General features: G+C 43.3%; 1 protein-coding gene, 5 non-coding genes and 2 pseudogenes across 6 annotated transcripts; 3 read left to right on the top strand and 5 right to left on the bottom strand.

Annotated features, from left to right (window-relative positions):
* Window positions 1-53820: 53820 nt before the first annotated feature.
* LOC124722248 (sodium-dependent transporter bedraggled) lies at window positions 53821-787226 on the bottom strand. Its single transcript, XM_047247438.1, has 21 exons — window positions 787114-787226; window positions 706057-706106; window positions 501966-502081; window positions 437642-437729; window positions 437146-437533; window positions 372574-372675; window positions 267120-267221; window positions 267000-267041; window positions 214005-214136; window positions 134470-134609; window positions 125379-125509; window positions 119199-119346; window positions 106630-106806; window positions 105949-106106; window positions 104721-104943; window positions 101036-101316; window positions 75857-75988; window positions 71705-71932; window positions 64740-64937; window positions 63809-63996; window positions 53821-54613 (listed from the first exon to the last, which is right to left on the bottom strand). Exons 1-21 carry the CDS (start codon window positions 787224-787226, stop codon window positions 54262-54264), a joined length of 3489 nt encoding a protein of 1162 aa, XP_047103394.1. The 3' UTR covers window positions 53821-54261.
* Trnas-cga lies at window positions 136134-136208 on the top strand. Its single transcript has one exon. It is a non-coding gene; the product is annotated as a tRNA-Ser (tRNA).
* Trnat-ugu lies at window positions 136757-136831 on the bottom strand. The gene has a single exon. It is a non-coding gene; the product is annotated as a tRNA-Thr (tRNA).
* Window positions 423920-423994, bottom strand: Trnat-ugu. Its single transcript has one exon. It is a non-coding gene; the product is annotated as a tRNA-Thr (tRNA).
* On the bottom strand, window positions 533688-533762 carry Trnat-ugu. Its single transcript has one exon. It is a non-coding gene; the product is annotated as a tRNA-Thr (tRNA).
* Window positions 554603-554677, top strand: Trnap-cgg. The gene has a single exon. It is a non-coding gene; the product is annotated as a tRNA-Pro (tRNA).
* LOC124723846 lies at window positions 578228-578345 on the top strand (annotated as a pseudogene).
* A 25865-nt stretch (window positions 787227-813091) lies between the features above and the next one.
* On the bottom strand, window positions 813092-813209 carry LOC124723948 (annotated as a pseudogene).
* Between the last annotated feature and the right edge of the window lie 340224 nt (window positions 813210-1153433).

The following is a 1153433-nucleotide window of genomic DNA, read 5'->3' on the forward strand; positions in this document are numbered from 1 at the left end:
ATAAACAGTATTCCAGCGCAATGTATTTTCGAGTGTATTTGCATTTATTTATTTTTACAAGCTGTATTTCCGTTCCACGTGCAGCTGGGAAGACAGTGCAGTGTTTTGTGTGCGTGTGTATTTGCAATATATGCTTAAAGGAATATTTGCGAATTTATTGAGGCACCAAACGCTTTACCTAATTTTTTTATGCGCGCAGATATTCCAAAGCAGTGTCGACTTGTAGTTTTAATTAATACTTCCTACTGTGCAAGTGTATATTCAATTTGTGAAATCTATCCTGCCAAGTTGTTTACCTATTTATTTGCGACACTTCTTGAAGCAAACTGCTGTGCAGGGATCTTTCTGAAGGCGTATTTAGAGATATATCAAATTGGATTTAATAACTCCTGAAGCAACTCATGCTTAAAGACAATGGAAGGCTGTGGTATTTCCCACAAAAGTGCCTGAAGTCTCTCATGGAGGAAGGTTGGATGAAGACTTAAGAGGTTTCAAAGTGTGCCAGAAACTGCCGTGATCTTTTTAGAGTCGGGGTTCGAGTGTGGCGGTATTCCTCGGAATAAAATGTGTTATATATGTACTAAGATGGAATCTGTTCTTTCGGCCATGACCATGCAGCTCGTTAGAATAAACTTACAATGAAATGAACACCCTCAGCTGCTTACAGGCGTTGACATACGTCAACCGGGACAGATGAAAATGTGTACCCAGGCCGAGATTCGAACCCGGGATCTCCTGCTTACATGGCAGACGCTCTATCCACCTGAGCCACCGAGGACACAGAGGTTAGCGCGACTGCAGGGATTTATCTTTGGCACGCCTCCCGCGAAACCCACATTCTCAACCACATTCTCAACGTATTGTCCCGCACTACATTCGTAGTGCCCCCGCCCATTATACTCATTACTAGCGGCGCGTTGCCGGTTCCCGTAAGAGTTCGGGCACTGTTTGTGCATTCGCACAGAAGAAGAGGATGGCCAATTGGCCGGTGAGCCTTAACTTTGCTGAACAGCAGTTATGGACTCAGCTTGCTCTGTTTCTTCATGTAAAGTGGAATGTAGCATGTGTAGTACCCTCCTACTGTTGGTCAGCTGTAAACTACTTTTTGGTCAGCTGCAGCGACAGTTTGTGAGGAGGGGTGGTCAAACACAATGTAGGGAGATCTTTCAATCTCTAACTTTATCCTAAGAAAGCGAGAATACTCTGTGAGCCCTTCCCACACAGTGAAAGATGAGCAATCGTAATCGTAAATTACGCACTATGACTGAAGCGCTAGAAATATGTAGATGACTTAACTACATCGATGTAGGACGCTGTCTAGCATGCTTCGGTGTATACGTTCGAGAATTCACCATGAATGGACACACTGTGCAGTGCTCTATCTACGTTCACAATCTAGTATATGGTACATGCAAAGTAGTGGATAGTTGGTTTAGCAATGATGGAGAAATTGGGTAGCGTACTGCCATGTTGCCATGTCATTGGTTGGTGTTGAAATTACGGAAAAACTGCTAAAATTGCTAAAAGTGATCCCACTATCAACTGTGAGGATGGTTCCGTCAATCTGATAAATACAAAGTCAGAGGGTGATTTGTCAAAAGTAGAATCCGATTTGGATTTCAGTGAGACTGCCAGGTTAGAACCAGTCTCTGATAAGGAAGTCATTGAGGTAGAGGTCAAAAAGGAGAAGATAGAATTAATAATTTTATCCGATAGTTAAACTGAGCTCAATGTGTCTCAAATTCAGCCAGGTCAGGAAATGCCAAGTGGAAAGCTAGAGGCTCCGAATCGGATGCAATTGTTGTTTGCGAAACTGGGGTCAAATCAAAAGGAACTAAAGGATAGTAATAGAGAGTTAGAAAGTAAAATAGAGAGTAAAATTGATAATAATAATAATGTCGTGTGACGAGGACCTCCAGTCGGATAGACCGCTCGCCTGGTGAAAGTCTTTCCATTTGACGCCACTTCGGCGACTTGCGCGTGGATGGGGATGAAATGATGATGATTAGGACAACACAACACCCAGTACCTGAGCGGAGAAAATCTCCGACCCAGCCGGGAATCGAACCCGGGGTCTTAGGATTGACAGCCCGTCGCGCTACCCACTTTTTTTGGGGGGGGGGGAAGGCGTTGTTGTTATTTATTTATTTGCATTGTGTTTTGTAATATTCACTATTACCATGAAATTATGTGGACACATTGGCGAAAGAGAAAAAAATATATAAATTCTGGGTAAAGAAAAAGGAAAAGCAAAAAGAAATAAAATCCGCGCAATCTGCAACGCGCTCTCCCATCCGCGGAGGTCAGAAGTAGAATCGATCGTAGGCGGCTTAAACTCAGACACCACCGGGGGAGGAGGGGTAGGTGCCCTCAGCTCCAGGCACCCGCCAACTTAGTGGTGGTCTAACAAAGACCCCTCGAAGATAGCAAATAAATAATGTTCGGTAACGTGGCATGTTTTCGAGAGCTGCATGGGCTGTTCGTAAATAGGTCCAGAGGTCGAGGCGGGATTTAGGTCCCTCATGAAAGAGATAAGCGACCGCCCACCCTTTGACCCACGTAACAGCATGACATTTGGCGGCGGGAAAATGTTTTTCCTCCGGGTATAGGAACATTCGAAGCTCGATTGTGTCTGGTGGCACCCGGAGATAGCAGGCAATGATTTGCTGCTCGAAGCGCCAGACATCTTGCGCAGAGGCGCATGTCAGACGGTGTTCATCAGTGTCCAGTTGCTGGCAAAGGAGACAAAGAGGGGATTCTCAGCTACCGGGGCCCGACAGTAAAATTGATACCAGTAATAAAGAGTTAAGAGAAGAAATGACATCCAAAATGAGTAGTTTAAATTATAAAATTGATGCTATCCATCACGATAGACAAGTTAAAGTAGGGCAACAGTTAAATAAAATGCATAGTACTTTTAAATGCAAAATTGACAAAGCTCGCAAAGATTTCCAAGTTGCAGATGAACTTTTGGAATGGAGGTTGTCAGACAAAATAGACAATGATTCCAAACTTTGCTCTAACAGAATAAATGAGGTGAAAGTTAAAGTAGATACCTGTCAGAAAAATATTAAAGAAGTAAAAGAAAATTGTAAGGAATTTTGCGAATAGGTGGACAAAAGATGTTCTGACAGGGTGAGAGCAGTAGAATTACAGGTGGAAGAACTGAATACTAACTTTACTAACCTAGAAACAGAGTAATCTCCGTTAGTTCTAGTAATACTACTGTACAGCATGTGAATTCAGTTGACGCCGCTTTTGCCGGGTGTCGATAATTCTTACGTTTTGATCCAGGCAAACAAATTCACCCTCTAGAATTCTGGAGTGACTTTGAAGATGTTATGCCTAATGCCTGGTCAGAAAGGGAGAAAATTTCCTTTATAAGAAGTTATTTGTCAGGAGATGCTTTGCGGTGGTCAGTTGACGTCATGATAAAATGTAAAACCCTTTCTGAATTTAAATATGCATTTCTTAACGGATACTGGTCACACAACAAACAAAATGATGTTTTAAGAGAGTTTTGGAGTGGTAAAACGTTTTCCCCAGGACGTGAATCAGTAAAAGATTTCTCTGGGAAGTGGGTTTCACGACTGTCACATTTGACAGAAAAGATGAAATCGGATATGATTATTATGGGTTTAGAAGGTAAACTGCCTTGGTACTGGCAGCGAAAAATCATTTCCGCTCTTAGAGATAATGTAGATAATTTCATTGAATATTTAGAGAGAGTAGAAAGAATAGCTGCTGCGGAGGAGCAAATGCAGCATAATAACAGACCTTCTAACAATCACGTACAAAACAGAAATCAGGACAATGGAAACGTGAATGTTAGAAGTATGGAGGTTAGAAATACTACGACAAATTATCAGAGTCAAGATCGTGGTAGAGGAAGAGGGGATAGACACTCAGCACGCTTTCGTAACAATTATTATGACAAAAGTAGAAGTGTAAACACAGCGCAACTGAGACAAGGAGGAGGACAAAATGCTATAATATCTAATGCTGTAGCAAAGAACGCAACAGGCCGCGAGTGGGAAACTAAATCCAGTCTACGAGGAAACTGGCGCTCACCAGCGGTAACCGATTCACAGCCAGTAATAACAACACAAACAACAGTCATCAAACGTACTCAAACAGAACACAGAGATGATGAAATAGGAACAGAAAATACTAGTGATGTGTTAAATCACTCTCATAATATAGTGGACAGTATTTTGGATACTTTGGAGAAATGGGTCAAAGAAGAACAAGAATACACTGTAGATAATAGGGAGAAAGTAATTAACGGGTTTGAGTCTGATAGGGATGAAGATGAGGTAAAAGCTTACATCTTCGATAGTGATGGCAATCTAAAAGCTCAGGTTGTGGTAGCAGAAGTAGAGTCAGTTTTGCAAAGTTTTAAGGAGGAGGAATGAAAGAAGGGGGTAGCAATAGTAAAGAGATGCAGGAACCTAATAACTGTGTTAACTTGCCACAAATGGTAGAAGCTGATAACATTGTTATAAGTAGCAATGTTGCGCAGGGACGCAGTTGAGTCGTCAAATGCTTTGATTTGAAATTGGTGGACAGGTTGGAGAAGGTAGCTAAAAATGTAGAGATTAATGAACTCCAAAATATACGTGTGAATTTACTTGCAACTAATCAGAACTACTTTAGCAGAAATCAGGTTGAAAGTGATTTGTTAGAAGATGTGTATGAGGAAACTGTTCAGACTAAATTAACCTACCCTATTATAGAAATTGACATCTCTGAAGTAACGCAGCGTAATAATTTTGGTAGTGGCAGCGAAATAAGTGCTGTGCCCCAAGTACTCTTTGATGCTATTCCTGATAAGAATAATCTAGCTGACATGAAAGAAAGTGGTTTAAGAACACTAGGTGTTACTGGAAAATTCTCTAACCCAGTACAGCACGAGGAGTTAGTACCAATTGATATAAATAAAGTAACAATAGAACAATTTGCATATAAGAAAAGAGGCAGTAATAATAAAGTATGGGAACTGTCTATTACAGTAATAAGGAACAACGGATATGTGCAGAAGGGTACTGACTTTGGTAGTAAAGTGCCAGATGCTAAGGCAATAAGTGAAAATAGGAAAAGGAGGAACTATGAAATGACTTTTCCTACTAGTTTTAGCATTAATATGCTAGTAGTAGTAAAAACTAATGAAAGATCTAAAACTAAGAAGTTTATGCTAGGTCATAAAGTACCATTCAGGAAAATAGCAAAGTGATTTAAAAATAACAGTAACTAGATACTGTATGGAGTCTGCCACTGTTTGGCGGATGCACGGTTTGGCGTACCGTGTAGTCCCAGCTGGACGAAACTTTATTTCCGTTTCAAGTTTCATTCCCTTCTTCTGTTCTATCATAGTAAGTAAGAATTACATATGTCTTATTGTTGTATATATTCTATTAGTTTATTAAGTCTTCTTAGTAAGTAATCTTCTTAGTGCAAGGCAAAAGTAAATTTGAGTACCAATAAGATGAAGAACATGGCTAAAAATAAACAGATAAAAATAAGATTATTAAAAAGAGTGAGTAACTACAAAAGTAGAGAGACACTTTGCATTACGAAAAGTTATTGAAGCTAGGAATGCATAAATATAATCCATTAGAATTTGCATAAAGTGATAATTTTGGTGAGAATAAGGTTGTCTGAAGAGCAAAAAGGATAAGAGTGTAATGCCCCTAGAGGCAAGCAATAGTGTTTGAATATTAATAAAAGGGAGATGTGTGGAAGTGGTGTGAGGATCAAACCAAATATATAAATAAATAAGGAGGTCAGTAGGTTGAATAAGAGAAAAAGGGAGAAACAAGTGGCGAAATAGGTATACTTTGAAAATAGAAAAGCTGACGAAATGAAATAAATATGCTGAAATATATAATTAAATGACGAAGAATTGGTGCATAACTTCCCTCACGTTTCAATAAAATGGTGGAAAACGCTTAATTTGCTTAAGGCAGATACTAAGTTTAATTAGTAAAAATAGTCAACAGAATCCTACAAATATGTTGGGAAATGCAGATCATAAAATATCAATAAGTTGAAAATAATAAACATTTTAAATAATGCATACACCAAAGCAAAGTAAGTGCTGTTAAGTAAATGACTTCTTTAGTATACTTATCCATACAATAATTAAGCCAGCCACAAGTAAAACTTGCAAAGGTTACTCAATCTTCTAAGCTAAAGCAAAATCTCAAGTAATAAAAGATAACGCAAATTTGCCAAAAACTCACTATTTAAGAACATAAAGGTAACTTGATTACATAAAAGATATGATCTATGAAAAAAGAAAAGCATGAATGCAAAGTTTGTGATTCAGGCTAAATTATGAACTAAAATGATATAACTTAGTGCTAATTGTCTTTCTGACAACATCTCTGTTATTAGAACTGTTGATAGAATATAGACTATAAATTGTGCTTTGTCCCCCCTTAGATGTAAGTTGAGAACAGAAGCTTAGGCTATGTTATCTGTTTGTCAGGGACATGGAGGCTGCATGAAAGACTAGCTTCAAGCTATAGTGGAAATGGACGAAAGGACGACCAGATCTACAGTGAATCATATCCTTTCCTTTTTATAATAAAACTGAATGAAAAAGTAAATTCTCCTGCCACATTTCTAATCAGTAAGCGAAAAACTGTAGTAAAGATGCCCACCTTAGTGCCTACGATTATGGTGAAAAATGTGAGTACTGTAAAGAGAAAAATTCATGTGTGTTTCTTTTCAGGTAAAGACTAAAAAATTCATAAGTGGAAAACGAATAATAATAATTTTGTAACTATTGAAAAATTTACGCACTGTTTGTACGTAAAATATTGTAAATGATTTTGTGAATCTCTTTTATATTGTATTTTCTATGTGTATATAAGCATGATTATTTTGTACGTGTAGTAATAAGGAATTTCTAAAAATCAATTTTATTTAAAAGAGGTAAATTAAATCATTACATCGCTTGTTTTTTTGTTGGATGTTTAATTTTGTTCAAAAATAGATTTTTTCACAAAAACAAATAGGGGGTGATGAGGCAAAGCAAGCGCTGTATCGTGTGTGAGCTACAGAGGCGAGCGAGTGCGCCGGGACTTCCCCCAGTTCACTGCTAGTAGCTCCAATGTTGCAAATGTTGCACCACAATTAAGTATGAAATTAAAAACCAAAATTTACGCTCAAACCTTTGTTAAAAATATAGTTTAGTTTAATAATACTCCAAATATCAAGTTTTATGTACCTAGACTTAATGGTTTATGTAAAAATGCAGTTTTAAGAGAAAAATAACTGGCGCTAAATAATAAAGCTAGAAGGCCAGAATTCGGTCAGAAGGTGCCTTTAGAACTTATAAATAAATGGTGCAAGTTTCAAAACCATAGAACAAAAATTAACATCAGGATCCACGTTTTTAGGAAAAATGAAAAGCGCTAAATATTGGACTTAGAAACGTAAAAAATTGGTTTGTGCTTCGGTTCACCCTAAAAATAATAACTGAGAGACCATGTTAAGCTACCTCTTATAGCCGGCCGGTGTGGCCTTGCGGTTCTAGATCTTCAGTTTGGAACCGCGTGACCGCTACGGTCGCAGGTTCGAATCCTGCCTCGGGCATGGATGTGTGTGATGTCCTTAGGTTAGTTAGGTTTAATTAGTTCTAAGTTCTAGGCGACTGATGACCTCAGCAGTTAAGTCGCATAGTGCTCAGAGCCATTTGAACCATTTTGAACTACCTCTTATAGTTTTTGAATAATTAAGTAAAAACCAATTTTGTAACTAAAGTATACCCAAGATTAAGTACTTGTAAATTTTAATGATATAAAATTTTGGTTAAAGCAGATGATAAAACCTGCCACTTAATAGAGCTATACTAAATTTTAGAGTTGTAGTATTAATAACAGCCAATACAAGTTCTAGCAAAGGTATGGTTCAGAGGTAAAGGTCTACCGTTAGATCTGCTATAAAAATTCTAGAAGGCGAAGTTTATATTCAAGGGAGCTGAAACTTTTTTGTGCTGTCAAGGGACTTATCTAAATACATGTAAAAATTAAGAAGATTCTTAATTTATAACTATGTTATTGAAGCTTATATGTCCGAAAAAGCGGTCGTTCGGAGGCTGCGGCAGTATGCAGAAAGCCATAGACAACAAATGTTCCCTCGGCCGTTCGCTGAGGCACCTGTATAAATACAGCCCGAGAGGCACTCAGCCTCTTTAAGATCCGCGTCGGATCGCGCTTTGCCTTGGATGACGTCAGAGCCGGACTGTGACGGATCGTGTATTTGCGGTGAAAACGGATAATGAACTCGCGGGGACTGTACACCGTCCTGGATCGCTTAGGATTCGCGAAAGTAACTGTTAGTGTGCCGTCCGCGAGAATTATAAATCCACGTGGCAAGTGGTGACTATTATTTCCACATTCGTGGCGAGCATTAATTTTGAAAATTTATGTTGAACATTCAGTTGAGTATTATTAGTCAGGGCGATATACAATCTGGTAGGAACGTACCGTAGAGGTCGCCTCTGAACTGCTAAACGTGGTGTTAGAATAGAAAGATTTACTTTCAGTTGAACATTGTGAATTTCCAAGTGTTGTTTGTGTGAGAAACTTTACTCAATACAAGTATTAACTTGAAATCTATACTTTTATGTAAATTTAGTCCTGATCTCGCTAAGTAGAAGGAGAATAGGAAGTTTTCCTTCAGTGGGGTGGACCAGAATGTGGCCGTGCAGTTTGTAAACTAAGGTTACTATGTTTCCCTTCGCTTTCCGACTAACTACAAAATTAGTTGCCAGGCTCGCGTGAGAAAGACGGCGTCAAAACTATAACAAATAATAAAAATAACTTTGCCCTCCGCCCCAAAAAGCGGTGCACAGAAACAGAGGTGGAGTTTTCAAGGTGTCCGATAGAATATTAGGAGTGCCACCTGACCCTTTCATATAAAATTCCATGGGTTTATGCTCCATATAAAATCTGCAGTAATTACATAGTGTATGACAACAACGTTAATGATCAAAGAAAAAATGACATGTATGTTTAATGAACATGAAGTATAAAGGAAGAAAACTGCACTGGTACAAGCATGAATGAATGCTAAATTGGCCCAATCTAGAGAGGTCCATGAAAATCTGAGCTGAAAAGTCATCTAACCCATCTAACCCAGATGCAACCATTAGTGGATGCGAGGTTTCTATTACAGACACAATCGAAATAATATATCCTATAAACAGTAATGTAGGCGGTTACAATAAAATTGAACATGGTTCATAACAGTGTGTATGTGAATAGGTCATATAGCACGTATAGGACGTCTCTAATCAATGCTGCGTGTCAAGAGCTACTGTAAATGGGGGGGGGGCATTTAAGCAAATAGCAATTGCGGAAATCAAGTAGATGTACTGAGTCCAAGGTCCACAATCAGTATTATGGCTAATCAGTATTATGGATGAGAGAGAATCTGTTATACCCGCAACCACTGAGGGTATATGATCACCAGGCTCTATTTAATGCACTAGAATGATGAAGTATTAACTGACTGTCATAAGAGATACCTGTTAAATACTGGATACTAAGTATATAGTCCTCATACAATGTGACAATTACGTGTGGGAGAGGTTACCCGTAAGATTTGGGGGCGATGACATGGCAGCTACATGTTTGTATGTAGCTATTTATTTATAAACCAACCAACTTAGTAAGCTGTAATCTCTCCCTCTGCCTTACCTAAATTGATAATACATCATTAAAAATACTAAAACATTTATGGTCAGCTGACTCTAATTGGTCATTAAGAAGATGATCTGAGTACCACGTTTTATTTCTGTAAATTTGTATGTTTCTCAAAACACTCAGCTTCTTACCTTTGGGAGCTTTATGTAGAATTTTCATACTATGTAGAACGTCTGCTACTCTATGTTCAGATGCATGAAAATGGTTGTTGGTTGTTTTGGGGAAGGAGACCAGACAGCGACGTCATCGGTCTCATCGGATTAGGGAAGGACGAGGAAGGAAGTCGGCCGTGCCCTTTGAAAGGAATCATCCCGGCAATTGCCTGGAGCGATTTAGGGAAATCACGGAAAACCTAAATCAGGATGGCCGGACCCGGGATTGAACCGTCGTCGTTCCGAATGCGAGTCGAGTGTCTAACCACTGCGCCACCTCGCTCGGATATGAAAATGGTCCCCAGAGGTAGTTCTGTTATGTAAACTTATGTGTTCTCTGAAGTGGGTCAAAGAATATCTCCCTCTACGTCAACACAAAAGCCTTTGTACGTGCTGCAGTGCAGTTTTTACATCCAACATTTTTATACCTACCTTGATGATTTTGTTTATTATGTCATAGCTTGGAGCGTAAAATATTAGTTGTATTAGAGGCAAGAACTATATTAGAAATGTTGTTCAACTTTGCCTGAAAGTGGGTCATCGTAAATCACACAAATATACTTTTCCTCCTTTACCTTATTAGCACTTTCATTTGTATTTTTTTCTTTTTCACTTGTTTATAAATGTCATCAACAGTAGCTGGGTCACTACCATTTTCAAAAGTGATATGTTTTAATGTTGCCAATTTTTGCATGACACTGTCCTTCACAGTGAAATTCTCAACAGTCAATGTATACAGAATAAAAGTATGCTTTTTATATTTGATGGGGTGACACAAATTTACATTAGTAATCAGACCTATAGAGATGGGTTTCCTGAAATACTAAACTTATGATGGCCAGCTACTGTTTTCATAGTAAGATCTAAATAGTTCATTCTATTGTCTTCATCCAGTTCAACAATAAATGTAAACGGTTACACATCCGATTAAGAGCTGTAAGATAGCTGTACACATCCTTGACGTCGCCTTGAATAAGAGTGATAGTATACCTTCTATAATATACTGTTTTTGCTTTAGGATCAGCATTGTTATTGAATAATTTATTTTCCAGCTTACTTTTAAAGACATTGGCCATTGCGCCAGCAAGAAAGTTGCCAGTGGTTAAGCCATAATGTTGATCGTAAATTGTATTGCTGAACTGGAAAACATTGAATGAAAGCAGCAAATCTAACAGCTCAATAAATTCTTCTGGTTCTTCATGGCTTAGTTTCTGATAATTCATGATGTTGGCTTTAATGACTTAAATGCATTTCATAATGGCAGTTTTGGTATACAGATTTTTTATATCAAAACTAACAAGTTTTATACCAGCAGGTATTTTAATATCTTTCAAGAATGCCACTAGCTTTGCACTATTTTTAAGGTTAAATGACAACTTAAACACAAACAGTTCTCTAAGTGTATTATTAAGATACCTATTTAATTTTACATTTGATGCATGTCTACCATCAACTGCCGGCCTCAAAGAATTATAAGATTTATGCACCTTAAATTGTGCGCTTAATTTTGGATGTACAAAGGCCATCATTTTTAGACTGCTGTCTACAAGGAAATTGGACTCAAACCATCTGCTTTCTAATTTCAGCATTAAATTTAATGACATGATGCTGGTAGCATAAGACTGTTGAAAAAAGTCATAATGGAACAGTAAAAGTGTCTACAATGTTATCACAGCATACGAAGTGTGTTCTTCATTTCCATCCATAGCGATGCCCCACACACAGAATTTATACCTTACAACATCGTTGAGAATACCTTATATCACTGCCAGTCGGCCCCTTTTGCTACTTCACCTGCATAGGGAGCACTGAGAGAATGAACATATGTCTCTGACAAGTAACTTCAAGTGTTTGAGTGCAGTGAACCTGTGCACCTTTTACTCTACAATATGGATCGCTATGGAGAGAGACTCGATCTATGATTGACATATCTTAATTCCTCTTCAATTATGTTGTCAAATATGTGTTGGAACATAAAGTTCCTGACTTCTGCTCACTGTGTAAATTATGTGTTCCTTTTGAAGTCAGATCTAGAAGCTGGAGAGATCTTGAGGGATTGAAAAAGAGTCTCTGACTGTTCTTTCCACCAACCTGTCGTCTTCTAAAGTTGTGTCACAGTGCAGAAGACAGCTCGTCGGTTGTGGGAACTTTTTCGGCGGAGACTGCTACGCTGTCAGTTCGAACCTATGATTGTGCTTTTTGCAGGATTCCACTTGTCCAGGTTAGTCTCTGTAGCTACAGACGGCAAGATCTGTAGTACTGACAACGATGGTAGGCAACACTTCTCATTAATGAATCCTGTTTGGTTATTATTAAAATATTCACAAACGTACGCATTCTTTTACAATACTCGACGTAGCTTTCCAAATTGTATGGTCACTTTTCCATCCAACTTCCGCAATATGATACACATGTCCGGCTCTCCGGTACGCACTAGACAGACGAGTATTACGTAGTCAAACTAAGTTACGCCGATATAGAGTACAACACGTCCGGCTCTGAAGAACCCCCGAAACAGAGAGACTATTACATAGTCACATCTAAGTAACGCACGTCCCATGTCCGACCCTCCAGAATGCCTGAAACAGAGTGACTTGCACAGCCGAAGTACATTGTCTCCCAGGTGCGCCAAAGTGACCCCGTGTCCGAAGCACTTCAGTTGCAATATCGTTACTCTTATTTTTCTCAAAACTAGTGAAATTTAATAAACAAAAACGATAGGTTCGTAGGGTAACCATGAAAGATTGTTATACTAAATCTGGGCTAAATACAATGAAAAGTATATGCATAATTAATAAGAGAAGTTAGGCGTTTTGGCACCTAGCCATAGTCTAATATATACAGTCGCGACACTCTCGCTGATTTTTGTTATACACAGCGACAACAGCGCCCCAAGAGGTGGAGAAGTTACGCTGCTGAATACGGTATTCAGTAAATGTAAACAGTATCGTTTATATTCATTTTTAAGATGGTTTTTACGAAAGGTAGCGTATGTAGCGCAAGAAATTGCAGTAATAATAGGAAGAAGACTCCACATTTGTCATTCTTCAGGTTTCCTAAGGACGCTGAGAGGTATGAAACATCACATTAGAGCGCTCTTTATTTACGATTTTTTTCTAAACTATATTGAGTTACTGAATTTGTTTATTTTAGGAGCAAGAAATGGTTAATAAATAGTAGAAGACAGGACCTGCTGCAAAAAGATGTCCTTTATTTGCACAATAACGTGAAGTTTTGTGCGTTACATTTCGAGTCAAACCAGTTCATGAGCCGACCGGAGTGGCCGAGCGGTTCTAGGCGCTTCAGTCTGGAACCGCGCGACCGCTACGGTCGCAGGTTTGAATCCTGCCTCGGGCATGGATGTGTGTGATGTCCTTAGGTTAGTTAGGTTTAAGTAGTTCTAAGTTCTAGGGGACTGATGACCTCAGATGTTAAGTCCCATAGTGCTCAGAGCCATTTGAACTATTTTGATCCAGTTCATGAGCGCGGAAAAGAAGACACTAGTATGGAATGCAGTTCCTACGTTATTTGATGTGCCGAATAAGCCACAACTATTGACAATGAAGAGAAAGTTGCCATACAAACGTGAAAGTGTTACTGCAAAAAGAATAAAACTGTCTCCTGACACAGAAGAAGCAGCTACCACAAGTGTTACTACACGAGAGACACCTATAAAACCACTAACAACGGAATCTGCAACAAAGACATCTTTTGAAGATGAAACGCTTAGACTACGTGAAATTATTCGCGTGTTGGAAAATCGTGTGAAATGTAAAAACGTGCAAATCATTAGACTTCGTACAAAATTACTACGTGACAAGGAAAGTGCCCATCGTAAGAATAAACTGCAACCACAACGTCACAGGAGACAAGTACAATAGGACAAGCTCATTTTAAAAAGTATTGGTTCCAAATACTTGAAAAAAGATGCTCTCGGTGTATTGACAAGCCAAATCAGTATACCACTGAATGGAAAACGTGGTGCGAGATGGAAAGATGAAACTAAATTATTTGCACTTAATTTGTTGTATTATAGTACTCAGACATACAGTTTTTTATCACACTGTTTTAGCCTTCCATCAGTACGTACCTTGCAAAGGTATGTGGAAGATATACAATTAAATTGAGGGATAAATAATAACATATTTCATCTTTTAAAGCAGAAAGTGCAGCAGTTACCAGAAACTGATATAATTGTTAATTTGTCTATGGATCAGACGTCACTAATGGAAAATTTGATATATGACAGCTCTAGGGATCGTGTTATTGGATTTGAAGACATGGGTTTCATACGTACATCTGTGGTTGCCAATACTGCATTAGTTATAATGATTAATGGCATCTTCTCAAATTTTAAACAGTCATTAGTATATTATTTCTCCAAAGGACCAGTAGGAGCCACCCATCTGACGCGTATATTTTTTGAAGTTGTCAAAAAACTCACAGAGATTGGTTTGGTTGTAAAAACATGTGTGACTGACCAAGGCTCGAATTTTGTGAAGTGGAGGCACAGACTGGGTATCACGCCAGTTAATCCATGCTTAGTACACGAAGGGAGTAAGATCTACTTTTTTTATGACACCTCACACTTGATAAAAAGCATACGTAATAATTTATTCAGGTATAACATTATCCACACAACAGATGAAGGAAGGATTGGCACTGCTTCATGGAAGGACATTTGTCAGTTGTACTCAAGTGAGTGTGAAAGGAAGTACAAGTTGGCCCTCAAGCTCACTAAAAGAACTGTCCAACTGCCAGCATTTTCAAAAATGAAGGTAAGCACTGCAGTTCAAAAATGGTTCAAATGGCTCTGAGCACTATGGGACTCAACTTCTGAGGTCATCAGTCCCCTAGAACTTAGAACTACTTAAACCTAACTAACCTAAGGACATCACACACATCCATGCCCGAGGCAGGATTCGAACCTGCGACCGTAGCGGTCTCGCGGTTCCAGACTGTAGCGCCTAGACCCGCACGGCCACTCCGGCCGGCCACTGCAGTTCGTGTGTTGAGTCATACAGTAGCAACAGGCATTGAGACACTTGTTACTTGTGGTACCATATCATCATCTGCTACTGCTACTGCAGATCTTTGCCAAAAAGTAAACGATATTTTTGACATATTTAATGCATATAGTATTAAAGGGCCTGTATCCTTAAGGAACTGCATTACAAGTGCCTCAAGACATTTGGAAATATTATAGACACTGAAGCCATGGATACAGTCATGGAAATTTGTAAATGTTGACGGGAAAGATTTTTCATCTAGAATTAAGTGTGTTAAAGGACTTCTGGGTAACATAAGCGCTTTCAACATGTTTGTTGATGATGTTATGGATGGAACCAAGTTATATTTATTAACACGCAAAATTAATCAAGATCCACTGGAAAACTTTTTCTCAGTGATAAGGCATAAAGGCGGTTTTTGTAGCAACCCATCACCACGACAGATTTGTGCTGCATTCAATAATTGTGCTTTAAGCAAATTAATGAACACACACAGTGTAGCTACCTCCAATTGTGAGGGGATCAACTGGGGTCAGACAATAGTGGATATGACAGCAGCGCCCAAATTACTTGTTTCACCACTGTTGGACATCAGTGACACGAGTTCAGTGATCAGACTACCAAATGTGGAAGTCCAAACTGACCTCGGAGAGGCAAACAGCATGAGATACGTGTTTGGTTATGTATTAAAGAAACTGCTTACAATTCATGATTGTTATAAATGTAGGACAGTACTTGTAGATGGCAGCCAAGACTTAGACTCAAATGACAACGTTTATTGTCATTTTAAAATCTATGAAGGCAACTTTGGAAGCCTATTTATTTGTACAGAAGATGTCAAAGAATTTTTAACTCATTGTGAGACTAAGATGTCTTCTACTTTTGATGAATATGCTCACATAAGCAGTTGTGGTGCTTTCTTTGTGAACATGTTGATGGACATCCCCAATTTTCCACCTGAGTGCTGTGCTGAAAATAAACTGCTGTTAATAAGACTGTTTGTGAAAGTGAGGCTCTTTTACGTTATTAAATTCAGGAATCAAGACTTAGTCTGTAGGAGCAAGAGAAGAAATAAAGAAGTGATGAAGCTGGCTCATTTGGGTTGCTAAAGTGTTAGGACTGACTAATTCATTTAATTTTATTTTCGTTAAATGTATCAGTGGGATATAATAAAGTTTTAAAACAGTCCTGCTTTTTATTGAGATAACCTGATACCACAAAGAATAAGATGGAAATTGTATTTTTGGAAGCAGGCTTCCTGCAAAGCAGAACGTAATGAAAAGTGATGTGTCGCTTCATTTTTACTGCTTCATCTATATACTTCATACGTGGGATATACAGAGTGCATTCTCTTAATTTCAGTGGAATAAGTGCGATTTTATGCCACTTCTTAATTATCTCTTCAAGAATATGTTGCAGCTTATGTCACTTCATTCAATAGTTTGTGCTCTGTTTACTTATATTTCACGATCATTTATGTCTCTCGCTGTTCTCCTAACACTTGTGACGCAAAAATATACTAACTATTTTGTAAATTACGTACAAAACGAACTAAAAACAAACATTATTTTTACGTCGTATCTGCCGTCTGAGGAAGGCGAGCTTTCTGGCCGCTAGGGGCGCTAGTGTCACTTGAACTGTCAAATGGTAACAACTTTCACAGCAGTAAGTGTCGCGACTGTATATATTAGACTGTGGCCCAGCACCCGAACGTACCGACCAACCAGAAGCAACTTCAGTACAATTGGCGGACTCTCCCACGGGACTGGTACATACTGTACCATCTGTCACTTGTATATGACTCCACTTTTGTGCCGTTTACTACTTCACATGTATCAAGCTGCATCAAGGCGAGCTTCTAGCAAAATAAAATACTGGCGGCCACAACCAGTAATATGAGGTTGTGATTGGAAAGTTTTAAGATAGTATCCGGTACTGCTTACTGGTTTTGCGGGCAGGTACACGGAGGTTGGGGAGCGAGTCATTGCCTTGCCCTTGAACGCCCTCTGACAGCAAACTGCGTTTCCTTTATTCAGTTCGTTGTGGTAGCTGGTTGAGTGGGAGTCTGTTAGGGCTTGTTGCTGGATTCTGTTTGTGTGAAAATGGACGGAAAAACGGAGCGAGTTTGTGTGAAATTTTGTTTTAAAACCAGGAAATCAGCTTCTGAGACTTATGAACCATTAAAAACAGCTTTTGGAGACAATTGTATGAGCCAGTCAAATGGTTTTGTCTGGTTCAACAGATTTAAAAACGGCTACGAATCATTTGAAGATGAACCACAGTCCAGCTGTCCTTCCACCTCAAACACGAATGAAAATGTGAAAGTTCGCGATTTAGTGCCCTCTGATCGTAGACTTACATTTAGGGAATTGCTGATTAACTAATTTCTATGCAGTTCAGTCGATTTTAACTGAAGATCTTAACATGCGTCGAGTGTCCGCAAAATTCATTCCATGTGACTAGAGACAATACCGACTGGAAGTGTGCCAAGAACTGATTAATCGGACTAAAATGACCCAGATTTGTTAAATAGGGTAATTACAGGTGACGAATCGTGGGTATATGGATATGATCCTGAAAGCAAAGTGCAGTCCTCACAGTGGAAGACTCCAGGTTCACTACGACCGAAAAAAGCATGGCAAAGTCGGTCGAAGGTGAAGACAATGTAGGTGATTTTTTTCGATTCTACCGGTACTGTGCGTCATGAATTTACCCATGGAGGACACAATTAACCAGGAATACTACAAATGTGTCCTTGAGCGTTTGCGCGAAAAGGTGTGGAAGAAAAGGCCTGCATTGTGGAAAGACGGGAGTTGGGTGCTACACCATGACAATGCTCCAGTTCATCGTGTCTTCTCCATCGTTGAATATCTGACTAACTTAAAAATTCCTGTGCTTCCACAACCGCCATTTTCCCATGATTTGGCCCCTGCAGACTTCTACCTGTGTCCTAAACTGAAATTTTCACTGAAACGGAAGCTATTTCACTCAATTGAAGACATCCAGGCAAATATGGAGAGTGTCCTGAATACACCTCAGGAAAAAAATTTCCAGGAGTGTTTCCAAAAGTGGAAACGCCGTTGAAGTCGGTGTGTTCAGTCACAAGGGGACTATTTTGAAGGAGATATACCACAGTAGCATGTAGGTACCACCATTGTACAATTACAAGCCCATTCTTAAAACTTTCCAATCACACTTCGAATCACTAGTGTTAAACATAGGGTGCACTGTGGTCTGATGTCTGACACTAGCAGCTGGCTGTTTTTCTTGTTGAAACGTCATGGGTAAGAAAGGAATAGCCTATTACTTTAGTAAGACGTTGTTTCGTCACATATGTTTTCATCATTGACGATCATTTTATAGGAAATGATATTGTGGCAGTACAGACCCCAGAAAGGCGCCTTATAAACCTTGAGAGCAGACGCAGGCTAGCGTACTGGGTTGGGTATATTCTGTACGGCAGTTATTGGTGCACAAGCTGCACCAGGAGAAGTGGGAGCGGTAACGAGTCACATGGAGGCCGAGCGTGGCCACCCACAGCAGCTATGGCTTTGTAGTTCGTCCGCTAGACGTCGGCGTCCTTTGAGCTCTGCTAGAGAGCCTATACAGGGTGTTACAAAAAGGTACGGCCAAACTTTCAGGAAACATTCCTCACACACAAAGAAAGAAAATATGTTATGTGGACATGTGTCCGGAAACGCTTACTTTCCATGTTAGAGCTCATTTTATTACTTCTCTTCAAATCACATTAATCATGGAATGGAAACACACAGCAACAGAACGTACCAGCGTGACTTCAAACACTTTGTTACAGGAAACGTTCAAAATGTCCTCCGTTAGCGAGGATACATGCATCCACCCTCTGTCGCATGGAATTCCTGATGCGCTGATGCAGCCCTGGAGAATCGCGTATTGTATCACAGCCGTCCACAATACGAGCACCAAGAGTCTCTACATTTGGTACCGGGGTTGCGTAGACAAGAGCTTTCAAATGCCCCCATAAATGAAAGTCAAGAGGGTTGAGGTCAGGAGAGCGTGGAGGCCGTGGAATTGGTCCGCCTCTACCAATCCATCTGTCACCGAATCTGTTGTTGAGAAGCGTACGAACACTTCGACTGAAATGTGCAGGAGCTCCATCGTGCATGAACCACATGTTGTGTCGTACTTTTAAAGGCACATGTTCTAGCAGCACAGGTAGAGTATCCCGTATGAAATTATGGTAACGTGCTCCATTGAGCGTAGGTGGAAGAACATGGGGCCCAATCAAGACATCACCAACAATACCTGCCCAAACGTTCACAGAAAATGTGTGTTGATGACGTGATTGCACAATTGCGTGCGGATTCTCGTCAGCCCACACACGTTGATTGTGAAAATTTACAATTTGATCACGTTGGAATGAAGCCTCATCTGTAAAGAGAACATTTGCACTGAAATGAGGATTGACACATTGTTGGATGAACCATTCGCAGAAGTGTACCCGTGGAGGCCAACCAGCTGCTAATAGTGCCTGCACACGCTGTACATGGTACGGAAACAAGTGGTTCTCCCGTAGCACTCTCCATACAGTGACGTGGTCAACGTTACCTTGTACAGCAGCAACATCTCTGACGCTGACATTAGGGTTATCGTCAACTGCACGAAGAATTGCCTCGTCCATTGCAGGTGTCCTCGTCGTTCTAAGTCTTCCCCAGTCGCGAGTCATAGGCTGGAATGTTCCGTGCTCCCTAAGACGCCGATCAATTGCTTCGAACGTCTTCCTGTCGGGACACCTTCGTTCTGGAAATCTGTCTCGATACAAACGTACCGCGCCAGGGCTATTGCCCCGTGCTAATCCATACATCAAATGGGCATCTGCCAACTCCGCATTTGTAAACATTGCACTGACTCCAAAACCACGTTCGTAATGAACACTAACCTGTTGATGCTACGTACTGATGTGCTTGATGCTAGCTAGTACTGTAGAGCAATGAGTCGCATGCCAACATAATCACCGAAGTCAACATTACCTTCCTTCAATTGGGCCAACTGGCGGTGAATCGAGGAAGTACAGTACATACTGACGAAACTAAAATGAGCTCTAACATGGAAATTAAGCGTTTCCGGGCACATGTTCACATAACATCTTTTCTTTATTTGTGTGTGAGGAATGTTTCCTGAAAGTTTGGTCGTACCTTTTTGTAACACCCTGTATAGGCTCTCTAGGCTCTGTTATTGTAGCAGTAATCATGTATTCTGACGTTTGTCAGGTGACAAAAATCGCTATGAAAGCACGTGACCAGTTTTCCCAGTGCTGTAAAGCCGTTGGAGAGAAAAGTGATGGAAAGGGCCGCCAAGACAGACCGAAGGAACTTGTTAACGACTGAAAACCAGGTATGTTCTAATAAAATGTGAACCCAGTAAGATACTGGAAAACCAGTATCACAGAAACAAAAGGAAAATTATAGCGAGTACGGAGGTATAAGTGTGCTCTTGGTGCAATCAAACTGTATGAACTTTAAAAAATTGTAACACAGTGATAAGTACACCGATTTTCATGTAGTGTCAATGGATAGGTTTCGTAGACATCTCCGGCGGTACTCCGAAAAGATACCGCCCTTCGATTGTGCCATTCCAGCACTAATCGAAGCGCTAGGTTTTCAGGTGCCAGCCAGCCGAGCAGCAGCGGTCCAGCCGAGCAGCAGCGGTCCAGCCGAGCAGCAGCAGCAGCAGCAGCAGCAGCGGTCCCGGCCAGCAGCAGCGGTCCCGGCCAGCAGCAGCAGCGGTCCCGGCCAGCAGCAGCGGTCCAGCCGGCAGCAGCCCGCCCTCCAGCAGCAGCGGTCCAGCCAGCCAGCCCTCCAGCAGCAGCAGCAGCAGAAGCAGCAGCGGCCCCGGCCGCGGCAGCAGCAGCAGCAGCAGCAGCAGCGGCATTCCTGCCAGCCGTCGTCAGCGTCAGCGCCAGCGCCAGCGCTAGCGCCAGCAGCGTGAGACTCTGGTCTTCGTCCGTCTTCGTCTTCCTCCGTCTTCGTCTTCATCCGTCTTCGTCTTCATCTGTCCCCAGTTTTTTTTTCTTTCCTTTTCGTCCTCTGCATTTTTTTATCCCTGTCGTCATGTCAGCCCCCACCACCACTACCACCACAGCCATAGTTTATACTTTCCCCTCCGCCACCACCACCACCATTACATGGTGTGCCCAGTCACACCCCCCTCTTTCCATCCCTCCTCTTCTCACTCTCCCTTCGCCCTCGCTCTTTGTCGCCCCCTCTCCAGCTTCTTCCTCCCGCTCCTCTCCCTATGATCCTTTCCCCCCACTCCCCCGGCCTGTCACTGCCGCTCCAGCTAGGGTGGTGGCCCGTCGGGCCACTGCCCATGCCCAACTCTCCCCATCGCCTTTGCCATCACCGGCACCACCTTCGCTGTCGCCGTCGCCGTCACCATCTCCGGCGCTGACTGCTGCATCCACGCCACGCTGACTGCTGCATCCACGTCAGGACCTGCCCCTTCCCGTCACCTCCCTATAGCTCCCGTCCCTCATATCACCAGCCACCCTTCTGCCGCCGTTAAACGCCCTAGTGGCACCTCCGCCTCCTCCACTCCCAAAAAGGCCCCGCCTCGTCCTCCTTCCCCCCCCCCCCCCAATGATGCCATAGATGTCTCCCCATCTGGCCCTGCTCCATCCGTCTCCTCCTCCTCCTCCTCCTCCCCCCTCTTTATACAAATACCTCCTCTCCTGTCCCAATCCTTCCCTTCTTGAGGCCCAGAATCTCTCCCTCCTCCTCTGCCAACACTTCCCTGGTGGCCCCATCTCTCTCCTCACTCCCACGCGGGATTCCATTCTCATCTCCTCCCCCAGCCCCACCCTCCATACTGACATCCTCTCCCACCTCCCCATCACCCGTTTTGGCCCCAACGCCTCCCTCACCCCTGCTCCTTCTCCATCTCCTACCCACCAACGCCAACCCCCCGCGTCACCCGCCGACCCTCACCGCCGTGATCACTCGGCTCAGTCCGTCGATCACAGAGGAGGAGGTGTTGGCAGAGCTCAAGGCGCATCCCACACTGGAGGTGCGGGCGGTCCGCCGCATTTTCAACTCGGCCGGCCCCACCCGCCTTATGCGGGTTTTCTCCAAGGACGCCCCCTCCATTGACTGTCTCCTGAAGGAGGGTGCCCTCCTCTTCAACCAGCGCTATAAGGTTGACCCCTCCCATTCCCCTCCTCAATCCCTGCACTGCCAGAGGTGTCTGCACTATAACGCACACCCAACAGCTGAGTGCTACGAGGCCCCCACGTGCCCGCATTGTAGGCAAGTGTACTTCCTCGGGCAGTGCCCTAACCTTCAATCCCCTCCCTCCTGCAATACCTGCAATCTCTCCCATCCCACCTACTCCCAAAAGTGTAAAGCCTGACCCCCTCTGACCACACGTGAACTCACCGTCCCTGTCCATCCTCTGGACACCCCCACCCCTCCTGGCAATTCCCTTCGTCCCTCCCCCCCACTACTGAGGACATCATCAGGTTCCTCACCATTGTCCTACAAAACGTCCACCCTTTCCAGCGCCCTCACACCCTCCAACAGGTCTCCCTCGCCGCCCGTTCCATTTTCCACTTAAAATTGTATGCCACCTACTCCAACAACCAGGCCCATTTCACCTTCTCCCGTCTTGACACCCTTGTCTAAATCCCTGTCATGGCGCGACAGCACCGTATCCTTTTCAACAACATCCGCTCCCTTCCCGCCAACAAGAACCTCTTCCTGCACACCCTTGCCACCCACCATGTGGATGCCTTCCCCCTCAATGAAACTTTCCTCCAACCCCACCACACCGTCCACACGTCGCCCTACCTCCTTCACTGCTCCGATAATCCCCTCCTGATTGTGCGTGGCGGAGTTGCCATTGGTCACCACCGCCAGATCCTAGTTCGACTCCAAACTCTCCTTCCCGACCCCACCGAACACCTGATCCTTAGCCTCTTTTTCCTCGGCCTTACCGTCACCTGCGCCACCATCTATGTCTGCCCCAATGTCCCTATTCCCTTCGACTTCCTCTCCCACATTGAACGTACCTTCTCCTCCTACATGATCGCCGCCGACCTCAACATCCATAGTCGTTCCGCCACCCAGTTATGGTGGTGGCATCGGTTCCTCTCCTCCCTTCAAGGCGACCTCATCCCCATCCCCAGCACACCTGTCCCGAATCCAACTCCACTCCCAATGTTATCCTTTCCTCCACTAACCTCCTTGGCTGCATAACGGTGGATGTCCTGGAGCCTATTGGTAGCAACCATCTCCCTGTCCTCCTCACCATTTCAGACGGTCGTCGCCCCTGCCCCGACCCTTGTAATGACCCCCCCCCCCCAAAGTATGTCCATGACTATTTCCGTGGCAACTGGAATGCCTACCGGGATACCCTCTCCACCCAGGTCGATAGCCACCCCTTCACCTACCACCACCCTGATCATGTAACCCATACCGCCTCCTTTCTCCAGCAGACCTTGTCTGAGGCCATGGAGGCCCACGTCCCTACTGTCGCCATCCACCCGCACCGTCCTACCTTACCCCCACAGGTCGTCCTCCTCCTCCATGAATCCCGCCGTCTCTACCATGCCTTCCTCCACACGCGGGACCCAGACACACTACCACACCACCAGCAACTCCAGCGACACATTCGAAATTTGCTCGCAGCTAAGAAACGCCGGGACTGGCGACAGACATGCACCCGTGTAAATGCTACCCTACCTATAAACTCGTCCAAGTTCCGGTCAGCCTTCCGTCGCCTTACCAGAACTAAACCCTCCCCCTACTATCCTCTTCTCCATGATGATCACCCCTTCCCTGACACCCTTAGTAAGGCCAATCACTTTGCCTCTTACCTCTCCGATGTCTTTTACATCCCCGATGATCCCCCGTTCGATTACTCCCTCTTCCCGGATGTCTGCGATCGAACTGACACCTCTGTCCCTCCCCTCGCTCCTGGTTTCCAGTACTTGGACAACATTGCACACACGGAACTCAATGCCCCTATCACTACACAGGATCTCATTGCTACACTCCGCACGAAACGCAACACCGCTCCTGGTCACGATCATGTCACCTACCGTCACCTTCGTGAAGCTCCTGTCTCTTTCCTCTCCACCCTGGCCAGGCTCTACAATATAGTCCTGTCCACCTGTTACTACCCCGACCTGTGGAAAACCTCCCATATTCTGATGTTCCTTAAACCTGGTAAATCGCCATCCGCTGTCTGCTCCTACCATCCCATCAGCCTTACCTTGGTCTTCAGAAAGGTCCTGGAATCTATCCTCACCCACCGCATCCACCAGCATCTCGCCAGCATCGCCTCCTTCCCATTACCCAGTGTGGCTTTCGGCCATCCTTCTCTTCCGACGACCTTCTCCTTCACCTCACTCATCTCCTTTCCGAACAGCTTAATTCCCGTCGCTCTGCAATCTTCCTCTCCCTGCACCTTGAACGTGCTTATGACCACGTATGGCATTCCGGTCTCCTCTTCGAGCTCCAAACCTTCGCCCTTCCCATTAATTACGTCTGTCTGATCGGCTCCTTTCTCTCCCACCGTCCTTCCTACGTCACCATCCATAACACGGATTCCTACACCTTTTTTCCCTCCGCTGGTGTGCCCCAAGGCTCCGTCCTCTCTCCCCTTCTGTACCTTTTATATACGGCGGACATGCCGCCGCCGTCACCCCCCGTCCACCTTCTCCAGTTTGCTGATGACACTGCCTTCCTTGCCCTTGCCCCCACCTTGCAGCGCTCCCAACACCTTCTCCAATCCCATCTTGACCGGTTCACCGCTTGGTGCAACCAGTGGTTGCTCAAGGTCAATCCCTCCAAACCCCATTGTAGGCAAAACCACCCCTTCCTCCGCCTCCTTGATTTCTATCTCACCATCTATGACGGTCCTATCGCCCTCACCCCCACCCTTAAGTACCCTGGCGTCACCCTCGACCGTCAACTCTCCTGGCCCCCCATCTCCGGACAATCCAAGCCAAGGTACGCTCCCAACTCCGGCTCCTCAAGCTCCTTTCCGGCCGTACGTGGGGTCTGGACCCCTCCACCATACTCCACACCTATAAATCTCTCATCCGCCCTATCCTTTGTTACGCCTATCTGGCCTGGATCTCCGCCCCCCCCCCCTACCTTTTATAAATCCCTCCAAATCCTTGAACGCCATGCTCTCCGCCTCGCGTATCGCATCTGTCTCCCCTCCCCCACGCGGATCATGTACGATCTCATTCCATTCCCCCACCTCCTCCTTTTCCTTGAAAGGATACGGATCCTGTACACCTCCCGCAAACTTGATCCTCCTCACCTGCTTGTCTCGTCCATCCTCTCCTGCCCCCACCCGCTGCTGCGCCTGTATTCCCACGTCCCACCCGGTCTCCATCTCTCCACCCTCCTTACCCTCTTCCAAGGTGGCTTCCGCCAGCTCCCCCTCCCTGATGATGTCCTCCTCCCCTCCATATACCCCTCCTACCAACTTTGATCCTCCCTCCCTCTTCCTGTGTCTGTTCGTTTGGGCACCCTCCCTCCCTCCTCCCTTTCTACCCACTCCACCCACGGGCCTCCTTTCCCCTGTCCCTCTACTCCTCCTCCCATCTCCTCAGCCATTGGCATCTTTGTTCTCCCCTCTCCACCCCCCCGTCACCCTTCTTCCCCTCTTGGCAGGTCCCCGGACTCGCACACGCTACGTGGACTTTCGCGCGCCGGAGATCATCGCCATCAGTGTCTCGTGTGTGTGACGTCGTTTTGTGTTTTTAGTGTCCGCCGTCACACTTCTACGTTCACTTGTGCTGTCGGATTCATCAGTGTTATGTGCACCGTGTCAACGTGTTTTCAGTGTCGTTATCGTCGAGTGTGAACGGCTCCGTGTTTTTTTGTATCTGTGACCACTATTTTTTTGCCTGTCACTATGTTCATTCTGGTTCTCCATTCTGTGTTCTGTTATTGTCAACACTATGGCTGAAGAGCGGCGTAGCATGCCGCTGACAGCCTACCTGATTGTTCAGGTATTAAAATAACAATAAAGGAAAAAAGAGTTTCGTAGAGACTACCAGACAATTACACCAAAACTGTGATAAACACTGACATTTCTGAACTATAGGCCGGAATCTGTATTCTGTGCAGAAAAATTGGCAAATTTAGCTGCAAGATTAATTTATGTCATAAAGAATAACAATGGTTAGGAAAGCAGAAACAGGTTTATAATTGTTTATATTTCTTGACAATCATCTTATGAAAAGTAACGTTTTTTGTGTTAAAAGTGTGATTTACGAAAAAATCAGTGTATGTACTAAAAATATAATTTCAGCACTCAAAAGCTCATAAAATTTGGAAGTGGTATCGTATGAATTCTTGTGTCTATCAATAAATTTATATTTTAATACGGCCAGGAAGCAAATATACTTCATTTGCGTCGTATGACCTATGTGAGACTATAAAAACCCGGCTGCCGTATTGACTCAGGCAAATTGGTTTTCTGTGTGGGTTGGATGGGCAATGACTCGGTCGCTTCATGAAAGTAATAAGTGCCGAGTTGTCAACTCAGAAAATTTTCACACGTGCCACCAGTGAACATTTAGTAATGTTTTGAAGGTGTGGGCTTAGAGTATTTTTTGTCAGGGGACGATTCCATAACCGTAAATGGTGTAACCCAAAAATGTAGATCTAAAAGCTGTGAATGCCACAGTGAAATTGTATCACAATAGAATCTGTTCATGCATTTGAAAAGACAAATGCTTCATAAAAGAGGAGAGTATATGAGTTTTGCATGTATATGGATGGCCTCACCAGAGGGTGATATGCCGTTTGATGTTTGTGGCAGCACGCAAGTTTGTCGACCACTATTATATTTGTCTCTGTCGAAGGTTATGAGAGATGTTTTAAGGTGGCTTGCTCCTCGTGGCGATGTGAGAGCGAACCAACCTTTATTTGTGCCTACTGTTGCGAGCTGATTTTGTCTCCGTTCAGAGAGAGGGGAGATTTTTGTTATGTGGCCAGCTCTGCGCAAAGCCCTGTGGGAACAACAATATATTATTGATGATCCAATGTGGCTTGGCGAGAGGTCGTCGAGTACAATTTCATGAATGCAAAAATGCTACAAAGGTGAGAGCGATGGGTGTCTCATGAGCGAAGTGACGAAGAAAGTTCCGAGTACTGTTGAAACGTAAATGCGTGAGTTGTTGTGTATTTAGTGATCATGGCGGTCGTGCTAATGAGCAGTGCTTGTGTACTGAGATCTTTGTAGTCCGCAGGTACTCTCGTTAGCACCACAACAGACATGTAAGAGGACAGAAATGTGCGACAGCAGCACCAGACAAAGGACAAATAGAAAATAGGTATTACTGAATGTAAAAGTGAAGGTACTGTAGAAATTGATTAAAATATATTAATTAATGAACTGTACTAAAATTGTCTGTACTATACTTACGAATTGCCAACTAGTATCAGTCTAAAGGATACTAAAGAAGGGGAAAGGACATCCATGATCATGTATTTGCATTTGCTTTGCGCAGTCATGCATTCTGTACTGTTCACAGATACAATGACGCCCGCAGCGAACAGAGGTTCAAAATGGCTCTGAGCACTATGGGACTTAACTGCTGAGGTCATCAGTCCCCTAGAACTTAGAACTACTTAACCGCCGGCCGCAGTGGCCGAGCGGTTAAAGGCGCTACAGTCTGGAACCGCACGACCGCAGGTTCGAATCCTGCCTCGGGCATGGATGTGTGTGATGTCCTTAGGTTAGTTAGGTTTAAGTAGTTCTAAGTTCTAGGGGACTTATGACCACAGCAGTTGAGTCCCATAGTGCTCAGAGCCATTTGAACCATTTGAACTACTTAACCTAACTAACCTAAGGACAGCACACACACCCATGCCCGAGGCAGGATTCAAACCTGCGTCCGTAGCGGTTGCGCGGTCCCAGACTATAGCGCCTAGAACCGCTCGGCCACCCCCGGCGGCCGAACAGAGGTGCCTCAAGACTGGGCGATCTTGTGACTCCGTACAGTGACATCTGATTTTTAGGAGTAAACGGTGGTATCTGACAGAACACAGTAACAGTTATTTAGAAAATACTGGCCAGTATGGTTAAATGCAAGTGAGTCTTGCTTCCTTGTGCAATTATGGAGCAATATGTGGCCACTAAAAATAAAGATACATTTGTATATTAAAATTTGTAAAGCAACGTAAAGTGAGTGTGTGATATTTTACTATAAGTATGTAAATATATGCATGAGAATGTTGTTGTGCAATAGGGGAATATGTGGTGCATGTGCGAGTGAGCTTAATTTTGTAAAAGGCAGCCGTAAGGAGAGTTGAATATTAAATTTATTAGTAATTTATTTTGTAGAAAGGAATCGTATTTTGTTTTCATTAAATTTTATTTAGTTTCGGAATTACGAGATTTCTAGTCTAAATTACTTGTGGTAATCTGGCTGACATTAGAAATACCGCGAGTGTACAAGTGCTCGAGATGATCTGATTGGCTGCTTAACATACCAGCCAATAAGAATTCATCGTTTTCAGCTCGGTTGAGTAGGGCTTTGTGCCTCAGACCTGTGAGTCGAGATAGTTGGTCGGGAGCCATCGTCTGGTAAAAACTTATGTTGAACCGCGCTGATCAAATTTGTACCAAAATGAAGAAAATCCCGCGTTTGATCGGTTCTCGTTTTACTGTGAAGAGCGACTACAGTTTTGAGTACTTTGTGAAATTTTGAGCCTTGTGAGTGGTTTATTTAAGGAGATATACGCGAGTGAACATTTCATGTCGTCCATTAACTCCGCGTGGCGCGTTTCGTGCATACAACGAGACATTATGGCGAGCAATTCTTTACAGGAAGCCTGCTGAACGGCTGAACGTGTTAACTTGCAGGTAGTCAAGGGTCAGTGACAGTTTAGGACGTTCCAAATATCTTCTGGCTTCTTTTTGGTGTAAACTTGTTACAGAGAGAGTCAGTAACATCGCATAATTGATCTCGGTATATTAAATGTGGACTTGATAGTCATTTTCCCTGTTTTAAAGACAATAAACTAACTAACAGGAAATTTTCGACATTTTTCAAACGACTCATGCAGGAATCACGAACGCTGGATAGTTTAACTGACTTTCAGCTACTACCCATGGTCTGGAGTTATGTGGCCTTTGCATGGTAGTTATTTAGTCGAATTTTCGTCAACGCTGCTTTCGTTGGCTAAAACAGTATTTACGATTGCAGAGTGAAAGGGCAAACAACTTGAAACCTATCCAGGTAGGTGGATTGGTTGTTTAAATGATGGTGAGACATCAGCCCGCCCCGCCGCATTTGGTGCATTTAGAAGTAAAGTTCGTGTCGAATGAACTTTAAAAGCAGCAATGTAAAACCCGGACGCATATGCGGATAAACTTTTGAACTGAAGCGATAGTAGAAGGACTTAAACCCAGTGCAGATACTATGAACAATATTAGTGGAGGGACAAGACACAGCAGGCGGAGAGGTCAGCGAAGTACAGGAAACGTCAGGGAGCGCGGAGGGGGGGGGGGGGGGTGCAGTAGTGTTTTGCTTCGTTTGGTTTGTGAGTGTGGAAAGAAACTTGTCAACACAGAGAAAAGTGATAAGCCTGTAATGAGCGAAGGAAGGGGATGGTATATTTTGATGATTCAGTAGTTGCAGATGATAATATGAAAGGATATTTTAGTTTTGATGTGTCTCAAATTAATGACTGTGGTTATCCAAAATCCGTATGTGATACATTATGTGATCAAAAGTACCCAGACACCCCTACCTTTTTCATATTAGTTGGATTGTGCTGCCACCTGCTCCCAGGTATTCCATATCAGCGACCTCAGTAGTCATTAGACATCGGGAGAGAGCAGAATGGGGCATTCTGCGGAAATCACGGATTTTGAACGTGGTCAGTTGATTGGGTGTCACTTTTGTCTGTACACGAGATTTTCACACTAGTAAACATCCCTAGGTCCGTTGTTAGCGATGTGACAGTGAAGTGGAAATGTGAAGAGACATGTACAGCAAAAAAGCGTACAGGCCGACCTCGTCTATTGACTGACAGAGACAGCTGACAGTTGAAGAGGCTCGTAATGTGTAATAGGCAGACATCTACCGAGACCATTCTATGTAGGCTTTCACGGCCGGCGTCTTTATCAGTAAACACTTCCGGGCTAAGTTGCCGTGGTCGATCTGTAGAACTTCTCCTCCCTGACGTTTCGTTCTCAACTACGGAGGACATCTTCCGAGGTGAGTCGACGACTGGCTGCTAGGACGACGACGACGCACATGATGGAGGGTTGAACCCTCAGCCGGGAAAGAAGTTCTAGCGCTATTTTAATGCGCTTCTCCTTCTTCATTGGTGAGGTGAAAATGTGGGTGTGACATGACGGGTGGTATTGTCCTTGACTGTTGTGCTGGTTTTTTTTTTTTTTTTTTTTTTTTTTTAAGAAAATGACAGATTAAAGGACAGTGAGAGAAAGGGAAAACGAAAGGCCTAAGTGACTGGCCGGTGGTTATGGTGAGTCTCCGCTACGCCTGATGGTTGCCCAGTGTGTGTTCATTTCTGAACTTGGCCCTGTGATTTCAATTTTTTCCTGACAAATACGTCAACGGGAAGCTTCTTCTCTCTCCTACCCGACCGGGCCTCTTCCCACACCCACGATTCTATGACGTCGACCAGGTTGTCCCATTGGGAGGGCGTAAATATTGGGTAAGAGTTGATGATGGCTAACTCTTCGTCCGTGGCTGCTTCCGCTAGTATGGTACGCCATCTATATGTCCGTAGGTCGAGCGGTTGATGGGGGAGGGGAGGCTTAGACTGGCCGGGTGGGGTGTAGGGGTATGGGAGATGTGATTGGGGGTACGACCCGCTCTTCAGTGACGAGGCTGTGTACTTGAGGATTTCCTGCACATCGTCCACTCTTGGGAATGGTAGCCGCACCTTCCTCTTCTTCTTTGGTTGCTCGGCTTGCGAGCAGTCAGGAGGCGAGGTAGCACCCTTGCTTGTGGCTGCCACCTTGGAGGAGGGCAGCCTGGGCGGCACCTCCTCTGTTTGCATGGGCGCCACCTCCTGCATTGTTGCAGGAGGAGGAGCAATGGTTTGCGTGGCCGCGTCTACCCCCATCGGACGACTCACGGCAGGGGTGGCGGCGGGATCTGGCGGCTGCTTCTTGATGGCCCGCAGCTCGTCGCGCAGCTGCTGGAGCTGGCGATGCACAGCTGCGAGCTCGTCCTTCAGTGCGGCCCTTTCGGCCGCGAAGGCGGCTTGGAAGCCGGCCGTAGCTTCGTCGGTGGTGGCCTCAAGTCGGCGCGGCTCGCACCCCTCGCCGAAGCGGGGGGGCGGGGCAGCCGTCGAGGCGCGCCGACGTCGCCGCAGGGCGTGGTGCGGCGGGTAGACGGCGTGACTCGCGGAGGTAGCCGCAGCTACGCGAGTTGGCGGCATGTGGTCCGCCGCAGTTCGCGCAGACGCAGGCTACCCCACGAGGCTTCGTGCAGCTGCGGGTGTCGTGAGCCGCCGCGCACTTCAAGCACGCGACGGCGTTCTTACACCCGCGCGCGGTGTGCCCCACCCGCTGGCAGTTGTAGCACTGGAGCATCGTCCTGTCCCGCTGCGTTCGCTTGCGCCTTGGCTGCCATTGGCGGCCGCCGGTGAACCCCATCGCGTAGATGAGAGCTTCCAATGCGGCGGCAATCTGCTTCCCAGCCATGGCGTTGCGTGAGCAGAGACGATCTGAGTCGCAGCGAGTCGAGCAGCGAAATGGCTGCTAGGAGCTGGGGCCGCCGCTTATATAGAGATCGTAGGGGGCGCCACCACACGTCACGTGGCGTCGATGTGCAGCTATCTCTGGCTATCGTCTGTTCTCTCGATTGCAGGCAATCGATTGTCACGTGATTGATGCAACGTCGACCGCCATATCTTATCCAATTTTAATCCTTCTTCTTTACGATTAAAATTGTATTGATGTTTGTGGATTTCAATTGCCTCTCTATACATACGTGTATAATAGTGCGACGTCCTCGGTAGCACGCTTGTTTCACCAAATTTTATTTCGTGATCTCCATCCTTAAAAACATGTTCCGCTACTGCCGATTTGTCGATATGTCCCAAGCGACAGTTTCTTTTGTGCTCCGTCAACCGTGTATTGATGCTTCTTTTTGTAGTTCCTATGTAAACCCTACCACAACTACACGGAATTTTATATACTCCTGGGGTGGATAGGGGGTGACGAGCATCTTTTGTTGATCTTAGGCATTCACTAATTTTCTTAGTAGGTCTAAAAAAAATGGTCTCTACCTGAAACTTGGCTAGTACTTCTCCAATTCGATCCGTGATATTATGGATGAACGGAAGAAATACTTTTCCAGCTGATGGTTGTTTCTGTCTCCTATTTTTAGGCATTTTTCTATTTGGGTCAAGTGCTCGGTTAATCTCGTTTTTCGTATAACCATTTTTCGCAAAGGCCATTCGTAAATGATTTAGTTCTTCTTGTAAGTAGCCTGGTTCACAAATATTATTGGCCCTATCCACTAGTGTTTTTATGACCCCCTCTTTTGCCTAGGGTGGTGGTTTGAGTTCTTATGGAGGTAGCGATCAGTATGTGTACCTTTCCTGTAGACCTTATAGCCTAAGGTCCCATCCGCCCGTTTGATAACTGATACATCCAAGAAGTTAAGTTGTCCATTCTTCTCCTTCTCCATAGTAAATTTAATCTTTGGGTTGATGCTATTTAAGTGTACCAGGAAATCATTCAAGTCTTCTTCCTCATGATTCCATATTACAAAGGTATCATCCACATACCGATACCACTTCGAGGGGCTTTTTTTGGCCGACTGCAGGGCTTGATGTTCAAAATATTACATGAATAAATTCGCAATTGCGGGACTTAGGGGGCTTCCCGTGGCTACCCCATCGATCTGTTCATAAAATTCACCATTGTACTGAAAATAGGTTGAGGATAGACAGTGTTGGAACAAGGCTACTATATCAGTAGGGAACATATCGGCTACATCGGAGAGAGCTTCATCAACTGGAACCATCGTGAACAAAGACACTATATCAAAACTGACAAGTATGTCATTAGGACCGACAGTAATTTCTCTCAATTTCTCAATGAAGTGTAGAGAGTTTTTAATATGACTCTCAGTTTTGCCTATGTAAGGTTGTAACAAAGAGGCAAGGTGTCTGGCTAGTTCTTGGGTAGGAGCTCCAATTGCGCTGACTATTGGTCTCAAAGGAACATCAGGTTTATGTATCTTTGGTAATCCATATAATCTCGGAGGATAAGCCTCCGTTTTACAAAGATACTTTTTAACTTCTGTAGGAATGGAAGACTGTTTTATCAGACGATTGGTGGCATTCAGCACATTCGTTGTGGGATCCTTTTTCAACTTCTTGTATGTGCTGGATTCCAGGTGATCACTGATCTTCTTGTGATAATCCTCAGTATTCATTAAAACAGTAACATTTCCCTTGTCAGCGGCAACTATAATAACATTCTTGTCTGCATTGATCTCCCCCAATGCCTTCCTTTCCCTTTGAGACAGATTGCTGCTTGTTCCAACACTGTCTATCCTCAACCTATTTTCAGTACAATGGTGAATTTTATGAACAGATCGATGGGGTAGCCATGGGAAGCCCCCTAAGTCCCGCAATTGCGAATTTATTCATGGAATATTTTGAACATCAAGCCCTGCAGTCGGCCAAAAAAAGCCCCTCGAAGTGGTATCGGTATGTGGATGATACCTTTGTAATATGGAATCATGAGGAAGAAGACTTGAATGATTTCCTGGTACACTTAAATAGCATCAACCCAAAGATTAAATTTACTATGGAGAAGGAGAAGAATGGACAACTTAACTTCTTGGATGTATCAGTTATCAAACGGGCGGATGGGACCTTAGGCTATAAGGTCCACAGGAAAGGTACACATACTGATCGCTACCTCCATAAGAACTCAAACCACCACCCTAGGCAAAAGAGGGGGGTCATAAAAACACTAGTGGATAGGGCCAATAATATTTGTGAACCAGGCTACTTACAAGAAGAACTAAATCATTTACGAATGGCCTTTGCGAAAAATGGTTATACGAAAAACGAGAATAACCGAGCACTTGACCCAAATAGAAAAATGCATAAAAATAGGAGACAGCAACAACCATCAGCTGGAAAAGTATTTCTTCCGTTCATCCATAATACACTCCTGGAAATTGAAATAAGAACACCGTGAATTCATTGTCCCAGGAAGGGGAAACTTTATTGACACATTCGTGGGGTCAGATACATCACATGATCACACTGACAGAACCACAGGCACATAGACACAGGCAACAGAGCATGCACAATGTCGGCACTAGTACAGTGTATATCCACCTTTCGCAGCAATGCAGGCTGCTATTCTCCCATGGAGACGATCGTAGAGATGCTGGATGTAGTCCTGTGGAACGGCTTGCCATGCCATTTCCACCTGGCGCCTCAGTTGGACCAGCGTTCGTGCTGGACGTGCAGACCGCGTGAGACGACGCTTCATCCAGTCCCAAACAAGCTCAATGGGAGACAGATCCGGAGATCTTGCTGGCCAGGGTAGTTGACTTACACCTTCTAGAGCACGTTGGGTGGCACGGGAAACATGCGGACGTGCATTGTCCTGTTGGAACAGCAAGTTCCCTTGCCGGTCTAGGAATGGTAGAACGATGGGTTCGATGACGGTTTGGATGTACCGTGCACTATTCAGTGTCCCCTCGACGATCACCAGTGGTGTACGGCCAGTGTAGGAGATCGCTCCCCACACCATGATGCCGGGTGTTGGCCCTGTGTGCCTCGGTCGTATGCAGTCCTGATTGTGGCGCTCACCTGCACGGCGCCAAACACGCATACGACCATCATTGGCACCAAGGCAGAAGCGACTCTCATCGCTGAAGACGACACGTCTCCATTCGTCCCTCCATTCACGCCTGTCGCGACACCACTGGAGGCGGGCTGCACGATGTTGGGGCGTCAGCGGAAGACGGTCTAACGGTGTGCGGGACCGTAGCCTAGCTTCATGGAGACGGTTGCGAATGGTCCTCGCCGATACCCCAGGAGCAACAGTGTCCCTAATTTGCTGGGAAGTGGCGGTGCGGTCCCCTACGGCACTGCGTAGGATCCTACGGTCTTGGCGTGCATCCGTGCGTCGCTGCGGTCCGGTTCCAGGTCGACGGGCACGTGCACCTTCCGCCGACCACTGGCGACAACATCGATGTACTGTGGAGACCTCACGCCCCACGTGTTGAGCAATTCGGCGGTACGTCCACCCGGCCTCCCGCATGCCCACTATACGCCCTCGCTCAAAGTCCGTCAACTGCACATACGGTTCACGTCCACGCTGTCGCGGCATGCTACCAGTGTTAAAGACTGCGATGGAGCTCCGTATGCGACGGCAAACTGGCTGACACTGACGGCGGCGGTGCACAAATGCTGCGCAGCTAGCGCCATTCGACGGCCAACACCGCGGTTCCTGGTGTGTCCGCTGTGCCGTGCGTGTGATCATTGCTTGTACAGCCCTCTCGCAGTGTCCGGAGCAAGTATGGTGGGTCTGACACACCGGTGTTCTTTTTTCCATTTCCAGGAGTGTATCACGGATCGAATTGGAAAAGTACTAGCCAAGTTTCAGGTAGAGACCATTTTTAGACCTACTAAGAAAATTAGTGAATGCCTAAGATCAACAAAAGATGCTCGTCACCCCCTATCCACCCCAGGGGTATATAAAATTCCGTGTAGTTGTGGCAGGGTTTACATAGGAACTACAAAAAGAAGCATCAATACACGGTTGACGGAGCACAAAAGAAACTGTCGCTTGGGACATATCGACAAATCGGCAGTAGCGGAACATGTTTTTAAGGATGGAGATCACGAAATAAAATTTGGTGAAACAAGCGTGCTACCGAGGACGTCGCACTATTATACACGTATGTATAGAGAGGCAATTGAAATCCACAAACATCAATACAATTTTAATCGTAAAGAAGAAGGATTAAAATTGGATAAGATATGGCGGTCGACGTTGCATCAATCACGTGACAATCGATTGCCTGCAATCGAGAGAACAGACGATAGCCAGAGATAGCTGCACATCGACGCCACGTGACGTGTGGTGGCGCCCCCTACGATCTCTATATAAGCGGCGGCCCCAGCTCCTAGCAGCCAGTCGTCGACTCACCTCGGAAGATGTTCTCCGTAGTTGATAATGAAACGTCAGGGAGAAGAAGTTCTACAGATCGACCACGGCAACTTAGCCCGGAAGTGTTTACTGATAATCTACCGAGACCATCACACAGGAATTCCAAACTGCATCAGGATCCACTGCAAGCACAGTGACAGTTAGGCGGGAGGTGAGAAAACTTAGAATTCATGGTCGAGCAGCTACCCATAAGCCACACATCACGCCGGTAAATGCCAAACGACGCCTCGCTTGGTGCAAACAGCGTAAACATTGAACGATTGCACAGTAGAAAAGCGTTGTGTGGAGTGATGAATCACGGTACACACTGTGGTGATCAGATGGCAGGATGTGGGTATGGCAAATGCCCAGCGAACATCATTTGCCAGCGTGTGTAGTGCCAACAGTATAATTTGGAGGCGATGGTGTTATGGTGTGGTTGTGTTTTTCATGGAGGAGGCTTGCCCCCCTTGTTGTTTTGCGTGGCACTATCACAGCACAGGTCTATATTGATTTTTTAAGCCCCTTCTTGCTTCCTAGTGTTGAAGAGCAATCTGGGCATGACGATTGCATCTTTCAACACGATCGAGCACTTGTTCATAATGCACGGCCTGTGGCGGAGTGGTTACACGACAATAACATTCCTGTAATGGACTAGCCTGCACAGAGTACTGACCTGAATCCTACAGAACACCTTTGGGATGTTTTGGGACGTCGACTTCGTGCCAGGCCTCACCGACCAACATCGATACCTTTCCTCAGAGCAGCACTCTGTGAAGAATGGGCTGCCAGTTCCTAAGAAACCTTCAAACACCTCATTGAAGGTATGCCTGCGAGAGTGCTACCATCAAGGCTAAGGGTGGGTCATCGCCATATTGAATTCCAGCATTAACGATGGAGGGCGCCACGAACTTGTAAGTCATTTTCAGCCAGGTGTCTGGGTACTTTTGATCACATACTGTACTTATGGGTCAGTTAATGAGCAAGACACGGTGGAAACTGACATTAAGTTCTCACCATGTCTTGGGAAGGAAATTAAAAGGGACACAGATTTTGAAATTGATGAAAAAAATAAAACTATACCTATTCAAGAAATAAGTAGGGAACAGACACCTGGTCCTAATGTTAAATTGGTACCATTTACTGTTACTGAAACGAAAATAGAGTCAGCATAGGAGACTGGTGAGCAGAAAGTTAGCATTGCAACCATGTTTATGAAACAGATTTGGGGGGGGGGGGGGTGTATTAGCAGTACTATGAACGGGATGAATAGTAAAATAAGTGGACTGGGTATGAATATAAGTAACAAGAATACAAAAATAAATGAACTTGAGTCTGATGTGGATGGTAAAATAAATGGACTAGATAATGAAATGGATAGTAAAATAAGTGGTTTAGTTTCTGAAATTAATCAGTTTGATTATAAATTGAAAAATTTTAAACAGAAACTTCAGGAGGAAATGTATCGCAGAATTTCAGGCTGAAGTGAATTAGTAAAAAATGAGATATCACAGTTTCGCGAAAGCGTGAAAGGACAAATTTGCCATGCAAAACAAGAGTGTAAGAATGATATTGTAACAGTAAAAGGTAGGATAACTAGCCATATGAAGCAAGATGCTGAATGTAGTAAACATCTAGGTGAACAGTTAAGTGCTGACTTGAATAAAGTGCAGGCCAAAATGGAACATGTTGAAAAACAGTATAATGAGGATCATAAAATTCTGGCTGGTAAAGTTAAAGAGAAAAGTGACAAATGTAAACTGTTTGGAGGGCATGTGTGTGCATGAACAGCTGACTTAGAAACTAGCTTATCAGAATTTAGTACAGCACTAAATGGTAGCCTATGAGATCATGACATTAGACTAACAAATGTAGAACAGAAAATTACTAATGGTAGTAGCCATGTAGTAAGAAATAGTGTTGCAGAGTCCTCTGAAATTGCCTATGTTAAACATAGACAGTTTCTGAGATTTGATTCCAATAAGAGTGTGAATCCGAAAGAGTTCTGGGGTGATTTTGAAGATGTACTGCCTAGGTCATGGAATGACAATCAGAAAATAGACTTTTTGGTGTCTAATCTTATGGGAGAGGCTCGTGTTTGGGGAAATTTAGCTGTAGACAAATATGACAGCATGGAGAGTTTTAAACATGCTTTCTTTGAGGAATACTGGCGAAAAAACAAACAGATGGAAGTATTAAATAGCTTTGGGTCCGGTGGGAATAGGACAAGCACGCCAACAACAGCGCTTTTTGTGAGAAGCCTGTGAAAAAGTGTACTTAGATAAGAGAGAGGCGCCCTCCATAGTACCTCTACATAGTGTAGATTACGCATGGCAAAGTTCAGGAATAGCTTACATTTGTAATGAAGAGCACCCACCAAAGTGATTTTTATATAAATATGGTTTCAGTGAATTAATCTAGTAGGTTTTTTCATTGCAAAAAATTCTTTCTACACCGAATATCGTAAAGTAAAGTCTTAAGGTAAAAGTTTAAAAAAAATTCAATTACAATACTTTTTGTAGATAGTCATTTGTTTTGTTGAAAACAATAACAAAATTGAATTTTGTAGAAGACATAGTTTTTTACAATTTTTGTAAATAATTTCGATGCGTTGCTCTCAAGTCCAAGCCATGAAAGTTCAATGTATTACTGTAACAGCGTTAAATGTTTCGTAAATTTTCATTTCTCAATAAGCATTTTGGCATCCAAAATTTTGTAAAGAATCCGTGGGTAATCAGTTTTCGTTTGTTTAGTGAATATTGTGCTGTGGTAATAATTTTGCCGTTATATGAATCTCAAATGTACTTGAGAGTAATTTTCGATTCATAAGGGGGTGTGTAACATAGCAAGTTATTACGAGTTCTCACTTTGCATTGGAACCGTAGCTTCTCTTGGAGCCGGGAGAGGGCAGATGTTGGTTCTCACGCTGGCGCAGCTCACGCTGGCTACTGGGCCGCCCGAGCGGTGTATTAAGACTACACTGCGAGCAATACTTCACACATATTCTCTGTGAATCTGAAGAAGTACTATTAAATATTATTCGGTCTTTTTCATACTCAGTATACCAAATTCTATGAATAACACAACCATACGGTTAAAATTTCAAAACAATAACTTCAATACTTTGGAGATATAACTTTTTATCTAAAACACATAATAAAAATGCTGGAATTGTGAAACTGAGTTAGGGATTGTAATGTATTCATCTATAGTAGCCGGCCAGGGTGGCCGAGCGGTTCTAGGTGCTTCAGTCTGGAACCGCGTGACCGCTGCAGTCGCAGGTTCGAATCCTGCCTCGGGCATAGATGTGTGTGGTGTCCTTAGGTTAGTTAGGTTTAAGTAGTTCTAAGTTCTAGAGGACTGATGACCTCAGATGTTAAGTCCCATAGTGCTCAGAGCCATTTGAACCATCTATAGTATTAGTTTAAACTACAACCAAGAGAATAGGTTCATATAATCTAATTTTCTGGAATTTTCTTTAGTTTCATTATCACAGATTTCTGACGTAATTAAAAATACTTTGGAAAATTGTTACGTCACCGTGTTTTAGTTGTGAGAGTGTTTTGGAGAGGCAGAGAGTGAATGGAGGACATACGTAAAGTGAAAATGTGATATTTTATTAAAACTCTGTAAATATATGCGCGAGAAATTTGTTGTGCAATAGGAGAATTTGTGATGTATGCGCCGGCCGAAGTGGCCGTGCGGTTAAAGGCGCTGCAGTCTGGAACCGCAAGACCGCTACGGTCGCAGGTTCGAATCCTGCCTCGGGCATGGATGTTTGTGATGTCCTTAGGTTAGTTACGTTTAATTAGTTCTAAGTTCTAGGGGACTAATGACCTCAGCAGTTGAGTCCCATTGTGCTCAGAGCCATTTGAACCATTTTTTTTGTGATGTATGCCTGAGTGAGCGTGATTTTGTAAAAGGCAGTCAGAAGGGCCTTGAGTATTAAATTTATTATTAATTTATTTTGTGGAAAGGAATCGTATTTTGTTTTCATTATATTTTATTTAGTTTCGGAATTACGAGTTTTCTAGTCTAAATTACTTGTGCTAATCTGATTGACTGATGTTAGAAATACAATCTGATTGGCTGCTTAACATACTAGCCAACAAGAATTCATCGTGTCCCTCTCGTTTGAGTAGGGCTTTGTGCCTCAGATCTATGAGTCGAGATAGTCGTGGCGTGTTTCGTGCAGATGATGGGACATTACGGCGAGCAGTTCTTTGCAGGAAGCCTGCTGAACGCCTGAATGTGTTAACTCCCAAGTAGTCATGGGTCATTGACTGTTTAGGACGTTTAAAATTTCTTCTGGCTTCTTTTGTGTGTGATCTTCTTACAGAGACAGACAGTAACATTGCGTAATTTATGTCAGGATATTAAATATGGACTTCATAGCCATTTTCCTTGTTTTAAAGACAATAAACTAACTAAAAGGCTATTTTTGACGTTTTTTCTAACGACTCATTCAAGAATCTCGAACGCTGGATAGTTTAACTATCTTGCAGCTACTACCCATGGCCTGGAGTTATGTGGCCTTTGCGTGGTAGGTATTTAGTCGAATTTTCGTCAAAACTGCTTTTGTCGTCTAAACCAGCATCTACGATCGCAGAGTGAAAGGACAGACAACTTGAAACCTATCTGGGTAAGTTGACTGATGGTTTAAAGGATTGTCAGAGACCAACCCGCCCCGGCCAAAGTGGCAAGAAGCTACCCCTTTCAAAGCAGCAATACATATTTATTCTGTGAAAAGATGTTAATGAACATGAATACCAACTCTGTCAAAAGTTGCTAACTTGGAGTTATCCACTAAATGCGCGAAAGCATGAAAAACGGATAGAAACTAAAATAAAGTACAATAAAAAAAGTATACTTACAGTAAACTGAGCAGTTCACACCCGGATCCATGGGCAGGAACAAATATGCACCGAACACTATGTGACGAAATGATTTACAAAGGGCCAACCCAGTGAGGTGGCGCAGTGGTTAGCACACTGGACTCGCATTCGGGAGTTAGACGGTTCAATCCCGCATCCGGCGATCCTGATTTAGGTTTTCCATGATTTCCCTAAATCGCTCCAGGCAAATGCCGGGATGGTTCCTGTTGTGTACATAGTTCCACGTAGTCAGCGCGTACACAACATTCCCACTAGAGCATGCCCCGCTAAGCACAACAGCGCAGGTGCAGCGCTCGTTCATCTCTGCACTACGAGATGGCACTGCCATAGAGATGGACCAAATTCTGCTTCCGCCGATCCACGTATTAATATGTAACGCAGCCAATGAGATTGCTGTTAACGTAGAACCTTTTCTCCTCACGAATCACACTCGTGCAGTGATACATGAACGTGCGAGGTATTATAACGAGTGTACAGACCTCCGATTAGTTAGTCTGCATTTGTCTGCAACAGTCTGTACGAGTTCTACATTTGTCTGTACCAGTCTATAGTCAAGTTTCAGTCTGCGCCTAATAAGATTACCATATTCCTGTACATAGCCATGAAGATAAATGTATAGACACTTTTGTCAAGTATCAGAGATATATGTGAGAATAAGATTAACGTACCAATACCAAAGGAACTTCAGATTGTCAATTTTGGTCACCGTCAATCTGCTACTCTAAGCGAGCAAGTGGCATTTCTATCGTCTGACCTAACGGCAGAAGATAAACACGCCACAATAAGACCACGAGACATATTGCTGACACTCGCCTACTTCGTTAGAGCGACAAGTCAAATAATCTGATGGTGTGTGTACTGAAGTTCTTAAAGTACACACACCACAGTTCCTTTGAAAGGGCGTGGCCGACTTCCTTCCCTGTCCTTCCATATTCCGATGAGACTGATGACCTCGCTGTCTGGTCTCGTCTCCCAAACAACCCAACCCAACAAAGCGCCAAGCGGTGACACCTATGCGTGAAGTCAGGATAGCTTCTGGAAACCTGTGGAGCATTGATGATGCCAGTACAACATTTATTTAAGTTCAATTACTTATTCACAGTGATTACAAGTCATTGTTCTTCTTCAGTAGTCTCAGCTGTTGTTATACCTTTCAGATGCGTGTTGGATTCTAGTTGACGTCCATCGAGTAAGCTCAGTGTTTGCACTCTCAGGAAGTAATGACAGCAACCCAAGCGGCGTGGTGGCTGCCCAGTGCGAAGCGGTTCTAGCACTGGCTGTGGGGCGTATTCGGTCCCACTCCCCATATCTAATCCTACAATGACCCATCTGTGATGTACCTGGCATTGGTAGTCATGTGACTGGTTGATCTCCTCTCTCCCCCTCATAGGTTTCAGCACAGGAACGTGGACCCCAAGAGGCCCTCCTGCTGGCTTGTTCACGGAAGTCCGGTTCTGGCAGCACTCTGCGATGTTGTGTTGTCTGAATACAGTCAGTTTCTCCATCAGCAAATGGTAGGCAGCGAGCAGCACAAAGTTCATCAGGTGAAGGCCATCATCTTGAGTACATATTTGGCTAGTTCATAGGCTGTGCTGCAGCGCACACATTCACTACAGTATCATATTTGTGGGGTCAAGTGCTATTACTGTGAATGCCATCAACCCCAGTGATCAACTCACGACAAGAGCTGGAAAGCTGGAGTATTTAAAGGGAACTAGAGTCAGGATACGATGCAAGGTCCTCCTCATTCTGCTACATTCATTTAACAGGCTGTTAATGACTACGTTGGTCTCTTGCTGTGTGTTCTCGTGAAATAGATACAGTTCCTTGCAACCTGCCTTACAAGCTAACAAACATGCTTGTCTTGTTTCCTTTGGTTTTCCACCCTCTTTTCTGCTGAATGCTTATTCCGTACTCAGCAGACAGTGTTGCTGACCTGACTCACTTGTGACATAATGGCTAGCTTCCTGCTTCTGATTCTGTCTCTGACATGACTTGAATTTGCCTCAGACCATTTGAGTGAGTTTTAGTTTATTTTTTCTAATTTCTACCTCTTACTATCCTGTGCCATAACATAGCTCTCCTCTTCAAAAAATTCATCCCAAATTTTCCTTTTCTTTCACTTACTAAACAGTCTACACCTGCTTTGCATTAAAAAAATTACTCTATAGTTGTTTTTTGAGTTGCTTCTCATCCTAAGTCTTGAATCTTAGTTAGCTTAATTAATCTACTTTGTCATTCTGTCCTGGATGAATACACTATTTACACTTTCACTTACATTACTTACTGCTAGTTCATATCCATCTGATGGATGCTCGTCAGTTTTGAATGATGTCTTTTATGTTTACACAAACATAAGTCACACAAGTGAACACTAGAACCAAAATTATGCTTGATGTTGATCAACTGAAAAAATTACATATTTTCTATCTTTGTTGTGATATTGTATCAAATGTTTTATTATTTGCTTGAAATTGATCCTTTTTGCAAAGTTAAGAATTCATCAAGGGATTGTAGCAAAATGGAATCTAAGATTAATGAAGGTAGGATTCTGTTTATATAATATGTGTGGTGGTTCCTCTGAGCAATAACACATTGGTTGGGATATGTTAGTCGTGGTTGTGCCTGTTTTGGTAACTGGAAGGTGAAACTGTCTTCCTGCAGTTTCACATCTAGTTCCATTACTGAACAATCCACTGCCCTGCAATTCTAGCTTCATTATCTCAATTGGTTTGCCATTTTTATAGCAAGTGATAATTACTGTTTCAGGTGGAAATATGGAGTAAATCCACTGATTTCCAATTTTCTGGAATTCTGGCTGAGAAGCTAAAACTTTATTTTTGCACTCTATTGCTTCCATTTTTCCTAAGAGTAACTGCACTTCACATCCACATATCACTCTTGTTCGACAAATAATGACATTTTCTCTAATACAATCTTTTAAATGTGCTACATACCTAATTATATGAGTGTCTCTCTGACTGGAAACTAACAATACTTTGTGAGTTTGCATTTATGTCCATTTTCCAATTATATTCCATTAAATGTGATATGTATGTACTGTGTAACTCTGTTATTAAACGCTTGTACCTACTACTGGAAATTGTATTTTACTCTGCAATCTGGCTTGATCATCATCCACTCTTATAGAACATTTGCGATAAAATAAAGCTACAATTTTACTGATTATAGGCATGTCATGTTGTAGTCCCTCTGGAAACCATACAAATAACAATGAAAATAAGGGTTTCTGTAGATAGCTGCTAACATTTCTTTTTCAGTTGTTGAATGATTAGTTTCAGCCTTATTCAACTGTCTGGAGGCATATGCCACCAGATGTTCTCTCCCATCAACATTTTGACCGAAAACTGCGGTTGAAAAAAAATATTGTGTCAGCTGAGGTCGAATTTTAGTGTGACAGTGAAGTCATCTGGTTGCGTATGACAGGTGTAGGTGAAACCGAGTTAATTGTTGGATGCTGTGACAGTTCTAGAGTCACTCAAAGAAAATATATGGTAAATAGCACGTAAATACCCAATACTGGTTGGAGGTGACTTTAACCTTCCAAATATAGACTGGGATGTCTATGGATTCATTGCGGGGGGTAGAGACAGATATTCATGCAAGATACTTCTGAACACTTTTCTGAAAACTTTTTTCAGACCTTGCAGCTATAAATAGGCCAGACCTTATTGACAGTGTCGGTATAGAAACGGGGTTATCGATCATGTCAACTATGGTTACGAAAGTTAATAAATCAGTCAAGAAGGCTAGAAGAGTGTTTCTGCTAGATAGAGCAGATAAGCAGTTAATAACATCTCCTTAGACAGTGAATTGACATCAGTTAGTTCCAGTAAGATGGATGTAAAGGAATAATGGGCAATGTTTATGCAGATTGTAATTCGTGGTCTGGAGAGTTATGTGCCTAGTAAGTGGAGAAAGAATGGAAAAGATCCACCATGGTTTAATAATGAAATTCGGTAGATGCTGAGGAAGCAGAGGCTGTTGCACACTCTGTTTAAAAGGGAATGCATAAATGATGACAAGCGAAGGTTAGTAGAGATTTGTGCATCTGTGGAAAGATCTATGCCTGAAGTATACAACAACTACCATGTCACATCTTAGCAAAAGATGTGCCAGAGAACTCGAGAAAATTCGGGTAGTATGTAAAATTGCTGAATAGGTCTAAGGCTACCGTTCAGTCCCTTGTTGACCAGTCTGGTGTGGCAGTCGAAGACAGCAAAATGAAAGCCGAAGTTTTAAATTTCACGTTCAAGAAATCATTCACACAGGAGAATCATACATACATACCATCATTTGACCATCTGACAGACTCTTTACAGAGAGTACACTATGGCATTGGCCCCTTACCTAGTTTACATTTATCGTGAATCTCTCACTCAGTGCAAAGTCCCAAGTGACTGGAAAAAAATGCAGGTGACCCCAAATATGCAAGAAAGACAAAAGAACAGACCCACAAAATTACACACCAATATGCCTAACTTCTGTTTGCTGCAGAATCCTTGAACATATTCTCAGTTTGAATATAATAAATTTTCTTGAGACTGAGAAGCTTATGTGCAAGAATCAGCATGGTTTTAGAAATCATCACTCATGCGAAACTCAGCTCGCCATTTTCTCACATGGAACTATTGATGAAGGGCAACAGGCAGATTCCATAGTTCTAAATTTCTGGAAAGCATTTGACATGGTACCCCATTGGAAGCTGTTAATGAAGGTACGAGAATGTGGTATAAGTTCACAGATATGTGAATGGCTCAAAGACTTTTTAAGTAATAGAACCCAGTATGTTGTCCTCAATGGCGAGTATTTATCAGAGACAATGGTATCGTCAGTAGCGCCCGACGGAAATGTGATTGACCACTATTGTTCTCTGTTTACATAAATGATTTGGGAGACAGAGTGGGCAGCAATCTGTGGTTGTTTGCTGATGGTGCTGTGGTGTACGGTAAGGTGTCAAAGTTGAGTGATTGTAGGAAGATACAAGACAACTTGGATAAAATTTCCAGTTGGTGTGATGAATGGCAGCTAGCCCTAAATGTGGAAAAATGTAAGTTAATGTGGATGAGTAGGAAGATCAAACATGTAATGTTTGGATACAGTATTACTAGTTTCCTGCTTGACACAGTCACGTCAATTAAATATCTGGGCATAACGTTGCAAAGTGATTTGAGGTGGAAAAAGCATTTGAGAACTGTGATACGGAAGACAATTGGTCGACTTGGGTTTATTGGGAGAATTTTAGGAAGTGTGGTTCATCTGTAAAGGAGACTGCATATAGGACACTGGTGCGACGTATTCTTGAATACAGCTCGAGTGTTCGGGATCTGTACCGGTTCAGATTGAAGGAAGACATTGAAGCAATTCAGACGGACTGCTAGATTTGTTACTGGTAGGTTCAAACAACTTGTAAGTGTTATGGAGATGCTTCGGGAACTCAAATGGGAATCCCTGGAGGGAAGGTACCATTCTTTTCAAGAAACGCTATTGAGAAAATTTGGAGAACCATCATCTGAACTTGATTTCCAGACGATTCTACTGCTGCTGACGTATATTGCTCGTAAGGACCACAAAGATAAGATACAAGAAATTAGGAGTCATAGGAGGCACATGGACAGTGGTTTTTCCTTGGCTCTATTTGTGAATGGATTAGGAAAGGAAATGACAAGTAGTGGTACGGGGTGCCCTCCTCTGCTCACCGTGCAGTGGCTTGCAGAGCATCTATGTAGATGTAGATGTAGATAAAATAAAGCCCAAAGGATTGTTGGCTGCATCACACGCAAGTATGAATTACTGTTCAAAGTCAGGGAGTATTAACACAAGATCTCATGTTAATATCTCCTTCATCTTCTAAAATGCTTCTTGACACTGTGTTGTCCACTGAAAATGAACACCTTCTCGTGGTAACTTAGTTAACAGCTGTCCAATTTCAGTGAATCCCTTCACAAACTTAGAACAATAATTGCATAATACAGTAAATGACTGTAATGTTTAGTAGTTTGTGGCCTCAGAAAATCATGTATGGCAGAAGTAAGTTGAGGATCTGTCCTTACTCCATCTTGACTGACAATATGTCCAAATTAACTTTTTTGTGTTAGATCAAAATGACAGTTCTCCACACTAAGTGTAAGGTGTGCTGTATTCAATCTACCAGATACTTCATCTACATGTTTAACATGATCTTCTGTAGTTCTTGAACAGAAAATTGTATTGTCAATGTATACCATTAAGAGTCTTGATTTTAATCCATGAAGTACCTCATCTAATAGGTGCTGGAGCATTTTTCAGTCCAAATGACATTCTTCAATACTGGAAATGATCTGAAGGTATTGTGAAAGCTGTCTTTGGTCTGTCTTCAGTAAACATTTCCAGTTGGTGATAACCACTTCTAAGATCAACTGTTGAAAAATATTTACCTCTTCCTAGGTTGCCTAATGTATCTGTGATGTTTGGTACCAAATATGTATCTGTTGTGCTTTGTGCCTTCAGCTAATAGTAGTCGCAACAAAATTGATATTTTCGAGTATTGTCATGTGACTTTTTTGTATAATAACAATATTTGCTGATCACAGGCTATCACTATGCTCGATAATACCCTCACATAATTGCTGATCTATAAATTTGTCTACTAGTGGCTGTAGCTGTTTCGCTATTCTGTATGGTTACCTCTAGACTGGTTGATTATCACCTGTTGGTATGTGGTGTTGTGCGATAGGAGTTACTGGTAGTGGACCACATGATGAATAAATCTGAATGTCCTAACAACAAAGTTTCCATGGTTTCCCATTCACTGTCTAAAGTGTAGAGCCTTGGCATGTAGTACAGTTTGTTTGATGCTTTGATCCTCCTGTTATCAATTGATATCCTCATCCTTGAGTATCTCTAAACTTGTTATAGCTAATCCTTAGAGAGAATCACTTCATCTGTCCCAAAGTTATCAATGCTTACTGGAGTCATCAGTTCTCCATTAACACTGATAATGGGTGCAATGCTTCTTAATGTTAAACAGTGCATTTCATCAAATGATTCATTTTTTTGCAGAGGCTCAGCCACAAATAATCTCTGCTGTGGCATGTCGGCATCTACAGATAAGCAAATTAACTTCCCTGTACCAGCAGGTACTTTGTCATGCATAATTATATTTAATGCACATGTACACTGTTCAGTAGGTGATATCTTAGCAATCAGTGTACCGTGTGACTCTGAAATATTTAAAGCTGTTGGACTCATCAGAAAGAAGTTCCCACCACTTTCAAGTGTGCACTGTGAACGATTAATTTTTGCATGATGCACGTCCACATAGTCAAGTCCGAGAATCGCAGAATACCATTATCCCACAGTTGGCATCACTTCCATGTATGCTCATGAAACTCCATAGTTCCAATCCTAAAAATGAAATGCATTGTCCAATGATACTAAATCATTATTTCCCACTCCATGTAATTTATATCTTTGAATTCCTAGGCTTCTCCTACCCACGAGGTCCAGACTAATCACAGATACACATGCACCTGTATTGACTAAAAATTTACACTTTTTATCATTTACAAAGCCCATTAAATAACAATCCATCTCTGCATTAGTGTCTGCAGTACTCTGACTTAGTAGGAATGTTCTCCAACAGATGAAATACCCCCTTCATGTTTAAAGTTTTCCGTTGCTTGTTTTCGTTACCCTGCTTGCTAGTCCAACACTCATCTGCCTTCTGGCCAAAATGCCCACTTCTGTAACATTGTGGTTGACTGCATAGCATCTTCAATTCCCTTTCTCCCCACAGCATTAAAAATGTCTTTCAAAACGAAAAACTCACTTAAGATTTCATACTCGTGTAGCAACATCTGTTTCCTGCAAATGAGTGGCAATGCGCAGTGCTGTAGCCAAATCCTCTAGATTTTCCACGTGTACTCTATGCAAAAACTCCACAGCAGTTCCTGATAAAAACATATTGAGAGCTCTGTTTTCTGCCTCCATGAGTATGACATGATCCACTCCCTGTCACCTCATAGATTTGCACACTTCCTTTATGGATGCTGTCTGAAAAAGTATCCACAGTCTCATTTGCCTTCTGTGTGAAACCACCCTCTAAGAAACCTAGCATTATTCTGCTTACATATTTCTCACACAAACTTTCTGCTGGTTGTTCAAATGTTTGCATTGCTCAGCATTTCGTGATACATCACGTATGCCTCGGCTTCACCCGTAAGGCATAAACAGGCCTTCCGCAAAGTAGTTTCATCTGACTAATTACTCATTCTGGCTGCAACCAATACATTATTAATAAACACCATTGCGTCCTCTGTTGTTCTGTTGGAGAAGGGTGTGATTAGGTTAGCTACTGACAGACTTACCAAAAAGTGGGGCACTGCTACTGGCAATTTCAATTTACTCGAACATGACTGTGACCGTTGCACAGCCCACAAAGATAGCAACTAAACCATCAATTTATTATGGCATAACTTTTGTTGAACATTTTCCTCTTACAATTATGGGACTTGCTCCATTAGAGCAGTTATACTTGCACTAGTACTAGCTGACATTATGCCTAGCATTTTTGTGCAAATTACCTCAAATTTAATTTTATACTGAAAATACATGTTTCAAACAGAGCAACATATACCAACCAAGAAAAATATTACTTACAGTGTACGAAGCTAGACTCAGTTACTTCTTTTGTTTGATCACTGTCCAGTGACACCCACTACACTTGTGTGCTGCATGACCATACTGTCTACAAATAGAACAAGTTACTGGTACGAATTTAGCAAATGGTTCACTATGATCTGTTAAATTACAGATAGTACATCTCCCTAGTAGCAAATATTTCCTTTTACAATTTCATCTAAATTCTGATAAATCAAAAGGTCCAATAGGTTTCACAAAAGGCACCTTGAATACAGAATGCCCACCAACATACCAAAATTCTGTTATAGCACAACCCAAGTAAAAGAAATATGTGTTTTGTGCTTACTGCATGCAGTTACTGTCACAACGTGTGACTGTCGTAGATGTAGAACACTGCCTCCAAATTCCAGGCATGGAGTCTAAGACTTTTAGTGCCAAATCCTCTGATGACGGTAAACTTCTGGCTCCAGTTTACTGGGGTCTGACTTGAGTCACCTCTGTGTGAAGTTAGGATGGATGCTGGGAACCTGTGAAGTGTCAATGATGCCAGTAAAATATTGTTAAATTTCAGCTATTTAATCACAATGTTTACAAGTCAGCATTCTTCTGCAGCAGCCTCAGCTGCTGCTAATTCAGCTGTATGTAGGATTCTAGCTGACAGCGTTTACATGCCGAGGTGGGGTAATGCCAGCGACCCTGGCAATGTGGCAGCTGCTGGCGAGTGGGATGATGGCTGCCCAGCATAAGGTGATTCTTGGGCTGGCTGTGGAGCATACTTGGTTCCACTCCAAATTCTACAATGACCCTTGATGACCCATCTGTGATGTGCCTGACGTCGGTAGTCATTTGGTCAGTTGATCTCCTCCCTATCCCTGGCAGGTTACAGCACCTGAAGGTGCCTGAGTGCTGAACAGAAATATGGATCCCAAGAGGCCCTGTTGCTTGCTTTCACACTGAAGTCCAGTACTGGCAGCACTCTGTGATGTGGTGCTGTTAGAAGACAGTTTCTCCATTGGTAGATGGTAGGCAGTGAGTAGCATGAAGTTCATCAGGTGAAGGCTATCATCTTGATTACATCTTTAGCTAGTTCATAGACCATGCTGCAGAATCTAGCACATACATTTACTACAGTGTCATAATCATGGAATCGACAAGTGCTATTACTGTGAATGCTATCGATCCCAGTGATCCTCTTGTGACAAGAGCTGGAGTATTTAAAGGAGCTAGCGTAAGGCTATGGCACAACACTCCATTCATAATGATTAAATGTGTCCTCCTTATTCTGCTACATTCACTTGACAGGCTATTAACATAGATAGTTTCTTGTGACATGCTTTATGGGCTAATGAATATGCGTGTCTTGCTTCAGGTTTTCCATCCTCCTTTCTACTGAGAGCTTATTCCTTACTTGGCAGACAGTGTCATCAACCTGACCCACTTGCGACATAATGCCTCACTTCCTGCTTCTGCCCATCTCTAAACTGTAGTGCAGCAGTTGCCCTAACTTTCTGTTTGTCCAGAAATCTAACTGTATGTGAAGATTTCTAAAAGCATTTGTAAGTTTTTCATATAATGAGCCATAACATGGCAGATATATGTATTTCATATCAACATCTGTAATAGGCTTTTTGCTTTCTGTTTTCCTAAACTCTTTTTCACCCATCTTTCTAATATCACTTTCCTTGTAGCTATTTGCCTGGTCTATCTGAATAATGATGTCAATTTCTTCATTCTTGTCGTCCTCATCAACTGAAACTTAGTGATCCTGTGAAATGCTCTTTTCTGTGATCACAGATGGCATGAATCTACTAGAATAATGTCAGAGACTCAAATCTACTCATTATATGTAGGTAAAGAAAATTGAGCAAACTGTTTTGTTCCAGTTCTTTCGTGCAAGTTATGTTAGCAATGCAAACAGTTTAGCTTGACACTACAGTTCTACCCTTATGCTGGTTAGGTTTCTTGTTGACATTAAGTTTTTAATTGATGAAGCTTAAGCTTCAATTGACACTTCATGACTGGTCAAAGTCATGTCGTACATATGTGCACTACGATATGTATCGGAGATACACATTTTATTACTCTTTACTGTTGTTTTATTGTAATGATCATTATAAGACTCTTGAACATCTACCATATGCAAAATAAATTTTGTTTATTTCTCAAGTCATCAGATGACAGGATAACCCTGAAACATGTCACAACACAGAACATTAAAAAAAAAAAAAAATCACAAAAAAATTTGTGAATCTTTTTGAGTAACCTTACAGCATGAAACTTCCTGGCACATTAAAATTGTGTGTTGGACCAAAACTCAAATTCGAAGCCTTTGCCTTTCCTGGGCAAGTACTCTATCAACTGGGCTACCCAAGCACGACTCATGACCCATCCTCACAGCTTTACTTCCACCAGTACCTCATCTCCTACCTTCCAGACTTCGGCACACACACTGCTTCAGAGTGAAAATTTCATTCTGGAACCTTATAGTATTTTTAAACTACACTCCTGGAAATTGAAATAAGAACACCGTGAATTCATTGTCCCAGGAAGGGGAAACTTTATTGACACATTCCTGGGGTCAGATACATCACATGATCACACTGACAGAACCACAGGCACATAGACACAGGCAACAGAGCATGCACAATGTCGGCACTAGTACAGTGTATATCCACCTTTCGCAGCAATGCAGGCTGCTATTCTCCCCTGGAGACGATCGTAGAGATGCTGGATGTAGTCCTGTGGAACGGCTTGCCATGCCATTTCCACCTGGCGCCTCAGTTGGACCAGCGTTCGTGCTGGACGTGCAGACCGCGTGAGACGACGCTTCATCCAGTCCCAAACATGCTCAATGGGAGACAGATCCGGAGATCTTGCTGGCCAGGGTAGTTGACTTACACCTTCTAGAGCACGTTGGGTGGCACGGGATTCATGCGGACGTGCATTGTCCTGTTGGAACAGCAAGTTCCCTTGCCGGTCTAGGAATGGTAGAACGATGGGTTCGATGACGGTTTGGATGTACCGTGCACTATTCAGTGTCCCCTCGACGATCACCTGTGGTGTACAGCCAGTGTAGGAGATCGCTCTCCACACCATGATGCCGGGTGTTGGCCCTGTGTGCCTCGGTCGTATGCAGTCCTGATTGTGGCGCTCACCTGCACGGCGCCAAACACGCATACGACCATCATTGGCACCAAGGCAGAAGCGACTCTCATCGCTGAAGACGACACGTCTCCATTCGTCCCTCCATTCACGCCTGTCGCGACACCACTGGAGGCGGGCTGCACGATGTTGGGGCGTGAGCGGAAGACGGCCTAACGGTGTGCGGGACCGTAGCCCAGCTTCATGGAGACGGTTGCGAATGGTCCTCGCCGATACCCCAGGAGCAACAGTGTCCCTAATTTGCTGGGAAGTGGCGGTGCGGTCCCCTACGGCACTGCGTAGGATCCTACGGTCTTGGCGTGCATCCGTGCATCGCTGCGGTCCGGTCCCAGGTCGACGGGCACGTGCACCTTCCGCCGACCACTGGCGACAACATCGATGTACTGTGGAGACCTCACGCCCCACGTGTTGAGCAATTCGGCGGTACGTCCACCCGGCCTCCCGCATGCCCACTATACGCCCTCGCTCAAAGTCCGTCAACTGCACATACGGTTCACGTCCACGCTGTCGCGGCATGCTACCAGTGTTAAAGACTGCGATGGAGCTCCGTATGCCATGGCAAATTGGCTGACACTGACGGCGGCGGTGCACAAATGCTGCGCGGCTAGCGCCATTCGACAGCCAACACCGCGGTTCCTGGTGTGTCCGCTGTGCCGTGCGTGTGTTCATTGCTTGTACAGCCCTCTCGCAATGTCCGGAGCAAGTATGGTGGGTCTGACACACCGGTGTCAATGTGTTCTTTTTTCCATTTCCAGGAGTGTATTTCATAACTACTGCTCAGTTTTACTGACCACATCTTCATGTAACATCTTTATGTGATAATTTGTAACTGTATGTGCTGAGCTAAAATGTTTTTCTGTGCATGATTAATACAAATGTGTCAAATGATGAGACACTGAGTTCTAGTACAGAAGTTATCAGAGTATCACCATGTTCTATGTAACTGATATAATGTCCATCTTGTTACCTTATGACTGATATTAACTAGAGTTTCTTTCTTGATTGTTCCTGCTCACTGAAGAAGACTTGATGAAGGATAGAAATGACAGATGACAGATAACCATTGTCCAGTAAGAATTTATGTTTTATTACAAATCATTTTCGCATCATCGCATAATTTTTCCAAAAGTACAATACATGGATAAAATCCATAATAAAATATCAGTGAATGGGACACACACACACACACACACACACACACACACGCACACACACACACACACACACACAGTCTGTGAATGTCCTCCAAGACTGAACTTTCAGTAAACACTGACATTTGCTATATGTTCCACATATATCAGTACACACTGATATCTGAATTATAAATCAGTTATCAATACAATGAAGGTACAAGAGATGACAGTAATTTTAGTTAATCTAAATTTGGCTAAAAAAAGAAAACACACACACACACACACACACACACACACACACACACACACACACACACACACACACAAAAGTCTGAAGAGACACAGATAATGTTACTGAGACCACATCTTTGGTATCATATCAGAGAAGTTGAATGCCGTTCCACCTTTGCAGGTTCAACATTATCTTGCTGGGATCGCGGCACTGGCCTTCGAACACTGCTTCTGAGGACACTAACAACTTCGGCAGCTGTCATGGTGGACTGTGAGGGGTTCATGTTTGCCTCACTATTAACAGGGCAGTTCATCTCCACAAGAACAGCAGCATAATCTGGTGGTGGGGCTTGACTGTTACTGGATGATGCAGTTACTGCAGCTGCTAATGACCTTGGTCCGGCAGGGAACTCAGAGGTGTTGCTGCTGTCAGTCAGAGCTTGTGTGATTCTGCGCACACTACGTCGGAAGCTTTGCCTTAACAGCTTTGCAATTCTGTTGAGCAAATAATTAAGATCTGTATAACACAATATTTAATATTTAACACAAAAAGTATGAGTGGCAATAACTTAAAAGATTAATTGCGTTATAATAATTGATAGTAAGTGTGTCATTCATGAAAGTGTAGGCTGACAACACAGAAACCACATTGATGTACAATTTCATGTATAAGATGTAGTGGAAATGAAGAGGAAAGAGGCACTGACATACCTCACTTATTCACTTGGACTATTAGTCATTATGACCAGACACATTTATCTATTCACTGTAAACAGAGGAATAGGTTTTTACAACAACAAGTCAGTGGTGGCCCTAGTCATTACTAGTAATTGTAAGTTTTAGTTACTTTTATTGCCTTAGGTCCACAGTGACTGTGAAGTTCTTATGTAGCTTAATATTTTTCTCTAACAGTGAGAATCTGACTCATCATGCTAATTTACACACACTTTGATCCCACCACTGACAAACAAAACACTTAGATCTACCCACAAAAATTTCTCCAGTGTACTTGAATCACTCACAGTCTACCTTTATTTTTTTTAACAAACTTAACATTTACAATGATAGCAAAAACTTATAAAAGCCACATTAATCTAAATCCACAGAAATATGACAAAGAAGACCAGAATTGTTGAGAACTTTGGAATCAAGGAGTGTGCATATACATAAATATATCTGTAATGTATTTGACATATCCTACAGTATTGTGCACAATGGACAAACAAAAAATAAATAATGAAGATGTTTACTGTCCATCAATGGTGCCATTGGAAAACTAAATATTTCAACCCTTGCTTTCAGAAAACTGATTTCGCTTATGTCAAAATTATCCATTGTTTATGAACCATGCAAACATTTAGTGGCTTTCTTACATTCATGAATATGTTTATTGAATGGAAGAGTAACTAACTAAACATTGGGCTTGACAAACATGCATAGCTATGCAAAACTGAAATCACGACAGTCTAGCATACATAAATGTCAACATTTTTAGTAAGTGGAATTCTACTTCATGTCTCTCATCCTCAATTCAAGGCTCTAGAACTTAATGAAAATAATGTTCTTTACACTGTCACAAAATTTAGTACACTGTTTCTGTACCAACTAACTGTCATTATTTTGATGCTTTGTGAGCTTCAATGCGGCACAAATCCATTCAAGTTCTCTTATTGTTCTTGTCTGTTGCTATTTGATATTTATTTGTCCATGACATCTTGAATGTACATAGAATGTACAGGAAAATGTTGGACATCACTATAAAATATCATTAATTACTTATGGTTACAAAACAGATTATTGGTACATTATTACTATTGGTTCAGTGGTTATAATGCTACTATGGTTTCAGTGGATAATACTGGTACATTATTGTTTATCAAAGAACTCTTTCAGACTGTAGAAACAGCGGTCAATTTAGATATACCTTCACTGCAACCCTGAGTCCTGCGATCTTGTTTACTGACTATACGGTAGACACAATTCCAGAATCTAAATATCTTTTCTCTGACATGTAGAAAGCCATTTTGGCAGAGCTTAGTTTCTGTTCGGTGCATATGGCAATCCATTTTTTGCCTTGTATTGTGGGTGTACACTTATATTTTTGAGGAAGGGTGTAGAATTTTTCGTGGCATACTGCTTTATGAATACTACAGTTTCATATACAGAGTGAACATTAATAAAACCGACAAACTACAGGGATGGGTACCTGATGGAAGATGGAGGGAAAAGGGTCTTATGAACATGTGTCTGGAAATGCATCGTTGTCAACAATAGATGACACTGACGAATGACAGTTCTTCTGACCACGTGTTGTGGGTTCCTTGTGCATTGCAGGCTGTGTGATTGATGCAATGTACTGTAAGCACCAGAATGGTCCATTATTCATGTTGGGAACAAGCTGAGATGGTGTTTGTGTATGGCCAAGCCCATGGAAATGGTTGAGAGGCAGCACGACTATACCAAACCAAGTACCCTCATAGACACCAACCACATCACACAACATTTCAAGCCCTTTTTGGGTGTTTGTATGACAATGTGTCCTTTCAGATAGAAGAACATGCTGGGAGGTGGCAGACTGTGCATATACCAGAGTTGGAGAACTGGGTTCTACAGGATATTGAGATGAACTCTAATACAAGCTTCAGGCAAGTGACCCATCAACATGTGTAAACGAAAGAGTGATTATGTGTATCCTGCATGGCCACTGCTACTTCCCCTACCACTTGCAATCTCATGGAGGCCACTTTGAACATCTGTTGTGATGTTGATGCGCTGCAGCTGTGTACTGTGTTCCAAGACAATTTGTTGGTGTTGCATAAACACACTGTCCATTTCCAGATACATGTTCATCAGATCTTTTTTTCCTCAGTTTCCTGTCAGGAATCCATCCCTGGAGTTTATCGGTTTTATTAGTGTTCACACTGTATGTCCAGGCATATAAATGGGAAGATTTGTAGTTTAATGTAGAGTGGTGCAAAATCTGTGTGTGGTGCCTTCTATGAGTCTTATGATTCTTTTTTAGATTATGAACAACTTAACTGTTTTGGGAAGCAAACAAAGCACCGAAAATGACTTCTTAATAATTGGTGATTCACTAATTAAAAACATTGCAGTACCGAATACCAAAATTGATGTCCGCCCAGAGATGGGTATAAATCAATTAAATAATCACCTCACGAACATGCAGACAATGAAACAAAATGCATTCCCGCTGGGACATCACAATGAAAACTACAAAGGTGTATTCATCCACGTGGGGACAACTTCACTGCAAAACAGCAGTGAAGAAGAGATTGTAAATGAAGCAAGAAATCTAATCTGGATGGCAAAAAATGTGTACCAGCTTCAAAGTTAATTATTAGTAGTGTCATGCACAGAAGATCGGTAAGTGATAAATAAATAGACAGGCTAAACAATCGCATCAGATAGCAGTGCAACAGACTTGGTGCAGTTTTCATGGCTTCATATAAATTTATCAGTGGTAAATGTGTAGGACAAGATCCAAACAGGTTAGGATCGGCAATGTTCAGCAATATGTATAGTGATATTTGTAAGATCATGCTTAGTAAGGGAAACGAGTATGCAGAGATAGTGGTGTAAAAAGCTGATAACGAAGTTGAAATGAAAATACACAAACAGTGTTTCAAAACAGATGCTATTAGGAATATTAAAAAACATAACAATATGTTCGTAATGCACTTGAACATAAACGGGTTAAGTTCAAACTACACAAATGGCAGAGAAACAAAACTTAATGTCCTGCAAATTGTTTTGTTAGAAATACCAAATATCAAGGTTGTATACTTGAATGAACACTGGCTTATAAAGGATAGTATCAAAATCTTAAATAATCTTGATAATTTTAATGTTGCCAGCAGCTTCTGTAGGAGTAATTTAACTTGAGCAGGATCGTGCATACTTGTGGAAAGATCAATGGAATATAGAGCAAGATTAGATTTCGATTCTCTTAATGAAGAATATATATTTGAAAGCTGTTGTGTAAAGTTAAGGCAAAATATTGTAATTCTATCTGTGTATAGAATTCCAGGCACAGAAATAACGGAGCATTTTTTGTCAAAATTCCAGTGTCTGTTGCCAAAACTTCAAAAAGAAACCGCGAGAAGAGTCATAATAACTGCTGATTTCAACATAGATCTTGCCAGTGAAGCTAGTAACTCGAAATAATTCACTGATATGATTCAAATATTGGGTTTCAGTGCAAGTTTAACTGATTTTACTCAAGTAAATGAAATGTCTGCCTCATGTATAGATAATATTCAATTACACTTATAATGAGGTAAATAAGTTTTATTTAGATTTAATACTTTCTGATCATTGCACTCTGTTAATGTAGTTACCAAAAACAATAGAACCCTACTCGGAAAAAAATCTACACCAAACACCAGTTCAGCAAAGAAAGAACTTATTCTATCATAGATTACATAAGGTAGAGTGGGCTATAGATCCTAGTATTTCATGCTCTGAAAATTTTGCTTATTTCTTGGCAAACTTCCTACACGTTTTTAATGAAACTTTCCTCCTTATTGTAAATCATTAAAAAGTAGGAAATAAAGTTAAGTGGATTACTGAAGGAATAAAAATGTCCAGTGCAAGAAAAAGACAGCTACATAGGGAACCAAAACATAACAGAAGTCCTAATTTTGTTACCTATGTAAAAGATTACAAAAATATTTTTAAAAAAGTTGTAAAGGCAGCCAAAGAACTGGCAAATAATCGATTTATATTGGACAGCGAAAACAAATCAAAGGCATTATAGTCAGTGATCAAAGTTGAAATAGGTGCCGCAGGTAGAGGCCATGATATTTCTGAAATAAAGATGGAGGATAAAACTATGGTAAATCCTCCTCAAATTTCTGAATGATTTAATGAATTTTTTTATAAATTAAAAAAAACCTAACATCAATGTAGAAGATTACCCAGACAAGGTAAATTTCTTCAATAGTGAGCAACTTGAAGAAGAATTTTTCAGTACGTTTACCAAAACTATTGTAAAAGATATAGAAAATGTGGCACTCTCACTAAAAAGTAAAACATCAGCAGGATGAGATGGAATTCCAACAAAAGTATTAAAAACAGTCTCTAAAATAATTGTGCAGCCACTAACTACAATAATTAATCAGTCCCTTCAAGAAGGTTATTTTCCAGACACACTGAAGTGCGCACTAGTTAAGTCACTATTCAAAAAAGGCACAAAAGAACATATGGGAAAATATCATTCAGTCTCTCTTCTTCCATCACTATCAAAAATATTTGAAAAGTTAGTCACCATACAAAATCAAAATTCATAGAAAAATTTAAAATTATCTCAAAAAATCAGTATGGATTTCAAAAAGGCAAAATCATAATATCTGCTATAAATAATTTTGTTAATGAAATAAGCTCATCTCTAGACAACCCACTGCACGACAGGAATTTTTGGGACCTATCGAAGGCCTTTGATAGTGTGAATCGTTCCTCGCTACTCTGCAAACTGGAAAAGTATGGAATTAAGAGCACAGTATTAGAATGGTTTAAGTCCTATCTAACTAACCAAAGACAAAAAGTGCTTATATCATCAGAGAAAGGAACTTATATTTAAAAATGGAAAACCATTTTACATGGAGTACCCCAAGGTTCTGTCTTAGGTCCCATTCTGTTTCTGTTTTACGTAAATGATCATCCACTTAATATTGAATATCACTCAGTTTTATTTGCATATGACACAAGTTTAATCATTGAAAGTAACAGTACTGATCAAATTCCACAAACTGTATTAAATACTTTAGAAAAATTAGATACCTAGTTTGATTTAAATGGTTAAAATCAAACATTGAAAAGACTCAGTTAATGCAGTTTAAAAGAAAACAAGCAAAATTAAATGATATTCAGGTCAATCACAGAAACCACAATTTGCAGGAAGCTAACTGTGTGAAATTTCTAGGAATGCAACTAGATAAAAATGTACCATGGGGATCACATATACAGTACCTTGCAAATAAATTAAATAGCCTAGGATTTGCAATGAGTGTATTGTACAATGGTACTAGTACGGACATACAAAAAGTAGAGTCAGTAATAAGGTATAGAATTGTATTTTGGGGTAACTCAGACCATGTTTGTCGAATACTAAAACTTCAGAAAACCATCATTAGAAATATGCACAATGTAGGATGAAGATAACCATGTCACCCACTCTTTAAAAAATCTAGGTATATTAAGTGTTTCCTCACTATACATATATGAGCTGATTATCTTTGTACACAGTAACCCTGATTTATTTGTAGCAAATCATTTTCAACATGAATACATACCAGAAATCAAAATAATGTTATGCTGCCCACCCACCATTTAAAACTTTAAGCTCGAACTCCACATTATATGGGTATGAAAATTTATAACAAAAAGAAAGGAAGAGAATTGCTCAGCATAAATTTAAAAACACTGAAATAATCCTTATATTAGAAACTAGTGCAGAAATGTTACTATTCTGTAGAAAAATTCATAAATGACAACCTGAAAATATGATCAGGAGAGAGCAGGTACTTAGGACTGTTGATTTTTAAAAGTTTGTTACTTCTGAAGAAAAATTATTAATTGCTTAGTTAAGTAATTATTCAGTGCCATGTATTATATTACTGGTATTATAAGGCAAATTGTAAACCAGTTTTTGTGTTCTGATGAGTCTCCTGTCCATTAAGTCAATGGCTTGAAATTGTATGTTACGAGACAATAAACTTCTATTCTATTCCCCAGAAAATGACTCTGTACTCCATGATCTTTAACATCAAATGCCTTCAATAAGGCAAGGCATACACCAGTAATATAGTCACAACTATCCACTTACTGGTAAATTTGACCCAGGAACTCATAGATAGCAGTGCTGGTTGAGCAATTCTTCCTAAGCCCTTGTTGTGCTGTGAATAGAATTTGGTGTTCTTGCATGAAGCCTGTCAGTCTTTTGTGGAAGACATTCTCTAAAATTTTTGAGAAGCTGGACAATAGTGCAACTGGCCTGTAACTGACACCTTCTTCTATGTTTGCTTTTTTTTTTGGACACTGCTTTCAATTTCACAATTTTTAGACAAAAAAGGAAAATCCTTGATTCCAGTGAACTATTGCATAAATGTGCCAGTGGTTTTACGATGAGTTTACAACACCTTCTTATTATTTTATCGGGTGTATCATATACTCCTGAAGATTGTTTCATTTTTAAAGTTTTTGTGATCTAAATTTCTTTTGCAGTCATTGGGTATAGACAAATGAGGCAGCAGAGCTGCTGATCTTAATTGATGGGCCGTGCGGGATTAGCCGAGCGGTCTAAGGCGCTACAGTCATGGACTGTGCGGCTGGTCCTGGCGGAGGTTTGAGTCCTCCCTCAGGCATGGGTGTGTCTGTTTGTCCTTAGAATAATTTAGGTTATGTAGTGTGTAAGCTTAGGGACTGATGACCTTAGCAGTTAAGTCCCATAAGATTTCACTCACATTTGAACATTTAATTGGTGGTGCTGTTACATTCTGGTTACTTGCATTAATCTTACTGATTAGTTGCCCACTTTTATTTGTAAAATAGTTGTTGAAGATCTTCAGTGGTGCCAAACCACAGTCATATAGTTATTTTTTGAAAGAATACACCACTGTATATTAATGTATTTTTCTTTTTTCTTCTATTTTCTTCTGTACAATCTAGATTTTGGCTTTTATGCCATTATTGAGTACAATGCTAAATGTTCTTAAATCATTAACATGTCATATCTGGTAAAGTCAGCCCAATGCAGATAAACAATACTAGCACATGTCTTTCAGAAGAAAATTACAGTAATATATAGTCAAATGTTGGAGTATTCTTTCAAAAAATAGTTGTTGCAGATATTTGCTACTATTCTTGATTCTTATTGTCTCTTCATCTTTACACAGATTGATAATGGCATTTCTGGTAATGACATTATCTGTCCATCATTTTACAACTTTTCACATAGCTTTTGTCTTATTTCCAGCAGATTATATATGAAAGCCACTGGACTTCATTTTTGCTTCTTTAACTACTTTTTTAAAAATATTGTCTTGTATTTTCTGTAGTAAGCAAGAAATTCATTGCCCATCTGCTGAATCTTTATAGTATTATATGGTTTTCACTTTCTTTTTGTTGGAGATCATAATTCTAGCTGTTGCCCAAGACTTGTTTTTGTTATTTGACCTTAGTCTGCATTTTTTCATTGGGAGTGCAGCTTCATAACAGTTAGTAAATATTTCCACAAATCTGTTGGACTGTTCACCTGTACTGCCATGCTTGTATACTACATCCCATGTTTCCTTAGCTAATAACTATCTGAAGGTACCTATATTTTGTTCACTTAGGATTCATTCTTCTTCAACTAATTCTGTTTGCATTGTAGTTTTAGGAACTTTGTTGAAAGCAATATACTATCCATTATCATAATTAAATCCTATATATATGGTTCCAGCCCAGAAATAATTACTTTCTGTATTTATAAATACAAGGAGTGAAAGGCTATGTGCAATTTGTACAAAAACCAGATGGCAGTTATAAGAGTCGAAGGGCATGAAAGGGATGCAGTGGTTCGGAAGGGAGTGAGACAGTGCTGTAGTCTATCCCCAATGGAAACAAAAGAAAAAATTGGAGTAGGAATCAAAATCCAGGGCAAAGAAATAAAAACCTTGAGGTTCGCCAATGACACTGTAATTTTGTCAGAGACAGCAAAGGACTTGGAAGAGCAGTTGAATGGAATGGACAGTGTCTCAGAAGGAGGATATAAAATGAACATCAACAAAAGCAAAACTAGGGTAATGGAATGTAGTCAAATTAAATCAGGTGTTTCCAAGGGAATTAGATAAGGAAATGAGACACTTAATTTAGTAGATCAGTTTTGCTATTTGGGCAGGAAAATAACTGATGATGATCAAAGTAGAGAGGATATAAAATGTAGACTAACCAAGCCAAGGGAAGTATTTCTGAAGAAGAGAAATTTGTCAACATCAAGTTTAGATTTAAGTGGCAGGAAGTCTTTTCTGAAAGTATTTGTAAGGAATGTAGCCATGTATGGAACTGAAACATGGACGATAAACAATTTAGACAAGAAGAGAATAGAAGATGTGGCGCTACAGAAGAATGTTGAAGATTAGATGGATAGATCACATAACTAATGAGGAGGTACTGAATAGAACTGGGGTGCAGAGGAATTTGTGGCACAACGTGACTAGCAGAAGGGATCAGTTGATTGGTAGAAATTGTAGAGGGAGACCAAGAGAAGAATACACTAAGCAGATTCAGAGGGATGTAGATTGCATTAGTTACTTGGAGATGGATAGGCTTGCACAGGGTAGAGTAATGCGTAGAGCTGCATCAAACCAGTCCACAAACAACAAATATCCAGTAGAAAGTAATACAGAAGAGATATTTTCATTCAACTAAATTTTATATAAAAAAGTTATCTTTTTTCACCAAACACCACACAGTTCCTCTCAGTGTGATATTAAACAAAATGTTGTCAAAAATGTACAGCTTTTTTAGTAACATGTGGAGCAGAGACTAATAAAGCAATGTTCATTTTATGTGTGTGTTATGAAACAGGCAAGTACTTGTTGATCATATTCCGTGAGTGTAAAAACATGTCAAGATCATATAAATCAAATACAATATACAGTGAAACAACTGTAACAATTGGCAACTTACCTTGCTCCAGTTGCTGTAGTATATGATGGTGGAGGAGTATATTTAGGTGGTGGATCCTCAAAAGCTGGTTCTTGCACAGGTGAAGATATGATGTTGGTAGTGCTAGTTGTGTTAACATTATTTGTAGAATGGGTACTGTCATGACCCTCTTCTGCATCTACCGGTGGGCGGTAAAGTAACCGGATTCTCTGAAATATAATTTTTTTTTTAAATTTAAGTGCTCGTTATTAACTTAAACCATAAAACACAAAATGTGTGAATCTATGATCATAAATGGATAAGCAGACATACCTTTTTGTAAGACACAGTGTCGAACATCGTTAGTGGGTATCCTTGGACCTGCAGCTTATTCTAATTCTGTCATAGCATAATGTGATCAGGCTTGGGATAGTGTAAGATAGAAATAATTTTAGCTATTAAATTGTTGGATCTGAATCACATGACTTATGTGCACAATGAACAACTGACCATTCCTTCTCTAATGGAATCATTGCCCATGAGGCATTATGCTCAAACCTATCTTCTTTCAGGTGACCGCTAATTTTGTGTCTGCAGAACAGTTATAGATATTTGCTACACACTGTGTGAATCTGGCAGAAGAATAAATCAGCCAGTCATCTTTCAACTAGTCTGCTTCTTTTTGAAGTCGGTTAGTGTGGCCTTGGCTATGAGATGATTCCAGAGATCCTCTAGCATTATATTTTGTAACTTTTCTGCTCAATCTAAATTTAGATCTGAGCTTATTCAAGTCATAAGCCATTGCTGTGCAAACATATAGCCAGTGATGAGGTCATTTTAATCATAAAAAGATGTAAATGTCACGTAGCTACCCCATATATTTGTTGGTTATTATCTGACAAATTTCACAAGTGTTGCAGTTTTAATCAAGGCCCAGTGAGGAAAACATAATTATTGTGAAGAAGGTACTCACATCAAAGAGATCTGGTGGACCACCAGAAAGGTAGCGGCAACTCTGTATCACTGCCACCAGAGGGCCAGCTAACAATGGAAGAATCTGCATTAGTGATCCGATTTCCCTCACCCACAATGGCCAGTAATCATGACCTGTATTGTGCCAGATATACATTTCACGATAACGACCATTTTTAAAAATTGTGATGCACAGAACCTGAAAAAATAAAGATATATTTTAGTAATTGATCCACTGAATTTAATTTATATCATTAAAATAATTTCTGGGATTCCAAACACTTTGAGAAATTTTTCAACCACCAACAACGAAGAATGTTTTAGACAGATAAATATCCCCTACATATTGGTTATATGCATAGCATCATTAGTCATAATCTTTGTTGTTTTGTGTGTGTGTGTGTGGGGGGGGGGGAGACTATTTCCTGATGAGGACTAAAAAATCTGCAGCTGCTTCCAGGGACTCATAACAAAAGTTCATAGGTGTTTTCCTTCACTTTTGGGAAGAGGAAAACAATCACATCGGGGGTAAGACTGATGCATTTGTATAAGTGATATAGCTCAATCTTTCTACATGGAGCATGGACTTGTAGTTTGGACAGAGGATTGAGAGCAGTAGTTTAACAATTTGACATGGGACATTTGGATTAACTGTATATGATTTTACTGTGAAGTGGAAATGTCTTCATTGAGCCATCAGCCAAGAGGACTCAATATTAAAAAAAAGTTTCTCTCCAGAGTGTGCTGATTGTTAAAAAAATCATTCTGGCAAATCAGAAATGTCCATCCACCATTTCATGTGACACAAGATGCAAGACTGCAGATTTTGTATATATATTCTCAGCGCTGCTGTTAAATTAGATCAAGAACTGTCAGTACAAACTGGTGCTCTGTAAATGAGACTTCTATGAACTTAAAAAACAAACAGTTTATTCACTTTTCACTTCTGCACAATAATGTGTTTTTCTTTGTTGTTTTGTGTGTGTGTGTGGGGGGGGGGGGGGGGGAGAGACTATTTCCTGATGAGGACTAAAAAACCTGCAGCTGCTTCCAGGGACTCATAACAAAAGTTCATAGGTGTTTTCATTCACTTCTGGGAAGAGGAAAACAATCACATCGGGGGTAAGACTGATGCATTTGTGTATGGATTCAATACTCTTCTGAAAATGCTCTTCAGAAAAGGCTTACATTTTGACCACTCTGTAAGCAAGTGTGTCTTTGCAGTGTAACCATATCCCATATGGACCCACCTTTGGCAATTTACATCCTTCCAAGAAGCCAAGGAAGGCAGACTCCAGCATACTAATATGCCTTTAATTTAATGCATTCATCAGGTGTGTCTGTGTTGATGTGTGAAAAAAGTGTTCACTACTCTGTCATCCACACTCCTTCCCCTCTTCAGTTCTTGTGGAATAAGTGAACTAATGTCATTAGCAAAGTTTTGTCACCAGTTACATTAGAATTAACAATTTTGACCCATCTCTATTAAAACAGTAAGCACCCATTAACAGAGCTCCAAATGCTGGGCCTTATCCACAGATTACAAGCATCCTGATTAGAAGACTTCTGTGTAGGATCCTTGAGACACTGTCGACTCAGTTCCAGTAACATGTATAATGTGCTGATAGGTGTAGTGGGTGGCTTCTTAAGGAGATCCTGGAATGCAAAATATATTTTTTTAAACAGTGGCTGTTGCTGTGGACCTAGATTGTTTCTCATCTTCAGGAGAATTTATTTTGAGTCTGAAGTTACTGAACAAACAGAACACCATGGAAATGGAGGGAGGAGAATACCTTAATCCAATACAGTTGCTCAAGGCACTGCTTCACATTCATGTAAAAAATGTTATAGATAATAGTATTAACATCAAACAAAAACTGAAGTAATGTGTTATGGTATATTGATAATTTTTACTTTTGGCAGTGGTGGCCGCTGAGGCATTCCATTGGTGGTGCCACAAAAATTTTAGTTTGGTAGCATCAAACATATTATGGAATTTTGTCAATAATTCATATATTTCATAAGATATTATATCAAACAAAATGGAAATAAACACTTATTATAACAACACCCTTCTTATGCATAGTGAGAGTTTGATATATTCCTGAAGAACATGATAGCAAGCGTTTGTATGAGAGAGAGAGAGAGAGAGAGAGAGAGAGAGAGAGAGAGAGAGAGAGAGTGAGGTTGCTTTAACCATATCTGCATCAGATATAAAATGTAACACTAACCCTGGAAATCTCTCTCACTCACATATATGCATGCACTCGCACACATATCAACAGCACAGTTCTTCACTGCTCACAGGCTATATGCGCTCACTTTTACATGGCATATGTAAGTAGGGAGTGTTTTCATGTATGGTCGCTTAAGATACCGGTGGAGATTGGGCCTGAACTACCATGTTGACGACACTGCCAGTCACAGCTAACACTTGCGCTCTACCAGTTACCGAATAATTTACGTGCTCCACATTGCTTTGAGTTGTACTTGCTAGTTGTTTCCTTTTCTTATTTTGAAATGAGTGCAGAGAGCAATCTTGCTCTGTCACAGGGTTCGAATACAACTCTCACAGCACCAGAAGGAATCAGCAATCCATATGTCCATTATTACATCAGTTCTGGCTTTCCAGGACCACAGAAAATGGATGTAGGCTGCCAGCCCTGTGAGAGGGAGGTGTGGCTTGTCTTCGTACCACTCCACTCTTCTCCCCTCAACAGCTAGAACTTGTTTGTTTTACGTTCATGGTTGACTGCCAGGAAAGTGTCTGCTACAACATGACTGCTGGTGCCAGAAATAATAGAGTGCATATAAACTATTCGAACTTGTAATCTGGATTTTGTGAAGCAAATTTAATCAAATTACTGACATTTAAAACTAAATGTGCTGTACTCACTCAGCAACTCCATGACTTTGGAAAGACAGCTTCAAAATATTTAATAGGAATGGTATTGGAAATCCATTCCTTGTCGCGAAATAAAAATGTTGCTCTCAAACGGAAATCTTCAATTTTACACTTGAATTACTCTTCACAGGATAGCATCCCTAAGGCACTCAGTCATTCTTCTTTCATGGTGTTTTGCAGGAATGTTTTAATTCTCTTGAGCACTGAAAAGCATCACTCAGTTTCTAATGTCGTTATTAGCAGTTTCAAAACTTTTAACTGTCTCTTTGAATGTTCATCCTCCAGAATCAGCGAAAGAAATGGAACTGTGCCAGAAACTGCTCTCAACTCAAGCTAATGTAGAAGACTTGAAGCTCACCCTTCTAATTTTTTTTCCGGAAATGTATATGTGTCTGTAATTTCAAGGTATTTGTGTGGAAAAGTTGTGATGTATCTGTCAAACTGATTTACATCAAATAAGTTGTCTGGATTGAGGTGTCCAGTGAACTGAAAACGTGATTTTATTTCAAAAAGGATGCCAATGCACACTTCCAAAGCATCTCTTTTTTTTATACCCATCAAAAATCTGTGGCTTCTTGGCAGTCATTGTTTCGTCACTTTCGAAACTAATGTCATTAGGGATTGAGTCAATGTCATCTCTGATGTTTTGCATTACCACTTCAAATTTCTGGATGTCTTGTTTTGCTTTGGTCAGCTCGGTTATCTTCTTCTGAAGCTGATTAAAAAGTACGCCTGCATAAGGAATTATCTTATACAAAAATGATAATCAGAAAATGAATTCGTTATCTTGCAGTCTTTGTTGCATGAACCAGCTTTTTCAATAGTAGAAGATAGTTTTATGCTGTCACTTGTTTCAGTGACTTCCATAACAAGAATAGGATCTTCCCTGTTTTCAAAAACATCTTTTACCACCCCAGAATGGTAATTCCATCTCGTGAAACACACACAGCAAGCTTTTTTGAATAATGCTATGCAACACTTTTGATCTTTGTGGCGAGTAAAAAGAGAACAAAGAAGTACCTGAAAGATGTGCAAAAAAGATGCGGGCTTTGCAATTAACAGAGGCTGTCATAGATATAATATGGTTAAACTGATGCGCATAATAATGGATGTAGTTTTCATTTGGGTATTCGTCTTTAGTTTGTTTTTGAACCCCATTCGACTTGCCACTCATAATGTTTGTACCATCGCAACTCTGAGCTATTAGTTTTGCTCGGTCATCACCAATTAATGGTTCAATTCCTTTCAGAATACTCTCAGCTATAGTATGAACATTCTGACTTCCTGGATTAACAAAGTTCCAAACTCTTTCAGCAGGTTTCTCTTAACAATATAACACAAAATAATAACCAATTGAAATTTGCAAGTCACATCTGTGGTTTCAGCTGCTATGATTGCAACATAATTGGCAAGTTTAATCTCTTTTCAAACTTCGTCATGGTACACTGCCAACATGCATTGCAGTAGTTCATGCTGAACAGTCTTAGAAATGCCTTTGAACACTGATGCTTGATTGAGATGAACATGAAGATCTTTATCCTGTTCTGTACTGAAGTGAAGCTCACGGAAAACTTCCTTATTTTGACAGGCACCAGATTCATCATGGCCCCTGAGAGCCAGTTCCAAAGCACCACAGTACTGAATACAGTTTACAATTAAATTGAATATATGTCTATTCTTTTCTACACGTTTGTTGTGGCTGTCAGTTGTTTGTCTATATTGCAAATCTAATTTCTGCTGAATGTTGGTTTTGGCTAGAAATGATAGACTAAGCACATTATTCATGTGTCACTTTGACATTTCATGTACTTTTATTTTAGACCATATATGCCCAATATCAGTTATTTCAGTCTTACCCCAATGAACATCTCCTCAAAATAACACACAAAAAAACAGTGTTGCTTTCTTCACAGCCACAAATCCATTTGTTCTTTGGTAAATTTCTGGATTGAACTTATGGCATCAATTTTTTGTTTAATGCTGCAGATTCAGATTCAGGAGTGGCCTACCTAGTGTTTTTATCTGATTTTTTTCACTGAGAGTCCTGTTGCTAAATGGCATTTTTAATAACTCATTTACGTTGTTCACCTTTGCTATTTTCACAGTCAACTGAATTTTCCTTTACAGATAACACTGTGCACAGTCAATCAATCAATCAATCAACCTAACACCACAATAACAACATGCTTGTACAGAACTGTATTACATGAACATAATGTGTATAAACAGTAATACTACACCATTGTTTGAAAAACAGATGCCCAACAGGTGGTGAATACATTAGTTTTTTGTTTTGTTCCTATAGCTGTTGTGAAATGTACCAATATTGAAATAATGCCTCTTAGTTTCAAAATCTAAGGGCATAATTATATTCAAGTTGCATATAACTATTTATAATGATAATTAAGTTTATTATTTCTGTATTCAATTTAATTAAGCATTAATTTGAGTTTTGCTTTAGCATTAACTTTCAGAAAGATGATAGAACTAGGTTACAAGAAGTTTGTGCCCCGATGTATTCTAACAAGATTGCTAGATGGCAGATCGTGCTTCTATAGTTCTGCACTGTACTGCTCTCTGGCAGAAGGAACGTAAAGCTCTGAGCCAGATCAGCTGTGGCTCCATTTGCAGCCGTAAGAAGCATGTAGAAACTGATGGCCGAGCCTTTTACACAGTGCTTATGCGAGCAGACAGTGCCGATCTGCAGTTGGCTCCAAGCTTGAGAAAACCACCACGAGAGCATGCACAGTGAAACATGCCTTTTAAAATCAGAAAATACATACTCCAAAACAATGTGTTCTATGTGCAATTCATATAAATTTCTCTTTCTTTCTTTTTCATACAAGCAGTGCCATGGCACTGTGGCACTATCTCAGAAGCCAACCCTGACTTTTGAACCATCTAACTACAACTGCATCAAACACAATTTTTGTGCCATACGTGTTTTGCCTTTATTCTGTGCAAGGCATATTCAGTGGCATGGAATATGTACATATTTTTACCATTTAGTTTACATTCTTGGGCAATGTACCTGTAGGTTATAAACAGTTCTAGTGGCTGGGTTCTTCTATGATGTAGTAATATTTTAAATACTACTTACAGGTTGCATGATTGATTTTCTACACCTTATGTTTCTGTTCCATTTTTGGTGCTGTTCCTCTTCTTATAATTACCACCTGGGGTTTTTGTTTTCCACATTTCACAGCACTAGGGACTGAATACTTGTTTTGATGCAATGTTTTGGTTTGTGTTGGTGACTGTGTTTAGTTCCTAGGGCTGTGAAATGTGGAAAATGAAAACCCCAAGTGGCAATTATAAGAAAAGGAACAGCTCCAAAAATGGAAAAGAAACATAACATGTAGAAAATCATCCATGCAACCCATAAGGAGAATTTAAAATATTACTACGTCACTGAAAAACCCAACCACCAGAACTGTTTATAACCTACAGGTACATTGCCACAAAATGTAAACTAAATAGTAAAAATATGTACATATTCCAGGCCACCAAAGATGCCTTGCAGAAAGTGAAGGTGAAATGTGTATGGCATGAAAACTGTGTTTGATTCAGTTGCAGCTAGATGGTCCAAAAGTAAAAATTATCAATATACTGTAATATTACATGCAACTGAGGAAGACAGGAACACAAAAGTTGAATATGAAAAGAAATAATATGTGTAAATAATGGTGTGTGTGTGTGTGTGTGTGTGTGTGTGTGTGTGTGTGTGTGAAGGGAAAAAATACCTGTTGTGCGCAAATGCTCCCATTTTAATTCCAGTGTCTGAATTCTGCATGAAACATTACAGTGGAAGCTTTCTAACTGGTTATAACAACCACACATTGCTGAAACTTGTAATAACAAATTAAATCTTGTCATTGTGTAGTGTATATCCTAAGAAATAGTACTACACTAGAAATTCTATCCAGAAGCTCACTCTTCACTTATTTAACTTTTCATTTCTCATGGGATTGGTTTGTATTAGTTGAAGTAACTGTAATATTAAAATTACACAAGTATAATAGTAGTTACTGAAATGACTTTAAATATTTTATTATACACACCATTAGTGCCACTGGCAGAATAACATTCCAAGTAAAAACAAGCATGGGTCCAGCCCATACTTGTAAGCATCCTGAGCCTTTCGTAAACAATGTTGAGACAACACTCTCTCCACTGTATGGGCGACCACGTACCACAAAAACAGCTGCAATTTGCAGGAGATAAAGCACCATAATCCACCACCCAGAGCCAACAACAAAGTCCATGAAGTAGACAACAAATATTCCAAGCTGAAATACAAATTTGAAATTGAATTTTAATTTTGGTATCAAAGAACTATAAGTGCACAACAATACAACTAAACATCACTTTTTTGCTTGGTTTCATTTGGATCCAGCAATTTCTAGAATTTGTGGAATATAAAACCTTAACATGAAAGTAAGCTTTTCTAATTACCTCTAAAGGATTAACTTTTTAAGATAATTCTACAGTTTCTGGTAGGTTAGTGTGACTTTAATTGCCTAATATAAGTGAATATAAACCATCAAAGAAAGTATGGCGCATTGCTGTTACAAATAGAAATGGAAAAATCTGCACATTTAATGAGGTGTTGATGAATCCATTATTTGTAGACATTAGATGTTGTACTGACAGAACTAACAAACAGCTGATAAAAGAATTTGGATATAAATGTTGGTGAAAACTTAGGTCATGAATACATTTCTTAATTATGTGGAATGTGTCAGTTTAACATAAGGTTTCTTTCCATGAAACAATTTTTTTTTAACAATTACTACTTCATATCTAAAAATTCATTTATTGAGTAGAAAGAACTGTCATTCAGAAATTCTTTTAATTTGTATTTAAATTCTGTTTGGCTACCTGTAAGACTTATAATGTTATTTGGTAAATGACCAAAGACTTTTGCGCAGCTTAACTGACACCTTTTGGTGAAAAAGTCATATTTAACCCAGAACAGTGTAGGTGATCATTTCTTCTAATGTTGTAACTATGCACTTTGCTATTATATTTAAACTGGGATGGGTTATTAAAAAACAAATATTCATAAGTGAATATATGTATTGTGGAGGTATTTTGAACATTCCTAGTTCCTTAAATTAACATCTGCAAGATGATCTTGGGTGGGTTGCAGCTATTATTCTGATTACATGCTTTTGTGCAATCAATAATTTGTCTCTTAATGATGAATTACCACAAAATATGATGCCACATGAAAGCAGTGAATGAAATTAGCCATAGTAGGCTACTTTACTAATATGTTTATCAACAAAATATGCAATTACCCTGATAGCATAAAGAGCTGAACTCAAACATTTCAACAATTCATCATTGTGTTTCTTCCAGTTCAGTTTCTCAGCAATTCACACACTCAGAAATTGTGCATATTCCGTCTTAGCAACAGATTTTTGATTAAAGTCTGTATGTATCAATGGTGTTATGCCATTTCCTGTACAGAACTGTATATACTGTGTTTTTTCTAAATTAATTGAGTGTCCATTTGCATAGAACCAGTTAATAATTTTCTCAAAGATATTATTTACAACTATGTCAGCTAATTCATGTTTATTGGATGTGTTTACTATACTTGTATTATCAACAAAAAGAACTAGCTTTGCATCTTCATGAAAACAGAGTGGCAAGTCATTAACATATATTAAGAACAATAAGGGACCCCAAGACTAAAACATGTGGGATTTCACTTTTGATACCTCCCCAGTTACAGTATGCTTCTGATTTTTGCAGGGTCTCTGTACTGTTAATTTCAACCTCCTGTATTCTTCCAGTTAAACATGTATTAAACCATTTATTCACTGTCCCACTCATACCACAATACTTAAGTTCATCTAGAAGAATTTCATGCTTCACGCAGTCAAAAGCCTTTAAGAGATCACAAAAAGTCTAATGAGTGAAGTTCTCTTATTCAGAGCATTTAATATTTGATCATTGAAAGCATATATAGCACTCTGTTGAAAAACCTTTCTGAAAGCCATTTCTGAAAGACATTTTGTTAGTACTTCGTTTCTACAAATATGTGAAAGCACACTTGAATACATTACTTTTTTGAGAATTTTGGAGAAAGCTGTCAGAAGTGGGACTTGGCAGTAGTTGTTACCATTGGATCTAGCCCTCTTTTTACATGATGGTTTAACAATAGCATATTTCAGTGTATCCAGAAAAATGCCTTGTTTCAGTGAGCTACTACATATGTGGCTGAGAATCCTACTTATCTGTTGGGAACAAGCTTCCAGTACTTTGTTGGAAAAGCCATCAATTCCATGTGAGCTTTTGCTTTTGGGTGAATTCATTATTTTCCTAATTTCAGTATTAGAGGTGAGCTGAATTTCAGTTTTATCGAACTGCATAGGTATTGCCTCTTCCATATACAGCTTTGCATTTTCTAATGAACAGCTGGATCCTATTTTCTCTGCTACGCATACGTTAAAAGTGCAGGAGAGGTTAATTAGTCTTAGCATATCCAAAAACTACACAGAAGTCCTCATGTCAGGTACTGTCACATACATCTCTTGTATCTGTACCTGCTTCAAGAAACTCAATCAATGTAGTGTACCATACACCAAGATTACAGTGTTATTTGATCTCATGAGTCAGTTCAACTTTGAGCCTTTGTAGAGAGAGACTGGGGCTTGATTACAGGAAGCTGGTTCAAATAAATGTAGACAGCAGTACTTATGTACAGAGTTTGATATATAATGACACAACTGAAAGGCTCCTCTCATGGCTCCAGTACAATAAATTACTGTTAAATACAAACAAGACAGCTCATATGTTACCATGTACCAGGTGTCTGGAAGTAGGATGGACAGAAGCATGGGAAGTATTGGTTTGAATGATCAATTGCTGACTGTTCTTTCCCATATATCAATCCTCTGCTTGATGCATAGAGCAAGCAGTAAAGAAACCAAATAGAAATTTGGAAAGGGAATTAAAGTTCAGGGAGAAGAAATTAAAACTTTAACATTAGCTGATGACTTTGCAAATCTGTTAGACATGGCAAAGGACTTGAAAGATCAGTTGAATGGAATGGTCAGTGTCTTAAAAGGAGGTTTCAAGATGAATATCAATAAAAGTAGAAATAAGTGTAATGGGATTCTGAGGAAATTAGATTAGGAAATGAGACAAAAAAATGTAAAAAATGAGTTTTGCTGCTAGAGTAGCGAAATAAGTGACAACAGTCAAAGTAGAAGGGCTACAAAATACAGATTTGCAATAGCAATAAAAGCATACCTGAAAAGAGAAATTTGTTAACACTCAAGATAGATTATGAGTTACTAATTCTTTTCTGTATGTATCTGTCTGGACTGTAGCCTTGTGCAGAAGTAATACAGGGCTGATAAACATTTCAGGTAAGAAGAAAATAGAAGCTTTTGAAATGTGGTTACACAGAAAATGCTGAAGCCTGGATTGGTAGATTAAATAATTAATGAAGAGATACTACATCAAACTGGCAAATAAAGAATTCTATGGCACAACTTGATTCAAAGAAGGAACTGATTGATAGGACACATCCAGAGCCATCAGGGAGCTACCAAATTGGTAAAAGAGGGTAGCATGGAGGTAAACTTTGTAGAGAGACACTGAGGCTTGATTACAGGAAGCTGGTTCAAATAAATGTAGACAGCAGCACTTATGTACAGAGTTTGATATATAATCCATATTTTGATTTACTCCTTAGTTATTTGTGGGAAAAGACAGTTTCAATAAATACACAGCACATACCATAAAAGAGCTTTTCATTTTATCCACTAACACATTAAAATACTGTGTCCATATCCCACATAATATGGCCTTGAACATTCACAACGAACTACAACAAATGAACTTTAACAGCATAGGATTAATACTGCTAAGCAGAAAATTACACTCCATCTTTGTGCAGAAATACAATTACTCAATAACAGAATTTAAAGTGATGGCCACAGTGTTGTAGAATACTGCACAAAATTTGCTCTCTACCCGGTAAATATATATTTATTTATGTTTTCAGATTTTTGTAGTTCTTCTACTTCATGTATTACAAGGTACTGTAAATTATTGCAATATATAATTTACTGTTTGTTCTTGACAAGTCTCACATAAACTAATTCAACAGTTTAAATTTTTACATGATAAAATAAAAAAATGTCATTCTGAATTTTTAGAAACTGGGACTGACTTTAGCAACTGGGACTGACCTCTGTGGTCATGGGCAATCCAAGAACAAATCCACAGGCACAGCTAAAGAATGTAATTGTTGTTTCCCATGATTTAAGGCTGGATGATTTTATAGCTGTTATTCCTGTAATTACACAGTGCCATATGGCCAGCTGCAATTTAAAAACAAAGGACAAAATTAGTAATGTGCCTGTAACATGAAAATATTTATTATTTTGTCAGAAAACATTTAGTATTTTGAAATGTATGTAATACAGTACATTACAAAGCGAAATCATTATCACATGAGTAATTATATCTTAAACAATAGCAAAAACTGCAAAGCCATTTTCATAAAGACTCTACATCTCACTTACAATTACAGAAGAGAATTAGCCACATCTGAGCAAAACATTTTAATAACATACATCATATTTTGCAAATTGAATCATGAAGGAAAGACTTCAAGAACATGGGACAGGACAAACTTATTGATGACTATTAACAACCAGTTGCAACTTGTTCTAATCTACTTACCAATATGCTGTGGTTATGGAAATTACTTTTAGAATTTATGTAACTTTACACAGAGCAATGTCTGCTGGTATATACTAGTAAAATTAAAGCCTGTTTAATAGGAATGCAAGTGTTAAATGGAATTTATATACTCAGAGTCTAAATATTCAATAAAGTTGGCTTTTACATTAGTTTAGAATATCTGAGGATTTCAAATTTCCTGTCACGTTTCTCCTGGCAACCAGTCAAAGACTTTTTACCAGAGCATAAAACTCCAATCCTGACCGAAAATAGGGATTCATAGTCTGTACAGAAATTAAATAACTAAACTGTATTGCCCCAGAAGATTATGCCACATGACAGTATTGAGTGAAAGTATGTGAAATATACTACCAATACCATCCCCAGGTCAACACAGTGACTGAGCTTTGTAAGTGCTAAGCAGGAAGAATTGATGTTTTGGATAACTTATCCACATGTTGGTGCTACTCCAATTTATTATCCATCTGGATTTCCAGGAATATTTATTTATTTATTTGCTTTCTTTGTGTAGAGATAACAAAGATCATGACTTTTCCAAACATCAGTGTTTTTTTACATTTTGAGAATTTCTTTTAAAATACAAACAAAACAGATAGTTGATCTAAATTAACAAAGTGCAACACAAGCACACAAAAGGGAATGTAAAGCCAAAAAAGTAGGTATACAATTAAAATATGTCTAATTTCCAACAGAAAATTCAGAAAGTGAGCATAAACATTTCTTGTCAGGAATCAGTCAAAAGTTTCCATTTTAAGATATCTCCATCATGTGCATATAAGTCTTTTGACACATTTATTAAACCAGATTTGACCAATAATGTATGGGTGTGGTTTGTTATTTTTAGATTAATTCTTTGCCTAAAGTAGTTATTTTTATTTCTAATATTGTTGTCATGTATGTCGTCGCATTTTCTAGACTCTTTTTGATGATGCATGCCCCAAAAATAAAATTGCCTTATATCAATACAAGAAACATATTTAAGGTTCTTACATTGCACAAAAATCTCTTTACAAGGATCATGCTGACATAAAACATGCATTATTCTAATTGCCTTCTTCTGCCACAACATTAATCTATTGTGGTGTGTACCTGCAGCACAGCCCCATAATTCAGTACCATAATTTAGTAAAGGATATATTGTTCCATAGTAGACAGCTTTGATAGTAGGATTTGTAACTATTTTTGGTAGGTGTCTGAGTACATATAAACCACTACTCATCTTCCCACATACATAATTAATATGATTTGACCATCCCAAGTTTTCATTTAAGTATAGGCCTAAGAATCTGCACTATCAGTTCCTGTTTCTTCAATTCCACATGTATTATTTATAGAAGTGTGGTTAGAGTTAACAGTCTTAAATGATAATAATTGTGATTTGTTAAGATTTATATTTAGATGTTGTTCATGAAAATACTTAATTAAATTTATTACTCCATCTGTTGCAGACAATGTAAGCTCACAGGCATTTATTCCAAAATACAACAGAGATGTGTCATCTGCATAACTCACTATTTTGGAATTTTGTGGCTGTGTGACATCATTGACATAGCCTAAGAAGAAAAAGAGTCAAATAATTGATCCCTGGAGGACTCCTTGTTTCACTAAAAGACTGGGAGATTACTACTCAGTCATTAATTTAATAGATTATTGTCGTGGAACTGCTTCTGGGTTTGACAAGTCGTTGGTCAGCAATAGTATTGCTGAATCTTTTAAGCTGTATGCCTGAAGTTTTTTTATTAATAGGCCATGTTCAACTGAATCAAATGCTTTAGTAAGATCAATGAATGTCCATGTTGCGAAATTTCCTTCATCTAGTACACTATATACACTATGTAAAAATTCAGATATTGTTGTGATGGTGCTGTGGTTTTTCCTGAAACCATTTTGTGTTTCCAGAGTAGATTATTTTTTGTGCAATAATCACCGAGTTGTGAAAGCAAAATATATTCAAATGACCTAAAGTTTTCAACCTGTTTTTTGGATCCTTTCTTATATACTAGTTTGACTGCAAATTTTTAATGAGCCTGGATAGGTGTTTTCCCTAATACAGCAGTTAATGAGATAGGTAATAGGTTTAACTAATTCTTTGTGACACTTCTTAACTGGGGCACTAGCTATCTCATCCCAGCCAGCTGAGTGCTTGGTCTTTAATGTGTTGATTATTCAACTTAATTTGTGTTTACTTACTGTTCTGAATTCAAAGTTTATACCTTGGGATGACCAAATGTTTATCTGACTGTTTTGGTCAACAGGTTGTGCTGGGATACCACACGGAGTGATGAAATATTTGTTTAAAATGTCACAGAGTGTCCTTGGATCTTCTATTAATTTTCCCTCATGCACTGTAATTATTTCTTCCATATTCACATTTGATGGTGCTTTCCTGTACTGATTAATAATTAAGCTACCAAGATGCTTTACTGACATTGCCAGATTTAATAACTGAATTGCTGTGAACCTCCTTCCTGAAATTTGAAAGCTCTGTCTGAAACAGTTTTATGGCTTTGCAATACTTTTCCTGGAGAATGATATCCTTTTTAAATTTGTAAAGTAAGATCATTCTGGTTGAGTTTAATCAGACTACTGGTTAGTTTCAGCTTTGGATTCTTTCTATGTGTTAGAGTCTTTTTAAAATCTTTAACTGGGCAACAATGATTATAATGTCTCAAAATTGTTTCATAGAATGCATCCCATTTATTGTTTGTGCCTTTTATCTTATACAGGAAACCCTGCTCCATTCCTCCTGGGCTAGTTTATGTTCGAGGCAGTTTGTATTATGTTCACTCAGGATCCATTTCTGTTCAATAAAATTTGTTGCTTCTGCTGTGTGTATTGCATGTAGTCAACAGATTGACAATAGTGGTCCAAGTAGTGAAATTTTATATTGCTGTGCTCAAGGTTGTACAAATTCAGTATATCTGTTGACCTCAAGTTAGTCACACAGGGAGTTTCATTTAGTGAGTACTCATTGATATTTACATCCATAAATCAGTTTTATTTGTCTGTAATTGCATAACATGACTGTTTGTAAGATTAACAGTTAGCCTGCTTGCTGTGACTGTTTGCTATGATCCAGTTATAAGACTGTTCCCCTATCCTGCTGGATGTGTATGGTACTGTAAAGTTCCATTTAGGACTTTTAACAGTATACTTGTACAATCAGTAACCATCACAGTTTTTGAATTCATTCTTTGGTAAATTGTTAACACATGACTCCATCCACGCAAGGATGATGGTTTTAAAACCATACTGTTTTAATTTTGGTTATAAGATTTTATAATATAGTCAATCAAAGGCCTTATTAACACCACACAAATGATAACAGGGCAATATTTCTTGTTTAGTTCTACCAGAACTAAGTTTATGAGCTTACAAAATGCTTTCTCTGTAGTGAATCATTTACAGGAGTCAAACTGAGCAGGTGGTAAAAAGTCATTGTCAGAAAAGTGGTCCAACATTATGTTATAAGTTACCTGGAAAAAAATAGGTGAAAGCATGAAAAGAAGGAAGATAGAAGAAGAGACCACTTGCATATCTCCACTTTTTTTATGAACTGTATTATTATTACATACAGTATTTCAGTCTTTTAGGAAGTACACTAACTCACTGACTACACTAGGGAAGCAATGCAAAAATTTAATGAAATTAAATTTGCTCGTACATTCCCACCAAAAGTATAGAAAATCTTAATGTCCTTCACAAATAAAAGTTCATATGGAGTTGAGACATCTCGAATAATACACTAAAATGTGTGGCTCTTTAACGCATAATATTCTGAATCATATAACTAACTGAGACTTTTTTTATTGACAGATTCTAATATGCCATTGTTTGGCCTCTCTATAAGGAAGGTGATTCCACATATGCCAATTACTACCAGCTAGTCTTACTACTGGTATTTTCCAAAATTTTGAGAAGGTGGTTTATTCAAGGATTGTTACCCACCTGTTTAGTTGTAGGATACTTAATAGATCACAGTTTGTATTTCAGAAGAATTGCTCTAATCAAGCTCCAATGTATACATTGACTGAGCACATAATTAAATTATTAAATGATAAAATATCACAAGCCAAGATCTTATGTGACTTATCAAAGACATTCAGTTATGCCACTTATAGCATTCCATCAGAGAAATTAAGGTTTTGTGGAATACATGGGTCTGTGCAAGGCTGGTTTCATTCCTATTTAAGAAACATTATGCAGAATACTACAGTAGGCTATTCAATTAATACAAAGAGGGATGCAACTTCTTTGATATGGGAAGAAATCACTAGGTGCATTCCACTGGCCCATTACTATTCTTGTCCTGTGTCAATGATCTTCCATTTTACTCAGAGCAGGAAGCAGAATTAGCCTTTTTTGAAGATGATACAACAATTTTCTCAAGTGAAGCAAAGAAGCATCAACAGGGAAAAGAGTAAATTATGTTTCTGTTAATGTTATTAAATGATTTTGTACAAACAGGCAGGCTTTAAACTTTGAATTAACACAGTTAACCTAGTTTAGTAATGTTCAAAATACCTGATCTCCTATTAACAACGGATAAGAACAAAATACAATAACTATGGTAGAACAGTCCAAATTCTTGGGTCACCATACCGAAGAATATTTAAACTGGAAAAACTACTGGGCAGACTTCCTAAAATGTTGACATTCAGCTGCTTTTGCCATATAACTAATTGCCAACTTTGGGGATATAAAAACCATTAAACTGATATATTTTGCATAATTCATTCACTGATGTCCTACAGGATAATATTCTGGGGTAACTTCTCACTTACACAAAAACACTGGGTGATTTTGTGATGATGTTACAATCTTTCAGGGACGATGGAGAAGGGTAAATGTAGCAGTTTGAGGCAAGGGATAGTGGTTCAAAAATAACTGAGGTGAAAGTTATACGTAAAAATCTTTCTGATACCTCTGACATTGGAATACGTGTACCGGTACTGTCATGGCCAAAACTGTATGGTAGGCAATCCTCACAATGACTTAGATGTAGAGAGTGGGATAATAACTCAACAAATCCAATGCAGATGGTATACTGTGTACTGAAATGAGCAATCCTGGTGTACAATATCAATACCGTAGTAGAATGCACTCAATGTTTAAGAGCTGTAGTACTAACATCAATTAGCCCTAACCAAATAGATTTGTACCTGGTGATGGAACTTATGGATATGATTTTCATGTATGAGCAAGCAAATGGAAGCAGCAGAGAAGTGGAAAGCTTGTACAGGACCAAATATCCATGTAGAAGACATGTGGCTCACACCATGTTTCCAAGAATGTACCAACAATTAAGTGAAACAGGGCAATTGGTACCACAGCACAACAATCAAGAAGAACAACAAACTACACAGACTCCTGACTTAGAAGATGTAGTGCTTGCTTGAGTGGATGAGGTGTTTGTAATCAGCACTATCAATAACACTTGAAATAAATGTTTTGCACAGTAGTGTGAGGGAAGTATTATGGGAAATGCAGCTACAACCTTACCATACACACACAGAGCATGCTTTGACCCCTGATGACTTCAGACCTCATGTCACGTTCAGAGAATGGTTCTTATAGTGCATTAAAGTCATTCCTCACTTTCCTGCATATGTACTTTTCATGGATGATGTGTGTTTCACCAGAGGTGGAACACTAAATAGCTGTAGTAGTCCTGTTTGTGCCAATGAGAATCTCCATGCTACAGCTGTGAAGTCAACTCAGATTATCGGTCAACAGGTGGGCAGGTATAGTCAATGATTACACACTAGGTCCATTTCTTCTTCTTCCCCATTTAATTGCAACAGTCAACATAGTGTTTATGAAAAACATACTACCCAGGTTCCTGGAACATATACCACTTGTTAGTCATCAACGGATGTGGTTCCAACCTGATAGAATCCCACCTCACTTTGTACTGAGGGTTCATGAATACCTGGATCAGTGATTCCCTGAAAGGTGGATAGGCAGAGGAGGTCCTGTTTTGTGGTTAGCACATTCATCTGATCTCACCCAACTTGATTTCTTCTTGTGAGACAATGTGGAATGTTTCGTGTATGAGATGCCTGTCAAGACTGAAGAGGATCTCCTGGCATGAATTCTCATTGCCTGTGACACTCTTCAACTGACATTGGGGATATTAGAATGTGTATAACAGAACTTTGTGAGGCAGTGCTGTACCTTCATTGATGTTGGGGGATGCCATTTCGAACAACTGTTGTACATGTAGCAGCTGGTAAAACTTCTGCAGGTAAATGGAGTTCATTATTACTGTACCATAGACTTAGTAGGTTTGGTCTCTTCAAGATCAAGTTAGACGCACTGTTACTTGTCCATCAACAGAGGAAATTATCTGAGGATATCTGGGAGTGTTCAGTGGGAATTCTGTATGTCACCATCAGAGTTCAGAAGTTGGGGCCCTTGGTTTGAGCACTGCACAAGGCTAAGGCCTTATATCTTTTGCTATGGTCACTTCTGAACTAGGGTCCCTTACCTCAGATTGATACATTTACCCTTCTTCGTAACACCTGCAAGTTTGTAACATCACCACAATATTACCCTGTACATGACTGCACAAAAAAGGTGATTAGAAAGGTGTGGGATTTGTACACATACATCTTGCAGACATGTGTATCCATACTTTGTAAACAGCTGTGAAGTGCATAGCACAGGGTATTGTATCACATATTAAGATTTCTTCCTTGTCCATTTGCATATGGACAGTGGGCAGAATTACTGTTTAATGGCTTTGTGCTCAGTGTAATTAGCCTAATCTTGTCCTTGTGATCCATAAAAGAATAATACAAATGTGTCTGTAGTATATTCCTAGAGTCTTCACTTAATACTGCTTCTTGAAACTTTGTAAGTAGGCTTTAGAAATATAATTGGCATTTATACTAAATCATCTGCCAATTCAGGTTTTATGGTATCCCTGTGGTGCTCTGTCATGAGTAAAAGAAACCTGTGATATTTGTGCTTCCCTTCTTTGTATACATTCAAAACCCCCTCTTAGTCCTATCCGGTATAGTCCCACACACATGAGCAATATTCTGTTGTGGAATGCACAAGTGACTTTTAGACAGTCTCCTATGTAAACAGTCTGCATTTTCCTGGTATCTTATAAATGAATGGAAATCTGACAGATGCTCTACCTATGATTGAGCATAAGTGATCATTCCATTTCATATTCCCACACCATGTTACACACAGGTATTTTTATGAGTTGACTGATTCCAGTTGTGACTGACTGATATTGCTTTCATAAGATGCTGTGTTTTTGTTTTGTGAAGTAAACATTTTTACATTTGTGAACCTGTAAAGCAAATTTTCAGTCTTTGTGTTAGACTGAAATCTTATCAATACCTGACTAAATATTTGAACAGGTATTTTCAGATGGAACTTCATTATATATACCTGCATAATATGTGAGAAGTCTGAAGTTTCTATTAATACTCTCTGTCAGGTCATTAATATACAGTCTGAACTGGAAGGGTCCCAACATATTTTTGTAGGACACAGCCTGAACCTACTTTTAGATTTTCGATGACCCCCAAATGAGATAATGTGCTACATCCTTCCCACGAAGAAATCCTCAATCCAGTCACAATTTGCCATGCCCCATACTGCCATACTTTCACAAATAAGCACTTATGTGAATCTGAGACAAATGCTTTACAGAAGTGAATAAATACTGCACTCACCTGACTGTCTCAGTCCACGGCATTTAGAATGTAATGGGAGAGAAATGTGAATTGCATTTCACATGACCGATGTTTTCTGAATCTGTGTTGGTTGCCATGAGGGAGATCAATGTGTTACAGTACCTGATTATGTATGAACTCAGAATATGCTATAAGATTCTACAACACTTAGAAATCAAAGATATTGGACAGTAGTTTTGCAGACACTTTTGTTTGCATCCATGAAGATGGATGTGACTTGTGCTTTCTTCCAACCACTGGACACAGTTTTTGGTTTGAGGAATCTATGGCATACTATGGTAAAACATGGGCTAACTCAGCTTCAAATTCTGTGTACAACCTGACAATTATTTCACTGTATTTCTGCTTTTGCTGTGTTCATATCAACAGCATCAAATACAAAAACTCCATTTCCCACTATTTATCCTTTCAACAAACTTTTATATTTGCTCCAAAAAATCTCAGTGCTGCCAGTTTTGGGTTTTAGGCTGTTTCCTATACCTAGTTTATGTGAGCTGCACTAGTTTTTTACATGTGCTCAAGCAATGGGACTTTGCTGAGAATGCTTTGGCAGTGTCATCTGAAGGGGTGATTTCTTTGACCTTACACTAACACTTCAGGGACACCTACAGTAATTATTATCTAGGCACGATGAAGAGTCATATGATCCATAAAAAATTTTTTTGTTCCTACTGTTAACACAGTCAGTTATCTGTCTAGCAGCCACTGCTGAGCCACTTAAAGGGACAATACAGTTCTCAGGTCAATGGTTCATGTCCAGGAAGTCATATCCTAGCTTGGCACACAATCTTGAAAGAGTCTGGTTCAAATCTTCTACTCAACTCAGACCCATGGACCCACAATCAGTTCTGGGAACAATGCTGTGGACTACGTATTACACTGAAATACTGTGAGCAAGGCTTATGTCCTCAACCTTCTCCAGCAGTTGGTGGACTGGTCCAAGAATGACTGGGTGCCCCAGATGACATGAATCATGTGTGCAGATGGTTGCAACCTGTTCCTCCCTCCATACCATTAGAGCAACATGTCAAATAAGGCTTCTAGGAACACACATTGAGTGAAAAAGGTGATAATTCTTTTGTCCTTTGCTGTCTAAGGGGTACCATTATTTGCCGCATGTTCTACCTGCTGACAATTAACAGACTATTGCACTTGTTTTCCCAGTATGGGACAGGGGAGGCCCCCCGACAGCTGAAGTGTGTCTCCCAGGCTCAGGTTTTGGTTTAATGGGAGACTGCACCTCAAATTTGTCAGTTGGGGGATGGTTGCAGTACCCTGAGTTCTCCCTGGCTGCTGCCTCCCCTGTGTAGGGCCCATCAACCTCACATGCTGCTCACAGGTTAGTTAACATTGATGTCCTGTGTTTCCTGCAAAGGTGGCAGTATACAAAGGAGAGGATACTACTTTTAATACCTTTGGTATCTCTCCATAACCTGCCCAGCACATCCATTTAGTACAGCTTTCATTCAACTTACAGCAGCCATGGCAATTTACAGCTCCTTATGAACAGCAAAAAAGTAATCTATGACTGAAACAGTGGTCACAGTGGAGCTGCATTAAGGCTGATGTAATGTTTTTCTGAACAGTAAACAAATAATCTTAAGCCTAGCCTGCTGATTCTCTGTTAATGTCTTGATCTTTAATGTTACAGTCACCCATTTAGATACCCGGATGGGGACTACCCAGGAGGATGTCGTAATCAGGAAAAACAAACTGGCAATCTATGGGTCAGAGCATGGTATGAGAGATCCCTTAATTGGCCAGGAAGGTTAGAAAATTTACAGAGGGAAATGGACAGGTTGAAGTTTGATATAGTGGGGATTAATGAAGTTCAGTGGCAGGGGTTATAAATACAAAATCAAATAGGGGTAATGCAGGAGTAGGTCTAATAATAAATAAGAAAATAGGAATGTGGGTAAGCCACTACCAACAGCACAGTGAATATATTATTGTAGTCAAGATAGACATATAGCCAACACCCACTGCAGTAGTACAACTTTATATGCTAACTGGCTCCACAGATAATGAAGAGATTGAAAAAAAATGTAGGAGGTGGCAAAAGAAATTATTCAGATAGTTAAGGGAGATTAAAATTTAATTGCAGTTGGCGAATGGAATTTGATAGTAGGAAAAGGAAGAGAAAGGAAAATAGTAGCTGGAGAAAAGGAATGAAAGAGGAATTCACCTGATAGAATTTTGCACAGATGATAGTGTTATCATCACTAACACTTGGTTTAGGAATCATGAAAGGAGACTGTATATGAGATGTGATAAAATAGCAGGAATTTTTGTTTTTTCTCAAAGAATTTTTATTTATTCATTGACAACAACTTTAGCCCTTTTAAAGTAATCCCCTTCAGATATAATACATTGGAGCTAGCATTTTTCCCAATCTCAGAGGTACTTCTGGAACCCACTTATCTTTATGGTATTCAGCTCCTTCAGTGATTCTGTTATGTCATCAATGGTGACAAAACACTGCCCTTTCATGGTTCCCTTCAGCCTCAGGAACAGAAAGAAGTTGCAGAGGGCCATGTCTGTCAAACATGGTGGCGAGGCAACATAATGGTTTTGTTTTTTGCCAAAAAATCACAAACAAGCATTGAAGCATGAGTGGGAGTATTATTGTGATGCTATTTCCATGAGTGGTTTTGCTACAAGTCTGGTCATTTTCTTTGAACTGCTTCACACAAATACCATGTAACTACTACGTAGTATTCATTACTGACAGTACGAAACAAGGAGAGGAATCTTCACACACTTCACAGGTGATTGAAATTTTTTCTTTTTGTCTCTTTTTTCGGGGGGGGGGGGGGGGGGGGGAGGGGGCTCTTCAGGCAGTTTCTATTGGGATGACTGGGCCTTTGTTTCGATGTCATAACAGTGTATTAATACTCTCTGTCAGGTCATTAATATACAGTCTGAACTGGAAGGGTCCCAACATATTTTTGTAGGACACAGCCTGAAGCTACAAGAAAAAGGGTGAGGGTGACATATATGATGATTTGCCAAAGTCTTTATTTGCATTTTCAGTCACATGATACATTCGATAGGCTATGACGTCCCGATCAACGAAGCTCTCCAATCCTGATACATTTGGTACGCCTGTACCTCCTCGTACGATTACAACTGTTAACCAGCCATTACCATGCGAGAAGGTATCATTCAGATCAATACTAAAGTTTAATCTGCAACCACAGAATACGGCAGGTCCATCAAGTAGAGAGTGCGTGGTGACAGACTTGATAGTATTCTTTTTCTTGTCGGCAGCCGATGTTGTCATTTCGACATCTTCAATTGTTTTACATATGGTCTGTCTTGCACGACGACGGTATCTTCTGTAAGGCATCTTGGCAGCGTTCAATGTGAAAATACATTGTACAATCTCCAATAAATTTAACATATTCACAAGTACCTTTACCTTTAATCCATATAAATACAGTTTCATTAACAGATATCTTACGTCTACTACGCGTATACAAGGAGAAGGGTGAGGGTGACATGTATGTTGATTTGCCGAAATCTTTATTTGCATTTTCAGTAAGATGATATGTTCGATAGGCTATGACGTCACGGTCGACGAAGCTTTCCAGTGCTGATACATTTGGTACACCTGTACCACCACGTACAATAGCGACTGTTAACCATCCGTTGCCATGGGTAAAGGAATCATTGATGTCGATGCTGAAGTTCAATCTGCAACCACAGAAGACTGCAGGCCCATCCAATAGAGAATGTGCAGCGACAGATTTGATAGTATTCTTTTTCTTGTCGGCAGCAGATGTTGTCATTTCAACGTCTTCAATTGTTTTATATATTGTCTGTCTTGCACGACGACGGTATCGTCTTGGCAGCGCGCCAGCCGCGGACTGACCGACAAACAGCCGACGGGCGCACCTAGTAAGGCTAGTGCGCCCGTCCGGGATAACGCGTGGCTGGCACTGTGAAATTCTAAGTCCCTTATCTGCTGACGCGCAATCGCGCGTCTATAAAAGCGAGCGCTGCCCGCGCAGTGGATCATTCGCGCTGCTGCTGCTGCACAGGCAACTGCATTGAACGCTGCCAAGATGCCATACAGACGATACCGTCGTTGTGCAAGACAGACAATATATAAAGCAATTGAAGACGTTGAAATGACAACATCTGCTGTTTGTCGGTCAGTCCGCGGCTGGCGCGCTGCCAAGATGGCCTTGAGCCGCCTTATCGGCGGGGTCAAAGGTCAAGCGCTCAGAGAGCTGACGTAACATGCTGTTGCATACTCTATGTCGACAGATTCTAGATGTACGTTCTCTGGTTCTCAGCTACGCTACAGATAACTTTATTTGTGAAAATACATTGTACAATCTCCAATAAATTTAACATATTCACAAGTACCTTTACCTTTAATCCATATAAATAAAGTTTCATTAACAGATATCTTACGTCTACTACGTGTATACAAGGAGAAGGGTGAGGGTGACATATATGTTGATTTGCCGAAATCTTTATTTGCATTTTCAGTAACATGATATGTTCGATAGGCTATGACGTCACGGTCGACGAAGCTTTCCAGTCCTGATACATTTGGTACGCCTGTACCACCACGTACAATAGCGACTGTTAACCATCCTTTACCATGGGTAAAGGAATCATTGATGTCGATGCTGAAGTTCAATCTGCAACCACAGAAGACTGCAGGCCCATCCAATAGAGAATGTGCAGCGACAGATTTGATAGTATTCTTTTTCTTGTCGGCAGCAGATGTTGTCATTTCAACGTCTTCAATTGTTTTATATATTGTCTGTCTTGCACGACGACGGTATCGTCTTGGCAGCGCGCCAGCCGCGGACTGACCGACAAACAGCCGACGGGTGCACCTAGTAAGGCTAGTGTGCCCGTCCGGGATAACGCGTGGCTGGCACTGTGAAATTCTAAGTCCCTTATCTGCTGACGCGCTATCGCGCGTCTATAAAAGCGAGCGCTGCCCGCGCAGCGGATCATTCGCGCTGCTGCTGCTGCACAGGCAACTGCATTGAACGCTGCCAAGATACCATACAGAAGATACCGTCGTTGTGCAAGACAGACCATATATAAAACAATTGAAGACGTCGAAATGACAACATCGGCTGCCGACAAGAAAAAGAATACTATCAAGTCTGTCGCCGCGCACTCTCTACTTGATGGACCTGCCGTATTCTGTGGTTGCAGATTAAACTTTAGTATTGATCTGAATGATACCTTCTTGCATGGTAATGGCTGGTTAACAGTTGCAATCGTATGAGGAGGTACAGGCGTACCAAATGTATCAGGATTGGAGAGCTTCGTCGATCGGGACGTCATAGCCTATCGAACGTATCATCTGACTGAAAATGCAAATAAACACTTTGTCAACGCGTGCCTTACAGAAGATACCGTCATCGTGCAAGACAGACCATATATAAAACAATTGAAGACGTCGAAATGACAACATCGGCTGCCGACAAGAAAAGGAATACTATCAAGTCTGTCGCCGCGCACTCTCTACTCGATGGACCTGCCATATTCTGTGGTTGCAGATTAAACTTTAGTATTGATCTGAATGATACCTTCTCGCATGGTAATGGCTGGTTAACAGTTGCAATCGTACGAGGAGGTACAGGCGTACCAAATGTATCAAGATTGGAGAGCTGCTGTTGAAATGACAACATCTGCTGCCGACCGTGATGCCATACAGACGATACCATCGTCGTGCAAGACAGACAATATATAAAACAATTGAAGACGTTGAAATGACAACATCTGCTGCCGACAAGAAAAAGAATACTATCAAATCTGTCGCTGCACATTCTCTATTCGATGGGCCTGCAGTCTTCTGTGGTTGCAGATTGAACTTCAACATCGACATCAATGATTCCTTTACCCATGGCAACGGATGGTTAACAGTCGCTATTGTACGTGGTGGTACAGGCGTACCAAATGTATCAGGACTGGAAAGCTTCCCTTATCTGCTGACGCGCTATCGCGCGTCTATAAAAGCGAGCACTGCCCGCGCAGCGGATCATTCGCGCTGCTGCTGCTGCACAGGCAACTGCATTGAACGCTGCCAAGATGCCATACAGACGATACCGTCATCGTGCAAGACAGACAATATATAAAACAATTGAAGACGTTGAAATGACAACATCTGCTGCCGACAAGAAAAAGAATACTATCAAATCTGTCGCTGCACATTCTCTATTGGATGGGCCTGCAGTCTTCTGTGGTTGCAGATTGATCTTCAGCATCGACATCAATGATTCGTTTACCCATGGCAACGGATTTGTCACCTATTATAATCTCTTTAGAAGTTCTGGATCACTGTCCACTTTATTTGGCAATTCCTGAGTTGTGTTTATGCAATGTTGTTTCTTTGCCAAAGGAAATGCCAACATCATTAGCAACCTCTATGATGGTGATTCAGAACGATTTTCTTCACTTCCTCCACATTGCCATAAGTAACTGATGTGCTAGGGTGTCCAGGGTTGCCGTAGCCTTGATCATCTTTTCAACCCTCTTTGAAATGTTTATACTATTAGACAACAGTTGACTAGAGCAGGAGAAAGGAATGCAATAGAAGATGAATCAGTGGCTTTGAGAGATGAAACAGTCAAGGCAGCAAAGAACAAGTGCAACAACGCCTGATAACCTTTACAGGCCGCACGCCTGATTCTATCACTTACAATATACCAGTGGGAAATAGTTTCAAAGTTTTGGCAGGCCTAGTACTACCTACAGAGGCATAAATTCCAGGAAATGTGAGGGGAATAAATTATTCCCAAATCAGTCCAGATAAACAAAACAGTAAACCTTGTAACCAGTTATGTTATACACAACGGAAAATCTCTGTTGAAAAATTGCAGCATCTCAGTTTATTCTGGTAGTCATGGGAGAGCATTAGCACAAATGTCAAGGTCTGAGAAGCTAGCTAATGCAACAAGTTTTGTGAAACATTCTGGAAGTTTGCATGAAATCATGAAAAATGGCATAAATAACAATGTAGGCTTATGAGAACAAAATGATGAATATATTGTGCTAGTAGCAGGTGCAAATGACGTTTATAGAAACAAAGCAAATGAGGCCACTCACAGGCTAACAGAATACTTAAAATGTACAGGTAATTCTAAGATTATTATCATGGGAATTCCACATGGGTATGACCTAGTTGATCACTTGTGTGAATAAAGAACTAGCTAAAACAAATAGGCTACTAAAAAAATCTGTGCTGCATCTTCCAATGTAAACTTTATGTTCACTGAAAATATGAACAGGGAATTGTTTAATAATCATGGGCAACATCTCAATGGAAAGATTAAATCATATATCAGTGAAAATGTCTGCCAAGCAATTAATGCTGATTACACAGATCCAAATTTCTGACCTACTCCCCTGCCGGCACCTGATGGCCGCTCAAATCACTGATTCAAGTAATGAAATTACATCAACTTCAAAAGAAGGCAGCATCCTAGGGCCCATATTGTTTCTTGTCTATATAAATGATTTTCACACCTCAGATGATGCAGCCAAAGCAGTAATATTTGCAGATGATACTAGTGTGACAATAAGTGCACCAAAGCAATTGCTACCAACAACTGCTGATAAAGTACTAAATTACATCCACTCTTGGCTCAATGCAAACAGGTTGACATTGAATGTAAATAAAACAAATTATATGCAGTTTGGTAAAAGATGTCAAAATGTAAATCTCAATCTGGTGTGGGGTGACAAAGCCTTAGACAGAGTGACATCCACAAAATTGCTGGGGATTCATGTGGATGAAAACTTAAATTTTAATGACCACATAATAAAACTTGCACAGAAACTTAATTCAGCCTGTTTTGCCCTCAGAATTATTGCAAATGTTTGTACCTCAGAGGGTGCCAGAATGGCATATTTCGGCTATTTTCAATCTCTTGCCACATATGGGATAATATTTTGGGGTTCCACAACAGGGTGCCTAAAACAAATTTTTTTGTTGCAGAAGAGGGCCATCCGAATAATAACTCACAGTCATCCACAGACACACTGCAAACCCATATCCAAAAAGCTTAGAATACTTACTATACCATCATTATACATATACAAATGTGTATTGTATGTCAGGGCCCACATTGCAGATTTTCAGACAAATGCCGACTTTCATAACTACAACACCCGTAATAGCACAGCACTCCATACTCAGCGAACAAAAAGAACGAATACACAAAGGCGTGTGAGCCATATCAGTGCAAAACTGTACAATGCACTGCCAGTCAACATCAGGCAGTTAGAAGATGATAACAAATTTAAAACAGAATTTAAAAAATTTCTAGTAGAACAACGTTTTTACTCTGTAAACGGAACTGAAATTAGAGCACTTTTGAGTTCCGTTAAGGATGATCTTGGACTGCGTAAGGCGGGTGTATATCGTATTCCTTGTAGCTGCAGCATGGCATATATTGGTCAAACTATCAGGACCGTGGAGGACAGATGTACTGAGCATAAATGGCACACACGATTACAGCAGCCAAATAGATCTGCTATTGCCGAACATTGCTTGGATACTGGTCACCCCATGTTATATAATAACACCGAGATATTGGCATGCACGTCCAGCTATTGGGACAGTGTCATTAGGGAGGCAGTTGAGATTAAATTAGCAAGCAACCTCGTTAACAGGGATGGAGGTTTCTGTTTAAACTCTGTTTGGAATCCGGCTCTCTCCCTTGTCAAAAAACGGAGGAACAGAGTCAATGCTGCCTCACCTGCGAATTCATAGTCTCACTATCGATAGCTCTGACTTTGGTCATCTTTGGTGGCACTAGTGTTCAGTGTGTGTGTGTGTGTGTGTGTTATCTTTCCTGCTTCTGTCGGAGAACCGAGGTATTAAATTTGCATGTAAGCCGCCTGTCCGTTGCAGTTTGCCTTGAAAATGGCGGGGTGTTCTCCCGCCGAAATATCAGCGGTCACTGAAAGTGTTACCTGGCTGAATTCCCGGAAGTTATTTGAAAGTTGTATACGCCAAGAGAAACTCAGGTTTAAGCAGTGTTGTGTATATAAGGACTTGCCGTTTAGGGAGGACAAAACTAAAGCCTTATGAAAAAGAGACTATGCATTTAAAATAACAAGCAGGGATGTATATAGGTTATATTAATTTCATTGTATTATTATTAACTTCATTGTATTATTTTGTTTTGTACTTTTTTACGTATATATTGTTTGTGTCCCATTTCTTTGAAATGGCTTACATGTACCCTTGACAACATCCATACAACATTTATTGTCAACGGATGGATAAATAAAATAAATAATAAATAAATAAATATTCAACTTCAATGCAACCTCATTACTCCATCATTACTGAGACAACTCCTAAAAAATGCACATCAAGTCCAATAGAAAAACAAATACCATCACTAAAACTCCCACAAATTTCAACCAAAGGAACAGAAAATGAAAAACCGCCACTAAGAAGAACAGAAGAAACTCCAATTGGGACTTGCTGCTATTCCAGGACCAAGAAATCAAGAGCCCAACTAACAAAACAGGCAAGTCCTCAAATAACATAACACTCAGTGTCAGGTATTCACCTTCCATTTGAGTGTACAGTTTCAACCAGCAGCAACAGGAGCTCAAGGGTTCCAAGGAGATCAACAAGAACAAACAAAGCACCAGCCATAAATGAAATTTTTTTATGGTCAAGCCACCTGATTCACAAGATGAAATAGCAACATGCATGTAGCCTCTCCTGTTTCCACACATCCGACAGAAAATCATACTTGCGACTCACAAAAAGAAAAACTCTTGGATTACAAAGACGTTAAAATATCCTCAGAAAAAAATGAGGTTACTGCTCAGAGCTAGCAAACTGGATAGTGGTAAGTTGGGAGAACTCAATTTGTACTTACAAAAATACTTATAGAAGTGTCATTAAAGCAGCAAAAAAGGCTCACAATGATAATCTCTTTAGGAACTTCTCTAACAAATGTAAGAGAGAATGGAGTATAATAAACAACCAAACTGGAAGAAAGATAACCACAGGGGATAAATTTAAGTTGAACATAGAAGGACAAAAACATAAAATATACATAAAATTTGTAATGATTTTAACAAATATTTTTTTAGAAATTTCAAAAAATATATTACCTGCCTGTTCAAACACTGTTCACACTCATCCTAACAATAATATTCTCTTGAACTCTTTTTTTTCCTATCTCCATCAACGTCTTGTGAAATAGAGGATATCATAAGGAGAAGAATAAAAAAAATATTCTTTGCTGGTCATAGTATGGTACCTTGCTTTTTACTAGTAAAGTGTTCCAGTTTCATCTGTAGGCCTGTGTCTAATATCCTTTTGAGGAAGGAACATTTTCTGACCAGTTAAAAATTTCTAAAATTAGACCACTGTACAAGAAAGGAGAGAAAACTGCCATGGAAAATTATAGGCCTATTGCAATACTACCAGCATTTTCAAAAATGTTTGAATGCTGTGTTTCCGTAAGATTAGAATGCTTTTTAAACTCCAAAAACATTATAGCATCTTCTCAATATGGTTTTTGCAAAAATAAGTCAACCATAAATGCACAGCAGAGGTTTTAGAGAACTGCTCAAGTCATAAACAACCTGTTGTTCATATATTCCTTGATCAATCCAAAGCATTTGATATGGTCAACCATAAGCTGCTCTTAACAAAACTAGAGAAATTTGGCATAAGGGGTACTGCCCACAGCTGGTTTAGTAGCTATCTAAGAGAAAGGAGAAATATGTAAAAATCAGAAACCCCAAGGATGCTACCCTTTGCATATCAGATACCATAAATATAGCTTGTGGTGTCCTACAGGGGTCTGTTCTTGGCCCAGTCCTTTTCATATTGTTCATCAATTGCCTCCCAGTAAACATCCCTAATGCTTGTTCTTTTTTGTATGCTGCTAATGCAAATATTTTAATTTCCAACAGAGAAGAAACACTTCAAGAAACAGTCAATGAAATCACCTGTCACATAAAATCTTGGCTGAGGGAAACAGACTGCTAATAAATACTCAAAAAGTTGTAAGCATGAACTTTAACACAAGACAGACTATTACCCCCCTTCAATTTAGACATTTATACAGGCAAAGATGAAACTGTCAGTGTGAAAGACACCAAATTCCTTGGACTAACTGTTAATCATACACTAAAATTGCAACTACATGTAGAGACAGTTGCAAAGAAGCTCAGCAAAATGTGCTACCTGCTCAGACCAATATGAGATTCAGCCAACATTGACACTTTGAAGCTTGTATACTATGCTCTGAGTCCATTATGAGCTATGGCTAATTTTCTGGGTAAATAGTTCTGAATCCAATAGACCTACAATTTTCAAATTACAAAAACAAGTGATCAGAATAGTGGCATCAGAAAACAGAACTGAACACTAAACCACTGTTTAAAGTATAAAAAATACTGCCACTGCCATATCTTTATATAATGGAAATTGTTAGCTTTGTAGCTCAGAATTTAGGAATCCTACACAGAATTCTCAATTGCCACACACACAACACTAGAAACAAATCTTGATTAAAAATTGTAGTACAAAGCACCAAATTATATGCTGATGGTGTTAAATATATGGTCATAAAAATTTTCAACCATCTGCCATTAGAAATGAAGACAATTAATAATCTGAAGCAAATGAGAACAAAAATAAAACAAATTTTATTAAATCACTGTTTTCACTTTGTTACTGCATTTCTTGACACAAAATTCTAATTTCTACTTAAAGTTCATCTTCTTATATGCTACATAAGTCTGTTTAAATTGTTACTTTTTTATGTCCAAGCTCTACGCATTCTTCTTATATACAAAATAAGTCTGTTCAAATTATTACTTTTTCTGTCCATGCATTTGTATTCAGTCCTAAACTCTGTAACACAGTTTTTTTCCATTTGTAATGTGTTTTTAGTGTATACTATGAATTTCCTTGTTGTTTGTTCTGTCCATGTTCTGTGCTTTGTATGTAAACCTGAACACCTTAATACAGAAGTGTGTCACTTTCACTGTTTTACTTTAATAATGGATTTTTAAATGTGTATGGTACTTCCGCATTTCCTTGTTATTTGCTTATATGTTTCTTTCCCTTAATAATGTGAACTTATTTTGAAATAACATGCAATTCTGTATTTTTCACAAGATACCCACCTACACAACTTTCTGTTTCTAGGCATTACACATGTATTATATAAACATTTGTATCATTATAAGATCATTGTCATAATCATTTTAACCATGCATAATCTCATCTCCATTTTTGACTTCTCCTATATCCTCATGTGCTTCTCTGCACACAGTGTATGATCTACAGCATAAATGAAACTACAGATATAGTTGCAACAGCTTCTGTCAGATGATAGGTTAGGGAAAGGCAAATCTATGTTTATGGCATTTGTAAACATAGAGAAATCTTTTGAGAATGCTGACTGGTATACACTGTTTGAAATGCTGAATGTAGCAGGGTAAAATACAGGGACTGAAAGGTTATTTACAATCTGTATACAAGCCAGAGGGCAGTTTTAAGAGTCAAAGGATATCAAAGGGTTGGTTGGTTTGTGGTATAAAGGGACCAAACTACAGGGTCATCAGTCCCTTATATCAAAGGGAAGCAGTGGTTGGGAAGGAAGTGAGACTGGGTTGTAGCCAGTCTCTAATGTTATTCAATCTATACACTCAGTAAGCAGTAACTGAGATCAAAGAAAAATTGGAGAAGTAATTAAAGTCCAGGGTGCAGAAATAAAAATTTTGAGGTTTGCCAAAGACATTATAATTCTGTCAGAGACAGCAAAGGACTTGGAAGAGCAGCTGAATGGAATGGATGGTGTCTTGAAAGGAGGTATAAGGTGAACATCAACAAAAGCAAAATATGGGTAAGGGAATGCAGTTGGATTACATCACGTGATGCAGGGGGCATTAGATTAGGAAACAAGATACTAAAAACAGCAGATTAGGAAATGAGATGCTTAAAGTAGTACATGAATTTTGCTATTTGGGCAGTAAAATTACTGATGTTGGCCAAAATAGAGAGATATGAAATATAGTCTGGCAACAGAAGGAAAAATGGTTCTGAAGAAGAGAAATTTATTAACAATGAATATAGATTTCACTGTTAGGAAGATTTTTCTGAAGGTATTAGTCTTGAGTTCAGCCTTCTATAGAACTGAAATGTGAATTATAAACAGTTCAGATGAGAAGAGAATAGAAGCTTTTGGAATGTGGTGCTACTGAAGAATACTGAAGATTGGATGGGTAGATCATGTAACCAATGAGAAGGTATTGAATAGAGTTGGAGAGAAAAGAAATTTGTGTATAACTTGAGTAAAACAAGGGCTTAATCAATAGGACGGATTCTGAGGTATCAAGAGGTCACCAATTTAGTACTGGAGGGATGTGTGGGTGGTAGAAACTGTAGAGATAGACTAAGACATGAATATAGTAATCAGGTTCAAAAAGGTTGTAGCAGTTATTTGGGGATGTAAAGGCTTGCACAGGATAAAGTAGCAAGGAGAGCTGCATGAAACCAGTCTTTGGACTGAAGACCACCATAACAACAACAATGTTATAATGATTTGGGAATATTAAGTGGTGCCTCATAGTACATTTATTCAATGATGAAATTTGCTGTTGTAAACCATTGCACTTTGACTGTAATATAGATAATCACAACTAAAATACTCTAAAGAAAAATGATCTGCAATTTCCTCTGCGAATCTAACTTTGGCACAGAAAGGATTGAAGTAAACAGCTATAAAGCTATTTGACAATCCGCTCATGAAAATATAATGTCTGACAGACAGCATAAATATTTTCATAGGCAGGCTTAAGTTATTTCTACTCAATGAACTTTCAATCATAGAGGAATGCTGGAACAGAAATAAGTAGTCAGCCACAAACCTGTAAATGGCCAGAATAAATAAACTGTATATGCAATCTTGCATTCAGTTGACACAGTTCAGATCATAACATTTATCGTCAATATGATCAATGAAACAAGTAACTAACTAACTATATCACAAAGGTAACTTACAAGAGGTGTTATTAAGACAGCAAAAGAATCCACTAATGAACCATCAAAGCCAGAAGAGTAACTGTTTTTCTGTGACACAATGATCTTTGTGATGTATTAACAACTGAGTTGATAAAATGGATGTATGCTCCTGGAGAAAGCAATGTATGACTTTTTGATATGCCACTGATTGCTTCTGATTTAATTAGAACTATTATAAATAACAAAGCTCATACCAATGTGTGTCAGTATGGTACATAGCTAGTTAGATACTCTCCATCTGTTAAGCTGCCTACTCCCATGAATAACTAAATTTTCTCCTGTTTTTATTTAATTTTTGTCATATTTTCAGTATAGGTGCACCCATAATATTTGATATGTATTGAATATTCCAGAATGTTATTTAGGCAGTGTTCCACTTAAATTTATTGGTCAGTTGGTTCTATTTATGTTTTTGGTTGCAGTGATGGAATTAGCCTTATGGGAAGTGCACTTTAATTAAAAGTTATAGTTAATTGGAAATTCTACTAGAAAACATTGCATTGCAAGCTATTCAACAAGATAGGAAGTATTGTTACCATTCATTTGAAAGCAGACATTCCACTCTTTCTGATAACATACTTTAAACTACCTGAAACTGATGATGAAAGTTCGGATCATCATAATTTCCACTACCAGTTTTGCCTTTGTGTTTGCTATATTCCGAATTTTGACACTGTACTTTTGATGCTATGTTTTTTTCAAATCAGGTGACATCCCTCAATATCTAATTAAGCCACCAATTAATATTTTGCATAATTTAACATAATGTAAAATTATTTTTGGGACAGATACCATACTCACAGTTAGGATATTCCCAATGCGTGTTTGTAACAGAGTTTTGTATACTTTTATTATTTATTAAGCTTCAACATTTTACATAAACCAAATAACTATCTTAATTCACAGTTCATTCAAAACAGAAAAATATAACCTAGCCAATTTTCAAAACATTATGTAGTTTCCGAAGTCAACAAATATCTGTATGGCAGTTTTTAAATAACACACCCTACCCAAATATCACCAGTTGGGCTTCAGATACACAACATATAACAACTATGTTAGTTAGTGTGAAATTATATGATCTTAAAGCTCAGAAGTAATAACTACAGCAGCTTGTGTCAAAATCTTTGGCTACCAACAGCAACGTCAGTCAATAGGAGCAAATTCACTGCAATCAGTCTGGTAGAGATAACAGCTTATAAAATGTACTGTTTTCCAGTTGGTTCTCATGTCCTGCTATCAGGGTTGAGAAAAACTTGGGTATTTTTTTAAAAAGGACTGGGGTAAAACTGGGTTTTTTATGGTCTTTTGTTTCACATTGATGATTAAATAGTTTAATCTGAATTGCACTGATTAATTTATTCAGAACACTAACCCATTATTATAACTACTTTATTAGAGGTTGTTTTCTTGTCATTCCAGCACTGCATACATCAGGAGTATCTTCTCCACTTATGGGCTTATTTGGTCAAAATTAAGAAATAATTTAGGAGAGAAAAGACCCAAGAAATTAGTGAAGATCTATAAATTTCTGCATGCTTCTAAAAAGTCGTAAATTTTACTTTACTGTCATTATGATTTACAGCAAGTTAAAGTTTTTTTCTGGCAGTGTAAATGTTATTTAGTTAAGTTCTTTATATGGCAAGAAAAGATAAAACACAATAGTAATAATATACATCCTTGTGACAGTAAATAGTTGCCTTCAATAAGTATGATGGCTCTATCTAATTTTTATAAGGCTAACTATGTAACATTTTACATGTTAATTATATTTTCGTTATTAAATATAGTTGGGTTTTATTTATTAATTTTTAGCTTTGTTTATATTGGTTTGAAAATCCTTGGTTTTGTAGGTCAGGTTAAATGGCAACAGCCCTGCCTGCCATGTGTAACTTATTAACTCAATGACAGTATCTTGTTATTAATTCACATTGTGAATCTGCATTCAACTTTGCTGACTGTGAGTAACTTTGATAATGATATGCTGCTATGGTAACAATCAAATGCAGCAACAGACAGATTTAACTAATGCAAACATACTTTCACTCCACAGTCTCATTAAATTCATATGTCCTTTGGTCTACTCGAGAAACAGTGTGTTATCCCAGAGAAATTATTCTGTCATGCAAAATAGTGATATATCTTGCAACTATTATGTTGACAATCCTTTTGCCACACTAAACAACTGCCAGTTATTTCACCAAGCATAGGCAGATAGAGCTGTAATGAAGAGCAGTTGTAATGTTCCTTTACTTGCATTTAAAAGTGTACTATGAAATCTGAACTGGCCATCAATCATTCATATTTCAAAAGTGGTATTACAAGTGATTAATATCCAACACTACATACTGTGTGGGCTACATTATTGGAACTGTACTTCTGTCACTGATTGATTTCAGCTTTTTACAATGATCAAGAGAAGAGACACAAATTAGCAATGGCAATGAAGTAGGTAAAGTGAATTAGTTACAAGTATGTGCAAAGGCCCTTATTAACACAAATCTATTTCATTTCATATCCCTGACATTTCCTGTATCTCTTCATTTTACTCGATGAGATTTATAAAATGTAGCTCTGCATGTGTATTATTTAAACCAAATTTTGAAATGAACCAGTTGTATACATCTAGCATTGTCCATGATCAATGGATTTTACTGGCCTGAGGGAACAATAAAAAAAATTGATTACATCAATATCCTGAGAGGCACGTCTTAATAAGACAAAGCCAAGGTGAGCACCATCAATGAAATGGTCGACTGTGGTTTTGTCAGTTACAGTTTGTAGGATGAGAGCTAACAAAGTTTCTATTTGTAATTCACCTCTTACCTTGAGAATAAGTGGGTGTTTTTAAGCATAAAGTGATAAACATGTTAGATTTTAGTTTTTATCCTTACCTGTTGAGCAATTCCAAATGTTATCAAAACAAAATAAAAGAGCACTGCCCAAAAAGGTGAGACTCGTTCAGAGCCCATAAGTGCAAATGTTGCTGGTGCTAGCTCTGTTGCTAGTCTCAGCACTTGATAACCACTTTCCCTTGCTGAATCCATACCAGGAAGCAGAACACGTGACCCAAGTATAAATATGCTATGAGACATGTAGCGCACAGGTGTTCTTGCAAATATTGGATGCGGTGGTGCACCTTCAGCTTGAAGGAATGTCACAGTTCCTAATTGTTCTGTGAAAAATAACAGAAAATTACAAATTAAAAAACTAAATTAAATTTAGCACATGGCAGTCCATATATAATTACGTTAAAATACTGATTTCACACACTCATTGAGCTTCACTTCCACTAGCATTTTCAAAACTGACATAAATTTACATTCATGGTGACTACAGCCTTTATTTTTATATCACTATGTCAAGTGAGTCATTGCTGTTTTTACTATCACAACCAACAACACACCACTAGGACTTGACATACAGATAACAATAGTAATGAAATTTTTGGATACATGAAACTGCTGGAATAACAGATTGGTTTTCACCTTACACTCTCTATTGATCAATGGTACAACATAAGTAACAGCATTCTGATGAATTCACTTATTTCCAAAATATGAGAGAGTCATGACTGTTTAGAGGTCCCATCAGACTATAGTCCTCAATTTCAATGCTGTTCCATGTGTATCACATTAATCTTTTGAACCTAAAAAGAACCTCATTTTTAATGAATATCACCCATTCTGCTGTATCCATACACAGTTCTTTAAGAAATATATGTGAGACTGAATGGTCACCAATAAATAGGATCCGCTGTTACAGGATGTTCTCAGCTGCCACTGACGAATCACAATAATAAGAATTCCACTTTAACTTCACTGTCATAGAGGTCCGTGTTTTGTGGACACCAGTTTTGCTGGACTTGGCTCTTCATCTACACCTTTTACATACCAGGTACTGATAGAACGAAATAAATTATACAATACTTGGCACGGACAGAACTTCACTTATCTAGGAAACTGTGTTGAGTAGTGGACAGGTGTATATACATGACCAAGTATCTACTTGCACTCATCTGGGGAGATCTTTATACACTGTGATGACAACAAGCATCTGGCAACTCTAAAGAAAAATGAAGAGACACACATAGAAATATTTTATAAGTGCTTCTCTATCAATCAGTAGATAATTTTCCAATGAGTGGTGATTTGTTTTTGAGTTCAAGCATCTGGATGTTTTTTGCAGCACCTGGCTGTTACTGAGGACACATTCTTCCCCCACAATTCGCCCTAATGATCACACAAAAATGATTATATGCTTCTCATCTTGTTTCCTCTACCTCTATGTGCATTTCTTTGCTTCCCCAAACTGACCATCTTCTGGTCACTTTTAGCTCTGTTCTCTTTCTCCTCATTACAGACCATGTTTTCTGCCAGCATCCCTCATTTGTGTGTTTCAAAATGTGTTCTGCAATTGGTCGGAAATTTGCTGCCACTTTCCAAATACCGTACACTGAATCTTCACTTCACTTCTTAGAATCTTCTCTTTCCCTTACTTTGTTCCCAATGAGACAGTTACTCTCTAGATCCAACACTGTCATCGCAATCATATCTCTGGATCAAGATACAATACAACTGTCACTTTGGTAGGAATAAACTATTTTATTTCCATTTCTTCTGTGATGATTGTTTAGCACAACACCTAAAGAAGTTGTAAAATTTATTCTGTACATTCTGCTGTTCATTTATGACTTCTGGCGTAGTGCAGCAACTCAACATGGCATGGACTCAAAAAGTTGCTGGAAGTCTCCTACAGATATATTGAGCGATGCTGCCTCTATAGCTATTCATAATTGTAATAGTGGTGTCAGTGCACAGGATTTTGTGCACAAACTTACCTCTTGATTATGTCCCATAAATTATTGTTCACAATGTTCTTCAAACCAGTCGAAAACAGTTATGGCCCAGTGACATGGTAAATTGTCATCCATAAAAATGAAGTCCATGAGTGACTGCAAATGGTCTTCACGTAGCTGAGCATAACCATTTCCAGCCAATGATTGGTTCAGTTGGATCACAGGACCTTGTCCATTCCATGTAAACACAGCCAACACCAGTACGGAACTACCACCAGCTTTCACAGTGCCTTGTTGACAACTTGGGACCATGACTTTGTGGAGTCTGTGCCACACTCTAACACTACCATCAGCTCTTCCCAACTGAAATTAGGAATCATGTGACCAGGCCACAGTTTTCCAGTCATCTAGGGTCCAACTGATATGATCACAATCCCAGGAGAGGCACTGCAGGTGATCTCATGCAGTTAGCAAAGGCACTCTGATCACTCGTCTGCTGCTATAGCCGCACTGTCTTGATGGACACATTTGTTGTACATCCCAGATTGATTTGTGCACTAATTTCATGGAGTATTGGTTGTCTGTTAACACTGACAACTTTACATAAATGCTATTGCTATCAGTAGTCCATGAGTGACTGCAGTGCGATATGAAGTGGGACAAGCATGTAACGGCAGTTGTGGGGAAGGCGGATAGTCGTCTTCAGTTCATTGGTAGAATTTTGGGAAGATGTGGTTCATCTGTAAAGGAGACCGCTTATAAAACACTAATTTGACCTATTCTTGAGTACTGCTTGAGCGTTTGGGATCCCTATCAGGTCGGATTGAGGGAGGACATAGAAGCAATTCAGAGGCGGGCTGCTAGATTTGTTACTGGTAGGTTTGATCATCATGCGGGTGTTACAGAAATGCTTCAGGAACTCGGGCGGGAGTCTCTGGAGGAAAGGAGGCATTCTTTTCGTGAATCTCTACTGAGGAAATTTAGAGAACCAGCATTTGAGGCTGACTACAGTACAATTTGTACAATTTTACTGCCGCCAACTTACATTTCACGGAAAGACTACAAAGATAAGATAAGAGAGATTAGGGCTTGTATAGAGGCATATAGGCAGTCATTTTTCCCTTGTTCTGTTGGGAGTGGAACAGGGAGAGAAGATGCTAGTTGTGGTATGAGGTACCCTCCGCCATGCACTGTATGGTGGATTGCGGAGTATGTATGTAGATGTAGGTGTAGAGTAGTTAAGTGAAGGCCATCAGCAATTGCTTTGTCCCATGTGAGAGGTAATGCCTGAAATTTGGTATTCTTGTCACACTCTTTGAAACTGTTGATCTCAGAATATTGATTTTCCTGACAAGTTCTTAAATAGAATGTCCCACGCCTCTAGCTCCAACTACCAATCCATTTTCAAAGTCTGTTAATTGCCATGTAGTCATAACCCCACCGAAAACATTTTCACACGAATTATCTGAGTACAAATGATAGCTCTGCCACTGCAATACTCTTTCATCCCTCATGTATGTGATACTACTGGCATCTGCATATGTGTCTATCACTATCCCAGGACTTTCGTCACCTCAGTGTAATATGGGCTACCTCATAACAACATTCATACTGGGCTTTCCATTATTTGACAACTGTTCTTAGCTGTATGATATCCACTGTCGACTGTAGCAAGGACTTGAAAATACAGTTCTCCAGTACATTTGCTTGTTAAAAATCTTGTCATTATTCAGTGCAGTTGTGTATTGTACAAATTCATGCACAAGTGAACATTTACTTACCAAATGAACTTGGAATGTAGGTGTAGCCACTAGCTGCTAGCAGTTCAACACAAGTGTTAGCAAGGAATGCTGAGAGCAGTAAAACTGCAAGTGTGACAATAATAACAATGCTGATGTCTCGATGAAGGAGATGTTTGTGCTGATTATGAGACGTAATCTGCATAACAGCAGCTCCCAGCAAACCCCATGTATAGAAAACCTCTGTTGTAGCAGCCACCCAGCACTGAAAAAGTAATCATACACAGTGGCAAATATGAACTGCAAATCCAAAAAAAGAAGAAAAGCATTCAAATAATTTTACTCTCAACGTGTGTGCACACACATATGAGTATAATTAGCACAAGTTCTTTCTTTCATGAGACTACAGTAAGAGTTGTTGCTTGCTGTATTTGAGTACATTAGCAAATCTATGTAAATATGAACAATGAATATAACTGTGATTTTCTGCCTCTATATGTAACATGAATGTAGCATAACTGAATTTTATTTCATATCACATCTCTCTAAGGCTGAGTGATGGACTATGTAGATAATTTCTATGTCTAGAATTTTGCTATCATTTTTGAACTCTAATGATGTTGGCAACAAACATCATAAGGGAGAAAATGTACTCTGAGGCTCTTGTCATTATGCACAACTGTTTGAACAGCTGGAAACCACATATTATTCTCATTACACACTTCTGCGCAGCAAACTTTTCTTTTCTTTTTCCAGTTATGAGTTGATCAATGACCAATTTTGTACCAATATACTTTCTCAGTGCAGTAAGTGACAGTATGTCCTTAGATTATTATTCATTTCTCAATTATTCTAGATAATGGCTTTAACTGTTATAATGTGACAGACATACAGGAATAAAATTGTTAGCAACATACTGAGAGCTTAATACAAATCTGAATATTTTGTCCATAAAAGAATGGTATCATGGCGGCTGCAACTGTTGATAAATATAAAGAACACAGTTTTTGTGTCCATTCACTTATTTATTGGCAAAATAATGACTGGCACAGAAAACTGTTTTATTAATATTAATTACTTTTCACTTTGAACTATTGGTGAGTTAATGAGGTGGCAATGTTATAAATCAGAGTGAAATGCAAGACCTTTATTATTTCACAAAAAAGAAAAAAATTTTAGTTCACTTCAGTAGCAAAAGAAAAAAAAAATTACCTAGCATAAAAAGCACTGTGTTCTGTCAGGGATTAATGCTATTTTCAGAGGTACATACCTTTGTGTTAATGAAAAATTCACTCCATACTGTTTCTGGGAAAACCTTATGTCCAGATGAAGTATTTGTTAGACCAAGAATTTTTGTGCAAAGTATCAACATCCCAAGAACAGAAAACAATGAGAAGACATAAACAACTTTGCCATATGATTTAAGGCCTGAAAGAAATTTTTAAAGAAAAAAACAACACTTTAGTTATTAGATGACATTTGCCTTTGATTCTATAAGTAATTCATTTACACTAAAATAAAAATCTATCAGACTGGAGTAAGGAGGCTGTGCAGTAAATCAAAATATTTTTGAACACCAGTATAAGTTCTCTTATCTGTTTGGCATAGATATTCTGATGATGACTGTAAATCAAAGTAATCACTGAAGCTATTTCTATCATGAACTTGCACAGACTAAACCATAGCAATTATCCTAATAAATCATGCACCTATGCAAATATCATTCTTTGCTATTCTATGTATTATTAATCCAACATTTCCATTCACAAAATAGAAGGCTGTTGTTGTATATAGTCTCTGTCTACTGTGTCTTCTTCTTATAAATACAGGATTATTTCTTATTAAGCATGTGCAGTACAAAATTTGTTTTGTGTCCTTTTGAGCAATGTTATAATCAACACAATTTATCTTCAAAATATGTTACACTGCTTAATGAAATTTGTGTACTGACCTTTGCTTAAAGAAACAAATACTATCATCCATACTACAGCCAAATTGAATGTAACTTGGAATTTAAGGTGCCCAAATGAAGGATCTGGAGAGACAAGACTTTGTCTTTGAAGGACCATTCCATTGAGGTAGTCAGGTACTGTTTCTTCAAGTTTGTGAGTACCATTTATTTGTGGTTCTGGAAATAAAATATAACACATTTTAATTATTACATAATTCATAAATAATGTTTACATTTTAAATAAATTAATAATTTTTCCTATTACAGATAAAATCAGATAAAAAAATAATGGGACAGCCAAGTTAACAAGACAGTGTGAAATATACTTAACATTTTTAACTAATGTGTAAAAGAATAGTATGATGAATATTAATTGAAAATGAGGCAGAATATGAGCCATGGTATTGAGCTGTAGCCTACTACTCTTAAATATTATCAAAGAAGTTACTCACCTTAACATTTACATACGACAGATGAATACCATCATGCATATACAAGGGCTGTTCAAAATGTAAGGTGACTTTCCAAATTGTGTGAGCAATATACATTCAATTATTGATTCTCTTTTTCTTTTGTTATGTTGGTACAAATTTGCATCAAATTTTGTGTGAAAAATGGAATCAAGTGCTCTAAAACACTTGAAATGTTGACAGTGGCATACAATGAGTCTGCTCTAAGTAAAAAACAAATTTTTACTAGTGGTACAAGCTGTTCCGAGATGGCCAAGAAGATGCCAGTGATGAACCTTGCTCTGGATGCCCCAGCACATCAAAAACAGATGATCAAAACTGTGAAGAAAATTGTTTTGGAAAATTGTTGAATTATTGTAAGAGAAGTTGCTGAGGATGTTGGCATATCGTTCGGCTCATGTCATGCAATTTTTTTGGATGTTTTGGGCATGAGACATGTGTCAGAGGAGTTTGCTTTCAAAACTTCTCAATTTTGATGAGAAGAACCGTCACATGAGCATCACTCACGAGCTCTTCAATGATATAAATGATGATCCTGATTTGCTCAAAAGGGTCATAACTGGTGACAAAACATGGGTTTACAGTTATGACATCAAAACCAAAGCCCAATTGTCCCAATGGAAGCATCCCGGAGAGCCAAGACCGAAAAAATGTCAAAGTTTTTCTGTTTTTTTTTTTTCTTTAATTAGCGTGGCATAGGTCATGAATTTTTGCCTCAAGGTCATTATTATGCACATTATGCACCATTTGTGAGAAGAAATATGCATAACATGTCTGGAATTGTGGAAAAACAATTCATGGCTTTTGCATTACGAAAATGCACCTGCTCATTCATCATTGCTTGTGAGAGATATTTTGGCCAAAAACAACATGACGATCATGCCTCAGCTGTTGGCAGCCCTGCAGCCAGGCGACTAGCGCGAGTTTTGGTGTTCTCGTAAAGATAAGTTATTTTAGATTATAAAACATACAGATTAGTACTGATTACGTGGTAAATAAGTGTATTAGTGTGCCGTTTAAGTGTACCATTAAAGGTTTCACTTTTCTTTACGTAATATAGCAGAAAACGCGAAAAGACCGTACAGTCGTATTTTTTGTTTACGTTCTGCTGCAGCAAATCTATAGAATTTCGCTTAGTTGTTCCTTGCTCTCTCCAGCAATTTAACTTAGCTTACCTCTTCATTATTTAACTAGCATTTCCGGAAAGTAGCGTAAAGTTTAACTTGTTGTTTCAGAAACTTTGCACTTTTGTTTTTGTTTACACACAGTTGCGTATAGGCCAAATTTGTGTAACCATATTTTCGTGTTTATCTGTAATTTAACTGACTTATTCTTAATCAACTATTACGTTTATCATGAGTGAAAAGTGCTTGACTTGCCGTAGAATTGTTAGGTCGGGGCTTTGGTGTGATGGGTGCTGTAGTTTTTTCCATGTGGGTGACTGTAGTGGCGTGGGAATAGGGGAAGTAAATGAGACTCATCAGTGGTTTTGTAGGATTTGTAGTAGAGATAGGAAGATACTGGAACAGGAGGGGAAAATTGCTGCCCTTCAGGCTGAATTAGACAAGGCCAGGGGAGATCTTGACAGGTTAAGGAGGGAGAAGGGTAAAGAGAGGTGGGAAGTGGCAACAGGCAACAGGAGGAACAGGCCTAGAACTTTGTCTGACAGCTTTATGGTGAATGTGGAAAATAGATTTGACCTGTTGCTTCAGTTAGAAGCTGGTGAGCCTCAAGCAGTTGCAGGTGTAGACAGGGCACAACAAACTTTCAGCAGCAGATTGAAAAGTAAGAATGTAGGGAAATCAGAAAAGAGAAAGAAAGTGTTGTTGTTAGGTAGTTCCCATGGAAGAGGTGTTGGCCAACTCTTGCAGGATGAACTAGGATCAGAATACCAGGTCACCAATTTTTTTAAACCTAGTGCTGGTCTGTAGCAGGTGACAGAGGATTTAGGATCACTTTGCAAAGATTTCACTAAGGAAGACACCGTGGTTATAGTGGGTGGGGCAGGTAACAGTATTGACAGAAATCCTGGGTACAGTATAGAGTGTGACCTGGCGAAGATTGCATCAGCATCGAAGCATACTAGTGTTGAGTTTGTATCTGTTCTTGGGCGCCATGACCGACCTCATTTGAACTCTTCTGTCAAGAGAGTTAATTTGGAGCTGGAACGGCTGCTCATGTCGGGTGCGGGGTCACACATTGGTGTGGTTCATGTTGATTCTCTCAGTAGGTGGGATTATACTAGGCATGGCCTTCACCTCAACAGGAAGGGGAAGGGTAAATTGGCTGGGGAAATAGCAGGAAAGTTAAAGGGGGGAGGCACTGTCATGAGTGGTAAAATACCAGTGGTTATAGGATTCAGAAAAGACCCTTTTTTAGGGTAGGGAGGACAGAAAGAAAGCAAATTTTAAGAGAGGTTAGAACTGAGACAAACCTTCAGTTTGAAAAAGAAATCAAAAAACATAATTCCAGCTTATTACATCAGCATAAACAGCCATTGGTTAAGAATTTTCAACTGTCAGCAGATATTTTAACTCCACCCAATTTTAACTCAGACAATGTGAAATGTCAGCTATCTTTATTGCATCAAAATATTCGAGGACTGAGAAATAAAATTAATGAATTAACTATATGCATAGATGAATTAGAGTCTTCAAACCCAGCTGACATAATCTGCCTCTCTGAACATCATGTGACCACTGGTATAGAACTTTTAAGTGTTACAGGGTTTAGGTTAGCATCTCACTTTTGTAGATCAGAAATGGAGAAAGGAGGAGTTGCCACATTCATCAGGAACTGTCATAAATTTAAGAACATAGACATTCATAAATTTTGCCAAGAACAGCATATGGAAGCATGTGCAACAGAATTAGATTTTCACAAAAAATCTTTCATAATATTAAGTGTATATCGAGCACCTGCAGGTAACTTTAATCTGTTTGTAAACCACCTTGAAGCTGTACTGGCCCATTTAATAACCAAAAACAAAGAAATAGTGGTTGCTGGTGATTTCAATGTAGATTTCCTTAAAGACTCTCCGAATAAGAACTTATTTGAGTTAGTAACACTATCATTCAACTTAATTCCCACAGTAAAGTTCCCCACTAGGATAGCCACTTGCTCACAAACAGCCATTGATAATATCTTTATAGAAAAGTCCAATGAACAAAATTATATTACAAAACCAATAGCCAATGGCCTCTCAGACCATGACATGCAGTTCCTTCTGTTAAATGTTAATACTGAGCAGGATATAAAATCTGTTAAATCTGAGCTCAAGAGGGTAATCAGTAAGCCAAAAATTGATTATTTTAGGACACTCCTCAGAGACATTCACTGGACTGATGTTTACAGTGCTCATGGCATGAATGAAAAATATAACATTTTTGCTAATAAAGTGATTACCTTATTTGAACACTGCTTTCCCCCAAAACTTACCAAGGTTAGAGGAAAATCTACAAAGAAGCCATGGATTACTCGAGGAATAAGGGTATCTTGTAAAACAAAAAGAAAACTGTATCTGTCAATCCGAAACATTTCCAATGTTGATGCTATAGCACATTATAAGAAATACTGCAAAATATTAAAGACTGTAATATGGATGTCAAAGCAAATATATTACAAGGAAAAGATAGTCATATCAGATAACAAAATAAAGACAATATGGGATATAGTGAAGGAGGAGACCGGTAGGACCAGACATGAAGAGGAACAAATAGCATTAAGAGTAAATGATACATTGGTGACAGATGTGTATAGTGTTGCAGAACTTTTTAACAAACATTTTATAACTGTTACTGAAAAGATGGGGTTGTCAGGTTCGGTAGATGCTGCTATGGATTACCTTAGACCAGACATTTCAAGTAATTTCCATAATATGAATTTGACCCTCACTACCCCAACAGAAATAATGTCCATCATAAAATCTTTAAAATCAAAAACATCTAGTGGGTATGATGAAATATCAACAAAGTTAATTAAAGAATGTGATTCTGAGCTAAGTAACATATTAAGCTATCTGTGTAACCAGTCGTTTATCAGTGGAATATTTCCTGAATGGCTGAAATATGCTGAAGTTAAGCCACTGTTTAAGAAGGGAGATAAAGAAATAGCATCAAATTTCCGTCCAATTTCACTGTTACCAGCATTCTCAAAAATTTTCGAAAAAGTAATGTACTGTCGTCTTTATAACCATCTTATCTCAAATAACATACTGTCAAAGTCACAGTTTGGATTTCTAAAAGGTTCTGATATTGAGAAGGCTATCTTCACTTACAGTGAAAATGTGCTTAATTCATTAGACAAAAAATTGCAGGCAACTGGTATATTTTGTGATCTGTCAAAGGCATTTGACTGTGTAAATCACAATATCCTTTTAAGTAAACTAGAATATTATAGTGTAGCAGGAAATGCTGCAAAATGGTTCAAATCTTATATCTCTGGCAGGAAACAAAGGGTGTTATTAGGAAAGAGCTTGATACATGTCTATCAGGCATCATCCAACTGGGAACTAATTACATGTGGGGTCCCACAAGGTTCCATTTTGGGGCCCTTACTTTTTCTTGTGTATATCAATGACCTTTCATCAGTAACATTACCAGATGCCAAGTTTGTTTTGTTTGCCGATGATACAAACATTGCAATAAATAGCAAATCAAGTGTAGTCTTAGAAAGATCAGCCAATAAAATATTTGTGGACATTAATCACTGGTTCCTAGCCAATTCTTTGTCACTAAACTTTGAAAAAACACACTACATGCAGTTCAGAACTTGTAAGGGGTGTCCCAAGAGCATATGTCTAACATATGATGACAAGAAGATAGAAGAAGTGGACAGTGTTAAATTCTTGGGATTACAGCTTGATAATAAATTCAATTGGGAGGAGCACACCACAGAACTGCTGAAGCGTCTTAACAAATCTCTGTTTGCAATGCGAATTTTGTCAGACATAGGGGATATAAAAATGAAAAAGCTGGCATACTATGCTTACTTTCATTCCATAATGTCATATGGGATTATTTTTTGGGGTAATTCATCAAGCCAAGCTAAAGTTTTCCGGGCACAAAAGCGTGCAGTAAGAATTATATGTGGTGTGAACTCAAGAACATCCTGCAGAAGCCTGTTTAGGGAACTAGGGATACTAACTACAGCTTCCCAGTATATTTATTCCTTAATGAAATTTGTCATTAAAAATATATCACTTTTTCAAACCAACAGCTCAATTCATGGAATCAATACGAGAAATAAGAATAATCTTCACAAGAATTTAAAGTCACTTAGTCTTGTACAAAAAGGTGTGCATTATTCAGGAACACACATTTTCAATAACTTGCCAGCAGCCATAAAAAGCTTAACAACCAATGAAATTCAGTTTAAGAGAAGCCTAAAGGATTTATTGGTGGCCAACTCCTTCTACTCCATTGATGAATTTCTTAGTAAAACCAACTGATTTGTATATAAGTACAACATAACTTCTGCACAATTTCAGTGCAGTAATGTGTTCACTGAAAATTTGTGTGTGTGTGTGTGTGTGTGTGTGTGTGTGTGTGTGTGTGTGTGTGTGTGTGTAAGTATAATCTAACTTCTGCACCATTTCAGTGCAGTAATGTGTTCATTGTAAATAAGTATTACAGTAGTTGTATTACATGTTTATTACCTTATAAATAAATAAAAAACGTTTTTTATTTTAAATTCAGTGCATTAGTATTTGTAAAATGACTCTTAGTGTTCATTAAAAATGACGATCATTCCACTTGGGACCTGTGGAATGGTACATTAGTTTATTTGTTTTAGTTGTAAATATTTGTCATGTATTGTTGTTTTTCTGACATGTTCCACATCCAGGAGGACCTCCTCACTACGGATCAATTGGAATGAAAGTAAATCTAATCTAATCTAATCTAATCTAATCTAATCATATTCACTGGATTTGGCCCCCTGTGACTATTTCCTGTTCTCAAAACTGAAGAGACCTATGAAAGGATGAAGATTTTCAATAACTGAGGAAATAAAAACTGCATCATTGGAAGTACTCAAGGCTGTACCGAAAAGTGCTTATGAGAAGTGCTTCGAGGATTGGAAGGATTGGCACAAGTGTATTGTATCTGAGGTGGATTAATTTGAAGGGGACAACATGAATATTTGTGAATAAATAAATATTTTTTCATAAAAATATAAAGTCACCTTACTTTTTGAACATGCCTCATACTTCATGAAACAGTGGAGATGTTTGGAGTTTCATACAGGTCATTGGAATACAGTTCAGTGACCCTGAATTACAGACAGCTCCTTCTACTCCCCTTTCTGGCCAAATTACGGTGATTAAAAATTCATCCAAGGCAAGGACTTTAATTACCCACTGCAAAGGTGAATACTACAGAATTTGCTTGTATTAGTAACATCAGCCACAAACGAAGGTACTTGTTGTTACAATCCAGATAAATTGTGGTTATCCCCATATTAATTACACAACTTGTGTTGTAGCTGACAGCCAGCATGAGGTAACAACACTCTCCAGTACCTGGAGAGAGAGAAAAATTTGGTTGCTGAGAAGAGAGTTATACACATTATGAGTGGTGTTCATCTGAGACACTCTTGCAGAAACATATCCCAGAAACTATGAGTTCTTGCGGTGACATCTCACTATATCCTAACTCTTGTATTTTTCATCAAAAAGCTACTCCTTTCCAAAGCCAACAGTACATATCATGGCCACAATATGAGGTCGAAACAGGATTTATATAGTTACCAGAAAAACTTCACCCTTGTGCAGTAAGGAGTAAATTACTCAGGCATGAAAATCTTCAGTGCTCTACCTATAGACATCAAAAATATTGCTCTTAAAACACTTAAATTCAAGAGCAAATTAAAAGAATACCTGTTGAAAAATTCATTCAACTCAATCAGTGACTTTTTAATCATGAATGACTCTGCACGTGTGTAGTTTTATTGTATAATGTAAATGGGATATTTCATTAGTTCAAGAATAAATATAAATTATTGTTTGTCATGTATTAAGATATTTCCAATATGAGTATTTCATAGTGTATCACAATTAACAAAATACTCTGAGCTATTATGCCATGGTGGATGGATTTTCCATTAAAACCCAAAACTTCATCCTCATCTGCAAAGGACATTTTCAAGGGGAATCAAACCTTCTCTGAGTGTCCAATTCACACCCTGGCTCACTACTGAGTGCAGCTAAATTCCATTCACGTGTACTCCTGAGCAGTGGAGTGACATCGCATGCTTGGAGTACCTGGATGTAACAACTGGCTGTTGTCCACTGTCGCTACCACCCCATGGTGGAAGCCTCAAACACATCATCTTCAGCACCAGCATCCAGATGACATTCAATTTCATGCTCTCCTTCTTCCTACTGAAATTCCTAGGGCACTTAAAAATTTCTGTGGCCTCTCTTTATAGCCTTTCATGGTACCCTCTTGTGGCTGCCAGTACTTGAGTCCTTTCAAAGTGAATGTGGTGATCATCTGGGCGCAAAGAACATCCTACAACAGCTCATCAGTCAGTCTCTCCCCTCCTACATGTTGCCCCTGAGCTCTTCTAGTTGTTTGTTAACTGTTCTTTTTGTTGTATCCATATTGCGAGTTAATGAGCATTGTGTTTCATTTAAATATATGGCAAAAAGAGTCAGCCTACAGGAATTGCGAAATGAACCCTGTCATTGAGGACTGTGTGTCACAAAGGATGCAGATTCACCACGAGGTGGGGAAATTCACACGCACCTATTGTCTATTGAGGCGTATGTGCTGTAGTGTGTAAGTGAGACAGATGAGAACCTATGTCATTGGTAAAACCAGTAGAAGCTGTCTGTGGCCGAGGAGACATAGCAGTGTTAAATATGGCAGACCTAAGATTGGCAATAATGGGAAACATTTATGAAAACTATTTAATTCTGTAGTAGTGCACGGAGTGAAGTCACAGAAATTTTAATCTGCCATCCTCCATAAATTTTCATGGTGATCCCAATAAAACTTGAATATTGATCACATCTATAATAGTTTAGGATTTACTGTTAAAGTGAAATTAACAAGTTTTGTAAGAAAGACCTGAATGCTAAAATCTGAATGCTTTGGTCGACCTTAACAATCGGCATTCATATAGAAGTGCATCATTAAAATGACAAATGCTGTAAATATCAACTCTGTAACTTTATTTGTTTAAAAGATAGAGTAAATTTTATTTACCAGTATTTTCAGTTAAGCGTCAGATCATCATTTCGTCCACACAAAACACATTGAACAATGACAGCATGACACCTTATTGAATCATTAGGTAACAGAATATTTGTTGTAAAGTTTAGTTCATATTAGTTACTTTTGTTCTTTATTTATTTATCAGAAAGCACATTGGTGCAAGGCTACTGGCGTGACATTCAAAGTTAAGAAGGAAATTGTATTGGTTTTATGTAAAAGAATTTAACAATGGATATTATTGTTACTTTATTTAGAATGTGAAAGTGGACAAGCTTTGATTATTTAAATATGTTAAAATGTAAAATAATGTAGAATAAGCTGGAGCCAATCAGATGGATCGCTTCAGGAAATGGAACTGGCCTTGTCAGTTGAACAAGGATATTCGGTGTGCGGGAAACACGGCCGGGGACAGGCAGAGGGAGTGCTGGTGCAACATGAAAGTGGACAGTTCGGCTGGAGACACGAAAGGGTGCAGTTCAGATTGAGATGCAAAAGTGGACAGTCGGTCTTTAGGCAGCTAGGAAGTGAAACAACTTAGAAGATTTTGCATTGTGTGGTATTGCGGGACTTAGTCTCTGAGAGGTGAGCAGCTGTGTGTCTTGTGTGAACTCTCGCATAGATAACTTGTATTTCGCGATGAGATTGTGAGTGATCGAACTGTGTCAAATGGATATATGCTTGGGTGTAACAGTAACTCTAAAAACGACCACTTTCACTATTAGTTTGCTTTCTGAGTAAACATTATTCTAACTAAATTGCAACTGTGTGGCCTGCATCATTTATGGGTTGTTAATTTAGTTCCCGATATTATTATTACTGTTATTATATGTTATGTTAACTCTGTATTTTGCAAACTGGCCATCAGCCAGACAATTTAACCAAAGGGTCACAAGTGTCTAATTTAGGGCATGTAATGCGACACACGCGATTCAACCCCTCGATGAGTTTGAGCCAAGATATTTCAACAAAGAGGAACTGCATGTGAGCCTGAACATCTTTTGGGTGTTAGCTCACAATATATACCTGGCTCTGAGCACTATGGGACTCAACTGCTGTGGTCATCAGTCCCCTAGAACTTAGAACTAATTAAACCTAACTAACCTAAGGACATCACACACATCCATGCCCGAGGCAGGATTCGAACCTGCGACCGTAGCAGTCACACGGTTCCGGACTGCGCGCCTAGAACCGCGAGACCACCGCGGCCGGCCAATATATACCTCCTCACAACTACACAGAAGGAGTCCTATAAACTCCTGCTTTCTCCAGCAGTTTGTGAGCATCCTTGGCCAATTTTAGATGATTCTGTATCTTCTTGGTGGGTTTGTAGATTACTGCTGTGTTCCATTCTACCAAGATTTTTCCTATGTGGTCAGTAATGCATTTAACAAAAAGCACTAAAACTTTCAATTTCACAACTGGCATTTGTGAACTGCTACAATTTTTGTGTGGTGGTCTTAATGCTCTTTTTACCCCCATGAATGAATAACCATTGTTAAGCAATGCATTAGTTAGGTGTTTTAATTCCATGTCAAGCAGCTCTGATTAACGAATGTTCCTTGCTCTATCCACCAATGTTTTTATGATGTCTCGCTTTTGTTTTTGATGGTGGTTTGGGCCCTGGTGTAGATTGTGGGTGGGTCTTTGTTAAACAGAGATTTGAATCACCACCCACGACAAAAGTGAAGCATTACAAAAACATTGCTGGATAGAGCAAGGAACATTTGTGAACCAGAGCTGCTGAATATGGAATTGAAACACCTCACTAATGCATGGCATAACAAAGGTAATTCTTCTGCTGAGGTAAAAGGAGCATTAAGAGAGCCACACAAAAAACATAGCAATGCACAAGCACCCATAAAACTGGAAGTTTTCCTGTCTATTGTTAGGTGATACTCTGTCTCTTTGAGGTTCTGTCATCTTATCTAAGAGGCAGGTGGCAGAGTGTTTGTATCCAGGGAGTGACGTATTGTGAAATGGCACTTAAACACTGTGCACAGCAGTGGCCTCTGCTCTTTTTAATGTTTGTCAGTGACTTAAGTTGTGATGATCATACCCTGCTCTTTTAATGACTAAAGGTAGAAATTCAGCTGAGGCAGTAAAGGAACCTGATATTTCATTTGAAGTAGCCTAAAAGTGGTTCAAAGCAAACAAGATCAAATTAAATGAAGATAAAACTCACAAAATATTATGCAGCCTTGCTGACTATGGACCCACAGCAAATGTCGGCAGTGTCAAACACCTGGGAACCACAACTGACAATAAGCTGACGTGGACTGAACATACTGCACATGTGTGTCCTAAGCTCTGAAGAGTAATTTATCTCCTCGGGAAGATCAAATATGATAACAGATCAGTACTTAATCTCAGTATATTATGCACTGTTCCACAGCCATACCACACATGGATTGCTGCTGTGGGGACACTCTACTGGAATCAAAAACATATTGCTCCTACAAAAGAAGGCTGTACGAATAATATCTTCCAGTAAGAAATCAAATGACTGTAGACCCATTTTCAAGCAGTTGGGAATAATGACAATATTTAGCCAGTATGTTTTCAACTCTCTCCTCTATATAAAAGAGAATCAAGGATCCTTCTCCAAGAAGATTCAAAGAAGCTACAATCACCCTTGAAAGTGTCTGTAGATGCGGATGAAATGTTAGGTTTTAATGGAAAATCCATCCAACGACGTCACACAAACATACACATGAAATTCAAGCTTTCGCAACAAACTGTTGCCTCATCAGGAAAGAGGGAAGGAGAGGGAAAGACAAAAGGATGTGGGTTTTAAGGGAGAGGGTAAGGAGTCATTCCAATCCCGGGAGCGGAAAGACTTACCTTAGGAGGAAAAAGTCTGCTTGTGTCTGTGTACGTGCGGATGGATATGTGTGTGTGTGCGAGTGTATACCCCTTTTTTCCCCCTAAGGTAAGTCTTTCCGCTCCCGGGATTGGAATGACTCCTTACCCTCTCCCTTAAAACCCACTTCCTTTCATCTTCCCCTCTCCTTCCCTCTTTCCTGATGAGGCAACAGTTTGTTGCGAAAGCTTGAATTTTGTGTGTATGTTTGTGTGTCTATCGACCTGCCAGCGCTTTCGTTCGGTAAGTCAACTCATCTTTGTTTTTATATATAATTTTTCCCACGTGGAATGTTTCCTTATATATATATATATATATATATATATATATATATATATATATATATATATGTGTGTGTGTGTGTGTGTGTGTGTGTGTGTGTGTGTGTGTGTGTGTGCAAATAAAATTATTAATGTGAGCATGTACCATTATAGCATTCCACTGAGCATGTTTGATTTATGTTTGTTCAACTACAGTGAAGTTTAATACCATGGGTACTGAAGTTATACTCTGATTCATTGACTGTTTACTAAATAAACCTCCATAATTGAGAATTGGAGATTTTCATTTAAGAAATGAGTGACAATACAACATTCACAAATATATCATATGTTCAGCAATATGTAAGACATCTACCAAAGTGAACTGGTACAGAAGTTCTAGAAAAATGAAAACTGCATGGACAGCTTACTTGACCATTATGAAAGTGTTATGGATTTAGTGAGCCATCTTAAATAGGAAGCTTTGTAATCAGTACACTTTCACTTCATTGTATGTTACAGAAGGGCAAAACATGACAGATTAGTATACATACAGACACATTTTCTTGACACAGAAGCAAGAACATTACTGCACACTGCTTCAAGAACATATACCAGGAAATGGTTTGCGAGTGCACATGTAGCAGCCCACAAATATTGATTCTATGTATTACAACTAGTTTACCACCTCAACTTTCTCAACACTGATATTAATGAATATCTTAGAAACAGAGAGACATATAAGGCAGATGTATCTTACCTTGACGATATTGTTCAAAAACAGCCCACGGATACTGGTCCTGTTTAGTTATAAATGAGTCACGGAAGTAGATGAACATCCATGACACTCCAACTATGCTGTAGATTCCAATTAAAGCTTGTGATGCTAACAGTGCTACACCGACACCCTGAAGACATAAAAAATACAACTTTTAGTATATATGTAAGCTTACTATGCACTGAAATCAGCATATGAGAATAAAAATTATCAAAAAATCAACTCACTAAGTGGCATCAGGAGAAACCATGAACAAAGGGTAAATAACTGTTCAAGCTTATGGAGCTAGTGGCTTCTGCTTCTGACATAAGTGTTGACAGTGAAGGAAGAGGGATGATGGAAAAGGACTGGCGAGATTTAGGAAATGGGAGAGTTGGCCAGAACCCTGGGTCAGGAGAGACTTACTGGAGAGCATGAGAAGGAGAGACTGATTGTTGGAGAATGCACCAGATGTGATTTGAAAACCTGAGAATTTAAAGGTGAAAGATAGTGTAATAAGCAAGACAGAGATTACTTACTAAACATCATGCAAGAGTTAATAAGAGCAGAAAGCCAAGTGCATTGTACGTGGTAGAGTTGGAGGCAGGGAAAAATAGATGTAAATCATGTATTTCCTATGTGTGTATGTTTGTAGAATCTTCTGATTGTCAGACACAATTTTTCCATCAGTACATTTTTATTATTTATATACTGATATGTTACCATGTATTGACTACACACCATGAAAATTAGGGGATGCGTTATCTATCAGTATGAAGTGGATATTGTTAAGTAACAGAAAGTTTCTAATGTTATATTTGTAAATTTTGCAACCTTTGCCATTTGATATTTCTACTAAAAACCTGTAAATAAATATAAATGTTTGGAAAAAATATATACACTGAGGTGATAACAGTCAGGGGCTAGCAATACACACATATGCAGATAATGCTCATTATTGTGGGCACATGGCATAAAAGGGTAGCGCAGTGGCAGAGCTGCCATTTGTACTGAGGTGATTGGTGATTCATGTGTAAAGGTGGCCACATGATGGGAATTAACAGACTTTCAATGCAGAACGATAGTTGAGCTAGATGCATGGGACATTCCATTTGGGAAACTGTTAGGGAATTCAATATTCCAAGACCCCAGTATCAAGAGTAGGCTGAGAATACCAAATTTCAGGCACTACCACTCACCATGGGCAACACAGTGGCCATCCACTTAACAACTGAGAGCAGCAGGGTTTGAGTAAAATTGTCAGTGGTAACAGACAAGAAACACTGTGCAAAATAACCATAAAAATCAATGTGGGATTTATGATGATCATACACAATAGTGCGGCAAAATTTGGCATTAATGGACTATGGCAGCAGATGATCAATGTGAGTGTCTCTGCTAACAGCACAGCATTGCCTGCCGTGCCTCTTCTGGTCTCGTGGCCATATCAGCTGGGCCCTAGATGACTGGAAAACTGTGGCTTGGTCAGATGATTCCTAATTTCAGTTAGTAAGAGCTGCGGTAGGGTACGAATGTGGCATATACCCCACAAAGACACGGACTCAAGTTGTCAACAAGTCACTGTGCAAGCTGGTGGTAGCTCCATAACAGTGTGAGCTGTGTTTATATGGAATGAACTGGGTCCTCTGGACCAACTGAACGGATCACTGACTGGAAGCGGTTATGTTCAGCTACTTGGAGATCATTTGCAGCCATTCATGGACTTCATGTTCCCAAACAATGATGGAATGTTTATGGATGACAATGCACCAAGTCACCGGGCCACAATTGTTCATGATTGGTTTGAAGAACATGATTTGGTCATCCATCAAACATTTATGTGACATAATCAATAGGTCAGTTTGTGCACAAAATTCTGCAGTGACAATATTTTCACAATTATGGATGGCTGTATGGGCACTACGGCTCAATATTTCTGCACAGGAATTCCAATGACTTGTTGAGTCCATGAAGCATTGAGTTGTTGCATTACGCCAGGCAAGAGGAGGTCTGACATGATATTAGGAGGTATTCTGTAACTTTTGCTTAATGATGCTTTCAAGATAGTCATTGGGCACATCAACTTGACTCTTAATGCAGTTGCTCAGCAACTATAGCTTTAAACAAAGATTTGAGAAAGAAGGTAAAACCAGAGGGACAAGTAGGCATTGAGACTCTACAACTCTCTCTTTACATCAACATGGAATAACTTGGAAAAGTTAAGCATTGGGAAGGCAACAAATTTAGATGAAACAAAACTGAAATAAATTAAACAGGTTGAGATGAAACCAATATCATTTCTTCTGCAAATATTTCCATTTTGAAATCCCCCCACCCCCCTCTTACACAGCTAATAAACCCCAAATGTATGTAACTGAAGATCTCTTCAACTCATTTTAAACACTTTGGTAACTCAAAGTCACCGTAGGGAGTTTCTGCCACCTGATACTGTCATCCACCCAGTGACAGTGTGATACAATCCTCAACCAACATCATACAATTTAAGGAGGAGAGTCAAAAAGAGGCAATAAAAAAAGTCACAGGAAGCAAAACATGTCAGTGTCCACAGAATCAACGTGTTTTATCTTACTTTAGCCTGCCCAATATCATCATACCAGTCCTGAGGACTACAGAACATAGTGATTAATTTGAATAGTGTATTAGTTTCTCAAGACAGTCATTTGGCAGTTTCTGTTGGCTGTGCAATAATGGATGAAGGTAATTCTTCAGCTGTCAGTATAAGCATAAATCATAGTACTGACAGAATGGCATGGACTTTGGCAGAATTATTTTTAGTGAATGTGTCAATATTCTGATTTCATTGACAACCAGACTATCATATAAGGATGGATGGCTTTTCCAATCCACAACTCAATAATGTACACAAGTGGCTCTGTTTTTACATAATTTCATGAAAATGCTTTGATATGCCTGGTTTGCCAGATCAAGAGGTGTTTAGCTACATTAACAAGGTTGCTTATCCTAATGACATTCACACTAAAAAGTGTGATGGTGGCATAGAAGCCATTCCATGTTGCTCATGGTGCTCTGAATCTCTATGCTTTGAATGTTTTCATTATTTATGTCACCCTGGGGAGTGAAGTGGTTTGCTTGAAGTAAAAAAATACATAAATAAATAAATTTAAGTACCAGTACTACAATTTATATGGTTTTCACATAAGGCCGTATAAGATTTATAATGATAAATTCTATTTTTGTAAGATTTGAAATGCTTATTTCTTTTCTCAGCAACTGCATTGTTTTTCTCAAATGCACAAAAATATTGGTATCATTGATGTCACATACTCCAGTGACAAAAAAAGATTGGATTGGAACACAGAGACAAAAATTCCAAACTGTGCTCTTAGCCACTACGCTACTGATTCCCTTGGCCTAATGCAAGATGTGCTAACTGATGAAGCAGCATAAAATCTTTGACTGTCATTTTCTCATAAACTATTGAGTGTTAGCACCTATGCCAACGTAAGTGTCCCTTCATTTTCAGCCTTTTTTCGGCAAGCAAAGTTCCAACTTCATAAGAGAGTGACCTATCCTTGTAATATATTTTGGGTTCAAATAGTTCAAATGGCTCTGAGCACTATGGGACTTAACATCTGAGGTCATCAGTCCCCTAGACTTAGAACTACTCAAACCTAACTAACCTAAGGACATCACAAACATCCATGCCCGAGGCAGGACTCAATCCTGCGACCATAGCAGCAGCGCGGATCCGGACTGAAGCGCCTAGAACCGCTCGGCCACAGGGCCGGCTATATTTTTGGGAAACTCCATGCCTGCACATGGAACATGGTGTTCATTCAGTACTTCCACAGAAGAAATATATCTCTGCCAATCCCTACAGATCCCAAATGTCTGTCTTGAGAAACTAATATGCTGTTCAAGTTAATCATCACATCCTGCATTTCTCAGGACTGCTCTGATGATATTAGGATGGTCAAAGTAAGATTAAACCACACTGATTCTGTGGAAACAGACATGTTTCATTTCCTGCAATTTGTGAACTTTTTCTTTAATAACACCTTTTGAGTCCCTTCCTGAAACTATATCACTGGTGAGCTTTTTGAGGGTTGCATTGCACTGGGACTGGGATGACTATAGAATCTGGTGGCAGAAACTCCCTATTGCAAGGTACTAAAGTGTTTAAAATGAGTTGAAGAGACTTTTAATTACACATATTTGGTGTTTGTTAGCTGTGTAGAGTCGATTTCAAAGCGAAAATATTTACAGAAGGAATGATTTTGGTTTCATCTCAAAATGTTTAATTTATTTCAACTTCATTTCATCTAAATTCGTTGACATAGCAATTCTCAAATTTTTCAAGTTAATCCTCGGTGAGGTAAAGAGAGAGTTGCCTAGCTTGCATCCCTACATCCACCACAAAATACAAACATAACCAATAATTCAATAGACATTAATGGTAAAACAAATTTTATAATTGACAACTTTATGTACATAATGTTATCGTCAGAAAATTTAACATTCATGGCAGAATACAAGCTCTTTGTGAAACCATACTGTCATAATTTGTCTGTAGCATGTTTTGATTACAAAAACAAACAGTGTAAGTGATAATTTGCACATGTGCGATATTCTGTGTAATGAAGGAGGCACAATACTTCTAATTAGAAAAACAAAAATACTATCTTTAACATTAGCATGTAACTGGCACACCACCACACACCAGCTACTATGACTCATGAATTCTGGTATAAAGTTGTAGCAACATGGAAGGAAATACACAGATCTGCCATCAAAAACTCTGTTCGACTTAATTGCCAACTGGGTTAGAGCCATTGTGACACCTCTGTGTACTAAATTTTGCACCCTGTATACCTGAATCAGCCACAAACTGATTAATTTATTCATCCTACGATACTGCATTTGCACAATTGTTATTTGATTATTTGCTGATTGTGTAAGTTCTCATGGGTTGTGTCTAGTGTGATATTAATGGAGATATATGATTACTATCACAATGATTGCAGGTTTTCTGTAATATCGTTGGATGAGGCTTGTGTATCAACTGCACGTACATTTCAAATCAGTGGTTTCAGTTCTGTATTACAATTACTGCAATATTATTCACTCATCACAAAAAACTGAAAATTTCTGTGAAACTGGGATTCAAACCAAGACCTCTCATTAAAAAAGAACAGTCTTTCTAACCATTTAGGACATCCAAACAGACTAACTCAAACTTTCAATGTCACTAATGATTCACTTTCCAAACACTACAACCAGAGGTTCTCTCTTTGGGTGAACAATGTCTGGTTGAAGAATTCAGTAGCTATGGAGGGTCAACATTTGAACTGGTATTTAAGTGGTGCGTTAATGTGCTAATTGGTTATTGCAACTCCTAGTATTACGCACATGATCCAGGACCAGGCAAATAATTCAATTGCTATAGGACATAAATTAACAGATGCCTTCTTTATTCAATATATATCTTTTGTAGACTACTACCATCAACTGAAATACAACATGTTATTTAAGCTACATAAGGAACTGAACATGTGAAATATTCCAAGCTAAATATTGTCTGGTTTTATTAAATTATAGTTTTTTGCAACTTGACAATAGTTATGTGTATTTTACCATTAGGTAGACTAATACATACTCTATTTTCCACCTCCTCAATACATTAGTTATTAAGTTGACCATATGTGTCTATACCTATGTCATCGAGTTTATATTAAACTTCTATATAGCTTATTCCCATAACACCTCCTATTGTGATCCATCTGTCCACCGCAACTTTCTTCTACCTCGTAATTTTTGCAGCACAACATTGAACCTCTTTCCACTTATTACATTTCCCACTCTTCTGCACATTGCTGATATCATAAAAGTATCTACACTCAAAGCATATTAGTCTGCTGATTTAAGTCACTATTTCTGTATGTTCCATTCTCCTTTTTTTTAATAATAATAAAAAAAAAGAAATGAAGAACTGATATTCCAATAACTGGGGTTCCCCACAAACTTCAAAATGGTTACATCAAGTAAATTTCATATGTTTCTCTTTCTACTCTCTGGATGGTGCAATATAAATGAAACTTCATCATCATTATATTAGGACACCCTCACTATGTCAATTTCAAGACACAGTGTGAATATGATGTTAATCATTGATAATATGCTGTACTGATGATTTATGCTCACCTGGAAAATTGGAGAGATTCTCCACATGTCCATGATTCCGGCATTGAGATACTGCCCCAGGGACGCTTGGACAGTAAGCAGGGGTATGCCGAGGATGAGAGTCAGGAACATGAACTGCAGTATAAAATTTGCTGAAAGAAGAAAATACAGATATGCTAATATAGTTGCCAAACAATGTGTACCTAAGGTTGCATACGCAACTGCAACGGTAGTCTTCATCAGTTTAGAGTATGGGGTTCATCTTCAAAATGTTGAGTGACTATGGAACATGGAAACAGAACTGTAGCCCCAACCAGACAGACAAACAAAAAATTTCAAACCTTGGAGAAATCATCAGCAGTAAAAGAATTGACATCACAAATAATTCATAGATATACAGATAAATAAATATAAACTCAAACCAACATAACAAAATAACAAATCATCTTTATCTTCATTTTCAACAATAACCACACATGTGTTAGGCAAACTTTACATTGATCCCACAATTTTTTTGACTCCTCATGCCTCCTACTTCCATCAGTGATTTGTATTCAAGGAATATGACAAGTTGCACTGTGGTTTACATTCTGTGTTAAACTGTAGGTCGCCTTGTAACTGGCTGAGTAACGCAGAGTTGAAACTGGAGGAGGGTAAGGGCATACAACCACCAATAGGATCGCAGCTGGTACAGCACTACACCATCCTAAACAATCTGTAAGTCAGTGACTGCTTTACTTAGGTTTCTATGTAGATTCAGATACATGATATCAGAGAGTATGGTGTACTTTGAAAATTAAGAGGATTATCATCTACTATAACCTGTGGATGTTTCTGATAATAATTGGGGTGAAACTTCCTGTCAACTGCGTCACAACAGACTTGAATATGGACATCTCTCTTTCTTGCACAATGGTCTTCAGTTACTCCCTATAAATGAACTTAAAACTTGAGGCAACCAGGACTCAGAGGCAGAGTGATTTAATTGCTAATCTGGTATGAACATTGCCCACAGAATGCAAAGGCCTGGGTTCAGCTACTATGCAGCAAACAGTTTCTGGTACTTTAGAAGTTTTATAACAGAGAGCATTACACTGCAGAGGTTATGCAGATGGTGCAAATGTTGATATAATGGGCTCACATATGGAAGCAAGGGGATTCAGATTCCTGTTTGACCATACATATTTAATCTCTGTTGATCCATCATGGACAGGGAACCTCAGCTGGTCAAGTAATTGTCAATATCAATTAACTTTGCCACCAGCCATGTAACTGAGATGTTATTTTATTTTATTTTAACAACCATTTTCTTCATTCCACTATGCCATCTTCAGGTGCCATATGTATCTCTGAAAATAAATAATAATGTCATGCAGTGCCTTATATATCTGGATGTTGTGAATTCACACTGTTTCACAAGTGCTCCATTCGAAGACTTGATAGCAACTCAAGTCTTCGAATGAAGCATTTGTGAAACAGTTGGAATTCATGACAGCCAGGAATATATGGCATTGTATGAAAATATTGTTTATTTTGAGAGATGCATATGGGGCTTGAAAATGGCATTGCGGAATGCCAAAACTGGTAGTCAAAATAAAATAACATCTCAGTTACATGGCTGTTGGTGAATTTAATTGATATTGACAAAATATATTTGGGTTTCCCATGGTTTCTCTAAATCATTTCAGGTAAATGCCTTGATGATTCTCCTGAGTAGCAGAAATTCCTTCTAATTGAGCTTCTGTTCTCTCTGTAATGGCCTCAATAGCAGCTGAAAGTTAAGCTGTAAACTTCCTTTGTTCTTACAGTTTCAGTGTGAGGCATTCATTCAGGTATCAAATGCTATGTTTGGGTAGTTGGAAGTGCAAAGCCTTACCTTTGCTTGAGGACATCACGGGCTTACACTCATGAGCAACTGAATTGACGCATCTGCCTACTAGCGTTAAGCACTCTCTTTCCCACTATGACAACCACAACACATAGGGACTTCACTGAACACCAAAAGTATGTCTGTATATATGAATTGTGGTTTTAAATTCATATCACAATGCTGTAATGGTACAGTTCCTACGTATTGAATCTTGCCCTTACTCATCTCTGCCAGACTGTAGTCCACAGGTAGACTAGGAATGTTCCATCATTCGAGTATAGGAGCAGTTTGACACCTGCCGATTTGGTGCATAGCTATCAGTTGGAGGGAGTCTGCAGAATGAGTTGCCAGCAAGCATCGTGTACACGATCACATACTGGAGTGCAGAAGGTAGGTGTGAACATAAAATAACTGTTGATTCACATTAGTTTTGTATTAAGTAAGATAACACAAATATTTTACCATGACTGGACTGAATCAGAAAGCAATGGCTAACTTGATTGGAGGTGTGGAATGGTGTGAATGCTAATTTACTGCGAAAGAACTTCAGACATCATACGGACATTTTCTATGAACTTAAAGTGTACTAAATACAATGTCTGGTACAAGCTGTTCTAATTTCAAGGAACCTTTCTCATCATTTTACTGACTTTGTTATGTGGAGCAATGAGAGCAGGATCTTGATATTGCACATCACTTAGGCACCTAATTAGGAGTTTTATTACCAGTACCTTGGAAGTGACCCAAATTCCTTAAAGAGCATGATTCGATGCCAAACTATTATGAGAGCTAATTAAAGAAGCTACTATTCAAGAAGTAGCATTATTCTGTAACTGGTGTGAAGTTTTACAGGTGGTTTCCAAAACTTTGGGTGCAACCACTATCAGTGTCGGCTCATGAGTATACATTCTGGGTGTCCACAACTTTTTAGATTCACATAAAATTGGGAGTGTGAAATTAATAGCATCTACTGTATCACATTTATGCTTATCAACAAGTTTATGCAACTAGAGCCGCTGCCAACAATAATAACAACAGTAATAATAACAACAGTAATAATAACAACAGTAATAATAATAATACACATTCGGGAGGACGACAGTTCAATCCCTCGTCCAGCCGTCCTGATTTAGGTTTTCCGTGATTTCCCTAAATCTCCCCAGGAAAAGGCCGGGATGGTCCCTTTGAAAGGGCACGGCCGACTTCCTTCCCCATCCTTCCCTAATCCGATGAGACCGATGACCTCGCAGTTTGGTCTCTTCCCCCAAACAACCCCAACCCAATAATAATACAAATAATAACATGATTAACTTTTCTGACAAAAGAAACAATTGTTTATGTAGAATTTTGTTGCTTTGTACATAATTAAGTACAGGTTAGGGTAATAACGAAATAATGTGTAAGCTTTCGCAACTCTCCATTTCGCATTTTTGTAGAGGTGGGAGTTTTCGTGCTTTCCCATTTTTTTGGAAAAATGTGGAAGATCCCTAACGGATGTATTAGTTCACGAATTTACTTCCGGGCAGAAAATCAGATATTCTAACGCTGCACACACACACACACACACACACACACACACACACACACACACACACACAAAACAACAACAACTTGTGCTAAGAGTACACGTCCTTGTTAAACATTCGCTTGTAGTCACGCTTATTTGATTTCGTGATTCTCTCAAAGGATTCGTTCTCGGAGGCCCTAGTTCCTTTGCCGCTAACTTATTTACTTTTCTGTTCCCAGAATGATATTTTCTCTCTGCAGCGGAGTGTGCGCTGATACGAAATTTGCTGGCAGATTAAAGCTGAGTGCCGGACCGAGACTCGAACTCGCTACCTTTGCCTTTCGCGGGCAAGTGTCCTTCGACTGAGTTACCCAAGCACGACTCACGACCCGTCCTCACAGTTATACTTTGCTGTTAGCATTTAAAACAGATCGAACATAGTTCATATTTACACTGCACACGAAAGCCGATTCCCGCACAGTAAACAATGGAAATGATTAAACCCAAGTAGTAATGTCTACCAACATGGTCCCTTGACTAGAATACAAATGAGGCGCTGAGATCCATAAGGGCCTAAAGCACACTGGATCTCACATTTAAGTGAGTGTCAGAGAAACCAGTGATACAGCTTTTCGTGAATTTTCATATGCACAATGTCGGTCTACAGCACAAATAAACCTGACTCACAATAAGATCAACAGATTTCAGAAGCACGAATAAATGCGACAATCTCACTATCGAGGGTCCTGTGCCGGCCGCTGTGACCGAGCCATTTTAGGCGCTTCGGTCCGGAACCGCGTTGCTGCAACGGTCGCAGGTTCGAATCCTGTCTCGGGCATGGATGTGGGTGGTGTGCTTAGCTTAGTTAGGTTTAAGTAGTTCTAAGTCTAGGGGACCGATGACTGCAGATGTTAAGTCCCATAGTGCTTAGAGCCATTTTTTGAGGGTCATGTGCCTTAGACCCTTATGATTCTCACAAGAAGTCGCAGCCCCCTCAGATTTAGTGGTAAGCGGGCCCAGAGGATAGCCCGTCAAAAACTGAACACAGATGAGATATGAAAACTGGAAAAAGGTGTATCAAATTGTGAAAAAACCAAAACAGAAACAGTGAACGGTCCAAGTGCAGTAATTGAGCGAACATCAAGAGCCTTGGCGTCGTGGTTAAGCGGTCACGGTGCTGAACGGCGAAGCGGACGAACCGTGTTAAAAACTCAATCGTGCCCTTTAATTTTTTCCACTACATTATGAACTGTCCGTCCGGTCATTGAAATGATTGTTATTTCTCTGTAGTCTTGGCAATTGTCATACTGTACATTGGTTATAGAATACGAGTCATGTGGTAACAACACGTTACCGTCGCAAGTCACGTGACGAATAGTGGAAGCAGGAGAGATACCACAAGATATCTCACGGAAATGAAAAAAAAAAATGAAAACAAATAAACGGATGTGAACTATTTTACAACAAAGGAATTCAAGAGTCAAAACTTCCAAAACGGAATGGAACTTCAAAAACGTTAAAAACATATGTTTTGACAGAGCACAGAGAAATTGTGATTATGAAACTGTTGCGTTCGTTTGTTGCAGCTTATGTGACAAACTATTGATTTCATCATTTCCTTGGGAGTGATCGCATTCAAACTTATACGATCACCTAAATCGGGCAAGGAGCCATATCTTACTCATTCACTAGGCGTACAAATTACGTGCATCGGTAAGAGACTCCTATCATATCACACAGTCCGCCCCGGTAGCTGAGTGGTCAGCGTGACAGACTGTCAATCCTAAGGGCCCGGGTTCGATTCCCGGCTGGGTCGGAGATTTTCTCCGCACAGGGACTGGGTGTTGTGTTGTCCTAATCATCATCATTTCATCCCCATCGACGCGCAGGTCGCCGAAGTGGCGTCAAATCGAAAGACCTGCACCAGGCGAACGGTCTACCCGACGGGAGGCCCTATCCACACGACATTTCCATTTCACACACGTACTGTCACTAATGCTGTGTATGGCATATCAGACGTGTTTTCCAGTGGAGGATTCGGTTGATTAGTCGTCTTGTCATCAAAGGTTTGCGGTTCCGATTCGAAAGCCATTTCCTCTCGGCCGCTGAAGTTGTGCAGAATGAAATGTGATTATAGGTCCATTACTTACACCTCGCTGTTGCAAACGGACGTTACACCACGACACAGACACAAATGGGAATATCTGTTGTATACTGTCGTAGCGGACGTCATATACATCCGCTCAAGTTCGTTGCTGATACTTTACACTTACTGTGTTATTACAGAGACGAGCAGCTGTCTGACTGAACACGATTTTTCTTTCTATTTTGTTCGTTACTGGTCGTTGTATTTGTGCGGGGTGGACGTCCCATGACGCTTGCTCCATCTCATCGTTGATCCACTATCTCAGTTTTTTATTATAGGGGGCAGCTAACCCTCTAACCAAGGGCTGCCGGCTCTTTCTATTGGGTCCGCGGCCACCCTTCACCAAATCGTGTAAAATAATGAGTAAAATTATTGAATAAAAAGGTGAAAATCAAATTCATCACTTTTTTCGTGTGAAAAAAAAATGTGTACTTTTACTTCAGGTCGTATTCCCAAGCAGCCTTTGCGGTTCCTAAGTGAGAACGCATACACAGTATAGTGCCGCAGAATGCGGCTTCTCTGATCGACCGTTTCGCAACAATACGGGGGTCGTTTGTGCGCCGGCTCACGGCGGTAGATGCGCTGAAACCTTTTACGCATGCGCGGAGCGAGCTTTGTCGACCAATCACAGCACTCGCTGGCACGTATGCGGCCCCAGGCATCATTTAAACTTGCTTTGTCAGTGCACTACCTATTTCATAAGTCGATTTTTGACCTTCAAGTTGTTTTCATTCATCTCTAAACCAAAGTCTATTGATACTTCTGGGTGGGGGGTGGGGGGGGGGAGGTAATTGGGAACAGACTAGGGGTCCGCCATGGATTTTCGACTGAAGGAGGGGTCCTCCAGATGAAAAGGTTGGGAAGCCCTGCTCTAACCGAACACGCTGAGCTACCTCGCCGGCGAACACTGAACCAGGACGCCGTTACTCTCTCAGCCCGCTCAATATTGCACCTTTTGTCCTTGGGCCGTTCACTGTTTCTATTTTTATTCATAGTCCAGTACAGCTTCTTCCTGTTTTCATACCTGCTCTGTGTTCAGGTTTTGACGGTCTGTCCACTGGGCCCTCTTACCACAAAATCTGAGGGGGGCGCGATAGGGAGTTTCCCTTGTCAGCGCCTCAAATGGATTATGGTATGATAAAATTCATAACTTAATATACTATAATTCATTCAGAAACTCCCAAAATAGGTTTACTGCAAGTACGACTTTAACATGCACTGACGTCCGCTCTAATTTTACTACAGTATATAGTGAGCGAATTACCATATCCCAGGAGTGTGCTATCATACAACAGGAATTATGCCGAGCGAATGTGGATACAAGTCTGACACAGTGTGCTAGCATCTAGTGGCACTGGCGTAAACATCTAGTTGAGTTGCAAGGGCTTGTGCATATCTTGAACCGTGCACACTGTTGATCAAATCAGTACGCATTTGGCCTCTAAGGCAATTACGTCACGCGATGCGCAAAAGCTCCTTAAAACGAGCGTAACTGAAGGTGCGCTCGCGACCGTGTTGCCAAGTTTCACGTACTCTAAAGGATCAGTAGCACTGTAGATTTAAGAGCAGTATCTTTCAGACTGCAGCATCTATGTTACGTTTAACAGCATTCAGAGAAAAATAACCAATAAATCTGCGAGATGTCGAAAATTAGGGTGTTCCAAGTGCTCTTGTGCGCTTACACAGCAAAATGGCTCAAATGGCTCTGAGCACTATGGGACTCAACTGCCGAGGTCATTAGTCCCCTAGAACTTAGAACTAGTTAAACCTAACTAACCTAAGGACATCACAAACATCAATGCCCGAGGCAGGATTCGAACCTGCGACCGTAGCAGTCGCGCCGTTTCGGACTGAGCGCCTAGTACCGCTAGACCACCGCGGCCGGCAAAATAACTGCATTCGCAACAAAACTATTGATGTATTCAAATTAAATAATGGCAACTTTCTGTCGTTAATAGCCTCGAAATAATACATGCTTCATCTTATAAATAAATAAAAATGAATTTCTTTTTTTGGAAATTGGTGAAGATACTGCACCCACTTATTTGATGAGATTAAAATGAAGTTGTTTCCTGTCTAGAAAAAATATCTCATTTTTAGTATACAATACCAGAACGCAGATGCAAGAGAACAGGGAACTTAACGAGAGCAAAGCTTTTCTATTCGTTCGAGTAGCTACTTTTAGTGTTCCTCGTTTGCCTTCTTCTATTTTTCACACGCAAATATGTCATTTATGCAAAACAGCTGTAATAGTGTAAGATACTCTTTTGCGACTTTTTCTATCTCATTGTGTCGATTACCTAGGGACTGGTGTGATAGTAAGCACTAGCGGGGATTACTCGATCACTACACACAGCATGTTGTCAAATGTTTCGCTTCTGTTCTCATCCTGCACAATTCGAAAACATTCCTCTTCAGAGTAGGACAAGTATAGCATCTCGGTTCTGAATAATATACAAGGCTGTACGTCCGATCATCCACAGAGCCTATGGGGTATCGTCTCAGTTGTGCGACTGGATTCGTGATTTCCTGTCAGGAAGGTCGCAGTTCGTAGTAATAGACGACAAATCATCGAGTAAAACTGAAGTGATATCAGGTGTTCCCCAGGGAAGCGTCCTGGGACCTCTGCTGTTCCTGATCTATATAAATTACCTGGGTGACAATCTGAGCAGTTCTCTTAGGTTGTTCGCAGATGGTGCTGTAATTTACCGTCTATTAAGGTCATTCGAAGACCAGTATCAGTTGCAAAGCGATTTAGAAAAGATTGCTGTATGGTGTGGCAGGTGGCAGTTGACGCTAAATAACGAAAAGTGTGAGGTGATCCACATGAGTTCCAAAAGAAATCCGTTGGAATTCGCTTACTCGATAAATACTACAATTCTCAAGGCTGTCAATTCAACTAAGTACCTGGGTGTTAAAATTACGAACAACTTCAGTTGGAAAGACCACATAGATAATATTGTGGGGAAGGCGAGCCAAAGGTTGCGTTTCATTGGCAGGACACTTAGAAGCTGCAACAAGTCCACTAAAGAGACGGCTTACACTACACTCGTTCGTCCACTGTTAGAATATTGCTGCGCGATGTGGGATCCTTACCAGGTGGGATTGACGGAGGACATCGAAAGGGTGCAAAAAAGGGTAGCTCGTTTTGTATTATCACGTAATAGGGGAGAGAGTGTGTCAGATATGATACGTGAGTTGGGATGGAAGTCATTAAAGCAAAGACGTTTTTCGTCGCGGCGAGATCTATTTACGAAATTTCAGTCACCAACTTTCTCTTCCGAATGCGAAAATACGTATTTTGTTGAGCCCAACCTACATAGGTAGGAATGATCATCAAAATAAAATAAGAGAAATCAGAGCTCGAACAGAAAGGTTTAGGTGTTTGTTTTTCCCGCGCGCTGTTCGGGAGTGGAATGGTAGAGAGATAGTATGATTGTGCCAAGCACTTCAATGTGAATTGCAGAGTAATCATGTAGATGTAGAGCTGCTTTTTGTTTAATGGTAGGGTATAGTGTGCGGTCAGACCGCATCACTCCGCGAACATTCACATCCTACAGATTATGGCTAGTCGTGAGCCCAGACTTACCGCCGAACTGGACGCTGAAGACTGCGAAGCGGCTGATGTTGAAGAGGCCGAGCGTGCAGCCCAGGGTGGCGAACATGCAGCTCAGCCCGTGCGGCCAGCAGCCCTGGCCGCTGCTGCGCCCACCTCTGCCAGACCCAGTCCTACAACATCAACTTCTTATTATTTATCTGCTTCAAAATCTTAACCTCTACTTACAAAAGTTTTCATTTGATAATCAAAAACGAAGAAAAAGACTCATTCTTAACGACAATAGAAGTGGTTAGGACAGCCGCCGACCCGTGAGGGAGAGGTGGGGGGAGGCGGTCATGCGGTTCACGACCCACTCCCTCCATATAAAAATTTAGTAGAATTGTTAAAATTTACACATACATCAATTTCCAAATTTTGCACATAGCTTTATGAGAATAAAGAGGCTCGAAAAGTAACTGTCCCGAAAAGGGCAAGAAATTGTAGAACTTACAAGTTATGTTTCTCACCGTAAACCTCCGATTTGCTTGCATGATAGCCAGCTCCCACGGATGAGCTTGCAGAGAAGATGCTAGTCAGGTAAGGACGCACATTCAAAAGCGGTCAGTAATACCGGATGATCAAAAAGTCAGTATAAAATTGAAAACTGAATAAATCACGGAATAATGTAGATAGAGAGGTACAAATTGACACACATGCTTGGAATGACATGGGGTTTAGAATCAAAAAATACAAAAGTTCAATAAATGTCCGACAGATGGCGCTTCATCTGATCAGAATAGCAATAATTAGCATAACAAAATAAGACAAAGCAAAGATGATGTTCTTTACAGGAAATGTTCTGTATGTCCACCATCATTCCTCAACAATAGTTGTAGTCGAGGAATAATGTTGTGAACAGCACTGTAAAGCATGTCCGGAGTTATGGTGAGGCATGGGCGTCGGATGTTGTCTTTCAGCATCCCTAGAGATGTCGGTCGATCACGATACACTTGTGACTTCAGGTAACCCCAAAGCCAATAATCACACGGACTGAGGTCTGGGGACCTGGGAGACCAAGCATGACGAAAGTGGCGGATGAGCACACGATCATCACCAAACGACGCGCGCAAGAGATCTTTCACGTGTCTAGCAATATGGGGTGGTTCTAATAAAACCCCATGTCATTCCAAGCATGTGTGTCAATTTTTACCTCTCTATCCACATTATTCCGTGGTTTATTGAGTTTCCAAATTGATACTGACTTTTTGATCACCCGGTATATCTGACACGGTTCGTGAATATGTGGGTACGATGGGTAATAGTTTACAAGGAGTGAGACAATGTGATGTGCTTTCAGTATGAAGACGGTAGGAACTTTCTATCAAGTTTCGTGATCGTTTGGTTTGGCCGAAGAATTAGGGAGACGCCATATTAGATTTCGTCGATTTTAGTTGAAGATTCTATGTGATTAGTTTTATATTGTAACGTATATCCTATCAATATATGATGTTCCAGTACACCAGCACATTGATGATCTCACGAAAAGGCGTAGGTATTGGTTCAATTTGTCGTAACAAAAAGGTGAAAACCATCATAGTGATTGAAACTTCCTGGCAGATAGATCTGCAAGGTTCGCAGGAGAGCTTCTGTAAAGTTTGGAAGGTAGGAGACGAGGTACTGGCAGAAGTAAAGCTGTGAGTACCGGGCGTGAGTCGTGCTTCGGTAGCTCAGTTGGTAGAGCACTTGCCCGCGAAAGGCAAAGGTCCCGAGTTCGATTCTCGGTCGGGCACACAGTTTTAATCTGCCAGGAAGTTTCATATCAGCGCACACTCCGCTGCAGAGTGAAAATCTCATTCTGGAAACATCATAGTGATTGTTAAGGAATGTTTGTATTTGGTTATTTTGGTATTATAACTTGCGTGTTATGAAAGTACGCCATTTAGAGGCAACAGTGTGTTGAAGATTTATCACGATAATGATGGAAGCTGAAGAAATGAAATAAAATTTGTGCCACGGCCGGGGCTCGAACCCGAGTTTCCTTGCTGTCAACAAGTCACTCATTGTACAGGGATGGTATCAACAAATTGGTCTCTCGTTGGGGAAATGTGTTCATCGGCGGGGTGGCTATGTTGAGAAATAAATATTTAGAAACAATGAATAAAGATGGTGAATGTTAATAAAGTTTGTTTTAACTATATATGACGGTAGTATCTGTTCCCGAAAGAACAGTTACCGTAGATGACCATGCAGCTTTGCTAGAAATGAAATGATAATCAAATGGACACCCTAGCTGCAAGCAGGCGTTGATACACTTCATTGGGGACATGTTGAAAATGTGTGCCCCGACCGGGACTCGAACCCGGGATCTCCTGCTTACATGGCAGACGCTCTATCCATCTGAGCCACCGCGGGCACAGAGGATAGTGCGTCTGCAGGGACTTATCCCTTGCACGCTCTCCGTGAGAGCCACATTCCCAACATGTCCACAATACTACATTCGTAGTGCGCCTAATAGATGTTTGCCCATCATACTCATTACTTGTGGCAGATTAATCTACCAAGTCCCGTACGAGTTCGGGCATAGCGTGTGCGTTCGCACAAGAAGGGCAAAGGCCGGGAACCCATATTTTTAACTATATATGACGGTAGTATCTGTTCCCGAAAGAACAGTTACCGTGGATGACCATGCAGCTTTGCTAGAAATGAAATGATAATCAAATGGACACCCTAGCTGCAAGCAGGCGTTGATACACTTCATTGGGGACATGTTGAAAATGTCTGCCCCGACCGGGACTAGAACTCGGGATCTCCTGCTTACATGGCAGACGCTCTATCCATCTGAGCCACCGCGGGCACAGAGGATAGTGCGTCTGCAGGGACTTATCCCTTGCACGCTCCCCGTGTTGTTTTAATTTAAAAACGTCTCAGTCTTTTCGCATAAAAGTTTTGGAGGTATTACTTTTCACCACGCCCTTGTATTTGACGTGGCACAAATTTTAATCATTTCTTCAGCTTCCACAGTTATCGTACATAAAGATCTAGAAGATTTATCAAATACGAGAGCATGCTGGAAAGTACTGCCTCCAAATTTTTATACGAAAACTCTGATAATCTTTAAATAAAACAAACTTTATTAACATTCAACATCTTTATTCATTGTGTCTAAATATTTATTTATCAATATAGTCACCCCGCCGATGAACACATTTCCCCTAACGAGAGACCAGTTTGTTGATACCATCCCTGTACAATGTGTGACTTTGTTGACAGAGCCACAACATTATCTGCTTACACCGTTTTATCATTACCAAAGTGAAGTCCTGGAAGGCGTTCTTCAAGTTTTGGGAACAGATTAAAATCGGATGGGGCCAAGTCGGAATTGTATGGAGGATGATCGATGGCAGTGAACCCGAGGCGTACGTCACAGCGCTCGTATGTGGTCTGGCATCGTCACGCTGAAAGTGAGGATGCTCCATGTGTGAACGAACTCTTCTGCGGTTAGGAACTCGATTACAGCACGCTGTTTCTTATGCACCGACATATTTACGTTACACATCACCATGTTACACGCTACAATTCGGAGCCCTCTGGCGCCAGACGGTCGCAACTTGCCGAATAATATGTGTGACATATAATACCTCAACCGATATTGAGAACAGAATAAAAAATTCGGAATCAGCACTTTTCATCACGCCGTCGTGCATGTCGTTCTTGGTACGATTTGCTATAATTAAACGTCAGGTAATGATATATCGATGGATCACGCCTTCAGGATATCTAAGATGAAGGACACGATTAGAAATTCAGCACGCTGTAGTGGATAGAGGTTTCGAGCTACGAAATCTAACATAGCAGGGTCACATGCTGTTGTTTAAAAATATTTTTTTATCACTTTCGCGTTTCCAAAAGATTTTGGACTTTCTTGTTAATTTAACAGAAATATGTTGTGTAATATACAATGTTACATATCTATAATGCTGCCCTCTCTCAGGAATGGTTTTTTGTCACTGTCAATAATTTACAAATTGCAGATCAAACACACAAATGCGAATAAATATTCAAAACACACTGATCAGTTGATAAAAGAAATATCATTCATAATAGAAAGAATATAGTAAACTAACACATTCGGAAAATAATTAAAAGGTAACCTGGTATCATCTGCCTACAAAGTACGAAAGAAAACTTACAAACTAGTTACTTTAGGAGACTTTTCTCCAAACAAGAACATATTCACAATTCAAGGACATATGTAGGCGAAATGAATTCTGGTGTTGTACAGAAATGTTTCTCCTGGAGATTTTCCACCTTGTTTCAGTTACATTGAACTACAAAGGAAGAAGTTTATTTTTCTCGCAATGAATTCTAATTTTCTGCACAAATTAGAACGTACTTCACAGAACCAGAACACGTCTTTACCACTGTGTGAGCTTATTCTTAAGTACATGTTAAATATAGAGTATGAAGTTAGCAGGTTCTCACATTCAAAGAAACAAAATTACAAAGAATGTATCAGTTAGTCACTGGAGACATAAAATCTTTGACTTACATAAATATGTGATCAAGATGGATGTTTACAAATAATATACTGACTTTGAATATAATGAATTGCTGCTGCTTTTAATTCGTCTGACGAAATGGCTTCCTGCCATTTATAATTATAGACCAACGCCTGGAATTAATTTTCAGAGTTTCTAAAAATAAAATTATGTTGTTGAGGCTACTTAATGAACCCTATTGAATATACACGTTACTGGATTCAATGATGGCTGGCTTCTAATCGCTGTTTGCTTGTAAATCAGCAAGGCATCTCAGTTTCAGGATTTATGAAGGCAACTTACGATAATAGTTACTTCAGCATTTTCAGTACGTTTCGGAACTACTCTGGTAAATACTTCAATTTCTCCTTTATCCACAGCCCTGTCCATATGAAAGCAACATTTAACACATTTATAAACAATGTACCGGTTACACTAAGGTTAGTAGGAGGATCATGAGAGGTCTAGATGGCCTTGACCTTTTAGATCTAAAAATGCAAGGTTATTGACAGCATTTCACGATCTGCATTAGCATATTCCAGTGTCAGTGTTTCAGAAATTGGCAATGTCAATACAGTCTGACGTCACTGTTTCTGGTGCTAAGCTAATTGTGCCTGTTATTGTCAAAGTCACTGACCTTCCCTCCCCCTCACCACCAATGTCATCATGCTCTCAGCAGATTGCCAGGGGACTCCACTGGTTTCAGGTAATTTGTTCTCTGTTCTATATCTGTGCTCTGTAGTGTGAGGACCATAATAAATTTGGCAGATGTGTATCTGCATTTTTAGCATATCCTGCCAATTTTTATAAACACTGTTCGAAAATTGAACATTTTATGCTGATGTGCATCGCACGCAGCCAGTACTGACATTGCACGCATGTTGTACTGACTCTGCATGCATGTCCCATGTTGCCTCATGACACTTTATGCAGATGATTTTGCTGCTGTATAAATGCGTCCATGCTTGGAGAAAAAAATTCATGAAATGTAGACGTAACTGCACATTGTACGTAATTAGCTGCCTGATGTTAAGTGTATGTCCTCATATTTCAACACTCGCAATTTGTTAAAGACAATTAATTCGAACTCTTCCTTTTGAGCAATTGCAATAATCTAATCATTTGCAGGGATATAGTCCTTTTGTAAATAATAATAATGATAAAACAAAATAACTAATGGGTTATTAACAATAAAATTTTTTATGAGCAATACCTTTCAACAAATTTGTCTGGACCTTATTAGATGACATACAAACATATACAACAGTAAAATAACATCTTTTTTATAATGACACTTTTTCGTTCTTTAAGGATAACTATATAAATTGGGATCAGCGAAGTTTGACTTGACAGATTTATAGTGGAATCGGTAAACGCGGAGTTTGGAGACATCCACAATACACATACTGATATGGACAGGCTTCGTGAACTGCACTGAAATTTTAGCCATCTTCACAAAGGTTATTCCTTTACTGAAGATTGTGGCCAACTTAAAATCTGGCCTCGCAGTGTAATCTGTTGCTGATAATGCCCTTCCTAATGGTAAAGTAAATGAACCTCATGGTGTTTCCTAATATTTTGCATGGTTTTGCCGAAAATAAAATTATTCATTAATTTATATAAATCCTTTTCAAAATCAAACGTCGCAAGAGCTCTCTTTTTGGTAGTTACATCAATGCATTCAGCCCCGTAGCCAAGCGACTAGCGCGAGTTTTGGTGTTCTCGTAAAGATAAGTCATTTTAGATTATAATAACATTTAGTTTAGTACTGATTACGTGGTAAATAGGTGTATCAGTGTGCTTCTTAAGCGCACAATTAAAGGTTCATTTTTCTTTACGTAATATAGCAGAAAACGCGAAAAGATCGTACAGTCGGGTTATAGTCATATTTTCTGTTTACGTTTTGCCGCAGCAAATCTATAGAATTTCGTTTAATTGTTCTTTGCCCTCTCCAGCAATTTAACTGTAGCGTACCTCTTCATTATATAAAGTTTAAGTTGTTGTTTCAGAAACTTTGCACTGTTGACTTTGTTTACATACAGTTGCGTATAGGCCAAATTTGTGGAATCATATTTTCGTGTTTATTTGTAATTTAACTGACTTATTCTTAATAAACTATTACGTTTATCGCGAGTGAAAAGTGCTTGACTTGCCGCAGAATTGTTAGGTCGCGGCTTTGGTGTGCCGGGTGCTGTAGTTTTTCCACGTGGGTGACTGTAGTGGCGTGGGATTAGGGGAAGTAAATGAGACTTATCAGTGGTTTTGTAGGATATTTATTAGAGATAGGAAGATCGTACAAAAAGGTGCGAGGGGGGGGGGGGAGGGAATTACCGCTCTTCAGGTTGAGTTAGACAAGGCAACGGCAGGTCTTGACAGGTTAAGGAGGGAGAAGGGTAAAGAGGGATGGGAAATGGCAATAGGCAACAGGAGGAACAGGTCTAGAACTTTGTTTGGCAGCTCCGTGGTGAATGTGGAAAATAGATTTGACCTGTTGCTTCAGTCAGAAGCTGGTGAGCCTCAAGCAGCTGCAGGTGTAGACAGGGCAAAACAAACTTTCAGCAGCAAACTGAAAAGCAAGAATGTAGGGAAATCAGTAAAGAGAAAGAAAGTGTTGTTGTTAGGTAGTTCCCATGGAAGAGGTGTTCGCCAACTTTTGCAGGATAAACTAGGATCAGAATACCAGGTCACCAATTTTTTTAAACCTAGTGCTCATCTGGAGCAGGTGACAGAGGATCTAGGATCACTTTGCAAAGATCTCCCGAAGGAAGACAACGTGGTTATAGTGGGTGGGCCAGGTAATAGTATTGTCAGAGATCCTGGGTACAGTATAGAGAGTGACCTGGTACAGATTGAATCAGCATCGAAGCATACTATCTTTTCTTGGGCGCCATGACCAACCTCATTTGAACTCTTTTGTCAGGAGAGTTAATTTGGAGTCGGAATGGCTGCATATGTCACGTGCAGGGTCTTCCATTGATGTTGTTCCTGTTGATTCTCCCAATAGGTGGGATTATACTAGGCGTGGCCTCCAACTCAACAGGAAAGGGAAGGAAGGGAAGGGTAGACTGGCTGGGAAAACAGGACAGTTAAAGGGGGAGGGGGGGGGGGGCGCACTGTCATGAGTGATAAAATACCAGTGGTTATAGGGTTCAGAAAAGAACCTTTTTAGGGTAGGGAGGACAGAAAGAAACCCAATTTTAAGAGAGGTTAGGATTGAGGCAAACCTTCAGTTTGGGAAAAACCAAAGAACGTAATTCTAGCTTATTACATCAGCATAAACAGCTATTGGTTAAGAATTTTCAACAATCAGCAGAAATTTCAACTCTACCCAGTTTTAATTCAGTCAGTGTGTAATGTCAGCTATCTTTATTGCATCAAAATATTCGAGGACTGAGGAATAAAATTAATGAATTAATTATCTGCATAGATGAATTAGAGCCCTCAAACCCAGATGACATAATCTGCCTCTCTGAACATCATGTGACCACTGGTATAGAACTTTTAAGTGTTACAGGATTTAGGTTAGTATATCACTTTTGTAGAGCAGAAATGGAGAAAGGAGAAGTTGCCACATTCATCAGGAACTGTCATAAATTTAAGAACGTAGACATTCATACATTTTGCCTAGAACAGCATGTGCATGTATGTGCAACAGAGGTAGAATTTCATAAAAAATCCTTCATAATATTAAGTGTATATCGAGCACCTGCAGGTAACTTTAATCTGTTAATAATCCACCTTGAAGCTGTGCTGGCCCATTTAACAACCAAAAACAAAGAATTAGGGGTTGCTGGTGACTTCAATGTAGAGTTGCTTCAAGACTCTCCCAGTAAGAACTTATTTGAGTTAGTAACACTATCATTCAACTTAATTCCCACTGTAAAGCTCCGAACTAGGGTAGCCAATTGCTCACAAACAACCATTGACAATATTTTTACAGAAAAGTCCAATGAACAAAATTATATTACAAAACCAATAGTAAATGGCCTCTCAGACCATGACATGCACTTCCTTCTGTTAAATGTTAATACTGAACTCAAGAGGGTAGTCAATAAGCCAAAAATTGATTATTTTAGGACACTCCTCAGAGACATTCACTGGAGTGATGTTTACACTGCTCATGACATGAATGAAAAATATAACACTTTTGCTAATGAAGTGCTTACCTCATTTGAACACTGTTTTCCCCCAATACTAACCAAGATTAGAGAAAAGTCTACAAAGAAGCCATGGATTACTCAAGAAATAGAGATATCTTGTAAAACAAAAAGAAAACTATATTTGTCAATTCGAAACAGTTCTGGTGTTGATGCTATTGCATATAACAAGAAATACTGCAAAATATACAAAGACTGTAATACGGTCATCAAAGCAAATATATTACAAGGAAAAGATAGTCATATCAGATAACAAAATAAAAACATGGGATATAGTGAAGGAGGAGACTGGTAGAACCAGATATGAAGAGGGGCAAATAGCGTTAAGAGTAAATGATACATTGGTTACAGATGTGTACAGTCTTGCAGAACTTTTTAACAAAAATTTTATAACTGTTACTGAAAAGATGGGGTTGTCAGGTTCTATAGATGCAGCCATGGAATACATCAGACCAGACATTTCAAGTAACTTCCATAATATGAATCTGCCCATCGCTACCCCAGCAGAAGTACTGTCCATCATAAAATCTTTAAAATCAAAAACATCTAGTGGATACAATGAAATATCAACAAAGTTAATTAAAGAATGTGATTCTGAGTTAAGAATCATATTAAGATATCTATCGTTTATCAGTGGAATATTTCCTGAATGGTTGAAATATTCTGAAGTTAAGCCACTGTTTAAAAAGGGAGATAAGAAAATAGCGTCACATTTCCGCCCAGTTTCACTTTTTCAAGCATTCTCAAAAATTTTAGAAGAGGTAATGTACAATCGGCTTTATAACCATCTTATCACAAATAACATACTGTCAAAGTCGCAGTTCGGGTTTCCAAAGGGTTCTGATATTGAGAAGGCTATCTACATTTACAGTGAAAATGTACTTAATTCATTAGACAAAAAATTGCAGGCTGCTAGTATATTATGTGATCAGTCAAAGGCACTTGACTGTGTAAATCACAATATCCTTTTAAATAAATTAGAATATTATAGTGTAATGGCAAATGCTGCAAAATGGTTCAAATCTTATATCTCTGACAGGAAACAAAGGGTGTTATTAGGACAGAGACATGTATCAAGTTATCAGGCATCATCCATCTGGGAACTATTTACAGATGGGGTCCCACAAGGTTCCATTTTTGGGCCCTTACATTTTCTTGAGTATGTGAATGACATTTCATCAGTAACATTATCAGATGCCAATTTCGTTTTGTTTGCCGATGATACAAACATTGCAGTAAATAGTAAATCAAGTGTAGTCTTACAAAGATCTGCTAATAAAATATTTGTGGACATTAATCATGATTCCTAGCCAATTCTTTGTCACTAAACTTTGAAAAAACATACTACATGCAGTTCAGAGCTTGTAAGGGGTGTCCCACGAGTGTATACCTAACATATGATGACAAGCAGAAAGAAGAAGAGGACAGTGTTAAATCCTTGGGATTACAACTTGATAATAAATTCAGCTGGGAGGAGCACACCACAGAACTGCTAAAGCATCTAAACAAATCTCTATTTACAATGAAACTTCTGTCAGATATAGGGATATAAAAATGAAAAAGCTGGCATACTATGCTTACTTTCACTTCCATAATGTCATATGGGATTATTTTTCAGGGTAATTCAGCAAGCCAAGCTAAAGTTTTCTGGGCACAAAAACGTACACTAAGAGTTATATGTATATACAGGGTGTTTCACGAAATGTGTTTGCCTCTGTAAGTTACGAAGTAATAGGCGATGGATATATTTATTGCGGTAGGTCACCATAAGAAACGTGACACTGTCTGCGGAGCTATGAACATAGTTTATTGTATTATTATCCAAAGAGTTACAGCAAAAAGATACAATTTTTAAATGGAACAATAGTTGTTTCTGTCATGCATTGGAATCAGTAACACCAGCTGTGTATACATCAATTTAAATTACATTCCTATCACCTTTAATTTGGGAGCTACAACCCTTCAATGTTTCAGGGGCAAATAACATACACGCTGCGAATAACGCAATGCGCCTTCTAAATGTGGTACGGCCGAGTTATAACGTCGTCGGTTTCACGGAGCTAGAAGCTTCCTCGATGCGCTGTTAGACTGCTGTTATACCCGCCAGTTCGAGCCACACTTAACAAGCGGGGCTCAATATACCACAGTTACAGACTTCGGATGAAGATGGCAGCAACGGCTCGTAAGCTGACATGAGGATCGTGGTGTACTGCAGCTAAAACAAACACCTCCGTCTCCTCACTTCTTGCAGTTCTTCGTCTGTTACTGCGGCGCATTACCAAGCTGCCTGTTTCCCGAAGTCGTTGTTCGGCACGTAAGAACGTAATGGCTGCTGGAGCTCTTCGCCTAGGATACCTCACGGCGTACGCCATGACAGCTTCAGTGGCATCGTGTCGGCACTCGCCGAGCATCAGCAACATGTCAACGTACTCGTTGTCCGTGTATACCATCTTCATGCGAAGTCAGGAACTATGGTATTTGAGCCCCGTTTGTATGTGTGGCTCGCCACTTATGCTATTAGAGTTATTGCAAATTCTGGTGATAAACGTGTCAGTAAATTAGCCTACTGCGCCTATTGTCACTCACTGCTTTGATATGGCATCATATTTTGGGGTAATTCGTCATTAAGAGAAAAAGTATTCGTTGCACAAAAGCTTGTAATCAGAATAATAGCTGGAGTCCATCCAAGATCACCTCGCATATATTTATTTAAGGAACTCGGGATATTCACAGTGCCTTCGCAATACACATATTCATTTATGAAATTTGTTATTAATAACCCATCCCAGTTCAAAAATAACAGCGAAGTGCATAGCTACAGCACTAGAAGAAAGGATGATGACTATTCTGGATTAAATCTCACTTTGGTACAGAAAGGGGTGAATTATGCAAACACAAAAATCTTTGGTCATTTGCCAAATAGCATTAAAAGTCTGACAGATAGCCAACCAACATTTAAAAGCACATTAAAAAATTTCTAAATGACAGCTCCTTCTACTCAATAAATGAATTTTTAGATACGAAGTAGTAACGGTAAAAAAATTGTTTTGTGTAAAAAAAACTTGCGTTAAAGTGACACGTTCTACATCATTACGAAATGTCGTATTCATGATCTATGGAACAGAGATTAATGTATGTATGTATATATGTATGTATGTAGGTACATCATCCGACGCGACGCCTGTGAATCAATGGAGCAGTTACTACGTCGGGAAAGTCTCAAACAACACCTTACAATACTGCTTGTAATGGGCTTCTGCAGCTCGACTGTGGCAGCTAGTAACATTCTAATATAATTCCCACTTCGTTCTACATGATATTCTTATTCTCCTAGTCAGCCACCCAGACTGCCTCTTCAGTGTTAGTATCCTGCTTTGAACATTATAATGGAAACCATCTTTCAGACAGCATGAGGAATGTGTTAAAGAAAGAATTATATTTATCATGTAATTTATTAGCACTACAAACATCCTGCCATTCTTGTTCTTAATCATATTTAAGAAGGTATCTATTGCAACTGTATTAGCTCTTCTAAATAACTTATAACTGTAATTACAAATATAATTATAGCGTATACTTATTTTAATCCCCATCCCGCCTTCCTCGTCAAAATTTTTTGTGTGTGAACATATTCGTGCTCTTTTAACACAGAAATTCGAAAACCTTTTGCCAAGGCTCTATTTGTAGTTAAATCTTAATACTCAGCATCTCCCTCTCACTGCGACTGTTTCTTATTTGTCTCCTTCTCACTGTCTCCTTTTACTCCCATTGAAGGGACCGATGGCCTTTGTAGTGTGGTCCCTTCAATCCCACAAACCAACCAACCAACTCCCATTGATTTACAGTATATACCAGTTCCATTGTCTCCTGTTTCACATACACAATTTTCTTTTGTCTTCCTTTCCCACTGCCACTGTCTCCACTATATCTCGACAGCTAAAAATGCTGGGGGGTCCGATTTATTTCTTCCCCTGCACCCATGAAAGTGTTACAGTTCGCCAACCTGGGAGGGTCCAGATCCTCAAGCCAATGTATGATCTCCACTCATCTCTATTTTTCATTTCCACTGTCTTCTCTCTCTTTTGATCCCACTGCTTCTATCTCCATCCATCTCTCCTTCTTTTCTTTTACTGCCACCGTCTCTCTCTGAACATCAATATACCCTCCTACTGCTGTCGTCTTCATCCGCCTCTCTCTCTTTCACTGCCACATACTCCCTTCCACCGTCACTGTCTCATCTCTCTTTCGCTCACAATGGCACAGTCTCCTCTCTCTCCCACCGCACTATCTCTCTGGTACACCCTTTTAGTATGAAAAAGAGCGAATATGTTCCTTGCCAAAAGTTTTGGTGAGGAATGCGGCCTGAGGATTGAGGCAGCTGGTCCCACTTTTTCTGTCCGAGTATTTTAAAGAGGAACACATTCGCCGTTTTTCTTGTGCTCGGATAAGAGCATTTTTCCACTTGTTCTCTTCTTTTTCCAGCTACAGCAGGGTGTGCTGCCTATATAAAACGAATTCTATGGGTTAGTAAAGATTTGACAGTTTATTTACATATTTCGACACATGTAAACAAGAAATACGTAAGCATAATATAAGGTTAACACAAAATCGTTTGCTTTACATTTTTTTCTGAATAGTTTGCTCGTCGATCGTAATTCATCGAAAACGCCCGGATTACGATTTGTATCTTAAAAAAGTAAAAATATTATTAGAAATATTTTACTGAATTTGCAGTCTTTCCTGTTTTTTCCAGTAATCTTACGTTCTTTTCAGGCAAGTTAAGACCCTTTTTAGCCCATTTTTTTTGTCACTGCGGTATCATTTTGAGCATATTTAAATAGGCGTGAAGCGCCCATTATACAGAGACAGCGCGTCAAAGTTTTATTGGTGAAAGAAAGTTGACTAAACACAGTTCGGTGACCTCAGAACCCTTGCCATAACCCTAGAACCTTTCCATACGTTCACTACGTCGGTTAAAACTACATTCACGCCTCAGACCGGATGTTACGTGCGTATTTTACGTGCGTAGGTAGGGTAAGTTTGAACTTCTGAATCTCGGCAACAGATAATGATGTCGCCAAAAAGTTTCAAGTTTCCCCGAGATCATCGTCGTAAAAACATATGGCAAAAATTTCGAAAAATAAAAATGATCGAAGTCGGCCATCCCCAAAAATGGCACTTTAGGTATTCAAGAGTCACGATCGTTAGCGTTTTTTTCAGGAACCGTCCGTGAACAAAGGTCCACTCCGGAACACATATAATGCAAAAGAACCAACCGATTTTCCCAATTTTTCTGGGCTCGAGGAAGTGTGTAAAGTATAAATTTTGATTCTTCACTCTAGGATAGACGCGATCATCGAGATTGGACAGTGGAAACGTGTCGCCTGGTACAATGAATCACGTTTCTTGTTACACAAGATCGATAGGCGCATCCGCATGCAATCGAACGGCGACTCGAAACGTACACCGTGCCACGGAAACGGGCCAATAGGGGCATTATTATGCTATGGGGGACATTCACTGGACTTTCATCGGATCTGTGGTAGGAATCAGCATATGGACTACGTGAAAATTATTCGTCCCTTTATGCACGAAGACTTCCCCGACGGCGACGGCATCTTCCAGTAGGATAACTGTCTGCGTTATAAGAATCGTACTACAGTGGTTTGAGAAGCACGGTAGTGAACTCACGTCGTTGTTCTCTCGGACACAAGATTAGCCTGACCTGAGTCAGATCGAAAACACCTGGGATGTGATCGGGTGCCAACTCCATGCCCACAAAGCACAGACCCGAAATTTATGGGTGCTGCGTAACCTGTGAGTAAACGTCTGGTGCTACAAACTTCTGGAAGCCTAGCAAGGACTTGTTGAATCCACCTAACACAAAATGACTGCTGTACTGCATTCGGAACGTCAACCAGCAAGCTGTTGAGCAGGTGGTCAGAATGTTCTGGCTCATTAGTTTATGTGTACCTCTAGAATTATGTTTAAACAGCCATTATTTTAACATGTTAACGAGGTGTGTTTTCCACTATTATTATTAAACATTAAATGTGCGTTTCAGAAAGCGCAATTTTAATTGTACTTGGCGCAAGTCGGCATATGTTGTTCATGCTTTCATGAAAGATCCCACCCTAAGTGCTGTGGAATGTGCAGTGCGATAACTTTTTAATAGGGCATTAAGTATTGACAAATAACCGTTTTCGTTACGATTCCTTATTACAACTCTACTACAACTCGCCAGTAAAACTATTACTATTTATATTTTTATTATTATTGTTATTACTGTCATTGTTGTTGTTATCGTTTCTTTCCGTAGGAACATGGTTCATCGTAGCGATGCAAGTGTTTGATGCGAAAAGTATGTTGCGACTTTACCTAACGGTATTCTGGTGAGTAGTAGCTTCTCTAACCAGTATGCCACACGAGTAAACCAATTGCGACTTTATCTAATGTTGCTCGTAGCTTAGGTTATTGGACCATGCAAGGTGCGGTTGAAAAAGAATAGACAGATAATATCGTAGTGTCGAGCCTCACACATCTGCTTTTGTGCCCAGCAGCTAACTAGCTGTGACCCTGCAGTCAAACAGTGTATGCGTTAGCTAGAATTGCAAAGGGTTCTATTCTAATAATTACAACTGATGCAGGCCGGACGCTGTGCCCGAGCGGTTCTAGGCACTTCAGTCTGGAACCGCGCTGCTGCTACGGTCGCAGGTTCGAATCCTACCTCGGACATGAATGTGTGTGATGTCCTTAGGTTAGTTAGGTTTAAGTAGTTCTATGTCTAGGGAACTGATGACCTCAGATGTTAAAGGGCGCTACAGTCTGGGACCGCGCGACCGCTACGGTCGCAGGTTCGAATCCTACCTCGGGCATGGATGTGTGTGATGTCCTTAGGTTAGTTAGGTTTAAGTAGTTCTAAGTTCTAGGGGACTGATGACCTTAGAAGTTAAGTCCCATAGTGCTCAGAGCCATTTGAACCATTTTGAATCTCAGATGTTAAGTCCCATAGTGCTCAGACCCATTTGAACCATTCGACGGAATTATGTTGAATAACGTTTATTCGAGAAAGTAAAACTCAAATAAAGAGAAAGTGGTCCTACGGTAACTAGTTTTAACGCAGATAGATATCCTTATAAAATGCAACAAAGTTGCGTCGAGAGCGATACGAGAAAGGTAGCAAAATCTAAAGATAAATAGTCATTCAAAACTACAAAAATTAAGTTCATTTCGTGACCACAATACACGGAATGTTCACTAGCTCAAAATACTTCAGAGTTCAACATGACGATTTACAAATTAATACACGAGTGATAACGAGTTAGAACTCATACTCTATTCTAAGTTCCGAAATACAAACGGAAAAGTTAAAAAGTTCTGCACTGGAGCACATTCAGATTTCAAGATAGTTAAAATCCCAGAGAGGTTTGAAGTTTTGTAATTAGACATGACCGTCTTAAGGAGCGCGACTTACTGTAAGTTTTTTCTAAATCATTTGACTTCAACACTATATTCAAACCATAGTTGTAGTAAATTACCTTCTTGACTACTCTACTGGAGTCAAATAAATTTGAAGAAAAAGAAAGTTGAAGTATTTTAGTGACTGTTCACCTGCCAGAATCTATCACTCACACGATGAAATAGCACACGTTACCAAACGCAGGTCTGCCTTCTTACAGATCTCGACATTATGTCTCCTCTTCTAGATCACCACTTACAGTACCCACAATCGGTCTTTTGAGCGCGCCACTCGAAAAGTGTTTGTCTCAACTTCATTTCCGCAGTCTTCAGCCCCAGTCTAACTCTCACTGGCTAATGATCATCACCACAAAAAATACATCGTTCTTATGTTCTACAGACATAGTTTCCACTCAACTTGTGCACTTTCTGCACTAAACTGATCTATTACAACGGTATTTAAATCAAGAAATCTTATAAACATTCGATCACACTCAGAGCATTTACAATAAATGTAAATAACAGTTTGTTCGTAAATAAATAAGCTAATATTCCTGTGCAAGTGTGCTCACATTAAATGACAACAGATTTTCTTTTAGTATAGTTTAAACAATTATTTATGTCTGGAAGGAAGAATCAATCGTCTTTTGACATTCTTTTCAGTAGTTGTGTCAGCTAACATATGCGATTGGCCACTTTTAAATTGTGTTGTTTTCTTCATACTGGTTGTAATTATGTTCAAATAAGGTTATTGGCAAAATAACTACACAAGTATGGCAAGATATGAGATATTCGTTCTGCATTCAGTTGCTATGTTATTGAGGATGATACGATGTCCTCACAAAAATTTGCATAAATTATTAACTTCTGTAATTTTTAAGACATTGAAAACATTATTATGTCGCTGGATCTGTCTCATTTTTCTGAGAACGCCGATGTACTCAGATTTGCTTTAATTACGGACCTGTAATTTATTATAGAATTTCTAATGGTTGTAAGGAGCCATATTTGATACCGACTTACAGCTCGCCGTTTCTAGTACATCTCCTGCGTCACCGTGTCAGCAACCGCCGTCGCCTTTGTACTTGCCCGGCTGGGCTAGCAACGGTGCGTGTGTCTGGTGCTTTGGCTCAGCCGGCCACGCTGCCCCCTAACGCCTGGGTCCGCTAGCCTTCAGAAAATTCGTCTGCTACCATTTCTAGGCACCCGACTACATACGCACAACATTACAATGTGCCGAATAAGCGGAAAATGACCCACCGAGGTTTTTAATAACAAAATTCGGAGAGCAGTGAGATTGTTGCACTCGATTCAAAAAAGGACGCATAAATATCGAGAGATAAAATCTAATAGAAATGCACGTATCTACAAAACTATTGATGTGCGAAACATACAGCTTCCAACATCATACGTCAGCGAAATATCTTGCCAAGAATCGTAGACAATTCTGGCCCTACGAAAAACTGATAAGCGGGTCAAAGGTTTCTATTCTGTCATTCGTCGACCGGTCTTGTGTGGCTTAAGTTTCAATTTTCATGTTTAAAAATATCATTCATGAAGCAGTATCGTACAGAACTACTGTCATTTGACCGCAGAACCAATTTTCCAATTGAAGTCATAGAAATTAGCATCCCTGGCGCAGAAAAGGAACTGAAAGATTCGAAAATAAATAAGTTGTCAGGTCCTACTGTTAGCTCGTATTTATCGAGAATCTCTCGTCTGGCACAAAGTCCTGAGTGACTGAAAAAGAACGCACGTGTCTTCCATACGCAAGAAGAATAAAAGAACTCTTCCACAAAATGATACGCCAATATCCTTAACATCGGTTTGTTGTATAATTCTTGGGCATATTCTCTGTTCTAACGTAATAATTTTTCTTGAGAGAGAAAAGCTTATGTCCACAGATGAGTTCTGTTTAGAAAGCGTCAATCGCGCGGAACGCAGCTTAACTTTTTCTCGCTAGGTATCCTGCAAACCATATGTGAAGGACGAAGGGCAGATTTCATATTCCTAGATGTCCGTGGAACGTTGGACACAGTGCCGCTCTGCATACTGTCAAGGAAGGTCCGAGTATACGAAATAGGTTCCCACATATGTCAGTGGCTCAAAACTTTTTAAGTAATGGAACGCAGAACGTTGGAACGTTGTACTGGGAGACGAAGCGTTGGTCACTGAAAAATGTATCGTCAGAAGTGCCCCACGGGAGTATGGCAAGATCGCTTTTGTTTTCTACTCACGTGAGCCAATGGATAGATTGAGCAGCAGTCTTAGACTAATTGCTGATGACGCTGTAGTGTTGTATTGTTGTGGGGGCCTTTATGAGGATACAGGATGACTTGGACACAATTTCTCTTAGGCATATAGGTGGCAATTTGTTCCAGATATGGAAAAATGGAAGTAAGAAAATTTTCTGCAGTGTTCAAATACAACATTAGTTGTGTGCTGCTTGACGCAGGTAATTCGATTAAATGTCTAGACGTAATGTTGTAAAGAGACATGAAATGCAACGAGTGCGTTGGGTCGGTTGTACGGAAGGCGGTTGGTCAACTTCGGTTTATTGGGAAATTATGCGAAAGTCTAGGTCATCTATCAAGGAGACCACGCATAGAACACTAATGCAACCCATTCTTGAATACTGATGGAGTGTTTGGGATGCCCGCCAGATCGGATTAAAGGAAGACATCGAAGTAATTCAAAGCCGTGCTGCTAGATTTGTTACTGGTAGGTTCGACCAACACGCGAGTATTATGTAGAATTAAGAAAGACTGCTTCTATAGAATTTAAACACAATTGTACTCATGTTTAATGGTTTTCAACGATGTATATGTTAATGTAATAATTCTTGCTGAATATCGTATTGTAGGTGCTCGAAAATGACTTAAGAGTCGAAAGTGGCCAATCGTACAACGAAAGAAGGATAATTGTATGGCCTACTGCGGACAATGTTTTCTTATTACAGAAATGCTGCGTGAATTCAAATTGGCTTCTCTGGAGGGAAGAAGACATTCTTTTCGCGAGACACTATTCAAAAAATTTAGAGACCCAACATTTGCGACAGACTGCTGAACGATTCTACTGCCACCAGCATACATTTCGTGTAAGTACTATGAAGATAAGGAAAGAGAAATTAGAGCTCGTACGGAGTTGTAGACGCAATCGCATCCTCATGTACCGTATGATGGCTTGCGGTGTGTGTGTGTGTGTGTGTGTGTGTGTGTGTGTGTGTAGATGTAGCTGCAGACGTAATTGTAGATGCAAGGTCTTAGAGAATGAAGTTTGGAAAACTGAAGAGAGGTACTGACACGAGCGATGCTATTAGGAGGGTTAATGAACTCTGCCTGGATAGCTCATGTGGTAAAAGTAGTCTTCCAAAGGCCAGATTCCGGCTTCGAGTCGTGACTCGGCGACAGTTGCAATCTGCCACTAAGTTTCAAGCGTCAGAAGGGCAGGTTCAAATGGCTCTGAGCACTATGTGACTTAACATCTGTGGTTATCAGTCCCCTAGAACTTAGAACTACTTAAACGTAACTAACCTAAGGATATCGCACACATCCATACCCGAGGCAGGATTCGAACCTGCGACCGTAGCGGTCGCGCGGTTCCAGACTGTAGCGCCTAGAAACGCTCGGCCACCCCGGCCGGCAGAAGGACAGCAAGGAAAGATGAAGTAATTCTATGCTTATATTGAGAAGAATTTTTTTATTGTGAAAATTATTGGAATTAGCTGTTGACACGGTGAAATTCCAAAGAATGACCGAAAAGCACAGCAACGAGTATTGTGTTACGACAGTATAGTAGAGGAGAAACATTTTGCTGTTCACTTGCCCCACTAAAATTTCATAAGGCTCCGTAAGGGAGTTCGTCCATTAGCTCAGTGTATCAATGAGAACGCGTTATCAATTAATTTTAGAGGCGGCTTCTCTATATGGGAGCAAATGAAGACGGAACTACGCATTATTTGTGAGGTACCGGTAATACTGCTTCCATCTGAATTAAAGAAGATCTCTGTCCGGAGATGAGTGTGACTCTTCAATTATAAGGACTAGATCGGCCAGTTTTCGTAATTAAAGACGACTGCCTTACCATGAAAATAGCCGTGCTCTGCAAACGGACTCCTCGCGAGGGGTGCGGGTCGGCAGTTTGCCATGGCTTACCCGATTCCACTCAATATTTTAAAAGGTCGGACGCACATGTGTTATCATACAAAGGATCCAATTAATACGTACAGTACCTAAGGCTTCCCACCAATGCTGGGCTAACGGGACAGCAACTTGTTTCAACCAGTTTGATGTAGATAACAGTCAAAGTTGCAAGATTCAGTTTTTTAACTAACTGATCACTCGTTTCGGGCTATGTGAACACATTTTCAAATCTTTCAAACAGACAAAATTGTATATTCCGTAACAGCATGCAAATCATGTTAAAACTATACATATACGTATATCAACGTCAATTTTTTTATGAACATTGGCAGGACAAACATACTTACTTTACTTACAAGGAAACTACCTTGGCTGTAACTATTAAAACCGAATAAAAATCATTTTAAAATACGGAGATATGTTTGTTCTACAACTCATCGACGTTATTTACCTGTAAACTTTGCATTTGCGTACAATCGATATTTGAAGGTTAACGAATATAGATACTGGACTAATAACGTACAGCTATGACCAGCAGGTTCACGAAAGTCATAACCGACGTGTTATTTGCTATATATTTGCATGAAACAATGTATGTCAAGACATGCGGTACTTAGAGCCATTTTACCCAAAACAGAAGCTGTTGTGTTGTCGTACGATTTCGTTAGCGAAATGAAAATGTGGATTGACAATAAAGTAACTGAAACACGTTGAAATGGAACAGTATGCACATTTGAGAAAGGCAACATTTGGATATACATCATTTTAGGTGTATACGCACTGTCCACATCTATGGGGCGAGCTCTTCCATACCGCTACATCTTAATCACTTCACCGAGACTCCATATTTACACTTGTACGACGAATAAGGGAACAACATTCGACAACACAGCAACTTCTGTTTCGGGAAATGTACTGCATGTAACTGTCTTATTTTTTGTCAAATAATCTGCTTCTCTAGTCTTTAGATTTTTCATCTTCAAACATCGATTCTCCACAAATGCATACTTTTTACAGGTAAATGAGCTTCATGGGCTGTAGAAAAGACATCAGATTTTTAAATTGATTTTGTTCGGTTTTAGCCATCGAAACTGAGATGATCCATTGTGGTGAATCTTTTCATATCGTAGGTCGCAAAACCATTCGTACTCTAATAGACCGTGACAAAAAGTACCTCAATAATGCGAGGAGTCTCCTTTCCGTTTACGCAGCTGATTCTAGCAGATCGTTCTCTCGTTCGTTAGTCACGAATGATGTTAGTAATAGGCAGTTTCGCTGTTTCACGTATCGATCGTGACTGCAGCACATTAAATAATTCTGACAAGCGATGCGTTGCTTCTCTCAGTAAACCGAGCAGTCTACTGTACTCGATGGAATGGAGGCTCCAGAGAAAAGTTGGCGACCTGAATACTTTGACGTACTACGTTATCCATCGATGCACACGCCCCAAAACTTATTACCAGATTCGTTTCGCAAAAAGCAGTAGCTGAAAATGGTAGCCAGCTTTAACTTACTCACTGACCTCAGATGAATCTCCATCTGTAATGAGATAAAGTTTTCGTAGAGAGGTGGAGATGTGCTCGCTTTTACTTACAGCGGCCATGTGTCGGCGGCATGCAGCACCGGCGCAGAAATCTTCCAGAGCGGAACTGAACGGCTTCCTCGGAACGCGTCTTACGCAGCTGCACCTGTCACCGTGACGTAACGCAGTCGGAAACTTACACGCCGGAAGCGCTTCCGAAATTCTGTGACCGTTCTGCGTGCGCAGCGCATGCGCCGGCTGCGCTCATCTGAGGTTTCCGTTCTGCGAGGGGGTCACCGCGTATCTCTCTCTCCCAAGTATAAATTGCGTTATCAACACTTTTAAAGTATCATAGATAAGTACGATTTTAATAAAAATGGTAATAGAAATCGTAATAATAATTTTTTTCTCTTAAGCATACCACATATTAAATTGAGATGCATTTCACTTTTATTTACAAAATATCAGTAGTGGCTCTGTAAATATAATGTACTCAATACGTTTCTACATTTTACTGTTTATAGATTAAAAACAGTTTTTCCTTATGCATTTGGAGTAAAATTTACTTGCGATGTTCAATATACATTTCTAGATAGTCTGAAGTCAACGCGTTTTTCCTTCTTCGGCAGTAGTTAAAGTTCGAAAAATCTTTGTTGCACTTGCACCCTTCACGATTTTCTGCTTTTAGGAACCTGCTTTTCCTTTTGCCACATTCGCGTTCTGTGCACTGCACTTCACATTCATGAAACTCCACACAAGTTTGCCTTCGTAAAAAATTTACTGTGGTTTCACCTATTTTGGATACACCGCTGCGTTTCTTCCCGTTCATTTGTTTTTCGTGTGGGTGTCAACCTCGAGAATGCTTTGGTGCACTGTTATGTACTGATTTTTCACTGCTTGTTTTTCGTATATGGAATTGTCTATTGCATGCAGAATGTCCTACTCTTTTGCCACTGAATCTGTATGTTCTGTTTCATGGTCTGTTTCACTGGAAAAAGTCCGAAAAAACATACGCTGTTAGTTACTGGAAACTGTATCCTAAAATTAATAATGTGAACGACAATCATTTAAACAATTGTAATGAAAGTACTTGTTTTTGTTTACTTCTCTTTCAGTTGCCTGCAAGCAGGGAAGAATGGCTTCTTATAGCACAAACATTTGAAAACACTTGGCAATTCCGGCATTGTCTGGGGCTTTGGATCGCAAACTGTCAAAATATAGGCTCGTATTAATAGTGGATCAGAGTGTTCTGATTATAAAAGTAGTTTCAGTATAATACTACTAGGACTCGCTGACAGTGGCTACAACTTTCCATTTACGATTATCGGTATTCATGGCCGGCTGAGTGACGATGGAGTTTTCCACGAAAGTTTATTTTACCGCTCACTTCAGGAGACTGATACATTTTCCCATTCAACTTCTCTTCCTGGTCTAAATTTGCCAGTTACTTGTGTCTTTGTAGCCGATGCCGCCATTCATTAACAGACAGAATTTTGAAGCCTTAACCTGGAGTACCACCCAGCGGTAGTCAACAGAGAATATTGAATCAGCAGTTATCACGTACCAGAGTTGTAACTGAATGTACATTTGGTATAATGACATCTGTTTTAAGAGTTTTTCAGAAACCAGTGTTGCTGGCACTAGAAAAAGCAACACTTGTAACTCACATGTGTCATATTACACAACTTTTTAAAGAAAGGCAGGATTTCACATTGCATGTACATGCCTGAAGGTGTATACGACGCATCATACAGGAAAATCAACCCCACTACTGCCACTAACTAATGCACCAAAGCGGCCAACGCAAAATGAGAGAGAAATTCGTAAAGAATATCTGGCTTTTTTTTATTCAGCCAGATCTTGAATATGAAAACGTATACAAGAGCTCATCTCATAATAAAACAGGTACCATATAAAAACAGGTTTGTTTCAATTCATTTACCTCTGTATTTATTGCATTAGTATTCTTCTTACTATAAATTTCACCACGAAAACTATCAAGTTGTAAGGAAACCATGTGTATCTGTATATGTCATCTGTTGATGTCCCTGAACCGAGCGATTCTTTGTTTTCTTTTGGTATAGTCGATATGTGGATATTACAGATAGTTTTTCAATTCGAGTTCGTTAACGGTACAGTTTAGTCTAAATTTTCATTGAATCCGCTGCCAAGCATCTGCATTTGCATTTGCATTGAGGTTTTTGTGGCTGCTTCTTTCTGGATTCCACAAAGTACTTTCTTGCTGATTAGCTCCTAACACTCTAGCACTTGACTATTTGTCCACTGTTACTGCGCCATTCCCAAATTACCACGTGTAAATAAAGATTACGAAAACGGGCGATCGAACAAATAAGCTCTACTCCGAAGCTACAATGACAGAAAGTAATCAAAGTTAGTGTCAATGTGTGGGTGGCGTATCGATACTGGCCCACGTCCTTTGATGTTTGATCGAAATACCGACAAGCGACGGATTCGTGCCAACGTTGGGGCCACTGTCGGTTCCAATGCTATTTCATAGATCCACACATTCGGCCAACACTGTTGGCGCTAATGATGGCTCCAATGTGTGGATCTGGCCTTAGCGTCTACAATACGTGGAGAATCGTTACCGTAAATCTACTCACCGATTTAATTTTTGTGACGACTATGCCCGACACGAGGCGCTCGACGTTGAGAGTTTTCTGAGTGATGCGGCCGGCTACCGACATCATAGGAATACACTTGTCGATCACGAGCAGCACGGCCTATGTTAAGGCGGTGTGCAAACGCATCCTATGCGAGACCAAGGTAGTAGTGGTACACAGCAGACCCGTGGATAGGTTTGTTGTTGAAGGGTTAGCCGGTATGCTCCTCGGGTATCGATTCACTGAATGCAGTGGAGGACCGGCATGACGTCGCTAGGCTGAGCTACTCCCACGCGAATGGCAACCACATCATACAACTTTTGGATCGATCGAGTGTTGCATTACTCTATTTTTTACGTTTTACGCTTTGCTGATTGCATATTACAGGCTTTTTGACTGATGGGGAAGTATTTTCACGAAGACAAAGGTAACTGGGCTAACAAACAGAATAAATCGTAATTACATTATTGCTCGTAATGAGTCACCCGAGAGCGTGGGTCCATTATACCAAAATACTCAAAAGGTGTCTCTGAACAACCTCCGAAGATTTATCAGTGCATTTCTGGTTCAATCTGTCGAAAGTTCTTTATCATCTCGTTCAATACACAAAGGTGCTAAGACTGATACGAAATACCCTCTGTCATACACTGCACCGTGGCCTGCAAAGTATATGAGTAGATGTGCTGGCAGGAAATGGAGTGTAGTTTTTCTGCACCTTGAAGGGTACCACGCCTACCCGCACCACCGATTTCGTCCAAATTTATGGTGGGCCCTATATTCGAGGCCTGGCGAGAAACGGAAGTCACAGAGGTGGGGGTTCGGAAAAATAGCATTTTTGGCGCAGGTCGGCCTAGACATGAGATAATTATGTTACCTTCGTTTTCAGACCGCGGCTGGCGCAGCGCGAGGAGTACAGATCGGTAACTGGGGATCGTGGCGTCGTATCGCTATCTACAATATTTTTTCTTTATTTCCAATTTTTACGTGCAAATCCACGTAAATAACGCTCAGTATATTAGAGTTACTAATACACTCCTGGAAATTGAAATAAGAACACCGTGAATTCATTGTCCCAGGAAGGGGAAACTTTATTGACACATTCCTGGGGTCAGATACATCACATGATCACACTGACAGAACCACAGGCACATAGACACAGGCAACAGAGCATGCACAATGTCGGCACTAGTACAGTGTATATCCACCTTTCGCAGCAATGCAGGCTGCTATTCTCCCATGGAGACGATCGTAGAGATGCTGTATGTAGTCCTGTGGAACGGCTTGCCATGCCATTTCCACCTGGCGCCTCAGTTGGACCAGCGTTCGTGCTGGACGTGCAGACCGCGTGAGACGACGCTTCATCCAGTCCCAAACATGCTCAATGGGGGACAGATCCGGAGATCTTGCTGGCCAGGGTAGTTGACTTACACCTTCTAGAGCACGTTGGGTGGCACGGGATACATGCGGACGTGCATTGTCCTGTTGGAACAGCAAGTTCCCTTGCCGGTCTAGGAATGGTAGAACGATGGGTTCGATGACGGTTTGGATGTACCGTGCACTAGTCAGTGTCCCCTCGACGATCACCAGTGGTGTACGGCCAGTGTAGGAGATCGCTCCCCACACCATGATGCCGGGTGTTGGCCCTGTGTGCCTCGGTCGTATGCAGTCCTGATTGTGGCGCTCACCTGCACGGCGCCAAACACGCATACGACCATCATTGGCACCAAGGCAGAAGCGACTCTCATCGCTGAAGACGACACGTCTCCATTCGTCCCTCCATTCACGCCTGTCGCGACACCACTGGAGGCGGGCTGCATGATGTTGGGGCGTGAGCGGAAGACGGCCTAACGGTGTGCGGGACTGTAGCCCAGCTTCATGGAGACGGTTGCGAATGGTCCTCGCCGATACCCCAGGAGCAACAGTGTCCCTAATTTGCTGGGAAGTGGCGGTGCGGTCCCCTACGGCACTGCGTAGGATCCTACGGTCTTGGCGTGCATCCGTGCGTCGCTGCGGTCCGGTCCCAGGTCGACGGGCACGTGCACCTTCCGCCGACCACTGGCGACAACATCGATGTACTGTGGAGACCTCACGCCCCACGTGTTGAGCAATTCGGCGGTACGTCCTCCCGGCCTCCCGCATGCCCACTATACGCCCTCGCTCAAAGTCCGTCAACTGCACATACGGTTCACGTCCACGCTGTCGCGGCATGCTACCAGTGTTAAAGACTGCGATGGAGCTCCTTATGCCACGGCAAACTGGCTGACACTGACGGCGGCGGTGCACAAATGCTGCGCAGCTAGCGCCATTCGACGGCCAACACCGCGGTTCATGGTGTGTCCGCTGTGCCGTGCGTGTGATCATTGCTTGTACAGCCCTCTCGCAGTGTCCGGAGCAAGTATGGTGGGTCTGACACACCGGTGTCAATGTGTTCTTTTTTCCATTTCCAGGAGTGTATTTTCATGACGGGCATGAAAAGGAAAGGGAAAGGAAAATGTGGAACTACAATAAATTTCCAAGAATCTACATCTACACTCTGCAAACCACCGTGAAGTGCCTGGCAGAGGGTACGTCTCCTTGCACCAATTATTAGGGTTCCTTCATGTTGCATTCACATATGTAGCGAGGGAAGAATGATTGACTGACTGCCTCCGTGTGTGCATTAATTATTCTAATATTAACTTCACGATCCCTATGTCAGCGATGGTAGGGGGTTGTTATATATTCCTTGAGTCATCATTTAAAGCCGGTTCTTGAAACTCTGTTAATAGACTTTCTTGGGAATATGTGTAACTTCAAGAGTCTTCCAGCTCAGTTTCATCAGTATCTCTGTGACACTCTCCCACGGATTAAACAAACCTGTGACTCTTCGTGCTGCCCTTCTCTGTATACGTTCAATATCCTCTGTAAGTCATATCTGGTACGGGTCCCACACACTTGAGCAATATTCTAGCATTGGTCGCATGACTGATTATGAAGCAATCTCCTTCAGTATTTTACCAATAAACCGAAGTCTATCACCTGCTTCACCCACAACTGTACCTATGAGATCATTCCATTTCCTATCCCTACAGGGTCTTACACCCAAGTATTTGTATGAGTTGGCCGGTTCTAACAGTGATTCACGGATATTATAGTCATAGGATACTACGTTTTTTGGTTTAGCGAAGTGCAAAATTTTACTTTCCTGAACATTTAAAGTAAGTTGCCAAACTCTGCACTAATCTGATACCATATCAAGATCTGACTGAATATTTATGCAGATTCTTTCACCTAGTACTTCATTATAGGTAACTGCATCAACTGCAAAGAGTCTGATTTTACTATTACTATTGTCTTCAAGACCATTAATACGCAAATGAACAGCAAGGATCCCAACAGACTTCCCTTGGGCAAAGCGGAAGTCACTTCTACATCTGACCATCCAAGGTAACATGCTGCGTCTTCCCTACCAAAAAATCCTCAATGCAGTCACAAGTTTCACTTGATACCCTATATGACCGTACTTTTGACAATAAGGGTATGTGTGGCACTGGGTCGAATGCTTTTCGGAAATCATGTCATGTCATGTCATGTCAGGAAGTTTCATATCAGCGCACACTCCGCTGCAGAGTGAAAATCTCATTCTGTAAATATTCCCCAGGCTGTGGCTAAGCCATGACTCCACAGTATCCTTTCTTTCAGGAGTGCTAGTTCTGCAAGGTTCGCAGAAGAGCTTCTGTAAAGTTTGGAAGGTAGGAGACGAGATACTGGCAGAAGTAAAGCTGTGAGTACCGGGTGTGAGTCGTGTTTCGGTAGCTCAGATGGTAGAGCACTTGCCCGCGAAAGGCAAAGGTCCCGAGTTCGAGTCTCGGTCGGGCACACAGTTTTAATCTGCCAGGAAGTTTCAAGAATCTTACTATTCCGCGCTCTTCAACTCTGGAGCACGTTGCCAGTTGCTCCTCCATCTCACTTCCATATTGTGAAGCACCTGGTATCCGTACCGTAGGAGAACTGTGTCTGCAGGAAACCAACAACACAGGTATTCTCTTGTGACAAAGTGCCGCTCTGAGCGATGGCCTTAGCATGGGACAATTTTCTGAAGTACCTACGAACTTATGGAACGAGAAAGATATCTCTCTATCGGGGTAACGACCTAATGAAAGGTGGGTAGATGACGTTACAAAACATGCAGGATGCGTATAGTTCCAGACTATAATGTATCGAGTCTGGCGGAGGCCTTTATTCGAGCACCTAATTGCAAATAGCATCTCGTCGAACGAAGAGGTTCGCTAAATTATTTAAACAACTATTGTCGCTTATCATGTGGACAAAAACCGTTAGTCGGCCGTAACTTAGGCAGGACCCCAATATGAAAGAGAGCATCGTATACACTCCTGGAAATGGAAAAAAGAACACATTGACACCGGTGTGTCAGACCCACCATACTTGCTCCGGACACTGCGAGAGGGCTGTACAAGCAATGATCACACGCACGGCACAGCGGACACACCAGGAACCGCGGTGTTGGCCGTCGAATGGCGCAAGCTGCGCAGCATTTGTGCACCGCCGCCGTCAGTGTCAGCCAGTTTGCCGTGGCATACGGAGCTCCATCGCAGTCTTTAACACTGGTAGCATGCCGCGACAGCGTGGACGTGAACCGTATGTGCAGTTGACGGACTTTGAGCGAGGGCGTATAGTGGGCATGCGGGAGGCCGGGTGGACGTACCGCCGAATTGCTCAACACGTGGGGCGTGAGGTCTCCACAGTACATCGATGTTGTCGCCAGTGGTCGGCGGAAGGTGCACGTGCCCGTCGACCTGGGACCGGACCGCAGCGACGCACGGATGCACGCCCAGACCGTAGGATCCTACGCAGTGCCGTAGGGGACCGCACCGCCACTTCCCAGCAAATTAGGGACACTGTTGCTCCTGGGGTATCGGTGAGGACCATTCGCAACCGTCTCCATGAAGCTGGGCTACGGTCCCGCACACCGTTAGGCCGTCGTCCGCTCACGCCCCAACATCGTGCAGCCCGCCTCCAGTGGTGTCGCGACAGGCGTGAATGGAGGGACGAATGGAGACGTATCGTCTTCAGCGATGAGAGTCGCTTCTGCCTTGGTGCCAATGTTGGTCGTATGCGTGTTTGGCGCCGTGCAGGTGAGCGCCACAATCAGGACTGCATACGACCGAGGCACACAGGGCCAACACCCGGCATCATGGTGTGGGGAGCGATCTCCTACACTGGCCGTACACCACTGGTGATCGTCGAGGGGACACTGAATAGTGCACGGTACATCCAAACCGTCATCGAACCCATCGTTCTACCATTCCTAGACCGGCAAGGGAACTTGCTGTTCCAACAGGACAATGCACGTCCGCATGTATCCCGTGCCACCCAACGTGCTCTAGAAGGTGTAAGTCAACTACCCTGGCCAGCAACATCTCCGAATCTGTCCTCCATTGAGCATGTTTGGGACTGGATGAAGCGTCGTCTCACGCGGTCTGCACGTCCAGCACGAACGCTGGTCCAACTGAGGCGCCAGGTGGAAATGGCATGGCAAGCCGTTCCACAGGACTACATCCAGCATCTCTACGATCGTCTCCATGGGAGAATAGCAGCCTGCATTGCTGCGAAAGGTGGATATACACTGTACTAGTGCCGACATTGTGCATGCTCTGTTGCCTGTGTCTATGTGCCTGTGGTTCTGTCAGTGTGATCATGTGATGTATCTGACCCCAGGAATGTGTCAATAAAGTTTCCCCTTCCTGGGACAATGAATTCACGGTGTTCTTATTTCAATTTCCAGGAGTGTATTTTCGGTTATTAAGGAATTACTGTACGCAGAGCTACAATCGTTATATCTGTACTGAGACGATAACGCAATGGTCGTTATTTCGAGTCCCTTCCCCCCTCCCGCGGATACTGTGGGAATCTGCGGTATTTGAATGTGAGTCTTACATGTTTTCTTTGTAGTGTTCCGGCTGTGGGAACACGCGATTCTGACCACATAACCACAGATATCCGCCAGCGTGTCAGTATCTGCTGAGGTTTCGGGAAACTCTCGGACGTACAAGACTGTGGAGCTATGGGCTTCAACAGTATAATACTAAGCACGATAGGAATACAAAACACACACACTTCACATTCCTTTTTTTAATCGTTTACATTCCATTCAGTCGCAATTCTACATCAGCATCTGTACACGACAAGCCACCACACGGTATGTAACGGAGGGTATATAACGTACCAACTCATTTTTCTCCTTTGTAAAATGAATTAATCACGCTGAAATAAATGGATCAGAAGCTGTGGTAGAAGAATTCGGAAATCATAGTCGGAAAGATCAGTGACAATGCGAGTTTTCGTCAGGCACGAAGGAGCGTTCAGACAGGCATGTTTAAGGCGACTGCTCGCAAAAATTAGGGAATCTGGGTTCAAGTCCTGGTCTGTCAGTTTTTTAACTGTCCAGGCATGCCAATAACAAGCAATGTGTATCAGCTGCATGTCAATCAAATAATGACAGCCTCTCAGAATTTGAAACAATCAGACATAGCGTACCACAAGGTTCAGTATTGAATCCTTTGTCGTTTCTAATACAGGATGTCCCAGGAAAATTTGTCAGTTTTCAAGCATGTGAAGGAGCCGCCATTCGTAGTAAAAAAGTCTAGTAAACGTGGGCTCTAAAACGAATACGTACAGAGCTATGGACAGTTCTTCATCTTCGATATTGTGAAACACATCTCGTCTACTGAAAAAGTGCTCATAGCTTTATAGGTGCGTATTTTAGAGCCAGTGCTTACTGGAATTTTTTGCTTCGAATGATCGTTCCTGTAATATACCTAAATACTGAACATTCACCTGGGACACCCTGTATTCCTAAATGATCTTGCATTTGCAGTTTCACAAGATACACGTGCAGGAATAAAAAATGCTACCAGTTCCCTTATTGAAAAGGTAGATAATGAAATATTCGAAGCACCAATAGATGGTTCAAGTCGAATGAATTTTCATTGATTTTCGGTCAGACTTAGCAGATACAGTTCAATACTTTTAACAGAACTGCACAAGCCATAAAGATATGTTTATCACACTAAAATACAAGGAGCAGAACGTGTTAATTTGTTTTGGGCTACAGATAGAGCACAACCTCAACAGGTAAACACAATACCTAGAATTAATAAATAGAATTAATTATTAATGCTATGGTCGATTTAAAAACTGGGAAACTAGTTTATCCTGAATATTTTAATTCACTAATTACTTATGGAATTTTTTTCTGTGGAAATTCAAGTTACAGGGATAGTATTTTCGGCATACAGAAGCAAGTTATAAGAATTACATAAGATATTAATTGTAGAATTTCGGGCACAGACCTCTTATACATTCATTAATATCTTTCGTGGTCACCAATATTTCTCATTTCACAACAAACGAGATTAGATGTGCTTTTTGTTCCAACTGATCCATATTGAGACAATCCTCAGGAATGTGGAACATGTCAGAAAACCAGAATACACAACAAATATTTACAAAATAATAACAGATATACTAATGTACCTTCCACAGATCCCAAACGAAATTGCCCTTGTGGATGTGGGATCGGTAAAAAAAAAACCTTAACCAAATTTACATTTAAAAGGATACAAAACTTGTCACCAAATATTAAATGTTCAGTACAAATAAGTTCTTACGATAATTTATAGGCTATCTTAGCCACGCATCATCAAATAAAAAAGATAAAACAAACATTTTACAGCACTTAGTTACAATGATCGCATTACTACATAAAATTTGTACAGAAGTCGCATCATTCGGTTCTGCTAAGCAATTCATCAATGGAGTAGAAGGAATTGATCACCAGTACATCTCTAGACTCTCATAAAACTGAACTTTATTATTCGTTAAACTTTTAATGGTTACTGGCATGTTATTAAAACCCTGTATTGCTGAATAGTGAATACATTTCTGAAATGAAGTCAGTGACTGTAAATCCTTGTGAAAGTTATTCTTATTTCTAGTGTTGATTCCATGAACTGAGATATTGGTTGAGGTTAACATCAGAAATAAGTCTTGTTGGACGTTTCTTGGCTCTGAAAACTTTAGCTTGGCTTGATGAGTTACCCATAAAATAATTCTATATGACATTAATGGAATGAAAGTAAGCACAGTTACTAGTTTTTTTTATTTTCATACCAACTATGTCTGATAATATTCGCACAGCAAATAGAGATTTGTTTAGGCGCTTCAGCAGTTCTGTGGTATGCTCCTTCTAGTTAAATTTACTATCCAGGTGTAATCCCAAGAATTTAACACTGTCAACTTCTTCTATCTGATTGTTATATTTGAGGCATATACTGGCAGGAAACCTTTTACAAGTTCAGAACTAATTTTGCTTCTTAGCCCTCGAATATTTTGGTACACTAAGATAGTTGGCATTTAACAGAGTGGAAATAAAATTTCTGCTGGTTGGTGAAAATTTTTAACCAACAGCCGTGTTTGCTGATCCAGTGTACCAGAGTTATGCTAATTAGTTTCTTACTCTAATTCAAAGTTCATTTCAGTCCTGACTTCTTTTAGAACTTGACTTCTTTCTGTCCTACCTATCCTAAAAAAGGTCCTGCTCCAACACCTGTAACCACTGGTATTTTACCACACATGGCGTTTCCTCTCCCCCCCCCCCCCCTCCACACCTTGAATTTCCTGCTATCAGCCCAGTCAGTTTACCCTTCCCTTTCCAACTGTACTGAGACAATCAACAAGAACCACACCAACATGTGACCCCGCAAGCGAACCTAGCAGCCGTTCTACCTCCAAATTAACTCTCCTGACAGGAGAGTTCAAATGAGATCGGTCATGGCGTATCAGAACAGACACGAACTACACATTGGTGTATCTTGATGTTGAAGCAATCTTTAGCAGGCCACACTCTACAGGGTGAAGGTTTAATAAAAGCGACAAACTGCAGGGATGGATTCCTGACTGGAAATGGAGGGAAAAAGGTCCTATGAACATGTGTTCAGAACTGCATCGTGGCTAGGATAGATAGAGCTGACGAATGACAGTCCCTTTGACGACGTGCCGTTTGTTCCTCGTATGTTGCAGGCTTTGTGATTGATGCAACATACTGTGAGCAGCAGAATGGTGTTTCTGTATGGCCAAGCAGATGGAAACGGTGGAGAGGCAGCACAGCTATACCAAAACAAGTGCCCTCACAAACAACAACTATATCACACAACATTTCAAGCCCTTTTTGGGCGTTTCTGTGATCGTGGGTCCTCTCAGACAACGAACGTGCAGGGAGGCGGTGTACTGTGCGTACACCAGATTTGGAGGACCGGGTTCTACAGGATATTAGGACGAATCCTGGGGACGCTCCAAATCTGCATCTGAAACGACCACAATCAGAGCTTGACGTATCACCAAGACAGAAGAAAAGATAGAACGTAAAATCCTCAGAAAAATATTTGTAGCAATATACAAAGATGATATATGGAAGAGAGATCAGCCGAAGAACTATACGAACACACAGACAGATTCACAGACATGATTAGAAGAGTCGACTAACATTGTATGGGCACATACATAGAATGCACAACAACAGACTCACAAAGAAGATTTTTGGTGTAATAAACCGCTCAATCAAAGCAATTGGCTCTAAGAAACAGAAGAAGAACTAAAACAAGCGAGAATCAATAGGGAAATGGTAACTGAAGAGGTGAATTCAGGAACAAAATTATGGATAAGAAATTTGAAGTGAAGTATAGGAAGAAAACAGAAGGTGACGATAGAAGAAAGGAAACAGGAGCACAAAGAATGAAGACATTTTGGAAGATAAAAAGTAGAAGAAAACAAGAAAAATTTGAATAATGATATAAGTTCAAACACTACCTCAATACGAAAAAGGTGTAATAATAATAACAATTGTAATAAATGAAGTACATCTCTAACTTCTTTCCATATCCAAGAGACCACTCTCCATGAGAGCCATTTAACATAACTAATTTAATGTGAAACATTGTAAATTCAACATACGAGGGTTGGAACTTTAATAGTGGCAACTATTTATTTACAGCTCGTACAAAATACGTACGTATTTCAAAGTTTTACTAACATTCAAAGTAGTCACCAGCATTGTGTATAATCCGTTGCCAGTGATGTGGAAGTCGTAGGACACTCTTAGCAGTGCCAGTTGGGTTGACAGTTCGAGCGGCGCGGTCTATTGCCCGACGAATTTGTAGCACTTCTGAAGCGAATGCCGTGAAGCGTTTCCTTCAGTTTAGAAATCGAGTTGAGCTCACGAGAGTTTAAGACAGGGGAGTGCAGTAGGTGGTATAGCACTTAGCAGCCCCATCAGTCAAACAAATATGTAATTTTAATAGGAAAGAGGAAGTTTTAATGTTGGACAAAATATGGATGTCGACGTTGCGCCAGCAGAATGACAATCGATTACTCTTAATCGAGAATGATGACGCCTTCCAAAGATAGGCATACCGTCAAGATCACATGACGAATGGTGGTGCCCTCTATGCGCTCTATAAATGCGAAAGTACCTGGAGCCTCAGTGGCAGTAGCCGGATGACTTCAGAAGATGTCTCCCGCAGATAGAGACGAAACGTTAGGTGGAAATTTTATACATCGACCACGGCCTCTCAGCCCGGAAGTTTCAACTGTAGACAACACCGGCCGTGAAAGCCTACATTGTATGAAATCAATAACAGTTTGCACTGTACGCACTTGAGCATTGTCCTGCAAAATGATGGTCAGGTCCTGCAGAAAATGTCATCACTTCTATCTCTAAGCCGATCGTAGGTTGCGTTCCAAAAATACCACCTACTGCACTCCCCTGTCTTAAACTCTCGTGAGCTCAAGTCGATTTCTAAAGTGAAGGAAACACTTCACGGCATCCGCTTCAGAAGTGCTACAAATTCGTCGGGCAATAGACCGCGCCGCTCGAACTGTCAACCCAACTGGCACTGCTAAGAGTGTCCTACGACTTCCACATCACTGGCAACGGATTATACACAATGCTGGTGACTACTTTGAAGGTCAGTAAAACTTTGAAACATGTATCTATTTTGCACGAGCTGTAAATAAATAGTTGCCACTATTAAAGTTCCAACCCTCGTATCTTAAATATTGGCAACGATATCATTTCAGGCCACTGAATCTTCATTTATTCAACCGCCAACGATCCACACAGTTAAATTCAGAAAATGGTTCAAATGGCTCTGAGCACTATGGAACTTAACATCTGAGGTCATCAGTTCCCTAGACCTTAGAACTACTTAAACCTAACTAACCTAAGGACATCACACACATCCAGGCCAGAAGCAGGATTCGAACCCGCGACCGTAGCGATAGCGTGGTTGCAGACTGAAGCGCCTAGAACCGCTCAGCGACACCGACCGGCATTTAATTTCATTTCAGTATATTTAATTCAAGACGTAGCAGAGATGATTAGTTTTTGTCCCAGATCCGGGCGAGGTGACTGTCTAGTAAGACTCTGGACTCCCATTCCGAAGCAGCGGGGCTTTAAATCTCCATCCGGCCTTACAGGTTAAGGGTTTATCAGGTATTCCTTAAATCGCTTAAATCAAGTGCTGTGACGTTTCATCAGAGAAGAAAATAGCCGATTTCCTTATGTACACTCTTCAAAACCAAGGTTCTGCTCAGTTCTAATAACCTCGCTGCCGACGGGACGTTAAACGAAAGTCCTTCTTTTCTCTCGTTTTCGACTTCACCTCTGCGTATATGTACAGTATGCGGCAGGTGTTGATGCTTACTTCGTGGACAGACGAGAGCTTCGAAAAGACGTGAAGTAGTTGAGAAGGGACATGGTTGTTGCTCATCTGCAGTCATGGACTGTGCGGCTGATCCCGGCGGAGGTTCGAGTCCTCCCTCGGGCATGGGTGTGTGTGTTTGCCCTTAGGATAATTTAGGTTAAGCAGTGTGTAAGCTTAGGGACTGATGACCTTAGCAGTTAAGTCCCATAAGATTTCACACACATTTGAACATTTTTTGTTGCTCATCCACTAAGTTATTCAACAAGTACATAGAGAAATTAGTAAAGGAAAGCGAGGAAGAATTTAGAATAGAAATTAACCTTCAGGGAGAAGAAACAATAAACTTTAATGTATGCTGATCAAAATGTTCAAATGTGTGTGAAATCTTATGGGACTTAACTGCTAAGGTCATCAGTCCCTAAGCTCACACACTACTTAACCTTAATTATCCTAAGGACAAACATACACACCCATGCCCGAGGGAGGAGTCGAACCTCCGCCGGGACCAGCCGCACAGTCCTTGACTGCAGCGCCTGAGACTGCTCGGCTAATCCCGCGCGGCTATGCTGATCACATTGTAATTCTGTCAGATGGCAAATGCGTTGGAAGATCACATGGACGGAACGGATACTGTCTTGAAAAGACTTTATAAGGTGAGTATCAAAAAAAGTAAAACTAGGATAACGAAATGTAGTGGGATTAAATCAGGGGGTGCTGAGGGAAATAGACTAGGAAATGATATCAAAAAAAAAATAATAATAATAAACAAGGTTTACTATATGCCAAAGTAAAGAGAATATTATCTCTCAAGAAGAGGAATTTGTTAACATGGAACATATATTTAAATGTTAGGAAGAATTTTGTGAATGTATTTGTCTGGAGTGGATACGATCAGCAGCAGACACATGAAAATAAAAGAAGCGTTCTGAAGGACAGAGAAAAAGACTTTTATGGCACAACTCGAATAAATTAAGGGATCGACTAGAAGGACACATCCAGAGGCGTAGACGAATACCTAATTTGTGTGTGGGAGGAGAGCACGGCTGGACTGAAATTGCAACAGTTGTGCAAGGGAGAAAGATTGGAGAACTGCATCGAACAAGCTTTCGGACGGAAGACAACAGCAGCAGCAGAAACAGTCGATGACGCTTCAAAGAGATTAACGTGCTGCGTTCTGCTAGTCAGAAAATGTCGAACCAGCCACAAACACAGATATCCTACCGGAACGTACTTATTTAAATATGGCGTCGATGTAGTACCGAATCAAAATATTTTCAGAGGCATACGAGGGTCACTCCAAAAGAAATGCACACTATTTTTGTAAAAATGCAGTTTTCATTCTGCATGTGTGAAAGTTTTACAGTGTGTAGATACATCCTTCCCGCTTGTTTTCAAACTTAGTTAAACCTGTCCCCGTGAGTGGCGCCGTCACAGCATGTCTTTAACATGGCTGCTACACTTGACGTTCGTCACAAGCAACGTGCTGTCATTGAATTACTGTGCTGTGAAAACGAAACAGTGGGAAACATCCACAAGAGGTTGAAAAAGGTGTATGGAGATGCTGCTGTCGATCGCAGTACAGTTAGTCGGTCGGCAAGCAGGTTACGTGATGTAAGAGGGGAACGGCAATATTGAGGATTGTCCTCGCAGCGGCAGGCCTCGTACTGCACACACTCCAGACAATGTGCAGAGAGTTAACGAATTGGTGACTGCTGACAGACGCATCTCAGGAACGAATTGTCACGCAACGTTGGGATAGGGGAAGGAAGTGTTTGCAGAACACTGAAGGTGTTGGCGTTAAAAAAGGTTTGTGCCAGATGGGTTCCCAGGATGTTGACAGTGACTCACAAAGAAACAAGAAAAACGGTATGCAGCGAACTTTTGGAACAGTACGAGAATGATGGAGATGAATTTCTTGGAAGAATTGTGACAGGTGATGAAACATGGCTCCATCATTTTTCACCAGAGACGAAGAGGCAATCAATGGAGTGACATCATGCAAATTCACCCAAGAAAAAAAATTCAAAATCACATCTTCTGCTGGAAAAGTTATGGTTACGGCGTTTTTCGATTCCGAAGGACTCTTGCTTGTGGACATCATGCCAAGTGCAACCACCATAGATTCTGATGCCTGTGTGACGACACTGAAGAAACTTCAAGCTCGACTGAGTCGTGTCCGACCACATCGGCAAAAGCAGGACGTTTTGCTGTTGCACGACAATGCACGGCCACATGTCAGTCAAAAAACCATGGAAGCGATCACAAAACTCGGATGGACAACACTGAAACACCCGCCTTACAGTCCTGACCTGGCTCCATGTGACTATCATCTCTTTGGGAAACTGAAAGACTCTCTTCGTGGAACAAGGTTTGAAGACGATGACTCCCTTGTGCACGCTGCCAAACAGTGGCTCCAACAGGTTGGTCCAGAATTTTACCGTGCGGGTATACGGGCGCTGATTCCAAGATGGCGTAAGGCAGTCGAGAGTCATGGAAATTATGTGGAGAAATGAAAATATTGTTCCTAAAGGATGTATCTACACACTGTAAAACTTTCAGACATGTAGAATAAAAGATGGATTTAAAAAAATAGTGTGCATTTCTTTTGGAGTGAGCCTCGTAGATACATCTAGTCGGTTTGCTCTTGTCATTTATCATACTCATACATGCTGCAAAACGTGGTGGTAGGCGCAACTTTTAACACGTGTGCCAGCGGCTAGGAAATCAGTGTCCCCGCACCAGTGCCGTATTTGAGAACGCGTCTGCACGGAAACAGTAGTTCTCCGAACTCAGGCCGGTTGCACACGTCGGTGTAGTGATAAGACGCTGCCAGTGATGCGTTTCCGTCTGCTCAGCGGCACTTAGTTCTTTTATGGATATGGGGTGGCTCGACAAAGCTGGATGCGTACTGTTAGATGCGTAGGAATATTCATTCGGATTAAGCAATTTCTACTACATTACGTATGCAGGAAAAGAAAATTCTGCAAGTTACCCACATATTAAGAATCATATTGACAACTTGGAACACACCCATCTAGCTTTTTAATAAAAAAAATACACATATGAACAAACACTATAAAATACTCAAAACATGAACATAATGCCAGACCACTTCGCATGTTGACACTTACCAGCACTAACCCAAAATATTACTTAAACTCAGTGCCGCCACTCAGCTCTAAGCAAACGAGAAAATCTCACTAAATACTCCCACAAGAAATGAGCCTGCACACACTGCAGATACCGTGCCTACTGAAAAAATACACTCCTGGAAATGGAAAAAAGAACACATTGACACCGGTGTGTCAGACCCACCATACTTGCTCCGGACACTGCGAGAGGGCTGTACAAGCAATGATCACACGCACGGCACAGCGGACACACCAGGAACCGCGGTGTTGGCCGTCGAATGGCGCTAGCTGCGCAGCATTTGTGCACCGCCGCCGTCAGTGTCAGCCAGTTTGCCGTGGCATACGGAGCTCCATCGCAGTCTTTAACACTGGTAGCATGCTGCGACAGCGTGGACGTGAACCGTATGTGCAGTTGACGGACTTTGAGCGAGGGCGTATAGTGGGCATGCGGGAGGCCGGGTGGACGTACCGCCGAATTGCTCAACACGTGGGGCGTGAGGTCTCCACAGTACATCGATGTTGTCGCCAGTGGTCGGCGGAAGGTGCACGTCCCCGTCGACCTGGGACCGGACCGCAACGACGCACGGATGCACGCCAAGACCGTAGGATCCTACGCAGTGCCGTAGGGGACCGCACCGCCACTTCCCAGCAAATTAGGGACACTGTTGCTCCTGGGGTATCGGCGAGGACCATTCGCAACCGTCTCCATGAAGCTGGGCTACGGTCCCGCACACCGTTAGGCCGTCTTCCGCTCACGCCACAACATCGTGTAGCCCGCCTCCAGTGGTGTCGCGACAGGCGTGAATGGAGGGACGAATGGAGACATGTCGTCTTCAGCGATGAGAGTCGCTTCTGCCTTGGTGCCAATGATGGTCGTATGCGTGTTTGGCGTCGTGCAGGTGAGCGCCACAATCAGGACTGCATACGACCGAGGCACACAGGGCCAACACCCGGCATCATGGTGTGGGGAGCGATCTCCTACACTGGCCGTACACCACTGGTGATCGTCGAGGGGACACTGAATAGTGCACGGTACATCCAAACCGTCATCGAACCCATCGTTCTACCATTCCTAGACCGGCAAGGGAACTTGCTGTTCCAACAGGACAATGCACGTCCGCATGTATCCCGTGCCACCCAACGTGCTCTAGAAGGTGTAAGTCAACTACCCTGGCCAGCAAGATCTCCGGATCTGTCCCCCATTGAGCATGTTTGGGACTGGATGAAGCGTCGTCTCACGCGGTCTGCACGTCCAGCACGAACGCTGGTCCAACTGAGGCGCCAGGTGGAAATGGCATGGCAAGCCGTTCCACAGGACTACATCCAGCATCTCTACGATCGTCTCCATGGGAGAATAGCAGCCTGCATTGCTGCGAAAGGTGGATATACACTGTACTAGTGCCGACATTGTGCATGCTCTGTTGCCTGTGTCTATGTGCTTGTGGTTCTGTCAGTGTGATCATGTGATGTATCTGACCCCAGGAATGTGTCAATAAAGTTTCCCCTTCCTGGGACAATGAATTCACGGTGTTCTTATTTCAATTTCCAGGAGTGTACATTGTCGTGCCTAAGCACGATAGCAGCTAATCTCCAGTGTAGAGTCTAGCTGCTATCGTGCTTAGTAACGACAATGTATATTTTCAGTGGGCACAGTATCTACGCCGGCCGAAGTGGCCGTGCGGTTAAAGGCGCTGCAGTCTGGAACCGCAAGACCGCTACGGTCGCAGGTTCGAATCCTGCCTCGGGCATGGATGTTTGTGATGTCCTTAGGTTAGTTAGGTTTAACTAGTTCTAAGTTCTAGGGGACTAATGACCTCAGCAGTTGAGTCCCATAGTGCTCAGAGCTATTTGAACCACAGTATCTGCAGTGTGTGCAGGCTCATTTAAAGTTTTGTAAATATTACTTTGTCATGTACTCTTGTTAAAACTAGTTGAGCAAACAGTAATGGCTACTATGAGTAGAAATAAGCTGAAGATATGATGCGTAGTTAACAGTAGGTTAGGGACTGTTACGTCTGTTTCATGTATACCATGGACGGATTACCGCAAGACAGGGGTGGGAATCTGACGTCTGAACGTTCGGTACAGTACTGCTGTGTCAGCGGTCATGTAATCTGTGGCTGCTAGCGGGCAACGCTGCAACAGACCAATCCTTTCTCCACTTTTCCGTGTAATGAACGCCCTAGGGGTGCAGCGCTGTAAGTAATGACGTTTTTTTGTGTGCTGACGACCAAGTGCTGACGTGTAAGTGCAAAACAATTCTTATCTTGTTCTGTCGGTGACAGCGGTGTATTTAAATCACTGTGTTTACGTAGCGTTTATTGGCTCTGAGCACTATGGGACTTAACATCTACGGTCATCAGTCCCCTAGAACTTAGAACTACTTAAACCTAACTAACCTAAGGGCATCACACAACACCCAGCCATCACGAGGCAGAGAAAGTCCCTGACCCCGCCGGGAATCGAATCCGGGAACCCGGGCGTGGGAAGCGAGAACGCTACCGCACGACCACGGGATGCGGCCAAAGCGTTTATTCATCTATACCTTCTTTTTTAGTAACTTAAATGACATTGTATTTTGCTTTTGTATTTTTCTTTATCTTATAATTGTAATTATGCTTTTCTGTAGCGGGCTGCGCTATAGGTAGGTTTGTAAGTGTTTATGATTTCTTTGTATGTACTGTAATATTAAATTTCTTGACATTTGTTTGCATGCCATGGTATGGCTTTGTGGTAATCAGTCGACTGTACTATCCGTGGGACGGAGTGTTCCACAACCCCCCCCCCCCCCGCCCCTTTTTCACCAAACCGCCATCACCAGAGGGGTTTCATGTTTTGTTTGTGTCTCGCAATTCTCTACTAGAATTCGAAACTTTTCTGTGCGGGAATGTAAGCAGCATAGAACTGTATCGTTGACTATCGATAGTTGCCTCTCTGCAGAGCGCAGAGCAACAGTGGGGAGTCGTGGCGTAGATTTCGTGGAGCGTGGGCAGTGTGTTGTGTTGATGCCATGGGTGCAGCACGTATCTTACAAGTTATGGCGAAGTAATTGAAAATGTTTGCCACACAAGTTTTGCGTTTAATTTCAGTGTTCACGACGCAGTATCAATGTTTATCCAAAAGGTGATGTTTCTCTGTTTCCTGTGTCGTCGGAAGAACAACAGTCACCGCGCCGCGACGATTTCGGAAAAATAATGTGGACTGGTATGATCCTAACTGCTAGTGCTAAGTGAAAGAAACGCACATCTTTTTGACTTGCTGAATATCACGAGCGCAGGTACTTTCTCGTTCGTATATCGTCCCAGAAATTTTATGGAGCACCACCTTCGCGATTCGGTCACGCGCACGCTCGTGTTATAAGCTATTGAATTGTTTCGTACTCTTGGAAGATCTGTGTCAATCGTTGACTGATAAAACATCCGTTGAACAGTGATTATTTTGTGTTCTATGCACCGTGTTTTTTCATTGGATGCCATCATTTAGACAGCAACCTTATACATCACAACGAACACGTACTTGGGTACAAATACTGATCACGTCCATTGTGGAATAATGTCAATTGTGAACAGTGCAGTCCAATACTGTGTGAGTGTTTAACAGAATACAGTGAAATATACCCGCTAGACAATAATTATTACAGGACACATCATAGCAGGCAGTACAGAGAGCAGCAGATCGACCGCCGCGGGAAGGACCAGGTACGTGGGTTTAGGCACACGGTCGTTAAATATCCAGCCCCGTTCTTGTGTCTAAGGTGTGTTGTACAGTCTCCAGTACTAAAGGCTAGCTTTTATTAGTACTGCATATGTACCCCCTTTCCTGGGGGCCTGTTACACTTTGCCATTCTCTTCATCTGTGTAACTACTTTCTAGACACCTGAAAACAACCCCCTAGGCTGTGGGTAACACGTTTCTTCGCTATATACTTTCTTCCAGAAGTACAACTCCCGCTATGTATGCAGGAGAACTTCTGTGAATTTTGGAAGGTATGATAAGACGTACTGGCAGAAGTAAAGCCGAGTGATGCCAGGGTAGACGAGTCGACAAGAGCAGTGCACTGCATCCAGAACCGTCCCGCACACCGAGTACTTTGTTACTTATAGCGACAAAATGGCTCTGAGCACTATGGGACGTAACATCTGAGGTCATCAGTCCCCTAGAACTTAGAACTACTTAAACCTAACTAACCTAACGACATCACACACATCCATGTACGAGGCAGGATTCGAACCTGCGACCGTAGCGGTCGCGCGGTTCCAGACTGTAGCGCCTAGTACCGCTCGGCCACTCCAGCCGGCACTTATAGCGACATTTAGAATGGAACTGCGTGATCTAAATTCTAAATTTGTTTGCTGGGTTTGTTTTCTTCAGGCGTAAGTCGCTTTCAGGAAAGGTCTTCTGGGTGCGTGACTTCGTCATAGCCGGCCGGTCTGACCGAGCGGTTCTAGGCGCTACAGTCTGTAACCGCGCGACCGCTACGGTCGCAGGTTCGAATCCTGCCTCGGGCATGGATGTGTGTGATGTCCTTAGGTTAGTTAGGTTTAAGTAGTTCTAAGTTCTAGGGGACTGATGACCTCAGACGTTAAGTCCCATAGTGCTCAGAACCATTTGAACTTCGTCATGATGGTAGAAGTTCTAACGTGCCGGCCCCTAATGAAAGCGGCAATGTTGTTGTTCCTATCTTGTGCCTCGCCTAATCAGAGCAGAAAATCCACGTCTGTCGGCTCGTTTCTAACTCACAATCTCTACTGCAACCACCTCAACAGCCTTATCGCACAGTTCGACAGTCTGTAGGGGATCGGTTGTTAGTGTGCTAAGCGCATTCTCTGTACTCGACTTCTGAACGTGCTTCCAGCAACACGACAGTAGTTTGTTACCAGTTTACTGATTTATTTCTACGCATTTCACTAAATTTTAAAACATTGACATTGTTTTTCGCCATCCTGAATCGGCCTTATGTGACAGTGACTACACACGACAAGCGGGGTAGGGGAAAAGCCCAGAGAGGAGGAAAAGTTCTGCTCTACTCCACAAACAATTAATTTACAGGAGAGAATGTTTTAACTTTGCAAATAAAAGGCGACCATTAATGTTGTGGGTTCTTCTGTGTGCAACCGAATAAATTAAATGCACGTTTCGCCTCAGATTATAGATGAGCAACATAAGTAGGCTGGGATATTTAGACACAGTACAGGTAGTTTTGTCTTACTACTCTTCGCTGGTTTAGTTGTTCTACTTTCAGCACTCGGTCTCTGCCAGCGGAGACACAAGCACACGTGCAGGTAAAGTGCCTCTGCATATGTTTTACCTAGCGAGTCTAAAAATACAATGTTAGAATATGTGAATGCAGAGTGCCATTGTAGTTTTAAATGTCTGTGTATTTCATGGCAGGTTCGAATCCTGCCTCGGGCATGGATGTGTGTGATGTCCGTAGGTTAGTTAGGTTTAAGTAGGTCTAAGTTCTAGGGGACTGATGACCTTAGAAGTTAAGTCCCATAGTGCTCAGAGCCATTTGAATAATTTTTTAATTTCATGGCACTGAAGATATTTACCAATAAATTGAGGCAAAATGCGTGTGCCGGAATATGAAATGCATTTAATAAGTAGCATGCAGACGTAACTTCAAACTAAGTACCACAAACAGCCACTATTTTTTCACGAAAACTGAAGGCATCCCTGTATATTGCTGCCACAGAATCGCTGTGAACTATGATAATACTTCCATTTCCGGTTTCTTTTAGGATTTTTTATCTTCTTGATTTGCGAGTTTCTTCCAGAGAGAATTTTGTTCATATAGGCATCGTACAGTAGATATGTCAGTAATTTATACAGAAAATTGCAGACATTTAGAATAAAATATTGCAAATGGTTGTAGAACACTAAAGTGAGTATTTTGATACAAGGAACTAAGAGACATGAACATTAAGTTTGCAAGTGACATAAACAGCTTAGACTTTACACAGTGGCGCAGCTAGGTAGTTTCGCACTGGATGCCTCACAAAAACATCAAATAACTGTTATGATGAAGCAGTTTTTTGATACAAGTGGATAATTTTTAATTATTGACATACCTACTCGGGAAGCGAGCGTGACGAATGTTCGGCAAGGGTAAGGGACTACATACACATTTTAAGGGTTGCCTGAGGACGGGACTGTTTATCGAAAACGGTAGCCAGTAGGCAAAATAAAAAAGATAGACTAAAAAAAATACTTTTTTCTGTGTTGGTCGCTGTTCCAACCAACAGTTTGCCAGGAATATGTAGTTTTTCATTTGCCTGAAGTTTGGTAAACGCCTCTTACATGACACTACCGAAAGACACTAAGTTAAGAAAATTCTTGAAGTCAAAATAAGGTTGGGAACAGATTCGGAAAATTAACATTCACCCACGAACAGTAAGAATCTTGAAGAAGTCAAACCAACAGAACTGTTCTTTTCAACTTTGACAGCTTGCATGAATCTTCTTAGGCGTGGAATTTCTGCAAAGATCCTATCTTCAGAAGTTTCATCGCAGCCCTCAACTAAACGTTTTAGAATAGTGGGAAGCTCCGTTTCTGAAGTTTCTCATCAGACCGATGGGCTCTAAACCAGCAAAACGACGTGATATGCCGTACGCTCCACGGTTTTTCAACGAGTATGAATTTGTTGCAAGCACCTGTCTAACATTCACCCTCCAGTTATTGCAGCGTCTCTCAGATCATTGACATCACTGTCTCAAGTACTGACTGAGAATCATTTTTGTTTAAACAGTATCTTTGCGATAAAATGGGCGTACGCGTGCAAAAGGGCCACGCCCAGTCCATAAAGTCTCTAACTGCCCGCTCGCTCCCAAGTGTCATCAATGAAACGATGAAACAGCGACTCGCCCTAACCAAGAACGTAAGTTTGGTCGCCCCTAGAAGTGCGCATGCCTCCTCCCCCTCAGATAGCTACCCCACAGCCCCCTGGTTTTCAACTACGCTGTTTCCGATAGCTCACCTGTAGGTTACCTTGTACAAACTGAAATAATAAAAAAGTTACCAATAAAATAGCACTTGCCTCAATGCGGCAATTAAGCTCCATTTTGTTATACAACTTGTCAAATATTGGCACCAAATACGATACAGCTGCCCTCATTTGCTTTTCCAAGCGAAGTCTTGGTCTTTGCGCGGTTTTAATGACACTCACTGCCGAAAACACACACTCGCAAAGATAGAAGGTTGCGAAAGGAATTAATGCCTTCAGTGCTTTCTTACTCAAGCTTGAAAACTCTTTTCTTTCTCACTACCAAAATGCCTTTTAATGAAGAATCTGGTGAGAGTTGTATCAACTCTTCCTCTTCTGCTGCACTGAACTGAGAACGAGAATAATCACTGAAGGGACTTTGAACCCACTGAAACCTAACACAATTTCCAGGAGTTATATTTGACTTTTAGTTTTTGCACTTCCTTCTGTACTTTATGATCACACTTGAAAATATTGTTTTAACGATAGTATATCTGTATAATTACTTCGTATTGTCACTATACAAATCATGTAGTATGCTTGTGAAGTCGTACTGACGGTTTCACACAATGTATTAGTTTGTTTTGTAATTGGACCTACTGTTTGTTGTTACACTTTGTAACGAATGTAACCTTGCTAAAAGTGACAGAGCGGATTTTAATGCGGTTTATCGTTTAGTACAGTCTGTTGCTTGACTGGGAGCATCAAGATGTAAAACCTGTTAGCTTTGGGATTTTTAACTACTTTTTATTTCCTGAAATAAGGTTGTGGTAAATGATCAGTGTTACACCTCATTTACTTTAATATTTCTAAACGTGGCAGTCAAGACTGTGTCTTGGGGCTACAATAGTTTTTCTATCTATGTATCGCTGCAGGTGCTGAAGTAGTTGTATGTTTTCTTATTTGTTAAGTGATTCTGATACGAATCATTGAAGAACTCTAATTTTTCGAGCATAAGTAACTGAACAAATTGGCCTTGCGCTCTTGTCTGTTTCCATTCTCATGTAGGTCGTAGTTTTGTGAACTGTATATTGACGTCCACTCAACTGCGGAGACGCTGAAGTAGTTTACGTATAAGTGGTTCTCAGTAGTTAGTTTACTCACTCTGTTTATGATGGTTTATGTATGCTTATATATTTTTTGCATTTACACATTTATTTGCACAATGTTAACGGTGCAACGTTCTTTTAGACGTACATTTTACGTAACTTGCACGCCTTTTTTTTATACAGCTCTCATTTATCAAAAACTTGCGTAATTTTGCCCCACATAATGGGGATGCAGCCATTAGGTAATGTTTTTACGCCACAATTTTTTGTTTACTCATTTACTCGGCCATAACACAATAACGTGTAATAATACAGTCGAGGTGGTTTTCAGTAATCAATAGGAAAGACGATTTTTTTGTGGGTACTTGACAGACGTACACATGATTATGTAACATTACTGAAGTCTGTTTGCTATTTTCTCTGACTGAATATGTTTATAATAGAAAAAGGTAGCACACCCTATAAACTAGCGACTTCATTATTTAGATGAAATAAAAGCCTAAGCCAGTCTCACTGTAATTCAACGGACTCGTGATCTACGTGCTACTTTTGCGCTGGGAAAACGAGACTGCATGCGGACGCCAGGTTGGTGGAACTATTGGTACCTAGCTCTGGTGGGGCAAAATATACCTAGGACCCTCTCCAACACAAACGGAGACAGTGACGTGCTAACCCAGAGGAGGGCACAGTGCACAGCTCACTGCTTCCACAGGCTGGCCGAAACAAAACTGCCCAAGAAAATATGAGTGACGCAGAAACGAGCCTTATTCATGAATAGGAGAACAGCCCATCACAGAATCAATGTACCAACCGCTTGCCGTTACACGTCTGCGCATGCGCATGCTCATGCTCCATCCCGAGTACTTCTGTCATTACATCTGAGTGAGGGAGAGGAAAACACGTGCTCTGTGACCAGTTGAATGTTGCACAAAATGGTGCTCCCCATAAAACAGCGCGTGTTTATCATCGAGTGTGATGCGAAGCATAATTCGCGGAAAACTCGCGTATAACTGTTTGCGCAAGAATTTGTCTGAAAGTGTTTTGGTAAAAACTGCGGCAAATTCTGAAATGCAAAACATAGCGACAAAATGGTGGTAAACTATCTCTGTAGCGAATGAAAAGCGCAACATCTGAAACAGTTTGAACAGCAAAGAACACTGCTAGAGTGAAGGCAAACCTGGAAGAAAATCGGAAGAAATCTCAACGCCGTTTATCTGTGCAAGTAGAAATTAAAATATCATGGTTTCGAAATATTAGCAAAATTATCTTCATTTATATCCTTAGAAATTTTCTGTTGTGCTCGAATTAAAGCACATTCTCATGTCTAGTTCTGTCGGTCGTTTCTGGGTGAAGTGGAATTAGGACTATTAGATGGTCAGTTTTTCATTTCTTCGGACGAGGGCTGGTCCAGTCCGTCAGCGTATGTGAACACACAGAACAAGCACTAGTATGCATCCGATAATCCCCGTCAGTACTTTGAAGAGCCGTCGCATAATCTCAAGATTTGTGTTTGGTGTGTAATGTCTGGTGTCTGCATCGTAAGACGATTCTCTCACCAAACTACGAGGGTTGGAACTTAAATAGTGGCAACTATTTATTCACAACCGATACAAAAGAGTTACATGTTTGCACCTGTTACTGCCCTTCAAAGTAGTCACCAGCGTTGTGTAGAACCCGTTGCGATCGATGTGGAAAGCGTAGTATACCGTTAGCAGAGCCTGTTCTGTTGGTGGTGTGAATGGAGCGGTCTAAAGTTATGGTGATTCTCGTGTTCGACTGTCATTGTGTTATCCTAACGCATTACATTGCTTCACGGCAGACCGTCAATGTACAGTATTACTGTTCGTTTTTGGAGCACCACCTGAGACCAGCCTTGCGAAAGAAGCGGCGACACTTTCTGCGCAACCCACCCATCATTCTGTACGACAATGCGCGGGCGCATAAAGCGCAAGCTGTGGCTGCTCTGTTCGGTCGATGGGACTGGGAAGTACTGTACCATCCACCATACTCCCCGGACTTAATTCCTTGTGACTTTGATTTGATTCCGAAGATGAATGAACCACTTCGTGGCGTTCGTTTCAGAACTGTTCCAGAGATTCGACAAGCAGTACACCGCTCTATTCTCACCATCAACAGAACAGGCTCTGCTAACGGTATACTACGCCTTCCACATCGCTGGCAACGGGTTCTACACAACGCTGGTGACTACTTTGTAGGACAGTAACAGGTGCAAACATGTAACTCTTTTGTATCGGTTGCGAACAAATAGTTGCCACTATTTAAGTTCCACATTCGTATTAATGTTAACCAGTACGTCCAGAAACTGTTTTACAGATCATCTCACAGACGATGAACGACTGTATGTGTTGTGACAACGCGAAACTATTTTTGTCCGGCCACAACTGTCGGTTCTTTGATTGCTCTGGCGAGCTGGCACATTAAACGAGAACACACGAAATATTAATTCACTTTATTACATAAATGATCGAAAGATTTACTTAACTTTGACACAGATCTTTACCAAAGGATTGGCTGATAAGTTACATCTGTTATTGCCTATTAAAGCATCACTCGATGAGCAGATTAACCAAGTGTTCTCTTGCAGTACAACGTTGTTCCACATGTAAATGAAAATGTCTATCAGAAACTTTAACTATCTCGTCGGTCCTAGACGATGCCGTGCGTTCTAAGGCGCCTTGCCACGGTTCGCGCGGCTTCCCCCGTCGGAGGTTCGAGTCCTGCCTCGGGCATGGGTGTGTGTGTTGTTCTTAGCCTAAGTTAGTTAAAGTTAGATTAAGTAGTGTGTAAGCCCAGGTACCGATGACCTCAGCAGTTTGGTCCATTTCACGTCAGTCTGTTTGTAAATATTTTCCGGGCCTGTTTCATTTTGTCCACCTTGTATAATGAAGTGCTATTTATAAGGCGCACATTTAATCTATAGTGGGACAAGGTGTGCCACGATTTCGCCGTACTATTCGTGCAACAACAGAACACATTCAGAAGGCACGGAAGAGGTAATAAATGATTAGCTCGCCATTCGTCAACGCAGAGCAGAAACCTGCCGTTCCAGCATGGCGGGTCGGCTGCGGGAGCGAACAGTCGGCGGTCGTGAAGTAGGAAATTGCCTGTAGAGCCAACTGGAGCACGGACTAAATCAGGCCCGGGATAGTTACGTCAGCGGCCGAGCTACAACCCTGAAAATGGATCCAGGAGGAGGCCGTGCACAAGTAACCTAGCAATATTACAACGGGTAATCTAAGTTAGTTCATTATTAGTGATTCTTTACGATATCACAAGGTCGTAAACATACCCTTCGACACTGACGTGGCTATATTTCCTCTTAATGAGGCATATTGACTTTCGTATGTCCGTGCTGTGTCGAAAATTTTGCTTTGTGTTTATGGGCGCAACCAATCTCGTAAGATTATTAATTAGAATGTTTTATTACTTATATTGGCATAGCACTATGCGTTTCGGAAATTAATCCATTGCATGATACATTATTTGCCTCAGTGTAACACAAAACACATCTATATGCTATAAAATAAAAGAGTCTTTACTAACTTAACCCACTGTAGCAGTCTTTTTGCAGTTGCTGATGCCTGTTCTTTGCTAGCAGAACGGGCAATACTGCTGGGGACTCGAGCACACGATCCAATGTGATCTGACACTTTCCGTGGAAACTGCTGATGTGGGTAATTTAGATGAGGCAAGGTTGGCATCGAGCGAGGTAGCGCAGTACTAAGGCAGAAGTCGCATTCGGAAGGACGATGGTTCGTATCCTCCTCTGGCCATGCTGATCTAGGTTTTCCACAATTTTTCTAAATCGCTCGAGGCAAATATCGAGATAATTCCTTTGACAAGGACACAGCAGATTTCCTTCTTCCAATTGGAACTTGTGCTTCGTCTGCTATGATGTTGTCCTCGACACAATCTTCCTCCCTTCTCCTATATTTGGCAGTACTGAAGCCTGTAATGTAATCAAGCCAATGATACATTAGGAATCCTACGATACCACTGGGTATCGATATATCCGTTTACATAAAGAAAAATACATATAGGAACTGTGGCCATAAAAATCAATTATTTCGCGCCTAAATATTTATATTCCACGTATTTAAAATAATGTTGAAATTTTTAAAAATGTTAATTCAGTTCTATTAATTTTGCTAAATATGCCCCAGCGATTGTCTCCGCCAAAGATGTAAAATCTTTGCCATGTATGGCGTTGTTATTCTTCTTCATTTTGCTGAGACTTGACATAAAAGCGGGTTGTAAATGGAAGTCGAGTCGTTTTGTGGGCTTGCAGAAAGCATAAGTATTTTTTGTTTTGTTTGTTCAAATTAGGTCGTCATAATATGCGAAATGTTTGAGAAAACAGCTGTTCAAAAGTTCAGATACTTTTCTTCATTTAATATTTCGAGATTTACCCGATCACACAATCGCGTAACGCCGACGTCGCCGTGCTGTCTGCCAATCGCTGTGCGCTCCGGGGCACAGAAGTCCAAGCAAATGGCGCGCAAGCTCAGTCCCCATACCCTTTGATGTATTTAAATTTTTATAATTTAATTCCCCGACCGCCATCACTTGCTGCTCCAGTGTTTTTGGGCAATATGCTCCCATTCTAGCTCAGTACTCTGTAGTGAGAGGATTAGGGTGTGGGTATATACTACAACACATAATTTTATTATTACTCCAGTTACGCAGCCCTGAAGTCAGAAGCACACAGTATAAGACACAGTCTGCAAAATGCTAGTCGAGCCTATTACTTATTACAGTGCAGCTCCATCTGCTCTGTTCTCAACAATATACGAAATATTTGTCAGAAGAAAATATGTAAAAGCATCTGAATTGCACAAAATACCGAAAATGACTGTTTCTCATTACTGACTTCTAAAAAGTCGTTTATGGACTAGTTCATTATTCACATTGCTAAATTTCATTCAAAGCTATAATTACATCATTCACCATGTAATTACTGAACGAGTATATAACATATTCTCGATGCGTAATTAAAAAACCAACATTTGCTTACAAGATACCAATAACAAATTATGAATACGTAGTTTTCGAACATGATTTTTATCTTAAATACTATTCTGTAAGCCCTGGAAACGCAAAATAAAATAAACTGTCGTTTCTCATTCCAATTGTTTACTCTCACCAACAGATGGTCCCACTTTTCAAAAACATAAGTTCGGGCTCTGTACCATGAGCTGTTCTCACTCTCACCATCACGTGTCTGCACTGGTAAAAATGTCTGTAACTGGTGTGTATGTATGTATGTACACTGAAGCAACAAAGAAACTGGTACAGGTATGCGTATTCAAATACATAGATATGTAAACAGGCAGAATACGGCGCTACGGTTGGCAACGTCTACTAAAGATAACAAGTGTCTGGCGGGTTATCAAGATTTAAGTGAATTTGAACGTTGTGTTATAATTACAAGGCCTCCCACTTTCTCAGAAACTGCCCCAACCTCGCCACTCCTGCTTCCTGTAACACCTGCAATGGCCTCCATCCCACCTACTCCCAAAAGTCTACAGCTAAACCCCCTCCTGCCATCCCTGAGCTTACTGTCCCTGTACGTTCCATCGATCACCCCATCCACCCCATCGACTCCCTCCGTCCACCCCCCACGGCTGAAGACTTCATCCGGTTCCTCACCATAGTCCTCCAAAACATTCACCCTTTCCAACGCCCCCACACCCTCCAAGAGATCTCTTTCGCTGCCCGCTCCTTCTCCCACCTGAGCACCTTCGCCACTTACTCCCACAATCAAGCTCACTTCACCTTCACCCGCCTCAACACCATAATTTCAGCCTCTTCCCTTCCCTCTCTTCACCCGACTCTCTTCCCATCATGGCGTGGCGCGAGTGTCGCATCCTATTCCAGAACATTCGCTCCTTCTGCACAAACAAATACCTACTCATGAACACCCTCTCCCACCACTGGGTCGACACCTTCCTCCTGAATGAAACCTTTCTCCAGCCCCACCATACTATCCACACCTCTCCCTATATCGTCCACCGAATTGATGCTCCTGATCGTTGAGCACAGGGTGGAGTCGCCATTGGCCACCTTAAGCACATCCCTGTCCCGTCACAACCCCTCGTCAGTGACCCCACTGAACACCTTATCCTCAGTGTCTTCTTCCCCTTCCTTACCATTTCCTGCGCCACCATCTATGTCCATTCCACTGCTCCTCTTCCCTATGACTTCATCTCCCACATTCACCACACCTTCTCCACCTATGTGATTGCCGCCACCAACATCCATAGCCAATCCCCTGCACCCTTCGTTGGTGGCATCAGTTCCTCCCCACGATCCGAGGTGCCCTTGTTCCCCTTCCCCAGTTCACCCATTCTGAAAGCGACACCACCGCCGATGTTGTCATTGCCTCCGCCAACCTCCCTGGGCGTATTGCTGTCGACATCCTTGACCCCACAGGTACTGACCACCTCCCAGTTCTTCTCACCATAACGTCTGCTCACCACCCCCATCTGGCTCCCCACACTGCACCCCTTCCCAAGGTCATCCTCGACTACCATCGTGCCAACTGGGATGCCTAACGGGAATCCATCGCCACTCAGGTCGATAGCCACCCTCTTATCTATCACCGTCCTGACAACATCATCCACACCTCGTCCTTCCTTCAAAAATCCATTACTGACGCCGTGGAGGCCTATGTTCCTACTAAAACCATCCACCCCCACTGTCCCTCCCTCTGCAGGTTGTCCTCCTCCTCTGCGAATCCCGTCGCCTCTATCACTCCTTCCTGCGCACTCGTGACAAGTATACACTCCAATGCCACCGGAAAATACAGCGAGACATACGGAACCTTATTACAGCAAAGAAATGCGGGGACAGGCGCCCTACCTGTACACAACTCAATGCCACCCTCCGTATCAGCTCCTCCAAGTACTGATCAGCCTTCCATCGCCTAACTGGTTCCCCTTCCGCAACCTCATTACACCCTTCTCCACAATGACCGCCCCCTTCTGGACAATCTCAGTAAGGCCAACCACTTCCCTTCCCACTTTCCCGAGGACTTCTTTGTCCCTGATGATCCCCACTTTGATTATTCTCTTTTCACAACGATCATGGAACACACCGATACCTCGGTCGTTGCACTTGCTTCTAGTCTCCAGTACTTGGGGCAGTTGCTCCACTCCGACATCAACACTCGAATCACAGCACAAGACATTAAACTTATCCTTTGGTCAAAAGGCAACATGGCCCCAGGTCAGGACACTGTCATCCTCTCTACCGGCTTCTATCTCGACCTGTGGAAGACTTCCCATGTTCTCTTATTCCTCAAACTCAACAAATCGCTTTCTGTTGCCTCTTCCTATCATCCAATCTGCCTCACCTCCATCTTCAGGAAGCTCTTCAAATCCATCCTCTCCAGTTGTATCCATCACCACCTTAATCAGCACCACCTCCTCCCCCTTACCCAGTTGGTTTCCGAACCCACTCCTCCACCGAAAACCAACTGCTTAACCTTGTCCACTTTCTCTCTCTCCAGCTTAACTCCCACTGCTCCGCCATTTTTGTTTCCTTCGACCTCCAAAATGTCTATGGCTATGTATGGCATCCTGGTCCCCTCTTTAAACTTATGCCCTGGTTATCAGTTTTGTCCTCTCCCCTCTCCTCTATCTCCTGTACACTGCCGATATGCCCAAGCTGCCCCCTCCTGTCCACCTCCTCCAATATGCTGATGACACCGCCTTCCTGGCTCTCTATCCTACACTTCAATGGTCTCAACGACCCTCCAAACCCACCCTGACCAGTTCACTACTTGGTGTAACCAGTGGTTCCTTCATATCAACCCCTCCAAAACCCCTGCCGCACCTCTATCGCTGTATCCCTCCCTCTCTCCACCTCCACACCCTCCGTCTCCTCATCAGGGCAACTTCCAGTACCTCCCGGATGTTGAACTTCACTGTGACATCTTCCCTTCCTTCCAACTGTAACCTGGCCTTGTTCCCCGCTCCCCCTCCCCAGGGCCCCCCTTTTCCTCTCCCCTCCTTCTCCCAGAGCGGATTTTCCTCCTTCCCCCCTGAGTCCCTGCACTCCCCTCCTTGACTGTATTCCTCTCACGTCCTTCCCTCCCCAGCCCTCTTCGGCGCGCCCCCTGCCCGTCTTCCCCCTCTCCTCCCCTCCCTCCCTTCTTCCCTTCTCCCTCATCTCCATGCCCCTGGCAGATCCACTGTTTGCTCATCGTCATCAGTGTGCTACGTCAGTGTTGTGTTTGGTGCTGTTCTCCAGTGTGTCAAGAGCTGTGACTTTAATTGTGTGCTGGACTTGTACATAGTGTTACTGTAAGTGACTGTTATGTGCTACGCTGTCTGTCGATCCTTTTATGCTCTGGTCATACTTCGCCTTGTGTTCTTTAATTGTCCCAGTGTGCGATTTTTTTGTATGTGCTACGTTTTTACGGTTTTTATCTCCATTTTACAGTAGCCCCCTTCTTGTCTGTTCTCTTCCATACTGTTCCCCATTTTTACATCGCTGTGCGCCATATTTTCTTCTTTCCGTTATTTTAAATGTCTTCTTTTGTATAATTACTGCCTTTCGGCTGAAGAGCAGCGCATGTGCTGCTGACAGCCCGTATTGAAATACAATAAAGGAAAAAAAAGTTGTGTTATAGTCGGCGCACAGCATCTCAGAGGTAGCGATGAAGTGGGGATATTCCCATACGACCATTTCACGAGTGTACGGTGAATATCAGGAATCCGGTAGAACAGCAAATCACCGACATTGCTGTGTCTGGAAAAAGATCCTGCAAGAATGGGACCAACAATGACTGAAGAGAATCGTTCAGCGTGAAAGAAGTGCAAACCTTCCGCAAATTGCTGCAGATTTCAATGCTGTGCCATCAACAAGTGTCATCATGCGAACCATTCAACGAAACATCATCGATATGAGCTTTCAGATCCGAAGGTTCCCTCGTGTACTCTTGATGACTGCTCGACACAAAGCTCACCTGGGCCCGTCAACACCGACATTGGACTGTTCATGACTGGAAACATGTTGCCTGGTCGGACGAGTCTCGTTTCAAATTGTATCGAGCAGATGGCGTACGGGTATGGAGAAAACCTCATGAATCCATGGACCCTGCATGTCAACAGGGGACTGTTCAAGGTGGTGGAGTTTCTGTAATGGTGTGGGGCGTGTGCAGTTGGAGTGATATGGGACCCGTGATACGTCTAGATACGATTCTGGCAGGTGACACATACGTAAGAATCCTGTCTGATCACCTGTAACCATTCATGTCCACTGTGCATTACGACGGACTTGGGCAATTCCAGCAGGCAATGCAACAGCCCACACGTCCAGGATTTCTACAGAGTGGTTCCAGGGGCACTCTTCTGCTGAGTTTAAACACTTCAAATGGCCGCCAAAATCCCTAGACCATGAACATTATTGAGCATATCTAGGATGCCTTGCAGCGTGCTATTCAGAAGAGATCTCCACCCCCTCGTACTCTTACGGATTTATGGACAGCCCTGCAGGATTCATGGTGTCATCTCCCTCCAACACTACTTCAGACATTAGTCGAGTCTATGCCACGTCGTGTTGCGGCAGATATATATATATATATATATATATATATATATATATATATATATATATATATATATATATATATATGTGTGTGTGTGTGTGTGTGTGTGTGTGTGTGTGTGTGTGTGTGAGAGAGAGAGAGAGAGAGAGAGAGAGAGATTTTTTTCCACCGTGTACAAACTGTAGGATTGATCGATGAGAGGATACGGAATAAAAAACTAAAAAACTTCTAATGAACTTATGTCCGGAAATGCATTGTTTCCATGCTAGAGACCATTTATTCAATCATACTTTGTTACATAGACTGCGGTCTAATACGCGCTGTATCGCGCAACCACAGTGTCAGTATGCATGGTTTCCTTCTGGAGGGTGGCACTGTTCCTTACACATCATGCCCTAGCGCCCTCTTCTGTCATAGTCATTGGTAATATTGTGTCCGATTCACTTCTCTTGCTAACTGACTTTGTACCGGATGTAATACGGCGTTGTACACAGTGGTTCCGTATTCGAATCGAGAGCTTGCCGACACGGTGTTTACGTACGGAAAGGCAAATGGCAACGGGCGGCGGGCAGCAAGTTTGTATCAGAAGACCTATCCCCGCCAACAACCACAGCATTCAATGTTAGCAACAGTGTTTCGCCGTTTGTCTGAGACAGAGTCGTCTCAGGAAGCAGAAAATCATTAAGGACGTACCCGAAATGTTCGGACGGCAGACTTGGGGGAAAATGTGATTAACACTATGGAAGGCGACCGTCGTGTCAGTACCAGGCAGGTGGCTTGCCAGTACACGGTAAGCCAGACGTCCGTGTGGAACGTTCTCCGTGACAACTTTTACTACCCTTATCACTTACAGCGTGTGCAGGGCTTACTATCGACAGATTTTCCACATCGGGAGCAGTTTTGTCACTGATTTCTTCACCAGGCTACCACGATTCCGGGATTTGTGTTACTCATCCTGTTCACAGATGAGGTCACCTTTACGCAGAGCGGTATCTTCAGCTTTCCTAACAGTCATCTGTGGGACAGTATGCAGAACTCCCACGATAAGGTGACAGCGAATCATCAGTATCGGTGCAGCCACAGTGTGTGGGCCGGATAATTGGCGAAAGTATTTTTAGACCAGTCTTCCTTCCGCGTCGCCTAAAGGCCGGAACTACCCGCGTTTCTTGCAGGTGACTTTGCCTCCCCTGTTGGAAGAAGTGCCATTGATTCGAAGGGTTACGTGGCTGCTACATGATGGTGCTCCAGCCCATTTCGCCGTTAACGTCAGGGCGCATCTCAATCGCGTCATCCCTGGTCGATTAATCGAATGAGGGGGTCCAGTTGCGTGGCCTGCTCGTTCACCGGATCTCAACCAGTGCGATATCTGGTTTGGGGTCATCTCAATAGTATCGTGCATGCAGAGCCCATTCCAGATGTGAAGACACTGGAGCAGCGTATTCGTGCTGCGTTTGACACTGTTCGAATGCGGCCTGGCCGATGTGAAGGTGTGAGACAGAACATGCTACCTCGCGTACACACATGCTGTGAGGCACATGGAAACCATTTTCAACACATACTGTAACTGTGGCTGCATGGTATAGCGCATATTAGACCGCAGTTTTTGTAACAACGTATGACTAAATAAATGGTCTCTAGCATGGAAACCATGCATTTGCGGAAATAAGGTCATTTTTTTGTTCCGTATCCTCTCATCGATCACTCCTTAGAGTTTGTACGTCGTAGAAAAAATTACCCTGTATAAAACTACTGGCAAAATAGTATAATACTCATTAAATAACTAAACAAGTATTATAGAACATGAAGTATTCATGTTGCATTTAATTGGTGCGTTATTGTGGAGGATACAATGTTCATACAAACACCTGCATAATGACAAAGATATAGAAACTTCGTGTGTTCCAACATCTTTATTTTTTAAATTTTGAATAAAAATCAGCACCAATGGCGACCACAGAGTTCCAGCAAAGAAGTTACCCTCGTTTTGCCAACGGCCTTGTCAAAGAGGGCAGAGGAGCAGGCAGAGATTCAGTGCACTCTCTTTCCCTTGAGGTGGGAAATTACCCCTAAAAGGAGGAGGAATCAACAATGATCAACGGGATGAGGATTCAGAAGGCAATGGTAGCCCCTACATTAAAGGCACGTAATGTATATCCACAGGACATGTAGCCTCTAACTGAAAAAATTGTCATGATGTTCTATCCATTGGCAAACGATTCCAGCCTAGTCCCCCATTCGGATTTCCTGGAGGGATTGCCAATTAGAAGGTGACCATGACAAAAACAATGAATAACCAACTAAAGTGTGATGTCCTGCGAGACAGGGCGTGGAATGTCAGAAGTCTGAACGCGGTATCGAAGCTAGAAAAATCTGAAAAGGGAAATGTTAAGGCGCAATGTAGATGTAGTAGGGATCAGTGAAGTGAAATGGAAAGAAGGCAAGGATTTATGGACTGACGAGTACAGGATAATATCAAAAGCAGCAGAAAATAGTATAATGGGAGTAGGATTTGTTACGAACAGGAAGGTAGGGCAGAAAGTGAGTTACTGCGAACAGTTCAGTGATACGGTTGTTCTCATCAGATCGACAATAAACCGACGCAGGCAGCAATAGTCCAGGTATACATGCCGACGTAGCAAGCAGAACATGAAGAAAATGAGAAATTATTAGGAAACTGAACGGGCAATTTATTGCGTAAAGAGAGATGAAAATTTGATAGTCATGGGGGATTGGAATGAGGTTGTAAGGGAAGGAATAAAATAAGGTGTTACGAGGACTTGATAGTAGGAATGAGAGAGGAGAAAGACTAACTGAATTCTGCAATAAATTTCAGCTAGCAGTAGCGAATACTCTGTTCAGGAACCATAAGAGGAGTAGGTATACTTGTAAAAGGCCAGTAGATATGGGGCCATCCCAGTCAGATAACATCATGGTCAGGAAAAGATTCCGAAATCAGATATTGAACTGTCAGACATAGCTAAGAGCAGATAAAGACTCGAATCATTATTTAGTTATGATGAAGAGTAGGCTGAATTTTAAGAGACCAGCCAGGAAGAATCAACGGACAAAGAAATGGGATACGGGACGCCAGCATGACAGCGCATATCATCTATATAAAACAGTTAACTGTCAGGTGTTCGGAGTGTCTCGCAGCTGGGTCGTAAGGCGCAGATGCAGAAGTTATTTGAATTTCTAAACGGTACAACATGCATTTACAGATACAGTAAGGTGCACTGGCTGAAGGCGGCACAAGGCTATTGCCCAGCGGCAGCATACCTGACGAAGTGGCTAAGGACTGAGGTTCCAAGACAGAAATATGACTGTAGCCACGTACCGCGCCTATGGCGAAGAAGCAGCAAAATTTTACTCGCTGACACAGCGATTTGCACGCTCAGACTTGACAGGACTTGAAATATGGAATTGCATCACTGCGCATACGAAGACACTTTGGCTACTAGGCTTTCCCCGTCTAAGATTCGAGTCCTCCCTCGGTCATATGTGTATGTGTGCCGTCTCCGGCCGGAGTGGCCGAGCGGTTAAAGGCGCTACAGTCTGGAACCGCACGACCGCTACGGTCGCAGGTCCGAATCCTGCCTCGGGCATGGATGTGTGTGATGTCCTTAGGTTATTTAGGTTTAAGTAGTTCTAAGTTCTAGGGGACTTACGACCGCAGCAGTTGAGTCCCATAGTGCTCAGAGCCATTTTTTGTGTATGTGTGTGTGTGTGTGTGTGTGTGTGTGGTCCTTAGCGTACGTTAAAGTTAGCTTAAGCGGTGTGTCCATAGGAACTTACCACAGGTTTCCAAAAGCTTTTGCTACTGATTTGGAAATACTCCGAATTATTCGGAACAATATGGTTGGAAGTAGCGGATATAAAATTGAGAACAGCCGCTCCTGGAGAATTATTGATCGTGAACCATCCTGGCTGTTCTTCTCAACGGTTTCTTTAGCATGCGATCAACTCTCAAAGTCTAACATACGTACTACTATTAACAGTTTTTATATATTTTCGCCTACTGATTACTTGCTGCTACAAACCCATTTTTTTTCTCTCATCTAGTGTTGTAGAATCTACACTGACTTGCGTCTATAACGTAACAGATCGGAGCAGTAGTCAAAGAATTGGATCCAAAATTCACAGTGTGAACGAACTCTCAAAGGTAAGCCTGGCATCTTTCATTTAGTGATTCTTCTGCTTAAACAGATCGTGAATAAAAGATTCTTCTCTTTTCTCCTGTTATACGATTTCCTTGCCATATTTAAGAATACAATACGTTCTTTTTCACAAGGCATATCTTTTTTTTTTTTTCATTCAGCCTTGTAGAACCTGCAAGCAGCACAGAAATAAGCCAATCGATTTCGGGAAGAAATTGAAGGACTGCAGCGGCTAGTAGCTGACTGACGAAGAAAACTATATATGGCAGGCTGAACATCATCGTCATCACTGACTTCGAATTTTCTTTGAATTACATTAAATGGGTGAAACAGGACCAAAACACATTAAGTTAGATGATCCTGACTGGGTTACTTTTGAGACTGCATTTAGAAGTCGTATATGTACTGGTGTGACAGATACTTGGTTCGGTTTTTGGAGCCTAGAAATTTCTTGGAATCATGTTTTTCACATTTTCAAGAAAAAAGTTCGTCAGCTTAACGAACCGCTTATGATCAGTTGTTCGCTAGTCTCTAATTTTCTCTTGCGAAAGACAGGTCATGAAAAACAGATGTAAGTCACTACGGAGACTGCAAGTTTAATACTGTCCGAACTTAGTGATTATTGGTACTCAGCTGATGTTATTGATAAAATGGTAAAAAGACTTGAGACTCTTCAAATATGAGATCCTGGTCGGGCGTTGATCAAATGATTCAATCGAGTGTTAACGTTAATGAAACGACAGTCTTTTATGCAAAACTAAACGTAAGACTGGCCAAAGTAATAGCAGAAAATATTGAGGTAATAGACGTTTTGTCAGCTGATAATGCCTGATTCAGGTGGTCTATTCTAGCAGGATTATATGCTGCAAATAAGGATGCACAAGGTGAGTCTAAATATTGGCGATATGAAAACAAATTAAACTTTGCAAACATACCGCTCTCTGCAGAGATAAAACATTTTCATGTTTTCGAAAAACACAATGAAGACGTATCTGTGCACGTCTACGGCATCCAGCATTCAGTCTATGAATGGATGGCCTTAAATGATAAGAGCAAAGACAAAGAATTTAGAGTTTTTACAAAACACCGTCGCAACGGACATGTGAATCAATGTTGCAGGTTGCTAATAATACAGATACGTGTCATTTCTATTACATAAAAAACTTTCAAGGCTCGCAGGGAGTAGCATTACTCCTTCTCATTGTTATGTTGTAATATGCAAGCGATATCTGAGATATTTTTATTCTAGGGAAAAATTAGATGCACATTTAGTTGACTGTGCCTGTTTAAACCAGTTACTAGTGTCACGCCAAGTGAAAGGAACTAGTTCGTAAAATTTACAAAATTTAGTAATGACATGAAACTGCCTTTCACTATTTATGCTGATACACAATGTGTCTCGGGACCAGTCGCTGAATAAATGAATCTGGTTTGTATTCCGATCAGGTACATGTTCGTAAACCATTCAGTGTTGCATACTGCATACACTGCAGTTATGAACAGAGCTTTTCCTAGTTTAAATTTTACAGAGGCATTGACTGAGTGGAATGGTTCACTCGACAGCTCTACGCAGTCGCAGAGACTATGAATGGATTTTTATTGCAAAATAAACAGATGGCATTAAGTCCTAAGAAAAAATTGCCGCTTCGATTGCCAGAGATTTGCCATATTTGCAAGAAACCGTATGAGGAGCGTAGTATTAAACACAGAGACCGTTGCTGTTTACACCAGTGCACCTGCCTCCGCAGCCGACAATGAGTACTCAGCGGAGGACCCGAGTTCGATTCCCAATACTGCCAAGGACCGGGAGGATTGGTACTCAGTGCACTGTGGATCGTGACGTCAGCTGAGAAGCTAACGTGGCCTTAGATAAACACAGGCCTGTCTGAGGTGAGCCATGTAGTGTTCGTGGCAAACGATAAATATTTATCAAAGCCTTTAGGCCAAATCTTCGGTAGTGTAGTAGAGAAGCTTTTACCAAATTTATTTGATTAAAGTTAGAGCGAAGGCCGTTGTTTACATATAGCTTTGTTTGACTTAATGCATTTGAGCTATAAAATGACGAGGTATATTTGGTGCCGTGCTACCACCACAGTGATCATTTGCAAAGTATGAAGAATGCGAAACTATTCATAATACAAAGCACGCAGAAGCCACTGACTATAAAGACAGTAATACGCCGCTGTACTCTTACAAAGAAAGAGCTGCAGCAATCAGCTGCATTCGAAATTACTGCACTGTGGATGATGTTAGGTTTAAATATAAAAAGAAAGTATGTGGAAGGAAGAGGAGATGTGAAAGTGTACATAAGTGAAATAAACGCATTTATTTGTACTTTAAGTAACCTCACGTTATCTTCAAAAATTCCTCATTAGGTGATTTATATACTGGTTCACATGTTTCTGAAATAATACGTAAAACAGTACACTGTGATGTTCGAGTGCTATATTTCAGGGTGGAGTAGCTTTCGCTTCTTGCTAGAAAACACAGCCACGAGACGATCTTTAGCAGAAATAGCATTTGTGATTAAAATAATGACACAATGCACCAGTTACGTATTTTTGCACGACGATTTGCAACAATTTATTCTCACGATCAAGTACAAATATTTACATAGCTAGTTTTGATGTTTCGGAAAATGGGACAAAAGAAATCTGACCAACTGCAGTAAACAATAAAAACCAACGGCAGGGTTAGAGGGGCAGAACACCACATAAAATACCTTTGCGAATATATACTTTTGATAATGAGAATAAATTCTCGAAAAGCATTATATTGAGTGTGAGAAAGATACCTAACTAGAGCAGTGTTTCGTTATTTAAATCACGAATGACACAGTTGCAGGCTTTCCAAAAATATCGATTATGACGAATGAAACTAAGAAATGGCATTTCTCGAAAGAGTTCTGTATATGCAAATATGAAAAGGCACTTTCATGGGGGCAAACTGAAATATTTGTTGACCCATTCTCAAATAATTTTCACTGTTCTTAATGTTCTCGCACTGTAGCTCACGAAACAAATGTTAGTGAACACTTCGAGCTCCTCCTCTCTCTATCCACGGTTGCGCGCACAATAGTTTCCATTCCTCTTTCTCTTCGAGCAGTGCGCTCGTCACCGACATACGGTGTCGTTAACTGTTCGGCATCCGGTCCCGAATAATTGACGAAATATTTTACTGTTGTGTAATAGCTCTAGTGAAGCAGTTTGTCCAAATAAGTTTGACGAAATGTTTGACAAAGAGCGGGTTTGTGTTGGCCGGCAGTCAACACTACGTTGCTGACGTCACACAAGGAGCGCTCAGGCCTGCTACGAGCAGCTATGTGAGCGAATTGTAGCGGCTCCACGGAGAACGGTTGGGTGGTGTGCTGAACACACAGCGGTCGGCAGACACCGAGTGGGAGGAGCTCTTTTATACAGTGGTGCAGCACATCCAGGCTGTAATGTAAACTACAGACCTCACTGTACAGTGCCCGTCGTATTTAACAGTCTGCGCCATTAAAACGGGCACTTCTCGATCACAAACAATTGCAAACAAATGGTGACAGATGACAACGAAAAAATTAAATTACATCTAGGTCGCTTTTCTATTCTGCCTTTGCACATTTCTGATTTACAGATTCGCTAAATTTCCTGAGGTCTCCCCTCGAGAAGTGTATGTCATGCTTAGAACCAGATGAATTCGTGATAATGAGGACATATTTTCCAGCTGAGACTCCTTTTGCCGCACAACCACCTCGCCACGTAGTAGGTTGAAAATACAATATTTGGGCTTTACAATGCGTTCGTCCTAGAACAGCCTCGTCTACCTCCCGGAGCAGAGAACAAAAGAGTGAACGTATTCCGACATATACCATAACTTTTGGTAAGTAAGGAAACACACATTTTGCCCAGAGCAGGAAATCCGTGTTTGACTCCCTTTTTGCCACAAATTTTCAGTTGCTGCTGTATTCATTGCTTATAAAATTTTATTCGATCCTTCTGAAATAATATGAAACAATGTACAACTTCCAAAAAAATTGACTGATAATTTTAAATCCATTGTATGCTGTAAGGTACCAATGTACTCACAATTATCAGTTTATTTCTTTGCGGATGTGGATTCCTTGTTCCATAGACATGAAAAGGAATGAACAACATCTTCGACAGCTAAATTCAGAAACGGGCTTAGCTGCCGAAAGCTATCGTATGACACAATAAATTGTGAAACATGTGTAAAAAAGGTATTTATGCGTAATAATTAAAATATTTTACCAACAACTCATAGTCAACTCAGCAAAAAAAATTAAGGTTTATGAGCCATCAGAATTAGCTGTTCTTACATTTAAACGACATTAACTACTTGTGTGGGCGTTAATGTGCTTTGACTGACACATTATAATATCGCATCATGTTTGTTGACTCACGCATGCACCAATATTATCCCCTGTTCCTAAACGAAATATCTGGAGATGCTGTGCGGGATTTTAATAGAAAGCTGTGGACAGCTGGCAAAATAATGAGGGTGCACAGTTTACGGTAGTTGAAACGCGAGAAGAAATAAATTCAACAGTCGCTCCTTGCATAGCGTTAAGGCCAACGTTTCAGTCTTTAATTAATATTAAACTTCACGCCTTTCCCGTGACTCCCAAGCGGCGATGTAATTACAGGGAGCTTTGTGCAATTAGTGCTCGTTAATGAATGCCAGATTAAGCGGTCTGCCAGCCCTCCGCTGATTAGAGCTGTTGTTTGGACACACCTGCAGATTTCATCACATCTGCTTCACTCCTAAATAAGCGTCCCCGCAGGTTTAGCACACATTTTATTTACGTCCGTAGACAACTTCATTAATAAAAGCTTACTGATTTACTTTTCCTGTCTTGTAACATTAAATTTATTACACCTGCAAGTTTTTACGAAACAAAATTCATCCAAGAAAATAAAAATATTTTGATATGATTATGTTAAACGATGGTAATTATAGATATGGGTGGTGTCTCAGCTGTCGGACATGTCCGACAACTGATATATATTATTGTACCGGCGCGACGGTCATTTGAGGAAAAAGTTTCAATGCGGATTCACAACCAATATCCGAACGCCTAAGGGAATCAGAAATCTGTGAAGACGGGGTTAATGGGCGGGCGGTGCGGCGACACAAAAGTCGGGAAGTTTGGTGTGAGGGAAGTATGTCTAGATGAGAGAGGTGTTTTAGGAATCGTTGTAGAGAATTGGTGTCCCCGATCGAGCCTCGGTGCGGCAAAAATTTTCATCTCTAGCAGATGCATTGCCACAATGCCCTGTGCGCCTGCAAGAAATTATTTTGTTCGCATCTCTTTTCCATTCTGTGTAACATTCTATGTAAATCCATACCACTGAGTTAACAGCTACGAATCATATTGTGTGTTTAGCTGAACGTAACAGTCATGCTCACTGTTTTAAGTAAGCCACGTGTATTCTGTATATACAGGGTGATTCAGAAGGAAAGTTACGTAATTTGTGAGGTGATGCTACATGAGAAAATAAACAGAAAAAGTCTTATTAACAGGAGTCCGATTTTCGATCGTTACAGAACTAGAGCGGGTTGAAGACTACACACATCCACGTATGATTATGAAGAAAAGTGTGAGTATTGCTTATCACAGTGCTGATGAGGCGCTGTGGTGGACAGAATAATGGTGGGACAGATTTCTGATCCATCCTACATGAGGTGTGGTGGTTCTCCAACAGATGGCAGCACTGTGACGTCGCACCGAGGCAAGTACCTGCAAGTGTACCCAGTGTGCAATCGTAGATTGAATCAGTGAGAAGTCGTGAGGCCGTGTGCGAGGCATGCTCGAGTGTTGCGAGTGTTGTTTAATTCAGCAAGCCCATTTTCTCCGTGAATATCAACATTCTGCATACGTTTACCTGTACGGAATATGCAGACTTTTGTGTATGGGTGCCCTAATGGTAGTGTCCATGCGGCTGTGACTGAATATCAGAGACGTTTCCCTGCTTGAAGAACCCCATGTGCCAGGGTATTTCCCAAGGTTTTCCAAACATTATATGAATCTAGAACACCACCCAGTGTACACATAACATCAGAACGGGAGGGCGTCCAGTCATTTGAGGAAAGGGAAGACATTACTGCAATGGTAAAATGGAATCCCACCACCAATGCACTGTGCATAAGCCGTCAACTCGATATTTCACTAACGTGAATGTGGCATATGTTACATCCTGAGGGCTTGTATGCATTCCATCTGCAGCCCGTGCAACATCTGCATCCAGGTGACTCAATACACAGACAACACTTTTCGGAATGGTTGGCTGTACACAAAGACGTCGTACAAAACACTTAATTTACAGGTGAGGCTACATTTACATGAAATGGTATCATGGACACCTGCAATTATCATATATGGGCGATGCAGAATTCACATGACACTAGGGAAACAAGATTCCAAGTAAGGTTCTCAGTGTACGTCTGGTTTGGTATGATTGATGACCTGATAATAGGGCCTTTGTTCGGGGCAAATCGCATGACAGCCGCAGCACACGCACAGTTCCTGATAGAAGACCTACCTGTATTTTTGGAAGACGTGACGTTAGAGCACCGACGAAAAATGTATCTGGAATTTGATGGATCACTGATTCACTGTATCAGACAAGTCTCAGTATATGAATAACGCATTTCCCCAACGATTAATTGGCCGTGACGGACCCATTAACTGGCCTGCCATATCACCCCACCTACCCCATTAGACTTCTGCTTATGGAGTTGGTTAAAGGGGGATGTGTACGCTACCAGGGTGGATACCCGTGAAGAACTTGTCGCTCGCATCACTGATGCTGTTGCCCACATTAAAGCCTGCCGAGACAATGTTCGATGTGCAACACAATACACTCTCCAATGTGTTAACACGTGCGTTGAGATGGGTGGGGGACTTTTTGATCACCTCTTGTAGGATGAATCAGTCATCTGTCCCACCACTGTTCTGTCCACCACAGCGCCTACACAGCATTTCGGTATGTAATATTCACACCTGTTTTCATAATCACTCATGGATGTGTGTAGTCATCAATCCTCTTCGATTCCGTAACGATCGAAAATCAAACACATGTTCATAGGACTTTTTCGATTTTCACATTTTGATCACCTCATGAATTATGTGACATTCCTCCTGAATCAGAAAAACAGTTAATATTTGCCTTTGTTATGCATAAATGTATGAAAATGTTTTGTCGATGGCTGAAACGAACTGCCCCCTGACCAGCTCCACCTGCATAGTCCACCTCGATCCTATGATTGTATTCGTTAAATTCTGTGAAATGTCTGTACTATATTCTGAGCAGCTGTATTCCTCTTGCTACCATTTAATATAAAGAATATATGGATCTCGTTTATAATCACAAAAATTTTAATTGTTAGTTATTGCCATCCTTTTATGTATCACACAAACACTGAAAATATTTATTTATTATGTTTCTAAGTTCTCACGTAAAAAACAGCTGCCACCTAGTGGTACCCCTAAATATTGTAGTCCGGCAGTGTGCCGTCAACTGCCACAGCAGGCAATAAATGTCCTATAAGCCAAATGTATTTGATCAGAAAGTTTTGTGCGTGTTTGGCACTATCATCGTTTTCTTGTATAATGTACAATGTCATACTCCAGTTCTTCTTCTGTCCTTTATATCTGTATTTGGTGTTCGCAAATTCCGGCTATCAAATTCTAGAGCGGTCCGATGCGTCCGCGCGCCTTCCCCGGTCGGTGGTTCGAGGGTTGGGTTGGGTTGTTTGGAGGAAGAGCCCAAACATCGAGGTCATCGGTCTCATCGGATTAGGGAAGGATGGGGAAGGAAGTCGGCCGTGCCCTTTCAGAGGAACCATCCCGGCATTTGTCTGGAGCGATTTAGGGAAATCACGGAAAACCTAAATCAGGATGGCCGGACGCGGGATTGGAGCGTCGTCCTCCCGAATGCGAGTCCAGTGTGCTAACCACTGCGCCACCTCGCTCGGTCGGTGGTTCGAGTCCTCACTCGGGAATGTAACTTTTTTCCTGGGACAGCCTTGTTTAGTACATAGCCACGAGACCCACTCATCGCCTCGGAATTTTTCGAGCCGGCCGCGGTGGTCTAGCGGTTCAGGGCGCTCAGTCCGGAACCGCGCGACTGCTACGTCGCAGGTTCGAATCCTGCCTCGGGCATGGATGTGTGTGATGTCCTTAGGTTAGTTAGGTTTAAGTAGTTCTAAGTTCTAGGGGACTAATGACCACAGATGTTAAGTCCCATAGTGCTCAGAGCCATTTGAACCATTTGAATTTTTCGAATATACTTTTTCTAAAAAATAAAAAAAATCTGAACATTCCTCATAAGAGGCGTGTTTTTTTTAAGTAAGTACCGTTTTGAATTTAAAAAAAGACGTCTTAAGATGTCCAAATAATTTTACTTTTACATGAAAGCCTGTACCTTAATCTACACTACTGGCCATTAAAATTGCTACACCAAGAAGAATTGCAGATGATAAACGGGTATTCATTGGACAAATATATTATACTAGAACTGACATGTGATTACATTTTCACGCAATTTGGGTGCAAAGATCCTGAGAAATCAGTACCCAGAACAACCACCTCCGGCCGTAATAACGGCCTTGATACGCCTGGGCATAGAGTCAAACAGAGCTTGGATGGCGTCTACAGGTGCAGCTGCCCATGCAGCTTCAACACGATACCACAGTTCATCAAGAGTAGTGACTGGCGTATTGTGACGAACGAGTTGCTCGGCGACCATTGACCAGACGTTTTCAATTGGTGAGAGATCTGGAGAATGTGCTGGCCAGGGCAGCAGTCGAACATTTTCTGAATCCAGAAAGTCCCGTACAGGACCTGCAAAATGCGGTCGTGCATTATCCTACTGAAATGTAGTGTTTCACAGGGATCGAATGGAGGGTAGAACCACAGGTCGTAACACATGTGAAATGTAATGTCCACTGTTCAAAGTGGCGTCAATGCGACATCCATGCCCGAGGCAGGATTCGAACCTGCGACCGTACCGGTCTCGCGGATCCAGACTGCAGCGCCTAGAACCGCACGGCCACTTCGGCCGGCAATACACGCTTCCAATGTGCGTCCACCGCGATGTCGCCAAACACGGATGCGACCATCATGATGCTGTAAACAGAACCTGGACTCATCGGAAAAAATGACGTTTTGCCATTCGTGCACCCAGGTTCGTCGTTGAGTACACCATCACAGGCGCTCCTATCTGTGATGCAGCGTCAAGGGTAACCGCAGCCATGGTCTCCGAGCTGATAAGCCATGCTGCTGCATACGTCGTCGAACTGTTCGTGCAGATGGTTGTTGTCTTGCAAACGTCCCCATCTGTTGACTCAGGGATCGAGACGTGGCAGCACGATCCGTTGCAGCCATGCGGATAAGATTCCTGTCATCTCGACTGCTAGTGATACGAGGCTGTTGGGATCCAGCACGGCGTTCCGTATTACACTCCTGAACCCACCGATTCCATATTCTACATCTACATCCATACTCCGCAAGCCACCTGACGGTGTGTGGCGGAGGGTACCCTGAGTACCTCTATCGGTTCTCCCTTCTATTCCAGTCTCGTATTGTTCGTGGAAAGAAGGATTGTCGGTATGCTTCTGTGTGGGCTCTAATCTCTCTGATTTTATCCTCATGGTCTCTTCGCGAGATATATGTAGGAGGGAGCAATATACTGCTTGACTCTTCGGTGAAGGTATGTTCTCGAAACTTTAACAAAAGCCTGTACCGAGCTACTGAGCGTCTCTTCTGCAGAGTCTTCCACTGGAGTTTATCTATCATCACCGTAACGCTTTCGCGATTACTAAATGATCCTGTAACGAAGCGCGCTGCTCTCCGTTGGATCTTCTCTATATCTTCTATCAACCCTATCTGGTACGGATCCCACACTGCTGAGCAGTATTCAAGCAGTGGGCGAACAAGCGTACTGTAACCTACTTCCTTTGTTTTCGGATTGCATTTCCTTAGGATTCTTCCAATGAATCTCAGTCTGGCATCTGCTTTACCGACGATCAACTTTATATGATCATTCCATTTTAAATCACTCCTAATGCGTACTCCCAGATAATTTATGGAATTAACTGCTTCCATTTGCTGACCTGCTATTTTGTAGCTAAATGATAAGGTATCTATCTTTCTATGTATTCGCAGCACATTACACTTGTCTACATTGAGATTCAATTGCCATTCCCTGCACCATGCGTCAATTTGCTGCAGATCCTCCTGCATTTCAGTACAATTTTCCATTGTTACAACCTCTCGATACACCACAGCATCATCTGCAAAAAGCCTCAGTGAACTTCCGATGTCATCCACCAGGTCATTTATGTATATTGTGAATAGTAACGGTCCTATGACACTCCCCTGCGGCACACCTGAAGTCACTCTTACTGCGGAAGACTTCTCTCCATTGAGAATGACATGCTGCGTTCTGTTATCTAGGAACTACTCAATCCAATCACGCAATTGGTCTGATAGTCCATATGCTCTTACTTTGTTCATCAAACGACTGTGGGGAACTGTATCGAACGCCTTGCGAAAGTCAAGAAACACGCCATCTACCTGTGAACCCGTGTCTATGGCCCCCTGAGTCTCGAGGACGAAAAGCACGAGCTGGGTTTCACACGACCGTCTTTTTCGAAACCTATGCTGATTCCTACAGAGTAGATTTCTAGTCTCCAGAAAGTCATTATACTCGAACATAATACGTGTTCCAAAATTCTACAACTGATCGACGTTAGAGATATAGGTCTATAGTTCTGCACATCTGTTCGACGTCCCTTCTTGAAAACGGGGATGACCTGTGCCCTTTTCCAATCCGTTGGAACGCTACGCTCTTCTAGAGACCTACGGTACACCGCTGCAAGAAGGGGGGCAAGTTCCTTCGCGTACTCTGTGTAAAATCGAACTGGTATCCCCATCAGGTCCAGCGGCCTTTCCTCTTTTGAGCGATTTTAATTGTTTCTCTATCCCTCTGTCGTCTATTTCGATATCTACGATTTTGTCATCTGTGCGACAATCTAGAGAAGGAACTACAGTGCAGTCTTCCTTTGTGAAACAGCTTTGGAAAAAGACATTTAGTATTTCGGCCTTTACTCTGTCATCCTCTGTTTCAGTACCATTTTGGTCACAGAGTGTCTGGACATTTTGTTTTGATCCACCTACCGCTTTGACATAAGACCAAAATTTCTTAGGATTTTCTGCCAAGTCAGTACATAGAACTTTACTTTCGAATTCATTGAACGCCTCTCGCATAGCCCTCCTCACACTACATTTCGCTTCGCGTTATTTTTGTTTGTCTGCAAGGCTTTGGCTATGCTTATATGCATATTCTGCTAACAGTCGTTGGATCTCTACCAACGCGAGCAGCAATGTCGCGATACGATAAACCGCAATCGCGATAGGCTACAATCCGACCTTTATCAAAGTCGGTACGTGATGGTACGCATTTCTCCTCCTTACACGAGGCATCACGACAACGTTTCACCAGGCAACGCCCGTCAACTGCTGTTTGTGTATGAGAAATCGGTTGGAAACTTTCCTCATGTCAGCACGTTGTAGGTGTCGCCACTGGCGCCAACCTTGTGTGAATGCTCTGAAAAGCTAATCATTTGCATATCACAGCATCTTCTTCCTGTTGGTTAAATTTTTCGTCTGTAGCACGCCATCTTCGTGGTGCAGCAATTTTAATGGCCAGTAGTGTACGTTTCTACATAATTTCCGTCAATATTGAGGCACTTTTCATAACGTTTTACCAGGTTTTGAATAGCCTCCTCATAGAAGTCTGCCGCCTGACTTGTTAACCACCTCATCACCACCGTTTTGACTTCGTCATCGTCTTGAAGACTCTCACCGCCCAGGTGTTTCTTCAAGTGCAGGAACAGATGGTAGTCACTGCGCGCAAGATCAGGGCTGTATGGAGGATGATCTAGAGTTTGCCATCGAAAAGATGTGATGAGATCTTTGGTCTGATTCGCCACATGCGGACGGGCATTGTCTTGCAGCAAAACGATGCCCTTGCTCAACGTCCATCGACTGTTGCTTTGATTCTGGTGTGACGTAGGCCACTCATGTTTCATCGACCGTAACAATTTGGCTTAAGAAATAATCACCGTCGTTGTGGTACCGCTCAAGGAAAGTCAATGCACTGTCTAAACATTTGGTTTTGTGCACATCCGTCAACATTTACGGTAACCCAACGTGCGCACAATTATCGGTAATTCAACTGCTCGATCACAATGCCATACAAAATACTACGAGAAACATTAGGAAAGTCATCCCGCAAGGAGGAAATCGTAAAGCGTCTGTTTTCTCTCACCTTATTGTCCACTTCCTGCACCAAACTTTCATTAACGACCGACGGACGCCCACTCCGTTGTTCACCATGCACATTTGTGCGGCCATCTTTAAGTGCTCTCACCCACTTTCTTACCATTCCATCACTCATAATGTTTTCTCCGTAAACTGCACATATCTCACGATGAATATCGATCGCTTTTAGGCCTTTAGCACTAAGAAATCTTATAACAGCCCGTACTTCAGTCGACGGGACTCAAGATTATCGGACGCATCTTAAACACTCAGTACAAAACATAAACAAGGAAGAATCAGACAGTGATGGCGTCAGTACGTAGATTAAGGTATAGGCTTTCATGTAGAAATAAAATTATTGAGATATCTTAGCACGTCTTTTTTTTAATTTCAAAACGATACTTACTTAAAAAACACGCCTCGTACACGCAGGGCTTGGCCAGAAGTATGCGTTACAGATATGGGATCTCCAAATGACTAAGCGTTTAGAGAAAACAGCATTTTAGGAGCGGGTCAGACGAGTCGTGAGCCTTATATGTGGGAATAGATTCCTGATGGCGGTTGGCGCAGCGGAAAGTGTACAAAACGGTAATACGAGGGTCCTGGGACTGAGTTGCTAGGTGGAAATTTTTTTATTTTTTTATTTTTTTTATTTTTATTATTTTATTTTTTTTATTTTCAATTTCCACGTTTCTTACACTGAAAATCGAAGTATGAAGATATTTCCAGAATGATATTTTCACTCTGTAGCGGAGTGTGCGCTGATATGAAACTTCCTGGTAGATTAAAACTGTGTGCAGGACTGAGACTCGAACTCGGGACCTTTGCCTTTCGCGGGCAAGTGCTCTACCAACAGAGCTACCCAAGCACGACTCAGGACCCGTCCTCACAGCTTTAATTCCGCTAGTACCAGTTTTATGAAGATATTAACCCACTCCTATACAGAGCAGTATGCCATAAGCGTTTCTGGATAAATTCTTGGCAACAGTCTCTCTCTGCCTACAAGAGAGTACTGTCTCTTTTTGACGGAAAGTTCAATAAACCGTGGACGACAACACGGAAAAATTAGGAATGTCGTCGTTTCGTCGTCAAAACCTAGCAAACGTACAACAGCATCATACAAAAAAATTTTGACTGGTGTATTGAACCCTTACGTGCAGGACAACAAATTCCTTCTGTTAAATAACTCGTGGGAAAGACAAAAAAATCCGAAATTATAAGACGAGGTTTTTCAAGATGAAGGATTTCCATTGTGCAGTATTAAAGTGATCCCCCAAAGGCACTCCGCTAGTGCAGCCCTGCGATGTCTGTTTTTATTGTCAGCTAAAGAATTTCATCAAAAGGCTTCAAAACTGCTCTCATCTCATCGAACGCTCCGTTGTACACTGAGTAGACAGAAGTCACGAGATACACTACTGGACTTTAAAATTGCTACACCAAGAAGAAATACAGATGATAAACGGGTATTCATTTGACAAATATATTATACTAGAACTGACATGTGATTACATTTTCACGCAATTTGGGTGCATAGATCCTGAGAAATCAGTACCCAGAGAAACTACCTCTGGCCGTAATAACGGCCTTGATACGCCTGGGCATTGAGTCAACGAGAGCTTGGATGGCGTGTACAGGTACAGCTGCCCATGCAGCTTCAACACGATACCACAATTCATCAAGAGTAGTGACTGGCGTATTGTGCCGAGCCAGTTGCTCGGCCACCATTGACCAGATGTATTCAATTGGTGAGAGATCTGGAGAATGTGATGGCCAGGGCAGCAGTCGACATTTTCTGTATCCAGAAAGGCCCGTACAGGACCTACAACATGCGGTCGTGCATTATCTTGCTGAAATGTAGGGTTTCACAGGGATCCAATGAAGGGTGGAGCCACACATGTGAAATGTAACGTCCACTGTTCAAAGTGCCGTCAATGCGAACAAGAGGTGACCGAGGCGTGTAACCAATGGCACCCCATACCATCACTCCGGGTGATACGTCAGTATGGCGATGAAGAATACACGCTTCCAATGTGCGTTCACCGCGATGTAGCCAAACACGGATGCGACCATCATAATGCTGTAAACAGAACCTGGCTTCATCAGAAAAAATGACGTTTTGCCATCCGTCCACTCAGGTTCGTCGTTACACCATCGCAGGCGCCCCTGTCTGTGATGCAGCGCCAAGGGTAACCGCAGCCATGGTGTCCGAGCTGATAGTCCATGCTGATGCAAACGTCGTCGAACTGTTCGTGCAGATGGTTGTTGCCTTGCAAACACCTGCATCTGTTGACTCAGAGATCGAGACGTGGCTGCACGATCCGTTACAGCCATGCGGATAAGATGCCCGTCATCTCGACTGCTAGTGATACGAGTCCGTTGGGATCCAGCACGGCGTTCCGTATTACCCTCCTGAACCCACCGATTCCATGTTCTGCTAACAGTCATTGGATCTCGACCAACGCGAGCAGCAATGTCGCGATACGATAAACCGCAATCGTGATAGGCTACAATCCGACCTTTATCAAAGTCGGAAACGTGATGGTACGCATTTCTCCTCGTTACACGAGGCATCACAACAACGCTTCACCAGGCAACGCCCGTCAACTGCTGTTTGTGTATGAGAAATCGGTTGGTTCAAATGGTTCAAATGGCTCTGAGCACTATGGGACTTAACTGCTGTGGTCATTAGTCCCCTAGAACTTAGAACTACTTAAACCTAACTAACCTAAGGACATCACACACATCCATCCCCGATGCAGGATTCGAACCTGCGACCGTAGCGGTCACGCGGTTCCAGACTGTAGCGCCTAGAACCGCAAGGGCACTCCGGCCGGCAGAAATCGGTTGGAAACTTTCCTCATGTTAGCACGTTGTAGGTATCGCCACCGGCGCCAACCTTGTGTGAATGCTCTGAAAGGCTAATAATTTGCATGTCACAGCATATTCTTCCTGTCGGTTAAATTTCGCATCTGTAGTACGTCATCTTCGTGGTGTAGCGATTTTAATGGCGAGTAGTGTACATCGCAATATCGTGTCCGATCTCCTTTTGCCTGCAGTGGTACAGAAGCTCGATGTGGCATTGACTCAACATGTCGCTGCAGGTCCCCTGCAGAAATATTGAACCATGTTGCCTCTATAGACGCGCATAGCTGCGAAAGTGTTGCCGGTGCAGGATATTTCACACCAACTGAACTACCGATTATATGCCATAAATGTTCGATGAAATTCATTTCGGGTGATCTAGGTGGCCAAATCATTCACTCGAATTGTCCTAAATGTCCTACATACCAATCGCGAAAACTTGTGGCCCGGTCACATGGCGCATTGGCATAAATAAAAATTCCATCCTTGTTTAGGAACATGAAGTCCATGAATGGCCTGCAGATGGTCTCCAAGTAGCTCAACATAACCAAGATCCAGTCCATTCCACGTAAATACAGCCCACACCATTATGTGGGGCCTGCGCCACACTCGAACCCTACCATCAGCTCTTACCAACTGAAACAGGGACTCAACTGACCAGGCCGCGGTTTCCCAGTCGTGTAGGGTCCAATCGATATGGTCACGAGGCCAGGGCAAACGCTACGGGCTGTTTCGCGTTGTCAGCAAAGGCACTCGCGTCAGACGTCTGCTGCCATAGCCCACTAACGTGAAATTCGCCGTGCTGTCCTAACGGATACGTTCGTCGAACGTCCCACATTAATTTCCGCGGTTATTTCACGCAGTGTTGCTTGTCTATTAGCACTGACAGCTCTACCCCAACCCCGCTGCTCTCGGTCGTTAAGTGGAGGCTGTTGGCCACCGCGTTGTCCGTGATGAGAGGTAATGCCTGAAATGTGGTATTCCCTACACACTCGCGACACTGAATTCCCTAACGATCTCCGAAACAGAATATCCCATACGTCTAGCTCCAGCTACAAATCCGCGTTCAAAATCTGTTAATTCCCGCCGACCGAAGTGGCCGCGCGGTTCTAGGCGCTGCAGTCTGGAACCGCGAGACCGCTACTGTCGCAGGTTCGAATCCTGCCTCGGGCATGGATGTGTGTGATGTCCTTAGGTTAGTTAGGTTTAACTATTTCTAAGTTCTAGGCGACTAATGACCTCAGAAGTTGAGTCCCATAGTGCTCAGAGCCATTTGAATCATTTTTGTTAATTCCCGTCCTGGTTATCCAGACATACCTTTTCACACGAATCACCTGAGTAGAAATGACAGCTCCACCAATGCCCTGCCCTTTCATATCTTGTGTACGCGATACTACCGCCATCTGCATATTTGCATATCGCTGTGCCACGACTTTTGTCAGCTCAGTGTAGATTACCACCTATCCTCGCAAATATTTCGCAAAATGGTACGCTAATCTCGGATTGTTACCAAACTGTTCGATGACAGCGAACCTTTTATGAATGTAAAACAAGTTTGTTTTTCTAGAGAAGCTTAAGAATAGTGTAATTGTAAAAATGCGGCGTTTATAACTTCTGCATGTCGAAAAAATTACTGCTTCAAATGGTTCAAATGGCTCTAAGAACTATGGGACGTAACATCTGAAATCATCAGTCCCCTAGACTTAGAACTACTTAAACCCAACTAACCTAAGGGCATCACACACATCCATGCCCGAGGCACGATTTGAACCTGCGACCGTAGCACCAGCGCGGTTCCGGACTGAAGCGCCTAGAACCGCTAGGTCACAGCGGCCGCCCAATTACTGCTTCTCTTGTTATTACTATGAATACCACCGCAGCACGTATAAATCATCAACCGCAAACTAAAAGATTTATCTAATTATGTATACGAAGTTCTCGTGTACGACTTACAATTTCTTCCTAGAAATTTATTTCGAATCCCAAATTTTGTTTCAGTTTTTCATTTTTAGACCTTTTATAAAAATATTAATAAATGCAATATATTAAACATTAAATCCGTTTCTTTTCAGTGTAAGTAACCTTGTTGCTGTATCCGGATCCCCCTCCAGCTACTGCAGGTCTGGGTGTTACTACTGAAATTGGCAGTGTTACAGAGGGTGGCCAGATGCCCTTCCTGTCGCCACCCCGAACTCCTCGGGACGGAATAAGTGTAACCCAGCTGTCTGCGTCTAGTGTAAGTCATGGAATAGCGCGAACGTCTTCAAATGTGAGTCGTGTAACTGAGGCGGAACGTGGGGACCATCCCGGTATTCACCAAGTGGGATGTGGAAAACCGCCTAAAAACCACATCCAGGCTGGCCGGCATACCGGCCATCGTTGTTAATCCGCCGAGCGGATTCGAACCGGGGTCGGCGCGCCTACCCGAGTCCAGGAAGCGGCGTATTAGCGCTCTCGGCTATCCTGGCGGGTAGTGTACGTAACGTATGAATTGAAAATAGAGAATGTCACTGCATAGGGCCTCGACCCCACGGCCCTCTGATTACTATTATGTCCTCTTCAAAAATGGCTCTGAGCACTATGAGACTTAACATCTGTGGTCGTCAGTCCCCTAGAACTTAGAACTACTTAAACCTAACTAACCTAAGGACATCACACACATCCATGCCCGAGGCAGGATTCGAACCTGCGATCGTATCGGTCACGCGGTTCCAGACTGAAGCGCCTAGAACCGCACGGCCACACCGGCCGGCTATGTCCTCTTCGTACTGTGCTAACCGCTCACTGGAACGTTCGCTAACAGAATTAATTCAGAACTCGTCTGATGCGTGCGGATAATGCTTGGCCATCTGGAGCTTCACCTTGCATCTTCTGGCCAACGAAATCAGTGACGGCGAGTAGGCGCGGTCCCAGCTCTCGCGTCCTGGAAGTTGCGAGCCGAAAAATTCTAGAATAAATGACAAGTGAGTCGTAAGCGATGTGCAAATAGTCCCAGTCGTATCCAAATCGAAATGTACATTTACAGCAAGGTAAACAACACAGTATTACAACGACGTGTAATAGTGCTTCTGTACAGTATGCGAACTGCTTTGCCAGCCAAAGTGCTCACTTATTTAATGGGGCCGAATACGCAAAGGGCTTGTGCACGTGAATGGCATCTCTGCTGTCACGCTGTCCCCTGTGGAGGCGACTAATCGATTAATCGTCGCTGCTCGCTGGTGGGCCACTCTCGTCGCTGCTTTGGGGAGATGCAGTACATATTTTGGAAAGCCGTATGTCAGCGCAGTGCAGCGTGACTTACCTGTCCTGGGACTCGGGTGCGTGCTGCGGGCTATTCTCCGGGGCGGAGTCGGTGCTGGAAGAGGAGGAGGAGCTGGCGCTGGGTCGGTGCCCCAGGCTCTGCAGCCGCCGCCCCACCGCGCTCGTGCTGTACCTGCGGTCCCCAAGGTTCCACATTAGCTCCAGTACTACTCACATTTCACTGCCGCCTTTTGTATAAAGACGGGTATACTGCCCTCGAGAGACACACAAACAGTTACTTCATTAAGATTATTTACATCCCATGAGAAAAAAGTGAACCATCCAGAAGGCACGGTCAGATGTCAATGTACACAACGTCGTCGGGTATGTAAATGATTAAATGTTAAGGTATCTGTGAGAATGTCCGCCAGGGTGCACTAGTATTCTGCGGTCCAGGCAGGGTATACAGGGTGTTACAAAAAGGTACGGCCAAGCTTTCAGGAAACATTCCTCACACACAAAGAAAGAAAATATGTTATGTGGACATGTGTCCGGAAACGCTTACTTTCCATGTTAGAGCTCATTTTATTACTTCTCTTCAAATCACATTAATCATGGAATGGAAACACACAGCAACAGAACGTACCAACGTCACTTCAAACACTTTGTTACAGGAAATGTTCAAAATTTACTCCGTTAGCGAGAATACATGCACCCATCCTCCGTCGGATGGAATCCCTGATGCGCTGATGCAGCCCTGGAGAATGGCGTATTGTATCACAGCCGTCCACCATACGAGCACCAAGAGTCTCTACATTTGGTACCGGGGTTGCGTAGACAAGAGCTTTCAAATGCCCCAATAAATGAAAGTCAAGAGGGTTGAGATCAGCAGAGCGTGGAGGCCGTGGAATTGGTCCGCCTCTACCAATCCATCGGTCACCGAATCTGTTGTTGAGAAGCGTACGAACACTTCGACTGAAATGTGCAGGAGCTCCATCGTGCATGAACCATATGCTGCGTCGTACTTGTAAAGGCACAAGTTCTAGCAGCACAGGTAGAGAATCCCGTATGAAATCATGATAACGTGCTCCATTGAGCGTAGGTGGAAGAACATGGGGCCCAATCAAGACATCACCAACAATCCCTGCCCAAACGTTCACAGAAAATCTGTGTTGATGACGTGATTGCACAGTTGCGTGCCGATTCTCGTCAGCCCACACACGTTGATTGTGAAAATTTACAATTTGATCACGTTGGAATGAAGCCTCATCCGTAAAGAGAACATTTGCACTGAAATGAGGATTGACATATTGTTGGATGAACCATTCGCTGAAGTGTACCCGTGGAGGCCAATCAGCTGCTGATAGTGCCTGCACACGCTGTACATGGTACGGAAACAAGTGGTTCTCCCATAGCACTCTCCATACAATGAGCTCTAACATGGAAATTTAGCGTTTCCGGACACATGTCCACATAACATCTTTTGTTTATTTGTGTGTGAGGAATGTTTCCTGAAAGTTTGGCCGCACCTTTTTGTAACATCCTGTATAAGGCGCGTGGACAGCGTTACATGTCGAGTGGTCACGAAGGTGGTGTCTACTCGTGTCAGACAGCGTTATCGGAACTTGACAACGTCTCGATGTCGGTCTCAATGTGGGTTGGGTTCTTTGGGGGAGAAGCCCAGACAGCGAGGTCATCGGTGTCATCGGATTAGGGAAGGACGGGGAAGGAAGTCGGCCGTGACCTTTCAAAGGAAGCATCCCGGCACATGCCTGGAGCGATTTAGGGAAATCACGGAAAACCTAAATCAGGATGGCCGGACGCAGGATTGAACCGTCGTCCCCCATAATGAGAGTCCAGTGGGTCTCAATGTGGCCTATTGGTCAAGTTGTGCAGTATCCAGGTTTCTGGAGTATTTGGACACGAAAACGGCTCAATGTAGGACTGCATGGGAACGTGAGGACTAGCCTACTTACCGTCACGGTTCCAGACAACAGCGTGTAACCACCACGAGGGAGCCGGTCGGTGTGGCCTAGCGGTTCTAGGCGCTTCAGTCTGGAACCGCGCGACCGCTACGGTCGCAGGTTCGAATCCTGCCTCGGGCATGGATGTGTGTGATGTCCTTAGGTTAGTTAGGTTTAAGTAGTTCTAAGTTCTAGGGGACTGATGGCCTCAGATGTTAAGTCCCATAGCGCTCAGAGCCATTTGAACCATTTTTGAACCACGAGGGAGGGGCGCCGTTTTGTGCACTGAGGACATTGTTACCCCACCACATCTGCGCTCGCCATCTGAAAACGAGTAATGGACTCCCTACGACATTCTGTGCCGAGCCGCACTATCGGTCGGAGACTGACTGTAGCCCGACTGGGGAACTATAGTTCCCTCTGAAGGCTGCCTTTATCGCTACGACACGGACAGTTGCATCTGGAGTGCTGTCGAGATCAGTAAGCGTGGACTGCTGACGAACGGCACCTGCGAGTACGGCACCGACCTAGAGGGAGATCCCATTCTGTCAATGGTTTCGAGAGACATAGCGGTCTTACACCTGGCAACGAGATGCGTCATGCGTCAGGTGTGGCACAGGTGGTAGTGACTGTTGTCACTGACGGCACAATGGTAAGTCGCGGTCATACTGTATGTTGTCCTGTTTGTCTCATGCAACTGTATCCTTGTCCCATTATTTTTAGAGGACTGTGCTCGTCCACACCTGGCACTTGTCTCTGTGAGCTGTGTGGCCAGCAAGATCCCAAAATCTGTCCCGAATAAAGCCCGTGTGACACCAGCTCAGATGTCAACTCTGTCCCTTTGCCAGTATCCGGGATATCGAGGACCAGTTGCAACATTGTTGAGCCACCTTACTCAGGAAATGGTACAACGGCTTTATGACACCATTTCCAACCGAATCGGTGAATGCAGTCATGTCAGAAAGGGCTCAAAGTCATAGTCAGAAGTTCTTTGTAAATTTGACTCTATTTTGTAATCACTGAAATAACGCCGCATAACCTCTCAACCCGCGTAGTTATTGCGTTTTTTCCTTCCCTTTTTCCTTCGCTTTTTTGTCAGACAGAGCAGTCAGTCACAGCTGTGAAGTATGACGGATCTTCGTGCCAGGTTCCCTATGTTAGAGGCCACTTTCAGTACCAGTACTATGGAAAACAAAAAAATTGAAAATGTATACAAAGATTCAACCCCTCCTATCCTCTGGGCACGTGGCAAGGCTTATGCCGAGGTCATTCGGAAAGGGCTATTGTTCTCGTATTCTCAGGTCAAATCGCTTTCCCTCTTCCCAAGCGCCTACAGGAATCGAGCTCCCCTCCCTTTCCCTCTTTTTTTTTCTTTTTACTATCCCAGTGATGTGTTGTGTGTTAAGGCACTATTGTTCTAGTACGCCGAAGTTCAAATGGTTCAAATGGCTCTGAGCACTATGGGACTGATGACCATAGATGTTAAGTCCCATAGTGCTCAGAGCCATTTGAACCATTTGAACTTAACTGCTGAGGTCATCGGTCCCCTAGAACTTAGAGCTACTTAAACCTAACTAACCTAAGGACATCACACACATCCTTGCCATAGGCAGGATTCGAACCTGCGACCGTAGTAACAAATGAATATCAGGTTGATTATTAACAATAATATTCACCTCTCCAGCTCATTTTATTTTGTTTCTGTATTCCCACTGTCCACGATTCGCTACCATACAGGACCAAGTACAATCTCTGCACCCCCACCTCCATCTTAATATAAATACAACTGCGCAAGCATTTTCATACACACTTTCTTTACTATAGTGAAAGAATCACCATTTTTACTATCCGAACTGTGTAAGTTTCGACATTCATTTGCGCTGTCTAGTGAAAAGTGTTCTGGGAGGTATATCTCATAAATAATAACAAATGAATATCAGGTTTATTATTATTATTATTATTATTAATAATAATAATACTGACTCCTCCCCTCTTCTTCACCATTCGAGTTGTGTACACTGTCGTCAGATTGAACATCGGCAGCAGAGCTGTTCTGATTAGAAAATGGAGGCAAATGTCACCATAATTACTGAGACAGAGCACTTTGGCACTATGTAGTGCAGTGTAGTGCAGTTCTCGGGGGGATTAAAGTCTGTTGGCGGGTGGATGTCTGCAGGCTGATAAAAGAATAATACACGTTTGTCAATGGTATCTTTCTCGGTCACTAAAATCGGTATGTCTTCTAGAAAAAGAAATGTTCTCAAATAACTAGTGCCGCCAGCAAAGACCTGCCGCACAATAAAGTACTTGAAAATCGAAACCATTTCCCGTAACGTAAATAAACAAACAGCACAGTGTGATATGGTAAGAAATCTGTGTTTAACAATTTCCGCAATGCAATAAGTACATACTTACTATATTATCCCTGCTTATTTAGTGTGTGACGATACGGTGGCGAATCACAGAAACATTAGCCGTCACTCAACAACGGGCGACCCCACCCAGACGACGGCCAGACCACAGCCACTGCCTCTACAGCACCGCTCGCTCTGTCTATTGCTGCCGTAACACGCCCGCGGCATATCACGCAAGCAATCAGTCGCGCTCTAAACACTCCCTGCCATAACAGAGGACAGGAAGGTGGTAGAGGTAATGTACATTATTAAAACGCAGTCCTCTGGTGCCCACACACGACCTGTCGGCAAGGTGGCTCGAGAGAAAATGTTGTCACAGCCTCCAGCCACTCCTCTCCCCTGGGAAAGAGACCGAACCGCAGGGCCGGCATTGGGACAACGTATGCAGAGGTCAGTGGCCAATAAGACGCCGGCTGTATGCTGCCATCGTCTACCTCGCATCGCGCCACCGGGATCGCCGGGCTACGTGCGAGAGACGTTCGATCGGCTGGCCAACGCCCTGTCGCGACCTACCCCAATGGAGAATACGATGTTGTCGGCTAGCTCGTGAGTCCGTCGCACTCTGTCGACTCAGCAGAGCGCAGCGTGTGATTTCCGAGATGTGGAGGATGGAGTGACGCCGCTGCGTGGGCGGAGAGAGCATTTACTCCACGAAAGAAGTTAGCTACAAAACGCCTCTGGAAGGTGTACTGCTACACAAACCAACTTGTGTGTATCATTATTCAAAATGGTTCAAATGGCTCTGAGCACTATGGGACTTAACTACTGTGGTCATCAGTCCCCTAGAACTTAGAACTACTTAAACCTAACCAACCTAAGGACATCACGCACATCCACGCCCGAGGCAGGATTCGAACCTGCGACCGTAGCGGTCGCGCGGTTCCAGACTGTGGCGCCTACAACCGCTCGGCCACTCCGGCCGGCTGTATCATTATTACATCAGTACTACAGTAGTGCTATATTTGTATATGTTTCGTACTCGAAAGGATGTTATTATCGGCCATTCCCCGAAGTTTTTACGATATCTGTTTTCTCACGTGGTATTAGAGTGGCGATGACTTTAATGCGTAAGTGCGAAACTGATTCCCACCTAGCTACTAGTAGCGAAATCTGCATCTGTATACTCAACCTAATCAAAAATATCGGGACACTTTCACAGCACTATTCTGGCCACGAAAACTGACAACGGTCGGGAGAGCGGTGTGCTGACCACACGCATCCAGTGACGCCTGTAGGCTCAGGATGACACTACAGTCTGTCAGTAGCATTGGGCCTTCCGAGACCTGTTCGGACGGACTTTATTTCCACAGCACTATGCTGGCTGCGAACACCATGAAGTGTCTGGCTGCACTCTCGCCGGCGGATCTCTAAAAACAACAATCGTCTAACACCACACTGGGCTCCAGATGATGCCTACCTCTCACGCAAGGCGAAAGACCGTGCGTTGGGAATGATACATTGATATTAACGAGCCATCATTCTGCCTTACTGTCCCTTGAGAGATTCTTCTGTATAAAGGAATCTGACTGATCTAAGCAATAAGTCAAACAAAAAAGTAAGAAATGAAAATGGTAATTTCCTTTACAAATAAGCTGTCTCGACGTTGCACATTATATGTCGTAAGAAGTTATATCTTTTGTCAAGCTCCGCGAAAATTGGCATCATTTCCCGAAACGAATCATGCAGGCAATAAATAGTTCCAGTTTAGACCCGTACGGGCAGGTATTCGTAGGTATTCTACGGCAGTTTAATGGCAATAGTGTAGTGAGGACTGCGAACACACAGCTGTTTGTTTTTATTGTTAGAACAGTACGAACTCTGATATAAACAGTGAAGAGCGGCACGTATTATCGTCAGGTTACATCGACATGTACGGAAATGTTTCATGAACTCGAATGAGAATCTGTGGAGGGAAGACGACCTTCTTTTCGTGAAGCATTCTTGACGAAATTAAGAAAACAGGCATTCACTACTGGTGGCAGAATGACACTACTGCCGCCAAAGTTTCTTGAAGACAATATAAGAGAAATTAGTGCTAGTATGGACACATATAGGCAGTCGTTTATCCCTCACTCTATTTGCGAGCGTAACAAGAAAAGGAACGACTAGTAGCTGTACAAGGTACCCTCCACCAACCACTGCACGACGGATCGCAGAATGTAGTTGTGCTCTATAACTCAGGAGTCGTAGCTGGAACTGAGGCCATGATCAAAAGAAAGTTATAGGTGATCACTTGCCCAGCCCAAGTAGTCTAGCACTCCGCCTGCCACGACCTGCCACAAGTAGGGTACTCACGTTACCGCCCTCGACCAGATAATCTCAGCCGGCCGCTGTGGCCGAGCGGTTCTAGGCGCTTCAGTCCGGAACCGCGCTGCTGCTACGGTCGCAGGTTCGAATCCTGCCTCGGGCATGGATGAGTGTGATGTCCTTAGGTTGGTTAGGTTTAAGTAGTTCTAAGTTCTAGGGGACTGACGACCTCAGATGTTGAGTCCCATAGCGCTCAGAGCCATTTGAATCACACAGTCTCAGCGGCTCCCATCTGCCATACAGCTACATGCTTAGCAGAGTGCAGTTAGCACCGCATGAGATTTCTACGATGTGTTGGTGCTCTGGAAGTATTATGGCAATAGGCGTTGATTGTGCATGTAGTCCCAGTATGTCGGTGTTGACTACACGGATTAACAGTTCTAAGGAGATCACGAACAGCATTATCCCTGATGCTGTTATCGCCGAACTATACGCTTAACAGCAAGTCGATGAACCACATCTTCGTGCTCAAAACTCTAATCACGTTTTGCAGTGGGCTAGAGACGGGTGCTGCGAAAAGTTTGGTATTTTCAGTCTCGATATTGTAGTATCGTGGCCTAACGGTATTGCCGGAGCCGCCACCTCCAAGATTCCCGCAGGTGGGGCGAGCGGCGCTTTGAACATCGCCACCAATGAAGACCGCCGGGACGGCGGGCACCCGTGCACCAGTCTTCTAGTTCGAGATCGGTTCCAGTTCGAGATTACTACTTGCTGATACTTGGTGTCGAACATTACACACGGCTTCTGATACCTCTACCGGCAAACACTAGGTGTAATTAGCCGCACGTCCGTGTCGGATCTGTGCGTATAGCTAGGCGCGTCTGCTATAAGTTGTCAACAGTGTAGCATTCCTTCATCCACAAGTTGAGTACAATATATTTGTTTAAAGTTCCTTTGTGTCAGCTAATGTTCTGCTTGTCTGTCCAGATTCCTACGGCGACAGATCCTTTGGCCGCGTTCCACCATTTATCATAAACAGCGAGAACGTAACATTTGTATCTTCACAACATAACGGTTACCAATCCGCATTGTAACATTTGACGAGGAACTTTGTCGAATCCACGACACCAGATCGCTTTATTTTCTTTGTCGCCTGCCCTTTATTCGTTTCTGGACATGTTTGTTTGCGCTTTTACCACTTTTGCTTGTGGATATTTCTGTTTCAAATCCGTGCTTGCCATTTTTGTTCAGTTTACTTGTTTGTCCTGCGACACATTGATTTTTAGCTTTAGTATTTTTTGTTTCGCTACGGCTACCCTACCGCTCCAAGCCCCACGTATGACTGCCTCGCACTTAGTGCCGCCAAAATTGCGAGCGCCTATGGTACCGACAATCGATCTCATACAGCTTCTTCAGTTAAGACGCAACAAATGATGCAGCTTACTGAGATGATGGGCTCCATTCAAATGCAGATGGAAGATAATGAGACTAACAATCAGATCAAAACAGATTGCAAAACGATTTACAAAAGATATCTGAATTGTGCGAAAAGTGGCAGTTGAGCCTAAATAACGAAAAGTGTGAGGTCATCCACATAAGTGCTAAAAGGTACTCGTTAAACTTCGGTTACACGATAAATCATTCTAATCTAAAAGCCGTAAATTCAACTAAATACCTAGGTATTACAATTACGAACAACTTAAATTGGAAAGAACACACAGAAAATGTTGGGGGAAGGCTAACCAAAGGCTGCGTTTTATTGGCAGGATACTTAGAAAATGTAACAGACCTACTAAGGAGACTGCCTACACTACGCTTGTCCGTCCTCTTTTAGAATACTGCTGCGCGGTGTGGGATCCTTACCAGGTAGGACTGACGGAGAACATCGAAAAAGTTCAAAGAAAGGCAGCACGTTTTGTATTATCGCGAAATATGGGAGAGAGTGTCACAGAAATGATACAGGATTTAGGCTGGAAATCATTAAAAGAAAGGCGTTTTTCGTTGCGATGGAATCTTCTCAAGAAATTCCAATCATCAACTTTCTCCTCCGAATGCGAAAATATTTTGTTGCCACCGACCTACATAGGGCGGAACGATCACCACGATAAAATAAGGGAAATCAGAGCTCGTACGGAAAGATATAGGTGTTCATTCCTTGAGAATTGTAAAGGTGGTTCGATGAACCCTCTGCCAGGCACTTAAATGTGATTTGCTGAGTATCGATGTAGATGTAGATGCAACTGCCACCAACTACGGCAGCACCACAACTTACGAGGGTCGTTCAATAAGTACATTCTTTTAAAAAGCCATTAATACACGTAGACAAACGTCCTTGTTGGTGCTTCATATCTGATGTTTGTTCTGTAATGTTACTGAATTAAAGTCAGTGGTAGGGAAGCTGGTGCACTACATCCACTTTACTCCGAATGCAGCTCATGTTGCGGCGCCGTTGTCCCACCTTCGCCGCACGAATGTACGTTTTGTGTTGTCCCACGAATGTGACGTTGGTCTTCGGCGCTTCAAAGACGCTTCGCTCAGTGATCATTGCCTACGTCATTTTGACCCTTCCAAACTTGTGGTGTTGGCCGTGGATGCTTCTTATTACGGAGCTGGTGTTGTATTCTCGCTCAAGATTCATTCTGCTGACAGACTGACACCCTTCGCCTCTAAATTGCTTAACAAAGCTAGGAGCAATTATTCGCAAATGGAGGAGAAGGCTCTTGCGATGATCTATGCAGTGACTAAATTTGATCAGTATTTGTACAGAAGAAAGTTCTACTTGGTCACTGACCGCAAGCTTTTGCAGTCGCTTTTAACCCGGCCGAGCCTATTCCGAATCGCACTGCGCAGAAATTGCACCGTTGGCCTCTCATTTTATCGCACTACCAATAAGAGGTAATGCACAGGTCCACATCCAAGCAAGCCAATGCAGACACGATTTCGCGTATTCCCTTGGGACCGTATGCGGGCTTCGACGCATCAGAAGCATCTCGGAGCCACATGGATGCACAGGACTCACATGTGCTCGACCAGTTTCCATTAGATCACCGTAAGATCACACAGGCCACGGCAGCTGATCCGGACTTGCAGATTCTGTTGCACTATGTCCGCACTGTGAAACAAATTGTTAGCCGATACTTTGCAAGTCGGCATGACTTTTCTGTGCTACGGGGTATCCTGTTCCTATGCACCGAATCTGAGGAATCGCGTGTGGTGATTCCGAAGGTTATGTTCTTCGCTCGCTTCATAAAGGTCACTGGGGTGCGGTCCGCACCAACCAAGTAGCACACGGTTTCTCATCGACTTGCAAATACAGCAGATGAGTTCTCCGTGCCACACTTGAGCGAAACGCCAGGCAGCTCCTCAGCGGTTCTTTGATTGGTAGAAGCCTGAAGCCCCTTGGCAGCGCTTGCATTTTGGTTTTATTGGGCTCTACTGGAACACTCGTTGGCTGATTGTCGTCGACGCAAATAGCAGGTTTCGTTTAGTGATTCCCATGCACTATAAGACGGTACATAGCACCCTTCAAGTCTTGCAGTCCGTATTTTGCCTCGAGGGTCTGCCAGAGTTGTTTGTGATTGACAATAGACCTCAGAATGTGTCTGCAGAATTCGAGGACGTCTGTGCAATCGATGAGATTCGTCACATCACCAGCCTGCCTTTTCATCATCTACAGTCCAAAGGAGAAGCGGAATGCTTCGCTCGCACTTTTAGGCGGCAGATGGATAAACTCTGCACCCACGACAGGCGGGAGAGAGCTTTGCTGCTCTTCTCGTCCTGCCGCTCCCGCCTCGCATCGGCGCATCACTACCAGAGTTACTTCACGGACGGCGCCACCACAACTTGCTCCAGTTGCTGCACCCACCGCTGTGGTCGACGCCTACTCCGCCCGCTCCGGCAAGGTATCATATTAATGATTCAGGCTTTCTCGGATCATACAGCGGTCGAAAGCGCTGGTCACGCGGCATCGTCGTAAAGCTGCTTGGCAACTGCATGTTTTTGATGCAGGATCCAGGCGGAGCCGGCCGCTGTGGCAGAGTGGTTCTAGGCGCTTCAGTCCGGAACCGCGCGACCGCTACGGTCGCTGGTTCGAATCCTGCCTCGGGCATGGATGTGTGTGATGTCCTTAGGTTAGTTTGGTTTAAGTAGTTCTAAGTTCTAGGGGACTGATGACCTCAGATCTTAAGTCTCATAGTGCTCAGAGCCATTTGAACCATTTGGTCGAGGCGGATTGTAGCGACGCCACCTGAATCAACTTCGCACCTGTAAATTGCGTGACCCTGCCACTGATTCTTTGTTCCCAGACTCGTTGCCTGCCCAGTTGATGCAGCCTGCGTCCTCTCCATCCACCTGGGGGTCTTGTGCATCGCCAGAAACTGGCACTGAACCGACAGACCTGGGCCTGACGCCTCGTACGGCGCCATGCGGACAGCAGGCGTCCACAGGCGTTGGTCGCCTCCTCTCTGTGGCTGGTCATTGAGACGCCGTAGCGGTTCGGCCACCAGAAGACCTCGCACCGTCGCAGCCTGTAACGGTATACCTTCCGCCTCGCTTCTCGGCTGGCGTTCTAGGACGGTCTCGAGGCGACTGCCAGGTCGCGGGCAGGATCTCGGAACCAGCCGCAGCTTCGGCTCCTGTCTTCTCTCCCCGCAATGTCGTTGCAGCAGCTGTCACTAAACGGCGATGATCGAGAGGTTCAGTGGGTGGGCGGGAGGAGTGTCAAAAATTTCTGTGGATTCCACAAGTGTCATTTCGAACATTGCCACCAACAAAGAACCTCCCAGCCGCTGACCAATGAAGACCTCCAGGACGGTGTTACGAGTGGTGGACACCTGGGTACTACTCTTCAAGATCGCTTTTAGTTCAGCATCACTTCTAATTGCTGCCGATCATTACACAGAGTTGTTGATAGTTAGCTCTACTGGCAACATTCAGTGTACACTCCTGGAAATTGAAATAAGAACACCGTGAATTCATTGTCCCAGGAAGGGGAAACTTTATTGACACATTCCTGCTGGACGTGCAGACCGCGTGAGACGACGCTTCATCCAGTCCCAAACATGCTCAATGGGAGACAGATCCGGAGATCTTGCTGGCCAGGGTAGTTGACTTACACCTTCGAGAGCACGTTGGGTGGCACGGGATACATGCGGACGTGCATTGTCCTGTTGGAACAGCAAGTTCCCTTGCCGGTCTAGGAATGGTAGAACGATGGGTTCGATGACGGTTTGGATGTACCGTGCACTATTCAGTGTCCCCTCGACGATCACCAGTGGTGTACGGCCAGTGTAGGAGATCGCTCCCCACACCATGATGCCGGGTGCTGGCCCTGTGTGCCTCGGTCGTATGCAGTCCTGATTGTGGCGCTCACCTGCACGGCGCCAAACACGCATACGACCATCATTGGCACCAAGGCAGAAGCGACTCTCATCGCTGAAGACGACACGTCTCCATTCGTCCCTCCATTCACGCCTGTCGCGACACCACTGGAGGCGGGCTGCACGATGTTGGGGCGTGAGCGGAAGACGGCCTAACGGTGTGCGGGACCGTAGCCCAGCCTCATGGAGACGGTTGCGAATGGTCCTCGCCGATACCCCAGGAGCAACAGTGTCCCTAATTTGCTGGGAAGTGGCGGTGCGGTCCCCTACGGCACTCCGTAGGATCCTACGGTCTTGGCGTGCATCCGTGCGTCGCTGCGGTCCGGTCCCAGGTCGACGGGCACGTGCACCTTCCGCCGACCACTGGCGACAACATCGATGTACTGTGGAGACCTCACGCCCCACGTGTTGAGCAATTCGGCGGTACGTCCACCCGGCCTCCCGCATGCCCACTATACGCCCTCGCTCAAAGTCCGTCAACTGCACATACGGTTCGCGTCCACCCTGTCGCGGCATTCTACCAGTGTTAAAGACTGCGATGGAGCTCCGTATGCCACGGCAAACTGGCTGACACTGACGGCGGCGGTGCACAAATGCTGCGCAGCTAGCGCCATTCGACGGCCAACACCGCGGTTCCTGGTGTGTCCGCTGTGCCGTGCGTGTGATCATTGCTTGTACAGCCCTCTCGCAGTGTCCGGAGCAAGTATGGTGGGTCTGGCACACCGGTGTCAATGTGTTCTTTTTTCCCTTTCCAGGAGCGTATTTAGACCCTACTTATAGGTAGCTAGTCCGCAGCTCGTTATCTTGCGATAGCGTTCTCGCTTCCAGCGCACGGTGTCCCGGGTGCGATTCCCGGCGGGGCAGGGATTTTTCCTGCCTCGAGATGACTGGGTGGTGTTGTGTCGTCATCATCATCATCATTCATACGGTCGGAGGAAAGCAATGGCAAACCACTTCCACTAGGACCTTGCCTAATACAAGCAGTGCGGGTCTCCCACATCGCCCCTACGCTCCTCGGAGTATGGGACCTCATCATCAATAGCTAGCCACGTCTGCGACAAATTGTCAATAGTGTAGCATTTCTTCACCACAACTTGAGTACAATGTATTTATTTAAAATGCACTTGTGTAAACTAGTCTTTTGTTTGCCTGTCCAGATTCCTACGACGACAGATCGTTGGCCACTTTCCACCTATTTATCATAAGCAGCGAGGACATAACATTTGGCTCCTCGGAACATAATGGTTACCGACTCACATCATAAGCCGGCCGGTGTGGCCGAGCGGTTAAAGGCGCTACAGTCTGGAACCGCACGACCACTACGGTCGCAGGTTCGAATCCTGCCTCGGGCATGGCTGTGTGTGATGTTCTTAGGTTAGTTAGGTTTAAGTAGTTCTAAGTTCTAGGGGGCTTATGACCACAGCAGTTGAGTCCCATAGTGCTCAGAGCCATTTGAACCATTCACATCATAACACATATAGGATTTCAACGTGTGTTTTAACACTACAAGATTCTGGATAGTGGGAAAAAATGTTTCCCCAGCTAAAATACAGCACAGCGTCTGTGTTACCAATCTCCCGCTAACTTACAGGCATATATATAAAACTATAGGCAGATACAGAATTACCGTAACACACGTTGCCGATGTGTAACACTGGATTCCATAACACATGAATCGTTCTAAACTTTACAATTCCAGTCGCATGGTAGTATTTACCAACTAATATGAGTGTGCTTACTTCCTTCTAACCTGTTGAAATTTATGCTGCATTTGCGAGGGGAACAAGAAATATTACAATAAGCTACGTGGTAATACACATTGACAGTGCAGTATGTGACTGAATTACAATAAAATAAAGGCGTCATGATATTGTCTGTAAGCACACCGACCTTCCAGTGCTATTTGGTATAATTTTACCGATTTTCTCCAAATACCCACGTTTACATTCTAAGATAATGGAAATGTCTGCTGCACTGTTTCTCTCTACTTGTTGCTGTGAACTCTTTCTTGACGACTGTGCAGAACATTTTATAAAATTATAGAGAATACCGTCTAGTCCGGGGCTCCCATGTTTTGGCATAATATTTATTGTCTTCCGTTGCTTCTGATATTGGTTCTGAAAAAGTAGTAATATTTTAGTGAGACAGATATACATACAACAGCTGTGCTATTTTTGTACCACAGATTGTCATCTCCATGCAGCCTTCAGAAAACATCTTTATCCCCTTCCAGCTAACGAAGGCATTCCTATCTGCGGGCAGGAAATCACACACACACACACACACACACACACACACACACACACACACACACACACACACACACACACATTATATATATACAGTATATATAATGTTCACATCTTGTTTCATTTTCTTGCATGGTGGTATATATTTCGTTTCTCCTCTGGCTGGTGGCTGTAAACCTTGCATGTGATAGGCATATTAAGACAGGTCACCCTTGCAAATGAATACGACGTGGACATTAGGAACACCATATACAGAATCTCTCCAACCTTTTGGGTCGAATTGAAACGAGTGATAGTGGGCCCACAAGCGATTATATTGAGATGGGGAACCAATGGTCGGAAATGCGTATTTATTGTGTTATAGGCATACGCAGCATTCATGGCACAACAACAATGTAGCTCATAGTAATTGTTGAAATTAACGACCGCCAGTCTCAGTACATGCATGACAGTGGCGAACTAAGTTCTTCTGTACTCTCTATGACAAATAATTCTTTACTTAACCCCACAGGAAAAAGTCCATAGATGTGAAACACTGCAGTCGCACTGGCCGTGGGACAGAACCTCCCCTTCCAATCCAGTGTTGGGGTACATTTTGTTCAGGTGTTTGCAGACTTCAACACTGAAGTGGGCTGGTGCACCATTGTGTTGAAACCATATCCTTTCACAGACAAGACGTACAGTCTCCGAGAACTGTGGCAACACGTCCAGAATCACCAAATAACATGGACCTGTCAAATGGAGAGGTAGCAAGTAAGGTTCTATCAAATGCTTGTAGGCAATGTCGACTCATACTCTGACAAGGAATGGTTGCTTGTGGCCACTGATGTGGGTGGCTTGGGAATTTTCCTGACTCCAGACGTGGTTGTTGTGGCTGCTGAAAACACCATCATGGGTGAATGAGACCTCATCCATGAACAATACAAACTGTATGAAGTTCGGCACTACAGTACTGCTGTGGATAATCCACTGACAGAAACGAATGCAGAACTCAGTGCTTGCACATGTTCTTTATGGTAGCGTGTAATACAAGTTCCACCAGTACTGGACTCGCATTCGGGAGGACGACGGTTCAATCCCGCGTCCGGCCATCCTGATTTAGGTTTTCCGTGATTTCCCTAAATCACTCCAGGCAAATGCCGGGATGGTTCCTCTGAAAGGGCACGGCCGACTTCCTTCCCAATCCTTCCCTAATCCGATGAGACCGATGACCACGCTGTCTGGTCTCCTTCCCCAAACCAACCAACCAACCAATCCACCAGTACTCTTCACACTGTATCCTTCAAAGGGTGCATTTTACATTCAAGATGATTAGTGTTTATTGCTGGGTTGTCAGACACACATGAAGTACAATCTCCTCTAAGTCTGGTATTTTGACATGGCAGGAACATTGGCTGGCTCTCTTTGGTGTGGACAACCCCATCATTCGTAGCTCTGTATCCCCAGCGATGAATTTGCTCCAATTAGAATCACACCTGTTAGGAAAGCGTTATTTGTACATTCGTGTTGCTTTATGGGCACTACATCCTGACACACTGTACTTTAAATGCATGTCTGCCAACTCTGGTGACGAGTAACATTCCACCTTTGACTGTGCGTCATGCACTGGACACAGTAACACACATCACTGTTGATGCATGACAAGCTCTAAGATGCAATGGACAACTGACACCAGGAACAGCGGTGTGCATACAGCAGAGGTTAATGCGCTGGTGTGATTCGTGCTGTGGCTACGTGACCCACGTGCTAAGTTGTGTACGGTGTGTCAGTATGGTGATCAGGTGTGTTGTTGTTTATCACCTACTACCTGTTCCAGTGTACAACAGACACCCAGGACTTTTGCGAGAGTGTGACCGAATTGTATGTGCTGTTGCAATACATCCACTGAGACTGGCAGTTGTTGCTTTGAACAGTTACAATGAGTTACACTGTTGATATGCAGTGTACGCTGTGTATGTCCACAACACAATAAATATGCATTTCCGACCATTGGTTCCCTGGCCCAGTATAATCCTTCGTGGACCCACTGTCACCTGTTTCAATCTGACCCAAAAGGTTTGGGACACCCTGCATAACATAACTATCTAGAATATAAAGGAGAGAAATAAAGTATGTGTATAGACGGAGAGAAGACATTCCTGAGAAAGAGTGTGAAAATTGGATTCAGAACATCATATAATATAAAAACACGAGTGTGCCACAACTTGCCGCACACGAATCACACATATGGGAAATATAGGGTCTATAAAAGATCATGCTGTGACTGCAAATAACAGCTGTATTGGCCAGAAAGGCAATTCCTTTGACGAACAACAAAAATTTTTACATACAGTTGAAAAGTGTAAATGGTTAGGTAGTTCAGAATAACAGGAGACATATACACTACTGGCCATTAAAATTGCTACACCAAGAAGAAATGAAAATGATAAACGGGCATTCATTGAACAAATATATTATACTAGAACTGACATGTGATTACATTTTCACGCAGTTTGGGTGCATAGATCCTGAGAAATCATTACCCAGAACAACAACTTCTGGCCGTAATAACGGCCTTAATACGCCTGGGCATTGAGTCAAACAGAACTTCGATGGCGTTTACAGGTAAATCTGCTGATGCAACTTCAACACGATACCACAGTTCATTCAGAGTAGTGACTGGCGTATTGTGCCGAGCCAGTTGCTCGGCCACCATTGACCAGACGTTTTCCATTGGTGAGAGATCTGGAGAATGTGCTGGCCAGGGCAGCAGTCGAACATTTTCTGTATCCAGGAAGGCCCGTACAGGACCTGGAACATGCCGTCGTGCATTATTCTGCTGAAATGTAGGGTTTCGCAGGGATCGAATGAAGGGTAGAGCCACGGGTCGTAACACATCTGAAATGTAACGTCCACTGTTCAAAGTGCCGTCAGTGCGAACAAGAGGTGACCGAGACGTGTAACCTATGGCACCCCATACCATCACGCCGGGTGATACGCCAGTATGGCGATAACGAATACACGCTTCCAATTTGCGGTCACCGCGATGTCGCCAAACACGGACGCGACCATCATGATGCTGTAAACAGAATCTGGATTCATCGGAAAAAATGACGTTTTGCCATTCATGCACCCAGGTTCGTCGTTGAGTACACTATCGCAGGCGCTCCTGTCTGTGATGCAGCGTCAAGGGTAACCGCAGCCATGGTCTCCGAGTTGATAGTCCATGCTGCTGCAAACGTCGTCGAACTGTTAGTGCAGATGCTTGTTATCTTGCAAACATTCCCATCTGTTGACTCAGGGATCGAGACGTGGCTGCACGATACGTTACAGTCATGCGGATAAGATTCCTGTCATCTCGACTGCTAGTGATACGAGGTCGTTGGGATCCAGCACGGCGTTCCGTATTACCCTCCTGAACCCACCGATTCCATATTCTGCTAACAGTCATTGGATCTCGACCAACGTGACCAGCAATGTCGCGATACGATAAACCGAAATCGCGATAGGCTACAATCCGACCTCTATCAAAGTCGGAAACGAGATGGTACGTATTTCTCCTCCTTACACAAGGCATCACAACAACATTTCACCAGGAAACGCCCGTCAACTGCTGTTTGTGTAGGAGAAATCGGTTGGAAACTTTCCTCATGTCAGCACGTTGTAGATGTCGCCACCGGCGCCAACCTTGTGTGAATGCTCTGAAAAGCCAATCATTTGCATATCACAGCATCTTCTTCCTGTCGGTTAAATTTGGCGTATGTAGCACGTCATATTCGTGGTGTAGCAATTTTAATGGCCAGTAGTGTATTACGAAACGCAAGGAGCTGGATAAACTCCTCAATGAGCAGAATCAGTTTGCAACAAATTCATATTTTAATATTACGACGAACTACTTAGTTAAAGTAATCGTTGAGCCCTACATGTACGCTCCTGCTAAAGATGAGGCCTCCCTGCAACCGAATACTGCACCGTGCCGTTTGGGCTGCGTCTACACTTCCTAACATATTTAAGCTAACGTAAACACATCGCAGCCGGCAGAAGAGTGACAGCCAGCTGCAGGAGAAAACTACCCTGGTCATCTCTTGTAAGCTTATGGGCAATGGCGTAAACATCTAGCAACATGAATGGCTGCGCCATCAGGCATCGGAAATATACACGGGTGGTATATCACTTTAACAAGGTCAATTTACTCCACCATGTGGGGACTGACTGGTGCAGAGTACAGCAAGCATAGCTTTAAAAAACCAAAGAGAAAACTTTTGTAGAACGTCCTGTCCTTCCACTACTGAAGCACATAAATATGGCATCATCCCACACTGCCCACAGCTAGCACTGCACGTGGATCACAGCGTCACGGGTTCGATTCCCGACCGGGTAGGAGATTTTCTTTGCCGGGGAACTGGTTCAGATGGTTCAAATGGCTCTGAGCACTATGGGACTCAACTGCTGAGGTCATTAGTCCCCTAGAACTTAGAACTAGTTAAACCTAACTAACCTAAGGAGATCACAAACATCCATGCCCGAGGCAGGATTCGAACCTGCGACCGTAGCGGTCTTGCGGTTCCAGACTGCAGCGCCTTTAACCGCACGGCCACTTCGGCCGGCGCGGGGAACTGGGTGTTTGTGTTGTCCCCATCATCATCATCATCATCATCATCATCATCATTCGTGACAATGGCCAGATTGGACTGTGTAGAAATTGGCAGTTTGTATGGGCGCTGATGACCGCGCAGTTGAGCGCCCCACAAGCCAGTCATCATCATCATAATCCCACACCATTATCAAGTGCTTACGTTGAAGTCCTGCAGCTTCTGCCACAAATTCAAATTAAACCCTGTCTATAATGCCTTACCGATGAATATCTGTAGGTCAGTGCAGCAAGGAATTATAATAGATATGTGACAGAATCATATATTTTTCCATTTCATAGACCCAAATACAGCATCATGCCGCTACTAACATAATCGAGTGTACATGGTACTTCTGGAGTGCTATCCTCATATAGCACAGCCCTTGTAAACAGATGACAGAAACTCAATTGTTTAACTGCAACCATCAAAGATTCTATATACTACTGATGCAGGATGAATGCATGTAACAGATGTTATCCTGCTATAAATACACATAATCCAATTATGCTATTTTGGTGCATCAGCATCCTGCAGAGCTTCCCACTGTCTGAAGTAGGTACTGAGTAGCACCCGTAAGATGCATCCACCATCATTAAGTGCAAGACATAGTTCAGGAAAGATAAACGACATACTATGTTCAGCAATTTTATTTAGGGTGGATTTGTCATGTGCTTCTTCCATGAATGTTGTTGGGTGTGGCTCCACCTGCGCCAAGTCTGGGGTAATAATCAGCGTGGATCCATCCATGCAAAAATTCCAGGATAGTGCTACCGATGGAACCACCCACATATGATTCAAGGTAGCATGGTAAGTCTGGGAGGTAGGGTGGGGCCCACCACAGGAAGCCGACATACCAAAGCAGTGTAATTGAGTTATGTGTATTTACAAAGGGATAATGTCAGTTTTTCAAACATCAACATTATTTCCATTTGTTACTCCTGGATCTTTAGTGTATATTGAGTGCTACAAAATTCCTGTTAGACTTCTAGGGGTTGTAAAAGGGACATAGTAGATGAAATTTTGATCAGGTACCCGTGTCCGGAAATGTACCATTTGGATTTAGAATCAGGTTGAGCATCAAATCACTTTGAAATCTCCTGCTTCACGATATGCAAACAAGGCGAGACGAGGACGTCATTGCAGTTCCTGTTGTTATTACGACAGCATATAACACCTTTGTCTAACTGCAACAATGGTTGTGAGAAATTGGTGCACTCGAAACGTAGAGGGTTGGCTGTAGTGCTCCATGGACGCACTGCACTCTTGATATTGAAGAGCATGTCCTTCATCACATGAGAAACATTGCCCTTGCCGTGTACTCATACAGAACATAAATCAGCGCTCATTGTCTCCACTGTGCGCTTATCATGAAGTGGGAGATTTGAAAGCGATCCGATCATCAAACTGATTTCACTTCCCAATGGCATGTTTCTGGACATGGGTTCCTTATCAACACTTCATCTAAGTCCCCTCTACAACCCCTTGTAGAAGCCTGTAATACGTTTTTTGAATCTCCCTGTAGATATATAGAAGCTTTTATGGCTGCAGTTAATCGTCTGGGTCTATATCATCCAGTTACAAGTACTATACCATGTGTGGACAACAGTCCAAAGGTACCATGTACACCCAGTTATGCTAATAGCAACTCAATGCTTCATTTGGGTGTATGACATGGAAAAACACATGACTGTGTCACATACAAATTATAATTCCTTGCCTACACTGGTTTACAGATATTCGTAAAAAAGGCATTATACACAGGGAGCAACTTGAATTTTTGGGAGAAGCTACAGGACTTTAACGCAAGCACCAGATATTTGTGTGGGATGATGCTACATGTATGTGCTTCAATAGTGGAGGGACAGGGCATTCTACAGACGTGACGCCAAGACAGAACTGCCATGCTCCCATAACGTGAGTGGTACCTCTTAACATCAGACTTCTGTGTGCAAGAGGAAGGCTACCAGGGAAGCGATATTCTAATTGCAATCAATGAATAGGTTGTTAGTTCGCCCTTGGCAAATGCTCATGGTTAACTCACAAAGGAATTACAGACATTGGCTACATTTCAACACTGATTTAAATCAATAGGGAAAATTAAAAATTTGTGCCAGACCAGGATGCGAACACGGGTCTTCTGCTTAATAGGCAGATACTCTGACCACTTTTTTTTTTTTTTTTTTTTTTTGTAATCTCATTTTGTTCGTTACAGTTCATTGCAATTGTTTGTGGCGGACGTCCCCTGACGCCCATTTAAGGTCATTATTGATCCATTCACTCAGTTTTTTTATTACAGAGGGCAGCTTACCCTCTGACCGAACACGCTGAGCTACCGTGCCGGCTGCCACTAAGCCATTCCGACACAGCGGTCATCGCGATTGCGCAGGCGACCGTAGCACGCCTCCCGTCAGATCCAAATTCACAATTTACCCGCACACTACGAACGTAGTGCTCCTTGCCCATTATCCTCATTGCTCGTGGCATTTCGCCGAGTCCTGTGAGAGTTCGAGCTTGGTGTGCATCTGCACTGGAGAGATCATTTGCCAGCTCGCCGTAACGATACTGGGTCAGTCACGTAAGATGTAACACGCCTTTTGTTTCTTGAATGGTTACACATATCGAAACGTGGTTTTCGGCAAATGTTGGAGCGTCGAGTATCACGTATTTCTTTGTTTGGTTAATCTTTTTAGTGCTGTTATCAAAGGAGATACCGAAGCAAGTACGTTTTTTTAAAACGGCGCACGGTACGGCCCATCACGCGCTCCATGATAATGCGTGACAAAGATGGGAGGCCCCCCGCGTACTACGAAGTGAAACAGCTACATGCTGACGCGTGATGTCTTTCTTAGGAACTGTAACTGGGGACGAAACTGAGTCTCTTAACACCAACTAGAAATGAAGAAAGTATGGAACGGAGCAATTATTCGTCATGCAAACCAAAGATGTTCGGAATACAGTCATCAGAAGAGAAGGTTATGTTGATTCTCATTTGCGACAAAAAAAGGCATCATCATTGAGTATTTTACGCCGCGAAGGTTAGTGCTTCGGCCGGCCGGGGTGGCCGAGCGGTTCTAGGCGCTTCAGTCCGGAACCGCGTGACCGCTACGGTCGCAGGTTCGAATCCTGCCTGGGGCATGGATATGTGTGATGTCCTTAGGTTAGCTAGGTTTAAGTAGTTCTAAGTTCTAGGGGACTGATGACCTCAGATGTTAAGTCCCATTGTGCTCAGAGCCATTTGAACCATTTTTGAAACCATTTAGTGCTTCATTCTCAGACCTCATTTTAGGCTATAAACAAATCGAAAAGGTGAGGATTCCAGTCTGTAAGTACTGTTGCAAGATGAAAATGCACAGACTCATACTATGGTGCAACAATTACGCCAATAATGGCTCTAAAGTTTGAGTGCCTTCGGCAGATATTGGTAGTGGTGCTTTCGTGTAAGGCGCCAGCGCTGGATAAGACGCCGGAAATCCAAGCTTCTATCGAGACATAGGCAACGGCCCATTGGTAAGTGGTGCGTAGGTTTTAATTAATCAAGATGACTTACGAGCGGCTAATGTCCCAATGGGGCACTGTTAAATGGGGCGTTCCCCAAGGGTCGGTGCTGGGGCCACTGCTGTTTCTTATTTATATAAATGATATGCCTTCTAGTATTACAGGTGATTCAAAAATATTTCTGTTTGCTGATGACACCACCTTGGTAGTGAAGGATCTTGTGTGTAATATTGAAACATTATCAAATAATGTAGTTCATGATATAAGTTCGTGGCTTGTGGAAAATAATTTGATGCTAAATCACAGTAAGACTCAGTTTTTACAGTTTCTAACTCACAATTCAACAAGAACTGACATTTTAATCAGACAGAATGGGCATGTTATAAGCGAGACGGAACAGTTCAAGTTCCTAGGCGTACGGATAGATAGTAAGCTGTTGTGGAAAGCCCATGTTCAGGATCTTGTTCAGAAACTAAATGCCGCTTTATTTACCATTAGAACAGTATCTGAAATAAGTGACATTTCAACACGAAAAGTAGTATACTTCGCATATTTTCATACGCTTATGTCATATGGTATTATTTTTTGGGGTAATTCTTCTGATTCAAAAAGGGTATTTTTGGCTCAAAAACCTCTTGTCGACCCCTATTCAATAGTCTGGGAATTTTGACATTGCCCTCACAGTATGTATTTTCTTTAATGTCGTTTGTTGTTAGCAATATTAGCTTATTCCCAAGAGTTAGCAGCTTTCACTCAGTTAATACTAGGCAGAAATCAAATCTCCATGTGGAATGCACTTCCTTGACTCTTGTGCAGAAAGGAGTGCAGTATTCTGCTGCATCCATTTTCAATAAGCTACCACAAGAGCTCAAAAATCTTAGCAGTAGCCCAAACACTTTTAAGTCTAAACCGAAGAGTTTCCTCATGGCTCACTCCTTCTATTCTGTCGAGGAGCTCCTGGAAGAGCTAAAAAATTAAGCAAATTCCAGTGTTACATTCTTGATTTTCTTTATTTAAACTAACGATTTGTCGCCTGAATATGTTTCTTATATTTAATTTTATCTGTTTCTACAATCGTGTTATAATTTCATGTATTGACTCGCTCCATGACCATGGAGACTTCTCATAATGTGGTCCCACGGAACAACAAATAAATAAATAAATAAATAACCGATACGCCAGCTGCCATAGTCTGACGAACGGCTGTGACTGATCCAACCCTGTTATCTCTTGGCATCCCTGTTGCTTGTTATTGTCCTGTTATTGATTTTTAGTAGAATGTTTCTTAAATTTCGTGCGTGTTTTTTCTCTGTGTAAGAAATTTATTCTCTAGTTTTGTAACTAAGTGTAGATTCTGGCAGTGAGTGGCGCACAAATTACTCACTTATTTGTTTTGAAGCGCCAGGAACCGTTCGTTTTGAGCCTAATAAGCGTCACTCCTACTGACGTCTGGCACACAAATGGAAAGCGACATGTTACGTATTCTGTGTTTTCTCAGTACTATATTTCTTAAACATCGTTACGTGTTTTTTTTTCCATTTTAAAGAAGTAATTTCGCGTTTTTGTTACTGTAAAGTGTTGTTAAGCGTTCCGTAGTGTAGTTTTCATTTCTGCTGAACAGCCAGCTTCAGAGCTCATAAGGTGTTAATCTCCACTGGGGACACGTCAGGAGGTCAACAAGTTCGATTTCTAGGTTTCTGCCTGTGCTTGTATAGTCAGTTCTTTATTAAGTTGGTAATACTGGGATGGGTAAGACGAGTGCATGCTGTGTGCGGACGCAAGAGGAGCTGGCCGCATTCGCGAACAGGTAATGTCTTTTGGGCTACAGTCAGTCATCTTCCGGGTGCTGACTCGGGCTGTAAGCGGTAGCGGAGAATCTGGCGCGTTGCCCGAGACAGCTCAGCTGTGACTTGTTTCGCCCACGGACTCTGCTACCGGGGCACCACCTAGTGTACCCGAAGCGGTGGATGCGCTCTCACAGGAGGATAAGTGACGGGTGGAAACGCATTGCCGGCCGTGGTGGCCGAGCGGTTCTAGGCGCTAAAGTCTGGAACCGCGTGACCGCTACGGTCGCAGGTTAGAATCCTGCCTCGGGCATGGATGTGTGTGATGTCCTTAGGTGAGTTAGGTTTAAGTAGTTCTAAGTTCTTGGGGACTGATGACCTCAGTAGTTAAGTCTCATAGTGCTCAGAGCCATTTGAACCATTTGGAAACGCATTCGCGACGCTAGAGACGGAGGGCCAGTGTGCAAACTGAGCGCCTGGCCTCGTCTATTCACCATATGAGTGGACAGGTGGCCGCTCCTCGAACGGGATCCGTCCAGGCACACAGGGAGAGGTGTTTACTAGTTCTCGGGAGCTCCAAAGTTGGGCGCGTTATGGAGCCCCTTTAGGCAGATAGTGTTCAGGGTCGCAAGGCAAGCCATTGTGCACTCGGTATGTCACCCGAGTTGTGGAGGGGGCCTTGCCTGCAGCTGTAGAACGTGCAAGATGCAGTCATCTGCAAGTTGTGGCTGACGTCAGTCTGTCGCTTGGGTTCCGAGACCATCTTCAGTTCATACGGGCGGCTGGTGGAGATGGGGAAGAGTGTTAGCCTCGCGCGCAGAGCTCGCAATTTGCAGCATTGTTTCCAGACTCGATCAGAGTCCTTTGGTCTGGAGCCATGTGGGGGGTCTCAACCAAAGGCTCCGGCGACTCTGTGGCGTTCTTCTTGACTGCAGATTTCTGGACCTGCGTTATCCCCTTGATAGGTCAGGGGTGCACTACACAATCGAAGCAGTAAACAGGGTAGGAGAGCACTTGTGGAGTGCACATCGCATCATGAGCTTAAATTATCCTCGGGCCCAAGAGCTGGCTGAAGCCCGAAGTAGAAAGCTACGAGATATTTAGCGATTCATAGAACATATATCGAAGACAGATTAGCAGCCATAGGAGGGGGTGTGTTCATTGCAGTTGACAAATATATTGTCTCTACAGAGGTCAAATTTGACTGTGACAGTAAAGTTATTTGGTCGTGTATAACAGATCAAGGTAAAATCAAGTTAATTGTTGGATTGTTGGCGACCCGATTTCTCTGCGATGGTTTTAGAGTCATTGACACAAAGTCTACGGATAGTAGTGCGGAAATACACAGATGATACAATTTTACTTGGAGGCGACTTTAATCTACCGAGTGCAGACTGATCCCAGGATTCACTGCAGGGGGCAGAGACAGACAGTTTTGAGAAGTTCTCTTGAAAACGGTTTTCGAAAACTGCCTCCAGCAGCTAGTTCGACAGCCCACACCTAGTGGAAATATTTTAGACCTTGTAGGTAGGCCGGCCGGTGTGGCCGTGCGGTTCCAGGCGCTTCAGTCTGGAACCGCGTGACCGCTACGGTCGCAGGTTCGAATCCTGCCTCGGGCATGAATGTGTGTGATGTCCTTAGGTTAGTTAGGTTTAATTAGTTCTAAGTTCCAGGCGACTGATGACCTCAGAAGTTAAGTCGCATAGTGCTCAGAGCCATTTGAACCATTTTGAACCTTGTAGGTACAAACAGTCCTGATCTAATCGACGGCATAAATATAGAGACAGGGATTAGTGACCACGATGTCATAGCGACTTTGGTTACTTAAATAAATCAGTCAAGAAGAGTATTTCTGCTAGAATAGGCAGAATTGCAGTTGTTAGCATCTCACTTAGACAACGAATTGACATGATTCAGTTTCAGTACGATGGACGTAGAGGGATTATGGGCAAAGTTTAAAGGGTTTGTAAATCAGTCTGGAGAAGTATGGGACGAGTAAATGGATTAAGGACGGAAAAGACCCATCGTGATTTAAAAACGAAATTCGAAAAACGCTGAGGAAGCAAAGGCTGTTGCACTCTGGGTTCGTAAGCGAACGCGCAAGTAACAGCCAAAAGTTAATAGAAATTCGTGTGACCGTAAAAAGATAGATGCGCGAAGTTTACAACTACTACCACCGTCATACCTTAGGAATAGATCTTGCCGAGAACCCGAGAAAATTCTGGCCCTACGTAAACTCGATAAGTGGGTCTCAGGCTTCTATCCAGTCATTCGTTATACACTGATGTAATTACCGGGTGGAAGGCTCTCATGATTTGTAATTTTGAAAAAGATTTTTACAAGTTAATGAGAAGTTCAGTTTTAGAGAATTAATTATTTTACCGGTGGGTTAGGAGTTGCGGCACGGAGAGATAACATTGCCAACCAAATTTCAAACAGGTCACCACCTTCAATGAATGACTAGTCGCTGTCTGCATCGGTATGTGTGTTCTGAACCTCTCCATACACCACATGTACTGCTTTCACTATGACTTTGCGAAGCCGAACTTCGCCGATCAGAAGAAGGTTATCGACCTGATAAAAAACGAGACGAATGGGTCCCATGTTATGGAATTTGAAGGATCCAGATTAGAGATGTACGCAGTCCGTATAGATGCAGGTGCCACATAGAGGCAGGATAAGAAAGCAAGAGGTGCGTGCTCGAAGGCGTTGATGCCGCTCTACATATGGGACACCAAGAAGCCATAGTCCCGTCAAGACGACAAACGATTCATCTGTGGGGACGAGATCGGCACCCTATTCTAGTGACACAATTCACTGGAGTGACTGAGTGTGTGGCTATTTATTTGTGGAAAGCAGTATGAACTGCTTTTCATAGTGAAGAGTGTGGTGTCACCGCGAGACACCACACTTGCTAGGTGGTAGCCTTTAAATCGGCCGCGGTCCGGTAGTATACGTCGGACCCGCGTGTCGCCACTGTCAGTGATTGCAGACGGAGCGCCGCCACACGGCAGGTCTAGAGAGACGTCCTAGCACTCGCCCCAGTTGTACAGCCGACTTTGCTAGCGATGGTTCACTGACAAATTACGCTCTCATTTGCCGAGACGATAGTTAGCATAGCCTTCAGCTACGTCATTTGCTACGACCTAGCAAGGCGCCATTATCATTTGGTATTTATCTTGTGATGCATGTACCGTCAGACCGATGTTCACCAATTATGAATTAAAGTTAAGTATTCCAGTAGTTACTTACGTTCTTTGATACTATAAATTCCCTTACCTGTTCCAGACGTCACGCCAGCCTGCGTGAGCTTAAACGCGTGCCTTTCGGCTTCCTCTCCTAGTGGCTTGGCTGTCTTGCCAAGTCACAACAAAGAGTGTGTGTGGATTGCACATTATGTGTGCATATACTGTAAGCATATATAGTGTATGTTGTTTTTCTTTACCTGATGCTGCTGGTCCCATACACACTGCATGTAGAAAAGAAGGAAATGATTGCAATGTAAACACAGAGACAGAAAAAAACTGAGAAGCAGTTGTGCGACATTAATCAGTTGGTTGGCGTGTTTCTACATCTGAAGGATGTCTATCAAAATTTCGCCCCAGATGTGCCACTAGGACGATGCAAATCAGGTTTATTTTAAATACACGCTGTAATAGTGGTGAGCATTAGTTCCCTTTGAGATTGGACGTGCTGAGTTGTTAGTCAAGAATGCCTTTAAGGCGACAAAGACGCCATTGTCAACATCTCACTGTGTTTGAACAAGGTCATATAATAGGGCCACGAGTAGCTGGACGTTCCTTCTGCGCTACTGCAGAAAGACATGGCAGGAACACTGTCACCGTACATGATTGCTGGCAGCGGTCGTCACAAAAATGCACGGTCGCAAAAGGACCAGGCTCCAGACAGCCACGTGGCACTACCGAGAGGGAACACCACTGTATTCGGCGTACGACTCAGGTACATCGAACTGCATCAGCAGAAACAATCTGGGCAGCAGTTAGCACCACAGTGACGCAACGAATAGTTGAAAATCGGTTACTTCAAGGACAGATCTGAGCCAGAAGCCCTGTAGTGTGCACTCCACTGACCCCAAACCATCGCCATTTGCGACTTCAGTAGTGTCAAGTGAGAGCTCATCGGAGGGCAGAATGGAGGTCTGTTGCGTTTTCTGACAAAAGCTGGTTCTGCCTCGGTGCCAGTGATGCCATGTGTCTGTTAGAAAACAGGCCAGTTGAGGGCCTGCTATGAACCTGCCTGTGTGCTAGAAACGCTGGACCTTCACCTGGAGTTGTGGTCTGGCATGCGATTTCGTATGACAGCAGAAGCACACTCGTGGTTATCCCACGCATCCCGACTGCAAATTTTTAAGTCAGTATGGTGACTCAACCTTTTGTGCTGCCATTTATGGGCTCTGAGCACTATGGGACTTAACTACTGTGGTCACCAGTCCCCTAGAACTGAGAACTACTGTACTTAAACCTAACTAACCTAAGGACATCACACACATCCATGCCCGAGGCAGGATACGAACCTGCTGCCATTTATGAACGGCATTCCGGGGTTGTTTTTCAACAGGATAACGCTCGCCCATTTACCGCTGTTTTAACCCAGCATGTTCTACAGAGTGTCGACATGTTTCCCTTGCCTGTTCTATCACCACATCTGTCATCAGTCGATCACATATTGGACATCATCACACGACAACCCCACCGTCATCCACAACCAGCATTAACTGTCCCTGTATTGACCGATTCGCACGGAACTTCATCTCACAAACTGACATCCGTCACGTGCACAACACAACGCATTCGCGTTTGCGTGCTTGCATTCAACATACTGGCGGTTGCACCTGTTATTAATATACCAGCATGTCATATTTGTAATATTTTATCTTGCTCTTACATTAACCTGCGATTTCGCAATTATAATCACTTAAATATGCTACCTAGATAAATATATTCCCGAAATTTTATTACTCTACATTAATTATTTTCTGGTGTTGCGATTTTTTTCCCCATCAGTGTTGATAGAAATGATCAGAATTGTAACTACTGTATATATTTGAAGAAGCGTAAATACAGTATATATTTAATGATGATGAAATCAATCGAAAGAAAATGTAAACGGACAGGTACGGAAAACAGTATTTAAGTTATTGTTCTTGTACCTGACAGTCATTAGTCTTCAGAAAAAAACTGTAAATAAGCAAATATGCATTTAGGCACACCAGATATGTTGAAAATGGTTGTGTATAAAGAAAACACTGTATAAATAACAAGGGACTGTAAATAAAAATTGTGTACCAAATGCATTTGTAAAAATAAAACAAACTGTAAATAAAAGGCCTACATTGCAAAAAGGAAACTGTTGATAATTAAAGTTTAGTTTATTTGTTATATGATTGTTATTGTTTTGAAACCCTGCCAATATAGAATTATATTATGAATAATTTGTTTATAACAAACCTGAACCTTTCCTCATAATGCCCAGAACTCATACGAAAAGTCCTACACAGTTGTTGTAAAGGATGGTAAGGGTGATGAGGCGGAGCTTGAATCTTATTGGTCCCTGGATTTCCTGTCATTTTAATGTACTCCCATTGGTTTATGGCTTTCCCACCAATCTCATATCAAATTAACGTTACTGAGTTATGTCATGACCTCGAATATAAGTAGTTCACTTGCTTATGGTATATGGGTAGGACCGTGGGACTGGTGTCGAGTTAGGTCACGACCTCGAATATAACTCGCACTATTGCCTGAGGTATGTGAGCGGTTCCCTGGGTGACCTTGATCAATTCCCGGTGTTGCCTGGTGGGAGGGGGAAGAGAGGAGTGGGGAGCGGTGACGTTGATTGTAAGTTGCCCTACTGTGTAACTGTCACCATCACCTGATACTCATTGTCAACGTCATCTAATGTGCCCACTGACAACCTGCTGCTTATCAGTTACTGGGTTATCATATCACCGGAAGTTATGCGTCGCCCGATGTATACTTGTCTTCGTATCCATTCTGCTATCCTACTTCTGCTTCCCCTGGAAGCCGTTAGATAGGCAACCTGCAATTGGAATTTTAAACCGTTTCAACCGTTCAGTAATATAGATTCGTGTTCTTGCAAAGCATACGCCAGTGTTATAACGGACGTCATATTAAGCGATGTCTGCGTAGTATTAGCACTTGCTCCTTCCTTTTACTACCTATCTACGGATCTATGCATGTAATAATCGTAATTAGAGAACGATTCTGCAGAACAATACAAATCTTTGTGGCTACTTGCCATAGCCACAGGCAATCTAAGCATGTGTTTTGATGGTACTGTTGGTCACTTTATGTATAGTGTTGGCGTGTTAGAACATTATGAAGTCCTTCTCTAATAAATTATTATTAACAATGAACTCTCGTATAGCCAATTTCGTGAAAGTGTGGTGGTGTACGGAGCCCGAAAACGTGTCGTGCGAGTGTGGTGGCGTGTTCAGAACGCGGGAACTTACCGTCACGCGATGTTCGTATCTGATGAGGCGACTGCCATGCACGACACAGAATCGACGTTGAGGATTCGATAACATCAAACAGTGGCCATCGAGCCCTAACAGAGGCCAATATTCAAAAGCTCGCATATAGCTTCAGATCGGAGCAGTTATTTATATTAATGGTGACGATCTGGATAGTTCATTTCATGTTGTGGAGAGAACATCCATCGTATATCGAAATACGACACATGTTGCACTTATAACAGAAAGAAAGCGTCACCTTTAGAGGATCAGAACAGTAATGTCGCCAGCTGTTACTGAAGTTCCCTATGTTACTACGTTGGCGTCTGCAAACGCAGCAGATGCTGCGAAGAACAGACTGTCGTATCAAATCTCTCTGCTGCCTATATGTATTTCATACATCAACAAATACACCCGAATTTCAAAAAGATTCGTTCGATTTAACGAAAGTTTATCTTTTGCACGTATTAAGACAAAAACCTGAGGTAAATTTTAACCTGCATATCGAAACTACACGTCTTCCTCGACATCCAACTCTCTCTCGCTAGTGATCGAAGTATCGAGATGGCGATGACACAGCAACAAAACGCGTTTGCGTTCTCCGTTTCGGCTGCCTCAATTCAGTAACAATGGTGTACCTCGATTTTCGTCGGAAGTTTGGCACTGCAGCTCGATGTATTCGACGATAGCAACAGTTTCAAGTCACTGGTTGTTTATGTGAAGGGAAATGCGCAGGAGTGCGAATAACTCTTGTGTCCGTGCCTATCCTTCCGACGTCGCAAAGCAGCAGCAGTCAATACAGACACGCTCGCAAACCCTAAACATAAAGTTCAGTGTATAAGCTATACCCTATTGAAAATAAAAACTTTGCATTCCTCAGCGTAAGGTAAAATTCAGCCCAAGTTTTGATCTTCATTCATGTATAATATGCCAACAGCAGAATACTCGAGCTAGCCACGATTGCTTGCTGAAGATGTGTGAGTGCGACATACTGTTGTTCGATTAGTCCTCCTTATGCTTAGTTAAGGTGGACCGGACAGGTGACACGCTTCATCGGCTTTTCAGCATTACCTGTAGTCACATATTAAATACCTACCATCGTTCAGTAAGTGTTAAATAGTTTCTGTTTCGTACAACATCTCCTTCTCCATTTCAGCCGTAAGTCTGTCTGAACAACTACCCATAACCTGCGTCTAATCTAAAACCAGGCTATCTTCGAGAGAAGATGAAACTTTTTCCTTGCCCGGCTCGCTCGCTGCGGGGTCAGCGTGGGTGACTGCTACACGAAGGGGCCCGGGTTCGATTCCCATCCAGGTTTCAAATTTTCTCCACCCGGGGACTGGGTGTTGTGTTGTCCTTAAAGTCGCCTCAGACACACTGTCGTGTCGTCTTTCCACTTCTGAGACGGCTGCACTAGCACGAAAAAAAAAAACCGCACTTTTCCTGATATCATCGATAAGCCTTCTCCGTCAGCGTAGCCCAGCTGTCTTCTTCCTGTCCAGCAGAAAACCGGTGACAAACTTCCTGTTCGATTGAAACTGCGTGCCGGACCTGGCCTCGGACACGGAGCTTAGTCTATCACGGCCAGCACTCTTACCAACTGAGCAATCCAGGTACGACTCAAAACTCATCGTCACAGCATTAATTCTTTCGGTATCAAAAAGTGCTGACAAAATTTTAGCTTTGAGGATGGGACGTGAATCGCGCTTCGATATATTAATCGGCAAGGGCATCTCTGGTATAGGCAGGATTGAAGGTGTGGGGATGGACCGTATGTCCTGGCTAGATAACTTAGTTGGCAACATCGTTCCTCGTGAAAAAAAAAAAAAAAAAAAAAAAAAAAAAACTGCGTTGAAGTGCCGGACCGTCATACAGTATTTCGATAGAAGATGAAATACTTGAACTGCAACGAAGTATTTTACCAATTTAATGCTTCCAAACTGCCGTTATACCACGGAAATTATTTAACGAGATTTACAAAGTTAATTTGTCTCAGGAAATGGCATGAAGTGAGGGACATTCAAGTAAACGCTCATTTATTCATGTACCGTGCTCTAAATATCTTCGCGAGAGACCCTCCTCTGAATAAACACACACACACACACACACACACACACACACACACACACACACACACACACACACAGAGAGAGAGAGAGAGAGAGAGAGAGAGAGAGAGAGAGAGAGAGAAAATCGGTGAGTGTACGAAGGATAAGAGGGTAGGTGACGGGACGACGGTGAGGTGGGGATGGCAGACAGGGAAGAGGAACGCCACAGGTGCAGAGTTGGAGTAGCGAAGGTTATGGTTTAATGTCCCGTCGACATCGAAATCATTAGAGACGCAGCACAAGCGCAGATTGTTTCAAGGAAGGGGAAGGAAATCGGGTGTGCCCTTTCAAAGGAACCATACCGGCATTTCCCTGGAGCGATTTAGGGAAATCACAGAAATCCTGGCCGGACGCGGATTTGAACTGCCGTCCTCCAGAATGAGAGTCGCATGTGCTAACCATTGCGCCACCTCGCTCGTAACGAAGGGAAGGGGTGGAGTGTGAGGGGGAGAGGAAAAGTAAGACAAAGGAGAGCGTAGAATAGGAGAGGGGAACAGAAAGAGCTAAAGGCAGAAAGGCTGCCCAAAACGAATGGGTTCTAGCTTAACTGTTTGGCGGTCAGCTCTCATACGATCATCCACAGACGATACTTCCGTGCAGAGAACAGCGTTGCTAGCAAACGATTTCGTAGTGGCTGTGACTGTATCGATAAATCTTTTGTGTACATTCAGACAATTTGCCATCCCATTATGCTTCATTGGGAACACATTCGATGTAACCTTTGTTTCTGTTGCACACTCGCACGCGTGCATGTCCGAAGGACCATTACATCATTCTTCTTAACAACACAGGTGCTGCAATATTGCATTTGTCCGCCGATGCCAGGCAGCGACTTTCAGTTCAAATGCCCTCACCTGTACAGGAATTACGTAACGTGTGTACGAACACAGGTTGTGACACAGGGACATATGGAAGCTTGGGTCTGGCCGTGAGTCGTGCACGGATAGTCAAAGCCGTTAAGACGACCGCTCGCTTAGCGAGAAATACGGGTTCGAGCCCCAGTTCAGCGCAAATTTTCACTGTCGTCATTCCCTTATACAGGTGACGGTTGTTCGCATTTGCAACTGCGAATACATTTAATGTATTTCATACCGGCTGTAGTCGCTGCAGTGCCTTGCATTGTTCTTCTTAACAACACAGGCACTGCAGTATCGGAATTTAGAAAATTTCATTAGTGTTGTTTGGCCGGGGTCACTGGTTGACAACCTTTCTAAGACTGTTCCCCCTTAGTGCAATCATATATTGAGTAGCAACCCTCACGCTATTTCCCAACCATCATCAACATTAGCGAATAATTAAACTTTTTACTCCAAAGAATTTTCTTTGAAAACTTTTCTCTTAAAATGACGAAAGGTAAATGATATTTACTGGTTATTGGTGTTTTATTAAACCAGAAACTAATGAGTCAATAAGACAATTTGTACTGGTAATTTCTAATAATATTTTTTTACTAGAATCCACGTCTTTAACCCACATTTAAAATCATGTACGTTAAAATGTATGCACTATATTTTTTGTTTTTAATTTAGTTCATTTCTGGACTCTGTACTGCTGAACTGAAAGAAATCAGAAGACTTCAAGCTGCCAATGCTTGCTTTGTGTCTGACTATTACAACTAGTAATAATAATAATAATAATAATAATAATAATAATACTGTGTAGACCCTACAGCAATGTAGTATCAATTACATAGTTATTTTTGTGTTGTGCTGTCAATTAGCTTGTGTAAGTGTAGCGACGTGAAAAATGAATCAATATCTGACTATTTGCTGGGACTTGGAGAAGGCACTTTCATGGGATATTTAAGCATATGTGACCTATATGTCTCAATTTTACTGTCAAAGACGCATGGTACACAGTGCAAAAAATGTTCGTAATGGTAGACAATATGGGGAAGATGCTGTTAATATGTTCGTTTCGAAAGCTCTAACTGGCGCCACATTGTGGCATGCGTTATTGCCAGTATTGTAACGAATTTACAAGTTATATAGGTTAAATACCGTATTTTGCTAATGTAATTAAAGTCTTAATACGACCACACGCGTTTCACTGTAACTGTCTATATGTCGATTTGCAGTAGGGTTTTGGAACATATACTGTATTCGAACGTCCGCAGCTCGTGGTCGTGCGGTAGCGTTCTCGCTTCCGGGTTCCCGGGTTCGATTCTCGGCGGGGTCAGGGATTTTCTCTGCCTCGTGATGACTGGGTGTTGTGTGATGTCCTTAGGTTAGTTAGGTTTAAGTAGTTCTAAGTTCTAGGGGACTGATGACCATAGATGTTAAGTCCCATAGTGCTCAGAGCCATTTTTGTATTAGAACATTACGAAGTACCTCGAAGAAAACGATTTATTGACACATAGCACGAATTCAGAAAATATCGTTCTTGTGAAACACAACTAGCTCTTTATACTCATGAAGTAATAAGTGCCATCGACAGGGGATGTCAAATTGATTCCATATTTTTAGATTTCCGGAAGGCTTTAGACACCGTTCCTCACAATCGTCTTCTAACCAAACTGTGCGCCTACGGACTATCGCCTCAGTTGTGCGACTGGATTCGTGATTTCCTGTAGTAATAGACGGAAAGTCATCGAGTAAAACAGAAGTAATATCCGGCGTTCCACAAGGAAGAGTTATAGGCCCTATTTGTTCCTGATCTATATTAACGACATAGGAGACAATCTGAGTAGCCGTCTTAAATTGTTTGCAGATGATGCTGTCATTTACCGTCTTGTAAAGTCATCAAATGGTCAAAACGACTTGCCTATTCATTTCGATAAGATATCTGTATGGTGCGAAACATGGAAATTGACCCTGAATAAAGAAAAGTGTGAAGTTATTCACATGAGTACTAAAAGAAATCAGCTAAATTTCGATTACGCCAAAAGTTACACAGATCTGAAGGCTGTAAATTCAACTAAACACTTAGGGATTACAATTACAAATAACCTAAATTGGAACGATCACATACATAATATTGTGGATCGAGCAAATCAACGACTGCGATTCATTGGCAGAACACTTAGGTGTAACAGGTCTACTAAAGAGACTGCTTACACCACGCTTGTCCGCCCTATTCTGAAGTATTGCTGTGCGGTGTGGGATCCGCATCAGGTGGGACTGACGGATGACATTGAAAAAGTAAAAAGAAGGGCAGCTCGTTTTGTATTATCGCGAAATAGGGGAGATTGTGTCACAAACATGATACTTGAATTGGAGTGGCAATCATTAAAACAAAGGCGTTTTTCGTTGCGACGGGATCTTCTCATGAAATTTCAGTCACCAGTTTTCTCCTCCGATTGCGAAATCATTCTGTTGGCACCCACCTACACAGGGAGAAATGATCATCACGATAAAATAAGAGAAATCAGGGCTTGCACAGTAAAATTTCAGTGCTCGTTTTTCCCGCGTGCCGTTCGAGAGTGGAACGGTAGAGAGACAGCTTGAAGGTGGTTCATTGAACCCTCTGCCAAGTACTTTATTGTGAATAGCAGAGTAATCATGTAGATGTAGATGTCGTCATTCCTACGTCACAACCTGTACTTGTACACGCGTTAATGTAATTTCCGTATAGAGGAGGACATTTTAATTGAAAGTCACTGCCTGGCATCGGCGGATAAACACGATATTGCAATACCTGCGTTATTAAGAAGAACGATGCCATGGTCTTTCGGACCTGCATGCATGAATGCATCAGGCGAATGTGCAACAAAAACAAAAGTAGCATCGAGTGCGCTCCTAATGAAGTATAATCGGACCGTAAATTTTTTGAATGTACGCAAAAGATTTATCAGATAGTCACAGCCACTACGAAATCATTTGGAAATATTTGTAAACAGTATTACAGTCTCATGAAATAGTGATAACAATAATGATGTTTTAAAATAAATAACTTCGTTTCGTGACCGAAACACAAACGAACCCTTTTCTTTTGATCCCCATGAAAATTTCATTTGACTGGTCAGATGATAGTTACCCCACTGGCCTACATGTTACAATTATTGCATTGGGAATTGCGTTGAAACCGTTTTACCCTACTTGGACATAAGTCTTTTGTAAGTTATTCAGATGCTGCGCAGTACAGTTGAAGAGTACGAAGACGAATGCCTTCGCACACTAAGAAATAGTGAGGCGACCGTCACTTATATCACACAAGAAGCCTGCCACGGTTGTAAAATCTGAAAGGGAAATTCGAATGGGAACCTTTTTCATATTATTTAAACTCCTATAGTGTTAGATACATTACTAAATAACAGTGAAACGATTCATTTTAGATGAATAGAATGACTACTAAATTTTCGTGCTGCTCTAAAGTAAATAGTTATTCAAAAGATTAATATAACAAAGCAGGATGCAGGGCCACCAGTGAGAACGTTTCTTGGTGACGACAGCAGAGTGGTGGAAGATACACACGAGTGGGCCCTTTGTGCCAGAAGCAGTCCCGCAGAAGGCTGCCATTCTGTGTGGCGCGGTCCAGCGAAGGCGGACGCCATCACAGAAGCTTCACGCAGCTGCCGTCGTGGAAATTCCATTTATATTAAGGGCTACCTCATCTCATAACACAATGCTGCAAGTATTAGATAGGTAACAGTCTCGAATGTGAGGATGGCTTCAATTTGTTCCGCCACATAAAGGACGGGACCCTCACCAGCTTGTAAAGTGACCTCTGTAGTTCCAAAGACTTACTGGAATGACGTTTTCATTGATCTTAACGCTGTAGCAAAGATTCAGAATTTCATTTATGTATGCTAGCATGTTTGCTCAGAATACATCGATGATAAAAATATTTCAACCTATGATTTGCTACCTGTGAATTACCCACGCTACCCCAACTGCAAACTTTCTTCTCGAGAGTTTAGCAGAGCATGTGTGGTACCAAGTCACATCCCAAGTTCAATGGACTTACTACATACAACTGTGAGCGGCATAATTTCAAATAATACACTTAACTGCCTCCATCACCTTTCGCCTGGTTAACTCTGTCACTCTTTTAACTTCTTGTTGGAACACAGATACTTAATTACTATTTTCTTATTAACATCTCAGTACCAAAATTAGTAAGAAACTTTCAGTTTTCATCTTGTTCGTACAGCTGTTTGGCTCGACTATTTCACTAAGGTGAAAGTCGTCTTTCAGCTTTGTTGGCCAAAGCACTGTGTTCAGAAGGCAGGAAAGAATAATTAATATTTCATTTCGCGTCATGTCCGTGCTAAGCGCCGCTGCTCAAAGCGCAGACGCAGCACGTAGGAAATCGAGAGTGATATGGGAGCGACTATCACCAGCCCGAGGCTAGTAACGGGGGAAGAGGAGCGGTGGCACTAAATTGCACGACCTAGGAGGGTGGCCGGTATTTCGGAGACCAACAGCTGACGGAAAATGGGATGAGAAGAAGTTCCCCGTTTCAATAAATTCAACGTTGCAACTGTGGCATCATAATACCATTGAAGATGGCACGATGTTAACAATGGGAAGAACGATGTGTCTGCGTTCCATGACTGTTGACATCCATTCAAAAGGCACTCCGAACTGAGCCACCAGTGGAAATGTTGCAGCTGTTGTAGACGAAACCAAGTGTTTTCTTTAGTCACAGAGCTCAGTCGCATATGCTGTTTCTTTGACTGTAAAATTTTTCTCACCATCCTATTCTCGTGACATGGTACACACTGACTACTTCCCCTTCCCACGGGCGAAGAATTCTTCGTGTGGTAGGCATTTCCGTAGTCTATCGTTTCTTGTACAGCCAATCGCTAAATTCTACAACGAAGGTCTCTGCAAAGTCAGTCATCGTCACATTGCAGTATGAATACGTAGAGTACATAGCAGCTTGTGAAAATGAAAACTTTGATAAAGATTTGTCCGCAAAGTGAGCTACCCAGCCTCGACAGCCGGCTGCCGGGGCAACACGTCACATCCCACTGTACCATCCATCCATCAGATGGAAGTCATGTCCACGTGCGCCACCAAATAGGCTTGCATACCGTTGCAATATGCCATCCCAATAGACAGCAGATGTGAAAGTACTCCCCACGAATACATTCAGTAGTATGTGTGCTCCTAAGGCTCATATATAATTGAGAATGTCGTCGTCCCCACAGACCGCAGTTGTTACAGTATCAGCCGGCCGCGGTGGTCTCGCGGTTCTAGGCGCTCAGTCCTGAACCGCGGGAATGCTACGGTCGCAGGTTTGAATCCTGCCTCGGGCATGGATGTGTGTGATGTCCTTAGGTTAGTTAGGTTTAAGTAGTTCTAAGTTCTAGGGGACTGATGACCACAGATGTTAAGTCCCATAGTGCTCAGAGCCATTTGTTACAGTACCTCGAAGAAACACAAGAAATGCTATACGTCCTCTGAACACGTTGTCATCCCCAGTCGAAAACACGGGTGCTCTTAATTACTATCAGGTACACACCAGACGAACAGATGCTGAGAATCGCTCACACTTGAAAAGAACACTTCCCAAAATGTTTGACTACACGCAAAGTGGGCAAGACACCATAATCGCCGAGCACCGCAATGCCTTTGTATGAGTGGAATGGGTCTGGCGACCATACAGACGTACCTTTCGAAACTGGAAATACGAGTCGACTAACGGGAGGGATGGTTCAGAGGTTACCGCAGGGTCTCTAGCCAGAGCATGTACTGATTAGACCCTTGAGCGTATTTGCTCCATCTTTTCCATACTACCGCTGAATGATTACTGCCGCCTGTGATCTCTCTCTCTCTCTCTCTGTCTCTCTCTCCCTTTTTCACACACGCACACACACACACACACACACACACACACACACACACACACACACACATATTTAGAAATTTGTCTGTGGAATAACAGGAACTGCCAAGAAGATATGATTTCAGTTTGTGTACGAAGTTAATTTTATAATCTGTCTCATCCATTAAATCACAGGGTAGGTGGTCAAAGATCTTTATGTCTGCCACACTAAGGTTGAGTGATGAATAGTAAAAATCATTTCTCATTCTAGTATTATATTTGTTAATGTTACTGTTGTTATCTATATCTACACGATTACTCTGCAATTCGCAATGAAGTGTCTGGCAGATTGTTCATCGAACAACCTTCAGACTATTTCCCAACCGTTCCACTCCTTAACAGCACGCCGGAAAACGAACACATATCTTTCTGTATGAGCTCCGATTTTTCTTAATTTATTATGGTGATCAATTCTCCCTATATAAGAGGCTGTCAACAAAATATCTTCGCACTTTTAGGAGAACGCAGGAGATTAAAATTTCGAAAAAAAATCTCTCTGCAATGAAAAACACCTTTTTTTAAACGATTGTCACTCCAACGCGCGTATCACATCCATGACACTCTCCCCTATTTCACGATAATACAAAACTAACTGCCCTTCTTTGAACTTTTTCAACGTTCTCCGTCAATCCTTTCCTGTAAACTCCCCATATTGCACGGCAATACTTTAGCAAAGGAAGGACAAGCGTCTCTTTAGTTGACCTGGTGCATCTCCCAAGTGTTTTGCCAATAAACCGAGTCTTTAGTTTGACTTCCCCACATTATCTACGTGATCGTTCCAATTTAAGTTTCTCGTGATTGCAGTTCCTGGGTATTTAGGTGAATTGACAGTCTTTAGATTTGTCTGATTTATCTTGTAACAGAAGTTTAACGGATTCCTTTTAGTACTTATGTAAATGACCTCACACTTTTCATTATTTTGGTCAATTGCCACTTGTCGCACCATACGGGTATCTTGTCTAAATCATTTTGCAATTGGATTTGATCTTCCGATGACTTTCGAAGACGATAAATGACAGCATTATCTACAAACAATCTAGGAAGTCTGCTCAGATTGTCCACCAAATCATTTATATAGATTAGGAACAGCGGAGGTCCTGTAACACTTCCTTGAGGTACAGCAGAAATCACTTCTGTTTTACTCGATTACTTTCCGTCAGTTACTACGAACTGTGACCCTTATGAGAGAAAATCACGGATCCAGTCACACAACTGGGATGATACTCCACAGCCACGCAATTTGATTAGAAGCTGCTTGCGAGGAACGGTATCAAAAGCCTTTCAGAAATCTAGAAATATGGAAATAGTTTTATATCCCCAGTCGATAGCACTCACTTCTTTGTGAGAATAAGAAGCTAGTTGTGTTTCATAAGAATATTTTCTGAATCTGTGCTATGTCAGTCAGCCAACAATATATTTTCGCATTAGAAGGAGAAAGCTGATGATTGAAATATCATGAGAAGATCCTACTGTAACCAAAACCGCGTTTGTGCATCATATCCGTGACACTCTCCCTTCCGTTTCGCGATAATTCAAAACGAGCTGCCCTTCTTTCAACTTTTTTCGATGTCTTCCGGCAATCCTATCTGACGCGGATCTCGCGCTACGCAGCGGTACTCTAGCAGAGAACGGGCAAGCGTGGAGTATGCAGTCTCCTTAGTAGGCCTGTTGTAACTTGTAAATGTTCAGTCGATAAACCGTAGTCCTTAGGTAGCTTTCCCCCACATGTGATTTACGTCATTCCCAATTGTAATCACAACGTATATCAAATTGTGATTGTTGACGACAAGGCGGCAGATGCACCGTGAAGCTGCTGTCAGAATGCTCTCCTGAACAATACATATTATCTTTATCACACGTTTATGTGCGACAAACATTTTGACGAGTTATCACGGAATATTATGCCCAAGACATCGGTGAACGAAAATAGTAGAAGTAAGTCAACTTGTTAATACCTCCAAAATCTTATGTTATTTGTAAACCTACGTTACAGCGTTTAGATGTTTAAGAAACGTACAATGTACCCTACATCTACATTTATACTCCGCAAGCCACCCAAACGGTGTGTGGCGGAGGGCACTTTACGCGCCACTGTCTGAAAGCCTCCGTGCGCGCTCTAATCTCTCTAATTTTACATTCGTGATCTCCTCGGGAGGTATAAGTAAAGGGAAGCAATATATTCGATACCTCATCCAGAAACGCACCCTCTCGAGACCTGGCGAGCAAGCTACACCGCGATGCAGAGCGCCTCTCTTGCAGAGTCTGCCACTTGAGTTTGTTTAACATCTCCGTAACGCTATCACGGTTACCAAATAATCCTGTGACGAAACGCGCCGCTCTTCTTTGGATCTTTTCTATCCCCTCCGTCAACCCGATCTGGTACGGATCTCACACTGATGAGCAATACTCAAGTATAAGTCGAACGAGTGTTTTGTAAGCCACCTCCTTTGTTGATGGACTACATTTTCTAAGGACTCTCCCAATGAATCTCAACCTGGTGCCCGCCTTACCAACAATTAATTTTATATGATCATTCCACTTCAAATCGTTCCGCACGCATACTCCCAGATATTTTACAGAAGTAACTGCTACCAGTGTTTGTTCCGCTATCATATAATCATACAATAAAGGATCCTTCTTTCTATGTATTCGCAATACATTACATTTGTCTATGTTAAGGATCAGTTGCCACTCCCTGCACCAAGTGCCTATCCGCTGCAGATCTTCCTGCATTTCGCTACAATTTTCTAATGCTGCAACTTCTCTGTATACTACAGCATCATCCGCGAAAAGCCGCATGGAATTTCCGACACTATCTACTAGGTCATTTATATATATTGTGAAAAGCAATGATCCAATAACACTCCCCTGTGGCACGCCAGAGGTTGCTTTAACGTCTGTAGACGTCTCTCCATTGATAACAACATGCTGTGTTGTGTTTGCTAAAAACTCTTCAATCCAGCCACACAGCTTGTCTGATATTCCGTAGGCTCTTACTTTGTTTATCAGGCGACAGTGTGGAACTGTATCGAACGCCTTCCGGAAGTCAAGGAAAATAGCATCTACCTGGGAGCCTGTATCTAATATTTTCTGGGTCTCATGAACAAATAAAGCGAGTTGGGTCTCACACGATCGCTGTTTCCGGAATCCATGTTGATTCCTACAGAGTAGATTCTGGGTTTCCAAAAACGACATGATACTCGAGCAAAAAACATGTTCTAAAATTCTATAACAGATCGACGTCAGAGATATAGGTCTATAGTTTTGCGCATCTGCTCGAGGACCCTTCTTGAAGACTGGGACTACCTGTGCTCTTTTCCAATCATTTGGAACCTTCCGTTCCTATAGAGATTTGCGGTACACGGCTGTTAGAAGGGGGGCAAGTTCTTTCGCGTACTCTGTGTAGAATCGAATTGGTATCCCGTCAGGTCCAGTGGACTTTCCTCTATTGAGTGATTCCAGTTGCTTTTCTATTCCTTGGACACTTATTTCGATGTCAGCCATTTTTTCGTTTGTGCGAGGATTTAGAGCAGGAACTGCAGTGCGGTCTTCCTCTGTAAAACAGCTTTGGAAAAAGGTGTTTAGTATTTCAGTTTTACGCGTGTCATCGTCTGTTTCAATGCCATCATCATCCTGGAGTGTCTGGATATGCTGCTTCGAGCCACTTACTGATTTAACGTAAGACCAGAACTTCCTAGGATTTTCTGTCAAGTCGGTACATAGAATTTTACTTTCGAATTCACTGAACGCTTCACGCATAGCCCTCCTTACGCTAGCTTTGACATCGTTTAGCTTCTGTTTGTCTGAGAGGTTTTGGCTGCGTTTACACTTGGAGTGAAGCTCTCTTTGCTTTCGCATTAGTTTCCTAACTTTGTTGCTGAACCACGGTGGGTTTTCCCCGTCTCTCACAGTTTTACTCGGCACGTACCTGTCTAAAACGCATTTTACGATTGCCTTGAACTTTTTCCATAAACACTCAACATTGTCAGTGTCGGAACAGAAATTTTCGTTTTGATCTGTTAGGTAGTCTGAAATCTGCCTTCTATTACTCTTGCTAAACAGATGAACCTTCCTCCCTTTTTTTATATTCCTATTAACTTCCATATTCAGGGATGCTGCAACGGCCTTATGATCACTGATTCCCTGTTCTGCACTTACAGAGTCGAAAAGTTCGGGTCTGTTTGTTATCAGTAGGTCCAAGATGTTATCTCCACGAGTCGGTTCTCTGTTTAATTGCTCGAGGTAATTTTCGGATAGTGCACTCAGTATAATGTCACTCGATGCTCTGTCCCTACCACCTGTCCTAAACATCTGAGTGTCCCAGTCTATATCTGGTAAAATGAAATCTCCACCTAAGACTATAACATGCTGAGAAAATGTATGTGAAATGTATTCAAAATTTTCTCTCAGTTGTTCTGCCACTAATGCTGCTGAGTCGGGAGGTCGGTAAAAGGAGCCAACTATTAACCTAACTCGGTTGTTGAGTGTAACCTCCACCCATAATAATTCACAGGAACTATCCACTTCTACTTCACTACAGGATAAACTACTACTAACAGCGACAAACACGCCACCACCGGTTGCATGCAATCTACCCTTTCTAAACACCGTCTGTGCCTTTGTAAAAATTTCGGCAGAATTTATCTCTGGCTTCAGCCAGCTTTCTGTACCTATAACGATTTCAGCTTCGGTGCTTTCTACCAGCGCTTGAAGTTCCGGTACTTTACCAATACAGCTTCGACAGTTTACAATTACAGTACCGACTGCTGCTTGGCCCCCGCATGTCCTGACTTTGCCCCGCACCCTTTGAGGCTGCTGCCCTTTGTGTACTTGCCCGAGGCCATCTAACCTAAAAAACCGCCCAGCCCACGCCACACAACCCCTGCTACCCGTGTAACCGCTTGCTGCGTGTAGTGGACTCCTGACCTATCCAGCAGAACCTGAAACCCCACCATTCTATGGCGCAAGTCGAGGAATCTGCAGCCCACACGGTCGCAGAACCGTCTCAGCCTCTGATTCAGACCCTCCACTCGGCTCTGTACCAAAGGTCCGCAGTCAGTCCTGTCGACGATGCTGCAGATGGTGAGCTCTGCTTTCATCCCGCTAGCGAGACTGGCAGTCTTCACCAAATCAGATAGCCGCCGGAAGCCAGAGAGGATTTCCTCCGATCCATAGCGACACACATCATTGGTGCCGACATGAGCGACCAACTGCAGATGGGTGCACCCTGTACCCTTTATGGCATCCGGAAGGACCCTTTCCACATCTGGAATGACTCCCCCCGGTATGCACACGGAGTGCACATTGGTTTTCTTCCCCTCTCTTGCTGACATATCCCTAAGGGGCCCCATTACGCGCCTGACGTTGGAGCTCCCAACTACCAGTAAGCCCACCCTCTGCGACTGCCCGGATCTTGCAGACTGAGGGGCAACCTCTGGAACAGGACAAGCAGCCATGTCCGGCCGAAGATCAGTATCAGCCTGAGGCAGAGCCTGAAACTGGTTCGTCAGACAAACTGGAGAGGCCTTTCGTTCAGCCCTCCGGAATGTCTTTCACCCCCTGCCACACCTCGAGACGACCTCCCACTCTACCACAGGAGAGGGATCAGCCTCAATGTGGGCAGTATCCCGGGCAGCCACAGTCGTAGTCCGATTGGGAGGTGGGTGGGACGAGCTGGCCGTCCCCGACAAACCCCCATCCGGACCCCCACAGTGGTGCCCATTGGCAACAGCCTCAAGCTGTGTGACCGAAGCCAACACTGCCTGAAGCTGGGAGTGAAGAGATGCCAACTCAGCCTGCATCCGAACACAGCAGTTGCAGTCCCTATCCATGCTAAAAACTGTTGTGCAAAGAACGTCTGAACTAATCTACAGAGAGCACAAACAATTCGACAGAAAATTTAAACGGTTATTAAAATACAAGATTGCCTAGTAAATGCAGTAATGCTGCTACTTGCGCACTGCTGACACACTGCTCGGCGGCGGAAGGAGACTAAGCGATTTTACACTATTCAGGTACTAAAACGCGATGCTACAACTCTCAAATACTATAATACGCCAGAAATATTGAATTAAACAATGCAAATACCAAAAACACGCAAAGAAATTAAGAATTAAACTATACAACAAATAAGTGAGACCCTGCGACTTGCAGTTCTGGTTCTTCAATGTAAAGACCTAAAAATTTAGAATATTATGTTTCATGGATTGTTTTACCCTAAAGCATTATTTCTAATAGTATAGTCAGGTGTTGGGCAGAGCAGAACTGCATATGTTGTGTTTTACCTACGTATAACGACAGTCCATTTTCTGAAAATCAGTTATTAATTGTTCAGAAAATATTGTTTCTCCATTACGATTTTTTATAATACGTGCATTGTCATTAATGAGAACTGCTTCTACATCTTGGTTATATGATGGCAGATCATTTATATATAACAAGAACAAGAACGGACCTCCTACTGACCCCTGTGGTGCACCTGCAATTATGTTTCCCCCCCCCCTAGAGATGCTGTCTCATTTTGCAGAATCCCTGGATACCTTAATGTGATACTCTGCAGCCTTTTAGTTTGACAGGATGAAAATCAATAACCAGCACATGTATGATACCACAGAAATTTAACTTGATTTAGGACAATATTGTGAACTGCACAATCAAATGCTTACCAAGTCACAGTATTTTCTCATTTAAATTTTGTAAATGATTCAAATGGCTCTGAGCACTATGGGACTCAACATCTGAGGACATCACAGACATCCATGCCCGAAGCAGGATTCGAACCTGCGACCGTAGCAGTCACGCAGTTCCGGACTGAAGTGCCTAGAACCGCACGGCCACCGCGGCCGGCTAAATTTTGTATTATATGATTCATGAATTGGAAAATAGCATTCCTGTGGAGAGACTCTTTTGTAAACCAAATTGAGACGGTCTAAATATCTTAGTTTGACAGAGGTGTAGTATGGTACTGACAAGATTCACGTCATAGCGAGTTGTCGCGAATGTCATCAGCAGAACAGGAAAAAAAATCAAATTAACTGCGGAACAACGCTTATAACGCCTAACGCTGCCTCTGTAGCTTGTCGAACTCGATGCAGCTATCCAGAACCTGTAATCGAATAAATAATTAATCTAGTAGGACTCTCGGTTCTGTAGCTATATACTGTAGATTATGACTTTGCATTGCCAATTGGGTCGGGTTCGACGCTTTAACATTAGACAGTGTGACTCAACTGCCCCTACCTATGTGTTTTATGCAGCGTGCAACGATTTCGAAAACCATGCGCGAGATTTTCATATTCTCTCCCTCACTACATAAAAACTAGTAATCCTACAGAAAAAATGAACACGATCTTTTTTTAGGAAATTTAATGTAGATAAATTTTGAAGTGGGATACGTTTTCGCTGGAGGCCATGAACACGATCTTTTTTTAGGAAATTTAATGTAGATAAATTTTGAAGTGGGATACGTTTTCGCTGGAGGCCATGATTTTCGAGTTATTCGAGAAAGACACCTTTGAAGGTCGATTTTTCTCGAATAATTTGAAAACTATGGCCTCTAGCGGAAATGAATACCAGTACAAAATATAATTACATTAAATTTTATACAAAAAGGTCCATTCCATTTTTTTTCTATAGGATCAATAGCTTGCATGTAGCGAGGGAGAGAGTTTAAGAATCTTACTGCTGGTATTTGAAGGCATTCTGGGTTGCATAAAACCGATATGCAGGGGCAGCTTAATCACCCTGTACACAAGCGCTCTCTCCTAAGAGTCGTCACGTGCTTATTCTATTTTGTTTCGGCAGATATTTGCAATTTTTGTTTAGCAGTGTACAGCTGGAGTCATCAAAAATAAACACTACTCTTCACGTCTTTCATGGAACTCCCAGTGACGACGGAAAGCATCGGTTTGTTTCCTGTTACAAACAAAATGATTTTTAAAGTGGAATTTTACGTGCTTATTCGTCAGAGCTATCGAATTTTATTTGATCTATATGTATTAAAAGGGACAGAAAAACCCGAAGAACAACACCTACTCCAGCGGAAACTGAACAACGTCGTTTCATGGCGGTAGCAGTCAGCGCGGGCTCGGGTGGTTCTGTCGCAGCTAGAGTAGTGGTTACTCTCGACGTTTTCCTGTCCGTGTTAATACATATCGACAAAACGAACATCGCACTACACTAATATGGGACCGCTCTATCTAATGGATGCATAAAGTGCCGTTTTAAAAATCATCCTGTTTGTGAAAAATGAAATGAGCGTATGGCAGAATTGACCACGAGGCTCCCTCCATACGGGGAAGTTCGGCCGCCAAGTGCAAGTCTTATGTCAGTCGACGCCACACTGGGCGACTTGCGCACAGGTGATAGGAATGAAATGATGATGACAACAGAAAATCTCCAACGCGGCCGGGAATCGACCCTGGCCCGCTTGCATGGGAAATGAGCATGTTACCACCCAGCTATGCAGGCGGACATCCTGTTTGTAACGGGAAACAAACCGACTCTTTCCGCTGAAACTGGGGTCACATTAAAGACGTGATGAACAATATTTGTTGTGGTTGACCCCAGCTACGCATTGACGAAACTAAAGTGCAAGTACCTGCCGGAACACCAGAGAAAGCGCTCCCAACGACTGTATGTTAAGCTCGCGTATGATGACATTTCTGGAGAACGAGTCTCCTACGTAGGAATCAACACCAGTTCCGGAATCAACGATCGTATGAAACCCAGCTCACTCTGTTCTTCCCTCGACCTCCGGAAGGCGTTCCATGCAGTTCGGCGTAGTCGCCTAATGAAGAAAATAGGAGCGTATAGACTGTCAACCCAACCGTGTGACTGACTAAAGAGTTTCTAGCAAACAGAACACATCGCGTCATTTGCAATGGAGAGAAATCTTCAAACGTGAATGTAATTTGGGATGTATCTCAAGTAGGATTACTTTTCACAATATACAGGGTGGTCCACTGATCGTGACCGGGCCAAATATCTCACGAAATAAGCGTCAAACGAAAAATCTACAAAGAACGAAACTTGTCTAGCTTGAAGGGGGAAACCAGATGGCGCTATGGTTGGCCCGCTAGATGGCGCTGCCATAGGTCAAACGGGTATCAACTGTGGTTTTTTAAATAGGAACCCCCATCTTTTATTACATATTCATGTAGTACGTAAAGAAATATGAATGTTTTAGTTGGACCACTTTTTTCGCTTTGTAATAGTCACAAACATATGGCTCACAATTTTAGAGGAACAGTCGGTAACAGGTAGGTTTAATAAATTAAAATACAGAACGTAGGTACGTTTCAACATTTTATTTCGGTTGTTCCAATGTGATACATGTACCTTTGTCAACTTATTTCTGAGAACGCATGCTGTTACAGCGTGATTACCTGCAAATACCACATTAATGCAATAAATGCTCAAAATGCTGTCCGTCAACCTCAATGCATTTGGCAATACGTGTAACGACATTCCTTTCAACAGCGAGTAGTTCGACTACCGTAATGTTCGCACATGCATTGACAATGCGCTGACGCATGTTGTCAGGCGTTGTCGGTGGATCACGGTGGCAAATATCCTTCAACTTTCCCCAAAGAAAGAAATCCGGGGACGTCAGATCCGGTGATCGTGCGGGCCATGGTATGGTGCTTCGACGACCAATCCACCTGTCATGAAATATGCTATTCAATACCGCTTCAACTGCACGCGAGCTATGTGCCGGACATTCATCATGTGGAAGTACATCGCCATTCTGTCATGCAGTGAAACATCTTGTAGTAACATTGGTAGAACATTACGTAGGAAATCAGCATACATTGCACCATTTAGACTGCCATCGATAAAATGCGGGCCAATTATCCTTCCTCACATAACGCCGCACCATAAATTAACCCGCCAAGGTCGCTGATGTTCCACTTGTCGCAGTCATCGTGGATTTTCCGTTGCCCAATAGTGCATATTATGCCGGTTTACGTTACCGCTGTTGGTGAATGACGCTTCGTCGCTAAATAGAACGCGTGCAAAAAATCTGTCATCGTCCCGTAATTTCTCTTGTGCCCAGTGGCAGAACTGTACACGACTTTCAAAGTCGTCGCCATGCAATTCCCGGTGCATTGAAATATAGTACGGGTGCAATCGATGTTGATGTAGCGTTCTCAACACCGATGTTTTTGAAATTCCCGATTCTCGCGCAATTCGTCTTCTACTGATGTGCGGATTAGCCGCGACAGCAGCTAAAACACCTACTTGGGCATCATCATTTGTTGCAGTTCTTGGTTGACGTTTCACATGTGGCTGAACACTTCCTGTTTCCTTAAATAACGTAACTATACGGTGGATGGTCCGGACACTTGGATGATGTCGTCCAGGATACCGAGGAGCATACATAGCACACGCCCGTTGGGCATTTTGATCACAATAGCCATACATCAACACGATATCGACGTTTTCCGCAATTGGTAAACGGTCCATTTTAACACCGGTAATGTATCACGAAGAAAATACCGTCCGCACTGGCGGAATGTCACGTGATACCACGTACTTATACGTTTGTCACTATTACAGCGCCATCTGTCACAAAGCGAAAAAAGTGGTCCAACTAAAACATTCATATTTCTTTACGCACTACACGAATATGTAATAAAAATGGGGGTTCCTATTTTTAAAAAACGCAGTTGATATCCGTTTGACCTATGGCAGCGCCATCTATCGGGCCAACCATAGCGCCATCTAGTTTCCCCCTTCGGTCACTATCGATGGACCACCCTGTATATAACCGACCTAGTAGACAACGTCGGAAGTGCGACGAGACTTTCCGCGGATGATGCTATTCTATATGAAGAAGTTGTAACGCTAGGAAATTGTAGGAAGAGCTGCAACGCAGCTACGCTCGGTGTTCGGACTGGAAACTGACCCCCAATATAAACAAATGTAACATACTGAGCGTAAATAGCCAGAAAGGCCCATCATTGTACGATTAGACGTTCTCAGAAGAATCACAGGAAGTAGTGACATCCATAAATTATCTAGGAATATGCGTATGGAGCGGTTTAAAGCGGAACGACTACGTACAACAAATTGCAGTAAAGGCAGCTGCCGGTTTGAAATTCATTGGAAGAATTATGAGGAAATGTAGTCGATCGACAAAGGAGACAGCTTACAAATCCCTCGTTCGACCGATACCTCTGTCTTGCTCTTCGGTCTGGAGTCTGTATCAGATAGGACTGACAGAGGAAATAGAGACCAGCCACATAAAAGCAGCACGTTTCTTTAAAGGTTCATATAGTAAGCGCAAAAGCACAACGGAGATGCCGAGTAAAATCCGGTGGCAGACGCTGCCAGAAAGGCGTTCTGCATCGAGGTATGGTTTACTGCTAATGTTCCGGGAGCATATATATAGTTTCCTCCTCTGTATAAACACCGCGCGACAGAGTCGAGCTCACACGCAGTCGAAAGAGCGGAAATGAGTACACCTGTACATGTACTTGGGCCAGTCGGACACAGATAGCCGCTACATCGGAGACGGTCAGAGGGACCCGAGAGATTGACGAGTCGGCAGAACACGGGATTTCGCAGATATTGCAGAAAACAAACGGCGCTAGAGATCGATCGGGAAGGCCTGTCGAGGAACAGTGTCGGCAGGTGTGTCGCTTAGAGCACGGAAAAAGAGAGGCTATTCACGACAGCAACAGCTGCTAGGACATAAGTCGATTGTCGAGGTAAAGAATCTGACCTTACGAATTACATATACAGACATAGAAATTGAAAATTTTGCAGGTCGTCAGGGGACAGGCCTCTCTTGGCGCGGAATAATCGGATACCGCGCTTCGCGACAGACACTCGCATCGTTTATCGGGCGTTTGCACTGGGCTTTACTCCCGTGTAGCGCACCCGCAGACGATCGACGCTCGGTAACGGCACTCCGGTAAAAGTCCGCCGGCCGACGTCGTTTCTGTCTTCGACTAATACTAAAACCCAGCAAAGGGACACTAACATAATTATTACTACAATACTGGCCATTAAAATTTCTACACCACGAAGATGACGCGCTACAGACGCGAAATTTAACCGACAGGAAGAAGATGCTGTGATATGCAAATGATTAGCTTTTCAGAGCACTCACACAAGGTTGGCGCCGGTGGCGACACCTACAACGTGCTGACATGAGGAAAATTTCCAACCGATTTGTCATACACAAACAGCAGTTGACCGGCGTTGCCTGGTAAAACGTTGTTGTGATGCCTTGTGTAAGGAGGAGAAATACGTACCATCACGTTTCCGAATTTGATAAAGGTCGGATTGTAGCCTATCGCGATTGCGGTTTATCGTATCGCGACATTGCTGCTCGCGTTGGTCGAGATCCAATGACTGTTAGCAGACTATGGAATCGGTGGGTACAGGAGGGTAATACGGAACGCCGTGCTGGATCTCAACGGCATTGTATCACTAGCAGTCGAGATGACAGGCATCTTATCCGCATGGCTGTAACGGATCGTGCAGCCACGTCTCGATCCCTGAGTCAACAGATGGTGACGTTTGCAAGACGACAACCATCTGCACGAACAGTTCGACGACGTTTGCAGCAGTACGGACTATCAGCTCAGAGACCATGGCTGCGGTTACCCTTGACGCTGCATCACAGATAGGAGCGCCTGCGATGGTGTACTCAACGACGAACCTGGGTGCACGAATGGCAAAACGACATTTTTTTGAGATGAATCCAGGTCTTGTTTACAGCATCATGATGGTCGCGTCCGTGTTTGGCGACATCGCGGTGAACGCAAATTGGAAGCGTGTATTCGTCATCGCCATACTGGCGTATCACCCGGCGTGATGGTACGGGGTGCCATAGGTTACACCTCTCGGTCAGTTCTTGTTCGCATTGACGGCACGTTGAACAGTGGACGTTACATTTCAGATGTGTTACGACCCGTGGCTCTACCCTTCATTCGATCCCTGCGAAACTCTACATTTCTGCATGATAATGAACGACCGCATGTTGCAGGTCCTGTACAGGCATTTCTGGATACAGAAAATGTTCGACTGTTGCCCTGGCCAGCACATTCTCCAGATCTCTCACCAATTGAAAACGTCTGGTCAATGGTGGCCCAGCAAGTGGCTCGTCACAATACGCCAGTCACTACTCTTGATGAACTGTGGTATCGTGTTAAAGCTGCATGGGCAGCTGTACCTGTACACGCCATCCAAGCTCTGTTTGACTTAATGCCCAGACGTATCAAGGCCATTATTACGGCCAGAGGTGGTTGTTCTGGGTACTGATTTCTCAGGATCTATGCACCCAAATTGCGTGAAAGTGTAATCACATGTCAGTTCTAGTATAATATATTTGTCCAATGAATACCCGTTTATCATCTGCATTTCTTCTTTGTGTAGCAATTTTAATGTTCAGTAGTGTACAACGAGTGTATTAATGTTTTATTTTTGAAAATTTTCACGCGCAGTGGAAGGATATGGTGTGAGAACAAGTTTCGCTAAAGTAAGTGCAGTAAATTTAGTGAAAACGTGTTTTGGTTTTGAGACTGACCTGCGCGGGAAGTCTGCGGGCGGCGGCGCTTGGTGCGCGAGCGTGGGCGCGGGCGGCGCGGAGGCGCGGCACGGCCGGTGCTGCAGCTGCAGGGGCGGCGCGGCCAGCGGCGGCAGCGGCAGAGCGGGCTGCTGCAGCGGCTCCACGCGCCGCATCGACGCCCGCCGCTGGCGCTCCTCCTCGCCGGACACCCAGCTCCAGTCGATGTCTCCGCTGCCAGAGCTGCGACAACACACACAACACACACACTCACACCTCTCCTCCGCATCTACTGTATTCCCAGCTCCGCGTCGGTGCCAAACACACATTTCGGCAGCGTTTTGCCATCGCCGATTAGGTGTAACATTTAATTTCGTAAATATACCGGGTGATCAAAAAGTCAGTATAAATTTAAAAACTGAGTAAATCACGGAATAATGTAAATAGAGAGGTACAATTTGACACACATGCTTGGAATGACATGGGGTTTTATTAGAACCAAAAAAATACAAAAGTTCAAAAAATGTCCGACAGATGGCGCTTCATCTGATCACAATAGCAATAATTAGCATAACAAAGTAAGACAAAGCAAAGATGATGTTCTCTACAGGAAATGCTCAATATGTCCACCATCATTCCTCAACAATAGCTTTAGTCGAGGAATAATGTTATGAACAGCACTGTACAGCATGTCCGGAGTGATGGTGAGGCATTGGCGTCGGATGTTGTCTTTCAGCATCCTTAGATATGTCGGTCGATCACGATACTCTTGCGACTTCAGGTAACCCCAAAGCCAATAATCGCACGGACTGAGGTCTGGGGACCTCGGAGGCCAAGCATGACGAAAGTGGCGGCTGAGCACACGATCGTCACCAAACGACGCGCGCAAGAGATCAGTCAGACATTTTGTGAACTTTGTTTTCTTTTTTTTGTTCTAATAAAACCCCATGTCATACCAAGCATGTGTGTCCATTTTTAACTCTCTATCTACATTATTCCGTGGTTTATTAAGTTTTCAAATTTATACTGACTTTTTGATCACCCGGTACCATTATCGAGGCTGCAGGCCGGTACAGTGTCAAAGATTACGGCCCGTGCCAGATGGTTAGGAGGTAAAACGTCGAGAAACGCCTCCCGCGATTTCTCAGCAGCTCTGCCGACAAATGGTGGTGCCGCGTGCCGGCACGGGACCTGCTGCGGCTCGGGACGGAGGTGAGCGCGACGGCACTGTCAGCAGACATCTGCTAGTTCACTTTAACAGAGTAAGACGTAAAAAGTGTCCTACAATACTTAGAGGTGACGCCAGCCTGCGTGAGCTAAAACGCGTGCATTTCGGCCTCCACTAGTAACACGGTGTTGACTCTTCTGCCAACCTAAAAGTGTTCTTAAATTGTATCGGAGAGTCCAGAATGAAATTTTCGTTCTGCAGCGGGGTGTGCGCTGGTATGAAACTTCCTGGCAGATTAAAACTGTATGCCGGACCGAGGCTCGAACTCGGGACCTTTGCCTTTCGCATCCAAGTGCTCTGCCAACTGTGCTAGCCAAGCACGACTCACTCCCCGTCCTCAAAGCTTCAATTCCGCCAGTACCTCGTCTCCTACCTTCCAAACTTCGCAGAAGCTCTTCTGAATGTTCTGCAAGGTATTCAGGAGAGCTTCTGCGAAGTTTGGAAGGTAGGAGACGAGGTACTGGCGGAACTGAAGCTGTGAGGACGGGGGATGAGTCGTGCTTTGGTAGCTCAGTTGGTAGAGCACTTGCCCGCGAAAGGCAAAGGTCCCGAGTTCGAGTCTCGGTCCGGCATACAGTTTTAATTTGCCAGGAAGTTTCATACCAGCGCACACCCCGCTGCAGAACGAAAATTTCATTCTGGACTCTCCGATACAATTTAAGAACACTTTTAGGTTGGCAGAAGAGTCAACACCGTGTTACTAGTGGAGGCCGAAATGCACGCGTTTTAGCTCACGCAGGCTGGCGTGAGGAGGGAAGGACTATACTGACGTGAGGTCTGGAACATGACAAGGAATTAGAATTCAGAAAGCGGCCGTAATTAGTTTCATACTTAACTGTAATCCATTATGATGAACGTCGCTCTTCACGGTACATGATTCACAATATTATCTGTTCAGAATAGTAACTGAATATGGCGCCTTGCTAGGTCGTAGCAAATGACGTAGCTGAAGGCTATGCTAACTATCGTCTCGGCAAATGAGAGCGTATTTTGTCAGTGAACCGTCGCTAGCAAAGTCGGTTGTACAACTGGGGCGAGTGCTAGGAAGTCTCTCTAGACCTGCCGTGTGGCGCACTGATAGTGGCGACACGCGGGTCCGACGTATACTAACGGACCGCGGCCGATTTAAAGGCTACCACCTAGCAAGTGTGGTGTCTGGCGGTGACACCACAAACACTTTATTTCTCAATAATTCGATCCTACTCGCAGATGTGTCTTACAGTGGCTGTTTCAAAATCGACGGCTACACTCTGCCGCTTCGTACGTTCGTTCTTTCTGGCAATTCCCAGTTCCCGAGTTCCACCTTTCACTATGGGCGACGAGTACTCTACTCCCGACTCGTTCTGACATTACGCCACATGGTAGTAGTGGGACAAAGAGAGTACCACCCTCTCTGCACTGTTGCCAAATTTATTCGAGACAGTCGATCGGAGATGGCGGCCACAGATGTGGCAACGTCGCAGTGACGTCGTGGTGGAAAGATCAAATTTTGTAGGAAAAATAGTTGGATGTGCTACCTCCGCTAACCCCTCCCCCACCCACCTCCCGCACCCTCCCTTCTCCCTTATGCATCCCTTTCCCCCCCTCCACTCACCCATCTGGAAATTGACAAGAAAAGGACTCAGTCTATGCTGGGCTGCCAGGTACGATAGATCTGAGTCTTTATTCCGCATGCATTGCTTATTTAAACAATTACGATTGTCATAGACAGTAGCTCCATACAGTGTATTCACAATGAGGTCCGGAGTCCAACTGACCTAGTTCATAACACTGCCACCAGAGGACACTGTGGGCACTAGCCCTCTCCTCTCCCGTGACGTAATCCGACATGGCGGTCTGGGGAAAAATGGCGAGAAAAGGACTCAGTCTGTGTCCAGCTGCCAGACTGGGAGGAGGAATATAATTGTTTACTGTGTGTACTATGCGTTCAATGGATGAGATGTCTGTGCTGGAAAAGAAGGAGATTAACAGGAATATTAGCTTTAATCTTGGAGCTGAGGATTGCGTCGATAGTCATCTGCACGATGTTTGGAAAGAAATGATATTTGGAAAATTTATGAAGAAGATAAATATGCTTCCTCAAATAACGAAGATTCAGCAGGATCGGGCTAAGGAACCTTTCACAATTCGTGCTGATAAATGCGTGTGCTGTCTGTAGATCATTTGATGAAAGTCCAGTCAGTCTTCCGAAACGCAACAGGCAAGATGTTCATCCACACCGGCGCACATCCTCCCTACCACAGAGACCACGCGCCATACTCACGGCACCGCAACACAGTAACTGCAGGGGCGGACGCATACTTCCTGTTGCGTTGGAAATACCTGCAGCCTTCCTCATTCCCATCCCCGGCGCACGGATACCCTTTGTCGTTGAAGACGAACTGCTATGGGAGTTATTACATCTGGTGTTTAAACAATGTGCAGAATACTGTCACACACATAACTTGAAGATGTCACAGGAACTAAATGTGCAACTGCACAAAGAGAGAGAGAGAGAGAGAGAGAGGGGGGGGGGGGGGGAGAGAGAGAGAGAGAGAGAGAGAGAGAGAGAGAGAGAGAGAGAGAGAGAGAGAGCTCTGCAGAGAACGCAAGAATATTTAATCAATTTGTGATGTAAGTACACGTAAATACCTGTAAATATTCCGAGGAATACCACCACCACTGAATTTGAACACGGGCTCTAAAAAAAAGATTGAGACACACTTGTGAAAGTGTCCCTGAGACACTTCGCGCGCTTTTGTGGGAAATACCCTTGTCTTTGACCACGAGCTGCTTCAGGAGTTAGTCACAAAGGGTGCAGACAGAACACAGGAAGAACGTAGATACAGGAACCATTAGTATAACAGTTGGAAATTGTTGTAGCTGTGATGGGAAAGTACCAAAGCTTCAAGCGATAATAGAAAGTACTGATACTCAAATTTTTATCGGCACTGAAAGCTGGCTAAAGCGGGAGATAAATTCAGCAGAAATTTTTGCGAAGAACCTAATGGTGATCCGAAAGGATAGGATAACACAGTTGGTGATGGAGTATTTGTTGCTGTTAGAAGTAGTTTAGCTCGTCGCGAAATTGAAGTAGATAGTTTCCGTGATTTAGTATGGGTAGAGGTCATTCCTGGAAAGCGGAATAAAATAATAATTGAATCCTTTTACTGACCTTCCAATTCAGATGATACAATTGCTGAAAGGTTCGAAGAAAACTTGAGTTCAAATTCAGACACGTACCCGACTTGCACAATTATAGTTCTACATCTACATGGTTACTCCGCAATTTACACTTAAATTGGCAGAGGGTTCATTGAATCATTTTTCATACTACTTCTCTATCATTCCACTCTCGAATGGCGCGTGGGAAAAAGGAACACCTAAATCTTTCCGTTCGAGCTCTGATTTCTCTTATTTTATTATGATGATCATTTCTCCCTACGTAGGTGGGTGTCAACAAAATATTTTCGCATTCAGAAGAGAAAGTTGGTGATTGAAATTTCGTAAATTGATCTCGCCGCAAAGAAAACCACCTTTGTTTCAGTGACTGCCACCCCAACTCGTATATCATATCAGTAACACTCTCACTCCTATTGCGCGATAACACGAAACGAGCTGCCCTTCTTTGCACTTTTTCGATGCCCTCCGTCAATCCTACCTGGTAAGGATCCCATACCGCGCAACAATATTCCAGCAGAGGACGGACAAGTGTAATGTAGGCTGTCTCTTTAATGGGTTTGTCGCATCTTCTAAGTGTACTTGCCAACAAAGCACAGTCTTTGTTTCGCCTTCCCCACAATATTATCTATGTGGTCATTCCAATTTAAGTTGCTCGTAATTGTAATTCCTAGATATTTAGACGAATTGACAGCCCTTAGATTTGTGCGATTTTTCGCATACCCAAAATTTATCGGATTTCTTTTAGTATCCGTATTGATGACCTCGGACTTTTCTTTGTTTAGTGCCAACTGCCACTTTTCGCACCATACAGAAATTCTCTCTAGATCATTTTGTAATTGGAATTGATCGTCTGATGATTTTACTAGACGGTAAATGATAGCGTGATCTGCAAACAGTCTAAGGGGGCTGCTCAGATTATCACCTAGATCATTTATATAAATCAGGAACAGCAAGGGCCTATGACACTACCTTGCGGAACGCAAGATATCACTTCTGTTCTCCTCGACGATTTACCGTCTATCACTGCGAACTGTGACCTCTCTGAGAGGAAATCACGAATCCAGTCACACAATTGAGACGATACTCCATATGCACGCAATTTGATTAATAGTCGCTTGTGAGGAACGGCATCAAAAGTGTTCTGGAAATCTTGGAATATGGAATCGATCTGAGAGCCCTTGTCGACAGCACTCATTACTTCATGTGCGTTGCACAAGAACGATATTTTCTGAATCTGAGTTGGTTATGTATCAATAAGTCAATTTTATTCAAGGTGATTCATAATGTTTGAGTGCAGTATATGCTCCAAAATCCTACTGCAAATTGAGATCAGTGATATGAGTCTGTAATTCAATGGGTTACTCCTATTTCCTTTCTTGAATATTGGTGTGACCTGTGCTACTTTCCAGTCTTTAGGAACAGACCTTTCGTCCAGTGAGCGATTGTATATGATTGCTAAGAAAGGCGCTATTGTGTCTGCGTACTCTGAAAGGAACCTGGTTGTTGTACTATCTGGACCGGAAGACTTGCCTTTCTTAAGTGATTTGAGTTGTTTCGCAACACCTAAGATATATACTTTTATGTAACTCATGCTAACAGATGCTCTGGTTTCGAATTCTAGAATATTTACTTCGTCTGCTTTCGTGAAGGAATTACGGAAAACTGTATTTAGTAACTCCGCTTTAGTGGCACCACCATCGGTAACATTTCCATCTCTATCGCGCAGTGACGGTATTGGCTGTTTTTTGCCACTAGTGTACTTTACATACGACCAGAATCTCTTTGGGTTTTCTACCACATTTTGAGACAATGTTTCATTGTGGAAACTATTAAAAGCATATCGCATTGACGTCCGCACTAAATTTCGAGCTTCCGTGAAACCTAGCCAGTCTTGGGGATATTGCGCTCTTCTGAAGTTGGCATGCTTTTTTCGTTGCTTCTGCAACAGTGTTCTGACGTGTTTTGTGTACCATGGTGGATCAGTCCCGTCTCTTATTAACTTATGCGGTATGAATCTATCTATTGGTGTCGATACTGTATCTTTGAATTTAAATCATATCTGGTCTACACTTACATAATTAGCTCGGAAGGAATGGAGACTCTCTCTTAGGAAGGCATCAAGCGAATTTTTATCTGCTGTTTTAAATAGATATGTTTTGCGTTTATTTTTAGTGGTTGTGGTTGATATGGTTTTGAGCCTCGCTACAATGAGCTTGTGTTCACTAACCCCTGTATCCGTCATGACTCTCTCTATTAGATCAGGATAATTTGTGGCTAAGAGGTCAAGTGTGTTTTCAAACCACTTACAATTCGTGTGGGCTCATAAACTAATTGTTCAAAGTAATTCTCAGAGAAAGCATTTAGTACAATGGCGGTGACTTTAATTTACCCTCGATATGTTGGCGAAAATACATGTTTAATTCCGGAGGTACGCTTAAAAATCATCCGAAATTCTCTGAAAATTATTTCGAGCAGTTAGTTCTTGCCCCACGCGATTAATAAACGGTTGTGAAAACACGCTTGACCTCTTAGCAACAAATAAGCCTGAGCTAATAACGAGCATTAAAAAGGGTACTGGGATTAGTGAACAAAGGGTTGTCATAGCGAGATTGAATATTGTAACCCCTAAATCCCCCCAAAATTAATGAAAAATTTACCTATTCCAAAAAGCAAATAAAAATTCACTTGACGCCTTCCTGAGGGACAACCTCCACCCATTACAAATTAATAATATAAGTGTAGATCAGATTTGGCTTGAATTCAGAGAAATGGTATCGGCAGCAATCGAGAGATTTATACCAAATAAATCAACAAACAACGGAGCTCATCTTCCTTGGTATACAAAACGGATTAGAACACTGTTATAGAAACAACGAAAAAAACATGCCAAGTTCAAACGAACGCAAAACCTCCAAGATTGGCGATCTTTTACAAAAGCTTGAAATTTAGCGCGGATTTCAATGCGAGATTCTTACAATAGTTCCCACAACGAAACTTTGTCTCGAAACCTGGCAGAAAATCCAAAGAGATTGTGTTCGTATGTGAAGTATGCTAGTGGCAACACGCAACCAATGCCATCTCTGCGATATAGCAATGGAAATACTATCGACGATAGCACTGCGAAGGCAGAGTTACTAAACACAGTTTTCCGAAATTCCTTCGCCAACGAAGACGAAGTAAATACACAAGACTTCGAATCAAGAACAGCTGCCAACATGAGTAACGTAGAAGTAGATGTTCCTCGGAGTAGTGAAGTAACTTAAATCACTTAACAAAAGCGACTCTTCCGGTCCAGACTGTATATCAGTTAGGTTCCTTTCAGAGTATACAGATATAATGGCTCTATACTTAACAATCATATACAACCGCTCGCTCGACGAAGGATCCGTACCAAAAAACTGGAAAGCTGCACAGGTCACATCAAAATTCAAGAAAAGTAGTAGGAGTAATCCACTAAATTACAGGCCCATATCAGTAATGTCGATGTGCAGCAGTATTTTGGAAGATATACTGTGTTCGAATATTATGAATTACCTCAAAGAGAACGGTCTACAGACACACTGTCAAAATCGTTAGAAAACATCGTTCTTGTGAAACACAATTAGCTCTTTACTCACACGAGTTTTTGAGTGCAATTGATAAGGGAGTTCAAACTGATTCGGTATTTCTAGTTTTCCGGAAGACTTCTGATGCTGTACCACTGAAGTGGCTTGTAGTGAAATTGCGTGCTTTTGGAATATCGTATCAGTTATATGACTGGATTCGTGATTTCCTGTCGAGAAGTTCACAGTTCGTAGTAAATGACGGAAAGTCATCGTGTGAAACAGAAGTGATTTCTGGCGTTCCCCAACGAAGTTTTATAGGCCCTTTGCTGTTCCTTATCTACACTCCTGGAAATTGAAATAAGAACACCGTGAATTCATTGTCCCAGGAAGGGGAAACTTTATTGACACATTCCTGGGGTCAGATACATCACATGATCACACTGACAGAACCACAGGCACATAGACACAGGCAACAGAGCATGCACAATGTCGGCACTAGTACAGTGTATATCCACCTTTCGCAGCAATGCAGGCTGCTATTCTCCCATGGAGACGATCGTAGAGATGCTGGATGTAGTCCTGTGGAACGGCTCGCCATGCCATTTCCACCTGGCGCCTTAGTTGGACCAGCGTTCGTGCTGGACGTGCAGACCGCGTGAGACGACGCTTCATCCAGTCCCAAACATGCTCAATGGGGGACAGATCCGGAGATCTTGCTGGCCAGGGTAGTTGACTTACACCTTCTAGAGCACGTTGGGTGGCACGGGATACATGCGGACGTGCATTGTCCTGTTGGAACAGCAAGTTCCCTTGCCGGTCTAGGAATGGTAGAACGATGGGTTCGATGACGGTTTGGATGTACCGTGCAATATTCAGTGTCCCCTCGACGATCACCAGTGGTGTACGGCCAGTGTAGGAGATCGCTCCCCACACCATGATGCCGGGTGTTGGCCCTGTGTGCCTCGGTCGTATGCAGTCCTGATTGTGGCGCTCACTTGCACGGCGCCAAACACGCATACGGCCATCATTGGCACCAAGGCAGAAGCGACTCTCATCGCTAACGGTGTGCGGGACCGTAGCCCAGCTTCATGGAGACGGTTGCGAATGGTCCTCGCCGATACCCCAGGAGCAACAGTGTCCCTAATTTGCTGGGAAGTGGCACTGCGTAGGATCCTACGGTCATGGCGTGCATCCGTGCGTCGCTGCGGTCCGGTCCCAGGTCGACGGGCACGTGCACCTTCCGCCGACCACTGGCGACAACATCGATGTACTGTGGAGACCTCACGCCCCACGTGTTGAGCAATTCGGCGGTACGTCCACCTGGCCTCCTGCATGCCCACTATACGACCTCTATCCATTTCCTTTGTGATATTGACTTTTTTTTATGTCTCGGCTAACATCCTATCGTGACCACCATGACTCACAGCTACATGAGCTGCGTCAATCACATCATAAAGTTCATCAGCTGGAACAAAGTATTTTATATTCCCTTGACACCGTGCAATGAGTTTTTCACATCACCAATTTTCAAAACAGCCAATCGTTTCAGTCTTCTTTTTTGTAATGAGGTTCTTTTTTCCAACTTTTCCACGTCTTCTACTTGTTTAACCAAATATGCATATTCGTCTACTGATAACGCATTATAATGAGAAACCTTTTTGTTTTCACTGTGCAGAATTTTCTCCAGAAACTTTTCTCTCCACAACTTTTGATTGGCGTGTCTACTACACGAAGGTTCATCCATGATGAAACGCCTCACAATAATTATACTAGGATTATAACAAAATCTTTTAAATGCAACCAGCAACTTAAAATTCACACTCGTCCATGCAAAATAACGTTCAAAACAAAGAACAGTGCGAGCGAAGAGCGGTTGAGAGGCGCGAGGGCCGAGCGAGAGATGATTCGGGGATTCCCCGTTCGTACAGGCAGCGACATGCGTTCCGAATAGGTTCAAACTAGGACGTACCAGTTTATCCTACAGCATGTAAATTCAAACTAGGATAAATCGATTCGACCTAGGCATAACTGTTTTGTTCTATCGGTAACAGAATGAACGAGTTTGACCTAGACGAAACTAGTTCATCCTAAAGTCTGGTTTGGCTGGTAACATACATGGCGATGGCAGTGCCTTACAAACACCTGTCACTAACTTAGAATCATCGTAGTTATGAACATGAAGATACGATTTTATGCCCCAAGATGCAGCAGGCGAATAGAGCATGTCGCATAAATCTTCATTCATCTAGAGGAGGGTGCAAAACATGATGGACGTGTTTCACCATCATCACACATGAGTTAGAGGTCCTCTGATGACTGTGGTATGGAGAGGTTTGCTGTTAACGATCATAGGTAGATTGTGTTCCAAGTCACACACAGAACATGCATTTGTATACGAGTCGAGTGCAGGTTATGCCACACACAACAGATACAACCCAACAGAACAACGGAAAAAATGTTTAAATAATCTGCAGCAACATCTCCCCCTCTCTCTAGAATGCATCATCAGTCTACTACACTCCTGGAAATTGAAATAAGAACACCGTGAATTCATTGTCCCAGGAAGGGGAAACTTTATTGACACATTCCTGGGGTCAGATACATCACATGATCACACTGACAGAACCACAGGCACATAGACACAGGCAACAGAGCATGCACAATGTCGGCACTAGTACAGTGTATATCCACCTTTCGCAGCAATGCAGGCTGCTATTCTCCCATGGAGACGATCGTAGAGATGCTGGATGTAGTCCTGTGGAACGGCTTGCCATGCCATTTCCACCTGGCGCCTCAGTTGGACCAGCGTTCGTGCTGGACGTGCAGACCGCGTGAGACGACGCTTCATCCAGTCCCAAACATGCTCAATGGGAGACAGATCCGGAGATCTTGCTGGCCAGGGTAGTTGACTTACACCTTCTAGAGCACGTTGGGTGGCACGGGATACATGCGGACGTGCATTGTCCTGTTGGAACAGCAAGTTCCCTTGCCGGTCTAGGAATGGTAGAACGATGGGTTCGATGACGGTTTGGATGTACTGTGCACTATTCAGCGTCCCCTCGACGATCACCAGTGGTGTACGGCCAGTGTAGGAGATCGCTCCCCACACCATGATGCCGGGTGTTGGCCCTGTATGCCTCGGTCGTATGCAGTCCTGATTGTGGCGCTCACCTGCACGGCGCCAAACACGCATACGACCATCATTGGCACCAAGGCAGAAGCGACTCTCATCGCTGAAGACGACACGTCTCCATTCGTCCCTCGTCGCGACACCACTGGAGGCGGGCTCCACGATGTTGGGGCGTGAGCGGAAGACGGCCTAACGATGTGCGGGACCGTAGCCCAGCTTCATGGAGACCGTTGCGAATGGTCCTCGCCGATACCCCTGGAGCAACAGTGTCCCTAATTTGCTGGGAAGTGGCGGTGCGATCCCCTACGGCACTGCGTAGGATCCTACGGTCTTGGCGTGCATCCGTACGTCGCTGTGGTCCGGTCCCAGGTCGACGGGCACGTGCACCTTCCGCCGACCACTGGCGACAACATCGATGTTCTGTGGAGACCTCACGCCCCACGTGTTGAGCAATTCGGCGGTACGTCCACCCGGCCTCCCGCATGCCCACTATACGCCCTCGCTCGAAGTCCGTCAACTGCACATACGGTTCACGTCCATGCTGTCGCGGCATGCTACCAGTGTTAAAGACTGCGATGGAGCTCCGTATGCCACGGCAAACTGGCTGACACTGACGGCGGCGGTGCACAAATGCTGCGCAGCTAGCGCCATTCGACGGCCAACACCGCGGTTCCTGGTGTGTCCGCTGTGCCGTGCGTGTGATCATTGCTTGTACAGCCCTCTCGCAGTGTCCGGAGCAAGTATGGTGGGTCTGACACACAGGTGTCAATGTGTTCTTTTTTTCCATTTCCAGGAGTGTATTAAATCATAAATCCATCTATACCGATCATTCCATCCACTTTCTGTCATGCTTTAAGGCAGATGCAAGTCAGTTTAGAGGCAGATTGTTCTCATTTTTGCAGGAAAGTATTAAAGACAACAGTCAACACACATGGATCACTATTACTTCAGTAGACATACTGTAGAACGTTACCATATAGCAACTGTTTGTCAGTTGACACCGAAAGGTTGTGACTGGTGGAGAGTACAGAGCACATGGTAAATACTGTTTGTTAGGGCTTAAAACATCTAATCAGTCACGCACAGGGACAAACATGTAATCCATTCTGTGCTTGTATATTGCAGTCCCACAGCCGGTAATATAAGATTCTTTAGCTAAGGACATTATAAAAACCTGTAAGGTGATTGCCGAAACTTTGGGGTCACACCTGGCCTTGTGATCCGCTATATTACTCTACATTTGGTGGTCAACCACGTTACACCTCCTATTCCAGGCATCACATAGTGATTCAGCACATAGCACACCGTCTACTGTACATGATCATTCTCAATCAACCATCATCCTCCCTCGTCTATAAGCCAATGGATATATCACAGAACCTCTGACATAGCATCGAGATAGAATGCTTTACAAGTACTGGAGAAATATCTATCGATGCAGGAGGGAGTTGCACATAGTGGCTTAATACCACATTCCTTAACCGAATCACTTCCTAAATTCGGTGATTGTATTATGAGCTTTCCGCCAGTGACATGTATCTGCGCTTTCACTCTGTTAACAAACACCCTGGCAATCACCATCTACATTCAATGTCGCGGTATTTGTGTAGAAAAGCTCTTCATTCGCAGGAAATGCAGTATCTATATTTATACAGCTTGTATAGCTTTTAACATGGATATCATTAGTGACACTTGTGTGTGCCGGTTGAACCAAGACTGCTTGTGACAATAATATAGCCACTGCGATCGTGTTTTTAACATCTGGTGGCTTGTGAGACGATTGCGTCTCTCTCCCTCAGGACACACTGGTACCACTCGCAAGGAAAACAAATCAGACATGTCCATCCATTGCGGATTTTTGCTAAATATTCTTTGGTATCACTAGCATTCAGTTTTTGGCGAAGTATTTACTTAGTAGGGGATGTGTGATAGATTTGCTGTGATCAGTAGGCATATAAAGTGTGTGTACTGTGGCTTGTGTTCCGACATGTGCAAAGAAAATGGCGGGGTGAAAGATTTTATGTAGAAAATTACAACCAGTCATAAGAATGGTACAGATTTTAATATTTTTAGAGTCACAGCCATCAGGAGGGGGTTTCACCGATACTTCACTCATTGCTGAAGGTCATCAGATTAAGACTGCATTCGTAGTATTTAACTGTAAGTACAGTGATGTAATATATGTGGCTGGTTTCCTAGGACAATTGTACCTGGGTTGCGGGGGGCGTGTGGCGGCGGTGACCTGGGCCAGAACGATTGTCATTTCCGACATAGCGCAGGAGCTGTCTGACTTGGAGAGGCCAGATGGGGTACAAGAATGCAGCTACCTAACAGTGTCGCCCTCTAGGTGGCTGGATAGCAAACTAATACTCAGTACGTGTTGGGCAGCGTTGGTGACCGCCTGTATCCCCTGTGGAAACATGAGAAGATTCAGTATGGATGTGTGTTTGTGCTGGACAGTTATTGTCCGGCTGACTGCTTCTCCACATTTCACGTCTTTATTTGGTCGAGAGAATATATCGATTATAGTGTGTGGTGTGTGCATCTAGATGGTGAAAGACAGTGGAAGAGACGTTTGCTGGCTCTCCAGACGTGAAAAACACCTTAGTTGGCTTTGTAAAGTAGTAGGATGATCTGGAATACGTTATATCATTGACACAGGTATTCGATAAAAAATACGAGTGGAACTACCGGTTTCCCAAATTTTTTCCGGTTTTCATGTAAAGATCTTTGCGAACGAGATAGGTTTCTAGTTACTCAGTGGTTTAGAGCACATTCCACCTCTCTACACCTCGCTAAAGTTTCGGGTTTCTAGAGTTACAATTTCCACTCTTTATCTTCGGAATTATACTGTGCAAGCGATCGTTAATAGTAATCCCAATGTCTGGAGATGGCTGTAGAAAGCATGGCAGCAAGCAAGCAGGTCAAGGCTAGAAACAGTAACGCCTTTGTGCTGGGGGGAAACCAGCCCAGCATTTGTACAACAGTTCGGAGAGAGAACACGGCACACTGAGAGCGCCCTGATCGCATATCAGGCTAGTGTTTGTGGGAGTGGTTGACTCGTGACCGTTGGCTGCGATGAATGACTGACCGACCACGTGGGAAATATCTAGTGGTGCGACGACTATATACGGTGCATGTTCTTTTGTTTTTTTGGGATTGGTCTGTCTTTGTGGTATAAATGTACAACTGTCTGGTGATCGATAGCTGTATGCAAGATATAGATGTGAGGATTTTGTATGGTGCAGGATATGAATTGTGTTTACGACATTGATATCGTATGTGGTGATATAACCTGGCTGGAGATCGGTTTCGTTCCAAAAACCGAGCGAGGTGGCGCAGTGGTTAGCACACTGGACTCGCATTCGGGAGGACGCCGGTTCAATCCCGCGTCCGGCCATCCTGATTTAGGTTTTCCGTGATTTCTCTAAATCGCTCCAGGCAAATGCCGGGATGGTTCCTTTGAAAGGGCACGGCCGACTTCCTTCCCCGTCCTTTCCAATCCAGTGAGACCGGTGACCTCACTGTCTGGTCTCCTCCCCCAAACAACTCCACTCATTCCAAAAAATTCAGGCTTTCCTCGACAATAGCAGATCAGTGCAATAGATTAAGTGTCTTTGGCGATAGTTTCCATATTTCATGATCTGTAGACCACTTTTGCAGGTTTAACTGTCACTGCAATATAGCTAGTGTATTTTTTTTATCAGTACAAATTAATTTTGCTGCTGAAAGTCTCATAATTTGTCTGTCTACAGAAAACAGCGCACAGTGGTCCCACATTGGAAGCAGCAGCACTTTGGTGAGTAAATTCAGTAAGAACCAATCAGAGTGCTCCACTCACAAGAAGTTCCACGACATCAGAGTCACAAGACGTCCTTTGTGTGGGGCATAGGAGCCTCTTAAGACTCGTTTGAACAAAACAGGGCAATATATCTACGGAAAGTTTCGTGACGTCTGAGAGTCTAGTGATACCTTCTTTGTTTGTGTTCAGACAAGTCCACGCAAACCAGCCTCCTCTGGTTCAGATGGGTGGGATGCTTCACCTTTCAGTGTGACTTCAGGGCATCTCCATATCACCTGCTGTAGGACATTGAAATTTCACCGAAAATTCCAGCCATTTTTCTCGTCTGTAGCAAAGTGCTTCAAATTCTGGTTATGTAATAGTTCTGATTTTCCCGTCTGTGCTTAGACACCAGTGTGTGCCTCGAGAAATGAGAAAAATAACGTCCCTGACTCCAGCAGAAAATATAAACTAAGCCTACTCACCGTTTCAGAAAATTCATGACCACCATAGCAGCTGTAGGACCCGGAAATTTTTCTCCTTCTGTCTCTCTGGCCTTCAAAGAAGCACCTAAACCTCGAAAAGAGGGGAGCATCCATTTTTAGAGTTACATAGAGGATTTATTTCAACTCCCAAATATCGTCGTTATGGTGTGTAAAATCAGATACTGCAGCTGATATTGGTTTATTTATTTTTTATTATTTTATTTACACGTCAAGTTCCGTAGGACCAAATTGAGGAGCAAATCTCCAAGGTCATGGAACGTGTCAGTACATGAACTTACAACATAAAAGTAATAACAGATAAAAATAAATGTTCATGAACCTGCAAGAAAATCAGTCTATAAGTTTAAGCAAACGCTATCAGCTATACAATGAGAATCAGCTTAATTTTTCAAGGAACTCGTCGACAGAATAGAAGGAGTGACCCATGAGGAAACTCTTCAGTTTCAATTTGAAAGCGCGTGGATTACTGCTAAGATTTTTGAATTCGAGTGGCAGCTTATCGAAAATGGATGCAGCAGTATACTGCACACCTTTTTGCACAAGAGTTAAGGAAGTCCGATCCAAATGGAGGTTTGATTTCTGCCCAGTATTAACCGAGTGAAAGCTGCTTATTGTTGGAAATAAACTAATATTGGTAACAAGAAACGACAATAAGGAATATACATATTGAGAGGTCAATGTCAAAATACCCAGACTCGTGAACAGAGGTCGACAAGAGGTTCGTGAACTCACACCACCTATTGCCCGAACCGCCCGTTTCTGAGCCAAAAATATCCTTCTAGAATGGGAAGAGTTACCCCAAAACATAATACCATACGACATAAGTGAATGAAAATAAGCAAAGTAGACTAATTTACGTGTCGAAGTATCACTCACTTTCGATACCGTTCGAATAGCGAAAATGGCAGTATTCAGTCTTTGAACAAGATCCTGAACGTGGGCTTTCCACGACAACTTACTATCCATCTGAAGACCTAGGAATTTGAACTGTTCAGTTTCACTAATCATATGCCTGTTCTGTGAGATTAAAACGTCAGGTTTTGCTGAATTGTGTGTTAGAAACTGTAAAAACTGAGTCTTACTGTGATTTAACGTTAGTTTATTTTCTACAAGCCATGAACTGAGGTCATGTACTGCACTAATTGAAACCGAGTCAATGTTGCACACAACATCCTTTACTACCAAGCTAGTGTCATCAGCAAACAGAAATATTTTAGAGTTACCCATAACACTAAAGTGCATATCATTTATATAAATAAGGAACAGGAGCGGCCCCAACACTGATCCCTGGGGCACCCCCCACTTGACAGTACCCCACTCAGATCCCACATCACAGCCGTGTCTCAGTGAGATTTCACAAGTGTGCCACGCTCTTTCAAGAGTCTGTGTCCAAGTGTGTGGTGGTAGACACCGCAAAATTGAAGCAAACTACTGTGCAGTGATCTTTTTTTTTTTTAAGTGTATTTAGTGACATTTAATTGGATTTAGTTACCCCTGAAGCAGTTAGTGTTCAAAGACAAGATTATTTCCCACGAAAGTGCGTGAAGTGTCTCACGGATGGTGTCACACGTTTGTCACGATCATTTTTTAGTGTCCATCTTCAAGTGCGGTGGTGGTGTTACACCTCAGAATAAAACATGTATTTACATCACAAATTGTTTAAATAAAAAATGGATACAAAATAAAGACTTACATCTGTTCTAACTGGCAGCCCTGCATAGATTGAGTCCTTTTCCCACCAATTTCCATATAGGAGGCAGGAGGGGAGAGGGATTGAAGGGGGGAGGGCGTGGGAGAGGTGTGGAGTTAGGTTAGTAGAGGTAGCCCAATTGACCTATTTTCCTACTAAAATTTGAACTGCGCACCATTAAGTCACTGCAGTGTTGCCACATCTATGGCCGCTGTCTTGGATCTGCCACCTTGTGTTAATTTGGAAACAAAACAGAGTGGACTGGAGCTCTCTTTGCCCCACTACTCACGATCGAATACTCGAAGCAAGATAAGACAGAAGTGTCAGACCGCACTCGTTCCTTCCCACGATCTGACACACACAGAAATATTAATTATCCCTCGTCGCGAGTCACGCAATCGGACACCTTATTCGCACTGTGTAAGATGGCATTCGTTCCTCTGTATATTCTGACACGCGCAAATACTATTACTCGTATCCAGTTGTGGAGAAAAACTCTACAGAACTCGTTCTTTATTAACAGGCAGAAAATTCGAGGTAATAGCTATGGCCGTCACTAGCCCACACTCCTTTTGCTGCTGTATGTGGTAAGAGCTACGTTTGCCGCATTTCTGAGCTATGGTCGTTGTGACTTCCCAGCTTTCGGACAAATCAGCTGCCTCCTTCGAACGCATACAGTCTTCTCGTAGTTTACTGAAGCATCGTCGAACTGTCACTCCACAGTGACAGCTCCGGACGACTCGGTACTCCTTAGTAATGACTGTGACTGCGACTCCAACTCTGATATCCCAGACTGCCTTCAACTGCCGTTTATACATATTGTTTATTCGGAGTCTCGGACGAGTCTCTCTAGCAGTGTCACTTTCTTCTGCTGTTACTGAAAGTTCTTTTAATGACCGAAACATTTCCAGAAGCTACTCGAGATGAAGCAGCTTGCACAGGATAGAGTAGCATGGAGAGCTGCATCAAACCAGTCTCAGGACTGAAGACCACAACAACAACAACTCGAACCTCCTCGAATGATCTGAGCTAGCACTTCCTCGTTGTGGCCACTGTTAGATATAGGTCTGTTACTCTAGGGCAGTGGCCGTCGCTAGCCCACACTCCTTTTGCTGCTGCATATGGTAAGAGCTACGTTTGCCGCATTTTTCAGCTATGGTCGTTGTGACTTCCCAGCGTTGCGCCTGTGTGTGGTGTTTAACATTACTATGTAATCACATTTTCTTTCTTTTCGTAGTGTCTGAAACACTTGTCACACAAATAAAATTTGACGGCCGTGACACCTCTTGCAATAAAAACTTGAACACTTATATCAATAATCCTTGACGGCCATGATACAACTTCCACATCGTCCAAGGCAAAATCTGAGTATCTCTCGGCCATTGTACCCAATCTGGGGTGTTGCAGGCACGAGTCAATAAATGGGAAGTGCTTCGAGCCTCCAAACTGGGGATTGCTGGCTGTAGGAGGCAATTTTGATAGAAAATGAGGCTCGTCTGGATGGTCCAACCACCAGACTAAACCTGCACGGCTCTTACAACGCAGTCAAGAGTCAGTTTCCCTACTGAAGACCCCCAAATAGACGAAGATGAAACAAATCAGAGATACTTTAATCCTCGATGTTGTTGATATGTCCATACATCCAGAAATAGAGTCGAGAGCAACTGTTTTGCGAAAACCTGTCAAGTAAGACACCCTCTCTCCTCGGTGACGGTGGCACTGACTACGCGAGACACTGACAGGGTCGGAGAGCCAGCATATCCCACGACCACTCGACCACTACCCGCATCTCGGCAAGATTGGTCGGAGCTGGGTACGAAGCACATACATTTCGTTCGATGGTGTCACTTATGTGCTGAATAGGAGTTTCGTCAGAAGCACTTGCGACAAACATAAATACCGTCATGTCTGCAGAGTATCCCTTAAACCATTCTGAAAATCATTCAGGAACTATGGGACGGAGTATTGTCTTGCAGATGGTGTAGATGTTGTAGACGAGAAAACGGATGTATATGACCGATCGCTTTTGCGTAATGGTGCTCCAGCCCACCGTCAACTGCCCCCCCCCCCCCGTCTCCCCACATTCTGTCTCTAGAGCCACGTAGCTGAAGCTTAGCTTTTACGATCCGTACAGAGTCTGTGATCTTAGAAAGGCTTGCTAGAGTCATTCCTTAAGTCCTCTGTATACTCCATAATTTTTTTCAGGTATTCCATATCCACCAGAAGCCCCTCATACATGATTAAACCCTGTAGAACTATGAAAATGATGGTGATATTGATTGCTACGTATCACCCGCTGCTTCATATAGTCCAGACGTTTTCTATGACGTTAAAATCGCATGATTTAGGGAGCCAGTGAAGGTCGTATAATGTGGCTGATCTTTTGTCAGATCAAGTACATATGCGTGCAGCACTGTGAATAGAGCTGTCGTCATATTGGAAGAGCGGAGTGTCCACAGCACACTCATCATGATGACATACAAGAAGGAACATACCGGTTGATGATCGTGGTAATCTGAAAGAGTTTACCTAAGTCGCTGTACGAAAAACATGCGCATAACGTCACAGACAGACTCCACACATTACGTCTCATTAGCTGTCGGTGCACTCGAGGACTTACACCACCTGAAAAGAAGAACGTCTCCACTCATCTAAGGTTCTCTTTCTGTGTTGTTTGTACAACTGAAGATGTGCAGCTTTATGTGCTGCCGTGATCAATGGCATTTTGCGAGGTATCCAACTCCAAATACCCACTGCGTGCTGTTATCTTCGCTATGTTTGCAGGGAAACTGGTCGAGATAGATCAGTATTCACCGACAGCAGAAATTCTTGTCAATTATAAAACCGATTTTTATCAATGAGGCGTCTCACCCGTCTTCATTCACTGTCGGTTAAGATCTTTCTACAGTCACTGTGCTTAAGTAGTGTGAGTGGTTAGTGATTCTTTGCAGATACGTTAGACAGACACCAATTAATCGGGCACACCCTTTTTGCCATTCTGTCACGTCAGCCCATCTTACTGCACTGATTCCATACAATAGACTGGCACTTACTCACCACTCCACCGCCACGACTTGTGACGACGTTGTAGGGTCTACAGCGTTCTACGACGACTAGTAGGACGACTAGTACCTTTTCCAGTGAGATAGCCTACTAGGTACTAGAGGCGAGCAGAGGGAAGTGAACGCCACAGTGCCTCACCCGACAAAAATCGTTCCCTTCGCCACACTTCAGCATCGGCGATCATCATAGTCGTCAGTCATTCAAAAATGAGATACACAGCTCACGCCCGAAGCTTTGGCTGCCACTTGGAGCTCCTGTACAGCCACACGACGCAATTCTACCGGATGGTTTGTCCGTTAACCCTCTATTTCCCAGAAATAAACTCTCTCTTAGAATTATTATATTACAGGGTTATTACAAATGATTGAAGCGATTTCACAGCTCTACAATAACTTTATTATTTGAGATATTTTCACAATGCTTTGCACACACATACAAAAACTCAAAAAGTTTTTTTAGGCATTCACAAATGTTCGATAAGTGCCCCTTTAGTGATTCGGCAGACATCAAGCCGATAATCAAGTTCCTCCCACACTCGGCGCAGCATGTCCCCATCAATGAGTTCGAAAGCATCGTTGATGCGAGCTCGCAGTTCTGGCACGTTTCTTGGTAGAGGAGGTTTAAACACTGAATCTTTCACATAACCCCACAGAAAGAAATCGCATGGGGTTAAGTCGGGAGAGCGTGGAGGCCATGACATGAATTGCTGATCATGATCTCCACCACGACCGATCCATCGGTTTTCCAAGCTCCTGTTTAAGAAATGCCGAACATCATGATGGAAGTATAGTGGAGCACCATCCTGTTGAAAGATGAATTCGGCGCTGTCGGTCTCCAGTTGTGGCATGAGCCAATTTTCCAGTATGTCCAGATACACGTGTCCTGTAACGTTTTTTTCGCAGAAGAAAAAGGGGCCGTAAACTTTAAACCGTGAGATTGCACAAAACACGTTAACTTTTGGTGAATTGCGAATTTGCTGTATGATTGCGTGAGGATTCTCTACCGCCCAGATTCGCACATTGTGTCTGTTCACTTCACCATTAAGAAAAAATGTTGCTTCATCACTGAAAACAAGTTTCGCACTGAACGCATCCTCTTCCATGAGCTGTTGCAACCGCACCGAAAATCCAAAGCGTTTGACTTTGTCATCGGGTGTCAGGCCTTGTAGCAATTGTAAACGGTAAGGCTTCTGCTTTAGCCTTTTCCGTAAGATTTTCCAAACCGTCGGCTGTGGTACGTTTAGCTCCCTGCTTGCTTTATTCGTCGACTTCCGCGGGCTACGCGTGAAACTTGCCCGCACGCGTTCAACCGTTTCTTCGCTCACTGCAGGCCGACCCGTTGATTTCCCCTTACAGAGGCATCCAGAAGCTTTAAACTGCACATACCACCGCCGAATGGAGTTAGCGGTTGGTCGATCTTTGTTGAACTTCGTCCTGAAGTGTCGTTGCACTGTTATGACTGACTGATGTGAGTGCATTTCAAGCACGACATACGCTTTCTCGGCTCCTGTCGCCATTTTGTCTCACCGCGCTCTCGAGCGCTCTGGCGCCAGAAACCTGAAGGGCGGCTTCAGCCGAACAAAACTTTATGATTTCTTCTACGTATCTGTAGTGTGTCGTGACCATATGTCAATGAATGGAGCTACAGTGAATTTATGAAATCGCTTCAATCATTTGTAATAGCCCTATATTATTTTCTTATCATAGGCAAGATCGAGTAAATGTAAAATTTACGTAAGTACAAATATTTTCTAAGAAAAAATGGTTTATAGTAATTTTATTGTAAGTGGTTTCACTGTGAATCCATGGTAAATCAATGACTGTTCGGTTTCTGAGACACTCTGCAAAAAAGGAGAGTCCTACATCGCACGACTTGTTCGTTCACCTCCTACTCACTGTGCTACACAATGTACACCTCCTTAATATTCCCTTTACAGCCATATGTTCTTCATTTACCCGCTTAGCTTGTGTCATATATGGCTTCTACCGACTGATGCGCAGTGCTTTACTTGAGTCCGTTCTTGATGGACATGTTAATACCCCACGACCACTATGATGTCAGCAAGTCTGACACGCCGGCCGGGGTGGCTGAGCGGTTCTAGGCGCTACAGTCTGGAACCGCGCGACCGCTACGGTCGCAGGTTCGACTCCTGCCTCGGGCATGGATGTGTGTGATGTCCTTAGGTTAGTTAGGTTTAAGTAGTTCTAAGTTATAGGGGACTGATGACCATAGAAGTTAAATCCCATAGTGCTCAGAGCCAAATCTGACGGCCATCAAACTCATTCTTATTCAGCATTCACTGAATACAGCCCTACCAAGAAAATGCCACTTTTTGCGGTGTCACCATTTCATTTCGATTGTCACTTTCAGAGCTTACTAACTTCTGGTAACTTGGTGTTTATTTCAGTAGCTAACATAGCATTCACTGGGGAGGTCATCGCTGAGAAGAGGAGATGACTCAACCTTCACTTGCCATTTGTTACAGACTGAGAACATACGTGATTATCTTTCTAGTACGAAAGCTGACTATTAGTAATGACTTGCGGCACTCAAAATGTAATTTTAAATAACACATCAACAATAATCGTAAAATCTGTAATTATTATTATTATTATTATTATTATTTTATTATTTATTTTATGGCCTTCATTGGACCACTCTAGTCAAAAATACAAAGTTCTAAACAAGTTGTTACACAGGGATACAATTTGGTTCAACAATAACTTAATATGATATTTACGTAATATAATTATTAGAGTCTATTCTTATATGAAAGGTGTTTTGCTCTTCTGTCTGCCCAATATTTCTTCATTCTTTCAGATATTTTCTTTCTTTCTTCATCTGAGACAACTCTTCCTGTACTCCTTTTATTGATTTTCATTTGTAGTCTGGTTTGCGGGTCTTGCAGTATTCTGGTTTTCTCTGTCTTGTTTTTTAGGTCATCTACTGTAATTTGAAGTTCTTTTATATCTTCCTTAATTTCTGTGATCCATTTAATGTCGCTCTTGCTATTCCACAATTTTTGTATTATTTTTTTACTGGTTCTCTTTTCTGGAGTTCTCACCAGATGTCCAAAGAATGAGATGCGTTTCTTCCTGATTGTGCTCATGACTGGTTCTATTTTCTTATATACTACACTCCTGGAAATGGAAAAAAGAACACATTGACACCGGTGTGTCAGACCCACCATACTTGCTCCGGACACTGCGAGAGGGCTGTACAAGCAATGATCACACGCACGGCACAGCGGACACACCAGGAACCGCGGTGTTGGCCGTCGAATGGCGCTAGCTGCGCAGCATTTGTGCACCGCCGCCGTCAGTGTCAGCCAGTTTGCCGTGGCATACGGAGCTCCATCGCAGTCTTTAACACTGGTAGCATGCCGCGACATCGTGGACGTGAACCGTATGTGCAGTTGACGGACTTTGAGCGAGGGCGTATAGTGGACATGCGGGAGGCCGGGTGGACGTACCGCCGAATTGCTCAACACGTGGGGCGTGAGGTCTCCACAGTACATCGATGTTGTCGCCAGTGGTCGGCGGAAGGTGCACGTGCCCGTCGACCTGGGACCGGACCGCAGCGACGCACGGATGCACGCCAAGACCGTAGGATCCTACACAGTGCCGTAGGGGACCGCACCGCCACTTCCCAGCAAATTAGGGACACTGTTGCTCCTGGGGTATCGGCGAGGACCATTCGCAACCGTCTCCATGAAGCTGGGCTACGGTCCCGCACACCGTTAGGCCGTCTTCCGCTCACGCCCCAACATCGTGCAGCCCGCCTCCAGTGGTGTCGCGACAGGCGTGAATGGAGGGACGAATGGAGACGTGTCGTCTTCAGCGATGAGAGTCGCTTCTGCCTTGGTGCCAATGATGGTCGTATGCGTGTTTGGCGCCGTGCAGGTGAGCGCCACAATCAGGACTGCATACGACCGAGGCACACAGAGCCAACACCCGGCATCATGGTGTGGGGAGCGATCTCCTACACTGGCCGTACACCACTGGTGATCGTCGAGGGGACACTGAATAGTGCACGGTACATCCAAACCGTCATCGAACCCATCGTTCTACCATTCCTAGACCGGCAAGGGAACTTGCTGTTCCAACAGGACAATGCACGTCCGCATGTATCCCGTGCCACCCAACGTGCTCTAGAAGGTGTAAGTCAACTACCCTGGCCAGCAAGATCTCCGGATCTGTCCCCCATTGAGCATGTTTGGGACTGGATGAAGCGTCGTCTCACGCGGTCTGCACGTCCAGCACGAACGCTGGTCCAACTGAGGCGCCAGGAGGAAATGGCATGGCAAGCCGTTCCACAGGACTACATCCAGCATCTCTACGATCGTCTCCGTGGGAGAATAGCAGCCTGCATTGCTGCGAAAGGTGGATATACACTGTACTAGTGCCGACATTGTGCATGCTCTGTTGCCTGTGTCTATGTGCCTATGGTTCTGTAAGTGTGATCATGTGATGTATCTGACCCCAGGAATGTGTCAATAAAGTTTCCCCTTCCTGGGACAATGAATTCACGGTGTTCTTATTTCAATTTCCAGGAGTGTATTTCATTTGATGCTATTCTCCAATGTCCATTTATTTTATACTGTTTATTTATACATGTCCTAATTATTCTTCTTTCTATTTTTAGTATTCTGTCAATTTCTGCTGTATTAGTTGTTTTGAAGATAGTTTCAGTTGCATACGTTATTTCTGGTTGTGTAAGTGTTTTATAGTGTTTTAATTTTCCATCTATAGATAGGCTTTTTTTGTTGTATGTAGTTTTGGTAATGTAATTTTTTTATTCTGTTCTGCCATGATGGCTTCTCATTTAGATTGTGTGTTATTATTTCGCCTAAATATTTAAATTTATCAACAATTTTGATAAACTGTTCTCCTATTGTAATTTTGTTTGCAAGTGGTGGATCAGTTAGCATAATCTCCATTTTTTCAAATGATATTCTAAGGCCTACTTTCTCTGCTATTTATTGTAGCGATTTCACTTGTTGCCTGGCTTCTTGAACGGTGTTGGCTAGGAGAGCAAGATCATCAGCGAATCCCAAGCAGTTTAAGCTAATATCATCTTTTGCACTTCCAATTCTTATCATCTTTGGATTGTCCATGTACCATTCTCTCATTATGTATTCCAACGCACAGTTGAACAATAATGGTGATAGGCAATCACCTTGTCTTAAGCCTGTTTTTATGAGGAATGGTTCCGAAATTTCTCCTCTAAACTTCACTTTTGATTTGATGTTGATTAGAGTGAGTTGTATTATTTTAATTAGTTTTGGATGGAGTCCTAGATTTCCTAAAATTTTTAATACTGAAGGTCTGTGGAGACAGTCATATGCCTTCTTAAAATCTACAAATGTTATTGCCAGAGGTTTGTTCCGTTTCTTGTAGTATGCCATGAACAATTTTAAACTAATTATCTGCTCTGCACAGCTTCTCCATGGTCTGAAACCTCCCTGATATTCCCCTAACTCCTGTTCTAATTGCTCCTTGATTCTTTCATATAGGATCTTGGATAGAATTTTGTATGTGCAATCTAGGAGAGAGATTCCTCTGTAGTTGTCTGGGTTGCTCTTATCTCCCTTTTTGTGTACTGGGTGGATGATGGCTGTGGTCCAACGTTCGGGAAATCGTTCTGTTACCCAAATTTTTGTTAGAGCCATGTGTAAGGAGGTCTTGACTGTGTCACTTGCATATTTCCACATTTCAACAAAAACCTGATCTTCTCCACATGCCTTATAATTTTTTTGTTCTTTAAGAATTTTTTCTACTTCTTGGAAAGTTGGAGGGTCTAGTTTGTTAGGTTTGGTTTTTATTGGGGTATTTATGTTGATTTGTAAGGGTTCTTTGGGTTCCTCGCAATTCAGAAGTTTGTTAAATGCTTTTGCCATGATTTCTACATTTTCCTTGTTACTGTGTGTCATTCTTCCATCTTCATCTTTCGGTATTAGTGTAGGGGCCTCATACTATTGTAGTTGTTTCCAAAAGATTTTGTAGTAGTTCCTGGAGTTGGTTTTATGATGATTACCTTCTATAGAGTTTCTATTATCTTTATGAAATCCTCTCTTGATTCTTCTAATATTTTGAGTGAATTTTTTTCTTTCATTTTTTAGGCTGATGGAATTTTCTTCAGTTTTATGTGTTTGAAACTTTAACCATGCTTGGTGTCTATCTTCATGGAATTTGTCACATTCTGATGTCCACCATGCATGTTTCCTTCGTGGGTTCAAGGGAGCTAGATTCTCTGCTTCTTTTTTAAGATTAGGCACTAGTTGTTCTAGATCATCTGTTAATTTGATGGTTTGTGTTATTTGTTGGTACTTATTATTTTTAATTAGCTGATGTGGGTCAAACCCCCTTTTATTTTATTAGTTTTTCCGGTCCACTTCTTTAATGGAGTGAATTTGATTTTAATTTTAACCATATAGTGGTCTGAGCCTGTGTCTACTCCTCTCAGTACTTTAACATTGTGGATCTCCTTATGAAAATTTTTGTCCATACAGACATGGTCTAGCTGCCACTCGCCCTTCCTCCAGTCTGGATGTTTCCATGTTTTAAGTTTACTTGGCTTCCTCTTAAAGTATGTAGACTTAGATATAAGGTTGTGTTCTCTGCAGAGTTCTACAAGTCTTTGACCGTTTTTGTTCGTAAATTTATGTGGACTCCATTTTCCAATTATATCTTTATATTTCCTTTCTTTTCCCAACTGAGCATTGAAATCTCCCAATAAGATTTTTACATTCTTTTTATTTACTCTGTTCACAGTTTGTTCTAGAAGGTCCCAAAATTTATCTACCTCTTCCTATGTTTTTGTTAGACAATTTTTTTCATTTGTTGGGGCATGAGCATTTATTATTGTATAGGTTTTATTCGTTGTTTTAAAGCTTAGAGTCGCAATTCTTGGTGATACTGCTTGGAAATCCGTTACTGAATCTATTATTTTTATGTTTACTAAAAACCCTGTTCCATACTGGGGACAAAGATTCAACCAATAATCAGTCCTGATAAATAGCTCCCACGTCTCCACAGATGTGGCACAATTTTGTGAGGAGATGAACAACAGGATTTGCACTCTTAGACGGACAGGACCGTCAGCTCTAAGCAAATAAATGGTGGAACAACCCGAGTAGCCGCCTTTACCAGGCGGAAACACGAGATTAGTTAAAATGCTACTGACAAGCGGTAGCGTTAGATGCCTGTGCAAAGCGAAATGTCTTAGAGACATTTGTAAAACTTACTGCACATGATCTATAAAATCGTGGGAACCCAGCTGTAACCAAACTTGGTCTGCTGTTAATATTTCGGCTGTAACCCGTTTAGCCGTCTTCGAAGCGAGCCGCAAAGACAAGGCGAAGCGCTCGTGCCCACCTTATACGCTGACAGAGCGAGCCAATTGGGCATGAGTACGTGGCAAATCAATCTATACGCATGAGCAATTGGCTCGCCCTACTGGTATGCAGGATTTGGAAAATAAAATTGGCCCGCACAATATTGCATACAACTCAACGTATATCATCTGCGCCAGATGCTCATGGGGTAAGCTGATTTGCCTATCTTTCGGTGCACACAATATTTTGCGTGGCAGTTTTATTTTGTCCACACTTTATAATGTCGACGGGAGCGACTTGCTGTCGGTCTGACTCGCTCGGAATTTGGCAGGACGGTCTGCAGACAAAATATTAGCGACAGACAAACGTTGGCTACAACGAATTCCCGCAATTTGCGTGGCAGCGAGACTATAAACATGAATGGAATCGCCAAGAAAAATGGAGAAGAAGAAAGTACGATAATAATTTAGGAAAGGGTTCCCAACAGCCGGAGGAATCAGACATTCCCTTTTCATTACAAGCTTGAGCATAGGAGAAAGAGGACATACGGCAACCAGCCACGATTTGGTTTTGGTTGACTTTATTTACAGACGGCTTACATTCTTCTATCAGAACACGATTCATGTTCCAGGGCCGGCCAAAGTGGCCGAGCGGTTCTAGGCGCTACAGTCTGGAACCGCGCGACCGCTACGGTCGCAGGTTCGAATCCTGCCTCGGGCATGGATGTGTGTGACGTCCTTAGGTTAGTTAGGTTTAAGTAGTTCTAAGTTCTAGGGGACTGATGACCTCAGAAGTTAAGTCCCATAGTGCTCAGGGTCATTTGAACCATGTTCCAGGTGGTCATCTCATGGCAACTCACCTGTAAACCAACGGCCATGTGCCTAGACTAAAGCTTTAGGCCGTCTGCTGATGAATGCACTGGCCTCTGCCGGCAGTAACAAGCAAGAGCTAAGATGATGAGGCCTAAGCGCCAGCCAGCCCGCAATGCTGTATCACGATACACAGGCCAAGCGACGTCCCATATTGGTGAGCTTAGTTATGTGCCACGTTCTTTTCATTTTTAATATTTCCGACGAGGTCAGTAGTCGAAAGATCGTGCATAAAATCGAATAACGGATTGAAAGCCCAAAAATAACAGAAACCACACTACTGTTGTAACAGTATACTAAACAATCGTATAATTGCCAGAATGAGATTTTCACTCTGCAGCGGAGTGTGCGCTGATATGAAACTTCCTGGCAGATTAAAACTGGCCAGTTCTGCAAGGTTCGAAGGAGAGCTTCTGTAAAGTTTGGAAGGTAGGAGACGAAATACTGGCAGAAGTGAAGCTGTGAGGACCGGGCGTGAGTCGTGCTTCGGTAGCTCAGATGGTAGAGCACTTGCCCGCGAAAGGCAAAGGTCCCGAGTTCGAGTCTCGGTCGGGCACTCAGTTTTAATCTGCCAGGAAGTTTCAATCGTATAATTGATTTTTATATTTGGTCCGCTTACTGTTGTTTTTGAGAATTTTCTGTAATTTGTTGAAACTGGTGCAGTATCAGATAGCAAAACAGTATTAAAATGGACGGAAACATGCTCACTATGGATTCAGTTAGAACTACGCCTTTGGACTGTATAAAACTAAAATTTCAAACAACAGTGCTAATCTATGAGAGTAGCACATCATATTTTGCAGTGAATCTCCATTTTAAACACGCATTATATTCGTAATTTTAAGCCAGACAGAAAATTTCAAGTTCATAACGCGGACTAATGTTGCAAATGAGATGTGTTATTAAAAATCATAAAATTAACAGCATTTATTGAACGAAGGTATTGGTCACATCCGAAAAATGAAAGCAGTACGCATTACATCACTACATGATAAATAGCGCAAGAAATTACGAACTGCACTTTACTCAGCGCAATTCATCTTTGTATACTCCTCTGGGGAAAAACTGGCAATGGCAAAACTTTGTCGAAATATGTCTGATTAAAGAAATAAATCTACTACTGCGCATCGTACAAATCCCAGAAAGAGCCTCTGCAACTCTCTCGAGAGATTACATTAACCTTCCTTTGTTAACGTGGCATTATTTTACACAAGTGGTAACGTGGGGTCCAGCGGATCCCCATGATATGTTAATGTTGATACATATGCATAATATTAATAACTAGGTTAGTTAATAGAAATTAATGTAGTAGCAACCACATAAATTGTGAAACAGGATCAGTTAATGCTTATTTGAAGAAAAAATTCATTTTATTACATTAGATAAAAGATAATACCTACAGTTATGTTTACACATTATAAACTGAATATTCAGAGGTTCGACAGTCTTCGTCTGATGACTCATTACGATTACCACGTAGACATTGATCACAGACTGAAAGGAAGTGTTCACGCACATACTTTTTCCACACTGATGACAAGTAAATTGAGTTTTTACATCCTTATTTTTAGGCCACAAGATGCATCTCCTTTTCGCAGCTGGCATTTCTTCTTGTGCTGGTTTGTCATTAACAGCAGATATTGATCCACTCATTTCTGCTGCCTTTTGGCTAATTTCTCTGCCAAAGCAATCCAATATTGCTCTCTTCTTTACTGGTCTTGCACCAAGCCGAATCCAGTTTCTCAAAGAAAATCCTTCCTTACCATTTTAAGCATGAGTATGCGAATTTACACCTACTTGCTCGGCACTATCTTCTAACGAAAGTGTTAATGGGGGGTCTACGAACTTCCCAGCCATTAAATAACTGCCAAACGATAATAACAATGAGCAGTATAAGAATGAAAAACTAATGACCAGAAATAAACAAATGCGAGAAGCGATTGCTAGACGGCAGGCAGTGTTGCGAACTTTGATCATATAAATTTAGCTAAACTAAATGTGCTGGGTCTGTGACGGACCCCATATTAACGATTAAAGGTTAAATGAATGGAAATAAGGTAGCTAAGCAAAATAATATTCATTACTCAGAAAAGATACCGTCTCAAACTTAGTACAGTTTTAGCTAACGAGGTAAACCAAGAACTGGCTGCATTTAACACGCGCAAACCTTATTTACGTAACGTAACAAGCGAAATTTTGTTAGAGGAATGTGAAATGAAAACGCTTTTAAGCTCTATGAGAAAGGCGAGAGGGACTTTCACCGGAATTACAAAAACTTCAGCACGAACGAAAAGCAATACAAATATGAGACAATAGACTTGTTTTACGAGAGTTGGGTGTTTATCCGCGGAAGCGGACACACACAAACAATGCCTCGCTGGGGCAGTAAGTCACGTTTGACGGCTAAATTATCGTACATATGAGATGAAAGCAAGATAAGCATAACCTAAAACAGTTCTCAATGCTCTGGGGTCAGTTTTGATACTTTAGAATGTTATCAGCAAAGTAGATAATTATGTCTGTGTGGGGCGTGGAGCAACACAGGGTACGAGCCCCGATCTGGCACAAAGTTTTGATCTGGCACCAACTTTCGAAGTGTTTACCCTCAAAATTTAAGCATACGTAAAATCATATAAGTGGGAAAATACTGATCATATTCCAGCATCCTGCGATAGACGTTTGCTGGGGTGTAGGCCTACCAGTACTGGAGGCGCCGTGGCGAAGACGTATTATCACGGCAGCCTCTCCCTGAACGGAAGGTGCAGCCCAGCCATTACAGATTTTGCACCAATCCACAGCCCTTTAGTTCTTTTAATTGTATTATTTATTACTTTCTTCTTTTGGAGTGATGCTGCCTAACATATTATTATTATTATTTCTCTTTCCTGTCTCAGACGTTATGTCTGGTTTATTATTATTACTATTATTATTGTTATGTACAGATACATTGTCCCTTAGGAAATAACTAGTCAGATGACCTTGTGACCCATTATGTAAGTATTTACCTTCATATCAGAAGACCTATCGCCTTTATCGACGTGTGTAGAGTTTCCCCACAGGAACTGTAAACGTCTACACTCAGCTCTAATCGCACACGACTCGGAGCACCAGCAAGTACGCTGTTTATACCTACAGTTAATCGCAAACTGAAATACTCTTCATAGACATAAGCACTAACTGGACGTTTCTTTATCTGTGGACACACTGTTACATTTTAAGACTGTCAGAAGAAATTCAGCCCCTTTCTCACACAACTACATTTCCTTATTGTATCATGTACTGTAAGAAGCATTTTTGAAAATGCCTATTTTGTGCATACTGCAGTTTATTGATACATTCGCTTCTTTACCTTGAGTAGATTACGGCCTTCAAGCCCTGCTTTAAATTTGACCACAGTTTAAAGTGTATAAATAATTTATTTTAGGATACGACATATCATTATAGAACTAGTTTTTATTATAGTAGAAAGAAACAAGAAAAATAGAAAAAGGTACCTAATCGAAAATCGAAAAGTTCGTTGAACTTAAACATTAGTGCAAAATACTATAGTAGCTAAATCGATTTTGATTTATCATTTTCTATAATCTACGGTTTTATTCTAGGCCCACTATTGGGGTATTCAAAATGACTGATACGACGAAACCAGTTTAGCCACTGCAATAATTTTTGCAAGGATTTGGCTGTAGTGAACTTTATTGTCAAAAGAAATGGGCTCGCCGATGCTCTCCGCCAACAATGTGGCAAACTTGAACTAGTGGAAGATCGGTCGTTGCCATTAAGTAACAAGCAGGAGGAAGATAGATGGGCGTAATTACCTGAAGAAATACGACAAAAGACACATTTGTATAGCTTTCTTTGTGCCGAGATGCGTTTCGGGCTATCACTCGTCAATAAATTTATATATTCGTCAGTATAACGTTTTTATCCACAGAATTTTGAGCACTATAACTGTCTTTCTCAAAATACAGCCGATAATGACGTTATACTGACAAATATATAAATATATTGCCCCATTTGAAGATGTATGAAAGCCACTGGCCAAAAATAAAACTATAGAAAAAGTAACTGGTTGCTGCATTTCTTCAAATAATCCAATCCAAAATCATAAAGTACAACTACCGCTGTCACGGATAAATTAATATAGATGCCTATAGTTGGGGACCGTAATGCACGAAAATCTTTGTCGGAACTGTTCGTAAGCCACACATTTCTGTACTCAATATTGAGCGATGCTTTAGGTGGTGTAAAGAGTGACGGCATTGGACGGAGGGTGACTGGAAACTTGTGATTTGGAGTGACGAATTACGCTATGCCCTGTAGCAAACCGATGGAGGTTTTGTGTGTGGCTAGTGGTTGGACAACGTTACCTGCCACTATCTGTAGTACCATCACTGAAGCACGGAGGAGGTAGTGTTAGGTAGCGGTTGTTTTTCGTGTCACCTTATTGCGCTAAATGCGGAAGGATATGAATGCATTTTATAGCATTATGTATTGCTTAGAGTAGAGGAACAGTTCGTCGACGATGATTATTTGTACAGTATGACGATGCAACCTGTCATAAAGCAGCATCTGCGAGGTAATGATTTGTGGGGCCTGCCCAAACTCCCGATCTGAACCCAATGGAGCGACTCGTCCTCTCATTGGTAACCTACTTGCTTCTGCAGTCAGTCTTTTTGTGGAGTACATGGGAGTGCTGAGTCGGCGGTTCTTACCTGGAGGCAGAGGAGTGCGAGACTGCGATTTCGCCATCGCTGGGCAGTCGAGGAGCCGAAGGAAAAACCGACTCCGACGCCAACTGCACACATGTCGCCGACTGCGGTCGCTCGCTCACCTGCAAACACATCAAGAGCTCATAGAACCAATCCAACAGTATGTCTCCTGGACTCACTGCTCACGATTAGAAATGCTAAACACATAACGAACAGCAAGTTGACCCATTTAATCTTCATGCATGGCTTTCTGCTGATGTGATGGACTAAAGTTGGAATTCGTTCCCATGAATCCCGAGGTAAACCTTTTTATCCTTCATTGACCATTTTATTCCCCAACATTTGGAGGGAGAAGGTGAATTGATTACAGCCATACTGGTGCTCTTCAGTCAGGTGAAGTTAGAAAACGTTTTCTACAGTTAAAACTTTTAGTCTGTTATTTTAATCATTTAACTTAAAAGCTTAGTATAACAAGATTAAAATATAACAAAATTATTTATTTTCATGATTTACTACAACTTACAGATGGTGATAATTAAGCTGGTGCTAATACGACGACGACGACGACGACGACAATGACGACGGCAACTATTATGAATATGGTAATGACTATGACCATGACTATAACGAAAAAGACGACGATTTCTATATTAACGACGACGACGATGTAGCAAAAAAAAAATGGTTCAAATGGCTCTGAGCACTATGGGACTTAACTTCTGAGGTCATCAGTACCCTAGAACTTAGAACTACTTAAACCTAACTAACCTAAGGACATCACACACACCCATGCCCGAGGCAGGATTCGAACGTGCGACCGTAGCAGCCGCTTGGTTCGGGACTGAAGCGCCTAGAACCGCTCGACCACAGCGGCCGGCTCCCACACGTATGCTTTCTACACACGTACAATACGCTTATTGACACTACATGGACCGTGGGTGTGTCTGACTAGGAGTGATTCGTCGCCAGGTGACGCTGCTATCGCCTGGACGGACTTACATCGGTAGTAGGTCGGTGGTCATAATGTTCTAACTGATCAGTGTGTACTTATAGTTTGTAGATCGCTAAACTTTCAGGCTGCCAATGTTTTGCGTCTAACCAGTGCCAGTAATAATAAGAATAGTTTTACAGCTGCAGTGAGAATTCTTTTCACCAAAATAAAAATGCACAAAAATTTTAATGTTTCAAGAGATTAATCTGTTATCTACATAAGTTTGATACAGGGTTACAGCATAGGTTAACCAAGGTCAAATATGGATCGGACGGTAAAGTCGTCCTGTAGACAATAAGTAAAAATATAAAAAGTTTGTTAAAAACAAACGTACACCAACAAAGTATAAAAAGTTAGTTAAAAGCGAATCTTCTGTAGTTGAGCAATTGAAGAATCAGGCACTTTCGCTGAAGGTGACACATGGCAAAAAGTAGGTATTTTTTAACTGATTCTCTGTAGGGTGTCTTTCTAGTCCAATCCCATTTAACGTCGGCTTGCGCATACCTTCAGCCTGTATTAAAAATCTAAAGATGATAGATTAGTCTGTTTGAACCGGTAAAAGAGAAATTAAAATTTAAGTGCAGTTGACGACTGACTTTTATTTTCGCGAAAATAGTAACACTAATAATAATAAACAGAACTCCAAATGGCTCTGAGCACTATGGGACTTAACATCTGTGGTCATCAGTTCCCTAGAACTTAGAACTACTTAAACCTAACTAACCTAAGGACATCACACACATCCATGCCCGATGCAGGATTCGAACCTGCGACCGTAGCAGTCGCGCGGTTCCGGACTGAGCGCCTAGAACCGCGAGACCACCGCGGCCGGCAAACAGAACTCCGTAGGCACTCCAATAATTTAGCTGCTATTGCATAGTTGCTGTTTTGTTGCTTTGTCAATTAGCTCGTTTGTCTTTTGCGAAGTTAACGCTGAAGGAATTTCAGGTTGTGACGGTACAGCCCCCAAAAAGGTGGCCATAAACTTTTGAGAGCGGACGCGGCTGTACCCGCGCGGTTTGTTTTGGGTTGTATGGGAGACGTAGCTGTGTGAGCGCGAGTAAGAGGTGTGGAAACAGGACAGGCACGTGGGGGCCGCACGGAGATGCCCACTGCGCCACCAGCTTTCAAGTTCCACCGCTGGACGTCGGCGCCCTTTGAGGAGGAGGAAAGTAGTGTTTAACGCACCGTCGACAACGAGGTCATCAGCGATGGACCACAAACTCGGATTAGGGAAGGAAGGTGGCCGTGCCCTTTCGAAGGAACCATCCCGGCATTTGCCTTAAGCGATTTTGGGAGATCACGTAAAGCCTAAATCAGGATGACCGGACGCGGCTTTGAACCTTCGTCCTCCAGAATGAGAGTCCAGTGTGCTAACCACTGTGCTGCTACCCTGCTCGGTCGTCGGTGCGCTTTGAGCCTCTGCTACTGGGTTATTCTGGAAATATGAAAAATCCTGGTGACTAGCAGACGTTCAGGATGCTCCGAAAACACGTGGTCGGATTTTTCCTTGCTCTCTGGCCGTTGGCTGCAGAGAATGGAGGAAATGGCCGCCACGACTGGCCAGAGGGACCAGCAAAAAATGCAGAATATATGTGAATAAAGAGTGAACTCATTAAGATACTGGAAAGCCAGTACCACAAATAACAGACGCTCCCTCGGTAGGTGCATAGTTTCTACGTTACTATATGTTACTTAGGAGAATAATAACGTGTTAGCCGAGATCGCCATAAGAAACTTTATTATAGATAACCGGTTTGGGTAAAAGTAGGTTACCATCTTCACATCTTCATAACGGTTATTTCAAACATCTTGTCCCAGCTACACACATATTTCAACTGACGGTCTTGTGGCTCCCTGGTAGGCATGACGTGTTATTGGAACAAAATGTTTTGGTAAACTGTGATGTACATAGTAATTTTAATTTTGACGTGCCAACGCATCGCTCATTTCATGTTTTATGACTATGGAAATTCAACAGAAAGATTTTGTGTAGCTGGCACAAGACGTTTGTAATACCGCAATCTTTATGAAGTTCCGAAGATGGTAACTTAGTTTTACCGAAACCGGTTATATACAGTAAAGTTTTTTTATAGCGATCTCGACTAAGAAGTTCTTCTTCTACGTAATCATTACAGATCGCCTCTTCAAGCTCAACCTGAGTAAAATAAATTAACATTATATGTTAAATATTTCGTTAACAGTATAAACTTTAAAAATTAGTAACTTGACGACACCTTTACCGATTTTTATAAACGAAGTATCTATGAATGAGTCTCATAGAGTTCTATCAAATAATCAAAACAGAATTGTTATAAACATTAGCAGATTTGAAATAAAGGTTGGGATGTGTATAGCACGGGGGAAAATAGTGAATTTTAGCCGTAAGATTAAGTAATATGTTAAAAGTAGCGGCAGTATCGTAAACTAAATATAGTCAGAAAGTATGAGAATGCTGACTGTTAATTGTTTACATCTATTAACGACAATATAACGACAATATAACGACAAATAACGTTTTTTATGATAGAATTAAAATTTAGGAGAAAACTGGAAAATGTAATGAAAAACTGAAGGCAGCAATGAAAAGCTGAGAACAGTTTCACGAAAAATCATGTACAATACATATGTACTGGGATATATTTATAGTTTTTATATGCTCTGGAAGAAAGAAAGTATATTTTTTGATTCATAAATAGCCGGCTAAAAAACCGTTGCAAGATTTTGGAGTGCGCTAGATAGTGCCTGGGTTTGTTTAAATTCTCACACTGGCGTAATGACATTCAATACAGTCAGTTCATAAACTTGTTACTGTGAGAAGAACAGGAAATAAATCATTTTTTTATATACTTTAATACGTGAGTGTAGTGAATTCTCTTTACGCAAATTCCTGCCTGCATTTGACTGGAAGTTCCTTTTTCTTGGTTGACCGATTTTGTAGCGAATGCGGCGTGTGATTGATTGCCGCTAGACTTTAATGCAGCCAAATTATGTTTTTAAAAAATCCAGTCATTCACTATGGCCCTTTTCAGAATGCTACCAACTGGCACGTTGACTCATTGATAATCTGCATACTAGTATTGGGAGTTCGAAGCTAATTCAGTTATTTTTTGGATGTAAACTTTGTAGAGACAGTTTCAGTTCCTTTTTTATTATTATTTTTTACAAGTTACTGTGGACCTGAACTGAACATAGAAGCCGGCCGCAGTGGCCAAGCGGTTCTAGGCGCTTCAGTCCGGAACCGCGCTGCTGCTACGGTCGCAGGTTCGAATCCTGCCTCGGGCATGGATGTGTGTGATGTCCTTAGGTTAGTTAGATTTAAGTAGTTCTAAGTCTAGGGGACTGATGACCTCAGATGTTAAGTCCCATAGTGCTTCGAGCCATTTGAACCATGTTTTGAACATAGAAGTCGCATAGTCCATTGTAGTAACTGCCGACAACTCGGAGACGTCGCTCTCATGAGATATTTAAGGATCCAGCGGGTTCACGAAAATATGATAACACCAAAAACAAAACCCATTACCATGCCTAATATGGTTTAGGAAAACCGATGGCATTCAAATCAGCTTCCAGTGGTCTCGCAATGGATAAATACAGGTCCTGTATGGTTTTCAAGGGAATATTATACCGTTCTTCCTGCAAAACAATGGCGAGTTCAGGCAACGATGATCGACGCGGATAACGATCACGCATCCTTCTTTCTAAAATAGATCACAAAGGCTCAATAATATTGTGATCTGGTGACTGAGATGGGCAGGGGAGACGCGACAATTCATCCTCGTGCTCAAGAAACAAGCCATGGATGATGCGAACTATGTGAACAGAAGCCCTATCGTCTTGGAGCACGGAGACAGCATTGCGGAACGAACAGTATGCAATGAGATGGATCTGATCAGCCAAAATGGTAACATTACCCTTTGCAGTAATGTGACTTTGCAGAGTGCTCACAGGACCCATGGAATACCACGATAAGGCTGCCCAAATCATCAACTAAACCGCGCCACGTTTCATTCTTGGACCGTAAACTCGGCCGAAAGTTGGCAACAGTGTGCAACAAGACTCGTCCGACCAAAGGGTCACCATGGTTTTTATGGCCTTTACGGTCTTGGCACCACGTTTTCCTGTTACGAGCATTTTCTTCACTGCTGAGTTATTTTGGAATTCCAGCTCGCCTGAAATTCCCTGCTTATGGAGAGCCCTTCGGATTGCTTTGGTGCTGACAGGGTTCGCGAGTGCGACATTCAGTTCTGTGGCGAGTTTGGCAGCTGCCATTTTCTTACTGTTCGTCACGATCCTCTTCAGTAACCATCTGTCGCGATCACTCAACGAAACCCTTTCGTCCATGTTGTGACTTAGCGGATGATGTTTCTCCGCTTTTCAAGTATGTGGTATGAATCTTCGATATGGTGTCTCTTGAAATACCAAACACTTCGGCTACCTTGGTTACAAAATGGCTCAAATGGCTCTGAGCACTATGGGACTTAACATCTGAGGTCATCAGTCCCCTAGAACTTAGAACTACACTACTGGCCATTAAAATTGCTACACTACGAAGATGACGTGCCACGGGCGCGAAATATAACCGACAGGAAGAAGATGCTGTGATATGCAAATGATTAGCTTTTCAGAGCACTCACACAAGGTTGGCGCCGGTGGCGACACCTACAACGTGCTGACATGAGGAAAATTTCCAACCGATTTCTCATACACAAACAGCAGTTGACCGGCGTTGCCTGGTGAAACGTTGTTGTGATGCCTCGTGTAAGGAGGAGAAATGCGTACCATCACGTTTCCGACTTTGATAAAGGTCGGATTGTAGCCTATCGCGATTGCGCTTTATCGTATCGCGACATTGCTGCTCGCGTTGGTCGAAATCCAATGACTGTTAGCAGAATATGGAATCGGTGGGTTCAAGAGGGTAATACGGAAAGCCGTGCTGGATCCCAACGGCCTCGTATCACTAGCAGTTGAGATGAAAGGCATCTTATCCGCATGGCACTAACGGATCGTGCAGCCACGTCTCGATCCCTGAGTCAACAGATGGGGACGTTTGCAAGACAACAACCATCTGCACGAACAGTTCGACGACGTTTGCAGCAGCATGGACTGTTAGCTCGGAGACCATGACTGCGGTTACCCTTGACGCTGCATCACAGACAAGAGCGCCTGCGATGGTGCACTCAACGACGACCCTGGGTGCACGAATGGCAAAACGTCATTTTTTCGGGTGAATCCAGGTTCTGTTTACAGCATCATGATGGTCGCATCCGTGTTTGGCGACATCGCGGTGAACGCACATTGGAAGCGTGTAATCGTCATCGCCATACTGGCATATCACCGGGCATGATGGTATGGGGTACCATTGGTTACATGTCTCGGTCACCTCTTGTTGGCATTGACGGCACTTTGAACAGTGGATGTTACATTTCAGATGTGTTACGAACTGTGGCTCTACCCTTCATTCGATCCCTATGAAACCCTACATTTCAGCAGGATAATGCACGACTGCATGTTGCAGGTCCTGTACGGGCCTTTCTGGACACAGAAAATGTTCGACTGTTGCCCTGGGCAGCACATTCTCCATATCTCTCACCAACTGTAAACGTCTGGTCAGTGGTGGGCGAGCAACTGGCTCGTTACAATACGCCAGTCACTACTGCTGATGAACTGTGGTATCGTGTTGAAGCTGCATGGGCAGCTGTACCTGTACACGCCATCCAAGCCCTGTTTGACTCAATGCCCAAACGTATCAAGGCCGTTATTACGGCCAGAGGTGGTTGTTCTGGGTACTGATTTCTCAGGATCTATGCACCCAAATTGCGTGAAAATGTAATCACATGTCAGTTCTAGTATAATACATTTGTCCAGTGAATACCCGTTTATCATCTGCATTTCTTCTTTGTATAGCAATTTTAATGGCCAGTAGTGTACTTAAAACTAACTAACCTAAGGACATCTCACACATCCATGCTCGAGGCAGGATTCGAACCTGCGACTGGAGCGGTCGCGCAGCTCCAGACTGAAACGTCTATAACCGCTCGGCCACAGCGGCCGGCTCCTTGATTACAAGAACCACCAACGATACGAGTATCAACAATTTGCCCACGTTCTAATTCACTTATCGCCGACATAATGCACTCACACCTACACGGAACACTGTTCTGATCACGACTGACATGCAACGTATTGTGGACGCAGCACCGGTTACGCTCAAGGTCGAACACAACATTGCAACCTGCAGGCCCTGCTAACGACTGAATTTATGCTCAAACGTGCGTCTCTTGCATTGTTTCCACATTTTAGGCCCAATCCTTTGTGTGACATAAATGTCAAACTGTTACTGTCATAGATACATGGTCCAATGCAGAAAGTAGGTCCCCTCCTATGTGTGTAGTGAATGGATATGTCACACGTTAATCCTGGTGTTTGAAAAGGAATTGAATTATTGGTAATTCATGTAATCAGTATAACAGTCTTATGAAATAGTTATAATACTAACGATCTTTTAAAAATAATTTGGTTTCGTGAGCGAAAAACAATCGAGCACTTTTATTTTTACCCACTCAGAAATTTTCCCTCAGGTTGAGGACCGCTGCTGTAGATAACGGTGGAGATCTGTAATCCCCGTGTACGGCCTTCAAGTAGTTTTACTAATTTTGGTCTATTGCGAGCTTTTTGCTGGACATTTAGCTCCATGTTAGTTTGCAGATGAGATTAGTCGAAGATAATTTACTGTGTTCGTACGATCGATCGGATGTTTGTGGATGTCGAGGTGATAACCAGGGAGGCGGAAGCGACGGAAACTATGTCTATGATTATTTCCTGGGCTGAAGTGAATACAGAGCAGGCAGGATATGTATCAGAACTTCTTTTTCCTGACAAATGAAAAGGCATCGAGAGATGTCTCTGTGGCTGTGGTCGGTGACGTGAGCTACGCAGCCAGGTTCAGTAGCTGCGAGCCTTCGGACTGCGACGATCGCGCCTGAGGCGAAAGTGTGCTTATAGCCCGCGACGAGAAAACCATCGATGGCGTTGTACCATCGATTCTTAACAACTATGCTAGCTACGATCTTCATAAGCTCCGTAATTCATACAGGAACGACGCCATGTCACGGATGCGTGTTTTTTAATGGGGTAAAAAATTCGAAAATAGCTAGGGAAACATCAACCAGAACAGACAAAACGTGTTCCTAATTTTCACAGAACAACTGGCTCAAATGGCTCTAAGCAATATGGGACTTAACATCTGAGGTCATCAGTCCCCCAGACTTAGAAACTACTTAAACCTAACTAACCTAAGAACATCACACACATTCATGCCCGAGGCAGGATTCGAACCTGCGACCGTAGCAGCAGCGCAGTTCTAGACTGAAGTGCCACACCTCAGAACAAATGCTCAAAACATATCTTGGAGGACGAGCACTATACGACGCTCAATTCTCGATTATCAGACGAAACAGCAACGTAAAAAAAAAAATGGCTCTGAGCACTATAGGACTTAACATCTCAGCTCATCAGTCCCCTAGAACTTAGAACTACTTAAACCTAACTAACCTAAGGACATCACACACATCCATGCCCGAGGCAGGATTCGAACCTGCGACCGTAGCGGTCGCGCGGTTCCAGATTGAAGCGCCTAGAACCGCTCGGCCACACAGGCCGACACAGCAACGTAGCTACTCTACCAAGTGTGTTGTAGTTGTTCAATTGTCTTTTCAATTTCCTTGTTCATTAGAACTAATTTTCGAATGGTATGAATGTTTGAGCTGTAATTTAGCAGTAGCGGCAGTTGCTGACGTTTTCCTTCAGTGTCAGGCAGTTGGTCGGCGCGGGAGATCGCGAAGCGGCCAACCATGTCATTCACTTCTCCCAGAAAATCTGTGGAAAGCGTATAGGCAACCGGCTAACAGCTCGACAACAGGCTTGACAAAAAACTTCGGTCTTTGCAGTTCATCGACAGTGAAGTAGTCGAGACACAGAACGCTTAACATCATACAGAGTGTAACTAAATTCCCTCTGCAGTCTCTGAGGACAAGTTCCTTACACCACTTTAGGATTTTATTATATTTGTGTCGACAGGTACTTTAAAACACGTGACACCTCGTCAAGAATGCCTCAGTAAATGTCGACATTTACATGTCACGCTTGGTGTTATGGAAAATAAATAGCAAGGGACAGTGGCTGACAACTGTATTTCTTTAGCCAACCGCATCCAGTAAAGAGGAAAATACAGCCCTTTACAGACTTTGAGGATAGGTTCCGTACACCAAAAGAAGAAAAAACTACCTATTAAACATGGGCTCTAAAATCTTAAGAGTTATCAGAACTTGCTCATCCTCGTTACTGTCAAACGCAATTCCCAAGGTATGCGTTTTAGAACCAGTGTTTATTAGACATTTTTTTCTTGTTTTGGTGTAAGGAACATGTCCTCAAAGTCTGTGAAGGGAATTTAGTTACACTCTGTATATTCTATTGTGCTGGACACAATTGGCTGTTCTTTGCAATTTATTTCGCCGTAACACCAAGTGTGAAACTTAGATGTCGACATAAGCGCAAGAAAGTACTGCAACATTCTTGACCAGGTCTGACATGTTTCCAAATATATGTCGGCACCAATCTTATAAAATCCTAATGTACCGGACTTTCCATCTGCAGAAGAATTGTAAATGTATATTTTTCTGTGTAATCCTTTAAATAGCCCAGAGTTAAAGGTCCCTTTGTTCGATATTAATACACAGAATTAACTTTAAACGAGGAAAAATATTTCCTGCAGTGTGTCGCACATTGAGCTACGAACACAAATTTTTTTTTTCATCTTCCTACCTCAATAAACAGCAATGCAAGTAGCCGGCCGCGGTGGTCTAGCGGTTCTCGGCGCTCAGTCCGAAGCCGCGCGACTGCTACGGTCGCAGGTTCGAATCCTGCCTCGGGCATGGATGTGTGTGATGTCCTTAGGTTAGTTAGGTTTAAGTAGTTCTAAGTTCTAGGGGACTGATGACCATAGATGTTAAGTCTCATAGTGCTCAGAGCCAGAGCAATGCAAATAAATTGCATAAAATCAGCAATGCAAATGAACTGCATAAAATCGACAAATCTGAAGGGAACTGTTGAATATTGCTGTACACTGAAATGACATGAGATACTTCTAATATCATGTCAGACCTCCTTTTTCCGGCGTAGTGCAGCAACTCGACGTGGCATGGACTGAACGACTTACTGGAAGTCTCCTGTAGAAATACTCGGCCATGCTGCCTTTATAGCCGTCTATAATTGCGAAAATGTTGCTGGTGCAGGATTTTGTGCAAGAACTGACCTCTCGATTATGTCCCATAAATGTTCGATGGGATTCGTTTTGGGCGATCTAGGTGATCTAATCTATCGCTCGAACTGTTCAGAATGTTCTTCAAACGCATCGCGAACAACTGTGGTTCGCTGATATGGCGCACTGACCTCCATAAAAAATACATAGCTGTTCGGAAACACGAAATTTATGAATGGCTACAAATGGTCTCCAAGAAACATCACCATTTCGAATCAGTGATCGGTTCAGTTACTAGAGGACCCAGTACATACCATGTAAATACAGCCCACATTATTACAGAGCCACCACCAGCTTGCACAGTGCCTTATTCACAACTTAGGCCCATAGCTTCGTGGGGTCTGCGCGACACTCGAATCCTACTATCAGCTCGTACCACTTGGATCCGGGACTCATCTCACCAGGCCATGGTTTTCCAGTCGTGTAGGGTCCAATCGATATGGCCACGATCCCAGGAGAGGAGCTGCAGGCGATGTTGTGCTGTCAGCAAAGGCTCTCTTGTCGGTCGTCTGCTGTCATAATCCATCACCGCCAAATTTCGACGCATTGTCCTAACGGATAACGTTAGTCCCACGTGCCACATTGATCTTTGCGGTTATTTCACTCAGTGTTGCTGGACTGTTAGCACTGACAAGTCTACGCAAACGCCGCTGCTCTCTGTCGTTAAGTGAAGGCCGTCGGCCACTGCGTTGTCCGTGATGAGAGGTAGTTCCTGAAATTTGGTTTTCTGGGTACACTCTTGACACTGTGGATCTCGGAATATTGAATTCCCTGACGATTTCCGAAATGGGATGTCCCATGTGTCTAGCTTCAGCTACCAGTCCCCGTTCAAGGTCTGTTAATGCCGTCGTGCGTCCAGAATCACGAAGGAAACCTTTTCAAATTTATCACCTGAGTACACAACGCGCTGCCCTTTTATACCTTGAGTACGAGATACGTCCGCCATCTGTAGATATGCATATCGCTATCCCGTGACTTGTGTCACCACAATGTATACCTGTATAATCCATACTCACTGTCACTGTTGGCATCCTGTGGTCCATAAGTTATTACACTACTGCTTGTACTCTACGATGAGATGGCTCTTTGTCTATCTTGCCAGCGCTGACTTATACAAATCAGTACTTCCGCGTGTCATGTGATACAAAAGTGGGGACGACTGGGGTGGCCGAGCGGTTCTAGGGGCTACAGTCTGGAACTGCGCTACCGCTACGGTCGCAGGTTCGAATCCTGCCTCGGGCATGGATGTGTGTGATGTCCTTAGGTTAGTTAGGTTTAAGTAGTTCTAAGTTCTAGGGGACTGATGGCCTCAGAAGTTAAGTCCCACAGTGCTCAGAGCCATTTGAACCATTTTTGAACAAAAGTGGGAAAATAACATGTCCACAACTTGCAGGTCCTTAGGGTCTCATTAAATCGCTAACCTTTTTTATTTTGCAAACAATAAGAGTAGGGAAGAAATAAGGGTGGTTCTCTACTTGTTATGCATAGCAGCATGAGGCCCCCTAAACGTATTGCCTCATTTAGGACTTACCCTGCATATTGCATCTTATTAACTATACGAAACATTTAGCAGATATTACGTGTTTATTTTACATCCTAACAAACACTCGTCATTCTGCCCCCGTCACAACCTTACGAAGATTGTGAGATTTTGCCAGCACAACAATTCTTAACAATTTCTGTAGGAGTGGGCGATAATAAACACTTGTCTCATATGAGAGCACTGTACGGACTACCTCTTTTTGTCTGATGTTGCGCTGCTCAAAAGTATAACAGCTTTTACAAGTCAAAAGGTAATTTAAAAAAGTGGCTCTGAGCACTATGGGACTTAACATCTGAGGTCATCAGTCCCCTAGAACTTAGAACTACTTAAACCTAACTAACCTAAGGACATCACACACATCCTTGCCCGAGGCAGGGTTCGAACCTGCGACCGTAGCAGTCGCGCGGTTCCGTACTGAAGCGCCTAGAACCGCTCGGCCACCACGGCCGGCCAAAAGGTAATCACTATCTGTATAAATTTTATTGAAGTGCGCTTGCTAGAAAAGTTCGGTATAGGTAATATTTAAAATTACAATAGCTGAATTTTACCTAAAATTAAAATTGCGAAACTAATTGGTCTGGTAATAATGTTCGGTTACCAACAGTACTGTATGTAAACGCTATTTTTCGCCTCACAGATTTTTCGGATCAATGTTCACGAAGTCATAACTATTTTAATGTGGCTACAATAATTAATTCACCATTCATGAAAATATGGTCTTGTATATCCATCTGATGTGGTTCGCTGCCTCACCGGATGTCAGACACCTGGTGTTCGGTAAACACTCAGCGCTTCTATCAGCCCTAGCCATGTACTAAAACACCGTGGTGTTCAAACCAGCCCTCGGATTTAGGACAACTTTTCCTTCGCTTGCATCCCATTGTCTTTAACAAGGTAGACCACCCTGTGTCGTCTGCACTCATGTGTCGTTTTTATACACACTGATCAGCCACAACGGTCGCTGTGGCCTAGCGGTTCTAGGCGCTTCAGTCCGGAACCCCGCTGCTGCTACGGTCGCAGGTTCGAATCCTGCCTCGGGCATGGATGTGTGTGATGTCCTTAGGTTAGTTAGGTTTAAGTAGTTCTAAGTCTAGGGGACTGATGACCTCACATGTTAAGTCCCATAGAGCTTAGAGCCACTTAAACCATTTGAGCCATCAGCCACATTATGATCACCGACCTACTGTAGATATAAACCCGTCCAGACGATAGCAGCGTCACCTGGCGAGAAATGACTGACACACACACGCTGGTTGCACGTAGTGTCAGTGGGCGGGCTGTCCGTGTGTAGAATGGGGAAGACACGCGATCTATCTGGGTTTGACTGAGGGCAGATTGTGATGGTTCAGAGGCTCGGCACGAGCATTTCGGAAACTGCACGACTTGTCGGGTGTAGGAGAAGTGTTGTGGTGCGTGTCTTCAACACGTGGCGAAACGAAGGTGAAACCGCGTCCAGACGTCGTGGGGTTGGGCGGCCACCCCTCATTATAGATGTCGTACGTCATAGGCTGGGCAGATTGATAAAACAGGACAGGCGCCGAACTGTGGTGGAACTAACATCAGACTTTCATGCTACGCAGAGTACAAGAGTGTCTGAACACACAGTCCACCGAACACTCTGAACGATGGGCCTTATGCCGCACGGCCCCTCCTGCCGGAGGTTCGAGTCGTCCTTCGGGCATGGGTGTGTGTGTTGTTCTTAGCATAAGTTAGTGTGAGTATTGTGTAAGACTAGGGACCGACGACCTCAGCAGTTTGGTCCCTTAGGAATTCATACACATTTAAACATTTTTTCGATTGGCCTCCACAGTCGAGGACTCATGCTTGGCGCCTGTAGTGCGGGAGAGAGACAACCTGGCGTCGGCTCCATTATGCAGGTAATGTTGTTTTTAAGACATCAAAAATTGTGAACATATTATTTGACAGTAGTAACCCAATTCAGAGGTTGAAACGAAAGTGTGACATTATTACGGAGCGAATCGTCTTCTACTAGAGAGCGTTTATTCGTGTCTACGGGTAACGAAATGAATGATAAGGGTCATTCAAATGGCTCTGAGCACTAAGAGACTTAACTTCTGAGGTCATCAGTCCCCTAGAACTTAGAACTACTTAAACCTAACTAACCTAAGGACATCACACACATACATGCCCGAGGCAGGATTCGAACCTGCGACGGTAGCGGTCGCGCGGTTCCAGACTGTAGCGCCTAGAACCGCTCGGCCACTCCGGCCGGCTAAGGGTCATTATACAGCGTACTTCCGTGATGATGTTACAGACTTCCAAGGATGACAGAGAAGGGTAAACGTGTAAATTTGAGGGATGAGAACCTGGTCCGGAACGACCGAGTCGAAAGTTACAATAAAAAATCGTTCTGATTCCTCTGGCAGTGGAATACATGTACCGATACTGTCGTTACTGAGATTGTAAGGCATGAAACTAACAGAGGTGATAGCATGTACGAATACAAGAAAAAAAGTCTAGTGATCACGTCCACTAAAATGCATACCTTAAGAGCTATGAGCACTTGTGTAGTTTCGCTACTGTGAAACATCTCTTCTAGTGAAGAACTGACCACAGATCTTAAGGTATGCATTTTCAAGCCCATATTTAGTGGACATTTGTTTCTTCCTTTGGTCAATACTGACACCTCTAGCAATATGGAAATCAAAGAGCTTGCAGTAGAAGAGATCTGTTTCACAGTATCAAGATGATGAGGTGCTCATAGCTCTTCAGGTATGCATTTTAGAGCCCATGTTTACAATAACTTTTTTTCTTGTTTTGGTACATACGACGTTCTCAAAAAGTTATCTAACCTACAATCTTTGCAACAACAGTGCCGGTACATGTATCCTCTTGTCAGAGGTATCAAAAGATATTCGCTTATACCTTTCGACTCTGTCGTTTCCGGACCAGGGTGCATTGCCTCATACTGATACATTTATCCTTCTCTATCATCCCTGAAAGTCTGTAACATCATTACGGAGAATCACCCTTTATATCTTTCTCGTAAAAATACATTGCCCTCAGATTTAAAACTCGATGATTGGCGAATATTTTGAGACGAAAAAATGTTAATATCTAACTGATTGCAAGAGTTTTCTCTATAATCAATATTTTGTAATACATTACACTTCTTATCTTTATAATGCTTCAGTGTCTATACTCATATTTTTCCCCTATACCAGATATCACAAAATATCGATTATTGAGAAAACTCTTGCAGTGAGATAGATATTAACAGTTTTCGTCTCAAAATATTCGTCATTCATCGAGTTTTAGATCTGAGAACAGCGTATTTTTACGAGATAGATATATGCACACAATCATGAAACAAATCAAGGAAATGTCTTTGCTTTTGCTGATGACATCGCCTTTTGGGGAGAGACGGAAGTGGAGGTTCAGAGGAGACTGGATTACCAGAACATCAAATTTAAAGAATTCAAGTTGACTGTAAGTAAGAGCAAGACAGTGGCAATGAAGATGAGTGAGAAACCCACATCTTGTAAGATAATATTGGAAGGAGAGAAGGTTGACTCTGTGAAAGGTTTCACTATCAAGTAATGGAAGTGCCAAACTAGAAGTTTAAAACAGAATAGCAAAAGGATCCAGCTTCTTTCACCAGGTACGAAACCTAATCTGGGACAAGGGAGTCCCTCTAAGAGCTAAGCTGACCATGTATAAAATCTACCTCCTGTAATTCATGACGCAGAGTCTGGAGACCCGTGTCATAAATAAGAGAGAACAGAGTCGTAAAAAGCATCTGAAATGAAGTTCCTTTGGTCAGCTCAACAAAAAACCAGGGGAAACAGAGTCAGGAATAAATGTGTAACGTGGGACCTGCAGGTGACCTCGTCCATGTAGAAAAGAATGCGTGCTCCGAGATTGAAGTGGTTAGGTCATGCGAAGCGAATGCACTCAACTTGAACTCCACGTAGGTACTTGGAGACAGAGGCACCAGGAAAAAGACCGACTGGATGGCCTAGGAAGAGATGGAAGACCAGGTTAAAGAAGATCTCAAGAGGAAAACTGTAACGTCGTATGCACTGGAGAGAGAAAAACTATACCAAGACAGAAGTCAATGGAGGCATATCGTTCACCAAATTCCCACTTGGATCGCTGGAAGGGAATCCTAATGATTAAGATCTACACTGGAAGTCATAAAACATTAACGCTTATTTTGTTTAAAAACGGAAAAGGTGTTATTCCTTATTAAAGAACAATAAAACATGTCACACGTATAGTTCAGAAATCGTCAGAAAACTAAATGCTTCCTGCCAAACTAATATTTGGTCGTCTTCTGTGGAGGCAACGAACTAACTACATTACTCGCAGTGAAACAAATACGGTGTGTGTGTGTGTGTGTGTGTGTGTGTGTGTGTGTGTGTGTGAAATCTTATGGGACTTAACTGCTAAGGTCATCAATCCCTAAGCTTACACACTACATTATATAAAGTATCCTAAGGACAAACACACACACCCATGCCCGAGGGAGGACTCGAACCTCCACCGGGACCAGTCGCACAGTTCATGACTTCAACAAATACGGTAATTCACCGAATAGCCTAACTGTAATTATGTCGCTTCTAAAAAGGAAGAGCTGTGAGTACAATGTTTCAAACTGTTTGTTACCTTCTCACCTAGTCAAGTGTAAAAACTGTAACCATAACATTAGTACCGAGCATTTCGGAGAAACTAGGTTAATTCTACTACAACATGTGTAATGCTAAATCAAGTCATTCTGCTGTCCAAATCGGTGCTTGATTTCAGCTATAAATGAGAAAAAATGTAATTGTTAGCTACACCTGGCATAGTGTGTAATGACAGAAACGCGACTGTTAATGCTGGTGTGCGGTTCGTGTGTGGGTGAGAGAGAGAGAGAGAGAGAGAGAGAGAGAGAGAGAGAGAGAGAGAGAGTTGCACGTGTGGGCAGTTGTATGGTTGGGATTCGTAAATAAAGAGTGGAGAAGACGGAGAGCTTCAGAACTATAAACCCGACGGCTAGTGGGCCGTATCCAGGCCGTACAGTCGGACAGCCCAGTATGATAAACAACGCAGTTAGTTCTAACCTAAACAGCCGCTTTGATGTTTCTCTGCGGGTCACTGGAGGGCAGCGTGCATGCCGACCATCGTTCTCTGCCTAGAACAACTGATGTCTAACGCGTGACGTCCGAGCCATCAGAAAATTGTATACAGCTGTACAAATATACCGTGGGCCAAGAGGTTGCTTCATCTAGCAGTTTCGGGGTAAGCTGTCGCAGCTTCAACGTCTGATTACCTACAGTGCCTTCCCAAAATCCATAAAACTCACCTTCACATTTGATGACGTCTTCCTGTTAAGAACTGTCCGCCAGATGCCTTCACTCGAATCGTATATCTGTTCGCATATTCCATATCTTTACTGGGCGACGATCCTGAAGTGTCATGCAGTTCTGGATCAAAACGTAGCGAAAATTGCTTCGGAACCACGCTACTCACCCGTGACAGTTTGCTGTTTTTTCTTAGAAAGAAAGGGACCTACAACAGAGGCGAAGAAAAATTGACGGGGGTGCTATGCTGCGTAGTTTGTGACAACTCAAAAAATTACTCCCATAAAAACGTTGTTGAGAAAAGTTTATAATATTCGACAGACAATATTTTGAATGTAATACTGTTGTGGTGTCACCGCCAGACACCACACTTGCTAGGTGGTAGCCTTTAAATCGGCCGCGGTCCGGTAGTATACGTCGGACCCGCGTGTCGCCACTATCAGTGACTGCAGACCGAGCGCCGCCACACGGCAGGTCTAGAGAGACTTCCTAGCACTGGCCCAGTTGTACAGCCGACTTTGCTAGCGATGGTTCACTGACAAATTACGCTCTTATTTGCCGAGACGATAGTTAGCATAGCCTTCAGCTACGTCATTTGCTACGACCTAGCAAGGCGCCATTATCAATTGCTATTTATCTTGTGATGCATGTACCGTCAGACCGATGTTCACCAATTATGGCTTACAGTTGAGTATTCCAACAGCTACGTACTTTATTTGCTAGACTCAAATCCTTTAACTGTTCCAGACCTCACGCCAGCCTGCGTGAGCTTAAACGCGTGCCTTTCGGCTTCACCTCCTAGTGGCTTGGCTGTCTTGCCAAGTCACAACAACTGTTCTATAAATATTCTGTAAAATATAAAATGTAGCTTCTGAGGAATACAGCTTTTTTTTCTACCATATGCTGTATAATTTATTGGAACAAGCTGAGCTTTTTGTTCAGTATCTATTTTGAATTATTAGCTAATTTCGGCCAGTGGCCATTTTCAGATGCATCTCTAACATCTAACGTCAAAAACTTAATAAAATTTTATAATATGTGTTAGAACGTTCTAACACAATAGTTATATAATCTATTGTAAATATATCGTGACAATTAGTGTTAATTGCACATAGACATTTATACATTCAAAGCCACTTCATGGTGTGATACTACTATCATTTTCCCCTTCCCTGTTCCAATCGAGAATGGTACGTCGCAATAACGTCTGTCGCTAAACCTCTGTGAGAGCTATATTGTTCCTGATTTTCATGTCGTGGTCATTTCGGGAGCCTCGAGTGGGAGGAAGTCATATGTTGACCGACTCTTCAAATATACGCTCTAAGAATGTCATCAGTAAACTTCTCGATTTCTCCGTGAAGCTTAACACGTCTGGCACTGGAACATGTTGATTATCTCCTTACCTCTCTTGCGCTGACACCACGATCCATTCTCTGTGATTTCTATTTATTCAACCTTGTAAGGCTTACAGACAGACTCAAGAATCGGTCGCACGAATATTCCGAAACCACTACTTTCGTGGATGAAGTACAATTCCTTAAGATAATTCCAGTGAATTTTAGCGTCATCTGCTTTTGCTACAACTGGTTTTCATTGTTTGCAGTGGTTTATCGCAAACGGTGTAATGGAACAGTAATGTATCTCTTCTCATCTTTCCCTGTGCGCAATACGTTACATTTATTTACATTAAGGGCCAACGCTCGAATCGTCAATCCTGTGCAGGTTTTCCTGAATTTCGCTACAGGCTTCTCTTGTCGCAACCTTCCTACAGAAAACACTATCGTTTACGAACAGCCTAAAGTATCTTGCGACGTCAGCCACTAGATCAGTGTGATATAAGTGGCAGTCAAATAAAAACGAGGCAGATGGAAAAGTGTTTATTATTTCAAAAGCAATCGCCATAAGCGGTAAAAATATTTAGCCGACTGTGAGAGAAGACTGTCAATGCCTTCACGGAAAAATGTATGCAGTTGGCTACGGAACCGTGATTGAATCCAGGCATGCCGCTCTTCGTCCGAAGCAAATCGAGGGCCGCAAATGTCTTGCTTCGGGGCTCCAAATAGATGGCAATCGCATGGGGAGAGATCGGAAGTGTATGGAAGATGTGTAAGGGCTTCGCAACGAATCTTCTGCAGCGTAGTCGAACGAACCCTGGAAACATATAAGCGCGTGCCCTCGGTACATTCATGGTTAAGTACGTAACCACAAATATTTTTTCCATGAGGGCATTGACAGCATGGCGATTACTTTTAGATAGCCGCGCGGGATTAGCCGAGCGGTCTCGGGCGCTGCAGTCATGGACTGTGCGGCTCGAGCCGGCGGAGGTTCGAGTCCTCCCTCGGGCATGGGTGTCTGTGTTTGTCCTTAGGATAATTTAGGTTAAGTATAAGCCGGCACGGTAGTTCAGCGTGTTCGGTCAGAGGGTTTAGCTACCCTCTACAATAAAAAACTGAGTGAACAGAGCAACGAACAACCTGAACGGGTGTCATGGGACGTCCGCCACGAGCAAATACAACGAACAATACAGAACAAAATGAAATCAACAAAAAAAACAAAAAAAGAGTAGAGTGTAAGCTTAGGGACTGATGACCTTAGCAGTTAAGTTCCATAAGATTTCACACACATTTGAACATTTTGTTTAGATGATAAATGGTTTACTTGCTTTTTTTCCATCTCTTTCGTTTTCATTTCGCTGCTGTAAACAGAAATGTCCGTCTAACATTCCGTTGGGGTACAACAGAAAGTACCTTTAATCTATCAGTTTGATCTCCTCCAGGACAACATGTAGAACTCTTTATACTAGGAAGTCCTGAATCCAGTCACAAGTCTGGTCTGGAATTCCATTAACTCGTATGTTGCTGACTTAAACGACAGTGCAGACGGAGGAGCGGGAACTTGTTCTTACTCACAAATTGAACCATCTTGTATAAATACTCTTGATAGCTTCTATTTTTTTTCTTCGGACTGCAAACTGGTAGTTTTGCTCGGCGCAGTATTTTGGCTGTTTCAGTGCGTGTTTCCTCAGCTCTTCCACAGCAAAGGATCCGAATGGCCGCTTCGATATTGTTCCGGCGTAACGTCAAGCGCCGGCACGACGATCGAGAACGGAAGAGCAGAGACGGCTGTGAGACGACGTCAGCCGATAGCACAGTGACGGACCCCTATCTAGGACGACACCAAGACAGGAGCGGCCTCTACGCGAAGAGAATATAAGAGCCACGCCGCCTAGCCACGGCCCGAGTGGAAGACGAGCCGTCATACAAACGCTGCAGCAGTGACTTACGGAACTGCATTGTTTTGCTTGCTTTGTAACTGTATATACCGAAGGACATCGATTATTTGCATGTCGCCATTTGGTTGCCACACACCTTTGTAAATACCCAAGGTTGAGTATTGTCATTTATCTTTTGTTATAAACTCCGTTAATACGATTTGCTTGAATTGTTGTCTAGCGATTCGAGCAAACAGCTTTCCAATGCACCCTATATTAGACGAGTGGGCAGGACACAACAGGTATTAGCAACGATGTCCTCCATACTTATAGTTCTACATCTACATGCACATACATACTCCGCAAGCCACCTGACGGCGTGTGGCGAAGGGTACCTTGAGTACCTCTATCGGTTCTCCCTTCTATTCCAGTCTCGTATTGTTCGTGGAAAGGATTGTCGGTATGCCTCTGTGTGGGCTCTAATCTCTCTGATTTTATCCTCATGGTCTCTTCGCGAGATATACGTAGGAGGGAGCAATATTCTGCTTGACTCCTCGGTGAAGGTATGTTCTCGAAACTTCAACAATATCCCGTACCGAGCTACTGAGCGTCTCTCCTGCAGAGTCTTCCACTGGAGTTTATCTATCATCCCCATAACGCTTTCGCGATTACTAAATGATACTGTAACGAAGCGCGCTGCTCTCCGTTGGATCTTCTCTATCTCTTCTATCAACCCTATCTGGTACGGATCCCACACTGGTGAGCAGTATTGAAGCAGTGGGCGAACAAGTGTACTGTAACCTACTTCCTTTGTTTTAGGATTGCATTCCCTTAGGATTCTTCCAATGAATCTGTCTGGCATCTGCTTTACAGACGACCAACTTTATATGATCATTCCATTTTAAATCACTCCTAATGCGTACTCCCAGATAATTTATGGAATTAACTGCTTCCATTTGCTGACCTGCTATTTTGTAGCTAAATGATAAGGGATCTATCTTTCTATGTATCCGCAGCACATTACACTTGTCTACATTGAGATTCAATTGCCATTCCCTGCACCATGCATCAATTCGCTGCAGATCCTCCTGCATTTCAGTACAATTTTCCATTGTTACAACCTCTCGATATACCACAGCATCATCCGCAAACAGCCTCTGTGAACTTCCGATGTTATCCAGAAGGTCATTTATGTATATTGTGAATAGCAACGGTCCTACGACACTCCCCTGCGGCACACCTGAAATCACTCTTACTGCGGAAGACTTCTCTCCATTGAGAATGACATGCTGCGTTCTGTTATCTAGGAACCCTTCAATCCAATCACACAATTGGTCTGATAGTCCATATGCTCTTACTTTGTCCATTAAACGACTGTGGGGAACTGTATCGAACGCCTTGGGAAAGTCAAGAAACACGGCATCTACCTGGGAACCCGTGTCTATGGCCCCTCTGAGTCTCGTGAACAAATAGCGCGAGCTGGGATTCACACGATCGTCTTTTTTGACACCCATGCTGATTCCTACAGAGGAGATTTCTAGTCTCCAGAAAAGTCATTATACTCTAACATAATACGTGTTCGAAAATTCTACAACTGATCGACGTTAGAAATATACGTCTATAGTTCTGCACACCTGTTCGACGTCCCTTCTTGAATACGGGGATTACCTATGCCCTCTTCCAATCCTTTGGAACGCTACGCTCTTCTAGAGATCTACGGTACACCGCTGCAAGAAGGGGGGCAAGTTCCTTCGCGTACTCTGTGTAAAATCGAACTGGTATCCCATCAGGTCCAGCGGCCTTTCCTCTTTTGAGCGATCTTAATTGTTTCTCTATCCCTCTGTCGTCTATTTCCATATCTACCATTTTGTCATCTGTGCGACAATCTAGAGAAGGAACTACAGTGCAGTCTTCCTCTTCTCGGTATGATAGCGAAATTGCCTCCATTTTGAAGGACAGTTGGTCAGTTGTCGTTCAGTGAGGTTGACCACTGTGCGTGACATGTCTGGAATCGCATTGTAAATCTGCTTCCAGCTTCTTGCAAACTTTTTCTTCTGTCGCTCAGTGCAGCGCTCGAGTTCGTTCTGCATGTTTCTCAACTGACGCTGTAGGTCCTCCCCAGTCATCTCGATGTATTCTGCTATTTAGTTGATAGAAAATGTCCAAAAGTTCCTCATCCGTTCTTGCCAAGTATCTCCGTGTTGCACGAATACGCTCAAGAAGAAAGGCTAGTTCCATTCTGCCATAGATACGATGTGCTTGGCCGGTGGTGAGTAGGCGATTACATTTCCAGAACTTCGGTGCAGCCCCTTCATTCCGCCACAGCGACAGAAAGGCGAGAGAGGACAGAAATCGCGCGTACTTCTTCATTCGTTGGTCAAAGCGTCGGCACAATCTGCAAATCCCCTTCCTGTAGAGGCATAGTACAAAATTGTTAAGCCTTTCGTGACCACTTGTTGACAAACTGCCTGTTGGCTTCTGTCTGTGGGTTCTTTGGACGACGTTTGTTTGATGATTTATCTGACGTTTCGCCAGCACGAGTTGTCATTGTCAAAGCATCACCCTCCACTGCTGGTGGTGTACTGAGTCGAGCTAGCGGCAGTAGATTATATGTATGTGGCGCACCAATGTCCAAGGGCTTTTCCGTGGTCATTTCAGGTGCGGTTCTCCTCTTTCCACCTGCAATGGTCGTTGGCTGCAGCACGGGGATCCAGTATCCGTTAACCTTGAGGCTTTCTTCTTTCTTGTTGAAACTGTTTTAGTGTTTGTGTATTTCTATAGCTTCTCTAAACAAGAGGGTATGACAGCTCTTCTCTACAGCAAGAACATCCGTCTCTGAGATGTGGTCGGCCGCACACAGCGCGTGCTCTGCCACTGCCGGTTTATCCACCTGCCCCAACCTGCACTGCCGTGTATGTTCTGTGATCCTGTTGTTGATTGATCGTCCACTCATTCAAACATAAGCTTATCCGCGTGTACATGGTATGCGGTATATTCCCGACATTGCAAGCTGGTCCCTTTTCTCCTTTGCTGATCTGAGACATTTTTCAATCTTTTTTGTTGGTTTACAAACAGTCTTTACGCCGTGTTTGCGCAGTATACGACCGATTCTGTCCGGCGCTCCGGGAGTTGTACGACAGACATGCCATACCCGACACTTCTTTTTCTGATGTGTCACTTCGCCCGGTGTTTGACACTGTTACACTTCTTATATAGCTAGTGTATTACCCATTGCTCCTCAGAATGGTTTCCAGGGGCGTTGTATCTTGTGTCTGATGTGCTGCGGCTCACATACTCGTCTTGCTCGCGTTAAGTTTTGTGGAGCCACGGTGAGGAACAGCTTGGTGACTTCCTAAGACACTTGAACAGCCTCCATGCCTAGATGAAATTTACCATGAAAGTAGAAAGGACAAACAGCTACCATTTCTAGATGTGCTGATGACAAGGGACGATGAGAACCTGGGAGAGCGTGTACCGAAAACCGACACGGACCGAAAACCGACACGGACCGATACCTCAACGAACTGCCAAATCACCACCTAAGCCAGAAAAGAGCCATGATTAATATGCTAGTAACGCGAGCAAGACGAATATGCGGGGCGCAGCACATCAGATGTGAGATACAACATCTGGAAAGCGTTCTGAGGAGCAAGGGGTACTCCCCCAATTATACAGGGTGAGTCCCCGAACGTTACCGCTGGATATATTTCGTAAACCACATCAAATACTGACGAACCGATTCCACAGACCGAACGTGAGGAGAGGGGCTAGTGTAATTGTTTAATACAAACCATACAAAAATACACGGAAGTATGTTTTTAACACAAACCTACGTTTTTTTAAATGCAACCCCGTTAGTTTTGTTAGCACATCTGAACATATAAACGAATACGTAATCGGTGCCGTTTGTTGCATTGTAAAACGTTAATTACATCCGGAGATATTGTAACCTAAAGTTGACGCTTGAAACCTCCGACGTTCAGTTGCGTGTGTTAACAAACACGGGCCACGGTCGGCGAGCAGCATCTGCAGGGACATGTTTACGATGACGACCGTGTTTACGAGTGTGGCTGTAGTGCACTGTTGTGGTTTGGTCTAGCTGTCGCAGTGTACGCATGTAGCGCTTGCTGCTATTGTTATTCTGCATTCGTCTCCGCACGCAGACCAACTGTAGTACACCGTGTTACCAGACGTATGTGATAGTGTAGTGTTGTAGGAACTGTGACCATGATGTATTCGAACTCTGAAAAGGCGGAGATGATACTCATCTATGGCGAGTGTCGACGAAATGCAGCTGAAGCCTGCATGGTGTATGCAGAACGGCACCCGGACAGAGCATCCAACGTGCCGCACATTACAAAACATCTACCGCCAACTGTATGCAACAGGTATGGTCGCAGCACGCAAATGGGTCCGTAACAGGCCCGCCACAGGAGAAGCGGGTGCAGTTGGTGTGTTAGCTGCTGTTGCCATGAACCCACACATGAGTACACGGGACATTGCGAGGGCCGGTGGACTGAGTCAAAGTAGTGTCATGCGCATACTGCATCGTCACCGCTCTCACACGTTTCATGTGTCGCTACATCAGCAATTACATGGTGATGACTTTAATCATCGAGTGCAATTCTGTCAATGGGCATTAACAGAGAATGCGTTGCAGTTCTACCTGTTTACCGATGAAGCGGGTTTCACAAACCACGGGGCAGTGAATCTACGGAACATGCATTACTGGTCCGTGGACAATCCTCGCTGGCTCAGACAGGTAGAGCGACAGCGACCGTGGACTGTAAATGTATGGTGCGGAATCATTGGCGACCACCTCATTGGTCCTCACTTCATTGCAGGGGCCCAAACAGCTGCAACATACACCGCGTTTCTACAGAATGATCTGCCAACGTTCCTCGAAAATGTCCCACTGGAAACGCGTCGACGTATGTCGTATCAGCATGATGGTGCACCTGCACATTCCGCAATTAACACTAGGCTGACCCTTGACAGGATGTTCGACGGGCGTTTTATAGGACGCGGAGGACGCATAAATTGGCCAGCCCGTTCTCCTGATCTTACACCTCTGGACTTCTTTCTGTGGGGTACGTTAAAGGAGAATGTGTACCGTGATGTGCCTACAACCCCAGAGGATATGAAACAATGTATTGCGGCAGCCTGCGGCGACATTACACCAGATGTACTGCGGCGTGTACGACATTCATTACGCCAGAGATTGCAATTGTGTGCAGGAAATGATGGCCACCACGTTTAACATCTATTGGCCTGACATGTCGGGACTCACTCTATTCCACTCCGTAATTGAAAACGGAAACCACGTGTGTACGTGTACCTCACCCCTCATGGTAATGTACATGTGCGTCAGTGAAAAGACCAATAAAAAGGTGTTAGCATGTGGACATAATGTGCTGTTCCAGTCTCTTCTGTACCTAAGGTCCATCACCGTTCCCTTTGGATACCTACGTAATTCGGTGCTCTCCGATACACACGATCGAGCAGCGGAGGAGTGGTACTCAGGCGTCAACTTTAGGTTACAATATCTCCGGATGTAATTAACATTTTACAATGCAACAAACGGCACTGATTACGTATTTGTTTATATGTTCAGATGCACTAACAAAACTAACGGGGTTCCGTTTAAAAAAACGTAGGTTTGTGTTAAAAAAACATACTTCCGTGCATTTTTTTATGGTTTGTATTAACCAATTACACTAGCCCCTTTCCTCACGTTCGGTCTGTGGAATCGATTGGTCAGCATTTTATGTGGTTTACGAAATATATCCAGCGGTAATGCTGGGTGACTCACCCTGTATAAGAAGTGTAACAGAGTCAAACACTCGGCGAAGAAACACATCGGAAAAAGAAGTGTCGGGCACGGCCTGTCTGCTGTACATTCCCAGAGTGACGGTCAAAATCGGTCGTATACTGCGCAAACAATGTGTAAAGCCTGTTTATAAACCGACAAAGAAGATCAAAGAGTGACTGAGATTAGCAGAGGAGAAAAGGGACCCGCTTGCAATGTCGGGAATATACCGCATACCATGCACATGCGGGAAAGTTTATGGTGGAATGAGTGGATGATCAATTAACAACAGCATCACAGAAGATACGCGGCAGTGCAGGTTGCGGCAAGTGGAGAAATCAGCCATGGCAGAGCGCGCACTATGTGCCGCCGACTGCATAGTAAAATTCTCAGAGACGGAAGTTTTGGCTATCACACCCTCTAGTTTAGATAAGCTACAGAAAAACACAAACATGAGAATAGCTTTAACAAAAAAGAAGACAGCCTCGAGGTGAACGGGTCCTTGACTCCTGCTCTGCAGCGAACGACCGTTGCAGGTAGCAAGAGAGGAACCGCAGCGGAAATGACTATGGAAAAGCCATCGGACGCTGGCGCACCAGGTACATATAATCTTAAGCCGCTAGCTCAACTCCAGTCCACCACCAGTAATGGAGGGTGAAGCTCTGACAATAACAACCACTCGTACTGGCGGAACGATAGATAAATCGTCAAACGAACGTCGGCCGAAGAACCCGAGACAGAAACCAACAGGTAGTTTGTTAACCAACGTGCTTTGTAGTTATATATAGTTTCCATAATGATCGCTCAATTCCATCAAAAACTGTTGCAACTGACAGTGTAATAATGCGTGCAATTCCTGACGAATTACTATTCATACCATCAGTTTGATCACGTACTCACTGTCTGCAAATTTAGCACAAAGTGCTTCCTGATGTGCAGAACAACGACGCCTGTCTGTTGAATCTGTTAATCGTTATATTTTTTTGCTCTGTCATCATCAGCTAAATCTTTGTTTTTCTGCCCAGTCTCGTAATGTTGTTCCATACCAAATTTACAGTACCTGTCGATTACGCAACTGTGTATCGCTTAATAGATATTGAGAACTGTTGTCGTCATCTCCTGTCGTTCCCACTCACTTTAAAAGCTGGATTGCTAGACTGCCTCTTTCTCTGCAAACAGAAACTTGACCTTCGGACTTCTTTTATACCACAAAAACTAGCGAAGGGTGAACAGCGCTGATATAGCGGTTCTGCCGAACTGAAGACAGTCGTGCCGACCGAAAAATGCCGCAATGCAATGCTAACAAAAGTGAAATGTCACGCAGTACCGATAAGTACCGAGCAAAGCCGAGACTTGCCGAGACTCGGCCGGCACGCGGCCTGCAGATCATGGCCTGACCTGCCCTTAGATAGTTCTGTGCTGAGCAATGGAGAGAGGGGTGTTAAATATCCGCCGTTGTTAGAAAAGTTCTCCGAACCGAAAGCAAATCGAGGGCTTCACCCCAGATTTAAATTTACCCGAACCCTCTACATAAAAAAAGAAAAAAAATGGACGAAGCAAAAATTATCATGAAGATAGCTACGCGTAAGTAAAGTATTGATTTTAATCGGAGGTTCCTTTAGTAAAGTCGAAAGGATCACAGAAACGCACTTTCAACTCCAGTGACAGACGTTAAAGAGAGAAGTTGTGCATCATTTTGTGGTTTATTGTTAAAATCTGTGAGCATTCTTTCCTGGAAGAGTCAACTATTATATTGCTTCCTCCTAGGTATATCTCGCAAAAAGACCACGAAGGTAAAATTGGACAGATTAGAGAAATTCACGTGGAGGTTTACGACCAATCGCTTATCCTGCACACCATCCACAACTAGGAAAGAAAAGAGGGGGGGAATGACAGTGGTACACAAAGTACCCTTTGCCATACACCACAAGGTGGCCTACAGATATAGTGACACTGATTCAGCGGCTAGCATTCAGTGGAGACCTAAGGCGCTCAGAAACCAGACGAGATGTTAACGATTTTCGAAAAACTGGGCTCAGTGAAGCACATTGTGTTGAGCGTCAGACACACCCCTGCGAATAATGCGTGCAGCCAGCAGCTGGGGAGGCTCAGCGTCACAGTCTGAAATGGCACACTCTACGTTACTTAAACTCGACGAAATCCTAATACTTACATAAGACGTGATGTGCTCGTAAATCCAGACGGATCCATTCTCCAAGTGAGTAGGAAATAAAAGTGATAATGCTGGACACCAAAATTTCCTCAGTTGGGAAATGATTTGTACCTGCAGCGTAGTGTCACAATGTGATATTGCAGAAAGTCCCAGACATCCGTCTGGACGCATTTTTTTTTTTATGGCAGACCGGTATAGGACGTACCAGAAATACAGGGTTTATCAAGATCATTCATACGGTTCAAAGACCTAGATCTGTTACACGAATGAAGATAGGAACTTGGGATGAACATTAATTAACTCATCGAAACTAAAAGCTGTAACCTCTCTTCCCCTAGATTTTTTGCTCGTGCTTCATTTTAACAGCTTAGTTTGTGGCGATCGCCCACGCGAAATGTGAATATGTTACCTAAACGAAAACGCGTCTCTTTTCTTTACAAATGAAGAGTGCGAACGAGAACGTTCCGTGTGCCATTCTTTTTTCCAAAAATACGTTTTTGGTGCTATTGTGTTCTCGGTTCTGTGTTGCACGCTCCTAGACTTGTACCAAGTTTCAGATCATTGAAAAAGTGTTTCAGTCATTCATTACCAGAAGGTGCACTGTCAGTGTGGTAAGCAGTACATATCTCAGGAGTTCCAAGTGTCATGCGTCGAAGTCTTAGTTCCAGAAAATTTACAGACGACTGTTGATTCAGCTAAAGCTAGGAACCTAGGAACCCATTCCGTGCAACTACAATGTATACAACAGACTTCTTTGATTTTAAAGATGCTATTGAAACATTTTTGTCAATGAATGAGTGTAAGATCTCCAAATGCAATATGATGAAAATTTCTCATACTCTTCCATCTCAAGTAGGCATTAAAATTATTACACCGAAACAGAAGAACAGAAAAGTGTCAGTGTATTCAAGAGAGGAAAGACCTTGCCAGATATATGCCATGCCGTGCTTCATCTGAAAGACCAGCTTTGTTTATCAGTTGCATAACAGAAAGACCCGTTGACGTGTTGCGTGAAGCTAGAAGAAAAAGAACGCTGGGGGATTTTTTTTCATGAATTTAATTTTGTTATACTCTTCTACAGAAACGTCAAAGAAACGAGAAATGTTTCTGGTTCATTACAGTGTACTAGTTAAAATATTATTGTTGTATTCGATGTTTATAATTAATTATTCCAGGAAAGCTGCAAATAGTTTAATAGTACTAATTTTTCGTTACTACAAGCTTCTTTCGGCTATAGCGCCGTTCTCAAGTAAACATCTAGTTGGAACAGACACCCATATTGCATCAGTGAGCAAACTGTCACCTGTCTAGTTATTGCTAGACTGTTGTAAATCATGTCATTTCTATTTGTGTGGAGAAATGACGTGACTTATAATAGACAGTCGACAGTTTACTCACTGACGAAATACGGGTGTCTCTTTTAACAAGACGTTTACTTGAGAATGGCGCTATAGCCAAAACAAGCTTGTAGTAAGGAAAAAGCACTACTAAATAAACTATCTACAGCTTGCCTGGAATAATACATCATAAAATGTCATATTAGGACGTATTCTGTGCTGCGGGCCAAGTCGAAAAAAAAATGTATTTGAATTATCACTAAGAAAACGTAGTTCCTCTGTATTTGTGGCAGCTGGAACTAAAATTTCTTTATTGCAACTTAGAACCAGTCAGTTTCATGGTATAGCACTTAATTATTTATTTTATAATTTATCTCATTTTTTGCAGTGATGAGGTGGGCAGTATAGCTCTGTGGTATTAGAATTCCTTCTTAATTTTTTGGATACAAATAAGTATGTACAAAAGGAGATACATTGTTCTTTTATTCTCTTGACTAATGTGAGATTTGGAACTTACAATGTTGTCCACTTCCATTCTTCAAATGTTGTTGTTGTTGTTGTTGTTGCTGCTTTTGATGTGGTCTTCAGTCCGAAGACTGGTTTGATGCAGCCCTCCGTGCTGCTCTATCCTGTGCAATCCTCTTCATCTCCGAGTAACTACTACAACCTACATCCTTCTGCATCTGCTTACTGTATTGATCTCGTGGCTTCCCTCTATGATTTTTACCCCTTATAAACTCTCCTCCAGTGCTAAACTGGAGATCCCGTCATGTCTCAGAATGTGTCCTGCCAAACGATCCCTTCTCTTGGTCACGTCATGCCACGAATTTCTTTTCTCCCCAGTTCTATTCAGTACCACATCATTGATTACAATTGGTTACAATCTAATCTTCAGCATTCTTCTGTATTATCATATTTCAAAAGCTTCTATTCTATTCTTGTTTGAACTTTTTGTCATCCATACTTCACTTCCATACGTGGCTACACGTCAGACAAATGTCTTCAGAAAAGACTTCCTAGCACTTAAATCTACATTAGATGTTAACAATTTCTCATCCATCGTCACTTATTTTACTGCCCAAATAGCAAAACTCATCTACCACCCTCAGAATCTCTTTTCCTAATCTAATTTCTTCAGCATCACCTGCTTTAATTCGACTACATTCCATTATCCTTCTTTTGCTTTTGTTGATGTTTATCTTACATCCTCCATTCACGACACTGTCCATTCCGTTCAACTGCTCTTCCACGCCCTTTTCTGTTTCTGACAGAATCACAGTGCCATCGGAAAACCTCGAAGTTTATTATTTCGTCTCCAAGAACCTTAATTCTTTCTCCAATTTTTTCTTTGGTTGCTCTTACTGCTTTCTCAGTATGGGGAATAGGTTACAATCCTTTATCACTCCCTTATGAACCACCAATTTGTATGTGTTTTGTAAATCATAATAGTGAAGTCTGGCCGGCCGGAGTGGCAGAGCGGTTCTAGCCGCTTCAGTCTGGAACCGCGTGACCGCTACGGTCGCAGGTTCGAATCCTGCCTGGAGCATGGATGTGTGTGATGTCCTTAGGTTAGTTTGGTTTAAGTAGTTCTAAGTTCTAGGGGACTGATGACCTCAGAAGTTAAGTCCCATAGTGCTCAGAGCCCTTTGAACCATTTTGAACCAGTGAAGTCTGAATTACTTGAACTGGTAAATATTTCGTGTTTATCATTACGAAATGGACATAGTTTTCGCAAGTCTTGGATGAATATTTAGTATGGGGATTTTGCTACCATTCTCGTAACGCCCTCAGTCCAACTTTACTGCATTTAATAAGATTATTTTTATCTGTATTATGCTTGCATTGAACTGGGGACCTAGAAAGGATGGAGAGGCTTCGTCCCCGCCGTAACCTCAGTGGTACAGAACTGGCTACAGCAGTCCACTCACCCCTCCAACGCCCCACACCGAACCCAGGGTTATTGTGTGGTTCGGCCCCCAGTGAACCTCCCCTCCGCCGGGCGAATTCGTGCCAGGGACCGGCACGCCTTCACGCTCGCGAAACAGTGCGTTAGACCGCACGGCTAGCCGGGCGGGCTGATAGAGTAATACACCACGTATGGTTTAGTAGTGGCAGATTCGTGCCGGGAACGATTTATTTGACCTTTACGTCTCTAATAAACGTTATCCAACATAATTCCCTGTCGTTTACATCAATTACGGCCGTTAGGACCCTTCTTATTATTTATTCATTTATCTTCATTTAATACGTTTGTTTATTCTATTAATTCGCAATTCCAGCCGACACATTGGCAAATTGAGTGCAGGATCACAGCTACAAGTTGTTATTTGCAGTGACCCACTGCTGCGCATGAAAGCAGACGTGTGCGGCTCGATCCTGAGACACGATCAAGCTATTCTTTTTAAACAGCGCCGTGCATAGCCCAGTTACCTAAGATACGAGCAACTTCAGGTAAAGTCGCAGTATGTTTGCCCGTATAAAATGCTGGTTAGAGAGCATCCACTCAGCAGAATATCCGTTACGTAATGTCGCACATGATAATTCACATTCGCCCACAAATTTTGGTTACGAAAATTTACTATTATTTCTGTTTCGAATGTTGTCACACCTCCAATTGAGACTGATGACAATAACAACGGATTGGCAGTTTGTGCAATAAACCGTCAGCAAAACTTCTCTTGTGGTCGGTTCTAAGAAGGCCAAAGACCCTGTACAGTAAAGGTTATAGATGATAAGGACACGTGATTTGCCTGTCAGACTCATGCGGCACTACAAGATGTGTCATACACGGACGTAAAGGCTGGATAACTCAGCTGTGTTCCGTGCGGCAACTGAGCCTGCTCAGGAAATGAATATCGAACCATGCACTTATCAGGTAACTAAGCAGCGCTACACACATGAAACGTTCACGACTGACTAATCTCAAAAGCACGCAAAGGTCAAAAACCATTAATACGACTCTGTAATATCTTCACTGAATATGCGATGAGTACAATAGCAGACTGAACTGTATTACTCGATTATTTGACAAAATGATTTCAATTATTGGCTCCTAACTTGGCAAGAAAAGTGAGACAATTCTATCCACATTGTCCACCATTTTACGAGTTCCTTGTGACTCTACGTCTAGGTGAAAAGAGACCCAGAAAAATGTGAGTACAATTTATGGTTTTTGTTGTATTCAAACAGCCATGTTGAATATGGTCATATAAGTTGCCGGTTCGTGTGGGCTGCCCTGGTGCATTCACTCGCTCGCTCGATCATTATCGCAGGCCGCTGTAGCCGAGCGGTTCTAGGCGCTTCAGGCCGGAACCACGCGGCTGCTACGGTCGCAGGTTCGAATGCTGCCTCGGGCATGGATGTGTGTGATGTCCTTAGGTTAGTTAGGTTTAAGTAGTTCTACGTATAGGGGACTGATGACCTCAGATATTAAGTCTCATAATGCTTAGTGCCACGTGACCCATTTTCGATCATTATCCGAAAAGCGTCGCCTCCAACACGGCAACAAAAGGTATTTTGCATTCTCTGTTTCAACACACTCAACTACATGTACGAACATTTCATAGCAATGGGCGGCCTCAAAGGTGAGTTGAGCGTAAAAGAGCACAATGATCACGAATTACAAATGGCTCTGAGCACTATCGGACTCAACTGCTGTGGTCATAAGTCCTCTAGAACTTAGAACTACTTAAACCTAACTAACCTAAGGACATCACACACATCCATGCCCGAGGCAGGATTCGAACCTGCGACCGCAGCGGTCGTGCGGTTCCAGACTGTAGCGCCTTTAACCGCTCGGCCACTCCGGCCGGCACGAATTACACCGTCGATGTAAAGGGTGCCCTGATCTCAAAGTATATAATTTTTTGCGTGTTGATTTGTGAAAGACACCGTATAGCAACATGACTCAATGCGCTGACTTGAGACACTCTTGCAGCAGTGCTAGACGAGTTTGGATGGCTTTTGAACGGCCGGTGAAGAGCCCGTTGAAAATTTGCAAACTTTTACCCTAAAAGTAATTGTAAAAATTACTCCTAGAAAATGATAGACTTTTATTCCTATGCTTAAGGTAAATAAAAATTTACCCCAAGTTTCTATCTCCATTCGAGGAATATGTATATGCTTTTGAAATCGATTGAATCTTATTGACAAACCCTGTGGTTTTTACGGAATTGGCCACAGTTCGTTTTCTTGAAAAGAGTACCACTAATACCAGAGCAAACAATAGCGATACACCATATGAGAAAGGAAACTGAGTGGTAATACTCGTCAGACGGAGCGAACGAGAACGAAGAGGGTTTTCTTTTACTTGGAGTACCGTGAAAAGCTTGGCTTCTCCGCGACACAGACGCTGTTGGTTTTCGCGGCAAGGAGAGCAGTGCGCCTTGCGGGGACCCTCTTAGCAGCGGCCGGAATCACTCGTTACCTTCATTAGCCGGCTGCTGACTCACACGACAAAAGGCGAGCTGACGCTATTAGTTGAAGGGGCTGCACGGATACCCGCATGCCCCTCCCTTCCCACCCACACGCTTATTCACCCTTTCCCTCCAATTTGCATGTAGAGGCATGCTCCAGTAGGCTCAGGACACTGCACTAAGTGGCAGCAAAACTAGTTTCGAGCAAGTTGTACATTCCATCTTGGAATATCAGACTCGTGGATATCAAGATACGGAAAACAGGCTAAACTAATGTAAGTTCAGCAGCGACAGTATTGGAATGTAGTTGGGTGTGGGGGACGGGGAGGGGGGACTGGGGGGGTCGAGAGGGAAAGGCCACAGCTTGTCTACGGTGAGGTCATTAGAGACGGAACACAAGCTCTTAATCGACAAGGCTGGGGAAGGAAATTGGCCGTGTCTGTTTCGAAAGAACCATCCTGGCATTCGCTGTAAGCCAATTACGAAACGAGTGAAAACCAGAACTGTGGATGGCCCTACAGTCGTACGAGCGTCTCTTCAATACTCTGCCACCTCTTCCGGATGGCGTTCGATACAGTTCCGCATTGTCGCCTAATAAACAAAGTAAGAGCCTACAGAAATCAGACCAGCTGTGTAGCTGTATTGAAGAGTTTTTAGCAAACAGAACACAGCATGTTGTTCTCAATGGAGAGACGTCTACAGACGTTAAAGTAAACTCTGGCGTGTCACAGGGGAGTGTTATGGGACCATTGCTTTTCACAATATATATAAATGACCTAGTAGATAGTGTCGGACCTTGCCCGCAACTCGTGGTCGTGCGGTAGCGTTCTCGCTTCCCACGCCCGGGTTCCCGGGTTCGATTCCCGGCGGGGTCAGGGATTTTCTCTGCCTCGTGATGGCTGGGTGTTGTGTGCTGTCCTTAGGTTAGTTAGGTTTAAGTAGTTCTAAGTTCTAGGGGACTGATGACCATAGATGTTAAGTCCCATAGTGCTCAGAGCCATTTTTGAGATAGTGTCGGAAGTTCCATGCGGCTTTTCGCGGATGATGCTGTAGTATACAGAGAAGTTGCAGCATTAGAAAATTGTAGCGAAATGCAGGAAGATCTGCAGCGGATAGGCACTTAGTGCAGGGACTGGTAACTGACCCTTAACATAGACAAATGTAATGTATTGCGAATACATAGAAAGAAGGAGCCTTTATTGTATGATTATATGATAGCAGAACAAACACTGGTAGCAGTTACTTCTGTAAAATATCTGGGAGTATGCTTGCGGAATGATTTGAAGTGGAATGATCATATAAAATTAATTGTTGGTAAGGCGGGTACCAGATTGAGATTCATTGGGAGAGTCCTTAGAAAATGTAGTCCATCAACAAAGGAGATGGCTTACAAAACACTCGTTCGACCTATACTTGAGTATTGTTCATCAGTGTGGGATCCGTACCAGGTCGGGTTGACGGAGGAGATAGAAAAGATCCAAAGAAGAGCGGCGCGTTTCGTCACAGGGTTATTTGGTAAGCGTGATGGCGTTGAGGAGATGTTTATCAAACTCAAGTGGCAGACTCTGCAAGAGAGGCGCTATGCCTCGCGGTGTAGCTTGCTGTCTAGGTTTCGAGAGAGCGTGTTTCTGGATGAGGCATCGAATATACTGCTTCCCACTACTTATACCTCCCGAGGAGATCACGAATGTAAAATTAGAGAGATTAGAGCGCGCACGGAGGCTTTCCGGCAGTCGTTCTTCCCGCGAACCATACGCGACTGGAACAGGAAAGGGAGGTAATGACAGTGGCACGTAAAGTGCCCTCCGCCACACACCGTTGGGTGGCTTGCGGAATATAAATGTAGATGTGGATGTAGAACGGTACGGCTTCTCGTTGTTGCAACATCTGCAATACAAATTGCTCGAAGTACAACTGTATTCCGAAAGCAAACGTACGGTGTGAGGCGAGAGTTCAGGGTGTAGGGGGATCATCTTCTCCGTTTCCATAGGCTATGTACACCCATGGTTTTCTCCAATTTTTACGTTTCGGTCACCACTTGAAATATAAGCTACAGTGATGTGTTTTCCGATTCGTGTTGTAACGTGGGCCCATGGAAATCTGTGACTAAATCCCGTGTTACGCGAAGAAAGAACGAGTGAATGATAGTGCAGACACAGCCGACAGTTAAACTTGCTAGCAGACGACACAATATACCTTTTCGCCAGTTTTCCTGTCAGGGCTGTCTTACTATCGTTCTAAGTTCATCGCGTATTAAAACTCTCCACGATGCGAAGCGCCTGTCTTGCATCGTCTATCGAGCACTTCCTCTGACAAAACAAAGCCGTGACGTCGTTAAACGCAGCTCTTCGTTGATTTTCGTTCAAAAGAGGACCGTGCCTACTCGTCATCACCGATTTCGGCCAAATTTATAGTATATGCGGGACTTAGCCAGAAATGGAAGTGTCGGAAGTGGAAGCTCCAAATGATCACATGTTTAAAAAAAAAATAGTTTTAGAGCGGGACAAGAGGGGCAAGAACCATTTAAGTAAGTGTTGTTTCCAGGAAGCGAAAATAGTACGGAAAGGTAATTCGATATTCGTGGGGTCGAGTCCATATACGGAAGCTTCTTTTTTTTCAATTTCTACGTTACTCACACTGCAAATAAACCGAAATAATGCGAAATATATTAATATTTTCATAATAGACACGAAGGGGAAAGGCAAAGGAAAATCTGAATTGGCACATAAATTTCCAAGTAAGGATTGTAATTTAAATGTCGTGTGACTAGGGCCTCCTGTCGGGTAGACCGTTCGGGTGCAAGTCTTCCTATTTGACGTCACTTTGGCGACTTGCGCGTCGATGGGGATGAAATGATGATGATTAGGACAACACAACACCGAGCCCATGAGCGGAGAAAATATCTGACCCAGTCAGGAATCAAACCCGGGGCCACAGGATTGACAATCTGTCGCGCTGACCACTCAGCTACCGGGGCCAGACACGAGGGTAATTGAAGCGTACAGTACTTCGTATTCCGTTACTTTCATTCTGACCTTGGACCAGCGCTCCGTGTGGTTTGCTGCCAGACTGTGCAATGACAGAGAACCTTTTCTGAATGTAGACCGAGTTCGTTTTTTCCTATAAACTTCAAAACAAACATGTAACTGTAAAAATCCCGCGTCTATAAGGTGTGCAAGATGACGACAAAATTACTGCTATCCCTGTGTTTGCGATACATATAATCCCAGAACGCGTAAATCATCAACTATTCAATGCAAAAAGATCTAATTTTACATACGAAGTTCCTGAGTCCACCTGACAACCCTTTACTGGAAATTTCTTTGCAATACAAAATTTTAACTTTTTTTATTAAATACAATAGGACTTTACCGAGCATTATTTCAATTTATTTGCAGTGTACGTAACGTCCTCGAATTACCGTACCGTACTCTTTCCGCTGCGCCATCCAGAGCCTACACGCTACGCTAACATAAATGCTTTCAGTTCTCGTCCACATAAAGTTATCTATTTGATCCGTACGATAAAGCGCTTGTTCCTACAGGAATAACAACAGCAAACAAACAGGCACCATTACTCATGCACGCAGAATAAAAATTTCTCTGCTGGATCACAACTTCGTGATTGCTTCTCAACATAAATTAATTCCAAGTGTGTATGCTATCTGTAAATGAAACCTAATGAGATGGGCGGCCCTGAATTGGGCCGATGTACATAGCTATCCGCTGTGTCAAAGCGTTTTCGTCTACGGCGACATCTCACGCTGATGATTGCAATATGCTTTTGTCTTGTAAGGCTTTTAAAGCATCTACGAGGGACAATCAAGGCAAAGTAAAACGCGTTCTTATTATGTCATGCGATGGTGGGCCGGATGAAAATATGCGATACCTTAAAGCGATCGCAGACACTGTAAATTATTTCAAAGATAACTACTTAGACGCCACATTCTTAGTAACCAATGCCCTAAGGAGAAGTGCTTTTAACAAAGTAGAAAGGTAAATACTTCGCCTGAGTCGAGAATTGACAGGACTGATACTTGCTCACGACTCTTATGGATCGCATGAAACTGTGAATCCCACCTTAGAACTGGAAAACTTCCAGAAAGCAGGCGAGATTTTGGGCGAAATATGGAGCTCGGTATTAATAGACGGGCACAAATTCGCTGCCGAATACACAAAGCCGAAGAAGAGCCCATCTGTAGTTCCCGAATTTGGTTCTAATGGCTCTGAGCACTATGAGACTTAACATCTGAGGCCATCAGTCCCCTGGAACTTAGAGCTACTTAAACCCAACTAACCTAAGGACATCACACACACATCCATGCCCGAGGAAGGATTCGAAACTGCGACCGTAGCGGTCGCGCGGTTCGAGACTGAAGCGCCTAGAACCGCTCGGCCACACCGGCCGGCTTCCCGAATTTCCCTGTGAACAATTGTACGCAGATCATTTCAAAGAACGCTAGTATTGGCAAGTATTATATATATGTACTTCATGCTAAAATACTTATTAAATGCGTCTCTATAAACCTCCAATTTATACTCAATCTCTCACGGTGTATCACAGATACGCGGACTATTACCAATGCCGTCCGATTACTACTGCCTAATAATTTTGGTGAATGATCAAACTATCCATAATCCATAACAGATGCTACAAGACTTCCTGTACTGCCAAAACAGACGGATTTCAGTGTCCAGTCATTATAACAGAAGTAGCGTATGAATGGCCATGGAGTAAGTAAAGAATTCGGGAAGGTGGTGTCGCAGCCTATTTTGTATTTGCTTATTTGCGAAAATTATTTGCAAAAACAACAATACGCAGAAAGCCATTTGACAGTTTTACGTGAACTCGTTATAGTGAGCTTTAAACGTAGTTATTATTTTCACCTCTAATTTTACAAAAAAATATAGTACAAAGAAGATATGCTGTGGGCATTTATAATGGTATGAAGTAAAACATGAACACATCAAATAAATTTAATTATTTAAAACTTATTGGGTAAATCTCATGTGATGGTGAGGGGGCGGGATGTACCACCACATCTCAACAAGAAGCAAGACGGGAGGGCGGGGGGAGGGGGGGTCCATATTAATACCCTCATCACGTATTAATGGGCGTCCCCTAAGCTGGTGGAAATCATCTATTCAGGCACTCAGTGGCTATACTGACACCAAAGCTGCAGATGACAGAGAGAAGGCAGAATTACTGGATTCGTCTTTCGAAATGGTTCCACCGCTCAAGATCGTAATACGGTTCCTCCTTTCAGTCACTTAGCGAACGCCGAAACGGCAGATACCGAGTTACGCGACCGCGAAATAGAAAACCGACAAACAGTGGAAAGGCAACTGGATCAGATGAGAGACCTACGAGATTCTACAGAGATTACGCGAAAGAGCTTGCTCCACTTTTAACAGCAGTTCACTGTATGTTACTGGAGCAATGAAGGCTACCTAGTGATTGAAGAAGAAGAAGGAAAAAAAAAAAAAGCTCAGGTCATTCCTGTTTTCAAGAAGGGCCGTCGGACGGATGCGTAAAATTATCGCCCTGTATCGCTGGCGTCAATCTGTTGTGCAGTTATTGAATATGTTTTATGTTCATGCGTCATGATTGTTTTCGTGGACGAAAATCTCCTGTATAAAAATCAACATGATTCCGGAAAAAGAGATGATCCAAAACTGAGCTCACTCCTAATTAATTGTAGCTGTTTTTGCTAAGTTTAGAAACCGTGACTGTGTGGATGATTATTTGTATTTTCCATTACCAGTCGCACTTCTTTATGTTTAATGTTTTGCCCATCATTAGGTGATTATGCATCCAGATGTTATTTAAAGATAAAATTCCGTAGACAAAATTACCCTGGAACTTTCTTGTTCACTTGTACTGCTGTTGAGTTACTAGTAGCGGTGGCTAAGGACAGTGGTTGGGCAGAAATCAATGTCTAGTGTTGTCTCCAGCTCACTCTGTTCGCCCACGATCTACAGAGCAGCGTAGACAAAGGTTCTCGGGTCGATGAAGTATTCCTTCCCTTCCGGTGTAGTTTTTCACTGTCGTTTAGTGAATAAAATACGAGCTTACCGAATATCGGACCAGAATAGCGACTGAATTCAGGCCTTCCTAACAGATAAAACCCAAACTGTTCTTATTTCGGTAAAAGTAAAAGTGATACCAAGAGTACCCGAAGATACTCTAAAGGCGCGTTTGCTGTCCACAAGTGGATAACGCTGGAGGCTACTTGAGAATATTTGCGAAAGATAAATTCGTCAATAGGAACGTTGCAACGCGTGACGACTAACGAGCTGCAGGATAACACCAAAAAGTCGACGATTTGTGCAGTTGACGCTCAACGTAAATCAATATAACGCACTGCGCATGAACTGGCGAAGAGATGGACTTCCTGTTCCACTACACAACTGGCGACAGCAGGAAGTAGCGTAGAATATCTACGAGTAACCATGCGGAGCGACCTGAAGTGGAATGAACACGTAACACTCACAGTACGAAAAGCAGATGCCGTGATGAGATTCACTGGGAGACTCTTGAGGACATGTAATTCTAAGCCAAATATTTTTCCTTCATCCAGTGGTTTACAGAACACTCGTTCTTTCGAATGTTTAGTGTTGTTCGTCCTTGCCAGGTTGTAGTAATAGAACAGACAAAATCGAAGGAGGAGCGGCGCATTCGTTACGGGATCATTTTGTAAACGCGAGAGCAGAACTGAGAGTTTGGGCAAACAGCCATGTGGATGAATGATATTTCCGTTCATTGACTGTACAACTTCTTTATTTTATATTACTATCACGATTTCGGTCTTAAGCCATCATCAAGTTCAACAATGTTGCGTATAATTATGAAGGGGATGGTTATCATAACATTGTTATATTTGATGATGGCTTTAAGACCGAAATCATGACAGTAGTTCAAAATAAAGAAGTTGTACTGTGGAAGAGCGGAAATATCATTCAAACATTATTATATGACTGTGGTCCTAAAATATGAAAAGATTATTAAATAGCCATATGTTTATCAGTTTCCATTAGTTCAAGGTCGTTCAACTTCCTGCCTTTGTGGACGTTGTGTAGGACTTCATGCTGCACCTTTTAATTCAGTGTGTCATATCTTTTATCTAAGCCAAATATTTTTCCTTCATATTTTCATCGAAATAATTTTGCTCGCTATGGTCTTTCATCGAACTTTGATAACAGTCACCTTTGTTAGCTAATAAAGAGTCACTATGGATGCACGTGGTTTAAAATTTTAATATATATTTCAGAATATTAAACAATTATCGGGTGTTTTTCATTCACAATAGAACAGGGCCTCACATTTAATCAAAATAAAAGTACGTGAAAGATAGCGATAATACAAGCTGCCTTCATTATGATCTTCGGTCACTCAGGATGGAGCAAAGTAAACAGAACTATTGCTTGATAGCCTTACTATCTCTTGCGAGCTACACTGGACTCGCATTCTGGAGGGGCAGGTTTCGTATCTCCGCCTGGTCACACAAATTTTAACTTTGGTGGTTACCCTAAATCGAGTAAGGTTCCTCTGAAAATGACACGACTTTGACTGTTATCCTATCTGAGGTTGTGCTCCATCTCTAATCATCTCGTCATAGGTAAATTTTTTCAGTTACTCTATTATTAATATCAAGGAAGTTACTATTCTTCTTTCAATTGCTCTTCTTCATTTTGGTCGCTGACTTGTTTATTTTTATCCACTACATTCTACTGAATATGGTGTCCATTCCATTCAACAGGTCTTCTAAATATCTCTCTTCGAATTTATATCCTCCGGACATAATTCATACACACACACACACACACACACACACACACACACACACACACACACACAATCATATGCTTGGGAATATTTAAATCTTGGGTATAACATCGTAAACATTATGTCATTATTTGCTCAGAGCCTTAAAAGTTGAGCACGTGTTCGTATATCGCCACATTGTTTCTTGCTAACAAAGCCTTCGCCCTCCTGAGTTACTGATGTCCACCATTTCAGGAAAGGTTGCAGTAAACATTTTGTTTTGTTGACAATAGAGCGCAGATGATGATGATGATGATGAAGTCAGTGTTCTTTTTCGGGTCGCACTTTCACAGGGATGAAATAGCCTATTGAAACCCGTGCAGTTCCTTCCTAAGCCTTTCGTGATTAAAGAGGCGAAAGTACATTGTGACGAGAAACTTTCTGTGATACACGCCAGAATCGTAATGGAATGTGCGGGATTGTGACCGCAAGTACCCTTCCCTTATACTTGTATGAATAACACAGTTTCATATTCCATCTGACTCTGCTTTGCAGCCCGAGAAGCGGAAGTAGTGGTAGATGCTTGATTTTTGGTAGATATCAGTACGATCCTCCTTTTTTAAACATATCTGTACAGAGTTGTCTTCTAACATGAAAGAAACTTAGGGTTGCTGAGTGGGCAATGGAGAGAGGCATGTTGGGAATTACAAAATAAATTTATCAGGGAAAAATTGGAACTGAAGGCTTAATGGAATTCAAAGTTGACTGGGTGTTGTGTGCTGTCCTTAGGTTAGTTAGGTTTAAGTAGTTCTAAGTTCTAGGAGATTGATGACCATAGATGTTAAGTCCCATAGTGCTCAGAGCCATTTGAACCATTTGAAATCAAATTGAAATGGGCGGGGAAAGGTGGCCAGACGAATATATGGTAAAAGGCACAGGGAAGCTGTTTTTTGGACTGGGAGATCAAAAGCGACAGGTGAAGGATTACTGAAGAAGCTTAGAAGACATTAGAAAACTTTCCAAAGCGAAATGGCTGCGCACAGATGAGGAGTAACACACAGAAAAGTCTGTAAGAGGCCTTTATCCCGCAGTCTACGTCAAAGAATGCTACAGATGCTGAGGGTGATGACAAACAGTCTGCTGGGAAACATTTCTCCATTAGTTCTCAGATTACTGAAAGCAATACATCTTGCCCGAATGGTGCTCGTTTCATGGAGTGTTGGAAACCAATATCTTACCTCCTAAGACCCAGTAGAGTCTCGTTAGCTACCACACGGAGGACATTTGTCGGAGTTCACGTCAATCAAACCATAAAACTTACACTCGCTTTATACTGGAATCTTTTTTTCTGCTCTAGGATACATGTCTGCGAATCTTAAAAATTGCATCTGGCTGCCGTTAGCTACTCTTGGTGTTTTGGAATTTTCATTCAGTTCTATCATTAGCAACACAAGGGTCGTGCTAAGTTCATTTATTTTATGCTCTTAGTTACATGTAGTCATGGCATTTTAGGGTTACTCCTAGGCACGTTGCTGTTGTTACTGTTTCTAATGGTTTATCGCCAATAGTGTCATCGAACAGTAATGGGCCTTTTCGCCTACTTATACACTGTATGCTACTTTTATTGACTGTCGGTCTCTCCACTAATCATCGATTTTCCTGGTGTTGTAACCTCCCTATAGTCTTCAGCGTAGTCTGCAAACTTGCCTATGGAGCTTCTGACGTTATCCACTGTATCATTTATCTATATTGTAAATAGTAACGGCCCTATAAAAATTCCCTTCAGGTACTCCTGAAATTAATTTTACGTGTGTCGATACCGTTCACGTAACAGCTGTCGAGTTCTATCCGTTAGGAAGTCCTGAATCCGGTCACAAGCTAGTCCGAGTCGTAGTAAGCTAGTATTTTGTTCACTATACAAAAGTGCAGAACTGTATCGAATGCCTTCTGAAAGTCAAGTAATGCGGTATCAGCCTAAGCGCCCAAGATTTCATCGTCGAACTGACCTCCGGTAGCTGCAGTTGATGCCTAACTTGCGGGGGAGTTATCGCCCTAGCGACAGTGAGGTGACTAACGATGTGAAGCAAAACGGTGGCATTCCATTAGCACAGGTTTGGCTCTGCTGTAAGCACCCTTCGGGTCTAATGAGTGTGAAACAGTGGGAAGCTTGGCGAACACTGAACCACGACTGACAGAGTATAGACGCTGAGAGAGGGCGAAACTACAACGTTTACACTGGGATGCATGTCTCGAAACTTGTCTGAGCGCCGTGCCGCGATAAGTTAGCTCGTGCAAAAGTTCTCTCAACTTGTATAAGGACCTTGCCGTGTATACAAGTCGCGTATACACTGAGAAGTTAAAACATTATGACTAATGCCCACCGCGACGTTGGATGCCCTATGGTGGCGTTGCAGGCACGCGACGCGGCAACAAAAGTATGTAAGCGAAGCTGACACGGACGGCGGATCATCCTAGCGAAGATATGGGCTGCAGATGGGGAAGTCCATTGAGATAACCGACTTTGAGAAAGGGTAAAGTGTTATTGCGCAGAGCCTGTGAACGAGTATCTTGAAAACGGCGAATCTGGTCGAACGTTCACGTGCTACTGTCGTGAGCATCTACGGAAAAAGGAAGGAGGACAGTGAAACTACCACTAGGCGCTAAATGGTTGGACGTTCACGACTCTTCACAGAACGTGGGGGTTCGGAGGCTTGTCCGCTCTGCAAAGTACGATAGATGGTGATCTGTGGCATCTCTGCCGAAAGAGCACAATGCTGGTGTACGCACAAGTGTTTCGGAGCATAACGTCATCGTACTTTGTTGAACATGGAGCTCCGCAGCAGACCACCCCGTGTTCATATGTAGACACAATGACATCGTCAGTTACGATTTCAGTGGGTACCAGATTATTGGGATTCGAGTGTCGATCAATGGAAACGTGTCAGCTTTTCGGATGAATCACATTTTTGCTAAACTAGGTCGATGGTCGTCTCCACAAACGCCGTCATCGAGCTGAACGGCGGCTCGAAACGTGCAGCGCACCACAGACGCGGGCTGGTTGAAGCAGTATTGTGCTACGGGAGACGTTCTCCTGCGATGGCATGGGACGTGTGATAGTAACCGAAAACACGCTGACAGCTGCGAACCACCTGCATCCCTTCATGTTTGATGTCTTCCCCGACGGCAATGTCATTTTTCAGTAACAGTCTCGGTGCCAGAGCCGCGTTAAAGTGATTTGAGGAGCGTGACAGTGAAGTCACGTTGACGTCTCGACGACCAAATTCGCCTGACGTAAATGCTATGGAACCCGTCTGGGTCACTATCGGGCACCATCAGTGCGTACGCAAATCGGCGGCCCGTTATTTACGTGAATTACATGACATGTGCGTAGAAATCTAATGCCACATAATCATCTTGTGGTGCAGTTCTTCTTGTTGTCTCCGTGCTTGCTAAGAAAATGGGATGAGAAGTTCCGCCTTATGCAAGACACCTTTTTTTCTTTTGTTTCACCCATACATGTTTCAGCACTTTTGTGCTATCGTCAGTGGGTTCTATTTTATTTTTAACTGTAAATTTGTTGTTAACATTTTAACATTTGCGTCGTTTACAACATTATGTAAAAGTTGCATTTATAACTCAATTGGCGAAAAGTGGGTGTAATCATAAGTAATATACCTTACATGATGTTATAGTCCACTTGTTTTGGTAGCAGAACAGCTACCAAAATTTTTCATTTCAGTTTGTGGACTGTTTGCAGTCCTAAAACTGAATACTGTTTACCTCCTGTATTTCACTGTCTGAATAGCGTTTGGTTACAGGTTCTGGAGATATGTAAGAGATACTGCACTGTTCGGGGCTAGGTCAAACGAAATCCATAAATTTTTAGTAAAAAGGACAAATGGCGCCACGAACCAGTATGTTGTTAGGCTTGTTCGTAATGATGTCCCGCATGCTAAGTAGATGGTAGCATGATGCAGTTGCACATACACCAACACACTAGCACACCAACACACTAGCAAATTGCACCAGGGACTGTTTTCGCTCTCTTATTCAGTTTCTGCATGAGGTTTGTAACATCAGGGAGTCTAAAGAATGCAGATAGAAGTTCATCAGTGGCACGATATACATACCATATGCTCCTTATGTATGGCTGGCGCAGAGCGCTTCGAGCGTGGAAAGATGAAAAAGCCAGTGTGCTAGAAATCCACCGACTGGCACTGGATGGCATCTAGCAGCTATTAACATCCATCAAGCGTGTGGATGAGCTCTGAACAAGTTTTTATGCGCTTTGAAAACGAAAATTAATCTTTCGTTTCGACAATAGATGAGCAGATCACGAAGATACATTGGAAATATGTTGGACTCGTCCAGAGGCAAGGCGAAGGGTTGGCCGTGACTAGAAACTAGAACAGGTGAGCCCAGCGGTTACGAGGCAGACTGGGGATTACGCAGAGGGAACTGGGAGGGGGAGCTGGCAAACTGCGGAAGCAAAGAAGTGCTTTTAAACCCCCTCGTGGACAGACCGAGGTGGCGGCGGCACACTTGACTAGAACAGGGTCCAAACCGCTGTCTGCTTATACTGATTTAGCGTTTCTGAGAGTTTCCTATGTCAATTATGGCAGATACCGCGACGGTTTAGTAGAAAAGGACACGCTCTATTTCATTGGAAGAGGGCTGACAGAGGTGACGCGCTAATCCGGACAGAGTTTGCGAGGACGTAGCGTATTGCAGCAGTCTGTTGTATGCGCTCGTAGTTGGTAGACCTTCGAGGATGCGCGGCTTACCAGTCACTTCTGAAAAATCATTAAAATTTTTTGTCAGAAATATCTCCGTAACCTAGTGGATTTAGAACATTTTCTGCAGTCGATTTTGGGGACTAACTTTGCACTGCAACGTGGTGTTCAAGTCTTGGTAAATTCTTGCACGAGTCCGCACACTCGTTATGTTTCCCGCAGTGAGTCTGAAAGACTTGTGACGATTTTCATGCGACACTAGGAACGTACAGGACTTAAACTGTAACCACACCGGAGGTGATGTAGGGAGCAGGCGCTCTGCGCCGTGTCTGGCCTATCGTACTGTCATTAAAGGCGGAAAGCTTGTGCTAAATTCTAAAATATCTTTCCCTGCTTACAGACACTCATTCTTATGGTTTTATTGCTGGTTCAAATGGCTCTGAGCACTATGGGACTTAACTTCTGTGGTCATCAGTCCCCTAGAACTTACAACTACTTAAACCTAACTATCCTAAGGACATCACACACATCCATGCCCGAGGCAGGATTCGAACCTGCGACCGTAGCAGTCGCGCGGTTCCGGACTGAGCGCCTCAACCGCGAGACCACCGCGGCCGGCTTTATTGCTGAACCTCCTATCAGTTTACTGGGGTATGTTCTATGCTGCATACTTGGTTAGCAGATCCTGCTAGTTTTGTGAAATCTCTTCATTGCATGCCCGGTGAATACTACAGGATGCTTAACATTGCAGCGAAGCGTCAGTGGACATTTCATCTCGAACAAAAGTTGTTTCCCATGATGTGATCTATCTGTCCTAGAAGTTTGTCACAGTGACTTATTTACAGACATCAAAAAAAGTTTTGCATCGCCTCGGTTCCGAGAGTTACGAAACCTGTACAGGAAATTGGAATAGAGATTAACATAAACATCATTTCCTCCCTTTTTATTGCTTATGAAAAACACACATTGCATGTTGTACCACCACACAACGAGACCTTCGGAGGTGGGGGTCAAGATTGCTGTACACACCGGTACCTCAGTAACTCGTCCTCTTGCACTGACGCATGCCTGTATTCGACGTGGCATACTATCCACAAGGCACAGTTGGTCCAGGTTGTCCCACACCTCAACGGCGATTCGGCGTAGATCCCTCAGAGTGGCTGGTGGGTCACGTCGTCCATGAACAGCCCTTTTCAATCTATCCCAGGCATGTTCGATAGGGGTCATGTCTGGAGAACATGCTGGCCACTCTAGTCGAGCCACGTCGTAATCCTGAAGGAATTCATTCACAAGATGTGCACGATGGGGGTGCGAATTGTTGTCCATGGAGACGAATGCCTCGTCAATATGCTGCCGATATGGTTGCACTATCCGTCGGAGGATGGCATTCACGTATCGTACAGCCGTTACGGCGCCCTCCATGTCCACCAGCGGCGTACGTCGACCCCACATAATTTCACCTCAAAACAGCAGGGAACCTCCACCTTGCTGCACTCGCCGGACAGTGTGTCTAAAGTGTTCAGCCTGACCGGGTTGCCACCAAACACGTCTCCGACGATTGTCTGGTGGAAGGCGTATGCGACACTCATCGGTATCGAGAACGTGATGCCAAACCTGAGCGGTTCATTCGGCATGTTGTTGGGGCCATCTGTACCGCGTTGCATGGTATCTTGATTCAAAAGGTGGACTTCGCCATGTACGTCGGGAGTGAAGTAGCTATCATGCAGCCTATTGCGCACAGTTTGAGTCGTAACATGACGTCTTTGGGCTGCACGAAAAGCATTATTCAACATGGTGGCGTTACTGTCAGGATTCCTCCGAGCCATAATCCGTAGGTAGTGGTCTTCCACTGCAGTAGTAGCCCTTGGGCGGCCTGAGCAAGAAATGTCATCGAAAGTTCCTGTCCCTCTGTGTGTCTTCTGTGTCCGAACAACATCGCTTTGGTTCACTCCGAGACGCCTGGACACTTTTGTAGTGTTAGCAGTTAGCCAACACTACGAACACTACCTGAGTGAGGAAGCCGATATGCACGCGTTAACCCACGCAGGCTAGAGATAGGTCTGAAACAGGATACGTAATGAATGCTATAAAGAAAAGTACGTAGCTGCTGGAATACTTAACTTTAATCCATCATTGATGTACATCGCTCTTGACGATACAAGTGAGACTCTGTAGATACATGCAATGTTACTAATGGCGCCTTGCTAGGTCGTAGCCATTGACTTAGCTGAAGGCTATTCTAACTACCTGCTCTGCAAATGAGCGAGGCTTCGTCAGTGTGCATCGCTAGCGAAGTCGTCCGTACAACTGGGGCGGGTGCTAGTACGTCTCTCTAGACCTGCCGTGTGGTGGCGCTCGGTCTGCGATCACTGACAGTGGCGACACGCGGGTCCGACGTATACTAATGGACCGCGGCCGATTTAAAGCTACCACCTAGCATGTGTGGTGTCTGGCGGTGACACCACAACTTTCCTTGCTGAGAGCCCTTCCTGGCACAAAGTAACAATGCGGACGCGATCGAACCGCGGTACTGACCGTCTAGGCATGGTTGAACTACAGACAACACGAGCCGTGTACCTCCTTCCTAGTGGAATGACTGGAACTGATCAGCTGTCGGACGCCTTCCGTCTAATAGGCGCTGCTCATGCATGGTTGTTTACATCTTTGGGCGGGTTTAGTGACGTCTCTGAACAGTCAAAGGGACTGGTTCAAATAGTTCACATGGCTCTGAGCACTATGGGACTTAACATCGGAGGTCATCAGTCCCCTAGAACTAAGAACTACTTAAACGTAACTAACCTAAGGACATCACACACATCCATGCCCGAGGCAGAATTCGAATCTGCAACCGTAGTAGTCGCGCGGTTCCAGACTGAAGCGCCTAGAACCACTCGGCCACCACGACCGGCTCAAAGGGACTATGTCTGTGTTACAATATCCGCAGTCAACGTCTATCTTCAGGGGTTCTGGGAACCGGGGTGGTGCTAAACTTTTTTTTGATGTGTGTATATGGGCACAATGTCCTCGTCCTAACCGATAGGGTGATGTTTCAGTCCTCCTCCTGCACGTTTTTTATTCTACAAGGAATTACTGGATCAAACAATTACTGACACTTGTTCTGCTCAAGTAGTGATTGTCCTACGCACTGACCTGCTGAATGTTTTTTCCCCTTGGGTTTATTAAACCACACTGCCAACAGCTTGGTAAACTGCAGAATCTCAATATAAAAAGTTTGAATAATGATTTAAGATTATTTTACAGTATCCACATACGAACAATACTTGTGGCTACAGAATCTTGACATGACAAATTCTGTACGTATTATTAAGTTCTCCACCACGTTTTTCTGTCTATATATTATGGCCGATCTTAGGAACTACTGTTGAGATTTTGATACGGTTTTCACAAATAGACTGATTCAGCAAGAGGTTAGCAGTTATCCAGTGGACAAACGAACCAAGGTAATGAACTTATAACTTCTGGTGTCAGGTTACAAACTTGGGTGACTTCTATTCGAGGACCCCACTCCCCTCCCTCTGAAGAACCACTGGCTACTGATCAAGATCATCGAGGAGAACCCCATTTCCTCCCCCCTCCCCAGATGAAATAGATTCAAGCACCCCTCCCCACCTTCGTCTTTTGTAACTGTGGCACCTGAGTGTGTGGGATTCACTCTGGAGCTGGGCAGCATAGAGAGAGAGTCACTCTGTGTCTATTTGGTAATAACAAATTACCTTAAGCCCTGTCACTCAAGTTCTGTTTGTTAATAACAATTCGTCATTTGAGGCACCAGCAGACACCACACTCAGGCAGGTAATATGTAAGTATTTTCATTCTTCCCCAGTCTTATCTATTATCTAATTATGTGAGTTCCATCCTACTGCTCCTAACATGACGTCACCATCGCATCATGTGGCATCAACATCATGATACTGTCAGCCAATCACAATGCAGTGTCTCCCCAAATTATTTATCATTGTGAACCCATCTTCATTACGTGTGTGTGTGTGTGTGTGTGTGTGTGTGTGTGTGTGTGAGAGAGAGAGAGAGAGAGAGAGAGAGAGAGAGAGAGAGAGAGAGAGAGAGAGAGAGAGACGTCATAGCGTATTCATTGGAAATGAACAAGTTGGTAGAAATAATGATGTGATGGCATACTACTCAAAATTGTTGTAAATATTAAAGTAATTTATTGTATAGAACAATATGGCAATGCACCGTGTAGAGAAATTTATGATGTCATGATATTTTTCTAAATTTGATTCATGTCCGTCATTAGATTTTGTTTTTTTGCAAAATGTTAGTCCATCTATGAATCTAGGTGAATTGTGTGCATCCATCACCTTGGTGACGTTGCCAGGTGGGAACACCTAGCAGAAATACAGCAGCTAGATATATAAACTCTTGCAAAGTCATCTGTACTGTAGTAGTGTGTGTTAACACGAGCTCGTTCTCGTATTGCTATAAATAATGATGTCACAGCGTATTCCAGTAAATATTAACAAAGTACATGATACTAGTACGTGACGTCATAGCAAAATTATGTAAGCACTGCAGTTTTACCGAGTTTACATTTGCATGCAATGTAAAGTGGTATGATTCCAGAATGTTGAAGTGGTATGCATGAATCTGACATTGACGTTACTACGGATGAAGTCACAAGATGTTTGCTGATACATGATAAGGGGGGCTCTGTGCACGATAAGGATAGCATACATTTTATCAGCATGACTTAGATTATCGTCTAATAGTATTGCTCAGCATTTGTGTAATTTTTTGACAAGCATCATAAACGCAACAAATAGATAGAACAGAGACTTTACTCATCAATAATATGTTCTGTTGCACAATTTACAACAGTCTGTCAACGCTGCTGTAATTTTTCGATTCTGCGACTACAGAAATCACGTGACTGAGGCGAAAAACTCGTAGAGCCATTTTCGGGACGCATTTTCATGCGGAAAGGAAGTTCCTTGAAAGTTGTTTGATAGAGAGTAGAAAAGGTGAAAATCTGAGGGAGCAAGATCAGGTAAATAAAATGGGTGCGAAATGACTTGCAACTCAACTCCTGTATAGTGTTTTTTATGTCTAGCAGGATACGGGCGGGCGTTATCGTGGAGTTACATCACTTCACGTATGCTTGCTGGTCGTCATTCTTGGGCTGCGGCTGCAAAACGTCTCAGGTGTTGACAATAAATGTCAGCAGTGATGGTTACACCTCGGGGAAGCAATTCGTGTTCCAGCAGATACATAACATTATCTTTTATGGGAGCGCACGTCTTTGTACGTGGAGTTGCTGCTTTGTTTGGGTTTAATGATTCCTTTCTTTTCCTTATGTTACCGTAAAGACGCTATTTCTCGTCACCAGCAACAACAGCGGGTAGGAATGGTTTTTCACCAGCCAACTGACGGCAAGCAAGCAGAGATGTACATGTGGCGACCTGCTAACTTTTCTTTATGTTGGCTTAGAGCATGACCCATGCACCCAACTTTTGAAGCTTCACCATTGCGTGGAAGCATCGCACGATGGTGCAATGATCACACTTCATCACATTTACCATTTCTCGAGTACACTGACGTGTGTCATTGTGGTGTAGTGCGTTTAAACGATCTTCATGAAACAAAGAAGGTCTTCTTGAACATGGATAGTCACTGATATCAAAACGATCCTCTTTAAAACGAGAAAACTATACGTCGGTAACGTTCCGATTTCTCCACTTGGCACTCCATTTTTTACATCCACAGCTATACTTACTATCTCCAAGTGGTAGAATCACATTATTTAACCTCAAATAGCAACACTGAACTACAAATAAAAATAAACCCATGGCATACAGAATACCAGCATACAAAACAAAGACGGTACGATCTTATGCACCAACCTAATAAAATGTTACTGTTTAGGAAACGAGCTTGCCTTTTATTTAGACTACAAGACTAGCGCCACGCCTAGGGAAACACCCCCACCCCAAGACCCTGCCACAACCGTGCTTAATGGTGGCTGCCTTATATGTTTTATTGTCCATTTCGTTTTAACACGCACTTGGACAGTAGGGATGACTGCCCAGTAATTTACATGGGGGAGCTGTGGAATTTCTGCTAGGTTTCCCCGCGTGGCTGACCTCAATGAGATGATGATCGATGCTCACAACTCACCTAGTTGCATTGATAGACTAACATTTAGCAAAAACATCTGATAACTTGCAAGAATCAAATTTAAAAATAATATATTAATTTGTAATAAAAATGTTTGAGTCTTCCACCTTTGTGGGTAAATTTTTCCGCCATTTTTGCAGAATATATCGTGACGTCATTAATTTAGCCACACACTGCATTGCCATAGTGTCTTACACCACAAATTACGTTAATATTTACCGCCATTTACATAATATTACTTGACATCATCAATTTGGCCACACACTACAGTGTCATAGTATCTTTCCACACAAATTACATTAATATTTACAGGCATTTTATATAACATATCATGACGTCATTATTTCGACCAACGTGTTCGTTTCTAACTCAATCTATGAGCCGGCCGGTGTGGCTGAGCGGTTCTAGGCGCTTCAGTCTGGAACCGCGCGACCGCTACGGTCGCAGGTTCGAATCCTGCTTCGGGTATGGATGCGTGTGATGTCCTTAGGTTAGTTAGGTTTAAGTGGTTCTAAGTTCTAGGGGACTGATGACCTCAGAAGTTAAGTCCCATAGTGCTCAGAGCCATTTGAACCAATCAATCTATGACAACCTCCTGCCTCCCACCTCTCTCTCTCTCTCTCTCTCTCTCTCTCTCTCTCTCTCTCTCTCTCTCTCTCACACACACACACACACACACACACACACACACACACTAATAATGAAGTGGTGGTTTAGCAATGATAAATAATTTGGGCACATACTGCATTGTGTTTGGCTGAGAGCATTGTAACACTGATGTGACATGACGTGATGTTGGGAGCAGTGGGATGGAACTCATCTCAATGGATAACATTTATGAAAAATATGTAAAACTGAAGAAAATACGTAAAAATGCGAAAATGGGTGAAAAATGCGTAAAATTGGAGAAGAATGAAAGTTGTTACGTATTTGGCCGAGTGTGGCAACCTGAATGTCAAAAATCGCGTAATATTAAATTGCTATTAACAAATATACCATAAGTGTCAAGGGTTAGCGTGATCCGTTAGTAACAAATACACACAGCCTGATCCTCTTTCTATGCTGTCCAGCTCCAGAGTGAAGCCCACCCACTCAAGCGCCCCAGTTATACAAGTGTATGTGGAGGGTGTGTGCTTGAACCTCATTGGTTCAGGGGACAGGATGACGGGCGGAAAGGGGGGGGTTCCCTGGATGACCTCGATCAATTGCTGATGGGCCCCCAGGGGGACAGGAGTAGGGTGCGACCTCGAATAGATATCGTCCGAATGCATAACCTGACACCCGATATGTAAGCTGACACCAGAAGTGATAAGATATTATCTTAGCTTGTATGCCCACTGGATAACTACTCAGATATATGTACATCTCTACATATTATAAGTAACCCACGCAGTTGCAGATACATACTGCTACCTGTACGTAGCTAGGGAAAGTGGGTTGTATAGTACAGAGAGAATGAGTGCAGGTAAACATCAGGCAATGCATCACTTTCGGTGATATGATAACACCACAACAGGTAAGCAGTAAGTTTTTAGTGGGCTTAGGAGCGCCATTATGACCTTATCTCAAGGTCAACTTAAAAAGCCATCCCCTCCCCTCACCCCTATAAAACAATAGGCAGATGATGAAGGTCATGCAGTGAAATCCTCATTCCCTCCCCTCCCCCAGCCCCCTCCATACCAATACCCTTCCAACGGAACAAAGAGATTCAAGTAGCCTCTCCCCATCTTCATCTTCTATAACTGGGGCACGTGGGTGGGTAGCTTTACTTCGGAGTCATGTACCAAAGGGAGAGGCTCAGGCTGTGTCTGTTTGTTACTAACAGATTTTTATAATTCCGTTAAGTCACTTGAGGTCTATTTGTTATGAATAATTTCATATTACGTGATTTTCGTCATTTGAGGTACCAGCCGAGACCACACCCATGCGGATATCTAAGTTCTCTCCCTTTTCCACAATTTTACGTATTTTTCCACATTTTCAATAATTTTACACATGTTTCAACATTTTCGTATTTTCGCATTTTTCCAAAATTCTGTGTATTTCGTGCAGTTACAAGAGTTCCATCCCACTGCTCTCGACATCATGTCAATATCACATCACGTGAAGTCATGTCACATCATGGCATTGCGTCAACATTACATCAATATTGCGTCACGACATCGTGTAAACGTCACGTCAGCATTGCGTTGTGTTGACATCATGATGCTGTCAGCTGATCTCAGTGCAACATGTCTCTAGATTTATCCATAATATTTATCATTGCTGAGTCACCACAACATTAATAGTGTGTGTGTGTGTGTGTGTGTGTGTGTGTATCATTTTGTATGTGACAGAAATGAACACGTTCCCCTATTGTTAGAAATAATGACGCCACAACATATTAACGACGTCCTACAAATTCTATAAGTACTGCAGTTTTACCAACTTCCAATCAAAGATACTAAATGTATAACAAATATCACACCATGATAGATAAACCCCTTTAGTGACCACTATATTACTAGCTTGCGTGATGTCACTGTTTACGTTTCAGAACTAGTGCGTTCCTAGAAGTAACGATGAAGTCAGAGCAAAATTCTGCTACTTCCAATCAAAGATACTGTGTTTGTAAGCAATAGGACATCGCTACAAAATACGCACCTAGAGAGGTGACCAGTGTTTCCAGCGAAAAGTGTAATGCCTATAGGGTAGACCACCCCTCTAACTGATGGGTGGAGTGTAGCCTCGACCCTGAACACTGCACTATCAAGGGCCAAGAAATCTGCAATATGTTACAGGTGTAATAGTCTCCAAACAGGCTGCTGGCAGAAAGAGACATCCTGCAAATGGTGAAACAGTTCCCAAACGTCGCTGGAAATTTGTGGGCTGCTCCATTACCTCTCTCCTGTCTCTCTCGGGACTAAACAGAATGAAGCTTTCAAAACTAGTGCTTATGCATGGGCAACGACAGTCTCGGTCAGCCAGAGCTCCAGGTAGAATGAAGACACCGAATTACAATTACGATATCTAAACAAATAAACCGGGTAATATTGTTAGTATATGTGAATTATTATATCTCTTTCCAAGCATTAATCCCGGATGTGGAATGTTAATTTTAAGGGGTGGCCGGATGCCCTTCCTGTCGCCAATATGTGACATTACTATAAAACTCATATATGAACTACAGAAAAATGTCAGAGTATGATCATCACTGTTAACGTTATTTCCACCGGTCCATAGAACTTCCAAGACATTCTGCAGTATTAAAAAAAAGTTATTGCCGCGAAAGCTTACCTGTGCATTAGTAATGAGTGACGTCACATATACATCTATGCTTTAATACCGCAAAGCTGAAGTATAACTAGTAAACTGCCACAACACGATATTTATACAAATAACCCCTGAAAATTTATTAGTTTGTGACAATGCTATAAGACACGTAAATAGCACGGGAAAAATCCGCGTATGTCCATCCTCAACAAGTCTTTCTGCCGGTTCTGGAGGTTCATTCACAGCAGCGTCTAGCGTGGCTCGCTGCCAATCTGTCAGCCGCAACGTTACTTTAATCGCAGTATAGCTGCGTTCTCCGAATCTTGCGATATTACTTCGGTGTCCCATGTGTCTCGCACGATGTCTGTTATTTCTCTGAAGGTACTCGGCCCAGCTTCCCTTACTAGTGCAGCTACAATTTCATCATCTCTCACTGTCCTATAGTTTTTTAGTTTCACGATTTGTCGCTCGATCTTCCATTCGTTCGGTGCTTTTGGCTCAATTTGTTAAATAAGACAGCTCTCCTCTTAAGCCCTTCGAAGGCGCACTGTACAATGCTGTCCGAACTGAAACCTGTCGAGCGACGGCCTGCTCCCAGCCCAGAATCCAGATCCTAGCCGACAATCCAACCACAACACCGGTTTTGATTTGGGCTTCAAACATACACACCAGCAGAACTGCCGTAGATACGCAGATGATCCCTTATTTCCAACGTTTTGAGCAGGGCGGGACTGTACAGCCTGCTCCACGTCCACAGAACTTCAGGTTATTCCAAAAATTGTGCTCACAGATGTCATCCTCGGTCATCTGCGATGTTTACTACAGTATGGCGACGTGCGATATACCACACATTTTTTTTTAGACAGTTAAATACAGCACCCAAGCGGGCGCTTCGGATCACTTTTTGTACCCCTCACTACCTCGTGTAAATCAGTGCTTTTACGTCTCATTTTTTGAGGTTTTAATTTTTCATTTATCACTGCTGCGTCTTTAAATCGTACGCCTGAGTAGCCAAAATATTGTTGCTTACTTTCAACACGCTTCAGTGCAATGAAATTATCGACAGCAAACAGTAGGACCGGTAGTTGGATCTTTCAAACCGGGGGTAGTCGTTCAGTGTGTCACGTCACACACGCTGTGAGATCCACTAGCGTCACAGAGCCGTTTACGCGACAAAGCCCCAGGGAAGATCGCCTGGCGTTCACTCATCGAGTTGAGTTGCAAACAACACAGTACCTCTCACGAAGGTACCGGAAGTACACTGACAGCAGAACTGTGCAGTAGAGGAAACACGGAAGTGTCCTCTACTGTAACTCGTGAAACGCGGAAAGCTATAAGGGTCGGTGGTCTGTCACCCTCGCGAATGCAGGATGACGAAGCACGGAGCACAGTCTTGTGGACCTGTCACGCACCATGGGCGCTTATCGAACAGCATTAGCGAATTAGACTTTTATTAAGTATAGTTTGCAACCGAACTGTATTCTCTGCGGCAGCAAAATGGTTCAAATGGCTCTGAGCACTATGGGACTCAACTGCTGTGGTCATCAGTCCCCTAGAACTTAGAACTAGTTAAACCTAACTAACCTAAGGACATCACACACATCCATGCCCGAGGCAGGATTCGAACCTGCGACCGTAGCAGTCACGCAGTTCCGGACTGAGCGCCTAGAACCGCGAGACCACCGCGGCCGGCTCTCTGCGGCAGCACGGACGAACGCTGTGGACACAGCGCACAGAGTGGAACACGCTTGAGCAGTCTGTCGAGGTGGCAGCTCACACAGCAGAGCCCGTCCAGCTCGGACATCGTAAGGAGAGCGTCAGTCAGTTCCCAGGCACCAGAAGAAGGCAGTGTCAGATCACAACAGCAGCTGGCGCATCTCCCTAGTACAGGGTGACGGTGCATCGAGCGCCATCAGTTCACTCCGAGTGAGCTGGTGTCAGCAGATGACATGTTGGCAGCTCACAGCAGCTAAGTGGAGGACATCAGGTTAGCTGCAGTCTAGAAGGTAGCACTCATCTGGCGAGCAGTAGACATATCCCGCCTCAATACGGGCTCACTGCAGGTGCAAGATAGATGCCCAGTGTGGTGTCACCGCCAGACACCACACTTGCTAGGTGGTAGCCTTTAAATCGGCCGCGGTCCGGTAGTATACGTCGGACCCGCGTGTCGCCACTATCAGTGATTGCAGACCGAGCGCCGCCTCACGGCAGGTCTAGAGAGACTTCCTAGCACTCGCCCCAGTTGTACAGCCGACTTTGCTAGCAATGGTTCACTGACAAATTACGCTCTCATTTGCCGAGACGATAGTTAGCACAGCCTTCAGCTACGTCATTTGCTACGACCTAGCAAGGCGCCATTATCATTTGCTATTAATCGTGTGATGCATGTACCGGCAGACCGATGTTCACGAATTATGGATTAAAGTTAAGTATTCAAGAAGCTACGTACTTTACTTGCTAGTATAATTACTGTACCTGTTCCAGACCTCACGCCAGCCTGCGTGAGCTTTAACGAGTGCCTTTCGGCTTCACCTCATAGTGACTTGGCTGTCTTGCCAAGTCACAACACCCAGCAGCTCGAGTGTTTATAGTTATCTGTCAGACGTTATGTTTTGACGAGAATGACCGAATTTTGTCTCGTTTTCTAGGTTCGTCAGTGGTCTTCACGACACCTCGGTGTCCTAACGGTGGCTTTCAGGTGTCCACCTCGGCGATTTTCTGCAATATCAGCAGGCCGAAAGGCGTTCTCGTGTAAGATCTACGCATTGTTAGGGCACCCTGCAGCACCGTCAAACTGACGCTACGTTGCTACCACAGTGAGGTCATCTTGCTGAATTGGCGAATCGTATCTCTCGCCCGAGAGATGTGTCACGATGGCTTCTGCTGTGTGCTACGGTATTGTGTTATCAGCCCTCTTGCCTGTTTGACATCCCGGTTGCGACACTGCACTCGAGTCCGCCTTGCCGTGGCTCGGCACTGGCTGGAGAAAACTTAAAAACGTTTTTACATTCGTCCAACATATCTTCCTGCGGCGCAACATAGTCAACACAATTACTGTAGTACGAGCGCCACGGGAACTGACTGAGAACCGAGGAGTAACCTCTGGCCAATCCAGAATTTGGGTACACACTCACTTGTCGGAAGCCCCGTGGCCACTGGTCGGCGGTATTATTACTGCTAGCCTGTGGCTAAGCGTAATATTAGTGGGATTTTTTCGGAATAGTTTCCAGGACTGTGAGTGGGACTGGTTGGAATCATTCCCAGACTTGAATGTAGAAAATTGGAAATTTGTGGTAAGTTCCTATGGGACCAAACTACTGAGGTCATCGGTCCCTAGGCTTACACATTACTTAATCTAACTTAAACTAACTTACGCTAAGGACAACACACACACCCATGCCCGAGGGAGGACTCGAACCTCCGACGAGGGGAGCCGCGCGAACCGTGGTAAGGTGCCCAAGACCGCGCGGCTACCCCGCGCGGCTTGAATGTTGACAGGCAGTGCGACCGCACCAAGGAACGACTTATTTTTACTAAAGGCTGATTACCTGCTAGGTATAGCTTTATATTAGCCACGGTCATATGAAAGAAAATTACTAATCGATGACACCTGCTCATTATTTATTCACTACCGGCTTCTATCACACGATCATCTTCAAGTTCAATAAAGTTATTTCCAACAGCTGACCTGGCAACGTTCTTATTGTGACCGGGATTCGAAAGAACGTCGCGAACGACTCGAAAGGAGCCCACTCGAGATGGACCGTCAATATTGAGACGAACAACGAGGAAACGGATACGTGGAGATGGCACTACGAATAAACAAAGTCCAGCGAGTATCCCGGAGAGATAAAACCTGAGACGTAGTCCAACTAACTGTGTGTTACGACAGCGGGGACGTAACTGAAGATGACGGACGCGAGCTGAATGGCAGGATGGCAGGCTGCGCCAGCGCGCGCAGGATACCACATTTCTTAATGTGACTCCGGGACTTATGCACTGTCTTAGTAGCGTTTAGTGTCACTGTGTACTGTATTTCACTAATGGGGGCATCTAACACCTGTCACAGGACGGTTTTTATTGTATTTGACGTGACAGTAAGAACGTTGCTCTGTAGTTATTTGCAAAATAACTTTACGATTACAAGAGTAGTGGTGATAATCTCGAGCACATCACATCGCATAATTATTTAAGGTTAATATTGAGAAGCGACATGAAATGGGATGATAACGTAAGATCATCATTGGGACAGACGAATGGAAGGCTTAGATTTGTTGGAAGCAGTCTGGGAAAGTGGGTCGCATCTGTAAAGGAAATCGTATATTGTGATGAATCGTAGAAAACTGTCGCAGTGTTTGTAGTCCTTATCAAGTAGATATACCAACAGACACTGAAGGAATTCTGAGACATATAAGAAGTCGGTATGGTCCATGCCAAAGTCAAACAGAACTTGTGAGAATGACGATGTAGTTTTTTGACTTCCGAAAGGCATTCGATACAGTTCCGGACTGTGGCTAGTGAACAAAAACGAGTTTACCGAGCATCAGACGAGATTTGCGACTGGATATAGAAGACTGCCCTGCAGCTAGAACTCAACAATTTATGAAGTCGACAGATGTAAAGGTAATTTATGGAGTATAGCGTAAGAGACATCATCATCATCATCATCATTTAAGACTGATTATGCCTTTCAGCGTTCAGTCTGGAGCATAGTCCCCCTTATAAAATTCCTCCATGATGCCCTATTCAGTGCTAACATTGTTGCCTCTTCTGATGTTAAGCCTATTACTTCAAAATCATTCTTAACCGAATACAGGTACCTTCTCCTTGGTCTACCCCGACTCCTCCTACCCTCTACTGCTGAATCCATGAGTCTCTTGGGTAACCTTGCTTCTCCCATGCGTGTAACATGACCCAACCATCTAAGCCTGTTCGCCCTGACTGCTACATCTATAGAGTTCATTCCCAGTTTTTCTTTGATTTCCTCATTGTGCACACCCTCCTGCCATTGTTCCCATCTACTAGTACCTGCAATCATCCTAGCTACTTTCATATCCGTAACCTCAACCTTATTGATAAGGTAACCTGAATCCACCCAGCTTTCGCTCCCATACAACAAAGTTGGTCGAAAGATTGAACGTTGCACAGATAACTTAGTCTTGGTACTGACTTCCTTCTTGCAGAAGAGAGTAGATTGTAGCTGAGCGCTCACTGCATTAGCTTTGCTACACCTCGCTTCCAGTTCTTTCACTATGTTGCCATCCTGTGAGAATATGCGTCCTAAGTACTTGAAACTGTCCACCTGTTCTAACTTTGTTCCTCCTATTTGGCACTCAATTCGTTTATATTTCTTTCCCACTGACATTACTTTCGTTTTGGAGATGCTAATCTTCATGCCATAGTCCTTACATTTCTGATCTAGCTCTGAAATATTACTTTGCAAACTTTCAATCGAATCTGCCATCACAACAAAGTCATCCGTATATGCAAGACTGCTTATTGTGTGTTCACATATCTTAATCTCACCCAGCCAGTCTATTGTTTTCAACATATGATCCATAAATAATATGAACAGTGGAGACAGGTTGCAGCCTTGTCTTACCCCTGAAACTACTCTGAACCATGAACTCAATTTACCGTCAACTCTAACTGCTGCCTGACTATCCATGTAAAGACCTTTAATTGCTTGCAAAAGTTTGCCTCCTATTCCATAATCTTGTAGAACAGACAATAACTTCCTCCTAGGAACCCGGTCATATGCCTTTTCTAGATCTATAAAGCATAGATACAATTCCCTGTTCCACTCATAACACTTCTCCATTATTTGCCGTAAGCTAAAGATCTGGTCCTGACCACCTCTAAGAGGCCTAAACCCACACTGATTTTCATCCAATTGGTCCTCAACTAATACTCGCACTTTCCTTTCAACAATACCTGAGAAGATTTTACCCACAACGCTGATCAAAGAGATACCTCTGTAGTTGTTACAATCTTTTCTGTATCCATGTTTAAAGATTGGTGTGATTACTGCTTTCGTCCAGTCTGATGGAACCTGTCCCGTCTCCCACGCCATTTCAATTATCCTGTGTAGCCATTTAAGACCTGACATTCCACTGTATTTGATGAGTTCCGACTTAATTTCATCCACCCCAGCCACTTTATTGCACTGCAATCTATTGACCATTTTCTCCACTTCCTCAAATGTGATCCTATTTCCATAATCACTCCTGTCCCATCGTACATCGAAATCTGAAACATTACTGATCGTATTTTCACCTACATTGAGCAACTCTTCAAAATATTCCCTCCATCTGCCCAAGGCATCAACAGGATCTGCCCAAGGCATCAACAGGATTCACCAGCAGTTTTCCTGACCTGTCCAAAATACTTGTAATTTCCTTCTTACCTCCCTTTCGAAGACTGCTAATTACACTCGAGAATGGTTTTCCAGCAGCTTGACCCAAGGTCTCCAACCTGTTTCCAAAGTCTTCCCAAGATTTCTTCTTAGATGCTGCGATTATCTGTTTGGCTTTGTTTCTTTCTTCAACATAACTTTCTATGTCTACCTGAGTTCTAGTATGTAGCCATTTTTGATACGCCTTCTTTTTCCTTTTACAGGCTGCCTTGACTGTGTCATTCCACCAAGCTGTTTGCTTCATCCTACCTTTACACACTACTGTTCCAAGACATTCTTTGGCCACTTCTAGTACTGTATCCCTGTACCTTGTCCATTCCTTTTCCAGTGACTGCAATTGACTACATTCAACTAACTGGTACCTTTCTGAGATCACTGTTATGTACTTGTGTCTGATTTCCTTATCCTGAAGTTTCTCCACTCTTATCCTCCTACACATGGACCTGAACTCCTGCACTTTCGGCCTCACAATACCAATTTCACTGCAGATTAAATAGTGATCAGTGTCATCAAAGAATCCCCTGAATACACGTGTGTCCCTCACAGCCTTCCTGAATTCCTGATCTGTTATTATATAGTCAACGACAGATATGGTTCCCCTGCCTTCCCAAGTATACCGGTGAATGTTCTTATGTTTAAAAAAGGAATTTGTAATTACTAAGCCCATACTGGCACAGAAATCCAAAAGTTGTTTCCCGTTCCTGCCACAGTTCGCGCGGCTCCACCCGTCGGAGGTTCGAGTCCACCCTCGGACAGGAGTGTGTGTGTTGTCCTTAGCGTAAGTTAGTTTAAATTAGATTAAGTAGTGTGTAAGCCAAGGCATCTATGACCAGTTTGGTCCCATAGGAACTTACCGCAGATTTTAAAAAGACCAGCGTGACTGACGGCGCGCAATTACGAAACTCGTTCTCTCTTACACCCTCCACAAAATGATAGATACATATCCAGCGATCACAGGCCCTGCAGACCACGTGCTGCTTCCACAAACTGCCTCCATTCCTTCCTGTTTTGTGCCCGGTTCCTCCAGGTGTCTTCAATCCCCAGGGCTGCTAGATCCTTCGCCAGGTCGTCCATCCAACGTTGCCTTGGTCGTCCAATGGGGCGTTTGGCGTTTGGTTTCCCCTCTAGTGCCATCTTCGCTTGTCTTCCATCTGGCATACGGGCTACATGGCCCGCCCACTGTATTCTTTTGCTCTGTATCTTCTGTAGTATAGTTGGTTGTCTCATCAGAACGTAGATTTCCTCGTTTTTCCTCCTCCTCCATTCTCCGTTATCTAAAACTGGTCCCCATATCTTCCTAATTACTCTTCTTTCAAATATTGTATAAACTATTCCTGTGGATGCTGTCATATGCACGTTGAAAATCGACGAACAGGCTGTAGACATCTTTACCATATTCCCAGTGTTTTTCAAACAATTGTCTTAGTGTGAAGGAACGAAAAACATTTATCGCCTACTACACTGTCGTTGTTCACTTACTCAAACTTTAATATTAGGCACTTTATCACTCCTTTACCAACAACTGTATTTGCAACACTCTTTGCAAATAATATCTACATAGATCACTGGATGCACGTGCAAATTATATCATTGAACGACACACAGTTTAGAAAATTTGATGTCATAAATACTGAAATGCCCAAAAACTAGCTTTTACGCAAAATGGGGCGACAGTTACCAGGTCTATACTCATCCAGAGTTTGATAGTGAGAGCACTTAGCAACTTCCAACAAACTTAAAATCATAATTTTAAACCTTTTCTAGCTTTTTTTCCTCTTACATGCTTAACGTCAGATACTTAACACATCAACTCATTTGTGAAGTTCAAATGGTTCAAATGGCTCTGAGCACTATGGGACTCAACGTCTGAGGTCATCAGTCCCCTAGAACTGAGAACTACTTAAACCTAACTAACCTAAGTACATCACACACATCCATGCCCGAGTCAGGATTCGAACCTGCGACCGCAGCGGTCGCGCGGTTCCAGACTGTAGCGCCTAGAAGCGCTCGGCCACCCCGGCCGGCCATTTGTGAAGTAACCAGACGTTTGAAAGTGTTCTCTATACATGGGAGTTAGAATCTTTGAAGAAGCGGGTTATAAAACAAATAGTAGAAAAAGAAGATGCCAAACTGAGATTGATTCGAGGAATATTAAGGAAGCGTATTTCTTCCACGAAAAGGTCGTTTGAAAACACAACTTACACCGATTCTTGAGTATTGCTAATCAGTCTTGTATCCTTACAAACTTGAATATATAGACGATCCAACGAAGAGCAGCGCGTTTTTTTGACGGGATTGTTTAGTAAACTGTAAAGCGTTAGTGAGATGTGTGACAAACTGCAGTGGCAGACGGTACAACAAAGTGTCGTGCCTCGCGGATGAAATTCCTGGCGCATATATTCCAAGAGGAGTCGGCCAACGTATCACTTCCTTCCACTTAAGTCTCCCGAAATGAAAATCAGAAAAACTGGAGCTCATGCAGATTTTTACTGACAGTCCTTGTTCCCACGTACCATTCGCCAGAGGAACACGGTATGGGGAAAATTCTAGTACTCCCACAAGTACATCGTACCTTCCGCTTGCGGAACCTGTAGACAGTGCGATCAGTGTGCTACCAACATATACCTCAAGATAAAAAGATAAGGGAGACTACAAAGTGTGCAGCGGGGTTTCCCCTCGCTCAGTATGCGGCAGAAAACCAATAATACTGGTACGCTGAACGCTCCGCTATGCGTTGTATAGCGACTTGCGTAGTATTTATGTAGCTGTACATGAAAAGCTAGTAATAAATAAAGAATTATTTTATCAGGCGCTCGAAGCGGTTTAGAATTGTGACTTCTTTCGAATCTAAAAGCAAGCTTATTCTACATCTACATCTACATCCATCGCAAGCCACATGAAGGTGTTTGGCGGAGGGTAGTTTGAGTACCTCTATCGGTTCTCCTGATTAAATTACCACTTAAAATCCACTTTGTCTGACCTGTTTTTAAATATTTTTGCGATTTCTGGTATTCGATAGAAGTAGCAATGAGAATAGGAAATATTTTTTTCATGTAATGCGAGTTCTCAAGTCTGGTGGTCGATTTTACAAGCGTTTTAACAATCAAGCAGCTCAACTAATGCCCTCTAATCGTCTTCAGTTTCCAAAACTATTTCTTTTCGCTGTCCATCTACCGCTTATAGCTATTAGTTGAAAACAACAGTGATTTTTTTATAAATGTGCATCCGAGCGTGAAATTTTACGTACGAGTAACGAAAGTGCGGAAGAATAGGTGGGCTCCGGCAGATGGTGCAGTTGTCAATACGCTGTCCACGTGTTCGGGAGCGAGCTTCCAGGTTAGGACAGCGGTCAGTATTTCCTGGTAGACATGGACAACGAGCTTCAGTCAGCGTTGGCATTTGGTGCAGTACGGAAGGAGCAACCACACATGCAGCACGTTTCTACTCCGCACCTCCACCGCGACAGCGGACATTCAGGATTGAGTATTACTCCCGTCACAGTTGTCGTGGCAACGCTGTTGTTCGAAGTGAGAAGTGTTGCTCCAACAGTGATGTGTGCACCTGGTGGCGAAACTAGGCTAAATGGTGTCCAGGATAAATTTCGACTTTAAAGAAGACAATCAAAAATATTAAAATAACTGTTCTGATTGAACTACTGTTACTCATTGAGTATTAACTCGGGAGAAATTTTCTTTTAACAGTAAATCTGGATTTCTTCCAGTACACCGCGCAAACTGCCCTTGTGTGCGGTTTATACCTTGAACAGAACGCTTTTTTCTACGTTTTTAGTATTTTTAATGTTTCAATACTTTTTATAACAAAATTATTCTTTTCGACATTAACTGAAAGTTTTTTCTGTTTGTTTCCGTAGATAGTCAATTAAATTTTATAATAAATATTACGGATCGCTATGTCTTCCTCACCTGACGATGTCGTGGTTCAAATGGTTCTGAGCACTATGCGACTTAACTTCTGAGGTCATCAGTCCCCTAGAACTTAGAACTACTTAAGCCTAACTAACCTAAGGAGATCACACACATCCATGCCCGAGGCAGGATTCGAACCTGCGACTGTAGCGCCTAGAAACGCACGGCCACTCCGGCCGGCGACGATGTCGTGTCTTTCAAACCCTTATTCTTAAGAATTTATATCACGGCTGTACTATTGACAAACCACTTATCTTCCCTGCCTCGTTATTTCTAGTTTGACAAACATGACTCTTGGAAAACATCTCGCCTTACCTCAGATGCTATACAGGGTGGTCCATTGATAGTGACCTGGCCAAATATCTCACGAAATAAGCATCAAAAGGAAAAACTACAAACAACGAAACTTTAACTTGAAGAGGGAAACCAGACGGCGCTACGGTTGGCCCGCTAGATGGCGCTGCTAAAGGTCAAACGGATATCAACTGAGTTTTTTAAAAATAGGAACGTAACTATCCGGCGAACGGTCCGGACACTTGGATGATATCGTCCAGGATACCGAGCAGCATACATAGCACACACCCGTAGGGCTTTTTGACCACAATAGCCATACTTCAACACGATATCGACCTTTTCCGCAATTGGTGAACGGTCCATTTTAACACGAGTAACGCCGGCCGCGGTGGTCTAGCGGTTCTAGGCGCGCAGTCCGGAACCGCGGGACTGCTACGGTCGCAGGTTCGAATCCTGCCTCGGGCATGGATGTGTGTGATGTCCTTAGGTTAGTTAGGTTTAAGTAGTTCTAAGTTCTAGGGGACTGATGACCACAGATGTTAAGTCCCATAGTGCTCAGAGCCATTTGAACCATTTTTTTTTTAACACGAGTAATGTATCACGAAGCAAATACCGTCCGCACTGGCGGAATGTTACGTGTTACCACGTACTTATACGTTTGTCACTATTACAGCGCCATCTATCACAAAGCGAAAAAAGTGGTCCAACTAAAACATTCACATTTCTTCACGTACTACACGAATATGTAATAAGAAATGGGGGTTCCTATTTAAAAAAACGCAGTTGATATCCGATTGTCCTATGGCAGTGCCATCTAGCGGGAAACCATAGCGCCATCTGGTTTCCCGCTTGAAGCTAGACAAGTTTCGTTCTTTGTAGTTTTTTCGTTTGACGCTTATTTCGTGAGATATTTGGCCCGGTCACGATCGATGGACTACTCTGTATATTCAATAGCACTCAGCCAATTATTTTTGCACGTTGAGACAATTTCCAGAAAAATGAGATTGACAGAATATTATGACTACTTGGTATTAACAAGTCATTTTCCGAACTAGATGCCTGATTTATTTGTAAAACATAGACATCAGTTTTGGTAGAACACTGTACTAGAACATCTCTGTCTTCAGAGGCAATAGAGTTCCAAGGAATGTCAATTGTTAGGGCGATAAAATCTTCTCGGGTTGACAACCTAATCAATGTGTTGATCTCCAGCAACAACAAGTTTCTTACTTGCCATCTTCGGGCGAAGTTCATGTCTCGTCCGGATCTTTATAGCCGCTGGACCACGGGCTTCTCGACATTCTCGGTGCCGGTCGGGCCAATCAGTCATGAGCGGAATCGGCGTGGCGGCGCATGGTTGGGTAGTGGGTTGGGGAGGGAGGGGTGGGGAGCCGCGGGTGCCGCGCCTTGGCGTCTCTTCCTGGTGAGGCCTGTGTATTCCATCCGCCGCGACCGACCTGACTTCATCGGTACGCTCTCGTCTTATTCTTGATGATGTTGTGTTTCACGCTGTGCTGAGATGGAAGCCACTATCCCGGTTGACCAGGTTATCACTGACCCGTATCTCCACCGCCTCTTTAATAATAAGAGTCCCAGAAACCTTTCGCTCTACACAGTCTCTTGGTTTCTTCAAATTGAAACGTGTGTTCTTCACTGAGGCTGTGCTCCGCTACCGCGGATTTTTCTTTTTGTCCGAGGAGAACGCTTCTCATATGTTAGAGATGCGTTGTGTTATGCAACGCTGCGTCTGTCCAATATATTGTTTCCCACGAGGAAGAGGCATCAGAGGAGGGAGAGCTGCCCCTGTGCCTGCCTCTCCCAGATGAGCGCAGTGTGCAGCCCTTTCTCAAGAGGACTGCGGCGTCCCTAAGGGAAGGGCCGCACCACACCGGACATGCCCAGGTCTCCCCTTCCCCACCATCCGTGCGATCTTCGCCACACCCGTGGCCTGTTGCACGAGGTGGTGGCGCGGAAGGAGCTGCGTCTTCTTAACGCCCATCCTGTCTTCACCCCCTGCGACTGGGAGCATGTCTACCAAGTCGCGGAGAAGTGGGTGGAGAGAGAGTGGCGCTCCGGTAGGAGGAAGTCTGCCCCAGAGGACCAGGCAGCAGTAGACTACTTCGAAAACCTCAGGAAGTAGCGTGATGCTAATTCCAACGAGAGGCCATCAAACCACCCGAGAGGTCAACGGACGAACAGCAGCCATGCTGCTTACCCTCCCTCATCACCGGACTCGATGACAGTCCGCGAATTAGTGCAGTGTAGTGAACCCGACACTTTGCCTGAAGACGGCAAGTAAGAAACTTGCTGAAACGTTGCTGGAGACTCGATTGTCAACCCGAGAAGATTTTATCGTCGAGATTCGCCGAGAAAGCCTGCATTTTCAAATTGTTACGGTATCCGCGGCAAGTGTCGCAGATCTGCTAGGGTTATATACCTTCTACCACTGACAAGTTAAAATTTACCCCAAGTTTCTATCTTCATTTTGTAAGTAGGCTGTTTATGTTTTCTTATTGGCAACGTTACGTAGCGCTCTGTATGAAAACCACTGGCTGTGCTGTGTGCAGTCTGTGGCTAGTTTGCATTGTTGTCTGCCATTGTAGTGTTGGGCAGCGGCAGCTGGATGTGAACAGCCCGTAGCGTTGCGCAGTTGGAGGTGAGCCGCCAGCAGTGGTGGATGTGGGGAGAGAGATGGCGGAGTTTTGAAATTTGTAAGACTGGATGTCATGAACTGCTATGTATATTATGAGTTTTCAACACTATTAAGGTAAATACATTGTTTGTTCTCTATTAAAATCTTTCATTTGCTAACTATGCCTGTTAGTAGTTAGTGCCTTCAGTAGTTTGAATCTTTTATTTAGCTGGCAGTAGTGGCGCTCGCTGTATTGCAGTAGTTCGAGTAACGAAGATTTTTGTGAGGTAAGTGATTTGTGAAAGGTATAGGTTAATATTAGTCAGGGCCATTCTTTTGTAGGGATTATTGAAAGATTGCGTTGCGCTAAAAATATTGTGTGTCAGTTTAAGCACAGTCTTGAATAATTGTTCAAAGGGGACGTTTCAATTTATGCAAAAGATATAATTTTGTAAAATCGGATTAATATTTTTGAAACATCCTATATTTGTGGTCCTGACGTGTTTTACGTTACGAAATTAGGACTTGTGCAATTTTCCTCAGCAGTGCCCTGTAACAATACTGTAAACCATTAAAAATTAGGTCCATAGATTTCCAAATCGCATGCCTCACACACTACATTATCATTACTCTGCAATGCACAGTTAAGTGCCTCACAGACCTTTCATCGAACCACCTTCAAGCTATTTCTCTACTGCTCCACTCTCGAACAGCGCGCGAGAGAAACGAACACTTAAATCTTTCTGCGCGAGCTCTGATTTCTCCTATTTTATTACTATCATCCGTCTTCACTATCTGGGTGGGCGCCAATATTTCCACACAGCAGTATTTGAGAAGTGGGCGGACAAGTGTAGTGCAAGCAGTCTCTTTAGTAGTCCTGTTACATTTTTTAAGTGTTCTGCCAATAAATCGCGGTCTTCACTCACATCATTATCCATGTGATCTCTCCAACTGAACTCATTCGTAATTGTAATCCCTCAGTATTTAGTTGAATTTACAGCCTTTAGATTTGTGAGATTTATCGTGTAACATAAATTCAGCGGAATCCTTTTAGTACTCGTGTGGACAACTTCACACAGTTCATTATTTAGTCAACTGCCACTTTTTGCACCATACAGGTATCTTTTCTAAATCATTTTGCAATTGGGTTTCATCTTATGAAGACCTTATAAGGCGGTAGATGACAGCATTGCACGCTCGGAGCGTTCTCGTTTGTGTCACTTTATCACATTGCATGGCACCTGCACTCTAGCTGCAGGGAACATTCTTCGCAATCGGCAACTTGTTATATGAAGCCATTATAATTTTTATTGGAAGAGAAAAACAAAGAAGCAAAAATCTCATTACAATCTGTACTCGAGAGGGTAGCAGGAGCAGCATTTGCGCAATAAAAGGGAATAAAGAAGGGAAAGGAAAGCATAGTTGCAAGTACTTCCCATAACTTCGCTACTTAGATAAGACACGGAAGAACGACATCATCTTATTTTTACGCAATATTGTTGAACAGCTCGTCAGGGGCCTGGCACGTAATTTCCACGTCGCCTTCGTTCTCTTACATTACGAGGATTGTACACTACTGGCCATTAAAATTGCTACAACACGAAGATGACGTGCTACAGACACGAAATTTAACCGACAGGAAGAAGATGCTGTGATTTTCAAACGATTAGCTTTTCAGAGCATTCACACAAGGCTGGTGCCGGTGGCGACACCTACAACGTGCTGACATGGGGAACGTTTCCGACCGATTTCTCATACACAAACAGCAGTTGACCGGCGTTGCCTGGTGAAACGTTGTTGTGATGCCTCTTGTAAGAAGGACAAATGCGTACCATCAATTTTGCGACTTTGATAAAGGTCTGATTGTAGCTTATCCGATTACGGTTTATCGTATCGCGACATTGCTGCTCGCGTTGGTCGAGATCCAGTGACTGTTAGCAGAATATGGAATCGTTGGGTTCAGGATGGGTAATACGGAACGCCGTGATGGATCCAAACGGCCTCGTATCACTAGCAGTCGAGATGACAGGCATCTTTTCCGCATGGCTGTAACGGATCGTGCAGCCACGTCTCGATCCCTGAGTCAACTGATTGGGACGTTTCGAAGACAACAACCATCTGCACAAACAGTTCGACGACGTTTGCAGCAGCATGGACTATCAGCTCGGAGACCATGGCTGCGGTTACCCCTGACGCTGCATCACAGACAGGAGCGCCTGCGATGGTGTACTCAACGACGAACCTGGGTGCACAAATGGCAAAACGTCATTTTTTCGGATGAATCCAGGTTCTGTTTACAGCATCATGATGGTCGCATCCGTGTTTGGCGACATCGCGGTGAATGCATATGGGATGCGTGTATTCGTCATCGCCATACTGGCGTATAACCCGGCGTGATGGTATGGGGTACCATTGGTTAAACGTCTCGGTCACCTCTTGTTCGCATTGACCTCACTTTGAACAGTGGACGTTACATTTCAAATGTGTTACGACCCGTGACTCTACCCTTCATTCGATCTCTGCGAAACCCTACATTTCAGCATGATAATGCGCGACCGCATGTTGCAGGTCCTGTACAGGCATTTCTGGATACAGAAAATGTTCGACTGCTGCCCTGGCCAGCACATTCTCCAGATCTCTCACCAATTGAAAACGTCTGGGCAATGGTGGCCGAGCAACTGGCTCGTCACAATACGCCAGTCACTACTCTTGATGAACTGTGGTATCGTGTTGAAGCTGCATGGGCAGCTGTTCCTGTACACGCCATCCAAGCTCTGACTCAATGCCCAGGCGTATCAAGGCCGTTATTACGGCCAGAGGTGGTTGTTCTGGGTACTGATTTCTCAGGATCTATGCACCCAAATTGCGTGAAAATGTAATCACATGTCAGTTCTAGAATAATATATTTGTCCAATGAATACCCGTTTATCATCTGCATTTCTTCTTGGTGCAGCAATTTTAATGGCCAGTAGTGTAGTAAGGGACCTCTGCTACTACTCTATACTTGTTATACCTTGTGTTTTTATGAGATTTCCTTCTGACAGCGCGTGGACGGACTTTTTTTGCTTTGATTGACTCTTTCTTTATGTGACTACTTTTTCGGTACCTGAGTGACATACTACTGACTTTGAACGTCTACATTACTCGAACTATTGTTCGTACTGACACAATCTGATAATACGAGCGTTTGCCGTCTCGCTAGCTGTACCTTAACATCCCTGCCGCATCGCACCTTCCGCGGCTGCCTCCACTACGTCCCTTCTGCGCACACTATCCGCACAGTGGCAAGTTTTAGATACTGACCGTGTGGCGGTGAGGCGCGGTGGCGCGCAGCGGATCTCGCCGCTGCAGCCCGTCGGCCGGTACTGCGATGGAGTGCGGCCGCTGGCTGCGACTACTGCTGCCCTGTAACACGCAAAAAGCATATAATGCTGCAACACACTTACGTACTTCGATCCAGCGCTTAACAAACGAAAACTGAAACTGAATCACTTACGCACAGAATAAACTGATTGTAGCAGTTTGACGTGAGATGGCGGTCATGCTGAAACAACCTAATTTCTGTTACACCGGTTCTTTTCGCGTCCATATTAACCTAACGGTTAAAACCGCTCGAAATACCCGCCGCAACGATAAACGCCTTTATTTTAACGGTGCCCATTCCAAATGCTGTATCGTGTCTGTGACACTCTGCCCCCTATTTCGCGATAATACACGTGCTGCTCTTCGTTGAACTTTCTCGATCTATTCCGTTAATTCTTTCTGGTAAGGATCCCAGACCGCGCAGCAGTACTCCAAAAGAGGACGGACAAGCTTAGTGTAGGCAGCATCTTTTGTAGCTTTGTTGCATCTTCTAAGTGTTCAGCCAATAAATTGTACTCTTTGGTTTGCCTGCTCCACAACATTCTCTATGCATTCTTTCCAATTTAAATTGTTCGTAATCGTAATTCCTAGGTAGTTAGTTGAATTTAGGGCCTTTAGACTTGATTGATTTATCTTGTAACCAGAGTTTAGCAGATTCCTTTTAGCACTGATGTGGATAACCTCACACTTTTCTCTATTTAGGGTCAATTATCAATTTTCGCACCATTCAGATATCTTTTCTAAATCGTTTTGCAATTCTTTTTGATCTTCTCATGAGTTTACTCGATGATAAACGACAGCATCATCTGCAAAAAGCCTAAGAGGACTGCTCAGATTGTCTCCTAAATCGTTTATATAGATAAGAAACAGCAGAGAGCCTATAACTCTACCCTGGGGAACGCCAGAAATCACTTCTGTTTTACTCGATGACTCACCGTCAACTACTATCAACTGTGACCTCTCTGACAGGAAATCACGAATTCCGTCACATAACTGAGACAATATTCCATAAGCACGCAATTTCACTACCAGCCGCTTATGTGGTAAAGTGTTAAAAATCTTTTGGAAATCTAGAAATACAGAATCAATTTGAACCCAATTGTCAGTATCACTCAACACTTCGCGTGCGTAAAGAGCTAGCTGTGTTTCACAGGAACGTTTTCAAAATCCGTGTTGACTGTATGCCACTGTCTTCGAAGTAATTCATAATGTTAGAACACAATATATGTTCCACAACCCTGCAGCATATCGACGTTAATGATACGGGCCTGTAATATAGTGGATCACTCCTACTATCTTTCTTGAATATTGGTTTGACCTGCGCAACTTTCCGGTCTTCGGGTACGGATCTTTCGTCGAGCGAGTGGTTGTATATGATTGTTAAGTATGGAGCTACTGCATCAGCATTCTCTAAAAGGAATCTAACTGGTATACAGTCTGGACCAGAAGACTTGCATTTGTTAAGTGATTTAAGTTGCTTCACTGCTGCGAGGATACCTACTTCTGGCTTACTCATGTTGGCAGCTGTTCTTGATTCGAATTTTGGAATATCGTCTTCTATGGTGAAGGAATTTCGGAAGGATGTGTTTAGTAACTTTGTTTTCGCAGCATTGTTGTCGATAGAGTAGCCATTGCTGTCTCGCAAAGAAGGCATTAACTGTGTCTTCCCACTAGCATACTTTACATACGACCATAACCTCTTTGGATTTTCTGCCAGGTTTCGAGATGAAGTTTCGTTGTGGAAAACTATTGTAAGCATCTCGCATTGATGTCCGCGCTAAATTTCGAGCTTCTGTAAAAGATCGCCAATCTTGGAGACATGACGACACATACACTTAGAAATAAAAAAAATGATTATACAGATGTCATATTCGGTGTAGAGAAAATGTTGGTCTTGAACGTAATGTGTAGATATAAGAGAGGGTATAAATGCTTTAGTAATGGGAAGACAGCACAGTAGAGGGAGAGAGAGAGAGAGAGAGAGAGAGAGAGAGAGAGAGAGAGAAAGATAGATGGTGAAAGATGCAGTCAGAATGGTTACTGCTCGTATTTCATTGTCAATCTGTGCAAGTTGATTCCCAGCACTGCTGATTTTTCAGTATCATTCGTTAGCTCCATCTGCCAGCCCACAATCTCTTTTCGCCATTCTCTGATTAACATTTTACCGTAGTATATTATTATAATTTTAAAATACTCAATTACACATTTGCGATAGATGGACTTGAGTGAGTGTAACGTGAACATACATCCATACGGAAAACACCCACACTACCTCGGCAACGTACATGTAAACAAAATAGTGTTTAATTAGACCCACACTTGGATGGTATGACGCAAAATTTTGCCATCTTGAGTCTTTACACATATATATTTTTTTGTTTTTGCTACAGATACTAATCACCGACCAAACTGTGTCTAATGCAAAATATTATCTGTCTTTAATTCTAATTATTTAATGTGAAAATTGATTACACAAATCAGTGTTGTTGTTGTGCTCATCTGAAACGTATACTGAGAAGTTTACTGCTACTATACAGGGTGCATACTCGAAGCACTGCAGAGCTAAGACTAGAGTGCGCGTATTATTTTATCGATATACACGTCTTACTTCTACTTAAAATGACATCGAATTCATCCTTACATTACGAGGACCCTCTTTGCTAGGGCAGCATTATCACGTTTTTCCATACACAGGGTGTTTCCGTAACACCGTGCAAAAATTTAATAGAATAAAGAGGATGGTCAACCGAACAATTTGCGGTAGGGAACCTGGGTTCGGAGAAGCCAGTTTAAGGATATAATAGGAATAAAATCAAATTACTGTGTACTTTTTTAACTGCAAATACTATCATTGACACAATGAACGTACCATTTGTACTGTATCTTACAAAATATGCTGAAACTGACGGCCAGCAACCTAAATGCACGAACAGCATCAGTGAACAAGATTCTGACGCGGCGTGACAAATATCCCTGGTGTGTTTCGAATCACATCACAGGCAGCACAATCTTTCTGCTCTCTTTATAATATGACATACGACTAAAATATTGTAAGGTTATGACACCTCTCCTCAAAAGTACATTAATGTGCATTACACAAAGAACTGTTGATACAATGGAAGCGTCACTTTTTGTTTTTTATACTACACTTGAAAGAAAACACCGTATTAATGTCCATGTTTTATGAACACTGTGTCATCTGTATCTCTCAGATATCTCTCATGGATAACCATTTCGTCACATCTGTCCCCCCCTCTGTCTCTGGTGCATTCACCACAGCCATCCTTACCCAAATAGAACTGAGCAGTTTCCTCCTCCAGGTTCACCAAACTATTTTTATACAAATATTTATAACAATTGCATTTCGAACAGTATAGAAATACAGTAACTTAAATAATTAAATTTATACTCATACAGGTAGCAACTGAATAGGTGTGGACCTTCTTGTCTCGTTCTGTTTCAAGCCGTTCTTTATCTGTGAACTTATCAGCGTCTTCAAATCTTTTAACTGCTACACTTAAATCACCTAGATTTGAGGTTGTGTGTTTCGAGAGTGACTCAAATCGTATTTCTGAGGTTTTCCATTTTATTTTTTCACAACAATCTAGGTACATGTCTACATTTGGTATAACATCTATTATGGTGTAGTTTGACTTGATCACCTTGTCTGACTGAATACAAATGTGTGATTCTTCTGAAGTTTCATTATTCCCATTCCATATAGTTTAATATCCTGAGATGGATATGTGTTACAGAAAACGGTTATATCTTCCACCTTAGGCACTACATATAGCCATTCATTAGCATTTAACTGTGTCCATAAACTTCTAACGAAGTAATTTTCTTCATAAAAGTACCAGGGATGTGAGTTTCTTGTAATAACTTCAGTTCGCAATTCTCTTCGTTATACATTGAGATTAACCCAAACGTTATTTGTTTATACTCCTCTGTTTATCCATATTCTTGCACTCTAACTGACCATGTGATAACTCAGCTCACAACTTCTTGATGTCATCCACCAATAAATATTCTTTCTCTAGTTATATGCATGCATATGGTCCGGTGGTAGATGTCAGTTTAATTAATTTAATTGGTAATGGCAACATTTTATGCAAATTAAACTCCTTATTGTCAATTAGTTGAATTCTTATTACATAGCATAACACACCAATGGTTACAATACATCAAAATCTATAACTTTTGACAGTATGTGCCCATATTCTTCAATTAAAGGTATTGGGAACCTTACTTGTCTTAATTAATCTTGAATTAATCTTAGATGTTTAACAATCTGGACTGAATTTACAATGTGTGGTCCAAGAATGAATTTCTGTACACGAACTATTGCATTTACTAATTGTTAATATTCCATACTTAATGAATGAAATAAGGTTTGTTATTTTAAGAGTTGTTCTTTGATCGTCATAAATGCTTCAATCCTCTTCAGACCATGATCTGTAACCCTCAGAAAGTATGTGATGAATTGTTGTAGTTTCGTCATTCAGTTCTTGAGAAATTTCTCATTTGTGGCGATTGAATGTACTGCTTGATTCAAACCGGATAATATGGCCTTCACTGCAGCCACTTGTGCTTTGGATAATTTCAACAATTGTTCTGACCTAGACTCCACACTTTCGATATGTGTCTTGTAATATGCAACATTTGCTTCATCCAAGGTTCCAAACAACATTTTATTAATATTTCCTACGCAGTCGAGAATTCCCTCTCTGTCACCCTCCCGGCCATGTTAACTGATGTATTATGGACTCTGTTTCGTGCAACCACTCTGTTGTGTGTAACCCTGTTAATTAACACATTGCCGGCCGAAGTGGCCGAGCGGTTCTAGGCGCTTCAGTCTGGAACCGCGCGACCGCTACGGTCGCAGGTTGAATCCTGCCTCGGGCATCGATGTATGTGATGTCCTTAGGTTAGTTAGATTTAAGTAGTTCTAAGTTCTAGGGGACTGATGACATCAGATGTTAAGTCCCATAGTGCTCAGAGCCAATTAACACATTACATTCTAAATTGCTTATGTTTAGGTGGTCCAGTCTGTCTTGACGCCGTTGTACTGCCCTCAGTCCTACCAGTTTTATGGTATGAAATTTCTTGTCTACTGTTCTAAGATTCACATATGTGGCCAACTTCCAGGCTGTCCCGGTTATCTCGACTTCTCGTTCGTTATGGTAGTCTATTCCTAGGGATGTCTTTATCATGTGAATCACCATGATCTTTTAAAACTCTCCATGCGCTCGGTAACTGTAGGCCCACCACCCAATGGTGATAATCAGACTCTAAGGTATGGCTGCTTCTGGCACCATGATTGGTCTGGGAGAGAAATCCTGATCGTACTCCCTTAAAGTTTTTAGAAAAATTTTGATAACTTCTCGTAACAGTTGTCTTCTATTTGTTTTTAATACTACATTAGGAAATTCTATTTTTGTCACTTCGTATGGTCCTCTGAATTGGGAATCCAAATTTTAATCTCATGTGTCCTACTATCTCATCATGCATTAAGTCTAACCCCTAACTGAAATGTTCTTGAATGTTCTATTTTGTTATACTGGACTCTGCTTGCTTCTTTGGCCTCCTTTATTTCGTCTCTGGTTACTCAATACACGTATTGCAACACTTCGAGCTTATCTATGAGTTTGTCACAATTTTACCCTATGGTGGCTGTCTCTTTCTGTAACACTCATGGTAAATTTCCTGTTCTCCTGAAAGTTAATTCAAAGTGGGTGTGGCTTGTGTTTATCTGTGATGTGGTACTGAAAATGAAAGTACTGTAGGTTCAAAATGGTTCAAATGGCTCTGATCACTGTGGGACTAAACTGCTGAGGTCATCAGTCCCCTAGAACTTAGAACTACTTAAACCTAACTAACCTAAGGACATCACACACATCCATGCCCGAGGCAGGATTCGAACCAGCGACCGTAGCGGTCGCGCGGCTCCAGACTGTAGCGCCTAGAACCGAAAGTACTGTAGGGAACATACACATCACAATTGCTATGATCCTCATTTATGAAATGTCTCAAATACTCCACTAGCGTCCTTTCTAATGCTCCATTGATCTGGGGGTGAAAAGCGATTGTCTGTATTTTTTTATCATTAATAATTTGCAGCCGGCCTGAGTGGCCGAGCGGTTCTAGGCGATACAGTCTGGAACCGCGTGACCACTACGGTCGCTGGTTCGAATCCTGCCTCGGGCATGGATGTGTGTGATGTCCTTAGGTTAGTTCGGTTTAAGTAGTTCTTAAGTTCTAGGGGACTGATGACCTCAGCAGTTTAGTCCCATAGTGATCAGAGCCATTTTCTTTAATAATTTGCATGTTCTCTTAAATTTTTTACTTAGAAATTTCGCTCCTTGGTCTGTAATAAACACTGAAGGAATACGATACTGTAACACAACTTCTGCTATGAATTTTTCTGGTCCTTTGTCTACGTCTTGTCTCTGTAACTGTACTGCTGCTGTAAACTTGCACAGATCGTCTTGAAATGTTAAGATATCTGTTGCCTTTTGACGTTATGTCCAATGCACCGACTAGATCCATATTACATTTGTCGAAAACGGTTCCTGCAGTGTCCATAATCGGTTATGGCATTACTGTCTTCCTCTGAGGAAATTTATTTCGTTGGCATTTGTCCATGTTCTGATGTACTCCTCAATACACCGTTTCATTCCTTTCGATGTTTCATATTTCTTTAAATGACCCAAAGTTCAGTGCATCTCTTGATGACTACTGAAAGGATTGTCGTGTACTTCTTTCATAATTTCGGCATTCTGCTCATCACTGAGATCTACCGTCTCTTCATCTAATTCATTATGCTCTGTTATCGTTCTTATTTGCTCTCTGGTTTCTCCTACGAGTGTTTCTTCATCGGCTTGTCATATTTTACTTAGTGCACCCACATGGGGATTCAATCAGCCTGGCTTATTGTAGGTTAAGGGTTCCGTCTTTTTGCAAACACACTATTTTTTCCGTATATACAATCTCGTGAAATATTCTTCAAGTATTAATCACCATTTTAATAAACTTGCTGATGCGTGGTTTTCACTAAAAATCCACATTAATGGCTTGTGAATGGTTACCATTTTGAATCTACTTCCATAATTGCACGGTCGAAATTGTTTTGTTGCCCGAAATAATACTAAGCACTCCTGCTCAGTGGCTGAATAGTTTCTCCGACTTATTCAGTGACCTTGAAGCGTATGATATGAGTAGGTCGCTTCCAATATTGCCTTATGATAAAATTGTGCCGACAGCCTCTGCACTTGGGTCTGTCATAATGGTAAAAGGTTTCGCAGAATCAGGATACTGTAGTATGAGAGGACTGATTAACTTCTCTTTTAATTTTTCAGACACCTCTTGCTGTTTTCTTTCCCACTAATAATTATAGCAACTTATGCAAAAGGACTTTAAAAAGTCTTTAATGAATTGTTAACAATATTCTACTAAATCTAGTTATCCTTTTCACTGTTTTATTTTTTATCCTTGTCATTCTGAATCTCTTCACTTTCTCTGCATGGGCTGTACTGCTATATGTTATTTTATGTCCGAAAAATTTTTCTTCCTTCTGTAAAAATTCATACTTGTCTGGCTGCAACTTCAGCCGGTGTTCCATTAGTCTGTCGAAAATCTCTCACAATTTATCATTGTGTTCGTTCAAGGAATTCCTATAACAAATAATGTCATTTAAGTATACCAAGCACTTAGTTCCCTATAACCCTGTTAGTGCAACATTCATTACTTTCTGGAATGGACCAGGTGTCCCTTTCAATCCCATTGTCATCCTCTTGTAGCTGTAGTGCTTTGCAGGAAATTCCTGCCTGCCAAACCACTATTTGTACATCTGTTCCCTTCTTTAAAATGTGGAATTTGTGCTCTTCTAACACATTTCCGGCTATTCTCAAATCCAGTATCACTATCTCAGGTGTGCTCACTGTACAACGTGTTACACCTTTTAACCTCTATACCTGTCCACCCCTGGTAGCTGAGTGGTCAGCGCGATGGAATGTCATGCCTACCGGCCCGGGTTCGAGTCCCAGCTGGATCGGAGATTTTCTCCGGTCACGGAGAGGGTGTTGTGTTGTTCTTATCATCATCATTTCATCCTCATCGACACGCAAGTCGCCGCAGTGGCGTCATCTCGAAAGACTTGCACCAGGCGAACGGTTCAAATGGTTCAAATGGCTCTGAGCACTATGGGACTTAACTTATGAGGTCATCAGTCCCCTAGAACTTGAACTAATTAAACCTAACTAACCTAAGGACATCACACACATCCATGCCCGAGGCAGGATTCGAACCTGCGACCGTAGCAGTCCCGCGGTTCCGGACTACAGCGCCTAGAACCGCATGGCCACCGCGGCCGGCCAGGCGAACGGTCTACCCTACGGGAGGCCCTAGCCACACGGCATTTATTTTACCACTATACCTCTTGTTTATTTATTGGTAAATCGATAGATTCTCCTTGGATAAGACTAATATAGGTTCGTGCATCTACTACGAAATTCAACTCTTTACCAATTTCTTTGCAGTTGGTTATCATTACATCACTTTCTGTGTTGCAGCCCACTACCCTAACCTTGGGCCATCTGACAGTGGTGATGCTTGGCTTTTGCAGATATCACCAGCTTAGTTTCCCATTCTGTTTTTTTGAAATCTTATGGGCTTTTCCCTACATTAATACAATTTATGTCTGTTCTTGTCACACAGAAAACATTTAGGAGTTCTGCAGTCCTTTCTATTATGTCCATCCTATGACATTGTTCACAGATTATTATTTTAGTATATTTCATATCTGTATGCCCGATTAATCCCGATGATAACAAAAATCTTGGGACATCGTGGCTTCCTCTGCCCTGGTGGCTGTCTGCACCCCTCTTACTTTGGCAGTCGTTTGGTGTTTGTCACAGTGATTGGCTACATGTCCCATTTTACCACAATTGTAAAACTTCGTATTACTTGTCTGTTTATTATTATTATTATTATTATTATTATTATTATTATTATTATTATTATTATTATTATCCTGCCAACTTGGTCACCTAGTGAACTGACTCTTTTTCTCCCACGGAAACTGCTGCACTCTCCTGTTATTGCGCTATCTTAATTGCATCACTTAGGCAACTGTCTTCTCCCTTACTATCCACAGTGGTCTGTATTCTCTCATTTGACAGTCCTTCAATGAAACATGCGGGACATAGTGCGAAACTAACTCCACTGTAGATTTCAACTGCTCGTGATCTTATGTCCCCAGGAGGCTATTGATTCCCCTGAATATTGTCTGGCATGAAACTTCCTACACACTTTAAAATCATCTATTCTCCTGTCAGAATAATTCTTCTCTAAAATGGTTCGTACTTCCAGCAACTTATTCCTCTTATGCCTTACTCACAACCTGACCCTTATATCCCCTGCTAGTTTGGATTTTACATGCTGGGACAATAATGTCTCATCCACGCTTTTTATCACTTCAAATGTAGCATTCACGTTGTCAGTGACCTTATAGAATTCCTTTTTGCTACCGTCAAATATCTTTGGAACTAATATTAGCACATCCTAGGCGTTTATACCGCTTCTGTCACTACTGGAGATCGTCATTTTGTACAGTCACAGTGGATCATATAATCTGTCGAGCTGTTTTGTCTGTTCTGACGACTTGATGCTATATTGCTCTTTCGACCTGCTGGCGTCTCGTGTCTTAGGCGCCGTTACTCGTACTAGTTTCAGTCTTCTGTGCTCTTCCGGTTTCTGAATCTTTGATGCTGCGACTCATAAGGGCTTCCTCTTCTCGCGGTGACACTCGGTGACACAGCTGATAGATTTGCTCTTAGATTTCTGTAATCTTTGTATTTTTTGTTACACACCTTCACACATATAAACATGCCGACCCCAAACACCTGACAGGTAATGTTGACATGTCGCTTCCCGGCAGAGGTTCAGTCCAGTAATATGGAGTCGGTGGGGCGTGAGTGACGCATTCTGGGCGTTGACGACAGTGTGAGTTTCTGGTGCTGTTGTAACTACCCTAATTAGTCTTTATAGTGGAGATGATAGGGAGCAGAATCTCTCCTCGGTTGCTTAGGATTAGCGACTGTTGAAAAATAGATTGTTTTGGCAGGAATGGTCTGCTGAAGTAGAACTTTGTTAATTTTCTTTGAACAGATTTTTTCTGAACACGTTGACATGTTAGGTGTCTGACCATCTACCCCTTGTTATACATACAGAATCATGTAGATTCAGCCCGAAACCTTTCTCGGGATCCTACTCGTATCACAAATGAGCTACAATTTCTATCAGAGATAGGTGCTCTTACTTTTACTCTTTCTGTGAACTACTGATTTTCTGGCCACATGCCTTACCTAATCAATCATTGGCCCTTGCCTCTACTCATGGGAGACAAGTATTTCACCGAGACTTGTTCCTATTATTAGCTGAATCCTCAACAGCAGCTATTTGAGACAGAGACCAGCTGTCTTTTATCAGCACTATTCGAATGAAAAGTGCTACTTACTTAAAATTTGTAAATGTGTCCATAAGAGTTTCACGGTCTTCTCGTAGTCGAAGTTTCTAAAATTTCATCAGTAGCTGCTGCTAGGCGCAGCTGCCAAATGACGTCTTGTACTATCTGGATACTGGATACTTGACACTGTGTCTCCTACTGCTCACGGCTGATCCATTACACAGTTCTTAATTGCCCTCCATTCCGATCTACTTGCACACGACCACCTTCATTATCTTACTGCAACATTCCATCCGCACGTGATTGCCTTAATTCTTGTTTAACGTACCAAATTCAATTCGATCCTAGTTTGGCAAGGTGACATGTATTAGTCCCATGCTGGACCCCTGCTTCACCCGCGAAAGAGAGCTCATTGCCAGGTGTGTCTAAATGCGTTATCTTTTACAATTATCCTGTTTGACTTTCCATCTTGTCATTTACGCAGGCTGTCTGGAATTCAGAAACCCGCTCCATATTTTTTCCTCTTTATGATATGATATATAACTAAAATATTCCAAGGTCACAATAGAAGATAGAGAAAAATTATGCCTTTCTGATGGGCAAAGGGGGCAATGTCTGTTCCTCAGACTTGGACCACTATCTTTCGAAGTCTTTGTATATGTAGTGCCAAGGTCGTTCTGCAGTTTTGTTTGCTGGAACGTGTTATAGTTACATGCTGATCATGTGATCGTGGCTTCTTTTTATGGTTAAGACTCCTAAAATTAGAATACATAAGTGTTATTTTTTCAGCTGAATGTGTACATGTTGTGGAAGACTGATTTTTATGGAATATTCGTTAGTGGTGCGATGCAATACGATACCTTGATACTCTGCTTAAAAAAGGCAATCGGGACCCATAGTGGGGTCATAAATATATGTCCTGTATATCCATACTTTTCTTTATTTTAATGAAGAGAATAGATTACACACAAACAGTGATACTGACAGTTGTTTTGTAGACTATCAGTTGGTGGAATTCAATGTCGCTCTGCTCGATGACCGAAATCAATTCGTCAGCCACGTTGCTGGACTCAGTTAATTCCTACAGAACTAAGACTAGGAAACATGTTTTATTACGCACTCCCAGCTATGGCTATCAGAAACATACCCTTCCCAGACGTGTTACATTTTCAGCACGCAGCGCTAATGTCAGTGTAGTGTTGTAAATAAGTGCCTACGGTTACTCAGCGATCTATAATTATTTATTATACCATAATACGTTTGAATTTCTGTGGTATCACCCGAAGAACGAGGTGCCAGGACATGGTTGGAGCGATCTATAATTATTTATTATACCATAATACGTTTGAATTTCTGTGGTATCACCCGAAGAACGAGGTGCCAGGACATGGTTGGTACGTAACGACAAAACCATAAGTAAGCATGGTCAGTGTAACACGCCCAGAAGAGTCTCCATATAACAGCGCATCGGCATGCTCATTCACATGTGAGCGCAGTGCTGCTCAGGCCAGCCTTCAGTTATTGCCCAGGCCGGCAGCACCATTTCTGTACCAGGTCAGCAGTGCGATAGTTGTATCAGTCATAACTTTGGTATAAATGTATATCGTCAATAGTTCTCTATGCAAAGAGATTAGTACCTTGTTCTGTATAAAGTGATACGTTCATGCTCAATGACAGTAACAAATGCTGATGACATTCCTGAGGACATGGATTGTTACAAATATTTCATTGTTCAAATTGTAATAAAGCCATCTAATATGTTGTGTTTTGTAGTATCACCTCGGCCTCCTGCAGTAGTAAAGCTAGAACCCACCACTGGCCCTAGGAGTGTTATTTCGTCCAGTATAACATTTTCGAGTTTATTACGAAAAAATATGGAATTTGCTCGTCAGTCCGACACACTTAACAGGTTCGATTAATAAATGTCAACTATAATTATCGTGATAACTATACTGTAGCTCTTTCATAGAAGCCTACTTTGTCAGTCGAGTATATGTATAATTCAGAAAAAATATTAGACATACGCCTACAAACAGATTCATCGTGTTTCTCAATGCTTGAGTTCCGCTTATTGCTTATAAGAGGATCACAGAGTCATGACTTCTCTTCCTAAAATTTTTAAAACACCCATATACTCTGTTTGGTACCTTTTACCACTCACAAAAATGGAGCTATGGGGGAAATTTCTGTCTGTACAAGTGATGATTTCTCTTATCTTAAGCGAAATGTATGTTGTCCAATTTAAGTTCACATAATACTTGCATGTTGCCTCAACCTACTGGTAACAGGTCCAGCATTACGATTCCCGTTTTGGGTGAAGACTTCTACTTAGTAAGGGGTGAGTTACTGCATTTCTGCAAGCAACAAAAGATTCACTGCTGTCAAGTGTGGACAGAAAGCAGTATGTGGACCTGTTTTGTGACGCACGAGTCATAATTTACCACTGCTCACGTAACCAAAATGCACATTTAATGGTTCCATCACAATGGTAAACATGACAAGTTAGTGCATATTTGTCTTAGCACATTTCTTCTTAGTACAATCAAGTTAACAAATTCTCGATGTGCAGGTAAGCATGTCATTACTGGAATTATCCTCAGTATTTAGAGAGACGCATAAAGAGAAAAACTTTTAGAATGTCTCAGGGATACCTGCATGTGCTGGCTGCAGAGCGCTTTCGACGGGTGACACACATTGCCCGTATTATCAACAGACTTCTTGTGATGCAGGCAGGATGTGGGTGCTCCATAGGTTCTGTTTCATTTAAGCGGCTGCTGAGCGGCTTCTGGACATTGCAATGGAGATTCTCTAGTGGAGGGAAGGAATTTCTTGACCGTTAATACTAGCAACACGAACAGAGTGGGATTCTCTGTGAAGGAACATTTCCGTGGTTACTTGGAGTCAGTCAGTTGATGTTACTCTCCCACGGGCTAGCGCTTGCAAATGTTCAAAGTACAGACGTGTTGCGCTTCTCAGACCAATGGCAGCGTTCACTCGAGGCAGTTGCAGGAATCTAGAAGAAATTGTAGTGCTTCTACTGTTCACAGGTTTGTGCAAACTGTTCTAGCAGCAGTCGTTGCACACGTGTTGTTCTCAAGTTAATTCTTGTTCATGATAGATTAATTGTATTTACAGATGCGTTGGAAAGTCCATTCATTGGCAGTCTCTGCAACACTTTAAGGTCTCATTTGCTGTCGTAGACCAAGAGAAGTGCCATGACGTCTCACTTATGTGACTGGATTTGTGATTTCCTGTCACAGAGGTCACAGTTCGTAGTAATTGGCGGGAAGTCATCGATTAAAACAGAAGTGATTTCTGGCGTTCCCTAAGGTAGTGTTATAGGCCCTTTGCTGTTCCTTATCTATATAAACGATTTGAGAGACAATCTGAGCAGCCGTCTTCGGTTGTTTGCAGATGACGCTGTCGTTTATCGACTAATAAAGTCATCAGAAGATCAAAACAAACTGCAAAACGATTTAGAAAACATATGTGAATGGTACGAAAAGTGATAATTGACCCTAAATAACGAAAAGTGTGAGGTCATCCACATGAGTGCTAAATGGAACTCAAACTTCGGTTACACGATAAATCAGTCAAATCTAAAGGCCGTAAATTCAACTAAATACCTAGGAACTATAATTATGAACAACTTAAACTGGAAGGAATACAAAGAAAATGTTGTGGAGAAGGCTAACGAAAGATAGCGTTTTATTATCAGGACACTTAGAAAATGTAACAGACCGACTAAGGAGACTGCGTACACTACGTTTGTCCGTCCTCTCTTAGAATACTGCTGCGCGGTGTGGGATCCTTACCAAATAGGACTGACGGAGTACATTAAAAAAGTTCAAAGAAAGGCAGCACGATCTGCATTATCGCGAAATATGGGAGAGAGTGTCACAGAAGATTTGGGCTGGAAATCATTAAAAGAAAGGCGTTTTTCGTTGCGACGGAGTCTTCCCACGAAATTCCAATCACCAACTTTCTCCTCCGAATGCGAAAATATTTTGTTGACACCGACCTACATAGGGAGGAACGATCACCACGATAAAATAAGGGGAATCAGAGTTCGTACGGAAAGATATAAGTGTTCACTCTTTCCGCGCGCTATACGAGACTGGGATAATAGAGAATTGTGAAGATGGTTCGATGAACCCTCTGCCAGGCACTTAAATGTGATTTGCAGAGTATCGATGTAGAGGTAGACGTCTGTGGGTCGATGACTTCGTATATGAAAATAGTTTATTTTTGCTGCACTGCGACCACTGCAGTCTCATTTGAGTGGTGGGGCGGGGGGGGGGGGGGGGGGGCATGTACGAGGGCTATCCACGAAGTACATTACGTTTTGGAATTGAAAATAAGTAAAGTATTGGAAATTTTTTTTATTATATGCAGATGAAAGCCACACTTAAATACTACTTTTCTACATAGTTGCCATTTAAATTAAGGCACTTATCGTAGCGATGGACGAGCTTGGAAATTCCTTCGTCGTAAAATTCGGCCGCCTGCGCCTTCAACCACGTGGTTACCTCTTCTTGAAGCTGTGCGTCGTCATCAAACCGCTGCATAGCCAACCACTTCTTCATTGCTGGGAATACGTGGAAGTCGCTCGGTGCCAAGTCGGGACTGTACGGCGGATGAGGAAACAACTCCCACTTAAAAGATTCGAGAACGTCACGAGTGGCATTTGCCGTGTGGGCCCGGGCGTTGTCGTGAATCAGCAAGATCTTTGAGCCCAACTTTCCCCTGCGCTTGTTTTGTATTGCTCTTCTGAGGTTGTGCAGAGTTTGGCAATACCTTTGAGAGTTTATTGTAGTGCCTCTTTCCAGGAAATCCACAAAAATCACACCTTTTCTGTCCAAAAAGACAGTCGCCATCACCTTCCTTGCCGACATTGCCTGCATGCATTTCTTGAGTTTTTGGGGGAGAATTTGTGTGCCCCCACTGCATTGACTGCAATTTTGTCTCGCAGTTCACACTTACTCCCAGCAATGGAGAAGTGGTTGGTTATGCAGCGTTTTGATGACGACGCACAGCTTCAGGAAGAGGTAACCACGTGGTTGAAGGCGCAGGCGGCCGAATTTTACGACGAAGGAATTTCCAAACTCGTGCATCGCTACGATAAGTGCCTTAATTTAAATTGCAACTATGTAGAAAAGTAGTATTCAAGTGTGGCTTTCATCTGTATATAATAAAAAATTTTCCAATACTTTACTTATTTTTAAGTCCAAAACGTAATGTACTTTGTGGATAGCCCTCGTATATATACTCCTACTCCTTATCTACTTAAGTCCTTCAATGATATTGCACACTCATATTGCTAGTGTTACATGTCTTTTTATCCTGCCTGAGAGCACTGACAGACTGACACATTGTCAGTGTGCTTGCAGCATAGTATTTTCTAGCTAAATTTTTCCTTATATGTCCTGTATGGTCGACATGTAAGGGGAAATACTGCAGTTGAGTCATTTCTACCTAAGTTTGGAGGAAACTGCAGACTAACCTTACCCCATGTGATGGACACAGAATAATTCTTAACACTCCTAGTCAGCTTCTTTTTTGGGTCTTCTAGCAATGTCACACAGTCTCTAATAATAATAATAATAATAATAATAATAATAATAATAATAATAACGCAATAGTTTATTTCTTGTTATATGGCTCTTTATTCTGTTTGGGACCTGTGGATGACGCCTGCTGTCGCTGGTGTTTCATGATGATCCACTCCGAACGGTGAGGAGAACAAGAAAGATGTTGTCTCCACACATGAGCTAGTTTTAAAAGCAGGGTAATGATTGCTCCAGAGAGAAAGGTGCGAGTCGAGTAGAGTGCTGACGTTTAAACTGCGACCAACGTTTATTTAGAAAGTCGCCCACAGCTTTCCACTGGTGAACATTTTGCTGTGGTGGGATGCCACCTCCCTGAATGTCTGGTTCTTGTAGCAGTGCTTTTTGCGCCAGCCAGTCTGGAGACGATTACGCATACATTGTGCAAATTTCTTGGTCGTTGCTGGGGTGGTGGCAGTGTGTTAACGACCATACTCCAAGCACAGGTGTTTTCAATTGTGGCTGTACTCAACACGTTAATGTTAGAGGGGTGCGCTATCCTGCAGGTGACACATTATTCGCCGGTGTGACTGACAATACTGGTCGCTCTCTCTCTCTCTCTCTCCTCTCTCTCTCTCTCTCTCTCTCTCTCTCTCTCTCTCTCTCTCTCTAGGAGCATATTTTGTAGCACAGTGCTAGTCCTTATACACAAACTATCTTCGGTTGGAAGCGACAGAATTTTGCTGTGACATCATTATTTCTTTGAATATGCTAACTCCCTCATTTTAACACACACTAGAACTATTCATCATTTGGATTCGCAGCTCCTTGTGTTTACCGTGTATGCAGTTAAAATTATAGGATGTAAGGTTCGCCAGTTATGCAAAACATGGTGAACGAATGAACACTGTCTGGGCTGGGACACACAACAACCACAATTACACTGTGTTTTGGTGAAGTGCAAAGTGCTTTTACGACCTTATTTGTGAAAATATGTGTTATATTTATGTATGCATCACGACACGTCACTATGATGCTGAGAATAAAAGGGCTTGCCACACGAAAAAGTTAGTAAAAACGAATACAGGCGCAAAATATCGCAACAAAGTAAATTACGTTTAGATGATAGGTTAACACCCAACAAAATTTCTCATCGACATCGTTTGGTAGCAGACGACAAGCTACTTGTAATAAATAATACACAAGTGGTCGTGAAAAATCACACACACCAAGTGTAAAGGTATTAACAAACAGAAACGAATTATTGTTTGAACTAAATATCCACATAATTTTGTAATCATTTATTAAAAATGTTCACATTACAGATTAAATAAAAGGGAAACTCACTGATATTTGCCCAGTGGTGCGGAAACATGTTTGGGAACTTGTAAAAAACGGTGTTTTGCATAACTGGCGGACCTTACATCCTACAATTTTCACAGTAGAACTGTACGGATGAGTTAGCAAGAGGTTAGATATCGAGCTGTGGTATATCTACTAGGTGTTCCTACCAGGCTAACCTCACTGAGGTGACGGATGCACACAATTCACCTAGATGCGTGGACAGAATAAAAGTTTGCAAAACATCTGTAGGTCACAAGACTCAAATTTGGAAACAACTGATACACGCGTTTTGTGGTGCTATGCTTATATACCCACGGTATCATTGTTTGGAAGCATAAGAATTTTGCTACTAGTCATACAATCTAGGAATGTAGTGCTGACTTAGCAGGGATTTATCTATCGCTGTGTGATATTTCCTACACATACAGTACCTTTGGTTGGAAGTCGGTAAAAGTGCAGTGCTTATAAAATTTGCTATGACGACGTCATTATTTCTACCAGTATGTTCGTTTGTACCTCATACACTATGATATCTCTCTCTCTCTCTCTCTCTCTCTCTCTCTCTCTCTCTCTCACACACACACACACACACACACACACACACACACACTACTAATGTAGTGGTGGCTTTGCAATGATAAATCGTTTGAGAGCACATTCTGCGTTGTGATTGGCTGAGCGTATCATGAAGTCGTGTGCGTAGGAAGCAGTGAGATAGAATTCGCATAATTGGATAATTTTTTTAAAAATACATGAAATGTTGGAAAATACGAAAAATGTGGAAAATATGGAATAATATGTAAAATTTGGGAACATATGGAAACTAGGTCAAATTTTGAAAAATACCCAAAATTACGATAAGTATGGAAGAATAAGAGCACTCACATATCTGCCTGAGTGTGGTCTCAGGTCGTGCCCCAAATGACAAATTGTTATTAACAAATGGACCCCAAGTGACATGGCGTAACGTAATTTGCTCTCAATAAATAGACACAGCCTGATACCTTCCGTATGGTAGCCAGCTACACAGTGAGCCCACCTGCTCAGGTGCCCCAGTTGTAAAAGCTGATGATGGGGTGTGGGTACTTCAGTCTCACTGGTTAAGGGGAAGAGGGTGGAGGGGGAGAGAGTGTGGATGGTACAGAGTAAGAGTTCCCGTGGATGAACTTGACTTGCAAATCTCTGCAACTTTTGCATGAGGAGTTGAAGCACTTCTTTCATTTCCTCTCACTAACGTCTACGGGCCAGTCTTCATAAAGGAAGAAACTGTTCGTTGTACAGAAGAATCACATAACATATTGCAACCTTTTCCATTCATACAGCTAAATACAAGGAAAAGTTCTTTTTGCAGTATAATGTAAGATGACACGCTGCCAATGCATCTACGACAATGTTACCAGAATAGTTCTCATTATTAAACTCTTCGTAATACTGTCACACGTGCAAGCTGTCATTTTTTCGTAGCAAATAACCATAGGTCTGACGAGGCAATACTCGGTGTGCGTAAGAGCCGTTCCCACGTACATGGGTGCTCTCGCGAACGCCGCCTGTTGCTAGGACTTGACGTAGAACAGACCTCCCTCTTAACTCTCGGCATGAAGGATGAACCGCTTAGTGTACGACCCTTGGTGCTGAACATTACACTCAGTGCCAAATCGTACCCGGCGTATTATATTCGATGTAATTTCCAGAGATTAAATCCGGGGCTTCAGTACCGGGAGAAATTTAATGCAAGAGCCCTTATGATTCGTGAAAGAACAATAGCTTCCGAATTTCTCTCTTTCTCGCAAAGAAAAAAAAAAATACTGCCGCATACTTGAACTGACGGTTGCTGGATTTGTGAATGAGAAAAATTTTTTGATTGGTTCCCCGATTGGAGCTTGTGCTACGTCTCCAGCCACCTCGTCGCCGGCGGGACGTCAAACGCTAATCTTCCTTTTTTAGTTCCTGCAAAAATTGTTTATGTGGATTATAGAAAATTGGAGAGGGGAGAAAAGCAACGGTACACTGGATCGCGTAAGCGTCCCATTTTCTTTTCCCTTTCTCCCATTTAGAGAGAAAACAGCAATTCTGAATGTTTCTGGAGATAAGTGGTGTGAGATCATTGCTTCACACTCTCAAGATTCAAGCCCTGTGTACGTTGCCTTCATTTGTGTTAACCTTAACGGATCTTACATTTATATTAACAACTGACGAAAAGGCCTATGGTTATTACTTGTCAGACTTTCTCGACGATCTGTTGACATCGTGAGGTGTCGTGTACTCTGTCGGACGTTGTCGAAATATCATTTCGGCCCCAAATTCCTCGTAACCACGATGCGCAATTTAAGAAGAAAGTTATGCTTACTAATGAAAATGCTCGGGAAATAAATGTACCGCACGAGTCGTATTTGCAAAATTGCCGTATTGTCCATTTTTGAATTCTGCTTGAGTACCTGCAGTTGCTACTTCCAAGTTATAAAAAAGAAATATATGGGATTTTATGTCTTTCCAGCGTTTCCGATGGTCTCTATGAACAAGAAGCCATTATTTGATGTCGACTGACTTGATTCACCCCTCAGATTGCGTTGTATTGATTTTGGTAAGGTCTTATGGGACCAAACTGCTGAGGTCAACGGTGTATTGATTTTTCCTCGGTACATTCCTGTCCCATCATCAGATGTGTATGAAAACTCAAGTATATCAGTCGAATATTACATACGAGGGTTAAAACTATAATAGTGACAGCACTGCCGTAGAGACGCAACGGAACGGAATCAAATAATGTTGTTGTTAGTTTACATACATCTACCTTACCGCAGCGCTCTACTCTCTTCCCCCAAGCATGCGCAGTTACGGGAAGAACAAAGTTTCCTGTAGCATACAATCCAATCTGCTAGTATTTTCACGATCTTTCCGAAATAAGAAAACGGACTTAAATAAAAACTGAATTTATCGGAGAGTGTACAGCACGAGAGAATCACCAAGATATTCAAGAGTCTTGTGGGGGATCTACACTGTCTTACAGAACAGTGAGAAGTTGAGAAAAGCTTTGAAAGAGCCAAAATGCGGAAGATATTCTCCGTATTAGTGAAAATGATGTGTCTGCTCTTACCGGCGAGCAACGTCAGAAGTTTCGTGAGCTGACTCGAGGGACAGGATTAGCGAATACGACTGTCCTTCGCGTGCTGAAGGAATGCCTGTGCATGAGAAAAATTGCATCACGACGAGTTCCGGAAGGTTTCAGGGAAATGCACGATATGACGCTGCTCGCACCCACTTGGACCGCTGTGAACGTGAAGGAGAGACTTTCCTATGCCGTATCATTTCGCTGGATGAGACATGGGCCAAACAGCATGAGCCAAACCTGAAACGCACACCAAACAAATGGCATCATCACGGGTCAACAGAACGGCCGAAAGTTCGTCAGGACCCCAGCTACGTGAAAGTTATGACAATTTTCGTGTACGAGTATGATAGTGTTATCCTAACGCATATCGTCAATACGCCGTATTACTGTTTAGTTTTGGAACACAACTAGTGACCAGGGTTGAGATAGGAGTGGAGACGCTTTCTATGGAAACCAGCCATTATTTTGCAAGACACTACTCGGGCATATACAACGCAAGCTGTGACAAATTTGTTCGATCAATGTGACCGGCAAGCGCTGTACCACCCACCACACTCTCAAGACTTAAGCCCTTGTGCTTTCAAGTGATTCCAAAGATGAAGTTGAAGTAACCACTTCATAGCATTCGTTTCAGAACTGTTACAGGCATTCAACGGGCAATAACCCACTCTACTCGAGCTATCAACACAACTGGCACAGCTAATGATATTCTACCGCTTCCACATCTCTGGCTACACGCAATGCTGGTGACTACTTTCAAGGCCAGAAAAACTTTGAAACAAGTCTCTATAGTGTATCAGTTTCATACGGAGCGCAAGTTTGGAAAGAACTAGAACTGGAGGGAAAATCAGTCGTTTTAGGGAAAACCTACAAGCGGTACGGGGATCTGAATCCCGTTCCTCACGAAAGCAGAACCAGTGCTTTATCACTGCGCTACCTAGCTCTTGTGTAGTGTGGCACGTGAATAGCGTACTATTTGTGTGCACTGCAAACTGATACCGCATTCGTTAGTTACTGATTTATAAAGAACAGTAAATTTCCATCGATATTTCGCCCAGCAGACACGGAACAGAGGGAACATTATTACAAATATTTGTTCCTGCAGTGTACAATCGGTACCATTAAGGGCGTGGATTCCTATTCAAACCACTGACTACCAGGCGTCCCCTGGTTGTCCTAGGAGAACTGTAAAGTGAATTTAGTAATCACATGGGAAATGCCATTGAACGAAACACTGAATGTGAACACCGATTGATTTCCTTGTAAAACTCTACTTATTGAGATTAAGATACTTCTGACGGTTAACCCACGCATTAACAAGGGGAGCGGGGAAAGTACTTCATGCCCACCTTTTTAAAATAGTGTAATTTAGTCGATTACTTTATACACTGGCAGAAATAAATCACAATACCAAAAATTAATTAATGAAGAGCAATGAAATTTTGGGAACATATTTGTCTAGGTAACATATGCAAGTGATTAAAATTGCAAGACCATAGGTTAACGTAAGCGCGAGATGAGCCATTGCAAAAGTGAAATGCTGGTACATTTATAACCTGTGTAATCACCAGAATGTTGAATGTAAGCATGCAAACATGCATGCATTGTGTTATATGGGTGCGGGATGTGTGTTTGTGGGATGGAGGTCCATGCGTGTTGCACACGGTCGGTCAACTCAGGGACCGTTAATGACGGTTGTGGATGACGCGGGTGTCGTCGTCCGATGATGTCCCATATGCGCTCGATTGGAGAGAGATCCGGTGATCGAGCAGGCCAAAGCAACATGCTGACACTCTGTAGAGCATGTTGTGTTGCAACAGCGGTATGAGTGGACGTGTTATCCTGTTGGAAAACACGCCTGGAATGCTGTTCACGAATGGCAGCACAACACGTCGACTCACTAGATTGATGTCCAATTTGCAGCCATGGTGCATGGGATAAACACGAGAGTGCTACTGCTGTCAAACGAAATCGCACCCCAGACAATAGCGCCAGGTGTAGGTCCAGTGTGTCTAGCAGGTTGATTGCAGGCCCTCGACTGGCTTCCTTCTAATCAACATCAGTGGCACAGAGGCAGAACCAGATTTCAACAGAAAACACGACCGACCTTAACCCTGCCCTCCAATGAGCTCTCGCCTTCCACCATTGAAGTCGAAAACGGCGGTGCTTTGGGGTCAGTGGAAAGCACGCTACAGGGCGTCTGGCTCGAAGCTGTCCTTGAAGTAACCGATTTGTGACAGTATTGCCAACTGCTGCTCAAATTGCTGCTGCAGATGCAGTACTATGCGCCAGAGCCATACGCCGAACACGATGGTCGTCCTTCTCGGTAGGGCCACGTGGCCGTCCAGAGCCCTGTCTTCTTGCAGCCGTACATTCTCGTGACCACCGCTGCCAGCAATCACGTACAGTGGCTTCATTCCTGCCGAATCTTTCTGCAGTATCGCAGAACGGACATCCAGCTTCTCGTAGCTGGTGAGGTGCTGATAACGGTGTCTTCGTCGCTTTAAACCTTTTTATGACTAACATCAACTCACCACGTTCACTCTCAAACTGAACTAATGTTCACGACCGTTACAGCGTGTATCTCTAGCAAACCTGATTTGCATCCTCTTATGCGACTGGCGCGAAATTTTAATAGCTATCATCTGTCAGGTGTAGAAATACGCCTACCAACTTTTGTTTATGTTGCACGACTACTTGGATGATACGATGTTTTTTTCTGTTAGTGTATTTTAGAATTTTGAAAAAAAATATTCGTTGTTTTCAATGAAGTCTTCTACCATATTCCATAAATGTTTTAAATCTTTCAGTTGAACTTAAATTTTTGGTTTAATTCGGAGTGGAGGATGTCACTTTCCACAATGAATATCATATTCAAAATTTTCAGGTTCGGGACCTTACTTGCACAACAATATCTCTTAAAAGGGTGTTGTGAGTAGATGTCAACAACACTACCGAAATTTTCACTTTTAAATTTCTTTGTGCTCTTCATAAAATACCGGCAGCTTGGTCGTACACCCTACTTAAAACGCAGTGATATATCTAAGAGTGTGCTAGAACACGTTTTTAGGTCCAGGAGCCTACTTACATGTAAGGGCATCTTTAAAAAGTGTCGTTAATGTAAGTGAACAACAATGAACGAAGTTGGTTTCTATTTTAATCTTTTATTAGGGTGGACACAAAGAACGACCTCCCCCCCCCCCCCACTCCCTCGGTAATCCGCGTTACGAAAAATGCGTTGGTGCCGGCTGAGGCAGCCGAGCGGTTCTAGGCGCTACAGTCTGGAACCGCTCGACCGCTACGGTCGCAGGTTCGAATCCTGCTCGGGCATGGATGTGTGTGATGTCCTTAGGTTAGTTAGGTTTAAGTAGTTCTAAGTTCTAGGGGACTGATGACCTCAGATGTTAAGTCCCATAGTGCTCAGAGCCATTTGAACCATTTTTTTAATGCGTTGCTGTTGTTACAGTTAAGGGAAAAAAAGAAAACTACAAAGGTTAATAAGGAAGACAGATTTGCCGAACCGTCAGGATCAAGTGACAGAACTCAATTTTTTCCAGGAAAAGGAAGGAAGGAAGGAAGGAACGAACGAACGAAAGAACGAACGAAGGTTACAGTTTAACATCCCGTCGAAACTGAGGTCATTAGAGACGGAGCTCAAGCTCAGGTTGCTCCTAGGATTCGGGGAATCACGGGAAATCTAAATCGGGATAGCCGGACTCGGATTTGAATAGTCGTTCTGCCGAAGTCCAGCGTACTAATCACTGCGCCATCTCGTTTGGTTTTACTCCAAGAAAGCAGTGGCGCTTATAATATTAGGCACCATGATCTGGTTGAAGCCGAACTTAGACAGTGCCGAAGTCTTTGCGTATGGGAACAATAGGTTAAATTTAGTAGAAGGAAGAAGAAAACAAAAGCGTCAGGTCCAACATAATCTATTTTCCATAATTCTGTAACTGTAAATAAATGGCCAAGGCGGGCATAACCCATGAGCTACAACTGTCTGGACAGACTGGAAGTACCCCTAGCTGTATTAACTGCTTCGAGCAGCTAGTTTCCCAGGCCACACAGGGTCTCCCAGCAGGCACCATTAACTAATAGACAAGAATAGCGACCACGAACAGCTATTATGCTGACAACTGCTACTCAATCGAAAATATTAAGCCTAGGTCATGTTTCAGTTATTCTCCCAGGCAACATCAGTGCTTTCCGATACGTGAATCAAATTACACATCAAACTTTACGAAGTACATAAATATAATGCCACACGCGAAAACAGGAAAAGGGAAACGATGTTGTCTGATTAGCGTAGCACCGAGCGAGGTAGCGGAGTGGTTAGCACACTGGACTTACATTCGGGAGGACGACGGTTCAAATTCCCGTCCGGTCATCCTAATTTATGTTTTCCGTGATTTCCCTAAATCGCTTGTGACAAATGCCGGAATGATTTCTTTGAAAGGGTACGGCCGATTACTTCCCAATTATTCCCTAATCTGAGCCTGTGCTCCGTCTCTAATGATATCGATGTTGACGGGTCGTTAAACAGGCATCTCCTCCCTCCTCGACTAGGTTAGCGCCGACTAATCACTACAAACATTTTTATGGCTTGGAGTGCTTGTGATAAATTAACCAGAGATTATAAGAACAAGATTCCAATGTTTCTGAAACGGAAAATTTATAACTAGTGCGTGTTACGAAAGGTATCTCGGGATATAAGGTTTCGTTTCGTTCGGTATCGGTGTCTTTAATTTATTTCGTGAAACTGAATCGATACGATAATTTAGTGATCTTTCAGTCGTCTGCTTTCAGTTTGTTGATTTATACACTCCTGGAAATGGAAAAAAGAACACATTGACACCGGTGTGTCAGACCCACCATACTTGCTCCGGACACTGCGAGAGGGCTGTACAAGCAATGATCACACGCACGGCACAGCGGACACACCAGGAACCGCGGTGTTGGCCGTCGAATGGCGCTAGCTGCGCAGCATTTGTGCACCGCCGCCGTCAGTGTCAGCCAGTTTGCCGTGGCATACGGAGCTCCATCGCAGTCTTTAACACTGGTAGCATGCCGCGACAGCGTGGACGTGAACCGTATGTGCAGTTGACGGACTTTGAGCGAGGGCGTATAGTGGGCATGCGGGAGGCCGGGTGGACGTACCGCCGAATTGCTCAACACGTGGGGCGTGAGGTCTCCACAGTACATCGATGTTGTCGCCAGTGGTCGGCGGAAGGTGCACGTGCCTGTCGACCTGGGACCGGACCGCAGCGACGCACGGATGCACGCCAAGACCGTAGGATCCTACGCAGTGCCGTAGGGGACCGCGCCGCCACTTCCTAGCAAATTAGGGACACTGTTGCTCGTGGGGTATCGGCGAGGACCATTCGCAACCGTCTCCATGAAGCTGGGCTACGGTCCCGCACACCGTTAGGCCGTCTTCCGCTCACGCCCCAACATCGTGCAGCCCGCCTCCAGTGGTGTCGCGACAGGCGTGAATGGAGGGACGAATGGAGACGTGTCGTCTTCAGCGATGAGAGTCGCTTCTGCCTTGGTGCCAATGATGGTCGTATGCGTGTTTGGCGCCGTGCAGGTGAGCGCCACAATCAGGACTGCATACGACCGAGGCACACAGGGCCAACACCCGGCATCATGGTGTGGGGAGCGATCTCCTACACTGGCCGTACACCACTGGTGATCGTCGAGGGGACACTGAATAGTGCACGGTACATCCAAACCATCATCGAACCCATCGTTTTACCATTCCTAGACCGGCAAGGGAACTTGCTGTTCCAACAGGACAATGCACGTCCGCATGTATCCCGTGCCACCCAACGTGCTCTAGAAGGTGTAAGTCAACTACCCTGGCCAGCAAGATCTCCGGATCTGTCCCCCATTGAGCATGTTTGGGACTGGATGAAGCGTCGTCTCACGCGGTCTGCACGTCCAGCACGAACGCTGGTCCAACTGAGGCGCCAGGTGGAAATGGCATGGCAAGCCGTTCCACAGGACTACATCCAGCACTCTACGATCGTCTCCATGGGAGAATAGCAGCCTGCATTGCTGCGAAAGGTGGATATACACTGTACTAGTGCCGACATTTAGCATGCTCTGTTGCCTGTGTCTATGTGCCTGTGGTTCTGTCAGTGTGATCATGTGATGTATCTGACCCCAGGAATGTGTCAATAAAGTTTCCCCTTCCTGGGACAATGAATTCACGGTGTTCTTATTTCAATTTCCAGGAGTGTATTTTCTAGAAGCAAATTTTATAGGATTTCCAAATGTGTATGGCACTATCAAGCCCAAGCAATATTTTTAAATATAGTCACGTCGCAGCCAGAATGAAGTCCGAATCCGAAAGCAGGGTCGTCACTGAAGTACAACACTTAGCACTGAAAGCAGGTTTATCACAGACACCGACGTACAACCAGAACAGAACTGAACTCCTCGACGGAGAGTGCAGCTACCACACAAACACTGAATATTCTAGAAAATACAAATATTACAATATGGTTCAAATGGCTCTGAGCACTATGGGACTTAACTGCTGAGGTCATCAGTCCCCTAGAACTTAGAACTACTTAAACCTAACTAACCTAAGGATATCACACACATCTATGCCCGAGGCAGGATTCGAACCTGCGACCGCATACAAACATATGAGAAAGCCAATAAGTATTAAACGACAAATAATGGCGGGTGGTCGGTCAACTGGATTCGAATCTGCGACCGTAGCGGTCGCGCGGTTCCAGACTGAAGCGCCTAGAACCGCTCAACCACACAGGCCGGCAGCGTCGAAAAGCTGAGCTTCCATTATTCGTCATTCAAATGCAAACGTGAATTTCTACTAACAAGGGGAAGGCCTCAGACACGTCCAACCGATTCGGCTCAAATTTGGCAGGTCGCTTGTGTACAACCTAAAATGAAGGAATCTAAGATATTTTGGGTCAACACCCCCGCGTTTTTGAGAAAATCACCCCTGAAGGTCATGACGAGCAATCAACTCTAAATTGGAGGGATCCATAGATAATTGTAAGTATAGCATTTTTCTTCATCAGGTATGGGTCCGCAAACGCAAATTTTTGCAAAAATCGAGGAAAGAAACTTTTACAACTGCCGCTTCTGTACCCACAAGCTAACGCTTAGCGCCGGTAGCGCAACGGCTAAGTTAACTGGCTGGGAATCGGAAAAACCGGGTACGAATCTCGAAGAAACATAGCCGGTACGAATCTCGAAGAAACATAGCCGATGTTATTCTTTTCGTTTGTATTTTTCCATATCTCAATTGAGAGGGATAGGAGGGTTAATAAGGTAAGTAAATCGATAAGGAATGATAACAATAAGGTAGGCAAACTAATTTCCCAAACACCGTGAGTTAGTAAAGTATTAAACTTTTAAGCCTTGTCACATGAAAACAACTCCGAGTAAGAGTGCTGCGAATTCCTCACGAGGGATCACACACATCAACTTCTATTTTGGGAAAATATTACTTTTTTGTTACTCGGTATTTTTGCATCAGCGAATTGTGCTTCCGTGATCACTTGTTTCCCTAACCTTCAAACGTCGATTGTACACAGATGCAGAGTTTACATGCAAATAAACTCGACTGATGACAGAACTGATGCATCTTCTTGTCTTAAAATCATTTTATTCGGTTTTAAGTAGTTGTATCTGTGGTACTTCAACTGTAAGAACTGCACGTTTACTACGTTAGTTAGTAACGTCACAGGACTTGTCAACAATCTGCGAGGGAGACCATACAGCGAAGATGTAATGGCTTAGACTTGGAACACAGCGTCGTAAATCCCTGTACGCAGTAAGAACCATATTCGTTTCTCTTCCAAATACTTCAAGTAGTGTCCATGGAGCTAACTCTAGCTTAGACGGTGTCTTACTGACAGCCGCTCTTCTCGTGAATGAAATAGGAAAGACATAAGTCTTACCGCTATCCAAACACGGTGGCTTGTCGACATATTAACCACTATACACCTTTCTTCCGTTATCGAACGAAGTGAGGCACTGGACTCACATTCGGCAAGACCGTCTGGTCCTCCAGATGAAGGTGTTTGGTGCCGCAATGGTTCCGACAATGCCGACTTATTTCCCCATCGTTCCGCAATCGATCTTGCGCTCTGTCGTTGCCAACGGAGCATTAAACTCTCGTCCTTAGTTCGTTCCGTAAAAGCGCTTGTTGCCAAGTAAATCGACTTGCTTCTGAATCCATAACGTTTGTGTTGCCTACAGTCGGTTTTAGTCTGGCGAGTCCTGGATATTCGCCGACACACGCGTTTAGCTCCGAATAACCGGATCTGCTACTTCCGTAAGCGCTAACCTTGTGTTTCCAGTCACTCGTGGCAACTAGAGGTTTCCTGAAGTAGGTGACGCAGCGGATAAGGCCCGTACCAACGCTTTTGTGGCCTCGGCTCAGTTCGTGGCGCAGAAATGCTTTCCATATTTATCTCCATCATTCTGAGCCAATTCAATAATTACTTTTCTCGAGGGCACCCTTATCCCCCCCCCCCCCTTCACAGGTCCCCCACCAACCACGCTGTTGCCAAGAATAAAGTGGTATAGAGAAAGTGCTGTCGTTTAACAAAGCGTCATATATTCTTCTCTTCTGGAATGAAGAGAAAATGGCGCACTGAAACAACGTGGAGTAATGCATTATGATTAAATTGGCAATTGTTTGTAGGAAACTCTGACAGTTTTGAGTTACTCTCTGAAAAACAGCTGGCTCTGCGGGATAGCAGCCATCGACGCCTTCCTCCGTTTGCATAAACGATTTGTTAATTTAGACACTTTGGTCATTATAAAGCGTGCCTAAGCTGTACCTAACAGTTTTCAAGTGCGATTAGAGCTCGCGCTCTGGGGGTTCCGTAAAAACTTAATTATGGATATAAATAGTTCATCCACTCAGGAAATCAAGAATCTCGACCATTTTTTCCTGTTATCGACATCAGTATTGGCAAGATTTTGCTCCCGGGAATTCAATGACTTTCGAATTTTAAATTCTAAGTTTAAATTTTTCTCTTAATTTTGCATTTTCTGTTGGAATTGATAAAGAAAGACGTGACGGACGAACACACATACAGAGTCAGATAACAAATACAAAAAATTTCCTGTTATATTACAAATTAATAATTTTCGAATATTTTGTTTATTTGAATTGTGAAACCTCGCTTCTTGCCAAATTTCATAATTGTATAATATAAGTTTTATGAACGAGTTTACTAATATCAAAATATGTGACATAAATCTTTTGGCTGCATTGACTTAGAAGCTTAATGTTTCGACACCGGCAAGGGACCGTAGACCCTAGTATGTGACATAAATTTGATCTTGATACGTCCACCCGTTCCTGAGAAAAACGGTTCTCACCTGTCGGACAGACAGACAGGTAGGCAGACAGTCAGGCAACTAAGTGATCATATAAGGGTTCTCTTTTTACCGGTTGAGGAACTGAAGAAAGAAGAAGAACAGGAAGAAGAAGAAGAAGAAAAATTATAAATACGAGCATACAGTCCTGGTAATAGATAGTATATAATCCCAGAAAGTGGCTCAAATACCGAGTCTGTTCAAAACCTTCCGAGAATTATTTTACTCTGGCGTGTAAACGATGTAAATGCAGTAACTAGGTGGTAGGTTGGACTAACAAATGTAAACAACAGATGTACATTCGACTACTCAGTTATAGTGGAATTGCGAATGTAGTGTTGTCACAGATCCTAAAGGAGCAACAAGGGGAACTCTCTAACTCCTCATCACCGATTTCGCCCAAATTTCTGGTATGTGTAGAGATGCGCCACAAATGAAGGATACCAAAGTGCGAACTCTAGATGGCCAAGCGTTTAGGAAAAAAAAAAATAGCGTTTTTGGCGTGGGTCGGGGGAGGCAGGTGACGTAGATTCCAGCAGTAGTTGAATGCAGACCGGTAATCCGAGAGTCGTGGGGTCGAGCTGCTATGTGAAAACTTATTTATTTACTATCTTTGTTACTTACAGCGCAAATAAACTGAAATAATGCTCCAAGTGCTTTATTTATTAATATTTGGATAAAAGACGTGAAAAATGCAAAGGACACTCTGGGATAGTAAACAGATTTCTAAGAAACGACTGTACTCTACGCAAATAACTTACTAAGAAAATATTGTACTTAAAACGAGTAAGAATTTGTATTCCGTCAGTTTCATTTTGAAATTAGGAGAACGTTACCCGTGGTTTTCTGCTAAACTGTGCGATGATAGAGAAAAATCTATGAATGTAAATCAAGTTTGTTTTTCTACAGAAACTTTAAAACAACAAAGTAATTCCAAGAATGCGGCGATTATAACGTGTGCAAGATGGTGAGAAAATTACTGCCTCCCCTCTTTTTACGATAAATATAGCTCCAGAACGTGTAAATCATGAAATTTAACATATTAAAGGAATCTAGTATTATATCCGAAGTTCTCGTGAACGCCTCATAATCCTTTGTTTGAAATTTATTTGCACAGTTTCCGTTGTTACTATAAGCACATGCAAATGTATTTGCAATCCCAAATTTTCCTTTGCCTTTCCTTCTCGTGCCTTTTAGGAAAATATTAACAAATGTAATATATTGAGCTTTATTTCGGCGTATTTGCGGTGTAAGTAACGTAAAAATTTACAATAAAATGTTTCCGCCTGGGGGCTCGATCCCACGACCCTGCGCTCTTTCCGCTGCGCCTACCCCTGCTTCAAATGTACGCTAGCGTAAATGGCTGATGCCTCGGCCGACTATTTTTTGTAAGCACTTGGCCGTATGGAGCTCCCACTTACGTCAGTTTCATTTCTTGTCAAGCCCAAGCCTTATGTACCATAAATCTGGATGAAATTGGTGATGACCAGTAGGTGCGGTCTCCTTGTAAATCAAATTTGAAGACATTCTCCTGAATTTATTGTAGAAGTGTGTGCAAAACCTATTTCGTACACTATGACTCCCGAACGCAAAACAACGACCCGTGGATGCCAGCCGCGTCTTGACTGAGATGAACAACTTGGACGATGATTTTATGGAAAATATCATAACAGGTGAGGAGACAAAGTGCAGAAATTCACATGAAGAGTCAACGCTTTGACGACGTAACCAACGTTCGAGCCAATGTGACGCGCGATTTGAACAACATCCCAAACAACGACTTTCCTGAGAGTTTCACATGCTTGTATGAACGTTCTGTGCATTGTCCTCCACTGGGTGGCGGGGTATAGGATACAGAACACTCGAAGCATCTTAACGTTCCTCTATTTTTTATTGATACAGTCACGAAACTTTTTGGACTGAAGGGGTAAAACAGAATATTCCATTTGAATCCCAAAATAAAGTATAGTAAAATCATAGGACGTCCAACTTCAAATTATGTGAATATAATGCAAAAGCATAGAATCTTGTCAAGGGGACATCACTCACAAGCGATACAATGCACAACCACGAGTGGTGCTATTAATGAGCACCAAAAGAAAGGTGACATTTCTCTGTCCATGCACTGCAAAGGGGTACTCTCAGAGAAGTACCCTAATCTATTCGTGTCAGAATATTGGATGAAATTTCACACGTCGCTTCTCACATCTATTACACTTCGTATAAGATGAGATGCACTGTGAGCACTGGAGCATTTGGAAGGTGGTCTGTTCCTTATACGCTGGGTAATTATTAGCTCCAAAATAAAGTAAGGTAATTATTTTTGTTAGTTTGCACACACTGAAATCCCGGTAGCACGAGGCTGGACAGATCAGAACAAAATGGCGCAGTCCTATCATAAAACAGACTACCGTGCGGTAATCCTGCAGCTCTGTCACTTCATCCAGACCGCTAAAGCAGTCATCTGGATGATGAATCTGTTTCTTTCTTTACGTGGTGCTAATCTCTATATGTTTCAACGTACATTTGGTTTGTACGACCTGGATTCTGTTTTCCATTCTCAGAGCTGGAAACGTACGCGGCTGCTTGTGATACCGTCTTGGGAAACTGAAGGTCGTCCTCAGCATGAACTACCTAGCCAGATGCCTTGCGATCGACTCACAAGTGTCGATGCGATCTGTGGGTGTGACTAGAAAGATTTGACTACTACAAATTCAAGGGTCCCAGATCTCTTACGCTGTTTTTCTGTTAATGAGTTACAGTTTATTCACCTGTCTACGACGCTTTTCGAATTTATAAAATGTAAACGTGATCCGTGCTTCGCATTGCACTCTAAACTGGAGACCCGACGCAACTGTCCCGATAAGCGAGTTAACAGGTCCCTCCAATGACAAGGGCGTAGCAGCCTTCAGTTTTCTTCTTACGTGCTACATAACAATAAAATTAAAACGTTTGCACAGCATGAAATGAGTAAAAGTGATGTTTCTGTAGTTCACATGAAAAGAGTCGTATTTCAAAACGCGTAGGACACGTGACCAACAGATATGGAATTGTGAATCTAATAATTACTAAAAATCTGTTTGGGGTACTAGCTATACTACCGTATGTTACACAGATAAATTAAACTATTCTATGAAAATGACGGGGAACTAATTTGTTTAAAGATTATATAATAAAATTTGTGATGTACTTGCCATCTGTAATTTTAGGAATAGCACAGTGGCCTAATTTATTAATACAAAAATCGGTCAAATGGTTTCTGAAATTATTTGACTGAAAGTGTGAAATAAAATAATTGCAGAAACATTTGACGCACTTCATTTGCTGCTAGAGCATTACTGTGCGGTGTGGGATCCTAACCAGGTAGGACTGACGGAGGACATCGATGAAGTTGAATGAAAGGCAACTGGTTTCGTAGTAGCGCGAAGTAAGGGAGAGAGTGTCACGGATATGATACGCGAGCTGGGGTGACCATCATTAAAGGCGTTTTTCGTTGCGGCGTGATCTTTTCACGAGATTCCACTCGCCAATTTTCTCCTCCGAATGCGAAAACATTCTTTTGACGCCCTCCTACATAGGAAGAAATGATCGTTGTTATAAAATAAGAGACTTCAAAGCTCGCACGGAAAGATTTAAATGTTCGGTGAAAGTGGTTCGATGAATTGTCTGTCACGCAAATGGTTCAAATGGCTCTGAGCACTATGGGACTTAACATCTTAGGTCATCAGTCCCCTAGAACTTAGAACTACTTAAACCTAACTAACCTAAGGACATCACACACATCCATGCCCGAGGCAGGATTCGAACCTGCGACCGTAGCAGTCCCGCGGTTCCGGACTGCAGCGCCTAGAACCGCGAGACCACCGCGGCCGGCTAATCTGTCACGCACTTACGTGTGGATTGCTGAGTAGTCCTGTACATTAAGAGGAATTGTTCAGAAGAAACGATTTTAAATTAGATCGAAAATTTCCTTTACTAATCTCTCCTGTGAGTAGCTCTATAGCTAACTGGATATGTAATTAAATTCAGACAACAAATCCAAAGGTCTCGGGTTCGAACCTCATACCTCCTAGGATTTGTTTCTTTCAGTTGTCATTTTTTCACCCATACCAATGCCTGGTTAATATAAATTGGCAGGCTGCGCCGTGGTTCCGATAAAACGTTCAATTGTAGGTCCCCATAGATCTGGATGGGTAAGTCAGGTGAAACAAAAGCATGCCTTCATCTCATAGCAAAGCACTGTGCTGCTCACACCAGCCTTCGGGTTTGAGGACCATTTGTCATACTACCCTAACGCATACGGGAGATTTGAGGTTGGGATGTCGCAGTGACTCGACGCTACCGACTACGTCTCTGGCACATACTTTGAATTGTCACTCTATATAGATGTTACGGTTATTTTGAAGAAAGACCGTAGCACTGCGAGGAAGCGTGCAGAACAGAGTGTGTGCTGACGTAATCGCCGCGGCCCCGAGCTCCGAGTGAAAGTCGGTTCCGACCTCGCGCCGTCGCCGTCGCCGCCGCCGCAGCGGCACCGCCGTCTGGCACGGCGTCCACGCCCAGCAGTAATTATAAACGTTACGCCGTCAGTCATCGACAGGCTAAGTGTACATAGATACACAGAACGGAGGAGGCGCCAACATAGATGTTGCTGTTGTTGTGGTCTTCAGTCCAGAGATTGGTTTGATGGAGCTCTTCATGCTACTCTATCCTGTGCAAGCTTCTTCATCTCCCAGTACTTACTGCAACTTACATCCTTCTGAATCTGCTTAGTGTATTCATCTCTTGGTCTCCCTCTACGATTTTTACCCTCCACGCTGCCCTCCAATACTAAATTTGTGATCCCTTGATGCCTCGGAACATGTCCTACCAACCGGTCCCTTCTTCTTGTCAAGTTGTGCCACAAACTCGTCTTCTCCCCAATTCTATTCAATACCTCCTCATTAGTTATGTGATCTACCCATCTAATCTTCAGCATTCTTCTGTAGCACCACATTTCCAAAGCTTCTATTCTCTTCTTGTCCAAACTATTTATCGTCCATGTTTCACTTCCATACATGGCTACACTCCATACAAATACTTTCAGAAACGACTTCCTGACACTTAAATCTATACTCGATGTTAACAAATTTCTCTTCTTCAGAAACGCTTTCCTTGCCATTGCCAGACTACATTTAATATCCTCTCTACTTCGACCATAATCGGTTATTTTGTTTCCCAAATAGCAAAACTCCTTTACTATTTTAAGTGTCTCATTTCCTAATCTAATTCCCTCAGCATCAACCGACTTAATTCCACTACATTCCTTTATCCTCGTTTTGCTTTTGTTGATGTTCATCTTATATCCTCGTTTCAAGACACTGTCAATTCCGTTCAGCTGCTCTTCCGGATCCTTTGCTGTCTCTGACAGAATTACAACAGTCATTCGCGAACCATAAAGTTTTTATTTCTTCTCCATGGATTTTAATACCTACTCCGAATTTTTCTTTTGTTTCCTTTACCGCTTGCTCAATATACAGATTGAATAACATCGGGGAGAGGCTACAACCCTGTCTCACTCCCTTTCCAACTGCTGCTTCCCTTTCATGTCCCTCGACTCTTATAACTGCCATCTGGTTTCTGTACAAATTGTAAATAGCCTTTCGCTCCCTGTATTTTACCCCTGCCACCTTTAGAATTTGAAAGAGAGTATTCCAGTCAACATTGTCAAAAGCTTTCTCTAAGTCTACAAATGCTAGAAATGTGGGTTTGCCTTTCCTTAATCTATTTTCTAAGATAAGTCGTAGGGTCAGTATTGCCTCACGTGTTCCAACATTTCTACGGAATCCAAACTGATCTTCCCCAAGGTCGGCTTCTACCAGTTTTTCCAATCGTCTGTACAGAATTCGGTAATTTTCCCATCTGTCAACACCTGCTTTCTTTAGGAGTGGAATTATTATATTCTTCTTGAAGTCTGAAGGTATTTCGCCCGTCTCATACATCTTGCTCACCAGATGGTAGAGTTTTGTCAGGACTGGCTCTCCCAAGGCTGTCAGTAGTTCTAATGGAATGTTGTCTACTCCCGGGGCCTTGTTTCAACTCAGGTCTTTCAGTGCTCTGTTAAACTCTTCACGCAGTATCGTATCTCCCATTTCATCTTCATCCTCTTCCATTTCCATAACATTGTCCTCAAGTACATCGCCCTTGTATAGACCCTCTATATACTCCTTCCACGTTTCTGCTTTCCCTTCTTTGCTTAGAATAAAGTCAACATCGATAATAGATAAATTATCGTCTTGTCGAATTTTGAAGCTCTTATTGTCGCTTTTACCCGGTCTATGCAGAATAACTCAGTTTCTCATAGTACCACCTCGTGCAAAAAGGTTAATGTTTTTCTAGCCTTTTGTTAGCCAAGTAGAATCTAAGGAAGATGCAAAAAAGATGACAGCAAGGCTTGCACAAGGCGAAATGGCTTCCCACAAAACTAAATGGTTGCCAGCATTCAAAAAGAATCTCGCGACACTAAGCATTAGTGACCCATTAAAAGAGCACTATGCTCTGTGTGGAGCGCTGTAAAAAATTTACAACAGCTAGCAGCCGGGCGAGTGGCGTTTATGTGACAGACTGCCGCACGTAATCAGCGCGGGAACACTGAGCGTCGTGGAGACGTTACAGAATGGCAGAAAGAAGCTATCGTGCTCCTAGGTGCTCATCACCACTCCGTCAATGAAAGTTCCCTATTTTTCCGGTGTATCGACACTCGCAGGTACGTAACACGGCTTAACAACAGTGGCCGTAAAAACATCCTAACCGACAGCTAGTGGAGAGAGTGACACGAATTGTCGATCACTACCGGTTTCAAATCCGACAAGTGGCCATTTGTCTCTTTTTAAACGACGCGAGGCTGTACCGCTGGCCAAGAGAGGCGTTTAATCTGCAGTGCGTTCGTGCCGGAGAGGGCTTTTCATGTCAGGTTACCCTGAATATCAACTAGGATGTATACTTCGGCGATCTCGGTGACCAGGTATTGTTCTCTCTTCGTCATTAGCACGGCGTGGCATTTCCCGTCTTCCGAGATGACAACTGACTTATTCACATGAAGTGCTGAGTGTTACTGACAAGGGATTTCAAAAATGGCTCTGAGCACTATGGGACTCAACTGCTGAGGTCATAAGTCCTCTAGAACTTAGAACTAGTTAAACCTAACTAACCTAAGGACAACACACACATCCATGCCCGAGGCAGGATTCGAACCTGCGACCGTAGCGGTCGCGAGGTTCCAGACTGTAGCGCCAGAACCGCTCGGCCACCAGTGGACAAGGGATTTCAGATCTATTCCGTATTTCTGGATTTCCGGAAGGCTTTCGACACTACCACACAAGCGGCTCGTAGTGAAATTGCGTGCTTATGAAATATCGTCTCAGTTATGTGACTGGATCTGTGATTTCCTGTCAGAGAGGTCACAGTTTGTAGTAACTGACGGAAAGTCATAGAGTAAAACAGAAGTGATTTCAGGTGTTCCCCAAGGTTAGAGTTATATGCCCTTTGCTGTTCCTTATCTACATAAACGATTTGGGAGACAATCTGAGCAGCCGTCTGCGGTTGTTTGCAGATGACGCTATCGTTTATCGACTAATAAAGTCATCAGAAGATCAAAACAAACTACAAAACGATTTAGAAGAAATATCGAAATAATGCGTAAAGTGGCAGTTGACCTTAAATAACGAAAAGTGTGAAGTCATCCCCATGAATGCTAAAAAGAACGCATTAAACTTCGGTTACACGATAAATCACTCTTATCTAAAAGCTGTAAATTCAACTAAATACCTAGGAATTACAATTACGAACAATTTAAATTGGAAGGAACATACAGAAAATGTTGTGGGGAAGGCTAACCAAAGACTGCGTTTCATTAGCAGGACACTAAGAAAATGTAACAGACCTACTAAGTATACTACCTACACTACGCTTGTCCGTCCTCTTTTAGAATACTGTTGCGCGGTGTGGGATCCTTAATAGATAGGACTGACGGAGTGCATCGAAAAAGTTCAAAGAAAGGCAGCACGTTTTGTATTATCGCGAAATATGCGAGAGAGTGTCACAGAAATGATACAGGATTTGGTATGGACATCATTAAAAGAAAGGCGTTTTTCGTTGCAACGGAATCTTCTCACGAAATTTCAATCACCAATTTTCTCCTCCGAATGCGAAAATATTTTGTTGACACCAACCTACGTAGGGAGGAACGATCACGAAGATAAAATAAGGGAAATCAGAGCTAGTACGGAAAGATATAGGTGTTCATTCTTCCCGCGCGCTATACGAGATTGGAATAATAGAGAATTGTGAAGGTGGTTCGATGAACCCTCTGCCAGGCACTTAAAAGTGATTTGCAGAGTATCCATGTAGATGTAGATGAACAGGACTCTGAGCACACAATAGCAATTTGACGAAAACACAGCCACCCTATCGCACTCGGAATGGTGTTTTTAATCCCATGTAAATGTTCCGAGCAGCGATTACAACGTAGCCGTGCGGGGTCTGTGTGGCTATGGCATACCTGAATTCCTCGCCTAATCGAGGTTATCATGAAGGCTACAGGTGTGCTACACCGTATCTCCTGGGGTTGATTACTTTTTCGTCCGGTGTGCTCATAATCCTTTAGACCAGAAGAAGATCCACGAAACAGCACAGCTCTGTATGGTGCTAAACTTGACCCGCCGGGGAGACAGAAATTGAGTGATAATAGCCTTTGAAATGTGCTGCTACAGGAGAAGAGATGGATTCAGCGAATAGGGAATGAAGACTTCCTTGAGCGAGTCAACGAAAAAAATGAGTAGTAAAGAACGTAATGAATCGAGGAGACAGACTGAATGGAACGTGTTAGCATTCTCGTTGCTGAAAACTGCAGTGTAAAGGGTCGTGGTAGAAGAAAAACCGTAGGCGCAGTCATACAGGTGAGTATACGGGGTGTAATTAAATTCCCTTTACAGGCTTTGAGGACTGGTCCCTTAAACTTAAACGAGAAAAAAATGACTAGTAAACACGAGAACTAAAATGCATCCCGGAATGAGATTTTCTCTCTGCAGCGGAGTGTGCGCTGATATGAAACTTCCTGGAAGATTAAAACTGTGTGCCCGACCGAGACTCGAACTCGGGATCTTTGCCTTTCGCGGGCAAGTGCTCTACCAACTGAGCTACCGAAGCACGGCTCACGCCCGGTACTCACAGCTTTACTTCTGCCAGTACCTCGTCTCCTACCTTCCAAACTTTACAGAAGCTCTCCTGCGAACCTTGCAGAACTAGCACTCCTGAAAGAAAGGATATTGCAGAGACATGGCTTAGCCACAGCCTTGGGGATGTTTCCAGAATGAGATTTTCACTCTGCAGCGGAGTTTTTTAAAATGCGTCCCTTAAGCTATGAGCACTTCGTCATCGCTACTGTGGAACACCATTCTTCTACCGAATAAGTGTTCGTAGCTCTTAAGGTATGCCTCTTAGAGGTCATGTTTACTGGGCATTTTGTCTTGTTTTGGTATAAGGAAGCCGTCCTCAAAATCTGTAAAGGGAGTTTAGTTGCACCAGTATAAGGCAGGTCGTTGATATTGCAGGACGTAGGAGCTACGCTAAAACGAAGAGAATAGTCGGCAAGTCGCAGGACTGCAGAATCGCATAGAACCAACCTTAGTGTTTATGATCCAAGCGATATAACCTACACAGGGGCAATGGAAAGTACGTTACCCATGTCCCTTCTCGCTAGGACCATTGCGCAAGAAGAGTGGCGCATTGTCAGAAGAGAGGTTTCCTGCAGACAGAGTTCTGCTGCGGTACGGATAAGAGTTGCGGCACAGTGTGCGACTGAAATGGTGCGCCAATTGGATACGTACTGAACATTTGAAGCACGCGGTATGGTAAGATTCTTGTGGGCAAAACGTCTAAATTGCACACGGATTCACCGTGAAACTCTGGTGATATATCGACAAAATGCAGCGTCGCGTACAGGCGTTAGTGAAATGGTGACACCAATGTGACCAGGAGAGGGTGTTGCTGCTCGGTAAGTCCAGATGTTGCTCCACGCGATTTCCATCTTTTATGTAACATGAAAGAACTGTGGGAAACCGATGAGGACGTTCCCACAGCGGTTCTCGAAATGCTCCGTGACCGATGAGCATATTTATATCGTAGAAGTAGTGGATGGTTGGTAGAAGGTTCCGACCGTTGTTTACAGACACTTGGTGACTACGCTGAAAAATAGTGTGATTTGTCTGAGTCACCATGAAATGCAGTGTAACATTCAATAAAAGTTACTTGGTCTGCCATAATAATGTGTAACTTACATTCTGAAGTACCCTCGCAAATGCCTTCTTAAAGGATCTCACTTCACTTTTGTAAAAATATGGCTGACATCAATCGGCTGGATTGTGGCAAATCCCACGATGCGCACATAGATCCAATACGCAAACACTTTAAAATATTTTATTCTGTGTATCTCAGCGCATTAAAACGTGACAGTACGCACTCCACTTTTGTACATCACTTCAACGATAGAAAAACACCACGGAAACAATGCTGCAACTGATCGGAAATTCCTCACAGACAGTAACGGTCTGCAGTAAAAAATAAAACAAGAGGCAAATTTCCACATACAAAGAGCTGAAATACGACAGACAAAAACTTCATACAGTGCACAAAAGATACTCTCTCTCTCTCTCTCTCTCTCTCTCTCTCTCTCTCTCACACACACACACACACACACACACACACACACACACACACACACACACACAAAAGCCATCACATATGACATGACAAACTATGCGCACTCGGTTGAAAAATCAGTTATCCCCACACTGGACACATTCAACACGATTACCAAGTAAAAGCAGTAGCATAACATCACTCTGTCAGTGTGATGCTTGTCTTCGCCCACTACTTTTATTGACGCACACTTACGAAACACGGTAACAGCGAAACACTAGTTAAAGAGAGGCGAAAAACTCACCATATGCAACACACAGACGAACCACAAAAAGTGAAAAACTTGAGTTCAGAATATCGTCAACTGCTACTATATAAAAGGCTCTGAAAAGTCCAGATACTGATCATGAGTAACGGAACCGACTACTTTTCGTTATATTGTAGGTGAAATGATATCAGGTGATAAATATATAACATTTCACAGATACAAGTGTTAACTGCTGCCATTCAAAGAGCGCATTCCCATCAAAAGCTGACGGACTGGTTAGCTTCAGGCGTAAGATAATCACATACAAAGCCAAACGACTCTATCCCATATTTTTACTGAAATAAAGCGAGAGGCACTGAAGATGGCAGACAGGTGTCGAAGTACATCTTGAAAACAAGAGCAAATAACATTTATAATTTTGCAGAGGGTGGTATTATGGTTCAAATGGCTCTGAGCACTATGGGACTCAACTGCTGAGGTTATTAGTCCCCTAGAACTTAGAACTAGTTAAACCTAACTAACCTAAGGACATCACAAACATCCATGCCCGAGGCAGGATTCGAACCTGCGACCGTAGCGGTCTTGCAGTTCCAGACTGCAGCGCCTTTAACCGCACGGCCACTTCGGCCGGCGGTGGTATTATAAAAAACAATATAAATAATGTATTTCGCTTGTAGCCAGCCCATTCGTTGAGAGGCCAATCACATTTGTGTTATTTATCACATGTTATTTCATTTACGATTAACATTCATACGATTTAATGCTGCATCTAAAGATACGCATACGGTAACGCCACACTGGAAAAAAAAAAAGCAGCTCGACACGACAACCGCGAACATCATCTTATGATATTTTTCAGTGTTATTCCACCCGTTTCACCACACATCCCATTAAATTTGTTGAAAATTCGCAGCGCAGGCATAAAAAATTGTATGTAAAGGAAGCAAAGGACGTTCAGAGATTGCTGCAACAGTTCACCAGCCGTTGGAGGTATACATTCATAATTAGAGTCGCACTTAAATGAAAGTAAATGGAGTTTCTTACAGTTCAGTGATGCAAATTCTGCTCCATGCAATCACTTCCACTGCACTGCATTAGAACCATTAACTAAAGAGCAACAGGAACACTACTGCTGTCACCAGGATGCTGCGGGTTCGAGCCATGTACGGCCACGGATATGGGTTTTTGTTATGTGCCTTTACTGTGTCCATATGCTACAGTTGCAGGATGTCAACATATGTATGATTATCATAGACGTAAATGTGTTAACTAACAGAATCAATGGAGCTACATAGCATGGACGCGAAATTAAAATATTTCTATAACTGTGATTAATATCGTACTGTATTTCTTCACAGAAAGCTTAAAAAAAAAGACTGACCTTTGTTTTACTTTAGAGCTACAAAATTTACATTTAATCATGACAAGTGAAAGTCGAAGACACTGCAGCCAAATGATTCAGAATCTTTATATTAACCCCACAGTTGTAATAGCCACTAGAAAGCAGTTAACATGAGAGAGGCTTTAAGCAGGCAGAATGGACTATAGGCCCTATCTCTGTCGTTATTTTCCATTTTCATAGATAACTTGACCAGAATGTGGAAAGAGGAGAAAGCACTTCTGGGAATCAAATTATGAGAATCACAGACTGTAGCCGTTCCTGCGCGGCACTTAAAATGTCTGTCAGCTGTAAACATAGCGTTGGTGCGCAACGGTTTCTCTCTCTCGGCACACAGGGATTTCACGAATAAAAATTTGATTGTTGTAGATGTTCCTATTATATGCATTAACTCACTCGCACAAAGCAACTGTGGGGAAATTACACTTACGTATTATGCGCGTGTCGATTATCGGCATTATTAGTATCCACTACTCCTGGAAACAAGGCTGCGAAAGAGGCAATGCGCAGAACGCAGCGAAGACAAAGAAGGAAGCGACGTACAGAAAGCAGCGAACGTAGCTTTGGCACGTACCGTAAGTATGAAGAACATGTGAGCGGGTCGTGAGTGAGAAGAATAGCTGCAGACGTGCCCACTGCTAGTAGTGCAGGACAAGCCAGAGATAAGATAAGATTCAACAACGCGCAGTAAAACTATAAAACCAAAGCTACGGTAAGCTACAGACGACTTATTTCAATACAAGCAACCGCTCTTCTATTTCACCACAAGGTTAGCACAGTTCACCGAGGCTCTGATGGTCTGGCGTCCACGTTGAGGTGGACTTTTGTTCGATATTTGACCAACAAAATTTAGATTCTGCGCAACTTTCTTCTCGCTCTGTGTGTGTGTAATCCGTTCAGATTTCTTCCGAAAATTATGAAATTTCAAACGAGACAGATATTGGAGCTAACCTTTAATATTTTTTATTTCTCTTATTACTTGACGTTATCTCGTTTTCACTGAAGGACACAAATCTAATGAGGCTTTATTGATCAAGGAATTGTCACATGTTCCTGTGGACAGAAACCTTTCCTCACACTCGCTCGGACAGCCGTGCGCATTAAAAGCGCCTATTTTCGGGATAAGGAGGTATGCCAGCCTTGGTTCAAATCTGCCCAGCAGATTAATGATGAACGCCACTGTGTCGGGCAGGCTGGATGTGATTTTTAGGCTGTTTCCCACATCCGACTATGTGAATACTGGGCTAGTATCCATGTCCCACCTTAGATACGCGTTACGCAAACCTCCAGAAAACTTTCTCACATTTGCACACAGAATTTCCGCTGGACACAGACAAATGGGATACACTAATTTAGTCCTGGGGGGAGGGAGGAGCGAAAACGAGACTGATGACCTTACACATTTAGTCTCCTAAAACTCATAATCAGCAGCAGCAACAGCCTTTCCTGACACAACAACGTGAATTTAATGTACGTCAGTGTCGGCAAGACTTGACGCGAGGACAGTGTGCTGCCCACGTGGGGGCAGAGGCTCTGCCTGTATCGCCACTACTTGGGTTTGCTCGGCCCTTCTCGGTATATCGCGACATTTCATTTAGCAGTGCGATGCCGCTTTCTTCCAGAATTTGGTGCGGCTCATATTGGTCGGCACAGCTTTCTTCGACTCGGCATAATCGTGATATAAACGGTTTATCCTTCGCCATTTGTTACTGGTATAAAGTACTTTCACAGGTCTGGTGTCTGCTTGCACAAAAGGAGGCAGTCTAGTGATGTATCGCCGTAATGCTTTAAAAATGAATGGGAGTCGCAGAGGAGAAGGATTCTCAATATCTATCATGTACTCGCATAATCGACGTGCACAGCAAATTTGCTACGAAACGGCACTACAACTCCACGCAGAAACAATTTAAAGATTTAGTTGACGATGAAAGTGCTAAAAATTATGGCGATTGCCAGACGATTTTTACAAGACTCATTGTTCTGTACTTTTTGTTAAATATGCAGGCAAGGAACACGTGATCGATTTGCTAGTGTGAATAGTAAATTTTCTGAAGTCATACATGTATCTTCAGTTGCAACAGTTTTTGATGGTATGAACGAAGAGTGTGGAGGCGTTCTGTATTACAGCAAAGTACCGAAGTACGCTTGTTAAGTGAAAGGACATGTTTAGAACGAGTTTTCGATTTACGACACACTATTGTTGAATTTCTCAAGGAAGAAAGAAAACAAGAACGAAAATAAAGACGACCCGGAGAGAATTTCAAACCTTGCATTTTAAACAGAGTTGACTGCAGACTGCGCTCAGTAGGACATTGCAAGGCTAAAAGCAAGTTATTTCTGATAACGTGATGAAAGTGTACGCATTTAAAAAGAAAATCACATTGTGGAAGGAAGAACTCCTGACAAGGAACACCATATATTTCCTTAACTTCTCTGGCATTAAAAAAAATGTGGACTGTGAACAGCCCATTGTGGCGTTGAAAGAATTCCAGGAATATCATAGTAAACGTTTGAAGACACTGCCAATCTTACATCTGTTTTTGAGCTATTTCCGAGACTGTTTGCCGTTCCAGTTGAAAGCACTCCTGGGCATCCGCAGATGGACCTGGTCGATCTGCAGTGTAATTCCCATTTAAAAGACATAACTCTCCAAGAGTTCTGTATTGTTTTCCTTGGGAAGAGTTTGCACATCTTCGTAATGAGATTAAAAACATGATATCAATGTTGTACCCAACACACGTGCGCAAAACGCTTTTTTAGATTTATAAAACTAAATATGTCACGATTACAGGCAACCTGAGTGACGAAAATCTGCGAAACTGCCTGTGTCTGTCGAAATACCGAAAATTTGTGTCAGATATAAATTTTATAGTGTCTTCAGTGCGCCAAAATTTATTAAATAATACTAAAAAATAGTTCTCTTCGTGATCTACGTTGTTGAGAAATATGAAATACGAAAAAAAGGTTCAAATGGCTCTGAGCACTATGGGACTTAACATCTGAGGTCATCAGTCCCCAAGAACTTACAACTACTTAAACCTAACTAACCTAGGGACATCACACACATCCATGCCCGAGGCAGGATTCGAACCTGCGACCGTAGCAGTCGCGCCGAAATAGGAAAAAAGCAGCATGCACACTTGCCAGTTTCCCCCAGACAGCGTAGCGTGGTAGATTCAATTTCAATCTTGTGGTAAGTTCCTATGGGACCAAACGGCAGAGGTATCGGTTCCTAGCCGGCCGGTGTGGCCAAACGGTTCTAGGCACTTCAGTCTGGAACCGCGCGATCGCTAAGGTCGCAGGTTCGAATCCTGCCTCGGGCATGGATGTGTGTGATGTCCTTAGGTTAGTTAGGTTTAAGTAGTTCTAAGTTATAGGGGACTGATGACCTTAGATGTTACGTCCCATAGTGCTCAGAGCCATTTGAGCCATCTTCGGTTCCTAGGCTTACACTCTTCTTAATCTAACTTAAACTAACGCTAAGGACAACACACACACACACACACACACACACACACACACACACACACACACACATGCCCGAGGGAGGACTCGAACCTCCGATGTGGGGAGCCGCGCGAACCGTGGCAAGCGCCTTAAACCACGCGGCTACCCCCCACGCCAGCGTGGTTTATTGGGGGAGGCGTGCACAGCACCACACATAAGTTGAGTTCTCGCCGTCCATCATCTACGTCTACAGGGTGAAACCGAACTTGAGCGACAAAATTGCGAAAGTTTTTCAGGGATACATTCCGAGTATTTTTCTATAAGGCACCCACGAACTCCGGTGGCTCATCACAATTTATTCATTTTGTTTTGCCAGCTAAGAAAATATCTGCACAACATTGAAAAAGCCTGTAGCATTAAATCACAAAACGTGCAACACCAAACACAAAGAAGCGTGACAGCCTTTAGACAGATGTAAAAGAATTGTAACATCGTTGCTGCCGCTGCGCGAGCAGCGTAGCACTGTCGTTTCATTGCATTAAGTGGTGCTTATCTGCCAACCTACACACACTCCTGCATATCACTGTTAACAGTGCCAAAACACAAACCCGAACAGTGTAGAATGCAATAGAAAATACCGTGAGTGAATGGAAACAATTTGTTTCGATGGAAGACACACAGCGCAAATCGTCGACATTTGCACTGTTGTGGAGATATTTTCAGTGCAATACAAATACAAAATGAGTGTGAGAAATCAAACGACATGCAATTGGTCTGTAACGAGCCACTGGTGATTAGTAGTTCCTCGACCGAAAATACTCAGAAAATATCAGTGAACAATATACGAGATATGTCAGTGGAGTTTGGGTTCTCTTGGTGTTTTGTGGAATGTTTTTCGGGTACCACTACAGTTTCTTACGAATTGCAGACTTTGCTGTTACCGCGCTTTTTCCAGTATCTGTATCGGTAAAGAAGTTTTATTTCTCCCAATATAGCAGCAGAAAGAGCACAACAGCCCACAGTTAGCGATGCAGTCACAGACGCAGACACACTCGACAGTTACTGTCTCATTAGGAAGGGAGAGGATATGTCTCATCAGTATCTGCTTCACCCATGCCCAGTTCTCGGAAGGAAATGCGCTTCACCTGCTACAGAATCGGGATGAATGTCCCGAGGGATTATTTACATCTACGTATATACTTCACAAGCCATTGTACAGTGCGTGCGTTGTTTTAGGCGTTACGTTAAAGTAAGAGATCTTCAAATAAAGAACAAATATGTCAATCTCAAATATTTATTTTAAAAGGTAAGCGGAAACAAATCATCTTAATTTCTTAGACTATAAGCATCTACGCTCTGCCAATCACTATGGAATGCGCGGTACGCCGGCCTGAGTGGCCAAGCGGTTCTAGGCGCTTCAGTCTGGAACCGCGCGACCGCTACGGTCGCAGGTTTGAATCCTGCCTCGGGCATGGATGTGTGTGATGTCCTTAGGTTAGTTAGGTTTAAGTAGTTCTAAGTTCTAGGGGACTGATGACCTCAGCTGTTAAGTCCCATAGTGCTCAGAACCATTCGAACCAATGCGCGGTACAGGATACTTCCTTAGTGTTTCTTCCCATTCACTTTATGTTCGAGGTTAAGAAAGGATGATTACTTCCACGCTTCTGTGTGCGCTGCTATTATTCTAAATTTTCGTTACCCTTTCTAAGGAAATGACATACAGTGGCTAAATAAAATCTACAGATTACGCCTGGAAAATCGTTTACAAGGATTTTCGAAGCAGATTTCTACACGATATTCGGAATATTTCTTTGAGCGTCTTCCAGGACAGGTTTCTCTGTTACTCTCCCCTAGTTATGAAAGCTTGGAAATCATCCTGCACTTCTTAGTACACGATTTATCTCCCCTGTTAGCCCACACTGATCACGCATACATGAGGAGGACTCTCGTACACTCCATATAAGTCTTTTCTAAGAAATTGCTTTGGTAGGAAATTTACGGTTGCCTAATATTCACTTATAAATACAAGCCCACTTGCTTTAACTGCGACTAACTCACCGAAAAGGTGGCACAGTGATTATTCTGGATCAGATGGGTTTAAATCTCCATCCAGCCATTCGAATTTAGGTTTCCGTGATTCCTTAAGCCTCTTAAAGCCGAACACAGAAGTGGTTAATTTGATACGACCGTGTTCCTTCCCCAGTCGGAACTTCGCTAGGTCTCTGTGGATCTCGTCGACGGTCTTTGAAACCTAATCTTCCGATTTCATTTTGTAAATGTGTTCATGTAATCGTTTCATTTCATTTCGTCATACAGTTTTCTCTCCGGTATTTGTATGCCATGGAGGAGAAAAAATTTTAGTGACTGGAGACAAACGACAAACGGAGTCCTACGGGGCCCAATTTTGGTTCCACAACTATTCCTTAAGGATGCGAATTGCCTTCTACTTAATACACGTAAAGCAGACGCCGAAAGCGAGACACGCTCAAGTGAAGTCGCTGTACATTTTCCGACAACCAGTACAGCCAGTCTTTCTACCACACTCCATCACCACGTGAAGCGAAAAGAAACACTGATATGCACACCGGAAAAAAGTAATAAATCCCAGAAAACTTCACGCTAATAACATGTCACACCGTCTCTAGCCTCGCTAATAACATGTCACATCGACTCTAGCCTTAATGGCTTCAGTTAGGCGGAGAAGGGAATCAGCAAGTTCCTTCAGGTACAATACTGTCGGTCTGCAGCTCGTGGTCGTGCGGTAGCGTTCTCGCTTCCCGCGCCCGGGTTCCCGGGTTCGATTCCCGGCGGGGTCAGGGATTTTCTCTGCCTCGTGATGACTGGGTGTTGTGTGATGTCCTTAGGTTAGTTAGGTTTAAGTAGTTCTAAGTTCTAGGGGACTGATGACCATAGATGATAAGTCCCATAGTGCTCAGAGCCATTTGAACCATTTGAACAATACTGTCGTCGTAAATTGCAGAACGATGAAACAGACGTGTGATAACAATGGAATTTGTTCCACAGATAAGGGACAGGACATCTACAAATGATTAGAATCACCGAAAGGAACATGTAGTTTGAGCCTGAGTGTTCAGTACGAAATGGAGCTGACACGGGCAGCAATCAAAGTCTCTGTATCTCGCATCACGGAATCGAGGAGGGGCTGGATATGCTAAAGAAGAACACAATGCTACGTAGTTTGTAAGAGTGTTGACAAAACAATGGCAGTGGTTACAGGAGAGCCCCAAAGAGCAAGTTGCCGACAGACCTTCTCTACATGTTAGATGGGCGAAGTGTCAGGCGGACGTGCTAGGGAACCAGCGGTATCCGACATCCTTCGAAGAAGGCTCGCACATTCCTCGCCACGTGCGGCCAGGCTCTGTCCTGGCGTGTGGAACTGCCTGCAGGAAGGGCAGTGACTGGGGAACCAAAAACCCATTCACGTATCGGCTGAAGCTCAGATTCACACACCAGGTACGAGGCGAGATCGTATGTTTTAGTCACTGGTGCCCCAAACCATCACACTTGGCTTTTGCCCACTATGCCGCTCAGCAGTGGCGTCTGTCCGACTGTGTTCACCATGGTAAGGTCTAATGTGTAAGCGGCCATTACTGTAGGAAAAGCTGAAATGGGGTTCGTCGGAAAACACAGCATTCAACCACTCAACGTGGCCGGCCGGAGTGCCCGTGCGGTTCTATGAGCTACAGTCTGGAACCGAGCGACCGCTACGGTCGCAGGTTCGAATCCTGCCTCGGGCATGGATGTGTGTGATGTCCTTAGGTTGGTTAGGTTTAATTAGTTCTAAGTTCTAGGCGACTGATGACCTCAGAAGTTAAGTCGCATAGTGCTCAGAGCCATTTGAACTATTTGAACCACTCAACGTGCCAGTGACGGCGTTCACATGCCCACTGTAATCTGAAGCGTCGGTGCTTTCTGGTCAGTGGAAGCCGACGCGTAACATCAGTTCGGTCCTAAGCAGTAGGAATCGAACCGTCGACACAAATATGTCCAAAAACATCGAGCCAACACTGTGGACGAAACGGTTCTGTCGGTTACGGTTAGGCCGGCCGCGGTGGGCTAGCGGTTCTAGGCGCTCAGTCCGGAACCGCGCGACTGCTACGGTCGCAGGTTCAAATCCTGCCTCGGGCATGGATGTGTGTGATGTCCTTAGGTTAGTTAGGTTTAAGTAGTTCTAAGTTCTAGGGGACTGATGACCGCAGATGTTAAGTCCCATAGTGCTCAGAGCCATTTGAACCATTTTTTTTTTCGGTTACGGTTAGACGCAAAAATGGTGGTCATCCCGCTCGGTGGCCACATTGTCTACCGTCTTCTATCCACTGCTTCCACACTCGCATCACTGTCGTAGCAACGTGCACTGTACAAGCCGCAGTGTCACTGCAAAAAATGGTTCAAATGGCTCTGAGCACTATGGGACTTAACATCTGAGGTCATCAGTCCCCTAGCCTTAGAACTACTTAAACCTAACTAACCTAAGGTCATCACACCTATCCATGCCCGAGGCAGGATTCGAACCTGCGACCGTAGTGAACGCGCGGTTCCAGACTGTAGCGCCTGGAACCGCTCGGCCACCCCGGCCGGCAGTGTCACTGCATAATGAACCCGTTTCCCGGAGTCTAATCATTCTGCCACGTTCGATATCATTCACATGCTGATACAGCGCCTTTTGACGTCGGCGAGGCATAACGACTCATACTTGCGCATTTCTACTTCGTTGACGGCTCTTCACCGACTGAGCGCGACCTAACATTGACCTGCTCGGTCACACGAAAGAGGGGGCTACTGAGCCTACGTCACACCATTTATCTGCAATCTTAATCGCTTTGTTCTACACATCCTCCTATTTTGGAGTGAGTTCGGCTATTCTATCTGAGTTAGCCGCACGGTCTACGGGCGTCTTGCCACGGTTCGGGCGTCTCCCCCATCGGAAGTTCGAGTCCTCCCTCGGGCATGAGTGTGTGTGTGTGTGTGTGTGTGTGTGTGTGTGTGTGTGTGTGTGTGTGTGTGTGTGTGGTGTCCTTATCGTAGGTTAGTTTAAGTTCGATTAAGTAGCGCGTAAGCCCAGTGACAGAAGACCTCAGCAGTTTGGTCCCATAGTCCTTACCACAAATTATTCTTTCAGAGTATCGTAATTTTCACAATATTTCAAATCCAGCTGAAATCACTCACTGATAATTAGATTCTGTGAAGCTAGCAAAATGCGGGAATGTCGATTGCTACGTTTCGCAATGGGTTTAGAACAGTCCCACACATTTTGTGTGACTTCGAGACCGAGTGATTTAGCAATACGACAGCGTGTCTGAGTGCTCGTCAAAGCAGGAAAGTATGCGTGCCCCTTACGAACACAGCTGTTGTCATTTTGGAAGACAGGAGTGTCCACGCCACACTTATCATGAAGACTTAGAAGACAGGACAACACTCGGTCGCCAAGTATGTTGGAATAAACATACTGGTTCGTGCAAGCGTAGGCTTCCACGGCCTTTGTCACAGTCATAAAATTCTTCTGGGTTTGTGAACGCATTGTCGATGTGTAAAACTTCCGAAGTTTCGGCCACTATTGCAGGTACGATATTAGAATTATATATTAATACCTTCATCTGCTGACGGGCGTTGATATAAATCAACGGAGACAGGTGAAAATGTGTGCCCTGACCGGGACTCGAACCCGGGATCACCTGCTTACATGGCAGACGCTCTATCCATCTGAGCCACCAAGGGCACAGAGGATAGTGCGACTGCAGGGACTATCTCGCGCACGCCCCCCGCGAGACCCACATTCTCACCTTATAATGTCCACACATTACATTCGTAGTGTCCCTACCCAACATACTCATTACTCCTGGAAGACATTCTTACCAAATCCCGTAAGAGTTCGGGTACTATGTGTGCATCGCACAGAAGAGGAAGGTCATGGCTGGTATTGTCAGAACTATATACTTATATGGATATGGTGTCTGTTCTTTCGGACATGTCCGAGAAAACAGACACCATATCCATATAAGTATACTATTGCAAGTGGCCTTCCTCAAGTGTGGCTTTCAATAGCTGTTACAAAAGGAATACCCTCGGGAAGGCCAATTGCAGTTGTAGCCGAAACCTCGGAAGTTTTACATATCGACAATGCGATCACAGATCCAGAAGAATTTTATTGATGCTGGTTCATCAGTAAGCTGGCTCAAGTGGCGCACTTGACTCCTTATATAATTTCAAAAAGAAGCAAAACTGCGACTCGTCGGTAGACACCATACTCTCCAATCGGTTACCGTCCAGTTTCTGCGTTGTTTGGCCAACTGAAGATGTGCAGCTTCATGTACTGTTACGAGCAATGACGTCCTGCGAGGAGCCCCATTTCAAATGTCCCTAGCATACAGTTCTGTTCTCAATGTTTACTTGGAAACCGATTGAGATGGACCTGAATCAGTGACAGCAGCAGTGCTTGTCGGGTTTGAAGGCGTGTGCGTGACAAGGTGTGCCACTCTCTGCAGCTCTTCGTCTTGCTTTACTTTGCGCTAGTCCACTCTACTACGGGCTTCTATGTCGCAATTTTATTTTATTTGACTTCGCAGCCGGATGCCCTACCTGTCGCCGCAGTCGTGTGCGCTACCTCTCTGTCAACTGCGTAAATTTTGTTCCCGTTCGGTCGTATTTTAAATGTTTGTGTATCGAATTTTCTGGTGGGAAATTGGGGACTAGCCCAGCATTTACCTACGCCACAGTCGTGAATCCGGCACGGACTGGATCTCGTGGCTGAGATTCCCAGCGCGCTGGGCGTTACGCAATACGAGCATGTCCCGCCCTGTTTTAACGACCACTACTGTTACGCCGTGTTACGTGGTTGCGGGTGCTACAGTATCCCTCGTAACAGGCAGCTACAGTCACGGGCACGATAGCTCCTCTACACGACTCTGCACGTCTCCACACACACGTACCTTACAGCTGTGACTGTGACTGTGTGCACCACGTCACTTATATGAGCGGTACACCACCTGGTACCAGTTGCAGACCATCTACAGCCCGCCAAGCGACCCGTTTGAACTTTTACGAAACTGACTAATACTTTGTTTGGTCATATATAGACCAATAAAAAGTAGCTCCTTCCACAGGCTGGAGCAAATGCAGCTCAGTAGGGTGCTCCTAGCGGCTGTCAATAAATAAAACTAAAAATAGCCACGTTTATTTCGCCATATATCGTGGTATACTTTCCTTGCCACGCGGAACAGCATTTTCAGGATGAAATTTTCCCTCTTCGGCGGAGTGTGCGCTGATAAGAAACTTCCTCGCAGATAAAAACTGTGTGCCGCACCGAGATTCGAATCGAAATCTTTGCCTTACGAGGGCAAGTGCTCTTCTTGCAGTTGTCGGCGTAAGGCAAAGGTTTCGAGTTCGAGTTCGGAACACAATTGTGATCTGTCAGAAAGTTTCAGAGAACACTACTTTTATGTCTGGATAAAGGCAAGCTGTATGGCTCGGTGTCTCAGTAGTTAGGTGCCATGCTTCAAATCCAAAGGTCTGGTCTTCAAACCCAAGCCATTCATCATCGCCTGTTGTAGATGTGTAGTAGTTATTTAGAAAAGCGGAGAAGCAAAGACCTGTTTTCACTATATGGAAATGGAGATTATTTTTGAGTCGTAACAAGTTAAAACTAACAATACCCCTGTTACTTTAAATTCAGTTGCGATGTTCAAATCTTTCCATACCCTTGTAACAGTTTCATCCCATCAGAAAATTAAATCTATTTGTATTTTACTAAGTTTTTTAACAAACAAATACGATACTTTATGAAGGTTTTTATATCCGCATATATCAAAAAGGTCTATCGAAAACAGAGGGCAGTCAGGTCGATACACCTGTCTAATCAGAGCAAGTTGGAACCTCTGAGTAAAATGGTGTGCAAGCCCCGGCCTTTAGAAAATCCGCTCGCTAAACAACACTAGTGTTATGAACTCTCTCATCTTGCGAATATTCTAATTTGTCTATAATTTTGAATAAAAGTATATGTTCGAGCCAATAGCATCTGTGTGCCATATTCAAGACTCAAGTCCGTTCCCAACTGGGACAGGGATAATGTGCACTCTTATTTACTTCATTGTAGCGGTCGACGCAGTAGTAAGGTCCTTAGAGGCTTATCGATTCATCACTTATAGTTATGCCATATTATTTAATTCGATGCTACAAATAATGAATTTAATACAGCAATTTTCTAGACATTCTGCTCTCGCTGGCTTTATTAGAGGGTCGGGACTCTGTACAGCGAGTCTATTAAAAACTAGATAATAGAAAAAAGCCCCGAATATTACACTATGGCTACAGTCAACCACCTGCACATAAAAAGAACAACAGAAGTCTAGATAATTGCCGGAATATATCTCTTTCGGACTGAACATACAAGATTTTCTCCAGTATTCTGTATAATAGGATAGAACAATTAAAGCAAGAACTACTTTAATACCCGGGAGGCTTCTGACCCTAGAGAAGCTGGACAGAACAAATCACCATTTTAAGTTTAGTTATGGCATATTAAACGAAAACAAATAAGCCTCTTCCAACAATCTTTGTAGGTTTTAAGAAGGCATAGGTTTGCGTCTGCACACATTCAATCTCGAACATAATTACAAATTGTGGACTCCACATAAAATTGGTCAAACTGATACAACTCATCTAATCCAACATAAAATCTAAAGCGTAGATCTGCATCTACATACATAATCCGCAAGCCACCCTACGGTACCATTACTAGTCATTTCCTTTCCTCTTCTACTCGCAAATAGAGAGAGGGAAAAATGACTGTCTATATGCCTCCACACGAGCCCTAATTTCTAATACCTTGGTGGCCCTTACGCGAAATGTACGATGGTGTCAGTAGAGACGTTCTGGAGTCAGCTTAAAATGACGGTTCTCTAAATTTTCTCAATAATGTTCTTCGAAAACAATCTCTTCTTCCCTCCAGGGATTCCCATTTGAGTTCCCGAAGCATCTCCGTAATATTCGCGTGTCGCTAGAATCTACCAGTAACAAATTAAGCATCCTGCCTTTCAACTGCTTCGCAGTCATCCTTCAGTCCGACCTGGTGCTGATCCGACGCTCGAGCAGTACTCAAAAATGGGCCGCGCTAGAATACTGTATGCGTTCACCTTTACAGATGAACCACACTTTCGTAAAATTCTTCCAATAAACCGAAGTCGACCATTCGTCTCCGTACTACAATCCTTACGTGCTCGTTCCATTTCGTATTACTTTGTAATGTTACCCACAGATATTTAATCGACGAGATGCGTCAGGCAGCACACTACTAATGCCGTATTCGGACATTACGGGTTTGGTTTTCCTACTTATCTGGCTTAATTTATACTTTTCTACGTTTAGACCTGGTTGCCATTCATCACACCAACTAGAAATTTTGTCTGAGTCATCTCGTACCCTCCTACAGTCACTCAATGACATCTTCCCGAAGACTACAGCATGATCAGCAAACAGCCTTCGTTAACAGTCTGCATTGGGGCACTGTGTCAAATGCATTTTGGGAATCTGGGATTATGAAATCTGCCTGTTGTCCTTCATCTATGGTTTGTAGGATATCGTATGAGAAGAGGGTAAGCTTAAATTCGCATGAGTGATGCTTACGAGGGCTGTCCAGAAAGTAAGTTACGATTGATTGCGAAATGAAAATCACAGTGAAAATTAGAAATGTTTCATTTGTAACAGTTAGCTACAACTTTCAGCTACTTCTCTACGTTGTCGCCGTTCTGACTCAGACATTCGTCGTAGCGTTGTACCAACTTTCCAATACCCTCATCATAGAAGGCAGCCGTCAGTGCTTTCCGCCAATTCTCTACGCTGGCCTAAAGCTCATTGTCTGTGCTAAAATGTTGTCCTCATAGCCAGCGGTTCGTTTGAGCAGAGATGAAACTCAGTGGGAGACAGTTACGGTCTGTATTGTGGGTAACCAAACATTTCCAATTGAAACGATGCAGGAACATCTTCATTGCCCCAGCAGAATGAGGCTGAGAATTGCCTTGAAGAAGAAACCGCACGTAAGTTATGTAATGTTGGTTGCATAGCTTCAGGGGAAAATTCTCACCAGGCCCTCGTACTTGGCGGGAGACACTATTTTCTATAACATCTTTACGCGCTCACTAAGAGCTCAGGAATGGAAAGAGCGACATAATTCTACCTAGAGTCATACTAGAGACACTGCCCAACACATCTTTGCAAAGCTTTATCGGATTTTCATAGTCGTTTCCATTTCGCGACCGATCGTAACTTACTTTCTGGACAGCCCTCGTAAAACCGTGTTGATTCGTGGACAGAAGCTTTTCCGTCTCAAGGAAAATTACTATACTCGAACTGAGAATTCGTTCAAGAATTCTGCCGATGTTTAAGGATACTGGTCTGTGATATTGCGGTGCCGTTCTTTTACCCTTCTTATATGCAGGTGTCACCTGCGCTTGAAACGAAAAAAGTGCTAGCTTCAGTCATGCAACCTGAGGCTGTTGCCAATGGGCATAACTGTGGGGGGCTAGCCGTGGGGATTAAAGAGTCGTCTAGCACGTCGCACATGTCGCCCAATCAGTCCTCTGATTTCGCTGCTCCGGATAATGTCCTTATTGAGGATGACCTCTCACCTGTGGTCGAGTGTGAGGTCGTTCCGAGGTGTGATAGGCAGCGGAAGACTTTCCAGTGGCCCCGGATCGGCCGCTCTCTGTGTGTAATAAACCTCCCGAGCCAGATGCATTCGCTTGCGCTTTTGCAGAGAAGGCCCCTCGACATGCAGGATGTGGTCACTCACAGAGTGTGCGATTACTAGTAGTTAGGTGCTCCAACGTTAGGAGCATAATGGGACTCCTTAGGGATATGGTTGCCAAGGAGGCGTAGGAATCCATTGTGAACTCTGTGTACATACCGGGAGGACTCATTCCTTATGGCTGCTTCCAGATGCGATGAAGAGCAGAGAGTCCATGTTGGTACAATTGATGTTTGTCGCGTCTAGCGGATGTGGTGAAGACTGTCAGCCTTGTGTGCGAGATGAAGGCAGAGCTCACCGTCTGTAGCACATTCGACAGGACCGATTACAGACCTTTGGTACAGAGCCGAGTCAAGGGTCTAAATCAGAGGCTCACGTTGTTCTGCGAGTGTCTAGACTTCAGATCGCTCGACTTGTGGCATAGGGTGGTGGGTTTTTGGGTCCCGCTTCACAGGTCAGGGGTCCACTACACACAGGAAGCGGCTACTTGGGTAAGGGGGGATGTGTGGAGGGGAGTGGGCGGTCTTTTAGGTTAGATAGTTTCGGGAAAGCACAGATAGAGATTTAGTCTCAAAGGGTGTAGGACAAACAATGGAAGACTTTAGACATACCGACAATCAGTAGTGTAGTTGTAAATTGTCGTATCTGTATTGGGAAAGAACCAGAGTTCCACGGGCTAATAAAAAGCACTGGAGCTCAAATCGCTATAGCTACCAAAAGCTCGCTAAATTCATAAATACTGTCAGTCGAAATTTTTACGAAGGACCTAAACGTGTTCAGAAAGAACTGACTAAATACAGTTGGCAGTGAAGTGTTTATTGCTGTCAGAAGTAGTTAATCTCGTAGTGAAATTGAAGTAGATAGATCCTATGAGTTAGTACGGGTAGAGGGTAAACCTGACAGCTGTAATAGATTAATAATTGGTTCCTTTTAACGACCCCTTCCTCCAGCTCAGATGATGCAGTCGCTGGACGGTTCAAAGAAAAGGGAGTCTCATTTCAAATAGGCACCCCACTCATACCATTATTGTTGGAATTGACATTCGATGTGTTGGCGAAAATACAAGTCGGTATTATTTTAAACAATTAGTTCAGGTGCCCACGCGATGTGTAAATGGATGGGAAGACATTTTTGACCTCTCAGCAACAAATAATTCTTAGCAAATGGGGTGCATCATGATGGATACAGGGATTAGTGACCGCAGGGTCGCTGTAGCTGGACTGAATATTGCAACTTTCAAATCCATCAAAAATAAAAGCAAAATACATCCTTTTAAAAACGCAGATAAAAATTCGCTTGACGCCTTTCTAAGAGACAGTCTTGACTCCTTATTGTCTGACTATGTAAGCGTAGATTAGATGTGGTTTAAATTCAAAGAAACAGTATCGACGGCAGTTTATATATATACAGGGCGTTTCAAAAAGAAAGAGCAGATTTCAAACATTTATTTCTCAAAAACTACAAATGATAGAAACACAATTCCAACGGTCCTTCACTCAATATGAGTACCAAATGTTACACAACAAATATCAAAACTGTACCTCAATATGAGCACCATTTGTTACACGACAAATATCAAACCGGTATCTCATTTCTTGCCACACACGACGCAACTGGTCTTTAGTTACCGAATTCACGGCCGCAACAATTCGATGTCGTACCTCTTGAAGAGTAGCGGGCATAGGTGGGACATAAACACAGTCCTTTATGTACCCCCACAAATAAAAATCGCAGGGAGTAAGGTCTGGTGACCTGGGAGGCCACAGACGATGACATTGATCTTGTGCTCCTGCTCTTCCAATCCACCGTCCTGGAATGGTGTTATTTAGGTACCGTCGTACAGGTTCAGAGAAGTGTGGTGGGGCGCCATCTTGCATGAAGATGAAGTGATTTGAATCTTCCTGAAGTTGAGGAAATAGCCAGTTTTCTAACATGTCCAGGTAAATGGTTCCTGTGATAGTTTTCTCCATGAAAAAGAAAGGTCCATAAACTTTGTTTACCGAAATTGCACAAAAGACGTTAACCTTTGGTGAGTCTCTTTCATGTTGAATAACGTCCCTCGGAGTTTCACTCGCCCAAATTCGTACGTTATGCCGATTAACTTTACCAGAAATGTGAAACGTTGATTCATCTGAAAAAATTAATCGTTCGGCAAAATTGTCCTCTTCCATGTCCTGTAGAATTGCAGTTGAAAATTCGAACCTTTTGTTGTGGTCGTCAGGACGCAATGCTTGCAATAACTGCAGTTTGTACGGCTTCATGTGCAGACGGTTACTCAGAACGCGCCATACCGTTGTTTTAGACATGTTTAGTTCGTGACTTGCCCGTGCCGTGGATTTTCTAGGGCTCCTTTCGTAAGCTGCACGGACACGCTCGACATTTTCATCCGATGTGCGTGGACGACCCGTGCTTTTTCGCTTGCAGATGCAACCATCTTCTACGAATCTGTGATGCCACTCATAAATTTGCTTATGACGAGGCGGCTGTTTGTTGAATTGACGGCGGAATGCACGTTGCACACCAACAATGGACTCTAACTTTGCAAATTGCAGCACACAAAATGATCGTTCCTGTGGTGTCGTCGCCATTTTCCTACAAACAAACGCCAGCGCCACTGCGGATTTGCATGGAACTTCTGCGCGGACCATTGAAAAACTTTGAACCTTTCTCTGACAAGAAACGTTTGAATTGTGTTTCTATCATTTGTAGTTTTTGAGAAATAAATGTTTGAAATCTGCTCTTTCTTTTTGAAACGCCCTGTATATATATACTGAATAAATGAGAGATGGTACCGATCCCCTATGATACACAAAAACTGTCAGAACACTGTTGCAGAAGCAACGAAAAGAGCATGCCAAATTTAAAAGAACGCAAAATACCCATGACTGACGAAGTTTCACAGAAGCCCAAAATTTAGCACAATCATCAGTGCAAGGGTCTTTTATCTGTTTCCACAACGAAAATTTGTCTCTAAATCTGGTAGAAAACCGAATGATATATGGTCAAATAAAAATTACACTAGCGACAAGACGCTATCAATACCTTCACTGCGCTACAGCAACGGTAATGTTGCTGATGGCAGCGCCGCTAAAGGAGAGTTACTAAGCAGGGTTTTTCGAAATTCCTTCACCAAAGACGACGAAGTAATAATTCCAGAATTCGAATCAATAACGTCTGCAAATATGAGTAACTTCGATACATAGATCCTCATTAAATGTATTCGCAATTGCGGATATGGACAGCCATTAGCTGTGGAATGGAATGACAAAAATAAAAAGTTGTGCCAGATCGGTACTCGAACTTGGATTTCCCGATTATTGCGAGCCATACTACGTGGCTATCCCTGCACGACTCATGGCCAGACCCAAATTTCCATTTGCCGTCAACCATATGTCTACAACCTATACTCGTATATCCTTTATGTATATTCCCGTACAGGGTACTTTTATTTGAAAGTCTCTTGTCGCTTGCCCCGTGACGGCGGATAAATAAGATATTGCATTGCCTGTGTTAGTCTGAGTACAATGCAAAGTTCCTTTGGACATGCGTACTGTACGCAGTCTCTTCAGTGGATTTGTTGCATCTTCTAAGTATTCTGCCAAAAGACCATCCCTTCATTGGAAATTTTGGACTTTCAGCGCCAAACCAGAAAGAACAAATGACGATTTTTAATTGCGAAGAATGTTTGTACTGAATGAATACATTGTACAAATAAGTTCCGAAAAGAAAGTAGATCTGTAGAAGCCCCGACGGCACAGTTAATGTTCAAATGTGCGTGAAATCTTATGGGACTTAACTGCCAAGGTCATCACTCCCCAAGCTTACACACTACTTAACCTAAATTATCCTAAGGACAAACACACACACCCATGTCCGTGGGAGGACTCGAACCTCCGCCGGGACCAGCCTCACAGTCCATGACTGTAGCGCCTTAGACCCCTCGGCTAATCCCGCGCGGCCGGCACAGTTAAGAATTACGTCCTCACATCGAACAATCGAATGTGCTCAGACGCGTCAGTCATAAATCGATTCAACACAGGTAGAGACAATAGGCCAATTAAAGCCTGGATCCGTTTTAACACTCAGCTCGAGAGAAAACCTATGATGGAAAGAAACATCCGACCTACGATAAATGAGCTGCAAGAGAAAAGAAGTGAGTTCGACCAATGCATAGGCAAGAAGCTATCAACCGAGAGTTAAGACGAATGGAAATGAACGAACTCTAGACAGAAATCAGCAGTAGTATTCGAACGTCAGTAAACACAGTCAGTGCACGCCGAAAACAGAGAAATCCGAGATTTAGCTTCGAAACAGAACAGCTGATGAAGAAGAAAGGCCAAACACTGACAGAGATGCTCCCAAATACGGAGACTTCAACTAAAACAGACAGAAGGTGATCGGAAGAAGTCAGTGGGCATAAAACACTAGACTGATCTAGGAGAGCATCAGAATTAATGTGAGTGTGGGAGTTCCACGTTTTAGTCAGTGCAGTCGGAAGCTTATCATCCACGACATTCTAAACGAGAAAATGTTACTCAAAGAGACAAAATTATTCAAAAAAGAAAAAGGTCGAAGGTTTTCAACGGAAGCTCTACAGTCGATCACTGATAGGCCAAAGGCTAAAAGTTCTCGAGGAATGTAAGATTCCACAGCCATGGAAAAACACAGAAATCACTCTCCTCTTCAAATAATGTGACAACACGAAAATAGAGAATTACAGACCTGTTAGTCTTTTATCTATATTTTACTAGCTGTTACAAAAATCATTACGAATCGCCTGAGTCAGTAAGCTGACTTAACAGCCAGTCGAACAGGAGCGATTCATGAAAGGATTCAGTACTACCGATCATATCCAAGCACAGTGATAGGGAAATGTAAGGAATGTAAAGTCCCACGTCACAAGGCCTTCACACACGGCCAGAAGTCGTCCGACACTGTCGAAATCTGTGCAGTACTGAGGACAATGAACAGAGCCCGCCCGCACTGACTGTAGATACACCAAATTAATCCGCTTCATATCGAGACCACCACTCTACACGTCAAAATAAATAAAGACTTGGTCACTGATAGGTGCCCGTGAGAAGAGGCGTCACAAAGTCTCACCTAAGTTATTCATCTTGGTTCTGGAGGATTTGTGGAAGCATCTTTCCTGTGGACGGAAAGGTACCAACATGAAAAACATCTCAACCATCTTTTCTTTGCAAATAATATCATCCACTTTAGCAATGACACAAACAGTCAACAATGATCAGAGAATTCAAAGATGTCTCCCAATGTCTAGGCCTCAAAATTAACCTTAAAAAGTCATGGTCATGTAAATATTACGGCCTACATCGAAAACCATACTCTGGAAGTAATAAATGAATACATTTATCCGGGCACAAAAACCAACTGAGGAGAGACGATGCCAACCACATCTGGGAAAAACCTGGATCCAGATCGTCCTGAAAAGATCGACATGGAAATGTTTGGAAGAGACCTATGTCCAGCACAGGATACCAAGTGGCTGAGGAAGATGTGCATTTTCCTAAGACTCTGGAATCTTTCCTTCCTCGAGGCATTTATTTAACAGAATCTGGAATGTTTCTTGGTCCCTCGCCCAATTTTAAGCATCTCACTCGTAATATGATCTTCTCATGGGGGCTCAGAGCTCAAGAATTGTTTCAGAGCTTTTTCCATTTCATTTTTAACGATAGTTTCAGTTCTTCCGATTCCACATTCATAACAAATCTTCGTAATTCATCATGAAGGCTTTGACCTGTCAGTAATTGACATTATAGTTTCCGACGAAAATCCTCGACAGTTTTTATAATTTTGTCTCTTTCAGTAACAATTACTCATTCCGAATGCTGTGGATGATAAGCTTCCGATTGGGCTGACTGAAACGAAGAACTACCACGCTCACATTAACTTTGATGCTCTCCTCGGTCAGTCTTGTGTGTTATGCCCACTAACCTCTTCTGATCACCTTCTTTATGTTTTAGTTGAAGTCTCCGTATTTGGGTGGGTCTCTGTCAGTGTTTCACCTTTCTTCTTCTTCTTGTTCTTCTTCTTCAGCTGTTCTGTTTCGAGGCTAAATCTCGGGTTTCTCTGTTTTCGGCGTGCACTGACTGTGTTTACTGACGTCCGAATACTACTCCTGGTTTCTGTCTGGAGTTTGTTCAGTTCCATTCGTCTTCATTTTTCGGTTGATAGTTAATTGCCTATGCATTGGTCGAACTCACTTCTTTTCTCTTGCAGCTCATTTATCATGGGTCGGATGTTTCTTTCCATCATACGTTTTCTCTCGAGCTGAGTGTTAAAAGGGATCCAGACTTTAATTGGCCTATTGTCTCTACCTGTGTTGAATCGATTTATGACTGAGACGTCTGAGCACATTCGGCTGTTCGATGTGAGGATGTAATCTTATTCATTCTTAACTGTGCCGTCGGGGCTTCTACAGATCTAATTTCTTTTCGGAACTTACTTGTAAAATGTATTAATTCAGTAGAAACGTTCTTTGCTAAGAAAATTCATTATCAATTGTCCTCTCGGGTTTCGCGCTAAAAGTACAAAATTTCCATTGAAGAGATGGTGTTCTGTGAACTTTACTCCAGGCTAGACGCTGTTTTCTATGGCAGTGTATATTCTTCTGAATTGCAATTTCTTGGATGTTATAGTAAAGCGATGTACTACTCACCGAAGTAAAAATTACTATTATTACATTCAAATACTTTATATATTTTATGGAAATACACAGTTAATTATTATTATATTAATAATATTTTTATGCTGTTATGTTGTTATTATTATTATTATTAAAATAGTACACATTTTCGCGGATGATGCTGTAGTACACAGAGAAGTTGCAGCAGTAGATAATTGCAGCGAAATGCAGGAAGAGCTGCAGCGGATAGGGCGATAGGCACTTGGTGCAGGGAGTGGCAACTGACCCTTAACATAGACAAATGTAATGTATTGCGAATACATAGAAAGAAGGATCCTTTATTGTATGATTACGTGATAGCGGAACAAACACTGGTAGTAGTTACTTCCGTAAAATATCTGGGAGTATGCGTACGGAACGATTTGAAGTGGAATGATCATATAAAATTAATTGTTGGTAGGGCGGGTGCCAGGTTGAGATTCATTAGGTGAGTCATTAGAAATTGTAGTCCATCAACAAAGGAGGTGGCTTACAAACACTCGTTCGACCTATACTTGAGTATTGCTCATCAGTGTGGGATCCGTACCAGGTCGGGTTGCCAGAGGAGATAGAGAAGATCCAAAGAAGAGCGGCGCCTTTCGTCACAGGGTTATTTGGTAAGAGTTACGGAGATGTTTAGCAAACTCAAGTGGCAGACTCTGCAAGAGAGGCGCGCTGCATCGCGATGTAGCTTGCTGTCCAGGTTTCGAGAGGGTACGATTCTGGATGAGGTATCGAATATATTGCTTCCCCCTACTTATACCTCCCGAGGAGATCACGAATGTAAAATTATAGAGATTCGAGCGCGCACGGAGGCTTTCCGGCAGTCGTTCTTCCCGCAAACCATACGCGACTGGAGCAGGAAAGGAAGTGGTACGTGAAGTGCCCTCCGCCACACACCGATGGGTGGCTTGCGGAGTATAGATGTAGATTTCAGGCACGTTTAAGTAGGGGTAACGGGAAGGGGACGGGGTGGAGGCAATTACGTTAAAGAAATGTGATCCATCGCTAGCACCAACCCTTAGATTCGAGCGCGCACGGAGGCTTTCCGGCAGTCGTTCTTCCCGCAAACCATACGCGACTGGAGCAGGAAAGGAAGTGGTACGTGAAGTGCCCTCCGCCACACACCGATGGGTGGCTTGCGGAGTATAGATGTAGATTTCAGGCACGTTTAAGTAGGGGTAACGGGAAGGGGACGGGGTGGAGGCAATTACGTTAAAGAAATGTGATCCATCGCTAGCACCAACCCTTAGATCTGTGCCCGAATGGCGGTGACTCGACACAGCACCACGTCTCCACTACAACTCCGTCATATCTCAGTTCAGTGTGGATGGTGCCTTAGGTTCTAGAAGAGTTCTTAGCCCATACTAGATGACTGTGCACGATTAGTCCTGTAGGGATGGTGGGCGTGTCGCTTACCTCGGGAGAGTGTGGCGAGAAGTACCAGGGCAGGTGGTCGGCGTCGGGCCGCGAGATGTCGACGTAGCGCAGGTCTGGCTCGGTGTCCTCGAAGCCGAGGTTGACCTCGCCGGGGGACCAGCGGCGGCTGCCGCTGCTGGCGACGGAGGCCGCGTCCTCGGCCAGCGCGCCCACGCAGCTCCCGCCATCTTCCTCGGCCAAGCTGGCCACAGCTTCCTCGTATATCGTATCGCTAGCCTCCGCAAGCGACGCGTCGGACAGGTTGTCCCGGTCGTCGGCGCTGCATTCGTCGACTACGACTTGCGGGATCTCGGTTGCGGCGTGCGCCAGGGCCAAATCGGCCGACTCCCCGCCGGCTGCGTCCTCTGTCTGCCAGACGTCGTGGAAACAGCCCTCCGGCTGGTGTCGCGGCTCTGCCGGCAGCAGGCACACCTGCGCGTTGCACGCCGGGAGGTCCGCCTCGGCGTCGGCGTCGGCGTCGACGTGCAGGCGCAGCGGCGGCGGCACCTCGGTGCGGCGGCGTGGCGACTGCGCCTGCGAATCCAGTCCGCACCTCCCGCCTTCCTTGCGCCTCAGACGCGCAGGCGCCGACAGCCGCTCAGACCGCACCTGCAAAACACGTACACTCTACCTGAAATGCTGTGTCAGTTATAAAAAATTATATTGATAACATGAAAAACTTCGGTAACGAATTCCATTGCCTGGAAATATTGTGACGACTGTGGGGAATGTCGACAATATTCTTGACAGTCTCTCGCATGTTGCACAGACTAAAGAGGTCGACTTCATAACGAGACGAAAGAGCATTATTATTTGAGTCAAACGAATTGTACAAACTGTTGCCGGCATTTTGGGATGTCAGCGCAAATGAGTGCAAAAACAGACGTGTTACGAATGATGATATTGATAACATGAAAAACTTCGGTAACGTATTCCGCTGCCTGGAAATATTGTGAAGACTGTGGGGCGTGTCGACAATATTCTTGACAGTCCCTCGCATGCTGCACAGACTGAAGAGGTCGACACCGTAACGAGACGAAAGAGCATTATTATTGGAGTCACACGAATTGTACAAACTGTTGCTGGCATTGTGGGATGTCAGCGTAAATGAGTACAAAAAGAGACGTGTTACTGTAAGTAGGCTGTTTAGGTTTTTATGTTGGTAACGTCACGTAGCGTTCTGTATGAAAATCACTGGCTGTGCTGTGTGCAGACTGTGGCTGGTTGGCATTGTTGGAATATTCGCTATTGTAGTGTTGGGCAGTTGGATGTGAACAGCGCGTAGCGTTGCGCAGTTGGAGGTGAGCCGCCAGCAGTGGTGGATGTGGGGAGAGAGATGGCAGAATTTTGAAATCGGGCGATCTGGACGTGTGTCCATCAGAAAGAGTAAATTTGTAATACTGTATATCATGAACTCATATATGATGACTTTTGAATATTATTAAGGTAAATACATTGTTTGTTCTCTATCAAAATCTTTCATTTGCTAACTATGCCTATGAGCAGTTAGTGCCTTCAGTAGTTAGAATCTTTTATTTAGCTGGCAGTATTGGCGCTCGCTGTATTGCAGTAGTTCGAGTAACGAAGATTTTTGTGAGGTAAGTGATTCATGAAATGTATAGGTTATTGTTAGTCAGGACCATTCTTTTGTAGGGATTATTGAAAGTCAGATTGCGTTGCGCTAAAAATATTGTATGTCAATTTAGTGTTTATCAGAATAAGTAAAGAGAGAAATGTCTGAGTACGTTCAGTTCTGTTCAGCTGTTTGAAAATCAAATAACGTAAGGGGTTAACCAGTACAGAAATTGATAAATTTTTCTAAGGGGACGTTTCATTACGAATGATGAATTGTATGACTTATTGCTCGGAAAATATAGGATACGCCCTCGAAGAAAAATGTCCTCAAAACAGTCAGTTCGTGCGAAGTTACGAATGAAAGTACGAGTATATATACATATACACTGAAAACCCAAAGAAATTGGTACACCCGCTAAATATCGTATAGGACCCTCGCGAGCACACAGAAGTGCCGCAAGGTGTGGACTCGACTAATGTCTGAAGTTTTGCTGGTGGGAACTGACACCATGAATACTGCAGGGCTGTCCATAAATCCGTTAGAGAACGAGAGGGTGGAGATCTCTTCTGAAGAGCTCGATCCAAGGCATCCCATTACCCTCAATAGTGTTCGTGTCTGGGTAGTTTGGTGGCCAGCGGAAGTGTTTAAACTCAGAAGAGTGTTCCTGGAGGCACTCTGTAGCAATTCTGGACGTGCGGGGTGTCGCATTGCTATGCTGGAACTGCCGAAGTGTGTCTCAATGCACAATGGACACGAATGGATGCAGGCGATCGCATAGGATGCTGCGGCGGCGCGGTTCCTTTCTTCCTTTTTACCAGCACCTACCTGTCAACTCGTTGCAGCAAATCACCAGTAGGAAAGCTGTGCAGAAACCTACCGTACTGCAACTCGCACCAGGCTGCATACAACGTAACTATTCTAAGAATTGGGAAAAGGTCTTAATTTGAATGAAAAGTGAAAATACTGGCAACATTCCGGTATACTCTGAGGTGAGAATTACACGTTCACTGCCAAGCCCGAGCTAATCGTAACACAATCATACACAAACCCTTTCATTCACGTTAACAGCCAGCCGCTGTGACCGAGCGGCTCTAGGCGCTTCAGTCCGGAACCGCGCTGCTGCTACGGTCGCAGGCTCGAATCCTGCCTTGGGCGTGGATGTGTGAGATGTCCTGAGGTTAGTTAGGTTTAAGTAGTTCTAAGTCTAGGGGACAGATGACCTCAGATGTTAAGTCCCATAGTGCTCAGGGCCATTTGAGCCAAACCTGGCAACGACTTGATGCTAACGCATTTCCCGAAATCTGAACAGCTACTAAGCCCGGATTGTTCTTAAATGAAAATGCTCGCCACTCTATTAAGTTTATCGGTAAAAGTGGAAATGAGCGTACGGCATTGTGGGCCGGGAGTCCCCCATTCGGGGAAGTTCGGCCGCCAAGGGCAAGTACTTATTGCATTCGACACCACATTGGGCGACTTGCGCATCGTAGAGGGGGATGAAATGATGATGACGACAACACAACACCCAGTCCCTGAGCGGAGAAAATTGCCTACCCCAGCCGGGAATAGAACACGGGCCCCTTGGCGTGGCATTCCGCCGCGCTGACCACTCTTTTTTTTTTATTGATCTCATTTTGTGCGTTACTGTTCGTTGCATTTGTTCGGGGAGGACGTCTCTTCAAATCCGTTCAAGCTCATCGTTGATCCGTTCACTCAGTTTTTTTTTTTTATTACAGAGGGCAGCTAACCCTCTGACCGAACACCCTGTGCTCAGTTAACGGGGGCGTACAAGTTTATCGGTGTCTACTGCACTCAAGTTTTTAGTCACGGATCTGCTCAGTATGCCACGCGGAGTTACTGTCTTTTCTCGTACACAAAATTGCTTAAAATATCCTTACTGTCTAAAAAAACAGAACTTCTAAAAAAAAAAACTCATCGGAATAAATATGCCTCAACTTTAAAGCACTTTTGAGGTATGTAGCATAACTAAAACCGGCAAATTATAACTTCCTTCGAAGCTCATACTACACACGACCGTACCGTTGAAAGGCTGGGCTCCGACTACTTACACTGCTGTAAGCAAGAGAAAAGACCAGCGAAGAATAGTCCGTTCTGACTGGTCAGATTTCTGTAAGGCCAATAGAAAAACATTATTCTCCCACGATAGTCCGGACTTTTCATGACTAACCAGTCAACAAATAACACACATTCCAACTGTACTTTCTCCCGAAATAAATAGTTAACATTCTGATATTTTGCTTATATTTTACGTTATTAACTACGAGGGTTAGAACTTAAATATTGGCAACTATTTATTTACAACCGACGATACAAAAGAGTTACATGTTTGCACCTGTTACTGTCATTCAAAGTAGTCACCAGCGTTGAGTAGAACCCGTTGTCAGCGATGTGAAAGGCGTAGTATACTGTTAACAGAGCCTGTTCTGTTGATGGCGCGAATGGTGATTCTCGTGTACGACTGTGATGGTGTTATCCTAACGCATTGCGTTCCTGCTGTGTCCCATCGCTCGCGCGCCGACTACAGCACCACGTTAAAACTCAACTCACTCAAATCTTGATAACCTGCCATTGTCGCAGCAATAACCAATCTAACAACTGCGCCAGACATTTGTTGTCTTATAGGTTCACTGTCATCGATCATCCGCCATACAGCCCCGACTTGGCCCCATCTTAATTTCATCTGTTTCAAAACTTGCCCTTCGAGGCCTTTACTTTGATAGTGACGAAGCGGTGCAGCCAGAGGCGAGGTTGTGGCTCCGTTAACAAAGTCAAACATTCTACAGTGACAATATTAATAAATTGGTCTCTCGTATGGAGAAATGTTATCAATAAACTGGTCTCTCGTTGGGAGAAATATGTTCGTCGCCAGGATTACTACATTCAGAAACAAATATGTTGAGATGAAGAATAAAGATGTAGAATGTTAATGAAGTCTGTTTTATTTAAAAATATAAAGCTTTAAGAGTTTTCAAATAAAATATTCGGAGGGCTTCCTTTAGAGCACGCCTTCATATCAAATGCTGGACCACCAAAACACAAAAATTTATCATAATATTTTTTTTCTCCGTTCAACCACAGTTCTCTCAATAAGTTTTCTCGAATATCATTAGCGCTCCTTCAATCAATTTTTCATCCACATTTCTTTTCGGCTTGCAACACAGTAGAGCAAATATCATCGTATCGTTATTCATGCAGAATATTAGTGACATTGTAATTCACAATAGTGTTGAGTGGTCCAGGCAGAACGTCAGTAATATTGATCAATATTACATTGCCCGTCTAGTCCGGAGAGCTGCTTCAACTCGCTCCCCCTATCCGCTGCTGCCGACAGCTGCTGTGCAGTTGACAGCCCCGCGGCGCGCTGGCAAAGTGATTCCGAGAAAAAAAGGGCGGAATGTGGCAACCCGGTGCAAGGAACACGTGAGTGTTTTAACTGACAGTATGAACTGAACCCGCATGTGTTGACACCAGAAGCACGGGAAGGCAGCTAGAGACGTCGTCCACTACCGCCGTTATTTCGACAGGAGCACACCTTCCCATTTTCAAAGGATCACTGCATCAAGTAAGCACTGTGCAAGGGAACTAAAACCTCGGCCGGCCGATGTGGACGAGCGCTTCTAGGCGCTACAGTCGCAGGTTCGAATCCTGCCTCGGGCATGGATGTGTGTGATGTCCTTAGGTTAGTTAGGTTTAAGTAGTTCTAAGTTCTAGGGGACTGGTGACCTTAGAAGTTAAGTCCCATAGTGCTCAGAGCCATTTGAACCATTTTTGAACTAAAACCTCAGTTTGCAGAGAAAGCCGGCGGGAGTGGCCGAGCGGTTCTAGGCGCTACAGTCTGGAACCGCGCGACCGCTACGGTCGCAGTTTCGAATCCTGCGTCGGGCATAGATGTGTGTGATGTCCGTAGGTTAATTAGGTTTAAGTAGTTCTAACTTCTAGGGGACTGATTACCTCAGAAGTTAAGTCCCATAGTGCTCAGAGCCATTTTCTTTTTCTTGCAGAGAAAGTCCGGAAACACAACTCTCTCTCTCTCTCTCTCTCTCTCTCTCTCTCTCTCTCTCTCTGGCGCCGCACCCCGATGTCAGAGGTTGTCGATAGTGAAATTAATAATCAACGTGTGAGGTAGCATTAACAAGGAGAGAGCGGGATTCGATGCAGAATTTAAACAAAGACCACCATCTCCATATATAAGGTTACTTGCTAATTTAAAGCCGCGCGGGATGAGCCGAGCAGTCTGAGGGCGCTACAGTCATGGACTGTGCGGCTGGTCCCGGCGGAGGATCGAGTCCTCCCTCAGCAATGGGTGTGTGTGTTTGTTTGTCCTTAGGATAATTTAGGTTAGGTAGTGTGTAAGCTTATGGACTGATGGCCTTAGCAGCTAAGTCTCGTAAGATTTCACACACATTTGAACATTTTTTGCTGATTTAATTTAAACCGCTTGCTTAATAACACTACCCCAATAGCTGGAAGCGCATGCCAGAATGTCCGTGTTGTTATGTTCCATGGGATGTTTTGCAATGGCGGATTGTGTTGTGTGTGTGTGTGTGATGCTTGTGCTCGGTACATCGGTCCTCCACTGTCCTGACAGTCTGACCAACTGCCTGCCAGGGTGTGCGCCTCTTCGAAATATCAGCGGTTGTTGACGTCACCCGACTGCATATCCGTAAGTTATCTGGACATGCAAACGCCGGGAGAAACTTACGTCTCACATTGTTTACGTCTACGGGGAGAAAGCGTATCGCTGCTTGCGGAGGTTGGATTAACTTCGCAGCAGTGGAGTAACATTGAAATATACTTTTTCGTTTTTGTTGAGGTATCATGATCAAAATATTGTTCCAAAGTTTGCCAAAGTTGTGCATCATAGTAATTCTCGTGCCGCCAATCGCATCGAGCAACAAGCCGGCCTAGCTCTTGCTCCTGAAAGGATCCATTACATTCGTCGACAGTCGGATTTTGTTTCCAAGGAACAGTTTCGGCTTCATTTAAAGACTACTTCAAAAATTTCGGCTTTTTCTTAGGACTGGCTAGACGGTCTTCACGGTCGCAGTCTGACTGAGGATTTCATTCTGTTAATGCCTGACATTTGGCGAAGTTTGAACGTTTACGTGGATCGGAGTCTAATACTATATCTCGACGGAGAAAGCTTTTGACGATGCAGCTTTATCCGTGCTAGGGAAATGTTTAAATTTGGCACCGACGCCGAAGCATTTGCCAGTGGTTGATTTCATTAGTTTTGCTGGAAAGGCTGTTTTTAAACTACCTCCTGATGTTGCGGAGGAGCTTAGGAGAAAAACATGTCGTGTGTTGACTGGGAGCGTCCACCTCCACCCAGGAGTTATATCACAGCAGCTGAGTGGGCTGCTTTACGTTCGCTTAGAGTAGATGCCGATACTGTTATTTTACCTGAGGACAGGGGCAAAGCTATTGTCGTTTTCGACATGCAGGATTACGTTCAAAAGATGCAGTTTTACTGACGTATTCATCGTATCGCGGGATCTGTGCTGACCCCGCAAAAAGTGTTGAGAGAAAGACTAACAGCCTCCTGAAAGAAAGTTCCTTGTCGCAGGAGACTACCGAGTCTTAATTGTTATTGTGACGCTCCCCATAGGTTATATGGCCTTCCTAAGGCCCACATAGAAGAGACTACTCTTCATCCGATTGTGAGTAACATTGGTGGTCCGACATATCGTGCAGCGAAACACCTTACTACTCTGTTGATCCCTATAAAAAAATGGTTCAAATGGCTCTGAGCACTATGGGACTTAACTTCTGAGGTCATCAGTCCCGTAGAACTTAGAACTACTTAAACCTAACTAACCTAAGGACATCACACACATCCATACCCGAGGCAGGATTCGAACCTGCGACCGTAGCGGTCGCGCAGTTCCAGACTGTACCACTTAGAACCACTCGGCCACTCCAGCCGGAATTGATCCCTATAGTTGGTTGGTGTGAGCACCAGTTTACGAACTCAGAGGATTTCTTACGTCGATTAGAGAGAATGCAATCGAACAACTCTGATATTCTAGTAAATTTTGATGTGGACTTTTTCTTCAATCGTGTCCTCTGATTCGTTACGGTCGATTGAGATTAGGTTTGGTGTTGAATTAACGAACTTATTTCGACATGTGTTGACTTCCACCCACTTACTTTTTATTCAATGACCAATGCTACGAGGAGATAGATACAGTTGCGATGGGAAGCCAGTTGTCACCTATTATCGCCAATTTGTTTATCGAAGACTTTGAGGAAAATGACTTGGAGTCAGCGGTTTTGAAACGCGCGTTTTTTTTTCAGATATGTAGACGATACTTCTGTTGCTCGGCCCCATGGCCGTGAGAATTTGAACGACTTTTTAGAACACCTGAATTCAACAACCCGAATATCTCTTTCACGTTGGAGGAGGAAAAGGATGACTGTGTTGCCTTACTTAATGTGATGATCAGGAGGAAGGTTGATGATAGGTTGAGACATGCCATTTTAGGAAGCCTACTAACACTGACTTGTATCTGCAGGCTGACACTTGTCAGCATCTGGCTCAACGTGAAGGGGTACAGCGTACGTCGGTCCACAGTGCCACGTTATCTCGGATCCTGAGAGTTTGTCATCTGAGTTAGTCCATCTCCATATCATCTTTCGTTAAAATGGTTATAATGAAAGACAGATCAGACGTGCGTTGCGCTATCGACCAACTGTGCAACGGGTGATTGATGACAATACAGAGGTGGCGCCAAGGTCTACAGCCTTTCTGCCTTACACAGGGAGCATTTAGAACTTGATTGGTCCTATTTTGTGGACATATGATGTCAAATTCTTTTTCTACCACCATCTAAAATCAGGGTCCTTTTAGGTTTGCGTGAGGCGGGTGTCTACCGTATTCCTTGTAGCTGTGGCGTGTCATGCTGGACAGACTATCAGGATTGTGGAGGACCGTTGTACCGAGCACAAGCGGTACACACGCTTACAGAAGCCGGGCAAATCAGTCACTGCAGAACATTGTCTTGGCACCGGTGATCCTATGGAATATAGCAACACAGATATTGTGACAGGCACTTCCAGCTATTGGGGTAGTGTTATTAAGGAAGCGGTTTAAATTAAATTAGCAAGTAACATTATAAATAGAAATGGTGGTTATTGATTAAATTCTGCATCGAATCCCGCTCTCTCCTTGTAAAATCACGGGGACGAAGTTAATGCTACCTCACACGCTGATTATTAATTTCACTATCGACAACCTCTGACGTCGATCACCTTAGGTCTGAGTGCGGCGCCAGTGCCTGCGTGAGCGCGCGCGCGCCTTGAAAATGGCAGGGTGTGCTCCTGTCGAAATACGGCGGCTGTCGACGACGTCACCCGGCAGCAAAACCCGTAAGTTATTTGAACATTGTAGACGACGGTAGAAGCTCAGGTCTCACAGATGTGACACAGCATTAAATAAAATTTGTTATACGTTAAAAAGAGCCGGCCGGGGTGGCCGAGCGGTACTAGGCGCTACAGTTTGGAACCGAACGACCGCTACGGTCGCAGGTTCGAATCCTGCCTCGGGCATGGATGTGTGTGATGTCCTTAGGTTAGTTAGGTTTAAGTAGTTCTAAGTTCTAGGGGACTGATGACCTCAGAAGTTAAGTCCCATAGTCCTCAGAGCCATTTTGAACGTTAAAAAGAGTGTAGACTGTAAGTGCAATGAAAACTGTGCATTCACTATACTGCTGAGAAAGACATGTCAAGAGAGGTAGTGTTGCCAGTACCACGAGTATAATTCGACAGACCTCAATTCACTAGTGACATCGTACAGTAGAGCAGCCGACAGTTTCTCGGTGCAAGTGATTGTTTCTCTCATCGCCGCGCTGGGTAGCTGCGCGGTCTAAGGCGTCTTGTCATGGTCCGCGCGGCTCACCCCGTCGGAGGTTCGATTCCTCCCTCGGGCGTGGGTGTGTGCGTCGTCCTTAGCGTAAGGTAGTTTAAGTTACATTAAGTAGTGTGTAAGCTTAGGGACCGATGATCTCAGCAGTTTGGTCCCATAAGAGCTTACCAGAAATTTCCAAATTTGCTTCTTTCATCACAGTATCCTGCTTCGTTAAGTTTTGTTGCACAGTCACGAAGACCCAGCGCCCGTTCATGATAATCGTCCAACTGTACGGAAACCGAGGCAGGAATATATGTAACTGTTTATAAACTAGCCTATTATCGCACAAAGATTACAACTGACACTGAAAATGAAATGACGGCACTTATGACCTACAACACTTACAGGTGAAGAGACTAACTGTTGAAGGAAGGTGGCAATATAAATGAGAAGTGAAAAAGATTTTATTCACATCCTTCAGTAAACGTTTCCATTCTTTTACATTCTGACGAATAAGATTTTATCTAGTCCCGGTATTTACTTGTCTATTAAGCGCTCATTCTTTACATTATGACAAGTAAGATTTAATTTAGCCCCTGTACCACCCTTACACACATCCCATCGTTCCTGACAACTACTAAAACTCGCAAACTACCTCTCTTCCAGTCTTCGACCGATTAGAATTACCTTCTCCAACACATCAATGAAACTATACGAAGTATACTACGGCGCTTTACCTTTGAAGGGAGGTTACAACTAACTGCGTTGTTTATCATCCTCGGCTGTCCGACAGTACGGCCTGGATACGGCCCACTAGCCGTCGGGTTTATAGATCTGAAGCTCCCCGTCTTCTCCACTCTTTATTTACGAATCCCAACCATACAACTGCCCACACGTGCAACTCTCTCTCTCTCTCTCTCTCTCTCTTTCTCACTCTCACACACACACACACACACACGCACACACACACACACGAACAGCACACTAGCATTAACAGTCGCATTTCTGTCATTACACACTATGCCAGGTGTAGCTGACAATTACATTTTTTCTTATTTATAACTGAAATGAAGCACTGATTTTAACAGCAGAACGACTTGTTTCAGCATTACACGTTTTGTAGTAGACTAAACCTAGTTACTCCGAAATGCTCGGTACTAATGCTATGGCTACAGTTTTTACATTTGAAGCCGGCCGCGGTGGCCGAGCGGTTCTAGGCGCTTCAGTCCGGAACGACGCAGCTGCTACGGTCGCAGGTTCGAATCCTGCCTCGGGCATGGATGTGTGTGATGTCGTTAGGTTTAAGTAGTTCTAAGTCTAGGGGACTGATGACCTCCGCTGTTAAGTCCCATAGTGCCTAGAACCATTTGAACCATTTGGAGCGCTGCGCCACTCCGTCCTCCACCGGCGCCAACCTCTTCCTCGTGGCTGCTATCACCACTCCACACTTACACTACCGGCCCAACACACACTGCCTGCACGTCTGTTTCTGCACAAATCTTGGCCTCTGCCCTGTTTTGATTGGCTGTCTCAAGCAACCGCAGCGACGAGTCTCATTGGTCAGTTAATTCCCTGCTACCCCAGTGTTTCTCTTCCTCCACCTAGAAGAATTCCACTTTATAAATGTGGACTTGGAAACACATCTATTACAGTCAACAGGAAAATAAAACTTGGCAGCCGACGACACACCTGCATTCTGGATTTGCAAAATAGCCACAGCGCTCCCAGAGTCCTTACGGTCCCATAACAAATCGAAGGGTCGCAAGACGTAGCACAAACATTTCCGAGAAACGCCTAACAAAGCTGTTTCTGGCGTTTGGCAGCTACCGAGGAATCTCCATTGTATGTTTGCAAGATAGCCTCCTAGTTCCCACAGCCACTGCGGTTCCATAATGACTCAAGCGGTCGCAAGGCGTCGTGACGAACATTTCTGATAGTTCAAACCCGTCTCCGGCCATCCTGATTTATGTTTTCCGTAATTTCCCTAAATCGTTTCAAGCAAATGCCGGGATGGTTCCTTTGAAAGGACACGGCCGATTTCCTTCCACATCCTTCCCTACTCCGAGCTTGTGCTCCGTCTCTAATGACCTCGTTGTCGACGGGACGTTAAACACTAATCTCCTCCTCCTCAATATTTCTGAGAACGCGTTGAATTCTGTGTGTCCAACGTTCCTTGGGCGCTCGTTCCCGAGCGTGCGGCCAGCAACCCCTTCCGAAGCAAGAAACCGTTACCGTTTTCGACCATCTCCCATTAACTAAAGTGTGGAGCTTAACGACATCTCCAGATGAAAGTTTCACGAAATGAGCCATCACAAAGCTTCCATCTGCTCATCAATTTCCTCGCCCATCGTGTCCATTTCGTTCGTCACCACGGCGCATAACGCGGCGGCCACAGATAATGTAAGAATTGCTGCAAATTTCTATACAGCATGATATGTGCGTGCAGCATTGGCGTACGCTTTGTGGCGCGACATTTCCCATTCACTTGGTTGTGCTCTTTAAGGCCCGCACATCACGATCAGCGACTCGTTGCCGGCCACAGTGAACCTACATCAAATATTGTGATGTCACTGGAAACATACCGTGCTCGTGTATCAGTAAGTTATGTCGTCGTTATTTTGGTGTGAATGACACAGAGAGGCACGATAAAGCATTGAAAGTCTTGACTGTTTTTCACCGTGTTAAATGTTTAAGTCATGCAGGTCTAGTTTTAAACCTCACCGGACATTTGCTTTCTCTGTAATGCCAGTCGTGCTGACGTGGTCTCTTCATCAGTACGTGTTATAAAAATGTGTGAAGTTGCTTCATGTTCTATGGTGAAACATATGCCCAGAAGACGTGTAAAAAGCAGAGAAAAACAGTGTACAGCTCGCTGAAAGGGTTGTGTGCAGGATTGAAGAGGTGATCGTGGGGGGCGATTGGAAGTAATAAATACAATGAAAAGAATTTTGCGTTTATTGCACTTTCGGTTTACAATGGGACGCTCCACGAAGGCTGGAGTACCACAATTCGCTACAAAACGAATGCGCCTTTTTTTATTTTGAAAACCTGTCATTTTCTCCCATTGCGGGGCAAAAGTTAGAATATAGGCAGGTGCCTGAAACCGTACTCTACAGGATGAACATTAATAAAACCGATAAACCACAGGAACGGACTCCTGACTGGAAGTCGAGAAAAATAAAGGCCCTACGAATACGTATCCGGAAATGCATTGTTGCCACGTAGATGGCGCTGGCGAAAGAAAGTTCCTCTGACCACGTGCCGTGTGTTCCTCGTGTGTTGCAGGCTGTGTGACTGACGCAGCGTTCTGTAAGAAGCAACGTGGTCCGGTACTCGTGTCGGAAACAAGCCGAGCTTGCGTTTGTGTACGACCAATCAGATGGAAACGGTGGAGAGGCAGAACCCAGTTCTCCATATCTGGTGTACGCACAGCCCGACGCCTCCCTGCACGTTCGTCTGTCTGATAAGACCCACGATCACGCAATCGCCCAAAAAGGGTTTGAAATATTGTGTGATGTGGTTGGTGTCTGTCAGGGTACTTGTTTTGGTATAGCAGCGCTGCCTCTCGACCGTTTCCATCTGACTGGATATACACAAACAGCACCTTGGCTTGTTTCCGACATGAATACAGGACCATTCTGCTGTATACAGTACGCTGCGTCAATCACAAAGCTTCCAACACACAAGAAACACACAGCACGTGGTCACAGGAACTTTCATTCACCAGCGCCATCTACTGGAGCAACGATGCATTTCCAAACATTTGTTCATAGGACCTGTTTTCCTCCATTTCCAGACAGGAATCCGTCCCTGCAGTTTGTCGGTTTTGTTCATGTTCACCCTGTATAATTGGGAAAAACGCGAGGCACTTTGTGCCATCACAACCAGGCTTGACGAAGTTTCAGATAGCAAGGTATCGACACCTGCAAGAAGTGGCTGGAGGTCAGATGTTGATGTCAGGTGCAAGGTGCGTTAATGTCACATTGGCACCACATTTCACCACAATATTCCCAACGCCACCGTGGACGTCACTCTCCATGGGAGGGTCATCACACCTCCCCTTACCCACGACTCACTCTTTCTCTCGATGCCTCTGCGAAGGAAGTCAAAACCGTGATGTTCAGAATTTAAATCAAATGGTTTTCTTCTAGGTGGCCAACCCTTTGGAGTGCAGCATGTCCGCAATTTTTGTTCTGGTACACAGTGTGGAACCACCAGAGACCGTTCAACGCCACTCGACGAAATGTAAAAGCGATAAGAAGCGGAAATAGGTGTTCATGATTTTTCATCCTTCCTTTCTCGCTCCTTTCCGAGCCGTGTTCATTGACTGGGGGACTGGGAGTGGGAGGGGTAGTACGACATTGACAGATGCATGCTGAATCAAATGTCGAAGCGCCCCCTTAAGACCCTGTAATTTGGCAACACCCTCAGTGCCACCCATGCACCTTTGATGGGCACTTTAGAAATGTCCCTGTACACAGACACCCATCCATCGATTACTTGACACGAGGGTGTGGTGGTTGTGGGGTGGGTGGTGGTGGTGGTGGTGGTGGTGGTGGTGGGGGGGGGGGGGGGACAATAGGCAACCTTTGCGATACCAGCACCTGATGGCCCCCAGGTGAAATCTGAGTTGTGGCGGAAGGATTGCCAATCCCGCCGCCGCATAGGAACTGATGGATGGGTGTGTCAGTACACGGACATGTTTAAAACACCAACAAACTTTCCCAAACTGAAGGTGAACCTGAAAAGGTTCGAAAACCGGTTTATGGAATAGTAAATAATTATTCAAGAAAGTGACTGGTTGCAGTTTTATTTAATAACTTTAGGGAATGTTTTAATTTAAAGTCTGATAAAGGATAACAAATGACAAAAGAAATATTTTTTAGTGTGATATAATTACAAATTAACAATATTCTGAAATTTTACTTTACTTGTACTTTGAAGCGTTGTTTCTTGTCAAATTTCGTGATTCTACGTCAATAGGAAGTATCCTATACATTTTAATGAGTGAGGTTTCGAGTATCAAAATTTGTTACATAAATGGCCGTATCTTTTGATTGCGTCGACTCAGAATCTTACATATATCATTCCGTCAAGGCCCTCAGACATTAATACGTGACACGCATTTCAACTTGAGATGGCCACTCGTTCCTGTGGAAAAGGTGTCTTAATACACTGTTGGACCATAGTCTGATAAGAAATGACAAAAAAATATTACGATCTAACCACAGGATTTGTTTTACTTTGGTTGCACTGTGAAACCTTGTTTCTTACCAAATTTCATGAGCTACATCTATGTTCTGATGTGTGAGTTTTCGACTATCAATACATGTGACAGAAATGGCCGTTCTTTTAATTGCATTGACTTAGAAGCTTGAAACTTTCACACCGCCAAGGGACCTTGGTCATAAATTTCAATATGATTCGTCTACCTGTTCGTGGGAAAAAGGTTTTTAACAGTCGGACTGACAGACGAACAACAAGCCGCTCCTATAAAGGTTCCTTTTTTACCGACCGAGGTACGGAACTCTAAAAACATAGATATTTTAGTCAATTTTATAGTAGCAGTGATCAAAAAGTTCCCGTTTCAGGGCGCTGCTGCAGAATATACGCAACGTAATGCGACTACTATGCTTGTCTATAAGCAACGACTTGTAGGCAAGGGATTTGTGTGACATCCTTGTCTTTCTGGCGTGCTTGTCGTAAATGGGGAGACGTCTACTATGACGTTATTACCAAATGCGTCGAAACAGGACCAACGTGCTCTTATTCTTTTCTTGGCTGCCGAAGGACCAACACCAATAGACACCCATCGGAAAGTCAAGAATGTGTATGGGGCAGCATGTCTGACAAAAACTGAAAACTGCTGCTGCTTCATGAAAACTCAGGTCCCCAGATTGCAAATGTCATAACGCACAAATTATGCCATCTCAAGTAAGAGACACACGAGCACCCGACATATAATCCCGATCTCTCCCCGTGCGATTGTCATGCCTTCGATCCCTTAAAAAAGGACTCAAAGGGTCAACGATTCTGTCGAACGAGGATGTGCAGACGCAGTTACGGACAACTTCACGCAGCACGACACTCTTTTATCAAATTAGTATCTTCAGCCTTGTTGTTAAAATTATTTTAAATTAGACTAACCATCCATAAATTCAAACAGGCAATATAACACATGAGCACAACTGCAGATATACTGCGTGGAATGGCTGTAGTCGAATTAAGTCGTGTGATGCTGAGGGAATTATGAGACAGTAAAAGCAGTAGACGAGTTTTGCTATTTAGGCAGCAAAATAACTGACAGTAACCAAAATAATTGACTACGTAGCTGGTCAACTAGAAGCTAAATATAAATAAGCACAATACAAAAAAAGACGAACAGAATGCAGGCTCGTAGCGGCAAAAAAAGATTCTGAAAAAGAGAGATGACAGCGAATATTATTTTAAGTGAAAGGAAGTGTTTTCTGAAAGTATTTGTCTGCAATATACGATGCTGAAGATTATATTAGTAGATGTGTAAACTAATGAGGACATTCTGAATCGAATTGGAGACAAAATAAATTTATGGCTCAGCTTGACTAAAAGAAGGGTTCGGTTGATAAGATGCATCAGAGTAAACAAGGAATACTCAATCTAGCAGCGGGGGCAAGTGTGAAAGTAAATAAATGTACAGTGAGACCAACATTCTCATACAATAAGTCAGCTGAAATTGATGCAGGTCAGAGCTGTTATGTCTTGCACAGGATAGACTACCCTGTCTTCAGACTGACAAAAACAACAACTACACACATAAAAAAAGTTTTGCATCACCTCATCCCGAAGGAAGTCATTCACAAGATGTGCACGATTGGGGCGCGAATTGTCATCCTTGAAGACGATTGCCTCGCCAATACGCTCCCGATATGGTTGCACTGTCGGTCGGAGGATGGCATTCACGTGTCGTACAGCCGTTACGGCGCCTTCCATGACCACCAGCAGCGTACGTCGGCCCAACATAATGCCACTCCAAAACAGCAGGGAGCCTTCACCTAGCTGCACTCGTTGGACACTGTGTCTAAGGCGTTTAGCCTGATCGAATTGCCTCCAAACACGCCTCCGACGCTTGTCTGGCTGAAGGCTATTGCGACACTCATCGGTGAAGAGAACGTGATGCCAATCCTGAGCAGTCCATTCGGCATGTTGTTGGGCCTATGCTTACCGCACTGCATGATGTCGTGGTTGCAACGATGGACCTCGCCATGAACGTCGGGGGTGAAGTTACGCATCATGCTGCCTGTTGCGCACAGTTTGAGTCGTAACACGACTTCCTGTGGCTGTACGAAAAGCATTATTCAACATGGTGGCGTTGCTGTCAGGGTTCCTCCGAGCCATAATCCGTAGGTAGAGGACATCCACTGCAGTAGTAGCCCTTGGGCGGCCGGAACGAGGCATGTCATCGACAGTTTCTGTCTCTCTGTATCTCCTCCATGTCCGAACAATATCGCTTTGGTTCACTCCGAGACGCCTGGACACTTTCCTTGTTGAGAGCCCTTCCTGCCACAAAGTAACAATGCGGACGCGATCGAACCGCGGTATTGACCGTCTAGGCATGGTTGAACTACAGACAACACAAGCCGTATACCTCTTTCCTGGTGGAATGACTGGAACTGAACGGCTGTCGGACCACCTCCGTCTAATAGGCGCTGCTCATGCATGGTTGTTTACATCTTTGGGTGGGTTTAGTGAAATCTCTGAACAGTCAAAGGGACTGTGTCTGTGATACAATATCCACAGTCAAAGTCTACCTTCAGGCGTTCTGGGAACAGGGGTGCTGCATTTTTTTTTTTTTTTTTTTGATGTGTGTACAGTAACACGATGCAGGCAAACTCACGACACATAACTCACACATAAATGAAAAAATCTGTTGTACATGAATATGTATCCGTAATGTTTTACTTCCATGTTGCAATTAATTTTCTGTAACACTTGGTAGCACAAACAGTAACAGAAGGTACCAGCAAATTATTATTGTCGTCGTTTTCAGTCCGAAGCCCTCGATGCTCGTGTATGCTTTATAAGCCTTTTCAACTCTGCATAACCATTGCAACCTTCATCTATTTGAACCTGCTTACTGGCCTTTTATCCGCTTTCAGGATGTGCCCTATCAACAGAAGTCTTCTGTTAGTCAACTTGTGACATGAATATCTCTTTCCTCCAATTCCACTCAGCGACTCGTCATTTCTTATCCGATATACTCATCTAATCTCCAGCATTCTCTTGTAGCCCCAAATTTTAAATCTTCTATCTTTTCTAGTTTCACTTCCATAAAAGGCTACATTCCATACAAACACCTTCAGGAAAGACTTCATAACGCTTAAATTCATGTTAGGCGTTAGGAAATTTCTTTTTTCAAGAAATACTTTTCTTACTATAGCCAGTGTTCATTTTATATCCTCTTGACATCGGCCTTTATTAGTTTTTGTTGCCCACATTGCAAAATTCATGTACTACTTTTAGTGGGTCATTTCGTAATCGAATTCCCTCTACATCGCATGATTTAATTCCACTACATTGCATTACCCTTGTTGACATTGTCTTATAACTTCTTTTCAAGACAATGTCCATCTCGTTCAACTGTTCTTCCAAGTCCTTTGCCAGCACACAACATAAACCTCTTCCCCATGCGAAACGTCCAAAACTCCTTCGTAGTTATGTGTGATTAAGCTGTAAGTCTCAGATTCACTTCCAGTGTATTGTGTTACATCCTTTTAATGTGTTGAACGCAAAAGAAAATACGACTTCAACACTGGAAGAAGGTTAAAACAATATCGCTGTGTAAGAATAACAACACTACTGATTCCAATCACTACAAAAGATTAAGCCTACTTCATACTACTTAAAAACTCTACGATAGAATTACAAACGACAGACTGTAAGCGACAAAAATGGTTCAAATGGCTCTGAGCACTTGACTTCTAAGGTCATCAGTCCCCTAGAACTTAGAATTACTTAAACGTAACTAACCTAAGGACATCACACATATCCATGCCCGAGGCAGGATTCGAACCTGCGACCGTAGCGGTCACGCGGTTCCAGCGCCTAGAACCGCTCGGCCACCACGGCCGGCTGTAAGCAACAGACAGATACATAGTTATTGAAGAAATGGGCTACAGAAAACGCCGTTCAACTGCTGGAACTATTTTTTCTTTATGACAGCGCATTGAAAAATAAAAATCGAAAGTTTAACCAAGAAAAACATTTATTTACATATTTCGAGAAAGTCTTCGATAATGTTATAAGAGTAATACTGCTCAATATAATGATATACAGATGATACTCTAACTTCTGATGTAGAAATTTAGAGCAAGTACGAACACACATCGTTTGCATTAGATCTAAGTGGGAAAGTGACAGGTCTACTCCCCTCAAAGGAGCCGGCCAAGGATATAGGTCGTCTCCTACCCTGATTAACGCCGGGTGGTTATAATTAAAGTGCAGCTTGCCACAGAGGTCTAGTGTGGGCTGCAGTTATCGTATGGTAGCGGAACTTGGTAGATATTCTTTCAAATTTTGCCACCAGGTGCAAATCTAGCGCTCTGAATGTAAGATAGACGTGTATAAATATTACCATATGTAATGGATTAGGAACAGGACTGGGGTGGAAAAAGTCAAACAAGTGAGAAAGGCATAATGTTGATATTATTAACCACTGCTTAGATAGTTTGTTCAATATGAGCATCGGACACATCGAAGAGATGCTGCACGACGCCAGATCTGCATCCAGTGGCCAAAATTGGAACTAATTTTTTCCCAGCGTGAATCGGTTCCGAAACTGACGCATTAGGCTACCTACCAGATTTCGCTTCCATACAATAATTACAGCCGACACCGTACTTCTGTGAATAGCTAAAGTTTAGTTATAACCACCCGGTACCTACACCGACGATTCTGTTTTGGCTGTGGTGTTTCAAACTAGTTACTGGAGTGTAGCTGCTAACCGATCTGTTACTACTAAAAGCAATTCTCTTCATGCAAATAACCTGACACTGATTTACAGGAAATAAAAAAAACCTGTCTATACCTGTCAATGGACTGAATAAAATGTATTATGAATATAGCGACTAATCGAAAAACTAAATCCACTCCTTTTGTAAGCAAAAGGTAACTCTGGCTAAAATTATCGTTAACACTAAAATAATGTAAAAAGCACCCGCCAGGATAGCCGAGAGCGTTAACACGCTGCTTCCTGGACTTGGGTAGGCTCGCCGGCCAGTTTAACGACAAAGGGCCGGTGTGCCGGCCAGCCTGAATGTGGTTTTTAGGTGGTTTTCCACATCCCACTAGGTGAATACCGGGCTGGTCCCACGTTCCACCTCAGTTCCACGGCTCGCAGACATCTGAACACATTCGCACTAATCCATGGATTATACTAGACGCGGATGGTTGGGGTACACTAATTCCTTCCTGGTGGGGGGGGGTAAGGGGTGGCGCTAGGAAGGGCATCTGGCCACCCCTTGAAATTAACATGCCATATCCGATTAACCAGCAGACCCTGCAAGTCGGGATAAATGCTTGGAAAGAGAGAGAGAGTAAAATAATGTGAAAAGCAAAATCTGTCGGGTATCTTGGCTGCACTACAACACATAAAGGCGTATAAAATAAAGTGAATAAGTTAAGTAATATTTGTAAAACGTTCGGCATGTACGGTATCTGAAAAATAAAACTCTGCAACATAATAATTTACAGTTATATACGATCTTTCTCTGTTAACACTATTATATGAAAGTGAATCGTAAGTGGTGAACAAACAGCATGAAAATCTTACCCAGAGTATGGAGATGAGGATTCTACGAACTATCAAGAGACGTAAAAGAACAGACACAATACCACGACTCTAAGGGACCGAGGAAAACCGTAACGAGCAATAAACAGCCTAAAACGAAAAGTGAAAGGAGCAAAAGGAGAAGAAAGAGGGTAGCTATTACTGCCTTTACAATGAAACGTATGTCATTGTCGTTATTTGAAAATAGTCTTTCTACCCTGACGCCGGATGAGGTATGGAAGGAAGCACTGGGCCTTTGCATATTCAAATGCGCCCGCAAAGAAAATCGCTCGCAATGCCGCAGTAGGGAACGCACAGCAATTTTCACTGGCAGCTATGAGTAGGTTTTCCAAGAATGTGACAAAGATTACTCACAAAGCCAGTACTTCTGCCGCGTGCTAATAATAATAGGACTGCTAATTTCTTACCACGAGCCTTTCCCACAAACTCAGTGTGCTAGAAATTAGAGGCTCGTAAGTGAAACAGTGGGCAGGCTCTCGCAAGCGCATTAAAACTGAAATTATTGCCCGATTATGGAGCACAGCCACGTAATAAACGACAGCATCTGCACGACGCTGTTTTTTTTATATTTTCACGTCATTTGCAAAACGAGATTTACGTTAAGAACTGTCTGAGGGAAAAACACACACACACACACACACACACACACACACACACACACACACACACACACACACACAAAGAAGGACGCATCAGCAAGTAATTTTCCGAATGGGGCGAAATTCGGTAGTTGTGACGTCCATATACAGATAAACAAATGCGTACACTTCCAGAAAAACTGAATGAACTATTCAAGAGAAACAGCTTCACAAATTGAATAAGCCTGTAGTGGTCCACCTCTGGTCCTCATCCAAGCAGTTATTCGGCTTGGCATTGATTGATAGAGTTGTTTAATGTCCTCCTGAGAGATACCGTGCCAAAGTGTGTCAATTGGCGCGTTACTTTGCAAAATCCCGAGATGGTTGGAGCGCACTGCCTATAACGCTCTAAAAGTTCTCAATCTACGCCCCGTTTCGTTCTTTTTACTCCTTGTATCCGTGACTGCCAAACCCTACCTTAGCCACCAAGGTCGCCGGATCGCTCCCCAACTGAAAACGTTTGGTGAATTATAGGCAGGGCACTCCAACCAGCTCGGGATTTTGGCAATCGAATGCGCCAATTGGACAGAACTTGGCACGATATCCCTCAGGAGGACATCCAACAACTATACCAATTACTGCCAAGCCGAATAACCGCTTGCATAAGGGCCAGAGATGGACCAATGCGTTATTGGCTTGTTGAGTTTATGAGGCTGCTATCTTGAATAAATCATTCAGTTTTTCTGTAATTGTAATCATTTGTTTCTCTGCACATGTGCATCGCATCTACCGATTTCCATCCCATTCGGATAATTCCTTCGTGGTGCTTCCTCTTTTTGGACTTAGAGTATATATAGCGGAATCTTATGTCCTAGCATGTAACTACTAGAATAGTAAAACAAATCTGGAGTCACTCATTTTAAATAAATACCTGCTGCACTGGGATATGATGTGGAAAGACCGCAGAAATTCTGTTGCTTGTAAAGCAAAAAAATGATTTGATTAATAGCCAAGACAGTACGAAAATGAAAGATTTTTCGATGATGCAGAGCACTTACAAATTCTTTGCATTAATTAAACGATAAGGATGCATTAATAAATATTAGGTGGGACTAACAGGTCCATCATGGAACTACAAGCAATAGAAGATCAAATGGTTCAAATGGCTCTGAGCACTATGGGACTCAACTTCTGAGGTCATCAGTCCCCTAGAACGTAGAAATACTTAAACCTAACTAACCTAAGGACATCACACACATCCATGCCCGAGGCAGGATTCGAACCTGCGACAGTAGCGGTCTCGCGGTTCCAGACTGTAGCGCCTAGAACCGCACGCCCACTCCGGCCGGCAACAGAAGACTAACAAGGGAACAGTACTAAGCGTAAATAAACAATCTTGATGAAACTTGGCGGGTATGTAAAGGGGACAAAACAATGCATTATGAATTGTTTTTCTTTGCCCCCAGTCTCACTTTCAAGGGATAAAACACACCGAGAAATGTAATTTGGCATATTATGTTTAGAAGTAATATCTTCCAAATAATGATATATTAAAATGATTTCCATATATAAGCTGAAAACTTTTTTTTTTCAAACCATGCACATAAAACGTGTGAAATTACTGCACATAATTTACACCACAGAGAACACAATACAAAATAAAATTCAGCTGGATTTCAAGAATCTTCCACCAACACGGCGGAGCTACTAGCCATCAGGGAAGGTATTCATTATGGTGCCCGAACATTCAAGTTCGTCCTGATACTTACAGACTCTCAGAGTGTGCTGCAGAAACTGGAACATCCCGCGTTTGCTTCAGTCCGGAACCGCGCGACCGCTACGGTCGCAGTTTCGAATCCTGCCTCGGGCATGGATGTGTGGTATACCCTTAGGTTGGTTAGGTTTAAGCAATGCTGAGTTCTAGGGTACTGATGACCTCAGATGTTGAGTCCCATAGTGCCCAGAGCCATTTGAACCATCCGGCGTTTGATAAACAGACCAACAGGTATGGTCTGGACGTCTTGGTGGCCATAAGAGACGCACGGAGCTTGGGCATTGCCATTCAGTTACTCTGGATTAAAGGACATCATGGCATTTTTCATAAACTGTTGACCACCTTGCCAAGAGGAGTATTACAGAAGGCCAGTTACGCCCAGAAGGCTGCTTAGCACGCTTGGAACTGTGAATAGCACTTCTCTCAGCACTGTAACGGCAGCCATACAACCGAACATCGCTTTTCGACCACGGTTCGCCTCGGTGCAGCTTCGTATACGTCATGTGACTTCTACCATTCGCATGAGGCTGGGACACGTGTGTTATCCCGCGCACCTACACTCAAGCGCCAAAGAAACTGGTACAGGCATGCGTGTTCAAAAATACAGAGATATGTAAACAGGCAGAATACGGCGCTGCGGTCGGCAACGCCTATACAAGACAACGAGCATCTAGCGCAGTGGTTAGATCGGTTGCTGCTGCTACAATGGCAGGTTATCAAGATTTAAGTGTTTGAACGTGGTGTTATAGTCGGCGCACGAGCGATGGAACACAGCATCTCCGAGGTAGCGATGAACAGGGGATTTTCCCGTAGGCCATTTCACAAGTGTACCATGAATACCAGGAATCCGGTTAAACATCACATCTCCGACATCGCTGCGGCTGGAAAAAGATCCTGCAAGAACGGGGCTAACGACGATTGAAGAGAATCGATCAATTTGACAGAAGTGCAGCCCTTCCGCAAATTGCTGCAGATTTCACTGCTGGGTCATCAACATGTGTCAGCGCGCGACCCATTCAACGACACAGCATCGATATGGGCTTTCGGAGCTGAAGGCCCACTCGTGTACCCTTGATGACTGCACGACACAAAGCTTTACCCCTCACCTGGGCCCGTCAACACCGACATTGGACTGTTAATAACTGGAAACATGTTGCCTGGTCGGAAGAGTCTCGTTTCACATTGTATCGAGCGGATGGACGTCAGCAGTGGACTGTTCAAGCTGATGGAAGCTCTGTAATGGTGTGGGGCGTGTGCAATTCGAGTGATATGGGACCCCTGACACATCTAGATACGACACTGACAGGTGACACGTTAAGTGAGCATCCTGTCTGATCACTTGCATCCATTCATGTCCATTGTGCATTCCCACGGACCTGTTGAAGACCAGCATGACAATGCGCCACCCCACAAGTCCAAAATTGCTACAGACTGGCTCTAGGAACACTTTTTTGAGTTTAAACACTTCCGCTGGCCACCAGACTCCCAAGACATGAACATTATTCAGCATATCTGGGATGTCTTGCAACGTGCTGTTCAAAAGAGGTCTCCATCCCTCGTACTCTTACGGATTTATGGACAGCCCTGCAGGATTCATGATGTCATTACCCTCCAGCACTACTTCAGACATTTGTCGAGTCCATGTCACGTCTGTTGCGGCATTTCTGCGTGCTTGTAGGGGCCCTACACGATAGTAGGCAGGTGTACCAGCTTCTTTAGCTCTTCAGTGTATATCCGTTGAAGATTATCACGTCTGGACGCTCTCCAAGCACAAGACTGCACAGTCAAACTCGTATAAGAAACTGGTTGCGAGAGGTTATCCCCTCGCTACTAGTGCTCCTGTTTTAGTCAACTGCTTTGATAAAGATAACTTACAGACTATTTCAAAGCCACCGGCATCAAAATTTAATTTATGAGCTACCGAAGTCTTCATTGTCCAATGCCATCTGACCGGTTCGTAATCGGATGAGTAATTTTGTGTTTTAATTTGCATATGGACTTCGATTTGTATATTACATTTTCATTATTCCTCTCTTGTGCATCTGATGTCACTGTTCTACTGGCACTATTTTATAGACCGTTGGTTGAATTGTGTTTGTCAGTTTGGGTCTTTCTTTTACGTTCAGTACTCCTATCTGTAAGCTGCAATTCTCACGTTATTATATGATATTTTCAGTTCTGTTTTTCGGCTATTGTTGTACTTCTTGTACGATGTACCGTGTTTGCCCTTTAATGTTTTGTTCAAATGTGTGTGAAATCTTATGGGACTTAACTGCTAAGTTCATCAGTCCCTAAGTTTACACACCACTTAACCTAAATTATCCTAAGGACAAACACACACACCCATGCCCGAGGGAGGACTCGAACCTCCGCCGGACCAGCCGCACAGTCCATGACTGCAGCGCCTCAGACCGCTCGACTAATCCCACGCGGCTTTAATGTTTTGTCTTTTACATAAGAGCATATGTATGTATGTGATAATGTTGCTGTATAGTGCTGTTCGGCTCCAGTGTCACTGTCATGACTGTCGTCGGCTGTCTGGTGTTTATCTAATTGCGCTTTTATTTTAAGAGTGTGTTTATATTATGTTTCTTTGGCACTTTATAACCGTTGTTGGCTCCATGGTCCTTGTAACCCAAAGTCAAAACAAAGAAATGAAATTAAAAATTTGTCATGGATAATCCTCTAAATATCTTGACTTGTTAGTTTACCAGTACATTGGCAAATCTTGGCGAAGAGAACTGATTATGCAATAGTGACTGCAGCTCGATTATATTGTTTGTCAAGTGGGGATTGACACCATTCAACAGAACTTGTTCTGAAAACCTTCTGACGAAGGCCTTCCAACATCGAAAGTTGTACATGTCCCACGGCTGTACACGTGCCGTCGAGCCTTTTGCGACCGCCTGACGAACCAGTTCCTTGTCCTCAGGTATGATTATCTAAACAGTATTTCCCCACTGACCACCCCAATAATCTAACAATAATACAGATTTTTCCCTCACTGGGAAAAAAACATCGTTCAAACATCTTTTGACCTGGTCAGACGTTTTGTTTACCAGATTTCGATACTGTGACAAGGACATTTGGAGCTTCAAAAAGAGATTCTCGCATTTTCAGTCCAAATCCACCATTAGTTTATTCTAAAACTATGATAAGGCGGGTGGTCAGTGTGAAAAACCGTTCTACGCCTGATACCCGAGGACAAGAAACTTGTTCATCTATTGATCCCAAACGTAATGATGGCACAGGCACAGCAGTGAGACGTATACGGCTGTATGTTGGAAGCACTTTGTGACAAGATTTTTCATATCGAGTTCTGTTGAATGATTACTGTGTCAGTCTCCACTTGAGACACAATATAATCAACCTGCAGTTACTAGTGCGTAACCAGATCGCTTCGTCAAGGCTTACCTATGCACCGAAATATGCCTGATATAAATCAGGACATTTAGAGGATCACCCATGACAATTTGAAATGATGGTGAATTTTTTTTATATTGTGTTCTCCATCATGTATATTATGTGAAGAAATTTCGTTCATTTTATGCATGGTGTAAGAAAACGTTGTTTTAAAAAATTATTTACAAATTATCATTACTGTAATGACTTTGTATCATAATAATGAGTTATTTATTATTTTTAACTAACAAAATGGTTGTGTGTGAAACGGTGAATTAAAAAAAAGAAATGCAAAATAACAATTCAAAATACAAAAAATCAGAAAAATAAGTAATTAGAATATAATGAACGTTTAGATATTTTAAGTAGGTATGTTGAAAACACTGCGACAGCACCTTGTGTACAGGTTATTTTCCAAAACTGGTATTTCGGAAACCAGCTTTTTTTATACATGGATGTGCGTGGCTTGAAAACTTCTTCAATGTATGCAGTAACAAAAGTTTTCATTTTCCAAAATTAATTAATGGTGGAAGGGGTATTTTCGAAAATTTCATATTATTGCAAAAGTTGATTACACCGTTTCCAAGAAAGTTAGTTACATATCAACTTTTATATAAAAAACATTTTTATATACCATCGTTTTGAAGATATTCCCTCCGAATTTAATATGTCAAATTACCAATTGGGGTGTGTTTTATCCCTTAAAACTGAAATTGGGCACAAACAAAAAAATACTTATTGCATTTCCCCCACTACATACCCCCCAAGTTTCATCAAGACACAGGATATATGTTGCGCCTTTTTGCAAACACACTGTTTTTTCTTTTTACCCAAACATACTTCAGAACCTCTGTGCCATCATCAATGGGATTTGTTTATTGAAAACAAGTGAGCATATTTTAGGTTGTAACTGATCTAACAAAGAGGGGCCTAAAGAATTTTTTTGTTCGCTTTGCTTCTTACCGTGATTTTACATTATACGGTTTTGCAGGAATAATTTAATCTGCAAACACCTGAAGATCCAAAAGATGAATATTCATCAAGACAGTTTATTTACACTTGGGAATGCTAGTTTGATAGAAATCCTAAATATATGATCTGGGAGAGGCCTTAAGAAAGAAGTCCGATATCTCAAAGAGGTATTCTAGCAACTGCCTTTCAAGGTTGAATAAAATATGAAAAGTTCTTTAGCCCTTGCACGTTGCTTCCATAGGCTTAGCGAAGATAAAATTGAGTTAATTAGGCCATCAGCACCTCGCACAAAGGCATATTTTTCTTTGCACCATTGTACGAATCACCAACATTGCACTGACCATAATATTGTGAATGAACATGTAACCTATGGCACTGAACACAATATGCAGTTATAAGCAAGTGAATTAGATACAGCTACCATTGTGTTGAATTGTTCGTGCTTTTTGTCTATCGAAATCAAGTGCAAGCACTCAGCGTAACCAATAGTCTCGCACAGAGCCTCATAACCTCGGTTTTTATGCACTCGCTGTTGCTTCTTTTGTAACATAAGTATCTTGAAACCATCTGTCTATTTTCACATCAATATTTTTACATATACAGGGTGATTTAGCCGCTCCTACAGCTGACGTTTTATGGAATCCGCAATGTCCTAGCTGGCCTTCGTAAACCACGTAGTATATTTTCACATGCTCTCGCTCGCTACGCGCAAACTACTAGTCCTACAGAAAAAAATGAGCAGGATCCTTTCGTAGGAAATTTAATGTAGTTAAATTTAGTACTGGGATACGTTTTCGAGCAGGCCAGTTTTCCGAGTTCCTCAGCAGTGAGGATTTATAGTATGTTGTTCGTGGCACTCCCTCCTACCACTGTACAAAAATTTCCGAATACACGAACTATTTCCAATATTCGATCTCATTTCTTTTCTACTGACTGTATTATTACGTCACCAGCGTTGCTGGCTACATGGCTTTGGAGATAATAATTACGTTGATAGTTCGATCCAAACTTAACCCTTACAAGCACAGTAGTTTCTTAGTCAGAAGACCTGACGAATGCAGTTGTTTATTTTATGCTGCTAAAATTCACAAAATTGTTAGGTAAACATTTTTTCTGTAGGACTAATACTTTGCACGTAGCGAGCGACAGGATGTGAAAATCTCGTGCGTGGTTTAAGAAGGCCAGCTATAACATTACGGACTGCATAAAACGACAACAGTAGGATCAGCTGAACCACCCTGTATTTACTTTTTATCAGCTTTCATAGTCTGATTCAAGCTTTCGCTTTTGGTTTCCGCTTTAGAAATCAGCCCAAACTACTAACATTTACTGGGAGTTTTATTCGCTTTGACGTAATAGGTTTTGTGGGGTAGCTTCCACGAAGTAACCCACCAATACGGCTCAGCTTACTTTTTGTCACTCTTTTTTAAAAAAAGCACAATGACGTCACAAACTCCCGTTATATATGCAGGTAGGCAGATTATAGTTCAACGTTCTGTCCACAATGAGGTCATTAGAGACGGAAGACGAGCTCAGATTACAGAAGAAAATCGGCCGTACCTTCTATAAAGGGACTATCCCAGCAGTTGCCTTAACCTGGATAGCGGACGGGGATTTTAACCGTCGCCCTCTCAAATGCCAATTCAGTGTGTTAACTACTGCGCGACCTCGCTCGGTGCTTCCATTATAAAAGATGTTGCCTCAATTAAAGGTACGCTGTTACGGCAGTTACTAGCAAAGGGACGGGAACTGGTGATTTGGTTTGACAGCTTCAGATGGAACTAGTTTCCAGGTAACATTACGGTAGCAACACTGAGGGCGGCCATACTGAAGTGTAGCAGATGCCTGTTTTTCTTTATGATGGAGGCTCATAAGCAAATGTTACGCCAAGATTGTGTGTGTTATTCTAAACTTTTAGATCACATCACACAGCATACGATGACGTATCTGCAGACAATGTACTGCCTGTCAGTACGACAGAATGAGAAGGACTCGTGATATCAGCACAGACAGATAGTTGGTGGCAGTCTTCAGCACATTTCTACATCCTTGTTGTTGCTGCTGCTATTGTTGCTGATGCGGTTTTCAGCCCGAAGACGGGATTGATGCAGAGCACCGCAAATCTATCGTGTGCAAATCTCTTCATCTTTGCATAAATACTACACTACTGCAGCCTATACCCATTTAAGTCTGCTGACTGTGTTCCAGTCTTGGTCTCCGAGCCCCCACATTTCCCTCCATTACCAATTTCGGTAATCATTGTTAACATCTTAAGGTCTCGACGACAAGTTATTGCATATGCCAATGATAAAACAACTATACACACACTGTTTCACCACATATATCTGTCGTATGTCCCTCACAACAGAGCACATCACTTGACTGTTTATCGACTACGTTGCAATTAAGTACAAGACTACACTCCAGACAAAAACCTCCAGGAAAAAACTGATAGCATTTAAATGAACGAGGGCGTGCTGAAAAGTAATGCTTCAGAATTTTTTATTCTGTTCTCAATATCGGTTAACGTATTAAATGTAGTGCATTTTACTCAGTATGCTTTCCCTCTTGGCTGAAGCAAGCCTCGGCCTCTAGAGGGCTTCGAATTGTAGCATGGAATATGGCGCTGTGTTACGTAACTATGATGGTGCGTGAGAAACAGCACGCTGTAATCAATTTTCGAATTCAAAGAGTTCGTCCACATATGGAGCACCCTGTTCTTCAGCATGGCAATGCCAAACCACATACGAGCGCTGCGACATCTGCAACATCCGAAGCCTTGGGTTCACTGTCATCGATCATCCTCCGTACAGTCCAGACTTGCACCCACCCGATTTTTATCTGTTTCCAAAACTTAGAGAACGCCGTCGAGGACGTTACTTTGATGAAGTGGTGCACGCAGAGATGATGTTGCGGCTCCGTCAACAAGTCCAACATTCAACAGCAACAGTATCAACACACTGGTAATCCGTTGGGATAAATGTGTTTGTCAACAGGATGACTATGTTGAGAAATCAATAGGTAAATATAAAGAATTAAGATATAGAATGTTAATAAAGTTTTATTTATAAAGCTTTAAGACTTTTTACATAAAAATATCGGAGGCATTACTTTTCAGCACGCAATCGTATATTCGTTACCAGATTTTTCTTTTTCCGAAACGACTTTCTTGCTCCTCCTAGTCTGCGTATTGTATCCTCTCCATGTGGGCTATGATCAATTATTTTTCTGCCCAAATGGAAAAACTGGTGTCTCATTTCCTAATCTAATTTCCATAGAATAGCCTGATTTAATTCGCCAACACTGCGCAACCTTTGCTACCGTTGATTTGCTTTTGTTGATGTCGTCTTCTAACTTCTTTTCAGGACACTCCGTTCGACTGCTCTTCCAAATCCCTCGTCGTCTCTGACGCAATTACAATGCCGGCAAACCTAAAAGTTTTTATTCCTTCTCCCCGAACATTAATTATTTCCCCGTATTTCTCTTTGCTTCCTTCACCTCTTGTGCAGTGTGTAAAATGAATAACATTAGGGAAAGGATACAACCCTGTCTCCGACCCTTCTTAATTACTGCTTCCCTTTGATGCCATTTGATTCTTACAACTGCATTCTGCTCTCTATACAAGTTGTGAATAACCTTTCGTTTCTAGTATTTTATCCTTGATATATCTAAACAACAATGAACTGCTTGGCAGGATGTACATCCCATTGTACCATTTACTAGGACTTCTTTTGCAGTCCGATAGTGAGTGCCAAACTATGGGGAAACCGAACTCAAACGTCATTCGACACTATCTTTCAGGTGGCACCATATGGATGGTCTAACGAGAAAACTAACGTGGCTACAGGCAACCGCAACGAATAGTAACGACACGATCATAAAGATCGCCTTCAACTATCACGGATTATACACTGTCTGATCAAAAACATCGTGACGCTTATGACTAGACATTAATATGAGGTGTGTCTGACAGCTTGGAATCTGCTGTGGACGCTTTCAGTCAGGCGTCTGACAGTCGGCGGAGGAATGACAGCCCATTCTAACTCAAGAGCCGAAAACACCCAAGGTAGCGATGTTAGACTCTGGGGTCTGGAGAGACCTAAAGGTGTTCCATTGGGTTCAGGTCGGGACTCTGAGCAGGCCAGTCCATTTTAGGAATGTTATTGTCCACAAACAACTACCTCAAAAACGCTGCTTTATCACAGGATAGATTGTCGTACACGTCGAACAAACAACCATCGCCTCCGAACTGCCCCTCTGCTGCACGCCGTACACAATTCCGTAAAATGTGGAAACTGGAAATCTGTGGTAAGTTCCTATGGGACCAAACTGCTGAGGTCATCAGTCCCTAGGCTTACACAATACTTAATCTAACTTAAACTAACTTACGCTAGGGACAACATACACACCCATGCCCGAGGGAGGACTCGAACCTCAGATAGGGGCGTAAACTGTGTTCATATCCTTCAGCATTCAGCGTTTTTATTTTTTTGCTTTTTTTACGCAAAAAAGGGACAACACACTAAACACGAAAACACTCCAGTACCGTAATACCGCCTTTCTGTACATTACTGGATGCACTACCCACGATGACAGGTAACGTCCTTCGGGCATTCTCCAAACATAGACCTTTCCATCAGATTGCCAGAGACTGTAGCGTCATTCGTAACTCCAAATCACCTGATTCCGGTCATCCAGTCTCCAGTGGCGTCGCTCTTTGCACCATCAAAAGCGTTGCTTAGCACTGACTATAGAAATGTGTGGCTTACGAGGCGTTATGCGACCACTGTACGTCACTCTCTTTCACTCCCAAACCACAGTCATCGTGCTAGACGGATTGCTGGTAGCTGTTTGGAACACACGCGTCATCCCTTCCGCTTATTTCGCGCAGTTTTTTACAACCACCCTCTGCAATGTTCGACCGCCCCTTCCGTCAGTACACGATGTCTGCCTGGTCTCGGTTTAGCTTAGTTGTTCCTTCATGTTTCCACTCTATAATCACATCAGCAGCAGTCGACACGGGCAGCATTAGAAGGGCTGAAATGATTTGTTACTCAAGTGACTAGCCCACGTTCGAAGTCATTCGTCTCTCCTGACCGACACATTGTGCTTCGTTACTGACGACGCAGTTCGCTTTGCTTCGCAAATTCACGGAGCTTCATGCTCCGGTGAGTTGTGTTGTAGGATGGGCGGATCATGCCTTTCCTACTTCTTTCTGGGGGTGTTGAATATGATCTTCTCGTCGGAATCTTCTTCATGGTTGCGTTGCTGCTAGTAGGTCTTCTTGCTCATGTTGCGGCGTTTCGCTACACCAGCAACAGGTCTGGCTATCTCGTGGTCGGGCGCGAGTGCACTTGGTTGCGCAAGTCGCGGAGGAGGGCGTTCTCCGACGTCCGCGCGGCCGCATAAAAACGTTGCGCCGCTTGCCGGAATCGGTGTTTTAGCATCGGTACTCCTGCTAATCTATGGAGTTTTCTGCTGCTGAAGTCTCGTGGCAGGTGAAGCGCTAACCTAAGTGCCTTGTTCTGCACCGTCTGCAGCTTTGCAATTGACGAGTCGGCCGCGTTGCCCCACACCACAGCAGCGTACTCTAACACTGGCCTGATGTCAGATACAGAGTAATGCCGCAGTGTGGGGGCAGGGTCGTTGCTGGGTTGAGTGCAGGGTCGTCGCCGGGTTGAGTAAGGGGTATAACAAGTGAAATCTGCCAAGCGCTTTATCCATTACTTCCCTGAGGTGCGCCTTCCACGCCAGACGGCGGTCCAGAGTGACGCCTAGATAGCGTCCGGTGTTCGACCATGGGATGGGGCCTCCCATGATGCTGGATGGCTGCAGGTCGGCAGGAATCTTCTTCCTTGTGAAGATCACCACCTGACTTTGGGCTGCGTTAAACTTGAGCCGCCATTCGGTGGCCCAACCTCCAAGGACGTTGCAAGCCGATTGCAGGCGGTGACGCATCAGCCTGGCGTTGATGCTCCTTCCGTAGAGCATCGTATCGTCCGCGTAGAGCTCAACATGCACGCCCTGCCTCTTCGGGACGTCGGCGGTGTACAGTGAGTAGAGCAAGGGGCCGATGAAGGACCCTTGCGGTACCCCAGCTGCAATGGGACGCGCTGTCGACGTCCCGTCGTCGGCGCGCACGTGGTAGGATTTGAACAGGCGGGCGTGCGACACCGGTAGCCCTTGTGTAAGTAGTTTATACACAAGGCCGTCGTGCCACACGCTGTCGAAGGCTCTGTAAACGTCCAGGAGTACCGCCCCAAGATACTCGCCACGTTCCAGCGCCCCCATCGCCTGCTCTACCAGTCGAGGAAGCTGCTGCTGTGTAGAGTGGCCCCTCCTGAAGCCGAACTGCTCGTCAGGGAGCAGGCCTTCCTCCTCGACGTGTCGCCACAGCCTCTTAACGTACAGCCTCTCGAAAACCTTCGAGACTGCAGGCAACAGGCTGATGGATCTGTGGTTTTGCGGCAGCCGCAAGTCTTTTCCGACTTTGGGGACCGCTACAACTTCCGCATGTTTCCATGCAGATGGGAAGCTGCAGGTCCCGAGCACGGAGTTGAAGATCCTCGTTGGTTGCCGCACAGCGCTCGGCGGCAGCATCTTCAGCAGCTCGCTGCTGATGTTGTCGCACCCCCCTGCCTTCCTTGTCTGCAGGCGAGCGAGCTGTTGCGCGACCTCATCCACCGTCACTTCTGCAATGACGTCGTCCACCTCTGTGTGCGCCAGGTACACAGGGAGGCGCCGCTCTACCAAGCGGACGTGTTCTTCGTCTACGACGGCGAATGCGTCGTCTAACGCGCCAGCTTTGGCGTCAGGCTCGGTGATGACGTCACCTCCAACCTGGAGCGGCGGGACTCGCTAGCGTTGTTGCAAAAAGCTTTTGGTCATCCTCCAGGCTGTTCCGTCCTCTATCCGGAGAGTGGCAATTCTGCCGGCCCAGTCGCGGCTGCGGTGGTTTGCAATCGCGTACTTACTTTTCGCGACGCATGCGGTTTATTGTGGCCTTCGTTGACGGCGGTCGCGTAATCTGCCACTCTCGGAACAGACGGTTCTTCTCCCGGGTGGCCTGGAGGATGTCTGGTGGCAGCTGCGGCGTGGCTGCTGCTGCTGCCGCTTCGTGCGTTAGACGCGTGAATGCGGCAAGGGCCGCATCGGCACTCTCGGCCGCTGGATCAGGCATGGCGGCGACTGTCTCTTCTAGGTGGTCCCGGAAGTGGTCCCAGTCGACGTTGCGGTTCTGCTTGTGGCCCCTCCGGTGGTGCGACTCCGCCAGTGGCGAGATCGAAGATCACAGGAAGGTGATCGGACGATAGCGCCACGCGTGTGGTCGCGAATGCGTCATGTGCGGCCCCCTTGATGATAGCGACGTCCAAGACATGGGCGCGGCCACGTTTGGGATAATGTGTGGGGTCAAAAGGCCCCACCACTATCGCGTCGTGTTGTTGGGCCGCTCGCAGTAGCCTTCTCCCGCTAGTGGTCGTCACCCGGGAGTTCCACTCCGGTTGTTTGGCGTTGAAGTCGCCGCCGATGAACAAGTTGGCACGCATCGACAACAGCGAGTGGAAGTCTTGCGGTTGCAGCAGCCGTACTGGTTATCGATACGATAAACTTCACCTGGTACACTGAGGTGTTGACCACGACACCAGTAGCTTCTAGTGTGGTCAACTCTGGCAGCTGGAAGGGATGGTGGCTTAATGATGTCTTCACATACACCGCTATTCCGCCGCCCGCCGTCTCTCGGTCAGTGCGGTAGCATCGCAAGTTTGGCGCCCGCACTTGCACTCCTGGTTTCAGCCAAGTTTCGGTGACGCAGAAACTTCCGAAACTCGCCAGCTTGGTCACGAATGCTGTTCGCATTCCAAATGCAAACGGTGAGCCCCAGTATTGGAGTAGTAGCCATGATGTGGGGCAGGGGCTGCATGTGTGGTGGTGGCCTGGTTGGGCGCAGTCAGGGCAGATACTATCATCTGCGGAAGCTGCAGTATGAGCTGCTCGAATTCTCGCAGCATTTCGCGCAGCTCTGCAGCTTCACTGGGCGCAGCTGGCGACTCTGTCGTCTGCGTCGGTGGAGACAGGGCTTGCTCGGCGGGCGCCGAAGCGGCGGGGGCGTTGTCTGGCCGTCCTCCGCGTCTACCGCGCCGATTTTCTGCCCTGGCTGGCGTGGACTGTGCGGCCGGCGCTGGCTGTTCTCTCCGCCGTCCGCGCCCCCGGACGTTCGAGGGGGGCGGGGGAGAGGAGGGGGGGGGGGCGCGGGTGGTCTTTTGGCCGATCCCGTTGTCTGTGCCGCGGATGTAGCGGCAGCCTACGCAAAACTTTTGCCCGCTTACACAGGCCCCCTGGCTACTGCTCTCTTGAAGGCCTTGCAGCCCCTGTAGTTAGCAACATGCGCCTCCTTACAGTTGCAGCAGGTCGGGGCGTCCTTCCTGGGGAGCGGCCACTCCCTGCTGGCGTGGTTTCCCGCACATTTCACGCAGTGCGGCATCATCTGGCAATACTTTGCTATATGGTCGATGCCTTGGCAGTTGAAGCACTGTGGAGGTCCTCTTCTGCGCCGTAATTTCTCCACAGTGACTTCAGCACTGCCCACCCTCTTCTCCTGGAAGATCTCACTACGAATAGGGTTGTCATCCAGGACAGCGAGGAAGAGCGGCATGTCATTGTTATCTCTGGGTGATTTCATCCGCGATGTGCTGCGGATGGCGTAACTCTTCTCTTCGAGCAGTTCTCGTAGGTAGACAGGGTCAATGTTGAAAGGCAGTTTCCGGAAAACTATCTTAAGTGTCTTCACAGGTTCCGACGAATACGTGAAGGAATGGAGTCCCTCACGCTTCGTCAGCTCCGTTACACCGCTGTAATCGTCCGCAGTGTGTGAGATGACGCGGTACAGGTCTCGGCCTGCCGTCCGCGTTGTGAAGGTGCCCTTCACCACCTGCTTGATCTTCGTCTCGAACTCTTTGAAGGTGCCCTTCCACTGGATGACAACCGGTGGGTGAGGGGGCGCCCTCTCTGGCTGCTGTGAGTCGGAAGTCTCCGCTGTTGCATCAGGAAGGCTGCTGTAGCGGTTGGCGGGTTTACTCCGCCTGCTTATACTGGTAGCACGACTGCCCTCGCAGTTTGCTTCCTCGTGAGCCTTGAAAACCCGTCTTTGTCCGCCTCGGGTGGGGTCCTGGTCCCCTTCCGTGATTTCTTCTGCTGCGTGCGCTGGTGCAAGTGCCGGCAGCGGTGCGCTTTGCGGACGCGTCGTGCAAAGCATCGGCACGACACTTCCAGCAGGTGCGCTCCAGAGCCGAGTTTTCGTCGTGGTTTCCCGATCTTTGGGCTCCAGGAATGAGCCCCATCAGGAAATGGAGGTGCTTGTCGGCCTCCGTAGCCGGCCGGTGTGGCCGTGCGGTTAAAGGCGCTTCAGTCTGGAACCGCGAGACCGCTACGGTCGCAGGTTCGAATCCTGCCTCGGGCATGGATGTGTGTGATGTCCTTAGGTTAGTTAGGTTTAAGTAGTTCTAAGTATTAGGGGACTGATGACCTAAGCTGTTAAGTCCCATAGTGCTCAGAGCCATTTGAACCGTTTGAACCTCGGCCTCCGTAGCTGCTGTTGCGCCCCCATTCTTTGCGTCGCTCGGGGCGCCGTTGCTGGCTTCGGTCGCTGGTCGTCCTGCAGCGGCTTCCCTGATCTCGGTGGTAGTGAGTGAGGATGTCTGCGGCCCTCCCACATCCAAAACACGAGCTACGGTCAACGACGGCAGGCCGTCGTTGGTGGTCAGAATGCGCCATCGCGTCGTCTCTTCGTACGCTGATTTGCCATAGGTGGCGGGCGGGACGTCCCCGTCGCGCCACTCGCCTCGCCAGTCAAGGCTGGGTCCGCATAACGGCTCGTCGACGAAGTAAGAGTGTTGCCCGTCTCGGTGTCCAGGTCCCAGGTCGTGGTCCACCGTAGGTAGCAGGCAGGAAGCGGCCTCTGCCAGAGCAAACTCCAACTACAACCGCCCCCCTCCCCCCCCCCCCACTAGCTTCAATGTCGTGTGCCACCTCCACATAACGAGTTACCGTACCCAGATCGTCAGCCAGTTCTTGTACCTCGTCCATGTGCCAGGTCGTTGTACACTACTGCCCATTAAAATTGCTACACCACGAAGATGACGTGCTACAGAAGCGAAATTTAACCGACAGGAAGAAGATGCTGTGATATGCAAATGATTACCTTTTCAGAGCATTCACACAAGGGTGGCGCCGGTGGCGACACCTACAACGTGCTGACATTATGAAAGTTTCCAACCGATTTCTCATACACAAACAGCAGTTGACCGGCGTTGCCTGGTGAAACGTTGTTGTGATGTCTAGTGTAAGAAGGAGGAATGCGTACCATCACGTTTCCGACTTTGATAAAGGTCGGATTGTAGCCTATCGCGGTTGCGGTTTATCGTATCGCGACATTGCTGCTCGCATTGGTCGAGATCAAATGACTACTAGCAGAGTATGGAATCGGTGGGTTCAGGAGGGTAATACGGAACGCCGTGCTGGATTCCAAAGGCCTCGTATCACTAGCAGTCAAGATGGCAGGCATCTTATCCGCATGGCTGTAAACGGATCGTGAAGCCACGTCTCGATCCATGAGTCAACAGATGAGGACGTTTGCAAAACAACAACCATCTGCACGAACAGTTCGACGACGTTTGCAGCATCATCGACTATCAGCTCGGAGACAATGTCTGCGGTTACCCTTGACGCTGCATCACAGACAGGAGCGCCTGCGATGGTGTACTCAACGACGGACCTGGGTGCACGAATGGCAAAACGTCATTTGTTCGGATGAATCCAGGTTCTGTTTACAGCATCATGATGGTCGCATCCGTGTTTGGCGACATCGCGGTGAACGCACATTGGAAGCGTGTATTCGTCATCGCCATACTGGCGTATCAACCAGCGTGATGGTATGGGGTGCCATTGGTTACACGTCTCGGTCACCTCTTGTTCGCAATGACCGCACTTTGAGCAGTGGACGTTACATTTCAGATGTGTTACGACCCGTGGCTCTACCCTTCATTCGATCCCTGCGAAACCCTACATTTCAGCAGGATAATGCACGACCGCATGTTGCAGGTCCTGTACGGGTCTTTCTAGACACAGAAAATGTTCGACTGCTGCCCTGTCCAGCACATTCTCCAGATCTCTCACCAATTGAAAACGTCTGGTCAACGGTGGCCGAGTAACTGGCTCGTCAGAATACGCCAGTCACTACTCTTGATGAACTGTGGTATCGTGTTGAAGCTGCATGGGCAGCTGTACCTGTACACGCCATCCAAGCTCTGTTTGTCTCAATGCCCAGGCGTATCAAGGCCGTTATTACGGCCAGAGGTGGTTGTCCTGCGTACTTATTTCTCAGGATCTATGCACCCAAATTGTGTGAAAATGTAATCACATGTCAGTTCTAGTATAATATATTTGTCCAATGAATACCCGTTTATCATCTGCAATTCTTCTTGGTGTAGCAATTTTAATGGCCAGTGGTGTAGTTGGGGGGACGGATGGGGCCACCGACCAAGCGAGCTCGGTCGGACAGCGATCCTTCGATCCTTCGCTTCGTCCCTACAGTCTGCTCGCGATGGCATCTGACGACGCAACACTCCCCGCCTCGTTTTATAATAAGAGAATCGCCTCTAGTGACATCTGCCGGTCAGCTGCGTATTACATACGAGTATCCGGATATGTTAGATCAGATGGACAGAAGGTTTCACAAGTGACTACTGGATGGCACTAGTGTGTTTTAATATTATTACTCTTATTGCAAAATTTGTCATGTGTTATTGTTAAAACAATGACAGCTCGGAAATTTGATGTTCAAATTCAAAAGTTGAAATGTGTGTGAGTTCTTAAGGGACCAAACTGCAGAGGTCATCGGGCCCTAGACTTACACACTAATTAGACTAACCTATGCTAAGAACAATACACACACCCATGCCCGAGGGAGGACTCGAGAACCTCCTCCGGTGGGAGGGGCCGAGCAGTCAGTGACATGGCGCCTCTAACCGCGCGGCCACTCCGCGCGGCGGAAATTTGATGAGCACTTTATTACTGCGGGCTTCCAAATAAATTGTGTTGTCCAAAAATGGACACTTCGCGCGGAAGTTTTAGTTGCACGACTTTTCACGATTTTCGTCAAACTCCGATTCAAGAAAAATGCCTCGACTCCCGTCGCTCAACTTTTCGTAATCAATAAATTCCAGGAAATACTGTTTACAATGGGTGCAGAATTTGATCGTGATCGTGCTTCCGTCAGCGATTTAATGCGTGAAGGTCGATCCATTAACGATAGTTGTTTTAAAAAAATTGCTGTGCCGCGCCACATGACTGAAAGGGATCATCGTGTGATTTACTGTAATGTAGAGGTTTCTTGAGGCATATTCAAGACGGCAGTCCATTCGATTTTGCATTAATATTTACCTGTGGGAGATCTGTTCCCAGAGGATCCCGCACAGTATGGTCGAAACACAAAACCGGGATCATGTCAACTGGTGTACCGAATGGTCAAAACTTTGATCGAGGGCATCAAAATCCCTAACCGACAACGTAACAGGAGACGAATCTTGCATATTTATACGAGGCGGAAACTAAGCAGAAACTATCCAGTCTTGTTGATCAGTCTGGTATGACAATAGAAAACAGCAGAAGGATAACTCTTGTTTTAAATTTCGCGTTTAAGAAATCATTCACTGAGGAGGATTGTACTAACATACTGTCGTTTGACCGTTGCACAACCGCCCGTATGGGAGACGTAGTAATAAGAATTCTTAGCGTGAAGAAACAACTCAGAGGGTTGAAGACAAACATCTCATCATGTCCGGGTGGAATTCCACTTTGGTTTTACAGACAATTTCCTCATACTTTGCTCGCATTTATCGCGAATCTCTCACGCAGCGTGAAGTCCCAAGCGACTGAAAAAAAAAGAAAAAAAAAACACAGGTGACTTCTGCATATGGGAATCGTAAAGGAACTGAAGCGCAAAATTACAGGCCAGTATCCTTGACATCGGTTTTCTTGAACATATTCGAAGTCCAAACATGATAAACTTCCTCGAGGAAGAAAAACTTCTGTCAACAAATTAGCACTGATTTAGAAAGCATACCTCGTGGCGAAACTCGCCTTGGCCTTTCTTCACATGATATCCTGAGAAAAAGAGACGATGAAGAACAGGCAGATCCCGTATTCCTGGATTTCTGGAAAGGGTCCGACATGGTGCCACACTGCAGATAGACGAATGTCCGAATATATGGATTACGTTCCCAGATATGTGAGTGGCTCGAAGACTTGTTAAATAACAGAACCCAATACGTTGTCCTCGACAGTGAAGGTTCATCAGAGAGCAGTGTATTGTCAGAAGTGTGACGGGACCATTCTTATTCTGTACATGCATAAATAATCTGACAGAGTGACCAGAAAGTTAATGCAGACGAGTAGCAAAAACAATTGGTAGATCGCGCTGCTTGACTCAGTTACGTTGATTAGATATCTTAGCGTCACGTTGCAAAGCAATCTGAAATGGAACGAGCACGTAAGGGCGGCAGAAGGGATGGCGAATTTTAGGAAGGTGCAGAACACTGGTAGTGCGACGCGTTCGTGAGTACTCCTCGAGTTTTGGGGGTTCCCCGGGTTAAAGGAAGATGTTTAAGCAATTAGAGGCATGCTGCTAGATTTGTTACTGATTGGTTCGATTAACATACGATTATTAGACAAATATACCGTCAACTCAAATAGGGGTAGGTCAGCCAATTTATCGCAGTAGTTCAGGGAAAAATCATAAGGCGAAGAGTTTGAGATACAGCAAGGGAGTAACATTTAAAGTTTTTTGTGCATCTTTAGTAGTAATGCTATTATAAATAGCTTGTTTATCTTAAGATAAGATGAACACGTTCTTAAGCAACCTTGCTTGAGGAACGGCATGATTAACTTCGATTTAAGGCGCGAACAATGGGATACTGTTACTGCACACAACTAATTACACTAATCCTACACTACACAACTAATCACGTGGATTAGTCGACGAGAGTTCTCCCTTTTTATTCCTTTCACTTCCCTTTATGTGTTTTGTTTAAGTTGTTAAGATCTTCTGCTCATAGTTTTATATTTTTATACACTCTCAAGTTCATTTTAACTGACAGTATTCCGTAAAGAATTTATGCCAACTACGTTAATAACAACTCCCAACGATGCCACCAGACATTTTGTTTTATTATCAAATTGATTTTGCTGGGCCGGCCGTGGTGGCCGAGCGGTTCTAGGCGCTACAGTTTGGAACCGCGCGATCGCTACGGTCGCAGGTTCGAATCCTGCCTCGGGCATGGATGTGTGTGATGTCCTTAGGTTGGTTAGGTTTAAGTAGTTCTAAGTTCTAGGGGACTAATGACCTCAGAACTTAAGTCCCATAGTGCTCAGAGCCATTTTTTTTTTATTTTGCTGGTAAACTCAGCACTACTTTACATTATTTTTTTCTACAAACCTAAGGAGCGTGTCATAGAGACTGTAAAGTTTAAATTAAAATTTTGTTTGTTCGTTTGTCGTTTCTGTGAACTAAATAGTATGATACAGTAATTATAAACTTTATTTTCTTGTTTGTTAAGTTCATTGATGGGATGATTTTCAAACCGGATGCACGCTAAGTTTTTGTAAGACATCAGTGGCTCTATGGTTAATTAGTTTGTATAACTAGCCCAGGCACAGGCTAAGCGGCTGATGCCTTCACAAGGGCCACCTCATATCAACACAATGAGAACGACCCATTCTGTGCTGACGCTTGCAGCCGTCAGAGAGAAATGGACATGTGTCAAGGAGTCGTTAAGCTGCCGGCAGGACATTCAAACGGCAGCCGTTCAGTACTCCTGGCGTCTCCACAACAGCTGTCAGATGCCACCATCAATAAATCAACTGAACGAAGTTGCACGCAACACCACAAAAGAATCCACTTTCTCACAGATTGAGAAACACTCCCTGTGTTACTCGCCACGTACAACGGCGAAGCACGCAACAAACTTACATTGATTGTTCTCGCAAGAGAACTCGTATTTGAGGGCAGATTTGCCACAAGAGCAACCAGTAACTTGTGGCGTTTATGCTACATCCCAGCCCAGGCTTATTACATTTCTATTGCCATGTTTTAATGTCAAGAATAGGAAGATTTTTGCTACGTGAGGCTAGCGAGTAGGTAGGACCACAATACCGGGATCGTCACATAGCGTGAGAACGGCCGGGCAGCAAGAGCCGTATTGTACTGGAGCCCAGAGACAGTGGGGATGCACCTACTACGCTGGGCACCAAGAAGCAAATCTCTTATTTATATTCACTGTTTTAATACTACACTACTGGCCATTCAAATTGCTACACCAATAAGAAATGCAGATGACAAACGGGTATTCATTGAACAAATATATTATACTAGAACTGACATGTGATTACATTTTCACGCAATTTGGGTGCATAGATCCTGAGAAATCAGTACCCACAACAACCACCTCTGGCCGTAATAACGGCCTTGATACGCCTGGGCATTGAGTCAAACAGAGCTTGGATGGCGTGTACAGGTACAGCTGCCCATGCAGGTTCAACACGATTGACTGGCGTATTATGACGAGCCAGCTGCGCGGCCACCATTGTTCAAATTTTCAAATGTGTGTGAAATCTTATGGGACTCAACTGCTAAGTTCATCAGTCCCTAAGCTTACACACTACTTGACCTAAATTATCCTAAGGACAAAGACACACACCCATGCCCGAGGGAGGATTCGAACCTCCGTCGGCCACCACTGACCAGACGTTTTCAATTGGTGAGAGATCTGGAGAATGTGCTGGACAGGGCAGCAGTCAAACATTTTCTATATCCAGAAAGGCCCGTACAAGACCTGCAACATGCGGTCGTGCATTATCCTGCTGAAATGTAGGGTTTCGCAGGGATCGAATGAAGGGTAGAGCCACGGGACGTAACACATCTGAAATGTAACGTCCACTGTTCAAAGTGCCGTCAGTGCGAACAAGAGGTAACCGAGTCGTGTAACCAATGGCACTCCGTACCATCACGCCGGGTGATACGCCAGTATGGCGATGACGAATACACGCTTCCAAAGTGCGTTTACCGCGATGTCGCCAAGCATGGATGCGACCATCATGATGCTGTAAACAGAACCTGAATTCATCCGAAAAAATGACGTTTTGCCATTCGTGCACCCAGGTTCGTCGTGGAGTACGCCATTGCAGGCGCTCCTGTCTGTGATGCAGCGTCAAGGGTAACCGCAGCCATGGTCTCCGAGCTGATAGTCCACGTTGCAGCAAACGTCGTCGAACTGTTCGTGCAGATGGTTGTTGTATTGCACACGTCCCCATCTGCTGACTCAGGGATCGAGACGTGGCTGCACGATCCGTTACAGGCATGCGGGTAAGATGCCTGTCATCTCGACTGCTAGTGATCCGAGGCCGTTGGGATCCAGCACGGCGTTCCGTATTACCCTCCTGAACCCACCGATTCCATATTCTGCTAACAGTCATTGGATCTCGACCACCGCGAGCAGCAATGTCAAATGGTTCAAATGGCTCTGAGCACTATGCGACTTAACTTTTGAGGTCATCAGTCGCCTCGAACTTAGAACTACTTAAATCTAACTAACCTAAGGACATCACACACATCCATGCCCGAGGCAGGATTCGAACCTGCGACTGTAGCGGCCGCGCGGTTCCAGACTTTGGCGCCCAGAACCGCTCGGTCACTCCGGCCGGCGAAGATGAACATTTGATAATTAATACGAATGTTATCCATTCATGTAATTCATAATGATTTTTCAGGAAGATTGTGACTTTGTATGTGTCTAATGTCTGTATTATTTAATGTATGTTGCAGGTATCAAAATGTACGAGGGGAACAGTGAGAGGGTGCCAACGACACCAGAAACCGGCAGATCAGCATGTAATTCTGCAATTGGCCACAGAAAACAAGTGGAAGGGTGGGACGGTGTTTTAAAAATTGGAAACAGCCAGATTTTTTGTATGAACAATTATACAGACGTTATTATATTCTGACAGTATGACTGAGCACCTTCAGAATTAAAGGAACTTTGAAAAATACTGAAAAGACAAAATATTAGGGAAATGTTATGTGACTGTGCAGTTAAGGTCCCAGTAGGTTTGGAGTTCTTTCTTATTTTCTTTAACTTTCTACTTTTTTTTTCAAAACCACACAATCTTTTAAAAAAACATTCATGTTGGGGAATATGTAGCGTTTATGCTACATCCCTTCCCACGTTTAATACATTGTTATTGATGTTTTTTAATGTAAGGAACAGGAAGATTTTTGCTATGTGAGGTTGCGAGTAGGTAGGATCACAATGCAGACTATCGGATGACGCACGGGATCGTCACATAGTGTGAGAACGGCAGGGACAGCAAGAGCCGTGTCGTGCTGGAGCACAGAGAGACAGTGGCTGGGCACCAAGTAGTGAACCTATTGTAATTTATATTCACTGTTTGCATATTAGTACAGGGTGTTTCAAAAATGACCGGTATATTTGAAACGGCAATAAAAACTAAACGAGCAGCGATAGAAATACACCGTTTGTTGCAATATGCTTGGGACAACAGTACATTTTCAGGCAGACAAACTTTCGAAATTACAGTAGTTACAATTTTCAACAACAGATGGCGCTGCGGTCTGGGAAACTCTATAGTACGATATTTTCCACATATCCACCATGCGTAGCAATAATATGGCGTAGTCTCTGAATGAAATTACCCGAAACCTTTGAAAACGTGTCTGGCGGAATGGCTTCACATGCAGATGAGATGTACTGCTTCAGCTGTTCAATTGTTTCTGGATTCTGGCGGTACACCTGGTCTTTCAAGTGTCCCCACAGAAAGAAGTCACAGGGGTTCATGTCTGGCGAATAGGGAGGCCAATCCACGCCGCCTCCTGTATGTTTCGGATAGCCCAAAGCAATCACACGATCATCGAAATATTCATTCAGGAAATTAAAGACGTCGGCCGTGCGATGTGGCCGGGCACCATCTTGCATAAACCACGAGGTGTTCGCAGTGTCGTCTAAGGCAGTTTGTACCGCCACAAATTCACGAAGAATGTCCAGATAGCGTGATGCAGTAATCGTTTCGGATCTGAACAATGGGCCAATAATTCCTTTGGACGAAATGGCGGCCCATACCAGTACTTTTTGAGGATGCAGGGACGATGGGACTGCAACATGGGGCTTTTCGGTTCCCCATATGCGCCAGTTCTGTTTATTGACGAAGCCGTACAGGTAAAAATAAGCTTCGTCAGTAAACCAAATGCTGCCCACATGCATATCGCCGTCATCAATCCTGTGCACTATATCGTTAGCGAATGTCTCTCGTGCAGCAATGGTAGCGGCGCTGAGGGGTTGCCGCGTTTGAATTTTGTATGGATAGAGGTGTAAACTCTGGCGCATGAGACGATACGTGGACGTTGGCGTCATTTGGACCGCAGCTGCAACACGGCGAACGGAAACCCGAGGCCGCTGTTGGATCACCTGCTGCACTAGCTGCGCGTTGCCCTCTGTGGTTGCCGTACGCGGTCGCCCTACCTATCCAGCACGTTCATCCGTCACGTTCCCAGTCCGTTGAAATTTTTCAGACGGATCCTTTATTGTATCGCTTTACGGTCCTTTGGTTACATTAAACCTACGTTGAAAACTTCGTCTTGTTGCAACAACACTGTGTTCTAGGCGGTGGAATTCCAACACCAGAAAAATCCTCTGTTCTAAGGAATAAACCATGTTGTCTACAGCACACTTGCACGTTGTGAACAGCACACGCTTACAGCAGAAAGACGACGTACAGAATGGCGCACCCACAGACTGCGTTGTCTTCTATATCTTTCACATCACTTGCAGCGCCATCTGTTGTTGAAAATTGTAACTACTGTAATTTCGGAAGTTTGTCCGCCTGAAAATGTACTGTTGTCCCAAGCATATTGCAACAAACGGTGTATTTCTATCGCTGCTCGTTTAGTTTTTATTGCCGTTTCAAATATACCGGTCATTTTTGAAACACCCTGTGTATAGTTCCACCCGTGCTGATGACGTTACTTGCACTGAGAACTTGTTAACAATAATTTCAATGTCACTCAATTCATCAGGAAATGCTAATTACAAATATTATTTACTGTCAGTGTTATTGATGGAAGGATGGAGCAGTCACAAGTGCGCTCTGAGAGGGCAGTCGCCGAACTGCTAAGATAGCTTGCTATTGCTCTATGATCTGTTTACGAGAAGGTAATACATGAATCCGTGTATGAGATCTGATCTCACGTAAAGGCGGAAGAGTTTCTGAAAAATTGCCTCGGATGCCGTACTTGTGCGATGTGGTGTTAATCCAAGACAGTCTACGATTGGTTGTCGAGGTGGTAACATTCTATCTAGTGTGTGAAGTACAACTCCGTGTAAAGACGGAATTAATTGGTAAATTTGCCTCGGATGCGATCTCGGGACCTAATGACTAATGACCGGGAAACTTGTTATGAATATTAACGATACACTAGCTCTAGAATTTTGCGATTAGTGATGATAAAATTAGTTGGCATCTTAACATTCTACGGTTCTTATTATGCTTAGCATTTAAACCTACCCAGTTGTTACACGATTATGCACTGTTTATTGGACAAGCGTCAGAAGAAACTAGCTGGGGCAAAACCAACGAGACGCGAGGTAAGCAAGTTGGCTACAAGTCAGTTACGTTACATGAACGCGTGGTGTCTGTTCTTTCGAACATGAATCCGCAGCTGTTATACATTATACACTCCTGGAAATGGAAAAAAGAACACATTGACACCGGTGTGTCAGACCCACCATACTTGCTCCGGACACTGCGAGAGGGCTGTACAAGCAATGATCACACGCACGGCACAGCGGACACACCAGGAACCGCGGTGTTGGCCGTCGAATGGCGCTAGCCGCGCAGCATTTGTGCACCGCCGCCGTCAGTGTCAGCCAGTTTGCCGTGGCATACGGAGCTCCATCGCAGTCTTTAATACTGGTAGCATGCCGCGACAGCGTGGACGTGAACCGTATGTGCAGTTGACGGACTTTGAGCGAGGGCGTATAGTGGGCATGCGGGAGGCCGGGTGGACGTACCGCCGAATTGCTCAACACGTGGGGCGTGAGGTCTCCACAGTACATCGATGTTGTCGCCAGTGGTCGGCGGAAGGTGCACGTGCCCGTCGACCTGGGACCGGACCGCAGCGACGCACGGATGCACGCCAAGACCGTAGGATCCTACGCAGTGCCGTAGGGGACCGCACCGCCACTTCCCAGCAAATTAGGGACACTGTTGCTCCTGGGGTATCGGCGAGGACCATTCCCAACCGTCTCCATGAAGCTGGGCCACGGTCCCGCACACAGTTAGGCCGTCTTCCGCTCACGCCCCAACATCGTGCAGCCCGCCTCCAGTGGTGTCGCGACAGGTGTGAATGGAGGGACGAATGGAGACATGTCGTCTTCAGCGATGAGAGTCGCTTCTGCCTTGGTGCCAATGATGGTCGTATGCGTGTTTGGCGCCGTGCAGGTGAGCGCCACAATCAGGACTGCATACGACCGAGGCACACAGGGCCAACACCCGGCATCATGGTGTGGGGAGCGATCTCCTACACTGGCCGTACACCACTGGTGATCGTCGAGGGACACTGAATAGTGCACGGTACATCCAAACCGTCATCGAACCCATCGTTCTACCATTCCTAGACCGGCAAGGGAACTTGCTGTTCCAACAGGACAATGCACGTCCGCATGTATCCCGTGCCACCCAACGTGCTCTAGAAGGTGTAAGTCAACTACCCTGGCTAGCAAGATCTCCGGATCTGTCCCCCATTGAGCATGTTTGAGACTGGATGAAGCGTCGTCTCACGCGGTCTGCACGTCCAGCACGAACGCTGGTCCAACTGAGGCGCCAGGTGGAAATGGCATGGCAAGCCGTTCCACAGGACTACATCCAGCATCTCTACGATCGTCTCCATGGGAGAATAGCAGCCTGCATTGCTGCGAAAGGTGGATATACACTGTACTAGTGCCGACATTGTGCATGCTCTGTTGCCTGTGTCTATGTGCCTGTGGTTCTGTCAGTGTCATCATGTGATGTATCTGACCCCAGGAATGTGTCAATAAAGTTTCCCCTTCCTGGGACAATGAATTCACGGTGTCCTTATTTCAATTTCCAGGAGTGTGTGTAAACTGAAGGTGGAGAGGGGAAGAAGGAAACGGGAGGGAGGGGATCAGTCGTGTCTGCTGCATCGAGACATAACGCGGAATCAGCGGCAACGAGTGAAAATGTGTACCGGACGAGGAATCGAATACGAATCTGCCGCTTATTAGGCAGGTGCGGCAACCAATGGGCCATCCGGGACACGGCGTTATCGCGGACTGACTCGGGACTCCTCACGAGCGACCCACATTCCCACCGAGCCCCACCTATTCGCATTCCCTGTCCATTTCCTCCATTCGCTCTCTGAGATTCCAACAGGATGTCGGACGTATTTGTGCATCCGCACTGAGAAGGTGGAGCCATTGCCCAGCCAGGCCAATCAAATTACCGTATATGAATGCGTGGTGTCTGTTCTTTCGGACACATACTACCTGTACTTAGTTTTGGAACATTCATTTTCATTATTTCATTTTTGTTGTGTGTTCATCTTTCGCTTGCGAATTTTTTTGCTGCAAATGCTTTGAGTTAGTTTATAGTCTTACTGATGAAAGATTGCTTCTTAAGTAATAGAACCCAGTACGTTGTCCTCGACGGTGAGTGTTCATCGGAGGTGAGGGTATCACCTGGAGTGCCCCAGGGAAGTGTGGTAGGTCCGCTGTTGTTTTCTATCTACATAAACGATCTTTTGGATAGAGTGGATAGCAATGAGCGGCTGTTTGCTGATGATGCTGCGGTGTACGGGAAGGTGTCGTCGTTGAGTGACTGTAGGAGGATACAAGATGACTTGGACAGGATTTGTGATTGGTGTAAAGAATGGCAGCTAACTCTAAATATAGATAAATGTAAATTAATGCAGATGAATAGGAAAAAGAATCCTGTTATGTTTGAATACTCCATTAGTAGTGTAGCGCTTGACACAGTCACGTCGATTAAATATTTGGGCGTAACATTGTAGAGCGATATGAAGTGGGACAAGCATGTAATGGCAGTTGTGGGGAAGGCGGATAGTCGTCTTCGGTTCATTGATAGAATTTTGGGAAGATGTGGTTCATCTGTAAAGGAGACCGCTTATAAAACACTAATACGACCTATTCTTGAGTACTGTTCGAGAGTTTGGGATCCCTATCAGGTCGGATTGAAGGAGGACATAGAAGCAATTCAGAAGCAGGCTGCTAGATTTGTTACTGGTAGGTTTGATCGTCACGCGAGTGTTACGTAAATGCTTCAGGAACTCGGGTGGGAGTCTCTAGAGGAAAGGAGGCGTTCTTTTCGTGAATCGCTACTGAGGAAATTTAGAGAACCAGCATTTGAGGCTGACTGCAGTACAATTTTACTGCCGCCAACTCACATTTCGCTGGAAGACCACAAAGATAGATAAGAGAGATTAGGGCTCGTACAGAGGCATATAGGCAGTCATTTTTCCCTCGTTCTGTTGGGGAGTGGAACAGGGAGAGAAGATGCTAGTTGTGGTACGAGGTACCCTCCGCCACGCACCGAATGGTGGATTGCGGAGTATGTATGTAGATGTAGATGGTAATCCGAAGCAATTTTTGTGTTTTGTTTGGGTCATTTTCATATAAGAATTCAAAACTACTATATAAGGAAATCTAATTTGAGTGAATGGGAAATTTCGAGGAGACACAACATATGCTCTCTGTACGTTCTTTCCTTTTTATTATTGCATTTTTAAACTTTTCCCGTTTCTTTTCTTTAATTATTGATGGCCGGATTGAGAGGAATTGTTTCGGGAAAGGTCTCACCATGTTTCTCGGTCAAACCTTTCCTGGCAACAATTTTGTATTGGAAGGCGGGTTAGATGTGAGGCGGCAGCCTCCTTCAGTCCTTTTTCCTCAAGTTTTATGCTATGTGCATACTGAACTTCATAAGACACTCTCTTACTTCATTCACTTTCTGATCCACTGGCGCCAATTTTGTAACTTCGACATCTACGTCTACATCTACATCTAAGTAGATACTCCGCAAGCCACCGAAAGTGCATGGCGGAGGGTTGCCTGTACCACTGCTAGTCATTTCCTGTCCTGTTCCACCAGTTAATAGAACGAGGGAGAAACAATTGTCTATATGCCTCCGTATGAGCTCTAATTCTTCGTATCTCATCTTCCTGGTCCTTACGCGCAACCTATGTTGCCGGCAGTAGAGTAGTGTGGCAGTCAGCTTCAAATACCGGGTCTTTAAATTTTCTCAACAGCGTTTCTCGAAAAGAACGACGTCTTCCCTCCAGGGATTCCCATTTGAGTTCCCGGAGCATCTCTGTAACACACTTGTTGTTCGAACGTATTGTTAATAAATCTAGCAGTCCCCCTTAGAACTGCTTCGATGTTTTCCTTCAATACGACCTGGTACGGATCCCAAACAGTACTCAAGCAGTACTCAAAAACAGCTCGCACCAGCGTCCTATACGCGGTCTTCTTGTGATTCATTTGCTTCCAAATCTTATAGGTTTTTTTCTACGCCACGGTTGGTTATTACTATGTCGTCCGTACGGGAATCTGTCTGATGGTCAAATGACGGTATGTTTGCTCGATTCTCCTGTGTGAACGATTTCTTGAACTTGAAATTTAAAATTTGTAGATGGGGACGACACGACATGTTTTCATCGAGACGGTTTTGAACTTTTGTGTCCAACCACTATTGTAAATTTTGAGCACCAAGAGTGGGATGTATCGTAGCATTGGATAGTTAATATAATCCGGGCCAGATGCAGTACCCTACCCTTGAGATAGTGCAGTCTGGAGCTCCTCTGGCGAGAAGTGTTGTGTAATGTCACTGTTGTCCTCTCCATATTCCGCTTCGACTTCCTTGTCCATTACGTCACATGTGGTTCACTATACAAAAGAAAGATTCTAAAAGTTCGTACGATGGTGGAGGTGCATGCATGTCCATTGTCAGACCGGTTTTAATGTTCCGTATTCATCTACATCATTCTTCGCAAGCTACCTAACGGTATGTTGCAGGGGGTAATTTTTGTACCACTAACTGAACCCTCTAACCCTATTCCATTCGCAAATAGCACGTAGGAAGAGTGATTGTCGATATGCCTCTGTGTTGGCTCCAATTTCTCGAATTTTCTCCTCACGATTATTACAGGAGACGTTTGTGTGGGAAGTAATATGTTGTCCGACTCTTCTCCGAAAGTGCTCTCTCGAAATAACAATAGTAAATCTCGCCGTGATGTACAACGCCTCTTGTAACGTCTGCCAATGGAGTTTATTGAGCACCTCCGTAACGCTCTCGTGCCGATTAAACGATCCCGTAACGAAACGTACCACGCGTCGTTTTCTCTACCACTTCTATCAGTCCTGTCTGGTAGGGAGCCCAGATAAATGAACAATACTCGAGAATCGGTTGAACAAGCGGCGCCTTATTAAGCCACTTCCTTCGTGGATGAGTTACATTTCCTTAAGATTCCTCCTACGAATTTGAGTCAGGCGTCTGCTTTTCTCCCTATCTGCTTTATGTGGTCATTCCACTTAATGTCGCTCTGGATTGTTACTCCTAGATGTTTTACGGCAGATACTGCTCAAAAATGGTTCAAATGGCTCTGAGCACTGTGGGACTTAACATCTGAGGTCATCAGTCCCCTAGAACTTAGAACTACTTAAGCCTAACTAACCGAAGGACGACACACACATCAATACCCGAGGCAGAATTCGATCCTGCGACCGTAGCGATCGTGCGGTTCCAACTGAAGCGCCTAGAACCGCTCGGCCACTCTGTCCGGCGGCAGATACTGTTCCCAACGGTTTGTCATCAATAGTGTTGCTTTACAGAGGTGGACTTATTTTCCTGTGTATGCACAGTGTCTTACATTGATTTCCGTTCAGGGTCAACTGCCATTCATCAGTTCCTGGAAGTCATTCTGCAAATCTTTACTATCTTCTGGCGTTGCTGCTTTGTTATAGACAACCGCTTCATCTGCGAACAGCCTTAAAGAGCATCCGACGCTTTGTACGAGATCATTTATATATATTGTAATAAGTAACGGTCCTATCACACTTCCTAGGGGAACTACGAAATTACCTCTACATCTGTCGATTTTGCTCCGTTAAGAGCGACGTGTCGAGTTCTGTCTGCAAGGAAGTCTTGAATCTAGTCGCAAATCTGCCCCGATACTCGATAAGCTCGTATTTTTTTTTCACTAAACAGCAGTGCGGCATGGTCTCAAATGCCATGCTGAAGTCAAGGAACACGGTATCAACCTGAGCGCCATTGTCTACGGCGCTGTGGATGTCATGGAGGAACAGAGCGAGCTGAGTTTCGCAGGATCTCTGTTTGTTGAATCCACGTTGATTTTTATAGAGGAGATTTTCCTTCTCCAAGAACGTGATAATTCTTGAATATGAAACATGTCCATAATTCTACAACAGACTGACGTCAACGATATACGTCTATAACTGTGTGTATCTGTCCTAAGGCCCTTCTTAGAAACGAGAATGACCTGCGCTTTCTTCCAGTCGCTAGGCACCCTCCGTTGCTCAAACGATCTAAGATAAATTGCTGCTAGAAGAAGAGCAATTTCTTTCGCACAATTTTTGTAGAATCTTACAGGTATCTCAACTGGTCCTGACGCCCTTCCACTACAAAGCGATTGTAGTTTTTCTGTTCCACGATAGGTAATCTCAATATCTGCCACTTCGATGTTCGTATGGAGATTGAAATGAGGCACCGTGTTACGATCTTCGGCGGTGAAACAATTTCGGAAGACCGAATTCAGTATTTCGATCTTCTCTCTGTTACCTTCCGTTTCGGTGCCAGCATGGTCACTGATTGAATGAATAGACTGTTTCGACACACCTACTGATTTTATATACAACCAAAACCACTTAGGACTTTTCTCAGATCGGCTGACAAAGTTTTACTTTCACAGTCATCGGACGCTTCTCTCACTGCTCTCCTTACATTTATTTTTGCTTCGTTCAGCTTTTGTTTCTTAGCTGGGTTTTTACTTCTCTTGAATCTGAGATGACGTTCTCTTAGTTTATGTAACAGTTTTCTAACACGGCTACTAAACCATGGTGGGTCTTTCCCATCCCTTAAGACCTCACTCGGAACATACTAGTCTAGGGCATATGGTACGAATCCTCTGGTTTTTTCAATTTGTTTTCCGCATCTTTGTCCTCATCACCGTATATTTGATGCTGACTGCTCAATTCTCTGAAATTTGTATCCTGTTACTCTTGCTAAGCATTAATGTTTTCCTACTTTTCTTAACATTCTTTGCCAGGCCTGTTGTCATAGATGCCATCACAGCCTTATGATCACTGATACCTTCCACCTACATGAACTGATTCATTGAGTTTGTAAGGTGGCAGCTTGAATGACTGTTAATTTCGCACCTTCCATGAGATTCTATGCGGCATAACGAATAGATAGATATGTCACATGACATAGTATTGTATTGCATTGGACTGGGGACCTAGAAACGACGGAGAGGCTTCATCCTGCCGTAGCCCTCAGTGGTTCACAACCCCACAGCAGGCCACAGCAGTCCACCTGCCCCAAAATGGTTCAAATGGTTCTGAGCACTATGGGACTTAACATCTGTGGTCATCAGTCCCCTAGAACTTAGAACTACTTAAACCTAACTAACCTAAGGACATCACACACATCCATGCCCGAGGCAGGATTCGAACCTGCGACCGTAGCAGTCGCGCGGTTCCGGACTGCGCGCCTAGAACCGCTAGACCACCGCGGCCGACCACCTGCCCCACCGCCGCCTCACACCGACCTCAGGGTTATTCTGTATTGTGCAGTTTGGTCCCCAGTGGACCCCCCGGGAACGTCTCATACCAGACGAGTGTAGCCCCAAATCTTTGCGTGGTAGAGTAATTATGGTGTACGCGTACTTGAAGACAGTGTTTGCGCAGCAATCGCCGACATAGTGCAACTGAAGCAGAATAAGGGGAACCAGCCCGCATTCGCCGAGACAGATGGAAAACCGCCTTAAAAACCATCCAGGGCTGGCCGGCACACCGGACTTCGACACTAATCCGCCGGGTGGATTCGTGCCGGGGACCGACACGCCTTCTCGCTCGGGAAGCAGCGCGTTAGACCGCGCGGCTAGCAGGTTGGGCATCACATGACTTACTTGGGTGATAGTGAGCAGATTTGTCTATCAGAACGTACTGTATGTAATGCAAAAAAGGTATGACACTCGAGTCGACGGTATTAACACACCAAACCCAAATCCTGCATGTCAGTGAACACAAGGTGAGAAAAATGCTGCTGGAAGAGACGCTTGAGTTTGGGATGGACTCAGGTTGCCCGGCCACAGCCCGCGTACAGCGAAAGGCTTTTAGCAGGTTGTGACCCATAGCGAGAGAGACGGCAAACGCACCAGGCGGAACATCGAAGGAAGCTGGTGATGGCCAAGCACTGCCTGCGACAGAGAAATTCTTTAGAAAATTGCATTGGGGAATTTCCAGATGGATGCAAACAGGCCTCAGATGCAGTTAAAGAGAGTCGCATTTCTGATCACGTGAAAGGTCTGTGGTGCTCTTGTGATGTATGCGTGTAACTTTTAGGCGTCAGGAGTGTCCGATTGGCTGAAATAAACTCAGAAGGAATATAAGTGGCGAGATTACGGTGCAGTTTGAAGGTACGTCCTTTGCGATTGGCGGGATAGTTTCCAGGAGATGAAAGGAATGCTCTCATTGGTCTAAATGGCTGTGACGCAAAGCATGAAAGGACACAATTGGGGGACTGTTTGCTACGAAAGACAGAATATCGAAAACTTCGGGGACTCTCCACTGAACAAGCGTCAAGTGTGAAACAGGGCGCATCACGCTCTGCACGAAGCAAAAAGAGGCATTTTGTGTGAACACTGCGTTCACTTTGGCTGACATTCAGCTAGAAATTAGCTGAAGAGTCGTTGAGCTCCGATAGTGGAGAAACGAAGCAGCCATGTAGTTAAGTGTTCTTGTGAGAACTGAGAGGGCGTTGAGATATACATGCTGCTCCATTTATGTGCGTGTATATCGCCATATTTTCCAGATTAGGGGTGAGTGCATGTTTTCTCGCCTAACGAGAAACATAGGGCAGTTTCAGCTGATAAAATCAGTAAAGATATTGATCAGATTTTTATAGGATTTTCAAAGGGCGAGGGCAGCCATACAGCTGACAACACGTCGCAGCTAAAGGTAAATGCCGCTGGCAGGGGCGTAAAAATATTGCATCGCCAGCTTGCATCCACTGTGAACACGAGCAATCTTGAGTAATCTTTTACATATCTTTTCACAAAAACTAACCATCCTCTGTAGACCTGATTGTCATCCTAAATAGTGCCGAATTTAGAACCCCGAATTGGATGATTTGACGTAATACTGGCCAACTCAGACAGTGCTTCACTGTCTAGATGTGAGAAAAAACTTGCAGAGAACCTTCTATTTAAATCTGATATTTTTGTGTTCAGTGTTATTTCTGTTAATCAGGACATAATACATTATCTTGACAATTGTCTGGCCGAGCGGTTCTAGGCGCTACAGTCTGGAACCGCGCGACCACTGCGGTCGCAGGTTCGAATCCTGCCTCGGGCATGGATGTGGGTGATGTCCTTAGGTTAGTTAGGTTTAAGTAGTTCTAAGTTCTAGGGGACTGATGACCTCGGAAGTTAAGTCCCGTAGTGCTCAGAGCCATTTGACAATTGTCCTGAAATTGACATGTCACACTCTATGTAAACCAGTGTGCTTTATTGACAATAATACAGTAAATAAACCAATTTTGTACAGCTAAACACCCATGAGCTCTGTCGTAGAATTAGGGTTCAGTCCTACAACATTAATCTATTCTAGTGACGCTGGCGCACTCACAGGGTGTTTTAGCTGGTGTCTGACGAATGTGAAAAGGAGTGGAGTGTCAGAAATGGTTGAAATGGCTCTGAGCACTATGCGACTTAACTTCCGAGGTCATCAGTCGCCTAGAACTTTGAACTAATTAAATCTAACTAACCTAAGGACATCACACACATCCATGCCCGAGGCAGGATTCGAACCTGCGACCGTAGCGGTGGCTCGGTTCCAGACTGTAGCGCCTAGAACCGCACGGCCTCTCCGGCCAGCGGAGTGTCATAAGTTCAGGTCTGTTTGTTGCCAGGAGGTCTACGATGTTACCCACATGAGTTGGTTTCCTAACTATCTGCTCAAAGCAATTTTGAGACAAGATATCCAGAACATTGTCACAGGAATTCCTGTCTCTGGCACCAGTTTTGATACCACAACGCTCCCAATCTGTACCTGGGAAGTTGAAGTCACTCCCTATTACACCGGCATTATCAGGAAAATTACTAACGATATTCTCCAAGTTCCATATGAAGCGCTTTACCACACGAGCTCCTGACTCAGGCGGTCTATAAAAGCATCCGATTACCATTTTTGACCGATATTTGATACTTAACTTCACCCAGATTAATTCACAATCGGAATCAGTGATAACCTCGCTAAATTTTATTAAATTCTTTACTGCAGTAAACACGCCACCAGCACTGGCGACTAACCTATCCTTACGATGAATATACCAATATGGACTTAGGATTTCGTTATCATTAGCGTCTGGTTTCAGCCAACTTTCTGTTCCTAATACTATCTGTGCATTATAATCTTCGGTAAGCGATACTAACTCTAGGACCTTTCCTTGGATGCTACTGCAGTTTACTAACATCATATTAATCTTTTCTATTTCTGATCTGCGACAACGAACGTTCTCTGTAGACATTGTGGCTAATTTATCTGACAAATCGTATTTGATCTCAAGGAAGGGTTTCTCTGATCTAAAAAAGCCCCATATGTACGCCACATGTACTCCGCTACCCTAGTAGCCCCTTCCCGTGTGTAGTGCACGCCTGACCTATTAAGGGCAACCGTACACTTCTGTACCCGATAGCGAATGTCGAGAAATTTGCATCCGATACCGTCGCCGAGTTGTCTGAGTCTCTGGTTTAGTTCTCCAATTCTGCTCCAAACCAGAGGACCGCGGTCAACCCCACTACATGCAGCCGGCTGCACGCAGTGCGCTCGATAGCTGCTGGCAGGGCCGCCTCCACATCACGGACGAATCCCCCGGCAAACTTATCGAGTGCACTCTGGCATTCTTTCCCGCCTTGCCTGCTACCTTCCCGAGGGGCTCCATCGTCCCCGTAACATTGCAGCTCCCAATGACAATCATACCCACCCTCTGCACTTGTCCGGACTGGGCAGGAAAATCGACCGCTGGCCCAACAGGAGAGGCATCCCGTGCTGGCTCAGCGTATCAACAACTCGTACCTGTTGCTAATGCATAGGGAGCCAGCCGCGCCACCTGCTCCCTCTTTCGCCTTCCGCCCAGTGACACGCGAACACACCGCTGTCTGCCACGCACTCTCGAATAAGGACAGAGCGGTCAGATGTTGCGTATCAAAAGGTGCAGCGACACCCAGGTCACCAAGGGACTGCAACAGCACCGAAGGTTTCGCAGGTCTCGTCAGCAGCGCCCCGAAGTCGCCCCAGCTTTGAGAATTAGCCAGAAGTACGTCAACGGTAGCGAATGCAGCTTCCAGCTGTTTACAGAGATTAGCCAATTCTCCTTGTCTCCGCTCACAACAAGCACAATCGCTAGCTATACTGTCGTGTGAAAAAAAATAGATATAAGCTCTCAAATGGCGCCACTGATTTTGGGATGTACACAAAGTATAATGAGAAGAATAAGAAAAACACTGCACAGGTAAGTATGCAAGCTAGAATACCCTGATCTACATTGTATTCTGTACTCCTTTTTCCTTGCCGGCCGGTGTGGCCGAGCGGTTCTAGGCGCTTCAGTCTGGAACCGCGCGACCGCTACGGTCGCAGGTTCGAACCCTGCCTCGGGCATGGATGTGTGTGATGTCCTTAGGTTAGTTAGGTTTAAGTAGTTCTAAGTTCTAGGGGACTAATGACTTCAGATGTTGAGTCCCATAGTACTCACGGCCATTTTAAACCTTTTTCCTTCATAAATTAAACAATAGCGAGATTTAAATCGAAAACTAGTTCCAGGCGTGCCCCTTGACTTAACCAACACACTTTGCATTAATATATGAGGTCTTCATACTCTTCGTTCATTTCCACTGAAACATGTTGCAAATGAAAATGGAATAATGGGTGCAACTTCTGAAATTTTACTATTTGTGCCATCAATTTCTTCAAGTGCTCCGTGCCAGCAAATTTGGTACAAAGTGCTTCTTCGTGTGCAGATCAACGAATCCCGTCCGCCAATAGTTATAATTTTTTGTTCTTTCATTGCCATCTAAAAGTTTAAATTCTTTCTACGCGGTACTACAACGTCGTTTCGTAGCAAACAGTACCCTCGCTTATGCAAATTGAGAATTCTTATCCCTCTCTTCTGTCATTCCCACCCATTTTAAAAGATAGTGACGACAGATCGCTAGCTGCCTCTTTTCGTGCAAACAGCCACTGGTCCTGTGAACGTCCTCTATGCCACGGACAAACTGTCAAAGGTAAACAGCGCTGACGCCGCGATTCTGCCGAACTCGAGAGTTGTGCCGACCCCAAAATGCTGCACCGCAATGCTAAGTGGAAAGTCGCGCTGTTCCGGATACTTCCGAGAATGACCGAGCAAAGCCGAGTGACAGGCCGCGCCGTGGCCGGCCCTGTTGTACAGAATTTACGCCTTGCTGATAGGTTAGTTGGGCATGCTGTATTAGATCGGTGGTATCGGCGGTGAATCCACTGGACACACCGTTCCTGGCGTCTGCAGCACTGTCGTCATGACTGGGTTGGTTGCAGATGATCCTAGGTGGTGGTGCTTCTAGTTGCATTGAGCTCCTCTTGTGTCGGGAATTCTGCACCCTGCCTCGTAACGTTTTGGGGAAAAGAAACTGTATTCGCTTGAGGCCTTCCTAAGAGACAGTCTCCACACCTTCAATATGAATATGTAAGGGTAGACCAGATGTGGTTTAAATTCAAGGTAGTACTATCGATGGCTATTGAGAAACGTATACCAAATAAATTAATAAGAAGTGATACTGATCCCCCATGATACACAATACAGGTCAGAGCGCTGTTGCAGAAGCAACGAAAACCGTATACCAAATTTAAAAGAATTCAAAACCCTCAAGATCGGCGAAATTTTACAGAAGCTCTAAATGCAGCGCGAACATCAATGCGAGATGCTTTTAATACTTTCCACAACGAAACTTTGTCTCTAATATGGTGAAAAACACAATGACATTCTGGTCGCAGGTAAAGTACACCGGCGGAAAGACACAATCAATACCTCCACCGTGGGATAACAATGGTGATGTAACTGATGACAGGGTCACTAGAGCAGAGTTACTAAATATGGTTTCCAAACATTCCATCACCAAAGACGACGATGTACATTTTCCAGAACTCTAACCAAGAACAACTGCCAACATCAGTAAATCAGAAGCAGATATCGTCGGTGTAGCAAAGCAGCTTAAATCACTCAATAAGGGCAAGGCGTCCGGTCCTTATTGTATACCAGTCAGGTACCTCTCAGAGTATGCTAATACAGTAGCACCATATTTAGCAATCGTATACAACCGGTCGCTCGTTAGAAGACTGAAAGTTGCACAGATCACACTAATGCCAAAGAAAGGAAATAGGAGTAACCCGCTGAATTGCAGGTCAATATCGGTAACATCGATTTGCAGTAGGGTTTCGGAAGTGTGTTCGAACAATGTGAGCTACCTATAAGAAAACCAGTTACTGACCAACCGCCGCCGGCCGTTGTGGCCGAGCGATTCAGTCCATAACCGCGCTGCTGCTACGGTCGCAGGTTCGAATCCTGGCTCGGACTTGGATGTGTGTGATGTCCTTAGTTTAGTTAGGTTTAAGTAGTTCTAAGTCCAGGGGACTGATGACCTCAGATGTTAAGTCTCATAGTGCTTAGAGCCATTTGAACCATTTTGAACCAACCGCCATCACTGATTCAGAAAACATTTTTCTTATGGAAAACAATCAGCTCTTTATTCTAACGAAGTAATGAGTGCTATTGAAGGGGGATGTCAAATTGATTCCATATTTTTAGATTTCCAAAAGGCTTTTGACACCGTACCTCACAAGCGACTTCTACTCAAATTACGTGCCTATGGACTACCATCTCACTTGTGCTGCTGGATTAGTGATCTCCTGTTTGGAAGCTGACGAAAAGTCATCAAGTAAAACGGAAGTAATATCTGGCGTTCCCCAAGGAAGCGTCATAAGCCCTCTGCTGTTCCCTGATTTACATAAATGATTTAGGATACAATCTGGGTAGTGCTCTTAGATTGTTTGCAGACGATGCTGTCATTTACCGTCTTATAAAGTCATCAGACGATCAAACCAAATTGCAAAACGATTCAGACAAGATATCTGGCAACTGACTCTAAACAATGGAAGATGTGAAGTCATCCACATAAGTACCAAAATGAATCCGCTAAATTTCGGTTGCACGATAGACCAGACAAATCTAAAGGCTGTAAATTCAACTAAATACTTAGGCATTACAACTATGAATAACTAAAGTTGCAACGCTCATATAGATAATATTCTGGTACAGCAAACCAAAGACTACGATTTACTGTCAGAACAATGAGATAGTGCAACAGTTCTACTAAAGAGACTGCCTACACTACGCTTGTACGTCCTCTTCTTACTGTGCAGCGTAGGTTCCGCATCAGACAGGATCGACGGAGGACATCGAAAAACTTCAAAGAAGGGCAGCTCGCTTTGTACTATCACGAAATAGGAGAGAGAGTGCCACGGCTATGATATTTGAATTGGGGTGGCAATTATTAAAACAAAGCCATTTTTGGTTGGGGCAGAATCTTCTTATGAAATTTCAGTCACCATCTTTCTCTTCAGAGGTTGAAAATATTTTGTTGGCACCCACCTACATAGGGAGGAACGATTATCGCAATAAAATAAATCAGAATTCACGCAGAAAGATTGTGTCCATTTTTTCGGCGCGCTGTTCGACAGTGGGACGGTAGAGAAACAACTTGAAGGTGGTTCGATGAAACCTCTGCCAGGAACTTGACTGTGAACTGCAGAGTAATCATGCAGATGTAGATTCACTTAGCGCCTATTTCTAACACAGATGATGCTTCTCGGAGGGTATTATTAATGACAGACATAATTTTGTTAATTTCCTTGGGCAGGTTCGAGGTGGGTCACTGTGAGCAAGGTACAAAGAATAAATGTCGGTTGATCGGCCCTCCCAAAGGCACCACTTCTCCTTGGCCCTGCGCAGGATACGCATCTTGTGTTACATCTGCACTGTTTGTTGCCACGTCCATATCCCAAACAAATGCAGGATTGTAAGACGGAGGGTGCATACACGTCTACCAGACAACGAACTCAACGAACTGTGGGAGCCGCTGTCATATAAACGTCACAATACAAACTGGAGACGCCTTTGTTATCTTTTGCTCATTCTGGATCATATACACATCAAAAAAAGTTTTGTATCACATCAGTTCCTAGAACTCCTGAAGATAGACGCTGACTGTGGCTATTGTATCACACAGTCCCTTTGACTGTTCACAGATGTCACTAAACCCGCCCAAAGATGTAAACAGCCATGCACGAGCAGCGCCTATTAGACGGAGGGGTCCGAAAACCGATCAGTTCCAGTCATTCCACCAGGAAGGAGGTACACGGCTCCTGTTGTCGGTATTTCAACCATGGCTAGACGGTTCGCGTTTCGATCGCGTCCGCATTGTTACTTTGTGCCAGGAAGGGCTCTCAACAAAGGAAGTGTCCAGGCGTCTCGGAGTGAACCAAAGCGACGCTGCTCGGACATGGAGGAGATGCAGAGAGACACGAACAGTCGATGACATGCCTCGCTCGGGCCGCCAAAGGGCTGCTACTGCAGTGAATGACCGCTACCTACGGATTATGGCTCGGCGGAACCCTGACAGCAACGCCACCATGTTGAATAATGCTTTTCGTACAGCCACAGGACGTCGTGTTACGACTCAAACTGCGCGCAATAGGCTGCATGATCGCAATCCCAATCCCGACGTCTATAGCGAGGTCCATCTTTGCAACCACGACACCATGCAGAGCGATACAGATGGGCCCAACAACATGCCGAATTGACCGCTCAGGACTGGCACCACGTTCTCTTCACCGATGAGTGTCACATATGTCTTCAACCAGACAATCGTTGGAGACGTGTTTGGAGGCAACCCGGTCAGGCTGAACACCTTATACACACTGTCCAGCGAGTGCAGGTTCCCTGCTGTTTTGGGGTGTAATTATGTGGGGTCGGCGTACGCCGCTGGTGGACATAGAAGGCGCCATAACGGCTGTACGATACGTGAATGCCATCCTCCGACGGATAGTGCAACCACATCGGCAGCATATTGGCGAGGCATTCGTCTTCATGGACGACAATTCCCACCCCCATCGTGCACATCTTGTGAATGTCTTCCTTCAGGATAACTACATGGCTCGACTAGAGTGGCCAGCATGTTCTCCAGATATGAGCCCTATCGAATATGCCTGGGATAGATTGAAAAGGGCTGTTTATGGACGACGTGACCCACCAACTACTCTGAGGGATCTACACCGAATCACCGCTGAGGTGTGGGACAATCTCGACCAGCAGTGCCTTGATGAACTTGTGGATAGTATGCCACGACGAATACAGGCATGAATCAATGCAAGAGGACGTGCTACTGGGTACTGGAGGTACCGGTGTGTACTGCAATGTGGACCACCACCTCTGAAGGTCCCGCTGTATGGTGGTACAACATGCAATATGTGGTTTCATGAGCAATAAAAAGGGCGGAAATGATGTTTATGTTGATATCTATTCCAATTTTCTGAACAGGTTCCGGAGCACTCGGAACCGAGGTGATGCAAAACTTTTTTTGATATGTGTAATTTTACTAAATCACCTGATGGCTGTAACTTCGCACCAACTCGTCATTTCCGTTAGTGATTCGTCCTCCGTAAGGGAGGTTTCAACATTATTGATGACGCCTTGTTTACTAGGAAGAAGTTTGGACTGTTAACCTCCAAATTTGCTCTGTCTAAGAAACAGTGTGGAACGAAGCCACTGGCCGCTAATCCTGACAGTGTGTCAGCTTTAACACGGTTTTTCCCTACCACCGTAACATTGGTTATGTGCTCGAATAATGACTGGAAGCCCCGACTAATCAGTTTTCCTACTGCCATAGTGTGGAACCTGCTTAGGTTTCCGTCTCTATCTTCAGAAAACAAGATTAAACGCTCTCTGTCCGTACTTGCGTAGAAGTTAGGAGTGCGACTTTCACGTTGGTGGGTGACGGTTGTTTTCGTGTGGCGTCGACACGTAGCACTTCTTCCATTTCGTACCGTCGGTCGTCTCGTCCTTCCGCCTCTGAGCGGTGCCGCAGGTCACTCGCTGTCGCCGAATCGACAGGTGGAACGTGTCGGTGTGGGTCTGCGTTGTGGGACGCGACAACTGCGTCGCTACTCCCTTCACTGATGGGTGCACGAAATGCTTTCGTATCGATTGCGACACTATGCGGCTGATTTGGGCGGCAAGGAGGGGAGGGCGTAATCATCGACGTCCACGGTGGTGATCGCAGCGTAGCAAAAGTCTTGAAGATTCGGCAGAGCCTACACAACTAGAATAAATACCTGGACGAACTATTGCTTTTACAAGGGTAATCCCAAAAGTAAGGTCTCCCATTTTTTTTATAAGTACATAGACCTGTTTATTTCTACAATGGTTTACTATAGTTTACAGAATGAACATTCAGCTATTTTTCTACATAATCACAATTTCTGTCGATGCATTTTTGTAGACGCAGTGACAGTTTATTTATGCCCATGTCCTACCAGCTCGCCGCCATGCTGTTCAGAAAGTTACGAACCTCTTCCTTCACCTCGTCGTCGGAGCTGAATCGCTTTCCGGCCAAATGTTCTTTAACTTAGTGAACAGATGATAGTCACTGGGCGCGAAGTCAGGTGTATAGGGTTGGTGGGTGATTATGTACCACTGAAACTGTTGCAGGAGAGCAGCGGTTTGCCGAGCGATGTGTGGGCGAGCGTTGTCATGGAGAATGTGTACGCCCTTGCTACACATTCCTCTTCTCCGATTCTGAATTGCCAGTTTGAGTTTTTTCAGAGTCTCAGCGTTAATTGTGGTCCCAGCGATTCAGCTAAGACGACGAGGTGAAAGAAGAGGTTTATAACTTTCTGAATAGCATGGCGGCGAGCTGGTATGACACGGGCATAAAAAACTGCCGCAGCGTCTACAAAAATGCATCGACAGAAATGGTCATTATGTCGAAAAATACCTAAATGTTCAAGCTGTAAACTGATGTAAACCATTGTAGAAATAAACTGGTCTATGTACTTATAAAAAAATAGGAGACCTTACTTTTGGGATTACCCTCGTACAATGAAGTGTTTACACCGTGCGTGCATTTCATTCGCACGAATGGCACAACAGCAGCCCCCTTTGCACAACTGTTCCCTGTGTTGCCCATCTGCAGGCGCCAACTAATTCGGTGCGACAATAACGGAGCGGAGTCAAATGGAGGATTAACGCTGGAGCTCGAGGACTGTGCGATGTACGGGTGCAAGCTCCAAGTATAAGGACTCGGCAAACCATTAGCCAGCTTCCCTTTAACATTGGGACGTTGATAAGATGCAGAGCTGTACTCACGAGTGGCGCCCGCGTGGTGGCGTGCTCGTCGTCGCTGGCGTGGCCGTCGAGGCGTCGGCGAGTCGTGCTCTGGTCCAGGGACATGCCTTGCCGCCGGTGCTCCTTCCCTTCGCCAGCTGCAACAGAAACACACTCGCTATACTGCCCGCACCCTTCACTACACCTAACAGGCACGAAATAAAGGTTTCACGGTCGAGACTCGTTGCTGAGCTCACGCCGAGTGCTGTCCGCCCGTTTAAAAGAACACTGTTGTCACTGCAGAGCGCTGTAGCAGGTATAGATCTGATAGTGATCGGCCACGGGATCTCCACCGCTAACGTCAGTGGCGGCGGTCGAGTGGTGTATATTTGCCAGTCGCTCGTACGGCATCGACGCCGCCGACTCGTGATAGAATGGCAACAAGGAGATATCTCGTGCGGAGGTGCGGCCACGACGCCACGACTGACGTTGTCATACGAGGTGCGGCTAGAAAAAAACCGGACTGATGCTGGAAAAAACATTTATTTACAATTATTTACAATTTCATGTTATCTCCTTCAATGTACTCTCCTCCTCGGTCTCTACACCGCTCCATACGAATTTTCCACTGTTCATAGCAATGCTGCAGATCATTTTCGGTAAGTCCATACATTACTTCCGTCGCTTTTTCTTTTACTGCTTCAACAGTCTCAAATCTAGTTCCTTTCAAAGCTGACTTGACTTTAGGGAAAAGAAAAAAGTCACAGGGGGCCAAATCAGGTGAGTAGGGTGGATGATCTAAGATGGGAATGTTGTGTTTTGCCAAAAACGTCTTCACTGACAACGCACTGTGAGCTGGGGCATTGTCTTGGTGAAGGATCCATGACTTTTTTCTCCACAAATCGTTCCGTTTTCTCCGTACTCGCTCACGTAGGGTAGCCAGGACGCTAATGTAGTAATGCTGATTCACTGTTTGTCCCTCTGGTACCCAATCAATGTGCACAATCCCTTTGATGTCGAAAAAAAAACAATCATCATTGCCTTGAATTTCGATTTTGACATTCGTGCTTTTTTTTGTCGTGGAGAACCAGGACTTTTCCAATGCATCGATTGGCGTTTAGTTTCGGGATCGTAAGTAAAAAACCACGATTCATCGCAAGTAATAATATTTTGTAAGAAGGTGGGATCACTTTCATGTTTTCCAGGATGTCAGAACAAATCATTCTTCGGCGTTCCTTCTGTTCAATTGTGAGACACTTTGGAACCATTTTTGAACACACTTTGTTCATGTTGAAACCTTTATGAAGAATCTGCCTAACACTTTCCTTGTCAACTCCTGTTAACTCAGACACTGCACTGATTGTTAAACGGCGATCTTGTCGAACAAGTTTACCGATTTTTTCAATGTTTGCATCAGTTTTTGCTGACAATGGTCTGCCAGTGCGAGTGTCATCACTGGTGTCTTCGCGGCCATCTTTAAATCGTTTAAACCACTCAAACACTTGTGTTCGCGATAAACAATCATCGCCGTACACTTGTTGTAACATTACAAACGTTTCACTTGCAGATTTTCCCAGTTTGAAACAAAATTTGATGTTAACACGCTGTTCTTTCTGTACACTCAACATTTTCCGACGCACAGACAAAACGTCAACTACTTAAAACAGACGCCACGGGCAGACTGAGTGCAGGAGGCAGATGAAACTCGAGCAGTAGGCGGAGCGAGAGTCACGTGACAGGCCACGCGACTTTCAGCCTTATTTCATTCGTTTTATTGTTTCACCAGTACTAGTCCGGTTTTTTTCTAGCCACACCTCGTAGTTATTGGTGTATCGACGCAGGAATGGAGGAATGGGGTACCATTCTCAGCTATGTAACGTGGCATAAGAACGGTGGACGTAAGGAGATCCCAAGTGGCAGGGACACGAGACAACTGTCTCACTCCATCAATTACAATGTGTTTGAAACCCGATAGCTATTGTTGTTGTCCGTGAGTGGAGGTCCATTTCAACCAGTTTCAAAACGTATATTGCTAAGGAAAGCCGGCCGGAGTGGCCGTGCGGTTCTAGGCGCTACAGTCTGGAGCCGAGCGACCGCTCCGGTCGCAGGTTCGATTCTTGCCTCGGGCATGGATGTGTGTGATGTCCTTAGGTTAGTTAGGTTTAATTAGTTCTAAGTTCTAGGCGACTGACGACCTCAGAAGTTAAGTCGCATAGTGCTCAGAGCCATTTGAATCATTTTTTGCTAAGGAAATTCCGTTCAATGAACAATGGAATTCGGCTAACATAAAAGAAGATGAAATAAATATTCCAGAATTCGAATCGAGAACAGCTGCCAAAATGAGTAACGTAGAAGTAAATATCCTTGGAGTAGTGAAGCAACTCAAATTACTTAATAAAAGCAAGTCTTCTGGTCCAGACTGCATACCAATTACGTTCCTTTCGGAGTATCCTGATGCATTAGCTGCATACTTAACAATTATATACAATCGTTCGCTCGACGAAAGATCCGTACCCAAAGACTGGAAAGTTGCACAGGTCACACCAATATTCAAGAAAGGTAGTAGGAGTAATGCACTAAATTTCAGGCCCATATCGTTAACGTCGATATGCAGCACGATGTTAGAACATATATTGTGTTCGAACATTATGAGTTACCTCGAAGAAAACGGTCTATTGACACGCAGTCAACATGGGTTCAGAAAACATCGTTTCTGTGAAATACAAATAGCTCTTTATTCACATGAAGTGCTGAGTGCTATTGACAAGGGATTTCAGATCGATTCCGTATTCCTGGATTTCCGGAAGGCTTTTGAAACTGTACCACACGAACGGCTCGTAATGAAATTGCGTGCTTATGGAATATTGTCTCAGTTATGTGACTGTATTTGCGATTTACTGTCAGAGAGGTCACAGGTCGTAGTAATTGACAGAAAGTCGTCGAGTAAAACAGAAGTGATTTCAGGCGTTCCTCAAGGTAGTGTTATAGGCCCTTTGCTGTTCCTTATCTATATAAACGATTTGGGAGACAATCTGAGCCACCGTCTACGCTGTCGTTTATCGACTAATGAAGTCATCAGAAGATCAAAACAAACTGCAAAATGATTTAGAAAAAATATCAATGGTGCGAATACTGACAGTTGACCCTAAATAACGAAAAGTGTGAGGTCATCCACATGAGTGCTAAAACGAACTCGATAAACTTCGGTTACACGATAAATCAGTCCAATATAAAAGCCGTAAATTCAACTAAATACCTAGGTATTACAATTACGAACAACTTAAATTGGAAAGAATACATACAAAATGTTGTGGGGAAGGCTAACTAAAGGCTGCGTTTTATTGGCAGGACACTTAGAAAATGCAACAGACCTACTAAGCAGACTGCCTACACTACGCTTGACCGTCCTCTTTTAGAATACTGCTGCGCGGTGTGGGATCCTTACCAGATAGGACTGACGCAGTACATCGAAAAAGTTCAAAGAAAGGCAGCACGTTTTGTATTATCGCGAAATATGGGAGAGAGTGTCACAGAAATGATACAGGATTTGGGCTGGAAATCATTAAAAGAAAGGCGTTGTTCGTTGCGATGGAATGTTCTCACGAAATTCCAGTCACCAACTTTCTCTTCCGAATGCGAAAATATTTTGTTGACACCGACCTACATAGGGAGGAACGATAACCACGATAAAATAAGGGAAATCGGAGCTCGTCCGGAAAGATATAGGTGTTCATTCTTTCCGCGCGCTATACGAGATTGGAATAATAGAGAATTGTGAAGGTGGTTCGATGAACGCACTGTCAGGCACTTAAATGTGATTTGCAGAGTATCCATGTAGATGTAGATGTCGTCGATGACACTATCACATTAAGGTACACGTCTTCGATGGGCCAGACGACACAGTAGGTGTGCAGTATGCTCCGACTTGTAACTATTTTACGTCCTTCCAAATGATGCACAGACGGTCCGACGAGGCAATGTGTGGCGGATGCAGTTCGAGCCACAGTTGGTTCTTTCGTGTTAAGGGGGGACAGGACCCCGCATCAGCCTATCAGCATTTGCTACTGTGCTATAATGCTAGCAGCACAGGATCCCAGATCTCAGTCGTGTTCTGACTGTGCTCTCATATTGTTCGCTTTATTCATTGTTCTTTGGTTCCTGATATTGGTACGTCTAGACACACTATTTTGCTCACTCTCTGGCCTCATCATTCTGCCGTGCTATCTTCATCGTCCATCCATCGCTGCTGTTGTCTTCATGTAGTTTTTTGTGACTGACCGTCAACACCATTGGCATGTCGGCCAGTGTTTCCTGGTTTTGTCCGATTCCAATTGCTATAAGATAAAGTGCCAAATTGGAAAGAGTTTCGTTACTCTGTACATAATGCCCCTTTGCTTGGAGTCTGTGACAGTTGTGTCATGTGTCTGTTGAGTGTAGACAACTAACACAACTAACCCATGTGTATAGTATGGTATCTCGTTTATATTGTATACGCTGAAAGATGGGAGAGGGTGAAACCCACTGCGAACATATATATAATTCCTCTCTGACAGCTCTGACTCATCCAACAGATGCATCACTATCAGTACTGTCACGTGTCGTCATTCCACAAGACACTGAGGAGAAGTTTGCCACTTAATCCAAGACATTGGTGCCAAGTGTGATGATCAAGACCCCTACGCCATCACATTTTCTCCCTTGCCTGCCACACAGTGACAGTGAAAATTTATTACACATCCAGGATATGAACCCTACCACTAGGCAGAGAGCCACTGTACATGAACAGGGAGGAAATGGGGGGAATGTATATGTGATAATGGAACACAACAGAATTACTTTCCTTCCGCTGATCTCATCGTACTGATTACCTCTAGTGCAGCTAAACTGCAAAAACTCGCAGAAGGACTTAACAGAGCAGGTTTAAAAACAGGCCTGCATATCAGTTACATTAAGACTAAAACAGTGTACAGTCAACACATCCTAGACAAAATAGCACAAATTAACAATGCAGTCGCAGACCCAGTGGATACAATTTTGTACTTAGGACAGTTGAAGGAAACGATTGTGTGGAAAGCTAAAGAAACGAATCCGTACCTATTATAAAAGTGTATGTATGTTCCACATCTCCTCCTAAACCACTGGATAGATATCAACCAAACTTGGAACACATATCAGTTACTGTCTGAAAAGAACCACTGTTGGGTGAAAACCGCCTACTTCTCGAAAGGGTGAGCGTGGGGCTCAGAATGAAACGTAGCTGACAACACGCCAACAACCAGACTATATTCATCCAGTATTTGAGAATGAGAGCACTTAGTGACTACAAGCTAACATTAAACATAATTTCAAACCTTCGTGAGACTTTTCCTCGCTAAAACTACCCAAAAAATGATGAAAGGAGAAAATTTCATTGGTTATTAGAGTTCACTCCTTGTAAGTACGCTGTTTAGTCTTATGTTGGTAACGCCACGTAGAGCTCTGTATGAAAATCACTGGCTGTGATGTGTGCAGTCTGTGGCTGGTTAGCATTGTTGGAATATTCGCTATTGTAATGTTGGGCAGTTGGATGTGAACAGCGCGTAGCGTTGCGCAGTTGGAGGTGAGCCGCCAGCAGTGGTGGATGTGGGGAGAAAGATGGCGGAGTTTTGAGAGCGGATGATCTGGACGTGTGTCCATCAGAGACAGTAAATTTGTAAGACTGGATGTCATGAACTGATTATGACTTCTGAACACTATTAAGGTAAATACATTGATTGTTCTCTATCAAAATCTTTCATTTGCTAAGTATGCCTATCAGTAGTTAGTGCCTTCAGTAGTTAGAATCTTTTATTTAGCTGGCAGTACTGGTGCTCGCTGTATTGCAGTAGTTCGAGTAACGAAGATTTTTGTGAGGTAAGTGGTTCATGAAAGGTATAGGTTATTGTTAGTCAGGGCTATTCTTTTGTAGAGATTATTGGAAGTTAGATTGCGTTACGCTAAAAATATTGTGTGTCAGTTTAGTGTTGATCAGAATAGGTAAAGAGCGAAATGTCTGAATACGTTCTGTTCTGCTCAGCTGTTTGAAAATCAAATAATGTAAGAGGTTTATCGGCACAGTAATTCATAAATTTTTCTAAGGGGACGTTTCAACCTTTAAACTTTTAATTTGTTATTTCTTTACCACTAACTCTATTTGCAACACATTTTTCATACAGTATTTACGTACCACTAAATGTACTTGCAAAAATATATCATTGGAAGACACATAGTTCAGGAGAAAACGCCGTTCCTAAACCCTAGGATCGATTTCAGCTGAATGTCGTCCACATATCAGTTAGTACCTGGAAAGAAATACTGTGGAGGGGAGGGGGCTAAGAACCAGCAACCTGCTACTGGGGTGGGGGTGATAACGTGGAGAGAGGAGGGGGAAGGGGGACATGCATGGAGAAAGAGGGTGAAGGAGGGGACGGAAAAGAAAGGGAGGAGGATATGGTGAACAGAAAGGAGGGGGAGGGGGGGGGGGGGAATGGCCAGAGCGGGAAGAGGAGGAAATGGACAGAGGAAGGGGAGAGTAAGAGGTGGACAGAAAAAGGAAAGAGGAGAAGATTGACAAAGAGAGGGGGAGTAAGAGATGGGCAGCAAAAATGGAGGGGAGGAGGAAATGGACAAAGAGAATGAGGAGGAGGAGATGGGCAGTGGGGGAATGAGCAGATGGACAGAGGGCAGAGGAACAGATGGACAGAGAGGGGGGGAGGGTGAAGCCGGACTAAAAGAAGACTGGAATAAATACATACTGGGCTGGATAAACTAATAGCTGAATAAAAATTACCTAGAATGCTATTGCTAAAGGAAACATAGTTCTCAAAAAAAGGTTCAAATGGCTCTGAGCACTATGGGACTTAACATCTGAGGTCATCAGTCCCCTAGAACTTAGAACTACTTAAACCTAACTAACCTAAGGACATCACACACATCCATGCCCGAGGCAGGATTCAAACCTGCGACCGTAGCGGTCTCGCGGTTCCAGACTGTAGCGCCTAGAACCGCTCGGGCACCCCGGCCTGTCATAGTTCTCAAAATTAAGTTACTGACATAAAACTTACAATACATAATAAAATAAGCGTATGTTTCAATGGAAAAGATCAACCTATGAGACATTAGACGATTCCAAGGAGCAAAATAAAATTTCAACTTCAGTCTTTGGCTGCTCATTATCGCGTTAGCTGGGGTGAGTTATTCCAAAGGCCGACTACGGTTCCCTTCCCTGTTCTTCACTAATAGCAGCGACATTGAGCAACCTCCAAAAAACAACACAGCATGCTGACATGGTATTGGCGTCGGGGTGAGTTATTCCAAAGGGCGACTACGGTCCCCTTCCCTGTTCTTCACTAATAACAGCGACATTGAGCAACCTCCAAAAAAGAACACAGCATGCTGACATGGTATTGGCGTCGCTTTGGCGGTGGATCCGAGAACGTTAAATTTCCAATCAGCAAGGACGGCAGCCAGTTGAGCGAAGCGCTTCCGAAGCTAGGCAAACGCCTCACCTTTGAAAGATAATTACGGTGTTCACTCTCATTGCGAGCCTCTGGTAGTTGAACGTGAGGATGTGGCTCCGGTTGTCTTCTTCCTTTGCACTGAAAATGTCCTGTATTGTCCTTCAGAGGAAACGAACGCTAAGCTGATTCAGTTGATCGGCTTACAGAGAAACAAGTTGCCAGTAGAGAAACGGCTGAAGAAACATGATTGTTATACTGCCGACCAGCAAAGCTAGAGAGCTCCAGGTCTTGCAGCTGATTTTAAATATTTACGCTCTTCTTTTAGCAACCGGAGCAATCAGAGGCTATCTGAAAGAAAAGAACTTGGTGGTACCGTGTCGGCAAATAGCTATTTTAAATTTTAGACCTGTACAGTTTTTACTTGACGATCTCAGTCGTTCAGTCGTTGAGAGACAATTCGCTACCAAATTTCATTACCAGTGGGTCAGAAGATGTACTTTCCACGTTGTACCGCTATGCAGTTGCTTTTCGGTATGTTATCTCTAACAGCAAAATAAGACAGTAACGCTGACGATTCGTACGCCGCCGCTGCCGCTAGAGTACTTTCGTCACGGCGCAATGCAGCTCTGCCCGTGTCCGAAACATCACTTACGACCAGAGCATCGTCTTTCTTCACTTTCTTCAGATCCAGCGGCGCGAGTTGTATTGGAAGCCACAACTGTACGTCGAAGTGAATTATCAATCGTCCGTTGAGAAAAGACTCTCGTTCAGTATTGTGTCACGTGATAAGCTATGCACTGCAGTGAAAGTAACACACACTGATAGGGCAGAACAGTATCACCAGCGACCTACTATCGATATAAACGCGTGCAGGCGATAGCAGCGTCACCTGGAGAGGAATGACCGATAGCCACACGCACGGTGCATGTAGTATCAGGGAGCATGCTGTCCGTGCGTAGAACGGGGAAGGCGCGCGATTTATCTGAGTGTGACCGAGGGCAGGTTGTGATAGTCCGGAGGCTCGCCACTAGTATTTCACAAATTGCACGACTTGTAGAATGTTCGAGCAGTGCTGCGATGAGTGTCTTCAAATGGCTCTGAGCACTATGGAAGTTAACATCTATGGTCATCAGTCCCCTAGAACTTAGAACTACTTAAACCTAACTAACCTAAGGACAGCACACAACACCCAGCCATCACGAGGCAGAGAAAATCCCTGACCCCGCCGGGAATCGAACCCGGGAACCCGGGCGTGGGAAGCGAGAGCGATGAGTGTCTTCAACACGTGGTGAAACCACGTCCAGACGTCGTGGGGTTGAGCGGCCACCCCTCATTACAGATGTCGCACGTCGTAGGCTGGGCAGACTGATACAACAGGACAGGTGGCAGAACTAACATCAGCCTTTAATGCTGGAAGACTGTAAGTGTGTCTGAATACACAGTGAACCGAACACTCCTAAGGATGGGCCTCCGCAGCCGACGACCCGTGAGTGTGCCAATGCTAACACCACGACATTGGCAACTCCGACGTAAATGGGCACGTGACCATCGGCACTGGACATTGGCGCAATGGCAGAGTGTTACATGATCTGATTAATTCCGATACCTTCTCCATCATGCCGATGGCGGGGCGCGAATCCGTCTTCTTCCAGGGGAACGACTCCTTGACAGAATGAGATTTTCACTCTGCAGCGGAGTGTGCGCTGATATGAAACTTCCTGGGAGATTAAAACTGTGTGCCCGACAGAGACTCGAACTCGGGACCCTTGCCTTTCGCGGGCAAGTGCTCTACCAACTGAGCTACCGAAGCACGACTCACGCCCGGTACTCACAGCTTTACTTCTGCCAGTATCTCGTCTCCCACCTTCCAAACTTTACAGAAGCTCTCCTGCGAACCTTGCTGAACTAGCACTCCTGAAAGAAAGGATATTGCGAAGACATGGCTTAGCCACAGCCTGGGGGATGTTTCCAGAATGAGATTTTCACTCTGCAGCGGAGTGTGCGCTGATATGAAACTTCCTGGCAGATTAAAACTGTGTGCCCGACCGAGACTCGAACTCGGGACCTTTGCCTTTCGCGGGCAAGTGCTCTACCAACTGAGGTACCGAAGCACGTCTCACGCCCGGTCTCACAGCTTTACTTCTGCCAGTATCTCGTCTCCTACCTTCCAAACTTTACAGAAGCTCTCCTGCGAACCTTGCAGAACTAGCACTCCTGAAAGAAAGGATATTGCGAAGACATGGCTTAGCCACAGCCTGGGGGATGTGTCCAGAATGAGATTTTCACTCTGCAGCGGAGTGTGCGCTGATATGAGAGACTCCTTGACACCTGTACGGCGGGACGGAGACAAGCTGGCGGCGGCTCCATTACGCTCTGGAGAACATTCACGCGAGCATCCGTGCGTCCAGTGGAGCTCGTGCAATGCCCCATGACGGCCAAGGAGTATCGTAGACTGGCTGCAGACCTCGTGCACGCTTTCATCACGATAATGTTTCCCGACGGCACTGGCATTTTTGAACAAGATAATGCGCCATGTCGCAAGAGCAGGAGCCTGATGGAGTGGTTCGAATAACATAGTGGCGTGTTCCTATTGATGTGGTGGCCCCCCCAACTCGCCAAATCTGACCCCGATCGAACACATCTGGAATGTGATTGAACGTGGCGTCAAGCATCGCCCCCCCCCCCCCCTCCTCCACTGAATTTACGGGAATTAGTTGACTTGTGTGTGCAGATGCGGTGTTAGCTTCTTCTAGCCACCTACCAAGGCCTGAAAGCTTCCAGGCCGCTGTTACCCGTGCCAAAGATGGACATACGGGCTATTAGGTAGGTGGTCATAATGTTCTGGTTGAACCGTGCATACATGTTGTCATCCCGAGGGCATGGATTGTTTTCAAGCCAAATATTCTATCTTGTTCAAGTTTTAATAAAACGATCTAATATTCTGTGTGTGTTGTTGTATCTAATAGACCTCCTCCAGATGGAATTCTAGGCTTGCTAGGACCACTACAGTACCGATGCTAATGTCTCAAGTGGTTTTCTCGTCCGGCACTACAAACGAGGGTTGTTTTTTAAGTAAGGGCCGTTCGCGCGTATAGTCCCGAAGTTCGTGCGGACGCCGCAACAAGCCACCGCGCCACTTGCCGGCATCATTCCCGTTCACACTGATGCAAGTTGCAGCTCTGTAGCTGACGTGTACGCATCGCTGTGCTACTTTATAATGTTTACGACTATTGAATCGCCCGCCGCGTGTGAGATATGGTCAGTGATACGTTTTTTGACCGCGAGAAGCCATCAGCTGCAGAAATTCATCGTCAGTTAACAGAAGTTTATGGCTTGAATGCAATGAGTGAAGGTAAAGTGCGTCAGTGGGTTAGAGAGTTTAAAAATGGCCGTCAAAACGTCCATGACGAAGAACGCTCAGGCCGGCCCTCTGTGATCACTGATGATTTGGTGGCTGCATTTGAAACAAAGATTCGTGAGGACAGAAGATTCACAATTTCCACTCTTTCTTTGGAATTTCCACAAGTTTCAAGATAGGTTTTGTACAAAATTGTGTCTGAAAACCTAAACTTTAAGAAACTGTGTTCTCGGTGGGTACCCAGACTCCTCACAGAGGACCACAAAGGGAAGAGATTTGCCACTTCATTGGACTTTTTGATTCGTTACGAGAAAGAAGGGGATCACATGCTGAGTCAAATTGTCACTGGAGATGAAACATGGGTATCCCATATCACTACCGAAAGCAAGCGACAATCGATGGAATGGCGACACACAACCTCACCCGTCAAGGTCAAAGCCAAACAGACGCTGTCAACGCGCAAGATTATGGCAACTGTGTTCTGGGACCGGCGCAGTGTTTTGCTAGTGGACTTTATGTCACGAGGAACGACAATCAACTCAGATGCCTACTGTGCAACTCTAAAGATGCTCCGCAGAGCAATTCAAAACAAAAGGCGCGGCATGCTGACAAAAGGAGTTTTGCTCCTGCACGATAACGCTAGGCCTCACACCTCTCAAAACACTCGGGATTTGATTGATTCTTTTGGCTGGGAAGTTTTGGACCATGCACCATACAGCCCCGACCTTGCTCCTGGCGATTTTCACCTTTTCCGGTACCTGAAACGCCATCTTGGCGGGCAGCGCTTCAATGACGACGATGAAGTGAAAGCGGCCGTGAACTCTTGGCTGTCGGAGCAGGCGGCCGAATTCTTTAAAGAGGGAATAAAAAACTTAGTTGTACGGTATGACAAGTACTTAAATAAACAAGGCAACTATGTAGAAAAATAGGTAAAAGTGTGTACAATCAGGAAATAAAAGTTTTTTTACAAAAGTATTTGTATATTTTTTAAAAAATAAAAACGGCCCTTACTTAAAAAACAACCCTCGTACTACTCGTACACGTTTCGTTGCGTCTATATAGACATTCTTCTGTATTCATTAATAAAAAATAAACACCTGTGATCCGGAATATTCGCTGTCCAGAGTAATGTGTATTGCTTTGAAGCTTCCTAGCAGATCAGAACTGTGTGGCGGACCGGGAATCGAACCTAGTTCCTTTGCCTTTCGCGGGAACATGCTCTACCGACTGAGGTATCCACGCTTGACTTACAAACCGCCTTCACAACTTCGTCAGTACCTTTCCTGATACCTTCCATACTTCACACATCTCTCGCATACCTTACAGGATCAGCACTCCTGGAAGAAAGGATACTGCGGAGAATTGGCTGAGCCACAGCTTACGGATTGTTTCCAGAATTCCAGATTCGAGACTCAGTCCAGTATATAGTTTAGATGGCAGGAAGATATGAAATTTTTAGAACGATCTATACAATTTCTTCCTTCACCTCTCATCTTACAGGCCAACACAGAACAAAGTAACCCCTTCCAGATCATCCATTTTACCCTCAAACCCAATACGTAGTGACAAGCGACAGTTGCTGTTGTTGTCGTCTTACCAGTTACATCGATAGAGTTTTATAGCGGTCCGCCTGCGCTCCACGGTGTTAACCGCAGTTCGACAGTAATTTATTAAAAAAGAAAGTTAATGCCGAAACCCACTATCAACATGTATGCGCCATCACAAAAGTTACTTCTTGGGCCCCAGCAAACCGCGCGAAATCTGAAAGCTACTAAATTTTGAGACAATGGGAAAAGCTGACAGGAATCATGTCACTCGCAGCTCAATCGCTTACTTCACGAAAAATATTTTTAAGTTTCTGAGCAGCGTATTACAGAAATGTGCCAGAAAAACAAGTAAATAATTTCTCGGCTGTTTACGACATGCTTAGCGTGGGAAAGATAGCAATTGTCTTGGTGTATACGTAGAGCCATAATCTACAGCAATACGTCTCTGTACACAATTTTTCCAGGCTTCTTCTTTGCGAATATGTAGAGGTGCTGATTACCGGGCGGTGCTCGGCTATGTATTTATTCCATTCTTCTACTAGTCACCTGCGCTTTTTTCCAGTCGCTTCGGACTTTGCGCTGGGCGAGAGATTCACGATAAATGAGAGCTAGGTAAGGTTACAATGGCCTAGAGTACTCTTTCAAAAACCGGTTTAGGATTCCATCCAGACCTGTTGATTTATTTCCTTTCAAATTTTTCAGTTGTGTCTCTACGCCAGGGGTGCTTGTTACTATGTCGTCCATACGGGAGTTTGTTCGACTGTCAAACGGTGGTATGTTTGCACGATTTTCTTGCGTGAACGATTTCTAGAAAGTAAAATTTAAAACCTAGGCTTTCGTTTTGCTACCTTCAAATGCCACACCAGATTGGACAACATGTGACTGGATGGAAGTCTTAGATCCACTTAGCGCTTTTACATAGGACCAGAATTTTCTCGAGATCTCTGCCAAATCTTTTGCTAAGGTACGAAGGTAGTAGCTATACGCCTCGCGCATAGATCTTTCACACACACCCACGAATCTCTACTAACCTTCGATAGTCGTCATTTGCACGTTATCTTTCCAACTGAGAGCGCAACAGCCTCTGCTTCCTCAGTGTTTTCCGAATCTTGTTATTAAAGCATGATGGGTCTTTCCCGTCCTTAATGTACTTACTGGGCCCATAATTCTCCAGACCACGTTTTAAAGTCTGCTTAAATATTGTCCATAATTTCTCTTCGCAACCAAGATGATCACTGGAACCAAGTGATGTCAGTTCACTATCTAAATGAGATGATAACAACTGTTTATTTGCTGTTTCTCGAAGAAAAACTCTTCTAGCCTTATTAACTGATTTATAAACTTTCGTAACCATAGTTGGCATAATGACATCATGATTGCTAATCCCCGTTTCTATACTGACGTTGTCGATGAGGTCGAGCCTACACCGATGAGCCAAAATATTTTGAACACCTGCTTAATAGCTTGCTTGTTCGTCCTTGGAACGAAATAAATCACTGATTCTGCGTATTAGGGATCCGAAAGTTTGTTGGTAGGTTTGTGGAGGTATGTGGCATTAGATGTCTATGCATGGGTCATGTAATTCGCGTAAATAACGGGCCACTGATTTGCGCACGAGGTGCTGGCGTCCGATAGCGACCCATATGGGTTCCAATGGATTTACATCAGGCGAATTATCGCCGAGGCATCCATGTGAGTTCACTGTAATGCTCCTCAAACCATTGTAGCACGGTAGTGGCTCCAAAAAACGGACAGTTATACTGCTGAAAGATGACATCGTCATCGGGGAAAGACATCAAGCATGAAGGGACGCTGTGGTTCGCAGCTGTCTGCGTGTCTTCGATTATTACCACAGGTCCCATGCAAGCGCAGGAGAATGTCTCCCATAGCATAATACTGCTCCTACCAGCCTGCGTCCGTGGTGCGCTGCACGTTCGAGCCGCCGTTCACCTCGATGACGACGTTTGAGGAGACGACCATCGACCTAGTGTAGCAATAATATGATTCACCTGAAGAGCCGGCACGTTTCCATCGATCGACGGCCGAAGCCCGATGGTCGAGTGCCCATTGCAACCATAACTGACGATGTCGCTGGATTAAGATGTGAACACTGAAACACCTTCGTTTTGTCCTTTATTGGGCTTTGTGTAATTTATCGAAGCCACCAAACAGTTAATCATTATGATTATATGACCGTGTGCTTAATGGATGAAAGGTTATCGGCTTTCCTGCTGTGGTTTCGGGGGTATTTCAACCGAGTGCGGCTGTTCTGAGTAATAGTGGAATGATTGAAAGTTCGTCTCTTATTAAAGACCACAAAGGTTGCGGTGTACAAACCGATATGTATTTTCTACTAAAACACAAATTATGAGGCAGTTGCTACCTTCGCCTTACACGTCTAATTACGGTTATATCTTTTACTGGTTGCTGATTTTAAGTATTTCGTCACACGCAATGATGATGGTTAACATTCACAACAATCCTCACTGCAATTCATGGTTGCTGCTGCCGACGCGGTTGACGCGAAACAGGTAATTCGGCACTTGTCACATTTGGTTTCATACCACTCGCGAATCGGTATCGATGAGGGTCCACCCCACGACGATCAGGGGGACGCGCTCATTTGTCATACTCCGGTGAATTTACCGTTTACTACTCACTCGACCACCATTCTTGCCCGTCTCTCCAGTATCACTGCTCACTCGACACTAGTCTCACTGCCTCCTGCAGAGCTCGACAATCGACTCCTGTCTGCCATCGACCTGGCTGTCGGATACTAGCGTCTTGTGTGTCGTGGGATCATGGATCCCTTACAACATGTAGGGGTGGTCTGCTGAGGAGCTCCACGTTCAACAACGTACGATGAACGGTATGCGCCAGAACACTTGTGCGTGCACCGGCTATGTGCTCTTTCGGCAGGGATACCACAGAACACCATCTACCCTACTTTACAGAGCAGACAAAACCTCCCAACCCTACACTCTGAAGAGTTGTGGACGTCCAACCATTTAACGTCTAGTGGTAGTTTCACTGTCCTTCTACCTCTTTCCGTAGATGCTCACCAGAGTAGCACATGAATATTGGACCAGCTTCGCCGTTTTCGAGATACTCGATCACAAGCTCTGAGTAATAATAATCTGCCCTTTGTCAAAATCGCTTATCTCAATGGATTTCCCCATCTGCAGCCCATACCTTCGCTAGGGTGATCCACCATACGTGTCTCCTCGGCTAATATACTTTTGTTACCTCGATACGTGCAGTTTTGGCTTATCAGCGTATTTGTAGCTACAAGGTCAAATACAGTTCCGTTGCATGTGGGCTGCTGAACTAGCTGATCAAAACAGCTTTCAGAAACCGAATTCAAAGGTTTTTCGCTAGCTTGTTTCTGTACCCCCTGCAATGAATCCATAGACATCCCTGTCTATACTCGGTAGTTTAAAATCGCCTCAGACGAGTATTCCATGATCCGGATATTTACCGTAGATTTTCTTTGAATTACTTTAGGACTGTCACATCAGAATCAGGTATCCGGTAGAAACATCCAACAATTAACCTGGTTTCACCTAGGCCTGTTAAACGCGACCAGGTAACTTCACTTTCACACTCAACTTCGACCTCAATAGACACAGAATTTTTGTCGACTGCAATGAACACTCCCTCTCCTATTGCCTCTAATCTGTCTTTCCGGTATATGTTGCATGACTCGATAAATATCTCAGAGTTTCCACCTCAGGTTCAGCCAGCCCTCGGTCCCAAGAATAATTTGAGTACGAGAGTTTTCCTGGAGGACAGTAATTTCGGGAACTTTATTACGAATACTTCTACAGTTTACTGACAAAATTTTGACAATCGAAGTGTCTTTAGTTTGAACACGGTCCGATTTCCCCAGCTGCGTATCGACTTGCGAGTGTTCGTCAGAGTAGCTCAAACTACCACATAGTCTAAAAAAAACCTCATGTGCACTCCACACATACTGCGCTTACCGAGTAGCTGCTTCCTTAGTACTACAAATCCCCAACCGACAACGCAGGTTTAGAAATTTAGGACTTCGAAGTTCGAACTTCGTTGAACAGAAGGCTCGCAGCGCTTAATGTTACAACTCCTGAACGATGCTTTTAGTTGCTACTTGTGACTTCTATATGTGACCGAAATCGCAACCAGACTCTATAGCGAGACATAAGATTCTGAGAAAGAGGTACGAACTTCTTGCCACTAGATGGCACATGGCATTGACTGTTAAATGCTACTTTTAGTTGCTACTTGCGACTTCCTGTTGTGACTGTAATCGCAGGCAGATATTGTAGAGTTATTATTGTGAAAACTGCGGCTTCTCAGTCACTGAGATTTGTAACAGACATCTGATTTCTAGCCCTACCCCTAGTGCACATTCGCTGTGTGTCGTACCTACTGTCACCAGAAAATTTTGAACGGTTCTCGAGTGTCCACATGTAGAACTGGCAAACCACAGTAAGTACAGTAAGTGAAGCAAAAAGGGAAAAACCTCCATTCTGAGATAAAACAACAAAGACTGACTTTCCGAACGTAAGCCGGAACGACTGAAAAACTCTCTCATAACCAGTCTGCTGACGTGTGTGTCCACACAACCGTGAAATGTCCCATTCTCGGGGAATGAGCATATCGCAGCCGATGCACGACTGTTCCATCGCCGTTGTAGGTAAGGCCTTCCTGCAGGTTGTCTATGTATCTGTGTCGTGTGGATAGTGCTTGTACAGCGTAATCTTTCATTTGTGTTGCTATGGCTAAAGGAAGGGAGAAGATGAAGCACGTACCCCACTGCTCTCGAAAAGCACCGTGGGGTCGCAGAGCTTAACGTTCCCCTCCAACGGACGGATAACCGTCAACAGTGTCACATCTCCTCACATTATCAGACGCTGTGGAGTGGTTCGGAAGTTACAGAGACTGGTGATCGGGGAATTCTTCTCCCTTGCAAGCCAAATTTTGCACCACCAGGATACGATTCTGCTTACGCCCGAATCGAACGCCATCTCGCAAGCGTGTGTTACCGACTTCGGCTACAGAGGTGGGTGTAAGGGTGAGTTCACACTTCGATTTCATTTTATGCCGATGATGACATAATCAAAATTGTGAAAGTCTGTTGCTATTACAGCTCTTAAATTAATTGCAAATGCTTCTCAATTTTTCGGACCTAGGTCTTTCAAACTGCAATTTATTTGACATAATGCGAAAATGAGTTTCTAAACTCCCGTGTAAACTATTATTATTATACAAGTAGTAACTAAGTTCCTTCTGAGGGCAGGTCCCCCACGCCAAAACAAGAAAGATATACGAGGGTCACTCCAAAAGAAATGTACATTTTTTTTTTAAATCCATCTTTTATTCTACATGTTTGAAAGTTTTACGATGTGTAGATACATCCTTTAGGAACAATATCTTCGTTTCTCCACATACTTTCCATCCCTCTCAACTGCCTTACGCCATCTTGGAACCAGCGCCTGTATACCCGCACGGTAAAATTCTGGACAAACCTGATGGAGCCACTGTTTGGAAGCGTGCACAAGGGAGTCACCGTCTTCAAACCTTGTTCCACGAAGAGACTCTTTCAGTTTCCCAAAGAGATTATAGTCACATGGAACCAGGTCAGGACAGTAAGGCGGGCATTTCAGTGTTGTCCATCCGAGTTTTGTGATCGCTTCCGTGGTTTTTTGAGTGACATGTGGCCCTGCATTGTCGTGCAACAGCAAAACATCCTGCTTTTGCCGATGTGGTCGAACACGACTCAGTCGAGCTTGAAGTTTCTTCAGTGTCGTCACATATGCATCAGAATTTATGGTGGTTTCACTTGGCATGATGTCCACAAGCAAGAGTCCTTCGGAATCGAAAAACACCGTAGCTATAACTTTTCCAGCAGAAGGTGTGGTTTTGAATTTTTTTTTCTTGGGTGAATTTGCATGATGCCATTCCATTGATTTCCTTTTCGTTTCTAGTGAAAAATGATGGAGCTATGTTTCATCACCTGTCACAATTCTTCCAAGAAATTCATCTCCACCATTCTCGTACAGTTCCAAAAGTTTTTTTTTCTTGTCTCTTTGTGAGCCACTGTCAACATCCTGGGAACACACCAGGCACAAACCTTTTTTAACGCCAAAACTTTCAGTGTTCTGCAAACACTTTCTTCCCCTATCCCAACGTAGCGTGACAATTCGTTCACTGTGATGCGTCTGTCAGCAGTCACCAATTCGTTAACTCTCTGCACATTGTCTGGAGTGTGTGCAGTACGAGGCCTGCCGCTGCGAGGACAATCCTCAACATTGCCGTGCCCGCTTTCATCACGTAACCTGCTTGCCCACCGACTAACTGTAGTGCGATCTACAGCAGCATCTCCATACACCTTTTTCCACCTCTTTTGGATGTTTCCCACTGTCTCGTCGTCACAGCACAGGAATTCTATGACAGCACGTTGCTTCTGACGAACGTCAAGTGTAGCAGTCACCTTGAAGACACGATCTGACGGCGCCACCAAGGGAACAGGTTAACTAAGTTTGAAAACAAGCGGGAAAGAAGACACTTGCAGGATGAAAACTGTATTTTTACAAAAATAGTGTGCATTTCTTTTGGAGTGACCCTCGTACCCGACTGGGTGTTGTGTGATGTCCTTAGGTTAGTTAGGTTTAAGTAGTTCTAAGTTCTAGGGGACTGATGACCACAGATGTTAAGTCCCATAGTGCTCAGAGCCATTTGAACCATGAACAAGTGCTCCCAGCTCTTAAAGTATGCATTTTAAAACCCATGTTTACTAGACATTCGCTTCTTGTTTTGATGTAAGGAATCTGTCCTCAAAGTCTGTAATTGAAATATAGTTACACCCTGTATTAAAATGTACGAGGGTTGCCCAGAAAGTAATGCACTGCATTTTTTTTTCTTCAACAGTTCTTTACTGAACACAATGAGAATTACTCACACGAAAGAATGGTGTTTTATCTGCACACCCTATTTTTCCACGCAATCTCCATCCCGTTCTGTGGCCTTCCTCCAGCACGAAACGAGGACGTGTATGCCCTGTCGGTGCCAATCCTTGTCCTGATGGCGGAGCCAGTGTTTCACTGCGTGAATCACCTCCTCATCGTCCTCAAAATGTCTTCCACGAATGGCATCCTCTAATGGCCCGAACAAGCGGAAGTCCGAGTGGGATAGGTCAGGGCTGTCAGGTGTGGCAGCCGTGAATGGTCTCCCCGACCGCTGCAAATCGTGGAGCTCCTTCGAACCGCCTTCTGATGACCTCATCCTCCTGGCCCAGCGCCTAACTGTACTTCTGTCGACAGCAGATGCTCCATAAACTTTGCACAAGCGTTTGTGAATATTCCCCACAGTTTCTTTCTCTGCAGTGAGAAATTCAATGACGACACGTTCTTGTAACGTACATCGACTACAGACGCCATTTTGAAACTGTCCTGCAGCTACGCTATCTGTCGGAAGTAGTGATGGGGACCTCGTGAATGAGTCGTTTAAATGAACGCTTCACTCCAGTGAAGTGTGAACTAACCACTCAATTTCAATGAACTGGTACTTCAAACTCTTCACAGATAGCACACTCCAGACTTTTTTCTAATTCACTCACTCTCTTCCCTCTCCCTCTCCCACTACATCGGCGCTACGTCACTCATCCTCCCTTCGCTTCAGTCCTCCCTCTACTGCCTGTCTACGAATCGCGCGGTGTTTGTGGAGAACGATAGGTTTACGAGGGGTTTGTGGTGAGGGGCGAGGGGAAGACAGCGTCAGCTGCTTCCTACAATGCTGACATCATTACCCGTGACTATTTGTGCAGTTAAACGTAGCGTCTGCGTTTAGCCTACCGTTGGCAGCGCATGCAGACAAATGAATATTAAAGACACAAACGAAGAGGCTGGCTGTGTGAGCACGCGCAGCCAACAGGAAAATAGAAGGTTTGTCAATAACACTGAAAGAGGGATTTTACCTGAAATCGTACCAGTGACTACAGGTGACAGTTTACGTTTTGAATCTTGAGGGTTATTATTCTCAACAAAAATAAAATCTACAGGAAACCTTCTGAATAATTACTTAACGTAGGTATATAGACTTTGTGACAGTGGTAAACATACTCATTCTATTTTGGATTAAATTTTAAAAGGAACATAAAATTGGACTGCATTTCGTTGGTAGCCCTAGTTTTCAGTCCATGAATACAACAAATAATGTTTCATTTGGCAGATAAAGACTTTTTTGGGAGCTTCATGAGAAAGTATCGAGCAAGAGTAAATGTAATACCTTCTTTATATGTGACAGGCTTCTCTGTTTATCTATCCTTTGTCCCCTTCGACCATGCTCTATTTAACTCAGACGCTGTAAGAGCGTAAAACGTTGCATGCACGTTGCTACACAGTTCGGCCATCTGTTGGTAAAATTATGAGGTATTAAGAAGCTTTATTGTACGAGCGAGGCGAGGTGAGCGTAGCCGCGACTGAGCGGCGAACTGGGCAACTACGACAGGCTTCCGTACTTCATGAATGAGCTACTTCATTTGAACGCTTGATGGCAAAGAGTGAAATGAATGAAGTAGTTCACGGGAATGATCGAGTTCGACCCATCTCTAGTCGGAAGTGACGGAAACTTGGCACTCTCACTCAGGAGACTTCAAATAATACATACGTAACGTTTCGCATTCGTAGTATTGTTTTCGGCTGAGAAAAAAAAAAAAAAGCGGTGCATTGCTTTCTTGGCAACCCTTGTATTACATATTTCGTTGTGGTTGAACAATTTGGTTTTATCATATTTAAATATTTTACAAATTTTATTATTATTACTATGACTTGCTGCAGCTTTTGTTAGGATGAGTGTGGAAAAAGATGAGCGTAGCTGGTGGCGTACTGGCCGCTCTCCCTCTTCCCCGCTGTCGGGCTGATGACAAGCAGCAACGCGCATCTATGTATCTGCTTTTGAAACAGTGTGCAAGTATGTATTGAATACACCGAAGATTGTATAAGCATCGTGTTCACTGCTTCGAATCGTATCAGTTGCACATATCAACCAATAAATGCATTTTCACAAATACGATAAAAGTACAGAAGTCAAAGAGCTTATTCAAAGACTAAACATTTTCCCTAATTCGCGTGATCTTCAAATCAATAAGCATCTTGCACTACACACTTTCAAAAGTAGCCTATGTTATTCCACAGGACTCAGGCTATCTCCTTACCGAACTTCATCGGTATCGGTTGAGTGAGTTAGTAATAACAACTATAAACGTCATGTACGATGCGGGAGTTTCTCACGCATCTCAGTCTTTATGGCATCATATATCTTGAACTATGTATCGTACAATGATATAATTTGGCAGGTACATTCAGTGGTAAATGTGAGCACTGTCTGCAAAATTGGTCGCGAATACAATTAGTGGTAAAAAAGTAATAAATTAAAACGTCATGCCTGACGTGAAAATATAGTAAGTGATACACTTTTTTCCTTTCACCGTTTAGTGAGGGGTACCAGCGGAAAAAGTTTGGTAAATGCTTGAAATTAGGTGTATAGTTTGTTGCAAGTCACAAAGCGCTCTCGTTCCCAAATACTGGATGAATTAAATCTGCGTATTCGGGCATCCTGTCCTGCACTTCCTTTTCGGTCACACCCCTTTGATAGTGTTCTTTCTAGACAGAAGCGATATGTGGGCGTGTGATTGAAATCGCCAGAGGTTTCTCAGGAGATAAGGAACATACGTATAGACATACATTTTTATAATATTTACGGATATCATTTTCTTCCGTCATCCGATTTTGATGGATTAAGCCTTTACGGTGCCCAAAACTGTATTCGAGTTACCTGCTAAAATCCCACGAAAATTCGTCTAGTAGTTTTGGAACTAAGCGTGTTGAGACAAACAGTCGAGCAAGTTTTAATAAAACTTCAAATCACGATTCTTTTCGTGATCCGATTTTGATGATCTGAAGCTTAAATGGTGCCTCAAAATGCTTCAAACGGCTCTGAGCACTATGGGACTTAACTTGTAAGGTCATCAGTCCCCTAGAACTTAGAACTAATTAAACCTAACTAACCTGAGGACATCACACACATACATGCCCGAGGCAGAATTCGAACCTGCGACCACAGTGGTCGCGCGGTTCCTAGAACCGCTCGGCCACCCCGGCCGGCTGGTGCCTCAAACTATGCTCAAATTACATGAGGAAATGTCCGCCCCTGGTAGCTGAGTGGTCAGCGCGACGGAATGCCATATCTAACGGCACGGGTTCGATTCCCGGCTGGGGCGGAAATTTTCTCCGCTCAGGGACAGGGTGTTGTGTTGTCCTTATCATTATTATTTCATCCCCATCGACACGCAAGTCGCCGAAGTGGCGTCAACTCGAAAGACGTGCACCAGGCGAAAGGTCTACCCGACGGGAGACCCTAGCCACATGGCATTTCCATTATTATCTGAGGAAATCCCGTGAGAATTAGTCTAGCAGTTTCGGAGATTAGCATGTTCACAGACAGAGAGGCACAACGGTTTTCCAGATTTATTATTATTATAGATTAAATAAGTAGAATCTGTTGCACGTTAAAAGTAGAGGTGACGGCAAGTTATATTTGTAGGAACGGATAGACGGTAGACTCTGCATTTGCGCCTCAACCCATCCTACTCCCCCTCACGGACGTCCACTCGGAGATTTGCGTAATGTCAGAGACGGAGAATAATTTTCTCCTTTAATTCTGCTGCGCCCAGGTACGAGAACTGACGGCAATGACGTATCACGCTACGTCACGCGCCTCACCGTTCGCATTGCGGCAACTCCGTAGTCGGTTGCACACTTCCCGGCCGAACTGTAAATGCCAAGGCGCCGAGAAAGGCCGAGGGGGGCGGCGACTGCTCACACACTCGTCTGTCTGGCGTCTGCAGCTCGGTCTGTCCATCCCTTCAAATCGTATATCGAGTAATCGAATATTTTATTTGCAATGGGCTCTCTAGTCGAAACGTATTTTATGAATGATAACAAGCTGCCACACTGGCTGTCGTTGGCAGGATTGAATACGCTTTTATTTTAAAATCACCGCTACAGTGCAGTTTCGGCTCTTTCTTCGTGTGATTTAGAGAAATCACGGGAAATATAAATATGGATAACCGAAAGGGATTTGAACTGTCATCCTCCAGAATAACTCCGACAACATCTACATCTACACGGTTACTCTGCAATTCACACTTAAGTGCCTGGCAGAGGGTTCATAGAACCATTTTCATACTACTTCTCTACCATCCCACCCTCGAACGGCGCGCGGGAAAAAGGAACACCTAAATCTTTCCGTTCGAGCTCTGATTTCTCTTATTTTATTATTATGATCATTTCTCCCTACTTAGGTGGGCGGCAACAAAATATTTTCGCATTCGGAAGAGGAAGTTGGTGATTGAAATTTCATAAATAGAACTCGCCACAAAGAAATCCGCCTTTGTTTCGGTGACTGCCACCCCAACTCGCGTATCATATCAGTGACACTCTCACCCCTATTGCGCGAACACGAAACGAGCTGCCCTTCTTTGCACTTCTTCGATGTCCTCCGTCAATCCTACCTGGTAAGGATCCCACACCGCGCAGCAATATTCCAGCGAAGGACGGACAAGGGTAATGTAGGCTGTCTCTTTAGTGGGTTTGTCGCATCTTCTAAGTGTTCTGCCAACAAAGCGTAGTCTTCGTTTCGCCTTCCCCACAATATTACCTATGTGGTCTTTCCAATTTAAGTTGCTCGTAATTGTAATTCCTAGGTATATAGACGAATTGGCAGCCCTTAGATTTGTGCGATTTATCGTATATCCAAAATTTATCAGATTTCTTTTAGTACCCATGTGGATGACCTCGCACTTTTGCCGGCCAGGGTGGCCGAGCGGTTCTAGGCGCTAAAATCTGGAACCGCGCGACCGCTACGGTCGCAGGTTCGAATCCTGCCTCGGGCATGGATGTGTGTGATGTCCTTAGGTTGGTTAGGTTTAAGTAGTTCTAACTTCTAGGGGACTGATGACCTCAGAAGTGCTCAGAGCCATTTTTTGAACCTCGCACTTTTCTTCGTTTAGTGCCAATTGCCACTTTTCGCACCATACAGAAATTCTCTCTAGATCATTTTGTAATTGGAATTGATCGTCTGATGATTTTACTAGACGGTAAATTACAGCGTCATCTGCAGACAATCTAAGGGAGCTGCTCAGATTCACACCTAGATCATTTATGTAAATCAGGAACAGCAGAGTGCCTATGACAGTACCTTGCGGAACGCCAGATATCACAAACGGTATCAATGGAGGGCACAGTCACATTTTTAAAAGAATGGTTACGGAATTCCATTGTCTAGCGTTCGGCGTCCCCTACTCAGTCGCTTCTGACGAAGCTTAAGTTTCGGAGATAGAATGAAACATAAATAGGTATCTCGAAAAGATAGTCCTCCGTGACAATTAGGACTGATTCCGAAACACTCGGTCATTCGAAACATAAATAACGGCTTTTCCATGAGACAACATAAAAGCCACGGATGAAAACAGGCCGACAGAGGCAGTACTTCGTGCGACTGTGCAGCTGAGACGTCAGCACGGCTGATTGCCATACGGAGAACCTGCGTTCGATTCCTGGTAGTGCCAGGGATTTTTTTCTTGTTGGGGGGAATGCAACGGGATGCCCTCAGCCTCGTGAGGAGCTGTTTTAGAGAGTAGTAGCGACTGCAGCTCACGATACTGCCAACGGCCAGGAAAGGCGCATCCAGTGACGCCATTGGCACAGGTTGACACGCCGGTCGGTCGATACCGATGGACCTGCCAGGGCCTGTGGACGGAGTTTACATTTTTAGATACAGCATATCTTCACTTCTTAAAAAAACATTTGATGCAGTACTACAGCACTGCACATTAACAGGAGTGCGGTCAGACGGGTTATCAAACGAAAACTATGACTAGATTGAGGATTTCTTCGTAGGAAGGACGCAGCATATTATCTCGGATGGGGAGTAATCGACTGCAGTACAATATTAATGGCGAGCTCAGATTTTCTGCAAATGATGCATTTATCGATAATGAAGCATTATCTGAGGAGACCTGTACAAATCTTCAGTGACACCTCGATAAGCATTGAGTCGTGGTCTCGTGATATTGGCATGTGCCGATAGCAATGAACACTGGAATATTTTCAACTCGGGGACTTATTCTAAGTCACGTCAGGCGACCTGGTTGAGTTGTGGACTTATCATACTCGGATGTATTGCTGGCGAATTCACTAAAATATTTTCTACGTGTGGACTTTGAATATTTCGTTAGGTGATCTGGTTTGAACTAAAAAACTTTAGTGCGGTTATTTTTGTGAATGAGTTGCACTTAGGAGTTAGTTAGCTGTTGTGGCCGGGAAATATTCTATGGAGTGACGAGGCACATTTTACACTACCAGACGCAGCGAATACATGGAACTGCCGAATTTGGGGTACTGTTAAACTGCGTTTCGTGCACGAAGAGCCGCTGCTCTCGCCGTGGTGCAGATTTATTAGTCCCTTCATTCTCGGTTCGTTCTTCTTTGAAAAGAATACGTCTGCACGTTATCGAGACTTCCTTGTACAGCATATAATATTCCTGCTTTGGAAGAGCACAACTGTCTTGAAACCACTGTTTTCATGCACGATGGGATAACATTTCATGTCGTTCACCCAGTGAAAGACCTGCTTAATGGAACCTTCCACGCACTTGTTATATCGTGAGGTTTTCCCGATGCAAGGCCCTCATGATCACCTGATCTGAATCCACGTGGCTTTTGGCTCTGGGGGTATCTAAAAGAATGCGTTTACTAGGGACGCATTCGGTCTCCGTCAGGTCCGAAGGCCAGTATTTGGAAACACATTGCTCAGATTCCACCGGAATTACCGTCAGCGACTGTTGATCACGCCGTTTTATGGATGCAGCATCTCATCGACGTCCGGTGCTCATACTGAACTACCTGTGTAAGCAGCAGTTAATAAAAAAATTAACATTATGCCTTTCTCACTTGTTTGACCTATTCTGCCCACGTACCATTCCTAATCCATTGGATATGGAAACATTTCTGTATGTCTTTCTTGCATTCACAGCACCAGATTTGCAACGGTGGCCAAAATTGGAACTAATAATTTTCCAGCGTAAATCGGTTCCGCATTAGAATATCTACCAAGTTTCACTGCCACGCGGTATTTACCGCCCACACTGGACTTCTGTCAGTAGCTACATTTTAATTACCACTACACGGCGTTAAGAAGGGACTCTAGCGAACGTACTAAGCATCCAACAAATCGCTCCATAGCGACCACGAAGATAGAATTACACTACTATTGAAAGAAATTCGGTCGTAAGCAGCAAAAGCTAGTGATCACAGGCATGGGTCCAGGGAGATGAAAGAAATTCGGTCGTAAGCAGCAAAAGCTAGTGATCACAGGCATGGGTCCAGGGAGAGGGCGGCTGATCAGAGCTGTGATCGTGCATTCACAAAAGAAGGAGCAGCACTTAAATTTTATTATTAAGCATCACACTCCGACAGCATTCACAAAAGAAGTACAAGCGTTTAAATTTTATTTTTAAGCATCATGCCCCGACAAGAAAAGTGACAAGTCAGAAAACGGCAATTGTAATTTGTTGTTGTTGTTGTTGTTGTTGTTGTGGTCTTCAGTCCAGAGATAGGTTGATGCAGCTCTCCATGCTGCTCTATCCTGTGCAAGCTTCTTCATCTCCCAGTACCTACAGCAGCCTACATCCTTCTGAATCTGTTTTTTGTGTATTCATCTCTTGGTCTCCCTCTACGATTTTTACCCTCCACGCTGTCCTTGATGCCTCAGAACATGTCCTACCAACCGATCCCTTCTTCTGGTCAAGTTGTGCCACAAACTTCTCTTCTCCCCAATCCTATTCAATACTTCCTCATTAGTTATGTGATCTACCCATCTAATCTTCAGCATTCTTCTGTAGCACCACATTTCGAAAGCTTTTATTCTCTTCTTGTCCAAACTATTTATTGTCCACATTTCACTTCCATACATGGCTACACTCCATACAAATACTTTCAGAAACGACTTCCTGACACTTAAATCTATACTCGATGTTAACAAATTTCTCTTCTTCAGAAACGATTTCCTTGCCATTGCCAGTCTACATTTTATATCCTCCCTACTTCGACCATCATCAGTTATTTTACTCCCTAAATAGCAAAACTCCTTTACTAGTTTAAGTGTCTCATTTCCTAATCTAATTCCCTCAGCATCACCCGATTTAATTTGACTACATTCCATTAGCCTCGTTTCGCTTTTGTTGATGTTCATCTTATATCCTCCGTTGAAGACGCTGTCCATTCCGTTCAACTGCTCTTCAAGGTCCTCTGCTGTCTCTGACAGAATTACAATGCCATCGGCAAACCTCAAAGTTTTTATTTCTCCTCCATGGATTTTAATTCCTACTCCGAATTTTTCTTTTGTTTCCTTCACTGCTTGCTCAATATACAGATTGAATAACATCGGGAATAGGCTACAATTTATGTTAACTGAAACATACGTGTGAAGTGCCCCAAGGTGTTCGATAAATATAACGAAATTTACTGTCAACAATACTTACTTGAAATTTAAAGTAACATTATACTATTTCAGTATACGTTCTGTAGATCTTTAAGTCGGCTTTTGAACTGATACACTTTCCTTGCCACGGTGCGGTGTATCAATTTCCAAATTTCACAACTAAGTTTCGAATAATACAGTAGCATGACATCTTCAGTGTTTCGGAAATGTGACGAGATTCTAAAAATTACAGAAATTTAATACAGGCTACTTCACAGTTGCTAATGTGAGGGTGTGCCCACTCGGATGTGATTGCTGTGTGACAGATACCACCCAAGCCACGTAAAGGCTCGCATCCCGAGGCTGACTGTACCTGCTGTAAACAAAAAATCCGATACGCTTCCTGACTACACAAACAGAACCAGCAAACTACTGGATGTCGTATAACCAAAGAGAGAAATGGTAAAACTCTTCACCAATAAAAAAATTCTGAGTCCACAGTTCAAGTCCGTGCCGTACATTTTCCGTGAAAACGCCCGAATAAGATCAAGTGCTTCGTATGATACGTAATTTAATTATCAATATCTGTAATACAATGGCTACGCAGAGTAGTATAATCATTACAAAATAGATAATTCACAGTTATGGCTAGACAATGGGCTTTTTGTATTCCTTTCAACACGAGATTTCACCTGACTTGCATGTTCTGTAATTCCGAGCATTCTTACGAGTCATATAACATGACATGTTCCATTATCTTGTAATTTTAAATTGAATACCAATTTTCACTTATATTTCGGCGAATATTTTTACTGTCTTTCTTTGGGTCCTAGTAACACACTGCAAGCTCTTCACAATGACACTGTGCTAGCCAAACGCGTTTCACGTTACACCAGTTTATTACTTGACGCAGAGCTAATGCGTAACAATCGTGTAAGAATGATGCGTATGTGGCTGCACTGGTACGATGACATCACAGGCAAAATAAATACTGTGCTACATTTTGTGTTAGCAGAAGAGCCAACACCGTGTTACGAGTGGAGGCCGAAATGCACGCGTTTTAGCTCACGCAGGCTGGCGTGAGGAGGGAAGAACTATACTGACGTGAGGTCTGGAGCATGACAAGGAATGAGAATTCAGAAAGCGAACGTAATTAGTTTCATACTTAACTTTAATCCATTAATGATGAACGTAGCTCTTGGCGGTACATAATTCACAATATTATCTGTTCAGAATACATTCTTGAAAATAGTAATTATAGTAACTGAATATGGCGCCTTGCTAGGTCCTAGCAAATGACGTAGCTGAAGGCTATGCTAAACTGTCGTCTCTGCAAATGAGAGCGTATGTAGACAGTCAACCATCGCTAGCAAAGTCGGCTGTCCAACTGGGGCGAGTGCTAGGGAATCTCTGTAGACTAGACCTGCCGTGTGGCGGCGCTCGGTCTGCAATCACTGATAGTGGCGACACGCGGGTCCGACGTATACTAACGGACCGCAGGCCGATTTAAGGGCTACCACCTAGCAAGTGTGGTGTCTGGCGGTGACACTATACTACAGGTACGTACAGACACTGAAATGCGGCAATCCTTTCATCAGTTAGGCTGTTTTCATTGTTGTTCACCTTTAATTATGCAAATGGAGGGGAGTTGAACAGTTTAACATGAGTCGTGATACCACAGTGATTGTATGGGCTGATTTCGTTACCTCTTCTTAACCTCTTGCAATTTAACACGGTTCTGGGTACATTCATTTGCTTTGTGTGTTAACTCTGAAAGTTTGGAGAGCTGTGCATATGAGAAAGGTGACGCATTGCGAGGTCCGATGGAATAAGCCATGAGGGCGGGGGGGGGGGGGGGTGGAGGGGGGCGTGGGTGCTCCCGCCTTCGCAGAAACGATGGAGAAGTAATAGCAGGCAGGGCGTCCGCCTCCTAGCCAACGAATGCCACCCGGAGAGCAGGCGAACAGGTCATTGTCCATTTATAGTACGGTCTGTGGGCGGCCGAGATAAAACGCCTTCGTTCCAGAAGACGGAACTCTGCCAGTGGGTGGCAGGGCTAGGAGCATGTTGAGTGACATGCATTGGCAGATAGACGTCTCCTGGCTTTCCTAAAAACTTATCAAAACAGCACTGACTTACTTCACACGAGGACCTGGAACAGAGTCGGCTGGTTGCAAGCTTTTTAACATTTCACAGGACCTATAATGCAACGTTCATTGTTGGCAGGAGTGATAGTACTGATACAGATGTCATGAGGACGTAACAATCAGCGCGAAACGTTTTAGAGAAGAGGAGAACAAATACTATTCATTGGCTCGTTGACGTTTCACTGTTTCTCTGTGCAAAATATTGTCATAGAAACAATTACGCCATTGGTGGGCTGTAGTAAATTTTAAGAGAATTGTTGGTCGCATTTTGTTGGTGTGAAGAGAGGAGCTAACAGCTGGGAGGAGAGCTGACTGCATATAGTCGCTCCCGCAGGCTGAAGAGACGTGGAAAGTGGAAGAGTCCTCGGGCAGATGTGACAGAGGCAACATGCAGCTGCGCTCTCATCTTATGATGTCACAGTGTCTCCCCTCTGCGCACCACTAACAGCGCCGGCATGTTAGGGTAATCGAGAATATTGTAGTTAAATTGCTAGACAGATATCACTGGCTCATTCGTCAGTGTGTGATGTCCTTAGGTTAGTTAGGTTGAAGTAGTTCTAAGTTCCAGGGGACTGATGACCACAGATGTTAAGTCCCATAGTGCTCAGAGCCATTTGAACCATTCGTCAGTGCTTCTTCCGATGTTTAGAGTTCTTGGGTGTTGCTCCTAGAGAAACAGTCACTACGATCGTCGTAGCCAGTACCAAGTTCACAGAATTAGATAAATTTTCTGCTCCTTACTCTCTTCCAGTAACTTTGACAACTCAGAGTTTTAATGTGCACTTCTCATAGTATGGTACATCTTTGTAAATTTCTTGCCCACATAACTTTCTCTTTTGCATCACTATTCGTGTGTCTTTTATAATAAACCATAGTATTACTTAAATCTTGAGTTTATCATCACAGCCACATCTTGTTAATGATAAATATTATCTCAGTTCCTTACCTGTAGGTTCAGTGCTAGGGCCAATAAATTACAAGTGTTGCGCACATTAAATTTAACACTGAATCTCGAGGGTGTGCCTGATTCCTGATTAATTTCAGATCCTGCTCTCATACACGAGAGGTTTTGCAACACGATCTATCTATTGTGGGCTCAACCTATATTATTAGCCTTTTAGTTATTAGCAATTCAAATCTGACGGTATTTTGTCATAGGAAGTTCGACCGACGAACGAATAGAAGTTTTCTCGCGTCAAAAGATAACAGGCCGACTTATTGACTTCTCAAATATACGTGGAAATGACTGAAAGATGCAGCCTTCCACTCACATAGTCATTGTCTGCACAACTGTTTTCACAATCGTAATGCTTAATGAAGCACTGATAAACGGTGAGAGTACACTTCGATTTTATCTGCATCTACATCTTCGTGACTATTCTGCAATTCACCCTTAAATGCCTGGGAGAGGGTTCTTCGAGACACATTCAGATTATTTCTCTAGTGAAATGATGGTTCAAATGGCTCTGAGCACTATGGGACTTAACATCTGAGGTAATCAGTCCCCTAGAACTTAGAACTACTTAAACCTAACTAACCTAAGGACATCACACACATCCATGCCCGAGGCAGGATTCGAACCTGCGACCGTAGCGGTCGCGCGGTTCCAGACTGAAGCGCCTAGAACCGCTCGGCCACTCCGACCGGCTAGTGAAATGATAATTAAATCTGTCGACAGGCGTTGATATACATCAACGGGAACAGCTGAAAATGTGTGCCCCGACCGGGAATCGAACCCGGGATCTCCTACTTACATGGCAGACGCTCTAGCCATCTGAGCCACCGAGGGCACAGAGGATAGTGCGACTGCAGGGATTTATCCCTTGCACGCTCTCCGTGAGACTCACAATCCCAACTTAATGTCAACACACTATATTCGCAGTGCCCCTGCCCATTACACTCATTATTCGCGGCAGACAATCTTACCGAGTCCCGTAAGAGTTCGGGCAATGCGTGTGCATCCAGCACAGAAGAAGAAGGTCAATGCCCGGTTACCCTTAACTATATGTATGAAGATGGTATCTGTCCGAAAGAACAGATACCATCTTCATATTCATGTATATTTCTCTAGCGTTCCTCTCGATAACGGAGTGTGGGAAAAATAAACACTTAAATCTTTCTCTACGATCTCTGATTTCTCTTAGTTTATTATGATAACCATTCCTCCCTATATAGGTTGGCAACAATAAAATATTTTCACATTCAGAGGAGAAAGTTGGTGATCGAAATTTCGGGAAACGTTGTGTCAATCCTATCTGATACGGATCCCGTACTGCACAGTAGTACCTAGCGGAGGACGGACAAGCGTAGTATAGGCAATCTCTTCAGTAGACCTTTTGCGTATTCTGCTCTGCCAATAAAATATCATCTTTGGTTTGCTTGCACCACAACATAATGTACAACTACATCCACATGATTACTCTGCAATTCGTTTTCATGATTGTAATTCCTAGGTGTTTAGTTGAATTGACAAACCTTACATTTGTGTCACTTATCGTGTAACGGAAATTTAACGGACTTCTTTTCGTAGTCATGTGGATGAATTTACACTTTTAACCCTTCAGAGACAATCGCCACTTTTCGTACCATACAATCCTTTGTATTACTCGTTCTGCAATTGGATTTGATCTTCTGATGATTCTACTATACGGTAAATGACAGCATCATATGCAAACAATTTAAGAGGGTGGCTCAGATTGTCTCCTAAATCGTTTATATAGATAAGGAACAGCAGAGGGCCTATAATACTCGCGTCTGTTTTACTCGATGATCTTCCGTCGATAAGTGCGTGCTGTGACGTTTCTGACAGGAAATCTCTATTCCATTCGCACAATTGTAGCGATACACAATTTGATTAGAAGTCTCTTGTGAAAAACGGTGTCAAAAGTCGTCTGGAAATCTATAAATATGTAATCAATTTTAGATCCCCTGACGATAGAACTTATTACTTCGTCCCGATAGAGAGCTAGTTGTGTTTTACACGAACGGTATTTTCTGAAGCCGTGCGTGTCAATAGACCGTTCTTTCCGTTCTTTTATTTTAATTCCAAATGTTTGAACATTATACGTTCCGTAACCCTACTGATATCTACGTCAGTTAACTGAATCTATAATTCATCCGATTACTCCTACTTCCTTTCTGGAGTATTGGTGGTATCTGTACAACATTCCAGTCTTTCGTACGGATCTTTCGTAGAGAGAGCGGCTGTATATGATTTCTAAGTACGGAGCTATTGTATTAGCATACTTGAAAGGAACCTAACTGGTATAACACCTTGACCGGAAGATGTGCCTTTATTAAGTGATTTAAGCTGCTTGGCTACACCGCAGATATGTACTTCTGAGTTACTGATGATCAGATGTGCGTAAAATCCTATGGGACTTAACTGCTAAAATCATCAGTCCCTAAGCTTACACACTACTTAACCTAAATTATCCTAAGGGCAAACACATACACACACCCATGCCCGAGGGAGGACTCGAACCTCAGCTGGGACCGCTTGCACAGTCCATGACTGCAGCGCCAATACCGCTCGGCTAATTCCGCGCGGCTTCTGAGTTACTCATACTAGCAGTTGTTCTAGATTCCAATTCTGGAATATTTACTTCGTCTTCTTTGGTGAACAAATTTCGGAAAACCAAGTTTAATAAGTGATTTTGTCTTGTCGCTGGTGTACGACCACAATCTCAAATCTTTTTGGATTTTCTGTAAGATTTCGAGACAAGAGTTTTCTTGTGGAAGCTATTAACAGCATCTTGCACTGAAGTCCCCGCTACGTTTCAAGCTTCATTAAAACATAGCCAATATTTTGTGTTCTCTTAAATTTGGCGTGCGTTTCTCGTTGCTTCTGCAACATTGTTCTAACGTGTTTTGTCTACCACGGGGGATCAGTACCATCTTTTATCAATTTATTCAGCACAAATCTCTGAACTACCACAGATACTGTTTCCTTGCATCTAAGCCACGTCTGGTCTATCCTCTCATAGCTGGGAAGAAGAATGTGAAGTGAACTTTTATTGTTTTTTTTTTTCTACATTGATGTATTTTGCGTTTATTTTTTGTGGGTGTGGATGTTACGGTATTCAGTCTCGCATACAACGACCCTGTGGTCACTAATCCCTGTATACGTCATCATGCTCTCTATTTGCTCAGAATTATTTGTTGCTAAGAGGTCAAGTACGTTTTCGCAGCCATTTACACTCCGGGTGGTTTCTGAACAAATTGTTCAAAGTAATTTTCTGAGAACGCATTCTGTACGATTTCAGGCTATGTTTTATTCCTACCACCGACATTAAACATGTATTTTCGCCATCTCGAGGGTAGATAGAAGTCACCACCAACTATAATAGTACGACTGGGGTATCTACTTGAGATGATACTCAAGTTTTGTTTGAATTGTTCAGCAACTGAATCATCTGTGTCGGGAGGGAGGGGGGTCGGTAAAAGCGTAATTTTTCCCGGTTTTCAAGTATAACCTCTACCCATACTACCTCACAGGAACTATCTATTTCAATTTCGCTACGAGGTAAACGACATCTAACAGCAACAAACACGCCGCCAGGAACTGTATTTTTATAGGTCTTTTCTGATCAACGTTAGTTCCTTTGTAAAAATTTCGTCTGAACTTATCCCCGGCTGTAGACAGCTTTCCCTACCCATAACAATTTGAGCTACAGTGCTTTCTATTAGTGTTCGCTGCTCTGGTTCTTTCCCGATACAGATACGACAATATACAACTACAATACTGATTTTTATAGCAACAATCAGTCTAACCTCTTCCTGTGTTCGTCCTACACCCTCTGAGACTGAAGCCCTATCTGCACTTTCCCGAGACCCTCTAACCTAAAAAACCGGCTAGTCCATTCTACACCAGAACCGTAATACCACTAACCCCACCCCCTGTGAATGCCCAATCTTGCGGGCAAAGAGGCTTCCTCTGGAAGAGGACGAGCGACTGCAACTGGTTCAGCATCTTTGTCAGCCACAGACGGTGCCCGTCCCATGTTCCTGAGAACTGGGGAGACCCCAGGAAAGTCTTTCACTATTGCCACACCTCGAAGCGGTGTCCTGTAACTTGCACCCAGCGAAATCTACACCCAGAAAAGGTGGAGGAAGGGTCGATAGTCCCCACCCCCGGCTCGCCCCGGCCCGGCCTTACGTGACGTGTCACGGCGACGGGCGCCCGTCGATGTGCGTGCGCACTGGAGATGCTCCATGATCAAATGTAAAGTCTACGTTTTTACAATCGGTTCAAAATGGGTCAAATGGCTCTAAGCACTATGGGACTTAACATCTGAGGTCATCAGTCCCCTAGACATCACACACATCCATGCCCCAGGCAGGATTCGAACCTGCGACCGTAGCAGCAGCGCGGTTGCGGACTGAAGCGCCTAGAACCGCTCGGCCAAAGCGGCCGGCTTTACAAACGGAAGTGATTATATTTTTATATACATTTTACATACAGCCAAATCTTCAGAAAATACGATGGAAAACATTAAAACCGGATTACAAACAGGGATTTTAAAAATCTCTTCTACAGGACGAAGCATACTCAAAAATAAATTACGGTCTACACCCGTGGATCAGCATATGGTACATGTAGTGAACATAACATATATTGCCATTCTAACGGAAAGGCTGTATTGCACGTGTACGGGGTGAATCAGAATTCCACTGACAAAATTTCGGAGGTTGCTTGGGGATATTTCCCGAGTGTTTTGGTATAAGGGACCTCTGGCCTCTAGTGGTTCGTTATGGATCAGATTAGTTGCATTTCGTGTAACCCTTACCCCTATCATCGGTACTTCATTGAAAATATCTGCACAACAGTGAAATGTCGACGGTATTTTGAACATTGCGTACTACGTGTGGTCGTGTATTATCCTGTAGCAATGTGGCGGTCGGCAAGCTCCGAAGGCATGGGGACAACAGGATCCGAGAACTTCAGAGATGTAACGCTGATTGGTTAGTGTACTGCCAATGCGTACTAGGAGGCGGGGGAGGGGGGGGAGGGAAGGGGGTTGTTACAGGGCCAGGACCACCAGACCAGTATGGCGATGCATGATGCAACAGTTTCTCACCACGGTGTCTCCAAATTCTAATCTCTCCAACCTGGTGGTGGATGCAGAATCGGTATTCGCCCGTAAAAACAATGTCGTTGCATTCGGTTGTCCGTGTTCGTTATTCATCGCACCACAGCCGGGGCAAAAGCCTGTGGGCTCTGACTCAGTAGTAAACGCAGCAATGGACGGCTTGTCGCGGTCCACTCCGCTGCTAACGGCGTTGAATGGTACGCACGGACACTGCTTGCTGCGCAACACGGTTCGCGACGTGGCAGAAAGAGCCATTACTGCCATGCGCAGACTATACATGTCATCACTTTTAGTGGTGCAACGATCTGGGTGCAATCTGTCCCGTCAGTCCGTCGTTCCTTCCTGCATCCAACGATTACAGATTTGCATCACAGTTGCTCGGTTCCGTCCGATGCGGTCACCGATTTCTCTGAAGGATGATCCGCAATCTCTACAAGCAACTAGTCTTCCTCGGTTGAACTGTGAAACGTACTCGAAAGACGCCCGCTGTCTTCTAGGAGGCACACTGAAGCTGCTTACGTAAAACAGCCGCACGAAATAACAATCTAGTACGTCCACACGGCCTTCTGTTCCCTCTCCCCCGCCCCCCCCTCTATATAGCGCTCGTAAGTGACATTACTGGCGCCCGTGATATGCGCCCGAAACGCTAATCGTGTGCAGCTGTCGTCGCCGCAAATGTGTGCAGCAATCTGTTCCCTCTCCCCCCCCCCCCCCCCCCCCTACATAGCGGTCGTAAGTGACATTACTGGCGCCCGGCCGGCCGGTGTGGCCGTGCGGTTCTAGGCGCTACAGTCTGGAACTGCGTGACCGCTACGGTCGCAGGTTCGAATCCTGCCTCAGGCATGGATGTGTGTGATGTCCTTAGGTTAGTTAGGTTTAAGTAGTTCTAAGTTCTAGGGGACTGATGACCACAGATGTTAAACCCATAGTGCTCAGAGCCATTTGAACCATTTGAACTGGCGCCCGTGATATGCGCCTTAGCTGAAACGCTAATCGTGTGCAGCTCTCGTCGCCGCAAATGCGTGCAGCAAATTTCATCCGATTTGGGAGCTTCCTTCAGGGTGTTGCATTTTGGGTGGCCAGCAGTGTAGCTTGAACGGGGTTCGATGAGCCCTTTGCCAGGCACTTGTTTGTGAGTTACAGAGTAGTCATGTAGATGTAGAAATGCATCATAAAAGAAGGAAAAGAAGGATATGAATTGTAAAATGAGTAGCACGGCTACCACGTGCTTATATAAGAGGGAATATCGTATAACGTTATGTAGACAGTTGGTGTTTTACATTGTTCATTTGAAAGGCAGCGTCGACGCGGCTGCGACAGGGCCGCACAGCAGCCTACCGCGGGTGAAAGGAGGGGGAGGGCGAGGACTCGGGGTTCAGGTTGGCTGTGGCGTAGTGAGCACGTAGTTTCCAGGTAAACCGCGTGCAAATTTCACAGGATTCTGATTTGGTGCAGTTTTGATATATCCCCTTGAAACGACTTTCCAGTCGACCACGGGTAAGGGGTCATCCTCAATGTGGGCAGTAACTGGGACGGTCACAGTACTAGGCCTATCACTGAACAGGACCATGCTGGACGTACCTCGCATCCCCCCCTCCGCCTCCCCCGCCACACCACAGCGAAGCCAACTGGCGAGAGACTCAAGCTGCATGACCAAAGCCAGCTCCGCTTGGAAGTGGTCAGCTAAGGGTCACCAAATGAACCCTGCAAAGACAGTCCATTTCCACACTAAAGACGGCGGAAATCCACAGTTATAATAAGGCGGAACTGTGGCAACTGCGTACACAAACCCGCAAGAAATTTACGAATTCGAACTGAAAGGCACACAGTAAATGAAAAGCGAGTCCCTCCTTGTTATGAGAAGCTCGTTACAACTTACAAACGAAACGCTGTCTTCCGGTGTGCTGCTGACGACACGACAGTTGCTACCCAACTGTATATCGTGTAAATTATTATGTTGTCTGAGTTGTCACAGTTTGTTGCTATCAGAGTTCCTAAACTAATTGCATGACATATGTACTTCTCAAATTTTCAAACTTATGGTTTTCGAGTGTACATTTCTCTGATTGTAGCTTCTGGGCATTATGTTGGAGGGATGTGCTAACCACTGAAGCAAACAAATTGTTATTATTATTATCAATTATTTTGTTGCAATTATACTATCATCATCTTATTAAAACATTTTACACATTTTACTATTATTATCCACCCAGACAACCGTGAATGTGAAAGCGCCGTTTCTGGGACAGGGAGATGCGCCAGCCCAGTATCAAATCCGCCCATCATATTACCGACAATGGCCGGTGTGCTTGTCAGCCTGGATGTGGTTTCCCGCATCTCCTACGTGAATAACGGGCTGGTACCCAATTCCCATCTCACTTACACGATTCACAAACATTTATAAAAATTTCACTCACTTTCACTACACGTAGACAATTCGGGTACACACACTCCGTCCCAGGGGTACATAGGTGGCGACAGGAACGGCGCCCGGCCACACCTTAAATTAAACCATGCCAAAACTGTTAATGACCATGTCGACTCTGCACCGATGCGGGGCAAAGGCGTAAGAAAAAGAAGAAGAAGAAAGTAGATAGATTTTATTATTATGAATATCATTACTATTAAACTAGCATCTGTGGCACGTTATAATTTGGAATTATGGCAAGCTGCATTTGGGGGAGAGGGGAAGGAGGATAGAAGGAGGAAAGTGTGGGAGGGAGGGGGACAGAGAGAGGGGTAGGGGGGAGAGGGAGAAAGGGAGGGAGGGAGGGAGGGAGGGAGAGAGAGAGAGAGAGAGAGAGAGAGAGAGAATAAGAATATGTTACTGCCCTCTCCCATTAACAGAAAAATGCACCTGACTAACCAACGTTTTGAACATTGAGAGCGCGGCCTTGGCGCGTGTCTGGTTGCACTGAGCTGCAGCAACGCAAAGTGCTTTCCTTGGGACCGCAGCTCCAGTGGAAGCACTGCACCCAAGGCTAACATGTCAGACTCCGCTACTGGGCGAAGTGGCGATCTTGTTAAGACATTCGCTCGTATCCGGAAGGAGCGGGTTCCAGTTCCCCGTATGGCCATACTGATTTGCGTTTTCTCATAAACAGTTTCTAAATGGACACTCTGACAAGGCATTGTCAGAGATACTGCCCCATCCTTGTTCAGCGACAACAGAAGTACCATAGATCGTACGATTAAAATAAAACAAAAAACTAATTTTAAAACGCGTAGGTCTGTGTTCTATCATTGTTCAAGGTTTTTTTCTGTCTGTATAGTAGATGCCGGAAGGTTTACCAATCTAATGACAGCGGGAGCAGAAGCCGCTAGGAAAAAAAAGTAGTGTATGACAAGCATAAATGAGGAATTATTTAGTAAAAATGCTAAACTTTTCTTCGAAACACATGTTAACACGGGCAGTAGTTACAGAGTCATATTTCCAAAAATAGAGGTTCAGTGTTGGGTGTTCTTTCCTTAATGGCCGTGCGGGGTAGCTGCGCAGTCTAGGGCCCCTTGCCATGGTTCGCGCAGCTCCCCATGTCGGAGTTTCGAGTCCTCCTTCGAGCATGTGTGTGTGTGTGTGTGTGTGTGTGTGTGTGTGTGTGTTGTCCTTAGCGTAAGTTAGATGAAGTAGTGTATAAGCCTAGGGACCGATGACCTCAGCAGTTTTACCAATTTTTTTTCCTTATTCGTCAGCGAAATTTAAATGAACCGATTAAAACGCAATTGAATGGAACCGTGTGCTACATGCGTACACGTTACATCGTTCTCGGTCCACCTGCCCTACAGCAGTCCAATATCAAAAGCCACAGCGATCGGTTTTCTACGTATTACCACGAACTGCTCAATTCCGCATTGTTTCGAGCACATAACTGAAACTCCACATTTCTAATTCGATAACCAGTACTGGAAGAAAGTCAGACAACACAACTTCTATTTTGAGAAACACGACGTCTACATGTATACTCTGCAAGCCATTTTACGGTGTGTGGCCCATTCCTGTTCCAATAGCGGATGGCGCGTGACAGTAATGACTCTCAGTAAATCTCCATGGGGTACTAAATATCTTAACATTTTCTTTACTGTACATTCGTTACCTTTCAAACATAGACTGTGCAGAGTTTTACAGAGGAATGATCTAGACTGTTAGGACGTACACATCTCAGTATTTTTATTCAGCGTTCGCAGTTCTTCGCTTGCGACGCGATCTCTCTACCTCGACGGGTGCATTGCGCAGGTCACCATATGCTACGCTGTGATCTCATTCGTGGTGTATACAACCGAGCTGTTGTTTCCATTTTATGTACAACGAGCGAACCAGTCGTCTTCTCGAGGTGCTGCGAGATTTGCTGTTATGTGGACTCCAATTAGACTCGATCGGTCGTCGAAATCCATATATAATATAAAAACGGTTGTGTGCATGTTTGTTTGTTCCACATCTCCTCCTAAATCACTCGACCGATTTCAACCATAACCTACTGGCATGCAACAATCGCTGTGGGGGTGAAAAGCACCTACCTATCATAGCGCAGGAGATGTGACGTCATAAACAATGAGATGTTTGAAAAACTACCGCATCATTCACGACGTTTAAATTTATTACTCCTATGCTCCAGACTCTAGTCGCAATAAATTTCGCAGTTAGTACCTACATATGCCGCTGAATGTACCTACACAAATATCATTGTACGGCACGTATTTCAAAATATATATGACTTCATAAATAATGAGATTCGTGAAAACTACCGACTCATGCGCGAAATTTTGATACATTTATTCCTTGTAAATAGTCTTCACGTGTTTGCCGCCGGATGACGTTGTGAAAATCCCACAATATTTCCTCGGAGCGACTGTCAGACATCTTCAGATGGTCGTCGTACCTAACCACCAGCAGGGTTCACCCAGCTGAAGATGTCGGACAGTTGCTCCGAGGAAATATTGTGGAATTTGCACAACGTCATCCGGCGGCAAACCCGTGAAGACTATTTACAACATATCCGCCTGGATAACTTGAAGAGTCACACATTTATTCCTCACCAACAAGACACTCCTACAGTAGAATCAGAAAGTCCCTGACATCTGGCTACGTTTCTGACATTTTTCAAACCGCTGTAGGCAAAAACTACAGTCGTCTATAGAGCTATGAAGAGGCGTTATTATGGAGACGTTTACAGAATCAGAAAGCAGCTGCGCCCAGCATACAGAAACTGTCCGGGATCATCTCAGCCGGCCGGGGTGGTCGAGCGGTCCTAGGCGCTACAGTCTGGAACCGCGCGACCGCTACGGCCGCAGGTTCGAATCCAGCCTCGGGCATGGATGTGTGTGATGTCATTAGGTTAGTTAGGTTAAAGTAGTTCTAAGTTCTAGGCGACTGATGACCTCAGAAGTTAAGTCCCATAGTGCTCAGAGCCATTTGAACCATTTTTGTTATTCTATCACATGCGTTTGAGGCAGCTCTCTAGCTCAACTACTTTATTTGTACCGCGTACAGCAGCGTAGGATTATGAACGTTTATAATGCAACATCACTGCTGGCACGTCACAAAATAAACCCGCATTTCACCTGCAGAAGTGCTGACCACTTCGTCACGGTATGCTCAGGTCAATGAAATGCCTGTGAACGATGTGTCCACACGGGCACAGCTGCAGGCATAGTGAAACAGATTGTCCAGTGACATTTAAAACGAGAACTGCACGGTTTAAACGTGTAGCACTGTGATTAAAAAAGAAAACTTCAGGCTGCCGACGCTTCGCTCTTATCAGTGTGCTACATTCCAGGTTAGTATCACCGGTGGACACTAAAATTTCGTCCGAGTTATACCTCGGCAGCTCACAGAAACAGAACCGCCACATAGGGGGGAAATGCTGAGCAAGTTGCAGCAAACACGGGAGTTATCGCAGCACGGGCGAATGACCGGGTGCTCCGGTGTGCGAGCGCTCGGCCTTCGAGAAGCGGGGCACTGCACCTGCTCGTCCCATTCCTGTGGCAGACACCGATGCCGCCAGCTCCCGTCTCTTAAACGTGGCCGAGAGCCGACCCCTGCGTGACAGCGAGTACTTCAGGTGCGCCCGGGGTCCGACTCCCGCGTGTGAATCTTCGACGTCAACGAGTGCACTTGAAGATGGATGCGTGGAGCTGAAGGTCGCTGACGTCCCCACGTCGCTGGCCGCCCCGTGACATAAGAGCTGACACCCGACGGTTCGCGGGTCTGGCGGTATTGCGAGACGAGCGCCTGCCGGACATGTGCGCTGCTCAGCAGGCTCAGCGGTGGCGTGGCACTTTGGAAGGCAATCCTGTATTACTGCCAAATAAATGTGCTATCGTCAGTGACATTTTCTTGGACTCTCGAACGTAACTACACTACTGGCCATTAAAATTGCTACACCACGAAGATGACGTGCTACAGACGCGAAATTTAACCGACAGGAAGAAGATGCTGTGATATGCAAATGATTAGCTTTTCAGGGTATTCACACAAGGTTGGCGCCGGTGGCGACACCTACAACGTGCTGACATGAGGAACGTTTCCAACCGATTTCTCATACACAAACAGCAGTTGACCGGCGTTGCCTGGTGAAACGTTGTGATGCCTCGTCTAAGGAGGAGAAATGCGCACGTTTCCGACTTTGATAAAGGTCGGATTGTAGCCTATCGCGATTGCGGTTTATCGTATCGCGACATTGCTGCTCGCGTTGGTCGAGATCCAATGACTGTTAGCAGAATATGGAATCGGTGGGTTCAGGAGGGTAATACGGAACGCCGTGCTGGATCCCAACGGCCTCGTATCACTAGCAGTCGAGATGACAGGCATCTTATCCGCATGGCTGTAACGGATCGTGCAGCCATGTCTCGATCCCTGAGTCAACAGATGGGGACGTTTGCAAGACAACCATCTGCACGAACAGTTCGATGACGTTTTCAGCAGCATGGACTATCAGCTCGGAGACCATGGCTGCGGTTACCCTTGACGCTGCATCACAGACACGAGCGACTCCGATGGTGTACTCAACGACGAAACTGGGTGCACAAATGACACAACGTCATTTTTTCGGATGAATCCAGGTTCCGTTTACAGCATCATGATGGTCGCATCCGTGTTTGGTTACATCGCGGTGAACGCACATCGGAAATGTATATTCGTCAACGCCATACTGGCGTATCACCCGGCGTGATGGTATGGGGTGCCATTGGTTACACGTCTCGGTCACCTCTTGTTCGCATTGACGGCACGTTGAACAGTGGACGTTACATTTCAGATGTGTTACGACCCGTTGCTCTACCCTTCATTCGATCCCTGCGAAACCCTACATTTGAGCAGGATAATGCACGACCATATGTTGCAGGTCCTGTACGGGCCTTTCTGGATACAGAAAATGTTCGACTGCTGCCCTGGCCAGCACATTCTCCAGATGTCTCACCAATTGAAAACGTCTGGTCAATGGTGGGCGAGCAACTGGCTCGTCACAATACGCCAGTCACTACTCTTGATGAACTGTGGTATCGTGTTGAAACTGCATGGGTAGCTGTACCTGTACACGCGATCCAAGCTCTGTTTGACTCAATGCCCAGGCGTATCAAGGCCGTTATTACGGCCAGAGGTGGTTGTTCTGGGTACTGATTTCTCAGGTTCTATACACCCAAATTGCGTGAAAATGTAATCACATGTCAGTTCTAGTATAATATATTTGTCCAATGAATACCCGTTCATCATCTGCATTTCTTCTTGGAGTAGCAATTTTAATGGCCAGTAGTGTAGGTCTCAGCACGGCATCCTGCCCAGCTCTCTCCTGAAGACTGTAGGAGTCTCGGATCAGACTCCTGTAACTGTTTCATTCGTGCAAGAATAAGAACACAGCTAATACATAATTACAGTCTAATTACGGTCGTCTGATGACACCAATTCTCGCTCAGTGCAAACGATGATTGATGACAGAGCATATATTTATTTTTAAGAGGGTTAAACTCAGATGAACACAATATATCTATCTACAGGCGCAACAGTCCCACAGAAGACTTATTCTTCAACTCTTTTTCATTCCCATAGCAAATCGTATCAGCTTAAAGTTGGGAATATTATAAGTATTAGCTGGCGTGAAAAGTCAGTTTCATGTATCTTCTTTCTTTTTCCCCCTTGTGTCTTTCGTGGTAATAGAGCGTATTTGGTTCAGCAACCGCTCGCCGACTTTATGCCACAATACCGTAGCGAAGTAGATCCGACAACTCTGTTATTGGCCATGAGCGAGCTGTGTAGGTGGGACACTTGTGTCTGTTCTGTATTACTCGTTTCTTTGTGGTACTACTTGCACAAAATCACACTACTGAAGTGGCTGTGTGACAACAGTGTGAGTTTACACTGACGGCTACGGTCGCAGGTTCGAATCCTGCCTCGGGCATGGATGTGTGTGATGTCCTTAGATTAGTTAGATTTAAGTAGCTCTAAGTTCTAGGGGACTGATGACCTCAGATGTTTAGTCCCGTAGTGCTCAGAGCCATTTGAACCATTTTACACTGACGGGCCGGCTGAATTTCTTCTCGTCTTCTCGTAGGAACATCACAGGAACATGAAACGTACAGACCTCTCCCGTTTTTTATACAGCATTGTGCTCTTGCATTGTCCTACGTATAATATCTAAGTATTTTCGTTAGTTGGTAATTCTCTTGATAAAAGTTGCAGTACGTTTCCCACATAGCTATCAGAAGTCATAGTTTGGTGCAAAAAGATAGGTCCAGTAGTTCGTGTTTCCCTAATTCCACATCACACTCCTGTTTTCACATCTTCGTGTAACCGATCATGACTCCAGCGTCGATTGGACTTCGAGTTCACATACCCTGATGAATGCAGCCACGCTTCAGCAAATAAATAACAGCACTGCAGGATCAGCCTCTCCATCTCACACAAACTGTTGTAGCCAGTTGTTCAAAATGGTTCAAATTGCCCTGAGCACTATGGGACTTAACATCTGTCATCAGTCCCCTAGACTTACTACTTAAACGTAACTAACCTAAGGACATCACACACATCCATGCCCGGGGCAGGATTCGAATCTGCGACCGTAGCAGCAGCGCGGTTCTGGACTGAAGCGTCTAGAACCACTCGGTCACAAAGGCCGGCTAGCCAGTTGTAATAAGTACTTTGAGCAACAGTATCAGAATTGGCCAATCGATGCACTGCCGTTACTTTGTACGATTGCTGTTTGAGTTCATACACAGCTCTCTGACTGACATGCTAGTCTGCAGAGTTTTACAGAGCAGCGATTGTCTCTTTAACTCGTCTACAACCGATACACCGGCTGGCAAAGCCCGAGGGACGGAGCGTTTCGTCCCTGCTTTTGTTTTCCGCGTAACGCGACACAGACCCGACACATCCTGTATTAACGTATTTCCTACACATCCAAAAATGACAGAAACGTTAGAGATCTGTCACAATACAAGTGTAGAATCATTAAATCCCCCACTACGGAAGAAAATAAGAAATTAATGAAAGAGAGAGAAGAGAAAAAAGTGTAAAGAGGAGTGCAACCTAAGTAGATAGTGTTCTGTCTAACTGTTTTTGCAGTCAAAGAAAGCAGCTGTGGAAGAAAAGTTTATAAGTGAAACAAGCAATGCCACGTGCATAAAATATACATTAAAAGTGAAGAAATTCCTCCAGCTGTATTTAATGTGTCGATTTTATTTTGGCAACTAGTTACAGCGTTGTAACAACGTCATCTTCAGACCCATACACTTGTTGACGTCGGCTGATATCAGCCGCACGCAGTTGACGTCAACAAGTGTATGGGCCTGAAGATGACGTTGTTAGAACGTTGAAACTAGTTGCCAAAATGAAATCGACACCTGAAGTACAGCTGGAGAAATTTCTTCATTTTTAATATAAATTTATACCAGCTGACGTCCCACTGTCCTCCATTTCAACTATGGATGTACGAAGATGCAGAAAATATGGTGATGGGAAGTGATTGGTGAAAGAGGAGCAAAGAACTTCACTTATCCGAGAACTGTGCTCACTCCCCGTTTCGGAAGTCCTCTCTTAGCTTACCGGCGTTTCCACTCTACCTTCCCAGGTGAAGGCCAAGAGAGTTCGTTAAAGAAGCCTCAGTCGACGCCTTTTTCTCTGTCGCTGTCTAGCTGAGCTAATGTTGCGCGTCTCTGGTGAACTTTCAGTCGATGAGACGTTAAACATTAACGAGAGCAAAGCAGAGAGCAGATCCTCGGATAAAACCGTCTGGAATCAGCCGGAGCAGAACTACGTGTAGCGAGTGGCAGCTGGCTAGTGTTTTTTTTTTTTTTCCGCGTTCCGAAGGCTGTGTGTCAGCGGCAGAAGCTGCTTGGCACCTGGCGCCCGTCCGCTTGTCTCTGCCGATGCTTCATTCTTAAAAGACTGAAATTGTGTTCAGGTGCCGAGTGAGTCCGGCCAGAAAAGTCAGTGTGTGCCCCAATATTTCTCGCTCTGGGAGCCATAAGATTAAGTCTCACGTTTCGCATTCCAGTTGAGCAGTAGCTGCAGTAGCTAACACATGATAACAAAGTGGAGAGAGGAACTACAAGTACACCGATACAGGAACTGCGGGGACCGAATAGTCTCGTAATCGGATTGGCTATTGTGATACGAGTGGAGGGATTGCCCTCCACTGAAGTATAGTTCAGATTATTAATACTGAGCTGTCAGCACATAGCAAAAACCTCATTTTAATATCAGTTTTGGGAGACATTTGAGTAACGAGAAAAGGCCGAATCACTAGTGTGTCACAGACTTCGCGTCGATTAACCGCCCACCAAAGCCGTACGTGTTTTAGACAGTACAGCCGTTAGTGCCGGCCGAAGTGGCCGTGCGGTTCTAGGCGCTACAGTCTGGAGCTGGGTGACCACTACGGTCGCAGGTTCGAATCCTGCCTCGGGCATGGATGTGTGTGATGTCCTTAGGTTAATTAGGTTTAATTAGTTCTAAGTTCTAGGCCACTGATGACCTCAGAAGTTAAGTCGCATAGTGCTCAGAGCCATTTGAACAGCCGTTAGTAGAGGGACGAACGGTAGAGTTGAGAGTTACGCGCCAAACAGTACTGTCTTTGCGGAATTTTGTCATATGATGACATGTTTGGAATCCGTGGCTGTTATTTGAAGACAAATGTTGATGGTGTTGAGACAGCAACCAGCCACAAATTTATTTTCAGTTCCTTTATTCAAGAGGTACCGTTACCGGTTTCGAATCATTACGATTCATCTTCAGACGGTTTTCATGCTTTCATTACAACATGTGGTGCGTTTTTTTACAGATTAATTGTCCTCAAATATAAATAATACATAATTATAGGCAGGCCACACAGATGGTTGCGTTACAGATTTGCGTTGGCTGTGACTTACGTGAAATGTCGGTTTGGAGTGTTTGTTTTCATAGTTTTCGTCCAACAGATGTGAATACATTCCCACTGCATTATCATCATTGCACTCGTTAATTTTGCTCACTGAAGACTTTAGATTTGTCACAGAATAGATTTCTAACATGCATAACATGTTTTGATACACACAAAGTGCTTACAAACATATGAGTGTCAAAGACGCTACGATACATCGTAATATTACAAAGATGTTTCATGGTTGGAAAAAGATCATCTGTTCACTTATGCAACTGTCTTTATCATATCGGAGATTTGAGCTCAGTTCTCATGCTTGCAGAAAAATAATAACGAATTAAGAATGGGCCCACAATGCAAATTATTTGTGTACTTGCAAAAAGGCGGACCCATCCTTAATTCATTAGTACTGCTTAAGCTGGGAAGTAGGTGCCTAATCGTGCGGATTGCAGTGCGCGATCAAGAGCGCACTTCTGTCAGTAAGGCAGATTAAATTCGAGTTTCGGAAGAGAGGTGTGATTTGTGAAACAGTCACCATATTTTAATATTAGTGAATAATAAGAACGATTAGTAACTTAACGTGTGACTACTGTAGGTGTACGTTGTTTTATGACACAACTTCTCTGATTATTTTCTGTTTTATCTCACAAAACGTGCACAGAAAAAAGTAAGATGGCACCCTTATAAAATTGTGAAGATACAATGTCAGCAACAATGAGCCGTAGCCAGTTTGTTAGTTGTTCCATTACAAGCTCACAGCAAGAGTAGTGCCACCTTTGTGCTAGGACGAGGACATCTCTTGAACACGCCAGAAAGGTGGACATTTTTAGACATGGTGTATTCTGCTTTGATGTGGCTGGCTAACGACCTCGCTGTCGACTGGATGTTAAGCTGTAATCTTTCTTTCCTTTGATGCGACAAGACGTAACTGCATCCCGTAAATGTCCTGCTGCTCCAGACAGTTACCGTGTCGTCTGTCGTAACACAGAGAAGGGAATCGCAAACGCACTCGCTCTAGTGACTTACTTACGTCACATTCAATAGTGATAACACTTTATAGTAATTGCACGCTCTTCGATAGGAGCGACGTTGTGAGTATCTTTAGGGGGCGTTCAATCACAAGATTGACATTTGGTTAGCAGCGTCTCGTCCACCTCTCTAATGCAATACAGCAGCGAACCTGTGTCTTACGGATTCAGAACGTTCTTTCGTAGATTTCCGAATTTTACGCACTGGCCACTCAGTTCCTTTAAATTACGGGTCGCCGGTTTGTGAGCGCAAGAGTGGTGGCCGAGACATTAACGTGTTCTCTTTATCACTCTCGCCAAACCACTGTAGACCTACTGCGACACAGTTATCCTGCTGGAATATGCCATCGCCGTCAGGAAAAACATCGAGCGTTGAAGGGATTCGACGCGTTTCCCTCTATCCGCCGTCCACTGTCGATTATCTTGTGAGCACTGCAATCGTGATTGACGATGTAGATGAATAAGCGTGGAAACACGTAGCGGCCACACACAGTGAAGCCCCACGCTGTGTACCTGCACCGGCATTGTCCTCTGTCATCAGATCACCGCCTATCCTGCTTCACAGAACGATCAAGCCTCCGACCTACACGTTCTGTGATTAGGCGTCAACTTCATTTTGTCAGCCACTTCTCGTTTCACCGTCCTTCAACCAATTTCCAGAGATGTCGAGACAGTAGCTGACCATCTGCGCCGTTTCCGAGATACTCGTCCCCAGCCGTCGGGCCGTAACTATTTGCTCTTTGTCTAAGTCGCTTATGTAAGTGCTTTTCTCAATCTGCGGCTCTTATCGTCCCCAGAACGATTCTGTTCCGCCTATATACGAGGGGGGCTCAATAAGTAATGCAGCACTTCTTTTCTCTCGGCCAGTTTCGGTTGGAAAAACAAAGGCCTGGGCTTTGTTGTGAAACGTCGTGGAATATTCCTGCTTCGGCCACTATAGTTTCACGAAGCTGCGATAGGTGGCGGCGCTATACCTAGCCTTCAAAATGGCTTCTGTAACGGAGGGGCGTTCCGAGCAGACAGCTGTCATTGAGTTCCTTTTGGCGGAAAACCAGAGCATCGCAAAGATTCGTAGGCGCTTGCAGAATGCCTACGGATTCCTGACAGTGAACAAAAGCACGATGAGTCGTTGGGGGAGGTGTCTGTCACCATCGCAATAAGGTCGCGCAAACCTATCCGATCTCGTCATCCACCCTACAGCCCGGATCTCGCACCTTCAGACTTCCAACTGTTTGGCCCAGTGAAGGGAAGCAGTACGAGGACGATGGGAAGATTATGGTCGACGTCGGAGCCGAAGTTTTAGTGCATCAGTAGAGTGGTACCATGCGGGCAGACAGGTCCTTCCAGTAAGGTAGCATAAGGCTGTCGCATTGAACGGTGATTATTTTGAAAAATGACGTTTTCTAGCCAAAAGACTTGGGAATAATATGGTGTGTTGGACTCTTGAATAATACAAATCTGCTTTCAGAAAAAAATGTGTTGCATTACTTATTGAACGTCCCTCGTACAACCCTTCGCGCGTGCCTTGCTGTAACGTCACCAGGCGCGGTGAGCCGTGTTCATAATGTTTTACTTCATCACTGGTAGGTTTCCAAGATTAGTCCTTATATGGGACGAACAAAGGAGACCAGCCAGTGATGGCGGGGCCAAGAGGTAGATTTCAAATGTAACTGAAGTAAAGAGGAAAAGGAAGATTAAGATTTAACGTCCGGTCGACATTGAGGTCATTAGAGACGGAGAAGCAGCTCGGATTGATTCAAGGATAGGGAAGGAAATCGGCCGTGTTCTTCCAAAGGAACTATCCCGGCATTTGCATGAAGCGATTTAGGGAAATCACGGAAAACACAAATCAGGATGGCCGGACGTGGTTTTTAACCGTCGTCCTCCCGAATGCGAGACCAATGTGCCCAAAAAGGATTTAGGAAGGAAGCTGTCTAGAGTTTTAGCGGCGGCCAGCTGTCAACATGTGTTACTTCTCCCTCGATCCCTATTGGTGATTATCAGCAGCTCACATTTTACGTGGAAACACAACTTTTTCTGAAGCGACGATCTCACTTGGCCGGCAACCAACTACGAATTATGCTGGAATAATACAAGAAAATATTTCAATGAAAATTTCAACATAATAATTACACTGTCTGGGCTACCTAAACAACTGCACCTAACATTATATTAAAACTTTCAGAGTTCAATGGTTTGCAACTCTCTCGTGCTGCTCAAAAGACTCGAGGAAACTACGAAATTCCATAAGAACTGCGCACAGAAACGTTAGGTATCGATGAAGAGGTCAATAGAGTCAGAGAACGACTTCGGGTTGGTCAAGAATAAAGATGATGTCCCCCACGGACTTTTCAAAAGGGACATCGCGCCATCATTTCATAGATTTAGTGATGCCACAAGAAGCCTATATCTTAATGGCCGGGCACGAATTTGTAGTCGTCGTCCCTTAAAGTTTCGGTTTCTCCTTCATTATTTGTGGACAGAAAGTTTAACTTTTTGCCACTATAAAGCTGTCCGCAGGTGTGAATGTCTTGCGTGCAGAGTTTTGGGATGTAGCTCTCAAGTCCATGCTACATAAGTTAAATGGCAGGGGAAATGTTAGTTTTTGCAGACCACATGTTCTCCGTCGTTAGAGATGACTCGAGAACAACTATAGAAGTCAAATGTAATGCCCAACTTGAAGGATGATTCGTCTTGAGCTTCAGTCTCACTTTTTGTCGTTTTTGCTTTCAAACAAATAGGCTTTGGAAAGGACTCTGCATTGACCAAACTAATTTTCTTCTTTTTCATTAAATGTCACCATCGTCTGTACTAGTATATTAAGAAAATAAAATTAATATACTTACAGTGATAAAGCTTCATCGAAGCTTGTGTGGATCAAAAAGAAGAAATCTGTGTTTGCCGACGATACAGTCCTCTTCAAAACCTATTGGAGGATGGTATATAAAAGTAAAATTCCCACTAGCATCTCACAAAACTACAAACCTTCTGCAGGGAGCATCCTAAAATAACATTGCACTATGTAATGATGTATCAACGAGGTATCTAAGTGTATATTCAGATGAATGTCGTTATTTCACCCATTAGTATAGAAGAGATAAGCAAGATAGGTATAAAAATAATACACAAAATTGGAAACGTCGCAAATAGGCAATTTTAACTTCCCTCAAAAAAAAAAAAAAAAAAAAAATAAGGGCACACCAGCAATCTAATTAACGTCAGTTGCAGAGACCATAGAGGTGTGCAACGAGCTGCGCTACTGAGATAAACCAGGGCCTACTGTAGATCCCAGAACTGTACACTGTTGCTAATTCTGGGAATATGACCATTGGACCTGGAAAACAGGTGTCCTGTATGGTTTAAAGAAAGACGACCAAACGGAAGTAGGTAGAATGCTTGAAACTGAGGCCAATACAAATACACTCGTAACTGTTTCGCCGCTCCAGAGTGTGATCTTGGGAGGAAACGAAACGCTCTACGAACAATGCCCGTCACACTCTAACACGATTACGCTTACCCAGTTAGGATCAGCGATCAGCTGTAAGTATGATTAATCTTTTTTGAGCAGTTTTTCACGATTTTAATAACGATTACTAGACCTGCTGTATTTTTCATAAAAAAAACAGCAATAAGTTTCCTTGAAACAATTACTTATATACAACAACAGTTAACACAAAACTTGCATTATGAATGTGCACTCCGTAACTTCAACATGTTTCCCCTGACGTTTATACGGAATGACACTTAATGAATAGAGCGCAGTTTATAGAGTACATACGATGGCGAGCTGCAACTTGATGCCTCCCAAGTTTTTGTTCAGTTCTCAGTATTGGTTGAGGCGTTACATGTCAGGCATATCACTCGGTCGACTTTCCTGCTTCGCAGACGCAAGTTGCAACCATCTGCCGCTACAGGGCCCCGAACTGTAACATGTGTAACGTAACTGTGTCGATGCGTGAGAAACTGAAAGCACGAATTTGAAGAGTTAGTCCTCACATGCAGCACCCTCTCTTTCAGCATGACCACACACGAGCGCTGCGATATCTGCAGCAATCCGACCCCTTGAGCTCACTTACCTATCATGCCCCAAACAGTCCCGACTTGGCCCCATCCGGTTTTCAACTGCATCCAGAACTTAAACACCACCCCGTCCTCACAGCGTGAGTCGTGCTTGGGTAGCTCAGTTGGTAGAGCACTTGCCCGCGGAAGGCAAAGGTCCCGAGTTCGAGTCTCGGTCCGGCACACAGTATTAATTTGCCAGGAAGTTTCATATCAGCGCACACTCCGTTGCAGAGTGAAAATCTCATTCTGGAAACATTCCCCAGGCTGTGGCTAAGCCATGTCTCCGCAATATCCTTTCTTTCAGGAGTGCTAGTTCTGCAAGGTTCGCAGGAGAGCTTCTGTAAAAACATGGAAGGTAGGAGACGAGGAACTGGCAGAAGTAAAGCTGAGAGGACGGGGCGTGAGTCGTGCTTGGGTAGCTCAGTCGGTAGAGCACTTGCCCGCGAAAGGCAAAGGTCCCGAGTTCGAGTTTCGGTCCGGCACACAGTTTTAATCTGCCAGGAAGTTTCATATCAGCGCACACTCCGCTGCGGAGTGAAAATCTCATTCTGGAAACATCCCCCAGGCCATGTCTCCGCAATATCCTTTCTTTCAGGAGTGCTAGTTCTGCAAGGTTCGCAGGAGAGCTTCTGTAAAGTTTGGAAGGTAGGAGGCGAGGTACTGGCGGAAGTACAGCTCTGAGGACGGGCCGTGAGTCGTGCTTGGGTAGCTCAGTCGGTAGAGCACTTGCCCGCGAAAGGCAAAGGTCCCGAGTTCGAGTCTCGGTCCGGCACACAGTTTTAATCTGCCAGGAAGTTTCATATCAGCGCACACTCCACTGCAGAGTGAAAATCTCATTCTGGAAATTAATTTGGGTTTGATGCGATAAAACTACAATACCAGAGAAAAGACGAAGGCTTCCTTCAGTACCAGCCAAAACGTCGGTAGTTTTGTCACATCACGATGGCGTACGCACCCATAAAAATGTCGTTGAAAAAGAAATCAAGAAAGAAAACACCATCACCTTTGGTTTCGGGACATAATGCAGTATTCTGTGACCTCAACGAACATTAACCCGTTTTTTCCCAGAAATAAACTATTTCTTAGAATCTTTATTTTCTTATCACTGGTAGGAATAAGTAAATGGCAAATCAACGTAAGTACAAATATTTCGAGAAAAAAGTGGTCTCGAATATTTTCATTTTATCTAGTTTCATTGTGAAACCATTGGAAAAACCTAGAATTCCTCACATTATACGGCAAACACACCTCCGGCTCATCCATAATGTACTCACTTTGTTACACAATGCACCACTTCTTGAGGTTCCTTCACAATCGTATGTGCTAATTCACTTACCTGTTTGGTTAGCTTGGTGTACGCACGTATGGTTTTAACCGGCTGATGCGCGGTGTTATATTTGCTCTTGCTGTCAGCGAACACGTTAATGTCCCCATGAACAATGCCATGACAGCATGCCTAAGCCCTCCGCATTAACTTAGCTGAATATTATTCTGTTATTGAACAAAGCCACATGAAGGAAATGCCACATTATGCGATGCCACGATTTCACTTCAGTTGTCGAAGGCTGAGAATAGGAGATAACTTGCCAGTGGATACAGACTGAGTGCTCACATCATTATCTTGTTTAGTACGAAAGCTGACTACCTGCAATGACTTGTGGCACACAAAACGTAATTTTAAAGACACATCAACACTTATCAACAAAACCTGAAGTTTTCTGAGATGTGTGATGGCCGCAAGAGGTCAGTACTTAAAAGTAAACGTCACGATTCCACTATCACACCACTGGTACACTAGGTGGCGACCTAAAACTAGGTGGTTTCGCACAGTAACCATTGGCAAACATAAGGCTAACAGTTTTATGCCGTCCAGAGTGTAATAAATAAATCAACTGCAGGGTCTAAAAGCTTGATTAGTGAACTGATGCACTAAAGTGACTTTAATGTTACTTATGGCCCTCAAGATAGGTAGCTGCATTTGTAAACGTTCCAGAGACGCAGTGTCACCAAAAACAGTAGGTGCTCTCAAACCGACTGGGATATCCATTCAAAATTAGCCAAGAGAAAGTGCCTGTGGCAGTGGCATTCTTGCATGTGGGGTATGCTTCAGAAGACACTCTTGCAGGCACACGAGAAATGAGAACTTGAGTAAGAAAATAGGAAGGAACAGTCCGAAAATACTTCTGATTTATAAAAGGAAGGAATTTTGGAGCGAAATGGAAAGAAACAGAAATTAAATTCAAACAGCACACGTAAACATTTCATGACGCGAAATAAAAGTGATTTCACCAGTCTAATGAATTCCTGCAAAGCATCGTATACAAGCGTTTCTGCTCTAAATGCTCATAGTCAACAGTGACAGAGCACATTATATGCTCGTTCTGCCCCCACTGTGCGCACTAGTGCCGGTACAGTCTCCTTTGCGAATGACTCAACAGTGAAAGGGTGAAATAAAATGGCTCTGAGCACTATGGGACTCAACTGCTGTGGTCATCAGTCCCCTAGAACTTAGAACTACTTAAACCTAACTAACCTAAAGCCAGCACACAACACCCAGCCATCACGAGGCAGAGAAAATCCCTGACCCCGCCGGGAATCGAACCCGGGAACCCGGGCGTGGGAAGCGAGAACGCTACCGCACGACCACGAGATGCGGGCAAAGGGTGAAATAATGATTTGTATTGTACTCCCTATTTTCTCTTAAACTTGATAGCACGAATATTCTGCTCATGTCCGGGGGTATATACGAAGGTTGGAACTTTAATAGTGGCAGCCGGCCTGGGTGGCCGAGCGGTTCTAGGCGCTACAGTCTGGAACCGCGCGACCGCTACGGTCGCAGATTCGAATCCAGCCTCGGGCATGGATGTGTGTGACGACCTTAGGTTAGTTAGGTTTAAGTAGTTCTAAGTTATAGGGGACTGATGACCTCAGATGTTTAGTCGCATAGTGCTTAGAGCCGTTTGAACTGCACTAAATGTTGTTAGATTCATGTAAACAATGCACACTTAAAACAATTTGGCGGTCTTGCAGTGTTTAGCTGGGTATCGACTATCGCTTCTTCCACAACGACATTCGCGATTCTAACAGTTAGGTAGTAATTTTGTTCACAAGGGTGCGTCTTGAAGCTATTGAATTAAAAGTAGCTTAAAGGTGCTAAAGAATTTTGAGTTTTTAAATTAAGTTATCTCATTAAGGACATTATCTCCATTTTTGTAGTGTGGATGAAAATCAGCATTTCTTCCAGACAACGAGAAACATCCCCGCAGGACGTCGACTTGCCGCCCACCCTCTACGCCCACATACACACATTCGCCAACAGCTACCTCATCAGCATAACAGAGCAAAAAATTGTAGCTAAAATATTTCTGTCTTAATTTAGATTAATTAAGACTTTTATCAATAAATAACATTCATGTCTAAGTGTATACTGAGCTGAAAATGAATAGAACAAAAATGGTTCAAATGGCTCTGAGCACTATGCGACTTAACATCTATGGTCATCAGTCCCCTAGAACTTAGAACTACTTAAACACAACTAACCTAAGGACATCACACAGCACCCACTCATCACGAGGCAGAGAAAATCCCTGACCCCGCCGGGAATCGAACCCGGGAACCCGGGCGCGGGAAGCGAGAACGATACCGCACGACCACGAGCTGCGGACTGAATAGAACACGCTAGAAACCCGCAGCCTTACGTTACTTTAAACAGAAAATAATTATAAGTGCAGCTTTCTTCCTTTACGTTTGTTTGTCAACATGTACCTCTCAATTGCTTGCTGAGCAACTCATGGTTTATGAACGGGTTTTGAATTAGAAGTTCATGTCTGACTGGCATATACGAAAACAGCTAACACACAGAGATTGTAATACTATATTCCACAGTGACAGTAAAATCGGTCTCTCTGACGGCAAAGTGAATAAGTGGGGGAAAAAGCTGCAAAATGACCTCAGATCCGCCAAAATATTCCCCTAGCCAAAAACACGATAAACGAAATGCTCGACTGAAGGTGTTTTTTTTCTTTTTTTTTACAGGTATCTGCAATCATAAATAAATTAACAAGAAGGTACTCGTGTTGTTTCATCCGTGCTGGATCTTGCTGGACTGTAGGGTGTTGCTGGAGAATGCAACCAGGCTCAAATACATTTAAGAAACTTCATGTTACTGCTATGACCAGCATCCGGCTATGATTCCCACCTTCAGATACTTGTTTCATTAAGTACCAAAATCGTCAGCAGCAATTCCTCTGCTCCTGTATTGCATAAGAATATTTGCTTACATGGTACCACTTCATACGCTGTGTGGGTCACTTGCATTCTTCTTTTCCTGTTTCTCTGCGGGGCCAGCACTGTACCATCGTCGATCTTCGCAAGGTTGCTGGCATTTGTTGGCCAGATGCCCTCATCTGTCTGCATATACGGTAAATCTCTTTTTGAAGTGTAAGAACGCTCTTCCAAGTGTTTGTGTAATGTGACTCTGCAACGGAACGTGGAACCAGCCCAGTATTTACCTAATCGGATGTGGAATACGCAGCCAGCATACCAGGCCTCGTCGTTAAGCGCTGGCTCGCCTCCCCGTCTCGCGGAAGCAAGCGCTTTAGCGCTCTCCGCTATCTGTGCGGGTAACTTGTATAATAAAGAAGAATATGCATTTAGAATCAAAACGAGACGAAATACCATTCATTAGAATAAACGTAAGTGCTTGTAAATCAATCACTTTATATTTTATCAGCTGTATGCAACGCTATCATATTTTCTATATCTCACAAGCTACGGACAAAGTACATAAAGCGGGGCTAGTTACTCATATATTATTATATATAACAGGAGCAGACGACACGTTGCTGGGGACTGTGCTACAGTAACGAAACAAGTGGAATCATCTGAAGATTAACACGACTGAATGAAATAGGTCATGGCAGTAAATAAATCTCTCTAAAAGTATTTGTGGCTGGTTCCGTTCTTCACGAACGAGCCTCAAGAAAATACCATGTTTGTACAATTTAGTGTACTATGGAAAATCTATACAGCATAGCTCTAAATTTTTGAATGAAAAGAGGACAGTTTCTAGAGGCATCCACTCTGTGAGGTACGAGATCGTAAAGGTCGTAAGCGTTTGACATAGTGAAACACAAATTGGGGATGTGGAACAAGGCGGAAAGACGAACAATACAATTTCTGTACTTTTCGAAAAATGTAAACAATGACAACAAGATACACTAAGAGACGACCGCGTCGCGTGTAGGAGACAGGTGCAGTCTCGATTTGCACGCGCATCGCACACGCCGGCAGACGCGTGTGGCGCAAACAATGTGCTGCTGGCCTGTCGGTAATTCTTAACACACTACGCAAGGCCATTTGCTCCAACTGCGGTGGGCCAACGGTTGGTTGTCTAACTTCCTGCGGCTTCTCCCGTCGGAGGTTCGAGTACTCCCTCGGGCATGTGTGTGTGTGTGTGTGTGTTGTCTTTAGCGTAAGTTAGTTTAAGTTAGATTAAGTTATGTGTAAGTTTAGAGACCAATCACCTCAGTTGTTTGGTCCCATGAGACCTCACCACAAATTTCCAATTTTTTTTCTAACTTCCTAGCTCTCGACAGCCTCAATGTCTCCCAATGCACACTTCTCTCAGTAGGTTTTCTTGCAGATGGTAATTTTTCTCACTCTAGAGTCTCGAGAAAAAATGGCCAAATTCTCAATAATCTAGTACAGCCTCTCAATAAATGTTGAACAGCGCTGCCTTCATTTGACAGGGTATGGAAATCAACACGTAGTTAGCCTAATCACTAATCCATCAGAGTGTAGTTATCGGGCCTGCCAGGGTGGCCGAGCGGTTCTAGGCGCTACAGTCTGGAACCGCGCGACCGCTACGGTCGCAGGTTCGAATCCTGCCTCGGGCATGGATGTGTGTGATGTCCTTAGGTTAGTTAGGTTTAAGTAGTTCTGAGTTCTAGGGGACTGATGACCTCAGAAGTTATGTCCCATAGTGCTCAGAGCCATTTGAACCATTTTGTAGTTATCAGGTTAACGGTGTATCGACTCGCTTCCTCTCAAACAGTAGACATATCTCGATCTCAAACGCAGCTGTTATGCGCAAGAAACGAAAAGTCTGGCGCAACAGTTTAGGAAACACTAATGTACACCCCCCCCCCCTCCCCCCCCCCCCCCCCCCCCCAGGGAACGTCTCACACCAGACGAGTGTAACCCCTATGTTTGCGTGGTAGAGTAATGGTGGTGTACGCGTACTTGGAGAACTTGTTTGCGCAGCAATCGCCGACATAGTGTAACTGAGGCGGAATAAGGGGAACCAACCCGCATTCGCCGAGGCAGATGGAAAACCGCCTAAAAACATCCACAGACTGTCCGGTTCACCGGACCTCGACAAAAATCCGCCCGGAAAGCCGTGCGTTGTACGGCACGGCCAACTGGGCGGGCTGGTTTAATCATAATAATGTTAACTTCGGTGTAATTATTTTCTCGGAATAAAAGTGTCATTTCGGTTCGTTTCATTATACTGCAGCAAATGTTATTTGGCAGTGACAAATCACGGGAAAGTTACTTTCGTCCTTAAGTTTTCCACGCTAGTTTATAATGTGGCTCCTGTTCGACACTAGGCGCTTCAGTCCGGAACCGCGCTGTTGCTGCGGTCGCAGGTTCGAATCCTGCCTCGGACATGGATGTGTGTGATGTCCTTAGGTTAGTTAGGTTTAAGTAGTTCTAAGTCTATGGGACTGATGACTTCAGATGTTAAGTCCCATAGTGCTTAGAGCCATTTGAACCATTTGTTCGACACTACACAAACAAATACAAACCCGTATCCTGATTTTCATATGGTGAAAATCACCTCTTATAATTCTTCTCTAAAAATAGTGATTTTGCAAATAAAAGTTACGATGAAGTCACCTCCAGATGCCTGGGGCCACATATCAACGATGGAGTCAACTAATCCGATAGAACGAACTAATAAATGACTCCAAATAATTCTTGCGCAGAATAAACAAAGCATACGATTAGAACGGCGCTTACTAGGAATCGTCATCAACTTGACTGCACATTCTAAAGAGAAAAATGCACACTGCCACGAAATTGATCCCGAATGAAAATTTGGCCCATAATTCTGATGGCACGCAGTTATGACCTTCCGAAAACAGTATTTAAACTTTGGCGTTCGTCGGTTTTATGCCATTCGCTCCGCCTCAGTGCAGCCGCCTAATGCCAGAGGGCCAAGTACTTACGAGATTTGTCAATTACTGTCTTGACGTCGTAATGTGCTTTCTTTATTATGTCCAAGTGCGCGATGTCTAACTCGTAGCTGATGTCTCTTTGCATTGAACGTATTTATGTTTCGATAAGCAAATGCAGTGTAAATCAATGAAACGAATTAGTGTGTAATTGAAGAAGTAGCGTAGCACTTTTTAATTAACATCGTTGTTATGCGTCGGTTACTTGGGATTTTAAAGCAGGGTATGCTCTATTCTCCAATGTCATTCCTGCGATTGAATTTAAAATCGAAATTCATTAACTTCATTTCACAATAATTCTTCAGTTACTTACGTTTACTAATTTTTTGATTTTGCGGCATATATATAATTGCATAATATCAATACACGAATACTATTAAAATAATACTGCACGTATATGTACATGTGGTTGACATATTAAGATCTCTTACTACTTTTTATTTTCCGCGTAGAAGAAAGTGTTCCCGCACAAGATTTCAAAACACGTCCCCCTCCTCTTCCCCAGCTTTCAACAGCCAGCGAACAGGAGGCCTTCGGTTGCCACCTCAATGTACACTGAGGTGAAAAATGTCACGGAGAATCTCCTAAAATCTTGTCGCACCTCCCTGCGTAGCGCAGCTGCTCAACGTGGCATCGACTCAACAAGTCTTTAGAGTCACCTGCAGAAATATTAAGCCATGCTGCCTCTATAGCCGTACACAATTGCGAAAGTGTTGGCAATGCATGATTTTATGCGCGAATTGACCTCTGGATTATGTCCCATAAATATTTGATGGGATTCATATCGCGCGATCTAGGCGGCCAAATTATTGTATCGGACTATCCAGAATGTTCTTCAAACCAATCGCGAACAGTTGTGGCCCAGTGACATGTTTGGGAACATGATGTCCATAAACGGCTGCAAATGGTCTCCAAGTAGCCGAACGTAGCCATTTCCAGCCAATGATCGGTTCTGCTGGACCACCAGAGGATCCAATACGTTAAATGTAAACACAACCATATCACTATGGCGCCATCATTAGCTTGCACTGTGCCTTGTTGACAACTTGGATCCACGATTTCGTGGCATCTGTGCCGAACTCGAACCCTCCATTTGCTCTTATCAACTGAGACCGGACTCATCTGACCAGGCCACGGTTTTCCAGTGGTCTAGGATCCAATTGATATGGTCAAGGTCCCAGAAGAGGCGATGTCGCCCTATTAGCAAAGGCACTGGCATCGGTCGTTTGCTGCCACAGCCCATTAACGCCAAATTTCACCCCACCGTCCTAACGGATATGTTAGTCCCACTCCAATTCCTGTGGTTATTTCACGTAGTGTTATTTGTCCGTTAGCGCTTGCAATTCTACGTCAACGCCGTTGCTCTCGGTCGTTAAGTGAAGGCCGTCGGCCACTAGGCTGTCCGTGGTGAGACATAATGCTTGGTATTATCGGAACACTCTTGATGCTGTGGATCTAGCAATACTGAATTCGCTAACGATTTCCGAAATGGAATGTCCCATGCATTTAGTTCCTACTAGCAATCCGCATCCAAAGTTTGTTAAGTCCCGTCGTGCCGCCATAATCATGCCTGAAACCTTGCCACATGAGCCACCCGAGTACAAATGTCAGCTCCGCCAGTGCAGTGACCGCTTATACTTTGTGTACGCGATACTACCCCCATCTGTACATTGCTATCCCATGACCTGTGTCTCTTCAGTGTACAGTACTTCGCGCTCTGGCATTAGGCGACTGCAGTGGCCCGGAGAGAATAACATACAACCGGTACGTGCGAAAGTTTAAAAGCCTTACTTTCAGCAGTTTGTAACTGGTAACTGCCTACTATCAGAGTTAAGGCCCGAATTTTCGCGTGGGATCGATTGCTGGGGCCAATATCTTGCTACTGTGTTTTTTTTCTCCTTAAAATTTGAGATAAAGTTCGTGATGTTTCCTTGTTAATATGGGTAGTCTGTTTGTTTTATTTTCCTGTGCCCATTTTTGTAAATAGAATTTTCAGCTTTCTCTGAATATGGAGAGAATCGTGGTACTTCACCCCCACACAACCTTCAACGTCATTTTGTCACATATTTAAGTTTCCACATACGTTCAGTATATGTTAGCACGAGAAATTGACCACAGGAACTATTTAGAAAATGAAGTTAAGTGTCCAAATACATGGTGCGCGTGTAAAATGAGAAACTACTTAAAGTTTTATTTTGTTTGTTGTAATTTTTCACTTCTAATCATTCTCCATTGTTCATATGTAACCGAAATACTGTAGCCTCCTTCTGTGAACTACAAAGTCGGAAAGTCTAGGTGGTACGTGAGAAACTAATTACGAAACGCCAGTCAATACCCTATTTATGTCGACACAAATTCAAATTTGTGGTAAAGTCTTATGGGACCAAACTACTTAGGGCATCGGTCCCTAAGCCTACACACTACTTAATCTAACTTAAACTAACTTACACTATGGACAACACACACACCCATACCCATGTCGACACAATCTAAAGGTTTTACAGTTACCGAAATCATAAAATGAAACATTCAAACCCAGAAAATGATTAACTCGCTGTCGTTGTTGTTCATATCTATACTTAGTAACCTACACAGATGAAGAAGTAGTTGTAATATTGTCATGGTCAAGTTGGTGTGCCATAGCCATTGTGTTTCTGCACGTGCGACCTGCTGTAACAACAAATGCAATTCATCCGACCAGGCGACACGTTTTCTTTGATCCACGGTCGAGTCTCTATGGCCTTTTAATGATGTACAAACACTACAGTAGCGCGTTATCAATGCCTGTTAGCGCATCCATGACCAACCTGAAGATTTTCTGAGAGTGCATCATTCCATTAGACGTCGGACAGAAGCACACCTTTCCACGAGTGGACATACGCTGATAACCTCCCCGTTGCGACCTGTAAGTTCCAAAAACACACACACACACACACACACACACACACACACACACACGTACGTACCTAATATTAAGCAAATAACATTAGAAGCTCTGTTGTTACGCAGTAACAGAATAAAGTGTTCTCGTTCGTTTCTTGCACTGTGTAGGTCGCTCGTATTAGCAAACAGCTTACAGTGAAAAGAGTTCCATGTCACAGAAACGAAGATGAACAAGTACTCATACTTCTTCAGGTATGTATGTTAGAACCTTCACTTACTGGCCTTTTTTGTCTCGTTTGGTCCATACTGTTGCGGCATAGAAGAGTAAGGCGTAGAAATTACGAAAAAATTATTAAACCGCCCTTACATTTACACAGGCGGAAGCAGGAAGCAAGCCGGTATGTCTTAAGTGATTCAGGCTGACGACACTGTCTGCCCTGTGAGGATACGCATTCAGCAGAAAGCAAACTGTGACAGGAAATCGAGGGAAGCCAGACAAACATATTTGTTAGCTCGTAAGAAATGTTGCAGGAAACTGTATCTCTTTCATAAGAGCACATAGTGAGAGACCGACACAGTACTTAAAGCATGTTAAGTGAATATAGCCGAATAAGGAAGGCACATTCAGTTATTAAGAATCGAACCTTGCGTCATAGCCTTCCTTTAAACACTCTTGAGCTCTCCAGCACTCGTCACGAGTTGATCATTGGGATCGATGGCACTTACAATAACAGAAGTAGACACCACGATGGTGAAATTTAGTGAATGTATGTGCTAAATTCTCCAGCACAGTCCATGAAGCAGCCGAAAAAGTACTCGAGATGATGGCCTTCACCTCGCCGCCTACCATCTGCCGACGGAGGTACCGACTGTCTACCGACAATAACACATCGCAGAGTGCTACCAGTATCGGACTTCAACGCGGAAACCAAATCTCGGGGTCCAAGTTCCTGTTCAACACTAAGGCGCCTTCGAGTGCTGAAACCTACCAGGGGTAAGGAGGAGATCAACCGACGACACCAGCTACATCGCGGATGCGTCATACACTCCAGCAGCCAGCCCGAGACGGCCGCACCTGCTCGCCGGCTAGGTACGTTGTCCAAGACGCGACGCACACTAGCGACTGCGACGGGTCGCTACGTGACGTCAGAAGTTGTCCGCTGGCGCATGCGCAGTTCGAGTTTGGGATGCGACGCGCGACTGTTGCGGCAGCTGTCGCAGCACTGCACCAGTGAGCAGTGTTGCGACGGAAGTCGCACGACAGAAAGACGTACGGCTGCGAGAAAGATGTCGAGCCAGTCAAGGAAAACTGAAATGAGCCACTCACAGGATGTGATGCTCTGTGAGCTGGTCTCGCAACAGCCTTGCCTTTACGATTTGAAGAACCCTAAATATAGAGACACTATGTTCAGAGACAGAATTTGGGAAGAAATTGGTGCACAGTTGAAACTGGCAGGTGAGTGAAATATATAATATTTTCCCATTAATGCAAATTTTTCAGGCCTGTTATGAAAATCAGTGTAATCCATGCAGATGTAGAATTAGAATGATGAAAATGAACTTGAAGGTCAATTTTCGCATTACTCTTTTTTGTGACGATAAAAATTGAAAACGGCAAATACATTATAAAATGAACAATCTAAAGTACAACGAGAAAGTTACATTTTACAATACCTTCACTTTGAAAGTAAACGGTAGATTGGTGTCTTGATGATACCTTCTAGTTGTGAAAAACCACCACCAGATTGTTGTACAGCTTTCTGTAATCAATAGATGTTCGTTTTTGAGGAAGGCGTTTCTCAACAGATTGCGCAAACAGTATGCTGCAATAAGTTATTTGTCACATTCACTTCAATTCATTGGTAGAAGATGGTGCTCAAAAAACTTGTGCCAAAAGTGCACTACTGTTTTACAAGGCCCTTCTGGTCTGACACAGTTCACAATTGAAATTCGTCTTTTGTAAATCCTGGAGTCATCTTTTGAGTGCAGCTTGGCAAGATTAAATGTTGATGTCATCCATAACGATGTATGCTGTCAGAATACAAGAATATGGAAGTTCATTTCGATGGGAATAAAGATTCAGTCGGCTATGAAAGTTGCCTTAGCTTGTTCCAAAAGTTTCTGCATGGGAGAAACTGACAAGTATAATTTGGGGAAATTTTGTGAACAAGCATGGACATCATTTCTTCCACATTTCTGCCAGTGTATACTGTAGACGTTCAGAATCAAAATTCTAGAGATGATTAAGGTGTAACCCTATCTTGTTGTCAAGAACTTGAAACAATGCAATGAAGCTAGCGTGCGCTTATTGTTAATAAACTTATCTTTCATTGGAATTTTAGGTGAAATGTGCAAAAACAAATGGAGGAATATTCGGGACTCGTATCAGAGAAATAAACGAGAAAGAAAGCTTGGAACAGGTTCAGATGCCTCAGCAAAACCAAGAAAATGGGTTCTGCTTGATCACTTGGCTTTAAGAAACCTACGTTTCGTGGCATTTTAAATGAAGTTGTCAAGAGCATATATTAGTAACTCATACCGGAGGAATATGACATAAAATGGTTTCATTAGGTCCAAATGACTCAGCGAAACAAAACAAATGCATTCTCTATCGTGTGATGACCACACGATTCTCGTCGCGCGTCGACAGAACTGGCGGCTAGTCGCGACGCTCACTGAGATATATGAGCCCAAATCTCGGAAACGGAGATCGATATCAATCTGATCTCAACTTAAAAAATAATTTCGATATGTTAGCTTCTTTTCATCGGCAACGATGTATGACCTAACGTGAACCATACGTAAAGTAGCCAGCGACCACATTTTTCACTGTACACAATTCAAATTTTATGCAGTAGGTTACTTGTAAATTAAGTATCGGGATAACTGTGGCGAATATCGGAAAAATAGACACCTCATTATCAAGCTGTGATGTGAAACTGTAAGATACGCAAACATCAATTTTTTGTGCCTTTTACTTTCCTCACAATTGATTGAGAAGTAATATACAGCGAAAAAAACACGCAAAACCGGAAGAGATACTTTTCAATTTTTTAAAGTAAAAGGAGAATCTGTATCGAAAAACTAACTCTGGGAGCCGATGTAACTTGGTTGCATTAACATACAGTATTTTTTACAGCAAGAAAATCGGAATGTATTTGAATCCGCCGCCGCCGACCGGAGCTTGGGAAACGGCGACGACTCCAGTCGTGTTGCGGCCGTGTCGCCGTCTGCCAGGGTGGGGAAAGAGGAGGGGGCAGCGTCGCAGTCGCAGCCAACTGTCGCGTCTGAATCCAACACATAGCTGAAAGAGCAACGGCCGAGGCTGATGCGGGAGAACGACGACTTGTAAACATTACGTAAAAGTAACTGGACTCTAATAATGGTTCACTAGCTTCGACATCGCTTCACTAGTTCCCAAGAGCTGTCCCGACTTCACGCAGACGTGTTTTCCGCTCGGTCCTCTATAATACTAGCACCTCTATGGAATACATTTTTAACAGCCTGCGTATTTTTCTTGCCAACGCCTTGCCGCAGTGGTAATACCGGTCCCTTGCCAGTTCACCCGCGCAAAGTTTCGTCGGGCTCGGCCAGCGCTCGGATGGCTGACCGTCCGAGTTTGCCGACCGCTGTTGGTATGCAGGGTGCACTCAGCCTTTATGAGACCTACTAGGAGCTACTTGATCGGAGAGCAGCGGCTCCTGTCTCGAAAATTGACAACAGCCGGGAGAGCGGTGTGGTGAGCACACGCCCATCCACATCTAGTGACGCCTATCTATGAGGATGACACGGCGGTCGATCGGTACCGTTGGGCCTCCCGATGGTGGGTCGGGGGAGGGGGTTGGGGGGGGGGTGTACTTTCCTTCGTGACGCCACCAGGTGTCATACAGTCTCGGAATGATTAGCTGCAGTGTGTGGTGCACCGTTTTAAGCTCCACTGGAATGCCCACACTTGAAAATGGAACGTATCGTGTTACATAGATACGTGGCTTAGTTTAATGACTGTAAACCGTTTTTGTGTGCTGATGTCGAGTTCTTGTTACAGTTAGGACGTGCGGGATGGCAGTTGCTACAGCGTCGGCTTCTGATAATGAAGAAGGCCGAGCGGACGCTACACGACTCGTCGACCGGCACTGAAAGCGGCCGCCGCCACTCACAGATACAATGTTATCACTGTTTTGCTACTTTCATTGGCGCCTATCGCGTGACACTGGCTGACCCGCATCCGGCGCTCATAGCCAGTGACCGTTTATGTCGCTAGCCGAAGCACGACTCCGCTCCACATGGCTCTGAGCACTATGGGAGTTAACATCCGAAGTCATCAGTCCCCTAGAACTTAGAACTACTTAAACCTAACTAACCTAAGGACATCACACACATCCATGCCCGAGAGAGGATTCGAACCTGCGACCGTAGCAGTCGCGCGCTTCCGGACTGAAGCGCCTAGAACCGCTCGACAGAAAGCACGTCTGTATCCTTTAGGGTAACAATGCTAGCCCACTGTACTATAGAATAAGTGTATCACGTTCTCGTTATAATTACGGTTTGTAGATGTTTTGGTCCTGTTCCGAGGCATAGGTTATTTATCAGCACGACGGCTCGTCTCCTGTTGCTTCACTCAAACTCAAACGTTACAGAAATTTCCTGTGGATTCTATGACGTTAAATGGTTAAAAAATTCGAATACGATTCATACCTTACTCCTTCAGCTAGCCTAAAAATGTGAGCTGTTAGACGTGACCGTTCATAGGCAACGGTAACGGATGTCATATCATCATTACCGAAAATGGCCGAGTCGCGCCAATGTACCTCCAGGAGCTCATTGAGCATAGTCTTCCATGGCAATCTGTCTGTATTTTTCTGGGAGGGAGGGGGTGGGGTGTGGACTCCATTGTTTCTCGAATTATTACCTAACTAATTGAGTTCTGTTGTTGTATAGTTATTCTGAATTCCGGTGTATCTTTTTGTCGGTAATGTGAACTACGTTTCTCTATCCGCAATCTTCAGCTTTGCGGTGAAACAGGTATGTCACGAACTGCATCAGACATGGAGTGTAAATGTATATTGACATGGCTTGAAAACCAAACAACGACGACCTTTTTGTTGTTCTTTAAGTGTAACTGTACCCTAAAGCAAGTTAGGGCAGAAGTGAGAGGCTCCTCGTGGAAGTCCCTACCCCGACACTCTTTGCAAGTTAAGGAAATATAGAAAAAAAGTTAAGCTTTAACGTCATGTCAGCGAGGAGCTATCTATTGGCCGGTTCAGGTTTTTCAATTTACGCCGCTTTGGCGACTTGCATGTCTCTGCTCAGCCCTGTTATCCAAGCAGGGAATAAGGACCTACAGTTTAACGAGGAATCCCGACTACATGCCGTCCCTGGTGACTCCTCACATTGTTGAGAGGTAAAGACTAGAATAAAGGCAGATTTAAAATTTGCTTCGTCCAACCGGGATTCGATCCCGGGTCCTTTCGGATTCCGGGCACGAGCTTTACCATTACAAAATGGTTCAAATGGCTCTGAGCACTATGCGACTTAACTTCTGAGGTCATCAGTCACCTACAACTTAGAACTACTTAAACCTAACTAACCTAAGGACATCACACACATCCATGCCCGAGGCAGGATTCGAACCTGCGACCGTAGCGGTCACGCGGTTCCAGACTGAAGCGCCTAGAACCGCACGGCCACACCGGCCGGCTTTACCATTACACCACCAACGACGACGACGACAACGACGATGTAATTTGAGAAAAAATGCATGTGAGAATTGGGAAAGGAAATTGGGCATGCCTACAAAGGAACCATCCCGGCATTCGCCTTCAGCAATTTACTGAAATCACAGAGAGCTATTTCTGAATGGTCACACAGTGATTTAAACAGCTGTCCTGAATGCTACAAAGTATCCCTTTTGATTCTGTGAATATCAGGTCGATAATTAAGTTCTTCACACGTTCGGTGCAGCATGTTCAAAAGCATTGTCGATGCGGGCTCGTAGTTCTGGTAGGTTTGTTAGTAGAGGCGGCGTAAACACTGACTCTTTCACATAACCGAATACAAAAAAAAAAAAATCGCATGGGGTAAGGTCGGGAGGATTTGGCTCTCAGTACGAACGATCCAGTGGTTTCTCAATTTCCTGTTTATAGAATTCAAACACAGAGCACATTTTCTCGGCGCCGTTCGCCACCGTGCCTAACAAACAGCTCACTGCTACGCTTTGGTGGCAGAAATCTGAAGTGCGGCTTCACGAGTACAAAACTTTTTGAGTTTTTCTATGAGTTATGCGACAATATGTCAAATAGTGTAGCTACAGTGGATTTATGAAATCGTTTCAATCATTTATGATTACTTCGTAGTTGCGTGCCTTACTAATACGCCACATTCCTTGACGTGTGTAAAATAAGGCGCACATGTCCAGGCACTGCACATTGATGTACGTGTGTAGCGGAACATATTACAGTTCCTTATAGGGCGACAGACTCACTCACTAATTAAGGGGGTCAACAAATGTCTGGTAGTGTCGGTGTTGACAGTCTGGGAGTAAATAAAGTGTTTTGTCTTGTCATGGAACGTCCGCTCTCAGAATTTTAAGACTGGCCTTTCCGTACCTCTAAAAGCATTTCCCACTGGAATGCTGCAGTGTCGGATTGGTAAGCCGAGCATTCTGCGATCGACTTCGAATCGGTATCAGAATATTTTCTGACACTTCACGTGACTTCCATTCACGACAGAATTTAGATATGAGCGCTACACCAAGTCGCAGCGTGTTAAAGCAACTAACTTCCCTGTACACGCAGTCTTCAGTTCGTTGTTGTTCTGGAACTTCGCACGAATGAAGGTGTGTTGTCCAAGGCGAGACAGCGACAGACTTTCGCCCCCCCAATCAAACCCTTCTCTCTGCGGCGAAGGTGGCAGCCTGTTCGCGCATGCGCAGTTTGAGTTTGGGCTGCGACGTGCGACTGGCGCGCGCGCGCCGCCTCAGCAGTGTAGCAGTGACCAGTGCTGCGACGGGAGCACGATAACTACCCAAAGAAAACTGCAATGAGATACTCACTGAAAGTAATACTCTGTGAGCTAGTCTCTCAGCATTAGTGCCTTTAGATTTGTTGTTGTTCTTGTGGTCTTCAGTCCTGAGACTGGTTTGATGCAGCTCTCCATGCTACCCTATCCTGTGCAAGCTACTTCATCTAACAGTACTTACTGCAACCCACATCCTTCTCAATCTGCTTAGTGTATTCATCTCTTGGTCTCCCTCTACGATTTTTACCCTCCACGCTGCCCTCCAATGCTAAATTTGTGATCCATTGATGCCTCAGAACATGTCCTACTAACCGGTCCCTTCTTTTTGTCAAGTTGTGCCACATACTCCTCTTCTCCACAATTCTATTCAATACCTCCTCATTAGTTATGTGATCTACCCATCTAATCTTCAGCATTCTTCTGTAGCACCACATTTCGAAAGCTTCTATTCTCTTCTTGTCCAAACTATTTATCGTCCATGTTTCACTTCCATACATGGCTACACTCCACACAAATACTTTCAGAAACGACTTCCTGACACTTAAATCTATACTCGATGTTAACAAATTTCTCTTCTTCAGAAACGCTTTCCTTGCCATTGCCAGTCTACATTTTATATCCTCTCTACTTCGACCATCATCAGTTATTTTGCTCCCCAAATAGCAAAACTCCTTTACTACGTTAAGTGTCTCATTTCCTAATCTAATTCCCTCAGCATCAACCGACTTAATTCGACCACATTCCATTATCCTCGTTTTGCTTTTGTTGATGTTCATCTTATATCCTCCTTTCAAGACACTTTCCATTCCATTCAACTGCTCTTCCGGATCCTTTGCTGTCTCTGACAGAATTACAATGTCATCGGCGAACCTCGAAGTTTTTATTTCTTCTCCATGGACTTTAATACCTACTTCGAATTTTTCTTTTGTTTCCTTTACTGCTTGCTCAATATACAGATTGAATAACATCGGGGAGAGGCTACAACCCTGTCTCACTCCCTTCCCAACCACTGCTTCCCTTTCGTGTCCCTCGACTCTTATAACTGCCATCTGGTTTCTGTACAAATTGTAAATAGCCTTTCGGTCCCTGTATTTTACCCCTGCCACCTTCAGAATTTGAAAGAGAGTATTCCAGTTAACGTTGTCAAAAGCTTTCTCCAAGTCTACAAATGCTAGAAACGTAGGTTTGCCTTTCCTTAATCTTCCTTCTAAGATAAGTCGTAAGGTCAGTATTGCCTCACGTGTTCCAACATTTCTACGGAATCCAAACTGATCTTCTACGAGGTCGGCTTCTACCAGTTTTCCATTCGTCTGTAAAGAATTCGCGTTAGTATTTTGCAGCTGTGACTTATTAAACTGATTGTTCGGTTATTTTCACATCTGTCAACACCTGCTTTCTTCGGGATTGGAATTATTATGTTCTTCTTGAAGTCTGAGGGTATTTCGCTTGTCTCATACATCTCGCTCACCAGATGGTAGAGTTGTGTTAGGACTGGCTCTCCCAAGGCCGTCAGTAGTTCTAATGGAATGTTGTCTACTCCCGGGGCCTTATTTCGTCTCAGGTCTTGCAGTGCTCTGTCAAACTCTTCACGCAGTATCGTATTTCCCATTACATCTTCATCCACATCCTCTTCCATAATATTGTCCTCAAGTTCATCGCCCTTGTATAGACCCTCTATATACTCCTTCCACCTTTCTGCTTTCCGTTCTTTGCTTAGAACTGGGTTTCCATCTGAGCTCTTGATATTCATACAAGTGGTTCTCTTTTCTCCAAAGGTGTCTTTAATTTTCCTGTAGGCAGTATCTATCTTACCCCTAGTGAGATAAGCCTCTACATCCTTACATTTGTCCTCTAGCCATACCTGCTTAGCCATTTTGCACTTCCTGTCGATCTCATTTTTGAGACGTCTGTATTCCTTTTTGCCTGCTTCGTCTACTGCATTTTTATATTTTCTCCTTTCATCGATTAAGTTCAATATTTCTTCTGTTACCCAAGGAGTTCTACTAGCCCTCGTATTTTTACCTACTTGATCCTATGCTGCCTTCACTACTTCATCCCTCAGAGCTACCCATTCTTCTTGTACTGTACTTCTTTCCCTCATTCCTGTAAATTGTTCCCTTATGCTCTCCCTGAAACTCTGTACAACCTCTGGTTCTTTCAGTTTATCCAGGTCCCATCTCCTTAAATTCCCACCTTTTTGCAGTTTCTTCAGTTTCAACCTGCAGTTCATAACCAATAGATTGTGGTCAGAACCCACATCTGCCCCTGGAAATGTCTTACAATTTAAAACCTGGTTCCTAAATCTCTGTCTTACCATTATATAATCTATCTGATACCTTTTAGCATCTCCAGGATTCTTCCATGTATACAAACTTCTTTCATGATTCTTGAACCAAGTGTTAGCTATGATTAAGTTATGCTCTTTAGATTTACAGCGTCATAAGTACAAGGGCGCTTTGTTCCAGCACCGTCACAGTTGGAATACTATCATTTGGTCGAAATTTACTCTGCTTGTTCCAAAAGTTTTTCTGTTCAAGGAACTGGTAAATAAATAGAAGATACACTCCTGGAAATGGAAAAAAGAACACATTGACACCCGTGTGTCAGACCCACCATACTTGCTCCGGACACTGCGAGAGGGCTGTACAAGCAATGATCACACGCACGGCACAGCGGACACACCAGGAACCGCGGTGTTGGCCGTCGAATGGCGCTAGCTGCGCAGCATTTGTGCACCGCCGCCGTCAGTGTCAGCCACTTTGCCGTGGCATACGGAGCTCCATCGCACTCTTTAACACTGGTAGCATGCCGCGACAGCGTGGACGTGAACCGTATGTGCAGCTGACGGACTTTGAGCGAGGGCGTATAGTGGGCATGCGGGAGGCCGGGTGGACGTACCGCCGAATTGCTCAACACGTGGGGCGTGAGGTCTCCACAGTACATCGATGTTGTCGCCAGTGGTCGGCGGAAGGTGCACGTGCCCGTCGACCTGGGACCGGACCGCAGCGACGCACGGATGCACGCCAAGACCGTAGGATCCTACGCAGTACCGTAGGGGACCGCACCACCACTTCCCAGCAAATTAGGGACACTGTTGCTCCTGGGGTATCGGCGAGGACCATTCGCAACCGTCTCCATGAAGCTGGGCTACGGTCCCGCACACCATTAGGCCGTCTTCCGCTCACGCCCCAACATCGTGCAGCCCGCCTCCAGTGGTGTCGCGACAGGCGTGAATGGAGGGACGAATGGAGACGTGTCGTCTTCAGCGATGAGAGTCGCTTCTGCCTTGGTGCCAATGATGGTCGTATGCGTGTTTGGCGCCGTGCAGGTGAGCGCCACAATCAGGACTGCATACGACCGAATCACACAGGGCCAACACCCGGCATCATGGTGTGGGGAGCGATCTCCTACACTGGCCGTACACCACTGGTGATCCTCGAGGGGACACTGAATAGTGCACAGTACATCCAAACCGTCATCGAACCCATCGTTCTACCATTCCTAGACCGGCAAGGGAACTTGCTGTTCCAACAGGACAATGCACGTCCGCATGTATCCCGTGCCACCCAACGTGCTCTAGAAGGTGTAAGTCAACTATCCTGGCCAGCAAGATCTCCGGATCTGTCCCCCATTGAGCATGTTTGGGACTGGATGAAGCGTCGTCTCACGCGGTCTGCACGTCCAGCACGAACGCTGGTCCAACTGAGGCACCCGGTGGAAATGGCATGGCAAGCCGTTCCACAGGACTACATCCAGCATCTCTACGATCGTCTCCATGGGAGAATAGCAGCCTGCATTGCTGCGAAAGGTGGATATACACTGTACTAGTGCCGACATTGTGCATGCTCTGTTGCCTGTGTCTATGTGCCTGTGGTTCTGTCAGTGTGATCATGTGATGTATCTGACCCCAGGAATGTGTCAATAAAGTTTCCCCTTCCTGGGACAATGAATTCACGGTGTTCTTATTTCAATTTCCAGGAGTGTAGTTTGTAGACAAATGCGGACAGTACTTCTTCCATAAGTCTGCTTACGTATTCTGTAAAGATTCGGAAGAAAAATACTAGAGATGTCTAAGATTCTCCTGTTGGCAAAATAAGTATGCTTTTTTAGCAAACTTATATTTCATGGCATTTAAGCGATATTTTCAACAACATATGGAGAAATTTTAAGGACTCATGTCGGAGAGATAGAAGACAAAGAATGCTTGGAACAGGAGCAAATGACAGCGAAACCAGTTCTGTATGACCACTAAGTTTTCCTGGACACAGTTTAAGACGAAGGACAATAAGTAAATTTTTTGATTTTAAGCATATTTCTTTGCTCTGCCAATAGTTTCCGCCGCTTTATGTTTGAGAATAATAAGTTTGGGGTGTTACAGCGCTTGCAGAAAATTTAAGAACAGGTCTAAATTTCGCTGAATCCGCCTGTATGTCTAAAGGAACAGCAATTCAAACAAGGTTTTATATGATGTTACTAGACATCTTAATTACGGGTTTTCAGTAAAAGTTTCACTGCTGTAGCTGTAATATCTTGGAAGATGGAATGTTTTACCGTCTCGTAAACGAAGCTAAAGAATCCTTTTTTTCTGACGAAAATGTTTCCTTTCTCGAAAACTGCTACTCCCACAGCTATAAATTCTTACTGCTATTTTATTACAGCATAGATATCATATAAACACTAATACAATGTGGGGAAAAAGATCCTACTCGCTTCGTCCCCTCTCAATCAAAATTTTTCCCCGATAATTTCTGTGGCAGAATTGACCAGTTTCGTTCCGCGATAACTCCTGACTGGCAACATTTAGACCTCTTTTTACTGCTGATCCATCACAAACGAGACTCGGAGAAGACAACTGCGCGGTCACAAATCGTCTAACTGTTAGTGTTGCCAGTCTGTAGTTACCGCGGAACAGAACTGACCACTTTTGGCATTGAATTTACCGGGGAAGAGTAAGTTTGTTTGAGAGGTAACCAAATCAATATTAATTTTTTCCCACGTTGTATAATTATTTTTGTGATTACTAGGGTGTAGCGGCATTAAAAATTTCAGAGCAGTACAACTAGCAGTGTTAGAGAAAGAAAACAGCTCTGTTTACATAATGGATAACATTAAATATCCAAAAGTTTAGAGCCAAAGCAGTGAAATTTTAACCATAAACTCGTAATTCATATCTCTAATAACATCGTGTAAAACACTGGCTGGAATGTTGTTACTTAAGGGACACTTGTGGATTCAACGCAATTTAGATGAGCCCCTAAACTTACTGTAAGCATTGTATTGATTCATTTGACGAACTAAAATAGAAAATATTTTGTGGAAGATTTGTCTCCAATGTTTGACTCTTTTAGACGTATGAAAAGAACAATACAGAAGCTGAATCCATATGACTTAACGTGGTCATGGACTGTGCGGCTGATCCCGGTGGAGGTTCGAGTCCTCCCTCGGGGCCGGCCGAAGTGGCCGTGCGGTTAAAGGCGCTGCAGTCTGGAACCGCAAGACCGCTACGGTCGCAGGTTCGAATCCTGCCTCGGGCATGGATGTTTGTGATGTACTTAGGTTAGTTAGGTTTAACTAGTTCTAAGTTCTAGGGGACTAATGACCTCAGCAGTTGAGTCCCATAGTGCTCAGAGCCATTTGAACCTCCCTCGGGCATGGGTGTGTGTGTGTGTTTGTCCTTAGGATAATTTAGGTTAAGTAGTGTGTAAGATTAGGGACTGATGACCTTAGCAGTTAAGTCCCATAAGTTTCACACACATTTATACATTTTAACCCAACCTGGAAGAGCCTGAGATGAGAGAGAGATACAAGTTCCATTAAATGTTTCAGATGACCATACAACTTCCGTGCAGATGAACAAAGGTCCTGATGCCATCGGCACAAATTTACGTAAGAGGAAGAAGATTAATGTTGAGGACAAGATGTATCTCCTGCTCGGCAAAAAGACAGACTGAAAGGGAGCAAGCGTCCCTAGAATTCAAAATAAAATACCAACAGGCACCTAAGGAGAAAGACGTAAATTTATTTTTAATGAGCATGCGTATGGCTATGAGGAAACCCCACAAACCATTTTAGTTGAGTCAATAAACCATATGGAATTTTGGAATTAAGTGATGAATATAAAATTCAATAATGAGAAGTTTAAGAGTAAGTCAGAAGAGGTTGATATTATTTGAGATTGGTTACCTCAGGGGCATGATTTATATCTTTTTAATCTCAGGTTTTTAATTTTTTACCACGTTTCTTAAAAACAGCACGTCATTTTAATGAATACTATTTATATTAAGTTCTCTCTCTCTCTTCGATGCTGTAAATCTGTCGATGATGGAACAGTAAATACGGACTTTTATCACAGTGACTCTGTACTATGCAGAAGTTATTGTATGAATAATATCCGAGCTTGTTAATAAAGAACTATTTTCCAAAATTTTCGCTGTCTTCACCTTAAAGGAGAAATATGACAGCTTGTAACAGGAAAGGGTTTCTTAGCAAGAAATGAGGAATTGCTTAACGTTCTACGATATGTAGAAACGTTACGAGTTTTTAAACCATTACAACTTTGACTAAAGGAAAAAAAATAATTCTAGACAAGAGTTGCCAACGGCCTTGCCGCAGTGGTAACACCGGTTCCCGTCAAGTCACCGAAGTTAAGCGCTGTCGGGCTGGGCTAGCACTTGGATGGGTGACCATCCTGTCTGCCGAGCGCTGTTGGCAAGGGGGGCGCACTCAGCCCTCGTGAGGCAAACTGAGGAGCATCCGGTGATGATGCCTATGACCTGAGGATGACACGGCGGCCAGTCAGGACCTTTGACCCTTCATGGCCTGTCGGGGTGGAGTTTAGTTTAGTTCAGAGCCAAGAGTTGGTGTATTAGAGAAGAAAATTAGTGCTACAGCGAGTTCTTCAGCTGGACTGGTAAATTTCTCGAAGAGGTTGCACTTTTTTTGTAAGTTGCAAAATATGCGCAAACTAACCTACAATAAGGTCTGAATTTGGCGCAAACATTAATCAAACTGTTATAACGACCTAAACTGTCATGTTCCGCAAAAATACTATTAATGTTCTTCTTCTTGTTGTGTTTGAGGAGCCACAATAATATTACTGTGACATCTTCGTGTAGTAAAATATTTAAGTAGTTCGAAGTCAAATCGAAATCGGCCGTTGCCTACTTCCCACTGGCGCCGCGGTGCGAACGAAATTCAGTCGCGCCGGCAACTCTGACCGAGCAGTTCTAGGCCCTTCAGTCCGGAACCACGCGGCTTCTACGGTCGCCGGTTCGAATCCTGCCTCGGGCATGGAGTGTATGATGTCCTTAGGTTAGTTAGGTTTAAGTAGTTCTAAGTCTAGGGTACTGATGACCTTCTGAACCATTTTGAAATTCGGTCGCGTCACCGTATGTAGGCTATACCTGAGAACGCGCGCAGGGAGTCCGTCGCTGTCGCTCCTTGGGCAACGCACCGTAAGTCGCTGCAACTCACTACACTCAATATTGAAACGTTTTGTGTTTCGTAAGCTACAGTCTCTTCATTGCAAGTGTCCCGTGTGTTTTATACTTTTTCTATGCGTCTTATTATGTGGACAAAACTGAAGTTGCTAACATTTTATCTTTTTTACAATATAGCTTAGACTTCATCTCCTCACAGACATCGAGATGATTAGAAAATATTTGGATTTAGCGTTGAGTGGTCGTGTGGAGATCGGGCACTTGCTCATTTGGACAAAGGTGGGGAACGAAATCTTCAGTGTCTTTTTTCCAACGCAATCTCCCTGCGTTTGGCTGATGCTTTCTTAGGGGAGCTGTGGGGAAACCTTAATCTAGATTGCCGCACTGGGATTTGTACCGCACTCCTCTAAATTACGGTGGCATGCTTCCAACCATACGGTCATTTGCTCGATATTTCAAAAGAGTAAGCGGATATGTACAAAGTGAGATTACGCGCTACAATACGCTAGTCTCAAGATTAGTCTCAAGAACAGTCTCAAGGGCAGTTTTGCGTAACTATGTCGTTATTCTGGATGTGCTGTTCTCAGCATCTCAGAATTATGGAAATATGGGAAAAATTATTTTCTTATCAGCTACATTTGTGTCTTAGCCTTACAGAAACTAGGCAGTGCACTGCCACATAACGTATGGTTTACTATTGGATAGGCGGATGACAACTACGTGGAAGCAACGTGCTAAGAACTGAGCCTCAGAGTACATTTCTCCATGATATCTCGTTTCCACAGATGACTGGTTGCTGTGTGGCTCGATAGCTACACGAATAACGTATGAGAGTCCTTTCTGGGAAATTCTTCTGTTTCATTTTCAAAAACAACAAATCTAAATGAAACGTATCCAACACACACACACACACACACACACACACACACACACACACACATACACCATTCAAATCAGTATGAAGTCGCATGGCAAAGTGTACACATGTATGTAGTAAGCGATAAACTTTTTTCCTTTCACCATTTTGTGTGGGTTGTCACTGAGAATAAGTTTTCTGAACGTTTGTAGTTATGTGTAAAGTTTATGGCAAGTCACTATGTACTATCATTTCCAGGTACTTGATGACTAAAGTACGGGTATTCGCGCGTCGCTGGCTACGCTGCTTTTTCTCCACCCTCTTTGACAGGTAGGTGTTTCTTATCCCCAGACACTAGGTGGTGTGTGTACGAAGTTTGGTTGAAATCGGTCACGTGGTTTAGGAGACATAGAACATACACATATACGTATTTACTTTTATAATATACCAGGTGATCAAAGTCAGTATAAATTTGAAAACTGAATAAATTACGGAATAATGTCGATAGAGAGGTACAAATTGACACACATGCTTGGAATGACATGGGGTTTTATTAGAACCAAAATAATACAAACGTTCAAAAAATGTCCGACAGATGGCGCTTCATCTGATCAGAATAGCAATAATTAGCATAACAAAGTAAGACAAAGCAAAGATGATGTTCTTTACAGGAAATGCTCAATATGTCCACCATCATTCCTCAACAATAGCTGTAGTCGATGAATAATGTTGTGAACAGCACTGTAAAGCATGTCCGGAGTTATGGTGAGGCATTGGCGTCGGATGTTGTCTTTGAGCATCCCTAGAGATGTCGGTCGATCACGATACACTTGCGACTTCAGGTAACCACAAAGCCAATAATCGCACGGACTGAGGTCTGGGGACCTGGGAGGCCAAGAATGACAAAAGTAGCGGCTGAGCACACGGTCATCACCAAACGACGCGTGCAAGAGATCCTTCACGCGTCTAGCAACATGGAGTGTTTTTTTTTGTTCTAATAAAACCCCATGTCATCCAAGCATGTCTGTCAATTTTTACCTCTCTATGTACATTATTCCGTGGTTTATTAAGTTTTCAAATTTATACTGACTTTTTGATCACCCGGTATATGCATATGCTGGCCAGGGTGGCCGAGCGGTTCTAGGCGCTACAGTCTGGAACCGCGCGACCGCTGCGGTCGCAGGTTCTAATACTGCCTCGGGCATGGATATGTGTGATGTCCTTAGGTTAGTTAGGTTTAAGTAGTTCTAAGTTCTAGGGGACTAATGACCTCAGAAGTTAAGACCCATAGTGCTCAGAGCCATTTGAACCATATATATGCATATTGTGTATTTTCGTTACGTACTATGTTTGATATTATTCATCTTGTAAACAGCAACTTAACATGTCCGGAGGACGATATAGATGATGAGAGCTCGCTAGCTAATTATCACGCAACGTCATAACTGAAGATAGTATGTGTGTTGATAGTATCTTTGTTTCTAATGTTTGATTTCCTTCACACTCGTGTCTTTTGTCGTCGCTAGTCCAATTCACTGAGTGTTTCTGTCTGTGAACCGGAAGTAAAGAAGGCACGCTGGAGTTTATAAAGAACTACTGAGTTAAACAGGAAATCCACCTCAGAAGATTATCTCAATAAAAATATGAGAGCAGATGATTAACTTACTCCATTTGAAAGCTAGTCAGTATGTATAAACCGATAAAATTTGCGTAAATTGAGAGTGTAAATAATTTATTGAGATGCAAACGCTTGAAAGTGACGGTGAATTTCTGTGTTAGGTTTGATTACGAAACACCGCGGCTATACATTGCTTAGGGTATTGGATTAGCGAAATTCAGATACTAATCCGAACATCCAGATTTGTGTGTTCAGAGGTTTCCTCAAATCATTTAAGAGTAACACTGGGATTAGACCTTTTGGATTTCTTTCACGTTCTTGTCAAATTGGAGCTTGTGCTCCGTCTCTAATCACTTCAGCGTCCACAGGACGCAAAATCCTGACTTTCTTTCCATTCCTCCTTCAGTACTTTTAGAAAATCTGTACGAATTAGCTCGTCTAATTTTGAAGCTCTTGTTATCGTTTTCTCTTTGCGAAATTAGCGCGGTTTTTCTAATGCCACCTACTACAAAACACCGAATGATTTTCTTTTCCTTATTTCCCCAGACAAGTTTCAACAGCTATTTCTGGAAAATGTGGGTTTTGAATGGTTCCATATTATTGTTTTCGGGCTAAAAATTTCAGTATGCACGAGTGGTTTTGATGTCATGTCTCGCGCTTAAGGTCATCGTTTAAGATTTGGATTTAACAGGTGGTACGTTGTACATTTTCAGCACAATCACTTACAGTATAGAAGTAAGTGATCTAATTCTGTTATTTTTATTCGTACGAAAATAATATAGTGAAAATTAAATTTCATATGTGTTCGCAAGACACGGAGCGCGTGAGGTTCTATCCCAGACTAACGTGCAGTACCCTATAATCAGTAGGACGGGGCTCTTTTTAAGGCACTCGATTCGCGGATGAGCAACGTTTTATTAAGTTCCTTCCAATGCACCTGAGTCTGACATCTACTATTCCAACAACTACATTCATTTCACGGGAGATTTAATGAAATACAGCTGAATTTCGTAGTCATTTACAACTTCCCGCACATAGCAATAATAGAAATTACACTCCTGGAAATGGAAAAAAGAACACATTGACACCGGTGTGTCAGACCCACCATACTTGCTCCGGACACTGCGAGAGGGCTGTACAAGCAATGATCACACACACGGCACAGCGGACACACCAGGAACCGCGGTGTTGGCCGTCGAATGGCGCTAGCTGCGCAGCATTTGTGCACCGCCGCCGTCAGTGTCAGCCAGTTTGCCGTGGCATACGGAACTCCATCGCAGTCTTTAACACTGGTAGCATGCCGCGACAGCGTGGACGTGAACCGTATGTGCAGTTGACGGACTTTGAGCGAGGGCGTATAGTGGGCATACGGGAGGCCGGGTGGACGTACCGCCGAATTGCTCAACACGTGGGGCGTGAGGTCTCCACAGTACATCGATGTTGTCGCCAGTGGTCGGCGGAAGGTGCACGTGCCCGTCGACCTGGGACCGGACCGCAGCGACGCACGGATGCACGCCAAGACCGTAGGATCCTACGCAGTGCCGTAGGGGACCGCACCGCCACTTCCCAGCAAATTAGGGGCACTGTTGCTCCTGGGGTATCGGCGAGGACCATTCGCAACCGTCTCCATGAAGCTGGGCCACGGTCCCGCACACCGTTAGGCCGTCTTCCGCTCACGCCCCAACATCGTGCAGCCCGCCTCCAGTGGTGTCGCGACAGGCGTGAATGGAGGGACGAATGGAGACGTGTCGTCTTCAGCGATGATGGTCGTATGCGTGTTTGGCGCCGTGCAGGTGAGCGCCACAATCAGGACTGCATACGACCGAGGCACACAGGGCCAACACCCGGCATCATGGTGTGGGGAGCGATCTCCTACACTGGCCGTACACCACTGGTGATCGTCGAGGGGACACTGAATAGTGCACGGTACATCCAGACCGTCATCGAACCCATCGTTCTACCATTCCTAGACCGGCAAGGGAACTTGCTGTTCCAACAGGACAATGCACGTCCGCATGTATCCCGTGCCACCCAACGTGCTCTAGAAGGTGTAGGTCAACTACCCTGGCCAGCAAGATCTCCGGATCTGTCCCCCATTGAGCATGTTTGGGACTGGATGAAGCGTCGTCTCACGCGGTCTGCACGTCCAGCACGAACGCTGGTCCAACTGAGGCGCCAGGTGGAAATGGCATGGCAAGCCGTTCCACAGGACTACATCCAGCATCTCTACGATCGTCTCCATGGGAGAATAGCAGCCTGCATTGCTGCGAAAGGTGGATATACACTGTACTAGTGCCGACATTGTGCATGCTCTGTTGCCTGTGTCTATGTGCCTGTGGTTCTGTCAGTGTGATCATGTGATGTATCTGACCCCAGGAATGTGTCAATAAAGTTTCCCCTTCCTGGGACAATGAATTCACGGTGTTCTTATTTCAATTTCCAGGAGTGTATTTGTTTCCAAACACGAAAGCGATAATTCAGATTTGATGTGAATAATCGGTTTGTAGCTAACTAAGTGGTATTTCTAAGCTTATCTATGCAAAAATTTCACGAACTTACGAATACCGAATTCATCAACGAGAATAGCATGCTCTTTCATTGTCATACCGGACTGCCACTCAGCGTGAGCGCTGAGGTTCCTTTGCGCCTGCGGCTGCGCCTTTGCTTGGGTGAAAGCTGCGCGGCTGAGGCGATGTCCTCAGCTGCGCTCACGACGTCACGTTCAAGGAATCGATCTGGGTGAGGCTCAAGAAATTCCCGCGGAAACTAGGCAACTACCTTGGCCCACTAACGATGCGTCCTCGATCGAATGAACTGACTTTGCGGCGGAATCGATCTGAGAGTTAAATAAAGAACCGATGTTTCGTTTGTGGCTTTCTCCCAACTCCCAACATTCGCGAGAGCTGTCAAAGTTAGTCTCGGATCTCTCGGACACGTTTTAACTAACTAATTTGTTACATGTTCGGTAGGTGATTTTGCAAGATATATCGCGTGACGTATAACAAGTCAGTTTATAGGCATTAACTTAAAAGTCTGAAGACTTTTACAGATGAGTTTACATAACCGAGAAGACTATTTAGCTCGGTAAGACAAATACGCAACTTGCACAAAATAAGCTACAAGTATATAAAGAAAGGTCTGTCCCTGGTAGCTGAGTGGTCAGCGCGAAAGAATGTCAATCCTGAAGACCCCGGGATCGATTCCCGGCTGGGTAGGGGATTTTCTCCGCTCAGAGACTCGGTGTTATGTTGTCCTAATTATCATCATTTCATCCCCATCGACGTGCAAGTCGCCGAAGTGGCGTCAAATCGAAAGACTAGCAGCCGGCGAACGGTCTACCCGACGGGAGGTCCTAGTCAGACGACATTTTTTTTTATCTAAAGAAAGGGTCTTCTATGAAACATCTTTGCTACCAGTCTGCCATTTAATATCAGTGGGTAAGCGATGAAAGATTTTGGTAGCACCATTATTTACCAGTTTCGAGGCTATAAGAAATTTTAATGGAGAGTAATTAAAGTCAATTTTTTTCTTGCAGCATTATCGCTATGTATGCCATTATACCTTCGGAACTGTAACAAATTACTTGGAACACATTTCGTGAGAGAAAATGCCTACTGCGTTGCTGTATTAAAACTCGCAACTCCTTAAACAATTATCTACCTAGATGATAAGGGTAAGCATCATTAATTTTACGACAGAGTTTTGTGTAACGAAGACATACTTCCTTCAAAATGAGTTAGCCCAGAACAAAGCTGTGCGTGGACTTACTGAACGAAAATAAAAAAAAAGTTGATTTGTCTCTCTCCAATAAAGTCAAGTAGTTGGAACGAAAATTATTTGCCTCTGTCATTCACATAACGGTATATTAGAGAAACCAACACTTTTCGTGTAAGTCAACCTGCAAATAGAGCTATATCACCCGCGTGTTCAAAACAAAACACGCTAGTCTCGAATAACGAATTTCATTTTAACTTCCAGATGATATAGTTGTTCTGTCGTTACCACTACAAGAAAATGCGCGTTTTTTTAACAGACACGTTTCGCTTTGTTGCGGTAAAGCATTACCAGTAGTCGGTAATTACAGATATTTACAATTTCATTTGTTTCTAAGATCGAACAACAGTTCGTTAAAAATTTATTGGATTTTACGTACGGTAATTGCTGGTCGGTTTCTCGCCTACATCACGAAATCCAGTCTGCTAGCGCGTCTTTGGTGTCTTTCTTCATTAGACACTGATACTTGTAGCCTAACTTTGCGTTTCTCTGCAGAACTACGGATTTCTTACGTTTTACACAGCACACTTTTTCGTACACCACTATTTACTGTTTACTTTTATGCTTGTAAGTGTGCATGTGTTTTGTAGTGTTGCCTGTCTAACATTGCCGCTAGTTTGTCTTCGACCTACACCATTTTTTAGTTAATTATATGTGTTATTCTATTTCATTTCGTTGCTTTGTATTTATATACTGCGTGAGAGTAATGAAGAAGTGATTTTTTTTTAAATAGGTGGGCAGGCAGAAGCGAAGATGAGTGGACGTAAGTGCATAGTAGTGTGATGAAGAGAGAGGATCAGGAGGTGAAATGAAATTGGTGAGGTAGGGAGGCGAATTCGACTTGCTGTTTCGACGATCCAACCAAGACTGGTTCAAATGGCTCTGAGCACCATGTGACTCAACTTCTGAGGTCATCAGTCCCCTAGAACTTAGAACTACTTAAACCTAACTAACCTAAAGACATCACACACATCCATGCCCGAGGCAGGATTCGAACCTGCGACCGTAGCGGTCGCGCGGTTCCAGACTGTAGCGCCTAGAACCGCTCGGCCACTTCGGCCGGCCCAACCAAGACTGGATCCGCTTTCATCACAAATTCAGGCACACACGTCACACTAAACATGGAAATGTCAGAAAATTACGAATTTTGAACCGTGCCCATTTTTCTGTTGTTTATTTCCTTTTTGGATGATCAATTTGAATACAACAGTTTTTTAAATTTGCGCTTGCATGTTGACTAGTGTTCTATCGTCATTTGTACGTCGAAATATTTTGAATATCAGAACGTTCAAAATGAATTAAAAGCAATACAGATGGAAACAGTTAAACTTTAACTAAGTAATTCGTGAACTAATTTGTAAAAAAAATATGTCGTAGTGAAATACATATATTTGGTCAGCTCCAATAACCACACACGAAGCCGTGGTAATTTATAAACTAGTTGTAATTGTACTTTCACCATCTTTGGATAATATAAATGTGTGATAATTTTTTTAATGTGTAACACTGATGTACTCGAAGGACACACTTATTATTACTCTATTATGTTGTTATTATTATTATTATTATTATTATTATTGCTGTTGTTGTAACTAATAGTTGCAATAAGTAGATAATAAATAAATAATAAATAGATATCGTGGGCCGTTTTTGGGGCCAGGTATGAGAAGTTATGAGGAGGGAAAGGAAAACAGGGTGTGGGGGCGAGCAAAATAATTAATGTTTCAAAAGGGGAGCTCAACGGGAAAAGTTTGAGAAGCCTTGTTCTAGAGTACGTGTCGTATGTAACAACGGCATCTCATAAATAAATAAGATGTTTCTGTCAAATCTCGAGCTTCCGCTCGTCCCGCGATCTAGTGACAGGTATTACGCTGTAATTTATTCTGGCGAGCACTTTTCGATATGTTTGGTGAAATCTAAAATCGGCTAAGAACTTCAACAGATTTTTGGTAACAACATTTCCCCGCTATCTATTACATGCATATATGCTTGAAGTCAGATTACGAAATCTTGCATAGGCAATTATCTTCCTCTTGTCTTGAAGGTAAAATATGCAAAATTTCATCAAGATCGAGATAAAACTGGAGATTTGTATGAATTGCAGACAAACTATCCTTTATGTATATAGATAGGTATCGTTGACGTCAATCTGTTGTGGAGTTATAGAACATGTTTTATGCTCAAGAACTGCGGAATTTTTGGAGAACGAACATCTCCTCTATAAAAATCAACAGTGATTCCACAGAGATCTCCCGACACAGCTCGCTCTGTTCCTCCTCGAGCTCCACAGCACTGTATACTACGGTGCTCAGGCAGATGCCGTGTTCCTTGACTAGAGAAAGGAATTTGACACCGTTCCGCACTGTCGTTTAGTGAAAAAATACGAGCTTACCGACTATCGTACCAGGTTTTCGACTGGAATCAAATCTACATGACAGAGAGAACTCAACAAGTCGCTCTAACGGAAACAAGTCGACAGATGTAAAGGTAATTTCTAGAATACTCTAAGAAAGTGTGTTAGGACCGTTACTGTTCACAGTTCATATAAATGATCTGGTAGAAAGCGTCGGAATCTCTTTAAGACTGTTAGCAGATGATGTGGTTGTTTGTAAGAAAGTAACAATGACAGAAGACAGAATCGAGTTACAGAATGACCCGCGGAGGATTGAGGAATGGTACAGGCTCTGGCAGTTGACCCTCAACGTAAATACCTGTACATGCAACATATTGCGAGTACATCTGAAGAGAAATCCACTACTGTACAACTACACTATCGATGACAAATTGCTGGAAACAGTAGCTACCGCGAAACACATAGGAGTAACTATACAGAGCGACCTTAAGTGGAATGACCACATAAAATAAACAGCTGGAAAATCAGATGCGAGACGGATTCGTAGGAATAATCTTAAGCAAATGTAACTTATCCACGAAGGAAGTGGCTTACATGGCGCTTGTTCCACCGATTCTTGAGCACTGCCGGCCGAAGTGGCCGTGCGGTTAAAGGTGCTGCAGTCTGGAACCGCAAGACCGCTACGGTCGCAGGTTCGAATCCTGCCTCGGGCATGGATGTTTATGATGTCCTTAGGTTAGTTAGGTTTAACTAGTTCTAAGTTCTAGGGGACTAATGACCTCAGAAGTTGAGTCCCATAGTGCTCAGAGCCATTTCAACCATTTTTTTTTCTTGAACACTGTTCATCAATCTGCGATCCTTACCAGGTAGGACTGATAGAAGAGGCAGAGAAGATCCAACGAAGAGCGGTGCGTTTCGTCACAGGTTAGTTTAGTCGGCGCGAGAGCGTTACAGAGATGCTCAACAAACTCCAGTGGCTGACGTTATAACGGAGGCGCTGTGCATCGCGGGGAGATTTGCTACTGAAATTTCCAGTGATACTTTCCAGGAAGTGTAGGAAAACATATTATTGCCTCCCACATACATCTAGCGAAATGACCAGACTTACAGACAATAATTCATCCCACGCGCCATTCGCCAGAGGAACTAGGAAGGTGGGATTAGTTACTGGTACCGGAAGTACCGTACGCCACACACCGTTGGGTGGCTTGTGGAGTATGATGTAGATGTGGAACTTACCTTTCTGTTGGACATCGTCCACTTTCACCTACCAAGGAATGGTGTATGGTGAACTGCATCTTACGGACTGTCTGTATTACCAGTTGATGACAATACGGTACAATATCGATGGCCTTACTGGAATCTAGGAAGTCACAATCGACATGTTTTTCTGCAATTACTTAATACACGGGCGTGCTGAAATATAACGCTTCAAAAATTTTTCTGCGAAAACTCTAAAGGCCTGAGAGGAGTGGGGTCGCCCCCGAAAAGGTTGGGGTCGCCCCCGAGAGGGGTGTTGTCACGCCAGAGAAGGGCGGGGGTGGGGGTAGGGCTTGGGGCGCAGAGTGTAACAGAGTGCCTGCTTTCATTGAACTACTTATACTTCGTTTATCTAAGAAAAAACTTCCGGTGAAAAACAAACTTTACTGACATTCTGCATCATTATTCTACATATTTATTTCTCAACATATGCAGTCTGGCGACAAACACATTTCTCCCAACGAGTGACCAGTTTCCAGAATGGGATTATCACTCTGCAGCGGAGTGTACGCTGATATGAAACTTCCTAGCAGATTAAAACTGTGTGCCGGACCGAGACTCGAACTCGGGACCTTTGCCTTTCACGGGCAGGTGCTCTACCATCTGAGTAAGCTACCCAAGCACGACTCACGGCCCGTCCTCAGAGCTGTACTTCCGCCAGTACCTCGCCTCCTACGTTCCAAACTTTACAGAAGTTCTCCTGCGAACCTTGCAGAACTAGCACTACTGGAAGAAAGGATACTGCGGAGACATGGCTTAGCCACAGCCTGGGAGATGTTTCCAGAATGAGATTTTCACTCTGCACCGGAGTGTGCGCTGATATGAAACTTCCTGGCAGATTAACACTGTGTGCCGGACCGAGACTCGAACTCGGGACCTTTGCCTTTCGCGGGCAAGTGCTCTACCATCTGTGGCTAAGCCATGTCTCCGCAATATCCTTTATTTCAGGAGTGCTAGTCCTGCAAGGTTCGCAAGAGAGCTTCTGTAAAGTTTGGAAGGTAGGAGACGAGGTACTGGCGGAAGTAAAGCTGTGAGGACGAGTCGTGAATCGTGCTTGGGTAGCTCAGAAGGTAGAGCACTTGCCCGCGAAAGGCAAAGGTCCCGAGTTCGAGTCTCGGTCCGGCACACAGTTTTAATCTGCCAGGAAGTATCAGTGACTAGTTTGTTGATGAAATCACTGTAGGATGAATTTGTTGAGGAAGACGTTATCTCGCCTCTGCCTGCACCGTTTCTTCACTCTCAAAGTGAAGTCCAAGAAGGTGTTCTTAAATTTTGGAAACGATGAAAATCAGATGGGGCCAAGTCGGAACTCTATAGAGGATGATCGATGACAGATGTCGCAGCGGTTGTGTGTGGTCTGGGATTGCTATGCTAAAGAAGATGTTGCTTCATGTATGCACGTGCTCTTCGAATTCTAAACTCGATTACAGTATACTGTTTCCCACGCACCGACATAGTTACGTTAAATATTTCCATGTTACGCGCTACAATTCGGACCCCTGTATCGGCAGGAGGTTGAATCTCGCGCTAGTAATATGCACGATGTGTAGTACCTCAAGCAATATTGACAATACAATGAAAAATTTGGTGGCATTACATTTTCGGCACTGCCTCTTATTTACGAGATACGGTGTGTGAAAAAGCGAGCCGAGTTTCACACGAGTGACAGGAGTGCAGGCGGCACTGGTGTTATGTAAATTAGCGCGCGGGCGCGAGCGTGCCACGTGCCAAGACCCGTTCCTTAGTTCCCACGATAGCTGCAGGCTTTTAAAGAAACAGCGGAAGCCCGCTAGCCGCTCGGCTTCGTGCACAACGGTTCTGGCAACGGGGCGCGCTAACCTGCCGTATCACTCATTTCCTAGACACATATTGCTTTGTGCCTATTACTTTGCTTTTACATCCAGGATGTAAGCGTGCAGTCTCGCGATAAGGAATTACACATAACCATTTCTTCTCCCTAATACTATCCAAATTCGGTGATAAAATTTCTTGGTTCAAATGGCTCTGAGCACTATGGGACTGAGGTCATCAGTCCCCTAGAACTTAGAACTACTTAAACCTAACTAACCTAAGGACATCACACACACCAATGCCCGAGGCAGGATTCGAACCTGCGACCGAAGTGGTCGCGCGGTTCCAGACTGTACCGCGTAGAACCGCTCGGCCACCCTGGCCGGCTAAAATTTCTTGCATCGCGAAGTTACGATTGCACTATGCTCTGTTTATCTTAAGTAACACGGTCGTAACATTGCGGTATGTATTCCTGCAGTTTGTTGTGAAACGTCCTCTTAGAAAAATTAATGAATTACTGTGCTGATAAACCTCTTACATTACTTAATTTTCAAACAGCTGAGCAGAACTGAACGTACTCAGACATTTCGCTCTTTCACTGTTCTGATCAACGCTAAACTGACACACAATATTTTTAGCGCAACGCAATCTGACTTTTAATAATCCCTACAAAAGAATGGCCCTGACTAACAATAACCTATACCTTTCACAAATCACTTACTTCACAAAAATCTTCGTTACTCAAACTACTGCAATACAGCGAGCGCCAATACTACCAGCTAAATAAAAGATTCAAGCTACTGAAAGCACTAACTACTGATGGGCAGCCGGCCGAAGTGGTCGTGCGGTTCTAGGCGCTCCAGTCTGGAGCCGCGAGACCGCTACGGTCGCAGGTTCGAATCCTGCCTCGGGCTTGGATGTGTGTGATGTCCTTAGGTTAGTTAGGTTTAAGTAGTTCTAAGTTCTAGGGGACTAATGACCTCAGAAGTTGAGTCCCATAGTGCTCAGAGCCATTTGAACCATTTGAACTGATGGGCATAGTTAGCAAATGAAAGATTTTGATAGAGAACAAACAATGTATTTACCTTAGTAGTGTTCAAAAGTCATAATATCTATATCAGTCCATGATATCCAATACTACAAATTTACTGTCTCTGTCCAGATCATCCGCTCTGAAAACTCCGCCATCTCACTCCCCACATACACCACTGCTGGCGGCTCACCTCCAACTGCGCAACGCTACGCGCTGTTAACAGCCAACTGCCCAACACTACAATAGCAAATTCCAACAATGCCACCCAGCCACAGACTGCACACAGCACAGCCAGTGATTTTCATACAGAGCGCTAGGTGGTGGTGGCGTTACCAATATAAGAACCTAAACAGCCTATTTACAGTTGTTACGTCATTGGATTCGCCTTCCCGCGGAATGTATATCACGCCCTGTCGAACGTAACTGTGTACGATTATAAGGGTACATTATAGCCCAATAGAGAGAACTCTGTAAAAGCGGGTTGGGTTGGAAAGGATGGAGCAATTTTGATTTTCTGGTATGTTTTATGTACTACCCCTCTCGTTCAAAATCCAAGTTTTAGGCGTTCTCCCCATTATGCGTTATCCGCCATCTCGAAAAAACCGCTAAGAAATAGTCCTTTTTTTCAATGTTTTCCCAGTATCTCGCTCCCAGTGCATTTTATGCAAAAATACGTCATTATCAGTTTTAAAGAGCATTAAATTTCCTGTAAGGTTCATGTATAGCGATCTGGAAAATTCGGAACAGTTAGTGAGATACGAGGCTCAAGAAATTGCAAGATGTTAGATATGGCAGTGGTTTCACCTTTAATAACTTTAGTCCAGTTTTGTGCATAATGCATAATAACCGGATTGTACAGCATCTGATTTCCTTCATGATTAACGAGAAGTATTTGTAGTTAACGAACAACTTGAAAGACTAGAGGAAACTGGCAGTACTGTGAGTTCAGTATTTCTGCGTGGTCACATAAAAAAGAAAAAAAGCTGTTGAACCAGAAAGGATGTGAAATTGACAGCTTCATCTTGACACGGTTCAAAAAATGATCCCATATTTTCACGCTAGAGATCACTTCCGCGATACCAAATTTGCTCAACTGTATATGCAAGATATGCTGATTATTGAGGATAAAACGGATCCATTAGAATTTTAAAAAACTCGCAACTGGTGACTATTTCACAATCAGACGCTCTGACAAGTTTTGGTCTGGGAGATAATCGAATGTGACAATTGAGCAAACTCATATAAACAATGAAGAGTTACGTTGGGCTGATTCGTGGACAGCGTTCTGAGGTTACCTGCATTGCAAACTGTTGGTGATGAAATTGACAACTTCTGCAGATGTGAATCGGCTGCTACAGAACAACATACTGACGTGAGACGTTCTCGTATCACCATGGATAATAGTGAAGTTAATAAACCAACTCAGTGGTTTTCCAGCTACAATGCTCTTCCAACTCTTAAATACTTAATGTGAATAAGCAATGGTGTGATTGGAGGTATAGACGTCAACTGCATCTGTCTTGTGAGACTTGTTCTAGAGGAATGATTAGAATTGTGAACAGAAATTCTGAGAACATGTATTTCCGACGTAAATATGCAGTGGTGGCCCTGGCAGTAGTTGCTAACCACATAAACACGAAGAAAAGAAAAGTAGCTGTCGATCACCTCATGCTTTTTCATATGATGATCGTCTCCAAGCAGTCTTGCTCCCTTTTCATTGTCACGTCTTTTTTCCCCCTGAGGAAGGCATTCGCAAAGGACAGTGTCCACATATTGCTCTGCCTTACGCCCTTACCAAGTGGCACAGAAATGGGAAAGAGCAAAGTTGATTTAGTAGATGGTGGCTACCTCCTACACAGAGTTCACTGTAATCAGAGAGAATGTTTCTCTGCTATGTTTAAAAGATTTGTGACCTACGTATAGCAGCATCATGGTCAAAATGCTGTGGTTGTCTTCCATGGGTGCCCCACAGAAGAAAATAAAAGGAGCACAAAAAGCAGCGAAGGAGCTCCTCATTCCAGGCTACAAACTTGCGCAGAAGTCCTCTTTGTGGTACCATGTTTCCGCAGATGCCAAAGGATAAATTGTTATCGAATGAAAAAACAATAAAACCAAATCCCATGCTATCTCATTGCTTCAGAAGGAATTTCAGTGGGTACAAATGGTCACCAAGCAGGCGACAGAAGATGCAGATGTGTTAATTGCAAACATAATGGCTTGAAGATGATACTACATTCAGTACGAAAAACGAACCTATAATATTTGAGTACAGCAATAGCAGTGTCCCTCTTGACACACGTCGATTAAATATCTAGGCTTAACGTTGCAAGACAACATGAAATGGATTGAGCATGTAAGGATTGTAGGAAGAAAGACGAGAGGTAGACTTCGGTTTGTTGGGAGAACGTTAGGAAAGTGTGGTTCATCTCTAAAGGAGACCACGTATAGGGCGCTAGTGCGACCCACTGTTTAATACTGCTCGAGTGTTTGGGATCTGCACTGGGTAGGATTAAAGGAAGTCATCGCAGCAATTAAGAGGCAAGCTGCTACATTTGTAGGCTCGAACAGCACGCAAGTGTTGCTTCGGGACCTCAAATGGGTCTCACTGGAGGGAAGGAGACCTTCTTTTCGAGGAGCACGGTTGGGAAATTTTAGAAAACCGGGCTTTGAGGCTGACTGCCGAACATTTCTACTGCCGCCAACTTACATTTCGCGTAAGGCCATGTAGATGAGATTAGAGAGACAGACAGTTGTTTATCCCTCGCTCTATCTGCGAGTGGAACAGGAAAGGAAATGACTAGTAGTGATAGTAAGTACTCTCCGCCACGCACCATACGGTGGCTCGCGGAGTATGTATGTAGATGATGATGTAGATTACTATTTTTGATTGAGGATAGTATTTGCAGTTTGGAGTGCAACATTTCTCGATGTGTATAGTATGGAGTTGTAAGTAGGCTGTTTAGATTTTTATGTTGGTAATGCCACGTAGCGCTCTGTATGAAAATCATTGGCTGTGCTGTGTGCAGTCTGTGGCTGGTTGACATTGTTGGAATATTCGCTTGTGTAGTGATGGACAGTTGGATGTGAACAGCACGTAGCGTTGCGCAGCTGGAGGTGAGCCGCCAGCAGTGGTGGATGTGGGGAGAGAATGCCAGAGTTTTGAAAGGTTACTATAAGCGGACGATCTGGACGTGTGTCCGCCAGAAAAAGGAAATTTTTAAAGATGGATGTCATGAATTTTTATATATATATATATATATATATATATATATATATATATATATATATATGACTTTTGAACATTATTGAGGTAAATACATTGTTTGTTCTCTATCAAAATCTTTCATTTGCTAACTATGCCTATCAGTAGTTAGTCCCTTCAGTAGTTAGAATCTCTTATTTAGCTATCTGTATTGGCGCTCGCTGTATCGCAGTAGTTCGAGTAACGAAGATTTTTGGGAGGTAAGTGATTCATGAAAGGCATAGGTTATTGTTAGTCAGGGCCATTCTCCATTCTTTTGTAGGGATTATTGAAAGTCAGACTGCGTTGCGCTAATATATTGTGTGTCAGTTTAGTGATGATCAGACTAAGTAAAGAGAGAACTGTCTGACTACGTTCAGTTTTACTCAGCTATCTTTTCATCAAATAACGTAGAAGTTTACTAGCACAGTCATTCATAATTTTTCTAAGGGGACGTATCAGAGTAAACAGAAATATTTTGTATGAAACTTGAAAGAAATAAAATCCTCTATAATATCGGTTATTATGTATTGTGCAAAAACAAAACTGCATTAAAAAAGTTATGAAAGCGAAATTACTGACATATGTAACTTTTTGAGACTTTTTGACATTTCTGCAGGTTTTCAGAAGCTAGTAACTCAGTAGCTGTTCCGAATTTTCCTACATGTTGTACATGAAAATTGCAGGAAATTTAACGCTCTTTAAACAGATACTGACATATTTTTGCCCAAAATCCACTGGAAAGGAGTTACTGAGGAAATACTGAGAAATGGGCCATTTCTTGGCGGTTTTTTCAAGGTGGCGGATAACGCACATGGGGCAAAAGGTCTAAAACTTGGATTTTCCACGACTGGGCCAATACGTCAAAATATCCTAAAATCAAAATTACTCCACCTTTCGTAATCCAAAATGTTATCTCTACTGCGATATTATCGCTACATCAACCCGACTAGCACACACGCCTTGCTGCCGAATTCTTCTGTAGCTGCACCTTTCGCTCTACGAGAGGATTCAGATGGGAATACTTTTTACTACGGAACACGAAGCAACTTTATATTCATACCGTAGGGCAAGGCCATACGCATAATATTGACGTGACAGAGGAAGATAGGCCGTGCGGTTCTGGGCGCTTCAGTCTGGAACAGCGTGACCGCTCCCGTCGCAGGTTCGAATCCTGCCTCGGGCATGGATGTGTGTGATGTCCTTAGGTTAGTTAGGTTTAAGTAGTTCTAAGTTCTAGGGGGCTAATGACCACAGATGTTAAGTCCCATAGTGCTCAGAGCCATTTGAACCATTTGAATGAGGAAGATACTGATTTATGAGCTTTGAAACAAGAAGTACGTGGTTAAAAATTTGACATGGTGATAGTAAAAACAGTAAAGATTTTCGGTGTTGTAGCACGCCTCAATGTATCATTCGCGCTACAATACAACAAAATAGATAACACATAACTAGGCCTGTTTCTATCGGTGTTACAACTGGTCGATGTGCAGTGCTACCATCGACTAATCGCTGCTCGTGCGTTTGTTTACGCTATGGTTGAACGTAAGCGACCTCTACTACAAGGCTGCGTTCTCAGTGGCACCGACAACGATCGTCAGACGTCGTCGCCACACGTCGCTCATAACATCGGCCGATAGCGTGATTACAGTTCGCCCAATATTCTCCGTCAGTTTTTGGCGGGGTCAAAGACGTTAGGTTACGTTAGAATCTATTCTGTGTATCAAGTGGGTTAGATTTTAACCTCGTAATGTCGGACGCATACCACAACGCCTCTGTGCTTGGAGATTGGTGCTGCATTACGGCTATTTCTGTTAAAAAGATATCGAACGCATGTGAATGAGCCGTATCTCTCTCGAACAGAACGTGGCAAGTACTCTACATTCCGTCCTCAGTTCTCGGGATAACCATACAAGTTTTATTAATATATGAGATGACGGGAGAAACGTTCTGTTACATGCTCTAGATGATTCGTGGTGACTCTGAAAAGTAATATTTCGAACAACCTGTTTCGATGTGTTTATTTTAAGTTGTACAGACGTACGTCAATTAATCTTCAATGAATATCATATAGCATAAGTGTGAAAGACAAGCATGAAGTTTATCATAAGATACCCTAAATGTAAATGTCGTGTGACTAGGGTAGACCGTTCGCCGGGTGCAAGTCTTTCGCTTTGACGCCACTTCGGTGACTTGGGCGTCGATGGGGATGAAATGATGATGATTAGGACAACACAACACCCAGTCCCTGAGCGGAGAAAATCTCCGACCCAGCCGGCAATCGAACCCGGGCCCTTAGGATTGACATTCTGTCACGCTGACCACTCAGCTACCGGGGGCGGATAAGATAACCTGAACACCTAGAGCACAGAAAAGTAGAAATACATACCGTTCACCACCTTTGCAGATTACTTCATACGACAATCACCACCCTACAGGCACAAAAATGCCAGTAAGCAGTAATAATAATTAGTAAACAGCTAATACCACCTTACCACAACCCAAAAAAAGATCCACTACAGTAACTATAAGCGCTAGACAAGCGATCTTTCTCACTTGAACAAATTATTTTTTGAGGTTGTAATTTACACCTAAAATTTCCAATAAAATTTTTTTCTACTTGTGGTTTCGAATAAAACTGCGACTTCAGTCCATGAATTCCGAAATACACTAATCAGCCAGAACATTATGACCACCTACCTAACAACCGGTATCTCCACCTTTGGCACGGATAGCAGCAGCATGAAAGTAATGATGATGATGATGATGATGATTGGTTTGTGGGGCGCTCAACTGCGCGGTTATCAGCGCCCGTACAAATTCCCAACCTTTGCTCAGTCCAAACTCACCACATTCATGAATGATGGTGAAATGGTGAGGACAACATAAACACCCAGTCATCTCGAGGCAGGTGAAAATACCTGACCCCGCCGGGAATCGAACCCGGGACCCCGTGCTCGGGAAGCGAGAGCGCGACCGCGAGAGCACGAGCTGCCGACAGGAAGCAATGAGGCCTCGATAGGTCGCTGGAGGGAGTTGGCACCACGCTACACGCACAAGTCACCCGATTCCCGTAAATTCCGGGGAGGGGGCGATGAGCTATGACGCCACGTTCACTCACATCCTAGATCTGTTCTTTCGGGTTCAGCTCTGACGATTTCTACATCAATTCGAACTAGCCACTGTGTTCCTCGAATCTCGCCATCACACTTCTTGCCTTGTGACATGGCGCAATAATTTGTTAAAAAATGCCACTGACGACGGGAAACATGAGCGTCATGAAGTCGTGTACGTGGTCTGCAACCAGTGTACGATAGTCTTTGGCCGTCATGGTACCCCTCACGAGCTCCACTGTACGCACGGATGCCTGCATGAATTTTCTCCTGAGCAAAATGAAGCCGCCACCAGCTTGTCTCCCTCCCGCCGCACAGATGTTTCCGTGAAAGATGACGGATTCAACAGGCCATGCAACTGCCACTGCGCCAGCGTCAAGTGCCGATGGTCACGTGCCCATTTCAGTCGTAGTTGCCGATGTCATAGTGTTAACATTGGCACATGCATGGTTCGTCGGCTGTGGAGGCCGATCGTTGGGAGTGTTTGGAGAAATGTGTCTTCAGACACGCTTGTACTCTGCCCAGCATTGAAGTCTGATGTTAGATCCGCCACAGTTCGCCGCCTGTCTTGTTTAACCAGTCTGCCCAGCCTACGTCGTCCGACATCTGTAATGAGGAGTGGCCGCCCATCCCCACGACTTCTGGACGTGGTTTCACCTTAGTTTCGCCACGTGTTGAAGGCACTCACCACAGAACTCCTCGAAAACTCGACAAGCCGTGCAGTTTCCAAAATGCTCGTGCCGAGTCTCCGGGCCAGCACAATCTGCCCTCGGTCAAACTCAGATTGATCGCGCGCCTTCCCCATTATACACTGATAATACATTCATCGGGCGTGTGTCTGACTAGCTTTCATTCCTCTTCAGGTGACGCTGCTATCGGCTGGATGGGTTTATATCGATATTAGGTCGCCGGTCATAGTGTTCTGTCTGATCAGTGTACGTCCCAGTTAAGATATTTTCATCCTCGGGATACCACAGACTAACTCTTTTCTTGAGCTAAACTTATCAATAAAATTATAAACAGCCGACCAGTTGCAATGGATAAAGAATTCTTTACCTAGGTTTCAACAAATTTAAATTTGTCTTCTTCAGAAGGTGGCAATTTTACATTAGTAAGGACTAATGTACCATCGCCGTTTTTACAAATGTCGGCATAGATCCATTTGTCAAAATTAAAATATAGCCCTAGAAATAGGGTTTGTCACGTAAATATAAATTAGTGCATGGATCTTGCAGAGCTCACAGTCCTTACTAATGTAAAATTTCCACCTTCTGAAGAAGACAAATTTAAATTTGTTGAAACCTAAGTAAAGAATTCTTTATCCATTGCAACTGGTCGGCTGTTTATAATTTTATTACGTGGAACCGTTGCTGTTGTGCAGCTATGTTTAAAATACTAAACTTATCAGTTTTTCACAGTCCATATTTCATACGTAAGAACTTCTGTCGATTTTGACAAAAAGATGGCGGGCAGTTGTCTCGCTGAAATATTGTCAGGTTTTTACAATTTTATCCGGCGTAGTTCTAGGCGCTACAGTCAGGAACAGCGCGACCGCTACGGTCGCAGGTTCGAATCCTGCCTCGGGCATGGATGTGTGTGATGTCCTTAGATTAGTTAGGTTTAAGTAGTTCTAAGTTCTAGGGGACTGATGACCTCAGCAGTTAAGTCCCATAGAGCTCAGAGCCATTTGAACCATTTTATGCGGCGTAATTCCCGGGAACCTATCAACCAGATGCAGCGCCGGGAAAGCCTCAAACAGCACAACTGATTTGAATTTCACTGCTTGTCGCCCAAACCCTGTACGTTCTGGTAGCGAGATTGGCTGCAGTGTGACCGTGCAGGTAGTGGCGTACGTATCTGAAAAGATCGGCCGTCTTCGGCCGATGTCTGTCGTCGGCGGGATCCACCGATACCAGTGCCACTGTGGCCGTACCCTGCGCATCTGTCTGATGGAGACCCGCGGCCAGTCCATTGCGTCGTGTTTACCGGCAGTGGCAACACTCTTAGCCACCACCTGCCAATAAGTTACAGCCACACAGGAGGCTCTGTGTACCGTGCTTAACTCACTGCACACTTATCGCCTGTAGGACGCGAGCTAAAACTGCACCAGTTACGGCTGCAATGGACAATAAAACTGGATATTTTTGTAATTTTAAGCAAGAGTAAGTAAACTGCATTATCAGCCAACGAAATGGCTAAGGTTAGGTGAATACACTCGATGCTTTCATCGAATACACTATTGAGTCACTGTCTCTGGGATTTACAAGAGGCAATAGAATGAAAAGACATCACATTACAAAAGACTTTTCCAATAAACGGCTGAACGTACTTCTTGTGGTCTCCCCAGAAGAATGCCGTACTATCTATCTCTTTCTTCTAAACCTTTCCCTACCACAGAAACACTCTTATATACGATTAGTGTGGTGTTCAATGCAAAACAGCTTTTTCTGGCAACTCTGTCTAACAAAGTGTATCGATATTTTATCAATAGCTGCAGTTTAAACCCGTCCTTCTGTCGGTAAATTCGCTGTCAGTTCGCCTCCAGCCAGCCCCTCAAACAGTTTAGACCGACCATACCAACAATTCACTTCCTCTCGTCTGCGCTGCAGTGATAATTGCTTGAGTGAGAGCAGTGTTAACACACGGATAGGGTTCGACCTCCAGTGCTAGGAAGAATTCAGTATGCAATAAAGGGAGGAATACAGATTAGATACTAACGTTCTGTTGACGGCGAGGTCGTTAGAGCCGGCTTTCCGAGGAAATCAGCCGTGTCAACTTTTCGACGGAAACATCCTGACACCTAAACCTCAGTGAAAACCGTTCTTCTGCATGTGAGTCCAATGTCTCATCACTTCGCTATCTCATACGATCGATTTGGAAGCTTTATGATTGCGTGACTCAGCTCCTTTGTAAGCCACCTCCAAAGTTTGACAAGAGTGCAACACACAAACCATGTTGCAATGGCCCATCTTTCGCCCTTAGTAAATACGCCGGCTTCCTAGCCAAGAGGTAGAAATATGAATCTTTCAAAGGGGTGATTGTGGGGCAACATGTAAGACTGTGTGAATGGCCGCGCGTGTTTGAGGCGCCATGTCACGGACTAAGTAGTGTGTAAGTCTAGGGACCGATGGCCTCAGCAGTTTGGTTCCTTTGATATTCACACACATTTGAACATGTAAGCCTGTCCGGAAGAACGATGGCGAAGATGTTGGGTTGAAGTTTGCAGCTCACAAAAATCTTAGTTTTTTGTACAAAACCAAAAACCCACTGTTTTTAAATCTCTGAATTTTTTTACCGTCTAAAGTTTGGCGATTTATTTTTAGATAACTACTTGGTTAAAAAACTTGAATCTCTTACGCCTTACTGCCTCGAATCGGACCTTCATTATGAACTGATTATCCTTTCGTTACTCGTCACAGTTATTAGAATCACTAATATGCGTTCTCCGGGCGTCTGCTTTTTTGTGTGCTTTGTGTCTTGCATTGGTATCTACGAAATTTAGTTACCACTTCGAACTTACTTTCATTTTCTGGAGTCAGTTACGTAGGTAGTTTATATATCTGCAGAACATCGTGTTATGTGCAAAGTGACATTCCGTGTTAAGTGGTCAGCAGTCTTCTCAAATTTACTATTTTAGTAATAACACTGTAGACTTTCCACGATGTATAAACAGTGACTTCTATGTATTCTCTACAATACAGCAATTTATGGAAAAAATATCTATGAGCAGTATCAGTGCGATGTAACTCAACGTATATAAACATAAGAAGAATCACAGAGCAGTCACCAAAACTATTTTTCAAGTTAAGTACACAGAAATTATAATCGATAGCGGATTCGTAAGAGTTTCTCTTGAGGAATAATAAAAAATACTGAAGTGAAAAGCATTTGAAATTCAGGACACCATGAGACTTAGCATTTCCCCCTGTCCCATAGTCTTCTGTCTGATGACGTAAAGAACATGAAATACAGGAAACTGTAGCGCAGCGCGGTATTAGCCGAGCGGTCTTAGGCGCCGCAGTCACGTACTGTGCGGCTGGGCCAGGCGGAGGTTCGAGTCCTCCCTCGGGCATGGGTGTGTGTGTTTGTCCTTAGGATAATTTAGGTTAAGAAGTGTGTAAGCTTAGGGACTTATGACCATAGCAGTTAAGTCCCATAAGATTTCACACACATTTGAACATTTGAAACTGTAGCGAATCATCAACTGTTCATTCTGCTACTGTATATATTTGTAGCGCCCCACTACACTGTAGTCCATTTGATAACCTTGTTCAGGATGTAATGTGCAACAACAGTACAGAAAACCGTCAGCTTCGCTCGCGCGTATTACTGCTCAATTTTTGTTTGGTGCAAGGTAATTCCGCGCGACCGCTACGAGCGCAGGTTCGAATCCTGCCTCGAGCATGGATGTGTGTGATGTCCTTAGGTTAGTTAGGTTTAAGTAGTTCTAAGTTATAGGTGACTGATGACCTCAGATGTTAAGTCCCATAGTGCTCAGAGCCATTTGAACAATTTTTTTTGCAAGGTAATTGCTTCTTCTGTGACTGAATATAAAGGCAGCGAGGAGCTTCTCCCAGCTATAGAAAAGCAGCCAGTATAATGGGACAAAGAGCTCAACGATTATGCTGCCAAAACAATGAAATGAAATGCATGGGGAGCTATGATAGCAGTGTTACACTTAAAGTATTCTTGTTGTGGAAAAGGAGCGTTGGTATGATTTGTAGTGTCAGTTGGTGAATTTGGTGTAGGCCTTTGTTGAAGTGCTTAAGAATTTTAACCTGCCTTAGCTGTGAACTTGTGGCTAATAATACAGCCCCATTCAGAAGGAACTAAATCACTTACTAAACACTCGACTAAAAATAACTGCACCTGGGTAATACTTCAGTATGCAGAGGTCTGCACTATTTTGTAGGGACCAATTAACATAACCTTCCCGCAGAAATGTAAGAGAATTTCTCACTGCAGCTTAGAAACTTTCGCTGTAATGTTTTATTCATTAATCTTGGTTGAAATTTCTCACAAATAGAAACAAAAAGGAGCGATCCGTAATTGCTCTGGAAAAATTTAACAGCCAAGATCGCATTCAGTACTACTTATTCCCGGTTACCGGTTTGAACAGTCATGACTGTCATGTTCTAATCTTTAAAAAACTTGGTGTTATACGTCGTGTTCCAAGACGACTATCACACATACCATGGTATGTAAATCCACATCACTGGAGTGCAATTTGAACCATAGTCCTCCAGTCCAACGTCTTACCGTGGTATGGTATGGTATGGTATGGTGTGTGTGATACAGTCATAATGGACTAGGGCGTGCAACAAAAAGTTTTTTAAAGATCAGAAGATAAGTTTTAACTGTTGAAACCGGTAATCAAGAGTAAACTGTACTGAATGCGACCGAATTAAAGTAAACAAAATATGGGTTTTGCGTCGCATCAACGACATGGTCATTAGAGACCAAGCAAATCTGAGGGAACAAAGACAGTGAATGGAATCGGCCATGTTGGTTTCCAAGGATCCATCCTTGGTAAATCACGGTAAACTAACTCTACATGGCCGGAGTGCGATTTGAACCTCCGTCCTCCAGAACGCAAGTCCAGTGTCTTATCATTGTTCGATTCCATGCTCAAGTAGCATTGACTCACAAAAGTAAATGAACACAAGTTAGAGTACTCAACAAATTTTATTTCCAAGCTCTATTATTTCCGAATCACTAAGTTCAGAGGCGATTCTGAATGTAAATCTGAAATGTGGTTGCCTTGTGTGTTTTTAAATCTATCCTCATGCGGGTCCCTTGCAATACAGACTGGTGGGAGCATACGTTAAAATCGCCCTACCACCACATTTTTTCCGTCGTGCTCCTCCGAAGATAAGAACGTGCATTAAAATAGGGGACATGAGTGGCTCCGTAATGGCCCAGATAGTAGAGCCGGTAATGCTTCCGGCGCGTGGTCCCAGCTGTTGGGTGCCATCCATTCAGCAGCTGCCGGCAGTGTAGTTACGACGTCCTCGCAGGGACCACGAACGCTATCGTGGGATCATAACGCGTTACAGAAGAGCTTTTCCGAAAGTGATCAAACTAATCAAGCACAACCGAACATAACACATGCGACAAAAGAGCAGTCCCCAGAATGACAAATGACGCGAAACAAGTAAAAGACGGACTGTCACAGTTTCGATACTATAAACAGAAATGTCAATATGTTAACAGTGTAACCATTACTTCTAAGGTGATTTGCTTTCTGTTATTGTAATGTGTGGGTTTTTTAAAATATTGAATTACATTTTATAAAAAAATGTCTCAGCGTGCTATAAAACGTCAACTAATACGATGTAAGTTCGCTTTCTACGTCATAGAGTGAACCGAGCAGGTGCCAACTCTGGAATATTGTTTTCAAATTCTGCATTTCATGTTTTTATATTGGAAGTTGCGTGCGTGTTAAGTGACTCTTATACCCAGTTATGTCCACTGATGACTTTATTTCTGGTTCTCTTTAATGTTTACCAGTCTTCTGAAGGAATTTGCGATGCGGAGTTTTAAAAAGCCGTCGTCAGATTTCTATTACTAGCTCCCATGCTGGGGCCTCATGTTGTGCTCGCTAATTGCTTGGCACGGTGGTGCTTCTTCCTCAGCGACATATTCATTCCATATTTTTATTGTACCTTTTAAAAGTTCTCCGTATAACACATTCATTGTTTAGATGTTGTTGTGGTGGTCTTCAGTCCTGAGACTGGTTTGATGCAGCTCTCCATGCTACTCTATCCTTTGCAAGCTGCTTCATCTCCCAGTACCTACTGCAACCTACATCCTTCTGAATCTGCTTAGTGTATTCATCTCTTGGTCTCCCTCTGCGATTTTTACCCTCCACGCTGCCCTCCAATGCTAAATTTGTGATCCCTTGATGCCTCAGAACATATCCTACCAACTGGTCCCTTCTTCTTGTCAAGTAGTGCCACAAACTCCTCTTCTCCCCAATTCTATTCAATACCTCCTCATTAGTTATGTGATCTACCCAGCTAATCTTCAGCATTCTTCTATAGCACCACATTTCGGAAGCTTCTATTCTCTTCTTGTCCAAACTAGTTATCGTCCATGTTTCACTTCCATACATGGCTACACTCCATACAAATACTTTCAGAAACGACTTCCTGACACTTAAATCTATACTCGATGTTAACAAATTTCTCTTCTTCAGAAACGCTTTCCTTGCCATTGCCAGTCTACATTTTATATCCTCTCTACTTCGACCATCATCAGTTATTTTGCTCCCCAAATTGCAGAACTCATTTACTACTTTAAGAGTCTCATTTCCTAATCTAACACCCTTAGCATCACCCGCCTTAATTCGACTACATTCCATTATCCTCGTTTTGCTTTTGTTGATGTGCATCTTATATCCTCCTTTCAAGACACTGTCCATTCCGTTCAACTGCTCTTCCAAGTCCTTTGCTGTCTCTGACAGAATTACAATGTCATCGGCGAACCTCGAAGTTTTTATTTCTTCTCCATAGACTTTAATACCTACTCCGAATTTTTCTTTTGTTTTCTTTACTGCTTGCTCAATATACAGATTGAATAACATCGCCCGCATCTCGTGGTCGTGCGGTAGCGTTCTCGCTTCCCACGCCCGGGTTCCCGGGTTCGATTCCCGGCGGGGTCAGGGATTTTCTCTGCCTCGTGATGGCTGGGTGTTGTGTGCTGTCCTTAGGTTAGTTAGGTTTAAGTAGTTCTAAGTTCTAGGGGACTGATGACCATAGATGTTAAGTCCCATAGTGCTCAGAGCCATTTGAACCATTTGAATAACATCGGGGACAGGCTACAACCCTGTCTCTCTCCCTTCCCAACTGCTGCTTCCCTTTCATGCCCCTCAACTCTTATAACTGCCATCTGGTTTCTGTACAAATTGTAAATAGCCTTTCGCTCCCTGTATTTTACCCCTGCCACCTTTAGAATTTGAAAGAGAGTATTCCAGTCAACATTGTCAAAAGCTTTCTCTAAGTCTACAAATGCTAGAAACGTAGGTTTGCCTTTCCTTAATCTTCCTTCTAAGATAAGTCGTAAAGTCAATATTGCCTCACGTGTTCCAACATTTCTACGGAACCCAAACTGATCTTCCCCGAGGTCGGCTTCTACCAGTTTTTCCATTCGTCTGTAAAGAATTCGCGTCAGTAGTTCTAATGGAATGTTGTCTACTCCCGGGGCCTTGGTTCGACTCAGGTCTTTCAGTGCTCTATCAAACTCTTCACGCAGTATCGTATCTCCCTTTTCATCTTCATCTACATCCTCTTCTATTTCCATAATATTGTCATGAAGTACATCGCCCTTGTATAGACCCTCTATATACTCCTTCCACCTTTCTGCTTTCGCTTCTTTGCTTAGAACTGAGTTTCCATCTGAGCTCCTGATATTCATACAAGTGGCTCTCTTTTCTCCAAAGGTCTCTTTAATTTTCCTGTAGGCAGTATCTATCTTGTTTACCTATTTTTGAAAATATGGAATCGGTAATGGTTAAATGCGAATAAACTTTTTATGTCATATTTGTGATTAGTTGCCGTATTTAAATTATTGTGTTTATAACTCTAGTTCCACCACCATTCTCATACTGTCTGTTTCCGAAAAGATAGCGTTGACTGTACGTACTGGGGAATTCCGAGCTGTCTGCAGCCACACATTTCTGAGTAACGTTTCCCAATTTTAGCCAAGCATTGCAGTAAGGAACCCCGACCACTAACTCGATGTATACTTTGACTTGGGTTAAGGCGTTTCATTTGTAATATTTCTCTGATATCAGAGAACACACTAGGAAATCTAGATTTTGTACGTTCATTTCACTAATTCTGCAACTTATCTTACATCTTGTACGTGATTACTGACCTGTAAGTTAGAGTCATGGTAGCACCCTGTGTGCCCGCCATTACCTACAAATTTAAGCACGTATTTTTTCTACTGTCCTGTTCATGCACAATAAGTAAAATTTCAGTAAAAATGTCTCGTAGATGTGGTGCTCTGCAGCTAGCAGGTATCGAAAAACGTAATTATACAAGGCTATTCCAAAAGAAGAAACTGATTACAAACATATATTGCTTCCAAGCTACAAAAGAAACAAACAATTCCAACGTTCCTGGAAAGAGAAACGTTCATATTTGCACGCAGTTAGTGTGAGCACCTTGTGTTACACGACAAATATCAAAGCGGTGGCTCATTTCCTAACACACACGAAGCAGTTGGTCTCTCGTTATCGCATTCACAGCTTCAACAATGCAATGCCGCTGACTTTCAAGAGTGCCAGTCCTAGAGGGGATAAAAACGCGGCCTTTTACGCAACCCCACAGATAAAAGTCTCAAGGTGTGAGGTCTCGAGACGGGAGGCCACCGGCGACAAACTTCATCTTCTGCTCCGTCTCTTCCAATCCAACATCCTGGAATGGTGTCTTTCAGGTAGCGTCAGACGACCACAAGATGAACTTCATCGCCCGTTGCCTCCCACGTCCCCAGACCTCACACCTTGTGACCTTTATTTGTAGGATTACGTAAAAGACGCGTTTTTATCCTCTCTATGCCTGACACTCTCGAAAGTCTGCGACATCGCGTTGTTGAAGCTCCGAATTCGATACCGAGAGACTAGCTGCTTCACGTGTGGCAGGAAATGAGCCACAGTTTTGATATTTGTTGTGTAACACATGGTGCTCACATGGAATGTGTTGTGGCGTAGAAAGACAGCCACGCCACGGAAGTAGCCGAAAGGCACGCGTTTAGTAGGCAAGAGAGAGGTCTGTAACAGGATACGTAATGAATGCTATAAAGAAAAGTACGTAGCTTCTGGACTACTTAACTTTAATCCATCCTTTTGGTGCATCTGGAGATTGTGGCGATACAAGTGACTCTTTTGATACATGCAATGTTACTAATGGCGCCTTGCTAGGTCGTAGCCATTGACTTAGCTGAAGGCTATTCTAACTATCTGCTCTGCAAATGAGCGAGGCTTCGTCAGTGTAGTCGCTAGCAAAGTCGTCCGTACAACTGGGGCGAGTGCTAGTCCGTATCTCGAGACCTGCCTTGTGGTGGCGCTCGGTCTGCGATCACACAGTGGCGACACGCGGGTCCGACATGTACTAATGGACCGCGGCCGATTTAAAACTACCACCTAGCAAGTGTGGTGTCTGGCGGTGACACCACAGAATGCATAGAAATTTGAATTTTTCTGTTTCCGGGAACGTTGGAATTATGTTTCTATCTTTTGTAGTTTGGGAGCAACGAATGTCTGAAACCTGTTCCTTCTTTTTGAAGAGCCCTAAATATTGAAGTAAGCTGCAAAATAGAGAATATTTTTATTTGGGAACGCAGGATTTCTAGGCAAATTTCAAATGGTTCAAATGGCTCTAAGCACTATGGGACTTTACATCTGAGATTATCAGTCCCCTAGAACTTAGAACTACTTAAACCTTACTAACCTAAGCACATCAGACACATCCATGCCCGAGGCAGGATTCGAATCTGCGACCGTAACAGCAGCGCGGTTCCGGCCTGAAGCGCCTAGAACCGCCGGCCAGGCAAATTTCAATCAAGTCTTTCGCCTGAAGATGGGGAATGGGAAAATCGTCGAAACGTTGTGACAACACGATACCACGGCACGTCTTATGACCTGCGAAAGTTTCGTAACATTTTTATTTATTTATAACCGAAGTAGTATCGGATGTACAGGCCTATCGTTATGATTGACTTAGGATGTAGAGCACATCGTCATTGACAGTTACGCAGTATCCAAACTTACGCGCTCAATACGACTGGCATACAAGGAAATAATTATACGTGTGTTGTTGTTAAACATTTTTGGCACGGGCTAAGAAAACAGTATATATATATATATATATATATATATATATATATATATATATATATATATATATATCAGATGCCGCTTATAATGGATACGCGTGGCCGAAACTAGTCCGACAATAAATAAATAAAAATATTGTCCATTACCCAGCTTACTTGTATACAGGCTTTAACGGATATGAGTACAGTCATCGAAACACGAAGAGAAACCAGTGGTCCAACAGCGAACGAGCATTGCGATAGCAGCCAGCATAGGCCTCGGTTTTTTGAGAATAATCATTTTTGCGGTAAGATGACTGAATTTTAGGTGGCAGACTGTAAATCTACTTATGAGATATTTTCTCTCTTATTGCACGTGACTGCTGGTTTACTGGTTGTTCTTCGCGTTTTAATGTCCCTGTTAATACGTACCGATGAAACCAATATCCCAGTGGACTGTGTTGGGACCGCTCTATCGAATGGGCACATAAAATTCCGCTTTAAAATATCATTTTGTTTGTACGAGAAACAAAAGCGGTATTTGTTTGGGTTGATTCCAAATACATACTGCAAAAACGAAATTGCAAATATCTGCCGCAATACCAGAGAAAATGCGCCTGGCGACTCTTACGAGGGACACCCTGTATACATACCTCAAAATTTCGGTATTCGCTACGTTTTATTGGCAGTAAAGTGAACATTGTCAAGTTCAGACTTTAATAATCAAATACATACTACGTTGTTAATCATCTTTTCATTGTATTGTGTTATTAGCTGTCAATACAATAGCGCTGGCTATAAAAGACTTGAGATGAAACGAGAAATGATGATGTGACAAAATGCGACTGTGGTCTAGTGAGGATCAGATGCCCACAAGACACTGGGTTCAAAAGCACGATAAGCAACAGCGTATATCCTGCACGGCGAGGCAGCGCAACCGGCAATTAACGCGAGGTCTGTGTCATTATGACGGGGCCGTCACTGCGCGATCTGGCACGGCCACCTTCTGCTCCAGTCCTTTTCAAATACCTCCCGCACCTGCTAGAGGAAGAGAAACCATTTGCAGTGACCTACACGGTCCTTCATTTTTCGCGATGAGATCATCCATCTGAGTATAACAAAATACCTGACGACGAACTTCAAAACATATCCTTAAAGCAGACAAAAAATTTATAGAAAAATGCAATTACGTTCGTACCTTTAGCTTGTCGATCCTCGATAGGGGGTCGTTACTGTCAATGGCATTATCAAAGTGTTACTTTTCAGTCTCGATAGTAGAGATTAAAGAACAGGTTACGGGAGCCAAAGATTATGCTAGTTGAAATGCCAGGGATTACGAAATAGGTACCGCATTGGATTGAAGAATTCGTTGCGAAAAGAATACAGTACGCCACTTTTAATGGCGAGGCTTCGTCAGAAGCTGAGGTAACAAATGGCGCTCGTAAGGTTGTGCGACTGGGCCGCTGCTGCTTATAACTGAGCAGTCGGATTAAAGATTCAGCCCAGTAAGGGTGTTCGCAGAAGGCAAGTTTGTGTATAGAGGTGTGTCATCAGCAGCGTATCACCAACTCTCCGTGCTGCAAAACAGCCGATGTCGTCTAAACGAGAGACGCCGAATTAAATTTTCCGTATATCTGCACACGTGCAGTTTTCTTCATTATAGGTTATGTGCAGTGAAGTATTTACCGTATAGGACAACAAATGGCTGGATGAACAGGTCACAAAAATGAATACCAGTGAAGGTGCCTAACGTCAATAGGCGAAACATGTCTGGTACTCGAGAATTAATTTCAGCTGCAAATGACGCAAGTTTTCTAATCTTTACGATAGAACATAATTCAAGGATAGTATTTGTTAATTGCGTACAACATTTACGTTCTAGGTTACAAAAGGTGCCCAATGTGACGACCATCGGCATCCCCGACAATCTGGAACACTATTTCACAGTTGCTTGCAGCACCGTGTAATATGAATCTGTCGTCATACAGCTCGTACACTGCTCCAAGACCGCACATTGCGTCCAGCATTCTCAGGTATGGCGACAGTGCCTTCTTCAACAATTTGTGGCACAACTGGTCACCGGCCTCTCCCACGAGCAGTTCATAAGTCGCCAGTTAATTCGAGCTTTCGAATCATTCTTCAACCCCGATACGGAAAGAGAACCTCTTCGTATTCCTCTAATGCGGCAGCAACACTATTGCTGTTGTTTTGATAAAACAGCTCTACGAGTAAAGCCCTGCCCACCTAGTCCAGACCCATGTTTGGAGTCTGCAACTGTAATGTACACTGATGTAACCCTACGTCGCCGTAACAGTACCAGCGGCAAGTCACGACACTAACACTACAAACAACGCACTGTCTGAACATCATTCTATAAATTTGTGTAGCCATACGGTAAATAGTTTACCGTCTACACTGGATCAAGTAGAGAAAGTTTAACAATAACCAAAACGCATATATAACTGTTATTAGAAAAATTTCTTCTTCTTTTCTGTCACTTGCGTGTCCCCTCTATCTATTGTCCATTTCCCAGTATTATTCGTGTATGTGGCGCTATCCTGCAGAGTATACTTGTGTGGCGCCACGTGTACTTCTCCTCTCCCACCTGCCGTTATCGTCCTTCCCACTTCCTTATATCTTTCTGATATTGGCGTTCTCGGACCTATAATGTGTTGAGTAGGCCTTTCTCCTCCAGTGTGAGTGTCTCTGTAGCATAAAGTATCGTGACCTAATAAATGTAACATGGTGACGGATTTGTGGCATTTCTGCTAATATTTCTATGATTACAGAGTTCGGTGATAGTCCTGTACGCTGTTCCCAATTTAACAATGACAGTTTTAGCTGTCTCTTTTTCTGTGATGTTGTCCGAAATAATTTCACCGAGGCATTTAAATTTTGGAGTCCTTTTCATGCAGCTGAATTTAGAGTTAGGGTCACCAATTCTGTCTTTTCGAAGAAGCTCTGCAGTCCGTTTTTTTCTGTACACGTGTTCACGACCGTGCACATCACATAAATATCTTTTGCAGTCGGATACACAAAACGAACATAACATTATGGTTATATACGTGTGCAATTTGTGTACAATGTTAACAAGATTGCTTAGTGATGTAGGAAGCAGAATATCGTCAGAACAAGAACGTCAAGCTCGCACGTGAAGGACACAGACACATTACGTAAGTAATAATACATATTTATTGAGTAAGAAACTGCCGTGACCAGAGCTGTTTGTAGCCCGTTAGTACAGTAGGACAATATGTAGTTGCATTTAGTTATAATGTACGTATTTCAGGCCACTAAAGACACCTCAATAAAGTAACGCGACACGCATCCGAGGAACGAAAATTACATTACAAATTTGCACGTAGACAGGCAGAACCCAAAAATCAGTAGTGTAACAATTTCATATCGGAAAACGAAGGATGTTGTTGGTAAATGAAAATAACGGTGGGTTAATGAGCTTTTGTAGTGAATACAAAGAAGATTCGTACTTCAGTAATAGATGAGATGGTAGCTGTACGGGTTTCAGGCAAGAATCAGAAGTACTAAATCTAAACCGACGCTGAAAGGAATTTTAGGAAAGGCATTATAAGACGTAAACTCTATGTACAATTCCATTTGGTTTAATGTACGCTTTACAGGACTCTGCGACACACAGCATCGGGACGATTTCTCGATGCTGGGATAGTCGGCGGCGTGTGCCAGAATTAATCACGTCTTTTCAAATTTCAGGAGATAAAACAGCATTAAGTTGATTGCGAATGCAATCGCGGTGCGAATTAACGCCCATAACTTTGGACTGAAAAGCCACTTACATCGTTATTACGAGTCGTACTAAACTCACAGTACACTCCTGCGAACAGACAGCTAAAGAGGCAGATGCCTTACTGCGGCGCACCTGATGCAATGCGTCAAGGTAGTGTGGGTTCAAATAGTCAGTAATCACATTTCCAAGAAAGGACGATTAGGGTTTACCATTCAATCGAATATGATGTCTTTAGAGAATGTTTGGGGAAGGAAATCGCTCGTGTCCTTTCAAAGGAACCATTTCGCATTCGTCGTAAGTAGTGAAGCGAAAGCTATAGAAAACCTAAATGAGGGTGGCCAGGGGGGCATTTGAACCACTGCTCTCTCGAATGTGAGCCGGTGACCACCGCTGTCCCGAATATGATTCGGTGTCTTTAAGTTCACATTTGGGGCTGAACACTGAGATGCTGTTGTTGACGCGCTAAACTCATTTCAAAATCCACGCACTACCCCCCCCCCCCCCCCTCTCCCACACATAGGCACACGCACAAACCAAATTTTCCATCAATTATTCAAAGCGGATGCTAGACTGATTGTACAAAAAAAAAAAAAAAATAAATAAATAAATAAAAATCACGGACAGGCGATGCGAATATCCATCACCCCCACTTTTTACGAGCGATTGATGCCTAAGATGTCAATAATAGTAACAATAAAATATGCAAAACATTTTAACGTAGGAATAACCTTTTTAAAACAGTGCTTAATACAGTGCCCTAGCATAACGTCCAAGAAATTGCAATTCAGCGAAATACACTCCTGGAAATTGAAATAAGAACACCGTGAATTCATTGTCCCAGGAAGGGGAAACTTTATTGACACATTCCTGGGGTCAGATACATCACATGATCACACTGACAGAACCACAGGCACATAGACACAGGCAACAGAGCATGCACAATGTCGGCACTAGTACAGTGTATATCCACCTTTCGCAGCAATGCAGGCTGCTATTCTCCCATGGAGACGATCGTAGAGATGCTGGATGTAGTCCTGTGGAACGGCTTGCCATGCCATTTCCACCTGGCGCCTCAGTTGGACCAGCGTTCGTGCTGGACGTGCAGACCGCGTGAGACGACGCTTCATCCAGTCCCAAACATGCTCAATGGGGGACAGATCCGGAGATCTTGCTGGCCAGGGTAGTTGACTTACACCTTCTAGAGCACGTTGGGTGGCACGGGATACATGCGGACGTGCATTGTCCTGTTGGAACAGCAAGTTCCCTTGCCGGTCTAGGAATGGTAGAACGATGGGTTCGATGACGGTTTGGATGTACCGTGCGCTATTCAGTGTCCCCTCGACGATCACCAGTGGCGTACGGCCAGTGTAGGAGATCGCTCCCCACACCATGATGCCGGGTGTTGGCCCTGTGTGCCTCGGTCGTATGCAGTCCTGATTTTGGCGCTCACCTGCACGGCGCCAAACACGTATACGACCATCATTGGCACCAAGGCAGAAGCGACTCTCATCGCTGAAGACGACACGTCTCCATTAGTCCCTCCATTCACGCCTGTCGCGACACCACTGGAGGCGGGCTGCACGATGTTGGGGCGTGAGCGGAAGACGGCCTAACGGTGTGCGGGACCGTAGCCCAGCTTCATGGAGACGGTTGCGAATGGTCCTCGCCGATACCCCAGGAGCAACAGTGTCCCTAATTTGCCGGGAAGTGGCGGTGCGGTCCCCTACGGCACTGCGTAGGATCCTACGGTCTTGGCGTGCATCCGTGCGTCGCTGCGGTCCGGTCCCAGGTCGACGGGCACGTGCAACTTCCGCCGACCACTGGCGACAACATCGATGTACTGTGGAGACCTCACGCCCCACGTGTTGAGCAATTCGGCGGTACGTCCACCCGGCCACCCGCATGCCCACTATACGCCCTCGCTCAAAGTCCGTCAACTGCACATACGGTTCACGTCCACGCTGTCGCGGCATGCTACCAGTGTTAAAGACTGCGATGGAGCTCCGTATGCCACGGCAAACTGGCTGACACTGACGGCGGCGGTGCACAAATGCTGCGCAGCTAGCGCCATTCGACGGCCAACACCGCGGTTCCTGGTGTGTCCGCTGTGCCGTGCGTGTGATCATTGCTTGTACAGCCCTCTCGCAGTGTCCGGAGCAAGTATGGTGAGTCTGACACACCGGTGTCAATGTGTTCTTTTTTCCATTTCCAGGAGTGTAGATCATTAAAAAACCGTTTGCATTTGAGAAGTACAGGGGCTGCACAAAAGTATGGAAACACCGAAAACATAACACATTACGATGCCTCATACGGTGTAAGGAAATAGTGGCAAGTTAGTGTAACGGTGATAGAGGTGGGTAGGGTCCACGTATCTTTTCTTCAAAGTTGATATCATGGCCAGAGTGGGTGCGACAATTGGTTCTCGTGCTCAGAAAACCAGTCCTGGACGACGTTAGCTGTGTGAACAGGGGCCCTATCGTCTCGGAACACGGCATCACCATTGGGGAAACCATCGTTATCACGAGAACTGATCAGCCAAATGGTCACATAGCCCTCGGCAGTAATGCGACCTCGCAGAATGAGCACGGGGCCGACGGCGTGGCTGCCCAGATAGTCACCGCCATATTTCAATCTCGGGATCTAAGGTCGGCCGGAAATTAGAAACAGCGTGAAGATCCACAGTCCAGGTTTTACGGCTTCGGCACAACGTTTTCCTTTCACGGCCATTTCCAATACTGACGAGTGGTTTTCGAATTCCAGCTCGCCCTGTAATTCCCTACTTCTGGAGTTCCCTTCGTGTTATGTTACTGCTGACACGATTCGCGAGTGCGATATTCAGTTCTGCAATGACTTTTGCAGTTATCATCCTATTTTACGGCACAATCCTCTTAGATGATCGTCCGTCACCGTCACTCGACACACAATTTAGTCAGCATTGTGACTTAGTGGATGATGTTTTTCCGCTTTCCCTGTATGCCGTGTAAATATTCGATATGGTTCCTCACGAAACACTTCCGCTGTCGCGGTTACGGAAGCACCTACCGTACGAGCAGCGACAATTTCCCCACCTTCGAATGCGGCGAGCTACGAGATAACGCACTCGAAACTTCACAGGACACTGTTCTGACCAGTCGTGGCGCTTCCAACTTTTGAGACAATTGCACAGCCGCCGCTCTTAGGTAAATACAACAGTGCAATCTGCAGGCTTCATTTATGTTCGCAGTGTTTCCATGTTTTGGCGCATTGCACGTGCCTTTGCCACGCACACAAAATGGTTCAAATGGCTCTGAGCACTATGGGACTTAACTTCTGAGGTCATCAGTCCCCTAGAACTTAGAACTACTTAAACCTAACTAACCTAAGGACATATCACACATCCATGCCCGCGGCAGGATTCGAACCCGCGACCGTAGCAACAGCGTGGGTCCGGACTGAAGCGCCACGCAAACATTTAAGAAATATAATAGCAATTAACTTCCTGACTATTATGAGCACGTAATATTTTATACGGCATTAGATCGAAGGCTGCACCACGTACCACTAGGGCCGTGAATATGCGATCAGAAACAATTAGTACTCGGGGAGGGATGCTCTGTCGTTCAGTCACTTCCGATCACGTTTGGCGCGGTCAGTCTCTCTGGGAATTTTCTTTTTACTGCAGCGACCCTTCCCTCGTATCCTGTGGTTTGGCGGCTGCACAAAGCGTGTCACATTTGCAGCTATGGTCAGCACGTTTTCCTGTCTGGAATGTTTCTTGCAGCCAACCAGGTAACAAACCAACTCACGTGGCTTCGGCCTTAGGAAAGCAACTGAAATGTGTTCTGTGTTAAAGGAAGAGTATTTTTTTTTTAGAATTTCTTGCCATTTTCGACGCTTAGTTTTCGTACTATTATACGTCAGGAAGTTATATGAGAAATTTCGATATTAATACACGTAAAACGTAATCGCTCTTAAGATATGGTTTTTGATAAGAGGGTCTGTGTCTGACGGCGGGAGATCACCTGCGCATTCATCATCAGGGCTAATGTTCTGTCTGTATTACACTGGGTAATCCCTAAACTAACGAAAACACAGCAGGACGACTTCCATCCCTCACGCACTCTCCGCTACGCAATACGTCACCATGTACTAGGGCACGCTGAAAAGTAATGCCTCCCAGTTTTTATGTGAAAAGCCTCAAGGTCTACTATTAACATTCTGCATCTTTATTCTTCGTGTCTGCATAATTCCAGTCCTCCGTCGCTAGAGGGTTCAAAATTGTGCGTGTAACACGGCAGTGTGTACGTAACTATGTCGGTGCATGAGGAACAGATCGGTGTAATCTAGTTTCCAATTCGAAGAGTTCTTTCACACGTGGACCACCCTCTCCTTCGACATGATAATTCGAGACCACACGCGACCGCTGCGACACGTGCAACTGTCTCACGCCTCGAGTTCATTGACACCGATCAGCCTTCACACAGTTCGGCCTCATCCGATTTTAATCTGTTTCCAAAACCAAATGAACTCCTCCGAGAACTTCACTTTGTTAGTGATGAAGCGATGCAATCAGATGTGAAGCTGTGGCTCTGTGAACGGAGACAAACGTTCTACGGTGACGGTATCATAATGTGGTCTCTCGCTGGGAGAAATGTGTTCGTCGATAGGGTGACTATGTTGAGAAATAAATATGCAGACAAGGAGAATAAAGATGTAGGATGTTAACCAAGTCTGCTTAATTAAGAAGATTTAAGAGTTTTCACATACAAAATTCGGAGGGATCACTTTTCAGTACGCCTCAGAAAGGTAGGGCAATGGCCAGTTCGCATTCGGGAGGAGTGCCTTTCAAATAGTCGTCCGTCCGAGCACGTTCACATTTTCCATGCTATGTCGATAGAGACACGGCCAGTTTCCTCGGTGATGATGATGATGAGCGTTTGGCGTCATTGGCCGGGAGGCCCCTCGCGGGGCAGGTCCGGCCGCCATATCGCAGGTCTTATTACAGTCGGCGCCACATTGGGCGACCTGCACGCCGGATGGGGATGAAATGATGATGAACACAACACAACACCCAGTCCCTGAGCGGAGAAAATCTCCGACCCAGCCGGGAATCGAACCCGGGCCCAGAGGACGGCAATCCGTCACGCTGACCACTCAGCTACTGGGGCGGACAGTTTCCTCGGTAATCGATCGAAATGACGTACAGGACTCGAATTCGGTGGAAAGGTAATTCAAATCCGCGTCTCGAGATTCAGATGGCGGCTTACCTAAACTGCTTAAGGCAAATGTTTGAGAGGTTCCTTTGAAAAAAGACGCGGCCGACATCCTTCCCCTTCCTCCAGGCTGAGCAAGTGATCAGCCTCCAACTTCCACGTCGTCGACAGGTCGTTAAACCCCAGTGTAACTTCCTTCTTTTTAATTTGTTCTGCTGACCGTATCACACGATGGGGACTATAGATTCATTTTAAAGTCTGTCTCAAATGTCGTGACGAGACGTCCCAGACCGCGCGGCTACCCAGCGCGGCCTATCCACTTGAAGCGCATTGTACTACCCTCAGGAAATTGAAAATTGAAGAAAAGAGCTTAACGTGTTCGTCGCCACGAAAATACAAACTAACTTCTCCTTCTCCATGACAATACAAGGCCTCACACAAGTCTGCGCACCCCAGAGGACTTCACTTAACTTCTTAACTTCACTGGACTGTTCTTCCTCGCCCACCTATAGCACGCAGCTCGCACCTTCCGACTTCTGACTGTCTGGCCCAATGAAGGATCCACTCCGCGGACAGCACTACGTGTGATGTTGGGGAGGTTACTGATGCAGCAAGGCGTTGGCTCCGACGTCGACCAGGAGAGTGGTACCATGCGAGCATACAGGCTCTCCAGCAAGGTGGCGTAAGGCCACTGCGTTGTCCGGAAACTGTGTTGAAAAACTGGTTTTGTAGCAAAAAGAATGGGGAATAATATGGTGTATTGGAAGCCTGAATAAAACCAACTTGCTTTCAGAAAAAAAATTGTGTTACAATAATCACTGAACGAGCATCGTACGAGGTGCATTCAAGTTCTAAGGCCTCCTATTTTTTTTTCTAATTAACTACTCACCCGAAATCGATGAAACTGGCGTTACTTCTCGACGTAATTGCCCTGCAGACGTACACATTTTTCACAACGCTGACGCCATGATTCCATGGCAGCGGCGAAGGCTTCTTTAGGAGTCTGTTTTGACCACTGGAAAATCGCTGAGGCAATAGCAGCACGGCTGGTGAATGTGCGGCCATGGAGAGTGTCTTTCATTGTTGGAAAAGGCAAAAGTCACTAGGAGCCAGATCAGGTGAGTAGGGAGCATGAGGAATCACTTCAAAGTTGTTACCACGAAGAAACTGTTGCGTAACGTTAGCTCGATGTGCGGGTGCGTTGTCTTGGTGAAACAGCACACGTGCAGCCCTTCCCGGACGTTTTTGTTGCAGTGCAGGAAGGAATTTGTTCTTCAAAACATTTTCGTAGGATGCACCTGTTACTGTAGTGCCCTTTGGAACGCAATGGGTAAGGATTACGCCCTCGCTGTCCCAGAACATGGACACCATCATTTTTTCACCACTGGCAGTTACCCGAAATATTTTTGGTGGCGGTGAATCTGTATGCTTCCATTGAGCTGACTGGCGCTTTGTTTCTGGATTGAAAAGTCCCATTCATGCCGTCGTGGCGCGTCAACATTGCTCGGCAACATGCCACACGGGCAGCCATGTGGTCGTCCGTCAGCATTCGTGGCACCCACCTGGATGACACTTTTCGCATTTTCAGGTCGTCATGCAGGACTGTGTGCACAGAACCCACAGAAATGCCAACTCTGGAGGCGATCTGTTCAACAGTCATTCGGCGATCCCCCAAAACAATTCTCTCCACTTTCTCGATCATGTCGTCAGACTAACTTGTGCGAGCCCGAGGTTGTTTCGGTTTGTTGTCACACGATGTTCTGCCTCCATTAAACTGTCGCACCCACAAACGCACTTTCGACACATCCATAACTCCATCACCACATGTCTCCTTCAACTGTCGATGAATTTCAATTAGTTTCACACCACGCAAATTCAGAAAACAAATGATTGCACGCTAAGTAAGGAAAACGTCGCCATTTTAAGTATTTAAAACAGTTCTCATTCTCGCCGCTGGCGGTAAAATTCCATCTGCCGTACGGTGCTGCCATCTCTGAGACGTATTGACAATGAACGCGGCCTCATTTTAAAACAATGCGCTTGTTTCTATCTCTTTCCAGTCCGGAGAAAAAAAATCGGAGGCCTTAGAACTTGAATGCACCTCGTACAACAGAATTTCATAGCTCGTGGCAAGGAGAATGCAGTAACAACACAAATTCCAGTGTTGGCAAAACGTGCCAGTGTAACTTTAAGTGTATGTAGCCGAGCGATTTGGCCGCCTGGAGGTGGTGTGAGGGAAGGTGAAATTATTGTACGACTGAACGCTAGCGGGCCCAGGGGCGAGGACACGCCGCGGCATTTCCGGCTAGGTGACAAGTACGGACGAGGCCAGTGCAAAGACGAGCACCGTCACCAGAAATGAGTAAATCCCCAAAGCTGAGAATTTGGACGCCTCTTGCTTGCATGACCTCTGTGCAGACGATGCACCATAAAGGATCTCAGTAAAATCTGATCTGCAAAGTGGAGTGAAGTGAAGCGGAGACTGGAACTTTTGGAATGAAGAGCTTAAGGGAGCGAAAAATGGCTCAAATTGCTCTGAGCACTATGGTACTTAACAGCTGAGGTCATCAGTCCCATAGACTTAGAACTACTTAAACCTAACTAACCTAAGGACATCACACACATCCATGCCTGAGGCAGGATTCGAACCTGCAACCGTAGCAGTCTCGCGGTTCCGGACTGAGGCGCCTAGAACCACTCGGCCACAGCGGCTGGCTTTAACGTAGCGATTTACAATATTTTCACCGTCTTTAAAATTGTAGAAGTTAATATTTCACAGTGGATAAACATTTACCCAATGAACCTCTGAATTAACATCTTTTAATCGCTTCATGCGATTTCAACAGTCGATATCTCAGATGACAAAACTCCACGATAGCTATCATCCCACAGAGCCACTCATTTGCATCTACTTTATCTATTGACCTACGACGATTACGACGTCTTTTATATCTTTTTTATTACACAAATGCTGGCCAGAGCAACGTATTCTCAGCAATTACACAGCATATGAACGCAGCAAGAATTCCTCATATCTTGGCATACTTGTGTAGTTATTTAATGAACAGTTTACTAGTAATTTTATTTAAATGTTGATTGGAAGTGCTATTAAAAATCTGTGCTAATTTAAGAGTGCTTAATCGTATGTGTTAGCGGACACAGCAGTTAAAAAGAGAACCAAAAGACGCTTCTGTCAAGAAGGCATGAATAATTGTTTAAACAATATTTAACGATAATTCGCTGTCATTTAACGTGAGCCCACATCACGAGAATACTAGCTTAATTATTTATTAACAAAACCATATTTGTAAGCATTGTGGATGATCAGAGTGTGACTGTACATTTATAACATTTGTTTGTTTAAATATTGTTGAAATATATTACTTTGGTCTGAGAAGTGGTGAAGTTGAGTCAAATCATGTCTGTAGACCTCAAGAACGATGTATTTTTGGTGGGGACAGGCTTCAGCCAATGGAAAAGCAGACAGTAGTAGAACGCTGAGGGAGTGGAGACCGGAACTTTTGGAATGAAGAGCTTAAGGGAGCGATTCTGCGACATAGATTTTCGTTCCAGAAGAAGACAGATCTGCCTGTGGTAACGGGTGATATATGATTGAGTGAGTGATAGATTCTGGGCGATGAATGGCCGCAACCATACTTTAACTTCAAAAGGGGCTTTATTTCTCGAGAGGTCTGAATGTGCCCAGTGTACGATTTTAACTTTTTCCGCTTGTATTACGGAACTGAGGATAAACTATGAGTTACTATTCTTTGTATTGTGTATCTTAATTTGTGAATCATCAAGTTGAACTCTTAACTATTTTTAGCTGGTGAATATTTCATGTGTCGGCCGCTGTGGCAGAGCGGTTCTAGGCGCTTCAGTCCGGAATCGCGCTGCTGCTACGGTCGCAGGTTCGAATCCTGTTTTGGGCATGGATGTGTGTGATGTCCTTAGGCTAGTTAGGTTTAAGTAGTTCTAAATTCTAGGGGACTGATGACAGCCGGCCGGGGTGGCCGTGCGGTTCTAGGCGTTTCAGTCTGGAACCGCGCGATCACTACGGTCGCAGGTTCGAATCCTGCCTCGGGCATGGATGTGTGTTTTGTCCTTAGGTTAGTTAGGTTTAAGTAGTTCCAAGTTCTAGGGGACTGATGACCTCAAAAATTAAGTCCTATAGTGCTCAGAGTCATTTGAACCATTTTTTTGGACTGATGACCTCAGATGTTAAGTCCCATAGTACTTAGAACCATTTGAACCATTTTTTTTGATATTTCATGCGTTGCAATCACAAAATAGTCTCAGTTTTTGTGTATCTTTGATGGCTATTTAGTTTGGGTATTTCCGTACCACTGTCGTAACGCTCTCAACGCAATTTTACTGCATTTGATAAGGATATTTTCTGCCTGTATTTTAACCGAAAATAGTAGGACGACTTCCCGTTTATTTGAGATGTCCTTTCCTGAATGAACATTATTCATCATAATTCAATGCCGTCTACCTCAATTACTGATGTTAGAATAGAACTCTTGTTATTAAAGTAGTCATTTAACTTTTATATTGTATTTCTGTATATTTTATTAACTCCCAATTCTAGCCAATGCATAGACTGTTTGACTGCAGGATCACAGCTACAGGTTATTTATTATTTGCAGCGAATTAGCCGCGGAGCAGGAAAGCAGGGCCGGCCAGGGTGGCCGTGCGGTTCTAGGCACTTCAGTCCGGAACCGCGTGACTGCTACGGTCGCAGGTTCGAATCCTGCCTCGGGCATGGATGTGTGTAATGTCCTTAGGTTAGTTAGGTTTAAGTAGTTATAAGTTCTAGGGGACTGATGACCTCAGATGTTAAGTCCCATAGTGCTCAGAGCCATTTGAACCATTTTGAACCACGAAAGCAGACGTACGCGGCTCACCCTATGACTACATCGAGCTATTCTTTTAAACAGAGTCGTGCATAGCCCAAGTACCTAAAGTACGAGTAACCAATAGAAAAGACGCAACTGGTTTGCTCGTAAGGGATGCTATTTAGAAGAGCAACTACACTAGCAGTAATCGTTGGGTACCGCCCCACCGGTTGAGGAGCTTAATGTAAATTTCGTTATCCGGTATTTAATGGCAAGGATGGTAAAACTTTATTGTCTCGATACGATTCGTCTTCATATTTAGGACACATTCTGACTGTTTCCGCACAGTTCCATTACACGTATTTTACACATATTGGCACATGCTTGGCAATTCACTAACATTTTTAGGAGATATTTATCGCAGGTAAAAGGTACACCTTTTACTTTAGAAAAATATCTGCTCCAGAATCTCCTTCGATGAAATAAAGAGTATTAGCCATACTACAAAATGCTGGGTTACTTGTCTATTACCTCTTGCACTACAGTTTTTTTCGGTATGTTAAACTACTTCATTCTACGTATTAACTTGGCTCATTCTAAGAAGCGTTACGGCGCTGTGACCGACGGAGAAGACGTTTCTATACAAGATGCACAACTTCGTGCCGATATTCATTTGTTTCTGTTCGCTGCCAATGGTAGCTTTCGATAACGTGTGCGTCGATTATTTTCATCAAAGTGTCAACAAATTTAAACAATTTCAAATTCAATTACAAATAAGATTTCTGTGCTCTCTCGATTGCGAGTGTGTAGACGCGTCTGCTAACTGCTGTCATCACGAGCGAGTTCACTAGAATGACCTAATCCCGTCTGCCACCGTTTGAGATCACAGTTTGAATATTCTGCCCATACCCGAGGAAAAATGGAAAAAATCGTATTTAAGAAAGCCCAATGAGCATAATGCTGAGACAATTGTTGCGGGTTGGAATTTGCTTACTCCTGCTCAAGGATATTCAGCACTGAAGAAGTACAGCAGCAGGACAGCAAGGTGAGCAATAAAAGGCGGCAATATACTTGTATAACTATTATTAGAGGAAAGTGCGGGTGGCTTACCGAAGAAGCGCGACACGAGGCCCCATACGCTGCTCCCCAGAGCGCTCATGGCGGACTGTGACCGGGCTGCTAATTCGCCTTCCACTGTCACTTCGTAGCAGTGCTCATTAGCGGCTTCTAAACAACTGCTGCCTCGCGCGATGTGTGGCCGAAACTCTCCTGCGCTGTGCGTCACGCCACCGAGCGACTTTTAGGAAGGTACGGGTAGAAAAAAAATGGCTCTGAGCACTATGGGACTCAACTGCTGTGGTCATCAGTCCCCTACAACTTACAACTACTTAAACCTAACGAACCTAAGGACATCACACACACCCATGCCCGAGGCAGGATTCGAACCTGCGACCGCAGCAGCAGCGCGGCTCCGGACTGGAGCGCCTAGAACCGCACGGCAACCGCGGCCGGCAAGGTACGGGTCGACGGAGTATTTTTTACGAAGAACGCACAGCAGTTAGATCAGTTCTGGTCCTGATTAGTGAGATGCAAACATCAGGGAAGAACTTCGCAATTTCCGATGTGCAAATCATTTCTAGTAGTTTAGTACAATGACATAGTGGGGCGCTCGTGCACATACTACAAAAGTATGCCACATAGCGTGCTACTACACGTCTTATTTCCTTTAGCGGTTATCCCGTCTAGTACGTGCTCCACTGTACTCAAGTTTGGGCAATTTTGTTTTGCTAAACTCGGAGGCTGGAGTCGTCAGTTAACTATTGGAGGGACATATTAAGCGCCTGTCTGTTAATTGTGTAAACTTTGTAGTGTGTGTGATCGTATTTTAGTTTTTCGTATATCAAAGTGGGGACCAGCCCAGCATTTGCCTAAAGAAGCGTGGGAAAGCACAGTAAGGCTGTCCGGAGCAACAGCACGGTCGATCCGGCTTTGCCTCATATTCCTCTCTCGCAAGCTAGCGCGATGAGCTTAACCAAATGGTCCAAATGGCTCTAAGCACTATGGGACTTAACATCTGAGGTCATCAGTCCCCTAGAACTACTTAAACCTAACTAACCTAAGGACATCACATACATCCATGCCCGAGGCAGGATTCGAACCTGCGACCGTAGCAGCTGCGTGGTGCGCTTAACCCTGTTTATTTAGATCTTTAGGGTTACACGACCAGGCTGCTCGAGACTCCATAAAATATTTAAACAGGTATAAGTAATTACATCAAACCAATATTTTACATTTAATTGCATTCCACTCTCACTTTTCATTGTCACTTCATAATGTATAGTTGTATGTTACTTAAGTGCCAGTATTAATTTACACTCTAAAAGTAGCCGATAGCTGAACGCAGCATTGCACGCGCTTCACGTAGTAATTTCTTCGCTAGTAGCAGTCGAATACTTCATTCTGCGTCAGTCACGACTTATTGCATTTTAAAGTTGTATTTGATACATGTTTTTACCACGTACAATATCATATTTTCGTGGAGAACACGGTTGTGCTATCGAAGCACGGATAAAAATATTCATTTGCGAGTCTGATAACTTTCAGATCACTGTTGCTGTAAGCTGTGTAGTAACCGCCGCCATTAGATTTTTTTGTAGCTCAGTATTTGTTTTACGTCAGGAGATGCCTTCTTCACTAAACTGTACGGAATATTAAAGATTTTTCTGCGCTGTACAAACGATTCTGTAGACGTGTAAGATATTTAACTTAGAACTCAGTAATAGTTTCTTAGGAGGAATCTAAATTAATGAGCATAGCCGTCCATAGCTCTGCAGATTAAAAATACAGCACGAATAGTACTGATAACAGTTTAATTGCGACATGAAAACAGGGAGGGTCGCTTACGTTACACGAAATTCCTCACCGTTACGTTGCGAACCTAGATGTAGAGCACACCATACCCAAACAACAAAAAAACTATTGCAGACGATTTCCGCTGAAGCTTAGTGTCGAGTGACATTTCTGCGGTCATTACGCTGCCAAGAAAGCACTGGTCACAAGACGGAAAGCGCGACTTCACTGAGCGTGTAGCAAATAAAGCCATCATCAGTTTGTCAGACAGTTAACGGAAGAAAGCTTTATGGAGTGGTGAGTCATGGGTCACACGACTTGGGACTTAAATGGGCGAGTACAGATTTATCGGAAGCAGCGTGATCAGTATTTACCTGCGTTTATTGCGGCGGCAGCGAAATTAGTCTGACTTGATGTGACGGTCGGGTCCATTTCCCTCTTTTATGCCCACATCTTTATTTTGATGGCAAAGTGAATGTGGAGGCTGGCATGATTTTGACACCGTGACAGCGGTATTGAATCGGATCTTTCCTATAATGACATTGCTACATGATTACTGGCATTGCACGGTTACTTAATAATTCACCATCCGCATACCGACGCCAGTAACCGCCTTTATTGAAACTGGTATTTCTATGTAGATTAGTAACTTCTCAGAACGTAAATGCATGAAAAATTATTTTTCGCTCATACATAGTTCCAGGAGTTCTATTTGTCCCTAAAAATTTGATAAAGTTCTACAGAGTCATGGGGACTGTTACCAATACGGGCCCCAAAGACTACGGATTCGATGGCAATATCGATCGTTTTTGACCTTTTTTTTTTAATGTCAACCATTTGCGGCGGGGCGGGGCCGGTCGTCTGCGTTTTGGTAAACGCTATCGTTCAGTCCACCTACCTCGATAGGATTCTTGCCGATGTCCCTTGACTCTGTGTTAGCAGATACGTGCTAGGCAGTGTAAAGCAGCCTTGATGAAACCACCACCTAATACCTACCACAAAGAGGCCGCGTAACTCTAGTTCAAAATCAGTTCCTGAAAGTTCATGGTTAAAAAATCGGGCGTTCGGGATCTTCAGTCTACTTCCAGAAAAGCGTTTCAAATTAGATTAACTCTGCTTTTTATTCATATTGAAACACATGAAATGGCTATCAAGTCCGTATTTAATCTGGTAAAACGTTATCATTCAACGTTCACTGTCTCTATAACAAACATTCACTCGAAAAGCAACTAGAATTTTAGTAAGTCCGACCCGACTAATTTTCACGTTCTGCCAGTCACAGACCCACAACTATTCGCGAGTTAAACATTCGGCTGTTTCAGTGGTCTTCTTCGGAGGAGGTGCTCGCCAAAATATTCCGTACAACTCACGAAACACGCCACGCGGAGTTGTTACTACGACCAGAAAGTACACACGCTCATATCTCTCAAAACTATTTAATTTAGAAACACCAAACTTTCATTAAAATGTTCGTAATTCCAGTCGCTTCAGTCACGAAATGTTCGAACCGAAATTATCTCACTATTTTTTCATCTTACAGAGTGTTTTTAAGGAGCGGTCTGATATCGTGTTACCCGTAGACCGACTAGCAAGCAACTCTTCTCAAGGTACTCTCCTATACGCCCACTCCTCTTTTCGCGCCGGCCGGAGTGGCCGAGCGGTTCTAGGCGCTACAGTCCGGAGCTGCGCGACCGCTACGGTCGCTGGTTCGAATCCTGCCTAGGGCATGGATGTATGTGATGTCCTTAGGTTAGTTAGTAAGTAGTTCTAAGTTCTAGGGGACTGATGACCTCAGATGTTAAGTCCCACAGTGCTCAGAGCCATTTGAACCATTTTTTGAACCTCTCTTCGCGCGGGAACACCTTAATTCTGATTGGCTGTTTATCTAAACTACCAATCAGAACGTTCCTTCCAGATCATTCTCGCGGAAAATCTTGCCTTATCCAGTCACTAATTTGTTAGTAATTAATGTCACCAAAATTTCAAATTCTTGTATTTTGTTTAATCGAAATAAACGAAGTGCGAAATATTCTTAAAATTTATAAATAAACTTATTCCGCCTCTAACTTTCATTCTGGATACTTTTATACAAAAGCAAGCAAACACAGACATACGTCACCTGAATCGTGGTTGCAACATAACTTTCCCACAGTTCGTTTGTACAAGGTTTTACGAAAAGTGAAATATTAAATTTTAACGTATGTCCCACATACACTTCTCAATCATTCTCACACACTCACACGGAAAAATAATAATCAGATAATAATTTTGACCAATTTTTGTATTACTAAATGCGCAGTGACTAAATTTTTATAAAGAAAATTCTAATTAATTGATTTTTATGCACTGATAACTTTGGAATGGCTGCAAATGATAAAGAAAGTCAATCTGTTATTGCTCCTAACTTGATTTTAAAAAACAAGTGTAGGTTTTAGAAATTTTAGGTTCAGATTTAGGTTTTCCGTGATGTCCCTACATCGCTGCAGGCAAATGCCGGGATGGTTCCTTTGAAAGGACACGGCCGATTTCCTTCCCATCCTTGTCACAATTCAAGCTTGTGCGCCGTCTACAGTGACTTCGATGTCGACAGGTCTTTAAACGAGCCGGCCGCTGTGACTGAGCGGTTCTAGGCACTTCAGTCCGGACCCACGCTGCTGCTACGGTCGCAGGTTCGAATCCTGCCTCGGGCATGGATGTGTGTGATGCCCTTAGGTTAGTTAGGTTTAAGTACTTCTAAGTTTCGGGGACTGATGACCTCAGATGTTAAGTCTCATAGTGCTTAGAGCCATTTGGACTTTAAACCCAATCTTCCTTCCTTCCTTCGGCAGATATTTTCAATTTCGCTTTTGTGGTGTGAGGATGGTGGAAGCCCAAACAAATACTGTTCATCACGTCTCTCATGTGACGCTCAGTGTCGACTAAAGAGTAGGTTTGTTTCCCTTTATGAACAACATGAGTTTTAAAACGGGATTTTGAATGCCCATTCGGTACACTTGTTCCAAATCAGTCTTTTGTGATACGCGTTTTATCGATATTTATTAACGCGGACAGAAAGAAAAGGGGGATAGGCAGTACTCCATGTCCATGGATCCTAAAAGTCAGTAGGGGACTGTTCATGCTGATGGAGGCTCCGTAATGGTGTGGGGCGTGTGCACTTTGAGTGATATGGGACCCCTGATACGTCTAGATACGACTCTGGCAGGTGACACGTTCGTAAGTATCCTGCCTGATCACCTGCATCCATTCATGTCCATTGTGCATGCTGACGGATTTGGGCAATTCCAGCATGGCAAAGCGACACCCCACACGTCCAGGATTGCTACAAAGTGGCTCCAGGAACACTATTCTGAATTTAAGCACTTCTGCTGGCCACCAAACTTGCCAGACACGAACGTTATTGAGCATATCTGGGATGCCTTATAACGTGCTGTTCAGAAGAGATCTCCAACCCCCTCGTACTCTTGCGGATTTACGTACAGCCCTGCAGGGTTCATGGTCTCAATTCCGTCCAGCGCTACTTCAGACATTAGTTGAGTCCATGCCACGTCGAGTTGCGGCACTTCTGCGTGCTCGTGGGGGCCCTACACGACATTAGGCATGTGTACCAGTTTCTTTGGCTCTTCAGTATAAGAGGTATGTAAAGTTCAGAACTCAATTTCCCAAAGCAGTTCGATGCAACTCTAAAAATTCTCAAGAAAATTGACTTCGAAGATTTCTGAGAGCCTTTAAAACGCTAAAGAACGACTGTTTTCGCGACAATATGCGTGTGGAAAAAGCTCGCCTACCACGGGGGTTGGCCCGCGTTCGATTCCTGCCCATTGTAGCATATTAAACAAAGGTGCATGTTCCATGAGCATTTCTGTGAAGGACGAAAAAACGTTAATTTGTAAAGTATTGCTAATTTAAACAGTCTTTATTAAAAATCCACATTAACATTATAAATGCGAAAGTAGCTCTGTTACGTTTTCGCGACTCAACTGCTGAATCAATTTCGATGAAGTTTGGTATGGAGATAGCTTTAACAATGAGGAATACCACAGGATACTTAAAAATCGACCCCTGCGAGGTGAAATGGAGAATGGAGCATCTTCGTTTTACATTATGAATATAAACCGAGTTAAAAATTATGGAATTTGTCGCATAATATACACGTTGTATAATGTATATTTACTCCACTAGTACGATGTGTAGTTGCTCGTTGTATTTGCAATGAAAACTGCATTTTTGTGTGCAATATGTATTTAGAAATTAGAAATCGCGCATTTTCCCCAAAAATGATAATTAGATATGTGTTAATTAGCATGTATCTAGTGAATTTGATATTTAAATGATGTAGCTATTCGAACTTAACAAAAAAAAAATATGAAAAAATAACGACTGAAACGTGCCTCTAAACAGGGACTGCAAACATCGAGAGCAATTGACTTTTTTCTATCTTTAACTATTTAACGCTTCACGTTAATGCTAACAGAACACGCACCTCTGAAAATTTGCATCGGCCAGTAATTAGATCTAGGACCCCTACGTAGCAGGCAAGCAAGTACCACAAAGTCACACAGCCTCTCAATACATACGTATAAACCTTTCTGTACGGTATCAAATACGATCGGAAAAATTCAAACTCTATCTTCTCGAGAATTTTTAAGAGTTGCATCGAATTGCTTTGGGAAATTGATATTTGAGTTCTGAACTTGACGAAACATCAACGTAAAAAAATTACGTAAATCCGATTGCCGTGTGATCTCCCTGGCTCAGGCTGACTACCACCACCAGGCGGCAGCACTGCTCAGTTGCTGCTAGAGTACTAGCTAATTAATAGCGATAAAAAGAATATCACATTAGACTAATTGGGGACAGCTCTATTGAATGGGGACATAAAATTCCGCTTTAAAAATAATTCTGTTCATAACGGGAAACAAACCGACGCTTTCCACCGATACTGGGGGTCACATGAAAGACGTGATGAACATTACATGTTTGCGCTGACTCCAGATACATATTGCAAATACGAGATTGCAAAATACCTACCGGAACACCAAAGGAAACGCACCTGACGGCTCTTAGCAGGGACACCCTGTATATATTACTCCAGTCCAAAATGCAAGACTCATCGGTTCCGAAGCAGATATTAGCGGATTACTTAAATCCCCAATGTTAAACACATAGTGTGTATTTGAGATAAACTAGGAAAAAACTATAAGGTTACAGTTTTAGGTCCTGTCAGTACCGAAGTCTACATCTACATCTACATCCATACTCCGCAAGCCACCTGACGATGTGTGTCGGAGGGTACCTTGAGTACCTCTATCGGTTCTCCCTTCTATTCCACTCTCGAATTGTTCGTGGAAAGAAGGATTGTCAGTATGCTTCTGTGTGGGCTCTAGTCTCTCTGATTTTATCCTCATGGTCCCTTCGCGAGATATACGTAGGAGGGAGCAATATACTGCTTGACTCTTCGGTGAAGGTATGTTCTCGAAACTTCAACAAAAGCCCGTACCGAGCTACTGAGCGTCTCTCCTGCAGAGTCTTCCACTGGAGTTTATCTATCATCTCCGTAACGCTTTCGCGATTACTAAATGATCCTGTAACGAAGCGCGCTGCTCTCCGTTGGATCTTCTCTATCTCTTCTATCAACCCTATCTGGTACGGAGCCCACACTGCTGAGCAGTATTCAAGCAGCGGGCGAACAAGCGTACTGTAACCTACTCGTTGCAGAAGGATAGGGAATAAAAGCGGCTGTGATGTTTTCAAAGGAACCATCCCGGCATTTGCCTTAAGCGATTTAGTAAAACGACGGAAGCCTGAATCTGGATGGACAGTTGGGATTTGAACCCTCGCATAAACTAGATTGTCAGCTGAGCGCTCGAGCAGCTTTTCTAAAATCCGAGTTATAACGATTCACTACACTTATCCCGCTCCGAATCGATGGATGTGGTTTTTAGGCAGTTTCCTCAGATCCATCTAGATGAATACGGGGCTCTTCAGACACGGACAAATGGCATACACAAATTCTGTCCCAAGGGGAGCTGTGGCGTCAGGAAGGGAATGCGACCACTCAATGTGACAAACACTGTCAAAATAATGACAATGTCGAGATACGAGGCAAGGAAGAAGAACAGATTAACTAATCACTACGCTGGGAACAAATTTAGTGTCCAGTGTAATAGAAAGGCTGTTACGAAGAATAAATACTACGATAATACGGGGTGTTCAGAAAGTCTCTCCGCAGTGCCGTATGATTGTTCGCCTGCCTGGGTTTCTTCCCTTCAAGTGGACTCTCCCAACATTCCACTGTGTCGTTTATCTCAGCTAGCGTCAGTATCGTTGGTGTGTGTCGTTACGTGTTGACGTTAACGTTTAAATTTAGTTCCGTTTTTCGTTTGTTTCGTTTTTGTCAGTGTTAAAATGCTAACCACTGAAGAACGTGTGTTTTTAGTCGAACAAGTGTTCAAAGCTGGCGATAAATACACAGTTTCAGTTCGTCAAACATTTAATTCAGTTTTCCCGGAGACAACAGTCCCACATCGCGATACTGTGCGAGATTTGATTAACAAATTTCGAAGTACGGGTTCAGTAACAGACGCACCGAGAAGTGGTCGTCCTAGCGTTTTGTCTGAGGATAAACTACTCGATATTTCCGATAAAATGTCCATGAGTCCAAACAAGTCAGTAAGCAAACTCGCCCAGGAAACCGATGTTAGTGTCGGAACGGTCCACACAGCTATAAGGAAAAAAGTAAAACTTTTCCCATACAAAGTGACAGTCGTGCAAGAACTGAAAAATACTGATCATGGAAAGAAACTGCATTATTGTCAACGGTTCAAAAACTTCATTCAACACAATGGAAGCGATATTCTTAATGAAACGTTTTTCACTGATGAAGCGTGGTTTCATTTATCCGAGTACATGAACTCGCAAAATTTTCGTATGGAGAGTACTGCAAATCCATTGTGTATTCATGGAGAACCACTTCCGTGAAAATAGGAGTTCGGATTGCATTTTCTAGACGTCGGATTGTGGGTCCCATATTTTTCAAAGAAACAATAGACGCACAACGATACTGTAGTGAGTTTTATTTCGGTACATTCACTGCGGCATACGGCACGCGCGGCTAACAGTCAGGCGGCACTGCGGAGAGACTATTTGAACACCCCGTATTAAAGTAGGTCAACACGTTGCTACTTGCACAGTTGATATCAAACAATAATGTGTGTGGAGAACATACTGCCATACAGTGAGAATAGAATGCGGCAAGTCCACAGGCATGGCTTGGATGACAACCGGTGAAAAGTACCTTAATACTGGGTTCACAGAGAGTGACTGTTTCTAACTTTTGGGTACTGACGTACCACTCTACCCGATGGCAGTTTGACACATTTGTCTAGATGTGGTGCTCGTGGACTCCTGGCTGTTCCGGAGATTTTGTTAGAGGCTCATAAATATACTGGAAAATAATAAAATAGCGTTCTTAATCTACGATTACACTGACAAGTTTTTCAAGTTTTTGACTAATAATATTCAAACTTTTGGTCTGATCATCACAACGGGCTATAGCTTATTACTTAAACTGTGATCTGAAGTACCTACGGACGTATTAGCAATGTTAAATATACTTATACACATCTGTTTTGGTAAGAAGGGTAATATATGTCTACTCGAAGTTTGGGTTTCGTTTTGGTACGTTAATCCGCTTACGGCTTTGAGGCCCAGCAGAGCGCATTTCAAAGTCGTGCAGTGCGCAGCTCTGAGATAACTTAGCTGCCATCTGCCTGTGAGATCTGCAAACATGTGATGAGCCGCCGTCGCGACGGCGTGTTAATGGGTTTGAATTTTAACCCGCCTGCGCCTCCTGCCGATGCGCTCGCTGATCGTCGAGAAAAGCTCGGCTCGCACCTTGATATGTATGAAAAGCAACCACTGAATAACCGTAACAACACAAGAACAATACTGCACTACAAAAGTGTGGAGCACAGCGCATACTGAATGTCGGCAGACACGGTGACAATCAGTCTTTACAGTGCAGCGTGTTTAATTCTGCGGACAATAGCCAAGTAAACTAGAAACTTCAGGTGGATATTAGCTACAATACAACCCATACTGCCGCAAGCCAGTAAGTAGTCAGCATAACCAACACAAAATAAAGATGTAAATTCAGCATACTTCATCTGAAGATGAAACTGAAAAGGCTCGAAAATTCGTTTATGGAAACTGGCATATTTCCAAAGTGTCCGGTCACAGTAATCTTTATTTATATTCGAGTAACACAGTCACGTGTCCTAAAATGTCCGTAATAAATTATTAATAAATAAAAACTTTCCCTCAGCACCAACCAAATTTTAATCTTTTTGTAATGAAAGGTGAGTCAGTAAACGGAATACGTAACAGGTCAACAAGTACTGGAATTGACCGAATGTTCCCAAAGCATGGTGCGAAAGAGCAATCAGGATATTTATACGAATTTGTTTCGTTTTCTCGTCTTAGGAGAGACGCGGATCCGTGGCCGTGCAGGTAGGCCAGCTACTTGGAACATTCCCCAAATTATATGCGTCAGCTCAACGAAACTGGTTCGAGACCTGGCCTGCCTGAAAGTTAGTTTGTGTCGATTTTCTGAAACACAAGTGAATGCTACACGGTTCTCACGACAAAGCCATCCTGCAGCATGTAACAACTAAGCTGCCAGCGACACATACAGACAACTAATCGATACCGACACGTGCAAGCACTGGGCTGTTCCTTTCTCATTATGATTAGACTGCCAACTTGTTCCAATACCGTGACTCACTGCATCGCTTCGAGGTCTTTCTACCCCTGTATTTCTTTTCTCATTGGATCGCCATGCTATAACTTCCCACCTTCCACATTACATACTAGGGCCTGCTGAAAAATAATGCCTCACAATTTTTTAGTCTGTTCTCAATACCGGTTGAGGTATTACATGTCATGCGTACTACTCGATCGACTTTCCCGCTTCACCGTAACCCTCTCTCTACAGGGTTTCGAATTATAGCGGTGTGTAGCGTAACTGTATAGGTGCGTGAGAAACAGCAGGAAACCTGACTGCAATTCAGATCCAAAGAAAAAAAGAAAGCTACGTATAGTGATGATTCTAGCGACACCAGTAATGTGCGACATTTGGTTGTTCGTGCTCGTAATGACGGAAAGTGTAGCGCCAACCTCAACGTGTGTGACACAGCTCTGAGTACGGAAACCGACGAGGCTCATCTGGGTGGGGTTGAAGAGTTCATCGGAGAAAATCGTCGTATAACACAGACACAGCTTTCAGCTAAGTACGGCGCATCATCATTGCAGAAATGCGGTAAAGATCGCCGTGTACACGGTGGGTGCCTCGAATGCTCAATCCTGTCGTGAAACAGAAGAGTTTGTCAACAATTTCTTTTACATTTTGAGCGTGAAGGTCATGGGGTCCTTAACAACAATGTCATAGACGATGAAAATTGCTTACACCAGCCGGCCGCTGTGACCGAGCGGTTCTAGGCGCTTCAGTCGGGAACCGCGCGACCGCTACGGTCGCAGGTTCGAATGCTGCCTCTGGCATGGATCTGTGTGATATCCTTAGGTTAATTAGGTTTAAGTAGTCCTAAGTTCTAGGGGACTGATGACCTCAGATGTCAAGTCCCATAGTGCTCAGAGCCATTTGAACCATGTTTCTTTCACCAATTTGGGCACGAAAGCATGAGGGCATCAGTGGAGTTCTACATCTAGTTCTAAATGTTCGTGACTACTCAACAATTCACAACTAAGTACTTGACAGAGGGCTCTTTTAGACTATTTCTTTACCGTCACGCTCTGTAATAGTGTGTGGGAAAAACGAACACACAAATCTTTCTGTACGAGCTCTGACACATCTTACTAGGATGATGACCTCTCTCTATGTACGTTGGCGACAGTTAAATATTTTCGCATTCAGAGGAGAAAGTTGGTGATTGAAATTTCATAAAAACGTGCCGCCACAACGAGAAACACCTTTGTTTAAATGATTGCCAACCCCAACTCGCCTGCCATGCCCTTGACACTCTCTCCCTTATTTCGCTGTAATACGAGGGGCGTTCAGTAAGTAATGTAACACTTTTTCTTCCTGAAAGCAGGTTGGTTTTATTGAGGATTCCAATACACCTTATCATTCACCACTCTTTCGGCCACAAAACCCTATTTTTTTAACATAATCTCCGTTCAATGTGCGGGCCTTACGCCACATTACTAAGAGGGCCCGCATGCCAGCATGGCGCTACTCTACTGATCGACGTCGGAGCCGACGTCAGTAACCTCCCAACGAACACTAGTACTTCCCACGGACTGCATGCTCCGTTGGGCCAAACAGATGGAAGTCGGAAGGTGCGAGATCCGGGCCATAGGGTGGACGAGGAAGAACGGTCCAATGAAGTTTTGTGAGCTCTTCTCGGGTGCGCAGACTTGTCTGTGGCCTTGCGCTGTCACGCAGAATAGAAGTTCGTATTTTTGTGGCGACGAACACGATGAAGTCGTTTCTTCAGTTTCCTGAAGACAGCACAATACATTTCAGAGTTGATCGTTCCACCTTGTGGAAGGATATCAGACAGAATAATCCCATGAGAGTCCCTGAAGACTGTCGCCACGACTTTACAGGCTACGTGTGCGGCTTTGAACATTTTCTTCGGTGGAGATGCGGTGTGACGGCAGTCCATTTAACGGCCGTTTTGTTTCCTGTTCGAAGTGATGAACCCACGTTCCATCGCTTGTGACGATGTTCGACAAAATATTGTCACGACCAGACTCGTAACGCACAAGCAGTTCTGCACGGATCGTTCTTCCTTGCTCTTTATGGTCGTCTGTTAGGCGACCGGCACAAAGCTTTGTGTACCCCATCTGGTGGACGGGTGTGTCACCACTAGCTACAGAGACGTACAGCTCAGCAGCGAGGTGTCTGTGTTCCGTCGACCACCTCAAATGAGTGTTCACACATTCCAACACTGCATGATTCACAGCTGTATGCGGACCGCCGGTAAGTAGAACATCGGGCAGGTTTGCTCGATCTTGTTGCGATGATGAGAGATGCTTTGGCCAACGATTCACCGTGTTTTAGTTCACTGCCATGTCTCTGTAGGCATTCTGCAAGCGCCTATGAATATCTGCAATACTCTGGTTTTCCGCCTAAAGAAACTCATTGACAGGGAAGGCTACGTACTGCGCCCCCACGTACCGGAACTCAGTGAAACTATCTACATCTACGTCTACATGGATACTCTGCAAATCACATTTAAGTGCCTGGCAGAGGGTTCATCGAGCCACCTTCACAATTCTCTATTATTCCAATCTCGTATAGAACGCAGAAATAACGAACACCTATATCTTTCCATACGAGCTCTGATTTCCCTTCTTTCATCGTGGTGATCGTTCCTCCCTGTGTAAGTCGGAGTCAACAAAATATTTTCGCATTCGGGAGACAGTTGGTGAATGGAATTTCGTGAGAAGATTCCGTCGCAACGAAACACGCCTTTCTTTTAATGATGTCCCGTCCAAATCTTGTATCATTTCTGTGACACTCTCCGCCATATTTCGCGATAATACAAAACGTGCTTCCCTTCTTTGAACTTTTTCGATATACTCCGTCAGTCCTACTTGGTAAGGATACCACACCGCGCAGCAGTATTAAAAAAATAAAAAAAAAAGAGGACGGACAAGCGTAGTGTACGCAGTCTCCTTTGCAAACCTGTCACATTTACTAAGTGTCCTGCCAATAAAACGCAGTCTTTGGTTAGCCTTCCCCACAACATTTTCTGTGTGTTCCTTCCAATTTAAGTTGTTTGCAGTTGTAATACCTAAGTATTTAGTTGAATTTACGGCCTTTAGATTTGACTGATTTATCGTGTAACCGAAGTTTAACGAATTCCTTTTAGAACTGATGTGGATGAACTCACACTTTTCGTTATTTAGGGTCAACTGCTAATTTTCTCACCATTTAGATATCTTTTCTAAATCGTTTTGTAATTTGTTTTGATCTTCTGATGACTTTATTAGTCGATAAACGACAGCGTCATCTGCAAACCACTTAAGACGGCTGATCGGATTGTCACCCAAATCGTTTATATAGATAAGGAACACCAAAGGGCCTATAACACTACCTTGGGGAACACCAGAAATCACTTCTGTTTTACTGGATGACTTTCCGTCAATTACTACGAACTGTGACCTCTCTGATAGGAGGTCACAACTCCAGTCACGTAACTGGGACGTTATTCCATAAGCACGCAATTTCACTACGAGCCGCTTGTGTGGTACAGTGTCGAAAGCCTTCCGGAAATGGAAGAAATTCGGAATCCATCTGAAATCCCTGTCAATAGCACTCAACACTTCATGTGAATAAAGAGCTAGTTGTGTTTCACAAGAACGATGTTTTCTAAACTTATGTTGACTGTGTGTCAACAGACCGTTTTCTTCGAGGTAATTAATTATCTACATCTACATCCATACTCCGCAAGCCACCTGACGGTGTGTGGCGGAGGGTTCGAACACAATATATGTTCCATAATCCTGCTGCATATCAACGTTAATAATATGGGACTGTAATTAAGTGGATTACTCCTATTACCTTTCTTGAATATTGGTGTGACCTGTGCAACTTTCCAGTCTTTGGGTACGGAACTTCCGTCGGAAGAACGGTTGTATAGGATTGTTAAGAATGGAGCTAATTCAACAGCATACTCTGAAAGGAACCTAATTGGTATACAGTCTGGACCAGAAGACTTGCTTTTATTAAGTGATTTAAGGTGCTTTACTACTCCGAGAACATTTACTTCTACGTTACTCATGTTGGCAGCTGTTCTTGATTTGAATTCTGGAATATTTACTTCGTCTTCTTTTGTGAAGGCATTTCGGAGGGCTGTGTTTAGTAGCTCTGCTTTGGCAGCGCTGTCTTCGACAGTATCTCCATTGCTATCGCGCAGAGAAGACATTGATTGTTTCTTGCCGCTAACATACTTCACATACGCCCCTAATCTCTTTGGATTTTCTGCCAGGTTTCGAGATAAAGTTTCGTTGTGGAAACATAACAAACATCTCGCATTGCATTCCGCGCTAAATTTCGAGCTTCTGTAAAAGGTCGCCAATCTCGTGGATTTTGCGTCTGTTTAAATTTGGCATGTTTCCTTCGTTGTTTCTGCAACAGTGTTCTGACCCGTTTTGTGTACCAAGGAGGATCAACTCCGTCGTTTGTTAATTTAATTGGTATAAATCTCTCAATTGCTGCCAATACTGTTTATTTGAATTCAAGCCACATCTGGTCTACGCTTATAGCGGCTGAAGCGATAATATTCTTCACGTCCCACAACAAATTCAGCATTTTTTCAACCGAAACTTATTAAACGTTCCTCATACAAAACGAGCTGCCCTTATTTGGACTTTTTCGTTTTTTTCGTCAATTCTATGTGGTAAAGATCCTATACCGCACAGAAATATTCTAGAAGAGGACGATCAATCGTACGTAGGCAGTTCTTTAGTAAACCTGTTGCATCCTCAGAACGATATGTATGTGTTCGCTCCAATTTAAGTTTTTCGTAATTGTACTTTCTAGGTATTTAGTGGAACTGCAGCCTTACAGTTGTGTGATTTATCGTGAATCCGAAATTTAGCACCCACCAAGGATCACCGACGCCAAAAAATTAAAGACCATGCCATCATCAGGCAAATTTAAGGCCTTTGGGATGTTCAAGGCGTGGTGAATTTGGAAGTCGTGCCTAAAGGCACCATTATAAACTCTTCGTAAATGTAGATGCAGATCAGTTCCATGGATGCTAGGCTATTTGTATGTTTGACTTGCCGTAGCAGTCTGAAACATTATTTATTGTTCGTCATCAAATATTGCACCTCATTTTCTGTTTACCGGTCGACATTTCGTCCCTGTCAGAGCTCACCCTCAGATTGTGGTTGTGTAATGCGGGATCCAGCAGCAGCAGCAACAGTTTCTAGCCATGGCGGATAACACAAATGAACCTCAAATGCTGGCACCACCAACCTTCAAGATATACGGGTCTTCTATTTATCAAGCAATGGTTATGACAGGTATAGCATGTAACGTTAAACTATTTGTTTTATGCTATTAAAAGTCTCATTAGTTATTTTTTTCATTCATTGACAAGCTTTTATTGCAAGTTTGCTAAACATTAGATGATTTGTTTTGCATACAAATAAAAACGAAAGATAATGTAATAATTTAAAATTAACTATTTGATAACTTACAAAATATGTCTAACATAACCTTAAAGTAGTGGCCTCTTCTTACAAAATGGGTTGGGTGCACAAGGATGGGTGGTTGACATCCACTGTCCTTGTTATTAAACTGTTGTTATCTTTGGTTGTATCTTGTTGATTGTGGAATTGTCTGCATTGGATGCTCGACCATATTTTTGCATCAGTAACAGATTGTCGTCAATTTCCTCGCAAGATCCGATTGCGCCAAGATTACATTAGACGCATTTTATATGGTTCAAATGGCTCTGAGCACTATGCGACTTAACTTCTGAAGTCGTCAGTCGCCTAGAACTTAGAACTAATTAAACCTAACTAACCTAAGGACATCACATACATCCATGCCCGAGGCAGGATTCGAACCTGCGACCGTAGCGGTCGCTCGTCTTCAGACTGTAGCGCCTAGAACCCCACGGCCACGCATTTTATAAATTATCAAATTCTTCAATTTAGATTATATCTGTAACTTTTGTTTTCATATGCCTGAAACAGAAAAAAACACAAAACGATGAGCAAAAAAATTTCTAAGCGCATAGAAATGTGTTGAATAAATACTGATAGCAGTAGAAAACAGTTTTTCATAACATTCACATAATTACTATGGCCGTAGTCAAGCATGTAAGGTATACTATTGGGGAGAAACCGTGACAGAGCCGTCGAATGAAGGACGAGTGGTGACATCACCGTCCACCTGTCCAGGCTACGTACCATTTACTCAACGTCTCATTAGCCCTACAAAGGACACACTGCTATTCCAGGCACGATCAGTTACAATGGTTCACCGCTGCAGCCTCCATAAAATTTATCAGAAAAGGAAAATGGCGCGACATATTTCGCAAATAAAAGTAAGTAACACGAGCTTCATTGCCTATAAGGATAAATACTATGAAAGTATAAGATGCGACGAAGTATCGAGAGTGGTTGCGCAGCGGTTAAAATACTGCCGTCGTATTCGGCTGAAGCGAAGTTCAGATGTCAGTCTGGTTATCAGATTTAGGTTTTCGGTGCAGTTCCTAAATCGATTATGGCGAATTCTTGGAGATTTCCTTTGAAAATGACCAGAAAGATTTCATACTCCGTTCTCTCCCAATCCTAACTTGGCGTTCAATCTCTATTGACCCAGTTGACGACGAGGCGCTAAACCACAGTTTTCGTTTTAATACAACGAAGTTTTACAGGCTGGAAGTCCATACATGGCGTGCATATGGTATTAAAAACAGCTTTAAAATTTTATGGTTCTTAACACAAAACACCAAAAAAAAAGAATGTGGCCAATCCTGGTGGCCGAGCGGTTCTAGGCACTACAGTCTGGAACAGCGCGACGGCTACGGTCGCAGGTTCGAATCCTGCCTCGGGCATGGATGTGTGTGTGTGTGTGTGTGTGTGTGTGTGATGACCTTAGGTTAGTTAGGTTTAAGTAGTTCTAAGTTCTAGGGGACTGATGACCTCAGAAGTTAAGTCCCATAGTGCTCAGAGCCATTTTTGAACCAAAAAGTGTATAAACACACGCCCGAAAATTCCTCGTCTCTATGTTATCAATTAATACGTCACGATTAACAGTTCCTTAGTAATCTTAGCAATACGAGTAGTCAAGACTATTTCCATTAATATAGGTATGTAACACATAGGCTGCTTCCGAGACCGTATGGTTAAACTGTACATGAAAGACACTTCGGCTAATATATTTGTAAAATAAACTTAGCAATGATCTGATTTACACGGATGAGCCCAAGATTACCATCACTTGCTTAGCAACGAGCAGATCTAAACTACAGCAGAGATTCTGCGCGGCAAGTCGTTGTCTACGCACAGGTCACGTATCTTCCGTCAATTACTGGCCGGTGGTTTGTGTGTTCCCAGCTGGCGCCTTATAGCGTCCCAGAGCAGTGAATCTCGTCAGTTCATTGCCATGCTGCTCAAATCACTGTTACACCATTGTGGCCCTGTGGCATGGACAGTAATCCTGTTGGAAGGTGCCATCGGCATAGGGGAAGCCGTCAGGCACGAAGCGATGTACGCAGGCTGTCTGTAATAATATTCAGGTACTCCACAGGTGCCTGGTGCCTTCGATTTCTACTGTAATCATAATTGGCGATGTCGTCGGGTGAACATGGGAACACGCAGTGGTCGTCTGCTGCCGAACACCAGTCTCGCACTGTCGTTAAACATATCACAGACAGCCGCCTGTCCTGCTTTCTAGAGCGAGCGAGCCTCGGATCTCGACGTGCTGCGATGAGGCCTGGCTGTGGTGTCACCGTCCTTCAGCCAGGCAGCACCACGCCAACAGCCGACCAGCTTCGTCCTTTCAAAAATGTTCAAACGTGTGTGAAATCTTATGGAACTTAACTGCTAAGGTCATCAGTCCCTAAGCTTAAACACTACTTAACCTAAATTATCCTAAGGACAATCACACACACCCGTGCCCGAGGGAGGACTCGAACCTCCGCCAGGACCAGCCGCACAGTCTATGACTGCAGCGCTAATGCCGCTCGGCCTTCGTCCTTTCCGAGATGCTTGTTGGCCATAACAATCAGCCTTCTGTCAGAAACCCTTACGCCACGGGATTTCCAGATTTGTGGCCCGTATCATAATTAACACTATGCCGTCCGGCGACACCACAGTGGTGTCGTGCGCGAAATAGCGGTCAACGGCCAGCGACACCACATGGTATCGTCTGCATAGTATTGCTCAGTGGCCGGCGATAGCACTTTAGTATCTTTTGCATTCTGTTGGTGTTTTGTTTAGGTAACAATAAGTTACACATGTCAACAAGTTTTTTGTTTTTATAAGTACTTGTGCCCTTTCACCATGGCAGACGAAAGAGACAATAGGATTATTTACGATGAATGCGCGGACGTCTTGTCTGTCGTTCCGGACGACTTGGACAATTGGGAAGAAGACACTGGATGTCAAAAAAATGAAAGTCAAGCAGAATCGTAGGAAGATACTGAAATACGTCCAAGAAGAATTCGGCGAACGCTACTGTTGCCAGCTGATTCGGCTGAATCAGACGAAGAAGACAGTTGTCAGACTTTGATTTACCGAGGGCCAATAATAAATTTGAAGGCTCCCCGGGTCCAAACATATTTCCCAAAGATACACAGAGCGTCGAGGATATCGTAGAATTATATATTGGGTACGATCTATTTGAATATATTAGCAACGAAACCAATAAGTACTACAGTCAAAATTGCAATAGAAGGAAACTGGATTTAAAAAATGCCAAATCTGTCGACGTTACGGAACCCGAACTTAGAAAATCGTTTGGGCTTGCTATCCTTATGGGAATTGTAAAAAAAAAAAAGCAAGGATCGACGATTATTGGTCAACGAATCCCTTGATAGACACTCAGATATTTCGCAAAACGACGTCCCACAAACGATTCAGACAAATATGATCATTTTTACATTTTTACGACAGCGCCAATAAATGCCGACCCGTCCGGCTTGGCTCTGAGCACTATGGGACTTAACAGCTATGGTCATCAGTCCCCCTAGAACTTAGAACTACTTAAACCTAACTAACCTAACACCCAGTCATCACGAGGCAGAGAAAACCCCTGACCCCGCCCCGTCCGGCTTATCAAAGTGCAGTTCGTAATTGATTATTTTTCCAAAAAGTTTAAAGAAATGTTTGATCGAAGTCAAAACATCTCAACTGATGAAGGAATGATACCGGGGCGTGGACGGTTAATTTTGAAGTTTACAATCCGTCGCAAATTACGAAATACGTCATACTCATTCGGATGCTGTGTGATTCGAGTACGGGATACATTTCCTCATTCAAGATATATTCTGGCGCTAGACAGCCTTAAGCAAAAACAGTGATGGAACTACTGACACCTTCTGATGGAAAGTGGCATTACCTCTGCATGGATAGTTATTTTAACAATGTAGAACTTGCAGAGAAGTTACTTGAAAAGAAAATTCGAGTTTGTGGAACGATACGGCAAAACAGGGGATTTCCGGAAAATTAAAGCTCGCAAAAGTCAATGTGTTTGAAGCTTGTCATCAACGGAGAGGTGACAAGCGGCCGGCGACAAGCCAAGTAATCCGAACTAGCGCTGCCGGCGCCAAGCGAATAAATCTGTACGAGACGTGCGGACGACAAAGTGTTAAAATGATATGCCATCCGCGTCAACTCCACTTACATACTTCCCTTAGAGCGGCACGTGCCCGCAAGGCCGCATTCAGTCTTGTAGTGAGCAGTGGTCGTTGTGTTTCGGCTCATCAGTGTGTGCAGGAAAACAGTTTGCTCAAATATTCGAAAACAATGTTGCACAACTTTTAAATAATCACTGCGTGCCAAAAGATGCAAACATACACAAGATGAAAGGTGCTAAACACTCGTAACTTCATTGAAACAGTTTGTAAACAGTGAATATGTGAGGCTCAGATGCTGGGCTGTACGTCGAAGCGATAATTCTGACATCGTTACTTTCCTGGAAGCTGCAACTCAAAAATGTCGCCGGCCTGTGTGGCCGTGCGGTTCTAGGCGCTTCAGTCTGGAACCGCGTGACCGCTACGGTCGCAGGTTCGAATCCTGCCTCGGGCATGGATGTGTGTGATGTCCTTAGGTTAGTTAGGTTTCAGTAGTTCTAAGTTCTAGGGGACTGATGACCACAGATGTTAAGTCCCATAGTGCTCAGAGCCATTTGAACCATTTTTTTCAAAAATGTCACCTGTTTATGTGCCAGAGCCCGAAAATCACGCCGTAATCGAATAATTCAGACTTTTAACATTTCCTTACTGTATCGTATTGTGTTGCCAAATAAATAAATAAATAAATAAATAGTGGTACAAAAAAGTTATGTAAAACTCGAACTTACGATGATGGTGGCCCTTTCTTTCGTCAGCATCTGGCTATGAAGAAGATGTTGAGTATCTCGGACAGCTCAAGTTTTAGCTCTGACACGATACCGTGAGAGAATTTTGTACCTCGATGTCATCGCGCGAAACTCCGAAGTCACCTAGGATCAGAGGTCAAGCAGTAGTACGGGCGTTCAGGTAAAAATCTCCTTTGTATTACGTAATCAATGAGGCGAAGCAAAACACATTACTTGCTGGAATGCAGTACGACTCGATGTGGTGTGAGCTACTGCGCACAGTAGCAGGCATTCATTATCTGCCCGTCTGTGGGGAATCATTACGAACAATCAGCCCCGTGATAGCGTAATGGCTGCTGCTATGTTCTGGTCTGCCCCATACAGGCGACAACTAGACTCGTAGCAACTACGGTTACTGAAGTTAATAAAGCCATCGAGAAGACAAGAACAGTACTTACGCTAGAAAAAGCAGATAAACAGTTGTTAGCATCTCACTTAGACAATAAATGGCCATCATTTAGTTACCCGATGATGAACGTAGAGGAATTATTGCCAAAGTTTAAAATGATTAAAAATTGCGGTTTCGAGAAGTATATGCCGAGTAAGAGGATTAAGAAGCGACAGTACCCTCGTTCGTCTAGCTTATGGAGATCCAGACAAGTATAAGAACGAAGTCTTTCGCGATGGTACTGTTGTGGAAAACATTCTCGGACTTCTTGCCGCGTCAAATAGAGGTGAATCCTAGAGCTTTCGACTATTCCCTCCACGATTTTCGTCAGGAGCTACTGGCTGTCAAAACCGGCGCTATGCTGGCCTGATACAGACCGTAGGAGGCTTCTGATAGGTCGTTAATTACGTAATGTTGTCACAGATGGTGTCAACGTCTGCGCTGTTGGTGCCACCGCCCCCGTCGTAGGGTAAACATAGCGACGAATGTTTCTGCCTCTGCTCTCCATCGAGAGTTCGCTTCCGTGCACCGCTAAGATTGTATCCACTGTCACCGTTGAAGTTCTTCTCCCACGTTCTTATTCCTACAACCTCTTTAATTACAGAACCCCAGTAAGTAGGAGCCCGGGAAATCCAAGTAGTCCTCGCTAGATACTGTTAGTGTCCTGTTTCTGCCTAGGACCATTTAGATTCCGAAATTAATCACTTGAAGTACGTGTTCCGAAAGAATGGCTACGGTTCATTCTATATGAAGTCAGCGTTCTCCAAGAAAAGGAAACGTGAAAATGTTGAACGTTCACCTGATGAGACACCGATTGTATTTCTTCCTTTCCGCGACGCTACATCCAACAAAATAGACAGAGTCCTGGGAAGACTAGGTATATGAACTATTTTCCTACCTCCTAAGAAGATAAGAGAGATGCAACGCCTGTTAAGGACATTCTCACCATCAGGATCTCTGGGATTTACAATATCAGTTTTTCCCAGGCTCCTACATACTGCCAATTAAGGAGGTTGTAGCAATAAGAATGTAGGAGAAGAACTTCAACGGTGACAGTGGATGCAACCTCAGCCACGTATGGAAGCGAGCCGCCGATGCAGAGAAGAGGCAGAGATATTCGTCGGGATCTGTGGCGCCCCTAACGCAGACGTTGACACCATCTGCGACAGCATGACGTAATTTCTGTTACATTTGAACTTTTTATTGTGGTATCACTTTTGTGTTCACTCTTCAATGACAACTATGTACTGCTTTTTGTTGCTCAGTAGGCGAGGCTTGAAAATAAGCCGGTAAGGTTCGAAACTAGTCACCTAATACAAATGCTGCAACTGTTGACATAATCGTCAATAAACTCGTCAAGGTATCATGTTAGTTATTTTCATCACGGATAAGGGAGTGAGTACTTCGAGAATTTTGTTCTTTCCGCCTGGAATATAAGATACCTGCTGGAATGCGTGTCGTCTACTTATGAAATGGTTACTTCGAAACTTGTTATCGACGTAATAGAGACTGTCGCTGGTAGTTGATTTTTTTTCTTTATTGTTATCTTAATACGTTGTACAAAAGGTGGGCCGGCAGCGGCCTATCTACGCCGCTCTTCGGCCGCAGAAAAACATAGAACAGATAACATGTAGACAGATGTACAGAAAATATGAATATGAAACAACAAGTGACACACACAATGATAATAACGAAGACGTACGAACTGAAGACACTTAATTGCATAAACAAGTGCAACCGTACACGAAGGCACAATGAGTAAATTGTCGAACGGTGGAGGACACTGAAGAGAGAGACTTGGACTGGAACGGAGAAACACTGCACAGAAAACATTGACGATGATCTTCGACGCACTGCACGCACTATTGCACGGAAAAAGGGGGGGGGGCTGCCACATGGAATACGGGAGGGTAGGACGGAGGTGGAGAGGACGCCAGTGGGAGAGAGGAAGTGAGGGGGAGGGGAGAGAGTAGGGTTGGGTGTGGAAGCCCAGGGTGGGGGGGAGGAGGAGAGAGGAGGGGGAAGAAAGTTAGGAGGGAGAGAAGGGAAAGAGGGAGCCCTGGAGGAAAAGCTCAGGAGGAGGAAGGGGAGGATCAAATCTGGTAGGAGGGGTAGATGGAGGGGACGAGGGCATCATCTGGGAGTAGGAGTTGGCAGAAGCCACCTTGGACAAGGGTCTGGAGGGTGGTAAGATGGAGAATGGGTGGGATGCAGGAGTACAGGTGCAGCAGTGGATTGGGGTGGGAAAGGATGGGAGAGACAAGCGGGTGAGGGGGATCAAGTTTACGGGAGGTGTAATGGATCCGTATCCATTCAAGGGAGAGGAGGAGGTGTGGGAAAGGAATTAAGTCTTAGAGGAGCCATGTGGGGGATGGGAGGCGGATGCGACAGGCGAGGTGGAGCGCATGGCGTTCCAGGATTTGGAGGGAACTGTAGTAGGTAGGAGGGGCAGAGATCCATGTGGGATGGGCACAATAGAGGATGGGGCGGATGAGGGATTTATAAGAGTGGAGGACAGTGGATGGGTCCAAACCCCATGTGCAGCTGGAGAGGAGTTTGAGGAGGTGGAGTCAGGAGTGTGCCTTGTCTTGGATTGTCCAGAGATGGGGGGTCCAGGAAAGGTGACAGTCAAGGGTGACGCCAAGGTACTTGGGGTGGGGGTGAGGTTGATAGGACGGCTGTAGATAGTGATATAAAAATCAAGGAGACGGAAGGAAGGGGTGGTTTTGTCAGCAATGATTGCCTGGGTTTTGGAAGGATTGACCTTGAGCAGCAACTGGTTGCACCAGGTGGTGAACCGGTCAAGATGGGATTAGAGGAGGTGCTGGGCATGTTGCAGGGTGGGGGCGAGGGCAAGGAAGGCGGTGTCATCGGCGTATTGGAGAAAGTATATGGGGGGTGAAGGAGGCGGCATGTCCGCCATATAAAGGAGATGCAGAAGAGGGGAGAGGATGGAACCTTGGGGCACACCGGCAGAGGGGTAAAAGGTGTAGGAATCTGTGTTATGGATGGTGACATAGGAAGGACGTTGAGAAAGGAAGGAGGCGATCAGACGGACGTAGTTAATAGGGAGGGCGAAGATTTGGAGCTTGAAGAGGAGATTGGAATGCCATGCACGGTCGTAGGCACTTTCAAGTTCGAGAGAGAGGAAGATGGCGGAGTGACGGAAATTAAGTTGTTCCAAGAGGAGGTGAGTGAGGTGAAGGAGAAGCTCATCTGCAGAGAAGGATGGTCGAAAGCCACATTGGGTAGAGGGAAGCAGGTGGTGCAGGTGGAGGTGCTGGTGGATGCATCAGGTGAGGATGGATTCCAGAACCTGGCTGAAGACCGAGGTGGCTGATGGGACGGTAGGAGGAGACAGCGGACGGTGGTTTGTCTGGTTTGATGAACATCAGAATCCAGGGAGGTTTTTCACAGATCGTGGTAGAAGCCGGTAGACAAGACCACATTATATAGTCTGGCCAGGGTGGTAGGGAAGGATGCAGGAGCTTCACGGAAGTGACGGTAGGTAACATGGTCGTGACTGGGAGCTATGATATCTTGAGTGATGATGGGAGTGTTGAGTTCAGTGTGGAATGTTGTCCGCTGGTTGGTGATTACCTCTTACACATTTACGGTAAAATAAGAGTGTCTCGAAGCAGACAAGCACGTTACAATTGCACTTGAAATCATTTAAACCTGAATTTTTGTTATTTTAATTCGACAATTTCAATTTTTATATCACTGCAGTGGGTTGGAAATTGCTTTAGCATAAAGGAAACCAGAAAAATATATTTTTTCGACCTATAGTCCCGTTTTTTACGGGTTTGGAGAGCGCCTCTAGGTGTCAGTGGTGTAGTCATCGACAAATATTACTGCACGAAAAGTAGTATTTTCTCTCTTTGACACAGGAAAAAGCCTTATATTGGAAACAATTTGAATGATGTGCTGATTCAGTATTATAAATGGCAAAGTTTTCACATCTCCCACGAGTAGCAATAGAATTTGGCAATATACATATTCCAAGATTTTGTGTTCGAATTTCATACGAAAGTGAAAATCCCTTCTATCTTGTTTTGCTGTGTACAGAGCAGGGAGATGTTTCTCGTTACCAGTGTCTACATATTTAATTGCATCATCTTCTCTAGTCTAAGTGGAAGTATTCTGTTGATGATTGATTTATGGCGTGATGTCATTTCTCGCTTGTTTGACCTGTAAATTGTTGAGTCTGAATTCTTAAAGAACCTGTTCTTTCTCACTTTTTCAGAATCACTACTTTCCTCACTTGGTGGGTCAATATCAAATGGAAAATCCTTCTGGAGCAACTCCGATATCACTTTGTCTTTCAACTTTCCTGCCATAGCCTGTCTTGAAAATACAGGGAACTATAGGCCTGACGGAACTTTCAAGCACAGAATTTTTTATAAGAAAATTTTCTAAAGATCTTCAAGATTTTTGTGCTAGTAAACAATGACTGGCATACATGTACTTCATCCGGTTCAAATGGCTCTGAGCACTATTGGACTCAACATCTCAGGTCATCAATCTCCTAGAACTTAGTACTACTTAAACCTAACTAACCTAAGGACATCACACACATCCATGCCCGAGGCAGGATTCGAACCTGCGACCGTAGCAGTCACGCGGTTCCGGACTGAAGTGCCTAGAACCGCACGGCCACCGCGGCCGGCACTTAATTCGGACTTCATATTTTCTCTCCATTTCGAGTTATCACTGGAAGCACTCAGAACCCAGCGCAAAATAATCAAATGGTTCAAATGGCTCTGAGCACTATGGGACTTAACATCTGTGGTCATCAGTCCCCTAGAACTTAGAACTACTTAAACCTAAGGACATCACACACATCCATGCCCGAGGCAGAATTCGAACCTGCGACCGTAGCAGTCGCCCGGTTCCGGACTGAGCGCCTAGAACCGCTAGACCACCGCGACCGGCACAAAATAATCATCTTCCAAATTGCACACAAGCAAATGGCGCGAAGACTGCACGAGCTGAAACTCAGATTGCTCTGGAGCCACGGGTACTACATCCGTGGAAGTTCTGCGATACGTCAACAATGTACCAAACTAAGAATTAACGGAGCACTGCAGTCGCTTCACGTCTCGAAGGACAGAGACTATTATACGCTCTATTTTAACGAGACTCATAAGTCACCCCAGATCTTAAAAAATAACATTGTGAGGATGGCAAGCAACTAGCTTACGTTCAGTGGGCGTGGCAAGCATTCAGGCTAAGTGGAGCATACTGCGAGCGAAAACAATGATGCAGGAGACACACGAGAGCTGAATAGGTTGCTGAGGCAGCTGCGCTTCGTAATATGGGTTAAGCGTCACGTGCGTGCTCGCAAGGTGTGCCGCCCGGCCTGCCATCTGGCGGCCGCTGGGCCACTGGCAATGTCTGTAGTCTCCCGACGGGCGGACTGAGGTACGCGCCGTGCTTCACGCTCAGCTGCCACTAAGCGAGTTCATTGCCTCCGACAACTGATTCTCATTTTCTCAAGTCATTAATTGAGAGATCATTGTATGTAGGGATTTCAGAAAGTAAATTACACATTTCGTCCCGACCTAACACCAATGCGCTACAAGAGTGGCGCGTTGTCAGAGGAGAGTACATGTTCTGCGTTTTCAGCAGACACAGGTCTGCTGCGGTAAATTAAAGAGACGCGTCATAGTAGGCGAGTGAAATGTCGCGACAACTGGAAACGTACTCCAAAGTTGAAGTACGCAGGACAATACGATTCTTGCGGACAAAGCATTTACACTACTGGCCATTAAAATTGCTACACCACGAAGATGACGTGCTACGGACGCGAAATTTAACCGACAGGAAGAAGATCCTGTGATATGAAAATGATTAGCTTTTCAGGGCATTCACACAAGGTTGGCGCCGGTGGCGTCACCCACAACGTGCTGACATGAAGAAAGTTTCCAACCGATTTCTAATACACAAACAGCAGTTGACCAGCGTTGCCTGGTGAAGCGTTGCTGTGATGCCTCGTGTAAGGAGGAGAAATGCGTGCCATCACGTTTCCGACTTTGATAAAGGTCGGATTGTAGCCTATCGCGATTGCGGTTATCATATCGCGACATTGCTGCTCGCGTTGATCGAGATCCAATGACTATTACCAGAATATGGAATCAGTAGGTTCAGGAGGGTAACACGGAACGCCGTGCTGGATCCCAACGGCCTCGTATCACTAGCAGTCGAGATGAAAGGCATCTTAGCCACATGGCTGTAACGGATCGTGCAGCCACGTCTCGATCCCTGAGTCAACAGATGGGGACGTTTGCAAGACAACAACCATTCTGTACGAACAGTTCGACGACGTTTGCAGCAGCATGGACTATCAGCTCGGAGACCACGGCTGCGGTTACCCTTGACGCTGCATCACACACAGGAGCGCCTGCGATGGTGTACTCAATGACGAACCTGGGTGCGCGAATGGCAAAACGTCATTTTTTCGGATGAATCCAGGTTCTGTTTACAGCATCATGATGGTCGCATCCGTGTTCGGCGACATCGTGGTGAACGCACATTGGAAGCGTGTATTCGTCATCGCCTTACTGGCGTATCACCCGGCGTGATGATATGGGATGCCTTTGGTTACATGTCTCGGTCACCTCTCGTTCGCATTGACGTCACTTTGAAGAGTGGACGTTACATTTCAGATGTGTTACGACCCGTGGCTCTACCCTTCATTCGATCCCTGCGAAACCCTACATTTCAGCACCATAACGCACGATCGCATGTTAGCCCGCATCTCGTGGTCGTGCGGTAGCGTTCTCGCTTCCTACGCCCGGGTTCCCGGGTTCGATTCCCGGCGGGGTCAGGGATTTTTTCTGCCTCGTGATGGCTGGGTCTTGTGTGATGTCCTTAGGTTAGTTAGGTTTAAGTAGTTCTAAGTTCTAGGGGACTGATGACCATAGATGTTAAGTCCCATAGTGCTCAGAGCCATTTGAACCATTTTGATCGCATGTTGCAGGTCCTGTACGGGCCTCTCTGGATACAGGAAATGTTCGACTGCTGCCCTGGTCAGCACATTCTCCAGATGTCTCACCAATTAAAAACGTCTGGTCAATGGTGGCCGAGCAACTGGCTCGTCACAGTACGCCAGTCACTACTCTTGATGAAATGTGGTATCGTGTTGAAGCTGCATGGGCAGCTGTACCCGTACACGCCACCCAAGCTCTGTTTGACTCAATGCCCAGGCTTATCAAGGCCGTTATTACGGTGAGAGGTATTTGTTCTGGATACTGATTTCTCAGGATCTATGCACTCAAAATGGGGTGAAAATGTAATCACATGTCAGTTTATTATAATATATTTGTCCAATGAATACCCGTTTATCATGTGCATATCTTCTTGGTGTAGCAATTTTAATGGCCAGTAGTGTACATAGCACACAGATACACCGTCAAATTCTGACCGTACAGTGGTTGCGAAGTGTGTATGTAGATGTATAACTACAAGGAATATCGCGTCCAGGCCTAGTGAAACGGTGCCAATGATTTGATCGACGCAGCAAAGACGTGGGTGATGCTGATCGGGAACTCCCAATGTTGTGCCGTGCGATTTCCATCTTTTCGGTAAGCTGAGAGAATATCTGAAGGGGAAGAGATCTGCTAACGATGAGGACGTTCACACAGCACACAGCGGTTCTAGAGTGGCTCCGCGATCAGTGAGCGAATTTTTATCGTAGAGGAACTGAACAATTGGTAGAACATTCCGGCCGTTGCTTACACAGATTTTGTGACCGTGCTGAAAAGGTGTCATGTATTTGTGCCACTTTGAAGTGTTGTGCTGCAGTCAATGAAAATTGCTTTCATTGTTATAACAGTGTTCAACTTTCGTTTTGAAGTCCTCTAGTAGAAAACTAAGCAAAGTTTCGAACGTTTTGTCAAATTTATATTGACCACAACAAATAACCTTTTGCCCAGAAGCAGGATAAAAAACGTATGAAGCAAATCTACATCTACATATTCCTCTCCAGGCCACTATACGGTGCCTGACGGCGGGTACCTTGTAGCAGAACTGATTCACTAATACCGTGTTGATCGAATCCATCGGTAACAAATCTAGCAGCCTGCCTCTGAATTGTTTCGCATTGCAGAGACCACATGTTCCTTATGGAAAAATATTTGTTTTGATGCTCCCTACCTCCTGTATTAATTTGAACGAGAAATGCACAGCTAGCACACTACTGTAATGCGTTAGGTGTGTCGTGGGCACTCAGAGCCTTTTGATGGCTTGCGCATGTCAAGCGACCACCTACGGAAGCTTAAGGAACCTACCAGTCCTTTTCACTAAGTCGGGGTTAGCGGCTTGCGGCACGACTCGCCTCTCGCTATGGCCGAGGGCAACAGTTTCGTGTGCTTGCTGGGACACCACAATTTATGACGGAAATGTGCAAGTATTGGAATTTTGGGGCAAACCACGGTATGAACAGGGACCTCGGGAAATTCAGAGGTGTTCAACAACGCTCTGATTCGCCTATCGTCGGCTGACGTCAGACGGGAATTTCTGGGACAAACTACCAAGAAAGATGCACTCTGATTGGCCTATGACTGACGACAATCCGGGGTGCGAATTTGTAAAACGTGACATTGACACGCTATTGGCGGAAAACAGTAACGTTTTTCCTGAATTGCGTTTGCGGGCAGACTGGCGCAAACTGCCGAGTCGGGAGCTGGTGGAAGAAAAAGGGACGTTCCTGGTTTGTTGGTAGATGTAGACCGGTCGCTGGTTCTAGACGTCGTGGCGGTTGGAGGTTTCAGAGTCCTGACAAGCGAGATTCTGATTCCCCACTACGACCACGGTCCCCAGACTTAACTGCCACAGTTGACTGGTAAGGGTACACAGCGGCACGGTTTACCAGATGGGGCTTAATGTTATATAGGAAGCGTACCGTTGCCACAACTCCGCTAAACCCGTTTCATACCTTAGCATCGTTTGTTGCAGTATACAGTCGACCACTGGAATTTCTAAGTTAATCGTTGAGCTGTATTGGATTAAAGATTTAATGTGCAGCTAGCATGCGGTATGAAATTTAAGGATTTTGAGGAGAGAGCACTTGAGTCAACAGCCCTCAAACCTGCTGTTTTTTGGAGGTACGTGGATGACACTTTCGTAGTGTGGCCTCATGGAGAAGACAAATTAATGGAGTTTTTAGATCACCTCAACTCCATTCATGAGAACATTCGGTTTACCATGGAATTAGAGAAAAATGGTTGCCTCCCTTTCTTGGATGTGCTACTTAGACGGAAGAGTGATCGCTCTCTGGGGCATTCAGTTTATCGAAAGCCCACACATACTGATTTGTATTTAAATTCGTCCAGCTGCCATCACCCATCGCAAACAATGAGTGTACTTAAAACACTTGTACACAGAGCTCATGTAGTGTCAGATACAGATAGTTTGCCCGAAGAGCTTGCCCACCTGAAGATGATTTTCAAAGAGAATGGATATTCTACCCGGCAAATTAGCAAAGCACTGGAAACTAAGCCAAAGAAACAGGGAGTGGAGAAAGAAGAGAGCACGGCTACTAAATCTTTAGCTTTTCTTCCCTTTGTTGGCAACATTTCATTCAAAATTGCAAGAATCCTCCACCGTTTCGAAGTGAAAGTGATTTTCCGTCCACCATCGAAGATTTCCGACCTGCTGGGATCAGTGAAAGACGATCTGGTATTGCGGAAGGCGGGAATTTATAAAATACCGTGTCAGTGTGGCATGTCATATATAGGACAAACATTGCGAACAGTAGAATAACGTTGCACTGAACATCAACGCTGTACTCGCCTTTTACAACCTAACAAGTCTGCAATTGCTGAGCATTGCATTTCCACTGGACACTCAATGGAGTATGACAAGACAACAATTTTGGCCACAGCAACATCCTTTTGGGACTCCGTCATAAAAGAATCAGTGGAAATTCGCATGACAGACAATCTTACGAACCGTGACAATGGCTACCAGCTAGATAATACGTGGAACCCCTTCATCTCTAAGATCTGCTCCAGACGAAGACGTCAGAGTACTCCGATGGCCGCGGCAATTGACAACACCGAAGACAGCTGAGTTCTGCAGTTCCACCAGCGAGGGCGATGCTGGCGGGCGGTGTGGTTCGTCTGTCCATATGATTTTGACGCATGCGCGGAATATCGCTGTACGCTATATATTGTGGAACAGAGGGCCTCATCGTCAGTCTTCGATGGCTCACCTGAGGATGGCTGAAAGTTGTCCAGTCGAAATATCGTGGATGGAAGCTAACGACGACCGGCTGCAAGCCCGAAATCTTTTTGAATGGGGTACGGTAGTTATCCCTCTGTTTGGGTTGTTGATTGTCATCAGCAATTAACTTCGTTTTTTCGTAGAATGTTGATACAAATACGTTGTAACTGGTTGATATAATAAATAATCTGTGTGTGTTTCATTTGAATTTTTATTTGAGGGAGCACAGAGTACTCTTAGATTCATGGTAGAAGCGGATTATTTTGGCATGGCTACATGGGTCACCGAGGAACTTGTTCTTTCTACCTAGCGCCTCAATCAGTTTGGCAGAACTTTTAAATCCCGAGGCGACCAGATCCTTGCAAAACATGACTTCATCTTTGATGCGCTCCTGCGTCTTGGTCGACCAGTAATTTGTCAATAACGCATTCCTGAACTCTTTATTCGATGAGCACGTTGCCGCCATCGCACACATTCCTTCTGCGACACTTCCTTCGAGGTGCCCACACGCAAAATCTAATTTACACTCGACTGGCCATTGTGGTGGTAGCGAGAGGTCAAACTGAGAAATGAAGGTCTTTTGGTGTAGGGCATTTCCGTTGTCCCTGTACTTCTGGAATTATCCGACGGAGAAAAAGTATTTAAAATCAAACGTGTCGTCCGTACGTCCGCGTAATGATGTTCCTGACAAACTGTCTGGTACTGACTACGAACTCATAACGCCTGCGTCGCTTATTACAGGACTCGCCACATTGCTGATGTGCTCGTCAGTTCTGCGTAGTGGTATGCAGTTGTTTGTAAGACTCGTTGTTCTATCGTTCCGTGATATTATTTACACCCGAATTTTCGTCATGACGGACGATGGATTTCGTGTTCGCCTTATCTATTTCTTGCTTTGTCTAGCGAATTTGCTCACGTAACGTGTTGATTGACGTGTGAGCCTTCTTCGCCTCTTTGACTGCTGCTGTTGCTAACTTTAGTTTCTTGTGCCTCCTTCAACGCACGCACAGCTACTGTTCGGATCTTTATGCCTTCCTCTTCTCAATTACTACTTGCGCCCTCTGTTCTCCTCTTCACACTACCCTGTCTTCCGCTTCTTTTTCCTCTTTGCATTGATCTTGCTTCCATTTACTTTAAGAACTTGTCCCCGCTCTGTTCGTTTGCCACCCTACAGTTGTGTGAGGTTCAAAAAATCGTTCAAATGGCTCTGAGCACTATGGGACTTAACACCTATGGTCATCAGTCCCCTAGAACTTAGAACTACTTAAACCTAACTAACCTAAGGACATCACACAACACCCAGTCATCACGAGGCAGAGAAAATCCCTGACCCCGCCGGGAATCTAACCCGGGAACCCGGGCTCGGGAAGCGAGAACGCTACCGCACGACCACGAGCTGCGGACGTTGCGTGAGGATGTGTGTGAATTTAGCCGTGATGTCATCTCATCTTAGTCCTTGTCTACGCCATCCCTATAGTTGTGGGTATCGGATTCAACTCGGATCAGATCCTACTCAGTTACGTGATCAATGCGCACATCTGAGACAGGTTGTACCTCAGGAATGACCGCCAGATTTTGCCCCGTGTTGGCGACACTGTCAGCCTGACTTTTCTCTATACCTGCCATTGCGTCAACTTGTATTACAGTAATTTGTTCCCGTGCCTTACTACGTGTAATATGCGCACAGAATACTAATGCACACGTTTACCAAACACGCAGCATAACGCAATAGAATTGATCCCTAAAAGGTACCCTACAACGATAATGGCAGCATCTCGGTAGCCTTCGCACACACACAACGCCAGTGTCAGCGTTGTCAAACGATACAGAGAGGTCGGACAGAGACCACGGATCCACAGCACACAAGTAACGAAGGAATAGGCGCCAGCAAACTGATACTGATCTAGTACGAATGCGGATCTAGTAAAGGTTGCCACAGATCGTGAAATCGGATGAACAAAATGAAAACTACATTACGTCAACTAACTGACTATGTAATTTCAAAATAAAAAGTTAGACTGCCCACAGAATCTCCCAAAGAACGAAGACTGAGCAGGGTTCGCCAAGTTATGTAGTATCGCCCAATGTGTGACACTGTGAAACCTGTCAGAGTAATGGACCATCCCAGACTCAGTCACATTCCCCTTAAGACTCCATGTTAACTTCAAACGTCTTAGAACCTTACATAAGCTCCCCCTTACAACAGAATTTTGAGTGGGAGCTGTCCTACTGAAGCATCGTTAAAACACTGAAACATGCAGTATGGAATGGTATAATAGGGATGGAAGCAGAATAAACACTCGGTGTTCGGCCACAGGATAGGCCTCTCCTACACACAACAGGAATAAATATAAACTGGCCTAATGTTGATGGTACACAGTATCTGCACCGGCAGACTTAACAAGTACAAGAACACCCACGTAACAAGAAGTGGCTGCTACTACAAATACTAATTGCTTAGCGTTACAGAGCAATATACAGTGTATTATGTGTGTATGAAGTGAGGAATCAAGAATGTATATGGTTTTTTGGGATGATATTACAGAAGAATTTTGAATAGCAACATGAAAAATTTATATGCTGAAAGAAAGAGCAGAAGAAAGTGGGTTGCCCACATAGTTTTGAAAAACAGGAGTAATGTCAAATATCAAGGACAGTACGACCAAGTTAAACACCAGATACGGAACAATAAATCGCGTCAATATCTTTAAATACCTAGACGAATAGATTACAGCCAATGGGCAAGATGAAGAACCTCGAAAGCAGGAGCCAGTAAAATGGAAATAGCTTTCCAAAACAGAAGAAACATTTACAACTCAAATGCTTTTCCATAAATACCAAATACCAAAACTCATTATTACACACATCAAAAATGTTTTGCATCACCTCGGTTCCGAGAGTTCCGGAATCTGTACAGAAAATTGGAACAGAGATCAACGTAACCATCATTTCCGCCCTTTTTATTACTCATGAAAACCACACGTTGCATGTTGTACCACCATACAGCGAGACCTTCAGAGGTGGTGGTCCAGATTGCTGTACACACCGGTACCTCAAATACCCAGTAGCACGTCCTCTTGCATTGATGCATGCCTGTATTCGCCGTGGCATACTATCCACAAGTTCATCAAGGCACTGTTGGTCCAGATTGTCTCACTCCTCAACGGCGATTCGGGGTAGATCCCTCAGAGTGGTTGATGGGTCACGTTGTCCATAAACAGCCCTTTTCAATGTATCCCAGGCATGTTCATAGGGTTCATGTCTGGAGAACAAGCTGGCCACTCTAGTCGAGCGATGTTGTTATCCTGAAGGAAGTCATTCACAAAATGTGCACGATGGTGGCGCGAATTGTCGTCCATCAAGACGAATACCTCGCCAATATGCTGCCTATATGGTTGCACTATCGGTCGGAGGATGGCAATCAGGTATCGTACAGCCGTTACGGCGCCTTCCATGACCACCAGCGGCGTACGTCGGCCTCACATAATTCCACCCCAAAACAACAGGGAACCTCCACCTTGCTGCACTTGCTAGAAAGTGTGTCTATGGTGTTCAGCCTGACCTGGTTGCCTCCAAACACGTCTCCGACGATTGTCTGGTTGACGGCATATGCAACACTCATCGGTGGAGAGAACGTGATGCCAGTCCTGAGCGGTCCATTCGGTATGTTGTGGGGCCCATCTGTACCGTGGTGCATGGTGTCGTAGATGCAAAAATGGACCTCGCCATGGACGTCGGGAGTGAAGTTGCGCATCATGCAGCCTATTGCGCACAGTTTGAGTCGTAACTCGACGTCCTGTGGCTGCAAGAAAAGCATTACTCAACATGGTGGCGTTGCTGTCAGGGTTCCTCTGAGCCGCAATCCGTAGGTAGCGGTCATCCACTGCAGTAGTAGCCCTTTGGTGGCCCGAGTGAGGCATGTCATCGACAGATCCTATCTCTCTTTATCTCCTTCACGGCCGAACAATATCGCTTTGGCTCATTTCGAACGCCTCGACACTTCCTTTGTTGAGAGCCCCTCCTGGCACAAAGTAACGACGGGGACGCGATCGAACCGCGGCACTGACAGTCTAGGCATGGTTGAACTACAGACAACATGAACCGTGTGCTTCTTCCTGGTGGAATGGTTCGAACTGATCGGCTATCGAGCCCCCTCCGTCTAACAGGTGCTGCTCATGCATGGTTGTTTACATCGTTGGGCGGGTTTAGTGATATCTTTGAACAGTCCAAGGGGCTGTGTGTGTGATACAATATTCACAGTCAACGTCTATCTTCAGGACTTCTGGGAACCCGGGTGATGCAAAACTTTTTTTGATGTATGTAGAACTCTTGTCAGAAAACCAGTGTGCCTTTAAGCATAGAGCGTCTTATCCTCTCTGAGCGACGTTTACTAGCGAAAAGACAAAGATTTTAGAAAACAATGGGTCCAAATTAGAGGATCGAGATTTACATAAAACCTGAAACAAGAAATGTGTTCTAAAACAGAAAAAAAAATTGCGCACACAATGAGAAATCGCAGAGTCGGTTTAAGGCCTCGTGAAAAGAATAAATGGTTTCAAATGGACGAAACGCGCCTCGAATATCTTTTACCCAAAACCGTAAACAAGAATTGTGTGGTAAATGAACGTTAAAGAAGATCTAGAGGGAAAGAATAAGACGCGCAAAACAGACGTCTTCAGAATAACTGCAGGGACGTTTGTGAGTTTTCGAAGTGAGAAATGAACGACGGGTACCAAATGATCAGGTGAATGCCTTCCATTGATGAAAAACTTCTGGCTTGAACGAAAGAGAAAAATAAGAACTGTCATAGTAGTTGTAAGCTTAGTGTGGTGCTTAATTGAGCTACTAACGAAATAATGAACAAAGGGATCTTTAACAACCTTTAGTACTTGTCACCCGACTAGTTCCTTAATTTACCAATTTAAAAAAAGGTTTATTTGCATCATCACAACGTTCAATGTCTCTATGTTCGTGTCTTATATCTAAAGTAACCGCGATTTCGTTTTCCCTCATGTTTCTGGATTTTATACTTGCTTGTATAGGCCATTTAAAAAAATAACCTAGAAAAATAAAAGCCAAGAATACCTAATGGAGCGTACAATACGAAGTCATCCCTACCTTTCCACTGATTAGCAGAGTATAAATCTAGAAGCAGAAATTCCTGAGGGGACTGGAGAAAGATGTCCTAGTTTGCCGTGAGAGCAGCTCATAATGGCTTATGAACGTGCTGCACTGTTCTGAGATCCAGAACCTACTACAAGAACTAACACCTTGGCTTGAAGTATTCAGAGAAACAGTTACAAGGACCGGTGAGTTTTTGGTCGAAAACTCGTGATGAGGCTGGGGATGGATTAAATAAAAGAATATGGCCGCGAGACTTTCATTGTTGCCAACATTTTTTTCGTTGTAGCAGTGTTGGATTACACAAATAAGAAAAGAACTAGAAAGAAAAAACACAAAAAATCAGAAATAACAAAAACAAACTGTTTAAGAATAAAATAATACTTTTAGAAAGCCTTCAAGGTAGAAGAAATAAGTTATGACTCAAGAAAGTACTTTGTTCAGTTCCAAGACAGAAAACAAGAAACATAATAAGGTAGGTACAACAAGCAGGGGTATCATGGAGGAACGTAGGTAAGACCATTATGCATTGAGGAGACCTTCATCGACCAGTGGATGCAAATGTCTTATGACTGTAATGATAATAATAATGATGATGATGATTATGATGATGATAACGACGATGCCAGTGAATTATCGGGTAAAAGGGTAGACGAACGAGAAAACGATTTTGACAGCACAGTCGGATGTTATCTTGTCGGGTTACAACTCTGAAAACATGTTGACGGATGGTCGAGTCAGTTCAACAGACTCCATATAGTAGTGTTCGTTATTGACAGCGCCCACAAGTATGTTTCCGCTTTGTAACGACACTGACTACGTGTCCGTAACATATCACACGCCACAGATAAGTAAAAAGGTCGGTTGTCGCCAACACGACGGATGATGGCGTCACAGTAGCAGTCCCGTCGAAATAGCTTTTGTCTTCCACCCAGTGCTGACTCAGACACGCGGCACGCTCTTGGATTCCAATGGAATTTCGCTGTTGCGAAGAAAGCGAAGGCGGAATTTCAGTGCAGTGAAAGCACAAGATTAAGAGGGGATTCAACATTTGAGAAGTGGATGTTGTTCTTCTGTTAAATGTAGTCAAATAACTCTCGTTACAGCCTATTAAGTGCACGTGACAAAAAATTAATCATCCTAAGGAAACATCCCCTTTAATTTTGTACTGAGCGAGGTGGCGCAGTGGCTAGCACACTGGACTCGCATTCGGGAGAACGACGGTTCAATCCTGCGTCCGGCCATCCTGATTTAGGTTTTCTGTGATTTCCCTAAATCGTTCCAGGCAAATGCCGGGATGGTTCCTTTGAAAGGGCACGGCCGATCTCCTTCCCTGATCCGATGAGACCGATGACCTCGCTCTCTGGTCTCCTTCCCCACCCCCCAAACAATCCACCCGATGATCACGATGTCTGGTCTCCTCCCCCAAACAACCAATCAGCCATCCCCTTTAATTATTATAATTTACTGTAACTGCAGAAAAAGGCACTAGCTGTTCCAAACGTATTCAATAATAGCTTGCCACAGGGATCTGTCTCGCTCCTCTATAGCTTACTTTGTTCTGTACGTATCTGATACTCCTCAAACACAGTTTGGCTATGTGGACGACAGGGTACCCGCTACCCAACAAAAATTCTTTTTGACAACTGAAGAAATCCTAACTTCTGATCTATACATCTTAAGCCAATATTTCCGCAAATTGAGATTACAACCAAATGCGAATAAAGCAGAAGTTGCATGTTTTCATATGTCCAATAGATTGGCATTCATTGCCCTTCATGTCTATTTTGAAGGAGATATACTCCATTACAACATGAATCCAAAATACCTTGTCCATGATAGGTAGGACACTTTCTTTTAAGGAGCATTTGACGCAAACATATGCTAACCTCAAAAGCAGAAACAATATTCTCCACAAACTATGTCGCCAGTTGGGGATCGTCAGCAGACTCTCTTCGAGTATTGGCACTCTCATTTGTATACTCAACAGCAGCATAATAGATGCCTGTCTGGTTTAATAGTCCGTGCGAAAAAAAAGATAGAAATACAGCATAAGTAAGCCATGTGCATTGTTAGCGGGTCAATGCAATCTACTCCCACATAGTGGTTATCTATCTCGAACCACCTTCCACCTCCTGATATCGGGCTGGGAGCTTGCCGATAACCCTGACCTTCCAGTATTGAAGAATGTATTCCCTGCAGAGCGAAAAAGATTAAGATCGATACATACCACTCTTATCACAGCCAGAACTCTTAGGGAAATTGAATTCAATGCCATCGATGAATGGAAAAGCTGCTGGCAACAAAACTGTCCTCCACAATGCCTGACAATGCCCTGCTCTGCCGCCCGAGTCTAGCGAGCCAAGAGATGCCAGTAGGGTATGGTACTCCTCTAGCAGCCGTGTCCGACAACGAATCCCTGGCTGCGAACGAGAGACATCCGTCTGTCTGCCCAACCATCTCCCCAGACATGGTAGAGAAATTTGCATTATTTAAACGATATGTATGTGTAATCGTCTCCGAGGCGACTGACCTGGTGGCTGGTGTAAAAGGCATTGCTATGAAATTCACTACAGCAAATCAGTCATAAGTCTGCAGCTGTGGCCGAGCGGTTCTAGGCGCTTCAGTCCGGAACCGCGCTGCTGCTACGGTCGCAGGTTCAAATCCAACCTTGGGCATGGACGTGTGTGATGTCCTTAGGTTTAAGTAGTTCTAAGTCTAGGGGACTGATGACCTCAGATGTTAAGTCTCATAGTGCTTAGAGCCATTTTTGAAACCACTCAGCCGGCCGGGGTGGCCGAGCGGTTCTAGGCGCTACAGTCTGGAACTGCGCGACCGCTACGGTCGCAGGTTCGAATCCTGCCTCGGGCATGGATGTGTGTGATGTCCTTAGGTTAGTTAGGTTTAAGTAGTTCTAAGTTCTAGGGGACTGATGACCTCAGAAGTTAAGTCACATAGTGCTCAGAGCCATTTGAACCATTTTTGAAACCACTCATAACTCGCTGACGCCTACACGCTTACCAGCGGAAATCTGTGGTAGACTTTTCAGATAAACGGTTCTAACAGTTTAAATGCTAAGTACCCCCTCCACTGCCCCTTTATCTCTGGACCAATCAGAATGAAGCTTTCAAAACCAACACTTACGCGTGGGCAGTGTCAGCCTCAGTCAGCCAGAGCTCCCAGGTAGCATGAAGACACACAACATGATATAAATCATAGGATAATAATTATTAGATAATCCGTGAAATTGCTAAAACACAAATAGTAAAATTCGGGTAGCAGAGCTCCCAATACTTCTGTGATCATAACATTGGTAAAGTTAGTCTGGAGTTTCCTTCAAATGTGAACAGGATGCGCAACTGCTATATTCCCCATCACTATACACGAAACATACTGACCATTTCGTAAAATTTTAGCAACAAATACAATCCTAGAACCACACTGACTGGACGACATCCATCAGGCCTCACAGGTACAATAAAAATATTTTGCAGTGAACACACAGTGCGTAGTGGGGCGATCACTCTGTTATAGAAATAATTCAAAAGCCAAGATCGCTTAAATACTGTTTACTGGATAACCGGTTTTAGCACACTAAAGGTGCCGTCATCGGATCTGAATGTAGATTAACATTTATAAACCATTTGGATATAACGATACATGAGGCAGACCAGCTGATATAAAATCATTGTCACAAAAGATAAAAAACTGTTCTCATGGTCATTCTTTTCCACAAGATATTTACCAAATAGTTTTATCCTGTGACTTCGGTTTTACATATCGTATGGAAAAGAATGACAATGAGAGTAGTTTTTTATTTTTTGTGACACTGATTTTATATCAGCTGGTCAGCCTCATTTATCGTTATATCCAAATGGTTTATGAATGTTAATCTACATTCAGATCCGATGATGGCACCTTTATTTTGTTGAAACCGGTTATCCAGTGAACAGTAATTACGCGATCTGGACTTTTGAATTATTCCTACAATAAAAATACATGTAACTCTCACAGTATTAGTGTGTGACGTCACTATAGCACTTGTAAATAGACACGGAAATAATCCGGAGTATATACATCTTCGCCACAGATAAATGAGACTGGGCAGTGGCCACAGTGCTGCAAAAATAAACTCTTCCTACATATAAAGTAATAGACATACAGAGGTCACAACACCTTCCTCGCTATATGATAAAATGCGACCTTTCAGAGCTGCAGTGTGTGTCTGTGTGTGTGTGTGTGTGTGTGTGTATGTGTGTGTGTGTGTGTGTGTGTTTTACAACGAACGGGATTCAAATTGCGGACAACACGCGCACAATGGCTGCTGGAAAAAAAGGAGTGCACATGCCTCATAACAGTATCATCGCTACCGTTTCTTCTCGATTCTTGTGACCACTGCAAGGTTCCAGATAGCTCAGAGGGGTCGTCGCAACGGTTCTCTTTGCGTAAATGAAACTGATAGCCCTGGGTAAGAAAGATCACGGCGTCAGAGTGCGGTCATGCCTGAGAGCAGCCGCCAGAAAACGTCTTACGCAAACTGGTGAATGGGAGGAATCACCAGCCTGTTTGTCCATCTAGTTAATGGTTCAGAATTTCTTCCCCCACGTCAGACGACTCTCCAACATACGTGCGCGCGCGCGCACGTGTGTGTGTGTGTGTGTGTGTGTGTGTGTGTGTGTGTGTGTTCTAAAAAAGATTAGGGAGAGACGTCATGATCGTGTGATCCTCGTATAAGTGAGCTTGTGTTTGGACAGGCATAAAAACATTTGAATCGGTGCGCCAGTGTATGTCTAATATAAGGGGCGTTCATTTAATAATGCAACATATTTGCTTCTGAAATCAGGTTGGTTTCATTCACGATTCCAATACACCATATTATTCACCACTCTATTAGCTATTAGACCATGTTTCCAAGATAAATTTCATTGAAACTTCCTGGAGATTAAAACTCGAACTCGGGACCTTTGCCTTTCGCGGGCAAGTGCTCTACCTACCGAGCTACCCAAGCACGACTCACGGCCCGTCCTCACAGCTTTAATCCCACCATTACCTCGTCTCCTACCTTCCAAACTTCACAGAAGCTCTCCTGCGAACCTTGCAGAATTAGCACTCCTGGAAGAAAGGATATTGCGGAGACATGGCTTTGCCACAGCCTGGGGGATGTTTCCAGAATGAAATTTTCGCTCTGCAACGGAGTGTGCGCTGATATGAAATATCCGCTGCAGAGTACAAATTTCATTCTGGATAAATTTCATTCATTGCGAAGTCCTTACGCCACCTTACTTCGAAGGCCTGTATGCCCGCATGGTACCACACTACTAGTCGACGTCGTAACCACCGTCTTGCTGCATCAATAACCTCTCTAACCATCCACGTACTGCTTCCCGCAGAATGTATCTTTCATTGGTCCAAACAGGTGGAAGAAGGAAGGTGCGAGATCCGCGCTGCAGGGTGGATGAGGAAAAACAGTGCAGTGAAGTTTTGTGAGCTCTTCTCGTGTGCGCAGACATGTGGAAGGCCGTGCGTTGTCATGGAAAAGGATAAGTCTGTTTGCATTTTTATGGTGATGAACATGTTGAAGTCGTTTCTTCAGTTTCGGAAGGTAGCACAGTCCACTTCACAGTAGACCGTTGCACCATGAGGCAGTACATCAAACAGAATAATCCCATGAAAGTGCCAGAAGACCGTCTCCATGACTTTATAGATTGAGGGCGTGCCTTTGAATTTCCTCGAAGGACTCCTTGGATTGCATTTTGTTTTCCAGTTCGAATGACGAACCCTTATTTCATCACCTGTGGCGACGTTCTACAGAAAATGGTCGCTATCAGGCTCGTAACGCGCAAGCAATTCCGCAAAGATGGTCCTTCATTGCTCTTTATGGTCTTGTGTTATGTTGTAGAAGAGTAGCTAGATACCTAGATATTTGATAAGTAGGGGAATCAATCATTATCTAGGTATCTAGCTACTCTTCTACAACCTAACACAAGACCATAAAGAGCAATGAAGGACCATCTTTGCGGAATTGCTTGCGCGTTACGAGCCTGATAGCGATATTTGATAAGTAGGGGAATCAATCATTATCTAGGTATCTAGCTACTCTTCTACAACCTAACACAAGACCATAAAGAGCAATGAAGGACCATCTTTGCGGAATTGCTTGCGCGTTACGAGCCTGATAGCGATATTTGATAAGTAGGGGAATCAATCATTATCTAGGTATCTAACTACTCTTCTATAACCATACATTGGTAAGACTGATTCTCATGTGAGGGATTCACGTCATTTTATTGAGAAAATTGAAGGTCTAACCTTGGCTCCTGAAGACATTCTAGTCAGTTTTGATATTGTATCTCTGTTTACTATGATTCCGGTCAATGAAGTTATGGTTTACATAACGGAAGTTTTCTCTGAAGATTTGACCGCTCTGTTTAGACACTATCTCACATCTAGTCAGTTTTATGAGCAAGTGGATGGTGTTGCCATGGGTAACCCGTTGAGTCCTGCGATTGCCAATTTTTACATGGAAAAATTTGAACAATTAGCGTTGAATAAAGCAAATAAGAAACCATGTTGTTGGTATCATTATGTAGACGACACATTCGTGGTTTGGACACACGGTAAAAAAGCCTTAGACGAATTTCCTGATTATCTTAATAGCATAAACCCTAAAATTCAGTTTACCATTGAAGTGGAAAAGGACCAGGCTATTTCGTTTCTCGATGTGTTAGTCATGAGACAGACCGATGGCAGTCTAAAACATAAAGTGTTTCGGAAGAGCACACATAGTGATAGATACTTACATAAGAACTCCAATCATCACCCACAACAAAAAAGAGGTGTAATCAAAAGTTTAGTGGACAGGGCAAAACGGATTTGTACGCCGGAACATCTGGATACGGAACTGAATCATCTGAAACAGGCCTTCCAAAAGAATGGGTACTCAAACAAAGAAATTAATAGTTTTACGACCTAATTACAGCAGGCCAAACGACAAGGATGGTACACAACAATGGAAGAACACGGTGTCTTTACCTATTAGTAAGGTTACAGATCGAATCACGAAATATGGACAGTGGCGTTACAGAACCGATAAGTAATTTTTATCTATGACTGACTATTATCGATAGTTACATTTTATCTTTGAATAGTTTTCTCTCTGCTACTATGTGCAAGCTAGACCACGCCCACTTTCCTCAGTATTTAGGCCGCTCCGCGACGCCCGACTCGTCAGTCGGCAGGACTCAACAGTACCAGCCATAGCTCTGAGGATGTCCAACGTAGTATTGGACGAAACGTTAGGAATAGAAGTATTCCATGGACCACGGCCATATAACCCGGAAGAATTATCAACAACTGTTTGCTTAATTGCTTGCCACTAGTGGAAACAAGTGTATAACAGACGGTAGTTGTGATGTAGCGCTGTTCACTTGTTGCGTATTGCCGGCTTTGTGTAGCTGCAGCCATTGTGAGCTCAAGCGGGCCTGTGTGTGTTGCTTCGCAGAAGCTGTCATTCTGCAGCACTGTTACTGCTGGCAGCAGTGGTGCCTATCGCTGGAGGACACGTGTAAGTACCTGTCCGTGCTGGTACCTTCGCGCCTCCTCCCACCATCATCCTAGCAGGTTTCGAGCAAATTTTTCGGAGCAAAAAAAAAAAAAAAAAAAAAAAAAAGAGTTCAAATGGCTCTGAGCACTATGGGACTTAACATCGGAGGTCATCAGTCCCCTAGAACTTAGAACTACTTAAACCTACGGACATCACACACATCCATGCCCGAGGCAGGATTCGAACCTGCGATCGTAGCAGCATCGCGGTTCCGGACTGAAGCGCGTAGAACCGCTCGGTCACAGCAGCCGGCCGAGCAGCAACAGAATGAAAGATCATCTTGTCTCAGTGAAAGATGCAGTTGACAAGCTACATGCTGCTGCAGTTTACGAAATCGGGTGCGGGTGTGGACTGGTGTATGGAGGCGAGACAGGGCGACCGATTAGCACACGCATATCTAAACATGAAAGATATACAGGGTGACAGTTATTGAACTACACGAAATAAAATCGTCATAACGTCTGAACGGATTGCTTTAGGACGTTCAAAATGCACGGTTGGCCGCGGAGCATGATGGGAATCAGTATGCGCATGCGCCTTGTTGTCGGCCCATTTTCATTTGAATGGGTTTGTCAATAAGCAAAATTGGCGCATTTGGGGGACTGAGAATACACATTTCGCGATCGAGAAGGCTCTTCACCCTCGCCGTTTGACTGTGTGATGTGCAATATCCAGTCACGGAACAGTCGGTGCGATATTCCTTGCTGTCACGTTGACTACTGAATGGTACGTGAAGATTTTGGAAGATGATTTCATCCTCATTATCCAAAGCGACCCTGATTTTGACAAGATGTGGTTCATGCAAGACGGAGCTCGACCCCATCGAAGCAGAAGAGTGTTTGGTGTCCTGGAGGAGCAGTTTGAGGACCGCATTCTGGCTCTGGAGTACCCAGAGGCCACTGGCATTGGCCTCGAAAGGCTGCCATATTCTCCGGATCTGAACACATACGACTCCTTTTTTGGGGGGCTGTATTAAAGACTAGGTGCACAGCAATAACCCCAAAACCATTGCTATGCTGAAAACAGCCATTCAGGAGGTCATCGACAGCATCGATGTTCCGACACTTCTGCGGGTCATGCAGAATTTCGCTATTTGTCTGCGCCACATCATCGCCAATGATGGCAGACATATCGAACACCAGTCAAGAACGTCTATTTCCACCAATGGCAAGAAATAAAAGAAACGCCAATAAAGGACGTTTAACTCCCCTCCTCTTCATCCTCAATACCGTATCAGATCAAGGCAACAGCCTTGTATGTGTAAAAACCTTTTCCCACTCAGCAGTTAGGAAAAAAAAAAAACCGACGAAGGTGATTTGGAACAGTGACTGCAACGTCAGAGAATTTAACAAATGGCTCTGAGCACTATGGGACTCAACTTCTGAGGTCATTAGTCCCCTAGAACTTAGAACTAGTTAAACCTAACTAACCTAAGGACATCACAAACATCCATGCCCGAGGCAGGATTCGAACCTGCGACCGTAGCGGTCTTGCGGTTCCAGACTGCAGCGCCTTTAACCGCACGGCCACTTCGGCCGGCAGAATTTAACACATCGGCAATTTGGTCACATACCCAAAAGAATTTTATTCATCATTATAGGTCCATGGTGTCTTCTTTGACTACGCCACAAACATAGCGCCATTCTTATCCATCATCTATCAGAGATCATTGAAACAGCGGAAAGTTCCACGGGACTGGAAGGAAGCCCAAGTCATAGAAATCTGTAAAAAGGGTAGAAAATCGGATGCACATAATTGCCAGCCAATTTCACAGACATCGATTTGTTGTAGAATCATGGAGCATATTTTGTGTTAAGACATAATGACCTTTCTAGACTCTGAGAAGCTCATCTGCAGAAACCAGCACTGTTTTAGGAAACAGCGGTCATGCGAGACACAGCTGGCCCTCCTTGTGCATGGTATACAACAGGCTCTAGATACCGGCTCCCAGGTTGATGCCATATTCCTCGACTTGCGAAAGACGTTCAACTCAGTTCCGCACTGTCGCTTGCTTCAAAAAGTGCGCGCTTACGGTCTATCCGATGACATATGCGGATGGATAGAAAGTTTTCTAACAGGCAGAGAGCAGTATGTCGTCCTGAATGGGGTGACTTCAACAGACACAAGCGTAACTTCAGGTGTGCCCCAGGGCAGCGTAATAGGTCCGCTGCTTATTACGATTTACATAAACAATCTGGTTCACGGTATTGACAGCGGCATTAGACTGTTTGCCGATGATGCTGTAGTCTACAGGAAAGTAGTATCACACGAAAGTTGTGAACAAATCAATGAGGATTTGCACAAAATAAATGCATGGTATAATGACTGGCAGTTATCTCTCAAAATTAGTAAGTGTGACCTACTGCGTATAACAAGGCGAAAATCGCCATTAATGTACGAGTACAAAACAAATGCCCAGCCTTTGTTAGCGGTAACACCCGTCAAGTATCTGGGTGTGACTATCCGAAATAATCTCAAATGGAATGATCAGATTACACAAGTCACGGGCAAGGCGAACTCTAGATTGCGGTTTATTGGTAGAATACTGAAACGATGCAGTCCTTCAACAAAGGAAATTGCTTACAATACGTTAGTTCGTCCAGTCTTAGAGTATTGTTCGTCTGTATGGGACCCTTACCAGTTGGCTCTCATTCAAGAAATTGAGAAGGTCAAACGAAAAGCAGCAAGATTCGTGACTGGTACATTTAGCCATCGCGAGAGCGTTACAAATCTCATAGAAAGTTTGAAGTGGGATACACTTGCAGGTAGACGACGCGCCAAACGGAAGGGGCTGCTCACTAAATTCCGAAATCCGATCTTCGCCGAGGATGTAGAGCATATATTATTGCCACCAACTTTCAAATTGCGCAATGATCACCATTAAAAGATAAGGGAAATTAGAGCTCGTACTGAGGCGTTCAGACAGTCGTTTTTCTCTCGTGCGATCCGCGAGTGGAACAGTGTGGGGGAGGGGGGGGGGGGAATTGTGACTGGCTCGAATTGTGCCCTCCGCCACACACCGCTTGGTGGCTAGCGGAATATATATGTAGATGTAGACATTTCAGGTCATCAGTTACCTTTATGAAAACACCAATCTTTCAACAACCATTATGAAGTCATTTACAGATTTATTAATTTGTACGCATATTATATATTTTCCGTTTTTTAACAATCGTGATTGTGTGCTACATCGCAGTTTTTAACAAATACAGATATTAAAAGTGATTACTACTGTCGTGGCCGCACAAATTAAAAAGTTAAGAACTTGTCGTTAACCTGTAACGTGTGCGGCAGGTAAGGCATCCGTATTATAATGATAGGGCGGGGAGGAGGAGAACAGGTTTTACAGTCCGGTCCGCGCCGCGCTCTGCTGCCAGCCTCGCGCCGCTCCGCTTTTCAGAACGGCCGTCAAAATCTGTAAAGACTGCTGGCTGCTTCACCGAAACAATGACTGCTATAAACCGGCACAAGGTCCTTCTGACCAATGTAAACGGGACGACTGGGAATACAGTGCTTATCGTTGCTTACGTTTTACGACCATTTTCTACGCGATGTTCGCATAAACCTGTAGAAGCATGCATGCGGCCAGTGAGTGGTATTCCTGCGCCCAGAAGAAGTGACATAGTTTATCTCTTTTTCGGTTGAATAGGATGACTACTGAAATGTAGCTATGGCAACGCTGCCTCGTGCTAGAGTCTACTATTTATGTTTACGTTCCCCATACACGTATCTTTAGAAGCTAATTATTAATTGTATTACATAAAAGTAGGTACTGGCAGCGGCACAGGATTTAAATAATGAAAGCCAGCTCCACCACCGAGCGAGATGACGCAGTTTTTAGCACACTGGGCTCGCATTCGGGAGGACGACAGTTCAAATCCGTCTCCGGCTATCCAGATTTATATTTTCCGTGATAAAATGTAGCTCGTGGATCAACCGGAACGAAAAAGAGAATCAAATCAGTCTATTACAATATGTAAAGGAGAGCTCTTCACGAAGACACAAATGAAAAACTGGCCAAGAAATCAACGCTACCACCTGACGATGTGTTCGTGTCCAAAGCCAAAAATTGTATTGTAAAATCATTTCTAAAAAAAAAAAAAAAAAAAAAAAAAATTGTGGCTGGTTGTTGTAGTATTTCCTCCTGTGTAATTTACGAAAACAGCTGGGATGTTCTATAACCATTATGGACAAAATAAAGACTATAAAGTAGTGTGACGTGTTGCTGTCGCTGCAAGAACAGGTCATCACGGCGCAGTTGTGTCGCTCTTGCATTTTGTTGAGTGAAACCGCACAGAAGACGTACAAGCTGGCCAACTTTAATCAGTACAGCAATCCACTGTACCGAATGTCACATTTAACGTGAAACTATCGCTTTCGCAAAAACTAATCCGAGAAAGAACTGTTCAGTACTCAATGCAATTTTGAAGACTAAGTATAAAGTCGGTATGCATTTCTGTTGTCAACAATATGTACCCAGAGTGAATGCAACAAATTGCTTTCCAAACAAGGGACACGCAGCGTACACCTTCGACATTTACACTGTTATGCAAATATTTTCCTTGAAATGCACGCCGGCCGAAGTGGCCGTGCGGTTAAAGGCGCTGCAGTCTGGAACCGCAAGACCGCTACGGTCGCAGGTTCGAATCCTGCCTCGGGCATGGATGTTTGTGATGTCCTTAGGTTAGTTAGGTTTAACTAGTTCTAAGTTCTAGGGGACTAATGACCTCAGCAGTTGAGTCCCATAGTGCTCAGAGCCATGACATGAAATGCAGATTAAAAAGCGAGGAAAAGAAGTAGACGAAATGCATGTGCTTTGCAACGAGCCAGTGGGCACGCGTCCCTGACATCAGAATATTCACAGAATATTCCTGAACAACCCCCAGATTTTGTCGGTGGAACTGACGTTCATAGCTGGTCGTGCGTGTCGCATACTTACTGTCCTTGCCCCCCCCCCCTCCCCCTTCCCCTTGTTTGCGTGGTGCGACACGTGACTCGCGTGCGGGAGGATGATGGTTCAATTCACCGTCGGGCCGGCTACATTCACTTTTTCAGTGATTGTCTTAAATCGTTCAAGGCGAAAGCCGGAATGGTTGCTTTGCAAGGGCATGGCGGAATACCTTCACCATCATTCCACACTGCTAGCTTGTGTTCCGTCTCTAATAAGCTTATCGTCGACAGGCTATGAAACTCTAACCTTCCTTCTTTCCTTCTTATTTGATACGTCCTATTTGCATATTATGTTACTCGACAGCAGTAACTGCATGTGAGCAGCAATAAAAAACTCAAAATGTTGTTTCCTTTAATGTGTAATAGAGTTAACTACAGAATATGTTATCCTCATCAGTCGTTTGTTATTTTCTGCTGCATAAGGGCCTCCTTCAACGTTCCGCTTCCGTTACGGTACTGAGAGATAGGTATTCGTACTGCCTCTACATGTCTCTAACCACCTTCCGTTAGGTAGTTCTCAGTATTATCTTACCGCCTGGAATCCATCTAAGTAATGCCTCGGTACGTCGAACATCCTCTTTCCTGACCGTATGTCAGTAGTATCGTAAGGGGAGGACGAGCCCACATAACGACCTTATCTCAAGGTCACGGGTGAGAACTTCCAGTGTCAGGTTACACACTTGGGCCAGTTACATTCCTCTCGTCCCGGGGACTCACCGACAATGGTGTGTGGTTCACCTAGAGGATTCACCCCACCCTACCCACACACCTTAGGCAACTGGACTCGTTATATTCGAGGTCGTGACATAACTTGATACTGGTTGTGTGGTCTTGTGTGACATATAATTGGCGGAAAACCTCTAAATATCTCTCGGCCAATGGGAACACATTAAAATACGTAAAACCCTCCCCTCCCCCTTGGACCAATAAGGTACCAGGTCCCCTCCCCCTCTCATCCTTCACAACTAGTTCAACTGTGTAGGTCTCTTCATTCGAGGTCTGTGCACTGTAGGAACATGTTCATATTTATTACACAATAATTAATATTAACAGTAATTCTATAGTGAAAGGGTTTGGAATTTATAACAATGATATAACAAATTAACTAATGGTTCAATAATAACAGATTTGCAATACAATTGGTTAACAGTATTGCTTGATTTCTTTATTAACATTTTTTCCTTTGTTGGTTTATCTACAAAGCTATTTGTTTCTGGTGAACAATAATTTGCGAAGCTATTTTTTACAAACTTTTACGTCAAATATACATTGGTTTATCCACAGACCAATGTTTTCAGCAGTTTTTTTTCTCAAGATTTCTACACAATACTAATGCTATCGGGTACACAAACAAGGAATCCCTGAATGCGAGGTCACAAAATGCCAATAATGTTTACAGGATTCGACGCCCCACATGTTGCTTACCGTGCAACCACAATATTGGCTGGTAGTGGCAACAGCCGGCAGGACTAGCTGGTGGGCACAGCATGCGGCTACGGAGCGTAATTAACTGTTTAGTCGACGAGTAACTCATAACAGTGAAATAGTGCTTGTGGTATCGATACAAAGCAGAGCAATGGCAACGACAAACAAAGCAAACATTGCATTATATCTACAACAACAGTTGCTGAGGTTGACATTCCATCAGAAAGGAAGCCAAAGAATTTCGCAGAGTGAGAAAGAAGTAGCAAATGAAATATTAGCGATTCTGCATGATCATTCTGTGCGGACAATGTACATGAGGAGTACAATGACGACAATATATGCTTACCAGGTGAAAGTGATGTAATTCATCATCCTTGTCGGACAGGGAGCCCGTCACCAGCGAAACGTAGTAGAGGACAACCGTTGTCCAAAGAACTGAACACAATTACGTCTATGGAAGATCATCCGCAGCATAGTAAAAAAGCAGTTATGAACACATTTAGAGTAAGTCCACAGCAATATGACCGTGTAGTGAATAAGAAAAACTACGGATTTTCGAGGGAGGACAAGACTCACTCGGTACAAAAACTAGCGTTTGCATGTTTCAAGGATGCTCTATACAATTTACAGGATGTGCATGACTGTGACCTAATCCGTTATGGGCGTCAAATGGCGCGAGAAATACAGTGATTTCGAGGGAGCCGGCCGAAGTGACCGAGCGGTTCTAGGTGCTACAGTCTGGAACCGCGCGACCGCTACGGTCGCAGGTTCGAATCCTGCCTCGGGCATGGATGTGTGTGATGTCCTTAGGTTTGTTAGGTTTAAGTAGTTCTAAGTTCTAGGGGACTAATGACCGCAACAGTTAAGTCCCATAGTGTTCAGAGCCATTTGAACCATTTCGAGGGAAGCAGTGGAAGGTTGTGTGGTGTCACCGCCAGACACCACATTTGCTAGGTGGTAGCCTTTAAATCGGCCGCGGTCCGTTAGTATACGTCGGACCCGCGTGTCGCCACTGTCAGTGATCGCAGACCGAGCGCCACCACACGGCAGGTCTAGAGAGACGTACTAGCACTCGCCCCAGTTGGACAGCCGACTTTGCTAGCGATGCTACACTGACGAAGACTCTCCCATTTGCCGAGACGATAGTTAGCATAGCCTTCAGCTACAATTGCTACGACCTAGCAAGGCGCCATAATCCATTGCTATATATATTGTGGTTGTAACATGTACCGTCAAGAGAGATGTTCTACAAATGCGGATTAAAGTAAAGTATTCCAGAAGCTACGTACTTTTCTTTATAGCATTCATTACGTATCCTGTTTCAGACCTCACGCCAGCCTGCGTGAGCTTAAGCGCGTGCCTTTCGGCTTCCTCTCATTGTGTCTAGGCTATCTTGTCTAGACACAACAGGTTGAATAACTTCAAACAGTACTGCAGAACGAAATTTTAAGCAAAGCGTCAACTTGACGGTGCACAGCACACTGTGAAATTGACCTGAAAGTTTGTAGATGAGATAAACAAACATCCTCTCGTTCGGTTAGGAATTTGTTTTCAACTCCTGCTAATCGGGATTTAAAGAGGAAATGCATATGAAAGGAACCCTGAAAATTAGAAGTGCCAAGCAGCTGTATCAAGATCAAGGTAAATTGCCTAGAAAGTTATTGTGCTGCGAGAGGATTCAGGTGCTATTCCCCCTATGATTCATTCTTGTGTGCGTGATCCTTCAAGAGCAGTAGGGAATATTTACGTCACAGCAAGTAAAAGTGAGAAAATGGGCGTAAGAGAACTACAATTATGATATGAGCACTGCTTTTGGCCAATAGCTAATCAAAATAACTTGCTTTTGCTTGATTCCCCGTCTGCGCGTAGAAGTCATACTCCTTTAGAATGAAGTATCCCTCCTGAAAAGTGTGTGACGTTGCAATTCATACGACCTGGAACCACTGGACAAATTCAGACTCTGCATTCTTGTTTTCTCCATGCCTATAAAACACATTATAGCTCTATCTGAAGCTACACCTTAAAGGATGAGCTCCACGACAGACTGATTCGCATTCGGTTGTGTGCCATCACAATCCATCAGTTCTCATCACTCTGTCACACCAATGTCATTCTAAATGCATTCTTTATGAGTGGATACGTAACTGAACGTCCTGCACGGTTTATAAATCCCAACGAGTTTGCCTTCGATCCTGGGCCTTTAGGGTCACTGTGGAGCGCCGTTTTTCATTCGGTGTTCACTGTGCAACTTAATGGTTTGTTTTGAAGATTTCTTGCACGCCGACGACGTCCATTTTGTAAAGTGTAATACATACATCCCATAGAAGGTTGATCTCGGCACATCCCAGACCCTTATTTTCAGTCGACTTCCTGATGCACGTGGTGAGTCATTAGCACCTAATATTTTTCCTGTCATTATTGTTAACACAACTATTTCAAATGAGCCTTACTAAAGATTGAAATTGCGACCTCTCACTCAAGAGATTCCCTATAAAATCTTAAGCACCACGTTCCCCACTGAAATTGAATTTGTAACTGTTTTCCTTTTACATTCTGTAAAGAGTTTATATATATATATATATATATTTGTCATTTACGTTAGAGATTTTAAGATCAAGAAAATTGGTTCCCCTATCTAACTGATATTCTACAGTGAAGTTATCGTGTTATGCATGCTACTGAGAGTTTGCAAGTTTTTCAAGCTCCTCAGTTGTATCATTGTACAGGGTTATGGTATCATCAATATACCTTTTGTAATAAATTATTTTATCTTTAAACAAGCATTCTGATCTGAAGAACAACCTCTGTTTTCCTACGTAAACACTTCAGATGTTTTGAGCTGTGTACTACTGAAGAAATTAATATCGACTGTATCGAACGCATAACACCGAGAGATGTGGCGCACTGGTTAGCACACTGGACTCGCATTCGGGAGGACGACCTGTCAAACCCGCGTCCAGTCGTCCTGATTGGGGTTTTCCGCAATTTCTCGTTGGCGTGGTTGTCCGTTGACTGAAATGACACCTTCCATGCAGAACACGATCGTACGGACATTCGTTGACAGTTTGTATCATTGCATCGTGACTTAGAGAACGGGGAATTGGCGGTTTGTTGCTTTAATTTTAGACATCAATGTATTTTTCCGCTTTGTGTTCATGTTCAATGTATTCCGTTTTCTCATATATTAATAATCCGGTTTTAGCTGCAGTTTTGTGAAGTGTTTCTATCATTATCTTTGCATCTGTTTTGTCCTTAGAAATTACTGCAATATCGCCAGCAAAAGCGAGACATTTCACCTTAAATCTTCCTCTTTCTTGTCCTAGATGGATTTCTTCGATGTTTTTCTCTATTAGTTCTTTATCCCACTATCATGATCTTGTTTAAGCCCAGACTCGAGAGAATCGATAAGAGCGCATCACCATGCCGAACACCTGTGTTAATTCTGAAGGCTTTAGAAACTTCTCTTAAAAATTTAATTTATGAGGTCTGTTCCACTAATTATCTGGTGATTTTGTCGATACCTGCTCCTTCCAGTGTCAGAAATGCTGTCTGTCTACAGAAACGGACGCTTTTTTTTCTTTTTTTAAAATCACTGAATGTAACGACTGTGTTAAGGTTCCGCATTGTTCTGGTCCTGAGGATAGTTTTCAAGTTAAAAATTTGCTCTGGGCACGATCTATTTTTTCTGAATCCTGCTTGGTACTCGCCAGTTGTGCATTCTGCTTGATTTTCTACCTTATTCAGTACAGCTTTGGACATAATTTTGTCGGTGACTGGAAGTAGAAATTGTTCGTGTCTGTCATGTCACCCTTCTTAAGTAGCGGACCGATTATGACTTGTTTCCAGTCGTCCGGTTTTTTTTTTTTTTCAGGAATCGTTAATAGCCTCAAATGTTTTCAGCTGCCCGCTTCCCTCCCAGTTTCCACGTCTCAGATAATACCCCGTCTTCACCTGGCGCTCTTGTTGTTTCTAAGCTGGCCAATGTATTGTTCAATTTGATGCAGTAATGGTGGTTCTGAAGGTGGGTTTTCCTTTTGAGGCTGTCTGAAAATTAGTTGTCGTGTTGGTTCCTCGCAGTTTAGAAGATTTTTGAAGTATTTTGCTAGTTACTCAAGTTATCTTTGTCGTTGGTAATGCTTGCGTGTTGAATCATCTTTGAAGTGTGGCCTCATCGGCTTGTAACCTGTTAGTTTTTTCTTTGAAAACTTTGTAGAAATCTCTAGTGTTGTTCTGTCTGAAATTTGTATCTATTTCCTCTAATCTTTTTTTTCATGTTTCCGTTTCTCTGTTCGAATAATTTTTTATGTCTGTTTTCTGATCTCATCGAATGTGTACCAGTTTCTTTCCTTTTTGCAGGAGTTCCATTTTTTTCCAAACAGTTAGTCTGTGCTCTATCGCTTCGTCACATATGTTATTTCCCAACCTACGTTTCCTTCTTCTTCGTGATTGTTCTAGTTGTTTCACCGTTTCTGTCACTACTTCTCTTGTTTCATCCCAGTTTTTCATCTCATTCACGTGAAGCTTTCTAACGAATTCCTTCATCGCTGGAAACAGTGGTGTAACTAGGCCGTCGGATTACGGAGAGACTAGAACATCATATACGGAGGAGTTGGAGCTTCCTAGAACTTCATAATGTATAGTATAAACATAACGCGTAAAAAATTGAGATTTTAAAAAATGTGATGAACATAATGTGGAAACGATGTGGATACTCCAGCTGTATGTAAGTGCTATGATACTTTGCAACACATGTCGCTTAGCAATTTCCAGTTATTTCAGTTGGGTGTATATTGTCATCACAGTATTTCTTTTTTATTTAAACAGTGATTTCGAGCATTGAACATTGAAACATGTAATTGAATTTAAAACCACCTGATGATGGACGCAAGAACGAAACCGGTCATGCATTAAATAAAATCACCTACTTCAGAAGCATCAGTTATAGATAAAATACGCATACTTTAATATCTATGAGCATTTTTTCATCTTCCGCTTCAAGCTCTCTGCTATTAAGAGCGATTTACGGAATTCAGTTAACAAATGAGGACAGATTCCTTTGTTCTTGTCCATGGACAGGGGACATACCATTCAAGCAACAGCTGGAGAGTGGGTTCATGTATGACGGAGCGCCAACCCACTTTCTTCTCGATCTTAAGCCCTTGGATTTATGGTTGAGGGGACACTTGAAATCTCTGGTGTATGCAAGCCCCATTAATGATGTACAGGCACACGGGGTAGTCTCGCGGTCAAAGGCGCCTTGTCACGGTTCGCGCGGCTGCCCCCGTCGGAGTTTCGAGTCCTCCCTCGGGCGTGTGTGTGTGTGTGTGTGTGTGTGTGTGTGTGTGTGTGTGTGTGTGTTTTGTCATTAGCGTAAGTTAATGTAAGTTAGATTAAGTAAGGTGTAAGCCTAGGGACCGATGACCTCAGCAGTTTGGTCCCATAGGAACTTACTACAAATTTCCAAAAATGATGTACAAACACTACAGGAAAGCGTCATCAATAAATGCCTGCCAGCGCATCCGTGACCAAGCGAAGTATTTTAGCGAGTGCGTAATTACCTAAGACGTTGGACAGAAGTACGCCTTACTATGAATGGACACCATATTGAGTACCTCCTTCAGCGATGTGCCATAAGTGCGGGTCGTATGTAATAGCAGGCAGATTAAATTAAAAGCTCTGTTGTTTGAGAGTAAGAGAATAATATGGTCTCCTTTGTTTACTGCATTCCGTAGGTCGATTCTAACAGCAAATAACTTGCAGTCGAAGAGATGTGTTCCACAGTGGCGAAGATGTTCAAGTTCCCGTAACTCTTTAGGTATGTATTTTAGCGCCCTTGTTTACTGGACTTTTTTCTTCTTGTTTTGATCTTCTCAGAATACAGAATACTTTTTTTAACACCCAGTTAGATGTCACCACACGCGTCAGTATCCATACCCATGACAGTGCTCGGACTGGAATATGCGATCCATCCTCTAGTTCCCAGCGGTGTGGTTTACTGCTTTCACCTGGTCATGCCTTCTGATAGTTCGTCTTGAGAATGAAGCTCCCAACCTTCGCACAGAGGGGGCCGGTTTCGATTCCCTGCCGGATAGAGATTTTCTTCGTTCGAGGACTGGTTGTTGTATTGCTCTTACCTTCGTATCGTCATAGCTGACACGAAAATCGTCTACATATCGTCACATGACGAGTCCAAACCTATGTAGCTTCATACGGCGTGACTAACGAAACTGCTGAATTGTCGAAGCACACTGTCGAATTGTTTTTCACTGCTGGAATGTTTTCTGGGCACGTGCCGAAAGTCAATAAATTAAAAAAAAAGTCGCAAAGTCGACTAAGGACATATACGGCGTCACTTTCCAGGGGTCTCGTTGACCTCATGCCGGCAAGACAGACAAGCGAGCTACCATGGATCACTGAGCGCCCGCAATATTTCCTTCAGCCACGACCACCTTGCCGCGGTCATCTTCCCGGCCCGTTATTGGTCGCACCTTCTCCAACCAACGGCAGGCGCCAACAGATTGGTAAAACACTGGATAGAGTGGGGTTCGAATCCCGATCGTCCAGCCAGATATCATGGGGTTATGTATTTTGGATTGCACAGTCACCAATTTATAAAACAAGAAATTCGTTTTCTACCTTAGCTGTATTTATTGGCGAAAGTGCTTTTATTTATCTACGACGGGCCGAGTCAAGGTGTAAGCCGTTTTCAGGTAGACAGAAAAATGTACATCAAAACCTACAATAAGTCCCCTCGAAATAACCAATCAAATACAAAAGTAAGCCCCCCTAAATCGAATAATTCTGTGACGTAGGCATCCCCATCATGTGGTACGGAGCTCTCCGCGCTCCACTGTAGTGACGGGAAAAATCGACCGGTTAAAACTGATACTGGTATTTTAGTCCTGAATAGCCGATATTTTTCGGTTTTTGTTGGGTCTCTGTTATAGCATGTTTTTTTCATTTTTTTCTAACATTGCGTATAAATGTCGTCATATCATTTTGCCATAGCCTCAGTGTTACAATTCTTCGTTTTTAACTAAATGTTTTTTTAAAAAAAAACAGCAATATTTATTTGTAAAATTTCCATCGCTTTGAAATATTTGGTGGGCAAAGAAAATGGGAAAAGTGATAATGCGCACAGTTGGAAATGACATAAGAATCGGTACAGGAATGCTGAGACAACATTGTATCTGTTGTCATGTGGCCTGTAGGGCGACTTATGAGACGGTACGAGTGACGTGCAGCGAGCAATACTCGCTCCACCTGTCTGTACGCTGTCGTCCTCGGATATCGGTTCTGTTGCAGACTGCTACCATCCCTAGTTTGGAAGTCTTTTGCGAAGTTCAGCAGCAATCAAATTTTAATGCTCCATTAGCTTTAACAGATTAAAAATAGGTGGAGGCACAAAAAACTTGCGACATCATATGAGACGAAACATCCAGAATGTCTCTTGTAAGAGACTGAATGACATCCTTATAATTTTATTGACGTGCTATGAACTTGAGGTAATAATTGGACCTTAATTTTGCGGTTGTGTCGAGGATAAAAATTGATGTCATCCAAAAATCAGGCTGCAGCAAAGTCAGCGCGGTCTCGTTCACCTTCGCCAGTTTTGCTGGAGACAATGAGACCGATTTCTGCCACAGCTCATATCGATTGAGATCTTCTACTCGTTCACCTTCAGGAACAAAAGAAGGAACTAATTGAAACTTGGACTGGCTGGTTACATAACTCTGTGCTGATAATGCAGAATAGCTTAAAAATTTTGTTTCTACTCGTAGCGAGGGCACGTTATCATTGGTCAGTCACAAAATGGCACTCGTGCTTAGAGTGTTAAGGTCAGTTTCCGGATGGTCCCTTAAAAATGGACGTGGCTGCTTTCCTTCTCAATGTTTGCAAATTCTAGTCTTTTGCAGCGTCTTTAACGACTTTGTTATCGACGGAATGGAGTGCAGAAGCATAATCTCTCTCGCCGAAATAAATTGGTCACTTCTACGCTGACTTCAGTTCCACAATGGTCTAGAGAGCTAGATGTTTAATCTGTAAATCCTTGTTCTTTCGATTCCATTTACGAGTAGGGTGTGGGGGTTGCGACAGAATGTGTTTTACTGTTCGAGTTATTTACAGTCAAATTTTATGTTCACTGTCTCGATAACTGATATATAAGTGATATATCCTGGGACTGAGCCGGCCGCTGTGGCCGAGCGGTTCTAGGCGCTTCAGTTTGGAGTCGCGCGACCGCTACGGTCGCAGGTTCGAATCCTGCCTTGGGCATGGATATGTGTGATGTCCTTAGGTTAGTTAGGTTGAAGTAGTTCTACGCTCTAGGGGACTGATGACCTCAGATGTTAAGTCCCATAGTGCTCAGAACCTTTTGAACCTGGGACTGAAGAATATTTGTAGTCGATTCCTGAACATTTTTGTGAGATCTTTGGTGTCTTCCGTCATATGTATACTACGCGGGATCTATGTTACGTTGCTCTGCCATGACAAACGACTTTGCAACAAAAAAATGTTCAGATGTGTGTGAAATCTTATGGGACTTAACTGCTAACGTCATCAGTCCCTAAGCTTACACACTACTTAACCTAAATTATCCTAAGGACAAACAAACACACACACCCATGCCCGAGGGAGGACTCTAATCTCCACCGGGACCAGCCGCACAGTCCAGGACTGCAGCGCCTTAGACCGCTCGGCTACTTTGCAACAAATCACGCTGTTTCTCTGACTATAAAATAAGAGTAGTATTCCAGTAAAGGTTGAAAATGTGCCCTTAAACAATTTCTTTCATAGGAAAACCGCCGTTTCTCGTTACTCTAACCGAGGAATCGAAGTCTGCCATTTGCCTCACTCAAAACTGAATATGTGATCGCTCCGCTTATTGTTACCTCCAATTCATCTTTTTAATCGACGGGAGCCTACGGCCGGCCAGAGTACTCAACAGTAGCCACGGAGAGATGGGCAAACTCGTTCATCCTTGGGAACTAGTTCCCTGGTGGTCGCTCATTTTTGGGAACCATTTATTTTTCTCGTTCGCTGTTCATATGTGCTTGGTATATGGTTTTTATGAAAAACTGAAAATTAGTAGCATGCCCACAGAGAGGACAGGAGGATAACAAATTTATAAGAAGATGTAACGGTGCATTATTATGTGTTATATTTTTATGACTGTGTAGCTGTTTAATATTTTTACGTATTTATTTATAACAATTTCTGTAGCGTTTCAATATTAGTAGAAATATGTAACTAAGTTACATTTTCAGTGTTTCTGTTTTGCAAAATTTGTTTAAAGATTTTTTCTTTTTTTCGAAATTCGTAAGTCTTAGCCTACCGTAAAAAAAGTCACGCTTCGCCATTGCTAACGACCTCCCCATCATCCAAGTTCTGTTTCTCGCGGACTGTATCCTTCATTGGACCGAATAGATGGAACGCGCGACCGCTACGGTCGCATGTTCGAATCCTGCCTCGGGCATGGATGTCTGTGGTGTCCTTAGGTTAGTTAGATTTAAGGAGTTCTAAGTTATAGGGGACTGATGACCTCAGATGTTAAGTCCCATGGTGCTCAGAGCCATTTGAACAGATGGAAGTGAAAAGGTGCTAGTTTCGGGCTGCAGAGTAGATGAGGAGACTGGACAGGTTTACGCTACCTTGTTGTGACGATAGCACATGCCTCGCCCTACCATTCGCCGTGCTTTTGTTTACTGTCGGGTCTCAGTAGACATTCTACAAGCGCCCATAAATATCTGTGATGCTTTAGTTTTCCTTTAGCAGAAACTCAGTAACATCTCTCTGCTTGGAACGCACCTTCGTTACAGACGTGATTTTGAATGCTACGTATAGCGCCGCCACTTATCGGAAATTCATGAAACTATAGGGGTTGAAGGGGGAATATTCCACTATATCCCACAACAAATTCCGCATTTTTTCAACCGAGAAAAAAAGTGTTGCATTAGTTATTGAATGCCCCTCGTTTAAAGTGGGATGAGGGATGGAGAGTTGTTGCAAGGCACTTGAACAGCAGCCTACACCAATATCGTGAACTGACACCGCAGATCCTTTTGATAGCCCTCATCTAGTCTGTGAATATTTTTCGTCAGTACTCTATGCTGTTCCGAGATTGTTACCATAAGACGTAATTGACCGAATACTAGCAAAGTAAACAAGTTTCGGGTTTCACAGTCAGTGACAAAGGAGATTATTCTGGCGGTGAAGATTATGACATAAGGTTTTGAAAATGATCCACATCTCTGCAGGTCCGAATTCTAAAATTTCGGAACTCCTCCGATTAAGTTTGGGGATTGTTCATGTATAATTTCTTACTGTTTTGGTAGAAGTAACCAGTGGTCTCGTTACAGGGCATTTGCAACTTGTTTTATTTTCTACACACATTTAGCTATGCATCTGTACATGCTCTAGTATGTCTAAACATATTGTTCAGGCTCTTGGTACAGTTCATTAAAGACTACTGTGTAATGAAAGCAGGCTTTGCAGAGAACACATTGGTTGACTGTTTGGCGCCCGCTATATGGACTACGTAATATTATGGAGGTTATGTGTTATGTAGTTCATATAGAGGGCGCCACACAGCCAACAGATATGTTCTTTGCAAAACCTACCTTTGTTACACGGTAGTCTTTAATGAACTGTGACAAGAGCCTGAACAACAGATGTGGATGTACTAGGGAATACATAACAACTCCGAAATACTGCTATGTAATTTAATATACAAGCGATATAGTTTATGTCAAGAGTTATAATTTTTGTGTACTATGCTCTGGCTATGTACTTATTGTATATTTGGCACTGATAATGAATAGCTACTAGCCGAAATCTGCATATGCTCTAAGAAAGCTAGAACGGAAACGACGACTGATTTCTGCTCTTTACCATTTTGAAAGTTATTTCACACTCGTGGAGCGCATTCCACTTTCCTAATGGAATGTAATTTGGCGTTGTTCCATTTACTCACTGTACTTGCTTTTGCCCCCCCCCCACCCCCACCCCCCCATGAACCATGGACCTTGCCGCTGGGGTATCTGTTGAGAGGCCAGACAAACATGTGGTTCCTGTAGAGGGGCAGCAGCCTTTTCAGTAGTTGCAAGGGCAACAGTCTGGATGATTGACTGATCTGGCCTTGTAACAATAACCAAAACGGCCTTGCTGTGCTGGTACTGCGAACGGCTGAAAGCAAGGGGAAACTACAACCGTAATTTTTCCCGAGGGCATGCAGCTTTACTGTATGGTTAAATGATTATGGCGTCCTCTTGGGTAAAATATTCCGGAGGTAAAATAGTCCCCCATCCGGATCTCCGGGCGGGGACTACTCAGGAGGACGTCGTTATCGGGAGAAAGAAAACTGGCGTTCTACGGATCGGAGCGTGGAATGTCAGATCCCTTAATCGAGCAGGTAGGTTAGAAAATTTAAAAAGGGAAATGGATAGGTTAAAGTTAGATATAGTGGGAATTAGTGAAGTTCGGTGGCAGGAAGAACAAGACATTTGGTCAGGTGAGTACAGGGTTATAAATACAAAATCAAATAGGAGTAATGCAGGAGTAGGTTTAATAATGAATAAAAAATAGGAGTGCGGGTAAGCTACTACAAACAGCATAGTGAACGCATTATTGTGGCCAAGATAGACACGAACCCCATGCCTACTACAGTAGTAAAAGTCTATATGCCAACTAGCTCTGCAGATGATGAAGAAATTGATGAAATGTATGATGAGATAAAAGAAATTATTCAGATAGTGAAGGGAGACGAAAATTTAATAGTCATGGGTGTTTGGAATTCGAGTGTAGGAAAAGGGAGAGAAGGAAACATAGTAGGTGAATATGGATTGGGGGAAAGAAATGAAAGAGGAAGCCGTGTGGTAGAATTCTGCACAGAGCATAACTTAATCATAGCTAACACTTGGTTCAAGAATCATAAAAGAAGGTTGTATTCATGGAAGAAGCCTGGAGATACTGACAGGTTTCAGATAGATTATATAATGGTAAGACAGAGATTTTGAAACCAGGTTTTAAATTGTAAGACATTTCCAGGGGCAGATGTGGACTCTGACCACAATCTATTGGTTATGAACTGCAGATTAAAATTGAAGAAACTGCAAAAAGGTGGGAATTTAAGGAGATGGGACCTGGATAAACTGACTAAACCAGAGGTTGTGCAGAGTTTCAGGGAGAGCATAAGGGAACAATTGACAGCAGTGGGGGAAAGAAGTACAGTAGAAGAAGAATGGGTAGCTCTGAGGGATGAAGTAGTGAAGGCAGCAGAGGATCAAGTAGGTAAAAAGACGAGGGCTAGTAGAAATCCTTGGGTATCAGAAGAAATATTGAATTTAATTGATGAAAGGAGAAAATATAAAAATGCAGTAAATGAAGGAGGCAAAAAGGAATACAAACGTCTCAAAAATTAGATAGACAAGAAGTGCAAAATGGCTAAGCAGAGATGCCTAGAGGACAGATGTAAGGATGTAGAGGCGTATACCACTAGAGGTAAGATAATTACTGCCTACACGAAAATTAAAGAGACCTTTGGAGAAAAGAGAACCACTTGTATGAATATCAAGAGCTCAGATGCAAACCCAGTCCTGACCAAAGAAGGGAAAGCATAAACGTGGAAAGAGTATATAGAGGGTCTATACAAGGGTGATGTACTTGAGGACAATATTATAGAAATGGAAGAGAATTTAGATGAAGATGTAATGGGAGATACGATACTGCGTGAAGAGTTTGACAGAGCACTGAAAGACCTGAGACGAAACAAGGCCCCGGGAGTAGACAACATTCCATTAGAACTACTGACGGCCTTGGGAGAGCCAGTCCTGAGAAAACTCTACCATCTGGTGATAAAGATGTATGAGACAGGCGAAGTACCCTCAGACTTCAAGAAGAACATAATAATTCCAATCCCAAAGAAAGCAGGTGTTGACAGATGTGAAAATTACCGAACTATCAGTTTAATATGTCACAGCTGCAAAATACTAACGCGAATTCTTAACAGACGAATCTAAAAACTGGTAGAGGCTGACCTCGGGGAAGATCAGTTTGGATTCCGTAGAAATACTGGAACACGTGAGGCAATACTGACCTTACGACTTATCTTAGAAGAAAGATTAAGGAAAGGCATACCTACGTTTCTAGCATTTGTAGACTTAGAGAAAGCTTTTGACAATGTTGACTGGAATACTCTCTTTCAAATTCTAAAGGTGGCAGGGGTAAAATACAGAGAGCGAAACGCTATTTACAATTTGTACAGAAACCAGATGGCAGTTATAAGAGTCGAGGGACACGAAAGGGAAGCAGTGGTTGGGAAGGGAGTGAGACAGGGTTGTAGCCTCTCCCCAATGTTATTCAATCTGTATATTGAGCAAGCAGTGAAGGAAACAAAAGAAAAATTCGGAGTAGGTATTAAAATGCATGGAAAAGAAATAAAAACTTTGAGGTTCGCCGATGACATTGTAATTCTGTCAGAGACAGCAATGGACTTGGAAGAGCAGTTGAACGGAATGGATAGTGTCTTGAAAGGAGGATATAAGATGAACATCAACAAAAGCAAAACGAGGATAATGGAATGTAGTCGAATTAAGTCGGGTGATGCTGAGGGAATTAGATTAGGAAATGAGACACTTAAAGTAGTAAAGCAGTTTTGCTATTTGGGGAGCAAAATAACTGATGATGGTCGAAGTGGAGAAGATATAAAATGTAGACTGGCTATGGTAAGGAAAGCGTTTCTGAAGAAGAGAAATTTGTTAACATCGAGTATAGATTTAAGTGTCAGGAAGTCGTTTCTGAAAGTATTTGTATGGAGTGTAGCCATGTATGGAAGTGAAACGTGGACAATAAATAGTTTGGACAAGAAGAGAATAGAAGCTTCCGAAATGTGGTGCTATAGAAGAATGCTGAAGATTAGGTGGGTAGATCACATAACTAATGAGGAGGTATTGAATAGAATTGGGGAGAAGAGGAGTTTGTGGCACTACTCGACAAGAAGAAGGGACCAGTTGGTAGGATATGTTCTGAGGCATCAAGGGATCACAAATTTAGCATTGGAGGGCAGCGTGGAGGGTAAAAATCGTAGAGGGAGACCAAGAGATGAATACACTAAGCAGATTCAGAAGGATGTAGGTTGCAGTAGGTACTGGGAGATGATGAGACTTGCACAGGATAGGATACCATGGATAGCTGCATCAAACCAGTCTCAGGACCGAAGACCACAACAACAACAACAACAACAACTTGCTGTTGATAGTTCCGTCTCTAGTGTTTTTCTGAAAGCACGTTAGCAGTGATAGACAGTAGACAAGGTACTTTTACTGATTAAGTGTTGGGCAGTATGCACCTCGTGTGTGGGTTCACAACGGTGCTACGCTGAGCTGTTTCTGCAACCACATCACACTGTTTTTACACCTTCTGAGGGTTTTTGAAATGGTTGAAGTGGCTCTGAGCACTATGGGACTTAACATCTGAGGTCATCAGTCCCCTAGAACTTAGAATTACTTAAACCTAACAAACCTAAGGACAACACACACATCCATTCCCGAGGCAGGATTCGAACCTGCGATCGTAGCGGTCGCGCGGTTCCAGATTGAAGCGCCTAGAATCGATCGGCCACAGCTGCCGGCGAGGGTTGTTGCATTACTGTGTTGTGCTCTTTGGTGACTTCATAGTACAAGATTTTTCACTTTTATTAAGGTATTTTCACAGAAACATAGGTAACAGGAGTACTAAACCAAATAAACCGTAACTACATGATTACTCTGTAACGAGCCACCGAAGACGAAGTGTAGTTTGCACCAACGTACACCCAGAATACCACTGGACAACTTCCGACAATTTGACGGTGGCGGTCGATTTACCGTGTATTTTAAGAAAAGAAGTGACCGTGATAATAATCCTTTTGATTTTCTGCTTTCCAGCACTATCATCGTACAGAAATTTGTTCACCTTCTTTTGACGAATCCATAATGGTCACACTTGAAGGACAAGTGAAGGAAGGTTAGGGTTTAACATCACGTCAATTGACGATGTCATTACAGACGGAGCAGAATCTGAGTTTGAGGGGAGAGTGGGGAGGAAATCAGCCGAGTCCTTTCAAAGAAAACCAGCCCGGAGTGTTCCTTAGGTGGTACAGGAGAAACCACAGATAACCTAAATCTGGATGGTCGGACGGGGATCGAACCGTTGCTCTCCCAGGTCGAGTGTGCCGCTTCACACAATGACAGAGACAGTGGGAGATACATCGATATTAATACTGACCTACGCCTGTTTTAGAGGAAAAGCGCCATCTTCTGGGTTCAAGAGCTTAAATGTGGCTTTCCATCATGGCCTGGTGAAGCACCAGAAAGTGGTTTTATTATTTAGTAGTTGGGAAAGGCGCTCGAATCTCATGAGAAACAAACTACAGCACTATTAAGCAATTGCATTTTACGAAAAACTGCCTCACTGTTTGTCCACGGTGAAATAACACAAAGAAGAATCCGTACTTCAAAAATAAACGACGCGATTGAACAAAGGCACAAACACTAACAAAATACTTCGTTGCTTGTCGATATAAAGAAGACAAACTTTTAATAGCTCGGTGGGTCTTTCGAGGTCGCTACGAACAAGGGACACATTATCATTCAATGTCAGCCGCAATCTTCGCCACGCGTTTGCTGCAACGCCCTTCCTGTTGCTACACAGATCGCTTAGAACGCTCGTATTTCCTTCAATAGTTTTCCGTCGTTAACTGTTGTCAGCCTCACACGTCTGCTTCAGATACGAAAAGACACCGAAGAAATTACTAATCCGGAAGAACTGCATATCTACTACCCAGATGCCCGCTTTATACCTCGCCTTTTATTCGCTGTTAAATTGTTTTTCCATTTAGATATCAAATGAGATGATGGAAGTGCGTGGACAGCTAATTTACAGAAAACGAGTTACTAATTCTTTGCGAAACATTGTTAACTATTACTTCCGTTGCTATCTCATTAAGGTGAGTGGTCCCACAATTGAATCATGTGGTGGGAGTCGCTAATTTTTTTCTGTTCACCATTGTTTGAATACTCGCCTCTGTAACCGCGATCGCTGACACACTCCTGTGCGGTGGTCTTCAACCCGGAGGTAAGCAGGTCCGTATCCTGGTGATGGGTGAAATTTTCACTGCCAGTATATAGCCAACAACGGGAGGACAGACGCTAGTGTGAAGTACCTGATCACGAGGCTTTGCGCAATTATACTGGATTAAATTCCAAACCTGTCCGCAGTGTCCCATCGAAGCTTACGAGAAAGACAGGCCGCGGCGAATACGTCACGAAGGTAGGGTGTGTGAAATCCTATGGGACTTAACTGCTAAGGTCATCAGTCCCTAAGCTTACGCCGGCCGCTGGTGGCCGAGCGGTTCTAGGCGCTTCAGTCTGGAACCGCTACGAGTTTCCCTTGTAAGACACACCACAGGATAATACATTGCCTCAGAGCGGTACTACCCAACAGAACTCAGACTCAAGACACGCAGGAATGGCCCATTTAGCTGCTGTTGGTTGCGTAGCAGTCATGCCTACACGTTAGCTCTGTTTTACTGACAGTAACGTGAGGTAAGCGAAGCAGCTTACGGCATCGTTCGAAGATAAAATTATACCACCGTATTTTCGCGCTTTCAAAAAATGTTCAAATGTGTGTGAAATCTTATGGGACTGAACTGCTAAGGTCATCAGTCCCGAAGCTTACACACTACTTAACCTAAATTATCCTAAGGACAAACACACACACCCATGCCAGAGGGAGGACTCGAACCTCCGCCGGGACCAGCCGCACAGTCCATGACTGCAGCGCCTGAGAGCGCTCGGCTAATCCCGCGCGGCACTCCTGAAGATAGACGTTGACTGTGGATATTGTATCACAGACACAGTCCCTTTGATTGTTCAGAGACGTCACTAAACCCGCCCAGAGATGTAAACAGCCATGCATGAGCATCGTCTATTAGACGGAGGGGGTCTGACAGCCGATCAGTTCCAGTCGTTCCACTAGGAAGGAGGTACACAACACGTGTTGTCTATAGTTCAAACATGCCTAGACGGTCAACACCGCGGTTCGATCGCGTCCGCATTGTTACTTTGTGCCAGGAAGGACTCTCAGCAAATGAAGTGTCCAGTCTTCTCGGAGTGAACCAAAGCGATGTTGTTCGAACATAGTGGAGATACAGAGAGACAGGCCAAGGGCTACTACTGCAGTGGATGACTGCTACCTACGGATTATGGCTCGGAGGAACCCTGACAGCAACGCCGCCATGTTGAATAATGCTTTTCGTGCAGCCACAGGACTTCGAGTTACGACTCAAACTGTGCGCAATAGGCTGCATGATGCGCAACGTCACTCGTGACGTCCATGGCGAGGTCCATCTTTACAACCACGAAACCATGCAGCGCGGTACAGATGGGCCCAACAAAATGCCGAATGGACCGCTCAGGACTCGCATCACGTTCTCTTTACTGATGAGTGTCGCATTTGCTTCAACCAGACAATCGTCGGAGACGTGTTTGGAGACAACTCGGTCAGGCTGAAAGCCTTAAACTCACTGTTCGAGTGCGGCAAGGTGGAAGTCCCCTGATATTTTGTGGTAGCATTATGTGGGGCCGACATACGCCGCTGGTGGTCATGGAAGTCGCCGTTACGGCTGTAGGATACGTGAATGTCATCCTCCGACCGATAGTGCAACCGTATCGGCAGCATATTGGCGAGGCATTCGTCTTCACAGACGACAATTCGCGCCCCCATCGTGCACATCTCGTGAATGACTTTCTTCAGAATAACGACATCGCTCGACTAGAGTGGCCAGCATGTTCTCCACCCATGAACCCTATCGAACATGCCTGGGATAGATTGAAAAGGGCTGTTTATGGATGACGTAACCCACCAACCACTTTGAGGGATCTACGCCGAATCGCCGTTGAGGAGTGGGACAATCTGGACCAACAGTGCCTAGATGAAGTTGTAGATACTGTGCCACGACGAATACAGGTATGTATCAGTGCAAGAGGACGTGCTACTGGGTATTAGAGGTAACGGTGTGTACAGCAATCTGGGCCACTACCTCTGAAGGTCTCGCTGTATGGTGGTACAACGCGCAATGTGTGGTATTCATGAGCACTAAAAGGGGCGGAAATGATGTTTATGTTGATCTCTGTTCCAATTTTTTGTACAGGTTCTGGAACTCTCGGAACCGTGGTGAAGCAAAACTTTTGATGTGTGTACGTTTCAACACCTGTTAACTCGTAATTAGGTGTGTACGTACAAACGAGAATTGCATGTTCTGCCGTAATAACTGATGTTATTACCTCAATGATCGGAAGTCCATAGGCCTACTTATAATTCGTTATCGCTGTTCTGGAATACAATAAAATTAAAATCATGCCAAAATGATTATCAATTGCATAAGGCACCACTTCTTGTATGAAATGAGGACTGTGAAACAGAAGAGACTAAATGCTATAAACAAGCCGTTATATCATTTATATCGAGTATTGATCTTAAATTTTGTTGTAGTACTGTTAATCCGTAAGACAGCAGATTCCAGTAGAAGATACAATTGTCGTCAGTATGTAAACGCCCAGCTGCTAGTAAACAGGTTTAGAAACGCATTTTGTCTGCTGAGCTGATCGAGTGAGTTCAGGCGTACCTTACCTTCGTGACTTACGCTCCGCGGCCTGTCTCGTGGAACTTGTGTCTCATGTAGTGACGCTATTCGAAAGGAGTAGGATATGTGTCGGTCTCTCCCTTCGCTCATCATCATCATCATCATCATCATCATCACCACCACCACCATCACCACCACCACAGGCAATGTACTATACACATACGCTTGTACTCACCTACACCCTAAAAATGCACATAAGAGATAGCAAGGGAAGAGGCCAATGTGTGGCGAGGAAGAACCCGCTTTCCGACGGGCGGCGGGATATCCCAGCCAACAATGCCACACGACATTTACATTTTTTACTGTTTGAAATGGTTCAAATGGCTCTGAGCACTATGGGACTTAATATCTGAGGTCATCAGTCCCCTAGAACTTAGAACTACTTAAACCTAACTAACCTAAGGACATCACACACATCCATGCCCGAGGAAGGATTCGAACCTGCGACCGTAGTAGTCGCGCGGTTCCGGACTGAAGCGCCTAGAACCGTTCGGCCACACCAGCCGGCTTACTGTTTGAATAATTCAGTACTACTTTCTGCATTCTTTTAGTTAAATATGATTCAACCTACATTTTTGTGACGCCACCAGAAAAACAAAATTTTAACTTTTGTCACAGTAGCATGATCTACACAATCAAATGCCTTAGAAACATGATGAAAGAGAGGATGTTTTTAAATAGGCCAACGATTGTGGAGCACTTATATAATCAAAGAACTGGATAGACCGCAGTTTAGTTATCCACATCAGCTGTTAACTTGCGTGTTTCGTCAGACTAGACATGTCTTTCATTGTACAACTTTGTTCAGATCACAAAAAATAGAAATGATATTTTCTAAATGTGTGTCTTTATATGCAGTGAAATCCGTATTCTACAGGTTCTTATGATCCACAACTTACATTCTTGACCAGTTCGAGCGGTTCTAGGCGCTGTAGTCTGGAACCGCGCGACCGCTACGGTCGCAGGTTCGAATCCTGCCTCGGGCATGGATGTGTGTGGTGTCCTTAGGTTAGTTAGGTTTAAGTAGTTCTAAGTTCTAGGGGACTGATAACCTCAGAAGTTAAGTCCCATAGTGCTCAGAGTCATTTGATTTTTTTTTCTTGCCCAGTTCCGAAACGGTTTTATTTCGGAATATATCTGATTACCGCCGCAAGTGCAGTAGTGTCCATTCGCACATACATGAAATTATTTATCGTTTGCTCAGCAGCTTCGAATATTCTCAGCTTAGCTGTTGTTAGAACTGATCGGTTTTCGGATGTATCTAACGTAAAAAAAAAAGAAAAAGAAAAAAACCCTACCAGTTTCATTCACGTTTATTCCGTAAGCAAAAAATCACCTCTGCAACACAAGCCAACGTGGTTAATCTAAACTTGTTAAGAAAACTTCATATACTGACAGCTATAACACACTCACGATACAGTTCAGCTACTTCTGTCTGAAGCTGTTTTATTTGAAGACAGCAGTACCCTCGTGATCGGTCAAGAGACAAAAGGTATTTTGGCCAACACGGTTTTTGATGAAAACCTCTCAGATTTACAGCCCGGTGTTAGTGTTAACATACTGCGACGTGTCGACGTGTGTCATATTCATCATCTTCGCCCGAGAAACTTTGGAACGCAATTGCACTAAAATGTCATTTGGTGCCCATTCCGTAGCACGGGCTACTCCGGACGCCTTTCAGAACGTCAGTCAGACATGGAGCTCAGTATCAACCGCGCTGTAGTGGGTAACAAAGTGACATTTCTTGAATTTGACTACTGTGATGAGACATAAGAAATGTTCCACATAGGTCAGTAAACGTCGAAAAGCGGTAACGCCTCGAACACGGGGTCATTTTCTGGCGTTAACTGAACGGTGAACTTCCACTAAGCTTACAGCAAAATTACCCGCATAGCATACAGCTGCTTTAGAAACTGACTTTATACAAAAATGTGTGTATCGGTTGGCCAGAGCTGCTGGCGTTAAGACGCTCACTGCAATACAGAGACTCTCGCATTTGAGAGGTGCCACGTGGGGTAGCCGCGCGGCCAAAGGCGCCTTGTCACGGTTCACGCGGCTCCCCCCGTCGGAGGTTCGAGTCCTCCCTCGGGCATATATATATATGTGTGTGTGTGTGTGTGTGTGTGTGTGTGTGTGTGTGTGTGTGTGTGTGTGTTGTCCTTAGCGTAAGTTAGTTTAATTTAAATTAAGTAGTGTGTAAGCCTACGGACCGATGACCTCAGCAGTTTCGTCCCATTCAACTTACCACAAATTTCCAACATTTGAGAAGTCAACAGCATCTGCGAGGGCATGCTGAAAAGTAAAAACTCGTAATGTTTTTAAAATAAAACAAACTTAATTAACATTCTACAGCTTTGTTCTCCGTGTCTACATATTTATTTTTCAACATAGTGGCCCTGGAAACAAACACATTTCTCCCAACGACAGACCAGTTTGTTGATAATGTAAAATGTGTGACTTTGTTGACGGAGCGACAACCGCACTTCTGTTTGCACCGCTCCATCACTATCAAAATTACGTCCTCGAAGATATTGTTTAACTTTTGGAAACAAATGATAATCGGATGGGACGAAATCGGAACTTATGGAGGATGATCGATGTCAGTGAACCTGAGGCGTAGGATTATTTCAGATGTCGCAGCGCTCGTGCGTCGTCTGGCATTGTCATGCTGAAGGAGACTGTGCCCCATGCGTGGACGAACTCTTAGAATGTGCACCACACCTCGAAAATTGCAGAACAGTGTGAGCACTGCTTTGCCTGCTGATGGCACTTTTTTGGCGTCAGTCATCCTTTGGGACGGAACTCTGTTGACGCTCTTTTGTTTTCTAGGTCAAGATGGTAAACTTTCAAAATCTACATCTACATCAGCACTCCGCAAGCCACCTGACGGTGTGTGGCGGAGGGTACCTTGAGTACCTCTATCGGTTCTCCCTTCTATTCCAGTCTCCTATTGTTCGTGGAAAGAAAGATTGTCGGTATGCCTCTGTGTGGGCTCTAATCTCTCTGATTTTATCCTCGTGGTCTCTTAGCGAGATATACGTAGGAGAGAGCAATATACTGCTTGACTCCTCGGTGAAGGTATGTTCTCGAAACTTCAACGAAAGCCCGTATCGAACTACTGAGCGTCTCTCTTGCAGAGTCTTCCACTGGAGTTTATCTATCATCACCGTAACGGTTTCGCGATTACTAAATGATCCTGTAACGAAGCGCGCTGCTCTCCGTTGGATCTTCTCTATCTCTTCTATCAACCCTATCTGGTACGGATCCCACACCAGTGAGCAGTATTCAAGCAGTGGGCGAACAAGTGTTCTGTAACCTACTTCCTTTGTTTTCGGACTGCATTTCCTTAGGATTCTTCTAATGAATCTCAGTCTGGCATCTGCTTTACCGACGATTAATTTTATATGGTCATTCCATTTTAAATCACTCCTAATGCGTACTCCCAGATAATTTATGGAATTAACTGCTTCCAGTTGCTGACCTGCTATATTGCAGCTAAATGATAAAGGATCTTTCTTTCTATGTATTCGCAACACATTACACTTGTCTACATTGAGATTCAATTGCCATTCCCTGCACCATGCGTCAATTCGTTGCAGATCCTCCTGGATTTCAGTACAATTTTCCATTGTTACAATCTCTCGATATACTACAGCATCACCCGCAAAAAGCCTCAGTGAATTTCAGATGTTATCCACAAGGTCATTTATATATATTGTGAATAGCAACGGTCCTACGACACTCCCCTGCAGCACACCTGAAATCACTCTTACTTTGGAAGACTTCTCTCCATTGGGAATGACATGCTGCGTTCTGTTATCTGGGAACTCTTCAATCCAATCACACAATTGTTCTGATAGTCCATATGCTCTTACTTTGTTCATTAAACGACTGCGGGGAACTGTATCGAACGCCTTGCGGAAGTCAAGAAACACGGCATCTACCTGGGAACCCGTGTCTATGGCCCTCTGAGTCTCGTGGCCGAATAGTGCGAGCTGGGTTTCACACGATCGTCTTTTTCGAAACCCATGCTGATTCCTACAGAGTAGATTTCTAGTCTCCAAAAAAGTCATTATACTATAACATAATACGTGCTCCAAAATTCTACAACTGCTCGACGTTAGAGATATAGATCTATAGTTCTGCACATCTGTTCGACGTCCCTTTTTGAAAACGGGGATGACCTGTGCCCTTTCCCAATCTTTTGGAACGCTACGCTCTTCTAGAGACCTACGGTACACCGCTGCAGGAAGGGGAGCAAGTTCCTTCGTGTACTCTGTGTAAAATCGAACTGGTATCCCACCAGGTCCAGCGGCCTTTCCTCTTTTCAACGATTTTAATTGTTTTTCCATCTCTCTGTCGTCTATTTCGGTATCTACCATTCTGTCATCTGTGCGACAATCCAGAGAAGGAACTACAGTGCAGTCTTCCTCTGTGAAACAGCTTTGGAAAAGATTTGGTAAGCTTTCATCACGTGTCGCAATGTTGTTAAGGAATCCGTGACCCTCACGCTCAAAACACAAAAGAAATCGTTGACAGACATCCAGTCTCCTCTGTTTGATGTCAGGAGTGATCATTCGAGGCACCTACGGTGCACACAATTTTCTGCACCGCATTTCTGCTGTTTGCTGACGACGTCGTGGCGTACGTGACGATATCGTCGTTGAGTGACTGTAGGAGGATACAAGATTAACTAGATAACATTCTTAGTTGGTGTGGTGAATGGAAGCTTGCTCTAAATGTTGAAAACTGTAAGTTATTGCAAATGAGTAGGAGAAACAAACCCGCAGTGTTCGAATACAGCATTAGTAAAGTGCTATTTGACACAAGCGCGTCGATTAAATATCTAGGTGTAACGTTGCCAAGCGATTAGAAATCGAACAAGCACTTAAGGACGATAGGAAAAAGGAGAATGGTAGACTCCGGCTTATTGGGAGAATTTTAGAAGAGTATAATTCATGTGTAAAGGAGACCGCTATAGAACACTAGTGCGATCCATTCCTCAGAGTCTGCTCAAGTGCTTTGGGTCCCCACCAGGTCGGATTAACGGAATACGTAGAAGCATTCAGAGGCGGGCTGCTAGAGTTTTTACCAGCAGGTTCGATCAACATGCGAGTATTGCGGAGATGTTTCCTGAAGTGAAGTGGGAATCCCTGGAAGGGAAGGTGACGTTCATTCCGAGGATCAGTATTGAGAAAATTTAGAAAATCACCATTTGAAGCTGACCACAGAATGATTCTGTAGCGCCTAGAACCCCTCGGTCACTATTTCACGAACTGTTATGGATATGAACCATACTTGGTAAGTTGCTTAAGACAAGAACAGATCTAAAATTACTAACATTACTGCGAAAACTCAAAACCCAATCTAAAAAAGCGGTGGAGCCAGCACATAAGGAGAGCATCAGGCTAGTCCCACCTCCTGTGCCACTGCTTATCTATTTCTCGGCAAATGACACATTAAGTAAACTAGTATGGCACGAATGGCTGGGAGGCCCCGAAGGGCAGATTCAGTCTCCTGATTGGTAAGGTTTTCCGTGTCCTCCGCGCCCGCAGATACCTATCCTTGGCGATTTATTAGAGCTGTGTTGTAAGTGTAGATGGCTGTAGTGGTGTGCGTAGGTTAATGTTGTGAAGATGTCGAGAGAAGGGAGGGTGAAAGCACACAGCCTGCTTCTCACCGAGGGGCTCGCCAAGCTTAATATGCCCATCTGACGGGCGGATAAGTATCGGCAGTGCGGCCTGCACTCACTTCGTGAGACACTGCGGAGAGGTTTGGAATGAAATGCAGGACATTGGCGCAAAGACTGACGATTAGGGGCTTTACTCCACCACCTCTCCTGTCCCCTCTTCCGTAAATACGAAGGGAAAAATTGTCAACACCGCGTGCCCTACCCGGACGGTCACCCATCTAAGTACTGGCCGCACCCGATAGTGCTTATTTTCGACAACGCTTGTAGAGTTTTTACAGGAAACTCAGTAACCTTAGCCTTTTACTTGTTATGGACAAACATTGATAGAAGCCAAACTCTGCACGTCTTTAAAAAGAAAAGGAATGTTCGTGTCTGATGTCTCGCCGACGTCTCAGAGCCTGACCATTAGCTCAGTTCGAGAATGGCGTAACAGGGAAAGCGATTGTAGCCTAATCGAGAACTATCACAACATTCCCCTTAGATGTTTTAGAGAACAGACCATCAGGACGGTTGGAAGGGTATTTGGACCCAGAATACAAGTCCAGTGTCTCGACCACTTAATTCGTTCGGAAAATGCAGCGCGAGTGTCCAAAGGGAAATTTGATCTATGCACGAGTACGCTGTCGGCGTGTCATTAACCTAACGTATTTCTGCCTTCTTCAGCCTACGCACGCTTCGTTAATGAAACGAGGCGATTAAGCCATTAGGCTAAATCACAAACCGCTAACAATGAAATGTGCCTCATTACACTCCGAGTGGCGCCCTGCGACAGCCAAGTTAGCCGCCGGGAACGCGTGTCGCCAGTGACGAAGCGGTTTTCTTGCGGAAGTTCATCGATTTCTTAGCTCACTATTCGCACGGCTAGACGTTGGTCGATATCTGTGCCGTAAAGGTCAGGCCGCGTCGGCCTGGCAGAGAAAGTGGAGGGAACGCCCCCGCAAATACACGCAGCCGCCGCATGTCCGGCACCGCGAGGTCCGTAGAGGCTGACGTGTTGGCAGAGATCCTTCTCATACAAACCAGTAGAGTAGTCCATTTGTTTTCGAGTGTCATATACAGTGATGCAAATCGGATGTTACACCATCGAGCACTTGTCCGATATTTGTCTGACCTTGTGCAACGCTCGTAACAAAACGGGTATTCAACCGTCAGATTTTCATTCCATTCGGAAGTGATTTCCATCGTCGACATAAGTACGAGGTGAGAGTCCCACGAGCACAAATCACGTTGTCGCATGGAAGCAAACAGCCTCCGAATGTCACATCGAGGAATTTCTTGCCTTGCCATGCCTGTATCAATTCTTCAAGACTGCTGCTGGAAGCTTGCCAGGACATCACAGACAAGCTCTGTGGATTAAAAGTGAGGGGGATAGGCTGGCCAGGCAAGGATTCGAACGTTTCTCGATACGGCTGTGCTACGAACTGAAGTGTTTGTTCCTGTCTCCCGCTGGTCACGAATGGAACGTTCACCATTCTTGCCGCATACTAGCGAGCATTCAGGCAATTACCAAGCCAGTCCTACCGTCATATCCAATTGCTCGCCACGAGTTGGAGAACATTTCACCAGGTCGTTACCAACATAAACCTGTGGTGTCAGCGGTAAATGACACATGGCAACTCGAGACCGTAATCCGGCTTACAGTAATCTCTTCCAGAAAGTTGTTGGCGACGGTTGGCCAGTAAACTCTATCCGAATTCCAGCTGTTGTCGTCCGTCTCTTGATCAGATCCGGCCGAACAGTCGTACCATCTCCGCCTGGTCTATTCCTTCTGGAAGCACCTGCGTCGCGAGGCCATCTGATTCTGTAGCCATTGCGCCTCACCGAATTGTGATATCTGTTGGTATGTTGTTCCTACGTTCCTCGTGCCAATGATTCGATCTACCTCAAAGTTCTAAAGACGGCAGCTGGTGACAGGCTGCAATTGCACGTCTTTCGGACATTCGATATGCTCCTAAAAACGTTCCAGCAACGTAAGACACACCCAACAGCCGTTATGTACTCACACCATTCGTCTGTAGGAATGGCTATTTACTGTACTAGAAATATCGGAAATAAATTCGCTTGAGGATAAAACTGCAACCAATAAATTCCACAGGCGTGGAAACACTATAGTGTAAGTTCCGTAGAATTCAGTTAAGTTGTTCCTGGTGCAGCACTGCTCATTCCACCACTGCGTTAATTATCAACATACGATCAGACGCAATATCACATCAGCTGTGTTAGGGTATTGACCATTTTCCAACAGAAAGAACACAGCATGTCATTCTTAACGGAGAGAAAACTACAGACGTAAAAGAAGCTACATGTGTACCCAAAGAACATATATAAATGACCTAGGGCATAACGCCCAGAGCTCCCTGGGGCTGTTGCCTAAAGAAAAGTCTTAACGGCACAAAATTTGTGAAAAATGCACGAAGACCTAGAGAGGGGTGCAGGGATCGTAAACTGACACTCGTCGTAAATAAATGAAAAGTACTGCGCGTAAATAGGCAGAAATACCTGGTAATGTTTGATACCACGATTGCCCAGAAATCTCTGGAAACAGTCACATCCTTTAAATATTAGAAAGTACGGTTAAGCAGTGATTTAAATTGAAACGCCCACATAAAATTAAACGTTGGAAGGGCAGATGCTAGACTGAGGTTCATTGCAAGAAACCTCAGGAAGTATAATCCACCCACGAATGAGATAACTTAGCATATTGCTCCTGAGTCATGGACCCTTACCAGGGGAGACTGATACAGTAAATAGAAAAAATAAGTATGTTGTGTCACGGGTATCTTCAGTTAGTGTGAGTCACCAAGCCGCTCATCCCACTCCAGTGGCAGAGGAAACAAGAGACGCTTTGTGCATAACGATGTGTTTTACACTTAAAATTCCGTGATCGTATGTTTCTATAGGACTCAACCAATACATTTCTGCTTCTTCCTATATACAGCTGACGGAAGGACCGTGAAGGTAAAATAGGTGAGGTTTGAGCTCACACGACGGCATATCAACAGTTCTTCTTCCCGTGCATCATACCCGACTAGCATAAGAAAGGGAAGGGAGGGAATGACAGTGTGTGGGGATACAAACCCATAGCATCGACTGCATAAAAGAGGCAGACTCAGATGATTAACTTTACCAGTTGATATTTGTCAAATTATTATGTAGATAAAGAGTTCAGACAAGAAGAAAATAGAAGCTTCGCAAATGCGCTACTACAAAAATAAATAAATAAATAAATAAAAAATAAAAAACACGCCGAAGATAAGATGGGTAAATCGGATGATAGGATACATTGTGGGGCATCGAGGGATATTCAGTTTGATAGCAGAATGATGGGGATGGGGGGCGGAGGAGGGGTAAAAACTGTAGAGGGATGCAAGACTTGAATACAGCAAACGGATAAAGGATAGAGATTTGCACAGGATAGGCTCGCTGGAAAGCTACATCAACCACTCTTCGGCCTGAAGACCACCAGAACAACAACAACAACGGCAAATATCAATGGCGTTGAGAAACAGCTAAAACCGCCGAAATTGAACAATGTTCCAGGGCATGATTTTTTTTAACGTGACATCTATGTAACGAACAGCAATATCTCTAGAGGCTTTGTGGTTCATGAAGTATTTTCAAAAAGTAAAAGAAAATTCGTATAGCACTAATCCATAAGGGATGAAAATGCTGAGCGACGATATTGCATATAGTCTCGAGAAGGGAGCACGAGAATAAGGCGAGAGAGGTCCGAACGCATACTGCCTGTTACAGACAGCGCTTTTCAAAATGTCTCTGAGCACTATGGGACTTAACATCTGAGGTCATCAGTCCCCTAGAACTTAGAACTACTTAAACCTAACTAACCTAAGGACATCAGACACACCCATGCCCAAGGCAGGATTCGAACCTGCGACCGTAGCGGTCGCGCGGTTCCAGACTGAAGCGCCTAGAACCGCTCGGCCACAACGGCCGGCTCAGCGCTTTTCCTTCGTTACGTACGTGAATGGAATATGGCAGGAAATCGCTTATCTTGGCACAAAGTATGCACCGCCAACACTGCAAAAGTAGATATGTAAGAGGACGTAGCCGTTCGCACCTGAAACACTTTTTCCCTTGCTCTTTTGTACGCTTTTCCTTCGCCAGATGTAAGTGCGTTGTTGAAGGTTAGCTGTTTTAGTGTAGATGAGTGTGACGGTTGAGAAAAGTGCGTTGTTCTTTGTTTCCTGTTGTAGATGGCTGTGAGACAAACGGGAAAGACTCGATCTCTAAACATAGCACCACTTCGGCGGAATGCTCACGATCAGCATTGTCACATGCTCTCGGTCTAAGAGTGGTTACCGAAATGTTTGCGACTGTACCCAACAACATGACAGTCAGATCTTCGCCACCAATTACAATTACAACGAATCGAAGGCTCTCTTTTGTATTTTACTGACTTCGGCTGGGTGGTGGGTACTATTTTGCAGAGTACAGGCCCGCCTTATGCGCCACGCCGGGGGGCGTCTCTCTGGCTGCAAATCTCGTACAGGCGCCTAGGCTATCAATTATAAATATTGGAATAATTTACAGTAGCTTTAAAAATAAGCATTATGAAATCTCCAGAACGTACTGAACACAGCCATATTGTTCATCAATCTGGAACCCTTACCAGCTAGGACTGACAGAACAGATGGACAAAATCCAACAGAGAGTGACGCGTTTCGTCACAGGATCATTTGGTCGGCGCGAAAACGTTACACAGATGGTCAACAAACTCCACTGCTGCTGCTCTCGGTCATTAAGTGACGGTCATCAGCCACTGTGTTGTCTGTGGTGAGAGCTAATGCCTGAAATTTGGTATTCTCAGCACACTGTTGACATTGTAAATCTTGGAATACTGAATTCTCTAACGATTTCTCGAATGGTATGTGCCATACGTGCTGCTCCAATTAACATCCCACATTCAGAGTCTGTTAATTCCTGTTGTGCATCTATAATCACTTCAGGAACTTTTTCACATGAATCACCTGAGTACAACTGACAGCTTCACCTATGAAACGAAATGATCGGGAGGCCCTGTCCGGGGAAGTTCGGCCGTCGGATGCAAGTCTCCTTTTAGGTGACGCCATACTGGGCGACTTTCGCGTCGGTGGCGATGAGATGATGATGATGCGGACAACGCAACACCCAGTCCACGGACGGAGAAAATCTCCAACCCGGCCGGAATCGAACCCGGGCCTGTTGCACGGTAGGCAAGCACGTTAGCACTCAGCTAAGCAGGCGGACAGCCCCACCTATGCAATGCCCTCTTATAGCTTGGGAATGTTATACTACTGCCGTCTGTATAAGTGCATATCACTATCAAATTACTTTTGTCGCCTCATTGTATATTTATGGCTGGCCATCCAGTTGAGCTGAATTTCCAGCACACATGCGATAATGTCACTTCATACCAATGGCGGATACTTGGGCGCCCCCTCCCCCCCCCCTTGCGGAGCCACCCCCATTGTCATTCGCGCTGCCCCCCCCCCCCGCCCCCTCCCCCCCCTCAGCCCGCACGCTGTTCGTTCGTTTCTCTCGTCAGTCGACGTGACTGAATCGAGTTATCGAGTAGTTGTACTTTCCTATGTAGCACGCGCGTCCGCGTCATCGTATTTTATACGTTTCTGTCTGGCATATAGATAGCTAACACACACTTACGAAAAATGTCGCGGCCACACTAGTGATATCGATACGTTATTCTGTCTGGCATTAGTTCGAGAAAAGTCGCGAATATTCTACTGTTTCCTTGTACAGAGAACCTTCGATACGTAGCATTATAAATACAGACTATTCACCGAATAGGAAGCTAGTTTACATTCAGAAGCAGAAATATTAAGACTGAAGAATGAAGAAGTAAAAAGTCCTAGTTGTAGCAAGTGCAAGTGTGAAGATTAGTCGAGATTGAGAGTGATCAGTTGATTGTGAAGTATTAGTAGCCGGCCGGAGTGGCCGTGCGGTTCCAGGCGCTACAGTCTGGAGCCGCGTGACCGCTACGGTCATGGATGTGTGTGATGTCCTTAGGTTAGTTAGGTTTAAGTAGTTCTAAGTTCTATGGGACAGATTACCTCAGCAGTTAAGTCCCATAGTGCACAGAGCCATTTTGAACTCAATAGGTTTGTTTATAAATAAATAAGTCTTCTGCTACCAGTCACGATTTTTCTTTACTTTACTTTTCGCACGACGCGTTTCGAGGAATGATTCCAATTTTCAAGTGCGTTTTTTGTGTGTATTAAGCCATTTCTTTTCATGTTGCCAGTGTGTGTGAGTCTGCTTCATTTCGTTGACTTTTACTGCAATACATAAGAAACACGCGATTTTTTAGTTGGGTATCAATTATTTTTGTGAAGTTAGTGGCGAAATTTAGAAGAATTTGTACTTACAGTTTTCTAATGGTCCATTTGTGCATAGTCTCTCTCTCTCTCTCTCTCTCTCTCTCTCTCACACACACACACACACACACACACACACTAAACATGACACACAACTTGTTGTACACTTTACACATCGAAAATATCTTATATAATATTTTTTAAACAAAATAGTTGCAAAGATCTTCTTTCAGGTAGTCCACAGAGATAACATTATTGCTTTTTCACATGTTAATTGAGCACCTGTTGAGAAAAATACTGGCAAAAATCGTCATCAGAATATAAACGTATGAATTATTATTTGAGCCGTGCATACACTATGCCCAAATCAGCACGTCTCAAATAATAAGGAGCATATATATTATTATAAGTGTGGTGCCTGTTCTGCCTGATGCTAATGAAACTTCAGTGCTGGTGCACACTACGTCCGACCTCTTGCGAATGTTACGTGAAGCTGCGAGCAGTAAGGATAAGGGTGGACGCTACATGTGTAATGTGCGACAAGTTGATAATTTTGCTTTGAAGGGAAGCGTGTTTGGATAGCCGCTCGCGTAAGGCGAGAAACCCGAGCTTGAGTCCCGGTTCGGCACAAATTTTCACCTCTCACCACTGAATTTCATTCAGTGCCCAATTTCTGTATTTCTTCTTAAATTGTATTTTTGTAGTGTTTGAATGCTCTGCCACATTACCGCCAGGTCAATTTCAATAGGTAAGCCATTTTTTTCTTCTACGCCAATGCTTTATTAATACTGTGTGAAACTCGAATTGAGATTTTTAAAAAATCACAAAACACACCAGTAAAGTGCAATTTTCACTCATACTACACAGATACCTGTTACAGAAAACTGGGGTGTACTTCTTGCAAGCTTCTACAATTATTAAAAGTAAATGGTGTACTTACGTCGGGTATCCGGATCATGTGAGCCGTAAAGACCTGAAGCCCATGGACTGCTTTGAAAAAGAGAAGAGGATTGTTACAATTTCAGTGCAGCAAATGTTTGAATTTACATGTACATCTACATACATACTATCCAAGCCACGATACGGTGCACGGCGGAGAGTACCTTGCACCGCTGCTCGTCATTCCCTTCTCCGTTCCACTCGCAAATGGAGCAAGGGCAACACGATGTCTGTAGGCTTGTATTCGCAGTACTTACACGAGACGAACGTTCGTTACAGCAGGATCATTCTACAGCCTGTCGCAAATGTTGGTTCTGTAAATTTTCTCATTAGCGTTTCGCGAAAAGAAATTCTTCTGCGCTCCAGGTATTCCCATTTGAATTGATAGATCATTTCCGTAATGCTCGAACGTCGATCGAATCTATCGATGACAAATCTAGCAGCATGCCTCTGCACTGCTTAGACATCTATCCTCGATCTGTCGCGATGGCGATCCCAGACACCAGAGCAGTACTCGAGACTGGGTCGCGCAAGTGTGTGCGGCTTCCTTTACAGGTGTCTGACACTCTCCTAGAATTCTTCGTATAAATCGAAGTCTATCATTCGTCTTCCCTACAATTGAGCTTACACGCTCCTTCAATTTCTTGTCGCTTTGTAAAGTTTCGAGAGCAGTGTGCTGACCATATGCCCCTCCTATCCGCATCCTCAGCTGAGGATGACACGGCAGTCTGATGGTCCCGATGGGCCACTTGTGGCCTGCAGACGAAGTGCTTGTAAAGTTTCGCCTAGAGTGACAAGAATTTGAAAAATAGAAAGTAAATCTTTATTATCACAGTAAGTAACGATTACAAGAAGAAATTGACAAAAAGTAAATATCAGTTGTTTTAAGGAGACGGCTTCCATAATTTCGCTTGATAAATTTGAAAGCAATTTCGTATTTTACCTAGACATCTTCGAAACTCCCATGAAGTCGTAACGCCTACAACACATTAATCCTAAATAACAAGCAAAAATGTGCCTAAAATTTAACAAATTTATATTAAATTATATACTGCGGCAATGGTTTCATTTCGAAACAACACACAAAATCAATAGAACAAACTCAAATTTACATTACAATAACTTAACATATTCTTATCTTACCTGTCAGTGACCCCTTCAGTACGAACACTACAAAACGCGTCTCACACACACACACACACACACACACACACACACACACACACACACACACACACACACGTGACCATCTACTACAATCACGTACAGTAGCACAATCTCCGCACCGACTTGATTCGAACAATGTAAATAACTGTTGCTATGCACTAAATTCGTAGAAGTGCCTCAACATACCACTAGATGTCTTTGTTTTGCAATAGCATCGGTAGTTTCTTGCGAAAGATACTCGTACTTCATATTTTACAAAATTAATAAAATGCTGGTTTGAGGCAGAAACTCAAATGGTTAAACAAACTGACTGTGTCAAGCGCACACCACCAATATCGTATCGAATATTACAGAATTGTTTTCGTAACTCATTCCCATTTCTTGACGCCGCTGGTGTCGTACTCAGCCGCTAGCGGGGCTAACGAGCCCACAGGGTAGGGACCGTGACGCGTTCCGCTCCGTGACACCACCTGCAGCCTAATGCAGTCAGCCCCCAGAGTTCATCTCAGCACACCACCACTACGAACGCTCTTCATCTTAAATTCGCTGTGGTTGTTGGTGACACTGGTTTGGTGAAGCTCTCCACACTGTTCTATTTTGTACTTCATAACTGTTGCACCCTACATCTATTTGAACGTACCTAATGAATTCGAGTGTTAGTCCCGCTCTAGAGTTTTTCGCAGTTAATGATTCCTCGATGCATCATCACGTATCCCATTAATTTATCCCTTACTTTAGTCAAATTGAGGTACAACCCTTTTCTCTCTTAGATTCGATTAACTATCTCTTTACTACTTATCCAATCTGCCCGTATAATCTTCATCTTTCTGATGCAACACCACATTTCACAAGCTTAAAGCTTCTGTTTTCTTCTAATCTGTACTGCTTACCGCCCACTATTCACAAGATAACGCTCCAGGTGTATACTCTTAGAAAAGACTTCAGTACACGTAAATTTATATTCGATGTTAAAAAATTTCTCGGAGGACATCTCCTAGACACCACGAGCTGAATGCTTATTTGTCAGATCGGTACTCGGGTGTATAAACCATCGTCAGAGGCGTCTCATAAAGAGGAACAAACAACTGAATGTACATCAGTTCCTGCAACAAGACAACTGTGTGTATAACAGTAGAAGTATTATACAGGGTGAAGAAAAAATGCTGCACTTGCAGGTCGGCATGCGATTCCTCATCCAGATTCGAAACAAAAATTTATCTAGCAAAGTCAGATGAGATGCATTTTAAAATCACATGCATGAAAAAGAGGAGCTGGTAAGTTACATAGTGCAGCTCATCCTAATATACAGAGCAACGTGTACGAGGGGCGTTTGAAAAGTCCGTGCAAACATAAAAACTACTTACGTGTTTGGGGTAAACCTTTTTCATTTTTCGACATAGTCTCCTTTTAGACTTATAGATTTCGTTCAGCACTGTTCTAATTTTTTGATCCCTTCCGAATAATAGGAATTGTCCAAGTCTGCAAAATAGCTATTAGTTGCTGCAGTCACCAAATCGTTTGAATAAAATCTTTATCCCGCTAGCCATTTCTTCAAATTGAGGAACAAATAGTAGTCCGAGGAAGCCAAGTCAGGAGAACAGGGGGGATGTTAAACGAGTTGGAATCCTATTTCCATTAATTTTGCGACCACAAATGCTGAGGTGTGTGCTGGTGCACTGTCGTGATGGAAAAGGACTTTTTTGCGGTCCAGCCGCCGGCGTTTTTCTTGCAGCTCTGTTTTCAAACGGTCCAATAACGATTAATAATATGCACCTGTAATAGTTTTACCCTTTTCCAGATAGTCGATGAGGATTATCCCTTGCGAATCCCAAAAGACAGTCGTCATAACCTTTCCGGCCGAAGGAATGGTCTTCGCCTTTTTTGGTGCAGATTCTCCCTTAGTAACCCATTGTTTAGATTGTTCTTTGGTCTCAGTAGTATAGTAATGTATCCATATTTCATCCACAGTGATGAAACGACGCTTAAAGTCCTGCGGATTCTTCCTGAACAGCTGCAAACCATCCTTCCAACACTTCACACGATTCCGTTTTTGGTCAAGCGTGAGCAATCGCTGAACTGATCTTGCGGATAGCTTTCTCATGTTTAAATATTTATGGAAAATATTATGTACCCATTCATTTGAGATGCCCACAGCACTAGCAATCTCACGTACCTTAACTCTTCTGTCATGCATCATCATATCATGAATTTTATCAATGATTTCTGGAGTCGTAACCTCCACAGGGCGTCCAGAACGTTCAGCATCACTTGTGCCCATATGGCCACTCCGAAAATTTTGAAACCACCTATAAACTGTTCTAATCGAAGGTGCAGGGTAACCGTAATGTTCATCAAGCTTCTCTTTAGTCTCCTGAGGCGTTTTGCCTTTCATAAAGTAATGTTTAATCACCACACGAAATTCTTCTTCGTCCATTTTTTGACAATTACTAGACTTCTTTGATTGACACGAATGACAAACACAAAGAAATAGACCAATATGTCTGAAACTTGGTGTGCGCTCTTTCCAAAGATACTACTAACTAAACATGACCTCGATACGCGCCGGTGATGCCATCTCTCGGTATTTGCACGGACTTTTCAAACGCCCCTGGTATCAGGCTGCATTACCGTACCACCCGTCATAACTCACTGAGTAGACTTTTCTGGGTCATCAAATCCACATTCATCTTGAAGCTATGGTTCGAATCCTCATCAGGTTTTTTTTTTTTTTTTTTTTTTTTAGACGTCCGTTCTATAGTTCTTGTCGTTTATAATCAGGACATCATTTTGTCACATGACAGTGAGACCCATTAAACTGCATGCATATGTCTACTAACAGCGCGGGGCACAACCGTACATGGTTGCGTCAATTTCACGTAGGGCGGCTTCCGGATGGCGTACGGAAACGATGAATACGTCGACATTCTTTTGATGCTGGGTGTATCCAATGACAGGCCAGCTGCTGTCGCTGCTCGTGCGTATGCTGCACAGTATCCTCAAAGGCGCCATCGCGATAAGAACTTAGGGAAACCGGTAATGTTCGTCTACAAGTAAAGGACAGAAGTCGTCCAAGGGCTAGACGTACTTCACAATCAGAGGACGCGATTCCTGAAACTGTTCACCAGTCACCCCGGCGAAGTACCCGTGATATTGCAAGGCAGCTCCAGATGTCTCAAAGAGTAATTGTTGAAGTGTTGCACGATGAAGAACTGCATCCATACCATTACACGTTAACTCAACTCCATCGGCCAGAAGACCACATTCGACGAATACAGTATTGTGAATAGCTTTTACACCAAGTGTAAGGTAACAAACATTTTATAAATAATGTGATTGGACTGACGAATGTAGCTCCACTCGTTAAGGTGTTTTCAACCTTCATAACAGCCAGCCATTATTGGTCGGAACACAACCCACGTGTCACCTGCGACCGAGGTTTTGGAACACGCTTTGACATAAACCTGTAGGCTGGAACCGTGTGAGGAGTGCCTTTGGGCCCTTAGCTATTGCCGGACAAGTTGAATGCGCCTCCTGTATCGTACGTTTCTTTGCTGCACCGCCACATTTTGTAATTTGGCAGTGATGGATGCAGGTGTGTTGCACAAGGTCCAGCAAAGTATGATCCAACAAGTGGCGAAATGTTTGCAAATGCAAGGTGGTCGCCTTGAACACCTTCTCTAAAATGAACGCTGCTCGTATGTGTACGTATCGGCTCTGGGAAGATAAGCCTAGACGTCAAACGCACAGAATGGAATTGTTTTGCATAGCATAACGTAGCCTAGATGTTGTGTTTTTGTACACCACTAAATACAGACGATGTTACTGTATCCGCTATTATATCTGATGGCTTTATTTGTGCCACGGACGACACAAAGTGGTCATTTACGTCTGTAACAAGTTCACGTTATGTCTTAATGTTTCAATAAAGGTAACAGTAACAGAAATGAATACACTAGATTCCGCACTGTGGAGATGTAAATTGGATACAATTTCACGCTCACTCGAAAAAAAAAGGATAAAATGTTTGACGCGAACGTCATAAATTCGTTGTATCCTCTCCAACACAGGAGGCGCAGCATGTCCACGACGTACTGTTGTGCCGTCAGAGTTCCCTCGCACACTACCAGCGGTGATCTGAAGTCATTAAATGGCTCCCCAAACCCTGATGCCAGCTGTGACTCTCCAATAAACTTTAAGGATGGAAACTCCGAGGTCGCCTCCAGAGGACGGTCATTCGGGTTACTGCAGAACCGTGATGAAGATATGGGAGACGCACTTCGACAGCATACTGAACAAGGATGGACTAAGAGGGAGACTTGAGGACAGAGAGAATACAATGCCACAAACAACTCTGGAATGGGTCCCATTGGCCACAGAAGAGATCCAAGATGCCATTAACAGCACCAAGAACAAAAAATCTGCAGGCCCTGACAGAATTTATAACGAATATTTAAAAGACTCTGCCCAAATACTAACACCAATGTGGACAAAACTCTACAATAAGTGCATGGAAACAGCCTCAATTCCAGAACAGTAGAGACAGTCAATAGTAAAAGTGTTGTATAAATGGAAACGAGACCTCAAGGACCCAGCAAATACAGATGCATAGCCCTAGGAAACTTATCTTTCAAAGTGTTCACAAAAATAATAGAAAGAATACAGCAAACAATCGATGAACACCTCCGCGAAAACCAAATGGGATCCAGGAAGGGAAGATCAACTCTGACTGCAATACAACTCCTGTTAAAGAGCGTATGGAAAGCTACATCTACATCTACATGATTACTCTGCAATTCACATTTAAGTCCTTGGCAGAGGGTTCATCGAACCACAATCATACTATCTCTCTACCATTCCACTCCCGAACAGCGCGCGGGAAAAACGAACACCTAAACCTTTCTGTTCGAGCTCTGATTCCTCTTATTTTATTTTGATGATCATTCCTACCTATGTAGGTTGGGCTCAACAAAATATTTTCGCATTCGGAAGAGAAAGTTGGTGACTGAAATTTCGTAAAAAGATCTCGCCGCGACGAAAAACGTCTTTGCTTTAATGACTTCCATCCCAACTCGCATATCATATCTGCCACACTCTCTCCCCTATTACGTGATAATACAAAACGAGCTGCCCTTTTTTGCACCCTTTCGATGTCCTCCGTCAATCCCACCTGGTAAGGGTCCCACACCGCGCAGCAATATTCCAACAGAGGACGAACGAGTGTAGTGTAAGCTGTCTCTTTGGTGGACTTGCTGCATCTTCTAAGTGTTCTGCCAATGAAACGCAACCTCTGGCTCACCTTCCCCACAATATTATCTATGTAGTCTTTCCAACTGAAGTTGTTCGTAATTTTAACACCCAGGTACTTAGTTGAATTGACAACCTTGAGAATTGTACTATTTATCGAGTAATCGAATTCCAACGGATTTCTTTTGGAACTCACGTGGATCACCTCACACTTTTCGTTATTTAGCGTCAACTGCCACCTGCCACACCATACATCAATCTTTTCTAAATCGCTTTGCAACTGACACTGGTCTTCGGATGACCTTACTAGACGGTAAATTACAGCATCATCTGCAAACAACCTAAGAGAACTGCTCAGATTGTCACCCAGGCCATTTATATAGATCAGAAACAGCAGAGGTCCCAGGACGCTTCCCTGGGGAACACCTGATATCACTTCAGTTTTACTCGATGATTTGCCGTCTATTACTACGAAGTGCGACCTTCCTGACAGGAAATCACGAATCCAGTCGCACAACTGTGACGATACCCCATAGGCCCGCAGCTTGGTTAGAAGTCGCTTCTGAGGAACGGTGTCACAAGCCTTCCGAAAATCCAGAAATACGTAATCAACTTGAGATCCCCTGTCGATAGCGGCCATTACTTCGTGCGAATAAAGAGCTAGCTGCGTTGCACAAGAACGATGTTTTCTGAAACCATGCTGATTACGTATCAATAGATCGTTCCCTTCGAGGTGATTCATTTCCGGCGTGCTAGTGTCAAGGTCCGGTGTGCCGGCCAGCCCATGGATGGCTTTTAACGCGGTTTTCCATCTGCCTCGGCGAATGCGGGCTGGTTCCACTTATTCCGCCTCAGTTACACTGTCTCCACGTACGCGTACACCATAGTTACTCTACCACGCAAACATTTGGAGTTACACTCGTCTGGTATGAGACGTACCTCCAGTGTTTTACAGCACAGGCACCATGACTGACCCAAAATGGACATAGGGAAACTTCTAAATAGGACACGTGATCACCATAATGGCAGTCCATGGTTTCCACCACCTTATTTGCAACAACACGCCATATCGTGAAACAGACGCAATGTGCGAGTGTAAACTGTGTCATCAAATATGCAAACGTTACCACATATAACTCTGTACCAAAAGGACACGGTCAATAAGTGACTACACAAGTCAAAATATGTAAAATTTCTAATTTCGTTTATTATGATCATTGTACTTTGAATCTGTATGGCTATCTGGCTGCAATATACTAATTATTATCTCTCGATACAATGCGATGCCATTCATCGGCAGTGCGTACTTTCCGGTCAAGTAGCTGTCGTGTTGTGTTCTCGGATGGCAGGAGCAGGTATGAAGAAGTTAAGATATGCTCGGTGCAGAACACGGCGACTGACAGTTGTGGTGGTCAGATGGGGTCGACCGGAACTCCACGTTCCCGTGCTGTGCAACATCGGGCCCGTGCCACATGCGAATGCCCCAGAAATCTGTATATTTCACGATTCGACCAGCCAGCCAAATGAAGCACCTTTCAATCCCTGTGAGGTGCCGATAAACCCGTCTCGCGTATCTCTCTCATATTCAAGTATTACTGAAGTTTCGCTCAATAATTCCCATGGTCGTTCTGAACGTACACGAAATCGAGGAAGGCTGTGGTTACGCGGCGTCTGCATTGATGCAGTTTTCCCAGATTCCACACAGTTCCCCACTGATGCCTACGAGCCTGCGGACTGCCATTGTGACTGGAGTGAGGCTCTGAGCACTATGGGACTTAACATCTGAGGTCATCAGTCCCCTAGAACTTAGAACTACTTAAACCTAACTAACCTAAGGACAACACACACACCCATGCCCGAGGCAGGATTCGAACCTGCGACCGTAGCTATCGCGCGGTTCCAGACTGTAGCGCCCAGAACCGCTGGGCCACTTCGGCCGGCCTGGAGTGAGGACTTGAGGTAAATAAAATTCACCACATCCTTCTTAGCCAGAGAAATCGTCGTACAACAAAGACGGTGTTACAGAGCCATTATTGTTTATAATGGCTATACTCTGGTGGAGAACATAGAGACGCCACGAGGGTGTTAGCGGATGATGTTTAGTTTAGTTATTTGTTTTGTGGATCAGAATTGCGGCAAAAGCTAGATTTTGTGTAGAATGTACTGTTCATCTACCCGAGAGACTACAGGTGCGCAAGCGCTGATGAAACAACAGCATATTCACCACAGCCAATAATTTTCTTTGAAAGACACACGCAGTACTTCCCAAAATACAAGATGCTGTGTTGTCGGATGTTCTTCACTTCAAGTTTCACTTTCAAATTTCCACCAAGTGATTAAACTGAACAGAATGAAACAGCGCGTGGCAAAGCTCTGGATACTGTGATCACTGAGGCTTTTGATAGTGGACTACCGTAGGGCGAATGCGCAGGAAATGCTGTACCGTTGCCGAGAATTCTTCCGGATTGTATGGCCGTGGTCCATGGAACTCTTCTTTCCCTGATGTTTCGTCCAAAGCTACGTTGGACATCTTCGGAAGTGCTCCTGGTTGTGCTGAGTCTTGCAGCCGGCCGGAGTGGCCGAGCGGTTCTAGGCGCTTCAGTCCCGAACCGCGCGACCGCTACGGTCGCAGGTTCGAATTTTGCATCGGGCATGGATGTGTGTGATTTCCTTAGGTTAGTTAGGTTTAAGTAGTTCTAAGTTCTAGGGGACTGATAACCTCAAGCGTTACGTCCCATAATGCTCAGAGCCATTTAAACAATTTTCATGAGTCTTGGCCATTTGAACCATTTTTTTGAGTCTTGCAGTCGGCAAGACTGAGCACAACCAGGAGCACTTCCGAAGATGTCCAACGTAGCTTCGGACGAAACGTCAGGGATAAAAGAGTTCCATGGACCACCGCCATACAACCCCGAAGAATTCTCGGCAGCTGAAACATCCGGTCGTGGAAGCCTTCATTGTATGAATGATGTACCGTGCCCACATGCTGCTCTCGTAAAGTGTGCAAGCAGTTCCGTTTCGCTGTGTTACAATCAATTCATCGAAATTTCTCACTTTCACTTCGATGAAAAATAAGGCAAAAACGTATAACAACGTGGCAGAAAAGAAATGTACTACAGAAGAATATTGAAGATTAGATGAGTACATCGGATAACTAATCCAAAGGTACCGCATCGAGTATGGAAAAATACACTCCTGGAAATTGAAATAAGAACACCGTGAATTCATTTTCCCAGGAAGGGGAAACTTTATTGACACATTCCTGGGGTCAGATACATCACATGATCACACTGACAGAACCACAGGCACATAGACACAGGCAACAGAGCATGCACAATGTCGGCACTAGTACAGTGTATATCCACCTTTCGCAGCAATGCAGGCTGCTATTCTCCCATGGAGACGATCGTAGAGATGCTGGATGTAGTCCTGTGGAACGGCTTGCCATGCCATTTCCATCTGGCGCCTCAGTTGGACCAGCGTTCGTGCTGGACGTGCAGACCGCGTGAGACGACGCTTAATCCAGTCCCAAACATGCTCAATGGGGGACAGATCCGGAGATCTTGCTGGCCAGGGTAGTTGACTTACACCTTCTAGAGCACGTTGGGTGGCACGGGATACATGCGGACGTGCATTGTCCTGTTGGAACAGCAAGTTCCCTTGCCGGTCTAGGAATGGTAGAACGATGGGTTCGATGACGGTTTGGATGTACCGTGCACTATTCAGTGTCCCCTCGACGATCACCAGTGGTGTACGGCCAGTGTAGGAGATCGCTCCCCACACCATGATGCCGGGTGTTGGCCCTGTGTGCCTCGGTCGTATGCAGTCCTGATTGTGGCGCTCACCTGCACGGCGCCAAACACGCATACGACCATCATTGGCACCAAGGCAGAAGCGACTCTCATCGCTGAAGACGACACGTCTCCATTCGTCCCTCCATTCACGCCTGTCGCGACACCACTGGAGGCGGGCTGCACGATGTTGGGGCGTGAGCGGAAGACGGCCTAACGGTGTGCGGGACCGTAGCCCAGCTTCATGGAGACGGTTGCGAATGGTCCTCGCCGATACCCCAGGAGCAACAGTGTCCCTAATTTGCTGGGAAGTGGCGGTGCGGTCCCCTACGGCACTGCGTAGGATCCTACGGTCTTGGCGTGCATCCGTGCGTCGCTGCGGTCCGGTCCCAGGTCGACGGGCACGTGCACCTTCCGCCGACCACTGGCGACAACATCGATGTACTGTGGAGACCTCACGCCCCACGTGTTGAGCAATTCGGCGGTACGTCCTCCCGGCCTCCCGCATGCCCACCATACGCCTCGCTCAAAGTCCGTCAACTGCTCATACGGTTCACGTCCACGCTGTCGCGGCATGCTACCAGTGTTAAAGACTGCGATGGAGCTCCGTATGCCACGGCAAACTGGCTGACACTGACGGCGGCGGTGCACAAATGCTGCGCAGCTAGCGCCATTCGACGGCCAACACCGCGGTTCCTGGTGTGTCCGCTGTGCCGTGCGTGTGATCATTGCTTGTACAGCCCTCTCGCAGTGTCCGGAGCAAGTATGGTGGGTCTGACACACCGGTGTCAATGTGTTCTTTTTTCCATTTCCAGGAGTGTATTTATGGTACAACTTGACTAAAAAAAAAGGATCGATTGATAGAATACATCTTGCCGCATCAATGAATAGTCAATCTGGTTATGTGAAGAACTGTAGAGCGAGAACACGGCTTGACTACGGAGCACAGGTACAAGATGATGTAGACTGCAGTCGTTATGCACAGATGAGCCTTGCGCAGCATAGACTAGCGTGGCCAGCTGCTTCAAACCAGCCACAACAAGTACTGCATGTGTTAATATATGCCATTTCAAGTAAATATTTAGCTTTTTTGCCAGACTCTTGTGAATCTGTTGTTCCTGACGCGATACTTTGCCCTCAGACACTTATGCTTGTGTAGTCCGTCGATTCGTCTACCTTCCCAACATCGATTGTACACAAATGCAGAGTTTTACAGACAAAAGGTACTGATGGGTGGTGAAACTGACAAACCACCGTATTATAAAGTATTTTTTACTTGTTTTCAGCTGTTCGAGCTGAGGTAGGCACTACTTCCGTTGTAAGTCGACCACTAGCTGTGACCGCACACTGTAATCAGGGTGCTTTCACACCACATTTACGTGTTCCTCTTCTCGGTGCTGGAGATAAGGGCCGCGGCACGTTGATAGATGAGTCATGCCACTAGCTGTAAGATTCGTCACTGGTCAGAGAGATAGTGGCACAGACGTTACAAGAAAAGCGTTGCGTATCACGGACAACGACAGCTTTACTCGCAACATTCCAACATTCCACAATGAGTCGACCAATGTATTACTTCACAATATACAGGGTGTTCTGAAATTCCCGTTACAAACTTCTAGGTCGTATAGAGGGCAGTGAGTACGTAATATTTAGAATAGGGACCCACGTCTGGAAACGTACCGTTTCCGTTCTACGGCGGTTTCAATTCAGATGTTTAACTCATACACTCCTGCTTGAGGAATTGAATTAGGCGCGACGTCGTACAATTAATAGGTAACAATTCGAAAGAAAACATAAAGAAACAACCGTTTATCACTTAAGCATATTCGTATGTATTCAGACTCAAACATTACGTGTTTACATTAGTAAGAACAAAAAAGAATCCAGCTTACTTTACGTACAAAACACTACTGATTCATTACAACAGCGGCTCCATGTGGCGACCAACAAAGTTGTTACAGACATTGTATCTACGAAGCATATTCTGGTACATACTGGTTGGTTGGTTGGTTGGTTGTTTGAGGTTAAAGGGACCAAACAGCAAGGTCATCAGTCCCTTGTTTCAAATAGACTCCATTCTGCTAACGGGACATCTCAGTATAGTCAGAAAAATAAAACGGATAAAGGGGAAACGTAAAAGGGCAGTCACGTTGTCATTAGTAAAAACAAATGAGGGAAGTTGGCAAGAGAACGAACCCAACACTATGCTGAAGCAGCATAGGCAAGACCACCTGTGACTTAAAAGGTACAACTGCTATAATGCACTGGTACATACTCTCCGTTGGTGTCTTCCATTTCTATTACAGCGACCAGAACTCGTGCCACCAGATATTCCTCTGTCTCTACAAGAGTCTCGTAAACTAAGCTTAGCATACGACCGTACAAGAAGTATATGAAGGTGGCATCTGTTTTTTTCGGACATGTCCGAAAGAACAGATGCCATCTTCATATCGTTTAAGGCTAACCGGCTGATGACCTCCTTCAGTGCGGATGCACACGATTTGCTTGAACTCATGGGATTCGGTGAATGTCTGCCCCGAGTAATGGGTATAATGGCAGGGGCATTACGAATGTAGTGTGTGGATTATACCGTTGAGAATGTGGGTCTCACGGGGAGCGTGCCAGCGATAAATCCCTGCAGTTGCACTATCCTCTGTGTCCTCGGCGGCTCAGATGGATAGAGCGTCTGCTATGTACGCAGGAGATCCCGGGTTCGAGTCCTGGTCGGGGCACACGTATTCAACTGTCCCCGTTGATATATATCAACGCCCGTCAGCAGCTAATGGTATTGATTTAATTGTAGTCCGTAGGAGTTAAATGCGGCAATCGGGGCGGACACCGGTTTGGACCATCTCGGCCTATCCATCTTTCACTATATCGTCCGTTGAGATGTCTCCGAACCACATATGAGAAGAGAGGTGGTCCACCATCATGCTGAAACCACATTTACTGCCGGACATTCACTGGAACAGCTTCCAGGAACGGGTCCAATACTTTTTGTAGGAAGATAAGTATGAAGGACCAGTTAGCTGGATTGGAAGGAGGTATGGCCCAATCACACGACCTTCCAGCAGCAAGGCAGACGTTAAGTGAAATCAGGTGAGCGTCTCACGTAGTCCACGTCATCCTGTCCATCCTTTCGCGTACCAGGACAAGTAGCACTGAGAATTTCTTCTTTCCCTCGCCGGCCGGAGTGGCCATGCGGTTCGAGGCGCAATAGTCTGGAACCGAGCGACCGCTACGGTCGCAGGTTCGAATCCTGTCTCGGGTATGGATGTGTGTGATGTCCTTAGGTTAGTTAGGTTTAATTAGTTCTAAGTTCTAGACGACTGATGACCTCAGATGTTAAGTCGCATAGTGCTCAGAGCCATTTGAACCATTTTTTCTTTGCCTCAGCAGACGTGGACGCATTATACATTTGAAAGAAGCAGTCGTAGAAAGAAACGGTACGGACATACTCAAAATATTATTTACTCACTCCCCTCTACAAGTTCTAGAAGTTTGTAACGGCAATTTCTGAACGTCCTGTCTAACGCTTAATGATCGTGACGTTGAAGTTAGAGAAGTTCGAGTTTATACGTAAAGGCACCGCCTCTCTTCGCTTGTACCGTCCGCGAATGTAACAGGAAGGCGCTGGAGGGTGAGGACGGGGGAAGGGGAGGGATTGGAGGATGATACTGGAACAGTCCGCACCGTCCCATCCTCTCCATACTCTGTAACTCGCTGAGTACACATGCAGATGTATGCTGGATGAGCGTTAGCGCAGCTTATATCTTTCCCCGCGCTACTGCCCAAGGTTTTGCGGACTAGTAAGCAATCTTTATCAGACGTATCTCAGTTTCGTTGCCAGCCATCCACGCTCTAGCGATTTAGCGGCATTTCAGTAGAAATTCTAACATCCGTAAGATTCTCGGCCTGTCCGGCTTACCTTTTTTAAACCAGTTTGAGACCCCTACAAATATTGCGTAAACATCTATGGTACTAAATATCGACAGGAGTAATAAGGAATAGGCTACTTTTAAAGACTTTGTACTAGAAATATAGCCTTAAAATTGTGGCTACTGTCATTTATTTGTGCGGAACAAGTATCACAAATGTATAGAGAAATTTCTGTGCTCCAAGTTTACTTCGAAGCAATATGTTCTGAAGCACATTGTGGAGGTCAGCTTGGCGCCAGAAGGAATAAAAAAATGTTCAAATGTGTGTGAAATCTTATGGGACTTAACTGCTAAAGTCATCAGTCCCTAAGCTTACACACTACTTAACCTAAATTATTCTAAGGACAAACACACACATCCATGCCCGAGGGAGGACTCTAACCTCCGCCGGAACCGGAAGGAATATATAAGGCCTGAAACTGAATGCGTACGACAGACGAGAGTATGTGAAGCCTGGTGGAAAAGGAACGAGTAGCCGAATGACGTGGCTAACGAGGGCAGGAAGTCTTACGAAACTGAAATCAATGTGCGTTCTGTAGTAAAGGCAGGCCGGTCCGTGGGCTAAAACGAGTGTGCATTCCTCAGGGGCAGAGCCAAGGCGGCCACGCCCACCGTCGCTAACGAGCTCCTCTCATAACTAGCTCTTCTTTGCCCATGCCACAAATAATTTTTAATATCTGCCCAGAGAAGAGCGCTTCCTATACATCTTATTGTCTACGCAGGTTAGGAGCGAAGGAGCCGAGAGGATGCGCGCGCGCGAATGGATATATGTGTATATATGAAAGAGAAAGGTTCCTTCGATAGTTATTCGTTCTAACAAGGGAACCTCCCAATCACACTCCCCTCAAATTTAGTGGTAAGATGGCCCAGTAGATAGCCAGTGAAAAACTGAACACAGATCGAGCCTGAAAACAAGGTGTACGGAACTATGAAAAAAAAAAAGCAAAATAGAAACAGTGAACGGTCCAAACTCAAGAAGTGCAACATTGAGTAGAGTGTAAAAGCCATAGCGTCGCGGTTAAGTGGTCACATTGTTGGACTGCGAAGTGAACAAGCTGGGTTCAAATGGTTCAAATGGCTCTAAGCACTGTGGCACTTAACATCTGAGGTTATCAGTACCCTAGACTTAGAACTACTTAAACCTAACTAACCTAAGGACGTTACACACATCCATGCCCGAGGCAGGATTCGAACCTGCGACCGTAGCAGAAGCGTGGTTCCGGACTGAAGCGCCTAGAACCACTCGGCCGCAGCGGCCGGCGAGGTCGGTTCAAAACCCCCTCGTATCATTTATTTATTTTTTCACAACTTTATGAACCTTCCGTCCGGTCATTGAAATGTTTGTTCTCTTTCTGTAGTCTTGGCCGGTGTCATACTATATGTTGTTTATACAGTGTAAGTCATGTCGTAAGAATACATTACCGTCGGAAGTCATTGTGATGAATAGTGAGAGCAGGCGAGATACCACACAGACGTCTCGCAGAAATGAAAACAGATAAACGGATGTGAACTATTTTACAACAAAAGAATTCAAGAGTCAAAACTTCCAAAATGGAGCGCAACTTCAAAAACATTAAAAACATATGTTTTGACAGAGCACGAAGAAACTGTGTGATTCTGAAATCGTCGCCTTTATTTGTTGCAGCTTATGTGACAAACTATTATGTTTTCGTCGTTTCCCTGGGAGCGATCACATTCATACGAACACCTATATCGGGCAAGGAGGCATATCTCACTCACCAGGCGTACAAATTAGGTCCTATCGTATGAGACGTATTGTCACCAATGCCGTGTATGATACACCAGACGTGTTTTCCGGTGAAGGATTCGGCTGACTTGTCGCCTTGAAATCAAAGGTTTGCGGTTCCCATTCGAAAGCCACATCCTTTCTGCTGCTAATAGAGTATTTGTGCAGAATCAGATTTCATTATAGGTCCCTTCCTTGCTCCTCGTTGATGCAAACGGACGTTACACCACGACAGACAAATTTGAATACAAACAGCGACAAAAATTAAAAAAAGAAAACGCACGAAGGAGCTTTGAACACGGCTCAGTCAAACACTGCTTCACCGCCACGCCGTCCCACTTTGTCCTTCCGCAATGTTGCACTTGTTAACCTTGCACCGTTCGCTGTTTCTATTTTTTTTTCACAGTCCAGTACACGTTCTTCTTGTTTTCATGCTTGATCTAAGTTCCGTTTTTGACAGGCTGTCCACTGGGCCCTGTTACCACTAAATCTGCGGAGGCTGCTAATGGGGAATTTCCCTTGTAAGCATCGTCACCGTAGCGACTCGATAAGAAACAGATCGCTGTGCCATGTTTGTCGAGGACTGAGATGAGAAAGGCCTCAGCGACAGAAGAGTTCCGGTAAACTGTTGAGTGTTTGTAGACCGAGCCAGTCCACCCTCATCTTTGGCATTAACCCTAACTCAACAGAGTATACAATTACCTGAGTGTAGCAATTTGTGGTTACATGAAACGGAATCTTCACATACGCTTAGTCGTACGTTCAAATGGCTCTGAGCACTATGGGACTTAACATCTGTGGTCATCAGTCCCCTAGAACTTAGAACTACTTAAACCTAACTAACCTAAGGACGTCACACACATCCATGCCCGAGGCAGGATTCGAACCTGCGACCGTAGCAGTCGCGCGGTTCCGGACTGAGCGCCTAGAACCGCTAGACCACCGCGGCCGGCTCTTAGTCGTACGTAAAGCAGGTACATAGGTAGGACGCTGGCAAAATGCAGTCATTCTACAGAGAACATTGCTTCCTTATCTTTGGATAGTGCTCAGATTTGTGCGACCCATACTAAATAACTTTAATACGGCAGAGCATCACGAGAATACCGAAAAACCTAAATTGGCAGACGACTGAAGATGAGACGACAATTATCCCACGAAAGCCTACTTACAGAGTCTTAAGAATCGAGGAATATACTTCAGCCCCCTTAACTTCTGCATTTGCATAGATACTCCGCAACCTACAGTATGCTGTTCCACTGCCAAACAGAGCGAGGGAGAAATGACTGTCTGTGTGCCTCCGTCTCAGCCCTAATTTCTCGTATCTTATCTTCACGGTCCTTAAGAGCAATGTATGTTGTTGGCAATAGAATCGTTCGGCGGTCAGCTTCAAATTTTCTCAATAATGTTTCTCGAAAAGAACGTCGCCTTCCCTCCAAGGATACCCATTTGAGTTCCCGAAGGTTTCCCGTAACACGTGTTGTTTGAAGCTACCGGTAACAATTCTAGCAGCCCGCCTGTCAATTGCTTCGATGTCTTCCTTTAATCTGACCTGAACAGGACCCATGACTTTATAGCCATATTTATACGGGGCGTGTTTCTCATGGCGCAGCACGCCACACGTACTATTCGTTTCGGTTGTCTGACGCTCTGAAACGACCTGCTGCATCTCACGGGGCACAATGTGCTGCTCGTCGTGATTTGCGACTGCAGCGCTCTCCAGCGGCTGTTATCGGCTGCATTTGGCGCGCAAAATCACACAATTTGTTTACCAAAATGGACACGTGTAAACTTGAAATGGTTCAAATGGCTTTGAGCACTATGGGACTTAACATCTGAGGTCATCAGTCCCCTATAACTTAGAACTACTGAAATCTAACTAACCTAAGGACATCACACACATCCATGCCCGAGGCAGGATTAGAACCTGCGACCGTAGCGGTTGCGTGGTTCCAGACTGAAGCGCCTAGAACCGCTCGGCCACTCCGGCCGGCGACACGTGTAAAGTAGTTGCGTTAAATCTGTTAGCGATCGTCGAAGAAGAGCAAAGAAAATCACAAAGAAGATTCTGGAGTCGTCGATAGCTTGAACGGCGAACTGCTGGTAGAACAACACTAAATATGATGCCCAACGATCTGAGATACATTCTAGTAGAAGCTGTTCGCTAACTCAACTGAATCACCATCACATTTTCGGTTTTAATTTGAATATAGTCTAATGTCAGTTTGCAAAACTTTAGAACTGTTCTTATCTCATCGTGGGAAACAAAGAAATCACCTCCCTAGAAGGCTGCAGTAAAATCCATTCCACTGTACATCACCAGCCATCCTCGCCAGCATTTGGGGAAATTGTTCGTTGTGCGTCGTTTGCTACCAAACATGGCGATGAGAGAGAACGTTTTACAAATATGAAACGAGATTGTTTTCGTATAGAGCAAAACAACCATATAACTGTTAAAATGCAGTGCTTGTAAAGTGTGTAAGATGCCGATAAAATCACTGCTTCCCCTATTTTTACGATGAATATCATCCCAGCACGTGCAAATCATCAACTGTATTATAATAAAAGTATCTAACTTTATATACGAAGATCTCTTATACGCCTGACAAACTCCTGGAAATCTCCAATCCAAAATTTTTCTTTGCCTTTCCTTTTCGTGATGTTTATGAAAATGTTAATAAATACAATATACTGAGGATTAATTTGGTTTATTTGCGATGTATCGTAAAAACTGACAATAAAGCAATAAAAAACCCATAGAGAAGTTCGACCCCACGTTTGGCCCTCTGGAACTCCCACTTGTCACTTTCATTTCTGGCCTAGCCCTGCAGATATCATAAATTTGGATCAGATCGGTGATGACGAGTAGGTACGGTCCCCTTGTTAGTAGTTTACGACACTATCAGCTATGCTATAGCTTCAACACGACATCTGCATCTCAGTTATGTGGCTCAGAATGTGTAATGGCTGTAACTACAAATTTCACGATTTGATATCTAACTATGAAAAATTGGAGCAAAAACGACGCGCATTTGGTGGATCACCTTTCTGCCGTGGCATTGAATCGGTATACTTTCATAGCACTCAAGTTGTAACGGTAAAAGCATCAAATATGGGAAACCTTTAACTTACGACATATAGTTTCCTGTCATGTTGTTGTATCAAACTGTTCCTAAAACGACGCATTTTCGAAAGACTCTTGATGTGCTGTTGCATTGGAGTAGCTTATATTCATACCACTGTGAGCATACAAGCTCTGGGGTGAGATTAGAGCGACAGTTTCCCGCCGCAGAGCACGTGGCTGGCGGTTGGTACGGGGCCGTGGCGAGCGGCAAGCGTTACGCGGCCTTGGAAATAACCTAGCGGACGCTAGGCAAGGGCGCGTATAGCCGTGTTTGCGCGCTTGGAGAAATTTATATGCCAGAGAAAAAATGATGGAAACGAAACTGAGTGACACGGAGGTGCGAGTTGGCACTCATGGACAGAAAAATACGGTAAAGCTAAATTATCTAGACGCGCCACAAAAATATATAATAGTTTAAAAGTTATTGTCGTCTTACAAATTGTAAATTTATGGAAGTTCAAAAGCTAATATCTCGCTAGTGCTTTGGCCGATTAATATAAACAAAGTGTCTACGGATGCGGCTAGTAGAGCTGCATCGAGCAATCATAGCCGATTTAGCATAGTGTGTACCATTTTTGAATGAGAGGTCGTAATATGGGATTCGACTGTGAAAACTGCGTTTTTGATGATAAATAAATTTAAAGAGACGAAACTAGCGACAGCATTCTAAAGTTTAAAGAGGTAGATGAGTAATTAAATCTGGATTTTTTTAAATTTATGAATAGTATCAAAAATCTGGGAAAAGCAAAATCACGCCACAAGAACATTATTTTTGAAAAAACGGTGGCAGATACAAAAAATTGGACTTGAAATTTTTATTGCCTGGAAGTTTCCCATATTTCTCAATGTATCATATGCGTTTTTTGTTTAGTTTTAATATATTCGTAATTGTTTTTGTCAAATATTGTTTTGAGTTAGGCAGTCGTTTCGAGGGTGCATAGGGCGGCCATCTTCGATGACAGGGCAGTGGGGTTTGAGCGACAGTAAGAGACGGACCTGCCGCCCATCTGGGGGTAGTAGTGGGTTGGTAGCCAAGTTCTAAAGCTACCAAGTGGAGCGTAATATAGTAGTTTAGGACAGCAGACAAGAGTGTATTTTGTGAATTGTGAACACACTGTAGAGTGCCGTGATCGCTACTTATGAATTTTATAGTGAAGTGTTGTACCGTCAGTTATTAACGGCCGTCCTAATGTAAGAGCCCCTCAGACTGCATTTTAAGTGTTTAGTGAATGTATTGAAGAAAAATAAACAGCAGTTGATTCAAAGAAAATGCCTTTTGCACTCTGCACATCGAAATTTTTATTTTTATTTATGGACCCAGACGCGTTTCGCCTTTTTTACAAGGCATCTTCAGCGGGTGTCAGGTAACTTCTAATTCACTGCATCTAAGCAAAACTGCTTCTCCTCATCTGGCAACCAGGTAGACAGTTTTGCTTAGATGCAGTGAATTAGAAGTTACCTGACACCCGCTGAAGATGCCTTGTAAAAAAGGCGAAACGCGTCTGGGTGCATAAATAAAAATAAAAATTTCGATGTGCAGCATGCAAAAGGCATTTTCTTTGAAACAACTGCAATTTATATACAGCCGCTGCGAAAATGGCCACTACAAGGACGTGAAAAATAAACTACTTGTTCGAATTATAAATCAACGTGACTCAATATTTTAAATTTCACCGCAATACCTGCCTGTATTGATTTTTTATATTTTATTTCAGCTTAAAAAATTGAGTTTGCGATAGGTGTGAGCTGGCACCCTATGACGAAAAACGTAGCCAAACATTGAGACCAGCCACATCTCTGGGCCACTCAATTAAGCTGAGTGTAACAAATATATACATTTTCGTATAACACGTGGGGGCTCGAGCCAAACTATTGAAACTCCAATGTTTAGTGTCCAGTACCGTCGTACCACGTACACTATGATATAAAGATAATGAAATACAGAGTTCGACTCGATATGCCTTAGTACAATGTGGCGTCTCCCATTTTGTGCTTGTGACGTAAAACCGATGCTGTACTTGACTGGCAAAGCTCCCACGATGTAAAAATCTCACATGACAGATTCTTCCTTCCACGCTTTGCACTGTTGTGGAACGCGTAATTCCACGCTGTAACGTCACCAGCTCATCGTACACTAACGTTTTCACGTACCGTGAGAGGACGCCTCAAGTATAACTCCAGTAGAGACTGTGCAGACAAGATTAGAGTAAGTAGAAGACGCACAGAGGCATTTGAGCATGCATTCCTCGCTCCATACGTGAATGAAACGGTAAAAAACCGTAATACAGGTTAAAGAGTATGGGTACCGTATCCAGCACACAAGCTAACTAACAAGAGTGCAGACCTCGAGAAGAATCTAGGGGTAAGATGAAGTAACCAATCCTACTTGCTGGTTTGTTGGTAGCCGTTACACTAGGACGGAAGATTAGTGTTTCACGTCCGATCGACGATAATGTTATATGGACCGGCAAAGAAACGGAACGAAATCGCTTGTAACCTTTCAAAACGAACCATCTACATCTGTGCATATACTCCACAAGCCACCGTCTGGTACCCTTCGCCACTAAGGGGTACCTTTTACCACTACCACATTCCTGTTCCAATTGCATAGACAACGAGGAAAAAACGATTGTCTACATGCATCCGTACGAGTCCTAATTTATCTTATCTCCATAGACCTTAGGCGAAATGTACGTTGGCGGCAGCAGAACCGTTCTGCAGTCAGCTTCAAATGGCGGTTCTCTAAATTTTCACAACAGCATTCCTCGAAAAGAGCGTCGCCCTCCCTCTAGGGATTCTCATTGGAGTTCGCTAAGCATCACGTAATACTCGGCTGTTGGTTGAACATATCAGAAACAAATCTAGATTCTGGATACTTCCTTTAATCTGACATGATGGGGATACTGTACACTAGAGCAGTACTCAAGAATGGGTCGCACTAGTGTTCTATATATGGTCACCTTTACATATGAACCAAACATTCCTAAAATCATCCCAGTAAACCGAAGTAGGCTATTCCCCTTCCTCCCACCGTCCTTACATTTTCTCTACGTTTGGAGCTGGCTGCCATTCATCATACCAACTACAAACTTCAAGTCAACTTGTGTTCTCTTACAGTTACTCAGCAACGATATCACCTTCACGTACACCATAGCATCGTCAACAAACAGCCGCAGATTGCTGCTCAACCGGTCCGTCGGAGATTTTATATACACACATCAAAAAAAGTTTTTGGATCACCTCGGTTCCGAAACCTGTACGGAAAACTGGAATAGAGATCAACATAAAAATCATTTCCGTCCTTTTTATTGCTCATGAAAACCACACATTACATTTTGCACCACCATAGGCAAGACCTTGAGAGTTGGTGGTCCAGATTGCTGTACACAGCGGTATCTCTCATACCCAGTAGCACGTCGTCTTGTATTGATGCATGCCTGTATTCGTCGTGGCATACTATCCACAAGTTCGTCAAGGCACTGTTGGTACAGACTGTCCCACTCCGCAACGGCGATTCGGCGTAGATTTCTGAGGGGTTGGTGGGTCACGTCGTTCATAAACAGCCCTTTTCAATCTATCCTAAGCATGTTCGATAGGGTTCATGTCTGGAGAACATGCTGGCCACTCTAGTCGAGCGATGTCGTTATCCTGAAGGAAGTTATTCCCAAGACGTGCACGATGAGGACGTGAATTGTCGTCCATGAAGACGAATGTCTCGCCAATATGCTGCCGATATGGTTGCACTATCGGTCGGAGGATGGCATTCAGGTATCGTACAGTCGTTACTGCGTCTTCCATGACTACCAGCGGTGTACGTCGGCCCCGCATAACGCAACCTCAAAACAGCAGGGAACCTCCACATTGCTGCACTCGCTGGAAAGTGTGTCTAGGATGTTCAGGTTGAACGTGTTGCCTCCAAACACGTCTTCGCCGATTGTCTGCGATGCTTGAGCAGCGCCTTTTGAATGGAGGGGGTCCGACAGGCGATCAGTTCCAGCGATTCCACCACGAAGGAGGTACACTGCTCGTCTGTAGTTCAATCATGTCTCGACGGCCAATACCGTGGTTCGATCGCGTCCGCATTGTTACTTTGTGCCAGGAAGGGCTCTCAACAAGGGAAGTGTCCAGGCGTCTCGGAGTGAACCAAAGCGATGTTGTTCGGATATGGAGGAGATACAGACAGACAGGAACTGTCGATGACATGCCTCTCTAAGGCCACCCAAGGGCTACTACTGCAGTGGATGACCGCTGCCTGCGGAGTGTGGCTCGGAGGAGACCTGACAGCATCGCCACCATGTTGAATAATGCTTTTCGTGCAGCCACAGGACGTCGTGTTACGACCCAAACTGTGCTCAATAGGCTGCATGATGCGAAACTTCACTCCCGACATCCATGGCGAGGTCCATCTTTGCAACCACGACACCATGCAGCACGGTACAGATGGGCCCAACAACATGCCGAAAGGACCGCTCAGGATTGGCATCACGATCTCTCCACCGATGAGTGTCTAAGTGTCGCATATGCCGTCAACCAGACAATCGTCGGAGACGTGTTTAGAGGTAACCCGGTCAGGCTGAACACCATAGACACACTTTCCAGCAAGTGCAGCAAGGCGGAAGTTCCCTGCTGTTTTGGGGTGGAATTATGTGGGGCCGACGTACGCCGCTGGTGGTCATGGAAGGCGCCGTAACGGCTGTACGATACCTGATTGCCATCCTCCGACCGATAGTGCAACCATATAGGCAGCACATTGGCGAGGTATTCGTCTTGATGGACGACAATTCGCGCCACCATCGTGCACATTTTGTGAATGACTTCCTTCAGGATAACAACATCGCTCGACTAGAGTGGCCAGCATGTTCTCCAGACATGAACCCTATCGAACATGCCTGGGATACATTGAAAAGGGCTTTTTATGGACAACGTGACCCATCAACCACTCTGAATCGCCGTTGAGGAATGGGACAATCTGGGTCAACAGTGCCTAGATGAACTTGTGGATAGTATGCCACGACGAATACAGGCATGCATCTATGCAAGAGGACGTGCTCTGGGTATGAGAGATACCATACCGCTGTGTACAGCAATGTGGACCACCACCCCTTAAGGTCTCGCTGTATGATGGTACACCATTTAATGTGTAGTTTACATGAGCAATAAAAAGGGCGGAAATGATGGTTATGTTGACCTCTATTCCAATTTTCTGTACATGTTCTGCAACTCTCGGAACCGAGGCGATGCAAAACGTTTTTTGAAGTGTATACTAGCTTTCCCTTCTCCTACATGTGTACTTCATAGTTCGTGGGGGAGAATGTCAGTGGTTTTCCACCCTGTTCCATTCGTATTGCAGCGTAACGGAAAAATGACTGACTGCAATTTAGCGACATGTTTCCTAGGAGACAGCTTCTCTAAATTTATGCAAGAGATTTTCGCGAGGCCTTTCTTGCATAGATTCGCATTTTAGTCCTGTGAGCATCGCTGTTACACGTTAGGCCATGCTACACCTCTTGTTGCGATCCTAGCAGCGTGAATTCTGCCCGGAGAAGCTACACTCAGCATTCAGCTGAAGTAATGTAGTTAAACTTTGGAAAACGCAAATTGCGACGGTTTTTCTTGACGTTAGGACACAATTAGTTTTACGATGAGAAGGGAATCCACGTTTGCGTGTGAGCTAATATTTAGTTATGTAAAATCGTATTCTTCGTGTCAAAATTCGAAACTGTAGTGGCCATGCACCATCACTAAACAAACTACCAACAATCACTCTATTTATATCAAAACGGTTCGACATTATTATTATTATTATTATTATTAACTACATTATTATTTATTATTACGTGACATCATATACTATAAATATTGCGACGTTAACTGTAAAGAGAATCGCTGAGTCTGGTTACTTGTGGGAGTGGGCATGAAGGATATCATTCTGTCTGGTAAAATAAGTACATAAATGCCGGCCGGTGTGACCGAGCGGTTCTAGGCGCTTCAGTCGAACAGCGCGACCGCTACGTTCGCAGGTTCGAATCCTGCCTCGGGCATGGATGTGTGTGATGTCCTTAGTTTAGTTAGGTTTAAGTAGTTCTAAGATCTAGGGGACTGATGACCTCAGATGTTAAGTCCCATAGTGCTCAGAGCCGTTTGAACCATTTTTAAGTACATAAATAAATTAATTAACTGTGGCTGGAACACCGGTTTAGATGGAGAGGCTGGTGAAGAAAATATACTGTAACGTAAAGGAATCATCTCAAAGTGCGCTTCAAAAGATTTCCAGAAACTACGAAAAACCTAATTCACCGATGGTCGAACTGGCATCTGAACATCGCAAGCCCTATCTGGTTGGCACGGCGCTGCTGGTGTGAGCTGAGACACCAAAACTTTAAGTGAACTGCTGCTTTCTGCACTAACAATGTCATGTGTCTCCACCGTTCTTCATCTAACAGTCCTGTTTCAGTCAACAATATCAACTAACATGCGATTTATTTTGATTTATTCTCGAATTATTGCTCTTTCTTTTATCATTTTCTTTCAAGACAACGTTGGTACGTTTTGTATTTCTCTTGCTCGTAACATCCATCTCCACTTTCTTGCAGTGGAAAGAGTTTGTCAACTCAGTACCTCTATATGTTCGTCGTTTTCCATGCACCCTCCTGTAGTCTGAACAGTCAGCTATAAATTGCTTTCTGAGTATCTGTACGGTTTTCATTTAGTCCCTCAGCCTGAAACTGGGTACAAAGGACCTTTCATATGTGCTTGATAAGCTAACTACCAGATATCGCTGAAATCTAGCAGTAACAGTTGTTAGTGTTTGACTCAAATTTCCTGAGAATATATAACGGTCAGTTAACGAAGTGCTGTAGTTATATATACATATGCGGAAGCTACCCGGAGAAATATATCGTAGTTTTTATCATTACGCTGGACTGGCATTCGATCGTGGGTACGACTGAATGCTAAACTATATAATCAGGTTTTTACGTTCTGCTGTCTCAATGAGATTCCGAGAAAACTTTGTCCTACCCTTTCTCTTAATTTTGTCATATTTTTATAATAAGTTAGTTCGATGTAGTCACTCAGTACTCTTCCGCGAAATGTGATTAGTGAAAGATCAGCCAAATCCATTTGCGGTATCCAACAAACTTATTGGAATCATTTCGTATTTGGCTGCATTCGATACTAATTTTGGTAAAAACGTGTGTAAAGGATGCCCAACTTGAACAGACTATATGAAAAATGTGTATGATACATGAAAAATAACGATGAAAATATTTTCCAATTAATAAAATGAGAATCAAATTTTACACATCAGTGTTTTGGGGTAGCTAGCCTGTTGTTAGTGCACCTTTGGATATTTTTGTTATTTTTATGCACATACAAATCGACACACTGTGTTTCGCTTCAATTCTTCGAGGTTTGTATGACTACGGAATAAGGCCAGTAGTAAAATGACTTAATTCACGGCTTATGATACAGAATTCATTGTCTACATTGCCACTAACAGTGAAACAAAGAAGTTTCACTGGCCGATAGACATGCAGTGAACAAGTAACATTGTCTCGATTTCCGTAAGTCAGCATGAATCACATTATATGCGTTGAGCATTATATGGATATCATTCAGTGGATAACATTTTCCAATAATTATCACCAGTAAATACCATGATATAGCTTGAATATTTTCCCCTTCATATTTTTTACGAGTCAAGAACAGCAAAAGCTCTCTAACCAGAATGAATCTTTCGCTCCTAACAGTGGCAATCGAAAACCTAATGGTGTTTTTTATTACATCGGTTACGCCACGCTAGTTGATACCAGAGTGTCGCACAGATCGTGCGAATATTCACCGCTTTTGAGCAAATTTGACAGGAGCCTTGACATTCGACACAGTTACAGAGCGACTTTAGCAGGACAGTGTAACTAATATAATTTGATCGAAGATATACGTATTTTTTCATGATCGGACAACTGTCCGACGGCGTACTTCAAGAACGTGTAAGTAATTCGTTTCATTTCGCTATAGTACTGGGTCTCCCTTATCTAAGGCTAGCGTCGTTGACTAAAAGTTCAAAAAACCTGGGTCCCGCATTCGATTCTAGTCACTACTTGGATGTTGCATCAAACCCAGAAGCTGTGACACCACAAGACTTCCATTAGACTTCCGATTTACAGAGTCATCCTCGTTCTGCAAATGGATTTGTCACACGAGGGTGGGAAACTACCGCTATAAGCAGAAGAAACGGCAATGATAAGCGGCACGAGGCTGCAGATTGTAAGAGCACCACTACATTAAACACGTAAAATGTGTACCCTCGACAAATGTGACCTGTAACTGAAAGTGACGGACCGCATCAAACAGTCAGAAAACTGCTGATGAAAAGAAGTCACCTCTTCGAAGCCGCGCAGTGGTCGACGCATTCGTCGCTTGTTGGTGTTCTTGTGATCTTCATTCCGACCCGGCCGGGAATTGAAACCGGGCCCGCTGCATGGTGGTCATCCGCGATGACCACTCAGCTAAGCGGGTGAACGATGTTAACAAATTTATATTTTTCAGAAATTTTTGCCTGCTGTTGCGAGTCTGCATTTGAAATCCTCTCTACTGAGGCCATCATCAGTTATTTCGCTGCCGAAATAATATTCGTCTACTAATGTCAGTGTCTCATTTCTTAATCCAACTTCCTCATTATCGCTAGACTTTGTTGGACGACTTCTCGTTTTACTTTTGTCGATGCTAAAATTAAAACCGCTTTTCGAGGCACTATCCGTGCCGTCTCTCGTAGAGAAACTCAACGTTTTAACTTCTCTTCCTGGGCGACTCCTTCGACCCAGCCGCTTGGCAGCGCACTTAGAACGAACAGTGTGTAGCCCTACGGATCGGGGACGAGGCTTTCGTGCCGCGGGGGCGTTGGCCGGCGGTGGTGGCGATATAGCGTCACGGCACGGAATCAGGAGCGTCACGCCATAAGAGTCTCCCCACTTCTCTCTGCTATCTAGAAACTGCGTCCTGCTCTAACAGCACTCAGCGGCGAGGTGACGTAAGTTCAGCTGCATATTCATCGCACGCTTCCAGCGAAACTAGAATTAAGGAGCCATTCTTTTCCTCCCAGCATTAAATCGACCAGTACGCACGGTGGGTGTGTGGAACTTACAACTTCTTCCTCTTCCTCTTTCTCTGTCTCACGCACACGCAGGCCCGCGTGCACTAACACTCTGATAGAAACAGAATTTGAGGGAGCTATCCAATAATCGGCACTCTCCTTTGGCGCTATTTTGAATAACAAATTCGACGTAGTTTTAAAACATGATATAAGTATTCCGTTACGCCTGTTATGTTCTTATCTTCTCGTAATACGCTACGACACGATTCTTTCACGTAATGGTGTATCATATACTGATACAACATAGTAGATGTGTACAGGCTGTTTCAAAAAGTTTAGTCCGATTTCGCAAGACTATGTTGTACATGATTCGTCATAGGACCACGGAATAAATTTCAACAAGGGTCTAGAGAATAAAAGTTACGTTGGCACCAGTTGCAAGCTCCCTGTAAGGTATCATTGGTAATTTACTCGTTCATAACGCAATTGCGAGAACATGCAGAAAAATTCCAATTTCATCAAGACGAAACGCAACCGCACCAACGGCTGGCTGTCTTAACAATGAGCTGCCTACACGACGGATCGGTCGTTAAGTGAAGTGCAGATCTCTCATAGCACCATTGGCCTCCGAGGTCGCCTAGTCTCACTCCATGTTCAAAATGGCCCTGAGCACTATGGGACTTAACATCTGAGGTCATCAGTCCCCTAGAACTTAGAACTACTTAAACCTAACCAAACTAAGGACATCACACACATACATGCCCGAGGCAGGATTCGAACATGCGACCGTTGCAGCAACGTGGTTCCGGACTGAAGCGCCTAGAACCGCTCGGTCACAACGGCCGGCTCACTCTATGTAATCTTTTGTTTGTGGGAGTAGTGCCTCCCTCCCAATAACTTTGGTGAACTGCAAAGTCGCATAGCAATAACGAGGATGCAGTAACTACAAACATTTCGCTACGCTATGTGACGAGTCTGAGTAAGGTCAGGATGTTCGCCATGCGTCCGGTCGGAATACTGACTGACTATTTGCAACTGGCAAATGAAGACTTTGATCCTAAACGTAATTGTAAAAACGTTCGCCAAACGTCGTATGTGCATGCACGTAAAACATACACTCTTGTAAAATCCGATGGCTCTTTAAAATTAAAACTACGAATAAATTAAAATTCACCTAAAGTTTTTGTCTTTATTCATACAGGAGGCACAGTCTTGTGACGTCGGTTGAATCTTTTTGAAATAGCCTGTAGAATGTCGGAATCTGTATATTGCACTTTTTCTAGGTAAAATGACAGTATCACTGGCCGCTCTCAAAGGCAGCGCTGATGGATAAGCTCAACAAGGTTTTCCGCGAATACAGAGAAGTCGCAGAGTGAGATAGTTACAGTGAAAAGTAAGAAGACCTGCACAGGAACAACGCTTCCTCCTGCTACTAATTGCTGATCCTAAACGTAAGCCATATTGGACACAAACAGGAGCAAAAGCACGTGACTGTTTTATTACACACTGATGAGTCAGACACTAGAAACACTCACTACAGTTAAGTATCTAGTAATATGATTCCAGATGGATGTCGAACGAAAATGTAAATGAAGTTGTAACAAAGACAAACGCAATGTTTAGATCCACGGAAAGAATCTTAACAGAATGTGGATCACCAACGACAGCGGTGGCATGCAGGCCTGTCATTCAACCGATCGTTGAATGTTTTCTTCCGTTAGGACTTTTACGAGATAGGATCAACAAAATACACTCAAGCGACAAAGTAACTGGTAGAAGCATGCGTATTCAAATACAGAGACACATAAACAGGCAGAGTATGTCGCTGCGGTCGGTACAGCCTATACAGGGCGTTACAAAAAGGTACGGCCAAACTTTCAGGAAACATTCCTCACCCACAAAGAAAAAAAATATGTTATGTGGGCATGTGTCCGGAAACGCTTACTTTCCATGTTAGAGCTCATTTTATTACTTCTCTTCAAATCACATTAATCATGGAATGGAAACACACAGCAACAGAACGTACCAGCGTGACTTCAAACACTTTGTTACAGGAAATGTTCAAAATGTTCTCCGTTAGCGAGGATACATGCATCCACCCTCCGTCGCATGGAATCCCTGATGCGCTGATGCAACCCTGGAGAATGGCGTATTGTATCACAGCCGTCCACAATAGGAGCACGAAGAGTCTCTACATTTGGTACCGGGGTTGCGTAGACAACAGCTTTCAAATGCCCCCATAAACGAAAGTCAAGAGGGTTGAGGTCAGGAGAGCGTGGAGGCCATGGAATTGATCCGCCTCTACCAATCCGTCGGTCACCGAATCTGTTGTTGAGAAGCGTACGAACACTTCGACTGAAATGTGCAGGAGCTCCATCGTGCATGAACCACATGTTGTGTCGTACTTGTAAAGCAACATGCTCTAGCAGCACAGGTAGAGTATCCCGTATGAAATCATGATAACGAGCTCCAGTGAGCGTAGGTGGAAGAACAAACTAAAATGAGCTCTAACATGGAAATTAAGCGTTTCCGGACACATGTCCACATAACATCTTTTCTTTATTTGTGTGTGAAGAATGTTTCCTGAAAATTTGGCAGTACCTTTCTGTAACACCCTGTATAAGACAACAAGTATATGGCGCAGTTCTTAGATTGGTTACTGATGCTACTATGGCAGGTTATCAATATTTGAGTGAATTTGAATGAGATGTTATTAGTCGTCGCACGAGCGATGGGGGACAACATCTCAGAGGTAACGATGAAGTGGGGATTTTCCCGTGCGGTCATCTCACGAGTGTGCCGTGAATATCGGGAATACGATAAAACATCAGATCTCCGGCACCGCTGCGGCCGGAAAAAGGTCCTGCAAGAACGGGACCAACGACGACTGAAGGAATCGTTCAACGTGACAGAAGTGCAACCCTAACGCAAATTGCTGCAGATTCCAAGGCTAAGCCATCAATAAGTGTCAGCGTGCGAACCATTCAACGAAAAATCATCGATAGGGGCTTTCGGAGCCGAAGGCTCCCTCGTGTACCCTTGATGACTGCAGGACACGAAGGTTTACGCCGCGCCTGGGGCCGTCAACACCGACATTGGACTGTTGATGACTGGAAACTTTTTGCCTGGTCGGACGAGTCTCGTTTAAAATTTTATCTAGCAGATGGTCGTCTACGGGTATGGAGAAAACCTCATGAATCCATGTACCCTGCATATCGGGAGGGGACTGTTCAAGCTGGTGGAGGCTCTGAAATGGTGTGGGTCGTGTGCAGTTGCAGTGATATGGGACCCATGATTCGTCTAGATACGACTTACAGGTGACACGTACGTAAGTATCCTGTCTGATCACCTGCATCCATTCATGTCCATTGTCCATTGCGACGGACTTGGACAATTCCAGCAGGACAAGTGTAGCCCACCCTGCAAATCCAGAGGTCCGGGGTTCAATCCTCATTCATTCCTAGGACTCTGGCAATCATTCCCTACTTTCACTTCCGGTAATGATTTCTTAACGTGTAAAATGTTAAGTTACAAAATGGTTCAAATGGCTCTGAGTTCAAAATGGTTCAAATGGCTCTGAGCACTATGGGACTCAACTTCTGAGGTCATCAGTCCACTAGAACTTAGAACTACTTAAACCTAACTAACCTATGGACATTACACACATCCATGCCCGAGGCAGGATTCGAACCTGCAGCCGTAGCGGTCGCGCGGTTCCAGACTGAAGCGCCTAGAACCGCTCGGCCACACTGGCCGGCGCCAAGTTACAGCGGGGTTCAGAGTTCACGCTGAACAGTAGGTCCCTCTGCGGCTGGCTCGCTAAATCAGTTCAAACGTCGCACGGAGGCACGGGCATACCACCTCCAATAAGACCGTGCTTATTGAAGCCCACCTTTGGTTTGGGGACAGCTCATCGGTACGTCAAGTGGAGATTGAAATAAAACGAGTCAATGCCTCACGCTACCCGCCTCGGTGTCTAAGTTGACTCGAGGGATAAGCCGCTTCAAGTCCTAGTGGTGAATGAAATTTTCACTCCCCGTATTTGGCTGGTAAAGGAAGGAAAGGTGCTGGCGTCTAGTTCCTGATCACCACTCTTTGCGCCGATGTCCTGTATTAAATGCCAAACCTCTCCGCAATGTCTCACGAGGTGAGGGAACGCTACACAGTTGCTGGTGATCTGTCCATCGGATTGGGACGTTTCGCTCTTGGTGTTATTCAAGAGGAGCAACGTATGGACCGGCACCGGGTTTCACCATCTTCCTTCTCTCATCATCATTATCATCATCATCATCATCATCATCATCATCATCATCATCATACAACACAAACAAGACACTACACTATAAACGCATCCATGACACTCACCTACGCTCTACAAATACGCATACGACCAGATTCTCACACATCCACAAGGAAAGGGGCCAACGTACACCCTTTCCCACGGGCGGCTGAACCTAGCCAGTGATGTATCTCAGTCAACAATGCTATACTACATTTACATTTTTTTCCCACAATGCCTCACGCTCAGTTTCCTTTAGTCAACAACACGATTTACTATTTCAGTAAACTATTTCTCATACTAGGTATTGTGTTTGTGTTCTGTTACTTATTATTATCGAATCATTCATATCAAATACACATGTAATTAGGTGACAAAAGTCAAGGGATAGCGATATGCACATATACAGATGGCAGTAGTATCGTGTGCACAAGGTATAAAAGGGTAGTGCGTTGGCGGAGCTGTCATGTGTACTCAGATGACACATGTGAAAAGGTTTCAGACGTGATTATGGTCGCATGACGGAAATTAACAACACGGAATAGTAGTTGGAGCTAGACGCATGGCGCAGTCCAATTCGGAAATCGTGAGGGAATTCAACATTCTCAGACACACAGTGTGAAGATTGTGCCTAGAACACCACATTTCAGGTATTACGTCTCATCACGGACAACACAATGGCCGATGTACTTCACTTAACGACCCAGAGCAGCGGCTCTTGCATAGAGTTGTCAGCGCTAACAAACAAGCGACACTGCAACACTGCATGAAATAAGTGCCGAAATCAATGTGGGACATGCGACGAACGATCCGTTAGAACAGTGCGGCGAAACAGTGCCTTTGCTGACAGCACGACACCGCCTGTAGTGCCTCTCCTGGGCTCGTGACCATATCACTTGGACCATAGACGGCGGGAAAACCGTGGCCTGGTAAGATCCGATTTCAGTTGGTAAGAACTGATGGAAGGGTTCGAGTGTGGTGCAGCCCCCACGAAGCCATGGACCCAAGTTGTTAACAAGGCACTGTGCAAGCTGGTGGTGGCTCCATAATGGTGTGGCCTGTGATTACATGTAGTGGACTGGGTCTTCTGGTCAACTGAATGGATCATTGACTGGAAATAGTTATGTTCGGCTACGTGGAGACGATTTTCAGCGATTCATGTATTCCATGTTCCCAAACAAAGATGTCGTGTCACTGGGCCACAGCTGTTGGTGACAGGGTTGTAGAACTTTCTGGATAATTAGAGAGAATGATTTGGCCACCCATATTACCCGACAGGAATCCCATGGAACATTTATGGAACATAATGGACGGGTCAGTTCGTGCACGAAATCGTGCACTGTTAACACTTTCGCAATTATGGACAGCTATAGCGGCAGTGTGGATGAATATTTCTACAGGGGACATCCAACGACTTTTTGAGTCCATGTCACGTGTGCGCTGGGCAAAAGGAGGTCCGACACGATATTAGGGGGTATGTCATGACTTTTGTCACCTCAGTATATGACAGTCCACTGACAGACCTAGGCCGGAAAAAGGACCCTGGAATAGATAAAATTCCCTCAGAACTGCTGGTATCCCTGGTAAAGTCGGCCATGACTGAACTATTCCATCTGGTGTGCAAGAGATATGAAACTGAGGAAATGTCGTCAGACTCCAAGAAGAACGTAATAATTTCAATCCCAAAGAAAGCAAGTGCTGGCAGGCGTGATTATTATCGAACTATCGGTTTAAGAAGTCGTGGTTGCAAAATACTAGCGGCCGGCCGGTGTAGCCGAGCGGATCTAGGCGCTTCAGTCTGGAACCGCGCGACCGCTACGGTCGCAGGTTCGAATCCTGCCTCGGGCATGGATGTGTGTGTTGTCCTTAGGTTTAAGTAGTTCTAAGTTCTAGGGGACAGATGACCTCAGATGTTAAGTCCCACAGTGCTCGGAGCCATTTGAACCATATTTTGAAAATACTGGCAACACTGATACAAGCTGACTTCAGGGAAGATCGATTTGGGTTCCGGAGCAATGTTGCAATTGACGAGGAAATACTGACCCTACGACTTATCTTAGAAGATAGGTTAAAGGCTAATCTACCTTCATAGGATTTGTAGATTTGGAGAAACGTTTTAACAACGTTGACTGAAATACACTCCTTAAAATACAAGGGTAACACAGGGAGCGGAAGGTTTTTTACAACTTGTACGGTAACCAGACCGCAGTTACCGATGTTACTCAATTTGTACACAGAGCACGGTGAGAATGAAAGCAAGGAGAAATTTCGAAAGGGCATTAAAGTTCAGGGAGAAGAAACAAAAACTTTGTCATTTGCCGATGATAATGTAAGCAAAAGACTTAATGGAATAGACGGTATCTTGGAAGGAGAATATCAGATGAACAGTAACAAAAGGAAAACAAGGGTAATGGGATGTAGTCGAATTAAATCAAGTGATGCTGAGGGAATTGGATTAGGAAATGAGACACTAAAAGTAGTAGATGCGTTTTGCTATTGGGGCGGCAAAATAACTGATTTTAACCGAAGTAGACAGGATATAAAATGTATATTGCGAATGATTGTAACAACATTTCTGAAGAAGATAAATTTGTCAACATTCAGTATACTTGTAAACTGCACTTTTGCATATGGAATTTCTCATTCATAGCAAAATCTGCATCATCTTTTTGAATACAGTTCCACGTTCTCTTGTCTTCTGACAAACAAGGTTTTGTAATACTTCTAGAGAAGCTGTTGCCCCTGACAACGGAGGTAGAAAAACAGTTCTGTAATTAGGGAGGTAAGGTCGGATAACTGAAGCTCTGAGACGGTGTCCAAGCTGTTTAATAATGCACCGCATGATGTTTTAGAGATATTATTGAGTCTTCATTACGTGAACGCACATTCACAGATGAAAGCTGCATATTAATGATTGCCTAACGCTGGATACAACTAAAGCTGTAGCTTCAATAAACGGGACGACGGGAAGCCGAGACTCATGTTAATGATTACTGAGTATAATTGTTTTTCTGTGGAATTCTACTAGAACCATTATCGTGCACAAGCGTGGAACCATAACTCAAAACCTCTTTCCCAAGTTTAAGCACTCACATCAAATTTAGACAAGAACCTCTAACCGTAACTTGTACATCTGTCAGATTTGATTTATGACACTTAATATTTTTTTACGTTGGCCATCATCTCTGAGACAACATAAACGAACGTTTTCAGCAGCTTGTGATTGCTTCCTAAGTTAGTGATAGCTGTTTTCTATGACTCCTTTTCATTCGCCCCTGTGGTTTGCAAGTGTCGTCGACTCTTTCAGAGAACCTTAATTAGGGAAATAGAATAAGAAAATGACCAAAGGTCAAATAAACTAGGAAAAACAATCTGTAATGCCCAGTTTGACGAGGAGCGAACTGCGCTCTGTCTAGGCGAGAATTACCGCGCGATAGAAGTTTATCTTATCTGATATTTTCCTGGTTGGGAGGTATGCTCTGCTGTTTCGGTGTGCAATAGTCCTTAGTCTTGCAGGGAATACCCAAAACTCATTAAGGAAGAACAAGGTAATAATCAGTTTTGCTGCACCGGAACCTTTATTTCAGCGCATCTGGCTTTTATGTTTTATTTTATTGGAGGAAGTACTGAGTGGAGAATCAACGTGTGTTACAAAAACTGTTAATGGCACGGCCTGCTTTCCACCTGAAAGGATCATTTATCTTAATTTACATGCAAAGAAGTGAACTTTTAGGTTTTCTCCGAGTACTCAGTAATCTAAGAAATTTGGTGCCTTCAGCCGATCGCAGTAGCTTTCTTGCATTTTGGCTGCAACGTTGGAAGCGAAAGTATAGGTGGAAGAATTCAACAACAAAATGCCATGCGATGTGACACACGGGTGCACACAATGGACCCATATTCTAGACGAGCGCATTTCAAATCCACGTCCGGCCATCCAGAGTATATTTCTTCCGCGGTTGATGGAGAAAAAAATTAAGGTTAATTTCTGGCTCATTCATCTGAAAAGGATTAGGTCCAATTCCTTCGTTTTCTTTACCTGATGAAAGGTTGCGTCGACAGACGTTAAACCCTAATCTCCTCCAACTACAAACGGCTGCACTCCTGAAATTTCATTCATTAATGTCATTCAGATAAAACTTTATACCCTCTTTGCATTTAACATATAGTAAGTAGAACGTAACAGATAAGCTCGAAAGGAGGACTGGAAATAAATTGTAATTAGACTTAAATAATGTATAAACAACAGATCGAAAAATAAATCATAGAAATTAACCATATAGTCCTAGAGCCTTTTGATGGGATGTGCATTTTAGGGGGTCGAAGACACTGGCCGGATTAAGAGGAAATAAAACTAACATCACAGTAAAATTGGCCTGAAGTGATATAGGTACACTAAATAGGTGTTTCCAAACTAAACATCCGTTGTATATGAAAAGGAAAGTTGATACTCAAAGCGCACTGTCTATTCTGAGTTACTACTTACGCAGGTGGAGAGGGGAGGAGGGTGGGGGGGGGGGGGGAATGTGAGGGCAGAGTTGTAGTTTGCTGTCACCATTGCTTGCTTTCATCATAACACTGACACCTAGAATTTTAATAATAATAATAATAAAAATATGAAATGTTTTAACATAATAATAATTTGGTAATATTAGTGCTCAGTACATTGGTTTGGCGCAACTTGAAAGACATTGCCGGCCGGTGTGGCCGAGCGGTTCTTGCCGCTTCAGTCTGGAACCGCGTGACCGCTACGGTCGCAGGTTCGAATCCTGCCTCGGGCGTGGATGTGTGTGATGTCCTTAGGTTAGTTAGGTTTAAGTAGTTCTAAGTTCTAGGGGACTGATGACCTCAGATGTTAAGTCCCATTGTGCTTAGAGCCATTTGAACCATTTTTTTAAATAAATTTCAGTTCAGGAAAATATATAATTTTAAAAGAATTGATCCGATAATTTGATAGCTTCCTGTGCCATAAAATTGCTTTAAGAACTTAAATAGCAAAAGAATCCCACACTTTTGACAACGTCATAAATTACTCAATATAAAAATGTAGTGATGTGGCGTTTACGCCACATCCCTGCTCACGTTTACAACACTCTGTTGGTATGTTTTAAACCACGGTATATGAAGGTTTTGTTACGGATACGACGCACCTATATGATCGTCACATAGCGTGAGAACGGCCGGCCGAGCAAGAGTCGTATCGTACTGGAGCAGAGAGAGAGAGAGAGAGAGAGAGAAGCAAATCTTTTACTACTTATATTTACTGTTTAAATGGTAATATACGGCCCCAACTGTGCTGATGATGTTAATTGCACCGAGAACTTTTTAATAACAACATCAGTATCACTCAGTTAATCAGGAAATGATAAATACAAATTTTAATTATTGTCAGTGCTTATTGATGGAAAAGATGGACCAATCACAAGAGAGCCCTGAGAGGGCAGGCGCCAAACTGCTAAGATAGCTGAGTAACATTTTAAGATTCTTTTTATACTTAGCATTTAAACCTAATCACTTGACACATTATTAACAACTTTTTTTTACAGGCGTCAGAGCTCGCGGCCGACGGAGAAGAAATCGACTGCGGCAACGTATACGAGACGCGAGGTAAGCAAGTTGGCTAAAATTCAGTTACGAGAAGTAGGGCGCAGATACCCCCAGAAACGCCCCCCCCCCCACCACCACCCCCACCACAAAAAAAACACCTGAATCTACGCCTCAACATAGGTCTCAGCAAGGAACGGAGAGGCAGCGAAAGAAACAAACGACTCCAGGAGTAGACAGGAGAGGATTGTAACACAAATGCCGGACGCGACATTTAACGAGAGTAATGGGTGCTAAACTGTCCAAGGATGTTCTTTGCTAGATTCCAAGACATAAGAAGAGACCAACATGACGAAGAAAGGGAAACTGGACAAATGACAAAAGAGGCCTACAGAAATAGAAGCCGGTACGTTGCCCGGGGCGGCGAGTGTTTATAACAAAGTTATCATCAAGAGCGTGACAGGGAAGTATGATAAAATCACTCTTTTCCTTTATATACAGACACTATATGACGGGTAGCGTGAGCGGCAATTTGCAGTTTGCAACTGTTCGCTTATGACGCTGCAGTGCGCGGGAAAGTATCTTCGTCGAAGGCCGTAGGAGGATACAGACTGACTTGCAAAGAATTTTTATTCGGTGTGCCGAATGACAGCGGGCTCTGAATGTACAAAAAGTTACTTAATGCGGATGAGTAACAAAAGCAATTCTGTAATCTTCGAATGTAGCGTTAGCGATATCCTGTTTCAGTCACGCCGATTAAATATCTATGCGGGTACTGCTCCAGTGTTCGGTTTCCCAGGTCTCATTACAGTAAGACGTCGAAGTTATTCTGACGCGTCATGTTAAAGTTGTTACCGGTAGTATTACGGAAATGATTTGTGAACGCAAATCAGAGTTCCTGGACGAAATGAGATGTTCTTCTCGCGAAACACTATTGAGAAAGTTTAGAGAACTAGCGTACAAAACAGACTGCAGAGCTATTATACTGCCGCAAACGTACATTTAGTGTAAGGACTACGAAGATAAGCATAAATTAGGAGGAATACAGACAGTCGTTTTCACCTCGCTCTGTTTGCGAGTGGAACAGTACGAGCTGCCTTCCAGCATCAATCCCACGGTGGCTTCCGGAATATGACCAACACGGATGGTTATGGCTGAAGACAATAATGCGTGCAGGAAGATGGACATTGTTCATTGTTTTGCACTGAGGAGCCGAAGAAACTGGTACATCTGACTAATATCGGGTAGGGCCCCCGCGAGCAAGCACAAATGCCGCAACACGACGTGGCATGGACTCGACTAATGTCTGAAGTAGTGCTGGAGGGAATCGACACCATGAATCCAGCAGGGGTGTCCATAAATCAGTAAGAGTACGAAGGGGGTGCAGATCTCTACTGAACAGCATGTTGCAAGGCATCCGAGATATGCTCAATAATGTTCATATCTTGGAAGTATGGTGGCCAGCGGAAGTGCTTGAATTCAGAAGAGTATTCCTAGAGCCATTCTGCAGCAGTTCTGGACGTGTGGGGTGTCGCATTGTCCTGCTGGAATCGCCCAAATCCTTCGGAATCCGCTATGGACATGAATGGATGCAGGTGATCAGATAGGATGCTTACGTACGTGTCACCTGTCAGAGTTGTATATACACGTATCAGGAGTCACATATCACTCCAACTGCACGCGCCCCACACCATTACAGAGCCTTCACCAGCTTGAACAGTCCCCTGCCGACATGCAGGGTCCATGGATTCATGAGGTTGTCTCCATACCCGGAGATGTCCATGTGCTAGATAAAATTTGAAACGAGACTCGTCAGACCAGGCAAAAAGTTTCCAGTCATCAACAGTCCAATGTCGGTGTTGACAGCCCCAGGCGTGGCGTAAATCTTCGTGTCGTGCAGTCGTCAAGGGTACACGAGGGGTCCTTCGGCTCCGAAAGCCCCTATCGATGATTTTTCGATGAATGGTTCGCACGCTGACACTTGCTGATGGCCCAGCTTTGGAATCTGCAGCAATTTACGGAAGGGTTGCACTTCTGTCACGTTGAACGATTCCTTCAGTCGTCGTTGGTCCTGTCCTTGCAGGATCTTTTCCCGGCCGCAGCGATCCCGGAGATTTGTTGTTTTATCGTATTCCTGATATTCACGGCACACTCGTGAGATGGCCGAACGGGAAAATTTCCACTTCATCGTTACTTCGGAGATGATTTGTCCTATCGCTCGTGCGCCGACTATAACACCACATTCAAACTCACTTGAATCTTGATATCCTGCCAGTTTAGCAGCAGTAACCGATCTAACTTCTGCGTCAGACGCCTGTCTTATGTAGGGGTTACCGACCGTATCGCCATATACTGACTGTTTGCGTATCTCTGTATTTAAATACGCGTGCCTATACCAGTTTCTGTGACGCTTCAGTGTGAATTGACAAGCATGTCTCCTGTTGCTTCTCTTAGCAGTTTTCAATGTGCATTCACCAGGAGAAAGGAAGTAGCATAGCGGTAAGGTAATTAATTCATTTTCTCAAGGAGCTAGATTTAATTTGCTAATGGAACGCGAAAGGGAATGAGCAGCTGTAGTACGAGGTACAGTCCACCATGTAAATTCAGTAATTGTGCACTTTGTTCTCTAAACAGATTAGTTCGGTGAGTGTACGGAGCGCGTCTCGTACTTCCCGGAGTATGGCCGCTTCAAGCAGCCAAGGACGCGGCGACGAGCGAGCGGAAAACATTCCGGAAGGTCGGCGTGCCGAAACCGGTCTTGCGCGGCGGATACGATATGGCTCTGATTCACCTGCGCGTGTCCTCACTACAGGACGTTCAAAGTGGTATGGCGGGTGACGAACTGATAAATTTTACTGGCATCTATTCCACAAATGCCATCGCGGATGAAGGAATGCGCTGAAGTCAACTGAAGGTCCGGTTTACGGATCACGATCTACCGTCACGTCACGAGACGCACTGATAGCTTTTGAGGTTAACGGAAGGTACTGACGTTCAGTCTGCTATCAGGAATTCTACTGCCTTCCTCACACAGGTGATGATGATAAATACAGTTTCGTTGTTTATTGACTTTCAGTCCGAAAGACTAAACTCTCACTTACCACGAACAAAAAAGAAAAACGCGAAACAGGATTTTATACCTACCAACAACGCTGTATAATAATAATAACTACACCATACAAAACACACATGAACTCGTAAGCTTAATCAAAGACATCCACATCCCACCAACAGCTAAATTAGCATCACTAGACATAATCAACCTATACACGAACATCCCTGTCAAAGAGACTATTAACACTATAAGAAACAATCTGCTTGAATATAAGAAAATTAGTATTGCAGAGAGCTGTGAACTCATAGAAATACTTTCACTTATTCTAGAGCATAATTACTTTAGCTTCAACAACAAATTGTACCAACAACATGATGGTTTGGCAATGGGAAATTGCTTAGCTGGGATATTGGCAGATATTTACATCAATCATATAGAACAAAAATTCTTCACAGCCAACCAGCACATCTCAAACAAAATAATCTACTACAGAAGATATGTTAATGATACGATCTTGCTTTTTGACGGTAAAAACAATGAAATAGATACGTTAGCAGATCTAAGCAAAATGCACAAAAATATTAAATTCACAGTTGAAAATGAAACTAAGAAAAGCATTAACTTTCTTGACCTGAAGATTTGCAATAGTAACAAGAAACATCAATTTAGTATTTACAGAAAACCTACCACCACAGATGTCAGTATTGACAACTCATCTTGTCACCCCGCCAATAAAAAATGGCATATTTCAGAGCGATGCTACACCGAATTAAAAAAGTAGCAATGAGTGACACAGACCAACAAAATGAAATAAATATAATTAAAACAGTTGCTCATAATAATGGATATAAACCCATAATAATAGAAAAAATCCACAACAAAATGCAGACAAAAACCATAGATCCATTTCACAGAAATCACTTCAAGCCAAACCAGTGTGCCACAGAAGCCAAACCTAAATATGCTAATCTCCAATACATAGGCCCACTATCATACCAAATACAGTGGAAAACTTATTTAAAAAGAAAAATATCAAAATCAGCTATTCCACAAATAATAAACAACAAAAAGTAATCCATGATGTAAATACCTCCAGGAGTCCCTACCATAAATCAGGAATATACAAACTCAAATGCGATACATGCCCAAAATTCTACATTGGACAGACAGGCAGAAGTTTTGAAATTAGATACAAAGAACACATTGATGCTTTAAGGCTTGGCAACTTGAACAAATCTGTATTTTCAGCCCATATTGCTGAAGAAAACCATTCAGTGAGAAACATTGACAACAACTTAAAAATCTTACATCTAGCAGAAAAAGAAGTCACTATGAATATGTTAGAAAAAATAGAAATACTCGCACACAAAAACAGCACCCCAGACTACATCCTTAATGAACAAACCGAGTTAGCTAACACCCCTTTCCTGAAAAATTTCCAAAACTTTTTTTCCACCCTCCAAAGCAAATAATATTTCTATGCCTAGCCTATCTGCAGATCAAGTAGCACTATAACTCTCATGATGCTAAATGCTAAATGTAATTAAATAATGTACTGTTTTACCTATACAGTACTGAAAAAAATGGAACAACTTTATAATTAATGTAACAGTATATGCTCAAAAACTCAGAAAATGAATATCTCTCTGTACTAGTGTAAAAGGCGTTTCAGTTGCATAAGTGAATATATGATCTTTTTCCAAACATCGGACATCTTCAAATGTTACGATATATCGTAGCATCTTTGATACTCGTATGTTTGTAAGCACTTCGTATGTATCAACACATGTGGTGCGTGGTAGAAAACTTTTCAGTGACAAATCTTAAAGTATTCAGTGAGAAAAATTTACGTGTGCAACGATAAGAATGCAGTGGGAATGTATTCACATCTGTTGGACGAATGTTATGAAAATAAACAGTCCAAACCGACATTTCAAGTAAGTCAGTGAAAATCTCTAACGCAACCATCTGTGTGTGGTGTGCTTATAATTGTGTGTTATTTATATTTTGGGACAATTAATGTGTAAAAAAGAAACGCACCACATGTTGAAAGAAAAGCATGTAAACCTCCTGAAGATGAATCATAACGATTCGAAACCGGTAACAGTACCGTTTGAATAAAGGAACTGAAAGCAAATTTGTGACTGGTTGCTGTCCTAATACAATCCACTGTATAATAAATTGCTCGAGGAGGTTAAAGAGATAACTGAGACAGGTTTAAAATGGCGGTTATGGCATTACATCTCAAACAACATGTTTGTCAGTAATGGATTAGTTAGATAACACGAATTAGAGGTAGATGAAATAGTAACAAAGTACCAACAGAATGCCTCTCTCACTCTATTATACATGGTGTATCAAAAAGGATGGCGCAAACTTACACGGCTGAGTGCAGGTGATAATAGAAGGACAAATGTCCCAGTAAACACGGGTCCGCAAACGAGCCGCTTGCGAGATAATCACAGCTGTAGGGTTCCACGCAGCCACTGACGGCATTGTTTGTAACATCGTCCGGTTTCCCCCTTGCGCACCTGAGACCGTCCTACGTTCGCTGTTTACACAACGGAACATCGCCGAGAGGTGGAGTTGGAATCACACCATACACGCAGAACGTACAGGACGGATACAGTATACAGTCTCAAAGGGTTTCAGTCTCGTCCGAGGAGTGCTGTGTAGCAGTTACAATGGAACCGTAGAGTAATGAAGAGCATGCGGATATGCATTTCATGTACGGTAGGGCTAATGGCAATGCACGGGATGCTCCACGCTTGCACCTAGAAACATGTCCTGATCGAAGACATCGCGAAAGTCGTACATTTACAAGGGTCCATCAGCGCCTGAGAGAACACGGGGGTTTTTCACATGGCAGAGCAGGAGGTAGGTCTGCTCGCATTGCGCCTGAGGTTGAGGATATGGTGTTGGAAGCAGTACAGCGCTCTCCATGAACCTCGACGAGAAGAATTGCCACACAAGTGCCTGTACTAAGCCACAGTAGTGTATGGAGAAATTTACATTGTCATTTACTGTACCCTTACCACCTCCAACGAGTTCAATGCCTCAATGATGCGGACTTTGTTCCTAGAGTGATGTTTTGTCAGTGGCTGCAACAGCAACCTGTAGTCGACCCTCGTTTCACATGTAACACTTTGTTTACAGACGAAACAGTATTCACACGCGATGGTGTGTAACTATCATACACATTTGTGGTGTGAAATAAACCCACATGCTGTTCATGAGTCACCACAACAGCAACGTTTCTCACTGAATGTGTTGTTAGGGGTATTAGGCGATCAACTCATTGGCGCACACGTTCTTCCACCACAACTTAATGGACGGAGGTACCTTACCGTTCTGCAGCGTCATCTTCCAGGATTGCTTGAGGATGTTCCGCTTCAGCAACGTCAGACTACGTGGTACGTGCATGATGGAGCTCCGGCACATTTTGCTGCTGTTGTGAGACGGCTTCTAACGCGCAGGTACGGCCAAAGATGGATAGGTCGAGACGGACCTGTACCTCGGCCTCCAGGATCACCTGATCTAAATCCTTTGGATTTTTGTGCCTGAGGTCATCTCAAAAGCAAAGTGAACAGCACACCCATTAATATGGCTGAAGAATTGGAGCAGAGAGTTGTACATGCTTGTCAAGAATTCCGGAATGATCCAGGGGTTTTTGAAAGGATTCGAAATTCATTGCAGAGACGAGCACAGTATTCCATCCAGATGCAAGGAAAACACTTCGAACAGCTCCTTTAACACGTACCCCATACGTGAAATGCGAACTAATTGCGATGTGCAACCCAATAGTAAAGTCTAAATTTCAAATTAATGTGTACTAACTAGGTCGATGTTTACAATGACGTCAGTGGCGGCTTGGAACCATACAATCGTGATTATCTCGCAAGCGGCTCGTTTGCGGACCCGTATTATCGTATACTTTCAGCCGTGTAAGTCTGCGCCATCCTTTTTAATACACCCCGTATACTTTCACAGCAGAACTCATATCACTGGAAAATAACACTCCCGAAATAATTTGTACAAAATAGTAATCTCCCTCCGTCTTCCTGGTCTCAACAACATCTTTAAGAAGGAAAAATTCTCCAGTTTTTCAGACAGATAAATGGGAAAGCTTGAAGACTGGAATGTACTGTTGTCGAGAACGTTTAAATCGTTTTGGAAATGGACCTGTCCGCAATTATAAAACTGCGTGTACGAGTTTGTTAGCCCTTAATCATATTTCATAGTTGTATTAACTAGCCATGCGTAATATAATTACAAGTTAATGTATGGATGAATAGAGAAGGAAAGGAAGGGAAATTAGAGCTTACCGTCCCATCTACGATGACATAATTAGAGACGAAGCAGACCCTAGAATAGTGCAAGGATAGTGAAGGAAATAAGTCACGTAGTTTTGAGACCAACCATCGCCACATTTCCTTATTCGACTTTACGAAACTATGGAAAACCCAAGTCGGGATGGTCGGGCAGACAGATGGAAAATACAGCTACCTAAATAACTCGCTCATTAATTTAATGGCAATAGAATTAAGGGATTTTTCAATGTAAAGAAACGAAAAAGAGTTACGGCTTAATTTGTCAACATTGTGGTTGAGGAAAACTTCCAGCAGATTGAAAATGTGCACCGACCGGGACTGACCCGGAACATGCTTTTCGAGTAAATACAATTAATTACGATTAACAAATGCTGATTATTAGCTTAACCATTGTCAATATATTCTTGAAATAACACTAAGCAAGGCAATAATGATAATAATAATAATAATAATAATACATTGATTACCAAAAAGCTTTTGATAGTGTACCCCACTCACGGTTACTACTTATATTGGAAATATACAGAGTAGATCCTAAATTGATACAGTTCCTAAACATAATAATGAAAAATTGGAAAACCACACTTAATATCCAAACAAATTCAAATAATATCACATCACAGCCAATACAGATTAAGCGTGGAATATACCAAGGAGACTAAGTCCTTTCTGGTTCTGCCTTGCTCTGAACCCACTATCCAACATGCTAAATAATACAAATTATGGATACAATATTACTGGAACATACCCACACAAAATCACACATTTGCTATACATGGATGATCTAAAACTACTGGCAGCAACAAATCAACAACTCAACCAATTACTAAAGATAATAGAAGTATTCAGAATTGATATAAATATGGCTTTTGGAACAGACGAATTAAGAAAAATAGCATTGTCAAGGGAAAACACACTAAACAAGAAGATTACATATTGGATTACCACAGCAACTGCATAGAAGCGATGGAAAAAACAGATGCCTATACATATCTAGGATACAGACAAAAAATAGGAATAGATAATACAAATATTAAAGAAGACATAAAGAAAAATATAGACAAAGACTAACAAAAATACTGAAAACAGAATTGACAGCAAGAAACAAGACAAAAGCTATAAATACCTATGCTATACCAATATTGACCTACTCATTTGGAGTAGTGAAATGGAGTAACACAGATGTAGAAGCACTCAATACACTTACACGATCACAATGCCACAAATATAGAATACATCACATACATTCAGCAACAGAAAGATTCACATGAAGCAGAAAGGAAGGAGGAAGGGGATTTATCGACATAAAAAACCTACATTATGGACAGGTAGACAATTTAAGAAAATTCTTTATAGAACGAGCAGAAACTAGAAAAATACACAAAGCAATCACTCATATAAATACATCGGCTACACCCCTGCAATTTCATAACCACTTCTACAACCCTTTAGATCACATAACATCAACAGATACGAAGAAAGTAAATTGGAAAAAGAAAACACTACATGGCAAGCACCCGTATCATCTAACACAGCCACACATCGATCAAGACGCATCCAACACATGGCTAAGAAAAGGCAATATATACAGTGAGACGGAAGGATTCATGATTGCAATACATGATCCAACAAGAAACACCAGATATTACAGCAAGCATATTATTAAAGATCCCAATACCACAACAGATAAATGCACACTTTGAAAACAACAAATAGAAACAGTACATCACATCACAAGCGGATATACAATACTAGCAAATACAGAATACCCCAGAAGCCATCACAATGTAGCAAAAATAATACATCAACAGCTTGCCTTACAACATAAACTTATAAAACAACACGTTCCCACATACAAGTATGCACCACAAAATGTACTGGAGAATGATGAATACAAATTATACTGGAACAGAACCATCATAACAGATAAAACAACACCACATAACAAACCTGACATCATACTCACCAATAAAAAGAAGAAATTAACACAACTAATCGAGATATCCATACCCTATACAACAAATATACAAAAGAAAACAGGAGAAAAAATTGAAAAATACATCCAACTGGTTGAGGAAGTCAGGGACATGTGGCATCAGAATAAAGTTGACATTATACCAATTATACTATCAACTACAGGAGTCATATCACACAATATCCACCAGTACATCAATGCAATACAGCTACTTCCAAACTTATATATACAACTACAGAAATCCGTAATTACTGATACATGTTCAACTACCCGAAAGTTCCTAAATGCAATATAACATATACCGTACAGTTAAAAGGAAGTCACGCATGATCAGGGTCCGCGTCACTTCCCATTTTTGACCAGACATAACGTCTGAGAAAAGAAAGAAAGAAAGAATAATAATAATAATAATAATAATAATAATAATAATAATTATTATTATTATTATTATTATTATTATTATTATTATTATTATTACTAGGAAAATGTACGTTTTGTGTCCACAAGAAGATAATATTTTCTTTACAACAATATAAATTTTTTTCAGGTCGTCTTGTAGAACATTTTTCTTCATGCTATTATAATACATTGTTTGAACAGCTTTTAGATGTAAATTAGAGAAGTCAAAAAGCAGAATTACAACAATTCCTACAGTATTTAATTTTTTTCCTAAACGAAGAATTTCACGTTAACTACAAGAAAGTTAACATGTGATGTTTACACTATGTGATCAAAAGTATCCGGACACCCCCAAAAACATTCGTTTTTCGCATTAGGTGCATTCTGCTGCCACCTTCTGCCAGGTATTAGCGACCTCAGTAGTCATTAGACATCGTGAGAGAGCGGAATGGGGCGCTCCGCGGAACTCACTACTTCGACCGTGGTCAGGTGATTGGGTGTCACTTGTGTCATACGTCTGTACGCGAGATTTACACACTCTTAAACATCCCTATGTCCACTGTTTCCGATGTGAAAGTGAAGTGGAAACGTGAAGAGACACGTACAGCACAAAAGCGTTCAGGCCGACCTCGTCTGTTGACTGACAAAGACCGCCGACAGTTTAAGAGTGTCGTAATGTGTAATCGACAGACATCTATCCAGACCATCATACAGGAATTCCAAACTGCGTCATGATCCACTGCAAGGACTATGACAGTTAGGCGGGAGGTGAGAAAACTCTGATTTCATGGTCGAGCGGCTGCTCATAAGCCACACACCACGACGGTAAATGCCAAACGACGCCTCGCTTTGTGTAAGAAGCGTAAACGTTGGACGATTGAACAGTGGAAAAACGGTGTGTTGAGTGATGAATCACGGCACACTATGTGGCGATCCGATGGCGGGGTGTGAGTATGGCGAATGCCCGGTGAACTTATCTGCCAGCGTATGTAGTGCCAACAGAAAAATTCGCAGGCGGTGGTGTTATGGTGTGGTCGTATTTTTCATGGAGGGGGCTTGCACCCCTTGTCTTGCATGGCACCATCACAGCGCAGGCCTACATTGATGTTTTAAGCACCTTCTTGCTTCCCGCTGTTTAAGAGCAATTCGGGTATGGCGATTGCAAAAATGGTTCAAATGGCTCTAAGCACTATGGGACTTAACATCTGAGGTCATCAGCCCCCTAGAGTTAGAACTACTTAAACCTAACAAACCTAAGGACATAACACACATCCATGCCCGAAGCAGGATTCGAACATGCGACCGTAGCAGCAGCGCGGTTCCGGAGTGAAGCGCCTAGAACCGCTCGGCCACAGATACCGGCTGGCGATTGCACCTTTCGACACGATCGAGCACCTGATCATAATGCACGGCCTGTGGCGGAGTGGTTACACGACAGTAACATCCCTGTAATAGACTGGCCTGCTCAGAGTCCTGACCTGAATCCTATAGAACACCTTTGGGATGTTTTGGAACGCCGACTTCGTACTAGAACTCACCGACCGACATGAATATCTCTCCTCAGTGCAGCACTCCGGGAAGAATGGGCTGCCATTCCCCAAGAAACCTTCCAGCACCTGATTGAACACATGCCTGCCAGAGTGGAAGCTGTCATCAAGGCTAAGGGTGGGTCAACGCCATACTGAATTCCAACATTACCGATGGAGGGCGCCACGAAGTTGTAAGTCATTTTCAGCCAGGTGTCCGGATACTTCTGATCAGATAGTGTATGTTAATAACGTGAATGGTTTAGTCAGTTTTTTGTATATGGAAGTAAACTGTCCATCTGTTTTTAAATAAACTGTATTCGTAATAAAATTAGTCGTGAGATACAAAACGTAAGGTTCTCTTTCCTTACTCTGAAGAAACTGAAAGAAAATAAAATGTGCGATGCCAAATAATGCTTTGTATCCGTTGCACTCGCAAATTGTAGTCTCAAAACACTTCGTATTTTAAGTCTATTTTCTTTGTAACTCTTTATTTACTGAATCTAATGCGTACTCACCTTTTTCCGTTCTTATCCTGTCTGGAGAATCACACGCAGATAACTGTGCACTGGCGGGATGTGTCTAGATTCCAGCTGTGATTTAAGACTACAATGTTGCATTGAAACTTACTCGAATTCCTGTATATCAGAGCCTTCGAGTATGGCGAGAAAAAATGTCAAGCGTCAAATAGGCCACGCAAATGCATTTTCTTTAGCGTCAGGGAATTATTTCCAATCTCGACGCGAAACGTGGTCGATTTTTATCATATTTGTGGCGGTTCTTGTGATGACAGAGTTTCCAGGCACGACTTCCGCCAATACCTCTGTTGTGGTCCGGCGCAGGAAATTACACAACAGCGCATAGTGGAAGTTTCATCCTGTAAACTACCTTTATTCGGTAGAAAGAATTAACTTTAGGGCTGACCGTCCCGTCTATGACCAAGTTATTCGAGATAGAGCACAAGCTCGGTAGGGAAGGATGGGGCATGTGGCTTGAGCGATTGAGGGGAACCACGAGACGGCGGGACAGAAACTGCGAGCCTAGTGTCTTGCTCTTTCCTCGTGCTGGAGTAAGATGGGCGGGGGCAGGGGAAGGGGGGGCGACCTTATCCGAGGAACCATCCCGAGATTGACTGAAGGGATTCGAAGTCCATTCTGAAGTAGCTACCATTTTGGGTATGAACGGAAAATAAAAGTGTTTCAGTGAGTTCAATTGCTTTTGAGACGCGATGTACCAAGTTTGAAGCTGCTTCCCGAAGGGAAAAATTTTTCCCGTTTCAAAAAGGATCGTAACTCCGGACTTAATTAATATTAAGAAGATGTTATAGCATGTTTAAAGATACTTTACTAATTTGTTTGCTAGCACCGAATTATCATTTGCTGTCTAGGTAATACAGCAGTTCATGCCACATCTATTAGTACAAATTACTTAATGATTGCACATTTATTCTGCTCAGCAAAATAAAGATACTAATCTGTTATGTTAACGTGCTTCCAAACGAAAATTGCGTTCAAAAATGGTTCAAATGGCTCTAAGCACTATGGGACTTAACTTCTAAGGTTATCAGTCCCCTAGAACTTAGACCTACTTAAACCTAACTAACCTAAGGACATCACACACATCCATGCCCGAGGCAGGATTCGAACCTGCGACCGTAGCGGTCGCGCGGTTCCAGACTATTGCGCCTAGAACCGCTCGGCCACCCCGGCCGTCGAAATTTGCGTTTCTTATGGTAAAATGTTAGTGTGTTTGCATATTATAACTAACTTAACATATAGTAGATTGTCTATTCTCGGTTATGTACGACGGGGAGTTGGAAAATAAGTTAACCCCGTCGACTGTGAGCAGAGTTGTGTGATATGGGCGAAATACGACATGGCAGGTGAACGCGCACGTGCAAGGCACCGATACACCATTGGGTAGATAGAGGTCGGCCGCGATCGAGCAGATGGAAATGACCTTCTGTTTCGGATTGTGACGTGGGATGAAACGTGGGTTCACGATTACACACCCGAATCGAATGCCGCATCCATGGAGTGGAAACATCTGTCATCACCTGTCCGAAAGAAGTTCAAAAGCACTCCGTCTGCAGGTAAAGTGCTACTCACCATATTCTGGGACGCCAAAGGAGGTTTGCTGCTGGACTTTCTGGAGGATGCAACCATCAATGCTGCGCGGTGCTGTGCCACTCTGTCGAGGTGATTCGGAAAAAGCGGCCTGGCCTTCTCAGATCTGACGTTCTGCTATTGGATGACAATGCGAGACCACAGGCGGTGACGGAAACGCAAAACCATATTGCAACTCTTGGTTGGGAGCGCCTACACCATCCGCCTTACAGTCCGGATCTCGCACCACGTGACTTCCATTTGTGTCCTGCTTTGAAGAAGACTCTCGGCGGAAGGCGCTTTGGCAGCAGTGCTGACGTCAAACAAGCCGTTCAACGATTCTTCCGTATGCAACGCCCTGATTTTTTCCTGGAAGGGTTTTTGAAGCTTATAAAGCGGTATGCCGCGCGGGATTAGCCGAGCGGTCCAAGGCGCTGCAGTCATGGACTGTGCGGCTGATCCCGGCGGAGGTTCGAGTCCTCCCTCGAGCATAGGTGTGTGTGTGTTTGTCGTTAGGATAATTTAGGTTAAGTAGTGTGTAAGCTTAGGGACGGATGACCTCAGCAGTTAAGTCTCATAAGATTTCACACATATTTTTATAAAGCGGTATGACAAATGCTTCAATGTACTTGGAAATTATGTAGAAAAATAAATATATATCTTATCTTTAATATCTCATTCTCTTTTTTTTTCCTTTCACACACATCTCTGACCACAGTCGACAGGGTAAACTTATTTTCCAACTCCCCCTCGTATGAAACTTCCTGGCAGATTAAAACTGTGTGCCGGATCGAGACTCGAACTCGGGACCTTTGCCTTTCGCGGGCAAGTGCTCTACCAACTGAGCTACCCATGGTAGAGCACTTGCCCGCGAAAGGCAAAGGGTCCGAGTTCGCGTCTCGGTTCGGCAGACAGTTTTAATCTGCCAGGAAGTTTCATATCAGCGTACACTCCGCTGCAGAATGAAAATCTCATTCTGGAAACATCCCCCTTGTATGTTTGCCAGCGACATGCCTCAGCTTCGCACAGGTAGCACTTAGTATCTACGGCCGCACGACTTGACTGGCGTAGTGGTAATACACGGTCCAGTCACACGAAACCTACATTCGACGTCGATGTCGACCTCTCACAGGCAGCTGGTGACAGCACTAGCAGCGGAGGTATATGGGGACACGGTACAGTTGTTGTCGTACTGCGGAAACGGAGCAATTTATCTGACGTGCAAAAGGGTATCACCACTGGCTTTCGGGCCACGGGTGGAAGTTTAGTGTTTTAATCTGCCATGAAGTTTCGTATCAGCGCAGACTCCGCGGCAGAGTGAAAATTTTATTGTGGTTAAAGTATACCGTGCACGGCAAAATGGCGCTATCCAAAACTGGCACCGTGGAAAGTGTGCTGCACCGAGGGCTATAGATGACAGGACTGAACGACGACTCTGGAGATGTGTACTGTCGAATAGACGCGCAACTGTCGAGCAACTGACCGCCCAGGTGAACCGAAGGGCTACCGACAGTGTCGTCTCGACCACCGTTCGGCGAACGTTCCTCCGTACTACTTTGCGCCGCAGGCTTCTGGTTAACGCACCCGTGCTGACTGCTGTTTATCAGCGAAAGAGGCTGCAATCTTTTCGCCAATACCGCAACAGGACGTCCACTGCGGGACGACAGGTGGCCTTTTCACACGAATCACGTTTCATGCTCCGTCGGACAGATAGCTGTTTGCGCGAACGCCGCCAAATGTCTGAGAGCAAACACCCCTGCAACAATCGTCGGAAGGGTCCGGGCCGAAGGAGGGAGCGTTGACTTCTGGGGAACGTTTTCGTGGCAGTCTCCGGTCGATCTCGTCATTCTGGAAGACACACTGGATCGACACGAGTACGGATCTATACTTTGGTAACAATCTGTTTTTCCTCGGCACGGAGGCATCTAGCAGCAGGACAATGCAACGTGTCAAACTGCTCGCAGTGTACGTGGGTGGTTCGAAGAGTACCGGGAAGAAATTACCGTACTCCCCTGGCCACCGCCCGCATCTCGTGGTCGTGCGGTAGCGTTCTCGCTTCCCACGCCCGGGTTCCCGGGTTCGATTCCCGGCGGGGTCAGGGATTTTCTCTGCCTCGGCTGGGTGTTGTGTGATGTCCTTAGGTTAGTTGGGTTTAAGTAGTTCTAAGTTCTAGGGGACTGATGACCATAGATGTTAAGTCCCATAGTGCTCAGAGCCATTTGAACCATTTGAACCCCTGGCCACCAGACTCCCCAAATTTGCACGTAATCGAGAATCTGTGGGGTCACTTGGCTCGGGCTGTTCGCGTCACGGGTCCTGAGCCTAGAAACATAGCGCAGCTGGTGACGGCACGGCTCCACAGCCCTCTCGGTACCTTTCAGAAACTCAGTGAATCTCTTCCTGCACGTCTGTCTGCGGTCCCTGCTGTCGGCCTTCCGACAGTCGTCACATTAATGTGACAACACAGTGTAAATCTTCCTGATGAATCAGCTCGTCTATCAGTGAAAACTGTATCAAAATCCCACGGTACTTCCTGACACTTGCCTTCACATACAGACAGAAAAGCGCGGCTGGGGTTTGTACTTTACTATATGTACAGATGACACAACTATGTAGTGCCGAACTGACCACTAGATGTCACCAGCGGTGCACCCACAGGTGTAGAAGGAGGTGGGGAGTATTGTGTCGTCAGTAGAGAAGCAGGAGTAACAGGAGAGCTCAGCGACTTCGAGTATGGACTAGCTGTCGGTTGTCACTTTAGTAGCAGCTCGGACAGGAACATTTCAACCATTCTAAAGGTGTCAAGTTGAATGTCGGTGTCGTGATTGTGAAGCGGAAGCGTGAAGGAATAGTCACGGCTAAATCGACACCGGGCAGACTGACAGGGACCGTCGGGCACTGTATAGCGTGGCTGTACAAGATCGAATGAACAGAGTACAGTGGTCCAGCAGCTCCACGTAACTCACACATTTCTTTAGAGGACGATAAGCGACGCTCAAGGTAGTGTACATACCGACGCCACTGTACATTGGATGATTAAAAACGAATTATTTGGAGTTACGAATCGCGCTATGCCTCGTGGCGATCCGAAGGAAGGATTTGGGTTTGGCGGATGCCTGGAGAACTTTACATACCTACAATGAAGTATGGAGGAAGTGGTGTTAACGATACGGCGGTGTTTCTGTTGGGTAGTGTGCGGTTCCCTTATCGTGTTTAATAAAAAGCTAAATGTGGAAAGATATGAACAGATTTTAAGAATTGTGTACTGCGTACAATAGGGGAAGAGTTCGGACACAACGATTGACTATATCAGTATGACAATGCGCCGTATCAAAAAGCAGCATCGGTGAGGCAGTGTTGTGCGGACGTTACATTCTTGAAATGGAGTTGCCTGTCTAGAGCTCCGACCCGTACCCAGTGTAACACCTCTCGGATAAGTTGGAACGTTGACTTCGCTGCAGACCCCACTACTTCTTTGAATGGGCTGCTATTCGTTGAGAAACTTTCAGACACCTCACTGAAGGTACGTCCAGCGGAGCTGAAGTTGTGATGAAGCTGAAGGTGGCTGTCCGGAGACAGTGTAGATTCTGGAGTACGGCGGCTGTACACACCGCCTCCTCTGTAGCTGCCACCGTAGCCACGAGATGTCACTTCCGACGCCAGTTAAATATAGATCAGATAACGATACATTACACGCTGTTCGTTCACGATATATTACACACTAAAGATTACTATTACTGTAAAATATGTACGCAAGTATTTCTCGTGAAGCAGTCTGTCAGCTAGTGAAAACCGTATCAAAATCCCTACTACAGTGCTTCAAGTTAGCCTTCACATTCAGCCAGAAAAATCCGGCAGAAGTCTTCGCTTTATTATATGTTTAGATGAGATTATAAACAGTTTTACCATTTATTTTCTGGTATTCCTCGGGCTCCACGGCCATCATGGGCCGATTCCTGTAACGGCCCACAAAGAGCACATTTTGCCTTAGGTCTTATGACCATTTGTACAAGAATCGCACAGTGATCGTCAGCACTGGCTGCATCGCGTCCCTACAGTTGCAAGCATTCGCACGTCGTCGTCCTCGGAATATCACGTTGCACGCCTTGTAGTGATGGGTGCTTGCAGTTCCTTTTATGAGTGAATATCTGTGAGATGCCGCAATGCTTCACACGCCCCTCTCGATCGCAGCATTTCGAACGTCGACATTGCTCGTGCAACCCATCTGTAGCGTTAAATTTCACGATTTCTGCTCCTAGAGTGATAAATGGCGCATTCCCGGGTTCCAGTGTTACCACACACAAACACTGCTGTCGTCATCTTTGCACTTATATATTCGTACTATAGTGAGATTCGTACTATAGCGAGATTGAGTATTGTAATCCCCAAATCCTCGAAAAATAAGCGAAAAATTTATATCTATTCAAAAAAGCAGATAGAAATTCACTTGACGCCTCCCTGAGAGACAATCAACACTCATTCCAAATTAATAACATAAGTGTAGACCAGATGTGGCTTAAATACAAAGAAATAGTATCGGCAGCAATTGAGAGATTTATACCAAATAAATTAACAAGCGACGAAGCTGATCCTCCTTGGTACACAAAACGTGTTAGAACACTGTTGCAGAAACAAAGAAACAAACATGCCAAATTTAAACAGACGCAAAATTCACAAGATTGGCGATCTTTTACAGAAGCTCGAAATTTATCGCAATGCGAGATGCTTATAACAGTTTCCACAATTAAACTTTGTCTCGAAACCTGACAGAAAATACAAAGAGTTCTGGTCGTATGTGAAGTATGTTATAGCGGCAAGAAACAATCAATGCCTTCTCTGCGCGATAGCAATGGAGGTACTATCGAAGTCAGTGCTGCCAAAGCAGAGTTACTAAACACAGCCTTCCGAAATGCCTTCACAAAACAAGACGAAGTAAATATTCCAGAATTCGAATCGAGAACAGCTGCCAAAATGAGTAAGATAGAAGTAAATATCCTCGGAGTAGTGAAGCAGCTTAAATCACTTAATAAAAGCAAGTCATCTGGTCCAGACTATATACCAGTTAGGTTCCTTTCGGAGTATGCTGATGCATTAGCTCCATACTTTACAATCATATTCAACCGTTCGCTCGATGAAAGAACCGTACCCAAATACTGGAAAGTTGCACAGGTCACACAAATATTCAAGAAAGGTAGTAGGACTAATCCACTAAATTACAGGCCCATATCGTTAACGTCGATATGCAGCAGGGTTTTGGAACATATATTGTGTTCGAACATATTGAATTTCCTCCAAGAGAACGGTCTATTGACACACAGTCAACATGGGTTTAGAAAACATCGTTCTTGTGAAACACAACTAGCTCTTCATTCACAGGAAATGTTGAGTGCTATTGACAAGGGATTTAAGATCGATTCCGTATTTCTGGATTTCCGGAAAGCTTTTGACACTGTAACACACAAGCGGCTAGTAGTGAAATAGCGTGCTTATGGAATATCGTCTCAGTAATGTGACTGGATTTGTGATTTCCTGTCAGAGAGGTCACAGTTCATAGTAATTGACGGAAAGTCATCGAGTACAACAGAAGTGATTTCTGGCGTTCCCCGAGGTAGTGTTATAGGCCCTTTGCTGTTCCTTATCTATATAAACGATTTGCGAGACAATTCAAATGGTTCAAATGGCTCTGAGCACTATGGGACTTAACTTATGAGGTCATCAGTCCCCTAGAGCTTAGAACTACTTAAACCTAACTAACCTAAGGACATCAGACATATCCATGCCAGAGGCAGGATTCGAACCTGCGACCGTAGCGGTTTCAGACTGTAGCGTCTAGAATCGCTCGGCCACTTCGGCCGGCTGTAAGACAACCTGAGCAGCCGTCTTCGGTTGGCGTTTATCGACTAATAAAGTCATCAGGAGATCAAAACAAACTGCAAAACGATATAGAAAGATAACTGAATGGTGCGAAAAGTGGCAGTTGACCCTAAACAACGAAAAGTGTGAGGTCATCCACATGATTGCTAAAAGGAACTCGTTAAACTTCGGTTACACCATAAATCAGTCTAATCTAAAGGCCGTAAATTCAACTAAATACCTAGTTATTACAATTACGAACAACTTAAATTGGAAGGAACACATAGAAAATGTTGTGGGGAAGGCTAATCGAAGACTGCGTTTTTCTGGCAGGACACTTAGAAAATGTAACAGACGTACTAAGGAGAATGCCTACACTACGCTTTCCGTCCTCTTTTAGAATACTGCTGCGCGGTGTGGGATCCTTACCAGATAGGAGTGACGGAGTACATCGACAAAGTTCAAAGAAAGGTAGCACGTTTTGTATTATCGTGAAATATGGGACAGTGTGTCACAGAAATGATACAGGATTTGGGCAGGACATCATTAAAAGAAAGGCGATTTTCGTTGCGTCGGAATCTTCTCACGAAATTCCAATCACCAACTTCTTCCTCCGAATGCGAAAATATTCCGTTGTCACCGACTTACATAGGGAGGAACGGTCACCACGATAAAATAAGGGAAATCAGAGCTCGTACGGAAAGATATAGGTGTTCATTCTTTCCGCGCGCTATACGAGATTGAAATAATAGAGAATTGTGAAGGTGGTTCGATGAACCCTCTGCCAAGCACTTAAATGTGATTTGCAGAGTATCCATGTAGATGTAGATCAATATCATGCGTGAATTTCAGATTTTTAGGCGATAGCAGGAGACGGGGTTTTAACGCGACTTTTCTTCGCCGCAAAGAGCGAAGCGATTTGCCAGACAGTGGTTGTTACGACAACGTCGCAACTTCGGACTCGAAACTTCAGATGCCAACAAATTTAAGTCAGACTATAGAGGAACAACGAAAAACTGAAACAGTGATGGGCGGCCAGCGATTTCAACCTCTCTCCTCCCCATCCCGGTTCTCTGTTCCGCGTGCCAGCGGTATTGTTGCAGTAAGAGAAATGAATGATTATCGGAGGTAGTGAGTGTGACGGTCGGAGCCTTCCGAGTGGAGCGAACTGGATTCGATGTACGACTGCGCTACGCCCAAGTCAGCTGCGCGAGACGGCGAACTGTCGAAAGGAGGTTAAGAATCCCGCGTCGGTGCTGACAGAGCAATGCCGACTCCTTCCTGCGCGCGCATCAGCAATTAAGCAACCACCTCGCGCTGTTACGTCACCTCCCTGCCCAACACTGCACGCGTGCAAATCCGCTGTTTACCCAGGCAAAGGTTTCAATACGGACACGGGACGAACGGCAGATTTAATAAAGGTACAGTGGTGCAACTAATTCGTCACAATGCGTCACGATTGAACGATGCGGTCAAATGACTAAAACTCTAAACTCGTGACTCTTTCGTAGTTAAAAATTATTGCATATATACTCGAAAAATAAATTGTCTTCCTTTATGATCAATAATACACATTCACTACTCAAAAGTCTTTTAACTCTACCGATTTTGAAAATTTGACGAATCTAAAGACGACCATGTTTTCATGCGAACCTAGGCTTTTCGAAGTTAAATTTTTGTTGGTAGAGTACTTTACCCACTAAATACGTGTTATTCACAAACCAGCAGACGTATTGAGGAGTGTGGTAACGTTTCGAAACAATGTTCACAATGTATAAGAAAACACAATTATTTTAGATATTCTTGGAAAGGAGAAGATGGTGATTCGATTTGATTTCGCTGTGCCAGTTGTAAACACATGCCGCCTCATTCAGTTTCTCAAAGCTTTCTGCACAGCATTTCTACCCCATGGTCCTTAGTATTTTTCCCCAAGTTCCGAAAGATTCTTGCTTGATGGTAGCACTAGACAGATATGGGATATAAACGTTCAAGCCACAAAACTGTGCGTTAGTTAAGTGGGACCTATGTGTTCCATAAGCTACTGAAGGACTGTGGAGGAGCGGTGCTCCGGTCTCCACGTGCCTTTTTTCTTTTTTAGATTTTCTTGGTTCATTAAATCGTTTAGATGAAGATAATTACTTACTTGTTACAATTTCTATAAATCATTTGCCCCATTTCTATCGAAATTATGTGAGAACATGCAATAACATCTTCGTGTCAGAAATAATCGAGTTATCAGTGCGCAGAGTATATGGGAAAAGAGTCATCAGCTTTCGCAATTCCGAATCTTATAGATGAATCAAAATAGAAACTTAAGGTAAATTTTAACTTCACCTTGGCGCCAGTTTATGCGTTAGTTGGTGGGTGCAGCTAGCTCCCTCGTTCATTACACAATTTCCAGAACGTGCCGGCTGGACGCTCCGGCACCTGCTTGCGACAGCATTTGTTAAAAACGAGCTGCCTCGACTTAAAGGACGTAAGGATCTCGCATGCACCATTAGCTCCCAGTGGAAGGCACATTCAGTATTAGTGAAAGGTAAATCAAAACACTGATCCTAAACATAATTTTGAGAGGTATCCTGATGTTGGATATGCATGCATGTGAAAGATGTACCCTTGTAAAATCGGACGGCTTTTAGAAAATACAAACTTTTTAATCAAATTGCGTGCGTATGGAGTATCGTCTCAGTTGTGTGACTGAATTCGTGATTTCCTCTCAGAGAGGTCACAGTTCGTAATGTAGACGATAAATCATCGAGTAGATGGCATTCCGAAAGGTCGTGTCATAGGCCCTCTGCTGTTACTGATTTATATAAATGTTCTAGGTGATAATCTGAGCAGCCTCCTTAGATTGTTTGCAGATGACGCTGTAATTTACCGTCTAGTAAAATCCTCAGACGATCAATTCCAATTACAAAATGATCTAGAGAGAATTTCTGTATGGCGCGAAAAGTGGCAATTGGCACTAAACAAAGAAAAGTGCGAGGTCATCCACATGGGTACTAAAAGAAATCCGATAAATTTTGTGTATACGATAAATTGCACGAATCTAAGGGCTGTCAATTCGACTAAATACCAAGGAATTACAATTACGAGCAACTTAAATTGGAAAGACCACATAGATAATATTGTGGGGAAGGTGAAACAAAGACTGCGCTTTGCTGGCAGAACACTTTGAAGATGCGACAAACCCACTAAAGAGACAGCCTACATTACACCTGTCCGTCCTCTGCTGGAATATTGCTGCCCGGTATGGGATCCTTGCCGGGTAGGATTGACGGAGGACATCGAAAAAGTGCAAAGAAGGGCAGCTCGTTTCGTGTTATCGTGCAATATGGGTGAGAGTGTCACTGATATGATACGCGAGTTGGAGTGGCAGTCACTGAAACAAAGGCGGTTTCCTTTGCGGCGAGATCTATTTACGAAATTTCAATCACCAACTTTCTCTTCCGAATGCGAAAATATTTTGTTGAGACCCACCTACGTAGGTAGAAATGATCATCATAATAAAATAAGAGAAATCGGAACTCGACCAGAAAGATTTGTGTGTTCCTTTCTCCCACGCTCCATTTGAGAGTGGAATGGTAGGGAAGTAGTATGAAAATGGTTCGATGAAGCCCTTGCCACGCAGAGTGTGAATTGCAGAGTAACCATGTAGATGTAGAAGTAGTCCTACGCTTAAGTTAAAGTCTAGCCTGAGTTTCTATCTTTAGCCGTGTAGAATTTAAAATATTGTAAAATTGGATGGAAGTTTTTGAAACACCATGTGTGTAACTGATAGAGTGACAGCACTACGGTCTGCTGACGATTCTCTTGGGCGCAGGAAAGAATCGTAGTTGGACGATAGTGAGAGAACGCACTAAGTACTGGACAATCCTTCCACTTCCTATAATAAATGGCAACTCTCAAACTGTGAATAAATGCCTATAACAAACAGAAATATCCTGTTATAACATAAGTGTAGAACACGGAGAGACGTTTGGGGAACTTCGTCACCGAGAAACACTGTAGGGCAAATTTAGAGAATCATTATGTGAGGCAGTCTGCTCTGCACTTCTGCTGCCAACAGCATATTTTTCGCATAGGAATCATGAGAATAAGTCGGGTTATGGCGCTTACGACGCATTTATATAAACATGTCTTTTTCCCGCAGTACGCCAGTGGGACAGGACAGAAAACGGCTCAAGTCCGTGGGAAGTAGTCCACGCCATCCACTGCCGGTGGCTTGCGTAATATAGCGGTATATGTAGGTCTAAATCTACGTACGTACTCCAGAAGCACGATACGCTGCACGGCGGAGCGTACTTTCTACCACTACTAGTCAGCCCCCTCCTGTTCCACTCGCAAACAGAGCGACGGAAAGGCGGCTGTCTACATGCTTGGGTACAAGCCCTGATTTATTTTAACTTGTCTTTGGCGAGATGTATGTTGCTGACAGGAGGACAGTTTTACAGTCTGTCGCATTTCATCATACCAAAGAGAAATTCTGCTTTAGTCATCCTGAAGTCACTGAAAGACCACACTTTCCCGTGCACTGCAGCGTTACCTGCAAATATATAGAAGGCAAAGCAGTCCTATCGCAGTTCGTTGAGGCACTGATGATGATAAATTTGTCAGTGAGGGACACTTGGCACCCAGGACAACGTACGGGGTTTTCTTACTTGAAAGGTCTTCGAGCCATTCGCATTTCTGACAACCTATTCCGTATGCTCCTATCTTCGTCAACAGTCTGCAGTCGGACACTGCAGTGTGGTCTTGTTTTCACTGTCACAGGCGAAAATAGAGCTGAGCTTCAGATATCAGTTAGAGGTAAAGGAAATGGCTGGGTCGATTACCGCAAACTGCAGTTCGTCTCCAAAGAGACTGCGTTCAACAGACTTGTGGGACCCATATTTGAATACTGCCCGAATATATGGCACCCACACCACGTCGGATTTACAGCAGATACAAGGGAGGGCGATGCGATTGGTCACAGGTTTGTTTGAATTGTTAGTGAGTGTAACAAATGTTGCAATCTTAACTTAGTTTCATTCGAAGAAGGACTCAGTACATTTCACGGAAAGCAGCCTAGAAAACTTAATGGACCGTTTTCAGGATGGACGCTAGGAATATTCTTGAAAGTCCAAGAGGTCGTGGCCGGCCGCTGTCGCCGAGCGGTTCTAGGCGCTTCAGTCTGGAACCGCGCGACCGCTACGGTCGCAGGTTCGAATCCTGCCTCGGGCATGGATGTGTGTTATGTCCTTAGGGTAGTTAGGTTTAAGTAGTTCTAAGTTCCAGGGGACTGATGACCTCAGATGTTAAGTCCCATAGTGCTCAGAGATATTTGAACCATTTTTTTAGAAATCGTGATTATAAAATTAGACGCAAAAGAGATGTATGCAAGCCGTCATTCTCCCCGCACTCCGTTCGTGATGAGACGAGAAAGAACCTTAACATACGCTATAGTAAACGTGCATTCTGTTACAGGCTTCACAGTGAATTGCAGATTATGAATACAGGAAGAAGTCGATTAATAGTATAAATCTGGCGGATAGTCTCTCCTAATCTTGGTGGATTAACTCTCTTAAGACAGAGATAGGTTTAGTCGCAGCTTATGGACTGTTATTGAAATGAAGAGATGTACTGGCAGGTTGAAACCTTTAGACATCAGGCAGTTAAAACTATCTTCCAAGGACGGTCAAAGTTCGGGCACAAAGTTCAAGGATTTCCGTTACTCCCGTAAGTGGGTAAAATTAATGTTGTAATTGTTAGAGTTAAATAACACGATTTTCGAATGAACACGGACTACGTAACACAAAAAAAGGTCCGCCGGCCGGAGTGGCCGATCGGTTATAGGCGCTACAGTCTGCAACCGTGCGACCGGTATGGTCGCTGGTTCGAATCCTGCCTCGGGCATGGATGTGTGTGACGTCCTTAAGTTAGTTAGGCTTAAGTAGTTCTAAGTTCTAGGGGACTGATGACCTCAAAAGTTAAGTCCCATAGTGCCCAGAGCCATTTTTTAACAAAAAAGGTCCAGAAACGGTCCAATAATACCGCTCCACGAATTCCGCAACTTGTTCTTCAGGTAGAAGAGTGCTTACATAAAGGGTGAGCAAGTCTTTCCCCGAAAATTTATTTCTCACTAACTGTGCTAGATATAGCAATGTGGTTTACTGCAAATGGTAGCTTAAGTTATAGAGCTTTTTTTTTCGATACACACATACATGTCTTGGTGGTTTTCTGCAAATTGTAGCTTAACTCACGAAGTTTTTATGGATACACTTCCGCATCTGTTTTGTTTTTTCTCTCTTTTGTTACAGGTAGCGCAATTTATGAGTGCTGCTGTCAAAATGACGGCTCTGCAGGAGACAGCGCAATTTGTTTTGTGGTTTTATCAAACACGGTCACCTATTACAGTTCAGCGACAGTTTCTAAAGGCCTATGGTCGAGATACGCCAGATGTGAAGAGCTTAAATGGATGGTATGAAAACTTTAAAGAGAGTGGCAGGTATTGTGACAAGGCAGGAAGCGATGGAGCACGAGTGAGTGACGGCACACCATTTCAACGCAGTCCGCGGAAATCGGCGGTCCGTCTTTCCAGAGAAGCGGGCATTGCCTCAGAGTACTGTGGTCAACGTTTTACACGAGGGCTGTATTTCCATGCATGCAAAGTGCATCTCTTGCGAACTGCTGTAGAGACGGCGGCGGAAGAGACATAGGGTGTTGAACACACACTCAGGAATGACTTCAACAATGTGGGATTCCTTTATGCTCACCCTGTATATTTCAGCGACTAGTCTTCTACGCTTTGGAGAATGACAAATGCGTGCTAGCGTTTTCATTCACGTATCTTTAAACTCTTCATTTGAATTGCGAGTAACTTGGGAAAAGTACAAACGTAGTGCTACAGTCGCCTATACAGAGTTCTTGGTTCCCTGGAGAGAACCGCAAGGAAACTTAAGAAAGACATCCGGAGCAAAACTGTGAAATCGTAAAATGGTGAAATGGAGAGATTGCACTGACTGAAGTGTGTTTCGTACAAAGCTTAAATATTATCTTTAGTTTCAAAATATGTTCCAAATAAAAGTACTCGCAAGTTACGCTCGTTGCTATTTACTTATTATCTTTCCTTGAAACGCTTTTTCGTCATTCTTCTATCAAATACAGTATTAAACGAAATAATTTACATTTTCTTAAATTTTATAATAAGAATTTTTTGCGTGTCTAGTTCGAGTTTGCGCCGTAAATTTTCGTGTAAACGTCGGAACAAAATCGTAACAAGTGTTTCGTATTAATATGTTATTTAACTATCAATTCCTTTAATATAGGCCTTACACAGAGACGTATAACGGTTACAGAATAGATAAATCGTAAGTTTGGACTGCCGGCGGAAGTGGCCGTGCGGTTAAAGGCGCTGCAGTCTGGAACTGCAAGACCGCTACGGTCGCAGGTTCGAATCCTGCCTCGGGCATGGATGTTTGTGATGTCCTTAGGTTAGTTAGGTTTAACTAGTTCTGAGTTCTAGGGGACTCATGACCTCAGCAGTTGAGTCCCATAGTGCTCAGAGCCATTTGAACCATAAGTTTGGACTACCGTTGGTCGTTGTGGCAGCTACATAAAAGCTTTGCGCCGTTATCTCATTTCTATATCGATGCTGCCGCAGCTCTCGCATCCGCTCGACACAGAGCTTTTTAGGCTTTTTGGATTCCTTTCCACGCGATATTTATATAATTCCGAGCATATTTACGAGTAACATGATACAACATCTTTCATTACTCTGTAATTTTCAACTGAGTACCGATTAACACTTATATTCCGGAAAACATTTTCATAGTGTCAGTTTGGGTCCTAGTAAAACTCCCGACAACTTTTTACAGTGACACCCGAATCAATATCCTACATACACGTGTTTCCACGCTACACCAGTGTATAACTCTACACAAAGCTAATAGACCCTACCTAACCATCAAGTTCGTGCGTCTATACTGGTACGACGACATCACAAGCAAAACAAACACGTACAGACATGATCTACCTTTTGTAGGCTCAACTATTATTTATCCATTATTAGCCTCGTACTTACTAGCAATTCAAGTCTGACGGTATTTTGTCACACGAGGAGGTTCGACCGACTAGTGAATAGACATTTTCACGTCCAAATATAATAGGAATCATTTGCTTAACATTGCTAGACTACTCGAATATGACTTACTAGCATGATACGACGAGGATCTAAGAGAGAATAGCAGGTCTTTTGCTTGTTGCGGAGTTCGAATGCGAGTTGAAAGGACACGTTCCGGCAAGCTGCGGAGTTGGAATATTGAGTAGGTAAAGTTGCGGAATTAGTGTGAGCCGGGATTTTCAGTCTGACATCCTAGCTAGTGGTGTCTATGTAAAAAGGGTGTGGGCGTTTACTCACCGCTTGCCCGAGTGCAGACTGCTTGGCTGCTCCCGATCAGCTTGTGTCTATTTTCGCGTACTCAGCACACGGGATCTGGTACGCACCGCTACTCAGAGATCACAACAGATCCGTAACAACAGCCAAAGGCGTCCGAGTCTCAGAGAGAACCGCCATTAAGTTTGTGGCTTCTTGTGGTGCTTTCAGGAGGAGCGGGTACAATTCGTTCCCTACATCACACTCAGAGACATTACTGCGGTATAAGGGCCGATTGTACTAACTTCTCTGAAAGGAAATCAATGTTCGCCTTAGTTAAGAAAATGGAAAATCTTCGCTTATTCGCTATTTTGTGTGAGAGCAGCCTTGCATAGAATGAACGAGGTTCGGTGTTGTCCTGATGATCATAAAAAAGTCTTTGCACGCCTCCAAATCAACAGAAGGATTTTACAAACACATCGTTGTCTGACCGTCGCACAGACACCTGAATACGGAGGACGTATTTGTAGGCATCTTTGGCCTAGATAACCAACTGAAAGTGCTGAAAACAAGTAAGTCACCAGCTTCGGTCTGAATACCAGTTCACTTTTACAAAGAGTACGCTGCGGCATTTATCGCGAATCTTACGCCCAGAGCAAAGTCCCAATTGACCGCAAAAAAAAGCGCAGTTGACTCGTGTACATAAGACGAATAAAAAAACGGACCCGCAAAACTACAGACTAGACTCCTTAACATCGGTTTGTTGCAGAATAATTGAGCATATTCTGAAATCGAATATACACTGAGGAGCCAAAGAACCTGGTACACCTGCCGAATATCGTGTAGGGCCCCCGCGAGGATGCAGAAGAGCCGCAATACGACATGGTATGGACTCAACTAATGTCTGAAGTAGTGCTAGAAGGACTGACATCATGAATCCTTCAAGGCTGTCTATAAATCCGTCAGAGGTGGAGATCTCTTCTGAACAGCACGTTGCAAGGCATCACAGATATGCTCAATAATGTTCATGTCTGGGGAGTTTGGTGGCCAGCGGAAGTGTTTAACCTCAGAAGGGCGTTCCTGGAGCCACTCTGTAGCAATTCTGGAAGTGTGGGGTGTCGCATTGCTCTGATGGAATTGCCCAAATCCGACGGAATGCACAATGGACATGAATGGCTGCAGGTGTTGAGACAGGAAGCCTACGTACGTGTCACCTGTCTAAGTTGTATCTACACGTATCAGGGGTCCCATATCACTCCAACTGCACACGCTCCACACCATTACAGAGCCTCCACCAGCGTAAACAGTCCCCTGCCGACATGCAGGGTCCATTGATTCACGAGGTTGTGTCCATACGCGTACATGCCCATCCATACGATTCAATTTCAAACTGAGGCTCGTCCGACCAGGCAACATGTTTACAGTTACGCCCGTACGAGGCGTAAAGCTTTGTGTCATCCAGTCATCAAGGATTCACGAGTGGGCCTTCGGCTCCGAAAGCCCATATCGATGATGTTTCGTTGACTCGTTCGTACGTTGATACTTATTGATGGCCCAGCATTGAAATCTGCAGCAATTTTTTGAAGTGTTACACTTCTGCCACGTTGAACAATTCTCTTCAGTCGTCGTTAGTTCCATTGTTGCAGGATCTTTTCCCGGCTGCAGCGATGTCGGAGATTTGATGTTTTACCCGATTCTTGATATTCACAGTACACTCGTGAAATAGTCGCACGGGAAAATCCCCACTTCATCGCTACCTCGGAGATGGTGTGTCCCATCGCTCGTGCGCCGACTATAACACCACGTTCGAACTCGCTTAAATCTTGATAACCTGCTATTGTAGCGTCAGTAACCAATCTAAGAACTGCACCAAACACTTTTTGGCGCTACCGACCGCAGCGCGAAAATCTACCTGTTTGTATATCCCTGTATTTGAATACGCATGCTTGTACCAGTTTCTTTGGCCCTCCAGTGTAATAAAATTCCCTGATTTGGGAGAGCTTCTGTTCACAAACCGGTACGAATTTGGAAAGCATCGCGCGTGCGACACTCAGCATGCCCTTTTCTCATACGATATCATGCGGGCAATGGATGAAGGGCAACAGGCAGATTCCATATTCCCAGATTTCCGGATAGCGTTTGACACTGTGCCGCACTGCAGACTGTTAACGAAGGCTCGACCTTACGGAACAAGTTCCAAGATTTGTGAGTGGGTCAAAAACGTAAGTAATAGAACTCATATATAACTGACTGAGCTGAAATGTTGAAAGAACTAATAGAACTCAGTACGTTGTCCTCTTCGTCGTCTGGTTATCAGAAGCAAGGGTATCTTCAGGAGTGCCAAAGGGAAGTGTGATATGATCCCTCGTATTAGGTATATGCATTAATGATCTGACGGACAGCGTGAGCAGCAATCTGCGGATGTTTGCTGATGGCGTCATGGTGTACGTGGAGGTGTCGTCTTCGAGTGGCTGTAGGAAGCTGTAAGATTATTTAGACAACATTTTAATATGAAGTGTAATTGGAACTTGACACATATGTTTAAAACTGTTAAGTTGATGGAGATAAGTAGGAAAAACAATCCCGCTATGTTTGAATATAGAATTAGTAGTGTGCTGCTTGATAATCTTATGCTGTCTATGTTCGACCGGTTTTTTAATGAAACTACGACTGTTTTCACAATAAAAGTTCAAATAAAACAATTTATCTGTCAGACACTTCTTTATTTTTCTCCCACGACGCCTTTCGAGAGTTTATAATCTCATCTTCTGGTGGAAATCAGCGATATCTTGTTACATGTGTACCAGCTGGACGAAGCTAGATGTCTGTTTTGGTTTCATTCTCTTACAAAAAGTATAACAGGCACTGCCGGTGGGGGTGGCCGAGCGGTTCTAGGCGCTACAGTTTGGAACCGCGCGACCGCTACGGTCGCAAGTTCGAATCCTGCCCCGAGCATGGGTGTGTGTGATGTCCTTAGGTTAGTTAGGTTTAAGTAGTTCAAAGTTCTAGGGGACTGATGACCTCAGAAGATAAGTCCCACAGTGCTCAGAGCCATTTGAACCATGCAACAGGCACTTGTTATCGTCATATGGCAGTAAGATAACACACTTGAAATGCTGAAGGAGCTACGATCTGTTCCGGTGCATAGAACGCTGTAGTTCATCATGAATGAACATTCTTGACTTGATTTTTCAAAAGGGTTCGAATGGCTCTGAGCACTATGGGACGTAACATCTGAGGTCATCAGTCCCCTAGAACTTAGAACTACTTAAACCTAACTAACCTAAGGACATCACACACATCCATGCCCGAGACAGAATTCGAACCTGTGACCGTAGCGGTCACGCGGTTCCAGACTGAAGCGCCTAGAACCGCTCGGCCACAGCGGCCGGCACTTGTTTTTTCACACAGAAACACAACCACTTATATAAACGCACCAAAGATATGGTACTTTGCCTCAGAGTTTATTATTAGCTAGTTTACATTGTGGATCAGAGATACATTCTTTCTTTCTTTACATGTTTTTAGAAGTATTACATTGCAGAATAAATGACAGTAACAAAAAATAAAATATATAAAACTAGCTAAGAATGATATCTGAGACAAAGTACCACAGCTTTACATCGCTACAATCTTTGGTGTGTTTATATCAGTAGTTCGTGTTTCTGTGTGAAAATAGAAGTCAAAAATGTTCAGTTATGACGAACTACAGAGTTCTGTACGCTGTAACAGATTTTAAGTAACTCCGTCACCATTTCATATGTGTAATTTTAGTGCCACATGACGAAAAACAAGTGCCTGCCGTATTTTTTGTAGCAAAATGAAACCAAACAAACAACTAGGTGCATTCAGCTGGTACATATGTAACAAGATACCTCCGTTTTCCACCTGAAGATGAGGGTATGAACTCTCGGAACGCGTCCTGGGAGAAAAATAAAAAGTGAGTGACACAGATAAAGTGTTTTATTTGACCTTTTGTGTATTGCTTGATACTGTCTCGTAGTATTAATTTCGACTCGTAACGTTGCAAAGCGATATGAAACGGAACGAGCACGTAGACAGAAGTAGGAAGAGGAATGGTCGACTTCGGTTTATTGGGAGAATTTTAGCAAAGTGCGGTTCATCTGTAAAGGAGATCGCTATAGAACATTAGTCCGACCCATTCTTGAGTCTGCTCGAGCGTTTGGGATCCCCACCACGTCGAATTAAAAGAAGCATTCAAAGTCGGGCTGCTGAAGTTGAACACTATTGAGAAAATTTAGAGACTCGGCATTTGAGCGTGACTGCTGCCACCATCGTACAATTCGCGTAAGGGCCACGAAGATAAGAGAAATCTGGGCTCGTATGGAGGGAGCAGGGGAATTGGCTACTATGGCGATGCGCCATACGGTGACTTGCTGAGTATGTATGTAACAAATAATAAATAAATAAAAAGAAATAAAGAGGAGAAACTGTTCGGGCCGGTAAAGGAAAGGCACCAAAAGAATTCGCCGTTGACTTGAATGCACGAAACACAGGAATAACCGGTGACTTCAAAAAGTTTAAAAATATTTTACAACATAAAGGAAAGGACCAAGAAGACATACACGCAGCACAAAATGTAGTTTAAAATGCCTGTGACAATACATCGTTCGCAACTTTATACTCGTAGATAGCGCACCCCTATCGTTGTCCAGTATATGGCGCTGCCGAATTGATTTCTAACAAAAACTGTTGCTGACCATTGCGTACGGCTGTTTGCTCAGCATGATGCAACCACGGCAACAGATCACTGCAAGTGAACGTAACTTGATCCGCAAAATTTTGCTAGTCAAAGATGATCGCAGTTCGCGGTTATATAATCAGCAATTAACGTTTATGTGACACAGATTTATAAGTTGAGCTTGTTCCGAGTTCATTTTGTGTACAAATCTTAGATGAAACGCTTTATACAGTCTGCCCTAAGAGACTTTACTGACTTTCCGCAGTTCACAACACATCAAAGAGAATGCGAAAATACAATGGTATAATTTTATCTTCGAATGATGCCGTAAGCTGCTTCGCGTATCCTCTCACGTTACTGTAGGCATGACCGCTACGCACCCGGCAGCAGCTAAATGGGCCATTCCTGCGTGTCTTGACTCTGAGTTCAGATGGGTAGTACCGCTCTCAGAGGCAACGTATTATCCTGTGGTGTGTCTTACAAGGGAAACTCCCCTCAGATTTAGTGGTAAGAGGGCCCAATGGACAGCCCGTCGAAAACTGAACACAGATCGCGTATGAAAACAGGAAGAAAGTGTTATAAACTGTGGAAAAAAGCGAAATAGAAACAGTGAACCAAGTACGAGATGTGCAACATAGAGCAGCCGGGAATAGCCATGACGTGGTGGTTAAGTGGTCAAGGTGTTGTAATGCAAAAAGGGCGACCCGTGTTCAAACCTCCCTCGCGCCAATTTTTATTTTTTTCCCTCTGTTCGCTGAATACAAATTTGTGTCTGTGTTGTGTTCCACATTACAAATCCAAAGGTAGGGGATTCGATCTTCATTGTTCCTGGTATTTTTCTGTAACGTACTTTCTCTTTTCCTCTTATGGCAAAGACTTGTTACCGCGAAAATTGCCGCATTGCACCGTAGTTCTGCCGCTTGACTAGGGACACAGCAGGCTTCCACGCGAAGTTTAGGCAAAAACCTCTGTACCTATTTATATGGTCTCATCAACTTTCTTATCGACAGTGTCTCAGTAACTGGAGATGCATGACAGAATCTCTATGTTATTATGTCCCATGTAATATATCACGTGCACGCTGGAATCTCTACATTCTTATATTCCATGGAATATCCTGGCGAGCACTTCCAGCTACTGGGATTTTGTTATTAATGAAGAAGTTGTAATTAATCTAGGAAGTGACTTTATAAATAGATATAGAGGTTACTGCCCAAGCTCTGCTTGGAATCCTGCTCTCTCCCGATGAAACAACAGATGGGGAGAGTTAGCGCCAGCTGATCCCTGTTGGTTGTCACAGTTCCGGTACGGTACGGTATCGATAAAGTCTGACGTTGGTCATCTTTGCCTGAGTTGTTTGCGGTGTGTCGTCTTTTCGCATACGTCGTCCTTTGGTTCCTGGTTGGGGCAGTCCCGCGCGCGAGAGTTCGAGTTGCTACGCACGGCCATCTCTCGTCGCATTTGTGCCTTAAACACGACGGAGTCTTCACCTGTCGAAATACTGCCGCTTGGCGAGGACGTTACTAGGCTCTATTCCCGAAAGTTATCTGAATATTCGATATCCCGGCAGAAGTTCGCGTATCACAACAAAAAATCTATTTAGACCAGTAGATCAATATTTTTGCTTATACGCCTTCATGTATGCGAATGGTTAAACCAAACACTTCATCATACTTTCCAGTTTAGTTTCAGTATATACCTCTTTCGCCTTCATGTATGCGAATGGTTAAACCAAACACTTCATCATACTTTCCAGTTTAGTTTCAGTATATACCTCTTTCAGGATTGTATCTCACAGACGATAGATATAATGTAGGCCACGTTTGTTATATTAAAGTTCCCATACAAAATGGCGAAAAAATGAATAATTAGATTTTGATAACGAGAACATGTGCTAAATATTTCGAACAGCTTTGATAAAACGCGTAATTGTGTTGTAGATGATATGCTGTAACAGTAATTCAGTAACAAGCACAAAGCACTATGTTATGGTACAAAATATTAGTTGGCTCTCACAAAAGCACAATGAGCCCTCTGGAGCTTTGTAGAACTGGTAGCAGCCGGTAATTTCAGCCGTAATGGCATGTGCTAGTTGCTTGTATGGCTCAACGTGGAGATGTGACACAATGCCTATGGCCACACTGTGAATAAAGTTTCCGATTCGTCTTGGATCTATGCGGACTGTTCAACGCGTGTACTAGGAATGGTGTATCACTCGTATACATGTAAGAACAGTGGTTGTAGAAACATCCTAACCGACAGGGAGCAAGTGTAACGCCCAATCAATGACAATCGGTTTCAAACCCCAAAAACTGCTGTTGTCAGTGAATGAAGGTCTATCTCGACCAGTTTCAGAGCGAACATTGCGAAGTTAAAAACGAAACTAGACTGTAAACTAATCTCCGTCTCGGAAGACCGTGACGGAGCTGACCGACCGCCGTGTCATCCTCTGCCTATACGTCATTCTCACCCTACAAGCGTCACTAGATGCGGATGGGGAGGGGCATAGGGTGAGCATGCAGCTCTCCCGGTCGTTTTCAGTTTTCGTCACCGGAGCCGCTACTTCTCACTCAAGTATTTCCTCAACTTGCGTCACAAGGGCTGAGTGCACCCCGCTTGCCAACAGCGCTCGGCAGACCGGATGGTGACCCATCCAAATGCTAAGTCCGACAGCGCTTAACTTCGGTAATCTGGTGGGAACTGTTGTTACCAGTGCGGCAACGCCGCTGGACGTTGCGAAGTTAACAGCACGCAAATGATATTAGGGTGTCGGGTTCCAAGACTTGACTCAGTTACGTCGAAACAGAATTACTGCGTTGGGCACTCCCGTCTTCGAAGATAACAGCCGTGTTCACAGGGCTCCGCGTATACATTTCTGGTTTGACGAAGAGTCAGGCACGCCATGTCACTTCGACTGCCATCTGGTCTTAATACAATAGAAAATATCTGCAACTATTTTGGAATAGCGGGTGAAACGTAGCAATTTAGTAGCTCTTGCCCCTAGGGGATATCGCCAATGAATGGCTACAGCTACAGTGCGTCTCGTAAGTTTTGTGACAAACATTGTGCACAGTATGTCTGGATATGAAAGAATTTATGATGGTTAATACGGAAATAAAGATGTAAGACTGTAAGTTGTACATGTAAGTATGGGTAATGAAAAGTGCAACCACGTATGCTTGCTTGTTTACAACAGAACGAGACCCATTTCTTATTGTGAGAAATGAAACTCTGCACTTCAAAAGTTTTGGGACGAATGTTGGCAACAGTGTCAGTGGGCATATGTCTGTTATTCGTTATTTCCTGGGATGTCAGTCATTACCTGTCGAGAGTTCAAAGGAAACGCAATTGTGTTTGTATACAATGGTGCGTAGAGGTAAAAACAGCACTTTTGAACAGAGGTAGTTAGTAATATTCCATCACGAAAAGGGAAGAACATGCCGAGAAATAGCAACGTTTCTCAATATGAAGGAAAGTACTGTAGGGAACGTCGTCCGACGATATACATATGAAGACAGGACTGAAAATCTGCCACAGACAGGCCGTCCAAGGGTATTTGTGAAGAGAGAAGAGAGGGTAATAGTACAAAAGGCCAAGAAAGATCCACGAATCACAGCTACACGGATTGCCATTGAGGCTGAGGAAGGGTTTGGGAAGAAGGCCAGTCCTAGCACAATCAGACGAGTACTGTACACAGAAAATTACCATGTGTGGACTGCAAGAAGGAAGCCTCACACCACATTTGCCAAGAGGAAGGAGGGGCTGCTATTCGCAAGGGAACACACAAACAAGAACATGGAGCGGTGGAATCAAGAAATTTTTTCGGATGAATCGAATTTTAACATGTCAGGACCGGATGGACGACTAATGGTCTGGCGGCAGCTGGAAGAAAAAAATATATAAGTGATAGAGAAACATGTCAGGGACCTGTTTTGGTTTGGGGTTACATGTCGGCCTAGGGAGTGGGTGAGCAGGTTGACGAAACAATGGATAAAAGTGTGTACCTGCAGATTCTAAGGAACAATTTGAAGAAGAGCGCAGAAAGTATGGGAATTGGAGACTGTTTCAAATTTTATCAGGACAACGAACCCAAACATACCGCCTATATTGTACGGTTGTGGCTCCTGTACAACTGTCCAAACGTTGTCAATCCCACTCCACAAAGTCCGGACATGAACCCCATAGAGAATTTATGGGATGCGTGAGAAAGAAATAAGCGAAAAGTTCCCATACAGTCCAAACAAGACGTCAGGAGACGTCTCCAAGAAGAATGGGAAAATCTAAGTATTTCGTACTTCCAGAAGCTTGTACAAAGTACGCCTAAACGGCTGACAAGTATTACAACGTCGCGGTGGAAGTACAACGTACTAATTCCTCATTATTTCCTAGTTTTTGGTTTATTTCTGCACTTTGTGCCATAACTTTTGCGAAGGCAAATCTGTGTTATTTCACATAAATATGAAATTATTTGTATTTTGAGAGTCAGTAAATGAAGTAAAATGTCCAATTTACTGCTTTGTGGATATCATTCTGTGTGTTGGAATAACAAACATAATATGTTTAATTATCTGTTATTTCTCAAAGTAATATACAAAACTATTCTATTTGTCCCAAAACTTATGAAATGTAGCGTACGTATGGCAGACCTGAAGAAAGTTGTGAACCCTCTTCCTCGCAGAATTGAGGTCATTATGAAGGCTAAAGACTATTCGTGTCAAGTACCCTGACTTAGACTTTTTTTTTGTCTAGTGCGCTGCTCATAAGGTATGAACGATTAATAAAATCTGTAAATTTAAAAAATAAATAGGGCGATGGCTCTAGCAAATATGAATATAAATATTAATGTCTGCAGGAACTGTAGATGCCGCTAAAAGCAATGGAGGGCCGCAGAGAAACGTCAGCGATATTTTCCAGGTGGCACAATACTGTATTGCTTGCCTGGCAGCACGAACCAGAAACGTTACGTCACGTGTGCCACATACCTAGCATCTCGCTCGCTGTGTCTGCTGCTTCTTGTTTCCCAACAAGGCAGTCCAACTATTTTTCTCACCGTTTCCACCATCTTCACCTCTGTGGCTGTCAAATCTAAAAATATCGCGAGAAACACGAATATACACGTGTCACTGTGAAAAGTATTCTGGATATTTCTGCTTTGGAACATCTTTAGGAAACTAACTACTGTGGTGTCAAGAACGTACACTACGGAGTTTGATTCCGTAGTCATTAATTCCCACGTGCAACTTGGAAAACCAAATGCAGTGTGTGAAGGAAACTAAAAAGGTAACCAGTCGTCTGTTTTTGACTTTCATCGAGTATACGGACGTTTAGTCTCCTTTAACACTTTCAGTTCTTCTTGCGAGTAAATTCTTAAGCTCACTTGGATCGAAGGGGATAAATTACTGTCTGTAGATATAGCTTTCCTGCAGTCTTTGACTTTTAGAAGATATTCGTATGTTGGTAACACAGTTAGCACCCGACTGAATACAATCATATGGTAATTTTTAAACATTTTTACAAATCAAATTTTTCCCAGTCATCTATTATACTATAATACTGCTAATTCGGTTACACTTGAAGTTCACATATTTGTTGCACGTTTACCCTTAACATATCAGTACACTCCAGAAATTCCAAACAAAATTGCTAGTATCATAGAAGACAGTTTTTTAAGTATGCAAACATCTGCATTCGGCAATTGGAAATTTCTGTTAGTACTTTAGGATGTAATAGTCACAGTAAAACATGTCTTCAATCGTAAATATACAGATAACTATCCAAATACATATATGAGTGTAAAGCTTGCTTTAATAGGTAAATGCCAGTTGAATAAATAACCAGCCAAGCAGAAATTTTCGTGATAGCAGCAAGCTCTCCTCTGAGTTGAATAAGAATCTCGACCGGTGATAATTCAAGTACAGATAGGGAAAATCTAGTGCAGTTATGGGTATACACAGAATTCTACAAAATTCAAGATGTTGTCATGTTTACTTATGAAGCAGTCGTAAGTGAAATGGTTATTCAGCTTCATAATGATTGCAGTTTCATGTCGTATTCTGTTGGTTCCTTAGTCTCTAAAATGACGTTGATTTTGATTCGTTTTAGATCCATCTTCCTCTGTACTAACCAGAAGACTTAAATGTTAGATACACGCTATTTGTTTATTTTATTTTCGAAGCAATCTGTACCAAATGATTGGAAAATACATATTGTGCAATGCAAATCTTTTATATTTCGCTTTTAGTGCTATCGTCCATTTATAAATTGTAATTAGCGTTTGTCGCACACGTGTACCGATTTGTTAGATGTCATAAATTCTGTTTCGGGCACTACCGAATCGCAAAAGGCAGTAAATGATACTGCTGATATACAACAAGCCGGGTAACGTGTTCAGAAGTTGTTTACAGTCTAGAAAGCGAGGTTAACACGAAAAAGATCAGTTTCAGAATTAAACTTCGGGTATTTATTGTGTGCTTAGACCATACATTATCATTTCAGTGTTCTGAAATACAAAACATAAATTAATACATAAATTAATACATACAGTCTTAGACCATAGATAATCATCTATTAACTTCAGTCGAGTATTTCAGAACACTGAGAATGCTTCGAAAGTAAAGGATCGAAGGGCATATGGTTACATCACAAGTGTTCTACCTAGTTGCAAAGATGGACTATATATAAAGGAAAGTAATAAATATTCATTTTACTGTTGGGACGAGCTTCAAGATATAAAAATCCTATCAGGCGTTATATAGTTTTTCTTATGTCAAATCGTATTCTTTTATACTTCTAAAACCAAACTACTTTATTCTACCGTTTAGCAGCAATATTTACACCAGTATCCAATCCAACAAAGGCAGAAAGTTTGCTTGGTGATGAAGAAACCTCAGTTTTTATGCCACGTAAGTTTTACGTGTGAAAAAGTAATAGAACCTTTTAACGTGACAGCTATGACTCTGTAAAAGTATCTCAGAAGTAATTAATTAAATGTGAGATATTTCAGGTGATTGGCTGCTGCTACTTTGTGTGATATACACAACAGTAATCAGCTAAAATGGTCGCCAAGATCACGCAGAACTGTAAAGTGAATGTCGAACTGCACGTACTCCTGACACCGCCAGGTGCTCTCATTTTATAAATGGCGTGGGGGCGAAGCTATTACTTACTAATTTCCTGTGTGCAGTGATACTAATGCCTTAATTTGCTAGGTGTTTCACAGATAACTACAGAATATTTTAAAACCTCTTAGACAAAAGTATCCTTTTAATTTTACTCGTGCTATTCGCATACGAATTGCCTTTTATTCCGCAGACGTATTTCAGTTTATAATGTCAGACATTTCTGTAAGAATCACGCACGAGATTCACAGACCAATGCCGACTCGTGCTGCAATTGCATACTTGCATTCTGCACTACGCAGGAATCTTAAACGCTGAAATATCATTCGAAAATTAATTAACATGTTTTTGTTGATGACGAACAATGACTTTTCTACAGTCTCTCGGCTTATGCCATTGTTCTTCTCCTTATACGTCATTGTACACATCAGCATCTATGTAACGGAGAAAATGTCAGTGGTAAAACAGTAATTCTCTAGTCGAAACCTATCTACGCTTCGGAGTAGTTACCTAAGCTTACACGGCGGAATTAGTGACTACTAACGTGTTCTAATGCTTTAGTATATGATGGTAGGTTTTGCCCTCATCCGGCTTATACAGTGGTCAAATAAGATCTTTCGTAACACAGCGGAATTCTACACCGCTTGCCTCTGGCGTAGATGAACTTCAACAACTAATAGAGTCTGAAAGCAAGTCTGGAAATGAACTGCAATAAGAATAAAATAACATAGACAACATAATATTGCAACTCATTATAATTCTCGTGTCACTACGCAAAACTTTTATCCGACCTACTTAAATAATTAACAAACCTGCTGAGAAATTTTAAGAATTTAGTACTAATAATAAAAAAAACACAGCTTAAATAAATCTGTACAGTTCACAATGAAGTCATAGAATCAGTTCCCTTTGTGTTCGTAACAGCTGAAGACATAATAGAATGGATAGCAGAGTAATAGTAAAAGTAGCCTCGAATATTTTGGTAAAGTAAATAAAATCACAGAACGCAGCCTTTCCCTAAAGCAAACTAAACTAAATAACGTTTTGAGAGTTAAGCTTCGATCTGACTGGGATGGAAAGTTTACAGTCTGTGTATTAACAATACGGATATATGGCGATGAGGCATTAAGTTTTAAAGCTTCAGAAACCGAGCGTTAGACAGGTAGCAGCGGAAACATGGGTGTTGGGTATTACGGACGCAACAAAATCTGGAGTGGAAATGTGATGAAAATGAGATGCAGACGGGCAGGAGATTTAGCAACACGAATGGATGGTACATAGACCGAGGAAGTATTTCAGGCATTCAAAGACAGAATAAAACACAGAGATGACGGCCTAAGTGAGAGCGGATGGATTACAATGAAGCTCACAGGCTCAGCGTGTGCATATTCATAAAGAATAATGTGCGAGGAAGCCTGGAGGAAGGCCTTGATCCAGCAGTGGGTTTCAAATGGCAGATTATATACGAAACAAAAATAATATTGTCACAAACAGCGATGTCAAGATGTTGTTTGAGCCATCACGACCCTTCTTCAGCTGTTTACAACAGGTTTTCGTTAATGACTGTATAGAGGTATCTCTGGCACCGTTCCGCGTAAACAGTTTAGCTACACGAGAATATAATTATCTGATCATTACTAGAACTAGAACATGGCTTTCGCGGAGAAATAGTTGTATTTGTGGTTGTTATGTCGTCCTGTAACTAAACTGCTGACGAATGTTTTGTAGATACCACACCCCGCAGCCAACAAAAATTTATTTAAGACGATATGGTTGTTACTTTTGAGCTGCACGTTCTGTTTTACTGTTCGTACTGTAGACATGATTCTGGTACAAAATTACAGATGAAGAATTCATCTGTTTTGTTTTGACTTCGATTTGAACATCATGGCCATTGGTAATGGAACTGTTCCGATACATCTCCAGCATGAATAATAAAGCAGATGTTCCATCTCCAAGGTAATAAACAGGTCATTTTTAAAAATGTGTTGTTTACATTTCTTTCTGTATTGTTTACATTTCTTTTCGTGTGATATAGGTAATGTGGTGGAGTTTAAGTGCGAATTGAGGAGTTTTCTGTTGAGGAAATTTCTTCTACTCCTCTGCAGACTATATTTACAGAAACTTACGAATTTATTGTTTCACTTCGGTTTATAATTATAAACAGCACTGGACTACAGTAACGTAAGATCATTTAGCTCTAATTCATTTACATAAAATCAAATGTATATCTGAACTTCTTTCCACATCCCAGATACCACTCTCCTTGGGATCCACGGAATACTACTATTCTAATATAACGTAATCTTCGGGCCACTGAAACTACATTTAAGCAATGACGAAACACAAATGTAAGTAAATAAACATGAACGTCCAGGACTGGAAATGCATAATGCACCTTGAATAAAATAACGATTTGTCGCAAATATGACATATATTCGGTGTTTGGCGACAATAATAGAGTTAAATTGTAAGACCAACCATAAAGAATAAAATAATACACGATATGTCGATAATTATTACGTTGGGACCGTCTAATTACAACTAAATAAAACAATTATTGTGCCATAAGCGCTTCGCCTTTATTCTTTTCAAGGCACGTTCCGTGGCTGATTTTGTGGATGTTGATCTACATGTTGTGTTCTTGTTTCTTAGTTTTAGCTATCTGAAATTTCGTTTTTTACACGTCACAGCATTAGGAACTGAACACGCCCTTTGACGTTATCTTTCCGAAACATTACAGCAAAATGTGTGTTCAGTTCCTAATGATGCGTACTGTAAAACATGAAATTTCAAATGGCAACCATCAAAAGAAGAACGGCTATAACAAATGAACAAGAACACAGCATGTAGATCAACACTGAAGATGCCTTGAAAAGAATAAAGGCGAAACGAGTATGGCACAAAAACTGTTTCATTCTGTTGTGATAAGACAGTTCCGAAGTAATAATATGGACATTCCGTAATATTTACTGAATTTTCCGTCAGTGCCTGACAGAACTTGATAATAAAATTGGGAAGTGTTTTCATCTGTAGTCTTAATACCGTAATATTATACGCCACTGAGGACGACAGACCTACAATAGTTGAGAATAATACAATTTTTTCACTTTTTTGATAAGAAACACGACAAAGGTCTGAGGTAATACGGCAGCGTATCACGAAAACATCATGCTAAAAGTGCCTTGTAGCAAATGACAGGGGAACATCTGCATTCTATCACCAAGTAAAACGAAATTCACCTTCATGGAAAGCCAGCCTTAGGCTGAGGCTGACGATGAGAAAGATTGTCACAAGAGTATTTGAAACGTTAGTTTTAGATTTTATGCGAGCGCAGAAGCGGTGGTACATAGTTTTCAAACATCTCCGGTGCGAAGACCGAGTTTTGACACTGAGCGCTGTCAAGTCGCAGCGGCCTGAGCGCACCCGGAAGGGAAGTCAGCGACAAATACCTGGGGACGCTGCTGGATCTCGGGGGCAGTCCACAGCATTTACACTCGATCACCAGCACTCCCGCGCCAGTCGTAAACAAACACGCACGCACTCTGGCAGCTCGCCTGACAGGTATAGGTGCCTCCTACAACAGCGACTTTTCTCTTCAGGGAAGCTCTGTGGCAGCGTGTCCGCGGAAGCTACTGGCGGAGCGTGTCCGGCGTGGTGAAGAATCGATATATGAGCAGCTGTTGACACGCGAGTGCCATGGTAACGGCGGTACTTACTTGCAATAGCAGCAGGCGGCTGTCCATGAGACCACAGGTTCCGTTAGAGCCGCCACACGGCACACTGAAGCCTCGGCGGCCGCCCGAGCCGCAGCCACCGCCCGCGCTGCCATCTGGCGGCGGCTCCGAGCAGCGCTGCGGCGCTACGTGACCTGACGGCTGCCTCTGCCACATACCGCTCCCGCTTTGTCCTCCTCTTCTACCAAAACACAGCACGAAGACTAGGAATCTGGCTACAAAGAAGCAGTCGCTGTAGGGTTACAGTTTCTTTTCTTAGCTGTTACTCTGCTCGGCTACAACTGACCACGAATGCTTTTGTGTGTTATATCTGCAACAGTATCTATTTGACGGTATCATTGTTTCTTCGTGCCTCTAGTTAGGATGGATGCGGGCGGACAAATTACGCGACCCATAGCTACACGGTCGACTCCTCACTGCGCACGCACCTCTGTACGTCTCGTCAGTGATCGCGTATCTGTCATCACATCGTAATCGCAACGCGAAATCTCACTTACACTCAGTCGCAAAAGTATTCGGACAGCACGTAACGGCGCATAATTTTGCAGTTTGCCACATGAACAAATACAGAAATTGCACTTTGTAATGTATTTGGGGCTCTGGGTACGATGTCGCAACGTGAAACACGCGTCAAATACGAAGAATTGTTGTTGGACATATGTCTGTTACGTAATATTTCCTGAAAACGGCATGGGAAGGTGCAACTAAAGTATTCGGACAAAGGCGGACAACATGAGAGAATAGTTCATTCCGAGACGCACAGAGGGTGAAGCGACTACAGTGTGTCCGAAATTTCCGCGAGATGATTAGTAAACACGTATCGCGAGCCTGTGCAGGTCGAAGATGGGACGCAGAGGGAAGTGTTCTACGTTCGAGCAAAGGCAACTTGTCGTTTATCATCACGCGAAGGGGAAAACCTGCAGGGAAATTACCGCAATAGTGAACATGAAGAAAAGTACAGTTCACGACATTATTAAACTGTTCGAGAAAGAAGATCGATTGGAATTCCGTTGCAGTACAGGACGGCCACGGACATTTTCACAGAGAGATGAACGTGTGATTGTGCGAAAGGTACAACAGAATCCGAAAATATCTGCCACACGAATTGCAAGTGAGGTGGAGGGAGACCTTGGTATAGAAGTTCACCGCGAAACCGTGCGGAGAGTACTACGACGATCGCAATACCATGGTCGAGTGGCACGGCGAAAGCCATTCATAAATGCAGTGAACCAGAAGAAACGTATGCAGTTTGCGAGGGAATACGCCGAATACGATCAGGCTTGGTGGAATCGGGTGATATTTTGCGACGAATGTAAATTTACATTATGGCAAAGCGACGGAAAGGCAAACGTGTGGCGAAAGACCAATGAAGAGCTGAATCCCAGGAACCTCAAACCAACAGTAAAGTTTGGAGGTGGGAGCATCATGGTGTGGGGATGCATGTCCCGCAATGGTGTGGGTGATTTAGTGTTCATTGATGATACGATGAACAAGGAAGCGTATTTGAATATACTGCGAGGACATTTGAAGCAGAGTGCACGACATCTAGGTATTGCGAACAACTTTCATTTTTATCGGGATAATGATCCCAAGCGTACCGCGCATATTGTACAAATGTGGTTGCTCTTCAATTGCCCGAAAGTATTGCAACCCCGTCCCCAATCACCAGACCTTAACCCAATCGAACATTTGTGGGATAAATTGAAACGGAGCCTCCGCGCGGACAGCATCTATACGAAGGAGACGTTGAAAGAGAAACTGCGCCAAGAATGGCAAATATAGGCCCAGATTTCACGAAAAAACTCGTGGAAAGTATGCCTAGTAGATTGGAGGAGGTATTGAAAATCAAATGTGAACCCACAAGGTATTGACATTTTCGTCGTACAACTTATGAACATTTATTGGACTGTGTCCGAATACTTTTGTAGCAGCAGGGTGTGCAGGATGTTTCATTTTTGTTGTTAATTTTTTTGTTACCTTTGTTTTGGAAATGAAATAATACAATAATTCTTTTGTAATTAATGTTGTTACGCATTTATATTGCTAATAAATATATTTGGGGTTCACAGTGTTTCTCGAGTACTCATTGTGAAACTTCCCACTGTCCGAATACCTTTGCGACTGAGTGTATGTCGTATCCTACCTAGCTGCTATCTTTCATGAAACAAGAAGTCTCTGTTGCTGCCCTCTGCCTCTTCCACACGCACTGCACCAGCTTTTACCTCGTTTTCCGAGATTTTAAAAAAGCTAAATCGATTCCGTTTATCAACTTCACAACATTTTCGCTAGAAACTAACAAATATGACCAGTATCTTTCTGTGAAACATCAGAGCAAATGCTTTTATCTTCTCCTAGTAATGCTTCTTCGTCTCTTAATTTCGCGGCCAATAAAGCCAACCTCTTCATTACTTGTCGTCTGTGACGTTGCTCTTCTTCCCCCTCATCCTATTTTTCAATGTCCATTGATGCTTGGGTCCTCAGCTTAAATCAACTTGCCTGTAATTTGTCTTTCTTACTCTACTTTTCACGAACAAATATAAACTGCCTTTCTTCTGCTGTAGGCGACACTGTTTCCTCTATTTGTATGATAATTATTCCTACGTGTCTTCTCGTCGTTGTGGTCTTCAGTCCCAAGAATGGTGTGATGCAGCTTTCCATGTTACTCTATCCTGTGCAAGCCTCTTCATCTCGGAGTAACTACTGCAACCTATATCCTTCTGAATCTGCTTATTGTATTCATCTCTTGGTCTCCCTCTACGATTTTTGCCTCCCACACATCCCTCCAGTAATAAACTAGTGATCCCTCTATATCTCAGAATATGTCCTACCGACCGATCCCTTCTTCTAGTAAGGTTGTGCCACAAATTTCTTTTCTCCTCATTTCTATTCAGTACCTCCTCGTTAGTTAAGTGGCTGATCCATCTAATTTTCAACATTCTTCTGTAGCACTATATTTCAAAAGCTTCTTTCCTCTTCTTGTATAAACTATTTATCGTCCGTTTTTCACTTCCATGCATGGCTACACTCCATACAAATACTTTCAGAAAAGACTTCCTGACGCTTAAATCTATACTCGATGTTAACAGGTTTCTCTTCTTCAGAAACGCTTCTCTTTCCATTGCCAGTCTACATTTTATATCCTCTCTACTTCGACCATCATCGTTTAATTTGCTCCCCAAGTAGCGAAACTCCTTTACTACTTTAAGTGTCTCATTTCCTAACCAAATTTCCTCAGCACCGCCTTCCATTATCTTCGTTTTGCTTTTCTTGATGTTCGTCTTGTATCCTCCTTTCAAGACACTGTCCATTCCGTTCAACTGCTCCTCCAAGTCCTTTGCTGTCTCTAACACAATTACAATGTCATGGGCACATCTCAAAGTTTTTACTTCTAGTCCCTGGACTTTAATTCTTACTCCAAATTTTTCTCTTCTTTCCTTTACTTCTTGCTCAATATACAGACTGAATGAACTCGGGGAAATGCTACAGCCCTGTCTCCCTCCCTTCTCAACCACAGCTCCCCTTTCATGCCCCATCGACTCTTGTAACTGCCATCTGGTTTCAGTGTAAACTGTAAATATCCTTGAGCTCCCTGTAAACACACCCTTACCATCTTTAGAATTTGAAAGAGAGCATTCCAGCAAACGTTGTCAAACGGTTTCTCTGTGAGGACAATTGATATAAACGTAGTTTTGCCTTCCCTTAACCTGTCTTCTATGAGAAGTCGTAGGGTGAGTATTGTCTCAAGTGTTACTACATTTCTCCGGAATCCAAAATGCTCTTCCCCGAGGTCGGCTTCAACCAGTTTTTCCATACTTCTGCAAAGAATTTTTTGTTATTGTTTTGCAACCGTGACTTATTAAACTGATGGTTCGGCAATATTCACGCCTGTCAGCATCCGCTTTCTTTGGAATTACACTACGGGCCATTAAAATTGCTACACCAAGAAGAAATGCAGATGATAAATGGGTATTCAGTGGACAAATATATTATACTAGAACTGACTTGTGATTACATTTTCACGACATTTGGTGCATAGATCCTGAGAAATCAGTACCCAGAACAACCACCTTTGGCCGTAATAACGGCCTTGATACGCCTGGGCATTGAGTCAAACAGAGCTTCTACGGCGCGTACAGGTACATCTGCCCATGCAGCTTCAACACGATACCACAGTTCATCAAGAGTAATGACTGGCGTATTGTGACGAGCCAGTTGCTCGGCCACCATTGACCAGACGCTTTCAATTGGTGAGAGATCTGGAGAATGTGCTGGCCAGGGCAGCAGTCGAACATTTTCTGTATTCAGAAAGGCCCGTACAGGGCCTGCAACATGCAGTCGTGCATTATCCTGCTGAAATGTAGGGTTTCACAGGGATCGAATGAAGGGTAGAGCCACGGGTCGTAACACATCTGAAATGTGAAGTCCACTGTTCAAAGTGCCGTCAATGCGAACAAGAGGTGACCGAGACGTGTAACCAATGGCACCCCGTACCATCACGCCGGGTGTTACGCCAGTATGCCGATGACGAATACACACTTCCAACGTGCGTTCACCGCGATGTCGCCAAACACGGATGCGACCATCACGATGCTGTAAACAGAACCTGGATTCATCAGAAAAAATGACGTTTTGCCATTCGTGCACCCAGGTTCGTCGTTGAGTACACCATCGCAGGCGCTTCTGTCTGTGATGCAGCGTCAAGAGTAACCGCAGCCATGGTCTCCGAGCTGATAGTCCATGCTGCTGCAAACGTCGTCGAACTGTTCGTGCAGATGGTTGTTGTCTTGCAAACGTCCCCATCTGTTGACTCAGCGATCGAGACGTGACTGCACGATCCGTTACAGCCATGTGGATAAGATGCCTGTCATCTCGACTGCTAGTGATACGAGGCCGTTGGGATCTAGCACGGCGTTCCGTGTTACCCTCCTGAACCCACCGATTCCATATTCTGCTAACAGTCATTGGATTTCGACCAACGCGAGCAGCAATGTCGCGATACGATAAACCGCAATCGTGATAACCTACAATCCGCCCTTTATCAAAGTCGGAAACGTGATGGTAGGCATTTCTCCTCCTTACACGAGGCATCAGAACAACGTTTCACCAGGCAATGCCGGTCAACTGCTGTTTGTGTATGAGAAATCGGTTGGAAACTTTCCTCATGTCAGCACGTTGTAGGTGTCGCCACCGGTAACAACCTTGTGTGAATGCTCTGAAAAGCTAATCATTTGCATATCACAGCATCTTCTTCCTGTCGGTTAAATTTCGCGTCTGTAGCACGTCATTACGTGGTGTTGCAATTTTAATGGCCAGTAGTGTAGCATTGTTACATTCTTCTTGAAGTCTGAGAGTACTTCACCTGCCTCATATATCTAGCTCACCAGATGGAAGAGTTTTGTCAGGCCTTGCTCTCCCAAGGCTGTCAGTAGTTCTAACCGATTGATGTCTACTCCTGGGGCCATGTTACGATTTTGGTCTTTCAGTGCTCTGTCAAATTCTTCACACAGTATCACATCTCCCATCTCATCTACATCTAAGTTCTCTTCCATTTCCTTAATATTGCCCTCAAGTAAATCTACCTTGTACAGACCCTCTATATACTCCTTCCACCTTTCTGCTTTACCTTCTTTGCGTAGGACTGGTTTTCCATCTGAGCTCTTGATATTCATGTAGGTTGTTCTCTTTTGACCAAAGGTCTCTTTGATGGTTCTGTAGGCGACATCTATCTTTCCCCTAGTGATAGATACTTCTAGCCGGCCGAAGTGGCCGTGCGGTTAAAGGCGCTGCAGTCTGGAACCGCAAGACCGCTACGGTCGCAGGTTCGAATCCTGCCTCGGGCATGGATGTCTGTGATGTCCTTAGGTTAGTTAGGTTTAACTAGTTCTAAGTTCTAGGGGACTAATGACCTCAGCAGTTGAGTCCCATAAAAAAAATAAACAAATAAAAAAAATAGATACTTCTAAATCGTTACGATTGTCCTTCGCCATTCCTGCTTAGTCATTTTGAACTTCTCCTCAGTCTCATTTTTTAGACGTTTTTATTCCCTTTGGCCTGCGTCATCTACTGCAGTTTTATATTTCCTTCTTTCATCAATTATGTTCAATGCCTCGTGTGTTACCCAAGGATTTCTCCTAGCCCTCATCCTTTTTCCATCTTTATCCTCTGCTGCCCTCACTATTTCACCTCTCAAAGCTACCTATTATTCTTGTACTGTATCCCTTCCCCTGTTCATGTCAATCGTTCCCTAATGCTCCCTCTGAAACTCTCTATAACCTCTCGTTCTTTTAGTTTATCCAGGTCCCATTTCCGTAAAATCCTGTCTTTTGCTGTTTCTTCAGCTTTAATCTGCAGGTCATAACCAGTAAATTGTGGTCAGAGTCTACATTGGCCCCTGGAAATGTCTTACAATTTAAAATCTGGTCCCGAATGCGCTGTCTTACCATTATATGATGAAACTGAAACTATCTGGTGTCTCTAGGTCTCTTCCACATATACAACCTTCTTTCATGATTCTTAAACCAGATGTTAGCTATGATTAAGGGGGGACTTAGGAAAAATGGACGTGTTTACATAATCTAACACAATTTTTGGTGTTTGAAAGATAATAGAACCAAATTTTGCAATTGAGGTAATTATGTTATGGGCTACATTCTGGAATTTTTTCAAATTTTTTTCACAAAAAATTTTATCATAGATTTTTGGAAATTTTCACAACACATGCTATCACGCAAGGAACATTTTCACAAAAATTAATTTACTTTCACTTTCATATTGTGGTAGACAATTCTTAGTAAGCAAACGTGGTGAACAGTTTTTTAACATCAGTTTTAGAGCTCGTACAATTTATTTTAAAAAATTATGTGTATGAAGCAAAGTAATTCCAGTTTCACAGAAAAGTAAATAATTTTGACGGAAATACACTTAGAAAAAATTTGTACCACAGGAAGTTGTGTTATACTATGAACAAAGCCTGCAGAAAATTTCACTTTTCCGTCTCTAATGGTTCAGGGGAAAATGTTCCTTATATACTGGAAAATGAAAGTTCCGGAAATGCACATAAAAGATTTTATAAGGATTTAAACCATAAACTAGTACCTTAATGTTGACCATAGCCATACATTTGGTCTCCTTGCTCTTCGTGTAACTGTTTCCTTGTTATCTGATGTTTCTGGCGTGCCCTTTTCGCTACAACCTTCACAGGCAGTTCAGAACGTGCAGCACGCGCAGTATCTATCTTCTTCAATATCTTCTCGGTGAAGCTACCTGCAACAAATCCTAGTCCAGTAAGTGTCCTCATTCTTCCAATGCTACCATCATTAAACACCAGACATACATCATATGTGGCAATTTTAACAACAGTAGATGAGCTTAATTTATTTATTTTTGGCATTTCTTCCAAGTGAGACTGATGAAGCTCTCATTCGGGTTTTGTGTTCCACTATGGGGACATTTCTTTAACAAATCTGGATGAGCTACAAACTGGAATGTTCGCTTTATGGTGTTTAAGACTGCTTCAGGAAGACCGTGTTTATGTGAATAGGTTTTGTTTTCTGCTTTTGCCTGCTTATATTTGCACCAGGATATATCACACAATTTATATACTGGCGTCTCATCTGTTTACAACTTGTCAAAAAATATTGCCCACACTGCCTTCTGATTGCCTTCAAATCTCCAGTGTTTTGCCTTATTGCTTTGCCATAATATATTTGCAAATTGTGGACCTCTTTGTCAGTCAGGCGCTGTGGCCCATCCAGAGGCTTTCAGTCTTTGAGTTTTACATCTTTTTGTTCTCGTATCAGTTTCAGAAGCCTCCCGCCCATCCTCTTCTGAATGTGCCCCACACACTCTTGCTTTTCAATGTTGCATCCATTTCTATATGGCTTGCTTTCTACAACAGATTTGAAAGCACTAGAATCTCCATCAACAAGATATTTCACATATCTGACTCCATGCCTCATTTTGCTCCGATGATATATTAATTTCATTCCTGCTGGCTACATGACACCACTAGAACCATCATAATTCTTACTGCAAATTATTTTGTATTGTGGACATCACCTGCAATTCCAAAACTTATCCTGTGTCATCACTTATAACTGATGAAACACCGTGCAGGGAGGTGTGGCCCCTTTTCATCCATGTGCTACCACATGAAACACACAGATCTGTAGAAGGCAAAGGGTAATTTACTTCCGTCTGAATGTCCTTGTTAAGTAAAACTGCCTCTTTCACTGCTGCTTACAAATTGCTATTGCATTCTGTTTCCAAGGCGTTCAGAAGGTGATTGTCTAGTGTTGAATATGTGGCAGACGGAGATGGCATATTCATTATGGCACAAAACAAATTGCTACCTTCCCGTCCAACGCCAACACATCTCATCCCGTAGCAGAATCTTATGTTGGCTACATATACCCAATTCTTAACAGCTGACGTTTAGAACTGAATGTCAGTTTGACAGCTGTTACAAAACAAGTGCATATTACACACAATACCACCTCTGTCACTGCTGTCACACAACCTTAAAGATTTATTGCCACAGTTACCACATGCACACGAATTTCTAATAATGGGAACATAATTTGTAAATCAATTATCCTAAAACCACTACTCACTTCGTCTTTAGCGTACTGAAACTCTAGACCAGTTCCAAGTTTCTTCTGTGAACTGCTCATCGTCTTTTCTTCATTGAATTATGTTGACTCACTTGTAGAAACTGTTTATTCACACGTAAATGGCGAGCTTAAACCACTTCCTTTAACACTTTACCACTATATCTTGGCATTTTAAACGGCAAACCATACAAAAAAACTTGAACCCAGTCGTAATTCCCACACTAACAGCGGAACTGAAATGTTTATATTTCTGCACCACAGACAATAACAGCTGCCAAACATAGCGAGCGGAGGCAAAGATAACACGACGTAAGCAGGTCCACAGCATCCTATACTTTTCCGATGCTTTTATGGCAGCAGGAAGTGATAAAACACCACACAGAAGAAGAGTGTCGTCTAGAAAAGTGGGCGCTGCGCAGTGATTGAAACAAGACAGCTTATTTATCATTTGTACTTCGAATTAATCAGTGGAAAATGGAGACAGTATTTCTAACATGCTACAAAACAAATGGTGGCAAAAATGTTTGTTATTTTTGACCAATTTTGCCTACGTTCCCTCTTTTATTATGTTCTGTGCAGAATTCTACCACTCGGCTTCCTCTTTCATTCCTTTCCCCCAATCCATATTCACCTGTTACTTTCCCTTCTCTTCCTTTTCCCACTGTTGAATTCCAGTTCCCCATGACTATCACATTTTCGTCTTCCTTAACTATCTGAATAATTTCTTTTATCTCATCATACAGTTATTCAATAGCTTCATCATATGCGGAGTTATTTGTACTACTGTGGGGGGTGTGGGCTTCGTGTCTCTCTTGGCTACAATAATGCGTTCACTGTGCTGTTCATACTCGTAGTAGCTTATCCGCATTCCTATTTTTTATTCATTATTAAACCTACTCCTGCATTACCCCTATCTAATTTTGTATTTGTAACCCTATTTTCACCTAACCAGAAGTCCTGTTCCTCCTGCCACTGAACCTCACTAATTCCCACTATATCTAACTTTAACCTATCCATTCCCCTTTCTAAATTTTTTTAAGCTATCAGCCCGATTAAGGGATCTGACACTCCACACTCCAATACTTAGAACGCCAGTTTTGTTTCCCCCTGATAACGACATCCTATTGAGTGGTCCCCGCCCGGAGATCCGAATGGGAGACTATTTTACCTGTGGAATATTTTACCCAAGATGATGCCATCGTCATTTAACCATACAGTAGAGCTGTACGCCGTCGGGAAAAATTACAGCTGTAGTTTCCCCTTCTTTCTGCCGTTCGCAGTACCAGCACGGCAAGGCCGTTTTGGTTGATGTTGCAAGATCAGTCCATTATCCACACTGTTGCCCCTGCAACTACTGAAGAGGCTGCTGCCCGTACTCAAAAACCACACGTTTGTCTGACCTAACAGATACCCCGTGTTAGATGTAAGAGATGGCAGAACGTGTCTAACCTTGGCACTATAAATGAATAAAACAAAAATTACAGCATTTATAAACTCAGAAATCGCGTTTGACGTTGTTGGCCGGAATGTACTTCTTGAGATTCTGATGTTACCAGGGATAAAATGCAGGGAATGAAAGACTTTCGGCAAGTTTTATAGCAACCACACTACAGTTATAAGACTCAGAAGGGCGGCAGCAGTTAAGAAGGCAGTGAGGCACGTTTGGATCCTATCCCTCGTGTTATTCAGAAGGTTCGTAGAACAACTAGTAAACGAAATGAAGCAGAAATTTGGAATAGGAATCAAAAACTGAAAGAAAAGAAATAATATCTCGTCGTTATAGAATACTTTAATTCTTTGAGAGACAGCAAAGGCTTTGTAAAATTTGACTATCAAAATGGCTAGTGTATTGAAAAGAGTTTATAAGATAAACGTGAACAAAAGTAAAACAAGAGGAACCGAATTGAGGCAGCTGATGCTGAGGGAACAGATTATAAAAAGTGGTACATGACTTTTGCCATTTAGACATAAAACAACGGATAATGGCCGAAGTAAATGGATGTGGAAGGCAGACTGCCAACAGCAAGAAAAGCATTTCTGAAAAAGAGAAATTTGTGAACACGTAACGTAGACTACTGGCCATTAAAATTGCTGCACCACGAAGATGACGTGCTACAGACTCGAAATTTAATCGACAGGAAGAAGATGCTGTGATATGCAAATGATAAGCTTTTCAGAGCATTCACACAAGGTTGGCGCCGATGGCGACACCTACGTGCTGACGTGAGGAAAGTTTCCAACCGATTTCTCATACACAAACAGCAGTTGACCGGCGTTGCCTGGTGAAACGTTGTTGTGATGCCTCGTGCAAGGAGGAGAAATCCGTACCATCACGTTTCCGACTTTGATAAAGGTCGGATTGTAGCCCATCGCGATTGCGGTTTATAGTATCGCGACATTGCTGCTCGCGTTGGTCGAAATCCAATGACTGTTAGCAGAATATGGAATCGGTGGGTTCAGGAGGGTAATACGGAACGCCGTGCTGGATCCCAATGGCCTCGTGCCACTAGCAGTCGAGATGACAGGCATCTTATCCGCATGGCTGTAACGGATCGTGCAGTCACGTCTCGATCGCTGAGTCAACAGATGGGGACGTTTGCAAGACAACAACCATCTGCACGAACAGTTCGACGACGTTTGCAGCAGCATGGACTATCAGCTCGGACACCATGGCTGCGGTTACTCTTGACGCTGCATCACAGACAGAAGCGCCTGCGATGGTGTACTCAACGACGAACCTGGGTGCACGAATGGCAAAACGTCATTTTTTCTGATGAATCCAGGTTCTGTTTACAGCATCGTGATGGTCGCATCCGTGTTTGGCGACATCGCGGTGAACGCACGTTGGAAGTGTGTATTCGTTATCGGCATACTGGCGTATCACCCGGCGTGATGGTACGGGGTGCCATTGGTTACACGTCTCGGTCACCTCTTGTTTGCATTGACGGCACTTTGAACAGTGGACATTACATTTCAGATGTGTTACGACCCGTGGCTCTACCCATCATTCGATCCCTGCGAAACCCTACATTTCAGCAGGATAATGCACGACCGCATGTTGCAGGTCCTGTACGGGCCTTTCTGGATACAGAAAATGTTCGACTGCTGCCCTGGCCAGCACATTCTCCAGATCTCTCACCAATTGAAAACGTCTGGTCAATGGTGGCCGAGCAACTGGCTCGTCACAATACGCCAGTCACTACTTTTGATGAACTGTGATATCGTGTTGAAGCTGCATGGGCAGCTGTACCTGTACACGCCATCCAAGCTCTGTTTGACTCAATGCCCAGGCCGTTATTACGGCCAGATGTGATTGTTATGGGTACTGATTTCTCAGGATCTATGCACCCAAATTGCGTGAAAATGAAATCACATGTCTGTTCTAGTAAAATATATTTGTCCACTGAATACCCGTTTATCATCTGCATTTCTTCTTGGTGTTGGTAAATATTCTCTGAATGTGTTCGTTTGTGGTGTAGCCTTGCACGCTAGAGAAACGTGGACGGGATGAAAGACTATTAAGAGCGAAAGAGGATAGAAGGTTTTAAAATGTGGTGCTACAAATATTGTTGAAAATTCACTGGTAGATCAGGAACAGGAGGGAACGATTCAGATTAGGCGGAAAAGAACTTGTGGCACAACGCGACTAATAGAAGGGACCGGTTGATAGGTTCAAGGATCCGTCAGTTTGGTAGTGGAGGAAGATGTAGCGTGGACTGTAGTGGGCGTGTGTTGAGGCCTGCACGACACAGCCTAGCGTCCAGAGCCACGCAACGACAGCACCACTGGGGAGCGGAGCCGCTGGGGAGGCTAGCACGTCACGCCTGTCCCGGCACTTGTGGACGCCGAAATGTTCCAAATGTCTTCCATCGAGTTCACATCGCTCCAATTTGGTAATTGAGACGTCAACGTGGCGTTAGTACGAGTTCCTCAAACAAATGTTGCACGTCTGTATCCTTGTGACACGCACAGTTATCTTGTCGGAAGATGCCATCGTCGACAGATAAAATATCAACGTGAAGGAATGTAGGCAGTGGCGTGGATAACGGACCCGTAGTGTAGGGAGCCCCACACTGACATTAACGATTCATATAAAAATGTATTCAATTTAGCCGTGGGAACTCATGAAGGACAAGCGATAGAAATGGGCCAGTGAGGATTTCGTATATTTTCTCATTTCATGTTAACAAGAATGCTGCAGCGTGTAGCCGCTAGCACGACGCGCAGCCATAGGTCCCAACAGCGCTCCTTTCCTGCACGAGCAGTGGCCGGTACCTTCTTCATTGTGTATTTCTTTCAAGTTGTATTCACAACAGTAGGCTCTTCTACTAACAGTGGCTTAAGTTTTTAGTTTGTGACGGAAGCACTGTTACAGTGAAAGTAAATTGCCAATTGAATTTTTTTTCCTTTATTGAGCTGGCAGCAGCTTAGTACACCGCTCTTCAGCTTACAGAATTTTTAAAACATGGGAAGAAGATAATAAACGATAAAAGCAAGCGATAAAAATGGTGACTTAAATTGTAAAATGGCGGAAAATTGTCGAAGTTAAAACATAAACCAAAAGGGTTGGCGATGCTAATAAAATACGCAGGAAGCAGACAGGTAAAATAGTAGACAGGCAATTAGAAGAACACAGGGACAGTCTGGTTTCTGTTGGCAAGAGATATAAAAATCACACCCAGCGACAGTATTATTTCCGTTCGCAACACGTCAGAAAAGATGCACAACTCTTAACACTCACTGGAAACACTGCACTAAAAAGTTGGCACGAAGATGTCACCACACAGCCAACGGCAGATGGTGTGGGTGGGGGGGGGGGGGGGACCTGCACAGATGAGGGGAAAAATGCGGGGAGGAAGAGGAAAAACGAACTGAGAGGGGGGGGGGGGACCGACAGAGGGAGAGGACTCGTAAGGGGTGGGAGGGGTGGGACAGGGCAGATGCGAGAGGGAGTGGAGAAAGACAGAGGAGGGGAATGGAAAAGGACTTGGTGGAGAGAAGGGAGGCAGAGAGAGGGTAAGCAGGGAAAAAACAGGATGGAAGGGGGGGAGAGGGAGTCCGGGAAAAGGACAGAGGAAAGGAGGGGGAGTTGAGGATCAGAGTTAATAGGAGGGATAAATGGAGGGAGAGAGGGCATCATCCGGGAGGGGGAGTCGATGGAAGCCACCTTGGGAAAGGAGATGAAGGATGTAGAGGTGGAGGGTACGGGGGACACAACGGTGAAGCCGAGGCAGAGGACAGAGGTTGGAGAGGAGAGGAGCAACCAGGGGATGAGGGGATCAAGGCAGCGGGAGGTGTAACCAATAGGTGACTAGGACATTATTTTTTTTTCCTTTATTGTAATTTTCAAACCTGGGCAGCAGCATTCTACGCTGCTCTTCAGCCTTAGAGTAGACAATGAGAAAAAACATAAGGAATACACATAATTGACATGATGGCAGGTAAAAAACAGTAGACATAGAACACAAAACATGGTGTCGTTCACACTCAACGATAATCCACACTACAAACTGTTGACACGACGCACAAACACTGATGATTTTGATGGCAATAGGACATTACAATAATTGTGAATATCAGCTGTCTGGCTAATGCAGTTCATTTCCTCTTCATCTAAGCTGTGTCTGCATTCGTGTAAAATGTCTCACTGGATTTTCTTATATGGGCTGCTCTAAAAGTTTGGAAATGTATATACAGGGTGGTCCATTGATAGTGACTGGGCCAAATATCTCACGAAAATTGCATCAAACAAAAAACTAAGAAGATCAAATCTGTTCGAGCGTTACGGGGGAAAACAAATGGCACTATGGATGGCACACCAGATGGCGTTGCCATAGGTCAAATTTATAGAAAATGAATTTTTAAAAAAATAGGGACACCCATTTTTTATTACATATTCGTATAGTACGTAAATAGGTACGAATGTTTGATTTGGAACATTTGCTTCGCTTTGTTATGGATGGCGCTGTAATATTTTCACAAGTGTGGCAATGCACCCAATGGCACTGTGTGCAATTCATTACGTAAATTAGGTATGATAATATGCTTTTCCACACGGAACTCAATGCCCCTATCACTACACAGGATCTCATTGCTACACTCCGCACGAAACGCAACACTGCTCCTGGTCACGATCGTGTCACTTACCGTCACCTTCGTAAAGCTCCTGTCTCTTTCCTCTCCACCCTGGCCAGGCTCTACAATGTAGTCCTGTCCACCGGTTACTTCCCCAACCTGTGGAAAACCTCCCATATCCTGATGTTCCTTAAACCTGGCAAACCGCCGTCCGCCGGCTCCTCCTGCCATCCCATCAGCCTTACCTCGGCCTTTAGCAAGGTCCTGGAATCTATCCTCACCCGCCGCATCCACCAGCACCTCTGCCAGCACCGCCTCCATCCCGTTACCCAGTGTGGCTTTCGGCCGTCCTTTTCTTCTGATGATCTTCTCCTTCACCTCACTCATCTCCTTTCTGACCAGCTTAATTCCCGTCGCCCCGCAATCTTCCTCTCCCTGGACCTCGAACGAGCTTATGACCGCGTCTGGCATTCCAGTCTCCTCTTCAAGCTCCAAACCTTCGCCCTTCCCATTAACTACATCCGTCTGATCGGCTCCTTTCTCTCCCACCGTCCTTCCTACGTCACCACCCATAACACAGACTCCTACACCTTTTTCCCCTCCGCCTGTGTGCCCCAAGGCTCCGTCCTCTCCCCCCTTCTGTACCTTTTGTATACGGCGGACAACCGCCGCCGTCACCCTCCGTCCACCTTCTCCAGTTTGCCGATGACACCGCCTTACTTGCCCTTGCCCCCACGCTGCAGCGCTCCCAACACCTTCTCCAATCCCATCTTGACCGGTTCACCGCTTGGTGCAACCAGTGGTTGCTCAAGGTCAATCCCTCCAAAACCCAGGCGATCATTGTAGGCAAAACCACCCCTTCCTTCCGCATCCTTGATTTCTATCTCACCGTCTATGGCCGTCCTATCGCCCTCACTCCCACCCTTAAGTACCTTGGCGTCACCCTCGACCATCACCTCTCCTGGACTCCCCATCTCCGGACAATCCAAGCCAAGGCACACTCCTGACTCCGTCTCCTCAAACTCCTTTCCGGCCGTATGTGGGGTCTGGACCCCTCCACCATCCTCCACACCTATAAATCCCTCATCCACCCTATCCTTTGTTACGCCCATCCGGCCTGGATCTCCGCTCCCCCTACCTTTTATAAATCCCTACAAATCCTTGAACGCCATGCTCTCCGCCTCGCCTATCGCATCCGTCTCCCCTCCCCCATGTGGATCCTGTATGATCTCATCCCCTTCCCCCACCTCCTCCGTTTCCTTGAAAGGATACAGATCCTGTACACTTCCCACAAACTCGATCCTCCTCATCCGCTTGTCTCACCCATCCTCTCCCACCCCCGCCTGCTGCCGCGCCTGTATTCCCACGTCCCACCCGGTCTCCATCTCTCCACCCTCCTTACCCTCTCCCAAGGTGGCTTCCACCAGCTCCCCCTCCCTGATGATGTCCTCCTCCCCTCCATCTACCCCTCCTATCAACTTTGATCCTCCCCCCCTTCCTGTGTCCTTTCCTTTAGGCACCCTCCCTCCCTTCTCTTCCCTTCCCTTCTCTTTCCTTTTCCCCCGTCCCCTCCCTCCTCCCTTCTTCCCCCGGGCTTCCCCTCCCCCTTCCTCCCTCCACCTATCTCCCCCACCCATGGCATCTCTGCTCTGCTCTCCCCTCTCCCTCTCCCATTCCCCTTCCTCCTCCTCCTCTCTTGGCAGGTCACCGGACTCGCACACGCTCAGTGAACATTCGCGCGCCAGAGATCATCGCCATCAGTGTCTCGTGTGTGTGTGCCTTCGTTTGTGTTTAGTGTTTGTTCGCCGTCATGCCACGACCGTTCACGTGTGCCGTCGCCATCATCCATGTTCTGTGCGCCGTGTCAACTAGTGTTAGTGATGTGTCTCGTCCAGCATGAACGGCTCCCTGTTTTCTTGTTTCTTAGTGTCTACATTTTTTTGCCCGCCGTTTTGACTGTATTCTCTGCGCCACCTCTATGTAATACTTATTGTGAAACTCATGGCTGAAGAGCAGCGTACTCTGCTGCTGACAGCCCGCCTTTGTATAAGGTGTTTAAAATCACAATAAAGAAAAAAAAAACGCTTTTCCACTCTACACCTCCCATAAACTCGATCCTCCTCACCTGCTTGTCTCCCCCATCCTCTCCCACCCCTACCCGCTGCTGTGCCTGTATTCCTATGTCCCACCTACTCTCCATCTCTTCACCCTCCTTACCCTCTCCCAAGGTGGCTTCCGCCAGCTCCCCCTCCCTGATGATGCCCTCCTCCCCTCCATCTACCCTTCCTATCAATTTTGATCCTCCCCTCCCACTTCCTGTGTTTTTTCCTTTGGGCACCCTCCCTCCCTTCTCTCTCCTTTTCCCCCCATCCCCCCCTCCTCCACCCCTCTTCCCCCGGGCTTCCTCTCCCCTTTCCTCCCTTCCTTCCTCCCCCCTATCTCCCCTGCCCTTGGCATCTCTGCTCTCCCCTCTCCCTCTCCCACCCCCTTCGTCCTCTCTTGGCAGGTCCCCGGACTCGTACACGCTCAGTGGACATTCACGCACCAGAGATCATCGCCATCAGTGTCTCGTGTGTGTGCCTTTGTTTTGTGTTTAGTGTTCTTTCTCCATCACGCCACCACTGTTCACCTGTGCCGTCACAGTCGTCCATGTTATGTGCGCCGTGTCAACAGGTTTTAGTGTTTTTTCTTGTCCAGCGTGAATGGCTTCGTGTATCTTGTTTTTCAGTGTCTACAGTTTTTTACCCGCCATTTGTCTTGTATCATCTGTACCTCCATTATGTTTTATATTGTATCACTCTCGGCTGAAGAGCAGCGTATTATGCTGCTGACAGCCCACCTTTGTACAAGGTGTTGAAATATCAATAAAGAAAAAAACAAAAAACGCTTTTCCAGTCATAGTGATTATGCGGAAGACATAATCTTGTTCAAATCGAACGTTTAACAGTCGTAGAAAAGGTAGATAGGGTGTTTATTTATGGCTATTGTGATCAAAATGCCCAACAAGCTTGTGCTATGTATGTTGATCGTTATCCTGACAGACAGCATCCAAAAGTGTCTGGGTCCTTGTCAGATATATAATGTATTTAAAGAAACCGGAAGAGTTCAGCCAAAGAAGAAGACACAACCAAGAACCGTAACATATGAAGATGCCCATCTAGTGGGCTATCCATAGTGCCATCTGTTTTCCCCCATCACGTTTCTTATTTTTTCGTTTGAAGCAAATTTCGTGAGATATTGGCCCAGTGACTATCAATGGACCATCCTGTATACCTGAATGCCACTGAGATACATATACATTTCAGAAAAAAAAAGGCTACAGCTCCTCGACATTTGTTTCAATGCAAATGCATAAATATCGTCCGAGCTCCTATGGGAATCGGGATCTGAGAGTAGAGTAACGGTAGTGTAACAGACGAGGGACGCTGAACTGTAGCGTGTGATAAGTTGCAGATTTCAGTCCGTCAGGGACAGAGTCCGTTCGGCTTCAGTGGCAGTCTGACTTCAGCCGCGCAGCACCTCAGACGTCCTGTTTACGTCCTTACTATGGTGGCACGCGCAAGGTGTTGTTGTGATTTACACCCATCTCCGTGCAGCTTACTTCCTTCGACGCAATGTGACATATTCACAACGAAAGTCGATGTTGAAGTTCAGTTTTACGACCGAGTATGTGCGACCGAAAGCACTGGAATTGAACAGTTTTTACGAGATATCTTTCACATCGATTAACACGAACTAGTAGGGATTCACCTCTCCATCGTCAGCAGCGTTGTCTATGTGTAACTGGGGGACGATACAGTTTGTGCAAGGATTCTCAAAAGGACTAGCGAGATTCAATTCAGACATTCGGATGGACAAAATGGTTCAAATGGCTCTGAGCACTATGGGACTTAAATGCCGAGGTCATCAGTCCCCTAGAACATAGAACTACTTAAACCTAACTAACCTAAGGACATCACACACATCCATGCCCGAGGCAGGATTCGAACCTGCGACCGTAGCGGTCGCGCGGCTCCAGACTGTAGCGCCTAGAGCCGCTCAGCCACGCCGGCCGGCTCGGATGGACACCTTGGCCCTGTGAAACATGCAGGTCTAGGCCAGAGGACGGTCTGCGTCTTTGAGCAGAGACAGTGATCGCAGAATTGAGACCCTATGGTATTGTGATGAACCATATGGTGGAAAAATGGGCACAATTTGCCACATACCCATTTCTGAACGGGGTGCACCAGGTATGCATAGACCATACTAAATATATCTTGTCCTATTTGAACATCGGCAGATGCCGTGCCATCGTAGTATATGATGCCCAGGCAAAGACCTGTTCGGGATGCAGGTAAGTGGGACATATCAGATCGAGCTGCATGCAATGGTGCATCACACAACTGCCGACAGGGGAGGAGAAGGTGTCGCCCAATCTAATGATACTCCCACTGACATATGTGGGGCCCTTCAAACTGTTCCTTCTGATCATCGACTGTCGACAGAAGTGTCGCCTTCATTCGATATTGAACACCCTCTGATGTGGCGGCAGGGCACTGCAGATGGACATTATGCACTGCCAGAGCAACCCCTGGCATCGATTTTGCAATGTGAAGTTGGAGCAGCCCTCCAGGAAAGGTTGGCCATCACAGATTTGGTGGTGAGAACCGACGCTTTTGTCCTTGATGGCAACAACCCCAGTCATTGTCTTGTACCGACACTCGTGTCCGAACACAATGGGCTCCAAAGTGACAGAAGAAAAATCGACTGGCTCCAGCCGATACCTGCAGGCTGATGTCAACAGAAGACGAAGAGCTCGATAGTGACGAACATCCCCAGCAGGGTGGTATTATTGTCAATTCTCCTGACCTGATTCGATCAGCAGCGGATTTGACGATCTCTCACATTGCTATGCTTCTGGATGATGGACAGCAGATCGATTCAGTATTTGGCCCTATCACAGACGTATTGCAACCTTCAGCGACACCGTTAAGTCTGAGGGTTGATCGCAGCATGAGCCTGATTGCGTGGGCCGACGATGTCGAGGATGTGACATCTGCTGCCGTAGCTAAAGTGGTTGCAGTGACTTCATAGCACGACAGTTAAATGCCAGTGGACATAGAAGGGGACCCAATGTTGATGGTGGGGCCTTCTCCAGGTCTTCCACCTACAACAACACCTCCCCATGCCAGGCCTACCAGACTGGCACCATCAGCCTCAATACCATCAGTTCCGAGATCAAGCTGCAGGTGTTTTGTGACTTGTTGCGGGAAGCAGATCTCAACGTCACACTCCTCCAGGAAATGCGCCTCGACCAGCTGCCATCTGTATTTATGGATATGACGTTTATAAGGCGCCATGCGTGGATAATGGCAGGGGTACTCCCATTCTTGTGAAGAAAGGCGTCGTGATCGACGGTGTGATATACCTTCTGTTAGCCCAAGGACTTGCTATCACATATCAGGGCGGCAGGATTGTGAATGTGTACGAACCCTCTCGTATAGCCAAGAGGAGAGACCGTTCAAGATTTTATGTGGAGGAGGTTGAGGCCCTTATTCGAGGGATGCTATGATCATATCATCCCTGACGTGCGACTTCAATTGTGTCCCGTCACCACAGGATCAAACGTCACACTTTAGCACCTGTAGTGAACTGCAACGCTTGGTGCAAGACCTTCTTCGCCTCATGGACTCCTGGTGCAGTATCCATGGCCACAGACAGGGAGAGACGCAAATTACTGGGCATTCAGCATGTCGTCTTGACTGGGTTTATGTCTTCCAGGGACACACAGCAGTGATTCTTGATGCTGAGATATGGCCAGCAGCCTTTACAGACCATAATGCCTACCTCTGTACCATGTCCATACCACAACAGAAGGTGTGGCGGAGGAGGAGCACATAGAAGAAGAATGTAGCGCTCCTCAAGGATCCAGGGTGTTAGCAGAGGATAGTTGAGATCTGGGGGAACTGCGAGAGGCTGCAGTAGCTAGACAAAGTTCGTTATATGCCACTTTTGATAAAAAATTGATATGAAAATTAATTAAATTGTGACAGCTCATTTGTTTATGACCCTAACCTGTAGGTCTGCTAAGTGGTTTGTCACCTCCTGAGGTTGATTTGCGACCCCCTAGGGATAATCCATCCTTTCAAGAAAGGCCCCCCACTCGCCTCCTCCCCTTCCTCCATGCCAATACTACCACACTTTCATGTCTGAGTTATTCGAACAGCCCCCTTCCACTCTAACAGTTTAACTGACTAGTTAATTAAATCGGTCAATTAATCAACCCGTCTCCCTCTGGTAAATTTCCCAGCCATTCCCCCTCCTCCATCTGGAAATTGGTGGGAAAAAACTCAGTCTGTGCTGGAGAGGGAGTATCTCACGACAGGAAATTCAATTACATAGCAAATCATACAGTGTTTGCTTATAAAATTCAATTCACAGGGGTTGGATCTCTCTTGCTCACCATTCCCTGCTGTTTCGAAAGATGCAGGTCTTGTAAAAGACATTGAAGAGAAGTAATTAAATAGGTCACTTTTTCCGATCACCCAAGGAATACGGTCATGGTATAGACATAAACGTAACTCACTGCACGTAATTACATGGTTCAAAATTTTTCAATCCTGTCTTTACACCGACCACAGAGGCAGATGTGTTGGCTGGTACATTGTGCGCCCACGTGCAAGACGCTTCACCGGGGTGCACCACATGCTGGTGTCCAAGAGACTGCACTATACCTGCTTGGGCTCCACGACCACAATCAGCTGCCACAACGCCAGGTGCCTCGCACACAGCACTGGCTCGTGAGGCGCGCCGACTGGAAGTCGAACTAATCCCCAAACAAAGCATCAGATGGCGGCAACTCTTTGATATTGACGCATGAAAAATTCTTGTTGAAACACGTATTCTGCCCCCCCCCTCTCTCTCTCTCTCTCTCTCTCTCTCTCTCTCTCTCTCTCTCTCTCTCTCTCTCTCTCTCTCTCTCCTCCCTCTGCCTCTCTGTCTCTCAAGTGGTTCCTTCCTGTTTGTGTGAGCCAAAGTATGCAAACACACACAGACCAAGATATACCCCCAGCCCACCTCCCTTCTGCCCCCTTCCCCGCCCCCTCAACACTTGTGCAGACCTGGAGTTGATAGTCAGTACATCCCTTTGTTCTCATACTTCCAGTGCTATGGAAACCTGTAGCGGATGGAACAAAGACATTCAAGAAGTAGTGGATAGCGTCTGTTGTATGCCATCCTAATCTCACCTTTGTCCTGAGCAAAGTAGCGGATACCTGCTGACCCCTAGCTGTGGATGACTTGGAAGTATTCCTTGATTTTGTCAGATTGGTTGATTAATTAATTAAACCGATATCCTTTGTGTGCAGCCAGTTTTTTCCTTGCATCCTATTGGTGGATACTAGGACTGCTATATTTGGTGGGATGAGATCCCACAACTCCCTGGTTTCCAAACCATTCTGGGTTTTCCCCCTTGCCTCCTATTGGTGGATACGAACTCATTAAGGTCATTTGGTAGGAAGTCCATTACGTTGGAGGTAGATGAGAATTTCAAATTTCAGCTCAGTTGCCTGCTATGTCCTTAAACAATCTGCAGAGGAGTTGGATTGATGTGTGTGCTCTTAGGACCATTATTGGAAACAAAAAATTGATTTAATCGGGAATTTGAGGTTTTGATTGGGTTTTAAAAGAACTATAATATTTCTAAGATTTTTCTCTCCACTGCATGTGGAAGGAGTAGGAAGGGGCTACTGCATGATGGGATAGAAACAACAAAAAATACCGCTGCAAGACAGGGTCCACTGCGATGTACTGATAAGCACAAAATGCGGCAAACTTAAACCATGATGGAACCCGTACTAATAGTTGTCATGGCTAGATGACAGAAATTGCTGAAACACTCGCACATCCCGCACACTTTGATGTCCATATGCTGCATGCCCATTCCCTCATACACCGTCAGTCTCAATGGTAAGAGGTCGGAGAAACCTGCAACTGTGATCGCAGCCGCAGTCGTGGATGAGCGTGAATGCCAGCCTGCACCGCCCCAGCCATGGAGGGCATCTGGTAACGATTAGAGTGGTAGCAGTCTGGATGTTAGCAATACGTCCTCTTCGCAGTGATGGATACAGAATTGCTCAATTTTCCACGGAGTATATGCGCAACACACGCGATCACAGAGACAGCCCAATGCATACTGAGGATTAGTTCACCATACGGCTATCCAGAGGGCGCCATCACTAGGACTTGCCCTAGCAGCTGTGGGGAAGAACTGACTAGCCAACTGGTTGGAACTTTTCTTTGTAGCCACCGCGTGCAAATGCCTTAAACCGGAAATGCCCATTCGTTTTGGCTACTGGCTACCTCCCACATTATGACAATCCATGTACTGAAACCTCAATTTTACACGTCAAATCCACACCTCCCTTACGACCGTACATAGTCATTTTCTTCGCAAGTGTCAGAACAGTGACCGCAATAAACTTACATCTCAAAATGTACTTTATAAGCCTGCTGATGGCGGCGAATCCATCACACAACCCCTACTAAGCGCACTGAAGAGCCAAAGAAACTGGTACACCTGCCTAATTCGTGTAGGGCCGCCGCAAGCACGCAGAAGAGCCACAACACGACTAATATCTAAAGTAGTGCTGGAGGGAACTGACGCCATGAAATCTGCAGGGGTGTCCATAAATCAGTAAGTGTGCGAGGGGATGGAGGTCTCTTGTGTACGGCATGTTGCAAGGCATCCCAGATATGCTCAATAGCGTTCATGTCTGGGGAGTTCGGTGGTCGGTGGAAGTGTTTTAACTCAGAAGAGTGTTTCTGGAACCATTCTGTAGCCATTCTGGACGTTTAGGGTGTCGCATTGTCTTGCTGGAATTGCCCAAGTCCGTTGGAATGCACAATGGACATGAATGGATGCAGGTAATCCGACAGGATGTTTACATATGTGTCATCTGTCAGAGTCGTATCTTGACGTATCAGGGGTCCCGTATCACTCCAACGACACATGTCCCACGCCATCACAAAGTCTCCACCAGCTTGAACAGTACCCTGCTGTCATGCAGGGTCCATGGATTCATGAGGTTGCCTCCATACCTGTACATGTCCATCTGCTCGATACAATTTGAAACGAGGCATGTTCAACCAGGCGACATGTTTCTAGTCATCAACAGTCCAGTGTTGGTGTGGTTAGGCCCAGGCCGAAGCGAGGCATAATGCTTTGTGTCGTGCAGTCACCAAGGGTGCTTGAGTGGACCTTTGGCTCTGAAAGCCCATATTGATGATGTTTCGTTGAATGATTCGCACGCTGACACTTGTTGATGGCCCAGCATTGAAATGTGCAGCAATATGCGGAAGTGTTGCACTTCTGTCACGTTGAACAATTCTCTTCAGTCGTCATTGGTCCAGTTCTTGCAGGATCAAAAAATAGTTCAAATGGCTCTGAGCACTATGGGACTTAACTTCTGAGGTCATCAGTCCCCCAGAACTTAGAACTACTTAAACCTAACCAACCTGAGGATTCGAACCTGCTACCGTAGCGGTCGCTTGGTTCCAGACTCTTGTAGGATCGTTTTCCAGCCACAGCGATGTCGGAGATTTAATGTTTACCGGATTCCTGATATGCTCGGTTCACTCGTGAAATGGTCGTATGGGAAAATCCCCACTTCATCGCTACCTCGGAGCTGCTGTGTCCCTTCGCTTGTACGCCGACTATAACACCACGTTGAAACTCACTTAAATCGTGAAAAGCTGCCATTGTAGCAGCAGTAACCAATCTAACAATTGCACCAGACACTTGTTGTCTTATATAAGCGTTGCCGACCGCAGCACCATCTCCTGCGTGTTTACATATCTCTGTATTTGAATACGCACGCCTGTACCAGTCTCTTTGGTGCTTCAGTGTATAATACTTCGTGAATAACTGAATGCTGGTGACAGCAAACAACACTGAGCTAAAATCTGCGATCGGTGGACATGCTCCATCTGTTTTTCTTGCGAGTGGTACTAGTGTGTCCCAGGAAGAGAGGTGTAAACTGAAAACACAACTGCAACGACCGTGCTACTGTATTCCTGCATAAAAAGCGGTCTTGGTTCCACTGGCACACACATGTGTTGCTAAGGTATTGCTAGCGAATGAAGTGCTCTTCCACACAAAATACTGTGATACTGAATATCGATGGTGACTGCGGGGTGTATATTAACAGATAGAAAGTAGGGTGCACGTAAGCGCGTAATAAAATCACTTGTATCACAGACTCGTTTAAGGAACATGGTATCAAGTGGGTATTTGCAACTCCCTCATAATGTTGCTGGATACTGTATTTCCCACGCTAACAAACATTATTTGTAACACATTCTATCTCGATACCATTGCAATACATCCACAGGGTTATAGACGAGGGAGGATGATGGTTGATTGAGAGTGACACATACCATTGATGAGGTATGGTGTGAGAAATAATTTCAAAATATGCAATACTAGATTGAAATTGTAAGAAATGTACAAATCCTATGATCAATATACTGACTTTTCGGATCTATAGCGTTATGCATTCTGACAGAAATGCTGTTTGCGATTTGGAAACAAGTCTCTCCATTCAACCACACACTTGCGTTGGGTCCTAAAGAGATATCCCTTAATGATTACAGCTACTAGTGAATCATGCCCGTGACACTATCATACCTTCAAATGAGTCACTTTTTTCGATTCTATCTGCTAAGGACCCCGTACAGCGAAACTACAGCGTGGGTTTAGACAGTTTCTCTGCATCTTGTAACTGTTTGTCAGTTTCTGCCAAGCCCTCCCTGCAGCTTTGTCCATGTAATCTTTCCGGTATAAGTCGCAGATCAGCGGAAGCTGCAAAGCCATATATCTACCACCTTCTTCATCCCATGGAGAAACAGGGTGAACTGAGTTAATGTGACTGGGCCATGTTTTGACCCCTTGGTGGAAACACCTCCAAGCAGTGTATGACTACATCCTTTGTACTCATTCATACATTATGTTTTTTCACCACAACTTTCAGGACTGATTGAGGTGCTAAACTGACATTAAAACATTTTGATCCATTTGCTCTCGCAGAAACACCTACAGCAAATACGCTATTTTTCAGGCCCACCGGGCCCATCCGACCGCCGTGTCATCCTCAGCTGAGGATGCGGATAGGAGGGGCGTGTGGTCAGCACACTGGTCTCCCGATCGTTATGATGGTTTTCTTTGACCGGAGCTGCTACTACTCGGTCGAAGAGCTCTTCAATTGGCATCACGAGGCTGAGTGCACCCCGAAAAATGGCAACAGTGCATGGCGGTCCGGATGGCCACCCATCCAAGTGCCCGCCACGCCCGACAGCGCTTAACTTCGGTGATCTGACGGGAACCGGTGTATCCACTGTGGCAAGGCCATTGCCTCGGAATTCTATAGTGCTTTAAAAACCCAATCACAACGTCAAATTCCCGACTGATCAATTTATTTTTCCCAAGAGCGCTACTGAGAGCAGACACATCAATCAAACCCCTCCACTGATTGTTTAAGGACATAGCAGGCAACTGAGCTGAAATTTGAAATTTCCATCCTAATGGACTTCCTACCAAATTACCTTAATGAGTTCATATCCACCAATAGGAGTCAAGGGGTGAAAAATCCAGAATGGTTTGGAAAGTGGGCAGTTGCGGGGTCGAATCCCACCAAATGTAGCAGTCCTAGTATCCACCAATAGGATACAAGGAAAAAACTGGCTGCGCACGAAGAGTATCGGTTTAATTAATAAGTCAGTCAATCTGATAGAGTAAGGGATTATTTTCAAGACGTCCACAGCGGGGGGTTTACCGGATATCTGTTCAGGACAAAGGTAGGGTTAGTGCAGCACATGTCAGACACTACCTACTTCTTATTGAATGTCCTTGTTCCATCTTCTACAGGTTTCCATAACAGTGGAAGTGTGAGAGTAAAGGGATGTACTGGCTACCAACGCCAGATCTGTATGAAAGGTGTGGAGGGCAGGAGAGGGGGTTGCATGGGAGAAGATCTGGGGGGACATCTTGGTCTGTTTGTGTTTGCATTTGTTGATTCACACAAACAGGAAGTAACAACGACTTAAGGGAGGGAGGGAGGGAGAGAGAGAGAGAGAGAGAGAGAGAGAGAGAGAGAGAAAGCATGTGTATGAACAGGAATGTATCAGGTTTCAATATCAAAGAGTTGCCACCATCTGATACTTTGTTCTGTTATTAGCATGACTTGCGGTCTGTGCGCCGCAGGAGCTGGAGGCAGTTGACAATGCAGCAGCTGACAGCCATCGCGAGGTCCAAATGGGCGTACTGTTGACACTGGCATGTGCTGCACCTCAGCAGAGCGTCTGGTGTATGGGTGTGTAATGTACCGGCCAGCACATCTGCCCCTGCAGTTGGTGCAAAGACTGGATCGAAATATTTTTAACCGTGTAATTACGTACGGTGAGTTATGTTGATGTCGATTTCATGATGGTGTTCCTTGCGCAGTCAAATGGCTCAAATGGCTCTGAGCACTATGCGACTTAACTTCTGAGGTCATCAGTCGCCTAGAACTTAGAACTAATTAAACCTAACTAACCTAAGGACAACACACACATCCATGCCCGAGGCAGAATTCGAACCTGCGACCGTAGCGGTCGCTCGGCTCCAGACTGTAGCGCCCAGAACCGCACGGCCACTCCGGCCGGCTTGCGCAGTCAGAAAAAAAGCTATCTATTTATTTAGTTCTTTTCAATGTTTGTTACAAGACCTGAAAGAGAATCATGAGCAAGAGAGATCTAACCCCTCTGAATTGAATTTTGTAAATAAACAGTATATCTTTTGCTATGTAATTGAATTTCCTGTTGTCATATACTCCCTGTCCAGCACAGACTGAGTCCTTTTCCTGTCAATTTCCAGATGCGGGAGAGGAGGTGGAAGGTGGGGGATTTACCAGAGGGGGAGGGATTAATTAGTTGATCGATTTAATTAATTATTCAGTCGAATTGATGAAGTGGGAGGGTTTATTCGAGTAACTTAGGCCTGAAAGTATGCTTGTATGGGCAAGAGGGAGTGAGGAGGGGGAGGCAGAGCGGAGGGGGAGGTGTGGAGGCTCTTTCTCGGAAGAACGGATTATCCACAGGGTGTCATAAATTAAGCCCATGGGGTCATAAACCGTTTAGGAGAACAATAGGTTAAGGTCAAAAGTCAATCAGCTGTCACAGTTTTATTAATTTTGCTCATCAATTTGACATCAAAAGTGGTGTAGAACGAACTTTGTCCTCCTACTGGCAGCATCTGATGTTTCCTTCCATGATCCATTGGTGGCTCGATTGCGCAAAACCTGTATTGCAGCGTTTGATGAACTGCGGTCGAGACACCATGCAATATTATTTTATGCTGCTGCCGGGGATATCCGCCCAACTACCATCACCAGGACGTCAGGCCGAAGTCCAGTGATTACAAGTGAGGATCACAATGCTTACGCGACCTTGTTTTGAGGGTACACTTTTGCATTCACATTGTCAATACCAGGTCGGGGGTGATCTACCATCCATGCATCACATTATCGGCAGATGTCAAAGAACAATGATCCCCATGCTGGATATGTCAGATGGCTAGTGCCTGACGGCTCAAAAGGATGTCGCCTACACCTTCCTAGACGATTACGTGTGCAGAGCTTTAGTGTCAGTGGTCTTCGACCATGTATTCGATAGAGTTCTTGTGAAGTTGCTGCGGCAGCTAGCCTTCTCCAGTCCTTCATACACGTCATCATGCTCCTTCTGCATGGCAAGACTCGCGGGTTATGATCAAGGAACGTATAGTGTGCAGACACACTATAGCCTGATTTGTGAGGTGACGTTGCCCCCCTGTGAGTGGTTATGTACATATACCATTGCCATAGAGCCACTCTTTCATGGACTACGATGTTGGCTGCAGGGGCATACATTGAGAGACCACACCTTTGTCTGCCATGCGTATGTGAACAATCTGGTGTTTTTTGTATGTACACCAGACGAAATCCAAAGATCACAGGACTGAATTGCTCAATACTGGGCCATAAGAGGTAGCTGCTTGAACTTGGACAAGTCTGGAGCGATGTTCATTGACAGTGGCCTCCCAGAAGAGAGCTTGGCCCCATACCCACTCCAGGATACGATCAAATTTTTGGGGGTTATCTTTATGCATGACAGTCGATGGACAAGACACCTTACCTGTACTCGTCTCCTACAAGGCATACGTACGGATGTCTGTAGCAACTTGGTGTGGTCTTTGAGCGTGGTCCAGTAGGTGGTTTAAATCAACATCTATCTGGCGTCCAGGTTACCACACGTGGCCACGGCCCTCTGGATGGTGAAGGCGATTGCATGCAGTTTACAGGCAGTCTTTGGTTACTTTGCCAGGGTCGGAATTATCATCATAGTGTGATAAGACACGCTCATCCTCCCCACGATAAAGGGCAGTCTTTGAATGATCAATGACCAAGTTAAAGCAGCCGCTTTATACGTCACCATGATGATGAAGATGTGGAAGCACCGCCAGCGCAGCTTCACAGAAGCTCTGATTGAAGAATTGGCCTTCACCTCTCACGAACCACCCACTGCTGTGACGCATATTTCACCAACACTATCTCCTCTAAACGAGTTTTTTGTGCACTTCAGCCGGCCAGAGTGGCCGAGCGGTTCTAGGCGCTACAGTCTGGAACCGCGCGACCGCTACGGTCGCGGGTTCGAATGGATGTGTGTGATGTCCTTAGGTTAGTTAGGTTTAAGTAGTGCTAAGTTCTAGGGGACTGATGACCTCAGAAGTTTAATCTCATAGTGCTCAGAGCCATTTTTTTTGTGCGCTTCAGTTATGTCAACACTGATCTGCCGAGTGAGCGGATGCAGGGGCCCCGTGATGTTTATTCCCATATGATGCGAGGCTGTCCCGAAATACGATTGAAAGTCCCATGGTTACCCGGCTGGTGGTCTGGCGTTCAGTGAATGGCGCTTTTCTCGGTTCCGACACCAGAACGGCCTGGTATCTGGTGGGCAACCACAAATATATGAACCGCCAAAGACCCCATTCCATACGTATGCTCGACTCCCTGTTATGTCCCCAGTGCCATCTATCTGTTATAGGCGAACACCGGCTGGAATGTGGGTCTACTGTAGACGTGTGGAGATTGATGAGACTGATGTTGGCCCTCATTCAGCGAACGACCCCTACAACAGTGATTCCGACATTCCTTCGTATCCCAGACACGACGTTTTATCCACATCCTAAGATCAATGCAGTGATATTGATCAAGAGGTTGACCATATTGTGTCTTTACCGTGATGAAGACTAACAGTTTTTCGACTTTTAGAACTTCCTATTGGAACGATTCACTCGTATACGACGCCGCTCGCGCTACCGCTAATACTTTGCTAATTATCTGGGCATTATCTTCTTAGACCTTCGCCACAGTTGGGGTGTGCAGGGTATGAGAAGTTAACCTTATGTGCATGTTAATTTTGCGAAACGACACGGAGCAAGTGGCAGAACCATATGAAACCTTCCTTCACAAAGACGTGCCTGGCCCTAATCGTGGGTTAGGAGGATCCATGGACATGCTGATCGATGGTAGCTTGGTTCAAATGGCTCTGAGCACTATGGGACTTAACATCTAGGGTCATCAGTCCCCTAGAACTTAGAACTACTTAAACCTAACTAACCTAAGGACATAACACACATCCATGCCCGAAGCAGGATTCGAACTTGCGACCGTAGCAGTCGCGCGGCTCTGGACTGAGCGCCTAGAACCGCTAGACCACCGCGGCCGGCGATCGATGGTAGCAATGGGCGTAGTGTCAAATGTTGGTTCCACCAGAAGGGCGGTCTTTGTTGTTGTTTGTTGTTGTGGTCTTCAGTCTAAAGACTGGTTTCCTTCTTCTGCAAGGAATCCGTGATACTCTTTTGCAACTGTAACTCATTAAACTGCTAGTTCGGTAATTTTCATATCTGTCAGCACCCGCATTCTTTGAAATTGGAATTATTATATTCTTCTTGAAGGATGAAGGCATTTCGCCTGTCTCGTGCATCTTGCTCACCAGATGGAAGAGTTTTGACATCGCTGGCTCTCCCAAGGCTATCTGCAGCTCTAACGGAATGTTGTCTTCCCCTGTTCCCCTGGGGCATTGTTTCCATTGAAGTCTTTCAGTGCTTTGTCAAATTCTTCATGCAATATCATATCTCCTTTCTCATTTTCATCTATGTCTTCTCCCATTTACATAATACTGCCCTTAAGTACATCTCCCTTGTATAGACCCTCTGTATACTGCTTCCACCTTTCTGCTTTCCCTTCTTTACTTAAGACTGGTTTTCTATCTGAGCTCTTGATATTCGTACAACTGGTTCTCTTTTCTCCAAAGGTCTCTTTAGTTTTCCTGTCGGCGGCATCTATCTTACCCATAGTGAGATACCTTCTACATCCTTATATTTCTCCTCTACCCATTCCTGCTTAGCCATTTCGCGGTTCCTGTCGATCTCAGTTTTTAGACGTTTGTATTCCCTTTCGCCTGCTTCATTTACTGCATTTTTATATTTTCTCCTTTCATCGATTGAATTCAATATCTCTTCTGTTACCCAAGGATTCCTCCTGGCCCTCATCTTTATACCTACTTGATCCTCTGCTGGCTTCATTATTTCATCTCTCAAAGCTACCCATTATTTTTCTACTGTATCCCTTTCAGCTGATCTTGTCAATCGTTCCCTAATACTCACTCTGAAACTCTATAACTTCTGGTTCTTACAGTTTATCCAGGTCTCATTTCCGTAAAATCCTGCATTTTTGCAGTTTCTTCAGTTTTAATGTCTTGGTCATAAACAGCAAATTGTGTTCAGAGTTCACATCTGCCCCTGGAAATGTCTTACAGTTTAAAACCTGGTTCCGAAATCTCTGTCTTACCATTATATAACCAAACTGAAACCTTCCGGTGTCTCTAGGTCTTTTCCATGTATACAGTCGTCTTTGATGATTCTTAAGCCAAGTGTTAGCTATGATTAAATTATGCTCTGTGCAAAATTCTACCAGTCGGCTTCCTCTTTCGTTCCTTTGCCCCTGTCCGTATTGAACTACTACTTTTCCTTTTCTTTGTTTTCCTACTATCGAATTCTAGTCCCCCATAAGTATTAAAGTTTCGTCTCTCTTAACTAGCTGAGTAATTTCTATTATCTCACAATACATTTCATCAATCTCCTCCTCATCTGCCGAGCTAGTTGGCACATAAACTTGTACTGTTGTGGTGGGTGTGGGCTTCGTGTCTATCTTGGCTACAATAATGCGTCCACCATGCTGCTCATAGTAGCTTATCCACGTTCCTATTTTTTATTAATTATTAAACATGCAAGAACCCCTATTTGATTTTGTATTTATAACCTTGCATTCATTTAAACCAGAATTCCCGTTCCCCCTGCCACCGAACTTCACTAATTCCCACTATATCTAACATTGACTTATCCATTTCACTTTTTAAATTTTCTAACATACCTGCCTAATTAAGGGATGTGACATTCCGATCCGTAGAACGCCAGTTTTGTTTCTCCTGATAACAACGTCCTCCTGGGTAGTCCTCGCTCTGAGACCCGAATGGGGGATTATTTTACCTCCGGAATATTTTACCCAAGAGGATGGCATCATCATTTAACCATACAGTAGAGCTGCATGCCCTCGGGAAAAATTACGGCTGTAGTTTCCTCTTGCTTTCAGCTGTTCGCAGTACTAGCACAGCAAGGTCGTTTTGGTTGATGTTATATTACAAGGCCCGATCAGTCAGTCATCCAGACTGTTGCCCCTGCAACTACTGAAAAGGCTGTTGCCCCTCTTCAGGAACCACACGTTTGTCTGGCCTCTCAACAGATAACCTTCCACTGCAGTTGCACCTACTGTACGACTGTCTGTATCGGTGAGGCACGCAAGAATCCCGACTGGTGGCAAGGTCCATGGTTCATGGGGGAAGGGTGGTCTTTACCTTCTGTTTGTGCTTTAATTTTTTTGTTTAGCTACTTCTTTAGCCTTAGAATTGCATCATTATGATAATAAGGATGTTTTATTTAACCTGCCTTCCTGCTCCACAAAAAGAAAAAGCAGGGGGTAACGGTTCAGGAACGGATAGGGGGAGGCATTGTGGTCAGGCTTCGGGTTACGGGGAGGCATTGTGGTCAGGCTTCGGGTTACGACCCTTGCTCACCCTGCCTCCACCGGCCTCAACCTGACTGCCTTAAAAAAAGTGGTTAAGGCAACTGCTCATAAGAAGTGCTATCCCGATCCAGAACAAATTTTCAACTTTGACCATTGCATTACCACAATGCCATGTGCTGCTGCCCATCATGATTTCCCACTCATCCTTTCCTTTTCATTGCTTTTCATATATTCCACATTTACATAAACGTTTGTATTACACTACTGGCCATTAAAACTGCTACACCAAGAAGAAATGCAGATGATAAACGGGTACTCATTGGACAAATATATTATATTAGAACTGACATGTGATTACATTTTCACTCAATTTGGGTGCATAGATCCTGAGAAATCAGTACCCAGAACAACCACCTCTGGCCGTAATAACGGCATTGATACGCCTGGGCATTGAGTCAAATGGAGCTTGGATGGCGTGTACAGCTACAGCTGCCCATGCAGCTTCAACACAATACCACAGTTCATCAAGAGTAGTGACTGGCGTATTGTGACGAGCCAGTTGCTCGGCCACCATTGACCAGATATGTTTTCAATTGGTGAGAGATCTGGAGAATGTGCTGGCCAGGGCAGCAGTCGAACATTTTCTGTACCCAGAGAGGCCCGTACAGGACCTGCAACATGCGGTCGTGCATTATCCTGCTGAAATGTAGGGTTTGGCAGGGATCGAATGAAGGGTAGAGCACCGGGTCGTAAAACATCTGAAATGTAACGTCCACTGTTCAAAGTGCCGTCAATGCGAACAAGAGGTAACCGAGACGTGTAACCAATGGCACCCCATACCATCACGCCGGGTGATACGCCAGTATGGCGATGACGAATACACGCTTCCAATGTGCGTTCACCGCGATGTCGCCAAACACGGATGCGACCATCATGATGTTGTAAACAGAACCTGGATTCATCCGAAAAATTTACGTTTTGCCATTCGTGCACCTAGGTTCGTCGTTGAGTACACCATCGCAGGCGCTCCTGTCAATGATGCGGCGTCGAGGGTAACTGCAGCCGTGGTCTCCGAGCTGATAGTCCATGCTGCTGTAAACGTCGTCGAACTGTTCGTGCAGATGGTTGTTGTCTTGCAAACGTCCCCATCTGTTGACTCAGAGATCGAGACGTGGCTGCACGATCCGTTACACCCATGCGGATAAGATGCCTGTCATCTCGACTGCTAGTGATACGAGGCCGTTGCGATCCAGCACGGCGTTCCGTATTACCCTCCGGAACCCACCGATTCCATAGTCCGTTAACAGTCATTGGATCTCGACCAACGCGAACAGCAATGTCGCAATACGATAAACCGCAATCGCGATAGGCTACAATCCGACGTTTATCAAAGTCGTAAACGTGATGGTACGCATTTCTCCTCCTTACACGGGGCACCACAACAACGGTTCACCAGGCAACACCGGTCAACTGCTGTTTGTGTATGAGAAATCGGTTGGAAACTTTCCTCATGTCAGCACGTTGTAGGTGTCGCCACGGGAGCCAACCGTGTGTGAATGCTCTGAAAAGCTAATCATTTGCATATCACAGCATCTTCTTCCTGTCGGTTAAATTTCGGGTCTGTAAAACGTCATCTTCGTGGTGTAGCAATTTTAATGGCCAGTAGTGTAAGTTAAAACCACAACGTCTAGAAATATGGCATATTTAAGTGGTGCTCAAGAGAGGAAATTAAAAGCCTGCTGATATGAAGAAGTTTAAAAGACATGAACATAGATACACTCTTCCAGCGATCTGCTTTCGCCCAGAACTAATATGCACTAAAATTACTAGCGAAAGTGAAACTGGATTAAAGTCAGACGATTTAAAAGTTCAAAACTGCAAGCCAATACAGTTGCAAAAACAAGAGGGGAGGGAGGGGGGGGGGCATATTCTGACAGTCCGCAAGTTCTCAGAGGACATGGTACCATCTGTGAAAGTGATGAAACGGGTGTAAATTCTGGTGATGCATAATTTGGAAATGACCCACCATCAGTTCACAACCAACAGATTGTTCTTCTTGACTTCAAGATAATCAGCAAAATACACCTTTTAGCACTGACAGTCTATTCCGAGGTAAACTGAATGAAGAGACTAAACTAAAAATTTCATATACCAGTCTATATAAGCCTCATGGTTCTATCCCTAGAGACACTAAGATCGAACGATAGATTAGCTGAGATTATTATTATAATTATACTAAAACAGGTCAGAAAAATGTACGATTTTGATCCTCCTCCTTCTTTAAATGCAGTATTCTGTCTAGTGTGCTGGTTACTCAGAGATGGGGAAAGTGAGTGGCGTGATGGATAAATTAACAATCGGCAAGGTCTAAGCAAGAAAATAAAAGTACATTAAACTTACGCTACACATTTAAATGTATGTATATCTTGCAGCATGTGGAAACGTGGCAAAACCATTAATATACGTTATGATGAAGAGCATAATCAAATGGTAGCTGTAATTTCTAGAATACTGAGTGCAACATGGACGTTAGTTGTATGTCAAAGTATTTTCTTCAGCCATCGTGAATCAGAAACAAGGGAATAGAATGGCAATTTCTTACATATAACAGATAAGATCCTCTTATGAGGCCACATATTTTAAATGAAAAGAAGTAAAACCAAATATTTGAGCTCACAAATTCAGAACGAGATTATACAACCGTTAAAGGATTGTGTTTTAGAGCGGATCATCAGTGAAATTGATCAGCAGCCGTTATTGACGCTTATTGTAGTCGCAGCCACCGATATATCAAGAAAGGATCAACTTAGTGCTGGAAGATATTTGCCCATAGATTTAAGAAAAGTAAGTTTCAAATAAAGGAATCGTTTTTAGGATTCCGTGAGGCAAGTTGCCATGTTGCAGAGAGTTTCGAAAAAGAAATAGTAATTGATCTAGAGGAGATGAACATAGACCTGGATAGGTGCAGAGGTCAAGGATACGATGGTGCTGCGTCTGTGGGTGGCAAATATTCAGGTTTGCAGTCAAGAATCAAATTATGGAGCCCAAATGCTGAGAGTATATATTGTTCAACACACTACTTAAATCTGGTACTAAATGATTCCCTCATGAATATTGTGGAACTTAAACAGTTTTATGGGAAAATACAACGTAGTTTCACTTCTGTTTTTGTGTGGTTCTGTGGCAACAAATAAATGAAACTGTTACAAGTGAAAGAGTTGTTACAACGACCTCAAAGTATCTGTGCCCAGCTAGGTGGGGTTCCAGATATGGTTCACTGTCGTTAATGAAAAAGAATTTCATGTAATTTTTGCAGAAGGTATCCAGTATCATTTTAAAGAGTAAGAAGAAATCAGAGAGTGAAAAAGCTTCTGATTTTATGAAATATACGGAAACTTTCGATTTTATCCTGCCTCTCGTGTTTCAATGTAATATTTTAGAAAATATTAACCTAGTTTCGAAACTACTGAAGTATCCTAATGCTGATATAGAGAACGCCTTTCAACTTCTTCAAACACCAAGAAACAATCTAGTCACCTTAAGAAACAATTCTGAAGTTGTAGTACAAGAAGCGAAAGTACTAGCAAAATTTTGTAGTGGCATTAATCCAAAGTCGACCTGAAAATGTACCCCTAAAGTGAAGACATTTTTTGACGAGCTTTTTGCATATCATCGAATTGTTGTTACACTACAGTCATTTCAAGTCACAGCTTTCAGTGCTTTTCCCGATACTGTAATTCAACAACTAAATGTTTCACCAGCCTCATGAACGTAAATGATTATTTTTCTTTGTTGCACCCTGACCATCTTCTTAAGTTAGAAAATGAAGCAGAAAAGCTGGGGAAAGTACATATCAGGTTTAACCGTAAATTTGTCGCACGAAGTTACACTACTGGCCATTAAATTTGCTACACCACGAAGATGACGTTCTGCAGACCCGAAATTTAACCGACGGGAAGAATATGCTGTGATATGCAAATGATTAGCTTTTCAGAGCATTCACACGAGGTTGGCGCCCGTAGCGACACCTACAACATGCTGGCATGAGGAAAGTTTCCAACCGATTTCTCATACACAAACAGCAGTTGACCAGCGTTGCCTGGTGAAACGTTGTTGTGATGCCTCGTGTAAGGAGGAGAAATGCGTACCATCAAGTTTCCGACTTTGATAAAGGTCGGAATGTAGCCTTTCGCGAGTGCGGTTTATCGCATTCACGACATTGCTGCTCGCGTTGGTCGAGATCCAATGACTGTTAACAGACTATGGAATCCGTGGGTTCAGGAGGGTAATACGGAACGCCGTGCTGGATTCCAACGGCCTCGTATCACTAGCAGTCGAGATGACAGGCATCTTATCCCAGCCCTGCAACGGATCGTGCAGCCACGTCTCGATCGCTGAGTCAACAGATGGGGACGTTTGCAAGACAACAACCATCTGCACGAACAGTTCGACGACGTTTACAGCGGTATGGACTATCAGCTCGGAGACCACGGCTTCGGTTACCCTTGGCGCTGCATCACAGTCAGGAGCGCCTGCGATGGTGTACTCAACGACGAACCTGGGTGCACGAATGGCAAAACGTCATTTTTTCGGATGAATCCAGGTTCTGTTTACAGCTTCATGATGGTCGCATCCGTGTTTGGCGACATCGCGGTGAACGCACATTGGCAGCGTGTATTCCTCATCGCCATACTGGTATATCATCCGGCGTGATGATATGGGGTGCCATTGGTTACACGTCTCGGTCACCTCTTGTTCGCATTGACGGCACTTTGAACAGTGGACGTTACATTTCAGATGTGTTACGACGCGTGGCTCTACCCTTCATTCGATCCCTGCCAAACCCTACATTTTACAGGATAATGCACGACCGCATGTTGCAGGTCCTGTACGGGTCTTTCTGGATACAGAAAATGTTCGACTGCTGACCTGGTCAGCACATTCTCCAGATCTCTCACCAATTGAAAACATCTGGTCGATGGTGGCCGAGCAACTGGCTCGTCACAATTCGCCAGTCACTACTCTTGATGAACTGTAGTATTGTGTTGAAGCTTCATTGGCAGCTGTAGCTGTACACGCCATCCAAGCTCCATTTGACTCAATGCCCAGGCGTATCAAGGCCGTTATTACGGCTAGAGGTGGTTGTTCTGGGTACTGATTTCTCAGGATCTGTGCACCCAAACTGGGTGAAAATGTAATCACATGTCAGTTCTAATATAATATATTTGTCCAATGAATACCCGTTTATTATCTGAATTTCTTCTTGGTGTAGCTATTTTAATGGCCAGTAGTGTATTAGCTGAAGAACACTTAGGTCGAAATAATTTGGAATTAAATGAAACATTGTCAGTTAAAAATATCGCAACATTTTTACAAGGGGGTCCATCAATAAGTCAATATATTTCACTTTTAATCGGAATTTTAGTGCGTGAATGACTAATGTTTTCATATTTGTTCCTTTAAGATTTGCTAATGAATAAGGCCCCCAAAATGTATTTGCAGGGGGACCCCCAAAGCGTGAGTTACGCTACTGAATTCGGGTGGCCCACAATAATATTCGCGTCATCCACAGTAGTACTACTCAGGCCCCAGCCGAATGTCCGCATAGCATAATCCTTCCCCACCGGCGTGTATCCGTTTCGAGCAGCCGTTCACCAGGATGAGGCGTATCCGGACACGCTCTTCTAATAGGTGTGACAAGGCGACAGGATTCCATTGTCCAGTACTGACCATGCCGTGCCGACTGAAGATACTGTGCTGCTGATCCCGGCGGAGGTTCGAGTCCTCCCTCGGGCATGGGTGTGTGTGTGTTTGTCCTTAGGATAATTTAGGTTAAATAGTGTGTAAGCTTAGGGACTGATGACCATAACAGTTAAGTCCCATACGATTTCACACACATTTGAACATTTTTGACTAACGATATCGTTGGGTGTACATGATGACAGTCAGGGTCGTCTGCTGCGGAGCACTCGGTCAGCAACACGCGCTCAAACTTTTGCCTGCACCAGCATTCTACTCTTTCGTCAGATTTGTCACAGATCGCCGCCTATCCTCCTTCACATAGCAGAAAAATTTCCGACCACCAAGTTTGGTATTGAGGCATGGACGTCGAATACCTTGTTGCAGGCCACAACTATCTGCCCTTTCATCAGTGGATTTCCAAAATTTTGTTCTGTATGGTCGCCAGAATGAGTCACTATTTGTCTGTGCTATTTTCTTTACCACGTCACATGCCTACATTCAGTGGCTGCAGCGTTTTCGTTCATCAGTGTATACAAAATGAATGAAATCCACTCAACTGATATAAATGGAACGGTTGACATGGAAGCACTGAAGATGCAATGGCACGAAACATTATCGGGGCAAGTCGTTTAGATATGCCGAACGAACAAACTGATGAACGTGTTGTGAAAATTTTAAGATTATGCCGGACAGGCAGTTAGGTGTGCTCAGACAGCCTAACGTTTAAGGCAACTCCTCGTGATAAACGATGGATCTAGGTTCGAGAAGCAGTCTGGCATAAGTGTACATCTCCCACAAGAGAACTTCTACTTCACGTCCGATCTACGCACTATTCACTCGGCTACAGTCTGCGAGAGTGGGAAGAAAGTTCACACAGCTTGCTGAAGAGGACCGACTGTACATCGCCTAAGAATGGAGCTGCTTGCGCAGCAACGCGCAAATTACGTGTACGAGCGAAGGACGCAGAGTTGTAGTATGCGCAGGCACGATGCTCTTCTGCAGGCCTCGTAATGCGTTGTGACGTAGCTGACCGTCAGGCATCCTTAGCCACGCGCCTGTTAGGACGTACTCGGCGAGTGCTCGCCCACTCGGAACTGAGTGGGACCGAACCGCGTGGGCAGCGAGTCACGGACAACACTTGCCGTCGAGTCGGCTCGCCACGCGGATGTAGTGCGTCAGTTGTCACTGTAGGTTCACTACCTTCGCGATTGCTAAATAGTTCTGGTAATTGTATATAGATCCTAAAGTCCTCCCCCTATCTGTCTTCTTTGTCCTCTCCTCTCTCTTTTTCCACTTCCCTCCCCCCCCCCCCCCCCCCCCCACCACCACTCTGTCACCTCATCCTGCCCGCCCTCTCTCTCCATCTTCTTATCTGCTTCTCTCCCTTCTTTGTCCATCTCCTCCTTCCCCCTCTCTATGCCCATTTCATATGCCTCTCTCTGTCCGTTTCCTCTTCTCACCCCTCTCTGCCCTTGAGCCTTTTTTATTGTTCTTGCAAACGAAACCTTGATTGAATGCAGTCCGAAAACAAAGGAAGTAGGTTACAGAACACTCGTTCGCCCACTGCTTGAATACTGCTCACCGGTGTGGGATCCGTACCAGATAGGGTTGATAGAAGAGATAGAGAAGATCCAACGGAGAGCAGCGCGCTTCGTTACAGGATCATTTAGTAATCGCGAAAGCGTTACGGAGATGATAGATAAACTCCAGTGGAAGACTCTGTAGGAGAGACGCTCAGTAGCTCGGTACGGGCTTCTGTTGAAGTTTCGAGAACATACCTTCACCCAAGAGTCAAGCAGTATATTGCTCCCTCCTACGTATATGTCGCGAAGGGACCATGAGGATAAAATCAGAGAGATTAGAGCCCACACAGAAGTATGCCGACAATCCTTCTTTCCACGAACAATACGAGAGTGGAATAGAAGGGAGAACCGATAGAGGTACTCAAGGTACCCTTCGCCACACATCGTCAGGTGGCTTGCGGAGTATGGATGTAGACGTAGGTGTAGATGAGAATTGAAGTCACTTAAATTGAAAGGGTAAATCGGTTGGGACCATTTGTATACAATGTTATGATGCTTTCAAATAACTTCCGGGAATTCAGCCAGATAACACTTTCAGCGACCGACGGTCGCTGAAAGTGTTATCTGGCTGAATTCCCGGAAGTTATTTGAAAGTTGTATACGCCAGGAGAAACTCAGGTCTCACAATATTATGATGGGTTTTCACTAATGAACTAGTTTCTAAACAGGTGTTAAACGACCTGATTATTGCACACGTAAAGTGTAAGAATTTAAATACATTTCCAATCGGAATGAATACTTATCTTTTGTTATAAGAATTCTTCTTTGTTGTGAATGTGGGTCCGAGTGTAGATACATGTATATACATTGATAGAACCAGTCTAACACTTGGGACGATATAGATTATCCTTGATAATACAACTCAAAGCACTGTTCAGTAGAAGCTCTTTCTCAAAGCGCTGCTCAAAGAGAAAGTTCACAAACATATGCAAGGACTTGCAGATTAACTTCGAGAATCTAACTGATTGGCTCCAATTCTGTCGTTGCTGAAAACGGTACTCTTCTCGCTGCTCGCTGTGGACTAGGTGATGACTGGAATGTAGCCTAGCATAGAACTGATGTCCAGTCGGTTTGTCGTCTATTTCGAGACAGACTGCCGGCAGTGGTGCGGAGAACTTCTGTGGGCGTGTGTTGCTACTTCCATCACATTCGTGTTGCCGCCGATGCTCCAATAGCGAGGAGCATCTTTGTACTATCGATAGTAGGCGGCAGCGTTACGCTGATCGACTACACCACATATCGAGACCTCTCCAGCTGCTAGACCTGTTAGAAGAGTAGCTTCAATGACAGTATTTCAGATAATTTTAATCCGAGAAGGGTAGGATTACAAAGTCTCGGACGACTGAGATCCCATAGTACTATGCTAATCAGAAGCTGATAAGCCGTAAATACAACTTTCCTGTTTTCTGTAAAACTGACCCCGACAAAGAACACAAAACAACAAATTGTCATGTAAACAGTTTTTGTTTAAAATTGTGTGTAATGAGAAAGATGACTGCGAGAAAGAAAATTAAGACGCACGTGTTCACAGCACAGAATTTTCTTTCTCACACTCGGTTTTAAAAGAAAATCTGTATGGTAGTGGTAGGGTGAAGAGAGAACGAACGCAATTTGTTAGTGTGAGTTGCATACGTGCATACACGCAGGGGCAAACTTGTTGTTATATTAAATGATTTATGACCCCCTGGGCCTGATTTATGACCCCGAGCATAATCAGTCCATCTGAGAAACCCCCCACCCCTCGTCTGTGGTGCTGGCCGAGGTGGCCGAGCGGTTCTAGGCGCTACAGTCTGGAACAGCGCGACCGCTACGGTCGCAGGTTCGAATACTGCCTTGGACATGGACGTGTGTGATGTCCTTAGGTTAGTTAGGTTTAAGTAGTTCTAAGTTCTAGGGGACTGATGATTTCAGAAGTTACGTCCCATAGTGCTGAGAGCCATTTGACCCATTTTTTTTCGTCTGTGGTGTGAAGCCCCTGTTACACGATGTGCATAAACTGTACACCTGTGCACCTGCGCCCCAGTTGTGCATATCTGTAACTGCACACTGGTTCACACCATCCACGCGGGATATACCTGTGCGCGTGTGCATTCGCAGTACACTGTAATAACGAGCGAAATGCAAAAAGAACTGTCTGATCTTTTGTAAGGTCGTTCGTTCTACCGCACGAAACTCAAGGGGGACCATGTGATATATTGGACCGTCATTCATTCAAATCTTCTGTAAGGTCGTTCGTTCTACCGCACGAAACTCAAGGGGGACCATGTGATATATTGGACCGTCATTCATTCAAATTATTCCCGTGTGCTCAAGGTTCCTATTTAATAAGATATTGTTTTTAGCATTATTTACTAAGTAACTGTTATTATCTTACATACGTTCTACTGTTCTGAATCACAGATTCAACAGTTAGTTTTATATTACGACACTTGGTTACACAAGTATATGTATATCTAAATTTACATTTATACAGCATATCGCTCATGGAAGATCCACTTTTTTGGGAGCTGTTGCCCCGGCAGTGGCAGTAAATCTTCGGATTAGGGCAGAACGACGACGAAAACGAAAAACCAGACGTTACTGTGTCAGACCCTGGCTGAAAAGAAGGGTTGAAGGCAGGGGAATATATTCACTGCTAATGAAAGAACTGAGACCCGAAGATAGTAAGAATTTCGGAACTTCTTGAGGATGGACGTGGCTGGTTTCGAGAAGCTGCTGTCTGCGATAGAAGATGGAATTTTGCAAGTGTGACACAGTCATGAGTGAGGGTATTCACCTTCTCGAAAGTAAGAATTAAATCATATGTTTACACGTTTTGTGATCATACCAACCAAGATCAGTGATAAAATACCGGTACATGACATGTTATGTTGCAGGCTGGTTGTAACATTACCTTTCTTGGCGACTGGAGAATCCTTTAACAGTCTGGCTTTTAGCCACAGCATAGCATATCCTACCATTTCAAAAGTTGTTTTGGATGTATGCACTGCAATTTACAATGTTTTAAAGGACCAGTGCTTAAAGGTGCACTTGTGTTATTTTTTCGAGTTTGTAATATACAGGGCCGGCCGAAGTGGCCGTGCGGTTCTAGGCGCTGCAGTCTGGAACCGCGAGACCGCTACGGTCGCAGGTTCGAATCCTGCCTCGGGCATGGATGTGTGTGATGTCCTTAGGTTAGTTAGGTTTAACTAGTTCTAAGTTCTAGGGGACTAATGACCTCAGAAGTTGAGTCCCATTGTGCTCAGAGTCATTTTTGTAATATACAGGGTGTATCAAACAGAATCATCTGATTTAAAAACATCATAACTATTATGTTATTTGAGATACGTACGTGAACAACATACTGTTGGAAAGAGCAAACTCTAGAGTTTTACATGGTTCTCACTAGGTAACAGCTGTGTGCGTCCACTTTGGTTCTAGCAAAAATTGTGTCAGGACAACAGAAAGCGTTTTGTGTTCTACATTTTGCGCACTGTGGGTAAGTCCTCCTACAACCCAGTCCATTAGATGATGGCACGAACAATTCCGAGAAACAGGTTGTCTGTGTAAAGGCAAATTGCCTTGCCATCCTCAAGTGCCTGACACAGAGGTCGAATTCATCCGCCATTGCATCACAAGGTGTCCGCTGACATCCTTTTGCTGTGCAGCTCGACAGCTTAATGTGCCTCAGATGTCCATCTGGCGTGTGTTGCGTCGACGTATACATACGAAACCATACAAAATTCAGCTACTGCAAGCTCTTCGTGAAGGTGATAAACAACAACGTGCGTAGTTCTGACAAGATGAAGGGTGACAGTTTTCTTCCATGCTTAGTGTTTAGTGACGAGGCAGCACTCCATTTAAATAGAAAGGGGAACCGTCATAATGTGAGAATATGGGCTATGGAACAAATACATGATGTTGTATAACATGAGAGACCCTCCAAAATTTAATATATTTCGTGCAGTTACATGGGAAAAGGTGTATGCTCCATTTTTCTTTGCCAAGAACACTGTTACAAAAAAATGGTTCAAATGGCTGTAAGCACTGTGGGACTTAGCATATGAGGTCATCAGTCTCCTAGACTTAGAACTACTTAAACCTAACTAACCTAAGGACATCACACACATCCATGCTCGAGGCAGTATTCGAAACTGCGACCGTAGCAGCACCGCGGTTCCGGACTGAAGCGCCTAGAACCGCTCGGCCACAGCGGCCGGAAACACTGTTACAGGAAGCACATCTCGATATGCTCGAGAACTTTCTTTCCCCAGATGTGCCAAATCGGATGATTCGTTTCGATACACCCTGTATATAGGTGCCACTCAGATGTTAATTCACTATAAAACGTTACAGGAACTAGCAACACAAGAGGAGTGGAAGAAAATTTCAAAAGAATTTGATGAACTGTGGCAACACCCAAACTGCATTGGTGAGCCACAAAATTAAGTTACATATTGGCTCATACGGCTCTGTGCACTATGCGACTTAACTTCTGAGGTCATCAGTCGCCTAGAACGTAGAACTAATTAAACCTAACTAACCTAAGGACATCACACACATCCATGCCCGACGCAGGATTCGAACCTGCGACCGTAGGGGTCGCTCGGCTCCAGACTGTAGCGCCTAGAACCGCACGGCCACTCCGGCCGGCTTAGTTACATATTATGGAGAAAATCTGACAGTAATGAAATATATTTAAAATACGTTTAATGAAATACATCAGATTCAGCTTTAGGCAGTTTTTTATATCCCCCACTGCAAGTCAATGCATTGCTATATAAATTTACTCACTTTTATTTTCAGGTGCAATGGATGGGAAACACACAGCCTTTGTCCAATCACAAACTGCTGGATCAGCATGTTTCCGTCATAAAAAGTGCCACAGCATTGTTTTACTAGCTGTTATGGATACCAATTGTCTTTAATCCACATTGGGTGAAGTAGAAGAGTGAGTGATGGTGGGGGCTATGCAAACAACCTGATCAACAGTGCCACAACAAAAATCGCTTCATGGCACAAACATTAAACTGCCATGTGTGATACTTGCTGATGATGCCTTTCACCTGGAGCTGCATATCATGCAGCCCTGTAGAGATTGCCAGCACCAGAAACCGAAACAAATTTTTAACTGCAGACTGTCAAGGGAGAGGCGAGTAGTGGAAAACACATTCGAAATTCTGGCCAACGGAGGTACGAGGATAATCCCAAAAGTAAGGTCTCCTATTTTTTTATAAGTACATAGACCCGTTTATTTCGACAATGGTTTACATCAGTTTACAGCTTGAACATTTACCTACTTTTCGACATAATCACCATTTCTGTCGATGCATTTTTGTAGACGCTGTGGCAGTTTTTTATGCCCATGTCATACCAGCTTGCCGCCATGCTGTTCAGAAAGTTGCTTGGTCTCAGGTATAAAGTGGTATGCCCAGGTTTCGTCACCCGTGACAATTGAGTCCAGAAAGTTGTCCTGTTCGGCTGCAAGGCGATGAAGAAATGCGCGGGAAGCATCAACTCGTTGTCGTGTGTGTTCCTCAGTCAGCATGCGTGGCACCCATCTTGCGCATACCTTCCGGTGGTTCAATGTTTCCGTTAAAATTCTGTGAGTGGTGCTTCGGAAATCCTCAGGAATCAAACGTGCAGAGATCATCCAGGGTGATCCGCCGATCTTCACGCATGCTTTGCTCAACCTTCAACACTGTCTCCTCAGAAATTGACGGACTCTGTACACCCCTTACGAACATTTTTGACATCCATGCACGACTCACCATACACTTCCGTGAATTGGCGATGGATTTCAATCGGCGCAGTGCCCTTTGCGTTCAAAAACCGAATAACTGCGCGCAATTCGCACTTGGCGGTAACATCCAACGGGAGCTCCATTCTCTACGGCTGCCAAGCCAAGACTGAGCGCCTCAGCGCGGCGTGCGCATGTTTACACACAGTGCGTGAAGCACTCTTCATAACAGTGTGACCAACTGCCACACAAACAGAGTTCTGTACTTATAAAAAAATAGGAGACCTTACTTTTTGGATTACCCTCGTACATAATTTTCCATCACGATTATAATTGCCCCAGAATACAAAGGAATAAAACACTTATGTTGACAGTTTGCAACGAAGCTTATTTCAATGGAATAAAGAGTACTTGAACATCAATCTTGCCTCACATGTCACGAAACAGTAAGATACCAAATACTTTGCACCTTGAATCGACTGTCTATTGCATTCTTATGTGTGTTCGTGGGGATGGAAGCAAGAAGAAACGCCGTTAACTAATTATTCGATACCACGCAGTAATCAGTTCATTTGTCGATTTAGAAGGGAAGAAACTGACAAATATTTTCATTAAGACAGAAACAAAATTGCAACTCTGGGCAATGTGCAATTCAGCATCTTCATACACTTTTCACCTCGAGATATATACGTATAATGCCAAATCTATGTCACTGATGGTTCCTTCGAATCGTCCCAGCGACGTTTTCTTCCGTGTTGTTTCTTGGTTCAAATGGCTCTGAGCACTATGGGACTTAACATCTGTGGTCATCAGTCTCCTAGAACTTAGAACTACTTAAACCTAACTAACCTAAGGACATCACAAACATCCACGCACCAGGCAGGATTCGAACCTGCGACCGTAGCAGTCGCGCGGTTCCGGACTGAGCGCCTACAACCACTAGACCACCGCGGCCGGCTGTTTCTTGGTGTTCGGGAAGCAGAACACCGTACCTGCTGCCGGATCATTGGATCAAGATGGCTAGAAGACTCACTGATTTCATTCGAAATCGAATGTCGCAAGTGAAACAAGCACATGATTACCAGAAATTTAAATAATACTTCACATAGATGTATAAATAAGAGCCAGAAGACACTCTAATTTACGCACTGCTATAGCTCATTCGAATAGCAGCACAACACAATTATCAAACACAGTTTTCCATTCACAGTTATTTCACTATAACCAGTAGCTGAACGAAGGGTAAGCCATGGTCGTAGTCACAAATTCCCAGGTATCTGTACCAGTCGCGCAATCCATACTACATATTCGATTGTTGAGTAATACACTGTGACGGGAATTTATCTGTCATTACGGTGTGCAATCAACGGAAATTGTTGCAAAGTTCTGACTGCGTCATTCGTTGTCGTTTATTCTCATTGGGTTTTCCCTGTTTCCCTGAACACAAGACGCTGAGCTAAATGTGTATATTCCGCGTGGCGAAACATCCAGCATTCCATTCTTCCAGAATCACTGGTCATGTGCATCGGCACAAAACAGGGATACGAAATCTCCTTCGGCTGAAGGACTAACAGTAATAATGTAAACAATAACAAACCAATAATGAATGAAGTTTATTGCGTTTGAAAAGAAGGCTGATGAGCAAAAATAAAAATAGGCTGATCGTTCAGTTGGCTCAGAGCAAAGGTGTCCTCATTTTGTTACTGTATTTCCTTCTCGATATTTGCAAACAAAAAAGAAAAACTGACGCGATACATATCGATAGTCTAACGAGATATGAACTAGGCACTAATCTGTTAGATCACAGGACGAGCATCGTGCCACGGAGATGACTCTGATGCCTTCCACTTCTTTCACAGCTGTGGAGGTAGTTAATGCAGACAATTGATAACGCTAAATAAAGATTCAGTCGCAATATAAGCGTGCAGTCACCTTCCCAGAGAGATTTAAAGAAATTGTCATTTGTTCTCCGGCCGCAGCTGACATTTTTTGAAGATTGAGCAACTGAGATTGAAGGATGTACAGCACATGTTTTAAATATCAATATAGTTGCTGTTCTCTCACGATGATTATATCGGTAATAGTGACTAACCAGATTACTTCATCAATATGGAAAGAATATTACGAGAATTTAGCAGGATCACTTCGGAAAAATCTCGGAGATGAGTGAAAGATGATCGTCAGCAGTAATGCCACGCTGCTACTGCAGCAGCCATGTGCAGAACTTCACGGACAGCTAGCACGTCCTGACTGCTATTCGCAGCCCTCAGGATTGCTGCACTACTAGTGCTGATCTGAAGCTCACTGCTGCAGGTGGTGGGAACAGCTCAGATCCCGAGATCAAGCTGTACAGTCATGCTTCCAAGACTGAAGACCAGGAAAGCTAGAGTACCTTAAGACGTCGGCACACGGCCCGTGCACCCGAACGTTGAGCGTTGAGCGTGCCGAGTTTCTGACGTCATAGCGTGTAATAGCACGTTCGGGAGTCTTTCCGAACGTGCAGAGCAATATCTGGCATGTCAGATATTCTGAGCGTGCGTCTGAGCGTTGACCAATGAGATGGCACAACGCCAACTACGTCACAAGCACGCCGTCTCCCTTCAGTGCAGAGCTGCGAGGCGCCATGTTGACATTAATTTCAAGCCTATATGCATATATGCTGCTTCTGAGCACCAGCAAATTGAGAATCACTGGAAAACCCGTTGTTAGTTGTGTAATTCGTTCCAATAAAATAATGAGAAACATCACATTCGTGGCAAAAGAATTATTGTAATTTGCGTATTATGAGAGTAGGCTATTTGAAGGCAGCGACACACTGAAGATCCACCCAAAACGCAATGTACTTGGTACAATTTGTTATAATTAAATCTCAAGTAGTAACACATCTACGATTAAGGTTTTCAGCAAGAGGTAGCATAATATGATTAGACACGACGGGTGTGATGTTGATTTAGCGTAATGAGTAGCTTCACTGTCCAGTATTGGGTTGTTTGTTGGAGGTAGTGATTCGTGTCTTGATACTTCTAAGTTTTTTTTCCTAACATTCGCGTTTTTATTAGGTTCTGATACTAAATTATTAGTTTAATGTAAGTATATATCTGATGTTATGTAAATATAAGTTCACCTTTTTTTGAGGGGTGACTTTGTTCGATTGGTTTAATCTACAGGTCAGCTTGCGCTACTTGTATAAAGATATTTTGCTCCTTTTTCTTTTACGCTTCGTAATTCACATGTTGCAAAGATTCTGCTGGGCAGGAACAGTGATCAAGTAAGTCTGACCTTGGGGTTTTTCTAAAATGTGGGAATGATGAAATAACGTTTATCTTATGCAGAGAAGTAGTCCAAATTCGTAACACACCGTTTGTAATGGAACTTTTATAAGCCTGTGTCCTTATTGATTGGTCATAGTACTTTCCTTTTCGTGGACGATGGAGGAAATGTGCGTTTTACTACAGCTAACGTGGAAATTTTACGCGCGCCCGTTGATTAAACCGTGTGATTTACGAACTAGAAACATCCGTCAACTGCCGCTGGAGTGCGTTGCGATCACGTATAGCACGTTTGGGCCCACGTACCGTATGCACAAGTCGCATCGTTCCTGGGCGTTGAGCAGCACGTTGAACTTGGCACGCTCAACGTTAACGTTCGACAGCACGGCCCGTGTGCCGACGGCTTTACGTATGATTGTCCTGACGTGTTTGCATACTGAGCTGGTCTAGAGCCGTCGGCACACGGACTGTGCATCCGAACGTTGAGCGTTGAACGTGCCGAGTTTCTGACGTCATAGCGTGGAACAGCACGTTCGGGAGTCTTTCCGAACGTGCAGAGCAATATCTGGCATGTCAGATATTCTGAGTGTGCGTCTGAGCGTTGACCAATGAGATGGCACAACGCCACCTACGTCACACGCACGCCGTCTCGCTTCAGTACAGAGTTGTGAGGCGCCATATTGGCATTCATTTGAAGCCTATATGTATATATGCCGTTTCTGAGCACCAGCAAATTGAGAGTCACTGGAAAACCCATTGTTAACTGTGTGATTCGTTCCAACAAAATAATGAGAAACATCATATTCGTGGCAAAAGAATTATTGTAACTTGCGTATTATGAGAGTAGGCTATTTGAAGCTAGCGACACAGTGAAGATCCACTCAAAACGCATTGTTCTTGGTACAATTTGTTAATAATTAAATTTCAATTAGTAACATACCTACGATTAAGGTTTTCTGCAGGACGTAAGATACTGTGATGAAACATTAAAAGTCCGTTATTGGTGTAGCGTAAGGACTAAAGTCACTACCCGGAATAGAATTATGTTGTGGGGCGGTGGTTCTCGTATTGCCACTTCCAATTTTTTTCCTAACATTCGCGTTTTTTATTGGATTCTGATACTTTATTATTAGCTTAATATAAGTATATACTATAATATTTGATGTTATGTAAATATAAGTTCACCTTTTTCTGAGGGGTGACTTTGTTCGATTGGCTTAATCTACAGGAAAGCTTGCGCTACTTGTATAAAGATATTTTGCTCCTTTTTCTTTCACGCTTCATAATTCACATGTTTCAAAGATTCTGCTACTGGGTAGGAACAGTGATCAAGTAAGGCTGACCTTGGGGTTTTACTAAAATGTGGGTATGATGAAATAATGTCTATCTTATGCGGAGAAGTAGTCCAAATTTGTAACACACTGTTTGTAATGGAACTTTTATAAGCCTGTGTCCTTATTGATTGGACATAGTACTTTCCTTTTCGTGGACGATGGAGGAAATGTGCGTTTCACTACAGCTAACGTGGAAATTTTACGCGCGCCCGTTGATTAAACCGTGTGATTTACGAACTAGAAACATCCGTCAACTGCCGCTGGAGTGCGTTGCGATCACGTATAGCACGTTTGGGCCCACGTACCGTATGCACAAGTCGCATCGTTCCTGGGCGTTGAGCAGCACGTTGAACTTGGCACGCTCAACGTTAACGTTCGACAGCACGGCCCGTGTGCCGACGGCTTTACGTATGATTGTCCTGACGTGTTTGCATACTGAGCTGGTCTAGAGCCGTCGGCACACGGACCGTGCATCCGAACGTTGAGCGTTGAACGTGCCGAGTTTCTGACGTCATAGCGTGGAACAGCACGTTCGGGAGTCTTTCCGAACGTGCAGAGCAATATCTGGCATGTCAGATATTCTGAGTGTGCGTCTGAGCGTTGACCAATGAGATGGCACAACGCCACCTACGTCACACGCACGCCGTCTCGCTTCAGTACAGAGTTGTGAGGCGCCATATTGGCATTCATTTGAAGCCTATATGTATATATGCCGTTTCTGAGCACCAGCAAATTGAGAGTCACTGGAAAACCCATTGTTAACTGTGTGATTCGTTCCAACAAAATAATGAGAAACATCATATTCGTGGCAAAAGAATTATTGTAACTTGCGTATTATGAGAGTAGGCTATTTGAAGCTAGCGACACAGTGAAGATCCACTCAAAACGCATTGTTCTTGGTACAATTTGTTAATAATTAAATTTCAATTAGTAACATACCTACGATTAAGGTTTTCTGCAGGACGTAAGATACTGTGATGAAACATTAAAAGTCCGTTATTGGTGTAGCGTAAGGACTAAAGTCACTACCCAGAATAGAATTATGTTGTGGGGCGGTGGTTCTCGTATTGCCACTTCCAATTTTTTTCCTAACATTCGCGTTTTTTATTGGATTCTGATACTTTATTATTAGCTTAATATAAGTATATACTATAATATTTGATGTTATGTAAATATAAGTTCACCTTTTTCTGAGGGGTGACTTTGTTCGATTGGCTTAATCTACAGGAAAGCTTGCGCTACTTGTATAAAGATATTTTGCTCCTTTTTCTTTTACGGTTCGTAATTCACATGTTTCAACGATTCTGCTACTGGGTAGGAACAGTGATCAAGTAAGGCTGACCTTGGGGTTTTACTAAAATGTGGAAATGATGAAATAATGTCTATCTTATGCAGAGATGTATTCCAGATTTGTACCGCACTGTTTGTAATGGAACTTTTATAGGCCTGTGTCCTTATTGATTAAACATTGGACTTTCCTTTTCGTGCACGATGGAGAAAATGTGCGTTTTAATAGAGCTAATTTTACGCGCGCCCGTTGAGTAAACAATGTGATTTACGAACTAGAAACATCGCTCAACTGCCGCTGGAGTGCGTTGGGATCGCGTATACCACGTTGGGGCCCACGTACCGTATGCACAAGTCGCATCGTTCCTGAGCGTTCAGCAGCACGTTGAACCTGGCACGCTCAACGTTAACACTCGACAGCACGGTCCGTGTGCCGACGGCTTAAGGGACGGTTGCAAATCGACAGCAGATTACACCATTGAAAAATACAGATGAATTGCACACAAATGCCGGCCGCGGTGGTCTCGTGGTTCTAGGCGCGCAGTCCGGAACCGTGCGACTGCTACGGTCGCAGGTTCGAATCCTGCCTCGGGCATGGATGTGTGTGATGTCCTTAGGTTAGTTAGGTTTAAGTAGTTCTAAGATCTAGGGGACTAATGACCACAGCAGTTGAGTCCCATAGTGCTCAGAGCCATTTTTTTGCACACAAATGCTGTTCGGTTTGTTATTTTAACAACGGTAAAATTGAGTGCGAAACTACCTTGTCCAAACTGCCAAGAAAACGTAAGATACCTTGCAGTGTTGTCCTCAGATAGACTGTATTACTTCCGGTCGTATATCATACATAACTAGAACTTCAGGAATATCAATAAAATGTGGAGATATTGCGGGTAAAAGACTAATGCAGTGGTATGACGGATTAATAAATCAAATTGTGGATTCACAAGAAAAAAATAAGTGAATCACTCCTGAAGCAGAGGAAGAAGTAGACGTCGGTAAATGTGCAATTGCACACTCTCATAGTAGTAGTAGTAGTAGTAGCTTTATTCATCCGTAGATCTCTTTTTACAAGGATATAGGACATGTCAAAGTATTTACAAGTTTAGACCAATTTAAAATAAGCTAATTCGAATACACATATATTTATAGACCTCTAATTAGAGGCAGTCATTAGCTTTTACTCCTGGTGTACAATACGTTTTTTTACAAATAACTTATTAAATAATGAAATGCCACACTGTTCACTCATATCTCACTATCAGTCACTGCACACACTATACACACATTGTTTTTTATAACACTTCACTCACTACACACAGACACACACACACACACACACACACACACACACACACACAGACACAGACACAGACACACACACACACACACACACACACACACACACACACTGGTGATCTCTGGGCCATTTTCTGTGCCGCAACTTCCCATTTGCTATCCTGAAAAACTGAGTCTGCATCCTTCCATAATGAGTGAGATGTTGAGCTCAGAAAGAGGAACAGGTGTTAGTATTGTGCTATGCGTAGCTTGAGGGGAGAGTGTTTCTAGAAACGAAAAAACACATAAAGTAAAGGTGTTATTTGGAATATTGGATGTTTATAATCATTATTATAATTATTATTTATTTGTATAACTTTTTTTTAAGTAATCCTTCAAAGTATAAAATGTATTGCACAACAGGTACTTTTTAGCTGCCTTTTCAAATAAGCGTATTTTTGCAGTTTCTTTAATCTCTTTTGGTAATTTATTGTACAGTTTTATCCCTTGGTATAAAATGCTGTTTTGAGTTTTATGTTTATTTTTTCTTGGTAAATGTAAGTTGAGTCTATCTCTTGTTGCATGGTCATGGACAGAGCTGTTTGCGCAGTAATTACCAATGCTATTTTTGATGCGTACAACTGACTGGTAAATGTATTCACATGGAGCAGTTAAAATCGCCAGTGTTTTGAACAGATCTTTACAATGAGCTCGACTAGTATTTTTGGTTATTATTCTTATGGCTCTTTTCCGGTGTTTGAAAATTGTGTTCATATTTTGTGCGATTGTTCCCCAAAAAAGAATGCCATAGCTAAGAACTGAGTGTACATATGAGTAATATGTAACTAAAGACACTGCATGTTACACACTGATGATAGGATTCTAAGGGCATAACATGCTGGTGACATTCTGTTTTTAAGTACCTTTGTGTGTTCACACCACTTAACTGAGAATCATAAGGTTCACATCGACAGATCTACCATACATAATGCTTACTAACAAGCCTGTTTACTGCTTGTGTAATTTTTCCCGTTTCGTTTGATACTGAGATGAACGACGTATAGATTCTGAAGCTATGGCGTCATAAACATTGAGGTGCGTGAAAAACTGCTGCGTCAGACATGACGTTCTGTTTTATTACTTCGCTACTAAAGCTATTCGCACATACTTTTTGCAAACGCATTAAAAAAGTATATAAAATTACAGGTGTGCTCCAGTGCAACGTTATGTCGGAATTTCAAATCAACAGGTCTAGAGCTTTACGAGATTTGCTGCTGTGAAAATGTTCCGCTCTGCTTTCTCTCTCGCAGACCTGCTAAACAACGGTTGACAGCTGAAAATTTCCGTGACGTACTATTCGACTTGTAATTCTGAGCCGGCCGGAGTCGCCGAGCGGTTCTAGGCGCTACAGTTTGGAACCGCGCGACCGCTGCGGTCGCAAGTTCGAATCCTGCCTCGGGCATGGATGTGTGTGATGTCCTTAGGTTAGTTAGGTTTAAGTAGTTCTAAGTTCTAGGGGACTGATGACCTCAGAAGTTGAGTCCCATAGTGCTCAGAGTCATTTGAACCATTTTTTTGTAATTCTGACCATTTGCGGAAAACGCTTAACCTGACTAGTCCTAGTTTCAAACATTGACTGACGCAGAAAACCTAGGCATGAAAGACTCACGGAAAGCAAATAGTATCACAAAAAAAATTTGTGTCCACTGGGAACCTGTATTCACTATTTAGATTCCGACAGTTATGTTGTTCCTCTCGATGTCATCAGTGAGAAGAAAAATAAGGGAACTAGTAATAGGTTCCTAATCTGTATACCGTGCATTAAAATGCTATGCTCATACGTAAATTGCATTGGTTATTATATTCGTCACATGCAACAGGGTGTCACTTTCAGTCCCAGGGATGACAAAAAATTTCAGAAAAACTCATAATGGGAATAAGTGACGTATCGACTATGGCTTCTCACCATCAACAATAGTTTTTACCAACTGTGTTTTCTATTTTTTTATTTGACCTTCATCACCCTTTACAGACCAGCCTGCTCTTTTCACGTCTTTTTCGACTTCCTTTTTCATTTGTATTACAGCTACAGATTTGTTCAACACAAAAACTGTTAAATATTGTATTCCTAAATTAACAAATTCCATTTAATTCTTATATTTTGAAACTTAACACTGTCCTATTTCATTGGAATAACACGTAATAACAAAATTTTAGACTAGAATGTCAAAGCACACTCAAAACACTTTAAATGAAATGAACTAAACATCATGTCGTTTTCTTTTGGGAACTTGTTACTCCCCTAGAGAACCTTGGTATTTCTCAAAATGTTTGACACAGTTGCTGTATTGCCTATTATAAACAAACGTTCAGTCTTATGAAGTAGTACTACTTAGCCGGCACAAACTAAAGCCTCATAAATAAATAAATAAATAAAACTTTTCTGTTAATGCTGCTCAGAATCGCTTATACCCATCTCCTGCTTTCACAGTAACCCACAATCTTTTTGGTATTTGTCTTGCTTTTTTTCTGGACTGCCTTACCTCCCCTTCTAGTTCGACCTTCGCTCTGCAATTACGTCTTCATCGGTGAACTTTTACGCGATCTTTTAAAATTATTGCTGAACTTTTTTGCTCTTTTCATATTCATGTACTTTAGGCGATTGGTGGTAAGTTCCTAAGGGACCAAACTGCTGAGGTTCAAAGTCCCTAGGCTTACATACTACTTAATCTAACTTAAGGTAACTTACGCTCAGGGCAACACACACACACCCATGACAGAGGGAGGACTCGAACCTCCGACGGGGGGAGCCGCGCGAACCGTGGCAAGGCCCCTTAGGCCCTAGACCACGCGGCTACCCCGTGCGGCTTTAGCGATTGAATAGATGTAGAAATTGAGCACTTCTTAATTTGGTCGTCCTGTTTAAACTTAAAATGAAATAAAGTTATACTTCTTCACAAAAAGTCAATTACACACAGGATCTGAATACGATTAGTTAACAAAAAAACACCTTTGCTAATGCTGCTCAGTACCGCGTATAGCCGCCTTGTGCTTTCACAGCGGCTCCATGTCTGTGACCAGGTATAGCACTTCCTCTAACTGCAATGCCAACAGGAGAACTATTTATTTCTCACAGAAACGTTTTCAGACGTTATGGCACTCTGTGCTACCATTTAACAGTTTTATACCACTGGAACACCTAACGTAAGAAGCGTTTTTAAAACGTCTGAGATAAGCTGAAGTTTATTCCATGAATTTTAACTGTAGTAGGTTGCCGCGTAAGAAGCAAATTTAGCAGTTTACTCTGATGCAGAGCTCTCGCTGGCATAAGCACCGACTCGACGACGCAACATGCGCCATGATTGAGTAGAGTAGAGAACGCATCGCCTTTCCTCGGTTGTTCACTGAGGTGTTTGGAAATTTCCTTTCTTTTACAGAAAGTTTGCCTTATTAGGTCTTATTTCCATGACAACGATTTACTAATGGACTCTGCTCCTACTTCATATTATTAGGTAATGAACCTACTGGAACGAACGAAACCGAAATTGTATATTTGGTTATTTTCGGATAGCTTGCTTATTAGTTGCCATATTTTTCGATAATTCTTACGTTACTAAACGACAAGTTTTGAATAACCTCTATAAGTTGGTAACATAAGTAACAAGTCGTTATATCTTAAAAACGTTGTTTAATGTGCATTAAAATTCTATTTTCTTGAATGTGGAGTACATTAAACCCGAAAGCAACGGCTACTAGCAGCTTTTTAAAAGGAAACTGTATGTTAATTAAGTCACGTCAGTTACATACTGCTTGAATGGTAAAATTGCTTACCGACCGAGATGGCGCAATGGTTAGCACGCAAGACTCGTATTCGGGAGGAAAATAGTTCAAACCCGCGTCCGGCCGCGTGCTTTAAGTTTTTCGTGATTTCCCTAAATCGCTTCGGGCAAACGCCGGGATGGTTTCTTTGAAAGGGCACAGCCCATTTCCTTTCCGATCCTTCCCTAACCCGTGGGGCCGATGACCTCCCTGTTTGGTCCCTTCCCCCAAGTTAACCAAACAACGCTGCCTGCTGGGTTTGTTAGTTATTAATCATTATTTTTATTTGTAGACAAGACACTTAAATGGCTGAAAGAAAATGTGACTTATAAACAGAAAAAAACGATAAGATTGGAACTCTTTGTTATAGTATTGCTGCATCTGCCAGCGCCTTCGTAAGTGGATATTGCAGACAATTTTTTTAGCGTGTTCAGAAGTGGATATCACAGAAGACTTCGAACAGAAGAGGAATGTTATCTCGTAAATGTTTCGCGATTTAAATATCAGAGCTACTGGCGATAACAGTGTACCATCATAGACTGGAAATATTATGCCGATATATGAGGAGCAAAAGTTTCGCAGTCAGTTCCAGGAAAATATACCTTGAGTAAGTCAGAATTTTCTGTACGATACACGTTGTTTAAGACCTCTGACTAATAAGCACAAGGACAATCGATAAATTCTGCAACTGAAGATATTGCGCGGATTTCGAAAATAACTATTCAGTCAAATTAGCATATTGCCAAAGTAATGAAAATATATTTAATAAAAGTAATTGTCATACATGCAGCTATGGTGTAAACGCCCATGATTTCTACAGTAAATGTAACTTACGGTTATTTCGAATAGTCTATGGGTGTGTATTGAAATGTCTCGTCAATTTAGCGTTACAATAGAGATTTAGTAATCGTTTTTGCCACCATTCGCCTGGATGAATGTAGAAAACCACATATATATCATACACAGACTTTTTCGCCGAATAAACTCGGGATGACCACCCGCTGCGACAACAGAAGGTTGGTGGTGATTGTGAACGTAAATGGAAAGGGATACTAAGGTACTGATGACAAATTCTAGCGTACATATTTGAAAACTACGAAGAATCTTAGTAGCCAGAATTGGTGTTAGGCCTGGTTCTTTTGGTCTCATGTGTTTTGAAGGTGCACCACATACTCCTCGACCAATGTGCATTCTACAAAGCACTGTAGATGAACTTTCAATACTTTTTATAAAAGTTTTCATACGATACTGTTTCACAGGGTGCTTCCATAATCCGAGCTTACCTGTCATATCCTACCTGTGTAGTGAAAATTGTTTCCATTAGCTGCTGACGTTTGTAGCCTGTACTTCTCAATGAGAACTAATTTGTTGCGATTAAAGCTAAACTAACTAGGGAATGATCAGTGGTCTTTCGTGCCGTGTTGAAACCTGTTCTGATTTTTCTGGCACTTCCTGTTAAAGTCAGATCAAGTCTAAATGCCAAACTTCAGGTGCCAGCAACTTCCTAAATTTAATCACGATAACTGTACGTTTTTTGCTTTGCAGATATGCTCCCTTTTCTGTCGAAGCGGCATCTGTGCTATACTGCCAAGCGAGGTACCGCCTCCCGCCTCACAAGATTCCAAATTACGATGGCGGACAGTTTCAAGTGAAGAAACAGTGCGAGAATTTATAAATTTTCATTCATATAATGTCTAGTCTGTGTCCGGAGCTGTTTTCGGCACCTGGGTGTTGTGTGACGTTAATTATAAGTAAATTAAAAATAAAATAGCAACGGATTAAGAGATGACAATAGGGACCATTCCCGTGTAAGCAATACTACAGATTATAAGTTGCTCCTCTTTTTACTGACACGGGTACACGATTGAGATTCCTCGTTGCTGTCATCCATTTCGGTTCTTTACTATCATCGATTTCCATGTTACATGCTTCACCAATCAGTGTTACGTCTGCGGTCGCTAAGTGGGGGAAACTGACTTAGACTGGCGCAGTGTGTTTTCTGCCGGCAGTGTATTCGCAACATACGTTATATGCAACGGAGGATTCCGTCAACGCTATATGTCTCATTTAGCTGAAGCAGACAAGGGTGCTACAATAGTGTTCAATCCCGCCAAGTCGTCGATTGTCGGGTGTCTAGGAGACCTGCTGTCTCGGATCGCTAGACAACATTCAAACGAATGGGATTAAAGAGCTTTATTACAAACTGGAAAATGCTACAATACTTAACTTTGTGTTAAGCAGATGGTTGGTTGGTTTGGGGAAGGAGACCAGACAGCGTGGTCATCGGTCTCATCGGATGAGGGAAGGATGGGGAAGGAAGTCGGCCGTGCCCTTTCAGAGGAACCATCCCGGCATTTGCCTGGAGTGATTTAGGGAAATCACGGAAAATCTAAATCAGGATGGCCGGACGTGGGATTGAACCGTCGTCCTCCCGAATGCGAGTCCAATGTCTAACCACTGCGCCACCTCGCTCGGTTTAAGCAGATGTGTCGCAAGTAAAGGGCGACTGACAAAATAAGAAATCTCTTCAGTACAACAGTTCCAAGTTTAAGCTACATAGACCGTACGAGCAAAGTAATGAGCTTTGACTCTTCTATTCAGGTCGCTAGTCTTGAAGCTTCTGTAGAAGTGGGCCGCGACCAGTCGGGTGCGGCGCTTATGTTCTCTTCGCATAGAGGCCGCTGCTGTCGCGTTGTCTTCCTGGAGAGGAGTCGGTCAGCGTGCAATTAAATGACGTCTTCTTCACAGCCCTCTGTGCTCTCTCGTTCCCGACTGGCTTGACTTTACGCCGTAACAAATATCACTACGTGAACAAGGATTTTCAAATAGGTAGATAGCAACGGCTATGGGTCATCACAAGTCGACGGTTGCGAGGTGAATCAGAAAAAAGGAAGAAGACGGTAACCCGATCAAACGGCCTCATACTGGTGTTCACCGCAAAACAACAGCAGTTCAAAATCGAGAGATCACCATTACAGTGAAAACCATCCACTCGTTATCGCACGACTTAATTCAGCAAGCTTTGAACCTCCATATTAGTAGCAGAAATGTCATTCGTCCTCTAAGAGAAGGTGGACTGCGAGCAAGAAACGCTGCTCAGAAAGAGACATTATCTATTTTCCACAGAGAGTCCCGTCTTGCTTTTGCTGCTTCAAATGTCCGTAGAACTTTTCAATTTTGGAGGCGGGTGCTTTTTACAGGCGAAAAAGTTTTCTATTCGACCTCGACAGGAAGTGTACTTGTTTACTGGCCAAAAGGTGTGAGGTATGATCCAAGATATATTTACAGTGGCCGAAGATGTAGGGAATCAGTAACAGTATGGGCATCGATATCGGCCGAGGGATGTGGGCTTCTATGGGAACGGGAAGACAAACTGGATGCACGCAACTATATTACCATTCCGGAGAATGTCAAGTTGCCTTCTGTCACCGACACGTTTCACAATCATCAGATCATGTTCCAAAATGATCGATCGCCTTTTCGTATGTGACGTGTGGTGAATAGGTGGTTCGACGACCACAAAAATATTACTGTTTTGGAATGGTCACCTAAAGGAGAAGGCATGAATCCAGTTGAGAATATTTGTGCAGAAATAATTAGAATTATGAAGGAAAAGGAACATTCACTGTCCACTCACTGCCAGCTTTCTGATGCGTTTCATGACGCTTGAAACGAGTTACTTGAATGTCCAAGTTATGTGGCTAGAGTTGTGGTGTTCGTGTTTTGAAACCCGACTAATCTATAGGATATAGAAAATTTTGTCTTAATATTCCACAAAATTACCCTCACGTTAGCGCATGTACCTTTCGACTATAGATAAATTTTCAATAACGAGACAGAGTACGTTGAAAACATGGCAATATTAAAAATTTAGATTCATAACTGTTTTGTAGATTCGGCTTTGGTAGGTACAGCAGAATTATTCCATTTTAACGAATTTAAAGTGACAAATGTATTTGTTCCTACAATTACTTTGTTGAGGCTACGGAAGTAAGGTGAGCCTGCACTTCGCTATCACTACACGTCATAGCGTACGCTGCACCGAGAAGATTCTCAGTCATTGAATTTTTTCTAATAAGGAGGGATGCGAATTTCCTGTCAATGAATCGACCCACATTCGAGATATGTAAAACTCATGACTGAGAATTCCAATACGCAAAAGCACTGGGGGCAATTCTGAGCTCCTGTCGAGAAAAAAAAAACATTCAAAGATTGATGGTGCAGGTCTTTTACACTTGGTATGTGTTTGTCCCCGTGGCCTGTAGAGGCTCGGCAGTAAGCGTTCTGCTCTTGCATGCTGAATCGAAGGTATGAGTTCACAAACATGCTAATTTTTTTCAGTTTTTACTCGTTTGGGCTAGTACATTATCTTTACTGTCGTGTTTGATATTTATAAATGCACACGTCACGTTGTGTGCCCTGAAACCTCCATTTAAAGAAATCCTTTACGTAGAAATATGATCTATCAGTGGAACACATTCATAATATGAATCGTAGTATCTCTGTTCCATTCTCTCGGTGGCGCTGATGAACTGCTCAGAACATCTGCCCGCAAACAGGCTTTCCATTTATAATGGGGAGTGAACTAGGGGGACAACTTAATCCATCCGTTCTTATAGTAAGTGCGCGAATGTGAATCATCATATGAGCGCATTGAGTAGACAGTCAAAATTTTACGTATAATATTCCATTAAAAAGGTGACATGAACAAGATGAATGGACAGTTCAAATTTTTTGATACTATCTTCCCTTAAAAAGTGGTTGTTGAGCACATAACTTATGTATTTCTGAATATCAAGTATATGGAGCGCAAACGTTTTATTTGCACAAATGAGAGCACATTAAAAAATAAACCTCCTAGGAGATGGGCTCGATCCTAGGATCTCATTCTATGCATCAGTGCGCTACCAGTTCCCAAATATAGTCTGAACATATTATGTATTCCGGACAGCATCGATAATTTTTTAATCCGATTTTATCGAGATTTGTCCAAAATAGCATGAACCTGAGCTATGTCTGAAATGGATCGAATGGGTGAGCAAACTTCTGTCCCCTCTGCTGTAAGAAGAGAGTTGTATACCATAGCATTACCGAAGTTCGAACTTCTGAAGGAGCACCCTATTTTATGCGGAAGTGATAGAAGCCATCCGGAAGCCATGCACTCTTTAATTGCTAACGAAAAACCGTGGTTTTGAGCTCTACGTACTAGCTGAGACACTTCTCAGTATAACGCTGTCGTCCTACATCAGCGTTTGTAGCAGAATAAGAGTCAGTTTCTAAATCCAAGAGTTCAGTATATCAATCATTTAACCCTCTAGTTTTTCATTTTTCTCCTTATTTTCCCACAGTACGAATGCTGCTACAAAGAAGAAGTTGAAAACTCGAATCTTATCCACGCAATTTTACTTCTTACAAGCTATCTCACATCTTTAGTTTCGCGGTTTGCAATATCAAAATAATGCCTGGTTCTTGGGAAGGATGTCAGAGGTCAGTATTCGACTATTATTGTGAAGTCTGCTTTCTCGAGAGAGAAAGAAAAAGAAAGAGAGAGAGAGAGAGAGAGAGAGAGAGAGAGAGATACAGGTTAGTATACGACAATTATTGAGAAATGTATTTGAGAGGGGAGAGAGAGTGATTCAAATGGTTCAAATGGCTCTGAGCGCTATGGGACTTAACATCTGACGTCATCAGCCCCTAGAACTTAGAACTACTTAAACCTAACTAACCTAAGGACATCACACACATACATGCCCGAGGCAGGATTCGAACCTGCGACCGTAGTGGTCACGCGGTTCCAGACTGAAGCGCCTAGAACCGCTCGGCCACAACGGCCGTCTAGAGAGAGAGAGAGAGAGAGAGAGAGAGAGAGAGAGAGAGTGCCTGGCAGGCAGGAGGGGGGTATTGCGGGTAGGGCTTTGTTTGGTGTACGAAAAGTCTCGTGTTCCGTACTCACCAGCATGACACGACCTCCTTCACTTCCGTCAGTATTAGAATGGCGGGCTTCACCGTCATTCGGAATTCTCGTCAAATGTGATGTCCTCCTCCCACTACCGAATGGAGCGTAGTGTCCTCACAAGCGGAGGGTCTGACATGTGGGTCAGTGATTTTGATGAAGTTTTGCGAGAATGTTCCATACTGACCTTCGCTTCCGTCAGTACCAGAATGGCGGGTGCCGCCGTCATTCGGAATTCTCATCAAATATGATGTGCTCCTCCCACTACCGAATGGAGCGCAATCGCCTTACAAGCGGAGGGTTTGACATGTGGGTCACCGCTTTTGATGAAGTTTTGCAAGAATTTTCCATCCTGAAAATAAAGAGACACGTGTTTCTGGTTTCCGTTAGACACTCCCAAGTTATTGAAAAAAAAATCGAGGTCAAGCTTGATTACGGGAAATCGTTTTTTTACGTTGTAGGTTCCGTACACGGAAGACTGATAATCCATCTGACAATATTCTAATGATCGGAATACCTTTTTTTGTCTCTCTGCATCGGGCGGTGCATTTGGAAATCTGAATCAGATGTTGTCCACGAGCAATGTGGCGAGATTTCGTCCGTGTGTCGCGTATGGTGCGAGAGATATTTATATTTTGCTCAAAATTAGACGATCAGCTGCGATTATGCAGTAGTGTTTTGTTGTTCTTTCTGTGCAATGAAAAGAACTTTAAAGGTATGTACTTATTGGATTATTAATCACATCTCCCTCTGTTTTACTTCAATAAAAGGCAAAGAACAGTACTCCGGTTATCAAAATATTATGAGATACACGGGAAAAAATGTCAAATAAGAGAGGGCACGGACCACGAATTCAACATGGACCTGCAGTCTGGTAGTCTAACACCTCAACAGCTTTTCTTTTCCGTTATCGTTCTTTGCAGTTGGTCGGGGCGGATGTCATATGATACCTGTAATAGCTGATCGTTGAATATTTTACACATTTTTTTATTATGACAGAGAACAGCCAGCCCTCTTATCGAACACGCTGAGCTACTATACTAGCATCACGACCGCCCACCTAGCGTTCCTATACGCAAAGAATTACGGGTAACCAAGCTGCAGCATGAAAATAAGACTTTCCGTCATTAGCTTTTTTCAGTGACTAGGGAGTGTCTAGTAAAGAGCCGAAACACGTGTCCCTTTATTTTCAATATAGAATGTCCTTGCAAAACTTTATTAAAATCGGTGACCCATGTGTCAGACCCTTGGATTAGGTGATGACAGGGGTGAATGGTGGAGCCACTTAAAATTCTTAACGTTGCTTACATGCAAAATGTGGTTTTTATATTGTTAATGAAACACAAGAAATAAAAACATTATTATTTGTTTGGGTACAATGGCTCCGAGAAATTCGTTAGTGCAACTCTGTTCTCTGTTGCTCATGTTTCTTTTCTTGCTAATCAGACTTTTGAAGTTTATGGAACGTGGCTATGAACGACGACAATAATTTCGTCGTAATGTTTGCGATGTTCGTTATTATTAAAATTTTATATGAGCTTTTTTTTGTTTTTGATGAGGAAACGATAATGCGATATATGTAGAAATGCAAGAAAAATGTGACAAAGAGTGTACTTGGACCGTCATTTGCTGACCAGTGATATGTCAGCTAATCAGACTTAATAAATAACCTTATAGCGAAACTCGGTGCTTGGAGTTTTCGTTTGAAACAATCGTGTGTGCTAGCATTAAGGGAAGCCGGAGGTGCCTATGCTGCCCATGTTAAAATCACTAAGTTTGAGGAACATTTATGAATAAACTACCAAATAGAAAAATTTGAATTTTTTTTACATATAGAGTGGTTTAGTATTGCAGTTACGACAGAGGGAGTTTGGAGTATCTTTTCTAGTTTCCTTCCAATTATTTTTTTTATTAATGACCCAAATTTTTTTTACAAATAATTGCTTTACAATTAAACTGAAATGAAACTACTGAACATATTGCCAAATGGCTGTGTTTCAATGTAAGTTTGACCACTAGGAGTGCTGTATAAAAATTTCATCTCTCTAACTTGAGTGGATTTTGAGCAAATGTTCCTTATATTCGAAAAATTCTAATTTACGGGAAATGGCTATCAAAGTTTCTCAATACATTCCTGCACTATAGGATGGATTATCAGGGTCTTCTTCTTCATCCTCCAAAAGCTTCCTCTTCTGTCTTCTTTTCTGGCCTGTTGTTCCATCATACTTCATATGCCTTTCTCTTCTTTCTGCTCCTCTTATCCTTTCTCTGTCAATATTTCTTAGTGCTCGTACAGTGTTCACCCCAGCTGTAAATCCTAATGCCTTCAGAACTTCACACTTCATACTGTTCCCTTGGTTGTAAGTTGCTATTGCATCATAAATGCCAAAGTGCAGTGTTTTTATGCTTACAAACACCCTTTTAGGAATCACTTTCCAAATAAAATTGTTTACGCTCTCATTAGGATTCTGCGTCTTTCCGTGTAGACATTTGTGTAACAATTCTGGCTGTGCTAAGTCATGAAAAATTGGTTTTATTGCATTTATCACAGCTGCTGGCAAACCATGTTTGTGATCATAGTCCTTTTTTGCATTATATTTGCACCAGGAATCTTTTGGGCACAGGCTGTGTTGAGGGTATTTATTGGAAGAGGCAGTATGAAGGAACAATGCCCACACTGCTTTTCGCATGTCACTAACATTACTAGTATTTTGCCTTATAGCATACCCATAATATCTCTGTAGACGTTCAATCACCTGATCAGTAAGCCTGCCTCTCCCTCCTATTGTCTTTACATCACTGAGCTTACTTGAACCCAAAGTTTGTTTGAGCCTTCGAAGCTGTGCACCCACACGCTTTTGCACATGCCCAATGCATTCCAACTTTTCAACTACAAATTCATTTCCATATGGTTTCAGTTCCTCTATAGTCTTGAAACCTTTGGAGTCACCATCCCCAAGGTAGTATTTGTACCTAACGTTGTATCTGGGAACTGAACATTCAAAAATTTGTTTCACTCCATCCACTTCCATTGCTCCACTTGATCCACTAAAATTTGCCTCACAGGTTCCACTGTGCTCTCCTTTGATTTTATTTTTGCACCTACAATGTTTTGATAATATTGAAACATCTATCACTTTTGCACTATCACCGCAAGTAGCAGTTACAACCCCATTCAGGGATTTATGACCCCTCTTTTGCCAGGAACCATCTAATGCCACTACCAAATCCCTAGAACCACCGTTCATTTCTACAGATTCCTCCACTGCTTCCTTCATGGTTTTCAAAGCCACATCTTCAACAGAGGATCCTACCAGTTCGCAGTAGTACCCAAATTTGCTTGGAGGCGATGGCAAGTTCATAATACCACAAAACAGTTTACCAGCAGCAGACCCTTTTCCAATGGATCGAAGACCATACACAAGTCGAACATTCACATCAAACACTCTAGATCGTCCATTTTCACCGAAGAGACTGGCATGTGAATTGTAGAAAGTCACTTGATACTTGCAACATGCACAGATTATCGTCATCTCACAAGCTAAACCAAAGTGCTTTGTTATCTCTAGTCCCACTCCTACACTTGAACACATTTTGCACAGAACACTTTCTTTCAGCACAGAAGATAATAATCCAATATTCAGTACTTCGTTAATATCATCACTGTCACTAACATATTCACGAAATCTGTCACTTCCACCAGTCAGCTTCTTGCTAGATGTCACAGGGCTATGGCCGGCCATGTGTTGCTTAGCAGAAGAACGCACTGTTTCAGTAATTGTAGTATCGCAACTTGGTATTAGTGTTAATTTTCTTTTCCCTACGTTCTTCCTCTTCTTATATACACGGTTACTAAAACGTGGCATCGTAACCAGAACAACGCTTTACACAAGAAGTATAATACTACCAACAACAGGCGCAACACTGAACTAATTCGAAACGGTAAACAGCAAAGAGACGATGTTCCGCGCTCTTAGCGCTTAATTTGTCACAGAAAACAATGTAGCCAACCCTTGCACACTCGCTGTATGCGTAACAGGCCGAGAAAATCCCAAGCAGTTCGCCAGGAAGTCACGAGAGGGTGTTAGATGCATTCAGCAGCCGCCCATTTCCTCTGCAGCCGTGGGGGAAAACGGTAATAACTCCACTTCTAGGGCGAGTAGAACAATAATTCAAAGTTTACATTAAAGAGGAATGTTCCAATTAATTTTCGGTAGCAAAAAAAATCATTTTTTTTGGATTTGACCACCTCCGGCTCCCCTTAAGCCCCAATACACGATCGTTGATTATTTTTATAACACATCGACTTTGGATAAATTAGCTGCAGTTTTAAGGTTCATAATCGATAGCAGGCATTTGTAGTTTTGTATAGGAATTATGAAGAAGAAGTGGGCTTACATTTGACACTGTATTTCGAACAATCTTCCATAATATGTACCCTTAAGGCATGCTATTAATAAATTTAATAACCACTCTACCTAGCAAATCGATGGTTTGTTTTTCTTTGGGTACTGTTAGAATACTTATTTGAAGATCGTTCCATGACACCCGGAAGCTTATTATATTAGTTAGATATCTATAGAGGGAACTGTCGTTTGTGCTAACACAACTTGTTCCTATTTGTTAGATTTACGCTAATGTTTTAATTGCAACGTCAATACAATATGTTGAAACTGTTGTGACTTGGCAAGACAGCCAAGTCACTATGAGGTGAAGCCGAAAGGCACGCGCTTAAGCTCACGCAGGCTGGCGCGAGGTCTGGAACAGTTAAGGGAATTAATAGTAGCAAATAAAGTACGTAGTTGATGTAATACTTAACTTTAATCCATAATTGGTGTACATCGCTCTTGTTGATACATCAGTAATAATCTCAATACAAACTGGTAATGGCGCCGTGCTAGGTCGTAGCAAATGACGTAGCTGAAGGCTATGCTAACTATCGTCTCGGCAAATGAGAGCGTATTTGTCAGTGTAGCATCGCTAGCAAAGTCGGCTGTACAACTGGGGCGAGTGCTAGGAAGTCTCTCTAGACCTGCCGTGTGGTGGCGCTCGGTCTGCAATCACTGACAGTGGCGACACGCGGGTCCGACGTATACTAACGGACCGCGGCCGATTTAAAGGCTACCACCTAGCAAGTGTAGTGTCTGGCGGTGACACCACAGAAACAGTAGAAGAGACCATTAGAATGAAATCTTCACTTTCGAGAAAAACACCAGCGATCTGCCACGCCAAATAATTGTCACCTTTCTATCGACTGATAAAGCTGGTGGGCGAAAACCGACGCGACGCAAGGCATGTCCGAACATCTTGGTGCAGTGTGACCATAGCGATTAGTAACAAAAGATGTAGAAAAAGATCTCTTTTGTCTGTCCCGTCAACGAATAAATGTCGTTAGCGTGGCTCCAACAGGTGTGCCCGTGTAGCTCCCATTAAACGTCTGTCGGCTCGATCTGGTGCTTTCAAGGCTACTTTAACATATTCTTAATCCCTTTCCGTCATCTAATTCACAGAATTTCGTATTGTGTAAGCTCCTTTTCCATTCTAATGTGTCAGAAACGTCAGAATAACATTGCCCGTAGAGTAGGATCTTGATATTTATTACTGTCTTCATTCACTGAAACTACGACAAAAGGGATGGATAAAAGAATGTGTCATTCATGAATAGCTTTGTCTATAGTACCGTGGTGAAACGTGCAAAACAGTTTGAAAATCCGTCTGCGATGTCCAGAAAAAAATGCGTGAGTTTTTTTTCCGGCTGTGATCGTCGTAGATAGCTGTTTTCCTCTGAGCTTTCGTTTCGTGTAAGATTCACTAGTTACTGATTTGACTTTACGTTGGTAACATCGTGTCTCCTAGCCTGTTACGCTATGTATCAGACAGCAAAGCTTTGCAGTTGAGCATAACGAGTAGGCGAGCGGGCTTGCGAATTCTGTCACCGATTGTGCATGTGTGTTACAGTACTGAAAGTCATCCAACGATGACAGCGTAGACCTGTCGAAACCGGTCATCGTTATAAAAAGAATTGCTAGTAATTTTGGCAAACTTGATTCCTCAAGAACTTTCACATTGCCCCCAGACAGACACAATGCCAAACGTATATTACGGTTGTTAATTGTGGTAAGTGGTGCTTCATTTAGGAAATAAACTCACGAACTCTTCATAAAGGATAGTATGCTGTCTTGGTGGATTTTCGGTATTCTATGCCTCCAGTACTTTTATCCATGATAAGCAGAAGATATACAGGTTTCTTCTAGATGACCTTGACCTTGAGTATTGGGTTACACTAATAAACACTTCCGGTGTCAGCATACACACTTAGGCGACTTAAAATTAAAGTCAACTCCCACACCTCTTCCCCCAGGGAATCACCGGTAATTGATCAAGGTCATCCAGAGGAAAGGCCACACACCTTAGGCAGGTGTGCGGTGACATGCCACTGGAAGGAGATACCGTGGGTGATACAAAAAAAGTCCCATCCTACACCTGAGGCATTTCTGGAGGTTTTTGTATAGTAGAATATATCGCTTGTTGTTCCCCAGCGTTGTCAACAGCTTCAGGATGGAACCATTTCTCGGGACACTGCAGCAAGTCACTGTGGTTGTCAAGCAAATGCGCAGGATTAGCCAGTTCTACCTCCACAACATATCGCTCACGAGCATCCACAGCCACATCATGGAGTTTTACGTTCAGTCTGGCGATTTCCCCGTTGAACATCCATCAGAACTCTGCAAACGGCAGACTGTTGCATAGCGCACCTGTAGATGTCGTTGACATCCAGGTAAAGGAGTCACTTAAATCGTTGGATAATCGTACTCCTCCTCCCTCTTTCATGTGTTATTCACCTTGGCGTACCTGTGCACGCACTGGAAAGTTGCGTACGAATCCTGTGTTCGAAGAAGGACAGAATGTCGACATGAGTCAACATTTGATGCTGACACGTGTTGTTCTTAACATGGCATCTGATGAAGTCCTTCCATGATGCAACTGATTCAGAGAGTATGCCCCTCGACGTAGACTCCAGAACGTCCTGTCCATCAGCAGGTGTACATCAGTGTTCATGTATAATATTGCATATTCATCTAAATCATGTATGCCAAACTCTTGCAAAATATTTGCTGTATGCTCATGCTCTGCATCCGTTACGGCAGTGCCAGTTAGTTTACTGAAGAATATGGTTATGTCAAGTAATGTGGTTACATGGAGTATCTCCTATTCATATGGAATGAATTCCTTCTTCATCAAAAGCTGTGACTTCCTGTTATCAGGATATGTGACGCTGAAGATATGCGTGTCCTCCTGATACACTCTCTCAAAAGTTTATGAAGAGATATGTGCATCAAGCGAAGTGAATGGAGAAAACGGAGTGATATTATTGGCATGATCCTCTTGGAAAAAGAAATGTACTTACAACGGTATCAGGAATGACAATGACCTTATCACTCTTCAGACCGGAATCACTCAAGTGCTGAACGAGAAAGTGGGCATTATACCCACTCAAATTGTCAAAGAAGAGGGGGTGTGCCATGAGCTGCACCATAGAACTTCCCTGTTGGATGACAGTGGTCTCTGTGTGGAGTTTGTGCTTCTCTATCCAGTGGCAGCCCACAAACAGGATAATCATCTGCCTGCGCATACAAGGCATTATTCCCCTAAGAGCTAGTCATGGGAGTGTTGTTTTGGTAAATCCCAATGACTTCCCTTGAAAGCTTTTAGAACTCGCAGGGTTAGCCGTGAAGTATGATGGGAATGTGTTACACCTGAATTCATATGCGCATACAAGTTGATACGCTGCCATATACGGTACATGGCGTTCTGTACATGTTGTAAGGAAGGCTGTGGAGTCACGTTCACAGCGCACTACAGCAGACAGAATCACTCGAAAGCTGCATGTACAATAAAGGGACGTTGCTCCTGGTTGTAGGCTTTATTAAACTTCAGGAACTTTTTACGTTCGGTAGACATTTCCAAATGTACTAGTTCCCAGTTTGAGTAATACATGAAATGTGAAGATACTCACTCACGGCAAAAATCGTGTGTACCTCTACGGTTTGGCACGCTTCTGATCGACATGTAGTGTTGCTTTCACCCTCAGAGACTAGCAGCAAATTGACATGTTTGAGGCGCTGCCCAACTACTTTTTGAGAGTAGAGGGGACCAACTACTTTATGCTTAAGCTCTTCATTCCACACAATGTGTTAATGACTAGTGTGTCAGGGAAAGAATGAGCAGAATGTGCTGATGCACCACCTGTAAGCACTTTTCCTATTTCAGCAGTAAGATGAGATCAGCACTTCCTTATTTCCAAGACCATAATGGGAACCACATGTTTGAGGCGCTGCCCAACTACTTTTTGAGAGTAGGGGGGACCAACTACTTTATGCTTAAGCTCTTCATTCCACACAATGTGTTAATGACTAGTGTGTCAGGGAAAGAATGAGCAGAATGTGCTGATGCACCACCTGTAAGCACTTTTCCTATTTCAGCAGTAAGATGAGATCAGCACTTCTTTATTTCCAAGACCATAATGGGAACCACATCTGACCACATTCCAAAGCCATAGAGAGGAAGGGGTAAGTGGGAGGGGGAGACCCCCCATGCCCCATGCCCCATGTCCCATGTCCCACCTCACACACAGTACTCCCCACACCCCATGCTTCACACTCCATGCACCTTTACTCAGCAGCCTAATACAATGAATTACTTGAATATAGAAAATTATATCAACTATGTTTGCATTACTGACTTCCAAAAATTGGTTTAAGGACTAGTTCACCAGTCAAATTTCATTTGAACCTGATTATTATTCATCGCCGGTCGCTGTGATCGAGCGGTTCTAGGCGCTTCAGTCTGGAACCGCGCGACCGCTACAGTCGCAGGTTCGGATCCTGCCTCTGGCATGGATGTGTGTGATGTCCTTAGGTTAGGTAGGTTTAAGTAGTCCAAAGTTCTAGGGGACTGATGACCTCAGATGTTAAGTCCCATAGTGCTCAGAGCCATTTGAACCATTTTATTATTCATCATGGAGTGTTAAATGAGTAGATAGTGTATTTCTCTACAAAGAATTAAAAACCGACGTTTGTTTATGAAATATAAGTTACGCATTAGCCCAGTTTCACATCCCAGTTGCCCCTGTCACCAGTAGATGTCAGCACTGTAGGAAATGAGGCTAGTTCGATCTTTGTACCACGATTTTCAGTAAGATTATTTCTGTCACCAGCGGATGGATGCACAGTTAAAAAGCACAACTGAGTCATAAATTAATTATTATCCACTTCTAAGATGTTGCGTATATCTAAAATGTCTGCAAACATACGTCTGCAATGTCAAAAATTTGCAAGTTCATTTCCACATACACATATTCGCCAGATTAGTGTCCAAAACTCTAAAGTATATATTCCAACAGTAGTTCTTCTTGCCCAATAAGAGCTGAAATTTTTGAAAGGTAGGCCTAAACAATCGATGTTGTAACTAACCTGACCAGGCTTATAACTGCAGAAAAATATGTGTTATCTAAAATACTGCACTTAGCAAGCAAGCAAGCTTGCAAGCAAATTGACAGTTTGAACAGAACTAATTAAGCCTACTTTTGATGTAAGTCACAAAATACCCTCAAATTAAATATTTCCGTATTTATATTGTTCTCAAGCACTCTTTAAGGATGGACAGAGCTAAGGCATCATGTTATTCACCAGGAAAAAAATAATCAATGATACTGATTGGTAATTGTTGCTATTATTACAAATGACACAGGCCTCTGTTCGACAAAGTTTTTGACCAGAACTATGGCGCTAAGATTCTGCAAAAGCTTTATTGAGTGTGTTATTTTCCACAAGTATGTCACAATGTTGTAAAAAATCTGCAAAATACATCAAAGCGGGAAGTGCGATGTTTACATTAATTATCTATGACCTATTTAAGGTTAAGTACATGAAAAAATACTGAAAGATTCCAATCAGTTATGTTACTACATGATATTCTAAAAATGCGTCGGAAAAAGTAATGTTTACGTTGCAGCAGTATCTAAATACATAAAGTATGTATTCAGTCTGTGCTGCTGCAGTGCTGCCACATGCAGCATACTACTGGTGGAGATCAAAATTATGCATGTGGTGCCTCTGTGCACAGAGCTGTGCCGGTGACCAGTGGTACAAAATGGTTCTGAGCACTATGGGACTTAACATCTGAGGTCATCAGTCCCCTAGAACTTAGAACTACTTAAACCTAAGGACATCTCACACATCCATGCCCGAGGCAGGATTCGAACCTGCGACCGTAGCAGTCGCGCGGTTCCGGACTGTAGGGCCTAGAACCGCTCGGCCACCGCGACCGGCCCAGTGGTACAACTGCAGGGCGAGTGCGACTCAGTGGCCGGAGCCTGGTCTGGCCCGGAATGGCTCAGCACAATACAGCTGGCTGAAATTGGTGTGATTCTCAGCTGATGGTGCGCCAGACTACGAGCCATTCGTGGTTTGCTGAGTGGAATGATACTTAAGTCCAGTCAGTGTCAAACTTAATTGTTTAAACTATGGTGGCAGAGGCATGTGGGTAATTGTTTGAGCTTTGACAGCTGGACTTTAACTTGGGGCCAGTGTTGGGTAATGTCAGGGTAGGACCATCATCTTATGTTCTATACCTAAAAAGTGATGTTAGTAAATACCAGGTCAGGGAAACGTGTTACGTATGTCAGCAGGCTGGCATACAGGCCTTGACCTACATGGGAAACAGACATCTTTTTTTCTAGGACTGGTACAATGAGGAAGGGGGTGCACTTGTCCTTGTTCCAGAACCATAAGTTTGGACATGTAGGGGAAATAAACATCCTTTATCTCAGGGTGACATCTCAGGAAATGGAATTCAAAGAGACTCTACCAGTATTCCAGGCTGGCCGTCTTGGCTTTTGACGTCATAGAACCTGTGCCAGTATTCCGTGTCAGTCCTCTTCAATCGCCACCTCGGATTCTGACGTCTTAGAGCCCATACCAGTATGCAGAGACCACCATATTGAATTTTTGAATTTTGCACTCTTATGACAGAGCCCCATCTTGTAGTTTTGAATTTTCCGCCAGTTTATGCTCAGGACATCACTACTTCTACAGTAACATCATAGAGTGGGGCAAACCCCTGATACTTTTGAATTTGTTGCCAGTTCTCGAATCTCGTGCCAAAATTTGAATTTCTTGCTATTTTATACATAGGCCTATGTCGGAGGCGAAAATGGGGAGGGCGGAATACGATGACACATCGCTGGCTGCATCAATGGCGTCATAGGTGAAGTACTTTGTTGCCAGAACCCGCACTCCCTTGCTACAGTGACTAAAGCGGCAGACTGGGCTGGCCTCACAACATGAGGCAGTTGAAGGAATGAAAAAAGAAACCATTGTGTGTCGTTCAGCGAGCCGTTATGGCGCACTGTGGTGGCGTTCTTCAATACAATACGGCCCGCAGACAAAATTTGGATGACTTCACATGGGGAAAAACATCGGGAAACGGGGAGAAACACGAAATTAGACGAGTGTAGCCAGGCGAGAAAGGGACCCACGGGACAGACGGTGCAATTTGCAACCACATTTAACAGGACTGTAAAGCACTCAATGTCACGCGCGAAAGTGGCACGACGACTGCATGGGGGTGGTTTCTTTGCCCACGACGAGTACGTTGTGTTCTGTTGACACCTGCACATCTGCGGCACCGTTTGCGATGGTGACTAAAGCATAACGACTGGACCGACGAAACTGCTACTCTTGGATGAGGGAAAATTCTTTATTATTATTAGTGGTTCTGGATGTACCGTCATGTGGTGAGAAGTGGGAACACGCGATACACCTAGGAAAATTGTCGAACATGACAGTGTTGGTGGTCCAGGTGTTATGGCGTGGGGAAGCCTAATGTTGCATTGCCATACTGACCTCCAAATCTTTTAGTACAGTACTCACCGGTCAATATTATTGTGACACACCCCCTTCCCCATGAGCGTCCATTTCAGGAATTCATTCCACCCTGACTTCATTTTTGCGGGTGACAATGCGCGACCACATTGAACAGCCCAGGTGGAGGAGCATTCGGAATGAGAGGGTATTTGACGAATGGACTGGCTTGCCCGTTACCCCGACTTAAATCCCATGGAGCACATGTTAGGAGCATTGCAGCACGTCCACACGCACCGAAGATCATCCAGCAGTGCTGGTGGATGAGTGGAAAGCCCTACCACGAGAACTTCTTACCAACCCAGTGGCTGCTACGGGCGCACCTTGCAGAGCGTGCATTGCTGTCTGTGTTCATCACACACGCCATTAAGAACCGTGTACCGCCATTTATAATGTACAGGGGGACCATCGTAAATCGCTGTGTCTTCAGTGTAATTATTATCTTTGAGTGAAAATGTCATAGCTGTTCATCTGCGAGTTTCTTTCAGGTATACTGTAGCAATTCTTGTTAGACAAGCTGGAGAAGGATTAGTTTATAAAGATTGGCAAGCCAAAGAGCTTGTTATCGGATGATGGTCCGCAATTTGTGCCTGAAAAATTTAAAGCTTGTCTAGAAAAGGCTGGAATTCGCCATATAAGGATCTCGGCGTATTTTGTATTGGGAAATATGAGCGAGAGGGTTATGCGTGAATTAAACAGATTGTGTAGAACCTACTGTGCCAGGAAGCATTAGACTTGGGCCGATCATATCAGAAACTTCGAAGACATCATCAACAGCCTTTGCTCCTTGTGAACTAATGTTTAACTAGAAACCTCATAAAATCTTTTGAAAGACGGATGATTTTCCAGTCCTGTCTCAGAGCTCTGTAGATGAAATGAAAGCACATCTAGCGCTAAATACGTAAAAGATCCTCGGACAGAAAAAGACGGCCTGATGCAGAATCTTCTCTCAGTAGTTTTAATATTGGTAAACTAGTGTTAGTCAAACCAGAAGAAAAATCTAAGAAAATTTCAGGGGAAACAAAGAAATTTATGCATGTTCATCAAGGACCGTTCAGGATAATACGTAAGCCTCACGCAAACGCATGCAGATTGGAATACTCGAAAAGTAAGAAAGAAGCATGTCTACGAAATATTGTACATCTGAAGCCTTTCAAAATTGACAGTAATGGGATTCCGTAGCGAGTCTGCTACTCTTTGACGGATACACAGTTTGGCGTACTGTGCAGTCCCAGCTAGGTGAAAGTGTATTTCTCCTTCAAGTCTTGTTCTTTTCTTCCATTCTATCTGTAATAAGTAAGGAATATATGCCTTCACGTTATACACATGCTATTAGTTTTTAATATCTTCCTAGTAAGTAAGAATGGTTCCTGAAAATGCCTATACTCGAATGATGACTTACCCTCGTATAAGAGAATATGAAAGGTAGGTTGCAAATTCTAATTGTTAAAACAACAATGGGTAACTTATGAGCAACAATGACAGCAAATAATCGCTAAAGTGAACAAGTAATAAATAAGGTCCACAACAAAATACAGATACTTTGCGTTAAGAGAAATGATTCAAGCTGAAAAGTCCTAAAATCTGAGAGAATAAACTCTGCATAAATTAATAATTTTTACATTGGAAGTAAGATTGTCTGTATTTAAGAGAGAGTTATAACATGATGTCAATAGAGGCAAGCCAAAGCGTTGTGATATTAATTAATGGAGAGCCGGGTAGCCGTAGCCGTAGTGGTTAGTACACTGGACTCACATTCGGATGGACGACGAGTCAAACCTGCGTCAGGCCATCTTGATGAGTTAGGTTTTCCCGATTTCCCTAGATCACATAAGGTAAATACTGGAATGGTTCCTTCGGAAAGGCTCGGCTACTTTCCTTCTCCATCCCTGCCTAAACCGAACTTGTGCTCCATCTCTAATGACCTCGTTGTCGATGGGACGCGAAACCCTAATCTCTTCCTGCTCCTCACACCAAAAATATATGTAAATAATGAGGTCAATAGGCTGACGAAGATAAAAGGGAGAATGAAGCGGCGAAATTTGTAAAAAAAGAAATACAGGGTAATCATAATTAAAGTTAAACTTTGAAACCGCTGTAAGAAAAAACACCTCTGGTCAGAATGACGTCAAATTGCAACGGAATAAAGTCGGAGAAGGGCGAAAATTATGACAGGAGAAAAATAAATAGTTACAAAATGTAGCAATAGATGGCGTTGTAAGCATCATAATTTAATATTGGTCGACTACAAATGACAAATGAATCATGCAACAATGTCTAAGGTGTACGTTTGACTTTAAACAAACCGCACTACACAGTGTGCATGGGCGTACAATTGTGATACTGTTAGTTACATAAGCCCATCCACTACAGCAAGGTCGTATCACATCGGATGGGAAAAATCGGTTTTTAATTGTCCTGAGGCCAAAAACCGTATAAAAAGCATCAATCAAAATCAAATCGGATTATTCCGTGTGACTGGTGCAAACATGTTCAATATGCTGTCCACCGTTTTCTGCAACAAGTTGAAATCGAGAAACAGCATGTTCCACAACTGATCGTTGTGTTTTCCGGGATCACGTTCAGAATGTGTTCCGCAATGCGCACCTTCAGTGCAGCTAAGTTTGCAATCGGAACACTGAACACATCAGCTTTCAGATAGCCCCACAGCCAGAAGTCACATGAATTAAGATCAGGTGATCGGGATGGCCGGGCTATAGGGAAATGGGGGCTGATAATTCTAGCATTTCCGAAATGGCGCTTCAGCAGCTGTTTAACTGGATTTGCAATATGCGGAGGTGCGCCATCTTGCATAAAAATGATCCCCTGCACACATCCTCGTTGTTGGAAAGCTGTAATGACGTGGTTGCGTAAAAGGTAACAGGATCGGAAGCCTCTGTCTCTTCGAAAAAATATGGCACTATGATAAATGATGTAAACCCACACCACACAGATCTTTTCAGGATGAAGTGGTACTGGTTGATATGCGTGAGGATTTTCCCTTGCTCATATTCGACAATTCTATGTATTGACATATCCTGTCAGATGGAAGTGGGCTTCGTCTGTCCACAACATCTCCCACGGCCAATCATTGTCCACTTCCAAGCGACCAAGAAATTCTAAAGCAAAGGTCTCTCTTGCTGGCAGGTCAACAGGAAGCAACTCGTGCAGATGGGTTATTTTGAATGGATAGCAAAGAAGGATGTTTCGTAGGATTTTACGCACTGTGCTCACGGTTATGTCCAATGCACGGGCAATTCTCCGTGCGCTACACGTTTGCACACCACCACTAGTCTCCTCCTGCATTGCTGTGGCTACTGCTTCCACTGACGTCGAATCAATTCGTTTCCTCCCTCTGCCAAGTTGAACACTAAAAGAACCCGTCTTTTCGAATTTCCGAATCATTTTCTCCAGACCCACGGCAGTCATCGAACCAACGCCTTTTTTCAAACCCTTCAGTGTCCGAAATTTCTGCAGAGCGACGTGTGCACAGTTATCATTATTGTAATACAGCTTTACAAGCAGAGCACGATCCTGTATTGAGACAGTCATAGCGAACGTCGCAGACGCGAATGGAAAAGTCTTGTACCTGGCTTCTTTATACCAACTTCAGTTGGTCGTGCGCATGACAGGTGTTTTTATTTACGTATCCTGACACATACAGCGCCATCTATTGATCAATTTTCACACTGTTTTATTTCTTCTGCTATACGCTTTTCCCCTTCTCCGATAATATTACATTGCAATTTGACGTCATTCTGACCAATGGTGTTATTTCTACAGCGTTTTGAAAGTTTGACTGTAATTACAATCATCCTGTATATCAATAAATGAAAATAAGGATAAATAGGAGTAATGAAGTCAGTATGCTGGGCTATAGGGTAAAATGGTGGAAAATTAGTGTGTAATTCCATCACATCTGGTAAAAAGTGTTGAGAAATGCGTAATCTTCCTTAAGGCAGATGGTCAATTAATAGATAAATATTGACACATGCAGACAACAGTACAGATAAATCAAAGTGTTAAGAAATGCAGATTGTAGAGTATTGCTATTTTATAATAAAAAAAGACTTTTAATTATGTTGAAAAAAAGCAAAGTAACTGCTGTCGATCAAATAACTTCCTTATAATACTAATCCATACGATAATTGAGCCATGTGAGGATAGAGCGTACAAAGATTGTAAGGTGGCTATAATTTCGCACCTTACAAGCACTCATCTACATACTTTGTTGTGATTTACAACCGGAATTAGGTATCATGTGATAGGTTGTACATAGTATATTTGAGTATTTGAAGAAGACTGACTTTGTCACGTAAATAGTTGTTAACGCTTGTTGCATGAAAGGTGACGGAGTGTCTTTATTATCAAAACGGCGTAATGAATGGTTGCCTTTACTAGTAGAGGTTGGAACGCCAGTGGAAATGAACCGGCAGGCGTAACTAAGGCCTGGGTGGAAAAGCCTGCACAGATGCATTGGTCCTACTTAAAACAGGAAGTGGCCAAGACGGACGGTCGGGGCACCTGAGCGCTGAAGCACAATACAACGGCGGATGGCCGGATTGTAGTAGGGCCAGAGGAATAACCGGATAATACTTAGGAAACTCTGAAAATCTTGGACGCAGCAGACAGGAACGAGGAAGCGTTACCTCGCAAATTACGCAGGCTAATTTATTTCCGATGATTTTTACTCTGAGTAGTGTATCATTGAATGTATTCCTAATTAACGAGGATAGGTATTTCCTCGCAAAATTTCCGTGCTGGACGACAAAAGACTAAAATATGGTTGATCGGCGTTCAGAAGAACCTGTAGAGAGGGAGAATATTCCGTGGTTTCGAGAATGATTCACATTCTGCAGTTGCGACGGAGGGGAGCCGAGCTTTGCTGGAAGGTCAGCAGTGGAGAACAAGAGGTCTTCCGTTTGGAGCGCACGTGCCTGATATTCGCTCAGTATCAACTTTTTTCCTACAGACAGAGTTGCTGTCTTTTCTCTCAGAAGATTTTATAGTTAGAACGGTTAGTCACTGTGCTGTTGCGAACTTATACGTTTCAGGACTTCGCCTCCGGGTAGTGAGTCGTCATTGAGCACAGGCGTTCAGTGATTGAGAGCACTTCTTCTGCATATAATCAAGTTGAGATGTTATCTGAACTCCGTCCTCGTGGCTGGGAGTTTGCGTTTCTCGTCTGTAGAACACAGAGAGGAGAAGACAATGAAAGACATGCATCTACCTTGCACTTCTTTCATTTATTTACGATTTACAATATTGTAGTCATATTATTATCATTACTAATACGGTAATAGCATGCCTGCTATTCTGCTGAATTTTTCAGTATCGACAGCATAATGAAGCTGGAGAGAGGATTGGAGCCAGATACCTTTATTTTATCTTCATATTCAGTAGTCTCCATCAGCTAGCCATGTTGGCTTTCCTTTTCCCGCGCTGACATTTGAGGTTGGAAGGATGTGCTGGTGGTTTGAATAACTTGGAGATGCCAAAGTTGTCCTTCTTCTTATTCTTCTAATTAGTAGTACCAACCAAAAACTATGTTTCTCCTGCACGTTTGGTTCTGCAAAGAGGCCTCCCTGACGACTCCCTGACTAAATTCTACCCAATCACGAGTCACTCCGCTAAATCGGAAATGTCTGCTTGAATGGCAGCTAGTTCGGTGGCAGATCCATACCACATGATTGGCCGGCGAAAAGTGCGCCAATTCCCACCCGCACAAGGCCCGGCTCCACTGGAGCAACGGCCGGTAGGCGGTTAGCAGTCGTGGGGAGTCGGTGGCAAGATCCAGAAGAAGACGGTTGCAAGCTGGTAAGCATGCGTGTGTTTGCTAGATTCAGAAGTGGAATGAGCAGCGGATACATGTTAAAGTGTTAGTTGATGTTTAATTTCGGGAGGATTTGAGCTTCATTGCTTTTATTTCTTCCTCATTTTGCTATTTTGTTTATGGATTTGGCGTCAGAGCCTGGTCGGTTGCAGTATGCAAAACATACGTGGGACTCTCAGTCACCACGTTCGGTATAATTCAGGCCGCCTTGTAATCACTTCGCCTTCAACGAATGTCTTTCCTTCTCCAATACTCTGTGATATTAGTGAACATTTCATAACTGCCTTTTGTGTGTTAGGTTTTCCCTTCTTTGTCTCCCACGTGTGAACAGGTGGCGAGTAGTTCTGCACACAAGATCTAAATTGAACCTCTTGTTATTCGTATTCGTAAACCAAAGTGTTCCAGAATGGGTTTTATGGATTTTATTAGCTTACGGACGGGAGGCTGCTTTAATAACGTGCATCGACAAGTAGTTCATAGTTTGGCTTTTCAGTATATTTACGTATTAGCTTTTGGATCCCATCCCTTACCTTTCACTAACTATTAGAATAAATTCTTTTCTGGATGGTCAGCTACCACCTTCCCTTGTTCATTTCGAACGCTAGTATTGTGTGTGACTGCTGAATTTAGCCCATATCCCCCTATGCCCCCCCAGTCTTGTATTAACATCCATAGGTAACAAAATTGTATACTCAAACTTAATAATTATACTTCCTTTTTACAAGTGTAATTTCAATTTATAGTAAATTGTTGTGCTTTTAATCCGACTTTCAATGAAAAGTGATAACCCCATTTATAGAGATATTGAGGAAATGCTAGCATTGCAAGGCCTCCTACTGAAAATGCTCCTCTTAAGATGATAAAATTGATTGTAAATCCAATGAGTAGTTTTCGTTTGATCGTGGTTGATATTTTTTTATGCAGTCAGATAGACGATCCTAGCGCCACGTCCTAATCCTTTCCGATGCGCCGACGACTCTTGTATGTGGTGATCTGTATGAAATTCTACAGCTACATCTACATGGATACTCTGCAAATCATATTCAAGTGCCTGGCAGAGGGTTCATCGAACCACCTTCACAATTCTCTACTATTCCAATCTCGTATAGCGCGTGAAATGAATGAACACCTATATCTTTCCGTACGAGCTCTGATTTCCCTTATATTATCGTGGTGATCGTTCCTACCTATGTAGGTCGGTGTCAACAAAATATTTTCGTATTCGGAGGAGAAAATTGGTGATTGGAATTTCGTGAGAAGATTCCGTCGCAACGAAAAACGTCTTTCTTTCAATGATTTCCAGCCCAAATCCTGTATCATTTCTGTGACACTCTCTCCCATATTTCGCGATAATACAAAACGTGCTGCCTTTCTTTGAACTTTTTCGATGTACTGCGTCAGTCCTATCTGGTAAGGATCCCACACCGCGCAGCAGTATTCTAAAAGAGGACGGTCAAGCGTAGTGTAGGCAGTCTCCTTAGTAGGTCTGTTACATTTTCTAAGTGTCCTGCCAATAAAACGCAGTCTTTGGTTAGCCTCTCCCCACAACATTTTCTATGTGTTCCTTCCAATTTAAGTTGTTCGTAATTGTAATACCCAGGTATTTAGTTGAATTTACGGCTTTTAGATTAGACTGGTTTATCTTGTAACCGAAGTTTTACGAGTTCCTTTTAGCACTCATGTGGATGACCTCACAATTTTCATTATTTAGGGTCAATTGACACTTTTCGCAACATTCAGGTATCTTTTCTAAATCGTTTTGCAGTTTGTTTTGATCTTATGATGACTTTATTACTCGATAAACAACGGCGTCATCTACAAACAACCGATGACGGGTACTCAGATTGTCTCTCAAATCTTTTATACAGATAAGGAACAGCAAAGAGCCTCTAACACTACCTTGGGGAACGCCAGAAATCACTTCTCTTTTACTCGATGACTTTCCGTCAGTTACTACGAACTGTGTCCTATCTGACAGGAAATCACAAAAAAATGGTTCAAATGGCTCTGAGCACTATGGGACTTAACTTCTAAGGGCATCAGTCCCCTAGAACTTAGAACTACTTAAACCTAACTAACCTAAGGACATCACACACATCCATGCCCGAGGCAGGATTCGAACCTGCGACCGTAGTGGTCGCGCGGTTCCAGACTGAAGCGCCTAGAACCGCTCGGCCACACCGGCAGGCTTGGCGACAAGATAAACTACTTCTGACCGCAACAAACACGCCACCGCCAACCGTGTTTAGCCTATCCTTTCGGAACACCATTAGGTCCTTCGCAAAAATTACGGCTGAGCTTATATCCGGCTTTAGCCAGCTTTCAGTGCCTCTAACTATTTGAGTATCAATACTTTCTATTAGTGCTTGGAGCTCTGGTACTTTCCCAACACAGCTACGACAATTTACAACTGATATACCAGTGGTTCCTGTATCTACGTTCTTCCTGTGTTCAGCTAGCACCCTTTGTGACTGAAGCCCTTCTTGTGTTTTCCCGAGACCCGCTAATCTAAAAAACCGCCCAGTCCACGCCACACAGCCCCTGCTACCCGTGTAGCCGCCTCCTGCATGTAGTGGACTGCTGACCTATTCAGCGGAACCGGAAATCCAACCACCCTTTGGCGCAAGTCGAGGAATCTGCAGCCTACACGGTGCCGCAGACCGTCTGAGCCTCTGATTCAGACCCTCCACTCGGCTCTGTACCAGAGGTCCGCAATCGGTCCTGTCGACTATGCTGCAAATGGTCAGCTCTGCTTTCATCTTTCAAGCAAGACTGGCAGCCTTTATCACTTCTGTTAGCCACTCGAAACCAGAGAGAATCTCTTCTGATCCAAAGTGACACACATCATTGGTACCGACGTGAGCAACCACCTGCAGTTGGCTGCACCCTGCGCTCTTCGTGGCATCCCGGAGGACTCGTTCCACATCTGGAATGACTCCACCCGGTATGCACACGGTGTGCACACTGGTTTTCTTACCCTTCTTGTCAGCCAAGTCCCTAAGGGGCCCCATAACGCGCCTAACATTAGAGTTCCCAACTACCAATAATCCCACCCTCTGCGCCTGCCCGGATCTTGCAGGCTGAGTGGTTTCCTCTGAAACAGGACAGGCGACAGCATCTGACTCAGCGACAGTGTCAGCCACAGACAGCACCTGGAACCTGTTTGTCAGACAAACCGGGGAGGCCTTATGTGCGACCGCCTGGGAAGTCTTTCGCCGCCTGCTTCGCCCTGGGGCGACCCCCCACTCGACCACAGGTGAAGGGTCAGCCTCAGTGCTAGCAGTAACTGGGTTGGCCACCGGTGAGGACCGATCGGAGGACTCTGACGTGCTGGACGTCCGTTGGATCCCCACGGCCGGCCCACAACAGTGGTGCCCATTCACTGCAGCCTCAAGCTATCACAGCCTGAAGCTGAGAGCGAAGTGTCACCAACTCGGCTCGCACCTGCACACGACAATCGCAGTCCCTGTCCATACTAAAGACCGTGGAAAACTAAACTATGCAGATAAACGGACTATCGGCACGTGCTGCGGAACTCTACTCTAGACCCTGTTGGAAACGCACGAACTGTGTCTGTTAATACGCAGATATTCGAAAACGTAACTACCGACGCACTCAGATGAAACTAAATAATTTGCCCCTGATTAGGAACTTGTAATATGTTACAAAATTGGTTTACTTTCCGACTCAGACGAAAACGCGACAACTGTGCTTATGAGATATTAAATTTACACCCAAAAACTCAAGAAACTAAACTATTAAAGTACACATATGATACAATAAAATTCGCTCCTGGTTAGGAACTCCTAAATGATACAATATCGGTTACTTTCCTGTTGCTGCGTCTGTCTCGGTCGGCTACTGCTGCCTGACTCACTCAACCCCAGTCCTCCCTTCTAGATAAAGGAAAGTCGCACTGATAGGGCAGTTGTGAGCAAAATCCACGTTATGCGGTGAACGGGGAGGCCCTGCCATTCTCGATCCCTTTTAATGGGCAAGGCTCCTCTTTACATGGCGACACTGTGTCAGGATCCTACTGCTAGGAATCTTCTGATACTCCATAAGTAGGGATAATTTTAATTTAATTATTCTTTGCAACAGGAATGGTTTTTTGTGTTTCTTCTTGCAGTGTTGGTGTGCTGCGTTGACTACTGCGTTGCACTCATTTGTTTTATGTTTCTCTCTGTATTTTTGAGAGAGAGGTTAATTTTTGTTGGTAAATTTCGATTAGGTGAGCGTGCTTGAATTTTTCTGCGCGTCTGTAATTAGTGGGAGCGAGCGGTTATGCAGTCAGTAGACAGCCACGTCAGGCCCCGGTAAACTAACTATGAGCATTACCACCCGCTTATGTACGAGAAAGTTAGTGGATTTGGCGGACTCGTTGGCAACGGCAGACGGGTACGTCGAGAATACGTCCCGGGTGGCGGAAGTACCGGTAGTCTTACCCACCACTATGGAGCAGGCAGGTTTCGAGGCGAGCTTAGAAGACAGCGCTCGCCAAAGACAGGTAGTAACAGAGTGCACTGAACCCGTGGAAACCAGGGCAGGGTATTCCTTAGGCCAGCCGGCATCTCCTGCTTTCGACCTAACGGGTTTTCCGGCGCTAATAATGCAGCTGATGAAGGAACGACTAAAAACCATTCAGGAAGGACAAGAAAATGCTTGGAAAGAACAGTAGTAACGATTGAAAACCATTAAGGAAGGGCAGGATGCACTGAAAGAACGAGACCGCGAGAGAGGAACAAACGGCTGTGTTCAAAGCTCGAAAATATGGAGTCTTTTATAACAGAGACCACAAGAGTGACATCCGAGTTGAGGAGGGATATGGACGAAGTAAAGAAAACTTTAGAAGAGGTGGAGTCGTGGAAAGAGGAAATTTGTAGTCACATTGGTGAGGTAATAGATGGGCGAGTTAGCGTGAACCAACGGTTGGAGAGCCGTATAACTGCCATTGAAAGTAATGTAGGCGGCAGTGCAGGAGTAGTGATGGATGCAGATCCCGATAAAATTCGAGAAGTGGCAGTAGAAGTAAGCAAGGAACAAGATGCATTAGTGCAGGAGGTATACCATAAGCTGTCACGCAATGAACAAGAAGTTAGTAAGGTCACTGAACGGTTAGAATCGATCTCAGCCACATTAGAACACCTGTCCACAAAAAATAGTGCGAACTCCGACCGGACGCAGCCAGTAGGAACGGGCGTCAGCGCAGAAATTCGGTCACTGCTTCGCTTGTAGGAGGATCAAAACGAAATTATCAAAGCAAATCGAAGGGCGTTACAGGAACTGCACCAGATGAGTAGGCGTAGCGAGTCAATCCAGGGTATAATATCGGCCGACAATAGACAACACTGGGATGAACGTGAGGAGAGACGAAACAGTGCGAACGACTTGCAAGATCGTAGTGAAAAATTGTGCTGCCTGCGGGACGGGAGCACGTCACAGAGGCCGCACAACGAAGACGGGTTAGCGAGGCCCAGGAAGACGAAAATAGGCGGCACTTCCCCTCAGTCCAAAAATACAGTGCCTTGCCTGATCCATCTGGTGAAATTCACCCCCGCTTGTGGATCGATTAATTCCAAGATGCTTCCCCTTCCTCATGGAGGTCTGCTCTCACAATGAACTTAGTCTGCGGGTTTCTCCGTAGCAAAGCGGCGGTGAGAATAAGGAGTTAATGAGAGGCTGTCGGCCATACAGAGAGTTTAGGGAAGCATTCCTCGACGAGTTTTGGTCAAAGAGCACTCAAGATCGAGTGAAACTTGGCATTTTGATGACTAAGCGTTTCGCCGAAGCCAATCATCAGCATCCGATGGTTTATTTCAAAGAGTCAGTGCAACGAAATCAGTTCTTAGACGCGACATATTATCCGCCAAAACTGATTCGCATATGCCTAACGAAGTTCCCTCAGCGACTACAGCGCGTCATAGCAATTGCAGGGAGAGGGCTGAACGACATCAAGTCTTTTCAACTTCTGCCACAAGAATTAGGGTACGAGAGAGGTAGTGAATTGCGCTACAGCGTGCAGACGGATTATAACCGGCCGGCGTCTGCGCGCCCGTGTGACAGGAACGGGGGCGGATGGCCATGGCGGCGGCCAAGACCCAACGGTCCACGTTGGAACCGAGATTCACGCGGAAATAACTTCTCCCATCGTAATCCCCTTGATGAGAGACGCAGATATGCGCATAACGAATCTGTGCGAAATGACGCACCACCGGCGAACATTGTAGAGATTCGAGGCCTGATCCCTGACATAATGCGGGACAGGTAGGGGGCACGAGTCAGGAACGTGAGTGACTAGAGAGAAGTAGCAAGGGTTGCTCCGATTGGCCGTTAGGATAACCCATGTTGTTGTACATAGAGCCGGAAGGGATCAGAGAGCATCTGTTGAGGGAAAAGGAGGGCCGCTGTCTGATCTCTTACCCAGTAATGTTGGTGAACATTAAATATGTTAGCGTCCAATGTATCCTTGACACAGGGAGCCACGTGTCCGTAGTCAGTGAGAGCGTGTTTGAAATGTGTATGAGGGAGCAGAAGTGGCCTGTGTTACCCCTCCAGAGAACAAAAATTAGGGGGGCGATCGGTGGTAAGATGGTGCTCTTACGAAACAAGAACTCATCGACTTCACGTGTCAATCTGTGGCTCTTAGCGCAAATTTTCTTGTGGTGGCTCCTCTCTCAGTGGATATGATGTTGGGGCTGGAATTCTTGCATTTTTATCGCGTCAGCTTGAATGTGGAAGGACGTTTCATAGAACTTAATACAACCGATAGTGTAGCACGACTTAAATTTCGGACTGTGTGGATGGAACGACCATAGAGGATGGTAGTGCGATAGGGTTTGTGGTATCTCAGTCAGAACTGTTAGAGGGGGAGAATCAGACAGGCAGGACCTTTATGGATGAAATGTTGGGTGAGAAGGTTCGTCATGTCGAACACCCAAAATACTGGGAGGAGCTGAGAAGCTTGTTGTCCCAGTACCGCGACTTCTTCTCAGATGCACCAGGCACTATAAAAGGTTTTGTGTATAATTTCAGGATTAAACCACACCGTAAATTTTTCGCAACTCTATACCCTATCCATTTGGTATTCAAAGAACAGGTGGAGGCAGAGAGTTCAAATGGCTCTGAGCACTATGCGACTTAACTTCTGAGGTCATCAGCCGCCTAGAACTTAGAACTAATTAAACCTGACTAACCTAAGGACATCACACACATCCATGCCCGAAGCAGGATTCTAACCTGCGACCGTAGCGGTCACGCGGTTCCAGACTGAAACGCCTAGAACCGCACGGCCACACCGGCCGGCTGGAGGCAGAGAGAAAAGCAGTGCTAGAACAGGGAGTTATCAAGCATTCCACCTGATCATATAACAGTCCTCTCCACATTGTAACGAAACGTGGTGGCTCAATACGACTAGTCCTCGATTCCTGTCAAATAAACATGGTCATTGCGACCGAGACTGACCGCCCGGAAACGATGGACGAGCTGTTACAATGCTTTCATGGCATGAAGGTCCTGTCCTCTGTGGATTTGCGCACGAGCTACTGGCAGATCGAGTTACACCCTGACTATTGAGAATTACTGCTTTCCTGTGCTATAGCCGGTGTTATCAGTTCCGAAAATTGCCATTCGGTCTGAACATCTCATCAGCAGCATTTCTACGCGGTCTCAACACTGTAATACCTGAGAGTTTGAGGAAGAGGTTGACCCTGTATACTGATGACGTGTTAATAGCGGAAAAATCATGGGCCGCCCATAACGACACACTCACTCAATTGCTACAAGCCTTCAGAGAGCACGGAGTGACGTTAAAAATAAAGAAGTCTAACTTTGGGTGCACCGAAGTTAATTTCCTCAGACGTGTAATTTCGTCTGCCAGAATCCGCCCTGATACAGAGAATCTACGGGCTATAAGGGAATACGCCGTCCCCAGTTCCAGAAGGCAAGTCTGTAGCTTTCTTGGGTTAATTAATTTTTATAAGAAATTTATTAAGAGTACGATCAATATGCCCTACCTTTGTCACCTGACTTTCTAAAACACTTCCTGGAAATGGAATGAACAGGCCCAGCGTGAGTTGGAAGCCCTAAAGGACGCGCTCCTTAATGTACCCATACTGACGCACCGCCGGCCGATGTGGCCGTGCGGTTCTAGGCGCTGCAGTCTGGAACCGCGAGACCGCTACGGTCGCAGGTTCGAATCCTGCCTCGGGCATGTGTGTGATGTCCTTAGGTTAGTTAGGTTTAACTAGTTCTAAGTTCTACGGGACTAATGACCTCAGAAGTTGAGTCCCATAGTGCTCAGAGCCATTTGAACCATTTGAACTGTCGCACCCGGATCTAGAAAAGGAATTCTGTCTCGCATCAGACAGTTCACGGGTCGGCATTGGCGTGCACCTGTTCCAGGAGACTGTGCAGGACGGCGTAATAACGCAGCAAACTGTCGCATTCGCCAGTCGGATACTTAATAGAGCAGAAAGGAACTATTCGGTAACTGAGCTCGAGGCCCTCGCCATTTTATGTGGATTTAGCAAATTTAGATTCTTTTTGTACGAACGCACTACGAAGGTTTACATCGATCGTAAGACCCTTCAAGTACTAATGATGGCGAAGCTGACGCATAAGCGGTTCGCTCGCTGGACCCTGTACCTGCAAGAGTTCCAGTTCACTACTCATCATCTGCCCGGTAAGGCAAAGAGTAGCCGACGCGTTATCGAGAGCACCGGTAGGGTTCCCCAAAGATGGTGACGATGATCTGAATGAGCAACGCTTCGATGTAATGTACCTGAAACAAGTTCCATTTGAGAATTATGATTCGACAGTATTAACTAACACGAGAGAGAAACAAGAAAAGGACCCGATTAGGAGAGATGTGAAGGACAAATGGGTAGACAACAACCAGGTGAACATCTGGCGGCTCTACAAGGTCTGTGACGGTGTGTAGTTTCGCAGGAAGAGTGAAAATGAGGACGTCTGGGTGCTGTGCATACCTGAAGACTTTATCAATAAACTAGTGCGGTATACCCACCTCAGCCATGCACATTTTGGCCCCCGCAAGTGCTTCGTGAAGTTAAGACAATCCGTCTATTTTAACAATATAGACAAGACGATTCGCAAGGTCTTGGCAACTTGTACAGCTTGTCAGAAAGCAAAATCTTCTACAGTGACCCATCAAAGTCCACCCTACCTTATTGAGCCAACCAAACATAGGAAATTTGCCGCTACGGACTTACTAGGCCCACTTCCTGTCACGCGATCAGGTTTTCGGTATGTGCTCGTGACGGGAGACCTTACTTCGAAATATGTGACCTTTACACCCTTGCGGTATGCAACGGCGAAGTCAGTAACCAAAGCATTCGTAGAGAAGTTTCTGGCGGACGTTGGAAGGGTAGACAATGTCATCTCGGATAATGGGGTACAGTTCCGATCACAGATGTGGCAAAACGTGTTACGTAAAAAGAAACTGAAAGCGGTGTACAGGGCTCGTTTTCGCCTGTCCTCGAACCCAAGTGAACCGATAATTAAAGAATTAAATAAAATGTGTATATTGTATTGCCACAAGCATCACCGTAGGTGGGACGAGTTCCAGAGTGAATTCCAAGAAATAATTAACAACCCCCCCGCACGAATCTACAGGTGAGTCCCCTGTCCGTGGTCTGAAGAATAGACCACCCACCGACAGAATCAGGGAGTTTGTTAATTTTCCCCCAGCGGCCAGGAGAAGACTCATGGAGGTGGTACGGTCGGCTCTCGAGCAGATAAGGAAACAAGCTCGAAGAAGGAAACAACAACAGAAATGTTCAATTAGAGAAATGAATTTATTCGTTGGGGGGGGGGGGGGGGGGGGGGGGGGAATATTGGTAAAATCCCACCGGCTATCTAAAAAGCACAAATACCTGTGCAAGAAATTCTTTAACGTGTATTGTGGCCCATTCAGAGTCCGAAGAATTTTACACCCGAATGTAGTTGAGATTGAGACCCTGAGGAGTAAGCGTTCACGCGGGACGCCCCATGTGACTAATTTAAAGATATTTAAAGAAAATTGAGGGAGGTCTGGCGAGTAACATAAGTCTAGTAGCGTGTTTAGAAATAGCATAATTATGTTCACTGGTTGTAAAGAGTCGTTCAGTGTCTAGACTTTATGTGGGAAAGTCAAATGGTTCAAATGGCTCTGAGCACTAAGGGACTTAACTGCTGAGGTTAGCTGCTGAGGTTAACTGCTAGACCTTAGAACTACTTAAACCTAACTAACCTAAGGACGTCACACACATCCATGCTCGAGGCAGGATTCGAACCTGCGACCGTAGCGGTCGCGCGGTTCCAGACTGTAGCGCCTAGAACCGCTCGGCCACACTGGCCGGCTCAGTTGTGTTAAATACAGGGCTATTACAAATGATTGAAGCGATTTCATAAATTCACTGTAGCTCCATTCATTGACATATGGTCACGACACACTACAGATACGTAGAAAAACTCATAAAGTTTTGTTCGGCTGAAGCCGCACTTCAGGTTTCTCCCGCCAGAGCGCTCGAGAGCGCAAAGTAGAGGTGGGCCAAAGGGTTATTGTGGAGTAACCGTTATCACAGTTCCAGTTATTCTTTGATAACCGTTATCGTTAATGGTTATTAATAACTGCCAAGTTATTTTTCGCTAGCGAATACCGATAACTCCGACAGTTAAATAACGACATAGTTGGAATCCATCAGTTTAGTTATCAGTATAACTGCGAGTAGTTTGAAATAGCAGGAATGTCGTATGAATCGTGTCATAACCTTAGCTTATTAACTCCGGGTACATTTTAGTTGATGTTAGAACGATTATTAGTGTTTCATATTATATGTTTGTAGGTTATCGGTCGCTATTAGAAATATTATCTTCGCAGCTGCGACAGAAAGTACGCGGAACTTCGCCAAAGCACTGTTTAAGTAAAATGTTAACAACGTGCGTTTTTAAGTATGAAGTAATATGTAAACTGAGTACTGTAGGTTAAATTCGAAGCTTAATTTCTTGTGCTGCTCACATAATAGAATAAAGTGTACAGCCTTATAATACAACAAAAAATATACGTAATGTGACAGATTCGTTTACTCCTGTGCTGTAAAAGCTAGTCCTATTGGGGAAAGTGTGAGTACGCTAATCCAAGTTTTATGTCAGATTTGCAAACTGCTCGATTTCTCCAGCGACAGCATGTTTATAACATATGAAGACATGCAGATCGAAAAGGTTGACAGTGTTACATTTCTGGGACCACAACTCGATAATAAATTCAGTTGGGAAGGGCATAACACATTTTTTTCATTCTATTATTTCATAAGGGAGCATATTCTGTGGTAACTTATCAAACGTAGCAAAAGTTTTTCGCATGTAAAAGCGTGTAATAAAAATCGTTTGTGGTATCAATTAAAGAACATCATGTAGGAACCTGTTCAAGGAACTTTGTATTCTAACTACTGCTTCCTAGTATATTTATTCCTTTATGAAATTTGTTTCAAGTATTTCCAACCAATAGCTTAATACATAATATCAGTACTAGAAATGGGAACAGCAATCTACATAAAGACCTAAAATTAGTTACCTTGGTCCAAAAGGGGTCCAATATTCAGGAACATGCATTTTCAATAAACTGCCAGCAAGTCAGCAACCATTAAAAACTTGGTTTCAGATAAGGCACGGTTTACAGTGTGGCTACGAAGGCTTTCCCGGCGTAATAATTGATAATATTCTTCTCGGGTATGCAGCCGGATCATAACGTCTTCATGACACAATATTTCCGCGGTCCATCTGGCCGCCATCTTCAGGTGAGAGTGCTGGTGCACGAACTCGCCGGAACTGACTTCCTAGCGCAACCTGCGCCCCCTATATAGGCCAGCAGAAGACCCACAACGCGTGCGCGAGAAGGTCCCGTAACTGCCCTCTAGCGCAGTAAACATACCGCGCCGCCAGTGGTGGAAATAGGCGAAATCGAGATATCGCTGTCAAAAATTAAAAAACTTTTTATTCCGACGATCGAAACACAGACCGTTGTTTTTTGATGTCAGATAACACCGGGTCCCAAGTCTTACTTAAAAGATAGCCCTTGTCTCTATTAAGAAGATTGTCAGATAAACGAATCTCTATGAATTCTTTTAAAACACAGTCCCAATAGCGAGATGCAGGGGCAACCATTTGTGTCTTGTCATAGAGCATTCTGTGTCCTTCGGTGAGACAGTGCTCCGCCACTGCAGACTTCTCAGGTTGAAGCAGCCGTGTGTGCCGCTGATGCTCAACACATCGGTCCTGAATGGTCCGGATTGTCTGCCCAATATAAGCCTTCCCACAATGCAAGGGATCTTGTACACGCCGGGCTTCCTCAAACCCAAGTCATCCTTTACAGAGCCAAGGAGCGCTCTAATCTTGGCTGGCGGACGAAAAATACTTTTGATGTGGTATCTTTTCAGAATTCTTCCTATCTTCGAGGAAATGCTCCCGGCAAAAGGCAAAAAGGCCACCGATTTGCAGGTATCTTCTGGTGGTTCAGGTGAAGGTCCATACTGGAAGCACGACGGATCTGTTTATCTGTATAGCCATTCTGCTTGAACACAACCTTAAGATGGTCAATTCTTGTGTCAAGCTTTCTCCATCTGAAATGGCATAAGCTCTTCTCGCCAACGTCCGCAGGACCCCCGTACGCTGGAACGATGGATGACAGCTAGAAGCATGCAGGTAACGGTCCGTGTGCGTAGGCTTTCGATAAACACTGTGTCCCAGTGTCCCATCATCTTTCTGTACACCAGAACATCCAGAAACGGAAGCTTCCATCACTTTCCACCTCCATGGTAAACTTGATGCTAGGATGCAGGGAATTAAAATGATCTAGAAGGGCGGTCAAGAGCTTCTCTCCCATGAGCCACACCATAAACGTATCGTCAACGTACCTCCAAAAACAAGTTGGTTTTAAGACGCCGTCTTCAGCGCCATGTCCTCAAAATCTTCCATAAAAAGATTGGCGACTATTGGGGACAATGGGACTGACGGAGTGGCTATGGGGAGCCCATTGTCCCCAATAGTCGCCAATCTTTTTATGGAAGATTTTGAGGACATGGCGCTGAAGACGGCGTCCTTAAAACCAACTTGTTTTTGAGGTACGTTGACGATACGTTTATGGTGTGGCCTCATGGGAGAGAAGCTCTGACCGCCTTCTAGATCATTTTAATTCCCTGCATCCTAGCATCAAGGTTTACCATGGAGGTGGAAAGTGATGGGAAGCTTCCGTTTCTGGATGTTCTGGTGTACAGAAAGGATGATGGGACACTGGGACACAGGTGTTATTGAAAGCCTACGCACACGGACCGTTACCTGCATGCTTCTAGCTGTCATCCATCGTTCCAGCGTACGGGGGTCCTGCGACGTTGGCGAGAAGAGCTTATGCCATTTCAGATGGAGAAAGCTTGACACAAGAATTGGACCATCTTAAGGTTGTGTTCAAGCAGAATGGCTATACAGATAAACAGATCCGTCCGTGCTTTCCAGTATGGACCTTCACCTGAACCACCAGAAGATACCTGCAAATCGGTGGCCTTTTTGCCTTTTGCCGGGAGCATTTCCTCGAAGATAGGAAGAATTCTGAAAAGATACCACATCAAAAGTATTTTTCGTCCGCCAGCCAAGATTAGAGCGCTCCTTGGCTCTGTAAAGGATGACTTGGGTTTGAGGAAGCCCGGCGTGTACAAGATCCCTTGCCATTGTGGGAAGGCTTATATTGGGCAGACAATCCGGACCATTCAGGACCGATGTGTTGAGCATCAGCGGCACACACGGCTGCTTCAACCTGAGAAGTCTGCAGTGGCGAGCACTGTCTCACCGAAGGACACAGAATGCTCTATGACAAGACACAAATGGTTGCCCCCGCATCTCGCTATTGGGACTGTGTTTTAAAAGAATTCATAGAGATTCGTTTATCTGACAATCTTCTTAATAGAGACAAGGGCTATCTTTTAAGTAAGACTTGGGACCCGGTGTTATCTGACATCAAAAAACAACGGTCTGTGTTTCGATCGTCGGAATAAAAAGTTTTTAATTTTTGACAGCGATATCTCGATTTCGCCTATTTCCACCACTGGCAGCGCGGTATGTTTTACTGCGCTAGAGGGCAGTTACGGGACCTTCTCGCGCACGCGTTGTGGGTCTTCTGCTGGCCTATATAGGGGGCGCAGGTTGCGCTAGGAAGTCAGTTCCGGCGAGTTCGTGCACAGCACTCTCACCTGAAGATGGCGGCCAGATGGACCGCGAAATATTGTGTCATGAAGACGTTATGATCCGGCTGCATACCCGAGAAGAATATTATGTTTACAGTGTGTTTGAAAGACTATTTGATACAGAAGTGTCTGATTCCACCCGTCATCAATATGCCGGAAATGGCTATTTTAAGTGTGTCTATGACGTCACTACATACACATGGCAACAAACACGAAGATACATATAAATAATACAATAACATTTTCCACCAAAAATACAATCAAACCAATGGACAACTGCGGGAAGTTGGGGGTTTTAGGGTGAGGACAAGCTAGTAAAAAAAACACACCATGATCCCAAACACAAAATGAAAGAACAAAAAGAAAAAAATACAGCATTCTGCTACACCAACAAAATCTGCAGGAATCGGACACTTCCCTTGAACAATATAGGTCAACTATAGGTGACCATACCAAAACACCAATACCCACAACTAAAAGTACGAAAATTGGAATCAGACATTTCCCTTGACCTACATAGGTCAACCTCAGATGACGATACTAAAACATCAACACACACAACTATGAAAATGGGAATCGGTCATTTCCGGTGACCTATATAGGTCCACCACAGCTACTGATGCCAAAAAACCAACACCTACAACTGCGAAAAATAAAACCACAATCCCAAAAGTCCACAAATCAATCATCCCTACATAAATTAAATCACATTCAATACTTCATAAATACACAAAACATCACAGCTAGGAAAAAAAAAATTTATATATATATATTAATTACCACCACCAAATTCCGGCACTGCAACCTAGATCGACAGCCCCCCCCCCCCCCACACACACACACACAGAGACACACAAAAACCAACTCATAACACTGTGCCGTAATGACATTCACACACCACAACACCTTTACGTCGAAGCAGACGGGTGGAATCAGACGCTTCCATTGACCCCCTCCTTCTACTCTGTAGATGAATATCGTAACAGAGACTGATAGACCAGCTTAGGTAAAAATTCTGCTATATTTCAGTTTTGACAGCACTTGGTTGCAACAGTCAAGATCGGGTATTCTGTGTACGATAAATTTATTAAAAGTACGTAACTGTGTTTCATTCTGTCAGTGTACCAATTCTGTAAATATTAGCAGTTACTGTGATATATTCACATATTTTGACAATCTCCTGACAAATGATGAGGATAATAATTATTATATTCCACTGTATTATGTTATACTTTCTGACATGTTATTTGTCATTCGCGATGGCCAGCGGCTATTTCCGTAGCAGTACGAAAATATTTGTTCGCTCCAGTTACTATCCTCTCTGGAAATATCACCTGGAACGACTTTAACTGGAGTCACCGAGTCATGAACGTCTACACACACAGTTATTCCGTTACCAGCTTCCAGGTTATCTGTGGTGGTAGCCCGATAACTACCAGAGAACTAGAACTACGAGCCAATAACGATAACTGCCAGAGGAGAATACAGGTCTCTGACAGTTATTTCCATAGTCGCTCGAATTCCTAAGTAACTTTACTTGTACTACCCGTCCAAGCTAAATTAACACGTAAGGCGGTGGCTTAAGGGAACGACAGTGCTTGTTAATGCCTGTACTGCAGCTCCTATCAGCCACGGCTTGGACATTAACTTTATTTAATTGTTTATGCTAAAAGTAACGAAGGCCCACGAAATAGTACACAGTTCTTATCAACAGATGGCGCGCAGTCTCACAGTTATTCCCATGGTCTATAGAACGCCTTCCAAATGCGCAGTACGATCTTCGGTCAACAGATGGCGCGAGGCACTGTTGACACTAAACAGTTATTGAAATAACTGCCAGAATCAGAGGAACGGTTATCGCAGTAACCGTTACTTCTCAGTAACCGGTTATTTCTATCAGTTACGTTATTTTTTGCCACCTCTAGCGCAAAGAGTCAAAATGGCGACAGGAGCCGATAAAGCGTATGTCGTGCTTGAAATGCACTCACATCAGTCAGTCATAACAGTGCAACGACACTTCAGGACGAAGTTCAACAAAGATCCACCAACTGCTAACTCCATTCGGCGATGGTATGCGCAGTTTAAAGCTTCTGGATGCCTCTGTAAGGGGAAATCAACGGGTCGGCCTGCAGTGAGCGAAGAAACGGTTGAACGCGTGCGGGCAAGTTTCACGCGTAGCCCGCGGAAGTCGACGAATAAAGCAAGCAGGGAGCTAAACGTACCACAGCCGACGGTTTGGAAAATCTTACGGAAAAGGCTAAAGCTGAAGCCTTACCGTTTACAATTGCTACAAGCCCTGACACCCAATGACAAAGTCAAACGCTTTGAATTTTCGGCGCGGTTGCAACAGCTCATGGAAGAGGATGCGTTCAGTGCGAAACTTGTTTTCAGTAATGAAGCAATATTTTTTCTTAATGGTGAAGTGAACAGACACAATGTGCGAATCTGGGCGGTAGAGAATCCTCACGCATTCGTGCAGCAAATTCGCAATTCACCAAAAGTTAACGTGTTTTGTGCAATCTCACGGTTTAAAGTTTACGGCCCCTTTTTCTTCTGCGAAAAAACGTTACAGGACACGTGTATCTGGACATGCTGGAAAATTGGCTCATGCCACAACTGGAGACCGACAGCGCCGACTTCATCTTTCAACAGGATGGTGCTCCAACGCACTTCCATCATGATGTTCGGCATTTCTTAAACAGGAGATTGGAAAACCGATGGATCGGTCGTGGTGGAGATCATGATCAGCAATTCATGTCATGGCCTCCACGCTCTCCCGACTTAACCCCATGCGATTTCTTTCTGTGGGGTTATGTGAAAGATTCAGTGTTTCAACCTCCTCCATCAAGAAACGAGCCAGAACTGCGAGCTCGCATCAACGATGCTTTCGAACTCATTGATGGGGACATGCTGCGCCGAATGTGGGAGGAACTTGATTATCGGCTTGATGTCTGCCGAATCACTAAACGGGCACATATCGAACATTTGTGAATGCCTAAAAAAACTTTTTGAGTTTTTGTATGTGTGTGGAAAGCATTGTGAAAATATCTCAAATAATAAAGTTATTGTAGAGCTGTGAAATCGCTTCAATCATTTGTAATAACCCTGTAATGACTTTCTCTGAATAATGAATAGTATTATCGAATTGAATTTTGGCTGGAGGTAGATGCTAAGACCTGTGTCATGTGACAGATGCAAGGATGAGACGTCCTATCGGTATAGTAGAGAATTTTCCTTTGTACATAATTTATTGTGTGGGTTACTTCGCAAAGTCTATATACATTGTAAATTACACAAACGAGCTGGGCAAATGTAACGCAAGAGTATCCCATGCTCCTAGTCTGTTTTTTATGTGGTCATTGTACTCGTAATTATGTTAGTTTTAGTGATATGTTTCGTTTGTGTCATAGGAGTCGCATTTTTCTTTACTGTCATTGTGGTGGCATTGGAACCCATTTCATTGTAAAGTACACAAGTGAGCTGGGCGAATGTAAGGCTAGAGTATCCCATGCTCTAAGTCTGTATTTTTCTGTGGTCAGTGTAATTATTTTAGTTTTAGTGATATGTTTCGTTTGTGTCTTTGGAGTCGTATTTTTCTTTTTCTGTCATTGTGATGGCATTGGAAGCCACACTTTATTCTCAGTTACTGATTGTGTTTGGCACACTGTTACATGTTCACGGTGAAGCACTGCGGGTCGGAAGGGTCGGTGGTTGGCCTGCTGCACTAGCCCGTACAATGTTGCGCGGGCCGAGTCTTACTCCGAGGCGGGGAGGATGGCAGCCGCATTCTTGCCTCGCCGGCCCAACCCCCACCACGGCGACCTTGGGGTGCGCAGCTGTAATGGGCGGCATCTGACCGCCCCTTGCCTGCCTTCCTGCTTCCGCGCCATCAGAAGCAGCCAGCTGACCACTTTCGCTGGGGCGCACCACAGACCGCTAGGGCATACGCCCGCCCCCTATGCACCTTGCGAGACACAACAGGCGCCAGGGATCCCCGGGAGGTCGTCAACCGCGAGGTGGCTACCAGTACTGGAGCTGCGGCAAGACGCTGTATCCTGACGGCACTGCATGCTACTGTCAGCTGGTTTCCAATGAACTTTACATTCTAGGGGTAGATCACACTTTTCAGACAGAATCGACCGTCATTTTTGAACTTTTCTCTAACTTGTTTGAAACACATGGAAGTTTAGCAACGATGAGTTGTGTATCCTGCCCATGTAAAACTTAGGAGCTCTACTCAGATCGTGTTGCGAACCTGGGGACGCTTTGCAGTGATGGGTTGTGTACCTTGTACAAGAGCGAGTGCCAAGCCTTAATGAAGTAACATTCAGTAGAGGAGGAACATTGTAACTGCCTTTTGTTTCTGCTGTGTAAGCAATGATTTGCTGTTCGCTTGCGAATACAGACTTTCACGTAACTGTCTCTAGTTTTTAATGTGAATCAGAACTTGAAGACTGAACTTTATGAACCTTTTGACAAGTCTCTAGTGTCTGTGGTGACGGAAGCAACTAATTTTCGAACGTTCGAGAACTTTATCATCAATGAGGACTCGCAATTTCAGCGGCTTAGCTGGTCTGGAGGTGAACTGTGTGCAACACTTTTAACTGATGTTTAAGCCATGATGGAGTGCTCCAATGTAAATGTATGGCCGGGACGTTACTCATATGGACGCAGTATATGTTACTGGTAAAGGCAGATCATGAACAGTGCAACAGACTATGAAAGCGGGTGAGGGACAGACGGATAAATAGGACTATGTGTCAAGGGCAACGTCGAGGTTGGACTGATAGACGTCTGCGCATCTGTGGCAACGTAACAGCGAAACCGATGTTTCCGGAATCCACGTTTGAGAAAACACACTGAATTCGTCCATCATCGCCAAATCTTCTCGTCAGTTGTCTGTGATCCGTCGTTATCAGTGCAGTGCCATACCGAGTGAATCATTTCTGCGATAAGTGTCATTTCTTTCTTTTTACTTGTGCTTCCGATAAAAGAGAGGTTTATCATATTGTATCTTTGTGGGCTGGATTTTGTTTTGTCGTCTGTGTATATTCATGTCTATGTTTAGTTAATCTGATTTTTTTTGTTTCCCCCTAATGATTCCATTCCCATGTTGGAAATATACCCTGTGATATTCCCATTCGGTTTACAGTGCACCACCTCCTTTCCCCTCACCTTCTGCGTGATTTTAGGCTATTCCTATTCACTTGTGAGTTTTTGTAAATGAACCATGGATGACGCTGTATCATGTTTCGTTTCTACACTCCTGGAAATTGAAATAAGAACACCGTGAATTCATTGTCCCAGGAAGGGGAAACTTTATTAACACATTCCTGGGGTCAGATACATCACATGATCACACTGACAGAACCACAGGCACATAGACACAGGCAACAGAGCATGCACAATGTCGGCACTAGTATAGTGTATATCCACCTTTCGCAGCAATGCAGGCTGCTATTCTCCCATGGAGACGATCGTAGAGATGCTGGATGTAGTCCTGTGGAACGGCTTGCCATGCCATTTCCACCTGGCGCCTCAGTTGGACCAGTGTTCGTGCTGGACGTGCAGACCGCGTGAGACGACGCTTCATCCAGTCCCAAACATGCTCAATGGGGGACAGATCCGGAGATCTTGCTGGCCAGGGTAGTTGACTTACACCTTCTAGAGCATGTTGGGTGGCACGGAATACATGCGGACGTGCATTGTCCTGTTGGAACAGCAAGTTCCCTTGCCGGTCTAGGAATGGTAGAACGATGGGTTCGATGACGGTTTGGATGTACCGTGCACTATTCAGTGTCCCCTCGACGATCACCAGTGGTGTACGGCCAGTGTAGGAGATCGCTCCCCACACCATGATGCCGGGTGTTGGCCCTGTGTGCCTCGGTCGTATGCAGTCCTGATTGTGGCTCTCACCTGCACGGCGCCAAACACGCATACGACCATCATTGGCACCAAGGCAGAAGCGACTCACATCGCTGAAGACGACACGTCTCCATTCGTCCCTCCATTCACGCCTGTCGCGACACCACTGGAGGCGCACTGCACGATGTTGGGGCGTGAGCGGAAGACGGCCTAACGGTGTTCGGGACCGTAGCCCAGCTTCATGGAGACGGTTGCGAATGGTCCTCGCCGATACCCCAGGAGCAACAGTGTCCCTAATTTGCTGGGAAGTGGCGGTGCGGTTCCCTACGGCACTGCGTAGGATCCTACGGTCTTGGCGTGCATCCGTGCGTCGCTGCGGTCCGGTCCCAGGTCGACGGGCACGTGCACCTTCCGCCGACCACTGGCGACAACATCGATGTACTGTGGAGACCTCACGCCCCACATGTTGAGCAATTCGGCGGTACGTCCACCCGGCCTCCCGCATGCCCACTATACGCCCTCGCTCAAAGTCCGTCAACTGCACATACGGTTCACATCCACGCTGTCGCGGCATGCTACCAGTGTTAAAGACTGCGATGGAGCTCCGTATGCCACGGCAAACTGGCTGACACTGACGGTGGCGGTGCACAAATGCTGCGCAGCTAGCGCCATTCGACGGCCAACACCGCGGTTCCTGGTGTGTCCGCTGTGCCGTGCGTGTGATCATTGCTTGTACAGCCCTCTCGCAGTGTCCGGAGCAAGTATGGTGGGGTCTGACACACCGGTGTCAATGTGTTCTTTTTTCCATTTCCAGGAGTGTATATGTGAACTGACTGTATGTTTTGCTTCTGTTAATAACCAACAAACTGATTAATATAGGTGTAGAGTTATGGTCGCATTTTTGTTTCTTTTTGTGTACACTTGACAATGACTCACACTAAGTACACCACTTGCTCACAAGTTATTTGATTATGATGATTATGCTGTAAAGCTATTCCTTAATTGATTGTCTTCCTAATGCTACTAGTTACACTCATAACCCAAGAATGTTTTTTGGCTACTAGAATTTCTGAGTTGTTACTTTGTATCGTTTGTTTCATGCTTTTCTCATGTTCCTAACTTATGTTGTCCAGGTGGGACAATGTTTGTTGCAGGTCGTTTTCAGAAATTTTCCATGTTTAGTTAACTTTTGTAATTGATGCACTGCCCATCTGGCATAATTTTTATATTATATTTTTGTATGATTTGTATTTTCTTGTTTTTTTATGTTTTCTGATTATGTTTTACTAATAAAAAAGGGAACAACCCAAAATAACTAAATGAAAATAAGGTCCCACATGGCTGAGTCCATGAGCCCCCATTGCCCCATAAGATGGATGAGCTATTAGATTTTCTCGGTCCTCATAATTATTCAAAATTTTGAGTCCCTGCGAAAATCTTCTCTCAGAGGTCAAGATGATGAAAGACGTGCATCTACCTTGCACTTCTTTCATTTATTTACGATATTGTAGTCATATTATTATCATTACTAATACGGCAATAGCGTGCCTGCTGTTCTGGTGAATTTTTCAGTACCGACAACATAATGAAACTGGAGAGAGGACTGGAGCAAGGTATTTTTATTTTATCTTCATATTCAGAAGTCTCCATCAGCTAGCCATGTTGCCGGCCGCGGTGGTCTCGCGGTTCTAGGCGCTCAGTCCGGAACCGCGCGACTGCTACGGTCGTAGGTTCGAATCCTGCCTCGGGCATGGATGTGTGTGATGTCCTTAGGTTAGTTAGGTTTAAGTAGATCTAAGTTCTAGGGGACTGATGACCACAGATGTTAAGTCCCATAGTGCTCAGAGCCATTAGAACCATTTTGAGCTAGCCATGTTGGCCTTCCTTTTCCCGCGCCGACCTTTGAGCTTGGAAGGATGGGCCAGTAGTTTGAATGACTTGGAGAAGCCAAAGTAGTCCTGGTTCTTATTCTTCTAAGTACTAGTACCAACCTAAAACTCAGTTTCTCCTGCACGTTCGGCTCTGTAAAGAGGCCTCCCTGACGACTCCCTGACTAAATTCTACCCAATCACGAATCACTCCACCATATCAGGAATGTCTGCTTGAACGGCAGCTAGTTCGGCGAAAGATCCATACCCCTGATTGGCCGGCGAAAACTGCACCAATTTCCACCCCAGCAAGGCCCGGCTCCACTGGAGCAACGGCCAGTAGGCGGTTAGCAGTCATGGGGAGTCGGTGGCGAGATCCAGAAGAAGACGGTTGCACGCTGGTAAGCATGCGTGCTCTTGCTAGATTCAGAAGTGGGTTGAGCCGCGAATACATGTTAAAGTGTTAGGTGATGTTTAATTTCGGGAGGATCTGCGCCTCATTGCTTTTATTTCTTCCTCATTTTGCTATATTGTTTTTGGACTTGGCGTCAGAGCCTGGTCGATTGCAGAATGCAAAATATACGTGGGACTCTCAGTCACCACGCTCGGTATAATTCGAGCCCCCTTTTAATCACTTCGCCTTCAGCGAATGTCTTTCCTTCTCCAATACTCCGTGATATTAGTGAACATTTCATAACGGCCTTTTGTGTTAGGTTTTCCCTTCTTTGTAGACCACGTGTGAACACGTGGCGAGTGGTACTGTACACGATATCTAAATTGAACCAGAAGTAGCATGGCCTGTGTTTCTTGTTATTTGTATTTGTAAATCAAGGTGTTGCGGAATGAGTTTTATGAATTTTTTAGTTTATGGACGGGAGTCTGCTTTAATAACGTGCATCCACAGGTAGTTCATAGTTTGGCTTTTCCATATATTTACGTATTAGTTATTGGATCCCGTCTCTTACCTTACACTAACTATTAGAGTAAATTCTTCAGCTCCCACCTTTCCTTGTCCATTTCGAACGCTAGTATTGTGGGTGACTGCTGAATTTAGGCCATAACCTCCTATGCCCCCAGTCTTGTATTAACATCCATAGGTAACAAAATTGTATACTCAATAATTATACTTCGTTTGTACAAGTGTAATTTCGATTTATAATAAATTGTTATTCTTTTAATCCGGCTTCCAATGAAAAGTGTTAATCTCATTTATACAGATATCAAGGAAATGCTAGCATTGCAAGGCCCCCTACAGAAAATGCTCTTCATAAGATGATAAAATTAATTGTAAATCCAATGAGTAGTTTTTGTTTCATCGTGGTGGATATTTTTTTATGCAGTGAGATAGACGATGCTTGCGCCAGGCCCTAATCATTTCTAATGCGCCGACGACTCTTTTATGTGGTGATCTGTATGAAATTCAACCCCAGTACTCCCTTCTAGATAAGGGAAAGTCACACTGATAGGAAAGTTGTGGGAAAAATGCACGTTATGTGGTGAAAGGGTTAGGCCCTGCCACTACCGATCCCTTTTAATGGGCAAGGCACCTCTTTTAACAGGTTAGATTATACCAGTCAGAAGACCGTCTTCTGCCCTCCTAGTGTTTGAATGAGGTTATATATATATATATATATATATATATATATATATATATATATATATATATATATATATATATACACACTCCTGGAAATGGAAAAAAGAACACATTGACACCGGTGTGTCAGACCCACCATACTTGCTCCGGACACTGCGAGAGGGCTGTACAGGCAATGATCACACGCTCGGCACAGCCGACACACCAGGAACCGCGGTGTTGGCCGTCGAATGGCGCTAGCTGCGCAGCATTTGTGCACCGCCGCCGTCAGTGTCAGCCACTTTGCCGTGGCATACGGAGCTCCATCGCAGTCTTTAACACTGGTAGCATGCCGCGACAGCGTGGACGTGAACCGTATGTGCAGTTGACGGACTTTGAGCGAGGGCGTATAGTGGGCATGCGGGAGGCCGGGTGGACGTACCGCCGAATTGCTCAACACGTGGGGCGTGGGGTCTCCACAGTACATCGATGTTGTCGCCAGTGGTCGGCGGAAGGTGCACGTGCCCGTCGACCTGGGACCGGACCGCAGCGACGCACGGATGCACGCCAAGACCGCAGGATCCTACGCAGTGCCGTAGGGGACCGCACCGCCACTTCCCAGCAAATTAGGGACACTGTTGCTCCTGGGGTATCGGCGAGGACCATTCGCAACCGTCTCCATGAAGCTGGGTACGGTCCCGCACACCGTTAGGCCGTCTTCCGCTCACGCCCCAACATCGTGCAGCTCGCCTCCAGTGGTGTCGCGACAGGCGTGAATGGAGGGACGAATGGAGACGTGTCGTCTTCAGCGATGAGAGTCGCTTCTGCCTTGGTGCCAATGATGGTCGTATGCGTGTTTGGCGCCGTGCAGGTGAGCGCCACAATCAGGACTGCATACGACCGAGGCACACAGGGCCAACACCCGGCATCATGGTGTGGGGAGCGATCTCCTACACTGGCCGTACACCACTGGTGATCGTCGAGGGGACACTGAATAGTGCACGGTACATCCAAACCGTCATCGAACCCATCGTTCTACCATTCCTAGACCGGCAAGGGAACTTGCTGTTCCAACAGGACAATGCACGTCCGCGTGTATCCCGTGCCACCCAACGTGCTCTAGAAGGTGTAAGTCAACTACCCTGGCCAGCAAGATCTCCGGATCTGTCCCCCATTGAGCATGTTTGGGACTGGATGAAGCGTCGTCTCACGCGGTCTGCACGTCCAGCACGAACGCTGGTCCTACTGAGGCGCCAGGTGGAAATGGCATGGCAAGCCGTTCCACAGGACTACATCCAGCATCTCTACGATCGTCTCCATGGGAGAATAGCAGCCTGCATTGCTGCGAAAGGTGGATATACACTGTACTAGTGCCGACATTGTGCATGCTCTGTTGCCTGTGTCTATGTGCCTGTGGTTCTGTCAGTGTGATCATGTGATGTATCTGACCCCAGGAATGTGTCAATAAAGTTTCCCCTTCCTGGGACAATGAATTCACGGTGTTCTTATTTCAATTTTATGTTACATGCCAGTTGCGTAATAAATTTGGGTGTTGTAAATTGTGTGTACTTTTAAGAGAGAACTGTTATCAGGAATCACTCTATGATAACTAGGGAGAAAGCGCGTTTAGTAGCACAACACATTACGAGTTGTAACAATATAGAAATGGCAGATACACGGGCCAGTCAAGAAAGCCTATGAGATGAGAAAGAGTTAGTTTTGTTAGCAGCACAAGGCACAGGTGAGGAGAATGCCAATCCAAGGGAACCTTTTGACGGTGATAGACACAGTCAAGCCCTTGGTGGGCAATGTGATAGCGAAGATGAGGAACAGAGACACACTGAGGCAATCGTAAAGATACGGGACTATAGTGTAAGGAGTCCAAGTGAACGGGAAACAACTAAGATGGTTCAAATGGCTCTGAGCACTATGGGACTTAACATCTGAGGTCATCAGTCCCCTAGAACTTAGTACTAATGAAACCGAACTAACCTAAGGACATCAAACACATCCATGCCCCAGGCAGGATTCGAACCTGCGACCGTAGCGGTCGCGCGGTTCCAGACTGAAAAATAACTAAGAATCATGGTAGAAAGCCATCAGTGGCATCGTCACAGGATAGCATATCAGGGGCGCGCGGTGATGCTTTTCTTGAATATCAAGAAATGTAAAGGAAAAAGGGCTGGAGATCACCTAAGAGTAGGGGAAGAGAAAGCCACAATAGGAGAGAAGATCTAGATGTGTTGGACATCCTTGCAGACCTAAAAGCAATGGGAAGTGAAATGGGAACGAAAATTCGGAATGTTATCTCTGAATTGAGAAGCCAAATAAAAAAGGGAATGATGAAGTACGCGCTGAATGAGGAGATCAAATAAACAAGGGGGATGATGAAGTACGCTCTGAAATGGGAAGTAAAATTCGAAACGTTAGTGCCGAAATGGGATGTAAAATTCAAAACGTTAGTGCTGAAATGGGAAGTAAAAATCAAAACGTCGAAATTCAGTCGATAAAACATGAAACGAAGGAAGTGAAAAATGAGGTAGTGACGCTCCGAACAAAACTAGAACGAGAGATTGCGGAGGTCAGAAAAACGCCAACGAGACGCGATTACTACCGAGGGGTGCAAAGCGGATTGCTCCTGAAACATTAGAGAAGACAGAAAATACGACAAAGATAGGTAGAGGTGCATTAACAAAGTTGCAGAGGCGCTTGAAATAAGTAGAAACAACGTAGCTGCAAAAGACAGAAATTGCACCAAATAAGGCACTGACCGCGGAGCTCTCATAATTTAAACAAAACATGGAAAGCGAAATTAAACAACCATCTCAGGAAGTCAGGTCGCAACCTAGTCAAAAATCACGTCTCAGAATAGAAATAGTAGGCGATTTGGAAATAACAGAAACCGAAAGAGCCAGTACGAACTCAGCACGATTATGTCCAAGCCCAGACGATACTAGAATGTGCTCGAATGTAAGAATTGCTCGTCAACTACAGACTGAAAGCGTATCTGCAGAGCAACGAAATATCGCTAGAGATATGGCCCGACGTCTACAAAGGGCACTACTGGGTCGCAAATTGCGAATACGGAGAACGGCAATGAGATATTTCATATGCATAATTTTTTCCCGATAATGTGCACCATGGGACATTTTTTCAGTGATGAAAACGTAACAGGATGCCCGAAGTAACGGTAGACCGGAAACGTTAGCTCCAAGTGAGAATGTGGTAGGCCGAGCGGGAAGTAATTCTAATGAAATTTTCGATTTTAAGCATTTTATCTTTGCACGAAAATTTCAGCATTACAAAGACGAGGGTAAAGTTTTACACCCAAAAACTTTTATTGGACAATTTGATTTATCATTACCTCGTCACTGACCTCTGATGTACAAACTGGACTTCGTATGTTCACGTATGGAGGGAACATCGGCCGAATGCATGGGGAACATTGCAAAAACGTGCACGTCATGCGAAGAGTTTCGTGACGCATTTTTAAACAAATACTGGTCCAAGGAGACGCAGGACGGGATCAAATAGGAAATAATGATGAGCAGAGACTTAGAGAGTTCAGGGTTCCGTAGACCGGTGAAGTATTTCGAAAACTTGATCAAGAAAAATGAATATTTGTACGACCCATACACACCGGCTGAGATCATAAGATCGTGCTACATGAAGTTGCCAATTTCCTTCCGGCAAACGCTCGTCGGCCGATGTGGAAGTGATGTAGAAGGATTAAAGGATATACTAAGAGAGCTGGAGTTCGCTTTTAACGAGCAGCAGGCTCGAGAAAAACGTAGGCAGAGAGACGTGCAAAGTGAAAGAAGGGAGAACAAAGGAGGGAATAATAGAGGCCATAACTGGCAAAAGAATGTAAATCAGCCGTCTCACCAAAACATAGACCATAGATATGTACAGTGGAAGAACTATGGCAGAGAATATAGGCAACAAAATGAACGCAGATGGGAGCCACAAAATAATGGCGCATCATGGGGCGACAATAGAGGAACTCGTCAGTGGTCTGACCAAGGATTGGGTGGAATGAATAACAATCGGGAACAATCAGTTGAAATTAGACGACCTAACCCTGGGAGAGTACGTCAAAATGACATAGAAAGTGAAAAATGACTAGGCCAGACGACGGGCACTAGTAAAAATACGCCCGTAAACCGTCTCGGAAGTAATAACATAAATATTATAGAATATGAGGACATGAGCGAGGTATTACTTGATGAAAACGAAACGTTACGCAAACAAGAAATCTATCCCGTGATAAAAGTACAAATTGGAGGAATTATGGGTACTGCTGTAATAGATAGTGGAAGCGAACTCTCAGCTATATCAGATAGGCTGTTCGCTAAATGCAAGGATTCAGTTAATCCACCGGTGCTCACAGTATAAAAATCAAAGGTACGAGGTGTGTTAGTTGGGAAGGGTATTGAAATATCGCAACAAACACGTCTAGATTTTGAATGCCAAGGACACTAGATGACTGCAAATCTGTATATAATACCGAAACTAACAGCTGATATAATAATCGGTGTAGATTATCTTTCAGCGCAGAAAGCTATCATTGATCTAGGAAGACGGGAGTTAACATTAGGGAAGAGAATAAAATAAAAATCAGAGTTGATTAGAAGGCAACAAAAGCTCAAATTCCGGCGAGCTGTTTAAAACTACAATGCACGGACCAACGTACAGTTCTGAGGGAAGAGTGTAAAAAAATAATGAGAATAGAGCACAGTTCAAGCCAGAGGGTGAGCAGATTAATGAAATTAACAGTAAGATTTATTTGAAACTCGAGAATCTGGAAAACATATATAATATGGACAGGAAAGGGTTTGAGCTTGCACTCAAAAATAACGCAGAGATCTTCTTACCTAAAACCGGATGCATCAAGGGGCATCAATATAAATTTGAAGTAAAGAAACATAGACCATTTCGGGTACCTCCTTATGCCATCCCATGGTCATACCGGGAAAGGGTTCTCGGTGAACTATGAAGAATGGAGGAAGAAGGCGTAACTGAGGCCGCGAGATCTGAGTATAATGGTCCACTGCGCATAGTAGACAAAAAGGACTGTGGAACTCGACTGGTGTTAGACTCACGCCAAATAAATACCATTATTGCGCCAGAGACGGATCGTCCTGAAAGGCTTGAGGAGCACCTTCAAAGATTTCACACAGTTTCGGTGTTTTCTTCTCTGATTTGCGATCGAGATTTTGGCAGAGAGACCTCGATCCTGACTGCGGAAAATACGCGGCCTTTATTGCCTTTGGAAGGTGTTTTCAATTCAAAAGGCGCCCTTTTGGATTGAATGTGTCTTCATCTGCATTTATCAGGGGTTTTAGCAAAATATTGAGTGAAGAATTAAAAGAGAAGATCACGTTTTATGTAGACGATATATTGACAGCAAAAAATACCTGGGAGAGACATAACAAACTCTTAGAGGAAGTGTTAAGCACTTTGAAAAGGTATTGGGTGACTGCAAATATTGATAAGAGTTGTTTTGGGTACAGTAGGGTTAGCCTTCTTGGACATGTGATAACAGGAGAAGGTATTAGTCCCGACCCAGAGAGGATGGCAGCAATTGCGAAGTTTGCCACTTCTACAACCAGAAAACAACTGAGAGGGTTTCTAGGGATAATAAATTTTTATAAAACGTTTATCTATGTGGAAACATTAGCTAGTTCCCGACTCTGCCAATTGACGGGAAACGGAACACCCTGCGTGTGGAATGAGTGTGCAGACCGAGAATTCAACAATTTGAAGGCGGCACTCGTCAATGCTCCCATTTCATCACATCCTGACATATCTCAAGATTTTTGTAAGGCCACTGACAGCGCGAAGACCAGTTTGGCAGTTATGTTGTTTCAGGAGTTTGAACAAGACGGTAAATTACTACACAGAACAATCGCCTTTGGTAGCAGGGTATTATCCAAAAGTGAAAGCAATTACTCTGTTACCGAACTTGAAGCCCTTGCAATAGTATGGAGATTTAAAAAGTTTAGATATTTTCTGTTCGTTAGAAAAACAAAAGTCTATACGGACCATTGGACCCTAGAATTTCTCCTAACAGCCAAACTTCCACATGGAAGACTAGCGAGATGGCTAGCTGTGCTTAAAGAATACCAGTTTTCAACAGTCTATGTGCCTGGTCCGACAAATGTCATTGCTGACGCCCTGTCCCGCTCACCTAATGGTATAACAGAAGAGACGGCTGAAGCATTAGATCAAGAGCACTTTTCGTTGTTCTACCTCAAAAGGGTTGCATTTGAAAACTTCGTCACTGTCACGATGCGGAATGTCCAGAATGAGCAGGAGAAAGACCCCGATTTAGTCAAAATAAAGGAAAAATGGAAGGATCGGACGCAGGCCCGCATAAGACAGCAGTACCTCTTGAGAAAAGGGATTCTGTTTTATAGGGAAAATGTTAATGATTCATTGTGGGTGGTGTGCATGCCAAATGAGTTAATAAATAAGCTTATATGGTATACGCACCTAAGTTACACACATTTCGGTCCACGAAAATGTTTTATGAAAATGAGTGTCTGCTATTTTAAAAACATGGAGAAACGTATAAGGAAATTGCTAGCCACCTATAAAAACTGCCAAAAGACGAAATCCGCAACTGTAGCGACCCAGGCTCCTTTATACCCAAGTATTCTTGAGAAACTAAGGCATATGGCAGCGACGGATTTAATGGGACCACCAATATATATTGGTAGTATTGGAGCTGACATCCAAGTTTGTGACATTGACTCCACTAAAAAGGGTGACTGGTGCAACTGTGAGTAAAGCCTTGTGCAAAGACTTCATAAACCAAGTGGAAACTGTAGATTGTATTATCTCAGATAATGGACCGCAATATAAATCTGAGATATGGAAAAGGACACTAAGAAGGTATAAAATAAAGCCCATATTTATTAGCAGATTTCATCCGAGTTCTAACCTCGCGGAGATAACGATGAAAGATTTAGGTAATTTATGTAGACTATACTGTGGAAAGAATCATACTAGCTGGGATGTATTTCTTAAAGATTTTCAGCATGTGATAAACGAGCTCCCACACAGTACTACACTGATGCTACCTCTGATAGTTCTGAAGAATAGGTAGCCTCCAGATAAAATTAGAGGACTGATCGGTTTTCCACAAAGGACGCGCCGAAAACATAAAGTCATAGTGGAGGAGGCTTTGCACAATATTCGGGTCGCTGGAGAGAAGTGCAACGTGAGCGTGAACCCAAAAGGCGCACGTAAGGGAATCTGTAGTTGGACAAAAAGTCTTAGTCGAGTCTTATAGGTTGTCCAATAAACAAATGAAGCTGTGTCAAAAGTTCTTAAAGAAATACAGTGTCCCTGTACATATAAGAAGAATAGCACATGCAAAATGCAGTTGAAACGGAGACAGTGACATAAGGAAAATCTTTGGGACTCCATCATGTGAGACATCTCAAACGATTTGTAGAATAAGTATGAGGATTAAAGTGAGCTCGTATGGCGAAAGTAAAGTATATTGTATGTGGTTGGCAATTATTGGATAACCACCTTGAAAAGATTAGAATACTTTAATATTTCTTGCCTCAACCTATGTCTTAGGAATGGATGAATGACAGAGAGCATGGGCCTCAAGTCTAAAGAAAGATGGGAACTGCTATTTTTGAAAGAGCATAAATAAAAAAATTGTAACATTAGTTAAATTTCTTTTGATAACACGGGTTATTATATGTGTTATTGTATATTCCAATTGCCATGTCTCAAAAAATTGCTCCAAACGTAAGGAGCAGACAGATTAAAATAAACATGTCGTGAATAAATTTATGGCAGTAAGCCCATGAATGAACGCAGAATGACTGTAGAAGAACATATCATGATTCAATTGTTCCTCTGCCCTCGTGTTCTTATTAGTTCGCTTGTACAGACAGTTGATGGTTGTATTCTTTTGTACTGGATGAGATAATACTATAAGAATTGCCCCATCCTAGTACAAAATAGTTGATTAGGTGGGGCTATTGTAAGGTGGCTATAATTTTACATCTTACAAACACTCATCTAAATACTTTGCCGTGATTTACAACCGGAATTAGGTTTCATTTGTTAGGCTGTACATCGCATATTTGAATATTTAAAGAACACTGACATTGTCACGTACACCTTGTAAATAGTTGTTAATGCTTGTTGCATGAAAGGTGACACAGTGTCTTTATTATCAAAACGGCGAAATGAATGATTACCTATACTAGTAGAGGTTTGAACGCCAGTGGAAATGAAACGGCGGGCGTAACTCAAGCCCTGGCTGGAAAAGCCCGCAGATGTGTGTTGGTCTTGCTCAACACAGGAAGTAGCCAAGTCGGACGGTCGGGGCACCTGAGAGCTGAAGCACAATAGAGCGGTGGCCGGGCGGAGTGGTAGTGGGGCCGGAAGAATAACCGGATAATATTTTGGAAACTCTGAAAATCTTGGATGCAGCGGAGAGGAACGAGGAAGCGTTACCTCGGAAATCATGCAGGCTGGGTTATTTCTGAGGATTTTTACTCTGAGAAGTATACCATTGTATGTATTCCTCATTAACGAGAATAGGTATTTTCTCGCAAACTTTCCACGCTGGACGACAAAAGACTAAAATATGGTTGGTCGGCGTTCGGAAGAATCTGTAGAGAGGGAGAGTATTCCGTAGTTTCGAGAATATGATTCGCCTTCTGCAGTTACAAGAGGGGGGGGGGGGGGGCGAGCTTTGCTGGGAAGCCAATGGTGGAGAGAAAGATGTCTTCTGTTTTGAGCGCACGTGTCTGACAGTTGCTCAGAATCAACTTTTTTGCTACAGATGGACTTGCTGTCTTTGCTTTCAGGAGATTTTATATTTAGAACGGTTAAACACTGTACTGTTGCGAACTTATACGATTCTGGACTTTGTCTCCGGGTAGCGAGCCGTTGTTGAGTACACAGCGTTCAGTGATTTAAGACTGTATTGTAAATATCAATGATTACAAGGAATCTTAAAGAGGCAGTTCAGAGGTCATGTTCTACTGTTGGTTCCGTTTTAAAAATTCTATCCAGCAAAGTTTAAGTGCAGACGAGCTCACATTTTTTTCAGTAACTAAAGCAAATTTAACTCTATTTATATAAAAATTAAAAATATTGTAAATTATTAGATGATACAGTTATTAGTTAATACATGTCCAAGAAAGGACCCAGTTAGATATTGCTACCTGTGCCTAGGGCATTTAACAGCAGCTTTTCCGTTAGGCGTTCCGCTGCGCCCCTATACAAATACAGCCAGAGAGACACTGAGTGGAGACACTTGTGAAGGAGCTATCAATTTGTTCACGTCAGTCAAATGCCCGCGTGCATTGTGCCTCGGATGACATCAGAGGTGGGCAGTCTGCTTGAATGCGTTTTCGGTAAAAGTAGGACTGTCACTGACGGCTTAGATTTGACGGAAGTAAATATGTGCCACCTGTAATTTTGTCAAAACCGTGTGGCAAGTTGCGAGATTATTTTCCACTTTTAAGACGTTTAATTAACCTTTGGTGATTAGAAGTCGGGGTGATAGACCATTTTCCTTGGAACTTCCCGCAGAGGTCGCCTCTGAACTGCTATCAGTTCTGTTACTGTTAGGGATATCATTAGTATTAGTAATTGTCGAAAGGAATAGTGCTGTCAGACCTCATAAACAAACCATGTAGATATAATCTCACAACATACATAAATAACAGTAACTGACTGCACAGTAACAGTAACTGTACAGATTACGGTAAGGCAGGTCAGACATGCTCTAAGTGCTTACTAAAGCCCTTCCACTTGAAATAGCAGGGTAAGCAGACCTCTTTCACTATCCAAACCCCTCCTTTCATCAATTATTTTCTTCTTAAGAATATAGTAAGCTTCGTTTTTCTTTCCCAAAATGTATTTTATATACCTCTTGATTTTTAATTAACAATGTAACAATGTAAAAGACAAGAAAAATAACAGGACTGAGAGAAGCTGCAGAATAAGTCAAAGAGTCTGTATCTGTAGCTTCTCACTAGTTCTTAGTAGCAAACAACCCACATACACTGAAGACCTAAAGAAACACGCACACCTACCTAACTATCGTGCAGGGCCCCCGCGAGCACGCAGAAGTGCCGCAACGCGAATTGGAAATTGGAAATTGACACCGTGAATCCCGTAGGACTGTCCATAAATCCGTAAGAGTACGAGGGGGTGGAGATCTCTTCTGAACAGTACGTTGCAAGGCATCACAGATATGCTCAATACTGTCCGTGTTTGGGGAGTGTTTAAACTCAGAGCAGTGTTCCTGGAGCCACTCTGTAGCAATTCTGGACGTGTGGTGGGTCGCATTATGTTGCTGGAATTGCCCAAGTCCGTCGGAATGCACAATGGACAAAAATGGATGCCGGTGATCAGACACGATGCTTACGTACGTGTTGTGGGGCGGCGGATGAATAAGTTTGTAGAAATATTTGTAGACTGTACAAACATTTCCCGGCGTTGGAATAAGAATAAATCTACTGTTGTATACGCTTGCATGTAGAAATCGGTTTCTAGCTTTTAGAATGTTGTTAATGCTGTCTTTTGCCGTTCTCAACACTGGCTCTCTATTTACTTCGTGACCCCCAGAAAGTGATTTAATAAAACTTGGAGCCAGTAAATAGATATCCTAGTGCCCACTTTACCTGAGAATGTTCTTATAGCTGCAGCTTATAGCTCTGAGGAATTAGGAGATTGTCCGGGATTTCTAATCAAAAACGGTTTTCCAAAATAGTTGAGTATATTCTGAAATTCCCTGATAAAAACCACAAGTATCCCTACAACCTAACTAACAGAACAGTTCAGAGTCTAATGCGCTGATGCAACTATAAATGTCCGAATCAAATGTTAAAAAGAATGCTCGCCATAATTTGATGAAAATACTTCATCAAACGCCACGCTATATATTTGGTAGAATGTCTGTCCCGCGACGGCACGTGAAAATACGACAATACGCAAACTGAAGCTAGATAATGAAAATCATTCCAGAATTAACACTTCACATGAAATGTTTTCATAGTTCCGCGTATCTCTAGTAACTTAATACGGCACCCGAGGCTGTTTGTAGCAGATACACTGATGCGACGCGACTACCGACACAGATGGCGTGTCATTCAGCGTCTGGAGAGAACTGGGGCCTTGCTTCCTCGCGCAGTGTTCTTATATATAAAGCCGCGGTGCGGACGGCGAAGGGAACGCCTGATCTTTCCGGCTCTCTCGACTAGCCGCTGGGCTAGTAACGCACCACTTCAAGTTACATAATAATTTATAGCTTCTTTGGCTGATGGCCGAAGAAGCTCTTAATTTAAACGTGCATTCAGCACGCAGGTAAGTATTGATAATAAAATTTTGACGTGGCTAAGTTAAATACTTTGGGCGAGAGAATTAATTAAATTACCCTGCACGCAGCAGATGAGCTCTGAACTGTCCCTTTTGAGATCCGCTATCGCTATAATTTTATAGGTATTAAAAAGAAACTTTACACATCTTCATAATCATAGCGGACCTCCAACCTATTTAAATCTAAACATCCTAGCCTTATTTATTAACCTACTTAATCTATCTTGCTTCCTTCAGTTTTGAGACGAAAACCAGAAAATCATGAATTTCCACTAAAGTCTTAATTTGTGAAATCCAAAGTACTGTTTTTATTAAATCATTATGAAAGATGAATCTAAATATAAATTTTGAAGTCTCTAGCTCTTTTCTGTTGCGCCAATGATTTTTCCAGAAAAACGTCAAAATCTCGGAAATGGCTGAAGTTATCGAACTGATATTTAACACACATTAATTTAGTATTATTTTTGACATGCTAGAAAAGTTTTAGTTCATTTGCTTGATTTTTAAGGTATTGCGCAACATTTATGACGTCAGAGCTAGTTACAGCAGACTGGCTGGCACACAATGGAAACTGATGTGAATTTACTACAGCGTGAGTAGGCTGCTTCCCTACAGTGTCACGTGTCAGAGTCATATCAAGATGTATAAGGGGTCTCATATCACTCCAACTGCACGCGCCCCACACCATTACAGAGCCTCCACTAGTTGAATAGTCCCGTGCTAACATGCAGGGTCCATGGATTCATGAGATTGTCTCCATATCTGTACACGTCCATCCACTCGATACAATTTGAAACGAGACTCGCCCGACCAGGCAGCATATTTCCAGTCATCAACAGTCCAATATCGGTGTTGACTGGCCCAGACGAGGTGTAAAGCTTTGTGTCGTGCAGTCATCAAGGGTACACGAGTCGACATTCGGTTCCAAAAGCCCATATCGATAACATTTCGTTGAATGTTTCGCACGCAGACACTTGTTGATGGCCCAGGATTGAAATCTGCAACTACGGTCGTAGGTTCGAATCCTGCCTCGGGCATGGATGTGTGTGATGTCCTTAGGTTAGTTAGGTTTAATTAGTTCTAAGTTCTCGGCGACTGATGACCTCAGAAGTTAAGTCGCATAGTGCTCAGAGCCATTTGAACCATCTTCAACAGGATGGTTGGATGGTTCACCCATATAAGTTCTTTACGTTTAAATACTTGATACTGTCCACAGATTCGCAAGCTGTTTCCACTGGCGTGCTTATGGACAGATTGAGAAAGCCTCTCACAAATCCCTTGTTCTAAAAGCGACAACGTATCAACGTTGGCCAAGAGTTCAGTTTGGCACACGTCTTTTTCAACATAGCATTCTACAAAAACCCTGGCGCGATGCAGTAGTAGGCAGGATGGAGATCGTACAGGTCCATACATCAACTCCGAAATCATTCGCCAATGTCTGCAAGTAGGCGCACATCTGTGTCCATATAAAGTTACGCATATTCTTTTAAATTAGGGATGTCGAACTCGTGGAAAACGCTCATAGTGTTCCCGTACTCCGCATCCGATATGGCACTGCCTGGAGATTTGCTGGAAAATGTGGTTATTTTGGGCAACATGATTTCGTTGAATTTCTCCCAGGAATCCATATATCCGTTTGGGAAAACATACTTCTTCGTTATGAGCTGAAACTTAACAGCATCAGGAAATGCAGCTCCAGAGAAATGTAAGTCCTCCTGATGGATCATTTCAGCAAGTTTCTGTAGTGGTGCCTTCGTAAATGACAGTGAGTTAAGGAACTCTCTGAATACGAACTGTACCTCTCATTGGTGTCATATAGGGCGCTATCTTGATATTTGGTCATTCCATAATCAGCCAAGGACTCAACTGGTCAATGAGCATCATACCCGCTTAAATTTTGGCTGAAAACGGTAATGTGTGTTGGGTGTTGTAATGCAAGTTGCATTCCTTGTGTGCAACAACACGAAATTTTCCGGTTAGATGGTAATAATCCCTATATGGTGTTTCCGTTTCTTTGTCTCATATCTGCCCATAGATATAACAATCAACTGCATTCTAGTACAGTAATTTATCCTCCTGTGTTTCGGTTATCAGACCGATGTTTTCATAAATACCATCAACTTTCCTTGAAAAGTTTTCAAGCTCAGAGAGCAACCACTCTGCAGGATTACCCCAACTTTCAAATCAGAATGATTAAAACTGGAATCATATGCGTATACAACTTGACAAGTGGCTATGAAAGATACATGCCATTCTGTGAGAATGGTATGAGAGGCGATAGGCTCACCTTCACAGTCAGCCGCAAGAGCGAGAAGACAGTTGGAGCCAGCGAATATGGCAAAGGGTACTCGCTTCTTGTCAAGAAAATTCTTAAACTTCAAGACTTTATTCCCCTCAGTTGACATTACATCACGTACCGGAACTCAGTAGGCATTACATCATCTACTGGGTCTCAGTAGGCATTACATCACGTGCTTGGACTTTGGAAGAGTAATTCACTAGATGCTCACTCATTTGAAATGAACTCAGACACCTAGGGCAAAAATGCCAGTTACTATTACAGTTCGACATTTGGGAGGAGAGAAGGTGGTACATGCTTTCAATCTGGCACTAGTATTGTTTACCATTCTCAGAGATCAACAACAAATCTGCATTTGTCGCACACCAACTTTGAAAAAATAAAGGGATCTGATAACCATGTGAGTAGCAACACCACCATCTGACTTATACTCCCTCAGGCCATGTACATTAATAGATACAAGAGGCCGGCCGCGGTGGCGGTGCGGTTCTCCGCACTTCAGTCCGGAACATCGTGACTGCTACGGTCGCAGGTCCGAATCCTGCCTGGGGCATGGATGTGTGTGATATCCTTAGGTTAGTTAGGTTTAAGTAGTTCTAAGTTCTAGGGGACTGATGACCTCAGATGTTGAGTCCCATAGTGCTCAGAGCCATTTGAACCATTTGAACCAATAGATACATGAGGATTCTGCTTCTCAAATTTACTATGTCCTGAGGGCTCATGGGGAATTTAATACCATCGTGTTTATAATACTCTCTAACGTCCACATGGAATTTTTCTGGATGAGATGCATGTATCTTATAATTTCTTTCACAAGCCTGAAGTGACTACAGAAAACATTACTGGTCTTTGCCCTCGACATTATTAACACCATGTTTTTTAGCTATATTCTTTGGAAGACAGATATGCGAGGACCTCACATATATAGAATCATACACATGTACGTGAACATCCAAATGCACACGTTTACAGAGGCTTTATCTGTATCTTCTTGTCGGAATTCAGATACCCGGTTCTGTATTGAGTTTAGGGTAAAATCATCGAGCCATCGAAATCATCAAATTGAGATGTCTCACAATATTTCGCCATTATCGCCTCACTTTTGTATGAAGACATTCTTTGAGACACGCTTCTACCACACAATTCCGAAGACTGCAACAGCTGACAAGTAAGAGAATTATCGCACAATCAGCTTAACAGCTCATGCATCCAAGTTGCTGACAAGAATAATATACAGAAGAATGGAAAAGAAAATTGAGGATGTGTTATATGGCGATCAGTTTGGCTTTAAGAAAGCTAAAGGCACCAGAGAGGCAGTTCTGACGTTGTGATTGATATTGGAAGCAAGACTAAAGAAAAATCAAGACACGCTCATAGGATTTGTCGACCTAGAAAAATCGTTTGACAATGTAAAATGGTGCAAGATGTTCGAAATTCTGAGAAAAATGGGGGTAAGTTATAGTGAGAGACGGGTAGTATACAATATGTACAAGAAACAAGAGGGAATAATAAGAGTGGACGACCAAGAACGAAATGCTAAGATTAGAAAGGGTGTAAGACAGGGATGTAGTCTTTCGCCCGTACTCTTCAATCCGTACATCGAAGAAACAATGATGGAAACAGAAGAAAGATTCATGTGTGTAATTAAAATTCATGGTGAAAGGATAGCAATGATACGATTTGCTGATGAAATTGCTATCCTGTGTGAAAGTTAAGAAGAATTACATGATCTGCTGAATAAAATGGACAGTCTAATGAGTACAGAATATGGATCGAGAGCTAATCGAAGAAAGACGAAAGTAATAAGAAATTAGCAGAAATGAGAACAGCGAGAAACTTACCATCAGAATTGATGGTCACGAAGTAGATGAAGTTAAGGAATTCTGCTGCGTAGGCAGTAAAATAACCAATGACGGACGGAGCAAGGAGGACATCAAAAGCAGACTAGCACTGTAAAAAGGGCTCTTCTGGCCAAGATAAGTATACTAGTATCAAACATAGACCTTAATTTGAGGAAGACCTTTCTGAGAATATACGTTTGGAGTATAGCAATGTATGGCAGTGAAACATGGACTGATGGAAAACCGGAACAGAAGAGAATCGAAGCTTCTGAGATGTGATGCTACAGACTAATGTTGAAAACTAGGTGGACTGATAAGGTAAGGAATGAGGAGGGTCTATGCAGAATCGGAGAGGAAAAAAATATGTGGAAAACACTGACAAAGAGAAGGGACAAGTCGATAGGACATCTGTTAAGACATCAGGGACTGACTTCCAAGGTACTCGAGAGAGCTGTAGAGGCCAAAAGTTGTAGAGGAAGGTAGAGTTTGGAATACATTCAGCAGATAATTGAGGACGTAGGTTGCAATTGCTACTGAGACGAAGTTGTAGGCACAGGAGAGAAATTCGGGGCAAGCAGCATTAAACCAGTCAGAAGACTGATGACTCAAAAAAAAAAAATTATTGAAATGCATGCAACAAACACTAACATATAGAAATGGTACATATGTTCAAGATTTCTGTCATCTCCAACATACTGCACTGAAACAGAAAACGTCTCATCATCTAAGAGGTTCAATGGGACACTGTCCACATCCACATCCACCTTGAAACGATGACACTTGCTGCTGCTTGTCCACTTTATGAGGATGGTGATGGATATTAGATCACCAGTCAATACTGGTAGCACACTGAATGAAACTAGTCCTGCTAAGCTGCCTGAAATAGGCGCAGCCGATGGAGTGGTTCTGGGGGTAGATTTCAGATAGTACCATTCCAACATTCACTGGGAATGGAGGCATCTCACGGTGGCTCGTAGGAGAGGTTGCTGGAGATGCATTTATGAAATAAGAAGACGCGGGATATGGTTTAGAAACAATTGATTTACAACCCAATTAATTAGTACTTCTATGTTACCTAATGCACATACAGAACAATTATTCTTGTTCTTCTTCAGCAAAATATGATGCAGTGGAGGACAGTCATATCACTGAGGTCTCTAATGAACGCTTTATTGTAAATATCACATATCCATAATGATTTCCCACTACCTTTCGTGTAAATAACGGAGTCTGCATGATCGAAATTTTCAAGTAATGTCACTAGCACTTCAGAAATCATACCATCTTCTTCCCAATTGATGCCATGATTATATCGACTCAACCATGACACTCTTTTATGCACTTTGACGCAGCTGATGTCTCCGAAAGGTTTGCTTGGAGCTACAACTGTTGAAAACACTTTGTTAACCTGCCTCTCTTTCGTAAAGGCAAAATATGGATATCTTTAAATATAAAATGTTCATGTTCATCAAGAAAGCCTTACACATCGAGTACAATGTTAGCAGTTTGCGATAACGCCACGGGATGGTTTAGTCGTTATGATACACTTATTAATTACATTGGTTAAACTATAGTTGTCGATTTGATGTGAATCACATTTGAGTTTCACTTCCCTACTGTTTGGAATGGTGAAAGCATCCTGGTGTTGGGTCACAATGTGGATCTTGGCAATGTTCTCGAATATTGCTGTCTGTAGCTCGTGGTCTCGCGGTTGCGTTCTCGCTTACTGAGCGTGGGGTCCCGGGTTCGATTCCCGACGGGATCAGGGATTTTCACCTGCCTCGAGATGACTGAGTGTTTGTGTCGCTCTCATCATTTCATCATCATTCATGAAAGATGATTGAGTGTTTGTGCCGTCCTCAACATTTCCCCATCATTCATAAAAGTGGCGAGATTGGACTGAGCAAAGGTTGGAAAATTGTACGGGCGCTGATAACCACGCGGTTGAGCGCCCCACAAACCAGTCATCATCATCGAATATTGCTGATGCAAAAGGCTTGTGAGAGAAGTACTCATAACGAATGTTTCACTCATCATACTCAAATGGAGCAGTTATGTTCAGTGATGACACTGTTCTTGCATAGTTTCAAGTCTAGTGCTTTAACATATTGATGGTTCGTTGGTGTTAACAAATTGCACTTCAGTTGTAATGTGAATTGCCGTTGGTTACGTGTGCTGGTTCTATACCATACACTCATCCTGCTTCAAACGAAGGCGTACCAGGATCACTTCACTGCAAAAGTCGATGAGGTAGTCGCTCTGGCCCGCAACCCTCGACTCAAAATGGCCTAATGTCTGAACAGTCACTGGGACGTCAATAGAATTGCTTAATGTCTTCAGAATTTTATATCCTGTACCAAGAATCCATTGATGGTATGGGGGGTGATTCTGTCGTTTAGAAATGAATTTGTTGCAATATTGCACTCGGCTCCAATTGTGCTAGCCGGTAGTATATCCACTGAATCAGCTGACTCGTCAAAATTTTTTGGATCTTTTTCCTAAATTTGATCCTTTTAGAAAACTAGTAATGATACCACTGAATTTTCCTTTGTAAAGTTTATTATGAGCTTGGTCGTTCTTATTTATGTTTTATGTGTGTTGACATTCATGCGCCGGCCGATGTGGCCGTGCGGTTCTAGGCACTTCAGTCTGGAACAGCGTGACCGCTACGGTCGCAGGTTCGAATCCTGTCTCGGGCATGGATGTGTGTGATGTTCTTAGGTTAGTTAGGTTTAGGTAGTTCTAAGTTCTAGGGGACTGATGACCACATATGTTAAGTCCCATAGCGCTCAGAGCCATTTGAACCATTTGACATTCATGTATAACTCAAAGCCTGGTCCTGCCCATTTTAATTATTCGTTTAAATCACCAATGTCCTATGTGCCATGATATACTTGCACACCTTTACCACATTCCAGATGTAGATGGCAGTGATATTCAGAACTGTGTTGTACGTTTCTAAGCCTGTCAGCACAGTACTCCATCCCCTTTTGCTTAGTGTGTTTGGTAGGACGTGGTTACTACCGGTAATCGACTACTTAAAACCAAAGTTTATTACATCGCTCCTCAAGCTCAGTTGACGAACTGGTGTATGTGATTATAGTTTTTATATTTTCCTTGTAGCTGTCCGGATGAACCTGATGCATAGGTGTCCACAGAGGTATGTACTGAACTTTTGGTAACGTTGAAAACTGTAAAATATATGGTTACCAGCAAAGTAACGGCACAGTTCTGGATGCTGGAAATCGCCAAAGGAATCAAGGTAATAAATACTATTTTGTGTTCTTCTTCTAACACTCAATGAGTTCCACGTTCTCCTTCAGCGTCTAAATTTAGAGACTCCCATATATTCTTGGGTAATGTGTTCAACATGAGCACTCCAGAAATCTTGGGATACAGAACTTTTTGACGAATTTAACCAGGTAGATATTTTTAAGTGGTCTCTATGGCAGTACAACTAATGATTTTCTTAAATGAACTATACAAGCCCTTTCCTGTGAGGTTTCAAATATAGTCCTTTCCAAATAGTCCCAGACTCCATAAATCTATTATGCCTTTTGGCTTCGTCAAGCTACTGCCGTGCATTTTCCGCATTTTTCACTCTTTGGGAAGTAGCTGCCACGCCTCTGCATAGGGAAACAACAACTGAAAGTTCCGCCAAGGCTGGAATTAAGAACAGAAGGATTACATTTGATGTGCTTGGCATGTAAAATTCTAGGCATTTTAATCCGTTTCTCTTTTGAGGCCCTTTTCACTGCAATCAATTATAACTGAACACATTTTCCCGTCTGGCGTTCATAACTCGACTGAAATTGAAACCTATACCCAATTTAAGTCTTGCATTCGTTTATTTGTATACTAAAAGTGTGTCAATATGCAGACCAATACTGATATCGCTTCTTTAAGGCTTTCCTTGGCTCAGTCGGCTAATATTCTATCAGCAGCGTGACATTTTGGGAGATCCTACTGTGTATGCTATATTGTGACATCTGCAGAACTTGTCTGGAAGACTGATTCCCTTGTCACCATGTGTGAGTCGTTTCTCAAGCTTAGTTCTACGTTAACATAAGTTATATTTAGGGATATGAAGGTCCATTGGCAGATTATCGCGAATACTACTACCTCTTCCAAAGTGCCTCCTCTCATGCATGTTTTACTGCTGTATTGTTTGAGGTTTGTGCGCCTTGTTATATAGAAAATCAGTGTCATCCACCCAACCATCATGTGATGAAGGGAATCCTAACTTTTTAACAAGAGCTTTCCTCCCCAGTCGCCTTATGACAGACACATTCTATGAGGAAGACATTTGGTTCACCGCTTCTCTGTATTTATTCTGTGTAAAAACTACTGGCAGTATCACTACTGTTGCCATTGTTTAAGAAGTAAGTTCTAGGGTTTGTTCATACCATTTTGTAAACTGAATATCTAGAATGACAAATTTCGAATGTATGATTCCTCAAATTCTGTCTTGTGTTTTGAAGTATGTACAGAATCACAACATTAAATTTCTGTTTGCATGGATCTACCATTTTAATACGACTGTAAACGGTATTTATAAGCTCATTAGCATATCCTCAATCCGCCTAATTTTTATTGTCCTGCGGAAAGAACTGTTGTACATGTCGATGATTTGTGGGAGGATATTAGTCCATTTAAACAAACCGTTAGGTTAAAATGCATCCACATTTGCCCTATTATCATTCAGTTCTAACACTACTCAATACATGCTTTCACCTGATAGAAAGTTAGTACTTGCCACCATAATCTGTTTGTAGACTGTGTGAGATGTGGTTGGTTCCTGTCTGTAGCAATTGTTCAAGCCCCTGTGCAGTGGCCTTCACCCATCTTTGTGTTCGCAGATAAAGACCAAGCAAATTTCGAGACGCATCAATGACCATTGAAATGTATTTGAAACCTTTATTCTCCCGTGAATAATATTGCCTCATATCTATGAGACCTGCCTAAGGTAAGTTATCCAGTCCTCGAATTATAACTTGCCTATGTGGGAACGACTTGCGTGTTAGTTTATGGAACTGTCTCGATAAATATTCAGTGATACATAATTAGAATGTGCTGTATTCCCAGGTGAAGTGAAAGCTGTGAGCAGCCGTTATCATTCAACTGTTTAATTGGGATGGTCGTAATAGATGTAAGTTAGCCATTTACTTCTGCTAACACATGTTGAATAATGTTTCTGTGTTTCGAGCTGTTGGTGCATTATTCTCCTAATCCGTTGGCTTTCTTATATACTTCTGTTACAAATAGTATCTGATCATAATTTTCAAAATCATAATTTTCAAAAGCAGTACATACGGTGTTTGGATAGATCTAGTATGCACATCCCCACATAAACAGGTTTCATAAACTCTACAGCAGTCTTCTCCATCTCCACAGCAACACAGTTCTTAATGAATATGGTGACCCACATAAAATCTGGACTGGCATTTTACTTTCTTACGCCATAACGCCCATCCCATTTGGTTGTAATCAAAATTTCATGTTGTTTCCTCAAATTCTCCATTGTTTTGTCGAAAATTGAATTAATCATTAATTTATAAAAATCTTTCTCGAAGACACACATCACGGAAGCTCTCTGTCTCGTATTCAAATCAATATACTCCTTCAAGCAGGGGGACTACTTGAAGGAGATAGCCCAGGTGACTCTAGCCAGCTCCATCCCCAAGCTGAGACACTGCTTGAGATTACGATTATGAATAATGTATCTCCGCTTACTCCCCAGCGTTGTCATCAGTTTGGGGATGGAGCCTCCTCGGAGAACTAGTGGCTCTGGACACAGCGGCAAATCGGCGTGCGCGTCATGCAAACTAATAGGATATGTTAGTTCTGCTTCCACTACGTACCCTACATCAGAATCGGCCGTCATAGGACTCCATGATTTTACCACGTAATCCCTTGCATTCTTCTTCGGGCACCCATCGAAACTCACCAATCTGCAGTGATTGGTTCTTGGCGTGCCTGTATAAGTTATTTAATCCAAGTACATTATGTAACTCTAATCAAGGGACGCGTAGAACCTGTCACCCATCCGTGGGTTATTTGCCTTCGCATTCCTGTGGACACATTGGCAAAGACCCCCACTGTTCCCTTGTTCAAAGAAAAGAAGTATTTCAGCATCAGTCAATAATTCGATCCTGCACTTCGTTTTTTGCGCATTGCGTCCCAAGACGCGTCTTTCTCAAGGCTTAGTTTTGGCACTAATCCTGTTCATCTTGTATACCTCTGACCTCCCTGCATCAGTCAATAATTCGATCCTGCACTTCGTTTTCTTGTGCATTGCGTCCCAAGACGCGTCTTTCTCAAGGCTTAGTTTTGGCGCCAATCCTGTTCATCTTGTATACATCTGACCTCCCTGAAACATAGTCAAGGAAGTTCTTCTATGCAGACGATCTGGCCTTGGCCACCCAACAGAACTCTTGAAGCTGGTAAGGAGACCCTATCCGCAGATCTAAGCACAATAGATGAATACTTCAAAAAGTGGAACCTGATACCAAATCCAACGAAGACTGAAGTCAGCTGCTTTTACCTTAACAACAGAATGGCCAATGCGAAGTTGAATGTCTCCTTTAATGGTCAGGTCCTTCACCACCAAGACTCTCCAAAATATGTAGAAGTGACTCTTAACAGAACCCTCTCTTACAGGAAGCATATAGGAAACGCCGCAGCAAAGCTGAGATCACGCAATAACATCATACAGAAGCTAGAAGCTGAGTGGTACCTCATGGGGCGCAAGAGCTACGATACTGCGTTACCTTAGGGCTGGTCTATTCTGTTGGAGAATACTGTGCCCTAGTGTGGCTTAATAGCACACATCTCAGAAAAACTGACATGGAGCTAAATTCAGCAATGAGGACAATAACAGGCTGCATCAAATCTACTCCTCCCTATTGGTTACCACCTCTAACCAACATTGCACCACCAGACCTCCGCAGACAGAACGCCCTCCTTAAGGAATACCAAAAATTATTTAAAATCCTCGAGCTTCCAGTGCGCTCTGACGTTCGTGCACGCCGAATGAACCGATTAAAATCTAGGCAGCCATCTGTCCCACTGGCAGAATCGCTACAGGCAGCTACTTTCATTATCAACAAAAGGTGGACAGAAATGTGGAACACTGTTGCCCATGAGGAACATCAGACCTTCCAAAGACCTGATACAAGACCAGCCGGTATGGAACTAACGCGACGTGCCTGGAAAACAATTAATTGGATCCGCGCGGGCCACGGCATCTGTGCTGAAAACCTCTACCGATGGGGAAGGGTTTCATTTCTTTGAAGTGACAGAGGCAGCCCTTGAATGTATCGACAAATTCGATATTAATTTATAGACTTATTTTTTAAATTATAAGTTATGAAATTAACATATTTTTGTAAAATTTTGCAAAACTATGTAACCCACAATTGTTAGTCGCTGTTCATATGTATTGCCATACGCTAAACAAATAAATACTCCATTACCCAAAATTACAGCACTAATACTAAGAAAATTTCTTATGTTAGACACCGTGTTGTCCTCTTACACATGCTCCACATCTCATTGGGTTATATTGGCAAATATAGACCTAAGGAAACGCCCAAACATCAGCAGCCAGTGGCTATGGTTGTTCATGTTTTATTAGCAAGATATTAAAAAAACTAATAAATTATTTTACGTTGTCTTTTGTTTGAAAAATTTCGCGCTATTCACATGACATCCTTTTGCAGTTAATATGGTATCTACTACAATATATTTTTCTCATACACAGGTCTATACATAAGGTTTACATAAATAATTTTGTAAATAATCATTTCGTTGCAAAGCCAATGAACTGTGTAATCACACACAGCTAAAGGCAACGTCTATTTTTTAAATCTGCCACTTCACATTAACTGACGTACTCTGCAACTGCACTGATGTTATAGTTGCTGTTAAGATGCATACATGTTATTGTATGTGTGATCTCTGTTCCCTGGGATATGCCCGAAAGAACGGACGCCATTTTTGATACAGCGGACATATAGATATACATGATTTAAGTTAAATCCCTATCTCAGCTGCAATAGGTCCTTAAATTAATTTCATTGGCGATGTCTGTGAAATTGTGCTGCACAAGGACTCAGATCTACATTTCCCAGTTTACGCGAGTTGTCACCTTAACTGCTATAGCTATCCGATCACATTAACTCAAATTCTCAAGCTGTTGCACACTACACATGTAGCATCCACCATCCATTATCCTCATTGCTCATATCTTTACATGATTCACACAAGAGTTCGGACATGGTGTGCATCCACAATGAATTTATCATTGCCTTCAAGGCACATATATGTTATTATACGTGTGGCGCCTGTTCTCTCGGACAAGTCTGACAATATATATACTAATCGGATACAGTTGGTATATACTTGTAAATGATGCAAGAAAAATACAACTTATGGCCACAGGTGGACACTGAATTAAATTCAGTGGCGACAAGTGAAAATTTGTTCTTTACACGAATGCTCAACTTAACTGCGTTGGATATTTGGACACACTTCCCCTTCTAACCCAGTTTATGAACTTGGTGCACACTACCCGTGTAGCATCCACCATGCGTTATTCTCATTTCTTGAAGCATTACCTGATTACACAACAGTTCGGACATAGTGTGCATGTGCATTAAAGTTATCATTACCGTCAGAGTGCATATTTATTATTGTACGTGAGTCATCTTTTCTGTCGGAGATGTCTGGCAGAATGGACACTTTTTGATACAACGGCCATATAAATATAAATGATTTAAGATAAATGCAGATCTCAGTCGCTATTTGACAATAAATTAAATTTAATGGTGGAAAAGAAAATTATCCACGCTGCAGTTATCATTACCGACAAGTCACACATATGTTATAATATGCGTGTTGTCTCTTCTGTCGGACATTTCTGATCGAACAGACATCATTTAAGGTACAGCAGCCATATGCATATACGCGATTTAGGAGGGTTACAGATATCAGTAGGACTCTGAATTGGAATCCCTGCTGTATAGAGACTCGAGCCTGGATTTTTTACTTCTGGTGCTAAACTGCGTTAACTGCTGCTTCTGTCAGGACGGTCTGCCCTTGCGACTCAAATTACCAATTTTTTTCACACTACACATATGGCATCCACTGTACATTAGTGTCTTTCTCCCAGCTTCATCTGATGCCCGCAAGAGTTTGGAAAGAACAGACACTATTTTTGAGACAGTTGCTATACACATACAAATGATTTGAGAGAAATACTGATCTAAGCCACAATTCGACACTGGATTAAATTCAGTGGTGACAAGAAAAAATTGTGCTGGACCACCCATTGAACCTGTATTTACAACTTTACGCAAGCTACACAACGAGTTTGGCTATCTGGAGATTTTCCCTTCTAAGGAATATTCTCAACTTGTCGCACACTACAAATGCAGCATCCATTATCTTCATTACTTGAAGTTTCACCTGATTTCTGCAAGAGTTCGAACAACGTGTACATCTGCACATTGTTACTGTCATGGCAAATGTATATCATTATATGTGTGTAGTGTCAGTTGTGTCAGACATGCCTGACAGAAAAGATAACATCTTTGAAAAGTGCCTGTGGGCATATACATGATTCAAGAGGTATAAGTCTCTCATCTGCAATAGGTCTTTGAATGAAATTTATTGGTGGCAATTCTAATTTTTGCTGGACTGGGACTCCTATCTGGATTTCCCACTTTACTCGAGCGGTCGTGTTAACTGCTTTGGATATCTGGACACTGTCCCCCTCCATCATAAATTCTCAACTTTACGCAGACGACATATAAAGTATGAACCATCCATTATCCTCATTGCTCACACCTTTACCTAATTCCATCAAGGGTTTGGACCAGTGTGATTCCTCACTGAAGGTATCATTAATTTCAAGGCACTATGTGTGTGGTGTCTGTTCTGTCAGACATATCTGACAGAACACACACCATTTTCGATAGAGCAGTCATATGAATATACATGAATTAAGACAAATACAGATCTCAGCCGTAACTGGGCACTGAATTACATTGAACTGCGACAAATGAAAATTTGTGCTGGGCTGTTACCGAAACTACGATTTTCCATTTCATGTACTTAACGTAAGTTTTGTGCCGTCGTTGGCACTGTAGAGTCTTGTACCAGAGGAAGCAAGGGAGAAGATGTTGTTTGGTGGCCAGTATCCTCCTCCTACAACACAACTACACACATAAATTAACAGGATTCCCTATTAACAAGAACAAGAAGCTACTTATCTTTAAGCGTCCATCTGTTGTGGTACAAGCTCTTCCGTAATAGTCTGTGTTAGCCTCACAGCTGGTGAAGTAAAAGTCCCGCTATAAACACTACTCTCTCATAGTGGGTGACGTAAACTCACAGACAACAACTAGAATAGTGACTGAGCTAGTAACTGAGATGACCGGGAGTGCAACTGACTGTCTGCAACTGGGCTGATGCTCTATGACTGACTGTGCCCTCTGGTCCGTGGCGGCGATCTACAGGGTGTGTCAAAGAAATGTATACAGACTTTGAAGCGCCATAGAAAAATTATTTCCCGTTCTACAATATTAAATTTCTTGAAATGGAAAGCTTAAAGTCCAATTGAAAAATAAATGTACTTTTCAAATGTGATTAATGTTCAAACTGGTGGCCTTCAGCATCAATACATTTCTGAGTGCGAGTCACCACTGATTCCGTACATCGTACCAAAGTGTCCAATGAGATTTCTGCGCACACCACCTGAATCTCATTCCAAAGTGTATCCAGGTTAGGTGGTTTACGTTTGTGCACCTCATCTTTTACTGTGCCCCATAAGAAGAAATCCAGCGGCGTGAGGTTTGGAGAGCGTGCAGGAAACTCGATTGGTCCCCTGCGTCCTATCCACTGGCCTAGCACATTGTGATCCAGTTATGCTCGTACGTCCCTATGATAGTGCGGCGGGGCGCCATCTTGCTGGAAATAAAACTCATCATTACTGTATAATGCACAAATGGCAGGGAATATGGAGTCAGCAAGAATTGTTAGGTACGGTTCTCCAGTAACAGTACCTTCAAAGCGGAAAGGCCCAATGAGTCCCCTTGCAGACAATCCACACCACACATTTATACCAGGTAAATTCACAACCTTTTCAACTGTAATGTGAGCATTATCTTCAGCCCAGTACACACAATTGTGCCTATTGACAGTTCCATTGAGTTTGAATTGGGCTTCGTCCGACCAAATTATACTACCCATAAATTCCAGTTCACGTCGCACCATCTCCTGAACCCATTCACAAAATTCTAACCTTCGATCTGCATCGTCGTCACTTAGCTGTTGCACCAGCCTTGGAATGTACACACGAAACTTGCCTTTCTTCAGAATGCGTAGCACACTACTAGCATTCACATTACTCTCACGTGCCGCTTGCCTTGAAGATTTTTGAGGCGAACGCTGAAACAGTTCCAAGACCGCAGTTGCGGAATCATCACTTGTAGCTGTACGAAGTCGCCCTGATCGACTTTTATGCACATCACACACTGTTCCATGAATTTCGAATTTGTCTCGTAGATGTGTAATTGTTAACCATGAAGGTGGTTCTGTACCATACTCACTTCTCCACTGTCTTCGAACCGCAGCTACATTCTCTAACTTCCAGTACCACTTAATTATCTGCTTCCGCGCTTCAAAGCCCAAACGCACGTCCGCCATGTTGCAGTTACTTCCTTGCCACTGCTGCCACCTGTTGAAGAAACATAACATTATCTTCTCACAGATATTTAACCTTGTAGAACGGGAAATAAATTGTCTATGACAGTTCAAAGTGTGTATACATTTTTTTGACGCATCCTGTAAATACTGGCGGTCGAGAAGGCGTTGGTGGCATGTTACTTGCAGGTTTATCTTTGGCCTCACTCCCGATAGGCGTGCTTGATTCAGCTCCTATCATCGACCTTCTCGCAACCCCTTTGCCGACCGGTGAGCTGGCGACAGCTTACGCCAGCACGTCTCCCCCTCTGCCGCCCCCCCCCCCCACCACCACCAAAAAAAAAAAAAAAATGCCACATCGTTGACATGTAGCGAATCTGCGAACGACAACGTGGCGGGAGGCAAGATGCTGGACGTGGAGATGAGCTGGGAGCCATAGCTGTGGAGGATGGTGTACTTCCAACCATACCCCGCCATCCGGCTTGTGAGGCAACAGGAACATTCTCTGGAAAACTGCTGCCAGGGCACACGTCCACGCCTGAGCGCGCGTTGTGGGACGATGACGGAGTCGGTGACGGCGATGGAGGTCCAGGTCCATCGGATCGGCGAGCGTGGACGGCGGGGGCGAGGGCGCATCGTCCATCCGCTCCTCCTGGGATGCCCTGGTGTCACCAGCGGGCGGCTGCGAAGGCCGCGCTGTCCAGTGAGGCCATGAATCTTGGGGAAGAAAAGCAGGAGAATCATGGAGCAAATGACATGCGCGAATTTGGTTTTGGTGGCGGCGCTGCAAAATGGCTCTGAGCACTATGGGACTTAACATCTGAGGTCATCAGTCCCCTAGAACTTAGAACTACTTAACCCTAACTAACCTAAGGACATCACACACATCCATGCCCGAGGCAGGATTCGAACCTGCGACCGTAGCAGTCGCGCGGTTCCAGACTGAAGCGCCGAGAACCGCTCGGCCACACTGGCTGGTAACGGCGCTGCAACCCATCGGGACCTGCAATGAAATACACAGGAGAGACAATGTATTCCTGGATCACGCCTTTTCCCCAGCGCTCACGGTTGCCATAAAACCTGAAAAGAACAAGATCTCGCGGCGCAAGGCTGTAGTTGCGGACCATTGGCGGCACTGGATGGTGCGGTGTGTGCAGCAAGTGTAGTAGCGTCCGGTGGCGGCGGACACGCAGAAGTTCCGCCGGTGATGGTCCGTCTCGTGGCTGGGAGCGATAGGAGGCGAGAAAGAGTTGCAGCGCCTGTTCCCGTGTGTGGGTGGTGTGAAGCTTGGCCATCTGTTACTTGAAAGGGTGTACGTAGCGTTCTGCTTCTCCACTGGACTGGGAGTGAAACGATGCTATTTCGTTCAAAATGACGTGAAATGAACTGTGGTCCGTTGTCCGACAAGCACTTCTGGCAAACTTTCTATTCAAAATATGGAGGACGATGCTTGAATGGTGCTCCGCGGTGTGGTAGAGTTCATAGGCACCGCAAATGGAAACTTGCTAAAAGAGTCTACCACTATGATCCAACGAGTGTTCCAAAATGGCCCTGCAAAGTCTATGTGCACTTGTTGCCATGGCGATTGTGTCTTAAGCGAAGCTGAGAATGTTTGTAGCGGATCGGATTGGTTCTCCGCGCATGCGCGACACTGTGCCATCATCTGTTCCACGTGGGCGTCCATACCCTGCCAACTACAGTGCCGACGCACTGACTGCTTAGTGCGAACAGTTCCCCAGGGTCCTCGGTGGAGCAATCGCAATACATCCTTTTGCAACACTTAGGGAATAAGCAAACGCGATTGTCCACTGTAATTTTGAACTTGAACCACACTCTGTTGAACTGAAAATTTTTGCCGACGTTCAAAACATCGGCGCACAACTGAGTTCTGAACACTGTTCAATGAACGAGGCCAAAAGGCGCGAATGTAATGCAACACAATCTCGAGATCTGGCTCTACGTTCGTAGCCTGTGCAATTTTTCTCTAGTGCAAGGGAAAAAATTCCAGCAACTCTGAGTCCTGTGCATCGATTTGGCAACAAGGTGCGGCAGATGCATCAAAATCAGAGTCTGGGCCAATCGGAAGGCGAAATAGGGCGTCTGCATTGCCATGCTTTGCCGTAGGCCTGTACACAGTTTCATACTGATACTGCGACAGCAACGAAGCCCTGCGTTGCAATTTTTGAACAGTGCGTGTAGGAACCGGCTATGACGGATGAAACAGGGACTGCGACTGCGACTTACGCGAGTGATCGTCCTAACTACATTGTCTAACTGGACATGCTTCCATACCAACCAAAATTCTCAAGTTCTTACACATTATACATGTAGCATACACTGTCCATAATCCTCGTTGCTCACAGCTTTACCTGATTCCGCCAAGAGTTTAGACATAGTGCACACTGAAGTTATCATTACCATCAAGGCGCATCATTAGCATCAAGGCTCAACCCGGGCAGTACTGGGCTGCTATACAAACAGCACTCATCACACTGGTCACACCACACCCGGCCCCTATCGCAAACAACCAGACACTATCACAGATACTGTTCTGGAACGTAGACGAGATCAACAACAAAAGAGCGGAACTTGCCGCGCTCATGGAGCGTAGGGGTATCCTTAATTCACTACTGACCGAAACTAAGCTCAAACCACGCAACCACCCAAACTTCCAATGGTTCAAATGGCTCTGAGCACTATGGGACTTAACATCTGAGGTCATCAGTCCCCTAGAACTACTTAAACCTAACTAACCTAAGGACATCATACACATCCATGCCCGAGGCAGGATTCGAACCTGCGACCGTAGCAGCAGTGCCCACCCAAACTTCACCGGCTACTGCCTCTATCGCACCGACCGACCGGACGGCTCTGGTCACGGTGGAACGGCCATCATCACACACACAGACATAGAACACACAAACATAGTGCTGCCTGAACTTGAAAAATTAGAGGCAACCGCCGTCAGGGTCAAGTTCAATGGAGCCTACACTACACTGGTGTCAGGATACAACAACCCTAAGAACATCAAGACACACGACATCAGCACTGTACTCAACATATCACCGCGCGTAATCGCCGCTGGAGATCTTAACGCAAAACACCCTGTATGGAATTCACGCGTACGGAACTCCAACGGCAAGAAACTATACGAACACGCACTATTTATTTATTTATTTTTTCAAAGCCGTCGTGGTTTTCCTGCAACTTAAACAATCGTCGTTCTCTCCGGTTCTAGAGGCGGACAGAATGGCGACACGACTGCCCCCTTTGAGCCTCCTGGCTCGCTTATTTATACATCTTTTCCCTACGCCTTTGACGTAGTTCCTCTGGAGGGGACAAGTGGAGAGCTCTTTGATAATTACAACGACAGCTTTCCTCACCCCGCTTCGGCCCCAACACCTAGGTCACTAGGCGCTATTGTAACTGAAACATATGCGTTCATCGCAGCACGTCGGTGCCCTGTGCTGCCCTGGTTACTTCACGTTTGTATACACTGCCTGCCGAGCCGTGCAGTCTAGCCTGCGAGAGGTGTCGCAAACCTGCCTCACAGACTCGTTTGCAAAATATCAACATCGCTCGCGCCTGCCATCCTATGTGCCAATCGGCACCTTAACTACTGCCTTCCCGCCATAGCTACGTGAGATTTACAGGATTTCCCCAAATCCACGTCTGTACTTATTCGTGACGCAGCAGGACTATCCATTGTTACGTTAGGTTATGATCCAGAATAGTAATTAATTTGTTGCATTATTGTGTGTAGTTTAAGTGTACTTTTCCCGTAATTTTCTTTTGTAACGGCAGTAGCAGGATCCACAAAACGGTAGAAACACATGCTATGACTATGGTTGAAACTTCACTGCTTTAACAGAGCGAGTGAAAAGCATGAGCAAAAAAATGAAGACCAACGTAAGCAACTTGAAACGTTACAAGCTGTGGTACACCAGCTACAGTCAGGATCAGGAGAAGCTAAGATCGTGTTAAGTGCACACTCGTCCCCTTTCTCTCAATCTGTCAGTAGCAAATTTGTGGAAAAACAATGGAGAGTGTCATTTTGTTTGTTAGAGATACATTAGTCACTGCTGAGTTGTGCTATCTGACTATTGAAACATGTTTGTGTATGGCTAACTTACGGTTAAGGGGTGACGCTAAAGCATATGTAATGTGTCATGAGGTACTTAGCAAGGCAGGAACATTCCAAGAGCTATCTAATGGTTTGCGCCAGCGCTACCGCAAAAAAAAAAAAAAAAAAAACAGCACAACATTTTTTTTTTAAACTCAGTAGTTTAGTGCAAAAACGAATGAGTTAGTCGAATATTTTTCGGATAGAATCCGGAAGGTTAATGTGCAAACATATGAGCTGACACAAAAAGCAGCAGCTAATGCAGCTGCATGGTGTGAAGGTGAAAACAGAGATCTCAAGTGTTTTCTTACGGAGTATCTACGCAGACATATCATGCCGAGTCAGGATGTAGAATGCATCTGACCTGGACAAAGCTGTTAGGATCGCCACATGATCAGAAGGAATAGATATTGCTACAAAACGGCGTAATGATCGTCAGGTCTTCGGCTCTGAGTGGTCACAGATGTGGATGTAAGGGCCATCTGTAGATTCAGAGTCACCAAACAATTGTTCTCAATATGGTCAATGCGGTCATAAGGCGCGACATTGCCGGAATAAGAAAGAAGGAAAACATCACGAGAAAAGCATCCCCTGTTGGAACGCATTCCCAGTAAAACAGCGCACTGCACTTACATATGCAGAGAAGGAATGCTGCTTGTTAGACATAAGACCGGTACGCACTTGTCAGTCGTCAGTCTGGACCTCTTAGGCAGGAAGAGACTCACTTCTCCACCATACAGGTTACGTGGAGTAGGTGACACTGATGTGAAATCATTAGGGACAACATTGCTCGACTTTAGCATTGGAGCTAAGAGTTTCCGAGAATACGTGGAAGTGTTCTCAGTGGAGCTTTGTTTCTGCTGGGAACAACAACTGCAAGAGAAGCAATGTCGCAAGGTACACTTAATAATGAACGTGTTACTGACTGGTCTGCAAACATGAATTTAAGATTGGTTCCCACGATAATGTACCACCAGTCACAGGAAAGCTGGTTTGGACTCCCATCGATGCGGTGTACCTCAAAAAGTTTTGTCTGTGGTAGAACCTCAACAAAGTAACGAAGAATTAGATAAAATGAGTTGTTTGGTATGCGGAAGCATATCACGCATTATTAATACTGCATAAATGGAGAGTTTACGATGCTTGTCAGCCTAGATAATTTTGGCAGGATCGAGGTCAGTCTGCCAAATGGTTTGCTGATTGCCAAAATAGATGTTCTACATGAAAAAAAACATTGATTGGTTATGTGACGACCAGGGCCACAATCAAATCGTTAGTGCATCTGCATTACGTAAGAAAGTTAATCTCTTGCAAAGAAGTCATCGAAAAATGACAGAATCTTTGTTACTGCAACTTTTTGATTTGTTTAACACAAACAATCCTTTACCAGCGACACTTATCACACTACACCATATACTCACAGATACCAATGCTCCAGTCATTAGGAAACAATAGCATGTTCCCAAATGTCTACAACTCTCGATGGAAGAAACTATTGCCCATCAATTAGCTGGGGAAATGAGAGACCATAGTGATAATCCGCTGAGTACAGCTGTTGTCATCATCCCAAAAAAATCACCAGATTTTTCAGAAAAGTGCAAATTCTGTTGTGATTGCCAGATACTTGAATGCCAAAATGGTTACTGACACATATCTTATTCGCCATAGCACAGAGACACTGGGCAATCCGGGTCAATGAAGATAATTTTCAACTATGGACCTAAGAAGTAGGTATCACCAAACAGAAGTAGATCCAGAGCAGAGACCGAAAACTGCCTTCACAACACTGTGAGATCATTACCAGCATCAAAGAACGCCACATGGAATTAAAAATGCGCAAGCTACATTCCAGAGACTGTTCAATGGCGTACCTCGTGGACTGAAACCTAAAAACTGCGTAGTTTGCCTGAATGACATCATTGTGTTTTTAAGAGACGTGAAGGAACAGATGAAGCATTTGGAAGAAGTATTTAACCGACTACAAACAGCACATCTGACGCTATGCGCTGAAAAATAAAATGAAATACCATGGCCACGTAATTAATGCAGAAGGCGTAGAAACAGATACCTGATTAATTTCAGTAGTCTTTGACTTCGCAACATCACAAATGATCAAACAGCTCCAGTTATTTCAAGGCCTACTCAACTATTATAGGAAATCCATAAAACACTTTACACAAATTGCGGAAATATTGAACTGACTGTTGTGAAAAGGCGTAAAACTCGAATGTATAACAGACTGACAAACAGCATTTGAGACATGAATAATACACTGACATCATATCCAGTACTGACATTCCCAGTTTTCGAAAAAGAAATCATCCTTTTGTTTGATACTAGTAATAAGACATTTGAGTGCGTCCTCAGTCAACGTTTATACAATAAAAAATATCCTGTAGCCTATGCATATAGACAATTAACAGGGTAGAACAGAATTATTCCATGACACAAAAGGAATTGTCAACATTTATTTGTGGAATTAAATACTTCCGTTGTTATGTGTATGGCCAAAGTTCAAAGTAGTAACACACCAAATATTTCTAAAATGGCCGCTAGGACTAAAGGATCCTTCTAGTAGATTAACAATATGGACACTCAGACTGAGTGAATATGATTATGAAGTAGTTCATAAACCAGGAAAGAAGCATACAAATATGGACACACTAAGTAAAAAAAAAAGAAGAAGAAGGAAATCAGAATACTACAGACGATAGGCAAAGTATAACTGAATGTCAAAAGGCAAAAGAAAGTGACATGGAGCGCCAGGAATTTAAACTGCTGCGACAGTCTGTGATACATGATGGCTTCATCTGTAGATCATCAAAGTACAGACCACATGTAGTAGTTCTAGCAGCATTCAAGGAAGTAGTTTTGCAACAAGTGCACGACCACGTGTTAGCCTGTCATCACAGTTACTTAATTGCAGATAGGAAAATTGCCAAAAAATACTGGTGGAAAACGAGGAAACTTGATGTGGAAGAGTACGTAAAAAACTGTTCACATTGTGCACAAGGGACTAATCTTACCCACCAAAAACTTCCATTGCAACGATTACCAGTAGTGAACAAACCTCTTGAAATGCTTGAATGGAAGTTTTAGGATCTTTCAAGAAAACTCCTGCAGGAAGTAAGTACATACTAATAGTAATAGATCACTTTTCCTGATACATCAAAATGGTGCCAATCCCAGACCAACAGTTAACACGGTAGCACAAACCTTAGTAAATAATTGGATTCTCATGTCCGGAGTACCAGATACCATAATAACAGATCAAGGTAAAAATTTCATATAGGATTTAATAAACGAGGTGTATCGTTTGCTTCACATTCCTGCAAGTTAAGAACAAGTCCTTTACATACACAAGCAAGTGAACGAAAAGAAAGATTTCACAGGACGATTTCGAAAGAGTGTTGAGCCATTATGCTAACAGCCAGCACGATAATTGGGACACGTACCTAGCGTCCATAATTTCAGCGTATAGTTCTAAAGTTCACTCCAGTACCAATACTAGGTGCATTCAAGTTCTAAGGGCTCCGATTTTTTTTCTAATTAACTACTCATCCGAAATCGATGAAACTGGCGTTACCTCTCGACGTAATCGCCCTGCAGACGTACACATTTTTCACAACGCTGACGCCATGATTCCATGGCAGCGGCGAAGGCTTCTTTAGGAGTCTGTTTTGACCACTGGAAAATCGCTGAGGCAATAGCAGCACGGCTGGTGAATGTGCGGCCACGGAGAGTGTCTTTCATTGTTGGAAAAAGCCAAAAGTCACTAGGAGGCAGGACAGGTGAGTAGGGAGCATGAGGAATCACTTCAAAGTTGTTATCATGAAGAAACTGTTGCGTAACGTTAGCTCGATGTGCGGGTGCATTGTCTTGGTGAAACAGCACGCGCGCAGCCCTTGCCGGACGTTTTTGATGCAGTGCAGGAAGGAATTTGTTCTTCAAAACATTTTCGTAGGATGTACCCGTTACCGTAGTGCCCTTTGGAACGCAACGGGTAAGGATTACGCCCTCGCTGTCCCAGAACATGGACACCATCATTTTTTCAGCACTGGCGGTTACCCGAAATTTTTTTGGTGGCGGTGAATCTGTGTGCTTCCATTGAGCTGACTGGTGCTTTGTTTCTGGATTGAAAAATGGCATCCACGTCTCATCCATTGTCACAACCGACGAAAAGAAAGTCCCATTCATGCTGTCGTTGCGCATCAACAATGCTTGGCAACATGCCACATGGGCAGCTATGTGGTCGTCCGTCAGCATTCGTGGCACCCACCTGGATGACACTTCTCGCATTTTCAGGTCGTCATGCAGGATTGTGTGCACAAAACCCACAGAAATGCCAACTCTGGAGGCGATCTGTTCAACAGTTATTCGGCGATCCCCCAAAACAATTCTCTCCACTTTCTCGATCATGTCGTCAGACCAGCTTGTGCGAGCCCGAGGTTGTTTCTGTTTGTTGTCACACAATGTTCTGCCTTCATTGAACTGTCGCATCCACGAACGCACTTTTGACACATCCATAACTCCATCACCACATGTCTCCTTCAACTGTCGATGAATTTCAATTGGTTTCACACCACGCAAATTCAGAAAACGAATGATTGCACGCTGTTCAAGTAAGGAAAACGTCGCCATTTTAAGTATTGAAAACAGTTCTCATTCTCGCCGCTGGCGGTAAAATTCCATCTGCCGTATGGTGCTGCCATCTCTGGGACGTATTGACAATGGACGCGGCCTCATTTTAAAACAATGCGCATGTTTCTATCTCTTTCCAGTCCAGAGAAAAAAAATCGGAGGCCTTAGAACTTGAATGCACCTCGTATTTCACCAAACGAGGAGGTGTATAGCACAAAAATGCTTCTCCTTTTGACATGATAAAATCCAAGCTTACATCTAACAGCAAGTCAGTAACATAATTAGCAAAAGGTTTACTTGAAGTTTGGCAGAGGGTAAAAAGAGCTAACACAAAAGCATTAGAACGCCAGGAACAGACAGGGCAGGAAACTGCCACAGTGCAGAGTTGGTCAACGGGTAATATTAACTAATTCCTACACACCGAAACGCAAAACCAAAAAAGTTTAACTAATTACCATAGACTATACTATGTTGCTGAAATAAAATCACCAGTAAATATTAAGTTGCAATCGCTAGTTGTCAGACGTAATCAGGAAGAAAATGAGATGGTTGGATGCAGGAGAGAAGTTATTGGAAACTATATTCGGCACAGCAGACAATGATGATGTTGGCAAATATGGAACAGACTGTGCTTAATGACACGAGAATTGTGAGAGAATTGACGATAGAACTACCACAATACCAGTATTTTACTGTTCACCTTTATCCGATAAAATGGAAATCTGTCAACAAGAGGACCAAAGTTCAGCCACAAGAAGTATTATTAATTTCAGTACAAAGAGAAGCTTACATCCTCATGTCATTAGCATGTTGACAACACTGTGTAAGAGAAAGCCTCACGATTTGTCCAGCCAGAGCGAAACTGACCAAGGTACACGCACGTGAATTATACTTTTTACTAGGGAAAACGGAAGAATCAGAATGTCAAAGAGAAGGGCAAGCTCCAGAATCATATTTCCACAGAATGGAAGAACATTGGATTTATACAGCTTTCAAAAGGAAGTTACTATTGTAAACTGTTACCAAAATGGAGAACGCATGGGCATGGCCAAAGTAGAACTACGTGCGGTATAGCAGGAACACAATTTGATCTTCCAGCTACTATCACAGGTTCGACCACGATCCAGCTCTCGCAACATACGTTCTATTGGCCAGAAAAACTGTTGGAAGTGTTACCCAACAAAATATAACATTCCTCAACAACATCTTAAAACCTGTATGAGTTTGACATTGCGTCAGTCATTGGGGGCGATCTGAAAGGTATATTATTCTTGAAGAATCAAGTTTGCCAAGATAGCTAGTAACTCTTTTTATTACTATTACGGGTTTTAGATGTACATTCTTTTTACAACACTGAAAGTCACATAATGATGGTGCATCAAATTTTAATAAAAAGTGATAGGGAACATCAACATATCATAAATAAAATATCACACAGTTAAAACATGCAACATGTGCTGATGTCCCAGCATACACTAATAACTTGACATCACAGTGGCGACTTAGCCAGTACATTAGCTAAGTCGCCATTGTGGCACGAAGTGGTTAATGTATGCTGGGACATCGGCACACATGTATACTAGCTATGTCACCTCTGTGGTGTCAAGTGGTTAGTGTACACTGCAACATCAACACAACATGTTGTAGCTTTTAATTCTGTGGTATTTTATTTGTGACATGCTGATGTTCCCTGTCACTATTTGTTAAAATTTGATGCAACATCACTATATGACTTTCAGTGTTGTGAAATGCATATACATCTAATAATGTTACAAGATATGATGGTGACAGCATAGATCTGTCGAAACTGGTAACAGTAATAAAAAGAGTTACTAGCGATCTTGGCAGACTTAATTCTTCAAGAATAATACATCGTACACCTGACCTACTGCACTTATCGGGCGAGATGATAGCCTCACGAAAGCGACAAATTGCGGAAGAACAACTGTTACAGCATATTCAGAACTATAGAGACAAACAACGACTTAACATCACCATCATAAACATTTCCACTGCCATGGTTGCGCTAACAGATTGTGCATTCTGCTTTTGCTTCAGGTGTCAAACCACTCATCCACCCGAATCGCCAATCAATATAATAACTGCTACTTGGTTAAATAGTTGCAATAAATGTTAATAAGTGTAATTTCGAGTAAGATTGTAAATTTGTATTAGAAAATAAGGACTCAAGACTCAGTACAGTTTTAAGTGCAGATCAAAATACACTCCTGGAAATTGAAATAAGAACACCGTGAATTCATTGTCCCAGGAAGGGGAAACTTTATTGACACATTCCTGGGGTCAGATACATCACATGATCACACTGACAGAACCACAGGCACATAGACACAGGCAACAGAGCATGCACAATGTCGGCACTAGTACAGTGTATATCCACCTTTCGCAGCAATGCAGGCTGTTATTCTCCCATGGAGACGATCGTAGAGATGCTGGATGTAGTCCTGTGGAACGGCTTGCCATGCCATTTCCACCTGGCGCCTCAGTTGGACCAGCGTTCGTGCTGGACGTGCAGACCGCGTGAGACGACGCTTCATCCAGTCCCAAACATGCTCAATGGGGGACAGATCCGGAGATCTTGCTGGCCAGGGTAGTTGACTTACACCTTCTAGAGCACGTTGGGTGGCACGGGATACATGCGGACGTGCATTGTCCTGTTGGAACAGCAAGTTCCCTTGCCGGTCTAGGAATGGTAGAACGATGGGTTCGATGACGATTTGGATGTACCGTGCACTATTTAGTGTCCCCTCGACGATCACCAGTGGTGTACGGCCAGTGTAGGAGATCGCTCCCCACACCATGATGCCGGGTGTTGGCCCTGTGTGCCTCGGTCGTATGCAGTCCCGATTGTGGCGCTCACCTGCACGGCGCCAGACACGCATACGACCATCATTGGCACCAAGGCAGAAGCGACTCTCATCGCTGAAGACGACACGTCTCCATTCGTCCCTCCATTCACGCCTGTCGCGACACCACTGGAGGCGGGCTGCACGATGTTGGGGCGTGAGCGGAAGACGGCCTAACGGTGTGCGGGACCGTAGCCCAGCTTCATGGAGACGGTTGCGAATAGTCCTCGCCGATACCCCAGGAGCAACAGTGTCCCTAATTTGCTGGGAAGTGGCGGTGCGGTCCCCTACGGCACTGCGTAGGATCCTACGGTCTTGGCGTGCATCCGTGCGTCGCTGCGGTCCGGTCCCAGGTCGACGGGCACGTGCACCTTCCGCCGACCACTGGCGACAACATCGATGTACTGTGGAGACCTCACGCCCCACGTGTTGAGCAATTCGGCGGTACGTCCACCCGGCCTCCCGCATGCCCACTATACGCCCTCGCTCAAAGTCCGTCAACTGCACATACGGTTCACGTCCACGCTGTCGCGGCATGCTACCAGTGTTAAAGACTGCGATGGAGCTCCGTATGCCACGGCACACTGGCTGACACTGACGGCGGCGGTGCACAAATGCTGCGCAGCTAGCGCCATTCGACGGCCAACACCGCGGTTCCTGGTGTGTCCGCTGTGCCGTGCGTGTGATCATTGCTTGTACAGCCCTCTCGCAGTGTCCGGAGCAAGTATGGTGGGTCTGACACACCGGTGTCAATGTGTTCTTTTTTCCATTTCCAGGAGTGTATTTTGTGACTAAGCTTTTCAAACGTGTAAATGTGAGGAAAGGTATGCAATATGCATTTTATGAGATTGTTTCGCCGGCCCTTGTGACCGAGCAGTTCTAGGTGCTTCAGTCCGGAACCGCGCTACTGCTGTGGTCGCAGGTTCTAATCCTGCCTCCGGCATAGATGTGTGTGATGTGCTTAGGTTAGTTAGGTTTAAGTAGTTCTAAGTCTAAGGGACTGATGACCTCAGATGTTAAGTCCCATAGTGCTTAGAGCCATTTGAACCACTTTAGATTGTTCCAGAGGCAAACTTAGAAAAATTTAAGACGAATTTTTTAAGAACAGGGGAATGTTACACACGAGAGATGTATTATGGACAAATGTAAATATTTTTCAAAGTCCTCTCCACCCAACACCAAACCAGGGCAAATCAGGCCAAGCCAGTCAACGCCCCGTGTCGCAATCAAAATCGCAAACAGGCACAAAGCCGACATTGCAGAAAACACAACAAATGTGGAAGAGATTGCTCAGCTCGTGTGAGTGAGAAGCTTGACTTGTAAAGTCAGCAACATGAGCTCAGCGAGGAGTGGCCATCACGTCATTATAACAGTGCAGCTTGATTTCGTAAGAGAGAACAAAAGTTTCAAAAGAACAAATAGCCTGCTGATATGGCGGAGAAGTAACAAGCTGAAACCCTGAAAGCCATTCTGGGAAATGGAGAGTGGCGAAGACCACTGATGAGCCCAGAAAAGCAGCCACACAGGCTCATTGCCAGTCCAATGTAGCGTCACTGCCTCAAACAGGAAGTAATAAATATTCAGGCTTCCAGGCTTTCATGTCAGCCTTTACGTCGCAGTACACCAGCTTTGAGGCCACGCCTGTGATGTTCTGCTACCGTTTGCCAAGCCAAAATAACTTCCGCCTCTGAGATTGATACCTGCCTGGTCTACCAGATTCAGTCACTGTGAGCTGCCGACCTCGCAGCAACTGATGGGAAACTCTGAAGACAACTGTCCACCGCTTGCTCAGCCGAACTGGTGGTGCTTGATGTACTGTCCACCTGTCACAATATTCGGGAGGCACACTAATCACTGCTGGCCCCAAATGCTATCTGTAAGCAGTAGTCGACATCCACTGCTGTCCGTGGTGGGAGGTCTATGCTGTGGATCATCTCTACACCAAGCGGGGCTGCAGAGAGATTACCTGAGCTCACCCCTTCAGTGTCAGCGAGAGTTTTCTGGTAATTCGTAGTTTCCGTCCTGTGAAGCTGCGCCCATCTTACGGGCAAAGTTATTCACCTCCGAGGTCTGCCACCCAGCCAACACCGTGATAATGTGAGTCGAGCACTGAGGGCGATGTCCACTGGAGTTCACCGATCCAGCGTCAACGAGTTACACGGCCGTGTGTTGCACCGCTGCCAGCCCGCGAGCCAAAGCAGAGGAAAATATACGATTGTAAAGTTTAATGAATAAATTCTTCTTCTGCTAATGTTGTGTCACTACCGCCCCGCATTCCGACTAGCCTGGTCCACCGCCCACCACGCTCCGTCATCCCAATAACGGTTGAGGTCTCATCCAGGCTGTCAATGTCTCAGTGTTCGTTATGTATAATACTAAGTACATTTATCACATGGTCAACAGGTAGTGGTTTGTTAATAGCAGCTACGTGCAGTCCCCACCTGACTTTATCGTTTTGCGTATGTAAACGGGGCTGCTGCACCACACCTGTCTTGTGGCACATCCAGCCGTGTGTTTGCTAACGGCGAAGTGGTGACGTGTTCCCAGAAATTACCTATAGAACCGCAACTTGCATGGTTGGATCATTCAGTTGTGGGTAAGTAGCGAGCGTATTGTCGACACAGGAGCTCGTCTGGGTTGGCAGACAGCGACCGTGGCAAGACACACGATTCAGTTGGCCAACCTGTTCTACTGGTTTCTCGTGTAACTTGTGTAAGCGGTTGCCGTGGGAGGAGAAGCTTGACAAGGACTGCAATCTTAACTGGATATGTGAAAATGACCCTGTCTATCTGACATAATTAAAGTCGTGGTCCTTCAAAACATTGATCAAGAAATTTGTTATCTACGATATTAAACGAGAATCACAATTAACTCAGTTTCTACATCTACATGATTACTCTGCAATTCACATTTAAGTACTTGGCAGAGGGTTCATCGAACCACAATCATACTATCTCTCTACCATTCCACTCCCGAACAGCGCGCGGGAAAAACGAACACCTAAACCTTTATGTTCGAGTTCTGATTTCTCTTATTTTATTTTGATGATCATTGCTACCTATGTAGGTTGGGCTCAACAAAATATTTTCGCATTCGGAAGAGAAAGTTGGTGACTGAAATTTCGTAAATAGATCTCGCCGCGACGAAAAACGTCTTTGCTTTAATGACTTCCATCCCAACTCACGTATCATATCCGCCACACTCTCTCCCCTATTACGTGATAATACAAAACGAGCTGCCCTTTTTTGCACCCTTTCGATGTCCTCCGTCATCCCACCTGGTAAAGATCCCACACCGCGCAGCAATATTCTAACAGAGGACGAACGAGTGTAGTGTAAGCTGTCTCTTTAGTGGACTCGCTGCATCTTCTAAGTGTCCTGCCAATGAAACGCAACCTGTGGCTCGCCTTCCCCACAATATTATCTATGTGGTCTTTCCAACTGAAGTTGTTCGTAATTTTAACACCCAGGTACTTAGTTGCCTTGAGAATTGTACTATTTATCGAGTAATCGAATTCCAACGGATTTCTTTTGGAACTCATGTGGATCACCTCACACTTTTCGTTATTTAGCGGCAACTGCTACCTGCCACACCGTACAGCAATCTTTTCTAAATCGGTCTGCAACTGATACTGGTCATCCGAAGGGATGACCTTACGAGACGGTAAATTACAGCATCATCTGCGAACAAGATAAATGGTTTGACACTCGATGATAATGATAAGCTAACGGCTTTTCAAGACTCGAAAAGGGATCATGAATGTGATTCAATGAACTCATATCTGGGTACACAATTATAGTCACGTAAGCCATGCAGTGACTGCAGAAACGTTAGCGTTTAAGGGTAGAATAGCCACAGAGGGGTATGTGTTTGCATCTATGGCCAAAGTAGAAAGCATGTCGAACCTTTAACTGTAAGTGAGTCAACAGAATAAAGACTGAAATCACCAAATTTCGGTAAAAACGGCTTGATCTTCCCTCTAGGTCGCTTTCCTGTTGCAGCTGGATTTCACCACATTAATCTGCGGGAAACAGGACCAGAACCAGCAACTTGTATATCCGTCTACGTTCAAGTCTGTCGGATCGGAGGCTAAGTGAAGACTGCCAGGCAACGTGCCCGTTCATCGAGACATTGAAATCGGAAGACTGCACGAGATGGCACCTACATGAAGATTAACATTTTGCCATCTGCTTCTGACAAGAAAGACACGTAGCTCTTCCTGGCTGAACGATAAATATTCTGAGCATCGATTAGTGAAGCCTAGTTCTTAATCACTCTGGTCACCCTACCTTACTCTCATTTCAGATGGTTAACCAGTAACAAACACACTTGGCGCTGCAAAACCGTGTCCCAGCCCTCCCTCTGTCCGTCTACATTCACGTGTTCCCAATGAGGCTGGACATCTGTAAGCACAGCCGTACTTCTCACTTCGGCTTCTAATTTATTCAGACTACCCAATAGTAGCTGTTTTCACATTTCGTTAAACATTTTGTTTTGAGCTGAATGGCGGAGTCCCTGATCTGTGCTGTTACCCATTCAACTTTCAGATGTTACCTTTAGCGGTCTGTGGATTAAGACGAATTCTGACTTTCTGCTCTTCTAGAAATCTGACAAAAACGGCATGCACCTCACTACCATACATAGCTCATTAAAAACAGACTCCTTTATCCCGACACAACCTAGAGTTACAATCTGTATTGTGACTTTAGTGTTCAGCGTCCAGCGCAGCTTCCATCAAAGCATGACAGAGACCGTCAGCCTGCCATTCGCCCCTGCATGTGTCCAGCTCCCTTCTGTGAATTCTCCTTGGACAGTTCTTCTCTCCCCGTTTATGACCCACAGTCCATCTGTTTGCTTACAGCTAAGGACAGCTTGCTTTAACAGAGGCTTCTTATTTAAATAAACATGCAGTTCATATAGGAAACTGTACACAACGTTAGTCAAGTACTGCAATCACTGGTACTGATGTACATATCATTTATTGATGAGGATTAATTTATCCGATTTGACTTGCCTTTTTATTTCGGGTTTTACATCGGTTACAGGAAAGTTTGGGAAAAACGGTGGTATAAAATCAGCCCATTCTGCTCTTTTTAAATTAATGCAAGTTACTGTCACAGCATAAGTGCATCTAATAAATTTATCATAAGGGTGGCACTGGGATTATGTGCTCATTTGAGACACTGTTTGTTTGTATAAGAATTTTGCCAAGGGTACTCATCATCATTTATTATATTCGATACCAATCTGAAAAGCAATCATACATTCACACGCTTGCTTGACGCCATAAAGATAACCTCGTTTATCGAACAGAACAGATTGATCTAATTTACCAGCCCACAACTCAGTCGCTCTTGGTTCAAATAGCTCTGAACACAATGGGACTTAACAGCAGTCCCCTAGAACTTACAACTACTTAAACGTAACTAACCTAAGGACAACACACACATCCATGCCTGAGGCAGGATTCGAACCTGCGACCGTAGCGGTCGTGTGGTTCCAGATTGAAGCGCTTGGAACCGCTTGGCCACCCCGGCCGGCAGTCGCTCTTCCTTTAAAAGTAACATTACAAAATCTGCTCTAAGTCTGAGTCACATTCACAATCAAAGACTTTATCAAAACAATATATCTTTACGTTTCTTCTGCAGGCAGTCATTAATAGCTTAGATGCTGTCATACTTTCCCATTCTTTAAACATCAATGACTCACGCAGTCTCCCTTCAAACAATTTTCAAAATTTCAACTCATCATTCTTTTGCAATTATATACCGTGTGGTTATAATTAGATTTTCCCTATTTAACACGTTATAACACGGAAACCAATTACCGTAAGAGTACCAAACTTGCTAGCATTAATGTCCATAGTATGGGGCGCTTGCTTTCCATGCGTCATGGCGCCACCGTACAGTTTCAACTATGGGCACCAGGTGCCGTGATTCATAGTCTCACACACTTCACCAGTCGCAGTGCACTTGTTGACGTGTCAACATGAGCTTGGACAAAAGGAGAAGGACATTATTGGTGAAGCTCTATTATCAAAACAACAGTAATGCTGCAGCTGGACTTCGAGAATATCGCCTGCTGAAAGTATTGTGGAAGGGTCTTCTTTCTCCACATGCTGTGAGGAGCATGATGAAGTTCGAATCAACTGGAGAACTGGGCGTCGCTCCAGGTAGAGGCCGACGACCGAGTGCACCATAGGTGTTTGGTGAAATCGCTGTTGTTATGGCAGACAACGCTGCACGCAATTCCCGATCGTCAGGCAGTGCGAGTGCTGTATCACGATAGCTGAACATCCCGTGGTCCACTGTACGGAAGGTTCTTCAAACCATTCTCAGATGGTATCCCTACAAGACCCATATCGTACAGCAGCTTGCACCATAGGGCCCACAACGAGGTGTTGACTTCGCTCTCCACTTTCTCGCAAGGATTGAAGTTGACGAGGGCTGGTCGTGGATCATCCTATGGACAGACGGAGCTCATTTTTCTCTGACGGGCGAGGTGAACATACAGAAATGCCAGGTGGGGGGATCTTCACCTCCAGTCACAGTGCACGAAGTTCCTCTTTATGGTGAAGTGTTACCGCATGGCGTGGCTTCACGGCTACGTTCATCACTGGCCCATTATTTTTGGAACAGGTTGGTGCTCAAGGACCAAAGACGTGCAGTGTGACTGGCCAGCGTTGATGCGATACGCTTCGCCAGCATGTCATACCCGCATTTCAGGAGAGAGACGCATTGAACTCAACATTTTGCATGCAAGATGGGGGGCGCCACCGCACACCGCTCGTGAAGTTCACCTGCTTCTCCGAAACACATTTGGAAACGATCGAATTATCAGTCGATCGTTTCCAAATACTTGGCCGGCACGATCACCTGATCTCATTCTCTGTGGTTTCTGGTTTTGGGGCTACCTGAAGGACAGGGTTCACCAGGGGAACATTCACACATGTGCGGATCTGAAGCGCAGCACATCAAGAAAGGTAGCCAGCGTACCTACGGACATGCTTCGTTCTGCTGTGCGGAATGCAATCCTGTGCTTTCAGACTCTTCTGCACACTGATGGGAGCCGTATTGAGCCCCTTTTGTAGCAGTAATGGTACCGGTATGTAATGGTACGATGTACCGTAGCAGCACATTAAAAGTGTTTCAGTTGAATTGATTCTACATTAATTCTCTTCCTCCTGTCCTTGACATAAATGCTACCAAGTTTGGTACTCGTACGATAATTTGTTTCCGCGTTATAACGTGTTAATTAGGAGAAGTTTAATTACAACCACTCAGTATACGAGGGATATTCATAAAGTAAGTTCCGATCAGTCAAGAAATGGAAACCACTGTGAAAATCTAATAAAGCTTTGCACATATGTTTTCAGCAGTGTCTCTGGTATGCTTGTCGGTTGCATCACTTCGCTCTTTTCAGTTCTGAGAGCATGGTGAGCACATAAAGATGCGTAGAAAATAGTGTCTCCCACCAAGCATGTGGTCCTGGTGAGAGTTTTCGCCTGATGTTATACAGCCCACATTACAGAACTGTCATACGGTTCCTACTTCGTGACAATTCTCAGCCGTGATCTGCAGTGGCAATGAAAACACTCCTGCAGCGTTTTCGATGGAAAGTGTTTGATCACCCGCACTACAGCCCGTAATTGGCTCCCTCTGTGTTTCATACCAGCTCGCATTAAGTACTGGCTATGAAGACGAGGGTATTGGAAAATTGGTACAACGCTACGACAAATGTCTAAGTTGAAGTGGTGACTATGTAGAGCAGTGGCTGGAAGCTGTAGCTAACTGTTGCAGATAAAATATTTCTGATTATCACAGTGGTTTCCATTTCGCGACCAATCGGAACTTACCATCCGAATAATAGCCCTAGTATACCAGGTGGCCCACGCACGCTGTCTTCTGTGTACATTAGTTAATCACGGATACCACAGGCGCCGAAAGGTGTGACTAAGCAGAACAGTGAAGGGGACTCCACACCAACGGAGATGATACTCTGCTAAACGTAAGACTGGCGCTTGAAAACAAACACTTTACAGTTAGCACTGGTCCTGTAGGTAGCTGACTGCACGTGTGGTCTGGTAGTAGCGTCTTTGATTAGTGATCTAAAGGTGCTAGGTCCTAACACAACTTAAACTTTAATTAATAATCAGTATTGGGGGTAGAAGACTTCCGGCATAATTCACCCTCATTCTGCCAAAGGCCTTGTCAGAGACAGTGGAGGAGCGGACACTGGTTCAGGGCACTTTATTGTCCCTGGGGTGTGAAACTGCCCCTAAAAGCGGAAGAATCAACAATAATCAATGGCATGAGGATGAAGAAGGCGATGGAAACCACTGCTTTAAAGCCATATAATGTGTATCCACAGAACAATAGAAAAAGTGTAATGATGGTCTCCTCACTGGCACACTGCCAAAAGATTCCGGAATATTCACCGATTCAGAACTCCAGGGGATGACCATGAGAAAAAAATTGAATAACCAACGAATGGATTATGTTCTGCGAGTCGGGGCGTGGAATGCCAGAAGCTTGAACGTGGTAGGGAAGCTAGAAAATCTGAGAAGCGAAATGCAAAGGCTCAATCTAGATATAGTGGGGATCAGTGAGATGAAATTGAAAGAAGACAAGGATTTCTGGTCAGATTAGTACAGGGTAATGTCCACAGCAACAGAAAATGGTCTAACGGGAATAGGATTCGTTAGAAATAGGAAGGTATGACAGAGAGTGTGTTACTGTGAACAGTTTAGTGATAAGGTTGTTCTTATCAGAATCGCCAGCAAACCAACATCGACAACGATCGTTCAGATATACATGCCGACATTGCAAGCTGAAGATGAAGAGATAGAGAAAGAATATAAGGATACTGAAAGGGTAATACAATACCTAAAGGGAGATGAAAATCTAATAGTCTTCGGGGACAGGAATGCAGTTGTAGTGGAAGGAGTAGAAGAAAAGGTTACGGGAGAATATGGGCTTAGGCCAAGGAATGAAAGAGGAGAAAGATTGATTGAGTTCAGTAATAAATTTCAGATAGTAATAGCGAATACATTGTTCAAGAATCACAAGAGGAGAAGGTATACTTGGAAAAGGCCGGGTGATACGGGAAGATTCCAATTAGATTACATCATGGTCAGACAGAGATTCTGAAATCAGATACTGGATTGTAAGGCGTACCCATGCGCAGATATAGACTCAGATCACAATGTAGTAGTGATGAAGAGTAGGCTGAAGTTTAAGAGATTAGTCAGGAAGAATCAATACGCAAAGAAGTGGGATACGGAAGTACTAAGGAATACGTGAAACTTTTGAAGTTCTCTAAGGCTATAGATACAGCAATAAGGAATAGCTCAGTAGGCACTACAATTGATGGGGAATGGGTATCTCTAAAAAGGGCAGTCACAGAAGTTGGAAAGAAAAACATAGATACAAAGAAGGTAACTGCAAAAAAACCATGGGTAACAGAAGAAATACATCAGCCGATCAACGAAAGAAGGGAGTACAAAAATGTTCAGGGAAATTCAGGAATATAGAAATAATACAAGTCGCCCAGGAACGAAATAAACAGGAAGTGCAGGGAAGCTAAGACGAAACGGCTGCATGAAAAATGTGAAGAAATCGAAATAGAAACGGTCGTCGGAAGGCTGAGTAAGTGTATAAGAAAGTCAAAACAACCTTCGGTGAAATTGAAAGTAATATTGGTAACATTAAGACTGCAACGGGAATTCCACTGTTAAATGCAGAGGAGAGAGCAGATAGGTAAGAAAGAGTACACTGAAGACCTCTTGAGGACTAAGATTTGTCTGATGTGATAAAGGAAGAAACAGGAGTCGATTTACAGGAGACGGGCGATCCAGTATTAGAATCAGGATTTACGAGAGGTTTGGAGGACTTAAGATCAAATGAGGTGGAAGGGATACATAACATTTCATCAGAATTTCTAAAATCATTGGGGGAAATGGCAAAAGCGACTATTGACGTTAGTGTGTAGAATGTATGAGTCTGCCGACAAACCATCTGATTTTCGGAGAAATATCATTCACACAATCCCGAAGACTGCAACAGCTGACAAGTGTGAGAATTATCGCACAAACAGCTTAAAAGCTCATGAATCCCTGTTGCCGACAAGAATAACATACAGAAGAATGGAAAAGAAAACTGAGGATGTCTTATGTGGTGTCACCGCCAGACACCACACTTGCTAGGTGGTAGCTTAAATCGGCCGCGGTCCGTTTAGTACATGTCGGACCCGCGTGTCGCCACTGTGTGATAGCAGACCGAGCGCCACCACAAGGCAGGTCTCGAGATACGGACGAGCACTCGCCCCAGTTGTACGACGACATTGCTAGCGACAATACGGACAAAGCCTTCCTCTCATTTGCCGAGAGACAGTTAGAATAGCCTTCTGCTAAGTCCATGGCTACGACCTAGCAAGGCGCCATTAGCCTTACCTAATTTGAGAGTTATCGTATAAATGCCTCAAGAAGAACGTTGTAAACCAACAAAGAATAAAGTTAAGTATATTTCCAAAGCTACGTATTTTCTTTATAGCAGTCATAACGTATCCTGTTCCAGACTTGACGCCAGTCGGCGTGTGTGTACGCGTGCCTTTCGGCTCCCTTCTCAGTGTGGCGTAACTAGCTTGTTACGCCACAACATGTTATATGACGATCAGCTTGGCTTTAGGAGGGGTAAAGGCATCAGAGAGCAATTCTGACGTTCCTGTTGATAATGGTAGCAGGACTATAGAAAAGTAAAGGCACTTTTACAGGATTTGTCGATATGAAAAAGCGTTCTACAACGTAAAATTTTGTAAGATGTTCGAAATTCTGAGAAAAGATAGAGGTAAACTATAGGGAGAGACGTGTAATATACAATATGTACGTGAACCAACAGGGAATAATAACAGTGGACGACCAAGAAAGAAGTGCTCGGATTAAAAAGGGTGTAAGACGAGGCTGTAGTCCTTCGCCCCTAGTGTTCAGTCTGTACAGCGAAGAGGCAATGTTGGAAATACACAAGTGCCAATGCAGACAAGTGCCAAAGAAACTTGTATAGGCACGCGTATTCAAATACAGAGATATGTAAACAGACAGAATACGGCGCTGCGGTCGGCAACGCCTATATAAGACAAAAAGCGGCGGGCGCAGTTGTTAGATCGGTTACTGCTGCTACAATGGTAGCTTATCAAAATTTAAGTGAGTTTGAACGTGGTGTTATAGCCAGCGCATGAGCGATGGAACACAGCAGCTCCCAGGTAGCGATGAACTGGAGATTTTCCCGTACGACCATTTCACGAGTGTACCGTGAATCCGGTAAAACATCAAATCTCCGACATCGCTGCGGCCGGAAAAAGATCCTGCAAGAACGGGACCAACGACGACCGAAGAGAATCGTTCAACGTGACGGAAGTGCAACCCTTCCGCAAATTGCTACAGATTTCAATGCTGGACCATCAACAACTGTCTGTGTGCGAACCATTCAACGAAACATCATCGATACGGGCTATGGGAGCCGAAGGCCCATTCGTGTGCCCTTGATGACTACACGACACAAAACTTTACGCCTCGCCTGGGCCCGGCAACACCGACATTGGACTGTTGCACTGTTGATGACTGGAAACTTTGTTGCCTGGTCGGACGAGTCTCGTTTCAAATTGTACCTAGCGAATGGATGTGTACGGGTATGGAGACAACCTAATGAATCAATGGACCCTGCATGTCAGCAGGGGACTGTTGAAGCTGGTGGAGGCTCTGTAATGGTATGCGGTGTGTGCAGTTGGAGTAATATGGGACCCCTGATACGTCTAGATATGACTCTGACAGATGACACGTACGTAAGCATCCTATCTTTCGTCCCTAGCCTGCCGGAGTGGCCGTGCGGTTCTAGGCGCTACAGTCTGGAACCGAGCGACGGCTACGGTCGCAGGTTCGAATCCTGCCTCGGGCATGGATGTGTGTGATGTCCTTAGGTTAGTTAGGTTTAATTAGTTCTAAGTTCTAGGTGACTGATGACCTCAGAAGTTAAGTCGCATAGTGCTCAGAGCCATTTGAACCTTTTTTTTCCGTCCCTACTGGCCAATCTATACATCGAAGAAGCAATGACGGAAATAAACAAAAGTTTCAGGAGTGGGATTAAAATCCAGGCTAAAGGGATATCAGTGACAAGATTCACTTCTGGCAGTGCCATCCTTAGTGAAAGTGACGAAGAATTGCAGGACGTGTTGAATGAGCTAAACAATCTAATGAGCACAGGGTAGGTATTGAGAGTAAACCGAAGAAAGACGAAAGCGATGAGGAGAGGCGGAAATGAGTTTATCGACAAATTTAACACAAAAAATTGGGAATTACGAAATACATGAAATGAAGGAATTCTGCTACCTTGGGAGAAAACAACACACGATGGACGAACCAAGGAGAACATAAAACGCAGACCAGCACAGGCAAAATAAGTCTTCAGAACAAGTCTACTACTATCAAATACTTGCCTTAATTTGAGGAAGACGTTTCTGAGAATTTACGTTTGGGTCACAGCATTGTACGGAAGTGAATCAAGGACTATGGGGAAACTGGAAAGAAGATAACAGATATGTGCTGTTATAGAAGTATGCAGACAATTATGTACACTGATAAGATCGTAAATGTGAAGGATCATTGCAGAATTCGCGAGGAAAGAAACATGTAGAAAATATCGACAATAGGAAGCACCAGTATGATAGGACATGTACTAAGACTTTAAGTAATGACTAAAGGGAGGCTTAAAGGGTAAAAACTGTAGTGTACCACAGAGACTGGAATGTTTTGAACAAATACCAGGTGTAGAAGGATGAAACCGTAATTTCCCTATATATGGTGCTAGCCATCAGTGTAGGGCCCGTGAGACCGTGTCTGTGCGCCATCTGCTTCCTGTAACGGCTGACGACGAATGTCAACACACAGTAACCCAAGTTCCGTACGTCGGTATTTGTTTCAAACCCGTAAGCGTGTCGAGTTTTGTGTCTACGAGCTACGATTTGCGGTAAGCATTGGTTTTCTGTTATCATTTGAAGAAAACTGCTCCACAATCGAATCGAATGCTTGTTGAAGCTTTCAGCGAACATGCTCTTGGGAAAACACAATTTTCGAGTGTTTCAAAAAATTCAAAGGTGGTGATTTTGACGTGAGAAACGACGAGCGAGGGAAACAACCGAAAAAGTTCGAAGACAACGAACTGCAGGCCTTATTGGATGAAGATGATACTCAAATTCAACAGCAACTCGCGGAACAATTGAATGTGACGCAGAAAGCCGTTTATCTTCGCTTGAAAGCTATGCGAAAGGTGCAGAAAGTGGGAAAATGAACTGATTGAACTGAATGATAGAAAGCAAGCAAATCAAAAGACCGCCGGCCGGTGTGGCCGTGCGGTTCTAGGCGCTTCAGTCTGGAACCGCGTGACCGCATGGTCGCAGGTTCCAATCCTGCCCTCGGGCATGGATGTGTGTGATGTCCGTAGATTAGTTAGGTTTAAGTAGTTCGAAGTTCTAGGGGACTGATGACCACAGATGTTAAGTCACATAGTGCTCAGAGCCATTTTGAAATCAAAAGACCATTTATGAAATGCTGCTCGCCAGATACAAAAGAAAGTCGTTCGTTTCTCCATCAAATAGTGGAAAGTGATAAAAAATGGATGTATTTTGAGAATCCTAAGCTTCGTAAACCATCGAACGTCCACTGCAAGACCAAATCGCATTGGAAAGAAGACAATGCTCTGTGTTTGGTGGGATTAGAAGGACGTCATCTATTATGAGCTGCTAAAACCTGGTGTGAGCGTTAACAATGATCTCTACCAACAGCAAATGATCAACTTAAATCGAGCATTACGTGAAAAACGACCGGAATATGGGAAGAGGCAACACAAAGTCATTTTGCTTCACGATAACGCCACATCACACACAGCAAAACGGGTCAGGGAAACGATCGAGGCGTTCAGTTGGGAAATACTAGGGCATACGGCTTATTTTCCAGACTTGGTTCCGTCCGATTATCATCTGTTTACATCACTAGGACACGCTTTCGTTGAACAGCACTTCAATTCATATGAAAATGTACGAAAATGGCTCTCTGACAGGTTCGCTTGAAAAGAAGATTTTTTTTGTGTGTGTGTGTGTCAATCTTAGCCTGCCGGAGGAGTGGGAGAAATGTATAAATACCAACAGAGATTATTTTGAATAACATGTTGTTTATCAGTTTCAAGCAACAGAAGTGTAATAATTGAAACCAAATTCATACGTCTACACCCGGTAAATGGCGGCGTACTACGGTTTGGGACAGAAGAGGCCGCATCAAACTAGAGGACTGAAAAAAAAGCTATCAAATCTCGATTGTGCACAAATGACAAATGAAGATAAATGAGCTTGATGGGTGGGACAATGGACACGTATCGGCACCTGAAAATAATTTTATTCAGTGTAAGTTGTTCGGATACTTCCTCGTTAGACAGTCGATTGGTAGAGATGATAGCTGTTTGCAAACCAATGAAGGTTTTCTTTCTCGGATGAAAGAAAAGAGGAAGAGAAGCGCTCGCTGGTGGAGTGAGAGGCGGGTGGCTGCGAGCGCAGGGAGTTGACCTCCGGCCCGTCACAATTACGTCAATTGTGGCGGCGCTGACTCAGCCGCTGGGCGCGCCAGGCTGAGTAGCGTCCGGATCACTCGCCTCACGCCGCTACCTTACAGCCCTGCGAGGAGCCACCAAGTTTCTCATTACGCCGTGTAATATAGCTGCCGCGCGGGATTAGCCGAGCGGTCTCGGGCGCGGCAGTCATGGACTGTGCGGCTGATCCCGGCGGAGGTTCGAGTCCTCCCTCGGGCATGTGTGTGTGTGTTTGTCCTTAGGATGATTTAGGTTAAGTAGTGAGTAAGCTTAGGGACTGGTGACCTTAACAGTTAAGTCCCACAAGATTTCACACACATTTGAACATTTAAGATAGCTGTCCGCATTTTCTGCCCTTCTGCATACTTTTCTGTTTCCATTCCCTCCTCTTCGAGAGCTCATTGCTCGTCGAGACGGAAGCGTTCATCGATTTTACCGAGACTCGAGTCAGAAATCAGCTGCGGTCATTGGCAAGGAATTTAACGAAGTGAAAATAGTGACTCCGCTATCAGGCTTAGAGGACCAGACTGTGGTGTGTCATGCTCTGTTGTAAGGCATCATTTGGGTGTGGTACACGGGATCAGCTCATCGCCGTGTCGGCCATAGTCAGCTTTCCAGACCTCTGTGCCACTAAACCTCTTTCAATAAGCTCCTCAATTGGCCCCAGGAGACTGAGGGTATCCCCCTTACATTCATCCCTCCAAGAATGTATTTCTGGCAGTATCAGGGATTTTACCCGGGTCCTCCTCACAGGAGTCAGATACCTCGATTGCTCACCATTATTGCCCTATTCGGCGTGCTGGTCGAGCCGTATACAAATTGTCTCGTTTGGGTACTTTTTTCTCTTCTAACTGAAACTAAGGTCTTCTTCTTCTATGTCTAGGGTATTACACGGACTAAAAAGCACTCACTCTCCCGTTTTCCTTAGACTGTTTGCCGATGATGCTGTAGTCTACAGGAAAGTAGCATCACACGAAAGTTGTGAACAAATCAATAAGAATTTGCAGAAAATAAATGCGTGGTGTAATGACAGGCAGTTATCTCTCAATATTAGTAAATGTAACCTACTGCGTATAACAAGGCGAAAATCCCCATTAATGTATGAGTACAAAATAAATGATCAGTATTTGGAAGCGGTAGCATCAGTGAAGTATCTGGGTGTGACTATACGAAATAATCTCAAATGGAATGATCAGATTACACAAGTAACGGGTAAGGCGAACTCTAGATTGCGGTTTATTGGCAGAATCCTGAAGCGATGCAGTCCTTCAACAAAGGAAATAGCTTACAATACGTTAGTTCGTCCAGTCTTAGAGTATTGTTCGTCTGTATGGGACCCTTACCAGTTGGGTCTGATTCAAGAGATTTAGAAGGTCCAAAGAAGAGCGGCAAGATTCGTGACTGGTACATTTAGCCATCGCGAGAGCGTTACAAATCTCATAGAAAGTTTGAAGTGGGACACACTTGCAGATAGACGACGCGCTAAACAGAAGGGGCTGCTCACTAAATTCCGATATCCAATCTTCGCCGAGTATGTAGAGCATATATTATTACCACCAACTTTCAAATCGCGTAATGACCATCATTCAAAGATAAGGGAAATAAGAGCTCGTACTGAGGCGTTCAGACAGTCGTTTTTCCCTCGCGCGACCCGTGAGTGGGACAGAGGGGGGCAAATATGACTTTGGCGGAATTGTGCCCTCTGCCACACACCGCTTGGTGGCTAGCGGAGTGTATATGTAGGTGTAAATGTCCTCTTATTAAGCCTGTGACACATGGATGTAGGGATAAGTAAAATATTTCATTCCGAAAATAACGGGAAATGAGGGTCATGCTCAACATTTAAGTAAAGGAAGGATAAATGATGCAAATAAAAATAAAATCATTATATACGAGGCATTAAGATATTAAAGTAACTCATCGATATGCAGCCCTTATCATTCAAGTGCTAGTGTTCTTAGCAAATAGTTCGGAAAGGTGGGAGATTTATTAGCAGTGACGTGTCCCCGGCTTCTCACGGGTAGTACTAAGTATCTACAGCCGGACGACCTTTCTGGAGCAGCGGTAATAAGTTGTATCCTCAAACCTTTTTCGTGATTGGGTTTATTAGTGAAAACTCTATCAGTTTCCCTACAGCAATTCGAGATTAGCCCTCACGTACAGACAGGGAAACGTGGTGATAGACTTTAATTTACAATACACACTAAGACAAAAAAACTAAGGACTTATCCAAAGGGGACGGAAATCGGTTGATGCGATGAATATGCACTGACAAACAAATGATTACAATTTCAGAAAAACAGGGTGATGTATTACAGAGAAAGATCTTCACAGACTGAGCAAGTCAATAACACGTTGATCCACTTCTGGACCTTATGTAAGGAGTTAATGGGCTTGGCATTGATTGGTAAAGTTGCTGGATATCTTATTGAGGGCGTGTTAGATAGCCAAAATCCCAAGCTGGTTGCAGTACGCTGCCCATAATGCTCCAAATGTTCTCAATTGGGGATAGATCTGGTTATTTTGGCGGCTAAGATAGGGTTTGACAAGTACGAAGACAAGCGGTAGAATCTCTCGCCACGTGGGGGCAGGCATAACCTTGCTGAAATGGAAGCCCAGAATGGCTGTCCATTGATGGCAACAGAATGGGCCGCAGAATATCGTCGACATACCTTTGTGCTGTAAGGGATCAGTGAACGACAATCGAAGGGGCCCTACTATGAATTAAAATGGAACCCCAGACCATCACTCCTTGTTGGGAGTCATCGCTGAAGACAATTCTGCTCCAGTCAATGAGATTCTGTGCCAAATGTGTACAACACCATTGCAAATGGCCTTGTTGGTGTCAATAGCAGTGGGCGCAAGGGGCGCTGTGAGCCCAGCCCCCTTACTGTGAGCCGCCTACTTGTGGTCACTGAAGCACCAGTTGCTCGTCGGATCGACGAAAGTGATACATCTGGGGCTCTGAGTGCCTCTCTGACGATTGCTCGGCTTTCACATTCTGTCGTCCCTCTAAGTCGACCCCTTCTTTTTTGACGATATGTTCTGCCATGGTTCGCCTGTTCTTCCCAACATTGTCTAACAGTGGCGTCGCTTCTTTTCGTAATTTAAATGTCCTTTCAGTTGTTGTTAGTGCTTCTGTGACTGTGTCATCTAGATGGCTCTGATTATGTGGCCAATACTGAAGCGTGAATGCTTCTCCAGACCTGTGTCCGAGACATCCGTGGATATTTGACTGCTATGAAGTTTTTCATAGTGCTCTTTATTTTGGCTTGTTTACCAACATAGCTCATCTCCTAGTAGAATTTGTTAAGTAATCCAGTGCAGTTGTTGGGGCATTAACATCTATTAGTAGGCTAATATAATAACAGTGCATGAGTAGAGGAATCATAATAGTTCCAGTACAAAGGGACCATTGTTCTCCTGATGTAAACAAAGTAGCCACTTGCCCTAGCACAATTTAATTACCCTTAAGTAAGCAAACTGTTCTCTTTGGCTCTTGTTTTGTTTGTATAGCATGTCATTAATGGCCCATAACTGTGATTATAATAACCATTATTCATGACCCAAGATGACTGCTGAGCAGTATATGTTTGCCCATATGACCAACTGCTTTTCACCTAAAGCGATAACTGTCGTCCTAATGATCACAATTTATTACCGAAAAATTGTGCCCTCCCCTCCCCCACTGGTGCAGTGTACTCCAATTGGTCCCCCATCTCCAGCCATCCCACCATCAGCACTCTCAGAGTACCCAGCATCCTGAGGTGCAACTTTGAATTCGTTCTCTGTACCTCAATCGAGCAACAACAGTGGCTGTAGTAGCAGCAAATTCAAGTGATATGCACAAATTTCCAGCAACGGTATTTACAGTGTCGGGGCTTCGGTTACAGCAGTTTCCAGAATTTTGTGCAACATGTGGCGGCGTTCATTGTTTTAGGGATTCGCTTTCACAATTTCCAGCAGAGTACTGTGCCTAATGGTATTTTCTGTAGTGTATGATGCTATTCACAGTGTTTGGGCTTCCTTTTCGAAATTTCCAGCAGAGCATGGCGCCTTATGGAATTTTCTTCAACGTATGGCGCTGTTTTGCCGATTTTCTCCCACTTTTCAAGAACACACACATAAATATGGGGCTTTAAACGTTTAACAAATACCACCACTGTGCATTCCATGCAGCCACACAGTAGTAGGGCAAAGGGAGTTCTGGCGTACTTTTGATATCAAATTTATATGAAAGGTAATTAAATTGTGACAGTTGATTGATTTATGGCCTTAGCTTATTGTCCTACTAAGTGGTTGTGACATTCATGCAGATGTCTATTGCCTTGCTAGTTGATTTCTGACCCCCTGGGGACAATCCATTCTTCTGAGAAATTCCTCACCCCTCCCCCTCCTCCTCTTTCAGCCAAACCCTCTGGGAAAAGAGATGGTTGTTCAGTGCTGAGCCACTTTTCCTCCTTCTGGGAAATTCCCCAACCATCATCTCCCATCCCCCACTTCACTCATCCCCTCCCCCATCTGGAACTTGATGGGAAAAAGACTAAGTCTATGCTGGAGAGGAAGGCTCTCACAACACAAAACTCAAGTCAGTGTCGATAATATGTTGCTGCATATCCTTTATCTAATCAGTTTGCAGAAGACAAGAGTCCTACCTGGTTGAAAATAACTCAGTTCTGGTACCTCCATTCTAATGAAGTCACCTCACATCCTGTTGGTGGATACTGGTGCAGTTAGGTCAAAATCCTTACTGAATCAGTCCCACAACCCTTCAGTTCCCCAGAAACAGTGAGACATTTTTAATTCAGCACATGCATATTTGGCAGGAAAATTGATTGATTCTGTGAAATATTGCAATTTGTGGGAAGACCACTCATCATATATCCAAGGTCTTGTATGTATCAACATGTGATTACACAAGCACCCATTTCCACCACCACAAACCATATCTAGCCAAAAAAAACCTTCCGACTGTGTCTTCACATTGACGGTAAGGGCAGACATGCTGGGAGCCACAGCTGCACTGGTCACTTCATGTATTTTCGCGGGAGCAGTTTGGGGATCATGATAATGTATGTTGGTCTCTGTTGATCTTGCATCCATAAAGAAAGCATCAGTTAGGGGCATTCTGTTGATCAAAAATTCCAGACTCGCTTCCTGTCTCTGTGCCTCACAAACGGCTACTTCTTGTTTGTGTGTGAACCAACGTCTCCAAACATGCAGATTGACAATTTCATCCCTCCTCAGAATATTGTGTTTCTAATGGCTAATACTGGGGATAAAGGGAGAGCTGATTCGTGAGTGTCAGTCTGCCTCCCACCCACAGACACCTTACACACAAAATAATGCAGTTGGGTTAGGAGTTTACAATTGGATGGCAAGCATAACCAAAATTAGAATGTATGACCAGAGGATAACGTGACCGGAAGTGCCGCCATCTTGGATCTTTAGAGTATAGAAAAGGCTTGGCAGCTGCAACCAATGAGACTTCTATGGTAGTTGAAAGCGTCAACACAGACGCCTCCAAAATGCCTAACATTCCTCAGCTATTATGAGGAGGACAAGACCAACCAATGACTGCTCGATTTATGGTTACTACTGGAGAAACTGGACTGACACTGGCGTCATAAATTACACCAAAAATGGTACGCTCCTTAGCAAGAAGAATTTAAATGTGCTTACTCCTATTACAGATCCGTTTAGCGATAAGCTTATGGTAATTAAAATCTGTGATCAGGTGAACTGTCAGGATCAGTTAGAGAAGGGACGATTTGTAATGTTAAAGAAAGAGGTGTGTGGCTCATTTAACTACACTGGGGTCCAAAATTATAGTAACAAACCTCTATTTCCCCATCCTGTCTCTAATTCACGATATAATCATACAAACTGTCAAAAGATATCCATACCATCCTGTTCTACACGAAAGATGGCATTTCGGTCAACGGAAAACCATGCCAACGATGATGTCAGGGCACCTATCTAACGGGGTAGTGTTTTACGGATAGTCCTTCATCCACAGTCACTGTGTACACAGCCACAGACAGTGCAGTATGGCACAGAAAAGACGCCTACCAGACTCTCGGTGGTGGAGGGCCATAGGAATAGTGGAAGCAGGACAGTGACAAACTCATGTGGCCCGATGGCTTAACGTGAATGGTTCTGTTCTTTCTCGGATGTGGTGATAGTTTATAGAGATCGAAACTGTATCATGAAGACCAGGCCAGGGCCGACCAAGTGTGACATCAGAAAGAGATGACCGTTATGTGGCTGTAAGGGCACGATGGTACCACCTTAGTACTGCACAGCAACTGGCATCTGTCCTCACAGCATGCACTGGACGTGTTTTACCGAGGCAAACGGTGTAGAGAAGGCTTTGACAGAGTGGCTTTTGTCATTGGAGACCTGTTGTACGTGTGCTTCTGATGCGTTTTCGTAAAAGGGAACATCTAGAGCGGAATCGTCAACATGCCATCTGGACAGTCGACCAGTGGGCCAATATTATTTTCCCAGATGAGTTCCGATTTGATCTGGAATGTGGTTCGCCACGGATTCGCATCTGAAGAGAATGTGGAACACGATATAGAGACCCGAATATTGTGGTAAGAGACCGATATCGAGGAGGATCGCTGATGGTGTGGGCAGGCATTATGTTGATCACGCAAACATCTCTTCATGAAATTGTACGGGTGTATTGGAAAGGTTTAACTGCTGACAGGTATCGTGTCGAGGTCTTGGGGCCTCATGTACGGTTGTTGCGAGGTGCTGTGCACCCAGAATTCGTACTAATGGACGATAGTGATCGACCTCATAGAGCACAAGTGGTTGATGTTTTCTTGGAAACGGAAGATACTGCAGGCATGGCGTGGCCTGCTCGCTCTTCCGGTTTGAATCCCATAGAGCATGTCTGGGATGTAGTGGGGAGATGGGTTGCATCACGTCAGTATCCACCAATCAATCTCCAAGATTTGCGAGTAGATCCGCAGGAAGAATGCACTGATGACGTTATTCTCGGCGTGCCCCGTCATTGTCAGTCCTGTATTGCTGCTAGAGCTGGTCACACCTCATAGTAAGCACATCAACCAGTTGTCACAATGTGTGCGCAAATCTGTTAAGTTGAGAAAAACGGAGAACATTTTCGTCTACTGTTATGCATGTTGCGCTGTTTATCTTCTGTAATATTTACATTGTTTTTACTTTGCTATCACCTGTTCATACTGTTTTGTTGCAAATAAACGTAACGTTGCAAAATTTCTGTTTGTTGCTTCAATTTGCCAGTGTATTATCTACGTAGTAAATTGTCCAAGTTTGTCACTGGAAGATATTGTGTCAAGATGAACCTACCATTTCTCCTACATGGGAGCGACAGAGTGAAAGGAGGAGTGATACTGGATATAATCGGTAAGGAAGCAGTGGAAAGCATTTCGAAGAAATATATAAATCCTGTGGCCATACCATATAAAGTGGTATTAGGTGACGTTAAAATGGATGGTCTGATGGAAGAGTGGCCTGGGATATTGCAACAGCTATGTTTAGACGACTATTACATTTTGGATTCGGACCATAACGCAAGATTTCGCCGGGATTTTTAATAAAATAGAGATGTGAGACTACCCAATATTGATCCACAACTTCTGCATGGAAGGAGCTCGCCTGGGAAGCACCAATGTGATAATGGACAATGATAATACTGTTTAAATCGACTGTTTAACGTGGGTGACCTTCAACTGTCAAGTAAAGATATATACCAAATGTATATGTCAAATCATAAGCCCAGGTGTGAACAGAGACATCAGTAACCACCTGATAGATTTTATAAAACGTCCAGACATGCAACTGCGAGAAACTTTTACGTCCTCCTTTGCCAGACAGCATGGTATTACCAGACTGGAGGCTACGCTATACAACTACAGAATGGATCGTGTGTTTGACCCTGTAAAAAAACTAAGTGTTTTAAACTCTAACAAACAGTACTTACAATGTTCCCCACTGTATTCTGTGCCAATCACATCCATGTGGCGTCAGCTAATTAATAACTTACAGAACAGCTGCTGTGTGGCGTTTAACAATGTTCTCCAGTTTGTCTATGGGGGCGATGAGAATATCCGAAAACTGACTGGTGCGCAGATAAATCTTCCAGGCTCTCAAGAATGAGAAAAGCTTATTAGTTATGCACTTTCTGCGTACAGCTTTAATTATCATCCTGTAAAACTACTAATTATAACAAAGACAATATAAGTATTACACAGAAGAGCTATATTAAGCCGACCGGAGTGGCCGAGCGGTTCTAAGCGCTACAGTCTGGAACCGCGCGACCGCTACGGTCGCAGCAGGTTCGAATTCTGCCTAGGGCATGGATGTGTGTGATGTCCTTAGGTTAGTTAGGTTTAAGTAGTTCTAACCTCTAGGGGACTGATGACCTCAGAAGTTAAGTCCCATAGTGCTCAGAGCCATTTGAACCATTTTTTGCTATATTAAAGCAGGAGAAACATATTTCTCTCAATCTAGGACACTGTTCTCCACAATACCGTCAGATGTAGATATCACTGAATTAAGACTGTTACCCACAAACAATGTTGTTCCACAAGTCCCATGAAAAAGAGTAAAAATCTCACAGAGACTTAAGCCATTAAAAAAATTACGTCTTGAAGAGCAGTTAATGTGGCGTGTGTACGAAAAAGAAAACTAGAAATAGAAGAGATCGAAGCCAAAAATCGAAAACTGGAGTATATAGCGAAGACAACTGCCGTAAAGGAAGAATATAAACTGCAATTGGGAAAAGAAGACGCTTTTGTAAATTCGCAGGCAAGGCTTACATATTGCGACATCTGCTACCACTGGGGAATATAAAATATCTGTATTTAGTACTAATATCACTGGTAAGTGGCCATATGTTGGAGACCTAGCCTAAAAGGATGGATTGGAGCATGTTTACCGCGCTAAAAGACACAAGAAAGACCTGTTTATAAAGCTTCATTCTCACTTGGATGTGCTTAAAAAGTACGGTTACATAGTCTCAAAGTGTGCAGGACTGGGTTTGTGCATTTAGCAACAGAACAACCGATTGCAGAGCTTAAAACCGACGGCATAACAACATTTAATGAACTCGTTTGGCCGGCCGCGGTGGTCTCGCGGTTCTAGGCGCGCAGTCAGGAACCGTGCGACTGCTACGGTCGCAGGTTCGAATCCTGCCTCGGGCATGGATGTGTGTGACGTCCTTAGGTTAGTTAGGTTTAAGTAGTTCTAAGTTCTAGGGGACTGATGACCACAGCAGTTGAGTCCCATAGTGCTCAGAGCCACCACTCGTTTGCAAAAGTTGTAAACATAAAGTTCTATACGGAAATTCCACAAGAATGCGCTGCAGAAGAGCTGGTAGCGTATACCCAGGAAGATGTGAAGTGTTGTAACAGTAGTTTTAGCAGGAAATAAGAAACAAGATTAAAATCACCGAATATTCTTGTCTAGCAGAACTGCTGGAAGGAGCAGAGCTAATGTTAAAGCTATAAAAGATATAGTTTACAGGAAAAAATTAGATTTGTTTTGGAATGCGAAGACGTACCTTCCTCGTACCTGACCAGTTACTGGCTGGAGAAGGAATTAGAAGAGTGCAATGTAGAATTCACTTATCAGATAAAAATTAAGGTGGATGTTATTAAAACCACAACAACCAAACAAAAAGAAAGAGTTGTTTTCTGTATGTAAATGTATGTGTAGAAGGCAATAAAGTTTTTACAAGAATATGTATTTTCTTGTCTTATTCGCTAACCTAATGAAAATCCCAAGAATTTCCATATTTATGATGATCTGTGTGTATGTATTTCGAATGTGGGTGGTGGGTAGGTGGATGACCTTGAGAAGTAGTTGAAACTAGGCAGTTGAAGGCAAGGCAACCCTTGTTTCGTACCTATATGACGTGACATGTCGCTGTGAATGGTCTCTGGCCGTCGAGTTTGGGTAAAAAGCGTTGAAATTATGGAAAACCTGGTAAAATTACGAAAATTGATGGAACATACGTAAAATTGATGCAAATACGACAAAATGTCTAGGAATGAGGGTACTTAAATGCTCGCCTGGGAGTATGAAAATCTGTCATTCCTCCGCTGGTAGGATTGACAACTGATGGAGCGTACTATCTGTACTCTATGTGTTTAAGTCCTGCAGAATCCCCCCACCCCTTGTTCCACATGCAGTTGTGCATTGTGAGCCATAAGTAATGAAAGACGCAGTCTCCAGAGATTTGGAGGTCAGGATGACCACCACCTAGGACACCGAAACAGTGACCATATACCTGGGTACAATATTTGTATTCGTTTTTGATGTATCAGAAGAGAGAGAGACGTGGTAAAAATCTTATTGTGTTTTCTAGCAGGTGAATCAGTGCTCTTGGTCTCTTCGAAAACACAACGCCAAAATATCTGCTACCTTGTCACTATGGGACATGACATCAAATGCAGCTGTTTGGAAACGCTCCGTAACGCCCTAAACTCTTCCAGTTACCATATGTTACGATGTCTTCCACGTTTTTGCCAACAAGAAACACCACCTCTGCCTCTTATTTCAACCATCTTGTGTCTTGTGGCATCAGCTTACTTTACACCATGGGATGTTTAGCTTTCTGTGAGAGCCATTGGATCTAAACATGTTAATGTCAGTTTAGCACCTGAAAATTTTGGAAATTTGTGGTAAGTTCTATGGGGCCAAACTGATAGGGTCATCGGTCCCTAGGCTTACACACTACTTAATCTAACTTAAACTAATTTACGCTAAGGACAACACACACACACACACACACACACCCATGCCCGAGGGAGGACTCGAACCTCCGACGGGGGAAGCCGCGTGAACCGTGGCAAGGCGCCCTACGCTGCATGGCTACCCCGTGCGGCTTAGCGCCTGAAACAGACCTCAAAGTCAAGGTAGGAAAACAAAATGTAGGGGTGTGTACACAGTTTTAGTCATACATTGCTTCGATGTTTTACAGCAAAATTCACTGTACCAAACTGCTTAGGAAACAACAACACAAGAACCTTCTATTGTGATTGATAGTCTGTGATATATGGCCTTCCTCGAGTACAGGCGACAAAACTTTCCATAGGTGATATATGGCCTTCCTACAGTACAGGCGACAAAACTTTTCACAGGTGCCGCCTGCTCCAATGGTCCAATAAATGTACAGGGTGTTTCAAAAATGACCGGTATATTTGAAACGGCTATAAAAACTAAACGAGCAGCGATAGAAATACACCGTTTGTTGCAATATGCTTGGGACAACAGTACATTTTCAGGCAGACGAACTTTCGAAATTACAGTAGTTACAATTTTCAACAACAGATGGCGCTGCGGTCTGGGAAACTCTATAGTACGATATTTTCCACATATCCACCATGCGTAGCAATAATATGGCGTAGTCTCTGAATGAAATTACCCGAAACCTTTGACAACGTGTCTGGCGGAATGGCTTCACATGCAGATGAGATGTACTGCTTCAGCTGTTCAATTGTTTCTGGATTCTGGCGGTACACCTGGTCTTTCAAGTGTCCCCACAGAAAGAAGTCACAGGGGTTCATGTCTGGCGAATAGGGAGGCCAATCCACGCCGCCTCCTGTATGTTCCGGATAGCCCAAAGCAATCATACGATCATCGAAATATTCATTCAGGAAATTAAAGACGTCGGCCGTGCGATGTGGCCGGGCACCATCTTGCATAAACCACGAGGTGTTCGCAGTGTCGTCTAAGGCAGTTTGTACCGCCACAAATTCACGAAGAATGTCCAGATAGCGTGATGCAGTAATCGTTTCGGATCTGAAAAATGGGCCAATGATTCCTTTGGAAGAAATGGCGGCCCAGACCAGTACTTTTTGAGGATGCAGGGACGATGGGACTGCAACATGGGGCTTTTCGGTTCCCCATATGCGCCAGTTCTGTTTATTGACGAAGCCGTCCAGGTAAAAATAAGCTTCGTCAGTAAACCAAATGCTGCCCACATGCATATCGCCGTCATCAGTCCTGTGCACTATATCGTTAGCGAATGTCTCTCGTGCAGCAATGGTAGCGGCGCTGAGGGGTTGCCGCGTTTGAATTTTGTATGGATAGAGGTGTAAACTCTGGCGCATGAGACGATACGTGGACGTTGGCGTCATTTGGACCGCAGCTGCAACACGGCGAACGGAAACCCGAAGCCGCTGTCGGATCACCTGCTGCACTAGCTGCGCGTTGCCCTCTATGGTTGCCGTACGCGGTCGCCCTACCTTTCCAGCACGTTCATCCGTCACGTTCCCAGTCCGTTGAAATTTTTCAAACAGATCCATCATTGTATCGCTTTTCGGTCCACATTAAACCTCCATTGAAAACTTCGTCTTGTTGCAACAACACTGTGTTCTAGGCAGTGGAATTCCAACACCAGAAAAATCCTCTGTTCTAAGGAATAAACCATGTTGTCTACAGCACACTTGCACGTTGTGAACAGCACACGCTTACAGCAGAAAGACGACGTACAGAATGGCGCACCCACAGACTGCGTTGTCTTCTATATCTTTCACATCACTTGCAGCGCCATCTGTTGTTGAAAATTGTAACTACTGTAATTTCGAAAGTTTGTCCGCCTGAAAATGTACTGTTGTCCCAAGCATATTGCAACAAACGGTGTATTTCTATCGCTGCTCGTTTAGTTTTTATTGCCGTTTCAAATATACCGGTCATTTTTGAAACACCCTGTATATTTAATGGAATTACCACATATGGTAGATGTTAACACGCAGACGGTAGTTGTTTTCGATGTATCAGCAGAGAGAGATGTGGTAAAAATCGTATTGAGTTTTCCAGCAGGTGACGTTAGCGAAGTTTTTCTAGTTCGTAGTTTTACTCCGTTGGATATTACAAAAATAACGAGACGAGAGAGTGAGAGAAAAAAAGAGCGAGAGAGAAAGAGAGACACTGTACTGTCAACGAAGACTCTGACATTGTTACACAGCCGTTCTTTTAGCGTGGTAACCATAGGAATACGATAAAGAATGTTAGGGCATGTAGAGGGGGATATTTATAGACAGTCATTCAGCATCGATGATTTGTAAATATTATACTTGGGTGAACTTCCTTGAGTTCGCACAAATTCTGCTTGGTTGTGAATTTCCTCCTCTAAGTTAGTGTGCTATTTTTCTCGTTGTGTTAGCTCTCTAACTAGTCAGTGACTGATGGTTCAAATGGCTCTGAGCACTATGGGACTTAACAGCTGTGGTCATCAGTCCCCTAGAACTTAGAACTACTGAAACCTAACTAACCTAAGGACGTCACACACATCCATGCCCGAGGCAGGATTCGAACCTGCGACCGTAGCAGCGGTTCCGGACTGCGCGCCTAGAACCGCGAGACCACCGCGGCCAGCAGTGACTGATGAAGCGCTCGACAGTCTTCTAACTAATGGAACAGTGTTGTAGGAATGTGATGGGATTTCGACAGAATTAGCAGAGGTGCGTGACTTGGAGGGGGACACCTCTTACTCGTCGAAATTGGGTGGATTCAAGCGTATATCGAAGGCTGGAAGATTCGTGAGGACACGGCAGGCAAGCGATACTCTGCCGAAAGGGGTGTTGAGAGGTGAGCTCTACACCGTTTCTTCTAAGAATTGTGCGCAAACATATTACAACCTCTTACATACGTCTCGCGAAGTGATTGCAGTGAGAAAATTAAGGCTAGTTGGTTGGTTGGTTGGTTTGGGGAAGGAGACCAGACAGCGTGGTCATCGGTCTCATCGGATTAGGGAAGGATGGGGAAGGAAGTCGGCCGTGCCCTTTCAGAGGAACCATCCCGGCATTTGCCTGGAGCGATTTAGGGAAATCACGGAAAACCTAAATCAGGATGGCCGGACGCGGGATTGAACCGTCGTCCTCCCGAATGCGAGTCCAGTGTCTAACCACTGCGCCACCCCGCTCGGTAAGGCTAGTACAAAGATTTTTACCGAGAGACAATCAGCAGCAGAAGTTCCTTGTTTTGTTTCCTCGATAAATAAGAGACAACATTCTTCTGTTAGTTGTGTGTGTCTATACATCTACAACTACATGGATACTCTGCAAATCATACTTAAGTGCCTGGCAGAGGGTTCATGGAACAATCTTCAGAAAAATCCACTATCAGTCTACTCTCAAAGAGTGCGCGGAAAAAGCGAAAACCTACATCTTTCCGTGCGAGCTCTGATTTCCCTTATTTTATTATGATGATTGTTTTCCTTCCCCACATTTCCTGTGTGTTCTTCCCAACTTAAGTTTTTTGTAATTCCTAGGTATTTAGTTGAATTTTCGGCCTTCAGATTTCACTCATTTATCGCGTAACCGAAGTCTAACGGATTCCTTTTAGCACTCATGTGGATAACCTCACACTTTAAGCCCGCCAGGCTGGCCGCGTTTAGTGTCGAGATCCGATGTGCCAGCCAGCCTGTGGTTGGGGTTTAAGGCGGTTTTCCATCTACCTCGGCGAATGCTGGCTGGTTCCCCTTATTCCGCCTCCGTTACACTGTGTCGGCGATTGCTGCGCAAACACTGTTTCCCTGTACATGTACACCATAATTACTCTACCACGCAAACATTTGGGGCTACACTCGTCTGGTATGAGACGTTCCCAGGGGGTCCACTGGGGATCGAACTGCACAATAACCGTGGGTTCGATGTGGGCCGCGGTGGGGTGGGTGAACTGCTGTGGCCTGTTGTGGGGTTGTGAACCACTGAGGGCTACGGCGGGACGAAGCCCCTCCATCGTTTCTAGGTCCCCGGTTTAATACATAAATACACACTTTTCATTATTTAGGGTCAATTGCCAATTTTTTCACCATACAGATATCTTTCTTAAATCGTTTGGCAGTTTGTCCTGATCTTCTGATGACTTCAATAGACGATAAACGACAGCATCATCTGCAAACAACCTAAGACGGCTGCACAGATTGTCTCCTAAATCGTTTATACAGGGTGTTACAAAAACATACGGCCAAACTTTCAGGAAACATTCCTCACACACAAAGAAAGAAAATATGTTACGTGGACATGTGTCCGGAAACGCTTACTTTCCATGTTAGAGCTCATTTTATTACTTCTCTTCAAATCACATTAATCATGGAATGGAAACACACAGCAACAGAACGTACCAGCGTGACTTCAAACACTTTGTTACAGGAAATGTTCAAATTGTCCTCCGTTAGCGAGGATACATGCATCCACCCTCCGTCGCATGGAATCCCTGATGCGCTGATGCAGCCCTGGAGAATGGTGTATTGTATCACAGCCGTCCACATGTAACCTCCCCCTCACTTTCCGGCCTTAATGACAGTGAAAAATGAAACCGCGTGTGCCTAATGGGAGTTTTGGAAAAGCAATCGTCACCGAAGTTAACCTGTCGGTAAAGAGGGAGGAAAGGGTTACATCTTAATGAAAGGAAATGTGCTAATGAAACTGGTGGAAATTAGTTTTGAAAAGGGGTAAAGTTAATAAAGAAAGTAAATGTGCGGCCGTTACGTTAACAATTAACTAGCGGTAATTAGATATTTGAGATTTGGGGGAAATCACGGTCGCCAGTCCTAAGGACAATTACTATAGTAACTGAAAAAGAAAGGTTATTACACATATAATTAACACTAGAAGCGTGGCAACTGAAGGTTGACACGTGTAGTGTGAAAACTGAAAGTTTGCCAGAAGTAATAAATTTCGCTACACTCTGACTTAATTTAGCAAAAGAATTAATAAAACCGGAAAATCGAAAGTTAATTTAGTGACTGAAGTTAATAGTGAGCTTTCTTTCTGACACATCAAAATCCAGTAAAATACGGTTAGTCTTGGACTACCTCAACAATCATTTCAAAAGCAACTTGACTCTACGCAATTTAGAAACAAGAGATTTTACTTTGAACTTGAATTAAATGATTCTGAACTATTAACAATAGTAAAATTTAGTACGTACCAAGCTGAGCTGCAGTCACAGGTAACTAAAATACGGTAACAAAACTCGCACTCTTAATTTGTGCTTGTGCAATTTAAATATTGTAGCCAGCTGAACTTTGAAATTAAAGCAGTGAAATCGAATGATGCTGGCGTTTGAATTTCAACGACCCTCGGGCTCATTTCGGAAAAGGAAGGGACCCTGCTTGGCAATGCAATTGGGACAATGAGCAACAAAGGTTCATGCTAAGTTGCTGTAATTTTGCGAGGCAAATGGAACAATTTGAAAAGCTGAGGTCTGCCATACAGTTCTGAAACTTTACGTGCTTTTAGTCTTCCTTGTTGGTTGATTGAAGGTTTGAAGCCGTCGATCGAGGAGGTGGCGACAGTCACTCATTGTCGGCCGTCGCTGTTGCAGAAGCTGGATGTTGGCGCGCCTTCTTCTCGACACGGTCACCAGGCGAAACGGGCTCTTGATGTGCGCCAGCTAATGCTTCCCGTCCGCGACACCATGTCAGAAACTATCATCGCGAGTCGAGCGCAATTATATGCTGCCAAACCCCGAAAGCGCGGCAACTCGCGGGAGCGTCACACAACACACCTGCTCCACTCGCTACTCCAGCCAGACTCCGACTGCCCGCGCTCCACGCGGCAGAGTTCACACTACCAAAGATCCTACACACTTTGATTCTTCACACGACCTATCGACGTAATCGTTCGATAGCAGTTTTCCCTAGGCAAGACCCAGCGTAAAAATACAAATAATATTTACGAAACAAACCAATTATACATCGACATAAATGCATAAATATATATATATACAAACAGTAAAACAATTACAATATATAAAGAGACAGAAATGTCATATCTTGAGGTAACAAAACAAGGAAAAAAATAATAGTACAATAGATGGAAATAGGAGGATATGCATTTCCGGCGTTACACGTGCCCCACATTGTTTGAGGATGTTCGTGTAACGTAAACAGACTCAGAAAATGTCCCAAAAAAGAAACAGCGGAAATGCATATGCTCAAAACATCAAAAAAATTTAGCATTCGTCTAATTAACCATAAACCAATTTGTAGACAATAATAATTGAGTGGAGAAACTCCTAATCTTATTCCACTCTGTCATCTTGAACAAAATAAAATAGGTTGACAACATATTAAAATTCATAGAAAACATAGAAAATGGTTTAGCTATTCTAAAATTGTCAAAATTCCCAACAGTATCAAGAAATGGAATACTATTTACAAAATTAATCAGAGTACATGGTCATAAAAACAGGTAGATCAAAATACGCAAATTAATAATTAATTACATAGAATACACATTTTTACATAACCCTTTCATAATTAATATTCTCGTCATGGGAGTCCATTAAACGCTAAACAAGAAAATAACACACATCAGATCGAAAAAAACATAAATATTGACAGTAGAATTCTTTCAGCTGTCCAGGAAGAAAAACAATTCCGCCTTCCTTACTCGCAAGTACAAAGAATGCCGACAGCGGCCCAAGAGCCAACAGCGGCACAAGAGCCGACAGCGGCTCGCCTCGCCAGTATTGTTGCGCCCGCGTGTGCGGCACGCTTGATCTCACTCGCCCTTGTGACGGCGTTTCCAGAACGTCCGTTTCACTGAATTCTTTCGGAAAAACTCACTCCCGAGTAATCTCAAGGAGTCCATTAACACTATCACAGTGGATAACTCAACACTGTCCATCATCACACGCATGTACTAGCCTGAAACTTAAAACAGCGTCTAAGTACATCGGCAATGACTAGTAAATCACATATTTATGAAATCTTACAGCTATTTACAAAATCATATTTACATTCCTTAATCTACTGTGACTCAGCTGAAAACTTAAACTAGCAGCTTGGATTTTTCAGTTGATTAGATCATGATTAAATTGATTAAAATTAAATTGATTAATCAAAATTAATTACTTATTAATTACAACTTTTTTAATGACCTTGGTCAGTCAAAAGCATGGCAATCTAGCAAATCGTTAAATCTTACACTCTATTTTACATACTGTATAAATTACCCATTGTGTGGTATTAATCGATCCTAGGTTGGTACAATTTCAAGTCTACAATATTCCGTAAGCATTTATGTGAGGCATACCAATGACTTTATATGGTCCATTATAAACAAACTTAAATTTAGAGTTTTCATGGTCTATCTCGCTCGATTTCTCATGAGCTTTTACAAGTACTAAGTCTCCGATTGCAAACTTAGCAAAACGCGCTTTAGCGTCATGACGACGTATGCGAGCATCAGCTTTTAGCTTCATTACTTCTCGCAAACGATCTTTTTCACACCAATACTAATGTTAATCCGTGGAGGGAATTTGATTATCTCTTCCAATTCACTTTCTACACTTTTGTCAATGCCGAAATTCCTCATGTTATGGCAGTTCAAACTCATTCCTACGTCAATGTCATCCGGCCAGTTAACAATGTGTATAGGCTGGTATTGCCTATGCACACCGTCTCCTGCCTCGTCAAAACTAACTACTATTGTTTTATCTTGGGACGTACATGTCAAAGTTTTGCTTTCGCAGTTAATCACTGCACGGTACTTTAATAGCCAATCTAACCCGATAATTACTTCCGTAGTAACAAACTCTTGTTCAAATCGTGCCCCACATATCTCGAAGTTGACAAAAATCTGTTTCGTGACCGGTTTACTGGCCTTCCCAGTAGCACCGATAATTTTCACTCCTGTTACTGGCATAACTACGATGCCAGGTCTGTCTTTCAGTAACTCAAATATTTTCCCAGATACAGCACTCAATTCTGCACCGGTGTCAATCAACACGTTTAGTTGTAGGTCGTGCATATTAACAGACACTACTATCTGTCTACACTTGTCCTCGACTGTTTCTTTATTTTCCCACAGTAAATCCTCGTCTATATCCAGGTCATTCCAGAAAAAACCATCCGGCTTTGATCCTAAATCCGGTTTATCTGGCGGCTTTTTCAGCCTCTGTTCACATACAGTTTTAATTTCAACACGTTTGTCCTGAGGCTTAGTCTGTAGCTTCGCCTCCAATACCGAAACCTTTTCCTGTAACTCGTCAACTAGTGAGTGTTGCTTTGCTATCGATTCACTAATTGTCACCTTCGTTGATTCCTCTTTAATCAGATTGATCTCATCTGCCAATCTACCTGGAGACATGTGCCCAGTAGTATCTGAAATTACTTCCTCTGGATCTGCGCAACCCACACTGCTACCGTCTGACCGCATAACGTCAGCTCTAACCTCATACACGCTGTAATCTATGTGCTTTTCTACCAATTGTGTCCGGCTATCACTAAAATTTTCGTAATCTTTCCCCTTAATACTCTCGCAATGTTTAAACTGGAGGTTTGCGTCGGATGGGTCGGCTACTTCTACCACTATAACTTTCGGTAAAGTCTGCCGGTTAGGGCCAGAACTTTCCGTTACTCCTTCAACATCTAACTCCTGCGGGACGAAACACGACGAATCTTGCTCGTGCTGCCCATTAACATCAACTATTTCTGGTAAAGTCTGCCGGTTAGGGCCAGAACTTTCAATCACTTCACAAATACTATCTTCCTGTGGGACGAGACGCGGCAAATACTGCACGCGCTCCCCATAAACACTTCTCCCATACAGACCCCTATAATCTCTTAGTTCGTCGTATAAGCGACCGAACTGCCTTAACCAGACCTCATCCCTCTCTGCATCCCCTCGCTCAATGACGGACGTTTTATCCGACATCTGATCTTCTCTAAACAATTGCGAATCATTCTTAAACTCAATCTCCAGTTCCGCTGTGGGTATTACAGCTGCCACTTTATGATCGATTTCCGGAACACTACTTAAATTGTTCTCACTGACAGCGAATGTATTTTCTACTGCCGTGTATACAGCTGATCTACTACTTGTGGGCGCACTCTTTTCTCTTAACACTGGCACACTCTCCCGCCGTTGATTATTCCATACGGAATTTTCATAACGACGACACCTGGGTTTTCTCCTGTTATTGGGCCGCCAAAATTTCTCCACGCCCGGTCGGCCCCTCACCGGCGCGGCTAATGGTTTCCCTGTCTCGTCCCAGCAGATACGCTCCCCGGATACTGCTGAGGCGGCTGGTCACACCCTCTGGCGTTATTACTATTCTGCGCAGCCCGTATCACGCTAGTATGATACTGGTTTCCGTCATTCCGGTTATTATTTGCATTGTACCGATTGTTATTACGGTCCGAACCATTATTGTTATTGCTGCCATGGTTGCGGTATGCATTATTCCCATGGTTATCGTTGGTGTGGTTGCTGTGGTACCCGTTGTTGTTACCACGGCCTCTACCACTGTCGCGATTATTGCGCCAATTGTCCTCGTCCTCCACTCTTTCCAGGAAATCATTTATTGTCCTGTAATTGCTTCCTACGTAGCGTTTAGTATCATCTGGAAGCTTTTTGTAGAGTTCCCAGACTATTTCGGATTCCGTGCGGCGATCACGCAAATATTCCAACTTGCGGATCCAGCCCTCACAAAACTCCTTCATCGAGCCGCGCGAATTCGCATCGAAAGGCCTCGATACGACAAATTCGCGCCAGACACTTTGCTGCTTTTGCTCTGACCAGTATTCAGCCAGAAACAAATTTTTAAACTCGTCAAAATTCATGTTCGTAATGTTGAGGTTTAAGCCCCAACGCTTGGCATCACCAGCCAACACATCAATAATCGCATTAATTTTTCTCTCATTAGTCCATGATCTGGGTAAAACTCTTTCACAATTCTTAATGAAATCCGTCGCGTGTATACCGCCTTTTTTGAAGGGGTCGAACCGCTCCTCTTTCGTCAACAACTCCGAACTATGTGCACAGATTGGCACATAGCTCTGTTTTTCGTCAAGTTTCCTTTCTAATTCAGACACCCTCGTAATTACTTGGCAAGTGGTTGTCGCAAGCGTTTCCACTTCCCTCTTTTTCTCTTCGCAGGTATTAGCCTGCTCCCTCACTTTAGTGTCTACTTCGGACACTAAAGCCTTTAAAGTTTCCACCTTCTGTTGATCCTCTTTTTTCACTAATTGAATTTGTTCCGTCACCTTATTCTCGATGATCGGAGCAACTGCTTCTCCTACACTTTTCTCGATTCTGCTAATTTCGGAATCAAAACGAGTATTTATGCTCGCAATTTCCGCCTGAACGCCTATCATTTCCTGTTTAAGATTACCGATTTCGGTATTAATTACAACAATATCTTCTTTGATTTTATCAACTTTTGTATTAACAACTCCAACATTGTTGTTAACAACATTAATAGCTTTGTTCTGATTGTCTAGCTTTCGTTCAATCTTTTCAGACTGAGCTTCTTGCTTGGCAGACAGAGCTATAATTTCTGCCGATTGACTCTTGATTTCATTAATCAAAACATTCAATAAATCAGTTAAATTCCCGGAGACTACCGGTTTTACTTCCGTAGCTGGTTCCTCTATACATGTTCCCCCGTATTCATCATCAAGGGGTACAGATTTGATTTTCACTTCCGATTCCGAAACATTTTCTAAAGTTTGGAATTCCATTTCTGCCCTTTGTTGCGTTTCGGCGGTCGCGTCTTTCATGCTAGCCGCCTGCCCCTGAACAATGGGTACCGCGGTGCGCGTTTCCCACTGTTCGACCGATTGTTCCGTATCCAAGTCTACCAAATTTTGGTAATTGTTGCCTTCACTCATTTTAATAATTTTCAATATAAATGCCAAACCTCAAATATAATTAGGATTACTCCCACTACTTATTCTCGCTGACGTAACGGCCTGTACGCAACCAGTACTTTGTTACGATATTTGCACAATGCAAACTTCGTGTCCAGAACAACCTCAAAATTGAAGATTGTCCTGTCACGGTCGCCACGTGTACCCTCCCCCTCACTTTCCGGCCTTAATGACAGTGAAAAATGAAACCGCGTGTGCCTAATGGGAGTTTTGGAAAAGCAATCGTCACCGAAGTTAACCTGTCGGTAAAGAGGGAGGAAAGGGTTACATCTTAATGAAAGGAAATGTGCTAATGAAACTGGTGGAAATTAGTTTTGAAAAGGGGTAAAGTTAATAAAGAAAGTAAATGTGCGGCCGTTACGTTAACAATTAACTAGCGGTAATTAGATATTTGAGATTTGGGGGAAATCACGGTCGCCAGTCCTAAGGACAATTACTATAGTAACTGAAAAAGAAAGGTTATTACACATATAATTAACACTAGAAGCGTGGCAACTGAAGGTTGACACGTGTAGTGTGAAAACTGAAAGTTTGCCAGAAGTAATAAATTTCGCTACACTCTGACTTAATTTAGCAAAAGAATTAATAAAACCGGAAAATCGAAAGTTAATTTAGTGACTGAAGTTAATAGTGAGCTTTCTTTCTGACACATCAAAATCCAGTAAAATACGGTTAGTCTTGGACTACCTCAACAATCATTTCAAAAGCAACTTGACTCTACGCAATTTAGAAACAAGAGATTTTACTTTGAACTTGAATTAAATGATTCTGAACTATTAACAATAGTAAAATTTAGTACGTACCAAGCTGAGCTGCAGTCACAGGTAACTAAAATACGGTAACAAAACTCGCACTCTTAATTTGTGCTTGTGCAATTTAAATATTGTAGCCAGCTGAACTTTGAAATTAAAGCAGTGAAATCGAATGATGCTGGCGTTTGAATTTCAACGACCCTCGGGCTCATTTCGGAAAAGGAAGGGACCCTGCTTGGCAATGCAATTGGGACAATGAGCAACAAAGGTTCATGCTAAGTTGCTGTAATTTTGCGAGGCAAATGGAACAATTTGAAAAGCTGAGGTCTGCCATACAGTTCTGAAACTTTACGTGCTTTTAGTCTTCCTTGTTGGTTGATTGAAGGTTTGAAGCCGTCGATCGAGGAGGTGGCGACAGTCACTCATTGTCGGCCGTCGCTGTTGCAGAAGCTGGATGTTGGCGCGCCTTCTTCTCGACACGGTCACCAGGCGAAACGGGCTCTTGATGTGCGCCAGCTAATGCTTCCCGTCCGCGACACCATGTCAGAAACTATCATCGCGAGTCGAGCGCAATTATATGCTGCCAAACCCCGAAAGCGCGGCAACTCGCGGGAGCGTCACACAACACACCTGCTCCACTCGCTACTCCAGCCAGACTCCGACTGCCCGCGCTCCACGCGGCAGAGTTCACACTACCAAAGATCCTACACACTTTGATTCTTCACACGACCTATCGACGTAATCGTTCGATAGCAGTTTTCCCTAGGCAAGACCCAGCGTAAAAATACAAATAATATTTACGAAACAAACCAATTATACATCGACATAAATGCATAAATATATATATATACAAACAGTAAAACAATTACAATATATAAAGAGACAGAAATGTCATATCTTGAGGTAACAAAACAAGGAAAAAAATAATAGTACAATAGATGGAAATAGGAGGATATGCATTTCCGGCGTTACACACAATACGAGCACGAAGAGTCTCTACATTTGGTACCGGGGTTGCGTAGACAAGAGCTTTCAAATTCCCCCATAAATGAATGTCAAGAGGGTTGAGGTCAGGAGAGCGCGGAAGCCATGGAATTGGTCCGCCTCTACCAATCCATCGGTCACCGAATCTGTTGCTGAGAAGCGTACGAACACTTCGACTGAAATGTGCACGAGCTCCATCGTGCATGAACCACATGTTGTGTCGTGCTTGTAAAGGCACATGTTCTAGCAGCACAGGTAGAGTATCCCGTATGAAATCATGATAACGTGCTCCATTGAGCGTAGGTGGAAGAACATGGGGCCCAATCAAGACATCACCAACAATGCCTGCCCAAACGTTCACAGAAAATCTGTGTTGATGACGTGATTGCACAATTGCGTGCGGATTCTCGTCAGCCCACACATGTTGATTATGAAAATTTACAATTTGATCACGTTGGAATGAAGCCTCATCCGTAAAGAGAACATTTGCACTGAAATGAGGATTGACGCATTGTTGGATGAACCATTCGCAGAAGTGTACCCGTGGAGGCCAATCAGCTGCTGATAGTACACGGTACGGAAACAACTGGTTCTCCCGTAGCACTCTCCATACAGTGACGTGGTCAACGTTTCCTTGTACAGCAGCAACTTCTCTGACGCTGACATCAGGGTTATCGTCAACTGCACGAAGAATTGCCTCGACCATTGCAGGTGTCCTCGCCGTTCTAGGTCTTCCCCAGTCGCGAGTCATAGGCTGGAATGTTCCGTGCTCCCTAAGACGCCGATCAATTGCTTCAAGCGTCTTCCTGTCGGGACACCTTCGTTCTGGAAATCTGTCTCGATACAAACGTACCGCGCCACGGCTATTGCCCCGTGCTAATCCATACATCAAATGGGCATCTGCCAACTCCACATTTGTAAACATTGCACTGACTGCAAAACCACGTTCGTGATGAACACTAACCTGTTGATGTTACGTACTGATGTGCTTGATGCTAGTACTGTAGAGCAATGAGTCGCATATCAACACAAGCACCGAAGTCAACATTACCTTCCTTCAATTGGGCCAACTGGCGGTGAATCGAGGAAGTACAGTACATACTGACGAAACTAAAATGAGCTCTAACATCGAAATTAAGCGTTTCCGGACACATGTCCACATAACATCTTTTCTTTATTTGTGTGTGAGGAATGTTTCCTGAAAGTTTGGCCGTACCTTTTTGTAACACCCTGTATAGATAAGGAATAGCAGAGGGCCTATAACATTACCTTGGGGAATACCAGAAATCACTTCTGTTTTACCCGATGAGTTTCCATCAGTTACTACGAATTGTGAGCTCTCTGACAGGAAATCACGGGTCCAGTCACATAACTGAGACGATATTCCATAAGCACGCAATTTCACTAAAAGCCGCTTTTGTGGAATAGTGTCAAAAGCCTTCTGGAAATACAGAAATACGGAACCAATTTGAGATCACTTGTCAGTAGCACTCAACATTTCGTGTGAGTAAAGAGCTAGTTGTGTTTCATAAGAATGACCTTTTCTAAACCCGTGTTGACTGTGTGCCAATAGCCCATTCTCTTCGATGGATGGTCTGACATTTTAATAGGTAGACTAAATTTACATCTACATCTACGTGCATGGCTTGCGAGCCATCGTACAGTGCTTCATTTCCTTCCCTGTTCCGCTCGCAGATAGAGCGAGGGAAAGAAAGACTGTCTATATGCTTCTGTATTAGGTCCAGTTACATCTTGTCTTCGTGTTCCTTACACGAAATGTGTGTTGGTGGTGGTAGAATCCTTCTGCAGTCACTTTCAAATGTCAGTTCTCAATGGTGTTCCTTGAAGAGAAAATCGTCTTCCCTCCAGGCATTCCAATTTGAGTTACTTGGCGAGTGTAATTCGACTGCAGGGAAAAATTCCTATCACCATACAAAGAGGCTCTCATAATTAATTTAGTTAATTAATCAGTCAATTTGATATCAATGACGTGCCGCCGGGCGGGTGGAGGCGAACGTGAGAGTAGCCCAGTGCTCCCCCATGAATAAGTTCAGGCATGGATTTGCGAATTCTGATAATTTTCGCGCAGCTATGGCTGGAAGTTAGTAGTTAACGGACCAATTGACACATCAGATGGCAGGGGTGGGCAGTTTTGATGATTAGCAAGACATTCTGCGAGGCAGGTCTACGACACCGCTCGCTCGGCGGTCACTATACACAAGTGCGAAGTAATCTGGACAGTACAGGGCACTGACATGCCGTGAAGAACCCATACATTGCAGTTACAACAGCGCCTGGTGACGTGTGTAGAGGCCGATCCGGCTTGAGGAAAGCTGATGTTGCAATTATTAACGACCACTCCACCGTCCTCTCCAAAGGAACTCTGTCAGAGGCGTAGGGTAAAGGCGTTGAAATAAGTGAGCCCAAAAGTTAAAATCATGGCGCCATTCATTCCGCTTCTAGAACCAGAGAGATGGCGGTTGTTTAAGTTTCATACCAACCACGACGACTTCTGGTGATGGGTATCGGTGGCCAACCAGCCCACTGAAACTAGCACCAATCTCCACCGCATGGATGCGCCATAGCTGTGGCGGAGCGGGACGCACCTTGGAGCTGCACCGGCGCGAGGAGCGAGAGGGCTGCTGGCCTCTGCCCTCAGGGTGGCATCATCCAGTGGACTGCAAGCTTCCGTCCGCAGGGGCGGGTCTGGGGCGCGAACACGCGACCTCCCAGGTGCAGAGCTCTTTGCGCTCACTGAATGAGCTGCCTGGGTGGACGGCAGGAGCTGCTAAGGGTCACTACAATGACGGTGGTCGGATGTTTCCCTTCAGCATTGTCCATGGAGCCCACGAGTTCCGTTTGAGGGAGCAGTCAGCCCTGTCGCGCCAGTTGTGTATCTTCGATGCAATAAAGTCAATGTCACCAGTATTTCTCTGCATGCTTCGGGGTGCGAAACCCCTCTCTCCCAAACCATACCTCTCGGTCGTTCTGGCATATTACAACCCTTGAGCTTGGGTGGTTGTGACAGTTCGGTGTCACGATGTGGTCGTTTCGGTTTTCAACACAATACGTTGTGTCGGAAAGTGTTCGTCCACGTACAACACTACTTTTTGGTGAGAGAATTGGTTTTGTTGAGTGATGAGTGAGGCATTGCCACTTGACATAGGTTTGGTGGTACTAGCTCAGCACAATGTGGCGTGGTGAGTCTCAGTTTTATTTGTATTAATGTTGATGTTTGCTCTCATCGTCAGAGTTAGTTGTGTGAGCTAGAGTACACAATGTATAGAGCTACTTTTGTGAAGCTACAGGAATTTGTGGACTTTTCTTCGTTTAGATGTAATGGTGGAAGTGATATTTTAGTACCAGTGATGTGTTCAGTTTGCAGTTTTTCAGGGCACAAGTTGCCGTGTACCAGAGCTGTAGCAGCTGTTTGTCCTGTATGTAGGTGTACTGGTCATCTGTTTACTAGTCGTACTGAATGTAGAAGGGCGATGATTCACCGGAGAAATTAATTTGTGATCACATTTTCTTCATGTAGGGCTAAATCGGAGTTTGTGTTTTTCTGTTCCTTTCAAAAAAGCAGTTGAATTAAGGAGTAGTGGAACAACAAAGACGCCACCCCAGGTTGCATTGTGGCCAAATTTATTCAAGATGGCGAACCCAAGATGGCGGCGATAGATATGGCAACAATGTAATGACTTCATGGCGGCAGCTCAAATTTTGGTGGGAAAATAGGTCAATTGGGCTACCTTCACTAACCTAACCCCTCCCCTGCCCCCTCCCTAGAAAATGGTGGGACATTCAAATTTCCATTCAACAACATAGCTGCACTGTACCCGATGGAAAAGTCCTTTAATTATTACAGCCACTAGTGAATCATATTTCTAGCATGTGATCGTTCCAATTTAAGTCGGAACTGAGCATACATGACTGCAATATGAGGAATCATTCGAGATGGAACACTGAGCCATCAGCTATTCCGTCATTGTGACAGATGGATTTAAATGTAAAGACCGTCAATCACCTTTGGACAGCAGTTTGGAAACGCTCCACAACGCCACCAACCTCTTCCACTTTCCTTATGATGTAACTGTATTTTATTTAAAATCATCCATTGTGTGTGATGTGTTATGGTAGCAGCAGTAACAACATGATTTACACTGTGTGAAGTCTAATTTTCTGTGAGAAACAATGGATCAGAACGTGTCAGTTTAGAACCTGACACAGACCTCGAAGTCATGGCGGAAAAAACAAAATGTATGGCAGTGTACAAAGCTGGTTACAGCAGAAAAAAAACAATGGTTCATACAACGGCACAGGGTCACAGGGATCGTATCTTGCTACTCATAACATAGTTTGTGGTCTATGGTTATCCTCCTAAAGTACAGGCGATGCACCTTTACACTGGCCTGTGCAGTGGATCATTACCTGTATATTTAATAGGATCGTCACATGTACTCGATGCCGACACGCAGACAGTATGTGTTTTCGATATATGGGAGGCGACTGATGTAGTAAAAATCGTATCGAGCTCTCTATTGGATGAAGTTAGTGGAGCTTTTATAGTTTGTAATTTTTCTCTGTTGGATGGTACAGAATAACGATGGTAGTATGTTAGGGTGACAGATGTGAATGGGATCTGCTTCGGGTACCAGCATCTGTATGTAGTTTGGGGATGCACCACAATGCAGCAGTAAAATCCTCATTCTTCTCCCAGTTTCCATACTGTCTTTTATACTACATCTTGTTGCAGGAGCAGGCTATGTGTGGGGCTGACCTTACACATGGTACACTGCTGACAGAGCTACAACAAGATATTCCCATTTCCACCAAATGGTCAAAACACAGTCCTGACGCACTGACTCAGGCACTCTGTTTCTACACAGGTTGCAGAAGATGGTAAATACAGCTCTCCCCGACTCCTGATCAACTCCGACTTAAATTGGCCGATCACATGAACAAAGCTGCAAAAATGGCAGCAGTTGCAAGAGTCATAGGTTCTATCAAAAATTTAGAGGTAGCCCAATTGACCTACTTTCCCACCAAAATTTGAGCTGCCGCCATGAAGTCATTACATTGTTGCCATATCAACCGCCGCCATCTTGGATCCATCATCTCGAATAAATTTGGCAACAATGCAACCTGGGATGGCGTCCTTGTTGTTCCACTAGTTTAAAGTAGAATCATAGTATGCAACATGGTGGAATCACATGATACTACCTCGAATGCAGTTGCTGCTTTAACTCAGCAAGTGCAAGCGTTAACAGACCAGTTTGAAAGCATATAACAGAGAAATTTCGAACCGAATCGTTAGTTAGAGAGTCACGAACAGTCACAATCAGAGTCAGAGGAGAGTAAGCCTGGACTGAGATTGCCTTCTGTTCTGTGTGATTAATCCCTTCTCAGGCAAAGCATTGCGAAGCGTGCGTTTTCGTTTAGGAAGTTAGGGACGTTGCGGAAGCACATGGGTGTTCAGATGAAGTAACCCTGTATGTTGCTAATATGCGACTGGCGGGGAACGCCAAAGAATATGTTTTCTACCATGAGACATTGAGTAAAGCACGTACATTCCAGGAGTGTGTCGCTGGGTTGTGCCAGCGCTACCAAAAGCAGAACGGTGCGCGATTTTTCCAGTAGAAATTTATCAATCACTGCAACGAAACTGTGGAAGCGTTCTCAGATAGAATCCATAAGCTAAATGCAAAAAAATATATGTACCAATCCAGAATGGAAAAGGTAATAGGGTACTGTTACAGGACACAGAAAATAGAGCGGTGGATGCTTTTTGGTGGTATACCCGCTGAAATGTCACGGGGGTATGGATGGAGAAGCCAGAGGACTTACAGTCAGCTCTTAGGATCGTAACACTTACAGAGGAGGTGGATATAGCCACAAAGCAGAGAGTGGACCACCGTGTGTTCGCTTCTGAAGTCAAGTGTTAATGGATGTGGTCGGGAGGGACATGTAAGGAAGCAGTGTAAACAACTGGAGTACTATGCGTGTGGCGTAGTGGGCCACCGGGCATTTGAGTGTAGAGGTAGGAAGGGTGGAGAGCACCGGCAAGGAAAGCAGCTATTAAACGCAAACGGGATTGCTGCAGCCGTCGGAAGGCAGTCCAGATGGACTGTAACATGGCACAAGGTAGTACACAGGCAGAATGCAGCTCCGTGGGCTTAGTGGGTGGCAGGACACAGAGACTTTTGGTCGACACAAGCGCGAATGTGTCCGTTTTCAGTTCGTATCTCGTGGAAGAGAGGAGACTGGGGCCACCACGGTATAGGTTGCGTGGGGTTGGCGATAATAGGGTGGAATAATTGGGTACGGAAGTACTGGAGTTTTCGCTCGGGAAAACTAAATTCAGCGAACGTATGGTGGTGCTGCCATGCATAGGCGAAGGTTTTTCAGTGATCCTCGGTCTAGACTTTCTCGACAAACTTCACTCAAGGGGTTGTTTGGGGGAAGAGACCAAACAGCGAGTTCATCGGTCTCATTGGATTAGGGAAGGACGGGGAAGGAAGTCGGCTGTGCCCTTCCAAAGGAACTATCCTGGCATTCGCCTGGAGCGAATTAGGAAAATCGCGCATAACCTAAATCAGGATGAAATTAGAATTATATATTTATACTATCAGCTGCTGACGGGCGTTGATATATATCAACGGGGACAGGTGAAAATTTCCCGGAACAGGACTCGAACTCGGCATCTTCTGCTTACGTGGTAGACGCTCTATCCATCTGAGCCACCGAGGGCACAGAGGATAGTGCGACTGCAGGCACTATCTCGCGCACGCCTCCCGCGAGACCCACATTCACACCTTATATGTCCACACACTACAATCGTAGTGTCCCTACCCAACAGACTCATTACTCGTGGAAGACATTCATACCAAGTTCCGTAAGAGTTTGGGTAATATGTGTGCATCCGCACGGAAGAGGAAGGTCCTGGCAGGTATTGCCAGAACTATATACTTATATCGATATGGTGTCTATTCTTTCGGACACCATATCCATATATGGCCGTCCTCCCAAATGCGAGTCCAGTGTGCTAACCACTGCGCCACCTCGCTCCGTTCCACTCTAAGCCTGATCTTTTGCAACGCACAGTGGAAGTCAGTGGGATTTTGTTTCAACTGGGGGAAACAGTTGCAACTGAGTCAACGGCGCAAGATTCATCTGTCGTAGGGGTGAGACCAACTAAACTGCGTACATTTGCAGTACAGATCGATCAGCAGTGTGCCGTGCATCGAAACCTTCCGCAAAGTTTGGTATTTTTCGACTTTGTGCCTCTCTGGTGGAATCGCTGGCTGTGTGGAATCTCTTTGCCAGAGAGGCTTGTGGTGCGAATGTGATCCGCGATGTTGCGTGTGACGTACAGCGACTTCAGTCTTGAGTTAGCAACGGTGCGAGGAAGGTGGCGAGCGGGGCTCTGTGCTGGGAGCAGCCCGCGTATGAGGAGGAAAACGACTTGGCCGCGCCTGGAGTAATGTGCGGCCTAGCTGTAGTTGAGAGCCGTTGTTGGAAAGCTGTAACTTGGAAAGGAGCTCTCCTTTAGCACGTAAGAGCGCTTCGGTTGCCCAACCCTGGCAATGCCCGAAGTAGTTCAGCGATTAAAGCAACGGTTGGAGGTCTGTACAGCCGTCACTACACTGTCGCTGCGCCCTGGCTGCATTTACACACGAGTACTGGATAACTCCACGTGCAACTGAGAAGCTTTACTGTTGAGTACTTACCCATATGTGTGTTTTTTAGTTCATCTTGCAAAACTGTAATTGAGTCTGCCCTTATGGGGCGTCATTAGTTCCACTACTTCGTGATTGGTCATTTGTTTCTTTTAGATGTTTATGTTACAAGGTTGGAATTGAGTTTGCCCTGGTGGGGGCCATTATTTTGTATGCACGTGTGGAACCAGTGGTGACTGGTATGTGTTTCAGGTCTTATCACGCTAATTTAATGATGTGCGTAACATATCTCCAGGAAGTACGCGCAAGACTGACGTCTGACATAAAATAAGACTACACGATTACGGCTGCGTAAACCCATTGAGATAGCAGCGGATGAATCCTAATGCTGCAGATTTGTTCTTGAATTAAGTAATTGCCTTTTGTAGCTGACCATTCACGACTCTTAATTTTGCTTTCATCTGAAGGAGTTTTGCAGCTAAACTTTTTTTTTATATTGTTCGGTTTTTCGGTGCCCTAAATGAGCAAATTTTAAATTGTGGCGCACGAAAAACTGATATGTACGAAATTTGTGAGAAAGGGGTTCCCACTATAATTTGTTGTTTTGTATTTCAAGTGCTTTTGTTAAATTGTATTTATCTAAATATTCCAGAATGAGATTTTCACTCTGCAGCGGAGTGTGCGCTGATATGAAACTTCTTGGCAGATTAAAACTGTGTGCCCGACCGAGACTCGAACTCGGGACCTTTGCCTTTTCGCGGGCAAGTGCTCCACCAACTGAGCTACCGAAGCACGACTCACACCCGGTACTCACAGCTTTACTTCTGCCAGTATCTCGTCTCCTACCTTCCAAACTTTACAGAAGCTCTCCTGCGAACCTTGCAGAACTAGCACTCCTGAAAGAAAGGATACAGCGGAGACATGGCTTAGCCACAGCCATGAAGTTTCATATCAGCGCACACTCCGCTGCAGAGTGAAAATCTCATTCTGGAAACGTCCCCCAGGCTGTGGCTAAGCCATGTCTCCGCTGTATCCTTTCTTTCAGGAGTGCTAGTTCTGCAAGGTTCGCAGGAGAGCTTCTGTAAAGTTTGGAAAGTAGGAGACGAGATACTGGCAGAAGTAAAGCTGTGAGTACCGTGCGTGAGTCGTGCTTCGGTAGCTCAGTTGGTAGAGCACTTGCCCGCGAAAAACAAAGGTCCCAAGTTCGAGTATCGGTCGGGCACACAGTTTTAATCTGCCAGGAAGTTTCATATCTAAATATTGTTTTCGTTAGAATTGCTGTTCGTTTGTTATTATAGATTTGTTTAAGGGTTACTACTTGCATTTTTAAGATAGCATTGGGGATTTTAAATTTTTTATCACAAATAGTTATCGAGCGTGAGTTAAAACCTTTATTGATGTTATAATCGTTTTGGGCTGAAATTTGACATTACTGTATCAGCAGTATTTTACCCTTCATACTGAACCAGTGTAAATATTATCAGTTAAGAGTAAGAATTGTTTGTTAATAAATTTGTTTCAAAGGGTGTCTGAATTCATATTAGCCCGGCACTTTATCACTCCTTAATAGCTCCTACCAAACCAAGCAGGATAAAACACCAGGAAGTACGGGAAAGATAGTGTGGCTTTCAGTGGATACCGATTTCCTGAAGGAAACATTATATATGGTTGAACCGCTCTTAGGCAGTGAAGAGTTGGATAGTTCGCATTGTTTTATCCTGAGAAGTTTAGCACATGTGAGTGACAATAATGGGGAACTTTGGTGGAGGGGAGGTGACTCTGTCAAAGGGTGCAATAATAGCCACTCTGGAAGTCTTGGAAGATGAGGACTTCTATAGATCGAGCCTAGAGGAAAGCCACAAGGCAAACCGTCGATATGGAAGTGTTACGAGGGAAAGGGCAGCGATCGAATGAATATGGGGAACTTGTTGTTTAGGTTTAGTGATTTATTTTTTACGAACGTAGGGTTACCGGCAACCCCTCTGACACATCACACACAGACAGGGGATAGCGCACCAGTTTATAGGAAGCCATACCATATAGCAGAGCAGCTGCAACCAATGGTAGAAGAATTTATTGAACAACTACTGCGGGACGGGAGCATAGAACGAAGTGATAATCCGTGGAGCGTCAGTATTGTCGTCTTGCCAAAGAAATCGGCGGACAGGGCACGGATATACAGATTTTGCTGTGACGACAGATATCTAAACGCGTAAATCATTTCGAATTCTTATCCAGTTCCAGACATCACGGATTAACCTGGGTCAGTGTCTGTTCTTTACAATTATGGACCTCAGGAGTGAATACCATCAATTGGAGGTGGTGCCTGAAGATAGGCCGAAAACAGAGTTTACCATCCCAGGAAGACATTTTCATTAAAGATGTAAGCAATTTGGACTAAAGAACGCACCTGCAACTTTTCAGCGGTTAGTAGCTGGGGTACTGAGAGAATTAAAGCCAAAAACTTGTTTGGTCTATCTCAGTGATATAATTGTCAATCCAAAGGATTTATTGGAGCATGTGAGATGTTTGGAGTATGTCTTTAGTAGACTACGATCGGCACATTTGACGCTAAGTGTGGACAAGTGTCATTTTGCGGCAGTATGTGGCATACGTGATTAGTGAGCATGATGTACAGATCTATCCTCATCTTACAGACGCAATTCAAAATTATCCGATACCACAAACAACGAAGTAGGTACAGTCGTTCATTGACCTCTGTAATTATTATAAATGGTTCAAATGGCTCTGAGCACTATGGGACTTAACATCTATGGTCATCAGTCCCCTAGAACTTAGAACTACTTAAACCTGACTAACCTAAGGACATCACACACATCCATGCCCGAGGCAGGATTCGAACCTGCGACCGTACCAGTCGCGCGGCTCCGGACTGAGCGCCTAGAACCGCTAGACCACCGCGGCCGGCGTAATTATTATAGACGGCTCGTAAAGGACTTTGCAAAAATAACTGGACCCTTGAGAAAGCTACTGAGAAGGGAATGAAATTCTATTGGTCGCAGGAATGTCAGGAATCATTTGAAAAATTAAAAAAAAATATTAGTTTCAGATCCAGTATTGGTTTTTCCGGATTTCGAGAAAGAGTTCATCCTTTCATGCGATGCTTCAAATGCGGCAGTCGGTTGTGTTTTGGGACAGATGGTAGATGGTCAGCAACATCCTGTAGCTTACACTTCAAGTCAGTTAAAGAAGATGGAGCAAACTACTCAAAATCTGAGAAAGAAATGTTGGCAGTCGTATATGGTATTACGTATTTTCGGTGTTATCTTTATGGTAGGAAGTTAAGGTCGTGACAGACCTTGCATTACTGAAATGGCTGCTTGGTTTCAGAGATCCATCTAGTGGATTAACTCAACGGGCACTTAAGCTAAGTGAATTCGAGTACGAGGTAATCCATAAACGAGGGAGATCACACGCAAATGCAGATTCGTTAAGCTATAAGGCGGCGATGTTAAGTACGCTAGAGAACAGCGTTGACGAGTGGCAGAAGGGCACAAGCATGGAATCTACATCTACGTGATTACTCTGCTATTCACAGTTAAGTGCCTGGCAGAGGGTTCAATAAACCACCTTCAAGCTGTCTCTCTACCGAACGGCGTAGGGGAAAAACGAGCACTTAAATTTTTCTGTGCGAGCCCTGATTTCTCTTATATTATCGTGATGATCATTTCTCCTTATGTAGGTGGGTGCCAGCAGAATGTTTTCGCAATCAGAGGAGAAAACTGGTGATTGAAATTTCATGAGAAGATCCCGTCGCAACGAAAAACGCCTTTCTTTTAATGATTGCCACTCTAATTCACGTATCATGTCTGTGACACTATCTGCCCTATTTCGCGATAATACAAAACGAGCCGCCCCTTTTTGAACTTTTTCAATATCATCCGTCAGTCATACCTGATACTGATCCCACACCGCACAGCAATACTCCAGAATAGGACGGACAAACATGGTGTCAGCAGTCTCTTTAGCAGACCTGTTGCACCTACTAGGTGTTCTGCCAATGAATCGCAGTCTTTGGTTTGCTCTACCCACAACATTATCTATGTGATCGTTCCAATTTAGGTTACTTGTAATTGTAACCCCTAAGTATCTAGTTGACTTTACAGCGTTCAGATTTGTGTGGCGATTTTGTGTGACTTATCGCGTAATCGAAATTTAGCGGATTTCATTTAGTACTCATGTAAATAACTTCACATTTTTCTTTATTCAGGGCCAACTGCCACTTTTCGCACCATACAGGTATCTTATCTAAATCATTTTGCAATTAATTTTAGTCATCTGATGACTTCACAAGACGGTAAATGACAGCATCATCTGCAAATAATCTAAGAGGGCTACTCAGATTGTCTCCTATGTCGTTAATATAGATCAGGAACAATAGAGGGCCTATAACACTTCCTTGGGGAACGCCGGATATTACTTCTGTTTTACTCGGTGACTGTCCGTCTATTACTACGAACTGTGACCTTTCTGACAGGAAATCACGAATTCAGTCGCACAACTGAGGCGATATTCCATAGGCCCACAGTTTGGTTAGAAGACGCTTGTGAGGAACGGTGTCGAAAGCCTTCTGAAAATCTAGAAATACGGCGTCAATTTGACATCCCCTGTCTATAGCATTCATTACTTCATGAGTATAAAGAGCTAGCTGCGTTCCGCAATAACGATATTTTCTGAATAAGTGCTGACTATGTGTCAGTAAATCGTTTTTTTTTTTTCTTCGAGGTACTTCATAATGTTCGAATACAGTATATGTTCCAAAAACCTACTGCAAATCGACGTTATTGATATGGGCCTGTAATTCACCGAATTACTCCTACTTTCCTTTTTGGGTATTTGTGTGACTTAAGCAACTTTCCAGTCTTTAGGTACGGAACTTTCTGTGAGCGAGAGGTTGTGTGCAGGGTGGTCCATTGATAGTGACCGGGCCAAATATCTCACGAAATAAGCATCAAACGAAAAAACTACAAAGAACGAAACTCCTCTAGCCTGAATGGGGAAACCAGATGGCGCTATGGCTGGCCCGCTAGATGGCGCTGCCATAGGTCGAACAGATATCAATTGCGTTTTTTTAAGTAGGAACCCCCACTTTTATTACATATTCGTGTAGCACGTAAAGAAGTATGAATGTTTTAGTTGGACCACTTTTTTTCGCTTTGTGATAGATGGCGCTGTAATAGTCACAAACGTATAAGTACGTGGTATCACGTAACATTCCGCCAGTACGGACGGTATTTGCTTCGCGATACATTACCCGTGTTAAAATGGACCGTTTACCAATTGCGGAAAAGGTCGATATCGTGTTGATGTATGGCTATTGTGATCCAAATGCCCAACGGGCTGCTCGGTATCCTGGACGACATCATTCAAGTGTCCGGGCCGTTCGCCGGATAGTTACGTTATTTAAGGAAACAGGAAGTGTTCAGCCACATGTTAAACTTCAACCACGACCTGCAATAAATGATGATGCCCAAGTAGGTGTTTTAGCGGCTGTCGCGGCTAATCCGCACATCAGTAGCAGACAAATTGCGCGAAAATCGGGAATCTCAAAAACGTCGGTTTTGAGAATACTACATATCATCGATTGTATCCGTACCATATTTCTATGCACCAGGAATTGCATGGTGACGACTTTGAACGTCGTGTACAGTTCTGCCACTGGGCACAAGAGAAATTACTGGACGATGTCAGAGTTTTTGCACGCCTCCTATTTAGCGACGAACCGTCATTCACCAACAGTGGTAATGTAAATCAGCATAATATGTACTATTGGGCAACGGAAAATCCACGATGGCTGCGACAAGTGGAACATCAGCGACCTTGGCGGATTAATGTATGGTGCGGCATTATGGGAGGACAGATAATTGGCCCCCATTTTATCGACGACAATCTAAATGGTGCAATGTATGCTGATTTCCTACGTAATGTTCTACCGATGTTACTACAAGATGTTTTACTGCATGACAGAATGGCGATGTACTTTCAACATGATGGATGTCCGGCACATAGCTCGCGTGCGGTTGAAGCGGTATTGAATAGCATATTTCATGACAGGTGGATTGGTCGTCGAAGCACCATACCATGGCCCGTACGTTTACCGGATCTTACGTCCCCGGATTCTTTCTGTGGGGAAAGTTGAAGGATATTTGCTATCGTGATCCACCGACAACGCCTGACAAAATGCGTCAGCGCATTGTCAATGCATGTGCGAACGTTACGGAAGGCGAACTACTCGGTGTTGAGAGGAATGTCGTTACACGTATTGCCAAATGCATTGAGGTTGACGGACATTATTTTGAGCATTTATTGCATTAATGTAGTATTTACAGGTAAATGGAAATGTCGTGTGGCTAGAGCCTCCCGTCGGGTAGACCGTTCGCCTGGTGCAGGTCTTTCAATTTGACGCCACTTCGGCGACCTGCGTGTCGATGGTAATCACGCTGTAACAGCATGCGTTCTCAGAAATGATAAGTTCACAAAGGTACATGTATCACACTGGAACAACCGAAATAAAATGTTCAAACGTACCTACGTTCTATATTTTAATTTAAAAAACCCACCTGTTACCAATTGTTCGTCGAAAATTGTGAGCCATATGTTTGTGACTATTACAGCGCCATCCATCACAAAGCGAAAAAAGTGGTCCAACTAAAACATTCATATTTCTTTCCGTACTACACGGATATGTAATAAAAAACGGGGGTTCCTATTTTAAAAAAACGCGGTTGATATCCGTTGCACCTATGGCAGCGCCATCTAGCGGGCCAACCATGGCGCCATCTGGTTTCCCCCTTCAAGCTTTGTAGGTTTTTCGTTTCACGCTTATTTCGTGATATATTTGGCCCGGTCACGATCAATGGACCACCCTGTATAATTGCTAAATATGTAGCAATTGCATCTGCATACTCTGAGAGGAACCTGACTGGTATACAATCTGGACCGGAAGCGTTGCAATTACTAAGTGATTTAAGCTGCTTTGCTACACCGACGATATCTACTTCTATGTTTCTCGTCTTCGCAGTTGTTCTTGATTGGAATTCGGGAATATTTACTTCGTCTTCTTTGTTGGAGGAGTTTCGGAAAACCGTGTTTAATAACTCTGCTTTGGTGGCACTGTCATCAGTGACTTCACCGTTGTTATTGCCCACTGAAGGTATTGATTGCGTCTTGCCACTGGTGTGCTTTATACAAGACCAGAATCTCTTTGGGTTTTATGCCAGATTTCGAGACAGAGTTTCGTTGTGGAAATTATTAAAAGCATCTCACATTGAAGCAAGCGCTATATTTTGAACTTATGCAAAACTTTGCCAAGCTTCGGGATTTTTCGTTCTTTTAAATTTAGGATGTTTTTTTCGTTGCTTCTGCAACAGCGATCTGACCCATTTTGTGTACCATGGGGGATCAGTACCATCACTTATCAGTTTATGTGGTATATATCTCTCAATTGCCGTGGCTACTATCTCTTTGAAATCATTCCACATCTTTCCTACGCTTACGTGAGGAGATCGGAAGAAGTGAAGACTGTCTCTTAAAAAGACGTTAAGAGCATTTTTATCAGCTTTTTTAAATAGATGTATTATGCGTTTCTTTTTGATAGTTGTGGGTGTTACGGTATTCTGCCTAGCAGCAACTGCCTTGTGGTCGCTAATCTTTGTATTTGTCATGATACTCCCTATTTGTCCAGGATTATTTGTTGCTAAGAGGTCATGTATGCTTTCGCAACCATTTACGCATCGAGTAGGCTCATGAACTAATTGTTCAAAATAATTTTCTGAGAAAAGGAGTGTCAAGCATTTAAGGCACAGCCACATTTCGTTATGCACGAGGGTTTGCCGTGTATATAAACGAGGTCTGGACCATGTGTGGTGGGTAAAGAGGGTTGCCGGAAGGAAGTTTTGCAGCAAGCTCACGGCCATATATTGTCAGGTCCTGGTGGGCGACATGCAGCGGACAGGCATGGAGCAGAGCAGTTATGGTGGAGGAACAGGAAGCGTGATGTAGAGCAATGTGTTAAGGACTGTGTACCATACGCGCAGAAGGTCAACATTACGCATCAGAAAGTGCTGTAGCAAGGGTTGTCAGAGGTGTCTAGTCCATTTTCTGTATTGGGATTGGATGTCCTCAGGCCATTTAATAAAACACCCGCAGGAAATAGGTATATTCTCTCGATCATCGAACATTTTTCTCGATTTCTGGCAGTGGTACCGATACCAGACCAGATGGCTTAGAGCTGTAGCGTAGGCGTTGGTAAACAATCAGAAATTAAAATTCGGGTCGCCTGAGGCCATAATTACGGACATGGGTACGAATTTTATCTCATATTTAATGAAACAACTATGCCGCGTGTTGCGTATATGGTAGTTACAGACGAGTCCATTTCATCCGCAAACCAACAGCAGAACAGAACACGTGCACAAGACAGTTGCAGAGATGTTGAACCATTATGTAGGTTCCAGTCACGGCGATTGGGATGCCTATTTATCTTACGTACAGTGTCGCTATAATTCGAAGGTTCGTACTGCAATGGGCTTGTCGTCATTTGAGACTGTGTACGGCAGGAAACTGCCATCTTCCTTTGATGTTTTGATTCCTAAGTTAGGACCACATGGTGAGTCAGTGAGTAAGTTTGCCAGAAGAATTTGGAACGTTTGGAGGAATGTGCAAAAGGCAAACACGTAGGCGCTATAACACTAGGAACAACCGATCAGACGCAGGGGCAAATTGCCACACTATCACATGGGGCAGTGGATAATGGTCACTCGTCCCTATATGTCAAAGTGGGAAACGAAGAAATTTTTAAGAAAATAGCAGCGATTCTACCAGGTCACGGAAATGACCTCACCGGTCAATTTGAAGATAGTTTCCAACAAAAACGTCTGATGTACACATCAGTTGCATAAAACCTGTTGAAGGAATATAGAGGGGTACCATAGTAATCGGCAACCAACTAGGAAATGAAAATTGGAAAGGGTAAAAAGAAGGAAACTGGAATTGGTGAGCAACATAAGGCGTATGATGTGCTGTATAGGTTAGGCGTGGCAAAAATAAGTTGTATAATTGTAATTTGTTGGGTTTTTTTGCTTAGTATATCTGTGGGTATGGTTTTTCATTACCATAGGGATATTTGTTGTGTTTTTGCGGGTTTGTTTTTCATATCGTTATTACTGATATTGCTTTATTGTGGATTGTGCGTTCTCTGAAGGAGGAAGGGGGTGACAGAGTAATCTATGATCTGTCCTGGTGGCCAAGTACGGACTGATATGCAGACATGTGCAGCGAGTATTTTTTCTCGAGGAAGTAAATGGGACGAGTTGTGAAAAGGAGCTGCTGTCAGCCCGAACGCATTTCCAGAGGGTGGTTACACATTGGTTATACTCCGTATTCACTCCAGAAACTGTATGGTTGGATAGTTACCAAGGAGGCAGACCGGTAGGATTGAAAAAAGCCGAGCTTCAGGAAAGTGGAATGATTATTAATGGCACGACTTGTGAGATAGTCGGAACAGATTTTCGTCTTCCTGCTATGCTTACAGGCTCAACAGTTGTGACATTGTAGCAGAATATGTTGTATTGGTCAGAAGGATCTCTGATTCAAAATTTAACGTATTTTCATGACACACTCAATCCAGAGCTTTTCCAGTCCTTGGACAGATTAATAGAGTCCCAGCAAGGGCGAATTTCGATGCAACAAATGTGGCAGCGTATAGACCATTTCTGGGAAGAACAAGAGCAAAATGTATTAGAGGTGAGCGTATCAGGGTGTTTCTAGCAGGTTTATGCGTACTGTATTTCCGGGTAAGAGCAAGAGGGCACAGGGTCGTTCCAGTACACCAGTTACTAGTAGAATGGTTGACCGGCATTAGTCGGGAAAGCAATTAGTTTTCAGCCCTTAGTGTGTAAGGGCACGATAAGGGATACATTGTAGTAGTGAAGTACGAGGATGACATCGTCTGGAGGGAGGTCGCTGAACGAACAACCTTGGGCGGATGGTCACAGCTGCTAAGGCTGACTACAACGACGGTGATCGGCTGTTTGCCTTCGGCATTCTACACGGGGCCTACGAGCTGCACTGTGCACTGGAGGGAGCAGTCAGCCGTGTCGCGGCCTGCCGGCACAGCCAAAACAAACGGCGGTCACTTAGCTATGACATGAGTAGGGGCGCTGCATCTTATATTTTTTATTTATTTATTTAACCTGATCAGATTAGGGCCATCAAGCTCTCTCTTACATCAGACCAGTGTTCCACACATGCAGCATTTCACCCATCAGAGTTACATCATGACAATAGTTTAAATAAGAAAATTAGATTACTCTAGTGACAATATGAATAAAGAGTAATGACTAAGACCTAATAAAGTAAATGCTGGCAGTATTTTTACAACAGGTGCTACACATACAAATTATGATAAAAGCAATAATAATAACAGTAAAAAAATCAAATAATAATGATAAGCATGAGAAAAATTGGCAATAGTAATGAAGATTAGTGCAGATGAACATTAATATCTTGGTGTGTAAAGTAGATGTTTACTAGTATAGCGAGTTTTGGGGAAGGGAGATTTAAGGAGGGGGAAAGAGGGAAGTAATGAGGTGAAGTGGATTCATGTACAGAGGAAGGCATTACTGTTGCTTAAGTAGATACGTCATTAACTGTTTTTTGAAGCTGGACACGTTTTTAAGTTCTCTAACATAACAAGGGAGGTTATTCCAGAGTCGGGTTCCCGCTACTTGGAGAAGGTGACTGAGCGATGCAGTGGAACAGAGAGGATTTTATTATGATGGGAATGTGTGTTTCTGTCTACATCTACATCTACATTGATACTCCGCAAGCCACCCAACGGTGTGTGGCGGAGGGCACTTTACGTGCCACTGTCATTACCTCCGTTTCCTGTTCCAGTCGCGTATGGTTCGCGGGAAGAACGACTGTCTGAAAGCCTCCGTGCGCTCTCTAATCTCTCTAATTTTACATTCGTGATCTCCTCGGGAGGTATAAGTAGGGGGAAGCAATATATTCGATACCTCATCCAGAAACGCACCCTCTCGAAACCTGGCGAGCAAGCTATACCGCGATGCAGAGCGCCTCTCTTGCAGAGTCTGCCACTTGAGTTTATTAAACATCTCCGTAACGCTATCACGGTTACCAAATAACCCTGTGACGAAACGCGCCGCTCTTCTTTGGATCTTCTCTATCTCCTCCGTCAGACCGATCTGGTACGGATCCCACACTGATGAGCAATACTCAAGTATAGGTCGAACGAGTGTTTTGTAAGCCACCTCCTTTGTTGATGGACTACATTTTCTAAGCACTCTCCCAATGAATCTCAACCTGGTACCCGCCTTACCAACAATTAGTTTTATATGATCATTCCACTTCAAATCGTTCCGCACGCATACTCCCAGATATTTTACAGAAGTAACTGCTACCAGTGTTTGTTCCGCTATCATATAATCATACAATAAAGGATCCTTCTTTCTATGTATTCGCAATACATTACATTTGTCTATGTTAAGGGTCAGTTGCCACTCCCTGCACCAAGTGCCTATCCGCTGCAGATCTTCCTGCATTTCGCTACAATTTTCTAAGGCTGCAACTTCTCTGTATACTACAGCATCATCCGCGAAAAGCCGCATGGAACTTCCGACACTATCTACTAGGTCATTTATATATATTGTGAAAAGCAATGGTCCCATAACACTCCCCTGTGGCACGCCAGAGGTTACTTTAACGTCTGTAGACGTCTCTCCATTGATAACAACATGCTGTGTTCTGTTTGCTAAAAACTCTTCAATCCAGCCACACAGCTGGTCTGATATTCCGTAGGCTCTTACTTTGTTTATCAGGCGACAGTGCGGAACTGTATCGAACGCCTTCCGGAAGTCAAGAAAAATAGCATCTACCTGGGAGCCTGTATCTAATATTTTCTGGGTCTCATGAACAAATAAAGCGAGTTGGGTCTCACACGATCGCTGTTTCCGGAATCCATGTTGATTCCTACATAGTAGATTCTGGGTTTCCAGAAATGACATGATACGCGAGCAAAAAACATGTTCTAAAATTCTACAACAGATCGACGTCAGAGATATAGGTCTATAGTTTTGCGCATCTGCTCGACGACCCTTCTTGAACACTGGGACTATCTGTGCTCTTTTCCAATCATTTGGAACCCTCCGTTCCTCTAGAGACTTGCGGTACACGGCTGTTAGAAGGGGGCAAGTTCTTTCGCGTACTCTGTGTAGAATCGAATTGGTATACCGTCAGGTCCAGTGGACTTTCCTCTATTGAGTGATTCCAGTTGCTTTTCTATTCCTTGGACACTTATTTCGATGTCAGCCATTTTTTCGTTTGTGCGAGGATTTAGAGAAGGAACTGCAGTGCGGTCTTCCTCTGTGAAACAACTTTGGAAAAAGGTGTTTAGTATTTCAGCTTTACGCGTGTCATCCTCTGTTTCAACGCCATCATCATCCCGTAGGGTCTGGATATGCTGTTTCGAGCCACTTACTGATTTAACGTAAGACCAGAACTTCCTAGGATTTTCTGTCAAGTCGGTACATAGAATTTTACTTTCGAATTCAATGAACGCTTCACGCATAGCCCTCCTTACGCTAACTTTGACATCGTTTAGCTTCTGTTTGTCTGAGAGGTTTTGGCTGCGTTTAAACTTGGAGTGGAGCTCTCTTTGCTTTCGCAGTAGTTTCCTAACTTTGTTGTTGTACCACGGTGGGTTTTTCCCGTCCCTCACAGTTTTACTCGGCACGTACCTGTCTAAAACGCATTTTACGATTGCCTTGAACTTTTTCCATAAACACCCAACATTGTCAGTGTCGGAACAGAAATTTTCGTTTTGATCCGTTAGGTAGTCTGAAATCTGCCTTCTATTACTCTTGCTAAACAGATAAACCTTCCTCCCTTTCTTTATATTCCTATTAACTTCCATATTCAGGGATGCTGCAACGGCCTTATGATCACTGATTCCCTGTTCTGTACATACAGAGTCGAAAAGTTCGGGTCTGTTTGTTATCAGTAGGTCCAAGATGTTATCTCCACGAGTCGGTTCTCTGTTTAATTGCTCGAGGTAATTTTCGGATAGTGCACTCAGTATAATGTCACTCGATGCTCTGTCCCTACCACCCGTCCTAAACATCTGAGTGTCCCAGTCTATATCTGGTAAATTGAAATCTCCACCTAAGACGATAACATGCTGAGAAAATTTATGTGAAATGTATTCCAAATTTTCTCTCAGTTGTTCTGCCACTAATGCTGCTGAGTCGGGAGGTCGGTAAAAGGAGCCAATTATTAACCTAGTTCGGTTGTTTAGTGTAACCTCCACCCATAATAATTCACAGGAACTATCCACTTCTACTTCACTACAGGATAAACTACTACTAACAGCGATGAACGCTCCACCACCGGTTCCATGCAATCTATCCTTTCTAAACACCGTCTGTACCTTTGTAAAAATTTCGGCAGAATTTATCTCTGGCTTAAGCCAGCTTTCTGTACCTATAACGATTTCAGCTTCGGTGCTTTCTATCAGCGCTTGAAGTTCCGGTACTTTACCAACGCAGCTTCGACAGTTGACAATTACAATACCGATTGCTGCTTGGTCCCCGCCTGTCCTGACTTTGCCCCGCACCCGTTGAGGCTGTTGCCCTTTCTGTACTTGCCCAAGGCCATCTAACCTAAAAAACCGCCCAGCCCACGCCACACAACCCCTGCTACCCGTGTAGCCGCTTGTTGCGTGTAGTGGACTCCTGACCTATCCAGCGGAACCCGAAACCCCACCACCCTATGGCGCAAGTCGAGGAATCTGCAGCCCACACGGTCGCAGAACCGTCTCAGCCTCTGATTCAGACCCTCCACTCGGCTCTGTACCAAAGGTCCGCAGTCAGTCCTGTCGACGATGCTGCAGATGGTGAGCTCTGCTTTCATCCCGCTAGCGAGACTGGCAGTCTTCACCAAATCAGATAGCCGCCGGAAGCCAGAGAGGATTTCCTCCGACCCATAGCGACACACATCATTGGTGCCGACATGAGCGACCACCTGCAGATGGGTGCACCCTGTACCCTTCATGGCATCCGGAAGGACTCTTTCCACATCTGGAATGACTCCCCCCGGGATGCACACGGAGTGCACATTGGTTTTCTTCCCCTCTCTTGCTGCCATTTCCCTAAGGGGCCCCATTACGCGCCTGACGTTGGAGTTCCCAACTACCAGTAAGCCCACCCTCTGCAACTGCCCGGATCTTGCAGACTGAGGGGCAACCTCTGGAACAGGACAAGCAGCCATGTCAGGCCGAAGATCAGTATCAGCCTGAGACAGAGCCTGAAACCGGTTCGTCAGACAAACTGGAGAGGCTTTCCGTTCAGCCCTCCGGAATGTCTTTCGCCCCCTGCCACACCTTGAAACGACCTCCCACTCTACCACAGGTGAGGGATCAGCCTCAATGCGGGCAGTACCCCGGGCAACCACAGTCGTAGTCCGATCAGGGGATGCGTGGGACGAGCTGGCCGTCCCCGACAAACCCCCATCCGGACCCCCACAGTGATGCCCATTGGCAACAGCCTCAAGCTGTGTGACCGAAGCCAACACTGCCTGAAGCTGGGAGCGAAGGGATGCCAACTCAGCCTGCATCCGAACACAGCAGTTGCAGTCCCTATCCATGCTAAAAACTGTTTTGCAAAGAACGTCTGAACTAATCTACAGAGAGCGCAAACAAATCGACAAAATTTAAACGGTTATTAAAATACAAGATTGCCTAGTAAATGCAGTAATGCTGCTACTTGTGCACTGCTGACACTGCTCGGCGGCGGAAGGAGACTAAGCGAAATTACACTATTCAGGTACTAAAACGCGATGCTACACTCTCAAATACTATAATACGCCCGAAATTTATGAATTAAACAATACAAGTACCAAAAACACGCAAAGAAATTAAGAATTAAACTATGTAACAAACGAGTGAGCTAGAAGTATACGACTTGCTGCTCAGCTGCTTATCCAACGGCGGCAGGGAGCACACTGTTGTTCCGACATAAGCGTTAAGGGCGAGGAGAGATATGAGGGACAGTGTACATTTATAAGGCAGTAGATGAGACAGAGTGTATGGAAATCTCTGCGTTTGTCTGCACGCAGCCAGGACAATTTTGCATATGCTGGTGAAATGTGATCAAAAAGTCGAACGTCACAGATATATCGGACGCAGGCATTCATGGCCAGTTCCAGACGTCGCGAATTTTCCTGAGAGAGGCCTTGTAGGATAATATCGCTGTAGTCAATGATTCGGAGTATAAGCGTTCGTACTAATTTCTTTTTCAGATCTAAAGGGAAGAGTTTTTTATATTTTTGTAGGACATGAAGGGATAATGACGCTTTTTTGCACACTGCAGTTACGTGCTCTGTCCAATTTAGATTTTCATCTATTATTACTCCCAAACTCTTTGCTGAGGAAGAGAAGTTAATATTTGTTCCATTTAGGATAAGAGATGGTACGGATTCCCGATGTTTTGGGCTAATGAGCTTAGAGTGACCAACAAGTACCGCTTGGGTTTTAGATGGGTTTAGTTTTAGTCCTATATTCTGTGCCCATAGGCTGGATGGCTGGATGTCTTTGCAGCAGATTCCAGCATTAACGTTGGCACTGACCCACGCACACACACTGTGCAGCGCCATCACCGGGATCAGTGAAACGCCCGCTGTGTACCTTACGATGCAATAAAGCCAATGACACATTTGCCGGTGTCTCCCTGCTCGCGTCGGCGCGAGTCAACCCTCTCTTCCAAACCATACCACTCGGTCGTTCTGACATTTTACAACTGCTGAGCTCGGGGGGTTGTAACAACGGATGTGATTCGCGAGTTGGAGCAGTAATCAGGCGTTTTCTCGTTGCAGCGACATATTTTAACGAAAGTTCGGTCTCCCACCTACACAGGGAGAGATGGCAATCGTAATAAAATAAGCTATATTACCGAATTTATAAAGTGATACATGGTGTCAAACTGATATTTACAACTCCTCTGTGTTGCTGCCTTAAGAGACTTCGTAGGTGTTGAGCCATCTGGCTTCTTTAAGAGAGTTCGAAAGTGAGGAGGCGTCCGGCGACTGAGGTGGAACGTGCTCTTAGCACTCTGCCTTGAGCCAAAAATGAGTTACTATTCTACTCCTGTGATGCAAGACAAACAGATATTAAGCTGATAAGAGCAGATTTTTTTCACCTGATGAGAGAATAATTAGAGAAAATATAACCTATGCCATACAGTTCTACAGGATTTTCACAACGAGTAACGATACTTTAACTACTTGCAAACTTGCGTAATCACTGATTTCTTCTGTCTTTGAAAATAACACACATAAAAGCGATAAATCTACATTTTGCATAGGCAATTCAAGATATATCGACAACAACATCTGCAAAAGCTGCTTCCTATATTGAAATGTTCCAATTTATTTGAAATCTTTATAGAGTCACTAGTTAACCATTGTTCATTTAAGTAGAATGACTTTTTAATTTTTGCTTTCATTCAGGATAATTTGCAGTTCTTCAATTTTGGTAATACCTGTCTTCAAACAATTTTATTCCAATGCATTAAGGAGCAAGGAATTCAGAAAAAGAAGTTATTATTATGAAACAGGTTTGGGAATTACTGTTCTATTAAAATCACACAATCTACCAAGTACTACCTATCCCAGCTGGTTGACTTTATTCTTCTGTTTGTTCAGGCTCTTTTCTCTTTAACTGTCCTGTCTGTAATTTATAAAAAAATCAACAAAATGTCTCCCTACTAAGATTATTTGAGTATATCATGTCAAAATAGTTCCTTCAACTACTGTATGTGGTCAAAGACCATATCAGAAGAATCTAGTCTTATTTTATTGTATCTTTGCTCGAATTATGCTGTATATGACATGTCTATTTCAATGTTCTTACAGGAATTTACTTGTAAGTATCTTAGTAAAACAACATCATCAGCACTACATTTTCTGTTGTTGTATGGCATGATTACAATGACTCCAATGATGGCTTTCTTAAAAATGATATTACATTGTTCAGCACGCATGTCTGCAACTAGCTTTTCACAAAAGTGAAAAAGGAATTACTCTTAGAATGGTGATTTGTAAATAACATAAAAATAAATACATCAGCGGTCCTTACTGTAAAATATTATAATTTAAGACTGATCATTAAGAGGAAACTTTTTACAATTCCAAACTGTTTTTAGTATTGTTCTGCATACAGTATTTGTACCTTGCTTAGACTGGGGATCAAGCAAAATTTGATGATTATACATGTACTCTTAAGTCCAACTGAAAATTATATTTACATATTTTTCATATTCCATTTGAGTCATTGGTTAGCTCACTAGTGCTTTAAAGAGACTTATACTGAGGTGAAAAAAGTCATGTTGGACCTCCTTTTTCCTGATATAGTGCAGCAACTTGATGTGGCATGGACCTGACAAGTCTTTGGAAGTCCCCTGCAGAAATATTGAGCCATGCGGCCTCTGTAGCTATCCATGATTGTGCAAGTGCTGCTGGTGCAGGATTTTATTTGCACAAAATGACATCTTCATTATGTCCTATAAACTTCCGATGGGATTCAATTCACGTGATCTGTGTGGCCAAATCATTCATGGTAATTGTCCGGAACGTTCTTCAAACCAGCCCTAAACAATTGTGGCATGGAACACTGTCATCCATAAAATTCCATTGTTGTTTGGGAAGATGAAGTTCATGAATGGCTGCAAATGGTCTCCAAGTAGACCAGCATAACCATTTCCAGACAATGATTGGTTCAGTTGGACCAGCGGACCCACTTCATTCTGTGTAAACACAGCCCACACCACTATGGAGTGCAGTGCCTCGTTAGCAACTTGGATCCGTGGCTTCATTGAGTCTGCACCACACTCAGACCCTACCATCAGCTCTTACCAACTGAAATTGGGACTCACCTGACCAGACCACAGTTTTCCAGTCATCTAGGGTGTGACCGATATGGTCAGGAGCCTAGGAGAGATACTGTACGTGATGTCATGCTGCTAGCAAAGGTAATCACATTGGTCAACTGCTGACATAGCTCATTAACACCTCATTTTGGCACACTGTTTTAATGGATACATTTGTTGTACATCCTACATTGATTTCTATGGTTATTTCACACAGAACTGCATGCCTGTTAGCACTGAAAAATCTATGCCAACATTGTTGCTCTTGGTCATTCAGTGAAGGCCACCAAACACTGCATTCTCCATGGTGAGAGGTAATACCAGAATCTGGTATCCTCAGCACACTCTTGACACTGTGTATCTCACAATATCGAATTCCCTAATGATTTCTGATAAAAAATGTCCAATGTGTCTTGATCACTTTGGCATTTTTTTTACACGAATCACCTGAGTAAAAATGACAGCTCTGCCAACACACTGCCTTGTGCACACAATACTGCCGCCATCTGTACATGAGCATAGCGCTATGCCGTAACTTTGGTCACCTCAGTGTACTTCACTACAAGCCTCGGTAAATCTCGTTTTTTTTTAGCAAAAATTATTTTGTATATAATGGTATGCCAGGTCTCCTCCCTAACAAACCAATCCATGACATATTTTCAGAAGTAAAGCCAAAAAACTAGGTGGGCAACCAAAAAATGTACAAAGAACTACAAAGGACCATCCTTAAGAAAGGAGAAAATGACAGAACTTGTAATGAGGACCAAACTAGGTTCTGTTTTTTCTTGTGTGTTCACATTGATAAGCATGTAGTGTCACATCATGCAGACACCAACAAACTTAAACAAACAAAAAAAAATGTTTTTACAAAAAGTTATTATTTGTGAACATAGAGACAACTGATTCTAGTTTTATGAGTATATAATAAATGGTCTGTGCAATGTAATCCAAAATCTAGTTGTACTGAAATCAATTCTTTCAAAATCAAAAACTGCTTCATTTTATGAACATATGATTTTTTTGTATCTAAAATTGATTTTCATTTTACAATTTTTTTAAAGCAAAAGTGATAGAGGTGTAACTTTACGCTTCTTATAAATGACAAATTTAAAAATTGGCACTGTGCTTCAATATTGAGAATATTAATCAAAAAATTGTTTCAAATGTCATTACATTTTTTCTGTGAATTTTCTTGATATTCTACACAAAAGATCTTCATATCTTAATTTCGTTTATTTTTATGGTATTATTGTTAAGAGGAAGACCTTTCATATTCCAAAACTTCCAGAAAGCTCAATATCAATTAAATTTTTTCTTAGTACTGTTAATTTTCATGTGCACTACCTAAAGTGACAATCTCATATAAAATTCCGAATCTGACTTTGTGTAAAGGGGATATCGTAATAAATTAAGACCTAACAGTAATTTTATCAGTTACATAAATCTGCAATACTACCTACATTCCAACCACATTTGAACTCATATTTATTTATAAATTATGAAATCTCTGATTCTGGACGTTTGCCATGTTTTCTAATTTATGGGAGCACATTTGACACAAATATAAGTTTTCATTTATACATCGATATCTTAAAATGCTGTGATACTATACTTTGAAGATTAGTTTGCAAATATATGGCGCCAAATGCCAATAAAACAAAACTGTAGCATTTAAAAATATTTTACATGTAATTTTAATATCAAGCAAAACATATTTCACTATTTTTATTCGATACTGTCAATACAAATTGATGTTTAATTATAACATGAAGATAACAGTATGAAGAACATTTCCAATATCTTAAAAGCTTTAGCATCAGCTATTGCTCTCAAAAATTATCAAAGTAATTGGCACTCTTGACTAAAGCTTACTAAATTAAAGTTGAATTTTCATTTTCAAAACAGAAGTTACATATACAGCATTTTGACTCATAGAACTTTCTGGAAGCTTCGAGAATAATTAGCATGTTTTATATTATCATTGCTTGTCACCTTTTGGGTCAAACTCATTTTGTTGTTGAAAGGGTTAGCATCATGTGAAGGTGTTTGGACATGGTGGATTTGAGAAAGACAATGAAATTGTTCGTAAGTCTTTTTGTTTGATCTGAATTTGTGTTTTCTAGTGATGTGGAACTGTGATTGTGTTTGAGGATTGATTTTCATTTAATGAAATTTAAACCACGTATTTTGCAAACAAAGATCATCGCTTTATGCTTGGTGTAATAATAAACCATGACATGATCTTATCTGAAAACTACCTTGAGCAGTTAAACAGAGAACCGACTCATGGCGAAAACATATTGGACCTTCTGGTGACAAACAGACCCGAACTATCTGAAACAGTTAACACAGTACAGGGAATCGGCGATCATAAAGTGGTTACGGCATCGATGATTTCAGACGTAAATAGAAATATTAAAAAAGGTAGGAAGATTTTTCTGTTTAGCAAAAGTGACAAAAAGCGGATTACAGAGAACCTGATGGCTCAACACAAACGTTTTGTCTCAAGTACAGATAGTGTTGAGGATCAGTGGACAAAGTTCAAAACCATCGTAGAATATGCGTTAGATGAGTATGTGCCAAGCAAGATCGTAAGAGATGGAAAAGAGCCACTGTGGTACAACAACCGAGTTAGAAAACTGCTGCGGAAGGAAAGGGAACTTCACAGCAAACATAAACATAGCCAAAGCCTTGCAGACAAAACAAAAATTACGTGAAGCAAAATGTAGTGTGAGGAGGGCTATGCGAGAGGCGTTCAGTGAATTCGAAAGTAAAGTTCTATGTACTGACTTGGCAGAAAATCCTAAGAAATTTTGGTCTTATGTCAAAGCGGTAGGTGGATCAAAACAAAATGTCCAGACACTCTGTGACCAAAATGGTACTGAAACAGAGGATGACAGACTAAAGGCCGAAATACTAAATGTGTTTTTCCAAAGCTGTTTCACAGAGGAAGACTGCACTGTAGTTCCTTCTCTAGATTGTCGTACAGATGACAAAATGGTAGATATCAAAATAGACGACAAAGGGATAGAGAAACAATTAAAATCGCTCAAAAGAGGAAAGGCCACTGGACCTGATGGGATGCCAGTTCAATTTTACACAGAGTACACGAAGGAACTTGCCCCCCTTCTTGCAGCGGTGTACCGTAGGTCTCTAGAAGAGCATAGTGTTCCAAAGGATTGGAAGAGGGCACAGGTCATACCCGTTTTCAAGAAGGGATGTCGAACAGATGTGCAGAACTATAGACCTATATCTCTAACGTCGATCAGTTGTAGAATTTTGGAACACGTATTATGTTCGAGTATAATGACTTTTCTGGAGACTAGAAATCTACTCTGTAGGAATCAGCATGGGTTTTGAAAAAAACGGTCATGTGAAACCCAGCTCGCGCTATTCATCCATGAGACTCAGAGGGCCATAGACACGGGTTCACAGGTAGATGCCGTGTTTCTTGACTTCCGCAAGGCGTTCAATACAGTTCCCCACAGTCGTTTAATGAACAAAGTAAGAGCATATGGGCTATCAGACCAATTGTGTGATTTGATTGAAGAGTTCCTAGATAACAGAATGCAGCATGTCATTCTCAATGGAGAGAAGTCTTCCGAAGTAAGAGTGATTTCAGGTGTGCCGCAGGGGAGTGTCATAGGACTGTTGCTATTCACAATATCCATAAATGACCTTGTGGATGACACCGGAAGTTCACTGAGGCTTTTTGCAGATGATGCTGTGGTGTATCGAGAGGTTGTAACAATGGAAAATTGTACTGCAATGCAGGAGGATCTGCAGCGAATTGATGCATGGTGCAGGGAATGGCAATTGAATCTCAATGTAGACAAGTGTAATGTTCTGCGAATACATAGAAAGATAGATCCCTTATCATTTAGCTACAAAATAGCAGGTCAGCAACTGGAAGCAGTTAATTCCATAAATTATCTGGGAGTACGCATTAGGAGTGATTTAAAATGGAATGATCATATAAAGTTGATCGTTGGTAAAGCAGATGCCAGACTGAGATTCATTGGAAGAATCCTAAGGAAAAGCAATCCGAAAACAAAGGAAGTAGGTTACAGTACGCTTGTTCGCCCACTGCTTGAATACTGCTCAGTGGTGTGGGATCCGTACCAGATAGGGTTGATAGAAGACATAGAGAAGATCCAATGGAGAGCAGCGCGCTTCGTTACAGGATCATTTAGTAATCGCGAAAGCGTTACGGAGATGATAGATAAACTCCAGTGGAAGACTCTGCAGGAGAGATGCTCAGTAGCTCGGTACGGGCTTTTGTTAAAGTTTCGAGAACATACCTTCACCGAAGAGTCAAGCAGTACATTGCTCCCTCCTACATATATCTCACGAAGAGACCAGGAGGATAAAATCAGAGAGATTAGAGCCCACACAGAAGCATACCGACAATCGTTCTTTCCACGAACAATACGAGACTGGAATAGAAGGGAGAACCGATAGAGGTACTCAGGGTACCCTCTGCCACACACCGTCAGGTGGCTTGCGGAGTATGGATGTAAATGTAGAATTAATATGTTGCTGGCCCCTAGATGAAGTGACACTACATACAAGTTAAGAAAATACATTTTATAAAATGTGATGATGTCTCCCTTAAAATGAATATACATTTTCATTACAGTGCTGTGCACTCTCATGAAGTGTCACAGAAAGTAAACGTTTTCAGCGTACTTCATTAGGAGAGCCACATCACAAGGTCTTCATGTACATTCAAGGATCTGTTATCCTCATCACTCTAAATAACAATAGTGGACTGGTCATGAGTCTGAAGTGCTGGTTCCTGGTGATTAAAAACAGCCACTGAAGAAAGTGAACATTTTCCACGGTTCAGTGGCCTCTCTTCAAAGACAATATCTCAAGACCTAATGAATCAGCACTTCACAATAAATTCTATAACCTTCACTGTGATTATGCCCAACAAGAATCCTTTTAATGCTTTCTTCTCCATCTTCCTTCACCATTGTTTTTGAATATGAGCATAGCAGGTGGAACCTATCAACCACAGATGTTCCGGTCTTGGCTTCTTGCTGTACTGCAGCTCATACAGGGATGTTCTTGGAACGTTGGAAGGCCCTGTTTGGTTTAGGATGTAGCTTTTTTGGATATTTCAATGTGCATGCATTATGGCCCTGGCAGTTTCTTCAACTGTAAGGTTTTCTCTTTCATTCCATTATATTCTGGGGTGTGCAGCATTATGAGATGGTAAATTATACCTCCTTTATGAGGAATTTCTTCAACTTCTGTGTCAAATTCTTTTCCATTGTCACTCATAAGTTCTTTAATGGTATGTCCAGCATGTTTCACTTCTGCTATGAAATGTCTTACCTTTTCTGTAACTCCAGATTTTTCTTCGATGAAATATAACTTTGTATAATCATCTTTGAAAATTACAAAATACCAGTAACCTGACACTCAATTTTTAAATGCGCCACACAGATCTGTGTTGAGCCTTGCTAAACATACAGCCTTCACATGGTTCACTGCCATTTCCATACTGGTATTCAGCTCACTGCTAAGTACATACTTCATAATCATGATGCTTTTTTTGGTGTCCTGATCTTTCATGAGAAACCTACAAAAGTTTTTCTCTGCTAGTGACACTGACTACTGAGGAAGCTGTGTTTCACATTTCTTGCAGACTGTTTAAGAAGTCCTTCAAAGTGATCAAGGTCGCCTAACAATCTAGTGACTTGATCAACACTGAAATTACAAATTTATGCAGTTGATATGAATTTACTTTCTGAATGTTTATCCTTTGCTGCAAAACATGGAATAGATTCTTGTAAATCTGAGGTACAGATCATACATTTGACAAAGTAATTCTGTACCATTTTCCACCAACTGCTGCTTCAGTGTTTATTGCATTTTTCCTGTTTGTTTTATTATGTCACCAACAGCTGTGGTTAGAGAATGTTTTGTTGAAAATAGCTCCAAAATCTTGAAACAATTTCCATCCTTTGTAATGTGACTTGTTGCACCATTGTCTATGTACCAGTCATCGTTTATGCATTCAGAGTTCATCACAGAGGATGCAACAGCAAAAAGTATGAAATATGCATCTGTGTTAGCTGGTTTTGGCAGTCTGACATCAGCTGCCCATTTTCTGCACACTTGAATTGTATAGTTGGGATTCTTACAGTAATCACATATTAATTTCTTTTTCTTCTTTCTCTCCATTGGATTTACCTGCTGAGATTACTGCATTGATGAATCTGTAGTGAGAGTTTCTTGTTTACTAAATTCATCCTCCTTCATCTTTAAAGCTTTCTCATATGCACACAATTGGTTTGTAAGGTTGTCAATTGTTCTGTCACATCTACATTAACATCCAGTAAAATTTGAATGAAAAATAGTCATCTGGTTGTGTACCTAATATTTTACAAATTAAAAACAAATCAGGCATTTCTGAATTATTTACTGTATCTTTAGACATTTGCCATTTCAATTCATTCCAGATATTTTTCAGTTTTGAAATATCATCTTCAGGAGCCTTTTTTAAAAACCAAACAACTGCAAACAAAGGTTGTAAACTTTGCTTTCATTGGCACTATCAAATATTTTGTGCATTTCTGCCCACACTTTGCAAGTTGTATTCACACACAGTGTTCTTCTGCAAAATTTATGATGACATATCTGTAGCTGAAACAAGTAAAGTCTTGCTTTCTGCTTTATTGAAAAATTCTAATGCACTTTTGTATGCCACCCTTTGTTCAACAGACGCACTGTCCAAAGGTATGTTAGATTTCACTGACGTGGTGGCTTCCACAACATCAAATGCATCAGGAATTCCTGATAGACAAATACTTATTTTGTATTTCCAAGTATTCCAGTTTGTTTTTCCCGCCAGAGGTCTGATGTTGACAATTCTCATCAAATACAGTGTTCATTCTGTGGAATCAATATCCTCACAAATAAAAACAATCAGATTTGTGGAGATAACTAAAATTTTGTAGCACAGAGTTATGTTGTCATTTTCCTGCAAGTGAACGTTTACCACACCTTGGTCCATACCTTACTGGGAATTAGTGTATCAAAAACAAACATTTACATACTTGTGAACAGTTGTTTTATCTAAAAGACACAACAAACATGGCAAAGGCAAAAACTACACTCTTACTATCAACTGCTGAATGCAAAGATACAGAGTTCAGTTATTAGTTTAGAGTTAAGTTAGTTTAATGCCTTACAATATGTATATTTCTCAGAGAAATCAGAATAACTAATGATTCCAGGACAAATGTTTTTAAGAATAGTGTACAAAAATAACCGAGATGAAATTTTTAATGGACCAAATGCTAACACAAAATTTAATGTGTTTCATGATAAATTCATATCATTATTTGAAAAAAGCTTTGTGTATAAGCTAATCAGAAAGGAGATTTAAACAGCCATGAAAAAATCCAATGATGACTAGAATGATTAAAATATCTTGTGAAAGGGTAAGAGGAATATACCTGTTGGCAAGAAGAAGTGGAAATCATGCAGTAGTTGCACACTACAAAAACTATTCAAAATTACTAAGAAAGATTCTTAAAAAATCAAGGCATGTGCACATAATATCAGAAATCAGTCGTAAGGCTACGTGGAATGTAGTGATATGAGAGACAGGACACTCAGACACAGAACAGGAAAACAACACTACTGAACTGAATGATGAGTCACAGGTAGCAAATATATTTTATAATTATTTCTTAAACATAGTATAAAGTATAGAGACAATCAGTTTAAGAAAAAAAAAATCACAGAAATACACAAATGTTGAAAAAGTAACTCTCATAAAGTTCTATCATATTAAAGAGGGAGGTGATAGGAGAAATGTCAATAACCACCAACCTGCTTCCTGCTGACATCATTTCCCAAAATTCATGTGAACAGCAATGATATTCTCAGCAAATGACAGTACAGGTTTCAGCAGAGTTCCAGATGGAGAATGCCATTTATATGTCTACACACACCAAATTTCACAGGCATTAAATAATAAAATAGTACTGGATGTTATTTTCTGTGACTATCTAAGGTATTTTACAGTGTGAATCACAATATTCTCCTAGATAAATCGAAGTTTTATTGTATTGGTGTTATAGCCAACCAACGGTTAATGTTGTATCCAACCAAAAGAATACAGTAAGTTGTGCTTTACAGAAACGGAAGAAATGGTAAACAAATGTTCTTAAAGACAGAACACATTCAGACTATAAACTTTTACATACTACATCAAACCTGATTTATCCTATATTTTTTGCACAAACTATGTACTAAATCATGATTTACAGGATGAACAAAGAAGTACAAATACAAAAAGTATAGAAACCTCAAAATTCTTAGGTGTTCTTACCCTAAAACAGTTCAGCTACATATACACGTGGAATCATTGCAAATCTTGGTGTGAGACAAATCAGTAAGTTGACATACACTCCTGGAAATTGAAATAAGAACACCGTGAATTCATTGTCCCAGGAAGGGGAAACTTTATTGACACATTCCTCGGATCAGATACGTCACATGATCACACGGACAGAACCACAGGCACATAGACACAGGCAACAGAGCATGCACAATGTCGGCACTAGTACAGTGTATATCCACCTTTCGCAGCAATGCAGGCTGCTATTCTCCCATGGAGACGATCGTAGAGATGCTGGATGTAGTCCTGTGGAACGGCTTGCCATGCCATTTCCACCTGGTGCCTCAGTTGGACCAGCGTTCGAGCTGGACGTGCAGACCGCGTGAGACGACGTTTCATCCAGTCCCAAACATGCTCAATGGGGGCCGGATCCGGAGATCTTGCTGGCCAGGGTAGTTGACTTACACCTTCTAGATCACGTTGGGTGGCACAGGATACATGCGGACGTGCATTGTCCTGTTGGAACAGCAAGTTCCCTTGCCGGTCTAGGAATGGTAGAACGATGGGTTCGATGACGGTTTGGATGTACCGTGCACTATTCAGTGTCCCCTCGACGATCACCAGTGGTGTACGGCCAGTGTAGGAGATCGCTCCCCACACCATGATGCCGGGTGTTGGCCCTGCGTGCCTCGGTCGTATGCAGTCCTGATTGTGGCGCTCACCTGCACGGCGCCAAACACGCATACGACCATCATTGGCACCAAGGCAGAAGCGACTCTCATCGCTGAAGACGACACGTCTCCATTCGTCCCTCCATTCACGCCTGTCGCGACACCACTGGAGGCGGGCTGCACGATGTTGGGGCGTGAGCGGAAGACGGCCTAACGGTGTGCGGGACCGTAGCCCAGCTTCATGGAGACGGTTGCGAATGGTCCTCGCCGATACCCCAGGAGCAACAGTGTCCCTAATTTGCTGGGAAGTGGCGGTGCGGTCCCCTACGGCACTGCGTAGGATCCTACAGTCTTGGCGTGCATCCGTGCGTCGCTGCGGTCCGGTCCCAGGTCGACGGGCACGTGCACCTTCCGCCAACCACTGGCGACAACATCGATGTACTGTGGAGACCTCACGCCCCACGTGTTGAGCAATTCGGCGGTACGTCCACCCGGCCTCCCGCATGCCCACTATACGCCCTCGCTCAAAGTCCGTCAACTGCACATACGGTTCACGTCCACGCTGTCGCTGCATGCTACCAGTGTTAAAGACTGCGATGGAGCTCCGTATGCCACGGCAAACTGGCTGACACTGACGGTGGCGGTGCACAAATGCTGCGCAGCTAGCGCCATTCGACGGCCAACACCGCGGTTCCTGGTGTGTCCGCTGTGCCGTGCGTGTGATCATTGCTTGTACAGCCCTCTCGCAGTGTCCGGAGCAAGTATGGTGGGCCTGACACACCGGTGTCAATGTGTTCTTTTTTCCATTTCCAGGAGTGTATTTTCATTCAGTAATGTCATGTGGATTAATGTTCCATGATAACTAATCTTTAAAACAGAATGTTCATTGCTTAAAAATGTGCTCACACACAATTATCTTGTTGATACCTGTTTAAGGATTTGGGTATTCTGAGGAATGCTTCACAGTGTATTTCTTCCCCTCATGAAATTTATTGTAAATAATCCACTGCAGTTCTCAAGGAATAATGATGTATATAATTACAATACCATAAGGAGGGACAGCCATTACTCCACATCAGCGGCAGATACAAAAAAACCTCAAGGAGGAGGCACTAAAGACATCTAGAGCTACCTTTACTTTTACCGTATTAAAAAATAATCAAGTCACATGCAAAGTTTAATAAACTTTTATTTAAACTGGTTATACACATATACAAGACAATGACATCTTATGATATAAAAAAGTTACAATTGTGGTTCTCTTCCATAAGTGATGTATTCTATGTGCCTGTTCTTTCTGGCAAATTGGTTAATTACATCGTCAATAGGACAACCAATGTCAAGGTGAGTGTTCAACAGAGCTAAGCCATTAAGTCGATCCCTATGTGCCAGACAGAAACATATAAAATACGATGATGCTGACGCGCATGCTACATAGGAAAGTACAACTACTCGATAACTCGATTCAGTCGAGTCCACTGCCAAAAGAACTGAACAAATAGCATGCAGGCTGACTGGTAGGGTTGGCATGGGTGGCAATGTGGGTGGCCTCACAAGGGAGGTGGGGGGGGGGGGGTGCAGGCCCCACTTGGCCCCCACATGCTCCATATTATAGTTGTCTTTAGCACAAATATGGGTGAACAAAGCTGCAACTGAAATTTTTGATCACTTACCCAGTGATATAAAATGTCTGAGATAATTGAAGAAGTTTCTCTTTGACAACTCCTATTCCATAGAAGAATTTCTGTTATTGTAATGTGTAAATGTGGTGGGTAAGAATTTCTAAGTGACATCTGTATATTTAAAGAAAAGAGAAAAATATCCTTGTGAATGTCAGCATATAGCCATATTTAAAAATTAATTTGGGATGTGAATATAAAATTAACCATTCCCCAATTTAATGAGCAAAAAAAAAAAAAAACACAGAACATGAAGCTAACAAACTAAATAATGCAAAGATGCAAAAAACCCCAACAACTGCTACTCATTTATACATAATATTCCTACAACATCTCATGTCTACATCTACATCTGCATGGATACTCTGCAAATCACACTTAAATGTCTGGTAGAAGGTTCATTGAACCATCTTCACAGTAATTCTCTATTATTCAAATCTTGAACAGCATGCAGAAAAAACAAACACCTTTATCTTTCCCTTATTTTATTGTGATGACCATTTCTCTCTATGTATGTAGGCTTCAACAAAATATTTTCAATTCAGAGGAGAAAGTTGGTAATTGAAATTTCATGAGAAGATTCATTGTTTTAATGATCTCCACCCCAAATCCTGAATCACAGTGATACTCTCTATCTTATTTCATGATAATACAAAATGTGCTGCTCTTCTTTGAACTTTCTCAATGTATTCTGCTAATCCTATCTGGTACGGATCCCAGACTGTGCAACTGTACTTCAAAAGAGGGCAGACAAGCATAGTGTAGGCAGTTTTTTTTAGTAGATCTGTTACATTTTCTAAGTTTTCTGCCAATAAAATGTACCCTTTGGTTTGCCTTCCCCACAACATTTTCTATGTGTTCTTTCCAATATAATTGTTTGTAGTTGTAATTCATAGGTATTTAGTTGAATTTATGGCCTTTAGATTTGACTGATTTATCATGTAACTGAAGTTTAATGGATTCCTTTAAGCACTCATATGGATCACCTCACACTTTCCATTATTTGGGGTCAATTGCCAATTTTCTCACTATACAGATGTCTTTTATAAATTGTTTTGCAATTTGTTTTGATCTTCTGATGACTGTACTAGATGATAAATGGCAGCATCATCGGCAAATAACCTAACACGGCTGCTCAGATTGTCTCCTAAATTGTTTATATAGATAAGGAACAGCAGAGGGCCTATACTCTATCTTGGGGAACACCAGAAATCATTTCTATTTTACTCGACGACTTTCCGTCAATTACTAGAAAGTGCGACCTTGGTGACAGGAAATCACAAATGCCATTAATTTCTTTGTAAACTTCCATGCTGTGGTGCCTGTGTAAATTCTCATCATTTGACAATTTCTTCAGTGTACACACATAATTGTCTTTGATTTACATTTTGAAAAATTACTCCTATTGTCATTGTCAGGAGACATGGGGAAACACAAACTGAAAAACCAAGAAATGAAAATGGTGGGCTTGGAGAATTTTGTTTATGTTCATTATTTAGCCCATACATTATGTGTTCAGTATCTGTTTCCCAAGCTGGGTACTTTTTTTTTGTGAAACTTTAATAAGGTATTCACTTTGGGAAATGCTAAGCAGCATTTTGAAAATTTTCTTGAAATTTGATTTTTCAGTTCAGCACAGTGAGTATTGAGCTAAAGTAAAGAGTAATATGAAACAGATTCCATTCTCTTTACTGTATTTTAAATATTTTTCATTGGAATGTTAGGATGACTACATATATTGATAACATGTATCACTGAATGACCAGATCAGGAATATTATATTCCATGTGAAGTAGAATTTTATATGTATTTGCTAATGTTGGTTACTGTGAATGCATTTTTTCTTTAACAGCCAGCTGAGCATGACTATGGGCATAAACATGACATCTGAAATGAACTTTACATTACATTACATTTATCATTTTCCATGGATCCCTTGGAGAGGAGTCTCTGGGATGTGGAAAGAGTCAAAGGTTTTTTTTACTCAGATACATGGATATTGTACAATTCTAATGCAGACAGAGTTATGAGCTATAATCCTTGTGAAGATATTCATCGATGGGGTAGAAGGAGTTGGCCAAAAGGAAGTTCTTTAATTCACTCTGAAACCAATCTTTATCACTTACAAGACCTTTGATATGCTCTTGTAAGTTATTGAATACATGAGTACCCATGTATCTGACTCCTTTTTGTACTAATGTTAACCTTTTATAGTACTTATACAGATGGTTTTTGGTTCAGATATTATAATCATGTTTTGCACTATTTTGTGTAAAAAGAGACATGTTAGAAATGAGTATATTTACTGAGAAGTAGTAGTTTGAATACCAAGTTTCTTAACGAGAGACACATGGTGATCTAAGACTGACACCAGATATAATTCTAATGACTCATTTTTAAATTTTGAAAATCTTCTCTTTGTGAGAGGAGTTTGCTCAAAATATGATTCCATAACTCATTAGTAAATGGAAGTAGTAGTAGTAGTAGTAGCAGTAGTAGTAGAAGTAGATTTATTCATCCATAAATCTCTTTTACAAGGATATAGGAAATGTCAAAGTATTTACAAATTTAGATCAATTTAAAATAAGCCAATTCGTATACATATATATTTACAGACCTCTAGTTAGAGACAATCATTAGATTTACTCCTGGTATACAATACTTTTTTTACACACACACACACACACACACACACACACACACACACACACACACACACACACACACACACGCGCACACACACACACACACACACACACACTGGTGATCTCTGGGCCATTTTCTGTTCCACAACTTCCCATTTGCTATCCTGAAAAACTGAGTCAGCATCCCTCCATAATGAGTGAGATGTTGAGTTCTGAAAGAGGAAGAGGTGTTAGTATTGTGCCATGCATAGTTTGGGGGTAAGTATTTCTAGAAAGGAAAAAAACATAAAGTGAAGGAGTTATGTGGAATGTTGGATATTTTATAATCATTATTATTATTATTTATTTGTATAACATTTTTTTATCAAACCACTACTGTTTTAGCTAAGTAATCGCTCAGTGTATAAAATGTATTGCATAACAGGTACTTTTTAGCTGCCTTTTTAAATAAGAGTATTTTTGCAATTTCTTTTCTTCGGACATCTCCGAAAGAACAGATGCCATCTTCACATCGTTAAGGCTAACTGGCCGATGACCTTCTTCAGTGCAGATGCACATGATCTGCCTGAACTCTTATGGGACTCGGTGGATTGTCTGCTGCGAGTAATGGGTATAATGGCAGGGACACTACAAATGTAGTGTGTGAACTATAAGCTGAGAATGTGGGTCTCATGGGGAGTGTGTCAGTGATAAATCCTGCAGTCGCACTATCCTCTGTGCCCTCGGTGGCTCAGATGGATAGAGCATCTGCCATGTAAGCAGGAGATCCTGGGTTCGAGTCCTGATCGAGGCACACATTTTCAACTGTCCCTGTTGATGAATATCAATGCCCATAAGCAGCTAATGGTATTGATTTCATTGTAATTTCATTTATTACTTTATCCCCCTCCCTTAGCAGTATATTACTCTCCGTTTGTTTGCCTCTCCCCGTTTCCTTTTTTATAACATCCCAGACAGCTTTACTTTTATTCTCTGCATTATTTATTATTTTGTCATTAAATGACTTTTTTGCAGCAATCAGCACCTTCCTATAGATCTTTTTGTATCTATGACAGAAATTTAAGAATTCCGGATCATTGTGAATCTTTTTCATGGAACTGTGGTGTTTAAGTGTTTGGGAGGACTTCTTAATACCTGCTGTTATCCATCTGTTTTATTGGGATGTTGATACAGACATGCACACTTTTGGAAATGCCGTTTCAAAGTTCAAATTAAACAATGTAGAGAATTTAGAGAATTTCATATTCACATTGGTTTCCTTATACACTTCATCACAGCTTTGTGTTTCTAGTTTCTTTGAAAAATCTTTTATTTTGATTTCTGATAGATGTCACTTGTAGGCTTGTAGTTTAGGGAATGATTTGATGCCTGACTTTACTGTTGTTATTTGACAGAGATGGTCTGATTGTCCGAGATCTTTTACAGCTACATCACATTTTTCCCTGTCCATATTTGTGGCCACATGGTCAATTACTGATGAATTCATTGTGGTAACCCTTATTGCACTATTAACGAATAGGGACATGCCAAAACTTTGAAGGATGTTTATGAAGGTGCTGCTGGATTCATTTATGATGTTAGTGTTGATGTTAATGTCCCCACACAGAATTATGCTGACCTTTGTGCTTGAGACTTTATCTAGAACTTCTGTTAACTTAGTGAAAAAAGTGTCCACACAACCACTGGGAGATCTATACACACACAATATCATTAATTTCTTGGTGATACCAAGCCCTGTTAATTCAATAGCTGATATTTCAAAGTGTTTGTCTTCACTTACGGTACTGAAGTCATGTCTTGATTTGAACAGTGTTCCTTTTCTGATATAAATGCATGCTCCTCCAGCCCCTGAAGTAGTTCTGCAGTAAGAGCTTGCCTTTCCATTCAGTGATAATAATATATGTTGGATTTCTGTGTCTCTGCACCAGTGCTCAGTAATACAAACTACTGTGCAGTTCGAAGATTGGAGCTCAACTTCTAATAGTTGTATTTTATTTTTTATTGATTACATGTTTTGATGGAGGATTGTTAAGTTTGTGAAATGCCCCATGTTACTCTTTCCAATGGTTTGTTTTTCTTTGTGACATCTGGTATATGTGATATTTGAGTAGGCCGAGTAAACTAACATCTTCATTTTTAAATCACCTATTTCTGCCATCATGCATACTGCAAATGTAGCTGAACTAAGGCGTTTCATATACTCACTGTTTTGACACTCTCTGTTTTGACACTCACTATTTTCACACTAATAATGGTGAATAAAAGAGCATGACTGTGAACCAAGTATTTTAACCAAGAATTCTGTGAGTTACCTGAGTAAAAAATTGTAACTTAGCGAAAAAATTATAAAAGCTTCTTGCTTGTTTAAAGAATATACTGTATGTAATCACATAAGAGTAATGTATGAAAAGGGTGTTTTTTGTAATTCTTATCAGTGACAAGTTTTTGCATATATTCCATTTGCATATGCACTACTGTGAAGAATGCTGAAGATTAGATGGGTAGATAACATAACTAATGATGAGGTACCGAACAGAATTGGGGAGAAGACGAATTTGTGGCACAACTTGACTAGAAGAATGGATTGGTTAGTAGGACATATTCTGAGGCATCAAGGGATCACCAATTTAGTATTGGAGGGCAGCATGGAGGATAAAAATCACAGAGGGAGATCAAGAAATGAATACACTAAGCAGATTCAGAAGGTTGCAGTAGGTACTTAGCGATGAAGAAGCTTGCACAGGGTAGAGTAGCATGGAGAGCTGCATCAAACCAGTCTTTGGACTGAAGACCACAACAACATCATCTGGGTTTTATGAAAATTATACATTCTCCATTTGTTTGTGATTTATATAGAAATTTAAATAGCTAAATAGCTAACAGTTGAAACATAGGACTGTAATATCTGTTCATATAGCTTGATTTGGAGATTATGTGACATAATAGGGTGAATCCTCCTAATCTTTTATGCTTTTTAGTCCCACAAAAAACCAAATTTTTTTGCTAACTTTATCTTATTGTCAATTTGTTTATCGGTTGTGATGCAATACCTATATGAAATTATTTGGATGTAATTACACTTAAATTTATTATTGAGATTCTCATTTCAAGTGTTATGTTTCATTTGTGTAACTAGGATTTATTATGGCACTTTTAATTAAAAATTACATTTAATTAAAGTTAGCAAAATAGAATGCTACATACAAAAACCTATGAGCTAATCAAGTTAATTCCATAAAGTGATCTACACCATTCGTAAGTTAAGCATTCCCACTTTCCTGTAAAGTATTTTAATTACCTAAACCTAATTACCTTCAGTAACAATTAACATCCAGGTTCATAGCCAGTACCATCTTCCATCCCAGATTTTATAGTAACTACTGCTCAGTTTTGCACATCAACTACTGACATATACTTTTATTACCTTAATTTTTCTGTACTATATGTAGTTCTTCAGTTGGAAAAAACTTTTGGGGTACTCACCTCATTTCAAAATTTCCCACATCATAATGAACATCATTGTTTGATTGACATTTTCTGCATGCAATTTCTTCTGGTGTCCTCTTGCCTCCTTCTAGCCATGGCCTGATGTGTGCAGCAGGATAAAAAATGTGAAGCAGTGTTCCCACATATTTTATGAAAACAAGAGTAGTTGCACATTGCACATGAAGGCTGTTTCCCTTCTCTGTTAACACTTCTTTCATGGCACTGAAAGACATTTCACACACAGAGGTGGACACACATATTACATACACAACATTAACTCATGGTTTCATATGATAGGGCATCACATTTGTCTCTATACAGTATATTCCCTGAATCTATTTATGTATTTCCTCTTGTCTGTTAACTAAAAGCATCACATAGATTGCTTATACTTCAATATCTTTAGTACTCTGTTTCTTCAGGCCAATACTCTGTTGTTATAATTTTAAGGTCTTCAATTACTGCTTGAATTGTTCACCAGGTTTAGCTTATAAAGATGCAATATGTGAGGCTCAGTTTACATTTTGCACTAACTGCTGCTTGAGATTTTCTTCCAGCCTCCTCAAAAATTGTCCACTGTGAATTCCTTTTATTTTACTATTACATTGTAGAGTTGTGTATTTGAATAAATGAGATTTCACTGCTCTGTTGGCTTGGCATAAATATGGACCTGGACAATTTACCATTGATCTGCAACATGGGTTACACTCTTACTCTCTCTGCATCAGGGAGTGTGATCTCTCTTTCCTGCGGGCACAAAGATAAGTCGGAAAGCTCTGTTACATCACACAGTTGACCTAAATTTTTAATGACTTCATTACCAGTCACAATTTTCATAGACAATCAAACTTCCTTCTTTCCTAGCCATCTCCTTTAGGTTCAATTGCAGATTGTGTTAAGAGCTTTACTAAGGGCCTATAAAACTCTCACACTGCTTTGACATTTTGTAACATTGAATCTGACCAGCTCCCTTAACATTGAATCTGACAATCTCCCTATCTTGAATATTGTCTGTGCTAAAGTAACAGCACATTGATTAAGTTTCATAAGTTGTATCTCATTTTTAGGAGACATACCATTTGTAGTATACAATTAAAACAAATAGCAATACCCTCCACTTCACTTAGTGTATCATGAACAGCTAATTCTTATCTGTGATTTCAGCAATGCTACATTAGTATATGAAAAAAGAGTTTTTTTCATTTCTGTTGCAACAGCATTTTGTTACCAAGCATTACAGAGGCAACATCACAGGAAATCCAACTAGGTTTGCATTAAGGTAAGTTGCATTTAGAGTGTGAAAAATTCTTTAGTTGAGTTTCTTTCATTCAAACCAGTTGTGAGCTCTGCAAGATCCATGTACTAATTTATATTTACGTGACAAACCCTAATTCTAGGGCTATATTTCATTTATGACAAATGGATCTATGCCGACATTTGTAAAAACGGTGATGGTACATTAGTCCTTACTAATGTAAAATTGCCACCTTCTGAAGAAGACAAATTTATATTTGTTGAAACCTAGGTAAAGAATTCTTTATCCATTGCAACTGGTTGGCTGTTTATAATTTTATTACGTGGAACCGTTGCTGTTGTGCAGCTATGTTTAAAATATTGACTATATTTTTACCCTGAATCATGAATTTAATACTTTACAATGATGTAATTTCCTGTACTTTCAGTATGACATAACAGAGCATGTATTTTTCATGGTATGGAAAGAGGAAAATCATGTTATGTCAGTGCGCAGTACAGGTGCATTCTAGCACAACAAAAGCCATGACAGTATGACATACAACATTGATTCATTAATTCACTAATTAATAATTTCAGGTAATTCTTTCTAATTTGCAATACAGCACTCATCCATATAAACAAAGGAGTCCCATTGTAGAACTAAAACAGTGTCCACATATTTTTCTAAACTTGTGGTGAGTAAAATTTTGCATAATCCAGAATTCAATTGGTACTTGCAGTTCTTCAATGACAGTAAATTCTAACCTAGCCAAATTTTGAAGTATTATGTATTTTTCAAAATAACAACTTGTTCCTACTCTAGTTTTTATAAGACCATCTCAGTCATGAAATAGTCAGTCCACAGTTTGAAAGTTGGTTGGTTGGTTGGTTTGGGGGGAGGAGACCAGACTGCGAGGTCATCGGTCTCAGTTTGAAACTAAATGAGTAACATCTATGCTGGATGCTCTCACAGTATTGACACACACTGCAATTATGTACATCCCACAAGTGAAAATATGTAGACCTGGAATGGCAAAGCTCAAGAACTTTAATGTGTAAAAACTTTCACCTGATAATAGTACCTCTAATTAATGAACATTGTGACTGAATTGTGTTGTGATAAGCAAGTACAATTGTTATTGTCATCAAAGTGAGTGGTTGTTGAACACGGTGATGTTAGTTATGGACCAACTTAAATTAACTATCACAGCATAATTACAGCTGATGAATTACTGAAGAACTGTGTTAAATGTGAACAGTGTTGTTTTTAGAAAAAGATAAACTGTTTACTTTGTGCCATTGTTGAAAACCTCACCACTGTGACTGTGCATGCTGGTTGAAGACTTGTACTAATTACTGTTTGTAGTGTAAAAATTGCTCACCATAATTAATTACTGATCTTTGAACAGAATAAAAATATGTGTGCCATCAAAAACATGGTGTTGTTTGCATCTTTGAGCAATCACCTTCCTGTACTCATTTAAACATTCAGCTTCAAGGTGAACAAGATTGGTGCTAATAATTGTTTTCGAGCTGATAACGACATTGGTCAAAATGATGTAATAAAGAAAGAAAGATATTAAGTGATGTAGATGGTTTTATTTACAAAATATAGTATGTATCATGTGATTTCAATCTTAACTGAGCAGCAATGTTAAGACTGAAATCATGTGGTATGATGCTATATATTAAGTAATTTTATATGATTTTATAATGGTGGTCAATGCCCAAAACTAGCAAACAAATAAATTTTTGACAACACTTGAACTGTTGTTATCAGGTGAGGACCTTCACATGGACTACCACCATAATGTTGATGGGGAGGTTTGTGTGTATCAGTGATCCACTGGGCTATACTGGTGGGAATAATGCTTCATATAGGGTCACCCATGCCAGACTACTCAGTTGGTGAGACTCCAGACAAAGTGCAGTCCCTCCCTTCTTGAGGGTAAAGGGTTGGCAACCACATGGGATGTCAGCTAAATCTGACATTACTTCTACTTCCTTGTGCCAGGTTTCTTCTGTTTTCTTCCCTATCAGCCTCCCTTTGCCAACTGTTGGTTTTTTTTACCCCAATGGTATTAGGTTTCAAGGTCTTGTGTATCTTTAAAACTTTCCTTTTCTATCTCAATGTGGCATCTCCCTACTGAGAGAAACAGTAGGATCCCGCTGCCTTACAGGAAGAGAAGGGATGCTCAAAAGCTAAGAGACCATTCCTGATAGAAACCAGAAACCAGGCTGTGAAGTGGTAGCCCTCCTCATGGCAGTGTACAGGGGTGACTTCCTGCCACATAAAATATATGTAGTCACAAAAATGTTGACTACTTGTGGAGACCAGGCAGCCTCTATGATGACAATCAATCAATAGACATGGACTGATCTACAAATGGCTACTTGGAATGTATTGAGTCGTAATAGCACAGGACCATTCAGAAACTTGAAAGACCAACTGAATAAACACCAAATAAGAATAACAGTGTTTCAGGAGATTAGGTGGATGGAGACCTGCTTGTTGGAATGTGGTGACAGCACAGAGTTTTACAGCAGCAGTGGTACTTCCAATCTTGGAACCAGTTTCCTAGTACACACTGCATAGTAGTCAGCAATATCAAATTTTGAGGCCATAAACAATAGTATATACACACTGAGAATGAAAATGAAATTCTGTATGATGCTGTCTTGCACCCATGTTCCAGCAGGGGAAGCAAATGATGAGGCCAAAAGACTCCTTATATGAACAGCTTGAAGACACACATGATGTGATAGTGGAAAATGATGTGAAAGTGAATCTAGGAGATATGAATGCCAAGGTGGAAAGAGAAACACTGTTTAGATCAGATGTGGGAAAGTACAGTCTATATGAAGATTGTAATGACAATGGCCTGATGCAAACTGATTTTGTCATAACCAAAAACCTCACCGTAAACAGCACCATATTCCAGCAAAATAATATCTGTAAAGGGAGATGGAAATCTCTAGATGGAGGAACAGTTAACTGGATTGTTCATGCATGAAAAGAAGGCATGGATTAGACGTTAAAGTTGTTAAGGTGAGGAGGGGGCTGATGCAGATTTGGACCACTGTATGGTGATGGTCAAGTATAGGCAGAGGATACTAACATCAACCTGTACCATGTAGAAAGAGATAGGAAGTATAATGTGGAACCAATCATCACCAATGATAGGGAAGGAGCAGAATGCCAAAGAGAAATGGATGAAAAGGTGAGTGCCATTGAGAAGGAATCTAGCCCCAAAGAGCAGTTGCAACTAATGGAAACAACAATACGACAGATGATGGAGGTAAGCTGGAACTGGAAAGCAGAGTAAGATGAAGTGAGTGGTATGGTGATGACTGTAATAAGGCTATTGAGGAATGAAATAGCACAGTGTAGAAGATGCTTCAGTGAGGTAAGTTGGTTGCCAGACAAAATTATGAAGATATGAGATGGAAAGCAAAAACTCTTTGCCAAAAGAAAAAAGAGAGAATTTGAGAATATACACTGAAAGACATCAAAGAATATAGAAGTGAAAATGTGTTAAAATGTTTAAGGGAATAAAAGAGATAAAACAAGGATGACAACTTTGGACAACAATATGCCATGATAAAGAAGGAAAGCTGATCAGAAATGAAACTAAAATCATAGAAAGAAGGGAAGAATATTTTAAAGAACTATTAAAACATGACAAAAATTGGAAATTTAAGAAGAGAAACAGGTAAAACAAGCTGGTAGCAACGATGATGAAGAGGAACCAACATTGGACTATAACTTTTAAGGAGATGAGGAAGTGTACCACTGTGGAGGAAGATAAGATATCAAGTGAAATTTTCAAGTAAATGCATGAACTGGTTCAAAAAATACCAACAAAGTGTGACACATGCATCACTATACAACTACATAGCAAAAGCAATAGAACAAATTGCAATAAGCATGGCAGAATAGCACTGGCGAATACTGCCTACAAAATTCTGACTAAGGTACTGAACAAGAAATTACTGTCATATATAGAAGCTGTAATTGAGGAATATCAATGCAGGTTCAGGAAGGAAAGCACAACAATGTATCAATTTTTGCCCTTGGATAAATAATGGAGAAATGTTATGAGTACAATATAATGGTGCATCAACTGTATGTGGATTTTAATGCAGCTTATGGCAGTATCAACAGAAATGGTTCTTTTAAGGCATTACAGGAGATGTGGATAACAAAAAGCTAAAAGAATTTGTGAAAATGACCTTCAGCAACACCAACTGCAAAATAAAAACTAATGGCAAATATTCTAATAATTTTCTAATCTTTCAAGGGCTTAAACAAAACGATTCTGTATCACCAATGTTATTTAACCTGGCTCTGAAGGCTGTCCTGAAAAGACTGCCAAGCAAAACAGATGGTACTATTTTCAACAGGATGGCCGAGAATATGGAATCTGCAGATAACATAGCCATGATTGGGAGAAATAGAGAATATTTGTTGAAAACTGCATAGTTTTGGAATGCAAAAAGTCTGCAATTTTTCATAAGCAAGGAAAAAAATAAAATATATGAACAACTCCAGAAACAAAAAGAGGTGGAGAGGCATTGAGCAGTTTGAAGGGTTTGAAAGAGTAAATTGGTTTAAGTATTAGGGGGGAATGATTACAGAAAATACTATGGTACCAGCAGAGATAAAGGTACATTTAACTGCAAGTAACAGGTGCTATTACAGCCACATTAACATACTGTGATCTTCCAAAATTTCAAGATAGCTGAAGATTACAGTTTACAAAACAGTTATAAAACCAATTGTTATGTATGGGTCCAAAATGTGGACAATAACACAACAGGTCAGAAATGCCTTGGATGCATGGGAATTCACAGTACTGCACAAGAAGTATGTGGCAGTATATGAAAATGATGCTTGGAGAATTAGGACCAATAGAGAACTGTATGAAATCTATAAAAATCCACCATTCACCAAAGATGTAAAGGCTCAAAGATTACATCAGTTGGGGAATATGCAGAGAATGGAAGAACAGTGAGTGCCAAAGAAAGTGCTAATTGCAAATCCAGAGGGTGGTCCCTCAGTGAGGAGACCAGCTGGATCCAAGAGAGTTAGGAGTACAGAAGTGGAGAACACTGGTGAAGTTGAGAAGGGATTGGAGGAGACAGGTGGTCAACAACATCCAGATCCTTCAGATTCTAGTGCCAGATAAGAAGAAGAAGAAAGTGGTGACTGATCACATGCTTAGTATACACATAATAGTTGCAGGGTTATTGAGCGGCTTTGTGTTGCAACTGATACTTCTACTTCTTAATCACAGCAATATGCTGCATGTTTACACCTTTCTGTAGACTCTTTAATATCTTCAGTTGCAGACTGTCACCCAGTTGTGGAGACAATAAACAAGAGTAACAGGTTATTGCATTACTATGCAGCCCCACTATTCCCTAACTCACAATCTCCATGTGGATTTATCATAAATTATGATTTCAAATGCAAATTAATGTTCTGTTACATGAATAGATATCTCAATTCTAGCTTTGGTGAAGAGATGTAGTAAAGAAGGCTTGTCAGTGTTAGATAAACAAAATTGCTTGACCTCAATCTCTGGAGTGCTGGACATGTTCAAAACCAGTAAAAAAGCCTGCAGACTTTATAAAGGCCTAATAATGCCATCATGATAGTTCTTGAACACATTCTCTTGCTTCCAGATATTATTGATCCACTCTTTTTTTAACTGAAAAATAAGAGACCCCCAAATATATCAGAACCATAAACAGACATGAAAACTAGTCTCCTCACAGTCTCTTTGTCTTTTTTATGTTTTTTGGAGAATTTCTTTGGAAACTTGAGGTTGGATTCATGAGTGTCAATAAAGTCCTAGTGCATATGTGGCCCCTCTGCTGCATTGTGTGGAATCTATCCAACTGCTGAGCATAACTGTCACCAAACTTCCCCAGTGATTAAACAGTAGTGCATAGTGATAGAACTTAGCAGCTGTTCAGTTTGAAATAAGTAATTATTGTAAATTATACTACTCAACACTACCTGTGTAGAGACAACCTTTATCTCACAAGCATGCTTTTATTTATAAACAATAATTCATTTATGCACTTACATCATAAATAAGAATTTTGCATAATGTATGCCACAAATATTGCTCACCGTGAGCTGTTTGCAAGATAACACCAAGGTGAATTTAAAAGGATACATTTTTAAGTTAGCATTAGACTGAATAATCTGACTTAAAAAATGTAAATCTCAATTGTTGCGGTGCTGAAAATGTGATTAAAATAACGACAGAATTTGTTGTTGTGCTGAGTATATTAAATCTGTTTTCCAAAGCAAATCATACTGTCTGGTATCAACTGAAATAAGAGTCACTACTCAGGTCCTTTTAAACATGATCAGTTTAATAGTCAGTTCATGTTGCGATCAGTTTTATATTCAGTTCACTGCAATATTTCTTTCACTGTTCTGAGTGTCACTGACCTGGCTGGATAGCCATGCACATTACAGCACTGCTTCCAGACAAGGATGTCCATTGGCCCTGGATAGGATCAGCTTAGCAGATGGAGGACAAGGTAGGTGTGTCAGTTACCCTGGATGTGAGATTCAGGTAGTTTTCCTCAACCCACAATATGAATACTGGGCTGGTACCTAAGGCTCACCTCAGATACATGATTGACAAGCATTTAGAATTTTTTCACACTTTTGCATGAATAAAACTGCATGTAGTCAATTGTGGTCCACATATTTTATCACAGGAGATAACGGGGTGGCAACAGGAAGGGCATCTGGCCATCCTTTAACTAACCATACCAAATCCATTAATGACCATGCTGACACAGGCAAAGCAAAAGAAGACTATTCTGAACGTTGCTGATCATTTGTTATTTCAATGAACGGGGCTTGCTGTCTGATTCATGTCCATTTTACATGGGGTAGTGCCATCACAAAACACTGACTGATGATAGGATGATGATAAGGTCCTATTACACAAATGTTGAAACTAAAGGTTACAAATCACTACATTGTCTCAAATGATTGTAGTCTCAAAAAGCTAAAATAACTGTGGCATTTGGTGGGCTACATTTCTATCCACTTCTGCTAAATTTAGGAACTTTCACCTGCTGCATTATGATGGCAGTTGATATGTCTCTCCAAGAATTCTTGAAAACAGCCACAGCCACCTCAAATTGAGGCAACTCATAGTCTATGAACTATTCTAATGCAATTTTTCAGGTTACTTTCTGTCTGTGGCTCACTCTGAAAGCACTAGCTGTACCTCACGTGATGCCTTAATTATCCAAAATCTGCTGAAAGCCAAAATACCTTCTGCCATCAATGTTTTACAATACTAAAAATATGGATAAACTATCTGTATCATAGGAATGGCTCATTTCAAAAGTGTACATAAGAGCTTTCATATGTGTCAATTATCATGGCACAATTATACCTTCATTACACAAATAAACATATAATAATGCAATTACATAAATCACAGGATATTTCATGTAGATTTATAATGTTTCCATCGTATTGTACATATTGAGATACTGTAATTATAATTATGAGGTAGAACTGATGTAAAACTCTTAGATGTATTTTATAGGTGAATTGAATGCAGCCTCGCCTCAAGTTCATGTCCAGGCGCCTAGAAGTCCAGCAATGTTTGGTAGTAGCACTAGACTGAGATTTTGAGAGACATACAAAAATATGTTACTGCTTCTGGAAAAATGTGAGATTTGGAAACATCACAAAATTTGTTTGGCAAGTCTGACTGTCCGCTTACTTTTTGGACTGGAGTTGAATTGTCCTTCCAAATATTTTCTTGTAATTTTGACAAAATTCTATGAACAGTTCTCATCAGTATGTAGTAAATATAAATGAGAAAATTAAATCTTTTGACTGCAAGAAGGTCATCTTACTTATAAATTACAATAATCATCACCTTTCACTTTGTAATCAATCTGCTATTCTTTGTGACTTAGCTGCTGCCATCACAGTGAGGGAACGTTTCTGGCCTCAGCATCTCACTAGCTTTGTGATGTTTCACCTTGTTTACTCACATGAATTCAACTGTTGCCATAGGGCTGAATATCATTGTAAAAGTGTTATATGTAAAGTCAGTTGTTTCTCCCCATTCTTTAACGCAACTGAAAATTAACAGAATGAATCGCAGTAATGTAATTTTAAATAAATCTATGAATTTTTACTGAATTTTTCATGTAGACTGAATAGGTGACTTTTGATAATCATCAGGTGAATGATGGAATGCACCAAACTTATGTAATTCTTACTATAATATTACTATTGTTATTGTCATTTATGTATTCTTAGAAACTTTTATGCCACTTATTTTCACTATCTTTTTAACAGTGAGTTGGCAAGATGTAAGTATTGGGTGTTTGCCACCTGCAATATTCATCTTTACCTTTGGTGTTCACCTACGTTTCAGAGTAAAAAGATAACACCTAGTCATGCTTTACAACAGAGAGCAAGTACTGAGCCTCAGCCACAGACAGTTCTTCCATCGTTGCCACAGTTCCTTGTTGTTTCTCGGTCTGACGAAGGTCACGACTTCTCCACGGTCAACCCTTTCATTATTCAGAAAGGTGTCGACGCAATTGCAGGTCCTGTAAAGTCTTGTTCCAGATTACGGAATGGCACCCTGTTGTTAGAAACAAACAGTGCCCTCCAGGCACAAAAATTGCTGCGTACTTCTCTGCTCCACACATTCCCTGTCCGGGTGGAACCGCACCGTACCTTAAATTCCTCGCGTGGAGTCGTTTATACACGCTCCGTCGATGGATTGTCTGACGAAGAAATTCAGCACTACCTGTCTGACCAGGGCGTAACGGCTGTTCATAGGGTTATGAAAAGGGTTGACACGAACATCATTCCAACCCGCACTGCCTTCTTGACATTTGACAAAGTTCAACTCCCATCGAAAATCAAAGCAGGCTATGAGATAATTTCCGTTCGCCCTTACGTCCCAAACCCTACGCGTTGCTATCGATGTTAGCGGTTCAATCACACCAGCCAGTCCTGTTCCAATCCGGCCAAATGTGTTACGTGTGGCAAGGATGCCCATGAGGGTGCTTGTCCACCTCCATCCCCTCGCTGCATCAACTGTATGGGTGACCACGCTGCTTCCTCTCGAGATTGCCCTGTTTTTAAGGACGAAAAGCTCATCCAGGAAATAAGAGTGAAGGAAAAGGTGTCGACCTTTGCTGCTCGAAAATTATTCGCCAGTCGACAGCCCACCGTGCCTCAGACAGGAAAATACAGCACTGTCCTTGCTTCTCCTTGGTCAACAAAGGAGGCGGCCACGCAGACTTGCGACCTCACCTTTAGTGCCACGGTCGTCAGATCGGCCAGCGCAAAGATCGCCCGTTCAACCTCACCACTTTCGCCTGCCCACTCTATGGCTCACCCTTCGTCGGGTTCTGCTAAATCTCGAGCCCAAAAGTCAGACGCCAAGTCTTCGAAAAAAGAGCATACTCGTGAAGAGTTTTTACGTACCGCAACTTCACAACCATCGGTTCCTCCTTCTTCTAAACATCATGTTTCCAAGAAGGCTACAAAGAAACCCAGTTTCTCTCCTTCTCCGCCAAGGCGTGTCCCATCTACAGCACCACCTGGCGGAAATCGCCCTCGGCCGTCTTCTGTGTCGCCGAGGCGCACTGCTGGTGGCCGGTCAACCGGCCGATCGCTGGTGGCAGGTGCTGCTCCTGACCAACCTATGGATCAGGATCTTCTGCCTTCGGCTGAATGCCATTCCATGCTGTCGGTCGCAAGCTCTGAGCAGTCGTTGAGTTGACAGCACCCTTGGTCACATTCCTCCATTTTCTGTTCACCCTATATCCATTATCCACTGGAATATCCGCGGCATTCGAGCCAATCGGGATGAATTGTCGATCCTCTTACGATCCTACTCGCCGGTCATCTTCTGTCTTCAGGAAACAAAGCTGCGTCCCCATGACCGCTTTGTTCTCCCTCATTTTCAGTCCATCCGATATGACCTCCTATCTGTTGAAGGCACTCCAGCCCATGGAGGACTCATGATTCTTCTCCATGATACTCTCCATTATCACCCAATCCCCTTAAACAGTTCCTTCCAAGCTGTCGCCGTCCGTCTTTCCCTTTCCGGATACACGTTCTCTCTTTGTAATGTATACATTCCATCGTCCACACCAATGGCACGAGCTGATCTCCTTCATCTTCTTGGTCAGCTTCCACCCCCATATGTGTTGGTTGGGGACTTCAGTGCCCACCACCCGCTTTGGGGATCTCCACATCCTTGTCCACGTGGCTCACTATTGCTAGACGTCTTCCACCAAGCGGATCTAGTTTGCCTCAACACTGGGGTCCCCACATTTCTGTCTGCCTCCACGACAAATTTATCTCATTTGGACCTTGCGGTCGGTACTGTTCCGCTAGCTCGGCGCTTTGAATTGTTCGCCCTTGATGATACACATTCGAGTGACCACTTTCCATGTGTCCTTAGACTGCAGCCTCAACTGCCATATATGCGCTCGCGACGCTGGAAGTTTGCCCAAGCTGATTGAACACTTTTTTCGTCTCTAGCGACATTCGATGACCGTCGCTTTCCCAGCGTCGACGATGAGGTCACACATATTACCGACGTTATTCTTACAGCTGCGGAACGTTCAATACCACGCACCTCTGAATTGCCCCGGCGCCCCCCAGTTCCTTGGTGGAACGAGGCATGCCGTGACGCAATACGTGAGCGGCGACGTGCTCTTCGCATTTTCCGTCACCATCCTACTTTGGCCAACTGTATCCGCTATAAGCAGCTCCGTGCGCGATGCCGTCGCGTCATCCGCGATAGCAAGAAGGCAAGCTGGAAATTCTTTATTAGCTCATTTAACACCTTCACTCCCTCCTCGGAAGTTTGGAGTCGGCTTCGACGGTTCTCAGGCGCGCCTAGTTTCTCCCCGGTCCCTGGGCTCACTGTCGCGCGTGATACCTTAGTGGACCCCGTCGCAATTTCTAACTCATTGGGTCAGCACTTTGCTGAGATTTCGAGCTCTTCAAATTACCCGCCGGCGTTTCTCCCGAAGAAACGTGCAGCGGAAGTGCGACATCTTGCTTTCTCCTCTCAAAATCACGAAAGCTACAATACTGTTTTCTCCATGCGGGAACTCCAACATGCCCTCTCTTCTTCTCGCTCCTCCGCCCCAGGACCGGATGGTATCCATGTCCATCACCCCATAGTCTGCGTTACCTCCTTCGCCTTTATAATCGAATTTGGACCGACAGTACTTCTCCCAGACGATGGCGGGAAGCTATCGTCGTTCCCGTTCCGAAACCTGGAAAGGACAAACATCTCCCCTCTAGCTATCGTCCCATTTCTCTCACGAGTAGTGTCTGTAAGGTTTTGGAGCGTATGGTGAATTACCGTTTAGCTTGGTGGCTGGAATCCCGCAGTCTTCTAACACCTGCCCAATGCGGATTCCGAAAGCATCGTTCTGCAGTTGACCATCTTGTTGCTCTCTCCACTTATATCATGAACAATTTTCTCCGGAAACGCCAAACGGTAGCAATATTTTTTGATCTGGAGAGAGCATACGATACCTGTTGGAGGACAGGCATCCTCCGCACACTGTTCTCTTGGGGCTTTCGAGGCCGGCTGCCCCTTTTTCTTCGCGAATTTATGGCAGAGCGCACATTTAGGGTGCGGGTGAACACTACTCTCTCCCGTACTTTCTCCCAAGAAAACGGGGTACCCCAGGGCTCCGTGCTGAGTGTTGTACTGTTTGCCATCGCCATAAATCCAATTATGGATTGTCTCCTTCCTGATGTCTCGGGCTCCCTCTTTGTGGACGATTTTGCGATCTACTACAGCTCTCAACGGACCAGCCTTCTTGAACGACGTCTTCAAGGATGTCTCGATAGCCTCCACTCTTGGAGCATCGAAACCGGCTTCCGTTTTTCTCCCAGTAAGACCGTTTGTGTTAATTTTTGGCGACGTAAGGCGTTTCTTCCGCCCTCATTACATCTAGGTCCTGTCAACCTTCCGTTTTCAGACGTCGCTAAATTCTTGGGTCTTATGTTTGACAGAAAACTGTGCTGGTCCTCCCATGTTTCCTATCTTTCGGCTCGCTGTCTGCGATCCCTCAACACCCTCCGTGTCCTGAATGGTACCTCCTGGGGAGCGGACCGAGTGGTCCTTCTCCGCCTCTATCGCGCCTTAGTGCGCTCGAAATTGGATCATGGAAGCATAGTCTACTCCTCTGCTCGGCCGTCTATTCTTCGGCGTCTCGACTCTATCCACCACCGTGGATTACGTTTAGTGTCTGGAGCTTTTTACACCAGCCCTGTGGAAAGCCTTTATGCTGAGACTGCTGAACCTCCGCTGTCCAATCGGCGAGCAGTCCTTCTGAGTCGTTATGCTAGCCATATGTCTTCTATGCCTGCTAATCCAGCCCATGACCTTTTTTTCGACGCCTCCTTTGATGTAGGGTATGCAAGCCGCTCCTCCTCTCTACTACCCCCGGGAGTCCGCTTCCGTCAACTGCTCCATTCTCTTTCCTTCCGCTTTCCTAAAACCTTCTTGACAACTTGGGGTACAGCACCGCCTTGGCTCCACCCCCGGATCTGCCTGCTCCGTGACCTTTGTCGATTTCCCAAGGATGGTACCCCTACACTTGTTTATCGTCGGGCATTTGCTGCTCTATGTGCACAAATGACGGACGCCACATTTATTTACACCGACGGCTCGAAAACATCGTTAGGTGTAGGGAGTGCCTATATTGTTGGCGACACCCCAAATCACTTTCGGCTTCCCGACCAGTGTTCGGTTTATACTGCGGAGCTTTACGCTGTTCTCCAGGCTGTCCACTACATCCGCCGCCATCAGCGGATACAGTACGTTATCTGCTCAGATTCTCTCAGCTCTCTCCTCAGTCTCCAAGCTCTTTATCCTGTGCACCCTCTGGTCCACCGGATTCAGGACTGTCTGCGCTTGCTCCACCTGGGGGGCGTCTCGGTGGCGTTCCTCTGGCTCCCGGGACACGTTGGTATCTGTGGAAATGAGGCGGCCGATATTGCAGCCAAGGCTGCAGTCTCTCTTCTTCGGCCAGCTATTCCATCGATTCCTTTCGGCGATCTACGGAGCGTTTTATGTCGTCGTGTTGTCCATTTATGGCACGCGCATTGGTCAACACTTCCCCATAATAAATTGTGGGAAGTGAAAGCTCTTCCTTGCGCTTGGACCTCTTCCTCCCGAATGCGTCGTCGGGGGGAGGTAATTTTAACTAGACTCCGGATAGGGCACTGTCTTTTTAGCCATCGAAATCTTTTAAGCGGCGATCCTCCCCCACTCTGTCCCCACTGCTCTCAGCTGTGGACAGTAAGACATCTTTTAATTGAATGCCCCTATTTTAATCCGTTACGCTCCCGTCTACAGCTATCGCCTGATCTATCGTCGATTTTAGCAGATGACACGTGCTCAGCCGACCGCGTTCTCCAGTTTGTTAGTGCCAGTGAAATGAGGTCAGTCATTTGAAGTTTTTTTTGGTGACCACCAACCCCTTTCTGTAGTGGATTTTTAAGCCTTCCTTCTGCTTTTAGTTTCTCCAATTTTATGACTTTCGTTCCCATTGCTGCTGGTTTTCAATTTCGGTTTTTTACTGTTTCCTAAGTCACGGACCGGGAGCTAATGACCATAGCAGTTTTACGCCCTCAAAACAAAAAAAAAAAAAAAAAAATCCTCACAGCTTTACTTCTGCCAGTACCTCACCTCCTACCTTCCAAACTTTACAGAAGCTCTCCTGCGAACCCTGCAGAACTAGCACTAGCACAGAGCACATGCCCGCGAAAGGCAAAGATCCCGAGTTTGAGTCTCGGTCCGGCACACAGTTTTAATCTGTCAGGAAGTTTCATTTGATTTCATTCTTGTGATCCCTATCAGAGCATTACATAGGGCATTGTAGTATATTCCTAGGATCATCATTTAGAGCCAGTTCTTGAAACTATGTTATTAGACTTTCTCGGATAATTTACATCTGTCTTCAAGAGCCTGCTAGTTCAGTTTTTCAGTATCTTCGTGATACTTTCCCATGCATCAAACAAACCTGTGACCATTTGTGCTGCCCTTCTCTGTATAGATTCAATATCCCTGTTAGGTCTAGTTGGTACGGGTCCCATGCACCTGAGCAGTATTCTAGAACTGGTTGCATGAGTGATTTTTAGGCAATCTCCTTCTGAGCCTATGTGATAATTCCATTTCATATTGTTACAAAGTGTTGCAGACAGCTATTTGTATGAGTTAGCCGATTCCAACAGTGACTCATTGATATTATAGTCAGAGAATACTACATTTTTGTCATTTTGGGAAGTGCACAATTTTACATTTATGGACAAATAAAGCAAGTCTCCAATCTCTACAACATTTTAAAATCTGATCAAGCTCTGACTGAATATTTATGCAGCTTATTTCTGACAGTGCTTCATTATAGATAACTGCATCTTCTGCAAAAATCATACTGTTGCTATTAATATTGTCTGGAAGGTCATTAATATACAACATGAACAGCAAGGGTCCTAACACACTTCCCGGGACACGTCTGAAGTTGCTTCCACATCTGATGATGACTCTTCATCCGAGATAACATGCTGCATCCTCCCTACCAAAAATTCCTCAATTCAGTCAAAAAATACCCCATATGATCATGCTTTTGACAATAAGCATAGGAGTGGTACTGAGTCAAACACTTTTTGGAAATCAAGTAATACTGCATCTACCTGATTGTTTTGATCCAATGCTTTCAGTACATTGTGAGAAAAGTGCGAGTTGGATTTCACATGACTGATGTTTTTGAAGTCAATGCTGGTTGCATTGAGCAGGCCATTCTATCATTGTTTTAGCTCAGAATATGTTCTGCCAGCCACTGCAGCCAAGCATTTCTAGGCGCTTCAGTCTGGAACCACGCTACTGCTATGTTCGCAGGTTCGAATCCTGCCTCGGGCATGGATGTGTGTGATGTCTTTAGGTTAGTTAGGTTTAAGTAGTTCTAAGTCTAGGAGACTGATGACCTCAGATGTTAAGTCCCATAGTTTTTAGAGCCATTTGAATATGTTCTAAGCTTTTACAACAAATTAATGTCATGAGTATTGGACAGTAGACTTGTGGTTCACATCTATTACCCTTCTTGTAGATGGGTGTGAGCTGCACTTTTTTCCAACAACTGGGCATGGTTTTTGCTTGAGGCATCTACAATAGATTACACTTAGAAGGGGTGCTCAGTCAGCTTCAAACTCACTATGAAGTCTGACAGATTTCAACGGGCGCTGGAGCATTGTTCAGTTTTAATTATTTCACCTGTTTCTCAACCCCATTGACACTAATACTTGTTTCATTCATCTTTTCAGTGGTACAAGGATTAAATTGGGACAGTTCTCCTAGATTTTCCTTTGTAAAGTGTTGAATCCAACCTAGTCTTCAAATGTGTGGTGTCTGGGAAACCTGCTTTCTCGGATTGCTAGACAAGCACTTCAAGCAAATCATATTAATCAGTTTTATTATGAAATGAACAATGACAATGCTTAACTTTGATAACAACATAGATGTGTTGCAAGCAAAGGGCAACAGGCAAAATAATCAAGTTTCTTCAGTATAACAATTCCAAGTTTGAGCTACATAGAATGTATGAGCTTTGACTCTTCTATTCAGATTGCTAGTCTTGAACCTTCTGTAGAATTGGGCTGTGGCCATTCAGGTGCAGTTCTTATGTTCTCTTTGCATAGAGGCCACTGCCGTCATGTTGTCGTCCTGGAGACGGGTCGGTCAGTGTGCAATTGACTGACTTCTTCACAGTCGTCTCTGCTCTCTTGTTCCTGACTGGTGTGCCAGTGCTTGGCTTTATGCCATAACATAAAGGAACATTTGAAAATGGGGATAAACATTTCAGCTTTTACATTATCACCCTCAATTTCAGTTCCTGTCTCATTCATTAGGGATTGGACACTAACTTTGGTGACACTAACAATCTTTACAGATGAGCAGAATTTCCTTGTGTTCTGTGAAAGATTGTTTGACAATATTCTGCCATGGTAGTCATTGAAGGCATCATGCATTGCTATCTTGACAGCCATTTCAGTTAGCATCTCTCTATCTATAGCCCCATGAATTGGTTTAGGCCTATTATGTGGTAAATTCGAGCTATAGTTCCTCTATGTACTCCTGCCCTGTGCTGAAAGTTTCAAGTTCCTCACTGAGATGTGAAGATTTTTTTTGTCTAGTTTACTGAACATATTTGTCTTTCTGCTTGTTTCAGTTGTCCTTTGTTCTTTCATAATCATCGCTGCCACAACCACATCATGGTCACTGATACCAGTTTTGATGTGGACATCTTCAAAGAGGTCAGGTCTATTTGTTGTCATTAGATCCAATATACTTCCATCATGAGTGAGATTCCTAACAATCTCTTCAATGTAGTTTTCAGATAAGTCATTTATTAATGTTTCACAGGATGTCTTATCACACCCACCCCTAATTAAACTGGAATTATCTCAGTTAATTGTTGGACAATTAGTCTCTACCAATGATTACAGTATGATTGGAGAATTTATATATACGTAAACTGAGGTTTTCTCTAAAGCTTTTGGTTACATTAGGAGATGAGTCTCGTGAGTGATAGAAGGATGCAATTATCATTTTATGCCCACCCCTGATACTGAGTCTTGCCCAAATAATCTCACATGGAGCTTCACTTTCTACCTCAGTGGATTTGAGTTTCTTGTCTACTGAGACAAATACACCACCTCCATTCATCTATTTCAGGTTTCAACCAGCTTTCTGTAACTACTGTTATGTGAGATTCACTACTTTTCATGAGTGCTTCAAACTCTAGCACTATGCTGCAAATGCTACAGTAGTTTACCATTGGGATTTTAATACTCTCAACTGTGGGAGGTGTTTGTTTCAGTCTTACACTGATACTTCTGGGTTTCCTACAGCTATCATTATCTGTACTGGATGGAGAGTCACCTTATCTAAACAACACTCGTGTGCACCCCTCCCACAGTCAGCTACCTGAGTAGCAGCCTCTGATGTGCAGTGCACACCTGACCCATTTAGGGGGACTCTTTGGTTCTAAACACTATGGCTCAAGCCCAGAAAGTCACAGCCTAGCTCATCACAGAACCTTCGAAGTCTCTGTTTTAGTTCTTCCAGCTGACTCAGAACCAAAAGGCCATGATCAGATCTAGGGACAATGCTGTAAATTATAAGCTTTGTTGAAATTCCATGTGTAAGGCTGGTCTTCTCAACGTTCTCTGCCAGTCACTGGAATGACCCAAGTGTGATCTTGGAGTCCAGACAACAGGCATCATTTGTTCCAATGTGTGCCACAGTCTGCAATTGGTTGCACCCTGTTCTCTCAATGGCTGCTGGAACAGCCTCTTCAGTGTGTTGATGAGGCCCCCATGCATACACACTGAATGCACCTGATATCCTTTCCTATCTCTTGCTGCCATTTCTCTAAGGGGTACCATCATTTGCCATACATCTGAACTGCTGACAATTAATAGACCGCTACCATTTTGCATTTGCCTCCTCTTCACACCAGACAAAATGGGTTTCCCCAAAAAAGGTGAAGTGAGTCCCACTGGTTCAGTTTCAGTGAGAGACAGCCTCTCATACTTGTTGGTTAGGGGGATCAGTACAGTGCCCTGAGTCCTTCCTGGTCCCCATCCACCCTTTACAGGACACCTAGATGTACAATTAACACACCCCTAGCAGGCAAGTGGATGAGTAATGACAGATTTTGTACTTTCTGCAGAGGATACAGGATCCACAGGAGAGGATAGTACTTGAGGTATCTCTGGTACCAGTACCACAGGTAAACAGCTCTCGGGAGCTGTTCCAACCCAACAATTTGCAGCAGCTGCCATTCATTTGATGGTAGTCATGGTATTTTTTGCTGCTTAGAAACATCAACCAACTCATCCCATGTTTGAGATCAGCATTCACATTGAGGTTGCATTTTGGCTGGTGCAATGTCTTACAATGCAATGAACAAATAACTTTAAATTAAGCCTGCTAATCATCTTTTAATCTGTTGAGCTAGAAAGTTGCTAATTCACTATAAGAATTGCAGCGAATACAGAAAACAAGATTTATATTAAGGCAACACAAAATCCTGTGATAAAAGTCTAGTTTCCTATAGTGTTTTTAAATTGATTATAGTTGTTAGCAAACTCAAAAACAGAGTTAATTTATGATAAATGCAGATACTAATTAGGGCTACTTCTCTACTATGAGAAAGTAATTATTTCAGCAAAAATGGCACACAATGGTTCATATATCAATAGAAATAAGGAAAATAAGGGTAAAAACAAAGAAAAAGTCCAAGTGTGAATAGAACTCATGCTCTGGCTCTGGGAGCCAACAATCTCAACATTCTTTGCCTGTTATAGACATTGACACTTGCAATTTATCAGTCTTAGGAATTCCAAGACTTTTCAAGAATGTTTTAATTGTAAGTTCAAACTTTTTGTGCAATTTTACGGTTGCTATTGAAATTTCTGAGAAAAGGGGGTCTCTCTCTCTCTCTCTCTTTCTTTTAAAAAAGCTGCCATCTTATTACTTTTTACTTTATGCAGGCTGTAGCGCTCCACAGAGACCTCTTAGCCCGTACCTGTGGCCACCACCATACAGCAAAATAGTGCTATGAAGTTGAGACCATGGGCAATGTTGCCCGTGTAGCCCATGTGCAGCTGAGACTGCATGGAGATCTTTTGTCTGCACGTTGATGTTATGTTTTGTTTACTTACAGCAACTACACTTTTTTAAAAGAAAAATACAGGAATTTGGCAGTAGGAAATCATAATTTTATCGTATAATTTAAGGAGAGACTAAAGAAAGACAGGAAAGAGTATATATAGATATATCTTCACCAACGCCAATTGGGGAAGGGGATTTAGTATTGAACTTCAGGTCCAGTGTCCACACATGATGCTACCTGTTTTAGTAACTGTCCACATGAACACCCCTCTTTGGGAAAACTTGATTTCTTCAGTCCATGTGGATCTAATCTATGTCAGTATTGTTTTTTACAGTGCTGTGTGAGTTTATGTTTGCAAGGTTACATAAAAAGTACTTCTGCTAGGTTCATTAGTAAACAAATTCTGCATGGCTTTGGAACAATATGCTGTCCCAGTGTAATCTAATTAAGTTAAATACTGTTCCTATATAGCTGTAGGAGAAATAACAAGCCACCACTAACCTATTACTCATTTTGTAAAAACATTTTTGTACAATAAAACTAGAACTTTTTTAAGTAGTGGAACAATTAATTTTGTATAATTTCATAATATGCATAATCTATTTACACTGTTTGATTTTACTTCCTTATTTCATATAAAATTTATATTGCCTTCATATTATTACAGATGTGTTCATTTTTGTAACTACTGTACTTAATAACAATGTTGAGTACAGGTTTGAAGTGGATTCTAGAACAACATCTATCAATGGACTATTATAATTACTCCTACTTTTAATTAGTTTCATTTATAATGGACAGACAGATAGTCCAATAACAAATGACAATTTTTTTTCATTTGATATAATTCTCTGAATTTTCCTTTACTTGCACTGTCAAACATTGCTTCTTGACAAATTTCATGATTCCAGGTCAAAGGCAGTGCCTTACAGATTTTAATGAGTGAGTTTGTGAGTACCAAAGTACTGGTATGTTACGTAAAATGCTGTATCTTTTGATTACATTGACTTAGCAGATTAACTTTCTTTTACCACCAACAGACCATACACCTTAGTACGTGACATAAATTTCAGCTCAATACATCCACCCATTCCTGAGACAAAGGCATCTTGACAGATGGATGGACAGCGAGACAGTCAGATAATAAATGACAAATAATTGTTTTTGTGTGATATAACTACAAATTAACAACTTCAGTTTCTCCCTTTACTTGTACTATGAAGCCTTTCTTCTTGCCAAAGTTCATGATTCTTGGGCAATGGGGGGAAGTACCTGCTGGTTTTGATTAGTGAGTTTTTGTATATCAAAATACATGACAAATGGCAGTAACTTTTGGTTGCATTGATTTAGAAGCTTAAAATTTTTACATTGCCAAGGGGCTGTGGATGTTAGTATGTGACATAAATTTCAGCTTGTTACATCAGCTGAGGAAAAGTGTTCTTAACTGATGGACAGATGGATAGTCAGATAAAAAGTGACGTACTTTTTGTGTGTTGTATAATTACAAATACACAATTTTTGAAATTTTTCCTTTATTTGTACAGTGTGACCTTGCTTCTTGCCAAATTTCATGATACTAGTTCATGGGAAGCATACTATAGGTTTCGATGTGTGAGTTTTCAAATACTATAAACCGAGACTGCTTTGGACCAATTTTTGACTGTATTTTTATATGTGAAAAGAAAACTAAAAATATTAGAAGGAAGAAAATTCTGAATATATTTTTCTAGAATCGTTAGAAACTTGAACCATCAATTATATAAGTTACTAAACAAGAAAAACATCACATCTGTTGCTGTGAAATCACAAAAACTGGGCCAATGGTGCCCAAACTCAGGGCTATTCTGACCTACTTCATTATTTCTTCATGAAAAAGTGGTAATATGATGTTAGAGCAATGTAAACTCATTTAAAATCTCTAAAGTAGACATTGAGGAGCATGAGGAACAAATCAAACACTAAATTTTGAAAGCAAGGACAAGGAATATGAAGCTTTACGCAGAAAGTGTTACAGTAAATATGATAGTATAGAATATTTCATCAACTGATTAATGAACTTTAAAGTAGCCTCATTTTGTTAGTCATACTGGACTGACAATTCTCCCAAGAACAAAACAGTTTATCTCTTTGTTCCGACCATTTGCAGTAGTTCTCCGTCTTCCCATACAGTTCACTTCAGCACCCTCATCACTCATCTCGGTCCCAATTTCAGAATATTCTTCTTTGTCACATGAAACTGTAGCACATCGCCCAACTGCTATTTTATATTTCAATATTTTGTGGTGTTGGACATCATCTTCCACATCAGAGAAAATTTCAGAACCACCTTTAGAATCTAGTGCGACTTCATCTTCATTATGGAGATGCTTTGGGCAAGGCTAATGTAACCCCATATTGTGCAAAAATGTGTGCCATTTTGCAGAAGCGTGAAGTGTTATGGCATCAAGTCAAGTGCGTGCATGCCTGTTGGGAACGAGAGAGCAAAGAGGGCTGTGAAGAAGACGTCAGCCAATTGCATGCTGACCGACCCCTCTCCAGGACGACATGACAGCAGCGGCCTCTGTGCAAAGAGAAGATAAGCTCTGCACCCGACTGGCTGCAGCCCAGTCCTACAGAAGCTTCACGACTAGCGACCTGAATAGAAGAGTCAACTGTATTACTTCACTTGTATCAGGAATTGTATACACTGAAGAGATTTCTTATTTGCATGTCACCCTTTACTTGTGACGTTTCTGTGTTATTATCAAAGTTAAGTATTGTCATTATTCATTTCACAATAAAACTCATTAATATGATTTGTTTGAATGTTGTCTAGTGATCCGAGAAGGTAGGCTTCCTAGACCCCACAGCTGATGACTAGGCAGAATTCAGGATTAAATATATTACCTAAATTGAATTTCTTACAAATGATAGTGTCTCACCTTATCACCCAATATGGAAATGTAAAACTACACTCACCATATTTTTAGCTTAACTGATGTGAACCCTCCAGGTGGAAGTTATTGGGGTGTAACAGCTTCTAAAATATTTATGATCAGCTTTGAGTCCAGTGCTGACAACTCAGTAATACTTTATGGAACTCACAATCTCGTAGACCATTCTTCATGTAATGTAAATGCATACTGGTTTGTTTACTCCATGTCGATGATATAATGTTAGCCACAAAAGATTTAAATTTTTTCTGATCACTGGGCTGAAGTTACGAGCAAAGGACCAAAGTAACTCCAGCATTTGGTATCAAGAGACATGACAAATGGTGACATCTTTCGATTGCATTGATTTAGAACCTTCAATTCTTCACACCACCAAGGCTCCATAGAAATTAATATGTGATGTAAATTTTAACTTGGTACATGTACCTGTTCTTGAGAAAAGGGTTTCTAATGGACAAAAAAGTGATAGTGCAAGTGTTCTGTTTTTACCATTAGGAAATCAGTTTGGAAAATGATATATACAAACTTAGTCAGAAGTAAAGTAAGAAACAACAACATTGTTGTTAAAATGAGGACAAAACCATAAATGATCCTTTACATATTGCCAACATATTCAAATGTCACTATGCAGGTGTAGTACAAAAGCTTTCAAGAACACTGTCATGCAATGACAAAACATAGTATCTGTGCAAATCCTAAAACTATGTTTTTGTATCCTGGAATAACACCAGAGGAAGAGAATACAATCAGCAATCTAAGAAATAAATTTTCTCATGGCACATATTGCATTGCTTGTAGATATGATGAATGCTTCTTTCAGTACTGGTAATTTTCGCAGAGAACTTATGCTATCAATTATAAATCGATTGTATTAAAACTGTGGTCCTTGTGATGTAATAAACTAAAAGCCTTTATCAGTGTTATCTTGTTCCTGAAAAATTATAGAAAGAATAATGTATGAAAGACTCTCTGCTTTCCTGAAAAAGAGTGAAACATTTTCCAGTGAACAAAGTGGCTTTAGAAAAAAAGATGTCAACTGAAACAGCTATATGTAATTTCCTAAAACTTGTTCTAAGGAAGGAAGGAAGATTGAGTTTAACATCCCGTCAACATCAAGGTCATTAGAGATGGAGCACAGGCTCAGATTACATCAAGGATGGGGAAGGATATCAGCCATGCCCTATCAAAGGAACCACCCTGGCATTTTCCTGGAGAAATTTAGGGAAATCATGTAAAACCTAAATCTGGAGGGCCAGATGTGGGTTTGAACCATCGTCCTCATGAGTGTGAGTCCAGTGTGTTAACTACTGCAACACCACATTCGATCAAAAAACTTGTTCTAAATCTCATAAATGACAATGAAGTAAACTGTCGGGTGTTTTTTAAATTTATCCAAATTATTTGATGCTACTGATAGCAAAATTTTGCTCAAAAACCTGTGGTGCCATGAAATCCATGGTACTGCTTGCATGTGGTTGAAATCCTACTTATCTGGCAGATACCAGAAAGTAGAAATAGTTCACAACGGAAACTTTTTGTTACGCAAGAAAGTTATTTATTGAGTATCCCAAGGTTCAGTGCTGGGCGCTTTGTTGTTCTTGATATTCATAAGTGACTTGCCAAGTTACTGAACACAAGCTGATGCTGTATTGTTTGCTGATGATACAAGTTTTTATTAAAGCTCAGAAACAGACCAACTTGCACAAAAATGTAAATAACAGCAGAAAGAGCAGGTGAATGGTTTCAGGATTAACTGTCTATTTGTAAATGAGAATTTCAGCAACATATTGAGAAACATAAAGCCCTAACTCCAAATACAAAATTATCAGGAATTTTGATAGGTGAGCTTTTAAAGTGGGATAAATAGACAGAAGTGCTCAATAAAAAGTTAAGTAAATGCTTCTGGTATTTAGAATGCTTAAAACCTGCTCCAGTAACAAACAATAATGTGTACCTATTATGCATAATCTACTGCAATATGGTGTCTTACTTTGTGATATTCAGGTCTGGTCAAATGCTCATTTACTATTCAAAAACAAGCAACAGGAATAATAAAAGGACCTGCACCAAGGGAGCCCTTAGGAGAATTTTTGAGAAATTTAAAATTGTGACACTTCCATCTATTTATATCTATGAAATTATCTGTTTTTTGAAATCTCACCCCCAGTTTTTTCTTTAAACAGTGAGTTCCATGACTATCCAGTAAGCCACAGCAACAATTTTCATAGAGAAATACATAAGAAATCTCAATATCATAAGAGTTCATTGGCTCTGAGTTATAAAAAATATGGTGGGGGGGAGGGGGGGGGGGGTTGGTGGGGCAATTGGGGGTCTTGCTCCGGAAAAGTTTACTAAAAGCACTCTTGTTCAACTGCAATGACCTGTGTGAGTCCAGTTGAAGCAAACCGCTCAGTAATGCAAGATTGCACCGTTTCACAAATTTCAATGTAAATAGCTTTGTAGTATTCCTTTGGGGTTTCGAAAGTGTGTGCTGAGCTGACTTCGTTGCTCTCATACTTCTTTGGTACCAGAATGCCTCGATTCCGAGCAAGCAAAGGACCATCAACTTGTGAAGGTTTTTCTTTTAAACATAATTCCCAAAAGTGTTCAAAACTATCATGCCTTTCATTCAATATGCAAATCAAGCCCTCGTATATTTTTTCCAGATCAGCAACACTTAGAAGAGGGCACTGAATTTTTTTCATTTACATCCTCTACTGGGTTCATTGCATGGCAATAAAGATGTAAAAAGAAATAAGTCTTGAATTGTAACATTGACTCAAGGTAGCCTGCACATTTGTAACCTGCCTCTGTTTTGTCCTCTACAGAAAATGTTTCAAAAAAACACTAGAAGTTCTTCAAAGTTTTTCAATATTCTCAAGATACTAGAAGCTCACATAGTCCATCAAGTCAGGCAAAGGGGTCACAGACCAGCTTGGTTGTTGGCACTCTTACACCGTATGCTTCTGAAAAGTCTCATCCTTTTGTTGGATTCCCTTACGGTGTTTATTAAGTCCTTGGCTAAAGCCATAATATCCCTCATAGACGTAAGATGGTGGAGACTGTCTACGTCTGCCAAGTCTAAACTGTGAGCAGTGCAGTGCACATAACACGCGTTTGGTTGTATATTCAAAACTAACTTTTTTAGTCCTTTGAATTTACCTCTCATATTCGAGGCACCATCATATCACATTAATCAAGACGAGCAAAAAGGTCTTTCAAAATACTAAACAGAGTTTGTGATTCAGTGTTGGGGGTCTCATATACACCAATAAAGCCTTTGTTGATGATTAAGGAATCATCAGCAGTATGAATACAAAATGACACTTTTTCGTGAATCGAAGAATCACTTGCTTCGTCAAGCATAGTAGAAAAATGTTCAGTCTTCTTGACTGAAGCCAACACCTTTCTCAACATAGTTTCCTAGTAGATCAATGATCTCGTTTTGAATATCATGGGACGTCCACTTATACCCCAAATGCCCTAAGCAATCTTTAAACTCAGGTATGACTTTTTTGGAGTTCCAACAATTGAAAAAAATTGAGTTTACATCTTCGTACCATGTAATTGCTAGTCCTTGTGAGCATAGAAATTTCACGGTAGTAAAAATTGTCTCAAGAGCTAAATGGCCTTTCTTCATACCACTGTCTAACTTTTCATTGAATTGGGAGACCACACTTTGGTTAGTGATAAAATTTAGTTTCAGAACACCTTCTTTATGCGTAAACGCTTAGCATCTGCCTCTTTGCAGGTTTTGCAAAATACTTTGTCGGTAGATGCTTCATATTCTAGCTATGTATATTTGTTCAATCATGACTCCTGAAATGATCTTCCCTTACCGGATTGTCCAGGTTTAAGCTGACGAAGCAATTGATGACAATAATTGTTGGAGGTTGACTTGCAGTATCATCAACTTCCAAGCACACCTTTTTGGTAACAAATTTATTCATTGCAAACTTAATTTTTATTTATTTATTTATTTTATTTAGCATCCGCATAGCACATAAGTAGCGACTAATAATTCATTACTGGGAATGAGATCCCCCCCCCCCCTACCCAATAATTTAAGAAAATTATTGGTTATATTATGCTTTGTAAAATCACAAAATTATATGGAATTTTTCATTTTCCTTGTTTGACGATAGTTATCTTTTAAAATACATTCAGTAATAAGTTAAAACAAATAATTATTACGGTAGTAAGCAGGTTAACTGAAAACGAATGGTGTGAATCACGATAGTGTGATAGTGTTACGGTGTTGCGGGCACACTTAGAATTTGTCCCGGTGTGCGAACCTTCGGGTAAACTCGGCGCTGGCGGGCCCGCGCTGTGGAGCAGAAGCGCCTGTAACCCTCCGCCTCTTGTCGCCTTGACGCTTCCAGACATTACGACACCGCGGCTATGTAAAGCCCCCCCTGTTGTCGCAGTCATTCAGTGAGGATAGTTTCGTTCAGTGCATGCTGCAGACATGTTTAGTGTTCTGACTTTAGTGTCTAGTGGACTATATTTGACTATATTTTATTCGTTTACTTAATTTCTCAAGAGCTGCAAGTAAATAGTAAATCAACGACAGTCACAGGCATGGTTAAACAAGGTGCTGGTTTCAAAGAAGTGACGAAAAACATCGTAAAATATAACTATGACAAGCAGGACAGTGTTGTAATTTGTGCTGGAGCTAAAGACATTTACGAAAACAATGCTATGAAAATGTATAAGCAGCTCTTGAGTGTTTTGCAAGTAATGTCAAATACAAACATTTTACTGGTGAACTTTACCCACAGGCATGATTTACCTGAATGGTCATGTGTGAATAAGGAAATTCACAGAATTAATGCGAAACTTAGAAGTAGTTGTAGGCTATTCAGTAATGTGAAATTAGTTGACTCAAGCACACTTGATAGAGAATGTTTTGCGAAACATGGGCTTCACCTTAACAGAAATGGGAAGGCCAGGTTAGGAAACTCAATAAGGGAAGCAATTAAATGCAATTCCAAAGTGACAGCCACTGAACTGGGATGGTAGCAGAAACACCAGCACAAACAGCAGCAACACACAAATGGACCATCCAAAAAACAGTAGCAACAGAGGAACCTAATACGCAGCAGCAGCAGAACTAACATCAGAAGCAATAGTTACAGCATCAAAATCCAACAAACCAGAATCATTAGCAGTCACAGAAACATCAGAAGCAGCAGTTCCAACATCAGTAACCAAGCAACCAGAATCACTGGCATTCACTGCAACAGCACACAGCAGCAGCAGTGGTAATAGGAGCAGTCATCACACCAGAACAAGGCAGCTACCCTTTAGAAGCCATAATTTTTGCTGGGGCAAAACAGTGAACAACAGAATATAGCAGGGAAACAGGTAAATGTTTGCAAGCAGAGGAATCTACAACAAGGTATGAAATCTTGTAACGGTGTAAGAGAAAATGCATCAGCAGAGTGTAAAGTCACAGGTCAGTCGGATTGTTCAAATCAGCTAAGAATTATGAGTCTGAACATTCAGTGTCTTAAAAACAAGTACCTTGACTTGAGGTAGCAGCAAATAGTGACCATATTGATTGTTTATGTGTTATGGAACATTGGTGCAGGGACAGTGAACAAAAACAGCATAAACTTAAGCCAATATAAACTTGCCAGTCAGTACTGTAGGCAAAATGCCAAAGATGGTGGTGTATGCATTTATCTAAATCCCAAGCTTAAATTTAAGTTAATATACAAGGCTAAACCATTAATCGTAGAAAAGGATTTTGAAGCAGTAGCCATTCAGTTATATAGTTTAAAGAAGAACATAATTGTTGCAGCAATTTACAGATGACCATCTGGAGATACTGAAGTCTTTCTTAAGATTTTGGAAGAAATGCTCAACATTTTCTCAAATGAGAACTCTACCATAATTCTTTGTGGTGACTTTAATATTAATCTATTGGTCCAGAGTTAAGTAAAAATCAAGTTTTTAGACATACTAAAAAGCTTCAACATGTTCCCCCACATTCAGCTCCCACCAGAACAACAGATTCCAGTGAAAGCCTAATAGTTTTATTCACATCTTGTTCTGCTTAAAAAAAAAAGATCTTTAGATACATTGTAATTCTGTCAGAGACAGCAAAGGATTTGGAAGAGCAGTTGAACGGAATGGATAGTATCTTGAAAGGAGGATATAAGATGAACATCAACAAAAGCAAAATGGTTCAAATGGCTCTGAGCACTATGGGACTTAACATCTGTGGTCATCAGTCCCCTAGAACTTAGAAGCACTTAATCCTAACTAACCTAAGGACATCACACACATTCATGCCCGAGGCAGGATTCGAACCTGCGATCGGAGCGGTCACGCGGTTCCAGACTGAAGCGCCTAGACTGCACGGCCACACCGGCCGGCAACAAAAGCAAAACGAGGATAATGGAATGTAGTCGAATTAAGTCGGGTGATGCTGAGGGAATTAGATTAGGAAATGAGACACTTAAAGTAGTAAAGGAGTTTTGCTATTTGGGGAGCAAAATAACTGATGATGGTCGAAGTAGAGAGGATATAAAATGTAGACTGGCAATGGCAAGGAAAGCGTTTCTGAAGAAGAGAAATTTGTTAACATCGAGTATAGATTTAAGTGTCAGGAAGTCATTTCTGAAAGTATTTGTATGGAGTGTAGCCATGTATCGAAGTGAAACATGGACGATAAATAGTTTGGACAAGAAGAGAATAGAAGCTTTTGAAATGTAGTGCTACATACGAATGCTGAAGATTAGATGGGTAGACCACGTAACTAATGAGGTAGTATTGAATAGGATTGGGGAGAAGAGAAGTTTGTGGCACAACTTGACCAGAAGAAGGGATCGGTTGGTAGGACATGTTCTGAGGCATCAAGGGATCACAAATTTAGTATTGGAGGGCAGTGTGGAGGGTAGAAATCGTAGAGGGAGACCAAGAGATGAATACACTAAGCAGATTCAGAAGGATGTAGGTTGCGGTAGGTACTGGGAGATGAAGAGGCTTGCACAGGACAGAGTAGCATGGAGAGCTGCGTCAAACCAGTCTGAGGACTGAAGACCACAACAACAACAACAGATTGCATCTAAATGTAGTGGACTAAATGCTCTTCACCTAGCAACATAACAGAGTTTAAAGCCGATGGAATAATAGCTTATAGCAGTAATTCGTTTGCAAAAATGGTTAACTTTAAGTTCTACATGACTTCACGGCGTTATGACCCTCTCTGTAAATATTATTATATTTTAATATGTGATTTGATGTAAACAGCCGGCCGTGGTGGCCGAGCGGTTCTAGGCTCTTCAGTCCGAAACCGCGCGACTGCTACGGTCGCAGGTTCGAATCCTGCCTCGGGCATGGATGTGTGTGATGTCCTTAGGTTAGTTAGGTTTAAGTATTTCTAAGTTCTAGGGGACTGATGACCTCAGATGTTAAGTCCCATAGTGCTCAGAGCCTTATGCATATGCGTCATTTCAGGAACTCAAATCACGCCACAGGATTGGCAGTATTGGGAGACCCATGACAGTAACTACGGCAGTGGAAAGAATAGCTGTGTGTTTCTAGAGACCTAACTGTCTTGCTGGGAAAGATATAGATACATAAAGGACTTAATGCATTACCTATTAAGTGCTTGTAAGCTGGTCACATGACCACGATGTCGCTTTTTGGTGTGATAGCTTAGTACTCTAACGCTGCAACAGATGACATTAAATGTGTAAATTTGTTACAGTTCCATGACGCTATACTCATGTCAATATACATTCGTAAAAAATATACCTGCGATTACCTGTCATGTTTGATCGAATCTATAACTATCTATAACTACCTGCATAGCTCGTTTCAGATTTTCGTGGTATGTTATGTGCAAAATACAGGATATTTTCGTTAGTCGGGGACACTTACTATGTTAGATTAATAGATGAGGGATATGTTGCTTGCGTTATGGTCTATTCTGCTCTTTTTATGCCTAGTCACAGATGACAAGGGCGACATGTGGACATGCTAACGTCGTTTTTGGTGCACCGATAGTGCATTATTATACCTTCTTCGTCGTATATATACATTAGATATAAATCGAAGCTCAACATCCAAAAATAGATCAGCCATATGCTGTAGGACTTGATACAACTGTGTCTCGATTTCCTCCTTGTAACTAAAAATATAGACAGGTTCAAATCCACTTCTCGGAGAATTCCAAATTGACCATGTGGCTATCTCACTTCATTGTCAAGAAGAAATTCAAAACACTAAAGTGCTGAAAAGCCTTGATGTTGATTCAGACCACTATTTGACTACGATTAAATTCAGACCACTCCCATTTCGAAAAGAGAAGAAAACCTTTTACAAAATTCCAAAATATAACACAGAAACGTTAAAAAATGAAGAAATTAAACAACGGTTTCAAAGAGCATTGCACAAAGATAGCGATGGCATATCCACAATAAATAAGGAAGCGGGATGGGAGGAGATCAAAAACGAAATAGTTGAAATAGCAAAAGAAAATTGTCTCGTGAAAAGAGTAAGAAGACATCCATGGTGGGACAATGAATGTGATGAGAACCTGGAGAAGAGACAGAAATTGTGGCAGAAATGGAACTCCACAAAAGATCCTCAAGATCTTGACAATTTTAAAATCCAGAGAAGAGAAACAGCTAAGCTTTTCCGTAATAAAAAAAGAAGACAATCTCAGGATAACCTAGAACAGATTGAGGAAGACTTTAAAAGAAATAATTCTAGAGATTTCTACAAAACTTTTAGAAAACAGCTAACCAAATACCAATCCCCAAATTTATGTTTTAAAGATGAAGAGAACAAGCTAGGTTTGACAAACAAGACTAATTGTGAAATATTAGCAAAATATTTCGAGAATCTACTAAATTGTGAACCACCCAAAGATAAAATGAGTTTTGAAAACCACCGAAATACTAATACCGAGTCAAAACCTCCAGACGCTGAAGAAATAAAACACATAATACACAGTCTAAAAAACAATAAAGCCCCAGGTGAAGACTCCATAGTACCAGAAATCCTAAAAATAATGGATACCAACCTCCCACAAGTTTTGGAACATATGTTTAAGAAGATCTGGGACGAAGAAAGAATTCCTGAAGACTGGCAGTGTGCCCTGATACACCCACTACACAAAAAGGGGGATAAGATGAATGTTAATAATTATAGAGGGATCTCGCTACTACCAGTAGGATACAAAATTTTGTCAAGGAAATTACTTCAAATCGTGGAGCCAGTTCTGGATAAAAAAATAGGTGAATATCAAGCAGGTTTTAGACAAGGTAGATCCTGTGTTGAACAAATATTTAACCTGAAAACACTAATTCGTTACAGAATCTCAAGAGGCCAGAGATTTGCAATAGTATTTGTAGATTTCAAAAAAGCATACGACTCGGTAGATAGAGAAACATTACTGAAAGTATTGGAAGAATTTGGGGTCGATACGAAAACAATTCAAATTATCAAACAGACGCTAACAAACAGTAAGGCCAAAGTTAAATTTATGGGTGAAATTTCAAGGAAGTTCGAAATTAAAACAGGTGTTAGACAAGGTGATGGTTTATCCCCAATCCTCTTCAACTGCGTACTGGAAAAGATATTGAGAATATGGAAAGAAGAACTCAAAGGCACCAAGAATGACATCAGAATTGGAACAAAAAAAGAAAAAATAGAAGTGGACTGTTTAGCTTTTGCAGACGATCTGGCAATAATTACAGAAAACGAAGAAATAGCTCAGAACTACCTGGAGAAACTACAAGAAGTTTCGGCCAGAGCTGGACTGCAGATTTCATTTGAAAAAACCGTGTATATGTCTAATCATAGAAATAACAAGAAAAATCTTATTACTAAATACGGCAATATTAAGAGAGTAGAAAAATTTAAGTATTTAGGTGAAATAATTCAAGTGAATGGTTTAGACAAGAGTGCAAACCAGGCGAGAGCAAGGAAAATGGAATTTGCTTTTCAAAAAACCAAAGACATATATAACAAAAAAAACATTTCGATTCAAGCTAAATTAAGACATTATAAAACTGTCATTAGACCAGAATGCCTGTATGCATCGGAGTGCCTAACTCTTAACAAAAAGGGGGAAATAGAAAACATGGAAAAGAAAGAAAGGAAAATTTTGAGAAAAATATTAGGACCGAGAAAGATTGGAGAAGAGTACAAGCTAAAGAGTAATAAGGAAATATACAAAACTATTGAGAAAGTGAGTGAGGCAATGCGTAAACGCAGACTAACGTTTTATGGTCACCTGTCGAGGATGGATGGAAACAGACTAACAAGAAAAGTGTTTGAACATAGTAACAGGAACGAAAAAACCAACAATAAATGGATACAGATGGTGAAAAAGGATTTGGCCTATTTTAATGTCACCCGTGAGTCAATCAGGGACAGGGAAAAGTTTAGACAAATAGTGAACGAAATTAAGTGTTTTCCAGAAGAAACGAAACTAAAGAATAATAACAGGAAATGGTCGGAAGAGCGGAGGAGGAACCACTCGAAAATGATGAGGAAATATTGGGAAGAGAGAAAAAAAGATCAAAAAGCCGGGCAAGTGAATTGTTGAACGTGGTCCAAAGATGGCCGAAATCGAAAGAAGAAGAAGACGAAGACAGGTTCATAGTACACAGACGGAAAAAAACGGAACACCAAAAAGTAATTAGTGTAATGAAATTTCAAGAATACGTTTTTTTAGATAACACATTTAAGTGATTAACATTGCAAGATCACAAGTCAATGCAAGCGCCAGGAAAGCCATTGGTAATGTGAAAAGCTGTAACATTAATAACCGGTGCAATCACCAGAATGTTGAATGCAAGCATGCAAATGTGCATGCACTCTATCGTACAGGTTCTGGATGTCAGATTATAGGATGGAGTTCCATGCTTGTTGCACTTGGTCGGTCATTAGGGGGACGGTTAATGCTGTTTGTGGATGACATAATTGTCGTCCGATTATGTCCAATATGCGCTCGATTGGAGACCGATCTGGTGATTGAGCAGGCCAAGACGATATGTCGACACCCTGTAGAACATGTTGGGTTACAACAGCAGTATATGGGGAAGTGTTATTCTGTTGGAAAATCCCCCATGAATGGCAGCATAACAGGTCGAATCACCAGATTTACGTACATATTTGCACTCAGGGTGCGTAGAATAACCACGAGAGTGCTCCCGATGTCATACGAAATTGCACTCCAGACCATAATTCCAGGTACAAGGCCAGTGAGTCTAGCACACAGACAGGTTCGTTGCAGTCCCTCAGCTAGCCTTCTTCTAACCAATACACGGCCACTACTGGCACAAATTCAGAACCTTTCATCAGAAAACACGAGAAACTTCCATCCTTCCCTCCAATCAGCTATCGCTTGACACCACCCAAGTCGCAAATGGCAGTGCTTTGGGTTCAGTGGAATGCAAGTGGCAGGGCGTCTGTCTCGAAGCTGCCCTTGAAATAACCAATTTGTACCAGTTCATTGTGTCCCTGTGGTGCCAACTGCTGTCCAAATTGCTGCTGCTGATGCAGTACGATGCGCCGGAGTCATACACCGCACACGAAGGTCATCCCTCTCGGTGGTGCCACGTGGCCATCCAGAGCCCGGTCTTTTTGGCACTGTACATTCCCTTGACCACCTGTGCCATCAGTCATGTACGGTGGCTACATTCCTTCCAGGTCTTTCTGCATTATTACAGAAGGAACATCTAGTTTCTCGTAGCCCTATTACACGACCTAGTTCAAACTCAGTGAGATGTTGATAATGGCGTCTTTGTCGTCTTAAATAAATTTTTGAGTAACCTCAACACACCACGTCCAATCTCAAAGGTAACTGACGTTCATGACCACCCCAAAGTGTTTTTAAAGCAAACATGATTTGTATCCTCATAGTGGCGCAACTGGCGCCACTCTTGTACGACTGCTGCGAAATTTGACTAGACATCACCTTTCGGATGTAGAAACACTCTTATCAACTTTTTCATCTCGCACATATCCTTTTTGGTGTTTCGACATTTTTCCGCCAGTGTAGTCTGCATTTGATACACAATGGTTCTTTTTTCTCTCCTGCTCCCGAACAGGCCATGAAGGCCCAAAGGTACCGACTGGCCACCGTGTCATCCTCAGCCCACAGGCGTCACTGGATGCGGATATGGAGGGGCATGTGGTCAGCACACCGCTCTCCCGGCCGTATGTCGGTTTCCGAGACCGGAGCCGCTACTTCTCAATCAAGTAGCTCCTCAGATTGGCTCACAAAGGCTAAGTGCACCCCGCTTGCCAACAGCGTTTGGCAGACCGGATGGTCACCCATCCAAGTGTTAGCCCAGGCCGACAGCGCTTAACTTCGGTGATCTGACGGGAGCCACTGCGGCAAAGCCGTTGGCTTTTTTTTCCTTTTTCTTTTTTTTCATCACCTACTAAATAAAATTGCTTGACGGTATTGTGGTAAAAAGAATATATTTCTCCTGCTGTGTTAATATAGCACCTGATTTGTGTCAAAGGCACTAGTTTACACACATGGCAATAGACAGAGTGTTCGATCTGACAAGCTGGGGCTTACAAAACTACCTAGTCAATACTTTTAGCAATCACCGACTCGTATAAATGAACGTGTGTGAGGACAGCAAAAATATGAGCTGACTAATACAGATACTATGTCGAACAAATGCTCTAACATAGGTGACTGCTAACGCATACTCACAACACTCGAAAATTTAATGTAAATGCTGTACACAATCTCATTATTTGTGGAGTGCTTACACAAAATCTCCAGCAATTTGCTGCTAGACACAAAAGGCATTAATTATACTAACATTGGCTACTATTTTGAGGTTCAGTCACATACACAATTCGTCTAGAGGGCTAACATATTCCAAATCGCATACAGCACTTCTAGCAGAAAGCGTAACACTCTCAGCGATTCTTGTGTGTGCCTGTAGAATGAAGACAGCTTTTTATGCATGGTGACTCTAACATAGTCGTTGTGATCGTGTTTTTAATAGCTCGGTCCTTACGGGTAACTTATATTGCCGGCGGTAGACTCCTTCCGTGGTCAGCTTTGTTGGCGGAGCTACGATAACATGGTCCCATTTCCACCGAGTGGCCAAAAGACGGTCCTGTTGCATTAACCTGTTTCTACAAGGGTTGCAGAAGGTGGTGGATATAGCGCTCTCCGACTTCCGTTCGATTCCGACTTAAATTGGGACGATCACATGGACGAAGATGCAGGGAGGCCGGGGCAGAGACCGAGCGACAGTTACAAGATGCAGAGAAACTGTCTAAAACCACGTTGCAGTTTTGCTGTAGCAGATAGATTCGAAAAAGGTGACTCATTTCGAGATATGAGAGTGGCACGAATATTATTCGCCAGTGGCTGTAATCATTAAAAGACGCCTCCATAGGATCCAACGCAAGCCAGTAGTTGAAAGGAGAGGCTTGATTCCAAATGACTGACAGCATTTCTACCAGAAAGAGTAACACTATCAGCGACTCTTGTGTGTGCCTGTAGAGCCGAGATCGCTGTTTATGCAGGGTGACGGTCACATAGTCGTTGTGATCGTGTTTTTAATAGCGCGGTCCTTACGTGTAATGTATATTCAAAAAATGGTTCAAATAGCTCTGAGCACTATGGGACTTAACTTCTGAGGTCATCAGTCCCCTATAACTTAGAACTACTTAAACCTAACTAACCTAAGGACATCACACACATCCATGCCCGAGGCAGGATTCGAACCTTCGACCGTAGCGGTCGCGCGGTTCCAGACTGTAGCGCCTAGAACCGCTCGGCCACTCCGGCCGGCGTATATTGCCAGCGGTAGAATGCTTCTGTGGTCAGCTTCAAATGTCGATTCTCAATAGTGTTCCACGAAAAGATCATCTTTTTGCCTCCAGGAATTCCCATTTGAACTATCTGGTGAGTGTAAACCGATTACTGGAAAAGAAAAATGTCTCGTCATGCAAAGTGACTCTCATGATCAATTTAATTAATTAGCCTATCAATTTGATAACAGTGACATGCCGCCTGGCAGGTGTAGGCGATGGCTAGGGCACCACGGATATGATTCTTCACTTGGTGTTTTTTTAACGGTACTTCAATCGTCCACCTGACAACCATTGTAATAAAATCAGATGTGTTACCGAATTTATAAAGTGATAAGTACTATAAAACTTTTTATTTAGTGAACAGTTTATATTTTGTCAGTAACTTTATTTAAATATTGATTGCAAGTGCTATTAAAAATCTGTGCTATTTTAAAGTGGCCAGTCGCATGTGTTAGCGGACGCCGCAACTGAAAAGAGAACCTAAAGATGCTTCTGTCAAGAAGGAATAAATAATTGTTTAAGCAAAATTTAACGACAATTCGATGTTATTTAATGTGAGCGCACTTGCGCAAGAATACTAGCTTATTTATTTCTGAATAAACCTTTATTTGTAATTATTGTGAATGATCTGGATGTGACCGAATATTTATAACATTTCTTCATTTAAATATTGTAATACAGGATATATCAAAAAGAATCATCCGTTTTGGTATGTCTACATTTCTGAAACTAATAAACGTATACAATGAATTTTGTTTTTTGATGAACGGGGAACTTAAAAAGTTTTTTTCCATACCTTTTCATAGGTGTTAAATATGCCCCCCTTGAGATGCACGGCACATGTCAGTGCGGTATTCAAATTGTTCTCACACTGCTGGTGAGCCCATCTTGAGTTGCAGCTTCTACAGCTGCTGTTATGCGATGTCTCAGATCATTCATTGATGTTGGTAATGGAGGCACATAAACAGAGTCTTTTATAAACCACCACAAGAAATAATCGCACACAGTCAGGTACAGTGACTTGGACGCCAGTAAAAATGGTTCAAATGGCTCTGAGCACTATGGGACTTAACTTCCGAGGTCATCAGTCCCCTAGAACTTAGAACTACTTAAACCTAACTAACCTAAGGACATCACACATATCCATGCCCGAGGCAGGATTCAAACCTGCGATCGTAGCGGTCGCGCGGTTCTAGACTGTAGCGCCTAGAACCGCTCGGCCACGGACGCCAGTAAGGTAAGGCTGAATCATTTGGTTCGGTGTTACTGAGCTATCTCACGGACTGCACGGGTGTGTGTGTTTTTCTTAGCATAAATTACTTTAAGTAGTGTGTAAGACTAGGGGCCGTTGACCTCAGCAGTTTGGTCCCTCAGAAATTCACACACATTTGAAAATTTTTGAACCAAACCATCGTTCAGTAATCCTTTTAATTTAAAAATTCCCGCATTTCCAGATGCCAATGTGGTGGTGACCCATCCTGTTGGTAAATGAAGTAGTTCGAATCAGTCTCCAACTTTGGGAAAAGGTAGTTCTCAAGCATATCGAGATATGTGCTTCCCGTAACAGTTTTCTCGGAAAAGGAAACTGGACCATACATCTATTACTGTGAACCTGCACAAAACATTTTAAATTTCGGGGAGTCCCTCTCATGTTGTACAACTTCATGTGGTTGTTCCGTACCCCATATTCTCACGTGATAACGGTTCACCTTGCCATTTAAATGGAATGTTGCCTCATCACTGAACACAAAGCGTTTCATCCTCCATCTTGTCAAGAACGAAATTAGAGAACTCACACACTGTTGTTTGTCACCCTCCCGAAGAGCTTTGCAGAAGCTGAACTTTCTATGGTTTCATGTGTAAACATAGACGCAACACACGCCGGGCGAACATCGGGGGGCATTTTGAGCTGTCGAGCTGCACGGCGAACGGATTTCTGTGGACTCCTTGTGAAACTATGGCTGATGCATTCTACGTGTGTGTCAGACAGTCGGGGACGGCCCCGCGATTTGTCTTTACACAAACAACCTGTTTCTCGGAATTGTTCATGCCATCGTCTAATGTTCTGTGCTGTAGGAGGATCCGCACCATACCTAGTATGAAAGTCACGCTGATCAGTTATTACTGATCCGCACTGTGCAGAACATGGAATATAAAACACTCTCTGTTGTCCCGACACCATTTTTACTAGAACTGAAGTGGGCACACACTGCTGCTACCTAGTGGGAACGGTGTAAAACTCAAGAGTTCGCTCTTTCCAACAGTACGTTGTTCACGCATATACACACATCAAAAAAAGTTTTGCATCACCTCGGTTCCGAAAGATCCGGAACCTGTACAGACAACTGGAATAGAGATCAACATAAACATCAATTGCGCCCTTTATATTGCTCATGAAAACCACACATTGCATGTTGAACCACCATACAGGAGACCTTCAGAGGTGGGGGTCGAGATTACTGTGCACACCGGTACCTATAATATCCAGTAGCACGTCCTCTTGCATTGATGCATGTCTATATTTGTCGTGGCATACTATCCACAAGTTCATCAAGGTACTGTTGGTCCAGATTGTCCCGCTCCTCGATGGCGATTCGGTATAGATCCCTCAGAGTGGTTGGTGGGTCACGTCGTTCGTAAACAGCCCTTTTCAATCTATCCCAGGCATGTTCGAAAGGGTTCATATCTGGAGAACATGCTAGCCTCTCTAGTCGAGCGATGTCGTTATTCTGAAGGAAGTCGTTCACAAGATGTGCACGATGAAGGCGCGAATTGTCGTCCATGAAGACGAATGCCTCGCCAATATGCTGCCCATATGGGTGCACTATTCGTAGGAGGATGGGATTCATGTATCGTACAGCCATTACGGCGCCTTCCATGACCACCAGCGACGTACGTTGGCCCCACATAATGCCACCCCAAAACAGTAGGGAACCTCCACCTTGCTGCACTCGATGGACAGTGTGTCTAAGGCGTTCAGCCTGACCGGGTTGCCTCCAAACACGTATACGACGATTGTCTGGTTGAAGGAATATGCGACACTCACCGGTGAAGAGAACGTGATGCCAATTCTGAGCGGTCCATTCGGCATGTTGTTGGGCCCACTTGTACCGTGCTGCATGGTGTCGTGGTTGCAAAGATGGACCTCGCCATGGACATCGGGAGTGAAGTTGCGCATCATGCAACTTATTGCTCACAGTTTGAGTCGTAACACGACGTCCTGTGCCTGCACGAAAAGCATTATTCAACATGGTGGTGTTGCTGTTATGCTTCCTCCGAGCCATAATCCGTAAGTAGCGGTCATCCACTGCAGTAGTAGCCCTTGGGCGGCCTGAGCGAGCCATGTCATCGACAGTTCCTGTCTCTCCTCCATGTCCGAACAAGATCGCTTTGGTTCACTCCGAGACGCCTGGACACTTCCCTTGTTGAGATCCCTTCCTGGCACAAAGTAACAATGCGGACGCGATCGAATCGCGGTATTGACCGTCTAGGCATGGTTAAACTACAGACACCACGAGCCTTCCTGGTGGAATGACTGGAACTGATTGGCTGTCGGATCCCTTCTGTCTAATAGGCCCTGCTCATGCATGGTTGTTTACATCGTTGGGTTGGTTTAGTGACATCTCTGAACTGTCAAAGGAACTGTGTCTGTGATACAATATTAACAGTCAACGTCTATCTTCAGGAGTTCTGGGAACCGGGGTGATGTAAAACTTTTTTGATGTGTGTATCTCAAATAACATAATAGTTATGATTTTTCTAAGTTGGATGATTCTTATTGAAACACCCTGTACATTAGTTTAGTCCGGGAAGTGCTGAAGATGAGTCAAATCACGTCTGTAGCAAGTAAGAACGATGTATTTTTTGTGGTGAAGGTCTTCAGACAATGGAAAAGCACACTGTAGCGGAACACTACGGGAGTCACGTGGAGACTGGGACTTTTCGAGTGAAAAGCTCATGGGAGTGCTTCTGGCCACTTTTACGCGAGTTTTGGAATAAGACGCACCTGTCTAGAGTAACGTCATCTAGGCGACTCAGTGAACGGCCGCGACCATACTTTAATTTCTGAAGGAACTTCCTGTTTCGAGAGGTCTAAATGTGCTCCAGAGCAGAACCCTGCCTTATTCCGCTTGTATTAAGGAACTGAGGATAGACAGGTTGTGAGTTACTGTTCATTGTACCGTGAATGTCACAGCGTGTGTGTGAATTATTAAGTTGAGCTCTGAACTGTTTTGAGTAGATGAATATTTCATGTACTGTGAGCACGAAATGGACTTAGTTTTCGCTTATCTTCGATGACTATTTAGTTTGGGGGTTTTGCTACCATTCACGTAGTGCTCTCAACGTAACTTTACTCAATTTTAGAAGAGTATTTTTGTCTGTATTACATTTGATTATCGTAGGACCACTTTTCATTTATTTGAGATGTTCTTCCTTAGATAAACGTTATTCAACATAATTCCCTGTCATCTACATTAATTACAGTCGTTCGAACAGAACCCTTTTCATTCATTTTTATTCATTTAACTTTTATTTTGTATTACTGTATATGTCATTAACTCGCAATTATAGACAGTGCATAGACTGTCTGACTGCAGGATCACAGCTACATCGAACTACTCTTTTTTAAACAGAGCCGTGAACAGCCCAAGTACCTAAGCTACGAGCATGGGGATGTCTCATCAAGATCGGCTAATTAAGTTTGCGCGTAGCGGGCGCTGATCAAAGAGAGTTGGGAGAGGAGGGGATCATGACCCCCCAATAAAAAATCAAAAGCATTGTATTAACCACACATGTGAACAAATTATTTTAATCCTATTAAAACCTTTCATATATTTCATTATCACTGAAGTCCAAAGCATTTGTGGCATGTTAAATGTGGAAGTGACGGCGCAAATTATATTTCTTTGGGGTGGGGGAGGGAGGGGGGACAGTGAAAAACCTTCTTGATCCTTCCCCCCCCCCCCCCCTCCAGAATACACCTTGGATCCACTTAGCTGAGTTATGACGCGTAATTTCAGGATATTTAACCGTTATGTTGCTAAAAGGAAGGCACATCGTATGAAAACTAATGTTTCTTCTGTTCTGAGATTTTTGTCAGTGGCGTTTTCCTTTACTAATACAAGTGAAATGTATATTTCTTATTGGAGCGAAGCGTTTGTTATTTTGCTTTACGATTTTTTGCTTCACCATTTAAGTAAGTCATGTAAGCAGTAGCGATGAGCTGGCATGTTATCGCAGCAAGTATGACAATGTTATTATTAACAAAATGAAAATTATAATACACATTATTAACGTAAGAAGTACACGCATAATATCTTATAATGATGCTAACAATACATAATTTAAAGAGCAGGGGTACAGAGAAACCTGAATTAGCGCTCAGTACGAAGTGTCCCGCCCTTTCCTTGCACGCTTGGAAATGGCGGTAAATGTGTTCGTAAGGAAAAAAAAAAACCGCGCCGTCTTCCTCTGTGTATAATTATAAGCATTTGGAGCAGCACTATGAGGCGATGAGTAAACAAGTTGATGACAAGACAACTGTTTCTGCACGGTGATGATTGCTCAAAAATGTTTCTATGGGAATTATGCTATTTTTAGAAACTACTAAGATTTTAAGGTATTTTGTAAACAACAAAACGTCTGTCGTTTGATAATTAAAGATTTTGTTAATGACTGCGTTGGGCGTTTTTGGAATGATGTCCATTACATCCCTGAGAGGAACCAAAGTGCCCTGTTGATGCCTGATGATTGACATATGACGGACGACGATATCTTGGTATAGTGGAATCGTATAAATCTGTTAGTTGCAAGGTTTGTGTTGGATCAACTTTAATTGAACGAACCAAACAGAGGAGAACTTCTTTCTGGTTTAATAACGCTTGCAGACGATTCTAACCTCTGTGGTTGTTGATTTCGGTCGGCATTTAGCTTTTGTTAAGCTGGAACCACAGGCGCCACTGACGTGAGTTTCGTGGAAAGGCGACGCGGTGCAGCCCCGTTTCGTTATCTGACCTCAGGGATTATCACTGTGCGCATGTCCAGCCTGTAGCCTCTCATTCTCCGTAGCCAAGGCTGCGCTTTCTGAAATATTTCTGACAACGACGGCTTTCTAACAGATCCCAGTTTACACTAAGGCATCACGCGACACTTCACACGCTGTCGCGTGTACAGTGAGAAGCCACAACAGAACGTCCGCCGCCCATCACGAGAATGAATACCAGCTGCTGGTGTTGAGCCACGCGGCAATTACATAAACGCAGCGGAGGCGTAAGGGATGTCATTCTAGCGACGACACGAGTAAATCCCCCCCTATCTCCCCCTGCGGACAATGGCGCTATACATGTGCGTCGATATCATCGTGCTCTCAATAAACTGCGATAGGGCTCGTGAACATTCAAGTATCATCTAATGGCGTGCAAGCTCATGTGCCTACACCAATCCGACAATTTCACTTTTAATAGTTCGACTACATGAGTCGGCTTTTTTTGCTGTTTGTACTTTGTCCAGTGCGAAGTGCAACCAGCATCAGCACACATCCGCTGGGCAGAAGAAGTCTGACAGTAAGTATTTATCAATTCTTTTTTGTTGTTAACAAAGTCAGTTTGCGTGGAGGCAGCAGCTAACGTTATACTGCTTCCGTGAAAAACTTAGAGAATTATTGTGTGTATTTTTATTGACGCGGTGCCTATTGTGATACATTAACAATGTCAAGGCATTATTTAATGTGTTTATACTTAAGTTATGTTATTATTGTTATAGCTGCCGATCTGGTGCTGGTCGATCCCCAACTGCCTACTGAATTTAGGAGCAATATGAAAGAGGCGGATGGTGGTCTGTATCGCATATGATGGACCTTATGTAATCTGGATGGCCACCATGTCCTGGAGAGCCATCAGTATATACTGTGGGTCGGTTGCACGATGCTTAAGAAGCAAGGTCACCTGGAAAGCCATTACTGCAAAGAAGAAAGAAGTATTAGCTGGAGGGAGTTGGCTGCATATATGTATATAACATAACACCCACAATTCATGGATACCAAAAGACGATCTATAAATATTACCCTCTATATGCCATGATCTCCTTTATCATATTCCTATGATTATTGTGATAGAAATATGACAGTGTAATGGTGTCAGAAATTTCGTTGTCAGCACAGTGCGTGTTTCTCACTTCTCGTTATTTTTGTGACATCCAGCACAGTAAAATTATGAACTATAAAAAGTTTTTTAACGCTGCCTGGTAGAGAACTCGATATTACCGCGCCCTTCTCTTCCAGTATATCGAAAACAAATGCCGCCTGCATGTTCACATCGAGCATTTGTGGTGATCCTATTAAATATACACGCATTGGCCCATTGGAGCAGGTGGACAGTGATCGGAGTCGCTTGCACTGACCTGTGTACAATTTTGTCGCCTGTACTGTAGGGGGATGATATCCCATCAATCGCAAGAGAGGGTTCCTGTGTTGTTATTCCATAAGCAGTTTGATACATTGTTTCTATGCTGTAAAAATGCCAGCTGTGTATGACTAAAGCTTTATATATAGCCATACATTTTCTTTTTCCAAAATGTCTTTCGGATCTGTGTTAGGTACTAAACCAACATTAACATTTCCTCGATCTACTGACTTTTACAGAAGGTTGAACATTGAATATTGAAAACTAAGCAGCTCCCACAATATACAGAATGGCTGAAATAAAGGACAAAGTCGGTGTTTCTTATTGACAAAAATGGGGAGGACATCTCAATATATGGAAACAGGAACAGTCTGCGACATTGTGGTGCATTTCAAAACAGCTATTCGAAGGTAATGTCCTCATATTTAACCTCGCCCTACACAATGATGGGGAAGCAGATGTATCGGTGTTCTGTTTTTGAACAGATCCAGAGCACTAATCCCTTATACGGGTGGTGTACTTTGCACCCAGATATGTGAGCACATGTTCGGTGTCCTAGGTGGTAGTTACCCTGACCCCCAAATATTTGGGCACTGCAGTTTCCATTTTTATGAATTACAATGCATAACCACATGTGAAAAAGAGGTTATTCTCCAGGACTTAAGCTCATGGAGCATGGATAGCATGCAGGATCAGCAGTGAATCCCACTGGTGGAGCATGGAAATACTTTCAGCCTTCTACATTCTTTGTTGCATGTTCATCAATTTTACGTATTTTCAATCAATTTTCCGTAGTTTCATCCCATTCCACTCAGTTACTCGAGGTCCAAACCGCCACTCTCGACAAACTGTCATGTCAACAAAACATCTCATCACGTCGACCTTGTGATGCTATCAGCCTATGACATTGCAGCATAGTCATCAATTTCTGTATCACTGCTAAACCGTTTCCTCTATTACTTTTCGAGGATCACATATATGTGGACATATCGTGAACCTTGTTACACTATCTGCATCACATGATGCAAATATTCTTTTGTAGTGTAGGAAATAACCATCGGCAGAGAGGAGGTGCAATAACTATGTTTCTTAGCTGAAGCGCTTTATAAATTCGGTAAGATTTTATTACGATTTTTCATCTCACTTCACGAAGATGGGAGTCACAACGTATCCTCGCATTCGTGGATCCTGAACAAAACTCTAGGTGGTCTCTCTATGTGTCTCGTAGCTCTTCCTCTGTCTTTAACCAACCCTCCCTGCTACATTGTCTCTGATTTAATCTGGAACTGACCAGAAGTAGGAGGGTACTGTGTTCACTACATTCGACATCTCACGAAGGAACAGAATGATCTGAGTACCACGTAATCAATACAGAGTGATATGTTCTTTTTGCAAACGGTATAACATGTGTTCCAAATGCTGCTAATGATGCAGATCAGTATGCTCATTCCAATACTGTAACTGCCATTCTGTAAAGACTATTCCACACCAATCTTACTCATATTACCTGTCCACCTCCACATGATCTCTCCAGATACTTGCATGTTGCATGCTGAGAGGTTTGGCACTCCTTAGTAGTGTACAGTAGATATGATCCCGATACATTTGAGAATATTGTGGTGATATAACAGACAATTAAGAAGAAGAAAGTACGATCTATGCATATTGGAGCACCAGATGGAGGGAGTTGTACACATGTTATGTAAATCACTTGTGCTATTAGCTCTATGGAATATTGTTGTAGTGACTGAATTCAATACCAAGAAGGTACTGGGAAGAGGGAAACGATTGTAGAACATATACACACACTCCTAAAGCTACACGGTTTTGCGCTTAGGAATGCTATAATGTTAACGCAGTGTGATTCCCAATACATCAGTTGCGTGGTCTGAAAGGCTGTTAATACTCCGAGGTTCATCGTTGAGTACACCACCGCAGGCGCTCCTGTCTGTGATGCAGTGGACACTACTGGCCATTAAAATTGCTGCGCCAAGAAGAAATGCAGATGATAAACGGGTATTCATTGGACAAATATATTATACTAGAACTGACGTGATTACACTTTTACGCAATTTGGGTGCATAGACCCTGAGAAATCAGTACCCAGAACAACCACCTCTGGCCGTAATAACGGCCTTGATACGCCTGGGCATTGAGTCAAACAGAGCTTGGATGGCGTGTACAGGTACAGCTGCCCATGCAGCTTGAACACGATACCACAGTTCATCAAGAGTAGTGACTGGCGTATTGTGACGAGCCAGTTGCTTGGCCACCATTAACCAGACACTTTCAATTGGTGAGAGATCTGGAGAATGTGCTGGCCAGGGCAGCAGTCGAACATTTTCTGTATCCACAAAGGCCCCTACAGGACATGCGGTCGTGCATTATCCTGCTGAAATGTAGGGTTTCGCAGGGATCGAATGAAGGGTAGAGCCACGGGTCGTAACACATCTGAAATGTAACGTCCACTGTTCAAAGTGCCGCCATTGCGAACAAGAGGTGACCGAGACATGTAACCAATGGCACCCCATACCATCACGCTGGTTGATACGCCAGTATGGCGATGACGAATACACGCTTCCAATGTGCGTTCACCGTGATGTCGCCAAACACGGATGCGACCATCACGATGCTGTAAACAGAACCTGGATTCATCCGAAAAAATGACGTTTTGCCATTCGTGCACCGAGGTTCATCGTTGAGTACACCACCGCAGGCGCTCCTGTCTGTGATGCAGCGTCAAGGGTAACCACAGCCATGGTCTCCGCGCTGATAGTCCATGCTGCTGCAAACGTCGTCGAACTGTTCGTGCAGATGGTTTTTGTCTTGCAAACGTCCCCAGCTGTTGACTCAGGGATCGAGACGTGGCTGCACGATCCGTTACAGCCATACGGATAAGATGGCTGTCATCTCGACTGCTAGTGATACGAGGCCATTGGGATCCAGCACGGCGTTCCGTATTACCCTCCTGAACCCACCGATTCCATATTCTGCTAACGGTCATTGGATCTCGACCAACGCGAGCAGCAATGTCGCGATACGATAAACCGCAATCGCGATAGGCTACAATCCGACCTTTATCAAAGTCGGAAACGTGATGGTACGCCTTTCTCCTCCTTACACGAGGCATCACAAAAACGTTTCACCAGGCAACGTCCGGACAACTACTGTTTGTGTATAAGAAATCGGTTGGAAACTTTCCTCATGTCAGAACGTTGTAGGTGTCCCCACCGGCGCCAACCTTGTGTGAATGCTCGGAAAAGCTAATCATTTGCATATCACGGCATTTTCTTCCTGGCGGTTAAATTTCGCATGTATAGCACGTCATCTTCGTGGTGTGGCAATTTTATCGGCCAGTAGTTTATTTCCAACACCTGACATACATTCACCCTACAAGTTTTCTATCCCACTCACTATGGCGAGAAACTTTACAATGATAAAACTTCATCTCCTGCACCAATCGAAAGTTTCTTTGTGATCCACGCATTATATAGCTTTCTAGACGTGTGTGGCACTAGTGCAACATAGGGGGGGCATCACCCCACTGTGCAATGTTGCCAAATTTATTCAGTATAGCGGATCCAAAATGGCGGCCATAAATGTGGCTATGTCACACTGACGTGATGGTGGGAAGTTCAAATTTTGACTCTGGCCCCTCCCCTCCCCTCTCCACCTCCCTCCTCCCCTCCCTCCCTCCTCCTCCTACCCTCCTCTCCCTTGCCCAAGCTGGAAATTGTCAAGAAAAGGACTCAGTCCGTGCTGGGCTGCCAGATAGGATGGACATAAGTCTTTAGTTTGTATACAGTGCATTATATCGTTTATTTGAACAATTTGAGTTGCCATTCATCAAGCAGTAGACAGTAGCTCAATCCAGTATGTTCAGCTTGAGATGTGAAATCCAATTGAACTGGTTCACAACACCACCAACAGAGGGCGCCATTGACCCTCCCCCCTCCCCTCCCAGGACGTAAACCAACATGGCGGCCTGGGGGAAAATGGCGGGAAATACGCTCAGTCTGTATCTAGCTGATGGACTGGGGGGATCTCACGATGGTAGGTTATTATACCGTGCAAGAGGCATTGTTTAAACAATTTGTTTAAGAATCACAATACACCTCAAAAATTGATACTGGTATATAAGAACCTTCAACATCGCAGCACGTCAGCAATCGTTGGCTAATATATTAAAAAACTGGAAACCCGCCTTGATTGCGAAAAAAGCACCTAGTGTTAATCTAGGTTTTGGGATAGATAACTACACCTTCTTCAGAACAATAAAACCCACAAAGGTCTTCTTAGGCAGTTGTGAGTTTTATTGTTCTGAAGAAGGTGTAGTTATCTACATCGAAACCTAAGTTAACACTAGGTGCTTTTTTCGCAATCGAGGCGGGTTTCTAGTTTTTTCAATATATTTATACTGGTGTTTCAAGGAATATAGATGGCGTTAAACAACCACGATACTTTTTTTTTTGTACTCTGATAGCGCTCTATGTATCTGGAACACTTTCTTCGAGAAGTAATATAAATAAAAAATGAGAGCCTGAATATCCCATACTCCAGCAGAAAATATAAAGTAAGCCCACTCAGCGTTTCAGAAAAGTGATGAACACCACAGCAGCTGTAGGACTCAGAAATTTTTCTCTCTCTGGCAATGCCTTCAAACAAGCAGCGAAAGCTTGAAAAGTGGTAAGCATCCTGTTTAGAGTTACAAAAATATTTATTTCGAATTCCAAATATCGTCGTTTTAACGTGTAAAATCGTATATTTTAATTGATATCGGTTTCGTGATTTATTTCCCACAAATGCGTATGAAGTGTCCCAGGGAGGAAGACTGAGAGGTTTCACAAGTGTGTACCAGAGCCTGCCAGAGTCTTTTGAGAGTCTGTGGTCGAGTGTGGCGGTATACATCGCAAAATTGAAGGAAACTGCTGCGCAACAATCTTTTTGAAAGTGTCTTTAGAGACATATTAAATTGGATTTAATAACTCCAGAAGCACTTGTGCTCAATGACAAGGGAAGGATGTGGTATTTCCCAAAAATGCGCACATATGCGCACAATGTCGAATGGGGGAAGGCTGGGATGTTTCCCAAGTGTGCCGCGATCTTTTTTTTTTTTTTTTAAAAAAGAGTCCACGTTCAAGTATGGTGGTGGTATTCCTCAGAATCAAATGTGGAATTACGTCATAAATTGTATAATATTCTTGTATCTCCTGCAAACCTCTCTCTCTCTCTTTGTGCAGTGATACATTATTTAGTTCCTGTGTCTTCTTCAAGAAATGTTTATGACAGTATTCCACACACACCAGATGTATTAACTCCTGAGGCAGTTCGTGTTCAACAACAAGGGATAACCATGTGCCAGGGGTGAGGTGGAATTCTGCGAGTAACTCCAGCATGACAGGAAGTGCTCGCTATGCACCTGACCAGTGCAGGTCATGTGCCAGTGCCGTGAGCTTAGCATGTGGCTTCTTCCAGAGGCTGTGACTCTGCTGCAAGGAACACACACAAGAAAGTTTTCCAGATATGTTTAGCGTGTTCTGGTACAATGTAACTATGTGATTCCTTTAGCTATCAGAGTAAAAAGAAAAGTACCGCATTTGTTTAATATCATCTATATTGTTTAAAACACTAGCGCCAATTTTTAGGTGTATTGTGATTCTGAAATAAGTAAACAATATTCTTAAACAAATTTTTTAAACAATGCCTTGTGCACACTGTATTAACCAATGTCATGAGTCCTCCCAATTCAGGAGCTAGACACAGGCTGAGCGAATTTCCCGCCATATTTTCCCCAGGCCGCCATTTTAGATTATGACAGAGAGAGGAGTGAGGAGAGTCAACAGCGCTCTCTGTTGGTGGTGTTGCGAACTAGGTTAGTTGCACACTGGACGTCAAGGTGAACACACAGGATTGAGGTACTGTCTAGTACTTGATCAATTGCAACTTAAATAGTTAAAATAAACACTATGCCATACTGCCTACAAAATAAAGACTTACGTCGATCCTATCCAGCAGCCCAGCACAGATTGAGTCCTTTTCTTGCCAATTTCCAGATGGGGCACTGTAGAGAAGGGGAGGGGAGAGGGAGTGGGGAGAGGAGGGGATGGGGTGTAATTAGGTTAGTGGAGGTAGCCAAAGTGACCCATTTTCTCAACAAAATTTGAATTTTTTGCTATGACATCAGTGCGACATAGCCACATGTATGGCTGCTATCTTGGTTCCGCCATCTTGAATAAATTTGGCAACAATGCAGAGTGGGTTGATGCCCCCTTTCTCCCACTTCTTATGGGGCCCACTGTTCACATTTGGTTACGGTTCAGAAACTATGGTGTGCTCGTATCAGTCCTACAAATTATCATCAGCAACAGAAAATGCAGGAAACAACGAAATCTTATGAGGAAATAGACAAACGCGAAATCTGATACGTGAAATTACACGGCATGCTGCTCTAACTCCGTGAACAGAACAATCTGTTCCACTCACATCTCTCAAGCCAAGGTATACACGGTATTGCAGTATCTGACAAACACCTCTCACTAACTTACAATCACAGCAGTTACGAAACTGAAGACTCTGTTTACGTTCAAGAGGCGGCAGGGGAATGGAATACTTTGCACACATTTTCGTTCACCTAGAGTGGGTGCAGAAATAAATTTTCCATCAGTTTGGAGGACATGATTCATCACATACGTGTTGGAAGTCCTGTGCTGACTGTGGTATGGAGAGGTTTGGTGTTAACGATAACAGCTACATAGTGCTCTAAATCACACACAGAATATGCAGTTGTATATGAGTCGAATGCAGGTTATACCAGACAACTGATACACCCTTGGAGAATAACGGAAAAAATGTTAAATGTGTGATAAATCGCCTGTCTCTAGAATGCATCAACAGTATACCATTAAATCATACCTCATTACAACCTCTTTCAACCGATTACTCCATCTACTTTCTGTCATCCTTTAACACAGATCTATGTCAGTTTAGAGGCAGATGATTCTCTTTCCCAGGAAATAATCGAAGACAGCAGTCAACTTGTACGTGTCCCTATTGCCTCAATAGGCATAGAGCAGAGTGTTGTTAAAAACCATGCAGCAACTGTTCTGTAAGATATTTGTTAGCTAACACTTAATTATTGTGACTGGTAGAGAGTACAGACAAGCACATTGTAAATACTGGTTGCTAGGGTTTAAAACACGTAAAAGGCCTTGCACAGGGTCAAACATGCGATCCATTCTGTAGTTGTATATTTCAGCCCTCAAGCTGGTAATACAATGTTCATAGACTTTTTGCAATAACCTGTAAGGTTATTGCCGATAACTTTGGGGTCACATCAGGACTTGTGATCTGACATGTATAAATGTATTACTCTGCACTTGGTGGTCATTCACGTTATGCAATCTGCTCAAACCATCTTGTAGTGGTCTACGAAAAATGAGAGTTTCCTTGGTTTCCGGAGTTTCCATGTCAGCTTTTTCTCGTATCCCTCTTGCTGTCACACACTCGTTCGCATGTACAAGAGTTTTCCTGCACCAAGTAGACATGTACGTACTCCCTCATTATCCCTCAATTTCCCTGCATTTTGGCGTATTTGCCCCGCAATTTATATGTATTTTTTATCAATTTTCGTAATTTAACCGATTTTATGTCATGTCTGCCTTATGTGATCTTGACATCACTTCTCGTCACGTAAAATTGCTTGTACATATAGTGCAGTTGCCAACACCTAGGGGAAGCGCACTTTTTTTCTTTAGGTGTGTGTGCCAGTGGTAGTGTACGTGCCACGCCCCCCCCCCCCCCCCCACCAGACCATACTCTGAGCGTACCACCGGTGAACCCACCTTCAGACACTGCCCCGAACACGAACATATTGCGAGTGGATTCCCCTTCGCACACTATGCCTGCCGAAATGCACTGTCGATCCACGTCTGCATCATATTCCAGCCATAACGCATGGTTGATCCGTTTTCGAACACTATCCCGGCATTAACGTGTGGTGCATCTACCTCTGAACCCTATCCCCGATCATAACGCATGGTGGATCCACCTTCGAATCCTATCCCAACCGTAATGCATGGTGGATCCACCCTCGACCCCTATCCTTGACGTAACGCGGGTGGATCCACCTTCGAACCCTATCCTAACCATAATGCATGGTGGATCCACCCTCGACCCCTATACCTGATGTAACGATTCGTGGGTCAACTTTCGAGCTCTGTCGTGATACTATCCCAAACCTATTCTGTGCCATGGTATCTCCCCACTTGAAACCAATACAGGCACACAGACACGCATACACACACAAATAATGCAGCCCCGATGGTGTTGACAACTGTACTACACTGACAAGCAATTTTGTAATACATGACAAGGAGTAATGCTATGATCACAGGAGGAAAAGTTACATGAAGTCAGTAAAATTACGAAAATTGACGGAAAATAAGCATAAATTGAGGGGAAAATATGCGAAAGTGCAGGAAAATTGAGGGAGAATAAGGGAGTACTTACATGTCTGCTTGGTGCACGAAAATTTTTGTTGACACGGAAACTCAGAGAACCAAGGAAACACTGATTTCTGGTGGACTGCGATAAAATGGTTGGTGTTGATTGTTGTGCTTGTCTGTATTCTCTACTATCAACTTTCTGCTATATGTCTGTTGAGGTAATAGGGACTTGTACATACACATTGACTGCTGTCTTTGATGATTTCCTGGGGAAGAGAATCATTTACCTCTAAATTGACGTGGATCTGTGTTAAAGGATGATGGAAAGTAGATGGAGTAATCGGTTGAAAGGGATTGTAACGAGGTATGATTTTTAATGGTAGGCTGATGATACATTCTAGAGAGAGGGAGATGTTGCGGCAGATCATTTATCACATATTTAACAATTTTTTACGTTGTTCTCTCAGGGAGGTTCAGTTGTTTTGTATAACCTGCGTTTGACTCGTATATAATTCCGCGTTCTATGTGCGATTTAGAACACTGTCTACCTGTGATCGTTAACAGCAAATCTCCCAAACCACAGTGAGCAGAGGACTTCCAACGCATGTGCGAAGAATCATGTCCACCAAACCGATGGAGAATCTATTTCATCACCCTCCTCTAGACGAATGAAGATGTTTGCGAAGTATTCAATTCACCTGTCACGTCTTGGACATAAATAGAGTCTTCAGTTTCATAACTACTGTGATTCTAAGATAGTGAGGAGTGTTTATGAAGTATTTCAATCGATATTGTGTACAGAAGAGACTGTGTCCTGTTCGCGGAGCAGGCCGCTGTGGTCGAGCGGTTCTAGGCGCTTGAGTCCGGAACCGCGCTGCTGCTACGGTCGCAGGTTCGAATCCTGCCTCGGGCATGGATGTGTGTGATGTCCTTAGGTTAGTTAGGTTTAAGTAGTTCTAAGTCTAGGGGACTGATGAACTCAGATGTCAAGTCCCACAGTGCTTAGAGCCATTTGAACCAATCTGTTCGCGGAGTTAGAACAGCATGTCAAACTTCGCTGCTAAGTGTTTGTCTATTTCCTCATAATATGCCATTTTTTCATGCATTTTCCGCTGCTGATGATCATTTTATACGACTGATGTGAACACAGCGTAATTTCCGAACAGTAATCGGATGTGAACAGTGAGCGCTATATAGCTCCACAAAGCTATATAATCCACGGATCACAAAGAATCTCAGTTTTTTCCCTTTGGTGTAGAAGTGGTAGGTTTATCATCTTAAAGTTTCTCACCATAGTGAGTGGGACAGAAAACTTACAGGATGAATTTATGCCAGATGTTGAAAATATATTTTATACATTGGAGGGTTAAAAGTGTTTCAGTCTACACGACTAATACACTGCAGAGCCAAAGAAACTGGTACACCCGCCTAATATCGTGTAGGGGCCCCGCAAGCTCGCAGAAGTGCCGGAACAAAACGTGGCATGGACCACACTAATGTCTGAAGTAGTGCAGGAGGGAACTGACACCATGAATCCTGCAGGGGTGTCCATAAATCAGTAAGTGTGCGAGGGGATGGAGATCTATTGTGTACAGCATGTTGCAAGGCTTCCAAGATATGCTCAATAGCGTTCATGTATGGGGAGTTGGGTGGCCAGCGGAAGCGTTTAAACTCAAAAGAGTATTCCTGGAGTCACTCTGTAGCAATTCTGGACGTGTAGGGCGTCGCATTGTCTTGCTGGAATTGCCGAAGTCCGTCGGAATGCACAATGGACATGAATGGATGCAGGCGATCCGACAGGATGTTTACGTACGTGTCATCTGTCAGAGTCGTATCTAGACGTATCATGGGTCCCATATCACTCCAACTGCACATGCCTCACACCAGTACAGAGCCTCCATCAGCTTGAACAGTCCCCGGCTGACATGCAGGGTAAATGGATTCATGAGGTTGTCTCCATACTCGCACATGTCCATCCACTCGATACAATTTGAAACGAGACTCGTCCGACCAGGCAACATGTTTCTAGTTATCAAAAGTCCATTGTCGGTGTTGATGGGTCCACGCGAGGCGTAAAACTTTGTGTTATGCCGTCGTCAAGGGTACATGAGTGGGCCTTCGGATCCGTTGAATGGTTCGCACACTAACACTTGTTGATGGACCAGCATTGAAATCTGCAGCAATTTGCGGAAGGATTGCACTTTTGTCAGGTTGAACGATTCTCTTCAGTCGTCGTTGGCCCCGTCCTTGTAGGATCTTTTTCCGGCTGCAGCGATGTTGGAGATTTGATGTTTTATCGGATTCCTGATATTCACGGTACACTCGTGGAATGGTCGCACCGGAAAATCCCTAGTTCATCGCTGCCGGGGAGATGTTGTATCCCATCGCTCGTGCGCAGACTAAAACACCACGTTCAAACTCACTTAAATCTTGATAACCTGTCATTGTAGCAGCAGTAATCGATCTAACAACTGCGCCAGGCACTTGCTATCTTATATAGGCGTTGCCGACCGCAGCTCCGTATTCTGCCTGTTTACATATCTCTGTAATTGAATACGCATGCCTATACCAGTTTCTTTAGCGCCTCAGTCTATACGGGAAACACACTGCCCTAACATTATAGCATGCTTTAATGCAAAACCGTGTAGTCTTAGGAGTGTATGTTTATGTTCCACGATCATTTCTCTTTTCCCAGTATCTTCTTGGTACGGAATTCAAACAGATGTTGATAGCACAAGTGATCTACGTAAATTGTTTCCAACTCCCACTTTCTGGAGCTCCAATATACATTGATCCTATTGTACAATACTCTCAAATGTATGAGGCGCGTATCAACTGTACACTAATAAGAAGTGCTTAACTCCTTAGTACGCAAGCATCTGGAGAGCTCGTGTGTATTTGGGCCGGTGATATGAGTAAGATTGGTATGGAATAGTCTTCACAGAATGGAAGTCACAGTATTGGAATGAGCATACTGGTCTGCATCACTAGAGTCGGTCAGTACAAGTTTGGAACACATGTTATACTCTTTGCGAAAGCAACATATCACTGTGTATAGATTACACGGAAAACATATCATTTAGTTCCTTCATAAGGCGTCGAATGTAGTGAACATAGTAACCTCCTAGTACTGGTCAGTTCCAAATTAAATCAGAGACAATGTTGCAGGGAGGGTTGGTTAGAGACAGAGGAAGAGCTACGAGATACGTAGAGAGACCATCTAGAGTTTTGTTCAGAGTTGTGACTCTCATCCACATAGGGTGAGATGAAAAATCGCAATAAAATCTTACCAAATTTATAATTGGTTTCGGCTAAGGAACGTAACTTCTGCACATCCTCTCTGCTGATGGCTGTTTCTTACACTATGAAAGAATATTTGCATTATGTGGTGAAGGCAGTGTAACAGGGTTCGCGAAGTGTCCACATGTATATGACCCTCAGAGAGTAATAGGGGGGAGGGGGCGGTTTAGCAATGATACAGAAATTGAGAACCATGCTGCAATGTCATTGGCTGATAGCATCATGGGATCGACGCGACGAGACGTTTTGTTGACGTGACAGTTTGTCGAGAGTGGTGTTTTGGACCTCGAATAATTGAACGAAATGCGTTGAAATTACGGAAAACCTGATAAAATTTCGAAAATTGACTGAAAATGTGTAAAATTTATGAAAATATAACAAAGAATGTGGAAGGATAAAGGTACTTACGTGCTCGCCTGGGTGTATGAGAATCATTCCATTCTTCTACTAGTGGGATTGACAACTGATTTTGCATACTATCCGTACTCTATGGGTTTTGTTCTACATGCGGTTATGCATTGTAACTCATAAAAATGAAAGACACAGTGCCCAAAAATTTGGTAATCAGAGTGACTACCACCTAGGACACCGAACCTGCTCTCATACATCCGGGTGTAAAATGCACCACCCATGCGAGGAATCAGTGCTCTGGATCTCTTCAAAAACAGAACACCGAGGCAGCTGTGGGAGATGAGATTAAATATGAGAATATTACCTTCGAATAGCTGTTTGGAAACGCACCACAGTGTCTCAAACCGTTCCAGTTTCCATGTATTGAGATGTCTTTCCCATTTTTGTCAACAAGAAACATAGCCTCTTTCTTTTATTTCAACCGTCCTGTGTATTGTGGGAGCAGCTTAGTTTACAATACGCAATGTTCATCTGTCTGTTAGAGTCAATGGCTCGAAAAATGCTAATGTTGGTTTAGTACCTGACACAGACCTCAAAGACATGGTGGAAAGGCAAAATGTATGGCTATATATAAAGCTATAGACATACATTGCTGGCATATTTATAGCAGAGAAACAATGCGTCAAACTGCTTACAGAAGAACAACACAGGAACCCTCTCTTGCGAGTGATAGTCTGTGGGATATCGTCCTCCTACAGTACAGGCGACAAAACTTTACACAGGTCTGTGCAAGCAACTTCAATCACTGTCCACCTGCTCCAATCGACCAATATTTGTATATTTAATAGGACCATCACAAATGCTCTATGTGAACATACAGACGGCACTTGTTTTCGGTGTATTGGAAGAGAAGGACGTGGTAATGTCGAGTTCTCTGCCAGGCGGGGTTAGCGTACCTTTTATAGTTCGTAATTTTACCTCGTTGGATGTCACAAAAATAATGAGAAGTGAGAGAGAGACACTGTACTGTCAACGAAGCTTCTGACACCATTACACTGTCATATTTCTATCGTAGTAATCATAGGAATAAGATAAAGGAGATCATGGCATGTAGTAAGTGATATTTAGAGATCGTCATTCGATCTTGATGAATTGTAGGTTTTATGTTTCTGATTTTCCTTGTGCAGTCCATGCATACTCTGCGTGCAGAGAATTTGCTCCTGTAAGTTAGTGCGCTTATTTATCGATGTGATAGCTTACTATATAATCAGTGACGGATGGATGACTAGACAGTCTTCTAACTAAAGGAACAGGGCTGTCGGAATGTGAGGGGATTTCGAAAGAATTAGCAGAGGTCTGCGATTTGGCTTGGGTTATCAGTTCTACTTGCTCTAACGAACGCCGGCCATGTAATATAAATAAAAGACGCGATGGCTTTTAATTGTAATTACGTCCTTTATTCCTCAACAAATATGTGATAACGTCGATGTGGTTTGAAAGTTTTTCTACGGGGAATCTATGGCAGACCGTGTGAAATGACACGTAGCTGGTGTGTATGTGTGGACATAACATAATGTTTCGGACGCTGTACATCTATAAATGATAATCACGCTATATTTCAGGAATGTTATGCTGTTAGAACGTAGTGTTCCTGGGTCAGTATTCCAGCATGTGCAGTGAAAATGGCAATGTCCGTTCGTAATGTAAGTAAGGATTTGAGGTGGGAAACTAAAGTTTCAGTGCGTCGATAGCTGTAAGGGTATTAATGATTTTACGTGGAAAATTATGTATAGCCACAAGAAGGACATAGATTTATGTGTCAAATTGATATTTCCAGTGCCACACTCGTTAGGAGGAGGTATTTCCGATACTTTGGTCACTGTCAAATGTCACCAGATTGGTGCTGAAATCGTATTATTTAATTGTAATTAAACTGATAAATATGTGGCTGGTTTCCTAGGAGAACACTGCTTGATATGAGGGCACAAGGCGTACGTAGCCGATGGCCAGAACGAATGGACATTTCTGGCTAAAGAGGCAAGCTTCCGCTGAGAGGCCCGAACTGGTCAGGGGGAAAAAAGAGATGCTGTTGACCAAACTGTGTCACCCTCTGGGAGGGAGAATAGCGAACAAATACTCAGTATGTGTTGGGCAGCCTTCACGATAGCGTGTGATGCGAGTATTCTCCGATTTTTATGTGGAAGTTTCAGAAGATTTAATATGGTGAGTGTTTTTTGTAGGACAGTTATTCCCCACCCATGCTAATTGACCGGTTAACTGCTTGTACCACCATTCTACACAGTTCCTGTTTTTATTTGGTTGAGAGAACATAGATTGTGATGTGTATTTTGCATCGAGATGATGAATCACAGGTGGAAGATTTGTAAAGTGCAAGGATGATCTGGAATCTGATATATCTTTGACATTGGCATTCGTTAAAAAATACTGATTGAACTACCAGTTTCCTCCATTTTCGAGATGTAAAAATCTTGGCAGATGAGATAAGTTTCTAGTTAGTCAGTGGTTTGCAGCACATCCCATATAATGACCACGCTAAAATTTCGGCTTTCTAGAGTTATAATTTCTATTCTTTCTCTTCAAATTATGCTGTGCAGGCCACCGGAGGATACTGTTATGTGATTAATATCGAGAACAGTCGCGTAAATGGTATGATAGTCTGGTAAACCATGTGAAAATACACTCCTGGAAATTGAAATAAGAACACCGTGAATTCATTGTCCCAGGAAGGGGAAACTTTATTGACACATTCCTGGGGTCAGATACATCACATGATCACACTGACAGAACCACAGGCACATAGACACAGGCAACAGAGCATGCACAATGTCGGCACTAGTACAGTGTATATCCACCTTTCGCAGCAATGCAGGCTGCTATTCTCCCATGGAGACGATCGTAGAGATGCTGGATGTAGTCCTGTGGAACGGCTTGCCATGCCATTTCCACCTGGCGCCTCATTTGGACCAGCGTTCGTGCTGGACGTGCAGACCGCGTGAGACGACGCTTCATCCAGTCCCAAACATGCTCAATGGGGGACAGATCCGGAGATCTTGCTGGCCAGGGTAGTTGACTTACACCTTCTAGAGCACGTTGGGTGGCACGGGATACATGCGGACGTGCATTGTCCTGTTGGAACAGCAAGTTCCCTTGCCGGTCTAGGAATGGTAGAACGATGGGTTCGATGACGGTTTGGATGTACCGTGCACTATTCAGTGTCCCCTCGAAGATCACCAGTGGTGTACGGCCAGTGTAGGAGATCGCTCCCCACACCATGATGCTGGGTGTTGGCCCTGTGTGCCTCGGTCGTATGCAGTCCTGATTGTGGCGCTCACCTGCACGGCGCCAAACACGCATACGACCATCATTGGCACCAAGGCAGAAGCGACTCTCATCGCTGAAGACGACACGTCTCCATTCGTCCCTCCATTCACGCCTGTCGCGACACCACTGGAGGCGGGCTGCACCATGTTGGGGCGTGAGCGGAAGACGGCCTAACGGTGTGCGGGACCGTAGCCCAGCTTCATGGAGACGGTTGCGAATGGTCCTCGCCGATACCCCAGGAGCAACAGTGTCCCTAATTTGCTGGGAAGTGGCGGTGAGGTCCCCTACGGCACTGCGTAGGATCCTACAGTCTTGGCGTGCATCCGTGCGTCGCTGCGGTCCGGTCCCAGGTCGACGGGCACGTGCACCTTCCGCCGACCACTGGTGACAACATCGATGTACTGTGGAGACCTCACGCCCCACGTGTTGAGCAATTCGGCGGTACGTCCACCCGGCCTCCCGCATGCCCACTATACGCCCTCGCTCAAAGTCCATCAACTGCACATACGGTTCACGTCCACGCTGTCGCGGCATGCTACCAGTGTTAAAGACTGCGATGGAGCTCCGTATGCCACGGCAAACTGGCTGACACTGACGGCGGCGGTGCACAAATGCTGCGCAGCTAGCGCCATTCGACGGCCAACACCGCGGTTGCTGGTGTGTACGCTGTGCCGTGCGTGTGATCATTGCTTGTACAGCCCTCTCGCAGTGTCCGGAGCAAGTATGGTGGGTCTGACACACCGGTGTCAATGTGTTCTTTTTTCCATTTCCAGGAGTGTACATGAAATTTGGAAAATTTTCATATGCTACTCGATTTCATCACAAAATTGTCACATATACGTGGTTTTCTGGCGTAAAAATCTCATGTTGTAACTGCTGTCGGTTTCGAGATAGGTAAATTAATTCGCGATTGACGAATCATTTCTCATCGAAAGATGTGTACATTTCTTACGATGTCAATCAGCATACCATCTGCTGTTTGTGGTCATTCTCAATCAACCATCGCCTATAACCTAGTGGATACATCGCAGAACACCTGACATGGCATCAAGACAGAACGCGTTACAAATACTGCAGAAATACCTAGTGGCGGCATGAGGGAGTTGAAAATAACATGTTCCTACCGCTTTCCTTATCCGAATCACTTTCTAAATTCGATGATATTATTACGAGCTTTCACCGTTGGCAACGTGTAACCGCACTGTTGGTCTGATAATATACATTCTGGCGATCACTGTCTATATTCAGTGTGGCCCCCCCTGCGGGTTCGGGGGTAAGAATAGGCCCGCGGTATTCCTGCCTGTCGTAAGAGGCGACTAAAAGGAGTCTCAAACATTTCGGCCTTATGTGATGGTCCCCTGTCGGGTTTGACCTCCATATCTCAAAATTTCTCCGAAGAGCGAGCCGATTGGGGAAGGGCGCCTTACTTGGTGCATTGTGTCCATCTTGCGTTGAGAACTTTCGCCAGATTATCCGTCGTTGCATTGCAGTCCTGCCCGCTCTCCATCTCTTGGGCATGGATACGCTCCTGCGTGCACTTTCTGCCAAGCAATGTGCAGGGCCACTTTCTGCACTGACGGCGACCATGGACCACATGTCACCTAACATCCAGCACGGTAGCCAGTCCGTTGTGGTGGGGCCGCCATGTACCCTGTTGGTAGTAGCCCCCTGACAACACAGGGATCACTCTACTGATGCCTGCGCCGTTAACTTCCCACGTATGCCAAGGAGTAGATGCCCATCTCCCTGGGGCATCGGGACTCCCGGCAATGGCCATCCTGCCAGGTGGCCTTTGCTGTGGCTGGGTGGCGCCCGTGGGGAGGGCCCTTGGTCGGAGTAGGTGGCATCAGGGTGGATGACACGCAATGAAGCGTGGAACATCTTCTCATGCTGGTGGCCAGCCACCAGCAGTCTCTAAGCTTTCGAGGGCCCATTTTAAAGGTAATGTTTATGACCCCAAATCGTTCCTCTCCCTCGCCACTCCATCGGAGGAACGAAAGGCATTGAATGAAAGTGAGACGTATCCGCCCAGGTATCTTGTCTGAACCAGGGCTGATGGGGAATCCTTTATACCTGTGAAGCCTCAGTTCTTCGTAGAGCATTTAGAGGACAAGTTTGGGGATGTGGAGGGCTTGTCCAAAATGCGGTCCGGATCGGTGTTGATAAAAACGGCAACCTCCGCCCAGTCGCGGGCCTTGCTCGCTTGTAATAAGCTGGGGGACGTCTCCGTTACTATCACGCCCCATAAAATTTTGGATATGGTCCAGGGCATTATCTTCCACAGGGATCTCCTTTTACAGCCCGATGACGAGCTGCGCGCCAACTTAGAGCGACGAGGTGTCCATTTCATCTGGCGCGTCCACCGGGGTCCGAGGGATCATCAAGTTGCCACCGGTGCCTTCATCTTGGCCTTCGAGGGTGACACGTTACCTGAGAAGGTCAAGGTGATGGTGTACCGTTGTGATGTCAAGCCATATATCCCTCCCCCAATGCGGTGCTTCAAGTGTTGGAAGTTCGGCCATATGTCTTCACGCTGTGCTTCCAGCCTCGTATGTCGCGATTGTGGTCGACCATCCCATCGTGATACTCCCTGTGCCCTGCCTCCCATCTGTGTCAACTGCGGAGAGCACCATCCGCCTTGCTAGCTGGACTGTCCGATTCTGCAGAAGGAACAGAAAATCATTTAAATCAAGACCCTGGACCGACTGACGTACACTGAGGCTAAGCGGAAATATGATCGGCTTCATCCAGTGCGTATGACATCTTCTTATGCCGCAACTGTCACTCCTGCTACAGTTCCATCAGCTCCAGTCAGCTCTCAGAGTCGAAGGACCACACCTGCCCTCTTGATGGTGGGGGGCTCTAAACTCCCTGTTGCTCCTGCTCCATCTACTTCAGGAGCAACGCCCCCCCCAACCATCGGGGACATCAGTTCCCCCTTCCCAGCCGCAGAAGCATAAGACTTCTTCGGCTCCTCTCGCCAGGAAGGGGTCCCTTGGGGACCTCCCTTCGCAAGTTCCGACCGGTACACAAGCGGACAGCCGCAAGTGGCTCAAACAACCACTGGTCCCTGGTCGTAGCGCCTCACGGTTGTCGTCCGTCGCTGAGACTGACCCAATGAAGCCCTCCCAGCCTGAACCACCGAAGGCACAGCGAGATAAGCTGAAAAAGAAAAAGGTACCCAAGAATCCCGACATTGTGGTGGCGCCCATCCCACCACTTCCTACAAGCTCAGCGTCTGAGGACGAGGTCGAGATTCTGGCGTCTGCTGAAGACCTGGATCTCGCCGGTCCCTCAGACGCCATGGATGTCACTCGCACGGGTACTGAATCGGTATTAGCGAGTGAACAAGCGGCGTAAATTGCCTTCCCAGTCCCTTCACGCTTTTCTCAGCCGTGGACAATATCATCCTCCAGTGGAACTGCAGCAGTTTCTTCCACCATCTAGCTGAGCTCCGACAACTTCTCAGCCTTCACCCTTTCTTCTGCATTGCTCTTCAGGAAACTTGGTTTCCAGCAATGCGAAGCCCCGCCCTCCGTGGCTACCGGGGTTATTATAAGAACCGGGCAGCTTATGAAAGGGTGTCTGGTGGCGTCTGCCTCTTTGTCCTTCACTCTCTGCACAGCGAGTCTGTCCCTCTCCAAACACCTTTAGAGGCTGTCGCTGTTCGGGTGTGGACGCCACAGGCTGTTACCGTCTGCAGTCTTTACCTTCCACCGGATGGTGATGTTGCGCAGCATGTCCTGGCTGCGCTGATAGCCCAATTGCCACCACCTTTCTTGTTACTGGGCGACTTCAATGCCTGTAACCCTCTGTGGGGTGGGTCAGTGCACCACCACCTAGAGACAAGGCCGCGGCGCGAAATTCATAGCAGGTCGTGACGTCACTCCAAGCGGGCCACCATGTTGTGTTTCGAAGCGTTTGTTTATCTACACGTTTGTTGGATCGAGTGCTGTATTCGTGCTTTAAACTAGCGATTACAGAGTTTACGTGTAGTGAAGCTGCTGTGAACATGGTTTACAAATGTTGTGTGCCAAGGTGTCGTGGGAATTACGGAACTGGACCGAAAGTAATGTTGTTTTCCTTTCCGAAAGATGCGAATCTGCGTTGGAAATGGCTTTCAGCGATTCATCGGGACAATTTCCAACCCACTGAGCACACGAAGGTATGTAAAAACTATATTCCTAGTACAATTATTATTTTTTTTCTGGTAGAATATCTTGCATTTTGGATACATTTGACTAAAATTGTGAGCAAAAGCTAGCAGTAAATAGGCCTAGTATTCGTTTTCAAGTGGCTTTATTTTGGTTTTGAAAACGAAATATAAATTTGTGGCTCGTGTTACTTTTTATTCGTGTTTAAATTTCTCTGCAGTTCGTATTTTGTTACGCATTACAGATACGTTTTATTCTCTATTTGTGAGTGGGTGTTGTTTTTCACTCTCGCATTAGTTAGCATGAGTGCTAACGAATGTTGAAACTGCTGTTTTCATGTTTAAAAAGCGATCTCTCTGTATGAAGCATATATATGTGTTGTTTTTCTGTGTGTTAGTTTTTCCTGTTAGACATTCGCCAACCCACGAACAAATAATTATCTTTCAACCTAACCTAACTTCAGGTTACGATGCAGAATAGGTGTCTTTACAAACATTTCAATGGCGTTCTGTATCACTTGAGCCGCCTCATGTAACGACATTCTCGTTAATAACGCATCTAGTTACTTAATCCGTCCGGTATTTTAAATGTTTCAGATGGTTAATTGAAATGACAAGTGTCATTTAGTTCATACAGCACAGCTTGGTACGGAATGTTTAGTTGATATCGTCTTAACATACTTCCAGTTGGATGGTCATGACTGTCTTACTGAGGTGTGTCATTTATGTTGGCATCTGTTCAACTTTATTTTGTGTTTGGCATGCGTTTGCTTTGGAGTTGTTGTTCTATCCAAACATGAAATTTGTGCTAGGCATATATCAAGACCCTCATTCAGTGTTACCTGCAATGACACAGTTTTAATATGTGCTGGCATAAAAACACCAACAGTGAAATAGTATTCTGCAGCTGTTGATATCTCTTATACCATGACAATGAAGAAACTGTTAAGTCAAAATTATAAAATAATTGCTATGTTAACATGCAGAATCCAACAGATTACTGAAATTTGGTGCCACTTAATCCATAATAGGAACTTCACTCTTATAGTTCCATAAATATCACAGCACTGCTGTAAAACAAGCAGTTCACAGGTATATTCATCATTTACTGATGCCTTGTGAGGTATGCTCCTAGTGCTTATAGTACTAATTAAAAAAAGAATATTAAAATGGAATATGCATGTTGTTGTAGAACATGGTATATTGCTGTTAGGCCTAAATAATTTGTGTACTTCCACTAAGGTGTGACCTGTCAAGCTTATATTGGTGGAAAATGAATGAGAATCCAGTGTTTTTTACTTTCACATGCAGACACACATCTCTAGATCATGCTGTATATTGTACTGACTCACACTACTTTGTTTTAGGTTTGTGAACTTCATTTCACCGAATCTGACATCTGCCGGCATACGGAATGTTATGATGAAGTGAAAGGCACAAAGCTTACTGTCAAGCTTTCAAGACCAAGGCTTAGAGAGGGTGCTGTCCCATCAGTGTTACCAGGCTGCCCAAGCTATTTGTCTACTCCATCCACCAGCTCTCGAGAAAGTGCAGAGGAAAGGAGAGCTAGATTGGACAATGAACATCTTCTACAAGCAATTAAAGACAGTATAGTAACCAAAACAGAGTATGATTCGAGGAAGTTATTTTCTACTTTTGAAGCATTTCTGCAGTGCCTAGAAAGAGAAACCATTCCCAGTGAATGGACCATTGTTAGGAGAAGTGACTGTGTCCTATTTCTATTGGTTACTGTATTGCGTGCTCCATCTGTGTCTGTATCTGTTGTAGTGACAAATGATTTGCAGTTGTCTGCCTATCGAAGTAACACTGAGATAAGAAAGATAGGCAGTAGAAAAGTACCACACAAACTTTCAAATATGAATGATTTGTTCACAGTATTAGACAAAGTGAAGGAATTAGTCAGTGCAAAAGAAAATTCATTAAAAAGCCAGTGCCTTCTTATACAGGACATTTTAAATGACATGTGCAGTTCTGTAGATGAAGAAAAACAGAAACAAATTCAATTCTTAAGTGAGCAAGTTAAGTTGCTATGTAGCTGTGAGGAAAACTATAGGTTTAATCCTCACTTTTCTGTATTTTGTTGTATCCTGCATTCTATCTCCCCTCATGCCTATAAATTTTTGAGGTCATCTGGCAATCTTATTCTTCCTCATCCAAGAACTTTACAGAAAATATGTTCCTCATATACAAATGGTCCTCATAATGAACAAAATGAAGGTGCTATGCTCCTGTATATTAAGGAAAGATTTAAATCTTTGCAGGAAAGTGATTGTACCATTTCTTTAATGATGGATGAAATTCATATTAAACCTTATTTTGATTACAAGGGAGGAAACATTGTGGGGGCAGCATTTGATAGTGACAAGGCTGCTACTACAGCATATGTCTTTATGATACAATCATTGCTGTCTTCTTTTAAAGAAGTAGTGCATGTCCTTCCAGTTAGAAACCTTATAGCTGAACAGTTATTTTTGTATGTGAAGAAAATATTATGTGGCCTTCATGACATTGGTTTCAAAGTTATTTGTGTAGTTAGTGACAACAATGCTATAAATAGGAAATCTATGGCACTTTTTAGCTCACCTCCAAAACTTAGTATAGTTTACCCACATCCAGCTAATCCAACTCAGCCACTATTTTTTATAATTGATTCTGTCCACATCCTTAAGTGTATATGTAATAATTGGGTTAATCAAAAGGACTCTCAAGTTTTGCTCAAATATCCACAATTTGATGGAAGCAGTGATGATAGTCAGGTGTTAATGGCATCTTTTGAAGCACTGAGGCAGCTTCATAAGATTGAATGTAATGGTCTACTTAAGCACTCTTATGGTCTTTCTTTGAAGTCTCTTTATCCATCTTCACTTGAGAAACAGAATGTGAGCCTTGTTTTACAGGTATTCAATGAACATACAGCTGAAGCCATTTCAACTGTAGGAGAACAGAAAAACTTGTTACATTACCAGACCACTGCAGAATTTATTAAAATTATACTTACATGGTGGAAAATTGTAAATGTTAAGACAGTTCACAAAGGTGTTCGACTAAATGATCTCTTCCAGTGCCCTCTGTCTTTAAGTAAGAATGATGAAAAATTAGTTTTTTTGGAAAAGTTTCTTGTGTGGCTCGATAAGTGGAAGGACTTAGGCCTGAAAAATAATACCCTTTCAAAAGATACACATATAGCTCTGACACACACAACCTATGGTTTGATTGAGATGGCAAGGTACTGTACTAAAGAGCTCGGTTTCACTTATTTTTTGCCTGGAAAAATTCAAACTGATTCTCTGGAAGCAAGGTTTAGCAGTTACCGATCAATGGCTGGCTCTCAGTATCTCATATCTGTGAGACAGATTTTTGAAGTGGAAGCAAAGATGAGGATGCAGAACATGTTACCACTCATGTTGAATTCAAGTACTTTTGGTAAACTGCCTGTTGCAGAAGGGTTCATCTTTAATTGTAATGATGACGCAAAAGAGACTATACAAACAGACTCTGAGTTTATGGTTGACATTATGTATTTGGAGGAAGATTTCAGGCAGGCAGAAACATACCTTCCAATATTAACATATTTAGCAGGGTATTGTGTTCGCAGTGTACTGAAGAAACAGCAATGTGAGGTGTGCAGCAAATACCTTCTCTTAGACAAAGAAATGTGTGTGCATGGTGAACAACACCTTAGTTTAATCAAAAATTTGGACAGGGGTGGTCTGTTTTTCCCTCAGCCTGATGTTGTGAATGTTGTTATTTACAATTACATTACTGTACAGAAATTAATATCTGCCCCTAATGAAAAAAATTTTTTGTCATGCAACAGTCAAAGGGTGCTTGTTCAAAATGTAACCATAAATGCTGTTCAGAAGAAAAGTTTCTTCTTAACAGACTTTATTTGCAGTAATGGTCATTCGCCAGATAAAATACTGAAATTGTTAGTCAAAGCATCCACCAACGCATTATTAAATAATTACATTAAGAAAAAGAATGACACCTTTACTGCTTCTTTTAAGAAACGGAAGCTTAGCACATTTTAATTTGCGTACAGTTTACATGTTAGGACATTTATCATGTGTCACACGAAATTTCTATTATGTCTCACACTTTCAGTTACACTGTATTTGGTCCACTGAAAGCAGAGGCAGGTTCCATAACCCATATTGGTGTAGTACCTTCAACTGAATGCACACTAATAGTCATTTGGTCCATATAGCCTGTAAGTTTTGGAAAATTTACTTCCACCAGTTTCAAATGTCAGAAGGTCACAAATGTTTCCATGCACACTGTTCAGCTGAAGTAAATACTTTGTCCTGCACTAATGGCTAGTTTCAATCTCATCATTGTAAAATTTTATCAGTTTGTGTACACATACATGTGTGCACCTGATACTGGCCTAAGGTTGAAACTGGGCCAGTTTTCCCTAGTAAAGTTTTTATGTCTTTCAGCTATTCTGTGCAGAAATATTTACATCTTCCTTTCAATTTGTTGAGCCTGTGCTGCCCAACAAGAAGAAATCTGTTAAAGTAATTCTGTATTAAACCTCATGTAATTCATTATAACTATGTATGTAATTAGAGGCTATTATTTTGGCATGCAGACATATAAAACTTACAGTAGAATATTACAATACTACAAAAGGGAAAGCCAAAAATGGATTTCTCCCATTTTCCTGAATCAGAATGACACCAGGGCGTTTCTTAATGTAGTTACTTCTCATAACAGCTGTTTATCTAAATTTTGATACAAGCTGTCAGTATTGTTGCATATGGGTAACAGTTAGCTACTGCTTTGCATATATTATTTTACTGAGACATAGTTACATTCTAGTAGTTGCTTATTCCACTCACAGTTTGGAATAGTTTAATATCAGACACAGTAGTTGGTCTCCATTCCCAAATTTGCATCTCATCCAGACTGTGACCCTTAATTTGTTACTAATCTTATTGTGTTTTTTTTAACTTATGAAACCCCTTGGTAGCATGACGCTGTGTGTCAGACTTGGACCGCACACGTGTTTAATATGCTAGAAAATTTCATAACAGCACACACTTTGGTAGTGAGTGAAAAGTGTGTTCTTGAACTGTTTCTGCCAGTAGCTGTAGAATCTTGTGTTACAGAAAATCACTTCACAGCATTAAAATACAGCTTCGGTGTTCCACACAGTCAGTTTAATTGAAACAGTTTATTCTGAAAGGAATAATGTGAAAGGTGGTGTTTATATAGCAATTAACGAAAAGTTCTTCCCACCTATATAGAGGGAGAGTATCCTTACAAACATCAAGGAGTGTCATGTTGCTGCATTTTATTTGAATGTGTAGGACATTATATCCTACACCATTCAGTTTAATTTGGAATCAGTGTAAAATTGTTACAGTTTTGATTTATGTTGTCCTTTTTTTTTTGTTTACACTTAAGTTCATTACAAGGAAATTGGCCTACTTCTAGCTTATGGCAGGGTTTTCAACAAATGTTGCATAGCTGTGCAGTAACAATATAAAAAGAGTTCTTTCAGTTGTGGATCAGGTATTAAACTGTAATGTGAGGTTGGTCTGATATGTTGTCGTACTCAGTATTACCATTACTTATTAGTTTCCAACGACTAGCAACATTTTCACTTCGTTGAATGTCCTTCAGCAGGGCCTCATCCCAGTACACCTTTGTATCATGGTACATACATTCCAACAAATGTTTGTTGCTCTCTTAATCTGTCTGAGTTAATACTTTTGTCAGCAACATAAGTCATTGTTAGTCACAATTATTAAATTTTATAGACAGTAAGACTGGTAATGTAACCTGTTATATGCATCTGACATGTTTTGCAACTGTCATTTTTCACAAAATACAATATATCAAATGTGTACAACTAATCAATCATTCTGAAAGTAAAAAAGGCTTGCTGCCTTTTAAGATGGAAATCGTGATCTATTTCTGTAATGGAACCATGTTGTGCCCTGGATTTTGTAACAGCATTTTCAGGAAGTAGATGTACATATGACTGACTTAAATAAATTACAGTTCATTACTTCTAGTGTTTTATAATCCTATATTAACATAAACTATTAATAATTACATTATTTTAAGCATGCTGAGTACTACCGTTCTCATGTTACATTAATCTGTCTACATATTACAAAGAATTTAACTTGCTGTAGTCACCAGCAGTGATTTCTGATCTATCCTGGAGTTACTGAAGTGCAAATGTGAATTGTAGTATCCCTTGTTCTGGAGTTTAATACAATTCTTAGTATTGTATACAGCATTCCCCCCCCCTTTTTTTAAAAATACAGTATAGCTTCCCTTAATGAGTCACTGTCTCCTGCCGTCACATAGGTAGACACTTAATGAAATTCTATTACAAAATACAGCTTCAAACAATGGAACAAATTAATCTAGAAGTAGGTTAATTTATTATTGACATTTTTAGCGTGACACACTGTCTCATTCCAACTGCTGCAAATGTCTGCTGTAGGTTTGTAGATTTTCACTGTTGACTTATATAAAGGTCCTGTTGATAAAACTACTGTTGTTTGCAGGGCTTACAGCATACATTTTGAACAGTTGACCATTATGGTCAGGAATACATCTAAAATTTCACTTAAACATATGTTGCTAATTCTTTTATCTGCAGAGTATTGTCAATCAGGCTTGTAAAGTTCTTTGCAACTTTTGTGAGAAAGTCAACACCTGCCCGCGGGTCCTTACATGCTCAAAATCTGCCATATTTTTACAGGAAAGAAAATTTACATTACAATAACAACGCATAATTGTTTTTCTTTTTGAGGAAAGGTGAGTTAAAAGTGATTGTTTGCTTGGGGAATGTACTCAGCTTTCCTGAGGGCGCTCTATAAACAGTTACAGAATATTTATTTAGGATACTGAAGGTAGAGGAATTTAATATTATACACTGTATTAGTGCAGAATTTTTCAAGTGAGTGTAAATAATAGTCGTCTGGTCCAGAAAATCACAGTGCATTTTTCACAAATGTACCTTGTTTTATCATGTATATCGCAATATTATTTACATCCCGCACTCGTACGTTTTCACTGGCTATTGATAAGTCTTAAGCAATTACGTTACCGGTAAAAAGAATTATAAACTATAGCTTCTGCCATATCGCGATTGATAAAGTTACGTATTTTAACCGTACGGCAAAGTACTCTCCTCTTTGCGTGGTATCATTTGCCAAGATCTCGTTTCGTTATCTCCAGCGGTTTGCGAGATATGAGAGGCGTTATGAATATTTCATTCCCGCGCGTTGCGATCGGAAGTAAAGTTGCTGCAGATGCTCAATTTTTTCGAGATTGGAAGCAGATATTGATACAAAGTTTTACGAAAATTTCCAAACCTCATCTGTATTTCACACACAGCAATAGAATGTATAATATGGATCAAACACAAATTCATAGCGCCCCCTATTTTTGATGGCAACATTCTCAAATTTGATACTCATCTGTGAAATACCACAATAGTTATGACCATTATCGAAATGATTGGCACTACATCATGAAGCTGCCATATAAAGCTAGAAGTATTTCAGAAATTAATTATTTTTTACGGAACAGGTTCTGTAAAACCGTTTGACAAAGATTTGCAGGCCGTGCGTCTCGAATCCTTACGCGCAGCGCCAAGCCAACCCTGGCCCGCTTTGCGTGACGTCACAAGAGCGCGCCGCGGCCTTCTCTTTAGGTGGTGGTGGTCAGTGGCAACAGGTCAAGGCGCCACCGTCGAGCATTTATTGGCGCAGCTCGATCTTTCCATTTTAAGTGATGGTGCCTTCACACATTTCAGTGTGGCGCATGGCACATACTCCGCCATTGACCTTTCGATCTGCAGCCCTAGCCTCTTGCCGTCTGTCCAATGGAGAGTGCATGATGACAAGTGTGGTAGTGACCACTTTCCGATCTTTCTGTCACTGCCACTGCATCACTCTTCTGGGCGCCCTAGCAGATGGGCTATGAATAAGGCTGACTGGGACTTGTTTTCCTCCACTGCCGCTATTGAGCCTCTCTCTAATGATGACATTGATGCGGTGGTTCAATCGGTCACCACGAGCATCGTTACTGCCGCAGAATCTTCAACTCCCCGTTCTTCTGGGTCCCCTCGGAGGAAGGCTGTGCCTTGGTGGTCGCCTGAGATCGCTGAGGCGATTAAAGATCGCCGGCGGACGCTACAGCGTCACAAGCAACATCCCTGCCTTGAACACCTCATCGCCTTCAAACAGCTGCGTGCGCGGGCCCGCCGCCTTATCCGCCAAAGCAAACAGGAGTGCTGGGAGCGGTATGTGTCCACCATTGGCCTCCATGTCTCTCCAGTGCAGGTCTGGGCCAAAATCCGACGCCTCCTTGGCTATCGGCCCTTTGTCAGCGTTCCTGCGCTCTCGCTGAATGGAGCAGTTTGTACAGACTCCGACGAAATTGCCAACAGCTTGGCAGAGCATTTTGCTCTGAGTTCCGCTTCTTCCAATTACCCACTGGCCTTCCGCTCCATTAAAGGGCGGATGGAACGTCGGAGCCTTCCTTTTCGAGCCCACCATCCGGAATCATACAATGTTCCATTCAGTGAGTGGGAATTTCACAGTGCCCTCGCCGCTTGTCCTGATACCGCTCCTGGGCCAGATAGCATCCACTGTCAGATGCTGAAACACCTTTCAGTGGACTGCCAGCGACGGCTCCTCGACCTTTACAACCGTATTTGGGTCGAGGGTGAGTTTCCGTCGCAATGACGGGAAAGTATTGTTATCCCCATTCTGAAACCAGGCAAGAAACCTTTGGAGGTGGACAGCTACCGTCCCATCAGCCTCACCAACGTTCTTTGCAAGTTGCTTGAACGGATGGTGAGCCGGCGGTTGAATTGGGTACTGGAGTCTCGGGGCCTTCTGGCTCCGTCTCAGGGTGGGTTCTGTAAAGGCCGCTCCGCCGCCGACAATCTGGTGAGCTTGGAATCGGCCATCCGTACTGCCTTTGCGCGCCGTCAGAACCTGGTCGCTGTCTTTTTCGACATGCGGAAGGCGTACGATACAACATGGCGTCATCACATCCTTTCTACGCTTCATGGATGGGGTCTTCAGGGCCCTCTGCCGATCTTCATCCGCAATTTTCTGTCGTATCGTTCCTTCCGCGTGCATGTCACGGCCTCCCATAGTTCCTCCTGAGTCCAGGAGAACGGGGTACGTCAAGGATCTGTTCTCAGTGCCGGCCGTGGTGGCCGTGCGGTTCTAGGCGCTGTAGTCTGGAGCCGGGCGACCGCTACGGTCGCAGGTTCGAATCCTGCCTAGGGCATGGATGTGTGTGATGTCCTTAGGTTAGTTAGGTTTAATTAGTTCTAAGTTCTAGGCGACTGATGACCTCAGAAGTTAAGTCGCATAGTGCTCAGAGCCATTTGAACCATTTTGTCCGCAGTGTCTGCCTGTTTTTAATTGCCATAAACGGGCTCGCTGCAGCGGTGAGAAATTCTGTCTCCGCTTCCCTGTATGCTGACGACTTCTGCCTTTACTACAGCTCTATTGGCATTGCAGCTGCTGAACATCAGCTACAGGGCGCTATCCGTAAGGCGCAGTCTTGGGCTGTCGCTCATGGGTTCCAGTTTTCGGCAGCCAAGACCTGCGTTATGCATTTCTGCCGGCGACGCACTGTTCACCCGGAACCGAGGCTTTATCTGGACGGCGAAGTTCTTACTGTGGTAGAGTCGCATAGGTTTTTGGGTGTGGTTTTTGATGCCCGGTTGACTTGGCTGCCTCATATTCGGCAGCTTAAACAGGCGTGTTGGCGGCATCTAAATGCTCTGCGATGCTTGAGCCACACCAGCTGGGGCGCCGACCGATCTACCCTGTTACGGCTCTAGCAGGCATTAATCCAGTTTCGTCTGGATTATGGGAGCCTGGCTTATGGCTCAGCATCCCCATCTGCGTTGCGGGTGCTGGACCCAATCTTACACAGCGGAATACGACTTGCCACTTCCGGACCAGCCCAGTGGACAGCATACTAGTGGAGGCAGGTGTCCCTCCACTGCAGTTACGGCGCCAACGTTTGCTGGCCGCTTATGCTGCCCATGTTTTCAGCTTGCCCGGGCATCCTAACTATCGGCTACTATTCCCACAGTCGCACGTCCATCTTCCAGAACATCGGCCCAGGGCTGGATGTACGATCGCGGCCCGCATCCGAGAGCTTCTCTCCGGGCTTGGGGCTTTACCTCTTCCGCCTCCTTTCCGGGGGCCTCTGCGTACACCCCCGTGGTGTGTGCCTCGCCCTCGCCTTCAGCTGGAATTGGCACAGGGCCCGAAGGACTCAGTCCCTCCGGAGGCCTTCCGCCGCCGCTTTCTTTCGCTCCTGGCAACGTATCAGGGCTCTGGCATTGTTTATCTCTGACTGCTCGATGGTTGCTGGTCGTGTCGGTTATGCGCTAACTCTTGGGGACCATTCCGAACAACGTTCATGGCTGCAGCGTTTACACTGCTGAGCTGGTCGCCATCTTTCGAGCCCTAGAGTATATCCGCTCCTGCTCAGGTGAGTCCTTCGTTATCTGTAGCTATTCCCTGAGCGGTTTACGAGCTCTCGACCAGTGTTTCCCTCGTTCTCGTCTGGTGATGGCTATCCAGGAGTCCCTGCATACTCTTGCGCGTTGCGGCCGCTCTGTGGTCTTCGTGTGGACCCCAGGCCATGTTGGGATACCTGGCAATGAAACTGTTGACCGTCTGGCGAAAGAGGCCACCAGTACACTATCTTTGGACATTGGCCTCCCGGAGACTGATTTGTGAGCGTTCTTACGCGGCAAAATTCTGGAACTTTGGGACACTGAATGGCGCGCCCTGCCTTCACGAAATAAACTTCGGGCCATCAAGGCGGCTACCGGTGTGTGGCGCTCCTCCTTGCGGTCTCTCGCAAGGAGTCTGTTGTCCTCTGCCGGCTGCGCATTGGGCACACGTGGATGACGCACGGCCACCTATTGCGACGTGAGGACCCACCTTTATGTCGCTGCGGCTCCGTTTTGACGGTGGTCCACATTTTATTGGACTGTCCACTTTTAGCTGTGCTGAGTCAGACGATCGCACTGCCTGACACGCTCCCTGCCCTTTTAACAGATGACTCGGCCTTGGTGGACTTAGTTTTGCGTTTTATTCGGGCAGGGGGTTTTTATCATTTAATCGGAGTGTTTTTTATGTTCTTTTGTGTTGATTCTGGCCTTTGGCCTCCGGTTTTCAACTGTGTTTTTTAATGTGTTCTCGGTGGTTGGCTTTTCCTTTTTTATCTCTATGGTCGGCCAACCACCGTCACACTCTGTGTGATTTTAATTTGTTTTGTCTGATCTCTAAGAATTTCTTGTCCTGTGTCGTCTGCCATCTTTTTTGTTGTTCGTTTTTTATTCTCTGTGGGTGGTTTTAGTTTTTTGGAAAAAGGGACCGATGACCGTAGCACTCTGGCCCCTTTAATCCCAGAAACCAACCAACCATTCAGTGTAGCGGTATTTGTGTGGAAAAACCATTTCATGTGGAGATAATGCCATATCATGATTTATAAGGCTTGTATAGTTTTTAACATGGATATCGTCAGCGATACTTGTGAGCACCTGTAGAACCAACACCGCTTGTGACAGTAACATAGTCGTTGCGATCGTGTTTTTAACATCTGGCGCCTTGTAAGACGATTATGTGTCTCTTTCTAAGATACAGTGGTACCACTCGCAAGAAAAAACTTATGAGACATGTCCACCCATCGTTGATTTTCGCGCAGTATCTTTTCGTGTCGCCAGCAATCAGTTATTGGCGAAGTATTATACCTAGTAGTAGTTGATGCGTGATAGGCTCGCCTTGGGCATCAGGCTTATAAAGTATGTATGTGTGTGTGTGTGTGTGTGTGTGTGTGTGTGTGTGTGTGTGTGTGTTCCGACATGTGCAAAGAAAATGACTACGTCCTGTCATAAGGGAAGGTATGGATTTGGCGCGGAATATTTCGAGAGCCGCAAAGAGAATGAAAGTTTTTTTTTTTGGGGGGGGGGGGGGGGGGAAGTACGTCAAGTCATAAGAATGGTGCAGATATTTCTATTTCCAGAGCCACAGCCGTCAGCAAGGGGTATTTCCAATACTTCGTTGACTGTTGAATGTCGTCCAATTGAGACCGCAATCGTTATATTTAATTGTAGGTATAGCGATCAAATATGTATGCGACCAGTTTCCTAGGACGATTCTGTCTGGGGGTGCGTGGCGCGCGGCGGCGGTGGCCTGTGGTGGGAATGATTCACGTTTCCAGCTAACGACAGGAGCTGTCCAAATGGAGAAGCCTGTTCGGGCGTAGAAATATAGCTGACTTAACTGTGTCGTCTTACAGACGGCGGAATAGCGAACTAATACTCGTTATGTGTTGGGCAGCCTTCATGAATGCGTGTTTTCTCCGTGGAAATTTGAGAAGATTCAATATGGACGTGTGTTTGCACTGGAACATTGCTCCCTCCCATGTAAATTGTCCGGTTGACTGCTTCGGCACACCTCCCGTCTTTATTTGGTTGAGAGAACATCGATTGTGGTGCGTGTTGTGTGCATCTAGCAGGTGAAAGACTTATGGAAGACACGGTAGCTGGTTCTCTAGACATGAGAAACACCTTCGTGACTTTGTAATTTATAAGGACGATATGGAATCTGTAAAATAATGGACATCGGTATTCACGAGTGGAGATATCAATTTCCTCTATTTTTCTCGAGTTTTCACGTAAAGGTCTTCGCAAACGAGATACATTTCTAGTTACTCAGTGGTTAACAGCACGCTTCAACTCGCTAAAGTTTCGGGTTTCTAGAGAAATAATCTCCAGTCTACATCTTCGGAATTATAGTGTGCAGGCGATCGGTAGCATATTGCTAAGTTCTTAATATCGAGAAGTATCGCGAAAATGGTATGATATTCTGGCAAACCATGCGAAAATACATATATTCCTGGAATCCCAGAGTCTGGAGATGGGTGTTCAAAGCGAGCAAGCAAGCAGGTAGGGGCCAGAAAAAGTAACGCCTTTGTGCCAAGGGGAACCGACCCAGCCTTTGTACAACAGTTTCGAGAGTGTTCTCGGTCCACTGACAGCACTCTCATCATGCATCAGGTCAGTGTATGTGTGTGTGTGTGGCGGGGGCGGGGGGGGGGGGGGCAGATAACTTGTGACCGTCAACTGCTGTTGATGATCGCCTGACCTCTCGGGAAATATCTAGTACTGCGAGAAGTCCCCATTAGATGTGGTTACTTCAAAACCAAAAAAGGGGTAAGTAATGGATGTTTATTACGAAGAGGGGATTTGTGTACAGATAAGTGCTGATGATCAGCACACAGTCTTCTGGGAAAATGTTTGATACCACGATTCGTCGAGGTGTTGTAATTCAGAAACCTGAGATGGTTCTGAAATTCAACGAAACAATGGGCGGCGTCCACTATTTCGATGAAATAATTACGTATTACCTGATTCAAAGAAATAATCTTAAAACGGACAAAAAACTTGGAATACATTTTGCACATTTGTGCTTATATAATGCATATACCATATGTAACAAATATAGGCCAAAAAAAACTTTACGGGTTTCGTAATTCAGTAGTGAAATCCCTATTTGCCCCTGTTACACAGACGCCAACCTTTAAAAAGAACTGGGACGAAAGGGCTCTGATCATTTCCCCACAGAAGGCTGAAGGAATACATAGAAACAATAGAAAGAGGTGCTGAGTTTGTCTAGACAATAAGAAAAGACAGGAAACTTCCTATTATTGCTCTATCTGCACAAATATGCCAACCTGGTTTCAGTATTTTCAGAAAAACATGACACTTTAATATTTTATGTGTGAGTTTTTCGAACTGTAGGATATATATTTATGTAGATTTGATTATGACCCAATTAAATTTTAATTTTATAAATATGAACTGCTCCTTTTGTTAATCAAAATCCCAATTTCAACTTTTAAAAATCATGGAAGTAAAAACTATCTCAACGATAATTTTTAACTCAGAAATGTGTGAATCTCAGTTGGAGTACCTATTTTCGGTGAAGAGTCAAACACAAACACCTACTGTTCAAGCCCGTGACGCAAGTCAAGACCCCTCAGAGACGGCGAGCGCACGGTCAGACATGGAGAAAGGATAGGGGAAGTGCTCCGGTACGCGTTCCGTCGGTGGCTTGGGATTGGAAGAGCGTGCATGTGCGATCCTCGTACTGAATGGGGTAAGAGTTTTATTACTATTACTTACTAGATAAACTGATACAAACATGAAGTCCTTGTGGATTAAAACAAGCCGGCCGCTGTGGCCGAGCGGTTCTAGGCGCTTCAGTCCAGAACCACGCGGCTGCTGCAGTCGCATGTTCGAATCCTGCCTCGGACATGGATGTGTGTGATGTCCTTAGGTTAGTTAGGTTTAAGTAGTTCTAACTCTAGGGGACCGATGACCTCAGATGTTAAGTCCCATAGTGCTTAGAGCCATTTGAACCATTTTTGATTAAAACAAGGTTTTTGGGAAATCAAGCCTACCAGCCAGATAATTATGTCATTAGCATTGGCACTCGTCTAACGTTCGTATCGAATCCACTGAGGTAGGTGTTCAGGGTCTGAACTATGGGGATTCGTTAGAATATAATTTATTGCTAGCTACACTGTGGACACTTTTCGACAGATCTCACATCTTCAGTGCATACGATGGCTGCGAAGTACCACATGCGTGGTTGCAGTATTTGGCGCCTAGTGCCAGGGTCATAATCGGAAGATTCTGCAACTCAGAAGAGTAGGGAGTCTGTCGCCAAAACATTAATAATGTACTGTGAAACAGTTGAGAAAATAAAGTGTAAAGACGAATGCAATGTTGTGAAGCAATATCGTGTGCTGCTAAATAGATGTAAAGATCGTTTCATATAAGACGGAAATCTAAAACTACTGTTATTCTAATTCAAATGTTCAATTTAACATAATACTGAATGCATGTGTTACTGTATTTGTCTGTGTTCAGTGCTTGTAATTTCTTTAGATAAATCGCATTGCTTCATCCACCAGCTAAAGTTGTTTCGCAACTGATTAGATACCAATAGAGAATATCTTCAATGTTACTAGTTGTGCTAGGTGCTAATTAATGTGCCATCTAGGAAACTATAATATGTCACTGGAAGTAGAGGTATTATAACGTTACGATTTTAGGGAGAGATCCTTGGGTGGAACTAGTAGTTAATATCTGTTGAGCAGCAAAGGTTTAGCGTCTGTTCGCCAAGGGCGATCAGGACGCGCATACAATAGAAGACGGTAGCAATGAGTCTTGGGAGAATCCCGGGGATGTAGTGTTCTTGATTAGAATTCTGGAATGTTTAATTTACCTTCTTTGGTGAAGGAATTTCGTAAAATTGTGCTTAGTAACTCTGCTTAAGTGGCACTGTCATCAGTAACATCACCACCGTTATCGTGCAGTAAAGGCATTTATCGCGTCTCCCCTCTGGTCGACTTTATATATGACCAGGATCTCTTTGTGTTTTCTGACACATTTCGAGACAGAATCTCGTTGTGGAAACTATTAAAAGTATCTCACATCGAAGATCGTGCTAAATTTCGAGCTTCCGCAACATTTCGCCAATCTTGGTGATTTTGCTTTCTTTTAAACTTGGCACGCTATTTTCGTTGCTTCTGCAACGGTGCTCTGACCTGTTGTATTTCCCTTGGGGGAACAATACGATTTCTCATTAATTTATTGGGTAATATCTCTCAACAGCCATCGATACTATTTTTTGAATATAAACCACATGTGATATACGCTTACATAGTCAAATTGGAAGGGGTGGAGGCTTTCTCTTAGGAAGACATAAAGTGAATTTTTATCTCCATTTTTAAATAGATGTGTTTTGTGTTTATTTTTGGTGGGTTTGGATGTTACGTTATTCAGTCTCGCTACCTTGTGGTCATTAATCACTGTATCTGTCATGATGTTCCCTATTTGCTCAGGATTATTTTTTGCCAAGAGGTCAAGACTGTTTTCGCAAATATTCACACTTCGAGCTGACTTCTGACCCAATTGTTCAAAAAATTTTCTGAGAAAATATTCAGTACGATTTCGGACGCGTTTTATGTCTGCCACTGACTTTAAACTTGTATTTTCGCCAACATATCGAAGAGCAGGTTGAAGTCACCACCAACTATAATTGTATCAGTGGGATACCTATTTGAAATGAGATTCAAGTTTTCTTTGAAGTGTTCAGCAACTGTATCATCTTAGTCAGGGAAGGGGGACGGGGAAGGGCGTTGTAACAGGAGCCAGTTGTTAATTTGTTCCGGTTGTCAAGTATAACCTCCGCTCACACTCCTCTCCAGCTTGTATCCGTCCCACAGTACAGGTGTCAAGGACCTGCTCCCCTGTAAGACGACGGATTCGTGCCCTCCTATTGGCACACTGAAAAAGGTATTGGAATTCATCAGAACATACAACGCCCCGGCACTGCGCCAACGTCCAGTGCCGATGGTCATGTGCCCATTTCAGCCGTAGTTACTGATGTCATCGTGTTAACATTGACACATGCATGGGTCGTCGGCTGTGGAGGTCATCGTTAGGAGTGCTCGATGCACTGTGTGGTTCAGACACACTTGTACTCTGCCCGGCATTAAAGTCTGATGTTAGTTCCGCCACAGGTCGCCGCCTGTCCTGGTTTACCAGTCTGCCCAGCCTACGACGTCCGACATCTGTAATCAGGGGTGGCCACCCAACCCCACGACGTCTAGACGAGATTTCACCCTAGTTTCGTCATGTGTTGAAGACACTCACCACAGCACTCCTCGAAAACTCGAAAAGTTATCCAGTTTCCGAAATGTTCGTGCCGATCCTCTGGGCCATCACAATGTATCCTCGGTCGAACTGTGATAGGTCGGGCACCTTTCCCGTTCTACACACGGACAGCACGCTCACTGATATTACATGCACGTTGCTTGTGTATGACTAGCAGTCATTCGTCGCCAGGTGACGCTGCTATCTCCCGGACGATTTTATACCGATAGTAGGCCGGTGGTCATAATGTTCTGGCTGATCAGTAAAAGTTGTCTTCCGCTGATAAAAGCTAAACAACTACTTGACTACTTGTGTGACTTTGTTGTTCATTCGTAGCACTTTCTTTTCGATGTGTTCACTGGCTGCAATACTTTTCTGTGTACACAAGCAGGTAATACTAATTATTTGTTGTGTAAATTCAAGAACTTCTTGCATAAAGCTGTTTAAAGAGCAGAGTATGCTAACCACTGCTACTTAGAATAATTATTCATTTATTATTATTTATTTAGCGTATGGCTAATACAGACATATCATGAAATTAAATTACATATACATATGTACATATTGACACACAAGAAACTTAAGTTTGTCTTTACAGCTGAATATCCAGTCCTTCAATCCAGCGCACTGCATCTGGAGTTGCTAGCAGGAAGTCCTCTCTGGCGCCGTGATAGGCTTAAATCCTGCATTCACTGACAGTGTGGTGAACAGTCGGGTATGGAGCCCCGCAGTCACAGGCTGGATCAGGCAGCTTCTTCCACTTAAAGAGAGCATCTCTGCATCGGCCGTGGCCGGTACGGATTCTGTTGAGAGTAGTCCAGGTCTTGCGTGGTAGGTCGAATCCAGTTGGAAGTTTAGCACCTGAGAAGATGTCATGCAGGTGCACATCTATCACTGCTGCCCACTAACCTTTCCATTCTTCAAGAGGTTTGAAATCCTTAGCAATCATGTCAGCAGCATAGCACAGAGTTGAATGGTGTGATTTCAGTCTCTTACGATTTAAAAGCGGCAGGTCGCTGTGCACGGGAAGGTTATAATTCCTGGAGATCTTGTGGAATTCTCTCATAAGGGCAGTACATCTGCGTAGATCAGGTTAACAGTGGAAGCCAATAAACTGGAGTAAATATGATTGCTCCAGATATTATGCGCATTGTCGTATTCAGCTGGGTATCAACAAGCCTTGTATGATGACTGTTCGTCCTAACAGGTGCACAATACTCAGCACTTGAGTACGCCAAGCCCAGAGCTGAAGATCGCAGGGTGGTTGCTGAAGACTCCCAGGTAGTTCCGCATAGCTTATGGAGGATGTTCTTTCGAGTCCTCAACTTTAGAGCTAAGTTAAGAAGGTGTTGTTTGAAGCATAGTGTACGATCAAGGATGACACCAAGATATTTTGGGTTCCAATTATGACGAAGAATTCCGTCTCTGAAACTTACTTCCAGTTTTACGTTCGCCAATCAGTTATTCAGATGGAAGCAACACACTTCTGTTTTACTCACACTGGGTTAATGAAAATTGTCATTAGTAATATACCTCGCTTTCTAACCAACAGCTCACCACAGAGAACCAATACCACAAATAATTAAAATTTCAATAAAAGAGTTTCCTTTTGCACCACAAATGTGTTCAATAAGGAATAAACATTTTCAATAACTTGCTAGCATCCATAAATATTTTAGTTACTAATAAAGTAGAGTTTAAGAGGAGCCCACGGGATTTACTGATGACCAACTCGTCCTGCGCCATAAACGAAGTTCTTAGTAGAACTAACTGATATGCTAAATATTAACTACGTTTCGTAACATGAATGCTATGTAATGACTTACATTAGAACAGCTTCAGTTCACTAATGACCTCTATGTCAGCAAGCATTGAAAACTGTTTTTGGTCTACCAATTTTTTTCTACAACAGTCTAAGAACTATCATATAGACTTCTGCAACACACATGTAAACTCTGCGGTAAGACCTTTAACTAATTTGTGAGTAAATACCGCTTATTATTTTTAATTTTTCCACATTCTTCATGATCACCACGCACTGAATCTGTGGAAGAGCCAATGACATATCAGTTCTTTCGGGATATGTATTGTATATATTTCTTTTTCTGATTTCCACATGGTCCAGAATTTCCTCACAATGGTCTACGGGACGGGCAGTCTATCTAATCTAATCTAGCACATTATTTTAGTTTTGTTATAATTGATTTTCAGGCTTAATTTCAAACTTGGTCTGTTCATGTTTTCGTTCTTTGTTTACCTGTCGCGGAGGCAAAAACAACGTCTTCATTGAAACGAAGGTATTTTTCTTCTTATTTTTCCCAGAGTTCGAATCTGAAAACTTTCTATATGAACATTTAGAATAATTTCGGTGATACTGAATCTCCTTACCTCACTAAATTTTCAATTTCCAATTTCCTACAATGCTGATAAAGTGTAACTGAAGCTGCTACATAGATGCATATGCTTCCCTTATACCATCACAGTTTGAAATCAGTGTTTTTTCTCTCATGTTCTAGTAGTCTAGGTGTTAATGGAACGGAATCGAAAGATTACTCAGAATATCATTCACACCCATTGATCCATTGTATACTTCTGTTCACGATCTGCATTGCGTTTTTGTATCGAACTCCATGATGTATGTTATAATTGTGGTGTTACAGGAACTGACAACGCATGGCGGTACAGTTCGTTTCTTCTCGTGTGTGAAGCATTTATAACAGGTTTGCAGTATTGTTAGAAGTAAGTGACGGATGAAAGGAGTTACAGCCTCTCGTTGTTCGATAGTATCAAGGTCCGGGATCACCTTAGTTCTCTTGGATTCTATTTGTTTGTGAAGTTGTGAAAGTGGATGTGTGTGAACAATGATTAGTAAGAATCTTCAGCGCGGGTTCAATGTTAATAAACTTTTTTTTATTGTCGGCTGTGATTCACTCAGCAGCGTAACTGTGAATTTTCACTGACGATATCGTATAATTTTGTCTCATGTCCCAAGAAAGTCATGCTCGCTGCGTCTATTGGAAAAATGATTGCGTAATACAAAATGTTGACGGTGAATATGTCAAATGTTAATGTGCCCTGTGGCCACCGACGGGAACTTGGACATAGATGGTGCCTGGGAAAACCCGGGCGCAGCACATTTCTGCGATCATATCAGCCGTTTTCTAAGAGGGTCACGAACTCATTTGTCGCTGCTGGAAATAACACGCGTTATCGCATCTACACTGTCCTAGACCGCAATTTCTTGTTCAAACTACTGTCAGTCCTTCAACTCTGGAATATCTGTTGGTACCGTAGTAGCTGACGCAGAAGTAAGACAACTAAGCCCATCGGACAAAAAATTATCCAAACCAGTACGCATTAGACTAATACCACCTTAGGCTTGATAATCAGCGAGAAACGGAAGTGACAAGTTTTACAGCTGTGCTATATCCGGAAAAAAAGAATAACTAAGTACTCATTCTCCACCTCACATGCATAGTCTTCGTGTATACCAACAAAACAAACTTTACAGAATAACTGAACATGGCCTGACGGCTCGCTCAGAGAGAAAAACATGTGCTAGGGAAACAACGTTACCTTTTCAACGTATGGGCGCAGCCCTGTGAACACGGCGGTTCTCATCGTGGAAGACGGAAATGTCCATAGCCTACTCATTACAGACATTGTTGAAACTAACATCCAGGGCCAAGTTCACGGTAACGTGAATGAGTGGACATAAGCAGTGGCACCAACATCCACACACTGGCGGTTTAAATGCCTCATTGAATCATCGGTGCACTTGATGACCTGCATTATTTGAAAAGTAGCAAAACTGATACTCGTTGGACCACACAATACGCCTCAAGCCAGTGACCGTCCAGTTTGTGTGTTGTTTGGCTCGCTAAGCCATACAAAATTATTTAGCGATGTGAAAATTGGCCTTTGGCGAGGTACCCGACTCCAAATATCGATTGCATCTACAGCTAGCAAATTGTGACAATGTTGATTTCATTTACTGCCCCGGACATATTTTGCGGATAATGTAGCGGGCGTGTTCGACAGATCAGGCAGGCTGAGAGCGGGCTATTTATTTTGAACTGTCTGTATTTGCTTGACTAGTAGCCCTACTATAGCGTATCTATGGAACACACCAAAGATACTTAATCTGTAATGGTATGGGGCTGTTTGGTTTCTACCATTTGGTGGAGGTCGCCTCACGACAACTCTATCGTCTCAATTAAAAGGCCGAAGTGTATTTACTAATGTCAAGACACGAATGAACATTTGATGTCTGACCAAGATTGTAAGCTGGTAATCAACAACTTTGCACAATGGATGACGCGAATCTTAAATAGGGCAACTGAGACAAGAACGTTGCGTTACCAGATCACAGTGCTATTTTTCAATGGCAACGCATTTTGATTATCATTGGTGGTAAGCCGTCGATAAAGTCGAAATGGCGAGAAGTGGTAAGAGGGCGTACAGCTGGTGAATGGATAATGACGAGATGGACGCTTCTTGTTTAGAATCTTTGAACATTTTATTTACGACCAGAGAACCCACTTTTCGCGGGTAACAAAATATGAGCTCTAAACTACTGAATTTATTCTGTCACCGGGAAAGACTCGCAAAAAGCAGCGAAATAACACAAAATAGTCATCCCAAAACTATTCACTACATATGATGTAGTACGTGAATGTGGTCTCTTACAATCACGCTACTGCACTAGGGAGATTGATTTGGGTGTGTCCGGAAACGAAAGAACAAAACCTTTAACAGAGAAACTACGTATCCCACAATTTCACTCTCGACTCTAACAAGATTATGCAAACAATCACAAAGTCTTTCCCTACCAAAAATTCCCACGTCATGCGCAGTTATTCTTCTCCTCCCCTGCTGGACAAAACACGACTTTCACTCACTCAAGGTGGCCACGACCGTAGTCTTCCACACGAGTGCTTGGATACTATACACCACCACAGGCCTGTCTGAAAACCTTCTACAGGAGGGGCAATGCTCAATCCATAGTGCAGATGGACCGCATGGAACCGTTACGTCACTGGCTATATTACTCACAGTCGCTACGCTCCTGAATAATCAAAGGAAAAGGATCACACGGTGTATTTGCTCACTTAATTCCTAGTACATGCGTTTACCTCACTTGAACACACTCGAGAACACTCGTGGACTCATTGCACCTGCAATTCCTCCCGCGATGGTGAGGAAGACAATGGCCATGAAATTACTCACCGTTAAGTTCTTGAGTTAAACCAAAATTCAGGACACAAAAAATTATTCCATCTTAGAGATACCACAGTCAAAAACTATCATGAAAAGTGGCCCAAGCATGCTAATTCCCAGTCGTCGGTTCGGCTAGTAACAACGGGGCTAAAGACAATGGCTGTACTGTACTCAGCCCGCAAGTGGCGCACTCGGGTGAGCAAAATGATATCACACTCAATAATTAACCAAAACTACATTTAATAGACGGTTTCTTAAGTATTTCAACCTACAATTAACACACAGATTCTTAAGTATTACAGGCTAAGTCTAGCACATGGATTCTTAAGTATTTCAGACTAAATATAGCACACAGATTCTTAAGTATTCCAGAATTACACGGGTTTTTAATAATTTCAGATTAAAATTACACATGAAAATTCCTCTTAATGTTCAACCATTTGCTGCATGGCCATTATCTCACATAAAGGATCCGTACCTCCAACAGATTTCAGTTGCTGAAAAGACCCTACGTACAGTCTCTAAATTCCCCCAAAATGTGCTTCGAGCTAAAATCTGAAAGGAAGGTGAGTTATTTCATGATTCATCGTAAATATTCCACATGCTTATATTGTGTGCTCCAGGATCAAATAACGGAGCCCACGTGAAAGTCAACTTTACACCTCTGAAGCCAGCCAAAGGGCGCCAAACGTGAAGGCCACAAGATCATTCTCTCCAGAAACCATGGTGATGGTGGGGGAGTGGTGGAGGAGGAGGGAGGCACAGACCTGACCGCTGTGGCCAACCACGGAACCTGATTCACAGCCTATTATCCTCTTTGGCGTGAACACTCTCTTTGAGTTCGAACCAGAGCTAATTTCGATTGGTAACAACCAAAGGCTCAAACACCAACTTTGATTTCACCACTCTGCTGTCAATGTCGACGCGCTGACGCCACGCAAAACAAACAGTCGTGAAACAACGAAACAAGGTTAAACACAATAAAAATAGTGGACACAATAGTAGAGGATGGAAAGGAACATGCAGAAAAAAAAGAATAACTAAGTACTCATTCGCCATCTCACCTGCATAGTCTTCGTGTGTACCAGTGGCCTAACGGCTCGCTCAGAGAGAAAAAACATGTGCTAGGGAAACAACGTTACCCTTTCAATGTATGGGCGCAGCCCTGTGAGCACGACGGTCCTCACCGTGGAAGACGGAAATGTTCATAGCCTACTCATTACAGACAATGTTGAAACTAACATCCAGGGCCAAGTTCACGGTAACGTGAATGAGTGGACATAAGTAGTGGTACGAAAAACAAACCCAAAACAGCAAAGAATCACTTCTGGCGTTATCTGCAACATCGACACACGTATGGATTAAATGTCTCATCGAATCATCGGTGCATTGGATGATTTGCATTATTTTAAAAGTAGCAAAACTGACACTCGTCAGACCACACAATACGCCTCAAGCCAGTTACTGTCCAGTTTGTGTGCTGTTTGGCTCGCCAAGCCATACAAAACTATGTAGCGATGTGAAAATTGGCCTTTGGCGAGGTACCCGACTCCAAATATCGATTGCGTCTAGTGCCTTACGCTAAGTTCGCATGGCAACTGTTTGAAATGAAACTGCATTCACTGACAGCAGCATTTACTGCAAGACCGATTCTCACTAACAAGGCATGAGTAGTAGGGCAGCGAGCATTCTGGCATAAAACGCTGTCTCATTATCTGTCAACACATTTGTTATCAGTGGTGGCATATTATAGCTGAGGAAGGTGCGCAGTAACAGCAAATACTGTATTTTTAGCCTCTGCAACATATTAAACTCCACAGTCCACAAATTAATATGTATCTGTTGTGAACCATAATAAATGTCTTTTTTCTGTATGCAAGATCATGTCATGCATTTCATAGCCCTATACACAAATTTTATGATGTGTTTTATATATATACCTACTAAAATGTGCTATATGGAGTGTCTGAAACATGTACAGCAACATTCAGAGTATGAGGTACAGAACTTATTTGGAAATTTGCATTGGCAAACAGTATTTGCATTGCCACCAGCACATATATACTAGTATTGTAATGTAACCTGGTAGGCTTGCTAAAGTGTCATATATGTGAACTAATGATGTTTTATATGTAAAATGATATGGTTTGAGAGCACTGTGTCAGCAATACCGTATCGTCTTTTTGTTGATCATTAATGCTGCTGCAGCTCCACTTTCCTGCTGCAGTCAAGAACATGAGAATTCAATGACAGATCACAATTTACTATCACTCACTCATAGTATGTTCTGGTCATTGTATTCAAGAATGCAGTCCAGTAATATGTCTCCCACACTTGCATGCTGTGACTCCACCAATCCTGCTAGTATTGGGTCAGAAGCCCCTCTGCTGCATGTCTAGTGGCATACAGGCAGACAGTTAAACACTATATTCAATTTGCACACGACTACAGTAAGCTACTCTGACTCCGACAGAAGCGCTATATTAAAACAGGGGAAGCGTTGTTCTCCACAATACTGCCGGCAGTACAGTCTACCTGATACTATTTAGTACTCTGTCACACAAATTGCAGTATTTACGATTAAATTATCCTATTACATTATTATTCACTGTCATTTTGTGTGGAATATGCTATGACATCATTAATGTACACACAGTGCATGTATTCTACCTCACAGAACTACACCATAAATCTATAATAACGAAACCAGCGTGCTTCGGACATTGTGACACCTTGGTTTACTCTATACAGTAAAATAGTTAGAACTGACTATTTGACATGAGTGACCTCCAATTGTAGAGTAAAATTTATATAATAAATTTTATATGTCAAATCACAAGCCCAGGAGCAGGCAATGTTATTGGTAACCACCTTACAGTTTCTATTAAGTGACGAGGTGTGTGGCTGAACACAGTGGCTGGACACCACCATGGAATGGATCATATGTTCAATCCCTAGGAAAGGCTGTTTAGGTATATACTTCAAGACTTTCCAACTTCTGTGTTATGGAATATAATTATGTCACTTCAGCAGTTTCTGGTAAATCTGTGCAGCTGCTGCTGTTGCAATCACATTAGTTTCCATGAATTAACATGTCTACTTCCTCATCTCTGCGAACTGGACTTCCACACTGTTACACTGCAATGTTGAGGTACAGTAGCTCGTGACACCTGCAGCTATTTTGTTTGAGCTCTGCTTACTGGAAGTCCTAACATATCTCCTAGCTGAAGCAGCATCATGGGCTGGCAAAATCTCTATATGTTATAGAGAACAGCATTGCTTTAATACATATTGTGGCATTGCCTAGCATTCATAGCAGTAGATTGTGGTCATATAAAGCCTTGCATTAGGTGTTAGGCGTAATATGATAGCTCTTTCTGTTTACAATGTGTATGAGAGCATATTTTTATAGCGGTTTGTTTACATTACCATAAAGACATATTTTAATGAATTGTGCGGACGTTTTAGATGCAACAATATTTTATTTGTGCTCTCAAAGTGTGAGACGTCTCACAATATATTATTTTCAGTCGTTTTTTCTAAGTTATCGACTCTGACGTCTTTGGAAATGTCGTATCTCTCAATGTTACTGTCTCTGGTCTTGTGTTTACAAGCAGTACAAGTACCCATGTTGTAATATTTTTGGTAATAAAAATACTTTATTCTTTCCTTCCTTTGCTTTTAAGACAATTGTGTCATGTATTTATTTGTGGTGGTGAAGTTGGCTACTGGTTTTTATTTTTGTATGCCATAGTTTGCGGAAATGCAACTGCACAATCGAATACTCACTTTTCCTATATATTAATATGAACAGCGTTGTTGACGTATTTTTTTGTTTAGAAAATTGTGAGCAATAACATCGCAACCCTCTGCCTGCAAACTGTGGATATTTACATAGCCTTTAGTAGGCTTTTGTCATTTGTAATAATAGTAATAATGGCAATGAATAGCATCGTTTATAAAATTTCTAGTGAATAAGATGGCGTTTCATCTCGGTCCCACCTGAAGTGGTGCTTGAGAAGATTTTTAACTACTGGAATATAGACTTTGAGGGGGTATTAACGTCAACTGAAATGCAAACATTGTACTTTTTGCAATGTCTCAGAAATACTTTATTTGAGGGTGTGCCTAATTTATTACATTCAGTCTGTCTATTTGCCTGCCTAGCTAACACTTATTTTTCTGCTGTTAAAAGCCTGGGATAGGTAGTTTCATGGCATAGAATTTTTAGGCCTATATTCTCAAATGTCAACTGCTGAAATCTACCATTGGGGCAAATACTGGAGAATTTTTTGTACTAATTTGACGAATATGTGTATATGTGGAAATGAATTCACGATTTCTTTCACATTGCAGACTGTGACATCGATTGGTGATTTTCCACACATTAACGTCTACTAGCAATGTAAAAATCGCACTTTTTCGCCTTACAGATCTATCTTGCAGACATTTTAGATTTTTCAACATCTCAGATGTGGAAAATAATTACTTTACAATTTCCTTGCGTTTTTAATTGATATTGAAGCCATGTAGTGCTGTGGTATGACAATCGAACTTCGATCGCGATTTTTCAGTGCAGGATTTGCTATTATTTCGCGTTTTCCCCGTTTATGGGATGTCATTTAAGGTAAAACTCATGTTCAACATATTTGATTATTTGTAGAGAACTGTCGATTTTTCAGTGCAGCCATCTGCTGGTGACAGGAGCAAGTAGTCTGTGAAGATGGGCTTGCCATTATTTATGTTTTCAAAGCTTGTGGGATGTATTTAAGGTAAAAAGATCATTTTAAATGAAGAAGTATTCCTATTTCGCTATCTGTATTTTATAAGCAGGTGTTGGTTTTTAATTATCTATAGAGAGATGTGCTATCTAGTTGTTCCAATTTTCCATGATGAAATCAAAGTTACCAATGTGTGTACTGGTGAAGCAGTCCTTAAACAAATTTTGGAAGTCACTAACGCAAACATAGTTGCAGAGCATGGGCGCAAGGTCCATGGAAGCATAGGAGTGTGGGAGCATGAGAGTGTGGGAGCATGGGACATGAGGTGGGAGGGCTTCACGTAGAATTTGCAGAAATGCAGGCTCCTCCCCTTCCCTCCCCTCCTTGATGAGATGTCATGATTCCTGGAATGACATTGGACATAAGGAAATACTGATGCTGATGTGAGGAAAATACAAAATGTGCAACTGTCTCAGCTATAATGCGACACCACTGTAAAAAAGTGCTGACAGATATAAGTCAGCGTTTTTGCCAGAATACCCACTCCCCAGCTACTGGCTTGGCAATCGTTTCCAAGCCCTATCAGTTATGAGTTGTTTACAAACACTGTTCTTATGCAATGTAACATGGCTGCAAGTGCTACATGATTGCTTGTAGACACGTGGACAGTCTGCTTTCATGCACCAACAAACTGGGAAACTTCACTCATGATGTAGTCACAGCTATGTCCAAACACAACAGCTCCTTTCAACCATTCACTCAGGTCTCTATGCCAACCGTTTTTATTGCACTGAACAACACTTCTGCCATTCTGTCTGTACCACTAGAGCCAGAGAGAATGACAGTCTATTGAGTTGCAGTGAAAACGAGATAAGCTGATCGATGATGGTCTGCCTGCTACCTGCTCGCTGAGTCCAACACTGAGGTGCAGTCGTCCTGAGGCGTACCACACTTGTGGTCTGCCATTTATGTCTCCTGGTACATTTTGGATGAGGAGCAGACTGCTGTGCAGTCAGCAGTCCTGCACTCTGGGTTATCATAGGCAAGCTGTCATCTCCACACCGATTGGGCACAGTATGTTTGCTCAGACTACTGGCTGACTCATAAACATCTACTGAAGTCTTGATCTATCCATGTGGATGACGGGTCCTAATCCTCATGATAACTGACATCCTGGTCCACAGTCAGCTGTCCTCACCTGAGCATGTGATGGGTTATCTTTGAGAATACTGAGGTGGGAGCCATATTATGACACAGGATGTCTGGGTGAGTGACACTTTCTCGTCCCCATGCTGCTGCCAGCACAAAACACAGCCATGTTTCGCTGACCTGAGGGACGATGTTACATCTTGCTGATAAGGTGTCAGCCTTCTTCGCCTCACGGTCTTGTGCCTGGCTGCCGAACACTGCCCTGGAGACACTTTATAACTCTGTAAACTCAACACGGGAAGTAAATGTTATTTCGCACACTACTGTGTCAATGACTCCTCCGGGCATAAACTGGACCACTCACCTAATTTTCCAGGTCACAATATCGATTTCAGAACTGGCAGTCATTTATCAGTAGCAGCACAATGCGGTGTGCCAAGTGAGCTTTTCCTTTACAGGAAACGTATTCGCAATTGCAAATATGAAGCACCGTCGGCTGTATCTTGGAATGACGGCAATGAAAATTTGTGCTACACCAGGACTCGAACCCGGATCTCTTGCTTTACACAAATTGTCGTCTTAACCACTTTGGCTATCCATACACGAATCATGGCCAGATCCAAACTTCTATATTTCGTCATCCATGTGTCACAACCTTCACTCATATGTTATAGACAATAGGCTATAGCACTGCATGCTGCTTATCACGGTCTGTGACAGGCAAAGAACACAAATTTCTGGTGGATGCTGGTGTGCCTATGTCAGTCGCTAGTCTGAATCTCATAGGAAAGAGGAGACTGGTGCCCCCACGTTGCAAACAGCGTGAAGTGGATGATAATCATGTAGAGTCGTTGAGTATGAAGTTGCTCTGTTTTTGGATCGGAACTAGGAATTTCCAAGACCAAATGGAAGTGTTATTATACGTGGGTGAAGGGTATCCAGCAATTCTTGGGCTCGGTTTTCTTGCTGAACTTCATAAATAAATCGATCTTTCGTAGCATAAAGTGTAACTAAGGCGGTCTTTATCTCATACAGCTGCAAATGAGGTAAAGTCGCAAGGCACTCTCCAAATGAAGAATTAGACAAAATGATTGATATTCATGTGGCGTCTGTTCTTTCTGACAATGTCTGAAAGAAAAGACACCATTTTGATACGGCAGCCAATATGAATTAAGACACAAAGCAATTACAAACATTGGTTCTGAGCGGACATTGATTTAAATCCATAGGGAAAGTTGAAAATTGGTGCCTGAATAGGATTCTAACCCAGGTCTCCTGCTTGCTAAGCAGATAATCTGATCACTTAGCCATCCAGACACAGTGGTCATTTGAACTGCACAGACTACCCTACCACACCTCCGTCAGACACAAAGTCTCAACTTATCCACACACTGCTAATGGTGTGCCCTTTGCCCATTATCCTCATTACTCACGGCATTTCGCCGATTCCCATAAGATTTTGTGCCTGGTGTACATCTGACCTGAAGACACCATTGTAGTCGCCGTGTATATGTACAGCTATGATAGAGTTGTTAATAAACGCTTCATGAAAAGATATTGATAGGTCATGTGATAACCAGAGCTGTAAGCAAACCGTCCATGCCGCACCACTGTGTGCAAAAGTGGGTCACTTGTGAACCAGTGATCGCCAGGTAATGGAAGCTTTGCTACTGTGGTTTACGGATTTCTTTAACACAAACTGTCCTCTACCAGCAACACCTGTTGCCCAGCACTATATACCTACCGATAATAATGCTCCAGTTTATAGTAGTTCGTACAGAATAGTGAAGCATCTCCAATTCATAATGGAAGAGTCTGTAGATCAGCAGTTAGCAGAAGAGATAATAGAGTAGAGTGAAAGCCCATGAGGCACAAACGTCATCATGCCAGAAAAGTCAGCAGATGTTACTAAGAAGTACAGATTCTCTTGTGATTACTGCTACTTGAACGCAAAAGCTGTGAGGGATGCATATCCCATTCCCAATATTACAGAAACAGTAGACAATCTAGCCAGTGCCAGTCTTTTATGACAATGGATCTAAGAAGCTAGAGGCAGTCCCAGAAGATAGATCAAAGAGCACTTTCATGGTCTCTTGTGGACAGTACTAATCTGGGCTGAAAAACTCGCCAGCCATGTTACAGAGGATATTAGCTAGGGTCTTGCATGGGTTAATGTCGAAAACTTGGACGGTATATTTGCACAATATCATCGTATTCTCGAAATGCCAGAGAATGTGAAATGCTTAACATAGACAAGTGCCATCTTAACTAACATAGGTAAACTACTTGGGCATGTGATTAGCAGGAAAGGTGCTCAAACCAGTCCTTGCCCAGAAAATTCCCTTGCATGGTTGACTTTTGTGACCTGAAATTATGAGTATATGTTGTTTGCAGCATCCGAAATTTAATTAAAAACACAAACATCCACAATGAGTAATATGTTGTCTTTTCATTTGAGCTGTTACGTATTCGAAGTGGTGCCAATGCAAATATTCATGGGGAAAACTGATTTCGAGTGTATAAAACTAAAATGAATGTTACCTACTCATTATGCTAACAGTGTCTGGTGATGCTAAAAAAATGAATCGCTAACAGTAAGTCAGAGTTTTAGTTTGCAGTTTGCTTAAGGTAGAAAAACAAGAATACCTACTCTGATTCCATAAGGAACTCTTGTGAACAGTCACCGTAGGCTATACGGAAGAAGACTCAAACAACAATCAATCACAATCCCATCACTTTTTATTACTCTTGCATATCTAGATTTCGGCTATAAAGGCCATCTCCAGTGCCGACATACAGCTATGCAAGAGTAATGAATCTAATGGTATTGCGAAAAATACCTACGACAGTTACAGAACAGGTGTACGGCCGAAAAAATATTCCCTGCTATTTATTTATGATGTTCGAGTCGCAGTCAGTGCATCTGGAGATTAGTTGCAACTGCGCTGTAGACCCAAGTCAGGGCTACAGAAATGTGAATAAAACTCATTGGCCTGTACTAGATACTTCTGCTCCCAGGCAATGCAGTGTCAGCCGGCGACACCGCATCTAATAGAAGAGCTTCCCCGATGGCAGCCAGCTCAAGATGCACGTCGGCTGACAAGCCGTATTCTGCCTGTCGCTAGTTTAACAACATTGCAGAATACGTTTGGCAAATATGTGACAGTCGATTTACTTCCTGGTTTGGTTTAAAATTATCCTGGTAAATTCACTCATTTTTCTTGTCATTTAGATTAAATATTCTGAATCTTCTGTGAAAGAGCCACTAGCAGGCAGATCAACATTCAGGAAAGAAATCCTAAGACAACTTCTCCCCTCTACGTTTTATCGCTACCTCGATTTTGTACCCAGCTAATCCGAAGGTGAAAAGTTGCTGAGTCCCACACTTGTAGTGCCTGCTTTTTCTGCTTTTGTCAGTTATGTTGGCACAATTGTGGCACTGATGGATTTGTCAACTGGATTCTGTTGTGTATCTCCCACTACTGCTACGTTCACATACTTTCTTGGTAGTCGTGTAGCGCAACTTCAGTATCACTCTCGACCAGTGGTAGATACAGACCGTTCTGAAGCTGAAAATGCGTATTACTCTCCTAATCTGTGACAACTTCGGATACAATGTTTTATTAAAAAAAGACGTTTATGGTGACGTTGTTATAACAAGTTGTAATTAATTTGTATTAGAACATTGCATACTGACTAACGTTTTCTCGTTATTTTGTTGAACACAGCAGATAAACACAAGAGATAAATAAAACAGCAGCTATATGGTCTCCTACATTATTTAAAACAGTCTGACAGTATTCAGATAGCTTTTCGATTTCACGGCTGTAGACAATATGTTGACAGCACTTCTGTCCCCTTGCATATTGTACTGTGTCAACAGACGATAAAGCTGTGCAGTTCAGCATATCGATGAAGCGAGAATTTTCGCTAATTCTATCACTGACTTTTCGAAGGATAATAGACCTCTGATGTACCTGTCTACCAGTTTCTTAGCCCAGAATCGAAAGAGTTATGTGTAGTGAATACAACTATATCCATAGTACACTTAAAAAAGGAACATAGTATTCAGAATCGGTTCAAATGGTTCAAATCGCTCTGAGCACTATGGGACTTAACTTCTGAGTTCATCAGTCCCCTAGAACTTAGAACTACTTAAACCTAACTAACCTAAGGACACCACACACATCCATGCCCGAGGCAGGATTCGAACCTGCGACCGTAGCGGTCGCGCGGTTCCAGATGTAGCGCCTAGAACCGATCGGCCACTCTGGCCGGCTCAGAATCGGTAAAGAGCTCCCTATAGTATTCTCAGTTTCACATAATACCCACAGTGTGCTTAGTGTTTGATACAAATAGTCTCACCAGGTTTAGTCAGAGGAAAAGATGTGAACACTTCAACTTCTTATCAGACTCTGTTAGTAAAAAAAATGTAAAACACTGTCATTTAAATAGTCTCTTATCATTATTTAGCAGAGATATAAATGATATATTATTTTCAATTCCAGAAAATAATCCAGAAGCGCGCAATAATTCAAATGGCTCTGAGCACTCTGGGACTTAACATCCGAGGTCATCAGTCCCCTAGAACTTAGAACTACTTGAACCTAACTAACCTAAGGACATCACACACATCCATGCCCGAGGCAGGATTCGAACCTGCGACCGTAGCGGTCTCGCGGTTCCAAACTGCAGCGCCTAGAACCGCTCGGCCACACCGGCCGGCGCGCAATAATTCACATGAGAATGAAATACTGTTGGCTGAAGAGGAGCATTGATTATTATCTGAAGTTGGTGCGAAAAATAAAATGAAGTTGCTTACGAGAACATTAAGTCATACCCAGAAACTATCATACACTTCCACAAACAGTGTTCGGAACCGGTAAAATACTCACTGAAAATTTCAAACTCGACTGTCTCTGTGTTATTCGCACTTCCACGATATATTATGCACACTTTACCACTGTTGAGGAAAATGAGATCAGCAGGACTACTGGCCGAGGATCTTGACGGATACATCCCGAAGTCCTTCAGATGAATCAACACCGTTGCTCCAGATGTGGTGATGATACGTTTAACGCTCATATCGTAAGGCAACACTCTTTTTGCTTTCTTTGCTCCAGAATTCTATTGAGTACCTCCTTATTAGTCACGTGATCTATCCATCTAATCTTCAGCTCTCTTCTGTAGGCACCACATTTCAAAACCTTCTATTCTCTTCCTGTCTTAACTCTTTGTTGTCCATGTTTCACTTCCATACATGGTTGCACTCCATACAAATACTTTCAGAGAAGACTTACCGACATTTAAATCTATATTCGATATTAACAAACTTCTCTTCTTCAGAAGCGCTTTCCTTGCCATCGCTAGTCTACATTTTACATCCTCTCTACTTTGACCATCATCAGTCATTTTCCTGCCCAAGTAGCAAAACTCATCTACTACTTTAAGTGTCTCATTTCCTAATCTAATTCCCTCAGCTTCGCCTGATTTAATTTGACTACATTCCATTATCCTCGTTTTACTTTTGTAGATATTCATCTTATAGCCTGCTTTCAAGACACTGTCAATTCCGTTCAACTGTTCTTCCAAGTCCTTTGCTGTATCTGACAGAATTACAATGTCAGTGGCAAAACTCAGAGTTTATATGTCTCCTCCCTGAACTTTAATTCCAACTCCTAATATTTCTTTTGTTTCCTTTACTGCTTGCTCAATGTACTTGCTCCTCGACTCTTATAACTGCCCTGTGGTTTCTGTACAAGTTGTAGATAGCCTTTCGCTCCCTATATTTTACTCCTGCTACCATCAGAAGTTCAAAAGAGTATTCCAGCCAACAGTGTAAATAGCGACTGCGATACTGGCTCTACAGAGGTGCAGCACCAGCTGGTAGCTTCCTTACGAGATTTTTATAGCTTTTATAGTATGCCTTTCTGCTGAATCAGCTGACAAAAATGTAATTAGTAGACTTCAGCCAGCAAGTTTTTTCATATCTTGTTTACAACACACATTTCTCAAGGAAAGAGGACCCCTCTTCCAGACTTCTCAGAAACAAAAAACTTTCTCTGTTTCTTTGCTGATGTGTGTTTGTTGGAGACGAAAACAGATTAAGCACACAGACTTCGCTTCTGCACAACACAACCTCCCGTTAAAAAAATTACTGTAGTAAAAAATATTTTTTTAACGAACGCGCCGTGATAATTACGGTGGTGCGCCTGTCTTCAGTGCAATTGTAATGCGAGCCATTTCAGCACTGGCTGCGTGCACATGAGAGATGAGGCTGTGCTTGCTCACTCATATGATACTATAAACTGTTGATGTAAGACTGGGTCAATTATTTCGCTAATATCTTCACTTCTTCTGCTTAAGCGAATAAGATCTCTCGCCATCTGTTCCCATACACCAACACATGCTGTTCGCTCCAAATCAATAAATAGTGGACTGTTTTGTGAATCTACGAAATGAACTTTTCGTGGAGATCTCTCAACCGATGGAATGTCTCCATATGCAGTTTTCCAGTCTTCACTCAAATATTTTCGAAAGTCATTGTGAACTTCAGACGATAATCAAAGCTTGGCAGTACAGTTCTTATGTGTTTGCAGTCTTTAATCTAATTTGCAGAATGAAATTTCTTGTTTTACGTTGCGTAAATCTTCAGTAGTCCATTTTGTACTTATCTGAAACAAATGGAGGGGATTACTTTCTACATGATGAGCACTACTACGTGTTGTTATTCGACGACTATGTGATTCAACATGGGACTTGCCTTCGTGTGCGATTCGTTTGCACTCTCCTGCAGCGTGTTATCAGGTATTTTAATTTTGTCAGCAGCTTTTGTAATAAATAAACCTGCAGGATCAGCGTGTTTTGCCTTTCGCAAACCTTTTGCAGTCCACTTGCAACACACCTGAAACATGAGGAAAATAGAGACAATGCCGGGTTTCGTTTGATAACAGCAACTGTGTGATACAAAAAAGCAATGCTTACCTACATGTTCTGTATAATCAATAGCATCAGACAATTGACATGTGGTGGAACTGTTCTCGCTCGACGTCAAAACAGCTGACAAAGGTAGCTTGCACTCTTAAATGCAGAAGATTGCTGCACCCATCACTATCAAGAACGATAGCGTGGGCAACATGATTTTTCCAAATACGCTAGCAGCAAAAAAAATGTATACTATTAGGGTAATGGTGCGCTGGATATCGTTACCCAGAACGCAATGTTTCATTTAACAACAACTATGTGTTGCAAAAACTAGGAATGATCTTGATGCTGTGTATAATCAACAGTATGAGAGAATGTGTTGTGTGCTAGCACTGTAACTCACTCGACATCCAAACAAATGAGCTGGCAATGATTGCTCACACTATGCTTCTTATAGATAGTTATACTCACTATCATGGAAAGAAATCATTTTCAAATACGCTCTCATTTCATGATGGAGTCATTGTCAATTTCGGATTTCATATCGTTTCCAAAATAAAAAGAATTGAAGGTCCCCCACGATTAATTTTTATTTAGCGAATGTGCATGCATGGGCTCTGATTCACAATATATTGGGAGACTCTCCAGATTCTATGCGGATGTGTGTGTGTTGAAGAGGAAATCAGATTAAGCAGACAAACCTCGCTTCTACACAACATAAACTTCCGTTAAAAAATATTGTGTTAAAAATATGTTTCTTAACGAGCGCTCCGTGATAGTTATAGTGGTGCAATGGTAATGCAAGCCTTCTCAGCAATGACTGCGTCCATGCAACAGATAAGGCTGCGGCGTCATCTCTTACGTATCACTGCTTGCTCTCTCACATATCACTCTATAAACTACTGATGTTCAACTGGCTCAGTTATTTGGCTAATATTTTCAGTTCTTCTGCGGAAGCGAATAACATCTCTCGCCATCTGTTCCATAAACCAATACACGCTGTTCCATCCAAATCAGTAAATAGTGGACGGTCTCTGAATCTGTGCAATCAACTTTTTGTGAACATCTCTCAACCGATGGATAGCCTCCATACACAGTTTTTCAGTCTTTCACTCGAGTGTGCTATAAAATACTTTTGCCGGCTGGGATGGCCGAGCGGTTCTAGACGCTACACTCTGGAACCGCGCGACCGCTACGGTCGCAGGTTCGAATCCTGCCTCGGGCATGGATGTGTGTGATGTCCTTAGGTTAGTTAGGTTTAAGTAGTTTTAAGTTATAGGGGACTGATAACCTCAGAAGTTAAGTCCCATAGTGCTCAGAGCCATTTGAACCATTTTATAAACTATTTTTAAAATTGAAATTGTCTTATAATCGATAAACCTGAAGAAACTACCGGTTTCACCTTTTCCAAATCTTCTACAGCCCATTTTCTGCCCACCTAAAGCGTAAAAATGAAATCGTTATAATTAGATTTTTTACACATGGATCTAAACTGACAAAATGATGCAAATCGGAGCTTGTCTTCGGCTCCGATTTATTTCCATTCTGTAATCTCTTTCAGTGTACTATGACGTATCTTAAAAGTTTTAGTTGCCTTTCCAATCGAACCTGCAGAAATCTCAGTCCATTTCTGTACCTACCTGAAACAAAATGGATAAGATTGCTTTCTAGACGATGAGCACTACTAAATGTTTTTTTTTTTTTTTGACAACTTGGTGATCCAGTACAGTAGTTACCTTCACGTGCGATTCATTTCCACCCTTCAGTCTGTCTTGCAGGGTGTCAGCAGGAATTTTAATTTTGTCAGCAGCTTTTGTAATCAATAAACTTGGAGGGTCACCCTGTTTTGCCTTTTCCAAATCTTTCTAGGGAATCTGACACATCGAGGAATGTGATTCTGTCAGCACACGAGATAAGAAATCTCTGCTGAGTCGAGATGTTTGCTCGTACGTCTGAGCAATGCAGTTCTCAATATATCTCTCTCAAAAATCGATTGAACAGAAGAGTAGTTTTAAGAGTTAGATTGTTCTCCTAGGTGTCCACCATTCCTCGTAAGTGCTTACCGTTCCCCTAGCTTGTCACTCAGTAATATCTAACGCTTAATTCGTAACGAACTGTCCGTGCGGCTCCCCCCGTCGGAGGTTCGAGTCCTCCGTCGGGGATGGGTGTGTGTTGTCCATAGCGTTAATTAGTTAAAGTTAGATTAAGTAGTGTGTAGGCTTAGGGACCGATGTCCTCTGCAGTTTGGTCCCATAATACCTTTCCATAAATTTCCAAATTTTTCCATAACGAACTACTCCTCCAGGCAGAAACATTAAATATATTACAGAAGAATTACAGCTTAGCACATAAATACCTTCAGGCAACAACATTCTAACATATATCAGAGGGGGTACAATTTTCTCCCTCCAGTAGCTAACACCCATCTGGTGCCAAAATACTGTTTAATAAACGTAATGCCTAACGCTGTGAGCAGTGGTATAAACTGAGACGTTTGCTTGTTGTGACTGAACACTGTGTTTTTCAACATGTCTCGCAATTCGACTGACGAAAGATTAGTCTTAAAAGCTGGCATATATTTTACTGATCAGTCAGTTCCTGCCACACATGAAAGCAGGGACTCCGGGTTACAGAACTTGAAGAGTCTGGGAACACAGTAAACACCATAAGATTGTCGATGTTGGAAAAAGTGTGACTCATCCAATACTGAGTGCAAAATGTGTCGTTACCAAATTTGGAGCAACACTGCTGGTTCATACGAAAGACTGCAAGATATATCTACTATCAAGATTCTCGACCATCAGTCCTACTGAACTCGATTTCATCAACCACGGTAAAATGTTCATAATACATCGTGAAAGAGAAAATAAAACAGACCCAATCGATTTTGAAATCATCACTATTATTATTATTGTTGTTATTATTATTATTTAGTATTCTGCCTAGTGGTAGCTCTGCGTCTTTGTACAGAGAATTCCTGATGCCAATGTTCGATATCTTCAGCTTCTTCCTTCAGTCTGCTGTATCTCATTCCATCTTTCATATCATCTAGATGTTGCATACTTTTTTATCTGCCTCCTGTACTTCCTTTTAGCTCCGCTACAATGACTTCTGGGATGTCCTACCCTGAAATAACTGCCAGTAAATTTGATCATGGGGCACCAGACGTGAGGATAGGGGCAGACGCATGTAATGGCTGAATTGTTTTACTACTTTCGCCCAGCTATCAAAGGTAGAATTTGGAAGAGACTTAATAATTTGATGGACAATAGCGTGGATTATAACACAATAAACTAATGGCTAATCACTTTGAGATGACTGGACAAGGGGAGAAACCTCAACATTTTTACCACCCAAGCAGGTCTGATAATTCAGTTCTCAAGATAACCCTCGAAGTATGACATTTCATAATACCTAGAATAATAATGCAGGAAGTACCATTAAACATAGTAAGGTTCATCAGATTACATTACTCATCGATTAGGAACGTGGTGAAAGCACGAATTCCTTGTTGTTTAATGCACTCTGCACAACAAATGATAACAAGGGATACTGCATAAGCTGAAGGCTCTTAATGCAATTACCAAATTGATTAAGAATTTGCTACTTAGCCTGCATTGTGCTGAAGACACAATGTGTACTGTGGTGGCTGTATATTGTCTGATTAACAAACAACATTTAGCTTCCTTGTACAACCTGTTTTCACTGTGGCAGTTATGATCACTAAATACTCGTTGCACTGCGTCCCACGCTGTTTTATTTTTGAAATTAACTGCAAAGCCACCACACCGATTCTAAATCGTCTCAAGGGCAAAGCTAAATACAAAACTCAGAATTTGTGTACACGCCGTATTCGGCGTATGTTGCTACTTGCTGCAGCATCCAGTGACATAGGAACTGAAATAACAATAAACGAAAGAAATAGCCACCTCCAGTGATCAGACACTCACCTAAAGATGGCTGGACGGATGCCAGCCTAAATATTGTGGCAAGAAGTCAACATGATCTGGCTGCAATACCGAAACCTTATAGAATAAAGTGTCTGTTTACTTTACAATAGGATGTCGTGTTACAATACCCGCACTTGCTGCACCATATACTGGGTGGTTACAATTAAACTTTCCGAATTTGACACGTTATAACACGGAAACTATTACTGTACGAGTACCAAACTTGGTACCATTAATGTCAAGGATAAGAAGAAGAGAATTAATGCAGAATCAATTCAATTGAAACATTTCTAATGTGCTGCTACGGTACAACACTCCATTACATACCGATACCATTAGTGCTACAAAATGGGCTCAATATGGCGCCCATCAGTGTCCAGAAGAGTCTGAAAGTGCAGGATTGCATTCTGCACAGCAGAACGAAGCATGTCTGCAGGTATTCTGGCTACCTCTCTTCATATTATGCACTTCAGATTAACACGTTTGAATGTTCCCCTGGAAAATCCTGTCCTTCAGGTAGCTTCACAACCAGAAATCACGGGGAGTGAGATCAGGTGATAGGGTCAGCCAAGCAGTTGGAAATGATCAGCTGATAATTCGATCGTTTCCAAATGTGTTTCAGTGAGGCAGGTGAACTTCACGAGCGATGTGCAGTGAGGCCCACCTTGCACGAAAACTTTAAGGATGGTATGACATGCTGGCGAAGCATAACGCAGTAGTGCTGGCCAGTCACACAACACATCTTTGGTCTTTGAGCACCAACCTGATAAAAAAAAAAAAGTTCAAATGTGTGTGAAATCTTATGGGACTAACTGCTAAGGTCATCAGTCCCTAAGCTTACGCACTACTTAACCTAAATTATCCTAAGGACAAACACACACCCATGCCCGAAGGAGGACTCGAACCTCCGCCGGGACCAGCCACACAGTCCATGACTGCAGCGCCTGAGACCGCTCGGCTAATCCCGCGCGGCAACCTGGTCAAAAAAGAATAGGCCAATGATGAACGTAGCCATGAAGTAACACCATACGCTCACACATTCACAATATGGAGAAACTTCATGCACAATGACTGGAGGTGATGATCCCCAGCAATTCTAGGTGTTCACCTCCCCTGTCAGAAAAAAGTGAGCTTCGTCTGTCCATAGGATGGTCCAGAGACAGCCTTCGTCAACATTAATCCTTGGAAGAAAGTGGAGAGCAAAGTCAACACGTCGTTGTGCGCCTGTGGTACAAGCTGCTGTACGATGCGGATTTTGTGCGGATAGCATTTGAGAATTATTCGAAGCACCTTCCGTACAATGGACCATGGGATGTTCAACTGTCGTGACACAGCACGTGCACTGCCTGATGATCGAGAATTGCACACAGCGTTGTCTGCCATAGCAACAGCGATTTCATCAACCACCTGTGGTGCAACAGGTCGTCGGCCTCTTCCCAGAGCGACGCCCAGTTCTCCAATTGATTCGAACTTCTTCATCATGTTCCGCACAGCGAGTAGCGAAAGAGGACCTTTCCGTAATCCTTTTAGCCGTCGATATTCTCCAAGTGCAGCTGCAGCATTACTCTTATTTTGATAGAGCTTCACCAGTAATGCTCTGCTCCTTTTGTCCGAGCTCATGCGACACGTCAACAAGTGCACTGCAACCTGTCAGGTGTGTGAGACTATGAATCACGATGGCTCATCACGGCATCTGGTGGCCATAGTTGGAACTGGGCGGTGGCTCTGTGATGCATGGAAATCATGCACTCCATGCTCTGGATATTAATGCTACGAAGTTTGGTACTTGTACAGTAATTAGTTTCTGTGTTATGAAGTGTTAAATAGGGGAAGTTTAACTGTAACCATCTAGTACATAGTAAATGCTGTCACACGTAGCAACAAACACAGTACTAGATAGTTAGAAATAGTTTATCCCAAAAACTCTCACACAAAAACCAAAAGAGCATAACTAAATGAATCTATAAACGAAATCATGCGGCAGCACTTTCTATCTTAATCTAAACATAATTATCCTGAAAAGTTATTAATAACATTAAGCTCGCTGTCAAAAAAGAAATGAACAAATTTAATATCTATGGACAAGTTCCATCATCAATTTAACGTTGCACTTATACTTATTTCTTTTACTGTAATCAAGTTGCACAAACACTACATAAGACCTTTGCTTGTCTTCATATGTGCCTCATTGAAACTGTGATACAGCTTATACCTTTGGCGCAGTTTTCCGACCTCTCCTGCCAGCTGATCGACATGACACTAGCGAGAAACAAAAACCACCCATCCAATTTCCTATTAACCAAAGTATCTGGGTACCAAGGATCAGTCGAATTAAAAACCTAACCCTTTTGCCATCCAGACTTGACATGATAAAACTAAATTTCAAGGCGAAAACTAACACAGACAAACAGTTGACCATGTGTACAAGGAATGCATGTTAGGAAGAGATTTCTCATTTCGGTAGCAACAAATTTTTCTATTCGAGGATAGAAAATCCCAAATCATTGCAACTGTATAACACAGAAACAAAGTTTCTCCAACCAAAGTGTAAGGAAAATTGTGACAAGGTTGGTACTCAGAATATCTAGACAAACGATTGGTTTCATGGTAGCTGACAGCCACAATCTGGCTACTCCTTTTGCAAACATTAAGTGAACTGCTGTTCATTACTATTTGACCTAAATTTTATGCAAATGAATCTAAGTAAAAATTGACAAATATCCCATTACATAGCACAGTACAGAATCTCATTCTAAGCTAAATGAGTTAAGTAATCCACAAACAAATAGACGGAAAATTACATACCACAAAAAATATTTTCATCACTTCATATAACTTACTGTACACAATTCCATTCCCATCCTCTGGCCAGTCAATTCCATCTGAACTAGGAATTTCACCTCCATGCACCAAAAAGAAGCTTGGTGTGTGACCAAAATAACTACCTATACAAGAATGCATCTGTAGTTGCCACATTCCAAAATAACAGTAAGTAAAATTTGATCCACAGAGTTCCTCAACCTTATATCCTATCATACTCATGTGCTGAACAGTAATCACAACTGCTGTAGCTTGTAGCAAATCAGTCTTAAGTTCTCCACTAGCTGTACCTCTCAACTGTTACTCCACAATCCTCATCCCCAAATATATTTGTCGTCTCCAAAATTCTTAAATCTAGGTTACATAGTAAATGTTACCTCTTAAATAGACAAACAAATACCCATTTCTAAAATTACCCTCACAAAATTCTTAAGCTAAGTACACATGCATTCACTCAAGCGACCACCACAAAAAAATTAAACTATCATATACATGACAAAATACTCCCAAAATATTAACCTAAATATGTACAATTTAACAAACGTATATATTGAATAACATCAAAATTGTGTGCCACTCATTAAATTGGCTGTACTTTTTCAATAAACTCATGCTTCAATTCAGTTTCAGCTAACAGGTCCTCCTCTATCTCGTGTATACAGTCTTTAGTCATAGTACACATATGATCTTCATTTAACGGTTCTATATCATCATCCCCTGCAATTTTTATTTGAAAAGTCTCTTTAAATTTTAAACTTCCTGCACTTGACCCCCCTAGCTTCCTGAGAATGCTCTATTTCTCTTCCTCCCACGTCTCTGATATTAACTGCAGGTGAAATTTCTCAAAGTTAGTCCTGTCATCAGCACCATAATCACATTCACACTTCTCCATCCATTCAGTATTTAAATAACTCTCATCTATAACCATTTGCTGTTTATCACTAGGAATGAGAAATGTTTTAATTTCATCCTCATTCTGACCACTATCACTAATTCAACCAATACATCCTGGATCGTCGTTGCACACACTGCCTTTTCGTATCTTAAAAACGCATTTTCCCCCACTAATTCAAATTCTGTATCCCCATTTAATATTTCTTTAACTGCAGTTTTATACTCATGATTTCCTCTATTTAATTCCCTAATTTGCCTAGCATTGTCATGCTCACTTGGTTCCCAGTCCTCACTTCTGAAACCACTTGGCCCTCGCTACCCAATCATTTATATCATAATCACTTTCCCTCTTATTCTCCCATTTCTCAATTAAATTTACACTCAACAGCAAAAAAAGTGGGTCACCCCTGAATTCCACCGTGTAGGCTGCACCTGAATGTATGCAACCAACATAACATATCTGTGTTGCACATAGTCGCAACCCTCCACAGTACAGTCGTTATAAGATACACAATGGGTACCGCTAGAGACTACTAGAGAACACCAGTCTTTATGACAGTCTGTCCAGATGTAAAGTAAAACCACGATAGTACAGAAGAGATCAGACAGTCTTTAACGTTTGTAAACTAAACTTAATTACAATAAGTGACATTTCAAATGTTATGGGACAATTAGTTTTGTCACATAAATCGTTCAGTAATCCTTAGGCACAATTAAATATTTGAGACAGTATATGGATTTATAAAGTTATATGGCAATTGGAAACAGGTTCTTTGCTGTCTAAAAGGTTTACCCAACACATGCTGAACGTCGTTCAACGTTCAACGGGGAGTGGTTTCGCATCAACCTTATGTAATACTAAGCAGTTCAAAGAAAACGTGATTAACGGCGGCAACCACTCTACGGAAATCCCAACATTAACAGCGAATCACAAGTAATATCATTGTTCACATTACTCATCAACAGTTATTTGTACACGAAGTTGTACTTTAAATGGCATGACCAACGTCTTCGTTCTAGATCCGGATGCAAACCCAGAACATAAAGCCATTGTTAACCAAGCAAAGCTTTGTGCCTTATCGAGACTCGATCACTAGGCAGAAAGAGACGTCAAATATTGACGTTTGCACCAGTATCAGTTATCAATTCTCAACTTAAACGTAAATGACGATAATGTTTGTACGAAAGCAGGAACCCTAACATGACAATTACCTTCTTGATAATTAACCTCGAAAGACGTTGTACACTGTTGCATTGTCAAGGAATAAAGGGTGCACATGTTTAAAATTGAAATGCCATCATGTAATGCTGGGGACAAGGATACGAACCCAGCATCGGATTGTTGAATAAGTGCGTAAAATCAGAATGAAGATATCATAGTTTGTCACCAGGAGTGGGGTTGAAACCTTAAATGACGATTGAAGTTGTATTGCCTGACCGGGATTCGAACCCGGCGCCTACCGCCGTCGTTGTCTATCCAGGAACAGACGAGAAATGTCCAATGTTGGTTCACCATCAGCGAGATGTGCACACGTTTAACTAGAAATAAGGTGACGAAAACGTCTATGCTGACTGAGAGTCGAACGCCGCACACATGGTTATTAAGACACGTTAATAATCAACTTCATATTCAGTAGTAGCTAGGAGTAGCACGTTTAGTTGCAAACCTTAAGGCCATACTCATCCCTAGTAACGTGTTGCCTAATATCTGCGATATCATGATGTTAATTTACAAGTTGATTGGCTGCCGTAAACAGCAATGTTCTCTAGCAGTCGTGTATCATTGAGATGTAAATGAAGTGCCTCAGCAGAAAGTAATTTCCGTCGTGCAGTACGTATTGTTTCAGAGACACTGAGAACATGTTATGGTTCAAATGGTTCAAATGGGTCTGAGCACTATGGGACTTAACTGCTGAGGTCATCAGTCCCCTAGAACTTAGAACCACTTAAACCCAACTAACCTAAGGACATCACACACATCCATGCCCGAGGCAGGATTCGAACCTGCGACCGTAGCGGTCGCGCGGTTCCAGACTGTAGCGCCTAGAGCCGAACATGTTATAAGTGCACAAAACGTGTATTATATCCTAAGTATATACTATTATTTGGATAAGCTGCCGCCAAACCCGTTTACTTTTACATTCTGCTCAGTTGTCGTGGTTGAATACAGCTTTTCTTAAGGCTACACCTAATGCACAGCGCTTACAAGAAGGTTAGTTTCCTGCGTCATGCTATTGCTAGTTAGGTGAAATATTTTGTGGTAGCTATGTTTAAAATGAATGTATTTTGGAAATTTTGTTCGTCAAATATTTGAATAAATCGTCAACTGTAGGTGTGCCTGCACATGTTATAGCATAATAGCTGTAGATGCGTTAGTTTGTACTACAGACTTGGGTATATTAGGTGTAACTTTTGATCCTTCAAGGGGTGATCGTGGCCCTGCGGCCCGGGTCTGTACTAGCTGTGGCTCGCAAGCTACGGGCCAGCCAGGCTGGCCGAGGCGAGACGCAAGTGAGCGAGCTGGCGGTGGCGTTGGTGGGCCAACAGCCCGGGACGAGCCAGCACGGCTGCTCCGTATGCCTCTGCCGCTGCCGCTGCCGCTGCCGCTGCCGCTGCCGCTCCGTTTGACGTAAATATGTTTACCCCCTCTCTGGAATCAGTATAAGAGCGGCAAGCAGAAATACGCATCAGGCTGTCTGCCGTAATGGCTCACTGGGAGAGGTCTATTCGAGGTAGAGTCAAAAAATGGTTCAAATGGCTCTGAGCACTATGGGACTTATCATCTGAGGTCATCAGTCCCTAGAACTTAGAACTACTTAAACCTAACTAACCTGAGGACATCACACACATCCATGCCCGAGGCAGGATTTGAACCTGCGACCGTAGCGGTCGCGCGGTTCCAGACTGAAGCGCCTAGAACCGCTCGGCCACTTCGGCCGGCAGAGGTAGAGTCGTCGCTCTCATTGAGGAAGGAGGATGTTCCATCAGATAAGCTGGCAGGCGGTATGGCGTACCACATACCACTGCAACGAGATGGTGGAGGATCTGCCTTGAAAGAGGCACCACCAACAGGGCTCCTGGCTCAGGCAGGAAGAGAGTGATCTCACAGCAGGAAGACAAGGACCTAATGTCTAGGAGCAGAGAAAATCCCTTTCTGAACGCGAAGCAGTTGCGGCGGGAGACCAACTTCCCCGGCTCCAGTGACACGATTCGCCGAAGGCTGAGGGACGCTGGACTGCATGCACGACGATCCGCCGTGAATCAAGAGCTCAGCGAAGACAACATTTTATACCGGCTAGCATTTGCGGAGCTCCATCTGAGGGCGTCGTGGGACAACGTCATTTTCACTGATGAGAAGGTGGCTTCCACCAATAACGACGGTCCACGAATCGTTTACAGGCCGCAAGGGACTCGCCATCGACGCGAATATGTAACCACGACGAGAAGAAGTGGCCGGCTATCTGTTACCTGCTGGGGTTGGAATTCTGCGAGAGGGGCGGGAATTCTTCACAGGATAGAAGGAACTGTGGACAGCGCGCAGTATGCCCACATATTGGAAAATGTGATGCTTCCGTCAGTGCGAATGCTGTAGGCAGAAGGGGACGTCACATTGGAAGAGGACCATTCTCCCGTTCACAAGTCTGCATTTGTTCAGCAGCGGCTCTCCACGATTGGCGTCAACGTCATGGACTGGCCGCCACGGGCGGCTGATATGAACTCCATGGAAAACATGTGGGCTGAGGTCGCCAGAACATTAACAGAGAACTGGCCACGAAACCAACCAAGTACTGCGGACGCTCTTTGGGACTGCGTCCTGGAAGCGTGGGAGGAAGTTGCTTCTTCAGGCTGTTACGTCCGAAGGCTTATACATTCTATGCCAAGACGCGTGATAGAAGTAAAAAATAATGAAGGATTCTGGATAAAATATTAGAGTTCTTAAAATGTTTTGTTATGTCTTCTTTTTCGTCATTTTTCCTCATTGGAAGCTAGTGGAAGACCGCGTGGTAACAGAAAAGATACAATATGGGTTAGCTTTCCTTTGAGTTGCCCTTTTAATTCAAGTGGGTTTCTTTTGAACATACAGTTTGTTAAGTATTCTATTTTGATTTCATTTATACCATGTCTACATACTTACAAACTAATCAGCGTAGATGGACTCTGTCACAGTAGTTTTTGTTATTTCAAATACGTCTCTCTCTTCCCCTCCATCCATGAATACACCCTCCGTCCTCCACACAATATGCCAACGATTTCATGTTATGTTTACTCGCCGCGCGGGATTAGCCGAGCGGTCTTCGGCGCTGCAGTCATGGACTGTGAGGCTGGTCCCGGCGGAGGTTCGAGACCTCCCTCGGGCATGGGTGTGTATGTTTGTCCTTAGGATAATTTAGGTTAAGTAGTGTGTAAGATTAGGGACTGATGACCTTAGCAGTTAAGTCCCTTAAGATTTCACACACATATGAACATTTATGTTTACTCGTTGTTAATATCTCTTCTATTCTCTCTCACACTTTCTCTCTCTGACACTATCGCCGCAAGTGCCCTTCTATTACACTCCCACAAAACTTTGTAAACAAATCTAGCGGTTTCCAATGACGCTACATTTTCTCTTTTAATTGCTGCTGTCTTTACTCTCCTTTACTCTCTCTTTACTCTCATTCCTCTCACCACCTATGAAACCGTATTCGTTGATCTTCCCTTCCCTATAACCCACTCTTAGTTCTGAGAACAGTCCTTCCTTATCTCTCGGTCCTAAGATAAAACGAACTGTGGCACACATCTAAGTAAGCAATACTTTGCTAGCATTTCACGTTATATTTTGCACTTCTGCACTTCTATCCATTCCCAGATCCCGCCCTCCTTCCTGTTACGCGTCCCTTGACATCTGCATCTACATCTAAATGAATACTCTGCAATGCATAATTATTTGCTTGGCAGGGGGTTCTGTGGTCTGGTGGATTAATCTTGTATTGATGTGTAAAACGTGTAGGTTCACATCTCACGTCAGGCGTAGATTTTTAACACACACAAGCAGCTCTCCTTCACCCCTAGTAACGCCAAGTGCAGAACGCCAGTAAGCTCCGTAGTTCAATATCCGCAGTAAGGATACCATCCCGTCGCAGCCGACTGGGCATTCGTTTGAGCTGTGTCAGATGGAGAAACCCCGTAAGGCAGAGACTCTGTCACCAGCAAGCCGTCGTAAACTAGAAAACGTATTTCATTTAATGAACCAATGGCCATGTAAGTTCACAAGGGTCTTTGAAACTGAGACGTTGAAAATTGTGGTGCTGGACTGGGATTAGAATTCGATTTCACTATGTTCCCGAAGATTGCAAACTCTTCTAGGCGTCCTGGAAAGGCACCTATCTGGTTTCGAATCCTGATCAGCACAAAATATTCATTATTTCATTTCAAGCCCTAGCATGTGCACTCCGAACTGCTGGTGAAAAATAGTTGCATTTTCAACGTCTCTTCGTGCGTTGTCAGCTGTAACGTGTTCGTTTCAACTCACAGCCACATGATGAGCGTATTATCACAACATTACAAGATCAAACGTTTCCTTACATCTTTTCAAGTTCAAACATTCCTCTCCATCCTACTGGTGAAAACGGATTTGGGTTTGGCGCTGTGTTAGTTGTAATCACCAACGACAACATGTTGTGGATTCAACTTCTAGCCAAAAGAGTATTTTCCATCACATCATTGAAAGTACAAACATGCCATTCCTAGCTATTATTGGAAAAGGATATGATGGTTAAAGTTTCTTCATGACCACGTGTGCGGAGTTTGAATTCCTTTCAGAACACAACTTCTCGTCGCCTGATGTCTAGCTAAACATGCGCCCATCTCGCTACTGGTGAACCAACAATAGCTATTTATCGCCTGTTCCTGGCTAGAAAACGACGGTGCTACATGCTGGGTTCGAATCCCAGTCAGGCAAAAACAATTCTATCGTCAATTAAGGTTCCAGCATTTCGCTATTGGTGAAAACATTTGGTATTTAACTTCTGATTTTATGTACAGTCGTGCTCAAAAGTATCCGAACGACCTGAATTGCATTTCACCTGATTCCCATGCGACCTACGTAACGCAGCTGTCTAGCAGGTACTCTAATCGCTCCTTGGTACAGTCGTCTGACTATTGAAAATGGTTCCAACACGTCACCACTAGAAAACACTGCTCTGTATCGCAATAACTCAGGACGTAAAGTAATATCACGATACTAAAAATATCAGGGAACACCTCATCACGATTAACACTGTCCTTAAGGCTTGTAAGCTCGCATTTATTGCAATAACTGACATACCTGAAATGTTAGCACTCTCATTATTACGTCAGATAGATAATGCACGTAGTAAAATCGTCGTATTCTTGATTTCCTCTTCAAAGTAACATACCATACTTGTTATTTAGCACAAAATGTCAAAAATTTACGTTATTCACGAGCAGCTAGTTGAGAATATGTATGAACTTCAAATGACACGACGAACGGCCTCGTTCTGCATATGGATTCAAATCCAGGTCATGCAGGCAAGACCGCGGTGGCCGTGTGGTACTAGGCACTTCAGTCCGGAACCGCGTGACTGCTACGGTCGCAGGTTCGAATCGTGCCTTGGGCATGGATGTGTGTGATGTCCTTAGGTTTAAGTAGTTCTAGGTTCTAGGGGACTGATGACCTCAGATGTTGAGTCCCATAGTGCTCAGAACCATTTGAACCAATCATACAGGCTAAGATTTCGTGGCTGACGGAAATTAACAGTCATTCCTGACTAGGCATAAAGAGAGTGATAAACCTCATTTTTGGACAGTATCAGTTAGCAAATATCAACTTTAAATTACGTAATGTAACATTTTTAACGGACGCGAATTCCTACCCAACATCTATTGTCCCTGTTAACGAACTACGAGAGATGTTAAATACTGCTACTTCACAAGTAACTTACTTGAAATGCAGTGAGGTAAAGCTTTGTGTTGGACAGGGATTCGAACCCAGAATGTAATCGGATTGTTATCGAAGTTCAATCAACTTTGACATATCGGATTTTCTCGGCAGTAGCTAGATATATTAAATGAAATGACGAGACGAAACAATAATTTTTCCTTTCCAGGACTCCAACCCGGCACATATCGCTGTTATATTCTAGAGAAAAGGAACGTTGAGTATGGGTTTGTTACACCAGCAGCGACATGTGAGCATGTTTGAACTAGAAATAATATGACGAAGTGTTCAGTGCTGACTGAGAATCGAACCCCAAGCATATCGTTGTTGACTACACACAAAGAAACGACACTTACCGAATTTTTCTCCACCAGCAGCTCGGAATAACATCCCTGAACTTACAGTGATCTCGCAAATAGTTCTGTGTCTCACTGGGAGTCAAAAACGTCAGATATCGTTAGTGTTGACAACGAATGAAAATGCATTAAAAATAAAAGTTGTTATCCACCAGCAGATAGGTGTTCTCATGCTAGAACTTGCGAATACATAGTGAAAAGTTTAGTACTGGGCTAGGATTACAACCCATTCATGCGCAATATGTGGAGATGTTGAGGAATCTTCAGTTTTGAACAAACAACAAGTTGTAGTCGAGCTGTATTGTCACGAAGGGATCAAATTCCGCGTTAAGGGCGGTCTGAGTTGCATTCCCAGTTCAGAACCAATTTTATCGACATACAGAAGCTCAAATAAAAGACGGAATAAGTGTCCATACACAGGGTTTGTTTCGTCACTAGAAATAAATAACTAGTATAGGAAAAGTTACTGATGATAGGGTTTCTACATGTCGCCACTCCTTACTTTATTGTGGTTCCACCTAACGTCTACTTGGTAGAGAAAGAATATCATGTTTAATGTGATTTTCAGACCACAATGCCATTATACCTTCTTCACTTGGCGTAGCCAGAAGAGAATAGAGTCTGCCTCTCCCTATAAAAAAACATCGGCAGAAGTTGGAATCGAACCGAGACCAAAATCATATGAAACTATCATCAGTCCACCACACCCACTTCTCTACAGCTCATTTCTGGATCATAACACCGTTGTAGCACGCAAGATGAGAATTACGACACACAGGCTCCCTGTAGTGGTTTGCAGGATGTTCAGTACATTCATTTACTTGGTTGACCGAATCGCCATGAACTAGCTGCCTTGGCTACCCAGTGCATACATTCAACTCTATTTTGTAATCACCGAAATAAAATAACGTAACAGCCACTTACACAGAACTGCCAACAGTGTAGGATGCAGAAATGTAAATAGGAAGTGTTTCTTTCCATTTGAGCTACTCTATTGCGCTATCTGTTTGTTGAAACCATCGTGCAGTGCAAAAGAAATGCTGTTACTGTCTGTGTCTCAGAAGTCTATATCCGGCCATATGCATTATCTCACAGCACTGTGGAAAGCCGAAGTTCTGAGGAACTATTATTCACTTCCAGTGGTGCTGTAGCTGCGTAACGGTAAGCGTCGTGCGCTGTTGCTGGGATGCCGCGTGTTCTATTACATTCGCTACTACATTTTTTTTAAACGCAATTCTGCTGTCTGGTAAAGTTATCAATTTAATGGAACTTTGAACATAATTCTCTTCACTTCTCAACCCAAAATAGTCGCATGTGGAAAAAAGGCTAACTTCTGCTCATTTTGTTCTTTTCACGTTTAATAGACGGCCAGGCAGCAGATGCGCTCGAAGCTTTTGCATTATGTATGGGGAGAGCGCATCGTGCCAAAATAGTCAGAAAAGTATTTTCTACATTAGCTGTCGTCTGGTAGTAGCATTTTATTCTTCTTCAAACCTTGTTTGACAGCTATAACTCAGAACAAGTTTTCCACATGCATGTAATCAATAAACTGCATGTGCATTGTCAGACTGTTATAGATAATTCGCATATATCGTTGATGATTAATTTCTCTCTCATGTTTAGCATTGTTATAACAACACTAAAAGAAACCTTACGAAAACTGTGCACTGTATTGTAAGAAATGAAATAAAACTACCCACGATAACCTTACGACGAAAGTCTGTTTTAACAAAACTGAGTATCTGTACACAAGCGTGCCTCTATCTGCACGAGTTAGTAAAACACTATTCACTTAGATTTCGATTGAGTCTGTGTTTAAATGGTATGCTGTGTCATACTCAACAGGTATGCAAATGTGGCATTTCATAAATAAAGTTACGTATTCCTAGAAACCCAAAATTTGCTTGTCAGCAGAGGAAAGAGGCGTTACCTGTTGTGCATCATTGTAACTTTTTCTCCATTGCACTTTGAGCTGAAAGTATTTTCTTACGATTTGCTAATCAGTTTATTTCCTTCATACTTATCACCCTGGCGTGGGTGTCTTAAGTGAAGAACATTATTGAACTTCGTATCGTTGACGGTCGATTCGAATTTCTTCAGAGACGCTTGTATTGTATAGCAGCTTGGCAGTCAGAAAGCCGAGATCTACAACCATTAACACAACTTACTGAGTCGAGCTGCCAAGAGGATTTGATGTGTAAACGTTTTCTTTTGATTTTGTTACAGAATTTTTTCTGGGAATTCGCAGCTCCATGAAATAATACACAGAAAAAGCTCGCACGCTCTGCCCCTACCACGGTTACAATTGATGATTTTCTTAACCCGTGGAACACGAGACACGGGCGGTGCCACGGGGCTACGGACACACTGCTGCCAGCACCTCCCTCTTGTCATGATATTGGTCGCTCAGCCTCATAACGCATCGTGAAAGATATTAAAAGTTGTCACTTATGTGAAGGATAGTATTTCTGAAGCCAAAAACTTGAAATTTCTGTCTCAGTGTCTTAGTTTACGTGAGGATTATATACCACGAGTCATTCAAATGGAAAGGAAATATCAATTGAATTTAGCGAGTCAGTTCAGTACCATACACGGAAGTAATTGTACTGTCATAGTGTTGCCAAATGTTTGTGACGATGTTGCCAATTCTCAGCTGTGCTAGGAACAGCTCTGTACCGTTGTAGGAGGAAAATCCTGTGCTCGTGTCATAGGAGGATACGGAGAGGAGTCGCGGGGTTTGCTTAATATGCAGCGTTTTCTCCTATCAGCTGTGTCAAACATTTAGGTGTGTAATCTTCCATCACGATCACAGTTTCCCACAAAATATATACGAATAAAACACTTACCTTGTTACTTTGTTACAAAAGATTATTTCAGTACAATAAAAAGTCTTTGGAAATCAACTTTGCCAACCTGTCACGAAAAGTAAGATAACAAACACTTTGTACCTCGAAATCGATTGCATCTATGTGCAGTCTTGTGATCATACAAGTAGAATTTCATGAATTGCACGAAAATGTAGAAAAATGTTGGTGCGAATGGAAGCTGTAAGAAACACAGTTACCTAATTATTCTGTATCGCGCAATTATCAATTCATTTGATAATTCAGAAGAGAAGAAACTAAAAATTATGGCCATTAAGACAGAAACTAAAGTGCAGATACGGGCATTGTGCAGATCTGCGCTTTTTCATCTTCAGATCTATAAAAAATGGTTCAAATGGCTCTGAGCACTATTGGACTTAACATCTGTGGTCATCAGTCCCCTAGAACTTAGAACTACTTAAACCTAAATAACCTAAGGACATCACACACATCCATGCCCGAGGCAGGATTCGAACCTGCGACCGTAGCGGTCACGCGGTTCTAGACTGAAGCGCCTAGAACCGCAAGGCCACACCGGCCGGCTCAGATCTATACAAGTAATGTATACTAACCACCGTATTCATTGCTTTCGTAATGTTTCCCTCTTGTTTAGTCTTCTTATGATGAACTTATGATGAACTGGATCCACATCCATGAGTCTGATTTTTTCTTTGTATCCTTCCATCTACTATCTTTGTGTGTTATTGTTCGGTGTTCAAAAAGCAAAATATTATGCCTGCTCCCACGAGGTATTAAAATGAGGTCGCAAACTGTGGGAAGTTTGTTTTACAACCTTCATACCTGGATAAAGAGCTTTTCCTATTTGAGATATCAGTGAACGATACTGCATAAGACGATTTAAGAAGAAACTAAATTCCTTCAGCAACGCCAATGTTTAAAGAAATCGTGTGAACGGCACTAAATCGTGGTTTGTAAATCGTTTACCAGCCGTACTCTGCCGCATTTCGCTGGTTCGAAGGCAAAAAGCTTACGACAAATTTCACAGAAGGAAAAGGGGGACGAAATGTCTCCCACTCGATGGTCATGTTGTTTTACTTAAATGATTACAAAATCGGGTAAAACGAACAATGAGGTTGTCAGTATAAGCACATTACTGTTGTCAATATGATGTTGCACCGCCCAGGGCCTGTAATGATAAAGGGCCCGTTTAGGTCAGGCATATTATACACAGAAGTGGAAGAGAGAGCACCACTAAATTCTACAATCCGTATGCATTGCATACACACAGAAATTACTGTTACAGTGTACTTATGGAGCCCAATGAGTGAATTGCATATTTTCCGGTGAGAAAGAGCACTGGCAAACAGTCTTCGCTACATTAGGTTACTTAAACTGGCGTCACTTTGAGCTAGAATTTATGGCCAGCGACTAAGTGCGGGTTTTGCAACTGTGAAATACTTTCCTTACATTATGGAGGCGAATATTAACTTTGAACTAATATTGCGAAAATTCTTGACTTGGATAGCTTAGAATGAAATTCTTTCTGTTTATTGCAAAGGAAAAAAATCGATTTTCTAAAACATTCTGTGTCATACACAACTTGAAACTGGCCACGTCGTCCAAATCATATCGAAGAACCGACAGCGACGTATATTGGCTTTTGGTTTGGCAGTATTCGACAGCCAATTCTAGGCGCAAGTAAATGAAGAAAGACAGCGCGTTTTCGTTAGTGCAAGGGTGAAAAACTTACAATGCTGCACAATAGGTAACGCCTCTTTCCGCTGCTGACAAGCAAATTTTGGGTTTCTAGGAACACATAACTTTATCTATGAAATGCCACGTTTGCATACCTGTTGAGTATGACACAGCATACCGTTTAAACTCAGACCCAATCGAAATCTAAGTGAACAGTGTTTTACTAACTCGTGCAGATAGAGGCACGCTTGTGTACAGATACTCAGTTTTGTTAAAACAGACTTTCGTCGTAAGGTTATCGTGGGTAGTTTTATTCCATTTCTTACAATACAGTGCACAGTTTTCGTAAGGTTTCTTTTAGTGTTGTTAAAACAATGCTAAACATGAGAGAGAAATTAATCATCAACGATATATGCGAATTCTCTGATGTAATCTATAACAGTCTGACAATGCACATGCAGTTTATTGATTACATGCATGTAGAAAACTTGTTCTGAGTTAAAGCTGTCAAACAAGGTTTGAAGAAGAATAAAATGCTACTACCAGACGACAGCTAATGTAGAAAATACGTTTCTGACTATTTTGGCACGATGCGCTCTCCCCATACATAATACAAAAGCTTCGAGCGCATCTGCTGCCTGGCCGTCTATTAAACCTGAAAAGAACAAAATGACGCAGAAGTTAGCCTTTTTTTCCACATGCAACTATTTTGGGTTGAGAAGTGAAGAGAATTATGTTCAAAGTTCCATTAAACTGATAACTTTAGCAGACAGCAGAATTGCGTTTAAAAAAAATGTAATAGAACACGCGGCATCCCATCAACAGTGCACGACGCTTACCGTTACGCTACTAGCCGTGACGTAGCTACAGCACCTCTGGAAGTGAATAATAGTTCCTCCAGAACTTCGGCTTTCCACAGTGCTGTGAGAAAATGCATATGGCCGGATATAGACTTCTGAGACACAGACAGTTACAGCGTTTCTTTTGCACTGCACGATGGTTTCAACAAACAGATAGCGCAATAGAGTAGCTCAAATGGAAAGAAACACTTCCTATTTACATTTCTGCATCCTACACTGTTGGCAGTTCTGTGTAAGTGGCTGTTACGTTATTTTATTTCGGTGATTACAAAATAGAGTCGAATGTATGTACTGGGTAGCCAAGACAGCTAGTTCATGGCGATTCGGTCAACCAAGTAAATAAATGTACCGAACATCCTGCAAACCACTACAGGGAGCCTGTGTGTCGTAATTCTCATCTTGTGTGCTGCAACGGTGTTATAATACAGAAATGAGCTGTAGAGAAGTGGGTGTGGTGGTCTGATGGACTGATGATAGTTTCATATGATGTTGGTCTTGGTTCGATTCCAACTTTTGCCGATGTTTCTTTTATAGGGAGAGGCAGATTCTATTCTCTTCTCGCTATGCCAAGTGAAGAAGGTATAATGGCATTGTGGTCTGAAAATCACATTAAACATGATATTTCTTCTCTACCAAGTAGACGTTAGGTGGAACCACAATAAAGTAAGGAGTGGCGACATGTAGAAACCCTATCACCAGTAACTTTTCCTATACTAGTTATTTATTTCTAGTGACGAAACAAACCCTGTGTATGGACACTTATTCCGTCTTTTATTTGAGCTTCTGTATGTCGATAAAATTGGTTCTGAACTGGGAATGCAACTCAGACCGCCCTTAACGCGGAATTTGATCCCTTCGTGACAATACAGCTCGACTACAACTTGTTGTTCGTTCAAAACTGCAGATTCCTCAACATCTCCACATATTGCGCACTAATGGGTTGGAATCCTGGCCCAGTACTAAACTTTTCACTATTTATTCTCAAGCTCTAGCATGAGAACACCTATCTGCTGGTGGATAACAATTTTTATTTTTAGTGCATTTTCATTCGTTGTCAACACTAACGATATCTGACGTTTTTGACTCCCAGTGAGACACAGAACTATTTGCGAGATCACTGTAAATTCAGGGATGTTATTCCGAGCTGCTGGTGGAGAAAAATTCGGTAAGTGTCGTCTCTTTGTGTGTAGTCAACAACGATATGTTTGGGGTTCGATCCTCAGTCGGCACTGAACACTTCGTCATATTATTTCTAGTTCAAACATGCTCACATGTCGCTGCTGGTGTAACAAACCCATACTTAACGTTCCTTTTCTCTGGAATATAACAGCGATATGTGCCGGGTTGGAGTCCTGGAAAGGAAAAATTAATGTTTCCTCCCGTCAGTTAATTTAAAACATCTAGCTACTGCCGACAGAATCCGATATGTCAAAGTTGATTGTGCTTCGATAACAATCCGATTAGGTTCTGGGTTCGAATCCCTGTCCAACACAAAGCTTTACCTCACTGCATTTCAAGTAAGTTACTTGTGAAGAAGCAGTATTTAACATCTCTCGTAGTTCGTTAACAGGGACAATAGATGCTGGGTAGGAATTCGCGTCCGTTAAGAATGTTACATTATGTACTTTAAAGTTGATATTTGTTAACTGATACTGTCTAAAATCGAGATATATCACTCTCTTTATGCCTAGTCAGGAATGACTGTTAATTTCCGTCAGTCACGAAATCTTAGTTTGCATGACCTGGGTTTGAATCCATATGCAGAACGAGTAGGTTCGTCGTGTCATTTGAAGTTCATACATATTCTCAACTAGCTGCTCGTGAATAATGTAAATTTTAATGACATTTTGTGTTAAATAACAAGTATGGTATGTTACTTTGAAGAGAAAATCATGAATACGACAAACGTACTACGTGCGTTGCCTATCTGACGTAATAATGAGAGTGCTAACATTTCAGGTATGTCAGTCATTGCAATAAATGCGAGCTTACAAGCCTTAAGGACAGTCTTATCCGTGATGAGGTGTTCCTTGATATTTTTAGTATCGTGGTATTACTTTACGTCCTGAGTTATTGCGATACAGAGCAGTGTTTTCTAGTGGTGACGTGCTGGAACCATTTTCAGTAGTGAAACGACTGTATCAAGGAGCGGTTAGAGGGCCTGCTAGACAGCTGCGTTATGTGGGTTGCGTGGGAATCAGTAGAAATGCAATCCAGGTCATTCGGATACTTTTGAGCATGACTGTACTTCGTTAACAATCCGATTAGGTGCTGGGTTCGCATCCCTGTCACAACCATGATATGGTGGCATTTCAATTATAAACATGAGCATACCTTGTTCCTTGTCAATGACACCATATTAAACGTCGTTGGGGGTAGTTCCCAGGACGGTAACTGTTATGACAGGATTCCCAGTTCAGTACAAACATTTTCGTCATTTATTTTCAGGATCTGATATGGTAACTGATACTGGTGCAAACGTCTATACTTCACGTCTCTTTGTGCCTAGTGATCCGGTCTCAATAAGGCACAAACAAAGCTTAGCTTAGGTGGCAATGGCTATAGGTGCTGGGTTTGAATCAAGGTCCAGAACGACGACGTTGGTCATGTCATTTAAAGTTCAGATTTGTGTACACGTAGCTGTTGATGTGTTACGAGAACAGTGATATTACTGGCGATTCACTGTTAATGTTAAGATTTCCTTAGAGTGCTTGTTGCCGTTAATAGCGTTTTTCTACTGGTTCGTCCAATATCCAGTTTCCAGAGCCACTCGCCGTTGAGCGACCTTCAGCACGTGGATGGAAAACCTTTTAGAGAGCGAAAAACTTTTTTCCAGTTACCGTTCAGCTTTGTAACTCCATATATTGTCTCAAGTATTTAATTTTGACTAAGGATTACTGTACAATATATGTAAAATAATCCGTTTTCTCAGACCTTTTGGAATGTCACTTGTTGTAATTAAAGTTAGTTTATGAGTATTATGGGGTTTCTCATCACTAAGAACGTGTTTTCTAATATGTTTTGTATGACGATATTAGTTGACGCTTAGACGGACTGCCATAAAGACCTTTGGTCTCTTAGTAGTCTCTTGCGGTACCCATTGTGTGTAGTCAAACGACTGTACCCCACGGGGTTTTGGTGTGTAGAGGACCTGCAGCACAGCTACGTTATGTTGGTTGCATTCGGCAGTGACCCACTTTTTTTGCTGTCAAGTGTACCTGCTTCACTTTTTCATTCACACCATTTGCAACAGAAATTATGTCACCGGATTCTGAATAACTACTCACAGCTGGCCGGGGTGACTGATCGGCTGTAGGCGCTACAGTCTGGAACCGCGCAACTGCTACGGTCTCATGTTCGAATCCTGCCTCGGGCAAGGATGTGTGTGATGTCTTTAGGTTGGTTAGGTTTAAGTAGTTCTAAGTTCTAGGGAACTGATGACCTCAGAAGTTGAGTTCCATAGTGCTCAGAGCCATTTGAACCATTTTTAACTACTCACAGCATGTATCAGAACATTATTCTCTGCAGCCCTATTCTACATATTGTAATCACTATCAATAAAAATATTTAATGCAGGGTCTCCAGCCAACTCATCACTATTCTCATTCCCACTAGTAAAACATGTACCCACCTCCACATCTTCAACCATAACAGCACTAGAAGCTCTCCCTACTACTTTCACATAATTAAATTACTTTTCACTGGAGTAGTGTCAATTTCACCCAGATCAACGTTTTCCATGTCTTCATTCACACACTCATTCTCCTCACAGCACACATTCACTTTTTCCAGTTGCATAGCTGATATATTTCCATTACTTAATATAGCTGCCAAGCCAACACTATTTATTTCACTGTCTACCACATTGTGATCTCTCTCATCAAACAATCACCCAACATTAGTTTCCACCCCTTGATTTCTGGGTTTTCTGTTAATTTTTTTTGTATAATCTCTCTTATTATCATACTGTTTAAACCCCCCTCCTTTTAAATAGCTCATCATGGCCTAGGATGGCCTCCATACCACGTATCCTTTTCTGCCTTACTTACATACTTATTTTGCAATCCCCCACAATTTTTCCTATAATTATTTTCTTTTTGCCTGGTCCTCTTTCTGTCATTGTGTCTTGTTCCAAATCGAACTGCAGTTCAAACATATCCCAGGTTATAGAATTCTATTCCGGTTGTTCTCTATTATTCACCTCCCCTCTCCTATCTCAATCTTCCTACTCTGGCCTTTGCTCATTCCGGTCATCATTTCCCCCTGCACCCCTCACGTTCCTGTTTTCTCTCCAATTTTCATTTTGTTTTCCATCCCTATTTCTGTTCTCCCTCCAGTTTTCATTCTGATTTTTATCTCTGTTTGAATCTTGGTGATTGTTACCACAACTCATATTGTTCATTTTCTCCTCATGCTCCCTATTATTATTTCCTGTATCATTACCCCTGAGCCTGGCTTATAGCACATTGCCTGATCCGTCATTTCAATGAAATCCAAAAAGTTTTCAATAGAATCAGTGGGGCAATGTATAAGTTCCAACTGCAAGTTCTCTGATAATCTCCTCTTCAAAGTAGAGATTTCAGTTAACACTCCTAATGGTCTGTCTAAATGTACCAAGTTCCTTAATTCCTGAAAAAATTCCCTCTATGAATATTTACTACTCTTATATACCACACGGCACGCCTTCCTGCTCGGGAAGCAGCGCGTTAGACCATGTGGCTAGCTGGGTAGGCTTATTCTCTAGCCTACTCTGCTTTGCTTGGCTTCAGTATCTATTCAAAAACATTTGTTCAGACCCTTCATATGAGGTGAACTGCTCAGCACACTGATTTGCCCATGTCTGAGCAGAACCTTCCAACAATCTTTTAATAAATTTTATTTTATTGTTGTCACTCATTGACTGTATGAAACAGTCCTTGTATGCTGCAAGAAAATCTATAGCATGGTACTTACTCTCCCCTGGGTGTGTGCATCATAAGTCAACCCACATTCGCAGAAGTGTGACATAATTCTAAATTCCAGAATGAGATTTTCACTCTGCAGCGGAGTGTGCGCTGATATGAAACTTCCTGGCAGATTAAAACTGTGTGCCCGACCGAGACTCGAACTCGGGACCTTTGCCTTTCGCGGGCAAGTGCTCTACCAACTGAGCTACCGAAGCACGACTCACGCCCGGTACTCACAGCTTTACTTCTGCCAGTACCTCGTCTCCTACCTTCCAAACTTTACAGAAGCTCTCCCGCGAACCTGGCAGGACTAGCACTCCTAAAAGAAAGGATACTGCGGAGACATGGCTTAGCCACAGCCTGGGGGAGGTTTCCAGAATGAGATTTTCACTCTGCAGAGCGGCTGAGTGGATGCGTGGACCTCTAAGTGCAGCAGGCTGTCTCGCCACTCGGCGCGTCGTACGGCCGACTGTGTAGCACTGGCGGCGATCGCAGCTGCAACAGCTGGTGTCTCTGGGCGCGGTCTCGGCGTGCTGGAGTGTAGTGAGGTTCGATGAATCTGTTCTACTGGCGAGGGACTGTTTCACACGATGCAGTCCTGCACTACCTTCCGGATCTGTTCACTCTGAGCTGTGCCAGACGAGCACCCTTATGCGACCGAACGAGTCATATGCGAAAGCGCATATGGTCTGGATGACGAAATAAAATACAATCGCTCTCAAAATGAAAATTCTAAACTGTCGACAAGTTTTACATCAGCTCGGAGCCCCCACATGCCACTATACGAAATGATTTACCCACACATCACATAGCACAAACACTTCAATGAGCCCCCACAAATGTGGTTGGACTAAGTTTGGCTACGTTTCGTCTATGGAGCGCTGACTCGCATTCGTGGCAATGTATCCAATGTTTCACAAAAATATTTAACATAAATGCAGGCGGGATTTGCTATGCAAAAATCATGTACACATTCACGTTTTTTTTTTAAGTCACAGTTCACAATAAATTAATTTCAAAGCCTGAGCGAGTTTCTTAAGACCTTGGAGGCGGTTGACTAAACCACGATTAATTGCGTGAGTCATATTTAGAAAACTGTTAAAGTTCCACACTATATATCAAACTATTAATTACAAGTAGCTATTCACTGAAACCTTATAAGTGTGGCTTGTATCGCACCCAACCGGAAAAGTAACAAGTTTATCAGACGCCGAGAAATATGTATGTCCGTAAGTAGGAACTCTGAGCAACTCACACACGAGAACTAGCGGCTATTTCACCGCTCATCAGATAAAGCTTTCTCCTAACACAGATCGAGCGAGATGGCGCAGTGGTAGCACACTGGACTCGCATTCGGGAGGACGACGGTTCAATCCCGCGTCCGGCCATCCTGATTTAGGTTTTCCGTGATTCCCCTAAATCGCTCCAGGTAAATGCTGGGATGGTTCCTTTGAAAGGGCACGGCCGACTTCCTTCCCCATCCTTCCCTCATACGATGAGACCGTTGACCTCGCTGTTTGGTCTCTTCCCCCAAACAACCCAACCCAACCCCTAACACAGACTGACCACCTCCAACGGCGTCCCATCCTAGACTCCCCTCCAAAATCAGTATACCTCGGTCAAGCACTACTGAAGTCAGTTAAACTGCTAACACGAAAATTTCTGAAATTCTTAATTTTAGTCTTTCATGCACATATGATACATCAAATCACAGGGAAATTTTCCGAGAAATATAATGCTATTATGAGTTTTCTTTTACATACCATAATTTATTTACAAACAATAGTTTATATGGTTTTCTTCCGTTTTCGGATTTATAGGTGTAAGTATTAACAAATAATTGAAATGATACGTTAAATAACTTCCTACAAATCTAAAGTTTACAGTACTGCCGCTACTTTTAATGTTTCTCTATTTGTTTAGTAACAAACGCTGTTTCAATTGTGCGAAATCAATTTTTTGTCCCATACAGTTTTTACAAGATGTATACATAGACACCTCGTTCTTTGCAATCGCATAGTGCATTGCTGAGATATTCTCTTTTAGAGTTCAGGAATTATTTATGACATTTAACTTACAATAACTTATAAAGTAATACGAATATAGAAGGCACATCTGCACACGCGTAATCATCCATCTTTTCCGCTTCAAATGAGCCTCCTGGCTTTTTAGTGACACATATGGTTCAATATTTTTTAATTTTGTGGTAAGCTTTAATATTGTACAGCACTCGAAAAGTGGCCATGAGAATCGCTGCCCAATGGAAGGGTTTTCCTGGTCATGTGGACATCTTAGCGACCGGTGGAAATCCAGAGACAAACCCATCTGTGGAGCATAGTGTGAAACTGGCCCTCCAAGTACTCCTGTCTAGCTGATTTCAGCTGTCAAAACAAGTGTGACTCGATCTTGGCCACGGTAGCGTCTCTTCCCTTTACAGTCGGCTGTCGTGGTACAAGAACAATTCAATGTTCCTTCCTACTTACATGGACGCCTTGCATCGTCCTTTTTAACAACACAGGCACTGCAATATCGTATTTATCCGCCAATACCAGACTGCCCCTTCAGTTAAAACGACCTCCCCCTGGAAGGGAATTACACCCTTCTCCTGAGCAGTTTTCACTATATCTCCTCTCTCTCCCATGCTCCCCTTCAGTGTCGCTGCACTCTTTCCTGCCTTTTCTTCCCTCTTCATCTCCCACCCTGCCCGTCCCCGTCCCCTGCCTCTTGGTGCGCCCCCTGCCCCCCCTTTTTCCTCTTCCTCCCACCTCTCCATCCCCCTCTCCTCTTTTTCCCTCTTCTCCGGCCTCCAGTCCCTCGGCAGGTCCCTACCAGTGGTTTTTTTTATTCTTTGTGTTTCATCGTTTCTAGTGGTTTTGTTTTTTATGTGTCTCGCTCTGTGTGAATTTTACACTCTGACCTTTACCTTGTGTTTGACTCCGGTGATCTTAAGTACACAACAAATTGCCAGCTGTGTTCTTTTAACTTTATGTCGGCTTTTTAATTGTCCCCCAATGTCGCTGTATTTGTGTATATTTTAATTCACACCATCTCCATTTACTGTATTTTTTACACCCATTTTCTATGTAACGGTTCCATCTGTATTTTTGTTAAAGCCATTTGGCTGAAGAGCAGTGGACACTGCTGCTGCCAGCCCTCCCCTGCCCATATGGGGCAGTGGAATGAAATTACAATAAAGAAAAAGGAATAAGGGAATTAGGTAATGTGAGTATGAGTATAGGTTGTGACGCAGGAAGGGCGACATACGGAAGTGTGGGTTTGGCCTGTAACCTCCCCCTCACTTATCGACCTTAATGACAGTAAAAATTAAACTGCGTGCACCTAATGGAAATTTGGAAAAAGCAATCGTCACCAAAGTTAATTTGTCGGTAAGGAGGGAGGAAAGGGTTACATCTAAATGAAAGGAAAAATGCAAATGAAATTGGTGGAAATTAATTTTGAGAAAAGGGTAAAATTAATAAAGAAAGTAAATGTGCGGTCGTTACATTAACAATTAATTGGCGTTAATTAGATATTTGAGATTTGGGGAAAATTACGGTCGCCAGTCCTATGGACAACTACTATAATAACTGAAAATGAAAGATAAATGCACATATAATTAGCACTAAAAGCGTGGCAACTGAAGGTTGACACGTGTTGTGTGAATACTGAATGTGTGTTAGAAGTAATCGATTTCGCTACACTCTGACTTAATTTATCAAAAAAAATTAATAAAACTGGAAAATTGGAAGTTAATTTAGTGACTGAAATTTGTTTCTGAAGCACTACGAAATTCCATAAAATAATGTTAGTCTTGGACTACCTCAACAATCATTTCAAAAGCTACTTGAAACTACGCAATTTAGAAATAAGAGGTTTAACTTTGAACTTGAATTAAATGATTCTGAACAATTTACAATAGTAAAATTTAGTACGTACCAAGCTGAGCTGCAGTCACAGGTAAGCTAAAATGTGGTAACAAAACTCGCACTCTTAATTTGTGCTTGTGTAATCGAAATATAATTCTGTTTGGTTATGGTAGCCAGCTATGAATACTTTAACTGAACTTTGAAATTAAAGCAGTGAAATCGAATGATATTACTTTAATGCTGGCATTTGAATTTCAACGACACTCGACTTCATTTCAGAAAAGGAAGGGACCCTGCTTGGTAATGCAATTGGGACAATGAGCAAAAAAAGGTTCATGCTAAGTTGCTGTAATTTTCCGAGGCAAATGTAACAATTTTAAAAGCTGAGGTCTGCCATATAGTTCTAAACCTTTACGTGCTTCCAGTCTTCCTTGTTGGTTGATTGAAGGTATGAAGTCGTCGGTCGAGGAGGTGGCGACAGTCACTCATTGTCGACTGTCGCTGTTGCAGAAGCTGGATGTTGGCGCGCCTTCTTCTCGACACTTTCACCAGGCGAAACGGACTCTTGATGTGCGCCAGCTAATGCTTCCCGTCCGCGACACCGTGTCAGAAACTATCATAGCAAGTCGAGCGCAATTACATGCTGCCAAACCCCGAAAGCGTGGCAAGTCGCGGGAGCATCACACAACACACCTGCTCCACCGCTCTACTCCAGCCAGACTCTCTCTGCCCGCGCTCCATGCGGCGGAGTTAACACTACCAAAGATCCTAAACACTTTGGTTCTCCACACGACCTATCGATGTTGTCGCTCAATAGCATAGTTTTCCCTAGGCAAGACCCAGCGTAAAAATACAAATAATATTTACAAAACAAACCAATTATACATCGACATAAATGCATATAGAAATGTCATATCTTCAGGTAACAAAATAAGGAAAAAAATTACAGTACAATAGATGGAAATAGGAGGATATGCATTTCCGGCGTTACAGGCCTTCAGTCAGCTGCATTGCGTTGTTTCATCAAAATATAGCGAATGTTCAAAATGGTTCAAATGGCTCTGAGCACTATGGGACTTAACATCTGAGGTCATCAGTCTCCTACAACTTAGAACTACTTAAACCTAACTAACCTAAGGACATCACACACGTCCATGCCCGAGGCAGGATTCGAACCTGCGACCGTAGCGGTCTCGCTGTTCCAGACTGAAGCGCCTAGAACCGCTCGGCATAGCGAATGTGTTAATAAAAGTATTGTAGAATATTTAGTTGTAACGTGATCCAAAAAGACATAATCAATGTAAAACACTGCTGTTTGTGAATCGTTTTGTCACCTCTACACGCGCTGTGTAGTAAAGGTTGACATTCCGGATCCTCTGATAGCCTCTGACAGGCAACTGTGACCTCTTAGCTTGGTGATAGCCATTGCTCTGGGAAATTACATAAATATTGAGTCATCTGCAATAAAAAAAGACAAGCTGTGCTAATGAGATCACCAAACAAAATCATGTCCACAACAATTAGTATGTGGTCGCATTTCCTAAGTTATCAGATTACATGTTATTTCAGAATTCTAAAATATTCACGATAAGAGTTCGGGAAACGTTGTAGTCACTTACAAATATCTATCCACGAAACGGAATTGCCAGATTGTTTTTATAATATTGTGGGAAATCATTACTGGGAACTTCTCAAGACCGCATTCTTAGGAGCTTATCGACTCAAAGCTTTTGAAGACAGAAAACACAAACAACAAATGTGATGCAAAAGTCAAAATACTTTGAGATAACGACAGAGAGTGCCATTGGATCATAATTATGTCAATGGCGACTTCCAAAGTCTGCTTCTTAGTAAGCAGTGGGCTGGTTAAATGAAAGGAAGGAACGAAAATTAGAGATAGCGTCCTGTCGACGATGAGGTAATGGAAACGAAGCTCAAGCTCGGATTGGGGAAGGTTGGGAACAAGCTCGGTTTTGTCTTTCTCAAATAAGCACCCAGGCACATAACATGAGTGACTTAGAGAAACCAGGCGATACCTACAGGGTGACAATTATTGAACTACATGACAGAAAATGTAAATTAGCTTCAAACTACAGAGGGCACGTACTTAATTCAACGTGTAACTCTCAGTACAGATATTCGGATTTAGGTTATGACATATTCGATATGCCCGTCATCATTGGCGATAATGTGGTGCACGTGAATAGCGAAGTTCTGCATGACCCGGTGAAGTGTCGGAACATCGATGTTGTCAATGACCTCCTGAATGGCTGTTTTCATCTCTGCAGTGGTTTTCAGATTATTGCTGTACATCTTGTCTTTAATATAGTCCCACAAAAAGAAGACGCATGTGTTGCGATCCGGAGAATATGGCGGCCAATTGAGGCCCATGCCAGTGGCTTCTGAGTACCCCAGAGCCAGAATGAGGTCCCCAAAGTGCTCCTCCAGGACATCAAACACTCTCCTGCTTCGATGATGTCGAGCTCCGTCTTGCATGAACCACATCTTTTCGAAATCAGGGTCACTTTGAATAACGCGGATGAAATCATCTTCCAAAACGGTCACGTACCGTTCGGTAGTCACTGTGTCATCAACGAATATCTCACAATTATTCCGTAAGTGGACGTTGCACACCACACAGTCACCCGATAAGGTTGTAACGTATTACTATGTTTACGACGTTATCTCGCATTTCTAGCTGCTTCTCTCACACAAATAATGATAAAAATTCAGAAACTCAGGGTCGCCACCAGCCCAAGCTCTTCCTAACCATTTAGAAAAAACGGAGCTGGAAAATTATTAGTTTAATTACTTTAATAATGTAATTACAAGTACGCAAATTTCTTTAAGCAGCCAGATAAATAGCAATCCATGTCGTGCATGAAGCAACTTGATTAAATCAGGAATAGAAATCAGAGTAAGGGGGTAAAATCGACACCAAAGAATTTATCTTTCACGTAAATGATTTATTGTAACTAAATATTTGGTTGCATATCCTAACTACGCATGACTGGTGCCTGACTAGAAATATTTAAGTAAGAATTACGTGAGAATGAAACAGAGCACAATTTAACTACAACAAGAAGAAACACAAAAGACGGGGGTGGGAGACAATTATACTATCATCTCCTTTGCATTAATACCATAAAAATATCGGAGTGAGATTTGCATTACGATTCTATGCATACTCTATTCTGGACAGAGGTTTAACCAATACACAAGGCTGTGCAATAATTATTTAACATACTAACTGCATCTGCTGCTTGCAAACGGCCGAACTAGAGCACGTGGTGCATTCTGACTCAAACTGTTGTGCTGCTTTGTAGAAAGCGCACGAAAGAACAGATATTCTTGCAGAAATTGTAGCTCATTAAACAAGCAAACTGTTAAAATAAAGCCCATTGCGGTTGCGTGGTGAACCAGAAGGGTCTTTGATTACCAAACACGTGGCACAAAATCGACACACAAAGACAAAAGCAATTTCCACAAAATATAAGATTAAAAATCATTAAAAAAATAACTCGCTTCACACGCTTCAGATAAGCTAAAGTTCTTAAGTATGTCACCAGTTAAACATAACGAAGTCCTAACTCAACCTGATTCGTATCACCTGAAACCCCCTTTAAGAGCTACGATCCGTACTCACCAAGCGTTCACCGAAGAGTGCCCCTTTCTCTTTCCAGATTACCTAGCTCCTCGCGCTACGGAAGCTACCAGAGGGGTAGCCCTCCGTCACCAACCTCACATTCAAAAACAGCCGTCGACACAGCCCTCGACTAAGATCGGTAAACCTCTCTGTTCAGGTATTGGAAACCTAAGTTGGTCATCCTGTGCTCTCCTTTGAACGAGAAGCAACATCGTCTGCTCCCAGCAGACGATGACCAAGATGACCAATTCAGCGATTCCCACAAAATAAAATCGAAACCCACATTAAAACACACATATAATAATCAATAGGCCTTATTTGAGTGCTCAGTCTTTCTGGAAGAGTTCATGAATTGAGCTAAAATCAAGTAGTAAAATGAATAGGTTGTACCGAATTCGACAAGCGTCTTATGAAGCGACTTCACAGAGACGTTTCAAGGTGAAGAGACTTGTCGATCGCGAAATGTGGCTTCTCAGTCCCCCAAATGCGCCAATTCTGCTTATTGACGAACTCATCCAAATAAAAGGGAGCTTCGTCGCTAAGCCAAACCATAATGCGTGCACTAATTCCCATCATGCCCCGCGGCCGACCGTGTAGTTTGAACGTCCTAATGCAAACCGTTCAGAAGTTGTGACGATTTTATTTAATATAGTTCAATAATTCTGACCATCTAAATCACGCCTTGTTTGAAACTTTAGCCCAGTCCTCCCGAATGCGTTTCCATTGTCTTAAACACTGCACGATTTCCCTTCCTCTACTTCAATCAAAAGGTGGCCACCTACTGCTTGTTTATACACTCCTGGAAATTGAAATAAGAACACCGTGAATTCATTGTCCCAGGAAGGGGAAACTTTATTGACACATTCCTGGGGTCAGATACATCACATGATCACACTGACAGAACCACAGGCACATAGACACAGGCAACAGAGCATGCACAATGTCGGCACTAGTACAGTGTATATCCACCTTTCGCAGCAATGCAGGCTGCTATTCTCCCATGGAGACGATCGTAGAGATGCTGGATGTAGTCCTGTGGAACGGCTTGCCATGCCATTTCCACCTGGTGCCTCAGTCGGACCAGCGTTCGTGCTGGACGTGCAGACCGCGTGAGACGACGCTTCATCCAGTCCCAAACATGCTCAATGGGGGACGGATCCGGAGATCTTGCTGGCCAGGGTAGTTGACTTACACCTTCTAGAGCACGTTGGGTGGCACGGGATACATGCGGACGTGCATTGTCCTGTTGGAACAGCAAGTTCCCTTGCCGGTCTAGGAATGGTAGAACGATGGGTTCGATGACGGTTTGGATGTACCGTGCACTATTCAGTGTCCCCTCGACGATCACCAGTGGTGTACGGCCAGTGTAGGAGATCGCTCCCCACACCATGATGCCGGGTGTTGGCCCTGTGTGCCTCGGTCGTACGCAGTCCTGATTGTGGCGCTCACTTGCACGGCGCCAAACACGCATACGACCATCATTGGCACCAAGGCAGAAGCGACTCTCATCGCTGAAGACGACACGTCTCCATTCGTCCCTCCATTCACGCCTGTCGCGACACCACTGGAGGCGGGCTGCACGATGTTGGGGCGTGTGCGGAAGACGGCTTAACGGTATGCGGGACCGTAGCCCAGCTTCATGGAGACGGTTGCGAATGGTCCTCGCCGATACCCCAGGAACAACAGTGTCCCTAATTTGCTGGGAAGTGGCGGTGCGGTCCCCTACGGCACTGCGTAGGATCCTACGGTCTTGGCGTGCATCCGAGCGTCGCTGCGGTCCGGTCCCAGGTCGACGGGCACGTGCACCTTCCGCCGACCACTGGCGACAACATCGATGTACTGTGGAGACCTCACGCCCCACGTGTTGAGCAATTCGGCGGTACGTCCACCCGGCCTCCCGCATGCCCACTATACGCCCTCGCTCAAAGTCCGTCAACTGCACATACGGTTCACGTCCACGCTGTCGCGGCATGCTACCAGTGTTAAAGACTGCGATGGAGCTCCGTATGCCACGGCAAACTGGCTGACACTGACGGCGGCGGTGCACAAATGCTGCGCAGCTAGCGCCATTCGACGGCCAACACCGCGGTTCCTGGTGTGTCCGCTGTGCTGTGCGTGTGATCATTGCTTGTACAGCCCTCTCGCAGTGTCCGGAGCAAGTATGGTGGGTCTGACACACCAGTGTCAATGTGTTCTTTTTTCCATTTCCAGGAGTGTATTATCGTGTGCCAGAGTGTAGATCAAAACAGGAGCGCCCTCAGAGAGGCAGCTTGCCCCCAGTGAGAATTTATTTAGTTTGTGAATTCGTCAATGGACCTGTAATCGCACAGTCCACATTTTTGTGATCTAAAATACCTAGCACATTATCACTAAAGTGACCTGAAGATATCGACAACACCACGTAAAAATGATATAAAACGTATGTAAAGTGAGTTATAAAACGAGAAAAAGTAACGAAAAACTTTGTAGAGCGTTGTAACTGAAATTACAAAAAGCATAATTTAAACTCGTGACTTTTTTCTTCAAGAAAACTCGTTCTTTGAAGATGTACAAAGCTTGTTGCATAGCCTTGACAGAATTCATAGGGTCTCGAAAGTGAGTGAACATCTGTTGGACAACACATGCTTGTAGTAATAAAAGTTGTAATTAAATAACAGAAAAAATCACAAATGTTAATTGTTTACTTACAGAAGTTGTTAAACACACAAATCACAGTGATAAAACAGTATGTCTTCAACAATGGCACATTGCTCATGACCCCAGCACTTACATGAGATGCATTGAATCCAGTCTCATCGAAACACTCCCTACAGGTTATGCTATTTGTGATCTGTGAACAAGATGTAGGAACAGTTGTTTGAAGAAGATGTAATGCTACAGCTATCAGACTTAATTGTTTTCTTCGAACTAGTTTTGTTGCATTTGAAGTCAGTTTCGTCGTTTGAGGGTGTTTAATTCTCTGCTTATCTGCATTATTTTTATAAGCATTGTTTTCTCCATCTTTATTTTTTGTTTTACCCCTCTCAGTTGTGATCTTCTGTATTTTGTACTTTACATTTGAAGTACTTAGTAGTGCTGAAATTTATGCAATTATCTGACGAACACAATGTTGCTACTGCTTGGCGTTGGCCACAGATTTGTTTCGGAGCCTCAGGTAAGTTGGAAGTGTGAGAGGGTCCCCTTTCTGAAGGCTGGTTGAGATTTGGACTTTCATCAGCAGGATTGTCTGAATTAGGTTCATGCCTCTCAGGCAAATTAGAAACATCAGCTGACTGATGAAGTTCCTCTTGGTCGGGATTGGTCGACATATGAACTTGAGTTTTTGGTCTTTCTTACGGTTCTGGAGTCGAGCTGATCAGTGACCTCGCGAAAAAGTCAGAAAACACATTTAGATTTGATGGATAACTTCCAGCTCACTCGAACTCAGATTGTGGCAATTGCATTCCGCTCCCGAAAAAGCAGAGTTCTCAAGCCCAGCTATATCTTTCAGGGCTATTCTAATGTTAGGATACTCCTCCATCCAAAAATAACATGCTCCATTATATGCATTTTTAAATGGTTTTATTAAGTGATCTAATAGATGCATCTTTTGGTAAGTGTGACGTGGCAGACTTACCATATGAATATAATTTTGTTTCGTATAGAGGATTACATCAAGATTCTTGTGACTAGATTGCCTGAATATGATCAGTAAGATCAGGCTCTTCGCAGTAAGGTTTACACGATCAACAAAACCTTTCATACATCTCAGGCATTCATCTTTGGTGGTTCTCCCACTCATCTACTCATCAAAAGATCTTCCTGGTGGAGCGCCCTTTTTTAACTCATCGTCAATCCTCGCACGACACAATGCAAACAAAGGAGGGATGAACGGATCTCCTGCGGCATTTATTGACAACAGAACAGTCAATTTTTTTCCTCTTTTCCCAGATGTTAATTGTCAAACTTGTTCTTTTTTTCCACTTTTATAGACATTACTTTTAGTGTGTCGTTGTGAACACAATATACACCAATTTTATTCGCATTAAGCATCTGTGACAGTGCGAACGTGCATTTCTCCATAAACTCAGCGTATTATAAAATATCGTCTCATTTTATTAGTGAAACCAACAGCATACTGCAGGCTTCTCGAGTCGGCTGTTCTCAGCCTGAAGTCCGGATATCGGTTCATAAAGATGTAATAAAGATCTTTTCCAGCCATACGCGTTTCTTTATTGAGATGGTACCTTATTTTTACTTTTTCAGCAAGTTTTTAAGCTAGTTCTAAGAATTCAGGTTCGCTTAGTGGCATTAGTTGACTATCCAAAGCCTTTACGTGACTGTATAGTATTCCCTCTTGGTCACGATCGAGCATTCTACGAAATGTGCATTCGTTATCCGAGCAGAAAGGCTTAATTGTTGCCTATTTCCGCTCCGAGAGATTTTTGACACATCTACCAATGTACTTTTACGAACACCGCATCTAGCACTGGTTGCACGTACCGTCATCTCGTTGGCAATAACGTTGTCCATGGTCGGCGTCATATCTTCTGCATCTGAATTGCCACATATATTCTATGGTTTCCTGGAAATGCCATAAATCATTATAAAACTTAAAACTAATTTACATGAGTTGCAATATATGAATGGCTATCTAACAGCTTGTAACAACACGAATGAAACTAGGACACCTGAATTATGTATAAACGCTAATAAATGTTGTGATAGCGATAATATATAGATGCATTACTTTGTAATAAGTTGCAGCCACACAGAACTATCCCGATCCACCAGATCACTCTCGAAAGTACAAAAAGTCGAAGTACGAAACACATTGTACGTAGGACAACCCCAATATGGAGTGTGCTAGACAAGCTCATTTTGATCGACTCACTGTGTGCTTGATAGCTGCTGCCTCAAGCGAGAAAAACGGAAAGTGCTTTTGCCCTATACTGCCTGCTGTCTGATACTAGACGACCTTATCCTATGCGCACTGTTCATTCTTGCCAATATTAAAAGAATGAATTATTGTGTTATAAAGGGACGTTAAACTCAAATAAGTAGAAAAGAAAATAAAATCTAAAAAATAAGATGTAAAAGCTAATTCCCAGATAACCACGCTATGTCGACCAGCTGCTGTGTCATGCCCTTGCATCTGGCATCATCAGATGATATATGAGGGGCATGGGATCACCACACCACTCTCCCGACCATTGTAGACTCTTTAAACATTGGAGCCGCTACTTACATTCAAACAGTTTCTCATTTGGCTTCACGAGTTTGGGTACAGTCCCCAGCCAAGGAAAAATGCCTGGCAGTACCTGGAATTAAAGCCGGGTCCTGCACATGAGAGATGTGCTGACCAACTGGCTATGGAAGTGGGCCAAAAGTGACATCAGCCTTCAAAAATTAAATACTGTACTCTAGCTATATGACGAAAGTTGTAAAATTAAATTAAATTTCTATAGCTACAATGATCCACCTCCGCAGTGGAGGTCCACAATAGACACCTCTGCAGTGAAGTTCAACTCGGACTCGGGTCCTTGTGGAGCTTTGGACTTTCATCAGCACGATTGTCTGAATTAGGTTCCTGCCTCTTAGGCAAGTTTGAAACATCAGCTGGCTGATTAAGTCCCTCTTGGAATTGGTCGACATATGAATTTGAGTTTTTGGTTTCTCTTATGGTTCTGGAGTCGAGCTGATCAGTGACCTCGCAAAATCAGAGTCAGAAAACACATTTAGATTTGATGGATAACTTCCATTTCACTCGAACTCAGATTGTGCAAAATTTTCAATGTTAGTGTTTGGCTGGCAATGGGAAGAAATGTGGTGGCGTAAGGTTTCTGACCATCAGTCTTTCTTCCAAAGAACTGGCTTAAAATCCAGACATCTCCACAGGATTTTGTGGAACGAGCGCATGTGACACTGTTGATGATGATCCATCCATCAGTGGGGACGTCTGTCTCTTGCTGCTGTTCGAGAGGAGTAGGGTGCTTGCCGTCACCAGTTTTATGCAACTCATCAAAGTCTTCAACATGACACAGATGCAATGTTGACACTCCATAATAGGCCATGGAAAGGTAACGGCAAACGACCTCCACTAGAGCCTTATCTAGAACTACAATGCTCGATTCTTGCATCTGCTCCGCTACATTCATTCTCTGACTATGGGGCTACTTCGACTTCGACCGCCAGAATATTCTGGATTGTATGAGTAGTACTTGTGAACAATGTGTAGCTCATAAGGAAAGAAAGATTACAAGTCAACAGCCTCCAGGCATTATTAATAAGCTACAATAAAGTTAAATGAATCTGCCAATCGACTGAGCGACGCAACTACACAGCGCAAAAAATTTAAGGATATCTTTTTCGAAACCCCATAATGGTCTCCAATTACCACTCATAAGTCTGAAATTTCGCTCAGAGATATCTACAACATTCCTGTGTTAAGATTCAAAAGCATGATGCCCTGCTACGTCACCCTTGGGGTCAGTGACGCTTCAAACAGCAAGGTGTCGACACACATGGAAAAAAAGGGCCACAGCTCAGAAGTTCACGTGAGTTGTAATCTGGATTAAAAATGTCACATTGGCACCAAATTGCACCACAATTCGGTCCAACGCCACCGTGTACGTGTTACTCGATGGGAAGGTCGTTACACCTCATCTTACCCAAATTTTACCCCTTACATCGATGCCTCTGTGATGGAGTTCAGAACTGCAGAGTCATAGAACAACAGGGGCATCAGCGCATTTTGTTAGTGTGGGTTGCCTACGCCAGGGGCACGTATGCACTCAGGTGCAAACCGATTGTTCTCCTTAAATTGACAGGTACTTAACCTATTGTTCTCCTTTGATTGACAGGTACTTAACCTATTGTTCTGCTAAAAGGATCCTTCCTTTTGATTGACACACACTTAACCTATTGCTCTCCTGCCCCCTCCTACTCTTCTGTCCCCTCAGGAAACCTCACCCCTCGCAGCTACAGGTACACTTTCAGGTATGAGTTACTGGATAGCCCCTCTCACTCTTATCAGTTTGATTGACTACTTAATTAGATTTATCAATTAATTAGCCTCTCCCCCTCTGGTAAACAGCCTTCCCCCCCCCACCCTCCCTCCCAGAAATTGTTAGGAAAAAGACCCAGTTGATCGGTCATTTGGAGGCAATTCGGTTGCAGTGTGTGGAATATTGTTTAAACACTTAAGACAATGTATAGAATTTATGGTAGTGTATGGAAATAATTTATTTATTTAGTTAAAGAATTTGTCTGGAAATCGATTGCTGTGTATGGAATATTGTTTAAAAAATTTAGGCAATGTGTGGAATATTGTTTATTCAAACAATTTAGGGGATTCAAGGCAGTGTATGGAATATATGGAAATTGGTGGAGAGGAAGGATCTCATAACAGGAAATTCAAGGGTATATTGTTTATTTACAAAAAAATCTGTTTCTGGGGTTGGATTTCTCTTGCTCATCATTCAATGCTGTTTGGAAACATGTAGGTCTTGTAAGAAGTAATTACATAGGGCCAACATGTTGCATAACCTAGTGTTTGGCACTGTACTCTGGGTGTCTTACCCTAATGTTTGGCCCTTTGCTGGGACTTAACCTATTGTTCTGTTAAGTGGTTTTCCATGTCACCTCCATTCCCTTAAACTATTGTAACGTCTTTTATACCAAATTAAGTAATTAGTTATGTCCTCCCACCAGTTTCTGGAACACTTTTCGAATTTCACATGCTCCTGAACACCATTTCTGGCACATTCTTGCTTGTCACCCACCCCATTAAACTATTGTACTGTGTTTTACATAAAAATTATGCAAATTAACCTGGTGTTCCGCACTTAACCTGCTGTCACCCACTCATGCACACCCTCCCCTTAACTTCTGTACTGCTAACACCATGTTGATATAAAAAATTTCTCTAAATTAATTAAATCGATATTCTTCACATATATGGGGTAGTTTCTTTTAATTTGCAGCATCCTATTGGTTGGTGATATCGATGGAATATTGTTTGAACAAAATCTCGCTAAAAAAAACACATCTCGCCACCTGACACCCGACACCGACACTGCCAACTCCGCACGCACCCCTAGGAGTCGGGATGCACCGGCGGCCCCTGCAAAGTGATGACACAGCTGTCAGCTGCCGAGCCATGCACAGGTGTCCATTCAGGTCCCGCAAGCACGAGGCGGTGGCATCCCTTTCATACTTCACACCTGAGATATTCCTGTGTTCCTGTGTTCACCTAGACACTGTTGCTGGCACAATGATGCATAGCTGCATTGTGGGTTCAGTGCCAGAGATATTTGCATAGCAGCTGAAAGGTTCTCAGTGTTATATTGACATCACATATTTATGTAAATAACAGCCAAGTCCCCCCTCTGGACGTGCTGTAGAAATCTCTTGCAATGCTTCCTCGAATAAAACAGCCTGCATTGTTCCTAGCGATCCTAATGGGACATGTGAGATGCATCTAACCCGCATGCGCGAAACCATTGGATACTGACACCACAGGTCACGCTATAGAAATCTGTTCCAGAATAACATTGACTGCTTTCTCTCTCACACGATCCTAACAGGACCTGTTCATGAAAATAGCCCAGAATAACACCGACTGCATTCATCCTGATGGTCCTAACGAGGCATCACGTGTTACCCTTCCCAGAAATCGTAATATCCTGCTTTCAACATATGTCTCAGAAATGGTAAACTTCTCACCGCTAAAAGCCTTCATCATGTATGCACACACTTGCAAAAAGACAGTAAATAATAAAAGCATTCTTTTTGTTTGGAAAGAGAGCACTGTCAAAGCACAGACGGGAGAAATTAGAACAATTACGCAAACATAATTCGAAGCACTGCCTTACAGAAGAGAAATATGGTGGGAATTTTCAGCATCCTACAGCTACTGGTCTGGAGATGTTCTAATGCCACAGTGGCAGATGAGTGACAGCATCCTCAACAGAGATGGATGGTCTGCTTCAAATTGTCTTTGAACACTTGCTTTCTCAGAACTTTCCACAGATACCTTGTATCCATTGTGTTCGAATCAGTTTGTAGATGCGCCTACTTCCCAGCCCAAAGGATGTCTTGTGAATGAATGGAGCATTATGATTGGCTCTTATTGAATTTACCCGCCAAATTACTGATACCACCAGTGTGGAAGCACTGTCCGCCGCCTTTTTTTTTTTTTTTTTTTTTGCTTTCTGCAGACGAGACTTTGAGTGGCAAAAGCTATTTTGTACAGATCACCATATTGAACCGACAACTAAACCATGCAAAGTGGCCTACAGATCGTCAAATAAGGAAAGACTCTTACTCAATTACACTGCTCTGCCACTGAGGACGGGAGCTTGAATATTAGAGCATGAAACCGATCTCCAACCTGGCAATATATCACTGCATACCATGTCGATGTAGTAAACGTACAATTCGTATCCTGCACAATACAAAATCACCCCTTTTTCATCATTCATATAGCTATCGACTGCCAGATACATGTACATATACCACAGAGACAGACAGCACCATATATACTCCTCACAGCACAGCCGATGGTCACAAGTCATCCACTCCTGACATGTGATCAGAGTGCCCCCAGTGACTGAAGTCACTTCCAGAACTGTTCTACAAATTTCGGGTCGGCTCCCCTTGGCACAAATGCGTTACTGTTTCTGGACCCGACTTGCTTGCTTGCTTTTCTACAGACATCTTCAGACTCTGGGATTAGAAGAACACATGTAGTCTTACATGGTTTAGTAGAATATTATACTATTTACGCAATACTTCTCAATTTCAATCACATAGCAGCATCGTATTGATCGCTCACACTATATAGTTCTGAAGATATAGACTGGAAATTATTTCTCTACAAACCCGAAATTGTAGCCACGTGGAGCGTGCTGCAAACCACTGAGTAACTAGAAACTTATCCTGTCTGTGAAGATCTTTATGTAAGAACTCGAAAAAAAAAAATAGAGGAATCTGTTATTTCCACTCACGAATACCGATGTCGGTGATATAACAGATTCCAAATGATCCCTATAATTTGCAAAGTCAACTAAGGTGTTTCTGATGTCTAGAGAACCAGAAAGTGTGTCTTCCACCTGACTTTCACCTGCTAGACACACACACCACAATCTATGTTCTCTGAACTAAATAAAGGCGCGAAATGTGCAGAAGCAGTCAATCGAACAATTTACATGGGAGGGAATAACGATCCAGCGCAAACACAAGTCCATATTGAATATTCTCAAATTTCCATGCGATCACAAAAGCTATCCAACACATACTAAGTATTAGTTCGCTATTCGGCCATCCAGTGGACGACACAGTTAATTCAGCTACATTCCTACACCCCAACAGGCCTCTCCATTCGGACAGCTCCTACTGTTAGCCAGAAATGTGAATCATTCCCACCACAGGTCACCGGCGCTGAACGCCAAGCACGCATAGACAGTATCATCCTAGGAAAAAATCCGGCCACGTATATATTTTATCACTGTACTTACAATTAAATATTACTATCATGGTCTCAATTGGATGACATTAGACAATGAGTGAAGTATCGGAAATACACCCTGCTAACAGCTGTGGCTCCAGAAATAGAAATATCTGTACCATTCTTATGACTTGACATACTCTTCCCTTTGCTATCACAGTATTCCACGTCAAATCCATACCTTCCTTACAACAGGACATAATCATTTCCTTTGCACATGTCAGAACACACACACACACACACACACACACATACTTTATAAGCCTGATGCTCAAGGTGAACCTATCACCCCCCCCCCCTCCTTGGTTGTGTTGGTTGTGGTCTTCAGTCCTGAGACTGGTTTGATGCAGCTCAAGCTTCTTCATCTCCCAGTACCTACTGCAACCTAAATTCTTCTGAATCTACTTAGTGTATTCATCTCTTGGTCTCCCTCTACGATTTTTACCCTCCACACTGCCTTCCAATTCTAAATTTGTGATCCCCTGATGCCTAAGAACATGTCCTACCAACCAGTCCCTTCTTCTTGTCAAGTTGTGCCACAAACTCCTCTTCTCCCCAAGTCTATTCAATACCTCCTCATTAGTTATGTGATGTACCCATCTAATCTTCAGCATTCTTCTGTAGCACCACATTTCGAAAGCTTCTATTCTCTTCTTGTCAAAACTATTTATCGTCCATGTTTCACTTCCATACATGGCTACACTCCATACAAATACTTTCAGAAACGACTTCCTGACACTTAAATCTATACTCGATGTTAACAAATTTCTCTTCTTCAGAAACGCTTTCCTTGCCATTGCCAGTCTACATTTGATATCCTCTCTACTTTGACCATCATCAGTTATTTTGCTCCCCAAATAGCAAAACTCCTTTACTACTTTAATTGTCTCATTTCCTAATCTAATACCCTCAGCATCACCCGACTTAATTCGACTACATGCCATTATCTTCGTTTTGCTTTTGTTGATGTTCATTTTATATCCTCCTTTCAAGACGCTGTCCATTCCGTTCAACTGCTCTTCCAAGTCCTTTGCTGTCTCTGACAGAATTACAATGCCATCGGCGAACCTCAAAGTTTTTA

This window comes from Schistocerca piceifrons, chromosome X (genome assembly GCF_021461385.2).
Source record: "Schistocerca piceifrons isolate TAMUIC-IGC-003096 chromosome X, iqSchPice1.1, whole genome shotgun sequence".
Classification (NCBI taxonomy): Eukaryota; Metazoa; Arthropoda; class Insecta; order Orthoptera; family Acrididae; genus Schistocerca; species Schistocerca piceifrons.

Coding starts and splice junctions, on each gene's coding strand:
- LOC124722248 (XM_047247438.1), bottom strand. CDS start 787,226: ATGGCAGCGCGGGCGGTGGCTGCGGCTCGGGCGGCCGCCGAGGCTTCA. Junction 372,676..437,145: donor GACGCCGACCACCTGCCCTG/GTACTTCTCGCC, acceptor TGCGTGTTACAG/GGCAGCAGTAGTCGCAGCCA. Junction 101,317..104,720: donor CTACATTCCAAGTTCATTTG/GTAAGTAAATGT, acceptor TATTTTTCACAG/AACAATTAGGAACTGTGACA.